This window comes from Suncus etruscus, chromosome 5 (assembly GCF_024139225.1).
Source record: "Suncus etruscus isolate mSunEtr1 chromosome 5, mSunEtr1.pri.cur, whole genome shotgun sequence".
In the NCBI taxonomy this organism is placed as follows: Eukaryota; Metazoa; Chordata; class Mammalia; order Eulipotyphla; family Soricidae; genus Suncus; species Suncus etruscus.
This window is the reverse complement of record NC_064852.1, coordinates 121,354,945-122,382,602: the sequence shown is the minus strand read 5'-3', so window position 1 is coordinate 122,382,602 and position 1,027,658 is coordinate 121,354,945. Positions and strand designations below refer to the sequence as shown.

General features: G+C 39.2%; 9 protein-coding genes, 7 non-coding genes and 2 pseudogenes across 21 annotated transcripts; 6 read left to right on the top strand and 12 right to left on the bottom strand.

Annotated features, from left to right (window-relative positions):
• Window positions 1-89,936: 89,936 nt before the first annotated feature.
• Window positions 89,937-90,361, bottom strand: LOC126008992 (cytochrome c oxidase subunit 6B1-like). Its single transcript, XM_049773316.1, has one exon. It carries the CDS (start codon window positions 90,308-90,310, stop codon window positions 90,050-90,052), a length of 261 nt encoding a protein of 86 aa, XP_049629273.1. The 5' UTR covers window positions 90,311-90,361; the 3' UTR covers window positions 89,937-90,049.
• Window positions 90,362-117,867: 27,506 nt separating this feature from the next.
• Window positions 117,868-468,479, bottom strand: SF3B1 (splicing factor 3b subunit 1). 3 transcript variants are annotated; one of them, XM_049773170.1, is made up of 27 exons: window positions 468,475-468,479; window positions 173,474-173,497; window positions 159,227-159,400; window positions 145,149-145,315; window positions 143,007-143,111; window positions 142,171-142,285; window positions 140,294-140,373; window positions 138,030-138,200; window positions 133,200-133,437; window positions 131,577-131,789; window positions 131,019-131,140; window positions 128,910-129,107; window positions 128,484-128,585; window positions 127,784-127,963; window positions 126,492-126,578; window positions 126,115-126,385; window positions 125,055-125,200; window positions 124,819-124,965; window positions 124,274-124,399; window positions 123,671-123,892; window positions 122,787-122,969; window positions 122,173-122,284; window positions 120,511-120,631; window positions 120,132-120,263; window positions 119,406-119,678; window positions 118,563-118,779; window positions 117,868-118,334 (listed from the first exon to the last, which is right to left on the bottom strand). In XM_049773170.1, the coding sequence occupies exons 3-27, from the start codon at window positions 159,252-159,254 to the stop codon at window positions 118,176-118,178; spliced, it is 3,915 nt and encodes a 1,304-aa protein (XP_049629127.1). In that variant the 5' UTR covers window positions 159,255-159,400; window positions 173,474-173,497; window positions 468,475-468,479; the 3' UTR covers window positions 117,868-118,175. The 3 variants fall into 3 exon arrangements, with proteins under 3 accessions (XP_049629127.1, XP_049629128.1, XP_049629129.1); XM_049773172.1 differs by lacking the exons at window positions 117,868-118,334; window positions 118,563-118,779; window positions 119,406-119,678; window positions 120,132-120,263; window positions 468,475-468,479 and adding an exon at window positions 121,023-121,092 and having other exon boundaries at window positions 120,510-120,631; window positions 173,474-173,491; XM_049773171.1 differs by lacking the exons at window positions 142,171-142,285; window positions 143,007-143,111; window positions 145,149-145,315; ... (1 more) ...; window positions 173,474-173,497; window positions 468,475-468,479 and adding an exon at window positions 140,677-142,089.
• COQ10B (coenzyme Q10B) lies at window positions 173,719-184,396 on the top strand. Its single transcript, XM_049773296.1, has 5 exons — window positions 173,719-173,943; window positions 177,206-177,358; window positions 181,283-181,475; window positions 182,060-182,161; window positions 184,083-184,396. The coding sequence occupies exons 1-5, from the start codon at window positions 173,828-173,830 to the stop codon at window positions 184,248-184,250; spliced, it is 732 nt and encodes a 243-aa protein (XP_049629253.1). The 5' UTR covers window positions 173,719-173,827; the 3' UTR covers window positions 184,251-184,396.
• On the bottom strand, window positions 187,103-202,975 carry HSPD1 (heat shock protein family D (Hsp60) member 1). The gene is made up of 12 exons (XM_049773214.1): window positions 202,878-202,975; window positions 201,606-201,781; window positions 200,275-200,527; window positions 198,767-198,849; window positions 196,247-196,342; window positions 195,400-195,493; window positions 193,222-193,390; window positions 190,496-190,595; window positions 189,474-189,719; window positions 189,012-189,186; window positions 188,357-188,535; window positions 187,103-187,727 (listed from the first exon to the last, which is right to left on the bottom strand). The coding sequence occupies exons 2-12, from the start codon at window positions 201,777-201,779 to the stop codon at window positions 187,575-187,577; spliced, it is 1,722 nt and encodes a 573-aa protein (XP_049629171.1). The 5' UTR covers window positions 201,780-201,781; window positions 202,878-202,975; the 3' UTR covers window positions 187,103-187,574.
• On the top strand, window positions 203,177-246,562 carry LOC126008972 (MOB-like protein phocein). 3 transcript variants are annotated; one of them, XM_049773301.1, is made up of 9 exons: window positions 203,177-203,299; window positions 203,876-204,040; window positions 231,414-231,476; window positions 234,573-234,673; window positions 240,262-240,304; window positions 240,491-240,577; window positions 242,585-242,664; window positions 245,912-246,023; window positions 246,155-246,562. In XM_049773301.1, the coding sequence occupies exons 1-9, from the start codon at window positions 203,297-203,299 to the stop codon at window positions 246,284-246,286; spliced, it is 786 nt and encodes a 261-aa protein (XP_049629258.1). In that variant the 5' UTR covers window positions 203,177-203,296; the 3' UTR covers window positions 246,287-246,562. The 3 variants fall into 3 exon arrangements, with proteins under 3 accessions (XP_049629258.1, XP_049629257.1, XP_049629256.1); XM_049773299.1 differs by lacking the exons at window positions 203,177-203,299; window positions 203,876-204,040 and adding an exon at window positions 227,338-227,434; XM_049773300.1 differs by lacking the exons at window positions 231,414-231,476; window positions 234,573-234,673; window positions 240,262-240,304; ... (2 more) ...; window positions 245,912-246,023; window positions 246,155-246,562 and adding exons at window positions 205,195-205,284; window positions 205,374-205,623.
• Window positions 266,189-333,566, bottom strand: RFTN2 (raftlin family member 2). 2 transcript variants are annotated; one of them, XM_049773256.1, is made up of 9 exons: window positions 332,940-333,566; window positions 315,251-315,434; window positions 310,819-310,930; window positions 305,985-306,261; window positions 305,570-305,773; window positions 291,275-291,396; window positions 289,648-289,751; window positions 273,131-273,209; window positions 266,189-266,502 (listed from the first exon to the last, which is right to left on the bottom strand). In XM_049773256.1, the coding sequence occupies exons 1-9, from the start codon at window positions 333,076-333,078 to the stop codon at window positions 266,230-266,232; spliced, it is 1,494 nt and encodes a 497-aa protein (XP_049629213.1). In that variant the 5' UTR covers window positions 333,079-333,566; the 3' UTR covers window positions 266,189-266,229. The 2 variants fall into 2 exon arrangements, with proteins under 2 accessions (XP_049629213.1, XP_049629214.1); XM_049773257.1 differs by having other exon boundaries at window positions 305,570-305,785; window positions 306,000-306,261; window positions 332,940-333,565.
• Window positions 319,401-319,564, bottom strand: LOC126010283 (U1 spliceosomal RNA). The gene has a single exon (XR_007496375.1). It is a non-coding gene; the product is annotated as a U1 spliceosomal RNA (small nuclear RNA).
• Window positions 342,993-343,099, top strand: LOC126010558 (U6 spliceosomal RNA). The gene has a single exon (XR_007496581.1). It is a non-coding gene; the product is annotated as a U6 spliceosomal RNA (small nuclear RNA).
• Window positions 348,558-350,896, top strand: MARS2 (methionyl-tRNA synthetase 2, mitochondrial). The gene has a single exon (XM_049772924.1). It carries the CDS (start codon window positions 348,558-348,560, stop codon window positions 350,433-350,435), a length of 1,878 nt encoding a protein of 625 aa, XP_049628881.1. The 3' UTR covers window positions 350,436-350,896.
• On the bottom strand, window positions 390,455-390,612 carry LOC126010314 (U1 spliceosomal RNA). Its single transcript, XR_007496392.1, has one exon. It is a non-coding gene; the product is annotated as a U1 spliceosomal RNA (small nuclear RNA).
• BOLL (boule homolog, RNA binding protein) lies at window positions 414,625-459,685 on the bottom strand. Its single transcript, XM_049773320.1, has 9 exons — window positions 459,548-459,685; window positions 457,096-457,187; window positions 454,491-454,545; window positions 452,477-452,552; window positions 451,932-452,059; window positions 444,345-444,416; window positions 426,384-426,431; window positions 425,401-425,529; window positions 414,625-414,741 (listed from the first exon to the last, which is right to left on the bottom strand). The coding sequence occupies exons 1-9, from the start codon at window positions 459,674-459,676 to the stop codon at window positions 414,625-414,627; spliced, it is 846 nt and encodes a 281-aa protein (XP_049629277.1). The 5' UTR covers window positions 459,677-459,685.
• Window positions 468,480-477,210: 8,731 nt separating the features above from the next.
• On the top strand, window positions 477,211-822,348 carry PLCL1 (phospholipase C like 1 (inactive)). Its single transcript, XM_049773184.1, has 6 exons — window positions 477,211-477,350; window positions 745,989-748,463; window positions 750,283-750,486; window positions 769,470-769,545; window positions 772,661-772,770; window positions 822,067-822,348. The coding sequence occupies exons 2-6, from the start codon at window positions 746,043-746,045 to the stop codon at window positions 822,244-822,246; spliced, it is 2,991 nt and encodes a 996-aa protein (XP_049629141.1). The 5' UTR covers window positions 477,211-477,350; window positions 745,989-746,042; the 3' UTR covers window positions 822,247-822,348.
• Window positions 545,680-545,802, bottom strand: LOC126010256 (U6atac minor spliceosomal RNA). Its single transcript, XR_007496358.1, has one exon. It is a non-coding gene; the product is annotated as a U6atac minor spliceosomal RNA (small nuclear RNA).
• LOC126010138 (small nucleolar RNA SNORA51) lies at window positions 622,532-622,662 on the bottom strand. Its single transcript, XR_007496272.1, has one exon. It is a non-coding gene; the product is annotated as a small nucleolar RNA SNORA51 (small nucleolar RNA).
• Window positions 755,435-756,461, bottom strand: LOC126009367 (ubiquinone biosynthesis O-methyltransferase, mitochondrial-like; annotated as a pseudogene).
• A 9,910-nt stretch (window positions 822,349-832,258) lies between the features above and the next one.
• LOC126009999 (small nucleolar RNA SNORA22) lies at window positions 832,259-832,388 on the bottom strand. Its single transcript, XR_007496144.1, has one exon. It is a non-coding gene; the product is annotated as a small nucleolar RNA SNORA22 (small nucleolar RNA).
• Window positions 832,389-899,780: 67,392 nt separating this feature from the next.
• On the top strand, window positions 899,781-899,881 carry LOC126009909 (uncharacterized; annotated as a pseudogene).
• A 61,841-nt stretch (window positions 899,882-961,722) lies between these two features.
• On the bottom strand, window positions 961,723-961,853 carry LOC126009942 (small nucleolar RNA SNORA72). The gene has a single exon (XR_007496100.1). It is a non-coding gene; the product is annotated as a small nucleolar RNA SNORA72 (small nucleolar RNA).
• Window positions 961,854-1,027,658: the final 65,805 nt, after the last annotated feature.

Here is a 1,027,658-nt window from a genome sequence, read left to right as displayed (position 1 = left end):
GGCTGCTCGCCGCCGGCTTTTCTGCACCTTGCTTGCAACTGGGCGGCGCTGCCTCGGGGAGCCGGACGAAGGGCCACCCCGGCCTGCGCGCCAGGGTCTAGGCGCCCCTCGCCCTAATGCCTCGCCCCCTGCTCGTCCACGCTCGCCCGGCCTAGGCTCGGGCGCCTGCACCCCGACAGGGCGAGGATGGCACCCTCCCTCATCAGTGCAAGCTGGGCGCCTGGGTCACCTCCGCCTCACCCCTCCATTCGCCATCCCATTACTCCAGCACTCCCCCCATTTCCTTCCCCAGCTCCGAGGAGTTTAGTTCTGAGGTTCTTTGTTTAATCAGAAGTGGGGATGGATGGGGTGGATGGGTTGCATTTTCTGTAGTGAGTGGGACTTGGAGTGGGGGTGAAGCATTTATTTTTTGGATGGGTTTTTTTAGTTGGGGCTTGCGGGAAATGAAGATGGAGCGGAATTATTTTTAAAAAAAATAAATAGAGGTTTGTGGGTTTTGCCTCTTTTTTGTTTGTTTGTTTGTTTGCCTTTCCTTTGGGGGCCACACCCCGCAGTGCTCAGGGGTTATTCCTGGCTCTGTGCTAAGGGGTCATTCCTAGTGGTGCTTGGGGAACCCAGATTGGAGGACCAATATGGGATGCGGGGGGGAGGGTAGAGTCCAGGTGGATAAGTTGTGAAGCAAATGCCCTATCCACAGTGCCATTGCTCCAGCAGAAGGAAACGGGTTCCGCCCTTATTCTTTTCTTGGGTTTTTGGTTGGAGGAGGGTTGAAAATGGAGTAGAATGACTAGTGAGGAAAAAGATTAATTTTTTTCACCCAATTTTATTCACTCTTTAATAGATGGAAGACAGCTATCAAGCAGCATAGGAGAAACCAGAGAGATACTATAAGCAGTAAGGCACTGGCCTGCATACAGCCACCCCAACTTGATCAAACCAGCACTGCAGAGGGTTCCCTGGTACCAAGGGAGAAATAACTCCTGAGCAGAGACAGGAATAACCCCTTGAGTTTGTCATATAACCCATGTGGCCCAACCTCTTACCCCTAGAAAATAAATAATAAATAAAACAAAACAGCATAAAAAAATACAATAGTACTATTGAGGATAGAAATATATTGCAAGAAGCACTTAACAACTGTGTACAAAGAACCCTGCCAATGATGTGGAGATATAGTCAGAAAGAAATGAGATACACAAGGAAGGAGGGCAGAGGGGATACCCAGCAGACATCACCAGTAATAAGTGTAATTGCAAGCAGAGATAAGAGATCAAAGGCAGAAAGGGAGGGGTGGCTTCTGAAGGGTTTCAGGACAAAGAGGTTGGACCGGAGGAGGGTGAGAAAGTGATGAGCAGAGATTGGAAAGAGGGAAAGTTAAGCCAGACCAATGAAGGGGTAGTGGTACCCAAAAGCCTGGGTGTCTTGCCTGCAGGCCATGGAAGAGACAGTGCTCAGTGAGCAACAGTGAAGAGCAAAGCAGAACTAGAGTCAATGTCAAGAACAAACACTTGCCCTTGGTTTACTTTCAGAAACAAAGCAAAGATTCCCTGTGATGAAATGAGCAACACTTAGTGAGCCTAAGAATAAAACCTGGGCAAAGTAACCTGTGACCTTTATAACAAGCAAAATTTGAGTGATACTAATCTCCCCAATATTTACTGTGCATATGCAAAAAAAAGCACAAATTAATTTTTTGTTATTGTTGTTGCTTATTTTTGTTTTGGGGTTTTATTGTTTGGTGGGTTTTTTTTTTTGTGCTTTGTTTTGTTTTTATCTCGGGACTGTGGTTATTGTTTGATTGTTGTCTTTATTGCTGTGGTGCTTATTACTGTGGTGCTTTTCAGGGATTTTTTGTTTGATTTTTTTTTGTATTCTTGTTATGTTTTTCTTCCTTTTTCCCTTTCTTCTCTTAAATTGATATTTATAGCTTCTAGAAGAACTCCTCCCGATTTTTTGCTTGTTTGATTCCCCTACCCCCCTTTTTTCCTTCTAACAGAACCACATAACTTGAACCATCTTGTTCTGCCTCACAAAGTGAGGGCGAAATAATGGAGGGTACCAAGACCAAACGGTCGTATGAACATTAAGACCAAATCCAAAGCCAATGACAACAGAATCAATACAATACAACAGAATACAATACAACAAGCTAGACACAGAGAGGACCACTTATACTAGCAGCCCAGGGGACAATGGGAGGGATATGGGGTGCATGCTGGGAACAGCATGGTGGAGGGAGGACAACATTGGTGATGGGAACGCCCTGATTCAATGTCACTATGAACCTAAAATATTACTGTGAAAGATTTGTAATCCACTGTGGTCAAGATAAAAATTATTAAGAAAAAAAAAGGTTGAGAGACACTTAAAAACCTGACCTGAGCCATGAAATTAAAAGTAAACTGTCCCGGGCCCAGAGAGATAGCACAGCGGCGTTTGCCTTGCAAGCAGCTGATCCAGGACCAAAGGTGGTTGGTTAGAATCCCGGTGTCCCATCTGGTGCCCCGTGCCTGCCAGGAGCTATTTCTGAGAAGACAGCCAAGAGTAACCCCTGAGCACCGCCGGGTGTGGCCCAAAAAATTAAAAAAAAAAAAAGTAAACTGTCCCATTTGAGGGATATGTAAAAAAATAGTATGGTAGGGCTGGAGAGATAGCATGGAGGTAAGGCGTTTACCTTTCATGCAGAAGGTCATCAGTTCGAATCCCGGCATCCCATATGGTCCTCCGTGCCTGCTAGGAACAATTTCTGAGCATGGAGCCAGGAGTAACCCCTGAGCACTGCTGCGTGTGGACCAAAAACCACAAAAAAAAAAAATAGTATGGTAATAATATCCAGAGACAATGTAGATGAGGCTCAAGAGGACCAGTCCATTGTAGCAAGCTTACCACAAATAGCAAGGGAGTGTAGTTAGTCAGAGATGGTTCCGCTGTGACAGCGATAGTTGGAAATGATCACTCTGGACTTCTGCATGCTGAAAGAAGGTAAAGTGATGTGCATGATATGCCTTCTGTAATAATAGTGCAAACCAATGTCTAAAAGAAGAGAGAAGAAAAATATCTGTCATAGAAACAAACTGGATGGACGTGTATATACATAATATTGTATGACTGAAAATCAATCATGAACAACTTTGTAACTGTGCAAAAAATAAATAAAGTAAACATTCTCACCCAGTTCCATCTTCTAGTGACTCATGCAGAGCCCTTTAATCAGTTCCCTTGAAGAAGAACTAGGCAATATAGCCCTGTAGTCTATTAATCTCCACTAAGTGCCCCCCAAAAGCTCATTTACTAGGGTTGCCATACACTGAAAAAATACCTGATAATTCAGGAGTTACTAAATAATGTTCTTCAATTCATTCTATTTAATTTTTTTTTTTTGGTTTTTGGGCCACACCTGTTTGACGCTCAGGTGTTACTCCTGGCTATGTGCTCAGAAATCGCCCCTGGCTTGGGGGGACCATATGGGACGCCGGGGGATCGAACCGCGGTTCGTTCCTTGGCTAGCACTTGTAAGGCAGACACCTTACCTCTAGCGCCACCTTCCCGGCCCCTCTATTTAATTTTTTAATTAAATTTCTTTATTTTAGACACCGTGGCTTACACAGTTGTTCATAAGACAGTTATTTCTGGCATTTAATATTCCAACACCAATCCCAACACCAGTGCAACATTCTCTCCACCCTTGTCACCAGTTTCCCAACCTCCCCCAAAGCATCCCCTTTGGCCAGTATGAGTAATTTACTTAATATTGCTTGGTACAAGTACATGGTAATGTAATTATTGGGGAATAAAACTTCATTAAAAGAAAATTTGTGAAAATTGTTATATCTCACAATGGGAACTTATTCTCTGAAGGTCTATTTAGCTGTATGTTGCTAGTTGAGTGTTTTGTTGTTTTTGTTGATGAGTGCATGTGGCTTCTATGAAAAATCTCACATCTACTTTGGTGTATTTCTACTGGGAAATCAGTATTAATTTGATTAATAAAGTATAGAGGTGTCAGCTACATGGTCCACAATTTTGAAGATTTGTAGCACTGGACTGATAAGCTTATTTGGTAAAAGCAATGGTTTGGGGGGCTCTTTGGAAGGCCCCAGAGTGGTTACTCTATAACTGTAAGGCTGGTAAGTCTATGAGTTTTTTCTGCTCTTTGGGCCTCGCTTTTGAAAGTTAGATGAGCCTATGGTATGGACTACTTGCACAGACATGGCAGAAGGCATTGTTGCATATGAAAACATCTAAGAAACAATTAAGTTTAGCTAGAGAGCTGATAGTTCGAGGAGAGTGGCTGAAAGAGATGATATAACGATTCTTAATTTGAATTATCTAAAGGTAGGCATCAGCAAAGAATGTTCTGCTGATGAGGGTCCTATATTCACTCTTTTGTTTGCCATCTTTCCTGGAGAAGTCAATCCACAAGAGACTTTGCCTTAGCTTCCTTTCCCTTCTCACTCTCCTTTTGAAATGTAAAGAGCCACTTGGGCTTGGTTAGCATTAGTAGATAATTTTGTCTGTTACTGAAGTCTTTCCATCCTCCTATGTTGATTGACACTGAACAATTAATATGGTACATAGAGGACAATTGGGGCACTCAGCCCACAAGACTGTGAGTCCCCTGGCCCCATGCTTTTCTGTATTTATTTCTTAATCCTCAAGGTACCCTGCTTCAGGCCTATTCACCCAGGGCTGGACTCCAGCAAGGCTTGACTGCTGGGACTCCTGGAAGTCTGGAGACAAAGGGGAAGGTAGCCCTGCCTGGCTTCAAACCATGCCCAGAGATGTCAGTCACAACACTGGCATACTTGAGTTCATTGGAAGGTAGGAGTCTCTGCAGAGAGTAGTCATTAATTCTAATTTCTGAGGAGGAGTTAAAGCATGAAAGACTTGTGGTAGTCAAGTGGTAAATGATCTTTTCACCCACATACATTGCACCACGGATGCACAAAGTTTGCCAAACCTATTCTGAAGTTACTGCCTCAGTTCTTGAGTATTAACTAGTCATTGACACCAAACTGGCAGGATTTCCATAGCTTTTCCTTGCACCACAGTGTATAGCAACTATTGTGGTAGCATGGGCCAGGTAAAAACCTTGGGAATTCCTCTTGCTCCCAAGATAGAATTACTTGGAATTCTTGTTTGGACCAATCAATACTTGGTCTGTGAAAAGATGTAGAAATCAGTATCACAGAGAAGACATGGATGAGTCAGGAACACTCACACTACCCCATTCCCATCTAACTCACCCACTGGACCTGTGTCAAGGCAAGTTGGACTTAGAAAATAATTATAAATATGCCTTTAGTCTATTCCAATTTAACCAAACGTTGTTTTATACGACAACTGTAACAGTATATATCTCTTGTCTACAGGATGAAAACTTCTATTCTCTGCCACATTTATAATGACTACTAAATTAAAGACACCAAGATGATTAGACCAAATAAAAGGGGCCGGGAAGGTGGCGCTAGCGTAGGATGGACTGCGGTTCGATCCCCCGGTGTCCCATATGGTCCCCCAAGCCAGGGGCGATTTCTGAGTGCATAGCCAAGAGTAACCCCTGAGCGTCAAACGGGTGTGGCCCAAAAACCAAAAAAAAAAACCACCAAATAAAAGAGAAACAAGAAATATATTTTGCACCTTAATAAGACAAATGTTGATCAGAGAAGGTCAACTAATGAACCCCAAGAAAAGTCCCTGCTTTAGTGCTGTTTCTGGGGGTCCAGTGATATATAACACATCAGAATATTTCCTCCAAAGTGAGAGACATGAATGTTGTAGATTAATCTTACACTGTTCACTACAGACATTAAGTAAGACACAAAATTTGAGGGACTCTGGATTTATATTTGTTTTGTTTATTAATATCTTTAAGCAACATGGTTACAAACATGTTTGTAGTATACCCCCCATCACCAATGCAACCTTTCCACCACAAATGCCCCCATCTTCCTCCTCCTAAACCCCCTACCTGTCTTTGAAACCAGGCATTCTATTTCTATCACTTACTACTACCATTGTCATGATAGTTGCTGCTATAGTTATTTTTCTTTCTTTTTTTTTTCTTTTTTTTTTTTTTTTTTGGTTTTTGGTTTTGGGGGTCACACCCGGCAGCACTCAGGGGTTACTACTGGTTCTATGCTCAGAAATCACTCCTAGTAGGCTTGGGGAACCATATGGAATGCCGGAATTCAAACCACCATCCTTGTGCATGCAAGACAAACACTTTACCTTCATGCCATCTCTCCAGCCCCTGGTATAGTTATTTTTCTAACTGCTCTCACCAATCTTTTTCGTAAGCTTTAGCTCATGGACTGGTCCTTTCAAACCTCATCTCTATTGTCTCTGGGTATGATTACCATACTATCTTTTACTTTTCTTAAATCCCACAGATGAGAGAGCCTATTCTGTGTCTATCTCTCTACCTCTGACTCATTTCACTCAGCATAATAATTTCCATATCCATCCATGAAAAGGAAAATTTCATCACTTCATTTTTCCTGATTGCTCATAGTATTCCATAGTGTACGTACCACAGCTTCTTTAGCCACTCATCAGTTGTCAGGTACCTGGGTTGTTTTCAGCTTCTGGCTGTTAACTCTCTTTCACTGCTAGTGGGAATGCTGTCTAGTCCAGCCTTTATGGAAAACAATATAAAGAATCTTCACAAACTGGAAATTGAGCTCCCATATGGTCCAGCCATACCACTCCTAGAGATATACTCTAGGAACACAAAAACAATTCAAAAATGCCCTCTTCACACCTATGTTCCCTGCAGCTCTATTTACAATGGACTCTGGATTTTAGAGGCAATGATAACACATTTGAGTGCTGTGCTCTGGCCCACCAACAGAAGCAGATGAAATGCTGACTTTTTCACTGAAACAGGACTTTTTGACTGAAGAACCCAACAATACTTAGCCAGTGGTAACTTCTCATAGAAGACAACACTTCCTTCCTTTTAGGGCAAAGGTAATCTTTCTCCAGAGAAAACATGTCATAAGTGGCCATGCGCTAGTTACTATGCAATCTCAGTTTCAGAACTGAAAGTTATCAGACCCTCAATCTATAAACTGAGCTTGCACAAAAGCAATCCCATATCAAATAGAAATAACATTTCAAAAAAGTGAGTTTGAGCAGACCCACAAGGCACTGATTTCCTCACTTATTGCCCAGATTCTTCTAATAATCACTCCCTGTGTTCTGTGTTCTTCAACCAGGTAACTATCTCATAGAAAGTTCTCAGTGCACTGATAAAAGCTGCAAATGATCTGTTCTAGAATTAAAGCCTTGTAAGTGAATATTCCTAACAAAAAGTCTGAAAGGAAATGCTCGCCAAGATTTCCAGCAGTATCTTTTTTTTTTCCAGCAGTATCTTGATGTCTGCTGTGTTTGATCTGAGAGACAGCCTGGTGTATCAATGTGTACTCCTTACCTGGATGATGGCAAATGGGCTTCCTAAACTGTTGACAACTTGGAAAGAAAATAATTAATATAGAAAGACATTAGGGAAAGGGGTTTATGAATGAACTTCTCAAATTCGGCACAAAGTGTGAGGATATGTGAGTCCACTTAGAAAAGACATTTCTTTAACTACATTGTGAACTATCCTAACAATGAGAATGTATGAGGGAAATAGAAAGCCTGTCTAGAGTACAGGCAGGGACAGGGTGGGGAGGAGGGATATTTGGGACATTGATGGTGGGAATGTTGCACTGGTGATGGGGGGGGGGTGTCCTCTTATATGATTGAAACCCAACCACAATCATGTTTGTAGCCAAAGTGTTTAAATAAAATATTATCATCTTATTTTATTTATTTATTTTTTGGTTTTTGGGCCACACCTGGTGATGCTCAGGGGTTACTCCTGGCTGTCTGCTCAGAAATAGCTCCTGGCAGGCACGGGGGACCATATGAGACGCCGGAATTCGAACCAACCACCTTTGGTCCTGGATCAGCTGCTTGCAAGGCAAATGCCGCTGTGCTATCTCTCCGGGCCCAAAAAGACATTTCTTAATTAGGAAGATATCATATTGGGTAAAGTTGGCCTCTTATTATAATCTTTATACAAAATCACTGTTATGGAGTTGGGAATAAAGGCTACACTCAAGCTCAAGGATATACTTTCCCACTATTAAGCTTGTATCTCCCAACATCAAAGAGTACCTATTTATTTCCATTATGGCGCCATTTCTAGAAGGGTCGATTCATTCACCTGGTCACTGATGTTCATATTAGATCCCATCAACATAGCAAACAGTGAATTGATTGTCTTTGAGGAATAAACTCACATGGATATAAATTTGTTTTCTATGTAATGTTTGATAGTACTATTACCCATGAACTCATTAAACTTTATTCATTGTTATTGGTATTTTATTCTTTATTATTTCTTTCCAGAAATTTGCTTCAAAGTAAAAGAAGTATAACACTGGATTTGAATAATAATTTTATTATGTAAATTGATTTGCCAGTCTTTCATTATACATCCCACACACAAGTATCATCTAATCTGGAGGTCTGATGGAATAATCTACAGAAGACTGAGTTCTAGTGCCTGTTGGATGAGGGTAAACACAGTTAGAAATAAGGTTTCTGGAGCCGGAGAGATAGCATGGAGGTAGTGTGCTTGTCTTGCATGCTGAAGGTCAGTGGTTCAAATCCCAGCATCCCATATGGTCTCCCAAGCCTGCCAGGAGTAATTTCTGGGCGTAGAGCCAGGAGTAATCCCTGAGTGCCAGGTGTGACTTAAAAACCAAAAAAAAGAAAAAAAAAGGAAAAGAAATAAGGTTTCTTTTATAGATCCTGTATATGCCAGTATAACAAAGTGTCCTCCCAAAATACTGGTTCAAAAATCAAGGATGGTGTATAACATAGAAGGGTATTTTTCATCACTTTATCCAGTAATTTAGACCCTATAACTTTGAGTTCTGCTGGTTGGAGGTCTTACCTCACAGTAAAGGGATGATTTCACCTCAGATAACAAATATTCTATTGAATGGAAGCCAAAATACTAACTGGATACACTGGGCTACTTAGTTTTTACTAAACTAGTCAAAGAGCTAAATGGGGCTGGAGTACAGTGGGTAGGTCATTTTTTTTATTGTTAAATTATCTTTATTTAAACACCATGCTTACAAATATGATTGTAGTTGTATGATTACAGTCATGTAAAGAACACCCCCCCTTCACCAGTGCAAGATTCCCACCACCAATTTCCCAGATCTCCCTCCTCCCCACCTCACCCACACCTGTACTCGAGACACGCTTTCTACTTCCCTCATTCATTCACATTGTTATGATAGTTCTCAATCTAGTTATTTCTCTAACTGCACTCATAACTCTATGAAGTGAGCTTCATGTCATGAGCTGCACCTACCAGCCCTCATCTCTCTTTTCTCTGAGATACTGTTAAAAATGTCTTTCATTTTTTTTGTGTGCGGTTTTTGGGTCACACCCGGCAGTGCTCCAGGCTCAGAAATTGCTCCTGGCAGGCACGGGGGACTATATGGGGCACCGGGATTCGAACCAATGACCTCCTGCATGAAAGGCAAATGCCTTACCTCCATGCTATCTCTCCGGCCCCATCATTTTTCTTAAAACCCATAGATGAAACCATTCTGTGTCTTTCTCTCTCCCTCTGACTTACTTCACTCAGCATAATAGATTCCATGTACATCCATGTATAGGAAAATTTCATGACTTCATCTCTCCTGACAGCTGCATAGTATTCCATTGTGTATATGTACCAAAGTTTCTTTAGCCGGGGCCGGGCAGTGGCGCTAGAGGTAAGGTGCCTGCCTTGCCTGCGCTAGCCTAGGATGGACCGCGGTTCGATCCCCCGGTGTCCCATATGGTCCCCCAAGCCAGGAGCGACTTCTGAGCGCATAGCCAGGAGTAACCCCTGAGCGTCACTGGATGTGGCCCAAAAAACAAACAAACAGGGCCGGGCGGTGGCGCTAAAGGTAAGGTGCCTGCCTTGCCTGCGCTAACCTTGGACGGACCGCGGTTCGATCCCCCGGTGTCCCATATGGTCCCCCAAGCCAGGAGCAACTTCTGAGCACATAGCCAGGAGTAACCCCTGAGCATTATCGGGTGTGGCCCAAAAACCAAAACAAACAAACAAACAAACAAACAAACAAAGTTTCTTTAGCCACTCATCTGTTGAAGGGCATCTTGGTTGTTTCCAGAGTCTGGCTATTGTAAATAGCACTGCAATGAATATCGGTGTGAGGAAGAGATTTTTGTATTGTATTTTTGTGTCCTCGGGTATATTCCTGGGGGTGGTATAGCTGGATCGTATGGGAGCTCAATTTCCAGTTTGAGGAGGAATCTCTATATTACTTTCCATAAAGGTTGGACTAGATGGCATTCCCACCAGCAGTGAAAAAGAGTTTCTTTCTCTCCACATCCCTGCCAGCACTGCTTGTTTTCCTTCTTTGTGATGTGTGCCAATCTCAGTGGCGTGAGATGGTACCTCATAGTAGTTTTGATTTGCATCTCCCTGAAAATTAGTGATGTTGAGCATCTTTTCATATGCCTTTTGGCCATTTGCATTTCTTTTTGGGTAGGTCATTTTTTGCCTTGCACATGACCTACCTGGGTTCAATACCCAGCACCCCATCTGGTCAAGTTATTCCCTGAACACAGAGCCAGGAATAAGTCCTGAGTACTGCTACACCAGTATGGCCCACAAATTTTTTAATAATAAATGAAGAAAAGGGGTTACTATATAAGAAGGGTTTTTTTTGTTTTTGTTGTTGTTGTTGTTGTTGTTTTTGGTTTTTGGGTCATACCCGGCGATGCTCAGGGGTTACGCCTGGCTGTCTGCTCAGAAATAACTCCTGGAAGGCACAGGGGACCATATGGGACACCGGGATTTGAACCAACCACCATTGGTCCTGGATCGGCTGCTTGCAAGGCAAATGCCGCTGTGCTATCTCTCTGGGCCCAAAAGTTTTTTAAAAATTATATGCATCACCAGAAAAATTGCTTTATGATTCTAAATGCTTTTTTGCCTTTCTTTTTTTAAATAACTTTATTGATTAATTGATTTGTTTTGGGGGTGTTTTTGTTGCTGGGGTGGTGGGGTTTGGTGTCCCCCCCACTTAAGAAATGAAAAATAGAAATGAGGAATGAGAAAATGAAAAAAAGAAAAAGAAATGAGAAAAAATTACTAAATATTAAAACTGTATGAAACAAAACATCACAGCCTATATATTTTTGTTGTTGTTTTGGGACCACACCCTGTGGTGCTTAGGGGTTACTCCTAGCTCTGCGCTCAGAAATTGCTCCTGGTAAGCTCAGGGATCATATGGGATGCTGGGGATCGAATCTATGTCCATCTCGGTTTGGTCTTGTGCAAGGCAAACACCCTGCCACTGTGCTATCACTTAGGCCCCCCACAGCCTATAATTTTAACTAATTTGTTCAATTTACTGTATCAAGTTTCACTCTGGTGATATGTTTTTATGTAAAGTGCTGGTAAAAATCTAGGTATATCCCTGACACTGAGGGATGCTTTACTCTGCTTATTAAGGCTTTAAACAATTAATGAATTTAAGCACATAAATATATAAATGTATATCTATATACTTTTTATATGCCACATATATGTGTGTATATATATTACTATGTGCATATCAAACATATAGAGGGCCAGAGTGATAGCACAGCAGGTAGGGCATTAGCCTTGCATGCAGCTGACCCAGGTTTGATTCTCAATATCCCAGCCTGACAGCAGTGCATATATATATATGTGTGTGTGTGTGTGTGTGTGTCTGTGTGTGTCTGTGTGTGTCTGTGTGTCTGTGTGTCTGTGTGTCTCTGTGTGTGTATGTACATATATAGAATTAAGGGCCAGGAGGTCCAGTCCAGGATAGAAGGCTTGCCACAATGAGCAGTGAGTGCAGTTAGAGTAGAGAAGAGTCTACTAGGACAATTGGAATTAAATGCTCTGGTCAAGAACTCAAAGCTGATAGGGGAGAAAGTGACATTCAAGGCACTCTTCCATTAACAATAGTGCAGACTAGAATGTCAAAAAGGAGAGAGAAGAAGAACAACAACAAGAACAAGAACAAGAACAAGAAGAACAAGAAGACGAAGAACAAGAAGGAGGAGGAGGAGAAGAAGAAGAAGAAGAAGAAGAAGAAGAAGAAGAAGAAGAAGAAGAAGAAGAAGAAGAACAAGAACAAGAAGAACAAGAAGAACAAGAAGAACAAGAAGAACAAGAACAAGAACAAGAAGAACAAGAAGAAGAATAAGAACAAGAACAAGAAAAAGAACAAGAACAAGAACAAGAACAAGAAGAACAAGAACAAGAAGAGAAGAAGAAGAAGAAGAAGAAGAAGAAGAAGAAGAAGAAGAAGAAGAAGAAGAAAAGAAGAAGAGAAGGAGGAGGAAAAGAGGAGGAGGAGGAGAAGAAGAAAAAGAAGAGGAGGAGGAGAAGAGGAGGAGGAAGAGGAGAAGGAGAAGATGGAGAAGAAGAGGAGGAGGAGAAGAAGAGGAGGAGGAGGAAGAGGAAAAGAAGGAGAAGATGGGGAAGAAGAGAAGGAGGAGGAGAAGAGGAGAAGAAGAAGAGGAGGAGGAGGAGGAAGAAGAAGAAGAAGAAGAAGAAGAAGAAGAAGAAGAAGAAGAAGAAGAAGAAGAAGAAGAAGAAGAAGAAGAAGAAGAAGAAGAAGAAGGAGTGAGAAAGGCAAATTGTCTTGTGGGGGTTTGGGGCTGGTGGATAGAAAGGAAAAGGAAACGGGGACATTAATGGTGAGACGGGTGCAATGGTGAAGGATGGTGTACATTGTATGACTGAAACCCAACAACGAACAATTTTGTAACCACAGTACTTAAATAAAGCAATTAATTAAAGATACATAATGAAATATAAGCAGAAGTAGATGTATTATTATATATTATATGTGTTTTACATGATATATAATATTTATATAAAATATAAGTAGATGTATATTTTATTGTAACGTAATAAAAACATATAATACATTGTATATTATATATGATATATTACATATACAATATACAATAATAAATAGTATGTTATATTATAATTTAATAAATATTTTAAACAATATGATAATATATTCTATAACAATATCTTAAAACAATATAATAAAACATTAATAAATAAAATAGATATATACAAATATATCACCATGGTGGAGACTGTTATCTGCCACCCATTTCTCACCATCACAACAAAGCTCAGCTACTGGGCACATTGTCTTCTGTCATCCTGAGTGAAGCTGAGTCTTCACTCCAGGAGTTACCCCAACTAAAGTAATTGTGTCACCCACATTCAAAACTACTCCAACATCCGATTCTATCCAACGAGCAGTAGGACACAAACACCAGATCTCCTTGTAGAAGAACATCACTGGAAGGACATCTTATCTCAAGCCTGCCGTCAGACTAGCAGAGAACTCAGCTGTAAAAACATCACCCTTGTGTCTCCCTGTCCAGACCTCTGGCCATTCCTTCCATTCTGTGTGTGCCTAAAACACAGTCTCCAATAAACCCCAGCATGCGAGGGGGCCAGAGCGATAGCACAACGGTATGGCGTTTGCCTTGCATGCAGTCAACCCTGGAAGGACCCTGTTCAATTCTGGGCTTCCCATATTGTCCACCCAAGCCTGCCAGGAGCGATTTCTGAGTGCTGAGCCAGGAGTAACCCCTGAGTGCTGCCCAGTGTGATGCAAAAAAAACAAAAAACAAAACAAAAAAAAAACATAAAGAACTGCATGCAAATCGCCATTGGGTTGTTTCCTGTAAACACAACCCAATGTGACTGGAGTGATAGGGCACTTGCCTTGCACACCCCAGACCCAGGTTCGATTTCCAGGCATCCCATCCAGTTTCTTGAACACCACTAGGTATGATCCCTGAGCTCAATGCCAGGAGTAATCCCTGAGCACCACTGGATGTGGCCCCCAAACAAACACAACACAATGCAATACAACATAATTATATATTTGGGCATTACTGGTTTGGATAGGTGATCCCCCACTTGTAAATAAATGAGAACCATCTTCAGAGCTGAGATGGAATTCACAGGTAGAGCTTGCTGAGAGATTTCATCACTAGTTCATCGTGGAGGCATCTCTTGTGATGCTGTTATGACCGTGAACAGAATACTCAAGCTACATTAAGTCCAAGAGTGTCTTCTGCTACCAAGTTACCCTCACAAATAGAATCAAGAGCCTATCGATCTGGGATCAGGAGATCAGAACATTTCCCTAGTGTAAAACTTATAGATTTATATCTATTTATTTCAGCACACACCATGCTTCCTGGATTCCAAAGAACCACAAAGTTTTGCTTTGTACCAATGGTTCAATAGCACCTTTCCAGTGTGGGAAAAGATCAATGTTTCTACATCATTAAATGGTCCTCCATATTGATGTATTGTAACAGTATGAAGTACAAAGTTTGTACAAAAAATGACTGCCCTTAGGTCTATTGTTTTGTTTTTGTTTTTGTTTTTGTGGTTTTGTTTTTTTTGTTGTTTTTTGTTTTTGTGTGTGTGTGGTTTTTGGATCACCCCTGGCAGTGCTCAGGGGTTATTCCTGGCTCCAGGCTTAGAAATTGCTCCTGGCAGGCACGGGGGACCATATGGGACGCTGGGATTCCAACTATTTATCAATAGTATTTATTGTTTGATATCAGTCTTATTATTTATTATATTTTATTTTGTGCACAATTTGTTTTCCAGCTTCATGACTAATCTCAAGAGATGACAAGCCGAAGAATAATCTCACTGATATTGCTCCTGGAGTCCAAATTCCACAATACTGACAGCCCAGAAGGAGTATACCAAATTAGATGGAAAAGTAGCACTGAAGCCCACTAAGCTCCACAAAAGAAAACAGTAACACAAAAGGCTCAACTAGCAACAGACAATTCAGCAAATCTTCAGATAATAGTTTTAGTAACACCATTGTGAGAATAACAATTTTCACAATTATTTGAGTGAGCTATTTTTTGATAATTTCATTTAACATTTTGTTGTAACAACAATATAAAAATAAATGACTGGGGCCGGAGAGATAGCATGGAGGTAAGGTGTTTGCCTTTCATGCAGAAGGACCGGTGGTTCGAATCCCGGCATCCCATATGGTCCCCCGAGCTTGCCAGGGGCGATTTCTGAGCATAGAGCCAGGAGTAACCCCTGAGCGCTGCTGGGCGTGACCCAAAAACAACAACAACAACAACAACAACAATGAATGTGTGCCTTCTAAGGTGGGCAGGCTGGGAAGAAGGGAACTGGAGACAATGGTGGAGGGAAGGTCACCCTAGTGATCACTGGGGTTGGAACATTGCCAGAAACAACTGTGCTATTAGCAATTTTGTAAATCACAGTGTTTACATAAAATTAGAAAAAATAATTCTAATACATTTATTTTCATCTTTTTCTTGAAAATTGTCTTGGGGAAACAAATCAAAGAAAATAATGGAGGTTGAGAAAGTAAGATTCCTCTTCAAATGCAAAGGAATGGAGAATAAAGGAGAGAAATACCTAAAAGGTGCACTCCATGAGAACATACCAGTATTCCAAGAGAAAATTCCAGAGAGCACATTTGACATGACCTAGTCCTCTGTATCTTCCAACACTGTACAGTCAGTGGCACTTTCTTTCCACCAGAAAATCCATTATGAGATAGTCCCTGTCCACTCTTGACTATCAATCTTCTCCAGAAAGCCTCTATTACATCCTCTGTCTCTATCTCCACTTCAAAACCTTCAGCCCTCTCCTGAGCTCCTCCCTGAAACACAACAGCTTGAATCACTTCACTCTAGCACTGCCTGATGTCTTTGGCCCAAAGTGCTAGTCTGTCTTTGACCCCCCCTTTTCTTCTTTTTTATTAATAACATTTTAAATTGGATCACTGTGAGATACAGTTACAAAGTTGTTTTGTTTTTGAATACCCGGCAGTATTCAGGAATTACTCCTGGCAGGCTCAGGGGACCATATGGGATGCTGGGGATCAAACCTGTGAGCCACATGCAAGGCAAAAACCCTACCCATTGTGCTATCCCTCTGGCCCCTAACACTTTCAAAATTCTTCATGGTTGAGTTTCAGTCATACAACGTCCAACACATCCTATTTTTCCTGATCTCCAGACCATGTAACTGCCTATCTCTGTCTTGGAAACCTCAAAAAAAAAAAAAAATCACCTCATTCTATGCAAAATATGACATATTCTCTTTCAATCAACTCTAATTGATTTTTCTTTTGAATTAACTTTGTATCAACTTTCTTAAATCTCATTACTTGTCTCAGTTTCCAGAACTCCACTTTATACCCATTCATTCTGTGGTTACTTGCACCAATGAAAGCAGCCTAGCTGATTTTTCTAAATCCATTCCTCATTCCACAGACAGTGCAAGCTTTTCTCAAATTACTTCCCTTCAATGGATTTCCATTGTCCACAAATTAAAAACAAAACTGAGCCGTATCCTGTGGCGCTTAGGGGCCTCCAGAAATGCACCTGATGATGTTCTGGGGACTCTGTGGTACTAGAGATCAAATCAGAATCAGTTGCACACACGGCATGTGCCTTAATCCCTGAATTATCTCTTCAGTCCCCTGACATGCCCTCCCCAACTCTTAATTACCCGTGTCTATAACAGTTCCAAGGACAGATGCTTATTATTTCCAGCAAGAGCCTATTGGTAATCACTGCTCATGATCCATTGATTATAGAAACCAAGCAAATGGTCTTTAAAGAATTTATTTATACTCACATCCATAGTTAAGGTAGGTCAATGGGAAAGTCTCTCTGTTGCTTCTTTGTTTTGTTTGTTTTTGTTTTTGTTTTTTATCTTTTTGGCCACATGCAGCTGTGTTCAGGGCTTACACTTGGTTCTGCACTCAGTCATCAATTCTGATGGGGCCCGAGGCACCCCATGGGTTGCCAGGAATTAAATGCTAGTTGGCCACATGCAAAGAAAGCACCCTATTTGTATGCTCTCTCTGGCCATGTTGTGTTTTAGATTTTATGGAGAAGTTGCTTCACTCTGTTCAAGATGTGACTTCAGTAACTAAGAGGAGCAGAATCACGTTGGGGTTGTTGTTGTTGTTGTTGTTTTCAGAATATTACTGGCATATAGGGACCAGAGAGATAGCACAGAGATAGGGCATTTACCTTGCATATGGCCGACCCTGGACCGACCAGGGTTGATCCCCAGCATCCCATAGGTCCCACGAGCCTTCCAAGAGCTATTTCTGAGCACAGATCCAAGAATAATGCCCATGGGGCTAGAGAGATAGCACAGTGTTAGGGCATTTGCCTTGCATGAAGCCAACCCAGGACAGACACAGGTTCAATTCCCAGCATCCTATATGGTCCCCCAGCCTGCCGCGAGCAATTTATTTATTTATTTTTGGTTTTTGGGCCACACCCGGCGATGCTCAGGGGTGACTCCTGGCTGTCTGCTCAGAAATAGCTCCTGGCAGGCACGGGGGACCATATGGGACACCGGGATTCGAACCAACCACCTTTGGTCCTGGATCGGCTGCTTGCAAGGCAAACGCCGCTGTGCTATCTCTCCAGGAAAGTGAGTGTTTTGTTTTGTTTTGTTTTGGGCCACACCCTTTTGATGCTCAGGGGTTACTCCTGGCTAAACACTCAGAAATTGCCCCTGGCTTGGGGGGACCATAAGGGATGCCGGGGGATCGAACCGAGGTCCTTCCTTGGCTAGAGCTTGCAAGGCAGACACCTTACCTCTAGCGCCACTTTGCCGGCCCCATGCCATGAGCAATTTCTGAGCACAGAGCCAGGAGTAACCCCTGAGCACTGCTGGGTGTGGCCCCAAAACAAACGAAAAGAGTAATGCCCAAGAGCCATTAGGGTAACCCGAACCCCCCCCCAAAATATTACTGCCATATATAAACTATGAAATTTAGTTAGCTGTTTCCCCTTGAGTCCACGCCTCTACATGGGGCTTAGTGACAATGCTGTGACACTGCAGATAGCCAAACAAAACACATATGTCATCTTTCAGAAATACACAGTCAATATTCAAATGCTGAGAATTCTAGGCTTGCACAAGTGAGAAGACAAATGCTCATCTTATGTCTTTGGTGAAGACAGAGGTTGCTCTATTTACCTTTTAAGTATCATGACAATAGAACTACACTATGCAACAATCTGCAATAAGAGGTTATAAACCAATTTTAATGCTAAAACAAAAACAAGGTTCAGTGGCAGAGATAGTACAGCCGACTTAACCCAGTTTATCCCAAGCAGTAATTTCAGAAGTGATTTATGAAATTTCTCTCTCTCTCTCTCTCTCTCTCTCTCTCTCTCTCTCTCTCTCTCTCTCTCTCTCTCTCTCTCTCTCTCTTTCTCTCTCTCTCTCTCTCTCTCCCCGATTCTTTTCTTTTTTTTTTTTTTTTTTTTTTTTGGTTTTTGGGCCACACCCGGCGATGCTCAGGGGTGACTCCTGGCTGTCTGCTCAGAAATAGCTCCTGGCAGGCACGGGGGACCATATGGGACACCAGGATTCGAACCAACCACCTTTGGTCCTGGATCGGCTGCTTGCAAGGCAAACGCCGCTGTGCTATCTCTCCGGGCCCTCTTTTCTTTTCTTTTAAACACTGTGGTTGGTAGAATACTTATAATGGACAGGACAGGACTAAGAAACCTCTTTTATTTTATTTTTTCCAGTTTTTGAACCACTCCCGGTGATGCTCAGGGGTTACCCCTGGCTATGTGTTCAGAAATCGCTCCTGGCTTGGGGGACCATGTGGGATGCCAGGGGATCGAACCGAGGTCCGTCCTAGGTTAGTGCATGCAAGTCAAATGCCTTACCATTTGTGCCACCACTCTGGCCCCTGAGAAACCTCTTTTAGATGAGCCCCCAGAACCCTCAGAGAGATAATGCCATGAGCCTGGGACCCCTCAATAGTGCTAATCCCTTCTCGAACCTCCTCTACATCAGCTCATGATGCTCATGTGTCACTGAGGGAATAATTAGCCAAATTTCGGGTACAGAAGGGAGGGCATTGTTGGGGTACAGCCCTATGTGACAGGGCAACCAAGAAGTGTGTGTTTGGGCCATGGAAGTGGTATTGAACATGGAGGGAAGAGGGGGAAGGCATAGTTCTTGAGATAGTTGAGAGACATACCAAAAGGCATCTTCAACAAGAAAGAGAGCACTTGGGGGCATCTATTACTGAGCCTGCCTTAGTTTGTTCTTTCCAGGTCAAGCTCCATTCATTTGCCACACAGCTTTGGAGTCTTGGGTTTTGTTGTATCCATTTTCCAGATAGAACAACCAAATCATGGGCTGGGGAGTAATCCCCTGGATAGTTGCATCAAAGACCTCTCAGAACAGCATTCACACAGGTGTGTGAGTAGCCTGAAGGGTCATGGAAATGGAGCACCCCAGAGGGTGCCCCAAAGTGACTGGTTTCCCAGCTTGAATTCTTGGACTATTTCCTAGAGTTGTTTTCCAAAGCATCTTTGCTGGAACTTGGTGTTGCCAGCCAGGCCCAGATGTGTTATGTTCATTTTTGCAGGAGCGAGTGTGTGGGTGCCAGTGCAAGGCACTAAGAAGCAATTCAAGGACCCTCCTCCTGTACTGCTCCTCCCAATCTCTCTTCCTGCCTGCCTGCAATGCAGAGGGAGGTTCTGTCAGACTAACAATGGGACCAAGTGAGGGAAGGCCAGGGAATGTGGTTTGTAAACTTGAAGATCTGAGCAAGCTGAAGGCTTGATACCAAATCAATGGTGATTGAGACCAGCAGGCAGCCATGTTATTACTTGATTTGATGTGTATTGTGTGTGTGCATCTGCATGTGTATGTAAGCAGAGTGCAAACTTCTTATACCTCATTTGCTCTGTTTAAAAATAATGTGTACAATGCTAGTATCTTGAATCTGCAAATAGAGGATTGGGTCTGGCTGTGTGAACTGGGTATGAAAGGCACTGGGGGCGGATGAGCCAGGAAATGAGAACCATGTGTGGCTGAGCTGGGCTTGGAAACATCACATGGTCCCTCAAAGAAGAAGGGGAAAAGGCATGTTTGGTGTTCCTGGCAGATAAGGAAGAGAAACAGCAACCGTCACCAAGTGTTTTGACTTCTTGTCTTTCCCTTGACCCCATGTTTCTGTTCTTCAGGTCACTTAGCTGCCAAGCCCTACCTACCTTTCCTTGCTTGAAATAGGACCAGGATGTGCCTGAGTCAGAGGCTTGTGACACTGCAGTAAAAATGAGCTGTAAAATGTAACAGTCTTGGAAGAACTGGCCAAAGGCACCTTCCTGGAATTCCAGGGAAGAGGAGCAAGGCAGGAGCAGCAAAGAGTGGTTGTGAGTTGGAGCCCAGAGCTGTCCTCATGCGCCATCCCTATGCCCTCTGATGTTGTGCCATTAATAGGAATTTCTATCTTTCTATGAGGAGGATGGACAGAAGGTCCACTAGGGTGTCATATTCTTAGCGCAGATGGCTGTTTTGAATACTCCCAAGGAATTTTCACCAAAGGCCTGCTGGGTCTGCACAGATAATTGGTAAATTCTGTAGAGATATTTTTGAGATTCATGTTATAGTACTGACATTATGCTTCCTCCACAACTAACATCTAATTGGCCTTTCTCCCTTCTGCTATGTGTATTACAGACAGAAATAGCCTTGATTAAATTCCCATTACCTGGATATTTTCAGCACCAAAATATAGACACTATATAATAACCTTTTTCCCCTCTGTCTTCAAATTACCCTTGAAGTTTCTGCTTCGAGGAACAAAGAAGGGTGCAGATTTGTGTTCTTAAATTTTCCCAGAAATGAGAATTGCATCTTTTTAGATATAGCTCTCTCTCTCTCTCTCTCTCTCTCTCTCTCTCTCTCTCTCTCTCTCTCTCTCTCTCTCTCTCTCTCTCTCTCTCTCTCTCTCTCTCTCCCCTTCACTTCAACCTTTAAACAACAGACTCTCTCCCCTTGAAAACAGAAACTTGACACAGAATTCCCACTTCTCACTAATCCCTTTTTTTATGGCTAAGGCTAGCTTGCCAGGAACTACTTTTAGATATTTAAATTAAACTTCTCCTTAAGACCTTTACTTAATATTAGGTCTATTCAGGCCTGCATACCACCCTAACCAAATGTATTGTTTTATTATTAATCTATGTTTTGTAATTGTAAGCATACTTTTTATACCTCTGACTAACAAAAATATATTATATTCCCCTGTATATATATTAAATTTTAGAATGCTGTTTCTCCACACACATTGTGTGCTCTCATTTTTCTTCATATTTTGCTGCCCATGCATCCACTCTCTTCGAGGGAACTTAAGATGTTCTCTAACTCAACCAGGCCCCAAGAACTAATCCATGACACTCTGGTTCTGCTGCCTGGGGTCCCTAATCCCATAGCGGAGTGTTTAAGTGCCAAGGCCCTGCAGGAGAAAATGTTCAGGCCTCCTGAACCCAAGTCGAAGATACTCCCAGGACAGTGACCTCTGGTGAGTGCCTGGACAAGCTTCACAGTGACCCCTCGCAGACAGACGTGCTAGAACTCCACAACCAAATGTATCCAACAGGAGAGCAGGAAAGGATGTGAAGTGAGGGCTAGGAGGTTAGAGGATTAGAGACTTAAGGGTTGGGAGGTTGAGGGGAGTTGAGACTCCACAGGTGGGACACTTGCTCTGCCTATGTGAGGCTCTGGGTTTCCTCCTGGTCCCTGCATCTCCCCCAAGCACTGTCAGTTTACAATTCCTGAAAGAGAACTTGTGTGGACTTGTAACTTGTGTTTTCTTACCAGTCCTTGCTCTGGTTATAAAAGAAGGTTCTCGGGGCCCAGAGAGATAGCACAGCGGCGTTTGCCTTGCAAGCAGCCAATCCAGGACCAAAGGTGGTTGGTTCGAATCCCGGTGTCCCATATGGTCCCCCGTGCCTGCCAGGAGCTATTTCTGAGCAGACAGCCAGGAGTAACCCCTGAGCATTGCCGGGTGTGGTCCAAAAACCAAAAAAAGAAAAGAAAAAAAAAAAAAGAAAGTTCTCGAATTTGCAACTCTATAGTCTTCGGTAGAAAAACAAGTTTTTTTTATTTTTTGTTTTTTTGTTTTTGTGGTTTCTGGGTCACAACAGGCAGTGCTCAGGGGTTATTCCTGGCTCCACGTTCAGAAATTGCTCCTGGCAGGCACGGGGGACCATATGGGACGCCAGGATTCGAACCAATGACTTCCTGCATGAAAGGCAAATGCCTTACCTCCATGCTATCTCTCCGGCCCCACAAAAACAAGTTTTAGAAGAAAAAAAAACACTTTTTTTTCTGGTGGTGCTGGGAGTCAGAATTTAGATTGTGGTTACAATAGCATAGTTTTATACATTATCACAACGATATTATGGACAAAGTCACTGTACTACCAAAGTGCCTGAGAGCCTGCTCAACTGACCCTCTGTCACTTCTAGTTCTCCTCTTTACCTGGAAACCCTCAAGCTTGTTCATCTGAATTTTGATTGTGTTTATCATCATTTAATACTGTCTATTTTCTTGGGTTTTGGGTTTGGGGGAGGGTGTTCCACACCTAGTGGTACCCAGTGCCTACTCCTGTCCAGTGGCACTCAGTGCTTACTCCTGACTGTGCTCAAAGGCTCTGATCTGGTGGACTCAGAGGACCATATGGAATGATCCCCTGAATTGGATCCATATCTGCCTCATGCAAGACTAATGCCTTCTTCCACTGTACTTCAACTTGGTCTAGACCCTTGTTTTATTTCTCTATATACAAGAAAAAAATGGGACTGCTTTGTATTTACTCTTTTCTAACAGTTGTTTGACATGATACCCTCTAGTTCCATCCATGTTACAAACATAAGACTTTGTTTTGAGTTCATTCATGGCTGATCCCTGACTCTATACTTAGGGATTATTCTTGGCCAGCATGGGAACTATATGGAGTGCTGGGGATGGAACCTGAGTTTACTACATGCAAGGCAAGTAGCCTACCTGTTCTACTTTCTCTATAGCTCTTCAAATGGTAAGATTTTAACCTTTTTTACAGATGCAATATATACTATTGTGTTGTGCATGTGTGAGTATGTGTTTGTTATCTAAGGTTTAGGTTTGTTCCTGTCTCTGTGGTGAGGGATCACTCCTGTAAATTTCAGAGGATCATAAATAATGTCCAGGTTGAAATGGGGTTGGTTTCTTACAAGGCAAGCAGATTACCTTCTGCATTATAAAATTCATCATAACGCATTTTATTCATTAATTAAAAATTTTTACTTTGAGGGAGTCAACACTTGGCAGTGGTTGGGGGTCACTTCCAGTGGTGCTTGGGAAACCATTTGTCCAGGGATTGGACAATCCCTCCTGCATGCAAAGCATGTGCTCTAGTCTGTGTGCCACATCCTCTTCATCATGTATCTGTTGTTGAACACATTTGTGTTGTTTCCATCTTCTGGCTATTGTATGTTGCGATGAACATTAATATGCATGTATATTTTCAAATGAATGTGTTTGTGTTTTGAGGGTAGGTGCCAAGAAGTGGAATCACTGGGTCTGATGGAAGTGCTGTTCTTACTCTTTAGGAGAAATCTCCATACTTTAGAAAGTTTCTTTAATCCTTTAATATTTTCTTTCTTTCTCTCTCTTTTTTTTTTTTTTTTTTTTTGGTTTTTGGGTCACATCTAGCTACTCCTGGCTCTACGCTCAAAAAATCGCTTCTGGCAGGCTCGGGGAACCATATGGGATGCTGGGATTCGAACCGCCATCCTTCTACATGCAAGGCAAACACCATACCTCCAGGCTATCTCTCTAACCCCTAATATTTTCTTTCTAATCAACCAAGTAGAAAGCTAACAGTGATGGCTAACCTTTTTTGGGCCCGGGTGCCCAAACTGCTGCACAAAACCAAAGAATTTTCTCAAAGTGCCAGCACGTCCTCCCAGTGGCAAGTCCGGCCCTGATGCCAGGTGAGCTGCAAAGCAGACCCAGGCACACTTGCCTCCCACTGCGCTGCAAATCTTCATTGCGGACATTCCTGCATGCCAGCTGCAAGCCCTTTGCGTGCCACAGTTGGCACGTGTGGCATAGGTTCGCCATCGCTGATTCTAGGATATCTAGAAAGACACAGTTGAGTAGTTCCATTCATCAGGGCTCTGTAGCCTGAGGTGTGAGGTCACTGCATTTATCAGAGTTGGTCAGGTGTGAGGACCGACACTTGTGGATCGGGAAGGGCTGGGCAGGGAGGAACTCAGAAGACTCTGGTCATTTTTTAATTTTTTTTGTTTGTTTTTGGGCTATGCCTGGCAGTACTCAGGCATTATCCCTGACTGCTCTCAGAAATCACTCCTGGCAAACTCAAGGGACCATATGGGATACCAGAGATTGAACCTAGGTTAGCCACAAGCTCCTCTATGTGAATGTCCCCTCTGTATAAGATAACACCCAATTATTAACTCAAAGGTGTTCTCTCTTCTTCCTTTTTCCCTTAAACCTCTTCCTTTGATATATAAAAGCGCACCTGGATAGGGTTAGGGTTAGAATTAGGGTCTCTCGGGCCCGGAGAGATAGCACAGCGGTGTTTGCCTTGTAAGCAGCCGATCCAGGACCAAAGGTGGTTGGTTCAAATCCCGGTGTCCCATATGGTCCCCCGTGCCTGCCAGGAGCTATTTCTGAGCAGACAGCCAGGAGTGACCCCTGAGCACTGCCGGGTGTGGCCTAAATACCAAAAAAAAAAAAAAAGAATTAGGGTCTCTCTATTTCTCTCTGTATGTCTCTCTGTGTATCTCTGTGTACCTCTCTGTCTCTCTGTCTCTCTCTCTCTGCTCAGGCAGAGATACCACAAGGTGAAAAGCAAACTGACCTCATGATTATTTCCTGATACTGGATTGGTTTATTAATTCTTCTACCCGCATCAGACCCGTCAGCTTGGGGTTGGAAATGAGGCATGTGAGGTGGTTTCACAATGTGGGAATTATTTTACAATTAGCACCTGGCAGGTATGACAGTGCGTAGGGTGATTTCACAACCTTGTGGATTTTAGACCTCTGGTAGATTTTTAGTGAAGAAAAGTACTTGATTTATTGTTCTGTGGCTCAGGGGCCACACTCAACAGTGCTCAAGGGCTACTCCTGCCTGGGTGCTTAAAGATAATGTGATGTGTTGAAAATAGAAATAGCTTTCAGGGCCCGGAGAGATAGCACAGCGGCGTTTGCCTTGCAAGCAGTCGATCCAAGACCAAAGGTGGTTGGTTCGAATCCCGGTGTCCCATATGGTCCCCCGTGCCTGCCAGGAGGTATTTCTGAGCAGACAGCCAGGAGAAACCCCTGAGCATCGCCGGGTGTGGCCCAAAAACCAAAAACCAAAAAAAAAAAAAAAAAAAAAAGAAATAGCTTTCAGCATGCAAAGCTTGTGCTTAACCTGTTGAACTCTCTGGCCCTGAGACAGAAGATTCTTTTCTTTTTCTTTTTCCTTTTTTTTTTTAACCACACTGGTAATGCTCAGGGATTACTCCTGACTCTGTGTTCTGGAATTATCCCTAGCAGTGTTCAGGGTCTCTATGAAGTGTCAGGACTGGAAACCAGGTTGGCCTATGCGTACCCATTGTGTCATTTCTCTGGCCCCTCCAGGTAAAAGAGCCTTGACTTCAGTAAGGAAAATGGGTCATAAAAGGTGTGTATGGGGGCCAAAGCAGTGGCTCAAGCAGTAGGGCATTTGCCTTGCATGCATTAACCTAGGACGGACCACGGTTTGGTCCCCCAAGCCAGGAGCGATTTCTGAGCGCAGAGCCAGGAATAACCCCTGAGCATCGCCGGTGTGGCCCAAAAACAAAACAAAACAAAACAAAAAAAGTGTATGGGGGGAGAGTGTTGGGAGAGCAAAGAAAAAAGAATTTTAGAATATCCGGGCACCATGATCAAACCTGATCAGCAACCACCTCTCATTCACAAAGCCCTGAGGTCTAGCAGAGAAGTGTTTGTCTGATGAGGGGCTCTAAACACATCAACAACTACAGCTTCTCAGTTATGACTTTAGTAGGAAACAGTTCCCACAGTCCCCACAGGTGACTGACATTAGTATCAAACTCTTCCTAAAGCCACATTCATGAGATATTTTTGATTATTAAGAAAAGGAACTGGGGGCCGGAGAGATAGCATGGAGGTAAGGCATTTACCTTTCATGCAGAAGGTCATCGGTTCGAATCCCGGAGTCCCATATGGTCCCCCGTGCCTGCCAGGAGCAATTTCTGAGCCTGGAGCCGGGAAAAACCCCTGAGCACTGCCGGGTGTGACCCAAAAAAAAAAGAAAGAAAAGGAACTGGAGGGCCCGGAGAGATAGCACAGCAGTGTTTGCCTTGCAAGCAGCCGATCCAGGACCAAAGGTGGTTGGTTCGAATCCCGGTGTCCCATATGGTCCCATGTGCCTGCCAGGAGCTATTTCTGAGCAGACAGCCAGGAGTAACCTCTGAGCACCGCCGGGTGTGACCCAAAAACCAAAAAAAAAAACAAAGAAAAGAAAAGAAAGAAAAGGAACTGGGGGTGGTCAGAGTGATAGCGCAGTGGTAGGGCATTTGCCTTGCATGCAGCCTGGACTCGGGTTCGCTCCGGCATCCCATATGGTCCCCTGAGCCTGTCAAGAGTGATTTCTGAGTGCAGAGTCAGGAGTAACCCCTGAGAGCTGCTGGGTATATCCCAAAACCAAAAAAAAAAAAAAAAAATGAATAAAGTGAGAAAGTGACTTCAGTCATAAACATGGTTCGTAACTTTTATGTTTGGGTTTTTTGGGTCATTCTTTGACTCTTACGTGCTGGAACCACTTTAAAGGTTTTTTTAAATCCAAACCTTCTCTGACAAGTAAACTGAGACCCAAAGAGGGAAAATGAAGCTTTTGGCAAGCAAAAAGCTCAGCCTGGACCAGACCAAGGTCTGGTGGCTCCTCCTGGGGCTGCCTCTCAGGCTAGACGGGGTGGCTCATCTGCCATCAAAAGATACCGCCTTTCACATTTCCTTATTTAAACATTTGCATTTCACATCTGCTTCAGAGAAGTGGGGAGAAAATCCCATGGGACTCCTTTTTGGTTTTGTTTTCCCATTTAAAAGTGGGGTGAAAGGGGGCCGGAGAGATAGCATGGAGGTAAGGCGTTTGCCTTTGATGCAGGAGATCATCGGTTCGAATCCCGGCGTCCCATATGGTCCCCTGTGCCTGCCAGGAGCAATTTCTGAGCCTGGAGCCAGGAATAACCCCTGAGCACTGCCGGGTGTGACCCAAAAACCACAAAAAAAAAAAAAAAAAAAAAAAAAAAGTGGGGTGAAGGGAAAGAGGCAGTAACATGAGCTGTGAAGGCCAGTGGGATCCTCATGGAAGGTGAAATGCTTTACAGATGCCTGGAAAGAAAGAAAAGAGAAACAGCAGCAGCCCAGAGGGAGAGGCAGGCTGGAGTCAACGAAGTTGGTGCTTCTCTTCCTTATAGATAGAGCAGGTAAGGAATGAGGGGCCAGAGAGAAAGCACAGCAACCAGAGATGCATGCAGCTTCCCTATAATGCAGCTGACCCAGGTTGGATCTCTGACACCCCAGAAGATCCCCTGAGTTTATCCAGGTGTGATCCCTTAGCACAGGGCTAAGAGTAAACCCTGAGAACAGCCAGGAATGATCCCCAAAAACGAATGAACAAAAACAATAGAAAAGAAGCAAATGGTAATGAAAAAATTTTTCTACTCGAATCAACCTTGTGTATTTATACACTAGGCCCAAGAGATGAGAGGCTGTAGCTAGCATGTTTTGTGTTCTGGAGATTTCTGCGCTGCTTCATCTCAGTTCTGAACTGATCGACACATACATTCTTCTAGAACTTTCTTCCTCACAAATTGAGACTCGAACTCAAATTCTTGATGTTCCAACACTGGGAGAGCCTGGTCTATGCCTTGGTGCTGCTGATTGATGTCCTAGAACTTGGGTTCTAATCTGTCAAATCAGTCACAAGTGCACTCCAGGTTTCTCTACAATTTCTTTCTTTTTTAATCCACACTCAGCAGTGCTCAGGGATTACTGCTGGCTCTACACTTAGGAATCACTCTTGGTAGTGCTTAGGGGACCATAGGGTGATGCTGGGAATTTTTTTGTTTGTTTGTTTTTTGGTTTTTGGGCCACACCTGGCAGTGCTCAGGGGTTACTCCTGGCTGTCTGCTCAGAAATAGCTCCTGGCAGGCACGGGGGACCATATGGGACACCGGGATTCGAACCAACCACCTTTGGTCCAGGATCGGCTGCTTGCAAGGCAAACGCCGCTGTGCTATCTCTCCAGGCCCCTGATGCTGGGAATTTAACCTGGGTCAACTGCCTGCAAGGCAAGAACTCTACCCTCTATACTATTACTCTGGACTCTACAATTTCTACCAGGTGCTCGTTCCCTGTTCCACCTAACAGGAACCTCTTCTATAATTCCTTCTGAAGCTACTTCCAGCTTGGTGCTTGGGAGTCACTCCTCACGGTGCTAGGGATCAAACCCTGGATTCCCCCATGCAAAATGTGTGCTTCAGCTCTTTGAGCCATATTTCTCGACACCCCCCATAGACATTTTTATTCTTTTTTGCTTGTTTGTTTTGCTTTGTTTGGTTTTATTAATTTAGGGCCACACCCGGCTGCATTCAAGGGTTACTCCTGTCTCTATACTCAGAAATTACCCTTGGCATATTCAAGAGTTCATATGGGATGCCAGGAATCAAACCCGGGTTGTACATATACAAGACAAAAGCCCTACCCACTGTGCTATTATCATCCTGGCTCCTAATCTTTATTTCTTTTATTTTTTTATAGTCTTTATTTCTAAATTTTATTTCTTTTTTTTTTTTTTTTCTGGTTTTGAGGGTCACACCCAGCAGCGCTCAGGGGTTACTACTGGCTCTATGCTCAGAAATCGCTCCTGGCAGGCTCAGGGAACCATATGGGATGCTGGGATTCGAACCACCATCCTTCTGCATGCAGGGCAAACACTGTACCTCCATGCTAAATCTCCGGCCCTTATTTTTTTTTCTTTTTTTTTTCTTTTTTGGCCACACCCGGTGGTGTTCAGGGATTACTCCTGGCTCTGTGCTCAGAAATTGCTCCTGGCAGGCTCAGTGGACCATATGGGAACCCGGGGATCAAACGTGGGTCCGTTCCAAGTCAGCCACATGCAAGGCAAACCCCCTACCATTACGTTATAGCTCCAACCCTAAAAATTAATCCTTTTTTGGGGGGTGGCACTCAGGGGTTACTCCTGGCTCTGCGCTCAGAAATTGCTCCTGGCAGACATGAGGGACCATGTGGGATGCCAGGATTTGAACCATCTTCTTCCTGGATCGGCTGCTGCAAGGCAAATGCCCTACCTCTGTGCTATCTCTTCAGCTCCCCTAAATTTTATTTCTTTTTTTGTTTTTTGTTTTTTTTGTTGTTTTTTTTTTGTTTGTTTGTTTTTGGGCCACACCCGGCGGTGCTCAGGGGTTACTCCTGGCTGTCTGCTCAGAAATAGTCCCTGGCAGGCACGGGGGACCATATAGTACACCAGGATTCGAACCAACCACCTTTGGTCGTGGATCGGCTGCTTGCAAGGCAAACACCGCTGCGCTATCTCTCCGGGCCCTTTATTTCTTAATTTAGGTTTTGAGGTCATGCCCAGCTATGGTCAGGGCTTATGGGTCATAGTCAACATATGTGGTATCAGAGATATAACTGGGGTTAGCCATGTGTAAGTCAAATATCCAAATAATGTTCTATATCTCTGAATCCCCAATTGGCTTTATTTTGTTTGATTTTTGGACCACATCCAGCTATGCTCTGGGGATATTCCTGGCTCTGAGTTCAGGGGTATTTCTGGCAATGCTCAAGGGACCCTAAGGGATGCCATGAATCAAATCAGTTTGATTTTGTGCAGTCTTACCTGCTGTATCATTACTCCCAGCCCCCACATTGGCATTTTAAAACAACTTCAGCCAGAAAAAAAAATCTAAGAGAAACCTGAAAGACCAGATAAATGATTCCTTATGGTATTCTAGGGAGTTTACTTTCCCAATTATTTCCCAATTATTACTGAATATAAATATTTTTGTACATGTTAGATTATAGTCATAATGGATATCTGTTTCCTAGAATATAAGTGATTTCAATTATCTTCAGTAAAATTTTTATCTTTTTCTTGTTTTGTTTTGAAACCACATCCAGTGGCACTCAGGGCCTACTCTCAGCTCTACAGTGTTGGAAGACCCTGCAGTGTCTTCCAAGCTGGGCCACCTACATGCAAACTATGTGCTCCTTGGGCTTTTTCTCTGGTTTTAACTTTTCAAAAATGTATTTGGCCATAAGTATATAATTCCAATTTATAGAAGTTTCAACAATAGAGGTTTCCATTTTATTTATAAAAGGAGCCTGGAGTCTGCTGATGTTGGTTTGCTGATTCAAAGGGGGTGTATGGCATCCTGGTAATCTTTGGTCTTTCCTTGTTATAATTCATCCAAATAGTAACTATCACACCCAAACTCAAGGTCAGAATAAAAGAGAAGAGAAGCCCAGAAGGATAAACTTTCGCTGTTGTTTTGGTTTGGGTTTTAGAGCCACAGGGGCAGTGTTCTGGACTTAGTTCTGCCTCTGTGCTCAGGAGTGGCTCTGGGACTAGCTGCAAGCAAAGCAAATACCAACCCCAGTAACTATCTCTCCAGCTTTGAACTGTTTGAACTAGGAAAGCTAACACTTGCTCAACTATGCTCTCAGATTTCTTTTAGGTTTCTTAGTGGCCAGAAATGGGTCATAAGGTCATTTCTCCTTTTACACACAAAGTTAGAAAAGCAAGGAAGAATATCATGATTTGGGTGTGTGCATTGTTTCTTTGAATAAATGAGGGGTTCTACTGACCTAAAGAGGAGGACAGTGATGGGAGATGAATAATCACTAGCAGTGTATGTCATAAAATGCAGCGTCAATGTAATATATTAGTAAGCATAATTCTGAGTTAGAATTATATAAAATATATAGAGAGAGAAATATGCCTATGAAGCATATTTAAAATGCAAAGGTATTTTTCTCATTATTTCCTCTTGCTTCTTTATCTTGAAAGCCTTCTAATTTTTACCATTTTCTTTGAGAATTACAATAAAATGTTCCTTCTTTTGTTTTGGTTTTTGGGTACCACCCAGAGGCACTCAGGGGTTACTCATGGCTTTGTGCTCAGAAGTCACTCCTGGCAGGCTCAGGGGACCATATGGGATGCTGAGATTCAAACCAGGGTTCACCCTGTATTGGCCACATGCAAGGCAAACATTTTCTTTTTCTTTCTTTCTTTCTTTCTTTCTTTCTTTCTTTCTTTCTTTCTTCTTTCTTTCTCCTTTCTTTCTTCTTTCTTTCTTTCTTTTTCTTTCTCCTTTCTTTTTCTTTCTTTCTCTTTCTTTCTCCTTTCTTTCTTTCTTTCTTTTTCTTTCTTTCTTTTTTCTTTCTTCTTTCTTTCTTTCTTTCTCTCTCTCTCTTTCTTTCTTTCTTTCTCTCTCTCTCTCTTTCTTTCTTTCTTTCTTTCTTTCTTTCTTTCTTTCTTTCTTTCTTTCTTTCTTTCTTTCTTTCTTTCTTCCTTTCTTCCTTTCTTTTGAAGGGGGACATACCCAGCAGCACTCAGGGGTTATACCTGGCTCTCTATTCAGAAATTACTTCGGGCAGACTCAGGAATCATATGGGATACCAGGGATTGAACCTGGATTGTCCGCATCCAAGGCAATGCTCTACCCACTATGCTATTGCTCTGACTTTTTTTTCCCATCTCTCTACCCCCCCTACTCTTTTTAAAAGAACACTTGGGATCAGATGATAGTAGAGCAGGTCAGGTATTTGATGTGCATGTGACCAACCCAAGTTTGATCCCTAGTAAGTCATATGGTCCTCTAAGCACTGCTATGAGTAACTACTGAGCACAGAGGCAGGAGTAACCTTTGAGCATTGATGGTTATGACCCCAAAAACAAACAAATGAGAAAACAAGAAACAATTAAAAAAAAAAAGGAGTATTGTGGGATGAGGGCAGAGCGATAGCACAGCCGGTAGGGCATTGGCCTTGCATGCCTAAGCTGACCAGGGTTTGATTCCCGGCATTCCATATGCATATGGGTTACCCAAGCACCACCAGGAAGGACCCAAAAACAAAAACCAACAAACAAAAACTAATCAATAAAAGAAAAAAGAAAGATGATGTGGGGCCATGATGTGACTCAGTGGAAAAGCACATGGCTTGCATGTGTGAAACCTGAGTTCAGTCTTTAAAGCCACTGAAATAAATAAATTAATTAAATCAAAAGAAGCAGTGTTGAGACTAAGCTGAGCTGTTTGCCTGCAGGGTGCAGACATGCCTTGAACTACATTAATTTCCTAGAACCTATAGCTTCAGAACAGCTGGAAGTGATTTTCAACCTAATCTCTCATACATCATGGATTGGTAAACTTCACAATAACTTAAAGTCACTATCTTAAAGCCCGTGCATCTTTTTTAGAGCAGTTGACTAGTCACATCCATGTCATTGGTGTGGAAATATTTTAAATCACTAAGAAGGTATTTAGTTGGGCATCAAAGATAAATTGCAGAAAGGAATCAAAATCTTGTATTTTTACATCTCTCGTGGCATCTTCAGTCTGATCACAACTCAGCTGCCAAAGTGATCCTAACAGAACAATCCAATTGAGTTACACTCCTTTTCTCTGGTGACTTCCAGTCACACTACAAGGCATCAAGTTCCTTCCATAGCTTTCCAGACCTGTGGGACCTGAAAACTTTCCTTTTCTTGCTCAGCAGTGGACGCATTGATCTTCTTTGGTCTCTCAAATAAGTGAATCCTATTTCCATCGTAAGCCTCTATCTGGACCTGCCTTTTGGCCAGAGAATCCTTATTTTTATCTATTTAGGATCTGGTCAAATGTCACCTTTTTGGTCAGCATTTTCCTGACCTCACCTTTCTTTATCCCTTTCCCCCTGTTAACAGGAGTGGGATAATTTTACCCTTTTTTTTTTTTTTTGGTTTTTGGGCCACATCCGGCGGTGCTGGCTGTCTGCTCAGAAATAGCTCCTGGCCGGCATGGGGGACCATATGGGACACTGGGATTTGAACCAACCACCTTTGGTCCTGGATCGGCTGCTTGCAAGGCAAACACTGCTGTGCTATCTCTCCGGGCCCGATTTTTCCCCTTTATAAAAAATTTTTGAGCCACACCCGGCAGCACTCAGGAGTTGCTCCTGGCTCTATGCTCAAAACTCACTACTAGTAGGCTCAGGAAACCATATGGGATGCCAGGGATCAAACCCAGATCAGTCCCAAGTAGGCCACATGCAAGGCAAACTCCCTACTGCTAGGATATAGCTCTTGTTCCCCCTTTATAAAATTTTATAATAGTAATGATTTTTATTTTATAAATTAAAATTATTCTTAAAACAAACTATTTAACTACCTACAAGCAAATAACAATATAATAATTTATAGATGATTCTAATTTTTTTTTTGTGAGGAATTGACACCACACTGAGCCATGGGGGCTACTCTTGGCTCTGTGCTCAAGTGAGCCATGTTTGTGCTTGTGTGGAGCATATAGGGTGCCAGAAATTGAACTGGGGTTGTCAGAATATGAAACAAATGACTGATCCCATGTGCTATCATCCTGGTTGTGCCACTTAGCAGGAGTTCCTGGAAGTTCACACATGTGTTTGGGGGAAATTATATATATGTATAATATATATTATATAGAATATATTCTAAATATATTCTATATAAAATATATTATAAATGTGTGAGCCAAAGTGCTCACACATTTTAAACAAAAATGGGGTACCGGAGTGGTGGCACAAGTGGTAGGGCATTTGTCTTGCATGCGCTAACCTAGGACGAACCAAGGTCTGATCCCCCAGCATCTTATATGGTCCCCTAAGCCAGGAATAATTTCTGAGCGCATAGCCAGAGTGTCCCCAGGTGTGGCCCAAAAACAAAAAAAGAAAAAAAAAAGGAAAGAAAACAAAAAGGAAATTCATAGCTGAGTGGTCCAGGTATTCCAAGCATTATTGCTGATACTGTGGCTTTTGTGGTTTTTTGTGGTTTGGGCTGCCAGATCTTCTAGAAGTATGAGGATGTGTGTGGCAAGGGGGTAGGGTGGGGAGGATGTCTGCACTCATTCAAAAAAAAAAAGCCCTGGGCCGGGCGGTGGCGCTAGAGGTAAGGTGCCTGCCTTGCCCTGCGCTAGCCTTGGATGGACCGAGGTTTGATCCCCAGATGTCCCATATGGTCTTCCCTCCCTCCCCCCTCCCCCCTCTCCCTCCTCCTCCCTCTTTCCTTCCTCCTTCCTTCCTTTTCCTTCCTTCCTTCCTTCCTTCCTTCTTCCTTCCTTCCTTCCTTCCTTCCTTCTTTCCTTCCTTCACACCATACTAGGAGTAACCCCTGAGTCCTGCCAGGTGAGGCCCAAGAACAAAAAAACAAAAAGGAGAGAAGAATTTCCTATGTTTTTTTTTTTTTTACTAATTTTTCCATAGCCTCTTTAGTGTTTGTTTGGTTTGGGACTGCACTTGAAAATACTCAAGGAACCATGTGGTGCCCAGATACCTGATCCAGGGCTCCTACAAGCAAATTCTGTGCTCAGCTCCCAAATTATCTTCCAAGCTCTCAGAGTATCATTTGTTAATAACTATGTGGCACTCTAGTAGCAGAATGTACCACAATTTATTTAGCATTCCTGTGAAAGGGTTTTGACCTATAATAGAAATATAATCAATTCTAAGTAGTGAAAAAACACCTATGAATTATGGAATCTTCTTTTCAAGAAAATGATTTTGTTACTTAGATCTAAAAACTTAAAATTAGGCTCATCAACATTGGCTGACAGAGGTTACTACAATTTTGCTTTTCAGCAAATTTAGAAGGTATCTGTGTATAACAGGAATAAAAGTGATACCCAAGCTTTCTTTCTTTTACCTACTGTCTTCCCCAGTCCTTCCAGTCTCATCCATTGTAGAACTTGCCTTCCCCTAAAAAATAACAATGAAACCCCAACATTACCAGAGTGGTCCAGGTACCACTCTGGCACTGCAGGGTCCCAACAGTATCATACCCTCAGGTCCTTGCATTAAACAAACCTTGGCACAGTTGACTGAGAATCATAGGAGGCGCCCTGAACATTTTAAGCACCACTTGGGAGTCCCCTTCCAAAAAAATTAAAAATCACTAAAAAAAAAATTTTTTTTTTTGGTTTTTGGGTCACACCGGCAGAGCTCAGGGGTTCCTCCTGGCTCTACACTCAGATTTAAAAAAATAAAAGAAAGAAAGAAGAGAGAAGTGGAGGGAAAGAGGAGGAGAGAGAAGGAAAGGGGAGGGGAGGGAGGGGAAGGAAAGAAGAGGGGAAGGGAGGGAAGGAGATGAGATGGGAGGGAGTTAAGGGGAGGGGAGAGAAAGGAAGGGAGAGAAGGGAAGGGAAGAGAGGGAGGGAAGGAGAGGAAAGGGAAAGGGAGGGGAGAGAAGGAAGGAAATGAGGGAAGGGGAGGGTAAGAGAAGAGAAGGGAAGGGGGAGGGAAGGGAAGGGAAGAAAAAATAAGTACTAGTCACTTCTTTTGAGTCTTATTTTCCTTTCTGAGAAACAAAGCTTAGGGGGGCTGTGGTGCTCAGGCTGCCCCCAACAGCCTTCCCTCTCCTCCCTCCCGGACTCCAGGGCTATCCCTGGGTGCCTGCCCAGGGGGCCAGCCAGGTGAATGCCAGGGAGGAATTTAAAGGGGACCCCAGGCTTTACCCAACCCCCACCCTGCACAAGAGGGGCTGGCTTAGGGAAGTCACCTACAACTTTTCTTCCCACCAGTGTCCATTCTCAAACTGGCTAGTGCCCCTGTGCATAAAGAATAGATAGTTTACTAGGATATCATAGGGTTTAATCTGTTTGCAATATACAGAATGTCTATGTTGTTTACTTTCCTCCCCCCCCCCCCGCCCCGGATCGCCACCTTACAAGCTCATTTCTTTTTTTTTTTCCTTTATCTTTATTTAAACACCGTGATTACAAACATGATTATAGTTGTATGGTTACAGTCATGTAAAGAGCACCCCCCTTCACCGGTGCAACATTCCCACCACCAATTTCCCAGATCTCCCTCCTCCCCACACCCCTACATCTGTACTCGAGACAGGCTTTCTACTTCCCTCATTCATTCACATTGTTATGATAGTTTTCAGTGTAGTCATCTCTGCAACTGCACTCATCACTCTATGTGATGAGCTGCATGTCCTGAGCTGCACCTACCAGCCCTCATCTCTCTTGTCTCTGAGATACTGTTAAGAATGTCCTTCATTTTTCTTAAAGCCCATAGATGAGTGAAACCATTCTGCGTCTTTCTCTCTCCCTCTGACTTACTTCACTCAGCATAATAGATTCCATGTACATCCATGTATAGGAAAATTTCATGACTTCATCTCTCCTGATGGCTGCATAGTATTCCATTGTATATATGTACCACAGTTTCTTCAGCCACTCATCTGTTGAAGGGCATCTTGGTTGTTTCCAGAGTCTGGCTATTGTAAATAGCGCTGCAATGAATATAGGAGTAAGGAATGGATTTTTGTATTGTATTTTTGTGTTTCTTGGGTATATTCCTAGGAGTGGTATAGCTGGATCGTATGGAAGCTCAATTTCCAGTTTGTGAAGGAATCTCCATATCGCTTTCCATAAAGGTTGTACTAGACGGCATTCCCACCAGCAGTGAAAAAGAGTTCCTTTCTCTCCACATCCCCGCCAGCACTGCTTGTTTTCCTTTTTTGTGATGTGTGCCAATCTCAGTGGCGTGAGGTGGTACCTCATAGTAGTTTTGATTTGCATCTCCCTGACGATTAGTGATGTTGAACATCTTTTCATGTGCCTTTTAGCCATTTGCCTTTCTTCTTTTTCAAAGTGTCTATTTCTTCTCCCCATTTTTTGATGGGGTTAGTTGTTTTTTCTTGTATAGTTCTGTCAGTACCTTGTAAATTTTGGATATTAGCCCTTTATCTGATGAGTATTGGGTGAATAATTTCTCCCACTCAGTGGGTGGCCTTTGTATTCTGGGCACTATTTCCTTTGAGATGCAGAAGCTTCTCAGCTTAATATAGTCCCATCTGTTTATCTCTGCTTCCACTTGCTTGGAAAGTGCTGTCTCCTCCTTAAAGATGCCTTTAGTCTCAATGTCCTGGAGTGTTTCACCTACATGTTGTTCTATATACCTTTTAGTTTCAGTTCTGATATCAAGGTCTTTAATCCATTTGGATTTTACCTTTGTACATGGTGTTAGCTGTGGGATGAGTTCGCTTTTTTGCAAGTGGCTAACCAGTTGTGCCAACACCACTTGTTGAATAGGCTTTCCCTGCTCCATTTAGGATTTCTTGCTCCTTTATCAAAAACAAGGTGTTTATATGTCTGAGGAACCTTCTCTGAGTACTCAAGCCTATTCCACTGATCTGAGGGTCTGTCTTTATTCCAATACCATGCTGTTTTTATAACTGTTGCTTTGTAATACAACTTAAAATTGGGGAAAGTAATGCCTCCCATATTCCTTTTCCCAAGGAGTGCTTTAGCTATTCGAGATTGTTTGTTGTTCCAGATGAATTTCAGAAGTATTTGATCCACTTCTTTGAAGAATGTCATGGGTATCTTCAGAGGAATCGCGTTAAATCTGTACAATGCTTTTGGAAGTATTGCCATTTTAATGATGTTGATCCTGCCAATCCATGAGCATGGTATGTGTTTCCATTTCCGCGTGTCATCTCTTATTTCTTGGAGCAGTGTTTTGTAGTTTTCTTTGTATAAATCCTTCACATCTTTAGTCAGGTTGACTCCAAGATATTTGAGTTTGTGTGGGACTAATGTGAATGGGATTGTTCTCTTAATGTCCATTTATTCACTATCATTATTAGTGTATAAAAAGGCCATTGATTTTTGTGTGTTAATTTTGTAGCCTGCTACTTTGCTATACAAATCTATTATTTCTAGAAGCTTTTTGGTAGAGTCTTTAGGGTTTTCTAAGTAGAGTATCATGTCATCTGCAAACAGTGAGAGCTTGACTTCTTCCTTTCCTATCTGGATTCCCTTGATATCTTTTTCTTGCCTAATCGCTATAGCAAGTACTTCCAGTGCTATGTTGAATAGGAGTGGTGAGAGAGGACAGCCTTGTCTTGTACCAGAATTTAGAGGAAAGGATTTTAGTTTTTCTCCGTTGAGGATAATATTTGCCACTGGCTTCTGGTAGATGGCTTTGACTATATTGAGAAAGGTTCCTTTTATTCCTATCTTGCTGAGAGTTTTGATCAAGAATGGGTGTTGAACCTTATCAAATGCTTTTTCTGCATCTATTGATATGACCATGTGATTTTTATTTTTTTTGTTGTTTATGTTGTGTATTATATTGATAGATTTACGGATGTTAAACCAGCCTTGCATTTCTGGGATGAAACCTACTTGATCAAAGTGAATGATCTTCTTGATGAGGCACTGGATCCTGTTCGCCAGGATTTTGTTGAGGATCTTTGCATCTGTGTTCATCAGGGATATTGGTCTATAATTTTCTTTTTTGGCAGCATCTCTATCAGGTTTTGGTATTAAGGTGATGTTGGCTTCATAAAAGCTATTTGGAAGTGTTCCTGTTTTTTCGATTTCATAAAAGAGCCTGGCCAGAATTGGTAGTAGTTCCTCTTGAAAGGTTTGAAAGAATTCATTCGTGAATCCATCAGGGCCTGGGCTTTTGTTTTTGGGTAAATTTTTGATTACAGTTTTAATTTCCTCAATAGTGATGGGGGTGTTTAGATATGCTACCTCTTCTTTATTCAACCGTGGAAGGTTATATGAGTTCAGAAATGTATCCATTTCTTCCAGGTTCTCATATTTAGTGGCATAGAGTTCCTCAAAGTATTCTCTGAATACCCTTTGAATCTCTGCAGTATCTGTAGTGATCTCCCCCTTTTCATTTCTAATACGCGTTATCAAGTTTCTCTCTCTCTTTTGCTTTGTGAGTTTTGCCAATGGTCTATCAATCTTGTTTATTTTTTTCAAAGAACCAACTTCTGCTTTCATTGATCTTTCAGATTGTTTTTTGGGTTTCCACTTCGTTGATTTCTGCTCTCAACTTTGTTATTTCCTTCTGTCTCCCTATTTTTGGGTCCTTTAGTTGAGCACTTTCTAGTTCTATTAGCTGTGTCATTAAGCTACTCAGGTAAGCTCCTTCTTCCTTCCTGATGTGTGCTTGCAAAGCTATACATTTTCCTCTCAGTACTGCTTTTGCTGTGTCCCATAAGTTCTGATAGTTTGTGTCTTTATTGTCATTTGTTTCCAGGAACCTTTTGATTTCCTCCTTGATTTCATCTCGGACCCACTGGTTATTGAGTATGAGGCTGTTTAACTTCCAGGTGTTAAATTTTTTCTTCTGTGTCCCTTTGCAGTTCACATCTAACTTCAGAGCCTTGTGGTCAGCAAAGGCAGCCTGCAAAATGTCTATCTTTTTTATTTTATGGAGGTATGTTTTATGTGCCAGCACGTGATCTATCCTGGAGAATGATCCATGTACATTGGAAAAGAATGTGCATCCAGGCTTCTGAGGATAGAGTGCCCTATATATATCTACTAGGCCTCTTTCATCCATTTCTCTTTTCAGGTCTAGTATATTTTTGTTGGGTTTCCATTTGGTTGACCTATCAAGTGTTGACAAGCCTGTGTTGAGGTCTCCCACAATTATTGTGTTATTATTGATATCCTTCTTCAGACTTGTCAACAATTGTATTAAATACTTTGCTGGACCCTCATTCGGTGCGTCTATGTTTAGGAGAGTGATTTCTTCTTGCTGTACAAATCCCTTGATTAGTACATAATATCCATCTTTGTCCCTTACAACTTTTCTGAGTATAAAGTTTGTGTCATCTGATATTAGTATGGCCACCCCGCTTTTTTAAGGGTGTTGTTTGCTTGAATGATTTTCCTCCAGCCTTTGATTTTGAGTCTATGTTTATTCTGACTATTCAGATGTGTTTCTTGTAGACAGCAGAAGGTTGGCTTCAGTTTTTTGATCCATTTCGCCACTCTGTGTCTCTTAACTGGTGCATTTAGTCCATTGACATTGAGAGAAATAATTGTCATGGGATTTATTGCCATCTTTGTGTAGAAGTTTGGTGTGTTTTTTGTTCTGTCTTATTTTTAGAGTAGATCTTTCAGTTTTTCTTTTAAGGCTGGTTTTGAGTCTGCAAAGTTTTTGAGCTGTTGTTTATCTGTGAAGCCGTGTATACATCCTTCAAACCTGAAACTGAGTTTTGCTGGGTGCAGTACTCTTGGCGAAGCATTTATTTCATTGAGTTTTGCCACTATGTCCCACCACTGCCTTCTGGCCTTGAGTGTTTCTGGTGACAGGTCTGCTGTAAATTTCAAGGATGCTCCCTGGAATGTAATTTCCCTTTTCGATCTTGCTGCTTGCAGTATTCTATCTCTATCAGTGGGTTTCATCATGGTGACTAGGATGTGTCTTGGGGTGTTTCTCCTGGGGTCTTTTTTAGCTGGTACTCTTCGGGCATGCAGAATTTGGTCACATGTTTTCTTTAGCTCTGGTAGTTTCTCTGTGATGATGTTCTTAACCATTGATTCTTCCTGAAGATTTTCTTCTTGGGTCTCTGGGACTCCAATGATTCTAAAGTTGTTTCTGTTGAGCTTATCAAAGACTTCTATTTTCATCTGCTCATATTCTTTGAGTAAATTTTCCATTGTCTGATCATTTGATTTAAGGCTTTTTTCCAATCCTTCTGCTGTGTAAAGTTGTTATGCATCTCGTCTTCTAAAGCACTAATTCTATCCTCAGCTGCTTTTAACCTGTTGGAAAGCTCATCCATTATGTTCTTCAATTCGTCTACTGAGTTTTTCAGACCTGTTATCTGATCTGATATTTCAGTTTGGAGTTTTCTGATTTCTATCTTCATATTCTCTTGATTTTTATTAGTGTTCTGATTTATACTTTCTTTGATTTCTGTTAGCAACCTCCATATTTCTTCTCTAAACTCCATTTCTGAAAGACTGCTTAGGTAGTTGGCCATTGTTGGGTCATCAGAGTTTCCATCTTCATTCTCTATGGTTGAAGTTGGTCTGCGTAGTCTCCCCATTGTCACGCTTACACTGTGGGTTTTTCTACGTGTTGTGGTGGTACTCATTGGCTAGGTGGAGTGCGCTCCGGCCCCCAAACACTCACCTCAGCCGAGGCAAGCCGTCAGGGGATGCCCGGGGAAGCCCCCAAATGTCTGCCAAGCTAAGGAAACCAGCAAAAGTCTCTTGTCCACAACTCCAACAGAAAACACACGCCTCAGCCGAGACACGCCTTGAAGGGATTAATCACAAGCTCATTTCTAATCTTTACTCCCTCACACTCACTGCCTATTACCCCACATTTAACCATTTTTATCCTCGGTTCTTGGCTCCTCACAAAGCAGATCATTATCCCCACTCCAACCAGCTCCCAGCCAGCTCCCAAAGTGAAAAAATAGACTCGCAGCCTGAGAGGAAACCAATACTCTTCCTATTTATCTACTCTCAGCAGCCTCCTGTTCGCCACCTTCCTTCACTGTGTACCTGTGCTTGTTACCATATTCAGTTTCTGAGAAGTCTCCACTCAAAGACATTTCCTGATACGGGACTGCTGGGAGTCGTTTTGCAGACTCAGGAAGGCCAAATCACAGACCAAAGTGGTGTCCCGGATCCAACACCCTCCGCCCGACTATTTCTAAAGAAATAAAAGGGGCATGTATATCTCTTTTGACTATCTTAGATGTATTTCTTTAACAGCTATAACTCTTTTTGAATACCCTCTTATATAGTGACAATTTTGCCCACTGTTTTTTTTTCCCCTTTGTGATCTGTTCAATAAGGAATTCTGATAGAAGAGTCATTCTGTATAGAGTTCATGTTAGAACCAAGTACAGAGATTGTTGGATTTGTGCCTTCAGCCCCCAGATGCACCAATAATACCTTGTGGCATTGTTCCTCTTTTGCATAGGCACATTAAAATGGGAAGATATTACATGTGCAAACAAGTTCTTACCTAATAGAGATAGGAACACAAATTTTGTAATGCAGTTGAGCTTTATACCCTGAACATTGGCATAATGACTTGACTCAGGCCTCAGAAGAATGGCCATTGCCCGTACACCCCTGAACCATGGATATCATCTATGGAAACAACCACAATTGTCTATATCATCACCAGGAAGCAAACCTCTACCAGGAAAGACCCTACTGTTTCCCTGGCATTGACTAACTCCAAAGAGTGCTCTCTTAACACCCAGATGACTTAGCAATAGCAATAACCTGCTTGTAGGGCAGGGCTCTCTGCATCTAATGGTGAGGTGAAACAGGAGGATGCTCCACATCAGCCAGACTTCGATGAAGAAAATGCACAGTATCCAGAATCTTTAACTACAGGAACCTGACACTAACAACAACTAATGTGCGAAAAAAATCTCACCGGGACCAAAGAGAATGACTTAGGGATTGGACAACCTTGAGCCCAGAGTTGATCTTATGACAGAAAACTTCAGGGGTAAGATCTCCTGGTATTTAGGCCAAGGATTTTTTTTTCCATTTTCCCCATATTTTTCTGGGCCTATGTAAACATCAACAATTGCCACTCTCGTGTTCTTTGCATGACTGAAATCCAACTATAATCATATTTGTAATCAAGCTGTTTAAATAAAGATTTAAAGAAAAATATTGCCACTCTCACCCCATTATTACTGTATTTTTTAACTCTTATTCTTTAAAAAAAGATCTTGTTTACTAAAAAAGAAGAAAAGAAAATTATCAACAATTTATGAGTTATAAGCAGTTTATTAACTGATTTTCATTTTTATTTATTTTTTACTTTTTTATTTTTGGTTTTTGGGTCACACCCGGCAGTGCTCAGGGGTTACTCCTGGCTCTATGCTCAGAAATGTCCCCTGGCAGGCACGGGGGACCATATGGGATGCCGGGATTCGAACTACTGTCCTTCTGTATGAAAGGCAAGCATCTTACCTCCATGCTATCTCTCCGGCCCCTCAATAACTGATTTTCTAAAAAAAATCTCTGCTTCCAATATATAACAAATATTTGCCTTAGAATGTAAAACAAGAATTGGGGGAAATCTATTTTGCACATTCAATGTCCTAAGTAAATGTCTTTTGTTCTTATTTGATAATTACAGTAAAACTTTAAAATGATCTTTAAGTCTTTAAAGTATCTGAATATAAATTTTCTTAATTTCTAACATTTATTCAATGCTCCATGCTTTCAATATATTAAAAAAGTCAACAGTGGAAAAAAAATAATTCCTCTACTTAGAAAGTCCTGTCTGCTTGAAAGAATCTCTTGTTTTTATTTTTTTCCCATGCATTCTCTCTTCTTCCTTCCTATTTCTGCTCATCTAGAAACATCATGGGAGTTCCTAATAAAATAATAGTTTGTGCAGAACAATTCAAGCTAGAAGCCAGAAAGATAGCACAGTGATAGGGAGTTTGCCTTGCATGCAATTGGCTAGGACTGATAGTGGTTCAATTCCCAGCATTCCATATGGTCCCCCAAGCTAGGAATGATTTCTGAGTGCAGAGCAGAAGTAATCCCTGAGTGGCTGCTGGATGTGACCAAAAAATAACAACAACAATAAATAATAATAATAATTCAAGCTTTAAATTTTCTAGTATAAAAAGTTGTGGGACCTATAGGTAGCTCTAAGTATTATAGTATTTGTTACTTACTTAGAATGTTGCTAAATATTAAGAAATCGACAGATGTTTGCTTTGCATATGGTTGTTCTGATTCAGTCCTTGGCATCCAATATGATCTCTCCAGCCAGAGCACTGACAGGAATAATTATTGAGTGCAGACCCTGAACTAAGCCCGGAGCACCTCTGGGTATGGCCCCAGAACAGAAAAAAAAAAAAGCCAAAGAAGTATAACAGAATTCTCCTTTGAAGCACTTTAGCATCTAAACAGAAAACATTAAAATTTTTTCATGTATGAACTGATAAAGATAATGAGAAAAAAAAAAAAAACAAAAACAGAGTGTATGTTCCCACAAGACCAGAAAAGGTATGGGAAGATTTGCTCCTGGACTGCCTGAATCCACAGAGAACCTGGAAAACCTTAGAAACATTCTCAATGAGGACTCCAGACCCACCAGCAGGACAGACTTCATGCAGACCTCAGCACAGCAGGAGAAAGGATGCAGGGTGACCGCCCACAGCACAGCTGGTGAAAGCCCCAGAAGCATGAAGCTGCCTCTATCCCTCCTCCCTTCAGTGTTCTTCTTGCTTCCCAATCTTGTTTCTTTCTACAATCTTCCCCTTCCCTGATCCCAGACAAAGCTGGAGATCAATGTATGTGGCCTGTTTCCTCCTGCCAAGTGCTTAAGAATTTCATCGCATACAATAATAGCTACTAATTCTATAATTCTATGTTGTCATCAATTAAGAGCTTGATACAAGGGCCCAAGGAAATAGCTCAAAGAGCTGGAGCCTGGCATGCACACAAGCTAGGTTTTGGGGGTTGATTTTGGTGGGGGAATCATTCCTGGCAATCCTTAGGGCATGTATGTGGTGTTGAGGTTCAAACCCTGGTCAGCCAGGTGCAAGGGAAGTAAGTGCCCTATCTGCTGTGCTGCTTCCTAGGTCCCAGTACCCTGAATTTAATCCCTGGAGTCACAAAGTCCCTTGCCTACTGATGCAGATAGTTCTGGTGTCCCCAGCCAAAACTGCCCAAACTGCCAAAACACCTAAACAACAGGCCCAGAGTTGTTCTTAGTAACTCACAGAGCGAGCCATAATTGTGCTTGTACAATATGGCACATTAGATATGAACTTATGATATATACATGGAAGGTGGGTTCTCTAAAACCCTGAACTACTCCTCTGCACTACTCAAAGACCTTTGGGTGCTTGAGAATTTAAGCCCCACCCCCAATAAAAATGAAGATTGTTGTTGTGCCTGGGAATAAGGAGTTCTTCACAATGTTAACAAGTCATAATGAGGGGCCAGAGCGGTGGCACAAGCAGTAAGACATCTGCCTTCCCCATGTTAGCCTAGGACAGACCACAGTTCGATCCCCCAGCGTCCCATATGATCCCCCAAGCCAGGAGCGATTTCTGAGAGCATAGTCAGGAGTAATCCTTGAGCATCACTGAGTGTGGCCCAAAAACAAAAGCAAACAAACAAAAATGTCATAATGAAAAACTATTGTTTCCGGGCCGGAGAGATAGCATGGGGGTAAAAGGCGTTTTGCCTTGCATGCAGAAGGTTGGTAGTTCAAATCTGGACATCCCATATGGTCCCCCGAGCCTGCCAGGAGTGATTTCTGAGCGTAGAGCCAGGAGTAACCCTTGAGCGCTGCCGGGTGTGACCCCCCCCAAAAAAAAACCAACTAGTGAGGGAGAGCATAGAGGCAAGGCATTTACCTCGCATGCAGAAGGACGGTGGTTCGAATCCCGGCATTCCATATGGTTCCCCGAGCCTGCCGGGAGCGATTTCTGAGCCTAGAGCCAGGAGTAGCCCTTGAGAGCTGCCGGGTGTGACATATACACACACAAAACCAAAAATAAAATAAATAAAAAACAAAAAACTATTGTTTCCCCTCCAAAAAAATCCACTTCAAAAAGGTTGTAAGTAGTAACCCTGGAGCCTCCACAAATAAACTGACCATTTACAAGGTCAATTCAAGTAATAGCCCTAGACTTTGATATTAAAATTGCAAAGGATAAGACTTTAATATACACAAAAATTTATTTCTGGAGCAGTATATTTATAGAAAAAGTAAAAGGAGACCAAAAGTCAAAGAAATACTAGAAAAAGCATTTTCTTCAGACTCTTATTGTTCCCAGAGATAGTACAGGAGTTAAAGCACTTGCCTTGCATGTGGCTGAACCAGGTTTGATCCTTGGTATGGTCCCCTGAAAACTGCCTAAAGTGATCTCTGAGCATGAATCAGATATATGCAGTAAGTACCTCTGGTGTTCATTCCTCCCCCAACCATCAACAAAATGGATTTAATTTTGTTCCAAAGAAAGCAATGGATTAAATTAAAAATAAAAAACACATCACTACTGCAGTACTTCTAGTTATTCCCAAACACTTGAGGGTTTTTGTTGTTGTTGTTTTTATTGAGACCATTGTGAATTTATAGTTGTATTTCTTTCACATAGTGACAGTAAATTAGAGTCATTCCCACCACCAGTGTTGACCTCCTTCACCAGAGTTCCCAGCATGAGTCTTATACCTCCCCCTTAAGCCCCTGGACTATTAATGTAACAGGTCCCTTTTGTGTATAGCTTGTTAGTTTGGGCCTTTTTATTCTACTGTCCTTGACTTTGGCTTGGGTATTTAGATCTGACCTTTTATTTTTTTCCACCCAGTGCACCTGAGACCATTTGGCCTCTGGCACCATCCACTTTTTTTTTTCTTTACTCAATGTGTAGAAATATATAGGAATATGAGGGCAAAGCAAAATGATTCATGTCCCAAGGTTCTATGAAAAAGGTGGGTGCCCTATCTAGAAGATAGAAATAAAATAAAATTTAAACGGGGTGGCAAGTGTGACAGGTTTATTTGTTTGTTCGGATTTTGTTTTCTGCATAGGCGCAGTAAACGTTGAGGGAAATTAGAAAGGAAATACCATTGGCCTAAAAAAAAAATACAAGTGTCTCTACCCATAAAGCATGCTGTCATAAGGCCAACTAGAGGCTACAAGCATGCTCATTTTCCTAACCCCAATGTCTTTCTTCATGGTCCCACGCCTAACACTTGAGTTTTTAAAGTGAGTCCCACAACCCACACTCCTAGTTTTCTTCCTCATTAAGAGAAGAGGGGTGGGGGAGTTTCTGCCAGCCAACCAGGTATGCTTGAGACAAATAAAACAGGATGATAAGTAGGATAATTTCCCTATTTTGGGTGAAACCAAATTGTAAACGAATACAAAGAAACCAGGAATGACCTTTAAAACTAAGTTGTGGGGCCGGAGCAGTGGAACAAGCAGTAGGGTGTTTGCCTTGCACACACTGACCTAGGATGGACCGCAGTTCAATCCCCCAGAGTCCCATATGGTCTCCCAAGCCAGGAGCGATTTCTAACCACATAGCCAGGAATAACTCCTGACCGTCACCGGGTATGGCCCCAAAACAAAAGGAAACAAAAGTATAAAAAAGTACTTTAAAAAAGTTCTAAATTGTGAACCAACAGGACTGTAGAGAAAACTCAATGGCTGAGTACGTGCCAAAGCATAAATTGAATGCAACAGGCCCTTTTGGACCTCTGGGATTATATGGTCCCAGAGCTCTACTGGCAACAACCCCAGAATACAGAGCCAAGATTAGCCTTGAAACCTGTGTGTCGCCAAAAAAAATTTTTTTTAATTTTTAAATTAATTACTACATTTAAACACCATAGTTACAAGGTTGTTTATAATATAGTTGGTTTTTTTTTTTTACAATTGCAAACTTGTTTATAATTGACTTTCAGCCATGAATTGTCCAACATCTATCCCTTTACCAGTGTACTTTTTCTGCCACTAATGTCCCAGTTTCTTTCCCCAACTGTCTCTCATTCCTCCTCCTCCTCCTACTCCTCCGCCTCCTCCTCCTCCTCTTCTTTCTTCTTCTTCTTCTTCTTCTTCTTCTTCTTCTTCTTCTTCTTCTTCTTCTTCTTCTTCTTCTTCTCCTCCTCCTCCTCCTCCTTCTCCTCCTCCTTCTCCTCCTCCTCCTCCTACTCCTCCTCCTCCTCCTCCTCCTCCTCCTCCTCCTCCTCCTCCTCCTCCTCCTCCTCCTTCTTCTTCTTCTTCTTCTTCTTCTTCTTCTTCTTCTTTCTTCTTTTTATTCTTCTCCTTACCCTCCTCCTTCGCCTTCCCCTTCTCCTCCTTCCCCTTCCCCTTCTCTTTCTTTTCTTTTTTAAATATAAATCTTTATTTAAGCACCATGATTACAAGCATGTTTGTAGTTGGGCTTCAGTCATAAACATCACCAATGCAACATTCCCACCACCAATGCCCCCCTCCTCCCTCACCCCTGCCTGTATTTGCGACAGGCATTCGTCTTCTCTCATTCTTTAACATTGTCATATTAGTTGTTAGTGTATTTCTGTTATTTCCCTAATAGAGTTCACAACTCTTTGTGGTGATCTTCAAATTGTGAGCCAATCCATCCATCTCTTCCAGACCTTAACTTTTTTGTCTCTGGGCCTTATTACAGTAATGTCTTTAATTTTTCTTAAAACCCATAGATGAGTGAAACTATTCTGTGTCTATCTTTCTCCCTCTGACTTATTTCACTCAGCATAATAGATTCCATGTACATCCACGTATAGAAAATTTTCATGACTTCATCTCTCCTGATGGCTACATAATATTCCATTGTGTATATGTACCACAGTTTTTTAGCCACTCATCTGTTGAAGGGCATTTTGGTTGTTTCCAGAGTCTAGCTATTGTAAATAGTGCTGCAATCAATATAGGTGTAAGGAAGGAATTTTTGAATTGTATTTTTGTATTCCTAGGAGTGGAATAGCTGGATCATATGGGAGTTCAGTTTCCATTTTTTGAGGAATCTCCATATTGTTTTCCATAAAGGCTGGACTAGATGGCATTCCCACCAGCAGTGAATAAGAGTTCCTTTCTCTCCACATCCCCGCCAGAACTGATTGTTCTTGTTTTTTGTGATGTGTGCCAGTCTCTGTGGTGTGAGATGGTACTTCATCATAGTTTTGATTTGCATCTCTCTAATGATTAGTAACATGGAGCATTTTTTCATGTGCCCTTTGGCCATTTGTATTTCTTCTTTGAGGAAGTTCATTTCTTCTCTCCATTTTTTGATGGGGTTATGTTTTTTTTTTTTTTTTTTTTTTTTTTGGTTTTTGGGTCACACCCAGCAGTGCTCAGGGGTTATTCCTGGCTCCAGGCTCAGAAATTGCTCCTGGCAGGCACGGGGGACCATATGGGGCGCCGGGATTCTAACCGATGACCTCCTGCATGAAAGGCAAACACCTTACCTCCATGCTATCTCTCCGGCCCCGGGGTTATGTTTTTTTTTTATTAAGTTCTGTCAGAACCTTGTATATCTTAGATATTAGCCCCTTGTCTGATGGGTATTGAGTAAATAGTTTCTCCCATTGTGTAGGTGAATTTCTTTTTTTTTTTTTTTTTTTTTTTTTGGTGCTCAGGGGTTACTCCTGGCTGTCTGCTCAGAAATAGCTCCTGGCAGGCACAGGGGACCATATGGGACACCAGGATTCGAACCAGCCACCTTTTGGTCCTGGATCGGCTGCTTGCAAGGCAAACACCGCTGTGCTATCTCTCCGGACCCCGTAGGTGGATTTCTTAGGCACTATTACCTTTGAGGTGCAGATGCTTCTCAGCTTAATATAGTCCTATCTGTTTAGCTCTGTTTCCACTTGTTTGGAGAATGCTGTTTCCTCCTTGAAGATGCCTTTAGTTTCAATGTCATATAGTGTTTTGTGTATGTGTTGTTCTATGTACCTTATGGTTTCAGGTCTGATATCAAGGTCTTTAATCCATTTGGATTTTACCTTTGTGCATGGTGTTAGATGGGGGTCTGAGTTCACTTTTTTTGCAAGTGGCTAACCAGTTGTGCCAACACCACTGTTGAAGAGGCTTTCCTTGCTCCATTTTGGGTTTCTTGCCCCTCTATCAAAGATTAGTTGATTGTATGTCTGGTGAATATTCTCTGAGTACTCAAGTCTATTCCACTGATCTAAGGATCTGTCTTTATTCCAATACCATGCTGTTTTGATAACTGTTGCTTTGTAATATAGTTTAAAGTTGAGGAAAGTAATGCCTCCCATATTTCTTTCCCAAGGATTGCTTTAGCTATTCGAGGGTGTTTTTTGTTCCAAATAAATTTCAGAAGTGTTTGACCTACTTCTTTCAAAAAGGTATCTTTAGAGGGATCGCATTAAATCTGTACAATGCTTTGTGGAGTATTGCCATTTTAATGATGTTAATCCTGCCAGTTGTTGAAGTTTTTCTTCTGTGTCCCTTTGTAGTTCACATCTAATTTCAGAGCCTTGTGGTCAACGAAGGTAGCCTGAAAAATTTCAATCCTCTTCATTTTATAGAGGTATGTTTTATGTGCTAGTATGTGGTCTGTCCTAGGGAATGACTCATGTACACTGGAGAAGAATGTGTATCCAGGTTTCTGGCAATGGAGTGCCCTATATATATCTACTAGGTCTTTTACTTCCATTTCTCTTTTCAGGTCTAATATATTTTTGTTGGGTTTCAGTCTGGTTGACCTATAAATTGTTTACAGGGCTGTGTGAGGTCTCCCACAATTATTGTGTTATTATTGATGCCCTCTTTCAAATTTGTCAATAATTGTATTAGATACCTTGCTGTCTCTCATTTGGTGCTTATATGTTTAGTAGTGTGATTTCTTCCTTTTGCACATATCCCTTTATTAGTACAAAGTGTCCATCTTTGTCCCTTACAACTTTTCTGAGTCTAAAGTTTATATTGTCTGATATTAATATGGCCACCCCAGGTTTTTTTTATGGGTGTTGTTTGCTTGGATAATTTTCCTCTAGCCTTTGATTTTGAGTCTGTTTGTTCTGACTATTCAGGTGTGTTTCTTGTAGGCAGCAGAAGGTTGGATTCATCTTTTTGACCCATTTTGCCACTCTGTGTCTCTTAACAGGTGCATTTAGTCTATTGACATTGACGGAGATGGTTGCCATGGGATTTAATGTCATCTTTGTGTATAAGTTTGGTGTGTCTTTTGGTTTGTCTTATCTTAAAGTAGACCTTTCAATTTCTCCTTTAAGCTTGGTTTTGCATCTGTAAAATTTCTGAGCTTTTACTTATCCATGAAGCTATGTATCCTTCCTTCAAACCTGAACATGAGTCGGGCTGGGTGCAGTATTCTAGGTGAAGCATCCATTTCATTCAGTCTTGTCACAATATCCCACCACTGTCTTCTGGCCATGAGAGTTTCTTATGATAGGTTTGCTCTAAATCTTTTTTTTTTTTTTTTTTTTTTTTGGTTTTTGGGTCACACCCGGCAGCGCCCAGGGGTTACTCCTGGCTTCATGCTCAGAAATTGCTCCTGGCAGGCTCGGGGGACCATATGGGACGCCCGGATTTGAACCGATGACTTTCTGCATGAAAGGCAAACGCCTTACCCTTCATGCTATCTCTCAGGCCCCTTTGCTCTAAATCTTTTTTGTTGTTGTTGTTGTTGTTGTTTTTGTTTTTGGGTCACACCCGGCAGTGCTCAGGGGTTACTCTTGGCTCTATGCTCAGAAATCGCTCATAGCAGGCTCAGGGGACCATATGGGATGTTGGGATTCGAACCACCGACCTTCTGCATGCAAGAAAACATGTAAGGCAAACGCCTTACCTCCATGCTATCTCTCCAGCCCCTCTGCTCTAAATCTTAAGGATGCTCATTTGAATGTAATTTCCCTTTTGGATCTTGCTGCTTTCAGTATTCTATCCCTATCTGTGGGATTTGTCATTGTGACTAGGATGTGTCTTGGGGTGCTTTTCTTTGGGTCTCTTTTAGCTGGTACTCTTCTGGCATGCAGAATTTGGTTATATGCAGTCTTTCTCTCTGGGAGTTTCTCTGTAATGTTATTCTTGACTGTTAATTCTTCCTGGAGATTTTCTTTCTGGGTTTCTGAGACTCCAATGATTCTTATGTTGTTTCTGTTGAATTTATCGAACATTTCTATTTTCATCAGTTCAAAATCTTTGAGTATTTTTTCCATTGTCTGATCATTTGCTTTGAGATTATTTTCCAATCTCTTCTGCTGTATGGAATTATTATGCAGCTCATCTTCCAGCTCACTAATTCTGTCTTCAGCTGTTACTCTATTGGAGAGTCTTTCCATAGAGTTTTTCATTTTGTCTACTGCATTTTTTAGTCCCGTTATTTCAGTTTGGAGTTTTCTGTTCATATCGATCTATGCTTTCTTTGAGTTCTATGAACATTCTCCATATTTCTATTCTAAACTCCTTATCTGAGAGATTAATTAGGTGGTTGGCATTTTTTGGGTCATCAGAGCTGCCATCTTCATTCTCTATGCATGCTGTTGACCTGCATTGTTTCCCCATTGCCACCCTTGAAGTGTTAGTCTTACTCCATGTTGCGATGGGGTTCGTGTTCTATAAGAGGTGAGTGGCCTGTGTTCTTCTTTGATTGACACCTGGGATCAGGAAATAGCCTCAGATGTTGCTTTTAAAAGAGTCCGCTGTAGCCCAAGGCCAGGCAGGAATTATCTCTCCCCACCCCCCACCCCCGTGGTTGTGGGCGGAGGCACTCCTACCTGAAGTCAGGCACTGGAGAGCTGATTTTGCTGTGTTCTTCATAGATTGACCTGTAATCAAATCTTTGTGCTTCACTATTTGTCTCCTCCAGAAATTCTTCTCTGCAAGGGTGGATGAAATCTTTAACCCCTCTGGATGGTGGTGACTGGCCAGCGTGGGCCAAGCTGGCAGAGGAAGAAAGTGGGAAGGGGGAGGAAGGGGGAGGAGGAGGGGGAGGAGAAGGAGGAGAGCTTCCTAAACTTAAAAAAAATTGCCTGTCTAGAATACAGGCGGGGGATGGGAAGGAGGGAGGGGGGCATTGGTGGTAGGAACGTTGCACTGATGAAGGGGGGTGTTCTGTTAATGACTGAAACATAATTATTATCGTGTTTATATAAAAATAAAAATATTTTTATTTAAGCACCTTGATTACAGACATAAATGTAATTGGGTATCAGTTAGTTATATGTTCTTTGTGATGTGCGCCAGTCTGTGGTGTGAGTTGATATCTCACTGTTTTGATTTGCTTCTCTCTGTGACGATTAATGATGTGGATAATTTTTCACGTGCCTTTTGGCTATCTGTATTTCTTCTTTGAGGAAATTTCTGTTCATTTCTTCTCCCCATTTTGGATAAGGTTAGATGCTTATTTCTTTTTTTTCTTTCTTTAGTCACTCCTGGCTTGAGGGGGTACCATATGGGACACCGGGGATCAAACCGTGGTCCGTCCTAGGCTAGCGCTGGCAAAGCAGACACCTTACCTCTAGCGCCACCGCACCGGCCCCAGATGCTTATTTCTTGAACAACAGTTTTTTTGGTGTTTTTTTTTAAAGTGGTAAATACTATTTTTTTTTAATTTTTTTTTTTTGATGTTAACTTCTTTTTTTTTTTTTTTTTATCTTTATTTAAACACCGTGATTACAAACATGATTATAGTTGTATGATTACAGTCATGTAAAGAGCACCCCCCTTCACCGGTGCAACATTCCCACCACCAATTTCCCAGATCTCCCTCCTCCCCACCCCCCTACACCTGTACTCGAGACAGGCTTTCTACTTCCCTCATTCATTCACATTTTATGATAGTTTTCAGTGTAGTCATCTCTGCAACTGCACTCATCACTCTATGTGATGAGCTGCATGTCCTGAGCTGCACCTACCAGCCCTCATCTCTCTTGTCTCTGAGATATTGTTAAAAATGTCCTTCATTTTTCTTAAAGCCCATAGATGAGTGAAACCATTCTGCGTCTTTCTCTCTCCCTCTGACTTACTTCACTCAGCATAATAGATTCCATGTACATCCATGTATTGGAAAATTTCATGACTTCATCTCTCCTGATGGCTGCATAGTATTCCATTGTGTATATGTACCACAGTTTCTTCAGCCACTCATCTGTTGAAGGGCATCTTGGTTGTTTCCAGAGTCTGGCTATTGTAAATAGCGCTGCAATGAATATAGGAGTAAGGAAGGGTTTTTTGTATTGTATATTTGTGTTTCTTGGGTATATTCCTAGGAGTGGTATAGCTGGATCGTATGGAAGCTCAATTTCCAGTTTGTGAAGGAATCTCCATATCGCTTTCCATAAAGGTTGTACTAGACGGCATTCCCACCAGCAGTGAAAAAGAGTTCCTTTCTCTCCACATCCCCGCCAGCACTGCTTGTTTTCCTTTCTTGTGATGTGTGCCAATCTCAGTGGCGTGAGGTGGTACCTCATAGTAGTTTTGATTTGCATCTCCCTGACGATTAGTGATGTTGAACATCTTTTCATGTGCCTTTTGGCCATTTGCCTTTCTTCTTTTTCAAAGTGTCTGTTCATTTCTTCTCCCCATTTTTTGATGGGGTTAGTTGTTTTTTTCTTGTATAGTTCTGTCAGTACCTTGTAAATTTTGGATATTAGCCCTTTATCTGATGTGTATTGGGTGAATAATTTCTCCCACTCAGTGGGTGGCCTTTGTATTCTGGGCACTATTTCCTTTGAGATGCAGAAGCTTTTCAGCTTAATATAGTCCCATCTGTTTATCTCTGCTTCCACTTGCTTGGAAAGTGCTGTCTCCTCCTTAAAGATGCCTTTAGTCTCAATGTCCTGGAGTGTTTCACCTACATGTTGTTCTATATACCTTATAGTTTCAGTTCTGATATCAAGGTCTTTAATCCATTTGGATTTTACCTTTGTATATGGTGTTAGCTGGGGGTCTGAGTTCGCTTTTTTGCAAGTGGTTAACCAGTTGTGCCAACACCACTTGTTGAATAGGCTTTCCCTAATCCATTTAGGATTTTTTGCTCCTTTATCAAAAACAAGGTGGTTATATGTCTGAGGAACCTTCTCTGAGTACTCAAGCCTATTCCACTGATCTGAGGGTCTGTTTTTATTCCAATACCATGCTGTTTTTATAACTGTTGCTTTGTAATACAACTTAAAATTGGGGAAAGTAATGCCTCCCATATTCCTTTTCCCAAGGAGTGCTTTAGCTATTCGAGGTTGTTTGTTGTTCCAGATGAATTTCAGAAGTATTTGATCCACTTCTTTGAAAAATGTCATGGGTATCTTTAGAGGAATCGCGTTAAATCTGTACAATGCTTTTGGAAGTATTGTCATTTTAATGATGTTGATCCTGCCAATCCATGAGCATGGTATGTGTTTCCATTTCCGCGTGTCCTCTCTTATTTCTTGGAGCAGTGTTTTGTAGTTTTCTTTGTATAGATCCTTCACATCTTTAGTCAGGTTGACTCCAAGATATTTGAGTTTGTGTGGAACTAATGTGAATGGGATTGTTCTCTTAATGTCCATTTCTTCCCTATCATTATTAGTGTATAAAAAGGCCATTGATTTTTGTGTGTTAATTTTGTATCCTGCCACTTTGCTATACAAATCTATTATTTCTAGAAGCTTTTTGGTAGAGTCTTTAGGGTTTTCTAAGTAGAGTATCATGTCATCTGCAAACAGTGAGAGCTTGACTTCTTCCTTTCCTATCTGGATTCCCTTGATATCTTTTTCTTGCCTAATCGCTATAGCAAGTGCTTCCAGTGCTATGTTGAATAGGAGTGGTGAGAGAGGACAGCCTTGTCTTGTACCAGAATTTAGAGGAAAGGATTTTAGTTTTTCTCCATTGAGGATAATATTTGCCACTGGCTTCTGGTAGATGGCTTTGACTATATTGAGAAAGGTTCCTTTTATTCCTATCTTGCTGAGAGTTTTGATCAAGAATGGGTGTTGAACCTTATCAAATGCTTTTTCTGCATCTATTGATATGACCATGTGATTTTTATTTTTGTTGTTGTTTATGTTGTGTATTATATTGATAGATTTACGGATGTTAAACCATCCTTGCATTCCTGGGATGAAACCTACTTGATCAAAGTGGATGATCTTCTTGATGAGGCACTGGATCCTGTTCGCCAGGATTTTGTTGAGGATCTTTGCATCTGTGTTCATCAGGGATATTGGTCTGTAATTTTCTTTTTTGGCAGCATCTCTATCAGGTTTTGGTATTAAGGTGATGTTGGCTTCATAAAAGCTATTTGGAAGTATTCCTGTTTTTTCGATTTCATAAAAGAGCCTGGCCAGAATTGGTAGTAGTTCCTCTTGAAAGGTTTGAAAGAATTCATTCGTGAATCCATCAGGGCCTGGGCTTTTGTTTTTGGGTAAATTTTTGATTACAGTTTTAATTTCCTCAATAGTGATGGGGGTGTTTAGATATGCTACCTCTTCTTTATTCAACCGTGGAAGGTTATATGAGTTCAGAAATTTATCCATTTCTTCCAGGTTCTCATATTTAGTGGCATAGAGTTTCTCAAAGTATTCTCTGAATACCCTTTGAATCTCTGCAGTATCTGTAGTGATCTCCCCCTTTTCATTTCTAATACGCGTTATCAAGTTTCTCTCTTCCTTTTGCTTTGTGAGTTTTGCCAATGGTCTATCAATCTTGTTTATTTTTTCAAAGAACCAACTTCTGCTTTCGTTGATCTTTCGGATTGTTTTTTGGGTTTCCACTTCGTTGATTTCTGCTCTCAGCTTTGTTATTTCCTTCTGTCTCCCTATTTTTGGGTCCTTTTGTTGAGCACTTTCTAGTTCTATTAGCTGTGTCATTAAGCTACTCAGGTAAGCTCCTTCTTCCTTCCTGATGTGTGCTTGCAAAGCTATAAATTTTCCTCTCAGTACTGCTTTTGCTGTGTCCCATAAGTTCTGATAGTTTGTGTCTTTATTGTCATTTGTTTCCAGGAACCTTTTGATTTCCTCCTTGATTTCATCTCGGACCCACTGGTTATTGAGTATGAGGCTGTTTAACTTCCAGGTGTTAATTTTTTTCTTCTGTGTCCCTTTGCAGTTCACATCTAACTTCAGAGCCTTGTGGTCAGCAAAGGCAGCCTGCAAAATGTCTATCTTTTTTATTTTATGGAGGTATGTTTTATGTGCCAGCACATGATCTATCCTGGAGAATGATCCATGTACATTGGAAAAGAATGTGTATCCAGGTTTCTGAGGATAGAGTGCCCTATATATATCTACTAGGCCTCTTTCATCCATTTCTCTTTGCAGGTCTAGTATATTTTTGTTGGGTTTCCATTTGGTTGACCTATCAAGTGTTGACAAGCCTGTGTTGAGGTCTCCCACAATTATTGTGTTATTATTGATATCCTTCTTCAGATTTGTCAACAATTGTATTAAATACTTTGCTGGACCCTCATTCGGTGCGTATATGTTTAGGAGAGTGATTTCTTCTTGCTGTAAAAATCCCTTGATTAGTACATAATATCCATCTTTGTCCCTTACAACTTTTCTGAGTATAAAGTTTGTGTCATCTGATATTAGTATGGCCACCCCCGCTTTTTTAAGGGTGTTGTTTGCTTGAATGATTTTCCTCCAGCCTTTTATTTTGAGTCTATGTTTATTCTGACTATTCAGATGAGTTTCTTGTAGACAGCAGAAGGTTGGCTTCAGTTTTTTGATCCATTTCGCCACTCTGTGCCTCTTAACTGGTGCATTTAGTCCATTGACATTGAGAGAAATAATTGTCATGGGATTTATTGCCATCTTTGTGTAGAAGTTTGGTGTGTTTTTTGTTCTGTCTTGTTTTTAGAGTAGATCTTTCAGTTTTTCTTTTAAGGCTGGTTTTGAGTCTGCAAAGATTTTGAGCTGTTGTTTATCTGTGAAGCCGTGTATACATCCGTCAAACCTGAAACTTAGTTTTGCTGGGTGCAATATTCTTGGCGAAGCATTTATTTCATTGAGTTTTGCCACTACGTCCCACCACTGCCTTCTGGCCTTGAGTGTTTCTGGTGACAGGTCTGCTGTAAATTTCAAGGATGCTCCGTGGAATGTAATTTCCCTTTTCGATCTTGCTGCTTGCAGTATTCTATCTCTATCGGTGGGTTTCATCATGGTGACTAGGATGTGTCTTGGGGTGTTTCTACTGGGGTCTTTTTTAGCTGGTACTCTTCGGGCATGCAGGATTTGGTCACATGTTTTCTTTAGCTCTGGTAGTTTCTCTGTGATGATGTTCTTAACCATTGATTCTTCCTGAAGATTTTCTTCTTGGGTCTCTGGGACTCCAATGATTCTGAAGTTGTTTCTGTTGAGCTTGTCAAAGACTTCTATTTTCATCTTCTCATATTCTTTGAGTAAATTTTCCATTGTCTGATCATTTGATTTGAGGCTTTTTTCTAATCTCTTCTGCTGTGTAAAGTTGTTATGCATCTCGTCTTCTAAAGCACTAATTCTATCCTCAGCTGCTGTTAACCTGTTGGAAAACTCATCCATTATGTTCTTCAATTCGTCTATTGAGTTTTTCAGACCTGTTATCTGATCTGATATTTCAGTTTGGAGTTTTCTGATTTCTATCTTCATATTCTCTTGATTTTTATTAGTGTTCTGATTTATACTTTCTTTGATATCTGTTAGCAACCTCCATATTTCGTCTCTAAACTCCATTTCTGAAAGACTGCTTAGGTAGTTGGTCGTTGTTGGGTCATCAGAGTTTCCATCTTCATTCTCTATGGTTGAAGTTGGTCTGCGTAGTCTCCCCATTGTCTCGCTTACGCTGTGGGTTTTTCTACGTGTTGTGGTGGTACTCATTGGCGAGGTGGAGTGCGCGGCCGCGAAGCGCAGCGGAGCGGCCGCGCTCCGGCCCCCAAACACTCACCTCAGCCGAGGCAAGCCGTCAGGGGATGCCTGGGGAGGCCCCCAAGTGTCTGCCAAGCAAAGGAAACCAGCACAATCCACAACTCCAACAGAAAACACAGCCTCAGCGAGACACGCCTTGAAGAGATTAATGCTGAAGGTGGTCAAAGTTCCCAGGTTGATGCAGGCTGGGGGAGGTCCCAAAATATCTGCCGGGCCTAGGGGTCCAGCAGTCAGCCTGATCCGCAACTCCGGCCCCCAAACACTCACCTCAGCCGAGGCAAGCCGTCAGGGGATGCCTGGGGAGGCCCCCAAGTGTCTGCCAAGCAAAGGAAACCAGCACAATCCACAACTCCAACAGAAAACACAGCCTCAGCGAGACACGCCTTGAAGAGATTAATGCTGAAGGTGGTCAAAGTTCCCAGGTTGATGCAGGCTGGGGGAGGTCCCAAAATATCTGCCGGGCCTAGGGGTCCAGCAGTCAGCCTGATCCGCAACTCCGGCCCCCAAACACTCACCTCAGCCGAGGCAAGCCGTCAGGGGATGCCTGGGGAGGCCCCCAAGTGTCTGCCAAGCAAAGGAAACCAGCACAATCCACAACTCCAACAGAAAACACAGCCTCAGCGCGACACGCCTTGAAGAGATTAATGCTGAAGGTGGTCAAAGTTCCCAGGTTGATGCAGGCTGGGGGAGGTCCCAAAATATCTGCCGGGCCTAGGGGTCCAGCAGTCAGCCTGATCCGCAACTCCGGCCCCCAAACACTCACCTCAGCCGAGGCAAGCCGTCAGGGGATGCCTGGGGAGGCCCCCAAGTGTCTGCCAAGCAAAGGAAACCAGCACAATCCACAACTCCAACAGAAAACACAGCCTCAGCGAGACACGCCTTGAAGAGATTAATGCTGAAGGTGGTCAAAGTTCCCAGGTTGATGCAGGCTGGGGGAGGTCCCAAAATATCTGCCGGGCCTAGGGGTCCAGCAGTCAGCCTGATCCGCAACTCCGGCCCCCAAACACTCACCTCAGCCGAGGCAAGCCGTCAGGGGATGCCTGGGGAGGCCCCCAAGTGTCTGCCAAGCAAAGGAAACCAGCACAATCCACAACTCCAACAGAAAACACAGCCTCAGCGAGACACGCCTTGAAGAGATTAATGCTGAAGGTGGTCAAAGTTCCCAGGTTGATGCAGGCTGGGGGAGGTCCCAAAATCTCTGCCGGGCCTAGGGGTCCAGCAGTCAGCCTGATCCGCAACTCCGGCCCCCAAACACTCACCTCAGCCGAGGCAAGCCGTCAGGGGATGCCTGGGGAGGCCCCCAAGTGTCTGCCAAGCAAAGGAAACCAGCACAATCCACAACTCCAACAGAAAACTCAGCCTCAGCGAGACACGCCTTGAAGAGATTAATGCTGAAGGTGGTCAAAGTTCCCAGGTTGATGCAGGCTGGGGGAGGTCCCAAAATATCTGCCGGGCCTAGGGGTCCAGCAGTCAGCCTGATCCGCAACTCCGGCCCCCAAACACTCACCTCAGCCGAGGCAAGCCGTCAGGGGATGCCTGGGGAGGCCCCCAAGTGTCTGCCAAGCAAAGGAAACCAGCACAATCCACAACTCCAACAGAAAACACAGCCTCAGCGAGACACGCCTTGAAGAGATTAATGCTGAAGGTGGTCAAAGTTCCCAGGTTGATGCAGGCTGGGGGAGGTCCCAAAATATCTGCCGGGCCTAGGGGTCCAGCAGTCAGCCTGATCCGCAACTCCGGCCCCCAAACACTCACCTCAGCCGAGGCAAGCCGTCAGGGGATGCCTGGGGAGGCCCCCAAGTGTCTGCCAAGCAAAGGAAACCAGCACAATCCACAACTCCTACAGAAAACACAGCCTCAGCGAGACACGCCTTGAAGAGATTAATGCTGAAGGTGGTCAAAGTTCCCAGGTTGATGCAGGCTGGGGGAGGTCCCAAAATATCTGCCGGGCCTAGGGGTCCAGCAGTCAGCCTGATCCGCAACTCCGGCCCCCAAACACTCACCTCAGCCGAGGCAAGCCGTCAGGGGATGCCTGGGGAGGCCCCCAAGTGTCTGCCAAGCAAAGGAAACCAGCACAATCCACAACTCCAACAGAAAACACAGCCTCAGCGAGACACGCCTTGAAGAGATTAATGCTGAAGGTGGTCAAAGTTCCCAGGTTGATGCAGGCTGGGGGAGGTCCCAAAATATCTGCCGGGCCTAGGGGTCCAGCAGTCAGCCTGATCCGCAACTCCGGCCCCCAAACACTCACCTCAGCCGAGGCAAGCCGTCAGGGGATGCCTGGGGAGGCCCCCAAGTGTCTGCCAAGCAAAGGAAACCAGCACAATCCACAACTCCAACAGAAAACACAGCCTCTGCGAGACACGCCTTGAAGAGATTAATGCTGAAGGTGGTCAAAGTTCCCAGGTTGATGCAGGCTGGGGGAGGTCCCAAAATATCTGCCGGGCCTAGGGGTCCAGCAGTCAGCCTGATCCGCAACTCCGGCCCCCAAACACTCACCTCAGCCGAGGCAAGCCGTCAGGGGATGCCTGGGGAGGCCCCCAAGTGTCTGCCAAGCAAAGGAAACCAGCACAATCCACAACTCCAACAGAAAACACAGCCTCAGCGAGACACGCCTTGAAGAGATTAATGCTGAAGGTGGTCAAAGTTCCCAGGTTGATGCAGGCTGGGGGAGGTCCCAAAATATCTGCCGGGCCTAGGGGTCCAGCAGTCAGCCTGATCCGCAACTCCGGCCCCCAAACACTCACCTCAGCCGAGGCAAGCCGTCAGGGGATGCCTGGGGAGGCCCCCAAGTGTCTGCCAAGCAAAGGAAACCAGCACAATCCACAACTCCAACAGAAAACACAGCCTCAGCGAGACACGCCTTGAAGAGATTAATGCTGAAGGTGGTCAAAGTTCCCAGGTTGATGCAGGCTGGGGGAGGTCCCAAAATATCTGCCGGGCCTAGGGGTCCAGCAGTCAGCCTGATCCGCAACTCCGGCCCCCAAACACTCACCTCAGCCGAGGCAAGCCGTCAGGGGATGCCTGGGGAGGCCCCCAAGTGTCTGCCAAGCAAAGGAAACCAGCACAATCCACAACTCCAACAGAAAACACAGCCTCAGCGAGACACGCCTTGAAGAGATTAATGCTGAAGGTGGTCAAAGTTCCCAGGTTGATGCAGGCTGGGGGAGGTCCCAAAATATCTGCCGGGCCTAGGGGTCCAGCAGTCAGCCTGATCCGCAACTCCGGCCCCCAAACACTCACCTCAGCCGAGGCAAGCCGTCAGGGGATGCCTGGGGAGGCCCCCAAGTGTCTGCCAAGCAAAGGAAACCAGCACAATCCACAACTCCAACAGAAAACACAGCCTCAGCGAGACACGCCTTGAAGAGATTAATGCTGAAGGTGGTCAAAGTTCCCAGGTTGATGCAGGCTGGGGGAGGTCCCAAAATATCTGCCGGGCCTAGGGGTCCAGCAGTCAGCCTGATCCGCAACTCCGGCCCCCAAACACTCACCTCAGCCGAGGCAAGCCGTCAGGGGATGCCTGGGGAGGCCCCCAAGTGTCTGCCAAGCAAAGGAAACCAGCACAATCCACAACTCCAACAGAAAACACAGCCTCAGCGAGACACGCCTTGAAGAGATTAATGCTGAAGGTGGTCAAAGTTCCCAGGTTGATGCAGGCTGGGGGAGGTCCCAAAATATCTGCCGGGCCTAGGGGTCCAGCAGTCAGCCTGATCCGCAACTCCGGCCCCCAAACACTCACCTCAGCCGAGGCAAGCCGTCAGGGGATGCCTGGGGAGGCCCCCAAGTGTCTGCCAAGCAAAGGAAACCAGCACAATCCACAACTCCAACAGAAAACACAGCCTCAGCGAGACACGCCTTGAAGAGATTAATGCTGAAGGTGGTCAAAGTTCCCAGGTTGATGCAGGCTGGGGGAGGTCCCAAAATATCTGCCGGGCCTAGGGGTCCAGCAGTCAGCCTGATCCGCAACTCCGGCCCCCAAACACTCACCTCAGCCGAGGCAAGCCGTCAGGGGATGCCTGGGGAGGCCCCCAAGTGTCTGCCAAGCAAAGGAAACCAGCACAATCCACAACTCCAACAGAAAACACAGCCTCAGCGAGACACGCCTTGAAGAGATTAATGCTGAAGGTGGTCAAAGTTCCCAGGTTGATGCAGGCTGGGGGAGGTCCCAAAATATCTGCCGGGCCTAGGGGTCCAGCAGTCAGCCTGATCCGCAACTCCGGCCCCCAAACACTCACCTCAGCCGAGGCAAGCCGTCAGGGGATGCCTGGGGAGGCCCCCAAGTGTCTGCCAAGCAAAGGAAACCAGCACAATCCACAACTCCAACAGAAAACACAGCCTCAGCGAGACACGCCTTGAAGAGATTAATGCTGAAGGTGGTCAAAGTTCCCAGGTTGATGCAGGCTGGGGGAGGTCCCAAAATATCTGCCGGGCCTAGGGGTCCAGCAGTCAGCCTGATCCGCAACTCCGGCCCCCAAACACTCACCTCAGCCGAGGCAAGCCGTCAGGGGATGCCTGGGGAGGCCCCCAAGTGTCTGCCAAGCAAAGGAAACCAGCACAATCCACAACTCCAACAGAAAACACAGCCTCAGCGAGACACGCCTTGAAGAGATTAATGCTGAAGGTGGTCAAAGTTCCCAGGTTGATGCAGGCTGGGGGAGGTCCCAAAATATCTGCCGGGCCTAGGGGTCCAGCAGTCAGCCTGATCCGCAACTCCGGCCCCCAAACACTCACCTCAGCCGAGGCAAGCCGTCAGGGGATGCCTGGGGAGGCCCCCAAGTGTCTGCCAAGCAAAGGAAACCAGCACAATCCACAACTCCAACAGAAAACACAGCCTCAGCGAGACACGCCTTGAAGAGATTAATGCTGAAGGTGGTCAAAGTTCCCAGGTTGATGCAGGCTGGGGGAGGTCCCAAAATATCTGCCGGGCCTAGGGGTCCAGCAGTCAGCCTGATCCGCAACTCCGGCCCCCAAACACTCACCTCAGCCGAGGCAAGCCGTCAGGGGATGCCTGGGGAGGCCCCCAAGTGTCTGCCAAGCAAAGGAAACCAGCACAATCCACAACTCCAACAGAAAACACAGCCTCAGCGAGACACGCCTTGAAGAGATTAATGCTGAAGGTGGTCAAAGTTCCCAGGTTGATGCAGGCTGGGGGAGGTCCCAAAATATCTGCCGGGCCTAGGGGTCCAGCAGTCAGCCTGATCCGCAACTCCGGCCCCCAAACACTCACCTCAGCCGAGGCAAGCCGTCAGGGGATGCCTGGGGAGGCCCCCAAGTGTCTGCCAAGCAAAGGAAACCAGCACAATCCACAACTCCAACAGAAAACACAGCCTCAGCGAGACACGCCTTGAAGAGATTAATGCTGAAGGTGGTCAAAGTTCCCAGGTTGATGCAGGCTGGGGGAGGTCCCAAAATATCTGCCGGGCCTAGGGGTCCAGCAGTCAGCCTGATCCGCAACTCCGGCCCCCAAACACTCACCTCAGCCGAGGCAAGCCGTCAGGGGATGCCTGGGGAGGCCCCCAAGTGTCTGCCAAGCAAAGGAAACCAGCACAATCCACAACTCCAACAGAAAACACAGCCTCAGCGAGACACGCCTTGAAGAGATTAATGCTGAAGGTGGTCAAAGTTCCCAGGTTGATGCAGGCTGGGGGAGGTCCCAAAATATCTGCCGGGCCTAGGGGTCCAGCAGTCAGCCTGATCCGCAACTCCGGCCCCCAAACACTCACCTCAGCCGAGGCAAGCCGTCAGGGGATGCCTGGGGAGGCCCCCAAGTGTCTGCCAAGCAAAGGAAACCAGCACAATCCACAACTCCAACAGAAAACACAGCCTCAGCGAGACACGCCTTGAAGAGATTAATGCTGAAGGTGGTCAAAGTTCCCAGGTTGATGCAGGCTGGGGGAGGTCCCAAAATATCTGCCGGGCCTAGGGGTCCAGCAGTCAGCCTGATCCGCAACTCCGGCCCCCAAACACTCACCTCAGCCGAGGCAAGCCGTCAGGGGATGCCTGGGGAGGCCCCCAAGTGTCTGCCAAGCAAAGGAAACCAGCACAATCCACAACTCCAACAGAAAACACAGCCTCAGCGAGACACGCCTTGAAGAGATTAATGCTGAAGGTGGTCAAAGTTCCCAGGTTGATGCAGGCTGGGGGAGGTCCCAAAATATCTGCCGGGCCTAGGGGTCCAGCAGTCAGCCTGATCCGCAACTCCGGCCCCCAAACACTCACCTCAGCCGAGGCAAGCCGTCAGGGGATGCCTGGGGAGGCCCCCAAGTGTCTGCCAAGCAACGGAAACCAGCACAATCCACAACTCCAACAGAAAACACAGCCTCAGCGAGACACGCCTTGAAGAGATTAATGCTGAAGGTGGTCAAAGTTCCCAGGTTGATGCAGGCTGGGGGAGGTCCCAAAATATCTGCCGGGCCTAGGGGTCCAGCAGTCAGCCTGATCCGCAACTCCGGCCCCCAAACACTCACCTCAGCCGAGGCAAGCCGTCAGGGGATGCCTGGGGAGGCCCCCAAGTGTCTGCCAAGCAAAGGAAACCAGCACAATCCACAACTCCAACAGAAAACACAGCCTCAGCGAGACACGCCTTGAAGAGATTAATGCTGAAGGTGGTCAAAGTTCCCAGGTTGATGCAGGCTGGGGGAGGTCCCAAAATATCTGCCGGGCCTAGGGGTCCAGCAGTCAGCCTGATCCGCAACTCCGGCCCCCAAACACTCACCTCAGCCGAGGCAAGCCTCAGGGGATGCCTAGGGAGGCCCCCAAGTGTCTGCCAAGCAAAGGAAACCAGCACAATCCACAACTCCAACAGAAAACACAGCCTCAGCGAGACACGCCTTGAAGAGATTAATGCTGAAGGTGGTCAAAGTTCCCAGGTTGATGCAGGCTGGGGGAGGTCCCAAAATATCTGCCGGGCCTAGGGGTCCAGCAGTCAGCCTGATCCGCAACTCCGGCCCCCAAACACTCACCTCAGCCGAGGCAAGCCGTCAGGGGATGCCTGGGGAGGCCCCCAAGTGTCTGCCAAGCAAAGGAAACCAGCACAATCCACAACTCCAACAGAAAACACAGCCTCAGCGAGACACGCCTTGAAGAGATTAATGCTGAAGGTGGTCAAAGTTCCCAGGTTGATGCAGGCTGGGGGAGGTCCCAAAATATCTGCCGGGCCTAGGGGTCCAGCAGTCAGCCTGATCCGCAACTCCGGCCCCCAAACACTCACCTCAGCCGAGGCAAGCCGTCAGGGGATGCCTGGGGAGGCCCCCAAGTGTCTGCCAAGCAAAGGAAACCAGCACAATCCACAACTCCAACAGAAAACACAGCCTCAGCGAGACACGCCTTGAAGAGATTAATGCTGAAGGTGGTCAAAGTTCCCAGGTTGATGCAGGCTGGGGGAGGTCCCAAAATATCTGCCGGGCCTAGGGGTCCAGCAGTCAGCCTGATCCGCAACTCCGGCCCCCAAACACTCACCTCAGCCGAGGCAAGCCGTCAGGGGATGCCTGGGGAGGCCCCCAAGTGTCTGCCAAGCAAAGGAAACCAGCACAATCCACAACTCCAACAGAAAACACAGCCTCAGCGAGACACGCCTTGAAGAGATTAATGCTGAAGGTGGTCAAAGTTCCCAGGTTGATGCAGGCTGGGGGAGGTCCCAAAATATCTGCCGGGCCTAGGGGTCCAGCAGTCAGCCTGATCCGCAACTCCGGCCCCCAAACACTCACCTCAGCCGAGGCAAGCCGTCAGGGGATGCCTGGGGAGGCCCCCAAGTGTCTGCCAAGCAAAGGAAACCAGCACAATCCACAACTCCAACAGAAAACACAGCCTCAGCGAGACACGCCTTGAAGAGATTAATGCTGAAGGTGGTCAAAGTTCCCAGGTTGATGCAGGCTGGGGGAGGTCCCAAAATATCTGCCGGGCCTAGGGGTCCAGCAGTCAGCCTGATCCGCAACTCCGGCCCCCAAACACTCACCTCAGCCGAGGCAAGCCGTCAGGGGATGCCTGGGGAGGCCCCCAAGTGTCTGCCAAGCAAAGGAAACCAGCACAATCCACAACTCCAACAGAAAACACAGCCTCAGCGAGACACGCCTTGAAGAGATTAATGCTGAAGGTGGTCAAAGTTCCCAGGTTGATGCAGGCTGGGGGAGGTCCCAAAATATCTGCCGGGCCTAGGGGTCCAGCAGTCAGCCTGATCCGCAACTCCGGCCCCCAAACACTCACCTCAGCCGAGGCAAGCCGTCAGGGGATGCCTGGGGAGGCCCCCAAGTGTCTGCCAAGCAAAGGAAACCAGCACAATCCACAACTCCAACAGAAAACACAGCCTCAGCGAGACACGCCTTGAAGAGATTAATGCTGAAGGTGGTCAAAGTTCCCAGGTTGATGCAGGCTGGGGGAGGTCCCAAAATATCTGCCGGGCATAGGGGTCCAGCAGTCAGCCTGATCCGCAACTCCGGCCCCCAAACACTCACCTCAGCCGAGGCAAGCCGTCAGGGGATGCCTGGGGAGGCCCCCAAGTGTCTGCCAAGCAAAGGAAACCAGCACAATCCACAACTCCAACAGAAAACACAGCCTCAGCGAGACACGCCTTGAAGAGATTAATGCTGAAGGTGGTCAAAGTTCCCAGGTTGATGCAGGCTGGGGGAGGTCCCAAAATATCTGCCGGGCCTAGGGGTCCAGCAGTCAGCCTGATCCGCAACTCCGGCCCCCAAACACTCACCTCAGCCGAGGCAAGCCGTCAGGGGATGCCTGGGGAGGCCCCCAAGTGTCTGCCAAGCAAAGGAAACCAGCACAATCCACAACTCCAACAGAAAACACAGCCTCAGCGAGACACGCCTTGAAGAGATTAATGCTGAAGGTGGTCAAAGTTCCCAGGTTGATGCAGGCTGGGGGGAGGTCCCAAAATATCTGCCGGGCCTAGGGGTCCAGCAGTCAGCCTGATCCGCAACTCCGGCCCCCAAACACTCACCTCAGCCGAGGCAAGCCGTCAGGGGATGCCTGGGGAGGCCCCCAAGTGTCTGCCAAGCAAAGGAAACCAGCACAATCCACAACTCCAACAGAAAACACAGCCTCAGCGAGACACGCCTTGAAGAGATTAATGCTGAAGGTGGTCAAAGTTCCCAGGTTGATGCTGGCTGGGGGAGGTCCCAAAATATCTGCCGGGCCTAGGGGTCCAGCAGTCAGCCTGATCCGCAACTCCGGCCCCCAAACACTCACCTCAGCCGAGGCAAGCCGTCAGGGGATGCCTGGGGAGGCCCCCAAGTGTCTGCCAAGCAAAGGAAACCAGCACAATCCACAACTCCAACAGAAAACACAGCCTCAGCGAGACACGCCTTGAAGAGATTAATGCTGAAGGTGGTCAAAGTTCCCAGGTTGATGCAGGCTGGGGGAGGTCCCAAAATATCTGCCGGGCCTAGGGGTCCAGCAGTCAGCCTGATCCGCAACTCCGGCCCCCAAACACTCACCTCAGCCGAGGCAAGCCGTCAGGGGATGCCTGGGGAGGCCCCCAAGTGTCTGCCAAGCAAAGGAAACCAGCACAATCCACAACTCCAACAGAAAACACAGCCTCAGCGAGACACGCCTTGAAGAGATTAATGCTGAAGGTGGTCAAAGTTCCCAGGTTGATGCAGGCTGGGGGAGGTCCCAAAATATCTGCCGGGCCTAGGGGTCCAGCAGTCAGCCTGATCCGCAACTCCGGCCCCCAAACACTCACCTCAGCCGAGGCAAGCCGTCAGGGGATGCCTGGGGAGGCCCCCAAGTGTCTGCCAAGCAAAGGAAACCAGCACAATCCACAACTCCAACAGAAAACACAGCCTCAGCGAGACACGCCTTGAAGAGATTAAAGCTGAAGGTGGTCAAAGTTCCCAGGTTGATGCAGGCTGGGGGAGGTCCCAAAATATCTGCCGGGCCTAGGGGTCCAGCAGTCAGCCTGATCCGCAACTCCGGCCCCCAAACACTCACCTCAGCCGAGGCAAGCCGTCAGGGGATGCCTGGGGAGGCCCCCAAGTGTCTGCCAAGCAAAGGAAACCAGCACAATCCACAACTCCAACAGAAAACACAGCCTCAGCGAGACACGCCTTGAAGAGATTAATGCTGAAGGTGGTCAAAGTTCCCAGGTTGATGCAGGCTGGGGGAGGTCCCAAAATATCTGCCCGGGCCTAGGGGTCCAGCAGTCAGCCTGATCCGCAACTCCGGCCCCCAAACACTCACCTCAGCCGAGGCAAGCCGTCAGGGGATGCCTGGGGAGGCCCCCAAGTGTCTGCCAAGCAAAGGAAACCAGCACAATCCACAACTCCAACAGAAAACACAGCCTCAGCGAGACACGCCTTGAAGAGATTAATGCTGAAGGTGGTCAAAGTTCCCAGGTTGATGCAGGCTGGGGGAGGTCCCAAAATATCTGCCGGGCCTAGGGGTCCAGCAGTCAGCCTGATCCGCAACTCCGGCCCCCAAACACTCACCTCAGCCGAGGCAAGCCGTCAGGGGATGCCTGGGGAGGCCCCCAAGTGTCTGCCAAGCAAAGGAAACCAGCACAATCCACAACTCCAACAGAAAACACAGCCTCAGCGCGACACGCCTTGAAGAGATTAATGCTGAAGGTGGTCAAAGTTCCCAGGTTGATGCAGGCTGGGGGAGGTCCCAAAATATCTGCCGGGCCTAGGGGTCCAGCAGTCAGCCTGATCCGCAACTCCGGCCCCCAAACACTCACCTCAGCCGAGGCAAGCCGTCAGGGGATGCCTGGGGAGGCCCCCAAGTGTCTGCCAAGCAAAGGAAACCAGCACAATCCACAACTCCAACAGAAAACACAGCCTCAGCGAGACACGCCTTGAAGAGATTAATGCTGAAGGTGGTCAAAGTTCCCAGGTTGATGCAGGCTGGGGGAGGTCCCAAAATATCTGCCGGGCCTAGGGGTCCAGCAGTCAGCCTGATCCGCAACTCCGGCCCCCAAACACTCACCTCAGCCGAGGCAAGCCGTCAGGGGATGCCTGGGGAGGCCCCCAAGTGTCTGCCAAGCAAAGGAAACCAGCACAATCCACAACTCCAACAGAAAACACAGCCTCAGCGAGACACGCCTTGAAGAGATTAATGCTGAAGGTGGTCAAAGTTCCCAGGTTGATGCAGGCTGGGGGAGGTCCCAAAATATCTGCCGGGCCTAGGGGTCCAGCAGTCAGCCTGATCCGCAACTCCGGCCCCCAAACACTCACCTCAGCCGAGGCAAGCCGTCAGGGGATGCCTGGGGAGGCCCCCAAGTGTCTGCCAAGCAAAGGAAACCAGCACAATCCACAACTCCAACAGAAAACACAGCCTCAGCGAGACACGCCTTGAAGAGATTAATGCTGAAGGTGGTCAAAGTTCCCAGGTTGATGCAGGCTGGGGGAGGTCCCAAAATATCTGCCGGGCCTAGGGGTCCAGCAGTCAGCCTGATCCGCAACTCCGGCCCCCAAACACTCACCTCAGCCGAGGCAAGCCGTCAGGGGATGCCTGGGGAGGCCCCCAAGTGTCTGCCAAGCAAAGGAAACCAGCACAATCCACAACTCCAACAGAAAACACAGCCTCAGCGAGACACGCCTTGAAGAGATTAATGCTGAAGGTGGTCAAAGTTCCCAGGTTGATGCAGGCTGGGGGAGGTCCCAAAATATCTGCCGGGCCTAGGGGTCCAGCAGTCAGCCTGATCCGCAACTCCGGCCCCCAAACACTCACCTCAGCCGAGGCAAGCCGTCAGGGGATGCCTGGGGAGGCCCCCAAGTGTCTGCCAAGCAAAGGAAACCAGCACAATCCACAACTCCAACAGAAAACACAGCCTCAGCGAGACACGCCTTGAAGAGATTAATGCTGAAGGTGGTCAAAGTTCCCAGGTTGATGCAGGCTGGGGGAGGTCCCAAAATATCTGCCGGGCCTAGGGGTCCAGCAGTCAGCCTGATCCGCAACTCCGGCCCCCAAACACTCACCTCAGCCGAGGCAAGCCGTCAGGGGATGCCTGGGGAGGCCCCCAAGTGTCTGCCAAGCAAAGGAAACCAGCACAATCCACAACTCCAACAGAAAACACAGCCTCAGCGAGACACGCCTTGAAGAGATTAATGCTGAAGGTGGTCAAAGTTCCCAGGTTGATGCAGGCTGGGGGAGGTCCCAAAATATCTGCCGGGCCTAGGGGTCCAGCAGTCAGCCTGATCCGCAACTCCGGCCCCCAAACACTCACCTCAGCCGAGGCAAGCCGTCAGGGGATGCCTGGGGAGGCCCCCAAGTGTCTGCCAAGCAAAGGAAACCAGCACAATCCACAACTCCAACAGAAAACACAGCCTCAGCGAGACACGCCTTGAAGAGATTAATGCTGAAGGTGGTCAAAGTTCCCAGGTTGATGCAGGCTGGGGGAGGTCCCAAAATATCTGCCGGGCCTAGGGGTCCAGCAGTCAGCCTGATCCGCAACTCCGGCCCCCAAACACTCACCTCAGCCGAGGCAAGCCGTCAGGGGATGCCTGGGGAGGCCCCCAAGTGTCTGCCAAGCAAAGGAAACCAGCACAATCCACAACTCCAACAGAAAACACAGCCTCAGCGAGACACGCCTTGAAGAGATTAATGCTGAAGGTGGTCAAAGTTCCCAGGTTGATGCAGGCTGGGGGAGGTCCCAAAATATCTGCCGGGCCTAGGGGTCCAGCAGTCAGCCTGATCCGCAACTCCGGCCCCCAAACACTCACCTCAGCCGAGGCAAGCCGTCAGGGGATGCCTGGGGAGGCCCCCAAGTGTCTGCCAAGCAAAGGAAACCAGCACAATCCACAACTCCAACAGAAAACACAGCCTCAGCGAGACACGCCTTGAAGAGATTAATGCTGAAGGTGGTCAAAGTTCCCAGGTTGATGCAGGCTGGGGGAGGTCCCAAAATATCTGCCGGGCCTAGGGGTCCAGCAGTCAGCCTGATCCGCAACTCCGGCCCCCAAACACTCACCTCAGCCGAGGCAAGCCGTCAGGGGATGCCTGGGGAGGCCCCCAAGTGTCTGCCAAGCAAAGGAAACCAGCACAATCCACAACTCCAACAGAAAACACAGCCTCAGCGAGACACGCCTTGAAGAGATTAATGCTGAAGGTGGTCAAAGTTCCCAGGTTGATGCAGGCTGGGGGAGGTCCCAAAATATCTGCCGGGCCTAGGGGTCCAGCAGTCAGCCTGATCCGCAACTCCGGCCCCCAAACACTCACCTCAGCCGAGGCAAGCCGTCAGGGGATGCCTGGGGAGGCCCCCAAGTGTCTGCCAAGCAAAGGAAACCAGCACAATCCACAACTCCAACAGAAAACACAGCCTCAGCGAGACACGCCTTGAAGAGATTAATGCTGAAGGTGGTCAAAGTTCCCAGGTTGATGCAGGCTGGGGGAGGTCCCAAAATATCTGCCGGGCCTAGGGGTCCAGCAGTCAGCCTGATCCGCAACTCCGGCCCCCAAACACTCACCTCAGCCGAGGCAAGCCGTCAGGGGATGCCTGGGGAGGCCCCCAAGTGTCTGCCAAGCAAAGGAAACCAGCACAATCCACAACTCCAACAGAAAACACAGCCTCAGCGAGACACGCCTTGAAGAGATTAATGCTGAAGGTGGTCAAAGTTCCCAGGTTGATGCAGGCTGGGGGAGGTCCCAAAATATCTGCCGGGCCTAGGGGTCCAGCAGTCAGCCTGATCCGCAACTCCGGCCCCCAAACACTCACCTCAGCCGAGGCAAGCCGTCAGGGGATGCCTGGGGAGGCCCCCAAGTGTCTGCCAAGCAAAGGAAACCAGCACAATCCACAACTCCAACAGAAAACACAGCCTCAGCGAGACACGCCTTGAAGAGATTAATGCTGAAGGTGGTCAAAGTTCCCAGGTTGATGCAGGCTGGGGGAGGTCCCAAAATATCTGCCGGGCCTAGGGGTCCAGCAGTCAGCCTGATCCGCAACTCCGGCCCCCAAACACTCACCTCAGCCGAGGCAAGCCGTCAGGGGATGCCTGGGGAGGCCCCCAAGTGTCTGCCAAGCAAAGGAAACCAGCACAATCCACAACTCCAACAGAAAACACAGCCTCAGCGAGACACGCCTTGAAGAGATTAATGCTGAAGGTGGTCAAAGTTCCCAGGTTGATGCAGGCTGGGGGAGGTCCCAAAATATCTGCCGGGCCTAGGGGTCCAGCAGTCAGCCTGATCCGCAACTCCGGCCCCCAAACACTCACCTCAGCCGAGGCAAGCCGTCAGGGGATGCCTGGGGAGGCCCCCAAGTGTCTGCCAAGCAAAGGAAACCAGCACAATCCACAACTCCAACAGAAAACACAGCCTCAGCGAGACACGCCTTGAAGAGATTAATGCTGAAGGTGGTCAAAGTTCCCAGGTTGATGCAGGCTGGGGGAGGTCCCAAAATATCTGCCGGGCCTAGGGGTCCAGCAGTCAGCCTGATCCGCAACTCCGGCCCCCAAACACTCACCTCAGCCGAGGCAAGCCGTCAGGGGATGCCTGGGGAGGCCCCCAAGTGTCTGCCAAGCAAAGGAAACCAGCACAATCCACAACTCCAACAGAAAACACAGCCTCAGCGAGACACGCCTTGAAGAGATTAATGCTGAAGGTGGTCAAAGTTCCCAGGTTGATGCAGGCTGGGGGAGGTCCCAAAATATCTGCCGGGCCTAGGGGTCCAGCAGTCAGCCTGATCCGCAACTCCGGCCCCCAAACACTCACCTCAGCCGAGGCAAGCCGTCAGGGGATGCCTGGGGAGGCCCCCAAGTGTCTGCCAAGCAAAGGAAACCAGCACAATCCACAACTCCAACAGAAAACACAGCCTCAGCGAGACACGCCTTGAAGAGATTAATGCTGAAGGTGGTCAAAGTTCCCAGGTTGATGCAGGCTGGGGGAGGTCCCAAAATATCTGCCGGGCCTAGGGGTCCAGCAGTCAGCCTGATCCGCAACTCCGGCCCCCAAACACTCACCTCAGCCGAGGCAAGCCGTCAGGGGATGCCTGGGGAGGCCCCCAAGTGTCTGCCAAGCAAAGGAAACCAGCACAATCCACAACTCCAACAGAAAACACAGCCTCAGCGAGACACGCCTTGAAGAGATTAATGCTGAAGGTGGTCAAAGTTCCCAGGTTGATGCAGGCTGGGGGAGGTCCCAAAATATCTGCCGGGCCTAGGGGTCCAGCAGTCAGCCTGATCCGCAACTCCGGCCCCCAAACACTCACCTCAGCCGAGGCAAGCCGTCAGGGGATGCCTGGGGAGGCCCCCAAGTGTCTGCCAAGCAAAGGAAACCAGCACAATCCACAACTCCAACAGAAAACACAGCCTCAGCGAGACACGCCTTGAAGAGATTAATGCTGAAGGTGGTCAAAGTTCCCAGGTTGATGCAGGCTGGGGGAGGTCCCAAAATATCTGCCGGGCCTAGGGGTCCAGCAGTCAGCCTGATCCGCAACTCCGGCCCCCAAACACTCACCTCAGCCGAGGCAAGCCGTCAGGGGATGCCTGGGGAGGCCCCCAAGTGTCTGCCAAGCAAAGGAAACCAGCACAATCCACAACTCCAACAGAAAACACAGCCTCAGCGAGACACGCCTTGAAGAGATTAATGCTGAAGGTGGTCAAAGTTCCCAGGTTGATGCAGGCTGGGGGAGGTCCCAAAATATCTGCCGGGCCTAGGGGTCCAGCAGTCAGCCTGATCCGCAACTCCGGCCCCCAAACACTCACCTCAGCCGAGGCAAGCCGTCAGGGGATGCCTGGGGAGGCCCCCAAGTGTCTGCCAAGCAAAGGAAACCAGCACAATCCACAACTCCAACAGAAAACACAGCCTCAGCGAGACACGCCTTGAAGAGATTAATGCTGAAGGTGGTCAAAGTTCCCAGGTTGATGCAGGCTGGGGGAGGTCCCAAAATATCTGCCGGGCCTAGGGGTCCAGCAGTCAGCCTGATCCGCAACTCCGGCCCCCAAACACTCACCTCAGCCGAGGCAAGCCGTCAGGGGATGCCTGGGGAGGCCCCCAAGTGTCTGCCAAGCAAAGGAAACCAGCACAATCCACAACTCCAACAGAAAACACAGCCTCAGCGAGACACGCCTTGAAGAGATTAATGCTGAAGGTGGTCAAAGTTCCCAGGTTGATGCAGGCTGGGGGAGGTCCCAAAATATCTGCCGGGCCTAGGGGTCCAGCAGTCAGCCTGATCCGCAACTCCGGCCCCCAAACACTCACCTCAGCCGAGGCAAGCCGTCAGGGGATGCCTGGGGAGGCCCCCAAGTGTCTGCCAAGCAAAGGAAACCAGCACAATCCACAACTCCAACAGAAAACACAGCCTCAGCGAGACACGCCTTGAAGAGATTAATGCTGAAGGTGGTCAAAGTTCCCAGGTTGATGCAGGCTGGGGGAGGTCCCAAAATATCTGCCGGGCCTAGGGGTCCAGCAGTCAGCCTGATCCGCAACTCCGGCCCCCAAACACTCACCTCAGCCGAGGCAAGCCGTCAGGGGATGCCTGGGGAGGCCCCCAAGTGTCTGCCAAGCAAAGGAAACCAGCACAATCCACAACTCCAACAGAAAACACAGCCTCAGCGAGACACGCCTTGAAGAGATTAATGCTGAAGGTGGTCAAAGTTCCCAGGTTGATGCAGGCTGGGGGAGGTCCCAAAATATCTGCCGGGCCTAGGGGTCCAGCAGTCAGCCTGATCCGCAACTCCGGCCCCCAAACACTCACCTCAGCCGAGGCAAGCCGTCAGGGGATGCCTGGGGAGGCCCCCAAGTGTCTGCCAAGCAAAGGAAACCAGCACAATCCACAACTCCAACAGAAAACACAGCCTCAGCGAGACACGCCTTGAAGAGATTAATGCTGAAGGTGGTCAAAGTTCCCAGGTTGATGCAGGCTGGGGGAGGTCCCAAAATATCTGCCGGGCCTAGGGGTCCAGCAGTCAGCCTGATCCGCAACTCCGGCCCCCAAACACTCACCTCAGCCGAGGCAAGCCGTCAGGGGATGCCTGGGGAGGCCCCCAAGTGTCTGCCAAGCAAAGGAAACCAGCACAATCCACAACTCCAACAGAAAACACAGCCTCAGCGAGACACGCCTTGAAGAGATTAATGCTGAAGGTGGTCAAAGTTCCCAGGTTGATGCAGGCTGGGGGAGGTCCCAAAATATCTGCCGGGCCTAGGGGTCCAGCAGTCAGCCTGATCCGCAACTCCGGCCCCCAAACACTCACCTCAGCCGAGGCAAGCCGTCAGGGGATGCCTGGGGAGGCCCCCAAGTGTCTGCCAAGCAAAGGAAACCAGCACAATCCACAACTCCAACAGAAAACACAGCCTCAGCGAGACACGCCTTGAAGAGATTAATGCTGAAGGTGGTCAAAGTTCCCAGGTTGATGCAGGCTGGGGGAGGTCCCAAAATATCTGCCGGGCCTAGGGGTCCAGCAGTCAGCCTGATCCGCAACTCCGGCCCCCAAACACTCACCTCAGCCGAGGCAAGCCGTCAGGGGATGCCTGGGGAGGCCCCCAAGTGTCTGCCAAGCAAAGGAAACCAGCACAATCCACAACTCCAACAGAAAACACAGCCTCAGCGAGACACGCCTTGAAGAGATTAATGCTGAAGGTGGTCAAAGTTCCCAGGTTGATGCAGGCTGGGGGAGGTCCCAAAATATCTGCCGGGCCTAGGGGTCCAGCAGTCAGCCTGATCCGCAACTCCGGCCCCCAAACACTCACCTCAGCCGAGGCAAGCCGTCAGGGGATGCCTGGGGAGGCCCCCAAGTGTCTGCCAAGCAAAGGAAACCAGCACAATCCACAACTCCAACAGAAAACACAGCCTCAGCGAGACACGCCTTGAAGAGATTATGCTGAAGGTGGTCAAAGTTCCCAGGTTGATGCAGGCTGGGGGAGGTCCCAAAATATCTGCCGGGCCTAGGGGTCCAGCAGTCAGCCTGATCCGCAACTCCGGCCCCCAAACACTCACCTCAGCCGAGGCAAGCCGTCAGGGGATGCCTGGGGAGGCCCCCAAGTGTCTGCCAAGCAAAGGAAACCAGCACAATCCACAACTCCAACAGAAAACACAGCCTCAGCGAGACACGCCTTGAAGAGATTAATGCTGAAGGTGGTCAAAGTTCCCAGGTTGATGCAGGCTGGGGGGGTCCCAAAATATCTGCCGGGCCTAGGGGTCCAGCAGTCAGCCTGATCCGCAACTCCGGCCCCCAAACACTCACCTCAGCCGAGGCAAGCCGTCAGGGGATGCCTGGGGAGGCCCCCAAGTGTCTGCCAAGCAAAGGAAACCAGCACAATCCACAACTCCAACAGAAAACACAGCCTCAGCGAGACACGCCTTGAAGAGATTAATGCTGAAGGTGGTCAAAGTTCCCAGGTTGATGCAGGCTGGGGGGGAGGTCCCAAAATATCTGCCGGGCCTAGGGGTCCAGCAGTCAGCCTGATCCGCAACTCCGGCCCCCAAACACTCACCTCAGCCGAGGCAAGCCGTCAGGGGATGCCTGGGGAGGCCCCCAAGTGTCTGCCAAGCAAAGGAAACCAGCACAATCCACAACTCCAACAGAAAACACAGCCTCAGCGAGACACGCCTGGAAGAGATTAATGCTGAAGGTGGTCAAAGTTCCCAGGTTGATGCAGGCTGGGGGAGGTCCCAAAATATCTGCCGGGCCTAGGGGTCCAGCAGTCAGCCTGATCCGCAACTCCGGCCCCCAAACACTCACCTCAGCCGAGGCAAGCCGTCAGGGGATGCCTGGGGAGGCCCCCAAGTGTCTGCCAAGCAAAGGAAACCAGCACAATCCACAACTCCAACAGAAAACACAGCCTCAGCGAGACACGCCTTGAAGAGATTAATGCTGAAGGTGGTCAAAGTTCCCAGGTTGATGCAGGCTGGGGGAGGTCCCAAAATATCTGCCGGGCCTAGGGGTCCAGCAGTCAGCCTGATCCGCAACTCCGGCCCCCAAACACTCACCTCAGCCGAGGCAAGCCGTCAGGGGATGCCTGGGGAGGCCCCCAAGTGTCTGCCAAGCAAAGGAAACCAGCACAATCCACAACTCCAACAGAAAACACAGCCTCAGCGAGACACGCCTTGAAGAGATTAATGCTGAAGGTGGTCAAAGTTCCCAGGTTGATGCAGGCTGGGGGAGGTCCCAAAATATCTGCCGGGCCTAGGGGTCCAGCAGTCAGCCTGATCCGCAACTCCGGCCCCCAAACACTCACCTCAGCCGAGGCAAGCCGTCAGGGGATGCCTGGGGAGGCCCCCAAGTGTCTGCCAAGCAAAGGAAACCAGCACAATCCACAACTCCAACAGAAAACACAGCCTCAGCGAGACACGCCTTGAAGAGATTAATGCTGAAGGTGGTCAAAGGTCCCAGGTTGATGCAGGCTGGGGGAGGTCCCAAAATATCTGCCGGGCCTAGGGGTCCAGCAGTCAGCCTGATCCGCAACTCCGGCCCCCAAACACTCACCTCAGCCGAGGCAAGCCGTCAGGGGATGCCTGGGGAGGCCCCCAAGTGTCTGCCAAGCAAAGGAAACCAGCACAATCCACAACTCCAACAGAAAACACAGCCTCAGCGAGACACGCCTTGAAGAGATTAATGCTGAAGGTGGTCAAAGTTCCCAGGTTGATGCAGGCTGGGGGAGGTCCCAAAATATCTGCCGGGCCTAGGGGTCCAGCAGTCAGCCTGATCCGCAACTCCGGCCCCCAAACACTCACCTCAGCCGAGGCAAGCCGTCAGGGGATGCCTGGGGAGGCCCCCAAGTGTCTGCCAAGCAAAGGAAACCAGCACAATCCACAACTCCAACAGAAAACACAGCCTCAGCGAGACACGCCTTGAAGAGATTAATGCTGAAGGTGGTCAAAGTTCCCAGGTTGATGCAGGCTGGGGGAGGTCCCAAAATATCTGCCGGGCCTAGGGGTCCAGCAGTCAGCCTGATCCGCAACTCCGGCCCCCAAACACTCACCTCAGCCGAGGCAAGCCGTCAGGGGATGCCTGGGGAGGCCCCCAAGTGTCTGCCAAGCAAAGGAAACCAGCACAATCCACAACTCCAACAGAAAACACAGCCTCAGCGAGACACGCCTTGAAGAGATTAATGCTGAAGGTGGTCAAAGTTCCCAGGTTGATGCAGGCTGGGGGAGGTCCCAAAATATCTGCCGGGCCTAGGGGTCCAGCAGTCAGCCTGATCCGCAACTCCGGCCCCCAAACACTCACCTCAGCCGAGGCAAGCCGTCAGGGGATGCCTGGGGAGGCCCCCAAGTGTCTGCCAAGCAAAGGAAACCAGCACAATCCACAACTCCAACAGAAAACACAGCCTCAGCGAGACACGCCTTGAAGAGATTAATGCTGAAGGTGGTCAAAGTTCCCAGGTTGATGCAGGCTGGGGGAGGTCCCAAAATATCTGCCGGGCCTAGGGGTCCAGCAGTCAGCCTGATCCGCAACTCCGGCCCCCAAACACTCACCTCAGCCGAGGCAAGCCGTCAGGGGATGCCTGGGGAGGCCCCCAAGTGTCTGCCAAGCAAAGGAAACCAGCACAATCCACAACTCCAACAGAAAACACAGCCTCAGCGAGACACGCCTTGAAGAGATTAATGCTGAAGGTGGTCAAAGTTCCCAGGTTGATGCAGGCTGGGGGAGGTCCCAAAATATCTGCCGGGCCTAGGGGTCCAGCAGTCAGCCTGATCCGCAACTCCGGCCCCCAAACACTCACCTCAGCCGAGGCAAGCCGTCAGGGGATGCCTGGGGAGGCCCCCAAGTGTCTGCCAAGCAAAGGAAACCAGCACAATCCACAACTCCAACAGAAAACACAGCCTCAGCGAGACACGCCTTGAAGAGATTAATGCTGAAGGTGGTCAAAGTTCCCAGGTTGATGCAGGCTGGGGGAGGTCCCAAAATATCTGCCGGGCCTAGGGGTCCAGCAGTCAGCCTGATCCGCAACTCCGGCCCCCAAACACTCACCTCAGCCGAGGCAAGCCGTCAGGGGATGCCTGGGGAGGCCCCCAAGTGTCTGCCAAGCAAAGGAAACCAGCACAATCCACAACTCCAACAGAAAACACAGCCTCAGCGAGACACGCCTTGAAGAGATTAATGCTGAAGGTGGTCAAAGTTCCCAGGTTGATGCAGGCTGGGGGAGGTCCCAAAATATCTGCCGGGCCTAGGGGTCCAGCAGTCAGCCTGATCCGCAACTCCGGCCCCCAAACACTCACCTCAGCCGAGGCAAGCCGTCAGGGGATGCCTGGGGAGGCCCCCAAGTGTCTGCCAAGCAAAGGAAACCAGCACAATCCACAACTCCAACAGAAAACACAGCCTCAGCGAGACACGCCTTGAAGAGATTAATGCTGAAGGTGGTCAAAGTTCCCAGGTTGATGCAGGCTGGGGGAGGTCCCAAAATATCTGCCGGGCCTAGGGGTCCAGCAGTCAGCCTGATCCGCAACTCCGGCCCCCAAACACTCACCTCAGCCGAGGCAAGCCGTCAGGGGATGCCTGGGGAGGCCCCCAAGTGTCTGCCAAGCAAAGGAAACCAGCACAATCCACAACTCCAACAGAAAACACAGCCTCAGCGAGACACGCCTTGAAGAGATTAATGCTGAAGGTGGTCAAAGTTCCCAGGTTGATGCAGGCTGGGGGAGGTCCCAAAATATCTGCCGGGCCTAGGGGTCCAGCAGTCAGCCTGATCCGCAACTCCGGCCCCCAAACACTCACCTCAGCCGAGGCAAGCCGTCAGGGGATGCCTGGGGAGGCCCCCAAGTGTCTGCCAAGCAAAGGAAACCAGCACAATCCACAACTCCAACAGAAAACACAGCCTCAGCGAGACACGCCTTGAAGAGATTAATGCTGAAGGTGGTCAAAGTTCCCAGGTTGATGCAGGCTGGGGGAGGTCCCAAAATATCTGCCGGGCCTAGGGGTCCAGCAGTCAGCCTGATCCGCAACTCCGGCCCCCAAACACTCACCTCAGCCGAGGCAAGCCGTCAGGGGATGCCTGGGGAGGCCCCCAAGTGTCTGCCAAGCAAAGGAAACCAGCACAATCCACAACTCCAACAGAAAACACAGCCTCAGCGAGACACGCCTTGAAGAGATTAATGCTGAAGGTGGTCAAAGTTCCCAGGTTGATGCAGGCTGGGGGAGGTCCCAAAATATCTGCCGGGCCTAGGGGTCCAGCAGTCAGCCTGATCCGCAACTCCGGCCCCCAAACACTCACCTCAGCCGAGGCAAGCCGTCAGGGGATGCCTGGGGAGGCCCCCAAGTGTCTGCCAAGCAAAGGAAACCAGCACAATCCACAACTCCAACAGAAAACACAGCCTCAGCGAGACACGCCTTGAAGAGATTAATGCTGAAGGTGGTCAAAGTTCCCAGGTTGATGCAGGCTGGGGGAGGTCCCAAAATATCTGCCGGGCCTAGGGGTCCAGCAGTCAGCCTGATCCGCAACTCCGGCCCCCAAACACTCACCTCAGCCGAGGCAAGCCGTCAGGGGATGCCTGGGGAGGCCCCCAAGTGTCTGCCAAGCAAAGGAAACCAGCACAATCCACAACTCCAACAGAAAACACAGCCTCAGCGAGACACGCCTTGAAGAGATTAATGCTGAAGGTGGTCAAAGTTCCCAGGTTGATGCAGGCTGGGGGAGGTCCCAAAATATCTGCCGGGCCTAGGGGTCCAGCAGTCAGCCTGATCCGCAACTCCGGCCCCCAAACACTCACCTCAGCCGAGGCAAGCCGTCAGGGGATGCCTGGGGAGGCCCCCAAGTGTCTGCCAAGCAAAGGAAACCAGCACAATCCACAACTCCAACAGAAAACACAGCCTCAGCGAGACACGCCTTGAAGAGATTAATGCTGAAGGTGGTCAAAGTTCCCAGGTTGATGCAGGCTGGGGGAGGTCCCAAAATATCTGCCGGGCCTAGGGGTCCAGCAGTCAGCCTGATCCGCAACTCCGGCCCCCAAACACTCACCTCAGCCGAGGCAAGCCGTCAGGGGATGCCTGGGGAGGCCCCCAAGTGTCTGCCAAGCAAAGGAAACCAGCACAATCCACAACTCCAACAGAAAACACAGCCTCAGCGAGACACGCCTTGAAGAGATTAATGCTGAAGGTGGTCAAAGTTCCCAGGTTGATGCAGGCTGGGGGAGGTCCCAAAATATCTGCCGGGCCTAGGGGTCCAGCAGTCAGCCTGATCCGCAACTCCGGCCCCCAAACACTCACCTCAGCCGAGGCAAGCCGTCAGGGGATGCCTGGGGAGGCCCCCAAGTGTCTGCCAAGCAAAGGAAACCAGCACAATCCACAACTCCAACAGAAAACACAGCCTCAGCGAGACACGCCTTGAAGAGATTAATGCTGAAGGTGGTCAAAGTTCCCAGGTTGATGCAGGCTGGGGGAGGTCCCAAAATATCTGCCGGGCCTAGGGGTCCAGCAGTCAGCCTGATCCGCAACTCCGGCCCCCAAACACTCACCTCAGCCGAGGCAAGCCGTCAGGGGATGCCTGGGGAGGCCCCCAAGTGTCTGCCAAGCAAAGGAAACCAGCACAATCCACAACTCCAACAGAAAACACAGCCTCAGCGAGACACGCCTTGAAGAGATTAATGCTGAAGGTGGTCAAAGTTCCCAGGTTGATGCAGGCTGGGGGAGGTCCCAAAATATCTGCCGGGCCTAGGGGTCCAGCAGTCAGCCTGATCCGCAACTCCGGCCCCCAAACACTCACCTCAGCCGAGGCAAGCCGTCAGGGGATGCCTGGGGAGGCCCCCAAGTGTCTGCCAAGCAAAGGAAACCAGCACAATCCACAACTCCAACAGAAAACACAGCCTCAGCGAGACACGCCTTGAAGAGATTAATGCTGAAGGTGGTCAAAGTTCCCAGGTTGATGCAGGCTGGGGGAGGTCCCAAAATATCTGCCGGGCCTAGGGGTCCAGCAGTCAGCCTGATCCGCAACTCCGGCCCCCAAACACTCACCTCAGCCGAGGCAAGCCGTCAGGGGATGCCTGGGGAGGCCCCCAAGTGTCTGCCAAGCAAAGGAAACCAGCACAATCCACAACTCCAACAGAAAACACAGCCTCAGCGAGACACGCCTTGAAGAGATTAATGCTGAAGGTGGTCAAAGTTCCCAGGTTGATGCAGGCTGGGGGAGGTCCCAAAATATCTGCCGGGCCTAGGGGTCCAGCAGTCAGCCTGATCCGCAACTCCGGCCCCCAAACACTCACCTCAGCCGAGGCAAGCCGTCAGGGGATGCCTGGGGAGGCCCCCAAGTGTCTGCCAAGCAAAGGAAACCAGCACAATCCACAACTCCAACAGAAAACACAGCCTCAGCGAGACACGCCTTGAAGAGATTAATGCTGAAGGTGGTCAAAGTTCCCAGGTTGATGCAGGCTGGGGGAGGTCCCAAAATATCTGCCGGGCCTAGGGGTCCAGCAGTCAGCCTGATCCGCAACTCCGGCCCCCAAACACTCACCTCAGCCGAGGCAAGCCGTCAGGGGATGCCTGGGGAGGCCCCCAAGTGTCTGCCAAGCAAAGGAAACCAGCACAATCCACAACTCCAACAGAAAACACAGCCTCAGCGAGACACGCCTTGAAGAGATTAATGCTGAAGGTGGTCAAAGTTCCCAGGTTGATGCAGGCTGGGGGAGGTCCCAAAATATCTGCCGGGCCTAGGGGTCCAGCAGTCAGCCTGATCCGCAACTCCGGCCCCCAAACACTCACCTCAGCCGAGGCAAGCCGTCAGGGGATGCCTGGGGAGGCCCCCAAGTGTCTGCCAAGCAAAGGAAACCAGCACAATCCACAACTCCAACAGAAAACACAGCCTCAGCGAGACACGCCTTGAAGAGATTAATGCTGAAGGTGGTCAAAGTTCCCAGGTTGATGCAGGCTGGGGGAGGTCCCAAAATATCTGCCGGGCCTAGGGGTCCAGCAGTCAGCCTGATCCGCAACTCCGGCCCCCAAACACTCACCTCAGCCGAGGCAAGCCGTCAGGGGATGCCTGGGGAGGCCCCCAAGTGTCTGCCAAGCAAAGGAAACCAGCACAATCCACAACTCCAACAGAAAACACAGCCTCAGCGAGACACGCCTTGAAGAGATTAATGCTGAAGGTGGTCAAAGTTCCCAGGTTGATGCAGGCTGGGGGAGGTCCCAAAATATCTGCCGGGCCTAGGGGTCCAGCAGTCAGCCTGATCCGCAACTCCGGCCCCCAAACACTCACCTCAGCCGAGGCAAGCCGTCAGGGGATGCCTGGGGAGGCCCCCAAGTGTCTGCCAAGCAAAGGAAACCAGCACAATCCACAACTCCAACAGAAAACACAGCCTCAGCGAGACACGCCTTGAAGAGATTAATGCTGAAGGTGGTCAAAGTTCCCAGGTTGATGCAGGCTGGGGGAGGTCCCAAAATATCTGCCGGGCCTAGGGGTCCAGCAGTCAGCCTGATCCGCAACTCCGGCCCCCAAACACTCACCTCAGCCGAGGCAAGCCGTCAGGGGATGCCTGGGGAGGCCCCCAAGTGTCTGCCAAGCAAAGGAAACCAGCACAATCCACAACTCCAACAGAAAACACAGCCTCAGCGAGACACGCCTTGAAGAGATTAATGCTGAAGGTGGTCAAAGTTCCCAGGTTGATGCAGGCTGGGGGAGGTCCCAAAATATCTGCCGGGCCTAGGGGTCCAGCAGTCAGCCTGATCCGCAACTCCGGCCCCCAAACACTCACCTCAGCCGAGGCAAGCCGTCAGGGGATGCCTGGGGAGGCCCCCAAGTGTCTGCCAAGCAAAGGAAACCAGCACAATCCACAACTCCAACAGAAAACACAGCCTCAGCGAGACACGCCTTGAAGAGATTAATGCTGAAGGTGGTCAAAGTTCCCAGGTTGATGCAGGCTGGGGGAGGTCCCAAAATATCTGCCGGGCCTAGGGGTCCAGCAGTCAGCCTGATCCGCAACTCCGGCCCCCAAACACTCACCTCAGCCGAGGCAAGCCGTCAGGGGATGCCTGGGGAGGCCCCCAAGTGTCTGCCAAGCAAAGGAAACCAGCACAATCCACAACTCCAACAGAAAACACAGCCTCAGCGAGACACGCCTTGAAGAGATTAATGCTGAAGGTGGTCAAAGTTCCCAGGTTGATGCAGGCTGGGGGAGGTCCCAAAATATCTGCCGGGCCTAGGGGTCCAGCAGTCAGCCTGATCCGCAACTCCGGCCCCCAAACACTCACCTCAGCCGAGGCAAGCCGACAGGGGATGCCTGGGGAGGCCCCCAAGTGTCTGCCAAGCAAAGTAAACCAGCACAATCCACAACTCCAACAGAAAACACAGCCTCAGCGAGACACGCCTTGAAGAGATTAATGCTGAAGGTGGTCAAAGTTCCCAGGTTGATGCAGGCTGGGGGAGGTCCCAAAATATCTGCCGGGCCTAGGGGTCCAGCAGTCAGCCTGATCCGCAACTCCGGCCCCCAAACACTCACCTCAGCCGAGGCAAGCCGTCAGGGGATGCCTGGGGAGGCCCCCAAGTGTCTGCCAAGCAAAGGAAACCAGCACAATCCACAACTCCAACAGAAAACACAGCCTCAGCGAGACACGCCTTGAAGAGATTAATGCTGAAGGTGGTCAAAGTTCCCAGGTTGATGCAGGCTGGGGGAGGTCCCAAAATATCTGCCGGGCCTAGGGGTCCAGCAGTCAGCCTGATCCGCAACTCCGGCCCCCAAACACTCACCTCAGCCGAGGCAAGCCTCAGGGGATGCCTAGGGAGGCCCCCAAGTGTCTGCCAAGCAAAGGAAACCAGCACAATCCACAACTCCAACAGAAAACACAGCCTCAGCGAGACACGCCTTGAAGAGATTAATGCTGAAGGTGGTCAAAGTTCCCAGGTTGATGCAGGCTGGGGGAGGTCCCAAAATATCTGCCGGGCCTAGGGGTCCAGCAGTCAGCCTGATCCGCAACTCCGGCCCCCAAACACTCACCTCAGCCGAGGCAAGCCGTCAGGGGATGCCTGGGGAGGCCCCCAAGTGTCTGCCAAGCAAAGGAAACCAGCACAATCCACAACTCCAACAGAAAACACAGCCTCAGCGAGACACGCCTTGAAGAGATTAATGCTGAAGGTGGTCAAAGTTCCCAGGTTGATGCAGGCTGGGGGAGGTCCCAAAATATCTGCCGGGCCTAGGGGTCCAGCAGTCAGCCTGATCCGCAACTCCGGCCCCCAAACACTCACCTCAGCCGAGGCAAGCCGTCAGGGGATGCCTGGGGAGGCCCCCAAGTGTCTGCCAAGCAAAGGAAACCAGCACAATCCACAACTCCAACAGAAAACACAGCCTCAGCGAGACACGCCTTGAAGAGATTAATGCTGAAGGTGGTCAAAGTTCCCAGGTTGATGCAGGCTGGGGGAGGTCCCAAAATATCTGCCGGGCCTAGGGGTCCAGCAGTCAGCCTGATCCGCAACTCCGGCCCCCAAACACTCACCTCAGCCGAGGCAAGCCGTCAGGGGATGCCTGGGGAGGCCCCCAAGTGTCTGCCAAGCAAAGGAAACCAGCACAATCCACAACTCCAACAGAAAACACAGCCTCAGCGAGACACGCCTTGAAGAGATTAATGCTGAAGGTGGTCAAAGTTCCCAGGTTGATGCAGGCTGGGGGAGGTCCCAAAATATCTGCCGGGCCTAGGGGTCCAGCAGTCAGCCTGATCCGCAACTCCGGCCCCCAAACACTCACCTCAGCCGAGGCAAGCCGTCAGGGGATGCCTGGGGAGGCCCCCAAGTGTCTGCCTAGCAAAGGAAACCAGCACAATCCACAACTCCAACAGAAAACACAGCCTCAGCGAGACACGCCTTGAAGAGATTAATGCTGAAGGTGGTCAAAGTTCCCAGGTTGATGCAGGCTGGGGGAGGTCCCAAAATATCTGCCGGGCCTAGGGGTCCAGCAGTCAGCCTGATCCGCAACTCCGGCCCCCAAACACTCACCTCAGCCGAGGCAAGCCGTCAGGGGATGCCTGGGGAGGCCCCCAAGTGTCTGCCAAGCAAAGGAAACCAGCACAATCCACAACTCCAACAGAAAACACAGCCTCAGCGAGACACGCCTCAGCCGAGGCAAGCCGTCAGGGGATGCCTGGGGAGGCCCCCAAGTGTCTGCCAAGCAAAGGAAACCAGCACAATCCACAACTCCAACAGAAAACACAGCCTCAGCGAGACACGCCTCAGCCGAGGCAAGCCGTCAGGGGATGCCTGGGGAGGCCCCCAAGTGTCTGCCAAGCAAAGGAAACCAGCACAATCCACAACTCCAACAGAAAACACAGCCTCAGCGAGACACGCCTCAGCCGAGGCAAGCCGTCAGGGGATGCCTGGGGAGGCCCCCAAGTGTCTGCCAAGCAAAGGAAACCAGCACAATCCACAACTCCAACAGAAAACACAGCCTCAGCGAGACACGCCTTGAAGAGATTAATCTTTTTTTTAAATTTTTATTGTGACTGAAGTGCATTACATAGAATTATTTCCAGTACATAGTGAAAATGAATGAAGGGCATTCCCACCACCAATGTTGTCCTCCCTCCACTTCTGTTCCCAGCATGTCTCACATATCTCCCTCCTTTAACCCTCCCCCCCCCCCCCCGAATACTAGTGTAACTGGTCTCCACTTTACAGCTTGTTGTAGGTTGGGTATCTATTCTGGAACAAGTTTTTTTAAGCGCTAAAATATCTGTCAGCTGGGCCCTACTGCCTACAGATTAGCTTTTTTTTTTTTTTTTTTTTTTTTGGTTTTTGGGTCACACCCGGCAACACTCAAGGGTTCCTCCTGGCTCTACGCTCAGAAATCGCTCCTGGAAGGCTCGGGGGACCGTATGGGATGCCGGAATTCGAACCACCATCCTTTAGCATGCAAGGCAAACGCCTTACCTCCATGCTATCTCTTCAGTCCCAGATTAGCATCTTTAAAGTTAGGATCATAGTACTGGGGTATTACAGTTCATATAGCCCCACTTCAGGTGATTGTAATGTATATAAGAGAATTGAAACCACTGAGTGAGACTCGTTAACACTAGGTACTAAAATTCATCCAAGAATGTTAGGAGTGATAGCACAGCAATAGGACTCGCCTTGTGTGCAGCTGACCCAGGACCTACCCGGTTCAATATCCCGGCATCCTATATGGTTCCCTGAGTCTGCCACAAGCAATTTCTGAGTATAGAGCCAGGAGTAACCCCTGAGCACCACTGGGTGTGGTCCAAAAACAAAAACAAAACAAAACAAAACAAAAAATAAAGGCTAAGAAGAGAGAAACTAGTAAATTTTTATCATAAGCCATGCATGGTTCAAGTCTCTCTTGAATGTCTCTCACAAAGTTTCAGTGAGAAATGAATATATCTGCTGAAGTTTTGGAGATTTGTCCTTGAACCATGGGAAGTAGGATTTGAGAGTAAGTGGTGGTGAAGTGCAGTGAGGTCAAATGCCTGAGTAAATTTTCAGTGTTGATGAAACTGTAAAGTTTAAGAAAATTAGTCTGAAGGAATCTAGAACAGTAAGAGTTAGACTCCAGACCCTGAATACCCCAGACTCCGAAGCTCTAATTTACTTTAACAACAAGCCTGAAACTACTTGAAGTTTCCCCAGACCTTGAAGCTATAATAAGCATCAAGCCTGAAGTAGCTTATTTACTCCTTCCCCCTCCCATCTCATATGCTGCTCCTCCTTGCATTCCCAGGCCAGCCAAGGCCTCCTTGTTATGAAGGTCGTTCTGTTTTTTAGCCCAAACGGTATCATACCAGAGAAGGGGTGGGGCGGGAGTTAGGTCATCTCTGAGACCTGAGACACTTGTGTAAGGGATGGTCACAGAAAATAAAAATGAAAATTGAACCAATCATCTATACTGTGGAAGTTAAACTTTTTTTTTTATTAACCAATGAAATACTGCTGAAGCCTGTTAACTCTATATAACCTGCCGGTTAGTTTTATACAGAGCCTTTGTCTTCAGATAGAGTGCCCATCTACAGCTGAATAAAACTTCCTTTTGCATTTTACATTATCAGAGGTGGTCTTTGACTCTCAACGCTCTCATCTGCTTGGACACTAACATAAGGAGAGTGTGAGAGACAAAAATCATGTCCCCTGACACTTAGATGTTGAAGCTCTGGCTTTGAAATACAGACCTCTAAGGAGACAAGTAAGGTAAAATACGGCCATCCAATATGGGATGGCCCAGATTCAACATGGCTGGTGTCCATAGAAGAGGTTATCACGCAGTCAGCCAGAAGACCATGGAGATGCCTTCCAAAAAGATTAATCATCTGTGAGTCAAGGAAAGAGATCTAAAAAGAAACCAAACCTACAGGCAAGTCTTTTGGCCTCCAGAATGGTGATAGATTTATTTCTTTTGTGTAAGTCACCTATTCAGAGGTATTTGTTTTAGATGGTAGCCTTAGCATACTCATGCCAAAGAAAAAAAAGCAAAGCACAAGCTCACATGTCAATTTGTGAAATTCTGATGGTAGAGTGATGTGTGTGTGTGTTGCTAAGAATTAAATCTAAATTCTTCATATGTCAGGCAAGTGCTCTACCAATGAATCACGTCCCCAGTAGTAACTTAGTCATATGTAGTATATATAATTTTACATGTTTTTTGGGAAGTAGGGACACATCTTTGTGGAGACCAGCAGGGCTTAGTGGTGCTCAGGAGTCTGTGTAGTGCCAAAGATCGTGCCCTCATGGCTTTATACATGCTGAGCCTCTGCTTCAGTCCTTTGAGTTCTCAATCAAACTCAGAGTTTTCACTTTAAAGAGCCAGTTACAGTGATTAGGAGAAAAAGCTATTGATAATTGTTAGGAAAAAAATACTCAAACCTATTGATAATATTGATAGTTGTTCAAGAACATCCAGGAACTATTCCTGGATCAATGTTTGGGAGTTGTTCCTGCTGACCCTACCAGTCTGGAAAAAATTTAGTGTTGAAATTAGAAGACAATTACTGGGCCAGAAAGAGAGCACAATGGTAGGACTTTTGCCTTGCACACAGCCAATCCAGGACAGACTGAGGTTCGAATCCCAGTGTCCCTTATGGTCCCCTGAGCCTGTCAGGAGCGATTTCTGAGCACAAAGGCAGGAGTAACACCTGAGTAACCCCTGGCTGTGACCCAAAAACCAAAAAAAAAAAAAAAAGACAAATACTTTCTAGAGGGCAATATATATTCAACTAAAACAATTGTGTGCTTTTATTCTAGTAATTCTGCTACCAAGAAATTTTTTTACTTTTTTTTAACCAAGAATTTATAAGGACATAACTAGACAATGGTATAAAGATGTACTAAAAGCACATTCACTGTAATTGTATGTATAAGAGTGGGGAAAAAAGGGACCACAGTGATAACAAGGCAGGTAGGGCATTGGCCTTGCACACGCCAGCCCAGGTTCGATCCCTAGCATCCCATATAATCCTCTGAGCCTGTTGGGAGTAATTCCTGAGCACTGAGCCAGGAATAACCACTGAGCACTGCTGGGTGTGCTCAAAAAACTAAAAATAGTGGGAAATGAAAAGATACCCAGTGGGTAGGGTGCTTGATCTGCTCATAGTTGACCTATCTTTAGTATCCCATATGGTTCCCTCAATCCCTGCCATGAATATTCCCTGGAGTGTACCACAAATATATCTGGGTGTGGCTCCAAAACAAAATACAAAACCTGTAAAATAAAAATATAATAGAACAAGGAGGCATGCTTTAATTTTTTTTTGGGGGGGGGTGTTTTCAGTAAGTGTTTATTAGTTAAGTCAAGAGTCAGAATCCCAGCGTGGGGATCCCAAAGTGCTCTGGTCCTTCAGCATCCTGGGAAAAGGACAGAGGGTGGAGCCAGTTCAGATCTTCCCCGGAAACGTGCCATCAGCCCGGTGGTCATCCCACGCCGACACCCAGGATATGGGGCAGAGGGACTTGTACACACGCTGGTACCACTGACACACAGAGACGTCACCCCCTTTGGCGTTCATTGCCTTCTCGCAGCGGTGGAAGTCCAGGTAGTTCTGCCAGCAGTTCCGGGTCTGGTTTTGGTTGGGGAAGCGACTGTCAGAGGGGGCAGTCTGATAGTTCTTGATTTTCCTTTTCATGTCTTCCGCCATGATGCTGACTCCTAAAGCGGCCTCCAAGCACCTCGCAGCTCAATGTGACCCTTCTGCCGGCATGCTTTAATTTTTAATTAAATTAAAATAGTTTTATTGATTGAGGTTCTGTGGTTCTGTGATCCACTATACTGTTATTGGTGATTTCCTTCACACATAATTCCAATACCACGCACATCACCAATAGCATCACCCTAAAAAAGCATATTTTAAAGGCGCCATGTCCAGCTCACACATAAAATTGTAATGATAGTTCCATAAAACCTTTTTTTTTTTTTTTTTTTTTGGTTTTGGGCCACACCCGGTGATGCTCAGGGGTTACTCCTGGCTATGCGCTCAGAAGTCGCTCCTGGCTTGGGGGACCATATGGGACGCCGGGGGATCGAACCGCGGTCCGTCTCCTAGGCTAGCGCAGGTAAGGCAGGCACCTTACCTCTAGCGCCACCACCCAGCCCCCATAAAACCTTTTCTAAGTGTTGCTCACTGAGACCACAAAGGTCAATGAGACTGTAAATGTCTCAAGAGCTTTAAAGCCTGATGAGTGGATGATGACAAGTGCACTAATGGAATGGTGACTTGTTAGCTGTCTCCTTTACTGTCCTGGGACCTGTTTGTTTTAAATTTGTGAATAAAGATTATTTTCAATGCACTTAGAAATGGTCAATGTAGTACAGAGCTTTCAATTGTTTTTTGGAGGGGGCTACTAAAGGGTTACTTTCCACTAATTCAGACAATACTGGGACTAGAACTTCCATCGAAACCAGATGTGCTCATGGTGATCATATTTTAACAGCCATTGACAGTCAAACCCTAAAATGTACTTTTTTAGCATGGCTCAGTTCAAGTGAGTCATCTGGGAATGACTGAACAAATTACCTGGTTCCTTTGTGGAGAAGAAACAACTAAACTAGTAGCTCCAGTCCAGAACTTAATATGTGCCAGGCCTGATGCTTAAGCATTATGTCCACTTTATTTCATTTAATTCTAAAAAATTGATAGGATCATGTGTTTTCTCCATGGAATGATTTAAAAATTGATCCTGGGAAAAGTCAGTGGTTGCTTATGATCATCCATCAGCAGGAATTCTGCTGTCTAACTCTGCAATCTGGCTTTTCACTCTAGGCTCAAAGTGTCAGAGTACTATAAAATGAAGGCTGGATTTTCACCTGGTGAAATCCCTTGTAAAGTATGGATATGCTATTGAATTTATAGATGTCTCCATTTGGTATACCAAGGCTTAATTTTGCCATATTAAGATACAAGAATACTAAGTAATATTTAAGGCCAGAGAGATAGTACAGTGGTAGGGCCTTCGCCTGGCACACAGCCGACCTGGGACAGACCCAGGTTCAATCCCCAGCATCCCATTCTCTCGCAGGGGTCCTCAAACTTTTTAAACAGGGGGCTAGTTCACTGTCCCTCAGACCATTGGAGGTCTGACTATAGTAAAAACAAAACTTATGAACGAATTCTTATGCACACTGCATATATCTTATTTTTCAATGAAGAAACAAATACAATATGTGGCCCTCGGTACATAGTTTGAGGACCACTGCATCTAGAGCCTGCCAGGAACTATTTCTGAGCACAGAGCCAGGTGTAACCCCTGAGTGCTGCCAGGTGTGGCCAAAACTAAACAAAACAAAACAAAAAATAAAGGTATTTTAAAAGAAAAAAATTTTAAAGAAATTTTTAATAAGTTTATGTCCATTAGATGGAATGATGATCCATAGCTAAAGTAGCTGGGTGAAGTCACAGCTTTGTCCTATGTCATGTCTAGTCATACTGAACTATACAAATGATGTTTCCCATCACCTGGGTCATAAATTGATCCCAGATTCCTTCTTTGCCACCCCTCAATCTGATGCCTCAAATCTGGCCTTTCTAGATCACATGTTTTTCTTCTTGCCTTTGTCTTTTCTTTTCCTCCTCTCCTTTCTCTAGAACCAAGGGTTTCACCATACATACATGGTAAGTACTCTACCATGAAGCTATGCCTCACCCCCTGTATGACTTCTTTTGACATCTGCTTTGCATAGTCTATTTCCAGAAAGTCCCAAATGGGATTGTGACATTTGGAATTTGGAGGAAATTTTTATTAAGTCTACGACATCATTAACTAAAGCTCATGGATTTTGTTTTGTTTTATTTTAAATCAGGAAGAAAGGGAAAAATCTGCCAACTAAAGTCGGAAGCTGCTCTGTTATGAATCCATGTACCAGCATCTCATTGTTGACATTTCTTCCAAAGATTCGGCAGTTTCCCCCTTTTCTTTTTTTCAGTTTTTTAGTTTTTGGGCCACACCCAGCAGCGCTCAGGGGTTACTCCTGGCTGTCTGCTCAGAAATAGCTCCTGGCAGGCACAAGGGACCATATGGGACACCGGGACTCGAACCAACCACCCTTGGTCCTGGATCGGCTGCTTGCAAGGCAAACGCCGCTGTGCTATCTCTCCGGCCCCATCCCCCTTTTCAATGGCTATGATTTTCCTGCATCTTTCTCTGAAACAAAATGCAGTAACAACTCATCTACTTGTGGGTATCTTCCTCTCTGAGGTTCTATACAGGTTAGACTTGGTTTATTGCTTTGATAAAAATTATATAAAATAGGGCCCGGAGAGATAGCACAGCGGTGTTTGCCTTGCAAGCAGCCAATCCAGAACCTAAGGTGGTTGGTTAGAATCCCGGTGTCCCATATGATCCCCCGTGCCTGCCAGGAGCTATTTCTGAGCTGACAGCCAGGAGTAACCCCTGAGCACCGCCAGATGTGGCCCCCCCCCCAAAAAAAAGGGGGGGGGCCGGAGAGATAGCACAGCGGTGTTTGCCTTGCAAGCAGCCAATCAAGACCAAAGGTGGTTGGTTCGAATCCTGGTGTCCCATATGGTCCCCCATGCTTGCCAGGAGCTATTTCTGAGCAGACAGCCAGGAGTAACCCCTGAGCAACGCCGGGTGTGGCCCCCAAAAAAATATATATAAAATAATCAATCCCTCCTACAAGGAAATTTGCATCTTTTACACCAAATTTATATGGTTGCTGTTATTTTTCATTTTCTTCTCTGCTGTTTCTGTTGCAATGTTTCCTATCAATGTTGAATCATTGTGTAATTATTCTGGAGACATTTGGAACAGCTCTTATCAGTCCATCTAACTCAGGTAAGAAGGTAGTAGTACTGTGAACAGCCAGTGGTCCTCAAACTATGGCCCGAGGGCCACATATTGTATTTGTATCTGTTTTGTTTCTTCATTGCAAAATAAGATAAATGCAGTGTGCATAAGAATTCGTTTATAAGTTTTGTTTTTACTATAGTCAGACCCTCCAATGATCTGAGGGACAGAGAACTGGCCCCCTGTTTAAAAAGTTTGAGGACCCCTGAAAGTGCATGAAAGGAGAAACAGCAACAATATTCCTAAGAGCTGCTTAGACATCAGTGATTTTAAAATGCCTCCTGATTTCAAAAAGTTTTAAATAGTAAATATGTGTTTCTTAGGATTAACTTAAATTCACTTTATTTGAGACAAATCAATTGAATTTTGCCAATGTGAAGCTTGAGATTCAAAGCAATAAATCACTTTACAGTTACAGACTTCTACTTCTAACCGAATTGTTGGAGCTAGAATTCAAACCCATACCTGACTCTACTGCCCAACCAACACTGTACAATCTGATGGTCTGAATGGGAGAAAAGTTGATCACAGATGCTCTAGCAAACTCTCTTGCTCCCTCAGCAACCTTTGTCACTTCTGTTTTCTCATTCATGAGTTCATTTTTGTTTTTGTTTTTGTTTTTTGGGTCACACCCAGCAGCGCTCAGGGGTTACTCCTGGCTTTATGCTCAGAAATTGCTCCTGGCAGGCTCGGGGGACCATATGGGATGCTGGGATTTGAACCACCATCCTTCTGCATGCAAGAAATGAATTCATTTCTATAATTTTTTTTCTTTTTTTAGTTTTTGGGCCATACCCATTGGTGCTCAGGAGTTACTCCTGGCTCTGCACTCAGTACCCATGGGATCATATGGGACGCTGGAGACTGAACCCAGGTATGCTGCACACAAGGCGAGGGTCTCTCTCCCTTCCTGGAGCTGGATTTTTAGCAGCACGGGCGGGCAGCTGGCAGACCTCCGTATGTGCCAGCGGCCTTTTGGCCTGGCCTAGGGTGGGGGGCCCGGACCTGGGTCACCCGAACCCCCTCTCCCCCTTTCCTCCGGATCTCCAGGTGGGTTTCTGGGAGGAGCTCATGGGGCACCCTGGGTTTTCCCCACTCCCAGGCCGGCTCTAGAGGGTGGGTCAGGGGGTGTAGTTTGATCTGGGGGGAGGCAAATAATTTCTCAGCTATACTCAGGCTGTCACTGGCAATTTCATACCAGTCTACATTTTGAAACCGCGCGGGGGCGCTAGCCCCCAACCATCAGTACCCCAGATTTACCCTTCTTAACTTCAGTAACACACAGCTTCAATCTCTGACCAAAGACATACAGTAGATCTTACAAATCCCAGAACTATTTAGAAGGACACAAATCGAACACATATTGAACACATATATTTTTTGAATATTTTATGGTTATTTTCTTTAACTGCTGTAACTCTCTATATATTCTTCTACCATGATGTTTCTATCCACTTTTCATCTTGTCTTTTCTTTGTAAGCTGTTCAGTAAGGATTGTGGTGGAACTATCCTTCAGTTTGATGCCTATGATTGAACTATGTCATGGAAATTGCTGGTCTTGTTCCTATTGCCTCCAGATGCACCAATAACGCTTCGTGGCATTGATCCTTGTTTGCATAGACACATTAAAATGGGAAAACACTATACATACAGATTAGTTATTATTATTATTAGTTATTATCTAATAAATATTATCTAATAAATCTCATTACAATGTACCTTACACCCTGAATATTGATTATAATGACCTGGCATAGGCCTCAGTTGAATGGGCATTCTCCATTCACACTGGAACCAGGCAAGCTATCTACGAAACATCCAAGGTCTTTTATAGCAACAGTTGGAAGCAGTCCTCTACCAGGAAAGACACTACCAAGGGTGTGACATCGACCTCCTAATAAGACACTTCCGTTTACACTGAGAAGACGTGACAACAACAATGACCTGCGAGAAGACATGACAACAACGATGACCTGCTCTACAGGACATGGTTCTCTCTATTGCCCCTTAAGTGTGAGGTGAAACGAGAGGATGCTCTGCACCATCCTGACTGCAATATGGGATATGCAGACTCCAGGATCTTTAATACAGAAGAATGATACCAACAACAGAGACTATGTGAGGAATGGAGGTGTATTGCCACTACAGACTATGACTTGAATTGGACAAACTAGTTTGCCTGGAGCCTAGAGTCAGTCCTGTGCCAGGAAACTTCAGGGGTAGGGTCTCCATGTATTTAGACCATAATTTGTCTTTCCATGTCCCTTATGTTTTGGTGGGCCTATGCAAACAAATGCCACTTTAATATCGTTTTTTACTATGTTCTCTTGACTCCAATCCTTAAGAAAAACAACCCATTAAAACTTTTGAGGTTAACTTAAACTAGTAAGCATGTGCATGGAACTAGATAAATGTACTTTGCCCTCAATGTTTAAAGAGTTACATAAGTCTAATATCTTTAGATTATATGGTGTGCTGCTAAGAAACAATATGTACTACAACTGGGGATTTGAGGGACAAAGTAATTGTATTGTACATGGGTTCAGTTTTGTTTTTCTTAATGTTCTTTGGCTGAAAGTTCAAGGCTGGGATATCATCGATGGAACTACTGAGAATCCTGTTTATGGGTGATTGGGCTTCCACTGTAACTTTACCCTGTCCTCTTTCTTTGCATCTTTGTTGTCATAATTAAAATAATAAAAAAAATAATTAATAAAAAAAAAAAAAGAAAAAAAAAGCACTTTCCCCACTATACTATCTCTCCAACCTTTCAATTCATTTGGAAGAATTTACATACGCACTTTCTGTGCAGGTAGGGAGGAGGGCCATATCTAGTGATGCTCTTAGCTCACACTGGGGAGGACCATATGGTGTTGGCTACTGAATCCTGGTTGCCACATGCAAAGCTGTGTTCAGCCTCTTGACTCTCTCTGGCCAGAACTTGCAGCCTTTTCTAGAGAATTGCTCTAGGAATATGGAAGCCCTTTGATCCCTTGACCATTCCCAGTCATCAAAGTACAAAAGGGATTTTCTGTCCTCAGGCAGCACAGCTCTCTTGCCCAAGGCAGTACAAATGTTGTTGACACACTGGCCTGACTAGAGCTGCCCTCAGGTTCAGGTAGCCAGACTTCTGACTCCCTCTTCAAGATAACCAGTCACCTCAAGTGGGACCTAACTAGCCTGACTGGACTTCTCTTTCCCCATTCTTCCTCCCCAGGCTTTTTGGGCCTTTCCTTAATAAATCACTTACACACAATTTCTTATCTCAGGGCCATCTTCTGGGAAACCTGCTTCCGGACAATTCCAGCAAATAAAGCTCAGGAAGATAGCACTAGGGAAGTGAGCTAACTGAGGTAGTCTGCAGAACTCTTCTAGGCCTGGGAAAAAGGATTCTTTTTCCTAACTCTTCTGGCTGCTATTCTGACCAATCGCTCTCTTTTCATCTTCAAGGTATTCAAGATAGAACAAGGCTAGAAAAAGAGTTCAAGAGGCAGGGTGCCTGCCTTGTCTGTGGCCAACTTGGTTTGTTCTTTGGCAAGTTACACAGTCCACATGGCATGCCAGGAATAAGCCCTGCACACCATCATATGTGGCCCCCAAAAGTAACCTCCACGGGTTGAAGAGTGAATAGGGGTGAAAGCACTTATCTTGTATGTAGCTAGATGACTGCAGTTGGATCTCTGTTTCAAATATGACCTGTGAAAGCCCCCAGAAGTACCACTGGGTGTGGCTTAACCCCTTCCCTTCGAACTTTCCTAATTCCATCTTTTATGATTATGGTTCGATTTATCAGTGATGTGTGTATGTAGTTTACTAGAAGTCTGACTTTGTGCTGGCACATGTTAAGGTGCACTGATTTACAGGTCCTGGAGGAATCATAGTGTAGCTGCTCAGAGCAAATTGATCATGAGTTGAAATCACATGTGTTGACCAGATCCCTTCAGCTCATTCCCCACTATTTCCATTGCTCTTTCCTATTCTTGCCAGGTTTCCTATTTTATTTCTAGCTCTTTCTCAGGTATCTGTTTAATATGTATTTTCCTCATGAACTTTTCCCAGAGCCCACCAAAGTCTGAATTTCCTGATTCCAACTTATCATGAGGGTAACTTTAGTACCTGCCACATGATTTCATAATTAAGTGTGGGACCCTGAGATTTCTGCTTTCCCCATAAAAGTTTCTGTTTTTTGCTAATCTGCTTATTAACTTCTGTATAATTCCTTTGTTAGCTTGTATGCCTATAGGAATGTGACCTTCAGATAAGAGTTGGAGATGAAGGGGGACCTCTGGTCGAGACCAGATGGCCGGGACATCCCATGTGGGTGTAAGATGGGAGATATAGATAAAAGATATAAAAAGATATATGTAGATATAGATAAAAGAATAAAAATGTTCTATAAAAGACACATCAATGTCTGTTACAATGGAATCAGGCTGTCTGAAATTTAACATTAAGTGGGACCCAATGGAATAGAAGATGTATTCTTTGAAATGTGGCAGGTGCCAATAGGAAAGTAACTGGGTGGGTTTAGATTGATGCTGTACATCTATATAACCTCAGTGGAGTAATGACTAGGGGTCCTTGACTAGAAATGTGCTCTCAGGTAGAAGTCTTGGACCCTTAGCTAGCTAAACAAATAAACCGCCTCTGTATTTTGCACTCCCATGTCTTTGTGTTTACCAACTGCTCTCTCTCTCTCTCTCTCTCTCTCTCTCTCTCTCTCTCTCTCTCTCTCTCTCTCTCTCTCTCTCTCTCACGCTCTCTCTCTCTCTCTCAAACCCATGCCCAACATGAGCATTTTACTCCCTCTCCAGAACTTGAGGGCACAGATTGTGTCTGTTCTCTTTTCACTTTTGTGGAGAGAAAGGGCACTCAGGAAGCAATGATTGACTTCTTTCCCTTTTGCTGATTACTTAAGGAGTAGCTGAATAGTATACTGTAAGGATCAGCAAGATCATTATCTTTTTTTTTGGTTTTGGTTTTGGTTTTTGGATCACACTCAGTCGCACTCAGAGGCTATTCCTAGATCTGTACTCAGAAATTGCTCCTGGCAGGCTCGGGGGACCATATGGGATGCCAGAAATCAAACCTGGGATGGCTGCATGCAAGACAAATGCCCTACTGGTTGTGCTATTGCTCTGGCCCTGGCTCTGGTTTCTTATTAGTAGAAATAGCTAGGAGATATGCATCTGAGAAATACAATTTGAGCCTCACAGAGAGGAGATGAAGTCTAAGCAACAAGGAAAAGATAGAAAGGGTCAGAGATATAGTACGAAAAATAACAGATCACACCAGAACAAAAAACAAAAAAAAAACAAAAAGAATAGGAATAAGTCTGAGTACTACTAGCATGACCCTCAAATTTAAAATTCAGGGGCCGGCGAGGTGGCGCTAGAGGTAAGGTGTCTGCCTTGCAAGCGCTAGCCAAGGAAGGACCGCAATTCGATCCCCCGGCGTCCCATATGGTCCCCACAAGCCAGGGGTAATTTCTGGTTTTTTGTTTTGTTTTGTTTTGTTTTGTTTTGGTTTTGGTTTTTGGGCCACACTGGGCGTTGCTCAAGGGTTACTCCTGGCTGTCTGCTCAGAAATAGCTACTGGCAGGCACGGGGGACAATACGGGACACCTGGATTCGAACCAACCACCTTTGGTCCTGGATCGGCTGCTTGCAAGGCAAACACTGCTGTGCTATCTCTCCGGGCCCGCCAGGGGTCATTTCTGAGTGCTTAGCCAGGAGTAACCCCTGAGAATCAAACAGGTGTGACCTGAAAATCCAAAAAAAAAAAAAAAAATTTAAAAATACAATTTTTTAGGGCCTGGAGAGATAGCACAGCAGTGTTTGCCTTGCAAGCAGCCGATCGAGAACCTAAGGTGGTTGGTTCGAATCCCGATGTCCCATATGGTCCCCCGTGCCTGCCAGGAGCTATTTCTGAGCAGACAGCCAGGAATAACCCCTGAGCACCTCCAGGTATGACCTAAAACAAACAAACAAACAAAAAATACAATTTTTTAAATTAAAAAAATAAAATTTGGGGGCCATAGAGATAGCACAGCAGTAGGGTGTTTGCCTTGCATGCAGCAGACCCAGGATGGATGGATGGTGGTTTGAATCCCAGCATCCTATATGGTCCCCCAAGTCTGCCAGGCCAGGAGCGATTTATGGAAGCAAAAGCCAGGAGTAACCCCGAGTGTAAACCCCCCCCCCAAAAAAAAAATAAAGTTTGGGAACAGAGAAATAGCATAGCAGATAAGGTGTTTGCCTTGCACATGGTGATCCAGGTTCAATCCCTGTCATCCATATGATCCCCTGAGCCTTCAGGGAGTGATTTTAAGCACAGAGCTAGGAGGGACCCCGAGTGTCAAGAGATATGCCCCAAAAAATGTTTTTGGTTTGAGGACCACACCCTGTGATACTCAGGGATCACTTCTGGAGGGAATTCAGAGGCCATATGTGGACCAAAAATGTTTTTTGTTTTTTGTTTTTTGTTTTTTTTTTTTTTTTTTGGCTTTTCAAAACCAACTACCTTTGGTCCTAGATCGGCTGCTTGCAAGGCAAACGCCACTGTGCTATCTCTCTGGACCCCAAAAATGTTTTTAACAGAGAGCAAGTCTCCTTCACCAACATGCCATAAAAGGAGACATGATAGGACAACTGAAAAAACAAAGAAGATAAGACAACTGATCCACCCCAGGATTTTGAGAAGGAGACGATGTCAGAGGTCCTGTTCACTTCTTTCTACGGCCCCACACTTCTTGACTCATATTTTCTGTTGGGCTGTGAGCTCACAGCTGAGTTTCTGTCTACCAGCTACAACACTCCAACCTGTGTGCACTCAAAAAACAGAATCTTGACCCTTTTCCTATGTTTATTTGTTTGATTATTTGTTATTTTGGCCACATAGGGCAGTGCTCAAGGACCATATGGAATGCTGTAGATTGAAATCAGGTCAGCTGCGTGCAAAGCAAACGCCCTACCCACTGTACAATCTCTCCGCCCCTTATCCACTTTCTTTTCTGGATTTTTCCTTTGGGGCTTATAGGAGCTGCACCTCGTGAAGCTCACAGGACCATGCAATGCCGGCACCCAGCTCAAGGCACTGCCTGCCCATTCATCTATTCTGAGACCCTCCCTGCCCTGGGAACTGAGCCTTCCAGGAGTAATTTCTGAGCACACAGCCAGGTGTAATCCCTGAGTGCCTTCAAATGTGGCCCCAAAACCAATAAACAAACAAACAAACAAATAAATAAATAAAACCAAAGTAGGTCCAGAATCTGTGATAACTTGCAAATCTTAACAGTTTCTCTAATACCAGAAGAAAATGTCTCACACTTTTGCAACATTTTACAAGTCACTGACAGAAAAGCAACTAATCATCATTAACGACTTCATCATTGAGAAATAACAATGAAAAATAAGCCTATTTAAACCTATTTCTTAGGCCAGCACAGTGGGCAGGGCTTTTGCTTTGTATGCACCAACACAGGTTGAATCTTCACATCCCATACGGTCCCCGAGTACCACGAGTGATTCCTGAGAGCAGAGCCTGGAGTAAGTAAGCCCTAAGCATCGCTGGGTCTGGCCCCCAAACCAAAAGATTAAAAAAATCAGTTAAGGAGTCAGTGTTATTTTCATGGATTCTGCTGCCCCCTATCAGAAATTTAAGAGTGATACAGGAATAGAATTTCTTTTTAAACAAAGCTCTAGGTAGGTAGAATAGTACTTTCTTCAATCATATGATAAAAAATGGATCTCACACCGTGTAAATTAAGCCTAAAGGGCTGGAGATATATAGTATATATAGATATATAGTATAGAAGGAATTAAGTCAGGGCCGGAGAGATAGCATGGAGGTAGAGCCTTTTGCCTTGCATGCAGAAGGACGGCGGTTCGAATTCCCCGAGCCTGCCAGGAGCGATTTCTGAGCATAGAGCCAGGAGTAACCTCTGAGCGCTGCCGGGTGTGACCGAAAAACAAAGACAAATAAATAAATAAATAAATAAGAATAAGAATAATAAATAATAATAAAATAAATAAAATATAAAATAAATAAAAATAAAATAAAAATAAATAAATAAATAAATAAATAAGAAGGAATTAAGACTCTTACTTTGCGGCCCAGAGAGATAGCACAGTGGCGTTCACCTTGCAAGCAGCCGATCCAGGACCAAAGGTGGTTGGTTCGAATCCCGTTGTCCAGTATGGTCCCCCGTGCCTGCCAGGAGCTATTTCTGAGCAGACAGCCAGGAGTAACCCCTGAGCAATGCCAGGGGTGCCCCCCCCCAAAAAAAAAAGACTCTTACTTGCCTTGCATACAGGTGACCAGGTTTAATTGGTTCCCCAGCTCCACTGGGAGTAATTCCTGAGCAGAGTCAGGAATAAGCCCTGAGCACAGACAGGGATGATGCAAAATAAACATTGGAAGGGAATAAGTAAAACTATTAGCAAAGGGCACATCATATGTAGAAAACGGCAAAGGAGCCACGAAAAACTATATTTCTTTTAGATTCTATTCAATTTTTTTTATTTTTTACATAGCCTGATTAACTTTTTTATTTAAGCACCGTGGCTGCTAAAAATAGTTCATTGTTGGGTTTGTCATATGATGTAACCATCCTTTACCAGTGCATCCTCCACCACTGAGGTCTCTTTTTTCCCCTCCCACCCCTATCTACCAGCAACATGCTCTAGAACAGGTAATTTGACTCTCTCTCTCTCTCTCTCTCTCTCTCTCTCTCTCTCTCTCTCTCTCTCACTCTCTCTCAATCTCTCTCTCTTAATCTCTCTCTTTTCTTTCTTGACAGTGGTTTGCACTATTGTTAACGGAGAAGTGCCTTGTATGTCTCTTTCTCTCCTTTCAGCACCGAGTTCTTGTCCAGACAATCACTTCCATCAATCGTCCTAAAGACCCTTCTCCACTCTACTGCACTCACTGCTCTTTCTGTCAAGCTTCCTATCCTGATCTGGACCTCTCTATGGATATTTCTATAGATATTATTACTATACAGTCTCGTTTTTCTTATATCCCACAAATGATTTAAATTATTCTATTCTATCCCTTTCCCTCTGACTCATTTCACTCAGCATAAGAATATCCAGGTCCATCTATGTATAAGCAAATTTCATGACTTAATTTTATTTATTTATTTATTTATTTATTTATTGGTTTTTGGGTCACACCCGGCAGCACTCAGGGGTTACTCCTGGCTCTACATTCAGAAATTGCCCCTGGCAGTTTCAGGGAACCATATGGGATGCCAGGATTTGAGCCACCGTCCTTCTGCATGCAAGGCAAATGCCCTACCTCCATGCTATCTCTCCAGCCCTGGGGTTCTTTTCTTCTCTATTTATTTGAAGAAAATGCATCACATAGGTGATGTAACTGATCAGAATACATTTGTTTCAACATAAGAGAAAGCAAAGTTATTGAGAAAAATATAAAGAAAGTAGAAAAAAAACCTAAAAAATAAAATGAAAGAGAAGAAAAAAGAGAAAGCTCAGTAGCAAGTGTATTTGTGGAAATTATTGTATCTCCAATGAAGTTATTAATACAATAGCAGAAGGTTTAGTAACCTCTTTTTTATTTTAAAGATAAGAGGTTTAAAAATACAATAAAAAAAGGTGTGTGCCAGGCGGGTCTTCAGGGCCACGCCTGGTTAATCGGGCCCTGGGAGGAGAGGGGTGAGAAATTCCTCCCTGTGCATCCAAAAACTACAGAGGCAGGGCTGGGCTCAGAACACTCCACATGCCAGGACTTCTGGGTGTCTTCGACTGGTATGTTGGGGGCTCTGGGCAGGACAGATAGCCATAGGCCCCCTGGGCTGACCACTTAGTCCAGGGGACCGAGATCCCCCCACACCAGGCGGGTCTTCAGGGCCACGCCTGGTTAATCAGGCCCTGAGGGGAGGGGGGTGAGAAATTCCTCCCTATGCATCCAAAAACTACAGAATTGCGCCCCGCGCACATTTTATGTATTAAGAGTATTCTTTATCCTTATGTTATGTTTTGCGTATCCAGAGTGTTCATTTTGTATTCTGCCCTTTCCCACACCCCTACAAAGCTCTTTTTTACTCCTTAACTCTCTAACCCCCCCAAACGTCACTAACCTACATTACTCTTTTTAACTTCAGTACTGTACAATCCTAATCACAGACCAATACCATGCATTGTGTGTCACAACCCCAAACTGTTTCAAGATATATAAAAGGACACGTATTTCTTTAGAATATTTTGTGTTTTTCCTCTGACAGCTATAATTCTTACTATAATTCTTATACAGTGACAATTCTAACCACTTTTTATCTTCGCTTTATGAGCTGTTTAACAAGGAATTTTGGTGAAAGAGTCCCCCAATTTAATGTCATGGGGATTGTTGGACTTGTTCTTATGGCCCCCATATGCGCCAATAACACCAGGTGGCATTGCTCCTTTTTTGCATAGGCACATTAAAATGGGAAAATACTATACATACAAATAAGATCCTATCTAATAGAGATTGGAACACACAAATCTTGTAGTGCAAAGGGACCTTACACTCTGAACATTGACATAACGACCTGGCACAGACCTCAGAGAAAGGGCATTTTCCATTCATCCCTGAACCAGGAAAGCCATCCACGAAACATCCAGGCTTGTCTATAACATCACCTGGAAGCAATCCTCTACCACGGAAGACCCTACACTGCTCAGACATCGACCTGCTCAAAAGAGACTTCCCTTAACACTGAGAAGACTTAACAACCACAACGACCTGCTTACAGGACAGGGCTCCCTGCATTGCCCTTTGATTGTGAGGTGAAACGAGAGGACGCTCCACATCCTGACTTCAGTGTAGGATATGCAGATTCCAGGATTTTTAATACAGAAACATGATACCAACAACAGAGACTGTGTGAAAAATAAAAGTGTGTTGGCACTACAGACAATGTCTTGGATTGGACGATCTAGCTTGCCTGGAGCCTAGAGTTGGTCTTGTGCCAGGAAACTTCAGGGGTCAGGTCTCTTTGTATTTAGGCCAAGGTTATTTCTTTCTATGTCCCTCATATTTTGGTGGGCCTATGCAAACAACAATTGCCACTCTAACACCATTTTTACTGTGCTCCTTTGAATCTAATCCTTAAAAAGCACCCACTTAAAATTTGAGGTTAACTTAAGCTAATATGCATGTACATGGAAATGTAAAAAAATACTATGCCTGTATTGTTTAAGGAGTTATGTAAGTTTTATGGCTTTAGATTGCCTTGTGTGCTGTTAAGAAATATTATAATGTGTTACAATCTGGGGACTTGAGGGACAAAGTAATTGTACATGGATTGTCTTATTTATCTTAATGTTCTTTGGCTGAAATTTCAAAGTTAAGATATCAGCAAGGTATGTATAGTATTTTCCCATTTTAGTGTGCCTAAGCAAACAAGAAATAAAGACACGTGGCGCTATCAGATATATAGGGGCGTAAGAACATTTCCAACAATACCCATGACTTTGTTCAAACATAAGCATTAAACTGAGGGATTCTTTCACACCAAATTCCATATTGAGCAGTTCACAAAGAGAAGATAAAAAGAATGGGGGGGGGATTGTCACTGTATAAGAAAATATTCAGCAAAAGTTATAGCCGTCGGGGCCAGAGAGATAGCATGGAGGTAAGGCGTTTGCCTTTCATGCAGAAGGTCATCGGTTCGAATCCTGGCATCCCATATGGTCCCCCGTGCCTGCCAGGAGCAATTTCTGAGCATGGAGCCAGGAGTAACCCCTGAGCACTGCCAGGTGTGACCCAAAAACCACAAAAAAAAAAAAAGTTATAGCCGTCAAAGAAAACACCCATAAAATGTTGAAAAGACATGTGTCCTTTTTATGCCTTTTAAAATAGTTGGGTGGGTGTTAACTTCAGGGCACCACTATGGTCTGTGACTTAGGACTCTACAGTATTTAAGTTAGAAAGGGTAAATGAGAAGTAATGATGATAGGGGTTAAGGAAGTTAAAGAGAATTATGATCTTTTGAAGGGGTATGCAAAAGGGCAGAGTACAAAATGGACATTCAGCATACATAAAAACATAATTCAATGATAGTGAGTACTATTAATGTTTCTTGTGTGCGCGGGGGCTATAGACTGGACAGAGATTATCAGTGACTTCAAGAAGCTGGGAGGCCAGAAGTTCAGAGCCCCACACAGACCCTCCCTAAGGAGCTGAATGAATAATGGGGGAAAGCCTAGGGTACCTTCAAGCTCCACCAAGGGGCCCAACTCACCGGCTTGACCAGGCATGTGGCCCAGGGAAGCCCTGGAGATCTGGAGCAAGGCGGCAGAGGGGTGCTGGGGTTACCCAAGTCCCGCACACACACCCAGGCCTGGTTAAGAAGGCCTCTGGCATGGTGGGAGCCTGCCGAACCCCATACTGCTAGACTCCTGGCTCCCAGGAAGGAGAGAGTTCTTTTCTAATAGAGATGGGAACACACAAATCTTGTAGTGCAATGGGACCTTACACCCTGAACATTGACATAAAGACCTGGCACAGGCCTCAGAAGAATGGGCATTCTCTATTCACCCCTGATCTAGAGAAGACATCTACAAAACATCCAAGGTTGTATATAACATCACCTGGAGGCATTCCTCTACCAGGGAAGACCCTACAGCTGCTCTGATATCGATCTACTCAAAAGAGACTTCCCTTAACACTGAAAAGACTTAACAAGAACAATGACCTGCTTACTGGACAGGGCTTGCTGTATTGCCCCTTAATGGTGAGGTTTGTCTATAACATCACCTGGAAGCAATCCTCTACCACGGAAGACCCTACCACTGCTCAGACATCAACCTGCTCAAAAGAGACTTTCCTTAACACTCAGAAGACTTGACAACAACAATGACCTGCTTACAGAACAGGGTTCTCTGCATTGCCCTTTAATTGTGAGGTGAAATGAGAAGACGCTCCACATCATGACTTCAATGTAGGATATGCAGATTCCAGGATCTTTAATACAGAAACATGATACCAACAACAGAGACTGTGTAAAAAGTGTGTTGGCACTACGGACCATGTCTTGGATTGGACGATAACTTGCCTGGAGCCTAGAATTGGTCTTTTTTTTGTTTGTTTGTTTTTTGTTTTTTGTTTTTTGGGCCACACCCGGCGGTGCTCAGGGGTTACTCCTGGCTGTCTGCTCAGAAATAGCTCCTGGCAGGCAACGGGGGACCATATGGGACACCGGGATTCGAACCAACCACCTTTGGTCCTGGATCGGCTGTTTGCAAGGCAAACGCCGCTGTGCTATCTCTCCGGGCCCTAGAATTGGTCTTATGCCAGGAAACTTCAGGGGTAGGATCTCTTTGTATTTAGGCCAAGGTTATTCCTTTCCATGCCTCTCATATTTTGGTGGGCCTATGCAAACAACAATTGCCACTCTAACACCGTTTTTACTGTGCTCCTTCGACTCTAATCCTTAAAAAGCACCCACTTAAAATTTGAGGTTAACTTAAGCTAATATGCATTTACATGGGAATGTAAAAAATACTATGCCTCTAATGTTTAAGAAGTTATGTAAGTTTTATGGCTTTAGATTGCCTTGTGTGCTCTTAAGAAATATTATAATGTGTTACAATCTGGGGACTTGAGGGACAAAGTAATTGTACATGGATTCTGTCTTATTTATCTTAATGTTCTTTGGCTGAAAGTTCAAAGTTAAGATATCAGCAAGGGGACTTCTTCTGAGAATTATGTTATGGGTGATTGTCCTTCCACTGTAACTTTACCCTGTCCTCTTTCTTTGCATCTTTTGTTCTCATAATTCAAAATTAAAAAAAAAATTAAAAGATATCAGCAAAGGGACTTCTGAGAATTATGTTATGGGTGATTGTCCTTCAAGTGTAACTTTACCTTGTCCTCTTTCTTTGCATCTTTGTTCTCATAATTAAAAATAAAAAAATTTAAAAAAAAAGGTGTGTGTATGGCCGTTGTTTGCATAGGCACAGCAACATTTGGTGAAAATAGAAAGGAAAAACTTTTGGCCTAAAAACAGGGAGACCTTGGGCCTGGAGAGATAGCACAGCGGTGTTTGCCTTGCAAGCAACCGATCCAGGACCTAAGGTGGTTGGTTCAAATCCCGGTGTCCCATATGGTCCCCTGTGCCTGCCAGGAGCTATTTCAGAGCAGACAGCCAGGAGTAACTCCTGAGTACCGCCTGGTGTGGCCCCAAAACCAAAACAAACAAACAAACAAACAAAAAAACCAGGGAGACCTTACCTATGAAGTACCATGGCATAAGACCAACTATAGGCTGTAGGCATGCTAAGTTGTCTAACCGCAAAGTTTTTCTCTGTGATCCCAGTAAAAGCTCTTCACAATTATGGTTGATGCTGTCAGATTTCTGTAGTTAGATCCTGGTTTCTGTACAGATCTATGTCCTATGTCAGGGTGATGCAGAGTTTCTGGTTTCATCTCACCATTAAGTGGCAATTCAGAGAACCCTGCTCTGAAAGCAGGTTGTTGCTGTTATCAAGTTGTCATAGTGTCATATGAAACCGCTCTGGAGTAAGTTGATGCCAGGGCAGCAATAGGACCTTCCCTGGTAGAAGTCTGATTCCTGGTGCTGGTGTAGAAAACCATGTTGTATCTGTAGATGAGGTCCAAGGTTCAGGGGTGAATGGTCAATGTCTGATCTTCTGAAGTGTAAGCCAAGTCATTATGACAAGTGTTCCCATCTTTATTAGATAACTTGTTTTCACACGTAAGATTTCTTCATTTAGGGGCTGGAGAGATAGCATGGAGGTAAGGTGTTTGCCTTTCATGCAGATGGACAGTGGTTTGAATCCCGGCATCCCATATGGCCCCCTGTGCCTGCCAGGGGCAATTTCTGAACATAGAGCTAGGAGTAACCCCTGAGTGTTGCCAAGTGTGACCCAAAAACCAAAAAAAAAAAAAAGAAAGAAAAATAAATATTTCTTCATTTTGTGTGGCGGTCACATCCAGTGGTGCTCAGAGATTACTATTACTCCTGGCTCTATGCTCAGAAATCATTCCTGGCAGGCTCAAGATTTCCTCATTTTAATGTGCCTATGCAAAAAAGAACAATGCCACATGATACTACTGGTGCATATGGGGGTAAAAATAACAAGCTAAGCAATTCTGATAACCTGATTCTAACATGAACTCAGAACATTAGAGAAACTTATCTACTAGAATTCCCTACTAAATAGATCCAAAAAATGGGAGAAATTGCTGCCACATAAGAAGATAGACAATAGGGGCCAAAGCGGTGGCGCAAGCCGTTTGGCATCTGCTTTGCCCGATCTAGCCTAGGATGGACTGTGGTTTGATCCACCGGCATCCCATATGGTCCACCAAGCCAGGAACAATTTCTGAGTGCATAGCCAGGAAGTAACCCCTGAGCGTCACTGGATGTGGCCCCAAAACAAATAACAACAAAAGTAGACAATAAGAGTTATACCTATTAAGGAAATACATCTAAAGAAATATTCAAAGGAGATATACGTGTCCCCTTTAAGCCTTTTGAAATAATCTGGAGAGGTTGTAAAATCCAGAGCACAGCTTCAGTCTGGATTTGGTATTGTGAAGTGTAAAAAAAGGCTCGCAGCAGCCACATATCAGAAAATGTCCTTGAGCTGGGGGCTTCTAAGAAACTGAATCTGGTAGTGAGCAACAGTCCAGTGAAGGGAGGTGGGGGCAGGAGTAAAGACTGCTGAGAGCAAATCAGCAGCAGTGGCAACTTCTTCTTGGGCTGAGAATCTATCTTTTCACAGCTGGTTAGCAGCTGGCTGGGGTGGGGAGAATGTTCTGCTTCCTGAAGAGTTAAGAATTTATGGGGCCGGGAAGGTGGCGCTAGAGGTAAGGTGTCTGCCTTGCAAGCGCTAGCGTAGGATGAACAGCGGTTCAATCCCCCGGCGTCCCATATGGTCCCCCCAAGCCAGGGGTGATTTCTGAGCGCATAGCCAGGAGTAACCCCTGAGCATCAAATGGGTGTGGCCCAAAAAAGAAAAAAAGAATTTAGAGTAAAAAGGGTTAAAGGAGGGAAATAACAGATGGGGATGAGAGTGAAGGGTTAGAAAAGAATTTGTAAGGTGGTAAGCAAAGGGGGGAAGGAGAGATTATTTATAACAGGGGAAGGACAGTATACAACATAGAGATTATGTATATTACAGATGGGCATTAGACATTAAGGTGACCAACACATACATTCATGTGCACACATAGACAGACACTAAGGATCAATCCATGGATTACAGTTGAAAAGCTGACCAAGGTTAAATGGGACAGAATGCTTAAAAAATATAAAGCCGGGCCCGGAGAGATGGCACAGCGGCGTTTGCCTTGCAAGCAGCTGATCTAGGAACAAAGGTGGTTGGTTCAAATCTCTGTGTCCCATATGGTCCCCCGTGCCTGCCAGGAGCTATTTCTGAGCAGACAGCCAGGAGTAACCCCTGAGCACCATGGGTGTGGCCCAAAAAACAAAAACAAAAACAAAAACAAGAAAGAAAATATATATATAAAGCCAGCAAGTCAGATGGAAAGATTTTCTATGTTCTAGGCCAATCAAGATTGGTGAGGGCAAACTTTACTGAAGAAAGTCTTTCATGGGATAGATAGATTGTGTATAGAGCATTATTTTTTTTTAATTTTTATTGTGGTCAAAGTGAATTACACATCTTTCACAGTAATATTTAAGGCACATAATGACAATGAATGAGGGGCATTCCCACTACCAGTGTTGTCCTCCCTCCACACATTCCTAGCATGCATCCTACATCTCCCTCCTTTACCCCCCGTAATGCTAGTACAGTTCGTTGTAGATTGGGTGTCGATTCTGTTGTCATTGACTTTGGATTTGGTATTCAAGTCTGATCATTTTTTATTTCCACCAAATGAACATACACGACTGTCTGGTCTTGGTACCATCCATTTTTTGTATAGAACATTCTTAAAAACAATCATAATTTTTAAGTCTAGAAAACTAAGTGGTTATGGTAATTAGCACTGTAAGAGAACTCTACACCATGAAATATTGTCTAGCGGGTTTTGAGTATCCAGGTTCCTTCCCTAAAACTAATCTAAAATCATGAGCATTATGGTATAATGGCAAACTACCTGCAATTGAAAATAGATTATAGTAACATATTCAATGAATGAGCACTGTAACAGGATTTCATGACATGTAGTTGCAAATTCTATTGCTATCTGTGGACATAAATATTAAATTATATTAGCAGGAATAATCAAAGAGAAAATGAATAGATTAGACTTTTTGTTGTGACATTATGATAAAGAGCCCTGTCTTCTAAGTTTAATATAGTACAGCATTGCAATGTGGAACTGGGGTAACCAACCACCACTGTGGACAAAAAGATCAAGGAGTTATTTTACACATAGTAAAATTAAGACATTAAAACTACTTATAGTGGGGAGTCCATGGCTTCCAAAAGCATTCTGCACCTGTTTCTGTGCATAAAAGCATTAGAACATTATTATAGAAACCTATAAAGAGCGGTTGATTGGACACTTACCTGCTCAATCTAAACAGCTGTATACTATTTTTTTGGGGTGGTCACACCCAGCAGCGCTCAGGGGTTACTCCTGGCTCTATGCTCAGAAATCAATCCTGGCAGGCTTGGGGAACCATATGGGATGCTGGGATCGAGCTACCATCCTTCTGCTTGCAAGGAAAATACCTACCTCCATGTTATCTCGTCGCCCCAGCTGTATACATTCTTTTTTTTGGGGGGGGGGGGCCCACACCCATGATGCTCAGGGGTGACTCCTGGCTGTCTGCTCAGAAATAGCTCCTGGCAGGCACGGGGGACCATACGGGACAACGGGATTCGAACCAACCACCTTTGGTCCTGGATCAGCTGCTTGCAAGGCAAACGCCGCTGTGCTATCTCTCCGGGCCCTGTATACATTCTTGATGGGAGTTCAATCATTGACATTTAAGGAAAGTATTGACAGAAAGGGCTGCTGTGCCTTTATATTGTGTAGTTGTTACAATTGAGGATTTGGTTTGTGTAATTGCTCTTTGAGTAGTTCATTTTGGGTCGGTTTGGATAGCACAAATATTGCGAGTTCTCTTTTTTTGTCTGAGAATGTTTTTAACCCTCCCTCCCATGCAAATGAGAGTTTTGCTGAGTAGTAGATTCTAGGTTGAAAGTTTCTTTCATTTAGTAGTTTGAACATGTCATTCCACCCTTGCTTGGATTGTTTCAAATGGAAGATCTGGTTTGATTCTTTTTTTTAAACACCTTGATTACAAACATGATTGTGGTTGGGTTTCAGTCATGTAAAGAACACCCCCCATCACCAGTGCAACATTCCCATCACCAGTGTTCCAAATCTCCCTCCTCCCAACCCCACCACTGCCTGTACTCTAGACAGGCTTTCTATTTCCCTCATAAATTCTCACTGTTAGGATAGTTCACAATGTAGTTATTTCTCTAACTAAACTCATCACTCTTTGTGGTGAGCTTCCTGGTTCGACTCTTATGTTGTTTCCTTTATACTTGAGGTTTTATTTTTCCTCTCTTACTGCTTCAAAGAGTCAATCTCTTTGTTATCATTTAAATTACTAAATGTCTTGGTGTTCTGTTATGGTCTATTTAGTTTGCCACCATTTTTGCCTTTGGATTTGTAGAGAACCTCTTTCCCAAGGATTGGGGAAGTTCTTTGCTATCATCTCCCTCACTACTTGTTCTTCCCTTTTCCCGTTTTCTTCCCCTTCAAGAATTCCTCTAATTTGGAAATTATTTCTCTTGTCTTTGTTCATTAAGTACATTTTCTTCCAGTGTTTGTCTCTCCTTTCTTTTTTGACTCCTTATCACTGCTGGCTTGTAATTTGTCTTTAAATTCATCTATGCGATTCTCCCCCTGTGTAATTCTACTATTGGCTTGCTAACATGTTTTTTAGTTCCTTCAGTTCCATTTGTATAGATATTCTCATCTTCTGAAAGAGTTCTTTTGAGTTGAACTGTTCATCTATAAATTTCTTAATTTCGCAGGCTAGTGACTCCTTGATTTCCATTGCTAAACCATTAAGTGTTGATTTTAGGTCTTCATCTATAAGGTTCAGGCATTTGTGTGGACTTGGAGATTTGCCAGAATTCCTCTCCATACCCCCACAGTAGATGTCTTCTTTAACTTCATATTTAGTTATTTGGAGTGCTGGAGTATCAGGTGTGGAAATAAGTGCTATATCCAATCTGCCAGGATTAGATATATATCTATGTATATATATTGGGTATGTATGTATGTATGTATGTATGTATGTATGTATGTATGTATGTATGTATGTATGTATGTATGTATGTAGGCTAGTGCGTCCATGCGGTTTGGGAGAAGGATGGGAAGTAAGAGGGTTTCAGTAATGACACTGCAACCTAGGAGGCTGAGGAAGGCTGGAGGAGGCCCTGTTCGAGCTTAGTAGAGGGAATTAGGGCTGGAGCTTCCCTATTCCCACCCAGACACATCTCACAGTCCCAGGGGAACGAAGATTCAGCAATGGCGCTAGGATACCCAAAAAAGACAGCTCAGTTTGTTTGGTGTAAGGGATTAAGGCATGAGGTTCCCTATTCCCTCCCTGACACCAACATGGCTGGCCCAAAAGGGCAGATGAACAGTGATGGGACTGGAACCCAGGAGACATAGGGAAGGCTGGAGAGGTGTCCATTCAAGCTTGGGGTGCTTTTCTTTGGATCTCTTTTGGCTGGTGCTCTTCAGACGTCCAGAATACAGATGCATGTGCTCTTTAGCTCTGGAAACTTCTCAGCAATGATGTCCTTGATTGTTGATTTTCATGCGAGTTTTCTTCCTGGGTCTATGGGACTCCAATGATTCTTATTTTGTTTCTATTGAGCTTATTCCAGAGTTCTATTGTCGTCTGCTAGGTTTCTTTGAGGTTCTTTTTTCAATCACCTCAATTGTATGAAATTGTTATGCAACTCATCTTCCTGCTCACTGACTCTGTCCTCAGCTGCTGTTACTCTGCTGGTGAGATGTTTCAGTGAGTTTTTTAGTTAGCATACCAAAATTTTCAAACCTGATATTTCATACTATAGAAATTATCCCTGTTATTTCAGTTAAGTTTTCTCATTTCTACTTTCATATGCTTTCAAGTCCTACTTGGTTCGTTCAATGAATTCTGGAAATTCTCTAAATTTCCTCTCTAAAAACCTTTTCAAAGAGGCCATATAGGTGGGCCATACTTGTTGAGTCTTCAGAACTTCCATCTTCCTTCTCTAAGCATGGTGATGTTCTCGTTTTTCCCACTATGTCCTTTGCAGTGCAGTATTTTCTACCTGTTGTGCTGGGGTTCATTGACTAAGGGTTAAGTGTGATCATGGAGCTCCTCTGGTTTTGCCATTTGGGGGAGGGGGCATTCACCTGTGTTGTCAGTCAGGGTCCTGGCCACTTCGAAAGGAGCTGCTTTTCTGTTTAGGTTTTGTCCCTTTAAGATATTAAACCAATATAGTCTAATGGCAACTTTCAAAACAATATGGTCCCCTGTGCTTGCCAGGAGCTATTTCTGAGCAGACAGCCAGGAGTAACTCCTGAGCACTGCCGGGTGTGCCCCCCCCCAAAAAAAAATGGCTGAGGAAGAAATGCTCAGCAAGCCACATGTGCTTCACAGGCAGACCAGGGTTTAATCTCAGAGCACATCCCAGAGGGGCCCCTGAGCACAGTTCTGAGAAGTCCTAGAACTGGCAGGTATGACCCAGCCCCAGAGAGAAAGGGGTATGGAGAATCTTGGAAACTTACTTTCAGTCCAGCTGTTCCTCTGGAGGACTTAACCTCAGAGTGTCAGAGTCAGAGGTCAAGAGAAAAGCTATCAAAGGATTCTAGGACTAGCCACTAAGGATGACATTGCAGTCAGCTGGTGACCTGAATTTAGATGAAAATCTAAAGAGGGAAATTATGTTGCTAGTTAAAGGCACAAAGTCAAGCACATGTGGCACACTGAGCATTTCTTCCTCAGCCATCATTTTTTTTTTGGGGGGGGGGGCCCCACACCCGGTGGTGCTCAGGAGTTACTCCTGGCTATCTGCTCAGAACTAGCTCCTGGCAAGCACAGGGGACCATATGGGACGCTGGGATTCGAACCAATCACCTTAGGTCCTGGATCGGCTGCTTGCAAGACCTGCAATGGGAACCATTACAAAGACAATAGGACAGGCACTTCCTTACAGCTACCATTCACTAGATAGCAGAAACTAAGGGTGAACCGGGAGAAAGCTTGTCTTGCAATCAGCAGGCCCAAGTTCTATCTTCAACCCTCATGACTGCCAGAACCCCTTCAGGAGTGATCCCTGAGCACTGCTGGGTGTGGCTGAAGATAAAAGGAAAAAAGAGAAAGGATGGATGGGAGGAAGAAATGCAGGGTACCCTCGGATGGTAACAGGGATTGAATCCACTATGCAAGTGTCTCACATGCAAGACATTTCTTCACATTTCTCTAAAGGGAAGGAGGCCCTTTAGCATCCTGCCAAATCTTGAGTTTTGGGAGGGAGGGAGGGAGGGAGGGAGGGAGGGAGGGAGGGAGGGAGGGAGGGAGGGAGGGAGGGAAGGAAGGAGGGAAGGAGAAAGGGAGAGAGGGAGAGGAGGGAATCCCAGTAGACATCCATGAGATTTTTTTTTTTTTTTTTAGTTTTGTCACATCCAATGATGCTCAGTGCTTGCTTGTAAAATACATTTCTAATTACTTCCTGGACAACTTCTGCTGAAAAAAGTTGCTTTTATGGGGATTTATAGCTCAGTGGTAGAGCACTTCTCTGAATGTCAGTGGGAAGACACTGGGTTCATTCCCTGACATTTGTTATATATAAACATCATACACAGAAATCCTGCTTAAACACATCTCCATGTTTGCCCTGTAAGACCAAAAAGTTACTGGTATCAGGGTTGTTTTCAACACCCAGGACAGTGTCTACAAGGAAGATCTATCTGGCCTTTACCAGAGTTGAAAAAACTAACTGGTAGTTTCTACTTCTTTTGATCTTAGAGATTTGATGGCCAAGAAACCAAAGGAATAAATAAATAAATGAACCTATAACATATACATTCTTCTTTATTAAAGAAAATGTTTTCACCTTGAAAAACCCAAATAGTGCAAACAGTTGGATGTCATGTAGTAACAATTCAGTCAACTAAAATTAAAAACTGGTCTAAGACTTTAGATATAATAAGTTTTATTTATCTGGTAGTACTTGGTGCTCGCAGGGCACCGTACAACAAATTTTAAAAATACAGTATGAAAAAAATTGAACAGCCAAAGAGATCAATCCATTAGAGGGCCCACAGAAAACCAACAAAAACCCACTGACCCACCCACGGACCCATTAAGAACATTTCCATCTGCTTAAGTTTGGTCTTAAGATATAGCCAAGAAAATGTAAAAGGGAAAATAAAAGCCTTTGAAAAGAGAACTTCACATAGCGTCTTTCATAATTAGCACAAAATGCTTTCCTTTTAAATTAGCATATAAAAACTATTCAACCATCCAAGTCTCTATTTGGTCCCAACCTCTAGTCATAGCCTTCAGTATTTTTCTTGTTTCTGTTTCCTCAAAGACTGTGCATCTCAGTAACAAGTCCACTTGAGATGAAGTAGTCCTCCTTTACTGCCATTACAGAGATTTCACAGAAATAGCAAAAATGCAAGCAAACAAAAGCGATAAAGAACTAACATGAAAACCTGACAATTTTTTCAAGATTAAAATTTTGGCTTTGCCGGGCCGGAGAGATAGCACAGCGGCGTTTGCCTTGCAAGCAACCGATCCAGGACCAAAAGGTGGTTGGTTCGAATCCCGGTGTCCCATATGGTCCCTCGTGCCTGCCAGGAGCTATTTCTGAGCAGACAGCCAGGAGTAACCTCTGAGCACCGCCGGATGTGGCCCAAAAACCAAAAAAAAACAAAACAAAACAAAATTTTGGCTTTGCCACCTAGTTGTTTACATGACTGGCAATTATTCTAATTAAATCCAAGGTGAAGTTTCAATGAGGATTACTTTTTGTTACATTCTCAGAATAGAAAGATTTTTAACAGTTGTATTACAGTGACACACTGTCACAAAGAAATGACTTCAATTTTGGTCAGCTCAAGCTCAATATGAATTTTGGAAAGATTTAAGCCTATCAAAAGTCACTGTTATCCTAAATCTTCAAAACTGATCTCGGGGCCAAGGAGTGACTCAGAGCACATGCTTGACTTATGTCATGTTCAATTCCAAACACAGCTCCCAAACAGAGTGTGATCTCTAAATCTCAACATTAACGAAGAACAGATCTGAATTTGACCACTAACAGCTTCATGACTGTGGCAGTCTTGTTCCACTACTGCCTATTATTCAGGGGTACAAATAATCACAAAAATACTATCTGTAAAAGAACTGAAAACAAATATTGACATAAATTTTAAGCCAAAAAAACTCAGGCCCTTGACTCTTATTTTGGGCCACACATGACTATGTTCAGGAATCATTCCTTGTAGATTAGCTCAAGGGACTGTACGTGTTGGGAACCGAATCTGTCAAACCACATGATAGGGAAGTACCCTCCTTAAAACTGAAAGCTTGATTCTGCTAAAAATCAGTTCACTTAGACTTGACAGGATGCTTGTCATAGTAGCACCATTGTGAAATACCACAGACTGATCACTGGATGTTCCTCCCTGACACTAAAAGGGCCATCTGAAAGAAACAGTGGCTGGGAAGCATTAGGTGTTCAGCAAGTACTTCCTGAACACAATTGAGTAGTGGCCTACGTGACAAGCAATCCAAATTGTCTCATTCTTTTTGGCATTACTTATTTTCTGTCCCCACTGACAGAAACCAATTTTGTTATGGGGGTCACATTCAGGAGTGCTCAGGCCTCTGAGTACAGGAGTGATTCTCCTGGTGGTGCTCCAGGGAACATACAAGCCAGGAATCCAACCAGTGTTGGCAGCATGCAAGCCAAACACCTTACCCTTTACTCGCTGACCCTGAAAGCAGTTTTTCAAGTACAGAAACCTTCCCCAACTCACTTCCCAAACAGACTTGTCATGAGTTAGACTTGACCTAAATCTCTTTTTTCAAACATGTTCATAAAGCATTTTGAGAAATCAGAGAATGAAAGGCGCTACATAAATACAAAGTAATTTTAAAGACAATTCAGCTAAGATATTATGTTATCTCTGGTGGTGGAACAGTTTGAGGAAACACTCCAAAGCTACTTTAAGTTACCAACAGAACAATGGAAGTTTGACAGATGCCACTGCTTTAGTTTATACTCTCCGCTAGCATTCTAGAAACCAGGTGACAGAAAATGAAATAAACAAAACCAATGATTCTACATAAACCAATACTTTATCAAAGATTCGCATTTTACAAGTCATGTTCAAAAAACACACACAATTTAAGCATTTTGTACACAAATGTTTATTTCTTAATTAAACATTCCTTTCAAACATAAGGAATGAGTTCTGTACTTCATAAAGATGAATTAAAAATGAAATCCCTCCAGTATAGTATAATCACTGTGTTCTTGGTCACTACTGGCGCGGACAACTGAACATCAAAACAAAGACAGGCTATTTAGAAAACATGCTACTGGGTTTCTAGCTCTTCCTCTAGGACCAGTTCTAACGCTGATCTGTAAGGTTTAAAGTTTACATCACCAAACTGAAGCAAGTTTAAACTGTGATACAGCTTTGCATTAAACATGTAACAATTATAAGATATAGTCAAGTTCATAACGAATATAGGTGTTCTTATCATCATTGTAGATTCGGGGATAATGTGCTATGAGAGCATCTTGTGATCCAATGTAGATGGAGTTGTAAATTTTCCAATACACGTCTCTGACTTTTCGGGCTGGGTGGAATAGTCCCTAGAATAATTAAAAGGTCACATCATTTTCATTTTCAAGAATATACATAATTTAATACAAGTGGCAAGTTGTAATGGTAGGATACAAAACAAAACAAAAAACCCAAATCATCCCCCACCCCATCACAACCGTTTCCCCTTACTGAAATCCCTCCAGGGGATCCATTTATTTCCCACATTGAAAATTAGTACATGCAAATCCTCATTAAATATTTAATCTTAAACTTACCTGTAAACAATACTGCAACATTCGACATGGTCCAATAGCAACTCTCAGGCCCTCCAACGCTCCCATAACTGCCTGGATTACATGGGGAGATGTCTCAAACACATTGGGCCATACATAGTTTAGTAAGTGGTTCAGAGAATCTTCACAACCAAATCCATACACTCCAAGGGACATGTGCTGGACCACCGCACTAGCTGTCTGTCTGTGTACAAGGTCCCTAAAATGGAGAGGGCAGAAAGACAGTTTGTTAGGAGTGTCTTAGAAATATTCAGCTGCTCGCTGAAAAGTTTTAATTACTAATCAGGTTCTGTCATCCTTTAATGCAGAAAATTGCTATAGAACAACTTGATAAAACTTGAAAACCTCTGCTTTAATGATTCAAATAAAATTAGAGCTCAAGATAAGTCATATTTCCTAATTAAAAGAACATAAAAGAAAAATGATAAAGAGGCCTGACAAATGCTCATTTTAGCATACTAGTATAAAATGGAAACGAGTTGACCCAGGATGGATCTGGGTTCGATCCCCCTAACCCAGGAGCAATTTCTGAGCGCATAGCCAGGAGTAACCCTCAGCATCTCCGGGTATGACCCATACACCAAAAAATAAAAATAAAAATAAAAATATATAGCCCATTACACATTACTTGAGGAAAACCAGTTGTGTGTTGTTGGTTTTTTTTCAATCCAGGAAAATCCCATGTTTCCCCTCTCACAATGCTCTAAATTTCTTCAAATACAAACTTACTTCACTAAAATCTTAAAACTCTAGACTTGTTCCGCTTCTTTAACTGCGACATAACAGGTCAAAGTTCCAAGCATTATCACAGTTCAAGTCACTTACCTATCCATTAAAGCGTCTTCAAGTAAGGGTGTTACCGCGTAGATGTAGTCCTTTCCCATTTCACCAATATATTCAAACAAGAAGGAAAGTGACTTCAACACTCCGTTCTGAACATTCAGTTCGGGAACTCTGTATTCGTTCATTAAGGCAGGCAGAACTGTGAAGGGTGAGCATGTCTCAGCAACAATAGCGATTGCTACTGTGGTGCACACTCTGTTTTGCCTTTCCTGAACTTTGAGGTTGTTTAGAAGTGTAGCCAAAACATCGTGAGGACTGGGGAGAGGGAAGTGCAATAAATAAGATTATAGAACATTTTCCAAATAAAATACACAAAGGAGACTCTGCAAGTGGAATCAGTACTTTTATGGTTAAATATAGCAGCTGTAAAACATTCTGCAGAGAAACTCAGAAACCCCAAATCTACCTCTTTAAATCAATGCCCCCATTCCTTCATTGCCTGTCTCTTGTTTACAATGAATTTCAATAGATGCAAATAACCATAGTTCATCTTACTTAAAGTCACATTAACCTAAAATTAACTTACTTTATAAATAACAAGCTAAGCAATAGCCTAAACAGGATCAATGAAAACTTAAATTATTCTAATGGCTTTCATTTATTTAAAAAATTTAGAGCCAACCACTAAAAATAAAAAGTCAAAGGTCACAGGTTATATGATTTTCTCAACTGCATTACTGTGTGTGTGTATTTTAAATAAATACTTACCCAATGGCCTTGGCAATATAACCAAATGTGTTGACTGTGGCTCTGCGAATAGCTTTTTTGTGAGCTTTTAAAAGCTCCAAAAGCTCAAAACAAATCCTCATCCATTCTCTTGCAGATACATATTCAGCACCCCTAGTTAAAAAGAGAAGTTTATCAGTGACAGACATTGAAGGCAAATTTGCAAAATTCAAGACATGTTTATTAAACTGATTTAAAAAAACCCACAAAATTTCATCTTAAAACTGTATAGCCACCAACTAAAATTTCATTAAGATATTGACAGCAGATAACACCAACAGGAAGTAAATTTTAAGTAAATTTAAAAGATTAAATGTCAAAGTCAATATTGATTATAAAAATATTTAGGTGATTTGCTCACCTGTCAGCAATTCGTCCAACAAGATCGATACAATTTTCTTGGACTTTTTCATGTCTGTTCTTTAAGATAGGGGTAAGTCTAGGTAGCAAATCTTTAATTGGTGGGGTCATCTTATGCATACCTATATAACAGAAATAAAGACACTATCAATTAGAACGCTAGCCTTTCATCATTTTCATCATTTTACTTAGCAATTAAATACATGTGATTAGGCATATATATCAACATATTCAGCTGCCTAAGGAAAGAGAAAACCCCAGATTCTGAACATACTCAGAATTGTTCTTAACTGCTTATTAAAAACTCGATTATGCACAGAAATAAAATAAATTAGTGAAGTGATTTAAAGATGATGGATACTCAACAACAAAAAATTCTTATTTGTTTCTGAGATGTATTTGGTAAACTGATAGCAAATATGGGGACAGCTTATGTTCTGGCTATATGCCACAAGAAAAGCCAGAAGTTGACATGTAAATTAAAGCAAAATTTTCCAGAAAGGGCCCCCTTACCCTTTAACTGCAAAACAAACAGATCTCCAGTCTCCCTGCAATGCAGGGCATACTTGGATGGTATTTACACCTACGAAGAGAGAAAAGAGGAGGCAGCTGGCAGGGGCTCTTGCTCTAACTGGGATTGCTTGCTCTCATTCTCTCTCCTTTGCTTTACCCACATTTCCCTGGTGGACCACAAGGCTTACAACTTAACTCCCTACAAACGAAACCCAACACCGGGCCAAAGCAGATTTTGCCAAGTAGTTATTTCCAACTACAGAGGAAAAGACTAAGTAATTATTATACTACAACTCTTATTGGGGGGAGAGGGAGGCATCCCACATCAGGTAGTGCTCATGGTTACACCTAATGATGCTCAGGACTATAGGATATGGGATGCTGGGAACTAAACCTGGTTCAGGTGAGCAAAAGGTAAATACTAAATACTCTGGCCCCAACTTATCTTCTATTGCATAAAATATTCTTTCTATAATGAGAAGCAAGAGTCTAGCTATCACAACCAGTTGTTTTAACCTCCTGTTATTTTGGCCTGTAAACCTTATACAAGTTACTTTTGACAATAGACATGTAGTACTGTAAAGGAAAATTAAACCTGGGAATATGTTTGCTTCATTTTATGCCCTTAATGAATAAAAGCTTTGCTTTCCACTTCCAAGATCATTTTGAAATGTACTGGGACTTTTATCCTGGGCTAGAGAACTGAATAGTTTGGAACACCAAATATAAACACTTGAAATAACAATTGTTCAATTCACTTTTCATCTGGATTATACTCCTTGAATTTGAGAGTATGCAGACAAATTTGTCAAGCATAATATTTACAGATTTCTGTAAATATATTTGTTTGTCCTGATACTGTCTTCTCCCCCCTCTATAATATTTTCTGGGTAAGTAGACCCTATTTCAGTTAGGATCCTTTGAGCTGTGATTACTCCCTCTTAGGAACCCTACCATGACTTTTCTAGTTTAAACAGGAAACTAGTTTTGGGAGGTAGTTATGTGTGACAACCCCTGAACTGAACAACTAGAAGTACTTTTAAAAAATTAAGTGTCCAGAAATCTTTGCTCAACACCTAAATATGTCTGTATTTTTAAGCAAAAACAAAGTTAAAGTTTAAAATTCTTACATGGCCAGCAAATTTCATACCTATGACATTTACGATGGCCTTCAGTGCTCCAAGAATGCTGCCCAATACTTCAGGATACTCTTCACCCAAATATTCATATAAGACAACACCTAAGTGCCCCATCAATTTTTCCTAGAAGAAATAAAGTTGCAAAGTTAGCATGACATGAAAATGTCAGTGTCGACAGGCCTTGCTTTGCCAGTGCATGTGTCAGTTCACACTTGTGCTCCACGTGTATCACACACAAACCTGATGCCCTGATGGGTCCCCGAGCACAGTGATTTCAGACTACACCTCAGCCACCTATAAGCACCACAGGAAAGGGTGCCTGGCCTCAATGTTTGAGTGCTTTGGCCAGGAAGCGAAAACACCACCATTGCCACTGTGCACACAAAATGGTGAGCCACATTGTACCTTATCTAAGAGTGCAAGTACAACTCTACAGGCACTTGTGCAAGCACTACAACTGAAGGCAAAATTCCTTGGGCATTATGGCCTCATGCTGTAAACACAGCAACCTGGTGTGCAACTATAAACACACATGCAAGCAAAGACTGTGTACAAGTCAAAGGGAAGGGAGATGTATAGTGAGAATAAAAATATATCATAAAGAAAAACTGCTACAGAACTTTACCTCTTGACATGTTTTCATAACAACTGCAGTTCGAGAAATCAAGTCAGCCGCCTGTTGCCTGACCTTTGCTGATTTGTTGTTTAAACGCCACAAAACTGTACCACAGATCTGAGGCAAGTAAGGTTTAACTCGTTTCCCAAGAGCATTGACCACTGTACCAAAGCCGTTCAACATTACTGAGTCCTAAAACAGTAAAGTTAAAAAAAATTAACATGCTTGGAGGATATTCTTTAGTAGTAAACATATATTTTAAAAGTATTTCAAATTGGGGGGCCAAGAGATAGCATGGAGGTAAGACATTTGTCTTGCATGCAGAAGGACAGTGGTTTGAATCCCGGCATTCCTATGGTCCTATGGTTCCCTGAACCTGCCAGGAACGATTTCTGAGTGTAGAGCCAGGAGTAAACCCTGAGCGCTGGCTGCCGGGTGTGACCCAAAAACAAACAAACATACAAAAAAAGTATTTCAAATTACATTATTTTTTTACTGATACTGATCACTTCAGTGGCTACAGAGATAGTTCAACAGGGGGGCTGGAGAGAGAGCAAAGCAAATAGGACACTTGTCTTGCATACATCTAACCCAAGTTCAATTCCCAGCATCCCTTATATATAAGATCCCTCAGCCCCAACAGGACTGATCTCTTGAGCACAGCTGTGTGTGACCACGAAATAGTTCAACAGGTAAGGTTTGCTGATCCGGGTTCTATTCCTGGCATTACATATGGTCTCCCCGCCCTTCCAATGCCATCACCGCTATTAGGAGGAACACTCAGGACCCCCACTCCACCCCCCAAAAAACAAAAACAATTCACTTTACAAGTAAATTGCTTTTCTTAAAATATAAAGTCATTCTAATCTGGTTTTAATAACCAGTATAATTACCTCTGTGGTCTGTTCTTGAAAAGCATACAGAATGCCGTCAATCAACTGTTCTTCAAGTTTATGATCAATATCAGCTGCTCCCAAATTGCCCATGATTTTCTCAATTGTCTCCATCACCATTTTTCTGTACTGCTCAGCTTCATCTTTTAGATCATCCACAATTCTGGATATAATTTCTGCTGCACCTACTTTATTTGCTAACTCTACAGTAGTATCAACTAACTAAAGGGGAAAGAAAAAAAACTATTTACTGCTTTTCCATGAAAACAAAGACATGATGAAAAATATCAAACACTCTAAAGTTAATATTCAGCTAAGGATGTGGAAAAACAGCTTTAAAAGTCCAAATTTTAAAACTGTACTATGTCCAAAATTTGTTTAAATGGACTCTACGCATCAAGGTTGACTTTAGATTAAACTCTATTTACATTTCATATATTCAGATAAGGTATTTAACTCATTAAGCAAAGAAAATAATTTTCTTTACTAGTATAATTAGTAATTAGTATAATAAATTGGAATTTATCTTGAAATGCAAGTCAAATTGAAGCTGAATCACAAATACACACAGGCCTTAATTGAAAGATTTGTAAATATACTTACCTGTCGGTAATTTCTTCTGTCCAAAGCCATTCTGTGTTGCCAAAAGTGTTTAAAAAAAGGAGGAAGAATCTCTGTTTTAATGTAGTTTGCCTCTACACCATCTGTTCCACAACACTGTTTTACCACCTAAAAGGTTTTAAAAAAAATAGTAAACACACATGCAGTAGTTTTTATCATTTCTTTTAAGGTTTTTGTTTGTTTGGGCCACACTTGTTGGGAGGGGTCCTGGGTTATTCCTTGCTCTGCACCCAGGAATTACTACTGGTGTTCTCAGGGAACCATACAAAATGCCAGGGATTGAATCTGAGTCAGATAAGTGCAAAACAAACACCCTACTCGCTATACTATCGCTCTGGCCCCATGTGGTTGTTTTTAAGGTAAGGAGAGTAAGAAAACTTCGGTTATTGGTGGAGGGACACTGACAATATAGGTAAGTTTAAAACTGGAACCCCAAGTGCCTCAAACCTGTTATGGTACCTTGAAAAAAAATTCTACCTGAATCATGACAGCAAACTCAATTTAGAGAACAAAGTTTAAACAATGACCTTCAGCACAATTTTCTTCATTTCTTCATCAGGAGACTGGAATTCTCGAATAAGAATTAACATCACTTCTCTGGTGTAGTAGTTGGCATATTCAGCATCCATGAGCGGGATAAGATACCCAATAGCTTTTAAGAAAGCAGCCAGACCCTATTTAAAAATAAAAACACATTAAATTAGATTGCAGTAGTCTGATATCAGAAAGAAGAAAACCAAGAAAATCTAACTGGTAGACCTACCTTCCCTCTATGTTGGCGGATACCCTTCCACAGAGGCTTTAGGACAGAATCAAAAGATTCAATACCATACGGGGTGGCTGCTTCTGCCAAGGCAGCAATAGCTAAAGCACTAATGGTTCGAACTTTCTGCTGTTCATCCACAAGACCTGTAAGATCAAACATATTAATTCAACCAAGCAACTACCACATTTCCCCGCATATAAGACGACCCCCTAATTTTGCAGTTAAAACAAAGGTTTAAGCTTATATTCGCTGTATCAGACAGAACGTTCCTGTGCTGCAACTGGATGTACCACAGTGAGCCAATCACAACAAGCAAAGGTTCAAAGGTTATATACTGTAAGAGACTTCCTCTTTGACTCTGGCCAATCTGAGCAGGCTTTTTTTTTTTTTGGGGGGGGGGGGACACCCATTTGATGCTCAGGGGTTACTCCTGGCTATACGCTCAGAAATCGCCCCTGGCTTGGGGGGACCATATGGGACACCGGGGGATCGAACCGGGGTCCGTTCCTTGGCTAGAGCTTGCAAGGCAGACACCTTACCTCTAATGCCACCTCACCGGCCCCTGAGCAGGCTTTTTATAGCGTAGATTCGGGTCCAGAACATTGTCTACTTTGCATGCATAAAAAGCCTGCTTGGATTGGCTGAGTTAGAGAGGCGGTCTGAGCAGCCTTGCAGTGATTGGTGCAGGATCGAGTTGGAAAATTCATTTTGTGGCAATATTCAGAAATTTTCATTTAGCGGCACATTGAAACATTTTTCGGGATATACTCGGCGTATAAGACAACCCCAGATTTCGGTTGACATTTTTTTGTTTCAAAAGTCATCTTATATGCCGGAAAATACGGTACATTTGGGTAATCCAGATTCTAGCAATTCTACAATGAAGTCAAAGTTCAGAAGCTGTTCCCATGGAGCTAAAAGTCAGTATGAATTCAGCCTACCTGCAGAGAGAATACTGTAAACTTACAGCCTTATTTCCACTTAGTACCAAATCAGTAGCCTACCATTTCAAAATACCTATTTGAGAAAAAAGTGAAAAAAGAACACAATAACTTACCGTGCTCAATGATTTCAACTAAACTTCTGAGATGAGGCAAAATGGCACAGCCCATGAGAATAGCTATTTGCTGGACGATCTTTATGCCAGTGTGTCTTGCTTGCCAGGACTTCTTACTTTTGCACACAGCTTTTAAAAAGGGCAGCAATGAAGGAATGCCCAGGGCAGAGGCTACAACAGCAAAAGCTCTAGCCGTTGTGTTACGGACATACTCGTCCATGTTGTCTATATCAGGTCTCATGGTAGAGATCATAGTAGCCAGACCAGCAGCCTAAAGGGAGAGAGGAAAAAAAGATTAACTCTCTGACATTTCTATAATCAAGTAATACCATCAACAAATACAAATTCCCTTCTCTAGAAATAATGTATATGCTTACCTTTGCCAAATTAGAAATGATCTCTCTGCCTTCAACTCTAGCATAGTAGTCTTCATCAATCAACAATGGTTCAATGACCACCAGGATCTGAAAGAGAAGAAACAATATGTTCACAACAATACCTGTAGCAGTCATGTGACTGATGTAAACAGGCACTAAAAGCTTGATCAACAACTTATCCAGGGACAAATTAAAAATGTAGAGATGGCGGGACCAGAGATATAGCACAATGGTAGGGTGTTTGCCTTGCATGCGGCTGACCACAGGGAGGGACCCAGTTCGAATCCCAGCATCCCATTGGTTTCCTAGCCTGCCAGGGTGATTCCTGAGTGCAGAGCCAGGAATGACCCTGGAGCGCCTAGTTTTAAAACTATTAAAAAAAAAAGAATGTGGAGAGGGGGCAAGTTGGGAATCACTCCTAGAAGTATTCTCAGGGTTACCTGCAGTGCTAGAGATGGAACTAGGGCTAGCAAAACAACAACAACAGGGCAGCATGGAGGTAAGGTGTTTGCCTTTCATGCAAAAGGACAGTGGTTTGAATCCCGGCATCCCATATTGCCTCCCGTGCCTGGCAGGGGCGATTTCTGAACATAGAGCCAGAAATGGCCCCTGAGCGCTGCCAGGTGAGACCCCCCCCTACCCAAAAAAACAAACAAAAAAAACCCACAACAACAACAAAAAGAAAGAAAAAAAAAAACAACCACCACTGACTTCACCTTTGTACTCTCTCTGCTGCTCAAATTAATTTTATTTAACAATGTGAAACCCTCATAATGCAAATAAAAATGTAAAACTATTAACCACAACTAGCAAACATTCATGTCAACGAGATAAATTTCTAATTTACAACTATAAATCATAACTGTTCCCCGAAAAAATGATTTTGTTGTTGTTTTTGGGCCCCACCGAGGGTAGTCAGGGGTTGGTTAATCCTGTCGGCTCAGGGGACTAACAATATGAAATGTCGGGAAATGAATAGTTTGGCTGAATGCAAGGCCAACACCTATACACAGGGCTCTTGTGCTGCAAAGATGATCCTTAATATAAATTACATGGTACACAAAAATACACTGTCATCCTAATCCCTATTATGTATAAATATACATGTATGTACATTTGTGTGTAACAACTGTACAGTACAATATAAACTTATACAAAGAAAAAAGTCAGGTCTGAGGATCTTGAAAAGGGATCAGTTACTCTAAAATTTCATAACTGGAAATATGCAGGCAAACAAAACTGTAAATTCCTTTTACACCAAATCCTAATGAATACTTCTTAAGAGAACAAACCTTATGCACATAAGGTCGAACCAGGTCATCAAGTTTGTACAATATTCTGTCGATGACTTTCACAAGTAAGTGACGCTCCTGATCTTCAAGTGTAGGAGACATCAGCAGAGGAAGAATCTGATTGAACAAAGGCCCAGCTCCAAATTCACGTGCTTTATCAGTAATTTGACGCAATGCAGCCTAATGGGTGGGTTGGGGAGGAGAGCAAAGAAAAGTATACTTCTTTAAAATCAATCATTTTGAATGCAAAAAGATTACCCAATGATTTTCAGCAGCTCAGTATTTTACTGTAAACTTCCTAAGGCACTTCACAGAAAATAGTTTGAAGTCATTCCTTCAAAATTATTGAGGTTTGAATTCCTAGGACAGGGTACAATGTTTTCAGTTGATTTAAAAAAAAAGGAGTACGTGGGAACAATGAAATGCTAAGGAAGTATGTAAAATTCTCTTTGTTTCCAGTAAATGTTTCCATTTTCTAGTCATATTTGAAGCTAATACAATTTCTCAATGGTTCCATTAACCACCTTTGCATTTTTAGTATGTTTTACATTTTTTGAACACAAAAGAAAATGTCATTCTTACCATCTTATTAGAACAAAAGTCTGACTATATAGCGAAAAGCCATCTACTCATCATCCCTTTACATGCCTTTAGTAGAGATAAAATTAAAATGAATATGGTCTAATTAAATGATACTTACCTTTCTCATTGGAGGTGTTCCATTCTTAATTTTTAAAAGTAACTTCATAATTTTTCTCTCTTTTTGCTCTTCTGGACTAAGTGTTGATTCATCAACATCAACCTAAGAGTAAAAAAAGAAAAAAAAAATTAGGGTGATGTGATATTTTAACTCCCAAAATAAGTATCTCTTTCGAGCCAGAGAGAAAGCTCAATAGGCTGAGCATAAGGGGCCTCAGTTTAATCCCTGACTCTTCTTAGAAGCAACCCCCAGCCTGAGATAAGAGAGCCACCAGCTGTGGTTACCTAACCAAGAATGGAACAACACTTTCTTTCGGGGCTTGGAAATGCAGTTCAGCTGCAGAGAGCACTTGTGTAAGGTGCAGGTTTCAAACCCTAGCACAACACAACCACACACAAAAAGTAATCTCTCTTTACTGTGACTTACCAAAAGTTTATCGAAGTACTGAATGTCATCGGGCTTTAAAAATGGTAGGTTTCCTGATGGTTGGTCATTAACGCTCTTCATCGTCCTATCTTCAGTTTGCATGTGGAAACCAGTCATACCACCCAGAGGTGTTGGTGTTGCGGTCAGTTTTCGAGCTGGCGTTCGAATAGGAACATATCCAGCGGGAGGGGGAAGTACCTAATACAAGGAAAAGATACAAGTACTTTGTGCTCACTACAAGGAACAAAATATTTGTATTTTAAATATTTATTTTACAGTGAGAGCAATAGCACAGCAGGTAGGGTGTTTGCCTTGCCCTGCACGCGGCTGACCCAAGTTAAATCCCCAGCATCCCATACTGTCGAGAACACTGCCAGGAATGACCCATAAATGCAAAGCTAGTAGTAATTCCTCAGCATCGCCAGGTGTAGCCCCAAAACCAAAAAAAAAAAAAAAAAAAGTAGTGCTAAGACTGTGGAGAAATGTTAGTAACAAAAAATTCTGATCTCTTGGGGCCGGAGAGATAGCATGGAGGTAAGGCCTTTCATGCAGGAGGTCATCGGTTCGAATCCCGGCGTCCCATATGGTCCCCCGTGCTTGCCAGGAGCAATTTCTGAGCCTGGAGCCAGGAATAACCCCTGAACACTGCCGGGTGTGCCCCAAAACCACACACGCACACACACACACACACACACACACACACACACACACACACACACACACACACAAAATCTGATCTCTCAAATACTAGCCTTTAAAATACCACCAGCCAATGGCAAAAAAAAAAAAAAAAAAAAAAAAAGACAATTGTGATGTCAGAATCATACTCATGGTCATACGTAGTCGAAAAAAATAAAATATCAGCCATAATAATAATAACAATAAAATAGAAATAAGCTCAACAGAGTACAATAAAAGTCTCATTTGAATAATGAGGACTGGAACACACATCTTGCCTGGCAGAACCAAAGGTGCACCAGAGACCAAAGACCAAACAAAAAATAATAGAACTGAAAATCACATGTATGTTCCTGTACTAAATAAACTACTTTGTCTATGCTGGAAAATATCTCTCTTACCTTTTTGCAAATCCAAATATAATAGTAAATGTAGGTTTTAAAATAAAACAATAGGGGCCAAAGTTATAATACAGTAGTTATAGTGCTTGCCTTGTGTGTAGCCACCTGTGGCTTAATCCCTAAGACCATCATGATCTCCAACCTCTACCAGGAATGACCTCTGAGTACAGTCAGTAGTAAGCCCTGACCATTGCTGGGAATGGCCCAAACCCCAAAACTAAAAAAATTCCATTTTTGTGGCTAAAGCAATAGTACAAGAGTAAGGCACTTGACTTGCACATGGCCAACCAGGGTTCATTCCCTGGCATCCCATAATGTACCCAATCTAAGAGTAACCCCTAACCCCTGAGCATTTACATGTGTGTCCTATGCAATCAATGTTTACTCTAATCACTAAGTAGGTAAGGATTAAAAATTACAACTTTCTTTAATTCATTAATAAAAGTTCTACTTATCAGTAGAATAAGGACAATCAGGCAATCAATAGTAGATTATAGAGTCTAAATTCACAGCATTATGAGGAAGCTAGACGTTTTAACACAGCCATCATATATACTTGTAACAAACTCTAATACATATTAAATGGGGCTAAAAAAAATATCTGCATCTGAACTGCAACAAGTAATAAATTCATTGGCATAAAAACGCATGAAAGGTCAGCAGATAAGAGTGGTTTCAGTCTTAGTTATGACACTAGCTCTAGAATAGATGGCTTTTTTTTTTTTTTTTTTTTTTTTTTTTGGTTTTTGGGCCACACCCGGTGACGCTCAGGGGTTACTCCTGGCTATGCGCTCAGAAGTCGCTCCTGGCTTGAGGGACCATATGGGACGCCGGGGGATCGAACCGCGGTCCGTCTCCTAGGCTAGCGCAGGTAAGGCAGGCACCTTACCTCAAGCGCCACCGCCCGGCCCCGAATAGATGGCTCTTTAGAAAAAAAAAGAGTACCTGAATGTCAGGTACCTAAAAAACTTAACATTTCAAAATAAAAAAAAAACAAACTTCAAAAAATAAACTAAGTCACTGCTATCACCTTGTATCCTTCTGGGAACATAGCATCCAATTCCTCATCAGAAAGGGGGCGATTTCTCTCGTCAATTTCTCTCTCCCATCTCCAGGCCTGAAGCTGTTCAGGAGTCATGCTCATTATGTGACCTACAAAAGAAGGGCAAAATTTCTCAATCTATAATGCAAGACTTTATCATTAGATAAATATGGGCTATGCCTGTAAAAATCAATTCTAGTATTTAACTACTTTTTTGGGGGGGCCAACACCCAGTGATGCTCAGGGGGTTACTCCTGGCTATGCGCTCAGAAATCGCTCCTGGCTTGGGGGACCATGGGGGAAGCGGTCCGTACTAGGTTAGAGCGTGCAAGGCAAATAGCCTACCATTTGTACCACCGCTCTGGCCCCCTTGTATTTATCTATTTTTAGAAACTAACCAAAACGTTTTACCATCCTATTATTCTTATATTCTATATATTTTTATATAACACATAGGTTTTAATAACACACACAAACTTAAAATTAAAAAAAAGTTAAAACACCTGGGGAGTGGGGAGAATCATTTCCAATGAAAGATTAATGTACCTGGAGTTGGGGTGGCCATGTTCATGGCTGGTGTGCCAATTGGGGTTTTCCCAGGAGTCAGAACAGGAGTGCTTCCACCCATCTGACTTGCTGGTGTTTCGTCCCATCGAGATTTTCTTTTACTGGCTCCAGGAGTTGGTGTTTCGCCAATTGAATCTCCACCTCTATCAGTTCGAGGTGTCTCTGCCCATCCACTTCCATGTCCAGGAGTATCTTTAAGAAGAGTAAAAGTAAATGAGCCTGAAGTTCTTGCTACTTTTACACTCAGAACTTAATATTTATTTAAAAGGATTTTGCACAACATTATTAATTGCTGCACTAGAACAACTAAGAAAGTATGAAATCAACCTAGATGTCCAATGACGGATTATGAAGAGATGAATGTGTACACTATAAAATACTATATAGCTGCAAGGAACCATGAAATCATGTAATTTTCTGTAACCTGCTTGGAACTAGAAAATAACATATTGAGTGAAGCAAGCCAGTAGACAAACAAGATGATGCGTCTACAGAATAACTGGATAAAAAGTCAGGGATCTGGTTATACTGGTGACGTGAGAGTGTTATAGCTATAAATCCAAATTGCAGATTCAACAACACTAAAACATGAAATCTAAGCTGCAATCACAGAGCTTTGAATGTACTGTGTAAAGGGGGCAGACAGAGATGAAGGGAGGCTGACATTGGTGGTGGGATGGATATTGAAAATTTATATACCTAAAATTCAACTGTCAACTAAATCACTTTTTTTTTGGTTTTTGGGCCACACACAGCGACGCTCAGGGGTAAATCCCAGCTATGTGCTCAGAAATCGCTCCTGGCTTGGGGGACCATATGGGACGCCGGAGGATCAAACCACAGTCAGTTATAGGTTAGCACGTTCAAGGCAAATGCTCTACTGCTTGCACTATCACTCCGGCCTTAAATCATTTTTAAATAAATTATTTTAAAAGCTGAGTTATTTACCATTGTCCAATAATTATTCTCAAATTTTAATATTAATGAAATTCACCAAGTTCAAAAACACAATATTCCTAAAATGAACCTCATTTAAAGTTTTATGTTCTATTTGATACTATTTGATACTCCACTACTTTTCATTGTTCCCAGATTATAAAAAACCAATAGTAAAGAAAAGGTAGACAGCCTTTTAAACCATCCATATAACAATCCCAAGACAGTTTCTATACATAAACTTCTTTCATTTCTTCATAAAATTGGAATTGTTCTTAAACAATTTAGCTTTAGTTCTTTTCATTTTTAAAGCATATCCCCAAATTATTAACAACTCCTTATAAATTTTGTAGTAACAAGTCCCCACTTGCTATAGTTCACGTACTCAGTTAATAAAATATAGTTTTAGATAAAAGCGTACACTAAGACTAAGACAAACCTAAATTAGAAGAGAATGTGTCACAGGATTCAAGCAATATAATGAAAAAGTCTAGTTGTAAATACTATAAATGGTTGAGCAAAATTATAAAGACACTAAAAACTATCCATATATCTCTAAATAATCAACACAACAAAATTTGTCATGTTCCCCAAAGAGCTAATTTACCCATGCTTATGAAAATATTTCATCATGTGAATATTTCACCCAAATTGCACTATAAATACCTCGTTCCGTTTTGGGGGTCTCATCCCATCTGTTTTTGCGAGCACTAGAAGTTGCACCTCCGTGGCCTGGGGTTGCATGGCCCGGTGTATCGCCTCGTCCAGGAGTAGCAGCTCCTGCTGGTGTGTGACTAGGTGTAGGGTCCCATATTTTTGAACCTGGGGTTGCTCCTGGAGTCTCACTTCCCTTCGCACGGCCTGGTGTCTCATCCCATCTCAAGGAAGGAGTATGTCCAGGGGTCTAAAGAGAGCAGAATGGCACTCACATACCTACCCATTCACATTCTAGTGAAAAAAAAAAAATTTAAACTAAAAGTTTTGTTTTTTTTTTTTTGGTTTTTGGGTCACACCCAGTGGCACTCAGGGGTTACTCCTGGCTCTGCGCTCAGAAATCACTCCTGTCAGGCACGAGTGACCATATGGGATGCCGGGATTTGAATCACAGTCCATCCTCAATCGGCTGCGTGCAAGGCAAATGCCCTACCGCTGTGCTATCTCTCTGGCCCTAAATTAAAGTATTTTAAGAAAAAAATGTTGGGGCCGGAGAGATAGCATGGAGGTAAGGCATTTGCCTTTCACGCAGGAGGTCATTGGTTCGAATCCCAGCGTCCCAAATGGTCCCCTGTGCCTGCCAGGAGCAATTTCTGAGCCTGGAGCCAGGAATAACCCCTGAAAAAAACGCACACAGACAAGGAAGGGAGGGAGGGAGGGAGGGAGGGAGGGAGGGAGGGAGGGAGGGAGGGAGGGAGGGAGGAAGGAAGGAAGGAAGGAAGGAAGGAAGGAAGGAAGGAAGGAAGGAAGGAAGGAAGGAAGGAAGGAAGGAAATGTTTCAGTTCTTGACTATTAAGACTATTCGACAGTGGAGAGAGGTCAACACTGGTGGGTGAATGGCCCTAATTCACTGTCACTATATGCCTGAAATACAATTGTGAAAGAATTGTAACTCATAATGGTCTCAATTAAAAAAATTTTTTGGAGGGGGAGTTCGCACCCTGCATAGCTCAGGGGTTACTCCTGGCTCTATGCTCAGAAATCGCTCCTGGCAGGCTTGGGGGACCATATAGGATGCTGGGATTCAAACCACCATCCCTCTGCATGCAAAGCAAATGCTTTATCTCCATGCTATCTCTCCGGCCCCTCAATAAAAAAATTATTGAAAAAATAATTATTCAACAATCCTATTTTGCTTGTTCTTCAAAAGCCCACATTCTCCCTTGAACATACCTTACTTGGCTGTCTATTTCTTTGCTTGCCTATTCCCACTCCAGAGGAACCTTTGTACTCACCTCACATCTTTCTAAAATTCAATCAATTTTTGTTTTTGCTCTTGTTTTTGGGTCACACCGGCAGTGCTCAGAAATCACTCCTGGCAGGCCCAGGGAACTATATAAGATGTCAGGATTTGAACCACCATGCTATCTCTCCGGCCCAGCCTTTATGCTTTTAAGAAGGAAAATAAAGAATACTGGGGGGCTGGAGAGATAGCATGGAGGTAGGGCATTTGCCTTTCACGCAGAAGGATGGTAGTTCGAATCATGGCATTCCATATGGTCTCCCAAGCCTGCGATTTCTGAGCATAGAACCAGGAGTAACCCCTGAGCACTACAAAACCAATAAAATAAAATAAAGAATACTATGTTCAGGGCTGGAGAGATAGAAGGATGTAAGGTGTTTGCCTTGCATATAGAAGGATGGTGGTTCAAATCCCGGCATCCCACATGATCCCCTGAGCCTGCCAGGAGTGATCGAAAAACCAAACCAAACCAAGCCAAAAATAATAATATGTTCTAGCATAAATACAAGTAAATATAACTTAAAATTTTCATTTGGAACAAATGGGGAAAATCCTAGTTCAGAAGAGAGAGATAACTCAAAGGGTTAGCACATATGCTCTGTATGTGAGATTAGGTTCAATGACTCCTGATATCACTGGGTCCTCCAGCACCACACAACACTGGGAACAATGCCCTAGCACCACAGGGTAGGTGTACTCCCCTGCCCCCAAAACAAAGCACACAATGATTCTGGGTAATGAATATTGGGACATGCCCACTACTATACCCAGGGAAAAAGCACTCAGGTCTGTCGAATCTGCCAAGAATTTCAACTTTAAATATACTACCAAAATTGGGATTTAGAGATATGGACATGTGCTCTCACCAACAAAACCCTTTTAAGAATGTGTGTTACCTATGCAATCTGAAAACCAAACATCTTAAAGCAGCCTATTATTTCAATCCTTGAGATGAGTTTACATTTATTGTTATTATGCCCCAACTAATGCTGTCAAGATTAATGAAGATTAAAAGTAAATTTAACAAGTCAAAGGTTCCTGGTGACTTGAACAGACAGGAAGGGCGTGATCAACATGTGACAGTGAAGAATTCAGTAAAGTCCATATCCTATCAGAACAGCTAGTGACCGTTTAAGAAAACAAAATCTGGGGCCGAAGAGGTAGCGCAGGGCATAAGGCATCTGCCTTGCGCGAGCTAGGCTAAGATGGACCGCTATGGTTCCCCAAGCCAGAGGCGAATTCTGAGCGCATAGCCAGGAGTAACCCCTGAGTGTCACTGGGTATGGCCCAGCCTCCCCCCCAAAAAAAAAACAAAATCTGTATTTAAATGACTCCACATCCCATAGGTTTTATAAAAAGCCTGTAAATATTTGTTTCAAAAGTGGACATTCGGGGCCGGAGAGGTGGTGCTAGAGGTAAGGTGTCTGCCTTGTAAGCGCTAGCCAAGGAAGGACCGCGGTTCGATCCCCCGGCGTCCCATATGGTCCCCCCAAGCCAGGGGCAATTTCTGAGCACTTAGCCAGGAGTAACCCCTGAGCATCAAACAGGTGTGGCCCGAAAAACCAAAAAAAAAAAAAAAAAAAAGTGGACATTCAGGGTCCCAAGAACTTGAGTTAAGGCACCTACTTGCCTGCAGCTAACTCTGGTTGGATCCCAAGAGTATCACCAGAGGTAAACCCTGAGCACAGCCAGGAATAAAACCTGGGCACTATAGGGTGGGGCCCAAAATCAGTAAACAAATAGAAAAATAAAGCAGGAGTTCAGTGATGTGTTATTTGCATTGCAGTCTTAAGGCTTCAAGTTTGAACTCTGCACCTTCACCCTCCATGTTGACTACATTCCTGAAGGCAATGCATTTGGAAGTCCTAACACGTTAGCCAAGAGTACAAACTCCAGCACATGACAATCATGTGTTCAACTTGTGCAGGCTCTGCCATGTACCCAACCAAAGTGGGACCTCTGTCATCACAACCAACAGGGGCAGCAGAGAACTGAATGTTCCTACAAACACAAAAATTCTATCAAGCAGGGCCAGAGAGATAGAAAACCAGACAAGGGGACAGAGCGACTGTGCAGTGGTAGGGCACTTGATTTGAATGCAGTAAACCGAGTTCCATCCCAAGTATCCTGGGATGGAGAGATAGCACAGCAGTAAAGCATTTGCCTTGCACGCAGCCAACACAGGATGGACCCCAGTTTGAATGCCAGCATCCCATATGGTCTCCCCCAAGTCTGCCAAGAGTGACTTCTGAGAGCAGAGCCAGGAGTAACCCCTGAGCACCGCCAGGTAGGAGCCCCACCCCCAAAAGCTACCCCAGGTATCCCAAGAATAGATCCCCAAGTATAAAGACAGGAGTAAGCTCCGAATATAGCCATATATGGCCACAAAGTCAAAAACAAAATTCGAGCAAGAATCTTAACTCTTTTTGGAGGTGAAGGGTCACACCTGGCAGCACTCAGAAGTTACTCCTGGCTCTGTGCTCAGAAATCACTCCTGGCAGGCACAAGGGACCATATAAGATATGGGGATTCGAACCACTGTCTATCTTGGATTGTCTGCATGCAAGGCAAAAGCCATACCGCTGTGCTCTCTCTCCAGCCCCGGATCTTACCTCTTATTCTATGTATATTTTCTGGTCCTGAGTATTTTTAGTTCTTGTTCTTTTTTAAAAAAAAAAGATTTGAGGACTGTTTTGCTGCAAGTTTCCCTTGCAAGCAACCGACTCAGGACCTAAGGTGGTTGGTTCGAATCCCGGCGACTCATATGGTCCCCCGTGCCTGCCAAGAGCTATTTCTGAGCAGATAGCCAGGAGTAACCCGAGCACTGCCGGGTATGGCCCAAAAACCAAAAAATAAATAAAGTTTTGAGAACCATAGAGATAGCATAGCAGTGGGGCATTCGCCTTGCAAATGGCGGACCCAGGACCAATGTTGGTTCAAATCCTGGCATCCTAGATGGTCCCCGTGCCTGCCAGGAGTGATTTTTGAGTACAGAGCTGGAGTAACGCGTGAGTACCACCAGGTCTGGGACCCCCCCCCCCCCAAATAAAATAAAATATCTGACACCTTAGTGTGCAGTGCTTACTCCTGGCATTATTAAGGGACTTTATGTGGTCTGAGACCAAACTGAAGAACATACAAGGCAGCACTTTAACACTTGCACTGTATCTGTGGCCCAATTTTAGAACTACTGATCCTGAAGTACCTCTTAAATATCCAGGTAAGCATGTCAGGTCCAAGAAAGAGAGAAGTAGAAAAATGATTTGGAAGATGTTCTATGGAGTTTAAAGCAGGAATCTGATTCAAGACAGGATATATAGAAAGGGAATCCCTGCCCTAGAACACTCCAAATTATAGTGCTGCAGAAAATGCTACAACCAGTCTGATGACCTGGAACTACTGAGAAGTTTCAAGAAAATTAACAAAGACTGGGTTCCAGGAGCCAAGGAGGACTAGTATACCATATGCTTCTTCATCGGCTGGGTGCTGGTTAATATATTCCATGAGAAAAATTAAAAGTCATAAAAAACTGCAATTACCTCTGCTTGATCCCAACTTGACAGCTTTTTGGGAGTGGCCCCCGGAGTCTGATCAGCTGTTTGATCCCAACGACGTTTTCGCTTTGAAGGAGGCTGAGAGGCTGCTGCTCCATTGACCACTTTTAGTTCTCCAGCTTTAGCTTTTTCTGCGAGTTGTTGCCTAATCTCTCTCTGAAAAACGTATGAGGAAACAGGATTATTGTAACGTATTCAATATAGTCTCAGATCCCATCAGCAACAGTCACCTCTTTCAATATCCTTTCATCCCCCATTCTTTTTTCTACACTAATACTGGAGATTCTACTACTTACTGGAGATTCTATTACTTATTCCATCCCCTTCCGAGTTATAAAATATCTTTCTACACAACAGAAGGCAAGTACCAAATTTTTAACATGGTGCACCCTAATTAAGCCACATCATATTTCAAAGAAAAAAAAACAAAATGCTTCCACTGAAAGATAGGGTCTTATTTAAGATTCCTAGGTAGCAATTAAGGCTACATAACAAGGGGTAGGAGTCATAATGTACTAGCAGGATAAAGGCTCTAGGTTTTATCCCCAGAATTAATATGTTTTTAAATGAACAATGTGAAAAATTGGTGGTGAAAAAGTAAAAAATTATATACTTGTAACAAACATGTAAACGTTACATATATTTGTAACACACAAAATTAACTTATGTTTATTTTTTGTTTTGGTGTTGAGATCAAATTGAAGAACTTGTGTAGGTCAAGCCCTACTACTCCTATATCCAACTACTACTTGATGATTTAAAATAAGGTTCCAGGGCCAGAGAGACAGGAGGTAGAGATCTGGCCTTACACTCAGCCAACCTGAATTCAATTCTCAGGCACTGCACATTCTCAAATACTGCCTGGCGTTTTCTCTCGCAATAAGCCCTAAGCATTGTCAAGCGTGGTCCCATCACTCCACTCCAAACCCCCAAAAAAGGCCTTTACCCACAGCAAAAGTCTCTATCATATATTGATTCATAATTTGTTGTTATTGGGGCCAGAGAAATAGCACAGTGGTAGGGCATTTGCCTTGCAAGCAACTGACCCAGGACTGAGTTTGGTTCGAATCCCAGAATCCCATATGGTCTTCCGTGCCTGCCAAGAGCAATTTCTGAGCAGAGAACCAGGAGTAAGCCCTGAGTGCCACCGGGTATGGCTCAAAAAAAAAAAAAATCAAATAAATAAATAAATGATTTGTTGTTATGGAGATAACTATAGGCCGGAGCACATAATTGCATTAGATGGTACAGGAAAAATTATTGTTCAGTAGCAGCGTACAAGCCTCACAAGCATAAGGAACATGAATATGTTCAATTCCACCAAAAATGAATACGGTAGGTAGCAGAAATTCTTGTTTTGGCACCTCGTGGTGCTCAAAGGCTACCTGACAGTGCACTGCACAGGGAACAATGTGGGATAAGGGCCAAACCCAGAGCATAAAGGTGCCAATCACTTGAGTGATTTCTCCATTCCCAGAGGCAGTTAGTATTTCAGCTATGGGTGTGTGTGTGTGTGTGTGTGTGTGTGTGTGTGTGTGTGTGTGTGTGTGTGTGTATGGGTGTGTGTGTGTATGGGTGTGTGTGTGTATGGGTGTGTGTGTGTGTGTATGGGTGTGTGTGTGTATGGGTATGGGTGTGTGTGTGTGTGTGCTTGTTTTGAGGCCATAACTGGTGATACTCAGGAATTACACCGGTGTGTGTGTGTGTGTGTGTGTGTGTGTGTGTGTGTGTGTGTGTGTGTGTGTGTGTGTGTGTGCTTGTTTTGAGGCCATAACTGGTGATACTCAGGAATTACACCGGTTCTGCCCTCAGAAACTACTAGTGGTGATTATAGGACTAAATGGGATGCTGGGGATTCAACCTGAGTGAATCACATATTAAGACAATGCCCTGGGCCGGGCGGTGGCGCTGGAGGTAAGGTGCCTGCCTTGCCTGCGCTAGCCTAGGACGGACCGCGGTTCGATCCCCCGGCGTCCCATATGGTCCCCCAAGAAGCCAGGAGCAACTTCTGAGCGCATAGCCAGGAGTAACCCCTGAGCAGCACAGGGTGTGGCCCAAAAACCAAAAAAAAAAAAAAAAAAAAAAAAAAAAAAAAAAAAAAAAAAAAGACAATGCCCTACCCACTGTACTATGGCTCTGACCCGCAAATTCATGTTTAATATTTAGATATTACTTGCAAAAAATACCAAAGAGCCCATTTCAAAATGATTATCTTCCTAAATATTGAAATAAAAAGTAGATTCAGATACCTCTTCTTTAGTTAAATGCTGTTCTCTCATTACATCCATGTAAGTCCTAGCATTCATTTTAGGATCAGGGGTCTTCCCTCCTGCAGAAAAGAACAGCAACAGGACAAGAGGGCAATAAATAAAGGATAATCAGGTTCAACTGATTTATCTGCCCTGCTCTAATATTATGTTATTCCAAAATCATTTAATTTATTTTTCGATGGAAAACTTTAATAATTATACATCTTACTTTTATTGAGTTTGCTGATCAATTTAACCTGTTTGAACACAAACATATCTACAGCAGTTTAAAACAAATATTTTAATGCATATAAAACAAAATGACAGCACAGTTTAGTCTTCAGAAGTGATGGGTTCCTGGGTTGCTAATCCGGAATACGTACACTTTCGTGCCTTTGTCTCCATCAGCAGTTCTGACTTCAAGCAGCAGAATAGAAGCCTAGAAAATTATCTCTTTACCATTAGTAACACTTTGGAAAGATACTTATATTCAAAACATTACCTGTTGCAAGTTGTTAAAATCCTAACTACAAATAGCTACAACTGAGTATTTCATACAATGTTCTCAACGTTTAGAAAATTTCTAAAATATACCTGAATCTTAACTCTGATGTCATGTTATTAAAAAGGGCTTCATGATTTCTAAGCTTTGCTGACCCAGAAACATCATTTTCTTAGCAAGTATAAATTACAACTGGAAACATACTTGAAATACATTACTTCTACCAGTTCTGATGCACACAGAAGAAAAGTGGCATAGAAAGAGATGTGTTTGTCTCTTGGTTCAAGTTTCACTATTTGCTTTTCAAATTTCAAAGTCTCTTAAAGAAGCCCAAGCAGTATATAACAAGATAAAGGCACACTACATTTGAGAAATATGGTCATTAGCTATACAAGTAGTATAGCATCCTAATTGAGGAAAAATGATCAAATTCTAAAACATTTCCTATGTTGAAGATCATGCCCAATTGGAAGTGTCATTCTTTCTGACACTATCTCTGATAAGACTTCCTTTGGATTACTTTTTCACCATAATCTAGAGAGGATGTGTTGAACTGCACCCTTAAGAATGCAGACAGGACTGGCATATAGCAGTACTGCTGTAGGAAAGAAATTAAGGACAGTTAGTATGGGCCTGTGAATGCTGACATACATGTTTAAATCAATTACAATTATGCAAGTAAAAATTATCCCTACTAATTCATGCAGGCTGAAAGTCTAATTTATACACCTGCAACCGATTTCTAAGGTTAAGAAACAGGCACCTAATTTTGAGTTTGAAACTCACCTGAGGAAAGCTTCCATCAGGTTTACTAATAATGCCCCTTTGCTAACCTGTACACTAAAATTAGCAAAACAGACTCCAATGATTAATAGTATCAAAGTCTTTGAATACATATTTTTGTCTCATTATAACTAAGTATGCTTAGGGCAAATTAGGTGCATTAACTGCATTTAGAGCAATATGGGGCGGGGCCCTAATGTGAGACAACTTCCCAAAAGCTATAATCCTAAAATTCTAAGATATGGAATGAAAACGTTCAATATTTTCAAAGTATTTGGAGCAGAAAAACACATTTGTTCAAAGTATAGAAAGCGTACCCAAAACAAAAGTAAAAGAAAAACCTTTAACCCTTTGCGTTTCTATGGCATTGGCTCATTACTTTCTTGTCCTTCTACCTGGAAAGAAAACTTGCATTATAAAGATGAAGAATATGGCATCTGTGACTTCAACCAAATCTATACAAATCTATAATAAGGGGATTTTTTTTTAAAAAGAAAAGCAAATTCATAAGCATGCCAAAAAAAACCAAAGGGCTAAAGACAACTCAATACAAAGAAAATCTGAAACGTATAGAAAAGTGGGAAAGAATTACCATCTGCGAAAGGATCAAGACGCTCTGGGGAAATGATCATGGTCCGCCTGTGCTTTTTGTACTCATCTTCCCGGTCTGCAATCTTCGGCGGCCGGTGTTCAGCAAATGGGTCATACTAAAAAGAGGATATGTCTCATTTAATTTTTGCTTACTGAACAGAACATCACAAAACCAGGGCATTATGAAACATGTAAGGATGTTTAATTGTGTCCACTAAGAGTACCATTTTAGGGGCCAAAGCGATAGCACAGTGGTAGGGCGTTTGCCTTGCAAAGCAGCCAACCAAGGTCAGACCCCGGTTCTATTTCTGGCATCCCCTAAGGTCCCCTGACCCTGCCAGGAGCAATTTCTGAGTGCAGAGCCAGGAGTAAACCCTGAGCACTGCCATATGTAACCCAAAAGCCCCTCCCCCCAAAAGATTACCATTTTATAAGTATTAATATAAAAATAAGGCATACAGAAAGACAATTAGATGTTCAGTAGATCAACAATTCAGAAAATTGCAAAATATCAATACTTATAAAAACTATTATTTTTAGGGACCGGAGCGATGGCATGAGTGGAAGGGTGTTTGCCTTGTACCACGGTTCAATCCCCTAGCATCCAATATGGTCCCCCAAGCCAGGAATGATTTCTAAGCGCATAGCCAGGAATAATCCCTGAGTGTCACCGGGTGAGGCCCAAAAAGCAAAAAAAAAAAAAAAACAAAAAAACTATTATTTCTAGTTCACCCATATCAACTCCTCTTAAATCATTAGATCTATTCCGATTCTTAAGATGTGTGGAATATGTAGGAATTGAAACACTGTCTTCTTTCAAAACAATGTAAAAGTTACCTGCTCGGTTGACTGTGGTATATCATTGAGCAATGCCACAGGGGCATGATATCCTGGCTTCTTCTGACCAAGCAAACTTGTAGATGATGAGTAGTCATCGTCATCCTACAAGAAAATAACCACAGAATATCAGCATTTGAAATTAAAGAATAATCAAAGATTTAACAAGAAACTGAAGATTTACTAAGCAGAAGTCTTAAACACTTGTATACACATTATTTTATCCAACCCCAAAAAGCTATTAAGAAATTTCTCTTTTGGGGCCGGGCGGTGGCGCTGGAGGTAAGGTGCCTGCCTTACCTGTGCTAGCCTTGGAAGGACCGCGGTTCGATCCCCCGGCATCCCATATGGTCCCCCAAGCCAGGAGCGACTTCTGAGCGCATAGCCAGGAGTAACCCCTGAGCGTCACCGGGTGTGGCCCAAAAACAAAAACAAAACAAAAAAAAAAAAAAGAAATTTCTCTTTTTAGCAGACCGGAGAGATAGCATGGAGGTAAGGTGTTTCCCTCTCATGCAAAAGGACGGTGGTTCGAATCCCAGCATCCCATATGGTCGGTCCCCTGTGCCTGCCAGGGGCGATTTCTGAGCATGGAGCCATAAGTAACCCCTGAGCGCTGCTGGGTGTGACCCAAAAACAACAACAAAAAAAAATTTCTCTTTGGGGCCGGGCAGTGGCGCTAGAGGTAAGGTGCCTTGCCTTGCCTGCGCTAGCCTTGGACGAACCGCGGTTCGATTCCCCGGTGTCCCATATGGTCCCCCAAGCCAGGAGCGACTTCTGAGCGCATGGCCAGGAGTAACCCCTAAGAATCACTGGGTGTGGCCCCAAAACCAAAAACCAAAAAAAAAAAAATTTTTCTCTTTTTAATTTTTAAAAATACCATGGGTGGAAGTTATTCAAAGTAATTTAAGTCTCAACTAGAAAAACCTGAGCATTTCATTTTTTCACACAAAGGAAGGTAAAAATTACTATTCTTTAAAATAACGAATAGGGGAGCCAGGGCAATAGCACAGTGGTAGGGTGTTTACTTTGCATGTTGCCGACCTGGGACAGACCCATGTTTGATCCCCAACATCTTATATAATCCCCTAGGCCGGCTAGGAGTGATTTCTGAGCGCAGAGCAAGGAGTAACCCAACTACCACCAGATGTGGCCCCCAAACCAAAAATAAAATAAAATAAAATAATGAATAGCTTTATTTAGAATTCCAGTTTCCTTGTTTCTTAGCACTTCATTAACTTTAAAATGAAATGATAAAATCCTGCTTAGGTAACCCCCCCTCACATACTATAGAAAGTTTCCTGTCCTATTCTCCCCTTTATAATCTAAATAATATATTTTTGAGAGACCAGAATGCTAGTACAGCAGGGCATTTGCCTTGCACAGAGCTGATCCAGGTTCAATACTCAACATTCCACTTAACCCATATGGTCCTCGAACATTACCAGGAGTAATTACTCAGGGCAGAGCCAAGAAAAAAAACCTGAGCATCATTGGGTGTGGATTGAAAAAAATTTTTTTTCTGAATTTGAGAACATAAAAAATAAAAATGAGGGGCCAGAGCAATAGTACAGAGGTAGGGCAGAGGTCCTCCAAGCCTGCCAGGAGCAATTTCTGAGCAAAGAGCCAGGAAGTAATCTCTGAGCACTTCCGAATGTGGCCCAAACCCCACCCCGCAATAAACAAAAATAACGAAAAACAGGGTCATTCTTTGGGCTATACATGCAGGCTATGGAAAGCATGTTTGATATGCAAGAGGCCCAAGTTCAATCCCCAGAATCACCTGGCTCCCCAGAGCCGAAGTTTTGTTGTAACTCAAAACAAAAGAAAATTTCGAGGCTGGAGAGATATTACAGGTGCACAAGACTAAGCAGGTTTGATCCCTGGTACAACTCTAGCTAGAATTCAGCAGGTGATTACAGAAATTTATTCTGCAGTGGTGAATGCTTTATTGAATAAACCAGCTTTAACACATTCGGAAATGAACATTTATAGTGATATTTCTAAAACTAGACCCCCTTCAACAAGTTTATCCTTCGAAAAAGAGAACTTCCAATCCCAAAGTATCTGCCAAAATTACAATAGATAACGCTCGTCTCCTTGTAAAAGGAAAAGCACATGACTTTTGTATACTTTGTGACTTACATCTTCAAGTTCTGTGGCAGCAATTGATGTCACATAGCCGGCAAATCTACTGTCACTTCCACCGTAAATTTCCTGGTCATAGTAACCAGTAGAGTCAAGGCCCACTCCTTGAGCTTCATCAAGAGCTGCCTTCTTGCCCTGGATTTCTCGGATCTGTGCTTCAATATCTGTAAGAAAGTAAACACATGTACTCTGAATTTCTCTACTGGAAATTATAATAACACTTCTAAACACACACTCTAACCATACCACTTCCTACACCAAGCACTGCTTTTGTTTTTCAGTTTTGGCTCCTTCTCCAAACAACTCAGTGGTCCATAATATGTCAGGGATCCAACCTAGGGCAAATCATGTGCTCCAGTCACCCACACCCACTTGGTTAAAATAAATTGAGACTGGAGAGATAGCATGGAGTTAAGGCATTTGCCTTGCATGCGGAAGGTTGGTGGCTCGAATCCCGGCATCCCATATGGTCCCCTGAGCCTGCTGGGGGCGATTTCTGAGCGTAGAGCCAGGAGTAGCCCCTGAGTGCTGCCGGGTGTGATCCAAAAACCAAAATAATAATAATAATAATAATAATAATAATAATAATAATAATAATAATAATAATAATAATAAAAGTTTGGGGTAAAGGGTCACATCCATGGTGCACAGGTATCATGATACTGGTGATCAAACCCAGACTTCACCACATGAGACATATGATCTACCTCTTGAACTAAGTCCCTGGACCACACGCTGACTTTTAATGCCTATTAGTAGACCTCTGTTGTCCCACCCCCCAAAATTACTGGGAGCCAGAGCACTGTACCAGGAGTACAGCAGGCAGGGGGCTTGTCTTGCACACAGACAACTTGCATTCTATCACTGATACCAATATGGTTCCACAACCCCTCCAGAAGTGACAGAAGTGATCCCCAAGCACTGCCAGGTATGGTCCAAAATCCAAAAATAAACGCAAAAACAAAAACAAAATCCTACAAAAGAACTGCTTCCTATTTCATCAAGTACAAATTCCCTATAATGTAGATAGGACAATGAGCAATCTGACTGCTCAGCATACAGCTATCCTTGTTTCCACATCTAGCATTGCATATAGTCTAAAAACACCAGAGGATCACTCATGTACAGAGAACCAGGAACAGAGCCTAAAAACATTTTGAGGTGGTGCTCTCCAAAAAAGAGTGGATTGCCAGAGATACAATAATTATGTACAGTAATTATGTACTTGAAAGCTCACAATAATTTAATTTTCTGAAAGATCTTAGAGATGTGACTCAGTGGGACCAACCTTGGTGCTTCCCCCTTGTCCACACATCCACACATGGTGTGTTCCCTAAGGGAGTGCAAATCAAACCAAAACGAGCATTCGATCTCATCCAACCAGATAAAACTACGATTCTAGTGTTTCTCAAACTCAAATATCTAACAGATGGAATACTGACTCTGTTAACAGGCAGACCATAGTGTGATCCAAGTTCTAATTCCTACTGAACTCCTAATATTTACTGCCATAAATATCTAGGACCATACTCTGAACAGAAAAATAATCAAAGATGAATTCCAAATTTAGTGATATATTCAGAATCCTATATACCCCTGCTGTAAACACTATCACATTTGTTTTAAGATTAAGCATTTTAGCAAAGGACCAAAATAAAAAGTCTGCCATGGCTCAAGGGGCTAACTCAAAGAAACAAGGCATATGCTCTATAGACAGGAGCAACGGGTTCATCCTTGGCACTCTAGAACTGCTGGAGTGACTCCCAATTACTTTGCTAGGTGTGATCTGGAAAACAAAGATAAAAAGACAAAGCCAAAATGTCTGCCTTAGGGATAAAGATGGTTATGGCACATGTCTCACCTGTGTGAGACCCTAGAATCAACACAACTCAGCACTGACCCCGTCAACACACCAAAATGAAAACAAGTTCTGCCTTCAAATAAAGATTCTTCTTCTTCAATACTTTAATCCAGGGGTCCTCAAACTTTTTAAACAGGGGGCCAGTTCACTGTCCCTCAGACCATTGGAGGGTCTGACTATAGTAAAAACAAAACTTATGAACGAATTCTTTTTTTTTTTTTTTTTGGTTTTTGGGCCACACCCAGCGTTGCTCAGGGGTTACTCCTGGCTGTCTGCTCAGAAATAGCTCCTGGCAGGCACGGGGGACCATATGGGACACCGGGATTTGAACCAACCACCTTTGGTCCTGGATCGGCTGCTTGCAAGGCAAACGCCACTGTGCTATCTCTCCGGGCCCATGAACAAATTCTTATGCACACTGCATATATCTTATTTTGCAATGAAGAAACAAAAGATACAAAACAAATACAATCTGTGGCACACAGGCCATAGTTTGAGGACCACTGCTTAATCTATGTGTCTACATTTCCTGTAACAAAAATAGTAATGATTACCTGAAACAATGAAAACGAAATGGACTGAAGAGCTAGTACAGCAGAAGGGGGCTAACCCAGGTTTGACTTCTAGCACTCCCTTAAGATCTCCAAGTCCTGTCAAAAATGATCCCTGAGCACAGAACCAGAAGTTTTGAGTACCACTAAATGTGACTCACCTCACAAAACTTTAATATGAAATCCTTAAAAGCATAATAAAGTAATGCACTCTTGCTATATCTCACCTCCCAAGCATTACATTTAAAGACATTCAGTCAAGTATCAGTTCTTTCATTTCAAGTAATTCAAATTTTCAATTTTATTCAAGAGTACAGTGATGATTACTCTTCACCTATACCCAACCGTTTAAGAAATTAGTAAATAGTTGGGGTTGGAGCGATAGCACAACCATAGGGTGTATGCCTTGCAAGTGGCTGACCCAGGACAGACTTAGGTTCAATTCCCAGCATCCCATTTGGTCCCGGAGCCTGCCAGGAGTGATTTCTGAGCGCATTGCCAAGAGTAACCTCTGAGCATCACCAGGTGTGGCCCCTCCAAAAAAGAGAAATTAATAAATAAGCTTATAATTATGCTAAAGCTAATATTTTAACATGCATCTCCAGATCTAGATTTCCTTTCACTGAATATAAACACATTTAAGGAAGTAAACTAGGGGACCAGAGAGATAACACAGTGGTATTTGCCTGCAGCAAATTCAGGATGGACAGTGGTTCTCATCTGATATGGTTCCCCACAAGCCTCCTGGGGCAATTTCTGAGCATTGAGCCAGTATCTCACCAAAAAAATGACAAAAACAAAACAAAACAAAAACAAAGCAAAAAAACAAAAACAAAAAATATAGCAAAAAGCCAAAAGAAACAAAAGCTTCATTTTAAAATATCTTAGGGATGGGGCCGGAGAGATAGCCCAGCAGCGTTTGCCTCGCAAGCACCCGATCCAGGACCTAAGGTGGTTGGTTCAAATCCCGGCATCCCATATGGTCCCCTGTGCCTGTCAGGAGCTATTTCTGAGCAGATAACCAGGACTAACCCCTGAGCACCGCTGAGTGTGGCCCAAAAACAAAAAAAAACAAAATAAAATAAAATATCTTAGGGGCGGAGTGATAGCACAGTGGGTAGGGTGTTTGCCTTGCATGAGGCCAAATAAGGCTCAATCACTGGCATTCCGTGTGGTCCTGCCAGGAGTGATTTTTGAGCACAGAGCCAGGAGTAATCCCTGAGCACCACTGGATGTGGCCCCCAAACAAGCAAACAAAAAATCTGAATATTACACAGGTGTATATAAAGAAGCAAATAGTTCTACTGCCAGTGATTTCTGTGGTCTAATGATCAGAGTTCATTCTTTGTATATTAAACTTTTAACACTGGACAGTTAAAAATGTTGAATTGTGGGGCCGGAGAGATAGCATGGAGGTAAGGCGTTTGCCTTTCATGCAGAAGATCATCAGTTCAAATCCCGGAGTCCCATATGGTCCCCCGTGCCTGCCAGGAGCAATTTCTGAGCCTGGAGCCCTGAGCACTGCCGGGTGTGACCCAAAAATCACACACACACAAAAAAAGTTCAATTGCGTGAGCCAAAAGGGAAAGATTCAAATGGCATAATGTAAATACCCAATGCTCAACTATAGTAGCTAAGGGAGGAAAACTTATTACCATAACATAGGTACAGCATAAAGCAGAAAATATAAGCCTGGGGTGTCTCAAAGATCAAGTGTTAACCCAGGTTTGATCATCAACACTGCAGAAAAGTAAAATAAAGCAGAAAATGCAATGTCATAGTTGAGATCCTAACTGGGCCCATAATCTCGTAAAAGCAGGACCAAGTCTCAGAAACTAAAATGATGCGATGGTTTCACTTTCAAACTTAGCAGCTCCCAATTGTGGCTAGATCTCAAATATTTTCTAGTATGACATCATCTCCACAATAATTACTTATTCAACATCTCCAACTTCAAAAACCAACCACATGAACACTGGCAGTCCAGGGCCTTTACCTACCAATTTAAGGACAAACGGTTCATTGTCCTATCATCTACTTTGGTTTCCTTTTCAAAACAAAATTTTAAATCTAAAATCCTTACTTGCTCTTCTCTTCTACCCACTCCCAAACATTCTCTTTTCCTAAACACAGAGAAGCATGAACCATTGTACTCTCTTTTTGGCACCTAAAAATAATTTTCTAAGGGGGAAGAGTAATGAGTAAATGAGGTCAAAGAGCCAACTGTATCCAGGGTGAGAACTAGATTTTAATTTCAACAGTGTTTAATATGGTATAAACATTCAAATGTTCTCTATCTGCAAATATGTAATATTATAAATTCATGTTATACCCATAAGTAACTAAAATTACTATGTTTCAGGAAAAAAAATTTTCCAAGTTTCCTTGCCACGTCAACAAGTCTACAAAATTCCTTATAAGCAACTCTTGGAAAAACAAAGTTGTGTCTATTATTTTCAAAGCTAACACTACACTACAACTACATATGAAGTTATCCTAGTACTTTCTTCAACAAAAAAACTAAATTCAGGTACAGATAGTAATTTCTGGGGGTCGGAGCAGCGCCGTGCATGCAGCTGGCTAGGACTGACCTTGGTTTGATCCCTCAGCATCCCATATGGTCCACCAAATCAGGAGCGACTTCTGAGTGCATAACCAGGAGTAACCGCTGAGACTCACTAGGTGTGGCCCAAAATTCAAAAACAAAAAACTAATAAACCCAGATAGTAATTTTCTAAACCAGAGCAACAATGTAGGGCTCTTACCTAGCAAGTAACTGACCTAGATTGATACCCAGCACCATATGAAATAAAGTTCAGAGCCAGGAGTAAGCCTTGAGCACTGCCTAGTATAAATCCTAAAGTGAAAAAGTAACTTCTGAGAATGAAAAAACATGAGCAAAGAGAAAGTGCTCAATAGAATGAGAATTAATGAATTTCACCTCCTCCCAACCTTGCAGGGGGTCCTGAGCTCCAACATGAGAACCGACCCATGAGCATTGCTGAGTAAGGTCCCCACAAATAACACATAAAAGCAAGGTAACACTGACTAAATGCAATTGAATCCTAAAATTATGGGTAATCCTAAAATGCCAAGAGTTGTCATGAAGAAAGTTGTCACGAAAAGATTAAAAAAAAAAAAAAAAAAAGAACCCAACCATGGGCAAGAGAGCTCAGAGTTTAACATTAAACAAATACAAGCATTGTGTGCAAAAGACCCAAGGAACCCTGATGCCAAATGTTTATCATTCCCCAACTCCCAGGGACAGCATCACTAAGAGCAACTCCTAAGCAACACACACACACACACCCTCTCCTCTCTCATGGCCTGTACGTGTGATCAGTGTTGTCTGTGTGTGTGTGTCTGTACACCCCCAGAACCACTGTAGTCTGCCGAAATCACCTGATCCTTTCCAAATTTCACCAAAGCCCCATTATCAAGGGTGCCACCCTCCCACCTCCAACAACAACAAAGAGAAGGGAGGGGATAAAGTCTTAAATAAGACCTCACCATTGGCCAGAAAGAGTACATCTGGGAAGGCAATTTTCCTGTATGGTGCCAAACTGCGTTTGATGATCGATACCTGACACCACCATGGCCCCCAAGTCCCACCGTAAGTGATCTCTGAGCACAAGCCAGAAATAAACCCTCAGCACTGCTGAGTATGTTCTAGAAAACAAATTTTAAAAAAATCTGGGGCCGGAGGGATAGCACTATGGGTAGCATTTGCCTTCCACGTGGCTAACCTGGGCTCAATCCTCAGCATCCTATATGGTCCCCTGAGCCTGCCAGGTATAATTTCTGAGTAGTGTCAGGAATAAACCAAATGCCACCAAAAACAAACAAACAAAAAAATATATATATATCAAAGTACTAGTTATTCTTGTACACTTGATATCAGCAGGGGATTGTCCAGGAGGAAATCCTGGTGTTTTGATACTATCTTATCCTTGCCCCCTAGACTGCAAAAACCCTACAGGGCAAAGGCATCGCAACAAATGTATTGGGAAAAAAGGAAGTAGGATATAAAGTATAGCAGGTAGGGTGCTTACTGTGTACATGGTCAACCTGGGTAAATCCCTGGAATCCCATATGGTCCCTAATCACCACTCGGTGTGGCCCAATACAAAACAATCTGTAAACATCTGTGAATGAATAGTGGATATTTTGCTAATTAAAAACAAGTGCAGTTGGGCCAGAGCTGTGGTGCAGGGCATAAGGCATCTGCCTTGCATGCACTAGCCTAGGACAGTCGATCCCCCATGTCCCATATGGTCCCCCAAGCCAGGGGCAATTTCTGAGCGCATAGCCAGGAATAACCCGAGTGTCACCAGGTGTAGCCCCAAAAAAACCAAAAACAAACAAAAAATAACCCCAAGTGCAGTAAAGATTCAAATTATATATATATATATATATATATATATATATATATATATATATATATATATATGTATAAAATTTGTTTTGAAGTCACATCTGGCCACACTCAGGGGTTACTCCTGGCTCTGTGCTCAGAAATTGCTCCTGGCAGGCTTGGGGAACCATATGGGATGCTGAGATTCAAACCACTGTTCATCCTCAATGGGCTTTATGCAAGGCAGAATGCCCTAGAGCTGTGCTATCTCTCCAGCCCCTAATATATACTTTTTAATTCCTTACATTTTGGATATATTTACTAGAAATTTTCCAAGCTTAGTAGAATAAATGCAGCTGCTGAGATCACGAACTCTGCAAGCAAGTGATCATGAGTTCAAATCCATGTTCTCATGCATGTACCAGTTAGTACTGGAGCAAGTCTTGTGAGCCAAAAAGCTCTGCTCTCTTCAGTTCTCAGTACAAGGGATTCCCAGCCATACCAGTTATTTATACACAAGGACCACAACCATAACTTGTGAGGCTCATTTAGTAAGGTATTGAGGAATAATTCCTAGCTGTGTACTAAGAAATAACCCCAAGAGTGATCCCTTAGTGCAGAGACAGAAATAAGCCCAGAGACTGCTGGGTTTGCTCCAAAACCAAAACAAAATGAATGAAAAGCACAATTCAGCTGAAAGCCAAAAAACTGTGGAGTATGTAGAGCAGAGCACTTGTTTTGCATGGAGATTAACAACTTTTCAGCCTGATGCCCAAAAAAGGGGCAGTCAAGGGATGAAAAGTGGTAAAACAAGCCAATATATGGAATTTGTGCGTAATCTCATTCTCTTAAAAAAAAAAAAAGTCCCTGTTTGCCTAGTCAGCAGCACTCTGAAGAATTGATAAATCACAAGTTTAGGAGCATTAATTTGAGCTAGGAATTCAACTCTGTACATTTGAGCTAGGTTTGATCTCCAACAGCCACACTCACAAAGTTTGTATACTCGCACAATATGCAGAAAAGGACAAAAAGATGGAAACAATCTATACAAAGAACCATACAGAAAGAACCCAACAATAAATTACTTTAGTCTGAATACCTTATCTGCCTTCCATGATTCAAATACAAAAGACTGATGCTGGGGGTAGAGAGAAATACAGCATAGAGTATAAGCAAGCAGCTGATCTGAGTTCAATCCCCTCCAAAGTCCCCATTAAGGAGTGATCACTGAGTAAAGCCAGAAGTTTGTGCTGAGCACTGATGAGTGTGGTAAAAAAATAAGCACATTACTGTTATCACTATTTTAAAATAAGTTGTAAATAAATTAAATAAAAACTTACAAAAGGGGGCTGGGGATGTAGCTCAAGATGTAGACCACTTGCCTTGCATGTGATACAAGCTACAAGGCCCTGGGTTTTATCCTCAGTATCACAGTCCCTGAGTGTGGCATCCAGAATAAAAATTTTTAAATTGGTCACCATGAATTTAAAGTTACCTGTGATTGGATTTTAGATATACAATGGCCCAACCCCAATTCCTTCACCAATATCCACTTCCCTCCACCAATGTTCCAAAGTTCCATTCACTAGACTGCCTCTATGGCAGGCTCTTTTAAATCAATTTTAGGCACTGTGGTTTACAACAGTTACAAATAGGATTCTATTCAACACCTTTGGCATCCCATCTTCCTCCCCAGTGACCCACCATTGTCCTGTTACCTTCCCTATCTATTGCCACCCCCCACCAGTGGCAAACTTCACCTAATGAAGTACAGCTCTCATGTTTTTCAATTCCTTTGGTGCTAGATTACACTTTGTTTTACCCAAAACAAAGATAAAGCCTGGTTCCTTCTTATCTGTTTGTTTACAACTTGGTCTTACATGTAAATCTGGGTGGAACTGGCTCAGGATAACCTAAACTATTTGTCCTTATTCCCTTACCTGGGGATGGTCTCTGTACTCAAAAAAATCCACAGTTCTAGGGGCTGGAGAGATAGCTTAGTGAACCCATAAACGTGTATCTTACTAACATGTCTGTTTGCTTATTTCCACTTTTAAACACACTTTCTTCTCTCTCACATCACTTAAAGCAAGAAGGAAGGAAGGAAGGAAGGAAGGAAGGAAGGAAGGAAGGAAGGAAGGAAGGAAGGAAGGAAGGAAGGAAGGAAGGAAGATGAAGGAGGGAGGGAGGGAGGGAGGGAAGGGAGAAAGGGAGGGAAGGAAGGAAGGAAGGAAGGAAGGAAGGAAGGAAGGAAGGAAGGAAGGAAGGAAGGAAAGAAGGAAGGAAGGAAGGAAGGAAGGAAAGAAAGAAAGAAAGAAAGAAAGAAAGAAAGAAAGAAAGAAAGAAAGAAAGAAAGAAAGAAAGAAAGAAAGAAAGAAAGAAAGAAAGAAAGAAAGAAAGAAAGAGGGGTTGGAGCAACAGCACAGCAGTAGGGCATTTGCCTTGCACACAGCTGACCATGGATGAACCTCCGTTCATGCCACGGTGGCCCATATGGTCCCCCAAGTCAGGAGGGATTTCTGAGAGCATAGCCAGGAGTAACCCGAGTGTCACTGGGTGTGTCCCCAAAAAAGAATGAAGCACATGTGTTGCCTGGGTACATGGTACCCAACAACATGTGGCCTGCACCTCCCCTAGATGTGGACTTTCCTACTTCATGTTGGGTTGTGTGCCTGGGTTGTGTGCCTCCACCTTCCCTTTAAAGAAGCCCACAACATGTGGCCTGCACCTCCCCTAGATGTGGACTTTCCTACTTCATGTTGGGTTGTGTGCCTCCACCTTCCCTTTAAAGAAGCCCACATTCTCTCTAGAGTAATTACTTGATATTCTTTCTTATCTCAAAAAATAAATAAAAAGATCAAGAAGAACCAGACAGGGGCCAGAGAGATAGCACGGAGGTAGGGCGTTTGCCTTGCTTGTGGTGGTTCAAATCCCAGCATCCCATATGGTCCCCCGAGCCTGCCAGGAGCAATTTCTGAGCATAGTCAGGAGTAACCCAAGTGCTACGGGTGTGACCCAAAAAATCAAAAACAAAAACGAACCAGACAAAACACAGGATCAAGGTTCTCCCAAGGAAAAAACTAGCCATGAGGTAGAGGCCTGAACAGTAAGTAGTACAACAGACAGGCACTTACTTGCCTTGCACACACCCAACCTGGATTCTATCTCTAGAACCCCATACAATTCCTGACCCACCAGAGCACACAGCCAGGAGTATGCTGAGCACTGCCTGGTGCTCAAAATCAAAAACGTGGGGCAAGAGTGATTGCACAGTGGGTAGGGCATTTGCCTTGCATACAGCTAGCACAGGCTCGATCCCCAGCATCCCATATGATCTGAGCAGGCCAGAAGGGATTTCTGAGCACCGGGTCAGGAGTAATCCCTGAGCGCCACCAGGTGTGGCCCAAAAACCAAACAATAAAAATAAAAAACATCAACAGTTCACATATAACTATTTTGTAAAATATTACTCCTGTCAGTAATTCAGAGTGCAGAGCCAGTAGTAACTCCCTGAGAATCTCTAGATATGGCCCAAACTTAAATTAAAAAAAAAAAGCACTATGAGTAAACAACCTGAATTTCTACTAAATATTCAATATCTGCCTTATACTCCACAAATGTTGGGCAGTATAACTAAACACATGGAACACACACCCTGTTTTCCCTAATCCCCTGAACAGAGAGCACATACCTAGCTCACACCCTACTTTCCCCTAATCTGATTGGCTGAGTCACATAAATATCCTATTTCTACCTAAAATAAATCGAGTCATCCCTGCCAAGTAGCTCATGGATTTTTTTTCTAAGTTCTCTACACGCCTGGGATCCAACCTCATCAACAACTTCTACAAACTGTCTCTTGTATACAAGCTCATATTAAGATTACTGCTTCACAATTCAAATGTTGACAAAAGTATAATCATATCTTTTTTTCGGTCAACGAATTCCATATTCCACACATCATCAAGGATCATTTAAGCAGGTTCCGAAAAAGTAGGAAAACATCATAATTCTATTCTTTACTATGAAAATACCAATAAGCAAGCACGCTGGCAGGGCCACAAAAGACTCCATCTACTCCTGAACTGAGAATTCCAGAAAAGGGCCAGAGATAAGAGGGCAGGGCATTTGTCTATTTGTCTTGCACGCAACCCAATTAGGTTGAACCTCCAGCATCCCTCCCATATGGTCCTCTGAGCAATTCCAGGAGTGATTCGTGTGTACGGAGACAGGAGTAAGCCGTAAGTAACCCACGTAGCTGGATGTGGCCAAAAGTAAAAATAAATAAATTTAGGGGCCAAAGAGATAGCATAGAGGTAGAGTGTTTGCCTTGCATGCAGAAGGGCAGTGGTTTGAATCCCTACATCCCATATGGTCCCCTGAGCCTGCCAGGAGCAATTTCTGAGCGTAGAGCCAGGAGTAACCCCTGAGCGCTGCCGGGTGTGACCAAAAAAAAAAAAAACCAACAAAAATAAAAAAATAAATAAAAAATAGGGGCCGGAGAGATAGCATGGAGGTAAAGCATTTGCCTTTCATGCAGAAGGTCATTGATTCAAATCCCGGTGTCCCATATGGTCCCCCGTGCCTGCCAAGGGCTATTTCTGAGCAGATAGCCAGGAGTAACCCCTGAGCATGTGGCCCCCCCAAAAAAAAACCAATAAATAAATAAATAAATAAATACATAGGGGCCGGGCGGTGGCGCTGGAGGTAAGGTGCCTGCCTTGCCTGCGCTAGCCTAGGACGGACCGCGGTTCAATCCCCTGGCGTCCCATATGGTCCCCCAAGAAGCCAGGAGCAACTTCTGAGCGCATAGCCAGGAGTAACCCCTGAGCGTCACAGGGTGTGGCCCAAAAACCTAAATAAATAAATAAATAAAAACAAAAACCAACGAAAATAAATATATAAAGGATGCTGTAAAACAATACAGAGAGGAAGCTTGCCTTATAAAATCGACCAGGGTTACTAATTCCCAGGACCTATAGGACCCCAGAAGTGTCACAAGTTAATTCCTTAGTGCAGAGGCATAAAGAAGGCCCTCTAGACTACTACTGCAGGGTGTGGACCCCAAAAACAAAAAGGGCCTGTGTAGAGAGGCTGAGGTTGCCTTGCATGTTGCCAACCCAGGACAGACCCGGGTTCATATCATATATGGTCCTCGAAGCCTGTCAGGAGCAATTGCTGAGCCCAGAGACAGCAGTAACTAACCCCTGAGCGCAGCCAGGTGTGGACCCCTATTTAAAAAAAAAAAAAAAAAAAAAAAACACACACACACACACACAAAGACAAAGTAAGAGTATCTGTGACATTTCGGGACAAGAGCAAGAGTGCAGCCTTTCTCCACCCAGGTTCAATTCCTGGAACCCCATAAGGTCCCCGGGGCCTGCCTGGGGTGATAGCCAAGCAGAGCCAGAAGCAAGCCAGGAAGCACTTCCCAAATCCAAAAACAACATAAAGAGTATCAGCAACAGTTCACAAATTACTATTCTGTGAAAGCTAAATTTAGCCTAAAAACTGAAGAAAGTGCCCTAAGGAAAACGTAGGCTTAAAACGTTATTTACAGGAGTGAGGGTTTACATGGCCCCACTCCCAAGGCAAAAGGCTAACTTTGGAAATTCCGGCCATCCTTGGAAGCCAGGGTGCAACCCGATGGTGAATTCTACCCCGCAGAAGTTTGCAAACGGGTTTTTCCATCGAAATACCCAAGGTAAGAAAGTGGCCATCACTCATCAGTGTGTTTTTATGCACGCCCCGCCCCCCCCATTCGATGCCGTCCCATTCCGCTGCCAGCCAAGCTTTGGCGAGGGGTCGATTTTTCACTCCCCAAAACTTGGCCGCACAGCACAGCGAACTGACTGGCTCAAAGGAGCTATTCAGTACTCACTGCAAGGTTACAAGCTGTTCTCTCCGGCACAAAGGGCCTCCTTCCCCGAACTGCAAACAGCCTGCTCCTTTCAAACAGGGGCCCATGTCTCCCTTCTCCCCCAGTCCGAAGCAGAAACGAACAGCTCAGTAGTTAGCCAGACTACTGGGGCAACAGCTTCAGCATTCTCTGGGCCTCAAAACGAAACAAAACAAAAACTCCCTGCGGCCTTTCCCTACACTCTCACCACTAGCACACCGTGCCGGGCACCTAAAAAGTGAAAGATACGCCAGAAAGGAAGATCGTTACAGATTCCCGAGGAATCAGTGTCAAGTCCAACACCTGACGTCTCATTCTCATTCTTCTGGAAACGAATTCTTTCTTGCAATTCAGACGTCGTGCTGCGGAGGGTGGAGGGGAGAGGAGCGATAGATAGCATAGCGGGGAAGCCTAGCGCGCGCACAGACACGCGCACGCGCGCACACACACACACACGCGGCCCACCCAGGCTCGATAGATAGCACAGCGGGGAAGCCTATCGCTCGCACGCACGCACGCGCACACACACACACGGCCCACCCAGGCTCGATTCCTGGCACACACACACACAGACACACACACGGCCCACCCAGGCTCGATCCCCGGCATGCCATATGGTTCCCCCGAGCCTGCCAGGAGCGATGCCTGAGCGCAGAGCCAGCAGTAACCCCTGAGCAAACGCCAGATGTGGCCCAAAAGACTGTTCCCCCCCCCCCCCCACACACACACAAAGATGCCGTGCCTCAAGAACTCCAGGTTAGTACCGTTTTCCAACGCCTGCACAAGCTGCAGCTCAAGAAGCGATCACTAGGAAGCTTTGCATTTCCCTCTCCAGGAGTAACAAATAACCTCCCCAGGAAGGAGGGAAAGAGGATGCTAACGCAGCAGTGAACGGAGGGCACGCCACCAGGTTTTCCTCGCTGATCGACCCTTGCAAGTCAATAAGGAAGCAAAGCGTGCACGAGGCCCCCGGGCCTCCTCCCGCAGACGCCGGGTAGGAAGAGGCGCGGGCCGGGCTGGGCTGGGCTGGGCTCGGCGGAGGGGCGCAAGGCCGCCTCCAGGCCTCGCTCGGCGCACTTGACGGCAACGGCCGACTCGGGGGCGCAGGGGGCGCCTCCGCCCGGGCTCGGGATCCCCGTGAACCGCCGCTCGCACGCTCGTCGGGGGGCAAGAGCCCTGAGCGGGGGCGCGGCCACGAGCCACGAACAAAGCCCGCTCGGGGAGTCGGGCGAGGACGCCATTACGCGGGGCCGTGGCACCAGCCGCCGACGTCGCCCAGACGAACTCGGGCCTCCCCGCCCGGGCCCGGCTCCAGCCGCAGGGGGGAAGCGCAGGCCGCGGCGGCGGGGCGGAGGCTGCCAGGCTGGGCAATCGTGGGGAGGAGGACGCGTCCTCGGGCCGCCCGCTTACCTTCGTGGGTCTTGGCGATCTTCGCCATTTTGTCCGCCCCAGCACAAGACGGAAGTGGCGCTCCCCAGGACTTCCGCTCGTCGCCGCCGACTCCGGGGTGGGGGGGGGGGGAACCTCGCGCTTCTCTCTGCGCACGCGCGAGCGGGAGCCGAGGCCGCGGGACGAGGAAAGCACCTAAGTAGGGAGAGTGCATTGTGGGTAAATAGGGGGCGGAGCCTAGGGCAGGGAGGGAGGGCCGCCCAGCAGTGCTGCTCAATTAAGGTAATTGATGCCCAGCTGTCATCCATCCAGTGAGTACCTTTTTTGGCCCTAAAGGAAAGTGGATTTCACCAGCTGCAATTAAACTGGGCACCGCCTGTGGGTACTCCCGGGGTTCATCCGGGTGTGGCCACCACCCACAAAAATACATACATGTGGGGCCCGGAGAGATAGTACAGCGGCGTTTGCCTTGCAAGCAGCCAATCCAGGACCAAAGGTGGTTGGTTCGAATCCCGGTGTCCCATACGGTCCCCCGTGCCTGCCAGGAGCTATTTCTGAGCAACAGCCAGGAGTGACCCCTGAGCACCGCCGGGTGTGACCCAAAAACAAAAAAAACAAACAAAAAAAAACATACATGTTTTTTAAAACTTCAGGGCTCAACTAGCTTGGAACGCAAACTTCGTATACTGAGCCCCAGGCTTGGATCCCTCCCTACCAGCAGGGAATTGATCCTGGGCACAGCTGGGTGTGGCCCAAATCAAGAAAAATGTAAGATTCTTCTAGGGTTTTAAGGCTTGAAGCAAACCTGCAATCTCCTTTCTCCAAATTCAATGGAAGATGTCCTGGCACAAAATGAAAGTTTTCCTTAGAGGGGTTGGAGTGAAAGCAGAGCGCGAACCAAGGGTGTTTGCCTCGCACGCGGCTGACCCTTGTCCGATCCCTGGCAACCCAAATGGTCCCCAAGCCTGCCAGGAGTAATTTCTGAGTGCTGTCTGGAGTGACCCCCCAAAACACAAATAAAGTAACAAAGATAATCCAAGGCACATGCCTTGGCTGTTCACATACTGTGGCTAATAGTGTGTCTAACCTGAGTATCACCAGGAGGGCTGTCCAGATTTCTTAAGCACCCAAAATAAAAACATTTCAAATATTTTAAAAATTATTATCATTATTTTGGTTTGGGGACCATACCTGGTAGTATTAAGGCTTACTCCTGGCTCAGGGATCATACCTGGCAGTGCCCAGGAGACCATACGTGATGCCAGGAATCAAACTCAGGCCAGCTATGTGCAAGGCCAACACCTTAATGTACTAGCCCTAGAAACTCCCCTCTTAAGTACTGTTACATTATCGTCTGTATAATGTTTTTGCATTTTATTTTCTTTTTTGTTTTGTTTTGGTTTGGGGTCACACCCAGCAGTGCTCAGGGGTTACTCCTGGCACTGTGCTGAGAAATCGAACCAAGGTCTGACCTGTGTTGGCCGGGTGCAAGGCCTACCACTGTGCTATTGCTCAGGCCCCATTTTTACTTTTTTTCAGTTTGAGTGACTCATTCAGCAATGCTGAGGAGCTATCCTAGTTCTGTGTTGAAGGGCACAACAACAGTGCATTGGGGGACCAGGTGGTGATGGGGATCAGATTCAAGGCCTCCCATATGCAAAGCATGAGCTCACTGAGCTACTGGAGAAGTGCAGCATTTAAAAATGCATATCGTACTAATGGAGCAAACCCTTCATTTTGAAATTTTCATTAAGTTTCTTACCCAGCCTACAGATCATCTTTTTCATATCTTCTATAAGTCATTCTAGAAGTTTGTTAGTAGAGTCTCCTGAGATCTGCATCAGCATAGTCCTTGATAATGCTTTCATATTGGAAAACTTTTCTTCAGTGCATTCTGAAATTAATGTCTGTCCCTGTCTTTGAATTGGGACCTTCATATTTTAATTCTTTTTTTTTTTTTTTTTTTTTTTGTGGTTTTTGGGTCACACCCGGCAGTGCTCAGGGGTTACTCCTGGCTCCATGCTCAGAAATTGCTCCTGGCAGGCACGGGGGACCATATGGGACGCTGGGATTCGAACCGATGACCTCTTGCATGAAAGGCAAATGCCTTACCTCCATGCTATCTCTCCAGCCCTCATATTTTAATTCTTGTGCCAAGGATATACTCATGCTATAGCACTTGCTTTGCATATGTGAAAATCCTGGTTTTGATCCTAAGACTCTCTTTTTCTCTCTCTCTCTCCTCACTATCCTTCTCTCTTCTCCCTCTCTCTCTCTCTCTCTCTCACACGCACAAACTATTCCTGTCACCTTTCTGATCCTCATGGATAGTACATCTTGGTTAGGTACTTCAGCAGCTTTGAGTTGCTCCTTTTTTCCTGATTAGGCCCATCATTTCCTTAGCCAGGTAAAATGAGTTCACCCCAGGTACTGATGTCCAGGGAGGAAAATAAGGAAATGACTCTATAGGATATGTATTGTTTTATAAATTAGAGGTCTCTGCTGCATCTTTAAGCAGCACTGTGAAGACCACTGGGAGCACTAGTTTTTTTGTTTTGTTTTGTTTTGGTTTGGTACACCTGACAGTGCTCACTGGTAGTTCCTGGTGACACTAGGGATTGAACCCAGATCTCCTGTATTCAAAGTGTGTGGAGATACTACAGTGGTTAAGGTACTTTTCTTGCAGGGGCCAACCGGGTATGATCCTCCACATAGCTACTCCTCTAAGCATTTCCAGGAGTGGTCCTGAGCACAAACCAAAAGTAAGCCCTGAACACCACAGAATGTGGCTGAAGAACAAAAATAAGGGACCTGAGCAGTGGCACAAGGTGTAAGGTGTCTGCTTTGTGCACATTAGACTAAGACGGGCTGTGGTTTGATCCTCCAGTGTCCCATATGGTCCCCCAAGCCAGGGGCAATTTCTGAGTGCAGAGCCAGTATTTAGTCCAGTGCCCAAAGAAAGAAACATAGGAACAATTATTATTTGATATGATGGGAAATAAGCTCATGGTACTGGAGAAGGAAATATCAAATACTATCTATAGCAGGGGTCTCAAATTCGCAGCCCACAGGCCGTTTGCGACCCTCCATACAACATTTTGTGGCCCGTGGCCAGCCTTCAAATATCGCAGTATTTGCAATTATTCGCTTACTGAATAATCGAAATAAAAATCACATTAGTAAGAAAAAAATTGCATTAAACATTCGCATACCCCAAGCAGTTCCATTCAGGGTATGCAAATGTTTAATGCGATTTTTTGCGATTTTTGTCTTACTAATGTGATTTTTTATTGTGAATATTCGGTAAGTGAAATCCCTTATGTGGCCCTGCCTCACCCTGACTTTGCCTCCTGCGGCCCCCAGATAAATTGAGTTTGAGACCCCTGATCTATAGTGACATCTAATTCTTTGGGTGTTATTTTTGAATTATAATGTCAGATCAATTTAATAGGATGAGGAGGTTTTAGCCAGGTGAAAAGGAATAGAGGAGATAAAGGTAGGAATAGGAAGGATCCTCTACAAAAATAGCCAAGTGCGTAGACAAAAAACACCGGGGAATTCTAAAAGAAGCTAAAGCAATGCTGTGTGGCAGGATGCCCAGTATGTGGCAGGGAGTAGCAAAAAAGAAATTATATGATTGGTTAAGAGGCTGGTTATACCACCAGGAAGAACTGTTTCCTTGACCAACTGTGAGTGGGTCTGGATATTACTGTCTGAATATAAGAAGTTGAGGGCCGGAGAGATAGCATGGAGGTAAAGTGTTTGCCTTTCATGCAGGAGGTCATCGGTTCGAATCCCGGCGTCCCATATGGTCCCCCGTGCCTGCCAGGAGCAATTTCTGAGCCTGGAGCCAGGAATAACCTCTGAGCACTGCCGGGTGTGACCCAAAAACCAAAAAAAAAAAAAAAAGAAGTTGAAAAGAAAACCCTAAACTGCAACTCAGTCATGCTTTGCCGGGTAATCAATTATTTTCTTTCTCTTGTTCTTGTTTTAATGTTGCTTGCTCCAATTTCTAATTTTTACTTACTCTTGCTGAGATATTTTTTATCTATTTTTTAAAGTAATAATTGGGACCAGGAATATGGCTAGTAGGACTAGAGGACATGCTATGCAGAGCTTTAGGTTTGATCCCTAGCACCTGTGATTCCCTGAGTACCACCAGGAATAATGATGATGATGAAGAAACAGGAATCAGAGACACATAAGTAGGAGGAGACTGACCTGCTTTCCTGGCATGAGGCTTTCACATGCTGAGTGTAATCCCAGGGGCATTGCCATTTGTGATTCTTGGCAAAACACAGAAGCAACACAACAAAGGAGCAACACAACCAAGGCTGTGCAAGAACCACAATTAAGTCATGTATTATAGGGACTAGAATAATGATATAGCAAGTAGGGTGCTTGCTTTGCATGTGGCTGACTGCTAGATTAACTGGGACCTACCTACTCAGTGTTCTTTCTCCATTCCAGGGTGTGATCTGGTGTTGGAGAGACTGATCTCTGGAACTTTTCTCAATGCTGAGATCAGAGCCCAAGCTGTCACCAGTTGGTGCAGATCCAGGGTATGTCCTGGTGTGCCACGGCCTCTTTGTTCGGACACATCAGGGAGTTCTTGGGGTCCCCAAGAAAGTGGATGCAGGTTTTGGCGAAGGAAGGAGACACAGTTGTGGTGGATCATAATTGTGTGTCTGTTTACTGAAAGCTACAGGGGTATATTTAAATATGAATTTTACATGTGAGAGACTGCCTACATCTGCTTTCCTGCAAAGTTAAAAAAAAATTGTACTTTCTTGTTAGCAACAAACTTATCAGTACATACTGTAAGTAAATACAAACTGTAAGTTTTTTCTTTTTTTTTTTTTTTTGGTTTTTGGGCCACACCCGGCGGTGCTCAGGGGTTACTCCTGGCTGTCTGCTCAGAAATAGCTCCTGGCAGGCACGGGGGACCATATGGGACGTTGGGATTCGAACCAACCACCTTAGGTACTACATCGGCTGCTTGCAAGGCAAACACCGTGGTGCTATCTCTCCAGGCCCAAGTTTTTTCATAATAGATAATTCACAGGCCTATAGTGTGGGTTATAAATCTTCTAAATGATAAGCTCTAATTAAAAGACAGGGGAGGGGCCAGAGAGATAGTATGGAGGTAGGCAGTTTGCCTTGCATACAGAAGGACGATGGTTTGAATCCTGGCATCCCATATGGTCCCCCGTGCCTGCCAGGAGTGATTTCTTTGTACAGAGCCAGGAGTAACTCCTAAGCGCTGTCAGATGTGAACCCCCCCAAAAAAACAAAACAAAACAAAACAACAACAACAACAAAAGAGGGGAGTTGAGCCAGAGGCTTCTCTGGTATCTAAGGGCAAACTTTAAATCTCAAAGTTTTTTACTTTTAGGCTGGATCTTTAGTGTCAATTCTTTTTTTTTTTTTTTTTTTTTTTTTGGTTTTTGGGTCTCACCCGGCAGTGCTCAGGAGTTACTCCTGGCTCCATGCTCAGAAGTCGCTCCTGGCGAGCACGGGGGACCATATGGGACGCCGGGATTCGAACCGATGACCTTTTGCATGAGAGGCAAACGCCTTACCTCCATGCTATCTCTCCGGCCCCTAGTGTCAATTCTTTAGTGTCAATTTAGTGTCAATAAACTAAAAGATTAGTAAGTTTGCCAGATGTTCCTACAAAGGGCTTCTTTCATCTGAATGAGCAGATTATCTTTTAAAAGAATAACGGGCCCGGCGAGGTGGCGCTAGAGGTAAGGTGTCTGCCTTGCAAGCGCTAGCCAAGGAAAGATCGCGACTGCAGTTCGATCCCCCGGCATCCCATATGGCTCCCCCCAAGACAGGAAAATTTTTCTGAGCACTTAGCCAGGAGTAACCCCTGAGCATCAAATGGGTGTGGCCTGAAACCCCCCCAAAATAAAAATAACTGTATTTCGAGAATTACAGTTATTTTTATGTTTCTCTTGATGCTGATTTTCCCAAGTAAAGTGATATTTAATCAAGACCATATTTGTATGTACTAATTTTGTCATCTGGAAGCAAATGTTCAACTATATACATACTTAGCACAGCAGCAGGGAGATTCTTATTAGGCCAAATATATGTTTGCAACTATTGTTTGAAACTATTACTAAACTTGAGAAATACCACCCTCTCTTTTCAAGGAAGTGACCTCTCTTTGAGGTCTTTTTTCAGCCATCCACGCTGGGGGAGCCAGTGGGCCTTCTGATTTTAACTTTCGTTAAATTGTGGTGGCAGTACTGGTATAGGTGCAGAAAACCATGCTGGACCAAAAGATGAGGTGACTGGCCAATGTCCAAGTGACTAAAGCCTAAGTCAAGTCACTATGGCAAATGTTCAAGGTGGAAGGCTCCCTGTAACAAGAAATTACTGAGTTCTCAGTCCTAATGGATAATAATTCCTCTAATATTTTCCAATTTTAATGTGCCCATGCAAAGAAAAAGGTGCCACAGGATACTATTGAGGCCTGAGGGGAAGATAATAACAAACCAAACAATCCCTAATCTGGTTCTATAAAAACTACAAAACTTGGAGAATAGAGAGATAGCATAGTGGTAGGGCGTTTACCTTGCAAGCGGCCAACCCAGGACCAATGGTGGTTCAAATCCTGGCATCCCATATGTTGCCCCATGCCCACCAAGAGTGATTTCTGAGAAGAGCCATGAATAACCCCTGAGCACCACCAATGTGGCCCAAAAAACAAAACAAAGCAAAAAAAGTACAAAACTTCAAGGTACTATCTATACTATCTTCTAAGAATTCCTACTAGCAAATCTAAAGAGAAGGAAAGCTGTAACTGCATAATGAAATAGACAATAAAGAATATACATGTTGAAGAAATACACTTAAGAACTATACAAAGGAGGTATACATATCCTCTATAAGTCTTTTGAAATAGTCTGAGGAGGGATAGCATGGAGGTAATGCGTTCACCTTGCATGCAGAAGGTTGGTGGTTCAAATCCCAGCATCCCATATGGTCCCCCGAGCCTTAAAGGAGCGATTTCTGATCATAAAGACCAGAGTAACCCCGGAGTGTTGCCGGGCATGACCCCAAAATAAAAAAAAAAAAAAAGAAAAAAAAGAAAGAAAGAAAGAAAGAAAAGAAAAGAAATAGTCTGAGGAGAGGATAAATTCCAGATCACAACTTCAGTTGGCAATGTAGGACTCTTAATGACTTTATGGTTCCCCGAGCCTTCCAGGAGCAATTTCTGAGCGAAGAGCCAGCAGTAACCCTTGAGCACTGCCGGATGTGACCCAAAAAACAAACAAAAATAAATAAATAAATAAAAATAAACTCTTAGGTGATATAAATTAGATCTGCCCCTCCCCTTTGAATTCCAAAGTCAGAACTCAGAAACTTATTTAGTACTTTGGAAGGAAATCTAATGTTACATAGCCCCAGCTGTTTAACTCAAAAGACCCAATAGGAATTGGTTTGTTTTTTTTTTCATGCACCAGCTCCAAAAGTCCTCTTTCCAGGTTAATATTTGGAAGAAAAAAAAAAAAAGATTTGCTACAGCAATTACAACCCCTTCTGCAAAAAAAACATTTTGAACCAATATTTAAATATTCATCACTCACATAAGAGCCCACTCTGGGCTCCAGTTGATAGCTCTAGGCCTAGGGAATGAAACTGATCATCTGGTCATGCCAATATTTAAGTCACCTGCAGAACATGCAGTACTACATACAAATGCCCACTATTTGCATGTGATCATATTCCATGGAGGCAAACCAGACAAACAGTCGAAACATGCAGCACTTGCATGCCCTTGAATAAAAAGAACACATGTAGCTGGGGCCAACCCCTGAGGGTTATAGACCAATGAATTATAGCAAATGGATATTACACATGTTGACTTCTTTCCATAGAAACCCTGTCTCCATGTGGTGGTGGATACATATTCCCATTTCACATGGAGAGTCCCAGTGACTTCTACCTTCATGCTATGTTTTTCTGGTATGGCCATTCCCCAATCCATAAAAACAATGACCCACTCCTACCAGAACACTCCTACAAAGGATGAGAGGCCCAAGGCCACCTTCTGACTCATCAGGTTGATCTGACCTTTGAATCTTTATATCAGCCAAGCCTGGGTAACCTTGAAGTGAGAGGGAGACCATAAAGGCAGATTAGTCTAGGGGAAATTGGAGATTGTCTAGGAATGACTGAAACTGCCTTGGCACATACTTGCCTTGGGGTGGTCTAACACACTAACCTGACTACAAACTTGGAAATAAGCAGTGACTTGCTTTGAAAGCAGATTTCCCAGCCTTGTCACATAATGGTGAGGTGAAACCAGGAGATACCTCAGGACATCCTGACTACGACATAGGATATATGGTAACACCAATATTACTGAATATTGCTCAAAGCTGTCAGCAAAAACTGTGATTGAGGAGAGCCTTTCTTGGGACTTTGGGTGAGACAAATTAGTCTGCCTGCAGCCTGTAGTTTGTCTTATGACAGGATCTTTCATGGGTAAGTACACAGTTTTTAGGTCAAAAGTTTTTTTTCTTTCTATTTTTCCAACTTATGCCACACCTATGCAAAATATTGCCAACCCCTTTATCTTTTAGTTAGAGGCATTCACCCTTTTCTTAGAACCATGGGATGTGAATTACTTTGTTTTTCTATAAAGTCTAGGGGAAGATGTTGAATTAACTACCCTACCCAATATCTGTTCTCCACCCCAGGATGTGATCTGGTGTTGGATTACAGGATTCTACCTTACACAGTATTCAATTTCCACCCTAGGGTATGGCCTAGTTTTTGCTAATAAAAAGCCAGGGGTCTCAGGAAGACATTGCATTCTCTGGTCTTCCTTCACTATGCTACCTTCCTTTTTAGGAGTGGAAAGTTTGTACCCTTTTACCCCTTTCACTGTGTATATTATTTCCTGTGTCAGTGTTTGCTTCCAGATTCACTTGTCTCCAGGTCCTGGTTTTGAAGCCTGAGGCTTCCTCCTCAGCTGACCTTGGTTCAATTCCCGGGACCTCATATAGTCACTCAAACCTGCAAAGAGTGATCCCTGAGTGCAAAGCCAGCAGTAAGGCCTGAGCACTTCTGGATGTGGCCCAAAAGCAAAAAAAAAGGCAGTGCACATTCTCTGGTTCACCACTACCAAATGTGTGCAGCCCCTGACAGACACTACAAAGTGTATGACCTCCTCAACATAGAGTACAGCAGCTAAAGGATGTGTGTGTCCAATCGAGTGTGTGCAATCCTAGTGATAATAACAAAGGAAAGGGGGAAATAGCTCTGGTATTCTAATATTACATAATGCTGCCACATCTTTCAATAAATCATATATTGAGTACAGCAGGTAGGGCATTTGCCTTGCATGCAGCTAACCCAGGCTCAATTCCCTGCATCCAATATGGTTCCATGATATGGAGTAAATTCTAAGTGCAGAGCCAGGTGTAACCCCTGAGAATCACTGGGTGTGATTCAAAAACAAACAATAAAACTCAAAGAGAAGTCCTATAGTATCAAAGAACATTCTAAGGCAGTGTTCATGGACTTACATGCTGGCACTGTTCCTTTCTAAAGGCTACTCTGATCTACTATTGTTTCATAAGGTCTCTGTATATGTGAGATATAAGTGATGCTCAAATGGGCCTCATTAAGGGATGAAGAGATAGTACAACAGGTAGGGTGTTTGCCTTGCAAGCAGCCAATCCAGGTTTGATTCACAAAACTCCATGATTCCAGCCTAGCCAGGAATAAGCCCTGAGTACTGCCTGGTACAGCCATAAAACAACAACAAAATGCCTAACTGGAGAAATAGCACAGCGGTATGGCACGTGCCTTGCATGTAGCTGACTCGGAACGGACCCAGGTTTCATTTCTGGCATCCCATATGGTCCCCCAAGCCTACCAGTAGTGATTTCTGAGTGTAGAGCCAAGAGTAACCCCTGACCACCAGGCGTGGCTTCAAACAAACAAACAAACAAACAAACAAAAAGTCTCATGATACCACTTCATATGCACCAGTATCAGCAAGTTCCACTTTGTTTTTAAAGATCTGAGCCCTGGCTTAACAGGAGTTGGAAGTAGGATATGTCTTTTCTGTTCTTTGTTTTCTTCCTTTTTGATTTTCAGATTAATCATGGCACTGTGCTTGAGAGTTGTTTCTGGTAGTGTTTGAGCGACTATGCAGCACTGAACTAACACCCAGGTTAGCTGCTTCTATAGCTTAAGCTCAACCCACTGATCTCTCTCCATCCCGTCTCTGCCTTTCATAGACTAGCTAGTACTAATCCAAGCAAAGGCAAGCAAAGCCCTTCCTTCATACAGTATGTACAGAGAAGCGGTATATGTGATAAGCACCAGGCACTGAGCTCTAAAGAGCTTCTCCGGTGGGTAATAGTTCACAATTTCAGAACCTGTTTAGAAAGAATTGGTACATTCCGGGTGTTTCTATTATTTCATTGGGAAAGGATCCTTAAAAGTTTGTACCTGTTTTCCACCCAGACATTCCATGTTTTCCTTTTCCCTTTGCCTTATACATTTTCACTTTAAAATATCACAGCTAAGAGTACAACTTTAAAAAGAATACAACTTTTTGTTAAGTCCTCTGAAAGAATTATCCAATCTGCCAGATGGTTATGGGGACACGTGATGGTGTCTTTGCCTGGTGGTTATTATTGCTTTCTTCTTTCTGTTTTGGTTTAGGGCCACACCTGGTAACACTCAGGCATTAATTATTTCTGCCTCTGCCCTTAGAAATTACTCCTGAGGGGCTGGTGAGGTGTTGTCTGCCTTGCAAGCGCTAGCCAAGGATGGACCGCGGTTGGATCCCCAGGCGTCCCATATGGTCCCCCCAAGACAGGGGCAATTTCTGAGCACTTAGCCAGGAATAACCCCTGAGCATCAAATGGGTGTGCCCCCCCCCAAAAAAAAAAAAAAAAGAAATTACTTCTGGAAGGCTCAGGGAACTGTATGGAATGCTGAGGATAGAACTCAGGTCAATCATGAGCAAGCTAACGCCCCTCCCCACTGTGCTAGAGCTCTGGCCTTTTATTGGTTTTTTGGGGTGGCCACACCCAGTTTACTGGGTGTGGGTTACTCTTTATTTTGTGTTCAAAAATCACTCTTGGGGGCTGAAGCAGTGGCATAAGCAGTAGGGTGTTTGCCTTGCATGCGCTAACCTAGAGGGATGGACCTCGGTTGGATCCCCTGGCGTCCCATATGGTCCCCCAAGCCAGGAGCGATTTCTGAACGCAAAGCCAGGAGTAACCCCTGACCATCACAAAAACATGGCCAAAACCAAAACAAACAAACAAAAAATAATCACTTGGAAGCCTTAGGGGACCATATGGGATACCGAGAATTGAATGTGCAAAACATTCATAGCCGAGATTGTTCCTTGTTCCAGCACTAATTTGAGCACTGGACCATCAAGCCCAATCAAGGTGAACTGTGTATCACAAGGAGAACCCCCAGTCTCACTAACCACATCTTGGAAGGCCCACTCACGACACAAAATATCCAATATGGGATGACTCCAGTAAAAAAAAAAAAAGATGGCAGTAGAAAACAATCATCATCTGTATGCACAACAGTTAGAATATTTCTGTAAGTACAAATTCTTTTCTTTTCTTTCTTTCTTTTTTTTTTTTTTTTTTTTGGTTTTTGCGCCACACCCCATGACGCTAAGGGTTACTCCTGGCTATGCATTCAGAAATCGCTCCTGGATTGGGGGAACATGTGGACGCCAGGGGATGGAACTGTGATCTGACCTTGGCTAGCACACACAAGGAAGACGCCTTACTGCTTGCATCTCTGCTCCAGACCCAATTTCTGTAAGTACAAATTCTATCAAGCCACTATTCTGCAGTCAACTCCAATGCCTTTTTCTCACAAAGAAAAAAATCCAAAATTATTCCAGTGCCTCCGAGGAATAATCAAGCTACAGCTCACCACCTCTCTAACTCATTTCCTAGCAGCGTAACTCCCTCATTCACCTTACTGCAAAGCTGATGTTCTTCATAAAACAGAACAAAGTGTTCCCATCTAGGACAGTAGCTTTTCCCACAACTATTTACAGTTCACTTGTCTCAGGTCTCTGTTCAATATCACTTTCTCTGCGGCCCACAGACCACCCGATATATGGTAGCCCACTTTACTCATTTCAATCTCCTTACGCTTAAGTATTGTTTTTGTTTTGAGACCATACTCACACTGCTGAGAAGCTACTCCTGGTTCTACCATAGAGTGTACTCCCAGTGGTGCAAAGGATTCAATCTTGACCTTCTACATGCAGGACATAAGCTTCTGTCAGCAGGATATTTTTCTCAATCCTCTTTAACACTGTCTATAGAAGGTTATCTGGCATGTTATCTACTACTTCTCATCCTGGAATATCAATTCTATGATGCCACAGACTTGTTCACTTATTCAGCACCTAAAAGAGTCAAGTGTCCAATAAGTATTTGTTGACTACATATAATCAATTATCTCAGTTACTACTTAGAACTTAACTCAGTAGGATTGTATATGGATTTGATCCCTGGCCCCAGGTTACAAAATAAACCTTTTACAAAATCAGGCAGTACATCTAAGCACTATCTTCCCAACACAGTTTACAGTAAACTATAAATTACAAAGGCTAAAAAGGGATGAAGGTTGAGAAGGTGGGGAAAAAAGTGTCAGGACTTGGGGCCAGAGATACAGCACGGAGGTAAGGCGTTTGCCTCTCATGCAGAAGGTCAGTGCTTCGAATCCCGGTGTCCCATATGGTTCCCTAAGCCTGCCAAGAGCAATTTCTGAGCGTAGAGCCCTGAGCACTGCCCGGTGTGACCCAAAAACCAAAAAATAAATAAATAAATAAATAAGTGTCAGGACTTGATAAATGTCTCTGAAACAGAAAAATCAAAGATGTCATCTAGGGTAACAACAAAAACCAATTAAATTTTTGGTTGCAATGGGAAAAGGCTAAAAAAACGGAGTGTCTACCCTAATGACAGAATGAGTGACCCGGATGCGTTCAGAGGTTACTCCTGGCTTTATGCTCAGAAATCGTTCCTGACAGGTTTGCCCTTGCAAGGCAAACGTCCTACCGCTGTGCTATCGCTCTGGCCCTATTTTAAGGACATTTTATTATCTCTAGATTTTTTTTTTTTTTTTTTTTTTTTGGTTTTTGGGCCACACTCGGCGGTGCTCAGGGGTTAGTTACTCCAGGCTGTCTGCTCAGAAATAGCTCCTGGCAGGCACGGGGGACCATATGGGACACCGGGTTTCGAGCCAACCACCTTTGGTCCTGGATCGGCTGCTTGCTAGGCAAACGCCGCTGTGCTATCTCTCCGGGCCCTATCTCTATATTCTTAGCTCAGAACATTTCATAGCTGATTCAAATTATCATATGTATTCCTTTTACGTGATTGACAAAATATTTTTGGTTTTGTTTTTGGGTCAACAGGCAGTGCTCAGGCGTCATTCCTGGTGGTACTAGGGGGACCATAAGGGATGTGCAGATCGAACCTGGGTTGGCTAAGGGCAAGGCAAATGCCCTACCCATTGTGCTATCGCTTTAGCCTTTGGCTTAGAATATTTTACATATCCCCAAATTCCATCCATGTCTACCTCTTGCCATCACCCAGATCAAATCTAAAGGAAGCAGACCAGCTAAAAGGTGTCCCCTAAGATGCTAGACAGGTCTCCATCTTTGGAGGCCTCCACCATGTCAGTCTGAGCAGTGTAGGCTCAACTGTACTGAATCTACCCTACTTAAATCATGTCACTCTGCTGTCAAATTCTTTTTAGGATGCTAAGGCTTAGAACGTGTGTGTGAGTGTGAGTGTGTGTGTGTGTGTGTGTGTGTGTGTGTGTGTGTGTGTGTGTCTGAGTTGGGGCATCTGCTCCTCATCCTTTCAGTGTGGTCCCCACCAACCATCCCATGCATGAGTTAAGCACAGCAGGCATGGTCCTTACCCAGACTTAGAACGTGTGTGTGTGTGTGTGTGTGTGTGTGTGTGTGTGAGAGAGAGAGAGAGTTGGGCATCTGCTTCTTCATCCTTTCAGTGTGGTCCCCATCAACCATCCCATGCATGAGTTAAGCACAGCAGGCATGGTCCTTGCCCAGCATTAGCTGCTGGAAGACTGACTACACTTGACACTCAGGCGGGCCCAGCTCAGCAACTCACCCGTGTGAGCAGACACATAATTAACACCCAGAAAGCGAGTTTCCTCCCCCTCCCCCAGCCCTCCGCCCCCGGGCCCATCTCACGTGCGGGGCCTCCTGACCGGAAACAGCTGCCAAGAGAACGCAAGTCTCAGCGAGTGAGGCGGCGAGCGGTTATCGCGAGTCTTACGTAAAGTCGCAAGGCGGGGCGGACCCCGTGGGGGTGGGCGGACCCCGGGCCCCCTGAGTGAATCTGATTGGCCACCGAGGATGACGCAGCCCTTTACGGGCAGTGGGAGCGTGCGTCAGCCGGCGCCTCCCGGAAATCGTCAAAGGGGCGTGTCTAGAGGCTCAGGAGAACCGCTGATTGGCTAAGAGGAGCCGGAGCCGGGTGTCCCGGAGCTAGGAGGAGGAGGGCGGCGCCCTGGGCCTGGCCCCGGTGCCGGGGGCGGGTGACCGACTTCTGTGAAGCCACCATGGCAGCTCGGAACGGCCAGAGGGTCCTGAGGAAGGTGGTGTCAGGATATTCTTCGAAGTCGGCAGCAGTGACCAGCGTACCGGCTACGGCACAGGGACCCGCGCGGAACGTCAGGTAAAAACACTCTGGGGCCAAGGCGGTGAGGGTTCTTTTCCGCCTGGTTCGACTCAATGGAGGCTTGGGGAGGAGGTTATTTGGGGGTGTGAGGCCCGGCAAGTCAGGATGAGGGCGGATTCCCCCGAGTGTGTCGGGAAAACGGGGCTGTGGCGCTGAACATCCGGGAGATTCGGGCCCCGCGCGCATCGTTTCGGAGCCGCGGCTCTCCGGCTGGTCCCTACTTCCGCGTTTATTTCGCTTCACGATCTCGCGAGAACTGATGAGTTCCCGGCTTCTTGATGCTGCTGGGCGCCGCGCAAACTCCTTAGCCCCTGGAGCCTTCGGGCCCTTCTGGGCTCCTCCCCTCGGTGTCGGCTGCTAAACTCGCCTTGCAAGTGCGGCTGGAGCGAGCTCGGACTGCAGGCTGTCGGCCAAGGGGGCTGCTGGCCTGGGGTTAGCTCCCGATTTAGCCAGATACACTTGCCCAGTTTCTGATCAAAGTCTTTGCCCCTGCTCTTTGGTATTTGCAAAATCTAACTAGCCCTCTTATGGGACTTGTATTTTCCCCTCTGCTTCCCTGCAAGAAAGTCCTGTAACTTTGAACAAGAGCTCTAGTTCTGCCTTCGATTTTTTTTTTTTTTGGTGGGTGGGAGTGGAGATGGAATTAGGACTTGGATTCTGTACCCCACCACTTCAACTTGCTTTTTACTAATAAGCCCTGATGGATCAGTTAGGCTCGAATGTTAAAGCTAGCATGTTAAGTGAATTCTCTTGTAAACAGTAGGGAAGGAGGAACAAAACAAGATTGTAGCTGTGCTTCGGCATATTTCGATTCAATGAGTTTAAAAAAAAAAAAACAGTCATTTCCATATCCTTTTCGGCAAATATTGTTTAAACATCTCTCCAGAGTATTTGTTTAGGTTCATATATTAGGATATCTCATATATAGTAGCTAGTATATATAGGCTATTGTATACTTGTAAAATATAATAGCAACATTTTTGACTTTTGGAAATAATTCTAAAGTAACTTCTATCTTACTCTTAAGTCTTTATTACTCTTGTAAAATGCTGGCTTGCAAGTAAATGTCATGCCAGCGACAGGAAAAAAAAGTAATATTTTTTTACAAATGGAAAACTTGAGCTCCAAAGTGAACATGATCATTAAGAAGGAGGAAGATTGGGGCTGGCGAGGTGGCGCTGGAAGTAAGGTGCCTGCCTTGCAAGCCCTAGCCAAGAGATGGACCGCGGTTCGATTCCCCTGTGTCCCATATGGTCCCCCCAAGCCAGGGGCGATTTCTGAGCACTTAACTAGGAGTAACCCCTGAGCATCAAACAGATGTGGCCCAAAAAAACCAAAAAAAAAAAAAAAAAAAAAAAGGAGGAGGAAGATTAATTCCTGGTATGAAGCATTAACACAGTCTAGTCTGTCTTATAATATCTCATATTCTAAGATTAGTGGCAAAGAAGGTGTCCTTAATCTAATGTAGTATTTGTTTTATGGCTTAATTGTATGAATGATCATGAGTTCTCATTGCATTTCAGGGTATTAATGAGGGCTGGAAATATACTACAGTAGGTATAAAATTAATCCTCAGGTTCTAAAGCTAAAACACTGGAGAGAGGTGGTTCTGGAAGCAAATGTTGATCTAGGAAATAATCTGCGTGCGCGCGCACACACACACACACACACACACACACACACACACACGTACGTTTAGGGAATTTGTAATTTTTTTAATTCACGTTGGGAGCCACACTGGTGGTACTCAGAAATTGCTTCCACTCCATATGATACTGGGTAAGACCTCCACACTTCTGCATTCAAATGTTTACTAACCTTTGAGCTATCTCCTGGTTCTAGTATAGAGCATATTAAGTATGGCATGTAGGGACTGGGGAGATAACAAAAGGAGTCATGAGTTGGATGCTCCTGAAGGAAATTCAAGGATCTTCTCTAGTATCTTATGGTTTTGACAGGCCCACCAAATTTATATTCTTAGGGTGAGACATAATTTTTAAGTTTCATTAGGGAAAAGCAAAGAGTTAAGGAAATGGGCTAGGGATGAGTAGGCACTTGGCCTGCATGCTTCTGACCAGCTCTAATCCCTGGCGTCCAATAGAGTCCCGCAGTCCTGTTAGGATTAATTCCTGAGTGCAGCATCAGGAACAACCTCTGAGTACTGCTGTTTATAGCCCCAAAACAAAGGAATGAAAGAATTAAGGAACTTCTATGGATCCAGTTCAGAAAATGACCTGAGAAGATAGGATGAGGGGCTGGAGAAAGTGCAGCAGATAGGTTGCTTGCCTTGCACACAATGTACTGGGCTCAATTCCTAGAACCCCATATGGTTTCCTGAGGCCTACCAGAAGAGGTCCATGTGCAGAGCCACACGGACCTTTCAAATATGACCCAAAAGTCAAAAAATATAAAAAGAAGGGGCCGGGCGGTGGCGCTAAAGGTAAGGTGCCTGCCTTGCATGCGCTAGCCTTGGACGGACCGCGGTTCGATCCCCCGGCGTCCCATATGGTCCCCCAAGCCAGGAGCGACTTCAGAGCGCATAGCCAGGAGTAACCCCTGAGCGTTACCGGGTGTGGCCCAAAAACCAAAAAAAATAAAAAATAAAAAAAATAAAAAGATGAGCTGAAAGATAGTTAATGATAAGGATAGCAAGTTTATGATTTAAAAACAATATGTAGGGTCCCAAGAGATAGCATGGAGGTAAGGCATTTGCCTTTCATGCAGAAGGTCATTGAATCCCGGCATCCTGTGCCTGCCAGGAGCGATTTCTGAGCGTGGAGCCAGGAGGAACCCCTGAGCGTTGCAGGGTATGACACCCCCCCAAAAAAAAAATGTAGTCTAGGAACCGAGCAATAGTACAGTGAGTATGGTGCTTGCCTTATATGCAGTTGACCCATATTCAGTTTCCATTACCTCCTGAGTGAGCCACCAAGGGTGGCTCCAAAAAAGCCACACTCTCAAAAAAAAGTAGTTTCATATAGAAACAGATTAAAAGCTATCTTTTGGGCCGGAGTGGTAGCAGAGTTACCTGTCAGCAGAGCCGTGACTCAGGATGGACCTGGGTTCAATCCATCCCATATGGTCTCCCAAGCCAGGAGCAATTTCTGAGTGCAGAGCCAGGAGTAACCCCTAAGTGCCACTGGGTGTTTGCTTGTTTTGGTGTTATGCCTTTTTAGAAGTATAATAATTCTACTATATATAATTCACATTTTTTTTAATTTTCAGTGTCACTCTACATCTAGTCTTTTTTTTTTTTTAGATATTTAGCTTCCTGTGGTATACTGATGAGCAGAACTTTTCCTCTACATACTACCTCAGCTTTGCCAAAGGATATATATGCAAGAAATTTCTTCAGAATTGCTGCACCACTAATAAACAAAAGAAAAGACTATTCAGAGAGGAGGATTATCGGGTTTGTATATAATTTATTAGTTCTGCTAAAAGAGCACATTCAGGGGCCAGAGAGACAGCATAGCGGTAGGGCATTAATCTTGCATGTGGCAAATCCAGGAGGGATCTGGTTCGATTCCTGGCATCCCATATGGTCCCCCAGCCTGCCAGGGGTGATTTCTGAGTGCAGAGCCAGGAGTAACCCTTGAGCACAGTTGGGTGTGGCCCAACAATCAATCAATCAATAAATAAAGTTTAAAAATATAAAAATAAATAAAAGTACTTTCACAGGTTGTTGTTTTTGTTTGTTTGTTTTTTTGTTTTGTTTTGTTTTGGTTTGGTTTTTGGGCTACACCCGGCGATGCTCAGGGGTTACTCCTGGCTGTCTGCTCAGAAATAGCTCCTGGCAGGCACGGGGGACCATATGGGACACCGGGATTTGAACCAACCACCTTTGGTCCTAGATCGGCTGCTTGCAAGGCAAACACCGCTGTGCTATCTCTCCGGGCCCACATTCACAGTTTTATATAAACATTTTTTTCTGGATTACCTTAGAGATGTGGTTTTTCTAGTTTGACCTTTCCATAGTCCTTATTTTATAAAATTTGTATTGTGTAAGTAGAATTCATATTAATTTTAGAGGACAGTTTTAAGCCTTGATATACAGAAGAAATAATTATTTAAGACCTGGGTTTTTGTATATTTATGTGGGTTTTTTTGATGTTGTTGTTTTTGTTTTTGGGTCACACCCATCAGCACTCAGGAGTTACTCCTTGCTCTGTGTTCAGAAATCACTGGAGGGGGTCGAGCAGTGGCCTGCAATAAAGCGCAGCTGACCTAGGACAGACCCAGGACAGACCACGGTTTGATCCCCTCCCCCTCCATCCTATATGGTCTCCCAAACCATTGGCAATTTCTGAGCACGTAGCCAGGAGGAACCCCTGAATGTCACTGGGTATGACCCAAAAACAAAAAGGAAAAAAAAAGGAAATCGCTCCAGGCAAGCTCGGGGCCATATGGAATGCCAGGAATCAAACCCAGGCCATGTCTGTCCTGGGTCAGCTGTGTGCAAGGCAAACACCCTACCTCTGTGCTTTCTCTCCAGCCCTAGTATGCCTTTTTTCCTACAGATACTAACACTGATATATAATAAATATATAGGTGTTTATATCACTGTCATATATATAAGTACATACAAACATACTCAGAGATTCCTACTCTCTGAATTGGAAGATTTCAAATGATTTCTGTAACTATTTTAAGATTCTCTGTATTTACTGTATCTGTTGCGTTCTGTCATTGTAGCCCTTAAGTGGCCATAGACAGTTTTTGTGTGTGTGTGTGTGTGTGTGTGGTTTTGGGGTCACACCCAGCAGTGCTCAGGGGTTATTCCTGGCTCCAGGCTCAGAAATTGCTCCTGGCAGGCACGGGGGACCATATGGGACACCGGGATTCGAACAGATGACTTCCTGCATGAAAGGCAAACGCCTTACCTCCATGCTATTTCTCGGGCCCCTAGATATTATTTATTTATTGAGTTTTTGACAACACTGACTGTGCTCAGGGCTTTCTCCTGACTTTGTACTCAGGGGATCGATCTTGGTAGTGCCAATAGAATGCTGGGAATTTGACCTGGGTCAACCACATGCAAGGCAAGCACCTTACTTACTGTGCTGTTATCTCCTGCCCCCTAGATAAGTATTAAATAGAGTATGGCCTCATTCTAATTTGCAAAGACAAAATGACCTAAGTTTAGCATCTGATCTTTGCATATGTGCATGCGTGTGTGTGTGTGTGTGTGTGTGTGTGTGTGTGTCAGAAGATAGAGAAGCTATGCTTCGGGGCCAGAGAGATAGCATGGAGGTAAGACGTTTGCCTTTCATGCAGAAGGTTATCGGTTCGAATCCTGGTGTCCCATATGGTCCCCCGTGCCTGCCAGGAGCAATTTCTGAGCATGGAGCCAGGAGTAACCCCTGAGCACTGCCAAGTGTGACCCAAAAAACACCAAAAAAAAAAAAAAGAAAGAGAAAAGCTATGCTTCAGCTAAATTGGTGATCATAATGGGAATTTCAGCTAGGGCATCTTCATTCTGTATATGTCATTAAATATTATATAAATTCTTAGAAATCTCATTTGATTTGGTTTCTATTTTCCATCCATTTTATTTACTTTTTTCCCATGATGATTCTCACTAAATTTGCTTTTATTACAGGTTAGTTGCTAATAATAGTTAAGGTCATAGTAGAAACTATATAGATAAAATCCAAAGCTTTGTTTCTTCCTTAGTGTTCAGTGGGTATTCCCACTTGATACATGCAAGGATTCAAGAATCTACTCTCCAATTAATGATTTTTATATCTTTGTCTTTAAGAAACCGTTCATTCTTTTGTTTGTTTCTGGGCTACGCTTAAAAGTGTTCTGGCCTTACTCCTGGCTCTGTGCTCAGGGATCTCTCCTGGCAGACTCTAGGGACTATGTGAATATAGAGAATTGAGCATGGGTTTGCCACGTGCAGGACAGATACCCTCGTGATAATGTGTTTGCTGTACTGTAGTTCCGGCCCACTAGGTATATTCTTTGTTTTGGGTCTATACTTAGCAGCGCTCAGGGGGGTTTACTCTTGGCAGGGTTGGGGACCATATGGGATGCTGGGGATTGAACTTGGGTCAGCCACATGTAAGTTAACCGCCCTCCCCACTGTGCTCTCACTTTGGCCACAATATGACCGTGTTTTTTTTCCCTCTCAGATTCTTTATTTCTAGATCTGGCCTCTAATTAAAAATTGAGGACCCAGAGATAGTACAGAGGGCACATTGTTATTCTTGAATGTGGCCGACCCTGATTTGATATGGTTCTCTTAAGTTCTTTTTTTGTTTTGGTTTTTGGGCCACACCCGGCGTTGCTCAGGGGTTACTCCTGGCTGTCTGCTCAGAAATAGCTCCTGGCAGGCACGGGGGACCATATGGGACACCGGGATTTGAACCAACTACCTTTGGTCCTGGATCGGCTGCTTGCAAGGCAAAAGACGCTGTGCTATCTCTCCTGGCCCCTCTTAAGTTCTTTTTATGGGGGGTTTTGGACCATACCCGGTGACACTCAGGTTGCTCCTGGCTATGCACTCAGAAATCGCTCCTGGCTTGGGACACCTTACGGGATGCCAGGGGATCGAACCGAGGTCCGTCCTAGGTTAGCGCTTGTAAAGCAGATGTCCTACCGAGTGCACTACTGTTCTGGTCCCTGGTCCCCTTAACTTCTGTAAGAGTGAACTCTGGGGGCCAGAGCGATAGCACAGCAGTTGCCTTGCACGAAATCAACCGGGACAGACCTGGGTTCAATTCCTGGCGACCCATATGGTTCTCCGAGCCTGCTAGGAGTGATTTCTGAGCACAGAGCCAGGAGTAACTCCTGAGGTGTGGCCCTCTTCAGAAGAAAAAAAGTGATCTTTGACTGCAGATCCACAAGTAAGCCGTAAGCATTGCTGGGCATAGTTCCAAAACAACAACAAAAAAAATGTGAAGATTCGTATCGATAAGTATAGACTACCAAATTGCTTGTTCTAGTATCACAGATAGCTCAGTGGTAGAGCGTTTTGCCTTGCACACGGCCGACCCAGGATGGACTTGGGTTCAATTCCCATATGGGCATCCCATATGGTTCCCCGGAGCCTGCCAGAAGCGATTTCTGAGTGCAGAGCCAGGAGTAACTCTAAGCACTATCTGGTGTAGCCCAAAAACAAACAAAACAAAAGCCAAATTGCTTGTGCTGCTGTATATGTATATTTAGTCTAATGGTTTGAAGTAATTTCTCCCAGGGCATTATTTGACATATGATTTAGTGCTTAATACATTATAAATGTTACACATAAAGTATAAATAAGCCATTTAGCAGATTTGTTACATTTTTAACAAATTTTGTTACATTGTTAACATTTTTCCTGTTTTAAAAGATACTCGATGCAGGAAATGTATGATGTAGTATCAGGAATGGAGGATTACAAACACTTTGTTCCATGGTGTAAAAAATCAGATATAATATCAAAGAGATCTGGATACTGCAAAACACAATTAGAAATTGGATTTCCACCTGTATTGGAGCGTTATACATCTATAGTCACCTTGGTGAAACCACATTTGGTAAAGGTAATAATTTATTGTTCTTAATTATTCCTCAAATATTGATTATATTAAATGGGTTTAAATGTCATGAGTAATCTCCCTCAGATATTTACTTAGTGGGAGTATAACTCAGTGGTCGAGCCCTATGTGTTCTGTGTCTTGAGTCCCAGACTGAATGCCCAGCAGCAGTTAGGAACAAAAAACCTGCAGGAGATGCTCAGTGGGCGTGAGCATACACTTACTAATAGGAGCACTGGGGAGCACCATCTGGGTATCACTGGGCCCGGTGACCACTGCAGGAAGCAACTCCCAAGCACTGATGGTTGTGACCCACAAATCCAAAGCAAAAATGAGGTTTCCCTAACATTATAAAAGGAGGAAAGAAAACCGTTTACGGGCCAGAGAAATAGTGCATCTGGTGAGGCACCCATTTGGTTCCCTGAGTCACCCAGGAGTGATCCCTTGAGCAGAGCAGGTATAGTTCTGAACACCACCAAATATGACCCAAAAAATCAAATAATGACTTTTCAGAGATGTCATTCTCAGTTAGATCTGGACTACACTAAAGACTATTTAATTGTGGTTTTATTTTCCTCGTTTTGTCTTAGGCATCCTGTACTGATGGAAGACTTTTCAACCACTTGGAGACAATTTGGCGTTTTAGCCCAGGTCTTCCAGGTTACCCAAGAAGTTGTACCTTGGATTTTTCAGTAAGTCCCTCAAAAGACTGATTTGGTGGAACATGGGATAATGCAAAGTACTGGGGGTGGATGCTTGCATGTGGGAGCTCCAGATTTAATCCATGCCACTGCATAGGTTTCACACACACACAAAATCAGGTGTGCAAGTTAGAATAACAGAAACCTTAGATTTGTTGATAGAAAACTTTAGTAGTATTTACTCCCTCTTTTAATTTATGTTGGTTTTTGAGCATCACTGGGTATGGGTCTCTCTCTCTCTCTCTCTCTTTCTTTCTCTCTCCTCTCTCTCCCCTTCTCCCTTACCCTCTCCCTCCCCCCCCCAACAGTGGGGCATTTACCTTGCATGTGACTGACCCAGGACACCCCTGGGTTTGATCCCTGGCATCCCATATGTTTCCCCAAGCCAGGAACAATTTCTGAGTACATAGCCAGGAATTAACCCCTGAGCATCACTGGATCACTGGGTGTGGCCCAAAAACCCAAAGGGAAAAAAAATACTGGTGCTGGAGTAGTAGCACAGTGGCAAAGTGATAGGGCATTAGCCTTGCACTTGGCAAACCCAGGATGGAATCAGGTCCAATCCCTAGCATCCCATATGGTCCCCGAGTCAGGAGCGATTTCTGAGAGCAGAGCCAGGAGTAACTAACCCAAGTGCTGCTGGGTCTCTCCCCAACCCCCAAATACTAGAAAGCTGATAGGGATTAAAGGACTAGTACAGTGGGTTGGTTATGTGCTTACCTCATACCTTGATGACTTGGGTTCAATCCCACATCCCCCATATGGTTCCCAAAGTCCCACCAAGATGATTCCTGAGTGTAGAGCCAGGAGTAAGCCAAGATCACTGCCAGGTCTGGCCCCAAAACATGAAAGGCTAACGAATGATATCATTCTGCAGGCTGTTTTTAACTTCCCGTTTCCCTTTTTTTGTGTGTGTGTGTTTGTTTTTGGGTCACACCTGGCAGTGCTCAGGGGTTACTCCTGGCTCTATGCTCAGAAATCACTCCTGGCAGGCACAGGGGACCATATGGGATGCTGGGATTCGAACCACCGTCCTTCTGCATTAAAGGCAAACGCCTTACCTCCATGCTATCTCTCTGGCCCCAACTTCCCCTTTTTTTTTGTTGGTTTTTTTTGTTTGTTTGTTTGTTTGTTTTGGGCCACACCCAGCAGTGCTCAGGGGTTATTCCTGGCTGTCTGCTCAGAAATAGCTCCTGGCAGGCACGGGGGACCATATGGGACACCGGGATTCGAACCAACCACCTTAGGTCCTGGATCGGCTGCTTGCAAGGCAAACACCACTGTGCTATCTCTCCGGGCCCAACTTCCCATTTTTTTTAACAAAGACTCTCATAATGAGTCTTTGACCTTGTTTACTTGAACAATAAAATGGAAAAAAAATAACCACAAAGGGACTGGAGAGATTGCAAGGCTGTATGGCGTTTGCCTTGCACATGACTAATCCAGGACAAACATGGGTTTGATTCCCAGCATCTTGCCAGGAGTTATTTCTGAGTGAGAGCCAGGAGTAACTTCTGAGCACAGCCAGGTGTGGGGAGCCCACACCCCCCAAAAAACCCTATAGAATGATTGTGCCCAACTGCTTATTTTAAGAAATGACTCTCTTCTGTGAGGAGCCACAAATTTCACATAGACATAACAGTATAGCATTATAAACCAACTAACTAATTGCCTAGTAGGAATGGCATTGCCTTAAATAGAGATGTAGTAATAGCAAGGTCTTAATGGGGCTAGAGCAATACATAGAGGGTAAGACGTTTCCTTTGCACGCGGCTGGCTGGGGTTCAATCACTGGCATCCCATATTGTCCCCCAAGCCAGGAGTGAACTCTGCCTTCAGGTATGGCCCAAAAACCAAAAAAAAAAAAAAAAAAAAAGGTCCTCCTAAAATAATTATTTAACTTTTTCTACAGATTTCTTTCGAATTTCGTTCCCTTCTACACTCTCAGCTTTCCGTGTTGTTTTTCGATGAAGTTGTAAAGCAGATGGTAGCTGCCTTTGAAAGAAGAGCTTGTAAACTCTATGGTCCAGAAACAAATATCCCACGGGAATTAATGCTGCATGAAGTTCATCACACATAAAAGGAACTGGTCAACTCTTGGAACCTCATCTATGTACTTAGGAAGTGTTTTTATCATTTATTTTAGAAGTTAGAAAGCATTTAAGTCCAACTTATTTATAGCCATTTAAAGTTTGCACTTGAAATACTTCGGTATCTGGTGTACATGAAATTTAAAGAGGCTAGAAAAATAGTGCAGTGGGTATGGCACTTGTACGTGCCTGGCATGGATTCAGTCCCTGGCATCCCACTTGGTCCTCTGATCAACACCAGAGTTAATTCTGAGTGAAGATCCAGAAGCCCTGAGCACTGCCGGGTATGACCTATAAACTAAAACTAAAAGAATTAAGTGTAGGAGATATAGCACAGCAGTAGGGCGTTTGCCTTGCATGAGGCCGACCTATGACAGACCTGGTTTCGATTCCCAGCAGGTCCGCCTAGCCTGTCAGGAGTAAGCCCTGAGCATGGCTGGGTGTGCCCCCCCCCCCCCCCCGCCGCCAAATTAAATGTAATTCAAAGCATATTAGCCTATATACAGTGATAAAAATGGTATCACTGTTGCTTAAAAATCACCTTCCCTGAAGTAACTTACGGTAGTTGAAATAACACAGTATTGGGGCTGGAGCGATAGCACAGTTGAGTAGGGCATTTGCACACAGCTGACCTGGGTACTACCCCCAGCATCCGTTATGGTCCCCAAAGCCTGCTTGGAGTGATTCCTGAGTGCAGAGCCAGAAGGCCTGAGCATGGCCAGGAGTCATGTCCCCTCCCAAAAAAAGAAATATACAGTATTATATTAACCATATCATGCTTAAGTTATCAAATCCACTACTTTTAACATAGTCTTAGCACCTTCCTCATACCTTAGGATATTTGATATTCAGGTATTTAAGAATTTTTACTTTAAAATATTGGTACTTTTCACCTTGGAAATTTGCCCCACATCTCTCATATCTGAGATATTATGTCAACCTTTTCTCTTCTAAGGACACTCATGTTCTCAAAAACATCTGCCTCTCTACCCCATAAAATTTTTAATAACTATTTTGCCTCCTGAAAATAAAATCTTGCCAGGGAAGTAAATTACCACTAGAGCTCTTGGCCTTAACCATGAGTCCTTGATTCACTATCTGGCACCACAGAATCTAGGTAAATAATTTGTGTTAAAATGAAGTTTCAGGGGCCGGAGATAGCATGGAGGTAGGGTGTTTGCTTTGCATGCAGGACGGTGGTTCAAATCCAGCCCTCACATACGGTCCTCCGTGCCTGCCAGGTGTGATTTCTGAGCATAGAACCAGGAGTAACCCCTGAGCGCTGCAAGGTGTGACCCAGAAACCAAAAAAAGTTTCCCAGAAACTCATTAAGGGGGGTAGTAATTTAATACTACAGTGAGACTAGCTCTCATATTTTGGTGATTGGCTGAGTCATTACCAACTCCTCTAAGGGACTTTGTTCTTTCAGTAATTTAGATAGCTTGTCCAATTTAAGTCTACAGTAGTGGTCAACAGATGAAGATGGTTAAGATCTTCACCCATTTTCTATTTATATTTCAATAATGTATTTCAAACATTTTTCTAAAATCAATGTAAGGACTGAAGTAACTTAATAAAGTAATTTATTTTTATATTTTGATTGAAATGTTTAAATTTAATATAGAAAATTTCAATTATAGCATTGTTTTGAAAATATATCAAACAGCCAGAGAACAGATGCATTTGCTTAATGTGCCAGCCTCGGTTGGAGTCCACACTGCCTAGGGGCACTACCAAGTACAGCCAGAAGTAGCTCCTAATTAGTGCTGCATAGCTTTAAATTCCTGCTCCTGTGGCCCCTCAAAAAATACTGTAACAGTAGGTGCTCCCATCTTTTTCATAGAACCTTGGAACATGGATTACTTTCACCACTTATTTTGGCATCTTTAAAACTGAGACAGGTGGGGGCTAGGGGTTAAGTGGTCTCAGGTACATTGGTGGAGAAAAAGGACAGAAATAACCAAGGCAAAGTAAAGGACAATAGAGACCTAACTTGAAAATCTAAACTGAAACGGGCTTATAGGATGCACTCTGGGACCATTGGTGGGAATAGCCCTGACCCACTGTACATCTGAAGTATGAAGGACTTTGTAAGTCACAATGGTTTCAGTAAAATAAAAACCAACAAATAGAACCAGGGATGTGGTTCAATGGTAAAACACTTCTTTTGCAGTTGAGACCCTGGGTTTTTTATGGCTCCCTGATCACAAGCCTAAAAGTGAACCCCAAGTTCTGAACCAAAAAATAATCTTAGTTTTACAACTTAATATGGACTTTCATACCCAACATTCTTGAATCAGTACTTCCAATCAGTATTTTTTTCTTGTAAGATCCCTCTATTATGAACCCAAACGTGGTGTGCTTAGTTGTTCTGAGTTTTTGAGTATGTTTAATCAATGACAAAGACTGACTTATAGTCTAAATGGAGCTTGCAATTTTTCCATTTAGAGATGAATCTTGTCCGGAGATCAACTATCTGTCCACATTCCTTCTCTGTATTCACACTCAGCAGGATTCAAGTACTGGCTCAGTGCTCTGGAGTCTCCTCAGTGATCATGTAGTGGCAAAATTAGATTCACAGGCACATGAAAGCACATGTTGTAGCCCTTTGATTCTGGAATCTTAAAATCCTGTCTCCATCATGCTGGTATGAAATTACATCAGGGTATGACCCTGGTACCTACTCATTAAAACTTAATTGTTTATGGGGTACACCTTGTGGCATTCAAAGCTTACTCCTGTCTCTGCTTAGGACCTAGCGGTCTGACCAGCTGAGCCATCCATCTCTCTGCCTCCCCCCATTGAAATTTCGTACCTTGTTATGGAAAGGCTACAATTACAATTAACTTTAAACAGTTTTTATTACACAAAGGTTCTCACATAATTGGATTTTTCTACTTTGTACACAATTATTCTTACTCTCCACAGAAAGGCTGCTTAACTTCTCATCTGGTGGTGGCAAGCACTAAAATCCTGAGTTTCACAGAATAGTAGTAAAAATGCCTCGTGATTTAAGTTGAAAGCAGTACATTGGTACATGGCTCTTGCACTCAGTCATCAGGAATGTACAAATGTCTTTTTATTCAAAAGTACAAAATAAATTATCTGTAGGCATGGACAATGACAGCAGTAAACCATTATATGTTGTCAACTGAAACCAGTAAACTGATGATTATAGTGATTTTCTTAAGCATCAGCCAGCCTTTTCTTCAGCTTTTCCCTTCAACTGACTTCTCTGAAGTTATGGGTGAGGAGCACTTACCTTGAGCTTCCTCTCACAGTTCATTAATAATGGAATAGCACTATTCTAAGAATTAGAACATGCCACCTCCCATACCTCCTCCCATCCCACCCATTCCAGCCATCCCAGGGTCCTTTTCTTCCTTAGGAATTTCAGTGACTACAACTTCTGCTGTCGTTAACAGAGAGGCGACTCCAGCAGCATCCAGCAATGCAGTTCTTACAACCTAGGGAAAAAAAATGTAACGTTTATTTACTATACTATATACCGTATGTACTCGAGTTATAAGCCGAGTCTTTCCAGCACAAAATTGGTGGCGAAAACCCCAAACTCAGCTTATACTTGGGTCATACAGGTTATTTGAATGCATGTAGTCTCCAGTAATCTGCCGTCTGCTGGAGGGGGCGGTGCTTCAGCTCAGTCTACAGTCACAGCTGAGCTGAAGAGGTAGGTGGCTGAACTGAACTGGATGCCACTGAACTACTTAACCCACAATATTCTGCGCTTTGTATGAAACCGACAGCAAGATATTATCTGCAAACTGTTAAGTCTATGCTGATACCCTCACATCAGATACAGCTGAAGCTCTATTTGGACATACAGATAAGGAGGAATCCAGTTTTGAAGGATTTTAACCTTTGTGAGTTAGCTTGATTACCTGTTAAGCTACAGTTTTCTGCACTTTAAATATTAAAAAACACAACCTAATTCCTCAATTATTGTATTAGTTTTGGTATATATTTTTAATTTTGAAATTTACCAGTGGATGCTGCATTTTCTACCTCGGCTTATACTTGTAAGTTTTCCCAGTTTTTTAGGTAAAATGGGGGGTTTACACTCAAGTATATACGGTACCTTTGTTGGATCAATGATTCCTTTTTCCACCATATTCACAAAGTCTCCAACCATAGCATCATATCCAACATCTGAGGAACTCTGCAAAATTTTCTCAACAATCAATGATCCTTCAACACCTGCATTCTTAGCAATGGTCATTGCAGGAATCTTGAGTGTTCTTTTAATAATGTCTATTCCTATAAAAAACCAATTGTAAACATTTGTGAGAAAACTGAGGGCAAAAAACACCAGTCAAATCATTCACCTAAAAACAAGTAGCCCAGCTGCTTCCCTGTACAATTGAGACTACAGTGCCCTAGTAAAGTATATACATTGCATGCAATGGGACCTACACAAAAATGTAGGTTCTGCTACTTTTGAGAAAACACCTTCAGGCCTAATTCCCTATGAAAAAAACTCATGCTTTCATTATCTGTCATCTCTAACATTATCAGGCAATTGACAAACTTCTTGTATAACTTCTCACCAATTTTTTTTGGGGGGGTCACACCCGGCGGTGCTCAGGGATTACTCCTGACTATCTGCTCAGAAATAGCTCCTGACAGGCACGGGGGACCATATGGGACACTGGGATTCAAACCAACCACCTTTGGTACTGGATCAGCTGCTTGCAAGGCAAACGCCACTGTGCTATCTCTCTGGGCCCTCTCACCAATTTTTTGATCTTCATTAGCAGGCTTGAGTGCGTCCAAGGCCGGAATGCACCGAAGCAGAGCACATCCCCCTCCCAGAACAATCCCTTCTTCCACAGCAGCTCGAGTAGCATTGAGGGCATCTGTGACTCTGTCTTTCTTCTCATTCACTTCAACATCACTTGTCCCACCAACCTAAAAGATAGAAGAAATCCAGTAACAATGGCAATTTCCATTCTATAAGACTGGCCCGATGCGGTAAATACACTTTTTACTGGGAAAGGTAAAAATGTTACCTATCTGGTAGAAACAAGTGGGCACAAAGTGCAATTCAGAAATAAGCAATTCTTACACTCTAAGTATTACATTCTATGTACCAATGATCTCTAGGGGAAGTTACCCCCATTCCAATTACAAAGCATTCTCTAAGAACCACCCAGGAAGTAAATAGAACCAAGTTCACTAACAACAGTCAATCTTACCTTGAGCACAGCCACACCATCTGAGAGTTTTGCCAGACGTTCATTCAGTTTTTCCTTTTCATATTCACTAGTTGTAATATCTAACTGCTCGATGATTTCTTGAATACGCTTTTCAATTTGAGCCTTGTCGCCTTTTCCTTTCAAGAGCATAGCGTCATCTTTGGTTACAATGACCTCTCCAACTTTCCCCAAGTCATGTGGCTGAACATCCTCAAGATTTAGAGTCAGTCCTTCTTCTCCAAATACCTATTACGTTAAACAACAATTAGTTTGGCTTTATGTTTAATAAACAGTAATTTTTGCAGGCAATCTTGAAGCATATTTGTATTTTTCATACTTAATACCATTTCTATTTTTTTGTTGTTTTGTTTTTGGTTCACACCCGACAGCACTCAGGGGACATATGGGATGCCAGGATTCGAACCACAGTCCTTCTGCATGCAAGGCAAATGCCCTACTGCTGTGCTATCTCTCCAGCCCCCAATACCATTCCTATTTTATACTCTGAGAAATATAAGACTTCTAAGTTAACCCTGCTCTGTGCTCAGGGTTTAGAAACCATAAAGAGTGCCAGGTGTTGTATTAACTATTAATTATAAAGTCCTAGAGGTGGATGATGAGACTTTTCTCAGCCAGGCCCAGAGCCTGCAGCCTGGCAGGTCTTGTGGGTTCAGGATAATGGTAAGGAAATGATGCACAGCAGTCAGAAGTTTCAGGAGAAATCCAGCTCTGCATCCATCCTCTCTCTAATCTTTCCTTCTCTGCTGCCTCTGCCTCTCCCCTCCCCTCCCCTCCCCAAAGGCAACCCCTTAAATAACCAACCACAGACCCCTCCCAGCTGTGGGACATCTGACTTTTCAGGTGAGATAGGCAGGAAGTTGGGGGAGGGGTCTAAACTGGGAAAAAATTGTGCTCAGCCTATAAGCATAAACGTTAAAACAAAACTAGCAAACATAAAGCCATGATATTTTACTGTATTCTGCCTATAAACATGAACATTAAATAAGCCATATTTTACTTACAGCACCACCAGTAGCAATAGCCATGTCTTTAAGCTGGTTCTTTCTATTATCACCAAATCCTGGGGCTTTGACTGCTACAACTTGAAGACCAACTTTTAGCCTGTTAAATAAGAATTAACTACATTTAGTAAAAATAAATGCCCTTCTATTTTAAGCTGACTATGGTTAACTTAGAGAACAGTGGTAGGGTCTTTGCATTGCATGGGACTGACCCAGGACAGTCCTGGATTTGATTCAATTCCTGGCATCCCATATGGTCCCCCGAGCCTGCCGGAGAGATTTCTGAGCACAGAGCCAGGAGTATCACGAGTGCAGCCAGATGTGGCTCAAAAACCAAAACCAAAAAAACCCCACACTTTCTAGGCCTTAATTTTTGCTGTCTAAATCTTGTGCTCACACTAAGATAGGACATACAAAAAATTTCCTTTCTTTTTACTAATATTGAATGATCTGATTAAATCAATGATACTCTAGTTCAGGGGTCTCTTTTTTTTTTTTTTTTTTTTTTTTGGTTTTTGGGTCACACCCGGCGATGCTCAGGGGTTACTCCTGGCTGTCTGCTCAGAAATAGCTCCTGGCAGGCACGGGGGACCATATGGGACACCGGGATTCGAACCAACCACCTTTGGTCCTGGATCGGCTGCTTGCAAGGCAAACGCCGCTGTGCTATCTCACCGGGCCCTAGTTCAGGGGTCTCAAACTCAATTTACTTGGGGGCCGCAGGAGGTAAAGTCGGGGTGATCCTTGAGTGCAAAGTCAATGGTAAGCCTTGAACATTGGGGGCTGTGACCCAACCAACTAAAACAAAAAAAGATTCCTCTAGGGTAGGGCCACGAAATGTACGGAGGGTCATTTGCAGCGGGTCGCGAGTTTGAGACCCCTACTCTAGTTGAAATGTGTTCAGGAAAAAAAAAACCAATGTAATCAAAGGCCAGAGAAATAGCACAGTGGTAAGCCATTTGCCTCGCATGCAGCTAATTCAGGACAAATGGTGGTTCGAATCCCAGGATCCCATATAGTCCTCAGTGCCAGACAGGAGCAATTTCTGAGTGCAGAGCCAGGAGTAAACCCTGAGCATCGCAGGTTTACCCAAAAAACACAATGTAATCAAAGCCAAGTGTAAGTTAACTTTATAGACTTAATGAGACATACTAAATCTGGAGATCTTGGGGGTGGAGAGGTATACTCAGCTATGCTCAGTGTTTACTGCTAATAGGACTCTGGCAATTATACAGGTACCGGGAATCAAACCTACATTGGTGCACTCACTCTAGCCCCTAAATATTAAATCTGGAATTTGGAGATAGCATGTAGGTACCTTCTGCCTTGCATGCAGAAGGACGGCAGTTCGAATCCCAGCATTCCACATGGTCCCCCGAGCCTGCCAGGAGTGATTTCTGAGCATAGAACCAGGAGTAACTCCTGAGTGCTGCCGGGTGTGACCCAAAAACCAAAAAATAATACATATATATAAAACCTGTATTTGTCTAAGAAGCACTTGCCCATGGATTTTTTTCCCTAGTTTTTGGGCCACATCCAGTGACATTCAGGGGTTACTCCTGGGTATGCACTCAGAAATCGCTCCTGGCTTTGGGGGACCATATGGGATGCCAGGAATCAAATCAAATCCAGGTCCACCCTGGGTCAGTCCCATGCAAGGCAAACACCCCGGGGGGTGCCAGGTATCAAACACAGGCCTTGATTTTACTTATTGATAAGGTAATGTTCTTTGTGGTACACCAGGAGCAGAACCCCAGGTCCTCATACATACAAATGTGTTCTACGTCTGAACCACTATTCCAGCCCTCAAAAGCCAGTTTTGAACAGTGTTCTTAAATCCCTTCCTTTAGAAAGGCAAATACGGATACTGATTTTAATTAAGCAGAGCAGGTAGATTACTGAGACTGTCTTTTTTTGGTCTTCAAATTCTACACCAATCAATCCAGATTTTCTTCCATATCCCAAATCAATATATATTAATTCAGGACAAGTAAATTCAGAGCATCTAATATATGACCAATATTTTAATAAAATTGAAATACTATTCTCGAATTATTGACTCCTGACTGAAAAATAAAAAGAGCTCAAGCAATACCATAGTAGGTAGGGTGTGTCTGCCTGGCATGCAGCTGACCAAGGTTTGTTTGATCCCCAGCACTCCCTACGGTCTCCTAATTCTAAACCCATCAGGGCTGATACCTGTGTGCAGAGCTCAAAATCCTGAAATCTCAAGTTTGGCCCCCAATCAAAAACACGAATCACATACCACCAAAACCCACTCAAAACAGAACATACTAAATTAGGTATGTCCTAAATAATTTTCACAAAACAAGAAATTCGAGGCCCCATATAAAGAAGAGAACCCAAAGTCCCAAAGATAGTTCAGATAGTAGAACACATACTACAAGCCATTGCCAGGAGGAGCAGTAGGCGTGGATCCAAGTCCCAAAAACTGCTAGGCAAAGAATCACTGGGAGCGGACTGAAGGTTCACACCACCATCTACTCCAGATATCAATAAAGGTGAGGTGTTTTTTCACACCCCATTTTTGGGGATCACAGAGCAGTGTGCAGGGGACCATACTGGGTTGTCAGAAGATCAAACCTGGGTCAGCTTTGTGCAAGGTAAGCACTAACCACAGTGATTTGAAGTGGAGGTTAACAGTTTTCAGAAATCATAATTGCTTTTAAACTAGAAAAGTAAACCAAGTATCACTATCCACTTACCTATTTAAAACAAGTGTACTCAGGGCTTCACCATCAACATCTTCAGCAATTATGACCAAGGGCTTCCGGTGAGCGTTTGCAATTTCAAGAGCAGGTACAATGGACTGAACACTAGAGATTTTCTTTTCACTCAACAGAACATAGGCATCTTGAAACTCACATTTCTGACCTAGAAAAAGTTTTGAAACCCATCTTAGAAATGTTAACATTAGGAGCCAGAGTGATAGCATAGTAGTGGGTGTTTGCCCCACATATGGCCAACCTGAATTCAATACCCACCATCCCATAGGGTCCAGAGCCTGTCAGGAGCAATTTCTGAGCACAGAGCCAGGAGTAACCCCTGAATGCCACTGGGTATGGCCCAAAAATCAAAGACCCAAAGAAATGTTAACGTTGTCAGAATGACTGTTATATTTAGAATTAAAAAAAAAAAAAAAAAAAGAGGAGGGAGCCAGAGAGATAGCATGGAGGTAAGCAGAGGGTCAGTGGTTCGAATCCCGGCATCCCATATGGTCTCCCGTGCCTGCCAGGGGCAATTTCTGAGCACAGAGACAGGAGTAACCCCTGTGCACTGCCAGTGTGACCCAAAAAACAAAAAAAAAGACACAGGGGGGCTGGAGCTATACAACAGTGATAGGGCACTTGCCTTGCACATAGCAAGGGCGGACTTTGCTTCAATCCCCGGCTTCCCATATGGTCCCCCAAGTCAGGAGGATTTCTGAGTGTATAGCCAGGAGTAACTGGAGTATCATAGGGTGTGGTTCAAAAAACAAAAGGAAAATAGAAGGCACCAAGTCGACCGTCCGATATGGTCCCCCAAGTCTGCCAGGAATTTTTTCTGAGCAAAGCCAGGAGTAACCTGAGCAACACTGGGTATGACCCCAAAACCCCATCCCCGCCAAAAACAAATGCTATCAATGCCTACAGTTGGAGAAAGGAGGTATTAGGTCACACCCAGCAGCCTCAGGGATTACTCCAGGCTCTACACTCAAGAATCACTCCTGGGCCAGAGAGATGGCATGGAGGTAGGGCGTTTGCCTTGCACGCGTAAGGACCGTGGTTCGAATCTCGGCATCCCATGTAGTCTCTTGAGCCTACCAGGGGAGATTTCAGAACGTAGAGCCAGGAATAACCCTGAGTGCTCCTGGGTGTGACTCAAAAACCAAAAAAAAAAAATCACTCCTACTGTATTTAGATGGGGGACCATAAGAGATGCCGGGAATAGAACCCAGGTTGGTTGCATGCAAGTACATTACTTACCTGTTGTACTATCATCTCTCTCCAGCCCCTAGAGTTTATTTTTATTTATTTTGGCTTTAGGTTATACACAGGTGCTCAAAGATCACTCCAAACAGTGCTCAGGGATATGTATGTATGGCAGTGGGTTGATTCAGATACATGCAAGGCAAGTACCTTACCCAGACAGTATTATCTCTCCTACCACAACTTCAGTTTAATACAGCTAACTCTTTATTAACACTCATCCCTAGCTGAGTGTTCCTAGGGTTGAAAAGACAGTTATTTAGACATGATGTATCCAGGTTCAATTGCCGTAACAAGCAGGATAGCCCAAGCCTCACCAGGTGTGATCTCTGAATTCACTGCTAAGTGCCCCCTCCCCAGGAGAAAAAAAAAAGAAATTTTTTCTTTTTGTTTTTTCTGGGTTACACCTGGTGGGTGATGCTCAGAAGTCACATCTGGCTCTGCACTCAGAAATCGGACCTGGTAGGCTCAGGGGACCACATGGGATGCCAGAGAATCAATTCACCATCAACCTGGGTCAGCCGCATGCAAGGCAAACGCCCTACACCAGTGGTTGCAAGCCGTGGCTTTTTACACTTTTTAATGCGGCTCTTCTGTGTACAGCCGCTCCAGGAGTCAGGACTCTGCTCCTAGCCTCTGTCAGTGCACACCCTGAGTGCAGCCCCAGTGGCCAGCTCAATGCAGTTCTGATCAGAACCAAGGCCAATGTTCACATTAGTGTTTGTGACTTTGTCAGTCATTATCAGGATGTAATTTTCTCTACATTGTAAGGCAAATTTTATGGAATTTAATGTTATCGATAAAAAATATCGTTCTAAAGTTTTTGTTTTATTAGTTGTGCTATTTGTATCCTCCTGACCTATGTGGAGACTTGTATACAGAATATTCTTAATAAAAACTTATTTGATTTCTTACCTTTTGAAGTATTAATGAAGTATGGAGAAATATAACCTCTATCAAATTTCATTCCTTCAATAATTTCTAATTCATCATTCAGTGTTTTTCCATCCTAAAGTCAAAAAATTTATTGCATGAATTTCATTGAGAATCATAATTTGTAATTATAAACCATACAACTATACACCACTGATCAGAAGTTACCCATCCACATATAAGTATACCAAAAAGCCCAGGGTCCCAAAGAAATGAAGCATCTGTGTGTGAGACACGAGTCCATTTTGTAAAATATTTTCTTTGGTTCATACCCAATGATACAAAATAGACTATTTAAATAAATAAAATATAAAAATGATAGCTAAAACTATTGTTTAAGTTAGAGATATGTACACAAAACAATAACCAATCTGCACAAACGTAGTACATTTTGAAACATAAAGACTGAATTTTATATAAGGAAAAACCAAGTTTAATCACCAAACACCTCATTTCGAACTACCAATAAAGGCAATGGTGGCATGTACCCCATTATACTCAACCTATACATCCCAACTCATAATTTCTTTGCTTTATGGTGCTTTTGTCATAGTTCCAAAATAGAACTATTTTATCACTTCAAATTAAGAAAAGAAGATTTGGCGAGGTGGCGCTAGCAAGCGCTAGCCAAGGAAAGACCTCGGTTTAATCCCCCGGTGCCCCATATGGTCCCCACAAGCCAGGGGCAATTTCTGAGTGCTTAGCCAGGAGTAACCCCTGAGCATCAAACGGGTGTGGCCCGAAAAAAAAACAAAACAAAAAAATAAAGAAGATCCATGAGGTTTGACAGATGCTGACCAGCTGTGAGGAACTATGAGAGCCCACTTACCTTGACCGTGATGACACCCTTCCTTCCAACCTTCTTCATTGCATCTGAAATGATGGTGCCAATCTCCTTATCTCCATTAGCAGAAATCGTGGCAACCTGAAATGATCAATTTATCCTCTATATTAAAAGGCAAGGCTATGGCTCTCAGAGAATCCCCACTTTCCAAAAACAAAACAAAGAACCCCCACTTCTATATTAATATCATGGGGGGAATGACATTTGAAAATACAGGAAGAAATTTGTGACAATTTTATTAAGCTGCTGGTTATTCTCCATTTTTATCTCATTATTTGGCTATTATTTATTCATTTTGGTTTTAGGGTCACACCCGGCAGTGCTCAGGAGTTTCTCCTGGCTCTGTTCAGAAATCTGCCAGGCAGGCTCCGGGGAATCATATGGAATGCCTAGATTAGAACCAGGGTCCACCCTCCGTCAGGTGTGTGCAAGGCAAATGCCCTACCACTGCTGTGCTATCTCTCCGGCCCCTGGCTATTATATTTGGGAAAAAAAAATATTTTTTGGGTCTGCTGCATGCAAGGCAAACCCCCTACAACTGTGCTCTCTGGCCTAAAAAAAAGTTTTTACAACAGTGGTTCTCAAATAGTGGGGGGGCGTGCACTCCCGCGGGGTGGAAGGCTCCATAAAGGGGGACACGTTTGACCTCAGCAAACATTGCCATAACAAGCTAAGCCCTGTGTTTATGTCTCTGGAGCTAAGAGTTGCTGTGTTCTGCTTCAAAACCCGCTTCAAAAAGCTATGCATTGCAAATTGTGCTCATTGTAGCCATTAAGTCAGACATCACCTCTAATTAAAAAAACAGCTCAAATAAAATAAAAAAATATCAGCTCAAATTATTATTTTTTGTGTGGTTTTTGGGTCACACCCGGCAGTGCTCAGGGGTTACTCCGGCTCCATGCTCAGAAATTGCTCCTGGCAGGCACGGGGGACCATATGGGACGCCGGGATTCGAACCGATGACCTTCTGCATGAAAGGCAAACGCCTTACCTCCATGCTATCTCTCCGGCCCCGGCTCAAATTATTTTATATATTTTTGTTTTGCAGGTTAAAGTCTTTTTTTAATAAAGATACTATTTAGTCATGTGGGGGGCTTGAAAAATGTTTTCTTCTTCCTAGGGGGGGGCATGATAGAAAATAATTGAGAAGCACTGTTCTACACTCAGAAATTGCTCCTGGCATGCTCGGAGGACTATATGGGATGCCTAGATTTGAACCAGTCTTTCATGCAAGGCAAAGGCTCTACCTCCATGCTATCATTCTTTTGTTTTTGTTTTGGGCCACACCCAGCGGGTACTCCATTACTCTTGGCTATTTGCTCAGAAATAGCTCCTGGCAGGCACAGGGGGACCATATGGGACACAGGGATTTGAACCAACCACCTTAGGTCCTGGATCAGCTGCTTGCAAGGTGCTGTGCTTATCTCTCCAGCCCCCATGCTATCATTCTTTAAAAAAATTTCAAGGGGCCGGAGAGATTGCATGGAGGTAAGGTGTTTGCCTTGCATGCAGAAGGACAGTGGTTCGAAGCCAGGCATCCCGTATGTCCGTGCCTGCCAGGAGCGATTTCTGAGCATAGAGCCAGAAGTAACCCCTGAGTGCCGCCGGGTGTGACCCAAAAACCAAAAACCAAAAAAAAAAAAAAAAAAAAAAAAAAAAAATCAATAAGGGCCAGAACGATACACATTAGGTAGGAAGTTTGCTTGCACAGGGCATATCCCAGTTCAACCTCCAGCATCTCATATTGAGTGACATTGGTTGTGGCCAAAAAACAAACGACCAACAGCTGATAAGCATGTTGTCCTCAACCATGACAAATGCTAATACTGGAACATGACAAAAACCATGCATCTTCAACAATGACAGTAGAATATTTCAGAGCCACACTTGGTAGTGATCTGAGCAGCACAAGATGGGGACTGGACTTGAAAGAAACTCTGGCATGCACAGCATGTGCTCAACCCTGAGTCATTCTCTGTGACCCTAAGAAGCATATCTTACACATATAATTTTACTTATAGCCACACAGAACTGAAATGAACAATTACTAATGTCAGACTTTAGTATGGCCACCACATCACAACGGGTGGGATAGACTTCCAAGCAGCACTCTGGTGTACGGGGTCAAGCTCAAGGCACCCCTTTGGGCTGTCTTCCCAGCCAACAAATCATTTTAAAAAATACTTTAGCAGGGGCCGGAGATAGCACAGCGGTAGGTAGGATATTTGCCTTAGACGCAGAAGGACAGTGGTTCAAATCCTGGTATTCCATATGGTCCCTTGACCCTGTCAGGAGTGATTTCTGAGCTCAGAGACAGAAATAACCCCTAAGCACTGCCAGGTATGACCCAAAAACCAAAACCAAAACCAAACAAAAAAACCCCAACAACAACCACCTTAAGCAGAATCCTAATACATATTTCAAATGACTGGACTGCATTTTTTTGCATATAGGAATAAAATGCCAAATATTTATAAACTGTGATAGAATATAAAAACTCCTTACCTGAGCAATTTCTTCAGGGGTTGTCACTGGTTTAGACTGCTTTTTAAGTTCAGCAATTACAGCGTCAACGGCAAGCATCACACCTGGTTTTAGAATTTAAAGTCTAATTAACAGCTTTGGCGAAATTCTTCTAATTACATAGAGGAGAGCAGGTACCTCAATAGGTGACATTCCACAATGGCAAAATCATTTTGAAAATTTGGAAAATAAAATCAAGGTGCAACAATTTGAGGGCCAGAGATAGCATAAAGGTAGGGCATTTGCCTTGCATACAGAAATTTAAATTTCCAGGGTTGGAGAGATAGCATGGAGGTAGGACGTTTGCCTTGCATGCAGAAGGACAGTGGTTCAAATCCAGGCATCCCCTGTGCCTGCCCGGAGCAATTTTGAGTGTAGAAGCAGGAGGAACCCCTGAGCGCTGCGGGGTCTGACACCCCCCCCAAAAAAGGAACAAAATGAATTAGAAACTTACTTTCAAACAAAAAATTTAATTCTCAAGAATTAGTAACTTCATGTAGCTATGCCCCTAAAAGTTCTAATCACCTGAAATTTTCATTTACTAGAACAGAATTATTATATTCTCGTTTTGAGGATTATACACGGCAGTGCTCAGGGGCCTATATGGAGTGCCAGGGATCAAACCCAGGTTGGACATATGCCTTACTCAGTGTAGTATTGCTCTAGCTCCTATAAAATTAGTTTAAATGGTCAAGTGACATATTATGGATCTATACAAAATCCCATTTTATTTTTGTTGTTTCTGGGCCATGGGCTGGCGCTCAGAAATCGCTTCTGGCAGGCTCTGGGGACCATATGGGATGCCGGGGGTTGAACCTGGGTCAGCTGCCCACAAGGCAAATGTCCTACAGCTGTGCCATCACTTTGGCAGCCCTCAAATCCCTTTTTAATTTGGACTAAATTTGCTCTAATTATATAAAGGCCCAAACTCAAATCTCTGACAACATTCTATCCTCCCCCTAAAGAATGCCAAAGCAGTACAGGAGAGATAGAAAAGCAAGTCTGGGACTTCTTGCCTTTCATGTAGCTGATGCAAACAGCACACTGTATGCCCCCAAGCCCAAGCCTGGAAGTTAGTCTAAACACTGCCAGGTGTTAGGGGAGGGTAGGAAAGATACAAAGTACAGAATGTAGTAACAATGACTTTCAATCTCAATATCTGACAGCAATTAATGCTTAAAAAAAAAATAGTTCATGGAACAGAGAAATAGTAGAGGTTAAGGCACTTGCCCTGCACGTGGCCTGACCCTAGCTCAATTCACAGGTCATCTATAATGCCGAGCAGAGATGTGGGTGGCCCCCAAAGCACCCTACCACGACAGTGAAAAAAAAAAAAGTGATTTTAAAATGTTGGGCAGCCTAAGTTTCTTGTTTAATTTTAACTTGGAAATCAAAAACCATCTACTACAAAAAATTGAGTATCTTTTCAGAAAGAAGAATCAACTTTTTCTAGGATGTCTAACAATTAACAAGGGACAAAGGAGTCCTACCTCTTCTGATTTCCACAGGATTGGCACCTTTGCTAATCTTCTCGAAGCCTTCCTTGGCAATAGATCGTGCCAGAACAGTAGCAGTCGTGGTACCATCCCCAGCCTCTTCATTTGTGTTATTGGCAACATCTTGAACAAGTTTGGCGCCAATGTTTTTATATTTATCTTTTAAGTCAATGGACTTAGCAACAGTCACACCATCTTTGGTTACTTTGGGACTACCCCAACTCTGTTCAATAATTACTGTTCTCCCCTATAATTAATAAAGAGAAAGAGTTTCAGGATCACACTGTTATACTTTTTAGCAGGAAGTAAAATTTTATCTTCAAAATAGAGCAGGTGCTTAAAAGCCCAAGTACACAGTATTGAATCAGCAAATCAATCACTATCCTTAGGTAACAAATAAGTTACTTTGTTGGCTAAATCCAGATAGGTTTTGTATATTGTAATATTCTTCACACCATTTTAAAAATTAAGTTTATTCCAGTGTGTATACCATCTTTCTAAGTAATGTTACTTTACGTTTTCCTTTAAAATTGTTTCTAAAATTCTAAAAGCAAAGTACAGTGTCTTCCCTCATCTAGGGTTAGTCAACATTAAATTTCAAACACAGCATAGAACAAATGTAACAAATCCAACAGTTAACACAGCATTTGGATTCCACCCAAAACTATTTGCCGGGCAAAACTGTCTTATTTTCAACAGGGACTAAGGCATTCATCAACTGTGCAGAATGTCCAAAGATTTCAAATGATTCATTATTTGTAACTCACCAATCCTTGCAGAAAACACTCAGTAAAGCTAATACCTATAAGCACATCCTTGAGGTGTTACGGATGAATAACCCCTTTCCTCTTACTTGGAATCAAAATTTAATTCAAATAGGTCCCGGAGAGATAGCACAGCGGCTTTTGCCTTGCAAGCAGCCGATCCAGGACCTAAGGTGCTTGGTTCGAATCCCGGTGTCTCATAAGGTCTCCCGTGCCTGCCAGGAGCAGACAGCCAGGAGTAACCCCTGAGCACCGGCGGGTGTGGGCCAAAAACCAAAAACCAAAAAAAAAAAAAAAAAAATTAATTCAAATAGTTCAAGGCAAAGTTGAGTTTAAGGGTTCACCAGGCGCTGAGTTACCACAAGATTGCATCAGTTTCGCAAATTTGCCTGGAGTGACTGAATTTGAGTAGCAACTAGCAACTTCTAGTCAATAAATCTCCCCCTCCAAGGAATATCATTTCACTAGTTCAGAATGAGAGTTTGTGTATCAACACACACAGCTACTCCTGAAACAATGCTACTGGACGATAAAAACGACCTAAAATAGAAATCCCAGTACCTTTGGCCCCATAGTAACGGCGACGGCATCGGCTAAGAGGTCGACACCTTGAAGCATTAAGGCCCGGGCATCAGCACCGAATTTGACATCTTTGGCATAAGCCCGGGTGAGATGAGGTGCCAGTGCCCTGGACACGGGTCGGATCTGCCTTAGGACTGCGGGTAATCGAAGCATTTCTGCATCAAGGAAAAAAAAAGGGAGAAAAAGGTGAGAACTAGAGCTCCTCTGTGGCCGGCTACAACGCGACACCTGGGCGAAGGGGAGGAAGAGTCAAAAGGAAAGGAAATAAATAGCCCACGAGGCGGGCGGGGTAAAGGACAATCTCTACCAGGGCGCTGGAGCAAGCTGGAGCTGGGCCCGCACACCCCTCTGCTTCTTCCCCTGCGGCGAGTGGAAGAAAGAACATCAGTAGTTAATCTTTCACCGCCAAGGAAACGGCCTTGTAAAAAAAAGAATACAAATCCACCGCAAAAGGGACACGATGGCATAGGAAAAGCAGATCTCGAGGACTAAAGAAGTAAAATAAGATTAGAAATCTCGGGGTCCGGGTTCAAGTGCAACCACAACTGACACTGCAAAATTGAGAGACAGAGAGAGATTGAGATTGAGAGAGCCGAGCCAAAGGTGCCTTCGGGGCCCCAAGGTGGGGGCCGCGGCCCCACGGGGCTTCCTTCCCCATCAGGACGACCCCGAGCAAGGTCAAGGGTGCAGCGGCGCGATGCCCGAGCCCGGGAACGGCCGGAAAGTCCCGCTCGGCCGCGACGACCACCGCGCCCCTCTGCAGCGAAAGCAAGGAGGCACTGCAGGGGGTCAGGGGAAGAAGCCCGCCCCTGGCTCTGCACCGGGCCCGCCCCAGTGCACGCAGAGCGACCCCCGCCCGCCCGCACGCCCGCCGGCGGCCTCCCGCAGCCGCACGTGTCGGGCCCCGCGTGCACCACGCGGCCTAGCTCGGGCCTGCAAGGCGCCCGGCGCGGGGCGGCCCGGGTGTCGCCGGGCCCGGGAGGTCCTCGGGGGGCGGCGCGGGGGCGCGGGGCGGCCGACGCGTACCTGCGGGGCAGCGGGCGGCGCGGCGCGGTGCGGTGCGGGCGGCGAGGCGGGCCGACGGCGACGAGTGAGGGCCGGACTGAGGGCGCACTCGGCAATGAGCCCGAGTCCCCTCCCTCCTCCGCCGCTTCCCTCGCCCGCCCCGCCCCGCGGCCCCCACACCCCCTGCGCCGGCCGCCCGGGGCCCCGCAATCGGCACGCGCGCCGCGCCGCCCCGCCCCTCCCTACCCGCCGGCGCGCTCCGGCCTCCGCAGCCCGCTTTAGGCTCGTTCCCGGGCGCCGCTCGCTTCCAGAACGTTCCGGGAGGTGAGCGCGCCTTCTGTGGGTCAAAGGGCGAAGCGCGTCACTTCCGGAGCGGGAGGGGGCAGCGCCGGCGCTGCTCCTTTCACCTCGTCCGGGGCGGCCTAGAAAAGCCTAGAACGCGCCGCGCTCGCTTCCGCCTCCCGGGCGTGACGTCAGGACTCGTAGGACCAATCGCGGCGCGCGCTTCTGGACACGCCCACACGCACGAGGAGAGGTGGGCGGTAAAGGAGAGCGAGTGCGCCTGCGCACTGTGCGGCCTTTTCCTCCCTTCACGTGTCCGCGGGGCCGGATTGCGGCAGGACTCTGGGTTCGACCGCTGAGGGCGCGGAGTCGCAGTGGGCATCATGGTAAGCGGGGTCTGGGTGCGCCTGCAGCGCCCCGAAATCGGGCTCTTCTGTCCCAAGGCGAGGCTGCCTCGGTGACCGCCGAGCGAACCTCTGCTCCGCCGAGGGCTTAATTGCACCCGCGCGTGTGGCGGCCGGACGCGGCCTGGGGGGCGGGAACCTGCGGCCGCACCGCTTGGGCCCTGCGAAGGCGTCGGGAAGGTAAAATGTGCTGCGAGAAAAGCCTGGCTCCGGGCGGAGGATTGCAGCTGCCCGTTTGCAAACATTTGCAAAATGAAAAAAAAAATCAGGACAAGTTTGACCTTGGGCTAACTTGTGGTCGCCCTTGGGGCATGGCCGGCTGCTGCCCAGGGGCGCGACCACACACCCGGGGATTGGGAAATGGCAGCAGGAAACGGCTCCGAACCTCCCGTTCCTTGCCGAGAGATCGGAACTGATTTTTCGCAGTTATCCGTGCGAGTCACATGTGGTTGGTGGCTGGCTCAGACAACTGCGGCTTTGCCTTTTCTTTATTTTTTTGCATTGTAGTTTGCGAGTTTTTTTTGTCTCAAAAGTAACAGTATCTCTCTCCCTCTGCAGGCAGGACAGGCCTTTCGGAAATTTATTCCGCTCTTTGACCGTGTATTAGTGGAAAGGAGCGCGGCTGAGACTGTCACCAAAGGAGGCATTATGCTTCCAGAAAAATCTCAAGGCAAGGTGTTGCAAGCGACGGTGGTTGCTGTTGGATCGGGCTCCAAAGGGAAGGTAAATGTGAATTTACGGCATCAAAAATGAGACTTGTTTCCTGGGAAATTGAGTTGGGGGGAGGTCCGGGAAATAACTAGATTGTTAAAAGTAACCTCGTTTTTTTTTTAGATCTTGATTTTGTTGTAATCAAGATCACTTAAATGGATTGCTTTTTTAAAATATAATCTGAATTTCCGGTTTTCATGTTGCTGACAGCTCGAGAATTAATATCAGTAACGGTATGTGTGAGCAGCGTGAAATTCAAAATCCAAGTTTTTGGTAAACCATGTGAAATGGAGCCATGGCGCGCTTAGAGTCATAGACCAGGGACCAGGGTTCAATCCTTGGTGTTCCATATGGTCCCTTGATCACGGGGTGTGCCCCCTCTCTCACACACAAACCTTTGGAAAGTTTAACTAGTGGAAAATTGAAGACAAATTTGAGGATGTACACCGTGGTTTGGTTACTCCCGGAATCTTGGCGGTGCTCTAGGAAACCATGAGGGCTGGTTATCTGTGTTCAGGGCAAGTGCCCCACAGTACTCTCACTCCAGCTTGAAAACTGAACTCTTAAAATTGTCCTACTTGTTTAATCATAGCCTTAGTGTCCATATTATAAAAGGGGCAAGTAAGACTATCCTTCCTGGCATTTTGTTAGCTATTCTAAGCCAGAATGCCCTTGGGGTCAAATAAGTAAATTGCAAAGTTCCTGCTGCCTTAAAGAAAGTTCTAGCAAGGAGCTAGCTGTCCTGGACATAGGAATAGGAGGAAATGAGACGCTAATGAAAACTTAATCCTTATTTCCAAATCTTTATTTGGAAGAAAAACTAAACTTGACTCATAAAGTGACTATATGTTACAAGTGTAAGAAATTGAGAACTTTTTGTATGTTTTAAAAACTACTTTATTTGTATTGTATTGTATTGCATTGGTAATTTAAAGGTTAAAAAGTTAGCTTTAAAGTAAATTTTCCTGTTTAACTGCTCAAACTTTGACCCTGAAACCAGTTTATGTCTAAGCCACTGGGCATTATTTCCTTTTAGGGGGAGTTTGGGGTGGAGATCTGCTGAGGGGGGCTGTTTTCGAGCAATGCTCAGGGGATTCATACAGTGCTAGGAGTGGAAAAGATAGATATTTCGCTAACAAAATTACTTTATTTTTTTTTTTTTAAAGAGTGGAGAGATTGAACCTGTTAGTGTAAAAGTTGGAGACAAAGTTCTTCTACCAGAATATGGAGGCACCAAAGTGGTTATAGATGACAAGGTATGTGAAATTGTTTTTTTAAAAGAAGTTAAAATTTTGCTTAGTTGACAGTAATGTGTCTTTTTAACTAATGGCTTCTCTCTTTGCAGGATTATTTCTTGTTTAGAGATGGGGACATTCTTGGAAAGTATGTAGACTGAAAATACCACACTTGAAATGGCATCCCATGAAGCTGCCCATTCCACTGAAGTACTGAAATCTTTCATCATGTAAATAATTTCCGTGTCTCTTTTATAATAAACTAATGCTATCCAAACTAATGACATCAGTCTCTTAACTTTTAGTTTCCCTTTACTGATATAAATACTTCTAAATAAAAATATATAAGTGAATGGTTAATCTTTAGTGATTCATATAATCTATAGGATGTTCTGCGTAACAAACTGTTGGATTTAAACATTGAATTTAGCCTTAATATGTTAGAATTGGTGTTGATATAAAGAATTATACATAATAGAATGAAGGAGCAATACTAACCTTATATATAATAGAAGTATATTTAGAGTCTAGTATCTTCCATGTTAATCTTTTTTTACTTAGAATAACTTACATTTGGAGGAGCCATACAGTACAGTGCTAAATAGCCTGCTTTGTCAGTAACCTGACCCCGTTTCAATTCCTGGCATATGCATCATGTGAATATGGTCCCCGAGCATTGCCAGATGTGGCCCAAAGACCTAAAAAGAAAAAACTTAAAAGATTTCTTTGGTATGATTCAGCTCAAACCAAGGGACTCAGATGCAAGGCATCTGCCCTGACTTCCTTACATTAGAAAAAATAGATTTTAGTAAATAGGATGCTTGCTTTGGATGTGACTGACGACGGTTCTTTTCCCTGCACACCATATGGTCCCCTGTATTCCTGAATACCACCTAACACAAAAGCCTTAACATTTCGAAAATTGGTTTAGTACCTATTATCAAATCATAAGCTCATACAAAGCATGTGCTCTACCATTACACTATATACCAAATCCCTGGACATTTTTTAAAACAGTATTAAAATAGCACGGCGATAGGGTGTTTTGCCTTGCACACAGCCAACCCGGAAGGGAAGTGTTTGATGGCATCCCATGTTTCCTGCCAGGAGTAACCCCAGAATGCCACCAGTTAGGCCCCAAAACCCAAATAAATATCTCCAAGTTGAGGTACAATTTTGAATTTTGTTCCTTGTGCTGAGGTGGGAACTACTAGCGATTAAAGTTGGTAAATCTTATATCAATTGGCTTAAGTTTTAGGGTTTTTCCTGGGAGAAAGGTTTGGGGCTATTCCCAGCTATGCTTAATAATCACTTTTGGTGGGTCTCAGGACCTCTTTCAAGAATAATTGACTAAGTGCAAGACAAAATGCAAAAAGTACAACTCCAGCCCCTATTTAATTTGTTTTTTTGTGGGGGGTTTTGGGGCCACTCCTGATGACTCTCAGCCGTTATTCCTGGCTATGCACTCAGAAATCGCTCCTAACTTGTGGAGACCATGTGGGACACGGGCATGGTCCGTCCTAGGTCAGCCACGTGCAAGGCAGCGCCTTACTGCTACGCCACCACACTGGCCTCCCTTGTTTAAATTTTTGACTACTGTGAACTAAGTCCTACGGCTCTTGGCAACAAGAACTTGAGCAGGAAAGTTAAATTATAACCAGTCATAGGAGGAAGCCCCAAAGTCTGAAAAGTAGCTTATCTGCCTCAGGAGTAACCCCTGAGCACCGCCGGCCAAAAACTAAAAAAAAAAAAAAAGAATACTATATGGACAGGGCCAGAGAGAGCACAGTGGTGTTTGCCTTGCAAGCAGCCGACTCAGGACCCAAGGTGGTTGGTTCGAATCCCGGTGTCCCATATGGTCTCCCGTGCCTGCCAGGAGCTATTTCTCAGCAGATAGCCAGGAGTAACCCCTGAGCACCGCCGGATGGCCCAAACACCAAAAAAAAAAAAAATACTTTATGGAACCTGAAGCTCAGATAATTCTAAGCAATGGGCACTTTACATAAACGGCTGGTGTTAAATGCTGTGGTGTGGGGTAGTTGATAACTACATTCAATTTATGTAATAGGAAACCAAGAAGTGGGTAAATATTCTTAGCATCATGAGCAAAGAGCAAAGATTACCACTAACCCTTAAACTTGCCAAATCGGTCTTAGGTGGTCAATTTTGGATTTTAAGAGTATTCTTTATTTTATTTTATTTTATTTTTGGTTTTTGGGCCACACCCGGCAGTGCTCAGGGGTTACTCCTGGCTGTCTGCTCAGAAATAGCTCCTGGCAGGCACGGGGGACCATATGGGGCGCTGGGATTCGAACCGATGACCTGCATGAAAGGCAAACGCCTTACCTCCATGCTATCTCTCCGGCCCCAAGTGTATTCTTACGTTTATTTTGATAGACTTGAAATAGCAAATGGTCTAGAATAATACGTTATTTTCTTTTTCTTTGCCTCCCCAACCCCCACTTTAAGCCATACCCTGGTGCTTAGGGTTTACTCCTGACTCTACACGCAGAAATAACTCCTGGCAGACTCGGGACCATATAGGATGCCAGGAATTGAACCCAGGTCGGTCATGTGCAAGGCAAATGCCCTACCCACTTGTGCTATCACTCCGGCCAGAAAGATCCGGGGTTGGTTTTGGGGCCACACTGGCAGTGCTTAGGGGTCACTCTTGGGTTTGTGCTCAGAAATCACTCCTGGCAGGCTCAGGAGACCATATGGAGTGCCTGAGATTGAACCTAAATCTGTCCCAGGTTGGCATATGCAAAGCAAAAGCCCTACTGCTGTGTTACTTTGCCAGCCCAAATAATCATTCTTAATAAATTCCCTTGTAAAGTATGTATATGCTATTGAACTTATAGATGTCTCTATTTGGTATACCAAGGCTTAATTTTGCCATATTAAGATACACATATACTTAGTTGTCTTTTTAAATGAAGTTTTGAGATCTCAATATTTTGCAAGAGTAAATGTTTTAGGAATGTGGTGTTACCACACAACGCCTACTACTATCGATGTATAGTCTCCCTCACCACAGACAGTCCCTTCTACCTTCTTTAGGACTATTCAGCATTTTCTTTTCTTTTTTTTATTGATATCTTTAGCATTTTTTTTAACCTTAGTTCTGTGGTCTGAGTTTAAAGGTTTGTTTCCTAAGGGAGTCATCAGTTTACTAGAGGATATGTAGTATAGCTTAGTTATGTGCTGAGTGGTGACCTCACAACTTTGTGAGTCAACATTTTCTTGGTAAGAAAACTGTCTCAAAAGAGATAAGGCAACTTGAAAGTTGGAGATGGAGTTAGGAATGCAGTCTCACGGAACACATGATTTCCTTTCAGGTGACTCCTGAAGACCCAAGTTTAATTCCAACTTCTATTCATTTGTGGACTTAATTCCCAGGCTTTTTATCTAAATCAGAAGGCTAGGAAATACTTTCTGTAACAGAAGTCTAGTGACAGTTTTCTAGCAAAATGCTAAAGACAATTTTTAGGTTCAAATTTATATTAATTACAAAGAAAAAATGTGGGGAGAAGTTAAAGTAAAAAATTAAGGCATTGGGGCCGGAGAGATAGCATGGAGGTAAGGCGTTTGCCTTTCATGCAGGAGGTCATCGGTTCAAATCCCGGCGCCCCATATGGTCCCCCGTGCCTGCCAGGAGCAATTTCTGAGCCTGGAGCCAGGAATAACCCCTGAGCACTGCCGGGTGTGACCCAAAAACCAAAAACCAAAAAAAAAAAAAAAATTAAGGCATTGAAGGTGCGTGTGTTATCTCCTCATAGGATACTGGGAGGTTCATATGTATTAATGTATTTTCTCTGTCTCTCTCTCTCATCCATTCCTACTTGGTAGTGTGCAAGGCAGACTCTACCACTGTGTAATATTTCTCAGGCCCTACTAACACATATCTTTTTTTTTTGGGGGGGGGGGGGAGGGGTACATCCAGCAACGCTCAGGGGTTACTCCTGGCTATCTGCTCAGAAATAGCTCCTGGCAGGCACAAGGGACCATATGGGATGCCAGGATTCGAACCAACCACGTTAGGTCCTGGGTTGGCTGCTTGCAAGTCAAACGCCGCTGTGCTATTTCTCCAGCCCCATGACACATATTTTAAGTCACAAGTTAGAGTAGAATTCAAACAGGGCTGGAGATAGACACGATGCTATCCCATAGTACATAAGATAGTACACTTGACTTGCATGTAGTTTAACCTGGGTACAATCTCCAGCACTATACATGGTCCCCCAAACTCCACCAGGAGTGGTCCCTGAATGTAGAGCCAAGCAGGAGTTAGCTCTGAGCACCACTATGTATGGCCCCAAAATAGATTTGTTTGACTTCAAAGTCTGCCTTCTACTATATTCACATGTTTGTTTAAAAAAAAAAAAAAAAAAAGACAGCCAGAGAAATAGCATGGAGGTAGGGCATTTGCCTTGCATGCAGAAGGATGGTGGTTTGAATCCTGGCATCCCATATGGTCCCCCAAGCCTGCCAGCAGTTATTTCTGAGTGTAGAGCCAGGAGTAACCCCTGAGTGCTGCCAGGTATGACCCCAAAACAAAAACAAACAAAAAAGACAGGAGTGATAGTACTGTAGCTGAGCTTTGTAAATGTCCAATTCAGATTGTATCCCCAGAACTCCATTTGGTCCCCTGGGCCTGCCAGGAATGGTCCCTGAACACAGCTGTACCACCACCACCCCCAAAAAAAAAACACACTAAAAAAACTTGAGTAAAAGGAGCTGGAGCAATAGCACAGCAGTAGGGAATTTGCCTTGCATGTGGCCAACACAGGATGGACCTGGTTTGATTCCCGGCATCCTATATGGATAGGAGCGATTCCTGAGACAGGAGTAACCCCTGAGCACCGCCCTGTGTGACCCCCCCAAAAAAAACTTAGAATGAAATTAAAATTATCAGGGTGCTGTATATAGTGTCATTCATTATTATAATTCTTTATTTCAGTTCATTTTACTTTAGAAATTTCAGTGCATTTCTTTCTCCCCTTAGCCCCTGCCAACTACCATTCTCTTTGTAGGAGTTTGGCTACTTCAGGTAAGGGAAATCCTGCAGTATTTATGCTTTATTTTTTTCTTTCTTGTGTTGTTACAATGATCAGGGATCACTCGGGCTGTATTGCTCCTCCGTTTAGCCATATTTCATGGAATTCATACATGAGGCTCCTGTGTTTCATACAGTCACATGACTGGTGTTTGCACATGTGGCTGCAGTCTTCTCCAAGGTTGTATTCCTTTAACTGCTCATGTGTGCTGAGCAGTGGGGCTCAGGTACCCACACATCTCTTAAGTGGGGTACTAACATCCTGTGCGGACTGGAGATCATTTTCTATGCCAGTGATCAGTTCCTAGAGTCACCACCAGGACCATAATTGGCACCACATGGCAGCAGGACCTCATCTCAGGCTGTTTCCTGCTGTGAGCCAATTCTGTTGCAAATCTTCTGCGCCTGCAAACAGATCCTTCGTGGAGTTCGGGAAAAAATTCCACAGGGAGAGAGTGGGCACACGGAATGGCGAATGACGGAACAATATTGTAGAAATGAATGAAACCACACAGATTGCATGGGGACTTAAGTCTGAAAAGACGAAGACAAATTTATTTTTGAGCTGGCTACTTTTAAAAGGTTGAGGCAGGGTGCAAATTCTTGACATCAAAGAAACTGGGAAAAGAATGGAGGACCCTGGCTTAAATTAGTATATTAAAGAACCGATATTGAAGGTGAAAAGGCAGTTTGTTTTGGGCTTGCTTTGTTTTGGGTAAGCAGAAAGGAAACAGGTAATTTTCAGGGAAGTGGGAAGAGAGAGGAATGTTTTAGAGTTTTAGGGAGAAAACTGAAAATTGTTTTACTATGAGCTAAGTTTTAGGAAAAACCTGATCTTGGCGCCAAAGTAGCAAAAATTACAGGGAGCTGTTAAGTGGGAGACTTGGCGAGATTTGTACTGTCCTCCTTTGTTAGGAGAGAGATAGTTACAGCCACATATTAGAATTATGGCCAAACAATCCACGCAAAGGGTCAACTGATTTTGACTGCTCTAAGCGGGCCTTTTTGGCAAATAATTCCTTTTCAGGAGGGCACTATACCTTGTGGTGTGTGCCTCTCCTGAGTGGGATGTGGCAGTTTCCCAGGCAGACCTTCAGTCCATCTGGCCACTGACCTATCCTCTGATTTGACTGCTTTTCTTTATTTTAATGTCCTTTCTTTTCATCCATGTCATGAATTTCATGAATCATAGTGTTTCTTCTACAAGGCTGAACAATATATATTTTTCCTGTATTTTTTAATCATATTCATCAATATCCTAGTAGATGGACATTGAGGTCATTTCCACATCTTGCTACAGAGAGCTGGGATAGCACAGGGGTAGAGTGCCTTGCACGCTGCCAACCAGGGACAGACCCAGGTACGATTCCCAGCATCCCATATGGTTTCACTGAGCCTTCCAGGAGCGATTTCTGAGTGCAGAGCCAGGAGTGAATCCTGAGTGCCACCAGGTGTGGCCCAAAAAAACAAACAAAAAAAACCACATCTTGCTACTGGGCACAGTGCTGTTGTTATTTGGGTATACTAATATCTCCTGGAGATCCCAATTTCAGCTCTTTTGACTGTGACTCAGAATGGTATTACTGAATAGAACTATTATCATTCTTTTTTATTTTTGTTTTTTTCTGGTCACACCCAATGACATTCAGGGGTTACTCCTGACTTTGCGCTCAGAAATTGCTCCTGGCTTGGGTGACCATATAGGAAGCCATAGTATCGAACCGACATCCATTCTAGGCTAGCGTGTGCAAGGCAGAAGCCTTACGCCCTGTGCCACCACTCTGGCCCCTCATCATTCTATCTTTAAGGGAGCCTCAAACTTGTTTTCTTTTTTTTAATATATAAATTTTTATTTAAGCACCATGATTACAAGCATGTTTGTAGTTGGGTTTCAGTCATAAACAGAATACTGCCCTTCACCAGTGCAGCATCCCCACCACCAATGCCCCCACTCTTCCCCCTCACCTGCCTGTATTCGCAACACACATTCTACTTCTCTCATTCTCTTTATGTTTGTTTGTTTTTTGTTTTGGGGTTTTTTTGGGTCACACCTGGCAGCACTCAGGGGCTACTCCTGGTACTACACTAAGAAATCGCCCCCAGCAGGCACAGGGAACCATATGGGACGCCAGGATTCGAACCATCGTCCTTCTGCATACAAGGCAAATGACCTACCACTGTGCTAACTCTCCAGCCCCTACTCTCATTTTTTAGCATTGTCATGCTAGTTGTTAGTGCAGTTATTTCCCTAACAGCATTCACCACTCTTTGTGGTGAGCTTCAAATTGTAAGCCGGTTCTTCCAGCCCTTCCAGTCCTTAACTCTATTCTCTCTAGGCCTTATTACAGTAATGTCTTTAATTTTTCTTACAACCCATACATAGATGAGTGAGACTATTCTATGTCTATCTCTCTCCCTCTAACTTACTTCACTCAGCATAATAGATTCCATGTACATCCATGTATAGGAAAATTTCATGACTTTATCTTTTCTGATGGCTGCGTAATATTCCATTGTGTATATGTACCACAGTTTCTTTAGCCATTCATCTGTTGAAGTCATCTTAGTTGCTTCCATAGTGCTGCAATGAATATAGGTGTGAGGAAGGAATTTTTGAATTGTATTTTTGTGTTCCTAGGGTATATCCCTAGGAGTGGAATAGCTGAATCATATGAGAATTCAATTTCCAGTTTTTTGAGGAATCTCCATATTGTTTTCCATAAAGGCTGGACTAGACAGCATTCCCATCAGCAGTGAATAAGAATTCCTTTCTCTACACATCCCAGAACTGATTGTTCTTGTTCTTTGTGATGTATACCAGTCTCATGGTATGAGATGGTACCTCATTGCAGTTTTGATTTGCATATCCCTGATGATTAGTGATGTGAGCATTTTTTTTTTTTTTTTTTGGTTTTTGGGTCACACCCGGCGGTGCTCAGGGGTTACTCCTGGCTGTCTGCTCAGAAATAGCTCCTGGCAGGCACAGGGGACCATATGGGACACCAGATTCGAACCAACCACCTTAGGTCCTGGATCGGCCGCTTGCAAGGCAAATGCCGCTGTGCTATCTCTCCGGGCCCAATGTGGAGCATTTTTAATGTGCCTTTTGGCCATTTGTATTTCTTCTTTGAGGAAATGCCTATTCATTTTTTCTTCCCATTTTTTGATGGGGTTAAATGTTCTGTCAGCACCTTGTATATTTTTGATATTAGCCCCTGTCTGATGGGTATTGAGTGAATAGTTTCTCCCATTCTGTGGGTGGCTTTTGTATCTTAGGCGCTATTTCCTTTGAGGTGCAGAACCATCTCAGCTTAATATGGTCCCATCTGTTTATCTCTGCTTCCACTTGTTTGGAGAGTGTTGTTTCCTCCTTGAAGATGCCTTTAGTTTCAGTGTCATATAGTGTTTTACCTACGTGTCATTCTATATACCTTATGGTTTCAGGCCTGATATCAAGGTCTTTAATCCACTTGAATTTGATCTTTATGCATGGTGTTACATGGGGGTCTGAGTTAGTTTTTTGTGCAAGTGGCTAGTCAGTTGTGCTAACACCACTTGATGAAGAGGCTTTCCTTGCTCCACTATGGATTTTTTGCCCCTTTATCAAAGATTAGTTGATTGTATGTCTGGGGAACATTCTCTGAATACTCAAGTCTATTCAACTGATCTGAGGATCTGTCTTTATTCCAATACCATGCTGTTGATAACTATTGCTTTGTAGTACAGTTTAAAATTGAGGAAAGTAATGCCTCCCATATTCTTTTTACCAAGGATTGCTTTAGCTATTCGTGGGTGTTTATTGTTCCAAACGAATTTCAGGAATGTTTGATCCACTTATTTGAAAAATGTCATGGGTATCTTTAGAGGGATTGCATTAAATCTGTACAATGCTTTGGGGAGTATTACCATTTTAATGATATTAATCCTGCCAATCCATGAGCAGGGCATGTGTCTCCATTTCCACGTGTCCTCTCTTATTTCTTGGAGCAGGGTTTTATAGTTTTCTTTGTATAGGTCCTTCACTTCTTTAGTTAAGTTGGCCCTAAGATATTTGAGTTTATGGGGCACTAATGTGAATGGTATTGTTTTTTTTAATGTCCATTTCTTTTTTTTTTTTTTTTTTTTGGTTTTTGGGCCACACCCGGTAACACTCAGGGGTTACTCCTGGCTATGTGCTCAGAAGTTGCTCCTGGCTTGGGGGACCATATGGGACACCGGGGAATCGAACCACCGTCTGTCCAAGGCTAGCGCAGGCAAGGCAGGCGCACCTTACCTTCAGCGCCACCGCCCAGCCCCTAATGTCCATTTCTTAATAAAAAAAAAACAAAACAACTAAAAGGTCTACTTTAAGACTAGACTGACCAAATGACACACCAAACTTCTACACAAAGATGGCACTAAATCCCAGGACAATTATCTCTCTCAATGTCAATGGACTAAATGCACCAATTAAGAGACATAGAGTGGCTAAATGGATCAAAAAACTCAATCCCGGGCCCGGAGAGATAGCACAGCGGTGTTTGCCTTGCAAGCAGCCGATCCAGGACCTAAGGTGGTTGGTTTGAATCCCGGTGTCCCATATGGTCCCCCATGCCTGCCAGGAGCTATTTCTGAGCAGACAGCCAGGAGTAACCCCTGAGCACCGCCGGGTGTGACCCAAAAAACAAACAAACAAACAAAAAAAAAAAACTCAATCCAACCTTCTGCTGCCTACAAGAAACATACTTGAATAATCAGAACAAACATACACTCAAAATCAAAGGCTGGAGGAAAAACATCCAAGCAAACAACACCCTTAAAAAAGCTGGAGTAGGGGCCGGAGAGATAGCATGGAGGTAAGGCATTTGCCTTTCATGCAGGAGGTCATCGGTTCGAATCCCGGCGCCCCATATGGTCCCCCATGCCTGCCAGGAGCAATTTCTGAGCCTGGAGCCAGGAATAACCCCTGAGCACTGCCGGGTGTGACCCAAAAACCACAAAAAAAAAAAAAAAAAAAAAAGCTGGAGTGGCCATACTAATATCAGATGACACAAACATTACACTCAGAAAAGATGTAAGGGACAAAGATGGACATTTTGTACTAATCAAGGGATATGTACAACAGGAAGAAATCACACTTCTAAACATATATGCACCTAATGAGGGACCAGCAAAATATTTAATACAATTGTTGACAAATCTGAAGAAAGATATCAATAACAACACAATCATCATGGGATACCTCAACACTGTCCTATAACCCCTTGATAGGTCAACCAGACTGAAACCCAACAAAAGTATACTAGCTCTGAAAAGAGAAATGGAAGAGAGTGGGCTAGTAGATATATATAGGGCACTCCATCCCCAGAAACCTGGATACACATTCTTCTCCACTGCATATGGGTCATTCTCCAGGATAGACCACATGCTAGCCCATAAAACATATCTCCATAAAATCAAGAGGAGAGAAATTGTGCAGACTACCTTCGCTGATCACAAGATACTGAAATTAGATGTGAACTACAAAGAGACATAGAAGAAAAACATTAACACCTGGAAATTAAACAGCTTACTACTGAACAACCAGTGGGTCAGAGTGAAATCAAAGAGGAAATCAAAATATTCTTGGAAACAAGTAACAATAAAGACACAAATTATCAGAATTTATGGGACATAGTAAAAGTGGTACTGAGTGGAAAATGTATAGCTTTGCAAGCACACATCAGGATGGAAGAAGGGGCCTACATGAATAGCTTAATGAACGGTTCATAAAATTAGAAAATAATCAACAAATGGAACCAAAAATAGGTCGGCAGAAGGAAATAACAAAGCTTAGAGCAGAAATCAATAAAGCGGAAATCCAGAAAACAATCTGAAAGATCAACAAAAGCAAAAGTTTGTTCTTTGGAAAAATAAACAATATTGGTAAACCACTGGCAAAACTCACAAAGAAATTGAGAGAAACTTGATAAACCCGTATTGTAAATGAAAAGGGGGAGATCACTATAGATATTGCAGAGATTCAAAGGGTAATCAGAGACTACTTTGAGAAACTGTATGCCACAAAACATGAGAACCTGGCAGAAATGGACAAATTCTTGGACATTCATAACAATCTTGTTTTCTTGAGTGGCTTCACTATTTTTGCATTCCCAACAGAAGGTTCTAAAGTTTTGGGGGTTTTTTTGTTTGTTTGTTTGTTTTGGTTTTTGGGCCACACCTGGCGATGCTCAGGGGTTACTCCTGGCTGTCTGCTCAGAAATAGCTCCTGGCAGGCACGGGGGACCATATGGGACACTGGGATTCGAACCAACCACCTTTGGTCCTGGATCGGCTGCTTGCAAGGCAAACACCGCTGTGCTATCTCTCCAGGGGTTCTAAAGATTTTATGAAGAAAATATGTTAGGAACTCTCATCATTCTTCTTAGTCTAATAGAGCAGTTTTTATAATAAAAATTTTTTTTTTTTTTTTTTTGGTTTTTGGGCCACACCCGGCGGTGCTCAGGGGTTACTCCTGGCTGTCTGCTCAGAAATAGCTCCTGGCAGGCACAGGGGACCATATGGGACACTGGGATTCGAACCAACCACCTTTGGTCCTGGATCGGCTGCTTGCAAGGCAAACGCCGCTGTGCTATCTCTCCGGGCCCCTATAATCAAACATTTTATTTTTCTCTTTTAGTTAACATTTAGTTAATCTACATCTTATTGTGTGCTATGTATCAGGTTTTTATTTATGTATTTATTTTTGTTTGCTTGTTTTGGGGCCACACCCAGCAGTACTCAAGGGTTACTCCTGGCTCTGCACTCAGAAATTGCTCCTGGCAGGCTTGAGGGACCATATAGGATGCCAGGGATCAAACCTGGGTCCATCCCTGGTCGCTGAGTGCAAGGCAAATGCCCTACTGCTGTGCTATCTATCCACCCTGGATTTAGGTCTTTGTAATAAATTTTTTTCCTTTTTGAAGCTCACCTCAAAGAGTAGTGAATGCTGTTAGGGAAAAAACTACACTAACAACTAGCGTGACAATTTTTTTTTTTTTTTTTTTTTTTTTTGGTTTTTGGGCCACACCCTGTGACGCTCAGGGGTTACTCCTGGCTATGCGCTCAGAAGTTGCTCCTGGCTTCTTGGGGGACCATATGGGACGCCGGGGGATCGAACCGCGGTCCGTCCTAGGCCAGCGCAGGCAAGGCAGGCACCTTACCTCCAGCGCCACTGCCCGGCCCCCTAGCGTGACAATGTTAAAGAATGAGAGAAGTAGAATGTCTGTCGTGAATACAGGCAGGGAGGGGAGAGGGGACACAGTGGTGGGAATGTTGCACTGGTGAAGGGGGGTATTCTGTTTACTACTGAAACCCAACTACAAACATGCTTGTAATCATGATGCTTAAATATTTATTAAAAATAAAATAAAATAAAGATTTTTTCCTTCAGGGCTGAAGCGATAGCACAGCAGGTGGGTGTCTGCCTTGCACAAAGTTGACCAGGCTTTAGTCCCCAGCATCCCAGCCTACCAGGAACAATAAGAATAGAACAAAGAGTAACCCCTGAGTACCGCCTTGTGTGGCTCCAAAACCAAAATCAAACAAAAAAGATATTTTTCCTTCATTTTGTCACTTTGACTTTGATTTTATTGATGCTTTAAATTACAGAAAGTTATTTTGGCATTGTTAAATTAATGTTTTAATTCTGATTTAGAGATTACGTCAAACTGAAATGTCTTCTCCATATAAAAATTGCTTTCTATGATTTCTTTAGGTATTTTTAGCATTTTAAAAATAAATCTGAGCTTTATCTGATTTTCTTGTTATAATAGACCTAAATTCCTATCCCTCTTACTGATTAAACTCACTTCTTGCCTTTGTTGTTGTTGTTGCTTATTTTATAAATCTCTCCAGTCCTCAAATGTTAAAAGTTAGCCCAAGGGGCCGGAGAGATAGCACTGTGGTAGGGCATTTTGCCTTGCATGCAACCGATACAGGACAATGTTCAAATTCCAGCATTTCATATAGTCCCCAAAGCCTGCTAGGAGTGATTTCTGAGTGCAAAGCCAGGAGTAACCCCTGAGTACCTCAGAATATAACCCAAAAACCAAAAATAAAAAAAAGTTAGCCCAAGACTTACAAAAGGTTAAGCCTGATAATCTAACTTGAAAATAATGCATTGAGAAAAAAAAAAAAAAGAAAAGAGGCCACAGAGATAGTACAGCAGGTAGGGCACTTGTCATGAACAGGGCTGAACAGGTTCCCCAAGCACGATTAGAAATAATTCTCTTTTTCTCTCCTCCCTCCCTCTCTTTCTTCTTCGCTCTCTTTTATTTGTTTATTTATTTATTTACTTGGTGTATAAGCCATACCAGCAGTGCTCAGGGCTAACTCCTGATTCTATGTTCAGGGATCATAATATGAAGAGCTGAGGAATCAAACTGGGTCTGTTACCAGCAAGGCAAGTACCTTACCCTGTCCTATCTATCCAGACTTTTATACATTTTTGTTTGATTGTTTTGGGCCCACATCTGTGATTCTCTTTACTCAGGAATCAGTTCTGGTGCTAGGGAGCTGGGTGTTGAACTGAGGTCTGCCATAGGCAGAGAAAATGCCTTATCTGTATCTCTCTAAGCACTTGATTTATTTGTAATGTGCTATGTGCTGTAGATACAGATACAGTAAGGAAGGAGAAGCAGATAGTAAGCAAGATATCAAAATATTAGACATAGATTAGTATAATCCAGGAAATAGAGAAGGAACTGAAGTGATAGCATAGCAGTCAGGGCACTTGCCTTGCTCTTGTATGATGTAGGTTCAATCCCAGACACACCACGTGGTCCCTCAAGTCTGTCAACAGTAATCCCTGAGTACAGAGCCAGGGACTTGAGCACTACCATGTGTGGCCCTCAAACAAAAAAGATAGAAAAATAAAAATAATTCCTGAGTGCAGAGCTAGGAGTAAAGCCTGAGCACAGCTGGGTCAAAATAAAAACAACAACAAAAAGAAAAATACTAACTTCATTAGAGATATCACATGCCCACTAAAAAAGAAAGAAGACTATTATAATTTGTTCCTCATTCTTTTCTAAAAGTTCACAAATTTCTATATTAGATATTGCTTCGTAACAGTTTACTCCAAGCTTAATGGTTTAACCATCTCATTTAAGAAATTGGGAGGGCTGGAATGATAGCACAGTGGTAGGGTGTGTGCCTTGCATGCGGCTGACCAAGGATGGACGTGGGTTTGATCTTGGCGTCCCATATGGTCCCCTGAGCCAGAACCAATTTCTAAGTGCAAAGCCAGAGTAACCCCTGAGCATTACTGGGTGTGGCCCACACCCCAATTTGGGAGCAGTTTATTTGGATAGTTTATTGGGGACCTTTCCTGAGGCTGTCATCTGATACTGTGTCTGGAGATAGAGAACAAACTTACTGCCTGATGGTTGGGTGATGCCTCCTTTGGCAGCTGCTTCCATGTTCTCACCTTGAGACTTCCCCCAGAAGGCTGCTTAATAGTCCTCACATATAATAGTTTCCTCACCCACGTAGGCAATGAACCAGATAGCAAGGGAAGAGGAAAATGACTTATGACCTAATATTTTAATAATATTCTGGTTATACAGGTTATACTTAGTCAACATGATAGAACCACACAAGTGTGTAAATAGCAGAAAATAACATTACTGAGGCTGGGCTGAAAAGACAGTACACAGTATGCGATAGTACAGTAGGTAATAGTACAATGGGTGATAGTACAGTAGGTACCATGCTTGCCCTATATGCAGCTGACCTGATTTGATGCCTGATGACACAGTTTAGGGTCCCCTGAGTCCCACCAAGAGTGATCCCTAATGTACAGAACCAGGAATAAGCGCTGAATACAGCTGGGTATGACTGCTCCCTCACCCAAAAGAGTTATGGGGCCATCTGGCTACCACACTACCAATTTGATTAAGTATTCTGGAATTCTAAAAAAGGAAGGGAGGAAGGGAGGGAGGGAGGGAAAAAAAGTGCTATGGGAATTGGATAAGTTTCCTGTTGTTATTTTAAGATTGAAACCTATAAACTCTTTATCCCCCATACTTTTTTTGTGGGATGGGAGGCTCCCAACCAGGAATATTCAAGGCTTACTCAGTCTCTGGGTTGGAGGATCAGCCCTACCAGAGAGTACCATTTATGATTGAATTAGGGTGAGTAATGTACAAGGCAAGTGCCTTAAATCCTAAAGCTTCTCTGGCTCCTAGAACAACTTTTTTTTTTTTTTTTGGTTTTTGGGCCACACCCTGTGACGCTCAGGGGTTACTCCTGGCTATGCGCTCAGAAGTTGCTCCTGGCTTGGGAGACCATATGGGACACCGGGGGATCGAACCGCGGTCCGTCCAAGGATAGCGCAGGCAAGGCAGGCACCTTACCTTTAGCGCCACCGCCCGGCCCCCTAGAACAACTTTTATGATAAGAGAAAATATGGGGCCGGCGAGGTGCGCTAGAGGTAAGGTGTCTGCCTTGCAAGCGCTAGCCAAAGAAGGACTGCGGTTTGATCCCCTGGCATCCCATATGGCCCCCCCAAGCCAGGGGCAATTTCCGAGCGCTTAGCCAGGAGTAACCCCTGAGCATCAAATGGATGTGGCCCGAAAAACAAAAAAAAAAAAAAAAAAGGGGGGCCGGGCGGTGGCGCTGGAGGTAAGGTGCCTGCCTTACCTGCGCTAGCCTAGGAGACGGACCGCGGTTCGATCCCCCGGCGTCCCATATGGTCCCCCAAGCCAGGAGCGACCTCTGAGCGCATAGCCAGGAGTAACCCCTGAGCGTTACCGGGTGTGGCCCAAAAACCAAAAAAAAAAAAAAAAAAAAAAAAAAAAAGGGAAAATATATAATACTTCTAAAAGTATATAAAACTATATATAAATAATAATTTGTATAACTATAAACATATACTCAAATATACTTACTGCTGCCTGGAAAGAAATCTTTGGGCCAGGATGACAGAACAGTGGAGAAGTCGTTTGCCTTGCATGCAGCCAACTCAGGTTTAATCTCTGGCACCACCATAGGAATAATCCCCTATAGGGCCAGGAGGTGGTGCCTGAGTTTACTCCTGGCTCTACACTCTGAGATCTTTCTTTAGTGGGCTCAGGGGGACATTATGGGGTGCCAGGGATTAAATTTGTACAGCCATATGCAAGGCAAGTGCCCTACATAATGTACTATCATTCTGGCCCAATCTGCATGCCTGTCATTTAATAAAAACTTTTTTGTTGTTGTTGTTTGTTTTGGGGCCACACCGAGCGGTGCACTTGGAGAATCATATGGGATGCGGGGATCAAACACCTAGTCCATCCCAGATAAGCCACATGCGAGGCAAAGGTCCTAACACTGTACTATCACTCCGGCCCCATTTAAAGAAAACCTTGATTTAGTAAAAAGGGTGTTATTCCCCAGCTAGAGATGGTTCTGTAAGGAATGTTGAGAAAACTCTGAGTCAACTTGCAAAGAATATCTGTGGAGAACAGGGAGAAAAAAGGCAACTACTATGAGGGCGCGTTAGCATGTAGACATTTGTTTTGTAGAATATAGTCATCTTCCTTTCTCGTTCTTTTTGTTTTTGGGCCACACCTGGCGGCACTCAGGGGTTACTTCTAGCTCTATACTCAGAAATCACTCCTGGCATGCTTGGGGGACTATATGGGATGTCGTGAACTGAACCGGGGATTGTCCCAGATGGGCCGCATACAAGGCAAACACCCTTCCTCTGTGCTATCGCTCCAGCCCCCTTTCATTCTTTTTTTTGTTTTTGTTTTTGTTTTTGGGGCCACACCCGGTGGCGCTCAGGGGTTACTTCTGGCTCTCTGCTCAGAAATTGTTCCTGGCAGGCATGGAGACCATATGGGATGCCAGGTTTCAAACCACTGTTGGTCCTGGGTCAGCCGCTTGCAAGGCAAATGCCCTACCACTGTGCTATCTCTTCAGCACCCCCTCTCATTCATTTTTAAACTATTTAGGAACTCACCTTAAATGACTTCAGGTTTCTCTTTTTTTTTTTTTTTTTTTTTTTTGGTTTTTGGGCCACACCCGGCAGTGCTCAGGGGCTACTCCTGGCTGTCTGCTCAGAAATAGCTCCTGGCAGGCATGGGGGACCATATGGGACACCAGGATTCGAACCAACCACCTTTGGTCCTGGATTGGCTGCTTGCAAAGCAAATGCCGCTGTGCTATCTCTCCGGGCCTGACTTCAGGTTTCTCAACATTTGCCTAGTACCCCTTGTGTTACAAATGTTCACTATTTTACTTGGATTTTAAATTTTCCTAGATACACACACCCATTATTTTTCTTCTGATTTGTATGCTATAGCTGGCCATTCTCCTAATGTTGCTTATGGAACCAGGTGGTGCCGAAGATCGAACTGTGCCCTCTTGCATGCAAACCATGTTCTCCATCATACTGATCTATTGCTTCATATTCTAGATTTTTGTTGTTATTCTTGGGCTACACCCTGCAAGCTCAAGGTTTATTCCTAGCTCTCCCTCATAAATCACTCCTAGCAGACTTGGGGAACCCTATGGGATGCCAGGGATCGAGCCTACATCTGTCGTATGCAAGGCAAATGCCCTACCCTGCTGTGCTATTGCTTCTGGTCCAACTCTGGATATATATTTTTGGGGGGTTTGGGGGGGCTCACACCTGGCAGCGCTCAGTGGTTACTCCTGACTTTCTGCTCAGAAATCGCTCCTGGCAGGCACAGTGAACCATATGGGATGCCAGGATTTGAACCACTGTCCTTCTGCATGCAAGCACCTTACCTCCATGCTATCTCTCCAGCCCAACTCTGGATATTTTTGAAATTAGTTATGATACTTGGGTTTCATATTTACTAAAACTTCTTTAAGACTTCCATGAATATTTAATTGTTTTTTGTTTCTTTTGGTGGCCTTATCTGATAGTGCTCAGTTATAACTCCCAGCTTAGTGGTCAAGTAAAACTTCTGGGGGCCAGAGTGGTAGCACAGTGGTAGGCGTTTGCTTGCACACAACTGACCCTGGATGGACACAGGTTCAATTTCTAGCATCCCATATGGTCCCCTGAGCCAGGAGCAATTTTTGAGCCCAGCCAGGAATAATCTCTGAGAGCTGCTGGGTGTGGCCCCTTGAAACAATCAAACATCTGGTGGTGCTAGGGGACCAAATGGTGCCACTAATTAAACCCTAAGCCTCACACATACAAGACAACTGCTCTATCACTGAGCCATCCTCAGCTCTGAATGCTTAATTTTATATGCCAAAGTAGAAACTTTGAACTACAATGAAGTGTCATTCTTAAAATTAGCAGACAAGAGAATCAAAGTTTTCCAAATAACTAAGGGCTTACCTGTTCACATTGTCTTTAAAAAATAACATGGGGCTGGAGAGATAGCATGGAGGTAAGGTGTTTGCCTTGCATGCAAAAGGATGGTTGATTCAAATCCTGTATGTTCCCCTGAGCCTGCCAGGAGCGATTTCTGAGCCTAGAGGCAGGAGTAACCCCTGAGCACTGCCGGGTGTGACCCAAAAACAAAAACAAAAACAAAAAAACAACATAAAAAACCCCAACTACTTCTGAGGCTATAGGGGTAGCAGATAGGGTAGAGTGCTTGCCTTGCACACAGCCAACTGGTTTTCCATCCCTGGCACCTGTTAGGGTCCCCAAGCTGCAAAACCTGAACAATGAATAAAAAGTTTATCCCTGAACCAGGGAGATAGACAGTATGGATGCTTTAATCTCTGACAACAGTCTCCTTCAACTGAAATAGTCAAGTAACTCATTATTAGACATACAAGCTATTGCTTAGTATGGTTCCCCCCCTTAGCCCTCCTTATGGAATTATTTTTTATGAAAGTCATAATTTGCAGACTGAAAAAGGACACTAAAGGTGAAGGTTATGAGTTAGCCACATTTTCCCCTAAAGAACAAGGTTCTTCCTGTAAACAAGGTCAGAGTTGACATCACAGTGTAACTTTGTTTAACTTTTCAAAGTGATGAATGAGTATTTTGTTCCCTATTTTGATACCTGTTTATTTTCTTTTGGGGGGGATACCCAGTGATACACAGGATTTATTTCTGGCTCTGTCTATTCAAGGATCTCTTCTTAGTAGACCAAGGAAAACTGTTTGGGTGCCCAGTATTCAAAGGCTTTCTCTTTTAGGACTGAAAGACAGGTTGGTAAAATTGAGTAGGTTTGACGCTGAGTAATATTCAGTGATTTGGAACTCTATTCAGAGGGGTTTGTCAACAGGAAATTGGTTTTCTTTTAAGATTTATTTTTTTGTTTGTCTTGCAGAAGCATTGCTCAGGAGCTAATTTCCCAATTTAATGCTTGAGCCAGTGGGGGTGAGATGGTGTGAGGGAAAAGGCTCATTCCCAAAGATTCTTCTTGAAAATTGGTCATTATCCATTTCTTTCTGATTTTTTTTCTTGGTTTAGGGCCACATCTGGTGATGCTCTGGGGGTGCTCCTGGCTTGGGGGTCTTGGGTTTGTGTGGCTGGGTGTGAATCTAACCACCTGCAAGGCAGATGCCTAACTTCCTGCGCCACCACTCCTGCCCTTCTTTTTGGTTTTTGAATCACACCTGGCAATGTTCAGGAGTTACTCCTGGCTCTGCACTAAGGAATCATTCTTGGAGGTGCTTGGGGGCCATATGGGATGCTAGGGATCTCAATGGTATTGGCTACGTGTAAGGCAAACATCTTACCCCATTGAACTATCTCTCCGGCTCCAGGATAGGTATTTTTTCAAGAGCAAGAACTCAATTCTTGGAGACTAAAGAGATAACAAAGCGGTAAGGAGTTTGCCTTGCACGCGGCTGACCCAGGACAGTCCTCAGTTTGATTCCCAGCATCCTATATGGTCCCTTGAGCCTACCAGGAGCAATTTCTGAGCTCAGAGCAGGAGTAATCCCTGAGCACCACCAGGTGTGCCCCCCCAAAAAGAACCAAATTCTACTGATCCATTACAGACTCCTAGATACCAAAAATAATTCAGTAAATATTTACTAATAATCCCAACTCTGTGTTAAGTATTGAGGTTCAAGTATGAAAAGGTATCATTTCTCTTAAGAAGAAAATATTAGGGCCCGGAGAGATAGCACAGTGGCGTTTGCCTTGCAAGCAGGCGATCCAGGACCTAAGGTGGTTGGTTCGAATCCCGAACCTCGTGCCTGCCAGGAGCTGTTTCTGAGCAGACAGCCAGGAGTAACTCCTGAGCACCACCGGGTGTGGCCCAAAGACCAAAAACCAAAAGAAAAAAAAAAAAAAAGAAGAAAATATTAGAATGCAGGGCCAGGAAGGTGGCGCTAGAGGTAAGGTGTCTGCCTTGTGAGCGCTAGTGTAGGACGGACTGCGGTTTGATCCCCCGCCGTCCCATATGGTCCCCCCAAGCCAGGGGCGATTTCTGAGCGCATAGCCAGGAGTAACCCCTGAGCCTCAAACGGATGTGGCCCAAAAACCAAAAGAAAAAAAGGAAAAAAAGAAAACATTATTTTCCTCAATTCTCATTAAATTTAGAATGTGTCTTGTTAGATATCAAATAACTAAAGTCCAGAACTGGTTTGGATCTAGGGAAATCCTTTGTTTTATGGAGAACCCCACTGATTCCAAGGATGGATTTCAAACTTTCCAGATTGGCACATTTCATTTTGGAATGCCCCACATCTTAATCCGGGGTATATAATTCCTTTATTTTTGGTGAAGGGGTGCTCAGGGCTTACTCTTGGCTCTGCACTTAGGGATCCCTACTGGTGTTGCTGGGGTACCATATAGGTTGCCTGGAATTGAAGTAAGGGTGTACCAAGCGTCAGACTAGTACTTCCATCACTGTTCTATCTCTCTGGCCCTGTAATAACGTTTTACTCCCAGAGGTTCTCTCTTCTTCCTTTCAATGGTTCTTTCACCATTAACAGTATATGACAGGGGTCTCAAACTCAATTTACCTGGGGGCCGCAGGAGGCAAAGTCCGGGTGAGGCAGGGCTGTATAAGGGATTTCGCTTACCGAATATTCGCAATAAAAAATCGCATTAGTAAGAAAAAAAATTGCATTAAACTTTTGCATACCCCGAACGAAACTGCTCGGGGTATGCGAATGTTTAATGCGATTTTTTTCTTACTAATGCGGTTTTTATTGCGATTATTCGGTAAGCGAATAATCGCGAATACTGCGATATCTGAAGGCCGGCCACGGGCCACAAAATATTGTACGGAGGGCTGCAAATGGCCCGCGGGCCGCGAGTTTGAGACCCCTGGTATATGACATTTGATGGCTTCTCTCGGAAGCCATGGGTCTATTTTTCAGTTCACTCTTTTGTTTTCCCATCGCATTTCGAAACAGAAAACAAACTGTCATCTAAGAGTTAGGTCAGTAAGGGGCTTTCCTTCCACGCTGAGGACAGGTTCAGTGATCCCTGAGCACAGAGCCAGGAGAAAGCCTTGAGCACTGTTGGGGGTGTCTGCAAACCAAAACAAACTTGGACTCCTGTCAGATGGAAAACTCCCATCCTCTATCTAGGGTCAATGATTTGTCTTTTCCTACTTATGACTTGTCAAAAGAGAAGTTATCAGATCCAGGAGAAAGCCTTGAGTCCTGCTGGGAGTGTCTGCAAACCAAACCAAATCAAACCAAACTTGATTCCTGTCAGATGGAAAACTCCCATCCTCTAGCTAGGGGGCAACGATTTGTCTTTTCCTACTTTATGACTCGCTAAAAAAAAATAAGGTTATCATTTGAAGTCTCTGCGTGAGACTGAAAATCAGACGTCCGGTTTCCATCTCGGCAGCTGACGAACGCGTTCGTCATTGAGAAAAGTCCTTGGCCAGAGGATGCCAGCGGATACCCCGGCCATCAGATGTTCCGTGACAGGCCTCGTCTCCCCCGGCTAGTAGCGCGTCGACCCACCCCTTTTCCCAGCCGGCTTCCTCGCTGGCTCCACCCTTTCCTCCCGCCCTGCCCCGCGCAGGCGCGCGCGCAAGCGCACTCGAGCTGTTCCGTCCGGCGCGCTCCGCCCCGCCCCTCGCCCCCAGCCGTCCCCTACATCCGGGCACTGAGTCGAGCCGCCGGGACTCTGGCACTATGGTCATGGCGGAGGGGACGGCAGTGTTGAGGCGGAACAGGCCGGGCACCAAGGCGCAGGTACGAGCCGGCTTCTGCCTCCTTCCCGGCCGGGGGCGCGCTGCGAGGCGAGCCGGGGGAAGGAAGCGGCAGCCCGCGGCCGTCGGGGAGGGAGGGAGGGGGACCCCGCGACGCTCGGGCCGCTCTTCCGGAGCCGCTGAGGCGGCGGCCGCGGGGCGCCCGAGGGGCCCGGGCGGGGCGGGGGCGGGGTGGGCGCGGGAGCGGCGGCGGCGGCGGCGGAGACCCCGGGCCTGGGGGAGGGGCTGTCAGCGCTGGCCCCGCCCCGAGCCCCGGACCCCGGATGCCGGCTGGCCCCGCCCGCCCCTCCCACCTGGCCCCACCGGTTCGGGGCGTGTCCTTGGTTCCTGCGCCCGCCCCCGGCTCTCGGGCTTGGCTTTCTGGTTTCTGTCCCCGCGGTCAGGTGTCCTTGCGGGAGGGGCGGGGGCGGAATGGGGCGGAATCCCCTCCCAGCCAGATGGGGGAGGCCTGGAGGTGGGACCCGTCTCCTGTCTGTCCCTGACCGTCGCCGTCTTGCTCTACTTGCTCCGGCCCTAGATGCTCTAAACGTCACCCTAAAGGTGGTCTCTTTTCTGTTTTTATTGGCTTGGTTGGTGTTTTGGTTTGGGGGACTCATCCAGGGATGCCCAGGAGTTTGCTTCTGGCTCTGCACTCTGAAATCACTCCTGGGGGCCGGAGAGATAGCATGGAGGTAGGGCATTTGCCTTGCATGCAGAAGGTCGGTGGTTCGAATCCCGGCTTCCCATAGGGCCCCCCGAGCCTGCCAGGGGCGATTTCTGAGCGTAGAGCCAGGAGTGACCCCCTGAGCGCTGCCGGGTGTGTCCCCCCCCCCCCCCGTGTTCCTCCCCAAAGAAATCATTCCTGGCAGTCTTCAGGGATCATATGATGATGATGATGATGGGAATCGAACCCGGGTCGGCTGCATGCAAGGCAAACACACGCCTTACCACTTGTGCTGTCGCTCCAGCCCCCAGACCCGTGGTTTTTGTTGTTGTTGTTGTTGTATTGGGACTCTCAGGGGTTCCTCCTGGCTCTGCGCTCAGAAATCACTCCTGGCAGGCTCGGGGATGCCGTGATTCGAATCGAGGTCTGTCCTGTGTTGGCCGCGTGCAAGGCAAAAACTTGTCTTACCGCTGTGCTATCGCTCCGGCCCGAAACAAAAGGTTACGATTAAAAAGTGCATAAGCAGCAGTTTGTTTTATCCTTTGTCATACTTGTTTTCTTTGGTGAAATGGCTCAATCTAAAATACTCAGAATTGTAGTGGAGTACGTATTTAAATGGTAGGTTGGAATGTAAACACATAATTAACTTTTGTTTTTCTTTGATTTGGGGGACCATAACTAGTGATGCTCAGGGATTACTCTTAACTCTGCACTCAGGAATTACTCCTGGCAGGCTCTGGGGACCATGTAGAATGCTGGAAATTCAACTAGCTGTGGCCCCCAAACAAAACTAAAATTTGCAGTATATTTGTAAATATGTGTTGTGCTTTATTAAGATAGGGGACACCCTGTGCTAATCAGTGCTGCTCATGTCTAGTGGTTTCCAGGCCTCCCACTTGCAAGCCATTTGTTCTACTGCTTGATCTTTCTCCCTGACTTTGTACTTTTAAACACTTTTTTTCATGTGAAAATCATTGTATACTCTATTCTCCAGGGTTTATTTTCCTCAACATCCCCTCCCCCATATTTTTTGAGCCATTCATATCAATGCTCAGCCCACCATGAAACTTCATGATTGAATCTAGGGCTCCTGCATGCAAAGCATGTGCTTTTAACCCTTTGATCCATCTTCCTAGATCCTCCAGTTTCCTTTTGAGTGCTTTGGCCCCCGTCATCTTATTTATTTATTTGGTTTTTGGGCCACAGTCAGCTGTGCTCAAGGATCACTCCTGAATGCGCTAGGGGTGGGGGCATGCTGGGAATTCAAACAAGGGCTGGGCATACGTGTGCAAGGCAAACGCCCTACCCACTCTACCATCACTTGACCCCAGTAGTTTTTTTAAAGGCAATATGGATTAAATAGCTTTGATTAAAGATTTAAAAGGCATGAATAAATTTAAATTTTTATTTGCCTGTTATTACTACACTGTTGTGTTTTTTTTTTCATTTAATATGAAAGCAAGTATAAAATTAAATAAGACCAGAGAGATAGTTTACGGTCAAATTGCTTGCCTTGAGTGCTGCTTATTCAGTTTGATTCCTGGTACCACATATGGCCCCACACCACGAGGGATTATTCCTGATCAAAGAGCCAGAGAGCCAGTATTCAGGACTAGAGAGTTAGTTAATGGCTTAAATCCCAGTTTGTTTCCTGGCACCACATGATCTGAGCACCACAAGAAGCAATCCCTGAACACAGAACCAGGAGCAAACTCCAAGCAGTTCCTGACTTCAAAATAGGAAAAATGAAAAAAAAAGAAAAAAGAAAAAAATTAATTAAATATTCTGGCTTGGGGGTATGGCTCAGTGGTTGAGCACTGGGTTTGATTCTTGGCATGACATGGTTTCCTAAGCACCATTGGTAGCACTGCATACAGTACATGCACTACAGCTAGCTTATCAGCCCTGGGAGTGCTATTTGGGGACTATCCTCTTTCCACTCACCCTCCAACTTCTTGTCTTTTTGTTGGTGGTGTTATTTTGGGGGCCACACCTGGCGGTGCTCAGGGGTTACTCCTGGCTTTGCCCTCAGGAATCACTCTTGGCAGTGCTCCTGGGACCATATAGGATGCTGTGGATAGAACCCTGATTGGCTGCGTGCAATTCAAGCACTTTTCCTGCTGTACTTTATCTCTGGGCCTTTAACTTGTATTTTGATTTAAAAATTTAGTATCATTTGGAATTAGAATAATAATTCAACTTTGTTGTTGTTCTTTTGTTTTGGGGCCATATTCGTTGATGCTCGGGTTACTCCTAGCTATGCGCTCAGAAATCACTCCTGGCTTGGGAGCATATGGGACACCAGGGGATCAAACTGCGGTCTGTCCTACGTTAGCATGTGCAAGGCAAACACTCTACCGCTGTGCCACCAATTTATCATTTGTTATAGAGCAATAACTAGTTTTATTACTAGGTGTACTCTAAGTAAAAACTAACTTAGGAAGCCAAATAGTATAGCAGGTAAGGCACTTCCCTAGCACTTGGCTCACCTGGTTTCAATCCCTGGCACCACTTATCGTCCCTGACCCCTCTAGGATTCTTGAATACAGCTGTGTATTGTCCAAAGTGTGGGCCTGTCCCCCAAGTAAAAACGACTAAGATTTGTGTTATATAGATTCTTAATGTAACATTTTTGAGATGTATTAATTCACTGTAAAATAAAGCTATAAATCTACCTCCTTAATTACTTAAAGGGATATGGGAACCATATTTGAGAAATATTTTGGTTGAAAATGTAAAACATGGTCAACTAAATACAGTCATGCAGTTATTTTAAAATGTTGGATCTGAGACTGGAGTGATAGTACAGTGGGTAGGGTGCTTGCTAAAAACATGTGGTCTACTTGGGTTTGATTCCTGGCATCTCATCCTCAGCATGCCAGGAGTGATTTCTGAGGACAGGAGTAAGCCCTGAGCACTGCTGTGGATAGCCCCAGATCAAAAACCAAAACAAAAAGAGTTGGATACAATTTCTTACATTCCTGATTATCACAATGTTTATAGTATGAGAGTTTTCCCCTCTAGTGTAACTTTAACTCTTTAAGAATTACAGTTAATTGAGACTGGAGAGATAGCATGGAGGAGGGCGTTTGCCTTGCATGCGGAAGGAGAGTGGTTCGAATCCTGGCATCTCATATGGTCCCTGGAGCCTGCCAGGAGCATTTTCTGAGCATAGAGCCAGGAGTAACCACTGAGCACTGCCGGGTGTGACTAAAACAAGACAAAACAAAATACCCCAAAAAAGTAAGAATTACAGTTAATTGTAATTGTACTGAATCCCTTTGTAGCTATGGTTAACAATGAATTTTCTTTTTTACAGGATTTCTATAATTGGCCTGATGAATCCTTTGATGAAATGGACAGTACACTAGCTGTTCAGCAGGTAATAACAGTTTCAGTAAAAAGTCTGATAATCTTTATTTTTTTTTTTTGGTTTTTGGGCCATGCCCGGCTGTGCTCAGAGGTTGCGCCTGGCTATCTGCTCAGAAATAGCTTCTGGCAGGCACGGGGGACCATATGGGACACCGGGATTCGAACCAACCACCTTAGGTCCTGCATCGGCTGCTTGCAGGGCCAACACCGCTTTGCTATATCTCCGGCCCCCAAGTCTGATAATCTTAAGCATTTTACCTCTCATAGTTAAGTGCTGTCTCTTTCTCTCTCTCTCTCTCTCTCTCTCTCTCTCTCTCTCTCTCTCTCTCTCTCTCTCTCTCTCTCTCTCTCTCTGTATGCATAAAGATATAAAGATATATCCCTTGCATCTATCTCTTTAGCATAGACCAGAAGCCACGGGATTAATGGAATGTATTTTTTATTTTAGTATTAGAAATTTTTTTTGGTTTTTGGGTCACACCCGGCGGTGCTCAAGGATTACTCCTGGCTCTGCACTCAGAAATTGCTCCTTATAGGCTCTGGGGACCATATGGGATTCTGGGAATCGAACCCAGGTCCGTCCCAGGTTGGCCACTTGCAAGGCAAACGCCTGACTGCTGTGCTATCTGGCTTCTAATGGAATGTATTTTGAGAGAGGGAAGTTACACCAAGTGATGCTCAGGGGTAACTCCTGCTCTGCACTCAGCAATTATTCCTGGTGGTGCTCAGGTAAACCATATGGGATAACAGGCATTGAACTTCTATCAACCTTATGCAAGTCAAATACCCTACCCACTGGACTATTGCTCTGGCCCTAAATGAAGTATGTTTTTTTTTTTTAATTTTTTTTTTTTGTTTTTGTTTTTTTGTTTTTGTTTTTTTGTTTTGTTTTTGGGCCACACCCGGTGACGCTCAGGGGTTACTCCTGGCTATGCGCTCAGAAGTCGCTCCTGGCTTGGGGGACCATATGGGACGCCGGGGGATCGAACCGCGGTCCGTCTCCTAGGCTAGCGCAGGTAAGGCAGGCACCTTACCTCGAGCGCCACCGCCCGGCCCATGAAGTATGTTTTTTAAGTTTTATCAATTGGGTATTGTTCAAAGATCAAAATAATCAAACATTTATCTTTTAAACATTTTAATATATAATGTAAGATACCAAATCTGATTATAATACATTTAATTTAAAATTAATTGAATTCTAAATAAGAACAATAGGTATTTGGTGATTTGAACACTTAAGAACATATGTCTAACCTTCATTTTAATCTAAGTTTACATTTTAGTTCTTTGTTTCTCTCCAGTATATTTGAGGACTGAGATGCCTTTATTTAGATTATTGTTCCTGAAGGCAGAAATGTTGGAGATGGGCTCCTGAATTGCTTGTTTGAAGAAAATTTCTGGAAAGTATTTATTTTTTTGTTTGTTTGTTTTTGGGCCACACCTAGTGCTGTGTAGGATTTATTCCTGAATCTTTGCTCCCAGGCATATGGGATGCCAAGAATTAAACCTGGGTCAGGGAATTAAACCTGGCAAATGGCCTACCAGCCATTTTATTGAGAATTGCATAGTATTGTATATGTGTTTAAAGATTAAAAAAAAATAGTGGATCTTCCACTGTAATATGGGATGGGGAAAAATACCTATTTGATTAATTAAGAATGCAGTAAGGGTTGGGGCCAAGTGACAGTACAGCAGGAGGGCATTTATTTTGCATGTGCCTGGCCCAGGGTCCATCTCCAGCATCCCATATGGTCCCTATGCACATCAACAAGTAGTAGTTCCTGAGTACAAAGTACTGAGTACAGAGCTCAGAGTACTGAGCACCATGGGGTGTGATCTAAAAACTAAACCAAAAATAAAAAGTAAAGGTTTAATAAAAATATTCTATGCTAGTGTTTTGGAAAGGATATTGATTTATATGTGTGTGGATTATAGCATTTGAAGACCATGGGGAAAATAAACTAGAAATAGAGTTGAATTTTTTGAATAGTAAAAATTCCACTGATAATCCTAACAGTAAGATTTAAAAATCTATAGATTTATAAAATAAAAATATTAATATTAAAAATCTATAAAATAGGGCCAATAATATTGGTATCTGGAAAAAATAGAGGTACTGTCCTGCAAATTGTTGAATTAGCTTGTTCTAACAACTTTTCTCATGAAATCTTTATAGTTTTCTGCACGAGTTCATGCCATCTGCAAATGTATTTTTTTTCCTTTCACATCTAGGTTCCCTTTATATTAATTCATTAATTGCTTTGCCTATGTTGAGTTGCAAAAGCAGACATCCTTAGCCTTTTTTCATATCAAAATGAAAATTTCATTTTGTTACATTGAAATAATACTGTGTTGTATTTTTATTTTAATTATCAAGAGGTATTGGATTTTGTCATGCGTTCTCTGTACCAGTTGAGATTATGAGCATATATGTTTTATTCTTCATTCTGCTATTGTGATGTATTTGTCAACTTTGGCTACAATTAAGCTATCCTGGCATAATAGCAATGAATTCCATTTAAACATGGAATTTAAACATGGAAAAACATTAAGTATGTTTTTCTTATGGTGCTGAATAAAATTCACTAGAATTTTGCATGAGAATTTACAAGGAAGATTAGTTTCTAGTTTGGAGTTTTGTTCTTTTTTTGTGGCGGGGACACAGATGGTGATTTTAGGAGCTGCTCTTGATAGGTACTTTGGGAACCATGTATATGATGCAGGGATTGAATTGTGCTCCCAACATTTTGAGTTCTCTCTCAGGACCCTAGGTCTCAGTTCTCTTAGAGTTACTTTGCTGTTGTTTTTTTAAAAAAATTTTTTTTAAATTTTATAATACCATGATTTACAAGTTCATAATACAGTTGCTTCAGGCAGTAAACACTTGCTTGAGGTCGACATGGGTTTGATCCTGATTATTTCATAGTCCCCCAAGCACTGCCAGGAGTAATTCCTGAGTGCTGAGCAGGATTAACCCCTGAGCAACACCTAATGTGTTCCCCAAACAAAAACAAACAAGACTAGGTAAGAAATAACTTCTTAAATGTTGTATCTTTAAAAAAAGACTTTAATTATGTTTTAATTAACCATAAGTATTTCTTTGTAGTATATTCAACAGAACATAAGAGCAGATTGTTCTAATATTGACAAAATTCTTGAACCACCTGAAGGCCAAGATGAAGGTGTGTGGAAGTATGAACATTTAAGGTAGGCCCTTCTTTTTGGGGTGGAGGGAGTTGACCCAGAAACCAAAAAAAGAAAAGAAAAGAATGAGTATGAGAATTTTCACATTCTTATTAATCAAGATAGAGGTACTTCAATATGATACATCCTGTTTTGTGGGCCCTTTTTTTTTTTTTTTTGGATTTTGGATACACCCGGTAATGCTCAGGGGTTACTCCTGGCTATGTGCTCAGTAATCGCTCCTGCCTCGGGACCATATGGTACACCGGGGATCAAATCAAGGTCCATCCTGGATCAGCCGTGTGCAAGGCAAATGCCCTATCACTGGGTTATTACCCTGGCCCCTATTCTGATTTGTTTTTAATCAACTTTAAAATAAACATCTTTTGGAATTAATGATGAAAAAGAGAGTGAATTTTCTTTCTTTTTTTTTATTTTTGTTTTTGGGCCACACCCAGCAGTGTTCAACAGTTATTCCTGGTTCTGCATTCAGAAATTGCTCCTGGTAGGAATGTTGCACAGGTGAAAGGGGGTGCTCTTTACATGACTGAAATCGGGCCCGGAGAGATAGCGTTTGCCTTGCAAGCAGCCGATCCAGGACCAAAGGTGGTTGGTTCGAATCCTGGTGTCCCATATGGTCCCACGTGCCTGCCAGGAGCTATTTCTGAGCAGACAGCCAGGAGTGGCCCCTGAGCACCGCTGGGTGTGGCCCAAAACCAAAAAGAAAAAAAAAAAAAGAATAAGAAATCATACAACTACAATCATATTTGTAATCATGGTGTTTAAATAAAGATAATAAAAAAAATTGCTCCTGGCAGGCTGAGGGAAACATGGGATGTCGGGAATTAAACCCTGGTCAGTCCTGGGCCAACTGTGCACATATGTCCTGGGCCAGCTATGTAGTTATGTCCATACTATCTCTACTGTCCAGGATGAAGTTTTCTTTTCCACTCTAAGTGTAATTCCTAGGAGTTAAAAGCAGGTTTGTTTTTTGTTTTGTTTGTTGGTTTGTTTGTCCTTCCTAGGCTAGCACGCACAAGGCAGACACTCTATACATTGCGCCACAGCTCTGGCCCCATTCTTTATTATTTTTCTTTTTGGCCACATTAAGAGGTGCTCAAGGCTTACTTCTGGCTCTGTGTTTAGGTATCTTTCCTGCAGGGTTTGAGGAACCATTGGGGATACCAGGGGAAACCAGGTTGGCTGAGTGCAAGGCTGTACACCTTACCTGCCGTACTATCACTTCAGCATGCTCCCCGCCCCCATTACCTATACATTTTTTGTGCTTTTTTTTTTCTTTTTTCTTTTTGGTGGGGCCACACCCATTCATGATCATGGTTTACTCTTAGCAAGTGCCCTCTCCTCTGTACTATCTTTCTAGCCTCTACTGTACTTTTTTTTTTGGTTTTTCACTGGCCATACCCAGTGACGCTCAGGAGTTACTTCTGGCTGTGCACTCAGAAATTGCTCCTGACTTGGGGGACTATACGGGACGCCAATGGATAGAACTGAGGTCCAGCCTGGGTCAGCCGCGTGCAAGGCAAAATGCCCTACCACTGTACATCTTTTAGTTACCCAAAATCAAATATAGCTTTTCATTTTTGTAATTATTTTTTTGTTATTTTGTTTTTTGTTTTTGAGTATCTAATCTGAGTCAGCTATTTGCAAAGCAAGTACCCTACCTGGTATACTGTCACTCAGGCCTCTTTAGCAACTTTTGATTAAACTGATATGAAAGCTTTAATTGCTATTATAGTTTATGCTGTTGGATTATATTTTGTTAGTACAAATTAGGTCTTATTTAATTCTAATTCCTACGAATATACATTATAATGTATTATATATATGAAACAAAATACCACTCCCAGGGCCTGAGAGATTCAATACAGCAGGTAGAGGGTTAATCCTCAGCTTCTAGTTGGTTCCCCAAACATACCAGGAGTAATTCCTGAGTGCAGAGCCAACACTAATCTCTGAGTACCTCCATTTGTGGCTCAAAAATAAAATAAAATAAAATAAGACAACCCCCTGGAAATCTCTCACTCTCTGTGGCTATAGGATGCATGAATTTGTGAAGGTTTTATTTCACCTCTGGCTGCTTTTTAGCCACATCTCAATCTGTTTGCTTCATATTGAGTTGACTTGAGACTACCTTTACCACTGATAGAGCCCATGAACCCCTAGAGCTCCTTAATGTTGCTGTTGGCCATAATTGGTTTGGGTTGAATTTTTAAAAACCTTGTTTAGGGCCAGAAAAATCTTAGGTGAGGTAGAGAGAAATCATTACTTGTGTCACACCCTGATTAGATCCCTGGAACTGCATATGGTCTCCTTAGCATCTCCGGGGTCCTTCCTGAGCACTGGAGCCAGTACTAGGATTATCCCTTGAGCCCTGAGTGGAGTGGCTCCAGAATCCAAAAACAAAATAAAGCAAATTGCTTATCACCAGTTATATTTATTAGCACTAGTAATTTAAAAGGAATTTCAGGGGGCCAGAATAATAGCACAGTGGTAAGGCGTTTGCCTTGACCCTGGTTTGAATCCTGGCATCCCTTATGTTCCCCTAAGCCTGCCAGGAGCGACTTTTGAGTGCAGAGCCAGGAGTAACCCCTGAGCATCGCCAGGTGTGACCCAAAAATCAAAAAAACAAAAGGCAGTTTCAAAATACATAGCTTGAGGCCCGGAGAGATAGCACACCAGCGTTTGCCTTGTAAGCAGCCGATCCATTACCAAAGGTGGTTGGTTTGAATCCCGATGTCCCATATGTTCCTCCGTGCTTGCCAGGAGCTATTTCTGAGCAGACAGCCAGGAGTAACCCCTGAGCACCGCCGGGTGTGACCCCCCCCAAAAAAAAAACACCAAAATATGTAGCTTGGAGTCTTTTGATGTGGGGCAGTAGAAGGGATGTAACGTTTTAGAAATGGTGCTAAACAATGCTGTTATTATAACTATTATAATAGCATTATTTAGAAAGAAAATTGTTACTGAAAACTGAACATGTAACTCTGTTTTCTTAAATTATAATGCATTGAGAAAGCTAATTTTTCTTCTTGATCCATGTGTCATTTTATCTTTTTTTTTTATGAAGTTCCTATTTATTTTTTACTTATATAAATCCTTTTTTTTTTTTTTTTTAAAGTTTTTGGGCCACACCCAGTAGCGCTTAGGGCTTACTCCTGCACTCAGAAATCACTCCTGGGCCAGGGCTGTAGCGGTGGCGCAGCAGTAGAGTGTTTGCCTTGCACGTGGCTGACCCAGAAGGGACCACCGTTCAATCTCCCCGGCATCCCATATGGTCCCCCAAGCCAGGATTGATTTCTGAGCACTTAGTCAGGAATAACCCCTGAGCATCACTGATGTGGCCCAAAAAACAAAACAAAACAAAACAAACAAATCACTCCTGGGGCTGGAGTGAGGTAGAGCATTTGCCTTGCATACGACCAACCTCTGACAGACCCCAGTTCGACTCCTGGCATCCGATATGGTCCCCCAAGCCTGCCATGAGTAATTTCTGAGTATAGAGCCAGGAGTAATCCCAGACCATTGCCGGGTGTAACCCAAAAATCAAAAAAATAATGAAAATAAATAATCACTCCTGGCAGGCTCAGGGGACCCTATGGGATGCTAGGGATCGAACCAGAGTTGGCTGTATGCAAAGCAAACATTATACTTCCTATGCTATCACTCAGGCCCCTAACTTTGCATTTTTAGGGAAACAATGTTCTCTTGAGTTTAGTAGATAAGAATAGGCTTGCTCTTAAAGCCTGTGTTTTTCCCTTGAACATGTATCTCGATTATCTCTGTATCTTTGTTCCCTTACAAAACACTCTTAAGAAGGCCTGTGTTCTCTCCTGAATACATTATTTCCTCTTTCTCTCCTTTCATCTTTTTTTTTTTTTTTTTGGTTTTTGGTTTTTGGGCCACACCCGGCAATGCTCACAGGACTCCTGGTTATCTGCTCAGAAATAGCTCCTGGCAGGCACGGGGACCCTATGGGACACCAGGATTCGAACCAACCACTTTAGGTCCTGGATAGGCTGCTTGCAAGGCAAACGCTGCTGTGCTATCTCTCCAGCCCCTACTTTCATCTTTCTAAGCAAGTTTCCTTCAATAAAAACTATCTTGTTCTGGGACCAGAGAGATGGCATGGAGATAAAGCGTTTGCCTTGCATGCAGAAGGACAGTGGTTCGAATCCCAGCATCCCATGTGGTCCCCTGAGCCTGCCAGAAGCGATTTTTGAGCGTAGAGCCAGGAGTAATTCCTGAGCGTTGCCAGGTGTGACCCAAAAAACAAAAAAACAAAAAAAAAAAAAAAAGAGAGAGAGAGAGAATTCCCTTCTCATTAAATATTATTCAAAAACATTTATTGTGACCAGGTATATAGTTCAGAGTTAAAGAAAGCTACTTGCTTTCACATGTACCATGCCCTTGGTTCAGTCATGTACCATTAAAAAAAAGGGCAAGATTGCAGAAAAATTTATTGAACATTAGTATGTTTCAGACATTATTCTGTACCTTGTAATTCTTAGATTGGTAATTTAGAAGTAATGTATGTTATTAAAAAATACCCAGAGTCTACTAAGTGACAAAAGGTAAAAAATTGTGTGCTATGTTTCAAATATATTTTAAACAGTGCATAAAATTTATATTTTCATTAACTAAAATTTGAAAGAGGTGATAGAATTATAAAGAACTAACTAAAATTTGAAAGAGGTGGTAGAATTATACTAAAATTTGAAAGAGGTGGTAGAATTATAAAGAACTTTCATCTTATGCATTATATTTTTGGTTGTGCATGAAGTTTGTTTAAGGAACATGTTTGTAATCAGAACAAAATTTGGAAAATACATCATAAAATATCCCATCTAGTTTTTCCTCTGTGTTACGGATTTATGCTTGCTCAAATCTTAACTATGTTACATAGGTATGCATCCTTTTATATTTATGTATATACCAACATTTTAGTACTCTTAGATTTCTAATCACTTAAGGTGTTTCACAAATTTCTTACATTTCTTACATATATAGTTTCAGTAACCATCTTTGTGAATGTATATTAATATCAATATCAATATAGTTCTAATTATTTTAGAATAGATTCATAGGAGAATTAAAAAAATAATAAAGACTTGGGTAGGGAAAAATAATAAAGACTCTTCCTGGGGGTGTTTTTAAGTTACCTCAAATTCTTTTCAGAAAAATTGTGCCAATTTCCAGAATGTAAGATTTATTAACTCACTGAATACTGGGGCCAAAGCGGTGGCGCAAGCAGTAAGGAGTCTGCCTTGCATGCACTAACCTAGACAGACCACAGTTCGATCACCAAGGATCCCATATGGTCCTCCAAGCCAGGAATGATTTCTGAGCTCATAGCTAGGAGTAACCCCTGAGCATTACTGGGTGTGGCCACTGAATTCTTACAGTGAATGTTAGAATTTTAGATTTTGATTTTGTATTTTAATCTGTAGGTCTTGGGAAGAAATATTCATGTCAGTTTAGGTAGTATTAATAGAGGCATTCTATTAGCTGGTGGGAACCTTCTTTTACAGTAAATGTTACAAAAACAACTGGAGAATAGATAAGATTTTTCATTTATGTATTTACATTTTTAGGCAGTTCTGTCTGGAGCTAAATGGACTTGCAGTCAAACTTCAGGTAATATTTTCTATATGTTAAAGCTTATATTTACAGTTCTGATTTTTTTTTTGTTTAATTAAATGTGGCTACAAACGTATACAAAATTTCTAATTCTTTTCGGCTAGAGTTTTACATGGAACTGTATTAACCAAAATGTCAATTTTTTTATTGTCATTTTACATAAGAATTTAACTTTTTTAATAGAGTGAATGCCATCCTGATACTTGCACTCAGATGACAGCAACTGAACAATGGATTTTTCTTTGTGCAGCTCATAAAACTCCAAAAGAGGTGAGGATGTACAAAATAAATTTTGTTAAAATCATAGCTCATAGTAGACAGATTTTAGAGTTTTTAGCATACTATTTATTTTGTCCTTTGATTTAGAGTTCCTCATTGTAAGGCTATTGCCACAGTACCTAGAATTCTTTTTTTGTTTTGTTTTGTTTTGGGTTACATCCGGTGGCGCTCAGGGGTTACTCTTGGTTCTGAAATACATAAAAAAAATAGTTAAGAGTGGACAGTGGTAGGGCATTTTGCCTTGCACGCAGCTGACCTAAGACGGACTGCAGCTCAATCCCCAGCGTAATCCTAATGTCACCGGGTGTGGCCCAAAAACCAAAAAAAGGAAAAATTTAGAGAAATGTTTCTGTTTATTTTTTGTTTTTGGTTTTGGTTTTTTTTTTTTGTGTGTGTGTGGGGGGGCACACCTGGTGATGTTCAGGGTTTACTCTTGGCCGTGCACTCAGAAATTGCTTTTGACTTGAAGAACCATATGGGATGCTGGGGGATCGAACTGTGGTCCGTCCTAAACTAACGTGTGCAACACAGACACCTTACACCCTGCGCCACCGCGCCGGCCCCCTTTTAGGTTTTTTTTGTTTTGGTTTCTGGGTCATACCTGGTGGTGCCCAGGGGTTACTCCTGGCTCTGCACTCAGAAATTGCTCCTGGCAGGCTTGGGGGACCATATGGGATGCCAGGAATCGAACCCAGGTTTGTCCTGGGTTGGCTGCATGAAAGGCAAATGCCCTACTACTGTGCTATCTCTCCAACCCCTCCTACTTAGACTTTTTGCTTATGTTTTGGTGATACTCAGGATTTACTCCTGGCCATGCACTTACTGCTATTGTGTGTGCTTGGGGGACCATATGGGATTCCAGGGATTGAACCCAGGTCAGGTGCATGCAAAGCAAGTACTGCCCATTGTTCTCTCTTCTACCCTCAGTCCTTGAACTTTTTTTTTTTTTTAATTTTTGGTTTTTGGACCACACCCGGTGGCGCTCAGCGGTTATTCCTGGCTCTCTGCTCAAAATTTGCTCCTGGCAGGCACAGGGGACCATATGGGATGCCAGGATTCGAACCACCATTGGTCTTGCGTTGGCCACTTGCAAGGCAAACGCCCTACCGCGGTGCTATCTCTCTGGTCCCCCCCTTTTTGGAGGGGTTTGGACCCACACCCGGCGGCACTCGGATTTCTGGCTCTACACGCAGAAATCACTTCTGGCAGGCTCTGTGACCATAGGGGAAGCTGGAGTTCGAACCTGGGTCAGCATGCACAAGGGAAATGCCCTACTGCTGTACTATTGCTTCAGCCCCCCTCAAGCTTATTTTTCCCTCTCAACCTTTTTTATTTTGTTGCTGTATCTGCTTGTTGGTTGAGAGTAGTTTGGCCACACTAGTGGTGTTTAGGGTTTATTTCTGATTCTGTGTTCAGGGTCACGCTTTGACAATACGGCAATTACAAGTAATTATTACGATACTGAGTCATACATCTGACACTGCTCAGCTGGTTATGTGGTGCTGTTGATCAAATCTGGGGCCTTAGATCTGCTTTCCTATAAGTCACTGAATGTCCGTTAGGACGCTCCCTGTTGCTGTGTGTCATTCTGAGTCTCTCATAAGGAAACACTACAGTCAGGAGTTTATATGAACACATTTTTTTCTTTTTGGTTTTTGGATCACACCTGGCAGCACTCAAGGGTTCCTCCTGGCTCTACGCTCAGAAATCGCTCCTGGCAGGCTCGGGGGTCCATATGGGATGCCAGGATTCAAACCACCGTTTTTCTGCATGCAAGGCGAACGCCTTACCTCCATGCTATCTCTCCGGCTCCATATAAACAATTTTTTATTGTTTCTAGTTTAAACCACCACAAACATATTATACTGTACATTTGTATTGTACGTTGGTGGAGGGAAGAGTGGGGATTTATATAAAAATATACTAAATATTTTAAAAAGCGCACCAAATCTGAAATGAACTCTTTGTTAATAAATTTTGTAATCCTTTTCTTTATAGTGTCCTGCTATAGATTATACTAGACACACGCTTGATGGTGCTGCATGTCTTCTGAATAGCAATAAATATTTTCCCAGCAGGTAAACAAAATTTCTTAAACAGTGTTAACTAGATTTAATTTAATAGAATATTCTGGTAGATGCATTTTATTTTATTTATTTATTTTTTTGCTTTAAACATCTTTTTCTTAGCTGTTTTCTGTTTGACTTGTTTAGAATTATTTAAGTTTTGAAATTCAAATTATGGTTCAATTAAAGGCAGTAGACTTAATGTAGAGATCACAGCTAGTTTAATAGTCTAGATGACTACTGCTATTGTAAGGCTTTTCTTCTCAATTATTTGGGAGTATTTGGTGGATTGTTTTCCTTAAATCTCTGAGATTTCTATCTTGCCTGGAGCCTAGAGTTGGTCTTATGTCAGGAAACTTCAGGGGTAGGATATCTTTGTATTTAGGCCAAGGTTTTTCCTTTCCATGCCTCTCATATTTTGGTGGGCCTATGCAAACAACAATTGCCACTCTAACACCGTTTTTACTGTTTTTAGCTTTTTTAGCTTTTCTTAGATAACACATAAAGAACAGACTTTTCTTTTTTTTTCTTTTTTTTAATTTTGAATTATGAGAACAAAAGATGCGAAGAAAGAGGACAAGGTAAAGTTACAGTGGAAGGACAATCACCCATAACATAATTCTCAGAAGAAGTCCCCTTGCTGATATCTTAACTTTGAACTTTCAGCCAAAGAACGTTAAGATAAATAAAACAGAATCCATGTACAATTACTTTGTCCCTCAAGTCCCCAGATTGTAACACATTATAATATTTCTTAACAGCACACAAGGCAATCTAAAGCCATAAAACTTACGTAACTCGTTAAACATTAGAGACATAGTATTTTTTACATTTCCATGTACATTAATATTAGCTTAAGTTAACCTCAAATTTTAAGTGGGTTTTTTTAAGGATTAGAGTCAAAGGAGCACAGTAAAAATGGTGTTAGAGTGGCAATTGTTGTTTGCATAGGCCCACCAAAATATGAGAGGCATGGAAAGGAATAACCTTGGCCTAAATACAAAGAGATCCTACCCCTGAAGTTTCCTGACATAAGACCAACTCTAGGCTCCAGGCAAGTTAGATTGTCCAATCCAAGACATTGTCCGTAGTGCCAACACACTTTTCACACAGTCTCTGTTGTTGGTATCATGTTTCTGTATTAAAGATCCAGGAATCTGCATATCTTACATTGAAGTCATGATGTGGAGCGTCTTCTCGTTTCACCTCACCATTAAAGGGCAATACAGGAAGCCCTGTCCTGTAAGCAGGTCGTTGTTGTTAAGTCTTCTCAGTGTTAAGGGAAGTCTCTTTTGAGCAGGTCGATGTCTGAGCAGTGGTAGGGTCTTCCGTGGTAGAGGATTGCTTTCAGGTGATGTTATAGACAAACCTCACAATTAAGGGGCAATACAGCAAGCCCTGTCCAGTAAGCAGGTCATTGTTCTTGTTAAGTCTTCTCAGTGTTAAGGGAAGTCTCTTTTGAGTAGATCCGATGTCAGAACAGCTGTAGGGTCTTCCCTGGTAGAGGAATGCCTCCAGGTGATGTTATATACAACCTTGAACGTTTTGTAGATGTCTTCTCTAGATCAGGGGTGAATGGAGAATGCCCATTCTTCTGAGGCCTGTGCCAGGTCTTTATGTCAATAAGAACAGGCTTTTCTAAATTGAACTGCTTTATTTTATTTTATTTATTTATTTTGGGTTTTGATCACAGCCTGTTGTGCTCAGGGCTTCCCCCAAACTCTGTGCTTAGGGATCACTTATGGTAAGTTTCAGGGAACTAAATGGTGTTTTGAGATTGAACCCAGGTTGTTTGTGTGCAAAGTATGCAACCTACACATTACACTATTCCTCCAACCCTCTTTTTTGGGGGTGGAGGGTGGGGGTTGGGTCACACCTGGCAGCGCTCAGGGGTTACTTCTGGCTCTATGCTCAGAAATCGCTCCTGGAGGCTCGGGGGACCATATGGGACTCCAGGATTCGAACCACTGTCCTTTTGCACGCAAGGCAAACGGGCAAACACCCTATCTCCGTGCTATCTCTCCACCCCCTCCTCCAACCCTCTTAATTGAACTGTTTATATGGAATCCTTATTCTTGCCTATACAGAGTTTTGTGGGGGCTTGGGGTAATGCCTGCTGGTGCTTGGAGGCTACTATAGGCTCTGCTAAGGGACCAGTCAGTGCCATATAGAGATCAAACATGGGATCAAACCAGCTGTATGCAACAAGGCCAGCAGGCCTTAACTTGTCCATAAATTTGAACATCTGAATTGAGGCCCATTTATTCAATAATAAATTATTAATGTGGTTGGTAGCTAACTTCCTATTCTACTAAGATATATGTTACTGGATAGAGTTGTAAATTTTCTTCACCAGATATTATTAATTTCAGAGAGTTCACATAAAACACATGAAAAAATTAATGAATTTTGCCTTGTCCCTAGACATTTTTGTATTTATATATAGTTTTTTTAAAAAAAGATAACAGAACTAGGTACTTTTTGTTTTAAAAATCAGGTTCTGTATAATAAAATAATAATGTTTTTCATATATTTATTTGTTTGTAATGCATATAGTATTAATGTCACAAATGCATGTTTTAATAAGTTTTGCTATGTCAGGAATTTATCTCTTTTTTTTTCTTTTTTTTTTGGTTTTTGGGTCACATCCAGCAGTGCTCAGGGGTTACTACTGGCTCTGCGCTCAGAAATCACTCCTGGCAGGCTCGGGGGACCATATGAGAAGCTGGGATTAGAACCACCGTCTGTCCTGAATCAGCTGTGTGCAAGGCAAATGCCCTACCACTGTGCTATCTCTCTGGCCCAGGAATTTATCTTAATTGCTTTAACTTTCCAGACTAGGGGCAGGAGAGAGAGTATAGTGAGTAGGGTAATATCTTTGCATGCAGGCTACCCGGGACCAATCCTTGGCATCTCATATGATCCCTTGAGCACCATCAGGAATAATTTCTGAGTCTAGAACCAGGAGTAACCCCTGAGCATCATTGGCTATGGCCCAGAAACAAATAAATAAATTTCCAGACTATGATTCTGAATTTAATTTAGATGCTACAGTTAAGTAGAAAGACAACCAAAGAATAGGAGTTTTAGCTTTACCCTCACTACTCACTGGTATCAGTATTTAGGAATTAAGAAGATGAGAACATTTTGTACCTAAGTCAAATACAATTTCATGAATCTTATTTTTTCTTTGTGTTTTTATTATATTATATGACTGCTATTTCTAGAAATATCTGATTTCTGTTTTTTGTATTTTTAGGGTTAGCATAAAGGAATCATCTGTAGCAAAACTAGGTTCAGTATGCCGTAGGATTTACAGAATATTTTCACATGCTTATTTTCATCATCGGCAGATATTCGATGAGTATGAAGTAAGTATAGTCAATTATCCTGATGCATTACTATGAGAGTGATGATCACCTACATTGCTATTATATTTTTTACTTTATTTTTGTTTGTGTTGGATATTTAATTAAAATAACATTTTTTTCTTCCTCTACAGAACGAAACGTTTTTGTGTCATCGGTTTACTAAGTTCGTGATGAAATATAATCTGATGTCCAAGGATAACCTGATTGTACCAATTTTAGAAGAGGAAGTTCAGAACTCAGTTTCGGGGGAAAGTGAAGCATGAAGGGAATCATATAGAAAAATGTACTGATCACATAATTAACATGAATTATGTACTGTATATATCATCTTAGACACATCAATCATGTATTCATATTAGAGCCTTTTTTGTTTAGTATAGGTTTTTGTATGCTGTGTGTTGCCTTTTAAAATGGGAAATACTTTTTAAGTTATTCATGAGCTGTATATTCACCAGTGTGGCACTCATGGTTTTTAAATATAAGATTAGTATTATCTGTTTATAATGCCTGTTAATAAAAGAATTTACAGTTTGGTAAAATTGCTGCTAAACAATCATTGGATCACAATCCTCATCAAGTAAACCCCTCTCTAAAAAGATGAGCTTCAAGTTTTGCACAAGCCACTTAATAAATACTAATATTAGCCCCCTAAGTTTAGAAATTCAAGAAAATTCGGTAGTACTTTAGTTCAGATTTAATTGTCAACTTTTAAAAAATGAGATAGATGGTTTAAACTTTTGTTCATAACTTTTGATCTAAATACATAGTTATGTGTATATCAAAATATAAGTGCAAATAGAACATTAATAATTCTTAAATAGTCTCACTACATGCTACATAAAGTATATACTAGACCAGCCTACTTGGGAGGAATTTATCTTTTTGCAACAATGAACTTGGATATACAAGATGATGCTACAGCACTATAAGGAATTTCCCACTGGAAGGAGACCCAGTTTTCCCCTTCACATTTCTCTTACTCCCTCCCCAAACTACATGACCTGGAAGCTTTTCACCAGACTATGATTTAAAAGTGACTTGCCCTATTAAAATTTGTGTTAATTGCTTTCAGATATTACCTCATATTAACAATTCTATTACACTACAGAAAAAAATGTATTGGTATAGACGCTTATCTTCATCTTACACAGTTGTTCTAGTACTTGTAAATGACCTTTAAAATAGTGTAGCTCTTTTTATTAGTGATATTAGTCGATCTCTTTATCTAACCACCTAGGCAAGCATTTAAGTGGAATTGAAAATACTGTTTTTTCTGCCTTCTCCCCACAAGTTTGTGTTTAATTATATGCACATGTGAGGTGATTTTTTCCCCCAGTGGTTCACAGGTGTTGCTGAATGGACTTTGTTATATTCAGTGTCTTAAATTTTAACTATAGATTTTGCAATCTTACGATCTACTGAAAGCAATTTTTAACAAAACTCTGGAGCTCTTACTGCCGAACTTGTTTTGATTAGGCTGAATAAGGTTAAAAAATGTACAAGTAGTAAAGAAAATATTTAAATCCATCTCAAAAGTCTGAAGAAACATAAGGGACTTGTTCATTTAAGAAGGTTATGTTTAAGTGAAGATGAAAATATACTCATTTTAGTTCATTATTTTTTCAAATTTGAGGAAATAATTTATACTACCCCAAATTTTTAATTTTGACATTGTACAGCAAAAGTGGGGGAAATGGAGCATACTGAGAGGGTCTACATGTGTTTATGCCTTTTTGAAGCCTGCGGTGTATTTGACTTTGCACAGTGCTTTCTGAGCAACCAGTCATCACTTTAGTTCATCTCGCAATTATATTTTCAGAAATTTTATGTTTGCCGTGAAAGGAATGTTGACTTTGAAATTGTGTATTTCTATTACTATCACTAAAAGTACCATAATGGGAGTAGTAGTTTTTCCATAAGCTTGCTAAATTGAAAGACTGAACTTCTAAGTTAAGTGATTCATAGCCTTATAGCTGTTCTCTTTGATGGTGTCTCAAAAGATTTCTGGTGCTTGTGAACATTGAACCAAGACAGTAGCTGGAATTGATGATCTAGCTAGTATTTTGAAAGACATTTTGCATAATATGGCTTGGTGTTAATGGGAAAATAATAGCATTTGATTTTTTTCTTATTCATTCCTTCTTCCCTGTACTCTGTGTTTGGAATTGACCATAAAAAAACATCCCCCAAAGAAAACATCAGTTTGTATCTTGCTTTTGTGTTCATATTGGCATTGCATTTGTACTTAGTGCACCATGAATTTGACTAGCTCACTAAATTGGGTAAGACCTAAATAAAACTTTCCTTAATGCAATTTATAGAATTTGAAAACACACATTCACGAACCTAAGCAATATTTACAAATTGAGCCTGGCAAACCGTTGATTTATAAATTGGGATTCCAAGAAGAGAGAAAATTGACATTACAATTCTTGTGATTAGGCTCTGCTTTTTATTTTTCAATTTACTTTTTTTTAATCTACTTGAGAATTAAGGGTCTTACATAGACAAGTCACATAGCCACTCCTGGTCCAGTGAATTATTTTATCCCCCTCATTAAGTACTCCACTACTTTGTTTTATCATTTGAGGGGTTGTTGGGTCACACCTGGGAGTACTTGGGGCTGTTCCCAATTCTCCACTCGTGATTGCTTCCAGTGGGTTTCAGGATCATGCCATGCAATATCAGACCTGCCTCGCACATTGCACAGTCTGCTCACAACTCTTTGAGCTGTATCTCTGAACCAGAAGTTAAATTTTTTCTTTTCATAAACTTATTTTGGTCATATTGTTTTTTTGTTTGTTTGTTTTGGTTTTTGGGCCACACCCGGCGGTGCTCAGGGGTTACTCCTGGCTGTCTGCTCAGAAATAGCTCCTGGCAGGCACAGGGGACCATATGGGACGCCGGGATTCGAACCAACCACCTTTGGTCCTGGATCGGCTGCTTGCAAGGCAAACGCCTCTGTGCTATCTCTCCGGACCCATTTTGGTCATATTGTTAATTTTTCCCTCATATCTAGAAAAGTGGGTAACTGAATAATTTATGTTCCTGTTGCATAACAGTTCTTTGTGCACATTTTTTCCTAAGTGGTAAAATTTACCTTTCCAAAAGTTTCCCAGTTAATTTTCAATGAATATTTTTGAATATCAGGAATATATTAAAACTATTATCACAATGTTAATAAGGGCTCTGCTGTATATATAAGCATACTTATTGACTGACATCAATTTATTTTTATTTTTCCCTTAGTGTTCTTGCCTATTCTAAACGATGACTTTTTCTTTGTGGCTGCCTCTGATTTTTTGGCTCATTTCTATAATTTATATACTTATTGTTTCTTTTAGTGCCTCTTAATTTGCTAAGATTTACTTTTTTTGGGGGGGGCACACCCGGTGATGCTCAGGGGTTACTCCTGGCTATGTGCTCATAAGTTGCTCCTGGCTTGGGGGACCATATGGGACGCCAGGGGATTGAACCTCGGTCCGTCCTAGGCTAGCGCTGGCAAGGCAGACACCTTACCTCTAGCGCCACTGCACCAGCCCCAGATTTATATCCTTATTTTTTAGTTCCATCTGGCAATGCAGGGTACTAAACCTTTTAAAATTTTGACTCGTGGTCTTGGGGTACCCAAAGTGTAGGGGGGTGTAGTGGATTGAAACCAGAGGGGGCTACTACTAGATCTTTTGGGGTTTCTCCTTGGTGGAACTCATGACCATGCAGTTTAGGGAATTGTACCCTGGACTCATGCATACAAAACATGTGGCTCTAACTTTGAACTACCTATCTCCTCTTTTTTCCCACTGGTACAAGGTATTGAATCCAGGGCCCTCATGCATGCGTGGCAAATGCTGTCTGCATCCCAGACCCCTGCTAAGGATTCTTTTTTTTTTTTGGTGGGGGGCACACCTTGTACTCCTGGCTCTGCACTCAGAAATTGCTCCTGGCAGGCTCAGGGGATCATATGGGATGCCGGGTATCGAATGAATCTGGGTCCTTCATGGATCAGCCACATGCAAGGCAAAGGCCTTATTGCTGTTCTCTCTCTAGCTCCTGCTAAGGTTTCTTAATGCTTCCATGTTATTAAAATTCCTTTTTGCTTTTTGGTTTTTGAGTCACACCCAGCAGCGCTCAGGGGTTACTCCTGGCTCTATGCTCAAAAATCGCTCCTGGCAGACTTGGCATATCGGATGCTGGGATTTGAACCACCGTCTTTCTGCATGCAAGGCAAACGCTCTACCTCCATGCTATCTTTCCGGCCCAATGTTATTAAAATTTTAGTATTGATTTTTATTTCTTGAATGCAGCTAGTTGTTAACTATGCAGATTTTTATTATTATTATTATTATTATTATTATTATTATTATTATTATTATTTTATGCAGGTTAGTTGCACTGTATGTTTAGCTGTCTGAGATGGCCAAAACTAAGTTTTCTGAAAAATTATGTATTATTAGTGTAGGGTACACTATAAAATCAGAAAGCTGCCAAATGAATGTATTAGAGGATTAGATTATTCATTTGAGGTATAATGAGGCCAAAGGATAAAACTGCAGGTAGAGTGCTTGCCTTGTATGTAGCCAACCCAGTTTTGACCCTTAGCATCCCACATGGATCACTGAGTTCACCAAGAGTGGTTCCTGAGAGGAGAGCAAAAAGTAACTAACCCCTGGGTAATGCCGGGTGTGACCTCACGTCCTCAATAAATAAATAAGAGGTATAATAAGCCTTATTCTGAACATTTGGTGATGTGCTGGGATTCTATGTGTGTTGAAAACTATTGCTCAGAAGATGTATTTTTGTTTTCTGCTCTCAATGGTGTTTCCCATCACACAGAAGAACCTAATCAAAGGAGTAGAATACTGAATACAAGAGAATCCAGAGTCCGAGCGGTGGTGCAAGCGATAGGGCGTTTGCCTTGCAAGCACTGGTCTAGGACAGACCGCAGTTTGATCCCCTGGCGTCCCATAAGGTCCCTCAAGCCAGGAGCGATTTCTGAGCGCATAGTCAGGAGTAACCCCTGAGCGTCACCGGGTATGCCCCCCAAAAAACAAAACAAAAAGAATCCAGGGGTGAAGCAATAGTGAAGTAGGTAGGGTGTTTTCCTTACATCTGGCTAACCCGGGTTTTGTACCTAGCACCACAGTCTCCTGAGCTCCATTACAAGCTATCCCTGAATGTAGAGCCAAGATTAAACTGAACACCGATGAGTGGCCCAAAAGCCATAAAAACAAAAAAATAAATACCAAAGATGTTCTGAACTTGGGGACTGGAGCTCTAAGTACAAGTAGGGCACTTGCTTTGCATGTGGCTGTCCTGGGTTTAATTCCATGTGCTATCCTATACGGTCCTCCAAGCACTGCCAATCACCTGAGCATGTTGTCAAGAGAAACCCATGTGCATTGCCAGGTGTAACCCAAAAGCCAAAAAAAATTTTTTTTCTTAGTTTAGGAGAATAGTATGTCAAGTGATATGATTGAGAACTAATTATAACATCAAAGTTATTAAGTCAGTGATACTACAGCAGGCAGGGCGCGTGCCTTCACGGAGCCGACCTAGATTCAATCTCTGGCATCTCATAGGGAGGGTCTGTGGGTGAACCCAGGTTGGCTGTGCTCAAGGCAAGCACTTTACCCACTTTACTGTTCCTCTAGCTTCTCAAGGATGTTTTTTAAAGCCAGTTGTGCATTTTGAAGAGAATTAGGATTGTTTGACCTGGATAATATCTAAGCCACTGGTAAGAATTTTTGGTGAGTTAGAGTTTTTAAAACAGGGCTGTGGAGATGGCTCCCAAGTGTGAGGATACATGCTTTGCATTTGGGAGTCCCACATGTGATCCTCATCACTTGGATGTGCCCCCAAGTGTAGTGAGGAGCAACTTCTGAGCAAAGCTGGGTGTGTTCCAAACGTGAAAATAAATTTTTATTTTTCTAGAAAATGGGCTGGAGAGAGAGATGTCAAAGGGCTGATTGTATGCTGAGCATACAGAAGGCCTGGGTTTGATCTCAGGCACTCAGGGTTTCCTGAGCTTGGTCTAGAGTGCCCCTTGAGTGCTGAGTCCTCAGTAGCAGTGGTGGGTGTGTCCTCTCAAAGAAAAGAAAAAGACCCTAATATGCAGATTTTGGATTTAACAGTCTTCATACTATGTCATAGTTTTTTTTTTTATACCTATTACTGTAAATGGTCACAAACTCAGTGATTTAAATTTATTCTCTTATGGTTATTTTTAGATCAGGTACTGAGAATCAATTTTAACTAGGCTAAACTTCAGTTCTTGGTTCATTTTAGAGGACAGTGTATTGTGTGTCTCTTAGCTATGAGATACTACTGGCATTCTTTGTCTTGTGGCCACACTATTTCAATCCTAATTTATTTCACTGCTTTCTATTCTATAGTAAAATTTCTTTCTGCCTTCTATAAGGATATGCTTTATTACAACGTTGTGCCTACATGGTTATCCAAAATAATTTTTCCATCTCAATATTCTAATCATATTTGGAAGGGCCCCCTTCCTTTTATGTTATATAAAGAAAGTAATATAGTCGCAGATTCTGGGAAATAAATGTACATTTTGTTTTATTTAATTTTATTTTGGTTTTGGGGCCACAACCAGTGATGCTCAGGGGTTACTCCTGGCTATGCACTCAGAAATCGCTCCTGGCAGGCTCGGGGGGACCATATGGGATGCCAAGATTTGAATCACCGTCCTTCTGCTGCAAGGCAAATGCCCTACCTCCATGCTATTTCTCTGGCCCCATAAATGGACATTTTAGGTTACCATTATTCAACTTACCCTAGCTAATGTGAATAATCATTTACATTAATTGATCTCAAAATGCTATTTACAATATATACTCTGACAGTCATGCTTTGCTTTTCCTATATGTGATATACTTCATGCTTCGAAGCCATTCACACATGCTTTCTAGAATTCTTGGATTAAAAAAGTTGTGGTATTTGAGATGAATTTCTGCAGATTTCCATGTATTGTGTCCTTGTGATGATCCATTGATAGTTAAATTCTTGGTATGAGTTTTGGTGTATAAAACTAATGATTTTGTGGTGCTAAAACCTTATTTTCCACTTGTAAGATGGTAGAGATGGGTGAAAATGGGGTGAAAGAATGCTTTTCAAGTCTCTGTACATTAAAAAAAAAGTTCCCTGGCATCCCATATGGCCCCCCAAGCCTGCCAGCTGTAGTAACCCTTGAGCACAGCTGGATTTGAACCCCCCCCCAAAAAAAAAAAGCTAAACCTATTTGAAATCAGTACATAGCAAATAAGGCTTTAACTGCAGTAATTCTAGGAGGGGGAAAAAACTTGAGAGTAACAACATTCACCTGTTAGTAAGGTTAAGCTTCTAGGGGAGGAGCAAACCATTTGCTTTCTTTGTCTTGCAAAATACAGGAAAGTCTACTTAGAGCACAATGGGGCAGATTAAGAGGTTGGTTCTCAGTTGCCTCTAACCAGTTTGTTTCCCTCCCTCTCACTACCCTCTCCTCCCCATCCCTCCCCTCCTTGTGTTTGGGCCACAGCTGGTGGTACTCAGGGTTTACTTCTGGCTCTGCAATCAGGGATCATTCTAGCAGGGGTCTCAAACTCAATTTACCTGGGGGCCGCAGGAGGCAAAGTAGGGGTGATCCTTGAGTGCAAAGTCAGTAGTAAGCCTAGAGCATTGGGGGGGGGTGACCCAAACAACCAAACCAAAACAAAACAAAAAAAGATTCCTCTAGGGCAGGGCCACAAAATGTTGTACGGAGGGCCGCAAACGGCCCATGGGCCGCGAGTTTGAGACCCCTGCTAGGGGCTCAGGAGGCCTTGTGAGATATCAGGGATCTAACCTTGGTTGGCTGCATGCAATCAATGCAAGTGCCTCCTGCTGTACTCTATCTGGCTCCAGAGATGTTTCTTCCTTTTGCACTTTTTTTAATGGTGGGTGGTGGTGTCACCTAAGCAAGGTTCAAGGGCATCTCCAAGCACTGTTTCTGGTGACCATCAGCCCCGTGCAGCTTGGGAGTGGTCATCAGGAAGTGTTTGGGGCCCATACAGTGCCAGGAATTGAACTGACAGTTTGCATGGCAGGTTTGCATTCCGAGCCTTTCTCCCTGGCTTTTGCTTCAGTTTTTATTTCATTGTATGCTGGAGAGGGGGCTCCAGGCAATGCCAAGCAGCCCCATGGTTCAGTTCAAGGTCTTGAGGCTGTGATGCTGCTCAGTCTTCAGCAATACTGGTTGCCTCCAGGGCTGCACCTGGCAATACTCTGGGGCCCGTGTGGCGCTGAAGGTAAGGCCCAGTGAGAATTACTGCTCCACTGTACAACTACCACACCAGTAAGGGCAATCCCACTCCTGGATAACTCCTCCACTGTTCCCGCCTCTATTTTTTTTGGGGGGGGTAAGGGGTTTGAGAGTAGGGGGTTTGGTGCTCAGAGTTTACTCCTCAGTCTGTGCTCCGGGATCACTCCTGGTGGTACTTGGGGCCATATGCAATGCCTAGGCTCAACGTAGGATCTGCTGCATGCAAGGGAAGCACTGTAATCCTACTACTGTCTCTCCGGTTCCGTTTTAGCTTTAAAGTATGAGCCCATTTGAGATATATTAAATCCCATAACTTGATGGAAATTTAGAAATCTTGTTTTATAAGGAGACATAATAATTGTGTGACTCTTTTACCATGGAATTAATGACCATTTGAAGACAACCCCTATTCCATTTTTTTGTTTGATTTGTTTTGGGCCCATACCTGGTAGTACTCGTTTCACTCCTGGTTCTGGACTCAGGAATCACTCCTGGCAATGCTCAGGGGACCACCTAAGATGCCAAGTATCAAACCCAGTTCAGCCACAGGCAAGGCATGCCCTACCTGCTGTATTATCCTGCCTCATAACCCCTTTTGCATTTTGGTTTTATTTGATTGTGAGAAATAAATTCTAAATTTTAACAGGAAATTTAATGAGGATTGGGTCACACCTGCCAGTACTCAGGGGTTACTCCTGTGTTTAAGAATTATTCCTGGCGGTCATAGGGGATTAGGAGGATGCAAAGGGGATGATAGAGTCATCTGTCATCACAGATGACTATGTGCAAGGCAAGTGTTCTACTTGCTTATACTATTACTCTAGTCTCAGGAAAGGTAAATTATAATAGTTCTGTAACAATTTTTGGTTGTTATGGGGCCGGAGAGATAGCATGGAGGTAAGGCATTTGCCTTTCATGCAGAAGTTCATTGGTTCGAATCCCGGCGTCCCATATGGTCCCCTGAGCCTGCCAGGAGCAATTTCTGAGCATGGAGCCAGGAGTAAACCCTGAGCACTGCCAGGTGTGACCCAAAAACCAAAAACCAAAAAAAAAAAAAACAACTCAAAGAACAAAAAACAATTTTTGGTTGTTTACAAAGTTAGGGACTGCCATTTCCAATAGCATCTTAGATTGCTAAATTAAATTGCTATTTAATTTCTGAAGAAGTAAGTTGGCCCCATACCAACTGGCTTGAAATCTCTAAGACATTTGTAAGAGTAATCATTGTCCACTATCAGGTTTGTGAGGTTTTGTTTAGCATAGTGTAGACAGAGCATATTTATCTGTCCAGGGGCAGTACAGATGTTGAGTCTAGCCTTCATACCACCACTCTTAAATCATGGGTTTGCATTGCATTCTTTTGTGAACTAAATCTAAAGTAAGAATAGGCAACCTCTTACTGCAACTAAAAGGACACAGTTGTACTGTGTTATCAAGTCCCAAGAAAAATATATTCAGAATTAGAAATGTTTAGCAATCACTGAATTGAGTCATAACAGAATCTCTGGGGCTGTAATCCAATGATAGGGTGCTTGCCTCTCAAGTGGCTGACCCAGGTTCAATCCCCAGCAATATATATGGTCCCCTGAACCCACCAGGAATGACTCCTGAGCACAGAGCCAGGAGTAAACTCTGAGCACTACTGGGAGTGGCACACACACAACAACAACAACAACAACAACAACAAGCCATGTTCACAGAAATTGAATAAGTATTCAGAATAGTGCTATTAGACTCTATAATACCTGAATATTATGTAGAAAAATGAAGACATGAGAAAAGTCCCTTTAATGGGGTCCAGGAAACCAATCCCTCATAAATTCTCAATAGTATCAGCACCATAATGATGCCATAAGGTGGTAATTCACTTCAAAATCACTGTCAAGGATGTGGGTTGTGGAGGGGAGGTGAGGGCTTGCATGGGTCTCAAACTCGGGGCCCACGGGCCGCAAAGGGCCCTCTGTACAACATTTTGTGGCCCTGCCCTAGAGGAATCTTTTTTGTTTTGTTTTAGTTGTTTGGATCACACCCCCCAATGTTCAAGGCTTACTACTGACTTTGCAATCAAGGATCACCCCGACTTTGCCTCCTGCAGCCCCCAGGTAAATTGAGTTTGAGACCCCTGGGAGTACTCAACTTCCATGCTCCTGACCCCAGGGTGATCCCTGGACCTGCCAACACCACCTCTCAGCAGGGATGAATATAGCTCTCAGGTACCCGAGCATCTCGAGGGATCATCCTGGAGGCTTAGTATACTGGGAGGCCTAGGAGCACTTCTGAAGTGGCCCTGGTGGACCTCAGCACCACTGAATCAGAGAAGCACTGAATCCTCAAGAGGCTATATTGAGTTATTGACCCTACATGTGGAGAATCAGGAATAGCCTGGGGCCTCCTTCAACACATCTTGGGAGACCCCCAAATAATAAAATAAAATACCCATGTCAACTTCTATTTTATCACTTTTATTCACTTGTTTGTCTCTTCCCAATGGCATGAGATCAGATCCAGATTGTATGCATGCAAGAGACGCACTTTATCACTGAGTCTCATTCCCAGCCTTAAGTTGCATATTATTCAAAAATTTTTTTTCATTTGATTTTGGGCCACATGCAGCAGTGCTTAGGGTTGCTCCTGGCTATGTACTAGGAATCACTCCTCACAGAGCTCAGGAGAACATATGAGATGCCAGGAATTGAACCCTGTTGGCATGCAAGGCAAGCAGTCTACCTGCTCTACTATCTGTCTGGCCACTTAAGTTGCATTTTAGCTGGAATTTTCTATTTGGGCCCAAGAGTTCTCCTTTGGGCCAGACTTTACCATTGGCAGTATTTGTGTTTGGGAATAGGTTAGAGTTTGGGAGTTGTATGAAATCTTTTCACTTACATTTGTAGACTATGAAGAGTTTGGCATGTAATGAAGTAGTGTGCTAAATAGAAGGGACATTAGGAGCTTAGACCTGCTGTATTTCTAGCACCTTGACTCAATTTGTGAGTTTCTGTGGTTTATGTTCATTAAGCCACCAGTATATGAGGCAATTACAGCATCTTTTATGTATTATTGTGACCCCCTCCTCCTGCTTACAATTCTACTTTAAAAACAGGCTATTTATTAACTGCCTATCATCTCTTTTATTAGGTAATTTGCAAGCATGTGAGACATTTCACAATGTACATTTTCTTCTTCAGGACTTCCTGTACAATCAAGCAGTAACTTGATAGATTTCTCAAGTTGGGCTTTGTAAGCTAGTAATTATTTCTATATTGCAGATAGTCTTTGCTGTCTGTTATTATGCATAGAATTATTTAATATGAAACATTTCAAATCAGAACTCTACAAAAAGTCTATAATCTAGATCCAGCTCAGTGAATAAATCCAGAACTTATTATACTATTAATGCAGATGGCATATTTCATGAATAGTTTCTTTTTTCTTTTCTAGACATTCTTTTACTTTATTAAAGATAATGCATCAGATAGTTGACGTAGTTAACCATAATACATTTGTTTCTAGATAAGAACAAAGTTATTTTAAAAAATAGAGAGAAAAAAATGAAAAAGAAAAAGGAAGAGAAATTTTTTGTTTTGGGGTCACACTCAGCAGCACTCAAGGGTTACTCTTGATTCTATGCTTCTAAATCACTCCTGGCAGTCTCAGAGAACCATATGGGATGCTGAGATCAAACCTAGGTTGGCTGCATGCAAGGCAAATGCCTTACCTGCTGAGCTATTGCTCCAGCACAAGAAGAAAGTTTGTTTTTAAAAAAGAAAAGAAAAAAGTAAAAGTACAGTACAAGCACATTTGTGAAAATTATTGTATTTCCAATTAAGTCATTAATGCAGTGGCAGAGGTTTAGTCAGCTCTTGTTATCAGCTGTCCATCCTGTTAAATTGGTGTGTTCCTATAGGGATAGCAGCATCAAACAAATGAAATTGGCAAGAAATTCAAAACACTATTACTGATACTGCGGTTTTAGGTGTCCCCAAAGGGATTCACTTCCGGGTGATGAGGCCGGCTCATGGAAAAATCAGTGATTCTGCGTGATGGAGTCTGCAGGTGTGGCTTTGGCAGGTCAGGGGCTTGGCTTACCCTCTTCTTCTGAGATGACCACCTTCATGAATAGTTTCTCTTAAGAAAAGGTTTATAGGGGGCCGGGCGGTGGCGCAAGAGGTAAGGTGCCTGCCTTGCCTGCGCTAGCCTCGGACGGACCGCGGTTCGATCCCCCGGCGTCCCATATGGTCCCCCAAGCCAGGAGCAACTTCTGAGCGCATAGCCAGGAGTAACCCCTGAGCGTTACTGGGTGTGGCCCAAAAAAAACCAAAAAAAAAAAGAAAAGGTTTTCCCTTTGATAAAGATAGCATTTCCGTCTGCCTCGTTAGGTTACTAAATGCTCTATTTTAAGAACGGCATTTATAATTTTTTGGGAAAAAACCTTTAGATATCATCTGTGGGAACCACATAGCTTTCTGAAAGACTACCAAAGAAAAAGGTAAACATGATGTTGTAATTTCAAATAGAAAGGTGCAAGAGGCTGGAGAGAGTCCAGGGTGAAGGCTGCTGTCTCAAAAGTCTTATATCTGCAATGTTGTTGACCCGACTTTGATCTTTGTACCACGTGGTCTGAGCTTGGCCGTTTGTAGCCTCAGGAGGTCCCCGAGGCCCTTGCAAGAAACCACCAATTGAGTATTTACAGTGGTGGTCTCCAGGCTCCCTGAGCACTGCTTGGGAGGCTACCCCAAAAACAAAACTAAAAAAACAAAAACCTAAAAAATTAGGAGATGGAAAGTACAGTGGAATGCTTAATGTTAGTACAATAATAGTACTAAGTAGGATGTAGCCCCATAGTGAGGGGGCTAGGCATAGTCCTATTGCTGGGGAAGAGTTAACAGTCAGGGAATGAGTTTTGTGTTAGGGGCAGAGACTATAGTGTGCTCTTTTCCCTGTTAAATCCTCCAAATCTGAGGCCAGAGAGATAGCATGGAGTTAAGGCATTTGCCTTGCATGCAGAAGTATGGTGGTTCAAATTCCGGCATCCCATATGGTCCCTAAGCCTGCCAGGAGTGATTTCTGAGCATAGAGCCAGGAGTGGCTCCTAAGCGCTGCCGGGTGTGACCCGCCAAAAAACAAGACAAAACAAAAACCTCCAAATCCCAAGTGTCTTTCATCTGCCTCCCAAGTATCTTAGTGTCTTTCGTCTGCCTCAAACTGCATTCATTGCCCAGACTCAAGGGTTTATCAAACCTGTAGAGATCATTTTAATACACTCAGAATTCATAATAATTTTGCATAATCATTCTGCATTGTTTTACCCAAGACAATGCAGAAAAGACATTTATGCTCCTATATTCACCACAGCTGTGTTCAGAACAGCCAAAACCTGGAAATAACTCAAGTGTTGAAAAACAGATGACTGGGTAAAGAGAAACTATGGTGCATCTACACAGTGGAATACTACATGGCCATAAGAAAAGGTGGAACTCTGCAATTTACTATTATGTGGATGGACCTGGAAAGAATCATGCTAGAGGAAGTTATTCAGAGGAAGAGAGAGAGAGATAGACAATGATCTCTTTTATATGCAGGATATATCTTTTATATCTCTTTTATATGCAGGATATAAGGAAACAGTAGGAGATATTCAAAAACAATAGAAACAAAGACCATGAGAACTGGTGTTCATCAGGAGGCCAGGGAGCGGAGATAATTTGGGGAGGGGAGCACTATGACTGGCACTGGAGGAGGGGGAGTGCCAGGAAGTGGTAGAGGGCTTTGTATGCTACCCTGCAGTACCAGTACTGTAAGCTACAGTGCTCAGGAAAAAAGTTGCCTCTCATCAAAGCTTAGAGGGAAGGAGGGAAACTGGGGACATTGGTACAGGGAAGTAGACACTGGCGAACATGTTGTGTATGCCTGTAACTCACTCCTGAATAGCTTCGTAAGTCACAGTGCCCCAATAAAAATAACGTACAAAGAAGAAAGTCATAAATGTTATAAATAAATAGCAGGTCAAATCAGCCTGGGGCATGAAAGAGGGCAAGTACAGCGGATGACAGTTGGCAGAGAAGGGGGTGACCTGATGGAGGGTGTCAAAGGAACAGACTTCCCTGGCCCTGACCTCTCTTCTCTCTGAAGAGGCTGTTGTTGCAATGGGGGTGTCAGGTGCATTTGCTCCCCTGCTTACTTGTGGGGCTCACACATTTAGCCTACTTGCCAGTGTTCACACCGTGTACTCCCTGGGGCTTGTGTATAGCTATTCCTGTAGCAGCTACTCCTACTTCTGTGCTCTGGGATCACTTTGTGGTGGAGCTTGAGGAAACCAGTTGTGGCGCTGGAGCTTGAAGGCAGGTTAGCCTCACTCTTTGTTTCTGCACCTGGATGCTCCGTATCTTTGGGAAGCTCCTTGAAATTGGTTTCTGCCCCAAAACCTTTCTCCACCCGTCCTACCTTCACTTTTTCTTTTTCTTTCTTTCTTTTTTTTTTTTTTTGGTGGTTTTTGGGTCACACCCGGCAGTGCTCAGGGGTAATTCCTGGCTCCAGGCTAAGAAATTGCTCCAGGCAGGCACGGGGGACCATATGGGATGCTGGGATTCGAACAGATGACCTCCTGCATGAAAGGCAAACGTCTTACCTCCATGCTATCTCTCCAGCCCCCACTTTTTCTTTTTTTATATATATATATATATATATTTTTTTTTTTTTTGGTTTTTGGGCCACACCCGTTTGACGCTCAGGGGTTACTCCTGGCTATGTGCTCAGAAATCGCCCCTGGCTTGGGGGGACCATATGGGATGCCGGGGGATCGAACTGCGGTCCGTTCCTTGGTAGCGCTTACAAGGCAGACACCTTATCTCTAGCGCCACCTTCCCGGCCCCAATATATATATATATATTTTATTTAAACACCTTGATTACATACATGATTGTGTTTGGGTTTCAGTCATGTAAAGAATACCACCATCACCAGTGCAACATTCCCATCACCAATGTCCCAATCTCCCTCCTCCCCACCAACCCCCACCTGTAATCTAGACAGGCTTTCCATTTCCCTCATACATTATTAGGACATATCATTATTAGGATATATCATTATTAGGACAATTCAAAATATAGTTATTTCTCTAACTAAACTCATCACTCTTTGTGGTGAGCTTCATAAGGTGAGCTGGAACTTCCAGCTCTTTTTTCTTTTGTGTCTGAAAATTATTATTGCAAGAATGTCTTTCATTTTTCTTAAATCCCTTCACTTTTTCTACCCTTTGCTGCTGCAATGATGGTGGTGGGAGGTTACTCACTCTTGGTGGCTGAGTTTTCACGGCTACTTGTAGTACAGAAACACTTTTTGTTTGCAGTGCTCAGACACCGGTCATGGTACACCAGACAGCGCATGTACCTATCGTGGACTGACACCACGATCACCAAGGGCAGTAGAGCAGTGAGACAGTGTGGGCTGGGACTCCCAGCCTCAGTCTGCTGGGCAGGTGGCTACCACTCAGTTCTCCAGCCCTCGTTTTCAGACTTTGTTTTTGTTCAGGGCTCACATCCAGTAGTGCTCAGGCATTTCTTTTGGCTCTGTACTCAGAAATTATTCCTTGAGGGCTCTGGAGATTACAAGGAATGCTGGGGAGCCAGGCTGCCTGTGTGCAAGGCAAATACCCTATCCACTGTGCTATGGCCTGAGCCCTCACTTGAATTCTTATGAGGGTGGGACTGTAAACTGTTTATTGCCTGATGTGAGTGAAGTGAAGTGACTCTCTGAAATAAAGTCTTGCTTTTCTTCCTAAGACAGAGGCTTGGAATCTGGATCCTCTTCTTTATTGTCCCATTCTTCTCTTCTCCTTCTTTTTTTTGGGGGTTGGGGGGGCACATCTCGTGGCACTCAGGGGATATTGCTGGACATGTGCTCTAAATTACTCCTGTCAGGCTCAGTTGATCATATGGGATGCCGGGGATAGAATCAGGGTCTGTCCTGGGTTGACCACCTGCAAAGCAAATGCCCTATGCTGTGCTGTCACTTAGGCCCCTTGAATGTGAGTCCTTTTCTGTCATTTGTTTCTTGATCCTATTTTTCGGTTGTTTTTCTTTCCCATTTCATGTTGTTAGTGAACTATTTTGTGGCATGGAAGTTTTCAAAATTTATGTCATCTTAGCATTCATGCAGTCTTTTTTTATGCATGCATTCTGAATTATGCTCTAAATATTTGCTCATATATTACTTTTATAATTTTGTTTTTTAAAACACTTAAAACAAACTTATCTGGGAAATGATTGATATAAATGAATCTCATTCTTTTTTTTTCAGAATCTCATTCATTTTAACTTGGTTTGACAGTAGGAGGTATTTACATGGAATGGAAAGGGAGAAATGTGGCATATCAGATAGCTTTGTGTCATAAAAAGAGGTTTTGGAAAAAAAAAGAGGTTTTGGAAAAATTGAATTCTGGATCAGAGGGACAGTATAAGGGTTAAGAAGTTTGCCTTGCATGAGGCTGACCTCAGTTTAACCCCCAGCATTCCCAAGGCACACCCCCAAAACACAAAGCCAAGAGTAGCCTCTGAGAACTGTTAAATGTGATCCCTAAACAAAACAAAACAAAATAAAATCTTAGCATACTTTTAGAGAAGGATCATTATGAAAAAGGAGAAAAACCTTGCCACATGATTTTTTCTAGAACAAATTCCAAAGACTGACACTTAGTGAACTAATGTTCAAGGGTCAGCACTAATATTTAGGGTGTCTTAGTAGAGCACTTACCACATATAAAGTTCTGGGTTCAGCTCCTGACACCACCCATAAAGAAAACTAACAAATGCAAAATATATTTACTGCAGGGATGTAAAAACTCACCTTTCTGTTTGTGGTATAAACATGGAAAGAAGCCGGAGAGATAGCATGGAGGTAAGGCATTTGCCTTGCATGCAGGACAGTGGTTTGAATCACGGCATTCCATATGGTCCCCTGAGCCCATGGAGTGATTTCTGAGCGTAAAGCCAAGAGTAACCCCTGAGCGCTGCTGGGTGTGACCCAAAAACCAAACCAAAAACAAAAAAACAAAATAAACATGGAAAGATGTCTTTAGAGTCAACTATAAAAGAAAATGCAAATATTTAAAGTTTATCGGCTCAGTTTTATACTTTTTTGATTAGAGGAGATGACATCTGCTTTTTATTTATTCATATTAAATTAATTAGTTAATTAATTTAGTAAGCATTTCCCATGTGTTCTGGCTGCCTAGAATAAGACATAAACTATGCTCGGGCAATCTTGGGCCTAGTAAGTTCCTTCTCAGGCCCAGAATACTCAGTTCCAAACACAGCCTGGGCTCACTGGGCACCACTGATTTACAAGCAGAGGAAGCAAAGCAAACTGCACAAAGGGCGCCTGTTAGCTGATAAGGGTGGGGGGGGGGCAGAAACACTTGGCTTTGTGGGTGTAAGGTCTTAAAAGTTCTAACTGTAAACTAGAAAGTTGGGTTTCTGGCCACAGTGCTAAATGTTGGCAGTGATTGACTTGTTCCCTTGTGTTAGTTGGCACATAGCTCCTGAGAGCAGAACTCTGAGCTGGTTTTCCAGCCCTGGTATTTTTTTTTTTTTCTTCCTCTTTTCCTGCCACATTCTGTAGTGCTGAAAGGTTTCTTCTGGTGCTGCACTCAGGAATATACTCCCAGCAGTGCTCAGGGGACCCTATGGGATGCTGGAATCAAACCTGGATTGGCCATGTGCAAGGCAAGCGCCCTATCCACTGTACTCTCTCTGGCCCCAATAATTTTATAGCATTTTGTGGCTCCAAAACATTGTTTGTTTCATGGCTAGAGTGACTGTACAGTGAGAAGGGCTTTGCATGTAGCTGACTTAGGTTCAATCCCCAGCATTCCATATGGTCCCCTGAGCCCCTCCAGGAATTATTTCTTTTTTTTCTTTTTTTCTTTTCTTTTTTTTTGGTTTTTGGGCCACACCCGGTGACACTCAGGGGTTACTCCTGGCTATGCGCTCAGAAGTCGCTCCTGGCTTGGGGGACCACATGGGACGCCAGGGGATCCAACCGCGGTCCGTCCTAGGCTAGTGCTGGCAAGGCAGACACCTTACCTCTAGCGCTACCGCACCAGCCCCCACTTTCTTTTTAAAGAAGTTTTCCTGAGTGCAGAGCCACTCAGGGTATGGTATGGAAACAAATAAACAAATAATGCTTGTTTCTACCCATCCTCTTAACTCTTGACATGGAACTCTGGTTCTTCTAAAAATTAGAACAAAAGTATTCCTACAAATATTATTGTTAGATTTTTCTATATAATACTAAGAATATTCCTCCCTCCCTCCCATTCTCCTTCCTCCTCATCCTTGCTAACTTCCTCCCTATATCCTTAAGTTCCTTTATAAAATAAAGGTAATGCTCTCGGAAGGCAGAAGTAGAATAATTTCATAGTAATCTTAATCAACAATGTGTAGAGTCCAATCTAGATTCTTATATATCTGATAAGCACAGAACCAGAAGTAAACACATAATATATACCTGTCAAATGTATAAAACTTACTGAGGATTAGTGCTGAATAAAATTATGGCCTAATAACCAATTATATTTTATTATTAGAATGATCTTATAATGTCAATGCCAATGCTAATAAAATATATGTAATAGGTTGAATTCCTAAAAGGAAAGATTAGTTGTACTTAAAGTTCCCCACATTTCAAAGCAAGCCATTATAAAAGGAAGTCCTTGATTGTGTGGAATTTTAATCTTGAGTTGCTTAAGGTAAGGCAAGGAAAAGGCCCCTTATTGGTAGAGCAGGAGAGACTGAGATGGGTGCTAATGCCTTTACTTCCCTGCAGGGCGGTCAAGGTTTGGGTTGTTTAGTCTTCAGGATTTAATAATCAAAACAAAAGCATAATTGTAGTTTCATTTAAAGGCGATATTTTCCTTTTGGGGACTGTACTAATGTAAAAGAAAGAAACTTAGTTGTGTCTATTAAGGTTTTTGTTACCATGTTAAGACTAACTCTGAGTCCTTTTCTGTTTAAACTCCATAGGTTGTTGATTTGGGGTCACACTTGGCAGTGTTTGGGGGTTGCTCCTGATACTGCTAGTGGGACCAGGCAATGTCAGGATTGAACCTGGAATTCCTGTGCATAAAGCAATGTACTACATCCTATTCAGCCACCTTTGCGGCCTCTTGTGTGAACTTTGAGCTGCTTTGTTCTGCTTCTGGGCTATTAGCAGTGACAAAGGCCAAATTTAATGACTGTACAAGACTGATAATATACAGTGATCCTTTAAAAGCAAAGACATACGAAAAAGGATTTATTTTCAAAGAATAGTTGAACATATATAGGCTTGCTTTGTATATACATGTCAGAGTTAGAGACAAAAATTTCAATTGTTATTTTTGGGAAATAGATGTTTCATTAATTAGCACTTTGTGTTGTGTTGTGCATACCTGTGTGTATGTATATATATTGTGTGTGTGTGTGTGTGTGTGTGAGAGAGAGAGAGAGAGAGAGAGAGAGAGAGAGAGAGAGAGAGAGAGAGAGAGAGAAATGATTATTTTTCATCTTAAGACTGCCTGCCTGAGAGCTTCCTAACTAGATAAAATACTGGCTGAGATATTTAGTCTTCTTTTAAGGAATTGTAAGAAAAGTGTACCTTGAAGATTCACTGAACACTGATGAATTATTACCGATGAATTATTACAGGCGAGTAACCTAATGAGGAGGACAATTTCAACAGGTGTTTTAGTTGGCAGGAGTATAACCAGGCTGGCTAAGTATACAAACATGTTGGCTATTCTTCTTCCTCAGGGAGCTTGAACAAGGATGACAATGGATTTGAGCAAAGGCCAAGTTCACTGCATTATCTAAGTGCAGAGCAAATTACAAAAATCACACCAACTGAAGTAATTTTACTCCTTTCATCATTGGGGCCAGCTCACATGCATGTGACCTGAGTCACCCCGTCCTCCTGATCCAGCTGCCCATCATCTAGCTCGCGGTGGACGCTGTCTCTGCTGCTGAACCCAGAGAAGCTGCTGGAAGGTGCTGGCTTCCTCTCCTGCATCCAGCATTCTCTGGAGGGGCCGATGAGGTTCTCCGAGGACAGGGACCTTCGCTCAGTAGGTTGGGATGTGGTGGTGTCCAATCCAACGCTCCGACTGGCCCCTTTGCTCTTGTATTCTGCTTTCAAGTGGCGGCTGCTTTTCCTCTGGAATACAGACATGCCCACCACCAGTTAGAGCCTGGTTGCTTGGGGGCTGGAGCGACAGCACAGTGGAGAGGGTGTTTGCCTTGCACGCAACTGACCCAGGTTCAATCTCCAACATCCCATTGGTCCCCCGAGCCTGGCAGGAGCGATTTCTGAGTGTAGAGCCAGGAGTAATCCCTGCGCGCTGCCGGGTGTGACCCAAAAATCCAAAAAAAAAAAAGTAGTTATATATAAGAAGATTGCACTGGATGAAGGGGGGGGGGAGAGAGAGAGAGAGAGAGAGAGAGAGAGAGAGAGAGAGAGAGAGAGAGAGAGAGAGAGAGAGAGAGAGAGAGAGAGAGAGAGAGAAGAGAGAGAGAGCAATGGCCGAAGCATTTACCTTACACTCAACCCAGGTTTCATTCCTGGCACCTTATAGGGTCCCTCGAGTCCTTCCATGAGTGATTCCTGAGCCCAAAGCTAAGTGTAAGTCCTGGATACAGCCAAGTATGGTCCCCAAATAACACGACACAAGCAAAACAGATCAGAGTAGAGCTAGACAGTAAGTCCAGTGGGTTCAGGTGCTTGGGTCCAGGCTACCAGGAGCAGCTCCTGAGCACCACAAGTATGACCCTAACAGCCCCCCTGAAAATATATTTGTATTTTCCCAGTTACGAAGTTTTTATCTGATGAAAAAGTTTTAAAAATGTATTCCCTGGGGATTAGGATTATGTTTTCCTGAAATATGGTGCCAAGGCAATAGCACAGTGGGTAGAGAGCTTGTCTTGCATGAGACCAACCTGGGTTTCATCCCAAGCTTCCCATATGGTCTCCTGGGGATCCACTAGGAGAGATTCCTGAGTGAGGCCAGAAGTGAACTCTCAACATCCCTGAGTGTGGGCAAAAAGCAAACAGATAAAACCAAAATCTGAGTTAAAATGATAAAAGTAAAGTCACATACAAGACTAATGCCCAGGTTATTCTCAGAAAATTTTGTTAACCAGGGCTGGAGAGATATTATAGAGGATGAATCATTTGCCTCGCAAACAAACAAAAATTATTTAAAGGGAATGCATCACATAGTTGACCATAATAATGGTTTCCAAGCGATATGGAGATTCCTTCACAAACTGGAAATTGAGCTTCCATACGATCTAGCTATACCACTCCTAGGAATATACCCGAGGAACACCAAAAAAAAAAAAAAAAAAAAAAAAAACCAACTTCCTTCCTTACACCTATATTCATTGCAGCGCTATTTACAATAGCCAGACTCTGGAAACAACCAAGATGCCCTTCAACAGATGAGTGGCTAAAGAAACTGTGGTACATATACACAATAGAATACTATGCAGCCGTCAGGAGAGATGAAGTCATGAAATTTTCCTATACATGGATGTACATAGAATCTATTATGCTGAGTGAAGTAAGTCAGAGGGAGAGAGAAAGATGCAGAATGGTTTCACTCATCTATGGGCTTTAAGAAAAATGAAAGACATTTTTAACAGTATCACAGAGACAAGAGAGATGAGGTCTGGTAGGTGCAGCTCATGACATGAAGCTCATCACATAGAGTGATGAGTGCAGTTGGAGAGATGACTACACTGAAAACTATCATAACAATGTGAATGAATGAGGGAAGTAGAAAGCCTGTCTCGAGTACAGGTGTGGAGGGGTGGGGAGGAGGGAGATCTGGGAAATTGGTTGTGGGAATGTTGCAGTGGTGAAGGGGGGTGTTCTTTACATGACTGTAATCATACAACTATAATCATATTTGTAATCACGGTGTTTAAATAAAGATAATTATAAAAAATAATTTGTTTCCAGATAAGTTATTTAAAAAAGAAAAATTTAAAAAAAGGGAGAAAAAAATTTTAAAAATGTACAGTGACAAACAAATTTGTGAAAATGATTATTTTATCTTCAATAAGGCCATTAGGAAATAAATTTGTTTCCATATAAGTGAAAGCAAAGTTATTTTAAAAACAGAAAAAAAATGGGCCCGGAGAGATAGCACAGCGGCATTTGCCTTGCAAACAGCCGATCCAGGACCAAAGGTGGTTGGTTTGAATACCGGTGTCCCATATGGTCCCCGTGCCTGCCAGGAGCTATTTCTGAGCAGACAGCCAGGAGTAACCCCTGAGCAACGCCAAAACCAAAAAAAAAAAAAAAAAAAAAAAAAAAAAAAAAAAAAACCAGAAAAAAATTAGAACAAGAGAAGAAAGAAACAATTTTAAGATTCTCAAATGGTCAGAACTAAATACCCAAGCCAAAGTCAACGACAATAGAATCAAGAGACCAAACTATAACAAGCTAAACACAAAATGGAACTATTACACTAGTAGTCCAGGGATGCATGCTGGGAACTCTGGTAGAGAGAGGTCAATTCTGGTGGTGGGAATGGCCCTAATTTACTGTCACTCTATTCCCGAAATCCAAACTATGAAGGGTGTAATTCATAATGGTTTCAATAAAAAAATTTTTTTTAAAAAAGATTCTCTGCTCCCAAGTGTGATGCCCTTAGCAGCTGCCTTGGACAGAACAACACACAGGCACAGGTTAAACAAAGGCAGCTTCTCTCTGACACTGGGACTCAAGTCAGGAGATTAGGGCCAGAGGGGCTCCTTTTCCCAGCCTGGTTCCCAGCGCCCTTTCCCACATGCATAAATTACACATTCATTAGCATAAGGCTCTTCACAGGAACTGAATGAGAAAGGGAAGTACTGGCTGCTTGGACCTGTCCCTCTTCACTACTGCCAGCACCAGTGGTGAATTTGGCAGTAAGTTTCTTAGCATAGACCAGCCAAGAGGATTGTATAATTATACAAGAAGTTATAAAAACCATAAATGAAGTGATTTCCCCTCCCCTACTTGGCAGACACCACTTGGCAAACAATAACTGATTTTCTTGTCTTAGTGAGGCAAGATAGATTTTATTTTTTCATTTTTATTTACTATTATTATTATTATTATTATTATTATTATTATTATTATTATTATTTGATTTTTGGGCCACACCCAGTGGTGCTCAAGGGTTACTTCTAGCTCTGTGCTCAGAAATCGCTCCTGGCAGGCTCAGCGAACCATATGAGATGCCAGGTCTGTCCTGGGTCGGCTGCGTGCAAGGCAAATGCCCTACCACTGTGCTATCACTCCAGCCCCATAGATTTTATTTTATTTTATGTATTATTTTATGTATTATTATTTGTGTGTGTGTGTGTGTGTGTGTGTGTGTTACACCCGGCAGCACTCAGGGGCTACTCCTGGCTCTATACTTAGAAATGGCCCCTGGCAGACTCAGGGAACTATATGGGATGCTGGGATTCAAACCACAGTCCTTCTGCATGCAAGGCAAACGTCCTACTGCTGTGCTATCTCTCCAGCCCCAAATTTTTCTTTCTTTCTTTCTTTTTTTTTTTTTTTCATTTGGTTTTTGGGTCACACCCGGCAGCGCTCAGGGGTTATTCCTGGCTCTATGCTCAGAAATCGCTCCTGGCAGGCTCGGGGGATGATATGGGATGCCAGGATTTGAACCACAGTCCTTCTGCATATAAGGCAAATGCTTTACCTCCATGCTATCTTTCCGGCCCCTATTTTTTAATGATTTTATTTGGCTTTTTAAATTTTCAGGCCATACCCAGATGTAGTCAAGGTTTACTTCTAGCTCTGAACTCAGGGATTACTCCTGGTGGGACCATTTCAGGTACTAAGGTAAGACAAGTGCCCTATCTACAGTGCTATTGCTCCAGATCTGAGATGGTTTTTACTGAGCAACCTTAGATGTGAGGGGAGGAGAATAAAAGGAACATGTACAAGAGAAGAAGAGCTTGAAAGCACCAGCATGCAAAGATAGGTAGAGACAAGCAAGCAAAATATTGGTTCAAGAGAAAACACAGGTTGAGCTCAGAAATCACTCCTGCCCTTTTCCACACTCCTACAAAGCTCAATTTTACTCCTTAACTCTCTCACCCTCCCCAAACATCACTAACCCACATTACTCTTATTAACTTCAGTATTCCACAATCCTAATCACAGACCAAAGCTGTGCATTGTGTGTAACAACCCCAAACTGTTTCAAAAGACATAAAATGGACACGTATTTCTTTAGAATATTTTGTTTTTTTCTCTGACAGCTATAAGTCTTACTAAATATTCTCTTATACAGTGACGACTCTAACCACTTTTTATCTTCTCTTTATGAGCTGTTCAACAAGGAATTTTGGTGAAAGAGTCCCCCAGTTTAATGCTTATGATTGAACCGTATCATGGGGATTGTTGGACTTGTTCTTATGGCCCCCATATGCACTAATAATGCCACGTGGCATTGCTCCTTTTTTGCATAGGCACATTAAAATGGGAAAATACTATACATACAAATAAGATCCTATCTAATAGAGATTGGAATACACAAATCTTGTAGTGCAAAGGGACCTTACACCCTGAACATTGACATAATGACCTGGCACAGGCCTCAGAAGAAAGGGCATTTTCCATTCACCCCTGAACCAGGGAAGACATCCACGAAACATCCAGGTTTTTCTATAACATCACCTGGAAGCAATCCTCTACCACGGAAGACCCTACCACTGCTCAGACATCGACCTGCTCAAAAGAGACTTTCCTTAACACTGAGAAGACTTAACAACGACCTGCTTACAGGACAGGGCTTCCTGCATTGCCCTTTAAAGGTGAGGTGAAACGAGAGGACGCTCAACATGCTGACTTCAATGTAGGATATACAGATTCCAGGATCTTTAATACAGAAACATGATACCAACAACAGAGACTGTGTGAAAAGTGTTGGCACTACGGACAATGTCTTGGATTGGACGATCTAACTTGCCTGGAGCCTAGAGTTGGTCTTATGCCAGGAAACTTCAGGGGTAGGGTCTCTTTGTATTTAGGCCAAGGTTATTCCTTTCCATACCCCTCATATTTTGGTGGGCCTATGCAAACAACAATTGCCACTCTAACACCGTTTTTACTGTGCTCCTTTGACTCTAATCCTTAAAAAAAAACCCACTTAAAATTTGAGGTTAACTTAAGCTAATATGCATGTACATGGAAATGTAAAAAATACTATGTCTCTAATGTTTAAGGAGTTACATAAGTTTTATGGCTTTAGATTGCCTTGTGTGCTGTTAAGAAATATTATAATGTGTTACAATCTGGGGACTTGAGGGACAAAGTAATTGTACATGGATTCTGTTTTATTTATCTTAATGTTCTTTGGCTGAAAGTTCAAAGTTAAGATATCAGAAAGGGGACTTCTTCTGAGAATTATGTTATGGGTGATTGTCCTTCCACTGTAACTTTACCTTGTTCTCTTTCTTTGCATCTTTGTTCTCATAATTAAAAATAAAAAGAAAATTTAAAAAAATCACTCCTGGCAAGCTCAAGGGGACATATGGGATGCCGGGGATCGAACCCGGGTTGGCCGTGTGCAAAGGCAACATAATGTCCACTGTGCTATTGCTTTGGCCTCAAGTTGTTGGCTATTTAATCTCCAGTTTAAGTCACCTACATGTTTGACCCGAAATAACCTGAAGATCCTGAGTTTTCCTGCAGGAAAAGCCAAACTTTTGTTGAAGTATACTCATTTAGAAGCAGCATTCTAAATTTCTAAAATATGGGCGTCTTGTTTACGTGGACTCCTCCTTGATGCAAACTATTTATTCACTTCCTTCTTGATACGTAAGTGAACCAGTAGTTTTATGTTACAATGAGGTTAAAATAAAGATGACTCACAGCCAACACTCATGTGTGAATAATATGAATAGTATTTAAAGTTAAAAAAAAAAAGAAGGGCTTTGAAATTTTTTTTTTCAGAGACAGATATCTCATCTTAATAAAGAGACTGGGAAGGAGTTGCCTTTGGGATTTTTCTGGTATCCTTTTTCACTTGTAGTAGAACATTCAAAGGTCAAAGAAAGAAAAGGTTGCCATGTAGTGAGGCAGCTCTGAGGCATGAAGAAGAATGGAAAACCTTTCTGGCCATTCTCCCTCTCTCTAATGTCATCCTGACTTCTGCAAAGAATATTTACTAATAAACAAAATGCGTGAAAGCGCTTGAAGGTTTCTGGGTGCTCTGGCTACTGTGGATGCCTGAGTACTACCGGGGTGATCCCTGAGCACATGGCCAGAAGTAGACCCTGAGCACTGCCAAGTATAGGGCTCAAAAGCCCCCATCCCAGAAGTAGAAATGAAAAGGGGAACTGAGTCCTTGATTTTTGTCAAGGAAGGGGCCCACTATTTTATTATTATTTTTTTGTTTGTTTTGGGGCTACACCTGGCAGTGCTCAGGGCTTACTTGTAGCTCTGCACTCAGGCTCAGGGGACCATATGGGATGGGGTTGGGTGTGTAAGGCAAATACCCTACCTGCTGTGCTCAGTCCGGACGCCAGTACCTGCTGTTTTTTTAACTGTCTTCAGCTCAATATAGTCCTTGTGCCTCAGTGGCAGATTTGGAGGAGAAAATTCTAGTGCCTTTCAAACTTGCCTCCTGCTGCCCGTTGCTGAGACACTTTCCCCCAAATGTATTGATTCAGGATCCCACGCTTCTTCCACCCAGCATTTGGAATTGCAATGACAATTGATGCTTAAACACAGCTACATGACATTCAGTTCATAAAGCATCAGTCTTACTCACTTCTGGCATCTGAGTGGCTGAGTTCCACATAACAGGTCTTTGAAGGAAAACAATTTGCTTTGTAGCTAGATTCCCCTCACTGTAAATAAAAACAATAGCATCAGAATTTGTACATGGGCGATTCTCTGCATTTCATGCTTTGCTAGAATGCTCTAAATCTATTCTCTGTAAAATAATCTTATGATCCCAAAATAATGATAAATTTTAATTTTATATAGGTTGCCGCAGAAAAAATGTCAAAAAATACGCTAAAGACTGATTATGGTCATTACAAAAGAAAAGTTCAAAGTTTAACGAGTCACAATTTCATTGTACTGATAAGGCTATTTTCATCTTTTTGTGTATCCTTTGCCATTCTTTTTTTTTTTTTTTTTTTTTTTTTGGTTTTTGGGCCACACCCGTTTGACGCTCAGGGGTTACTCCTGGCTATGTGTTCAGAAATCGCCCCTGGCTTGGGGGGACCATATGGGACGCCGGGGGATCGAACCGAGGTCCTTCCTTGGCTAGCGCTTGCAAGGCAGACACCTTACCTCCAGCGCCACCTACCCGGCCCCTCCTTTGCCATTCTTATAAGTGCTCTTTGCTTTTCAACAATTGCACCTCGGGGGAACATCTTCCTTCCTTCCTTCCTTCCTTCCTCCCTCCCTCCCTTCCTTCCTCCCTCCCTCCCTTCCTTCCTTCCTTCCTCCCTCCCTCCCTTCCTTCCTCTCTCCCTCCCTCCCTCCTTCCCTCCTTCCTTCCCCCTCCTTCCTTCCCTCCCTCTCTCCCTCCCTCCCTCTCTCCTTACCTCCCTCCCTCCCTCCCTTCCTTCCTCCCTCCCTTCCTTCCTTCCTCCTTCCCTTCCTCATTCCCTCCTTCCTTCCTCCCTGGCCTGCCTTCCTTCCTCCCTGGCCTTTCTTCCTTCCTTCCTTCCTCCCTGGCCTTCCTTCCTTCCTTCCTTCCTCCCTGGCCTTCCTTCCTTCCTTCCTTCCTTCCTTCCTTCCTTCCTTCCTTCCTTCCTTCCTTCCTTCCTTCCTTCCTTCCTGGCCTTCCTTCCGTCCTCCCTGGCCTTCCTTCCTTCCTTCCTCCCTGGCCTTCCTTCCTTCCTTCCTTCCTTCCTTCCTTCCTTCCTTCCTTCCTCCCGCCCTCCCTCCCTCCCTTCCTCCCTTCCTGCCTTCCTTACTCTCTCCCTGGCCTGCCTCCCTCCCTCCCTGGCCTGCCTCCCTCCCTCCCTCCCTCCCTCCCTCCCTCCCTTCCTTCCTTCCTTCCTTCCTTCCTTCCTTCCTTCCTTCCTTCCTTCCTTCCTTCCTTCCTTCCCTCATTCATTCCCCTTTCTCTCTTTCTACCTTTCTCTACCTCCTTCCCTTCTTATACTTTCTTTTCTCTCTTCCATCCTTTTAAGCACCATGGTTTGCAATGATTTCTGAAGGGGTATCATGCATATCACTTTACTTACTTTTAGCACCCAGTTCTTGTCCAGAGTAGTAAGTTCCAACTATCACTGTCATTATACTATCATTGTACTCTAGCTGTACTCCTCCACTACTTTTGGCAAGCTTCTTACCATGGACCAGTCCTCCTGGCTCTTGTTTCTATTGTCTTTGGTTATTATTATCATACATCTTTTTTTATATCTCACAAATCAGTGTGATAATTCTATGTATGACCCTCTCCCTCTAACTCATTACAATAAGCATAATACTCTCCATATCCATTCATGTATAAGCAAATTTCATGACTTCATTTTTCCTAACAGCTGTATAGTATTCCATTATATAGATATACCACAGTTTCTTTGTCCACCCATCTGTTCTTGAGCCTTGGCACTTGTATTGTTTCCAGATTCTGGCTACAGTAAATTGTGCTACAATGAACACAGACATGCAGATCAATTTTCTGCATTGGGATAGTTTTATTTTTAATACCTTTTTCTTCTCTTTCATTAAAGAAAGAAGAAAGCCATGGATTTTCAGAGTTTTAATTTTGTAGCCTGCCACTATATTGTTTCTAGAAGCTTTTGTTTATAGAGTTTTTGTTTGTTTTTAGGCTACACCTAATGGCACTCTACTTTTGGCTCTATGCTCAGAAATCGCTCCTGGCAGGCACCGGGGACCATATGGGATGCTGGGATTTGAACCACCTCTGGTCCTGGGTCGCCGCTTGCAAGGCAAATGCTATACTACTGTGCTATCTCTCCAGCCCCTATTTATAGAGTCTTTAGGATTTTTCTAAATATAGCATCATGTCTGGCCACATTCTTTATATCTACATAGTATTTCAAAAGAATTAAGACACTAGAATGCACTAAACCTTTCTTTTTAGTATTGGAATATCAGGTAATTTCTAGTGTCTTTTTTTTTCTTTTTTGGGCCACACCTGGTGATGCTCAGGAGTTACTTCTGGATATGCACTAAGAAATCGCTCCTTAGGGGCCAGGAAGGTGGTGCTAGAGGTAAGGTGTCTGCCTTGCAAGCGCTAGCGTAGGACAGACCGCGGTTCGATCCCCTGGCGTCCCATTTGGTCCTCCCAAGCCAGGAGCGATTTCTGAGCGCATAGCCAGGAGTAACCCCTGAGCATCAAATGGGTGTGGCCCAAAAACCAAAAAAAAAAAAAAAGAAATCGCTCCTTGGGCTAGAGAGATAGCATGGAGGTAGGGCATTTGCCTTGCATGCAGAAGAATCATGGTTCAAATCCCAGCATCCCATATGGTCCCCCGATCCTGCCAGGAGCGATTTCTGAGCATAGAGACAGGAGTGGCCTTCGAGCATTGCCGGGTGTGACCCAACCCCCCCCCCAAATCGCTCCTGGCTTGGGGGACCATATGGGACTCTGGGGGATCTAACTGAAGTCCGTCCTAGGTTAGCACGTGCAAAACAAATGCCCTACCGCTTCAGCCACCGTTCCAGCCCCTCTAGTGTCTTAATTATATATGAATCTGCTATAAAATATGTATAGTCTTGTTAAGACTTATATATATTTTTTTTTGGGTTTTTGGGTCACACCTGGCGTTGCTCAGGGGTTACTCCTGGCTGTCTGCTCAGAAATAGCTCCTGGCAGGCACGGGGGACCATATGTGACACCGGGATTCGAACCAACCACCTTTGGTCCTCGATCGGCTGCTTGCAAGGCAAACGCCGCTGTGCTATCTCTCCGGGCCCAAGACTTATTTTCTTGATAGATTTTTCAAAAGTGGTATTTTTCTATTGAAAGGCAATACCTAAAGATGTAAGAAGGGGTTATGTATGTGGCCAACTTGGGTTTATCACGTATGGCCCCCTGACCACTACCAGGAGTGAGCACTGAGCACAGAGCCAGGAGTAAGCCTTGAGTACTGCAGGGTGTGCTCTGCCCTCAAATAAAAAGGAAACAAATCATATACATTTAGAAAAGGGGTATATTTTCAATTTCTTGTTGTACATTGCCAAATTTACCTTATTAAAAGAAGGTATCGATTTGGGCTGGTAGAGGTAAGGAATTTTTTGTTTATTTCTTTTTAGTTTTTGGACCACATCCAGCGGTCTCAGGGGTTACTCCTGACTCTTTGTTCAAAAATTAATCCTGGCAATACTAAGGAACCATATGGGATGCTGGGGATTGAATCCAGGTCGGCCGCATAAATGGAAAACACCCTACGTGCTGTGCTATTGCTTTGGCCCAGAAGTAAAGAATTTTATATGCATGTTCCACTGAAAGGCTCCAGACACAGCCAGTTTCATTTTTTGATGTTTCTTTGCCATCAGCTACTCAGTATTCTCCTGGAATACTATCATCATGGCAAATTACTCCTGGAAAAGACTACTTGAAGTCCGGATGGGCCTGAAATGTTTTTCACACAGTTTCCATGGACTTATGGAAGGAGGTCTATAGCTAATGTTGCTCAGTTACTTTTATTATGCAAAAACCTCACACAAAGCCTATTAGGTGAATTTGATGCTGAGCTCTTTTTCTGGAAACAAATACAACATTGAAACCCTAGCCCTAGAGCTTTAGGTCCACACCACACACCATTTGAAAACCTCAAATTCAGTGATACTGTTGAATTCCGAGAAACAGTTCTTCCAGAAAATGGGAAATGGAACTCGGCTTCATTTTCATTATTTTATTTTTTGGGGGTGGGGGTGAGGGGCACACCGCAGTGCCCAAGGGTCACTCCTGGTTCTGTGCTCAGAAATTACTCCTGGCAGGTTGGGGACCACATGGGATGCTCGAGATTGAACTTGGGTCTGTCTGTGCCCTGCACTGTGCTATTGCTCCGGCCGCTTCATTTTTATTTTTAAAATACTGGGCTTGGGAGATGGGCTGGATTTGGATGCAGAAGCCCAGTTCTATCTCTAGCACCATATGGCTTTCCCATATGGGGTCCCATACACAACTCATGAAGCTTTGAGTCTAATCATAGTTGACTGATTAATTGTTGGGAGGGTAGCGCCATGCCTCTGGCTGTTCTACGAAGCCAAGAGAAGCAGTGAGGAGAGGATATGTCACCCCACCCTAAACTAAATGATAACTTTACCTGATTGTCAGACCTGCCCACATCTGGAAGTGGTCTATGGAAGGTAACAAAAGGGTTGCCTCAAGGCTGTAAGGGGAGTCTGCAGAAGGAAGGGAGAAGGCTGCAGGGGCTGACAGCATGGAGAAATATCAGGGACAGGTTTAAGTGCAGGGCTGCTTATTGGAGCCTGCTTAAAAGGTTAGCTTAGAAGTCACACATGGTGGCTAGTGCTTTTTATCAATAAAATTTCATGTCTCCTGAAACTTCATGACTGCTGTGGATCATTTCCTCGCCACTACCTTAAACCTTCAGACCTTCAGTTGGAACGGGTTGCAGGCTCTGGGCTGGAGGAGAAAGGCCTCACCCTCCATCCACCACCATCCCAGAATCTATAATTAATATGTAATTCTACAAGGGTACTAAGGTTTTCAAACATGCATGTGTTCTGTTACTGGTTATAAACAACCACATACTCCATCTCTATAACCTCATTTTTTTTCCTTAAAAAATGGAGGGAGTGGGCCCGGAGAGACAGCACAGCGGTGTTTGCCCTGCAAGCAGCCTATCCAGACCAAAGGTGGTTGGTTCAAATCCCGGTGTCCCATATGGTCTCCCGTGCCTGCCAGGAGCTATTTCTGAGCAGACAGCCAGGAGTAACCCCTGAGCACCGCCGGGTGTGGCCCAAAAACCATAAAAGAAAAAAAAAGAAAAAAATGGAGGGAGTGTGGGGCCAGAGAGATAGCATGGAGGTAAGGCACTTGCCTTGCATGCAGAAGGACAGTGGTTCGAATCCCGACATCCCATATGGTCTCCCGAGGCTGCCAGGAGCGATTTCTGAGCCTACAGCCAGGAGTAACCCCTGAGCCCTGCTGGGTGTGACCCAAAAACAAACAAACAAAAAAAAATGGGGGGAGTGGTTTGGAGAGATAGTACAGCAGGTAAAATGCTTGCTTTGCACAGAGCTGACTCAGGTTTAATCCCCAATATCTCACATAGTAAGTAGCTTGCTAAGAATAATTTCTGAGTGTAGAGCCAGGAGTTGCTTCTGAGCATCATTGAGTGTGGCCTCCAAACAAAACAGAACAATTTTTAAAAATTGAACCACTGTGAATTACAAAGTTAATCATGAGCTTTAGACATACAATGTTCCAACACCAAACCCTTCACCATTGTCCACTTCCTGCCACTAATGTCCCTGGTTTCCCTCCTGTCTTCCAGGCCTGCCATTTTTTCTTCTTCTTTATTCCTTTCCCCTCACCTTTAGGCACTGTTGTTTACCCTACTGTTACTGATAGGGTGAACGTTATGCCTATCACTTTACCTCCTTTCAGCACCTAGTCCTGATTCAGAGTGATCACTTCCCCTCCATCATTGTCATCATGATGCCTTCCCTGTAGTCTCACTTTAATATGATCTTAAATTCAGTCAGGAGAAACGACTTGGAACGAAGTAATGCTTTGGGGGAATCCTTTTAGTCATGAGGCAACAACTGTGTGGTTCAGTGGGCATCAGGAAAGGAACTAGTGGAGAACAGAAGAGGTCTATGGTGTGAGACACTTTTGGTTGATTTTTGAGTCCCATCCAGCTGTGCCCCGGGGACCAGACAGTACAGGATCCAACCCAGGCCTCAGCATGTGCACTCCTGCCTTTGGAACAGTCTCCTCAGCCCACAAGGCAATCCTGTTTCGGAGGTCTAGTTACTCAGCCTGGTTTCAGCAACACTGAGCTTTGGGCTGAAAAATGTGCTACTGCTCAAGGGCACAGAGGTTCTGGGACCTCCTCCAGGGACATGTGATGCCAAGAGGGGCCTCACACATGCATAGTATGAGCTCAAATCATCTGAGCAGTCTGCTTGGGTCTCTTTCTAATCCTTTTATTTTATCTTGGTTTTTGAGCTATAGCTGCCTTACTCCTGGGTCTGTGCTCAGGATCACTCCTGGCTCTAATTTCAGGGGATCATAAGTGGTGCTGGGAATTAAACTGGGTCATCCATGTGTAATCAAATGCCCTACCCACTGTACTCTCTCCAACCTCAAACCCTTTATTTTATATTTTAGCAATGCTGAGGATCAAGCCCAGTGGCCCACATATGCAAAGCAAGTGCCCTACCACTGAACCATACCCTGGATCCGTTTTGTCTGATTTCACCCCGTTTTTCTTTAGACAGTGTCGAACAGGTTTGGCAATAGGACACAAGATTGTTTTTTTTAATATTGTTATAATTAAGACAGCGGTTTTGCAATCAGGTAGTTTCTTGGTTCAAATTTCAATTCTTCTGTAGCACTTAAGAACTAATATCTTAAACAAACTTCTTACTTTTTCTGACCTCAGGTTCCTATTGGGAACCCAGTGCAGGATGAGTAAGTTAATTTTTGTGTGTGTGTGTGTGTGTGTGTGTGTGTGTGGTTTTTGGGTCACACCCAGCAGTGCTCAGGGGTTATTCCTGGCTCCAGGCTCAGAAATTGCTCCTGGCAGGCACAGGGGACCATATGAGACACCGGGATTTGAACCGATGACCTCCTGCATGAAAGGCAAACGCCTTACCTCCATGCTATCTCTCTGGTCCCAAGTTGATGTTTCTAAAGAGTCTCCTCTGTGTCACCTCTGAAGGAGCTCAACAGACGCCCTTATCTTCTATTTCCTCCATTCAAAGAAGGACAAGTGGGGCAGAGTTCAGTGAGGGTGGAAGACACAGATTTAAGACCGTCCCTCTGGGGAGAATCACTGGCCAGGGTACAGAAGAACAGAAAAGAGCTTCCCAAGTGCTATACCAGGTGGGTTGTGATGTAGGGTCAGATGAAGGGAGCAGGCCTAGAGAAAGTGAGAAGGCAGGCTCAGAGCAAAAGCTTTCTTCTTGACTAGAAAGCAGAACATGTCAGGGCAGAGAGAGGGGGTGACTTGGAACTGGCTTCTCTCCAGCCCTGGCATGTGGTAAATCAGTGTATCAGGATGTATTGTTTGGTTTAGAACAAGTTTCTCGACCTTTACTCACTGGGCAAGACAGCAAATGTGGACCTGGTTTCACAACGGCTGATTCTCTTAGACCAACTTCCAGAGGCACTTAGATTTGGGTGCTCAGGAGATTCTGGTGCTGGGGTTGACTCTAGTTGGCCAGTATCCTACCTCTCTCCAACACCCTCAGATACGACTTGGGAAAGTCAACTTCAGGTGGGTACCAGCCTCAGTTAGAGCAATCTTTGAGATTTTGCTGCTGGCTTCTAAAACAGGTTCTGCTATGGGTCTGCAGAGTTAATCAAGGTAGAACCAGGGGAAAGGTCAGAGCTTTCCAGGGGAGGGACAGCTACTTGGCACAGCAAGCAAGTCCCTTAGTCTCCAGTGACACCACTGGCTGGCATCCTGTTTACTGAGCTAGGACAGAGCATTTGTTCTATAGGGCAGCTTTCTGAGAATTTGGCTATGAGGCTCTCATGAGCTCTGAGCACTTCCACTGCTCAGGATGTTCCAAACAACAAGGTCAACAGCTCCTCTTCTCCTGAGACATTATTTTTTGAGGGCGAGATTTGCTCTACAAGGTTAATTCTGGCTGTGCGCAGGGATCACTATAGGCAGTGCTCAGGTCTGGGATTGAACTCAGGTTAGCAACAGGCAAGACAAAGGCCTACCAGATATATCTCTCTGGCTCAGAAAATTAAGGAAAAAAACTGCTTTAGTAAACACCGTGGTTACAAAGTTGTTCATGATTGAGTTTCAGTCATACAGTGTACATCACCCCGCACCAGTGACATTTCCTGCCACCAATGTCCCCAGTTTCCTTCCCGCCCTTCCCCCGCCTGCCTCTGGGAAAGGCATTTTACTTTTTTCTCTCTTTTCCTCTCTTTCTCTCCCTTTTCTTTTTCATTGTGGACTCTGTGATTTGTACTACTGCTAATGAAGGAGTACCATGCACTTTATTTCCTTTCATTACCCAGTTCTTGTCCAGAGTGATCATTATAACTATCATTGTCAAGTGGACCCTTCTTTACCCTAAGTGCACTCCTCATTTCTACTACAGCAAGCTTTCGGCCATGGACTGGTCCTCCAGTCCTTTCTAGTGTCTCTGGTTATTATTACCGTACTCTTTATTATTTTTCTTACATCCCACAAATGAGTGAGATTATTCTATGTCTCTCCATACTCCCTCTCCCTCATTTCATTAGGCATAATACTCTCCATAGCCATCCATGTATAAGCAAACCCCATGACTTCATTTGTCCGGAGAAATTTTTATCCTTCCCAAATGCTGTTAGTTCAGAGTAATTCCTAAGGAATTTTTGAGGAAGCACCTTCCTGGGAGGGATTTAAGAACCTTCAGATGCTCAGAAAAATGAATGTGCTATTGAATAGCACAGGATTTACACACAAGCTCGGAATAAATACACACAAGTTCTGGTAAAACTTTTATCTGCCAAGAATATAAATTGTGAGTACAAGCCAGAAAAGCTTGTAGTCTGCGAGGACTGCAGTAACTTCGAATACTGTTGCCAACCGGAGGGTGCCTGCACCCAGGGCAGTGCAGAGGATTTTGCTCCCCATAACCAAAGGTGGTGAGCAGAGTGAGTGGAAAAGAGAGAGGTCAGGAAGAAGCAGGGCCAGGAAAGTACTGACTCCAGGTGCCAGCAGGAGGAGCTCAGTCTGGATCCTGGGGCCTTAGGCCAAGCTGTGGACAGCCAAGGCAGGACAAGGCATCTGGCCAGAGCAAAGGAGCTGAAGCACAGTGTTAAACAGAAGGTGAAGGTCTGAAACTCCCACATTCCCAACTAGGATTAGGCAAAAAGCAGAGGACAGAGGGTGACCTGGAAAAGGGAAGAGAAGTTCCCAAAGTTATCCCTGACTGCCTGTGTTAAGTTCCAGTTCACAATCTGGCAGAGTATAGAGATAGAGCTGGGACTAGAGCCAGGCCCAGAGGCAAATGAACATTGGTATACCCAGACAAAACTGCCACACTGCCAAGGGCTGTGCCTCGTCATTTCCCCAGGATGGAACAGATAGTCTAAAATGTAAAAGGAAACAGCGTCTTTGGCTTTTTAGAGTCAGATGACCCCAGGTCTGCCACTCTCAGTTCTTCTGATTTTCAGTATGGGCAGCAGAGCTCTTCAGCCCATAGTTCTGAGTCTCTGTGTCTCTTCTGTACAATTGATGACAGTTCTAGCACCCTCAGCAAGATAGTGGGTGTTGCACTCCTAGCCTAGATCCTGGAGCATGTAACCATACTAAAATCTTCCTTTTCTCTTTCTGACCTTTGTAGGTTAGGAGAGCATATTAGTTGGCCCCTCGCCTTTCGGTGCATATTCTTTATTTTTGGTTTCTTTTTGAGGCCGTAGCTGGTGGTGCTCAGTGGTTACTTCTGGCTCTGCACTCAAAAATCACTCCTGACTCAGAGAACCATATGAGATAAAGGGGCCAGGAGCGATTTCTGAGCGCAGAGCCAGCAGTAGTAACCCCTGAGCACTGCCGAGTGTGACCCCCCAAAAAAAGAAAGAAAATTCTTTCTCTGTCTTCTTCCCCGGTTATAAGGGAAGGTGCTTGGAAAGGATCTCACTGCTCCCCAGAATACATCAAAATTCCCTGAAGATTTGTGTGAAAGGTACATTCCTGCCATGGTCACCTGCAAGTTTATTAGAAATCAGAACTCTGGGAAACAGTTATGCCCCTACTGTTTTTTTTTTTTTTTTGTTCTGTTTTGTTTTGTTTTTGGCCACACCCATTTGATGCTCAGGGGTTGCTCCTAAGCGCTCAGAAATTGCCCCTGGCTTGGGGGGACCATATGGAACGCTGGGGAATGGAACCAGGGTCCTTCCTTGGCTAGCACATGCAAGGCAGAAACCTTACCTCTAGCGCCACCTCACCGGCCCCACCACTACTGTTTTACAGAGACCAACCCTGAAGAATTTTGGTTCCTTCTTCCATTTAATTCCAGATATCTATATCTATAAATATTTATTTAAAAGCAGGTCAGCAATAGTAACTGCTACTTGGACTAATTTGATTCTCTCACACATTTGCCTGAAGTTAATTGTCAATTTCACCTTCCTTTCTGACAAGAATGGATGGGACCAGCTTGTCCAATTATATAGTGATGATGACTGAAAAGGGATTCTGGCAAGTTTTCAGGACTTGACATTAAATAAGAACCCTGGAATAACCTTTTACCCATCATGCAATTACCCTTTCCATGGTGGGAAGCTTCCAATCATGGAAGTGTGATACTTGTCACACAATGAAACTGGCACCTTAGGCTCTAATAACAGATTAAAGCAATGCAAGCGTTAAATAATTGGCAAGTATGCTGACCCCAGTGAAACTGAACACCTAACCACACAACTGCAGTTTGGACCTTCCCCAGGAATGTCGACTTCAATGATCCAGATGAAATTTTCTGGTTCACAAACCTTTGTTCAATCCATACAGGAGAGAAGAGTGAACTAATTCCTACCTCACTTGTTTTTCCCTCTTTCCATAGATCAAAAACTTCCATGTTAGTGGAGCTCTTCAGAATTCTCTCCTCTATTTGCTTGGGGGAATGTTTTACCCAACTCATGAATCAATTAGTTTGTAAGATCTTTAAAGGAATACTGTTGGACTTTTGTTATTTAAAAAAGGAAATAAAGGGGAAAGACCTTCTGTAAAAAATACATTCAAATGCAACTTTGGGAACAGAAGAATAGGAAAAAGTTGGAGTTGCTCAAAACATTATTATATAGACAATAAAAACATTTTAGAAAAATGTCTTCTTTGTCCATGACTCTAAGTTATGTATTCAGACATGATTGCCCACAAAGATTCTTTTTTTTTTTTTGTGGTTTTTGGGTCACATCCGGCAGCGCTCAGGGGTTATTCCTGGCTCCAGGCTCAGAAATTGCTCCTGGCAGGCACGGGGGACCATATGGGACACCGGGATTCGAACCGATGACATCCTGCATGAAAGGCAAACGCCTTACCTCCATGCTATCTCTCCGGCCCCCACAAAGATTCTTTTCCTATGTGTAAACAGTTATATGAGTGTATATCTTTTTTTTTTTTTTTTTGGTTTTTGGGCCACACCCGGTGGTGCTCAGGGGTTACTCCTGGCTGTCTGCTCAGAAATAGCTCCTGGCAGGCACGGGGGATCATATGGGACACTGGGATTTGAACCAACCACCTTAGGTCCTGGATCAGATGCTTGCAAGGTAAACACCGCTGTGCTATCTCTCCGGGCCCATGAGTGTATATCTTTAATGATTTTACTATTCCTTTTATTTATTTATTTTTTGGTTTGTAATGCTCAGCATTAATTTTATTATGTAGAGGACTACATTATTTACATTTTTGAAAATATAGGATAGGCTGAGTTATCAGAGGATATTAAGATTGCACAACTGGTAATTTTGAAATGTCTTAGGAATGTGTATTGCTAAAGAGAGAGAGCCTATATAATAGTTCTATTATTTAGGGATTTTGGTATGATTCAAGGGGTAGGTTCCATCTAACAACTTTAGTATTAGACTTTTATGCAGAGGCATACATGTGAGGCATTTATTCTCTCAGCCTGAGTAGAGCTGATACTATTGTACTGTTTTTCAGATGAGGAAACTGAGCCTTAAAGAGATAAGGTGATTTCTTGAGACTGTTTTGAGTGCAGTTAGGCCTGGAGCACATTTGTACCTTTGAGAACAATGGATGTGGCCCAGGTTTTCTTGAGCAGAGCTTAAAAAAATAGAGATATGAGGGCCAGAGCAATAGCACAGCAGTAGGGTATTTGCCATGCATGCGGCTGACCCAGGACGGACCTGGGTTCAATCCCCAGCATCCCATATGGTCCCCCGAGCCAGGAGCGATATCTGAGCACATAGCTAGGAGTAAGCCGAGTGTCACGAGGTGTGGCCCAAAAACCAACCAACCAACCAACAAACAAAAGAGATATCATTAGCCCCCAAACTGGACTCTTCAGTCATTCTTCTAATTTCAGAGACAAAAACCTCTCAGACTTTACCATAATGAAATGGGTATTTTGATTTTCTTTTGAATGAAAGACACCATCGAGGCAGGTTCACAAGGGAAGTATTTTTGGAGAAGAATAAAGAACTCAGATAAACAGGTTTAACCAGCAAACTTGGTTATCAGATAATGACAGCAAACCTTTACCTTCATCCCATATGGTCCGCATGTAGGCACTTGGAAGGATGCAAGTGTTTTTGTTTGTTTGTTTGTTTCAAAATTTGTAGCTTTATTCACACTTAGAAGTTTATACAAGCTTAAGAAGGACTATGCCCTATCTTTTTTTTTTTTTTTTTTTTTTGGTTTCTGGGTCACACCCGCAGTGCTCAGGTGCTTTATGCTCAGAAATCACTCCTGGCAGGCTCAGGGGACCATATGGGATGCTGGGATTTGAACCACTGTCCTTCTGCATGCAAGGCAAACATCCTACCTCCCGTAACTTTATATATATATATATATATATTTTTTAAATCTTTATTAAAGATTAAAGTGTTAAAAGAAAAAGGAACAGAACAAGCTGCAATAGAGCACTGTGTGACTGGCACCCACCCATCCAGGCTCAGTACCTAAGCGAACTTTGTTGCTTGAGTACATTGGCTGTTTATTATTTTATTTGGATTTTGAGCCACATCCAGCAGCACTCAGGGTTTACTCCTGGCTCTGCATTTAGAAATCCCTCCTGGCAGCCTTGGGGGACCATATAGGATCCCAGGAATTGAACACCAGGTCGGTCCCAGGTTGGCCACATGCAAGACCTACCGCTGTGCTCTCTCTCCTGCCCCTGACATTGGCTGTTTAAATACTTTTTCTTTTTAGGTGCTGGCGGTTGAACCCAGGGCTTCAGCATAAAGAGTTCTCTACTACCAAGCCAAGCCATATCTTTGACCCAAATTACTTGATTGCTTTTATAATCTTGTATCTAAGATCAATAGCAGATTAAGTAACGATCTGAATGGTGCTTGGGGATGTTTTTCTTTTTCTTTTCTCCATTCACTGAGCCCAGAGGCTCAAGTTCTTTACTGGGAAGTTTGGATCATTTAGTTTAGTCATGATTCACAACTAAAGAAAACCCACATCAACATAAAAACGATACTCAAACAAACAAAAATCCCACAATAACCAGGGATGAGGTCTACATTAGATAAGACATAGAACATGGGCATGAGCAATGCTGTCATATTTGCTTGCTTGCTTTTGTTTTTTGGGCCACACCTGTGGTGCTCAGTGGTAGTTACTCTGGGCTCTGCCTTCAGGAATTACTCCAAGCAGTGCTTAAGAGTTACTCCTGATGGTGTTGGGGGACAATATGCAGTTCAACAATTAGCCCATTGCTATTCCAGTCACACATCAAAGCCAACTTCACAAAGAGGGTCTACCAGGTTGATTCTAGCTCCTCACTGAGTTTCTCCTGCACCTTGATCTCTCCTGAATCCCTTTTTCTCTTTGGTAAAGGAGGAACTGGAAGGCCTCAGTGAGGTCCTTGTGTTGCCTCTGATGCTCCTCAGTCCCTGCAGTCTGGGTCACTGGGCCAAATGCTCCAGTCAGGTTGGTTCCAAGCTCTACTGTCCTCTCTCTCTCACACAGGGTGCCTGAGAACTTTTCTTTCCCATCTGGGACTTCAATCTTGTCCTCATTCTCCAGCCAACCAGAGCAGAAACTGTGAGGAATTGCAGCCAGGCCCTGCAGGCTTGCTGTCTAGTCTAGAGTCCCATCAAGGATTCATTTCACTTAAGAAAATATTTAGACTCTTGATTGCAGAGGCTCCAAGTACAAGGGAGGGAGAAATGACAAACACAGTTTTGCCCAGGGGGGTAAAAGGAAAAATAAAAAGGTTCAAAATGTAGAGAACTTTTACGAAGGGCCAACTTTAGATACCTATAAGAACCAACAGAAAAAGATCAAAGTCAAATATACAAGTTGTTCTGAGGGAGGGTGGGAAGTGGGAGAACCAACTGAGGGAGGGAAAGAAGAAGAAAGGGGGTGGGAGGAGGAGGAGGAGAGTAAGAGAGAGGAGGAGGAGGGAGAAAAGGAAGAAGAGGAGGAAGAGAGAGAGAAAACTAATCTCTCTCTCCCTCCCCCTCTCCCGTGCCCCTTCCCCCCTCGCTCCCTCCCCTCCCCCTTCCCCTCCCCCCTCTCCCTCTCTCCCCCTCCCTCCTTCCCTCCCTCTCTCTCCCCTCTCTCTCTCCCCTCTCTCTCCCCCCCTCTCTCTTCTTCCAGCCAAGTGTACCAAGCTTGCAAGAACTTGGGGAGGTTGGAGAAAATGCTTGTTCATGGGTGCCACCCTACTTTTGTCCTACGGGGGTGGACATCTTGTGAGGACACATTCAACAGGTCCTCGGGTGATTCCTGAAGTTTGGTTCACAGAGCACATCGCAAGAATCTCTTCTATGCTGTGACCTGACAGGTGTAAGAAGTCGGGAACCAGAGCTTTAGGAAGGGGTTGTTTCCATTTGAACCCTATCTGAGATCTTGGAGGAGAGTAATCGATTCACTTACTTCAAATCTCTCCATTTTTGGGGTGTTAGGTTCACACTGAGAGGTGCTCAGGGGACCATATGTACTTTAAGAGAATGAACTGGGGCAGTTACATGCAAGGTCAGTATCTTATCCTGGAAAAATCTGTCTTCTTCTAGCCCTTCCCCTTCTTTCATCTATTTTTATTTTTTTATTTTTTGGGTTAATGGGCCATACCTAGCAATGTTCAGAGGTTACTACTGGCTCTGCTCTCAGAAATCATTCCTGGCATGCTCAAGGGACCATATGGGGTTCTGGGAATCAAACCCAGGTCGGAGTGCCTTACTGTTGTGTTATCACTCCACCCCCCTTTTTTTAAAGCTTAAATATCTTTACTCTGTACCAATTCTTATTCCCCTCTTTGAGAGGGCGTGCCTTAATTTCAGAACCATGCCAACCAAGTGCTGTTTGTGGGAGGCTCAAGATACTGGGTAGGGTGAGCTGCTCAGCAAGGAAAACCAGAGAGGGTGGGGAAGGGAGATGGAGTCTGAGGATAGTGAATTCTAATGTTAACTCAGCATTGTTAACCCATGATGACACAAAGGAGAAGGCCCAGCCAGTATTGTCCTCTGCAAAATCCTCATTGTGTCAGCAAGACAGCCTTGATTATTTTTTGAATGCCAACAAGAACAGGATACCCGACACCCCATATAGTTCCCCTCCAACCCATCTTCTGTACCATCGAGACTAAGTCCTGGGGACAGCCAGGTGTGGTGCACAAACCAAACCAAAATGTACAATTCAAGGGGCTGAAGCGATAGCAAAGAGGGTAGGGCATTTGCTTTGCATGCAGCTGACCCAGGTTCAATCCCCAGCATTCCATATGGTCCTCCAAGCCTGTCAGGAACAATTTCTGAGAGCAGAGCCAGGAGTAACCCATGAGTGCCACCAGGTGTTGTCAAAAAGACAAATAAAACATTTTCAAAACAAAAAAACTCACCAAAAATGCAGTATTTTCCCTCTGGAAAATAGGGATGTTAGCCATAAAGAAAATAACCAGAAGCCTTGATTTTTATGAAATGTTGGGATTTTGTTTTCAATCTCGTGGAAACAGCTCACAAAGGAAACAAAGAAGGAAGCAGGAAGCTGCCGCCTCCTTTCCCATCCAGTCTAAGCTCCTCAATCCACAGGCGTGGGCCCTGCAGCACTCTCTGCAGGAGGCTCTGACCCACATAGGGGGGTTCTGTCAGTTTCTATCAACCTAATCTCTACACAGGGTAGAATCATCACACTCTTCAGCAGGAGGAAAAGAAAGTCAAGTGAACCATCTTCAAAAGGAAAGGCAGTGTGTGGGAGTGATTGTGGGGTGCTCAGTCTCCGGTGTCCTGCTCTTTATTTGTTCCCCAGAACCTGGATGCCCAGCGAAGGGCCCAAGGAAGAAGATTTACTTGCTTAGAAACAGATAATACCAAGGGATGAGATGTGCTGACTCAAGGTCAATGAAGTCGGATTGGAGGAAGCTAAGTGAGAATTGTCTTAAAGACATGCCATAGGTTTTCTTCAACTGAGCTCTAACCTAAGGGAAATATTAGAGTTAGTAAGAGGACTGAAGTGTTACCTGTCATATCTCAGGATAGGCGTGGGCAGCACGCTGGTCAGAAGCCACCCGAACTCAGCCAGGGTGTGCAGCAAAGGGCCGTAATCCGCCTTGATCTCAGAGCCCTGGAGAAGAGACACAGCACTCAGGGCTGATGGAAACAGTACTGGGATGGGGGTTCGCCCTCTGTGCACCACAGGCTTTGCAGATCTCATTGGCTGCTGCCTGCTACATCTGGCATTGAAAATAAGTTAGAAACACTGGAGATCAGAGGAGTTTCCATTTTGGTTTCCCAAAGTTTGGGCATGAGACATTCCTGTTTGCCAGGGGTAGGGGAGCCAGGAAGCTGGATTTTTCAATAAAACTAAAAAGGAATTCAAAGACCTGCACCCTGCAGGCAAGTTTAGGGACTGAGAAGCTGACAGAGAACGATGTGGCTGCTTAGATGAAGTTTTCCATCACTTCATTCATTTGGGAAGATTTCCTCCCACCCATTTCTTCTCTCTAAATTCCTTTCTTCTCTCCTTACAACAAACCTTTGAATGGTTTGTTTGGGGACTACTCCTGACTGTGCTTGGGATTTATTGCTGGCTCTGTGTTTTGGGAGAATTTCTGGCCTTGCTCTAAGTACCATATAGGATGCTGAGGATGAAGGTAGGTGCCATACCTACTGGGCTCCAGCTCCTCAGGGTTCCAAAATGGATACTGCAGGTATAAGGCCTGTGTCTGAAAGAGCCTGTGGGTGAGACCTCAGACACACAACACAACATTCCTGGACTCCAGTGTCACCCTGCAAGGGTGGTCAGAGTGAATCAGCATCTGCAAAGTCATCTCAGAAGAGCAAGGACTGTGGTGTGTGTGGTGTGGTGTGGTGTGGTGTGGTGTGGTGTGGTGTGGTGGTGTGTGTGTGTGTGTGTGTGTGTGTGTGTGTGTGTGGCTTCGGGGACCATATAGGATGCCAGGGAACAAACCTAAGTGAGCCTCATGCAAGGCAAACATCCTACTTCTGTGCTATCTCTCTGGCCCCCTATTTTTGATTAGGCTACCTAGGATCATGTACCCTACTGGCTGTACTATTGCTTTGACCCCCAAAACATTCATTATTGACATTTTTTTTCTTTCTCATCTTGAGCCAGTTTGAATGGCATTGTGTGAAGGGACTCAATGGGTACTTCATTTAGGAAAGTGGAATCTGGGTGAATCAACTGCTATTTAAACATGAATGATTAATTTTTGTCTTAAAAAAGAGTTGAACATTGGGTAATACTATCCTATTGCAAATATGGTGTGTGGATTTGTGATGAAATTCTAAATATGGCACTAAGGTGGGTTGCCTTCGCCCAGCAATGAGAATGTGATGCTTAGGAGACTAACACAAATTTACTTTAGATGTAAATCTGATTAAAAAAGTAATGCTGGGGCCGGGCGGTGGCGCTGGAGGTAAGGTGCCTGCCTTGCCTGCGCTAGCCTAGGACGGACCGCGGTTCGCGGTTCGATCCCCCGGCGTCCCATATGGTCCCCCAAGAAGCCAGGAGCAACTTCTGAGCGCATAGCCAGGAGTAACCCCTGAGCCTCACAGGATGTGGCCCAAAAACCAAAAAAAAAAAAAAAAAAGTAATGCTGGATTGCCAGAAAATTGCAGTTTTACCTCAATAACGGTCCATTGTTCCACGATGATGGCATCATTTCCTTTCCGAATGAAACCCGGGACTCCAGGGTCTTCTTCTTCATAGATAAATAATCCTTCCAAACATTTAGATAAATGCTCCCCTGTGAATGAAAAGTGCAATTAGGAAAAGTTGTAAAAACTTTTAAACATCATCTAAAGTCTACAATAACTCCCTTATGAAGCAGAAAGAGAAATACATCCGTTAATAACCACTTTTCATATTATGATATCTCTCTCTGAAGATTAATTTCATTTTGCAAAGATCAAGACAGTATTCTTATCCTCAGTAAGTGAAAATGAAAGTCTAAACATGAAAATGATAATAACAAAAATGCAATAAAATAATTTGGTGGGAAGCAAGTGGCTTTCCTGAGTGCAAACAACTTCTAGCAATACCTTTCTCCTGTAATCCACTTTTGGTTGTGAATCAATAAGCTTTATGCATGTTATTATACCAGAAAGAGAAATCAACTGAAAAGGCTCATCTTAAAATAACAGATATATTATAAAACAAAAGTGAAGAGTACACTGGAAGCATAAATACTTAACAGTTCTTGACCTCAATGGTATTTCTAAAAGTAATATTAAAGATCAGGAGATAGAAGAACTATTCAACTTTATGCCTAGCTTGTGTCCAACTTGGGTTCGACTTCTGGTATATCATGGTCCCAATTGTTGTAATGTATATCTCTGAAATCCCCAGATCCCAGGGTGTCCTGGGATCCCCAGAAGTTCAGGGCCTGAGCAACATAGCAACCCTTGGGCTCATATTGAAGCGCTGACCCAGTGCATGAAAAAAGCTCATAGGCTCTTGAACCTCTGAAGCACCACTTTGTAGTCTCTTCCTCAACAAAAGGGGAATAAAAATTAATAGTGACAGGAAAATTTCAAAAAGAAGTTATTGTCTAAAGAATTCCTGTTGGGAAGGAAGTTTTAAGGGAGGGCCTCTTGAATAGAGAATGTTCTCTTAAATAGCTGACGATAACCAGCTGTCAAAATGAAGCAGAGTTTTTAATTTTTTTGCCACACTTGGTGGTACTCAGGCATTACTCCTGATCCTATGCTCAGATATCACTCTTGGCAGGCTTGGGGGATCATACAGGATGCCAGGGATCAAATCCCAGTTGGCTGCTTCAAGGCAAATGCCCTATCCGCTGTGCTATTGCTTTACCCTCTCAAAATAAAGCTGATTCTGAGGGAGTTCTTTTGCTTCCTATTTTGTAAAAGAAACCATTTCCCATGGTCATTTGACATCAGCGAGACACTTGGATATGAAAAAAATTATTTTTAAAATTTTGGGGACACACTAGTCAGTGCTCAGTGATTAATAGCTCATTGTACTCTATTTACTTGGAAATTTTGGAATGTGAGAACTGAGGGGTCTGTGGTTCAGTTGAAAGTGAAGTATGTGGCTCTAAACTTATTTTGAACACTGCTGGGTGTGGCCCCCCCAAAAAATTAAAAATAAAACATTTTGAGCTGGAGAGAGCTGAAGGGACTGAGTACCTCCATTACAGGCAGGAGGGCTAATCATGGCCCTGACAGGGTCTCTGAGCATGGATGGGAGAAGTCCCAAAGCATAGACTTGACAGCAGCCCTCAAGCATTGCCAAACAGGGCCCTAAAAAGACTAAGAAAGGGAAGGAAGAGGAGCCAGAGACAGTATTTCTTGTCTGCTTCTAACTCGGTAGTTGAGGACGAGGCAGAACTGCTCTGGAATGATGGAATTGAGATAATGCTCATCTTGGGGAGGAGAGAGTGAACAGGAAATAGGGTTGTGACGAGGTTTTCTAGGTCTCCGGAAATGTCCTCTATATTTACTTTATTTTTGTTTTTCTTTTGAGTCATGACCAGCAGGGCTCAGGGCTTACTTCTGTCTCTGTGCTCAGTGGTCATTCCTGACAGAGCTGCAGGAATCATACGTATGATCCTACGTAGTAAGGATCATACGTAGTAAGCAGGGCTGCAATCCTAGTCAGGAGTGTGCAAAGCAAGTTCTTTTTTTTTTTTTTTTTTTTTTTTTTTTGCTGTTGTATTTCTTGGACCCTAGTTTGCATTTTTTCCTATCCTTTAACAGCCTAAAAAACAGAAACCCTGTCATGGACACACACACACACACACACCCTTTATGGAGATAGGATTGATAATGCACATTATGTAAGCTAAAAGTTCAGAGGCTATGAAAGAGCTCAAACGGCTGAGCATGGAGGGCTCCCCAATTTGATCCTCACACCTCATGGTTCTCTGAGCACCACTGCAGCCTCTGACCTCTATGCCACTGAATATAAACCCTAATAACAGCAACAACAACAAATCATTCCCACAAACCTCAGCAAGTAACAGTCCAATCTTCCCTCTCTGAGTGCCTCAGAGGTCCTAACTGACTTTTTCTAGGGCAGTGCCCCAGAGCCACTGAGAATGGACATTAACCCAGGGAGGAGAATCCTGAGGGGGAATTCACCCTCATAGGAGTACAGGGATGGAGAGTGGAGGAAAGGCTGAAGGAGAAGGAACCACTCAGGTGCTCAGTGAGCTGAAACTTCTAGCTAAGGGGAAAGTGAGGATTCAGAACAATCATTTAGGAACTTCCCTCCCACCAAGTCACTTCTTCTTCTTCTTCTTCTTTTTTTAAATAATAATTTTTATTTTGACCAAAGTGGATTACAAATCATTCATAGTAGTATTTCAGGTACATAGTGACATTGAATCAGGGGCATTCCCACCACCAATGTTGTCCTCCCTCCACCTGTTCCCAGCATGTATCCCATATCGCCCTTCCTTTGCCCCTGGGGCTGCTAGTACAAGTGGTCCCTTCTGTGTCTAGCCTGTTGTAGATTGGGTATCGATTCTGTTGTAGTTGGCTTTGGATTTGGTGTTTAAGTCTGATCATTTTTTATTTCTACTCAGTGTTCATATGCCTGTTTGGTCTTGATGCCCTCCATATCTTAATAGGATATATCCCAGGTCTTCTCCACAAGGGTGTCCAGTAGTGTGCTAGCAGGTCAAAGAGGTTCCAGGGTCCAGGACGCCCCCTGCTGCCCAGAACTCTCTACTGTACATCATCATGAAATAATTATATAGTATTGGCCCTTCCCTCTACTTTTCAAACAGTAATTTTTAGCCAAATAGCAATAGAAAAGACAGATAAACATTTATCCCTTAATATGCATTATAAATTCTGTTATTATTTTTATTTTATAATATTTTTGGTTTTGGGGGCACACCCGGTAACGCTCAGAGGTTACTCCTGGCTCAGAAATTGCTCCTGGCTTGGGGGACTATATGGAACACTGGGGGATCAAACTGCAGTTCATCCTAGGTTAGCCACATGCAAGGCAAACGCCCTACTACTTGCACCACTGCTCTGACTCTTTATTTAATAGATTTTTAATTGGATCGTTGTGAAATAGTTTTTTTAATAATATTTTATTTAAACACCTTTGTTACAAACATGATTGTGGTTGGGTTTCATCATTTAAGAGGACACCCCCCCATCACTAGTGCAACATTCCCATCTCCAATGATCCAAATATCCCTCCTCCCCACCCCCGCCCCCACCCGTACTCTCCAGTGGTCGGCAACCTTCGGCTCTCGAGCCACATGTGGCTCTTTACACTTTTAATTTGGCTCTTCTATGTGCCAGGCTGCCGCTCCAGGAGTCAGGACTCTGCTCCTAGCCTCTGTCAGTGCGCGCCCTGTGTGACTCTCAAAATAATTTTCTATCGTGGTTTTGGCGAGATTTGGCTCAGTTGAAAAAAAAGGTTGCCGACCACTGCTCTAGACAGGCTTTCTATTTCCCTCATTCATTCTCATTGTTAGGATAGTTCTCAGTGTAGTTATTTGTCTAACTAAACTCATCACTCTTTGTGGTGAGGTTCATGGAGTGGGCTGTAACTTCCAGCCCTCCTCTCTTTTGTCTCTGAAAATTATTGCAAGAATGTCTTTCATTTTTCTTAAGACCCACAGATGAGTGAGACCATTCTGCATCTTTCTCTCTCCCTCTGACTTATTTCACTCAGCATAATATATTCCATGTACATCCATGTATAGGAAAATTTCATGACTTCATCTCTCCTGATGACTGCATAATACTCCATTGTGTATATGTACCACAATTTCTTTAGCCATTCATCTGTTGAAGGGCATCTTGGTTGTTTCCAGAGGCTTGCTATGGTAAATAGTGCTGCAATGACTATAGGTGTAAGGAAGGAATTTTTGTATTGTATTTTTGTGTTCCTTGGGTATATTCCTAGGAGTGGTATAGCTGGATCGTATGGGAGCTCGATTTCCAGTTTTTGGAGGAATCTCCATATTGCTTTCCATAAAGGTTGGACTAGATGGCATTCCCACCAGCAGTGGATAAGAGTTCCTTTCTCTCCACATCCCCGCCAGCACTGCTTGTTCTCAATCTTTGTGATGTGTGCCAATCTCTGTGGTGTGAGGTGGTACCTCATAATTGTTTTGATTTGCATCTCCCTGATGATTAGTGATGTGGAGCATTTTTTCATGTGCCTTTTGGCCGTTTGTATTTCTTCTTTGTCAAAGTGTCTGTCCATTTCTTCTCCCCATTTTTGATGGGATTAGATTTTTTTTTCTTGTAAAGTTCTGTCAGTGCCTTGTATATTTTGGATATTAGCCCTTTATCTGATGGGTATTGGGTGAATAGTTTCTCCCACTCAGTGGGTGGCTCTTGTATCCTGGGCACTATTTCCTTTGAGGTGCAGAAGCTTCTCAGCTTAATATATTCCCAACTGTTAATCTCTGCTTTCACTTGCTTGGAGAGTGCAGTTTCCTCCTCGAAGATGCCTGTAGTCTCAATGTCATGGAGTGTTTTACCTACGTGTTGTTCTATATACCATACGGTATCAGGTCTGATATCGAGGTCTTTAATCCATTTGGATTTTACCTTTGTACATTTTACCTTTGTTAGATGGGGGTCTAAGTTCAATTTTTTGTAAGTGGCTAGCCAGTTGTGCCAACACCACTTGTTGAAGAGTCTTTCCTTGCTCCATTTAGGATTTCTTGCTCCTTTATCAAAAATTAGTTGATTGTATGTCTGGGGAACATTCTCTGAGTATTCAAGCCTATTCCACTGATCTGAGGGTCTGTTTTTATTCCAATACCATGCTGTTTTTATAACAGTTTCAAAGCTGTTCATGATTGAATTTCAGTCATACAATGACTAACACCCAACCCTTCACCAGTGTACATTTCCCACCACCAATATCTCCAGTTTTTCTCCCACTGTTCTCCTTACACCTCCTCCCCACTCCCTAGCCTGTCTCTATGGTAGACATTTTTTCTACTCTGTTTCTTTCTTTTTTCCTTTTAGACACTGTGGTTTGCAATATTACTACTGAAGGGGTATCTTGCATATCTACTTTACCTCCTTTCAGCACCCAGTTCTTGTTCAGAGTGATCATTTCTAACTATTGTCATAGTAATAGTTGGATATTATCTATTATTGTCATTTTAATTTAAAATTTGAGTTAAAAACTGTCCTACTTCTCGCTCCTTTGCTGTTGCGGTGATGATGGGGGAGGAGATAATTTAACACACATGTTCTCCTGAGTGGCTCCCAGGAATCTGCACTATTAGTTGTGATACATTCTGGTTGTAGCATTTAACAGAGGACGAAGCTTTTAGTCACACACACTGGGGTGTGGGGTTCTGTCATGGTTCCAGTATATCCAGAAAGCACAGTTCTTAGTGCTGCACTTAGTCCTTCTGGGCAGCCCTGGGGATCAAACTTGAGACCTTGAGCTTGCAAAGCTATTTTTTTTTTCTATTTTTGGGCCATATCTGGCAGTGCTCAGGGGTTACTCTTGGCTCTGTGCTCAAACTTCACTCCTGGGGGGCCGGAGAGATAACATGGAGGTAAGGCGTTTGCCTTGCATGCAGAAGGTCGTTGGTTCGAATTCCGACATCCCATATGGTCCCCCGGGCCTTCCAGGAGCGATTTCTGAGCATAGAGCCAGGAGGAACCCCTGAGCACTTACGGAGTGTGACCCAAACACCAAAAAAGAAAAAAAAAATCACTCCTGGCAGGCTTGGGGGACAATATAAGTTATCGTTCTGGCCTGTGTATACATTATTTAATACCTGTGCCTATTTCCTCATTTGTGTAGGGTTTTCTTATTTTTTGAAAGGGGCACACCAAGCAATGCTTAGAGCTTATTCTAGACCTCACTGGCATCTGCAGGCATAAAGAACTGTCAGTGCTGTGTTACTTGGAAGAGTCCTGTAGCAGCCACTGCTTCCTTTTCCTCTTTTTTATTTTATTTTTTTATTTTTTGGGCCACACCCAGTGACTCTCAGGGGTTATTCCTGGCTATGTGCTCAGAAATCATTCTTGGCTTGGGGGACCATATGGGATGATGGGGGATCAAACTACGGTCCATCCTAGGTTAGTGATTGCAAGGCAGATGCCCTACGACTTGTGCCACTGCTTTGGCCCCTTTTCTCTCTTTTTTTTTCCTTTTCTTCTTCTTCTTCTTCTTCTTCTTCTTCTTCTTCTTCTTCTTCTTCTTCTTCTTCTTCTTCTTCTTCTTCTTCTTCTTCTTCTTCTTCTTCTTCCTCCTCCTTCTTCTTCTTCTTCTTCTTCTTCTTCTTCTTCTTCCTTCTTCTTCTTCTTCTTCCTTCTTCTTCTTCCTTCTTCTTCTTCTTCCTTCTTCTTCTTCTTCCTTCTTCTTCTTCTTCCTCCTCCTCCTCCTCCTCTTCTTCTTCTTCTTTTCTTCTCCTCCTCCTCCTCCTCTTCTTCTTCTTCTTCTTCTTCTTCTTTTCTTCTCCTCCTCCTCCTCCTCCTCCTTCTTCTTCTTCCTCCTCCTTCTTCTTCCTCCTCCTCCTCCTCCTTCTTCTTTTTTTAGCTATAGGGGCCCACACCTGGTGGTGCTCAGGGCTTATTCCTGGCTCTTCACTTAGGGGGACTCATGGTGGACTCAGGGACCACACGGGAGACTGGGAATTAGACTTAGGACTTCCTCATGCAAAACCAGTCCCCTGCCCACCATCCACTCTGCTCTCCTTCTTCCTTTCATACAGCGAATATCTCTGGTTCTCATTGCTCCATTCACACAGATGCTTCCTTGTTCCTCTTTCCTGTCCGAGGATTTTATGCCTGTTGTGCTGTTTCTCTGTAGACAATGTTCTGCCTCTGAATCTCCAGTGACAGCTTCTTCCCAGCCTCCAGTCTAAGTGTAGCTGTTACCTATCAGACAGGAACTCTGGGCCCACCTTTATGGGTTCTTCCCTCCTACTTTCAGGACAAAATTTGGTTGGGAATTCTGTGGCGAAGCATCATAAGTCACCCTGCACTGTAAAATGAGATGGTCAGGGACCTGCCTATCCCTGGCATCATGAGAGGAAGGGACAGTACTTCTGCTCACTTCTGCAGGCATTGTGCCTGGCCTAGAGGTAGGCGAAAATGTTTCTGTGAAATGCAGGTGCTTCTTTGTTTTTTTGTTTGTTTTTGGGCTACACCTTTCAGTGTTCGGGGTTTACTCCTGGTTCTGCTATCAGGAACCACTCCTGGTGGGCTCAGAAACCATATAGTATTGCTGGGGATCAAATCCTGGTTGGCTGCAAGGTAAGCACCCTATCTATTGTACTATTGCTCTGACTCCAGCAAATGTTTCTTTCAAGGTCATTACACCACTCACCACCTCAGTCTGGGAGAACCAGCTGCTCCAATTGTTGTTGTTGTTATTAGTTTTTGTTTTAAGGTCATACCAGCTTGGACCCAGGGCTTATTCCTGCTCTGCACTCTGAGATCCCTCCTGGCAGGGCTTGGTGAATCCATATGGGTGATGGGAATCAAACCCAGGTCAGCTGGGTATGTGGCCTACCCACTGTATTGTTCTGGACACCCACATTGGTGTTTTTAGAGGGGTAAAGAAATGGGAATAGGTATCAAGAGAAGTGTGAAAAAAACTAAGGAGGGGGCCGGAGAGATAGCATGGAGGTAAGGCGTTTGCCTTTCATGCAGGAGGTCATCGGTTCGAATCCCGGCGCCCCATATGGTCCCCTGTGCCTGCCAGGAGCAATTTCTGAGCCTGGAGCCAGGAATAACCCCTGAGCACTGCCAGGTGTGACCCAAAAAAACCAAAAAAAAAAAAAAAAAAAAAAAAGAAAAAAACTAAGGAGAAAAACTCACCAGACTCAATGTAACCTGGACCTGTGGGTATAAAGGGAGGAAAGAATAAGGCAGGCTCTAAGAACATTGGAACTAGGCTGGTGAAGTGCGCGCGCACACACGTGTGTGTGTGCTGGACCAGTGTGTGTATATGTGTGTGTATGTGTATGTTTTGTGTGTGTGTGTGTGTGTGTGTATGTGTGTGTGTGTGTGTGTGTGTGTGTGTGTGTGTGTGTGTGTGTGTGCTGGACCAGTTGGCAAAGCTGCCCTGTTTCCTCCCCTCTTTGCTGTAAACTGGAACACTACTGATTCTGGTAGGACAAAGAATTCTCTGTGTGTCGACTCATTGAAAACCCTTTTTATTTCCTTTTTTTGCTTTGGGGCCATACTTGGTTTAGCTGTATGCTGACTCCTGGATCTGTGCTCAGTGCTAATGCCTAGTGAGGCTTGGGGGAACTGTATGTGGTGTTGGGGATCCAATCAGGGCTGGCTGCATGGAAGTGCCTCACCTCTGGTTCATCTCTGGGAAAACCTGGTGTGGTCACTCCTGGGTTTTGTGAGCGAGTTTTTTTTTTTTTTTTTTCCCTTCTCCCCAGTCACTTGCTACCATAACCTGTCTCTGGATGTCTTATTCTAACCCTCATTCCCTTTCTCACATCATCTCCAGTCCTCCTGTCTCTCTCTTCTTTGTCTCTCCACTTTGAGAGGATTTTAACCCACTGAACAAATCCCAGGTTGCTGTTCAGTGCAGGATTGAAGAAATCCCAGCAGCAACATGTAAACGGGGGTCATTGCATGTGAACCCTTGAGGCCGCAAGGACAGCAAAAGAACCCTTGGGTGCTTCTCCTAGCATGTTTTTCCAAACAGCGAAGTTCTTGAAAGTGGCCTGGACTCTGAAGAATTCTTAAAAACTTCCATGACCTTGCTAAGGCAAAAATCCTTGGAGCCGGAGTGATACTACAGTGGTATGGCATTTGCCTTGCATGTGGCTGCCCAGGGTGGACCTGGGTTTGATTTCTGGTGTTCCATATGGTTCCCCGAGTCAGGAGCAATTTCTGAGCACATAGTCAAGAGCAATTTCTGAGCATACAGACAGGAGTAACCCCTGAGCATCACTGGGTGTGCCCCCCCCCAACAAAACAAATAAACAAAAAATCCTAAAAACCTTTTTTTGTAGCATTGGGAATTGAACCAGGGTTGACAGTGGTCTCTATCATTGAACCATATCACCAACCCCTACAGCAGTAAACTTTAGGAGCCAAGAATGTGGCTCAGTGGTAGGCACAGGCCTTATGTGTGTGTAAAACCCTGGGTGTGACCCCGGGCAACAACAACAATAATAAACAATCTCTCTCTCACTCTCTCTCTCTCTCTCTCTCTCTCTCTCTCTCTCTCTCTCTCTCTCTCTCTCTCTCTCCCCCCTCTCTCCTCTCTCTCTCTCTTTCACTCTCCCTCTTCCCCCCATTATTTTTTCTTCCTCTCTATTTCTAGAGGAAAGGAATAAAATGAAGTACTATATTTAAGTAATATAATTACTAATGTATAAAACAATTACTAACAGAAATACTAAGATAATTAAGCAATATATATATTTTTGTGTGTTTGTTTGTTTTTGGGTGGGGGAGCCATAACTAGTGATGTTCAGGGGTTACTCCTGAGTATGTACTCAGAAATTGCTCCTGTCTTGGGGAACCTTATGGGACACCGGGGATCGAACCGAGGCCCATCCTGGATCAGCCGTGTGAAAGGCAATCGCTCTACTGCTGCACTATTGCTCTGGTCTCTAAGCAATATATTTAAATATACAATAATATATTTAAGTTTCTGTACAGTGCTTAGTTTCATTCTTCTAGTTCTCGTGGTAGGCTGGCTTCTGTCAGTAGTTTGGAAGAAGATGGAAGACAAAAGCCAAAACATGTGCTGTCCTCTATGTCCTGCATATCTTTAGATATGCAGCAGCAAGTCGCCCAGAACAAAGCCACCAATTCAGCTCTGCTTCCTCTAGCTTGCTTCTTACAGTGACAACAGGCATTGGCCACAGTGTCCCCTCTGCAGCTTCTCTGAATCCTCCCAGCTCCGAGTGACACACTCAATTGTCAGGCCCCAACGACCGGCCATGGTGGCTTGTTAGGGGCTCGGCATGGCCTGTCATTGCCAAATGCTTAATGAGACATTCCAGATCTTCTCAGGGGAAGGATTCCCTGAGCTCTCTTAACTAGTTTCTGAGGCTTTTCCAAACAAAAGATCCACAGAGTCTCTGGCTGGCAACTTCTGGACTAATTTTATTTTCTTCAAGCAAGGCCCAAGGCAGGGTGCCCGAAAAGATTGTGAAAGAAGTATTTTTTTCTGTTTTCCCTCACACTTAGTCACAAACCAACATCTGAAGCAGCTCCAAGTTAGTCTCTTTGAAATAAAGAGAAAAAGGAGAGAGAGTGAAAGAGAGAGAAAGAGAAATATCAAGAATACACTAACTTACAAATACTTGATCCTTAAGAAAAGAACTATAATGACATAGATCAAGTGACAAGAAATAAAATAGCAGGGAAATGAACTCCAAATGTGGGCGAGGTTGTGTGGGAGTCATCGTGCACAAATGAAGATTACTAAACTCTCACAAAAATTAAGTAGCATTTTTATTCCTTCTTTTAGCAACCCAAGGCTCAGTGAGAGTGATTAACTTCTCCAAATCATGCAGCTAATGAGATCACCAGAAGGAAAGGACAGAGGATTTCAACCATGGCCTGTGTGATTCTAAGACTTTTGTCTTCAGACCTTGCTCTTTCTATCAAAGACCAACCTGAAGATTGAAGAATTATCTATCAAGCACCTTTTATGTGCTCAGCATTATGCAATGTGCGGTGTTTCTGGCACCCCAATGGGATTAATCCTTAATTTCACTTGCCAGGTAAAAAGGCCTATTCAAATATTAATTTTGCTAATTTTAAATGTGCATCCTTAAACTTTAGTTGTATTAGGTAAGGTATCTATCATTAGGATGGTTTAATAAGATATATTAATATTACATTTTGTTTATCCATTCTTTCCTCTAACCTCACTGAACTGGATTCCTAGTTATTCAGGTTTTCATAATCTCATATATCTTAATAATATCTTAATACATTTTTAATTCTTTTTTAGTTTTTTTTTTTTGGGGGGGTGTTGTTTTTTGGCTGCATCTGGTGATGCTCAGTTGCTAAGCCTGGCTCTTTGCTCAAGGATCACTCCTGATGGTATTTGGGGAAACCAAAACTGATGCCCGGATTTAAGTCAGAGTTTCAGTGTTCACGACCACTAGTCAGACAAGTGCTTTAATGCTTGTGCTATTTCTCTGGTCCCTTATTTGAGTTTTGGGGCCACACTCAGTGTTCAGTACTCAAGATTGTGAAAAAGATTGTGAAAAGAAGTAACTCCAACTTCTGTGCTCAAGGTGATTTCTGGTGGCATTCGGGAGACCATATGTGATGTCAGGGATCGAACCAGGGTTGGTTGCATGCAATATGTCCTTACATTTTCTGCTCTCTCTCTCTCTCTCTCTCTCTCTCTCTCTCTCTCTCTCTCTCTCTCCCCCCCATTTTCATGATATTTCCATCTTTTTTCTATGGGCTTTTTCTTTAGTCCTGATCTTTCTATTCTTTAGGTTGAGATATAATTGACAAATAACATGAGTCTCCAGTGTAACTGACATCTTTCTAGAAAGACATCTGGGGAGGATGGGGGCAAGGGCGAGCTGGTGCGGTACTATCCCTCACAGATGTGACCCAAAATTGAGCTAAACACAGAGTATTTCTCAGGGCCCCATGAGTAAGTCTTCAGCGCTTGAGGAAGCCCATTACCATGGAACAAGCAGCAACAGCCCAGACTCAGAGTGTCCAGTTTCTCCCTCATCTGGTAAGGGAGAATGGCCCAGTGATAAGGAGGGCCTGGCCACTTATGAGAGAAGCCTACACAACTATTAACATCGCAGATGCCTCCTCTATAACTCTATAACTTTTATGAAGTTATAGCTTCCCAGCTCAAAAAAAAAAGGGGGGGGAGCAAAGCTTTCTCCCATTAGCCTGGAGGCTTTCCAAGGTTGCTAAAGGCACTGGGATCTTTTCCCAGGAAAATAGATGCAGGTGCATCTATGCATCTATGCAGGGGGATGAGGAGGCCAGAAGCCAGGCATCCCCAGGGGTCAGGCCAGCACTGACTGAAGATAAGGAAGGTGCCTTTTTGTAGTTGTTTTGTGCTCAGGGCTTACTCCCAGTTCTGAGCTCAGGGTTCATGCTTAGAGGGGCTCGAACACCAGGTTGGCCTGCCCCACCCGCTGTTCCACTACTCCTCCTCCACCCAAAGGCAGGTATCGGAACAGCTACTACCTCTTGCTGCCCAATTCTTTTTTATTTTTTCTCGTGTGTGTGTGTGTGTGTGTGTGTGTGTGTGTGTGTGTCCATAACGAAGTGTGTGTGTGTCCATAACGAAGTTACTTCTGACTCAGAAATCACTCTTGTGTGTGTGTGTATGTGTGTGTGTGTGTGTGTCCATAACAAAGTTACTCCTGACTCAGAAATCACTCCTGTGTGTGTGTGTGTGTGTGTGTGTGTGTGTGTGTGTGTGTCCATAACGAAGTTACTCCTGACTCAGAAATCACTGCTGGCACCATATAGGATGCCAGAGATCAAACCTGAATTGATCCCAGATTGGTCACGTACAAGGCAAATGCCCTACCACTGTGCTATGGCTCTGGCCCTATTTTAATTGGACAGAGCAGCCCAGTACCTGAGCTTTCTCAGGTAACCCTGCTCGGACTTTGATTCTTCTTTGAAAAGAAAACTACCTGAGGGAAAGTATTCCTGACCTCAATTAATTGCTGCCCCAGAGGCCTTGAGACAAGTCTATCTCCAGCTCCTCCTCATCTTTGCCTGACTGACAGCAGAAGCCTGAAGAAGAGGCAAGATCAGAAGGTGCTTCGAAGACGGCCAGAGTAAAACTCTTTTTTTTTGTTTTGTTTTTTTATTTGTTTTTTGGGTCACACCCAGCAGCTTTCAGGGGTTACTCCTGATTTACGTTCAGAAATCGCTCCTGGCAGGCTCGGGGACCATATGGGATGGCCGGAATTCGAACCACCATCCTTCTGCATGCAAGGCAAACACCCTACCTCCATGCTATCTCTCCAGCCCCCAGAGTTGAACTCTTGTCTTGTCCAGGTCTGTTGAACAGACCTCGGTTCTATTCCTAGCATCTCATTTGTTTTTTTCCTGAGCCTTGCCAGGAATGATCATTGAGTACAGAGTCGAGTGTCAGCCCTGAGCATGGCTGGGTGTGGCACACACACCCAACACCCCCCCCCCCCAAACATAAAAGTGATTTCTAGAGTTCAAAGTGCTTTCCAGCTACAGGCCTTCAATGGCCCGTTGTGCCCCACATTTAACTCATTTTGAACATTTAAATGTCTGGTAGCTCTGCACGTTGGCCTGGTGCTATGGTTGCTGTCGGTTACTGGAGGTCCCATTGCTTCTGGGCTTGTGAGATACTGACATAACAGACTCTGTCAGACATCAATCAGCCTCTCTAAATCTGGGTGCAGCCCAGTTTTCAGGCTGCACTTGCAACTACAAATTCCCTTTAGCTGTCCAGAAGGATCAAATTCAGAGCCACAGTCTTTGCTTGGAATTAGCAGGTGAAAACCCCAGTTTGCCAGTCAGGCCTGCCCTGAATCAGAACCCCATCACTAGTTCTGGAGCACAAAAATTGAAACACCAGCACAGGGAGGAAAATGGAGGAACCCACCTTCTCTGACAGAAACAAAAGTGATATTATATAATATCATACAATATATGATAGGACTTACTCCTAGCTTAGGGTTTTCTCTGGCTCTACTCTCAGGGATTACTTCCTACAGGGCTTGGGGGACCATATACGGCGCCAGCGAAAGAAGTTGGGGTGGAGGCAAGCAAGCTCCGTACCCACTGGACTATCATTTTGTCTCCTAGTCAAAGAATGCTTCAGGTTGAAAACTAGGGCAGCACATGTGCAAGGCAAGTGCTCTACTGCCGAGCTGTAGTCCTGGCCTTAGTCAAAGAATTGGAAAAAGCCAAAGTATTTCCACCATATGATACACAGTCAACTCCTTTAGATGTTGATATATCACAATAAAAACTTACCTTTAATTGGTTCCCAGCATACAAAGTAATCAATTAAAGACAAGCCTTGCTTATAGTAAAAGGAAGTTAATTCCAGCCAATCAGCATCAAGCGTAGTCACAACAAGTCCTTTTCGTGTTACTTTCATTGTCAGAGCTCCTTCATGATAGGTCCAGCAGGCTGGGATATCATCAAAAACATTGAAGACTATATATAACTTATTATCTGAGGTAGGAAGTCAAAAAAAGGGGGGGGGAAGAGAACATAAAATTTCAGTGAAAAGATTCTGAGTGTATTATTCTACCACCCTGAAAGTTCCAGCCACCAGTGAGTGCAGAGGCAGCACCAACATTGTCCATAGGACCAGTTAGTTAATGGAAACTAACTTATTCTCTGCTAGGAACTGAGTTATTATATTATTCATGTTTTCTGTTACCTTCTCCCTTTTGAGACTTAGTGGAATGAGGGCTGCCATCTTCTTGTGTCTGATACTGCCCACTTTCATGAAATTCTTCCTCAATTCCACTTTCAGAGGATTGACCGCTTAATGTGCCTTCATTCCAGCTTCCACATTTTTCATCTGAACTATTCCTCACATGTAGTGTTGGTTCTTGCTCGCCATCATGGTTGGTTCCATTGCAGTACTTCAGTGGTGAATAATGCTGAGACAGGAATCCAACAAACTTCTTTCTATTTTTAGCAGCTGCATTAATCTGAAGTTTAAAAAGAGAAGAGAAAATAAGATGCAAATGTTGGTTTATTGTGGAACTTCATATTATTATGGTCTCACCCCTCGAGACCATCCATGTCACATGCAAACAATTATGACTTCATATGGAATATATGGTACTTTAGAAATGATGAAAACAATAATATTTTTCCCTGAAAGACTATTTGGAAATAACTAATAATTCTATAACATAATTAGCCTTTAACAATGATTTCTACAGGTGAAGCAAAATGGAAAACAGTTTCAAGAGATCTTCCCCCCAAGATGATGAAATATATCCTAATTAATAAAGAGAAGACAATTAAAAAATTACAACAACACAGCACTGCTGGATAATGAAAACGTCTTACAACTTATTCTGGCAAATGACTACATAGAATGCATAAGCCCAATTCATAGATCACTTAGGGAATTTCCTACATTTGAAAGGGGGGGTGTCACACTCAGCATCCTCAGGTTAGTCACGGCTCACTGACTTGGGGTTCTCACTGCTAAAGCTCCCCAAGCACACATTTAGCTTGTCAATAGGCAACTAATTATAAAGCAGCAATTCAAAATTAATATTTGACATTCACTTCCAATTTTGTTCATGAAACAGGGCCATATTAAAATATTCAATGTGCTATGTTTCCTGAAGCTTTTCTCTTGATGAAATCACCTCACTACTCTAATTGCTGAAATAACAGTACTTTCCTGTTTAAATAGGTTTTTTACTGTGTCCAGGAAGCCAACTGCAAAACAAGGGCTGTGATGGTGATCTGTTAGGACAAAATTAGCCCTTAGTTTTGTTTTCAAAAGATTATTCCCTGGGAAAAAACTAGAAAATTTCCCAGAATAGTAGAGTAGTAACACAGATGTTTATCTTTCTAATAAAAATGTAGTTCCACAAAATTGTTTGCAAAAATCTTGATTGGATGGGGTTCTTATCCCTCAATGGGAAGCAATATCATTGGCTTGGTGACTAGCTAACCATCAATACAGATAATCTCACAGTCATTCATAACTTGGGGACCGGCTTAGAAATAGTGAACAAATTTCAGTTTTTTTCTTTCTTTCTTTTATTTATTTATTTATTTATTTATTTATTTATTTATTTATTTATTTATTTATTTTTTTGGTTTTTGGTTTTTGGGTCATACCCGGCAGCGCTCAGGGGTTACTCCTGGCTTCATGCTCAGAAATCGCTCCTGGCAGGCTCGGGGGACCATATGGGACGCTGGGATTCAAACCGATGACCTTCTGCATGAAAGGCAAACGCCTTACCTCCATGCTATCTCTCCGGCCCCTCAGTTTCTTTCTTAAAAGAAGTACCTTAGGTTTTTCATTACAATTATTTAAATGAGGTCAAACCTTACAACTATGACAACGCAACTAACAAAACCCATTTTTTTTTGGTTTTGGAGGAGTTACAAGGATGTACTTTGCACCTGGGAGACCTTCGGTTTGACTCCAGCTTGAGAGAAAGAGACAAAGACACAGAGAGGGATGCAGAGAGACATAAAACTTTTCACTATCAAATTCCATCAATTTAGACTATTCATGAATGTACAACTTACTTCTTTGCTTTAATATGAAACATTACTATCAATGTTTGGTTTTCCAGTATTTGTTTTTTCATGATGTTTCAGTTAACTTGTATAGTTTTTTTTTGTTTTGTTTTGTTTTGTTTTGTTTTTAGTTTTTTAGTTTTGACCATAGCTAAAACCATACCTGGCTATGTTCAGGATTTACTCCTGGCTTTGTGTTCAGGAATCAGTGGTGGCATTCAGGGGACCATATGTGGTGCAGGATTTAACCTGGTTCTGCTGTGTGCAAGTCAAGTGCCTTATTTTCTATACTATTTCTCTGGTCCTTGTATAGATTTTTCTATCTGGATAGTAGCCTACAGCTGTCCTATTTAATGTCCTTCAAATATTCTACATATAAATATACAATTGCTTTCTGTCATTTTTCAAATAATTGGGAATTTGATCTCCTAAATAGGTGATTAATATATTTTTGTAAAACATGACTTCTTCTGGGGCCCAGGACAGTTGCTCAACACTTGCCCTGCATGTGTGAGGTCCTGAATTCAATCATTGGCTCTACAAAACAAAACAAAAAAAAAAAGACATTTTCCCCTTTGCAATTAATTTCTTGGAATTGCTTCCTGAAGAGGAAGGAAGTTACTGTGTGTGTCACAAAAATAAAAAGGAATTCATGATATTTTATTACTAAGTTGACATTCAGAAACATTGCACTCATGTATTACAATGCCAGATGTGATAGCTACACACTTAAAGTTCTGCCAACATTTCATTTAAACATTTTCTGGTTTGTTTTTGGGGCCACACCTAGTGTTGCTCAGGGGACCATGAAATGTGAGGGTCTGGGCCCGGAGAGATAGCACAGTGGCGTTTGCTTTGCAAGCAGCCGATCCAGGACCAAAGGTGGTTGGTTCGAATCCCGGTGTCCCATATGGTCCCCCGTGCCTGCCAGGAGCTATTTCTGAGCAGACAACCAGGAGTAACCCCTGAGCACCGCTGGGTGTGGCCCCAAAACAAAAAAAAAAAAAAAAGAAAGAAATGTGAGGGTCTGCTGAGCTATCTCTCTCCAGATCAACTTATTATTTTAAATTTGATTTCCCAGTTAATATTGGTGATATATCGTGTTATCTTTCAGTTTTTATTTATATAAAGCATTTTCCACATATATCTCTTTATTGTTTGCTGACCTTTGTAGTTGCAGCCCATAGATTCTTTCTGTTCACTGAAGATGACATGTTGGTCTGGAATTCAGACCCATTATCTATATATCCTATAAATAATCCTCCTGGAGACATATTCTTTACAGATCTGTTCCCTAATGTTTTTATAGTGTGAAGTAAAATACTTGTTTGTTTTGAGTGCTTTTTTGTTTTGAGTGTTTTGAGCTTGGTGCTGGGAGAATCATCCTGTGCCGGGGGTTGAACCCAGAGCTCTGCAAGCAAAGATTGTATTCTCATCTTCTGAGCTCTTTTCCTGGCCCAGTAAAATTCTTTCATTTAGGACATATATGACACAGGAGAGAGATTGAAGATAGGGCACTGCGAAGTTAAAGGAAGGCACTGTGTGCTTTAAATGGGGATGCAGGTAAAGGAATGTGCTTTTCTAGAATAGTCTTTTCTAGAATTTAGTTATCTTAATATGTAAGTATATTTATTTACTTAAACTACCCAATAGCCATACTTAAAAAGTATTTATACTTTCTCTTTTCTTTATATTTAAAAAAGTATTGCTTGGTGGCTGGACCTGTAATATAGCATGCAGGGTGTTTGCTTTGCATGTGGCTGACCTGGGTTTGATCCCTGGCATACCATATGGTTACCCCAAGCCTGCCAGGTATGATTCCTGAGCACAGAAACAGGAGTAAGCCCTGAGCACCAAAGGGTGTGGCTCCCAAGTGAAACAAAACAATAACAAAAAAGTTTTACTTTTTTTTTTCTTCTTTCTCTCTTCTGAAGTGTATGTGTGTGTGTGTGTGTGTGTGTGTGTGTGTGTGTTCACAGGAGTCTTTTTTATTGAGGTGGGGGAAAAGTTTGGACTATACACATTTGCCTTCGCTTGTGGGTTATTCCTGGCTCCACTCAGGGATCACTCCTGGTAGTGCTTGGCTGCACTCCCCCTGTACTATATCTGCTCAAGAACCACTCTTGGCCCTACCTGGCTGTGCACCCCTCTGAATGATCTTTTCACCTCCCAGATGCAGTTCTTAAGTAATGTGGTTCCCTCCATTTTATATCATCAGGTCTGTTATTAAATTTCTTACATGTGTTTAAATTTCATTCTGGCATTTTCTTCCATCTCAGTGATCTGTTAACTTGGTAAAGATTCATGAATGTACCTCAGAATATTTTACCTTCTGGTAGAATAAGTCACAAAATTTTCTTTTTTTTTATTTTATGTATGTATATATAAAATATACATATATAAAATAAAAAGACAAGAAATATATATTTGGGGAGTCAGACCCAGTGGTGCTAGGGAACTACTCTCAGTTCTGTGCTCTAGGGTTCCTCCTGGAAGATATGGGGGACCAGGAAGTACCAGGGGTCAAACCAGGGATACGATGCATGCATTCTGTCTTTTGGTTTGTTTTGAGGCCACATCTAGTGATGCCCAGATGTTACTTCTGGTTCTACACTTAGGAATCACTCCCCACAGTGTTTCGGGGACCATATGGAATATTGGGTATTGAATCTGGGTTGACAACATGTAATGTAAACAACTTACCTGCTATAGTATTGCTCTGGTCTCTGTATTTTTGTTTGTTTGTTTGTTTGTTTGTTTTTGTGGTGCTCAAGGGTTACTTCTGGCGCTCTGCACTCAGAAATCGCCCCCTGGGAGCCTCAAGGGACCATATGGGATGCTGGGAATAGAACCTGGTTCCTTCCTGGGTCAGCTTTGTGCAAAGCAAACAATCTACCGCTCCGGTCCCTAACTCTGTCTTTTTAAATAAGTAAGAAAACTGAAGAATACCAAATATGTCTTATGATATCAGGAAAAATAAATATATTTAGTACCTTTTCTATCAGTTTCACTACATCACTTGCTTGTGCCTCAGAGGTGAGAGGACATTCCTCAATCACAAGCCTTGGGTGTCTTTGTTGACTGGGTGCTGATGAACGTTTCGGGCTGTAACAGAGAATATGTTCATGGCGGGAGGTTAACGGTTAATTTTCAGCTAATGTGCTCCTATGAGTGAACAATTCACACACACACACACACAAAGGTAAAGGCAATTAGCTTTCCATTTCTCCCAAACTTAATATCATTTCTTTTAAAAAATATAAGAAAAAAGATAATTATTAATTTTAGTTATCTTAAGTTAGACCTCTACTGATTTGATTCTAGTTTAACTGGAAGAAAAAGTTCAATTCTGTTTTATTTATTTTAGTTTTGGGGCCACACCTGGTGGACCTCAGGGGTTACTCCTGGCTCTGCACTGAGAAATTGCTCCTGATAAGCTCAGAGGACTAAAAGGGATACCGAGGATCAAACCTGGGTCCGTCCCAGTTCAGCTGCATACAAGGCAAATGATCTACTGCTGTGCTATCACTCCGGCTCCTCTACTATCTCTCTGTTCCCTTTTAAAAAGTTTTCTTGCTTTGTCCTTTCCTTTTAATTTCATGTTTCCTTTTATTCTGAACCCTATAAAAGTAATTAAAGTGACTAATACTGTTTCATCACTATAAAGAGAAAGTAACGTTTTTTGCTCTGGTTTCTAAGATTTTGATATAGTTGGAAGTCTGTGAAGAACCTTTTTAAATGTCTCAATCTCAGCCATTTTTTTGATGGTTTATTCTTTCATTGGAAGGAGGGATATTTTGACAACGATAAAACTTTCAAACAAGGCTGGCAGAAATAGTTGTGGCACTACTTGACGAAACAGCCATTAAAAAGGTCATTTTAAGGCTCACAACTGATCTTGGAATAGATGCCAAGTCAAGCCAATGAAACGCACACAGATCAGTCTTCTGGTTGTGAATTACCCAGTTTCACAGGTTCAGGTCTATTCTCGGAAGAGACACCAAGCTGATGCAACACCTTGGTCCACTAGGAAAGGAGCATAGAAGCCCACTAATCGCAGTAGCAAAAGCAATAGGACAGAAGGCTCAACTAGCAACAAAGTGCTCAGTAGATCCTCAGACAATGACTTGAAGAATACTGTTGTGAGATATAATAATTTTCATAAATTTTCTTGTACTGAAGTTTTATTTTTATTTTGTGTGTTGTGTGTGTGTGTTTGGGGGGGGGTCACAACCGGCAGTGCTCACGGGTTACTCTTGGCTCCATGCTCAGAAATTGCTCCTGGCAGGCACAGGGGACCATATGGGACGCCGGGATTGGAACCGATGACCTTCTGCATGAAAGGCAAACGCCTTACCTCCATGCTATCTCTCCGGTCCCATTATTTTTGTTTTGTTTTGTGGTTTGGGCCACACACCCGGTGATGCTCAGGGGTTACTCCTGAATCTGTGCTCAGAAATCGCTCCTGGTTCGTGGGACCATATGGGATGCCAGGGATCAAAGGTCAGATGTGTGCAAGGCAAATGCCCTACTGCTATTATCGCTCTGGCCCCTGAAGGTGTGTGTGTGTGTGTGTGTGTGTGTGTGTGTGTGTGTGTGTGATAATTCCACTTAGCATTTTGTGGTAACAAGCAATATAAAGTAACTTATTTTATGCTTTCCCCAAAGGGGCAGGCCTGTGGGGTTGGTGGGGTCGGAAGATGGTGGGAAAGTGACTGATAGTGGGCTTGGTGCTGGAACATCGGATGCCTGAAACAACTGTATTATGAACTTTGAAAAACAGGGTGTTTAAAAAAAAAAAAAGAAAAATAGGGGCCAAAGAAATAGCACAGCAGGTAGGGAGTTTGCCTTGCACATGGCTGTCCTGGGTTTCAGCCCCGACATCCCGTATGGTTCCCTGAGCCTGCCAGGAATAATTTCTGAGTGCAGATCCAGGAGTAACCCCTTAGTGCCGCTGGGTATAGTCTCCCCAAATATTATTTTTATGATTTCTTTCCTTGTGGCCACCCCCAAAGCTATAGTCAAATTCTAGGGATCAAACTCAAGGCATTTCACATGCTAGGCATGTTCTCTGCCACTGGAGTCACCTCCCTAGCCCTAAGAAAGGTTTTATGGGCCCAGAGAGATAGCACAGGGGTGTTTGCCTTGCAAGCAGCCAATCCAGGACCAAAGGTGGTTGGTTTGAATCCCGGTGTCCGGTGTCCGATATGGTCCCCCGTGCCTGCCAGGAGCTATTTCTGAGCAGATAGCCAGGAGTAACCCCTGAGCACCGCCGGGTGTGGCCCCCCCCCCCCAAAAAAAAAAAGGTTTTATTTGGGGAGTAGGTTTTCTATTTGAGTAGGTGTTTTGGGCCACGATGGGCGGTGCTCAGAGGCTAGTTTGTGGCATTATTCAGGAGACCATGTGGTACCAGAGGCGGGACAATAACCTCCTGCATGCAAAGTACAAGCTTCAACCATTCAGCTATCTTCTGGCTCCTCAGTAAAGAAAGGTCTTTTAAAAAAATAAACTTGGGGCCGGAGAGATAGCATGGAGTTGAGGCATTTACCTTTCATGCAGAAGAAGGTCATCGATTTGAATCCCGGAGTCTTATATGGTCCCCCGTGCCTGCCAGGAGCAATTTCTGAGCACGGAGCCAGGAAAAACCCCTGAGCACTGCCGGATGTGACCCAAAATCCACAAAATAAATAAATAAATAAATAAATAAATAAATAAATAAATAAATAAATAAAATAAAATAAAATAAAAATAAACTCAAATGGATGGTTTTCACTTTTTTTTTTTTTTTTTTTTTGAGGATGGACCTTCCAAATCAATTCTTGGCTCATATAATTAGCTTTTATTTTTGTTTTGTTTTTGGGCCACACCCAGTGGTGCTCAGGGTAACTCCTGGCTCTGCACTCAGAAAAAGCTCCTGGGGGGCTGGAGAGATAGCACAGCAGTAAGGCATTTGCTTTGTACCTGGCGAACCCAAGACAGAGCTGAGTTAGATCTCTAGCATCCCATATGGTCCTCCGAGTCTGTCAGGAGCAATTTTTTCTTTCTTTCTTTCTTTTTTTTTGTTTTTTGGGCCACACCCGTTTGACGCTCAGGGGTTACTCTTGGCTATGCGCTCAGAAATCGCTCCTGGCTTGGGGGGACCATATGGGACACCGGGGGATCGAACCGGGTCCATCGTACGCTAGCGCTTGCAAGGCAGACACCTTACCTCTAGCACCATCTTCCCGGCCCCTGGAGCAATTTCTGAGCACAGAGCCAGGAGTAACTCCTGAGCACTACTGGGTGTGGCCTCAAAAGAAAAACAAAACAAGAAAGCAAAAAAACATAAATAGCTTCTGGCAGGCTCAGGGATCATATGGGAAGTCAGGGATTGAACCCAGGGATCCAACTCTGGTAGGCCGCATGCAAGGCAAACACCCTACCTGCTGTGCTATCACTCTGGCCCTTACCGGCCTAACCTGAGGAGATAGAGGAGATAGAGCTGCTTGGGAACCAATGGTGCTGTGGGTTTCTGGGGTTACCCAGGGCTGCTGGGGAGCCTTGAGAATTATACCATGATGCTGAGGGGCCATTTGTTGCCAGGAATCAAACTAGGGGTTGGCAGCATACTTAGAAAATGTCTTAACCCTGAACTTTCTCACTGACCCCTCATATTCTTGTTTTTTTTTTTTTTTTTTTTTTTTTTTTTTTTTAAGAAAACCCCCCCAAAACTTCCCGTTTGTAGTTGGTAGACCCTTTTTGTCAAAGAAGATTTAGAAAATAGGCGTCATTTCTGTCCCCACTACTAATATAACAATGGAGGACAATTTAAGTACGGCTCAGTGAGAATGTGCTTCATCGGTGGCCTAGTCAGCTTCAACCCAGAGGCTGGTCTTGTGATGGCCTTGATAACCCAGTGACGTTATCATCCATCCACCTTCACTACCATCCCATTCATTCAAGGTGCTACAGGAGCTTCCTGGGGTTTCCAGCTTCTATTTCTTTCTCTCTTTGTTCACTGACACCCTCATTTAGGGCATGCTTGCTTACAAGGGGGCTGAAATCAATGAGAGTTTTAAAGGGAAGATATGTTTCCTTCTCTCAATCCGAGTCCAACTGCAAGAAAATTTACTTTAAACCAAATACTTCCTTAATTATTCTTTGTTCTCCATCATTTTGTTTCAATTGCCTTTTCTCTGACTAATGGCCACACTAAGCAGATTCTTAAGCGTCAGACTCACCTTACTTTTGTTTTTTGGTGGGTTTTTTTTTGGTTTTGGGGTCACACTCGGCAATGCTCAGGGGTTACTCCTGACTTTATGCTCAGAAATTGCTCCTGGTAGGCTCGGGGGACCATATGGGATGCTGGGATTTGAACCAACATCCTTCTGCATGCAAGGCAAAGGCCCTACCTCTATGCTATCTCTCCGGCCCCAACAGACTCACCTTACTTTTAAGCGTGACAGCACTGCCCTGTATAAATAATTTGCTGGTCGCTGTTTCTGTAGGTCCAAAGGTTGCAGAACAGGATGAATAGCCCTAACAATATATCCTTTTAGATAGTAGTCTTTCACTTTTGTTGCTATATCCTGTACTGAATTAATTTTGATGACTTCTGGGTTTGATGAAGCTGAAATATCAAATACATAGAGATATTGCATATTCACAAAATTAACATTATTTATATAGATAATATTAATAAAAAGAACACATACACATATGATTTAATATCAAATAATAAATAAATTCTGTGTAAGTTGTAAATTCATTTTGGAATAAAGCTAAAAGACCTTATGAACTGGTAGGTATAAAACAGTATAAATTTATCTGAAAGTGGTACTACAATGCCTCGTTTCTTTTGGATTTTTGGGCCACATTCAGTGGTGCTCAAAGCTTACTAATGGCTCTGTGTTCAGGGATTACTTCTTGTGATGACTCCCCAGTCACTTGTCATGCTGGTGATTGAGCCTGGACTGGCCATATATAAGGCAAGATTGCATTCTTTCTCTAGTCACTGTGCCCCCACCTCCACTTTTTTCACTTATGGCAGGCAATTTTAATTTTTGGAATTTCATTTGAGTGACCATTTTTTATCATTAATAAGATAGTGAAGTTATACATAATAGAAATATATTAGGTAGAAGCATCATTTAAAAAATGCTTTAAAAATTTTTTTTGGCCATACCCAGTGGTTCTCCATTCAGGAATCAATCCTAGCAGGCTTAGGTGGACAATATAGATTGTAACTGGAGTAATGAAGGGATTGGTGTTGGAACAATATATGCAAAGCAGTTTGTACACAATCAAGAATAATTTAATAGTAATTCACAGTGACTAAATAAAATAAAAAAGGTTTTATTTATTTATTTTTTTGGCTACTATTTATTGTCTTTGGTAGTTTTCAGGAGGCTATGTTGTACCAGATATTGAACCCAGGGTCTCACACATGCAGGGCATAACTCTACCATCAAGTCATCTTCCCAGTCTGGGGAAATTTTTTTTTTTCAAAAAAAATTAGTAGTACTACTGTTAATTAAAGATTTTTTCCATTTCTCTCTAACAATATTCTCTTTTATGGAAAACAGCTGAGTCTTAATAACCAAAAATAAAGCTGCAATATGATGACCTCATGAGACAAATATATATGCAATTAATTCCAGGAATTGGCAATTCTGGCTAGTAGTATTAGGTGAGTGTGGTTACTGGGTGTATAGCAAAGACTTGCTATTAATTGCATGGACATAAGAAGAAGGTTAAAAAAGAGTTGAAGGAAGAAAGGTTAGAAAAAAACTCCACTTTCCCTGATATGAATATCAACATGATAGACAAATCTGCCATCAGTGGATGTTTGTGCTAAGTTCTCAAACAAAAACAAAGCATTCAAAGGGAAGTTAAATAAACACAAATAAATCCATTACTTCAAATGTCATTCTATTTTGGATTTATTTACTTATTTTTAAATTAATGCTTATAATTTCCATGGTGTTGGGGGTGGAGCCCTTGGTCTGAATACTTTAAACTGGTGCATTTGTCACTGAGTTATGTCCCTGCCCTTCATTAATTTTAAATAGTTCCACTTAGCATTTATTTATTTATTTTTAATTTTATTTTTGGGCCACACCTGTTCGATGCTCAGGGGTTACTCCTGGCTAAGCGCTCAGAAATTGCCTCTGGCTAGGGGGGACCATATGGGACGCCTGGGGATCGAACCACAGTCCTTCCTTGGCTAGCGCTTGCAAGGCTGACTCCTTACCTCTAGCGCCACCTCTCCGGTATTTTTTATTATTAAGAATAGACATAGGGGCTGGAGAGATAGCATAAAGGTAGGGAGTTGCCTCGCACATGGCCAACCCTGGTGTACCCCATTTGATTCCTGGCATCCCGTATGGTCTCCCAAGCCTACCAGGAGCGATTTCTGAGCACAGAGCCGGAGTAACTCCTGAGCGCCGCTTGGTGTGACCCAAAAAACCAAAAACCAAAACAAAAAAACTAACAAAAAGAATAAAAATAATAAAAAAAGAGTTATCCTGGACTTTGAAGAAACAGCTGGGGTTTATTATAAAATAACTCAATTCTATCTGGTTGTATACAAAATTACTTATAGAAAATTATTCATTGGTTTTGACTTCATTTTATTTTCAGCATTTTAACCACTATTCCTGATTTCCATACAAAAGTACTTAAAACAATATGAAATAAAGTTTTAAGACTAAGGTATGACTTACATGTACAAGGTTAAGAATAAACGTATTTTTAGAACTATATAAAATTATATATAATGTTGAAATAAGCTAACCTCTAGATAACATTAGACAATGAAAACTTATACTATGCACAAAAATTAGCTCAAAGTGCTTTAGATTTGGTGTGTCCATAAATAAATGAAAGCAAACATTGTTAAAATATTCCCAGAGGAGCAAAAGACAGAGCATAGCTGGTAGGGTACTTGCCTTGCAAGTGGCTGACCTGGCTTCAATTCCTGTATTCTATATAGTTCCATGAGCCTGCCAAAATAATTTCTGAGTGCACAGCCAGGATTAATAACCCTGAGCAGTGCTGTTTGTGCCCCCTAAAAACTAAAACAAAACAAACCAGCAAACAAAACCCCCAAACCCCACTCTATGATACTGACTTCAAACATGTCTTTGGGGATTTGATTCCAATAGCAAGGAAAACAAATGAAAAATTAATAAGTGCAATCACATCAAACTAAGTTAAACTGCAACAGCTAAAAAAGATATAGTCAAAATTAAGAGACATTTTATTGAATGAGAAAATATTTGTACAGACATCTAGCAAAGGGTTGCTATTCGGGGCTGGAGTGATAGTACAGTGCATAGGGTGTTTGCCTTGCACATGGACAGTCTGGGTTTGAACTCCAGCATTCATTATGGTCCCCCGAGTACCACCAGAACTAACTCCAGAGCAAGGAGCCAGGAGTAATCTCTGAGCACCATCAGGTATGACCCAAAACTAAAATACAAGGGTTAATATATTCAAGACCTATTATATACCTGACATATCTCAATAACAAACAAACCTCATAAAATGGTGAAAGGAGCCAAATAAATACTTCACCAAAGAGATAAAGAGGCACATGAGAAGATGTTCATTATAATTTATTAACAGGTAAATGCAAATGAAATTAATCATAAGATATCACTTCACAATTGTGAGAATTACCTATGTCAAAAAGGCAGGACAAAAAGTACTAGAGAGGCCATGATATAAAATGAACCTTCAGCCAAAGTGATTGGTCAACTGCTTGAGCAAATGGCTTGTATGCTAAAGACCAGAGTTCGATCCTAGGCACTGCATGGTCCTTAGAGCATAGCTGACAGCCTTCCGAGTTCAGAACTGGGAGCAGTTCTCAGCTAATGTTGGGTGTGGTCCAAAAATCAAAATCCAAAAACACTCTCATGTACTATTGGTGGTAATGTAATTTGGTTCAATCCCTGTAGGAAAACAGAATGGATATTTCTAAAATTTTAAAAAAGTCAATCATATAATACAGTCTTTCCATTCTTGGGCATCTATTCCAAAACACAAGACACTCATTTGAAAATATGTACATGCATACCTCCGCTTAATGCAGCACATTTGTAAGTCAATATATAAAAATTTCCTATGTCTGACAACAGTGGATTGAAAAAAAGAGGTTGAGAAAAAAAAATATATATGTATACACACACACACAATTACTACTCAGCTACAAGGAAAGAGAAAAACCTACAGCGTGCTTGAAATGAAAGGACTATGATAGTCAAAGTAAGTCAGAGGAGAACGACAAACAGAAGTGATTTCATTCGTAAGCAATAATAACCATTGTAAGACTTGCTTTAATAAAATTTTGTCTATAACTCTGTAAAGTGATTTCACTCATATGTAGTATAAAAAGGAACAAAGCACAGGAACAGACAAAAGTTCACTGAAAACAAACACTTAGCATTTGATAGTCAAGTGAGGTTGGATTCCCAATGTTTTCAACTACCCTCACTTTTACAATCAAAAGAGCAATTCACAACACTGCTTGTTTGTTTTTTCTGTCTCTCTCTGACTCTCTGTCTCCCTCTCTGTCTCTGTCTCTCTCTTTTGTCAGGGGAGAGCACGAACGCAGTTCCCCACTACCATGAATTATGCAGTTGAGTTTCGCACATTTGGGGAAATCGCAGGGGTCAAGCACACCCAGAGTGAAATGGGTGAGCCTCGGCCTGGGGAAGCACATTCGTGATCATGGAATTGCCCCTGCCAGGTAAGTATCTCTCTGTGTCTCTCTTAAGACTTCTATTTCCCTGGATTTACTAACCTAAATTAGAGGATTGTGGTTAAAAGGATGGAGGAAGTCCAAAGAATTGGAAGGATGGTAGACTTAATATGGTAATTTTGTCTTCCGAAAATATATAAACCTTTACGGAGTTAAAGACAAATTTTATTAAAGCAAGTCTTACAATGGTTATCATTGCTTTCTGTATAAAGCTTGGGGTCAGAATGATAGTACTGCAGCTAGAGTACTGTTTTGCACATGGCCAACGTAGGTTCAATTCCTGCTTCCCCATGTGGTTCACCAAGCCCACTAGGAGTGATCCCTGAGCACAGAACCCTAAGTAAGCCCTGAACACCTCTGGATATGGCCCCAAAATAAAACATCACAAGACAAAAAAAGAACGTGGCAGAGCAGTGCATAAGCATGACTCACAAAAATCTTCACACTCTGACATTTGATTCTTAAACAGGCATCATTTTCTCTATCTTTTCCTATGTTTGTGATGTTTGGCTGAACAACATGGATTTCCTAAAGCACTTTCTCATGCTACCAGGCTTTCATTTCCTTGTCTGCTGCCTAAAAAAATCATGCCATCCTTTATGCTTGCATATTGTTTATTCCATTTTCAGATGGTATCATATTTTTATGGGTATTTTTTTTTCCACTGTTGGCAGTGAGGTTTTTTCACTGACTTGGATTTTCCTTAGGCCATTTTGATAGGTTAAAATATGGTTGGTTACTAAGGAGAACCAAATGGTGAAATGATTGGAGGAGAAAAAAGCCATTCATATTGATTTAACGAAATGTTAGGTTAGTAAATCCTGGAATACATCTAGAGGTCGTAAGAGAGACATAACAGCAAGAACAAACAAGCAGTATTGTGAATGAATTGTTTTGTTTGTTTGTTTGTTTTTGGGTCACACCCGGTGGCGCTCAGGGGTTACTCCTGGCCATACGCTCAGAAATTGCTCCTGGCAGGCTCGGGGTACTATATGGGATGCCGGGATTCAAACCACCATCCTTCTGCATGCAAGGCAAATGCTCTACCTCCATGCTGTTTCTTTGGCCCCTGTGAATTGTTCTTTTAATATTTGAAAGTGAGGGTGGTTTTAAGAATCTTTTGAGAATTCAGCAAACAGATCAAAGTCACATTCACTTCAGAAGGCTCTAATTTTAGGCCTCACTTTCTGACAATAATTTTGATGTCAGCAATATGTTGTAATTTAGTTTTTAGTTATTTTAGGAATGACCACACTCTCTTTCATGGTTGCTGCACCAGTTAACATTCCCACCAAGACTGCACAGCTGTTTTCATTTCTCTACAACTCTGCCAACCTTTGTTCTTTTTCTTTTTTCGACAGTAGTCATCCTAATGGGTATGAGATGATCTCATTGTGGTTTTATTTGAGGTTTCCTAATAATTAATGTTAGCACTATTCCATGTGTTTTTTGGTCTATTTAAAAATCATTTTTGGAGGAATGAGTTTTAAGCATTTAGCCCATTTTAAAGTTGGATTATATTTTATTGTTGAATTGTAGTTCTTTATATATTCTGATATATTTCCCCATTTCAATGGCTGACTTCCATTGGTAATTGTATCCTTTTGATGTATAGAGCATTTTAAAGTTGATGCAGTTTTATTTTATTTTATTTTATTTTGAATTGTGGGCCACACCCAGTGACACTCAGGGATTACTTCTGGCTATGAGCTCAGAAATTGCTCCTGGCTTGGGGGACCATATGGGATACCAGGGGATTGAACTGTGGTCTAATCTGGGTCAGCTGTGTGCAAGGCAAAATGCCCTACCACTGCACCATTGCACCGGCCTTTGATGCCGTTTTATTTATTTATTTTTTATTTTGTTGTATGTGTTTTGGTTGTCACATCCAAATTTAATGTCACCAAGTCTTCTCCGTAAGTTTTCTTTTAGGAGGTTTATAGTTTTAGTCCTTATGCCAAAATATTTTTATTTATGACCTTATTTATTATTATTTGTGGTTTTTGATAAGGTTCAAACTCAGGGTGTCATACATGTAATGTAGCTGCTCTACTGCTGAACTATATGAGCCCATCCTATCCAGTCCACTTAGAGAAGAAATTGTTTCAGGAAACTGCTAACTGAGATACCCAGGAAAGTTACAAAGGTATAAAAAAATTATACATCAACAATAACAGATACATATTTTGTTTGCTTGGTTTTGGTCCACACCTAGCAATGCTCAGGGGTTACTCGTGGCTCTGCATTTGGGAATTACCCCTGGTGCTACTTGGTGGACCATATGGGATGCTGGAGATCAAACTTGGATTGGCCACATGCAAGACAAATCCTCTACTGACTGTTCTATCACTCTGACCCCAACAGGCATCTTTGAGTTCATGTAAAGCTCATGTTCACTGTGAGCTCAGTGTGCTTATGTTCCTAACAGAGAAGGGTTGGTATATTTGCATTCAAGAGAGATGGATGCAGGCCCAGAAGCAAGTGGCGGAAAACGGACGTGGGAATTTTCTGAGAACTTCCCTTTCTGTAATTCACTCAGTGTCTCATGATATTAATCTCTGGTGAAATGAGACTAGAATGAGCCAGGAGATGTGAGGAAAGGAAGAGCTGCACGCTCCAAGAAAGAGGAATTTGTGTCACTGCTCCCCAGAGTGAATAATGACCTCTTTAGAGCAAGGCTGGCAATCTGTGTGTCTTTCAATAAAGAGAACTCTGAGTAGACATGAAAATTATGGTTAAATGCTTAAAAATACCTATTAACTGATCGACTCAGTTAATTTCTTGTGACATGAACACACCCAGTTAATACTCCAAGGTGTTCTTGGAGCAGCAGCTCAGAAGAGACAGCAGGAAGGAACAGGCAGGAGCCATATTCCAACTCTGTGAAAGGTACTTTCCACCCAAGTATGTTGTTTCCTCTAAAGAAACGCAAGGATAGTCATAGAACCAAACCTTACATTGGGGGTTAAATGAATTAGTATTTGTTCTTAGGAAGTTCCTGACTTGTAAATGTAATACAAATGTTGGTGGTTTGCTTCAATGATCCTCCCGAGGACCAGATAGTGGACTATTCTCCCTCTTCCACTCCTGAGCATCAGGCATGTGAAGCAAATTTTCTGGGTTCAACTCCTGGTTATTCCCCTCACTACTGTGTGAGTGGCCATCTTTTTTTTTTTTTTTTTTTGTCTTTTTTTAACCACACCCGGCAATGCTCAGGGGTTATTCCTAGCTTTGCTCAGGACGCCTTCCTGGCCTGCTCACTGGGCCATGTGGGATGCCGGTGACCGAACTCAGGTCGAGTGCGTGCAAGGCAAGCGCCCTACTCGCTGTTCTATCACTTCGGCCCTGTGAGTGGCCATCTGAAACAAGCTCTTTTACCTCTCTGAGACCAGGATAATAGTATTAGCTTCCTAAGCGGCTTGGAGAATAATTATAAAACATAAGCCCAGCATATGGCAGGAAGTAAGCTCTCAGAATCCATGATATGCCTGTCAGAATTTCAGCTCTGAGAAGTCCATTTTGTAATGAAGCTGAAAACAAGCAGATAGAAGTCACTGCCGGGACCTGGAGAGATAGCACAGCGGCGTTTGCCTTGCAAGCAGCCAATCCAGGACTTAAGTGGTTGGTTCAAATCCCGGTGTCCTATATGGTCCCCCGTGCCTGCCAGGAGCTATTTCTGAGCAGACAGCCAGGAGTAACCCCTGAGCACCACCGGGTGTGGCCCAAAAACCAAAACCAAAACAAAACAAACAAACAAACAAAAAAGAAGTCACTGCCGGTTTTCCTAAACCTCTGAAAAGATCACTGTGGACATTTGGGATTTTGTGTCTTTGCTTTGGTAGGGGGGTGGTACACCTGACAGTGCTGAGGAGCTACTCCTGGTGGTGCTTAGGGAGCCATATAGTACTGGGGATCAAACCCAGTGCTGTAGTAGGCTAAGAATTAGGCACTAGCACTTTGAATGATCTCCCTAGACTGGATTTTCTTTCCTTCAAAGAAGGGCCAGTTCCCAACATACAGAATCCTAGAGGTCTCTACCTCCCACAATAGGTGAAATGCTTCAAATCATGCTCTAGATCAGAGGCCACTGTTTATATTTTGGATTTCAGGTTTCTAATGTTACTGGTGATTAAAAGCCTCTATCTCATACTTTAGTTCAGAGGTCTTGAGCTTATACTGATATACTTACATGGAGTCATGGACACAAATGTCCCAGGTTACCAGACTGACAGGACAAAGAAAGGCACTGTTCTGAGAGAAGACTCAAAACTTTATCTGGGTGCTGGCGAGATTGTACAGTGGGAAGGGCACTAGCCTTGCAAGTGGCTAACCTGGGCTCAAAGCCCAGGATCCCCTTTTGTCTCTAGAGCTCCGTTAGGCGTGATCCCCGAGTTTAGAGCCAGAACAAAGCCCTGAGCACTTCTGAGTGTGGCGGCCTCAGAAAGCAAAAGCAAAAACCAGTTTAACCAAAGTTTAACCAAACCCTGGCATACTGCAGCCATGGGGAATGTTAGTGGAACTTTTACTTTTAAAGACTGCCCCCAATCAAAATAATCATTATTTTTGCTATTACTTAGTGTTTGGTGGTCACTCCCAGCCATGTTTGGTGACAAATTTGGGTGAATGCAAAACATTCACCCCGGTCATGTGCAGTTTCGAGGCAGTAAACCAACCTTCCTTTACCTGAAGATAACTGCTCTAGCCCAGTGGGAAATCTCCCTGCTCCTGCAAACCAGACTCTTAGGTAAAACCTCCTAATTTATAAAAGAAAGACAGTATTTTAGAATGATACATACCAAGTTAGATCTATCTATAAACTAAATGGGCCCAAGTATTATGTATCATAGGTTTGAGATTTCTGCCTGGGCTGCCTCAAGGCTCCTGCAGATCAGAACCTGCCTCTGTTCAAGCCAGACCATCTATGAACCTAAGACAGTGGTGAGCATCCCGGGATGCAGGAAACCTACTCAAATCCTCATCATTGAGAGAGGAGGAGGATGGTGACGAAAGGGTTAGGGTCAGAATATAAGCAAATAGTTTTTTAACCCTACATTGGCCCTATGCTAAAAAAGTGCAACTGCCATTTTCAGAAAGGTAAACATTGGAGCAAGTGGAAAAGTAGATGGGATATGTGACGGGGGAACTTCCCTTTATGTAACCCCTTGATTTTTTTTCCAACATCATTTTAAATTATGCTGACATGAGCCTGAAATGAGCATCAGGGCTTGCCAGAATGAATAATTACATCTCGTATGGGCTCAGCCACGCCTTTCATTTGACATTCGCGCACAGAGGTATTAATGTCAGAAGCTCTATTACTTCCCCCACCTATTTTAGATATATAATTGGCTTTATCAAACCATTCATGAGATAGGCCACATCCTGCTTATCGGGCTGAAAAGGGCAGTCTAATCTCTCTTACATTTAGAAGCAGGAAATTAAGGGGGAGCTGGTGGTTGTTTTGGCTGGGAGTTGAATAGCACAGGCCCTGAGCAGCAGCTGCAAGCCATCCTGCTCTTAGCTACCCACCCAACATCAGTTCTTTGGGAGAAGGGTCAAATGGTGCTGCTGACAGCATTCAGGGGTGGGGGTTGGTTGCAAATCACAGTGCTATGTGATTTGCAAGATTATTACCATCCCATACAAGGATATTGTGAAGAACTGACAATAGAAAATCAGAAAATCTTTTGATGGTGCTTTGAAAATGCTCAAAATGCAAAGTGGATTTATATGAATAAACCTGGAACACAGTGGAGCCATAGTGGGTAGGGAGTTTGCCTTGCAATGTGGCTGACCTGGGTTCTATCCCTGACATCCCATATGGTCTCCTGAGCCCTCCAGGAATGATTCCTGAGCACAGAGCCAGGAGTAATGCCTCGGCACTATTTTTTTTGTTTGTTTGTTTTTGGGCCACACCCTGCGATGCTGAGGGGTTACTCCTGGCTGTCTGCTCAGAAATAGCTCCTGGCAGGCACGGGGGACCATATGGGACACCGGGATTCCAACCAACCACCTTTGGTCCTGGATCGGCTGCTTGCAAGGCAAACGCTGCTGTGCTATCTCTCTGGGCCCGCCTCAGCACTATTAAAACTAAACTAAAACAAGACAAAAAGCAAAAACAAAAAATCGAGGGGCTGGAGCAGTGGCGCAGAGTGGTAAGAAATCTGCCTTGCTGGCACTAGCCTAGGACAGACTGGGTTTGATTCTCTCGTGTCCCATATGGTCCTCCAAGCCAGGAGCAATTTCTGAGCACACAGCCAGGAGTAACCGCTGAGCATCACTGGGTGTGGCCCCCCCAAAAAACCAAACAAACAAACAAAAAACCAAACCAAAACCCACCCAAAACAAAAAAACAAACCCCACTAAAACCAAAGTGCAGCACACAAAAGTCAAACAACTTTCCAGTAGTTAGCTTTAGTTTGTAAAATGTCAATACTTTATTTTTGTTGTTGTTGTTGTTTTTGTTTTTGGCTGTCTGCTCAGAAAAATAGCTCCTGGCAGGCACGGGGGACCATATGGGACACCGGGATTCGAACCAACCACCTTTGATTCTGCATCGGCTGCTTGCAAGGCAAACTCCGCTCTGCTATCTCTCCGGGCCCTAAAATGTCAATACTTTAAAACTTAATTTTGGGGCTGGAGCGGTGACGCAAGTGGAAAGGCATCCGCCTTGCATGCGTTAGCCTAGGACAAACCGCGGTTCGACCTGGTGTCTCATATGGTCCCCCAAGCCAGGAGAGTTTCTGAGCCCATAGCCAGGAGTAACCCCTGAGCGTCACCAGGTGTGGCCGAAAAAACAAAACAAAACAAAAAAACCCCAAAAACAAAAAAACAATTTTATTTTGGAGGTCCCACATCTGGATTTTCTTGGGGACTATTCCTGGCTCTCCTTCAGAGCTTGTAGGACTATGAAGTACCAGGAAATAAACCTGGGACTCTTTTACGCAAGATATGTGCTAGTCAATGGAGCTATCTCTCCAGCTCAATACTTGAAAAATAATTATCCTTTGCTTAAAAACCTCATAGACTAAAATAAAATATTTGCTTGACCGATTGGTTTTTTGTGGTGCCAAGGACAGAACCCAGCCATGTGAGCCATATGCTCTAACATTGAAATACAACCCAAGCACCTGTTATTAAAAAAATTTCCTACACTAATTGAGATAAATTGGTATTGGATAAGATTAAGCTGTCTTGATATGATGCATTTATATGCTGCAAACTGATTCCCAGTAGCATGTCAGCTCACATCTCCATCACATCATTTAATTATTATTGCTCTACTTTCAACTTCTATAACCCTCATACCTGTGGCATAGTGTGCACGTATAATGAGGTGCTTATTCATAACTGCCTGCAGTTGGATATAAATTAAGAGAAGGAAGGGATTAGACTCTATAGTTTGTATCCTAACTTCTCATTCAGTAGTATGCATCTTAACCTCTGTAACTATCTGACTCTTCTCTTGTTGATTTTTTGGGGGCCACACCCAGCGGTGCTCAGGGGTTACTCTTGGCTCTGTGCTCAGAAATTGCTCCTGGCAGGTTTGGGGAACCAAATGGGATGCCAGGAATCGAACTGGAGTCTATCCTAGTTCAGCCACTTGCAAGGCAAATGCCCTACCACTGTGCTACCACTCTGGCCCCAAGAAGTATTGGTTTTTTTGTTTGTTTTTTTGTTTTTGTTTTTGTGCCACACCCGGTAACACTCAGGGGTTACTCCTGGCTATGCGCTCAGAAGTCGCTCCTGGCTTGGGGGACCATATGAGACGCCGGGGGATCGAACTGTGGTCCGTCCTAGGCTAGTGCTGGCAAGGCAGACACCTTACCTCTAGAGCCACTGCGCAGGCCCCCCAAGAAGCATTGTTAACAGTTACTCGGTTGACAAGTTACTCAGGCCCCAAACTGGGAAGTCCCCCTGGATTATTTCTCCTTTCTGTCTCTTCATATCCAGGTTGCTTGTTCCTCCATCTTGCCTGTTACCTGCCTTTTGCACTTCTTGCTTATTGCTAACCATCATGTGTAGACAGACCCTTGTGATTATAGTCCTGACCACTATAACTGGTCTTGAGACTTTCCCCCTTAGAGAGGTCAGAGCTTTCTACTCTATTTGTATGTTTTTCTCCTCAAAGTCCCTTTTACATTAGTGCTCCATTTAGTAACCCTGAACTTGGCCTTCACCTCTTCATCTTTTTCTGCTTTTCTACATTCTAAATTTTTCTTCATGTTTCATTAAAAGTGTTAACTTAGTTCAACTTCCAGTGAGCCTATCCAAAATTAGTGAATCCTACCCCAAAATTTCCCCTGACATCGCTTGTGCTTTCCTTTTTTAGGTGAGGGAGCACACCTGGTGGTGTTCAAAGTTTACTCCTTGCTCTGAGCTCAGGGCTCACTCTTGGCTGGTCTCAGGAACCAGATGTGGTGTTGTGGATTGAACCTTGGTCTAGCTGCATGCAAGGCAAAAGCCTTACCCGCTGTACTTGCTCTCCAGTCTTTCTTGCATTTATATTTTGTAAGTTTTTAATGGTTTATTCCGTAAAGCTTATTGGCCATGGGTCATATGCTGGGCACAGAGGAGGACACCAAGGTGGGTAAAATTTACTTCCAGATCTTGAGGAGCTCAGTATCTTGTCGAATTTGACATGTTATAATATAAGATACTCAAAGATCAAAAATCTGCCTATTCCCTTTTGTATTTCCAGTATTTACCAGGATCTATGGAATATATACATTATATGTTGTTACTACTGTTAACAATGATGACAAAAGACAATGAGTTTCCTCTTTCTTGTTCTATTAATAAGAACCCTAGGTAGAAAAGGACAAATTTTTACTCAATATATTTCACATAATTCAACCGGAAATTCAAATACTTCAAAAGATGGCAGTTACCATCTATTGTTCTGTTGAGTTTTGAATATTGTGGAATTTCTTTTTAATAAAAAATCTCTACATTTTCTAAGAAGCATCAGACTATTAATCTTTGAATTGCACTCAAGGAGTATACAAGGTGCTAATAAACAAATCCTTTTGGATTACTACTGTTAATTATTTCATAATCTTTTTTTGTTTGTTTTATTTTGTTTTGGGGCCACACATAGTGGTCCTCAGGGCTTATTTTTACTCTGCATTCAGGGCTCACTCTTGGTGGAGGTATTTAGGGGGCTATATGGGATATTGGGGATTGAACTTAGTTTGGCCACATGCAAGCCAAAAACACTACTTGCACTTACTGAGCTAATTTAACTTTATGTTAAGAAATTCCATGATGAGGCCGGAGAGACAGCATGGAGGTAAGGCACTTGCCTTTCATGCAGAAGGACAGTGGTTCGAATTCTGGCATCCCATATGGTCCCCTGTGCCTGCCAGGGGACATTTCTGAGCATAGAGCCAGGAGTAACCCCTGAGCACTGCCGGGTATGACCCAAAAACCAAAAACCAAAAATAAATAAATAAAAAAAGAAAGAAAGAAATTCTGTGATAGGACCAGAGCGATAGAACAGCAGGTACAGTGTTTACCCTACATGTGCTGACCCATGTCTGATCCCTGGGATCTCATATGGCCCCCCTCATATGGTCCCGTCAGAGTGATTTTTGATTGCAAAGCCAGGAATAACCCCTGAGCACTGCTGGGTGTGACCCCAAACCAAAACAAAACAAAAAACCCAAAACACAATCGCTCCTGGCAGGCACGGGGGACCATATAGGATGCCGGGATTCGAACCACCGTCCTTCTGCATGCAAGTCAAACACTCTACCTCCATGCTATCTCTCCTGCCCCCCCCAAAACAATTGTTAAAAAAATAAAAAAGAAGAATAAGCAGCACAAAATAATTGGGGGGGGTTTGCTATTGTTGCTGTTGTTGTTTTCATTTTTTGTGCTTTGTTTTGTTTTTATTTCAGGACCGTGGTGTTTTATATATATATATATATATGTATGTATATATATATTTGTTTTGTTTTGTTTTGTTTTGTTGTTTTTTTTGTTTGTTTTTGGGTCACACCTGGCACGCTCAGGGGTTACTCCTGGCTCTATGCTCAGAAATCACCCCTGGCAGGCATGGGGGACCATATGGGATACCGGGATTCAAACCACTGTCCTGCGTGGAAGGCAAACGCCTTACCTCCAAGCTATCTCGCCGGCCCTTGGGACAGTGGTTATTGTGTGGTGGTTGTCTTTATTGCTGTGGTGCTTTTTGGATTTTTTTTGTTTGATTTTTATTTTTGTATTGTTGTGTTTCTCTTCCTTCTTCCCTTCTCTCAAATTAATATTTATAGCCCCTATAGAAGGACTCTGCCCATTTTTTGCTTGTTTGATTTTTACTCCATTTTTTTCTTTTTTCTCTTCTTCAAACAAAACCACATAACTTGAACCATCTTGTTCCGCCTCTCAAATTGAGGGAGAAATAGTGGAGGGTAACAAGACCACACAGTTGTATGATCACTAAGTAGTAATAACAATGATCGGACTTAAACACCAAACCCTAAGCCAACGACGACAGAATCAATACCCAATCTACAACAAGCTAGACATGGAGGGGACCACTTATACCAGCAACCCAAGGGGTAAAGTAGAGGGATAGGGGATGCATGCTGGAAATGGGGGTGAAGGGAGGACAACTTTGGTGGTGGGAATTCCCCTGATTCAATGTCAATATATACCTAAAATATTACTGTGAAATATTTGTAATCTACTTTGGTCAAAATAAAAATTATTATTAAAAAAAAGTCTGTGATATAACCCCATAAAATAAACATAAAACCATTCAAAAATTATCATAAAAATTTTACTGAACCTTTCTAGTGCAGTTGGCAAACCTGGCAGAAAGCCAGGAGAGATAATACTAGTTTACCTTTGTAAAGCTCTTACAAGTGTCAGGAACTTTTCCAAATAGATTATCTTGTATTATCTCCTTTAATCCTTAAAACTACTCTATGGTCTAAGTCTCATCAGACTCTTCATTTTACAGATGAGGAAAACAAGACAAAGCACAGTGTATTAACTTGTCAGAATGTGTAGAAGAGCTCAGGACTCAGGCTCTTTAACCTCTATGCTAAATTGACATGCTTTGATTTCTCCCGTAGAGATGGAAATAATAGCTCAAAGTCCCTTTTCTCCAGCCCCCCCCCCACCAAGTGTGGTCAACTGAATGGAAAATAAAGCTGTGCAAGATCATAATAGTCACCATCACACAGTGCACTGGCGATCTCAAAGGGTCTCCTTCCTTTGCTTGCTCTGAGACTTGACTCTCTTGCCAGACAAAGGAAAAGAAGGTAAGGGGCAAGTTCTTCAAGAGCACACACAGCTGTCACCAGGCCATTTTGTTTCCTGAAAGGTTTGCTCTTTCCACAGCGGTTACTGAAGCGCAGAACGCCCTTACAGAAGCCTAGGGGGGGACTTGGCCAGCACTAAATAGGGGCCTTGGCAAGCTCCAAGTCCCTTCTCCCCACCCTCCACCCAATTCTGCTAGGTAGGTGGAGGTCAGATGCAACAAATGAAAGGAAGGTGGTTGGAAGAACTGGGTTGATAGAGGCTTCTGAGGAAAAGGCAAAGTGAAAAACAAAACACCACGTGGAAGAATTAGAGAGAAAGGAGTTCCAGAAGAACAAATGCCTGGACCAGACAGGAACCAGGTACACCTTGAAGATGTGCCTCACTTCTGTGATGCTTGCAGACAAGGCTCAGCCTCAACACATGATAATGCAAGAGTTTGTTACCAACTCCAAAGCCCAAATTGGAAGGCAGAAATTATATTCTTTCCTCAGATATTAGGACTTCCAAGAAAAGAAAACGCAACTGACTTCCAAAGGAAGATATTTCTGATTTCAGGGGGCTTGTGTTTCTACACCTTTGAGATTACTAACGGTTCTACAGGGAAAAATAGAAATTATTTTTTTCAAGTTACGTTAAGTCCAAAAAGCGATGGTGTAGTAAATCTTAAAATGCGAATCAAAATATCTCCGCCAAAACATTTAGAAACAAACAAGGTTTTAAGGTTGATAAAAGTCCACTTAAATCTTACGGATTTACTGGAAGTCCTAAAAGTAACAATCAGTGGAGACAAAGTAGCACCAAATCATAAGTATTTTCTCAAATGTTAGTTTTTGAAGAAGTATTAAAAAAGTCCATCTGATGCTTTTGCTAATTCTTTGGCTATTATCATTGTTTTCATCTACTTTTAACTTTCATAATTAAAATTAAAAAAAAAGGATGTTGACATTTTCTCCTTTGGGGCCTTGGAAATGAAATATGTTTAAAGCATATATACAGAATTGATCTATGTTCCTGCAAGGAGTGTGTTTGCGCCACAACTCTATTTTTGACAAAGGAAATTGGACTGCTTTTGCTTCTCACACAAAGATGTACTGTTTACAAAGCAAATCCCCAAATGGAAAACTTGTGTTCAAGTTCGGAAAAAAAAACCCAACCCCAAACAAGATAATACCCAACAGGATCACTAAATTAGTATAAACATCCTATTAATTGATAAAAATTTGCGACTAATTAGAACTAAAAGTAAGACTTGCAAAATAACACCAAATATGAATGACTGGAATACTGCACAGCAAGCCTGGTCCCCGAAATTTTATTTTTTATACTCCTTAATGACAGAGTTCATTCTGCTTTGGAAAAAGCCCAGTTTTTATTCACACCGGCAGTCCAGGATTCTCAAGTTTCCCAAAGAAGAGAGACAAAGTATTTGTGAAGTAGAGTCTCCGCTGCTCCTTCCCCAGAGCTGCCATCTGGGCTTGTTTATTTGTGTTTCCAACTTTCTGGAACAGGGAGTCTCTGTGTTCTATCCCGGACAGGGCACTAACCAAAGGAAGTGTTCTCAGACTACCTTTCCACACAGGACCCCTACCCCCACCGCCTCTCGGAATTTTCAAAACTGCACAATTTAGTTTGCACAAAACCTGAAACACAGACTCTAAACATCACTGTGAATCTAAACACCAGCTTGGCCAATGCTCTTGCCCATGATGTGAGTAGCATTTTCTATATGCTGAGTCCTTGTGCTTTTCAAATCTTTTTTTCCCCCCCAAAATACAAAACTGTCATTAAGGCTCTGGTGACCTGGGCTGGTAACCAAACGTATCTTCTACAAATAAACCATTTGATTGAAAAAAGAAAAAAAAAATTCCAGTAATTTTTCTAATTTTATAAAACACACGAGCCATGCCCTTTTTTTAGTGAACTGCTTTTCAAAATATAATTACCAAAGCAAATCTATTGTTTGATCATGCAATTGGATTACGCACAACAGCTTCATAATTCACGACCTAACACTTTAACAACAACAACAACAACAACAACAACTGGTCATTCCCTCCCTTTGAAACACTTCGTAAATAAGATAGAATTCATATTTACCTTGTAAAGTAAAGTCCAGCAATACATATTCGTAAGCAAATTCTGTCTTTGTTTCCACTTGCGGTCTCTTCAGAGTAGAATATATTTTTCCAGGGCTGCTATCATCAGGATTTTCCAGCTTCCTTAGTCCGCACCCCATGGCAAATCTGTAAAGAATTAGATTGCAGGATAGGGGAAGGAGAGCAGCAAATTCTGTTGTAAAAGCTGTGAAAACAAAGTTTACAGACTTAACTGCTTTGATTTCTCCCCCCTCCACTTAAACCAGAGATGTGCAAAAAGAAGTCACTTGGGTCCAAAGAAAGTGGCTGGAGACTTTTTCTATCCATTTTTTTGGAGCGTCCTTAAGCCCATGATGATGAAACCTCTACTCTCGGAGTCTGGATTGGAGTGCAGAGAAACACACAAGCGGCTGCTACAACTTAGCGGAGAATTTCCATGCCACGTCGTTTTACAGCCAACCCCCCTGCCGGAGTTCTGTCGCTCAAGGAACCAGCAGTGCTTTGTCTATCCGGGCTGGCTGGATGATAAAAGAGGTGTCCCAAAACGGAAATAAAAAGAAATAAAAAGGCAAAAATGCAGAGGGAATTATCTACGCAGTGGAGTTCTTCAGAGGGGCATAGAGTTCTTTTTCTGTTTCCTCTTTCCTTTTTCCTGTGCCTACTGCCTGCCTTCCTGCTGAATGTGTGTGTGTGTGTGTGTGTGTGTGTGTGTGTGTGTGTGTGTGTGTGTGTGTGAGGGGGGGGAAGGAGGAGAGGAAAGACAGGAGGAAAGGAAAAGAGAGAAGTCAAAGAGAGGAATAAGGGGAAGTGGGGAGAGGGGAGAGAGAGAAAGGGGAGAGAGAGAAAGGAGAGAGAGAGAGAGAGAGAGAGAGAGAGAGAGAGAGAGAGAGAGAGAGAGAGAGAGAGAGAGAGAGAGAGAGAGAGAGAGAGAAAGGGGAGAGAGAGAAAGGAGAGAGAGAGAGAGAGAGAGAGAGAGAGAGAGAGAGAGAGAGAGATGTGGATTTTCAATGTGAATTGGAAACAAAAATTATTTCCAGAAAGAAAGTAAGCTTTAAAAGAAAACTTTCTGCAGTTTAACAAGCAAAAAGTAGGACTGGATTTTTTTTTTTGCGTTATTTTATTATTGTTATTTAAAACAAAGACTTTAGTTTTTACATAGTCATTTTGAGAAATTTTGCCACATGAAGTTTTTTTTTCCTGGAAAATTATATGCTAATTGAAAGTGCCCTAAATAAGAAACTTTATATTAAAACATTCTAATAATAAGACTTCAATTAATTTCAAAGAAAACACACTTATGTGGATAATTAGTTTCCCCCATATCCCTAAAGTTTTAAATACTCTAAAGGCTTAAGATAGCAACTAATAATACCTCTATAGGTCTTAAAGTATTATTTAAAACAAAACAAAGCTGACAACTTGATTTATGTAGTCTAACAAATTGCCAGTTAGCTGAAGCTAAGAGCAATTTATAATGGACTAATTACGATGGGTGTTTGGGGTCAAAGAGAGAGAGTACAGAGGGGTGCTTGCCTTGCATAGGAACCCCCAATTGACCCCCTGAGCACAACAATGAGTGATCCCTAAGTGCAAAGCCAGAAGTAAACCCCGAGTATTGCTGGGTGTAGTCCTCTCCTATAAATAAACAACCCAAAAACAATTATAATGCTATTTCTTGCATTAGGTCAGTAGTATGGTAATATAGTCTAGGAATTGGACTACTTGGGTTTAAATCCTGTTTCTAATGGTCTAACTCTAAGAGGTTATCTTAGGCATGTTACTTGACTACTTCAAGCTTCATCTTCATGTTCTATACTATGAAGGTTATCTCAGGCATGTTACTTGACTACTTCAAGCTTCATCTTTATGTTCTATACTATGAAGTTAATAACAGTATTTACTTTCTAGCTTTGTTATGGTTGAGTGAGTTAATCATATCTCCTATCTTTATTCATTATTTAATAATCTTTATTTAAACACTGCGATTACAAACGTAATTATAGTTGGGTTTCAGTCATAAAACGATTACCCCCCTTCACCAGTGCAAATTTCCCATCACCAATGCCCCCAATTCCTACCTCCCAAACCCCCTACCCCACCTGTATTCAAGACAGGCTTTCTACATCCCTCACTCAATGACATTGTTATGATAGCTCTCAGCGTAGTTATTTCTCTAACTGCACTCACACTCTTTGTGGTGAGCTTCATATCTCGAGCCGTCCTTCCGGCCCTAATCTCTGGGAATTATTTCAATGTCTTTAATTTTTCTTAAAATCCATAGATGAGTGAGACTATTCTGTGTCTATCTCTCTCCCTCTGACTTATTTCACTCAGCAAAATAGATTCCATGTACATCCATGTATAGGAAAATTTCATTACTTCATCTCTTCTGACGGCTGCATAATATTCATTGTGTATATGTACCACAGTTTCTTTAGCCATTCGTCTGTTGAAGGGAATCACGGTTGTTTCGAGAGTCTGGCTATTGTAAATAGCACTGCAATGAATATAGGTGTGAGGAAGGGATTTTTTTTTTATTGTGTTTTTGAGTTCCTAGGGTATATCCCTAGAAATGGTATAGCTGGATCATATGGAGGCTCAATTTTCAGTGTTTTTGAGAAATCTCTATATTCTTTGCCATAAAGGCTGGACTAGATAGCATTCCCACCAGCAGTGAGTGAGAGTTTCTGTTTCCCCAAATCCCCGCCAGCATTGATCGCTCATGTTCTTTGAATTGTGCCAGTTTCTGTGACGTGAGATGGTACCTCATTGTTGTTTTGATTTGAATCTCCCTGGTGATTAGTGATGTGGAGTACTTTATCTTGTGCTTTGGCCATTTGTCTTTCTTCTTTGAGGAAGTGTCTGTTCATTTCTTCTCCCCATTTTTTGGGGGGGCACACCCGTTTGACCATCTTTGGGGGGCCACACCCATTTGACGCTCAGGGGTTACTTCTGGCTATGCGCTCAGAAATCGCTCCTGGCTTGGGGGGACCATATGGGACGACGGGGGATCGAACCGCAGTCCGTCCTACGCTAGCGCTTGCAAGACAGACACCTTACCTCTAGCGCCACCTTCCCGGCCCCTCTCCCCATTTTTTGATGGGGTTATGTGTGGTTGTTTTTTTTGTTGGATTTTTTTTCTTGTTCAGTTCTGTCAGTACCTTGTATATCTTAGATATTAGCTCTTTATCTGATGGGTGTTGGGTGAATAGCTTCTCTCATTCTGTGGGTGGCTTTTGTATCCTAGGCATTATTTCCTTTGAGGTGCAGAAGCTTCTCAGCTTAATATAGTCCCACTTGTTTATCTTGCATCCACTTGTTTGGAGAGTGCTGTTTCTTCCTTGAAGATGCCTTTAGTTTCAATGTCTTGGAGTGTTTTACCTATGTGTTGTTCTATATACCTTATGGTTTCAGGTCTGATATAAAGGTCTTTAATCCATTTTCATTTGACCTTTGTGCAGGGTGTTAACTAGAAGTCTGAGTTCTCTTTTTTGCAAGTGGCTGACTAGTTGTCCCAACATCACTTGTTGAAGAGGCTTTCTTTGCTTCATTTTGCATTTCTTGCTCCTTTATCAAAGATTAATTGATTGTATATCTGGGGAGCATTCTCTGAGTACTCTAGTTTATTCCACTGATTTGAGGGTCTGTCTTTATTCCATTACCATGCTGTTTTAATGACTATAGCTTTGTAATACAGTTTAAAATTGGGGAAAGTGATGCCTCTTTCCAAAGATTGCTCTAGCTATTCGCAGGTTTATTGTTACAGATGAATTTCAGGAGTGTTTGATCCACTTCTTTGAAGAATGCATGGGTATCTTTAGAGGGATTGAATTAAAACTGTACAATGCCTTGGGGAATATTGCCATTTTAATTACGTTAATCCTGCCAATCCATGAGCAGGGTATATGTCTTCATTTCTGTTTGTCCTCTTTTATTTTTTGAAGCAGGGTTTTGTAGTTTTTTTTTCTTTCCTTTTCTTTTTTTTTTTTGGGCCACACCTGGCAATGCTCAGGGGTTACTCCTGGCTGTCTGCTCAGAAATAGCTCCTGGCAGGCACGGGGGACCATATGGGACACCGGGATTTGAACCAACCACCTTTGGTCCTGGATCAGCTGCTTGCAAGGCAAACGCCGCTGTGCTATCTCTCCAGGCCCCAGGGTTTTGTAGTTTTCTTTGTATACGTGCTTCATGTCTATAGTTAAGTTGACTCCAAGATATTTGAGTTTGTGAGGCACTAATGTGAATGGGATTTTTGTTTGTTTGTTTTTTGGATCACACCCAGCAGCGCTCAGGGGTTACTCCTGGCTTTGTGCTCAGAAATCACCCCTGGTAGGCATGGGGGACCATAAGGGATGCAGGGATTCTGTCCTTCTGCTTGAAAGGCAAATGCTTTACCTCCATGCTATCTCCGGGATTGGTTTTTTTTTTTTTTATGTCCATTTCTTCTCTGTCATTATTTGTGTATAAAAGGCCATTGATTTTTGTGTGTTAATTTTGTAGCCTGCCACTTCGCTATATGAATCTATTGTTTCTAGAAGCTATTTTTGGTAGAGTCTTTAGGGTTTTCTAATTATAGTATCATGTCATCTGCAAACAGTGAGAGCTTCTATATGACCCAGCAATATTGCTAATAGGATTAAATCCTAGGGGCTCCCAAAAGCACAATGCAGGAACCGCAGAGATAATAAGGGTTTAAGGCACTTGCCTTGGATATAGCTGGTCCTGGGCTGGATCTCAGGCACTCTATATGGTCCCCTGAACTCACCTGTAGCAATCCCTCAGCACAGAACTAGGAGTAGCCCCTGTGCACTACTGAGTGCTGAGTATAGCATCCCTCAAAATAAAACAAACAAAAAATCCCTCTAAAAACACCATTGCAGAAAAGACATCTGCACTCCTATGTCCATTATAGTACTATTCACAATAGCTAGAATCTGGAAACAGATTCTTCACAGTCATCTAAAAACAATAGTTGACTGGATAAAGAAACTGATATATATATATATATATATATTCAATAGAATACTATTCAGCTGTAAGAAAAGATGAAACCATGCAATTTACCTCTATGTGGAACTAGAGGGTTTCATGCTAAGTGAAGTCAGTTAGAAGTAAAGGGACAGATACAGAGCAAGCTCTCTTATATGCAGGATATAAAGATAAAAGTAAGGGAGCAACAAAAGACCAATGGCATCAGAACTGGAGTGTTTCTCTTTCTCTACAGAACTGAACTTAACTGGTGGGTGGATGGGACAGGTCCTTGGGACTGGTAGAGGAAGGCTGAAACTCTGGTGATGAATATAGTATTGGAGTGATGGCATGAACTGTACTGTAAGCCACAGCACTACAGGAGAAAGAAATTCTAGGCACATTCTCTGCTGCTTATGTCAAAATTAGTCCTATGTACACATACTCTCTCTCATTCCCTCACTTTTTTTTGTTTCTTTGATTTTTTTTTTATTTTTGGGCCACACCCTGCGATGCTCAGGGGTTACTCCTGGCTGTCTGCTCAGAAATAGCTCCTGGCAGGCACGGGGGGACCATATGGGACACCGGGATTCGAACCAACCACCTTTGGTCCTGGATCAGCTGCATGCAAGGCAAACGCTGCTGTGCTATCTCTCTGGGCCCTTTTTTTTTTTGTTTCTTACCCAGTAGTGCTAGGTAAATATTATATTTACTCTTGGCTCTGTTCTTAGGAGTTGTGCAAGGCAAGTGCCTTACTTTCTCTACTATCTTTTCAACCTTATTTTTTTTTATAAATAAAACTATTTTAGGGGCTGAAGAGATAGCATGGAGGTAAGACATTTGCCTTGCATGTAGAAGGTTGGTGGTTCAAATCCCGGCACCCCATATGGTCCCCCATGCCTGCCAGGAGCGACTTCTAAGCGTAGAGCCATGAGTAACCCCTGAGTGCTGCTGGGTGTGACCCAAAAAACAAACCAAACCAAACCAAACCAAAAACCTAGTTTATTTTACTATTCATCACCTCTGGAAATTATTTTCTGAAATATGATAGTCCTTAAAAATCTGGGCAAGAGTTAGAGCTGACTTTCATTTTCCTGTTAAGAGCAAAAAGTCCTTGCTCAAGCTGACTGCAGTTTCCTGATAATTCTGCTGAATGCTGGTGGTAGGGATCAGTTCCGATGTGCTGTGCAGATCAAGTGGACTTCAAGTGAAGTTCAGCAGCTCCCTTGTAGGGCTTGAAATCTCAGCAAGTGAACAAGGTAGGTACCTTTAGCAGACTTTACTAGCCCTGCCCTGCTCTGCCCTGCCCTGCCCTGCCCTAACCTAACCTAACCTAACCCAGGCATTTATTTTCTTCTGGGGGAGGGGGTATTTGGGCCACACTCAATGGCACTCCTGGCTCTGCACTCAGAAATCACTCCTGGCAGACTTAGGGGACCCTATGGGATACCAGGGATTGAACCTGGGTCGGCTGCATGCAAGGTAAATGCCCTATTGCTGTCTTATCGCTCAGGCCCAGCCAGGCATTTCTTTGGGTATCAGGAGGATTGAGCAGAAAGTTGAAGTGCTCTTCTCTTGAGGCTCTCTTCTTTGCTCTTCATTTCACCAGTTATTTGCAACACTTGATGAGAAAATCAGGAGTCAAGTGGCTTACAACATAATTTGTGAGACACCCAGTGAACCCACTTTTTAGTGGGAGCCATTTTGTCCCACTTACAATAATATTTTGGTGTCTTTTTTCCTTTTAGTTTACTATGATGCTTGAACCCAGGTCTCATATATGCAATGAGTACACTTGACCACTGAGTCAGATTCCTGGCCTTCATATCATTAATACCTTTAAACATATTAAAATGTTTCTGTTCTTATTTTGACTTTCATCAATACATTTTATTTAATCCTAATGTTTGCCCTGTCTTATATGTTTTATTTTTTGAAGATCCTTGGGGCTTGATACCTGAAAATTTTCCTGATTTTTTAATTACATGTTAATGTTCCTGTGGGGGAAAACACATTCTGAGGGTTCCTTTGGGCCTTGAATAAATGAATGAACTTGAAAAATGCACTATCCATAATTGGTAGGATAGTGTTCTCATAAGTACCACTCACATTTGGATCACCTGAACTCATTAAAATACTAACGTTACTAAAAGATAATTATGAATTATTCAACTCCTACAGAGAAGTTTTTACACAACAAGTGATTGCAAATCTATGTCCCTACTTCACGAAATTCAACAACCAAGATTTTAGGAAATGCTTACTCTCTCTCTCTCTATATATATATATACACATATACATCTGTATATGTACATACACATATATATATGACACTGTTGATAAAGAAAAAGATGAAAAGGCGCCAGTTTATGCTTTCCAGAATTCGCAAACAAGAAAACCAACATTGAATTTTAACAATGCAATGTATCATTTAAATGTACTTTTACGATATATCAAAAATTCTCAAATAATTGCTAATTTACAGAAACACACCAAAAAATATTCTCCAATGACAGGAATTGCCAAATGCCAAACACACTCAATTGTACATAAACTAAGATTGACATTTTGATTATTTTGTTCCATCGTTTGGCTTCCTAGTGTTAAATGATAAAAAAAATAATTATGACTTAATTGTATAATGCCTGTAATTTCTCGGTATTATTCTTATTTAAAAATTTATTTATAGGGCCTGAACATGGTATAGCACAGCGTTTGCATTGCACGTGGCCAACTGGGTTCGATCCGGCATCCCATATGATCCCAGCCCCCAGCCTATCCGGAGTTGTTTCTGAGCATAGAGTCAATAGTAATTCCTGATGGTCACCGGATGTGGCCCCAATCAATCAAAAACTTATTGATTTGGGCTAGAGAGATAGCACAGCAAGTAGGATGTTTGGCTTGCACGTGTTCAACCCAGGTTTGATTCCCGGCACCCCATACAGTTCCCAAGCACCTTCAGGGGTTATCACTAAATAGTTCCAGGAGTAATCCCTGGCTTCCAGCAGAGCCCTTTGGTTCTATAGAGATGCCAGCTTTGGAGAAGAGATGGGACTTTTATTATTATTTATTTCACTCTTTGGGCCATATCTGTGAGCCCTCAGGGCTTACACCTGACTCCACTCAAGGATCAGTCTAGGCAGCATTCTTTGGAAGATCATAGGTAGTTCTGGGAATTTAAACACGGTTTTCCATATGCTTTAACCCACTGTAATATCTCTTGGACTGAGATGGGGTTTTTATTATAACTGAAAGTAGAACAGGTAGAGTTCTGGATCCTCCAGCCACTCTATAACAGAATAGCTTGTTTTCCTTTTTTTTGGGGGGTGGGGTCACATCCGATGATGTTCATGGGTTACTTCTGGCTATGTGCTTAGAAATCGCTCTTGGCTTGGGGGACTATATGGGATGCTAGGGATAGAACCCAGGACCGTCTTGGGTCAGCCAAATACAAGGCAAATGCCCTGCGGCTGCGCTATCATGCCAGCCCCAGCTTGTTTTCCTTCCTTCCTTCCTTCCTTCCTTCCTTCCTTCCTTCCTTCCTTCCTTCCTTCCTTCCTTCCTTCCTCCCTCCCTCCCTCCCTCACTTCCTTCCTTCCTTCCTTCGTCTTGGGTCAGCTGCATACAAGGCAAATGCCCTGCGGCTGCACTATCATGCCAGCCCCAGCTTGTTTTCCTTCTTCCTTCCTTCCTTCCTTCCTTCCTTCCTTCCTTCCTTCCTTCCTTCCTTCCTTCCTTCCTTCCTTCCTTCCTTCCTTCCTTCCTTCCTCCCTTCCTCCCTCCCTCCCTCCCTCCCTCCCTCCTCCCTCCCTCCCTCCTTCCCTCCCTCCCTCCCTCCTTCCTTCCTTCCTTCCTTCCTTCCTTCCTTCCTTCCTTCCTTCCTCCTTCCTTCCTTCCTCCTTCCTTCCTTCCTTCCTTCCCTTCCTTCTTTCCTCCCTCCCTCCTTCCTTCCCTCCTTCCTTCCTTGTCTTGGGTCAGCCGCATACAAGGAAAATGCCCTGCGGCTGCACTATCATGCCAGCCCCAGCTTGTTTTCCTTCCTTCCTTCCTTCCTTCCTTCCTTCCTTCCTTCCTTCCTTCCTTCCTTCCTTCCTTCCTTCCTTCCTTCCTTCCTTCCTTCCTTCCTCCTCCCTCCCTCCCTCCCTCCCTCCCTCCCTTCTTCCTTCCTTCCTTCCTTCCTTCCTTCCTTCCTTCCTTCCTTCCTTCCTTCCTTCCTTCCTTCCTTCCTTCCTTCCTTCCTTCCTTCCTTCCTTCCTTTCTTGGTTTTTGGGTCACACCTGGCAGCACTCATGGGTTACTCCTGGAAGGCTCAGGAGAACATATGGGATGCCAGGATTCGAACCAATGACCTTCTGCATGAAAGGCAAACGCCTACCTCCATGGTATCTCTCGAGCCCCTTGTTTTCCGTTTTTAATTAGCTTAATATACCTAATATATACCAATGACAATAAAAAATATTTAGTGAGCATACTTTCTAAGACTGACCAACATCCACTACCTTTTTTTGATTTGTGTGGTTATTTTACATTAATGATTTGCCTATCTTGAACTATACTTGTATTTTGGAATAAATTCTTTTTTGTTCACAATGTACTATTGAATTTAGTTTGCTAAGATTTCTTTTTTTTTTTTTCTTTTTTTTTTGTGATTTTTGGGTCACACCCGGCAGTGCTCAGGGGTTATTTCTGGCTCCAGGCTCAGAAATTGCTCCTGGCAGGCACAGGGGACCATATCGGGTGCTGGGATTCGAACCAATGACCTCCTGCATGAAAGGCAAATGCCTTACCTCCATGCTATCTCTCCAGCCCCTGCTAAGATTTCTTGACGCTTTTCGCATTTATGTTCATTCATCAGAGATAATCAGAATACTAAATATCTTTGATGGAAAAGAAGATACAAATATGATATTTGCAAAAAAAATAGACCAATAGAATACTGTATAAGAAACTACTATAAATATTATAAATGACAAGTTAGCAGAAAAACAGACAGATAATACAAATATAAAATTAAATATATAATATACATCAATATAACATAAACAGGCATTTCACTGCAAAGAAGCATGCTTAAGAAGTGTTGATCGTGCTGGCTTCGGCAGCACATATACTAAAATTGGAACGATACAGAGAAGATTAGCATGGCCCCTGCTCAAGGATGACATGCAAATTCGTGAAGAGTTCCATATTAAAAGAAAAGTGTTGATCAATTTCATTTCTATGTGGAAAACGTATATAAAAACATATAAAAGGGATCAACTGCAAGGCAGTTTGGAGGCTCATGGTCACTCTGAGCAATACTTGGCCCTCACATGCTGATGGTGCAGAGGCATTAATTGGGTGGAGGGTTTTAACTAAGGGCTTCATATATTTCCTAGTTTAAAATTAAAACATTTTTTTTAGTTTTCTTTTTAAAATTTGCAATCATTGTAATTTACAAAGTTCTTTATATGTGGGCTTCAGACATACAATGTATCAGGGCCAATCCTACCACCAGTGTTGATCTCCTCCATTAATGTTCCCAGAGTATATTCCATGGCACCACCCCCTATCCCCCAGACTGCCAATTTAACAGGCCTATTTGAAGTTTTGATTGCTACAAGGTTGGGTTTTTTGATTTCCTTGTTGTTGACTTTGTCTTAGATATTTACTTCTGTCATGTTTTTAAACACCACCAATGCACCTGTGATAACTCGGCCCCTGGCCCCCATCCTTTCATATTTGTGTTTCTTCCCCTTCATTCAGTTTCTTTCCTTCTCTTTGATATACTCTGGGGCCAAGGGTGTTTGAGACAACTCCCACTTAAACTATTGTATTTCTTCATGCAGTTATTCTAAATACCACATATAAGTGATATCATTCTGTATTTATCCTTCTTTTTTTTTTTTTTTTTGGGCCACACCCGGCGGTGCTCAGGGGTTACTCCTGGCTGTCTGCTCAGAAATAGCTCCTGGCAGGCACGGGGGACCATATGGGACACCAGGATTTGAACCAACCACCTTAGGTCCTGGATCGGCTGCTTGCAAGGCAAACGCCGCTGTGCTATCTCACTGGGCCCATATCCTTCTTCTTCTGGCATACTTCATTTAACATAGTATCTTCCAGTTCCGTCCATGTTGCAGCAAATTGCATGACTGCATCATTCCTCACAGCTATGCAGTATCCCACTGTGTGTGTGTGTATATATACATATATATATATGTATATATACACACACACACACACACACACACACACACACACACACACGACATCTTCATGATACACTTGGTTGTTGTTGGTTGATTCCAACTTAGCTTTTGTACCGAGTGCTGCAATGAATAGTGATGTGCATACATTCTTTTGGATGAGTGTTTTGCTGTCTTGGGGATAGATACCCAAAAGTGGGGTTGCTGGGTTATATGGTATAGCTCAATTTTGAGGTTATTGAGAATCCTCCATGTTGTTTTCCATAGGGGTTGGACCAGGCAGCATTCTCACTAGCAGTGGGTGAGTTCCTGTCTCACCACATCCCAGCCAATACAAATTGCTCCCAGGTTTTTGTTTGTTTTTTTTGTATGCTGCTGTTGTATTTATTTATTTATTTATTTATTTATTTATTTATTTATTTATTTATTTATATTCTTGGACACACTTTGAAGCACTCAGGGTTTACTCCTAGTTCTGCACTCAGAAACCATTCCTGACATGGGGGACCATAATGGGATACTGGGATTGAACTTGGATTGGCTGCATGCCACTGTGCTTTTTCTCTGGCTCTTGTTTCCAGTCTTTTTTATTATTTTTTTTTGGGGGGGTCACACCTGGCAGCACTTAGGTGTTATTCTTTTATTTTTTTTTTTTGGTTTTTCAGGCCACACCCGTTTGACGCTCAGGGGTTACTCCTGGCTACGTGCTCAGAAATTGCCCCTGGCTTGGGGGGACCATATGGGATGCCGGGGGATCGAACCACGGTCCTTCCTTGGCTAGCGCTTGCAAGGCAGACACCTTACCTCTAGCGCCATCTCACCGGCCCCAGGTGTTATTCTTGACTCTGCTCAGAAATCACTCCTAGGGGCCACATGGGACCATATGGGATGCTGTGATTCAAAACACCATCCTTCTGCATGCAAGGCTAATGCACTACCTCCATGCTATCTTTCCGGCCTGTCCAGTATTTTTTATGAGTGCCATCCTTGCTGGTATAAAATGATATTTCATTGTTTTATTGATTGGATTTCCTCAATGATATGATGAGCATTTTTCCATGTTCAAACATTCATCCCTTCACTGTAGAGATTTCCTGCCACCAATGTCCTCAGTTTCCCTCTGTCTCCTACACCCCTCACCATGTTTATTGCAGACATTTCTTCTCTTTATTTCTTTCATTTTAGAAACTGTGGTTTGCAATATTGTTACTGAAGGGGTATCATGCTTATCTTTAGCTCCTTTCAGCTCCTAGTTTCTTGTCCAGAATCATCATTTCCAAAGATCACTGACACAGTGGTCTCTTTTCTGTCCTAACTTCACTCCCCACTTTTTGTAGCAAGCTTCCTACCATGGACTGGTCTTCCTAACCCTCATAGCTATTGTCTTTGGATATTATTACCACGCTATCTTTTTACTTTTTTTCTTTTTTTTGGCGGGGGGCACACCCGGTGACTCTCAGGGGTTACTCCTGACAATGCACTCAGAAATTGCTCCTGGCTTGGGGGACCATATGGGATGCTCGGGGATCGAACCACAGTCGGTCCTAGGTTAGCACGTACGGCAAGTGCCCTACCACTTGCGCCACCACTCCGGCCCCTCTTCCTCCTATAATTTAATTCACTTAATATATTATCACAGAAATAAAATTTGATTTGCCATTTGTCACCATTTTTAAATTATTGTATAGTGGTTAAAATGAATTAATGGGCAAAAATTAGTATATTTTAATGAAACATTTAAGAAAGTCAAAAAAGGCTAGGTACACTGTATTTTTTTTTTTTTTTTTGGTGTCTGGGTCACACTGCTAGTGCTCAGGAGTTACTCCTGGTTCTGCCCTCAGGAATCACTCCTGGCAGGCATTGGGGACCATATAGGATGCTGGGGATTGAACCCTAGAGGGTCACGTGCAAGGCAAATGCCCTACCTGCTGGACTATCACTCTGGCCCCTCTCTCTCTATTTTTTGTTTGTTTTGCCTTTTTTATATTTTGTTTTTTGGGCCACAACTGGCGACGTTCAGGGGTTACGCATGACTCTGAGCTCAGAAATCAATTGCTCCCGGCATGTCCAGGAGATCATACAGGATGCCATGAATTGAACTTGGGTTGGTCCTGGGTCAGCCGTGTGAAAGGCAAATGCCTTACCTGCTCTGCTATCACTCTGGCCCCCTCAAAATTTCTTTTCTTTCTTAAAAGACTATTTCTCATCAAGCTACATTAAATATGTTGCTTAGATGTAGTAAGCAAATGAGACAAATTCTAAAGAACTTCTGGAAGAAAGGAAGAAAAGGAGTGTGTGATCTGTAGTTCTCAATTTCATTGTCATCAGAACCTTCAGGATGCACTCATTTAAAATTGTGATTGCTCAGCCCTATCCACAAGGTATCTGATTTGGCTAATGAGGGGAACATATAGCTTATAAAAGTGCCTTTCTTGTTTGTTTCTGTGATTTTTTTTTTGTTTTTGGTCATACCTGGCAGCACTCAGGGGTTACTCCTGGCTCTGCCCTCAGAAATCGCTCCTGGCCAGGCTTGGGGCACCATATAAGATGCAAGAAATCGAACCCAGGTTGGCTGAGTACAAGGCAAACACCCTACCACTGTGCTAACGCTTTGGCCGATTATTTTTTTGTGTGTGTGTCATACCTTATGATGCGCAGTGATCACTCCTGCTGGTGCTCTGGGTACATTAAGGGATTTTTAGGGGGAATTGAACCTGGGCTTGCCTCCTGCAAAGCCAGACAGAGTCTTACTCACTCCAGCTATAAGAATTTGCATTTCTAACAAGGTCTGTGGAGTGGCTAGTGCTGCTCTTCAGCATTCACATTCTACTTATAAAATCATTTCTAAATTCTGAAACTGGGTTTTGGGCACAAAACTGGGTTTTCACCCCGTTTAATTAGTGAGTAGGTAATTTAGTGAAAAGCAACATAGACAGCAAGTTACAGACCAAAGAGGAAAGTGTATCATGAAGCACATATTAAGGGTTACTCTAATTCTGGGCAGATGAGGCCTGCTCTTGAAAAAATTAAAGTTAAAGGCAAACTCAAAAACAAATACCCACATTGATCTAGAAAATAAAAAAAGAAATAAAGAAATAAAAGGAGAAAATAAATGTAAAGATTTAAACAAATTTTTTTTTGGGGACACACTCAGCAGTGGCAAGCTTGGGGAACCATAAGGGATGCTGGGGGATCACTCAAGCCCTGGAAGATTTTCTTTTTCTTATTTGCAGTGACTAACAAACATTCTGCCTCCCTAGCTCTTAATGATCTCCAACGAACACTTGGTACATTGCAAATCTACCATTTTTGTCGATTCAACAAGAACAAAAAGTGTGTGTGTGTGTGTGTGTGTGTGTGTGTTTTGCCAACTCTCCCACTGGGATCAGGGATTACTCGTGGCAGTGCTCTGGGATCATATGTGGCTCATGGATTGACTTCCACCCAAATTGGCAGCACGGAAAACAAGTGACTTGTCTGTTGTACTCAACTCAGACTCCAGAGTGAAGGTTTTTAAGAAAATAGATTTGTTAGGATCGAACGTGGTCCACCAGTTCCCGGGCTTGATTCCCAGCATCCCATATGATCCCGAGCCTGCTAAGAGTGATTTCTGATGGAGAGACAGGAGTAATACTTGAGGATTGAGTGTGACACAAAAAGAAGAGAAATCGCATTTCTTAATTATAGGATCAACTACACCAGGCCAAGTTGGAGCAAGCACAGGCCTGAAGGTGTGAGGGTTCATTATTAGTTGGAGCCTATCATGGTAAGCTTTTGAATTTAAATTTTAAATTTAAATTGTTTAAATTCCCTTGCCTTTCCTTTGAATTTCTTCTTTTATCCTTCCAACCCTTTTCAGATTCAGAGTGTCCGCGAGCCAAGCGGATAAAATCCAAAGGTGTTTCTAATCTGCATTTTGATCTGGATATACAGAGGCATGCTTTGAGTCCTGCCATGGCCTCATATGAGAAATTCCCAAACATAATACTCTCATATACAAGTAGCTTAATTCAAGGGGGAAAACCATCTATAAATATAAAATTCCGCACCAAAGCAAGAGCACATAGCATGTAAGTATAAGGTAAAAACGGACGTGCCTGGAGAACCTCTTTTAGGGCTCTTTTCTACTCTCCTTTTTTCTGAGGTTTTTGGGAACACACCCACTTATTTATTCACTCCTGGTTCTGGGCTCAGGGATCATGTCTGCCAGGTCGGTCTAGAACTGGGTCAGCCACTTGCAAGGCACAAGCGCCCGACTCGCCGCCGCCGTGCGGGTCTCTCGGAGCCTCTCAGCTACAGCGGTTCAAACCTGCGCGCTTCCCAGACGGAGTCAAAGCGGCCAAATTCTAGGCGGGCGGTGGGAGGACGCAAAGAAGGAGGGGCTAGGGGCGGGGCCTCGCGGGCCGCGTGGGACCTCATTGGTTCTCCGACAGGAAGCGGCGGAGCGAGCGAGCCGGCCGCGCATGCGCCCTTCCCTCGTTCCGGAGGCGGCGCGCGCCCTCAGGAGGCTGGCGGCGACTGGGCGCCCGAACAGCATGTTACGGTTGTCGGCCTGGCGGCCGCTCGGATGCGCCGCCGGGGCGCTGCCCCTGCCCCTGCCCCTGCCCCTGCCCGGCCCGGCCCTCGAGGCGTCCGGCGCGCGCCGCTACGGTTCGCGGCTTCTCGGCGCTGGGGACGAGGCGGGCGCCGCGCGCGCCTTCTTCACGACGCCCATTTTCTACGTGAACGCGGCCCCCCACATCGGCCACCTGTACTCAGCGGTGCTGGCGGACGCCCTGTGCCGCCACCGGCGCCTCCTCGCGCCCCGCGCCGCCACGCGCTTCTCCACCGGCACGGACGAGCACGGCCTCAAGATCCAGCAGGCGGCGGCGGCGGCGGGCCTGGGCCCGGCCGAGCTGTGCGACCGCGTCTCGGCCCAGTTCCGCCGGCTCTTCGGCCAGGCGCACGTCGCCACCACCGACTTCGTGCGCACCACGGAGCCGCGCCACCGGGCGGCCGTGCGGCACTTCTGGCGGCGGCTGCAGGCGCGCGGGCTGCTCCGCAAGGGCGTCTACGAGGGCTGGTACTGCGCGTCCGACGAGTGCTTCGTGCCCGAGGCCAAGGTCGCCCGGCTGCCCGGCGCGTCGGGGGCCCCGCGCCCCGTGTCGCTGGAGAGCGGCCACCCGGTCGCCTGGAGCCGGGAGGAGAACTACATCTTCCGCCTCTCCGAGTTCCGGGAGCCGCTGCGCCGCTGGCTGCGGGCTCACCCGCGGGCCGTCACCCCCGAGCCCTTCTACCAGCTGGTCCTCAAGTGGCTGGAGGAGGAGCTGCCCGACCTGTCCGTGTCCCGGCGGAGGAGCCACCTGCCCTGGGGCATCCCGGTGCCCGGCGACGACTCGCAGACCATCTACGTGTGGCTGGACGCCCTGGTCAACTACCTGACGGTCATCGGCTACCCCGACGCCCAGTTCGAGGCCTGGTGGCCCAGCGCCGTGCACGTCATCGGCAAGGACATCCTCAAGTTCCACAGCATCTACTGGCCTGCGCTGCTCCTCGGGGCCGGCCTGAGCCCGCCCCGCCGCATCTGCGTGCACTCCCACTGGACCGTCAGCGGCCAGAAGATGTCCAAAAGCCTGGGCAACGTGGTGGACCCCGGCGCCTGCCTCGACCGCTACACCGTCGACGGCTTTCGCTACTTCCTCCTGCGTCAAGGGGTTCCCACCTGGGACTGCGATTACTACGAGGAGAAGGTGGTTAAACTGCTAGACTCCGAGCTGGCCGACGCCCTGGGCGGCCTCCTGAACCGATGCACTGCTCCCAGAATCAACCCTTCTGGAACCTACCCGGTCTTCTGCACCGACTGCTTTCCCAGGGAGCCGGGGCTGGCGGGGCCGTTAGTGCGCGCTCAGGCCGAGGATTATGCCCTGGTGAGGGCAGTGGCCACTTTGCCCCAGCAGGTAGCAGACCACTACGATAACTTCCAGATCTACAAGGCCCTGGATGCTGTGTCCAACTGTGTCCGGCAAACGAACGGCTTTGTCCAAAGGCACGCGCCGTGGAAGCTGAATTGGGAGAGTCCAGTGGATGCTCCCTGGCTAGGTACTGTACTTCACGTGTCCATGGAATGTTTGCGAGTCTTTGGGACTTTACTCCAGCCTGTCACCCCAAACCTCGCTGACAAGCTGCTGTGCAGGTTGGGAGTGTCGGCTACAGAGCGAGGTCTGGGAGAACTCTCTTTCTTGTCTCGTTTCTATGGACATCCGTGCCCTTTTGAAGGGAGGAGGCTGGGACCTGAAACCGGTCTCTTGTTTCCTAGACTGGACCAGTCCAAGACCTGGTTGTTGAAAGCCCATAGGACCTAGAGACTCAGTCAGATCTTAATGAGTTGTGGTGAAAAAAGCAAATGTATTGTTACTATTTTGCATTTTTAGGAAAGTGACTGTTTTTTAAAGTGTTGCTTTAAACGAGCACATAAGTAATGTCCCCATGAAATGAAGTCTGTAGCCTTTTCAGGAGTCTACCCTTCATCAATTCTCTGTTATTTGGCTATTATCCTTGTGCATTCAGCGTCTCAAAAGTCTCAAGGGCAAAGAGGGATAAGAAACAACTTGGCTGATATTATTCATTCTCATTTATGCCTCCTAAACCATGATGTTTTTGCCCAAACTACCTCTAGGCTTTTTACTGGAGGGCCTCTGCAGGGCAGATTAGAGAGCCTAAGGTTTGGAGGTCCCTACCTCAATCTTATAGGAAAGCACTACTTTGTTATTGTATGTTTGAGTCTCTTGTCTAAAAATTACTTTATTAAACCCTTTGAAAACCAGTGTCTTAGGTGATGATTTTTTAAACAGTATATTTTTAGTTCTTAAAACCTTGATTCCCAGAGTCTGGAGAGAGAGCACAGCGGTAGGGCGCTTGCCTTGCATGCAGCCGATCCAGGACAGACGGTGGTGGTTCGAATGCCGGCATCCCATACGGTCCCCCGTGGCTACCAGGAGCGATTTCTGAGCGCAGAGGCAGGAGTAACCCCTGAGCACCGAAAACGAAAAAAATAAAACAAAACCCAAAAACACGCTGATTCCCTACTTGAATGGTCCTAAAGTTATGCTTTGTAACATTGTATTTCAGTCAGTAGATGGCGCTAGGTTCTCAAAGTCTCATTTTGTAGAATTTGATTTTTGTTGTTGTGGTTTTTGGGTCACACTCGGCAGTGCTCAGGGGTTACTCCTGGCTCCATGCTCAGAAATTGCTCCTGGCAGGCACGGGGGACCACATGGGACGCCGGGATTCGAACCGATGACCTTCTGCATGAAAGGCAAACACCTTACCTCCGTGCTATCTCTCCGGCCCCAGAATTGATTTTTTTTGGTTTTGTGCCACACACTGCAGTGCTCAGGCTCTTCACTCAGAAATTAATCCTGGCAGGCTCGGGGAATCATATGGGATGTTGGAGAACCCGGATCTGGCCATGTGCAAACGGCCTCCCTGTTGTGCTATTTTTCCAGCCCTGAGTATTTGATTCGATTTTTTTAATTAAAAAAATTTTTTTTTGGTTTTTGGGCCGCACCCGGTGGTATTAGGCGTTACTCCTGATTGTGCTCAGAAATTACTCCCGGCGGGCTCAGTAGACTATGGGATGCTAGCGATTGAACCTGGTTCAGCCCTGTGCAATGCAAATGCCCTACCTGCTGCTATACTCTGTACTCTCGCCCCATTAATTTCTTTTATTAAAGTAAAAAATAACCACTGCAGTTTCACAGAAAATAATTTTAAAAAGATAATCAGTTCTTTTCAGAGTACTGAAAAAATGTTTACTCAAATATTTAGTAAGCTAGTAATGTATCAAATTTAAATTGTTTGAAAAATCTTTTAAGTACCTCAATTCAAATTATTTAAACTTTAATAATAATAGGTTATAGTCAGATTATTTAGACTTTTATAACTTTAGGTCATAGGTTTAAAGAATATGTGAATAATTAACCACTTTTATTTTTGCTTTTTGAGTCAAACTCTGGTGCTCAGGGCTTATTCTGGTGCAGGGGGAATATATATTATATCTGCAGGGCAAATGATTTGATCCCTGTAATCTCTGGCCCCTTAAAGAGCAATTTAAAAAAGTTGAATTTTGATATCTACATACATAATTTTCTTACATGATATAGAAAGTTTTAATATATTTATTTTCAAGTAGCTTTTGTTCTTTTTTTAACTTGTTACTAAACATTAAAAGTTTGTAAATACCTTATTCAGATTTGTTCTGTTGCATTTGTTGAAGGTGATGATGGTGAAGGGAGGAAATGATCAGTGCTGCAGGAATCTGAGACTGGATTTAGGGATTTCTTCAAGGCTCCTTAAGAGAACATCACAGAGAAGATGTTTAAGGTATCAGTTTCTACGGTAACTAGCACAGTAAGCCAGCATTATATCATAGATGATTGTCCAAAATTAAAAATAACTTGCCTTGAGATATTCCTTTAAAGCATAGTATCCAGCTTACTAAAAAAACGTTTTCTGGTAGTTGTAGATTTATTCTAGGTGCTGGTTACCTCCTTTTTTTTTTGCTTTTTGGGCCACACCGAGTGATGCTCAGGGGTTACTCCTGGCTTGGAGTATCATATAAGGTGCCGGGGGATTGAACCAAGGTCTGCCCTAGGTTAGCGTTAGCCACCACTCCGGCCCCATCCTCTTCTATTTATTAATGGTTTGCAGTTCCTTGGAAATGGCTTAGAATAAACTAGCTGTAAGTCATTCTGAAGGTGGAAGGACTTTATACAAATAGTCCTTCAGACACTACATCATAATGAAATCCGGAGCTTTTAGTTATTTGCTGGGATCACTGGACTGGTACTGTGGCCTAGTATTTTCTAGGGCTGATAAGAGTATGAAATAGTTGGGATGTGTTTATATGGACAAAACAAAACAGACTTGGAAAAAAACCCTAGTGATGATAATTTTTAACTTTGAAGTGCCCTTAAAAATCGATCATAGTTGTTCTTATGAACAAACACACTTGTACCTTATCTTAAAAACCTGGTGCTGGTCATTAAATTTTGGCTTGTTGTAAGGTGTTAAAAGATTTCCTTTAGTGCACTAAACTAACAGAATATTTGTGGTACAAATAGACACAGGTTAATAGGGGACTAAAGAGAAGAAGGTATAAAAGATGATATATTGGGGTTGGAGAGATAGCATGGAGTTAAGGCATTTGCCCTGCATGCAGAAGGACGATGGTTCAAATTCTGGCATCCCATATGGTCCCTTGACCCTGCCAGGAGCAATTTCTGAGCGTAGAGCCAGGAGTAAACCCTGAGTGCTGCCGCGTGTGACCCAAAAACCATATTTATTGAGTGAAGGTGTGTAGTACATGGGATGGCATTCTGGTGAAGTGAAAGACAAGTTGAATTTGCTTCAGGCACAATAAATATAAGGCAAATAAGTTGAGTCCTTCATTGATGCATTTAATTTGAATGGGTAAGTGGATGATAGATGAAAAAAGAGGAGGGCATGTCTTTCTAAGAATTAGCACCTCAAATCACTGAGAAGATGATAAACTTGTAAACTTCTAAGAAACCCCTATTCCACAACTGTTAATACCTTATTTGGCATCTACTGGATCTACTGACCAGAAAGGAAGTTTCACCTAAATATTACTCTTGAAGCTCTTGAAATTTCATTTTGGAGGCTTGGAAGCAGTTTTACGGGATAGACTATTGGCCAGTTTATGTACAACAAGTTAAAATAGAGTAATAACAAACTGTTAAAAGATTATGAGTAGTAAGTATTTAGTATTTGGTACATATTAAGTAGCACCATTATATACTGGAGGTTATTTCACAAGTGAAGTTCTATTAGGCAGCCTTAGCAATACGATTTCTGGCTATGTAGTCAGTGATAGGAACAAAAATTATATGTACTTCTGTTTCATCAAGGTCGATTGTGCTGGAATTAGGCCTCAATTATTTTTTAAGAAGAAGTTTATTTTTATAAATAACAATATGATTTCTTTTTTTTTGCAATTTGATGGTTTATTAGTTCCAACATTTTATTTTTTTTTTTTTTGGTTTTTTTTTTGGGCCACACCCTGTGACGCTCAGGGGTTACTCCTGGCTATGCGCTCAGAAGTTGCTCCTGGCAACATATGGGGACCATATGGGACGCCGGGGGATCGAACCGCGGTCCGTCCTAGGCTAGCGCAGGCAAGGCAGGCACCTTACCTCCAGCGCCACCGCCCGGCCCCAGTTCCAACATTTTTTTTAATAATATCTTTAAACACCTTGATTACAGACATGATTATAGTTGGATTTCAGGCATGTAAAGAACATCCCCCTTCACCACTGCAACATTCCCATCACTAATACCCCCAATCTCTCTCCCCCTGCCTATATTCGAGACAGGCATTCTACTTCTCTCATTGACATTGTCATCAAAGTTGTCAGTATAGTTATTTCTCTAACTGTACTCAACACTCTGTGGCGTGCTTCAAATCATGAGCCAGTCCTTCCAGCCCTCATCTCTATTGTCGCTGGCATTATTAAAATAATGTCTTTTATTTTTCTTAAAATCCATAGATGAGTGAGACTGTTCTGTGTCTATCTCTCTCCCTCTGACTTATTTCAGTCAGCATAATAGATTCTAGGTACATCTATGAATAGGGAAATTTCATGACTTAATTTCTCCTGATGGCTTCATAATGGAATTGTTTCTGTTTAACAGTCAAGAAGAGCCTGATTTAATATTGATAGTGACTAGAATGATAGTACAGCAGGGAGCATACTTGCTTTGTATGTGACTGACTCAGGTTTGATACCTTGTACCTTTTGTGGTACCCGGGTCTGCCAGAGCACAGCCAGGAGCACAGTCTATTGTAGGCCCCCAAAAGATAGCAGAATCATCAAGACATAGGCTGGTATGGGTCCTCAGGCCTGGATCCCTTATGTGTTCCCCTCCTCCCTACCAATTTGTACCTGTGATTGTTGGGGCATGAGAAGTTTTTTTTTTTTTTGTTTTCTGTTTTTTTTTTTTTTTTTTGGGTCACACCTGGCAGCACCCAGGGGTTACTCCTGGCTCTATGCTCAGAAATCGCTCCTGGCAGGCTCGGAGGGCCATATGGGGTGCTGGGATTCGAACCACCGACCTTCTGCATGCAAGGCAAATGCCTTAATGCCATGCTATCTCTCTGGCACTATCTCTGCCACACTATCTCTCTGGGCATGAGAAGTTTTAAAACAGAAGCTAAGTTAGTATTTGGTCTCATTGTGGGCCTCTATGTAGGATGACACATCTTGAGTAACTGAGTGACATTTCCAAGTGTTTAATGACTTACTCCTTGGGCATTATAGTAGGAATGCTTTCCTGCATCTCAGAATGTCCTTCCCTCAGTGAGAATATAGTTGGAAATTTCACATCCCTATGTTGGTGTAATCTTCAGCTATGAGGGACAGTATTCTTTTTAGGATAGTCCATAAAGTTTCAATATGATGATCTATCATTGCTTTTTTTTGGGGGGGGGGGCATACTTGATTGAACCTGGTCCTGTTTTTGGTTGGTCACATGCAAGGCAAACAAACACCCTACTACCACTGTGCTATCACTCCGACTGCTATCATTGCCTTTTAGGAACAATTCTCCACTAATCAGTAATTCTACCAAATATAGAATAAACCCTTTTTTTCCTGTTTTCATTGAATGTAACATTTTTCTTGTAACCATTGAGAAGATTCTGAACACTTGATTATGTCTCTCCACATAGAATTATTTCAAAGGAACATTTATCTTAGGCTTTACAAGAGTAAGTAGTCTTTTTTAAATTTAAGTTTTATTGATTTGCCATTTATTTACAATACTACATAAATCTGGGAACTATATATAGCTTTGCACCTCAATATGTATATCTTTCACCTACCCACTACCAAAATGCTAGTGCCATCACACTTATTTTTCTGCTCTACATGCTCTTCCAGAGTCCTTGGTTAATGACCATATTATTTAGAGTCTAAGAATATTTTCATTTTGCAAAGAACAAATCTTTTTACTGATGAGGTTTGTGGGCCTGTAAACCTTGCCCTTTTGTCAAAATATGAGTATCAGTAGACTTAAAAATGAGCTTACATATTGATAGCACTGTATTGATTTTTGTAGCAAGGTTTACTAGTTCAGAGAGCCAGGGTGGATCTGACACACAGGTTGGGATAAACCAGGTATGCAGATTATAGAGGGATATGTTCCAGAAGAAAACCTTTAGGTACTTTGTAAAACTCAGATATCAAGTAACATGTCATTTTTAGCATAACATACCTGGTTGTTGCCCCATCTGCTTGCAGGAGTTTTGGCTATAACTGGAGTTGAATATTGCTAAAAGGATCAGAAAAGAATCACTAAGTTAGGATTTATTTTTTTTCTTTAAACGTTTTTTTTTTTTTCAGTATAGGGCCACACCTGGCAGTACTATGGGCTTACTCTTGGCTCTGCACTCAGGGATCACTTTAGTGGACTCGGGATGGCAGTGGGAGTGGGCTGCAGGGTGCTAGTTAACTCAGCTCTTTACCTTCTGTACTCGCTCTAGCCCCGTAAGATAGGATTTTTTTTTTTTTGGGCCACACCCAGCGTTGCTCAGGATTTACTCCTGGCTGTCAGCTCAGAAATAGCTCCTGGCAGGCACGGGGGACCATATGGGACATCAGGATTCGAACCAACCACCTTTGGTCCTGGATCGGCTGCTTGCAGGGCAAACACCTCTGTGCTCTCTCTCCGGGCCCAAGATAGGATTTTTTAACCTTGTAGAAAGAAAGTCTCTTTAAAATGGATAAGCCTAGCATAAATTGGCTCCTTTCACTATTTTGACACATGGGGAGGAACTAATCAGTTTCAGAGTTGCAGCTTAGTTTTCTTTTAGTTTTCTTTTGTTTGTTTGTTTGTTTGGTTTTGGGCCACACCCCGTGATGATCAGGGGTTACTCCTGGCTGTGTGTTCAGAAATCGATCCTGGCTTGGGGAACCATATGGGACGCAGGGGAATCAAACTGTGGTTCGTCCTAGGCTAGCACGTGCCACTGCTCTGGCCCCAATTTTCTTTTAGTTTTTAGGTGGTCCTGTGTGCTTGGGATAGATTTTGTTTGTTTGTGGTTTTTGGCCACACTCGGTGACACTCAGGGGTTTCTCCTGGCTATGAGCTCAGAAATTGCCCCTGGCTTGGGGGAACATACGGGATGCCGGGGGATTGAACCATGGTCTGTCCTAGGTTAGCGTGTGCAAGGCAAATGCCCTACTGTCTGTGCCACTGCTCTGGCCCAGGATAGATTTTTTTTGAATTACAGGAGCCATATAGTAGGGAATAATTAACTATATTAAAAAATACCATAATTAAGACTATAATTTTGGGCCACCCTGTTACTGCTTACTTTTGGTAAGTACTCTCTCTCTCTGCTGTTTTTTTATTCTGGAGCATACCTTGGCTGTGCACTTGGGGATCACTCCTGACTGTAATGAAGGGGAATCATAAGTAGTATGGGAGATACAACCTGGGTTAGCCACATACACATGTATCATATTTCATGATAAAGGAAAGGAGAAGGCGGTGAGGTCCTGGTTTGATTCTCAGCACTGTAAGAGACATCTTCATTACTATGTCTCTTCTGAGTAGTAATTGGAGGTTCAGCTATACTTGGATCATTACTGAAGTATGGCAAGTCTATAATTTCATCCTTTGGTGAATTTCCTTTTCCCACTTGGTTTCTACCAACCCCAGATTTTAAAGTCTAGAACTCTTACGAACAGGATGGTATGAGATACCAGAGTGTTTCAGGAAATCAAATGCGTATCTGCAAGAAGAAATTACTGCACCAAACGATAAACTCTGTCTTCATGTTGTTAAAGAATTTTAAAATGAAATACCTGAAGAGGGCCTGGAAGACCACTGAGTAAGCTGAAGGGACAGCTCTAAGAATGATTGTGGAAAAGGTGACACCACTGTAGTGACTGATAAGGAGAAAATAATATTAGCTTTGCAATGCTATCATGTCTAAGGGCGTGTCTTTCTGTCTGTACTAACCCTTATGAATTAATAATCTCTGGTTTATCAGATTTAAAATGAAAACCATCCTTCAGAAACTGGTTATTATAGATTAGAATCTTCGATCTATCATTTTCTTAATACATTCAAGAAATATAGTACATGGGTTGGAGAAATAGTACAGCAGGTAGGGTACTTAGCTTGCTTGAAGCGAACCTTACTTAGTTCAATCTCTAGCATTGTGTATGGTTCCCTGAGCACAGCCAGTTGTGTTGTGAAAAATAACATATTTTTCCCTGATTAAACTTTTTAATAGTATAATTCCTTTGACTTTGGACTGTATTAAGGTAACATTAGTGGTTTGGCTTCATTTAAAATAGCCCAGAAGTATCTATTGGTTAGAAAATTGTAAATGTTTAAAAATTGATGAGCATGTTTACAAATTTTAGGTTATTAACTAAATTAAGAAGATTTTTGGGACATTGGTGATGGGAATGTTGCACTGGTAAAGGGGGTGTCCTTTACATGACTGAAACACAACCACAATCATGTTTGTAATCAAGGTGTTTAAATAAAGATATTAAAAAAAAGTTGCAGTAAAAAAGAAGATTTTGTATTTTAAGCCTAACGAAAAGAACTGTTCAAGAATAGAAATGGAAAGGAGGAAAAAAGGTAAAATAAAAGGAATATGAGTTAAAAATAACTCATTGTTAAAAATAACTCAGAATTAAATCCAAATAGATGAGCAATTGTAAAAAAAACAGAATGAATCTTCTGCCAAACTATATTTCCAAGTTTAAGTTGTAAAAGTTTCTATGTATAGTTAAATTATATATTTAAGTATAACAATGAAGGAGACATATAGTCAAAACTAATAGTCAAATTAGTAAACAATTTTTTTGGAGGGTGTCACTCTTGGCAGTGCTCAAGAGTTACTTCTAGTTCTACACTCAAGAATTATCTAAGCAGTTCTAAGGGGGCAGTATGTGATGCCAGGGATTGAACCAGGTTGGCTATGCAAGGCAAATACCCTATCCACTCTACTATCATGCTTTACTTGGAAAAATGATTATTAAAAATAAAGTGGGACTTAAGGAATAATGTACCAATAAATAATCATAAAATGTAAAAAGCTACTCATGAAAATTATAATGTTCAGAGAAATCATACACTGAGAAAGTAAAACATAACTTAACTTAAATTAGGCATTAACAGTCCTGTATTTTTTGTTTGTTTGTTTGTTTGAATCACACCCAGCAGCGCTTAGGGGTCACTCCTGGCTCTGTGCTCAGAAATTGCCCCTGGCAGGCTCGGGACCATATGGGATGCTGGGATTCGAACTACCGTCCATCCTGAAACTGCTGCATGCAAGACAAATGCCCTACTGCTGTGCTATTTCTCTGGCCCTCATACATAATACATACTACCAATGGATTATCACTGTTAAGATTTAAAAAAAATGTCTTTGTAGTGCAAGGGCACTGAACACTGGGCCCTGTTTTTATGCATGCCAAGGATGTGCTTTGTTGGGATAGAAAAACATTCTATATAGAAGGGTTTATCACACTAAATTTCTTTTCCATTCATGTTTCTGAAAACAGTAACATGATTTTGAATAGATAAGTGGAAAAAGAAACACCTGTTCATTTCAGTCTTCTTTATAGTTATTAAGAGGAAAATCTTCTGACCATATATTTTTGTCATGCTTTTTTTACTTTGGTAAATGTGAAAAGTTTATATACATATAAGTGTTTTAATGCATAATTTTAATGCAAATTATATTACTAAAAGAATTATCTATTTACTAACCATTTAAAATGTGTGAATATGTAATACTGTATTCTTATGACATTTTCCCTAACAAGCCTGCAGAAACCAGACTAAATGCTCTTGAGTCATTTATTTCCCAAACAGATATTACCCTTGTAGTTAAAGTATCACACACCAGGTAAGAACTGGTATATTTTACATGACAGTGAAAACATACTCTAAAAGGATATAGTGTTCTGTCCTCATTTGTGTTCTCTCATTGATTCTTTCCCCCAATAACTTTGTGAAGTGTTACTCCTTTTTTGAATGGATGAAAAACAGGCATGAAAGCATTAAGTATATTGACTATAGTTATATAGCTTATAATAAGATAACCAACTCAAACGTTTTTTGATACTAGAATCTGTACTTAGTACCAACATCACGAGCAGTACATATGGAGGTAGTCAGATTCAAAGTCCATGTACCAACGACTAGGACTGGATTCTTTACTATTACAGTGTAGAAGCTGTTTGCTTTGCAATGCCATCAACCCAGGTTTGATCCTGTATCACAAATGGTCCCATGAGCAAAAAGAGTGATTCTTGAGTGCAGAGCCAGGAGTAACTTTTTTTTTTTTCACCCCGCATGCGCCTCTAGGAGTAACTTCTGAGCCTGGCATTGTGACCACCGCAAACCCCCAGCCTGGCAAAAGAAAGCAGAAAACAAACTATTTATCAATGAGCTTTCTTTTTTAAATATATAAATATTTAAGCACCATGAATACAAGCATGTTTGTAGTTGGGTTTCAGTCATAGACAGAATATCCCCTCTTTCACTAGTGCAACATTCCCACCACCAATGCTCCCCTCCCCCACCCCTACCTGTATTCACAACAGGCATTCTACTTCTGTCATTCTTTAACACTGTCATTCTAGTGGTTAGTGTAGTTATTTCCCTAACAGGGTTCACCACTTTAAGTGGTGAGCTTCAAATTGTGAGCTGGTCCTTACGGTCCTTCCAGCCCTTAACTCTATTGCCTCTGGGCCTTATTACAGTAATATCTTTAATTTTTCTTAAAACCCATAAATAAGTGAGACTATTCTGTATCTATCTCTCTCCCTTTGACTTATTTCACGCAGCATAATATATTCCATGTACATCCATGTATAAGAAAATTTCATGACTTCATTTTTCCTGACAGCTGCATAATATTCCATTGTGTATATGTACCACAGTTTCTTTAGCCATTCATCTGTTGAAGGGCATCTTAGTTGTTTCCAGAATCTGGCTATTGTAAATAGTGCTGCCATGAATATAGGTGTGAGGAAGGGATTTTTGTATTATATTTTTGTATTTTTTATTTGTATTTTTGTGTTCTTAGGGTATATCCCTAGGAGTGGAATAGAATAACTGGATCATAGGGAGTTCAATTTCCAGTTTTTTGAGGAATCTCTATATTGTTTTCCATAAAGGCTGGACTAGATGGCATTCCAACCAGCAGTGAATGAGAGATCCTTTTTCTCCTCATCCCCACCAGCACTGATAGTTCATATTCTTTGTGATGTGTGTCAGTCTCTGTGTTGTGAGATGGTACCTCATTGTAGTTTTGATTTGCATCTCCCTGATGATTAGTGATGTAGAGCTTTTTGTCATGTGTCTTTTGGCCATTTGTATTTCTTCTTTGAGGAAATGTCTGTTCATTTCTTCTCCCCATTTTTTGATGGGGTTATGTTTTTTTTCTTACTAAGTTCTGTCAGTACCTTATATATTTTTGTTATTAGCCCCTTGTCTGATGGTTATTGGGTGAATAGTTTCTCCTATTCTGTGGGTGGCTTTTGTATCTTAGGCACTATTTCCTTTGAGGTGCAGAAGCTTCTCAGCTTAATATAGTCCCATCTGTTTATCTCTCCTCCACTTGTTTGGAGAGTGTTGTTTTCTCCTTGAAGATGCCTTTAGTCTCAGTGTCAAATAGTGTTTTACCTATGTGTTGTTCTATATACCTTATGGTTTCAGGCCTGATATCAAGGTCTTTAATCCATTTGGATTTGATCTTTGTGCATTAGTGGAAGATCTGAGTTCGCTTTTTTGCAAGTGGCTAGCCAGTTGTGCCAACACCACTTGTTGAATAGGCTTTCCTTGCTCCATTTTGGATTTCTTGCCCCTATATCAAAGATTAGTTGATTGTGTCTGGGGAACATTCTCTGAATATTCAAGTCTATTCCACTGATCTGAGGATCTGTCTTTATTCTAATACCATACTGTTTTGATAACTATCAATGAGTTTTAAGAGAAAATTAGTTCTTGATAGCTGACTATGAAACAGATTAATGTTAAAATAGAAATTTAGAAAGACACATTTTTATCATGAAATATATCTTGATTTTTTTCAAAAAAAGATTTGTCATTATAACTTACAATTTTACAATACTGTCAATTATATGGTCCATGAATAAAACATTTCAACACTATCCTCCCCAGTATCTGTTACTGTCACCATTGTCTCAGGATGATCCCTTCCCTCCCTCCTGCCTTAATACCCACTCTCCAACTCCTTTACATCCCCACCATCTCACTGCCATAGTACAGCTCAGTGCAGTAGCTGTATATAGACCAGTTCTTAGATTCTGTTGCACTTGGCCTTTTGTTATTCTACTAGGATGCTTTATATATATTTAAAATATTTTTTTATTATTTTATTTTATTATTTATATTTTAGACTTTAGAAGAAACGCTTGTGGAGATGTTTGGAGGACCACCCAGTAGAATTAGGGCACTATGCTGTGCTAAAGACTTAACTCAAGGTCTTATAGATGCTAGACAGTTTGAGTTATCTCCATAATCCCAGTATATTTGTTTTTTGATTTCAAGTTTTCTTTCTCTCCTAAGTCTGCTTGTATGGTGATATAAATTGGTAATAATTTATCATTTGTGGGATCTGGAGTAGTAGTACAGTGGCTACATTTCCATTGCACATGGCTGACCTGGATTAGATTTTTAGTGTCTCATGTGGTTTCCTGAGCATGTTCAGGAGTAATTCCTGAGTGCAGAGTTAGGGGTACTCTGAGCACTGCCAGATGTAACCCCAACATAGACAAAAAAAATTTAGTATTGTATGGTATTTTTCTTCCTTATGATTATTTGGTTCAGAAGTGTTCCAAAATTTTCAATTAAACAGTTTTCCTCTAGAAAAAAACAAAACCAAACCCCCCCCCAAAAAAGAAAACAGTTTTCCTCTAAGTGACGTGTGTTGTTACAAATCCATGATTCTAAGTATCTTGTAATAATATTTCACTAATTGATACTTTAAGAACATATGAAAACATATACTAAAATGCATACTCTGAAATGAAAACATCAATATTCCAAAGTTTTATTTGAATTATAACAACAAAGACAGATTAGAGATTACAAATACAGAAACTTTCATTTCCTACATATAGTTTTAATGCAAATTATCTTACTAAAAGACTCATCTATTTACTAATAGTTTAGAATCTGTGAACATGAATTAGTATATTACAACATTTTTCCTAACAAGCCTGCAGAAACCAGACTAAATGCCTCAGCAGTCCATTCAGGACAGATGGTGATTTGAATCCTGGCATCCCAATATGGTCCCCTATGCCTGCCAGAAGTGATTTCTGAGTGCAGAGCCAGAAGTAACCCCTGAGTCCTGCTGGGTGTGATTCCCCAATTTTTTTTTTATAAATATATTTTACTTTCTGCTGAATAGGACTAATGTATTATAAAATGTAGACTATGAGCATTTTGGTTTTTGGGTCACACCCGGCGGTGCTCAGAGGTTACTCCTGGCTGTCTGCTCAGAAATAGCTCCTGGCAGGCACGGGGGACCATATGGGACACCGGGATTCGAACCGGCTGCTTGCAAGGCAAACGCCACTGTGCTATCTCTCCGGGCCCAGACTATAGGCATTTTAAAGATTGCCTTCAAAATCACTTATGGAGTTTTTATAAGGCAAAGACTTCAATTTTGATAAATTGAAATTAGTAATTTTAAATTTAAATTTCTCTAAAATTTATAGAAGCTTCCTGCAGTTAAAAGCAAAACGCTGAGTCTTATTAAGTTTTATTTTATAACGCATTGCTGGATTTTAATTAAATACCAGACTAAAATATGTAAGATGCAAGTTTTCATATAAAATTATATATAAACAACTGAAAATACATTAAATGACAGCAGGTGGATTTTCATGCCATTTTAAGATTTGAAAGTATTCTTTCTTTCAAAGGAACAAATAACATAAAAAGAAATGTTACTAACATCAACCAAGGCTTTTCTGATGTAGTATGCAAAATTGTTAATTTTGAAAATAGAAATTTATTAAAATGTTTTCATAAAAATGTCTAGAAAGAAAGCAGTTAATCCATAAGAACTTTCAAGTTGGGGCTGGAGTGATGCAGAGCAGATAGGGCACTTGCCTTGTATACAGCTGACTCAGGTTTGAATCCCAGAATCCCATATTAGGACATTAACCTACATTATTTAAATTTAAGCTATTCCTACAGAAAGTTGGATACAACCTGAATAAAATAATGGTAAAGTTCTCAACTTTATTTTTAAGAATTTTGGTGTAGCTGCTTGGGCTTCCAGAAATATAATTCCTGTGTGACTTGCATGTGATCAACTGGGTTCAATCCTGGCATCCCGTACGGTCTCCTGAGTCTGCCAGAAGCCATTTCTGAGAGCAGAGCCAGACAGTGAGAATGGCAGATATCAAGAATAATGGAAACAATCTCTGTTGGCAGGGATCTAGTGAGAAAGGAACTCTCATCCACTGCTGGTGGGAGTGCTACCTGGTACAACCCCTAAGGAAAACAGTATGGAGGGGTCTCAGCAAAATCCCTCTTTTGGATATCTATCTCCAGGATAGAAAAATATTCATCCAAAAGGATGTATGCACATCACTATTCATTGCAGCATTCGGTACAGTAGGTAAGACTTGGAATCAACCTAGATGTTCAACAACAGATGAGTGGATCAAGAAAATATGGTACATATATACAATGGAATACTTTACATAGCGATAAGGAATGATGCAGTCATGCAATTTTCAACAACATTATGGATAGAAGTGGAAGATATGTTAAATGAAGTAAACCAGAAAAAGAAGGATACATACAAAATGATAACACTTATATGTGGTATTTAGAATACTACATGAAGAAAAAAAATGATATGAATGGGAGTTGTCTCAAACACCCTTGACTCCGAGCATAGCAAAGAGAAGGAAAAAAAAAACAGTGGAAGAGGAGAAACAGAAAAATGAAAGGATGGGGGAAGCGGTCTCAGGTGCATTAGTAGTGCTAAAAAAGGACAGAAATAAATATCCAAGACAAAGACAACAACAATGAAATCAAGAGACCCAAAACTTTAATAATTTAAACTTTATATGGACCTGTTATGCTGGCAGGCTGGGGAATAGGGTTGATGGTATATGATACAATTGGGAAACATTGACGGAGGGAAGTTGACACTTGTGGTGTGACTGGCCCTGATACATTGTATGTCTGAAACCTAACTATGAAGGATTCTGTAAATCACAATGGTTTGTCTTAATAAAATAAAACTAAAAACCCATAAAATTTAGTATACAGGAATATGAAATTGGGTTGGCTTAAGAATATGGACAATAGAGCCCAATAATGAATTATAAAATACTATAAAATATTTTCAACACTCTGAGAAGAAAATCCTATACATTGTTCTCCCTCCCCTTTGTTCTTGGGCAATGAAAATTTTGCTGCCTGACTCTTTAGATTTGTGTATTCTGGATACTTGAAATAACCATACCATATAAATAAAAAAATGGCTGAACCTACAGCTTGTTCTATTAGTTTCTCTATTCATGAGTTATAGTAATTGTTCACTCAGCTGTCAAAAGTTTTATTTAGCTCAACCCTCTATTTTCCATATAAAGGAAATATATTTATTTAATAAATAAACATCATGCAGTTATATCAATAGATGCTGAGAAAGCATTTGACAAAGTACAACATCCATTCATGATAAAAACTCAAGATGGACATTGAAGGAACTTTTCTCAATATAGTCAAGGCTATTTACCACAAGCCTATAGCAAACATACTCAATGTTGAAAAACTGAAAGCCTTTTCTGAGATCTGGCATGAGACAAGGTTGCCATTTCTTTTCAATACAGTACTGGAAATACTTGCCATAGCAATCAGGCAAGGAAAAGATATCAAGTGTATCTAGATAGGAAAGGTAAAAGTCAAGCTCTCACTGTTTGCAAATGAAATGATACTATACTAGAAAATCCTGAGGCTTCTAGAAATAATAGTGACAGACTAAAAAAATTAATATGCAAAAATCCATGTCTTTTCTATATATAAATAACAAAAAAGGAACATGAAAGAAGCAATTCTATTCACAATTATGCCTCTGAAAATCAAGTATGTAGGAGTCAACTAAGGAGGTAAAATACCTATACAAGGAAAATTACAAAACACTGCTTCAAGAAATAAGAGGACACAAAGAAATGGAGATACATATCCTGCTCATGGATTGGGAGGATTAACATAATTAAAATGGCAATACATCCCAAAGCATTGTACAGATTTAATGAAATCCCTATAAAAATACACTTCAAAAAAGTAGATCAAGGCCCTACCCTTCTCTGCCAGTCTGTGAACTGTGTGTGTACCTTGCCCAGGGCCTCTGGGACTCCTGGCCAGGTTTGGGAATGCCCTTCCCCTCTCCTCTGGATTGCAAACCATATGCGCACCTTGACTCGGCCCAACAAGACTCATGGACAGGTTTGGGAACACCCACCCCTCTCTGCCTGACTGCAAACCACGAACCACGTGCTCACCTTGCCCCAGGCCCATGGGACTCATGTCCAGGTTTGGGAATGCCTGACTCTCCATGGGACCATGAACTGCATGCACTACTTGTCTCTGACCTAGGGACTCCTGGCCAGGTTTGGGAATGAACTGTGCAAACGATAGTCTAATTTATACCATATAGGTCTAGTTAGCTCAGACCTAACGCTCAATTTCCTCAGATAATCCACAGCCCATAAAACAGGACAGCCAAACACTGAAGCAGCTTGTAATATTCCTATCATATTAGACAAGCTATCTTTCTAGGAAAAATAAACTCTAAATTGGATATACCTTCAAGCAACTCTAATACAATCAGTACAACAGAACACTTTATTAAACAACCCAAAAACTCAACATTCAAAACCACCAAATGCAAAGAAATATAGGTAAACTAAGGAAGACACTAGCAGCTGGGGAAATGGAGAGAAATCCTATCAAGTTTCCAAGTCCACCAAAACACATGAGCCCAACAGATGAGAACCCAATAGATGAATGTCCTAGCAATGGAAATCAAGGAATAACTAGCCTGTGAGATTAAGAAATCTATAGATGAATAATTCAACCAACTCAAATAAGAACTTTTACAGAAGATGAAAGAATCCATACAATTGGAACTAAGGAAAACAAAAAACATGTTAGCAAGCCATAATAGCAGAATCACAGTTAAAGAACGCATAGAGGAACTTGAAGAAAAACTGTTAACAATGACAAGTCATTAAGAAAGCAAGAGACAAAACATTGGAAGAAAAAGTTAGGTACCTAGTGAACAAAGATAAAAGAAATAACCTACAAATTGTAGGAATTCCAGAAGGGGAGTAAAAGGGGGAAAGGAGAAAAACAAGTAGTGAGGGAATTAATAGAGAATTTTCCCACCCTCTGGAAAGAGAGACACCTGTACAAATCTAGGAGGCAAAAAGAGTCCCTAATAAAATAGACCCTAACAGGCCAACATCAAGACATATAGTAATTCAACTGGCAAAAAACAAATAGATGAATTCTTTAAAGCAATAAGGGAGAGAAAACCCTTCAAATACAAAGGAAGGGACATAAGAATCAAACCAGATCTCCCATTTAAAACAACTCAGGCAAGAAGACAGTGGAGTGACATATTTAAACTACTGAATGAAAGAAACTTCCAACCTAGAGTCCACTACCAGCAAAACTCTCTTGTATATGGGGGGGGGGGGGGACTAAGAGCATTCTTAGACAAAAAAGAACTCACACTATTTGCAATAACCAAACAATCTCTAAATGAACTACTCAAAGATGTATTACACAATCCAAACCCCCAATTGTAACAACAACCACTCTACTCAATACAATAGCACAATAACCCTCTCTGTTGATAATCTCCTTAAATGTCAATGGGCTAAATTCCCCCATTTAAAAGACACAGAACAGAGGGTTGGATCAGAAAACAAAAACCAGGTATATGCTGCCTGCAAGACACATCTAAAAGAACAGGGTAGACACAGGCTTAGAATAAAAGGATGGAAATCAATTATTCAAGCCAATGGAAAACAAAAAGCCAAGACAACCATTTATTTGTGACTGAATCTACATGGGTTTATTTGCACATGTTTCTCTGAATCAACTCTCCACAGCACTCATGATATTACCAATGACATACATAATGTAAACAAATGTCTGAATCAGTCTATTTTTTCTTTCTTTCTTTCTTTTTTTTTTTTTTTTTGGTTTTTGGGTCACACCCAGCGGTGCTCAGGGATTACTTCTGGCTCTATGCTCAGAAATCGCTCCTGGCAGGCTCAGAGGACCATATGGGATGCCGGGATTCAAACCACTGTCCTTCTGCATGCAAGGCAAACGCCTTATCTCCAAGCTATCTCTCCAACCCTAGTCCATTTTTTTTTTTTGTTTTTGTTTTTGGGTCACACCCTGTGAGGCTCAGGGGTTACTCCTGGCTATGCGCTCAGAAGTTGCTCCTGGCTTCTTGGGGGACCATATGGGACGCCGGGGGATCGAACCATGGTCCGTCCTAGGCTAGCGCAGGCAAGGCAGGCACCTTACCTCCAGCGCCACCGCCCGGCCCCCCCCTAGTCCATTTTTTTAATTAAAATTATTTACTTAAAGAAAATGTATCACATTGTTGACATAACTGATCATAATACATTTGTTTTGGGATGACAGAAAGCGAAGTTATTAAGAAATAGAGACAGACTAAAAAAGGAAATGGAAGAAGGGAAGAGAATTCATTAGCAATTATATTTGTGAAACCTTTTGTATCAGTTATAAAGTCATTACTGCAATAGATGAAGATTTAGTATGCTCCCATTTTTTTCTCCAGAGATGAGATATACATTTGAAAATGTGTGTGTCAATTGTCATTTGCATAGGCACAGAAAAAGTAAGGAAGAAATTGGAAATACCTTTGACCTAAAAAACAGGAAGATCTTACCCCCACCCCAACACCTTGGCATAACACCAACTCAAGGCTCTAGGCATAATCGGTTATCCAACAACCTAGTCATTCTCGGTGGTCAGGTCCTAAGTAAGACAGCCATTCTTATATCAGACCAAATTGTATTCAACCTCAAGAAAGTGCTCAGAGACGAAGAGGGTCACTTCTTACTGATCAGAGAAACATTAGACCAAGAAGTACTAACTCTGATCAATATTTATGTTCCAATTATAGAGCCAGCAAAATATGTAAGGCATTTGCTCATGAATCTAGAGAAACATATGGAAGGAAATGTGATAGTAGTAGATTTCAATACTCCACTATCATCACTAGACAGATCCAATAAGCAGAAAACTAGCAAAAACATAAGAGCCCTAAATGAGAAATTAGAGAAAATAGGACTAATGGGCTTATACAAGACTGTCTACTCCAAGAAATCAGAATACAAAGTCTTCTCAAGTGCACGTGGAACCTTCTCTAGAATAGACTGTGCCTTAGGATATAAGTCTAACGCACAAAATAGCAAACATAAGGATTATTAGAAGCACCCCATCTGATCATTGTGCAACAGAGATCAAGATTGTAAAAAAAACTGTGGAGAAAATCCAACACCTGAAGATTAAACAACATGCTACTCAACAACAGCTAGATCAAAGAGGCAAACAAGAAATAAAAAGATTCCTTAAGACAAATGATATGGGCCCAGAGAGATAGCACAGCGGCGTTTGCCTTGCAAGCAGCCGATCCAGGACCAAAGGTGGTTGGTTCGAATCCTGGTGTCCCATATGGTCCCCTGTGCCTGCCAGGAGCTATTTCTGAGCAGACAGCCAGGAGAAACCCCTGAGCACCGCTGGGTGTGGCCCAAAAAACCAAAAAAAAAAAAAAAAAAAGACAAAGATAATGAAGAGATACATTGTCAAAATCTGTCGGACACAGCAAAAGCAGTAATTAGGGGAAACTCATAGTAATACAGTCCTATGTCAGGAGAGAGGAAAATGACAAAATCAGCAGTTCAAAGGGACACCTTAAGGAGCTGGAACAACAGCAGCAAATTATCCCAAACACAGCCATAAGGCAAAAAAATAATAAAAATAAAACCTGAGCAGGGGGCCAGAGAGATAGTATGGAGGTAAGGCATCTGCCTTTCATGCATAAGGTCATTGGTTCGAATCCCAGCATCCCATATGGTCCCCCGAGCTTGCCAGGATCGATTTCTGAGCGTGGAGCCAGGAATAACCCCTGAGCGTTGCCGGGTGTGACCCAAAACAAACAAACAAAACAAAAAACCTAAGCAGAAATAAACAACATAGAAACAAAGAAAGCAATAAAAAAATTCAACGAGACCAGGAGTTGGTTTTTTGAAAGAATAAACAAGATAGACAAACCGCTGGCAAGACTCACCAAAATAAATAGGATCACAAATGAAAGGGGAGATATTACAACAGAACCCCAAGAAATCCAAGACATTATGAGGGTGTACTATGAACAACTATACTCAGGCTAGGAAACCCTGAAGAAAATGACATATTTCTGGAAAAATATCATCTTCCAAGATTTGATAAGGAGGATGTAGAAAGCCTAAATAGTCCAATCACATCTAAGGAAATTGAAATAGTAATTAAGAAACTCCCCAAGAACAAAAAGTTCAGGTCCAGATGATTTCACAGGTGAATTCTATCAAACATTCTGAGAAGAATTACAAGCACTGATCCTCAGTCTCTTACAAAATATTGAAAAGATGGAATCCTTCCTAACTGCTTTTATGAGGCGAATATCACACTCATTCCCAAAGATGGCAAAAACACCGCCAAGAAAGAAAACTATAGACCAATCTCATTAATAAACATGGATGCAAAAATCCTCCACAAAATCTTAGCAAACCGAATCCACTATGACCAAGTGGGTTTCATCCTAGGGATACAAGGGTGGTTCAACATATGCAAATAAATCAACATCATACATCACATTAGCAAGAAGATAAAAACCACATGATCAAAAAAAAATCCATGAAACTATGCCTGCCCAGTGGGGCCCGACTGTGAAAAATTGTGAGTGCCTACGTGTGTCTGTCTACTATCCTGTTGTGTGAACCTCTTGGGAGTGGGCCGAAAAGAGGCTCCAGCAGAGCACTTTGGCTCCGCTTCGCTACGTGGCCATTCGCTCTTTCTAAGAAAAGAACACCATCGCAACAAGAAGAAAAAATCACACTAAGAACTGTGCTGGATCACTGAAGCCCAGCATTTTTCTCTGGACTGTCTTCTCTGCTGCGTGCTCAGGCCTAAGATTTGATCCTGTATGAGGCTTCATCCACGGAGGACTCCCCTCCCTTGGAGGCAAGTCGACCCACCCAGAAAGGGCAGAGCCAGAGGAGAGTTCTGCCTGCATCATTTAGCCAATGAATACCACCACAACACGTAGAAAAACCCACAATACAAGTGTGACAATGGAGAAACAATGCAGGCCAGCATCACACATAGAGAATGAAGATGACAATTCTGATGACCAGATAATGACAAACCAACTAATCAACCTTTCAGATAAGGACTTTAGCAATATGGAAGATGCTCAACGAACTCAAAGAAACCATGGATCGAGTTGAACAGAACACTAATAAGAACCAAGAAAATATAAAGACAGAAATCACAAAACTCCAAACTGAAATAACATGTCAACTAACAGGCCTGAAAAACTCAGTAAACGAAGTGAATGACAAAATGGATAAGCTCTGGGACAGGGTATCAGAAGCTGAGAATAGACTTGGTGCTGTGGAAGATGAGATACATAACAATTCCATACAGCAGGAGAGATTGGAAAAAAAAACTTAAAGCAAATGAACAGACAATGGAAAAATTAGTCAATGGGAACAGATGAAAATAGAAGTTTATGATAAGCTCAACAGAAACAACTTAAGAATCATTGGAGTCTCAGAGACCCAGGAAGAAAATTTCCAGGAAGAATCAATGGTCAAGAACATCATTAAAGAGAAACTTCCAGAGCTAAAGAATATATGTGATCAAATCCTGCATGCTTGAAGAGTACCAACCAAAAGAGACCCCAGAAAAACTACCCCAAGACACATCCTAGTTAAAATGACAAATCCCACAGATAGAGACAGAATTCTGAAAACAGCAAGATCAAAAGGGGAAATTACATTCAAGCGAGCATCCTTGAGATTTACAGCAGACCTGTCACCAGAAACACTCAAGGCCAGAAAGCAGTGGTGGGATATTGTGACAAGACTGAATGAAATGAATGCTTCACCTAGAATACTGTACCCAGCAAAACTCACTTTCCAGTTTGATGGAAGAATACATGGTATCACAGACAAAAAACAGCTCAGAAACTTTAAAGACTCAAAACCAGTCTTAAGAGAAAAACTGAAAGACCTAATTTAAGACAAGACTAACCAAAAGACACACCAAATTTCTATATAAAGATGGCATTAAATCCCAGGACAATTCTTTCTCTCAACGTCATTGGACTAAATGCACCAGTAAAGAAACACAGAGTGGCTAAATGGATCAAAAAACTCAATCCAACCTTCTGCTGCCTACAAGAAACACACCTGAATAGTCAGAACAAACATAGACTCAAAATAAAAGGCTGGAGAAAAATTATCCAAGCAAACAACACCCATAAAAAAGCTGGAGTGACCATACTAATATCAGATAATGCAAACTTTATACTCAGGAAGGTTGTAAGGGACAAAGATGGACATTTTATATTAAAGGGTATGTTGAGCAGGAAGAAATAAGTCTCCTAAATATATATGCACTGAATGAGGGGTCAACAAAATATTTAATACAACTGTTGACAAATCTGAAAAATAATATCAGTAACAACACAATAATTGTGGGGGACCTCAACACGGTTTTGTCAACACTGGATAGGTCAACCAGACTGATCCAACAAGTATATACTAGACCTGAAAAGAGAAATGGGAGAAAGAGGCCTAGTGGATATATATAGGACACTCTATCCCCAGAAACCTGGATACACATTCTTCTCCAATGTACATGGGACATTCTCCAGGATAGACTACATGCTGGCACACAAAACATACCTCCATAATATCAAGAGGATAGAAATTTTGCAGACTACCTTCGCTGACCACAAGGCTCTGAAATTATTTGTGAATTCCAAAGGGACACAGAAGAAAAATTTTAACACCTGGAAGTTAAACAGCCTCATACTGAATAGCCAGTGGGTCCAAGATGAAATCAAGGAGGAAATCAAAAGGTTCCTGGAAACAAATGACAATAAGACACAAACTATCAGTACATATGGGACACAGCAAAAGCAGTACTGAGAGGAAAATTTATAGCTTTGCAAGCACACATCAGGAAGGAAGAAGGAGCTTACCTGAGTAGCTTAATGACACAGCTAATAGAACTAGAAAGTACTCAACAAAAGGACCCAAAAATAGGGAGACAGAAGGAAATAACAAAGCTGAGAGAAGAAAACAACGAAGTGGAAATCAAAAAAACAATCTGAAAGATCAACGAAAGCAGAAGTTGGTTCTTTGAAAAAAATAAACAAGATTGATAGACCACTGGCAAAACTAACAAAAAAAGAGAGAGAGCAAAACTTGATAACTCATATTAGGAATGAAAAAGGAGAGATCACTACTGATATGACAGAGATTCAAAGGGTAATCAGAAACTACTTTGAGAAACTCTACGCCACTAAAAATGAGAACCTGGAAGAAATGGATAAATTCTTGGACTCTTATAATCTTCCACGGTTGAAGGAAGAGGACGTAGGATATCTAAACACCCCCATCACTATTGATGAAATTAAAACGGTAATCAAATGTCTGCCGAAAAACAAAAGCCCAGGCCCAGATGGATTCACTAATGAATTCTATCAAACTTTCCAAGAGGAACTACTACCAATCCTGGCAAGACTCTTTCATGAAATTGAACATATGGAAACACTTCCAAATAGCTTTTATGAAGCCAACATCACCTTGATACCTAAACCAGACAGAGATGCTATGAAAAAAGAAAATTACAGACCAATATCGCTAATGAATACAGATGCAAAGATCCTCAACAAAATCCTGGCAAATAGGATTCAATGCCTCATTAAGAAGATCATCCACTATGATCAAGTATGTCTCATCCCAGGAATGCAAGGATGGTTTTACATCCGTAAATCTATCAACATAATACACAACATCAACAACAAGAAAAATAAAAACCACATGATCATATCAATAGATGCAGAGAAAGCATTTGATAAGGTCCAACACCCATTCTTGATCAAAACTCTCAGCAAGATGGGAATGGAAGGAACCTTTCTCAATATAGTTAAGGCTATCTACCACAAGGCAGAGGCAAATATTATCCTCAATGGAGAAAATCTAAAAGCCTTCCCTCTAAATTCTGGCACAAGACAAGGCTGTCCTCTCTCACCACTCCTATTCAACATAGCACTGGAAGTACTCGCTATAGCGATTAGGCAAGAAAAAGATATCAAGGGAATCCAGATAGGAAAGGAAGAAGTCAAGCTCTCACTGTTTGCAGATGACATGATACTCTACTTAGAACACCCTAAAGACTCTACCAAAAAGTTTCTAGAAACAATAGACTCATATAGCAAGGTGGTAGGCTACAAAATTAACACAGAAAAATCAATGACCTTTCTATACACCAATAGTAATAAGAAAGACATGGACATTAAGAAAACAACTCCATTCACAATAGTGCCACACAAACTTAAATATCTTGGAATCAACTTGACTAAAAATGTGAAGGACCTATACAAAGAAAACTATAAAACTCCGCTCCAAGAAATAAGAGATGACACGTGGAAATGGAAACACATACCCTGCGCATGGATTGGCAGGATTAACATAATCAAAATGGCAATATTCTCCAAGGCATTATACAGATTTAATGCGATCCCTCTAAAGATACCCATGACATTCTTCAAAGAAGTGGATCAGGCACTTTTGAAATTCATTTGGAATAATAAACACCCTAGAATAGCTAAAGCACTCATTGGGAAAAAGAATATGGGACGAATTACTTTCCCCAACTTTAAACTTTACTACAAAGCAATAGTTATCAAAACAGCATGGTATTGGAATAAGGACAGGCCCTCAGATCAGTGGAATAGGCTTGAATTCTCAGAAAATGTTCCCCAGCCATACAATCACCTAATGTTAATAAAGGAGCAGGAAATCCTAAATGGAGCAGGGAAAGCCTTTTTAACAAGTGGTGTTGGCACAACTGGCTAGCCACTTGCAAAAAATTGAACTTAGACCCCCAGTTAACATCATGTACAAAGGTAAAATCCAAATGGATTAAAGACCTCGATATCAGACCCAAAACCATAAGATATAGAGAACAACACATAGGCAAAACATTCCAGGACATTGAGACTACAGGCATAGTCAAGGAGGAAACTGCACTCTCCAAGCAAGTGAAAGCAGAGATTAACAGATGGGAATATATTAAGCTGAGAAGCTTCTGCACCTCAAAGGAAATAGTGCCCAGGATACAAGAGCCACCCACTGAGTGGGAGAAACTATTCACCCAATACCCATCAGATAAGGGGATAATCTCCAAAATATACAAGGCACTGACAGAACTTTACAAGAAAAAAAATCTAATCCCATCAAGAAATGGGGAGAAGAAATGGACAGACACTTTGACAAAGAAGAAATACAAATGGCCAAAAGACACATGAAAAAATGCTCCAAATCACTAATCATCAGGGAGATGAAAATCAAAACAACAATGAGATACCACCTCACACCACAGAGAATGGCACACATCACAAAGAATGAGAATAAACAGTGTTGGCGGGGATGTGGAGAGAAAGGAACTCTTATCCACTGCTGGGGGGAATTCCTTCTATTTCAACCTTTATGGAAAGCGATATGGAGATTCCTCCAAAAACTGGAAATCGAGCTCCCATACGATCCAGCTATACCATTCCTAGGAATATACCCTAGGATCACAAAAATACAATACAAAAACCCCTTCCTTACACCTATATTCATTTCAGCACTATTTACCATAATAAGACTCTGGAAACAACCAAGATGCTCTTCAACAGACGAATGGCTTAAGAAACAGTGGTACATATACACAATGGAATATTATGCAGCTGTCAGGAGAGATGAAGTCATGAAATTTTCCTATTCATGGATGCACACGGAATCTATTATGCTGAGTGAAATAAGTCAGAGAGAGAGAAAAATGCAGAGTGGTCTCACTCATCTATGGGTTTTAAGAAAAATGAAGACATTCTTGCAATAATAATTTTCAGACACAAAAGAGAGAAGGACTGGAAGTTACAGCTCACCTCAGGAAGGTCACCAGAAAGAGTGATGAGTTTAGTTAGAGAAATAACTACATTTTGCACTGTCCTAATAATGAGAATGTATGAGGGAAATGAAAAGCCTGTCTAGAGTACAGGCGGGGGTCAGGTGCAGAGGAGGGAGATTTGGGACATTGGTGATGGTAATGTTGCACTGGTGATTGGTGGTGTTCTTTGCATGACTGAAACCCAAACACAATCATGTATGTAATCAAGATGTTTAAATAAAATATTAAAAAGAGAAAAACACCACATGATCATATCAATCAATGCAAAGTAGGCATTTGATAAAATTCAACACCCATTCATGCTGAAAACACTCAGAAAAATACTACTGGAAGGAACCTTCGTTACGATAGTTACTGCTATCTATTAAAAGCCCACAGCTAGAAGCTGGAGGGGTGAGTGACCCAGGCACGACTGGGGCTCAGAGGTGAATTGCGTCTTTTCCCAGGTAGAGGGGAATGGAGAAGTGACCTAGGCTAACCAAGTCTCTACCATTGTGGCTAGGAGCTGAACTCCGCCGACTGTCAGGCATAGGGGTTAGAACAATTGACCCAGGCACAACTGGAGAAAGTGGGAGGGGCTTAGTTACCTCTGCCAACATATTCACCTAGAGCCGCACTCCAGAAAAGGGACCCATGCCACAGGTGACAAAAGAGGGCTGAAATCTGAAGGCTTTGCACTCCAAACCAAACCATTGATTGCAAAGAAATATGGGTATACTAAGGAAGACACTAACAACTGAGGATATGGAGAGAAATCCTAGCAAGTTTCCAACTCCTCCAAAATGCACAGGCCCAACAGATGAGGATCTAAAAGCAGCAATGCAAGCCATGGCAAAAGAAATGAAGGAACCACTAGCCAGTGAGTTCAAGAAATCCATAGATAAACAAATTTACCATCTTAAAGAAGAACTGTAACAGAAGATGAGAGATTCCATATAAATGGAATTAAAGGAAATAGAAAATGTCTTAGCAAACCATAATAGCAGAAACACATAGTTGGAAAATTGCATAGAAGAATTCAAAGGAAAACTGGAAACGAAAAATGACAAGCTAATAAGGAATTAAAAGGTAAAGCATTGGAAGAAAAAGTTAGGTATTTAATGAACAAAGACAGAAATAATCAACGGATTGTAGGTATACCAAAAGGGGAGGAAATAGGGAAAGGGGAAGCACAAGTGGTCATGGAAATAATAGCAGGAAACTTTCCCACCCTCTGGAAAGAGGCTCCTGTGCAAATCCAAGAGGTGAAAAGAGTCCCTAATAAAATAGACCCTAATAAACCAACACCAAGACATATAGTAATCCAAATGGCAAAAAAACAAAGAGAAAGCAATAAGCAATAAGGGAGGAAAACCTCTCAGGTACAAAGGAAGGAACATAAGAATCAAACCAGGTCTCCCATTTGAAACAATTCAAGCGAGAAGACAGTGGAATGACATTTCAACGACTGAATGAAATAAACTTCCAACCTAGAGTTCACTACCTAGCAAAACTCTCATTCATATGGGAGGGAAGACTAAAAATATTATCAGACAAAAAAAACAACAACACCCTCACATTATTTGAGCATACAAAACCAATTCTAAATGATCTACTGAGATATGAATTACAAAATCCAAACCCCTTATTGTAAAACAACCACCCTACACAATACAACCGCACAACAGCCCTCTCTGTCAATAATCTCCTTAAATGTCAATGGACTAAACTCTCCCATTAAAAGACACATAGAAGAGAATTGGGTTAGAAAACATAAACCAATTTCTGCTGCCTGCAAGAAACACACCTAAAGAACAGGAAAGACACAGGCTTAGAAAAAAAAGGATGGAAATCAATTATTCAAGCCAATAGAAAACAAAACAGAAAAAAAGCTGGGACAGCCATTCTTATATCAGACCAAATTGCATTCAATCTCAAGAAAGTGATCAGAGACAAAAGGGTCACTACTTACTGATTAGGGGAACACTAGATCAAGAAGTACTAACTCTGGTTAATATTTATGTACCAAATGCAGAGCCAGCAAAATATATAAGGCATTTGCTCACAAACGTGGAGAAACATATGAAAGGAAATATGATAGTAGTAGATCTCAATACTCCACTATCACCACTGGAAAAATTCACCAGAGAGAAAAGTAGCAAAGAAATAAGAGCCCTAAATGAGAAATTAGAAGAACTAGGAATAATAGACATATATAGGGACTGCCACCCCTAGAAAGCAGAATTCACATTCCTCTCAAGTGCACATGGAACCTTCTACAGAATAGACCATGTTTTAGCATATAAATCTAATTTGCATAAAGTCACAAATATAGGATTATTAAAAGCACCCTATCAGATCACTATGCAACAAAGATCAAGAATGACTGTACAAAGAAGCTATGGAGAAAATCAACACCTGGAGATTAAACAACATGCTGCTCAACAACAGCTGGATCAAAGAGGAACTCAAAAAAGAAATAAAAAAAGATTCCTTGAGACAAATGATAATGAAGAGACAACTTGTCAAAATCTGTGGGAAACAGCAAAGGCAGTAATTAGGGGAAACTCATTGCAATACAGGCTTATGTCAGGAAAGAGGAAAATGACAAAATCAGCAGTTCAAAGGGACACCTTAAGGAGCTGGAACAACAGCAGCAAAGAATCCCAAACACAGCCATAAGACAAGAAATAATAATAATAAAAAAACCTGAGCAGAAATAAACAACATAGAAACTAAGAAAACAATACAAAAAAAAATCAATGAGACCAGGAGTTGGTTTTTCAAAAGAATAAACAAGATAGACAAACCACTGGCAAGACTCAAAAAAAGAGGGAAACACCGAAATAAGTAGGATCACAAATGAAAAGGGAGAGATTACAATAGAACCTCTATATTAAGTTAGGTTAGAGAACCCAGAAGAAATCAATAGATTCTTGGAAAAATATCTTTCAAGATTGGCTAAGGATTACGTAGAAACTTGCCAATCACATCTGATGAAATAAGTCAAGGTTCAGATGGTTTTACAGGTGAATTCTATCAAACATTCTGAGAAGAATTACTACCACTGATCCACAGCTCTTCCAAAACATTGAAAAGGAGGAATCTTCCCTAGTTCCTTTTATGAGGCTAATTTCACACTCATTCCCAAAGATGGCAAAGACACCACCAAGAAAGAAAACTACAGAGCAATCTTACTAATGAACATAAACGCAAAAATCCTCAACAAAATCTTAGCAAACCATATCCAGTGCTACATCAAAAAGATTATACACCACGACCAAGTGGGTTTCATCCCAGGGATACAAGGATGTTTCAACATACGCAAATTAATCAACATCATACACCACATCAACAACAAGAAAGACAAAAAACACATGATTATATCAATTGATGCAGAGATGGCTTTTGACAAAATCCAACATCCATTCATGATGAAAACACTCAGCAAAATAGGACTGGAAAGAACCTTCCTCCAGATAGTTACAGCTATTTATGAAAAGCTCACAGCCAACATTATCCTTAATGGTGAGAAACTGAAAGCATTTCCACTAAGATCAGGAACTAGGCAAGGCTGTCCACTCTATCCACTCATATTCAATATAGTTTTGGAAGTCCTAGCAATAGCAAACAGACAAGGGAAGGAAGAAGAGGAACTCAAGCTATCTCTTTTTGTAGATGGTATGATGATATATATCGAAAACCCTAAAGACTCCACAGTAAAACTCCTAGAAACAATAAATACAGCATAATGGCCAGCTGTAAAGTCAATACACAAAAGATAGTAGCATTCCTCTATACAAATAACAAAGTAGAGGAGAAAGAGATTAAGGAGACAATACCATTTAAAATAGTATAAAAATTATCAAGTACCTAGGAATCACAAGAGAAGTGAAGGACCTATACCATGAAAACAAAATACTTCAGAAAGAAATTGAAGAGGATCTAAGGAAATGGAAGAACATCCCTTGCTCATGGGTAGGTAGAATGAACATAAGTCAAAATGACTCTTACCCAAACTTCTATATAGATTCAATGCAATCTCTATTCAAATTCAGTTATCATTTTTGACAATTTACTAAAATTTAATGACTTTTCTTTATAATTCATTACTATTTCTTTTTTATATATATTTTATTTAAACACCTTGATTACATACATGATTGTGTTTGGGTTTCAGTCATGTAAAGAACGCCACCCATCACCAGTGCAACATTCCCATCACCAATGTCCCAAATCTCCCTCCTCCCCACCCAACCCCCGCCTGTACTCTAGACAGGCTTTCTATAACCCTCACACATTCTCATTATTAGGATAGTTCAAAATGTAGTTATTTCTCTAACTAAACTCATCACTCTCTGTGGTGAGCTTCCTGAGGTGAGCTGTAACTTCCAGCCCTTCTCTCTTTTGTGTCTGAAAATTATTATTGCAAGAATGTCTTTCATTTTTCTTAAAACCCATAGATGAATGAGACCATTCTGCGTTTTTCTCTCTCTCTCTGACTTATTTCACTCAGCATAATAGATGCCATGTACATACATGTATAGGAAAATTTTATGATTTCATCTCTCCTGACAGCTGCATAATATTCCATTGTGTATATGTACCACAGTTTCTTTAGCCATTTATCTGTTGAAGGACATCTTGGTTGTTTCCAGAGTCTTGCTATGGTAAATAGTGCTGAATGAATAATAAGGTGTAAGGATGGGATTTTTTTAATTGTATTTTTGTGTTCCTAGGGTATATTCCTAGGAGTGGTATAGCTGGATTATATGGGAGCTCGATTTCCAGTTTTTGGAGGAATCTCCATATTGCTTTCCATAAAGGTTGAACTAGAAGGCATTTCCACCAGCAGTGGACAAGAGTTCCTTTCTCTCCACATCCCCGTCAATACTGTTTGTTCTCATTCTTTGTGATGTGTGCCAATCTCTGTGATGTGAGGTGGTACGTCATAGTTGTTTTGATATGCATCTCCCTGATGATTAGTGATTTGGAGCATTTTTTCATGTGTCTTTTGGCCACTTGTATTTCTTCTTTGTCAAAGTGTCTGTCCATTTCTTCTCCCCATTTTTTTGATGGGATTAGATGTTTTTTTTTCTTGTAAAGTTCTGTCAGTGCCTTGTATATTTTGGATATTATTCCCTTATCTGATGGGTATTGGGTGAATAATTTCTCCCACTCTGTGAGTGGATCTTTTATCGTGGGCGCTAATTCCTTTGAGGTGCAGAAGCTTCTCAGCTTAATATATTCCCATCTGTTAATCTCTGCTTTCACTTGCTTGGAGAGTGCAGATTCCTCCTTGAATATGACTGTAGTCTCAATGTCCTTGAATGTTTTGCCTACGTGTTGTTCTATATATCTTATGGTTTTGGGTCTGATATCGAGGTCTTTAATCCATTTGGTTTTTACCTTCGTACATGATGTTAACTGGGGGGAGGTCTAAGTTCAATTTTTTGCAAGTGGCTAGCCAGTTGTGCCAACACCACTTGTTAAAAAGGCTTTCCCTGCTCCATTTAGGATTTCTTGCCCCTTTATCAAAAATTAGGTGATTGTATGTCTGGGGAACATTCTGAGTATTCAAGTCTATTCCACTGATCTGAGGGCCTGTCTTTATCCCAATACCATGCTGTTTTGATAGCTATTGCTTTGTAGTAAAGTTTAGAGTTGGAGAAAGTAATTCGTCCCATATTCTTTTTCCCAATGAGTGCTTTAGCTATTCTAGGGTGTTTATTATTCCAAATGAATTTCAAAAGTGCCTGATCTACTTCTTTGAAGAATGTCATGGGTATCTTTAGAGCAGGGGTCTCAATCTCAATTTAACTGGGTGCCACAGGAGGCAAATTCGGGGTGATCCTTGAGTGCAAAGGCAATAGTAAGCCTTGAATATTGGGGGGTGTTACCCAAACAACTAAAACAAAACAAAAAAGGATTCCTTTAGGGTAGGGTCACAAAATGTTGTACGGAGGGCCACAAACGGCCTGCAGGCCGCGAGTTTGAGACCTCTGCTTTAGAGGGATTGCATTACATTTGTACAATTCTTTGGGTAATATAACCATTTTGGGTAATATTACCATGTTGATGATGTTAATCCTGCCAGTCCATGAGCAGGGTATGTGTTTCCAATTCTGCGTGTCCTCTCTTATTTCTTGGAGCGGAGTTTTATAGTTTTCTTTGTATAGGTCCTTCACATTTTCAGTCAAGTTGATTCCAAGATATTTGAGTTTGCGTGGCACTATTGTGAATGGGGTTGTTTTCTTAATGTCCATGTCTTCCTTATTACTATTGGTGTATAGAAAGGCTATTGATTTTTCTGTGTTAATTTTGTAGCCTGCCACCTTGCTGTATGAGTCTATTGTTTCTGGAAGCTTTTTGGTAGAGTCTTTAGGGTTTTCTAAGTAGAGTATCATGTCATCTGCAAACAGTGAGAGCTTGACTTCTTCCTTTCCTATCTGGATTCCCTTGATATCTTTTTCTTGCCTAATCGCTATAGCAAGGACTTCCAGTGCTATGTTGAATAGGAGTGGTGAGAGAGGACAGCCTTGTCTTGTGCCAGAATTTAGAGGGAAGACTTTTAGTTTTTCTCCATTGAGGATAATATTTGCCTCTGCCTTGTTGTAGATGGCCTTCACTATATTGAGAAAGGTTCCTTCCATTCCCATCTTGCTGAGAGTTTTGATCAAGAATGGGTGTTGGACCTTATCAAATGCTTTCTCTGCATCTATTGATATGGTCATGTGATTTTTATTTTTCTTGTTGTTGATTTGTGTATTTTGTTGATAGATTTACTGATATTAAACCATCCTTGCATTCCTGGGATGAAACCTACTTGATCATAGTGGATGATCTTTTTAATGAGGCATTGAATCCTATTTGCCAGGATTTTGTTGAGGATCTTTGCATCTGTATTCATTAGCGATATTGGTCTGTAATTTTCTTTTTTCATAGCATCTCTGTCTGGTTTAGGTATCAAGGTGATGTTGGCTTCATAAAAGCTATTTGGAAGTGTTTCCGTATGTTCAATTTCATGAAAGAGTCTTGCCAGGATTGGTAGTAGTTCCTCTTGGAAAGTTTGAAAGAATTTATTAGTGAATCCATCTGGCCTCTTTCTTTCATTTCTCTTTTCAGGTCTAGTATACTTTTGTTCAGTTTCAGTCTGGTTGACCTATCCAGTGTTGACAAGCCGTGTTGAGGTCCCCCACAATTAGTGTGTTGTTATTGATATTTATTTTAGATTCGTCAACAATTGTATTAAATATTTTGCTGGCCGTCATTCAGTGCATATATGTTTAAGAGAGTGATTTCTTCCTGCTGTACGTATCCCTTGATTAATACAAAATGTCCATCTTTGTCCCTTACAACTTTCCTGAGTATAAAGTTTGCAATATCTGATATTAGTATGGCCACTCTAGCTTTTTTAATGGGTGTTGTTTGCTTGGATAATTTTCCTCCAGCCTTTAATTTTGAGTCTATGTTTGTTCTGACTATTCAGGTGTGTTTCTTGTAGGCAGCAGAAGGTTGGATTGAGTTTTTTGATCCATTTCGCCACTCTGTGTCTCTTAACTGGTGCATTTAGTCCATTGACATTGAGAGAAAGATTTGTCCTGGGATTTAATGCCATCTTTATATCGAAATTTGGTGTGTCTTATGGTCAGTCTTGTCTTAAATTAGTTCTTTCAGTTTCTTTCTTTCTTTCTTTCTTTCTTTCTTTCTTTCTTTCTTTCTTTCTTTCTTTCTTTCTTTCTTTCTTTCTTTCTTTCTTTCTTTCTTTTTTTGTTTTGTTTTTTTGGGCCACACCCATTTGATGCTCAGGGGTTACTCCTGGCTAATCGCTCAGAAATTGCCCCTGGCTTGGGGGCCCACATGGGATGCCAGGGGATGGAAATGCAGTCCTTCCTTGGCTAGCGCTTGCGAGGCAGGCACCTTACCTCTAGCATCACCTCTCCGGCCCCATCAGTTTTTTTTTCTTAAGACTGGTTTTGAGGACGTAAAGTTTCTGTGCTGTTGTTTGTCTGTGAAACCACGTATTTTCCCGTCAATCCTGAAAGTGAGTTTTGCTGGGTACAGTATTCTAGGTGAAGCATTTTTTTCATTGAGTTTCGTCACTATGTCCCACCACTGCTTTCTGGCCTTGAGTGTTTCTGGTGACAGGTCTGCTGTAAATCTCAAGGATGTTCCCTTGAATCTAATTTCCCTTTTTGATCTTGCTGCTTTCAGAATTCTGTTTCTATCTTTGGGATACGTCTTTGTGACTAGGATGTGTCTTGGGGTATTTTTTCTGGGGTCTCTTTTGGTTGGTACTCTTCGGGCATGCAGGATTTGATCACATATATTCTGTAGCTGGAAGTTTCTCTTTAATGATGTTCTTGACTGTTGATTCTTCCTCGAAATTTTCTTCCTGGGTCTCTGGGACTCCAATGATTCTTAAGTTGTTTTTGTTGAGCTTATCATAGACTTCTATTTTCATCTGTTCCCATTCTTTGACTAACTTTTCCATTGTCTGTTCATTTGCTTTACGTTTTTTTTTTCCAATCTCTCCCGCTGTATGGAGCTGTTATTTATCTCATCTTCCACAGCACCAATTCTATTCTCAGCTTCTGTTAGCTTGTTGGAGACTGTATCCATTTTGCCATTCAATTTGTTTACCGAGTTTTTCATGTCTGTTATTTGACCTGTTATTTCAGTTTGGAGTTTTGTGATTTCTGTCTTCATATTTTCTTGGTTCTTATTAGTGTTCTGTTCAACTCAATCCATGGTTTCTCTGAGTTCTTTGAGCATCTTCCATATTTCTTGTCTAAACTCCTTATCTGAGAGATCGATTAGTTGGTTGGCCATTTTCTGGTCATCAGAATTGTCATCTTCATTCCCTGTCTGATGCTGGCTTGCATTCTTTCCCCATTGTCACACTTGTATTGTGGGCTTTTCTACATGTTGTGGTGGTATTCATTGGCTAAATGATGTGCGCGGCAACGCTCCTCTGGCTCTGCCCTTTCTGGGTGGGTCACCTTGCCTCCAAGATAGGGGAGCCCTCCATGGATGAAGCGTCACACAGGATCAAATCTTAGGCCCAAGCACGCAGCAGAGAAGGCAGTCCAGGGAGAGATGCTGGGCTTCAGTGATCCAGCTTAGTTCTTAGTGTGGTGTTTTCTTCTTGTTGCAGTGGCATTCTTTGCTTAGAAAGAGCGCATGGCCACATAGCAAAGGGAAGCAAAGTGCTCTTCTGGAGCCTCTGGGAGAACGAATTTTCTGGGCCCTTTTCGGCCCACTCCCAAGAGGTTTAGGAGACAGGACAGAAGACAAACACATACAGGCAGCACTCACAGTTTCTCCCAGTTATCATTTTTTAAAGAATTAGAACAGTCAATCTTAAAATTTCTGGAACTACAAAAGACCCAGGATAGCCAAATATATACTGAAAAACAAGAAGCTGGGTGGCATCTCTTTGCCTTATCTGAAGCTATATTATAAATGCATAATGATCAAAATAGCATGGAACTGGAACAAAGATAGAGTCTCAGCCCAGTGGGTGAGAACAGAATATCCAGAGATAAACCCCCAGATATACAATCAACTAATGTTTGACAAAAGAACCAAGAACTTGAAATGGAACAAAGAGAGTCTCTTTAGGAAATGGTGTTCGAACAACTGGATAACCTCCTGTAAGAAATTGAAAATTGATCCATACCTCACACTTTACACAATAGTCAACTCAAAATGGATTAAAGATCTTGAAATCAGACTATAATCTGATTCTATGATCTAAATTTATAGTGTATTAATGAAAAAATAGGCAGAACACTCCAAGATCTATATATCAAAAAAGTCTTTGATGATAGAATGCCAGTGGCAAGAACTTTGGCATCAAACCTAAACAAATGGAACTACATCAAACTAAAAAGTTTCTTCATGGTTAAAGAAACTACTTAATACTAGAAGACAGTTTTTCATTGGAAATTTTTTTTGCACTCAACACGTCAGATAAAGGGCTGATATCTAGAATAAACAAAGCACTTAGAAAGATGAGCTTCAAAATATCTAATAAAGCCATGGAAAAATGGGGAGAAGAAATGAAAAGACACTTCTCCAAGGAAGACCAAAAGATGGCCAACAAACGTATGAAAACATGCTCACCTTCACTCATCATTAGGGAAATCCAAATCAAGACAACAATGAGGTACTACCTTACACCAGTGAGGATGACTCACATCAAAAATAATGGGAACAATCTCTGTTGGCGGGCATGTGGTAAGAAAGGAACTCTCATCCATTGCTGGGGAGAATGCTGCCTAGTCCTATGGAAAACAGAGTGGAGAGTGCTCAGCAAACTCAAAATTGAGTTGCCATATGACCCAGCAATTGCTTTCTTGGGTATCTAACCCCCACCCAAGTCAGAAGGACATTCACCCCAAAATATGTGTGCACTCCACTATTTATCACATCACTCAGTACAATAGCCAAGATTTGGAACCAACCTCGATGTCCAACAGTGGATGAGTAGATCATGAAGATGTGGTATTTATACACAGTGGAATACTACATAGCAGTTAGAAATGATACATTCATGGATTTTGCAAAAACATGGATAGGTCTAGAAAATATTATGTTAAATGAAGTAAGCCAGAAGAAGGAGGATAAACACAGAATGATAGCGGTTTTCTGAGGTACTTAGAATATACACCATGTATACATGTAATATACACCATATATACATATATACTCCATGAACAGATACAACTGTCTAATAGGGTAGAACTCCAAACAGTGTACTTATTATTAACATTTACTGGGGAGTAGTGGCCAAAATAAGTGGAAGAGGAACAACACAAAGCCTTGACTATCCATTATACCCGCGATGGCAAATCTATGGCACATGTGCCTGAGGTGGCACGCGAAGGCCTTGCAGCTGGCATGCAGCAAGGTCCACAATTAAGATATGCGGCGCACGCTGCATAGTTTTTAGATACTAAAATCTTGTTATTAAGGTTTAATTGACGTGCTGGCACTTTTGAGGAAATTATTTGGTTTTGTGCCACAAAAAGATTAGTCATCATTGCATTATAAAGGAGAGAGGGAAAGAAGTGGTGGGCAGAAAAAAGGAGAGAAAAAGGAAGTAGTAATTTGCAAAAATATGTTCGATGAGTGAGACTTGTAACATAAATAAGTCTGTGGTGCGCCATTGACTGTTCCAGAGGTCTGAATGGTCATAGGCTTTGGGTCCTAATAAAAGACATAAACAAAAGGAAGTGGGTAAATTAAGAGTATTTTATTGAGACACTGTTATAATAAGCACAGAAACCAGCAACAATGGAAACAATAGCTTAGAGCGAACAGGTATGTAATCAGCCTTTTATTACAAAGGCCTATAATAATGTCTTAGAATCGTATACACAGTTGCAGGTGAAGAATATGATTGGATGCCAGGGACTCCAGCAGAAGCGTTTCATAACAATGTGTTTTAATGCCTTAATCTTACTAGATTTAAAATAACCTCTCAGCTTTTCTGTCCAAAGGGGTTCTTGGATACAAAGGGTGGACACCCTAATTTGACACCTTGGTGTTCAGTCGCACTAGATATTATATTCAGTTTGCATTATGAAAATGTCTTGATAAAACACTCCAGTATACCATTTTCCTCTGGATTATGGCCTCTATTAGGACCTAAAGCATGTGACCATCCAGATCACTGAAACAGTCAACTGTGAACCACAGAATTATATTACAGGACCTACTATAGAACATGTTTGAGCAAATTAACATTTCCTTTCTCTCTCTTTTCTTCTCTTTTTTCACTACTTCTTTCTTTCTCCCCTTTCTTTTTCTACCCCTTCTTCCTCCTTATCAGTTCAACCTATGTCAAATAAAACCCATACTGTTACTTTCTCTTTAGGAAAGGAATTTTGATACATAAGATGCAGCAGACAATACTACATAGGGTAGCCACCTACTTGGACAGGCCTCATTAACACATTGTTTTAATACTCGAGATGCGAAACCTATGTGTATCCTAAATTGCTCCTGTCATTATCTAACCCTGAAACCTTCATTTAGGAAGGCCCAACCCCATCACTGATGAAATCCCTAGAAACTGAGAAAGCCTCCCAACTCTGACACACCAACCCAATCTCTCTTAGTTGATTTATTAATTTTTTACCTTATTTTTTCTATATTTACCATTTTTCTGTTTTCTCTTATCTTTTGCTCTCCCTTCCTCTTTTTATTAAGCTATACCTAAGCTAATTATTGTATGTTTTTATGTGGGCATGAATACATAGAGGACTCCTCTATGAGAGCCAAACATAAACTGCAAATAATCCATGCCTATAATGTATAGACCCCCTCTTATATACTTATATACTATCCCTCCTCCCCACCTTCAGAAATCCTACTATCCCTTTACCCCACATTTTTAATCCAATATCCTGCCTTATTAATCTCTACCCTCAGTTCTTAACCCATTAGGTATCAAGACCAACCTCCTGCACCAATAAACCATCACCCAACTCCCAAGCGAAGGGACACTCACTCAGCCCCACATCTCGTCCCCGGCAAGAAACTACAACTATCACACCTGCTGACTCATGCTCTGTGGCCTTCCTTCTCATTCCTACCAAATGTGGACTGTTGTTTGATACCAGACTTAGCTCCAGAAAGATCGCCAGTGCAAGAACTCTACCCAAGTCTTTCTGCTGCAAATCTTTTCTCAATCTCAACAAGACCAGGGTGTGTGATGAAAATGTGCCCTGGATCCCACACCCCACAAGAATTTCTCAAAAGACAGTGGGGAAGCCAGTATTTCCTTTATAAGTTTAAGACCTATATAATACTACCTCTTAACCTGTTTAGTCTCAAATGTAAGCTCTTAACCTGTTTAGCCCCAAATGTAAGGTAGTATCCTGCATCACTTTGTTCCCTCAATTTTTTAAACTTATTTTTATTTATTTTTTCCTTTATATATATAAGTGAGTATATAAAAAAACCTACAAGAAAAAGTCTTGCCTGGAATAATAGGTCAGGTCAAAACCAGGGCACAGAGATTATGAAGCCTGATTCTCTCACCCCCCACCCCCAATGCACTAGCAATATAATATAGCACCATGTCTTCTTGCAAAGGCATACTACAAAAGGGGGGAATTTTACAAGCTCTTATCTGCTAGGGATAAGAACTCATACACTTTACAATACAGGGGCACCTCCTACCTTGAACATATGTCATGTGGACCTAATTTAGATTACAGGTGATGACAGTGAATGTCTAACCCTGCGCCCTAGGTTCCAGATATAGAACCGACACAGTTCTCTGCAACAGCTCCAAGAACCCAATTCCCTTTGGGACATTCTTAATACTGCTCTGACTCCAACATATGCCAGTTTTGATATGACATTCTGACAGTGAGGAAATGGCAACAACTTGGTCTAAGAGCAGGTTGTCTTACCTTACTCTTCTAATGATAAGATGAAATAAGAAGACATGTCATCCTTTGATTTGTACAAAAGCCAAATTCTCTATCTACAGAAGACTGACTGTGACAACCATGACTGGGCAGAACTTATCCTGGGACCAATAAAAAAGACTAGCCTTGACCTATGATCTGTACAACAACCAAGATCTCTAATTCTAGAGGTCTGACTGAGACAACTGCAACTGAGCAGATCTTCTGGAAACATAATGAAAGACTCTATCCTAGGCTTCATCCTAGGATTGGGGCAAAAACCAAGACCACCAATTACAGAAAACTAATTAGAACAACAGTGATGGAACACGACTCCTTGAACCATAAAGAAAAACTCCATTCTAGGTTCCATCCTTTGACCTGTGCAAATACCAAGATCTCTTGCTACAGAGGAATGATTTTATCATCCACGACAGAGCAAAAAGTTTCCAGACACCACAAAGGACCTAGGGGAGAGTAAAAGAACATGTACTGAGCCTGCTGTTATTCCCATGACAGTATACTTCAAGGGCAGAGAAATCCTGTATCTTTTAGGCCAAGGGAATTTCCTTTTAACCTCCCCAATATTTACTGTGCCTATGCAAGAAAAAAAAAAAAGAGAAGCACAAATTAAATTTTTTTTATTTGGGGAAATCGCAGGGGTCAGCACATCCGGAGTGCAATGGACAAGCCTCACCCTGGGAAAACCACCTTTGTGATCATGGTATCTCCCCTGCCAGGTAAGTATACAAATTAATTTTTGTTATTGTTGTAGTTTGTTGTTTTTTTTGTGCTTTGTTTTGTTACTTCAGGACCGTGGTTATTGTGTGATTGTTGTCTGTATTGCTGTGATGCTTTTCAAGTTTTTTGTTTGATTTTTTTATTTTTTGTATTGTTATGTTTTTCTTCCTTTTTCCCTTTCTTATTTTAAATCGATATTTATAGCCTCTAGAAGGACTCCTCCCATTTTTTGCTTGTTTGATTTTTGCCCCATTTTATTTTATTACTTTTTTTTCTTTCCTTCAAACAGAACTATATAACTTGAACTAGCTTGTTCTGCCCCACAAATGGAGGTGGACATAATGGAGGGTACCAAGACTAAACAGTAGTATAAACATTAAGTAGAAATAAAAAAATGATCGGACTTAAACACCAAATCCAAAGCCAATGACAACAGAACAGATACCCAATTTACAACATTCTAGACACAGAGGGGCCACTTATAGTAGCAGCCCAGGGGGGGGGGGTGAAAGAGGGGGATATAGAATGCATGCTGGGAACAGGGGTGGAGGGAGGATAACATTGGTGGTGGCAATGCCTCTGATTCAATGTCACTATGTATGTGAAATATTATTGTGAAATATTTGTAATCCACTTTGGTCCAAAAAAAATGCCCACAGCTAGCATTATCCTTAGTAGGGAAAAACTGAAATCATTTCCACTAAGGTCAGGAACTAGGTAAAGCTGCCCCACTTTCTCCACTATTATTCAACATAGTTTTAGAAGTCCTAGAAATAGCAATCAGACAAGAGAAGGAAATCCAAGAAATCCAGATAGGGAAAGAGGAATTCAAACAATCTCTTTTTGCAGATGATATGACATCGAAAACCCTAGAGTCCACAGTAAAACTCCTAGAAACAATAAGCCAATACAGCAAAGTGGCTGGCTACAAAATCAATACACAAAAGACAACAGCATTACTCTATACAAATAAGGAAGTAGTGCAGAAGAGATTAAGGAGACAATCCATTTAAAATAGTATCTAAAAATTATCAATTATCTAGGAATCAACCTGATGAAAAGTGAAAGACCTATACCATGAAAACTCCAAAATGGTTCAGAAAGAAATTGATGACCTAGGAAATGGAAGAACATCCCCTGCTCATGGGTAGGAAGAATCAACATAATCAAAATGATGATCTCACCTAAATTACTATATAAATTCAACACAATCCCTCTCCAAATTCAGACATCTTTTTTTTGGGGGGGAGGGAGGTTACACCTGGTAGCGCTCAGGGGCCACTCCTGGCTCTATGCTCAGAAATCGCTCCTAGCAGGCTCGGGGGATGCTGGGATTCGAACAACTGTCCTTCTGCATTCAAGGCAAACACCCCACCTCCATGCTATCTCTCTGGCCCAGGAATTAGAACAATCAATTATAAAGTTCATCTGGAATAACAAAAGACCTAGGTTAGCCAATCCATACTGAAAAACAAGAAACTGGGTGGCATTTCTTTACCTAACCTGAAGCTTTATTATAAAGCCATAGTCATCACAACAGTATGGTACTGACACAAAGAGTATCAGACCAGTGGGTTAGAACAGAATATCCAGAGATATATCCCAAAATATACGGTCAACAAATATTTGGCAAAGGATTCAAGAACCTAAAATGGAACAAAGACAGACTCTTCAACAAATGATGTTGGAACAACTCGAGAGCCACCTGTAAGACACTAAAGACTGATCTATACCTCATACCCTACACAAAAATCAAATCAAAATGGATTAAAGACCTTGAAATCAGACCTGAATCTATAAAGATATTGAGGAAAAAATAGGCAGAACACTTCAAGACTTAAACTTCAAAAAAGTTTTTGATGATGGAATGTCAATCTTGGAATGCCAAGAGTAGCATCAAACCTAAATAAATGGGACTACATCAAACTAAAAAGTTTCTGTATGGCAAAAGAAACACTGCTTAAAACAAAAAGACAGCTAACAGAATGGGAAAAATTTCACACTTGACACATCAGACAAAGTGTTGATATCTAGGATATATAAAGCACTCAGAAATATAAGCTCCACAAAACCTAATAAAGTCATAGAAAAATGAGAAGAAATGAATCTTTTTGGGAAATCCAAATCAAGACAACAATGAGGTACCACCTTACACCAGCGAGGATGGCACATATCAAAAATAATGGGAACAATCTCTGTTGGTGTGGATGTGGTAAGAAAGGAACTCTCATCCACTGCTGGTGGGAATGCTGCCTAGTCCAACCCCTATGGAAAACAGTATGGAGGTTGCTTAGTAAACTCAGAATTGAGCTCCCATATGACCTGGCAATCCCACTCCTGGGAATCTATCCCCAAGATGGAAGGATAGTAATCCCAAAGTATGTATGCACTTCACTATTTATTGTAGCACTTAGCACAATAGACAAGATTTGGAACCAACCTCCATGCCCAACAACAGGTGAGTGGATCATGAAGATATGGTATTTATACACAATGGAATACTACATAGCAGTTAGAAACGATACAAACATGGATTTTGCAGCAACATAGATGGATCTAGAAAATATTATGTTAAATGAAGTAAGCCAGTAGAATAAAGATAAATACAAAATGATAGCACTTTTTAGAGGTATTTAGAATATATAACATTTACATATAGTACTCCATGAACAAATAAAAAGGTTGAAAGGGTAGAAACTCCAAACACCATAGGTACCAGCATATAATGAGAAGTGTTCAAATGAAATAGAAGGCGGGCAACACAAAGCCACACATAAAGCCGTGACTATCCATTATGCCTTAAAGAAACCAGCAATGACGGAAATAGCAGTTTAGAATGAACAGGTATGCAATCAACCTTCTAACTACAAAGGTCTATAATAATCTTTTTATTTATTCATCCACAGAACTTATGTATTTATCCACAGAACCAGGTGCAGAATAGGATTGGAAACCAGGGACTCCTGCTGTAGTAATTACTAACAATATGTTTTAATGCCTTAATTTTACCAGGTATAAAATAATCCTTCAGCTTCTTTGTCCACAGTGGTCCTGGAAACAAAGAGTGGACACACTAATTTTAAACGTTGGTGTTCAATAATACTGGACACCATATACTGTGCTTATTATAACAGTGTCTCAATAAAATACTCTTACTTTACCCACTTCCTTTTGTTTATGTATTTTTTGTTGTTGTTGTTGTTGTTTTGGTTTTTGGTCACACCCGGTGGAGCTCAGGGGTTACTCCTGGCTGTCTGCTCAGAAATAGCTCCTGGCAGGCACGGGGGACCATATGGGACACCGGGATTCGAACCAACCACCTTTGGTCCTGGATCGGCTGCTTGAAAGGCAAACGCCGCTGTGCTATCTCTCCGGGCCCTGTTTATGTCTTTTATTAGGACCCAAAACCTATGACCATTCAGACCACTGGAACAGTCAATGGCGCACCACAGACTTATTTATGTTACAAGTCTCACTCATCGAACATATTTTTGCAAATTACTACTTCTTTTCTCTCTCTCCTTTTTTTCTGCCCACCTCTTCTTTCCCTCTCTCCTTTATTCTTCATCAATTCAATCTATGTTAAATAAAGCCCTCACTGACAGTTGCTCTTTAGGAAAGATATCTATACTTAAGATGTAGCCACATCTTATAGTCCTTACTACCACATTGCTTAGTACTCTAGATGCAAAAACTGTGATTATCCTAAAAAGCTCCAACCATTATAAAATCCTGAAATCTTTATTTAGCAAATCCCACCCCTGTCAGTGATGAAGAGCCTTGAAAGTGGAAAACCCTCTAATATCGATGCACTGGTCCAATCTTTTTTAAACTTATTTTCATTGTATTTACTTATTCTTTTCTCTTCTCTCTTATCTTTTGTTTTCCCCTTCTTTCTCTCCTAAAATATATCGTAACCAATTTATCTCTTCCTGTGTGTGTGTGTGTGTGTGTGTGTGTGTGTGTGTGTGTGTGTGTGTGTGTATTTTCGGCTATACCCGATGATCCTCGGGTTACTCCTGGCTATGCGCTCAGAAATCTCTCCTGGTATGGGGGGACCATATGGGACACTAGGGGATTGAACCATGGTCTGTCTTAGGCTAGTGTGCACAAGGTAGATGCCTTACCACTTGCACCACCGCTCCTTACTTTGAAAGATTTGTAATTCACTTTGGCCACAATAAAAATGATAAAAAAATTAGATCAAACGCATTTAACAAGTTAATATGAATGAAAAAGGGACATAGAACAGACCATAAGTAAACCATTTGGCACCAAAGGTCAGAACAATAACTGCCATAATAATAATAACAACAGGCATTGTGATTATTTAGGGGAGAAGGAGATAAAAGGTAAGAAATTATGTGCTCATGATTTTCAGTTTGATTAGATAATGGCCATCCACTTTTTTGTTATTGTTGGTTTAGGTTAACTTAGGGAGTCAAAAGTCTGAGGGCAAGATTGACTTTTAAACACTTAAAATATGAAAGAAAACTGGAAAAATCCCTTAGAAGTACACTGTGAAGAGAAAGATTATGACATGATTTCTGGTAGAAAAGGAAGAAACGAACAGATATTGAATGATCACTATAAATGTAAGCAAAGAGCTACAACCAAGAATTAATTAAATTTAAGTACTGGGTAGTTGACAGCATTACAAGAACCCTTAGAATATGACTAATAAATTATTAAGGCCAGAAAGAATGTACAGTGGGTAATGTATTTCCTTTGCATGCAGCTGACCTGGGTTTGATCCTCAGTTTTACATATGATTCCTGACCATTGGAGTAATTCCTGAATACACAGAGCCAGGAGTAATCCCTGGGTACCACCAGGAATGCCCCCCCAAGTTATCAGACCTTGGCAATTATTTTATGTAATAATTTATTATTATTTTTGAAATTAGGTCATAGCCAGTATTTTTCTGGGGCTACTACTCCTGGCTCTGAGCTTGAGGGAACATGTGGTGCCAGTATGGAACATAGACCTCCACTATGCAAAGTGTGTTTGGTGGTACCATTAGCTATTTCTCTGCCCAGATTGATTAGTTTATTCAAATACTTTAGGTATAAAGTGAAATTGTATAAAATGAAGAAAAACGTTCATTATGGGGAAATAAGACTAAATGAGAAACAAAAGTGTTCAAAGTAAACACATAAAAAACACATAAAAAATAAAATGTCATAGAATAAAATAGATCTCTCCCATAAGATTAGTACAAATTTTACTCAATATTTACTAATAATTATGCTCAGTTATTAATATCTCAAATGATCTTTTATTTGTTTTGGGTCTCACTCAGTGGTGCTCAGGGCTTATGTCTAGTTCTGTGGTCAGGAATCACTCCTGGCAATGCTCAAGGGAACATATGGTTACTGGGGACCAAATCCAAATTGGCCACTTGTAATACAAATCTTCTATTCACTGTACTATTACTGTTCTGGTCCCTCAAATTTACTCACATTCTTAATGACAGTATCTTGACTGTATTATTTTTTCCAGAGTCTAATCATGTTAGGCAAAAATCAAAATGAAAATAATTAAAAAAAGAAAATAGAAATACATGACAGAACGATCATTTTCATATATAGGATATAAAGAAACTTCTAAGAAGAGTCATATGCCCAAAGGCAAAACAAATAAAGAATAGGAGAATTGATATTTAGCAGGTAGCTTGCCACTGTGGTGAGGGAAGACAGTTTGTTAAGCTAGGGAAATGAGTAGTAGGACAATGTTGGAAGGGAAAAATGTGCTGCTGAGGAGGGGTGAGAGAGAAACTGGGGAAACTGGTAGAGGGAAGTGGACACTGGCAAAGGGACTGGTGTTGAAACATTATATGTCTAAAACTTAACAGGAATAGTTTTGTAACTAATTCAAGGTAGCTCAATTATAAAATTAAATTAAAAGAAACAACAAGATTAGGTATATGTTTATATCAATATATGTACTAATTATCATGTTTAAATTTAATATATATTGTTTTTACTGTCAGAAAATTGAGTTTGTCTTATGTGAAAGCAGTTTTCCTATATTTGTTTTTAAGAATTATATAATTGACACAAATAAATTTCATGTGTACATAATTGATGCACACATATATTAAAATGATAATTTAGTTAACATGTAACACCTGTTATATATTTTCTTTTTCTTTTTAATGATTTTTTATTTTTAATCATGAGAACAAAGATGCAAAGAAAGAGGACAAGGTAAAGTTACAGTGGAAGGACAATCACCCATAACATAATTCTCAGAAGAAGTCCCCTTGCTGATACCTTAACTTTGAACTTTCAGCCAAAGAACATTAAGATAAATAAAACAGAACTTATGTACAATTACTTTGTCCCTCAAATCCCCAGATTGTAATACATTATAATATTTCTTAGCAGCACATAAAGCAATATAAAGCCATAAAACTTATGTAACTCCTTAAACATTAGAGGCATAGTATTTTTTCACATTTCCATGCACATGCATATTAGTTTAAGTTAACCTCAAAATTTTAAGTGGGTTGTTTTTAAGGATTAGAGTCAAAGGAGCACAGTAAAAACGGTGTTAGAGTGGCAATTATTGTTTGCATAGGCCCACCAAAATATGAGGGACATGGAAAGGAATAACCTTGGCCTAAATACAAAGAGACCCTACCCCTGAAGTTTCCTGGCTTAAGACCAACTCTAGGATCCAGGCAAGCTAGTTTGTCCAATCCAAGACATTATAGTGCCAACACACTTTTATTTTTCACAGTCTCTGTTGTTGGTATCATGTTTCTGTATTAAAGATCCTGGAATCTGCATGTCCTCATTGAAGTCAGGATGTGGAGCGTCCTCTAGTTTCACCTCACAATTAAAGGGCAATGCAGAGAGCCCTGTCCTGTAAGCAGGTTGTTGTTGTTGTTAAGTCTTCTCAGTGTTAAGGGAAGTCTTAAGTGTTAAGGTCGATGTCTGAGCAGCAGTAGAGTCTTACCTGGTAGAGGATTGCTTCCAGGTGATGTTATAGACAAACTTGGATGTTTCGTGGATGGCTTCCCTGGTTCAGGGGTAAATGGAAAATGCCCATTCTTCTTAGGCCTGTGCCAGGTCATTATGTCAATGTTCAGAGTGTAAGGTACCTTTGCACTACAAGATTTGTATGTTCCAGTCTCTATTAGATACGATCTTATTTGTATGTATAGTATTTTCCCATTTTAATGTGCCTATGTAAACAAGGAACAATGCCACACGGCGTTATTGGCGCATATGGGGGCCATAAGAACAAGTCCAACGATCCTTTCTTGATCTGGAGGCTAGCTCTAGCCGGCATGGCGTTTGGGGAGACCACATGTCGTAGGCCTTTTCCCTTACTTGGGTGTGCTGGGAGCCTTGATAGGCCCTCAGCCGTCCCCTCTTCTGCCCCCGGCCTCCAGGCCTTCCCGGGTGGCAGCCCAGGCGGCCAGACAAGGTGGGTGTCGGGTGGTCCCTCCTGGATGGGGTCCCAAGCTTTCCCCGCCCTTCCCCCAGCACTAGGGTGGGAAGGGAACAGGGTGGAGGGCGGGCAGATCCTGGCTTCCGGCTCTTTACCGATTCTTTCTTGATCTGGAAGCTAGCTTTAGCCGACATGGGGTTTGGGGAGATCCCATGTTGAAGGCCTTCTCCCTATTGGTGGGTCCTAACTTGGGGCATGCTGAGATTTGCTCGGTTGCACTAAGGTTGTCACTGGCAATTTCTGACAAGTCTACATGTGGAAACATGTAGTTAACATGTATCACCTGTTATATTTTTTCTCTTGTAATGAGAACTCTTAAGGTTTATTTTATTTCAAATATACAGCATTATTAACTATAGTCACCATGATATGACATATTGCATCTCCATGACTTACTTTATAAATTAATTATTTGTCTCTTTTGGTCCTATCAACCCTTTTGTCCACCCCAAGATGTATCCTTGGCAACTATCAGTCTGTCCTCTGTATCTTTGGGTACAGTTGATAAAAGCAAAACCATCCCCAAAACAATAATAGTTACCATGGATTTAATATAGGGATAAGGTGCATGTTTTGCAGGTCTGGAACCCATATTAGACATCTTATACCTCATTGTCCCCCAGAACTGCTAATGTGGGTATGATGGCCCCAGCATCACAGGGCAGAGCAGTTCTGCAGATTCAGGTCAGAGCAGTTCTGCAGACTCAGCTCAGCATTGAATTAACTGTCCTGATTGGCAGAGTATTGATAGAGGTGGCCTCTGGGTTCCCTGAGCACTGCTTAGGACTCCCTCCCCCAATAAAAAATTAGATTCCACATGTGAGATTATGGACTATTTGTTTTCTTCTGACATTTAATTGTGCAAAATTGCTCTTAAGGATTATCTACAAAAGTTTGAGGCTGAATATGTGGTTTTGCAAGAGAGCAGCATGGATTGCATGGGTTCAATCTTTAGCATTGTAAAAAATTTTTTTAAAATACTTTTGAGGCTTTGATTTAATAAAATTTTTATTTTTATTTTTGGGTCATGCCCAGAAGTTTTCAGGATTTACACTTGGCTCTGTGCTCAGGGACTATGTGGTGTTGAGGATTGAACTGAATTAGCCACATGCAAGACAAGTACCTACCTGCTGTATTTAATACCTCTCAAGTAAGACCTTGATTTTTGAGGCTACTCGTGCTCTTGATAGAAAGTTACATTTGGGGCTGGAGAGATAGCACAGCAGTAGGGCATTTGCCTTGCAAGCAGCCAATCCAGATGAACGCTGGTTCGAATCCCCGCAGCTCATATGGTCCCACTTACTTGCCAGGAGCTATTTCTGAGTGCAGAGTCAGGAGTAACCCTAAGCACTGCCGGGTGTGCTGTAATACATATTATACAAAGTTGTGTGTAGTTATAGGAATATGGTAAAATAATTTTTAGTATTTAGTATACTTAAATGTAGGAGATACCATATGAGGGGATGTTTTTGAAATGATCTGGGGGGTTAGTAGTAGCCATAGATACAAATGGGAGAGAGGCTGTTTTCTTATTTAAAGGGAGGTACTGAGAAAAAAATTTTTTTTTGATAAGAGTGAGGGGAGGACAGTTTGGGAACCTCTGATTTAGTAGTATTTAATGACAATAAAGTGACTGCTTTCTGTAATTCACTTTGAACAACCACTTAATATGAAAAACTAAAAAGCTCTTCTTTAAGAATTAGTATCGTTGGGCTTAAGAGACAGTCTTAGGACGTTTGCCTTGCAAGCCACCAAACTCAGGACCGACATTGGTTCGAATCCTGGCATCCCATATATTCCCTCGTACCGGCCAGGAGTGATTTCTGAGCACAGAGCCAGGAGTAACCCTGAGCGCTGCTGGGTGTGGTCCCAAAACAAAAACATACAATAAACAAATTAGTATCATGTCTAGAGAGAGAGTACTGTGAGTACTTGCATGTGGCCAACCTGGATTCGATCTCTGGCTGCCAATATGGTCCCTGAGCACAGCCAGGAGTGATTCCTGAATGCAGAGACAGAAATAAACCCCTTAGGCATCACCAGGTGTGGCTCCCAAACAAACAAAAATTAATATCATGAATCAAAATGTATGTCTCCTTGAAAAACAAATGTTTTCATAGGTGAAATAAAGTAACACACAAGCTGTTTAAATTTACTTTTACTTTTTCTTTGTATGCTTATTACATGTACAAGAGGTCTTTATTAATCTCAACTATTGTTGTGGGTTTTTTTTCACCCATGAATCCCTTTTACAGTCTATTGAAAAGCTATAGATCCTTTCTTAGAATTGTTTTAAATTATATAATATACATAAAATTATAAAAGAAACAATAACAATACATATACTTACATGTAGTTTCTTTAGGAAGAGATCTTGGAACTTTTAAGCTCAAAACAGAATATTAGTATTTTATATTTTACATCCTTGAACTCCAATATTCAATTTAAATGATTGGAATGCTTATTCTATATCTTTAAGAATCAGTATGTCACTCACTCTGTGTTGCAAAGGTACTCATGACAGCACATAGATCTTTTCATCTTGTATACTATCCTCATTAAATGTAAAAGAACATACTTTTCAGTGTGGTTATCTTAGGCAATCAGATTTGATTTCAACATTTCTGGACAACTGAAGGCAACAAGATTCAAGTTTATAATTTTTTTTGTTTGTTTTTTTGGGTCACACCCAGTAGCGCTCAGAGGTTACTCCTGGCTCTAAGCTCAGAAATCACTCCTGACAGGCTCGGGGGACCATATGGGATTCCGGGATTCGAACCACCATCCTTCTTCATGAAAGGCAAATGCCGTACCTCCATGCTATCTCTCTGGCCCAAATTTATAATTTTTTTAAGAGTATCAACTAGGGGGCTGGGAAGTTGGCGCTAGAGATAAGGTAGGTCTGCCTTGCAAGCACTAGCGTAGGACGGACTGCGGTTCGATCCCCCGGCATCCCATATGATCTCCCCAAGCCAGGGGCGATTTCTGAGCGCACAGCCAGGAGTAACCCCTGAGCGTCAAACGGGTGTGGCCCAAAAACCAAAACCAAAACCAAAAAAAAAAAAAAAAGTATCAACTAGGGGCCTGGAAGGTGGCGCTAGAGGTAAGGTGTCTGCCTTGCAAGCGTAGGACGGACCGTGGTTCCATCCCCCGGCGTCCCATATAGTCCCCCCAAGCCAGGGGCGATTTCTGAGCGCATAGCTAGGAGTAACCCCTGAGTGTCAAATGGGTGTGGCACAAAAACCAAAAAAAAAAAAAAAAAAAAAGAAAAAGAAAAAGAAAAAGAGTATCAACTAAACCTGAACTTTAGAAAATTCAATTCTTTAATTTTTTAAAAGAATCTAGCTGAGTTGGGATATAAAGCCTCTTAAAATATATTAAGATCAGGGGCCGGGCGGTGGCGCTAGAGGTAAGGTGCCTGCCTTGCCTGCGCTAGCCTTGGATGGACCGCGGTTCGATCCCCCGGTGTCCCAGATGGTCCCCCAAGCCAGGAGCGACTTCTGAGCACATAGCCAGGAGTAACCCCTGAGCATCACCGGGTGTGGCCCAAAAAAACAAAAAAAAAATATATATATATTAAGATCAAAAGAAAAAGGTGAAATGACTTGGTCATGTGAAAAATAAAAACCTTCAATAATTATATAAGGTAATAACAAGTATATATATGTCATACAGTACCTATATATATGTCACATCTACCATGTTACCATTCTAAGAAAACTATTCACCCAAAACCCATCAGACAAGGGGCTAATATTGAAAATATACGAAGTACTGACAGAACTTAACAAGAAAAAAACATATTGGCCAATCAAAAAATGGGAGAAAAAATGAACAGACACTTCGAAGAAAGAAATACAAATGCATGCAAGGCAAATGCCCTACCTCTGTGCTATCTCTCCGGTCCCACTCATTTATGGGTTTTAAGAAAAATTAAAGACATTATTGTAATAAGGCCCAAAGACTATAGAGTTAAGGGCTGGAAGGGCCAGAAGGACGGGCTTACAATTTGAAGCTCACCACAAAGAGTGATGAATGATATTAGGGAAATATCCTTTTCAATACATCCACAATTATACTATCAAACATAAGATTTTCTTACACTTGCACACTGCTTGTACAAACATCTGGTAACAGAGTGATAGATTTATTACAACTGTTAAACCAACAATGACATAGCATGAAGTCCAGAGTTTACCTCAGGGCTCCATCTTGGTGTTAGGGGGCTGAGAAATATGTAGTGGTATGTCCTCATCATTATAATCTCATACAGAATTGTCTCATTGCCTTACAATCCTCTTTACTCTGCTTGTTCATTGTTCCCTGCCCCTTTCCCCTGATATTTTAACCGTTTCCATAGTTCTTTGTCCAAAATGTCGAATAGTTAGAATTGTCTACTACAGAGAATTTTCAGATTGATTCCTTTTACTCAGTAATACACATTTAAGTATACTTTTCCACAGTGTACTTCTTTCTAGCACTTAAGTAATATTGCATTGTCTGGCTATCACAGTTTATCTTTCCACATACTGAAAAGCATCTTAGATGCTTCCAAGTTTTGAAAATAATGAACAAAACCTCTATAAACATTTGTTCAGAAGTTCAGGTGATGTGAATATTAAGATTACAACACCAGGGCCAGTGAGGTGGCGCTAGAGGTAAGATGTCTTCCTAGCCAAGGAAGGACCGCAGTTCGATCCCCGGGCATCCCATGTGGTCCCCCCAAGCCAGGGGCAATTTCTGAGCGCTTAGCCAGGAGTAACCCCTGAGCATCAAATGGGTGTGGCCCAAAAAACAAAAACAAAAAAACAAAAACAAAAATATTACAACACCTCTCTGATAAATATCTGAGAATGTAGTTTTCGTACATTTGGCTCTTGTAAGAAACTGCCAACCTGTCTTAACATTTTGCATTCCAACCAGAAATGAATAAATTTCTACTTATTTTGGGGGACCACATAAGATAATATAAGATGATAGAAATCAAACTTGGGTCAGCAATATGCAAGGCTCTCTACCTGCTATAATAATGTTTGGTCCCCAAGTCTTACATTCTTATTAGCATTTGGTATGTTTGTGTTTCAGATTTTGGCCATTTAATATGAGTGTGGCATTATCTCATTGTTTAAAGTTGTTAATTTCCTAAGAACATTTGACGTGAAGCATCTTTTCATATGCTTGTCTGTCATTGCAATAATTTCTTTGGTGAAAATCTAAGTGTTTTTGTCCATTAAAATTCTCTTAATTAGGGCCGGAGAGATAGCATGGAGGTAAGGCGTTTGCCTTTCATGCAGGAGGTCATTGGTTCAAATCCCGGCACCCCATATGGTTACCCCGTGCCTGCCAGGAGCAATTTCTGAGCCTGGAGCCAGGAATAACCCCTGAGCACTGCCGGGTGTGACCCAAAAACCACACACACACACACAAAAAATCTCTTAATTAGTTCTATGTAGATTTTAGATAAGTTCTTTATCAGATGTTATTATTATTATTTTTTTTAGATCTTTCAGTCTGTGGCTTGGCTTATCATTTTTTGAACATTGCTTTTTTGGTGAAAGTTTTAAATTTTAATATACCCAGATATTATTTCTCTTGTGGATCATGTTCTAATACTGTAACTTGAAAAATAATCATTGTAAAACTCAGGTCATCTAGACTTTTGTTCTATGTTTATTCTAGAAGCATTATAGGTATATTAATTTCCATTTAGGTTTATGCTTAATTTTGTGAATGGTGTGATATGTAAAGATTCACTCTTTTACATGTACTTAATAATATAATTTTTGTGGTGGCTAGAATACTTTTAATTTCTTGTATTTTCACTTGCTTCTTTGTCAACAATTGTACTTACAGTTTATTTATTCTGTTCCATTGATATGCTTATTCTTTTGCCAAGACCACATTACTGGTTACTGGAGCTTTGTAATTTTTGAGTTGTTGTGCAGGTTGTTCTTTTGTAATATTGCTAAGTATTCTAGTTTGCTTTTTCATATACGCTTTAGAATCAGCGTATCACTATAATAACCTTCTGACTTTTATAGGATTGCATTGACCCTATATTTTAAATTGGAAAGAACTGGCTTCATGTCAGTATTGAGTTTTTAAGGTATACATGTGGAATGTCTATTTGTCTCTTGGTTAATTTATTTTGTTAACTTTGTAATTTTCCTCATCTTTATCTTTTATTTTATTTAGACTTATACCTGAGTACTTACTACATTTTGGTACATTCCTGGTAGATGATTGACTTTTTACATGTTCATCTGGTCTCCTAAAACTTTGCTAATAACTGCTTATAGGATTGTTTTTGTTAGTTCTCTCATGTCATCTGAAGAGAGTTTTATTCTTCCCTAACATATGTAGACTTTATTTCTTTTGTTGTTGTTTTTTGCATTAGCTAGAATTACTGGGAATAGTAGAGTGTGCTTTGTTTTTTAGTAATTTCCCCTTTTATTTAGACACCATGGTTTACATATTTGTTTACAATGGGTTTTCAAGCATACACTGTCCCCACCATCCAGTGTTCCCATATTCCCAAGCCTTACCCCAGATTCCCTCCCATCCCCTACCTCCTAACTTGACTCTTAATTTGATTACTCAGGATGCTTTATGTTTCTATACAAATTTTATCAGTGACTATTCTAAATCCTTTACAAACATCATTGGAATTTAACTGGGAATTGCATTGAATATGTGAAATAATTTAGGTAGGATTGCCATTAGACAGTGGTCATTCTTTTTTCCAATCCTTGAACATGGAATTGTTTTTCCATTGTCCTCTTCTATTCTTTTCTAAGAGACTTACAGTTCTTCAAGTAAAGGTCTTTCAACTCTTGTTGATTAAGTTCTTCATGTTTTCGCACATTATTTAGAATGGGCTTTTAATCCCTTTTTCTTCTAAGATCACTATTTGCATTTAGTAATAGAACAGATGTGTGTTTTTAATTTTATAGCCTGCTACCTTTTTGGTAGGTTACTGTTTTGAAGTTTTTTTTTTTTTTTTTTTTTTTAGTGTAATCTATGTATAACTCTCCCTTCATCCTCATCTGCTGGAGAACTCTCAGCCCTAGTGGATGTGACCAGGACTGTTCCACTCACTGCCCTAGTCATTAGGACTTCTGTGAGTTGCTGCCAATTAAAAATTCCCCCCAATCCAGGTACTTAGAAAGTTCTTGGAGCCTTCCATTATTCTATGCTTGGCTGACTATTACTTTTTAAAATACATTTCAAACTTTTTAAGTGGTGCCACTGATCCTAATGTATGTTGATGCAAGAAATTATTTTAATGTAAAAATTACAAATATATGTAAAACTCCATCTGTTTTATAGAGATCCAGTTTCCCAAATTAATTCCTTTCTTAACAAAACAATTTAAATCAGGTCCTTCAATAATTTCAGCAAAAACTTATGTCAGTGTTAAAATTTTATGTACTTAATGGAAACAGGCATTAACAATTTTTTTTTTGCCATTAACAATTTTAAAGTAGCAGTTGAAGTTGGAAGAAAACTAAAGGCTCTAGGCAAAAAGAGCTATTCAATCTCTAGGAACAAAATTTCATTAATTTTATCTGTAGCATTTCCAATTTATATTTTCAAATGTTTTGTTCAAAAATTGATCAAGCAAAACACTTGTTAATAATAAATGTGTTTACTTAAGGTCTGTCATTACAGAGGTGCATATGCACTTTCTTTTCATTATTGTGCCCAAGGAAAACTAATGAGCCAAATGGTGTACTCTATAATTTCTTCAGTGATAAATATTCTGTTGTTGCTGAATTGCTTCTCTTCCCACCTCCAGTCAGTTTTCAAGCTAAAGGTTTGACTGAGTTATTCCGTGTCCTTAAAAATTTGTGTAAGAAACAATTTTTCACATACAAAAATATTTATAACCTCTTTCCTGCCACAAACATTCCAATTCTTACATTAAATATTTTGAGTCTTTAGCTAAAATCTACCATCCTGAAACTTTCTTTTATTGTCATTCTGGAAATTCCTTTTGCTTCTTCTTGTATTGAAGGCCTTTTCAGGGATCTATTTATTTTTGCTTTTGGGCGACTCTTGGTATTCAGGACTTAATACTGGTTTTGCACTCTGCAATCACTCCTGACAGGTTTGGGAGAACATATGGGATGTCAGGGGTTGAACACGGGTCATCCATATACAAGGCTGTGCCCTACCTGTTATATTATTGAGCTGTCTCCATCTTTTCAAGTTTTATGCCACATTTTTTCTGTATATTTATTTGTTTGGGAAAATACTTCCGCAGAAGCATTTACAAGGATGCATGTGAGGTAATTTTTTAATCTACTATATGAAAATCTTTTCATTTATAGTTCTCTAGTCTAAATAGAATCTTAGATTGAATTTTTTTTTTTTTTTTTTTTTGTGGTTTTTGGGTCACACCCGGCAGTGCTCAGGGGTTATTCCTGGCTCCAGGCTCAGAAATTGCTCCTGGCAGGCACGGGAGGACCATATATGGGACGCCGGGATTCGAACCGATGACCTCCTGCATGAGAGGCAAACGCCTTACCTCCATGCTATCTCTCCGGCCCCAGATTGAATTTTTTTATACAACATTTAATAAGCTTTGTCCCAGGTTATCTAACTTACAATGTTGCCGATCCATTTCAATGTCATCTATTTTCTCTCTAGCTTTTTTTTATTGTTGTGATAGCAAACCCAACGGGGCTGACTCCTGGTTCCATATGTGTTCAGGAGTAACTCCTGGTGGTGTTCATGGGACCATTTGGAGTGCTGAGTATTGAACTGGAGTTGGTTTCCTGTAAAACAACTGCTTTAACTGCTCTATTCTCTCTGGACCCTCTACAGAAGTTTTTAAGAGATTCCCCCCATCCATTTAATTCTGGAATTTTACTATAATTTGTTATAGTGAGTCATTTTGTGCCAGTTACTTAGGAATTGTTTTGTAGGTTGGCCTTTTAAATCTAGAGAGTTCTTGTTCTTAATTTCCTAGAGAATTTTTATTTTTGTTTATTTCCCTCAAATAATAGAATATTTCACTTTAGGAATTATTTTTCTCAGTATGTATTTATTTTAGTTCTGCTTCTGAAAGCTTTTGCCTATAATACTTTCCACATGTAAATTTCAGCTATCATCTTAGTGAAAAAAAAACTGAAACATAAGGTGTATAATTTATAAAATTATTTTTCATTCCCTATAGATATATCCTTCAGTAAAAGAACAGTAAAGAAATACATAGAAACTATATTTTTATATATTTTAATTTTTTTTCAAAATAAAAAACCTAAGATGTTTGAGGGAAAAACTCATCTTATTAAACTCACTTTCTTGGTGATTTTATTTCTGAGATGGTATTATAGTTTCTTTGATTATTTTCTTCTGTTCTCTGTATTGTTTCCTTCAAATTAGTGTTTTTTGTTTTAATTTGATGTCACTTTGGCTATCTTCGAATGTGTCTATATATCCATAATTTGTGGTCCAAGTCCTTTGTGTATGGATGAAATTATTTCTTGTGAACTTCATGGTAGTAATTTCAGGAGGTCACTATATTTGGGTTCAGACTTAGGATCTGCACTTTACTAGCTGTGCTGCCTTGTACAAATTATTATATTTAAAATGATCAAGATTAGCGTTATCGGCAATTTGATGTATTTGATATAGTGGCACCTCATATCCTAGATATGATACTTTAAGAAAACATTACTTCTGATATTCTTTCCCCAAGTGCATATTCATCAAGAGGAAATATCAGACTCAAGTTGACAGGCAGTCTACAAAAATAACTTTCCATTACTATTTGAATTGTTATGGCCATGAATGACAAGAAAAGGGTAACACAGGTCAAAGATTAAGGGAAGGCAAGGATATTAGATTTTGTATGAATTCTCCAGCCAAATCAGAGATTTAAGGAAACATGACAAATTAATGTGGGATTTTAGAAAAAATTCTGACTCAAATAAGATTAAACTGGTGGTTTACATGAAGTCAGTAGTTTAATAGTATTATATCAATTTACATTGTTGACTGAGTTTAATCCTCAGCATCTCATATGGTCCCCGAAGCACTGCTAGGAGTTATCCCAGAGTGCAAAGCCAGGTGTAAGACCTGAGCACTGCTGGTGTAGCCTAAAAACAAAAACAAGAATATTTTTCTAATTTTTGGCTTTGCATAATTATGGCTTTGTGTAAGTTTTGGAGACACCAGGTGTAGGAATAAATGAACTGTCATATTTGCAACTATGTATGTCTAAAAATATATAAAAATGGTACAGAAAGCTAAGTTTCGGGTAAGTAAAGGAATATTTGCCAAATATTTATAGATATAAATTCCCTTTCATTAATTTTGCTTAAAAGACGGTGAATCAACCAACTGTATTAAAAAAAGATGGTGATTCTTTTTTGATTTGTAAATTCAAACAAAGCAGGATTTTCACTATCAAAGCCCCCATTTTAATAGTACCAAAAAGAGGGGCCATACAGTTCAGTGAAGCTCACGCATTGCTTATTGGGAACTCCAAGCTCACGAAGGCAGCACAAGACCCCCTTCTCTGAAGAGGCCAGATGTATCGTGGCTGCCCCCATGCACAGAGAGATCCTCCATGGCAGGAATACTGGGCCCAGTGTCTCCAGGGAGTGGACCATGGGTCTAGGAGCACTGCTGGTGAGGACCCTATTAAAAACTGTGTTCTGTTCTATGAGAATTACTATTTCTCAGAACTTGTCTCTTTGACCTCAATTCTAGCATTTTCTCTTTAATTATTAATCTTTCATGTCATCTTCATTACTGAAAGTGTTAAGTATCAAATAATTCTTTTTTCTTTTTTCTTTTTTGACTTTTGGACCCCACTACTGTACTTGACAGTACTTTTCAGCCACTGATAGTTACTGGAAAAAAGTCTTTACTAGTAAACTCTGTGCTCTTAGTTAGAGCTTAATTTTATTGATTACATTTGGTGCTATTATTTTATGATCTAAGTTGACCCTATAAAATATAATCAATCAACATTCTTAAAAATGTAGTCAGTTTTAAAATGTTTAAGAAAAGGCATTTTTGAACAGGTATTAAAAAAACAGTTCCACTTTTTTTTGTTTGATTATTTTTGGGCCACACCCTGCAGCTCTCAGAAATTACTCCTGGCTGGCTTGGGGGTCCATATGGAATGCTCGGGATCGAACCTGGGTTGGCTGAATGCTAGGGAAACACTCTACCTACTGTGCTATCACTCAAGCCCCATAATTCCAACCATTAATCAACCTTAACATAGCTTATCAAAGGTTAGTGATATATTTGTGTATTAATCTCTTTGTTATAATATAAATATACTAAAGAAAAAGTAGGTAATTTTCCATGCAATATAACTTGTATAATGAAATATTTTTACATGATTTGATAGTTCTAGAAAACCACTGAAGTGATTTTGGAGTTCCTGTTCCTCTTCGGAGCACCATTTTCTATTTAGGGGCACCAGTTAACCTAAAGAAAAATATTTTGTGTATAAAATAAAAAAATACTTTTTTGTTTGTTTTGTCTTTTGGGCCATACCTAGCAGTGCTCAAGAGTTACTCCTGGCTCTGCGCTCAGAAATTGCTCCTGGTAGGCTCGGGGGACTATATGGGATGCTGGGAATTGAACCCACATCTGTCCTGAGTCGACTGCGTGCAAGGCAAACACCCTACTGCCATGCTTTCTCTCTGGTTCCAGAACATGCTACTTTAAAAAATAAAATCTAAACCAGGAAACAGTTCAAAAGGCTGGAGTATATGGGGCCGTCTGCCTTGCCTGCACTAGCCTAGGATGGATTGCAGTTTGATCTCCAAGCACCCCATGTGGTTCCCCAAGCCAGGAGCAATTTCTGAGCGCATAGCCAGAAGTAACCCCTGAGTGTCACCGGGTATAGCCCCCCCTAAGAAACTAACCCCCCCAAAAGGCTGGAGTATAAATATTGCATGTATGAGGCCTTGAATTTGATCACTGGCATTGCATGGCTCCAAGAGCACTACTGGAGAGAGTCCTGGCAGCCCCCAAGCACTGCTGGAAGTGGCTCAGGTGTCCCTGAAAACCATCAAAGTAGCTGAACTACCAGCCAAGGGTCACTTGAATTGACCCTGGAGCCTCAGCATTGCTAGGGAGTTCCCCAAAAGAAAACCAAACAGGCGGGGCTGGAGAAACAGTACCATAGTAGGACTCTTGCCTTGCCTTGCATGGCACCACCCTTGTTTGATCCAGGCATTCTGTATCATACTCCTATCCTTTGTGGGAGTGATTCCTGAGTGTAGAGTCTGACCATTGTGGGGTCCCTGCCACCGCAAATTAAACAGTGGTACCAAGGGATGACTCAGGGGAGCCTGCTTTGCAAGTATACAGATCTCAATATAATATCAGGCACCACAGAGACCTGCAGATCCGTCTGTGGATAGCCCTAAAACTCTGGTGGGAGTGACCACGGTGATCCCTAGCATTGCTGGGTCAGCCTCACACAGGTAGGCCCTGACTGAATCATCTGGTCCAATTGACTGAGAATTGCTTCAGAGGCCAGCCTCCCCAATAAATAAATCATGGGACTATAGCTAATGAACTGTAGCATAGTACATGGCTTGTATATGTAAAATGGTGTTTGATCTGTTACCACATAGTTCCCAAGTACTAAGTGTGGCCCCTATAATACTTTTTAAAAAATCCAGAACTTACTATCTAATAGCTCTGTGTTCCATTTTTGACTTCAAAAGTCTATTACATTTCTCCCCTGTCTTTAACAAAGACTCTCTCCCACCCCTTCTAACTTAAGCTTTCAATGTATAATACTGTATCCCTGCATTAAAAGCAAGATGAAGAGTTGGAAAAGTAGCTCAAAGAAATGGAATGCATGCCCTGCATCTGAAGCCCCAGGTTTCACTCCCAGGACCACACCCAAGCCCCTATGCAGAGGTCTCAAACTCAATTTACTTGTGGGCCGCAGGAGGCAAAGTCGGGGTGATCCTTGAGTGCAAAGTCAGTAGTAAGCCGTGAACATTGGGGGTGTGTGACCCAAACAACTAAAACAAAACAAAACAAAATTCCTCTAGGGCAGGGCCACAAAATGTTGTACAGAGGGCTGTTTGTGGCCTGTGGGCCGTGAGTTTGAGACCCCTGACCTATAGTGTTGTGTTGGTGGCCTCCAAGCACTCTTGGGCTTGACTAGTCCTGCACTGTGAGGCCTTAACATGTAACTGGTCCATACTACTAGGCAAGAGCACTATTAAGGACCTCCTCAAAGAGAAGTGGCAAATTTAATTGATTGAGATATGTTTTTATTTTTATTTTTTTTGGTCATACTTGGTGGCACTCAGGAGTTACTCCTGGCTCTTTGCTCTGAAGTCATTCCTTGGCAGGCTCAAGGGACCATATGGGATGCTGGGATTTGAACTGGAATCTGTCCTATGTTGGCCACATGCAAGGAAAATGCCTTGACTGCTGTGCTATCACTCTGGCCCCAAGAGATATTTGTTTTTCATATTAAAAATCCCTGAATTAGGATGTGTTTCCAATAGATGACTATATAAATATTACTTTTTTAGGACTTTTTAAAAAATGTTTACTCACCCCCACTTTATGGGTCACGCTCTTCTGTGCTCAGGTTACTCCTTGGCTCTGCTCTCAGGGATTACTATGGCTATCGGTGCTGGGGGACCATGTGAGATACCAATGATCAAACCCAGGTCAGCTATCATACAAGGCAAATGCCCTGTCAGCTGTTCTATCACTTCAGCCTCTTCTTCTACTTCTTCTCGTTCTTCTTTTTTTAAATAAGAGTGTTTCTTAGAATTCCTGACAGCTCAGGTTTAATAAAATATGATTATTACAGTTGTGTGTTAAATGTGGACTTGGGATTAAATTGATTATCCATAGATCTTCATATATTTTCAACTTAAACCTAATTATTAAATATTTATTTTTGTAAGACCAACATATTTCCTAGAATATATCCTCAATGAAAATAAGAATTATTGTATCATAAACTAGGAGGATTAGTTTTGCCTTTTGGCCTATAAAACAGAAGGAAGAATATTTAGTATATAGAGGTACAATATTAGCATCTTTCTTTCAGACATGCAAGATTTAGCTTTTATTCTAGTTTTACGTATATGTGCATAAATATATATCATGCATCTAATTTATAAATATGTATCTCTTATATGACTAAGAGTATAAGATACTAGTTTCTATAATGTTCTATAATGTCAACCATTTCCAACTACTTATTAGGAAAATAAGAAAAAGTGTGTTCTCTTAAACTAAAATAATTAAACTTTAAATGAATAACATTTAATATTTTCTTTGGAGTTTTTTCCTAATCTAGCACAACTCCATCTCTACTGGAAGTTAAGCAGTATAACTTTAATCATTTGTTTATATACATAAATTTGTATATATACATAAATACAATAACACATGTAAAATATAAATACAGTAAAATACAAATACAGTCAGAACATAAAACTACTATATAGTTAACGATAAATAACTACCTTTGGAGAAAATATTAACATCATAGAAAGCCTTTTTATACTGTAATGAATTTGTTGTAATTAAGTCTGTTAACACAGCTCTGGAAGAAAATCAAAATTGTGGCTTATATCATGTTTGTTATAAAATTCCAGATTATTTCACTCATATACAAAAATAATTACATTTAAACTAATTTTACAAAGACAAAAACACTTGGATCTTATCTGTATAACTGAGGTTACTTGGGATGAAGGGGCTAAGTGGGAACAAAAAATGGGAGGGATACAAAGGATTACTGGTATATCAGTATATATCATGTTATGATAGCACACTTTTGAAGAAGTTCAGTGAACCTATACTCTTAAAACACAATATGTACATCAATGTTACCTCAAAAAGTGAAACATTTAATGTTACTGATGATCCTGCAATTCTACATGTAAGCATACAGTCAAGAAAAACAAAACATCTCTACACAGTCCTGGTATACTCTTTCAGAATACCAAAACTGGAAACCCAAAGTTAATCAACTGATAGGATAAACAAAATATACTACTATTCTTACTTTAGGTTACTGTTCAGACATAAAAAGGAATGAAGGACTGATACACACTTTTAATAAGGATGAACCTTGAAAATCTGCAAAAAGAAGCCAGTCATCAATGATCACATATTGTATGAGTCATTTATATGAAATACATAAAGTATACTCAAAAAGACAATAGATTAGAGGCTGCCTAAGAGTTAGCTTGCTAGAGTGTTGGGGCCCAGGACAATGAGATGATGAGGAATGTTTTTCATAGTTATTTATTTCTCCATAGGGCTATGTTCCAAAGCTGACAGTAAGTAGTAACAGTGGCACAACTCTATGGATGTAATGATAACTACTGAATTGCACACTTAAGATGCTGAAGTCTATGATATGTGAATTTTATTTTAGTCAAATTTATTTAAAAGCTTTTTATGTTTTTAGTACAGTGGTGATATCAGTGAAGGCAACCAATGAGTGTGCCAGGGAGGAAATTAAAGTGTGGAGACTTAAAAGCAGGCTGTTTCACTTATCAAGTTCATTATGTAGAGGGCAAAATCAAATGAAATACAAAATTTGTATCATTTATTGTTGAGAGTATACCTGCTTTCCTTCACAAAATACAATGAAAGCAAGATTCACGTTTCCATTAAATCAGTTCAGCAATCTGTTTCTTTTTCTGTTATTGTTTTTGGACTACACCCATTAATGCTATTAATGCTCAGTGCTTACTTCTCACATGCTCAGGGATCAACCCTTGTATTGCTTGGAGAACTATGTTCAGTACCAGGGACTGAACTGGTGTTGGCTGCATGCAAGGCAAGCACCTTATATCCTGTATTATCTCTCCAACCCAATCTCTGTTTACTAGATATAACCCTTTTCTCTAATCCCTAATGTGAAAATGTAAGAAATTGGGCCAATAAGCTGAATTCCCTGCTATAAAATATATTGAAGTTGAATAAAAAATTGAGTGTATGTATGAATTAAAGTGGTGTTTATTAACACTCGAATCAAACTAGGCTACCACTTTTTGGTAATCTGGGTCTGATTTAGGAGCATGAGTACTTGGAGGAGTAGGTCCTTAATCCTTTCCATCTTCCTATAAATGTTATACACCATTAATAAACAAAAAGGTAAATATATAAGTTATATAGGAAAATTTACAAAGACAGGTAATCTGAGGTTATTAAGGGCTAGGGAAAAGCAGGACTAGGAAGATCTTGCTTAATGTGTATGTCTTATATTGAGTAATGAAAAAGTTTAGAAATAGATACTGGAAATTGTACAGGATTGTAGAAGTTAATTAATGCCACATATACACTTACAAATGTCAAACTTCAAGTTAGCGATTTTTACCATCATAAATAAATTTATTTGACTATGTAAAGTTTGAAAGTTCAAAAATTGTAGGAATTATATTCAATTTATAATTATATTTTCTGCACATTAAGGAGTTCACAAATTTTGTGCTTCTGATCAGAAATGTGAATATAAATATCAAACTTGTTCCTTTTTAGAAGAGACATTTAGAAAACTTAAAATTTGACAAGGGAAAAAAAATCAAAACAGGCTTCTTACTTTAATTGGTTCAGGCTGCATCACAGGGGCAGGCATGGCAATGGTACTTGAAGCATAAACCTGATGATATGCTGCTTGAATTCCATGATCAGAATAAGGCTATGGACAGAATGGAATTTACTGTTTGTCATTTATTCAGAGTAAAAAAAAGTTTGTTCAGCATTACAGTATATTAGACATTGTGCTACATGACGAAAAAAAAACATGCAGTATATATTCCTATCCAGTTAACTTATGGTATGGCCAGGAACAAGTCAGATTGGTTTGGTGGTAGGGGTCGGAGAGATAGCATGGAGGTAGGGTGTTTGCTTTGCATGCAGAAGGATGGTGGTTTGAATCCTGGCATCCCGTATGGTTCCCCGAGCCTGCCAGGAGCGATTTCTGAGCATAGAGCCAGGAGTAAGGCCTGATCGCTGCCGGGTGTGACCCAAAAACCAAAAAAAAAAAAAAAAAAGGTCAGATTGGTGGTTGAAATTACTACCCTACAGTGTTTAGGACATTTGCGCATGCACGTGGCTAATTGGACAACATCCCATATGATCCCCTGAGCACTGCCAGTAGTGATCCTGAGTGCAGAGCCAGGGTGGCTGAGCACAGCTAGGTATAACCCCCAAACAGCAATAATAACAAAAATGACTATGAGGCACACATATATGGGAGAAAAATATTCCCTAAAGGACCTGATTTCACTTAAAAGAGTGGTGTTTCTCTTTCAAGCATGTACTCCCTTGAAAATGTGTCTGTTTCTCTGCTTGCTTACTTACTCACTGGCCTTTTCCACTCTGAAAAAGCCCCTGTTCTCTCTTGAACATGTATCTCTTGCCTCTCATCCACCCCCATATTTCTAAGTAAATTTCATTCACTTAAAAAACTATTTTGCTTCTCTTAAAATAGTTGAGGTAATCAGAGAAAGTTTTCCTTGAATTTGAAGAATTAGGGAAAGAAGAGTAGTATGTATAAAGGTATAGAAGAAACTAAGAATGTAGCTCATTTGAGATATGTCCAGTTTATTTGAAAGAAAGGTTATATATTTGAAAGATTTGAGGTAGCAGATATCTGATATAAAAAAGCAGTCTTCTGATAGATGACATTACAATTCAATAGCATATGGAATACAAAAAGAGCAAGTTTGATATTTATGAGATTCTGTAAGAGCTTGAGGAAAATTAGGTGTTTGGAGGGGTCACACTTGATGGTGCTCTGGGGTAACTCATGTGTCTGCATTCAGGAATCACTACTGACAGTACTCAGGAGATCATATGGGATGCTGGGAATTGAACTTGGGACAGCTGTGTGCTTTCAAGGCAAGCACCTTAAGTGCTGTACTATTCCTCTGAAAGTTAGGTTTTTAACACAAAGTTTGTAGTACTTCTTTCACTTCTAGTAGAGGTATACTGTTGACATTTATGAAGGCTAGAGAACAGCACTGCTCAATGAAATAGAATGTGATATATGCAATGTGATATATGTTTTATTTTTCAGAAACTGCTTACCAAAATTAAAAAAGTAAAATTGCTTTATAAAAATAAAATAAATAAAATATCTAGGTCTAACCCGCATAAATGACAAATTTCACACTTTATTTCATACTGTGTTTTCAGACTTGGTGCATAGGCATATTTTGCACTTAGAACCCATATGTGGGCCTGAGATATAGTACACTGGGTAAGGAATGTGTCCTATCTGAAGCTGATCTGGGTTTACCTTCACTGAACAGAGGTAGGAGTAAATACTGAGCACAGCAGGGTGCAGCCCTTAACCACAATCAAATAAAAATCAATCAGACAAAACATCAGATTAGATATATTTCAAAGTGTTTAACAGGGGAACATAGCAATTGAGGTGGGATGGACACTTGCTCTGCATGTAGCTAACTCCAGTTCTATCCCAGTATCCCCTTTGGTCCCCTGAGCAATGCCAGGAGCAATCCCTGAGTATAGAGCCAGGAGAATGCCCTGAGCCCTGCCAAGTGTATTTTGGCACATGACAAAATAAAAATAAAGAAAGGTTTTATTGTTAAAAGTAGATTTAGGGTGAGTTTTCTGTTGGAGTTGTGGATTGTGCTGGTTTCTTTGCTTGGCAGACACTTGGGGGCCTCCCCAGGCATCCCCTGACGGCTTGCCTCGGCTGAGGTGAGTGTTTGGGGGCCGGAGTTGCAGATCAGGCTGACTGCTGGACCCCTAGGCCCGGCAGACATTTTGGGACCTCCCCCAGCCTGCATCAACCTGGGAACTTTGACCTGATTCAGCATTAATCTCTTCAAGGCGTGTCTCGCTGGGGCTGTGAGTTTTCTGTTGGAGTTGTGGATTGTGCTGGTTTCTTTGCTTGGCAGACACTTGGGGGCCTCCCCAGGCATCCCCTGACGGCTTGCCTCGGCTGAGGTGAGTGTGTGGGGGCCGGAGTTGCAGATCAGGCTGACTGCTGGACCCCTAGGCCCGGCAGACATTTTGGGACCTCCCCCAGCCTGCATCAACCTGGGAACTTTGACCTGATTCAGCATTAATCTCTTCAAGGCGTGTCTCGCTGGGGCTGTGAGTTTTCTGTTGGAGTTGTGGATTGTGCTGGTTTCTTTGCTTGGCAGACACTTGGGGGCCTCCCCAGGCATCCCCTGACGGCTTGCCTCGGCTGAGGTGAGTGTTTGGGGGCCGGAGTTGCAGATCAGGCTGACTGCTGGACCCCTAGGCCCGGCAGACATTTTGGGACCTCCCCCAGCCTGCATCAACCTGGGAACTTTGACCTGATTCAGCATTAATCTCTTCAAGGCGTGTCTCGCTGGGGCTGTGAGTTTTCTGTTGGAGTTGTGGATTGTGCTGGTTTCTTTGCTTGGCAGACACTTGGGGGCCTCCCCAGGCATCCCCTGACGGCTTGCCTCGGCTGAGGTGAGTGTTTGGGGGCCGGAGTTGCAGATCAGGCTGACTGCTGGACCCCTAGGCCCGGCAGACATTTTGGGACCTCCCCCAGCCTGCATCAACCTGGGAACTTTGACCTGATTCAGCATTAATCTCTTCAAGGCGTGTCTCGCTGGGGCTGTGAGTTTTCTGTTGGAGTTGTGGATTGTGCTGGTTTCTTTGCTTGGCAGACACTTGGGGGCCTCCCCAGGCATCCCCTGACGGCTTGCCTCGGCTGAGGTGAGTGTTTGGGGGCCGGAGTTGCAGATCAGGCTGACTGCTGGACCCCTAGGCCCGGCAGACATTTTGGGACCTCCCCCAGCCTGCATCAACCTGGGAACTTTGACCTGATTCAGCATTAATCTCTTCAAGGCGTGTCTCGCTGGGGCTGTGAGTTTTCTGTTGGAGTTGTGGATTGTGCTGGTTTCTTTGCTTGGCAGACACTTGGGGGCCTCCCCAGGCATCCCCTGACGGCTTGCCTCGGCTGAGGTGAGTGTTTGGGGGCCGGAGTTGCAGATCAGGCTGACTGCTGGACCCCTAGGCCCGGCAGACATTTTGGGACCTCCCCCAGCCTGCATCAACCTGGGAACTTTGACCTGATTCAGCATTAATCTCTTCAAGGCGTGTCTCGCTGGGGCTGTGAGTTTTCTGTTGGAGTTGTGGATTGTGCTGGTTTCTTTGCTTGGCAGACACTTGGGGGCCTCCCCAGGCATCCCCTGACGGCTTGCCTCGGCTGAGGTGAGTGTTTGGGGGCCGGAGTTGCAGATCAGGCTGACTGCTGGACCCCTAGGCCCGGCAGACATTTTGGGACCTCCCCCAGCCTGCATCAACCTGGGAACTTTGACCTGATTCAGCATTAATCTCTTCAAGGCGTGTCTCGCTGGGGCTGTGAGTTTTCTGTTGGAGTTGTGGATTGTGCTGGTTTCTTTGCTTGGCAGACACTTGGGGGCCTCCCCAGGCATCCCCTGACGGCTTGCCTCGGCTGAGGTGAGTGTTTGGGGGCCGGAGTTGCAGATCAGGCTGACTGCTGGACCCCTAGGCCCGGCAGACATTTTGGGACCTCCCCCAGCCTGCATCAACCTGGGAACTTTGACCTGATTCAGCATTAATCTCTTCAAGGCGTGTCTCGCTGGGGCTGTGAGTTTTCTGTTGGAGTTGTGGATTGTGCTGGTTTCTTTGCTTGGCAGACACTTGGGGGCCTCCCCAGGCATCCCCTGACGGCTTGCCTCGGCTGAGGTGAGTGTTTGGGGGCCGGAGCGCGGCCGCTCCGCTGCGCTTCGCGGCCGCGCACTCCACCTCGCCAATGAGTACCACCACAACACGTAGAAAAACCCACAGCGTAAGCGAGACAATGGGGAGACTACGCAGACCAACTTCAACCATAGAGAATGAAGATGGAAACTCTGATGACCCAACAACGACCAACTACCTAAGCAGTCTTTCAGAAATGGAGTTTAGAGACGAAATATGGAGGTTGCTATCAGATATCAAAGAAAGTATAAATCAGAGCACTAATAAAAATCAAGAGAATATGAAGACAGAAATCAGAAAACTCCAAACTGAAATATCAGATCAGATAACAGGTCTGAAAAACTCAATAGACGAATTGAAGAACATAATGGATGAGTTTTCCAACAGGTTAACAGCAGCTGAGGATAGAATTAGTGCTTTAGAAGATGAGATGCATAACAACTTTACACAGCAGAAGAGATTAGAAAAAAACCTCAAATCAAATGATCAGACAATGGAAAATTTACTCAAAGAATATGAGAAGATGAAAATAGAAGTCTTTGATAAGCTCAACAGAAACAACTTCAGAATCATTGGAGTTCCAGAGACCCAAGAAGAAAATCTTCAGGAAGAATCAATGGTTAAGAACATCATCACAGAGAAACTACCAGAGCTAAAGAAAACATGTGACCAAATCCTGCATGCCCGAAGAGTACCAGCTAAAAAAGACCCCAGTAGAAACACCCCAAGACACATCCTAGTCACCATGATGAAACCCACCGATAGAGATAGAATACTGCAAGCAGCAAGATCGAAAAGGGAAATTACATTCCACGGAGCATCCTTGAAATTTACAGCAGACCTGTCACCAGAAACACTCAAGGCCAGAAGGCAGTGGTGGGACGTAGTGGCAAAACTCAATGAAATAAATGCTTCGCCAAGAATATTGCACCCAGCAAAACTAAGTTTCAGGTTTGACGGATGTATACACGGCTTCACAGATAAACAACAGCTCAAAATCTTTGCAGACTCAAAACCAGCCTTAAAAGAAAAACTGAAAGATCTACTCTAAAAACAAGACAGAACAAAAAACACACCAAACTTCTACACAAAGATGGCAATAAATCCCATGACAATTATTTCTCTCAATGTCAATGGACTAAATGCACCAGTTAAGAGGCACAGAGTGGCGAAATGGATCAAAAAACTGAAGCCAACCTTCTGCTGTCTACAAGAAACACACCTGAATAGTCAGAATAAACATAGACTCAAAATCAAAGGCTGGAGGAAAATCATTCAAGCAAACAACACCCTTAAAAAAGCGGGGGTGGCCATACTAATATCAGATGACACAAACTTTATACTCAGAAAAATTGTAAGGGACAAAGATGGATATTATGTACTAATCAAGGGATTTGTACAGCAAGAAGAAATCACTCTCCTAAACATATACGCACCGAATGAGGGTCCAGCAAAGTATTTAATACAATTGTTGACAAATCTGAAGAAGGATATCAATAATAACACAATAATTGTGGGAGACCTCAACACAGGCTTGTCAACACTTGATAGGTCAACCAAATGGAAACCCAACAAAAATATACTAGACCTGCAAAAAGAAATGGATGAAAGAGGCCTAGTAGATATATATAGGGCACTCTATCCTCAGAAACCTGGATACACATTCTTTTCCAATGTACATGGATCATTCTCCAGGATAGATCATGTGCTGGCACATAAAACATACCTCCATAAAATAAAAAAGATAGACATTTTGCAGGCTGCCTTTGCTGACCACAAGGCTCTGAAGTTAGATGTGAACTGCAAAGGGACACAGAAGAAAAAATTTAACACCTGGAAGTTAAACAGCCTCATACTCAATAACCAGTGGGTCCGAGATGAAATCAAGGAGGAAATCAAAAGGTTCCTGGAAACAAATGACAATAAAGACACAAACTATCAGAACTTATGGGACACAGCAAAAGCAGTACTGAGAGGAAAATTTATAGCTTTGCAAGCACACATCAGGAAGGAAGAAGGAGCTTACCTGAGTAGCTTAATGACACAGCTAATAGAACTAGAAAGTGCTCAACAAAAGGACCCAAAAATAGGGAGACAGAAGGAAATAACAAAGCTGAGAGCAGAAATCAACGAAGTGGAAACCCAAAAAACAATCCGAAAGATCAACGAAAGCAGAAGTTGGTTCTTTGAAAAAATAAACAAGATTGATAGACCATTGGCAAAACTCACAAAGCAAAAGAAAGAGAGAAACTTGATAACGCGTATTAGAAATGAGAAGGGGGAGATCACTACAGATACTGCAGAGATTCAAAGGGTATTCAGAGAATACTTTGAGAAACTCTATGCCACTAAATATGAGAACCTGGAAGAAATGGATAAATTTCTGAACTCATATAACCTTCCACGGTTGAATAAAGAAGAGGTAGCATATCTAAACACCCCCATCACTATTGAGGAAATTAAAACTGTAATCAAAAATTTACCCAAAAACAAAAGCCCAGGCCCTGATGGATTCACGAATGAATTCTTTCAAACCTTTCAAGAGGAACTACTACCAATTCTGGCCAGGCTCTTTTATGAAATCGAAAAAACAGGAATACTTCCAAATAGCTTTTATGAAGCCAACATCACCTTAATACCAAAACCTGATAGAGATGCTGCCAAAAAAGAAAATTACAGACCAATATCCCTGATGAACACAGATGCAAAGATCCTCAACAAAATCCTGGCGAACAGGATCCAGTGCCTCATCAAGAAGATCATTCACTTTGATCAAGTAGGTTTCATCCCAGGAATGCAAGGATGGTTTAACATCCGTAAATCTATTAATATAATACACAACATAAACAACAACAAAAATAAAAATCACATGGTCATATCAATAGATGCAGAAAAAGCATTTGATAAGGTTCAACACCCATTCTTGATTAAAACTCTCAGCAAGATAGGAATAAAAGGAACCTTTCTCAATATAGTCAAAGCCATCTACCAGAAGCCAGTGGCAAATATTATCCTCAATGGAGAAAAACTAAAATCCTTTCCTCTAAATTCTGGTACAAGACAAGGCTGTCCTCTCTCACCACTCCTATTCAACATAGCACTGGAAGTACTTGCTATAGCGATTAGGCAAGAAAAAGATATCAAGGGAATTCAGATAGGAAAGGAAGAAGTCAAGCTCTCACTGTTTGCAGATGACATGATACTCTACTTAGAAAACCCTAAAGACTCTACCAAAAAGCTTCTAGAAATAATAGATTTGTATAGCAAAGTGGCAGGATACAAAATTAACACACAAAAATCAATGGCCTTTTTATACACGAATAATGATAGGGAAGAAATGGACATTAAGAGAACAATCCCATTCACATTAGTTCCACACAAACTCAAATATCTTGGAGTCAACCTGACTAAAGATGTGAAGGATCTATACAAAGAAAACTACAAAACACTGCTCCAAGAAATAAGAGAGGACACGCGGAAATGGAAACACATACCATGCTCATGGATTGGCAGGATCAACATCATTAAAATGGCAATACTTCCAAAAGCATTGTACAGATTTAACGCGATTCCTCTAAAGATACCCATGACATTTTTCAAAGAAGTGGATCAAATACTTCTGAAATTCATCTGGAACAACAAACAACCTCGAATAGCTAAAGCACTCCTTGGGAAAAGGAATATGGGAGGCATTACTTTCCCCAATTTTAAGTTGTATTACAAAGCAACAGTTATAAAAACAGCATGGTATTGGAATAAAAACAGACCCTCAGATCAGTGGAATAGGCTTGAGTACTCAGAGAAGGTTCCTCAGACATATAACCACCTTGTTTTTGATAAAGGAGCAAAAAATCCTAAATGGAGCAGGGAAAGCCTATTCAACAAGTGGTGTTGGCACAACTGGTTAACCACTTGCAAAAAAGCGAACTCAGACCCCCAGCTAACACCATATACAAAGGTAAAATCCAAATGGATTAAAGACCTTGATATCAGAACTGAAACTATAAGGTATATAGAACAACATGTAGGTGAAACACTCCAGGACATTGAGACTAAAGGCATCTTTAAGGAGGAGACAGCACTTTCCAAGCAAGTGGAAGCAGAGATAAACAGATGGGACTATATTAAGCTGAAAAGCTTCTGCATCTCAAAGGAAATAGCGCCCAGAATACAAAGGCCACCCACTGAGTGGGAGAAATTATTCACCCAATACACATCAGATAAAGGGCTAATATCCAAAATTTACAAGGTACTGACAGAACTATACAAGAAAAAAACAACTAACCCCATCAAAAAATGGGGAGAAGAAATGAACAGACACTTTGAAAAAGAAGAAAGGCAAATGGCCAAAAGGCACATGAAAAGATGTTCAACATCACTAATCGTCAGGGAGATGCAAATCAAAACTACTATGAGGTACCACCTCACGCCACTGAGATTGGCACACATCACAAGAAAGGAAAACAAGCAGTGCTGGCGGGGATGTGGAGAGAAAGGAACTCTTTTTCACTGCTGGTGGGAATGCCGTCTAGTACAACCTTTATGGAAAGCGATATGGAGATTCCTTCACAAACTGGAAATTGAGCTTCCATACGATCCAGCTATACCACTCCTAGGAATATACCCAAGAAACACAAAAATACAATACAAAAAACCCTTCCTTACTCCTATATTCATTGCAGCGCTATTTACAATAGCCAGACTCTGGAAACAACCAAGATGCCCTTCAACAGATGAGTGGCTGAAGAAACTGTGGTACATATACACAATGGAATACTATGCAGCCATCAGGAGAGATGAAGTCATGAAATTTTCCAATACATGGATGTACATGGAATCTATTATGCTGAGTGAAGTAAGTCAGAGGGAGAGAGAAAGACGCAGAATGGTTTCACTCATCTATGGGCTTTAAGAAAAATGAAGGACATTTTTAACAATATCTCAGAGACAAGAGAGATGAGGGCTGGTAGGTGCAGCTCAGGACATGCAGCTCATCACATAGAGTGATGAGTGCAGTTGCAGAGATGACTACACTGAAAACTATCATAAAATGTGAATGAATGAGGGAAGTAGAAAGCCTGTCTCGAGTACAGGTGTAGGGGGGTGGGGAGGAGGGAGATCTGGGAAATTGGTGGTGGGAATGTTACACCGGTGAAGGGGGGGTGCTCTTTACATGACTGTAATCATACAACTATAATCATGTTTGTAATCACGGTGTTTAAATAAAGATAAAAAATAAAAAAAAAAAAAAAAAAAAAATAAAAGTAGATTTAGGGGGCCAGAGAGATGGTACATGAGATATATGCCTATGTGTGGCCACTCCCAATTCAGTCCCTGACACCATATCATGTTCTAAGCCAGGTGCAGTCTTGAGAAATTGAGCATCACATGGGAGATACCCTTACCTGCCCCCAACTAGATTCTGACTAAAAATCATCCTCACTTTACTTTCCCATCCATGAAAATTAGGGAAACAAGGACACTGAGTGAAATAAGTAAACATATTTCCCATAAATCTTTTGGTTGAGGGCCATACCCTGCTATGCTCAGGGCTTATTCCTACCTCTGTGTCCTAGTGAGGCTCGCTCCTGGGGATCAATTACAACAGATCATCAGAAGGTTGTTACCAATTTCCCTGAAGTTTAGTGTTAAGAAGTCCTAGTCATAAACTCTTTAATAGTAACGAGGCAAAGGCAGAAATACAAAGATGCAAAGAATTCAAAGAAAACAAGATGAATGCTTCAGGGCCCGGAGAGATAGCACAGCGGCGTTTGCCTTGCAAGCAGCTGATCCAGGACCAAAGGTGGTTGGTTCGAATCCCGGTGTCCCATATGGTCCCCCGTGCCTGCCAGGAGCTATTTCTGAGCAGACAGCCAGGAGTAACCCCTGAGCATGCCGGGTGTGCCCCCCCCCCCAAAAAAAAGATGAATGCTTCAGTAAGAATTCTGAACAAGTATTTTAATTTTAATTATTTTAATTTTATTTTGTGTGGTGCTGGGATCAAGACCTGGACCTCATACATTATACATATTATAATGTATTATATGTGCAGATATACACATATATATTCTAACACACATTTTATGTGTTACATATATATATAATGCATGTATCAGGTGGGGGTTCCCAAGTGTGTGCTGATGAGGTGCTGGGGCCATGCTGCTTACTAGACTAGGGTTCAATGCAGGGGCTAAGGCTGTGGTGCTGCTTCAGTACTTTGGTGCTGGAGATCACCTGAGTAACCCTGGTAATGTTGCCAGGCAGGTTACACCTGGAAATGTTTGGGTAAAGCATATGCTAAGGACTGATCCTGGACTGGGTGGACACCAAACATGTACCCAAACTGCTGTACATATCCCACACTCAACACATGTTTTAAAAAGGAAAAAAATACTGGATTTGTGTGAGAGCTCAAAGGTCTAAGTACATGCTTGGCATGTGGGAGATCAGGGTTAGATCCTCAGGCACATGGTCCCTTGAACATTGCTGATTGGTCTCGAGCATAGAACCAATAGTAGTCTCTGAATACTGCTTTGTATAACACCAAACCTCCCTCCTTCCCCCAAAGACAAAAACATTCATATGAAGTAGGTGTCATTATTTTAAGACTAGCACTTACCTCTGGAACAGAAGTTTCCATCAGAGACAGCGAAGGAGGAACACATCCACTATCCTGTGCAATTTCTACTGGATGGTAAATAACTTCAGAAGGTTGCAGATACAGAAAAGGAGCAGAAGATGTAGGAGACTAAAACACAAAATTATTAATCTGACTTAAACTGAATGACTATCCAACAAATTATAGAAATATTTTCTTAAAGTTCTTTTTCAGAGATAACCAGTATTTTGGCAATAAACCAGAAACTCTGAGTTGTTATAAATTCTCATTGTATATCTTCATTAAAGAACGTTGGCATGATAAACACTAAGATTTTAGTGGCTCAGAACGTCATTCATAAACTAATTATTCAGGTTATAATATATAATTTGTCAGTGTTATGCTTCCAGATATTTACTGGGGAATGTCTTGAAACAATTTTTTTGTGCTATACTACTTATAACTAAAAGCTGAAAAATGGATGATTGAGAAGCAGTCAGCCTGAAGCAAACACAATCTCAATATTGAATTTTCTAATTTTTTTTTTTTTTTTTTGGTTTTTGGGCCACACCCGGTTGACGCTCAGGGGTTACTCCTGGCTATGTGCTCAGAAATCGCCCCTGGCTTGGGGGGGACCATATGGGACGCCGGGGGATCGAACCACGGTCCTTCCTTGGCTAGCGCTTGCAAGGCAGACACCTTACCTCCAGCGCCACCTACCCGGCCCCGAATTTTCTAATATTAACTGCAAAAAGTTTTCCATGTTATACAGCACTTATTTATAAAATTCTTTACTTAAAATGATCTCATTTGAACTTCACAAATATGTGAAGAAAATTATAAAGATATAAAATCATTAATTCCATTTATAAATGAGGAAACAAATATGGCGATTAAATCAATGGTTACAGATATAGTATAATAAACAGAACACAAAAATCTTAAAATTTCCCAACTTTACCATTGTAAATTTTCACAAAGACACAGAAAAAGTTAATATTTACCTGAGGAACACTCCACTGCCACTGTCCTGGTAGACACTGGGTAGGAGCCTAAAATGGAAAAACAACAACAACAAAATAAGAGCCACTCAGATTATAAAAAAAATGATACTAAATTCCTGTACCTTAAATATATCCAAAATTAATTTTAAAATTAATGTTAAATTAATTAAATTAATTAATTTTAAAATGATCAATAACTAAGGCTGGAGAGATAGCGTGGGGGGGCATTTATTTGCCTTGCATGCCACTGACCCATGGAGGGACCTGGTTTGGATTCCCAGCATCCCATATGGTCCCCCAGCTTGCCAGGGGCGATTTCTGAGTGGAGAGCCAGAAGTGAACGCTGGGCGCCATTGGGTGTAGCCCAGAAACCAATCAGTCAATCAATAGTTTTAAAAAAATGATCATTACCTTAAAAATTAAGAGACAAATTAGAAGAAAACAGGGATAAATTGTTATCATACTGAATTGTACTTTTTTTTTTTTTTTTTTTTTTTTTTTTTTAGCACCAAAACAGCATCAGACACACTGACTTCATAAAAAACAATAAAGCATGGGCCCGGAGAAATAGCACAGCGGCTTTTGCCTTGCAAGCAGCCGATCCAGGACCTAAGGTGGTTGGTTCAAATCCCGGTGTGCCATATGATCCCCTGTGCCTGCCAGGAGCTAATTCTGAGTAGACAACCAAGAGTAACCCCTGAGTACCGCTGGGTGTGGCCCAAAAACCAAAAAAAAAAAAAAAAACCCAAAAAACCAAAAAAACCCAAAACCAAAAAACAAAACAAAAAAACCCCGATAAAACATGGCATATGGCAGAATACCACAGTAGCTTAGAAGGCCTGTACTGGAGGTGGGAGGAATCTGCTCCTGCTGTGAGATCACTAACTGGGAGAGACTGAGGGGGCCTGTCCTCTGTGCATATTTCTCTACTCTTCTGTCTCCTGAACCTCTTCTGAGAGGGGCGAGAAGGGTCCAGCAAAATTGCTCTCCTAGAGGTGCCCAAGCCGAAAAACGAAGGAAGACTGAGTGAGTCAAAACCAGTTATCAGCAGTGCCCCTGCAGAAAGGCATATACTTTGTCTGTGAAGGCAGGCAGGAGGAATCTGTCCCTGCTGTAAGATTACCAACTGGGAAAGACTGGGGGGTCTGTCTACTAGGTGTGTTTCTCTACTCTTTTGTCTCCTGACCCTCTCCTGAGAGGGCTGAGAAGGGCCCAGCAAAATTGCTCTCCTAGATGCTCCAGAAAAGCATGGACACTCCGCTTCATGGCTGTGCGCTTTCTAACTAATAAACCCCACCATAACACACAGAAAAAAAATCACACTACAAGCATGACAATGGGAAAACTTCGCAGGCAAACACCATGCACAGAGAATGAAGATGATAGCTCTGGTGACCCAAAAAATACCAACCATCTGATTAATCTTTCAGATAAGGAGTTTAGAATAGAAATATGGAGGATCCTATTGGGAATCAAAGAAATTATATTGCTACATGAACAGAACACAAAGATAGAAATCAGAAAATTTCAAACTGGGAACTGCTTGAACTCAAATGCCAGCACTTATCTCTGACTGTCTCCTATGCTGTGTTGCATTCTTGGCCTGATTTCATCCTGTGTGTAGCTTCATCTGCGCATGGCTAGCCTTCCCTGGAGCCTGATTTCATCCACTGTGTGGCTTCATCTGCAGATGGCTAGCCTTCCCTGGAGCTTTACCTGGAGGTAAGTTGATACTCCCGGAAAGGGGGAAGCCGCTGAACTCTGCTGAAACTCAGATGCCAGCACCTATCTCTGACTGTCTCCTGTGCTGTGCTGCATTCTTGGCCTGATTTCATCCTGTGTGTGGCTTCATCTGCGCACAGCTAGCTTTCCCTGGAGGTGAGTTGATACGCCCAGAGAGAAAGGAGCCAGAGGAGTGCGGCCACTCTGCTTTGCTACACGGCCACACACATCATTTAGCCAATGAATACAACCACAACACGTAGAAAAATCCACAATACAAGTGTGACAATGGGGAAACAACACAGGCCAGCGCCAGATATAGAGAATGAAGTAGGCAACTCAGATGACCGGAACATGGCCAACCAACTAGTCAGTCTCTCAGATAAGAAGTTTAGAGTTGAAATATAGAAGATGTTCAAAGAACTCAAAGAAAGTATAGAAGAGAACATTAATAAGAATCAAGAGAATATGAAGATAGAAATGAGAAAACTCAAAACTGAAATTTCAGGTCAAATAACAGGTCTGAAAAACTCAGTAGATAAATTGAAGAAAAACATGGATGAGCTTTCCCATGGGTTAACAGCAGATGAGGACAGAATTAGTACACTGGAAGATGAGATGAATAACAACTCCATACAGCAGAAGAGATTGGAAAAAAGCATTAAAGCAAATGATCAAACAATGGAAAAATAACTCAAAGAATGGGAACAGATGAAAATAGAAGTCTATGATAAGTGCAACAGAAACAACTTAAGAATCATTGGTATACAGAGACCTAGAGTCCCAGAGACCCAGGAAGAAAATCTCCAGGAAGAATCAACGGTCAAGAACATCATTAAAGAGAAACTACTAGAGCTAAAGAATACATGCGATCAAATCCTGCATGCCTGAAGAGTACCAACTAAAAGAGGCACCAGAAAAAACACCCCGAGACACATCCTAGTCACAATGATGAATCCCACAGATAAGAGACAGAATTCTGCAAGCAGCAAGATCAAAAAGAGAAATTACATTCAAGGGAACATCCTTGATATTTACAGCAGACCTGTCACCTGAAACACTCAAGGCCAGAAAGCAGTGGTGGGACATAGTGACAAAACTCAATGAAATAAATGCTTCGCCTAGAATACTGCACCCAGCAAAACTCACTTTCAGGTTTGAAAGAACAATACATGGTTCACAGACAATCAACAGCTCAGAAACTTTACAGACTCAAAACCAGTCTTAAAAGAAAAACTGAAAGACCTACTTTAAGAAAAGACTGACCAACAGATACACCAAATTTTGATATAAAGATGGCACTAAATCCCAGGACAATTCTTTCTCTCAATGTCAATGGACTAAATGTACCAGTTAAGAGACACAGAGTGGCTAAATGGATCAAAAAACTCAATCCAACCTTCTGCTGCCTACAAGAAACGCACCTGAATAGTCAGAACAAACATAGACTCAAAATAAAAGGCTGGAGAAAAATTATCCAAGCAAACAACACCCATAAAAAAGCTGGAGTGGCCATACTAATATCAGATATTGCAAACTTTATACTCAGAAAAGTTGTGTGGGACAAAGATGGACATTTTGTATTAATCAAGGGATATGTACAGCAGGAAGAAATCACTCTCCTAAACATATATGTACCGAATGAGGGGCCAGCAAAATATTTAATACAATTGTTGACAAATCTGAAAAATAATATCAATAACAACACAATAATCGTGGAAGACCTCAACACGGCTTTGTCAACACTTGATAGGTCAACCAGACTGAAACCCAACAAGAATATATTAGACCAGAAAAGAGAAATGGAAGAAAGAGGCCTTGTGTGTGTGTGTGTGTGTGTGTGTGTATATATATATATATATATATATATATATATATATATATATATATATATATATATATATATATATATATATATATATAGGACACTCCACCCCCAGAAACCTGGATACACATTCTTCTCTAATGTACATGGTACATTCTCCAGGATGGACTATATGCTAGCAAATAAAACATACTTCCGACACTCCACATGCCAGGATTTCGTGGGCTTTTGACTGGTCTGATGGGGGCTCTGGGCAGGACAGCTAGCCATAGGACCCCTGGGCTGACCACTTAGTCCAGGCGAGCATGATTTCCCCCACACCAGGCGGGTCTTCAGGGCCACGCCTGGTTAATCGGGCCCTGGGGGGAGGGGGTGAGAAATTCCTCCCTAGGCATCCAGAAACTACAGAGGCTTGGCTGGGCTCAGAACACTCCAAATGCCAGAATTTCTTGGTGTGTTTGCCTGGTATGTTGGGGGCTCTGGGCAGGACAGCTAGCCATAGGACCCCTGGGCTGACCACTTAGTCCAGGCGAGCATGATTTCCCCCACACCGGGCGGGTCTTCAGGGCCACGCCTGGTTAATCGGGCCCTGGGGGGAGGGGGTGAGAAATTCCTCCCTAGGCATCCAGAAACTACAGAGGCTTGGCTGGGCTCAGAACACTCCACATGCCAGGATTTCGTGGGCTTTTGACTGGTATGATGGGGGCTCTGGGCAGGACAGCTAGCCATAGGACCCCTGGGCTGACCACTTAGTCCAGGCGAGCATGATTTCCCCTACACCGGGCGGGTCTTCAGGGCCACGCCTGGTTAATCGGGCCCTGGGGGGAGGGGGTGAGAAATTCCTCCCTAGGCATCCAGAAACTACAGAGGCTTGGCTGGGCTCAGAACACTCCACATGCCAGGATTTCGTGGGCTTTTGACTGGTATGATGGGGGCTCTGGGCAGGACAGCTAGCCATAGGACCCCTGGGCTGACCACTTAGTCCAGGCGAGCATGATTTCCCCCACACCGGGCGGGTCTTCAGGGCCACGCCTGGTTAATCGGGCCCTGGGGGGAGGGGGTGAGAAATTCCTCCCTAGGCATCCAGAAACTACAGAGGCTTGGCTGGGCTCAGAACACTCCACATGCCAGGATTTCGTGGGCTTTTGACTGGTATGATGGGGGCTCTGGGCAGGACAGCTAGCCATAGGACCCCTGGGCTGACCACTTAGTCCAGGCGAGCATGATTTCCCCCACACCAGGCGGGTCTTCAGGGCCATGCCTGGTTAATCGGGCCCTGGGGGGAGGGGGTGAGAAATTCCTCCCTAGGCATCCAGAAACTACAGAGGCTTGGCTGGGCTCAGAACACTCCACATGCCAGGATTTCGTGGGCTTTTGACTGGTATGATGGGGGCTCTGGGCAGGACAGCTAGCCATAGGACCCCTGGGCTGACCACTTAGTCCAGGCGAGCATGATTTCCCCCACACCAGGCGGGTCTTCAGGGCCACGTCTGGTTAATCGGGCCCTGGGGGGAGGGGGTGAGAAATTCCTCCCTAGGCATCCAGAAACTACAGAACCGCGCGGGGGCTCACGCCTCCGCGCGTACTTCATGTACTTCATGTATTCAGAATATTCCTTATTCTTATGTTATGTTTTCCGTATACAAAATGTTTATTTTGTATTCTCCTCTTTCCCATACCCGTACAAAGCTCTTTTTTACTCCTTAACTCTCTAACCCCCTCTCGAGAATATTTTGTTTTTTCTCTGACAGATATAATTCTTACTAAATGTTGTCTTATACAGTGATGATTCTAACCACTTTTTATATTCTCTTTTTGAGCTGTTTAACAAGGAATTTTGGTGGAAGAGTCCCCCAGTTTAATGCTTATGATTGAACCATGTCATGGGAATCATTGTAATTGTTCTTATGGCCCCCATATGCGCCAATAACAGCATGTGGCATTGCTTCTTATTTGCATAGGCACATTAAAATGGGAAAATAGTATAAATATAAATAAGATCCTATCTAATAGAGATTGGAACACACAATTCTTGTAGTGCAAAGGGACCTTACACCCTGAACATTGACATAACGACCTGTCACAGACCTCAGAAGAAAGGACATATTCCATTCTCCCCTGAACCAGGAAAGCCATCCACGAAACTTCCAGGCTGGTCTATAACATCACCTGGAAGCAATCCTCTACCAAGGAAGACCTACACTGCTCAGACTTCGACCTGCTCAAAAGAGACTTCCCTTAACACTGAGAAGACTTAACAAGGACAACGACCTGCTTACAGGACAGGGCTCCCTGCATTGCCCTTTGATTGTGAGGTGAAAGGAGAGGATGCTCCACATCCTGACTTCAATGTAAGATATGCAGATTCCAGGATCTTTAATACAGAAACATGATACCAACTACAGAGACTGTGTGAAAAATAAAAGTGTGTTGGCACTACAGACAATGTCTTGGATTGGACTATCTAGCTTGCCTGGAGCCTAGACTTGGTCTTGTGCCAGGAAACTTCAGGGGTCTGGTCTCTTTGTACTTAGGCCAAGGTTATTTCTTTCCATGTCCCTCATATTTTGGTGGGCCTATGCAAACAACAATTGCCACTCTAACACCATTTTTACTGTGCTCCTTTGACTCTAATCCTTAAAAAGAACTCACTTAAAATTTGAGGTTAACTTAAGCTAATATGCATGTACATGGAAATGTAAGAAAATACTATGCCTGTAATGTTTAAGGAGTTACGTAAGTTTTATGGCTTTAGATTGCCATGTTTACTGTTAAGAAATATTATAATGTGTTACAATCTGGGGACTTGAGGGACAAAGTAATTGTACATGGATTCTGTCTTATTTATCTTAATGTTCTTTGGCTGAAATTTCAAAGTTAAGATATCAGCAAGGGGACTTCTGAGAATTATGTTATGGGTGATTGTCCTTCCACTGTAACTTTACCTTGTCCTCTTTCTTTGCACCCTTGTTCTTATAATTAAAAATTAAAATTAAAAAAAACACTGAGAATACTTAATAACAACAAAGACCTGCTTACAGTACAGGGCTTCCTACATTACCCTTTAATTGTGAAGTGAAACGAGAGGATGCTCCATGCCCTGACTTCAATGTAGGATATGCAGATTCCAGGATCTTTAATACAGAAACATGATACCAACAACAGAGACTGTGTGAAAAATAAAAGTGTGTTCTCACTACAGACAATGTCCTGGATTGGACAAACTAGCTTGCTTGGAGACTAGAGTTGGTCTTATGCCAGGAAACTTCAGGGGTAGGGTCTCTTTGTATTTAGGCCAAGGTTATTCCTTTCCATGCCCCTCATATTTTGGTGAGCCTATGCAAACAACAATTGCCACTCTAACACCATTTTTTCTGTGCTCCTTTGACTCTAATCCTTAAAAAAAACACTTAAAATTTGAGGTTAACTTAAGCTAATATGCATGTACATGGAAATGTAAAAAATACTATGCCTCTAATGTTTAAGGAGTTACGTAAGTTTTATGGTTTTAGATTGCCTTGTGTGCTGTTAAGAAATATTATAATGTGTTACAATCTGGGGACTTGAGGGACAAAGTAATTGTACATGGATTCTGTTTTATTTATCTTAACGTTCTTTGGCTGAAAGTTCAAAGTTAAGATATCAGCAAGGGGACTTCTGAGAATTATCTTATGGGTGATTGTCCTTCCACTGTAACTTTATCTTGTCCTCTTTCTTTGCATCTTTGTTCTCATAATTAAAAATAAAAAATTAAACCAAAAAAAATAAAACATACTTCCATAATATCAAGAGAGTAGAAATTTTGCAGGCTACCTTCGCTGACCACAAGGCCCTGAAATTATATGTGAACTACAAAGGGACACAGAAGAAAAACTTTAATACATGGAAGTTAAACAGCCTAATATTGAATAACCAGTGGGTCTGAGATGAAATCAAAGAGGAAATCAAAACCTTCCTAGAAACAAATGACAATGGAGACACAAACTGTCAAAACCTATGGGACACAGCAAAAGCGGTACTGAGAGGAAAATTTATAGCTTTGCAAGCACACATCAGGAAAGAAGAAGGGACATATCTGAACAGCTTAATGACGCAGCTCATAGAATTAAAAAGTGCTAAACAAAAGGAACCAAAAATAGGGAGACAGAAGGAAATAACAAAGCTGAGAGCAGAAATCAATGAAGTGGAAACCTGAAAAACAATCTGAAAGATCAATGAAAGCAGAAGTTGGTTCTTTGAAAAAATAAACAAGATTGATAGACCACTGGCAAAATTAACAAAGAAAGACACAGAGAGAAAAATGATAACTCGTATTAGGAATGAAAAAGGAGAGATCACTATTGGTATGGCAGATATTCAAAGGGTAATCAGAAACTACTTTGAGAAACTCTATGTCACTAAAAATGAGAACCTGCCTGGAAAAAATGGATAAATTTTGGACTCTTATAATCTTCCACGGTTGAATGAAGAGGATGTAGCAAATCTAAACTCCCCATCACTATTGAGGAAATTAAGGCAGTAATCAAATGTCTGCCCAAAAACAAAAGCCCAGGCCCAGATGGATTCACTAATGAATTCTTTCAAACCTTTCAACAGGAACTACTACCAATCCTGGCAAGACTCTTTCAGGAAATAAAAAAAAAAACAGGAATACTTCCAAATAGCTTTTATGAAGCCAACATCACCTTGATACCTAAACCAGACAGAGATGCTACAAAAAAAAATGAAAGAAAATTACAGACCAATATCGCTGATGAACACAGATGCAAAGATCCTCAACAAAATCCTGGCAAACAGGATTCAATGCCTCATTAAGAATATCATCCACGGGGCTGGAGAGATAGCATGGAGGTAGGATGTTTACCTTTCATGCAGAAGGTCATCGGTTCGAATTTCGGTGTCCAATATGGTCCCCTGTGCCTGCCAGGAGCAATTTCTGAGCACCGAGCCAGGAAAAACCCCTGAGCACTTCCGGGTGTGACCCAATAAACCACACACACAAAAAAAGATCATCCACTACGATCAAGTAGGTTTCATCCCAAGAATGCAAGGCTGGTTTAACACCTGTAAATCTATCAACAACAAGAAAAATAAAAATCACATGATCATATCAATAAACACAGAGAAAGTATTTGATAAGGTCCAATACCCATTCTTTATCAAAACTCTTTAGCAAGATGGGAATGGAAGGAACCTTTCTCAATATAGTTAAGGCCATCTACCGCAAGCCAGAGGCAAATATTGACCTCAATGGAGAAAAACTAAAAGCCTTCCCTCTAAATTCTGGCACAAGACAAGGCTGTCCTCTCTTACCACTCCTATTCAACATAGCACTGGACGTCCTTGCTATAGAGATTAGGCAAGAAAAAGGTATCAAGGGAATCCAGATAGAAAAGGAAGAAGTCAAGCTCTCACTGTTTGCAGATGACATGATACTCTACTTAGAAAACCCTAAAGACTCTACCAAAAAGCTTCTAGAAACAATAGACTCATAGAGCAAGGTGGCAGGCTACAAAATTAACACAGAAAAATCAATGGTCTTTCTATACACCAATAGTAATAAGGAAGAAATGGACATTAAGAAAAGAACCCCACTCACAATAGTGCCACACAAGCTCAAATATCTTGGAATCAACTTGACTAAAAATGTGAAGGACCTATACAAAGTGTTTAAAACTCTGCTCCAAGAAATAAGAGAGGACATGCGGAAATGGAAACACATACCCTGCTCATGGATTGGCAGGATTTACATAATCAAAATGGCAATACTCCCCAAAGCATTGTACAGATTTAATGCAATCCCTCTAAAGATACCCATGACATTCTTCAAAGAAGTGGATCAGGCACTTTTGAAATTCGTTTGGAACAATAAACACCCTAGAATAGCTAAAGCAATCATTGGAAACAAGAAGAATATGGGAGGAATTACTTTCCCCAACTTTAAACTTTACTACAAAGCAATAGTTATCAAAACAGCATGGTATTGGAATAAAGACAGGCCCTCAGATCAGTGGAATAGGCTTGAATACTCAGAGAATGTTCTCCAGACATACAGTCACCTAATCTTTGATAAAGGAGCAAGAAATCCTAAATGGAGCAAAGAAAGCCTCTTTAACAAGTGGTGTTGGCACAACTGGATAGCCACTTGCAAAAAATTGAAATTAGACCCCCAGTTAACATCATGTACAAAGGTAAAATCCAAATGGATTAAAGACCTCGATATCAGATCCGAAACCATAAGATATATAGAACAACACGTAGGCAAAACACTCTAGGACATTGAGACTACAGGCATATTCAAGGAGGAAACTGCACTCTCCAAGCAAGTGAAAGCAGAGATTAACAGATGGGAATATATTAATCTTAGAAGCTTCTGCACCTCAAAGAAAATAGTGCCCAGGATACAAGAGCCACCCACTGAGTGGGAGAAACTATTCACCCAATACCCATCAGAAAAGGGGCTAATCTCCAAAATATACAAGGCACTGAAAGAACTTTACAAGAAAAAATATCTAATCCCATCAAAAAATGGGGAGAAATGGACAGACACTTTGACAAAGAAGAAATACAAATGGCCAAAAGACACATGAAAAAATGCTCCACAGCACTAATTATCAGAGAGATGCAAATCAAAACAAGTATGAGGTACCACCTCACACCACAGAGATTGGCACACATCACAAAGAATGAGAACAAGCAGTGTTGGTGGGGATGTGGAGAGAAAGGAACTCTTATCCACTGCTGGTGGGAATGCCGTCTAGTTCAACCTTTATGGAAAGCAATATGGAGATTCCTCCAAAAACTGGAAATCAAGCTCCCATATTATCCAGCTATACCACTCCTAGGAATATACCCTAGGAACACAAAAATACATTACAAAAATCCCTTCCTGACACCTATATTCATTGCAGCACTATTTACCATACCAAGACTCTGAAAACAGCCAAGATACCCTTCAACAGATGAATGGCTAAAGAAACAGTGGTACATATACACAATGGAATATTATGCAGCTGTCAGGAGAGATGAAGTCATGAAATTTTCCTATACATGGATGTATGTGGAATCTATTATGCAGAGTGAAATAAGTCAGAGAGAGAGAAAGATGCAGAATGGTCTCACTCATTTATGGGTTTTAAGAAAAATGAAAGACATTCTTGAAATAAGAATTTTCAGACACGAAAGAGAGGAGGCTGGAAGTTACAGTCCACCTCGTGAAGCTCACCACAAACAGGGATTAGTTTAATTAGAGAAATAACTATATTATGAACTATCCTAACAATGAGAATGTATGAGGAAAATAAAAAGCCTGTCTAGATACAGGTGGGGGTAGGGTGGGGAGGAGGAAGATTTGGGACATTGGAGATGGGAATTTTGCACTGGTGATGGTGGTGTTCTTTACATTGCTGAAACCTAAACACAATCATGTATGTAATCAAGTTGTTGAAATAAAATATATATTAAAAAAGAAAGCTCCAAATTGAAATAACAGATCTGAAAAATATGGTAGCTGAATAGAAAACCTCAATGGAAAGCCTCTCCAACAGAGTAACAGCAGCCAAGGACAGTATTAGTGAACTGGAACATGAAATGCAGTACAGGTCCATACAGCAGAAGAGATTGGAAAAGAACTTTAAGGCAAACGATCAAAGAATGGAAAAAGTACTCAAAGAATGTGAACAAATGAAAATAGAAGTCTTTGATAAACTCAACAGAAACAACATAAGAGTCATTGAAGTCTCAGAGGCCCAGTAAAGGGATCTCCAGGAAGAATCAACAGTCAAATACATCATCACAGAGAAACTCCCAAAGCTAAAGACTGCATGCAATCAAATTCTGCATGCCCGAAGAGTACCAGCTAAAAGAGACCCGAAGAAAAACACACCTGAATGAAATGAAGGCTTCACCTAGAATACTGCACTCAGCCCGACTCACATTCAGGTTTGCAGGAAGGATATATAGCTTCACGGAATAGCTATGAAACTTTACAGATGCAAAATCAGCCTTAAAGGAAAACTAAAAGGTCTACTTTAAGACAAGATGGACCAATAGATACAACAAACTTCTGCACAAAGATAGCATTAAATTCCATGACAATCATCTCCCTCAATGTCAATGGACTAAATGTACCAGATAAAGAGACTCAAAGTGGCAATATGGATCAAAAAGATGCATCCCTCAAGTACAGTCAGGGGATGGGAAGCGGGGAGAGGGAAATGTTACACTGGTGAAGGGGGGTGTTCTGTTTGTGACTGTAACCCAACTATGATCATGTTATTTAAATAACAAATATATTAAGAAAGATGAATCGAATCTGCTGCTGCCTACATGAAACACACTTGAATAGTCAGAACAAACATAGACTCAACATCAAAGGCTGGAGGAAAATCATCCAAGCAAAGAACACCCTTCAAAGAGCTGGGGTGGCCATCTTAATATCAGACAACAAAAAATTTAGACTCAGAAAAGTTGTAAGGGACAAAGATGACTCTTCATACAAAACTTTATTCCAATACCATGTTGTTTTAATGACTATAGGTTTGTAGTACACTTTAAAGTTGGAGAAAGAGATGCCTCCTCTATTCCTTTCCCAAGGGTTGTTCTAGCTATTCGTGGGTTTTTGTTTATTGTTCCAAATGAATTTCAGGAGTGTTTGATTCACTTCTTTGAAGAATATCATGGGTATCCTTAGAGGGACTGCATTAAATCTGTATGATGCTTTGGGTAATATTGACATTTTAATGATATTAATCCTCCAAAACCATGAGCAGGGTACATGTCTCCATTTCCTGTATCCTCTTTTATTTATTGAAACAGTGTTTCGTAGTTTTCTTTGTATAGGTCCTTCAAATCTTTAGTTAAATTGACTCCACGATATTCGAGTTGTGTGACACTATTGTGAATGGTAATTTTAATGTCCATTTCTTTTCTATCATTCTCTATCTATATTGATGTATAAGTGCTATTTATTTTTGTGTGTTAATTTTGTAGCCTGGCACTTTGCTATATGAATCTATTGTTTCTAGTAGCTTTTTGGTAGAGTCTTTAGGGTTTTCTAAGTAGAGTATCATGTCATCTGCAAACAGTGAGAGCTTGACTTCTTCCTTTTCTATCTGGATTCTCTTGATATCTTTTTCTTGCCTAATCGCTATAGCAAGGACTTCCAGTGCTATGTTGAATAGGAGTGGTAAGAGAGGACAGCCTTGTCTTGTACCAGACTTTAGAGGAAAGGCTTTTAGTTTATCTCCACTGAGAATAATATTTGCTATTGGCTTGTGGTAGATAGCCTTAACTATATGAAAAAGTTACTTCCATTCCCACCTTGATAAGAGGATTTATTTTTTGGTCTTTGGGTTAAACCCGGCAGCGCTCAGGGTCTATTCCTGGCTCTACATTCAGAAGTCGCTCCTGCCAGGATTCAAATTGGAGTCTGTCCTGTGTTGGCCACATGCAAGGCACATGCTTTACTGTTGTGCTATTGCTCTAGCCCTTAATGAGAGGTTTTTTTTTTTTATCAAGAATGAGTCTTGGATCTTATCAAATGTTTTCCCTGTATCTATATGATCACGTGGTTTTTCTTTTTTGATATGGTGTATTATGTTGATTGATTTATGTATGTTAAACCATTTTTGCATTCCTGAAATGAAACCTACTTGGTCATAGTGTATTATTTTCTTGATGAAGTGTTGGATCCTATTTGCCAGGATTTTGCTGAGCATTTTTGAGTCTATATTCATCATGGCTATTGTTCTGTAGTTTTTCTTTTTTTTGCAGCACCTGTCTGGTCAGCATCAGGGTGATAGCTTCATAAAAACTATCTGGAAGTGTTCCTGTTTCTCAATTTAACAAAAGAAACCAAAAAGGATTGGTGTAATTCCTTCTGAAAGTTTGGAAATAATTCATTAGTGAATCCATATATATCTGGGCTTTTGCTTTTGGGAAAACTTTTGATGACCATTTTTATTTCCTTAGTAATGACGGTCTGTTTAGATATACTAGATCATCCTGGTTTAACTGTGGAAAATTATGAGTCCAAGAATTTACCCATTTCTTCCAGGTTCTTGTGTTTGATTGCATAGTTTCTCAAAGAGTCTCTGATTTTGAATCTCTTTGAATCTCTGCAGTGTCAGTATTGATCTCCCCACTTCATTTTTTATCTGGATTATTAAGTTTCTCTCCTTTTCTTTGTGAGTTTTGTTAGTGGTTTATCAATCATGTTTATATTTTCAAAGAACCAACTTTTACTTTCATTCATCTTTAGAATTGGATTTCTTCTTCATTGATTTCTTCTCTCTCTCTCTCTCTCTCTCTCTCGTTTTTGAGTCATACCCAGCAAATTCAGGGGTTACTCCTCTCTCTTTGCTCAGAAATCGCTCCTGGCAGGCTTGGGGGACCATATGGGATGCTGGTAATTGAACCACCATCTTCAGGGTTGGCCGCATGCAAGGCAAACACCTTACTGCTGTCCTATCTCTCTGGTCCCTGATTTCATCTCTAAGCTTTCTTATTTACTTCTGTCTACCTATTTTTGGTTCCTTTTGTTGATCATTTTCTAATTTTATAAGCTGTGTCATAAAGCTATTTATGTAGGCCCCTTCTTCCTTCCTGATGTATGCTTTCACAGCTATACATTTTCCTCTTAGTACCTCTTTTGCTGTGTCTCATAAATTCTGATAATTTGTGTCTTTATTGGCATTTGTTTCCAGTAATGTTTTCCTTTCCTCTTTGATTTAATCTCTGAATGAAATCAGAGCTACTTAATTTCTAGGTGTTAAACCTTTTCTTCTGTGTCCCTTTGTAGTTCATTTCTAATTTCAGCGTCTTTTGATCTGAGAAGGTAGTCTGTTTGACTTCTATACTCTTGACTTTATGGAAATGTTTTATGGCCAGCATTTGGTCTTTTCTGGAGAATGACCAGGTGAATTGGAGAAGAATGTGTATCCAGTTTTTGAGGGATAGAGTGCTCTAAATATACATATGAATATATATATATGCACACACACATATACACACATCTATTAGTCCACTTTCTTCCATTTCTCTTTTCAGAGATAGTATATTCTCATTCAGTTTCAACCTGGTTGACCTATTAAGGGGTGACAGGATGTCTTCTTTCAGATTTGTCAATAATTGTATTAAATATTTTGCTGATCCCTCACTGGGTGTCTATATGTTAGAAGTGTTATTTCTTCCTGTTGTACATATCTCTTGATCATTACAAAATGTCCATCTTTGTCCCTTAAAACTTTTGTCCTTCAAAACTTTTCTGAGTCAAATTTGTGCCACCTGATATTAATATGGTCACTTCAGCTTTTTAAAGGGAGTTGTCTGCTTCGATGATTTTCCTTCAAACTTTGATTTCGAATCTATGTTTGTTCTGATTATTCATATGTGTTTCTTGTAAGCAGCAGAATGTTGGGTTCAGCTTTTAGATCCATTTTGTCACTCTGTGTCTCTGTGCATTTAGCCTACTCATGTTGAGAGATAATTGTCATGGGATTTAGTGTTATTTTTGTGTAGAAGTTTCGTGTGTCTGTTGATCTTTCTTGTCTTAAATAAGATCTTTCAGTTTATCTTTTAAGGCTGGCTTTGAGTCTGTAAAGTTTCTGAGCTGTGGTTTATCCATGAAGTTATGTATACTTCCTTCAAATCTAAAAGTGAGTCTGGTTGGGTGCATTATTCTAGGTGAAGCATTCATTTCATTGAGTTTTGTCACTATATTTCAACACTGCCTTCTGGCTTTGAGGGTTTCTTGTGACAGGTCTGCTGTAAATCTTAAGGATGCCCCTTTGAATGTAATTTCCCTTTTTGATCTTTCTGCTTTCAGTATTCTCTCCCTATCTGTGGGATTCATCATTGTGACTAGGATGTGCCTTGGGGTACTTTTTTTCAATCTCTTTTGGCTGGTACTCTTCGGACATGCAGGGACTTTCTCTGCAAGATGTCCTTGACTATTGATTTTTCCTGGGGATTTTTTCCTGTGTCTCTGGGACTCCAATGATTCTTATGTTGTTTCTTTCCTTTATTTATTTTTTTTAATTTATGTTGTTTCTGTTGAATTTATCAAAGACTTCTATTTTCATCTGTTCACATTCTTTGAGGATTTTTTTCCATTTTCTGATAATTTGCTTTAAGGCTCTTTTCTAATCTCTTCTGTTAAATGGAGTTGTTATGCATCTTATCATCCAGCTCACTGATTCTATCCTCTGCTGCTGTTACTGTTGGAGGCTTTCCCTTGAGGTTTTCATTTCCTCTACTGAGTTTTTGAGACCTGTTATTTCAGTTTGGAGTTTTCTGATTTCTATCTTCATATTTATTTGTGGTCCTTTCAACTTGATCTATGCTATTTTTTGAGTTCTATGAACATACTCCATATTTTTCTCTAAACTCCTTATCTGAGAGGCTAACTAGGTGTTTGGCACTTTTAGGGTCATCAGAGCTGCCATCTTCATTGTCTATGTCTGGTGTTGGCCTGCTTTGTTTCCCCATTGCCATGCTTGTGTGTTTTTTTTCTGTTTTATGGTGAGTTTCACTGACTATAAAATGCATGTGGCAGCAAAGCAAAGCATAGAGGCCAACTCCTCTGGCTCCACCCTCCTTGGGCTTTTCCAGCTCACCTCCGATCATGAAGCTTCTGGGCTGTGTTGGTCTCAAAAGCCACAGCTGATGGTTAAGCTACAGCCTCTTGCAATGATGTTTGGCAGCAATCAGGCTCCACTCTCCTTGGATGTTTACAGCTCACCTCTGATCATGTAGCTTCCCAGATACTTCCGGTTTGGGTTGATCTCAAAAGCCACAGCCGATGGTCAGGTTGCACCGCCTTGCCATTTGGGGGGGTGGGGGGCTTACAGTTTTTGCATTCAGCTGTGCCAGACTCAATCCCTGGCATTCCATATGATCTGCTTGACTTGCCAAGAATGAATCTTTAGCACAGCTAGATGTTCTCCTCCTTTAATCTGTCTGCCAAAATGCCCCCCTACTGGCCCAAAGGAAATGAACCATATGTGAGTGTTTAAATAGCTTTAAAACAGCCAGAGTGGAAATCATCTGTGAGTCAACAAAAGTGACTCATCTGTATATTGGAAGATTATTCAATATATTATTCAATATTATTCCAATATCTGTATAAATAAAGTTTTGACACATGCCAGCAGTTCGTACAAAAATTAATACAGGAATGCATACCAAAATTAATGGAAAGAAGACAGCCTCAAAAGATCATATATTGTAGATTACAACTATATAAAATGTCATGTATAGGCACATTTATAGACAGAAAGTATACTACTGGTTGATAAGATTAGAGAGTAGGGAAAGATTAATGTGTTTTTTTTCTAGTTTTCTAAAATTGGTTAAATGTTCTAAAATTCTGAAGATATGTTTTATATTATATGTTTATAAAATGGCTACATAGCAGTGAATTCACTGAAAATTATATCCAAATAAAATGGCGATTTGAAAACAGAGGTCTTGGGGCAAAAGAGCTAATACAAAGGTTAAGGCATTTGCCTTAAATGCAGCTGACCCTACTTTAAATTCCCATTATCACATGGTCCTCTATGCACCATCAGGTCATGGAGCCAGGAATAGTCATTGCTGGGTGTGATCCCCACCCTCTAGCCCCCAAAACATTAAATTATTTGAAGTAATTATTACAAGATGATAATATAAAATACTTTATGATGTATTATTTCATAATAGATACTTTATCTTCATTTATCCATTTAAAATGTTTTATTTCTAAAGTGAAAAAGACCGCATGGACCTACCATCTAAAGTCAATTACTATTCACTTAGTGCTGACCTTTTAACTACTAATGGAAGAAACACATTACTGTACTAGGATGACCAAGATATGCTGAAGTTTATATTCTGTATATTGTGCTTAAAAAAAGAAGATTCTGTATAAACTTTAAAAATTTTTTTTGTGTTGGGGGGGTCATGTCTGCATGTGTTCTAGTTCTCTGAGCTATCTCCCTGCTCTAGGAAAATATTTTAATAAAAGTATGAAAAAATGATTTACAGACAAAATTACAGAAATATGTTACTTGTAAATTATATCACTTATGTAAATTAAATCACTTATTATGCAAATACTTATTAAACTGCACTACTAGCTTTGACTAACAAAAGCTGATAAATAAAGCTATCACTCTTGAAATTGTAAGAAGAAAGATTCTTATCCAAGTGACAACTTTAAAATCAATATACTTGTAAAAGGAAGTGAACAGTTCATATTGTTCTTACAACACTTTAATTTTCTCATACAAAAGGAAAAAAACTAACTGTACTATCGGGGTCTGGTTAAATCTTTCAGATTTTCACCAGAGCATTTACATAAAAATAAAATGAAAGTTACCTAAAGAAATAATAGAAAATATCAAAGATCACTTTCACTGTAATTAAATGTTTACCTGGTAGTGATACGTTGGTTGCTGATAAACTGGCTGAGCTACCATTACAGGGGAACTAGATATAGAACGTGACTATAAGAGGAAGAAAGAGAGAAACATCATTTTAGGTAAAATTCTTTCAAGCAGATTATATAAAATGTTTTTGAAATTGTTACTTAAATAATACTCAATTTATAGTTTATGATCAGAAATATTTTTCTATCTCTTGAAATAACCAATCTGTTATTATATCTGTTTAAATCATGCTATTCTAATTTTATATGGTTTCATTTCCATACTAATTTTAAAGCCACCACTAGAAAAATTTAGTCCGAAATGTGCAATCTTAAAAGATTATGAAAATGAGAAGCCAGAGTGATAGTATAGCAGGTAGGGCATTTGTCTTGCACACAGCTGACCCAGGTTTGATTTCTGGCATCCTGTATGGACCCCAGAGCCTGCCAGGAGTAATTTCTGAGCGTAGAGTCAGAAATAACCCCTGAGTGCATGCAGGTGTTCCCCAAACAAAAACAAAAACGAAAAAAGAAAATGTAGTTCTTTCTAATGTGAAAATGGTAGTTGGACTTAGGTTGTCACTGCCTATTTCTTTTGTGGAGAATAGTAGTAGATAATTGATATTTACATAGCACTTAGGATCGAATGAATAATCATCTCTGATTTTCCTACTACTTAAAATGTCAGTGTTACTTAGTTATATAAACATATATTTATTGAATTATCTCTCAATTTGTTGGATTAATTTGACCTTTAGATGAGTTTATCAGTAAATCAGTAAATTTACATGTGACTTATTTGGATAAAGTTATATAACAGGGGGAGATATTACATTGATAAGGGTGCTTTTCTAGATAAGGATGCACCCTGCATTCAGTTCCCAGTACCACATGGTCCCCCAGGCATTGCTGGGTGCAGTCCTGCAGGTCCTTGAGCACTGCTACTTGTGGCTGGCTCTGGAGGCTCCTTAACTGCCAAATAAACATCCTTGCATTTTCAAACCCTTATACTGAACCCTTATAATTATCTTATACTGAGAATTAGAGCAGGGCCTCTTGGTCACTCAAAATTGTTTGGTTGTCTCTCCTGGTGCCCCCAATTTAAGTAACATACACATTTGATGATTCAATGTAATGGCATAAGTTATGGGTTATTTAAAAACTGATAATTAAAATAGGAACATTATATTACAAGGCAGATAAAACAGGCTTTAATGATGACAATTAAAATTATGTTGCTAATATTTAATATAACCTTAATATTTTTTGTGGTGTTTTGAGATTGAATGAGGGCGCCACACATGCAAGGAATGTATTCCACTTATTTAATCCCTTTTATTTTAATGTTCATTTCACCATGAGACTAATAAAAATAGGATTATTTTTTTCATCTATACAATTTATTTAAAGTCCTAGAAAAGGCAAATCTAATTAATGGAAACCAGAACAGGACAAGGTACTAATGGCACTTTTTCAGGGGATGGAAATGTTCATTTTTTTTTTAAATATATATATATATATATATATATATATATATATATATATATATATATATATATATATATATATATTGGTTTTTGGGTCATACCCGGCGATGCTCAGGGGTTACTCCTGGCTGTCGGCTCAGAAATAGCTCCTGGCAGGCACGGGGGACCATATGGGACATCAGGATTCGAACCAACCACCTTTGGTCCTGGATCGGCTGCTTGCAAGGCAAACGCCGCTGTGCTATCTCTCCGGGCCCTTTAAATAATTTTTTATTGTAACCTGTTGTATATGTAAATATTTTAGGGGATTATTATGTTACTGACCCTACCCTGATCCGTGATTGTGCCCTACCCTAGGGTGTGACCTGGCATTCTGTCCCCACCCTAAGGTGGTACCTGATTCTGCTTCCACCATTGGGTAGTACCTGATTCTGGGGGATAAAAACAAGGGTCTGTGGAAGGTGAGGGGCTTTTGGCTGGAACTTATGCTGAGTCCTTGGACTTCAGTCTTGTCCACCGAATAAAGCTAATATTTCCACAAGCATGAATGTCTGCGAGCTGTTTACCTGCCGTTTCACCTCAGAACCGCCGGCTGGACAGGGTGGAAGACGCATGCTCCGAGCTGGAGGGGAAAGACCTCATCCTGCATCCCTCCATCAGTCAACCCCATCAAGGGCTGACTTGCAACAGTAACCAAAGTGGATTACAAATCTTTCACAGTAATATTTTAGGTGGGGCCGGTGAGGTGGCGCTAGAGGTAAGGTGTCTGCCTTGCAAGCTCTAGCCATGGAAGGACCGTGGTTCAATCCCCCGGTGTCCCATATGGTCCCCCTAAGCCAGGGGCAATTTCTGAGTGCTTAGCCAGGAGTAACCCCTGAGCATCAAACGGTGTGGCCCCAAAATACAAAAAACATTTTTTTTTTAGGCACATAGTGGCACTGAACCCAGGGCATTCCCACCACCACTCCCTCCATCCTTGTTCCCAGCATGCAACCCATATCTCCCTCCTTTGCCCCCTCCCCTGGGCTACTAGTATAAGTGGCTCCCTCTGTGTCTAGTTTGTTGTAGAATGGGTATTGATTTTGTTGTCATTGGCTTTGGATTTGGTGTTTAAGACTGATTTTTTTTCTACTCAATTTTCATAAAATAGTTTGGTCTTGGTACCATCCATTTTTCCCTCTCAATTTATGAGGCAGAATAAAATGATTCATATTGTGTGGTTCTGTTTGAAGGGAACAAAAAAGAAAAACAAAATGAGACAAAAAAATCCAAAAAACAAACAAATAAAACCCCCCAAAAGCAAAAAACAAACAAACAAATCTGTGAGCGGTCATCTAGAGGGTTATAAATATCAATTTAAGAGAAGAAAGGGAATAAGGAAGAAAAACATCATAAAAAGACAAAAAATTAAAAATTAAGAAAAAAAGAACAGGAAAACTAAAAGCAAGCAAACAAACCCATAAAGTACAACGACAAAAAAAAAATCCAAAACACACCACCACAATACAAACAACAACCAAGCAATAATCATGAGCCTGAAATAAAACGAAAAAAAGTAAAAGAAAAAAATTTGTGCTTCCTTCTCCCCATTTTGCAAAGGCACAGTAAATATTGGGGGAGATTAGAAAGGGAATTTCTTGGTTAAAAGATACAGGGCAGGGTTTTGCCACCCTTGAAACATACTATTATGGGGATAACTACATGCTCCGTACATGTTCTTTTACTGTCCTCTAAGTCTTTTTGTGGTGTCTGGAAACTTTCTGCTCAGTCGTGGATGATAAAATCAGGCCTCTGTAACTAATGATCCTGGTATTTGCCCAGGATATTTGCCTAGGATAGAGTCTTTCTTTATGGTTTTAGAAGTTCTGTTCCAGCACTGTTGTCTTAATCAGTCTTCTGTAATTGGTGGTCTTCGTGTTTCTACTGATCCTAGGGTGAAGCCTAGGATAGAGTTTTTCATTATGTTTCCAGAAGTTCTGCTCAGTTGCAGTTGTCTCAGTCAGACCTCTGGAATTAGAGTTCTTGGTTGTTGTATAAGTATTAGGCCAAAGCCTAGGCTAGGGAGTTTCTTATTGGTCCCAGGATAAGTTCTGCCCAGTCCTGGTTGTCACAGAAAGTCTTCTGTAGTCGGCGATCCTGGTTTTTGCACAGATCAAAGGATGATATGTCTTCTAATTTCATATTATCGATAGGTGATGCGATAAGACAACATGCTCTTAGATCAAGTTGTTGCCATTTCTTCATTGTTAGAATGTCATATCAAAACTGATGCATGTTGGTGTCAGAGCCATATTAAATGTCCCAGAGGGGAAAATAGCATTATTGTGTACAATTATAGACAATCACATGGTAATAATAGATGAACCTTAGAAAATGATAATGCAATTTACAATAGAAGATTAAAGGAGGGGATAATTATACTACTTATGATATGAAATAACATTTAAAATTCAAAGTATTTTTATTATAAAAGTCTGAACAAATTAGAAAGTAACTTTCTTAGCTTGGAGAAAGCTCCACAGGCTGAGTAGAAGCTTTCTATATTGGAGGCTTGTGTTTGATCTGAGTACCATATGGTTTCCTAAGCACTGAGCCCAAAGTTGCCCCTGAATACCATTCCATGGGGCCCACAAAAAATAAAAAGGAAAGTAACTCCTTAATTGGCTGAAGTCAAGAATTTTTGTTTTCTGTACTTTATTTCTGTTTATTTTTTATATATATTATTTGTTATTTAAGTTCATCATTAAGTTTAAGTCATACAATATACATCATCATCCTTGGTCAGTGCACATTTTCCACCACCAATGTACCCAGTTTCCCTCCCCCAAGCCTCTGGGACACTTTAATTCTCTTCCTTTATCCCCCTTTTTTTGACACTGTGGTTGTGCTATTGTTAAGAAAGGGGTACCATGCATATCACTTTATCCCTTTCAGCACCCAGCACTTTGCTAGAGTGATCAGTTTCAACTATCATTGACAGAGTAGCTCCTTCTCTACCCTAAGTGCACTTACTGGTCTTGTGGCAAGGTTCCGACCATGGACTGATCTATTCTCTCTGGGTATTATTACCACACCATATTTTATTTTTCTTATATCCCACAATGACTGTCGTTATTCTATATCTATCCTCTCTCTAACTCATTTCACTCAGCACAATAATCTCCATGTCCATTCATGTATAAGAAAATTTCAAGACTTCATTTTTCCTAATAGCTTTGTAGTATTCCATTATATAGATGTACCACAGTTTATTTGGCCACTCATCTGTTTCAGGCACTTCAGTTGTTTCCAGATTCTGGCTAGTGCTGTGATGAATACAGAAGGCTTTTTTGCATGGTGATTTTGGATTCGTAAGGTAGATCCCTAGGAGTGAGATTGCTGGAACATATGGAAGCTCAATTTCTAGTTTTTGAGAAATATCTATATTGTTTTCCCAAAAGATAGGCCCAATTTACATTCCCACCAGCAATGAACTTGAGTCCCTTCCTCCCTGCATCTGGGCTAGCATGCAGCTGACAAGTTTTCCCAACACCACTTGCTAAAGAGGCTTCCCTTGCTCTACTTTGTATTTTTTGCCCCTTTATCAAAGATGAATTGATCATATATCTGGGGGTCAGTCTCAGAATATTCTATCTATTCTACTGATCTTTATTCTAGTACCATGCTGTTTTAATGACTACTGCTTTATAGTACAGTTTAAAGTTGGGGAAAAATGATGTAAAGGTAAGAACTTAAACCAAATCTGCCTTTGGCCCCTAAGGAACATTTGGTATAGTATTTCTGATTTTCATAAATGTTTCACACTAATTAGGTTTTGAGGCCATAGGTCTGTGCTCAGAAATGAAACTTGGTGGTGCTATGTGGACTACACGCGGCGCTGTGCTGGGGATTTGAGCAATTATGTGACTACCACAGCTGCAATGCAAATTACTTTACTTCCTATATTCTCTCTAGCCTCAAATGCGTAACACTTCTAATATCCTACAATGCACAGGACAGCATCTCCCAACAAAAGATTAATTCCAACAATAATTACAGGGTTGAGAATCCCAGGTTAGATCTAACATCTAACATGTTAGATCTATGCTAGATCTATGTTTTATTTTGTTTTATCATCCCAATATCAGAATGAAGTATTGTTGTAGTATAGATTAGAAAGCTATCATTGAGGCCAAGGAAATTGGTTAAGACCAGATGTCTTATTTACCAAAGGTTACTTGAAGGTATAATTATTTCTACCATATTATTTTTCTTATGTGTTGAATTTTGTGGGTTGTATTTTGTTTGTGGGTAAATGAAAGACCTGTAAATCATCATATTTGCAAATTGCCTAATGTTATTTTTTCTGTATTTTGTGACATTTTCTTTCTATAACATAGAATAAATAGAAAAAATAAGTTATAAATTCATAGACAATATATAATAATGTTTATATTATTCCCACAAAAAAAGAAAAAAAAGAAGAGAATCCCAAGTTAAGGCTAAAAATATATTTAAAAAAAATCCACCTGTGTATATGCCCACCTATCTCTCCATCCTCCAGTCCATTTGTTTGTTGGTTCATCCATTCATCAATTTATTATTTAGTGGTATGTCACTAAATAAATTTATTTTTTTTCAAGAATAAGGTGGTGACTAATCTTGGAAGAGATTCCAAGTTAAGAAAGTCCCAGTTACACTAGTCTTCTGTCTGCGAACACTGAAGCCTTCTCGGAGTGGTGGCATGCAATCTTCATCCTAATACTGCTGGAAGCTCCAGAAGTCACGCCCACACCCTATAGCCACTTCTATATAAACTACTCAGCTTTCAGATCTTCATGACTTATCTTGGAAGAGATGCCAAGTTGATGAAACTCCCAGGTAAACCAGTCTTTCTAACTGAAAATTTGGGGGCCTTCTCTGGAGGGGGCAGGCAAGTAATTCATACTAATTTTACAGATCCTGGAGCTCCTGAAGCATTTGGCTACATGACATCTCTAAATTCTACAATAGGAATACAGCAAATCAGATGGGAAAGTAACATAAATATCAACTAAGCTCAGTAAACAAAATTAACAACACAGAAGACTCAACTAGTAACAATTACTTCAGTAAACCCTGAAACAGTGACTTAAATATCATTGTGAGATATAACAATTTTCATAAATATTTTTATGGAACTATTTTTGATAATTGCACTTACCCTTTTGTTGTAACAAACAAAACAAATTATTTTGTATTTGCTAAGGGAGCAAACTTGAGAATAAGTGGGAAAAAGGATAATGGTGGAGAGAAGATCACGCTGCTGGTGGGCTTGGTGCTGGAATATTGAATGCCTTAAACACCTGTATTCTGTAAACTTTGTAAACCACAGTGTTTAATTAAAGTTAGGTTTAAAATAATAAGGTGATGGCATGATTGTATTTCTTATAAATCCTATATCTTATAAATTTGTATCTTATAAATCCTATATTCAGAGGCACTGTCTGAACAACTTGTGAGAAGTAAAAGAAAAAGAACAGAAACAGACAGAACTACATTACATCATAAATAACTGCTTAGATAAGATTTTAAGAATTTATGATTCAACATTAAAAAATGAAAACTTTACGATATCCTAGTCTAGTAGAAAGTATTAAAAATACTATTTATGGGGCTAGAGTGGTGGCGTAAGTAGTAAGGCATCCTGCCTTGCCTGTGCTAGCCTAGGAAGGATCATGGTTCTATCCTCCAGCGTCCCATATGGTCCCCCAAGCCAGGATCAATTTCTGAGTGCACAGCCAGGAGTAACCCCTGAGCATCACCAGGTGTGGCCCCAAAACAAAAAACAAAATAAAAAAACTATAAATGCAACAAAATTATTATAATGCCTGGAGTAATACAATAAAATATGTGCCAAACTTTTTTAATGGAAAATAAAATAATATTGATGGATAAAGAAGGCTTACATTTTCATGAGCTGGAAAATTTATTATACTCAAATTTATTATACTCAATATATTATACTCAAAGTTTTCTAATAAACTTAAGTAGTAGTTACATGGCTATTAATATTATTTATATCTGTCAAACAATAAGTATTTCAGAACTAAAAATTACATAAAAATAGATAAAATAAAATTACTCACAGGCCAAGTTGGTGGGACAGAAGTTACCTCTGGAGTATGAAAATAAGCAACACCATTATGGTAAGTGTAGGGATAGCCAGTAGAGGTTGTTAGATACATAGTTCCAGCAGCAGGCATTATACTGGAACCTAAAACACACATTAGTCATTGAAAAAATTAAATTTTAAAAATATAATTTGAAAGTATTTATATTGGTACTATATTTTCATTTATCTTTTGGAATCTACTTTTAAATTACTTTCTTAGTAATTTGTAATTCTCAATCACTTGTAATTGCTTGTATGATTTAAATTATATTTTTATCATTGAATATTTAAAAAGTATGTAAATGTACAGAATACATGTAAGCACCATTATTTATAAGAATTTTATGTACAAGCCAAGTTACTGACTATACTTGGCAATTGATGGTAGATATATTCATTTATGGTAATTTTCCCTAAAGTCATGAATAAAAAACAGTATTTTAATCAATTATATTGAGAGTCTAATATTTCATAAGGTAATATTTTGAAAATAGTAAATATATTATAGTTAATACATACGAGGAATTCCTACTTGTTGTTTTCTTATTGCTGGACCAATGTTCAATTTCTTATCCTTATAATTAAGTTTTTCAGCCTAAAAGAAGCAAATTAAATTATTTTATTATTTTGATATGAAGGTTTATAAAACTAAGAAAGAAAAGCTAGTGAGAAACAAATAAAAACCCACCTCAAAATAGAATATTATTTGAAAACAGCAAGGCAGAATAGAAAGAAAAAGTCTTTAGGTTTAAATAGATCTAAGTTTTAATCTTGGACCCAAACTCTGATCTTAATTCTTTTCTTGTTTTTGTTTTTGGGCCACACCTGTTGACACTCAGGGGGACCATATGGGACCCTGGGCGATAGAACCGCAGTCCATCCTGGGTCAGCAGTGTGTCAGCCGCGTGTAAGGCAAACACCTTACCTCTGCGCTATCATTCTGGCCCCATGATCTTAATTTTTAATTTGAAATAATCATAGCTTTATTTGTTGATCCTGTGTTTTGGAATTTTCCTAGTCTTTACAATGCAAAGAAGTAAAAAATTTGAGTTGTCTTATAAATGTGGTCTCAGATATTTGATGTCAAACAAGTTTTCATTTCTGCTTTTATTCTTAGTATCCTTTGTTCCTTATGTTATACGTTTTTGCATAAACATATATATGTACTTGTTGCTGGGGATTTTGCTATTTTTAAATGACCCATTAGCATAATACTGTAGTGGTATTCCTATGACATGTCAGGTATCCAATGGATAAATGAAATGAGCTCCAATGAAATGAGGTCATTTCAACATGGGTTAGAGTGCTGGTGGCTCTGAATGACTGTTTATCTTTAAACAAAAACATCAAACTAAGTTTATACAGACTAATGAAAATGTGACTAGAAGCTTTAGGGAACCTAGTCTTGAATGTTTTCTAGGTCAGTATTTATGGGGCCATGCAACTTCATAGGTATATAATCAGCTATGAATAATGAAAACTAACAATATATATCCAACTCAAATATGAATTTTTCTTTAAAATTATAGATATACTTGATACAATTTGTTATACAGAATTTCAATCTACATTCTTTCTCTAGGAATGTTAGATTTCATAGTAGAAAAATATGTTTGGTTACCCTCACTCTAAGAAACTGGTTTTTTGGGGCCGGCGAGGTGGCGCTAGAGGTAAGGTGTCTGCCTTACAAGCGCTAGCCAAGGAAAGGACCACGGTTCGATCCCCCGGTGTCCCATATGGTCCCCCCAAGCCAGGGGCAATTTCTGAGCGCGTAGCCAGGAGTAACCCCTGAGCATCTAACGGGTGTGGCCCAAAAAACCAAAAACCAAACCAAAACAAAACAAAACAAAAAAAAAAAGAAACTGGTTTTTTTTTTCTTTTGATTTTTTAAGGAATTCAAAGTGCTAATAATAACACTTTATAACTCCCTCCCTTCCTCCCTCCCTCCTTCCTTCCTTCTTTCTTTTCTTTTCTTTTTTTTTTTTTTTTTTGAGTCAGATCAGGCAGTGCTCAGGGGTTACTCCTGGCTCTAAGCTCAGAAATCGCTTCTGGCAGGTTCAGGGGACATATGGGATGCTAAGATTCGAACAACCATTCTTCTGCATGCAATCTCCATGCTATCTCTCCAGCCCCAGGAATAAGATTTCTGAGCACAGAGCCAGGAAAAAACTGAGGGCCACCAAATGTGTCCCTAAAACCAAAACCAAACCAAACCAAACCCCCAATATGTCCCTAAGTTCCTAATTTAAGCAGCAAATAAAATTAAAAATTATATGACTATGTATAATCAGAGTCATGCAACAACTTAAAATTTGGTTTTCTGCAGATAAAATTTCTCCAAGATATTTTTCTAAATTTGAAAATTTCAGAATTAAAATGAAAATAATGAAATAAAACACCCTTATAGCAGTTAATAGCTGTATTGGACTCCATTGAAGCCCAAAGTTCTAAAACAACTATTAATTTATTAAAATACCTTAAATGATTAGTTTCAAAGAAAAATTATAAAAATTGGTATAGTGAAAGAACGTACCTCTTGTAAAATTTTTTGTGCATCTTCTTGTGTTTCAAAAGTGACAAAACCATACCTAAAAATGTATAAATTATTGTATGAATATTATGTCAGAATTACATTTAAGTTTTACAAATATTTGTCTAAGAATGGGTAACTGTAGAGTGAGAATTTTTCCATGATATGCCAAGCATGAAAACTTAGGAGAATCAATGACATGTTGTATCTTACCTATATAAGAGTCAGGGGACTAAAACCGAAAAACTGCAAACCAAACCAGACCAAGAGTTTGTGACTTGAATTTATAGAAGCAGGAAAGGATGAGATTCATGTTTTAGTTTACAAGTTAGAATGCAATTAATATCTGTCTTCAGCTTTTATATCCAATAGTTTTCAGGAAGGGTGACTCCCAAGAGGTTGTCAGGGAGCAACTGGGATCTCTCTGAAGTTTTGGCCTGTGGGGGATTTAATGCAAAGGCCTGAGGATACAGTGGTATCAGGATACAGGTCCAGTGATACAGGGATACTAGGGCACACCTGATGGGGGGGGGCACCGGAGTTCTACTGGGGGCGGGGGGGGGGAGGAATGTCTGTGATGATGGAGATCAAAACAGGATTGGGCTCCTCCATACTATATCTCTGCCTCATGATAACCCTTTAAAAAATAATACATTTTTGACAGATAGGAATAAAGGTAGAAAAAAGCTTTGAAAATATTTCAAAACATCAGTTTTACAAATAAGCACTCAAAACATTATTAGCACTTATAAATGGCTAATACAATTACTAGTATATTTCTCAAAAATATAAAAATATATACAACTCCTATTGTATATTTTGTCTTCTTACATAATTAATACCTTCAGAGTATAAGTCACACACTGTTCAAGATACAAATATATGACATATGATGTGTCCACAATGTCAAAATGGTAAACAAAAGTAAACTACTGTATTTTCCGGCGTATAAGACGACTGGGCGTAGAAGAGGACCCCCTAATTTTGCAGTTAAAACATAGGTTTAGGCCTATATTTGCTGTATCAGACAGAACGTTCCTGTGCTGCAACCATATGTACCACAGTGAGCCAATCACAACAAGCAAAGGTTCAAAGGTTATACTGTAATAGACTTCCTCTCTGACTCTGGCCAATCAGAGCAGGCTTTTTACAATGTAGATTCGGGTCCAGAACATTGTCTAATTTGCATGCATAAAAAGCCTGCTTGGATTGGCTGAGTTAGAGAGGCGGTCAGAGCAGCCTTGCAGTGATTGGTCCCTTATCATAGGCACCTTTTCTGGCAATTCCCTGGTCGCGTCAGTTAATCTCTTCCACTACCAACACCCCATCCTCGGACCCTAGCACTGAACCACCAAAACGGTTAGCTGGGTTTTGCCAGAAGTGGCCCCCAGATCTCCTGAGTACTGTTTGGGAGCCCCCAAGAAAGAGATTTGGAAACTCTGCGGCCTGATTTTGTTTCGTTTAGCGGCATATTGAAACATTTTTCGGGATATACTCGGCGTATAAGACGACCCCGATTTTCGATTGACATTTTTTTTTTTGTTTCAAAAGTCGTCTTATACACTGGGAAATAGGTATATAAAACCATATGTTCTTTAAAGTGAAATCTCAATATAGAAAACAGAAGGAATCTCGTGGGTAGTGCTAAATTCACCTACAATCTTTTCCTTCAGTTCTTATTTTTTTTAAAGAAGCCTAATAATTTATCATTTTTCTAGGTTCTCTCGTTTCATGGCATACAAATTCTCAAAGTAATTTCTAATGGTCCTATGAACTTATGTCATATTTACTGTGAAATTACCCTTTCTTTTCTGATATGGAGTTTTAGAATTCTCTTTTTCTCTCTTTCTCTCATTCTCTTTCTCTCCTATGAGTCTTGCTAGTAGCTTCTGGATCTTGTTTATTATTTATTGCAGACTTATTATTTTAATTTTTCTTAATAATATCTTTATTTAAGCACCATTATTACAAACACATTTGTAGATGGATTTCAGTTATAGAAAAGAACACTCGTCTGCACCAGTGCAACCTTCCCACCACCAACGTCTCCTCCCATTTCCCTCCTTCACAACGCCCTGCCTATATTTGAGTTCTTAATTACTGCTTTGATAGTTTTTCTAAAAAGGCATTTAATTAATTATCCAAACATTATTTTTATCTAATATGGTTAATTTAATAATTAAGTAATTTAGGAAGAGGGCATAAAATTATCCTTTTAAACTCAAGGTTAGAAGTGAATCCTGAGACTAGAGCTACTGTTCCAGGGGAAGTGTTTCTCTCTGCTCTTTGCTCCTGCAGACCTGTGGTGTGATTCTCCACGAAGTATATTTGTCCTTTCCCTTTGTTTGTAAACTACATCTGATCAGGATTAAACCAACATAAATCACAAAAATAAAGTGATGGCCTGGGAGACAGTTTAAGGGTCGAAGCACATATTTTGCATGTAGGAGGCCCAGGTTCAATCCCTGCACTGAGTTCCAAACTGAGTAGCTTCTAAGCATCACACTCTTTTGCACAAATCAAAAAGAAGTATAAATTAGCACACAAAACCTAAAAATTCAATAAAAACAAACTGTTAACTCTATGTGCTATTTATAGTGATACGAACCCTTTGGACACTCCAGCTCTGTCATTTACAATCTTCACTTCTTTTACTGAGCCATACTGGGAAAAAAATTTTCTTAAGTCATTTTCATTTGTCTAATGGCATAAAAAAGAAAACAAAAATTCTGATCAATAAAATATGAAACAACTTTCTTGTTTTAGAGACATAGGTTATATATATTAACAAAATAGACCTAAGAATATTTTTTATCATAAAAGTCGTAAACCACAAGATTACGAAAATAAGCACTGATTCTTTGATATCAACTGATAAATTATTTTACATCAAAGAATTTAAATCTGAATTTGCTTGAAATTACAAAGAAAGCTTACTAACAGAATTGCTTTTCTACCTCATAGATAAAAAAAATTTTTTTTTAACCAGATAAGTGGAACTGTATTATCAGTTCTTATGACCCAGAGAGGTCCTTAGTCATGGAAGTGGAAGTAGTTATGTTGGCCTATGGTAGACACTTTATTTTAATTAGCATTTTCTCTAGTAAAAGGCAAGTCTTACCCCAAAAATATAATTACAAATGTAATGAGTTTAACTTGTGATACCGTGGAATGAATGGTTACAAGAATGAAACTTTTTGACACTTTACCTATAATTTAATATAAATTTGAGTTATACAAATATTAAATAAAAAAAATTTTTTTTGGTTTTTGGGCCATACCCGGTAATGCTCAGGGGTTACTCCTGGCTGTCTGCTCAGAAATAGCTCCTGGCAGGCACGGGGGACCATATGGGACACCGGGATTTGAACCAACCACCTTTGGTCCTGGATCTGCTGCTTGCAAGGCAAACGCCGCTGTGCTATCTCTCCGCACCCTAAATCAAAATTTTAAATATAAATTTAAAATTCAAGATAGCTGCAAAGATGGTCTTGGCATAACTAGTTTTAAATGAAAATCTCAATTTATATAACACCTTTTCTAGAGTATCCAATTAAATTCTAAGCAATTTTCTTGTCTTAACTGTTTACTCTCATAAATAACTTTAAATATTGTTAGAAAAATTTTTATATATGTGTATATTGTTGTGTAACATATACATATATTTATAAAAAAATGCCTATCAGTAAAGCTATCTTTTTTATTTTTTGGCTTTTTGGGCCACGCCCAGTGCACTCAGGTTACTCCTGGCTCTGTGCTCAGAAATCACTCCTGGAAGGCTTGGGGGACCATATGGGATGCCAGAAATCAAACCTGGTCCATTCTGATTAGCCACGTGCAAGGTTAAACACCCTTTCGCTGTGCTATGGCTCTGGCCATAGTATGCTATGGCCCAGTAAGCTATCTTATGGAACCAGTGACAAAAAGAAGGGTTTCTATATTAGAACATTTAAAACAAGCTCAAACTTCTGTTAAAAGTTTTTTTAGAACTCTCACTGAAAAAGTAAGGAGACACACAAAATGAAGATGAAATATTGGGCTAGGGATGTGGTTCAGTGATAGAGCTCATTCCTTTATGCATAAGACCGTGTTCAATCACTGGTATGAAAAGCAAGATAAAATATTAAGTGGGGGTAGGCTTTAGGCTTCTGAAAATAAGAAGTTAAAGAGACTGAAGACTGCTGTCTGCTCAAGATACTATTTTTTTTATGGGATTTCAGTAATTTTGGAAAAGGTATGAGACAGAACACTTGAAGTTACTCTAAAATTACAGATGCACACTATAATGGTCCCAAGTTCAAAATCTACTAGAACCCAGCTGTATAAATGTTTACATATACTTGCATTTATTAATATTATACTAATCTATAATTTACTCCAACTAATATTAAACTTGAATATTTGTAATTACCAGTTAATGTTTTCTAAAACAACATATTTTTGAGAAAAGAGTAAGTAGCAATTTTTCTTAGTTTAGTAATCTACTTAAGACTCCCTCATTCATTATTTTGACCAGTATTTCTAATAAGAAAAATTCTATCCAGAGCCGGAGAGATAGCACAGTGGTAAGGTGTTTGCCTTGCATGCAGCTGATTTGAATAGAAGATGGTTCGAATCCCACGAGGTGCCAAGAATTGATCCCAGGTCTCATGCACTCTACACAGTGAACTATTTTCTAACCCTCGAATAATCATCTTTTTTTTTTTTTTTGAGAAAATTAAAATTTCTCATTATATGTGTAATAGGCGAAAAAATCTAGTTGATGTGGTGTGGTAAAACAAAGAATATGGAACTATATACAGTCTTTCTCTTTTACTATAGCTGGGAATCTCTAAAGGCATCAAACCTTATTTTCCCTTGGATGTGAAACTATACAATTATATATGCTTATTTTACATATTGGTATTACAAACATTGTTTATATTAAGTCAATTTGAAGGCGACTATCACTGTGCTAATAGAAATATCTAATTTTTATAGTGGATAAAAAGTTCTGATAAAATAACTTTTAATGTGAAAGTACATAATATTTCACTGCTGCATGTCTAAGAAATAGGTACCTTAAAGTCAATTCCTCCTACAAAGATGCGATTAGGAATCACTGTTCCATATCTTGGGGCACTTGCTGGGTTATTCAGAGGCACAGGTAACACAGGATTAGGGGATGAAGATAACGAGTCTGTTTGCATCTGATTTGATGTCTGCTGTAAAATAAGGTTCTTTTAAACTTTTAACATTTTTTGTTAAGTTTTATTGTAATCTAGAAACACTTTTTTAAGAAACAAAATCTATTTCTACAATATCTAGGACTTCAGATTTTACTTTTATTCTAATATGAAAATTCTGGGTGCAACAAAATTAAAGGTAGAATTTACTCTACTACAGAGTACCTTAAATATGTCATTAAAATATTCTTGTTACATTATACACAATGAACAATATAAAACTCAAAAACTTTGGGGAAAGAGAAAAAGAACTTATACAGCTAGCTGTGGCAGGTGGGTTTCAGTAGTATTAAGAGTTGGCTGGAAAAAAAGAGTTGGCTGGAACTTACATCTGGACTGTGGTGTTCTCTTGTAAACAGAACACCACTGTTAGATAAAAACAAGACTACTCCATAAGCATACATGGGGAAAAAAAAGCATTGTTCAAACCACAAGAATAACTGAATATCCCTCCATCTGGGTTTACATAAGTGACTGTTCTTTATTAATATTTTGCTACCAAATTTTTCTTGTTTTCTAGGTAAAAACTAACATTTACAATTGTAGAATGACTCCTACTTCCCAGAAGATTTCAGAGTAAAATCCTTATTCCTCAAAGCATCAAAGCATCTCTAAAATTGTTTAAAACAAGTCTAAATTCTTTTTGAGCACTGTTCTACCCTTTATTGAGAGGCGTTGGGGTAAAGTTCCTTCTTGGAAGGATTTAATAGATTCCACTCTATTAGGCTCCACGTGTGTTCCTGTAAAGGTACAAGGTACCAAATAATTTGGAAATTCATATGAACAATTTTTCAGTTCTCAAGTCAAAAAAATTTTAAATGCTCTTCCTCTTTTAGATTGGATTATACTTGATATAACAGAGAATATAAAGTTCAGTATATCTTGATACACATACAATTAAGTCAAGAAAGAATCTTATATATTTACATTTTGAGTTTTGGGGGCCATACCAGGCAGTGCTTGGTCTGTGGGCCAACTGTGCTAGAGACTGAAGTGAGGTGGCCAGGTGCACGGCAAGCAAGTACTTAAGACCTTGTCTTTCCTCTACAGTGAACCAAATTCAACCAAATTCTGATTTAGAAATCACCAGCTCACACCTGATGATGCTCAGTGGTTATTCCTGGCTCTGCACTTGGAATTACTTCTGGTGGAACTCAGGGGAGTCATATGGGATGCTGGAGATCTAGCCCAGATAGGTCACCTGCAAGGAAAGCACCCTACCCACTGTACTATCTCTCTAGCACTATATTCAGATTGTTAGAAATATTAACAGACTTTTGTACAAAACAGTAGATTAGATACACCCAAAATGGAAAAAAAAAACCCACCAACCAAATCACTACTTGAGAATAGAAGCTTAAAGAGAAATTGAATAAAACATTGATTGAATAAATTGAATAAAACATTCTAAACTAGCTTTTGAGAACCTAAAATAAATGAGTACTCCAAGAAGTACGAAGTTTTAGACTGAAGCGAGTACAGCAGGTAAGAAGGCGCTTGGTTCGCACAAAGCCTGCTCAAGCACTACAACATAATGACATCCCTGTCCAACCTGCACTGCTAGAGTGACCATTCAGCACTGAAGGAGTAAACCCTTAGCACAACTGTGGTCTCAAAACCAAACAAATAAAATTCCAAACGTCTTGAGTTCTAATTTTAATTCTCTGAAGGATTTTCAAATTTAGGTAATGAGTTGCTCTTCTTCACATTTTACTTCATTGGCCAGTAAAAGCAAAGTCCATAAATTATTTTCTCAAAGAAGTTTAAAGAAAAGGGTGAGCTAGTGGTGATAATAGGACAACAGGTTGAAACTCCCACTACTGTGCCTATCCAGTTTTCAGGGGAAATACTATTCTCTAATAACAGAGATCATAAAGACATCTATTAAACTGCAGAGAAACCATCATATTTAAGAATTATGATGTAGTTTCCTCTCTTCTCTGAGGATCTGTAAGTAATTTGTAATGCCACTGCAGTCACTTGTGAGACATAGTGCTCTAAAAATTCTGTGCCCTGAAAATTCTGGGATGCTTTGTTTTATTTTTTTTTTTTTACCTCTAAATTTCTAGTGCTAGAAATAACAGTAAAATAAACAGAAAAACAAAACAAAACAGAGTCAACTCTAACTTTTCAGAGGAGTGACATAAAAAGCTTCACATTTCAAGCTTGAAAAATGAAACTATTGAAAGAAGAAAAAAAAACCAACCAACTTTTATACCCACACCCACTTTCCTTTCTCTGGGGTTCTTGGGAGCACTACTCTATTATGGGCTTCATGTTTTTCCTCCTTCTACTTCTCTACTTTCTAACATAAAATGTAATTTACTCATATTTGTCTCTTTCACCATCAAGTGCTTGAGGAAAGGGGTTTAGCCTTTAGATACTGTAGTATCTATAATAGTGACAAGTGAGAGGATAAAGTTTGGGTTCAATAACTATTCGCTGAAATAATACATGAAGAAATCACTTCTACCTGTTCGTGCTTGGGTAGCCTCATCCTGTAGGGTTTAAAAGTACGTTCTAGAGGCCAGAATGATAGCAAGTGGTTAAGGCATTTGTCTTACATGCAAACGACTCAGGTTTGATCCCCATACCCCACATACTCCCGTCCCCAGCATGTCAGGTATGATTCCAGAGTACTGTGCCAGCAGTAAACCCTGAGCACTGCTGGATGTGGCCCCAACAAAGAAAAAATAAAAAGAAATGCATTTGAGGGCCCAGAATGATTGTATATAGGGTTAAGGCACTTGTCTTGCATGGGGCTGAGCTGGGTTTGATCTCTAGCACTGCAGGTCCTCAAGACCTGCCAAGAATGATTTCTGAATGCAGAGGCAGGAGCAAACCAAGCATCGCTGTGCCCAGGGTAGGGAGTTTGCCTTATACACTGCTGACTGGGTTCAATCTCATATAATCTCCCTGAGCCGAGCAGAAATGATCCTTGAATACGGAGCCGAAGTTAGTCCTTGAGTACCTGGGTGTGGCCCTCAAACCAAAAAATAAAACCACTTTGTAAGAAAGAATTCATTTTGTGTATAGAGGTGGTGGGGAGAAGTACAACACATCTTTGCCTTGCATTGTGGTCAACCCAGGTCCAATTCCAAGCATCCCATAAGTTCTCTTGGGCCTCCCCAGGAGTGACCACTGAGCACAAAGCCAGAAGTGCTGAACACCATTGGGTGTGGCCCCCCAAAGACAAAACGCAAAGAAAACATACCCAATAACAACCCAGGGGAAAAGAAACTAGCTCGTTTTGGAGGACAGAGTTGCACCCACATCAACAGCAAAGCTAGCCTCAAATATTGACGAGGGCAGAGATTTTCTGCAAAGGCCGTGAGGTGGGTGGGTTGCTCCTGGGATGCGAGCTCAGAAGAAGGTGCTAAGCTCAGCCCGACTCCCCTGTAAAGGCAGGTGCCCTATTCTGCCGCCTCTCCTGGAAGCCGGCTTGGGGACCCTAAGGGCTAACCGTCGCGTTCAAGGCCTCGGCGCTCCGTCCCCGTCGAGACCAACACGCGGCGGCGGCGCTGGGGGCGATGGCGGCAGCGGCAGCCACAACCTCCTCGGGCTCTCTCGGGTCATCGTGGACGTGGGCACTGGCGCGGGGATCCACCCCCTCCCCACCAAAGTGCGGGAGGGAAAAGAAGGCGAGCCAGCGAGAAATTTTGTCCCGCAAGCCCGCCAGCAGCAGTGGCGGGAACTCTCAACGGCACCGACGGGGGGGACGTCAGCCTCATGCGCGGCCCTCGTGTGGGGAGCGCCAATTGGCCTCCTTCCGGCTCGTGGCGGGACTCGGGGCGCGCGGATTGGCCACCGTCCGTCTAAAGGGGGCGGGACTCGGGGCGCGCTGATTGGCCGCTGTCTGGGGGGTGGTGGAACTCGGGGCGCGCTGATTGGTCCCCGTCCGTCTGAGAGGGGCGGAACTCGGGGCACGCTGATTGGCCGCCGTCCGTCTAGGAGGCGGGGCTCGTTCACGCGGATTGGCCGCCGTCCATCTAGGGGGCGGGACTCGGGGCGCGCGGTCAGGTGCCGTGGTCCCACTTCCGACGACTCCACTAGTCGCCACTGCCTGGCAGGTGCCGGCTCGCCGCGGGGCGCGTCCGCCAGGTGAAGAGGGCGGCGGCCGCTTTGGGGCCCGGGGGCTCCCACCCAGGGGGCGTCGCGGAACTCTCACGTCCGGCGGTCCTCACCTCCACGACCAGTTGAGGGAGAATTTCCGGCATGGAGTCTGCCTGGAATTGCGCGTCCAGCAGCCAGCGCTGCGCAGTTTTGGCGGGAAAAGCTGCTTCTGCCCGGCCGGCCTTGCTTGATGCGCCCCGAAAAGCACCCCTCCCCCCAAGTCTTCCGCCGTCCCCTAGATCGCACTGCCTCCCCCAACGGCAAAAGGGGCGCCCGTCTGCCCTTTCTTTCCCCCCAACGAAAACCGTAGTTTTGGGGCGCCAGCGCGCGCCTCAAGGCCAGCTCCCCGCCGCCCCGAGTAGTGGGGATGTGCGGGGGAACTCACCGCCAGGACCCCGCTCTCCATCGTCCCCTCCGCCGTTCGGGGAGAGAAAGGAGTCGAGAGGTCCCCGAGTTGGAGAGCTCCTTCGCGCCTCGCGGTCGCGCCTCGGCGGCCCGCGCAGACTCTCGCCCCGTGGCGGCGGCTGCGGCAGTGGCAGCTTCGGGTGGGGCGCAGGCTCGGACCCGGGACTTGAAGCCGAAGCCGCCGCCGGGGTGGGGGAGGGGCCGGCGATTGGGCCACGGCCACGGCCACGGCGGGCGCCCCAATGGGGGGTGAGTGGGCGCGGGCTGGGAAAGATTTAAGAAGCCTTGATTTAGGGGCTGGAGTGGTGGTGCTTTAGGGCGTTTGCCTTGCACGCACAAACTAGGACGGACAGCGGTTCGATCCCAGGATGTCCCATATGGTTTCCCAAGCCAGGAGTGGTCTCATTTTTTTAAATTTTTTTTGATTTTGGTGTCATACCTGGCAGTGCTTAGGGGTTACTCCTGGCTCTATGCTCAGAAATCGCTCCTGGCAGGCTCAGGGGACCATATGGAATGCTGGGATTCGAACCACCGTCCTTCTGCATGCAAGGCAAATCCATGCTATCACTTTAGAGGCCCCCCAGGAGCGATTTCTGAGTGCATAGCCAAGAGTAACCCCTGAGCGTCACTTAGTGTGCCCCCCAAAAGAAGCCTTGATTTAGAGCAATGTAGATTTAGAACAACGTTAAATAGCATTAGAACTCATCTTACAGTACTGAGACATTTTTTCCCCAGTAGTAATGATGCACTTAACTAGTCATTACTGTCTTCTCTTTAGTCCAAGTTTTTTTTTTCCCCAATGGAAAACGTTTTACTTTAAGGATTGTTGTTCATCCGGGTAGATGTTCAGTGGGTGACACAAATATCAATTAAAATTTAAATAAGAGTGTTTCAAAGCCCATGTTTAGTCTCTAAATCGGGCGGCTATATTTTAAATATGGCAAGTTCTGCTTGTAACTTGGTACTTTTACACTAAGGTGAAATTCTTATTTAAAATTTGAACAGATTATGTGAACTATGCAACTCAGTTTATTAGAGATAATAAAGATTGAGGATGAGGTCTTGCCTTAGACTAATGCTTTAGTAGGCTATCCTGGGTTTGGTCTCTGCACCACATAAAAACATCTACACGACTGACCCTTGAGTACAGAGCCTTGAGCGAGCCTTAAGCACTGTTGGCTGTTGCTCTCTTCCCTACACCAGAAGTAAAAGTGATCTATGTACTCACATTTCTAGTAAGGTGAAGGTTTTAAAAGTAGTTTCAGGGCCTGGAGTGGGTAGAGTGTTTGCCTTGCACATAGCTCTCCTGGGTTCAATATCCAGCATCCCATATGGTTTTCCAAGACTGCCAGAAGTGATTTCTTATTGAAGAGTCAGGACTAACACTTGTGCACTGCTGGATGTGGCCCTCAAACTAAAAAAAAATTTTTTTAAGTAGTTTTCAAAATCTTAGTTATATCTGATTTCATTGCCCATACACAGTGCACTCTGCCATGCTGCTTATTCAATAGTAATGACTTAGAATTTTATTCTTCAGATATTTCTGGAGGGGTTGAATACTGTCAAAATTTATAAGGTGATAAAAGAGGGGATTATATTTGTAAAGCAAAAGTTATTTTGACTAAAACTTTATTTGTTTTTTGTTGGGGATTGAATCGTCTCCATGTGCAAGGCTGATACCCTACCTGCTTGTACTATCTTTCCAGTCCCCTAGAAGTAATTTTGTAAATTGCACATCCTAAATAAAAAAATTCGTTTTGCAATAAAAGGTAGGAGAGTCTAGGATCAGAAAATACTTAATACATTTTGCAAACCTAAAACAATAAAAGTAGAAAGACACTTTGTGTGAAAATTAATGTAATATGTAGACAAAAATGGGGCTGGAGAGATAGCACAGCGGTTGGGCATTTGCCTTGCACTCGGCCAACCCAGGACAAATGGTGGTTCGATTTTAGGCATCCATATGGTCCCCTAAGTCTGCCAGTAGCGATTTCTGGGTGCAGAGCCAAGAGTAATCTCTGAGTGCCTTGTGCCCCACCCACCACAGCATTAACATAATAGGAATCTTAATATTTATAGAGGAAGTGAGTCAGAAGACCTGCTAGGATGTCATAACCTTAGCGTGGATAGCTGTTCAAAAATTTCTAAGGAAATAGTACCAGCAGGCCCATTGAGAAGTTTTTCCCCTCACGTGTGGATGGCTGGAAGATTCCTGAAAAATCTCTCAGGCTTGAGAGTCTTCAGGCCCACTGAGTCTTCCCTCTTAGTGTGGATAATGGAATGAGATGATGAGATGTTCTGTTAATGATGCTGACATTCTGCCTTCTTTATTACAAACATTTAATTGATATATATATATATATTCTGCTGTGTTTATAGTAAAACCTTTCTAATCGTAACATAAGGATTTTTATAGTAATATAGCCCTGATTAAATTTATTTTTACCTGGAATACTTAGCATCAGAATTTTTTCTTCTCTCCTTGTCTTTAAACACATAGCATTTTGTAACAGAAAAGATTGCTTTGCTTCAGGGACTTTCCCTAGGCACCTTGAATACCTGCTTACTAATTTACACTCCAAAAAGGTTTTGCCAGTATTGTACTGGGCTATTGAATTTATTTGGTATAATTCTGTACCTTTTTCATCTAAGTTTTATCTCTTTTAAAACCAGAATTTATGGACCCGGAGAGATAGCACAGCAGTGTTTGCCTTCCAAGCAGCCGATCCAGGACCTAAGGTGGTTGGTTCAAATCCTGGTGTCCCATATGGTCCCCCATGCCTGCCAGGAACTATTTCTGAGCAGACAGCCAGGAGTAACCCCTGAGCACTGCCAGGTGTGGCCCAAAAAAACAAAAACCAAAAACCAACCCCCCCCAGAATTTATGAAGTTAGTTTTAGCCCTTAAGGTAGAAACCTGTTTCCTTAGGTAAAGGAAATTTGTTATAGGAAACCTGGCTTCTTTCTAATCTCTTAATTTACATCAGTATAACACCTAGGGCCAGGCCAGAGAGGAACTACTTTGATATATAAAAGTTTGCCTTCTTTTTATCCTCTGGGCTCCTAACTGAACTATATTCTACTCTAAGATTACAAACCACCTAGAGCCATGTGTATTGTTTTAAAGATCAAACAATGTACACTGATAAGTTTCTGTAGTTTGCAAAGATACAAATTGTGAGCATTCTTCTCATTTATGACTGTCCCTTTACCCCTTTATATACTTCCATCATGGAGATTAAATTTGGTCACATTCTTGCCAGAACATGTTGTCCCCATACTTCTTGTGGTCTCATTGTTTCTCATTTATTTCATATTTTGCTGTCCATGTATCCATTCTCCTAAAAGGGGACTCAAAAGAAGCTCTCTAATGCATCTGGACCCCAAGAGCCAGTCCATGAGAGCTGGTGGGCCAAAGCTAGCACGAAACACCCCTCAAAATAAATATAAACAAAAACACATAAACCATGGTGTTAAACAATGGTCCTGGAAAAATCTTAATACATAACATTGTGAAGATGACACCTAGAACATGGCAGTTTAGGTGCTCTGGAATTTGTACAAAGAATTTATAAGAGAAATTTGAGAGAAAAAAGAGGGGCATGATTATGCAAGAGGATCCAAGGTTTATGCCAGATAAAATCTCAGCCAGTCTGAGGTAAGTTTGGGAGCAGGGATTGGTTACTTGTTGGAGGAGTCTGGTGGTTGAGCAAATAACCTTGTTTGTTTTCAGTTTCTTGGTTTCAGCTCTGAGTGCCTTTGTTATTCATTGGCTGTCTCAAGAAGAATGGGAACTTGTTTTGGGTAAAGGACCCAAGATAGGTAAAATACAAAGCCCAACAACAGAATTCTATTTAAAATGGGGGAGACATCTGGATTGCTAGTAGGCATATGAACATGTGTTTATGTTCATATGTTATCAGAAGGATATAAATCATAACAGTGAGATCTTATTCACACAACTGGGAATGGCTTATATAAAAAAGATAGAAAGTAGGGGCTGGGGAGATAGCATGGAGGTAGGGCATTTGCCTTGTGTGCAGAAGGACGGTGGTTCGAATCCCGGCATTCTATATAGTCCTCCAAGCCTGCCAGGAGCAGTTTCTGAGCATAGAGCCAGGAGTAACCCCTGAGTGCTGCTGGGTGTGACCCCCCCAAAAAAACAAAACAAACAAACAAAAAAGATAGAAAATAATCAGTGTTGAGTGCCAGAGCTATAGTCTAGTGCAGGGGTCTCAAATTTGCGGCCCGTGGGCCTTTTGCAGCCCTCTCTACAACATTTTGTGGCCCTGCCCTAGAGGAATCTTTGTTTTGTTTTGTTTTAGTTGTTTGGGTCACACCTCCCAATGTTCAAGGCTTACTACTGACTTTGGACTCAAGGATCATCCCGACTTTGCCTCCTGTGGCCCACAGGTAAATTGAGTTTGAGACCCCTGGTCTAGTGGGTAGGGCATTTGCCTTGCATATGGCTGACCCAGTTGGATACCTGGATTCCCATGAAGTCCCCTGAGCATCATCAGGAGTGATCCCTGACCGTTACCAGGTATGACCCCTTTCCCAAATCCAAAATAAACAGTATTGATGGTGATGCAGTGAAAAAGGAGCCTTCTTTCTCTGTGGTGGGAATGTTGTTAGGTTTACTCTTTGGAAATCAGGATGATGATTTCTCAAAAATAAGTATAGGGGCTGGAGGGCTCTATGGCTGACCTAGCTTTGACCCCAGTCATCCCATCTGGTTCACAAAACCCTGTGGACTTATTTCTGGCAGTTCCCAGGGCTGTATGGCTGGCTTAGGGAACCATATCTGGTACTGGGAATGGAACTGAGGTTAGCCATTTGCAAGGCAAGTGACCTGCCTACTGTACTATAATCACTCTGGACCTTCTTGTTATTTCTTATCCCATTTCACAACTTAATTTTAATTTTAGCTCTTTGCTGCTGCCTAATATTTCAGATTATTCCTGAAAGGTGATTTCCCCCATTCTTTCAAAAAATATTGTGACATTGACTGATTGTTTTACCACCATATTTTAATATAGAGGAGAAAGTGGCAAAAGTTCCAGGCTCAGTTCACAAGCTGTTGCTCCTTGTTTGTGGCTGAAGGGAGAGGCATCTGTATCTATAGTGACCATGTGAGTCAGTGATGGTGGGAACTATTGATTTTCACAGGGGTGAATAACAGTACATGTTATCGGTCCAGTGTTTCCCTAAGCATTTGGCCTTAAATGGATTATTCAAAACAAAAAATGCACTTTTCATAGCTCCTCATTTTGTAAAGTAGATAAACTTGTGTTTAACGAAAGACTTATGCTCTGAAAATGTAGAGGCAACCAAAAAGGGCTTACAAAAGAGACCATATTTATTTTTGTTTTACATTTTAATTTTGAGCTTGTGTTAAAATGCTTTGTTAATTTGTGGAAGTGGCGAGAAATGAACACTCATTCACTGATGGTCAGAATGCTGTGTAGTCCAACCTTTTTGGAAAACAATATGGATTTTCCTCAAAAAACTGAAAATTGAGTTTCTATGTGATCTAGCAATACCACTCCTAGGGATATACCCTAGGAACACAAAAACAGGATACAAAAATGCCCCTCTGCACTTCTATGATCGTTGCAGCACTATTTACAGTAGCTGGAACCTGGAAACAATCCAGATGCTTGACAATAGATGAGTGGCTCAAGAAACAGTGGTAGCAAAAACAGTGGAGAAAAACTAAAAGCCTTCCCTCTAAATTCTGGTATAAGACAAGGCTGTCCACTCTCACCATTCCTCTTCAACATAGTACTGGAGGTACTTGCTATAGCAATTAGGCAAGAAAAAGATATTAAGGGAATCCAGATAGGAAAGGAAAAAGTCAAGCTCTCACTGTTTGCAAATGACATGATACTCTACTTAAAAAACCCTAAAGACTCTACCAAAAAACTTCTAGAAATAATAGATTCATATAGCAATGTGGCAGTCTACAAAATTAACAGACAGAAATCAATGGCCTTTTTATACACCAATAATGATAAGGAAGAAATGGACATTAAGAAAACAACCCCATTCACATTAGTGCCATACAAACTCAAATATCTTAGAGTCAATTTGACCAAAGACATGAAGGACCTATACAAAGAAAACTATACAACCCTGTTCCAAGAAATAAAAGAGGATACACGGAAATGGAAACACATACCCTGCTCATGGATTGGCAGGATTAACATAATTAAAATGGCAATACTCCCCAAAGCATTATACAGATTTAATGCAATCCCTCTAAAGATACCCATAACATTCTGTAAAGAAGTGGATCAAACACTTTTGAAATTCATTTGGAACAATAAACACCCTCGAATAGCTAAAGGAATCCTTGAGAAAAGGAATATGGGAGGCATTTCTTTTCTCAACTTTAAACTGTATTACAAAGTAATCATTATCAAAACAGATTGGTATTGGATTAAAGACAGACCCTCAGATCAATGGAATAGGCCAGATCAATGGAATAGGCTTGAGCACTCAGAGAATGTTCCCCAGACATATAATCACCTAATTTTTGATAAAGGAGCAAGAAATCCTAAATGGAGCAAAGAAAGCCTCTTCAACAAGTTGTGTTGGCACAACTGGTTAGCCACTTGCAAAAAAGCGAACTTAGACCCACAACTAACATTGTATACGAAGGTAAAATCCAAATGGATTAAAGACCTTGATATCAGACCTGATACCATAAGGTATATAGAACAATACATAGGCAAAACACTCCATAACATTGAGGCTAAAGGCATCTTCAAGGAGGAACTGCAGTCTTAAAACAAGTGGAAGCTGAGATAAACCGATGGGAATATATTAAGCTGAGAAGCTTCTGCATCTCAAAGGAAATAGTGCCCAGGATACAAGAGCCACCCACTGAGTGGGAGAAACTATTCACCCAGTATCCAACAGATAAGGGGCTAATATCCAAAATATACAAGGCACTGACAGAACTTTTCAAGAAAAAACATCTAATCCCATCAAAAAAATGGGGAGAATAAATGGAAAACACTTTGACAAAAAAGAAATACAATGGCCAAAAAGCACATGAAAAAATGCTCCATATCACTAATCATCAGGGAGATGCAAATCAAAACAACTATGAGGTACCATCTCATGCCACAGAGATTGTCACACATCACAAAGAACTAGAACAAGCAGTGTTGGCGGATATATGGAGAGAAAGGAACTCTTATCTGCTGTTGGTGGGAATGCCATTTAGTCCAATCTTTATGGAAAGAGATATGGAGATTCCTCCAAAAACTGGAAATTGAGCTTCCAATTGATCCATCTATACCACTTCTAGGGATATACCCTAGGACAGGGGTCTCAAACTCAATTTACCTGGGAGCCGCAGGAGGCAAAGTCGGGGTGAGGCAGGGCCGCATAAGGGATTTTGCTTACCGAATAATAAAATAAAATTAAAAAATCGCATTAGTAAGAAAAAAAACTGCAAAAAAAATCGCATTAAACATTTGCATACCCCGAACGAAACTGCTTGGGGTATGCGAATGTTTAATGCGATTTTTTCTTATTAATGCGATTTTTATTGCGATTATTCGGTAAGCGAATAATCGTGAATACTGTGACATTTGAAGGTCGGCCACGGGCCACAAAATGTTGTACGGAGGGCTGCAAACGGCTCGTGGGTTTGAGACCCCTACCCTAGGAACATAAAAATACAATTCAAAAATCTCTTCCTCACACCTCTATTCATTGCAGCTATTTACAATAGCTAGACTCTAGAAACAACCAAGATGCCCTTTAATAGATGAATGGATAAAGAAACTGTGGTACATATACACAATGGAATATTATTCAGCCATCAGGAGAGATGAAGTCATGAAATTTTCCTATACATGGATATGGAATCTATTATGCTGAGTGAAATAAGTCAGAGGAAGAGAGATAGATGTAGAATAGTCTCACTCATCTATGGGTTTTAAGAAAAATAAAAGACATTTTTGCAATAATTTTTAGAGACAAAAGAGAGGAGGGCTGGAACTTCCAGCTCACTTCATGAAGCTCACAACAAAAAGTGATGAATGCAGTTAGAGAAATAACTACATTGAGAACTATCATAACAACGTGAATGAATGAGGGAAGTAGAAAGCCTGTCTAGACTATAGGTGGGGAGGAGGGAGATTTGGGACATCGGTGATGGGAATGTTGCACTGGTGAAAGGGGGTATTCTTTACAAGACTGAAACCCAACCACAATCATGTTTGTAATCAAGGTGTTTAAATAAAGACATTAATTAAAAAAAGAAACAGTGGTACATCTACAGAATGGAATACTATGCAGCTGTTAGGAAAAATGAAGTCATGAAATTTACTTATACATGGATGGACATGGAGAGTATTATGCTGAGTGAAATGAATCAGAGGGAGAGAGATAGACACAGGATAGTCTCATCTGTGGAAATTAAGAAAAAAAAAAAGACAGTATGGTAATAATACCCAGAGACAATAGATATGTGGGCCTGAAGTGAAAGTCCCGTACTTAATCCCAGAGTACTGGGTGACACAGGTCTGGAAAAAACACCAACAAAGGAAATAATCCACACACGATTAAGCAGATAAAACAAGTTCAGGAAGTTCATACACAAACCTTTCACTCCTAGTACTAATATCAGGAAGCAGAGAGCTCAGTAGTGGAAAACCAAAATCGCAAGCAGTTTCTCCCTGATTCCCAGGGGCTTTATTGGGAACCCAAAGACCACACCCAAGGGAGGAGAACAGGGAGGGTAAAATACCAATCCAAAATATGCTTCAATCCAAAGGTGCTTCCATTCAATAAGTAACTCAACAACAAAGAAGAACTATCCTGAATAGGATGGAAACCAGTTAATCCAACAAGGGCCGAAGGACCAGTCCATGATATGAAGCTTACCACAAAGAGTGGTGAGCACAATTAGAGAAATAATTGCATTGACAACCACCATGACAATAATGTGAGAGAGATGAATAGAATGCCTGTCCTGAAGACAGGCAGGGGGTGGAGGAAGAGGGAGAAGAGGGACATTGGTGATGGGAAAGTTGCACTGGTGAAAGGTGGTACACATTCTATGACTGAAACCCAAATATGAACATTTTTGATCGGTGCTTAAACAAAAAGAAATTATTATTAAAACATTGTGTTTATTTGTATATTGCACTCAAAAGATTTGAAGGTGAGATTAAACAAAGTCATATCAACAAGTTAAAAAGTTAGGCAGAAGCTAACATCATTAACAAAGGAAAGGAGAATATTAGAGAAAGAAGTATGATTATTGTTTCTTCTAGTGATGCTAAAAACACATGAAAGAATTTGTGCCTTGGTATAAATTATCTTGAAGGAGGCATTCCTGTCACAGGTGAATATGTTCAATTTGGGACATGGGAAGAAAGGACTGAATTATTCAATACTTATTATTGCAACACAAATAGGGATTGATTTATATTGAACATGAAGTGGTTTCTATTATAATTTCATATCTGGAAAAATCTCAAATGGTCAAAATAGGGATTTGAGAAATAAATTTCATGATGTGGTGTGGGGTGGGCTTTTCCTGGGTGCTCCATAGTCTCTATAATCAAGGGTCTCAAACTCGCAGCCCACAGGCCCTCCGTACAACATTTTGTGGCTCTGCCTAGATGAATCGTTTTTTGTTTTGTTTCTTTTTAGTTGTTTGGGTCACACCCCCCAATGTTCAAGGCTTACTACTGACTTTGCACTCAAGGATTACCCCGATTTTGCCTCCTGTGGCCCACAGATAAATTGAGTTTGGGACCCCTGCTATAAATGCTTCTCTGACTAGTGTCTGGGGGACATGATCATGACATAAGCTCCAACTTCAGGAGCCATGTCACATAAAAAATAAACCAATACTATTAAGACACTTTCCTACACATACCAGTCTGTTCCAGGTCAATGGAACTCTTGCTCCCAATATGTACCTTAGACTCATGAATCACTTGAGAGATGATCCTGAGAGAGCAGTGTTAGAGGACAGACACCAGAATATTCCACTTTCCTGCAGGAAGTAGCTGGCAGTGACGTTGGGATTAGAGTTGGCAGGTGGGGCAGCTTAGATATACCTTGCAGTCTATCCCCTAAAGCAGACTCTCTAAAACTCAGGCATTCCCTAGTCCCTAGTCTCTTAGAGTTTGATGAGTTTCTCAACTCAGAATAAATTGGACAAGAGGATTTATGAATGTACATGCAACCAAAAGATTGAGAATAAAAGATAAAGGAAGAAAGAGCTTTATATAAGAATAAGAAAGAAGGCTGGTAAGGGATTGAAACAGGACTGACATTGTGAGACCAAAATATTGTGTCCAGTTTATACTATACTTTTGGGATTCCCCCTCCTTCAGCTTCTGCTGCTTCTTTATCTTACTGATGTTAAAATTATAAGGTGAAACTTTTTAGTAATTAAAAAATTATTATAATCCATGATACCTGACCTGTAGATGGCTAATCCTTATAGCCACTCATATAGTAGAAAAAGATAGTGAGTGAGGTAAGTGTAGTGTAGTGTAGTGTTTTGGAGAAACAACCTCATAATGAAATTTTGATTAGGAAAATTAGAATGAAGATCTGAAAGCTGTAAAAGACAGAAAGAAAACAGTAAAAGATGAAGATTAAAGAAAAAATGATAGGCTAACATGTATTTGAAAAATTAACAAGTAAAATATTTCCCAGGTCAGAGAGATTGGAATGATCAGAACTAAAGGAGGTGAACGACATGTAGTGTTTTCAGTCTGCATGCCCTTCCTTCTGGTTGATGGGTGGATCAGGTGAAAAGAAATATTAACTGCTTTTCCTCCTATCTTATATATCAGGAAAAATAAAAGCATTTGCTATTATGCAGTTCTCAGAATCTCACTAGAGGGTGGTATTGGTTCTAAAACCAGTTTGCTCTTCGGTATTTTCATTACTGGCTAGTTGTGTTTATAATAACCAAACAGTATGGTACACCGCATTTTCAGTCCTCCCTAAAACTTGGTTGGGCAACTCAGAAATATCCCCAGCCTCTGATCTATTCATGGCTAATTTCTATCCCAGATAAAGTCCTGAAAACAAAACCACAAGAGTTAGGCAGCAGGTTCTTAGTTTAGCTTCTTCACTGGTAGACAAAACTTTAAGACTCCCTGGGCCTTTATCCTATCTGGAGATATAGGGCTATCCTAGATGACGTCTCAGTCTCAACAACTTTGAGACCCAAACACATTTTGGGATTGAAAGAATTTCTCATACTTTTGGATAAAGGGGGAAATAAAATTCAAAATGATCAATGTTTAAGATACATCCATGGGGCTGGAGAGATAGTCCAGCAGTTAGGGCACTTGCATTGCACGAGACTAATCCGGGTTTGATTTCCTGCATCCCAGATGGTTCCCTGAGCACTTCCAAAGTGCTTCCAAAAATTCCTGAGTCCAGAGCCAGGAGTGACCCTTGAGCATCACTATGTGGGGCCCCAAACCAAAAACAATAAAAGAAAAATTCTGTTCTAAAGGAGATTTAATATACATTCTAATAGCAAACATTACATTCACCCTAAATATCAAGCCTTCTGTCCTACCAGGAATCCTGGAGCAACATGTGCATCCCTCTGGGAACTCTGATTAACTTTAGTGACTTACCACATCACCCAAAGGTATCTTTCACAGTTGGTTACTAGTTTGCAGACATCACCAAATTAAGTTTATATAGAATTATCTGTAATGGAGGTTTAACTAGCGTGTGTGTGTGTGTGTGTGTGTGTGTGTGTGTGTGTGTGTGTGTGTGTGATTTCCCATCCCATCTTTTCCTTATCCAACCTCTTGCAAACCTATTCAATTAGGAGTCACTTTCTAGAAGGATTGAATCGGTTCAGTTTCCTATTACCCTCACAGTTTTAATTGGCTTTTCCTTTCTTCGTTAGATTTATGGCCATGACAGAGAGCATTGAGGATTCTTTCCCGAACCTCGTAGACAATTATTTAACACCAGGATCTCAGTAACCCCGAGTTTATCTTTGTCCGCGTCAGCTTGACATGCCAGTGGTGGTATCAACCGGGCACTGCCACTGTAAACGCTTTGAACCCTCTTCCCTTTGCCTCCAAATTGCGTTGCTTGGCAGAAGAGAGACTTTCCTCTCCCCACGCCTACTTTTCCTATTCTTGGGTCTTGTTGCCTCTTTGGGGTCGTTTCGAACATCCAAACTTGTCTCGGTGAGCGCCTGCGGATGCGCACCGGGGCGCGCGCGCTCACACCCTCGCTGAGTACCGGAGAGGAGCCGCTGGGCCCGTTCCCTGGGCAGCGGCACATTCCATTCTTTGCGCTCGGGCACGCCCCTCCGCAGTGGGGATTGGTCAACCCGAGTCCCCCTGCAGCAGGCGAGACTCCTAAGAGGCTCCGACAACTGCCAATCCCCGCGGGCTGTCAAAACAAGTCTTGCCCTCCCTGTCACAACAGAGCGGAGCCGAAGCCGTCGCCGCCACCGCTCTTCCCGGGGCTGCTGCGCCGCGCTCGCTCGCTTGCTCGGCGGGCAGGTGGCGGGTGCGCGGGGCCGCGGTCGCCCGGCTCGGGCCGCTGTTCGAACCGCGCGCGTCCGACCTCCGGGACCGCCCGCCCAGCCAGCGCCCGGTGCCTTTTGTCTGGCGCCGAGCGGGCGTCTTTTGCATCCTCTCCCGGGAGCCTCCCGCGCCCCGCGCACTCGCACCCCGGACAGGGTGCCTCTGGGGACCGTCTCTACCGTCTCCACCCGAGCGATGCCGGATCTGGAGAAAGTTGCGGCCGCTCGGCAGTAAAACAAAGTGTGGCGAGGCCGCTCCGCGGTGCCCGAGCGCGCCTGATCGAGCTCCGCGCCCCGACTCCGCCGCCCCGCGCGCGGGGCCCAGACTCGCCCCAGCATGGCCGAGGGTCTCCCGATGCCTCCCGATGCCACCGGGCTGGCCGACGAGGACTCCCGGGTGGGCCCAGACCCGGCCTCGGGAGACTGCGCGGCGGTGGCCCCCGGGGGCCGGTTCCGGGACCGTCGCAGCGGGGTCGCGCTGCTGAGCGCGGGGGGCTCCCCGGCCGACGGGGACACGGCGCTCTTGGAGGCGGCGCGGGCCACCCCGCGGCGCAGCAGCATCATCAAGGTAAGCCAGGCCCGCGCCACCCGCGCGCGCTCGGGACATGCGAGGGGGTGTGCGTGATGGGTGGTGGGTAAGCACGGGGACCCCCTGCAGCAGGAGGCACGGCACCCCGAGGCATGATGCATAGCAGGCGGACTGGGCATTGTTTTCTGCAGCCTCTTCCCGCGGCCAAACCCTCCCGCTTCGCCGCGAGGTTCCCAGGCTCGGGTCTGGGCCACCAGAAGAAGTGACTTTTTCCCCCCTTCTGGAGAGGGAAGGAAAAGTTCCGCTCTGCGACTGGGCGTTTGGAGGGCTGCTGGCTCCTCTTTGACTCGGAAAGCATCCTTAGCTCTTGGGTGGCAGGAGGGCTGGAGGACGCAGAGCCGCGGGGTACTGGGCAAAGCTTTTCTCCAGCCCCAGGGGAGATTTTCCTGCACTGCCAAGACGTGTCCCTGAAAGTGGGGGTGGCTCTGGGGTTGCAGCCTCCAGACCTCAGCGGTCCTGAAATCTCTCCAGGCACCCGGGAACTTTCCCAAGGAGGCAGTTTGCAGTGAACCCTGCGGCAGAGGCGAGAGTGAGCAGAACCCAGAGTTTCAGAGGCGCCGCAGAAAGCGCGGCTGGAAAGCCACCAAATAGTCCAGCCCCAAGCGACTCCCTTCCCCAAAAGCATCTCCCCCAGAGCCTGGCGGTTACCGCCACTTCCAGTGGAAACGTTTTGGAGCCCCCCTCCCCCAACTCCAAAGGTAGAATTTCGCTTCATCTTTTTAGCTGGAAATTTGGGCGCCTTTCCTTATGGAAATCCTGCCTTCCTTGCGCTCAAGACTCGTGTCCTGTTTGCGATTTATTTATTTATTTTTGGTCTTTGGGCTGCTTGATATTGGGCTGAGCGGTCCAGGAATTCATAACCTTCCAGAAAGTCCTTGAAAAAAGGTCTCAATGTAAAATGTCACGTGCTTCTGAAACAAACATTGATTTGGGGGGGAACGAGCAGTATGAAGGTACTTGCACATATATTTTGAGAAGTTCAAGGAGAATAGTGGAAGATGCTTTTGAAATTACTTAACTCTGCGATTGACTTCGTGTGCGGGTGTGTTTAAAGTCTGCCTTGGTGGGAACAGCCCCAGTGTGGGGCTAGCTCACTTTGCTTCAGGCGTCACCTGATTTTTTTCCCCCGGAAGTTTCTATATTCAAAGAAGCATGGATGGTATTTGCAAACGCTCTAGTTGTAGTTTCTGCTATTTGTTTTGAGGGACCACACTGGTGGTGCTGAGGGTTTATACCTAACTCTGTGCTCAGGGAATCACTCTTGGTGGGACCCATATTTAGTGCTGGCGATTGAACCCGGGCTGGCAGTGTGCAAGACAAGTACCCTATACTTGATACTATCTCTCTTGCATCAGTTTGTTAGGTTGTGACTTTTACTCTTGTGGCATTTCACATTGGTGAAATGTGGGTTTTAGTCTGGTATGAATTTGGACAAAAATAAAATGATTCTCCCCCCCCCCCCACCATTCTATCTCACAGGTTACAAAGCGTATTGTTTTGAAACTTAGAAAGCATGATACTAAAAAACAAACTTGAGTTCAAAGATGTTGATGTTACATGTGGGGGGAACTGTGTAGGAAAATTTGTGCCACAAGATAGTATAAAATATTCTGTAAAAATAAGCAGTGGGATCTATTTAAAAAAATCAAAGTGTAAACTAAATCTTGCAGCTACAGTTACCATTTAAAAATGTTCTCTGTACTGCTTTGCTGGATAATGATGTTGCATTTTAGGTAGGTCCAGGACTCCCCAACAGTTTTCAGGAGACTTAGGAGGCTCAGGGGCCACTCCTGGCAATATTGTGATGCAATACTAGGGCCCCAGGGTACACTGCTGGGACCCTACTCTGCACTGGGCACCAGGCCTCAGCACTGGGGAGAGGACCTGCTGCCTGCACCGTAAGTGCTTAATTGTGCCTCTGGCCCCTTGTTTTGAAACATTTTTTTCTGTGCTGAAAGGCCATACACATTCAAGGCTGAGTTGTACCTCTAGATCCTTAAATCTAATTTTATTTTCGATTTTAGTTTTTTGGTCATACCTGCCTGTGCTCAGGGATGTGTGCTCAGAGATCACAACTGGTGGCATGTGGGAGACCATATGTTATGCTGAAGATCCAACTGGGGTGGTTGCGTGCTAGGCAGCTAGTGCCTTAACACCTGTACTCTTTGTCTCTGAACTTTCTTTTCATGGCTAAAAAAGGAGGAAGATACAGAGTAATCAACTGAATCTTTTCCTCATTTTGCAGTAAAATAGGCATTAATAAATGGCCTGTAAAATTAGACTAGAAAATAAAGTGAATTATAATTATTTTCAAAATTAGATTTTAAATTAGGACCATGAATGACTCCTAACCAAACAACAGACCCTCTTACATTGTCTTACATTCATATCTGTTAATTTTGGGGGGAGTGGTTTGGGACCACATCCAAGGATGCTCAGCGCTTACTCCTGGCTCTGTGGTTAGGAGTCACTTTTGGTGGGGCTCAGGGTGACAGGGTTTGGAACTGGGGCATCTGCGTGCAAGGCAACCATTTTACCCTTCATACTATCTCTCCCTCTCCAGCTGTTAACACTTCCTTCTGCATCCTTCCAGAAATATTCTCTAAATGATTATATAGATCTATACATATCAGTGATGAACTGTTGGTGTTTTAGATTTATATAATATAATTTGAGTAGAGATTTACAAGCTGAAACCTCAGCCAGCTACATGCAAAGCAAACACCTTATATTCTTTGCTATGTCTTTGGTCCCTGCTCTAAACATTTTTGATACCTAGAGAGCTGTCAGTCATTGTGATGAATCAGATCATCTTTAAGTGTTAGCCTTTAGCTCTTTGGTGGGCATTGGTCCTGGGACTGTTCCCAGAGGCTTTCATTTCCCTTCCAGTGAAGAAGGAAGCAAGTGGTGTGTTCTATTGGACTCCCTCAGCTCAAGGTCAAAGACCCTTCTGTTGACATCTGGAATCTGAAATCCCTGCTTTCCCTGTGTCCCATGGTTTATTCACTTGAGAGTAGTAAAAGTGAATTTGTAAAAAAAAAAGCCAAGGCCACATACGAATACATAGCACATGTCTTGAGAAAAGAAATAAATTTTGTTATGGTTTTGTTGACTTTTTCATTTTTGATTGTTGTTTGTTTTTATTGAGTTCTATTTGGCTGTGCTCAGGGCTAACTCCTGGTTCTGTGCTTGGGGATAATTTCTGGTGGTGCTCAGGAGATTGTACTGGGATCAGCATGCAAGACAACTCTTAATCCCTGTATTATTTGTTTTGTTTTGGTTTTTGGGCCATATGTGGCAGGGCTCAGGGGTTAGTCCTGGCTCTTCACTTAGAAATCACTCCTGGCAGGGTCAGGGGACCATATGGGATGTTGGAAATTGAACCCAGGTCAGCCAGATGTAAGGCAAGTGCCATACCTTCTGTGTTATCGCTCCAGCTCTTTACCCTTTGTACTACATCTCTAGTCCAAGAACTCAGAAATATAGTTTTCTAGGAGACCCACAGAATGGTGCTGGAGTCTTAGAGGAGGTCCTGGCCTTGTGGGCATGATTATTTAGGGCTGGAAGTGCTATGGTGTCAAGGACTCTCAGTGGACTCTCAGTGGTGCTTCAGAGACTATGAAGTGTTAGGGATCTTACATGCTCCGCATGTGCTCTATCTTTGAGGTAACTCATGGCCTTTCATGAGTTCTTTTATTTTAACATAGAACAAAAACTCAAAAAGAAGTACTTGGGAACATTTGATATTAATTGAACTATTAAATGCTGTTCTGTATAGCTATAATATATTATTAATTAATGTTCATGATCATAATTGCTATTGAAAGATTGTGAATCTTTGTAGCTCAATTGAAGACATTGTTTTTATTCTAATTATTTGAGTAAGTATTCTCATTTGCTTGAACATTAGATAAATCAGAATAGTGCATTTTCAGATCATGCCAGAAAACAGACTGTCTTGTATATTAATAAAAGGAATGTTTTCAGTAAATTTGTCTTCCCTGATTTGTGAAAACATGGTTAGTTGAGGAAATAATTCCCTTCTCAGCTGCTGAAAACAATGACATTTATCTTTTTTGCATCTGGGGGGGGGATTCTCTCTATTACTGTTTTGTTGCTTGTTGTATAGACCCAATTCTTTTTTTAATAACTTTATTTAAACATCTTGATTACAAATATGATTGTGATTAGGTTTTAGTCATGTAAAAAACACCCCCTTCACCAGTGCAACATTCCCACCACCAATGTCCCAAATCTCCCTCCATCCCACCCCACCCGCACCTGTACTCTAGACAGGCTTTCCAGTTCCCTCATTCATTCACATGGTTATGGTAGTTCTCTGTGTAATTATTTCTATAACTGCACTCACCACTCTTTGTAGTGAGCTTCTTTTTTTAAATTTTTTTAATTTTTAATTATGAGAACAATGATGCAAAGAGGAGAAGGTAAAGTTACAGTGGAAGGACAATCGCCCATAAATAGAGTTCTCAAAAGAAATCCCCTTGCTGACGCCTAAATATTGAACTTACAGTCAAAGAACATTATGAAAAATAAGGCAGAACCCATGTACAATTACTTTGTCCACAAGTCCCCCGATTGTAGTACATTATTAACATTTCTTAGCAGTACACAAAGCAATCTAAAGCCATCAGATTTATGTGACTCCTTAAACATTGAAGGCATAGTATTTTTTATATTTTCATGAACATGCATATTAGTTTAAGTTAACATCAAAAGTTTAAGGTTTTTTTTAAGGGTTAGAGTCAAAAGAGCACAATAAAAACGGTGTTAGAGTGGCAAATATTGTTTGCATAGGCCCTGTGGTGAGCTTCTTGAAGTGAACTGGAAGTTCCAGCCCTCCTCTCATTGTCTCTGAGAATTGTTGCAAAAGTGACTTTTATTTTTCTTAAAACCCATAGATGAGTGAAACTATTCTGCGTCTATCTCTCTCCCTCTGACTTATTTCACTCACAATAGATTCCTTGTACATCCATGTATAGGAAAATTTCATGACTTCATATCTCCTGACGGCTGCATAATATTCCATTGTGTATATGTACCACAGTTTCTTTAGCCATTTGTCAGTTGAAGGGCATCTTGGTTGTTCCAGAGTTTGGCTATTATGAATAGTGCTGCAATAAATATAGGTGTGAGGAAGGGATTTTTGTATTGTATTCTTGTGTTCCTAGGGTAACGAAAAAATAAAAATAAAGTCTTGGCCTTCCAATTAATGTGTGACAGACACTCAGCACAGCATTTTGGGATGGGTGGTTGGATGTTTGAGCCCAGTAAATGGCACAGCTGTAGTGCAGATATGCAGGGAGCTGGACCTGCAGGGAGCTGGAGTACCACACCCAGAGGGGCAGACAGAGGGTGAGGAGAGGGGCTGTAGCAGGTTGCTCCAGCACCCAGGATTGTGGAGTATCAAACTTGATTATGCTCAGTGGGTGCTATAGTACTTTTGATCTGTTAACTTCCTTCTGTAATTTTTATGTTGTTATTTATTATTATTATTATTATTATTATTATTATTAGTTTATGGGCAACACCCAGCATTTCTTAGGACTTACTTCTGACTCTGCACTCAGAGATCACTTCTGGTAGAGCTCAGGGGACTATATGAGGTGCTGGGGATGGAATCCAGGTTGGCTGCATGCAAGGCAACTACCCTTGTCTTAAATTATCTGATATACTAGTATTGTTCCAGCCTACTATAATTATTTTTCACACTATTAACATTGACAATGTTGTGTGTATGTTGTTTTCTTTGATCAATGCATTGTTTCAAATATTACTGTTGAAATAGTGATCCGTTCTAATTAATTTGTGATGATTTATAGCTTAAGATGATTAGTTAAATACAAGATGAGTAATATATAACAATTATATACAGGTTATTTTGTTTATTTTTGAGAACACTTGGAAGTGCTCAAGTGTTACTTAGTCCTGACTCTGTGCTCAGGAATTACTTCTGATGATGCACTGGTGATCATATGCAGTGCTGGAGACTGAATTGGGGTTGGCCATGTACAAGGCAATGGCCCTTTCTGCTGTGCTTTTATTTTGGTCATCCATACTGTCTTGTATTGGAAGATATTTCTAATTAAGAATTAGCCAGTGGTTAGGGGTGAGATAGGGATAGACATATGGTGTGAAAAATAAGTAAAAAAGAGAAATTAGAACATTTGTCTATTTGGCACTTGGTAGCAAACTTAAATGTTTAAGACAGTTGACATTTTGTCTTATAGTTTTGAACTCTGATCTTAATAATAATCTGGAAATAGCAAACAGTGTAGCTTATATCCTGAAGTGGATGGTGGGAATTGAGATGCATACATATATGAAATATGTATATTAAAACAGCCAATTACTTTTCTTCCTTTCCATATAATCTATGGAAGAATTAATACTTTTTCTGTTTTCATTTTTTTTAAAAATCAAAAGTTAAACCAGTTAATTTAACTTTTTAAAATTTAAACATTTTAAAATTAAATTTGATTTACAAGTTCTTCATAGTTGGGTTTTAGATATACAATTCTTCGGCACCAATCCCACCATCAGTGTCAACACCCCATCCACCAATGTTCTCAGAGTTCATCCCATGTCACTACCTCTCCACCCCAGCCTGTCATCATAATAGGCACCTTTTTAAGAATGGATGTTAAAGTTTGGATTTCATGATTTTATTGTTGTTAACTCTGTCTTGGATATTTAGTTCTGCTCTTTCTTAACATTACCAATGTACCTGAAACCCATTGGCCTCTGTCCCCCATCGTTTTATGTGTCTTTCTCCTCTTCCATTCAGTTTCTTTACTTTTCCTCACTATATTTTGGGGCCTAGAGTGTTCTCAACAACCCCCATTTAAACCAATGCATTCCTTTATACAGTTATTCTAAATGCCACAGAATCTACTTCACTATAAATGCTCTCAAAGAAATGATCACTCCAATTTCATCACTGTTTTTATGCAGGAGACAGGAGTTGGGACTAAGTTACTGAGACCCACATTGGAAGCATGAAAATGGTTCTGTGACTTTATGTCTCTTTTTATATCATGATCTTTCTTCTGTCAATTTCATTGTGGAGCTTGTGCAGTGGTTTTTTGAAACTACAGCATCAAAGATGCATCATGGATACTTTATATCAAAAGTTTGGCCATGGGGAATTATACTTAATATACACTTAATAAGTGCTGCCTAGTATGAATTGGTTACTAAAAGAGGGCTGAATTACTTAACCTTCACAGCATCGCCTTTAAAGTAGAGAAGACTCAGAGATCTCCTTATACCCTGTGCAGTCAGAATTAATACTGTCGCTTAACTCCAGAACCCTGAGAATTATGCTGACTCCCAGACAGGAGTGTCACATGAATTCTTTGTAGGTCAGAAACAATTTGAACAGAAAAGACAATGGCAGAAGATTTGGATTTATGCTCCAAGACTTGTGGGGATAAAAGTATTCTTTGTTTCCCCCTTTTCTGTAATTAAGAAAAAAAATGGGAGACAATGACTTTAAAAAGTAATTGAGGGGCTGGGAGTGATAGCACAGTGGTAGGTAGGGTGTTTGCCTTGCATGCGGCCAACCCAGGTTGGACCTGGCTTTGATTCTCAGCATCCCATAAGGTCCCCCGAGCCTGCCAAGAGTAAGAAAAAAAGTATTTGAAAAATTTCTTGTCTTTGGTCCTAAGGTTGAACTTTCTTTCTCCCCCCTCCCTTTTTTTTTTTTTTTTTGGGTCACACCTAGTGGTGCTTAGGGATTACTCCTGACTCTGCGCTTGGTGCTTGGGGGGAGATATGGGATACCAGGGATCAAACCCCAGTCTCCTGGGTGTAGGCAAGGGCCCTACCCTCTGTATTATTTCTCCAGCCCAAGACTGGGCTTTCTGATAGGTGTTTATGTCATTTCACAGAATTCACACAGATTGCTTTATACAAAACCTACTTATTCTAGGCCTCTGTAGATATGAACTTGTAAAAGTTTGTAATTTTTAGATGATATAAACAGCATGTGTTTGTACTTGGGCCATAGGGAAGTGTAGTATTTCAGGGGAATGATGAAATAGATTTGGAATCATTTACAATTTTTATTAATGTTTTCTACCTATTATTTTTTGACCACACCCAACTGTGCTCAGGCTATACTCCTGTTTCTGTGCTCAGGCATTATTCCTGGTGGGGCTTTGGATATTATATGTGGTTCAGGGATCAAACTCAGGGTGACCATGTGTACAAAGTAAGGTCTTTCCCACTGTGCTAGCTCTCCAGCCTCATCGTTACAAATAATCATGAAAGGAAATGAAATGTGATTGAACATTAACTAACAATTTGAAGATAGCTATCACACATAAATAGACTTTTGTAGAATGGTACGGGAAATGAACTAGAATATACAGACTGATTTTCCTGTAGAAATGCATGCTCAAAGTTCGACATCATGAGCTTATGGATGAATTCGGAAGAACAGCTTTATCATGCCAAGGAATGGGTCTGCCTTCATTCTACAGCAATCTTGCTGGGGTATGAGCAGTTTATAAATAGCATTGAACTTCTTGAGTAGTTTTGGTTTATTTATGCCAGCAACTCCAATCAGTCTTCCTCTGAAATTGCCATAGAAACATAGTCACATTTCACTTTTGAAGTAGTTACTTCTTATTGTGGTACCTCTCTGATCTGATTGCTTATTGCATTTGTCCAGAAAATTAGGAATGCAATTTAGATGAAGAGCCCTGCCACAATTTAGAAGTGCCTTTACAGTTTAGAATTTGCTACTCCTATCATAATTGACATCAGCCGGAATGATAGCACAGCACTAGGGTATTTGCCTTGCACACAGCCAATCCAGGACACACCCTGGTTCAATCCCCAGCATCCCATATAGTCCCCTGGAGCCTGCCAGGAGCGATTTCTGAGAGCAGAGCCAAGAGCAACCCCTGAGCGCTGCTAGGTGTGACCCAAAAGCCAAAAAAAAAGAAAAAATTGCCAGCATAATTGACATTATCTTCTTTTTCTTCTTGGAATTTAGGCCATATTCAGCTGTGCTCAGGGTTTACTCCTGACTCGGTGCTCAATGATCGATCACTCCTGGTAGGGCTTGGAAGACCCTATGTACAATCTGGGTAGGCAGCATCCAAGGCTTATCCACTGTGCTATCTTTCTGGCCATATTATCTTTTTTTGGGGGGGGGTCACACCCGGCAGCGCTCAGGGGTTACTCTTGGCTCTATGCTCAGAAATTGCCCCTGGCAGGCTCAGGGGACCATATGGGATGCCGGGATTCGAACCACCATCCTTCTACATGCAAGGCAAACACTTTACCTCCATGCTATCTCTCTGGCCCCGATTATCTTATTTTTATTCCTAGAAAATACATTAAGGTTTAAAATGTACAAGAAAATAGCCATTGCGTGGTTATACATACAATACAATTAAGATGGAATGTTTTTCTACCTTTTCCTCCTTATCACAGAGAAAACAACATAACTAACTTTTTGTGCAGTAAAGTATAAATTGAACATATTTTGCAATAGAGCCCCTCATGCACAGCAGGGCTTTATGAAAAGCCATCAGGAAAGGGCCGGTTTATCTTGGTGCTGCTGATTATGGACAAACGTCCATACTCATGAACAGTTCATTTTGAGCAAACAGTCCATACCTCTTCCAGGTAGAATATGAGCAGCTGTGTAGGAAGCAAGCCAGGTGGACTCATGAAGGAATTTTAACCATCTTTTCTGCTCTCACGATTACCTCCGGTCAGCTCTAATGACTGTGGACAGTAACCAGGCTATTTTCAGGAGCAGTGTCCAAACTGAGACATGCATAAGATTGTCCATTAAAAACTAATTATATATCTTTAAATGACTATACAAAGAGACAGGAGGAAAGTTAGTTTCCTGTTAGACTCTCAACACCAGTAAATGGATCTTTTGTTATTTACAAAAGGAGAGAGAACTTTAATTTGAATTCCAGTTTACATCTTATCACTCTATCTTTGGTTACCAGTTGCTTTTGAAAAACCTATTATTTTTTAGCATCAGTATTATAGTACCAATATTATTTTATGCCGCCAGTGCTGCATGACAATGACACCATCACTAGAGTGCCAGGATCCCTCCACTGTTAGCCCAAAGTCTCTTCCCTCCACCTTTGTCTTAGCCCACAGTTCTCCTGGTCTCTTCTCAGGGTTGTTTTTCATTGAATATTGCCTAATCCTTAACTTGGTTTCTTGATACTCCATGTATGAGGGAATCATTTTCTTTATATCTCATTTTACTTTGCATGCCTTCCTCTAGTTCCATTTAAGTTGGAGCATGCTGCAAGATTTCATCTTTTCTCATAGCCACATAGTATGTCATTGTATATACAACTCACAATTTCTTTTATTTTACATCTCTTTTTTCTTTATTAATTTTTAAAATAATTCTTTAACAGAATCACTATGAGGTACAATTACAAATTTGTGCATGTTTGGGTTTCAGTCATACAATGACTAACACCCATCCTTTCACCAGTTCATATATCCAACCCCCAATGTTCCCAGTTTTCCTCCTACCCTCACCTTTGTCCTCCCTGCTGCCCTCCTCTATGGCAGATATGTGATCTACTACTTGAACCACATCCTCCCAACCCCTAAATGGTCAAGTTTTGTTATAACAATATTCTGCCTTATTTTAGGTCTTATCCAATCTAATGTAAATTTCAGCAAATGTTTGATGGGAACTAAATGGACAAAGAATTGGAATAGTTTCTTGGATTTAAAGTTAAATTTGATTTATAATCTTTTTTGCAACATTTTATGAGAATATGTTTATTCTAGTTTATTTTTAACAATGGCATTTTTGTGTATCTCTATAATAATCTTTTGAGAAAAGTAAAATTACGCATGGTGAGTAGAAAATAATCATTGTTTATATTACCATTATCACTCCAGGAATAAGAAAAGCAAGCTAATTATGTGAGCAATACAATTAATTTCAAAGAGAACAAAACAAAACAGCAGAGACTTTGCTATTTTTGTCAGTATGCTTAGTTATCAACGATTTCTTTTTTTTTTTTTTTTTTTATTTAAACACCTTGATTACATACATGATTGTGTTTGGGTTTCAGTCATAAAAGGAACACCACCCTTCACCAGTGCAACATTCCCATCACCCAAGTCCCAAATCTCCCTCCTCCCCACCCAACCCCCGCCTGTACCCTAAACAGGCTCTATCAACGATTTCTTAATTTGTATTTACATTGATGAAAGTGTGTAGCTATTTTAGACAAAAATAGTATTTTTTTCTTAATTGTATAACTTGGTTGAAAGAGACAGAGGAGCACTTTACTATTCGTCCGAACCATTAGGACATATTAAGAATTCTAGAAATCTGGATCTGATTGTGTTGTAGGTATTTGCCCCCTTGAATTTCAAATGATTTTAAACCAATGCAGGATAAATAGCTTTTGTGCTTAAAGCCCTCCCCTATCCTGGGTTTGACAGCTGATGATGAAGGTTTCTTTCCCAGAAGCACATCCCTTAGGCCCAGAGAGAAGGTTGTGTCAACCCCGTCAGTCAGTGAAGGCTTAATTCTGCCCACCCCCTTTGCATTCAGGACTGGGTATGTTCCCTTCAGCTGATGATTGAGACACTTTATGCCATTCCCATATGCCATGCTTATTTAGAACAAGAGGGACTGGGCTATGTGCAGGAGTGGCTGCACCAGAGGGTAGTGAAGCACCAGGGAGAAGGTAAGCATAAACATTGGGGATTAGGGATGCCTTGGGAGCAACACAGTGTTGACAGATATTATCTCCTTAATCAGAGTTCTCTGTGAGGGAGGGTAGAATCAAGTGATTAGTGATCACTGATCATGGGGAGGTGGAGCCCCTCTTTGTTTTGTCCTTTCCCATCTCTGGAGTGGCATCTCTCTCTCTCTCTCTCTCTCTCTCTCTCTCTCTCTCCCTCCCCCCCCCACCCCCCCCCCTCTCTCAACTTTATTGATTGACTGATTTGCTTTTGAGCCACACCCGGCATCGGTCAGGGGTTATTACTGGCTCTGCACTCAGAAATCGCCCTTGGCAGGTTGGGGGACTATATGGAATGCCAGGAATCGAACTCTGCTTTACCCTGGGTCGGCCGCATGCAAAGCAAATGTCCTACCGCTGTGCTATCTCTTGGCCCCTGTAGTGGCATCTCGGAAGCTTCCATCTCAAGAAGAATCCCTGAAACATTTACTGCTTTACAGCGTCCCTCAGAACAGTTGCTGTATGGCCTTCTATCTACTAGGTGTTTTGGGAACAGTGTCACAGGGGGTATCCAACACTACTAAAATCACAGGAATAGAGGGTAGGAATCTAGCAGAAGGTGGGACTCCAAGCTTCCTTTGTCTCAGCTTCCTTTCCTGCTGTGCAAAAGGTTAAGTGTAGATTGGCTTATATTGCTGTCCCGCCTGAATGTTAAGTTGAGGCCAGAGAAGAGATCATTTAAATTGTGATCTGACATTTGAAAGTTTTACCTCTGTGAAAAACAAAATAATAAAACAAACAAACCCCAACAAAAACTCATAAATAATTGTGAACTTGCAAATTTAAAATAATTTATCATGATAAATTTTTGGGAGAAAGGATTGAGAGTGGGGAAGTCTGTATTCTCCCTGAAGGCAGACACACAGAAGCAAGGATTTCTTCAGCATAGGGTGATTGCTGTCTTGAGGTGTTTTGGAATTTACTCCATACTATAATTAACTAGTATTTGTTTAGAAATACTAATCATTAACTGATCCTGAAAAGATTTTCCTCTTAAGACATTCTTTATTATTATAACCAAATCTTATTTTATTTTTACTACAATAAATGATATACATTATTCAAAGAACTTTATGCATACTTCTTCAATACAATAACCTTATCAGAGGAAGTTTGAAAATTGTTTTTATCATAATTTCATATAAAGATGAGAAGATGTTATTTGCCCAAGGTCACGCATAGCTAGTTGATGGCAAAACTAGGAAATGAGCCTATTTCTCATAATCTAGTTTCAGAGTTTTTTTTTAGTGATTGCACTATGTATTTTTTTCAATAATGTTGACTTAAATCTTGACTAACATGAATGAAATAGCAAACATTATGTGACTAATTTAAAGGTTAAGTGTAGCTGATACAAATAAATTATTCTGAAGACAATTTTAGGAAACTCAAGGATTACTGGAATTTATATATTTTTTGTTTCATAGGCTTTGTATAAAATATTCATAACTTTACATTAAATTGTATTTAACTTTCCCTTGAGAGAAGTGAAACTTTTGTAGTTTATTTTCACTCCATGGCTAAAATTAGCATCTTTAGCACTAAGAGTTTATGATCCTGACTTTGGAACAAATTGCACAAGGATTGAAGATGACTTAGTCATAGAATTTGGTTATAATTTATTTTATAATTTGATAATTTTGACTTCTGGAATATGAATTTCTAATCCAAGGGTGTACAATTTTTATTAAGTGATAGTAAATAGAAAATTATATGATTGAAACTTTCTTTCAGTTACTTCTGAGACTGGAATAGCTCCTTATTACCAAGAGTAGATAAATACTTATGGAATTACATTAACTAAAAATGAATTATTTAATTCCTTACTTTTATAGAAATTAAATAGTCAACATGTGGTTGCTTTAAATTTAAGATAATGTTATGCAATTGTTGTCCTTATGACAATTTTATTTATTGAAGGTAGTGAGTCCTTTCCATTATGTCATTTTCAATCAGGGGTCATATGAGGGTCTCCTGTAGACCCTCCAGGTTATTCCAAGGGGCCATAGGTGAAAAATTAGGTAAGTGAGTGCTATGGTACAAGACGAGGGAGCCAATGATAGGATAAAGAGAGGTGAGAGGCACAGGAAGGAAACAAGGTTGGAAGGAAGCCATAGTCAATAAAAGGTTGAAAAACATCAACTTAAAGAACCATGGTTAAACAGTTTGTCCCCATCATTTGGAGTCAGGAAAGCTTGATAGTTTTTTGTTGAGATACTTGTTAAGTTATCAATATATTAAAGTATTGAAAGGTATATGCTTCCTATTACAATATTGCAAAATAAAATTTCTGTACATCTATATATATTTGACATATATAGAGAATAAAATATAGAATATATTTATATACATAATATATATAAATATATAGGAATATATAGAAATGCCTATTATGGCATGACAAGATAGGATAAATAATTTTCCAGGTTTACATAGCAAAAAGAATGTTGTGCTTTGTTATGTATGATTTAAAATGTTCCAAGACAACTACTTTAGTTGCTAGTTTAGGTTATGTTAGATAGTCACCATAATATATTGTCTTATCTCCCCTTTTCTGGATGGTTTTTCATGAATATAAATATGGAATATTTTCCTTATGGGTTAAGGATAAGTATTACATTATAGTGGTAGGACCATCCTAGCAGTGCTTAGGTTCCTTCAGTTTAGCACTTAGCAGTGCTTGTGGGACCATGGAGTTATGGGGATCCATCTGGGTTTGACTACAAGCAAGGCTACAAGCAAGGTTGTAAGCCTAGTACTGTTTCTGTAGTTCTTTCTTTCATTTTAAGATGTAGCTGAGTTGAAGCAGTGGCACAGGGTGTAAGGCACTAGCCTAGGATGGACTGTGGTTCGATCCCCCGGCTCCCCATATGGTCCCCCAAGCCAGGAGGGATTTCTGAGTGCATAGCTAGGAGTAACCCCTGAGCGTCATCAGGTGTGCCCCCTCCCCCCCAAAAAAAAAGATGCAGCACTCACAATAATTTAAGGTTGTGTGTTTGAATTGGAACAAAACTTGGCAACTAAGCCTGTTATGTAGTATCTTATCCCTTGAGGTACAATCAAAATAAAGATGATGTTAGCTGTTGAATAAGTTATATATAAAGGAATTTCTTCGTTATAACTTTTGACATTTTTATTTAAATATTGAAAATATTTTATTTAAATATTGAAAATTGAGCTATTTAATAATACCTATAGCCAGATCAGGGAAACATGTGGTCCATATGGCTCTTCAATAATTTATATTATATAATATTATTATATTATATTATTATATTCAATACTTTACATTACTAAAAATTTTCTCGGGGCCAGGAAGGGCATTTGTCTTGCATGCAGCCAATCCAGGATCGATGGTGGTTTGAATCCTGGAATTTCATATGATTACCCTGTGCTTGCCTGGAGCGATTTCTGAGCACAGAGCCAGGAGTAACCCCTGAATGCCACTAGGCGTGACCCCCCCCCAAAATCCCGCCCCGTATTATAATAAAGTTTTGATGTCTCAGGAGCCAAGGTCACTGAAACTGGAATCAATCAACAGTATTTTTTGGGGAAATGTTCATCTTTTTATTTTTTAATGTAGCATGTTTAGCAAATTTTCAATGATTTATTTACTTGTATGTTAATTGATGCTTCAGTTATTATAACAAATAACAGACTATACTTTGTAATATAGAAATCCAAAGGTAAGACTTTGTAATATAGCACTTTGTAATAGAGAAATTCAAAGGACATACTTCTGTTTTGTTTTTGTTTGTTTTGTTTTGTTTTGGGTCACAGACAGCAGTACTCAGGGGTTACTCCTGGCTCTATGCTCAGAAATCGCTCTTGGCAGGCTCTGGGAACCATATGGGATGCCGGAATTCAAACCACTGTCCTTCTGCATGCAAGGTAAATGCCTTACCTCCATGCTATCTCTCCGGCCCAGGACCTACTTTTATTAACCATAAAGATTAAACTTGTTATTTAAGATTGGAAACGTGGTATAAAAGATGTTTAGATCTGAACTACAAGCTAGTTGCTTAAAAATTCAGGCGAATAAATATATCCTAGCATATGTTTCTGTTTTCTGGAAATTTCTACATTCCCAGATTTGTCTTCGTGTTTGTCTTGTCATGAAAGCCCTACCATTTTGCCAGTTGCCACAGCTAGTCATCTGGATGTCATCTGTGGTTATTTTTTCTATCTCTCACCACATATAATTAATTATCATGTCTTTTATCTTCTTAATCATTCTTTTACTCTATTTTAGGCTATTTCTACACTTATCATCATTGGGTATTATTGGCTGACTGTTGTTTCTTTTCTTAATCCATTTACCAGAATAGTTATTGTGTTATCTTATTCCTTAAAATTTTTGATGACTTCCTATTATCCTCAGTCAAGTACACATTCCTTTACATAGTTCAGGAGGCCAATACAATGCTGATTCCACTTGTTCTACCAGCTGCATCTGCTGCCATTCCATTACATGAAAAGGTACTGTATTAAGCCTCTTTAGTTGCTCAATGTATATTGATGGTTTTATATTTCTATTGATGTTAATACAGATAAGGGTCAGAATCCAGTGACCCAAACATACAAAATATGCATTATACTAATAAGTTATATTTCTGACCCTATTTCAACAATTTTTGATGTGCTTTCTCTACAAGTGTAATGGTTGAGAAAAAAATTTTTTTTAGCAGAATTAAATAAAGAAAGGTTCAATAAGCTCAGAATTGTCAAGAAGATGCAATAGGGCACACAGGTAGAGGGGTTTGCCTTGCACGTGGCCGACCTGGGCTAAATCCTTGGCATCCCATATGGTCCCCTGAACCTGCTAGGAGTGATTTCTGAGCTCAGAGCCAGGAGTAACCTCTGAGCACTGCCAGGTGTGGTCCTCCCCCCAAAAAAAGAAGATACAGTAATATAATCTAGATCAATATTTCTTTTTTCTTTTTTTTTTGGGCCATACCCGGCGGTGCTCAGAGGTTACTCCTGGCTGTCTGCTCAGAAATAGCTCCTGGCAGACACGGGGGCCATATGGGACACCGGGATTCGAACCAACCACCTTTGGTCCTGGATTGGCTGCTTGCAAGGCAAACACCGCTGTGCTATCTCTCCGGGCCCAGATCAATATTTCTTAAAGTGGGTGACACTTCCCATGGGAGTTGATGGAAGAATGGGGCACAGTACAACTGGTACAATTAAAGGGCATTTCTTTTAGTTTAGATGTGGGACATTTCCATGGGGAGGCTGAAAGAATTTTTTTTTTTTGGTGTAAAGGAGGTAGGTAGTAGATCAAATAAGTCTGACTAAGTGATGCCAATTAAATAAATATGGTTACACACAATGATCCATTAAACTTATAATTGGATTGGCTTTTAAAAATAACTTAGCATGGCATATGAAAAAGGACAATATTGACTCTGAAGTTTATTTCTTGAGATTATTAACTAGTTTATAAAAGTCACCAGATAGTTACTCTTTAAGATTTTAATTGTTTGTCAAATATTTCCAAACGGTCATGGCACTCTTAAGTGTTCTATTGGCTATAGAATTTCCTGGGGCCACAGTAGTGGTACAGGCTGTAAGGTGTCTCTTGCGCGCCAGCCTAAGACGGACCGCTGTTCAATCCCCTGGCATCCCATATGGTCCCCCAAGCCAGGAGCAATTTTTGAGCACATAGCCAGGAGTAGTCCCTGAGCATCATTGTGTGGCCGAAAAAAAAAAGAATTTTCTTAAATTGTAATTTTTTTTTATCAGTGAAATATAATGACTCACAAGCAATGTAACAGTTTTATGTTTTAAAGTTTACTGACCATTATCACTTCATGGTTAAAAATCCTTATTTTCCTTTCTCTCATGGGTTGTCAATTATGTTTGTGTATCAGGAGGAAGTATAATTTAATATATACTTTATTTTGTGTATAACACAAATATTATTACTAATTAGGAGGTTAAATGAATATGATCATAATTGGAGATTAAATATAGAGATTTAATTTCAGTTAGAAGATTTATTTTCATTAGTTTGGAGTTAATAAGTATTTTTTAAAATTTTGTATTAAGACCAATGTGAATTACAAGTCTTTCACAGTTATATTTAAGGTACATAGTGACAGTGAATTAGAACAATTCCCATCACTAGTGTTGACCTCCCTCTGCCAGTGTTCCTAGCATGCATCCCATACCTCCACCCTAAGCCCTCTGAACTGCTAGTGTAACAGATCCCTTTTTGTGTATAGTTTGTTGTGGTTTGGGTCTCTCGATTCAATTCTATTGTCATTTACTTTGGGTTGGGTATTTAGGTCTGATCATTTTTGATTTCCACTCAATGCTCATGAGACTGCTTTGTCCCTGATACCATCAACTTTTTTTTTCCAGTTTGTAAAAAGACAGAAATATGAGGCAGGACAAAATGATTCATGTTCTATGATTCTGATAAAAAAAAAAAAAGCAAAGTGGGCAGGAGACCCTATCTAGAAACTATAAATATGAATTTAAAAAAAAAGGAGGGGGAGCTGGTATGGCAAGTTTTTTTTTTTTTTATAGGCATATCAAGTATTGGGGAAATTAGAAAGGAAATTCTCTTGGCATAAGAGATACAGGATGTCTCCACCATTGAAGCCTATTGTCATGAGCCTGACTACAGGTCTGCCAGTTGTGATTGTCAAATTCAGTCCTCCATAATTAAAGATCTTGGTTTTTGCACAGATCTTAGGACAAAGTCTAGAATAGAATCTTTCTTTTTGGTTTCAGATGTTCTGCTCAGTCATTGCTGTTGTAATCAGTCTTCTATATTTTGTGATCTTGGTTTTTGCACAAATCAAAGGATTGAGTGTCTTCTCATTTCATCTCACTGTTAGGTGATGAGGTAGGGCAGTCTGCCCTTAGATCAAATTGATGCTGTTTCCTTGTTGACAGTATGTTGTATGAACCTACGCTGGGCAAGTTGGTGCCAGACTGGTATTAGGGCCTCCCCCCCATGTTCCCCCGGGGTGGAAGGTAGGGTTAATTTCTTCTGCGACTGCAGGGAACTGTGCTAGTTCTAAGATTGGGATCTGGGGTTTGGGTATGGATGGTTGGTTGATATTTGATGGCATGAAGTCTAAGTTGAGTCCCCATGACATATGTCCAGGGTGGAAGGCGCCCCTGTATTTTAAATTTATGGGCTTTTATCTCTAGAAGATAAGAACTTGTTTCTATAGTAAGATTTCCCCATTTCAGTGTGCCTATGCAAAAAGGATTGATACCATATTATATTGTTGGTGCTTTTGGGGGTAAAAATGACAAGCTATACAATCCCCATGCCCTGTTTTGACCTGAGCTTTTATCCAAACAAGACTATTCTACTAGAACTTCATATTAAGCAGAACCAAAACAAGAAAAAAAATAGAATTAAAGGAAAAAAAGAAGGATGGAGGATACTACCTTTCCATTCGAAAATAAGAGGTATACTATTAAGAAATTAAACATACATGGAAAATATAATTATCCCCATTGTCTTTTGGGATAGTCTTGAGGGGGGAATGAGATCCAGGTCACAATTTCGCCCTACACCATGGTCTTATTAAGTCTGAGAAATGGTTTGCAGCAGTAAGGGATCAGGTAGGGTCCTCAAGCTTGGGATTCATCTGAAGATGAGTTTGGTAGCAAGCAATAGACCATATTGAGGGGGTGGTGGTGGGAGAAAGAGGGCTGCATGAAATGCATCAGCAGAAGTGTTGGTTGCAGCTTTTTGCCGGGGCGAGAGATGCGGGGTTGAGAGGGTATCCTTTTACTTTAGGAGCCAGGTGGCAGCTTACTGGGGCAGGGGGACAGTATGGTTCCTACGGAGTTAAGAACTGAGGATGAAGAGGATTAAATAGGGATAGATAATGGATCAGGATTAAGGGGGTGAGAGGATAGAAGTTCTGAATGGGTGGGGGAGGAGGAGGGATAATATATAACAGGAGTTATATATAATATAGGCATGGATTGTTTGCAATATATATTAGGCAAATAAAGAGAGTCCACTGCATACAAATTCATGCCCACTTATAGATGGACATTAGAGATCTAATATCAGTACTGATTTTAGTGATAAGGTTTTGTTTATTGGAAGCTTTTCAAGACCGTTGTTTTTCTGATGATCAAATGAATTTGGAATAATGTAGAGTATTTTAAAATTTGTTGGGCTATTTTGGTGATGATAAGGAAACTTATAGTGAACTCAGAATAATACTTTTTATTTTTGAGTTTTACATTGGACTCAGTTTTAGTTCCTTTATGAATTCATTCTATATGTTTGATTAAGCAGAATTAATATGTTACAGTGTTGAAAACTTTTCTTCTTGGGTGATTATGATTCTGTTATTATGTATTTGGGCTTGGAGATATAGCTAAACTGGGCACATGCTTTTCTTGAGAAAGGATTGGGTTTTATCCCTGGCACTATATGAACTATAAATTGAACACTGAATACCACTGTAAATAACCCTCAAGAACAGAGTTAGGATTTGCTGGTGAGAGCTCCCAAGTGAGTGTGATCTCAAAAACAAAAGCAACCAAACCAAACCAAACCTAAACAAACAAACAAACAAAAAAACTCAAAAAACAAAAATCAATGATTTTTTTGTGAGGATATCTTTGAAATAGTGCAAAGTGGACCAAGAAGACATTCATAGCAATTCTAGAAATTCCTATACACCTGTGGTCCTGCAGTTAAATTCTTGAACCCAGTGTTACTGGATGCCATTCGGACCACTCCAGTGGTGATTGGGGACCATGAGGCCATAGTCAGTGTGTTCATGGACCACTATGTCTATACCTGGCATTGCTTGGGGGATCATGTGGTGCTGGTAATAAAATTTAGAGATTTTTTTAAATGCTAGGTTTGTGCTTTATAACTTGAAGTATTATTTCTGATTCAAAACAAATCTTTAAAGACTTCTGGCCTAGAATGACAGTACAGAAATAAGGGTACTTGCTTTGTACCCTGCCTATCTTGGTTCAATCCCCAGTATCTATATGGTCACCCAAGCCCTGCCATCAGTAATTCCTGAGTGTTGAGCTAGGAGTAACTCCTGAGAATTACCCAGTATGGCTCAGAGACCAAAAGGAAAAAAAAACACAAAACAAAAACTCCACAAAAAAAAACCACATTCAGGGAAACTTTGCAATAGTATCTATAGTGAAGTAGACTGCACTGGTGGGATGAATGATTGCTATGAGAAAAATTATAATTATTAAATAAATTCAAAATTGAATATTATAACCACTACCATTTGAGTAAATATGAAAACTAAAAGCTATTAGATTACCTTAAGAAGTGTATCAAGAACAGATGGAAGCACAATGTCTTTAACCTCCCTTTAACAATTGAATAAATGTTTTTCACTTTCTTTAAAAATATATGAGGCTTTAGAATTCACTGCGGTTTTGTTTTACATTGAATAACAGATAATTGTGTGATTGCATGCTATATATCACATAACATAAAAACGAGAGATTATTATAGTTTAGTACTAAATGGAAGAAGGAAAAATAAATAAAATATTAGCAGAGGTGGAGTGCCAATTTGTTATTATAGGTAGAGTTACTAAGCAAGCTATAGTATGCCTATTAAATTAAATTTTAGGGGGCCCGGAGAGATAGCACAGCGGTGTTTGCCTTGCAAGCAGCCGATCCAGGACCAAAGGTGGTTGGTTCAAATCCCGGTGTCCCATATGGTCCCCTGTGCCTGCCAGGAGCTATTTCTGAGCAGACAGCCAGGAGTAACCCCTGAGCACCGCCAGGTGTGGCCCAAAAACCAAAAAAAAAAAATTAAATTTTAGGTAAACAATATTTTCCTCAGCACAAGTATTTTTCTTGAGAAAAATTACATTATTTTTCTAGTATTTAAATTTAACTGTTATCTTGCATTTTTATTTGTTAAAATTGGGAAGCCCGGGCCCAGAGAGATAGCACAGCGGCGTTTGCCTTGCAAGCAGCCGATCCGGGACCAAAGGTGGTTGGTTCGAATCCCGGTGTCCCATATGGTCTCTCGTGCCTGCCAGGAGCTATTTCTGAGCAGACAGCCAGGAGTAACCCCTGAGCACCGCCGGGTGTGGCCCAACAACCAAAACAAAACAAACAAACAAACAAAAAACGGGGAAGCCCTCTGTGAAATTGTTGGAATGAAAAAATAGGTAAAGGAAGATGGTCTTTTTTTTTTTTTTTTTTTTTTTTAATTTAATGGAACATGATTTTCTCTTGAAACTTCTCCAGAATAAAATAAAGAATATTTGATTATACAACTGGGAAGTCATTTTGGAACTTAGTCTCACATACTGTTTATGTTAGTGGAATTAAAAGCAATTCTCATATTCCACATAGTTTCATTTAATATTATATTGAGGTTTTGTATCATTAACATCTTAAACACGCGAATAAATTGTATATTTTTATGTGATTTTTAACCCGAGAGTTTATAAAAATGTATTTTGCTTTTCTATTTTGCTTTATTTACTGATTTTACCAAAAGTTTTTATTTGCTGTCTAATAGTTTTTTGCTTTTAATTTTCTTGTTGAGACTAAATTATTAGGCTTTCATCATGCATACAGCAAACAGCCGTTTTCTCTGATGTTTTCTATTACTCACCTAGTGTTCTCTCAATGCTAAAATTGCATTTCCCCCCATGAGTGACAGTGGTTGCCTTTTGTGACTTAGGAGTAATTAATAATTAAGCAGGTCACACACATATCTTGCAATAACTCATGGTCTGCATTCATTCACTTACAAATAAAATTAGTTGAAAACCAACAGTCACAAAATATTGAAACTGGAACATTTTATGTGCAAAATCAAAAATTGCAAGCTATATTAATGAAAAATAATCTTTTGAGACTGTGCTGGGGATAGAACCAAGTCTCCAGCTTGCAAAACATTATTTCCTTAGAACTTTAATTTAATTTTTTTGGCCACACCCATTTGATGCTCAGGGGTTACTCCTGGCTAAGCACTCAGAAATTGTCCCTGGCTTGGGGGGACTATATGGGATGCTGGGGGATCGAACCGCGGTCCTTCCTTGGCCAGCGCTTGCAAGGCAGACACCTTACCTCTAGCGCCACCTCTCCGGCCCCTATTTTCTCCAGAACTTTGAGTCATATTCCTGACCTCTGAATTTGGTTTGTGATAAGCATTTGTTATCAACATTACCCAAAATACTTTAAAAAGAAAAGCATTTCACAATCACAGATTTATGATTTAAAATAACAATTTATCATTATTTATAGCTGCCTGTACAGGGTATTTTATAAAAAAATATCTTTGGAAACAAACAAAAAATAGACCAGATTCAAAGTTTATGTTAAACAAACTTGCACTATAAATAATTTCTATAAGTCACCTTGGTATGCAGTATAAGAACACAGCACATAAGTAGAGAAATATTGTTTTAAATAAAAGATTTTAAAATTTAATATCTCTAGGGAGTTGTTCAAACTCGTTAGACTATTCAGGAAAACATCCCATATATTAGTAACAAACCTGTATTGGTATGTTTCAAAGCTGTGTTTTCATTTCTTTCATGTTTATAACCTTTGTAAGTACAGCTAGAAATATCTATTGAAATGAATTCTAGGAAAATAAATGTAAACAAAAACTCAGGCTAAATTTATTTTTTCTTCTGCACAAGAACTGTTTAAAATCTGGCAGCAGAAGACTGTTCTCTTGTCTACAGAGTATCATTGCAGAAAATGCAAGGTCATCTCTAAATACAAAAGGCTTTAGCTAGATTTCTAAGGAAAGAATGTATCTGAAGAAGGGTAAATTAAATAATTGGCTAGGAAGGAAGGGAAATTTCCTTGTTTCACCCCGAATTTTGGCAGCATTTCTGAAACAGCTCTTGAAACTTTGGTATGAATTACAAATAATTGTGTTTATCTTCTTTCAAGGGAAGCTCTTTTGCTCTCGTTACTTTTCTATGTCAGATCAGTAAGAGACATCATCTTTTGATACTTTGCAAAAAGTGTAGCTGTAGCTGGTTAATTTAAATATCAATCTTTTTTTTTTTTTGGTTTTTTGGGTCACACCTGGCAGTGCTCAGGGGTTATTCCTGGCTCCAGGCTCAGAAATTGCTCCTGGCAGGCACAGGGGACCATATGGGGCGCCGGGATTCGAACCGATGACCTCCTGCATGAAAGGCAAACGCCTTACCTCCATGCTATCTCTCCGGCCCCGTAAATATCAATCTTTTGGTGAAAAACCAAAACCAAAACAACAATCTAATCTTAAAGAGGCCTGTTATCCTGGCAGGTCAGGGGGCAAAGAGTGGTGGTATAGGATGCACTTTGGGTCCATTGGTGGAGGGAGGTTGATACTGGTGGTGGAAAGGGCCCTGGATCATTGTATATCTGAAATTCAACTATGAAGGACGCTATAGATCACAATTATTTCAATAAAATAAAATTAAAAAAAAGAAGAAAGGTTCTAATCTTAGTATTTTATGTAGAAATTGGTCATGTAAAGTCATCTAAAATGTATGCTAGATCATACAAAATCTAGAAATATAGGTTGGAAGCCATGGTATAATCCAGAGATGAATGTATATAATATGTCTGATATATTGCATATACTGATGAGCAATATATATATACTTATTTCCAGATCTTGATTTTCTATCCATATCTTACAGGGCAGGCATTAGGTGGGTAAGATTTTTGTGTTGTGTACATAGGTTATAATAGATTAATAGGCCACTTAATATTATTGCTTAATTTAATATTTGAATCTATTAATATTTATAAACTACTATAAGCTGAAAGATCAAACTGTAAAGGGAAACTACCTTTGAGGAAGTATTTAATTTAATCAGAATAATGATAAACATATAAGGTAGAGAGAGCTTCCTAGTCTCTAAAAATGCTGATAGTTAAATTTAGTAAAATATTTAAGATAATTAAGATGAAAGATAAGACATTTTAAAAAATTAATTTCCTTTATTTAAAGAGCATATATTACATAGTTGAGGATGATTTAATTGTTTCTAGGTAAGTGGGAGAGAAATTATTAAAAAAGAACAAAAGAAAAAATAAGGAAGAAGAAAGAAGTACAGCAAAAAATACATTTCTGAAATTTATTGTATTTTCAATGAGGTCATTAAGTCATTGTTATAAGGTTCAGTAAGCTCTTGTTGCTAGTTGTTGACCAATCTTTACTTCATTTGTTTCTGAACATTAGGTGGTTTCAGATGCACATTGATGTCAGATGACATTGGTGTCAAAGCTGATATACTACAAGGATGAATGTATTAAAAAATGGAGTTTATTTAGTTCAGGAATTCTGAGCATTGTTGCCGACGAAGTGGCTTTTGTGGGGTGTTTCCAGCTGCCACTGCTTCCAGAAGTATGAGAAAGCAGGTATGGGTGGGAAGGTGCCTGCACTCATTTCAAAAGAAGTCCTGATGATTTCAGCCCAAATACTGGCATACCTAGAGTTTTGGTCAGATTGGTGTCTCTGCAGAGGGCCTTACAAAAGTGGTGAAGCAGGACCATTGGTCATTGATGAAGTGGTAATTGTGGGTGAAGGATGCACAGGCACAGGATAGGGACTTGGTTCTCCATCTCCTCCCAAGATGGCCAACTTTCAATTATGTTGTCAGTGTACCCATAATTTTTCATGGCTTGATTTACATCTCTTTTGAGAAAGGAGTGGGTCTATGGATCTGGCTGAGTGCTGACATGGTAACTGCTAAAGGATTTTAAGCAAATTAAATTAATTTTAAGCAAATTTTAATAATTTTAATTATTTATAAAATAATTATTTTATTTTTTAAAATTTCACATAATAAGACATAGGTAGTGCAAATATTGGGATAAAAATTCTTATAAATACAGTTGTTTGAAGGTAAGCATGGAGTTATATCTAGATGATGGACCTATAAATTGATCTAATAAACATGGGATCAGAATGTTTGGTGGGTTAATACATTGCAAATGAAAATAGGTCAAATTATTCAGGGAAGATATAGTTGTACTTCTCAACTGAAGCTTACAGCTTCTTTCCTACATTTTAGAGTTATGAAGTAGTTGGCTGGGTCATTGAGCAAGTGTTTTTTTTTTTGGTTTGTATGAATGGTATGTACTTTGAATTCTCAAAATAGAACTCCAGTTTATTTTCTCAGTACTTCCAGTGAAAAAAGCTATATTTCTTAAATATGGTCACAAAGCATGTGGAGGAGGAGTGTTTACTGTAGGAACCTATGACTGTTTGCAGGCACCAGCAAAAATGGATTTTCATTCTTGGGCCCAAGGGAACAATTTCATTACTAAGCTTAACATTTAAGTCAATATTTCTTAATACTTGTTTTTAATGTTATCAAAGCAACAAGTAAACATGGAAAAAGTTTAATGATATTCAATCAAAATGACAGTTGTAAATCCCAACAAGTAAGTTCCAAATTCTCAGTATTCCAGTGAAAACTGCTGTTAATAGTTTCTGGTGTTTTCCACAGGGGTTGAACCAGATAATGTTCCCACCAGTGGAAGATAAGAGTTTCTTTTTCACATTCCCGCCAATACTTCTAATTTTTGATATGTGCTATTCTCACTGGTGTGAGATGATATCATTGTTGTCTTGACTTGGATTTTCCTAATGATAAGCTATGTTGAGTAATTAAATGTTCATGTGCCTATGGACACACATTCATCTTCCACAAAGAAGTGTTTCTTCTCCCCATTTTTGGATTTTTTGATCTTTGTGACTACTTTATTTATATATATATAAAACAACTTTTATCTGATGTATTGAATATGAACATTTTTTTCTTATTCAGTTTTTTAGGTTTATCCAGTGTTTCTTTCATCATGCAGAAACTTTTTAATTAGATGTAGTCCTTTTTTTTTATTTTGTTGTGTTTTCCAGTGGTATCAGAACATTTAAAACAGTATGGAACATTCTCAATGAATTTAGATATGAGCTGCCATATGAGCCAGCAATTCCACTCCTGGGCATCTGTCCCTAGGACAGTAAAACATTCATTTAAAAGGATATATACAGAATTATTATTCATTGCAACACACTACAATAGCTAAGATATGGATTTAAGATAGGAGTCTAACAAGAGTTGAATGGACTATGAAATGATGCAGTATATATATATATATATATATATATGTATATATATATAAACACAATAGAATACTATGCAGCTGCAGGAAAGATGAAATTGAACATGAAAATTTGCTGCAACCTTGTTGGAGCTGGAAGATATCTTATTGAATGTAGTAAGTCAGAAGAAAAAGGACAAACACAAAGTCATCTCCTTTTTCAGTGGTATATACAATAACTGGACAAAGCGGTGATGCTTTATGTCAGTTTTGACCTCAGAGTATAGGGAGAAGGATAGACAAGACAAGAAATTAAGGGGGAAAGGACAAAGAGAAATAGAAGTAATGGGAGAACAGGGGTCAGGGACCTTAGTTATACCAGTGATATGGACAGGGGAATAGGTATAGATCCAAAGCATAGATTTAATAATACTGAAAACTTGAGATATAAGCTACAACCACAGAACTTTGAAATGTACCTGTCTAAGCAGTTGTGGGGGAGGGGTGAGAAGAAGATTGGGACTGCTGGAGGGACAATGATGCTGGTGGTGGGATTAATGTTGAGTTATTGTATGCCCCAAGCCCAGTTATCAATTACTTTATAAATCAAAGTTCTTTAATCAAATGCTATTCTAAAAATGGTTTCTGGTATGTGTTTGCACAATGTAATTTTAATTTTTTGTTTGTTTTTGGGCCTCACTCAGCGATGCTCAAAGGTTACTTTCTGCCTCAGTGCTCAGAATTATTCCTGGCAGTGCTCTGGGAACCATATGGGATGTTGGTATCAAACTCGGGTTGACTACTTGCAAGGCAAACACCCTGTACCATTGCTTTGGCCCCTGTAATTTTAATTTTATGGTGATTATTGTTTTTGTTTTACCTTGGGATGTTGTAAAGATGATTTTCAACAGTCCATTTAACAATCCATTACTTTTCTTTTCAAGGTGATTTAGTTTTGAAGAATTGGATTAAGAGACACAGAAATATATATTATTAAATATATAAATGTATATTAATATAAATATAATAATTAATATCATAATATATTAATATACATTTATATATTTATATATAAATATAATAAATATATTTATACATTTATATATTTAATAATATATAAATATATGTTTATATATAAATATAATAAACATATATTTATATATATTTATATATATTTCTGTGCTGACATGTCACCATTGATAATTATACTAAAAAGCAGAATGAATTTTTTTTCCTCATAAGACATGGGATTTGATCTATGGCTCTAATTTTGCCACTTATGCACTTAATAAGATGTGGGAAAATACTCAAACATTTTAGACTGCTAGAACACATTCCCATTTTCAAGATTGTCTTCCTCTCAAATTTTTTTCCTCTCAAATTTATGTTGAAATGACAAGCTGTGTATGAGGCTGGAAAAGTTGGCAGTATTTTTCTTAGAATAAGAAGAGGCTTTCACAAGAGGCTTCAAACACCTTTGTGGTTTGAGTTGTATGTTGTCAGTTGAGAGGTTGCTTGAATTAGAGAATACAGCTGTGCTCTTTGGTGACTTTTTTCTATTTTAGCTTCCATAGAGTTCTAAACAAAACAAAACTACCACCAGACTTCTAAAATATTAAAGTTGGCTAAACTATTGAGACTTATGCAACAGTACAAAATGGATGAATTTAAAGTATAACATACTAATATATAACACTGAATATTATCTCAGATAAAATAGATAGGCTTCAATAAAAATAGGAGAACTGAAGTTTCTGCACTGTTTCACTGAAAAAAACCACATGGAGTTTGGGAGATGCATGTTTTTTGGGTCAGGTGAGTGTTGGCATTCATTAACTAGTGAATTCCTACCTGAATATGTTGTGTAGAATAAAGAGCTAGGTAGATAGGTAGAGACTAAGATTTCTGAGAAAGTAGTGGAATGAAAGTAGAATTTTAGCTTACCTGGTGAAGTGGAAAAACCTTAGCACTGAGACTTAGAAATGTGCTCTGGTATTTTGAGAAACAAAATAACTTATTAAAGGCTTTTTCCTCAGATATTTTTTTTAATATAGAGAAAAACAATTATGGATTAGACTGAGATAAGTTACAGGGAAAGTTATTTGTTAAGGACTGATAAATCGCTGTGAGAGAACACTTCATCAAAGAATCTGATTAGGAAAATAAATTGAGAAGAAACAAAGTTGGGAAATAAATTAAAAATGTTGTGGACAGATTCTGGATAAGAGCAGATTGAGATGATAAATCAGAACACATGGCTTTGGAGATAGATGAGGTCAAGAGTTTTTCTGAGTCACTGGGGTAGTCCAAGAATGGAGAGTGTTGGCTGGCTGATGAGAAACTTTGATTCCTGTGATGGCATCTGGAAAGAAAGTCAGACCTTACCTAATTTCTTCAGAGGAAACAGTCCCTGGACCAACTTAACTGGCAGATTTCTAACTTTATGTTCTGATATACTTTACAAGGTGGTGTGTTTTTTCCCTTAGGTCCTCCACTGGCATGGAGCTAAAGACTCAGTACTAAGGGACTTTAGGAATGGAGGGGGGCTTTGTTGCTATGGTGATAGTCTGCAGAGTATCATCGTTCTCATTTTCTTTAATTCCCAAATGATTGTAATAGTCAAGAGAATAACAAATGCAGCAGAATAGGTTGGCTGTATCATTCTTCTATATGTGCAATGAAAAACACATTAAATAATAAAAAACAATTTTGGGGAATCTTTCTTAATCATTGTTTTGAAATCTTCTTTGGGGGTTATACCCAAAAAGCTCAAGGCATATTCCTGACATTTTGCTCAGAGTGCCTGGCAGTGCTTGGGGAATCATGTGGGCTGCTGGGGATCAAAGTTGCATCAGTCTCATACAAGACAAGCACCTTCATCACTGAACTATTGCTCTAGTCCCTCATTTTTTAAAAATTGATCTTTATTATTGAACTATGAGATGTCTAGTTCCCAATGGTTAAATAACATCAAATAATAACAGCCTAGAACCATAAGGTTTTTTTTCCTTCTGCCAGTGAGGGAAGTATTGATTAGCTAACGACTTGGTAGATAAACAGTGTTCTGCTTAACAAGAAGTTTTATTTTAATTAATTAATTAATTTATTGTGCCACACTTGGTGGTGCTCAAGGTATACTCCTGGATCTGCACTCAGGGGTCATTCCTGGTGGTATTTGGGGACCCATATGAGAAGCTGGGTCAGCTGTGTGCAAGGCAAATGCCCTACCTACAATTGCTCTGGCCTATGGAATTTTTTATGCAACAATAATGGAATTAACAGACCCAAACTTTATCAATCTAAACTTAAAATCGGTCTGTTATACAGGCAGGCTGGGAGGTGGGAAGGTGGTAAACATGTGGTGCATTTGGGGAACACTGATGGAGAATATCGACACTGGTGGTGAGGTTGGCCCTTATTTATTGTATGTCTAAAACCCAACTATTAAGGACTTTTTAAATCACAATGTTTTTAATAAAATTAAAATGATAAAAGAGCTATGTAGAGTGATTATAGACAGTATGGTTCCTGATAGACTGTGTTTAGTTTTATTGTTCTGAGAAACAGTCTTCATGACCCAAGTAATAATAAGACAGACTTCTTCATTCATCCCTAAAATCTGGGTACAAGTGAATTGAGAGAGAAGGGACAACATTGGAAAAGTCGGCAAGCACTTTTCCCCTTCTCCCTCCTCATCTGGATAGAGGTCCTGGTTCAGAAAAAGCTTGCTAGAAGAAACCAGGAAGGCAGAGCTTTGGATGAAGTTCCAGGGCAGTTAAAGCTACAAAGTGAAAAAAAAACAAAAACCAAAAAACCTGGCACCTCATTCTATTTGCCTGATTCTCTCTCTGCAAAGCTCTATAATTATATACAGAGATGGTTTCTGTGGAAGTGTGAGAACACATGACAAATTGCTCATGCCCCAGCACGGGAATTGCTCATTAATTCAAAAGGTATAGAGTGATATTGAGGTGATTTCCCCTCTTGTGGAAATAAAGACCACTGGCATTTGATTTTTCTTTATGTTTGAAAGCTGCAGCAAATGCAATGAATAGATTCAATGACAGGTTTTGCTATTTTTGATGGATGGGTGGTGATAGTTGAAGGTAGGACATAGCAGCCAGCAGAATGAGGGCAAAAGTGTCATTCTAGTCAATGTGCCTCTCATTTATTCCTGCCATCTTGTGCTGCACAGCTACAATGTGACAGGGCAGGGAGGGGGAAGGAAAGAGAAAGACATGGCACTCCTGGGTATAGCCGCCTGCCTCTGTGGTCAAACTCAAGCACCAGTTTGAGAGGACTTATCCTGGTGCTAGAATGCCATCTGATTCAATGTGAGTTTGTCCCTTTGTAATGGTTATGTTTTTTCCTTTGGAATAAACTTTTCTGCATGTAGTGATTAAAAAGATCGGAAAGACAATATATGTGTTCATTTGCATGCTTGTTAGACTATAAGATGAGATCAAAGTATATAACTATCTTTTAGAATTTCATCTTTTCATCTCTGAAAAAAAATTTTTTTTTTGTTTTTGGGCCACACCCAGCAGTACTCAGAGGTTACTCCTGGCTATCTGCTCAGAAATCGCTCCTGGCAGGCATGGGGGACCATATGGGATGCCGGGATTCGAACCAACCACCTTAGGTCCTGGATCGGCTGCTTGCAAGGCAAACGCCGCTGTGCTATCTCTCCGGCCCCATCATCTCTGAAATTTTTGTCTTTGCCTAGGCTGATTTTTTTTGATATTCCCATAAATACAGAGATGCATATGTGGCATTCACTGATAATTAATATGACTTTAAAGTAGTAGTGAATATTTTATAACTGACTAAAATAGTCAAACCTTTTCTATTTTAGGTAGAGGATAAACTAGATGTTTTCTATAGAAATCCTAATGCAGCCACTAGAACAGTTATTAATTATTATTTTAGTTTTGGGTCCATACCCAGCTTTGTACAGGGCTGCATTCAAAGAGAGTTGAATTGGTCACACTCTTTGTGTTAGATGAGAAACAATCTTTTGATTGTTTTGATTGCTGAGAAACACCTTCTTTTTGCCTAATATCTGGAAAGCAAAATAGCCTAATAAAATTCAATTTAGGGCAGTAAACTGATTTCTTCACTTGTTTGAGGAAAAGGTGGAAAGAATTTTGGTAAACTGAGCTCTGGATTAAGAGAATAAACCCTTTTCTTGCATCTGTACATGTTACTTCTCATCTGAAATGAGATGAAATAGCAAATGCTTCTAACTAAATTCCACTTTACCTTTAGCTTTGTTTTCTTTCTTAACGTTGCTAGTTTTTCATTACTTCAGTCTCTTAATTCCTGTTTGTGGATTCTGTCCTCTTTAGCTTTTTGTATAAATTTTATTCTTTGTCAGGGACTTAGTTTGGTCATTCACAATTCAGCTTTTGATTGGCTTGTTGTGCCTCTGTTTAGTTCAGATCTTGGACCTTTTTCTTTTTCCCATGATCAACTTCTTTATTACTGTCTTTCTTCCACCTTATCTGGTGGTCTATACTCATTTTTGACTTTCCCCCCGCTCTGGAACAACTTAGTTTGCTGGGTTTTAATTTATCTACTTTGACATCTTCCGAATGCTGAAAGCTTGATAGAACATATTTCTATCTAATGCTATGGTTTGGCCAATGTAGGTTTGTACATTTGATATCCTTGAAAAACCTTATTTGGATAAGCCTTTTTATTTATTTATTTTCGTTTCCTAACTTTCCTTAAAATGATCATTCCTAATTTGGAGAACCAAAAACAAAGTGGCAAAATAATCAGTATATGTACTGTTTGATCATTAAAATATAAGTGTTGGAACTTAGGGTTTGAGAAATAGTAGAGTTGGGAGGACACTCGTCTTACCTGTGGCCATCCAAGGTTCAAGCTCCAGCACCTCATATGGTTCCCCAAGTCCCACAAGGCATGATTCCTTCCTTCCTTCCTTCCTTCCTTCATTTATTTATTTTTTGGGGGACCACATCTGACAGTACTTTAGTTAGGCTTACTATTGGCTCTGGACTCAAGGATTACTCCTGGAAGTACTCAGTAAACCGTATATGATTTTGGGGATTAAACCCAGGTTAGGTTTGTGCAAGGCAAGTATTCTTCTGCTGTACTATCTCTCTTCCCCATTAAAATGCTGAATTGTTTTGTTTTTTTGGTCATACTTGGTGTGGTGCTCAGAAATTACTCTTGCCAGGTTTGGGGGACTACATGGAATGTTAGGGTTTCTCCCTACATTGTCCATGTGCAAAGCATGTGTCTTACCAATGTGCTGCTCTGGGCTCTTAAGGAATGATTCCTGAGCACAAAACCAGGGGGAAGCCCTGAGCTTATCTGGTTTTGATCCCCCAAATACATACATACATACATATATATATATATACACACACACACACATAAGTATATATACACACATATATATGATGTCCTGAGTAACTCTGTCTCAACTAGTTGTTTATATGTTTGATAACATGTCATTTCAGAATATTACTTAGTAAGGACATCTTAGTAAGGGCATCTTTTGACCTAAATTAGAATTTATCTATATTAAGGAAAGGCCACTACTTATTTTCTACCATTATATAAGCCTTATCTTCTAAGGTGATTTTGAATTGACCTTTAAAAATGCAGCTGACAATTTTTATTTGCTCATTTATTTGTGCTTGTAATTATTTTTATCCTAGAGAAATCACACACAGACCTATTTTGTTAAAAAATGTAGGGGCTCCCAAATTCCATATAGGTTCACAGGATACAGTAATGCAATGATTAAATTTTTCTTTCTTTCATGGTTATCCAGTACTATTGTAAAGAAAACATATAAGTAAGATGAAAATTGAGAAAGTAAGAGGTGAATGATGCTAAAATTTTCTTAGTATGATATGAGCTTGAATTTATACTGTTTTTGCTATTATAGCTTTATGAATATTATGGTTTTAAAATGGTCTATCAAATGCTACACATGCATGAAATGAAAGGGAGAAAATAAGAAAAGCATCTATTTTGACCAGAATGTTATCAAAGTATATACAGCTACAAATGATGTAAAATTGAGTTTTGGCTAGCAACCAAGACCTTATTTTACTCAAATCACTTTAAATTTTATTAAAATTCAAATCTGGACTATTTTAATTCAAAATCTAAGAATTATAGTCATTTCAGTGATTAATATAATGTATAAGAAATGAAAACTTCTTTAAAGGACATTTCATTGATTTGCTGCCAAGTTTCTATAATAAATATATAAATAAGAATAAAATGTGCCATTTATTTCAATATATATGACATGGCATTTACTACACCATTGAGATGACAATATATTACAGTGATATGTCATTATTAATCTGCATTATTAAAAAATTTAAAAAATGTTTTGTTTCTTGGGAGTGTTCAGGAATTAACACCAGGGCCTTCTACATACAAGTACTATGCTACATTACAGCTTCTTCATGTTCTTTATTCTGGAGCTTAAACTATAATTTGATGAAGCTATATGAAGTTTTTTTCAATTTTAGACTTGAAGAAGATTGCGTATTTATACTTTTCATGTTTTAAAAACAATTTACTAAGTGTTAAGCACTTAAAAAATACAGCATAGTGCCAGGCATATAGTACAACAGGTAAGGTGCTAGCCTTGTACATGATTGATGTGGGTTTGATCCCAAGTACCATATATGGGCTCCTGACCACAGTCAGGTGTGATCTACAAGCACAGAGTCAGGAAGAAATCCTGATACAGCTGTGTATGGTCCCCAGACAAAAGCAAATTACTTAGGAATAAAGTACACATTTAACAGATTCATGGATTCATAGAATACTACAGTGGAATAGACCAGAAAGGTCACTTAGGTTAGTCTTTTCTTTTACTTTTTTGTTTTTTGGGCAACACTCAATGGCACTCAGGGGTTTATCCTGATAGGCTTGAGAAACCTATGGGATGCTGGGAATTGAACCTGGGTTTGTTCTGGGTCAGACGCGTGCAAGGCAAATGGCCGACCGCTGTGCTATCACTCCAGTCCCCCAGGTTAACCTTCTTACATGAAGTTTTAGAGATGCCATGTGGCCCCCATGAGGTCTCTGATCTCCTTTCTGCATTCTGTCTATTCTATGAGGTGGCTTGGCAGGGGTTGAAGTTACTAACAGTATTTTCTTTGAAGAGAGCTTCAGTTATTTTCCTCAGCAATTTAATTTTGCCCTCAATGTTAAACCTTAAACAGAAAGTTGGTTCTCTGATAAGAGTAGGTACAGTGAACAGACGACAGCAGTGCAGCTGATTAGGATTTCTGACCTTGAAACTGAGCTGATTGTATCAGCTTCATGAGGTGAAAGGTAGGAATTCTTGCAAATAAGCATGGAATGTCAATATTAGGTTAAAAAATTTATTTCCATATTGTAGTAATGATTCACCAGTTTTGTTGTTGTTGTGTTTTTTTTTTAACAGAGGTCATTTGAAAGAGACAAGCAAAGATAAACATGTAAACAGAAGGATTAGAAATAAGTAAAATCAGGCTTAATTTGGGGTTATTCTTCATAGGCAAGTTTAGATTTGTACTTGTAGGAACTTGATATAAATAGACCAGGCAGAAGGAAACTGTACTAGGGAATAAACAAAAAAATAGAATGCCAAGGTCATAGTGGAAGAGTGCAAGATAACTCTATGAAATGTTTTGGGCATTCTATAAACTTGCCTATGAGGAAGTTGGCATATAGAAAAATGGGATCTGGGAAAAAAGAAGCTAAACATTTCTCTAATTTAGGGCATTTACTCTGGTTTCTTTACCTAATCTGCAAAACAGATCAGAAGCCAGGCCTTCTTGCCCAAGCTTTATAATACAGAGCTCATGAGGAGAAATGCTTAGATGGACTCTTTCAGGGAACTGATACTTCCTTGGGGATGTGTCTGGGGATATGAAAGCAGAGATATTTTCAATTGACATAAAACTTGATGTGGTATAGATCACAGAGTAAAGATGAAAACATCACCGTAGCATCAAGAGCACATGTTTTGGAAGCAATGGGATGTGAGCTTAGATCCTGACTGTTTTGTTCATCATCCATGTGCTCTCAGACTAATGACCAGCAGAGTTGTAGTTGCATTTTATGAAATGCAGTAGTAATCTTCATTGCTAAAGTGAATTTCCTGGGAAGTCAATGAGCCCCCAGGGAAGGGCCCAGGCTATGTGTTCCCATGCCATATGTTCTCAGTAAGTCTCTTTTCATTATGGTTTTTCCTTTATCATGCTTCTTGGATAGTATTGAGTGACTATATATACTTTGGGTTTAACATTATATGTTTAAATCCTTTGTATTTGTAATTTAGTATTATTTATAATTTTTATATGGTGTGTACTCTTTTCTAAAGACAAAGCCTCCATTGTATGAACATGACTCAAGATAAGGTTCAGCTTCTGTTCACCTTATAAAATTCTTAATAAGATGAAGTGAACTAACCATGTTGGTTTATTAGTGAACACATTAGTTTATTAGTGAATTAACCATCTAAGCATGTTAGTTTAACCATGTTAGTACCATATTATTTATTACCAAATAATAACCCACTTCTCAAAATCTTAACACAGAACAGCAGCAATTTCTTTCACTCCTCATTGTGTTGATCAGTATTTTGGTCTGGTTTCAGCTTTGCAGTGGTTTTTCCTAGGCTAATTCATTGGTGACTTGACAGAAAATTGATGGCTTACAGTGGCTTTACTCAAATGTCCAAGAGTTGTCAGACTCCCAGTGGATTAAGTTGTTTCTCCTTCCTGGATCTTTCTAGTATGCTAACTCAGTGCTGTTTTCTTGGCACAGCATCCCAGGAGGCAGAGTGAAGAAAGCCTAAGTTCTAGAACTCCCTCAATGCCTCTTGCAACTCATTCCATTTGTAAAAACAGGTCACAAATCAGTCCAGGTTTAAGAGGTAGAGAAACATATTCTGGCCCCCCCTTTTTTTAAAGGAGAGAATGCAAAGGTAGTAGGTTCAATTTCTTGATAGAATGAGCTATAAATTCTTTTCTACAGTAAAGAATTTGTGGCTATTTTCATCTACTTTAATTTACTGCAAGTTAAATACAAGATGTTAACTTTCTTTTAGTTTTCCTCTCTCCACCTTTTTTTAATTTCTACTGAAGCTTAATTTAAAAAAAATAGAATTGAAGAGAGATTTTCACAGAAGAAAAGTTTCACATGAATAAAGCTCTGACCAATGTGTCTGATACTACATTTTTTATATTCTTTTTTTTTTTTCATTTTTTTATATTCTTAATATGTGATTTAAGTTAGATCAAACTTTAAGTCATAGTGTTTTAAACTCAGAATTTTAATGGAATTTTAACAAAGTTTAAATTTATGAGCATTGAATGTATAGCCTTCATTAATTTATGGAAAACAAAAAAATTTTTTAAAGAGAATTTGGTTTTTAAATTAAAATGAATTGAATCTCATTGCTTTATTTTACATTACCTGATAATAAGAGATGGAGATTACTTTTCATATATCCTTTGGCCATCTATTTGTTTTATTTGAGTAAGTGTCTTTTCTCTCCATTTTTTTAAAACAATTATTTTGGTTAAAATTGATAGATGCTTTATATATTGTGAATATGAACACTTTGTGAGATAAATGGTGGGCAAATAATTACCCCAGTCTGTGGGTGTCTTGTTCTATTCTTTTTTTTGTGGGGAGGGTCACATCCCGGCAGCGCTCAGGGGTTATTCCTGGCTCCAAGCTCAGAAATTGCTCCTGGCTGGCTCGGGGGACCATATGGGATGCCGGGTTTCGAACCAATGACCTACTGCATGAAAGGCAAATGCCTATATCTCTGTACCCCGTCTTATTCTATTCTTATTTCTTTTGTAGAAGCTTCTCAATTTGATGCAATATCATTTTTAACTTTTCTTTTGTTTAATTGGCCAGTGCCATTGAGTCCCTGAAGATGCCTCTATATTCAATGTCATGAATATAGACATGTTCAATACTTATGAGAACAACAATGAGATATCACCTCACACTAGTGAGAATGACACACATAAAAAATAACAAAAATAACACACAAAAAATAACAAAAAAGGGTTGGTGTGTCTGAAGGGGAAAAGAACCCTGCATACAATTGGAAATGTCTATTGGTTCAATCATTTTTGTAACACAACATGGAAGTTCTCATTAAACTAAGAATAAACTCTTTTTTTTTTGTTTCGTTTTTGGGCCACACCCGGTGATGCTCAGGGGTTACTCATGGCTATGCACTCAGAAGTCGCTCCTGGCTTGGGGGACCATATGGGACCCCGGGGGATTGAACCGCGGTCTGTCCTAGGCTAGCACTGGCAAGTTTTTTTTTTTTTTTTTGGCCACTCCTGGTGGCGCTCAGGGGTCACTCCTGGCTCTATGCTTAGAAATCACTCATGGCAGGCTCAAGGGAATCATTTGGGATGGGGATTCAAACCCAGGTCGGTTCTGGGTTGGCTGCATGCAAGGCAAATGCCCTATTGCTGTCCTATCACTTTATATAAACTTTATATGATACAACAGTCATACATTTCATTATCAATTCCAAAGGCCCCCCTAACACTATTTTTTATTATAATAATAACTTTTATTTTGACCAAAGTGGATTACATATATTTCATAGTAATATTTTAGATACATAGTGCCATTGAATCAGGGGAATTTCCACCACCAATGTTGTCCTCCCTCCACCCCTGGTCCCAGTATGTGTCCCATATCCCCTTCCTTTACCCCCCTCACACCCTCCCTAGGCTGCTAATATAAGTGGTCCCTCTGTGTCTATCTAGCTTGTTGTAGATTGGGTATCTATTCTATTGTCATTGGCTTTGGATTTGGTGTTTAAGTCTGATTATTTTTTATTACTATTTAATGATCATACAACTGCCCTGAACACTATTTTGAAAGGATATTTGTGCTTCTATGTTCATTGTAGCACCATTCACAATAGTCAAGATTGGTAAATGTAATGAATATCAAAGAGCAGATGACTGGATAAAGAAACTGTGGAAGTATTTTCTTTAGCAGCTCTTACACTAAAATTATAGAGAAGTTTAGCATGGCCCTTGTATAAAGATTTCAGGTAAATTTATGAAGCATTCTATGTTAAAAAAAGAAAAAGAGGGGCTGGAGTGATGGCATAGAGAATAGGAAGTTTGCCTTGTATGTGGCCAACCCGGGTTTAATCCCTGACATCCTATATAGTCCTCTGAACCTGCCAGGAGGGATTTATGAGTGCAGAGCCAGGAGTAACCCCTGAGTATGACCCAACCCCCCCCCCAAAAAAAAAACCAAAACCAAAAACAAAAACCAAAGATAAAGAAACTGTGGTATATACACACACAATAGATACTACTCAGCTCCAAGAAAAATAATCATGCAAGTTGTCAAAATATGGATAGAACTGGAGGTGTTATGCTTAGCAAAGTCAACCAGGAGGAGATAGGTAAAGAATGATCTCTTTCATATGTGGATATAAAGAATGATGGTATGGGCATAATAAATGGTGAAAGAAAATTGAACCCAAGAACTGATTCACACATCTGAGGTTACAAAAGACAGGGATTCTGGGGGACTAGATAAGAGGAGACCCTTAGAACACGGTGGAGGGAAGTGGAACCTCTGGTGGAAGGTGTGGTGTTGGAATATTGTATGCAAGAAGATCCATCATTAACAGTATTGTAACTCATAGTGCTTCAGATAAAAAAGGGAAGTGAGTCTGGATTGAGAGTTCTGGGGCCTTCTCAGAGGAGAGGAGGGCAGATTCCCCTTTCTGCTGAGAACGGAACAGTTTGCAGCCACACCCAACACCCTCTTGGCTCAGCTCTGCAACTGAACCTTATCACTCTGCCCCACCACCAAATTGTTCCAGATCTATAGTTCTTGGGCTTCAAGATTGCATATGTGGCTACATAGCACCTCAAAATTTTATAGTCATGTAAGTCCAGTAGGATCACAGCAAATCTGACAGGAAAGTTGTATAGAAAAGATCATTAAGCTCATTGAACTTGAACCCAGAGGCTTGACTAACACAAACCACAGCCCAGTAAATCCTGAGACAATGATTTTAGTAACACCATTGTGAGATATAGAAATTATTACAAATAGGCTTCTGCTGATCTAAGTTTTGATAATTCCATTTGTTTTTGTGTTGTAAGAAACAATATAAAGTAAATTTGTTTGGGCCTGGAATGAGGTAGGCTAGGGTGGTGGATGGGAAATGGGACATGGTAGAATGAAGGTCACACTGGCATATTGGAAAATTTAATGCCTTAAACAAATGTATTATAAACAACTTGGTAAATTACAGTATTATAATAAAAATGTCAAACTATCACGACAATGGTAGTGAGTGAGAGAAATAGAATGCCTGCCTTGAATAAGACTGGGGGTGGGGGAGGAAGGAGATGGTGGGCACCAGTGATGGGAAGGTTGCATTGTGAAGGGGGGTGTTATTTTTTATAACTGAAACCCAACTACAAACATGTTTGTAATCATAGTGCTTAAATAAAGTTATTATAAAAAAGTCAAGTGAATTAATTTTAAATATATAAAAGTGATATATTTAGTAGCTTATTAACAAAGACTTATGACATTCTCAATTTAGTGAAATTAAATATGTGACATTAAAACAATCTAATAAAGTAAGCTTTCAGGATTTTTCTCTTTAAGTGATTTTAATTATCTGATAATTGAATAATTAAATAAACCAGTCTAATGATAAATGATTTATATGCTGTGATTAATGTTTTGATAGTTTCTATAATTATAAAAAACCCGTTATAGTTATGAGTCAATTATTATCATAAAGAGAAGTATCATTTAACAAAAAACAATCACTTGGGGAATAGTTTGAAACACTTGTTCTTGATATAGTTGACATAATAGATGTCTTCCTTATGAACAACTTTATGACTATTGAAGTGATAAGAGTAATGAGTGATCAGAAAACCAGACATAAGAAGAAAAGGAAGTATACATTTTTATTTCCTTTATTTGCAAAGGAATAAGAAATGAAAAGGAGAGTCCAAGCATGTCTTTTAGTAGAGCACATACCTTGCCTGGGGTTCTTTCCCTAGTATCACATGGTTCTTGAACACTGACAGTAGCAAAATACAATGAAAAAATATGAAACCACTGATAATTCCATCAGGAGAAATGTATGCAGGCACCCTATAGATTTTCTCTCCATATTTTATATTTATCTGTATTGGTGCTCCAAATAGGCTTGAATGGGAACAATTTATTGTTTGATGGTCTAACCATCTCTATACTCTTAGATTTAAATTTAGTGAAAGAGAGTTAATACTTTATTATTTTTATTGCCAATGATATTTATTATTTTCTGAATTGTTTGTATAGAATCTTTAAACTTTGGGCATTCATGTATTTTTCTCATTGTTTTGTAATAATTCCTCATGTATTAAGAAAAATAACTTATTTCCTATACTATATAGGTAAATATTTTTCTTCATTTAAAGCTTTCCCTTAATTAAAAAAATGTCAGATGCTTAAACAATTTTTTTTGTTTTTTTTTTTGGGGGGGGGCACACCTGATGATGCTCAGGGGTTACTCCTTGCTTTGCATTCAGAAATTGCTCCTGGCTTGGGGGACCATATGGGATGCCGCGGATCGAAACCAGGTCCATCCTGGGCCAGCTGCGTGCAAGACAAGCACCCTACCGCTGTGCTAATGCTCAGGCCCCTGCTTTAAATTTTTATGTAGTCAAATCTGATAATGTTTTACCATATGATAGTTTCTGTTTTATATATGTTTTGAAAAAGACCTTTAAAAAGCCAAATACATGGTGCCAGAGAGAAGTATAGCAATAGGGTGCTTGCAAAAAAAGACCAAAAACCATCCTTTTATGGTTAGTGGGCAAAGGGAGGTGGGGGGTGTGGAGTGAACAAAGTTTGAATACCTATTACTCTCGCTGATGAGTAATGTAAAATTCCCTATCTATAATGTAATGTAACGTAAAATTCCCTATCTATAACTAAGAGGTCTATTATGTTCCTTGCAGATTGCATCAAGATAATGATAATTTTCTTAAATATCTGGTACATTGCTATTATTCTTATATTACTGTCTCTGATACTACTCAGGCACCTGTAGTTCTTTGCTTTCTCTGAAAAGGTCCTATGAACAGGACTTTCAGCTATTCTTAAAACTCTGTTTTTATGATTCACACATCACTTGATCTTACCATGGGGCAGGATGTACTAAGCATCATTTTAGAGTCTGGTGATAAGTAATGAATAAAATAAAAGGTATCTCTGCTTTTGTGTTTTAGAGTAAATTGAGAATATTTATAATTAATGAAAAGTGACAGTGAACTATCACTCCACAGTAATGAGAATGGTCTATGTTAACAAGATTAAAACCTCAGGTGCTGCTGGTATTATGCAGAGAGAGGAATCCTTAGTCACTATTAGTGGGAATTAAAACTGGTTTAGTCCCCATGGGGGAAAAATATGGCCCTGTACAGACAATTTAAAGTAGAACTGCTTTATATTGCAGCAGTTCCACTCCTAGGTGTCTATCTTAAGAATATCTCTATCTGAGAATATATTTGCACACCTCTGTTCTATTTAGCTATTCTTAGCTATTAATATACACTAGCTTAGATCTGGAAACAACCCAAGTGCCAGAGAGATAGGACAGGGTTACTTTCCTTGCATACTACTGACCTTGGTTTGAGACTCTGCCACCACCTATGGTCCCTGAGTGCCAGCAGAAGTAAACTCTGATCTCATCTGGGTGTGACCCAACTACCCTGCTGCCTATCCTTCCTCCCCTTAAAAAAGTAGATATACAAACAAAGGAATATTACCAGCCAGGAGAAGGGTGAAATCTTGCCTTTTGCTATAACATGAATATTAATAGAGTGCAAATCAGTGAGGAGAAAAATACTTGATCTCTGTCAATTATTGTTAATCAAGAAACAAAGCAGGGCGGTAGCACAGCGGTAGGGTGTTTGCCTTGCATTCAGCCTATCTGGGACGAACCCTGGGTTCCATCCCTGGCATCCCAGATGATTCCCCAAGCCTGCCAGGAGCGATTTCTGAGTGCAGAACTCGAAGTAACCTGAGTGCTGCCGAGTATGGCCCAAAACAAAACAAACCAAAACCTAAACTAGACCAAATCAAACCAAACCAAGCAGGGAATACATTATATCTGGTGATAATGGAGCCTTAGTCTTTTGTGGTTAGAACTGAAGTTATCAAGTGAGCAGGAGAGGAGGGTGGTGGGTGGAGCAACAACATTGTACTCCCACAAACATAAACATTTATACTCTTGTAAATCAATTTTTTCCCGTTTTTTGGGCCACACCCGGTGACGCTCAGGGGTTACTCCTGGCTATGTGCTCAGAAATCGCTCCTGGCTTGGGGGACCATATGGGACACCGGGGGATCAAACTGCTGTGTGCTGTGTGCGAGGCAAGTGCCCTACTGCTTGTGCCATCACTCCGGCCTCTTGTAAATCAGTTTTAAGTCAGTTAAAAAAATAACTATCATCTAGTCAAACGCTATGAGGAAGACAAAACAGAATCTTATGACAGAGGGTTCTGGGAGGTTGACATTTGAGCTAAGATCTGAATGAGCAGAAGGGGCAACCTGGTCAAAATCTAGAGTAGTCCAGGCAGAGCAAATGGGAGGCACAAAGATCTTAAGCGAATCAACTATCAGGCCAAAATCTTGGAGTCGGGAATGAGAGGAAGAGAAATAGAGTGGGCAGCATGCAGGTGATGTGACTTTTCAATGGATGCTCCAGTTTATTTTCAGTTGTTTTTCTCATTCACCTTTACCCTCTCATTCCATACTAGATGCCTTTGTGCATGATGATTTTTCTTCAAATGAATGATTTAATTTATTTATTTTTTTGAGTCACACCCGGTAGTGCTCAGGGGTTGCTCTTGGCTCTATGCTCAGAAATCACCCCCGGCAGGCACAGGGGACCATATGGGATGCCGGGATTTGAACCAACGACCTTCTGCATGAAAGGCAAATGCCTTACCTCCATGCTATCTCTCTGGTCCCTATTTTTCTGTTTTAAACCTCTATCCAAAACTATTCTCATAAGGCTTTGAAGGCTTCATTTGCCATTGAGAATGAAGGAACCCATGCTGGACTTTTTTCCCCTTTAAGTTAATTTCTGAAAACTGGATCTTTTTAAGATTGGACACAGTGTTTTGAGTACTGAGTACCCATCACTGAATTATGGCCTCCTTGATGCTAGGGGGACTAGGGGCTGAGCTTTTCCTGTGTGACCCTCTTTATATACTTGGATAGTGTTGACAGTATACTAGATGCATCATTTGCTATTGTGGATAATTCTTGAGTTTATTATAAACCTTTAAAAATAAAACATCTACTTTAAAAAAACCAGATATAGATAGAATATGCTAATGGACACACAAAGATAAATTAAATCTGTCAGTGGAATCAAACTTCATGCTTCCATTGATGTATTTTGCTCATTTCAATGCTGATTATAGAGTAAAACAAGCAAAGTTGTGTAACGAGGTGGAAATTTATGATTGCTATTCTGAGATTAAACACACAAAATCACTTGAACATTTGTTTTGTCTGAAATGTGTAAATAGCATGAACAAAGCTTCCATTAATTTACTTTTAAAAAATGAGGTTTATTTCTTAGCACTCTGACATGGAATTAATATGTCTCTTTTTCTAGTAGATACGTAAAAGAACTAATTCACCTGCATCTTGATGGGGCAGATATTGACTGCATTTATCTTTTCCTTGAATCCTTGCACTAGGGTTCACTGTGCTTTCAGCTGCTGCATCTGCATTTTTCTGTCTTGCTTTGCAAAGGCTACTTTGTTCATGGGCAGCAACTCAGTTCTGAGGGACTAATGAACTAATGCTCCCTCCCCACCACCACCAAGCCTTATCCAACAGCTAGGGCTGGCATAGAAAATATCCAGCTCCTTCACTTTTTAGATGGAATAATTCTGGGCTTGTGTTTTGCACATTTTTCAATGTTTTTCTGTCAGGGGTGGAGGGAAGAGATTCAGGCAGCTGGTTGGCAGTTCACCCTTTATAAGAAGCCTCCCTTCCCCACAATTCTGCATCTCCCAAATGAACTATTTATACTTGAACTGTTTCATGAGATCTGTTTATGGAGAACCCAAGCTAAGCCTCAACCATTATTACCACTTTTATACATATTGCCACTTTTATACACTTCTTAAATTAACTTCATGGATCTGATGGTTTAAGAGATTTTAAATGTTTAACACAAAAGACACTTTGAAAGCTGGTGGCCGTGCAAAATCAATAGTGCACACTAATGGATTAGGAGAATTAGTGCCGTGACTCAAGATGCATTAGTCAACACAGAAAGCCCCCAGATTGAGCCTAGAGAGGAAGAATTGAATTTAAACAATGAACCTGCCTTATATGATGTCACAACTCTGGATTTGCTCTAGAAGTAGTGGTCCTGAGTGGAGGGAGGATTTGGGCCTTGGTTTTTTTATATTTGTATTTCCTTCATCTCTAGATTGATGTTGGTAACAATCTTATAATATTGTTTGTTTGCTTGTTTGTTGGTCATACCTAGATGTGCTCAGATCTTACTACCTGATTCTGAATTCAGGGATCACTACTGGTGATAGACCATGTTTGAGGGACCATATGGGATGTCAGGGATCAAATGTAGGTTGGCTCTGTGCAAGGCAAACACCCTAACTGCTGTACTATCACTCTACCGCCCTCATCATATTTTTTATTCTTAAATCTTTTTCAGTACTATGCATACAAATAGTGAATATTTAATGCTTCATGGGCTACTATCAGTAGTTACATCAGTAACTGTATTCACTTCAGTGGCATCTGTCACTCCTCACATCTGTGGTTTTTAGCTTCAGATGATTAATATTTGACAATTAGGGCAAGTTAATAATAACAAAATAACCACTACTTCTGAACCCTTTGTTTTAAATCTCACTTGTCCTGGGCAGGATTTAATTTTTTTTTTTTTTGCATATGCGAAGTAACTCTTAGACACAACTGTAGCTGTTGATGCAACCCCAATCTGCACTGCTTTTTTTTGGCAGTGGTTTGCTTGATTCCCAAAGCAGCTGTTAGTGAATATTGTCCTTCTTTACTTAACGTTTTCTAGCTACACTCCATCATCTACAACTAAAATTTCTTACTATTAGTTTCTTAGAATTTCTTAGTCATGCCATCATTGATTTTACAAAATGTATTAAAATCTTTGAGAATTGTTATGTGTTATTGACTATCTTTCTAGAAAAAGTTGTAGAAAATGACAACTTTCTAAAGTTGTAGTTCAACTTAAAATACTTTAAACATCTTGGTTACAAGGTTGTTCATAATTTCTTTTAATATACAAAGTTTTTTTACAGTTGAAATCCATTCATACACAACAGAATGGATATCCAATCTACAACAAGCTGTACAAGGTGGGGGGACAGTTGCATTAGTATTACGGGGGGTAAAGGAGGGAGATTTGGGATGCATGTTGGGAAGAGGGGTAGAGGGAGGACAACACTGGTGGTGGGTATGCCCCTCATTCATTGTCACTATGTGCCTTAAATATTATTGTGAAAGATTTGTAATTCACTTTGACCACAATAAAATAAAAAAAAGAAATTCAGTCATACAATGTCCAACATCCTTCATCAGTGCATATTTCCTTTCAGCAATGTCCCCAGTTTCCCTCCTGCCCTCTTCCATGACTGTTTCTGTGGCAGACATTTTTCTTCTTTCTTTATTTCTCTCTCCTCCTTTGTCGTCCTTTTTAGACACTGTGCTTTGTTACTGAAAGGATCTCATGCATATTATTTTATTTCCTTTCAGTACCCAGTTCTTGTCCAGAGTGATTATTTCCAACTTTTATTGTCATAGTGGTCCCTTCTCTGCCCCAACTGCACTATTGATTCAATAGTTAAAACAATAATTTAAAAAAAGGGTCAATGATTTTTATTATTGAAAAGCTTATTTACCCATTACTGCTGCATTATTCATTAAACCTTTATGTAACCTTTACTATTGGAACTGCCCTAGAGGTTATTCTGAAACCTTTTGTGTCCAGTCACAATTGCACATTCTGCATAGAGCTATGAATGTTGCTTTAAGCCAAACAAGCTCTCATATTTAATTTAAATACATTGTTAGTCATTTCTGGTGGATAACATGATTACAATGATGACATATGTTTCTTATCAGCTGTTGCATCTCTGGCAACCTCATCTAGATGGATTCTAGCCAAGAATCCCGTAAGAGGATGAATTGATCATGTGAAGAGCAAAGAAATATAACAGTGTCTATGCAGTGGCATTCTTATTTATTTATTTATTTATTTTTGTGTGGTTTTTGGGTCACACCCAGCAGTGCTCAGGGGTTATTCCTGGCTCCAGGCTCAGAAATTGCTCCTGGCAGGCACGGGGGACCATATGGGGCGCTGGGATTTGAACCGATGACCTCCTGCATGAAAGGCAAATGCCTTACCTCCATGCTATCTCTTCGGCCCCCGGCATCTTATTTTTTAACCACACTTGGTCATGCTCAGGGTCTATCCCTGAATCTGTGAATCTGTGCTCAGGAGTGATGCTTGGGGATGTTGGGGGTTTGAACTAGGTTTTAGTGAAGCAGCATGCTATGCAAATGTCTTACTGATCCTGCACTATTTCATCTGCACTGATTTGTGTGTACTTCATTCATTAGAGAATCCCTTCAAGAGTCCAACATAAACCTGTTATTTCTTATTTTCACACATGGTTTTAACAGGTTTTTTTTGTTTGTTTGTTTTTCGGGCCACACCCATTTGATGCTTAGGGGTTACTCCTGGCTACGTGCTCAGAAATTGCCCCTGGCTTGGGGGGACCATATGGGACGCCAGGGGATCGAACCGTGGTCCTTTCCTTGGCTAGCGCTTGCAAGGCAGACACCTTATCTCTAGCGCCACCTCGCTGGCCCCGGTTTTAACAGGTTTTTATTCAGTTATATAAGTTTTCTAGTAAGAAGAAAGGAATATTGATGTGGGGAAAATGGACTATGAGAGAAAAATTCTAAGAAACTATAATTTATTACGAAGCTCACCACAAAGAGTAGTGGTGCAGTTAGGGAAATAACTACACTGACAACAATCATGACAATCTTAATGAGTGAGATAGTAGAATGCCTGTCCCAAATACAGGCAAGGGTTGGGAAGGAGAGATGGGGGCCATTGGTGGGAATGTTGTACTGGTGAAGGGGGATGTTCTGTTTATGACTGAAATCCAACTACAATCATGCTTGTAATCCTGGTGCTTAAATAAAGATTTTATATATTAAAAAAAGAGTAAAAAGTATATGGTTAACGTTGCAGAAAAACAGATGTGAGTTTTTTATACATACCAAAAAAATTATGACTTGCAAATAGCTTAAATAACCCACCATAATCTTCAATATATCAGATTCAGATTAAAAAATAAAATAAGAAGAAAACTATAATTTATTAATACTTAAATTAGTAGGAGAGTTGATATTACTCACATTTTAATGGAAAAACTGGTAACTTAACTTTGTTAGCAGGCTGCATACTGGATGTTTATCAAGTGCTTGTTAATGTACCATACAATGCAATGTACTCTTTACCAATGTCCTAACAACATGTCTTTAAACAGACATTATTATTGTCATTAATAAAAAAGAAAAATCTCAACTGAGTTACATTTGAGTGAAATGTGAGGTTCTAAATCTAGTAAGTGACAGAGTTGGAATCAAACCTAGAACTTTCTGATTTCAAAGCCCTCTGTTGTTTTCACCACAACACATTGCTTTCATCTGAAACATTCCATAACACATGAAATTAGTTCAAAGTATTCCTGACAATAATGTAATAATAACCTTTTACTCTCTTGAATTTTTATCTTGTTTGCTTTTCTGAATAGATATGCATAAATTTTGATTATTGTGATTTATATCTGTGTAGTTACTTTCCCACTTGGTGTATGTAGACTCATTCTCTGACTCTAATATTGTTTGTGGCCTCAGGCCAGTCCTCACAATCCCACACTTGCTTTTAATGTCTGTACTACAGAATCCTGGGGAGGAATAAACCCCTGTAAAAGTATCAAGACTGGAACCACTGGCAAGATAACTGTGGCTACTGCCTTGGTGAGGCAGTAATGAAAGATAATAAATAGCTTTGTAAAAATAATTTCTTGGCTGATCCAATACTGATGCAGAGAGCAAAACAGCCAGGACAGTTGTCACTGATTATGTTTTGATGGAATCATAATGCTTGCTTTTAAACATTTCTCCACTCTTCAGACTGCTGACTTTTATCTATCATGTAATTGCAGTGGAAATATTCCCTACTAGGAGGTTTGGGGGAACAGAAGGCTTCATGATAAGAATTCTTCCTTAATTCAGGGATCACATGAAAATCCATAATAGTTTCTATTTTCTTTTTGTTTGTTTGTTTTGGTTTTTGAGTCACATTCAGCAGCGCTCGGGGGTTACTCCTGGCTCTATGCTCAGAAATCACTCTTGGCAGGTTCGGGGGACCATATGGAATGCCGGGATTCGAAGCACTGTCCTTCTGCATGCAAGCAAATGCCCTACATCCACGCTCTCTCTCTAGTTTCTAATGTGACTTCATAAACGATTTTGTGCAGCTATTTTTATAGGGGATTTTTTTTCTCCAGAAATTATAAATGGTTGGAAACTTGGTCAAACATAAAAGGTAATAAAAATTCCAATGTGATTGGGAAACTATGAAGCAGTTTGGAGATTTTGCTTTGTTCCTCTCTGGAGTTAACTGGTTCTAGAATGTCTATTGAATTTTATCTAAGACGAGTTAAAAAACTAATTAGAGTTGGTTTATGCAAGAATGAAGAGTCAGCAAAGCATGAAGAAATTACAGTAAACTCTATGTTCCTGTTTTTTGGCTGTTTGATCTATTGTGAATTCCAATCTGGTCATATGATTCCTCAGGAATATTATGTGAGGATCAGTCAAACATAGGCAGTTTCAATCCTCTAGCTAGTATTACATGCTAGTGAGTCAGATTGTTCTTTTTATTTTAGCATAAAGTATAAATAAAATCTCTAAATTATTTGTCCTGTATTTTCTCTCCCCCAGAATTATAGCTCTAGATAATTTGAATCAGGATGTTCTAGTGTAGGGTTTAGAAATGTGCATTTAAATGTTCATTTTCTAGGGCAAGGTACAGTGGGAAACACACTTGTCTTGCATGTGGCTGATCCAAGTTTGATAGCTGGCATCAAATATGGTCCCTTAAGCAGCCTCAGGAGTGACTCCTGAGCTCAGAGCCAGTAGTAAGCCCTGAGTACTGCTGCATATAACTCCAAAACAACAACAATAAAAAATTAATCCCTTAATGAGTTTCATGATCATTTACATTTGGGAACCTCTGAATAAAGCATGTAGCTTGTTAGCACCTCCTAAATATGTGGTACATCTGAAAATCAGGAGGTGTTACTATATTTGTTAGAAGCGAATTTTAAAAGTATTGCCTTCAAGAGTGAAAAACCGAGAACATTTTGATGTTTCTATCAATACTTATAAGTTCAACTGCTTGTCATAATGTTTTTATTACTAATCATATTATTCTAGAGTTCCTTTTCAGGTAGGAAATTGAGGTGAGGCGAATGTACTGGTTTCTGGTTTCTGGAATAAGGGACAGAAGTGGTGAGATTTGTAATGCTCCTTCTTAGGCCACTGTGGGAAGGACAGAGGTTCTTAGTTGTTCATCAACCAAGTATAGCCCAAGGTGAGCATTGAGAAAATGCAGATTCTTAAACATAGATCTGGATTAACTGAGTCAAGTGAATCAATTTTGTAGGACTTTTATAAAATATTATCACAAATTGTGTGACTTATAACAAAGTTTATTCTCTCAGAGTTTGGCAGGCTCAAATCAAGATATCATTAGAGTGGACTACTTCTGGAGCCTCAGAGGGAGAATATATTTGACGTTTTTATCTTGATTTTTGGTGGCTGGTGGTAGTCATTGGTTTGTACATACAATACTTTTTTATCTGCTTCATCTCCACATTTCTTTCTTCTATGGATCTCTTGCCTTCTTTTCTAAGGACAACAATCTTTGGATTATCTATCTATCTATCTATCTATCTATCTATCTATCTATCTATCTATCTATCTATCTATCTATCTATCTATCTATCTATCTATCTATCTATCTATCTATCTATCTATCTATCTATCTATCTATCTATCTATCTATCTATCTATCTATCTATCTATCTATCTATCTATCATCTATCATCTATCAATCTATCATCTATCATCTGTCTGTCTGTTTATCATCTATCTGTCTATCTATCTATCTATCTATCTTGGTCTTGAACTTATCTTAATCTAAGATAATTTTAAATAATTACACTAACAATTATCATGACAATGTTAATAAGTGAGACAGGTAGAATGCCTGTCTCAAATACAGGTGGAGGAGGTGGAAGGGAGTCATTGGTGGTGGGAATGTTGCATTGGTAAAAGGGGTGTTCTTTTTATGACTGAAACCCAGTTACAATCATGTTTGTAATCATGGTACTTAAATAAAGATATTATTTTGCAAAAAAAAAAAAGAAATTCATAACTATACCTGCAAAAGCCCTTTCCCCAAGTAAGACCACAGAATCTGGGTAGACTTATCTTTTGTAAGGTCAACACAATACAGTAGTTTCTAAAGACCTGCTTTAGAAATTATTTATTTTATTAAATTAATAAATTGGGTGCCAAGATAATGTTTTGTATATAAAATGTTGCAACACTACACCCTTCAGCAGAATGTTCTTCTCTCATTCACTACCTCTTTCCTATCTCTCTACCATGGTAAGCTCAGTTCTGTAGAACTGTTGCTTCCAGCCATTTTCCCACTTGCTGTATTTATTTTTATATCTCACATATGACCTGCTTAAAAAATTTCTCCTTGTGTGGTGAATACTATTAGGGCAGAGAGGAGTCCACTATGACAATGAATGTTGGAACTGAACACTGCCCAAGAACTGGGTGCTGAAATGGGATAAAGTGATATTCATGGTAACCCTTCATTAACAATAACACAAAGCACAGTGTCAAAAAGGAAAGAGAGAGAAAGTGAGAAAGAGAAAGATGTCTACCCCAGAGGTAGGTGGGAGGAGAGAAGGAAGGGAAACCAAGGACATTGATGGCAGGAAATGTGCACTGGTTGAAGTGTGGTGAACATTCTATAACTGAAAATCATGAACAATTTTGTATCCATGGTATTTAAAGTATTTAAATAAAAATAATAGTTCTCCTTGTGGTCCTAATATACATAGCTTTAGGTTTTAGGAATAACATTTTGAGAAGCTCAGATACATGCATATCTCTGGGACTTCCTAAGATACATTTTTCTATGTGTTATTTAAGTGGAAAAGAAAAACAAGAGCAAAATAACTTGCATGATAAGAACATTGTTGAATTGTTTACACTGATAGCCAATTATTGAACACAGTGTTAAATTTGTTTAACATGAAACATTTCATTTTGAAAAGTTAAAGAGCTGCCAATCTATTCAGGTCTCTCTGATAGCCATACTCATATTTGAAATCATTGTTTTATGTAATCTTCAAACACTGGGTCATGCATAACCCAAAATAAAACCAATAAAATCTACATCCTAACTTAAACCTGATGACTCTTAGTGGCCCTATCCTCCATTGCTCAGAGCAAGTCTCTGATGTTTGTTTATATTCACTTAGCTGCAAAGTTTGTATGTCTGACATGAAAACTTGTGCTATCACTTTCTTCCTACCACCTCACAAAGACCCTAAGCAGCTCTGTTGAGAATAATTCCATTACCTTTCTAAGCAACTTTATTTTAAAGTTTGCTGAGCTATACTGTAACCATATTGCTTTAGATATAAAATTCCAGTTCTGTCAATATTTTTTGGTGAATAACTCTGACTGATATTTATAATGTAGGAAGACATATAATGTAGGAAAATATTTTATTTTAAAAAGTCAGTTTATTTGAAAGAATTAACTTGATTTCTGCCCTGGTCTAATCCAAAATATTTCTGGTTAGTTCATCAGGTTGGTCAGTGACCTTAATTTAGCTTGAATAGCAGATTTCCTGCTCCATATAAATAGAGGAAGTTCATTGAATTCAATTCAGCCAAATTAGCACAAAACCAAGCACCTCATAAATGAATTTCTTCAGAGTAAGTCTGAAAGGCATTGAAGATTTTCACCAACCTTGTGGTTGGCATCTTTTGCTGGTGGGCATTGTTAGAGTCTGTGCTACAGGTTCAAGTTTTTCCAGTATAACCTTTTATTTGCTATGATCCTATGTTGTTTTTTTTTTTTTTTTGTGTGTGTGTGTGTGACGCTCAGGGGTCTGACTATGCATTCAGAAATTGCTTAGGGGACCATTTGGGACATGGGAGGGTATTGAACCGCAGTTTGTCCTAGGCTAGCGCCAGCAAGGCAGGTACCTGACCACTCTGTGCCACTGCTCTGGCCCCTTATTTGCTGTGATCTTTGATGAGTGCTTCAACTTTTTTTTCCTAGGTAAAAAAATGACAATAATGATGATGGTTCTTATATTATAGGAGGGTTGAGAGAATTAGATGAAGGAATCCTTGAAAAATGAATGGCATATACATATCCAATGTTAAATACTTTGACGTGTATTGTTGTTATAATAATTAGCATTTGTTATGATTACTGATGTTATCCAAATTCTTCTCTTTTCTATTTAAAACCTGTATAAAGTACATGAAAAAAAAAGTGTTTTCTTTGAAAATAAGCCAATGACCTTAGAATTATAGGCTGAATATAGTTATTTGGGTAATAAAACATTGATTAAGCTCTTAATAGGAGCTACTATTATTTGCATATGATGATCTCATTTAACTATTAAGGTATCTAAGTATTATTACTAGTATCCTATATTTTTCTGGAAATTTAAGCACAGAGATATTAAATAACTATTTCTAAGTTTTTACCACACACCCAATACTCTTCAGGTGTCAATAGAATAATGTAGGAAACATTTCCAGATTACTAGTTTTATTATAGAATCATTCACAGGAAGTTTATATTTACCCAATTAAAAACTACCATTTATAATTTTTGTAAAATTATATATTTCTTGTTAACCTACATGTCTTTTGGGGAAGGGGAAAATGTTCCAGTATCTTCACCTCCAGGACTTTTTGTCTGGTGAAACAAGGGCCAGTGCCTGTCCCTGGGGAAAATAGAATATGGACCCTGCAATAATGGTGTCAACCTGTAACAATTTGGTTCTGAAACTTTTATGGGGACAAATTCTTTGACTGGGAGAGATTCTTCTGGGCAGATACTGCTCACAAACAGGCTATAGATCAGGGATCCCAAAACTTCAGCCTGCAGGCCACATGCAGCCCACCGAGGACATTTATCTGCTCACTGTTTTTGTTTTTTGTTTTTTGTTTTTTTTTGCTGCTGCTGCTGCTGCTTGTCCTGCTGAGCTGCCAACTCATCCAAGGCCCTCCGTGCACATGTATGAGAGATGTGCAGCTGCACTCTCTGACTCTGACCTGCCAAAAGCAGGCTCATATTTCCCATTGAAATACTGGTAAGTTTGTTGATTTAACTTTATTTGTTCTTCATGTTAAATATTTGTTCTCATTTTGTTTTTACTTCAAAATAAGATATGTGCAGTGCGCACAGGAATTTTTTGTTTGTTTGTTTGTTTTGGGTCACACCTGGTGACACTCAGGGGTTACTCCTGGCTATGCGCTCAGAAATCTCTCCTATGGGACACCGGTGGATCAAGCCAGAGTCCACCCTAGGCTAGTGCCGGCAAGGTCGCCGCCTTATCACTCCGTGCCACCGCTCTGGCCCCAGGGAATTAAAAAAAAAAACCTCTAGTCCAGCTCTCCAACAGTCCAAGGGACTGTGAATTGGCCCCCTGTTTAAAAAGCTTGAGGACCCCTACTCTTGATGGTTTCTGAAAAGTTATAGCACTAGCACTATGAGCTCAGCCACCTCCACCCATCTGGTTGAGAATTTCACGAATATGCAAATGACAGACTTCATTTGTGGGTTTTCCTGGTTCTTATGAGTCTCAGCGCCTGCATCCACATGGTCTATTCACAGTGTCACATAGTCCTGGTATGGATGGAAAGTACAGTGCTCAGATTCAGGCACTTTGCCTTTAGACCACCAGAGCAGACCACCTTCCCGGAAGGGAAAAATCCTTAAAGATCAAGTCTTGAAATCTGTGTTTCCATCTTTCCCAGTTTCTTAACACACACTGAATCACATTTTGGACAAGAATTAAATTGACTGAAGAAATAACTGGAGCATTGCAGTCTAAATGATTCCACATGTCTAGTTGTTCACTTTATTTCTTGTTGATCTATTATTATTCATTTAATTTGGACATTTAGTTATTAATTAACAACATTATTTAAAGGAAACATTTTTTTTGTCTGCCCTCTTTTCCTTTTTCCCACCTCTGGCTGTTCCCAGGGGTTAATCCTGGCTCTGCACTCAGGAATCACTCCTGGCAAGTTTGGGCGTGGTGGTGGTGAGCAAGTGGGATACCAGGAATAGAACCCGGGTTGGCTACATGCAAGACAAGTATCTTACCTACAGTACTCTCATTTTGGCCTCTGTAAGCATAATTTTAAAGCAAGTATATAAATGTTTACTTACTATATTTTCATTTACTTGCTCTGAAAAGTGGCTACATGAAAAACTCATTCCAAGTGCAGTGACTTATTGCAATATTTCAGTTCTTAATATGCACTTTTTTTTTTTTTTTGGTTTTGGGTCATACCCGGAGGTGTTTAGGGCTTACTTCTGGATCTGCACTCTGAGATCACTCCTGGTAGGATCACCTGGGTCTGCAAGGCAGTTATTACTATCTCTCTGCTCTATTAATATGCAGTTACAAGTACTTCTTATACATCAAATGTTCCAACTGTATCAATATTTACTTTCTTTAATTTATCTTTTTTTCTCCTTTTACAGTAAAACATGAATGGCCAAACCAGTTATTTGATGAGTTATTCAGACATTTTAATTCTGTGGAGAAAGGAAACTATTATTTTTGAAGATTGTAGTTTTGAAGTGGATAAAATTATCTTTGTTAAAAAAAATAAGTTTTATAATTACAATGTGTAGTTAAAGAACTTCAGAATATGTAGACTAGCAAAAAGAGAAAAGTTGTATCCTTTGTTTTATACACCAGGATTTTGAGTAGGATAAATTTGCATATAATACATTGAGTTTTCTTATATTTAGGTAGTAAGTTGTATTCTTGTGTCTGTTTCCTAGGACTTGGAACATAATTTAAGTTTGTTATAGGGAAAGTAACTAAAAAATTAGAAATAAAATAAATGATAATAGAATAAATAATGAAATAGAATAATAAATAATAGAATAAATAATGTCTTACATTACAGTGTTCCAAGGGAGACTATGTATAGCTAGAACATTATGGATAGTTCTGGTAAACACGATGTGACTTTAAATAGTCAAACACAAAATAAGACACATACTATGAGATGTAGTTAGATAAAGTACAAAGTCATAGAATATTGAGATAGTATAGGGGCTAAAGGAACTTTCCTTGCATGTATGTGTTCAACTTGGTTTGAACCTCTGCACTGCAAATGGTCTGCAGAGCCCCTGAGCACAAAGCCAGTTAATAGGCCCTCAGTACTACAGGATGGATCCTAACCTCATTCTACTCTACAAGGGTTGAAAATTGGAATAACTAAAGTGTCCTGGGATAATAGGGAAGATTAAGAAGTCAAGTATAATAACTTAATTGTGAGTTTTGGATGGCAGAAGTATTTAGTGAGTTAGAAAAGCAGAGGAGATACTTGTATGATATACTTGTCTGCCTGAATGATGATTATATAGGTATAGTATTATAAACTATATAGACCATACATGCTAATATAAAAAAATTTGAGGAATTACTAAGAAAGTAGATTTTTGAAATGTATTATTTGCTGATGGCACACACTCAATCATACCCATATGATTTTTATTGTCATTAATTTATGATTTTCAAGATTACATTAGAGTTAAAATATAGAATTATTACCATCTATTTTTCTCAACTGCAATAAATTTCCAGATTGTTTAAATATTTTCTAGATGGTTGATAAATCTTATTATTTCTTGTGCACAGCAGATATATGAGACAGGTTATAATCATTGTTCAGGTAAGAAAAGTAAACACTGGGAGGGCAAATATTTGGCCCAGCCTGAAATTGGAATGTAGTTCTTTTTGATTTTTTCTGAGCAGACTGATTATAGAATTCTGTTATAGTTGTAGTTATCTTAGAATTTCAATAAACATTCACTCTAAGAGAAAAAATTTTTTATGAGTATGATTAGGCCCTATCTATACAATATTGGGTAGATTAAGTTAGCTAAGAACTATGATTAAGTGCTGTGTGTGTGGTATGACAGGAAGACTGTATACTGATATAGTTAGCATTTATCCTACCTCTGAGGGGAGCAGAAACTGAACCAGGAATTATGCGATAAGTGAAATAAAGGCTCATACACAGAAATCTGTGGGGCTACAGAAGGGGTTGTATGGAATTCATGTGAAGGGAAGATATCTTTGAAGGAGGGGACGGCTGAATTTAATCATTAACTACATAAGCTAGTTAAAAACATTAGATAGTTAATCCCATGACAATATACTTCAAGGGTGGAGAAACCCTGTATCTCTTAGGCCAAAGGAATTCCTTTTCGAATGATCCCAATATTTACTGTGCATGTGCAGGAGGGAAGAAAAAAGAAAAAAAAGGCAAAAAGCACAAAACAATTTTTAAATTTATTTATCTAGTTTTTGTCAATTTCTTTGTTTTGGTGTGGTTATTGAAGTTGTTGTCTCTATTTATATTTATTTATTTTCTTCTTTTCTTTTCTTCCTTTATGTGCTCTGCCACGTTTTTATCTCAAGACCATGGCTTTTATGTGGTGCTTATCTTTTTTTTTTGGAGTGCTCACTGGATATTTTATTTGACACTTCTTTTTGTACTGTTGTGGTGTTTCACCTTCTTTTTCTCCTTCGTCTCTCAAACCTAGGATAAGAGCCTCTAGAAGGACTCTGCACATTTTCGGTGTATTTGATTTTTTCCCCCCAGTTTATTACTTTTCTTCAAACAAAACCACATAACTTGAGCTATCTAGTCCCGCCTCCCATTTAGAGGGGGAAATAAGGGAGGTACCAAGACCAAACAGGTGTAAGACCACTAAGCTTGGCACAGAGGGGACCACTTATTCTAGCAGCCCTGGGGGCAAGGAAAGAAGATATGGGAGGTAGGACGGGAACGGAGGTGGAGGGAGGACAATTTGGTAATGGGAATTCCCCTGATTTTATGTTAATATGTACCTAAAATATTATTGTCAATGATATGTAAGCCACTATGATTAAAATAAAAACTATATTTAAAAAATTAGATAGGTCAGTTTGGTATTCTATATTTCCCCTATATTTTTAGGGGATATACATCTTTCTCAATTTGAAAACCAAGGACTGTATTTGGGTACATATTCATTAAGCCATGATAGGTCAGTTTTCGAAGGAACTTTAAAAATAAGAAATATATTATTGGAGCAATTTTCCACTTATAGCACCATTAAGAAGAAAGTGCAGAGGTCTCATCATTCTCTTATTTTCTCTGTTTCCCTACCTTGCATGCCTCCCCATTAGAGAATCCTTTACCAGAGCAGCAGATTGATGAACTTACACTGAGGTATCATAGCCAGCCACAGTTCACTGTTTACCTAAAATTTTACATTTTACATTAAAATTTACATTTTCATTTTACAGTTTACATTGGAATTCACTCTCAGTACTGTACTTCCTATAAATTTGGACAAATTTGTCATGACTGTATCTACTATCATTGTAGTCTTATGTGGAATATTTTCTCTTCACTGAAAAATCCTCAACACTCTGTGGAAGGAGATCTTATGGTAAATTTTTTATTTTAGCAATTTGTCTTATTTGTTCAAAAAGCTAGAGTCAAGCCATTAAGTACAGGATTGTTTAGCTGTTTTGTTCTGCCAAATTCTAATACCACTAGGCTATGCATATTAAAATCTAATCGCATCTGAAACCAGTTAAGTGGCATGCAGACTTTTGATACTAATAAAGAGTAGATAGACTATGCTATAGATGTTAATTATAGGCATTTAAATAAGTTTAAAGTCTCAGCAAAACCTTTTGTATATTATATATTGACAAAAAAGGTGATACCTCAAGGTCGACATTTTTGTTTTTCAGATCTGATGTATGCATCCTTTTCTTTTTATAATTTAATTTTTTATATAGTCACCATGAAATTCAAAGTTATTCATGATTAGGTTTCAGGCATACAGTATTTCATAACAATCCTTTCACTAGTGTACATTTCCCTCTACCAATGCTCCAACCTTCCCACCCCTATGTGACTCCCCCTAGTCTTCTACAAGAGGCACTTTTTTCATTTTGGGTCACACCCAGTGATGCTCAAGGGTTACTCCTAGCTATGTGCTCAGAAATCATTCCTGACTTGGGAACCATATTGGGACACCTGGGGATTGAACTACGGTCCATCCTAGATCAGCTCGTGCAAGGCAAACACCCTACCGCTTGTGCCAGCGCTCTGGCCCTAAGAGGCATTTTTTAATGTGAATGTTTGCATTGTGGTTTACAATTATGTTACTGATAAGGTTTCATGCAAAATAATCAACCACCTTTAACCACTGCTTTCTTCTGGTTGAGCTTTCCTCCACCATAGTTGTTTTTTACTCCTTTTTACCTCCCAAAGAGGCTTGTTTTCTACTGAACATCAGCTCTCATGTTCTTTATTTTTGTTGCCTTTGGGAATTTGTTTTTTCACCATTTGTTTCTCTATATCTCATACATATGAAAGAGCATTCTGTCAGAATGATGCTTTCTGGGCACCAAAAACAAACAAACAAACAAACAAAAATATGATGCTTTCCGGGTACCTATATTGGAAAATTGCATGGCTTTATCTTCTCTTATGGCTAAACAGTATACCATTGTATAAAGGTACCATAGTTCATTTATCCAGTCATTTATTCTTGGACACTTGGGTTGTTTCCAGATTTTGCTATTGTGGATAATGCTGCAAAGAACATAGGGGTGCAAAAGTTTTTCTCCATTTTGATTTTGGGTCCAAAAAGTTGAGAAGGCCAAATGGAAGCTCAGTTCCTAATTTTTCAGGAATTTTCACATTGTTTTCCAAAAGTCAACAGCTAGTTGATTTTCCCAACAACAGTGAATGAGAGTCCCTTTCTACACACATCTATGCCAGCACTGATTATTCTTTTGTTGTTGTGTGTACCAGTCTCTGTGGTATGAGATGATCTCATTGTTGCTTTGATTTGCATCTCCCTGATGATTAGTGATGCAGAATGTTTTTTTTTATGTGTCTTTTGGATGTTTGTATTTCTTCTTTGAGGAAGATTCTGTTTTTATTTTTGCCCACATTTTTGATAGGGTTGGATCTTTTTCTTATGAATTTCTGCCAGTGTCTTGTATATCAGTATTCATCTCTTATCTTATTGGTGGTGGGTAAATAATTTCTCCCAACCTGAGCTTCCTTTGTATCCTGGTCATTGCTTCCTTTGAAGTGCAGAAGCTTCTTAATTTAATGTAGTCCCACTTATTTATTTGTATTGCATCCACTTGCTTGGTCATTGGTATTTTATCCTTGAAGATGCCCTATGCTTCAATGTCATGGAGAGTTCTGCTGATGTTTTTCTCTATATACCTTATGGAGTCAGGTTTGCTATTCAGGTCATCAATCCATTTCTTTTTTTTTTTAATTTTTTATTTTTAATTATGAGAACAAAGATGCAAAGAAAGAGGACAAGGTAAAGTTACAGTGGAAGGACAATCACCCATAACATAATTCTCAGAAGAAGTCCCCTTGCTGATATCTTAACTTTGAACTTTCAGCCAAAGAACATTAAGATAAATAAAACAGAATCCATGTCAAGTCCCCAGATTGTAACACATTATAATATTTCTTAACAGCACACAAGGCAATCTAAAGCCATAAAACTTACGTAACTTCTTAAATATTAGAGGCATAGTATTTTTTACATTTCCATGTGCATGCATATTAGCTTAAGTTAACCTCAAATTTTAAGTGTTTTTTTTTTTTTAGGATTAGAGGCAAAGGAGCACAGTAAAAACGGTGTTAGAGTGGCAATTGTTGTTTGCATAGGCCCACCAAAATATGAGGGACATGGAAAGGAATAACCTTGGCCTAAATACAAAGAGACCCGACCCCTGAAGTTTCCTGGCATAAAACCAACTCTAGGCTCCAGGCAAACTAGTTTGTCCAATCCAAGACATTGTTTGTAGTGCCAACACACTGAGTTCATTATTTTTTGCATGTAGCTATCTTTATTCTTTCTATTACATTTAAAATATAATATCTTTTTTTGTAGATAGGAGATCAGACCTAACCACATTTCAGCACTGAGAATTCAGTAACAGAAGGAGACTGATTGTATCACAACCTTTATTCAGGAATTGGGGAGATAGTATAGGGGTTAAGGAGCTAATTTGCATGCGGCTGATTCCAGTTTGAACCCCAACACTACAGGATTCCCTGAGAATTCCATACTAAGCCTGATGTAGTTCCTGAGTATTTCTTTTTTTTTTTTTAGAGTATTTCTTTTTTTTGTTTGTTTGTTTTTGGGCCACACCTGCTGACGCCCAGGGGTTACTCCTGTCTATGCATTCAGAAATCGCTCCTGGCTTGGGTGACCATATGGGATGCTGGGAATTGAACTGTGGTTTGTTCTAGGCTAGTGCAGGCAAGGGAGAGATGCCTTACCACTTGTGCCACCATTCTGGCCCTGTCGCTGACCCAAATAATTTTTCCTTCCAAAATCCTTTCATTCAGAAACATGGTTCTGTTTTTCCCAATAGACATATCCTACCAGCAATAAAGACATTCACTAAGATAGCACTGTCAAATACTTTATTATTCATCTCTTTTAAATAATATCTTTATTTAAACACCATGATTACAAACATGATTGTAGTTGGGTTTCAGTCATAAAAAGAATACCCCCCTTCACCAGTGCATCATTCCCACCACCAAAGTTCCCCATCTCTTTCCTCATCCATCCCCTGCCTATATTTGAGGCAGGCATTTTGCTTCTCTCACATGCATCAACATTGTCATGGTAGTTGTTAGTGTAGTTATTTCTGTAACTGCACTCACCACTCTTTGTGGTGAGTTTAATATTTTGAACCGGTCCTTCTGGCCCTCATCTCTCAGCATTATTATAATAATGCCTTTTATTTTCCTTAAATTTATTATTCATCTTAAGTAAAAAATAATAAGATAATTCCATAGTTCTCCTTTTTATAATAGAATTCCCTTGACAAGTCAAATGGTGGAGTGTACAGTTTATGAAGAAGGTGATAGAGGGACCTGAGAAATAGTACAGTGGGTAAGGTGCTTGTCTTACACATTGCCAACTGGGGTTCAATTCCTGTCACCCAAATAGTTCCTGGAGTCTTGACCACAGAGCCAGGAATAAGTTCTGAGCATTTTATGCCCTCCCAAATCAGTAGAAATAAAGTAGAAGAAATTTGAGGGCCCATGTTTAATCATGAATTTAAAAAGTTGATGATGTGGAACTGGAGTGATATCACAGCAGGGAGGGCATTTACCTTGTACACTGCCATCAACCTGGGCTCAATCCTCGGCTTCCCATATGGTCCTCCTAGCCTGCCAGGAATGATTTCTGAACACAGAATCCAGTGTAACCCCTGAGTTCTGCCTGGTGTGGCCAAAATACACCCCCCCCCAAGAAAACCTTGGTGATGCTATTAATAGTGAAAAATATTGACCCAGCTTATATGGTATTTGAGGAAAATATTTCTTTTTGGGGTGGCCACACCCATTAATGCTCAGGGGTTACATTTGAGTATGCGCTCAGAAATTGCCCCTGGCTTGGGGGACCACATGAGATGCTGGGGGATTGAACCGAACCACGGTCTGTCCTAGGCTAGAGCATACAAGGCAGATGCCTTACTGCTTATGCCACCGTTCAGGCCCCAAGAGGAAATATTTCTTTCAAATAGTACTCCCACTTTGTCCCTTTTATATTGCATATAAATATTTATAACAATCCAATAATTAAAAGGAAATGCTTAGAAATTTAAAAAGGAGTATAGTTTAACAAGAGAATGGAAGAAATTGACTTGATCTGCCCAGGATTCTCAAACATTAAAGCTTACTTAAATACTTGCAAAGAAGGGAGGAAAATGAATATATTTGAAGAGATATGAAAGTCTATTACCACATATTTGTATCCCAAAAGACAGGCTGACCTTAATTAAATTTGTCTTTTTTTAACAAAAAGCAAGATGTACTTAAGAGTATTTTTAAATATTCAAAAGTGATCTTGACCAGGGTCACTCTTGGCAGAGCCTGGAAACCCTTTGGGGTGCCAAGAACTGAACCCAGGCCATCTTCTTGTGAAACAGGCACCTACTTGTTGCGCTGGCTCTTGCTCCCTTTAGCTTTATTTCTAAATTAAGAATGTTTACGTGGAAGCATGAACACCTTCATTTCTTTTTTTTTTTTTTTTGGCCACACCCAGCGGTGCTCAGGGGTTACTCCTGGCTATCAGCTCAGAAATAGCTCCTGGCAGGCACGGGGGACCATAAGGGACACCGGGATTCGAACCAACCACCTTTGGTCCTGGATTGGCTGCTTACAAGGCAAATGCCGCTATGCTATCTCTCCGGGCCCGAAAATGTTTATTTTTAAGGAGCGATGAGTTTTATACTTATATCAAGCTCTGAAAGAGCTTAGAATAATTGATTAAGCCAATGTGACCACTGTGTATTTATCAGAGATAGTGGGTCAATAGTGGGTAGTGGGTAATTGTGGAAAATAGTGACTAAATAGTGAGTAGTGAGTAAATAGTGTAACTAGCCTGTAAACTGTGTCCACATCTGTGGTAATGAAGAAGAGCCTTAGATTTGGGGGAATGCAATTAAATGATATCATTATTATTAAAATGTTGCATAGGTCATTTAAATATTAAATATTTTGGGGATATTAAAATATTGCATAGGTAATTTTCATCTCTTGGTGGAGACTCAAACCTTTTCTATACACGTAAACATACACGTAAACTATGTACAATGGTGAGAAAATTTTGTAGAGTTGTGCATAAATCATGTGTTTAGAATTTCTATTTTTGTCATTCACCACACCTTATTCACCGCACGAATTGAATAATGAATAAAGCAAGGGAAGCCCTAGTAGCCAACATTTGTCTTGTATTGGAGAAGGAAATTTACCGAATCTTCAAATGATAGATTTTATTAACCATCGCTCCTGCATCCCTCAATACACACACAAGTTTTCAACTGTTAGGTATATTTTGCTTTTTGTTAAGAACAAATATAAATGCAATTAAGGTCATGTATTTTAATAGATTTTTTGATAGGTATAAACTATGTATCCCTTAACACAGTGACAAAAGCACTTTAGAAATTATTTGTAACCTTGAATATGTGTGTATGTAACTTTAAAAGTTAACAAGCACACACTCCCAAAGTGTGTGTGTGTGTGTGTGTGTGTGTGTGTGTGTGTGTGTGTGTGTATAAAATGTAATTCCCAAAGTTATCTCCACGGCTGGGCATGATCAAACGGGTGAGGAAAAGTCAAGGAAATATTTTATTTAAATCTTTGTAGCTTTTCTGAGTCTTCAGATTGGCAACCAGCTGGCTGAATCTGTCCACAGACATGTTTTATTTGGTCCATTCAATGCTTTAAATTAATTTTTTGTGCCAACATTTTAATAGGAAGATGTCAGATTCACATATTAATCTGCATTTCTGCCTTGTCTTGAGAAATCAGAAGACGGGGACAATTGTCTAGAGCCAAGGGGCAGCTGTCTCCTCCCACTGGCCTGCAGCCTCTTTGCAGTGATTCAAGCACTCCCTGCTCTGTCCATGAATTTGTGCAGTTAGTTACTTGCTGGCCTGCTGGACACATCTGAGTGTTAGTCTGGCTTCTGAGCTGCCTTTGAGACCACCTTTGCTCTCTGCTAATTACCAGGCTTAAAAATTAATTACTTTAGGAGCTAGAGCTACAGCACAGCAGGTAGGGCATTTGCCTTGCATGTGGCTCACCTGGGTTATATCCCCAGCAACCCACATATGGTTCCCTGAATATGCAGGAGTAACTTCTGAGTACAGAGCCAGATGTAACTCCTGAGCACTGCTGGATGTGACCCAAAAGCCAAATAAAAATGATTAGCTTTAATTTATTTATTTATTTATTTTCCGTTAGGGTCTTATAAAGAGAGTTATTAAAAAGAGTTCAGGAATCACTCCTGGAAGGACTTGAGTGATGGAATGTGGGGGATGGGATTCAGGTGGGCTGTGTGTGAATCAAGAACCCTACCTACTCTACTATTTCTTTGGCCCCAATAATTTTGTGTTTAATCCTCAAGAGCTTGATTATTTGTTACACTGACATTCAACCATTACACCTAATAATTTTCAGGTTCAGAGAATTTAAATTCCTAGACCAGGGGTCTAGATGAGGGAGTACATAAATCATAAATGACTAAAATGCTTGCCCTTCCTAATATTTAATTTCTTGTGTTTCCTAAAGGTGGTATGAAGTTGTGAGTATAGTATTGATATAATTCAATTGTACTTGCTGTTTTGAAAGTTGATCATGATTTTTGAAATCTTATGCTTTAAGAAAAAAGAATGGATTGACTAAAAAACAATTTAAGCCATGTAGACTCCTACAGCATTCTGATTTCTTTTTTGCCTTAAAGTACAAGGATCAAAATCTTGAGGAAAAGTTTAATGGATTTTAGATGATCTCTAATTCATTAGACTGCAAATTTTCTAAACATTCATTAGAATGATCAGGCTTAAAGGCTAGGCAAGTTCAGGAAATCATCCTTTTTAGGTTTTCTTTCAAATAAATCCTTTTAGCAAAGACATAGAAATCTTGGCAAAACTCATTTTGCTATTGAAATCTATTCTAACCATTTTTAATTTGTATTTTTCTTTAGGCACTATCATTTACAAAACATTCTAGCACCGTAACCTTACTCAGTGTCTACTTCCTCCCACTGTGGTCTGAGTGTCTCTCCCCTCCTCGCTCCATGTGGTAATCTTCCTACTGAGACCGGTTCTCTTTCTGTTGCCCTTTAGGCATTTGCTATTCCACTAGAATGATTTTTTATATCCCATATATGATAGTTCATTCTGTGCTGTACATTTTCTTTTGACTTCAACTGCACTTAGCATGATACTCTCCAGTTTCATTAATGTAGCAGCAATGCATGATTTTTCTTTTTTTCAGAGCCTGGTATTATTCCATTTTTCTTATGTATCATAGTTTCTTTATTCAGTCATCTGTTGTTGTGCACTTGGGTAATCTCTAGAAGATTCGGACTATCTTGAAGAGTGCTGCAATGAGCATGGAAGTACAAGTGTCTTTTATAAAAATATTTATCTTATTAAAACCTTGTAATTTACAAGGTTCATCATAGTTGGATTTTAGACATGCAACAAATCAGGGCCAATTCCACCACCACTGTTGATTTCCCTCCACTAGGTTCCCAGTGTGTATCACATACCATCACCTTTTGTTCCCCAGCCTGCCAGTATAGAAGGCTCATTTACAGTTTATATCATTAAGAGTTTGGGTATTTTGATTCCATTGTTGTTGACTTTGGCCTGGATATTTAGTTCTGTCCCTCCTTTATTATCTCAACCAATAGACCTGAAACTGCTTGGCCCCTGCCCTAATCCTTTCAGATTTGTGTTTCTCCTCTTCCGCTTAGTTTTTTTCCTTCTTCTTGCCAAATGTCTTTATTGAAATGGGTTTCCTTGCTTCACATCACATTTTTTACCCCTTTATTGATAATTAACTGTCAATTTTCCTGGAGACATATCTTAATTCTATTCTATTGGTTTGACAGTCTATTTATTCCATGCTATTTTGATTACTGTAGCTTTATATTATAGTTTAAGTCAGAGAGAGAGAGAGAAGTCCCCATATTATATTTTCCTAGGATCTCTTTGGTTATTTTGGGAGTGGGGTTATTACTCCATATAAATTTCAACAGTATTTGCTCTATGTCTTTAAAAATTTCATGGATTTTTAAAATAGAAACTTCATTGAATCTGAACATTGCTTTGGGCAAGATTTCCACTTTGATGATATTAATCCTTAAAACTTTTTAAGATTTAAAGAGCTGTGGTTTGCAATTTATAGATATTTGAGTTTTAGGAATATTATAGTTCAACACCAATCCCACCATCAGTGTTAATTCTCATTACCAGTGCTCCCATACTCCATCATCTCTAACTCCAACATCCTCCCCTCACTTCCTGCCTGCCACCTTGGCAGGTATGTTACAAAAATCAGTGGTTACAAATTAGATCCCATGTTATCAGTGTTGTTGAATCTAACCCACTCTTCAATGTTTCCAATATAACCAAAGCCTTGGCTCTTGTTCCACCATTATTTTTCTTTCTCAGCTTCTTCCTTCCCACCTGGATTTCTTTTCTTTTCTGTCTTCCTCTGTAGGCACTGGGGTCAAGGGTGTTCCAGGCATCACTCCTTTACTATATTACATTTTCTTATTCAGTTATTCTATAAACCACAGATAAGTGAGATCATCCTGTGTTTGTCTTTTATCTGACTTCTATCAATATGACAACTTTTAGTTCCAAGAGGTTGCAGAAAATTGCATGATTTTATTGTTCCTTGCAGTTGCATAGTATTCCATTGTGTCTATGTACCACATCTTCATAATCCATTCATCAGTCATTGGATACTAGTATGATTCTATGTCCTAGCTATTGTACTCAGTGCAATGATAAATAATGGTATGCATATATCCTGTTGAATGAATTTTTAAACCCTGAGGAATAGATAACCAAAATTGGAATTTATTGGCCATATAGCAGCTCAATTATGTTTATTGAGAACTCTTCATTCTGTTTTCCACAGGGAAAATCAGACAACTTTCCCACCAATAATGGATGAGAGTTTCTTTTTTCACCATGTTCCCTCCGGCACAAATTATTCCTCTTAATTTTGATATGTGCCATTGTCACTGGTGTGAGTTGATATCTCATTGTTGACAATCCTGTTCAATCTCTGAATAGGAGCACAGGTACTAGTTGGGCCCAAGCACATGCATATTGCCTGCATCTCTTTTCCTGAGATGTGAACTTTTTTTTTTTAATTTCTTTTTTTTGGGGGGGGCCCCACACCCGTTTGATGCTCAGGGGTTACTCCTGGCTAAGCGCTTAGAAATTGCCCCTGGCTTGGGGGGACCCTATGGGACGCCGGGGGATCGAACCACGGTCCTTCCTTTGCTAGCGCTTGCAAGGCAGACATCTTACCTCTAGCGCCACCTCTCCAGCCCCAAAACATTGGTTAGATGCCACAAAGTAGGTGGCAGTGCCTTAACCGTATGCATGTTGCAGGCCGAAGCCTCTTCTATCCTTGCCAAGGGGAATGCTAACCTTCTCTCCTTTCATACAACACATATGTGGACTTTCTTATTTTTATTTTAGGTTGTTACCAGGGCTCTCTCTGCCTTCAGAGAAACTTGAATTTTCTCCTGAGGGTGTTACTCTCCCTCTCTTTCCTTTTTTTCCTCCATTCCCTCACACTTTCGCTCTTTCCTTTCACTTAGAATTTCCAAATAAAACCTGTTTGTACTTCAAAAAGAAAATTCCAAGAACTGGGATGTGTTGATGTGTTTTTGTTTCCTCATATCCTCTTTCATTTTTTAAATAATCGTTTATCATTCTATTTGTATGTCTTTTACTCTTTGTTAAGCAGATTCCAGGTACTCAATATTCTGATATTGTGAATACTTGATATTCCAATTGTTTCTGAATGTATTTTTGGTGAATGAATTTTTAATATTTATTTATTCATTTTTGGACCACATTTGGCTGTGTTCAGAGCTTACTACTAACTTTATTATCAGGGATCACTCCTGGAGGGGTTTGGGGACTATATGGAGTGCCGGGGATCAAACCATGATTGACATGCATACTAGGCAAGTGCCTTGTCCATTTTATTATTTCTCTATCTCAGTGTATTTTTTTTTAAAAATTCTTACTTCTATTATATTATTTGCATAGGAAAACCTTGAATTTCTCTGTGTTAATTTTGTATCTTGTTACTTTACTGTATATGTCTGTCTATTGTTTCTATATTCAAACCATTTTTTTGGCTGGGGACACCCAGAAGTTCTCAGGGGTTAGTCCTGGCCCTGCACTCAGGAATTACTCCCAGGAGTGCTCAGGGACTATGTGGGATGATAGAGATCTAACCTGGGCTATCTGTGTGCAGAGTAAGAGCCCTACCTGCTGTATTAGCTCTATGGCCCTTTCAAATGTTAGTTCTATAAAGTTTGCAATTTAGTGATGATTGATTGGGGAAACATGATATTTTTAACAATAGTATGAAGTAAGTAGTTAAATTCTATTAGTGTTGTGAAGGCAATTAATATTTAACTTTTAAGAGAAAAACCTAGAAACTTTGTAAATGTATTTATTTGTAGCATTTTTATTTACTACAGAAGAATTGAGTTTTTATATACTGATAAATTAATAATGCACTAGAAGCAAATAAAATAACAGTTAAAGGAATTGAATATAGGAATAGAAACAAACTTTATTATAACTCCAGGAATAAGATTTTCACAAAAATATAAATTTGATTATCCAAATTGATTGTATTTTTATATTTATAAATTCTTTTGGAAGTGTTTTTATTATGATGGAATTAATCTAATGCTTATGAAAGAGGTGCCTTGGATTTCTTTGATTTCTGTCTTCCCTCCCTATTTCCCTCCTTTTCTTATTCCCATCTCTCTTCTTCCTTCCTTCCATTTATTTCCTTTTTCTATTTCTTTTCTTCCTTTTCCCACTTCCTTCCTCCCTCCCTTCTCTATTTCCCTCCTTTGCTTATTCTCATCTCTCCTCTTCCTTTCTCCCATATACTTCCTTTTTTTCTATTTCTTTCCTTCCACTCCCTCCCTCCCTCCCTCCCTCCCTTCCTTCCTTCCTTCCTTCCTTCCCTCCTTCCTCCCTTCCTTCCTTCCTCCCTCCCTCCCTCCCTCCCTCCCTCCTCCCTCCCTCCCTCCCTCCTCCCTCCCTCCCTCCCTCCTTCCCTCCCTCCTTCCTCCCTCCCTCCCTCCCTCCCTCCTTCCTTCCTTCCTTCCTTCCTTCCTTCCTTCCTTCCTTCCTTCCTTCCTTCCTTCCTTCCTTCCTTCCTTCCTTCCTTCCTTCCTTCCTTCCTTCCTTCCTTCCTTCCTTCCTTCCTTCCTTCCCCTTCCTACTTATTTCACTTCCTCCCTCCTTCTGTTCTTTCCCTTCCTCTCTTCAATTTTCCTTACAGAACTAGTAGATTCAAGGACTTTGCGTGCAGGCCATTTTTACTGTACAAAGCATTTATTTTACTGCTTCATGAGATAACCATCAGTAAGTTGAAAATGTGGTCAAAAGGAACTGCTGGCAAGCTCTGTTGCTGTTGGGCACTCTTGAGAGCTTATTTACTTACAAGGCACATAATAATGTGCCTTATAGAAAAAGAAGGTTCTGGTTCAGTTAATTGCTGTTTTAGAATCCAGAATCACATAACCTTGGTATGGCAAGAAGAATCTTAGAATGAAGTTTGGCATATATTTAATGGCAAGAAAGAAATTAAAAGTAAAAGGGTAACACAAGTACAACACAGTACTTAAACCATGGAAGTACTAACATTTTTATTTAGGAGATTATTCTTTCTTATATATGACAGCAGGAGTCTTGGACTCTTATATGCAGAACTATCTCCAGACCTGCTATAAGAAACAGTTGGCTCTGTTACTTTCTTTTTCAAAAAAAGATGGCATAGTGAAAATAAACATTGAAATAAGCCTGACTTGAGTTGAACTACTACAATGTCTTAAGCATGTTGACTTTGGGAAAGTAGTTTCTTTGACATTTTGTTTTCTTATACTTAAGAAAATGGAGAATTTATTAAGTAGGATGTTTAATAAGCATAGCATATCAACCTTCACATTTTTTTATTCAATTGGAACTGTTTGCCTGTGTAAACACAGTAGAAATTATAACATATAATCAGTTATTCCGTTTTATAGAGACTGGGTATCATAATCTAAGCATCATATGCTTATTCCTTGAAATTGTCAGCAATTTTGACTTCATTTACACTCTCAGCCTGTGTGAGTTCATTTTAAAGGTTATCTCATGGCTTAGATGTTTATTGAACGTCCAGCCTTCTTCCTCTTTCTAGGAAACAACAACAAAAAAAGATACCCCAAAGGTTAGAAATCTGGAGTTAGGTCTCTTTTATTTGTTCTAGAAATCATAAAAAATATTTGCACCGATTTCTTTGTAGCTAGAATTTAGCTGTATCATCTAACTGATCAATAGAAGGAGGCTGAAAGATGTAATCTTTCAGTTGGAACAAAATGGGTGTAGTTACTTAGCTAGACAACTTAAAGCACATTTTAGGTATCAACTTTGATTCTTGATCATGCTCCCTATGAAGTGGTTCTACCTTCCTTCTCTTATCTACGTCAATGTTGTCTCTTGTCACTCTCTCCAGATAGTTCTGAGAATCTCAAACTCATTCACTTATACTTTCTTCCATCATGCCCCATATACATAACCACTAATTCCCACAACTCTGAAATATGTTCTGAAATACAAACTACTTCATCTCTATTATTAAATGCAAAGTACAACTGCCATCTTTCAGCTGCATTTTTTCAGTTGCTTCCTGATTGGTCTTCCTGCTTCTTGTCTTCTTTTAGACAGATCATTGCCTGCATAACAAACAGAATGCTTTTCTCAACAAATAAGTGAAATCATATAATTCTCCTGATGAAAGTTCTCTAACATCTACTCTTGCAATGAAAATGTCACTTTACATACATATCCTTGTGTGATTTGGCTCTAACTTCTCTCAATTCATCATTGCTCAATGCAACTAAAGCCACTATTTGGCCCCTTGAATGTATCAAGTGTGCACTATCTTGAACTTGTACCCTGACATAAATTTTTTTATATTTGTCCAGGCAACCCATTATTCATAGTTTGGGGCTCTTTCAAACATTCCTTCTTCACATCGGCTTTACATACCATGCAGCTAATAGTCTTTCCTAGCCTCATGCCCTGTCATTAGTTCACCAGTTAAATTGACTGAGTATCACTTTACCCAGTCCTACTTGCTAGACAAAAAAATTTGACCAGGTGCTGAGTTCATCATAGTGTGAGAAAAAGCACTTTTATATGCTACTAGAGGAGAATGCATTGATTAAGACCTTTTCAAAGACAATTTTATGAGCATCATGGACTCTATAACCACAGTAGGAGGATATAAGTTACTTGAAACAAGGTGACTCTCATGATTCAATCAAAAGCATCTGTTCCAATTTTTTCTTTACCCACCCCTTACTCTTTATTCCAAATTAAGGTTACCTTTGTTAAGATATTAATACATAGCCTTTATAATTAAATTTCTCAAACTGGCATAGCACAATTATTGAAGCATGGTCTGAGGTTTAACCTAGTATATCTTCTTTTTTTAAATTCAGATAGAATTTTATTTTTTTTTCCATAATCTTTTAAAAATATTTTTTCTTTTTCTTTTCTTTTTCTTTTTTTTTTGAGGTATCCCCTATTTATTTTTAATTTTTAATTATGAGAACAAAGATGCAAAGAAAGAGGACAAGGTAAAGTTACAGTGGAAGGACAATCACCCATAAACAGAATTCTCAGAAATCCCTTGCTGATATCTGAACTTTGAACTTTCAGCCAAAGAACATTAAGAAAAATAAAACAGAACCCGTGTACAATTACTTTGTCCCACAAGTCCCCGGATTGTAATACATAATATTTCTTAGCAGCACACAAAGCAATCTAAAGCTATAAAACTTATGTAACTCCTTAAACATTGAAGGCAAAGTACTTTTTTACATTTCCATGCACATGCATATTAGTTTAAGTTAACCTCAAAAGTTTAAGTGGGTTGTTTTTCTTAAGGATTAGAGTCAAAGGAGCAAAGTAAAAATGGTGTTAGAGTGTCAATTATTGTTTGCATAGGCCCACCAAAATATGAGGGACATGGAAAGGAAAAGCCTTGGCCTAAATACAAGGAGACTCTACCTCTGAAGTTTCCTGGCATAATACCAACTCTAGGCTCCAGGGAAACTAGTTTGTCCAATCCAAGTCATTGTAGTGCCATTACACTTTTATTTTTTACACAGTCTCTGTTGTTGGTATCATATTTCTGTAGTAAAGATCCTGGAATCTGTATATCCTACATTGCAGTCAGGATAGTGCGGAGCGTCCTCTCATTTCACCTCACAAATAAAGGGCAATGCAGAGAGCCCTGTCCTGTAAGCAGGTCATTGTTGTTGTCAAGTCTTTTAGCGTTAAGGGAAGTCTCTTTTGAGCAGGTCAATGTCAGAGCAGTGGTAGGGTCTTCCCTGGTAGAGGATTGCTTCCAAGTGTTGTTATAAAAAACCTTGGATGTTTCGTAGATGGCTTCCCTGGTTCAGGGGTGAATGGAGGATGCCCATTCTTCTGAGGCCTGTGCCTGGTCATTATATCAATGTTCAGGGTGTAAGGTCCCATTGCACTACCAGATTTGTGTGTTCCAATCTCTATTAGATAAGAACTTACTTGTATGTATAGTATTTTCCCATTTTAATGTGCCTATGCAAACAAGGAACAATGCCACTTGGCGTTATTGGCGCATATGGGGGCCGTAAAAACAAGTCCAACAATCCCCATGACATGGTTAAATCATAAGCATTAAACTCAGGGACTCTTTCACCAAAATTCCCTATTGAATAGCTCACAAAGAGAAGACAAGATAAAAAGTGGGTAGAATTGTTACTGTAAAAGAATATTTAGTAAGAGTTATAGCTGTCCAAGAAAATACACATAAAATATTCAAAAGACATATGTGTCCATTTTATGTCTTTTGAAATAGTCGGGGTGTTTAAATCCAATGCATGACTTTGGCCTGTGATTAGGACTGTGCAGTACTGAAGTTAAAAAGAGTAAATGTGGGATACTGATGGTTGGGAGTGAGAGAGTTAAGGAGTAATAATGAGCTTTGTAGGGGTGTGCAAAAGGGCAGAATCTGTTGGGGCAGGAGGTTGGTCTTGGTGCCTAACAAGTTAAGAACTGAGGGTAAAGAGGGTTAATTAAGAGGAAAATAGATTCTGGAGTCTTTAGTACTCTTCTTTATGGAGGAAGCACTTGGGCATCTTTTAAGAAATATTTTAAGCATGTACTAGTACAGATGTTTGAATATAGCTCCTTGCAGTCTACATACACACACAAGCATGAAAGAACATGCACACAAATAAAGACGATAATCTTTTTCTAAAAAGGTAGTTTGTGGGGTGAGGGAAAGTAAGTTCTTCATTGTAGCAATTGTAGTAGAAGAACCAAAAAGTTTAATTGTTTCTAGTGTGTTTTTTAGAATTTTGCTTTAATAGATGATGCCCATTGGACTATTCTTAACATATTTTTCCTTAGTATGCATAAAATAACATTTTATGACTAAGGAATGACATTGTTATGTCAAAAGTTGTATTCTTTTAGTTCAGCTAACTACCCTAAAATTGCCATTGAGAACTCTGCTGATGATGTAGGAGAGAAGCTTTTCCTTTACAGTGGCCAGTTCAGCACATGCTCAATTTTTAAAGTTTTGTTAATAGAATAGAAAAATGTTTGCTTTTATTTGGCATTGTTTAATTGCCCAAATTTGAACCTTTTTATTTCAAGTATTTGAGGTGGCCTTTTTTTTGGGGGGGGGGCACACTCGGCAGTGCTCAGGGGTTACTCTTGGCTTTGTGCTCAGAAATTACTCCTGGCAGGCTCAGGGGACCATATGGGATACTGGGGATTGAACCCAGGTCGGCTGAATGCAAGGCAAATGCCCTACAGCTATGTTATCGCTCAGGCCCCATATTTGTGGTGACTTGTAAAATACATTATCATTCTCTCCTTATTTTACTATTATTGGTCTTTCTTTTTTAAGTTATAAAGATAGACATGAAACTATTCTGTTATATGTGCTTACATGTTTGTTACAAGTGATTATTGTCCCGCAGCCTCCACCCTTGATACTTGACCTGGCTCTGTGGAGTTGATGTTCAATGACAGGGTCCAAGGGTTAGCAGTGCTGGGGTAACGGGGCCATCCTGAGGCGCCTGGCGAGCTTCCAGGTGTGCCTTCATGATGACATCTGGTGGTACTAGGAGTGAGGGCATGTGATGCCTGGGGTTACAGTTACACCATATGCTTTAGCCTTTCAAACTCTGTCTTTTCTCCCTCTGACCTTTCCCCCAGGTAATTTTTTTTTTTTTTTTTTGGTTTGTCGGGCCACACCCGTTTGATGCTCAGGGGTTGCTCCTGGCTAAGCGCTCAGAAATTGTCCCTGGCTTGGGGGGACCATATGAGATCCCGGGGGATCGAACCGCGGTCGCTATCTTTCCTTGGCTAGTGCTTGCAAGGCAGACACCTTACCTCTAGTACCACCTCGCCGGCCCCACCAGGTAATTTTTTAATTCTTTTTTTCTTTTCTGTTTTTTTCCCCTTCCCTTTCCTTCCCTTCCCCTCCCTTTCCCTTCTCTTCCCCTTCCTTTCCCTTTCCCTCTGTTCCTTTTCCCTTTGCCTTCCTTTTCCCTTCCTCTCCCTTTTCCTTTTCCTTTTCTTCCCTTTCCCTTCCCCTTTCTTTTCCTTTCCCTTTGCCTTCCCTTTTTCTTCCCTTTCCTTTCTTTGCCTTCCCTTTTCCTTCCCCTTCCTTTCCTTTCCCTTCCCTTCCCCTTCTTCCTTTCCCCTTCTCCTCCCTTTCCCTTTTCCTTCCCTTTCCCTTCTGCCTCCTTCCCCTTCCTTTCCCTTTCCTTAATTTTCTTTCCCTTCCCTTCCCCTTCTTTTCCCTTCCCTTTCTTTTCTTTCCCTTCCCCTTCTCCTTCCCTTCCCCTTCCTTTTCCTTCCCTTCCCTTTCCCTTCCCATTCCTTTCCCTTCCCTTTTCCCGCTTTCCATTCCCCTTCTCCTTTCCTTCCTTTCCCCTTCGCTTCCCCATTCCCATCCTCTTCCCCTTTCCCTTCCCTTCCCTTCCCTTTTCCTGCCATTTCATTCTCCTTTTCTTCACTTTCTCTTTCCTTTTTCTTTCCCTTCCATTCCCTTCCTTTCCCTTCCCTTCCCTTTTTTCCCTTCTTTTCCCTTTTGTTCCCTTTCCCTTCCCTTTCCCTTTTTCTTCCCTTCTTTTTTCTTTTCCTTCCTCTTTCCTTTTTTGGGAGAAGGCCATACCTCATGGTACTTAGTACTTACATCTACACTCCAGCATCACTCCTGGAAGTGCTTGGGGGACTGTAAGAGAGGCAGGAATTGAACTCTGCCAAATCATTGTACTCTCTCTACAGTCCCTTAGTTAATTCTTGCATTTATGAATAACTATCTACTTTATCTTAGTTAAAAGTGTTCCTTATTTGAAACACTAAAGCCTTAGGAATAAGTAGAATGTCATGGAGAAAAAACCTAGGGGTACAGAGGAAAAACTCAGCAGGTTGAGCCATTGATTTGGTGCTTTCTAGTCTTATAATTCTAGAACATTACTTAATTTAGGCTGAGAATCTCAGTTTTCTCAGCTGTTAAGTGGGAACGATTACAACACTTTCTTAGAAAGTCATAAGGATTTAGTAACATTGTGCTTGTGAAAAATTTAAATGGATATTAAATTTTATTTTATCATACAGTTATAACATATTTTATATTTGGAAATATTTTTGAAATGAAATTAATATTTTTTATTTTGGGAAGATGATACTATCATTATATTCCACTTTGGCTTCTAATTTATCTCATGAGCTTCTCTGATTATTTAGTTAGGATAAAGAAGAAACTTATTTTTGTTCATGAGATTAGAAAAAATACTGTTTAGCAATGAGAATGAATTATAAAGGTTGCTGCTAATACTCCAAAGTAAAATAAAGTTGCTAAAATATTTTGTAGGATATTCACTCCTTTGAAAAAGTTTAGTAAAATAATCTAGTTTAGTAAAGTTTAGTAAAATACAATTCTTATCTTGGTAACTTTCTTAGACTAAAAAAAAAGCGCAGTTCTGCTATAATGGATATGTGTGGAAATGTTGTATTCGAACTTTAAATATTTTTGATCTGGAAAGAACCTAAACATTACTTAAACTCAATGTTGATTTTACATAGAAGGAAGTGAGAAATTCCAAGAAGCAGTCACTGATTGGAGTCAGAAGTTCATAGCAGAACAATAAGAATGTATTCTTTCTTTCAGCTTACAGCCATGTCAGAGACGTTGTGAGTACTTTGGCTCTAGGGCTCCATGTATGGGGCTTATGAGAAAAGCAATAGTTGTCAAAACCCAGCCATATTTATAAAACATGGGGTAGTAAGTTGGAGTCAAAATTTTCTTTTCTGGAGAGATTACTTAAGCAAGTTAATCAAAAGGGACTTCAACTGTCACTTCATAGTGAGATAGTACAGTGATAGTATAGTATAGCCGTAGAGATAGTACAGTGGGTAGGACACTTGCCTTGCATGTTTGATTCTCAGTATATCATATGGACCCCAAGCACTGCTAGGAGTAATTTCTTCGTGCAGAACCTGGAGTAAGCCCTAAGTATCACCAGGCTGTCACCCTCTAACCCCCCCAAAAAGTACAATATTTTATTTTCAATAAAATGTAATATTCTAAGCAGGTTTAGTAAAATATTTTTTTCTATTATTTTGTTTTTTTATGTAGCAAGGATATTTTAGGAGGATATCTTGAAGAAATGTGTTAAAGTTATTCATAATACATATAATATGATCAGTCATATATCATCATTATTTTCTATGTTTTGTTTTTGGGCCACACTTGACAGTGATTCAGCCTTACTCCTGTGCTAAAGTAGAATATATATTTAAAGGATTAAAAATTAATCTAACTTGTAATAAGAATCCTACCAGTGGCTAATAAGTTATTATTTTTTGTCTTTAAATATTTTGGTTTTGCTTTAGGTAGAATGTTGAAATAAATAAAATAAACTCCATATTTATTTTCACGTTCTTCTTGTTGCCAGAGGTGTGATTTTTATTTATTTTAGTTATTTTTCTTCAAGCCATTTTTCATGTTAAATATTGGTAGAACTTATTTTGCTTATAGGTTTCTCTTACAGAAGAGCACAAAAGGCTAGAGGGGTTCTTCTATCCTACCCATTTCCCCTACAGAAGAAATGCTCCAATTTGGTGTTATTTGACATAAGCTAGTACATTTTCAATTTTGATGTCTTGCTAAAAAACATAGTATTTATCAAATTCATCTTGAATAGTAAACATTCTGCAAAGGAAAGGAAGAGCCATTGAAGGAAGTGAGATGTGGTTGGAAGCAGATTTCTCATCTGAAATATATCACAACAGTTTCTTTTATACTGAGACAAATTGATGTTGTCAAAATTATTTTCACTGAAAGTCATAGTTTTTATTAGAAAGTGTTATGTAATAGAATGTTCAAGGAAGATATTTAAATATTTTTCAAAATCCCAGACAATAGAAAGAACGCTGGTAAGAACCAGTTGCTAAGGACTGGTAAGCATTTCTTACTTTCTCCTCCTTAGCAACCATGCTGCCAACTTTGAGGCCTTGCCAACCTTTAGATCACTGCCAATCTTTGGGTCATTGCCAGTTTTGAAATCTCTGTTCTGGAAGCTGAATATGAGAAGCTATCTTTTATTATAACAACATTAACTGTGTAGAGGTTTAAAATGAGAGTAGTTTAATTTTTTTTAATGTTATACAAGCTTCTGATAGTTATAAGCTAAAGGATAATGTTTTCATAATTCTACTACTGCAACACTTTGATGTGTACTCTTTAAGATCATACATACTTATTTGTATTTTTTATAAATATATTTGTGTTTTTTTGTTTTTGTTTTTTTTTTGTTTGTTTGTTTTGGTTTTTCGGGCCACACCCATCTGATGCTCAGGGGTTACTCCTGGCTAAGGGCTCAGAAATTGCCCCTGGCTTGGGGGGACCATATGGGACGCCGGGGGATCGAACCGAGGTCGAGATCTTTCCTTGGCTAGCGCTTGCAAGGCAGATACCTTACCTCAAGTGCCACCTTGCCGGCCCCATTTGTTTGTGTTTTTAATTTTCCATTTTGCAACATGTATTCTGGGTATCCTTCTAATAAATAAATAATAAATTTACTCATTTAAAATGAACTCAGCATTCTGCTGAATGGTTGCACTGAAATTAATTTAGGCAGTTTACAAACAACCTAAGATTGTTTCAGTTTTCTTTTTCTTAGTAAAAGCATGCTGTAGTGAATCAGAAAATATTGAATGTTTACTCTGCCAGACAATGGGCTTAATGTTGGGAATATAATGACACATAATACACATCTACTTCTTTGAGGAACACAAAAGGAATTTTGGAATGGAAACATATAGTTGTAATGTTGTGTGATACAAGAATCAAGATGCATAGGAGGTTAGTGTTAGCACTAACATTGGGTGACTCCCTAGGCTTGATGCTTTGGGAAAAACTTGACCAATGATGTGAGACTGGGTATAAAAAGATGAATTACTGGTCCCTAAAAATCACCTGAGAAATCTAGTTAAGATTACTCTTTCCCAGTTTCATTATGTAGAAAACATGTGAGTTGGAAAGTCAAGAGTAGACCCTTCACAAATCTGTTGCAGTTGGTTTGCTCTTCAGTTTAAAGACATGGCATGATTAAAGGGGGAATAGGGTGTAACATTGAATTTGGAAGGGGACTGCTGCTGATGAGATAAGAGCTCATTGGCCATAAAACTTTGTGGTACTATTCAATCTCAAAATTCTGAAAATAACCCAAATGCCCAAGAAGTGATGACTGCATAAGCAACAGTAGTACATATACACTGGAATATTACTGGCTATAAGGAGAGATGAAATCATGAAATGTGCTGCTACATGGATGAATCTAAATTTCATGTTCTCTTAAGGATATACCCTAGAACACACACACACACACACACACACACACACAAAACAATAAGAAGTGGGGGAAGCTAGAACAGGGAAGAGGACTATGACAATGGGGCTAGAAAGAGGTCAGCTGGAGTAGAAGTGGGCCCCCAAATGTGATAGAATGTTAACCCTATAAGTAACAGTAATTATTTAATTAAAAAAAAAACCAGCATCTATTTAATTATACTGAAAGTGCCTGTCATAGAGGTAGACGAGGTGTGAGAAAGGAATTGGGGACATTGGAGGAGGGCAGTGGCCACTGGGGAAAAGTCTGATGCTGGAATATTGTATGCCTGAAACATAAATATGAATAACTACGCAACTTGCAATAACTAGGAAAAAACAACTAAGGACTTACGACTGTTCGGATGAGTGGTGGTATAGGCAGTAGGGCATTTGCCTTGCATGCTGCTAACCTAGGATGGACCGTGGTTTGATCCCCCAGCATCCCATATGGTTTCCCAAGCCAGGAGCAATTTCTGAGCACATAGCCAGGAGTAGACCTTGAGCGTCACCAGCTGTGCCCACCCCCCCCCCCCCAAAAAAAAAAAAAAAAGACTATTGGGCTGGAGGGGAGATGCAATTTCAGTGCCTCGGTCTCTGCAGCTCCAGTGAGAGTGTGAATGCGGGAACCAGGGAACAGGCGATGACAGGGAACCAAATTTGCCTGGGAAGGCACAGGAGGGAACATGAGGATGACGCCATCACTGTGCGTCAGCCACTGTAGGGCTGTACATACACACCCTGGTCATAATCTTGCTGCCCTACAAACCCTGCTGACATTTAAGAGTATACCAGACAGTCTGAGGCAGAGCAGGCCTAACTTTTTTCTCCCTTTGAAAATATATAGCCCCAAAACCTAAATAAATAGAATCTAACACCTTTAACATACTTGGGTAAATACGTGCACCCCTCCCGAGTAAATAAAATCTACTAACTCCAATCACCTCCTACAGAATTAAACAGTCCACTTAAAAGAAACAACCTTGCAATTCCATCACCCTAACCAACCCTATACAAAGAACAATGGGTAAACTAAGGAAGCCACCAGTTTGGGGATATAGAGAGAAATCCTAATAGATTCCCGAGTTCTCTAATATGTACAAACTTAATAGATGAGAACCTAAAATTAGCATTTAATGTCCTAAAATGGAATTTAAAGAATCACTAGCTAGATAAATTAAGAAATCCATAGATGAACAATTCATCCAAATCAAAGAAGGACTCTATCAGAAAATGATAGAGTCCATACAAATGGAACCGAGGGAACTAAAGAACGTGCTAGCAAGCAACAATAGCAGAATTACACACACACAGAGAGAACTGCATGGATGAACTTGAGGACAAAATACAAGCCAGCATCAATAAAGAAGTCAGAAAATAAATGTGATAAAAAACATTGGAAGATAATGTGAGGTACTTAATGAACAAAGGAAAAAGAAATAATCTACAAATTGTAGGAATACCAGAAGGGGAGGAGAAAGGAATAGGGGAAGAACAAGTCATGAGGGAAATATAGCAGATAATTTTCTCACCCTCTGGAAAAAGGCACCTACACAAATTCAGAAGGCGAAAAGAGTTCCCAATAAAATAAAAACTAATAGACACACACCAATAGATATAGTAATTCGAATGGCTAAAACCAAAGAGAAAGATGAATTCTTTAAAGCAATAAGGGAGAAAAAAAGACCTCAAGTACAAAGGAAGGAACATAGAATCAAACCAGATCTCTTACTTGAAACGATTCAAGCAAGAAGACAGTGGAATGACATATTTAAACTACTGAATAAAAAAAAATTCCAACTTAGAGTCCACAACCTGGCAAAACTCTCATTCATATGGGAAGAAATACTAAATACATTCTCAGACAAAAATTACTCTCACTATTTGCGTTAACCAAACCTTCTCTAAATGAACTACTCAGAGATAACTTACACAATACAAACACCCAATTTTAACAACAACAACAACAACAACAGCAGCAGCAGCAACAACAACAACCCTATGCAATACAATGAAAAAAAAATCTTCTCTGTCAATAATCTCCTTAAATGTCAACGGACTACACTCTCCCATTAAAAGACACAGAGTAGAGGGTTATATTAGAAAATAAAAACTGGATATATGCTGCATGCAAGAAACACACCTAAAAGAACAGGACCTACACAGGCTTAGAAAAAAGGTTGGAAATAAATTATTCAAGCCAATGGGGGGGGGGGGGACTGGAACAGCTGTTCTTATATCAGACCAAATTGCATTCAACCTCACGAGAGTGCTCAGAGACAAAGAGGGTCACTACTTATTGATCAGGGGAACATTAGACCAAGAAGTACTAACTCTGATCAACATTTATGCACCAAATGTAGAGCCACCAAAATATGTAAGGTGTCTGCTCGCAAACCTGGAGAAACATATAGAAGGAAATGTGATAGTAGTAGGAGACTTCAATGCACCACTATCACCACTACACAGATCCACTAGGCAGAAAACTAGCAAAGATATAAGAGCCCTAAATGAGAAACTACAAGAACTAGGACTAATGGACCTATATAGGGCCCTTCATCCCCAGAAAGCAGGATACACATTCTTCTCAAGTGCACATGGAACTTTCTCTAGAATAGACCACTCCTTAGGATATCAATCTAACTTGCACAAAGTCACAAACATAAAAATTATAGGAAGCACTCTATCTGATCACTATGCAACAGAGATCAAGATGGACTGTAAAAAGAAGCTGTGGAGGAAATCCAACACCTGGAGGTTAAACAACATGCTGCTCAACAACTGCTGGACCAAAGAGGAAATCAAATAATAAATGAAAAGATTCCCTGAGACAAACTATAATGAAAGACAAATTGTCAAAAAATCTGTGGGACACAGCAAAAAGCAGTAATTAGGGGGAAATTCATAGCAATACAGGCCTATATTAGGAAAAAGAAAATGACAAAATCAACAGCTTAAAGGGACACCTTAAGGAGCTGGAAAAACAGCAGCAAAGAAACCCAAATACAGAAACAAATAAAATAATACGAAAAAACATTGAGACCAAGGAGCTGTTTTTTTTTTTTTTTTTTTTTAAGAATAAACAAGATAGACAAACTGCTGGCAAGACTCACAAGACAAAAAGGGAAAAACATCAAAATAAATCAAATCACAAATGAAAGGGGCAAGTTTACAACAGAATCTCAAGAAACCCAAGACATCATGAGGGCTTATTATAAACAACTGTACTCAGTTAAGTTAGAGAACCCAGAAGAAATCGACAGGTTTCTGGAAAAATATCATCTTCTGAGATTTAATAAGTAGGATGTAGAAAGCCTAAACAGGCCAATCATATCTAAGAAAATTAAAACAGCAATTAAGACACTTCCCAAGATGGAGATTAAATAAGGATTATATATATACATTCTGAGAAAAATTACTACCATTGATCTTCAGGCTCTTACAAAATATTGAAAAGACAGGAATCCTCTCTAATTCTTTTTATGAGGCTAATATCACACTCATTCCCCAAAGCTGGCAAAGACACCACCAAGAAAGAAAACAACAAACCAATCTCACTAATGAACATGGATGTAAAAATCCTCAACAAAATCTTAGGAAACCGAATCCAACAATACATCAAAAAGATTATACACCAAGACCAAGTGATGTGTGCAAAAAAATAAGATCACTAATTACAGAATACTAACTTTGGCAACTCTGGATAGAACTTTTCCTGAGTCAATAAGAAAGACTGTAGCCTAGGCTTTAATTTAGGATTTGAACAAAAATCAAGATCTCTAATTCCAGAGGTCTAACTTTGACAACTATGATTGAGCGGAACTTCTGGAGCCATAAGGAAAGACTATATCCTAGGCTTCATCCTAGGATCTGTGCAAAAACTAAGATCACTAATTACAGAAGACTGACTACAACTTTGATGGAGCAGAACTTGTAGAACCATAAAGAAAGACTATCCTAGACTTCATCCTATGACCTGTGCAAATACCAAGATCTCCAATTACAGAGGGCTGATTTTGTCAGCCACAACTGAGCAGAACAGTTCTTGGCATTATAAAAAGACTTACAAGAAAAGTCTTGCCTGGGATAAAAGCTCAGGTCAAAACCAGGGCACAGAGATTGTGCAGACTATCATTCTCACTCCAAATCCACCAGCAATATAATATGTCACCATACTCTTTTGCATAGGCACTCTAAATAAAGGGAAATGTTATACACTGAAACAAGCTCTTATCTACTAGGGATAAGAGCCCACACTTTTTATAATACGGGCTCACCTCCCACCCTGAACATATGTCATGTGGACCCAACTTAGACTCCATGTGCTTGGAGAGCTACCGTCCAACCCAGAATTCCAGATCCCAAATGTGGAACCGAAACAGGTCCCAGCAACACCACCAGGGATCAGATTCTTTCTGGGGAAACTCCAAATGCCATCCTGGCACCAACTTGCACCAGTTTTACCATGACATCCTGACATGAGGAAACGGCAACAACTTGAGCTAAGAGAGGGCTGCCCTATCTCATCACCTAACGGTATGATACAGTCGGGAGACATGCCATCCTTTGCCCTCGCAAAACCAAAATAGCTATTTACAGAAGACTGACTTTGACAAACATGGACTGGACAGAATCTATCAAGGGATCAATGAAGAAGTTCCTAGACTAGGCCTTGGCCTCGGTTTCATACAGAAACCAAGATCTCTAATCCTAGAGATCTGACCTTGACAGCTGTGACTGAGCAGAATTTCTGGAACCATGCTGAAAGACTATAGCCTAGGCTCTGTCCTAGAATTTGAGCAAAAACCAAGTCCACTAATTACAGAAGACTGATTACAACAACAGTGATGGAACAGAACTCCTAAAACCATAAAGAAAAACTCTCTATTAGCCTTTATCCTATGACCTACGCAAATAACAAGATCTCCAGCTACAGAGGCAGGATGTCATCACCCATATCTGAGAGGGAAGTTTTCTGGCACCATAAAAAAGTGTGTAAATGAGTGAGTATGGAGCCTGTAGTTGTTCCCATGGCAATATACTTCAGGGCAGAGAAATCCTGTATCTCTTAGGCCCAGGGAATTCCCATTCTAATTTCCCCAATATTTACTGTGCCTATGCAAAAAAACCAAAACCAAAACCAAAACAAAACAAAAAAAAAACCCCCCAAACCCAAAAAAAACAAAAAACAAAACAAAAACAAAAACAAAAAGAAAAGAAACAGAACCCCTTTTTAAGAAGTTGCTGGTCTGTTTTTATTTTTTGTTCTTGTTTTTGGTTTTTGTTTGTTGTTTCTTCATAGCTGATGGTTTTGGATTTTGGTTTTTTTATTCTTTTTGTACTTTGTTGTTACTCTCTTATTGTTTTTTTGTCTTGTTTTGTTACCCTTTTCTTCTTTTTTCTTTTTTCCCCTTTCTTCTTCCAAATGGATATTTACAACACCTAAACGACTCCTCCCATATAATTTTTATATCTCCAATAGAGCCACATTACTGGAATCACCTTGATCAGCCTCATAATTGGAGGGAGAAAAATGGATGGTACCAAGACCAGACAGTAGTATGTTTATGTGGTGGAAATAAAAGATGATCAGACCTGAATACCAAATTCAAAGTCAACTACAACAGAATTGATACCCAATCTACAACAAGCTGTAAAAGGGGGAACAGTTGCTCTAGCATTACAGGGGGTATAGGAGGGAAAAGTGGGATGCATGCAGGGAACAGGGGTGGAGGGAGGACAACACTGGTGGTGGGAATATCCCTCATTCACTATCACTATGTGCCTTAAATATTAATGTGAAAGATTTGTAATTCACTTTGACCACAATAAAAAAAAAAAAGAAAGAAATGCAAAAAAAAAAAAAAAAAAAAAAAGACCTTGGGGTTTGATAATGAGAATGTCCAACACTTGCGTTGTTCCCATGATAGTTTGCTTCAAGGGTGGAGAAACCTTCTATTTCTTAGGTCAAGGGAATTCTCTTTCTAATTTCCCCAATACTTACTGTGCCTATGCAAAACAAACAAACAACAATCCACAAAAACTTGCCACACCTGCCCTCCTTCCCTTTTTTCTTTTTTTCTTGTTGTTTAGTAGTTGTTTATTGTGTCTGCTGTGTATTTTGTCACTGCTTCTTCTTTTCCTCTTTCCCCTTTTTTCTTTTATATTGATATTGATAGTTACTAGATGGACTCCTTCCAGCTATTTTTCCCCCAATAGAATCTCAGAACTTGAATCATCTTGTTCTGCCTCATCAATTGAGAGGGAAAAATGGATGGTACCAAGAGCAAATGGTCACATGAACACTGAGTGGAAATAAATTATGATCAGGTCTAAATACCAACTCCAAAGTTAACGACAATAGAGTCAAGATCTGCAACAAGTTATATACAAAGAGGACCTCTTACACTAGCATTTCAGAGGGTAAAGAGGGGAGATATGAGATGCATGCTGGGAACATCGGTGGTGGGAATGGCCTTAATTGATTGTCACTACGTACCTTAAATATAACCGTGAAAGACTTGTAATTCACATTGGTCACAATAAAAAAGACTATTTTCCTGGAGAGATGGTATAGTGGGTGAGGCACATGCCCTGCATGTAACTGATCTGGTTTCGATCTCCAGAATCCCATATGTAGCTCTGTACAAGTTTTTTCTTTAAATTTTCTTTTTGTTTCTTTTTTTTTCCTACTCTAGCAGCCTGAGAGGCAAAGGAGAAGGAGGGGTGATATGGGAAGCATGCTGGGAACAGGGGTGGAGGGAGGACAACATTGGTAGTGGGAATGCCCCTAATTCAATGTCACTATGTACCTAAAATACTACTGCGAATGATTTGTAATCCCACTTTGGTCAAAATAAAAATTATTAATTAAAAAACTAAATGAAAGCATGAAGAACTCATCATCAAAAAAAAAAGAGTAGAAAAAAAAGAAAGAGAAAGAAAATAAAAAAAAACTTGTACAGTAACAAGGATATTTGTTAAAATTATTGTATCTCCAATTAAGTCATTAATAAAATGGCAGAAGAATTTAGCTGTCCATTCTGTTAAATTGGTGTGTTCTTATAGGGATGACAGCATCAAACAAATGAAGTTGTCTAGAAAGTCAAAGTACTACTACTGATACTGTGGCTTTTAGAGGTGTGTACTCAAGTTTCCAGGCCTTCTGGAATAAGGAAAATATGGGGGAGAGTGGCTGCACTTGCTCCAAAAGGCCCTGATGACATCAGCCCAAATACTGGCATACCTGAAGTTTGATCAGATTGATGTCCTCGAAGAGAATCGTAGTGGAGTGTGTACTGTGGCAGGGCCATGGGCAAAACAATGATTCTGGGTGATGGATACAGCAAGTGTGGCTTTGACAGTGAAGGGGTTTGGCCTACTCTCCTCTCCCTAGATTGCCAACTTTCTGCTGCTTGGCTGGTATAACCATAATTTTTCATGGCTTGGTTTACATCTCTTTCGAGATAGGAATGAGTCTATGGAACTTGCCCCATGTGAACATCTAAAGTTATTTTTTGACTTTACTACTTGACTTGACACTTGAATAGACACAATTTTATGAATGACTAACAAGAAGAAAATCTAGGACAAATTTATTAACAATCATTTTTAACATGTTTCAGTCTCACCTGAATGAAACCCATGGTGTCATTAGAGATAAAGTTGTACACAAATTATAGTCTGTCTTTTGCTTTGAATGATGTTCTTTGGGAATAGCTATCTGCAATGCGATAACAAATCAAAAATTATGTTCAGATCATAACTTCCTCTAAGGAATCAAGGATAATTTCAGATTAGTCTGAAGTGTACATTACTACTGGTTGGATTTTACTTTTCAGTTTTAAAGTATATTAGATTTTCACCCTGAGATGTTTATCAATTTGTATGTTTTCAGATGATATTGTCTCTTATAAAGGGGAATTTTTTTTTGGTAATTGACATTCTCATGTAAGGATTTAAAGAGCTTTTGTTTTATGAACTAAAAGGATTAAATAGGATTTTTAAAAGGGCTATATATGTTAGAATTATAAAACTAAAAGAGCTGAAGAAATTAAATTAGGTGTTAAAATGTAAAGCTTATGATGGGATCTAGTTGGCCCAAATTTTCACTGAACAAAATGAGGAATATTATATATTATATATACATAAACAATACTATATATTGTTTAGTGCAGGCATTTATATTCTGCTTATATTCTGAGTTTTAACTTGCTGGGAGAGATTGTTTTATCTGGTGTACAAGTATATATAAACAGCCTGTTTATAAATAAATGTTAAAAATATTCCCAGTTGAAAAAATATTCTGCATTATGAAACAGCTAAAACCTATGCAAAACTAAATAGTAAATTTAAATAAAAGATGAGACTAACTTATTGAGCGCTGCAACGATGTACATGTAGTTTTTTATTCTTCTTGTTTTATCTACTTTTTTCCACTTATCTTTCTTCAATCTGAATTATTTTGAAGCAATTCATTATTTTATCCATAATTATTTCAGTGTATGACTCTAAAAAAGATGATTCTCAATATAAAGAGTTTGGCATTTAAAAATGTGGTAAATATGTAAAATATAAGAATAGTACTTAATATCAGGCTTATGAAACTGAATATCTACACACCTGTCTGCTTCTAAGATCTTCCTCTACACTGCTACTTTATTTATTTATTTTCCATATTAGTAATGCTCAGGAGATATTCTTGGCTTTGCACCCAGAAATTATTCCTGGCAGGCATGGGGGACCATATGGGATGCTGGGGATAGACCCCATTCGGCCATGTGTAAGGCAAACACCTTGCTTGCTGTACTATTGTTCTGGCATCTATACTAGTAATATTTTGGTTTATTGTATAGTGGAAATTTTCTACCTATAATTTTAATTGTTAAATCAGCTTTTCATTTTGTTTTCCTTTCATGATGACTTTAAAAAAGTTGTTTATTTCTACAGTGTAGTTGATCTTGTTTTATATGAAAATATCTTCCAGAACAGTTCCACATGACCTCTGAAATCTCTTTGGTCTTAAAACTACACTAGCATTTGAGAATAGAGGGAATGAAGATAAAAAAAGCTTCATATTACTATTTTGCCCTTAACATAGACATGACATTTTTATTTAGAAAACTATAGATTACTTTTCGTATTTTATAATTAAATTACAAAATATAGTTGATTCTTTGGGGGTCAGGGCTATGTCCTTTTCTGTGTTAGTTCCGTTTTATATGTATTTTATAATTTTGTTTATGTTTTATATGTTATGCTATATGTATATTTAGTTGCTCTGGACTGAAAGATTTAATTTGATGTGAATAAATCTACAGACAGCTGCAAAAATGTACACTGGAATGAAGCTTTATTTTCTTAGAAGAGAATGGAGAATGTGGTTATGAGTGTAGCTTCCGGGGTCAAAGATCACAAGGTTTAAGAACCTGTTCTGCCATCTAATAACCTTTTGGTCTTGAGTAAGTCATGCAATTTCTCAAAACTTCATTTTTTGTTAATCCTTGGATATACAGCCAAAAGAAGAGACTTAGTACAGATTCAAAAAGAGTATTTGTTATTGATGTTTTTTGGGTCATACCAATGGTGTTCAGAGTTTTTTTTTTTTAATTAATATATTTATTTAAACACCTTGATTACAAACATGATTGTGGTTGGGTTTCAGTCATGTAAAGAACACCCGCCTTCACCAGTGCAACATTCCCATCACCAATGTCCCAAATCTCCCTCCTCCCCACTCTACCCCACCTGTACTCTAGACAAGCTTTCTACTTCCCTCATGCCTGGTTCGGTTTTCAAGGATCACTATAGCTGTGCCTGGGGTCTGTGAGGGTCACACAGGGTCTGCAATGTTATAAGGCAAGTACCTTAGTCTCTTGTATTATCTTCGGCCACGTGATTTTTCCCCCCTAATGATATGAGTAGTTAGTTATCTAAAACATAGGGTTGTTTATTTCTTCACATAAATGTGTTGTCAGTTTAAAAGTATTTGAGATACACTTGTTCTGAGGTCTGGTTGCTACTAATATTTTTTTGTTTTGTTTTTTTTGTCAGAGGTTACTCCTAGCTCTACCCTCAGAAATTACTCCTGCTAGTGCTTGGGAGACCCTCTGGGATGCTAGGGATCAAACTCAGCCAACTGCATACAAGGAAAATTCCCTACCTTAGGTCTGTGATACATTCTGGTAGAGTATTAATATATGTAATATTGCCTCCAAAGCAGGTAATGGAAGCTATAAATATTTCTGTCATTTTTGAAGCAACCCTTGTTTATTTTTAATTTCACTTAGATTTATTCAAGCTCTTAAAATATTTGTATGTTTCATGCTGCAGACATGTTAGCGTTGCTAAGCAGAACCTTCGTGGGGTTCCGGGAACCTTTCACAGTGAGAGAAGTGGAAGCACGAGTGTACGAATATGAGATATGAAGATGAAATAAATGAGACCACACAAAATGCATTGTATGGGGACCCTCGTACAAGGGATGAGAGACAAATTTACTTTTCAGCAGATGACTTATTATAAGCACAGACTTTGGTATGCAAGGTGTCCTCAAAGAGCAGGAGAGCAGTACAATGGGGGAACAGGCCTTAAATTTACATATTAAAAGACCGTTCTTCAGGTGAGAAAGAACTCTGCTGGAGGGCAGTGAAACCAGAGCTAGAGATGTTTTTGGTTTAGCAAAAAGCAGGTTTTTCAAGAAACCAGGAGGAGAGAGACAGAGATATTTATGATGTTTATGTAGTAGCCGGAAAATAGATTTTAGAGGGGGAGGGAAATAATTGTTTACCATCAAGGAGCTAGACTCAGAAAAACAAGCTGTTGGTGCCAGGTTATAGGAACTAGCCAGCAGGGAATTTTTGGCGGGCTTTTGGTATTGCCATTTCTTTGTCTGTAGGAGAGCTGAGGCTGGATTTCTATAGTGGCCAAATAGAGTGAAAATGTAATGTTATAGCCATGTTGGAATCACCGCCAATGATCCAAGTAAAGGGTCAAATGATTGACTTCGCTAAGCGGGCCTTTTGGCAAATAATTCTTTTGGAGGAAGGCACTGACTGCACCAGGAAGGAAAAAAACACATCTGGTGCGTGCTTTCCTTAAATGGGAGGTAACAGTTTCAGCTTGTACTATGTTTTGTAGGAATGAGTTGAGCAGGCTCATCAACTACAGAGGTAAGCACGTTAGCAAGAAAGCTTCTGTTAGTTTTTTTTTTAATGTACAATTTAATTATAGTATCTGACATTTAGTCGTTGAAAACTAGACCTTATTAGTCTTTCTTGTTCACTGGATTTGATAGTATAGCCCTAAAACCCAAGCCTTTATTTTGGTGGAAATTTAGCTCTTAGCTGGTTGGGTTAGTTCTTGTGGTCCCAGCCTTACCTTTGCCAAGGTGGATAGTTACCATACTCGAGGGTGCTAATGGGTCAGGACAGTGGAACACACTAAATGAGAAGCAGCTCTGAATTAGAAATTGGAGGGACTCTTACCTGCTTCGTGGAATTGCCAGATCACATTCTTGGGACTTGTAAACATCTAGCTTGTCACTAAGTGTATTTTGTTTTATTTTTGTCAGCCTGACATTTCATACCCTAGAGATGCTTCCTGTGCCATTTGCAAATTTGAAGTATAAGGTTGCTCTGGCTCTTCTAGTTCATTTATGAAGTGTATAGTGAGGTTTATGTTGGCATCAGTCTGAGAACCCTCATGTTTTTCCTTCTTCAAAGGTACCCTACCTTGGTGTTGTATTCTTATTTTCTCTGTTCTGGATATAATATTCTCCTTGATGTTTATGAAAATTAGGTTTTTTTTTTGGTGACTGTTTCTTGTGCTTTGAATTAGATGTCTTGGAAATCTAAGCTTTGGCATCAACAAATTGATCACATTCCCTTTGTCACCCTTTGTTATACAGGACACCAATAGCACCCACTTCATAAAGGTGCATATACTGCATAATGCATTGCAAAGTGCCTGACATGCCTTATTGCACTCACACAATATTGTTAGCTTTATTACTGACATCACTGCCCAAACAGAAGGTCTCTAATTAAATTAACACAGAGCATTTTTCACCTCACTATTGTTATGTTCCTATTTGCTCTTTAATATTTATTCTTCCAATCTGGATAGTTCAGATACTTTATTCTAAGAAATGTGAATAGAGTGTGTGTGTATGTGGGGGTTGGGGTAAAAACAAAGTCCTGAAATTAAGCTTTTACTTTTACTGCTATAGAAAATAGAAAGGGAAAAGATCTCCAGTGATATTTATTTTTTATTTTTGCCAAATAGGAATATTCCCTGGTTCATCTTTTATATGCTGCTATAGCAGTCAAGCAATTATTTACTTTTTTCTTTCAGTTTTTCCTTGACTTCCCTAACATTATAATTTTGATTCTTGATATGACTTTCTGCTTTCTCTGACAACCTAATTTATTTGCCTATCCTTTAAATTATTCCCTAGATTTCTGTTTCTAATTTCTCTCCCTTCCTTACAGTTTACAGATATTGTAAATTGTTTTGTTCACTAAACCAGTCTACCATACTGTAGCATCTTTTCAGCCTTCATGAAATTTCACATTAAAATAATTTATTTAAAAGGTTGCAGACACTGTGGTTTACAATACTCTTAATGGTGAGGTTTCATGTCTATAAGTTACAATACCAGCCCCTCCACTATAGTATTAGATAACTTCATTCCACCACTCTTTCAGAGTCTATACCCCCTCACCCTCTATAGCCTTTCTTCACCTCATTCCCCCATCAGTTCTTTTTAAAAGAATAAAAAAATTAATGAACATGATTTACAAAGTTATTGACAGTTGAGTTTTAGGCAGGTAATATTTCAACGCCAATCCCACCACCAATGTCAACTAGCATCAACCATGCTCCCATACTCCAGCAAGAAATCCTAAATGGAGCAAGGAAAGCCTCTTCAACAAGTGCTGTTGGCACAACTTGTTTGCCTCTTGCAAAAAAGTTAATTCAAACCCCCAGCTAACACCATGTATCAAGGTAAAATTCAAATGGATTAAAAACCTTGATATCAGACCTGAAACCATATATATAAAACAACACGTAGGTAAAATACTCCATGACATTGAGACTAAAGGCATCTTTAAAGAGGAAATAGCACTCACCAAACAAGTGGAAGCAGAGAGAAACAGATGGAACTATATTAAGCTGAGAAGCTTTTGCACCTCAAAGGAAATAGTGCCCACTGAGTGAGAGAAACTATTCACCCAATACCCATCAGATAAGGGGCTAATATCCAAAATATACCAGGCACTGACAAAACTTTACAAGAAAAAAAATCTAATCCCATCAAAAAATGGGGAGAAGAAATGAACACTTTGTCAAAGAAGAAATACAAATGACCAAAAGGCACATGAAAAAATACTCCACGTCACTAATCACCAGGGAGCTGCAAATCAAAACAACTATGAGGTACCATCTCATGCCACAGAGATTGGTACACATCACAAAGAATGAGAACAAGCAGTGCTGGCGGGATGTGGAGAGAGAGGAACTCTTATTCACTGCTGGTGGGAATGCCGTCTAGTCCAAACTTTATGAAAAACAATATGAAGATTCCTCCAAAAACTGGAAATTGAGCTCCCATACGATCCAGCTATACCAATCCTAGGGATATACCCTAGGAACACAAAAATACAATACACAAATTCCTTCCTCACACTTTATTCATTTCAGTGCTATTTACAATAGCCAGACTGAAAAGAACCAAGATGTCTTTCAATAGATGAATGACTAAAGAAACAGTGGTACATATACACAATGAAATATTATGTAGCAGTCAGAAGAGATGAAGTCATGACATTTTCTTATACATGGATGTACATGAAATCTATTATGCTGAGTAAAATTAGTCAGAGGGAGAGAGATAGACGCAGAACAGTCTCCCTCATCTATGTGTTTTAGGAAAAATAAAAGACATTTTTGCAATAATCCTCAGGGACATAAGAGAGGAGGGCTGGAAGGTCCAGCTCATGACATGAAGCTCACCACAAAGAGTGATGAGTGCAGTTAGAGAAATAACTACATTGAGAGCTCTCATAACAATGTGAATGAATGAGGGAAGTATAAAGCCTGTCTAGAGTACTGGCAGGGGTGAGTGGGGAGGAGGGAGATTTGTGACATTGGTGATGGGAATGTTGCACTGGTGAAGAGGGAGTGCTCTTTACATGACTGAAACCCAACTACAATCATATTTGTAATCAAGGTGTTTAAATAAAGATATTAATAAAAACAGTGCTTCCATACTCCATCATATCTCCTGCCACTTCCTCCCCACACCCTCTCCCTGCCCGCTCCCTTGATAAGCACATTTCAAAGTTTTGGGTTGCAGCTTAGATCTTAAGTTTTCAGTGTGGTTGAGTCTGTGCTTTGAATGTAGAGATGGACCAATCTCTATATCACCAATAATCTACATCACTGAAGCCTCAACTCCTATTCTCCCATTACTTTCCTTTCTTATCTTCTTCCCACCTTGATTTCTTTCCTTCTCCATCCTTAGCACTGGAGTCAGGGGTGATCTAGGCTTCTGCTTTTTACGACACAGCATTTCCTCATCTAGTTATTTTATATACCACAGATAAATGCGATTTGTATTTGTTTTTCTTCACTCAACATAATTTCTCTCAGTTCTAAACAGGTTACAGCAAATGCATTCCTGCCTTAGCTCTGTATAACAATTTCCATTCTAGAATGCTGTTGTCTTTGGGCATTGTTTAGCCCTTTTCTGTTTCTTGATATTCCACATATGAAAGGGACTATTCTGTGTCTTCCCACTTCCTCTGGCTAGATTATTAAGGAAGATTCTTTCAGATTTTGTAAATGTAGTAGCAAATGGCATGCTTATTATCACATCTTTTTCCATTCTTCAGTTGATGACACATTGTTTTCAGTTAATGGCTACTATAAATATGTTTCAGTAAAATATGAAGGCACATATAGCTCTGTAATAATTGTGTTTAAAAATTCAGGCAAATACCCCAAAGAGAGATCATATGGATTTTCTGTTTTAAAATCTTAAATATTTTCATAATAATGACACCAGTATACATTCACACTAATGGTGTTCAAGGCTCATATCAATATATCTCCTCACTTACTCCTTTTGTTTATTTTCTTATGTATGATAGTTGTTTTCACCAGGTGTGAGATAATATCTCTCTTTTGATTTTTATTTTTTCCAGAAAGTGAGATAAGAATATTTTATGTGCTATTGGCCATCTGCATACAGTTTATTAAAAATGTTTATTCATGTATTTTTGCCCATCCCATATTTATCCTTTGCTATTGTATTTTGTGGCTCATTCACAGCAGTGCTCAGGAGACGATGTAGTGAATGGAAATGAACCCAGGGCTTTTGCATGCCAAGCATGTCACCTGGTACTATCTCCCCAGCCTCTTCTGCCCATTTAAAAATCAAGCTCCTTATTTTTTTCTTGTTGAAATGTATGAGTTCTTTTTTATTTTGGCTATCAAAATAGATATTGGATGATGGATGCAACATTCAGAAGGATGTCTGTCTTCTCATTGTGATGCAGCTTCCCTGTCTCTTGAAGATGTTTTTTTACCTTGATGTAGTTCATTTTTTAAATTTTTCCCAGGGAGATTCCCAGGGTCACCAGAACAGTGCTTCGATGTCTAGAGGGCAATCCTCAATGATATTCAGGGCTCATGTAGTGCCAGAATTTGAACTCTAGTCCTAATGCTTGTAAAGCTTCTGCCCCTGATCATTGTGCTGTCTCTCCAGCCCCACTCAATTACCTTTGATTTTATTTCTTTTGCTCTGGAGCCACTTCCTCAATGCATCTCTAAGGCTGATGTCAAGGTGTGTATGTTTTTTAATTTCAATATATATTTACACTTGGTATTTGATAGGAATCAGGCTCAATATACTCAAATTGAACTCATTATTTATTATATTTTGTCTTTCTAGTTTAGTTACTAAACTATGATTATAGTCTTTTTTTTTTCTTCATGTTTTTATTTATTTATTTGTTGCTCTATGTGATGGATGGTGCGTGGCTGCAGGCTGAACTCAGAGCTCACACACAGGATGCTCATGCTGGGGCCTGGGAGCCACCTCCTGGGTTTGCCTTTTCTTTTCTTTTCTTTCTTTTTTTTTTTTGCTTTGTTTTTGGGCCATACCTTGTGGTGGTGCTCAGGGGTTACTTCTGGCTCTGTGCTCAGAAAATCGCTGCTGACAGAACCATATGTGATACTGAGGATTGAATCCAGGTTGGTCCCGGTCAGCTGCATGTAAGGCAAACACCTTACCTGTTGTGCTATTGCTCTGGCCCCTGATTTTGGTCTTAAGTGAGAGAAATCTTTGGTTCACTGTGGTGTTTGGTCCATAATCTTCACTTTCTTCTTATTGCTTCTTTTCCCTGTCTTAAACCCTGGGATTTGCATTGGCTCAACTTTCATTCTCAGGTGTATGCCTTGTAAATGTCAATGTAAGTATTTTTTACTGTCAATTTAATAGTTTCAGCTTTAATTTGAATAAATATTTATTATTTGAGCTATTTACTGAATGTTTAATAGAGCAATTCAGAGATTATTGTCTAGGCACTGGGAGTAGAACATTGAATAAAACTAGTTTGCTTTGATGGAGCTTATATTATAGCAGAGGAGAAAGATATTTGAAAAGATTATAGTGTTAGTGAAAAACACAGAGAAGACTTTTTATAAACCTATCTGGTGACCTAGACCCACTAAGGTTGCCACCTTGTTTTTTTTTGATAGACAATGGATGAGATCAGGAAAAACAGTTGGACGGAAGCGGATTACAATCATACAAAGTCATTTGTTACATATAAGGCTCTTTAGAGCCAAAGATGATATGGTACATCTGAAACTATGAGAATACTCAGCAATAATTAATGCAAGAGATAGAATGATTTAGATGATTTTGCATTTTAGATAATACTTTTATTAGAGAATTAATTTTTTAAAATAGGACAAGTTGAGCCTTAGTTAAAGTCTTCATCTAGCATAGTCTGATCAATTTTAGAATTTCCTAATTATCCATTGCTATACTGGGACCAGATGAAAAAGGCTCAGTGTGTAAATTTTTTTTCTGCAGGGATTATTCTTTATTTTTCCTTTGTATTTTTGGGGTCACACTTTGAATTGTTTAGATGTGACCATTGACTGTGCTCAGGAAATCATTTGTGGTACATAGGATCAAGCCAAAGTTGGCTGACTGCAAGAAAAGATTATTATTTTAGTGGGGATGTAAAAGGTTTGCTCCCTCTTACTTTGCCCCTGCCAGTTCACCTTGTACCACATTATTAAAAATAGTGGTAATTTAAAAAAAATTGAAAACAAAGAACATAGATGCAGGTATCAAGATATAATAAAGTTTCCAGATTTGCCTTTAAAAAATAGTGGTAATTTATAGTTTCTTCTCCTAGTTTATTTTCTTTCATAGCAGTTAACACTTCCTAATATGCACAAATATGTTACTTGTCTCTCTCATTAAAATGTAAATTCCTTGAAAGCAGAAATTTATGTTTGAATTACTGCAGCATCCTCACCATGTAGAATATTCACAGGCAACTAGTAAGAGGTCAGTGAATATTTGCTAAGTGAATAAATCAATGTAAAAGCGTTCACTGATTTTCTAGAGAAAGTGTTATAAAATGTATTAAGTCAGATTAAACTCTAAGTTTACTTAAATGAAGCTAAGGATTACGATTTTTTATAAGAGGATTAAGACAAGTAATAGAATAAATATTAGTTGGAGGAATGAAGAGAATAAATTTATAAAGAATTGGGCAAGCAATTTTATGTTAGTAATTTGGATACAAGTTTCAAGTGTATTAAAACTCAAATATTTGAGGACAGAAAATGTGATGGCTTTCACTGGTATGTGAATGAACAGCACTTGAGCTTTGGGATCATGGTTTAATTTAGCCCTTAAACAAATCCTTGAAGTATCCTCTCTCTCTCTCTCTCTCTCTCTCTCTCTCTCTCTCTCTCTCTCTCTCTCTGTGTTAACCTGAGAGATTGACTACTTTTTTCAGTCTTCCTAACTCTTCAGTTCCCTCCCCCTTTCTCGTCCCTTTTCTCTTCTCTTTCTTTCCCTCCCCTTCCCCCCTCCTCTCTTTCCCTATCCCACCCTTTGACTACTTTTTTTCAGTCTTCCTAACTCTTCAGTTCCCTCCCACTTTCTCTTCCCTTTCTTTCCCTCCCCTTCCCCCCACTCTCCTCTCTTTCCCTATCTTATCCTTTCCTTCCCTGCTTATATACCCATTTCCTTCTCATGTCCATTCCCTCTTATCCCCTTTCCCTCTGTTTGCCACACCTGGCTGTGCTCAGGGCTTATTCCTGGCCCTGTGCTCAGGCATAACTCTTAGCAGGCTCAAGGGACTATATGAAATGAGATAGATTGAACCTGGGTTAGCTGTATGCAAGGCAAATACCTTACCTGCTGTACTATCACTCTGGTTCCTGATTTTTCACTTCAGATTTTACTATTGTCTCTAGTCTCCTTTGCTGTTACTGGTATATTCTTATTCTGCATGCAACTAATATTTATTGGCTACAAAAGTCACCATAACTGGCCTTTTTTCATTAGAAAACAAGAAAAAAAATCTTAAGTTTTGAAAAACAATAAAACCAAGCACCTTTCTTGGAAGATGTTTTCTTCCAAGAAAGAAGAAGGTGGAAAAGGAAGTTATGAAGTTATAAAGCCCTGTTATCAACTCCAGTATATATATACAATTTTATTTCCTGCAGATTTAAAATACTATATTTTAAACTCTCTTTTGCCAAACTTTCTCAACTTTAGCAGTTAGGATTTAAAAATAATTTCTGAAGCAGAAAGAAACAGATTAGGGCCGGAGTGGTAGCACAGTGGTAGGTCGCTTGCTTTACATGCGGTTGATCTAGGACGGACCTCGATTTGATCCCCCAGCATCCCATATGATCCCCCAAGCCAGGAGCGATTTCTGAACGCATAGCCAGGAGTAATTTCTGAGCATCACTGGGTGTGGCCCAAAACAAAAAAAAAAAAAAGAAAGAAAGAAAAGAAAGAAAGAAAGAAACAGATTAAGCCTATATTTGTTGAGAAGCAGTTTATTTTGAGATCAAGGCAATGATTAATAGGCAAGCATTATTGTATGTTAATACAATATTAATTATATATTATTATAATTATACAATTATTATTGTATTTTGATTAATATACAATAGTATAGATATTCCTTTATTCATGGTAAAGACTATAGACAGTTGAAATTAAGTATTTATGTTATTTCTAGAATCAGTACATGAAAAGATTTTACACTTTATTTTATTTTTTGTCAATTATCAGACTGCTTTATTGTAATTCATTTATTACAAGGTGTATATAGGGTAAGAAATACAGTTTGTAATCTAGCAGAAAGAATAAGTCAAATCAACAATCAACTGCAGTATATGTGAGTACTATTTGTAGATGAATAAGATGAAAATTGGTAAGACAGAGGTAGAAGGGAATACTTCTATGAATGTTTCTGAAAAGGCAACAGCCAGGAAGCAGCATTTGTATCTCAAATAGATTATCTCTCTGGTGTATAAAACAGAAATCAGATGAGCATAGACATGGAAGTAGAAAGTTATAAATTGGGTCTTATTATAGCAACAACAGTGTTTCAGGAAAAGCAGGGAGGGATGAAGTTGAGAGCCAGCAAGAAAAGTTTACTGTTGATGATAAGGAGTGATACAATTTACAGGGGGAAACAAAGACAGACAGAATCAAGATTCAGAGCAAATTGAAGTGGAGGGGTTAAGATTTTTACTAGATTCAATTTAGATGGAAGGTCAAGGCATCTGTTGAGGAGGAGGAAATGTGAAGGAGGAGGGGCAAAGTCATCTTTGGATCACTTATTTCAAGAATTTTACTACTGATACACATGTTTTGACAAGTTATGGTCTTGCCACAGTGAGAGTCAGACATAGGAAACTTCAATTTAGATTGCCTGATTTTGACAACAAGTGTTCTTGACAAAAGTCATAATTCCCCATAGACCTATATACCAAAAATATTTTTGATGTTAAGTATTTCTCATCAAATAAGTAACTTTGATCTGTGAACATGATAATGCAGGCTATAAAAAGAAACCAGATGAACTCTTATAAACATCTATTTTTATAGGGGAAAAATAGAAATTTGTTGTTTTCAACTAAAGGACCACAGAGAAGTACTGTGTCATCTAAGGACAAATTACTGATGGTGGCTCGAGACTCTATGTAGGCCTGGCAACTATTTATTGCAATCAGGTAAAGAATTTGGTTTGCTGATTTTATTAACCTATAGACTTTGCAATGGAGAGTTAGTCCCTACCAACGTCCAATTATACAACTCTTTTCTGTATAATTTCTTGGGTTGTGCAGAATTAGAAATGAGATATTAAAAAGTGTCGCATCCACACATTTCTGCATTTTTCTATAAAACTAAGAAGAAAGGAATAAAGAAAGGCTGGGGTATGGGGCCAAGTTTTCTCAGATGCATTAGTGTGGAAATAAATAAGGACAGAACTAAATATTCAAACCAAAGTCAATGATAATAGAATCAAGAGACCTAAACTTTAATAATCTAAACTTAAAGGAGCCGGTTATACTGGCAGGCAAAGTGGCAAAGGGTGGTGGTATAGGATGCACTCTGGGGCCATAGGTGGTGGGAAGGGCCCTGGCTGATTGTATATCTGAAATTCAACTGTGAATGAGGGAAGCCTGTCCAGAGTATAGGTGGAGGTGAGGTGGGGAGGAGGGAGATTTGGGACATTGGTGATGGGAATGTTGCACTGGTGAAGGGGGGTGTTCTTTAAATAACTGAAACCCAACAACAATCGTATTTGTAATCAAGGTGTTTAAATAAATATATTAATAAAATAAATAAAAAATAAAGGTAGAAAGAGAAAATTACTGGGTTGGAGGGAGAATGGTTAGTACCCTTGACATTAAAAACTGGGAAATATAGGGGCTGGAGTGATAGCACAGCGGTAAGTGCCTTGCACACAGCCTATCCAGGATGGACCTTGGTTTGTTCCCCTGGCGACCCACATGGTCCCCCAAGCCAGGAGTGATTTCTGAGGGCACAGCTATAATTAACCCCTATGCATCACTGGATGTGGCCCCAAAACCAAACCAAACCAAACCAAACAAAAAGAAAACAATCCCTGAGAAATATAGGACCAAAGACATTACTCAGAGGGCAGGGGTCATGTGTCACATCCAGAATATTGATTCTAGGAACCACATACTCCCCTGAGCAATACTCCTAGCTAGTTGAGAAGAGCCCTTGAATACCATCAGGTACGGTTCCACAGACAAAAACAAACAAAAATTTATGTGTTGGGACTTGGAAGGGAACTTAGTGGTAGTGATACATGCTTTACATATATGCTAGACCTGGATTCAACCCTGGTACTACATGACCTGCTATTCCATCTCTGGCATTGAAGACACTAAGAAGTTCCACATTCTTGATTTCTAGCATTGAACCTCCTGGCACGGCCAAATAATATTAGGAACTATCTTTCCTGACTCTTCCTCTCCTCTCCTCTCCTCTCCTCTCCTGGTCCCCATCAAAAAGAACACTTTCAGCACCCCCCCCCCCTTTATTTTTAATGTGCACACCTGCATGTGCTAAGAGAGAAAATCCTCTGAGATAATCTTTGGGCAAGCATAGGGAGAAACATTAATTTGAATCGTAGGGTTGATTCTGCATGAGATGACAAACTTCACAATAGCAGGTAATTTAGGTAGGGAGATTTCCCAGCTGGGATTTTAGTTCTGAGAATTAATTCAAAAAATAGATCTTAATACTTAATCTAGGTTTGAAAACTGCCAATTTTGCATTTAAGTTACTCTTGATTTAGAGGTAGTTATATTTTATGTAAAATTTGGGTCTAAAATCTGTCAACAAGGTATGATTTTTTTCATTCATTTTTTCCCATGGGCCAGTTAACAGTTTACAGAAGTATGAAAAAGAGCTTTAGTTTATTAAAGAACTGTTAGCATGTTTTGATGTTCATGTTTTGTTCCTTCATGATGTCTTTATTAGTTGGAGAAGCTATGATAATTGTGTAGCTCAGATTTGGGAATTTTTTATTTTAAGGACTAGAGAGTAAATATTTTAGGACTTAACGACCTTAATCTCTATTCCCAGTAATGAGTGCTAACTACTGTTGTAGTTAACTTAATGTTAATCATTATTTTAAAAAGCAGCTAGTGAACCAGTTTGATGCCCATGCTCAATTCTCAATTACTCAATTCTAGAGAAGTAGCTGGTTGTTGATTACATAATGGCAGACTTGGGACAAAAAGCTAGAGAGCTTTCTTCCTACTCCATTAAAAAGCTAGGAAAAAAAAGATTTTTTAAATATTAACTGATTACAAAGTAATGTTCATTGAGTATGTAAATGAGCATTTGTGTTATTATGCAGTCAATTAAGAAATCAGAACGCTACTATGTCTTTGGAATACCTGTTTGTGTTCCTTCCTTTTTTCTCCTTTCTAGAGGGATTCATCTGCCTGAATTTTGGGTTCTAGACTCCCTTGTTTTTCTTCATGGTTTCACTCATGTATTCATAATCTTCATTCTTCTTGTAAGGTTTCAAAAAAAATCTATCCTGGGATAGATAGCCAAATTTTGTTTAGTGAATAGTTGCAGGTTTGTTTTCAGTTTATTCTTATTAACACACTGAGAAGGCTGAGAGTAGAAAGTCTATAGTATTTGACCTAAATTCACTTTTTAGCCTATTCTTGGGTGTCTTGTGCTCAAGGGGAATGTCACAGACTGAGAGACACCTGTAGGAGTACAATGGCTTTTTACACCCATTTTCCTCCCTGAGGAAATTATTGTGGTGAGTTTGGGCTATTTCTAGGAATGAAAAGGGTTAATGGACTGATAGTGATCTTATTTTTAATCTAAATGTATATGATCTTATAACTTCTAGGTTATATAATTGGATATTTTTTTTTAAAATAAAAGTCTTGTGGCAATCACAAAAACAAAGACCAATATCAAGTATAATATTTGATCAACAATAAAATAGAACTACTAATTTTAATATTTTATAAATATTTGCAGTGTGAATACTAGCTGTTAGGACATGCCAAGATTCCCAAAATTAATGGGTCTACCACTCTCTTTTCAGGAATCCCATGTAATTTTACATAAAGGAAACATATTAGTAAACAAACATAAGGCACTATCACTGCCTCACCTCTAGATATTTCCAGTGTCCTCCTGAGGGGTGGTGCTACCATTTGGGAAATATTGATTTAGACAGGCATGTTTCCTTTTTGCATACCTTTCCCAGGTATTCAGAATTTTTCAGAATTTGATTTTTCATGTCAAACCTTTGTTACCTTTGGTGATTCTGCATGAAAGCATCTTGTGATATACTTACACAAATGCTCCTTTTATTTTATTTTATTTACATCTGTAGATAATTTGCTTCACTAAGAGCAGTTTACTCTCTGGGATAAGGAACATTTGAGCTGACCCAAGCAAATCATTTTATTTGTCCCTAGATGAAATGAGTAATAGGTGGGTTATAATCTCTCATTAAAGCATTGAATGAAAAGAACTGGCTTTCTGTGAGAGAATGGGCATATTGTCCTAATATCCCTCTCATTTTTTTTTTTTGTTTTTTGGGCCACACCCAGTGACGCTCAGGGTTTACTCCTGGCTATGTGCTTAAAATCGCTCCTGGCTTGGGGGACCATATGGGATGCAGGGGGATCGAACTGAGGTTTGTCCTAGGTTAGCACGTTCAAGGCAGACACACCGCTTGCGCCACCGCTCCCCCCCTCAATTTTGAAAAAATGTTGTCAATATTTTCTTCCTCAATATAGGAACCTCAGATCATATTTTCTTTTTTTTTTTTTTTTTTCATATTTTCTTATTTTATGACCTCCCTACATGAGCTGCTTTTTTTGGTGGTGCTGTTCCCAAAGAGAATTTTAATTACTTTGGGATACCTTAGTGTATTAAAAATAACATTCAATTCTTTTCTTAAAAGTTTGTCTTAAAAGTTCTTTAGAGAGTCTAATGACCAGAGAAAACTGAGAACCATTGAATTATTTTATAAGACAACATTCTGTTTTAATCTGTAATTTCAAATATGAGAGACAATTGAAGGAATAGATAGGGCTGGGGAGTAAAAAAATATGGGGCTAGAAAGAGGGACATGTTTTGTATGCTGTTACTTGATTTTAGGCTTGTTCAGTGGATGGATCATAGTACCTTTTCCTGAGATAACAAAAAGAGACATGATGCTTAGGATAGAAAATGATAAATCTGTTTTAAACTAAGAATTGACAAAAATTGGAAGAGAATTGATTCTACATCATTAAGTATAGCAAAGACTACTTGTCAGGTAGTTATTCACTTTTCTTTAGATCTTAGCCATAGAGAATAAATAACATACCTATTGTATTTACTTTCTGGGTCTCCCCTGCAGTGCCAAGGGGGCCTGGAGTTCACTCCCAGTAATACTAGGCCAGAAGGTGGTTTAGTGTTAAGCACAGTGCTGTGCTTGGGGACAACCAGGTCACTCCACTGGTGCCTCCTGAGCCACATTTAGAGATGCTGGGGACCTCAAGTGTGACACCCAGTGATATTTGGAGTTGATGTTCAGCTGATCTTTGACTAAAACTTGAGCATGTTGCTGGAGATCCAATCCTATTAGCCCCATGCTTCTTCCCCATTCTTATTCACGCAACACAGTCCAGAACTTATTTTTTATATTGGCCTCAAAAATCTTTGTTCAGTGTCCTTGTTAGCCAAGGGAGCTATTCATAACGAATTCACTCTTTTCATGCCAGAGAAGAAATTGATTTCCAAATACTTTCTTCCTTGGCTCAAGTTTACCAATGCCTCATTTAACATGCTTCAAATTGTCATTGTTTCTTTTCTTTTCTTTCTTTTTGTTTTTTGTTTTTTGGGTCACACCCAGCGGCGATCAGTGGGTACTCCTGGCTCTGTGCTCAGAAATCACCCCTGGCAGTCTTGGGGGACCATATGGGATGCTGGGATTTGAACTAACGTCCATCCTGTGTTGGTTGCATGCAAGGCTAATGCCTTACAACTGTGCTATTGTTCCAACCCTATCGTTGGTTTCTAACATATCTTCTTACCAAGGTAATTAAAACATTACAAATATTAATTAAATAGTTTATTAGCTAAGGGAATTAGCTATGTTAATGTCTTCATCTAATGATTTAAAATATCACAATTCTTAATAAAAGTCTCTTTATGTGAACAGTATAGATTGGTGGTAGTAGCCTTGAAAATAAGTGTGTATTTCTTTCTCTTGTTAGTCTATTATGTAAAAATGCAATTTAAAACAAGAACTTTATATACAAAACATTTTTTGTTTGATAAAAGATCATGTATAATTTTTTTAAGAATTTCTTTCAATGTGGAAAAAATAATTGCTGTTTATTTTAAGAGTGAAGATAATAATGGTTTCATGTAGAAGTCTAAAGAAGTGTAGTCCCTTCAAAGAAAGGCCAAACACGAGACATTTGCTATTTATCTGTGGAAAATTTTATCTTCCTCAAAGAGAAATGTGACATTCAATTTCCCACTGATTCCATTGCAGAAGGTATGAAAATTTTGAATAGATGATCTTCGTGGTCTTCCCTTGGAAATAATTTTGAGCTTGGAATTTAGGGTTTAGATCATAGGTCAGATGTCAGAGGTGAATGGGAGCATCTCCTTTAGGTAGTTGGTTGACCCAGAAGTTGGTTCTATCTACAACTGGAAAAACCTTTGCCACTCATTCTGATTGAAAAATAAGTGCTATTAGAAATTTATTCCTGACCAATGAAAATGCAGCTCGATGGATCCTCAAGGGATTAAAACGTTACATGAACTTTTTGATTTTAATAAACATTCATTAGTCCAAAAAAAGTGGATTCTGGAGTTCTTTTTTGCTAAGCAATAACAGTGGGCATTAAAAAGTTTTATGGTTGGAAGATACAAGTTTGGCTCCAATCTAAAAGACTGACTGTTCTGAGATTTTTTTCCTCCGTGTCCTCGCTCACAGCCTTGCTAGCACTTACATGTCCCACTGTGGGTGGCAGCTGTTGATTCCTTCCTGGCCCACTTCCTACTCGTGGCCCTGGGAAGCACCATGGGCAGCTGTTGCCGAGGTGGAGTAAAGCCGAGTTTAATCTCCTGAGTCATAGTCTGAGGCTCTCTGAGGATGGGCTCTGTTTTCCTCAGAGGACTCTCTCAGAGAGGCTATTTGGAATTTTGGATGGCGGCCTGGAATTTTGGAGAACTGAGTTCTCCAGGGAAAAGCGGTGCTGGTAGCAGTCAGCTTATACTGTCTGCCCTTTGGTAAGGGTCGTCTGATGTGATAAATGTCCTTTGGGATAATGAGCATCCAGTAGACCCTCAACCTTGACTTTGTATAGCCTGTGATCTCTGGGTTTCCATGGAGGCAAAAAGGAGCTGCTTCTACCACTCTTTCCATCTCTTCTGACCTCAGTCCTACTTGTCTTTCACATTCTAAAGTCCTAGAGTAGCAGCCCTACCTGACTTTGCATCAGGAGCCTCTAAGCCTGGAACTTTGGTCAAGTTAATTTCTTTTGGATTTGACTTCCTCACTTGGGAAGGGGCATTAGTAATGCTTATTGCACAAGCCTTGGGGGTGGGGATTAATGAGATTAGGTGGGTTAATGTATATGAAATAGTTAGCAAGACTTCTTAGAAAATGCGTTTGTAATCACAAGAGCAAGAACTTTGGACTCTTTCCCATTTAAGTCTATGATGTTTTGTTCTGTCCTCCTGGCCCCCCTCCCTTTACAGTGGTTTCTGATTAAAGATCTCAGTGTCACTCTGTAAAACTGAGAATTGTTTTAAAATAGTTTTTTGGTGGGAGGTATCTCCTACCTAGATGTTAGGAAGATCTTGTACCAAATGGGCCAGTGGTTGAACATGTGTAGCTGCTTAGGAGGCTTTGTGGTTCTGGAGATTAAGGTATAAGGCATGCACCGTAACCTCTGTTTTATCTCCCTGACCCCTATTTTAAGTGGAGCACTTTGCCCTACTTGGGAAACAATGGGTGGCACTTAGGACATGTTCATTTTTATTTCTCTTTTCTCCTAAAACTTTCCCCAGCCTCTATTCTTCCTACCCCTACATACTCCTCAGAGACAGAGATAATTATTCCTTTTCTTGCCATTTCAAGTTTTATTTTTTGTTCTTGTCATTTGTTTGTAATTTTAAAATAAAACTTATTTTATTCTGCTCCTCTCTGTATCTGTCTCTTCTCTCCACTCACTGCTGGTTATCTGGCCACAGAGGCTTTACCATTCTGTTCTATGAGGTCTCATATTTTTTTGTTACTATTGTTTTCTTTTTCTTAATAAATTTTTATTTAAGCTCCATGATTACAAGCATGTTTGTAGATGGGTTTCAGTCATAGACAGAATACCCCCTTCACCTGTGCAATATTCCCACCACCAGTGCCCCTGTCCCGCACCCCTGCCTGTATTTGAGACAGACATTCTACTTCTCTCATTCTTTAACATTGTCATGCAAGTTGTTAGTGTAGTTATTTCCATAACAGCATTCACCACTCTTTGTGGTGAGCTTCAAATTGTGAGTTGGTCCTTCCGGCCCTTCCAGCCTTTAACTCTATTGTCTCTGGGTCTTATTACAATAATGTAATTTTTCTTAAAACTCATAGATGAGTGAGACTATTCTGTGTCTATCTCTCTCCCTCTGACTTATTTCACTTAGCATAATAGATTCCATGTACACCCATGTATAGATAAATTTCATGACTTCATATCTCCTAACAGCTGCATAATATTTCATTGTGTATATGTACCACGAGATCTCATATTTTGAACCACATTCCATTTTTTTCTTGGAACCTTGGATAGGAATCTTGGATAGGAAATATTAAACTCTCTTGACCTTGAATTCCAGGTTAATTCTGAGTAAATATTTTACATGTTTCTTTTCAACTTGTCTTATAATAAATTACTTTGTGTTTAATGTGATGCATATTAAATTTGGCATTTACTTCAGAATCCAATAACTGCTTTCACTGTTGCTCTGCAAAGTTATAAAATAGAAGCTAGAAGAAAGATTATTCAGAAGGAAGGATTTATGTTTGATTTAAATGATTGGATATGGAGGGCGGAGCTGAGCTTGGCGGAGATGACTCAAGTGGTTGAACATGTGTCTAGCATTTGCGTTCTGTTTCTGGCATGCCTGCCTTCTGCCCAGCAGAAGATACAGCCTTTGTGACCCTAGAATATCATTAGGAGTGTCCCCTCTCCCAAATTAATGGCTCAGAACAAATAAATCTTGTATATATTTTTTTAGGGTAATTTGACCGAGTCAGCTGTATTTAAAAGTCCCAAGAATATATATTTACAATATTGATTTAGTAATTTTTTAGGGGGGAGGGGTTTTGGGACACACCTGGTGGCACTTAGGGGTTACTCCAGGCTCTGCACTCAGAAATAACTACTGATAGGCTCAGGGGATCATATGGGATTCCGGAGATTGAACCCTGGGTTGGCTGCATGCAAGGCAACTGGCCTACCCCTGTGCTACCCCTGTGATCTTTTACTAATAATTTAGCAAACTGGAAATGAGAAAATTTTGGAAGAATATTTGCAAATCAGAACTCATTTATGAATACAAGGAAACCAGCTTTTCTTTTGTGTTAATACAAGTTTAAATACAAATGAAATCTGCACTGCTTGGTATAGTTTATTCTTTGAATAGCATCCACTGCTTGTAAATATTGTGAGTATTGGGTAAGAGGAATTTGGGAGATGCTCTTCCAATTAATGGTTTATCTTTTTTCGTTCTGTAGTATTCTTCTGAATTTGAGTGCAATTTACAATAGCCAGAGGTTGTACCTGGACTCTTTAATAATAAAATGCTGCTTGCAACTACAGATCAAGAGTAGTTTTCACTAAAACATTGGGCATTTGCTCAATGATCTGCAACATAGCCTGTGCCTTTCTCCCAGACTCCAGTCTCTGTGGCTTAAGTCCTTGCCAGACACACAGAGAAGCAAGCATTCCAGGCTCCCTGGAATGAATTCCTTGCATGCATAGCAATCTCTGGAAAGTTACGCTTTTCAAGAAAATGGAAAAAGGTGCTACAACTTCATCTATAATAACATTTTAAGAGTTATTTCCTTATAGAAAACAAGAGCCATGCCAGACCTTTTAAGTCTCATTGAAATAGATTTGAGTATAGCAATGGACACTGCTGTAGGAAGTAATCAAATAATATTCACTCTGTAAGTTATTATGTGAAACATAGGTTAAGGAAAGTGTACCACCTGAGAACTATCACTCTGTCTTTCTGAATAGACAAGGAATATTAGAACTTTTCTAGGCTAGGCTATCAGATTTTGTTTTGGGAATTTTTTTTTGTTTTTGTTTTTCAACAACTTAATTTACAATATGTAGAGATAAAATAATTGAGGCAAAGCTGAAACAATATATTTAGAATAAAGACTAAGACACAATAGCTTTCAAGATAGTGTTTTTCTTTCCCTCTGCAACTGGAAGTAGTTTTTAGTTAATTGAGCATCTTCCAAAAGACTTGGAAAGTTTTCATGTATATGTTAATAAACTTTGATTAGCCAACTTAGTTTTACTTTGCCAAGTTAGAGTTCCATATCATAATGAGGTGTTTAATTCTATTTTCTTCAATGATATTCAACAGTATGAAAGACAGTTTTATACTTAAATCTTTCTTAGCATAAAGTGTAAGTAAGTGACAACAGGAAGCATTTAGTTTACAGGGAATGTCACAAAATGATTTAGGACAATATGTTTGTAGAAATGCTGTCTCCTTCTGGAACAGCTCCCATAATTAGAAGTCACTGAGGCTCACTCTAGCTTTTCCATCGTAATTTCTTACTGGATTAAGATGAAAATATGGCTTGACCACATTCCATCACATATGCAGAGTGTGTGATCAGACAACTTGTTCTGTAAACTTGATGAAGTTGCAAGTCATTAGGAAAGAAATGCTTTGTCTACAAATTGCATGACAAGTTCACTCAGGGCAAATAAGAGTGCATTCTGTCTGAGGGTTCAATTAACTCTTTCCTGTAATCTCCTGAAGCTATGGCTAGCCTCAGGATTGGTTTAGGATCAGCTGGGAGCACCCTAGGAAGGTAAAAGACTAAAACCAGCAAGGTTATTTTTTATGCAAGAAAGGGAAATGTTTCTGTAATATTTTTAGTCAATTTTCACCCAGAATATTACTATTTAAAGATGACATTCCATTTTTTATCATTGCTGTACTAAATAATAAGCCATTATGTTCACCTATGAAAATTATTCTCCACATTTGTTATGTTAATTAGTAAAGCCTCTGCAAGGATAGAGGGAACTATTTGAGATCCAGGTCATTGAACTGCATTAGCCACATCCACATGAGCAGAGTTAGAGATTTAAAGCATTTGCAGTAGATTTCTGATTAAATGTTAGCTCACTAACCCAGATTAGATGAATCTCTATTTAAGAAAACAATTATTTCAATGTGGCTTAAATGAACTCAAACATTCAGTCTTGTTGAACCATTTGATAAGTAAATTGCAGCTATTTTGGAATGAGGTGTGAAGAAAAAGAAAAACAATGTAATCGAATATATGCTTTATAATTTTCAGTGAATACATAGGTTCATAATTACTTTTGAATTACGTTTTTATGTCAAAACATTGAAAGAGAAGCTATTAAAATTAAAGTCCTCTGTGACTTGGGGCAATTTATTATTTTAACTTAATAAGAACTCTCTGAGCACATGCTGTGTGTTGGAGATGAGAGGTGAGAGGAAACCTTTGTGCTCTCAGCCTATTTTTGCTGATATGGATAGGACCATCACATGAAACAGATAGTACACAACTCTAGGGGGTGCTATTCATTAAATGGAACATGGACACTGAAGTCATGCTTGTAAGAAAGCCACATAGTGGCTGTGCGAGCTTGTTATTTCCTACCAAAGTAACCTGGAACATGACTCATCTCCTTGGAATTAAGAGTTGGAGAAAGGGCCATTTGTTTAAAATCTTGTTAGGGACCTGGAACACTTCCCAAGGAGCCAAAATACCTTTCAGAGTTCCAGAGATTCTGAATCTTATTTTGGCTGCACTCCCTAGTTTGCACATTGGAGAAGAACAATCCCATCTTCATCCTAATGAGACTGAAAGTCATTAATAAATTTGGAGTTCAGAGGGGATTTAATATGCTCACTTAAAGAAAGATCTTTGGAAACAGTTGTGATTCTCAGGCACGAAGGATCATCCAATAAAAGAGGTATTGTTGACATTGCAAAATAAATCAGAAGGATTTGTATGTCAACAGTCTCATTTTAAACACAGCCATGCCATCCAAATCTCACTTCCTGCCCATAATTAATTAGAGAATGAGATCAAGAAGGATTTTAAGTGTAGAGTGTAGAAGCACCTAGGGAAAAACAGTGAAATTTGTGGGTAAAGGAAAGTTTTATTAGTGCTCAGGGCTTACTCCTGGTTCGTTGCCTCGGGATAAGGGGAACTATATGAGATCCTGGGCATTGGACTAGGTTATCCATATGTAAGGCAAGAGCCCTACTATCTCTCTGTCCTCTCTATAGATCAAGAGAGCTATTGTCTCTCTGTAGACCAAGAGCCCTACTATCTCTCTGTGGTCTCTGTAGACCAGTGCCTCTCAATTATTTTCTCCCATGCCTCCCCTAGGAAGAAGAAAACATTTTTTGCGTCCCCCACGCGACTGTAAATAGTATCTTTATTAAAAAACTTTAACCTGCAAAACAAAAATATATAAAATAATTTGAGCTGATTTTTTTTAAATCAGAGATGATGTCTGGATTAATGGCTACAATGAACACATTTTGCAATGCATAGCTTTTTGAAGCTGGTTTCAAGCAGGACACAGCAACTCTCAGCTCCAGAGACATACAGAGACATAAGCAGGGGACTTAGCTTGTTATGACAGTGTTTGCCGAAGTCAAACGTGCTCCCCTTTATGGAGCCTTGTGCCCCCCCTTGGGGGGCAAGCCCCACTATTTGAGAAGCACTGCTGTAGACCAAGGCAAGAGTCTTACTGTCTCTTTGTAGACCAAGGACTATATATTATCTCTCTGATCGATTTTCTTGGAGATTTAAAACCAAATCTTGGGCTAGGGAAAGAGTTCAAAGGACTGGAGCCTAAGTGTTGCTTTATCTAATTCATCCCTCATGTCACCTGGGTGGCTCTGATGGTCCTGAACACAGCTGGGTCAGAGCATCATCCCATTGTGACCATCTAAACACCAAAACTGCACAGCTGGATCTGCACAGGTAAGGGCCCTACCTAGAGCCTCCCTAACCCTCTATCTCCCTCCCCACCTTCTACCAAAGAAGGAGAAGAAAATAAAGGCCCAAAGACAGTAATGTGTGAAGCCTCTTCTGTATACACCAATTCTTTGGATGATTGTGAAGAGCAGATCCTCTCTTCTTTTCTGTGTTGAACCTGGATATGACGAGATGTTGTCACTGGAAGAAAAACGGCAAGTTCAGAGGTCAGATTGCTCGGATGTGCATCTAGGCTGCATCATTTAATAGTTTTGTGTTAATAGGAAACTCTTCACTGCTCTATGCTTTGATGTCATCATGTGTCAAAGAGGATAATCATGAGCCCATCATCAGTTGTGATGCCAAGAGGATTTACATTATAAAATAGGCCATTGCGGACAAAAATTAGAAACAATGAGGGACTTGTTTGCTATTGGGTTTTTAATTTTTTTGGTTTTATAACATAACATATATCAGTGGCCCTTCAAATTATATTTCTGAATGTAATATATTTTGCACAATGCTGTTCAGAAGAGCACAGCTATTCCTACAGGGAGTGGCCTTGGAGCAGCTGCTCCACACACTCTTCAGAGCTCCGTGGGAGGCTCCCTTGTATCATCTTTCTCTCTAGTGCTTTTGATGTTCATTATTTTTTGAAACAGGAAGAAACTGGATACCACAATGTTGTATGAGAAGCTACATCAGCCACAGGCAGAGTGCCCGAGGAAGACTGAGATTTTTTTTTCTTGGCACTGGAAATTGTTACTATTTTTCTTGCTCCTGAAATGGTTTCCTCATATTGTCTTAATTATTAACCAAATGGCTGCCTCATTTTATTATAACATTTCTGTTCAGTTGGAACAATGAAAATGAATGACATGATTGCAAAATAGAGCAAGTGTACAATAAAATAAGCAAAAAGGGTATGATTGCTTGTATTTATAAATGTGTAATCAGATTTATTATAGTTATTATGAGCAGTGTGTAGTATAAAAAGATCTATATTGACCTTGTGATCCATTGAAGAATACTATAAAGTATTTATATATATCTTATTTTTTCTAAGAATGTGTTTTCTTTTTATTCTTTTTCTTTTTTTGGCCATACCTGATGGTGCTCAGGTATGTAAGTACTCAGTAAGTACTTTTTACTTTGTGTTCAGGAATCTTCACAGGCTCAGGGGACCATCTGGGTTTTTGAGGATCAAACCTGAATTGTATATGTGCAAGACAAGAACCATACCTGCTGTATTATTGCTTAAACCCCTCTTTTTGCCCCTATATATACACATATATATCCAAGAATAAAGCAGTTGGCATATTTTATATAAATTTATTAGTTCTGGCTTTTGAAAGTTGACAAATATCCAGCATTATTTGCAAAGCTATTTAGTGTTGCAAAAGAAATTTAATTTTTATTGTATTCACAGCATAGAAGCCCTTCAGATTTTGATTTATGAGTTAAATTTCTCATTTCAAGAAAATAAGAAAGTAACTGAAAGCATATTATTACACAATTAGTATGTAGTGTTCATATTTCTTCTGTAAAGTTGGTTTATATTGAAAGATAACAAGTGTTTTAGTTCATGGTCAATTATAATAGAAAACCATACATTTGGTGAATTACAAGCCACCAAAATATGGAAAAATGCCCATTTCTCATGGTCTGGATGTAGGGAGGTTCAAAGTCACTAATCTACATTTATCTTTTTCAGAGTTTATATATAGCTGGAATCTTAAAAATCTAAATTACATAATCCTGTGTTAAAAATCTCTACATTTCACTTTCCTATTTTCTTTTGCTTTGGGGCATACATAAAAAAACACACTGTGTACAGAATTCTGAGCACCCACAGATATGTTAAGATCAGGTTGATGGGTGGAATCTATTTTCAGGGGGCATATCCAGCATTACTCAGGGGTTACTCCTGACTCTGCACTCAGAAATTACTCCTGACAGGCTCAAATCAAATCACGTTGGCTATATGTAAGGCCCTTACTGCTGTGCTATTGCTTCGGTTCAATGGGTGAATTCTTAATTGCTGGGTAATTGAAGGAAGTTAAATCACAACATGCAAACATAACAGCAATGAAAGACATTGTTATTGATATTGGAGATAGCTCTTCTATTCATAGTTAGAGTTGAGTTGTAATTTATAATAAGTAACAATAATGGCAGTTAAAATTCATTGAATGCTTACTCTGACATGTATTTATAGAAAGAATTTTATAGGTTTCATATTGTTCTTATCTTTATAACAACATTAGAAATACTCTTTATTAACATAAATAACAGGAAATTGAGACAGAGTGCTAAAGTAGTCCATAGTTCATTCTGGATTCTCAGAACTGGGATTGGCCATCAGTGGCCAAGTCATCCATGGCTTGGAGCACTTTGCAGACTTGCCTGGTTAGTATGGGGCAGTCATCAGCTTCAACCTGCTTCTTATGTTGTGGGTCACTTGTATAAAAATATTCATGACATTCTGAGCATGTAAGTGATTAATTTTAAATACTGAGCAGTTACAGATTTTCACAATTGTTGGAAACTATCTACCCATAAAATAAAATGAAGGGAGTACAGACTGGTAGCTCTGGGTTTCAGCCAATATGTAAAATATATTAAGTAGCAGAATCTTTGAAATGCAATATAAAATGACTATATTTATTTACTTGTTTATTTAGCCACACCTGACATTGCTCAGGAAACATATGGGTTTTTCTGGCTTGAACTTTGATGGATCATATTTAAGCAAACCCCTAACTTGCTGTACTATTTCTTCAGCCCTAATTCAACTTTTTAAAATGTAGAAGTGGCTTATAAAGAAGATTAATAATAGCTTGGTTTTTAAATGGACATTTTTTAGTTTTGTTTTGTGGACATACCTAGCAATGCTTAGGGGTCCTCTTGATTCTATACTCAGGAATTACAACTGATGAATTCAGGGAACTAATGAGATACTAGAGTGAATCCTAGTATGGTCATATGCAAGGCAAGTGCCTTACCCACTGTTCTATCTCTCTGTTTACCAGTTTGCTATACAAAAGAGTCTGTATTTGGGAGATAAATAAATTGTTTAGAGTTGTGAAGGTTTTATTTATATGCTATGATTTATTTGCTCTGTAAAGTGTGTATTGGACAATGTGTTAAGAATGCTTAAAATGTCACTTCGTTTGAATTTTGGGTTGGGTAATTCAGTTCTATTTGGTGGTTTGCTTAATCAGTGATGTTTAGCTTCTGGGAAAAATTTCTTTCTAAAGCTAATAGAATAAATAGTTGGTTTTCCAAGATTTAACATTTAAAATTTTTAATATCTGGTAATTGTTTGTTTTGGGTCCACACATGGCGGTGCTCAGCACTTGTTTCTCTGGGTTCTTTAAAAGTTTTGTTTTATTTTGTTTTGGGTCACACCTGCTATATTCAGGGCTAAATACTGGCTTTGTTGTTCAGGGATTACTCCTGAAAGCGTCAGGGAATCATACTGGGAACTGGAGATCAAATTCACAGTTGACTGCATGCAAGGAAAGTGCCTTATATGCTGCATTGTCTTTCCAGTTCCTGGAAATGGATCTTGAATTCTTCAATATAGTGATTTATAATTCTATAAAATCTTGAATGTGACATTGGAATACAAGGCTAAGTTACTATCATTACTCACAGGCAAAGAAAAAATTTCTACCAGCATTTTAATTAAAAACCATGTGCTTTTTCTGTATTTACAAAAATCTAAAGACACTTATCACAAATGTTAAAAATTGCACTATTTCACACTAAGCCTGCTATAGACCTGCAGAAACCTCCTGCCTTAGTCTCTTTTTATTTTATTTTTTATTGTTTATTCTAACCCATGGCCTGATTTTTCTACTCAAATGCTCTAAAAAATAATGATTTAAAGTCACTTCACAGCACATCCCATTCTTGTCTGTATTATAAACCCAATCTGATTCAAATTCAGTCTGGTTCTGAAGGTCTTTCATTGTATTCAAACTATGTTGTCTACCCTTTACAACATTCACTCCTCCCCCCATACGAAACTTTAAATATTGTGATTTACAAAGTTGTTCACAGTACTATTATTTTGGGAACCAGTGTTCTAACACCAATCCCACCACCAGCAGTATGCGCTTTTCTCTTCCAGTGTTTCCCATTTCCACCCCCCACCTGCTCCCTTAGCAGGCTAGATAATTTATAATTTTTTGGTACAATATAGATCTTGGGATAATCCTCCTACAGTCATTGCCTGAGAAATTACTGACTGTTAGGTGCTAGTGAATTTTCTGTGTTATTGGTTCAACTCACTGAGCTTAGTGGGCTTTTGTGAATTTTCCCATCTAATTGTGCTTCCTTGGAGGTGTTGTATGACTGCATATGTAGCCTTATGCTTCAGAGGCTTTCAAGTTGACAATCAGCTGCTAGTATTTCTGAGATCAGTTGTGAATCTGGGCCATTTGTCTGGCTGCATTTGAAGCTGGGTGTGCGTGGGTGGAGTGCTGGGCCTTTGACAGATGGACACTGGGTCTGTCCCCAGAGATCAGTCTTGTCTCTCTGAGGTCTGTACTGGTTTTTATCTTTACTTTGAGGGTCCCCTCTTCTTCATTATGATCCTACTTGCTGCTCCACGTCATGTGTGAATTTCCTGTTTATTGCATCTCTATAAATCCCTTATCAAACTTTGAAGTGCTCTTGGTGAGGTTTGTTTTTTTCCTGAATAATTTCCAAGTAGGCTCACTTTCAGAATGGCAAACAATGGAGTTTACATACCAGGGTTAGAGAGAGGTAAGAGATGTCCCCAGTTTTTTCTTGTCTCTTTGTCTTTAGAATCCTCAGTTTTAATGTGACTGGTAGGTGTTACATTCTTATTCTGAGAGTTGTGTTCTGCCTCTTGTTAATGCTGAGAAGAAAAGTAGAAAGTTAAGTAGAAAGTTGAAAAAAAAGAACAGACAAACATAGTGAACTTTTTAAAGGCAAACAGCCAGACAGAGTATCTCTCCAAATTTTTGGAGAAGTGGTTACAGGTTTCCAGATTTAGAAACATCCCTGTCTCATTTCAGAGGTGGAATACTTAGCAGATACCTAGGAAAGCCTGATTCAAATGTGCATGGGTGAGAAATTAATACTTTCCCCAGCAGGTAGAAGGTGTGATTCTGTTCCTAAAATAAAATCAAATGGGTATTATTTATATTTTATAGAGGAGATTTTAAGCTTAGATAGTTTTTTGATCTAATCCAGATATATTTTTTAATTTTTTTCTTTTTTTATTTAACCATCTTGATTACATAAATGATTGTGATTAGGTTTCAGTCATGTAAAAAACACCCCCTTCACCAGTGCAACATTCTCACCACCAATGTCCCAAATCTCCCTCCACCCCACCCCCACCTGTACTCTAGACAGGCTTTTCAGTTTCCTCATTCATTCACATGATTATGGTAGTTCTCAATGTAGTTATTTCTATAACTGCACTCACCGCTCTTTGTGGTAAGCTTCATGAAGTGAGCTGGAACTTCCAGCCCTCCCCTCATTATCTCTAAGGATTGTTGCAAAAATGACTTTTATTTTTTTTAAAACCCATAGATGAGTGAGACAATTCTGTGTCTCTCTCTCTCTCCCTCTGACTTATTTCACTCAGCATGATAGACTCCATGTACATCCATGTAGAGGAAAATTTCACGACTTCATCCCTCCTGACGGCTGCATAATATTCCATTGTGTATATGTACCACGGTTTCTTTAGCCATTCGTCTGTTGAAGGGCATCTTGGTTGTTTCCAGAGCCTGGCTATTGTGAATAGTGCTGCAATAAATATAGGTTTGAGGAAGGAGTTTTTGTATGTTTTCTTGTGTTCCTAAGGTATATCCCTAGGAGTGGAATAGCTGGGTCGAATGAGAGTTCAATTTTCAGTTTTTGGAGGAATCTCCATATCGCTTTCCATAGAGGTTGGACTAGACGGCATTCCCACCAGCAGTGGATAAGAGTTCCTTTCTCTCCACATCCCCGCCAACACTGATTGTTCTCATTTTTTGTGATGTGTGCCAATCTCTGTTGTGTAAGATGGTATCTCATCTTTGTTTTGATTTGCATCTCCCTGATTATTAGTGATGAGGAGCATTTTTTCATGTGCCTTTTGGCCATTTGTATTTCTTTTTTATCAAAGTGTCTGTTCATTTCTTCTCTCCATTTTTTGATGGGATTAGATATTTTTTTCTTGTAAAGTTCTGTCAGTGTCCTGTGTATCTTCGATATTAGCCCCTTATCTGATGGATATTGGGTGAATAGTTTCTCCCACATGGTGGGTGGCTCTTGTATCCTGGGCACTATTTCTTTTGAGGTGCAGAAGCTTCCCAGCTTAATGTATTCCCATATGTTTATCTCTGCTTCTGCTTGTTTTGAAAGTGCAGTTTCCTCCTAGAAGATGCCTTTAGTCTCAATGTCATAGAGTGTTTTAACTATCTATTGTTCTATATACCTTAGGGTATCAGGTCTGTTATCAAGGTCTTTAAACCGTTTGGATTTTACCTTTGTACATGATGTTAACTGGGATCTATGTTCACTTTTTTGCAAGTGGCTAACCAGTTCTGCCAGCACCACTTGTTGAAGAGGTTTTTCCCTGCTTCACTTAGGATTTCTTGCTCCTTTGTCAAAGATTAGGTGATTGTATGTCTGGGGAACATTGTCTGAGAACTCAAACCTATTCCACTGATCTGAGGGTCTGTCTTCATTCTAATACCATGCTGTTTTGATAACTATTGCTTTGTAGTACAGTTTAAAGTTGGGGAAAGTAATGCCTCCCATTTTCCTGTTCTCTGGGAGTGCTTTAGCTATTTGAGGGTGTTTATTGTTCCAGATGAACTTCATAAGTGTTTGATCCACTTCTTTGAAGAATGTCATGGGTATCTTTAGAGGGATTGCATTAAATCTGTACAATGCTTTGGGGAGTATTGCCATTTTAATGATGTTAATCCTGCCAATTCATGAGCAGGTTATGTGTTTCCATTTTCGTGTGTCGTCTCTTATTTCTTGGAATAGGGTTTTATAGTTTTCTTTGTATAGGTCCTTCACATCTTTGGTCAAGTTGACTCCAAGATATTTGAGTTTGTGTGGCACTAATGTGAATGGGATTGCCTTCTTGACATCCATCTGTTCCCTATCATTATTGGTGTATAAAAAGGCCATTGATTTCTGTGTTCTAATTTTGTAGCCTGCCACCTTGCTATATGAGTCTATTGTTTCTAGAAGCTTTTTGGTAGAGTCTTTAGGGTTTTCTAAGTAGAGTATCATGTCATCTGCAAACAGCGAGAGTTGACTTCTTCCTTTCCTATCTGGATTCCCTTGACATCTTTTTCTTGCCTGATTGCTATAGCAAGCAGTTCCTGTACTATGTTGAAGAGGAGTGTTGAGAGCGGACAGCCTTGTCTCGTACCAGAATTTAGAGGAAAGACTTTTAGTTTTTCTCCATTGAGAATAATATTTGCCATTGGCTTGTGGTAGATGGCTTTAACTGGATTGAGAAAGGTTCTTTTTATTCCCATCTTGCTGAGAGTTTTGTATCAAGAATGGGTGTTGGACCTTATCAAATGCTTTCTCTGCTTTTATTGATATGATCATGTGATTTTTATTTTTCTTGCTGAGATTCAATTGTGTATGATGTTGATAGATTTATGGATGTTAAACCATCCTTGCATTCTGGGATGAAACCTACTTGGTTGTAGTGTATGATCATCTTATTGATGCATTGGATCCTATTTGCCAGGATTTTGTTGAAGATCTTTGCATCGGCATTCATCGGGGATATTGGTCTATAATTTTCTTTTTTGGCAGCATCTCTGTCTGGTTTTGGTATCAAGGCGATGTTGGCTTCATAAAAGCTGTTTGGGTGTGTTCCCGTTTTTTCAATTTCATAGAAGAGCCTGGCTAGGACTGGTAGTAGCTCCTCTTGAAAGGTTTGAAAGAATTCATTAGGAAATCCATCTGGGCCTGGGCTTTTCTTTTTGGGCAGATGTTTGATTACAGTTTCAATTTTGTCAATGGTGATGGGGGTGTTTAGATATGCTACATCCTCCTTACTTAACTGTGGAAGATTATATGTGTCCAAGAATTTATCCATTTCTCCTAGGTTCTCATGTTTAGTAGCATAAAGTTTCTCAAAGTAGTCTCTGATTACCCTTTGGATCTCTGCAATATCTGTCGTGAACTCCCCCTTTTCATTTCTTTTTTTTTTTTTTTTTTTTTTTTTTTGTGTTTTTTGGGTCACACCCGGCAGTGCTCAGGGGTTATTTCTGGCTCCAGGCTCAGAAATTGCTCCTGGCAGGCACAGGGGACCATATGGGGCGCCGGGATTCGAACCGATGACCTCCTGCATGAAAGGCAAACGCCTTACCTCCATGCTATCTCTCCGGCCCCCCCCCCCTTTTCATTTCTAATATGGGTTATCAGGTTTCTCTCTCCCTTTTTGTGAGTTTTGCCAACGGTCTATCAATCTTGTTTATTTTTTCAAAGAACCAACTTCTGCTTTCGTTGATCTTTAGGATTGTTTTTTGGGTTTCCACTTTGTTGAATTCTGCTCTCAGCTTTGTTATTTCCTTCTGTCTCCCTATTTTTGGGTCCTTTTGTTGAGCATTTTCTAATTCTATGAGCTGTATCATTAAGCTATTCAGGTAGGCCCCTTCTTCCTTCCTGATGTGTGCTTGCAAAGCTATAACTTTTCCTCTGAGGACCACTTTTGCTGTGTCCCATAGATTCTGGCAGTTTGTGTTTTCATTATCATTTGTTTCCAGGAAAGTTTTGATTTTCTCTTTTATTTCATCTCGGACCCACTGGTTGTTCAGTAGCAGGCTGTTTAATTTCCAATTGTTAAAGTTTTTCTTCTGTGTGCCTTTGTAGTTCACATCTAATTTCAGAGCCTTGTGCTCAGCAAAGGTAGCCTGCAAGATTTCTATCCTCTTGATTTTATGAAGGTATGTTTTATGTGTCAGCATGTAGTCTATCCTGGAGAATGACCCATGTACATTGGAGAAGAATATGTATCCAGTTTTTTTTGGGTGGAGTGTCCTATCTATATATATCTATATATCTATATCTATATCTATATCTATATCTATATCTATATCTATATCTATATCTATATCTATATCTATATCTATATCTATCTACTAGTCCTCTTTCTTCCATTACTTTTTTCAGGGCTAGTATGTTCTTGTTGGGATTTAGTCTGGTTGACCTATCAAGTGTTGACAGGGCCGTGTTGAGGTCTCCCACAATTATTGTGTTATTATTGATGTCTTCTTTCAGATTTGTCAGTAATTGTATTAGATAATTTGCTGATCTCTCATTGGGTGCATATATGTTTAACAGTCTGATTTCTTCCTGCATATATCCCTTGATTAGTACATAGTGTTCATCTTTGTCCCTTACAACTTTTCTGAGTATAAAGTTGGTGTCATCAAATATTAATATGGCCACCCCAGCTTTTTTAAGGGTGTTGTTTGATTGGATGATTTTCATCCAGCCTTTGATTTTGAGTCTATGTTTTTTTCTGACTATTCACGTGTGTTTTTTTGTAAGCAGAAGAAGGTTGGATTTATCTTTTTGACTCATTTTGCCACTCTGTGTCTTTTAGTTGGTGAATTTAGTCCATTGACATTGAGGGAGATGATTGTCATAGGATTTAATGTCATCTTTGTAGATAACTTTGCTGTGTTTGTTGGTCTCTCTTGTCTTAATGTAGACCTTTCAGTTTTTCCTTTAAAGCTGGTTTTTCATCTGTGAAATTTCTGAGCTGTTGTTTATCCATGGAACTATGTATCTTTCCTTCAAACCTGAATGTGAGTCGAGCTGGGTGCAGTATTCTTGGTGAGGCACCCATTTTATTCAGTCTCGTCACAATATTCCACCACTATCTTCTGGCTTTGAGAGTTTCTTATGACATGTCTTCTGTAAGTCTTAGGGATGCTCCTTTGAATGTAATTTTTGATCCTGCTGCTTTCAATATTATATCTCTATCTGTGGGATTTGTCATCATGATGAGGATGTGTCTTGGGGAGTTTTTCTTTGGGTCTCTTAGTTGGTACTCTTTGGGCATATAGGATATGATTGCATGTAGTCTTTAACTCTGGGAGTATCTCTTTGATGATGTCTTTGACAGTTGATTCTTCCTGGAGATCTCCTACCTGGGCCTCTGGAACTCCAATGATTCTTATGTTGTTTCTGTTGAGTTTATCAAAGACTTCCATTTTCATCTGTTCACATTCCTTGAGTACTTTTTCCATTGCCTGATTGTTTGTCTTAATGTCCTTTTCCAATTTCTTCTGCTACGTTCAATTTTTCTGCATCTCATTTTCCAGTATGCTGATTCTGTCCTCAGCTGCTGTTACCCTGCTGGCGAGGCCATCCACTGAGATTTTTAGTTGAGCTACCATGTTTTTTCGATCTGTTATTTTAGTTTGAAGTTTTCTGATTTCTGTCTTTGTATTCTGTTCAGATCTATCTATGCTTTCTTTGAGTGCTACAAACATCTTTCATATTTCTATTCTAAACTCCTTATCTGAGAGGTTAATTAGATGGTTGGAATTTTTTAGGTCGTCCATTCTATTGTCTTCATTCTCTGTGCATGGTGTTTGCCTGTGAAGTTCCCCCATTGTTATGCTTGTAGTGTGATTTTTCCTGCGTGTTGTGGTGGGGTTCATTGTTTAGAAAGAGTGTGTGGCCATGCTCTTCTGGAGCCTCTGGGAGAGCTATTTTTCTGGGCACTTTTCGGCCCACTCCCAAGAGGTTCAGGAGACAGGACAGTGGAAAAACACACACAGGCAATACTTACAGTTTCTCACAGTCTCACTGGGTGGGCATAGATATTCCCAGCCTAACGTCACAAACAGGGGACTTGCCTTTCTGCAGAATACTGTGGATAGCCGGTTTTCATGGTCGGACACAGTTCCTTGGCGTTCTGGCCCTTGGATGAGCCTCTGGGAGAGCTTTTTTTGGGCCCTTTTCAGCCCACTCCCGAGAGTGGGCTGAAAACACGCACAGGCAACACTTACAGTTTCTCACCTAATCAAGATATTCTTGATATTAGTAATATTATGTCTGACAGTGACAGGCTTAAAATTGATAGGGTGTAGTTCTTTCTCCTTTAGAGAAAAACTCAAGGAAGGACACATTTTATGAAAAATGCAAAATAAGCTTGTGATTGGGACCAAAAGTCATTTTACTGGAATTTGATAATTGAAAAAACTTTTAGTTATTATTTTGACCTATATATTTATCTTATTCTTATGTACATATATTCCAACCAAAAGTATGCAGGTACAAACCTTCCATTTTTTTATTTTCTGGTTCTACCTGTGGTACTAAGGCACAATTCCTGATTCTGTGCTTGGGGTCACATCCTCATCAACTTCATCCTCTTCAAGAGAAACATTGTGGGTTCTAAGACTGGGTGCCAGCATGCTAAGCATGCTATCTTTCTGACCCAGAACCTTCTTTTAATAGCAGTCTTTCCCTTTAGCATTTTTTAATGAATTGCAAAATGATATATTAGCAACAGATACTTTCATCTAAATTATATTATCATTCAACATAAATGACTCATCTGTCAAGGTTAAATCTCTTTGGCTCTGCACTCATTGCATTAAACAATAATTGTTTATTTGACTCTAAGTGGTAACTGTGAAGGAACGTTGGGGCAGGTAGGTCACAATAATTCTGCTTTAACCCCTTTCTACTTTGTGCCATTTTATTTATTTATTTATTGGTTTTTGGTTCACATCTGGCAGCGCTTAGGGGTTACTCCTGGCTATGCACTCAGAAATCTCTCCTGGCAGGTGCCATTTTATTTTTAAAGAAGAAATATAGCTTCTATGTTTTAGATATGAGATATTTGGGGAAATTTTGTGCTAACAATTTTATATCATATGACAATTCTGACTCTGAAGATTAATGAAAGGCATTATTGTTATTTTATTATTTTTTATTCTCCATTCTCCACATTACTCAGGGGGCTGGGGACCATTAGAAGTTTTCACACTATGCAGTGGTTTAGTGCTATAACTGAGGATGTGGGAGGCTTATGCCCTGTAGTGCTAAGAACTACCAACAGGAGTACTTGGGGAACCATGCAGTGCTGGGAAAGGAGGCAGTGTTGATAGCATGTAAGACTTGGATCCTAATTCCTGTATAATTTCTCAGGCCCCTGAAATATATTATTTTTGAACTACTAGGAATCTCTTTATCCTCATTTATCTGTATCTCAAACAATGTTAAACATTTAAATTTTTTTGGGGGGGGGGCGGAGACACACCTGGCAATGCTCAGGGTTACTCCTGTCTCTGCACTCAGGATTTACTCCTGGCAGCCATGGGGGACCATATGGAATGCCAGGGATCAAACCCTGGTTGGCCACCTGTAAGGCAAACACCCTCCTACTGTGCTATCTCTTTGGCCAGTTCCCCACCCCAATTTAAAGTATTTTTATGAGCAATGTGATAAAATGCTAGTGCCGTCAATTATCTTTGGACTTTTTAAAAAAGTGTTAAATCATTGTGACTATCTACTTTGACTTAATTCCAAGATTAAATTCAGTTCACAAACACTATAGAAGCTTAAAATGCAATTTAGATATACAATATTAAATTAAACAACTGAATTCATAGATATTTGGACATAACAGTCTGAAAATAAATATTGTTAAGGGCCAGAGAGATAATCCGGGGATTAAGTAGTGAGCTTTGTGTATGGCTGACTCCTGTGTAAATTGCTGGCACCACATATAGTCCCCTGAACACCCTCAGAAGTGATCTCTGACAACAGAGTCAGGAGTGATTCCAGAGCACTGTCTGGAGTGGTCTCAGAGTCCTCTTGCAATCAAAAAAATAGTTAAGAAAAATAAATATGCTTAGAAAATATCTAGAGGAAAGAAACATTAGTGGTCATACATAATATGTCTGAATATTTCCCTCCCTTTTCTTTATGCTTAAATAACAAAACAATTCAGAATAAAAACATTTTATCATCCGGATGTGTCAAATACTATGAGACCCTGTAATTGCTAATGTTTATACTTCCATAGGATTATTAGTTCTAAAATTATGCTCATCAGCAGTGGCTCAGCAAGCAGTAGGGCATTTGCCTTACACATGGCTGACCTAGGATGGAACGCGGCTTGATTGCTCAGCGTCCCATATGATCCCCTAAGCCAGGAGTGATTTCTGAGTGCATAGCCAGGAGTAACACCCATCACCGGGTGTGGCCCAAAAACAAACACACAAAAAGTTCATCAATAGGCAAAATTTTCAGGTAGCCCTGTTTCTGTCACAGTGACATTAATTATACATATTTACCTTGATTGGCTTTAAACATTTATATTAACTATCCTGAAAACCACCAGTGGAATCGAATCCATTTTTTAGGATGAGGCTGAATCTTTCTCTACCGGGAAGGGTAAAGATGTTTCCTCATTTATCTTTGTTGACTGGAAGCCGTTCTTCAGTTGGATGCGACTTCAACTCTGTTTTGAGCTGACCAGCTCATCACATCACATCACATCACATCACATCACATCACATCACAACACAACACATAACATAAATAACATACATCATAAAACATAACATAACATAACATAACATAACATAACATAACATAACATAACATAACATAACATAACATAACATAACATAAAACATAACATGGTTTGGGCTATTTTTGTGACTCACATACCTTCCTTGGGATTCTAAGCAAAAGTTCCTGTCCTTGACAGCATTATGGATCTTCAGGAAGTTAAGTACAGGGAATGTGAATGATTAAGGGGCATTTTATAGTAATAGTTGAAAGCTTTGCATTTTATATTTTAGATGTTAAGATAAAGGAAGGAAAAGCTGTTATATTCTGATGCTGGGAAGGTCCACAGTCTCATGAATGAAAAAGTTAAAATGGATGTAGGTAACCAACAAAGCAAATTATAGAGACTTTGTTTTTATTGTTTCTTTTCCATAATTGTTTTCATTCTTTTACTTGTGTCCGTATCATCTGCTATCCTTTCTTCCCCAGTATGTAGGTATAGAATAAGGAAAGGCATATATGTACATGTATACACATATATTATTTATTTATTTATTTTGGATTTGGGGCCATACCTGGTGATGCTCAGGGGTTACTCCTGGCTATGTGCTCAGAAATAGCTCCTGGCTTGGGGGACCATATGGGACGGCAGGGGATTGAGCCTCGGTCTGTCCTAGGCTAGCACAGGCAAGGTGCCTTACTGACTGCTCTGACCCATATTTTTTGTTTTGTTTTGTTTTGTGGTTTTTGGGTCACACCCGGCAGTGCTCAGGGGTTTTTCCTGGCTCCGTGCTCAGAAATTGCTCCTGGCAGGCACGGGGGACCATATGGGACGCCGGGATTCGAACTGATGACCTTCTTCATGAAAGGTAAACACCTTACCTCCATGCTATCTCTCCGGCCCCATATTTTTGATTTTTTTGAGTAATGCACAATGACTACCTAAAGCAGTGCTTGGGTCCCTCCTGGCAGTGCTGTGAGACCATGTGTTGCTGAGGATTAACCTAGGCCCCAATGTGCAAAATAATTATTCCAACTCTCAGAAAATGTAGTTTTTTTAAATATAATTTTTATTGAGACCAATGTGAATGACAAGTCTTTCACAGTTGTATTTAAGCTACATAGTGACAGTGAATTAGGGCCATTTCCACCGCCAGTGTTGACCTCCCTCCACCATAATTCCTAGCATGCATACCATAACTTTACCCTTAGCCCCCTGAACTTCTAGTGTAACAAGTCCTTTTTGTGTATATCTTGTTGTAGATTGGGTCTCTTGATTCTATTTTCATTGACATTGGGTTGAGTATTTAGGTCTGACCATTTTTTATTTCCACTCACTGCTCCTGAGACTCTTGGCCCCTGGGTGCCATCCACTTTTTTTAAATATAGTCTTAAATACTAATCCATAATTGACTCAGATTTATTGTCTATATTTGTCCTGTTGTCATTTTTTTCCTTCTGTACTACACAAATATTTCACAGAGTGAGAGAGAACAAAAAAGATTGTTTTTCTTTTTGTTTGCTTTGTTTTGAGGCTATACTTGGCTGTGCTCAGAATTTATTCCCAGCTGTATTCTCAGAGATCACTCCTGGCAGAGCTTGGGGAACTATATGGAGAGTGGGGGATTGAACCCAGGTGAGCAATATTCAAGGCAAACATCTTACTATCTCACTCTATCTCTCCAGCCTTTTTCAAATTTTTTGAACAGGAAATCAGCTTGGATATACAGAACTTATGAAAATTACTGTTGGTCACTGAACTCTTGGAGTGAAGAAAAATTCAGTTATTGCTTAATATAAATATGAGCAAACTGAAAATAATGTAAATAGTCTGAAATGAAATATATGCTATTTGATATAAATACACATAAATGGTATATATTGTATCTATAATGCCATATATATGATATTTACAAGATTATACAGAAATATCCCTTCATTAAAGGAGATCATTATTTTTATTAAAAAAAAAGGTGGTGGTTTTTAACCACATAACATCACACATCCCAGCTGCCTTTTAAAACAGACATTTTTGAAATAACCAACCAAGGAGAGTCTTTAATTATGACATTTCTTCAAGAAACCATGTCATTTTGGTCATCAGGCACCTATTTAGTGGGGATCTTGTAAGACAATTCAGAGATCTAATAAAATGTCCAAGAAGTCCCTGGGAAGTTTTGGTTATGTTATTAAAATGCTGTAGAAAAAGTTAGTATGATGTGACAACTAAAGGCAATTTTAGAGTGATATTCACTTGGGACTGTTGTCCCATTTTAATTGCTATTTAATTGCAATTTAATTTTAATAGCATTTTAATTGCTAAATTTATGTGAGCAACTCAACACAAGTAACCTGGGAGAGGATGGTAAGTTGAAAAGCAAATGATGGTTAGTGATTCAGGCAACTGAAACAATCTACCTAGATGGTGAGATGCGTGATCTTTCCCTCTACCTCTCCTGCTCCATCTCTGTAAGTCACTCTGCCATTCTCCTAATGCCCTTCATTACTGAGGCCTCAAGTCTAGGAGTCATTCTTTACTGCTTTGCCCCAATTCTAGATATTCATTCCTCTGTTTTATGCTACAAAAAAATGGAAAAAAGATTCTTTGGAAATCTTCAGAAAAATTGGTTAGAGGAAAAAACTAGAATGATTCATCAAAATGAGGTTATTGGTGAATTAGCTAGTTTTTATTTTTTTTTGACCACACCCAACTGTTCTCAGGGTTCATACCTAGCTCTGTAATTAGAGATCACCCTGGTGATGCTTGAGGAATCATGTGTGGTACTAGGAACCATAACTGGGTCAACTGTAGGCAAAGCATATACCAATGTACTCTCTATGGCCCCTTAAGTAGATAATTTAGGAGCCAAATCAGAGTAATGGAATAGCTTAAGGTCAAGTTGCATCTTGTACAAGAAGGTTCTTTTTATTTTCTAGAAATCTTCAGACATTGACTTTAATAACATCATTGTGAAATATAACAATTTTCACAAATTCTATTTTATTGAACTACTTAAGTCTTTTTTGTTTTGGGTACACCTTGTGACGCTCAGGGATTACTCCTGACTATGCGCTCAGAAATCGCTCCTGACTCGGGGGACCATATGGGATGCTGGGGGAATTAAACCGCGCAAAACCATATGGGATGCTGGGGGAATTAAACCGCGCAAAAACCGCGCTAGGTCAGCAGCCGCGTGCAAGGCAATTGCTCTACTACTGTGCTACTGCTCTGGCCCCAAATGTATAATATTTCAACAAGAGTCTCACAGCTAGTGTCTGCTCTCACCAGCAGTGCTCCCATATTTAGTCATCTTCCATCCCCTACCTACCTTCCTGACTCCCTGCTTGCCATCTTGCTGGCTTCTTAAGTTTGGTGGTTTCAATTTAGGTCTCATGTTTTCAGTCTGCTTTGGATGGAGAACTATACCTCTCTCCCACATCCCAATATAACCAAAGCCCAGATCCCTGTCCACCCATTATTTTCCTTTCTCATCTTCTACTAGAAGGTTCTTGATGGTCATAGTTTCTCCTTATTTTATATATCCTTCTGTGCTATTATCTGCATGATATGACACATGCATAAAATTTTATGCTTTTACTTCTCTTTTGGTACAATATTTAAATTTCTGGACCTGAAAAACATATCCTGACAGAGTAAGATGGTTTAAAAATTCTGTGAGATGGTTTCAGAAATCTGTAAGGCAAATGTGAAAGATTTTTTGCTTAACACCCAACTCTAGTGCATCTTAACCCACTGGAGTTTATGCAACTGTCATTCAATAGTAGCAGTTATAGTTAAAGGCGCGTGCTTTGAAATTAATGAATTCGTGATTATTTTTCTTGCCTCAGGAAAAATGATTGGTTTGATTAAAAATAAATTAGTATTCCTTCTAGATGGTAAATGAACAGAAATTGATCATGTGATGAATTTCTCTTTTTGGGGGGATAGGGTGGGTCATATTGGTATTGCTCTTTGCTCAGAACCTTCTCCTGGCTGTGTGTACAGGACCAAGCAGTACCAGGGATTCAGTCCTACCTCCTTCATGCAAATCAGGCACTTAGCCTACTGAGTAGTGCTCTCTCTCTCTCTCTCTCTCTCTCTCTCTCTCTCTCTCCTTTTTTCTTTCTTTCTCTATCTCCCTCCACACCCTGTCTCTTTGATCCAAGAAATTTTCTTCAGCTCTTTTACAGTCTAGGTGTCCAACAACAAATAAGTGGTAAAGAAACTGTAGTACATTTACACAATGGAATAGTATGAGGCTATTAGGAAAAATGAAGCAGTAAAATTTGCCTAAACATGAATGGACATGGAGACTATCATGCTGAGTGAAATGAGCTAGAGAGAGAGGGATATACATAGAATAGTCTCATTTATCTGCAGACATAAGAAAAATAAAAGACAGTATGGCAATAATATCCAGAGACAATAGAGCTGAATGTCAGGAAGACCAGCTCATGACTTAAAACTTTCCACAAAGAGTGGTGAGTGCAGCTAGAACACTAACCAAAGACAACTACCATGACAATGATAGTGAAGGAGAGAGGCAGAAGGCCTGTCTGAGAGACAGGCAGGGGGCTGGATTGGGGAGGGGACAATGGTCATGGGAAGATTGCATTGGTGAAGGGTGGTGTACATTGTATGACTGAAATCCCAGTATGAAAATTTTGTAAACACAGTGATTAAATTAAAAAAATAAAATAGAGAAATAACCCTGGGAAAAAAGGGATGATAATCTGACAACATGCCTAATGAGCCCTAAACCCACACTCACTGAATTTATGGAAGTCTTATAAATTTGTGCAGCCATCATGGGCAAGTGTTCATGAGAGCTGAGGAAATTGTGTTTTTTGTGCTTCTGACTTTCCAGAGGCTGCATATTCATATCCATACTCCTATAATCATAGCAGTCCAGTCAGGTGCTTTCTCATCATGTTTTGAAACAAGGTTTCTATAACTTGAATGAGCACTGTCAGATAAGTGAAGCATTAAATTTAGATTCTGATTTCTAGATAGTACTTTCAAAGATCCTTTCTTATCTCACCTCCCTCACCAGCTTTCTCTATAGATTATGATTACTGAAAATCCCATTATCTCCTTTAAGTGTTACCATGATTGGGTAGAGTATTTTAATTTAATTTAATTATTTTTACAATTTTTATAGAAATAAAATCTTGTAATGTAAGGTTCAGGTATGTAGCATCTATGTATAATACTTGAAGTTTACTACTAAATGTCTGATTCTGTACCTTGCAGTTAACAACTCCTTTTATTCACTCACTCCTAACTCTTTAGAAACTACAAATTTGCAAGAAAATTTTAGAATTAAATTTTTGATGGCATTTTATATAAACAAATTCTGTTTATAGTTAAAGTGAAAGATCAAATAGAAATCATTGATATTTTATAGAGATGAAAGAACTTTAAGTCATTGAGTCCTAAAAATAAATTAAACTGTAAAATGAAACCAAGTATAATATAAAAGAACTAGCTTTTTTCTCCCATATAGAACAATGACCAATATGAGGCCCTTATACTGTTTTCTTAAATATTTAAGAAAAATTTTTTTGGATTCTGTATTTTTTTATACACTTTGATGAGGTAGGCAATGATTCCAAGTCTAGTGATGAATAGAAACACTATTTCCAAATTATTTCTAAAATAAACTTGTTTGGACTTCAGAGTTCTACCCATACCTGATGAGGCAACCCTGTGTTTGTATCTTTAGACATCACATCATCATTGTTTGAACTTCAGGGTCATCCCTTAAAATATGCTTTTCTTCTTGTTGTGCTCATGAATTAATAATGCTTCTGTCTTTTTAGAATCTTGTTAAGAATCTTTGTTAACTCTTTCTCCAGGGTATAATTCATTCACACTGATAGTATTTCCAATTCACCAATTTCCCAAGTCCCCTTGCACCGACACTTCAAGATACCAACTCTTCAATTGAGTGTCTGCAATAACTGACCACATAGCACCTACATTTACTTTTCTTTAAATGCCACACAGTGGGTAGACTGTGTGGTACATGCTATGCTGCTATACTAGAGTGTTGCAGACCAGAAAAGATAGACAACTAATGCTTTTTATTGAATTATCTAGGTTGGAAGGTAGCTAGGCAGCTATTTTAGCTCTCTTTCCCACAAGACACAGTTTCTGTTTTGGGTTCAAGACTCTACTTGTTACCATCTCCTATCAGAAGGCAGAGAAAGAGGAATCAGAGGAGCATGTATACTGTCTCCCCAGCTATTGCCAATGTTCAGCAGAACTGGAGAGTCAAACAGTGCCCAGGAAGTCTGGGGCTCTACCTTAGATTCTCAGATAACTTGGCTTCAGTTCAGTGCAAGGGTGGGGATATGGTGCTGCTTGGCTCTGTGTGATGGGAATTACCTTTCCATGCTCAGGTGTCCTCAAGGGCTATGTATGCTGGGATGGTGAATTGGGGGCCATATAGTGCCAGGGATTGGACCCTGGTTTGGTGCCTATCACTATCCTGTCTCCTGGCCTCCCTAAGGAGGATTTTTAAATGTGGCTGCACTAGAATCACTTGTAGCATTTATAAAAGGTTGAAAACATCACTGCTAAAAGGCACACAGTCACAGTCCTTTCAGACACAATATCAAGGCACCTGGAGAGTTTGTGTAACATCCTGGAGGTCACAAAACTCGTGTTGGTAAAACTGATTGGGTCTGAGGCTTGTGTGACTCTAAAACCACAGACCACACAGAGAAGGAAATAAATCAAACAAAAAACTGTTTCATTCCAAATTAAAGTTGAACCATTCAATACAAATTTTGAACTAATTATGAAATGGTTCTTCAATTTCAAGTGGAACTAGAAATCTTAAAATCCATTTTTTTTTTTTTTTTTGGTTTTTGGGCCACACCCTACAGTGCTCAGGAGTTACTCCTGGCTGTCTGCTCAGAAATAGCTCCTGGCAGGCACGGGGGATAAAATCCATATCTTGATAAGACAAAAGATTAACTGGATTCCCTGCAATGAAAGTGGGGACCCACAAGGACCACCATGGAAAGGAGAAAGACCATGGAATGGAAAGAAATAATTTTAGTGTCTAAAAACTTCCAAGATCTTTGATCTACATGACAAGAAATTCTGGCCAGACAATAAGAAACCCCAAAAGGAAGTGAGCAAAAGATGTTAACTCGGTTAATCCTGAAGGAAAAACACCAAGTATAACAATATATACAAACTCATGAATAATTATATTAAAATAATGAGACCACTTCATACTAACAAGATAAAATTTATATATTTAAAAATTATAATATATTAAGATAATAATAGCACTTTATACTAACAAGATAACAATTACATATTTTAAAATAAGATATTCTTTTTTATCTCATAAAATGAAATAAGAAAACAGCAGTTTTAGGAGTATAAAAGATAAGGAAATAAAAAGGTAGCCAGAAAGCTAAAGCATTTGCCTGGGTACAGTCGTGGCATATGGTTCGTGTGCAGTTCTCTTACCCCATCAGGTGTGATTCCTGATGTACAGAGCCAGGATTGACCCCTTGCTCTGCCAGTGACCTCAGGAGCACTGCTGAGTATGGCCCTAAAATAAACGAACAAAAAAAATAAAACGAGAAACTATATGAAATTACATTTGTGAATGATAGCAAACAAAGCTATATGAAATTACATTTGTGAATGATAGCAAACAAATATATCACACTGGATAGGGCTTGCACCAAGCTGACCTGGGGTTCAATCCCTGGCACCCCACATCACCCTTAACCCCTACCAGGAATGATACCTGAGTGCAGAGTCAGGAATGAGCACTGAGTACCACCAGTTGTGACTTCCATACTGGGGTCACTTCATATATATCATGCCTTTATATATATCTATTAAGACAAAAATGCCCTCATCATGGCTATGTTCATTGTGTCTCTATTTCCAATAGAATTTGAAACAACCCAGATGCCTGACAACAGATGAGTGGCTAAAGTAACTGTGACACATATACACAATGGAATACTAAGAAGGTGTTAGGAAACATGAATTTCTTGAAATTTTCCTGTGCATGGATGAACATGGAAACTATTATGCCAGTGAAATAATTCAGAGAGAGATATAGATATAGTCTATCTATATCTCACTCATCTGTGAAAATATAGTCTCACTCATCTGTGAGATTTAAGAAAAATATAAGAAAGTATTGTAATAATACCCAGAGATGAGGGTTGGAAGGACCAGTCCTATGGTATGAAACTTACCATAAAGAGTGATGAGTGCTGGGCCCGGAGAGATAGCACAGCGGCGTTTGCCTTGCAAGCAGCCGATCCAGGACCAAAGGTGGTTGGTTCGAATCCCGGTGTCCCATATGGTCCCCTGTGCCTGCCAGGAGGTATTTCTGAGCAGACAGCCAGGAGTAACCCCTGAGCAATGCCGGGTGTGGCCCAAAAACCAAAAAAAAAAAAAAAAGAAAAAAGAAAAAAAAAAAAGAGTGATGAGTGCAGATAGAGAAATAACTACATTAACAACTATCATGACAATGGTAATGAGTGAGATGAATAGAATGCCTGTCTTAAGCACAGGCAGGGGCTGGGGGAGGTTGGAGACGATGGGCATTGGTGGAGGGAAAGTTGTATTGGTGAAGGGTGGGCTTACTTTTTATCACTGAAACCCAACTACAAATATGTTTGTAACCATGGTGCTTAAATAAAGATATTATCTAAAAATAAAAGTAAAAAGAATAAAAAAAACTGAAAGGGGTACTTTAATACAAATTTTTAAATTTTAAGACAAAAATAAAAAGAGAGTCTTCAGATGGAAGGTGTGGTCAGCATAAGTAGCTGCTCTCTCTTGTTCACATCAAGTAAAGAACAGATAAAGTCAAGATTCAGGATCTCTGTAGCTGTGGGTCTAATTCTTCGATGCTGATATAAACTACCCAAAAAACAGTTAAAATGCCTTGATCCTGCTGCACCCATTTCTATAAAATAGGAATTTGGGCATTGAGGTCTGCATTACTTTGCTAAAGCTGTCTTAGAATACTCATCCTGATGGCTTAAACAACAGAAAGTGTTTGCTCACTATTCTCAAGGCAAGACATTGGAGTACATAGTTTTTTTTCTTCTTCAGATTTTTCTTTTTTGGCATATCAGTAGCATTTCTTTCCTCTTGGTTCCTTCATGTGACCGCCCTCTGTATGTGCCTTCATCCTCATATTTTCTTAAAGACTCTACTTTTCATATGACATTGATTTTATTGAAGAATATTATGTAAGCTTAGTGATTTATGATACTGTTACAATGACTGTTTTGAGGATACCACTACATGCCATCACTGCCCAAATATCAGTGCCTTGATTGTCAGTCTGCATTGCCACGCTTCCCCCTTTAGCTAACTCAGTCCTAACTGACCTCAGTTCTACAGGCAGATGCTCAGGGTCATTCCCTTACTAATATAAATTGTATACTTCAGACACAAGAAAGATCATTTGGTATTTGTCCACGATGTTTTTAATTTTTATTATTTTTGAGGATCTGGAATTTTCTTTTATTTTTTTTAATTTTATTTTCCACTATGTTTTTTTAATACTCCAGACACAAGAAAGATCATTTGATATTTGTCCTCACTTTGACTCATTTTGCTCACTATCATACCCCCTAACACTGTCCAAGTTGTAGTAACAAGACTACATCTGTACTACAGATTTTATCTTTTCTTATACCTGACTAGAATTTGATTACATATAGAAATCATACTTTATAGACTCTGCCCTTAAGAGTTTAATACCAAAGACTACATTTAACCTCTTTAAATAATATATATTCAAGTACATTCATATTTTTTTATTTTTATTTTTTGCTTTTGGGCCACACCCAGTGGCACTCAGGGATCACTCTTGACAGGCTCAGGGATTAGGGATGCTGGGGATTGAACTTGGATCTGCCCTGCATTTCAGTCAAATGCCCTTCTTGTTGTGCTATTGCTCTGCCCCCAAAGTACACTCATATATATATATATATATATATATACATATATATATATGTATATATATATGAGGACTTCTAAATTAAATTATCTTTATTAAGGTTATGTGATTTACAAAATTATTTTAAGACAGTAAATACAGGATATCAACAAATAAATTTGGGGGTGAGTACACATTAACCTTATTTGAATGAAAGAATTAGTGCTTTTACACTCCTTTCATTTGCTCCCAAATTTGAGGGTCAGTTTTTCCATTTGTCCCCAAATTTGGGAACTGGTTACCTGGGGTAGCTTACCTGAAACCCTAAGGTATATAGGACAATACATAGGTAAAATACTCCATGACATTGAGACTAAAGGCATCTTTAAGGAGGAAATAGCACTCTCCAAACAAGTAGAAGCAGAGATAAACAGATGGGACTATATTAAGCTGAGAAGCTTCTGCACCTCAAAGGAAATAGTGTCCAGGATACAAGAGCTACCCCACTGAGTAAGAGAAACTATTCACCCAATACCCATCAGATAAGGGGCTAATATATAAAATATACAAGGCACTGACAGAACTTTACAAGAAAAAAAAAAAACAGCTAATCCCATCAAAAAATAGGGATAAGAAATGAACAGACACTTTGCCAAAGAAGAAATACAAATGACCAAAAGGCACATGAAAAAATGCTCCACATCACTACTCATCAGGGAAATGCAAATCAAAACAATTATGAGATACCATCTCAAGCCACAGAGATTGGAGCACATCACAAAGAATGAGAACAAGCAGTGCTGACAGGGATGTGGAGAGAAAGGAACTCTTATCTACTGCTGGTGGGAATGCCGTCTAGTCCAAACTTTATGGAAAGCAATATGGAGATTCCTCCAAAAATTGGAAATTGAGCTCCCATACGATCCAGCTATACCAATCCTAGGGATATATCCTAGGAACACAAAAATACAATACAAAAATCCCTTTCTCACTCCTATATTCATTGCCAGACTATATTTACTATAGCCAGACTCTGGAAACACCCAGGATGTCCTTCAATAGATGAATGACTAAAGAAAATGGTGGTACATATACACAAGGGAATATTATGTAGTTGTCAGGAGAGATGAAAACATGAAATTTTTCTATACGTGGATATTATGCTGAGTGAAATAAGCCAGAGGGAGAGAGATAGACGCAGAATAGTCTCACTCATCTATGGGTTTTAAGAAAAATAAAATACATTTTTGCAATAATCCTCAGAGACAAAGAGAGGAGGGCGGAAGGTCCAGCTCACGACATGAAGCTCACCAGAAAGAGTAATGAGTGCAGTTAGAGAAATAATTACATTGAGAACTATCATAACAATGTGAATGAATGAGGGAAGTAGAAAGTCTGTCTAGAGTACAGGCGAGGGTGGGATGGGAAAGGAGGGAGATTTGTGACATTGGTGATGGGAATGTTGCACTGGTGAAGGGGGGATGTTCTTTACATGACTGAAACCCAACTACAATCATATTTGTAATCAAGGTGTTTAAATAAAAATATTAATATAAAGGCTAATACATTCACACTTAAGGACCACCCTCTGAAACCTACTTGATTCATTCACGAGGAATGGGGGAATCCTTATTTGCAAAAGACTCTCAGAAGATTTTAAGTGTAGCAGGGTTTGAATACCACTGTCCTACTGCATGTTTCTAAACAATATACACAAAAGCATATTCTTTTCTTTAACTTGATTTTCTGTGAAAATCCAGTTAATTAAAAAAAAAGCTATATATTTTATTTTCTAAAATTTATTTTTGTTACCATACTTTATGAGACTGGTAATGGTGGTGTCCCGAGTTGGACTCAGCCTTCCCCTCAGTCCCATACTTGTTCTGTTTGCTGTGATAGTAAACTCTGTACAGTTCCTTTTTCATGAAAGGATTAGGGTCTCTAGGAAAAAAGAACCCCAAAATATTTGTAAAGTTTGGTGTAATTTCTAACTTCAATCATGAGTCTTAGGATATAATTTTGCATTTGAATTAGTTTTTTCCTGCTTAATGAAAGAAACCAAAGGAACGTGTGCACATCACTGTGAAGGCAGAAATGAAGTAACAGCAGCTTATTATTAAATTGCCCAAACTATCATAGCTTTTAGTAGGGAAACTTCTTGATTAAAGAAATGATGCTTTTTAGCTTTTATTTTCCCTTCTAGATGATTCAAAAATCTGATAGACATTTCATCGATTTAATGAGGTCAATTTCTGTGTTTTGAAGTAAAGCCACTTGTCTGGCATTTTTCATTAAGGCTTGCCAACAACTGGCTGCTTCCAGGAACACAGTATTATGCCAGATTATTCTATAAAGCTATGGATCAGCCGCCTTTGTAATTTACTTAAAATGATTATGTGTACATCTCCTCACTCTCTAGGCTTACAAGAAGGCTGTGCTTGTGTGGGAAAACAGTATTACTGTTTCAATGCTAAAAGCCCTTTTCTACCATGCTTTTTTTTAAATACATGGACACTGTCTTCCCCATCATGCCCTAATCTATTTTATTTCAAATTTCTCAGATAGATATTTTAAAGGAATGGAGAGATAGTTCTGTAGGTAGGGCATTTGCCTTGTTTGCAGCCAACATGGGCTCAATCCCTGGCACCCCAGGGGATCTTTTAAGCACCACCAGTAGTGATCCCTGAGCACAGAGCCAGGAGTAAGCCATGGACTGCATTTGATCTAGGAGCAAAAATAGAAATAAACAAAAAATGCTATTTTTAAATACTATGATTTTTATTTTGAACGTTTTATTGAGTTTTAATTAAGTGATCTAGAAGTAGTATTTCTTTTCTACCACTAACATTTTACTTCGCTCTTACCTATTTTAACTCCTCTTTCAACAATTTCTTTTATAATGAAATCAATAGGTATTAAATTAGTTTTTATTTTATTTTATCTTTTGTGGGTTTTTTTTGGGGGGGTGGCACACCTGGTAGTGCTCAGTGGTTACTTCTGGGTCTGCACTTAGAAACTATTCCTGGTGGTGCTCATGGGACCATATAGGATGCCGGGGATCATGCAAGGCAAATGCCCTGCCCACTGTGCTATTATTGTTCCAGCCCTTAAATTGGTGTTCAATGCAAGGAATAAAATGTATGTATACAGGGGCCGGCGAGGTGGCGCTAGAGGTAAGGTGTCTGCCTTGCAAGTGCTAGCCAAGGAAGGACTGCGGTTCGATCCCCTGGTGTCCCATATGGTCTCCCCAAGCCAGGGGCAATTTCTGAGTGCTTAGACAGGAGTAACCCCTGAGCATCAAAAGGTTGTGGCCTGAAAACACACAAAAATGCATGTATACAACTATAAAAAGAACATATTTAAATTTTCTATTTATTTAAATTTTAGTATTTGTGGATATAGCTGTCATTCTATTAACTTATTAAAAGAGTTACTTTAACTTATGATCCAATAAGAATGTTAATAAAAGAGTTACTTTAAACATCCTTGAGGGTATTTCTAGGTGGTTTTATTTATTTGTATATTAAATTATTATTAATTTTTTAAATTTTATTTAAATACATTGGTTACAAGGTTCATACTATAGTTTTTTCACAGATAAAGTTTTTCATGATTGAGTTACAGTTGTACGTTGTACAACAACCTTTACTAGTGCACATTTCCCACCACCAATCACAACAGTTTTCTTCTCACCCTCCCCACCTGCTTCTGGTTTAAAATTTATTATTATTGGGGGGACGAAAAGAATAAAAATAAAAATATTATTATTAATTATTATTATTATTTTAGTTTTTGAGGCCACACCCAGTGAGACTCAGTGGTTACTCCTAGCTATGTACTCAGAAATCACTTCTGGATTGGGGGACCATAAGGGACGCTGGGGGATCGAAACAAGGTCTCTCGTTTTTCAGCCATGTGCAAGGCAAATGTCCTACTGCTGTGCTATCACTTTGGCCCCTGATTTAATATTATTTTTTATTAATTGACATTCTTTGGGTTACAATACTGTTAATGATGGTATCTCAAGGACATAATTTCAACACTGTAAATATTTTTTAATTCTGGAAGATATAAATAGAAATACCCTGAAATACCTAAACACACATGGATTTTATTTGTCACAAATATGAGTAGTTACAGTTGCTCCTATAAAGATTCTGGTCTCCTAGGCCACAAAATAGTAAGGCTGGCAGGGTGCTTGCCTTGCATGCAATCAACCAGAATTTGATCTCTGGCATCCAAGCACTGCTAGGAATAATTCCTAAGAGCAGAGTATGGAATTAATTCTTTTTTTTTTTTTGGCCACACCCGTTTGATGCTCAGGGGTTACTCCTGGCTAAGCACTCAGAAATTACCCCTGGCTTGGGGGGACCATACGGGACGCCAGGGGATCAAACCACGGTCCTTCCTTGGCTAGCGCTTGCAAGGCAGACAGACACCTTACCTCTAGTGCCACCTCACCGGCCCCGGAATTAACTCTTGAGCCTCACCACATGTGGCCCCCAAACAAAAAACAATACAAAATGATTTTGGTCTGTTCAAAATAGACAAATTTGTCCTAATATATTCTTTCCATGTTCATTACTGGCTCTCTCTTTTTTGGGGGGAGAGGGCTGTGGACACACCTGGCAGTGCTCATTGTCCTGGCTCTATTACTCTTGGCAGTGCTCAGTTGACCATATGAAATGTTGAGAATCAAATCTACGTTGGCAGGGACTGGAGCAATAGCACAGTGGTAGGGCTTTTGCCTTGCACATGGCCAATCCAGGATGGACCTGGGTTCGATTCCTGGCATCCCATCTGGTCCCCAGAGCCAGGAGTGATTTCTGAGTACATAGTCAGGAGTAACCTCTGAGCTTCACTGGGTGTGAGCCAAAAACCAACCAACCAAACAAACAAACAAAAACAAAAGAGGGGCCAGAGTAGTGGCGCAAGTGGTAAGGCATCTGTTTAGGAAGGACAGTGGTTCAATTCCCCCTGGCATTCCATGTGGTACCCCAAGCCAGGAGAGATTTCTGAGTGCATAGCCAGGAGTGGCCTCTGAGCATCACAAGGTGTGGCCCAGGAACCAACACCCCCCAAAAAAAACCCCAACCTGGGTTGGCTGTGTGCAAGGCAAGTGCCTTACCCACTGTACTATTTTTCTGATCCTATTACTGGCTCTCTTATCTAAGGGTCTATAATCATGTAAAAAACAAATTATACTGTGCATTGATTACTACTCATTGATACTACTCAATTATTACAAAATATCTCAATGAGATTTTCCAACATGGAAATATTTTTCTACTGTTTTAATAGATGAATCTATTATTGGATAATAATAATAATCACCCACAGTCTGCAGTTATTCATAATTTACAAATTAGTTTATTTTTCTTATTTCTAAAGGTTAAAAGTCATGGTAAAATATTGAATAACGTGGTTGTCTTAAATATGTATATAGTAAAAGTAATTTTGTTCTCTCACTGTCATGATCTATTACTAGAAGAACCACTTCAGTGATTTTAGCTATTTGTTTCTGTATTTTCTTTCTTATTTAAAAAACAACAAGACTCTTAATCAGTGTACTTTCTTTCTTCATTTATGTATACACCTTTTAAATTTTTATGAAAAACCTGCCATGGGGCTGGAGAGATAATATAGTGGGTAGGGTCCTTGCCTTGCTTGAGGCTAACCTGGGTTCAATTTCTGACCTCACTATGGCCTCCTCCTGAGCATCACCAGGAGGAGATATCCCTGAATACAGAGCCCTGAGTACTACCAGATGTGGCTCCAGAACAAAACTAAAAACCAAACCAAGCAAAAAAAAAATCTTGCCAATAATTGCTGTAATGTCCATTTGAAATCTGCATTCTACAGAAACATACTAAATAGTTTGGACTACGAAGCGAAGTAACATTTTGCTCACTTTCTCCCTATAATGTTTATTACATCTAATTTCTTTGTCACATATTTTTTAAGCATCTGACTCTGACTAGTTAACTACTTTGAGCACTTCAGCCATCTATTGTAATTGCATTTCTTATGTTTGTTGCTATAATTTTTATCTCAAGAAGTCAGTTGCTGCCTCATTTTCCCCTTTTGCCCAAGTTTTTTTTTGATGCTATTTTTTCCCTGACATCCTCTAACATTTCTGTAAAATGTTTCTGAGCTCTGTGTTCTACATTCTCAAGTAGTTAGATAATTTTCCGGTTCTGTTCCTGTTCTTACTTCCTGGAGCCCTCCACTTCTGGCTCCAGCATGTGCTGTGTTTTCAAGTATAGCTCTCTCTCTCTCTCTCTCTGGGAATGCCCACTGCTTCTCTTCCGTGTTTCCCAGATCTACATCCTATTCTTTTTTGGTGGATTCCTTTGTTCTAGCAGGACGTAAAAGTATTTAGTGTATTTTGTAGTGACTTCTTGAGGAACAGTTCTCAGGAATCAAACAAGTTAATAGAGACTTTTAATTGAGAACTTCCTTTCTAAAATGTCTTTTGTCTGTCTGTCTGTCTCTGTCAGTCTGTCTGTCTATCTATCTATCTATCTATCTATCTATCTGTCTGTCTGTCTGTCTGTCTGTCTGTCTGTCTGTCTGTCTGTCTGTCTATTATCTGTCTGCCTGCCTATCTACCTACCTACCCACCTACCTATCATCTATCTATCTATCTATCTAATCTATCATCAATCTATCTATATATTATATATATATCTGTCTATCTACACATCCACTCCTTTCTCTTCAGTTTAGTTTCTTCAGAGAAAAGTCTTCAGTCTCCCCCTAGGGAAATATAGGCTGAAGGCTGATATCCATGAAAGGTTGAAGGAAATCATTAACCTTCATGAGAATTCAGTCATCAAAATATAGATTTTCATATTTGTCCCTGATTTAAGCACTATATTTTTCACTTGCCTTCTTTGGTGACTACTGTTCTTGAGCCTGAAGTATCTATGACTTATCTTTTTTTAATATCTTTATTTAAACACCTTGATTACAAACATGATTGTGATTAGGTTTCAGTCATGTAAAGAACATACCCCCTTCACCAGTGCAACATTCCCATCACCAATGTCCCAAATCTTCCTCCTTCCCACCCCTCCCTCCTGTACTCTAGACAGGCTTTCTACTTCCCTCTCAACCCTCAGATTTTTAGAGACTGATAAAGGCTAGGACTTGGACATGGTAGTTGGCTAGTAAAAGTTTAATAACTAGTTCTCTGGAAACAAATCAGCAAGATAACACTCTATTTCAGCATTTACCAATTTCTGATTGCACATACCCCACTGGAGTTGAGTATATGTCATTATAGAGTTTTGTCTTTCAAGCCAGAAGAAGCCAGCAGAGCCTACAAATCATTGAGGATATGTATTCATTTTAGCCAATTAGCCTTACACTCAGCTTCTAAAATACCTAGTATCTACATTTCCTGAATATTTCAGAAGAAAAAGGCTTGATTCTTATAGTCACAGATTTGATTTTTGTCCTTTACTAAAGTATTTTTTTCTTTCATATATTTCCCACTTTCAACTATTATATTATAGACTTTTCTTTGAAATTGGGATTTGTATTTTTGTGCTATCTTAGTTTTACAAATTTGAGAGTAGAGTGAAATGTGTTTTCATTGCTATCATGGAACAGAAAATTCTAGAATATACACTAAAGTATAAAATGACATTTGTTATTAATAGTGTTCTGGAGAATATTTTTAAATTTTATAAGACTCTGATTTTTAAGTATGAGATGCTTAAAAGTAACTGTTAACTTGACTTTGCTATATATAAACCTGCCTCCTTTATTTAGTGAAACTATATATTTTGTTCTTGGGTATGCTTAGAAATGACAGAAGTTTAAGGTAGGAATTTGAACTGAAATATATAAAGAAATATAAGTAATTTGGACCGGAAAGATAGCATGGAGGTAGGGCGTTTGCCGTGCATGCAGAAGGACGGTGGTTTGAATCCCGGCATCCCATATGGTCCATCAAGCCTGCCAGAAGTGATTTCTGAGTGTAGAACCAGGAGTGGCCCCTGAGCGCTGCCAGGTGTGACCCAAAAACCAAAAAGAAAAAAAGAAATATAAGTAATTTGAGAGAAATTTCATGTTTTAAATTACCTTCATAGCTTCATTGTCACATATTATAGTCAAAGACATTACTGAGTGGGTATATTTTCAGGAAAATGAAGTTGGAGTGGGGTGAATGGAATATTTATCTAATTTTCAAATTATAAATTTAGAACTGTCATACAATATTTCCAATTAAAAATAAATTCTATTATGAATAAAATCTGAACACATTTTATTAGAGATTAATAGAAAAAATTACCTGTTGTTTCTTTTTGGTACTTCTTCCTCAAAGCTCAAGTATATATATCTATTGCAATTCAGAAGATCTTATGCAAGTTTCTTTATCAATTGATGTCGTAGTATTCTTCTATGTAAAATTACAATATTCATGTCCTTATAGTTATTTAAAAACTTTTATTTTGCCCTTTGGTGCTATACCCAGTGATACTCAGGGTTTACTCCTGGTCCTACATTCAGGAATCACTCTTGATGATGCTCAGGGGAGCATATGTGGTGGTGGGGATTGAACCCAAGTTAACTACATGCAAGGCAAATGCCTACTCACTGTTGTATCACTCCAACCTCCAGACACATCATCTTAAATAAGGTATTTGGAACCAAACTCATGCGCTCTATTGCTGTGACCAAAGGTTGAATGCTTTCCAGGATGAAATAATCACTCCCAAACAGAAGTAGAAGATCTACAAGACCTTCATATCCATGACTAAGAGCTGTGGGGAAGCTGTAACTGATATCCTTTCCTAAAGATCATCTTGAAGATGAAAGTCAAATTTGAGCAGCAGCTAAGTAAAGCATGGACAGAGAAGAAGCCAGATAGGAAAGGACTTACATAAATATTGACTAAATTTAAATAATGTTTATCTTTATACTTAATAAAGATATTTTAAACTTAAAAAGGAATAGGAGTTTCAGAATATAAACTAAAGCATACTAATGTGGGGCCAGAGAGATAGCATGGAGGTAAGACATTTGCCTTGCATACAGAAGGACAGTTGTTTAAATCCCAGGCATCCCCGAGCCTGCCAGGAGCAATTCCTGAGCATAGAGCCAGGAGTAATTCCTGAGCACTGCAGGGTGTGACCCAAAAGCAAAAAAACAAAACAAAACAAAACAAAACCACAAACAAAAAGCATATCAATGTTTGTATACCAAATGTTAAGCATACTAAATGTTTGATAGTTTTTTTTTAATATTTTAGACATTTAATTTAATAATAGGTAATACCTCAATTGTAAGGTATAAACAATATAGAACCATAACTTGTTTTCATAGAAATATTCTTTTTTTTTTTGTCTCCCAATTCACAATACAGACCAGGCAAAGGGCCTGGGTTGAGGTGTATATGGGGTGCATTTACTGTACCTCCTCTTTCTATAAGTCATTGTAAAGAACAAGCCTGTGGTAAGAATTGGGAGGCCTTATCTTTTTTTTTCTTTTTTTTTTTTGATTTTTTTAATATATAAAAAATCCTTCACCAGTGCAACATGACCAATATCCCAAATGTCCTTCCTCCCCTCCCCACACTGGCCTGTACTCTAGACAGGCTTTCTACTTTTTAATTTTGTCTCAGAGACAAAATAGAGGAGGACTGGAGGGTCCAGCTCCTGACATGAAGTTCACCATAGTGATAGTTATTTTTAAGATTATTGTTGACAATAATAATAATAAAACAACTGTATTGTAAGTATCTAGTTACTTGTTAAAATTTACACTAATATATAAAGGTTACATTAGATTAAGTAAATATATACATACATTGGGTTGTATGTTGTTGTGTTTTCTATACTGTCTTGTAGCTTCATTATCCATGTGATAATTTAACTTAAAATTAAGTCAACCACAAGTAATTTTGCTATGCTAAATGCTGAGGGCAAAGTTTTTAATGGACTTTTTATTCAGAAACCGAATTAAAGCTAAAAATGTAAAGAATCATTGAGCATTGTAAGAAAAATGAGTGAACATTTTAATATCTATGGAGTAAATAGTTTTTATTTATTTTCAGAAAAATAAGAAACCCTTGAGTAAATGATTTGCATATATGACTTAGAAATACATAATTAGTTTATTTAAGCACCATGGTTACAAAATTGTTCATGATTTTAAGTCATGGAATGTACACCACCCTTCACCAATGCACATTTTCCATCACCAGTGTCCCCAGTTTATCCCCTTTCTTCTCCCCCTCCTCCAGCCTGCCTCTGAGGGTAGGCATTTTACTCCCCTCCCCCATTCTAATTTTTTCTTTTAATGGTGCTAGGCATTAAATCCTTGTCTCACACATGCAGGACAAGCTTTTACTACTAAGCCACATACCCAATCTAAAATTGGCATATTTGAGTAAATAAAGTTTTAAATTACTGAGGGAGGAATCATTAAAAACGAAGTCAAGAGTGACACACAAACTGGAAAAAATAATGACAGCACAGATGATAGACAAGAATAAATTTAATTACCGTCATTTGGTAAAAGGCAGCCTAAAAGACAGCTATAAAAACAGGTCATACACTGAAACAAGTTAAAAATGGCAAATAAGTATCTGTACATATCCTATTATAATCAAAAGAAGTTTCAATCAAAACAATATTTTACACTTATTAGGAATGATGCTGTGTGGGTGGAGTGTAGGAAAAGAGATATGTTGACGAGAAACACATATGGACAAAAAGCCACTGAATTTTATTTATTTTTAGGGTTTCACACCCTGTGGTGCTTTGTGTTTACTCCTGGCTCTGCATTCTGGAATTGCTACTGTTGGTGCTCAGGGACCAGATTGGATGCTGGGGTCCAAACGTGGGTCAGCCGCATGCAAGGCAAACAGCCCATACTGTGCTCTCTAGCCCCAAAGCCACTGAGTTTGTTTGTTTTGGAAATCATTGAGTCAGAGGAAAATACCCCTTGGTTTAGGATTGTCTTGACCCCTGATCTGAGAGTATCCAGCCTCCTCTTTGCTTTCAAGATACTGAATGCTGCTCCTGCTGCATGAATGCTACTGCAGGTTTTTTTTTTTTTTTTTTTGGGAAAATGCCTTGGCAAGTTCAATGAGATTTAATGAGGCCTTGAAGCTGTTCGTTAGTCATAGGTAGCAATTACTTCATATTCATATAAAGTGAGCATGTCCAACATTTTGAAAAGTTTCCTTCTGGGCATTTCTCACTCTGGAAAAACCTCTGCTCTCTCTTGAATATGTATCTCCCACTCTACCTTCCTCCCTCCCACCTACCCTTCCACCCTCTCTCATACTTTTTTAAGTTAATTTTTTAGATAAAATTATTTTAAAAAAACAATAAAACAAAAGCCAAAACAAACCAAAACACTAAAAAAACAAAACTTTCCTCTGAAAGGGCCAGAAATGGCCAATTCAATTGGATTTTGATATTGTTTTCTGGAACCTTCTTATTTCACCTTTATTGTTTTGCCCAGGGACTATCATTAAAGGAAACACAACCCATCCAACTCAATTCAATCCAAACCAAAATCTAAACCCAAACTAACGCTCAGATCTTCTGGGAGTGGAGAAGGGAACCAAATTAGTTTTATCTTTGTGGACTAAATTATTTGATAAATATCTATCTACTATCTGTATGTTAAATAGTATTTTAGTAATTGTTTACATATGAGAGAAATGTTTGTTTAAAATTCTTTTTTAACTTTTTATGTAAACAATGTGATTTACAAAGTTGTTCATAATACAGTTGTTTCAGCTATTTGGTGTTCCAGCACTAACCCCACCACCAGTGTGACCTTCCCTCTGACAATGTTCCTAGTTTCCTACCCACGTTCAAACCTGTCCTTTTAGAAGACACAAATTGACTTAATATTGCTTTTTACGTATAGGAAAATTTCATGACTTCATCTCTCCTGATGGCTGCATAGTATTCCATTGTGTATATGTACCACAGTTTCTGGAGTCTATTATGCTGAGTGAAATAAATCAGAGGGAGAGAGATAGACACAGAATAGTCTCATTCTTCTATGGGTTTTAAGAAAAATTAAGGACATTATTGTAATAATCCCCAGAGACAATAGAGATGAGGGCCAAAAGGACTGGCTCACAATATGAAGCTCACCACAAAGAGTAGTGGTACAGTTGGGGAAATAACTAAACTAACAACTATCATGACAATCTTAAAGAGTGAGAGAAGTAGAATGCTTGTCTCAAATACAGGCAAGGGTTACGAAGGAGGGAGAGGGGGAATTGATGGTGTGAATGTTGCACTGGTGAAGGGGGGTGTTCTGTTTATGACTGAAACCCAACTACAATAAAGCTTGTTATTATGGTGCTTAAATAAAGATTTTATATAAAAATATACTGCTTGTTACAACAAAGTGGTACATAGAATTATCACAAAATAGTTCAATAAAAGAGAATTTGTGATCATTGTTATGCCTTACAATGCTGGTACTAACATTGCCCGAGGACTTACTGAGCTGATTGGTGCTAGCTGAGCATTTGTTTTCATTCATTTTGCTTGCTGGGCTTCTATGTCACTTTCTGTTCTACTGCTGTACAGTTGGTTCTCTGAAAGTTGGTGCTATGGAGCTGAGACAATTCTGCCACTTGGTGAGTTGAGGAAGGTTAGTGAAGCTAAGCTATGTATATGCGGGATGAAGTAAAGTTTGGTGTGTGTGTGTGTGTGTGTGTGTGTGTGTGTGTGTGTATGGGTTTTTTTTTTTTTTTAGCAAGGAGGGGAATTTGCCCTCTTCTGTTTTAAGAAGGCCCCAGAGTTCTCAGCCCAGAGACTGGCCTAATTGGGATAATTCGATGACTTGGCGTCTCTTCTGAGAGACCATGAGTTGCTATGGAGCTTATATTTTAGAGAGGTAGGGACAAATAATTTAAAAAATTCAATGACGAATTTAAATGGCTCATACAAAGGTGATAAAATCAGGTAATATAATGTAGGAAGATAGTGGTAACTATATAAATGTGTTTGTATAAATAGAAAACACATGCTCGCAGATACAGAATAGTGATTTTTAAACTTTAGTGTACATCAGAATTACCAGAAATATGCATTCAAATGCAGGTTCCTAGCTCCCCTCCTCAGAGTAGGGCCTGGTGCTACAGTTGGGATTTTGCCCTTTTTGGGGGGTGGGGGGCCACACCCATTCCAGTGATAGGCTTATTTCTGATTCTGCACAGAATCTGCACTTATATCTTAGTTCTGCACAGAGATTACTCTTGGCAGAGTTCAGGGGATCTTTTAGGGTGTCTGGGATTGAACCCAAATTGGCCACATGCACGGCACACATCCTACCTACAATTCTCTCTCTCTCTTTCTGTCTCTCTTTCTCTCCCTCTCTCATTCTCTCTCCCCCATTCCCTCCCTCTCCAGCCCTTGTGATTTATATTTTTAAACAAGTTGCCTGGCGCATCTGCAGCTTCTAAGATCAAACTTTGGGAGTCCTGACAGAGTGCTGGATGCACCTAGAAAGCCTCTTCCAAGAGTTCGTACTTGGATGGAGACTTGAATGAGGTGGAACTAAAAACGTGAAGATGATCAGTGGTGGGAAGTGGAGGACAGAGAACAAACCTTTCCAGATAAAACAGAGAAACTGAGGTTTGTTTTTTAATACAAAACAAAACAGAGGCTGGTGAGGATACTGAGTGATAATAGAGGACAGTAGCAGCAGATGAAATCAGAGTGGAAATAGCCAGATGTCAAGCTATAGAGAAAAGTGGTTCTTACCTTTGAACGTACACTTAAAAACAAAAACAGCAGCAGCAACAGCAAAAACTCTGTCACGCCTATCTGTAGAGACTCATAGAATCAATTGGGTGGTACTTTAGGTATTTTTGAAAGCTCCTCTGGCAGTTCTGATAAGCAGCCAAGACTAAGAAAGATGGATTAGTAGCAGTGTAGTTAAAAAAAATTTTTTTAGGAGTGATGGAAAATCTTTGAATTATTGAGGATATAGTTTGAATTAATTGTTTGAATAAATTTTGAATGAAGAGGACAACCAGAAAATGCTTCAATTGTCCAGACTCAAAGAGATGTGAGCTTTGTTGAGAAGGTCCTTGTGGGCATGGTGATAGATGGGAGGCAGGATGGGGAGGAAACTGGGTGAAACAGAAAGGACTTGCTCATATTTTGCTCATGGGAAGCAAGTGAAAGAGAGGAGACCAACTCAAACTTGATGCCAAGGTCACCTTTTTTTGGGGGGATCACACCCGGCAGCACTCAGAGGTTACTCCTGGCTCTGTGCTCAGAAATCACTCCTGGCAGGCTCAGGGAACCATATGGAATATCGAGAATTGAACTGGGGTCTGTTCTGTGTTGGCCACGTGCAAGGCAAATGCTCTGCCGCTATGCTATCTCTCTGGGCCCCCAAGGTCATGTTTAAGCATGGTAAGTGATCATCAACTGAGAACATTGGGGTTGAAACAGATTTGGGGAGAAATAAAACATTTTATATTGAGCAGTCTGACTCTAAAATGCCTTTTAGGAGTAGTTAAGAACTAGATTGTTTTTAGGGAAAAGTAGCTGGATAAGGGTGGACTAATTAATCTCTTCATTGTCAGCCAACCCATTTTCTAAGTAGTAGGGTAGGATAATTTTTCTTATAAATGATTTCAAGTGTATATTGGAAAACCAGCTTTTCCTTTAATGAATGGCAGTTTAAATGGATGAATGTCAGTAGTTTAAATCTGTGGGCTTAATTAGGTGAGCACTCATTTTTATTTCTTGAGTTAGTAAATGATAACTGAAATTTTATCTTCACATTATCATTTTTATGGGCAACATGGATTCAGATCACATTGTATAGGGATATCAGATTTCTAGTAGTTATTGGTTATATTTCAATTAGATTATCAGAAAATATTTGGTTAAATGAATTTATTGAAATCAAAAGGGCAGCAGTGCTTTCTGTGTTGTATTCCTTCTGTTAACCTGGTTAAAAGTATATATATATTTTTTTTTCTTTTATCTTAATTTCATTATAGAATCATGATTTTTAATGTTACTGAAAGTTGAGTTTTAGATATAATATTGATCTAGCACCAGTCCCACCACCACTGTCAACTTCCTTCCACCAGTATTCCAAAATCCACTGCTAGTGGGAATGTTGTCTGGTTCAATTCCTGTGAAAAATTATATGGAGAACTTTCATTAAACTAAGTATTGAGTTGCAGGCCAAAGAGATAGCATGGAGGTAAGGCATTTGTCTTTCATGCAGAAGGTCATTGGTTTGAATCCTGGCATCCCATATGGTCCCCCGAGCCTGCCAGGGGTGATTTGAGTATTGAGTTGTTATACAACCCAGAAATTCAATGTTGGGCTACCTATCCCCACAAATACGAAAATACGAAAACATTTATTCCAGTGAACTTATGTACTGCATTATTTTTTGTAGCACTTAATACAATCAATAGCTAAGATATGGAATCAACCTAGAAGTCTGTTGCTTGCTGGAGGTTCCTGAGTAGCATCTGTGAAGTGTAGGAGGGGGCAACAGTCTGGCGAAGGAAATCTATAGTTTTCTTTCCACACCTGTCACCTGGAGAAAACTAGAACATCTTGAACTGGAGAGTTTGCTCTGAGCCCCGGCATGGCATGGGCTTCCTGTCTTGCCAGTCCTAGGAGACAGCCAGCATGCTGTGTTTGGTGTACTCTTCTTCTGCATGTTCTGAGCAATGATATATGCAGACACTTTCTGGGGAGCTGTAGACTCAGGCTAGACTGAGAAATTGTTTTTGCAAAAAAAAAAAAAAAAAAAGGTCAGTCAAGTTTATTGGGTTCAACATTTTGCCTTCAACCCAGAAAGGAATTTCAGAAGGTGATAAACAGTGATATATAACAAGTTTATTGGGAAATATCCTGGGAAGAGCCAGGATACACCCCAATGTTTTGCATAAAGATGCATAATACATGTCTCAAGAGGGGAGAAGAGGATGGCAGGAGCGGTGGCGGTGCATCTCTGTAGTCATCTACAGTTCCCAAGGTTCTTCAATATTTTTAAGATTCAAAAGATTGATAGTTGTGATGCTCAGACTCAGAGTTAGAATGTAGAAAAACATATTAGGAAGTAGAGGAGAAGAAAAAGGAACTTCCTGCATGAGGAGAAATGTAGTATAGGACTAAATTAAATATGGCTCATTTTGTGGAGGGTTTTTATAGAAAAACTGAATCTTTGTACAGGCCTTGAGATACTATTTGCCTGATCTAGCTGGTATGAGTTCTTTGGGTTGGGCCTTTTGTCTTAGCATTGCCCATTCTCTTATCTTCCTTGAGGCAGGGGCAGAATTCTATGGTCCAGTTAATATATTTAAAGTATTAGTGAGTTCTTGGGGATTAGGCATGTGTTAGGTCAATAGAGACAGATGGAAGTGTTGGCAAGGGGAAACTGAGGCTTCCTCTTTCAATATGTGTGAGCATCACATACATAGGCACCATGAACTTGTAGCTTGAGAGCTGGCTTCCTTTGTCAAAGTTAGTTTACTTACACTTTCCTCAAACTGCCACCCAATCCATTGTTGCTAAGGTGTTTGCCAAGGACAATTTGTAGCACCTTTTGTAGTTCTTCAAATTATATATGCTGATGGTCTTTTATGTCCCTGGTCAGAGAAATGAAGAGCATAGGAAAAGGGCCAGCTCATATATAGAACAGACAAGTCATTTCTAATAACTTGAGAGGAAGAGCGAGGTCCAGAAGAAAGGCTGAAGGTTAGGTTACATAGACAACAATGACAGAATACTACAGGAATTTATATACAAGTTTTATTTGTGATCAGTCTTAACATTGGGACATATGTTTTATAGCTTCTCAAATTAGCCACCTATTGTATCCCTGACTTCTCAGTGCACCATTTTCCATATAAGCACTCCAGCGTTAACTTGAACACAATGAATTCCCTAAGTAGTAAATTCTATCAAAGGGAATGCATTTACAATGATTTCACAAACACACTTTGCTTGTAGAGAGCAGCCCTCAGGCAAGAGTTATTTTCTTGTTATTCTAAGGTGTCTAATTTGGCCTCAGAAAACCTATGAAATTTAAATGCTATTTTATCACTAGAAATAGTCTTCACCATAGAAGAATATTAAACAACTGTTAACTTTAGGCCAAAAGGTCAGTATCCACATATGAGTAATATTCCTACCTTATAATTCTTTCTTATATTTATCAAATTTTGAAATAGAAAAAGTTTAATATGTTTAAAAGTACTTAATATTTTTAATTATTTGGTACTGACTTTGATATTTTTCAGTATATACAAAGAATTTTCACAGTGATGGTTCTACAGTTTATAATATGACTAATAATGAGTCTTTGGTTGACTTCTTTCTATCTTAAGTGGTTTTTCAATAGTAGCCAATCCATAAAGTCTACTGCTTAAAACCATGTGATCATGTAATACACAAATTTTGAAATATAAATGACCCATTATTATCAAACTCAGGAAAACAAATCTCTCAGGATACTAGTCATGTTTGACCTGCCTTCTGGATGATCAGAAGTTTTCTGGGTAAAGGTACTAGGTAGGGAAGAACAGACCCCAGGTATGGAGCAAAATAATTGGTCTTCCTCTAAACCATAGGAACAAGGGAAGGAGAAACCAAATACAAAGCAAATAAATAAAAGACAGAGGAGATTGTACTCCTCTGAGAAATGCAGTCTCTGCTCTACCTCATGAGAAACTCAAGATTTCTTCCTCCATAAGCCCCACTTACATAAAGCATCCATGAATATAAGAGACTTCGAATTATTTGAAGGGAGGAATTCACTTAACAGCCAAGTAATCAATGTCAAATGGGATATGAACATCTCCCTTCTTATCTTTCTAATTTATCTTTTGGCCTTTCCTCACAGGATTGTTTCCAAAGATCCTTCGACACAGCTTTGTAGAATCACAAGTTTCTCCTGGGACTTTTATTTTTCTGTTTCTTAGCTATTCTCCTTTGCGCCTTAGGTCTAACCTCTAACAAGGTCATTCATTTCATTTTCTGTCCTTAAATTTCTTAAAGTGTTTTCACATATAGTTTTTTTTACATTAAAAAAATAAAACATGGGTGGCAACTGTTAAAAATCATTAACTTTTCACCCCCGTTATGCAAGACTGAAGGGAAACTATTGGTCTCTAAATAAAAACTAAGGGAAAAAATGAGCTTGGATGACTGTTTACTCCCTAATCTAGGAACATAGCAGTTCAAATGGGAGAAACTCCACAAAGCATATCTTCCAGTTCTATCCAGGATGTAGCAACTTGCATAATTTTATCATTCCTTGAAGCTGCAGAGTGTTTCATTGTGCATGTAGACCACATCTTCATGATCCATTCATCTGTCATTTGATGACCTGTTGCAAACAGGAAGGTAAGAGTAATGTGCTTTTTGGAGAAAACAGCATCTGAAAACTAAACCAGCCTGAAAGCATAGAGGTTTCTGTTACAAAGGACCCATCTCAGGAGCTTGGAAAGTCACAGAGATGCAGAATTGCAGACCAAGTACAAAGAGGTTCCCTAAAAGGAGAGGTAGCTGGACCCCTGGGAAGGGATACTCCATCTCTAGAAAAAGTTCATATATTTATTCATATACTCATTTATATGAAAGTTATTTTAATAAAGACAGGAAGACTATTATCAAATTAATCCTGAGTTTTATAACCCTAATTGGCTAGTTGTTTGATATGACTTAAGAACATACACTTGTATCAGTAGAAGTTTTGTTGATTGTCTTCTGATAAATATTTAATGAACCACAAGGCTAGTCAGGAAACCAAAATACTAATAAGCATCTTTTGGTTAGTCACTTTGGGTGCCAAAACTTTTTTGATGATTGATTCATGACATTAATTTACTAAGATTGAAAAAACCATATAAATGTGCTGGTTTCCTGATTGATGATTCCTTTCTAAAATGGGAGTCAGGATAGTCTTGGAGTATATATTTGAAGATTTTTTTTAACAATATACTAAATATTGAAAGTTTATGTTGTATCTTAAGTCTTTCCAGACCTATCTCTCACAACTCTTGTGCTGATTAGATAACGAATTTGATGAATTCCTCTCTGCTGAAGTGAAAGTCATTGATATAACTTATTATCAATTATAAACTGATTTTGTTTCCCTTTTCAATTTGTACTTACCATCTTATTCACAGGAATTTATTGAATGTAAATTTAAGGTATTGTATTCAGAACAGGGATATACTTTTTGTTAGTTGCACTGTTATCATTGGTAGATAACTATATTTTCAACGAAGAAATTTTCTCAATGATGAGCCTATTACAAAACATAGCTATGTTTGGTGAAACATATTTGATATTGTATGAGTACACACATACATATATTTTGATGTAATTGTACATCATTAGTGTTTTGGACTAATATATCTTTGATAGTCACTCTTGTCTGAATGTTAGATCTTAAGATAGAAAACTGAGAATTACTGTTTGTAGAGTATTCCCATGGTTCTTTCATAATTGATTTTACTGAATTCAATTTCAGACTAATGTTATGAATTATATGCTTTTATTGGAAATTTACCTGAGAGGAAAACTATGCTCTAAAGTTAATCAGCTTGATTAAGGTCCTGTGGCTAAAAATGAGGGCATAATTTAGAAGACATTCAGCAAGAAAGTGTTTTTGAATTCTCATTGCCAGGGTAATCCCAAGAAAAAACATCTGGGGCCAGAGCGATGGCATAGTGGTAGGGTGTTTGCCTGGCATGTGGCTGACTCAGGAGGAACTGATCAATTCTCCAGAGTCCCCTATGGTCCTCCAAGCCAGGAGCGAGTTCTGAGGGCAGAGCCAGGAGTAACCCTTGTGCGTCACTAGGTGTGGCCCCAAAATCCTCCTCCCCCCCAAAATAAAATAAAACATCTGTGGTGGGACATCAAGAATTAGGATGTAATTTAGCTGTGGAAGAGCCATTATATATTCATCAAGAAACACTAAGTTTTACACATGGGCAAGTGCCAGGGTTTTTGTGAATTAATAGGTTCTATTAGGTGATTGAATTAACAACCGAAAGCCAATGGAATTTAATAATTCTTATGTTTTTTTATTCTGGGATATACATTAGAGAAACCGAAATTTATAATCAAGATCATAGTTTTTTGAATTAGATAAATTTGATCCAAAATGTTTTCTATTATTAAAATCATTATTTTCTGTTTTGTGTTTTTTGCGGGGGAGGGTTGGGTCACACCCCGTGATGTTCAGGGGTTACTCCTGGCTATGTACTCAGAAATTGCTCCTGGCTTGGGGGACCATATGAGACGCTGGGGGATCGAACCTAGGTGTGTCCTAAGTCAGATGTGTGGAAGGCAAACCCCCTACTGCTGTGCTATTGCTCCTGCCCCTATTTTATGTTTTTAATAATGCTCTCTGTATTCTAGAATCTACAAACATATTATCCTCATTTTTCTAGCTTTCTAAATAGACATCAGTGCCATAGTGGAATAAAATTACACCAAATTTTATTGGTACCCAATCTTAAAACACTGCGCATCTCTGTGAGGGAGCAAAGCCAAAGCAATCTTGTTTTATGTGTCTATAGAATTCATTAATTTTTCTGCCTTGAATATAATCCTATTGACACTGTTCTCTGGATACATAGGTTTAGAACTGAAGGTTTGTAGACACAATATGGAGGGAAGTGGAAAGAACCTTAAGTTCACAGCAAAGAGGCATTCTTGGTCACACTGTCTCATCGGTAGGATCTTGGTCCTCTGTTTACTTGAAGATAAATGATCTCAGCTCAAAAGTTGGAACTTGGAGTTCTTGAGTGGTAGATAATTGGAACTTTGTTTTCTGGTAACCACTCACAAACACTTTTGGAAATAGAAGAAAACACAGCAAATTACTTTTTTTCTTCGCTATGTTGGGATAAAAAATGAAGGCAGGAAGGCCTGCAGAGAGCCTTTGCACAACTTTCTCAGATGGCTTGCCTCCTGTTTCCTTCAAAATGATGGGGAGAGATTTTAATCCCTATCATGCTTCAGCATCTGTGGTTTCTTTCACGAGCAGGCATCATAGTGGGCAGCAAGTACTGTGGTACCACAAGTCTGCAAATAGCATTGTGTCTTTTTGTTATATCATAGAAGTGGGGAAAAATTCTGGTCAAGGTTATTATTATTATTATTTTTTTTAAGTGTAGAAAGTATAGAAAAATGTCATCTTTGAGAAGAAACATTTGAGAAATGTTTTAAGGATTATGTTAGCTATCATTTCAATTAATCATTTTTTACTTATCAACTTACTGTAGTTTAGTAATTTTTTGATATGCTGCTAGATTATTGAGGCGTTGCTATATATTATTTTTGGATCTCACTCTTCTAAATAAAATCTACATCTCATCAGATAGCTGAAACCCAACCCTTATCTGATAAAAACCTTTAGTGTCTTTCTGTTAGCTAGCAGAGGAAAACTAAGCACTCTAGTGGTGAAGGTCTATGATAGTTATGTGGGGTTCCAGTCTGTCTACTCTCTTATGTTGGTGTTCTTAATTCTAGTGGATTTGAGTCATTATTTTACTGAGTTGTTTTCTGTTTTGTTCATCATAGGCATTTGTCATTTCATTATATATATGTACATATATATATATTCTTTCCTTCTATCTTATATTTAAACTTGATGTCTATTCAATCTTTCTCAAATGCCCCTAATACAGTCATTTATTCTTTTCACTGATATTATTTCTTCTGTATATAATCTTAGTTTAAATCCTAACTTTGGGACCAGACCATGTCTTTTGACTCTTGTTTGTCTTCTCTTTTGAGCAATGCCTTGTACAGGATTGACTTTGATAATGGCTAATTGAATGGTTCAATGAAGAAGCCATATTAGTGAAACCTTTTATCTTGTACCTTTTTGTCTTCTTAGTTTGATCTAGGAAACTTTCACCAATGTGGGTTTGATAAATTGTATGTGATATTGGTCACATGTAGATGAGATGTCTTCGTTTTTTGTTAGGCCAATAACTTGGATACACTCTATACTAATCTAATCTAGTGATTGAGTTATTGATCCTTGTATAGTCTCAGACCACTCTTTTAGAAGCAACGATCATCTTGAGCTTGGTTTGGCTGCCCCTTACCAATCAGGATAATCTTCTGTGGTAAACTCCAAAGTATAATTTAAATTCTAATAGGTGGAATGCTACTCATTATGTCCATAGTCTACTTTGCTTTCCCTCTTGTTTTCTTGAACCTACTCTCTCTGTTATAGGTTCAATCCTGTAGTCATTTTTGCTCCCCATTTTAGTTTTCACCTTCAATTCCTTCATTTCAGTTTTAAGTGAAAAGCAAGGATTCTATTATTACTGACCACTCTCAATTTTTCTTTCTTATGTGCTATTCATGTGTTAACTCTTAGATTTGTGCGTTTTTAGTTTATTTGGTGATAGGTGTTCTCTCTTCAGGAGTGTGATGGGATAAAATGTAAAATATGAATGAATGGAGTATTTTTTCCTGGTGGGAGGGAGAGCAGGGGAGATCTGAGTATTCATTTGTCATTATTTCTAGTTTATTTTGATAACTATCTATATCCTTCTTTAGATATTAATATAACTATTCCTTAGTAAAAGGATGTTGGGTTAAAATAATTATGTTAGTGTGAACATTTAATCAAATAAACAATTGTATTTTATTGTCTGTTATTCAGGTTGTCTGAATAAGGGGCTGGAAAATTAAGCCATAAATTAAATATAAATTTAGCAAGAGGAGGTTATCCTGGACTGTAGTATTTATTTCAAAGTTAGGACCACCCCAATGGGCAGTGGTAGGTGGTCTAAGTTAACTTAACTCCTTTAAGTTCTTCCCACCTAGGTGGGTCTTTGACATGTGAAAGAGGAAGCCATCATAGTGAAGGGTGAATCATATTTTAGGCTATTATATTTTAGGGTGAAGGCTGTTAACTACACTACTTTTTATAAGAAGTGTACCAGTGGGTTACAGAAATAGCTTAAAACCCAAGCCAATTCTCACTGTCTTATACTCCATACTCCATGCCAAAATATAATGCAAACATATTATATCTTATAGTTACATGTAGTATTTAGGCTAATAAAATATTCTAATCACTAGAAAGTTACCATAAATACTATACATAATCAAGATCCAAGGAATTTACATAAAATAAAGCACAGGGCATCTAACCAATTAACCTTTGCTTTCAAGCACTTCAAGCACCACTCTGAGAGTCAACATCCATGGATTAGTGTAATACGGAAAATGTGCCTGAATACCTGTGTTGAGTTTAGTAACAATAGCTACTGAAATAGCTAATGGAATTCTAATTATGTCTACGTGTTTATAACACTTTCCTCTTCAGTCCTCACATATTTTCTGTCTTGGGGCCTATAGAATATACTCTCCCCATAAACACAAGGTCTTGCATGTAGCTTGGAAAGTGAGTGAATTGCTCTATAATTCTAGGCAAATTGTATCTGAAATAAGAGCTCTTTATCACTCTTCTATATGGCCTCTTCATGACTCTTGTGTTCACAAACTTTGGTGTGGAATCATCCTGGGAATTGCCAAGAACTAAATTCCTGGGCCTCAATCCCAGAGAACTGGATTTGATAGATCTGGAGGTAGGCCTAGGAATCTGCATAGAAACAAGTATCTACATGATTCTGCATAGTTCCAGATACATTTTGAGAAATATATGTGTTAAGTTGTACTTTGGGTTTTTGTGATATATATATATACATATATATACACACACATATATGTAGGCATATCTGTAATATCACCTCCCATTCCATAGGAATGCTGGCTCTCTTTCATAATCTGGACAGAATTAGAAATCCATTTATTGATATTTTTCCTTTGCCTCAAACTAGCAATGTTATCTTTTTTTATTAGAAGTGGTGGGACAAAAAAAAAAAAAAAGAAGTGGTGGGACAAATATTTTATTTTATTTATTTTTATAAGTTTATTTATTTATTTAAAGAAAATATATCACATAGTTGACATAACTGATCCAGGTGATATGGGACAAACACTTACTGGGAATAAAAAAGGAAAAAAAGCAAAAAAGAAAAATTAAGAAAAGGAAGAGGCCAGAGAGATAGCATGGAGGTAAGGCACTTGCCTCGCATGCAGAAAGACAGTGGTTTGAATTCTGGTACCCCATATGGTCCCCCGAGCTTGCCAGGAGTGATTTCTGAGTGTAGATACAGGAGTAACCTGAGTGTTGTCGGGTGTGACCCAAAAACCAAAAAAAAAAAAAAAAAGTAAAGCTGGGAAGTTTAATGTAAAGGTTTTCCTTTTTTTCCCTTAGGCCAATCATTGTTGGTGAGGGTAAACTTGACTGAAGAAAGGCTTCCTAGATTAAGTTGTGTATAGAGTGTTCTTCCTTTTTTTTTAATTTTTATTTTGATCATAGTGGCTTACATATCTTTCACATTAGTATTTTAGGTACATATTAATATTGAATCAGGGGAATACACACCACCAAATTTGTCCTCCCCCCTTCCCCGTTCCCTTTCTGCAACCCATATCCCTCACCATCACCCCCCGGGCTGCTAGAGTAGGTGGTCCCCTCTTTGTCTAGCTTACTATCAGTGATCATACATCTGTTTGGTCCTGGTGCCCTCCCTTGTTTCTCCCTCTATTTGAGAGGCTAAGCTAGATAAATCAAGTTATGTGGTTTTGTTTGAGGGAAAGACAAGCAATAGAATGGGGTAAAGATTAAGCAAAAAAAATTTAAAAAAATAATAAAAATATGCTGAAAATGGGCGGAGTCATTCTAGTGGCTATCAGCCTCAGTTTGAGAGAGGACTTGAAAAAGGTAATTGAAACACCATAACAATACAAAAATAAATGTCAAATTAAATATCCAGTGAGCCCTACAGCAATAAAGAAGCACCACATAATAGTCTCGGTTCTGTGTATAGAGCATTCTTAAAAACAATCAGTTTTTAAGTCTAAAAAAACTAAGTGATATGGTAATGAGCACTGTATGGCGAACATATACACTCATGCATACATATCAATAGACTCTAAGGATTGATCCATGGGTTACAATTGAAAAGCTGAACCAAGTGAAATGGGACATTAAAAAAAAATAGAAAGGGAGAGAAAAAGAAAAAGAAATTAAAGCCAGCAAAGGTTTTCCATTTTCTGGACCAAACCTAGTTGGTGAGAGTAAACTTTACTTTACTGGGGAAAGGTTTCCTAGATTAGATTGTGTATAGAGCATTCTAGAAGTCTATGTGGTATGGTATTGAGCCCTGTATAGGGAGTATATACCATGGAGTACTATCCAGCGGATCTTGAGCATCCTGTTTCCTTTCCTAGAAGCAATCTAAAATTATGAGCATTATGGTATCATGGTAAACTAACGACATTGGTCATGCAGGCGAGCTAGCGCCCACACAGTATGGGAAATGAGGACTGATAAGGAAGGACTCCTGGTGATGGCGCTGAGTACTGGGAGCCTGCTGTGAAAGGTCACCTGGACAGTCGAGTTCCAGCCAGGGCAGTGTAATCTTGATGAAATAAGTTGGATTAATTAGAGTTCTCTAGAGAAATGAAACCAATAGAATGGGTAGTTATAGAAAAGGTCATTTATTCTCAGAATTGACTTATGTTACTTTGGAGGCTGATAAGTTCAAAATCTTTAGCATGATCAGGAAGACTAGGGGCCTAGGTGTGCTGATGATGTAGAATATGAAAACGATATTTTTTCTTCTCAAGGAGGTCTGTTTATTATTATTTATTTATTTATTTTAATTTTTATTATTTGGTTTTGGGGCCACATCTAGCTGTGTTTCATGCTTCTGGCTCTGTGCTTAGTGATCAGTTCAGGCAGGTCTGACAAGATCATAGGTCTTTGAGGATGCATTACAGGGATACATCTGTGTTGACCATATGCAATGCAAGTGTTCTACTTGCTGCACCATTTATCTGTCCTATTCCATTCTCAATCAGGGCTGTTTTCTTTTTTTTTACAGGCCTTCAAATATTTGTTTGAGGTCCATTCACATTATGAGGAAGAGATTTATATTATTTACAGATTTAAATGCTAACTTTATCTCAGACATACAGTTTTTCTTCTTTTTGATTCTTCTTCATGTTTGTAGGTGCTTAGGTGCTATTCTTAGCTCAGTATTAGAAATTAAACTGGATCTAGCAACTTTTGAGTCAAGCAGCTTAACTCTTATACTATCCAGCTCCCACCTTCAACTTTACACATAAAATTAGCTATCACATAGCTCAGTATCTCTGGGCTCCATAGATAAAACCCTCTTTCATATGTGAGATGTAAAGAAAATTGTATGGGAATACCTAATGACCAAAACCAACAGAACCTGAGAACTAGTTTGCAGAACTAAGTTGACCAAGGGCAGGATTAGTGGTTTGGAGGAGACCAGAAGACAATGGTGGAAGGAAGTAGACACTTTGCTGGAGGATGTGGGTTTGGAATGTTGTATGTATGAAACCTGTCATTCATGTAAAGTAAATCAGTACTTCAGATAAAGGTACAATTAGTTTATAACGGCAAGAAAAATAGGCCCATTGGTAATATTGCCAGAGACTAGGTAAAGTGATCATAACTACATATGGCCCTGAGAAATAATGGAGTTTGGTTCACTCACCATAGTTACCCCACCCAGCAGTTTTTGTTGGTTTGTTTGGTTTTTGGGCCACATCCAGTGGTAGTCAGAAATCACCTGTGGCAGGCTCGGGGGACCATATTGAATGCTGTGGATTGAAACCCAGTCTGCCATGTGCAATGGCAAATGCTCTCCCACAGTGCTATGGATCCAGCCCCCTTACCCAGTGTTTCTTAAGTATTGAATAATTAATAGTTGAAAGTGACGGATAGTTACCATTAATTTCACATGCAAACGTGCAGTTATAATAGTTTTAAAAATACCAATCCCTATTAAAATTTAAAAAATTTATTAAACCCCTCCTTCACAACTCAGTGATCTGGTTACACTGCAGAGACACAATATAGCTGAGTCAGAGATACTGTATGTAGGAGGGGTAACTTTTCTGGAATCTTCTTGTCTTCCCTAGTTCACTTTCACGGTCCCTGACATTTATTTCTGCAAACCTCTGAATTCTTTGAGCATTTGAATATTTGACCTTTACCTTGCCAGATATTAAACAGTATTTTTCTGGCAACTCTACCTCCCTCATTAAAAGTGACAAAGTTAGAAATAGGATTTCTGAAACACAGTTCTGAAAAAGAGGATTTCCAAAACTCTATGTGTGGAGGGAAGTTGAAGTTGATTCTTTGCTGTGCACATCATCTTTCCAGGGAAGCTTTCTTTATGCTCTTTAGATCACTATTTTCCTTTGAATTAAATAGAAGAGATACTCGAGTTATTTCTGCATTCTTTTCAGAGATGGTAGAAGCATTGACTTAGTCCTACAGACTGAATTAGGTCTCTAAAAAAAAAGATAGAGGAATTTTGTGTGTGAAAAACAAACAGAACCAAAAGAAGCTGCTAATTTTGTAGAGACGAATGAATTTGAGAAGCAATTTAAAGTGAGAGTTACTTTTTTTTCCATAGCTACAATAGTTTGGTAGAGAAATAAAATGGATATTTGCTTAATGGTAAGATTTCAAAGGTAAAATAGCCCTATATCTTCTTTCCTAGTTTTAATCTGAATGCTGAAGTTCCTTTACCAGAGCTGTTTGTTTCATGAGAAAGTTTAGAGACTGTTATTTCATAGCGGGAAAGAAAGCAGAGATTTTTGAGAGTAGCAAATCAAGGCATAAATTGACATGAGGAAAATTTGGTGATAGAAGATTTTATGTTGCAAAGATCTATTGATGGGAGACTAGAGAAAAGAGGAGACCCAGGGGTCTTGTAGGACTGAAAATAATAGAGGGAGAAAGAGTTTTAGAGTAAAAGAGTTTAGAGGATCAAGATTTGTTTTACTTACTGCTTAGTATGACTTGCCTAGCCACATTACTTTTTTAATGTAAATATGCCAATAGACATGGGGGGGGCGATTAAAATATATTTAAATTGCCTTCAGGGCCTTGAAAATTAATTCCATCAGGCATATGGTTTGCAAACATCCTCTACTTTTCTGTGCTTAAAATGTATTTCAGATGTAGAGCATTTCATGATTTCTCTTGAAGTCATCTTTTATAAAAGTAAATCATGAATTTCAGAATATGTCAGTTTCTTGGCCAACTGTATTAAATTATGTAATTATGCTTTATAGAGCACAAATTTTTCTAGGTATTCTGGAATATTTCCAGATTTGATTTTGGATTTCAGTATTGTTCCTCTTTATTAATCTGAATCAATAATAGTTAGTTATAATCATAAATATGTTAAGTCTAACTGAATAGCTGCCATATTTCTATTTCAGCAAGCATGTTTTCACTGCTTCTTTTTCCAGAGGATATGTTTGATTTTTGTGCTTACAGTTTTTTTTTTTTTTACTTTGATACTTGGATTTTTGGTCAGTTAAAAATTTTGTCAGTACATACAGAGAAGTATGCGCAGATTTTAATGTTAAATATTAGATTTTCTGCTTTGGAGTCACGTGTTTGTCACTGAATTTTTAATTATTAGGACATTTCCTATTACCTCATATTTCTTTGTATTTTGAACATGTTAAGGTTAATATTAACTTGAACTAGTTGTTTATTTTCATCTTGAATATATTTGTAGCTTCTATATTTTTAAAGCCATCTACTAGTTTAATTCTAAGCCCCTTTCCCTTTAAGCCATATAAATAGGAATGGTACCATTAGCAGAAGTTTTATGCTTTCTATGATGTCTTTTAGAGTAATTTTAGCAAATTACTGATTGAAACTCTTGGAAGATCACTTATTATGCCATTCTAATAGGAATTGAAGTCTTGTTTGGCTCTTAGACAAAGTTTTAGGCCCTAAGGCCATGGCAGTTAACATCTTTTTCCACAACCAAATAATAGACTCTATGGGAGAGTTGTCTTTGAAAATATGATGGCAGAACTCAAGGGGTCTGATCTTCCAGGACTGTATTTTCACAGTGTTTTCCTTTGGCTCAAAGGTAGGAAATCCTTTGTGTTCCTAATGCAGGTAAAGGTCTAAAAGTAACAAGGAATAGTTGTTTTAGAAAGAGAAATATAGAGGTCTGAAAGCTGACTGTCTGATTAAAGTAGTCATTCTACTATAATTAGAAACACTAGAAAGCCAAATGATGAATTATATGAATGCATAAAAAACGTTTGGCAAAATTACATATTCATGAAAGCATTTTATGTTTAACAGAGGAGCCTGGGCCATAAGAGATCTCATTCTGGTAAGCAGTTTTATCCTAAACTGTGGATATCCCCTATGTTTGGATTTTCTGTCCCTCCCTTTCCATTCTGATAGACATGTGTCCCAGCACCACTATAGATCAGTGGCACTACTAAAATTTACTGTTTTCCTCTGTTTCTAGAGCACATGCTCTTCCTCGTCCTACAGTTGTTTCCTATAAGGAACAGCTAATCTTATTGAGAAAATAACATTTATTTCTGTGAGAGGAAATAAGCATGATTTTCACTAATAATAAAACAATGGTTATTTTATTGTTAGTTAAATGAATATTAAAATACTGTTTATTAATACCTTAACTTGAGTATTTTTAATTAATCAATGTATTTTAATATGCAAATTGACTGCAAAGATTTTTTTCCTATAACAATAAGGAATAAGTGCAATTTTGTGAGACTATGAATTACACAATGTTAGAGGCCCTCTTTAAGGAAAATAATCATGCACTAAGGGGTTGGAGTGAGACCACAGTGGTAGGGTGTTTGCCTTGCACAAGGCCCACACCAGACAGATTCTGGTTCGATTTTCGGTATCCCATAAGATCCCTCAAGCATGCCAGGAGCGACTTTTGAGCACAGAGCCAGAAGTAACCACATAGCACTTCTAGGTGTAACCAAAAAAAAAAAAAAAAAAAAAAAGAAAAACAAATCAGGCACTAAAATTATTAACATGAACATTTCCTCGTAACAAATCACTAATCTTGTACTGTTTATAAGTACCATCAGCAGAAAGTTCAGAAAAGTAGCAAATATTCTTATTCGTTAATTGCCTATCTCACCCGTATGTTCCTTCCTCATTGCCTCTTTTGGCTATTAATTTTCTTTTTTTTTAAAATAATTTTAAAATCATTTTTTATTGGGGTACCGGGTTTTATAATGTGGTTAATTATCCCAACACCAGTCTTATAACCGGAGAACCTGCATTACTCTACAGTGTCCTTTTGATATCTCCTTCCTCTTGTAAGCTCAGTTCCATAGATAGAACCTTCAGTTTCAGTAACTCTGACTATCTGTTATTCTCTTACTATGATTCTTTTTTTTCCTCCCACAAATGGGAATCTCTCTCCTACTTTCCCTCTTTCTAATGGAGGTGGTGACACCTGCATATATACAGATGAATTAAGTTAATATCCTGTGGGGCCGGAGAGATAGCATGGGAGGTAAGGCGTTTGCCTTTCATGCAGGAGGTCATCGGTTCGAATCCCGGCGTCCCATATGGTCCCCCGTGCCTGCCAGGAACAATTTCTGAGCCTGGAGCCAGGAATAATCCCTGAGCACTGCCGGGTGTGACCCAAAAACCACAAAAAAAAAAAAAAAAAAAAAAAGTTAATATCCTGTAATTCCACAAAATTATAAATCCCAAATTTTTCTAAATGGAAGAAATTTAAAGTATGTAATGTTTAAAGAATCCATATTATGAATTATTTTGTGCAAATACATTTTATTTTTTAATTTTTATTAAGTACTGTGATTATACATTTTAGAGTATAGATGAAATAGGTAAATTCTAGAAGTGTAAATTTTAATAAGAATGAAGAAAAATTAAGGGGAAAAATCTGAATAGGCCTATGAAAGTGTCAAGTATGTATTATACTAAGAAAGGAATATAGACTTTGTATTAGAAAATACTATATGATAAATATTGCTTAAGTATGTCCATTAATAAGTAAAAGATGTTTACATAAATATTTATGGATGTTTAAAAGAAACTAATAGACACAGAGAATTCAATGTAAATGAGACCTTAATTCATTATTGAAAATGTGTGTAATCCTGTTGCAAATTAAGAGTAAATAAACCATTCATAATTAAGTCAGGGGCTAGCATAAGTTCTTTGAGTGAGTGACATACTCATTGCTATCTATGTGCTGGGAGCTTTGTCCTGTTGTTTAAAGAAGATCTTTAAACACCTTTTGCAAAACTGGTTTCAGGTCTCTGAATTCCCTAAGCTGTTGCCTGTCCATGAGGCTCTGCATCTTTCCTTTACATTGGAATGATATTTTAGCTGCAACTATTATTCTTGGTGAGGTGCTCATTTGATTTTGCTCTGTAACCCTCCATTTTCTTCTGACTTTAGAATCTCATTAGATAGACGTGTGAATCTTATGGGATTTCCTTTCTATGGGTGTGTTTTTTTTTAAACCTTTTTGATTTCAGTATCCTATTTCTGTTTTTTTGGTTCTTGTCAATCTGATGACATGCATCATGGAATTTCCCTTGTTGAGTCTATATCTTCACAAAGACTACTCTTTGACCCTCTTGTCTTGCCTGTATTTCTCAATTCTGGGAAGTTCTTAACTATGATTTCTGTAACTATTAATTCTTCATTTAATTTACCGTTCTGTGACCTCTAGTGACAGGAAGTAAAACTTTGAACAGTATTAAATTTGCTGAGTAGATCCCTTGATCTAGGATCTGTGCACTGAGGAACTCCTTAATATGGAGGAGGTGTGTGTGTGAAGGCTGCCAGGATGAAGACTAGGTCTGTTCTATTCTGAGTGAGGCCCATGGTATCAGCCAGAAATTAGTCCCTCTTGGAACAGTGGAGCAACAAGCAAAGGGTCAGGAGATGTGTCATGGCTCCTTCTTAATTTATTTTTGTAAGTTAATTTTCAATAAGAAGACTAGAAAAATAAAATATTCTCTAGAGTAGCCAAATGAATTTATTATTATGAGTAGTAAGCTGACTTAATAATGTTATTAGTAATGGCTAATAATGCTTAAATTATTTTCATGTGCTTATTGATTAATTGCATATCTTCTTTGAAGAAATATCTATTCAAACCCTTTGCCCTTACTTATTTTTGTGTGTGTATGTGGTGCTGAGGATTGAGCCCTTGGCCTACACATGTGAGACACTGAATTACCTATCTTCTCTCTTTGTTCATCTTGAAATGGATTATTTTTATATTACTATTTTTAGATATTTTAGCTAACATGTAACTTATCAATTATATGACTTGTATTATTTCATTTCTGTAACTTGTTTTCTTTTTAACCGAAGCACACAAGTCTCTAGTTGAATGAATTTCAGAGCAACTATTTTTCTTTATTTGCATATGCTTTGTAGTTATAATTAAATGATCTTTATTTTATCTCATTGCATAAAGATTTACTCCTATTTTCTTTTAAGAATTTTGCTAGTTTTAGCTCCTATGCTTGTACCTTTTATTCTTTTTTTTTGGTTTTTGGGTGACACCCAGCAGCACTCAGGAGTTACTCATGAGTAACCCCTGATTTCTATGCTCAGAAATCGCTCCTGGCAGACTTGGAGGACCATATGGGATGCTGGGATTTGAACCACCATCCTTCTACATGCAAGGCAAATGCCCTACCTCCATGCTATCTCTCCACCCCCCTTTAATTCTTTTATGAGTTGATTTAGTGTGTGGTACAATTTCAACCTTTTGCATATTATTATCCAGATTTTTCAACATCTATTTTGTACCTTTGTCATTTTTTTTTATAATGCTCTTAATATCTTCTTGGCTCTTGAAATCTTTTTTTTTTTTTTTTGTTTTTGGGCCACACCTGGTGACACTCAGGGGTTACTCCTGGCAATGTGCTCAGAAATTACTCCTGACTTGGGGGACCATCTGAGATGCTGGGGATTGAACCGAGGTCTGTGCTGGGTCAGCCGCTTGCAAGGCAAACACCCTATCACTTGTTATTGCTCTGGTTCCTCTTAAATCTTTTGAGTTAACTTTTTTTTTTCTTGCTTCCAGTTTGACTATCTTAACTTGAAGTGATTTTCTTTCTTTCCACTTCTTTTTTTTTAAATGGATATACATTATATTTTTATTTTCTTTCTTTTGACTTCCTTTTGTTTTTGCTCGCCAAACCCCAGTAAGTATTGTATTGTTTTTGTTTTTTACTTGTTTGTTCTGTTTTGTATTTGGGCCACACTCGGAGATTACTCCTGGCTCTACACTCAGAAATCGCTCCTGGCAGGCTCTGGTGACCATATGGATGCCAGGAATCAAACTCATGTCCATCCCAGGTCGGCTGCATGCAAGGCAAATGCCCCTACTGCTGTGCTATATCTCAGCCCCTGACTTCCTTTTTTTCAATGGGTATGCACTGTGTTCTTCTTGAAGAGCTAGAGGCAAGGAACTAAATTGCCTACATTGTATGATCAGCCAGGTGTCAACTGATCAGTGTTCTCCATCTGCCATTGTCAAAACTGAGAACTGCTGAAAAGCACTGGATTTTTTTTTTAACTTGGTCCTGTAATTCTGACATAAATTAATATTGGAAGCCTCCGTGAAGAAAGAAGCTTCTTTACAACTTTATAAGATACTGCTTAGCAAAATAAAATTTTATTTATGATAAATATTTGTATTGTATATCTTATTCTGCTTGAGGTTCTCAGAACACAGTGCAGCCAGCATTAATCATTCCTCTTGCTCCCCTTCCTTCCTGTTTCTGAGACACTGGAGAGGTCTGGGGATCTGGTGACTGATCCAGAGATGGGTGTTTTCTTAGCTCTGAGTGAAAAGTTTAAAATGCTCCACATCACTAATCACCAAAGAGATGCAAATCGAAACAACTATGAGGTACCATCTCATGCCAGAGAGATTGGCACACATCACAAAGAATGAGAACAAGCAGTGCTAGTGGGGATGTGGAGAGAAAGGAACTCTTATTCACTCACTGCTGGTGGGAATGCTGTCTAGTCCAACCTTTATGGAAAGCGATATGGAGATTCCTCCAAAAACTGGAAATTGAGCTCCCATATGATCTGTCTATACCAATCCTAGGGATATATACCCTAGGAACACAAAAACGCAATACAAAAATCCCTTCCTTACACCTATATTCATTGAAGCACTATTTACAATAGACAGACTCTGGAAATAACCAAGATGCCCTCCAACAGATGAATGACTAAAGAAATTGTGGTACATATATACAATGGAATATTATGCAGCCTGGTCAGGAGAGATGAGGTCATGAAATTTTCCTATACATGGATGTACATGGAATCTATTATGCTGAGTGAAATAAGCCAGAGGGAGAGAGATAGACACAGAATAGTCTCCTTCATCTATGGGTTTTAAGAAAAATAAAAGACATTTTTGCAATAATTCTTAGAGACAAAAGAGAGGAGGGCTGGAAGGTCCAGCTCACAACATGAAGCTCACCACAAAGAGTGATGAGTGCAGTTTGAGAAGTAACTACTTTGAGAACTATCATAACATTGTGAATGAATGAGGGAAATAGAAAGCCTGTCTAGAGTACAGGTGGCAGTGGGGTGGGGAGGAGGAAGATTTGTGACATTGGTGATTGGAATGTTGCACTGGTGAAGGGGTGGGGAGTACTCTTTACATGACTGAAACCCAACTACAATCATATTTGTAATCATTGTATTTAAATAAAGATATTAATAAAAAATAAAACAAAAAATAAAAAGGTTGATTCACACACAATTACTATTCAAATGCATGTATGAGTCTAGTATATGGTATGCTGTACATTATTTTAATATAATAATTTTTATTGTGACCAAAGAGTGAATAATAAATCTTTCACAGTAGTATTTAAGGTACATAGTGACAATGAATCAGGGCCATTCCCACTACCAGGGTTGTCCTCCTCCCTCCACCCCTTTTCTTAGCATGTGTCCCATATCTCCTCTCTGTCCCCCAGAGTGCTAGTGAAACTGTTCCCCTCTGTTTATAGCTTGTTGTAGATAGGGTATCGATTCGGATCATATTTTAATTCCACTGAATTTTCATATGGCTGTTTGATCCTGGTACCATTCATTTTTATTTTCCCTTGCAATTCATCAGGTAGAACAAGATGATTCGCATTGTGTGGTTCTGCTGGAATGGGACAAAGAAAAAGGAAAAAAAAAAAAGAAAGCAGCTACCAAAAAAATAAAGAGCACCCAGCAGCAAGTAATCACCAAATAATAAATAATAACTACAAGCATAAAAAAGGAAGGAAAAAAAGAAAAAAGAGAGAAAAGAAGTTAAAAAGAAAAAGGAGAGAAAAAAAGAGAGAAAAAAATAAAAAGGAGTGCTGGTGTGGCAAGGTTTTATGCTCCCCCTTTTTATTTTTCTTTCTTTTTCTTTTCTTTTCTTTCTTTCTTTCCTTTTTTTTTTTTTTTTTTTTGCATAGGCACAGTATTTGGGAAGTAAGAAATGGACTTCCCTTGGTCTAACAGATTCAGGGTTTCTCCGTCCTTGAAGCATACTGTCATGGGAATAACTTCTGGCTTCGTACCTGCTCATTACCTCTTCCCAAGGTCTTTTTTGTGATACCAGGAAACTTTCTGTCAGTTGTAGATGATAAAATCAGTCCTCTGTAGCTAGAGATCTTGGTATTTGCATGGGTCATAGAACAAGGTCTAGGATAGAGTCTTTATGGTTCTAGACATTCTGTTCTATCTTTGTTGTTGTAATCAGTCTTCTGTAATAAGTGGTCTTGGTTTTTGCTTGTATCCTAGGCTGAAACCTAGGATAGAGTCTTCATTATGGTTCCAAAGTTTTGCTTAGTCTCAGTTGTCAAAGTCGAGCCTCTGTGATTAGAGTTCTTGATTTTTGTACAAGTCCTAGGCTATACAGCCTAGGGTAAAGTTTTTCTTATTGGTCCCAGTATAAGTTCTGCCCAGTCATGGTTGTCAAAGTCAGTCTTCTGTAGTTAGCACTCTTGGTTCTTGCACAGATCAAAGGGCGCCGTGTCTTCTGGATTTCCTCTTACTGTTAGGTGATGTGATAGGACAACCTGTTCTTAGATCAAGTTGTCATTTCCTCGTCAATATGTCATATCAGAACTGGTGCAAGTTGATGCCAGAGCAGTATTAGAGATTTTCCAGCGGAGTTTGGTTCCTGGTGTTTTTGCAGGGAGCTGTATCAGTTCTATGTCTGGGATCTCGGGTTTGGGGTTGGACGAACACTGTCCAATCTCATGGAGACTGAGTTGTATCCACATGACACATGCTCAGGGTGGGAGGCCCCTCTTAGGTATAAAAAGTATGAGTTCTTATCTCTAGAAGATAAGATCTTGTTTCTGTGTATATGGTTTCCCCATTTTTACTGTGCCTATACAAAAGCTATGGGGTCATATTGTATTGCTGGTGCTATAGTGGGTAAGAATGACAGGTTACACAGTCTCTGTGCTCTGGTTTTGATCTGAGCTTTTATCCCAGGTAAGACTTTTTATTCTCGGTTTTCATACCAAGCAGAACCAAAACCAGCGAGGATAAAGAAAATATGTATATATGTATATATATATATATATATGTATATATGTATATATATATAATAGAACAAATAAATAAAACTGAATAAAAAAGGAAAGTAATTGAAGAATAAAAGTGATGGAGGCTATCTTTATATTTGAGAATAAACACCCTGAGATGCATTATTATAATGATATTAAACATACAAAGGCAATATAGGCCTCCCAATTAGGCCTTTTGAGATAGTCTTGTGAGGTGTGAAATCCAAGGCATTTTTTTTTTTTACGCACCTTGGTCTTGAGTTTGAGACATGATTTGTAGCATTACGGGTTCAGGTAGTGTCCTTGAGCTGGGGGTCTTTCTGAAGCTGAATCTGGTACCATGCAACAGTCCATGTCAGCAGGCGTGTTGGTTGTAGTTCTTGCCGGGGCACAAGATGTGGAACTGAGAGGGTGTCTTTTCTTTTAGGAGCTGGGTGGTGGTTTGTTGGGGCAGGAGGTCGGTATTGGTGCCTAATGAGTTAAGAACTGAGAGTAAAGAGGGTTAAATAAAGAGGGATAATGGATCCAGATTGGGGGATGCGGGGGTAGAAGGGATTCTGAAGTGGGGGGAGGGGCAATATATATGAGGGGGCTATATACAGTATGGAGATGGATTGTTTACAGTTTAGGTTTGGCAATCAGAGAGAAGACCACTGTATAGAAACTCACACACACATATAGACAGACTTTAGAGATCTATTCGAGTATTTTCCTCCGCGTCTTGGGAATTCCATTTCCTTTCCTAGGAACAATCAAAATTGTGAGCATTGTGGAGTGATGGTTAAAAAGTATAGTTGTTGCCGAAAGCGCATTAGCACCCACGTGCTTTTGAAAATAAGGACTAGTGAGAAAGTAGAAAGTACCCCCCTGCAAGGAGGTCCAACGCATAGCTCCATTTATGACCATGAAAGGGTATGGTTTCCCTTCGCTTCCACCCCCAAAGACCCAGCTGCCAGGCCTTGCCATGAAGACCCAGTCTGGCCTAGGGGGTTTCATCCCCTTGCACTAGTGTTCAGTACAGGGGACCCTTCAGCTAGCTCCCCCGTTCAGTGACCCCCACATACCAGTTGTAAGAGAAATGGTGAAATTCTGGCATGTGAGGTCTGCTGAAGCTGTCTCCACCCCTGCCCAGGTCTTTTGCATTTGGGAAGGTGTATCTCCCTCCCCCCACCCCCCAAAGACCCAGCTGTCAGGCCTTGCCTTGAAGGCCTGGTCTGGCCTGGGAGGGTCCCATATCCCTGCACTAGTGTTCACTACAGGGGGCCGTCAGCTCTATGTTGCACATTTTTATAGGTGTGGCCATGGCAATTTGTACTCTGTAATAGAAATGAAATATTTGTTTTCTTAAGGCTAACTTCTGCACTGGAGGGGGCAAACCTACGATTTCAATTTTCTTCTTTGGCACTAGCAGCAAGATTATTTTCTGAGTTCCCTTAGCGTTTCATCTGTCCCTTGCTAATTATTCTCCTCTGCTTACAGCTTATAGTCAGCTGAGCTCTAGTTTTCTACCTCTTGGACTTTTTCCTTTTCTCGGCATTGGCCTCATGACGTTCATTTAATGTGCAAATCATTAGTGTCAGTCAGTAAATATTTCAACTTTTGCATTAACTGATGATGTTCAACTCCTACTTTTTTTCTTGTTGTATCCTATATGAGATGGACCCTAACTCTCCAGTAACTGAAAATCAGAGTGACTTGTAACTGGCGAATGTATGTAGTTTGTTAGGAAATGCATTTTTGTTTTTGTTTTTAGGCCACATTCAGCTCTGCTCAGGCTTACTCCAGACTCTGTGCTCAGGGATCGTTTCTGGCAGGGCTCTTGATAGGTTGTTCCTTGAGGCTCAAAGAATAGAACCTGGATTGGCTACAACAAGATGAGTGCTTGAACCCCTGTACCATTCCTTTGGTCCTTAGGGAGGTCTTTTATAATGTCTAGAACTTTCTTATCTTTGTAAAATGACTAAGGCGTCCTTACTTGATCTATCATAATTGTGACTCTCATTTGCTTGCCAATGTCAATCATTAAAATCTTTATTATATTGCCTTGCCTTGCATTAAATTTTATTCTCCAAAGGAAAAGGAAGCAGGGACTAGAGTGATAGTACAGAAAGTAGGGCATTTGCTTTGTAGGCAGCCAATCTAGGCTTGATCTTCATATGATTCCATATGAAGTCAGCCTGAGTAATTCCTGCTCATTGAGGCAGGAACAACTCCCAAGGACTGCTAGATATGGCCCCCAAACCAAAAATTTACAAAAGGAAATAGAAAGGGGAAAACAGTAGCCCTGAGGGGTATTCAGTGCCACTCATGTGAGGAAGCAAGGCTTTCATAAAGTTTCTAGATGAGTGAGACAAAAAGTGAATTAAGAGAAGTGAACCTTAAAAGTAATAGCGTGTCTTTCAAAAGTAAGGAATAAGAGGAAAATAGATGTACAAAGATGCTAAAAACCAAGCAAATATAAACAACCCAGCCTTTTAAGCTCTTATTAAGTGGTCACTACTGCAGTAACTAGTAGGTATTTATGTAGAGGGAAATATGAAAAGACTTTTATGAAGCAGTTTCTTTGATTGAGGAGGAAGTGAAGTGACCTGGGGGAAAGAGAAACAGTGACTCTCATCAAAAGAGTAATAAAGGCTTTTATGAAAGATGGCTTCTGTAAAATTATATATAAATACATATTTATATGCCTAGAAAGAGGCATATTAGTATTACAGGGTGATCTCTAAATTATTCATGATGATTATCTCTCTGGGTGGTGGCTGAATTGAAGATGAGTTTAAAGAAAGATGAGTTTTCTTCCAATAAGCATTTACCATCTCTCTAAGTAATAAGCAAATTAGATTCATATATATCTTTAAATTTCTAGCCTGTAAGTTGTTTCAATCTATTGAAATAGTGGAGAATTATTATACATAAAAATAGAAGTAATTGGAAATGAACTAAGTGAACATAATTTCGGATTTTTAGTGGCTGTTTTCCATGCTTACATTGCAAATGTGGTAATCCCTTTTATTACATATGCTGCAATTGACTTCCTAAGTAATTCAGGGAAGTGAGTGGTTCAGATCATGGGTGTTTCTTCTTTGAAAGTGAATATTTCTTTAAAAAGAAAAATAATGCTTCAGTAAAATTCTAGAGGATTTGGGAATTATGCCACAAGGGCACATGCTGAGTAATGTCAGTTTGGGAGGCAGGCTGCCAAGTTTTGTCAAAGAAAGGCAAATATGGGATTTGTTTTGCAATATCTGGAAAACTTGGAACTCTGATTTCTTGAAAACTCTTTCCAAGATAAATTAGTATGAAGGAATTCTACTTCAAAAGATTACATGTAGTGAAAGGAAAGGGAAAACAAAGTGTAACAAGATGAGAGAAGAGAAGGGAAGTTTCTTTAACCCCTCCCAAAGACTTTGATTTTCTTGAATTCAGTTCTTTTTGATTGCAGATTTTAAATTTGAGAATCAGTGGCATGAACTAATGTGAAAAGCTAAATAAAATTGTAAAGCAGACCTATAATTTATCTTGAATATGCTACTTGGCAGACAAAATTTTTTTCCTTTATGAAATAAATGGTAATTATTACTTAGACTTTTAAGAGTAGCTGATTATCAGACAATTAGTAAAAGCACATTACTTTTATCTGCTAATTAGTGTTAATTTGCAAGCACTGCCAATAGACTGACTCAACAAATAAATAAAAGACAGAGCCAGAAGTTTGACTCAACAGACAAGAGTGTGAACTTCCTCTTCAGATCTCTTCAGGCTCAGGGTATATATTATTGCAGTGTCATTCCAAATGTTCACCATGCCTTTGAGGTATCAGTGACTTTGTTTTCTAGTTGTCTCCTGTACTTTGGGAGGACAGCTGGTGGGAGGGGAATTGGGTTTGGGGGCATAACTCGCTGTGCTCAGACACACTCCTGACTTTGGGCTCAGGATTTGGTACTCAGGGCAGTGATGGCCGCATGTTGTGTGTCTGCTAAATGTCTGTCTAGATAATGCTTGTTTTACATAAGTTATCTCTGAATTTTAGTAAAACCTCTGTAAAGTAGGTGTTTTTATTTCCATTTTATAATGAGAAATAGAAACAGCATGTTCAGGTCTAGGTTCTCCAGTTTCTAAATTTATTCCATTATTTTCTTATCCCAGACTTGAAACTACCAACATCTCCCCTTAGATTATTTACCTAGAATATTTTTTCTCTAGAAACCTCAGTTGTTGTTGTTGTTGTTTTGGCCATACTTGGTTGTGCACTGGGGTAACTTCTGACTGAACTCTGGAATTATTCTTGGTGGGCTCAGGGAGGCACAAGCGAAGCTGGGAATTGAACCTGGGTTGCAAGGAAAATGCTTTACCTGCTGTGCTATCACTTTGGCACCTCTAAAAAATAGTTCTACAAATACCTAATTAGCTACCACTCCCTTTTCTCTTTTTAAAAACAATCACCCAATATATACATATTCACCCTTTGTGGTTTCTGCTTTCTGTATAGAGATTTTATCTTTAGTCTTCCAGAGCATGTCTGCCTTCCCCTAACTGTGACTTTCTATACACACTAGTATGATAATAGTTAACCAACTTCACATTCATTAGTTGTTCCCTAAACACTTGCCAAAGCCCAATCTTGGCCGTAGTCTAATTCCCCAAGCCAAATCTATCACCAGCAGTCACATCTTCCATTTTCTCTGGCTCTCAGAGCGAGGAGCAGGGGTCATCAAATTTTCTGCTTCCCACCATCATATCCAGACTATTGTTTGTTCATAGTCTCTCAAGGCTTGTGCTTGACTCACTCTTTCTCCTTGTTTATCACACTTTTCCCGTGAACTGACACCTCCTGTTGGTTTCTCACCCCATTATAGGTTTGGTTTTGCTGATTTCGTCTCTTTTTCTTCTCTATAATCTTCAGGAAACTGAACATTTATCTAATGTTCCAGTCTCTGTCCTCAGAGCTCCTCAGTCACTGAACCTGAAAACACTAATTTCTATGACACCCTTGTTTCTTATAAGCGTAATCACATTCCAAATTTGCACAAGATCAGAACAATGATTTTCTCATCTTCAGTGAATTTCTGGGATAATATTAGTTATAGTCTTTTTCTTCTTGATCTTCTCTCCCACTGAGTCTTGGCTTTATTTGCACCATGACAACTCATTGCCCTACCTATTGTATAACCGTCTCAGCCAAATGGCCTCACCTATCCCCAATCCATAGGAACCTTCTGCCTCCCTATCTTGATGAGACTTTTGTTGCAGATTAAATTTTGTTGTTACTAGCTTGTTATCCTTCAGACCTTGGCTCTCCTGCCCTACTTAACTCCCTGATTCTGGTAGATTCCACCTCTTGATTTCTCTACTCTTGCTCTCACGTTACTGGATGAAAAAAGTCACAAATCCTGATTAAAAATTTTTTTAGATTAAATGAATTTAAAATATTTTAGCACATAGCCAAATGTTGCATGATTGTACCATTGGTCAAAAGCATTGCCGAAGACTTGGGACTTGCCACTCTATTCCTCTATGCTCACCACTTGCTCCTATTAGGTCAACTTTAACTCTTTTCTAGCTTTTTTCTTGAGTGCAAGATAGCTGCTTTATTTTTAAGGATCAAACAAAGATAAAACTTGGAAATAAACAAGTCTGATGGATTTTATCACAAATACCTACTCAATATATAGCTGGCTTCATTGTTAGCTGCCAATCATATTCCCCAATGGGACTAGTCCTCATCTTTTCCAATCTTGTTCTGTGAGTCCCACCTACTTTCTTTTTCTACCTGAAAATTTCTCTCATAGCAATTCCTATGTTCTTGTCTGTTCATTGTCAGTCCTCATTCATTATTTTGCCTGCCCTGACAATGACTCCTGCAGTCCAATGTTGAGTGTGTCACGTTTGTCACTTTTTGTTGTTGTTGTTCAATTCCTATCTCCATTAAATCATCATGTTGAGACTTTCATGAGGCCCTACACTAAATTTCATTCTTAATTTTCATGGTTTGAGTTTAGGTAGTCAATGAGTCAATAAAACTAGAAATTTCTGTCCATTCCTCCAGTGTTCCCCCAATTTCCCTACCTCATCATTCCCATATTTTGAAGAGTAGATAGCCTTAAGTTTATTAATAAAATGGCTATATTTTCAGGTCTTACTCCAATATCATGCTTAATGTTTTTCTGATCTGTCTCACTCTTACCAAGACACAATCATTTTTCCCTAATTTTTTGGGGGAGTATTCTTAAGCAGGTTGTCAGTTCAGTGTGAGGATCTGGGGATGCAGTGATGCTCAGTAATCTCAAAATACAGTAATCTCAGGATCCCTGAAATTACCAGACCACTTAGGGAATGAGGCAGACAGGCTACCTGGGGATCCCATCAAGAACTTCATGGATTGTATCCTGCAGTGACTGGTACCAGGCAATCCTTATACCTTATCTCCTGTTCTCTGAATTTTGAAATTGATTTTTATCCTAGGTCCTTCTTTATGTGCTATGATTATACTTAGATACCATCACTATTGATTTACAATAGCCTCCATTTTCATAATATCCCCTGATATTATTTTGAGCAATTTTTAAGTATTTGGAGTTTGGTTGTTTAAATTGTTTATATAATATAATATATTATTATAATTTAATATAATATAAATTGTTTATATAATTGTTCCTTCTGGCTTAAGATCTTACCAAAGCTGGTACCTGTTATGCATTTAGAGAATATCCAGACTTGGGGGCCATCGGGGACTGTTGGAGAAGCCCAAACATTTTCATGAAAATGGTAGGATGCAGAAAGTAGAAGAGAATGGAATAATCCTCTGATTTTGCCCTCAGAGACAATATAAGGATGTGGATATCCTTGAAGACAGGACAGAAAACAAATGTAAGAGCAGGTCAGCTAGGAAGGTTGAGCTTAGTGTTGAGGTGTGTCTTGGATATCTGAGTGGATTTGTTTGGTACATGGGATATGTGAATTAAGAGCTATAGACAAGGTAAAAATCATGAAAAATTTCAAGAAATAAATGCAGTCAATATCAGGTTATTTCTGAATTTACCAGGTACTATTTATTTACCTTTCTTATTGTAAGAAAATTATTTATTAAATTGCCTTGGCTCCCTCATAGATATATGCTTTTTTTGTTTTGCCTTGCTTTTGGGCCAGTCCTGGTGGCACTCAGGGGCTACACCTGGCTCTGTGCCCAGAAATCGCTCCTGGCAGGTTTGGGGATCACATGGGATGCTGAGAATCAAAACAGGTCCCTCAAGGGTTGAACACATTCAAGGCAAATGCCCTACCACTGTATTATCTTTCTGGCCCCATGGGTATATACTTATTAATTCACCTTGAATTGGCAGTAATTATCATACTGTTCTGTATAAATAATTTATTTCAAATGAGATAATGAATATATGAATCCCCACTCAGCTCTGCCTTCATCATGGCTAGTCAAAAATGCAATTAATTCATTTTATAAAAAATTTACTGGGTACCTTCTCTGCATGAGGCAGTGTCCTGGCACCAGAAATAAAGAAGAGAAAATGATGTGGGGCTTGAGTTTGGGTGGGCAGAAAGTAAGAAAGTAAAGAAGATGATAGCTGGTGATATTAGCCCTACAGACTTCCTAGTAATTGAAACCTTGTTCTTCATCTTTAACTTAGATTTAAAATTTTAATGCTCAAAAACTAAGATGGTAATAAATTCAGTGAGGGAAATAACTTGGCAATATGTTGGTGACTCAGGGATGCTTGATTAGTGCTTCAGTTCCAATAGTCACAGTACTCTAAGATTATCTTTGAGCTGAACTGTGAAGGAGTCAACCAGGAGGTCTTGAGAGGAAATCTTCTATGCACAATTCAAATATATGAAAATTCTTTTTTTTGGGGGGGGGGCCACACCCGGCGCTGCTCAGGGGTTACTCCTGGCTGTCTGCTCAGAAATAGCTCCTGGCAGGCACGGGGGACCATATGGGACACCGGGATTCGAACCAACCACCTTTGGTCCTGGATCGGCTCCCTGCAAGGCAAACGCCGCTGTGCTATCTCTCCAGGCCCGAAAATTCTTATTTTTAATACTGAAAGAAAAAGACTTTTATTTTCTTAAAGCAATGAAATTATTATTGTCAGACCCCCAAGCTAGTTAAAAAGATAAAGGGACACTATTTTAAAGAAATCACAGAGGCTGTGATGAGGCTTCCAGGCTTGGTATTAGAATTACCATTGTTCTCTGAAAATGGAATTTGGCTGTTTTGTAAATTGGATCCAGAGCCTTTTGCATGTTTGAATTTCATGCCTATGAATTTATTTTTTCTAATACTATGTAGAACTGCAAAATGCACATTGGATAATAGAAAATTGTTGGCATGTGACATCACACTCCATTATCTTCTCATGTAAAAGTTTCACTCTGCTTTCTAGGTTTTTTATTTTGCTTTTCCACTTGCATCTTCCATATTCCTTTAGTAAAGAAAAACTGGAACACAGCTACCAGTACTATCTTTATTAATTTAATTGGCCATCAAAAAATAGAGATTGCTTTTCTGAAGAACTCCTTACGTATTTTATGAGTTCAATGATTAGGCAAATCTATGAAAATGGATGCTTTTCATTTTCTTGAAATCTAAACATGCTTTAATGTTTTGCTTCAACATGTTCAACTTTTTGCGTTTCTGTGTTTCGGTATTTAAAGATGTTTTAATGGTTAGAAGACAAAAAAGAAATTATTTTGAATTGCTTTATTAATTTCACCAGTACCTTTTATAGTAATTTGTAGTTAGAAATCTATTACCTTTAAAATATTGAACTTTTTTATTGACACCTGAAATTATAATGTTCAGATGTGTTATAAAATCTTCAATAGACTGGATTAATTTTTTTTTCCACATTCAGTGATGCTCAGAGGTTACTCCTGGCTCTACACACTAGGGGATCACTCCTGGTGGTGCTTGGGACCCTATCAGGTGCTGGGATACAAACCCAGGTCAGTCTTGTGTAAGAGAAGAATCCCACCCTCTGTACTATACAATTCCGCTCCTTTCTGCTTCTTTAGGCAAGTTAGAAAAACTGGCCATACTGGTCTTATATTACTACCTGGGAATAGGCTGAATTTAAGCATTAACATTTGTCTCTCTTTGAGTGGTACTTTCTTTCATTTCAATAATCTCTTCCTACCGAACTATATAAACCCACATGAATCATATATAGTGCCTTCCTGTCTCATATAGAGTCATTGAATTTATAATCACTAATTTAAATTAGAACCCTCACTTTCTAAATGAGTTCATAGCATTTCAAGTGGCAAGAAAATTTAGTAGCATCATGATTTAAGCTTGTTTTCCTGAGACATATCTCTTTCTTGGTCTTTGGTAATAGGTTCAGATGACTGCTTTATACTGAATAATGGAACAGTAAACTAAAAATAATCAGTAGAGAACTGATGGTCACTCTTAATAAACTGATAGCTGTAAATTGTTTTATACTATTTGTTTTACTTCATTAAGTCAGACTTCAGATATGTGATTATCATACTAAGAATTAGATAATTCAGAGAACCTGGATCAATACATTGAATGCATGAAGTTTGTTTTATTGTATTAGAATAGTTGGTTGAAGATGTAGGTGTATTTTGTTTGTTTGTTTTCTTTGTTTTTTTTTTTTGGTTTTTGGGCCACACCCGGTGACACTCAGGGGTTATTCTTGACTATGCACTCAGAAATCACTCCTGGCTTGGGGGACTATATAGGACACAGGGGGATCGAACCACGGTCCGTCCTAGGTTAGTGCATGCAAGGCAGATGCCCTACTGCTGGCACCACACTCCAGCCCTAGAGATGTAGTTTTCAATAATATCTCAACTTAGAGGCAGTGTTTTGGTTTTAGAAACAAAGTATGTTTCTCCATTGTGTGTAATAAAATCATTACCAGGTATGTGATAAATGACTGTGGAATGTCTGATAGGAAATGTGTGGCCCCATCCTCTCCCATTCTTCCTGTGTAACTTGATCCTACTTGCAAGACCCCGCCCATTTCGGGGAGGGGTCTTGGAAAGGGTAGATAAGGCTTTGATCGGAGAGGATTAAGGGCTTTTGGTCTTTTGCCAGGATGGAGGTTGGAGGTGACATGGATGAAAGATGTAAGATGCAGGGCTAGCTAAGGATAGTATGCGTAAATGGTTGAGATTGACCACACATGTGGTGGATAGGGTATGAATAAAGCTGATACTTCCTGAAGCCTGTCTGAGTGTCTGATTTCCGCCGCGACCACCTGAAGTTGCTGACGGTTAATGGGGGATGGAGCCACGTGGCTGGGGCCTAAGAACAAAGGCCTCCATCCACCATCCAAGTCCATCCAAAAGGCTTAATGCAACAGAAGTGTATATGTTAAAGAGTCAAAAATGGTATATGTGGGGCCGGAGAGATAGCATGGAGGCAAGGCCTTACATGCAGAAGGATGGGGTTCGAATCCCAGCATCCCATATGGTCCCCCTCGCCTGCTAGGCAATTTCTGAGCGTAGAACCAGGAGTAACCCCTGAGCACTGCCGGGTGTGATCCAAAATAAAAACAAAAACAAAAATGGTATATGTGAAAGAAGCAATGCTGTATGTGAAGGAGAGGCAACTGTAGATAATTGTGGATAGAGAGAAGTTTACATAGTTTATTGAAAGGCTGAGAGGAGTTTATATTCACACATATTTTTTCCTTAGGTACTATAATTTACAATACTGTTAATAGTAGTGTTTCAGGCACTCAGTCTTCCAACACCACACTAACACCAGAATGTCTACCAGTTTTATATTCCTGTCTCATTTTGGAGCAAAAGTTTAGGCTGGGACAGACTGGCCCTGTATTACAAGAAGGGACCAATAGAAATTAATGGGAGTAGGTGGATTAAATTGATGATGGTACTTAGAAAGGCTTGGAGCATACAAATAAATTGTGTGAAACAATGTTTATCACTTATTTTTTTCTTGAAGTGTAATTTCTGTTATGGATTATATAGTTCAAGCTCAACAGCATAAATTATACTTTATTGAATAAAACAAGTAAGAGGGTACCTGTCAAAAAATGAAAGCTATATAGACAATGATTAGATGACATTCTTGTTTTAAACAACCCTTAAAATGCCTAAACCAAAATATTAGATGAAACATTTCCAGATAATTATATTCTGGTAGTGTGATTCACTTGATGATTCTTTATAGTAGTTTTTCTGTGTACCTTATTAATTAGCAGGGAATATCCAAAGGTTGGACCAATAGTCCCATATAAGTGAGGAGCTTAATAGGGTGATGTGAAAAATTTTACCGAAGATCAGCCTTTGTGGATCAGTGTTCCAGATGGGAGCTAGAGATTAGACCTGGACCTTGAAAGGTGACAAAGTTTGGAAATACCAGAAAAATACAGAAGTTTCTTTAAAGAGACTGATGACAGAATAAAAATCCTTTTCAGTGAGCTAGAATGAAAATAATGAGTCTGAAGTTCCTCATCGGTGGAAGAGAGCTGTACAACCTGGGAACTTGGTGCACTGTGATGGGCCTTCACTCCTCAGACCAGAGAATTTGCATCTTAAAGATATCATTGCCGGGCCGGAGAGATAGCACAGCGGCGTTTGCCTTGCAAGCAGCCGATCTAGGACCTAAGGTGGTTGGTTCGAGTCCCATATGGTCCCCTGTGCCTGCCAGGAGCTATTTCTGAGCAGACAGCCAGGAGTAACCCCTGAGCACTGCCAGGTGTGGCCCAAAAACAAAAACAAAAACAAACAAACAAACAAAAGATATTATTGCCATGATTAGTCCAGAGAGCTGGGTACCAGGATTGTAGCACACATTTTCAAGTGATTGGGCATGACTTACCTGTGGAGATTGTAAATATAATTGCAATTTAGAAGACAGTCTTCTCTGGAGAGCTTGTAAATCTTCTGAAGTTGATCTAACTCCTCAGATGGTCTCTTGACATGCACTTGGAAGCTCTACAAAGTTTAACACAGGATGTCTGAAGTCCATGTACTTCATGAAGGACAGATGTCTAAGGGAATGGCTACCAGGAGTAGATTGAAGATGATGAATATTATTTTGCTAAAGATAGTATTGGTTCTGGAATGAGATTTTGTTTGTTTGTTTATTTATTTAGTGGGCTTGAGAGGATGGGGTGGCACTTTCCACCTTCTAACTTAGTGTGTCCCTAAGGCCATGCTGATCTCACAAAAACTCTGTTCAGTGGTTCCTAGCCACCCATGTGACATGAAATGCGATTTTATTTTCAGCTTGTATATGCCTATGGGAGTCACCTTGTTTTGGAGTGCTTACAAAGTCTCTCAAGTTACAGTGAGCTCACCCAATTAACTTATTTTTAATAGCAAAGTACTATTTTGGGAAGACACATTAGACTGATATGACCTCAATCAGTGTTATTTTTATTTGCTCATAGAGGTATGCTGACTGGATGGGGGAAAAGGCATTTCATTGGAGTTTTCTCTATTATTCCTGGAGATAGGAATTTGTAGTTACTAGTGCTGCATATTATTTTCAACAAGCCTTTTTTCTTTTTTTATGGGGGGGCAACATCTGATGGCACTCAGGGGTTATTCCTGGCTCTACACTCAGAAATTGCTCCTACCTCAGGGGACCAGATGGGATGCTGGGGATGGAACCTGAGTCCATCCTGGGTCAGCCACTTGTAAGGCAAATGCCCTACCACTGTGCTGCCACTCTAGGCCCAACAAACCTTTTTTAAAAAGAGGTACAGTAGGTATTTCTATTGAGTGTATGATGAGTAAATATTTATATTGTGGGTTTCATGAATTTGTTCCTCAGAATAAAAGAAAAACAGTTCCACTAAGTTTACAGGGAACTCATGAGTTATAATCAGATCAACAGTGAGAGCAGAGTCAGAAATTGTTTCCCCAAAATTATAGATACCTGAGACGGACTTTTCTGAAAACGGATAACGTTAAGCTTGGGTCGAAATGGATATAATTTTTTTAAATAGAATTTCCAAAATTCTAAAATGATTCTCTAATTTTACATATTATGTGCTTTAACATATAAATAATCAAATGAAGCATGTACTTGTTTGGGTTAAACAGCTATTAGTCATAGAGGATTATCCTAAAATAAATGAATTTTCATCCTCCTCCATTTTTAATTTATTCTGGCTTCTTTTTTATGCTACTTGCTCTTGTTCAGAATGAACTAAAGCTTCAGGGCTCTTCTAGAAATTCTTTCTTCCTCTAGCAGATTATAAAACCCAGTCTTTGTGTGATTACGAATGCAGGACATTTACCCCAATTTTATTCAAGTGAAAGGGACTTCTTTCTCTCAGTGCAGGGTGGTTGCCTCCTGGCTGTATGCAGTGTGTTTAGAACTTTCTCCCTTACCTTGTATTTCTCCTTGCTAGTCTTGAAACATCACAGGTGAGGGAGGGGGTTTAATCTGAGAGAGAACAGATTGGGTAGGAAAATGGTGTCTTTTGTGAGTCTGGAAATCTCCCCATCATTGGGCATTGTTCATGGATAATTTTTTTTATGGCTATGAGTCCCTCTCCTGATTGCAATGCTTAGTGACACTTTGCTCAGATCCACAGGCTTCAGGCTATTTACCTTTTAGTTCCTTTGGTTGAGGTCTCTTATCCCATCTTTTAAAAAAATCATGGTTAAGTGTAAATTACATAAAATGTAGCATTTAAGTGGTTTGAAAGTATATAAGTGGGTGTCGTTAAATACTCATATTGTGGTGCTACTATCTCTACCATAAATCCCTGGAACCTTTCCATCTTTCTAAACTGAGCTTGGGTATCTACAAAATATGAGTTGAGTTCTCCATTCTCCTCACTACTTTCTATGAGTTTGATGATTATTGGTGCCTCAAAAAGAAGGAGCCCGACAGAGATTTTTCTTTGTTACTGGATCATTTCTGCTACCATAATTGTATCAAGGTTCCTCATGTTGTGAAATGTGTCAGCATTTTCTTCCCTTTTCAGGCTGAATACTCTGACATTATTTATCTTTAACACATTTTGTTTACCCATTTATCTTTCATGGACACTGAGGTTGTCTTCATCTTTAGTTTGTTGTGAATACAACTGCTAAGAATATACAAAGGTATACAAATTCCAGTTCAATTCCCTATTTTTACTATGTTTGGGCTTGAACTTCCAGATGTGGAATTTCTGGGTTATATGGGCAACTTTATGTTATGTTATTTTTTCCACGGGGATAAACCTGGAAGTTCTCAGGGTTTTCCCCTAGCTTTGTACTCAGGAGGTATTCAGGAGACCATTATGTGGTGCCAACGATTGAACCTGGGTTGCCCATGCAAGGTAAGCACCTTACCTATTGGACTATCTCTCTGGCTCACTAAGTTTGATTTTTTTATTCAGAAATTGTTATGCTGTCTTATCACAGTGCAACACCGTTATACATTGTATATCTGCATTGCACAAGGGTACCTCTACAACTATTTTCTGTATTTTGAGTTTGATAATAAAAATCTTAATGTATGTAAAATAGTATTACATTGTAGTGGTATTATCCTTTTTTTTTAAATTGCATTTTCCTATTAATAATGCTCATTATCTTTTCAATTATGTATGTTTTCTGGAAAAATGTCAATCCAGACATTTTGTCCATTTTTGTTTGTTTTTGTTTTAGGTCTACATCCAGCATTCCTCAGCATTCCTCAGGGTTTACTCCTGGCTATATGCTCAGGGATCACTCCTGGCAGGGATTGGGAGTCTATACAAGATGCCAGGATTCACACCAGGGCCAGTCATATGCAAGTCAATAATCTTGTCTTGTCCTTTTCTCATTTTAAAAAGAATTAATATTTTTGAAATTGTTAGTGACCTCAGAATTTACAGGAACAGCCACACTGACCGGTGTGTGAGAGGACAGAGCTGGCACACAACAGAGGAAGTGAGGAGATGGCAGTGAAGGGCCTATTCACAAGTTGAGCAATGCTAAAGGCTGTGAAACACATTCTGATTAATGGAGTTCAAGCCATTATTGGACATGAGTCTGGAGACAAGAGGAAGGATATTTCAGAGGACACTGAGAAAGTTATAGAGAGAGAATGGTCAGCAAGAGGATTGGGCATCATTCATAAGGAATTAATTTTCAACCAGCAGAGACTGGGGCAAAGAAGTTTTTCCACTTTCCCGATTCCTGCTTGCCTTTATACTTTGCTCTTCTATTAGTATCTCCCATTGGGCAAATATAGCTGGGATTCAGGGATTCTAAGGGATAGGACAAAAATAGAGGTAAAAAGTAAAGCCAGAATCTGCACTGATGAACAAGACATGTACAGTATGTGAAGCTCTTGTTGGTCCCCAGGAAGTTCTCATCTCTGAAGTGTAGTTCCATCATGAACCACAGCCTTCATCATCCCAGATTACTTCAGCACAGCTCTAGGCCTTAGATGTCTGGCCAGGCCACCTTCCCAGGAAACATTCTAAGCAATCCCAGTGGTGCTCTTCACTCTAGTTTGAGATGAGAGATGAGAAGTGAGTCCTTTCTTAATCTCTTCCACTCTAAGGAAGGGGGAAACTCACAGCACAACCATCACTTTCTTTAAATATTCTTTTCAACTGCCTGTCCTTTGATGCTCTGAGAAGGAGGAGTAAAAGCCATGAAGTGGCAGGTCTCTCCTGGAGTCTCAGATCTCATCTTGAGATCTCTTAATGTTCATTAGCCTGGGGAATTTAATGGGGACTTGGACTTAATTGGTTCTATTTTCCCATCCCTTAACAAAAATCATCTCAGTGTGCATGTGAGGGGTTGCCTATTTGGGATAGCATGTTTTGGGTAGACATGAGCACCATCTCAATGAGATGTTGGAAATGAGATGTTTAAAATACCATCTCAATGAGAAACAGGAAGATTGCTTAATAGTTGGGGTCACTTTATATAAGTTACAATCTATCTTTTTTGGGAAGGCTTTTGGATGTAAAAACAGACCAATTAGAATTGCTCACCATTTCCATGAAATTCGCCCAGGTGTCATTTAGTTGTACAAGAAGCTACAACCTAAATTAGGTAAATTGAACATATTTCAAACCTGGTATGTTGTCCTTCCCTTAATTAAAAAATCCTACACTAAGACAAGATGTTAATAGAGGAAACTATCAGTGGGGAGATGGAGAACTCTTTGTATTTGATGCAAAGATTTTCTTTAGCTTTAAAATGGTTTTTAGAAATGTAAAATCTTCCAGCCAAGATTAGTTTGTGTATGGGAACTTTATTTTTGCAGAATCTCTTAGGCGAGCATACTCTTTTCAGGCTTACATAATACAGATGAAAAGAAACCACTCCTCTCAAAGAGAAATAATCAGTTTAACAAATCGGTAGTTATCAGGACACAGACTTTGGTACATCCTGTTTTTCTAACCCCATCAAATTACTAGTAAAGCAACCTAAATTGTGCAAAAGAAGGATGTGTGTTTTTTGTTTTTAAGGTTATATTAATGTTATTAGATTCCCATTAGAACATTGGAAGAGTCTTTAGAACTGCAGATTGCAGATTCTAAGATTCAAGCATTTCAATTGAGTCTTGCACAGAAAGAGAGAGAAACAGAGAGAGAAAGAGAAAGGAAGAAATAGGAAAAAGAAGAGGGATATTGTATACTGATTTCTGTAAACCCTGATTATATTTTGCTTAAATGTAAAATATTTTTAGTGTAATTATTTTGGTTCTCACTGAATTTCTAGTTCCCATTCTCTGGGTACCAGATCACTCCTACTTTTTCTTCCACCCTCCTTTTTTTTTGTCCTGATGTGTGATTTCTGACAGATCCAGCCTCAAATATTCAGTTATGATAGGTAATAAGATCACTTTTGAATATGAAGACTTGTCATGTCCTTTTATACATCATATATCTCCTGAAACAATGCATAGTAGAAACAGTAGTTTAGTGGAGCTTGTTCTGAACTTCGGATGATCTTCCTGATTGGTATCGCAGAAGCCTTGTGAAGGCACTCGTGCTGATGCTTCAGATAGATGGTCTGCTGCAGGCTGGGAACTCCCATCTCTTCATTTAAGTGTGAAAAGCTTCCTGCTTTCTGGAGCTTAACTAGGTTAGAGTGAACTCTTTGCATGATAGGTTTGTGAAAGCATAACCTTCCAGGGTGTCATCTAACTTTTAGGGAATCTCAGTGTGGAGTCATCAGAGAGAAAAAAAAAATAGAACAAAGAGAATTTTGTGTTAGTCGAGAAGGTGGTGCCCCATGCAGTGAAATTTTAGGAGCAAAGAGTTTTTGTGCCTCTGCAGCCCCACTCCAAATATACTGAAGGCTGGTGGTGCCTTTAATTTCATAAGAATATATTAAGCATACTTTAAATATAGGAATAAGGCATATAATTAAATCATTCAAAATAATATATTTAGTAACATTTTAGATAAAAAAATTGCCTTATAAATACCACACCTGGATCGTACTCTTTAAGTCTTTATGGGAAATATGTTGGTAAAAGTCCAGATACTGAGAGGGAAATCTAAAAAGAATGAGGGTGTAGTTGCTTCATTTGGATGGTAATGATGGATAATGAATATGAAGAACATAGAAAGTAAAGAGGGACCAATGGAAGAGATGTTATGCTTGCTTATTGAATTTTCCCTAAAGGCTTCCTTAAGAAAAATTAAAAGTATGCATGTATTAAATATTTGTGCTTGTATGTGTGTATATATGTGATGTGTGTATGTGTGTGTACAAAAGGCCTAGTGTGTAGTTATGAATAGGAAATGACCTAAGATAAACCAGACATTAAATTACTCTTTTCCATGCATCTTCTAAGAATGCTATTATATTGCCTGGATAATTTTATGATAATGGTGAGGAAATATGATATAGGGATGGTCTTGCTAGACAGCCATTGCATAATTTTTGTGAAACCATATTCATTAATAGACTTATTTTCACATCCAAATTACTTCTTATCATGATAGTTCTCTGTTTTGGTGGCAGCATAGAACATCAGGATAATGTATCAGAGGAACTTTAATCTTTACTTGGCTTAAGGCTGGCAAAACATTGGCTTTATGGAACATCTATGGACTTAAAGTAAACCGAAGTTTATGCCCCAACCCTCTTCACCTGTTCATTAACTTGATCCAAGCAGTACAAATATTTCTCTACTATCTCTTTACTCTCGGACAAATTTTCAAATATTGTGTCATATGGAAAGGTACAATTGAAGAGTTTACAATTTGAAGATATAATGGGGAATGCTCTAACAAATGATGATAAATTGTCTGAGTCTAGCAACAGAAGAACATGGACATTTTTAGGTTCTGAAGGGGTTGTCAGACAGAAAAAGGCTTTAGTTCCTGGAATCTTGAGAACTGCAGCTATGTGAGAGAGAGAGAGAGAGAGAGAGAGAGAGAGAGAGAGAGAGAGAGAGAGAGAGAGAGAGAGAGAGAGAGAGAGTGCAATAGAGGAGGAAAATTCAGCACCTTCAAGACCATGGCCTGTCAGAGTGGAAAAGAGGAATTAATATCTCAATATCTCCCTCTTAATTGACGAATTCCAAAAGGAGAGAATAAGTATCCATAGAGGTCAACATTATCCTGAAGTTGATGAAAGAAAGTTAGTTAATTTCATCTTCATACTTGTAGGTGTATAATCATAATTTAATGCTACTTTAATTTGGATAGTGGAAATATATGAAGTTGTTATCCTGTTATTATTTCTACAGTAAAGAAATCTATAAATTATGTGAACAGGGCATTAGAGCCCTAAGGGATGGTTTAAAAAAGAAATGTTCAACCTATTCAGTTCTCAGTTTGTATGTATCTCAAAGAAAATTCTGGAGAAGAGGGATTAGAACCTAAGTTTGAAGTTGAATGACTAAATATAGCTTTGGAATTAGTAGAGAACCAACCTTTCCCCTCCTTTTCCTCCTCCATATGTGTGTTTTCAGAATGTGTGAGTTGGAGAAAGAAATGCCTATAATTGGGTATAGTTTTGAGAACCTAATAATTTATTAGCTATGTATTCTATTGGGACAAATTATTAAGTGCATGACTTAACCTAACTAAAGTTTTATCTTCAAACATCTTCTTGAGGTGTTCATGACAATGTTATTTTGCTTTGTTTGAGGGCACACCCTGTGGTGCTAAGGACTTCCTCCTGGTGGTGCACACAGGGACCATTTCTAATGGGGCTTGGGGGACCATATGCTGTGCCTGGGATTGAACTCTGGTTGGTTGTGGGCTAGATAATTGCCTTACTTGCTGTGTCTTATCTCTCCAGTCCTGAGTTTATGACAGTTTTATATTGAACTAACATTTTTGGTGTCCCCGCAGTGTCTTAAATTACTTACAAGAAAGGTAAAGGCAGAACAACCAAGTCAAACTTCAGTCTTGTCCGTGTGTAGTACATTATAATTTTGTGCTTGTGCCTCATAGAATTTTATGAGTACAGAGATGTTTGCTTGCTGAGTTTGGAGTGAAAGGAAGAAAGTAATGAGATTCATCTGAACTATTGGAGATACTTTATTTTCCCTGATGCCAATTTAGCTCAGTGTTAAAAAAAATACTCTTATAGCCCTATGTTCTTGTGAAAAGTATCTGACATTTAGTAACCATTTGTGCAGTCTTCTGTGTTCCTGGTCGCCTCCTATATAGCAATTGGAAGGGATAAAAATCATTCTATGGTTTAAAAAAACCCTAATTTTATGAACGAGGGAGCCTATACCCTATACTTAGATAATTGACGCAACGTAACATAATAGGTCAGCTGTCACTTGAGTTGATATTCCATGGACTCAAGACAGCCAATGAGGTGGTAACAGGTGAAAATGTGCAAATGGGGACACTTCATGGGATGAAGGAAGAACTGGTAAGATAGGGCATCTTCAGGGAGAAAACAAGGTTGGAAGGGAGCTATGGTCAGAAACAGTGAGCTAGAGAGCATGAACTTTCACTTTACTAATAGTTTTTAATTTTGAGATTTAAAAAAATTTATTATCGGGGGGGGGGGGTTGGTGGGCAGTGCTCAGGAGGTCAATGGCTGATTGTTGGCCAACCTGGCCATCCATTCTATGCAATTGATCAAAGGTACGATACCGCTCTGGTCTGGTGTACTGGGGCTACCCAGGTTCTGTTGGAAGTGTTAGAGGGTCTCCAGGGCCACATTTTGAATTTCTCAGAAGCTTCCAGAGAAGAATCCCATGATGTTCAGGGAGTCATGTGGTACCAGGAATCAAACCCAGATCAGGTGCTTTCCAAGATGCTTTTCATCTTCCTTAACTGATATCGTATGCCCCTTGAAGATTTTCATTAAAGAGAATCATTCAACATTTCTATTAGGCCCATATTTATGTATTGAGTGTTCTATTTTTGAAGTTTATTTGAAAATAATTATTTTGGGGGCACATCTGGTGGTGCTCAAGGTTTATTCCTGGCTCTGAGCTCAGGGATCACTCCTGTTGGGTTTGCAGAACCATATGGAGTGCTGGGGATCAAGCTTGGGCAGTGGCATGCAGGGCAAGCTCCCTACCAGGTACACTATTACTCTTGTTTCCCAAATTATTAATTAATCTTTTATTATGTGTTAGTTCTGAGTCAGGCACAAGATCTCTTGAATTGTTTCCATTTTTTAATCTCACTAATAGTGCTGCTATAATCATACTTATTAATATATTTTGAGAACTTTTTTTTTCTTTCTTTTTTCTTTTTAGGCCACAACCTGTGACACTCAGGGGTTACGCCTGACTATGTGCTCAGAAATTGCTTCTGGCTTGGGTGACCATATGGAATGCTGGGGTTCAAACCAACATCCATCCTGGATCAGTCGAGTGCAAGGCAAATGCCCTACTGCTGTGCTATAGCTCTGGCCCCTATTTTGAAAACATTTTTTGAGGCATTTTTGTTGCCTGTGTATCTTGGGGTGCAATTGATGAATAACAAGGCATGCTTATTTTTAATAAATACTGATGAAGTTTTTGAAAGTGATATACTCTTACAAATAAAATATTTTAAAAATATAAATTCTGGTAAAATCACAAAAATATAGCTTGTGTCAATCATGTGTAAATAAATTTATAATTATCTCTTATTGACATCTTATTTTATTTATATCAGGGAAAAGGGTCTTATTTCTATTAACTTAGCTTCTAGGGATAGAGTTGATATCATCAAATTTTAAATGCATATGGACTAGAAAATCCTGAATTATATTACACTAGAAAGGTTATACAAATACCGAGGAGCCTCTATGTGGGATCTCAAGTGTTTCTGCTTTGGGCTTGCTTCTTTCTTTAGAGTATATGGTTGTCCTGATGGGCAGGTTTTGCTCACTGGACCTGGACTCAGCAGGTAGTGCCGTATGTACTGCTGTGAAGCAGATCCATTTTGACACTTTGCAAGTCTGTTCTCATTGTTCACCTGTCACATGCTTTGTTCAACTTTTGATTATCACCATTATATAGAAGAGGTCTTTATGATCAATTTTCCAAGTTTTCAGCTGTCTACCTGAGCTATACCATTCTTCAACTAAGTGGTCTCTAGAAATTCCCTGCTACCATCAGTTCCTAGGGAGCAGATGTTATGTACCAGCTGATCTTTTAGATTCAGCCCCTGATAGTTTTCTTTTTCTTATATCAAATGCAGAGTGAATTGGGCAAAACCATAGTGAATGAGTCATAAGGTATTTTGTGACCCATTCTTTTAGCAACTGATTAAAAGCAAGACTTTCTTTTTTTAAACACTCATCTTAATGCACACCTCTATTAAGACTTAGGGATATTTTTAGTTGGTCTTTATATCTTAAAAATAGGGGTAGAGACTTGATATTTGATACCATATTAGTATATTTTGGTTTACATAGTGTTGACAAAGGAAGGAATATATTATGCGGAGCAGAGAATACAGGCCTGAACAGTTCTACTAACAAGTAGTAGATGTTCTCTAGATTGATTTCAAGCCTGATAACTATTCTGAAATCACTTTCTCAAATTTTTTATTTGATTTTAATAAATTTAATTGTAATTAAATTAAAGAACCTGTGTTCTTGCTTCTATCTTTTAGACTCTTCACTCAAGATAGATTATCTGTCATTTCACCTCACCTTTACTGCATTGCAGATAGTTTTCCTTGCATACTTTATTGACCTGGTTATGCTTAATATTTTTTGTAATCTATGTATTTATTTTGCTTTTGTGGACACATCTAGCAATACTGATGGGTTACTCCTGACTCTGCAGTCAGGAACTATTCCTGGTAGTGCTTGAGGGCCCAGAGATCAGATCTGAGTTGGCCATATACAAGTAAGCACCCTACCCCATTGTACTATTACCCTGGACTACTGCTTAATATTTTTTTGCTTGACACTTAGGTTATAATCACCTAGGTAATTTTCAGAAGACCATCTGTATTATTTATGTATTTTATTTATGATCTTAGTGTAGAACTATACACATGTTTTAATAGCACTTCTGAACTGGAGTTAGAATTCATTACAACGCTGGAGTGGTGTCACAGTGATAGGGCGTTTGCTTTGCACATGGCTGACCTAGGACAGACTGGTTCAATCCCCCAGTGTTCCATATGACCCCCTAAGCCAGGAGCGATTTCTGAGTGCATAGCCAGGAGTAGACCCTGAGAGTCACTGGGTGTGGCCCCCAAACAAAAAAGAAACAAAAAAACAAAAGAAAAAGAATTCATTACAAATACTTGTGGTTAGAAAAGATCAGGTTTATGCTGAGTTTGGGTTGGTCTTCAAGATCTCTCCTACCACAAGCCTACAAATGAAAATTTTCATTAGGAAATCCATTAAAGGGAACTCGCCCTAGTCTGTGGTTTAATTTATATGTAAGATGGGGCCGGGCGGTGGCGCTGGAGGTAAGGTGCCAGCCTTACCTGCGCTAGCCTAGGAGACGGACCGCGGTTCGATCCCCCGGCGTCCCATATGGTCCCCCAAGCCAGGAGCGACTTCTGAGCGCATAGCCAGGAGTAACCCCTGAGCGTTACCGGGTGTGGCCCAAAAACCAAAAAAAAAAAAAAAAAAAAAAATTTATATGTAAGATGTTTTTTTGAAAGGCAAGTGATTAATATTAGTCACTACATACATAGAAAGTCTTGCTCTAATTGATTATTAAACTAATAGGGTAATTAAAAATTGAACTTTAAATATAATTTCACTACTCCATTCCTATAAATTAAATTAAACTTTGAGCATTACTTAAAGCATAACTGTAACATAGCCTTTATTTCAGCTTTAAAAAATCTGGTAGTTTAGCCTATTTCTAGAAATATTTTGCTCAGTGATTAGTTTTTGGTGGGAAATAGTTGTTTTAAACACATGGCTTGTCAAAATTCTCTTTTGCTCACAAGAAAAATTGACATAACTTTCAGGGATGGTTGATAGATTAGTCATTTAATTCCTTGATTCCTTGATACACATGTATGAATGCCAGGGAGCATTTAACTGATTAAAATATTCTGAATGAATTTGTCATTTGAGACTACTCTGCATGAATGTCCTTCTCTATTAATATATATTACTTATATTATTAAAGCATACCTACAATATAGATTCATGAGTTTCTGGTTAACTTATCTGTGGAATATGGGTTCACGATATGTCTGGCTAGAGAAACTTCTGTGACTTTGGAAAGAAATAAAGGAATTTAACAGTCTGTACTGTTTATAAAATTGAAGGTGTTGATGTTAAAATGGTAACTTTAAGAACACGATGATTCATTTTATGACTTTTTGGGGTTATAGACATTACACATTGGAAAGAACAGACTGAAAAATAAACTATTTAACTAAAAAGTCCAAGTCTGTAAATATATTGTTCTTTTACTACATCCTCACCAAATTATAGCATTTTTGCTCATATAAGTGCTTCCTGAATCCTTTTGTACATGAGGTTCCTTGAGAGGAGGAGACTAAGTTTTTATGTCATGTATAATTTGAAATCCATGTTCTGTTTCCAATTTCAAATTCTCAAAAGGTTCAGTTTAGCCACTGAACATAAAAGTGAACACTGTTAAATTGTTGATACTATAGAACATTAAATCACGAGGCAATTAACACATCTAGAAATAGTCCTTTTATGCTTTCATTTTCTTAGATGGCTTAACTAAAAGATAATATTCAGATAGGCAGGGTAGGGAGGTAACTTTCTTTTGAAACTATTCTTCCTTCCCACCCTTACTTCCACCCCAGTTTTATTTCTGCTTTTCTGCTTGTATTAATTTAGCACTTTATTTCAACATCTTCCTATGCTAAGTCTTGGGAGTAGAGAAACACATGCATTCCCCCTACATACGTGAAGCATGGAAAAGATGGGAAGTTAGAGCCATTTTAACAGCAGGTTGCAACAATTAAACTTCCCTTTAGGCACCCGGGTTTGACATGACTGTCAGAACACTCCTACTCCTCTGTTGGGGAAGGGAATTTTTCTTGGTGACTGAAATTGAGACAGCATGTCACATCCTGTGGTTAGCACTTTAGGTAAATGCTGGAGAAATGTCTTTATTTCATTCATTATTTTATTTCTTTATTACAGAACATTTATTACACTCATGCTTTATGTTAGACTCTGGGTTAGGTTTTTTTTTTTTTTTTAATTTCTTAAAAAGCTTTATTTTTGGAGCCGGTGAGGTGGCGCGAGAGGTAAGGTGTCTGCCTTGCAAGCGCTAGCCAAGGAAGGACCGTGGCTCGATCCCCTAGCGTCCCATATGGTCCCCCCAAGCCAGGGGCAATTTCTGAGCGCTTAGCCAGGAGTAACCCCTGAGCATCAAATGGGTGTGGCCCAAAAAACAAACAAAAAGAACCACTTTATTTATTTACTGATTGATTGATTGGCTTTTGGGCCACAGAGGCACTCCTGGCTCTGCATTCAGGAATCGCTCTTGGCAGTCTTGGAGGACCATGTGGGATGCCAGGAATGGAACAGGGTCCCTCCCGTGTTGACTGTATGCAAGGGATATGCCCTACCGCTCTGCTATCTCTCCTGCCCTCTGGGTTAGGTCTTAAGAGTCGTGGCCACAAGATTCAAAAATTGAGAGGAGGTAGACATTAGCATTCAAACAAACAACAACTGACACTTGGGATTACATTGTATGTGTGTCCCAAAAATTGTGTAAGAGATATGGGAAAAGGGGACCAAAGGGCATAGGATGATCTTGAGATCAGATCCTTGAGGAGGGGCAGTCAAAGCTGTTGTGTAGGAGGATTCCTGCAATGTAAGCCAAGCCAGCATGAGCTGGGGAATGTATATCATATCCCTTATCACTTGAGCAAACAGTGCATATTCTTTTACCCTGATTAACTTCTTTCTACTATAAAGATGGGAACATCATGTTATTAATTGTAAAATGGATGTAAGTGGAAGTGTATAATAGCATCTTGTTAAAATAGGAGATCTGGCTAGAGCACTTAGACTAGAAGAAGAAGTTTAAAACAGTCAGATTTGATTTGTGAGTAATTAAAAAAAATTTTTTTTTGGTTTTTGGGTCACACCCGGCAGCAGTCAAGGGTTACTCCTGACTATGCTCAGAAATCACTCCTGGCAGACTCGGGGGACCATATGGGATGCAGGGATTATGGGTTATGGGACCATATGGGATGCAGGGATTTGAACCACTGCCCTTTTGTATGCAAGCAAACACACATTAATGCTATCTCTCCAGTCCCTAAAATATTTGAAATGAAAAGTTTTCTGAACAGTTTCTTCTTTTCAAATGAGGCAATATAAGAGGCTGGAATTTATTTATTTATTTATTTATTTATTTATTTATTTATTTATTTAGTTTTTGGTTTTTGGGCCACACCTGGCAGTGCTCAGGGGTTACTCCTGGCGATCGGCTCAGAAATAGCTCCTGGCACATATGGCACAGGAGACCATATGGGATGCCGAGATTCGAACCAACCACCTTAGGTCCTGGAACAGCTGCTTGCAAGGCAAATGCTGCAGTGCTATCTCTCCGGCCCCAAATTTATTATTTTTTAATGTAATTTTTTAAATTTAATTTTATTGAAACAATTGTGATATACAGAGCCCTTCATAGTTAAATTTCTGATATACAATGAGCCAGGGCCCTTCCCACCACCAATGTCAACTTCCCTCACCAATGAACACAGAGTGTATACTCTATCACCATCCTTTGCCCTCTGTCCTGCCAGTATAACAGGCCCCTTTAAGTTTAGATTGTTAAAGTTTTGAACCCTGATTCTATTATTGTTAACTTTGGCTTGGATATTTGTTCTGTCCTTATTTATTTCTGCATTAATGCATCTCAGACCACTTGACCCCTGACCCCAAGCCTTTCTTTGATCATTTCTTTTTAGTTTTATAGAAAAATATGGGAATATGTAGTAAAATAAAGTAATCCGTGTCCCAAGGTTATTTGAAAAAGGCAGGTGGTCAAAGAAAACAGTGCCCAGGATACAAGAGCCACCCACTGAGTGGGAGAATATTCACCCAATATCCATCAGATAATGGGCTAATATCTAAAATATACAAGGCACTGACAGAACTTTACAAGAAAAAAAAATCAAATCCCATCAAAAATGGGGAGAAGAAATGGACAGACAATTTGACAAAGAAGAAATACAAATGGCCAGAAGGCACATGAAAAAATGCTCCACATCACTAATCATCAGGGAGATGCAAATCAAAACAACCATGAGGTACCATCTCACACCACAGAGATTGGCACACATAACAAAGAATGAGAACAAGCAGAGCTGGTGGGGATGTGGAGAGAAAGAAACTCTTATTCACTGCTGGTGGGAATGCCATCTAATCTATGGAAAGTGATATGGAGATTCCTCCAATACCTGGAAATTGAGCTCCCATATGATCCAGCTATACCACTTCTAGGGATATACTCTAGGAACACAAAAATACATTACAAAAATCCCTTTCTTACACCTATATTTATTGCAGCACTATTTACCATAGCAAGACTCTGGAAACAACCAAGATTCCCTTCAACAGATGAATGGCTAAAGAAACTGTGGTACATATACACAATGGAATATTATGCAGCCGTCAGGAGAGATGAAGTCATAAAATTTTCTTATACATGGATGTACATGGAATCTATTATGCTGAGTGAAATAAGTCAGAGTGAGAGAGATAGACGCAGAATAGTCTCCCTTACTATGAGTTTTAAGAAAAATGAAAGACATTCTTGCACTAATTTTCAGAGACAAAAGAGAGAAGGGTTGGAAGTTCCAGCTCACTACATAAAGCTCACCACAAAGAGTGTTGAGTACAGTTAGAGAAATAACTACATTGTGAACTATCCTAACAATGTGAATGAATGAGGGAAGTAGAAAGCCTGTCTAGAGTACAGGCTGGGGTGGGGCAGGGAGGAGGCAGATTTGGGACATTGGGGATGGGAATGTTGCACTGGTGAAGGGGAGTGTACTTTACATGACTGAAACCCAACCACAATTATGTTTGTAATCAAGGTGTTTAAATAAAGATATTAATTAAAAAAAGGCAGGTGGTTCAATTTAAAAGATAACATATACAAAATATACAATAAGAAAGGTGTGTGTGTGTGTGTGTGTGTGTTGTGTGTGTGGCAAGTTTCTTTTTTGGCATAGGCACAACAAAATATGGTGAAAATAGAAAGGAAAAACCTTTGGTCTAAAAACAGGGAGACCTCACTAATGAAGCCTCCTGCCATAAAACCAACAACAGGCTCTGGGCATACTAAATTGTCTAACCCCAAAGCCTTTCTCTGTGGTCCCAGTAAAAGCTCTTCACAATCACAGTAATTGCAGTCAGGTTTCTGTAGTTAGAAATCTTGTTTTTTTTTTTTTAAGATAAAACACTTATATTTATTTTTTATAATAATAATTTTTTGTTTTGGTTTTTGGGGCCACACCCGGTGACACTCAGGGGTTACTCCTGGCTATGTGCTCAGAAATTGCTCCTGGCTTGGGGGACCATATGGGACACCAGGGGATCGAACCACAGTCCTAGGCTAGCTCCGGCAAGGCAGACGCCTTACTGCTCTGCACCACCGTTCTGGCCCCTATAACTCTTATTTTAATTGAAATAAGATAAGTTGGGGCCAGAGAGATAGCAAGGAGGTAAGGCCTTTGCCTTTCATGCAGAAGGTCATCAGTTTGAATCCCGGTGTTCCATATGGTTCCCCGTACCTGCCAGGAGCAATTTCTTTTTTTTTTTTTTATGGGAATGTTGCACTGATGATGGGTGGTGTTCTTTACATGACTGAAACCCAAATACAATCATGTATGTAATAAAGTTGGTTAAATAAAAATTTAAAAAAAGTGAGAAATTTTGGTTTTTGTACAGATCTTATGCTGAAGTTAGGGAGATACGGTGCATTTTCTGGTTTCATCTCACTATTAGATGGCAATGCAGAGAACTCTGCCTTGAAAGCAGGTTGTTGCTATTATCAAGTGTCATATGAGCCCACTCTGGAACAAGTTGATCCAAGGGCAGCATTAGGGTCTTCCCTGGTAAAAGTCCAATTCCTGTTGCTGGTGTAGAAAATTGTGCTGGTTCTATAGATGTAGTCCAAGGTTCAGGGATGAATGGTCAATGTTCAATCTTCTGAAGCCTAAGCCAAGTCACTATGACAAGTGTTCAGGGTGTAAGTTCCTACTGCAATATAAACTTTATGTGTTCCTATCCCTATTAGATAAGAACTTGTCTGCACACATAAGATTCCCCCATTTTAATGTGCCTATACAAAAAGGAACAATGCCTCGTATGGTATTATTGGTGCATATGGGGTTAAAAATAACAAACTAAACAATCCCTATAACCTGGTTCTAATATGAATTTAGAACACTGGATAAACTTATCTACTAAAATTTCCTTCTAAATAGAACCAGAAAAAAAAAAAGGAATGGGGGAAAACTGCTGATACATAAAAAGATAGACAATGCAAGTTATACCTAAGGAAACACATCTAAAGAAATAGTAAAAGGAGATATACATGTCCCCTTGAAGTCTTTAGAAATAGTCTGGGTGGGGGTAGGGGATAAAATCTGGAGCACAGTTTTAGCCTGCAACATGGTCTTGTAGAGTCTGAAAAATGGCTTCCAGCAGTCATATATCAGGAAATGAGGACAAAATTTCTAACTATGGGATTAAGCCATCTGATGACAGGAATAGTGTGACTATTAAGTTAGTACTGTTATTATTTGGAAGTTAGTTATTATTGCTGAGTGATAATAGCATTGATTCTATGAAGATGGAGAGTTTTCTTCCATTAAATATGTATATGTGAAAGAGAGATGAGAGAGAAAACACATGTATACTTACATATTTGAGGGTTAGTTAAAGTTTATTAAAAGAGTTGAGCATGTTAAAACACAACTTCTCAAACTTAGATTTTAAGTAAACCAAAAATAATGTTTAGTTTGCACCTATCCCAAGTACTCTATAAGGGTCATTTTTTCTAAGAACTTTATGGATAAATTGTCCTATTTCCCTATATTTTAAACCATTGCACTTACAATGGTATATTTATGCTTAAATACTCTCAGTTTATTCATGCCAAATATATGTTTAGAATCTAAATTTTCCCTACAGTGAGTTTGCAGTAGCATTATTATACATTTCTTTCCTGGGAAGTCTGTTGGTTTTTAGCTGAGACTCTCCCTTCTAGTTCTGGGCCTCCATCTCTTCACTATTAATAGTGCAAAAACAAATTAGAGAATAAATTTATTAGTGTATGTATGTATGTCTTTGTCTCTTCTGAACCTCTTTTATAGAGAGATAGGAATATAAATCCCACACAATAATCTAGGATAATCGACTCATCTAAATATTTCTAAATTATTCACATCACATCCAAAGGTTCCAGGGGACTGATATCTTTGTGAGTTACCATTTAAGTACTGCACACCATAGTAAAGAAATAAGACTCCTTGGAAATCTGAAATTCAATTAAAAAGATGACCTTCTATTTGTCAGTATTCTATATGATAACTTAGAATAGCATATTAATGTTTATTTATTAACATTTTAATTAATATTAATTTTAATTACTATTTATTAATGTTTTATTTAAACTATCAATGAAGTTTTTGAAATTTATCAATAAAATTTGAAACTATTATATTCATATAGTGGTATATTATATAATTTTCTGATAGTCATGTAGTTTACCTATATTTATATTGTATGTAAGTACATGTATATCTATAACTATTATCTATCATCTATAACAGTTTTTTTATCTTGTCACCTGATCATTGATACATAGTTGTTTTCGGTTGCTGGCTATTGTGAGTAGTGCTGTAATAAACATAGGAGTACCAAGGTCTTTTAAAAATAGTGGTTTTTTGACCCTTGAGGTAGATATGGATAAAATGAATTAAAGGGTATTATGCTGAGTAAAGTCAGTCATAACGAGAGGAACAGATAGAAAATGATTTTACTCATATATGAGATATAAAAAATATAGTAAGAGAATAATAAATGGCCCAGAGGCAATAGAACCTGACAACTGGTTTCCAGAACTGAGTTTACCAAGGGCAGGTAGGTTGGAGGCAATCTTGAGACAATGGTAGAGGGAAGCACTCTGGTGAAGAGTGTGATATTAGAACATTGTATGAAAACTTATATTAACAGTATTGTAAGTCATGGTGCCTCAAATAAAGTAAAAATGAAGTTCTATACCTTTTTTGTTTTAAAGAGCTCATAAAACTATCTGTAAATATCTATGTCAACATTGACAAAATATGCATGTATGAAACTAAAAGCACTTAGGAAAATATCAAATTTTCAATATAAAGTTAAGAAAAAGGAGTATGCTGATAGGAAATTTTCATACCAAAAGAAGAGGTTTCTTGAATATCACATTTCTCAAATAAAAAAAATTATTAGTAAAATATTAGTTCTCTCTTTTATGAATCTTGATCTTATTTTGTGAAAACAGTGCTGCCAATTGAACTCAAGGCTTTTGCTTGCAAGGTAAGAGATTTAGTCCCTGAACCATCTTCCAAGTTGCACTAATATTTCTTTCTAAGCAGGCAAGGGGGGTTTCTAAGTGAGATAACTTACTTTTCATGGTTTTAGTGCCTTTTTATTGCTTCCCCCATCCCAAGCTGGGTTTGTGATAGAAATATTAGTGATCATCTCTACTTACAGAAATAGGAAATGAAAATCCATTTTATCAAAATAAACTCTTCCAAGTTTTAAAAAGCTTATTATCTTTGGGCCCGATTTTCAATTTCATATGCCAGTTTTTATTTTATTTTATTATTATTTTGTTTGTTTGTTTTTGGGCCACACCCAGTGATGCTCAGGGGTTACTCCTGCCTCTGCACTCAGAAATTGCTCCTGGCTTAGAGGACCATATGGGACGCCAGGGGATCGAACCACGGTTGCATGCAAGGCAAATGCCCTACCACTGTGCCACTGCTCCGGCCCCTCATATGCCAGTTTTTAAAATCAGTCTTAGTGTATGACTAAGTGAGACTACTGTTATTCTTTATCAGCAGGGATTTCCTGCTGTTAGTGATGCTTTTGAGACCTTTATTTCCAGGTGCACCCAATTGAGGCCCAATTGTGAGGCAAGGCATCTTTCCATAAATCTTCTCACTCCAAGAATCTAGCCACAGCTATTAAGTACAATGTTTATGAACATATTGGGAAACTATTTACTTTCTTACATGATATTAAAATAGGCATTTGGTAAAATAGTTACTAATTTTCAGCCTAATTACTTCATACCTCTTTTGAGATAGTAATGTCATTGGTGATTAAGTTGAACACAGAGACTATTAACAGTGAACTCTAATTTTTCCCTACATACAGCGTTTGCCCTTGATTTTTCTAGCCCATTTCAACCTTTTTATCACTGCTCTGAGGGTGAATTACACATGCATGCACACACACACATACACACACACACACACACACACACGGTGATGGATCATGTTTCTAGAACAGCATTTCAGAGCATATTTCATACTGACTGATGTTTAGCAACACAGAAACCTTTAATAGGAAGCAAAGCAATCTAATATAATGCATTGGTATGTTCCATATGAGGATATGCTCTGGCTTTTTGATTGTGTGTCTAAGGTGGAGAATTTGGGTCTAAAGGAAAAGTAATATCTGTTTAAAAGAAATGGAATTCTGTGCTTTTGATTGTAGTTTATTGGCTAAGAGTTTAGCTCTGACTCAATAGTTCCATTTCAAATTCATTTACCATGTTTGCCTTTCATCAAGCTATTCCTACAACCATTGGCTTTCTTGTCTATAAAATTGACACAATTTAATGGTTTCAGATGGGAATTAAATGCTTTACTCTGGGTAAAGAGCAGCTGTTAGCACACTGTCTATCATATGATATGTTAACTAGCTATTTTTGTTAACAATGTTATCTTCACTGTTGTATGAGAAATTTTGTACTAAATAGTAAATGTTACTAGGGTTTTGAACAGAGGATGTATTAGCATCTATAATAACTGCATAAACAATTCTTGTATTCCCCAAATGCCCAATTCATTTTAAATGAAAAATTCATGACTCAAATAAGTAGCTTAGCATTTGCAAATAATTTATTTTAGTACAATCACAAGACATAGCTGTTGTAGCCTTTGGTTACTGGCAGATGAATGGAGGTGGTCATCCTGTGGAAAATGCTTTCCTTTTTTATTTTAGTCACTAGGAAATGGGTAGATTACAAGATTTATTCTTCCTCCCAAGATTTTTGAACCTCATACAATTTTGTATAGCCACAGCTAGGAAAAATGCACATTGTTTTCTCAGATATGGTTACTGAGTCATTTTTGTGTCTATGTTTTAGAATATTTTGTGTTTTTTCTTTATCCTTGCCATTTATGTTCAGAGGCTCAGTAGGAAATCAGTTGAAGGGGCACTGTGATGTACACACCTCTACTAACAAGGTAGCAATAACAGTAAAAAGATCTATATACTGTTTTCCTCTTCAGAATGTCTGAAATCTTTGAAAGATTATGGCTATATATTGGACATTTTACTGCTCTTGCCTATTTCTAATTTACCTAATTGTATATAAAACAAAAAATTTATAAGTCTAGAAAAACAGAACAAAAGTCCCACACAAGGTAAATTATAACTCCTGAGAAATGTATAATTACTTAGCAAAATAAATCTAAAATGTTATTTGATAACACCATTGTTCAAATTCTTCACATTTTAAATATTCACTTAAAAGGTAGAAAGCAAAATTTATTTGGTCTAAATCTAATTGTTTTGTTGTAAATCTTTTTGGTTATGATAATTGATAAATGTATCAACTACTGATAATTAATGATCAATTGATATGATAATTTGACAATTAAATTATTAACTGATAATTTAACAACCAACTAAGTAAGAGTTATACTGATTTTTTAAATGTCAAAGTTATTCATTATTTCACAGTTTTTAAAGCAGGCTAGCTACTGGTTTAAAAACAGATATTATACATATAGAAAAAAAAGTCCTTTGGTCTAATGGGCAAAAAATTCCAATTAACAAATAAAAATATAAATATACATGTGACATGTTTAAGATAGTATAAGAAAATGATGATTATGGTGGTGGTGATTGTATATGATCTTAATTAGTATACTCAGGTATGGTTGTGCATTGTGCTAGATAAATGAAGTTATCGTAGTTAGTTAAAATGTTGGAGTCAGGGGTTGGAGCGTGGCGCAGGTGGTAGGGCATTTGCCCTGCTATGTGCTAACCTAGATGGACCATGGTTTTATTCCCCGGTTCCATATGGTACCCTGGTCAGAGTGATTTTGAGCGCATTGCCAGGAGTAAAGCCTCAGCATCACTGGGTGTGCCCAAAAAACCAAAAATAAAAAATCTTGGAGTCAAAGTTTTGATTACCAGTCTAAATTTTTATAATTTGTAGGGGCCTATAATGGCCATACTAGGTTATGCTCAAGAATTACCTGATAAGGGAGCTGTTGGCACTGTGGGTATCATATGTGGTACTGGGATAGAATTGGGGGTTGACTGTGTGCCAGACAAATCCCCTTAATCCCAGTATTGTCTTTTTACCTCTTCAATTACTTCTTTCTTTCTTTTCTTTCTTCTTTCTTTTCTTTCTTTCTTTCTTTCTTTCTTTCTCTTTTCTTTCTTTCTTTCTTTCTTTCTTCTTTCTTTCTTTCTTTCTTTCTTTCTTTCTTTCTTTCTTTCTTCTTTCTTTCTTTCTTTCTTCTTTCTTTCTTTCTTTTTCTTCTTTCTTCTTTCTTTCTTTCTTTCTTTCTTCTTTCTTTCTTTCTTCTTTCTTTCTTTCTTCTTTCTTTCTTTCTTTCTTTCTTTCTTTTCTTTCTTTCTTTCTTCTTTCTTTCTTTCTTTCTTTTCTTTCTTTCTTTCTTTCTTCTTTCTTTCTTCTTTCTTTCTTCTTCTTTCTTCTCTTCTCTCTCTCTCTCTCTCTCTCTCTTTCTTTCTTTCTTTTTCTTTCTTTCTTTCTTTCTTTCTTTCTTCTTTCTTTCTTTCTTTCTTTCTTTTCTTTCTTTCTTTCTTTCTTTCTTCTTTCTTTCTTTCTTCTTCTCTTCTTTCTTTCTTTCTTCTTCTTTCTTTCTTTCTTTTCTTTCTTTCTTTCTTTCTTCTTCCTTCTCCTTATCTTTCTTCTTTCCTTCTTTTTCTTCATCGTTTTCTTTTTCTTCTCTTCTCCTCTTCCTCTTTCTTCTTCTTCTTCTTCTTCTTCTTCTTCTTCTTCTTCTTCTTCTAGTTTTCCTTCTCCTCCTCTCCTTTATCATCATCATCATCATCTTCATCATCATCTTCTTCTTCTTTTTCTTCTCCTTCTCCTCCTCCTCCTCCTTCTCCACCTTCTCCTCCTCTTTTTCTTCCACCTCCTTCTCCTCTTCCTCCTCTTCTTCCATCTCCTCTTATTTCCCCTCCTCTTCTTTTTAGTTTTTGGGCCACATCTGGCTGTTATCAGGAATTATTTCTGGTTTTGCACTCAGGAATTACTCCTGACAGTACTCGGAACCATATGTAATTTCAGGATCGAATCCTGGTCAGCCACATACAAGGCAAATGCCCTCCTTGCTGTACTATCACTCTGGCCCTTTACATTAAATTTTTATGTGGTGTACACACATATCTAAAAATTACTGTCTATAAAGGAAAACCTGTATTACAATTTAACTTGACATGATCTTTCTAAATTGCAGTGGACTTTATGTTGGGAAATGGCTTTGTGATACATATAGTGGATTAGTTTTTTTTTTAATTGCTTCCAAAATTGCTAGTGTTCCCCGAACAATATCATGTAAAATAGCACCATGAATGTTGTCAGAGGGGAGGCAGATACTAATGAAGAGGCAAAGATCAGTGGTCATGATACCTAGCTGCATACTTGAAGTTTGGGCCCATTAACAGTCTTTCACTTCCGGGGTCAAGATGGCAACAGCCAATTGACTCAAAAGAGAGCAGACTGGACAAAGCAAAGATGTAAACACTTGGGGCTGGCGAGGTGGCGCTAGAGGTAAGGTGTCTGCCTTGCAAGCGCTAGCCAAGGAAAGGACCATGGTTCGATCCCCCGGCGTCCCATATGGTCCCCCCAAGCCAGGGGCAATTTCTGAGCGCGTAGCCAGGAGTAACCCCTGAGCATCTAACGGGTGTGGCCTGAAAAACAAAAACAAAAACAAAAAAAAACCAAAAAAACAAAAAAGATGTAAACACTTGTGTTTTTGGTGCTGTCCACAAAAGCAAACCAATTTTGTTTGAGGGAAATTGTTTTCTTTCCACTTGAAAGCATTAAGAATTTGCTCACCCAGGAGTTTTCTTTGTTACTTGAACTGCCTTCGTGTCCCTTATATTTTTTTACCTTCTGTGAAAGCCTTTTCTGAAGCACAAAGCTCTATAAAATGATATGCATCAGAGGCAGTGGCCTAGTGAAAATGTTTTAGAGTTTTAGGTAATTCTGACTTCAAATCCTGCTGCAACTCTCACCTTGCAGAACTGAGCAAATTGTTTGCTTCCTTTCTTGATTGACAGCCTTCTTGACTCTAAACTGAATAAAACTTTCCTTACAGAGGGATCTGTGAGGGCTCATGAAATTCCATTGCAGTGTGTCTTAGACTGACAGTGGAATCTACTCAGTATTTAAGACTGAAGTCACTTAATGTTTTAAAGTTCCATGTTAGATTCTTTTCATTTATATCCTCTCTAATATTCATTTTCCTCGCATGTTCTGACAATCTTGAGGGCAGAAAACAAATTTTATGTTTCTTTTCAGCCTGTCATAGAACTTTGCAGCATGCTCAACACCAAGTCATATAACCTAATAAATGAGCATTCAGTTGTCACTGCTAATTATTGAAAAAGCTCTTTAAAATTCAGGATCACGAAGGGCCTGGGAACTGGTGCTTTTTGCACTGTGCACCCACAGATTTTGGTGGTGGTGAGTGGGAGAAAGAGACACGCAGGTAATCAACTCTTTTTTTTTTTTTTTTTTTTGTGGTTTTTGGGTCACACCCGGCAGTGCTCAAGGGTTTTTCCTGGCTCCATGCTCAGAAATTGCTCTTGGCAGGCACAGGGGACCATATGGGACGCTGGGATTCGAACTGATGACCTTCTGCATGAAAGGTAAACGCCTTACCTCCATGCTATCTCTCCAGCCCCAGGGGGAATCAACTCTTAAAATCATGATGGGAGGTAGACAAACAAAATGCCATCATATTTGACAGTTTCTACGGGTTGGCAAAATTATATTGAAATATATTTTAGTATGATTCAAGCCCCAGTGAAACACGTGATGGCCGTTTAGCAAGCTCCAAAATACAGTGGGAATTCACCTTCAGAAAGAACAATGATCATGGGGCTGAGACTTTGGCTTCTGGCCAGTTTTAAACATCTGCTTCCTCCTGAGACTGTCTGGAATGATCTTAAGAGATTTAACTTTAGAACAGGGTTTAGGAACAACCTGGTTTAAATGAAAATATCTGAGGAGACTCTGGTTGACTGAATGTGAAAGATGGTGATGTCCTTAATGCCCTAAATCTGCAGAGGTCATATTCTACCCTAGGGTGAAGGGATGCTAGCCTCTCTTAGCATTAAAATTAGACACATAATAAAGAATAAATAAAAAATAAATTTTTCATAAAGTGATGAATATTTAATAAATCAAAGGTTGAAAAAAAGAATTGTGTTATTTTTGTATTTTCTTGTTAATATAATATTTACAAGTTGATTTTACTTATTATTAAAACACTATGAAGATTTTGGCAAAGTCATATGGAATATTGTAATGATACATGGTTTCTTAGCCCTTAGGAAATCTTGGCTCCTCAAAATAGGAACATCTAGATAGAGTCTATTTCTCTTTAATGCTTAGGAACAGCATAGTCTTCCAAAATGTTAAACTTATTCTGCAAATTATAGCCTCAAACAAAATTTTAAATTTGTTTTTGTATTTTCATTTTGGGGTCACTCCTGATAATGCTCAGGGGTTACTCTGGTCTCTACTGTCAGGAACCACTCCTGGTGGTGTTTGAGAACCATATAGGATACTGTGGATTGAACCTGGGTTGGTGTAGACAGGCAAGCATCCTACCCCTATACTTTGCCCCAACCCCCTAATAATGATCCTATGTTCCTGAAACATTGGTCAATGTTCATTCTCATCTACATCATTAGTGGTGATCTTTCTCATTAAAATTTATTTAAATTAGATTTTGTGTTTTGAATATTATTTTATTTTGGATATAACCCCAAGGAAAACACTGGGTTCCAGATTTTTGCCTCCAGTGTCACTAAAACTGCAAAGATTCATCCTTGAAGGTCCAGATCTTGGAGCACTCTGTGTTTATTTTTTTCCATGTATGTTATAGATTCTAGTCTAATCTCAAGGTCTTTGGTTTACTTTGAATTAACTTTTGTGTAAGGTGTAAAATAAGGATAACACATAGTTATTCACTTTTGCCAGAACCATTTCTTGAAAAGGTTTTACTCCATTTAATGCTCATTTGTCAAAAATTAGCTGGCCATATAGTTGGGTTTTTGTCCTCAGATATTCTATTCTCACCCACTGGTCAGAGAATTTACTCTTATTCTAGTACCACATTACTTTGATCAGCATGACTTTGTAGCATAGCTTTAAGTTAGGTAATGAAATGCCATTCAGGTCATATTTTTCAGTATATATATTTGGTTTTTGGGTCACACCTGGCAGCGCTCAGGGGTTACTCCTGGCTCTATGCTCAGAAATCGTTGGCAGGCTCAGGGGACCATATGGGATGCTGGGATTCAAATCACTGTCCTTCTGCATGCAAGGCAAACACCCTACTTCCATGCTATCTCTCCAGCCTCCTTTCAGTATATTTTTGACTATTCTGAGTCTTTTATGATTCCACACAAACTTTATTATTGATTGTTCTATGTCCTTGAAGAATGTTGTCTGTCTCTGTATAGAGATTACATTGGATCTATGTAATAGTTTAATTAGGATGGCCATTTTGACGACATTGGTTCTTACAATCCAAGAGTGTAGGAATATTTTTACATTTCCCAAGATCTATTTTTGAAATATTAATGGTAAAGATCTCACACCTCTCTATTAAGTTGATTCCTAGGTATGTGATATTTTTGGACACTATTTTGAGTGGTATAGAAGTCTTGATTTTTTTCCTCCTTTGATTCATTATTTGTATTTAGGAATGTGATGATTTTTGTCTATTGGCTTCATAGCTGGCAAATTTTTTATATTGGTTTGTTGTTTCTGGAAGCTTTTATGTGGATGCTTATGTATGTATATTGTCATGTCACCAGCAGATAGTTTGACTTCCTCTTTTCCAATTAATATCTCTGATTTTTTTCTTAACTTATTAAAGTGGAGACAGTGGACATCCTTGCCTTGTATGTAGTCTCAGTAGATGTTTTCAATTGGGTGCTGAGAGGGAACATGAATCATAGATTATGTGATACTGATATTCCATGGTTATGTGTTTTGTTGAAAGATTGTATTCTTGAAACTCAATTATTAACAGCATTGTAAATCAGGGGTGCCTAAATGATAACTGCAACAAAATAGCCACAAAATCACTAAGCTATTTATGTGATTTTGAGTTTAAATCATTTTGTTTGGGGCTACCCAGGTTATTCCTGGTTCAGTGTGCCTGAGGTTTTTCAGGGTTTGTGATTTTTCCAAAATAAAAGATAAAAATAATCTGCAAAAAAAAAAAAAAAAAAGGGAAGGAGAATGAATGTTGACTATGGGCTTGTTTTAGAAAGTTGTACTATCTTGAGGAAGTTCCATTTAACCCCTATTTTGTAGAGTATTTTTTAAAATAGTAAGTGGATGTTAGATCAGGGAGTCACACTATCAGCTCTAATCCTCAAAATACATATTAAGATTTTATTTAGTAAGTGTTACAGTGTTAAATATATTGGGTGTAATGTTAGCTTCATAGACAGTATTAGGAAGGTTTTGATCTTGGGGGATGAGTGTGGTGATGGTGGGAGGGTGGGCAACAGGTAGGAGGCTCCAGGGTCTCAGGCACAAGGCCATCCATCTGACACCCAGTATCCAACTGTGGCACGAGGGTGGGACCAACAAATTTTCCGAGGCTAATGATTATTACATACAAATAATTTGAGAGACAATTACTAAAGAATTGTTATATGAGAGGTACCTACTATATGGGGGTTGGAGTGATTACATAGCACGTAGAGTTTTTATCTTCCAAGTGGTTGACCCAGGTTTGATACCAGGCATCACATGTGGTCCCTTGAGCCTGCCTGGAGTGATTTCTGACTGCAGAGCCAGGAGTGAAATTGCCCCTGAGCCGTTAGCCCTCCTCCCCCAATAAAAGAGTGGTACCTATAGATTAAGGTTATCTTTTGTTTTTGGTTATAAACAATGATTTATAAAATTCAGAAGATGTGTTGGGGCTGGAGTGATAGCACATTGGTAGGGTGTTTGCCTTGCACTTGATTCATCCTGGACAGACCTTGGATCAATCCCTGGCGTCCCATATGGTCCCCCGAGCCAGGAGCGATTTCTGAGCACATAGCCAGGAGTAACCCCTGAGCGTCATGGAGTGTGGCCCCAAAAGAAAGAAGATGTGAAGCATACTTCTGCTATATGAAGATGTGAAGCTTACTTCTGCACTTGCATTTAGAAAGATATAAAATACAATTTTCCTCCTTTGAAATGAGAAAATGTTAATGGTTAAAATTTCTTCGTGTTCTCCGTGGCAGTTTAATAGCATATTCCTCCCTAAATTAATAATTTCTAAGAACAAATCAGTCTGTATGCTAGCAGACTGTGAAAATAGATCAATTGTTTTCTTTTCTTTTTCATCAAGTCAAAAGCCAAGAGAAGTCAGCCTTTAAATATTTGGATGTTGTCTTTCCCAGATAGGGACTGAACTAGGCAAACACTGGCTTTTACATTTCTAAGGCAGCCTCAAAATAAATGAGATTAAAATAACCCCAACTCTTTCCAATCCCTGAGTTAATTGCCGATTTAATTAAAGCTTCTGTGTGTCATAAAGTGACAGGAGATTGTTCCAGAAAGATAAGACCGTGTCTGTCTTTGGCTTTCATCAAAGCAAAAGAAGTGCAAAAGAATCTAAAGTTAGATTTATTTGCCACTATATTAAAAATATAATTTACTAAGCAGCAGGTGAGCTATATTAATAGTTGATTAATATCCTTTCTTTTATATTATTACATTTCTTAATCTAATTTATGGCTGGTTTTCCTGGTTTGGAGGCTTAAATTAGACTCTTTTACCACAGACTGTTTATAAAGATAAAGTAATCTAGAAACAAAAATCACTTCTTTACCCAGTGACTTTTGATTTGAAATTTTATGTATTCGGGTTACTGCAAAAAGTTGGGAAATCAAAAAGAATATATATTGTAGAGTGCTTTGTATGCTCTACAATATTATATGTTATCATCTTAATTATTATTCCTAGGATTTCAGAACTAAAAGTGTATGTTTATCTAACTCCACCTTTATACTCAACATTTTTTTTCTTAAAAATAAAAGAGAAATTTTCAATTGTGCATCTATTTAAAAGCATAAACTGGAATTTGCTACTTAAAGATGCTCAGCTAAAGTTTTGTAAACTTTACAAATCAAATCGATTTAGGGTCATCAGGCAGTATGCAAAGAACAATGTCATCATTCCCATTAGCTCTTGGGCCAAGTCGAAAAAAGAATTTTATTTTAGAAAAGCTAATACTTGATGGTTGTTAATAGAGAACAAAAATCATTTCAATGATGAAGTCAAACCTTAAAATCTGAACCACAAACGTAAAATGCAATCAGAACAGTGAAGACTCTTCAGGGCATGAACACACAAAATACCAGGGCAGCATTAAGCATCTTTCTGAGGCCTTATCTTAATTAAACCCGCTCATCTAAAATGACTGCAGTGAATGGCTTTTTGCCACACAAAGGCTCAGTCTCTGCTGCACGGAGAGTCATGTTTTTCAGAGGATGTCTTGTGAGGGAACACAGATGGAGGGGCCTACAGTTAACTGGTTTCTAAAGCTTTCCACTGGAGAGTACCATGAAGATGAAGATTTGGAGATACTAAGTGTTGTGTTCTCCCATGGGACACATTTTATAGCAGTATTCTTAGAGTAACTACATACCATGCAAACACTTTGAAGAGGGTCTGAATTTCTGCATTTCTGTCAGGCTTTCCCACATGTCCCATTTCAGAACACATGTGCAGTTGACTTCTTGCCTTTATTCCTAACCGACACAACCTATTGCCTTTCATTCACTCTCATCTTGTTGACCTTTGTGTAATGGAAAGCACCAATCTTTCCTCCTATTTGAAAGACTTTGCTTTTGCCATTGTTTTACTGTTCATTCTTTCACTGAGCTCCAGCCTCTTCTCACAAACTGGCTGTTTCCTATAATTCTGTTTGCTGATTTCTTTATATATGTTGGCTGAAAAATAGGTCATTAAAATCACCAAGGATTGGCATCCACCAATAACATTGTATAATCTATAGATAAGGTACTTTCCCCAAAATGTTTACAAATAAATAAATAGACTTAATGCACCTCAGTATATATTTTAAAACAAGACATTCTTTTATATAACTATACTATAATAATCAAAATAAAGAACTAGTGTTAGTACTACCATAATCTAACTGATAAACCTCATTCACAATTTGATAATTGAACTACTAATGTCTTTTATAGAAAAGGGAGAAAAATCCATTTATTGTGATCTGAGAATACAGTCCAGGACTCATGTTTTATCCTCTTCTCATTAGGAGCATTTATTCTGTAGTTCTTTGCTTTTCTTGACCTTGACATTTCCGAAGGGTACAGGGAAGTTATTTTAGACTTTTCTGATGTTCTCCAGTGATTAGATTTAGTTTGTGTATTTTTGCAAGGTAGCCCACAGAAATGATACTGGGTCCTTTTTAATTTCTCATATCAGGGGCAATTGTGCTATTGTTTGGGTCACTTAATGTGGGTGTCTATGATAGTTCTGTAATGTAAAAATGGCTTTTCTTCCAGATACCATATGGGGAGATATTTTGAGATTGTGGAAATAAACATGTTCATGAAAGATAATGAGGTTTCTCATTTGCTGAACAGAGGAATATAGAAACGATAGAAGTCTAGAATAGATTCTTGTACTGTAGAATGGAGATTGGAGAGATAGCAATTTATGACTTTTAAATCTAGAGATAGTCATCTCTCTATCATGCAATTCAGATCTATCCCATATCTAGCTCTACTGAGAAGAAAGCAATGATAACTCAGTAACAATGCATGCAACTGGAATATCATGTTTTAGAAATAAATGTTTTTATTTAAAAATCAACCAAATATTCCTTATTAGGAAAGTAAATAATATTTGCCTTGAAAAGCTTGTTTTAGTAAAAAGAGAGGAAGAGTCAACATACCAAAAAGACATCAGCCTGCTTGAAGAACTAATTGAGACAAACTGAATATAAAATAAATGATAGTAAGTATATGTTAAGTATTTATAAAAACCATACTCACATGAATGAATGAGAGAAACAGTATTCATTACCAATCAAAGTCTAACATACACAGATATATGTGTGTGTGTAATGATTGAAAGTCATTTGACAGTTACCAGGGTGATGGGTGTTTGAGGCAAAATCATCAATATATTCTTCTCACTTTTAATAATGGTTGACTTACTGTACCTGACACCCCACTTTCGTTCATTTCACTGTGTTCAGCACTCAATATAACACATCTGATCTTAAGCTCGGCTTCCTTTTGCCCATCCTCTCCTGTGCCTGAGATTTCAAGACTACAAAAGAACAATGTTCTTACTTGTGTTAATAATATATTGCCCCATTTCCCCCTGATTCTTATATAGAATATATAGAGTGTTCTCTATAGTTTGTATCAATATGAGAGCTAGAGAAATTCCTTGGAAGAATCTTTCCTTGTTAAGCTATGATGAGTTCATTTTTATATATGGTATGGGGAAAATCCAGCAAGATATGATGGGGCTGACTCTGGGAAGTAAATAAAGAGGAGTTTGTTGCAGGCAAATATAATTTTTGTGCTTTTGTATCACCTCCTGCATCATAGACTAGATTAGAGGTAACTTTTCTTTCTGCCTTGGAGCAAGAAATACAATCTGATAACATAAAGTCATATTTTTAATTGTTTAAAATTATTTAAATTTTGTTCCTCATCTTTGTTTTATCGTTCAAAAGTGATTTGAGGTGTGTGCTTGAACCTAAAACATTGATACTATATTGTAAATTAAAAGCAATTCTGCTACAGCAGAATTATTTATTAAGTAAACAAAATCAAGCGAACAAAAATAGTTTTTACAGGTAATATCATAAGTTCACTAGTAAACTATTGGCTAATATGAATTATTAGAAAGTCATAATTCTACTGTTTTGCATGAACGAGCATTTCTGGCAGACAGAGTAACATTCAGATGCAAAATTTCTTACAGCAACAATCAGAATACCCCAAATGTTTTTAAACCATTGAGGGGACACATAATTGTTTAAGATAAAACTTCAGGTCTATCTCCATAGGAAAAGACATTCTGGATCCTTATGCTCTATTCATAGTAGATATTGGGGAGTGCCATGAAAGTATTTTTGCTGTATCACATAATTTTGACTATCTTAATTCGATTCACGTCAGTCATTTTTTTCTCTTCCAATTTTTTAAAATTTTTATTGTGGTCAAAGTGAAATACAATTCTTTCACAGTAATATTTGAGGCACATAGTGACAATGAATGAGGGGCATTCCCACCACCAGTGCTGTCATGTGAGTCATTTTTATAAATTCTATTAATGGATAAGGCACTGCTCTACTTCAATAAATTAATATGCATTTAGTTTTTAGAAATAAATATAACTTGAGTTTTTATTAAAAGACCATACTAGATCTAGTTTGATTGATATCAACATTTAGTTTTACTGATATAAAATTTTTGTTATACTGTTGTATAGATTATCAAAATCTTAGGCATTAGTAAAATTAACATGAAATATAGCATTCACTTCTAGAGTTTTTCCTATAAAATTTAAGCTGATATTTAGGGCAATCTATTTTTCTTTAAAAATAAGGTGCTTTGTTTATGCAACCTACTAGCACAGAGTTAATATTTAAACTCACATTGTATATACTATATTGTAGAGGTTTTAAAATTATAATAAACTTGGGTAGGTGAGAGGAGAGGAGATGGTCTACACTCCCAACCGTATTTAGGAACCTGAGTTTAAGAGGCTCTTCATAAAAATAAAATTTTTGATCTCAGGGATTGTGTATATACAAATACTCCAATGACATCTCGGAAATTAGCAATGTGAATGAGCTATTTAGAGTTTAGTGACCTGGAAAAACAGATTCTGCATAGTTTTGTTTGATCTTGCATTTGACTAAGCTTATTTGGCCACAGAGACCTTGTTTTCATTGCATTCTTGAAATTAGTTGTCCCTGGGACATACTGGAGAAAGCACTTCTTCAGAGATCATAGAAGCTTTCTCCACCAAAATCCACTCAACTGACACTCTGCATACTCCTTCTAAGAATGGAAATTAATAGGCTCATCTCTAATATTTATCAAGCCTTCATATTGTTTGAGAATATGTTTACAAAGAATCCAAGTTTTTTCCAAACCTATTTATTCCATTTGTTATTTTAATTGCAATTACATAACTTAATTAAATATTACATAATCCTGTGACTTGTGAATTAATATAAAGAGTTATTGTTTCTTTGAAAGACAAAGTAAAGGAGAACTACTGAAAAGTGTTGTACGGTGGTGTAAGACAAAAGGATGGGGTTTCCCATGCTTGCCAACATGTGGTTATGAAAGGTTTGGGAGCAAGGAGAGTTTTTTCCTAAATTTTTAATTAAAGCAACTAATTACAGACCCTGTGGTATCATATTAAACACTTGTTTCTAGAACAAGAGAAATTAAGGAAAAGACTTCACAGAAGAGTACATGAATTCTCTGTAATATGTCTTAAGTATTAGGTACAGATATGGTGAATCTCAAGCCAGGAATTTTTTTTTTTTTTTTTGGTTTTTGGGCCACACCTGGCGATGCTCAGAGGTTACTCCTGGCTGTCTGCTCAGAAATAGCTCCTGGCAGGCACGGTGGACCATATGGGACAGCAGGATTTGAACCAACCACCTTTGGTCCTGGATCAGCTGCTTGCAAGGCAAACGCCACTGTGCTATCTCTCCAGGCCCAAGCCAGGATCTTTTTAATAGAACCTTTTGGTCTTTTGTTTCCCACCCCTCACTACCCCCATGGGATGGCTTACCTTCATAATGAAGACTCAAATTTATTCCTTTACTGGAAATGGCATCTTTGTGTCAGTCCTCCAAAATCTATTTTATAATCCTTTCATTAAAAAAAAAAGAATGAAACTATGACATAAACACCAGAAATAGAGACATGAGAGTACTATGACAAGTTTACCACTAATCCAATCTTTGAATATGAGAAGGATATTCCCACCTCATATAAATTTTTTAATTTAATAACTGGAGTCTTTATGTTAATGGTAACTGAAAGAGTGCTTACGTAAAAACTTATATGCTTCATTTTGACAGATTCGTCTTACATATATTTAAAGGGGTATCATATGACAGGATGTAGTGAATGGAGAAGGCTGGTATTGAATAGAATAGAAGCATAGAGATGTCTCTTCAATATCAGAAATGGTAGTAGTTGGTATCAATATTTTGATATCTGCATGTAGTTTTTGAGTACACATGGAAAAATTATTCTAAACTCTAACGATCTACCTTGCTATCTACTTTATGCTGTGTGACACCAATTATAAACTGTTCATGCAGCTAGATGTTTTAAGAGGCTTTTTGCTGTTATATTGAAATCCTATTCCTATATGGTATCAGTGTAGTAATTTTCTGTTTTTGTTTGCTGGTTGGTTGATTTTTGGGCCACACCTTGTGATGCTTAGGGATTATTCCTATGTGCTCAGAAATCGTTCCTGGCTTGGGGGACCATATGGGACGCTGGGGATCAAACTGAGATCCGTTCTGTTTCAGCCGATACAAGGCAAATGCTCTATCACTGCACTATTGCTCCAGACCCCAAATGACATAATTTGGGGGGGGGTTGGGTCACACCCGTTTGATGCTCAGGGTTTACTCCTGACTAAGAGCTCAGAAATTGCCCCTGGCTTGGGGGGACCATATGGGACGCCGGGGGATCGAACCGTGGTCCTTCCTTGGCTAGCGCTTGCAAGGCAGACACCTTACCTCTAGTGCCACCTCGTCGGCCCCATGACATAATTTTCTATCAACTTCTTTAAGATTGATACTTATATTTCTAAATTTATCTATTATTGCTGTAATGAAACCTTATCATGATTTTTCAACATGTCCTCTTTATTTTGTAAATTAAAGTGAATTGACTTAATAGCCCTTAAGGAAGGTTCTGACATCATTGCTAAACTCAAACCTTCATGAAGATTCTCATGTTTCTGATAATTTTCACGTTGCCATAATTTTTCAAAATTCCATAAACTATATACAATATTCTTTCTTTCTTTCTTTCTTTCTTTCTTTCTTTCTTTCTTTCTTTCTTTCTTTCTTTCTTTCTTTCTTTCTTTCTTTCTTTCTTTCTTCTTTTTCTTTCTTTCTTTCTTCTTTCTTTCTTTTCTTTCTTCTTTCTTTCTTTCTTCTTTCTTTTTCTTTCTTTCTTTCTTTCTTCTTTCTTTTTTTTCTTTCTTTCTTCTTTCTTTCTTTCTTTCTTCTTCTCTCTTCTTTTCTTTCTTTTCTTTCTTTCTTTCTTTCTTTCTTTCTTTCTTTCTTTCTTTCTTTCTTTCTTTCTTTCTTTTTCTTCTTTCTTTCTTTCTTTCTTTCTTTCTTTCTTTCTTTCTTTCTTCTCTTTCTTTCTTTTCTTTCTTTCTTTCTTTCTCTTTCTTTCTTTCTTTCTTTCTTTCTTTCTTTCTTTCTTTCTTTCTTTCTTTCTTTCTTCTTTCTTCTCTTTCTTCTTTCTTTCTTTCTTCTTTCTTTCTTCTCTTCTTTCTTTCTTCTTTCTTTCTTTCTTTTCTTTCTTCTTCTTCTTTCTTTCTTTCTTCTTCTTCTTTCTCTCTCTTCTTTCTTTCTTTCTTTCTTTCTTTCTTTCTTTCTTTCTTTCTTTCTTCTTCTTTCTTTCTTCTTTCTTTCTTTCTTTCTTTCTTTCTTTCTCTTCTTTCTTTCTTTCTTCTTTTTTCTCTTTCTCTTTCTTCTTCTTTCTTTCTTTCTTTCTTTCTTTCTTTCTTTCTTTCTCTCTTTCTTTCTTTCTTTCTTTCTTTCTTTCTTTCTTTCTTTCTTTCTTTCTTTCTTTCTTTCTTTCTTTCTTTCTTTTTTCTTTCTTTCTTTCTTTCTTTCTTCCTTCCCTCCCCTTCCCTCCTTCCTTCCCTCCCCTTCCCTCCTTCCTTCCCTCCCCTTCCCTCCTTCCTTCCCTCCCCTTCCCTCCTTTTTTCCCTCCCTCCTTCCTCCCCTTCCCTCCCTCCCCTCCCTCCCTTCCCTCCTTCCTTCCTTCTCCCTCCCTTCCCTTCCTCCTTCCCTCCCTCCCTTCCCTCCTTCCTTCCCTCCCTCCTTCCCTCCCTCCCTTCCTCCCTTCCCCTCCCTCCTTCCCTCTTTCCTTCCCTCCCTCCTTCCCTCCTTCCTTCCCTCCCTCCTTCCTCCCTCCTCCTTCCTTCCTTCCTTCCCTCCCTCCTTCCTCCCTCCCTCCCTCCCTCCTTCCTTCCTTCCTTCCTTCCTTCCCTCCCTCCCTCTCTCTCTCATTTCTTTCTTCCCTCCTTTCTTCTTCCTTCCTTCCTTCCTTCCTTCCTTCCTTCCTTCCTTCCTTCCTTCCTTCCTTCCTTCCTTCCTTCCTTCCTTCCTTCCTTCCTTCCTTCCTTCCCTCCCTCCCTCCCTCCCTCCCTTCTCTTCCTTCCTTCCTTCCTTCCTTCCTTCCTTCCTTCCTTCCTTCCTTCCTTCCTTCCTTCCTTCCTTCCTTCCTTCCTTCCTTCCTTCCTTCCTTCCTTCCTTCCTTCCTTCCTTTCTTTTTTTTGGACCACACCTGGTGGCACCCAGGGGTTTCCTCCTGGCTCTCTGCTCAGAAATTGCTCCTGGCAGACATGGGGAACCATATGGGATGCTGGGATTCAAACCACCATAGGTCCTGGGTCAGCCACTTGCAAGACAAACGCCCTACCGCTGTGCTATCTCTTTGGCCCCACAATATTATACTTTCTGAGAAATTTGTAGAGCATTAATTTGAGGAAGGTAGACATTTAATATGCAATCTCCCCATTGATATACTCATCAGTAAATATCTCTGGATTAGATAGCTTCTATGATAAGAAGATAGTAAGAAAAAGAAAATTTTTTTCTGGAAGTTTCATCAAAATAATCAAATACTCTTTTAATTCAGTTGATGCTTTCAAGAAAATGTATACTATTATATAAATGTACTTGACGAATTTAAGTTTTTTGCTAAAATGAACAATATGTTTTAACCAAAATAAAAAGCATGGTGGTGACATTCAGTTATAGAGAGGAAATGAACAAGTTCTAGACATTTTGTCCTAGAGAGCACAGTAACTTTTGTCCCAAATAGCATTCAGTTCCCAAATCCAAGAGTAATATTTGCTGTGACAGATCTTTCTGATGTATTTCCTTTCTTGTATCTTATTTCATATCAGATGTCACAAACCACAGTGTTATTCTTAGCATGAAGGCAAAACAGAACAGGATTTTTATCACATGGCCATTGACTCATTTGGGTTTTATGTTTTGAACACACAACTTAGACGATTTTTTTTTATCTGTGACTGTTTCATTGGAGACAGAGTTTGTGGCTTTAGGTAATTTTAATATGCATCCTTTGTCATTTGTGAAGTGGAACTGAGTATAATGGAGTTGGACTAACTTTTCAGCATTGAGCTAATGTCTATTTTGGGGACTTTCTTTTCCTTGGACAGACACAGGGACCAGAGAGGAGCCTAATGGCTAGCAGAGGTACAGTTCCCTAGAGATGGAATTTCAACTTCTGATGGGAAGCTGAGGGGATTTGGGGATCTTCCTGGGTACTGCTTTCTTTTCTCCTTTTTGAATAGCTTCTCTCACTCAGATTCCCAAAGAGTAAGTAAGGCAAAAAGGCTGCAGATATTTCTGTTCTGTAGGCTCCAAAGATAAATCTGCAAAATTTCTAGAGAAGATTGGAGAAAACATATTTGTACACATTTTTGTCATTTACTCAGTAAACAGAACAAGGAAAGGTCAGCAAGCAAATTATAAGGACTCTTTAAAAGCTGTCAATAGGGGGTCCTGGGAGTAGAAATACCTTGCATAAATTGTGCCCTGTTTGAAATCTCCTTAGAGTACTTTAAAGCTGCTGTGTGGCTGACAGCAGTGTCAGACTGAGCTCTCTTAATCCCCAGATAGATCAGCATCTCTCTAAAATAAACCACTTGGCCTTTTTCTTTCTACCCTTGGAGGGAATGGCTTAAGAGACTAACCCTAAGATTTGAAAGTCTGCAGATTGCTTCTCTCCTTGACAGTTTTGAATTTTTCTGAGCTTTGCTAGGTCTTAACTTTTTCCAAGGAAATGGATTATATTTTGTTAACTTTACCATTGAATGCTAATACAATCATGTTTTATTTTTACCATGTAGAGACTATTTTGACTGAAATAAGTACATAATATTTTCAAGATTCCAACTCATTTATTTAAAAATATTAAACAATACAATCAGGAATTCATTTGTTGTTGTTTTTTTGTTTACTTTTATTTGCTTTAGGGTCATACTCAGTGGTGTTTAGGGCTTAGTCCCGACTCTGCACTCAGGGATCACTCCTGGCAGGCTGGAGGACTATATGTGGTACTGAGAATCATACTTGGGCCAGGTGCATGCAAGGCAAGCATCCTACCTGTTATGTATCTATGGTTTCTCATGTATTGTTCTTTCTAAACTATTATAGACTTTCTAATGAGTAATATTCTAAGCATATATAATATTTTAGTACCATACTCCAAACTGGATTATAAAATATTGTAGCATAGTTCTTGTCTTCATGTAAATTGCAATATTTGAGACCATTCTGAGTTTTTCTCTCTCTCTCTGACTTATTTCACTCAGCATAATAGATTCCGTGTGCATCCATGTATAGGAAAATTTCATGACTTCATCTCTCCTGACAGCTGCATAATATTCCATTGTGTATATGTACCACAGTTTCTTTAGCCATTCGTCTGTTGAAGGGCATCTTGGTTGTTTCCAGAGTCTTGCTATGGTAAATAGAGCTGCAATGAATATAGGTGTAAGGAAGGGGTTTTTGTATTGTATTTTTGTGTTCCTAGGGTATATTCCTAGGAGTGGTATAGCTGGATCGTATGGGAGCTCGATTTCCAGTTTTTGGAGGAATCTCCATATCGCTTTCCATAAAGGTTGAACTAAACGGCATTCCCACCAGCAGTGGATAAGAGTTCCTTTCTCTCCACATCCCCGCCAACACTGTTTATTCTCATTCTTTGTGATGTGTGCCATTCTTTGGGGTCACTCATCTATGGGTTTTAAGAAAAATGAAAGACACCCTTGTAATAATAATTTTCAGACACAAAAGAGAAAAGAGCTGGAAGTTCCAGCTCACCTCAGGAAGCTCACCACAAAGAGTGACGAGTTTGGTTAGGGAAATAACTACATTTTGAACTGTCCTAATAATGAGAATGTATGAGGAAAATGGAGAGCCTGTCTAGAGTACAGGTGGGGGTCGGGTGGGGCGAAGGGAGACTTGGGACATTGGTGATGGGAATGTTGCACTGGTGATGGGTGGTGTTCTTTACATGACTGAAACCCAAACACAATCATGTATGTAATTAAGGTGTTTAAATAAATTAAAAAAATTGAGATTCAATTAAAAATTATTTTAAAAAAATTGCAATATTTGTAGAGAGGAATGAAAACAAGTCTGAGAAAACAAAGCTGTGTGATACTATAGTAATCATTTATAAGTAAATCTCAAATTTGAATGAATAAATGAATGAATGAATGAATGAATAAATTAATGGATGGTTGGATGAGAAGTGTTCCTTTTAGGGAGAAATCAATGGGGTTGGAATGTAAAATAGAATAGACAGAAAATGAACAATATAATGCAATTTGATTAGGATTTGACTTATAAAGAGAAGTAGAGGAAAGAATAATGACAGTAAGGAAGTCGAGTTGAACATGATCTATATAAAGAAATTGAGTCGAAGTTTAGCATGCCAGAGAATTAGAAAATAAGGAAATTCAATATCCTTCTTTGTTCCTTCATAGGTTAACTCATATTTTTCCAGTTTTAGGTGGTTATCATGATTAATCCAATTGATTCAGGGCAATTCTATTTTCTTTTTCCCCAGGATTCTCTGTACATAGAGCAAGAAAATTATTTTCCTTTTTTTCTGGCCAACCTGATGCATTTCTGAAATCATTTTTGTTTTTTTCATTAAATATAATCACTTTTTCCCCCGCCCTAGTCTCTCTCTTGACTGAAAATGCAAAGTACAGTGCTATACAGAAACTTTATAACTAGCAGGAGATACTAAGACATATTTTCCCTGACACCACCAGACTGCTTTACCCACATACCTGCTTCTGGACTTCCTATTAAGTGAGAAACTGATCCTCATTTATATGATACACTCCAAGCAGTATTTTTAATTTTTGAAGTATTAGAATTATATTAGAGAAACTAATCTGTAATCGTGAGCAAAGTGAGTTATCAAGGAGTAAAAATGAGATGAGTAACATGATCTGAAGTGAAGAGGTTCTGGGAAAATTTGAGAAAGAGGTACAAGGAGGTAGGAAGAAATCTCAGATAAGAAGCAAAAGAACTAAGTACAGAGTCAACAAAGGAAATAAAAGTCAGATAACATCAATGTTTCAAAACAGGAATGTTTAAGTGGGATAGATTTAGAGATAGGTAGAAGATGACAAGGATAAATTCTTTTAAAAGCACCTTGAAATTGGGATGATGATGATGGAACAGCCAAGGAAAATAGTTTTGTAAACAGTTAAAAATGAAGCTTTTGAATTTGGTGAGTCTATAGGTGCTTGGGATGGAAGGAAAAACTCTCAAGTTTGCTTTCAGTTTCAAGCTAAGAGGATAAGAAAAAGGCAGCTGCCTAAACATGGAAGGGAGCAATAAGTGGGGTATAGGATTAAAGTACACAATGCTATTATTAGACATTGGTCATGTAGTAGGACATCATCATATGCTTGTTTGGGCATAAATCAGGTAATCAGTAGTCGTACTGCTACTGCAGACTTCAAGAGTTCAGAGCAAATGTGGATCAAATAGAGAAGGAATGCGTATGGTGACTAACAGGAGACCAATGATTTCAAAGAGGAGTTTCAAAGACGTGGGAGCCGTAGATTGGCTGTTTGCATCTGAGACTGAGATGGATGCTAAGAAAAGGGAGAAGAATGTGATGTGGCAGGAAATGATCATTCATTGAATACATTGGGATTTGAGGAAAAGTACTGATTCTCGCTTAGCTAAAGAAGATGAAGAGAAAGTTGGATTTGAGAAGCTTGAACACCCAAAGTGAAGAAGTTACTGCAAAAGTCCAAACGCAACAAAAGTAAAATAGAGTGGTGTTTTAAGAAGTTAGCTGTTTCCTGAAATTGGAGACAAAGATGATAAAGGAATGATAAGGGAGTTTGTTCCAACTAATGAGTGAAAGTAAACATAATGGCAAGGGGGCTGGGGGAATAGGAAGAGAAAACTGGAGGCATCAATGGTGGGAAATGTGTACTGGTGAAGGGATGGGTGTTGGAACTCTGTGACTGAAACTTTCCATCATGAGCAACTTAGCAATTGTATCTCATGGTGATTCAATTAACATTTTCATTAATTAAAAAGATAAAAGGTATAAAAACAAACAGACTTGAGGGCATCTTTATTAGGGACTCACTGAAAATAAGCATTAGGAGCTAGGCTGAGGGTGGGCAGAAATAAAAGGGAGAGCTTGGGGAAGGATTTACTATAGAGCATCTGTATGAGGACTTGTGTTAGCAACATACCTGATAAGGACTCCAGGTGTATTCGAAGTGACCTATGCAGAGAATACAAACAGCAGGATGAATGATCTCCCTACGCAGACCAAAGGAGAAGGCACGATTCCTGGAGAATCTAGAACACTGTTCCCAAAAAGGAAGATGGAGAATCCAATGTGACAAGAAGAGGGAAGCTTGTCCAGAGGACAGACATACATAGATTTAAAAGGTATAGTGGGTAGAAGAGACAGAAAAAAAGATTGGAAATCAGGCCTGCAGACAGGCAGCCAGACCTTGGAATGATGAGACATAAGGATTAATAGGAGTATCCAGACACTTTTGCTTTAATGGGGGATTTTTGAATATAATTCAAATTATATAGAAAATATTCAAAATTCACCAGTATGTAACTTGAGTCTAATTTAGGCACAGATTTGAAGATCTTGATCTCATTTCGTTGAGATCTAAATATGAAAGAGACTTTCTGATATTCTGATTCTAGCAATTTTTTAAACCTTCCCACATATTCAATCACGTTCTTGTTGAATTCAGTTTTGTGTTTCTGACAGTGTTGCTGAAACTGCTATCCATTCACAGTGACTTCTCCTAGTAATTTCTGTGAAGCACATGTCTTTAAATGCCCTTAAAAAAGCATACTACTTTAATGAGATGGCAGCTGGCGCATTGAATGATTTTCTAACTGGTGTTATTTCCACACTGTAATGGAACTATATAAAGAACTGCTTTTCTCAAGTCAGGAGGAATCCTGTGAAACTCCAAATTATAGTAACTTATGAGTGGGATAATTTCTCTGTATTAGGTCTTATTTTCATACATGTTTGATAGCACTAGTTTTACTTCATAAGAACAAGGTATAAACTACAAAAAAATTAGATGCTGATTGGGAAGACTTGAGTTGATCTTTAAATTTCTCCTGATTTTTAAAAATGATGAATTATTCTGGTGAAACGTTCAACAAAAGCAAAGAGTGAAAATTGCTCTTACATCTAATTCTCTGGAGAGGACCACCACTATTAGCTGTTTCTTTTTGGTGGGGAAGAGGCACTCCCCCCCCCAAGTTGGAATCATATTCAACTTAGCTTTCTTCCCCCCCCCCCCACACTGCCTTTCTGGTTTTGGGCTACACCCAGTTGTGTTTAGGGATTACTCCTGATTTTGTGCTCAAAATCTCATAGTCAGTTTGTTTGTTCGTTCCTCCCTCCTTTCCTCTCTTCCTCCCTCTCTCTCTTTCTCTCTCTCTCCCTCCCTCCCAGCCTCCCTCCCTCCCTCCCTTCCTTCCTTCCTTCCTTCCTTCCTTCCTTCCTTCCTTCCTTCCTTCCTTCCTTCCTTCCTTCCTTCCTTCCTTCCTTCCTTCCTTCCTTCCTTCCTTCCTTCCTTCTTTACTTCCTTTTTTTGGAGGGAGGCATCTGGTGTCTCAGCCAGGAATAATTCAGGATAACTCCTGCCTGTGTGCTCAGAAATTACCTTTGACAGATTTAGGTAACCATATGGGATGATGGGGATTGAACTTGGGTCTGCTTATGCAAGGCAAACACCCTACTCACTGTGCTATCACTCCAGACACCTCATAGTTGATTTCTATCAAAGATTAAATGTAACTGTTAGAAATAACCTGGCATACACTGAGCATATGTGGGAAGAAGGATCATATTACAAGGAACACTGGACACATTTATAAAATCAATACAAGCTTAAATGCAAGCAAATGCACCACAAGATGATCTGTACTTAGTTTAATTTACATTTATTTTTGCACCTTGACACTCTTGTATTAAAATAACACAGAGTCTAGCTTTATACAGAGTGTTTCTCCTGACAGGAGCCAGAATGATCTATAAAAAAAAAAATGTCATGAACGATAAAATCTGGCAGGGATGTGTTTGTAAAAAAAAAATAATAAAGAAAGCTCATTCAGTGTTGGTGGAACTGTTGCATGGCTCAGCCTCTCTGGAAAGATTGTGTGAGACTTCTCAAAACAATATAAATAGAATTTCCATTTGACCCTGTGATTTCATTCTTGGGACTCCACTGCAAGAGCACAAAATAATTTGTTTAAAAAACATATGTATACCTATGGTCATTACAGTGCTATTTATTGATAGACAAGATCTAAAAATAATTCAAAAGCCCAGTAACTGATATTTGGATAAAATAATTTTGAATATAAATATATACAATGAGATATGATTAAATTATGAGAAAAGATGAAACTTTGTCACTTGCTACAACTTGATGGAATTGAAAGGTATGATGTTAAGTGAAGCGAGTCAGAATATAAAAAGATAAACACCAGGCAACCTTGTTCATATGTAGTGTATGAAGAAACAAAGAATTAAATTCCCCAAAGAAGGTTAATTTGCAATAAAGATGATCCTCAATGAAGACAAATTTTGAGACATGATAATAGAATTGAAATTAGGGATGGGGAAGGAGAGGAAAAGTCCATTGAAACATTTGTCGTTTGATCTGTGTAGTAGTTCTGCAACTACGAATTAAGTTTTACCATAAGCTCTTATGCCTCAGTAAACAATGGTATCTGTTTATATTATAATGGATATCACAGGAGAGAGAGAGAATAACAACTGAGATGAAGGTATCCACTTCTGTTGCAGAACCCTTCTATGTTGGCAGATTAAACTTTCCCTTTTATTTAAAAAAAATTGCTGGGGCCGGAGAGATAGCATGGAAGTAAGACATTTGCTCTGCATGCAGAAGGTCCATGGTTCGAATCCCAGCATCCCATATGGTCCCCAGAGCCTGCCAGGAGCGATTTCTGAGTGTAGAGCCAGGAGTAACCCCTGAGCACTGCTGGGTGTGACCCAAAAACCAAAAACCAAAAAAACAAACAAAAAAAACCACCAAAATTTGCTTTTGCCACATTGTACAAATTAAAAAAATGTGATCCAATCTGAAAGGAAGGTATATTGTTACCAGGGTAAAGAGAATTCACTAGAGAAACTGGAGAATGTGGGATTTCACCTCAATTCTTGTGAAAAATGTGAAATTGAGTTGATAGACAAACAAGATAGAGACTCCTGTACTTGAAGAGGCATTTGTTCATATGGAAGAAGAATTGGGCAGAGTCAATTATTTGAGCTTCAAGAAAATAACCAGTTGAGTGAAGAAGGGCTGGTAGTGAATGGGTGTTAGATCTTGAGGAACTATAGTGTCATTTTGACCAGTCAGTTTCTCTGATTTCATTTTATAATGTATTTGAGGGTTAATGCTGATGCTTCTCCTGAAGTAAAGTATAAAGAGTTCAAGTGATATGAGCAACACTGCCTGTTTGGAAATCATCAGATTGTTTTTTCTGCTCTTAGTTGTATCTTTGAGAAGTCCATATTCCAGAAACAGAGCTGTATAAGATTTCTCTTTTTTTTGTTTTCTTTCATTTTTGGGGGGAGGAATGTACCCAGCTGTTCTCAACACTTACTCCTGGCACTTTTCTTTGAGGTCACTTTTGGTGGTGCTCAGAGGACCATATGGGTACCAGAAATTGAACCCGCATTGTCCACATGCCAGGAAAATGCCCTATTGACTGCTCTATCTCTCTGGTCCAGAAATTTCTCTTAAGAGCCAACAGCTGTAGCCTTCTAAATATCTATATCTTTGCATCAAATCTTTTATAGACAAAAGGAAGGTATAAATAGTAAATAAAAGTACCACCTGATTTTTGTTTTGATGTAGAGCTAGTCTTTTTTTTTTTTTGAGACCAGTTACAGTCACAAAACATAGTTAAGATCTTTCCCTTATTATTTCCAAGTGGACAGTCCCCCATTTAAGAAGGGGTATTGGGGGCTTCCTACAGTGTTTGGAGGGGCATATATGCTGGGGGTTGAACATGGGACACCTGATACAAAGTAAATATGTGCACAATATCTTTGAGGCACAATCCACAGATGAAAGCTCCTGATGAGCATTGCATTTAGAATAAAGGTGGATGGTAGAACATGTTTTCCAATTCAGTTTAGACATGGATTCTCGCAAAGTGGGGAGGATGGCCATTACTTCAGTGCCTGACCATGAAGCTAGCAGAGGCTACAGAAGCAGTAAGTGCTAGGAGCCCAGCAGCCCACCCCCGCCCAGCTTATTAGGACCACTGCAAATCACAGCATCTTTCACCCCTTTCAAGTGAAACTTGGCACCTTCGGCTTATTGCTGTGTGATGGTCACACCATTTGGAGTTCAATAACATTAATAGATGGCACCTTCCACTGAACAATGAAACCAGGCAGGTCTGTGCTAGCAATGATGGATTGGGAGACTGAAGGCTTCTGTAGGGAACAAGAGAGTGCCAAGGAAGCAAGTCATTTGTCATCAAAGACTGCCAATGATGAGAAGTTGATGGGCATATTTATCACCCACCGTGTCATTGTAAGGTTCTGTATGATACTGAGAAAAGCTTTGGCAATGACTGTGCCAGCACCTGGTTAAGTGTGACTGAGCGAGTTAGGCAGTGGGAATGAGATGAGGCTTCTGACTTGAGTTGACCTCTCCTAGTGTTCAGTCTGATGGGTAAGCATGATGACTTTCACTCATCAAGACATGAGAAGGGCTCTGATTATAGATTCAGGGTCTCTGCCAAGACCTGTTTTGGCCTTTCTTGTCATTATTAGATGTTCCTATGCATAAAAACATATCTATGTCTACACATAGCTAGAGGTAAGTGTTATTTGGAAGAATTAGAGAGTTGGAGAAAATAGCTATCAAAAAAAAAAAAAAGCTTAAGGAGCTCTTTATAAATGCCCAATCACTTGGCTAATATGTAGATGTTTGAAGGTTTTTTTTTCACCTCTCCTTCTCAGAGTGGGAGAAAGTAGATAGTGAAAAAGAAAAACAAGGAAAGAGAGAGAGAAAAGAGATCTTCTATTTGAGTTACAAAGGATGATAAAAAGAAGAGAAGAAAATACTTCATTGAATTCTTTTTGTTAAAGCTGAATGAAAAAAGATTGTTCTGTGTGATGTGTAATAATAGGAAAACTTAAAATCTAAATCTTATAAAATTTCTTTGAGATGGAATTTATATCCATTTCAAAGGATTTATATCTATCTGATATTTTTATTCACTTAGTCAATTGAACTAATTAAAATCAACTTCCTTGAGAAGTCCCTGCCTTCTTACACTGTTTTGCTATCTTTTGTTTCTTTTCATCTTATTCTTTACTTTCTGTCATTTGCTAAAGAAAGTCTGGAAACTCTGTAGAAGCTGTTGTGACTCAATTTTAAGTAGTTTGTTATCTAGTCAGTACCTTGGTCAGGTACTTTTGACTTTCTAAATTTTTCTTTTTAAATAACTACTCTTGAAAGACATGCAATTTAATAATTTGAAAAGGAAACATTTTTAACATTTAAACCACAATGTGGAGATTAGAAATTAAACTGAACTCTCTTTCTTTTGGATTCCTATTAGCTAGATTTTTCTCATTTGAACAAAAAACAAACTTAGAGAATAAAGGATGATAGGAAAGCAGAGAGGACAAGGTTATTTGAAGAGGATTAAACATTGTCTGACAAAGAGGAGCAAACTCAGAAGTTTTCCATCTTGGTAAAAATCTGTCTCCCAATGCTAACATCTTGCAGTTTTGTATTTTTAGTGACCCTGATAGATGTGTATGGTTTGTAGATGACAATTTATTATAATAATGACTAATAAATTCATTATTTTATAATAAAATAATTCCAGTTCTGATGTGTGGGTTGTTCTTCCCTTCAGGCTAAGTAATTTTGGAATACCAGATGAAGTTTGTACAACTAATCTCAAGTTAATTTTGATGGCCTATAAAGAGACAGCATTCAGTTCCATAGATTAAGGATCTGAAGCTGTAAAACTGTTCTCTCTTCTAACTTGTATGTCTGAGTTTCACAGGCTATAGACTGGAGGTTCCAGTGACCTATCTCCTGGGACAAGTGAATTTTGTGGAGCTCACAAAAATTAGGGAAACATGATATTACTGATTCACTACAAAAATTACAACTTGGATATAACTTGAGGAAGAACACACAGGGCAAAGTTTGGGCAAGGTTTAGGGAGTTGTCCTCTTCAGGGATACCTTTCTTCCTGCATGTCCACATGTTCCCGAGCCTGGAAATTCCCAGAACCCTGTGGTTTAAATATTATCTCGAGACTTCATGACAAAAACCCGTGTTGATCATAAACCTGGTAACCGATGGATCCAACATCCAGCTCTTCTCTCTTTTTTGGTCAAGCTGAGGCTGAAGCTCCAAGCTCCAAATTCCAAGCCACTAGGGGGCTTATCTGGGTCTTTGGATCCTTGGGTCTTGGGTCCTTTGAATTCCAAAAATACTTAATTCACATAACAAAGAGACCTTTATGGCTCTCATTACCTAGGAGATTCAAAGGTTTTAGGAATTCCATCAGGAAAGGATTGAAAACCAAATATACTTTTTAAATTATAATTCACAACCGCCCAGTTAGAAAAAAAAAGAACAAGGAACTAATTCTCAAATTCTTTGCAAATAGTTTTCAAAACTTCAATTCTTGTATACACTTTAAGAATAAGTAACATATTTTGGGTTTCCTAGTCTAGTACCTGTAAGTTGTGATCTTTGTAATTTTGAGAGGAGAACTAGTTCCTTTTTCTCCCCATCTCAATCACAAATTCTCTGCCCAGCCTTTGTAATGACAGAGTGGGTATGGTTTGTTTTGGGGTTCAGACCTATTTTATAGCTATTCCATCTGTTCTGGAGGAGTCCGTGACTCAGCTCTGTAGTTAAGTTGAGATGGTCAGCACCTTTTCTTCCTGCTGTTCAAACCTACTCCTAGGATAAAGTCTCAATTACATTCACGTCAAAGAAAAAAAAAATAGCAATAACATAACAGCTTCAAGAAACTGTCTTTAAATAATATGCCTTTCTACGTATTATTTACATTTTAGTAGGATGTAAGGCTTTATGCCCTGGCTCCCCAAATTTAGTTACGTTGCCATGGCACGTTCTTCTGGGAAGACACTGATCTTGGAACATTTCTGTGGAAAGATCTTATTATTTTTAGATGAAAAGAATTCATGGAGTTATTTTAGATTATCATGTAATTTTTTTGGAGGATGTCATACCCAGCAGCACTCAGGGGTTACTCCTGGCTCTGCTCTCAGAAATCACTCCTGGCAGGCACGGGAGATCATATGGGATGCCGGGATTCGAACTACCATCCATCCTGGATTGGCTGTGTGCAAGGCAAACGACCTACTGCTGTGCTATCTCTCCAGCCCCGTGTATCATGTAAATTTTATACAGATTTAAGGGTTTGTTGGGCTCATGTAATGTGGAACAGACCTTTGAGGCAAGAAACATCCTCATTGTGAAGAAATACAAACTGTGAGATAAAATTCATCATAAGATTTCAGTTAGATGAACATTTTTCTCTGATCTTTAGTTAAGGTGGTTGTCCTGGTCTCTTCAGAGTGTTCAGCCTGAGGATCTTTCTCATACTAAAAAAAATAGGATTTCCCCACCCCCCCCACCCCTTAACTCAAAAATATCAACAAAGCCTTATGCCCAGTTGGATCTTGTATACTCCATCCATATAAACTGATTCCCCAGCCTTGTTTCTCATCCAGGGGAAGCAAGGTTGGGAAGACAAAGAGTTCAATCCTGTGTGGCTTCAGCATCTGGAGGATGGGCTCTCTGGAGTTCTAGCTCCTTCTATGACTGGCTTTTGGAGGCTGCCAACACCACCTACTTTTTCCCTACCACCCCCTTTTTCCCTACCACCCAGAGCTGGGTACATTTCTGGCTTCATTGTTGGTTCTGGTGGATTCATCCAATACATGTAACAATGCTTTTTGTATGAAATTGTCTCCCTGAGACACTTAAAATGGTTTCTACTTCCTGCTGCTATGCCCTTATTGATGCAATCTATTTCAATAGTCTAGGAGTTGATTTTCATGTGTTGATTATGATAAGGGCTCCAGGCAAGGAAAACTAAAGGCAGTAGGAATAGAGTAGTGATGATTAAGATTCAGTAAATAGGGGAAAAACCCAGGAGGAATCAGGCAGCAAAACATTGGTGGATTGACCATTGGAAGGGAGGTTGGTATGGCTTTGATTTAGGGTTCTGGTAGTATCTCATAGTGGAAGCTTCAAGAATTCGCGAATTCGCGTCTGCACACTTAGTTTTTCACACATCAGTATGTTGTGGCTGTAAGAACAGCTACATAGTTGTCCTTTCTCTTCTGGGAATAGTGGTAAAAGAAGTTCAGAGTGAAGAGAGGAAAGCCGTGTGCCACCCAGAAGGTCGTGAACTCTGACACCTCCATGAGCTGGGGACACATCTCAACCAGCCCAGTTGGTTGAGGCACCCTCATGGCTCTTTTTTGGGGTGTGTGAAATGGGGAGAGCTGGATTGTGCACAGCCCATTATTCACTAGTAAGGCGGTAGCTCTTTATCAAAGGGATTGCTAGGAACAGGCTGTTTCCCTTGCCAGTGCAACATTTGCAGGATGAGTGCTGTGGGAGGAGATAAAAATTGACTTCCAAATGGCTCACAGAAATCTAGAGACATTTCTGAGATCAACTTTTAGGTCCAGATTTAATAAGTAAAGCAGCAGATACTCAAATCTTTGATTTTAGTGTGGGATAAGAGAGTTTATAGTGGGGGATATTCACTTCCCCAGAGTCCCTGGGCATTATAGAAAAATGATCTCTGAAGGAAAAAGGAGTCTACATTAGTAGGAATCATGCCTGGATATATTCAGAAATGGCTTCAGATAAAAACTAACAAAATCATCCTGGCCAATCAGAGAATGTGTTACGTGGCATACATAGTTTTTTATATGTGTTAGGAAAGAGAAGAAGAGTCTGTTGAATGAGACAAACAGGAAACTCCAAACTTTCTTTCCAGATACTTCTTCAGTCACGTTGCACAGGTCGAAGGTTCTGGGAAGAAACAACTAGTGCTGTGACCTGCCGTCTGCAAATATATCACTTCCTGCTTGCAGGAACTTGGGCCTGAAAAAGGGACAGACTAATTGATTTAAACCTCTTAGGCTCATAATATTCACAACTCCCCCCCCCTTCCCTTTCCTCTTTTTTTTTCTTCTGTGTAAGCGAGAGAGAGAGAGAGAGAGAGAGAGAGAGAGAGAGAGAGAGAGAGAGAGAGAGAGAGAGAGAGAGAGAGAGAGAGTGTGTGTGTGTGTATCTGTGTGTTTATGGGTGTGTGTGAGAGAGAGCATGTGAGAGAGACAGATTCCAGATGTCCCTGGATTGCCACATTATATCTAACTTTGAGATAATCTCTAGTTAACTGAATAGTTGATTCAATTGAATTTTAAATGTATCAGATATTTTCTAATTTTCCAAATGGACCCTTTATTTCCTGTGGTCTTTTCAATTTTGAGGGAATTTGGTATGACCAGAGAAGAAATTTTATATTTTGCCTTTAAAATATAAGGAGAAGTGGGAAGGAATGGATGTTTGTATTAATAAAAGCTTTTTATTTACAGCAAGCTAAATGATATAAAACTGAAATAAACTATAGTCTCAGGGAACAAACATTTTTGATGGTTATATAGCTATTTTTAAACAATTTTCTTTTCCTCTTTAATAAATAATGAAAGCTCTACTTTGTCATAAAATTGCATTTATTTATTGTGATAGAAATGAAGCTAATCCCTGTTTCTTTCCTCTGATCAAGGAGGAGACAAACACAATGGAAGCCGACTTGCTGGCAGCCTCTGCTCATTATGGCTTCTCAAGTAACCTCCCCAAGTTCATGGCTGGAAGTCAAATGGGGTGGGTTGGTTCCAAGGAGGAAAGAAAAATAATTAGCTTTGGAAAGAAAGGTATTATTAAAATTTCCATATGAAATGTCCACCACATCTTGGCTTCAGATGAATGAAAGTTACACTAAAATGCTTGTTTCAATTTTGAAACGAAAAGCATTCAGAGACATGGAGAAAATGATTATGGACAGCCACGCCTTGAGTAACATTTTCTTGTCTTCATGTCATTTAACACTCTTATAACTACTTGCTAATTAAAAATAAGAGAACTAGAAACACTTTAGCAGAAAAAGCTTTTCATCAAAGAAATCTTTTGCTTAAGGACTTTCCCTCCATATTCTTATGATACTTATGATACCAAGTTATTCTTCCACCCACAGCAGATGTTGAATTCTTGGTTCCTTTATAAAAGTGATTCTGGGAAAGAGCATAGTATTTTGTATGGAAAATTTGGTGGGAACAAAGACAATGTTTTCCAGCCATGTGGCTTTAGAAATAAGGATTTTAATCATTATTTTATTTAATCCTTATTAATTTAATCTTTATTATTTTTAGTTCTTTAGTCCAAAGAATGCAGACTTAAATGTTTGGTTATGTCCTCTTACTTAGGCTGGAATCTCAGAGATTCTCTGCTATATGATCCTACGCAGATAACTTCATCTTTTATTTAATATATATGTATATGTTTGCATATATATCTATTTAAGCACACGCATGTGAGTGCTTCAGACAGTACTCAGACTCAGTAATAATGAAGGGTCTTTAAAACGACACCTAGTAGTGCTAGATGCAGGGGAAAGTGGTTCAAGGTATGACCTACCATGTGGGCTGCATCCCTGTCTCCTACTTCATCTCTGTAAGCCCAGAGTTTTCTATCATAGATCTAATGAGTCCGCCATGAAGATTTATTTTGTGGGGAAAATAAGGTAATATGTGAAAAGAGCTTATAAGACAGAGTCTAGTACAGAGTGAGCTTCTGCCCAGAGTACCTTAAATATTATTAGGCAATTTGCTCTTCTTTTTTTTTTTTATTTTTTTTGGTGGTTTTTTTTTTTTTTTTTTTTTGGGTCACACCCGGCAGTGCTCAGGGGTTATTCCTGGCTCCAGGCTCAGAAATTGCTCCTGGCAGGCACGGGGGACCATATGGGGTGCCGGGATTCGAACCGATGACCTCCTGCATGAAAGGCAAATGCCTTACCTCCATGCTATCTCTCCGGCCCCAATTTGCTCTTCTGATTCTGAGTATAGTACTTGACAATCTACATATTGTGCTACTAAATTTTTGTTGTTGTTGTTGTTGTTGTTATTTGCGTCACACCTGGCAGCGCTCAGGGCTTACTCCAGGCTCTATGCTCAGAAATCATTCCTGGCAGGCTTGGTGAACCATATGGCAGGAGCTCGTTCTGCTCCTGGCAGGATGGGATTCGAACCACCGTCCTACATGCAAGGCAAACACCCTGACTCCATGCTATAACTCTGGCCCATGTGCTACTTAATTTTGTCTGTGTCTTCATCAAATAATATCAAAGTAATAGTTGAGATCTTACAGGTTAGATGGAAGTGTGCAAGGATTTGGTTTTGCTCATTTTCATTTGGGAACTATTATATCACATTTGGCATTGTGTAGCTTTGGCAGCTATGGCAAAACAAGGAGGATGGAAGGGAGGGAGGAAACAAGGAAGAAGGGAGGAAGGGATGGAAGGATGGAGGGAGGGAGCAAGGGAAAGAAGGAGGAAAGGGAAGGGGAAAGGGAGGGAGGGAGGAAACAAGGAAGAAGGGAGGAAGGGAAGGAGGGATGGAGGGAGGGAGCAAGGGAAAGGAGGAGGAAAGGGAAGGAGGAAGGGAGGGAGGGAGGAAGAAAAGAAGGAAGAGGAAAGAAAGAAGAAAGGAAGGTGGAAGGAAGGAAGGTAGGAAGAAAGAAAGGAAGGAAGGAAGGAAAGAGGAACAAAGAAGAAAATAGGAAGGAAGGAAAGAAAGAAGGAAAGAAGGAAGGACTTGTATTTCAACCAGTGCTATCCACAGTCCTTGCCTTTGAAGATTTGAATACAACTAGAGTTGTGTGCTTAACTACATAACACATGGAATGGCTGAGTAAGACTGCCCCTGGCTTGTGTGGGCAATAGTGAAAGCCCAAGAGATTTTGCCTTTTGTTATTTTTTTTTTTTTTTGGTTTTTCGGGCCACACCCGTTAGATGCTCAGGGGTTACTCCTGGCTACGCACTCAGAAATTGCCCCTGACTTGGGGGGACCATATGGGACGCCGGGGGATCGAACCATGGTCCTTTCCTTGGCTAGCGCTTGCAAGGCAGACACCTTACCTCTAGCGCCACCTCGCCAGCCCCCTTTTGTTATATTTTTTAATCGTACTTAGCTAGTAGCAGAATTAAACTTGTGAATTATTCTAACACTACTTTTGTTAATGGAGATGAGCCCCGTTACTCTCTTAGTAGTTATTACTTTGTGATTCTAAATTAGGATCCTTGATGCAATTGTATTCCATTCAAACATTATTAAGAACTCATTTTACAAGTGGAGAGGCTCAGATTTTATGAAATCTGGAAGACAAGGCATTTCTCTTTCTTTCCTTTTTATGGCACTAGGTTGAAGAAGACAAGTTAACTGCAAGATGGTCGGATATGCTCCCATGCATGGAGAGAAAAAACTATTGTGCATTTGCTGTGTGTTAGATGTACTGTTATTTCCTTGAGTTCTCTCACTATATCTTTATGATGTGCTTTACAAATATTCATTTTATATTCTTAGATGATTTGCCTAAGATGCAGTATTCAAAAGAAATGAGAATACCAGGTCTGGTTTCACTACATTTGGGAAAATCCATAAAGATACACATTTGCAATTTGTGGACTTGTAAATGTAAATGGTATACATTAATAAAACTGGTTTAAAGAGTCGATGTCAATGTCAATGTCCTGTTACTCTCCCTCACTCTCTTTTTTTTTTTTTTTGCCTCTGTAGAAGCAAGTGATGTCTGGAGTTCTAAGAAATTTCTCCCATCACTCACAGATTGGGCAAGGGGGAGAGTGCAGCCCTGAGGAATTAGACTGACTTTGAGAGACTTGGTTGGATATTCCCAGGGAGAACTATACTCAGAGGAATGCAGTTTCCTAAAACTCAGGAAGCAGATGTGTTAGAAGAGGCCTTCAAGGGGCCAGAGAGATAGCATGGAGGGTAAGGCATTTGCCTTTCATGCAGAAGGTCATCGGTTCGAATCCCGGCGTCCCATATGGTCCCCTGAGCCTGCCAGGAGTGATTTCTGAGCATAGAGCCAGGAGTAACCCCTGAACGATGCAGGGTGTGACCCCCCAAAAAAAAACAAAAAAAAAAACCAGAAGAGGCCTTCAAAATGATGTTCTATAAAAGCATCAAGCTTGTTGTAGAATTATTTATAATAGTAGAAAATGAAGAGAATAATTCCTGAAATATGGAGCAAAGGCAAAGCTCATAAATAAATGCTGTGAGACTTGCAGTAGGACATTTGCCTTACACACGGCTGACCCAGGACGAACCACAGTTCCATTCCCAGCATCCCTTATGGTCTCCCAAGCCAGGAACTATTTCTGAGCAGATAGGCAGCAGGAGTAACCCCTGAGTGTCACCGGGTGTGGACCAAAAATCAAACATTAAAAAAAAAAGCTTTTATGATGAATTATTTTTTTAAATTACTTTCGGAACGCTAAAAAGACCATGTGGTACAGAGTGTCTGCATATAAAGCCTTTGCCCCAGCACTATGAACATGTTTACTTTCAGTGATGCTTATGTATGTTTGGAAGTGACAAATAAATGTAAGAGAACATTTATGTAACTTTTGTGTGTGCAATGTATGTTTGTACAAAGAGGTACCGGTATTTGCTAGAAATATCTAAGAGATAGTGCAATTAGTGGCTATCTCTACATTTTTTGATATTGATTATTTAAAAAAGATTCTTATATATTCTATATTATATGGCATCCTTCCATATAATTCTCTACCCATAAACTTTGCTTTAATTTTTAATAAAACAATTTCTTTAAACAAAGGCTGAATTGAATATACCTATTTCAAGTTCTCTACTGAATGAGTAAAAACGTTTTCTTAATGTATGACTTTTGACACATTAAACAACATATTACCTTATAGTCAAGCCATCGGAGAATATTTTCAGAAACAAAAAAGCCCATTTTTTCAAGATAAAACAAAGAAAATCACTAAACTTATTTTTCTTGAAGCAGTTAAGAATAATTTTTCAGGGAATAGTTCAAAATATCAAAAGACAGGATGTTCTACTTCCCTCCCAGTTATCATGACAATTTTCAAAATAACTATTTTGCTTACCCAAATATATATTTTATGGCTTAGTTTAAAAGAATCTCTGTTATTGTTGTTTTAGTGAAATAATCAAAACATGAAAAAAATAATCAAAACATGATGGTTTTACTTTATTTAATTTTATTCTAGTAACTCTTTAGTCAGTCTAACTAAAGACAGACTTGGAATTACACTATATACAGATTCAAGTGAAAATAGATAATATAAAAGGATAGAACTTTTATTTTGTTAAAGATTTTAAATAAACTTGCAGGAGAGAATCATGACTTCAATTCCCTGAGGTGTTAATATTGGCTGTTTATTACCAAAACCTCCACTAAAAACCATGAGGTCTGGCCAGTTCATGCCATTACTATCCTTTTGCAGCCCTCCGTACAACATTTTGTGGCCCTGCCCTAGAGGAATCTTTTTTTGTTTTGTTTTGTTTTGTTTTGTTTTGTTTTAGTTGTTTGGGCGACACCTCCCAATGTTCAAGGCTTACTACTGACTTTGCACTCAAGGATCACCCCGACTTTGCCTCCTGCGGCCCCCAGGTAAATTGAGTTTGAGACCCCTGAATATAATTATATATATAATGATTATATTTCAAACTCCTGAAAGCACTTTTTTCTTTCGGATAAGAAAGTCCCCAATAGGGCCCGGAGAGATAGCACAGCAGCGTTTGCCTTGCAAAAGCAGCCAATCCAGGATCTAAGGTGGTTGGTTCGAATCCCGGTGTCCCATATGGTCCCTCGTGCCTGCCAGGAGCTGTTTCTGAGCGGAGAGCCAGGAGTAACCCCTGAGCACCACCGGGTGTGACCCAAAAACCAAAAACCAAAAAAAAAAAAAAAAAAAAAAAAAAAAAGAAAAGAAAGTCCCCAATAAAGAATGCTGTTCTCTTACATATGAATTTTTTCAACATACACCAAATCAATCCTTTGCATGTATGTGTAATCATAAAAAGGGACATAAGAGTTTTTTCTATCTCTGAATTGATATATGCAGTTAAGACATAATTATTAAAAAGAAAAAGGCCTTACTTAACAAGCATCATTTACTTACTTAAAAAGCAGATGAAGAACCAACATTTTTCCTAGAAAATTTTCATTTAGTGTCTACTAATATTATTATATTGTATGCTTCACATCATGCATGAGTTAGGAAAATGTCTTTAACCTATCAGAAAATGTCTGATAGGCACTCTCCTTTTACACCAGCATAATAGTGTGTTTTGTAGGTAGGAGAAAGCAGAGACCCAGAGAAATCTAGGTGTCCATGGAAGAAAGAAAATTTTGAAGAAGCAGAAGGTTGAGAGAAAAGAGGAAGAGTGGAGTGGATGGCCAATGAACGAATCGGAATTGACTTCTAAGACCTCTGTCTCTTCTGTTCAGCACATATCATCATCTTCAACAAAATTATGAGATTTGTTTATGTGTGGATTTCTGAAGCAGCTGATAAAGGTTCTGAATTTTGTTTTGCTTGTAAGAGACCTTACAGGATACAGGTAGTTCAGGCAAACAGGTTAAGATGGAGATCAGTGAAACGGTAGTGTCTTATTCCTGAGCAGGCAGCCATTGGAGGAGCTCCAGAAAAGTAAGTGGTCAGTGGAGCCTTGGACTCTTATGAACTGTAGGACTGGATTGGTACCTGGGTATTCATCTCTGAAGGTGTTCTGTTGACAAGACTGGGCCAGGGTATTTGTCTGAATGTAAAGCTATAGGGTCATATTCCTTCTACGCAGACTTATGGGACATCACATTCTCTGACTGTGAAAGTGAACAGTTCACTGAACTGGAATCCACTGAATTTTATTTTTAATATAAAAGGACATGAATTATTTTTAATTTCACATGTTTCCTTAAAAATAAAAGAAGTAAAAACTATCATTTTACTTAAAATGTACAGAAGGAAAGCTTTTATGGTCTATTAGCTCTTTTGTTATTATTTTCATAGGAAAAAATGGACAAACTTTAAATGACAAAGTAAGGGGAATGTACCTATATACAATATTCAGTAGAAAATTTATTGCTTAGTTTTGATAAAGGTGCATAGAATATGCAATGAGTCAGTACTATTTCTGTGGAAGTCACCACATATGTTAAATTTAACACATAGCGTAACTCGTAAGTCTGGGGTTTAAAGAGCATTGTTATGGCAAACACTTTCTCTCTCAAATGAGGTGCTTGTTGAACTGGTCTCAGATGTGTTTTTCTCGAAGGATGAACTGAAATAATCATTGTGGATGAGCCAGAAATGAGGTTCTGCATTTCTCCAGTGCGTTGTCAACTTGCTCATGACTTTATCAAAGGAAATATCTGAAAAGAAATGTATGGTCTTGATATTTTTGGCCACACCCTGTGTAGTGTTCAGGGGTTTGGTGGAATCTGTTCTTTTTATTTGTTTTGTGTTCTTTTTTTGGAGGGGGGCACATCTGGGAACACTCAGGGCTTACTCCTGGATCTGTGCTCAGAATTCATCCTGGCAGGCTCAGGAGACCATATTGGATGCTGGGGATCGAACACGGATCTATTCCAGGTCAGCCACATGCAAGGCAAATGTTCTACCTGCTGTTCTATTACTCCAGCTCCTGGAATCTGTTTTACTGTCCTACTTTCCCAAACGTTCATAGAACTTTCTAATTTATGCATTTCCAATTATGTTTTGAAAATATGAATTTATGTGTCAGAGCTTTTTGTTTTAGCAATAATGTGTGTGTGTGTGTGTGTGTGTGTGTGTGTGTGAATGCTCACGCGCATGCTGAGGAACCAACCTCACACTTATCACACTATCAAGGCAAAGGCTCCACCACTGGGTAATATCTCTTGTTCCATACTATTTTTCTTTTTAAAATAGCAATCGATTGTATTTCTTGAGAAAACTTAAACTGCCTTTCTTCTGTCACATTCCTTTAAAGGATCATTGGTATAGCAACCCTTGCCAAACAGATGGCCAGGTTCAATCTCTGGCATTACATACCTGGCATCGAATTACTCAGGAGTGCTAGCTGAGCAGAGAGCCAGAAGTAAGCCATGAGCACTACTGAGTATGTCCCCAAACAAACAAATTGCCATTAAGTAAAATGATCAGTGCTAATTGTTTTAGGATCAGAGCACGGATCAGAGAACATATGCATGTGCTGAGTGCCATGACAATTAGCAGAAAGTTCTCATGAACTTTCTGAATATGAATATTACTGGGTATAGGAGATCTATGCTCGCTTTTGAAGGTACATTTATAGCTCTCTGGAACTTTCTATTTAACCTTCTTGGAAAGTTACTCTGGATATAAATGAATGCCAATTGGAAGTAAGACTGTAAATCTGACCCAGTAAGTGTAATGATTAGCATTGGAAATATCCCATTGTGGAATTCTAGTTCCATCTGCTCATGAAAAAAAGATTGGGTAATTATAATAAAGAATTCAGTGTGTGGAAAACGAGTATAATGTGAAAGAAATGATTGCCAAAAGTCTCTGATAATGATGTGTATATTGGAGGTGTGTAGGGGTGGGTGGGGAGGGATTTAAGGAATGAGAAAATTTCCTCTGGAGCCTACACTCCGTTTAGTTAATGATTCTCAATACACTTATACCCTGATTATTATTCTGCAGGTAAACTTTTGTTATTTCTTGAATGTATTTGAGTTGCAGCTAATGTTTCCCGGTGTAATTTATACCACCTACACATATTAACGGGATGTGCATTTCTGTCCTAGAAAATGGCTCCCAACAGTGAAGGTAGGAGAGAGGAGCAGCTGGACCACGGAGAAGAGAAAGCTGAGGAAGAAATGGAAGGGAATTGGTGACAGTGACAGACTTACTGGTAGATGATCTTGGGACAGGGAAAACCACTTGTGTTAGAATGATCAAATAGTCTCTCATTTTAGAACACATTATTGAAGTTAGTTGATTCTTTTTGTTTTATAATTACTTATGATTTTGAGAGAGAATGCAATTCATCCCATTTACTCTGGTAGTAGTCAACCTTTAATAAGTGACAGTCCCCTTTCTTTTCATCAGAGGACATGTAACAATTAGAATCTATTAATCAGAAATTTGAATCAATCAGAGCATGACTTTGGAGACTGCTGCTCAAGAAATACATGTGGAGGTTTCTAGTAAGCGCTAAGCCATTCCTTTAAGTTAGTTATTTATAATTAAATTTGCCTTGTTGGCACATAACTGTTTCTTTTGAAAAGGCAGATTACCCTTTTGGGTAAATTTTGTACATTAAGAAAGCAAGTTTTAATTATATCAAAAAAAGCTTCACATTTATGTGACTGTTGAAATGAATTATTTCTTAAAGCCAAAATAATCCTTAAAATTTAAAGAAGAATTCTTTTTTAGTTTCTTGACATTGGAATGAATATTTAGTCTTTTCTCAAAGTTGCCTTTAATTATGCATATCTTTTAATCCCTGAACCTCTGGAATTTTATTAATTCTCTAATGATTGTCTAGGGCCAGAGAGGTAGTACAACAGGTAAGGTGCTTGCCTTGCATTGCCTGACCTGAGTTCAATCCTGGCATTCCCTCTGGTCTTCTGCGTACCTCTAGTGGTGCTTCCTGAGTGTAGATCCAGGAGTAACCCATGAACAACACCGATGGCCTCAAAACAAAACTGAAAAGATCCTACTTAAAATGTATTTGTAAACATTGTCAAGTGGTAATGCATCTTGTGATACTTATTATCTTTTTTAAAGCTAACAATAAAAGTTACATATTGAAAATACTGAAAAAATAGTTTCAGTATGCAGATATTATTTACATTGAACAACATATATTCGTATACAATGTTTATTTAAAAATAAATGCACACAATTGAATAGTCAAGTTCTTTTGGACAAGTTTTCAAATTGTATTGACCATAACATCACTTGATGAGGTGTCGGAGAATTATTTTTTCTAAGACTGTATGTACATGAGTCTGGAATAATAGCGCAGCAGAAGGGCATTTGCCTTGCATGTGGCTGACCCAGGATGGAACTGGGTTTGATCCCTGGCGTCCCATAAAGTCCTCCGAGCAATTTCTGAGCTCATAGCCAGGAGTAACTTCTGAGTGTCACCAGGTGTAGCCCAGAAACCAAGAAAAAAGTATGTACACATTATATTTTCATATATATATGTGTATATATATATATATATATACACCCATGTCATATATACATATATATCTGAGACCTTCCTACTGAAGCATAGGATCTTGGAATATATTATTACTTCAGTGAGTAATCTGTGGTGATTATTTTGATTGTGTAAGATTTGGATCAGGTTTGTAATGCTGCATCAGAACATCTATTTAAAATATGAATTTTGGGATCTCACCAAGATTCATTGGATCTAGTGTAAAGTCTGAAGGTCAGTATCTTTAACAATCCTATGGTGAAACTTGCTGTTCATCCTGGGATTATGCACTGGAAATCACTGATCTTGTGAAAATAGTATAGACTTGAGACTAAGGCCATCTGGTTTCTGGTCCATTTACTATTATGTAGAAAGTTTTACCAGGATTGGATAATAACTATGCAATCTTTTTTTGCATTATGTTAAATTCACCAAGGTCCAGTTTTTCTATATTATGCTTGAAAATGCTAAGCCAACTACACTGGTTAAATATGAAGTACAGATAGAATATGAGAAGGCAGAAATGAGAAAAAGAGGAGGCATATTAGTATAAAAGGGATGGTGAAAAGTCAGCAAAGCTCTGTGTGCTGAAATTCTTTACCACATCTTAGCGAAAACAATTTACTCTGAACCCAAATCAAGAATATAAAGTCTATTAAAAGTCAAGCTAAGTGTTAGCAATTTTTTTTTAATTTTGCTTTTTTGGGCCACACCGTGATGCTCAGGGGTTACTCCTGGCTATGCGCTCAGAAATTGCTCCTGGCTTGGATAATGTTATCTTATTGTGGGTTTGATTTGTATTTTATTGATGAATATGATATGGAGTATAATTTTATATATTTGTTTATTTAATTCTTGATTTATCTGTTGAGCTTTTTTTTTATTAATAGTTGGGTTTCTCCTTGTTGCATTTCACCTTCCTAAAATATTTTTCCCACACCAAATGCCAGACAATTTACCTGGTTTAATATTGGTTTGTCAGAGGTCTTGTACTATAGGTCTGTTGTTCCTCCAACTAGTAGTTTCTATCTTTGTCTCTAATTATTTTCTTTAGGTTGAATGCAATGTTTTCTGGTATAAATATGGCCTTGTCAGCTTTTGGGAGAGGTTTATTAGTGACCTCTATAAGTCTGAGTCTGTGTCTATTCAGATATTTTACATATGTGTTTCCTGTATGCAGGCAATGGATAAATTTTGTTTTCTGATCTAGCCCTTCTCTGTGCCATTTAATGGGAGCATATAATCCTTTGAAATTCAAGAAAAATATTGACAGAAGGAGCTATCAGGCCATTTTATTGTGTTGGGTTGTTGCTTGTACAATTGATTATTTAGTTTATATGTGATCTTTCAGTAGTTCATTAATGTCACCAATTTTTTTTTCTATGAGAATGTTTTATCTCTCCTTCCCATATAAATGAGAGGTTTGCTGGACTGTGAACTCTAGAAAAATTTTAATTCCGCAGATTGAATGTCATTTCACTTGTTTCTTGACTGAACCATTTCATATGGGAGATCTGGTGTGATTTTTAGTGTCTTTCTTTTATATTTAGGGTTTTTTCTCCCTTAATGCTCTAAGAAGTTCTCTCTCTCTCTTTTTTAAATTTTATTTTATTGAATTATTGAGATCTACAAAGTCCTTTATTGTTAAATTTCAGCTATACAGTGAATCAGGTCCATTCCCACCACCAGTGTTGACCTCCCTCTGCCAGTGTTCCTAGAGTGCATCCTATACCACCACCCTTTGTCCCCTGGCCTGCCAGTATAACAGATCTATTTAAATTTAGATCGTTAAAGTTTAGGTTTTTTTGATTATATTGTTGTTGACTTTGGCTTGGATATTTAGTTCTGTCTTATTTTTTTCTTCACCAATGCATTTGAGATCACTTGGCCCATGGCCCCCATCCTTTATTTTTCTTTTCTTCTTAATTTTATATAAAATGCAGAAATATGAAGTAAAACAAAGTAATTCACGTCCCAAGGTTCTATGAAAAAGGCATAAGCTCCTGTTTAATAGATTAAAAAAAAAAGAAAAAGGGTGGTGGCAGTTTTTTTTTTTTTTTTTTTGCATAGATGCAGCAAATAGTTGAGGAAAATAGAAAGGAAAAACTTTTGGCCTAAAAACAGAGAGACCCTACCCATGAAGCATCCTGTCATAAGACCATCTACATGCTAACAATTAAAATCTTACTTTATGGTTCTCCATAAAGTAAATGTTCTCCTCAATCACAGTTGTTATATCAGGTTTCTGTAATTAGAGATCTTGGTTTCTGCACAGATCCTATGTCAAATTCAGGGTGTCATAAAGCATCTTCTTATTTCATCTCATTGTTAGGTGGTAATGTAGAGAAACCTGCTATGAAAGCAAGTTATTGCTGTTTCCAAGTTGTCATAATATCGTAAGAACTCACTCTGGAGCAAATTGACACCAGGAAAGTTTCTCCTTGGTTTTTATCATTTTTATTATTATATGTCTTGGTGTTGTTATATTTAAGTCTACTTTGTTTGGTATTCTTTTGGTCTTTTGAACTTTTCACATCTGTCTTTTTCCAGAGAATAGGAAAATTCTCTATTATTGTCTCTCCCACTCTTCCTTTCCTCACCAACATCCATTCATGTTAAAACCCGCAGTAAAATAGGGATGGAAAGGGCCTGGAGAGATAGCACAGCAGTGTTTGCCTTGCAAGCAGCCGATCCAGGACCAAAGGTGGTTGGTTCAAATCCCGGTGTCCCATATGGTCCCCCGTGCCTGCCAGGAGCTATTTCTGAGCAGATAGCCAGGAATAACCCCCTGAGCACTGCCAGGTGTTGCCCAAAATCCAAAAAAAAAAAAAAAAATAGGGATGAAAAGAACCCTCCTAAAGATAATAACAACTATCTATAAAAAGTCTATAGCCAATATTATTATTAATGATAAAAAACTGAAAGCATTCCCACTGAGGTCAGGAATGAACAAGGATGTTCATTGTCTTCACTCTTATTCAACATAGTATTAGAAGCCATACCAATAGCAATTAGTCAAGAGAAAGAAATCAGAGATCCAAATTGAAAAAGAGGAAGTTAAGCTATCTCTATTTGCAAATGACATGATGATATACTCTTAAAGAGTTTACCAAAAAAGCTCCTAGAAACAATAAATTTAGCAAAGTCTCTAGCTACAAAGTCAATACACAAAACTAAGTTGCATTTTTATACAAATAATGACAGAGAAGAAGGAAATCAGAGTCTATCCCATTAAAATAGTGTAAAATATACTATATATGTTCTATTGTGTGTATATGTATATACTATATACGTAGCATATATGTATATACTATAAATTGTACATATGTACAAGATAGAATCATATATAGTTTTAAGGAATGATGCAATCATGCAATTATCTCCAACATGAATGGAACTGAAGATATCAAGTTAAATGTACCAAGCTAAAAGAAAAAGGATAAATATAGGATTATATCACTTATTATGTAGTATTTAAGAATACTGCATGTGGGAATACAGTAATTTATATAGAAGTTTTCTGGAACACTTGGCTGCAGAGTATAGTGAGGAGAAGGAAAGAAATTGAGTAGAAGAGGAGAAAGACAGATGTTAGGTAATAGGGAGTGGGGACAGGGATCAGATGAACTCAGGTGTATTGGTGGTGTTAAAGGATAGAACTGTATTATTAAAAAAACGAAGTCAACAATGCTTAAATCATGAGAAACAGACTTTAACAACCAAATTAAAAGGTTTGATGTCAGCTTTGGTGGGAGAAAGTATGAAATGGACTTTGGGAACATTGGTGGAAGAAGGTTGACACTGGTGGTGGGATTGGTGCTGAAATATTTTGTCTAAAACTTAACTATGAATAACTTTGTAAATCATAATGCTTTAATTAAAATATTTAATAAGAATATCTTATAAGATAAGATTAGAGATTGACTCTATTTTCTTTTGGAAGAACAAGGAATATGCTTTAGGATGTGTGAATATTCTAGAATAAAGCTCTGTGTTTTACTCTTTAGTAGTCTTGTGGATTAGTTTAGTGTTACCTTGCTAGACAAGATACTTAAAATTTAATTAATAAGCTAATATTTTATTATTGTAGAGCCACACTACAGGGTTGGGGATTTAATCTAGGTCTTGTACAAATAAAGAATGTGCTCTACCACTTGAGCCAAATCTTTATCTATTTTAGGAAAAGTATACAGAAAACTTATTTTTCAGTTTAGGGTATTTTAGTCAAAATATCTAGTATAATATATCATCAATTAAGTCTAGTTTAATATAATCTAACATAATAAAATAAGAAAGGGCTATATCAAATCTTGATGATCTAATTCTTATTTAAGCCTCTCCAGTAATTATTTGATAAGTCTCAATTACCAAAACTAGTTCTAGAATCTTGGCAAATTTATTTCCCTACCTTTTAGAGTAGTCCTTTTTAACTTGCCCAAATATTTGGCTTGTCTATGACTCTTTGTTTTGTAATCCTATTAATGTTTTTTCTCTTGTCAATCATAATATGGTTGAATTGTTTGACTTTCTGCAAGGATTCTAAAACAACTGCAAATGTTTGCTTTATTAGCTTTGAGAGAAGTCAGAGAAAATGTCTTTTCTACTAACAATGAGTTATTGCATCTGTTTGTGACTGTTAATAATTTAATACTTCTTCTGGTTAAATTATAGGCAAATATCAATCTCTAGCTTATTTTTAACATAAACTTAAAAGAAAGCCATCTTCATATGTCATGATAGGGACTAATTTCATATTATGTCCTTTTTACATGTTATTTATTTATTTATTTATTTTTTGTTTTAGAGATGTATCTGAAGAAGCTCAGGCTTATTCTTGGCTCTTTACTCGGGAATCACTTCTGGTCAGGACTGGGGGACCATATATGATGATGGAGATCAAACCTAAGTCAGCTATATATTAAGCAAATGATCTGCCTGCCGTACTATTTCGCTATCAGTGTTACATTTATATTGAATATTTCTCTAACTTAATCTTGCGACAAAGGAAAAATACTGATTAAAAACAACTTTCAAAAAATACAATGTTTGGGACCCGGAGAGATAGCACAGCGACGTTTGCTTTGCAAGCAGCCGATCCAGCACCAAAGGTGGTTGGTTCAAATCCCGGTGTCCCATATGGTCCCCCGTGCCTACCAGGAGCTATCTCTGAGCAGACAACCAGGAGTAACCCCTGAGCACCGCCAGGTGTGGCCCAAAAACCAAAAAAAAAAAAAAAATACAATGTTTTTAGAGCAGTTTGAACTTTTTTAAGCATAATTCAGAGGTAAGTAATGATTATTCCCATCTCTTCGATTATCAATGGACCCCATTTAAGTGGTGAATTACTTTTTCTCTTTTGTATAAACATCAATGATCTAAAATACCCGAATATACCTATATCGATTGAGGAAATTGATATGGTAATCAAAAGATAACCAGAACAAAAGCCCAGGCTCAGATGGATTCATTAATAAATTCTTCCCTACCAATCTTTTTCAGGCTCTTTTGAGAAATTGAAGACACAGAAACACTTCCAAATAGTTTCTATGAAACTAACATCACCTGATACCAAAAGCTGGTGCTTTTTTTTTTTAGATAAAAGAAAAGCTAAATTTAGGTACACCAAAATAACCTAAAATTAATAATGTACAGTAGGTTCAGTATTTATGTTCTATGCTTTTCACTTACATTATAGAATATATTTGCATTGCTCTAAAATTTTATTTATACCTCTGACCCAAAATTTATTGCTTTCTCTTTATGTATAGTTTTGACTTGAACAGGATGCTATTTAGTTGGAATCATACAGTATTGTGTCTTTTCACATGGATTTCTTTCACATTATATGCACATTACTCTATTCCTGCCTTACATGAAAACTTATATTATTTTTATCAGAGATTATAATATTGCATTGTCCAGATGTATCACAGTTTACCAATTTATCTACTAAAAGATATCTTAGCTGCTTTTAAGCATTAAAAGTTATGAGTAAAGCTTCCATAAATGATAGTGTTTTTGTTTGAGTAAAAATTAATAAATACTATATATGACTGCTATGATTCTATGATAAAGACTATATTCAGTTTTAAGAAACTGCCAACTTATCTTCAAAAATATTTGCTATTTTACTGTGCTTGGTATTTTGCATTTCTACCAGCAATGAAGGAGGATTCTTGTTCTATATTCACATGAGCTTTTAGTGTAATCAGTGTTGCATGTCTTGGGCATCCTAATAGGTATATAATGTTATCTTATTGTGGGTTTGATTTGTATTTTATTAATGAAATATTATGTGGAGTATAATTTTATATATTTGTTTATTTAATTCTTGATTTATCTGTTGAGGTTTTTTTCTTATTAATAGTTCGTTTTCTTCTTGCTGCATTTCACCTTCCTAAAATATTTTTCCCACACCAAATGCCAGACAATTTACCTGGTTTAATATTGTTTTGTCAGAGGTCTTGTACTGCCTTTATGATAATCTCAGTTAGTCCCTTATTCCTAAAATATCCTGTATTTTCTTTCACAGTATTTCCCCTCATTTTAAGTTATATGTTTGTCTGATTATTTTTTAATATCTTTTCCTACAAGTGCCATTATAATACATTTACTCAGCTGAAACTAAACTTGGATTTTATCCATAAATATTTGGATTTCATCCATAAGTATTTGTTGAAAGAATGTCAAATATTACAGAAGTATGAGGAAATTTTCATACCATATGATTGGGTTTTTTTGTGTGGTTTCTGTGTTGAAATGACATTTTTGCCAAGTGCAGAGATTCAATAAGAGCAAATAGGTAGAGTTTTAAAAACTTGTATTTCTTATCATGGTGAAGGAGTGAAAAAATAGTTTGGAAACTAGAAATGCTTAGTTTTAAGATGCAGAGGGAATGAGTTTGTAGAAAGAAATTCAACCAGAATCAGAAACAGCTCTGTACTCTTACTTTTTTTTGACATGTGTTTTATCTTCTTGTGTTTTGAAAAAAAAAAAAATATATATATATATATATATTTTTTTTTTCTGTCACACTGGTGACGCTCAGGGGTTACTCCTGGCTATGTACTGAGAAATCGCTCCTGGCTTGGGGGACCATATGGCATGCCTGGGGGCGGGGGGAATCAAACCCATGTTCGTCCTTGGCCAGGGCACGCAAGGCAGATGCCTTACTGCTTACACCACTGCTCCAGCTTTGTGTTTTGAAATTTTCACCTTTAAAATATTGTGAATAGCTCATGAGAAAACCAATTAGAATTTTTTTGAAAGTTTGAACATAACCATGTTATATACTTTTACTCTCCTTATTTTGATTTGTATTTATCAGCAGTGTTTTAGTTGTAGCTTGTCAAAACAATAATGAACCTAATCACTCCATAAAATACTATTTGATGCCACCTTTTATCAATTAATGCAAGTTATTATTAAATAAGCACTCAGGAATAATGATAATATGTAAGTTTAGTTTATTCCCTAGGGATTTCCTTTAAAATTCTTCATGTCTTTCTAACAGCAATGCTAATTAACTTTAAATATATTGTAATGTCAACTACAAGAGTTAGAGATGAATATTTAAGTGCTTTGTAGATTGCTATGCTTTTTAATTGTATATTGTTCAGTAGAGATGCTGTTCAAGGAAATTATTATAAATTCTAAATGCTTCCATTAAGTACTTTACTTCCTTGACATTCTACTAGTTATATAACAATGAATGACTTTAATGTTCTTTTTTACTGATAATTTAAATGGGATATAAGAAATAAAACATTATTTTGAGGCAAGCTTAATTTAATTCAACTGGCATGGATTGGAATCTTTGCTCCCGTTGATCTTTTATGATTAACTACTAAAAAAGAATCGTTAATGTGAAAATTTTCCTTTTATTTTTTTCACAAGGGGTTTACACAGTTTGAGATAAGATAGTTTATCCTTCTCAAGAGACATTAATAAATGTATTAGAAATTTGTACTTTCAGGGATTGTGCCAATTAGCTTATAAATGGTAAATGAAATTCTTCATGAACCTAATGAATGTATATAACCAAAACAAAACAAAACAAAACAAGACACCCCTACAGAATTCAATTTATGTTTTAAGTATATTCTGTTTATTTATCAAAATTATTTGTATTTAATTATTTGTTGAAAAACTGATAGCCTAGAAATCAGTAAATTATTATATAGTCTTGTAGCGCATTGGAGATTTTGTCCCATTTTATTTTATTTTACTACTTAAAATTTTATTTTAGTCACTGGGATTTACAGTACTATTAATGACAGAATTTCATGCTTACAATGTTCCAATGCCACAGTGTGGACCAGAACATTCTCTTTCCTTCATTGTTGTCTCGGGGTCCTCCTATAGAATTAGCCCCCCTTCCAACCCCTGTTATCTCCCCAAACACCCACAATGCTTAAGAAGCTCTGTTCTGTAGACCAGTTCTCAGTTTCTATTGCCTTCGACCATTTGTTATTCCCTCATCATGCTTTTTTTTATATCCCAAATATGAAAGAGAGAATTCTGTATCTGTCTCTTTTCTTCTAGCTGATTTAACTCAGCATGATCCCCTCCAGTTCTGTCTTTGTAGTGCTAATCAAATGAATGGCATGATTTAATCTCTTCTTATACCTTAGTAGTATTCTTTAGTAATCTGTTCTTGGAAATGCTTTTGTAGTCTAGATATTGTGAATAGTGCTGCAATGAGCATAGGACAAATGTCTTTTCTGAATAGAGTATTTGATACCCAGAAGTGGAATTGCCAGATTAAGATTAACTGAAAGCTCAGTTCTTAATATTTTTTTGAGAAGTGTCTATATTTTTTTCTCCAAAAGGGTTTCTTCCCCCCCCCACATCTATATCAACACTGATTCCTTTGATTCTTCTTGATGTATATCAGTTTCACTGGTGTGAGGTGGTATCTTATTGTTGCATTATTGAATTTAAATTTCCCTGATAATGTGATACAGAATTTTTTCCATCTACTTATGAAATATATAAAATATATTTACATGTCTTCTATCAGGAAACCTTTTCTCATGTTTTCTCTCCTTTTTTATTGGGTTTTGATCTTGTTGAGTTTTACAGGTGCTTTATGTATTTTGGATCTTACTCTTGGTCAATTGAATAGTAGAAAAATATTCTCTTTCAGTTTGTGGGATTTCTTTTTACTCAGTCACTATTTCTTTTGCAGTGTTTGGAGTTTCTTAAGTTGATGTTGTCCCATTTATCTTTGCTTGGCCAGTAGCATCAAATAATTGAAGATGCATCTAGTTTCAATGTCATGATGAATTCTGCCCATTTTCTTTAATATACTATGTGGGTTATGGTCTGATATAGAGGTCTTTACTATTTTTTTGCATTGACTTTTGTGCATAGTGTAAGCTTGTAAAGTAATGTAGTAGGTTACAAGTCAATACACAGAAATCTATGGCATTCCTATATACAAACATTGTAATAGAAGAAAGGAAATAAAAACCCCAATTTAATTCAAAATTGCATAATTTCACCTGAACAAAGTCAAGTACCTGGGTATTAGCTTAACAAAAGAGGTGAAAGACTTATATTTAAAATAAACTATAAGTAACTGCTAAAAGAAATAAAAGAAGACCCAGGGAATGGAAAGACATCTCTTGTTCATGAATTAGTGTTAATATTACCAAAATAACAATGCTACCCAATATACTAGATACATTCCATGCATTTTCTATAAAAATTTTCTATAGCATTTTTGAAATATAGACCATATGTGCCTGCAATTTTTATGGAGTGATTAGCCACCACTACCCATCCACCCAACCTCAAATGCAAGCCTAAGGAAAAAGAAGATGGGAGGCTTTTCTTTTTTCCTAACTTAAAATTATGCTATGATGCTATAATAACTGAGAAAGTGTGGCACTGGAATAAGGACAGATTCAGACTGTTGAAATAGAATTAAAAGCCTAAACACCAGGTATATTCTCAGATATCTTAAATAAAAGAGCTAAGGGAAGAAATGGAGCAAGGAAAGTCTATTCTGATATACTAAATTTCTTACATATTTCACAATGTCAAGGATGACAAATAGAAAGGCAAATTTGGAATTTCACATCTAATAAAATATGTGATGGTAGGCCTAATCAACTTGATGTAAACTTTTAGAGATATATATTTGTAGTTGATGAAAGTTGTTGAATTTTTTATGGTTAAGGTATGTAACCTGAACACATTGAGCTCATGCAACCGATATGAAAATCTTGTTGAGAATAATTTTTAAAAATTTACTTAAGTTCTAATTTAATAAAGCACATTTGAATCTCATTATCAATGGAATGTATTTAATTGAAGTCAAATTGATTTAAACAGATAGTCAGGAACTCAGTTTAATCTTATTTTTCTTCCTCTAGGGACACTCATCTATTTATATCTACTCTCAAAGCTTAGGGATAGTAAAAGTTCAATTTAAGAAAAGCATACATTCTTTTAACCTAAATGGATTGTTTAAATGCTCGTGAGATTAATTTGTAGATACATTTTTAATTGATTTGTGCTTTGAGAATTCTCTTCAAGAAAGCTAATTAAAATGTATAGGTATAAAGTCTAAAATAATTTTCAAATTAAAAATTTGTCATAATACTTGCAGTGTAATTTGCTGTGTTATATCAGGAATGTATTGACTATTTCCAGAAACATTACAAATTTAAAATATTTTAACTAAAATAACACTGGTGTAATTATTTAATAAAAATGAACACTCATGCATTTTGAAAATTTAGCCATTTTAGATATCCCCCAAGTAAATATTTAAAAGCTATACTTATTATTTCGGTAACATGCATCTTTCCAATAATAATAAGGTAATTATAGAACTAATGTATGAAAATATTTTAATATGCTTTCTTATAACACATACTATGTGAGTAGTACAGAAAAACTATTTTTATAATTTTGTTTCTTTATCCCTAGAGAGAATCACTATTACTACTAAACAGTATAATCACTATTACCAATGGGAATATATACTTCCAGATGTGTAATTTATAAATATTTATGAATAATAATATCTCCTACTGTATATATTCTTATATTACTTTCTTTTAAGTACACACCCAGATAATCCATTTTAAGATTTGTAAGTTTGCCTCATCTATTTAAAGATTACATAGAAACCTTTGGTATGAAGGTATTGTAGTTCATTTTGTGAATCCTTAGGCCAAATGAATGCTTAATGTATTCCCAAGGTATTTAGATATCACAGTCACAGTGACATTGTACTACCTTCTGCTTATGTTGTTTCTTTAAAATAGGTTTACAAAATTGATATTGCTGAACCACACTGTATACATTTTTAACGTATTATTATAAACATCCCAAAAAAAGTTACCAGTTATATTCAATGTAATACTATATAAAAAGTCTATCTTCAGACAGCCCCACATTTAAAATATAAGAATTTGCTGTCATAAAATCATGGTTACGATAGTTAATGTTTTTGCTGTACAATGCTATCATGCCTTTACATCCACCAAAGTGCCAAGGACATTTTGGCACTCTCCATCCCACTCCTTATGTCACTTCTCTCTGTCATTTCTATTCCCATTTTTCAGTCCCTTCACCCACTTGATAACCTCAGTTCTGTTTTCAAACTGCAATAAGCACGTTTTTAATATTTGGAAATTAGATAAGAAAAATCACTTTATTTGATAAAGATATTATTTACATGATTTTATTTAAGCATATTTTCATGTAATTTAAAGAAGTTATATGATTTTATGTTATCTTTTCCAAAATTAGTTAGCAAAGAGTTTGAAAGAATCAGAAATATATAGAGAACTGGATTATAAAAGTTGAAGAGTTTTAAGGTTTAATATCGTCATATATGTTTATCTTTTTCTCTATGATTTTGGCCTTATTACATCTGTTAAAACAAGAACTGCACTGAATTATTATACAAATGTGTAATTCTAATTTTTTTCCTTTTTGGAGGGGGAGGCACACCCGGTGATGCTCAGGGGTTCTCCTGGCTATGTGCTCAGAAATCGCTCCTGGTTTGGGGTACCATATGGGATCCTGAGGGATCGAACCACGGTCTGTCTTAGGCTAGCACCGGCAAGGCGGCAAGGCAGCTCCCTTATTGCTCTGCGCCACTGCTCCAGCCCCGCTTCTAATTTTTCTAATACTTCTGTAATTTATTTCATTTTTAATGCATTTCAAATTATGGTACGCCATAAAACAGAATTATAGTTTTGTTTTGTTTTGTTTTGGTTTGGTTTTTGGGCCACACCCGGCGATGCTCAGGGGTTACTCCTGGCTGTCTGCTCAGAAATAGCTCCTGGCAGGCACGGGGGACCATATGGGACACCGGGATTTGAACCAACCACCTTTGGTCCTGGATCGGCTGCTTGCAAGGCAAACACCGCTGTGCTATCTCTCCGGGCCCGAATTATAGTTTTTGTTGTTGTTGTTGTTCAAATGTATAGAAATGTTTTCTAAAAAAAAAAAAAAAGAAATGTTTACTAACTTTTCTGTATTGTTTCCTTGTTATTTGAAGCAGCATTTCTACCTCTAATACTTGAAACAATTCCATTGGGCATATCAAGATGATTTGGGGAGAGTGTCACATTCGGCGGTGCTCAGGGGTTACTCCTGGCTCTATGCTCAGAAATCGCTCCTGGCAGGCTCGGGGTACCATATGGGATGCCGGAATTCGAACCACTGTCAGTCCTGAATCGGCCGTGTGCAAGGCAAATGCCCCACCGCTGTGCTATTTCTCTGGCCCCCACCCAGATCATGATGATTTTATTGTATTTATCTACTAATTAGTGGAGAGCTTATTTTTTATAATATCTTTCCAGGCCGTCTGTTTTCATAAATTTGGTCTTTCTTTTTCAACTTTACATGAAGTAAAATTCCATATGTAAATAGGACATAAAATTTATGAGGTATAATGATTTTAATTTATTGATAATACACTGAAATATATGTATTAGTAATGTAGGTAGTAAAAGTCTATATTTACATCTTCTTCATTATAGACGTTCTGTAAAGAGACCATGGCATGTTACTTTCCATAATGAGCACCTTCAATTAATCATAACAATGAAACAAAGTCCATATTGGCCTAAGATCAGCCAAGATTCTTAGATCTAGCTGATCCACGAGTCTCAGGAGAAAGGACAGAATCATATCTCAGCCTACAGGCCCATTTGATTCAGCTCTTGATGTTTTTTTTCTAGTGTAAAGGTGAATGATCAATTTTAAACATAGTGTTTTCAAGTGTGATGTGGACATCTGTCTTAGGAAAACAGTGTTGGCAAAATGCTGTCCCTCTAAGACCACTGAGTGATTGTCAGATGACCTTTCTTGGGTCCTTCTCATTTTGTTCATACTGGCACTGCTAAGACACACATTGTAATTATTTCTCTTGGGACTTTTATATTAAAAATTATACGCTGAACCCAATCTTTGAGGTAGATGAAAAGTTCTGGTTTTTGACTAGAAAGCCAGGAGTGTTAATATGCCTAGTATAGAAAGTAAGTAGCGACCAGTGAAAAAATGAAAGCCAATAATGACAAGATTTGAGAGAAATAAGGTCTTTTCCATGAGAGCAGTTGGTTCTAAGGAGGAGAAGCCACAGTTGGTGGATTTAAGGGCAAAGAAGAGTTGAGAATGAGTAGAAAGCTCTTTAGGTGGACTTCACAGACAAAAAGCCCAGGATTTATGCTGGTGATTATGGGGTGATTATGAAAGGAGATAATCAAGAAAAACAATGGAATAAATTGCGGGTCCAGCTTCCAAAACCAGTATTTTCTTGGATTCTGCAATTCTTTTCAACTGTATGAACTTAATTTTATCATTAAGAAAGAAAGTAAATAATTTTAACAATGAGCTTCTGCTTTATTCTATTGATTCTATTTTGTTTTATTTGGTATTTCATTGAAAGGTCACTGATTTTTTTCAGTAGGTTTGAATATTTTTGCTTCCCTAATGAATAACAGAGATGAAGGAAAATAGAAAGAGGTGGAGAAATAGATTATTTTTATCTACTGTCCTCCATTGTCAAGATCACATAAAAAAGTTTGTTTTAGATATTACACGAATAATGTTCTTAAATATACAAATTAAGCTTTGACATTCTTAAATTGTGACTCTCAAAGATGTTATGTTTGGCATTTTTTTAATGATCCTAATTCTTCCTTTGAGGCAGTATCTTCTGAGGTTTTGAAAAAAGATGTAAATGAAATGCTTTTCTGTATATATATATATATATATATATATATATATATATATATATATTTGTCTTTTGAGTTGTTTAATATCTATGACTGCCATTATCTCTTTGGACAAAAAAAATCACAATGATTCTTTGGGCATTCATAGAAAGGTGTAATATCAAAGGGATTTTTAATTTGCACTCTTTTAAGTCTTTCTTATTAGTACTACTTATTTCCCTCTCTCACAATCATCTCTGAACAGATTGGTCCCCTAAAGCTGTCCTTCTACTGGGACCTCTTTCCAAACTTGATTCTTTCCTCTAGTCCCATTCTGTATACCATTTGACATCCTAGTTTCATGTTATGCCCCCTGCCCACTTACGCAACTTTTACATATGACCCCTTGAAATGCCCTGGAGTATTAAAACTTTTTGAAACAATCAGAGGAAAGAATTTTCAGCAAATAATCTGTATCAAGAGAGAAATGAAAAAGATTCTCCTGACAGACCCTCAGAAAACAACTGACCTACTGGCATCCAAATTTTGGGCTTGCAGACCAAAGAACAAGGAGATTTTTTTCTTCTTTCTTTCTTACTCTTTCTCTTCTTTCTTTCTTACTCTTTCTCTTCTTTTTTCTTTTCTTTCTTCTTCCTTCCTTCTTTCTTTCTTTCTTTCTTTCTTTCTTTTTTCTTTCTTTCTTTTTCTTTCTTTTCTTTCTTTTTTTTCTTTCTTTCTCTTTCTTTCTTTCTCTTTCTTTCTTTTCTTTCTTCTTTCTTTCTTTCTTTCTTTCTTTTCTTTCTTTCTTTCTTCTTTTTCTCTTTTTTCTTTCTTTCTTTCTTTTTTCTTTCTTTCTTTCTTTCTTTCTTTCTTTCTTTCTTTCTTTCTTTCTTTCTCTTTTCTTTCTTTCTTTCTTTTTCTTTCTTTCTTTCTTTCTTTCTTTCTCTTTCTCTTTCTTTTTCTCTTTTCTTTCTTCTTTCTTTCTTTCTTTCTTTCTTCTTTCTTTCTTTCTTTCTTCTCTTCTTTCTTTCTTCTTTCTTTCTTCTTCTCTTTCTTTCTTTCTTTCTTTTCTTCTCTTTCTTTCTTTCTTTCTTCTTTCTTCTTTCTTTCTTCTTTTCTTTCTTTCTTTCTTTCTTTCTTTCTTTCTTTCTTTCTTTTCTCTCTTTCTTTCTTTCTTCTTCTTTCTTTCTTTCTTTCTTTCTTTCTTTCTTTTCTTTTCTCTTTCTTTCTTCTTCTTTCTTTTCTTTCTTTCTTTCTTTCTTTCTTTCTTTTCTTTCTTTCTTTCTTTCTCTTTCTTTTCTTTTCTCTTTTCTTTCTTTCTCTCTTTCTTTCTTTTTTTCTTTCTTTCTTTTTTTTTCTTTCTCTTCTCTTTCTTTCTTTCTTTCTTTCTTTCTCTTTCTTTCTTTCTTTCTCTTTCTTTCTTTTTCTTTCTTTCTTTCTTTCTTTCTTCTTTCTTTCCTTCTTTCTTTCTTTCTTCTTCTTTCTTTCTTTCTTTCTTTCTTCTTTCTTTCTTTTCTTTCTTTCTTTCTTTCTCTTTCTTTCTCTTTCTTTCTCTTTCTTTTTCTTTTCTTTCTTTCTTTCTTTCTTTCTTTCTTTCTTTCTTTTTCTTTCTTTCTTTCTTTCTTTCTTTCTTTCTCTTTCTTTCTTTCTTCTTTCTTTCTTTTTTCTCTCTTTTCTTTCTTTTCTCTCTTTTCTTTCTTTTCTCTTTCTTTCTTTCTTTCTTTCTTTCTTTCTTTCTTTCTTTCTTTCTTTCTTCTTTCTTTCTTTCTTTCTTTCCCTTCTTTCTTTCTTCCTTTCTTTCTCTTTCTTTCTTTTTCTCTTTCTTTCTTTCTCTCTCTCTCTTTCTTTCTTTCTTTCTTTCTTCTTTCTTCTCCTCTTTCTTTTCTTTCTTTCTTTCTTTCTTTCTTTCTTTCTTTTTCTTTCTTTCTTTCTTTTTTCTTTCTTTCTTTCTTTCTTTCTTTCTTTCTCTTCTTTCTTTCTTTCTCCTTTCTTTCTCTCTTTCTTTCTTCTTTCTTTCTTTTTTCTCTTTTCTTTTTCTCTTCTCTTTTTCTCTTTCTTTTTTTCTCTTCTTTTTCTCTTTCTTTTTCTCTTTCTTCTTTCTTTCTTTTTTCTTTCTTTCTTTCTTTCCTTTCTTTCTTTCTTTCTTTCTTTTTCTTTCTTTCTTTCTTTCTTTCTTCTTTCTTTTCTTCTTTCTTTCTTTCTTTCTTTCTTTCTTTCTTTCTTTCTTTCTTTCTTTCTTTCTTTATCTTTCTTTCTTTCTTTCCTTCTTCCTTCTTTCCTTCTTTCATTCTTTCTTTTCTTTCTTTCTTTCTCTCTTTCTCTCTTTTCTTTCTCTCTTTCTCTTTCTTTTTTCTCTTCTTTTTCTTTCTCTCTCTTTCTTTCTTTTTCTCTTTTCTTTCTCTTTCTTTCTTTCTTTCTTTCTTTCTTTTTCTTTCTCTCTCTCTTTCTTTTTTCATTTTTCTTTTCTTTTTCTTTAATATATAAATATTTATTTAAGTACCATACTTACAAGCATGTTTGTAGATGGGTTTCAGTCATAAACAGAATACTCCCTTCACCAGGGCAATAGTCTCACCACCAATGGCCCCCCTCCTCCCCTGCCCCTGCCTGTATTCGCAACAGGCATTCTACTTCTCTAATTCTTTAACATTGTCATGTCAGTTGTTAGTGTAGTTATTCCCTAACAGTGTTACCAGTTTTTGTGGTGAGCTTCAAATTGTGAGTCATTTTTTCCGGCCCTTCCAGCACTCAACTCTATTGTCTTCGGGCCTTATCACAGTAATGTCTTTAATTTTTCTTAAAATCCATAGATGAGAAAGACTATTCTGTATCTCTCTTTCTCCCTCTGACTTATTTCACTCAGAATAATAGATTCTATGTACATTCATGTATAGGAAAATTTCATGACTTCATCTTTTCTGATGGCTGCATAATATTCCATTATGTATGTATATATATATATATATATATATATATATATATATATATATATATGTACCACAGTTTCTTTAGCTATTCATTTCTTGAAGGACATCTTGGTTGTTTGTGTATTTGACAAAAAATGTTCTTGAGGAGAATTAAACAATGTGTCTTTATAATGAAGATGATAAAATATGTCTACTTAATCCAGAATTTTCTATTCCAGCAAGTTTAAAAAACAGAAAATTATTACTGTTGAAAGTCCATAACTATGGGTTTATAATAAGTTTTTCAGAGTGATTTATTGATACCATTTGAAAAGAGGGGCCAGCAGGGCCTTCCTGAAGCTAATATCAATGAAGCCATAACTGGTGTTGGCAGCAAACAGGTACATTATGCATTTGGGGGGAAGGTCTTTTTCACATATTTCAGAATAATGGAGCCTGATTAAAGGTTGTGCTTTAAGAATTTTTATCCCAAATATAAAACTCCAATGAAAATCCTTGTGGATATTGTTTTATGTGTTGCTAAGCACCAAAGATTTTATAATTATTTTTTCTAAAGAAATATGGAAATATTGTTAAGTATTTGATGCTTAGGTCATTTCTTGTCTAGTGTTAAGTAACTCTTTTAAAGGTTATAGAGTTAAAATTGTAAGTTAATTATGTATAATTACTGTAGTAATTTTCTTTAATATTATCTTATCTGTTCTTGAGCCTCTTTAGTGATTTTGAGTCTGCAACTTTTTTTACATTATTGAAGTTGTATTTTGTTCTGGATTTGGGGTCACACCCAGAAGGAATCAAGGGTTACTCCTGGCAGGCTCAGAGGGGACAATGGGATTTTGGAATAGAACCTGGTTCAACCATGTGCAAAGTAAATAACCTATATACTGTGCAATTGCTCCAGCCCCAATGTTTTGAGTTTTGTTTCAAGTCAGGTTCTCACTTGAGGGACTGAATTTTCTCTTGACTTCCTAACAAACATATAGATATGACCATAGTCCCTTTAGTAGGGAAAATACATATATTAGAACTCATTTCTTTGGGTAAGCACCAATCTAATTTGATCAATCTTGCATTTTGAGGATAATTTGCCTCCTCTTGTATTATTGCTGTGACCTCTTCCTGCATTGCCAATCCTATTTGGATCCACACTACCCTTTTCTTTATTCTTTCCCTGATTCTTTCCACGTCTGAGAATCTTTGTACCAATTCTTCTTTCCTTTAATTTTCTTTCCTTTAATTTAAGTTCTTTTCTGACTACAGTTGTCCTCATCATCTTGAAGTTCAATATGATGATTTACACTGTCTTGTAAATATAATATATTTATGCTATGCTATTATGTGATAATAATTTGTAGATTGCATGTTCAAATCTACACTTTTTGAGTTTTGTTTGCAAATTCATAAAACCTGGTTAGAATAAAATAAAAAAATAGAATAAAAACTGGTTAGAATAGCATTAATCTGTTGTTTTTAAGTTGTCTATCAGAACAGATATGAATCTTATACATCTTTATATAGAGATCCTTATAGATTTATACATCTTTATATATAGATTCTTATAGATCTTATAGACCTTTATATATAGATCTTTATAGATCCTATAGTCTTTATAGAAATAAAACTTATGTGCCTATATTTTGTCTTTTAGTTATAATTAATTATAGCTATGTGAATACTTTTGGAGTGCTTTTAAGAAATTAGTCCTGGGGACTAAGCTGGAGACATAGCACAGTGGTAGGGGGCTTACCTTGCAAGCTGCCGACCTAGGAAGGACAGTGGTTCGAATCCTGGCATCCCATATGGTCCTCTATGCCTGCCAGGAGCGATTTCTGAACGCAGAACCAGGATAACCCCTGAGCGCCACCAAGTGTGACCCCCAAAATACCCCCCCAAAAGAAATTAGTCCCTTCTTAACACATTACAATAAGAAAGTGAAAAATCATTTTAGCATAACTGCATTTCTGTAGCTGTATTTCTGTATTTTAAGACAAAGAATCTTTATAACCAGAGTTTGACAACTGGTATTTTGGCTGCCATTCTTAAGTGTTTTGTATTTTGTTCTATTTTACCTAAGTGTCTTAGAATTGTTCAGTTAAAAGCAACTTGCTAAAAATGTCAAGACTATGTGACAATAAAATTAGATGTTTAAACAGACGTATCAGGTCAGAGACAGAGGAATGTTGGTATAATATTTCTTCTTGGATTTTTTGTGTAAGGTGTCAGTATTGTTTATCTTTTGTAAAATATATTTAACATCAAATATATTGGTTTATCCGTGTTTAAGTGAACAATGAATGCTATTTCTTAGGTTACATTCACACTTTTTATTTTGTCTTCTGCTATACCTTATTCTGCAATCATTATATTGAAAGAATCCAATAATATCATGATGGAGACCCAAAGTATATTAGTAATGAGTTACAGAGTTACAGAACTCAGTGATTTGTGAGGAAAAAATGATTTTGTTTATTAAGTTTTAATAAATAACCCTATTGTGGATTCATCTGTATCCAACTTGTTGAATTCAGCAAATAAGCTCATGGAAATTGATGGAAGTTAGTTTACTGATTTGGCTTATTTGAACATCTTTTTCTAATTGTAGAAGGAAATGTGTGAAAGACATGGCTGAGAGGTCAGAGTAATGAAAGAACACAAGGAGATTTGAATTCTTCCTCCCACTCTGCATATTCTAACAGTGATTTTTATCTTCTCTCTCCTAACTCCTGTTATTTTTGAGAGCTATTTTGCTTGTTTGGGGATCTTGTAATAACTTTGGTTTTTGTCTTTGTGAGATGATAACCTAGAATCATATTTTACCAAATACTAAATTTTAGACATTCTGTGATAAATTTTATAATCATGCTAAATATGTTTTGTTCAAAGTAAGATATAAACATTATAGGTTAAAAATTCTTTTGTAAGGCAGACATGAAACACGTATTCTTCTTGATAACTTTCTCGGAGATAAAATATTAATTGAAAGGGATATTAATAGCACAACACATAAGAGAGGAAAACTATTTCATGTGTCAAATCAAACAAAGAATATTAGATCTGAATGTTCATGTAAAACATTTATGACACAGGAATTATACACATGCATTTAGAGAAATACTAATTTTCTATTTAAGATTTGTTAGGAGCCATTAGAGGTTTTATGACTGTGGACAATAATTCTATTTGGAACATGATCTCCTTTTATAAAAATAATTAATATGAAAGCTTTCATTAACTTCAAAGGCCAGTCAAATGGTAGCTTTAACAGCTGAGTCACAATCTAATTTCTAATTTGCCATCACAATTCCTAATTTCCCTTTTTATTTTACTAGGTAGATTAATCATATCTCAGCAATGCAATTAGGAGCCTTGATAGAAATACGTACACAATGTTAGATATTTCTAAGCATGTGGGCTGCGATGAATTTAAATGTTTTAATAAGTGTATCTGTGTATAAGTAGCTGAAAATTTTTAGTCTTTTTTTTTTTTTAACTTAAGGATTAGGAAGCTGAACACTATGTGATAATTAAAAATAATGATGTACTGAAAAAGCTGTAGTTCTGCTCTTAAATGTCAGGGCCCTTAGAAATCATATTCTGTAATCTAAATTGAGCAATTGATATTTTTGTCACTTGAAGATCAGATAGGTATTTGACTTAATGAGTCTTCATTATGAGCATCTCATAATGAAAGAAAATTTGTTTTCCTTTTTATAGACAAGTTTTTAGTCAATGGAATAATAAATCACCCTATCTTTTCTCAATTCAAAGAAAAGGGAGACTTACAGGTAGATGCCAAGTAAATTGAGGCTCTGGAGAAGGGGTTCTACTCTGCAAAAAAATGCCTATTTTTAAATATTTTAGGGTTTTATACAGACTTGTCTTATATAGATAAGAGGTCAGATATCTATTAATTAATTTCTATTAATTTCTTTATTATTCCAACATTGTGCTCACTTCTTATACGTTTTTAGATATCAGGTAAATAAGTCAAGGTTCCTCTTCCTTCCTTACAATATTTGTATTTACAATGAATTTTCATGTAATTTTTTGAGCCTTGGAGCAACTACATATATGATATATGCTTTTTTAATTTCTTATGTTTCAATTTAATGACTAAAAAACAGATATTACAATAAGGAGAGACTAAATGTCTTGCTCAGGTCACATAATCTAGCGAGTGAAATAAACACAACTTGAGAAGAGTTTTTTGTTTGTTTGTTTTTGCTTTTTGGGCCACACCTGGTGACACTCAGGAGTTACTTTGGCTATATGCTCCTAAATCACTCCTGGCTTGGGGACCATATGGGACACTGATGGATCAAACCGTGGTCCTTTCTAGGTTAGTGTGTGCAAGGCAAATGCCCTACTGCTTATGCCACCGCTTCGGCCCTGAGAAGAGTTATTTTTGCCCTAAGAACAAAGTATTTTGTTCTTTATACACTGCTACTATACTAATAGGCTTATATAATGGACATTATATTTGCCATAAGGTACTTTTAGGAAAATTGTTCCTGGGAGAATTATTTGAATTTATGGTATAGTTGAGTTGATGAACAATTTGCATCTATGGTTTGAACTAGAATGAATAAAGAAATAAGAATGAACTATCATTGATTAGGTTGTCATTATAAATAGTGAGTTAAGCATTGGCAAATTTTAAGTGTTTTCTAGGAAAATATAAGCAAAAGCTTTGAAAATTAATTTACATTGGAAAGGTCTTCACATGACTGTAATCATTCATATTTGTTGGATTTTGTTGTGGCTGCTAGTAATTTTTTACTAAAATGCAGGTGTGAATTCCCACAATGTTAATTAAAATTCTTTACCTCATTTGAAAATGGTGTCAATGGAAAAGCTTTATGATCTCATTCTGGTTTTCAAGTCACTTATTATTTAAAATAGGCTAAGGAAAGTAATTAATTTCTCATAAGTTATAATCTAAACCTTCTGTAATTAAAGTATGCTAAGGTTAAAAAACTTGCAAACTAACTTTAATCAACATTTATTATGAAACCATTACAAAGTGTAAGTGTGAAAAAAAACAAATTCAACTTTATTTCTTTCATATTGTCCATATGGACTTGAGCTAGGTTGACCAGGCATCAAAAGCTAAATATGTTCCTTGTATGGAGTCTGTAGTTATTTCCATGACAGTATACTTCAAGGGCGGAGAAACCCTGTATCTCTTAGGCCAAGGGAATTCCCTTTCTAATCTCCCCAATATTTACAGTGCCTATGCAGAAAAAAAAAAAAGCAACACAAAATAAATTTTTTTGTTTTTTTATTGTTGGTTTTTTTATTTTATTGTGCTTTTTTATTTGTTTTTATTTCAGGACCGTGGTTATTGTGTGGTGGTTGTCTTTATTGCTGTGGTGCTTTTTGAATTTTTTGTTTGAGTTTACTTTTTGTATTGTTGTTACATTTATCTTCCTTTTTCTGTTTCTTCTCTCAAATTGATATCTATAGCCTCTAGAAGGACCCTGCCCATATTTTGCTTGTTTGATCTTTGCCCCATTATATTTTTTTCTTTCCTTCAAACAGAACCATATAACTTGAACCATCTTGTTCCGCCTCACAAATCAAAGGGGAAATAATAAAGGGTACCAAGACCAAATAGTTGTATGACCACTAAGTAGTAATAAAAAATGATCAGACTTAAACACCAAATCCAAAGCCAACGATAACAGAATCGATACCCAATCTACAACAAGCTAGACACAGAGGGGGACACTTATACTAGTAGCCCGGGGGATAAAGGAAGGGGATATGGCATACTGGGAACAGGGGTGGAAGAAGGGCAACTTTGGTGGTGGGAATTCCCCTGATTCAATATCACTATGTACCTAAAATATTACTGTGAAAGATATGTAATCCACTTTGGTCAAAATAAAAATTATTATTATAATAAAAAAGTAAAATAAAAGCTAAATAGATTTTTAGGAAATATGTTTTCATAAACATATAAGCTTGATTTGTAGAGAATACTTTACTATTTCAAAAAACAGACAAAATAATTTGAAAAATAAGTGTCTTTCCCCCAAACGTAATTTTATCAATTTAATTCACAATAAACTATTTTTGGGGGAAGGATATACTCAGTGTTGCTCAGAGATTACTCCTGGCTCTGAACTCAGGAATCACTCGTTGAGTGAACTTGGGTCATCCACCTGCAAGGCAAACATTCAACTTGCTGTGCTATTGCTATGGCCCCCTCACAACTAACTTTCAACTTTTAATTTTATTGATGGGTTGTTGTGTGGTCACACTGGATATTGCTTGGGCTTAGAGTTACTTGCACCATGAGGATCATATCTATGCTCTGGAGAGAGATCTGGTGAGCCTTGTAATGTTGGGGATTTAATCCCAGGACCTTGAACACACAAGACATGCCTTATCACTTGTGCCATGTCCTCCTGCCCAGTGATTCCTTTTTTTTTTTTTTTTTTGAAATAACAAAAAGGTAAATTGTAAGCGGTTCTTTTTCCAAACAATAGTATCCTTTTAAGGGATCTGGGATTGTAGAGAGTTTACTAAATTTCTCTGTTTCCTAAAAGGAATGAAACATTTTCAAATTCTTTTCCAGGACCCTTCAAACCAAAAATGTGGTGGAAGAAAAAAAACTGTGTCTTTCAGCAGCATGCCCTCAGAGAAGAAGATCAGCAGTGCCAGTGACTGCATCAGCTTCATGCAAGCGGGCTGTGAACTGAAGAAAGTGCGGCTCAACTCACGGATTTACAATCGTTTTTTTACTCTGGACACAGATCTCCAAGCTCTTCGCTGGGAACCTTCTAAGAAAGATCTCGAGAAAGCCAAGCTGGACATTTCTGCCATAAAAGAGATCAGACTGGGGAAGAACACGGAGACATTTCGAAACAACGGTCTTGCCGATCAGATTTGTGAGGACTGTGCCTTTTCCATACTCCATGGGGAGAACTATGAATCCCTGGACCTAGTTGCCAATTCAGCAGATGTGGCAAATATTTGGGTATCGGGGTTACGGTACCTGGTTTCCCGAAGTAAACAGCCCCTTGATTTTATGGATGACAACCAGAACACACCGAGGTTCCTGTGGTTGAAATCAGTGTTTGAAGCAGCAGACGTTGATGGAAATGGCATTATGTTGGAGGACACCTCTGTAGAGTTAATAAAACAACTCAACCCTACCCTAAAGGAGTCCAAAATCAGGTTAAAGTTTAAAGAAATCCAGAAGAGCAAAGAAAAATTAACTACCCGAGTGACAGAGGAAGAATTCTGTGAAGCTTTTTGTGAACTTTGCACCAGACCCGAAGTGTACTTCTTACTTGTACAAATATCAAAGAACAAAGAATATCTGGATGCCAATGATCTCATGCTCTTTTTAGAAGCTGAGCAAGGAGTCACCCATATTACTGAGGAAATGTGCTTAGACATAATTCGGAGATATGAACTTTCTGAAGAGGGTCGTCAAAAAGGATTTCTGGCAATTGATGGCTTTACCCAGTATTTATTGTCACCAGAATGTGACATTTTTGATCCTGAGCAGAAAAAGGTTGCCCAAGATATGACTCAGCCATTATCTCACTACTATATAAATGCTTCTCACAACACCTATCTCATCGAAGACCAGTTCCGGGGACCTGCTGATATAAATGGTTATATCAGAGCTTTGAAAATGGGCTGTCGAAGCATTGAACTTGACGTCAGTGATGGTCCAGACAATGAACCCATCCTCTGTAATCGAAACAACATGGGGACCCACCTTTCCTTCCGAAGTGTCATAGAAGTGATAAGCAAGTTTGGCTTTGTTGCTTCTGAGTACCCCCTTATTCTTTGCTTGGGAAACCATTGCTCCCTATCCCAGCAGAAGATAATGGTTGAACAAATGAAGCTGGTCTTTGGCAATAAACTCTATACTGAGGAGCCTTTGGCATCAGAATCCTATCTACCCTCACCAGAAAAACTCAAAAGAATGATCATCGTGAAAGGCAAAAAGTTGCCACCTGATCCAGATGTTTTAGAAGGAGAAGTCACAGATGAAGATGAAGAAACCGAAATGTCTCGCCGAATGTCAGCTGATTACAATGGTGAGCAGAAACAAATCTGGTTGTGTCGGGAGCTCTCTGATCTGGTGTCCATCTGCCAGTCTGTTCAATACAGGGACTTTGAGGTGTCTATGAAGAGCCAAAACTACTGGGAAATGTGTTCCTTTAGTGAAACAGAGGCCAGTCGAATCGCAAACGAATACCCCGAGGATTTTGTAAATTATAACAAGAAGTTCTTATCAAGAATCTATCCAAGTGCCGTGAGGATTGATTCCAGTAACCTGAATCCACAAGACTTCTGGAATTGTGGCTGTCAGATTGTAGCCATGAATTTTCAGACTCCGGGTCCAATGATGGACCTTCACACGGGCTGGTTTCTTCAGAATGGAGGCTGTGGATATGTTTTGAGGCCATCTATTATGCGGGATGAAGTTTCCTATTTCAGTGCCAATACAAAGGGCATTGTACCGGGGGTGTCTCCTCTAGCTCTTCATATCAAGATCATCAGTGGTCAGAATTTTCCAAAGCCCAAAGGAGCTTGTGCCAAAGGGGACGTTATAGATCCTTATGTTTGCATCGAGATACATGGGATACCAGCAGACTGTGCAGAGCAAAGAACTAAAACGGTACAACAGAATAGCGATAATCCCATTTTTGATGAGACTTTTGAGTTTCAAGTGAATTTACCTGAACTGGCAATGATTCGTTTTGTTGTTCTGGATGATGACTATATTGGGGATGAGTTCATTGGACAATATACAATACCATTTGAATGCTTACAGCCTGGATATCGGCATGTCCCTCTTCGCTCCTTTGTGGGTGACATCATGGAGCATGTTACCCTTTTTGTCCACATCGCTATAACAAATCGAAGTGGAGGAGGGAAAGCGCAGAAACGCAGCCTTTCAGTGAGAATGGGGAAGAAAGTGCGGGAATATACAATGCTCAGGAATATCGGTCTTAAAACCATAGATGACATCTTTAAAATAGCAGTTCATCCCTTACGAGAAGCCATAGATATGAGAGAAAATATGCAGGTAAGACAATTTCATTTTTCTTCCCTGCTCCTGCTTTCTTTTATTTCTCTCCTATTGGTGAATATTATATTTTACTAATGAATGATCTTATCCCTTAAAAAAATTTTGTCTTTTTTGTGGTGTAAATTAAATTTGTGGTACAAAACTATCAACCACTGAACTAACTTCAGTTTTATATGGCTTATATATTTTATGTTTCTGATTATCATTGCTATCTTAATTTTGGTGTGAACAGACCTAATTAGTGGCATATCATCATACCACAATACTGTATATCTATTAAATCCCTATTACATAAACCAAATTAATATATGGAACGTACACATGAAATGCTACAAAAAGAATCTGAAATGTTCTATGTATGTGAAATCTATAAAATAATATATAAATACATGCATACTAATTATAAATTTATACATGTGTAAAATAGTTGCAGATAAAGCCATCAAAAGAAACTTAAATCACATAAAACTAATGTATAACCAATGCTTTTTTAGTAGTTTACTTTTTCTGTTGTTTGTGTTTGGGCCAAACCTAGTGGCGCTCATTGGATACTCCTGGCTCTGCATTTCCAAATTACACCTGGCAGACTTGGAGGACCATGTGGGATGTTAGGGTCAAACCCCAGCGGGCCACATGCAAGACAAACACCCTACCTACTGTGTTGTTACTCTGGCCCCCTGTTTACATTTAACAATAATAAATTATTCCCTATGAGAGCAAACAAACCTTAATAAATTATTGATCATTTAAACTTGTTGCAAATTATTTTGTTTTAGAAATGCGGCTTAATAAAAAGAACATATATATATTTCAGATAAAGTTCTATCTCTCAGATTGGGATATGGTACAGTGATAAGGTGCCTTTCTTGTACACAGATGACCCTGGTCACTCCATATGGTCTTGCAAATACCACCAGGATTTATATTAGAGCACAGAACCAGAAGTAAGCCCAGTGCACTGCTGGATGTGGTCTAAATTCACCTTCTCCTAGTTCTATTTATGTGGTCTTGAGAAAATAATTTAACATATCTATTACTATTTTTCTACATAATGTAAGGGATATGATTACATCATAGGATCATTATGAAAATGAATGTTTATGCAAATTATTTAGTTTTGTATGTAAAAACTCAACTTAGTTTCATCATCTTCATTAATACTTTTAATCAGAGATGGTTGCCAGCACTTTATTCTATTCATTCTTTTCATTTTAATCCTATTAACATTTTATAGTATTTAATAACCCTATTCTAAACAAATATTAATGAGAGACAATAAAACAAGAATTATGCAGTTCCTACAATGTGCATAGAGATGTTGGCAATAGTCTATAAAGAGAGCAAAATGAGAAGAATATTATTTTTTTCACTTTTGGGTGAAGCAGGGTAGATTTTAATGAACAAAATCTATTTAGAGAAATATGTGGAAGGAGAGGACAAGAAAAAATTTGGTAACTGCTAAACATTGAGAATTCTGTGTTTAACAGGGAATTTGCTTTATATTTTAGTTGATTAAGTCCAGCTTACTCCAAATTAGGTACATATTTGAGGGAATGCATTGATTCCTTTTTATTTAAATAACACTGGTTTACAAGACTAGTATTACAGAGTACAATTTTGTACTTCTTCAAAATGTACGTTGCCATCTCCCAGGACCAAAATCTCTCCACCACTATCCATTTGACTCCCTTTCTCTTTAAACTGTCCCTTTCACCTAATCAGGATAATATGTTTTAGTACATTTTATAAGTCTAGCTGTGCTGGGGATGACACGACATGTGACTAACCATGCAATTCTATATTTTCTTCTCTGCAGAATGCCATTGTGTCCATCAAGGAGCTGTGTGGACTCCCTCCAATTGCCAGTCTGAAACAGTGCCTGTTGACCCTGTCCTCTCGGCTCATTACTGGTGACAACACTCCCTCGGTCTCTCTTGTGATGAAAGACACCTTTCCTTATCTGGAACCTCTGGGAGCTATTCCAGATGTCCAGAGAAAGATGCTGGCTGCTTATGATCTGGTAAGAAATGTCTCTAATGTCTCTTACATTGTGTGTGTGTTTGTGTGTGTGTATGACATCATGTGACAGGAGTTATGTTGTGAAATTGTAATGAATAGTATAGAACAATGTGATTGCCTTTGAAGCCACCTACATTTTGTATGTTTGGCAAAGCTAGCTAACTCAGTTCCCCTAAATCTCCATTAGAAACCTCTGAGTCTGTGATTTGAACCAGAGTTCAAATATTGTACATAGAAATCTTTACTTTAGCAAAGGCTGAGTTACTGTTTAAGTCTTCAACAGTTCATACTATCTATATTTGAAGTCAGTCAGCAATAGGATCATTTAATTGATGCCAATAGGAAGTGAACTTATGCCTCAGTGCTACCTTATAAGACAGTAGAAATGAAATTTTCTAGATTTCTTTTTATTTTTGGGTCACATCCTGCAGTGCTCAGGGCTTACTCTTGGCTCTGCACTCAGGGATTACTACTTGTAGGTTTGGGGGACCGTATGGAATAGTGGGAATATAACTCAGGGCAGCTATATGGAATAGTTGTACTATCACTTTGGCTCTATAGTTTTCAAAGCGAGTACAATCATCTCTATATATTTAAAAAATAGATGTGGAATTTTGTAGCAATTAAGTAGAGCTATGTATTTTTGAACCATACCCAGCCTTGCTCAGGGATTATTCCTTTTAGGGATTTGGGGACCATATGTGGGGTAGGGGATTGAGTCCAGTTCATCCATGTGCGTAACAAGTGCCCTACTTGTTGTACTATTGCTCTGGCCCCATTAGAAGAAAATTTAATGATATGGAGAATAACCCATAATATGTTTTATAAAAAATATGGCTACAAAATTAGTACTTACATTGCAGTTATGCATAGCTAAAATGTAACAGTACATGAATACTGTTTATTCCAAAATATACAATTTTATTTCCTTTTGTATGATTTTTTATATATACATATAGATAGTACTTAGCTAGCTAGCTATAGTAGTGATTTTCATATCAAATAATTTTCATAATTGAATAAAAGTAAACATTAAGGAAGAATAACATTTTACTACTGGAAAAACACCCAGAAGACACTTGGATAAACATCTAAAATTGGGAGGGAAAAAATCCCCTTGGAGTGTATCCTGCTAATAAATTATTATACATCTTATAAACTTCACTGCTTGCTTGCCTGGGGATAAATCTCACCTATTATATCTTATTCTTCAGGAAATCATTTTTTATCACCACAAAGGTAGGGAATGAAAGTTATTCAGTGAATAGGTATAATTGTCATCTGAGAGGTGAAATTAGGGTCCTTGTTGCCATAGAGACAGACAGTGGAAATCATGTATTCCTTCAAAGCCTTTTTAAACTAAGAAAGAAAAAAATCATTCACTGGGCTGGGATCATGGTTCCCTAGAGCTGAGCTAGTCAGAAGCAGAAAAGTAGCTCAATTTTGATTGGTTTGTTTCTGCCACACATCCCCATGTGTCTAATGGTGTTTTGCTTCTTTAGTTTGATCTGCGGGACCCAAACCTTAACATTTGTTTTTCTCATTTGTGTGTGTGTGTGTGTGTGTGTGTGTGTGTGTGTGTGTGTGGTGTTTTTAGTGTGATTTGTAATTGTAGGCCTCATATACTTTTTCTATAGCAGAAAGTAAAAGAATACAGTGAAAAGAAAAAAAAATACTTACAATGTCTTGATTTTTTCCCTTTGGGGATGATTTTTCTTTATTTGTCAATTGAATTTAGATATCTTAATAACAAATGTTAAAGTCAGCAGACTAAGGAAGTGATTAAAATCATAGACATCTCTCTTGATTATTATTATCATAATTATTTTATTATAGTTTATAGTTTGGGGTAGGTAGGGATGAATACACATAATGGTGAAATGACCTTGAAACTGATCTTGTCCAGTCTATATTGGCTGCCATCTTGCTTTTCTGCTCCAAAGAAGGGTCCTCTGAAAATTGCAAAAGAGTTTAGATTTTTCCATTATCCCTATAGGGCCTATGCTTCTTTGTAGAACACCAAATTTATGATCAGAATTATGTGAGCAATTTCTTAATGTCTGTCTTCCTCCTAAACACCAAATATAGAGAATGGCTATATTCCACGTATTCAGAATATATCTGTAGAATGTCAAAGAAAATAATATTTCATGACTATAAAATGCCAATTATATGCTTTTAAAAATTGCCAATTTTGTACCTTGTAGAATTTACATAGTTTTGATGGGCACCTTTAATGTTTTCCAGTGTCTAAGTGTTAGTATTTTTTACAAAGAGATTTCCTAGGATACTCTAGAGATATAGAGTGATCATTTAAAAAACATAAATCAGATAGTGGTATTTTCATGCTTCAAATTTCCCTTGGCGTTCTGTATTAAAATCACCACACTCCAGAGTGAAGTGGATTGTGTAATAGATAGTGTGCTTATTTTGTGCACAGCTAACCCAGGTTATATCCCTAGCACCTCCTAGGGGTCAGATGTGTGTAAGGTGAGTACCTACTTGCTATACTATCTTTCCAACTCCCCCGCAAATATAATGTTATTTTCCACAGTGTAAATGTAAGTAATATAAAATTATATTTTACTTTTTAATTGGGAATACATAAAAACAAAGTAATTAACAATTATAATTATATAATTATATATATAATATATATATTATATATAATGTATAAGCATATGTACTGGTAGAACCTAAGCATAATCGAGAGATGAAGTGAAATATGCAAGTGCTTTTTATGTGAGGCCAAGTAAGACTTAAAGTTCCTAATCACTTAGGAATTTGACAAGACACTTTTTTTTGATAATTCTTTTTCTTTTTCTTTTTTTTTTCAACTTTATTACATACATGATTGTGTTTGGGTTTCAGTCATGTAAAGAACACCACCCATAACCAGTGAAACATTCCCATCACCAATGTCCCAAATCTCCCTCCTCCCCACCCAACCCCCGCCTATACTCTAGACAGGCAAACTCATCCCTGTTTGTGGTGAGCTTCATAAGGTGAGCTGTAACTTCCAGCTCTTTTCTCTTTTGTGTCTGAAAGTTATTATTGCAAGAATGTCTTTCACTTTTCTTAAAACCCATAGATGAGTGAGACCATTCTTCGTCTTTCTCTCTCTCTCTCTCTCTCTGACTTATTTCCCTCAGCATAATAGATTCCATGTACATCCATGGATAGGAAAATTTCATGACTTCATCTCTCCTGACAGCTGCATAATATTCCATTGTGTATATGTACCGTCTAGTTCAACCTTTATGGAAAGCAATATGGAGATTCCTCCAAAAAACTGGAAATCGAGCTCCCATACGACCCAGCTATACCAATCCTAGGAATATACCCTAGGAACACAAAAATACAATACAAAAATCCCTTCCTTACATCTATATTCATTGCAGCACTATTTACCACAGCAAGACTCTGGAAATAGCCAAGATACCCTTCAACAGATGAATGGCTAAAGAAACTGTGGTACATAGACAAGACACTTTTAATCATAGAATCGTCCCTTGAAAGTTACTATGTGATGAAAAACTTAAAATTCTTTGCAAACTTTAATTCTTTATGGTGGATTTTCTTTTTTTCTTGATCCCTTTTCAAAAGATAAATTTTATGGGTCAGATTAATACAGTGGTAGGGCATTTGCCTTGCACATGGCCGACCTGGGATGAACTTGTGTTTGATCCTCAGCATCCCATATAATCCCCAGAACTTGCAAGGAGCGATTTCTGAGTGCAAACCAGGTATAACTCCTGAGTACTTCTGCGTGTCGCACAAAAAACAAACCTACAAAAAAGATAAACTTTATATTCCTTGTTTTGTAAACATATGCTTTTATTAACCAGATGTTATTTTATTTTTTTATTATTAATTGCTTTATTAAGGCACTGTGGTTACAAAATTACTCAGTGTTGGGATTTCAGTCATACAATGTACACTATCCTTTACTAGTGCACCCCTCCCGCCGTTGATGTCCTTCATTTCCCTCTCATTCCCCACCCCTCATCCCAGCCTATCTCTAGGGCAGTAATTTGCTTCTCCCACCTTCTTTCCCTTTTGACATGGTGGTCTGCACTATTGTCAATAGAGGGGTGCCTTGTATGTTACTTTCTCAACATCTAGTTCACACATTATACTTTAGAATCATCTTGCAGCATTTTAGAAACACAAATTCTCTATTTTTAAAAAATAGGGACCACACCCAGCAGCACTGGGGTGTTAAAAGGTCAGAGTTGTAGTATTTTAGTGCATGGGTCCAGTGTACAGTGTTACTCCCCTCCCCCAAATTCCTGTTTTGCTCACCTTGAGAGGCAGACCTGCCCACATCTGGGAGGGGTCTTTGGCTTCCTGTTTTGCTCACCAGGAGGATAGATGGAGAGAGAGGATTCAGCAAGAGAGGTGGCTGACAGAAACAGGGAGATGTCAGGGCAGCCTCTGAGAGCTTGTTTAAAAGATTAGCCTGTGGCTAGTGTATTAACAATAAAACTTCATGTCTCCTGAAACCTGACTGCCTGTGGATCATTTCCTTGTGGCTATCCTGACCCCCAGGCCAGCAGAGAAAGGCCTCACCATCCGTCTCACCATCATCCACCTCCATACAGGACTCAATAATTAATGTCTTTCAATAGTACAGGACATCCAATGGTGCTACCACAATCATGCCTGGTAGAGCTCATGTACCATGTGGGGGAAAAAAAACTTTGTCTTTTTTTGTTCATTGTTTTTTTTTTTTTCTTTTTCTTTTTTGGTTTCTGGGTCACACCTGGTGGTGCTTAGGGGTTACTCCTGGCTCTGTGTTCAGAAATTTCTCCTGGCAGACTCCGGGGTCCATATGGGTTTCCAGGAATCGAATCCAGGTTCGTCCTGGGTTGGCTGCATGCAAGGCATCTCTCAGGTCACCAAATTTCTTTGAGTCATATCCTCAATACTCTAAACAATTCATCTCCTCAGCTCCTGATACATGTTCGATTGATGAGATCAGTTTGGAATGATTCTATTTCTGCTTTTAAAACACGCTCATCAGTTTCTGTTTTATTCTGACCTCCAAATTTCACAGAATGAACTGCATAGCTAAGGCTGGTATTTTCTAACTCGAATTATCTAGCTTTGCCTCTCAAATAGAGGGGGAAACAAATGAGGATACCAGGACCAAACAGATAGATGATAGTAAGCTAGTAAGCTAGACAAAGAGGGAATCACCTACTCTAGCAGCCTGTGTTGTGATGGTGGGAGATATGGGTTGCAGCAAGGGAATGAGGATGAGGGAAGGACAAATTTGGTAATGGGTATTCCCCTGATTCAATGTTAATATGTACCTAAAATACTACTGTGAAAAATATGTAAGCCAGTATGATCAAAATAAAAATTAAAAAACAAACAAACAAACAAAAACAAAACAAAACAAAAAAAAAGACTGGTATTTTCAGTCCAATGCCAGTGTCCTGAGAAAGAGTTGCAGAACAAGCCTGCCACACTGTGTGAAAGGATAGACCATTTAATTCCAAAATACTTCCTAGCTTTTCAGGTGAAACAAATTTCTTCCACGAATGAGAGTACCTCTTATTACAATACCTTAAATTTTCTCTGCAAAAACAATCCCTATGATTGTTTTTAGGGTAGCTGTGTTCAGTTGATTGTACTAATAAAGAAAGAACCACTTAATTAACACCTGATAGCTTGAAACCACTATTTTCAATGTTTATAAATTATTTTCAAATGTTTATAAATCGACCACATGTCCTACAACTTCAAAAGCTATTATGGCATCAGATTCTCTGCAGTATCTTCCATGATATCTTAAAGGACACACACTCTGTACTCAACCTTCTTATCCAGGACCAGGTCAAATAACTTATGGCGCTCTGCTGTTTTAATGTTCTCATCCACAGGATCAATTCCAGTAACTAATATCCCAAGTCGCCCAAGAGGCTCTGTTAACAATTAATCACTACAGCCAACATCAAGAATCTTCATTCCAGGGGTTGAAGTAATAGCACAGTGGTAGGGTGTTTGCCTTGCATACATTAACCTAGGATGGGCAGCTGTTTGATCCTCTGGTATCCTATATGGTCTCCCAAGCCTGCCAGGAGCAATTTATGAGTGCAGAAACAGGAGTAACCCCTGAATGCTGCTGGGTGTGACCCCAAAACAAAAAAGAAATAAAAAAAACTTCATTCCAGACAAAAGTGTTCCTGGCTAATGCTCAACAGCTGTATTTTTTAAAAAAAATTATCTCTAATAAATGTCATCCCACTGACTGTTCACAGAAGAGGCTCATATACTTTGACTTCTCAGCACTAGTGTGCCAGGGTTAAGAACTTCTTTACTTCACTATTGTCCACAGTAGTTTGAAAAGGATTGTAGTCTTGTCCTAAGGAACTTATTCAAATAGGGTAAAGTCATTATATAAGATTTGAATCACAATATCCTTTTTTTTTCTTTTTCTCTTTTTGGTGACACTCAAGAGTTACTCCTAGCTCTGTGCTCAAACGTCGCTCCTGGAAGGCTCAGGGGACCATATGGGATGCCGGGATTTGAACTGGGGAGGGGGGGATCCATCCTTTGTTGGCCACGTGCAAGGCCAATGCCTTACTGCTGTGCTATCACTCCAGCCCCTGAACCACAATATTCTATATTCACCAAAAACCCATTACTTAATTTGTTGGCTCCAATTGAACTGGTTCTTGGAATAAGCTACCTGACCAATGTAAGCACTGTCTCTAGATCTTTGTCCCATAGCACTCAGGCCTTAGTACTCCTAAAATATGGTGGAATTGTCCCTGATTCATTGTATGTCTGAAACCCAGCTATGAAGGACTTTGTCAATCACAATGGTTTCAATAAAATAAAATACAAATATGACTACCTGAGCTCATCTCGAGTCCTCATCACATTATATCTCTCAATTTATATGTGATTCCTGTGGCAAAGACCCTGTCTATCTGATTTCTATTATTATTAACTCCTAAATACTAATTGTTATGTTATGTTATCAATTAATTATCTCCTATAATACTAATTAACCCATAATGTGTTCTCAATTTATGTTAGTTATATAAAACGTAAATGAAAGCATCTACTGTTGATGAAATATAGTGGTTCGATGCTATAACTGTGTCTTTAAATCCTCCCTTTCCCCTCCTGAGGCCACCATAGTCAAGAGTGTTTCTTTTTTATTTTGTTTTTGTTTTTATTTTTGTTTGATTACTTTGTTTTGTTTTGAGTCCACACCCAGTGATGCCTAGCGTTACTTCTGGCTCTGCACTCAGGATTTACTCCTGGCAGTGCACAAGGGACCTTAGGAATTCTAGGGATTGAACCCAGGTCGGCTGCATATAAGGCAAATGCCCTACCCAGTGTATTATCTCTACATCTCCAATTGTTTCTCATTTTATACTTATAAATGAGAATCTATAGACTAAGGACAAACTATGAAGACAATAGAAATATTAGGAACTACAAAAAGTGAGGGGCAAGATAAAAAAGGAGAAAAGAAGAAGGACGAATGGAAAGAAGACATGATTCTTAGGGCAGTGTACCTATTCTGTATGATTGTAAAATCTCTCTGCATTGTGAAACAACCACACACCATATTTCCAACTCTGGTAAGGGTCTGAAGAAGGGTAGCTGCAAAGAATTAATAAGCCAAGCCAGTCAGGAGATGATCATGGAGTCAGTTTGCTATTTACCTGGTAGTCTCTCTTCGTGCCAATCCAAACTGATCTTTCTTTATTCTCCCAGTACAAATTCAGCCAGATGGGGGAGGGTAGAGTGAGATCCAGGTAGACTTTTACATATTAAAGGGTGAAGTGAAAAGGAAAGAGGAAGTTGGGGGAAATGCCTTTGTTTTGGGTAATAGCTGGGTGTCATCTAACAGTATAATGATGTCATGATGCATACAGAACATGTATTTATCAAAATTTATAGCATGTAAACACAAATAATTAAGTCTAATGTAAAGCCTGGCCGTTAACTATTCATGTACTATGCTCACACAAGATATTTACAGCAGGAAAAAGGACTTATTTTATTCTCAATTAGTTTTATTTGGAGGGTAAATAGATTCAGGAATCCCAGAGATTCTCTGCATATTGGTGGCATTGGGGGACAAAATACAGTCTTGGGGTTCAAACCAGGTTATTGTGGATGCAAGACAGGTCACCTGTTTCAATTATTTCAGCATTAAAAGAAGTAATACAGGAAATCAGGTAAAAGATGCTCACTGAAAGCGAAATGGAATACTAAAAGTTGTCATAAGGTAATGTACAAAAACAACAACCTTGGGGCTGGTGAGGTGGCACTAGAGGTAAGGTGTCTGCCTTGCAAGACCTAGCCAAGGAAGGACCACGGTTCGATCCCCTGGCATCCCATATGGTTCCCCCAAGCCAGGGGCAATTTCTGAGTGCTTAGCCAAAAGTAACCCCTGAGCATCAAACAGATGTGGCCCGAAAAACAAAAAAACAAAACAAAACAAAAAAAACAACAAACAACAAAAAACAACAACCTATAAATTCATCAACTCTTTAGTTTTTTTCCCCAATGATCAAGATGGTCTTTTTCTAAACCAAACACTAATTAAATATTTGGATTTTTTTTCTGAGGATTTAAAATGATCTTAAAAGTAACTTTAATATTAATATTGCCATTACAACTACTAGCATGAAAGTGAATTTTCCTGTGCTTGTGAATTCTTGAAAACTGTAAGAAAGATTTGCATATGAAGCTCAGAAGGCTAAAAAGTTAGAATTTCTTTTACAGTTTAACTACATGGGCCTGAGTTTCTCCCTGAATATCCAGGCTTCTCTTTTCTTGTGAAGTCATTCCGATATGTGCTCCAGTGTGTGACTCCCCCAATTGTTTTCTGACATTTTAGCTCTTCTCAAGCTATAGCTAATTGCACATGGCAAGAACCATGTACTGTATACCTGTTGCTGGGCCTCTCAACTGGTCCTGTCATCTTATCCCAGCTTTCCTAGTCTCTGGTACACATGGGTGAGACTCCTATACTTAGTATTTAACACCATCTGGGTGTCTAAAACCCTGACTGTGCCTTAGCTCTCTTGGGGTCTGGACTCCACATATAGTCTGGCCCTATCTAGGTCTCTGGGCCCTGCCTGAAGTCTGGCCCTGTATGGGCCTTCTAGGCCTGTCTATAGTTGGCCCTGTGTTTGGGAACACAAACCCTACTTGATCCAGTAGTAAAGCTGGGAGCAATCAAGAGTTCAAAGAGAGAGTCTTAAGAAGATATCAAAAGAGATTGGTTGGAGGTTTGCTTCTTTCTGGTTATCATCTCCCAAACCCAGCCATACCTTATCTGTTCTGTTTAGATACCTTTTTGATGGTCAAGATTTTAATTGACCAATTACATTCACCTGTGCTCCACCCTCTACTCCCACTTATTAAAACTCTCCAAAAATGTGTTGCTATCAAGAAATTAAAAGTCAAATATATACATCAGGAAGTGGGTTTATTTTAAGGCATAATTTATATAGCATACTATTTATAAAAACTTTCTACCTCCATTCCTCCTCTTATTTAAATCACATTTTTCTTTTTTTTTTTTTTCCCTCCTCCCCTATTCCCTGCCTGTATTCGAGGCAGGTATTCTATTTCTCTCATTCACTACTATTATCATGATGGTCATCAGTGTGGTTATTTTTCTAACTGAACTTTGTGGTAGTCTCACTTATCAATGAAATTTAAGGAAAATAAAAGACATTATTGTAATAATACACAGAGACAATAGAGATGAGGGCTGGAAGGTCTGGCCCATGGTATGAAGCTTAAATCACATTTTTTTATTTGCATCTGATATTATGCACTTAAAATTGCAATTCATTCTTTTTTAGGTGCAAGACTTTATTTTAAATCCCTTTAAAATTCCAAAAATACATATACCACCCTGAAGAAGGAACAGCTTTTCTTTTCCTTTTGCTAATGATATCTGGAGAGCTGTTGACATGAAAGATTGGTTTATCACAGTACAATTTTGGTGGCTTTGTGGTCCTCAGGATAGTTTTTCAGAAACTATTCAAGAACTTGATAGGGATATGGGGAATAGGAGGGCAAGATTAAAAATATAGACCTTAATAAAAAGGATCACTTGGTAAGAAGGTCACAAGAGTGACCTGATAACCTGGATGACAAAGGCCCTGTTGAATCAGGACATCAAACTGGAGAGATAGCACAATGGTAGGGTGTTTGCCTTGCCCGAAGCTGATTCAGGATGGAAGGTGGTTCGAATCCCGGCATCCCATACGGTCCCCTGTGCCTGCCAGGAGTGATTTCTGAGCACAGAACCACGAGTCATCCCTGAACACTGCTGGGTGTGATTCCCAAAACCAAAAAAAAAAAAAAAGATAATTATTTCTATTCCCACCTTGTTTTAATGACCAACATTATTGGAACATAATAAAGAAATGCCACCCATCTTTACTTAAAAGGTATAAAGAGGGAAAGTCTTCTACTTTTCTATGAAATTCTTTTAGAAACTCCTTTGCATGATCTCCCTCTCATGCTTTCCGCTGTTTTCCTCTCTCCCTAAATAAAGTTGGGCCATTTGCTCTTCATTCTTTTGCTGTCAGTCTTGACTACTTGAAGACAAGAACTGGAATGTCTGCTATAATAAACAATTAAGATCATAGCATCATTTCTAAGTTTCTTGTCCCTTTATTGCACTATGGGATTGTTTGATTTTTTAAATTTGTTTTACAGTGTCTGATAGTAGGGGTTTAAAAGGACTGCCATCAATTCTCCACTTTGAATTAATACATTTTTTCTTTTTTTGGTTTTTCGGGCCACACCCGTTTGATGCTCAGGGGTTACTCCTGGCTAAGCGCTCAGAAATTGCCCCTGGCTTTGGGGGACCATATGGGACGCCGGGGGATGGAACCGTGGTCTTTCCTTGGCTAGCTCTTGTAAGGCAGACACCTTACCTCTAGCGCCACCTTGCCGGCCCCGAATTATTACATTTTTTAAGTTGGGAAATAGAATTACAAAGTCAGTACTAAATATTTCAAGATGGTTTTTGTAATAAAATTGAGTTTTGCAAGTGAAATACAGCTTCCTTATTTTTATTTGACAATTCATCTAATCTTGGGGTTCTTAAAAATGCAAATTGAAAATTGGTTTTGGAGACAATTGCCTAGTGTTATGAGTCAGGAATGGAAACATTTAATTTTAGAAACATTTATTGAGTTTGTCCCCTGAGTAAACCTCTGAGTTACAAGCTATGTCAGTTATAGCAAACTTGGTGCTACAATAATTTATATTCTAGGCAAGCAACCTGTAAGGCCATGGCTGACCGGTCTGTGAGCCTGTGATTGTGATATACTTATATTGATCATAATTTAACTCACCATTGTAATATACTGGGTGATTATATTGGAGTATTTCTGATTTAACTGGGATATCATCATCATTTTCCTTGAATAGAGGAAATTTTTTTCAAGTTTAATATGAATGCAGATTTAAAATTATTTGCAAAAACCTTCTCTTTCCTCAACCTTAATGTTTTTATCTAGTCATGTTTTGATATTTGATTACAGAATCATTGGGGGTAACGTTACCCAAGGGAAAAATGACAGAAATAGATTTTGTCAAAAATATGATTTATCTTTTTGTTTTCTAGTTATTTGATTGTTATAAGCAACACAAGCAAAACAAAAAACAACCCCACAGCTACCATGCCAGTGTTCTTCAGTTCTTCCAAATTATTTAAGTGTTCTATTTCAGCTAACCATGAACTTCATTAAGGTTGTTTTAATTATTCTTCAGTGTCATTGAGATGGACTTCTTTTCTTATGATATTTTAATTTTATTTTTAATTAATATCTTTATGTAGACACCATGATTACAAACATGCTTGTAGTTGTGTTTCAGTTATTAAAAAAAGAACACCACCCTTCACCATTGCAAAATTTCTACCACCAATGCCCCCCATTCTTCTCCTTTCCTACCCCCTGCCTGTATTTGAGGTAAGCATTCTATTCTTATGATTTTTTTTTAAGTTTGACATAGCCAAATTACTTGCCAGATTCTTTTCCTGCATAACTTTTTCAAGTTCTCCAGCTCATTGCAACTTTTCCTTCCTTCAATGACTAAAATAATTGTTTACTTAACTCTATACTTACTTTTGTGATTTTCTAGTTTTATTTTGGTGTGTGGTTATTGGTGTGTGTATTTCCATTTGTGGCAAATTTCTCAACTTTATTCTTTTGTTTACCATCACATATTCCTTGCTGTATATTGAATTGAGTATCATCTCTCTTTAGCTGATGTGGAAGCCTTAGCTTAGAATTGTGACTGCAGGGGATGATCATTATTTCTTGTACCAGAATATCAATTTTTTCTGGTGCTTTATACATGGACAATAGCCTTGAGTACCTCAAAGAGGTAGCCTTGAGGGAAAAAAATACTTCCACCCTTCTGGTTTTTTAAAATAATTTTTTTATTTAAGCACAATGTTTACAAACATGTTTGTAATTGGGTTTCAGCCATAAAATGCACACCCACCTTCACCAGTGCAACTCTCCTGTCACCAATCTGTTTGAATCATGTTAGCCACTCTGGGAAATAACTGGCATGGATCAGAAAATATGCATCTATTGACTATAGGATATTTGATAGAGGCAATATATAAATTTAGAAGATTCTGTGTGATACAAAGAGAAAAAAGCAGGGAAAGACCTCAGTTCAAATATTTATTTTAGAAAGCATGACAACTTTTTGAGTGAAGAGATAAATAATAATAAAATGAGATAGGATTGATTATCTTAGTTGCTTCCAAAGACACATTTTCTCTTTCAATAGATTGCCGGTACTTTGTATAAGTCTAGGATTTTGATGAGTCAGTTCCATAAATACATTTTGGACACCTGAAGGTGCAGTTGGAGTAGTGTGTGAAGGGACTGAGTAAAGAGCAATGGTATGAGGCACAGTATCTTTCCATGAAAAATGAGAATCCTAATGTGAAGACCAGAGTCACATACCCATAGGAAAAGATCAGAGATGTTCAGGGTTGAGTGGAACAGATGATGTTTGTTCTGAGTTCTTGACACCTATGATGAGCTTTCCACAGTGACTGTGAGTTAATCTTCCAATTCAATCCTATTGTATGCTCAGCAGAATTTTCATAATTTTAAAAGAATAGCATCTTATCATCTTTTTATAAAATTTAGATAGTCTGTATAAAATTTTTTCCTTAAAAGAGCTACTATTTTATTATAATAAAAGCATTTTTTTTATTTTGGGCCACACCCAGTGACACTCAGGGATGACACCTGGCTATGCACTCAAAAATCACTCCTGGCTTGGGGGACCATATGGGACACTGGGGGATTGAACCGTGGTCCATCCTGGGGTAGCTGCGTGCAAGGCAAATGCCCTACTGGTGCACTATCACTCTGCCCCCCCCAAAGCATTTCTAATATTCTTGCCTTTCCAGTTTTCCACATCAAGTGAAGAAATATTCACCTAACTTTTTGAACCCCCTAAATGTTTTAAATTAAGGTGAAAACTTTGGGGATAGTTAATGTTTTGAGGATAGCATTCCAATATAGATTACAAATATAAAAAAACTTAAAGCAACCAGAAATGTTCTCTGAATGGGACTTCTGTCCTGGATTATTGAACATTAACAAAATAGTTAAAAATTTACTATAGTAAAAGCCACAGATATTATGAAGATAAAGAAGAAATCAAAAACAATCTAGAGGACATAAAGCAGGGGTTATTTAATATTTTACTTAGTCTGAGGGTTCTTTGAACAGTAGCTTCTGGAACCAGGAATAGGCCAAAAAAAGAACTAATTGTTACTTTTGTTACTTATAGTGGAACTAATACATAGACAGATATCACAATTAAGCAAAGCAGAATGATTGGGATTTCATAATTTTCATAGGTTAGTATTATAACCTAAATACACTGAGCATCAGGTAGGAAAATGTAGGTATGTCAACACTGTCCCATGTAGTTTTGCTTATTGAAATCTATTTAAATTGAAAATAGTTCAGTGAAAGATACTTTCCCCTCAACACCATTTTCTGTGTGAAGTGGAATTTTATTTTATGGCAGTTTACATTTCATGGAGAATGTTGCTTGTATAGTAATGGAGCCCAGGAAGAAAAATAACCTTCTGGCATGTGTCTAACCAGAGCTAGTTGTTAACAAGATGTGCACAGTACATAGAGATCTCTTCCACCCATGGGTGTAGTAATGTCTTCTGGCACATTTTTCTATGTAACAGAGGACTTGTCAGCATCTTGATGAATGGTAAAATTTCCACTTGGTACCAGTGTCTCATGGACTCTCAGAATCAGAGATACATCAACAAACAACTATTTCAGGTTGGCGCCTTTGTGGAAAACTGTGCACATACCCCCAACATTCCCTTTGCATTCCTGAGTCCTCAAGTTCTTGCAACACTTTTAGTCAAAGTCTTGTGATTTGTCAAGCTGCTCTGAATATTCTGGACAAAGATCAAGAAAGTTATGTGTTAATTTTTGAATGAGCTGCATTTTACCCATTGCTAGTTATAAATAAATGTCTTGTTTCAAATAAACAAATAAACTCAATGTAGAGCGATTAGGTAAATCCCGTCATGATCACGAACACAGAGAAAAACTTCCCTTTGACCAACTCTGTATGAATTCTCTAGTTCTTTGCCATTATATATCAACTCACAAATGTGACTAAGAGCTAGTTCCAGACAGAGAATACTTTGTCACATTCACCGAAGGAGTGAAATTGCAGTCGGTTGGCAAATGTTCTGACCTTATGTGCATTCCCTTTGCATACAACAGTCTTGGAAAACCAACAGTCTTGATGGATTACTAACTTTATTTAAAAGTAAAGTTTGCCAAAACTTTTAATGATGCCAAAAGTTTTTAGCTTAACTTTTTAACCTATTAATGGTGCTTTTCTGCCTGAATAATTTTAAGAAGCTTAATGATTACAACATCTTTATTGTGTTATAAAAATATAAAGATTTATAAACTTTTAAAGATTTTCAAATGTTTTAAGTTGGTTATAGTAAACTCTTATTTTAATTTATACAATTTGGGCAGTGATTCACTATTGAATCAAAGAATTAAAACATAGTGTTTTAATTGAAAATAAAGTAAAGAGTTGATTATCTTCATTTTCTTTTTTTTGGAATTGATCAGATCATTCTTAATGGAAGACAACAATTTGATTTAGAATAGAGTGACTTTTTATTGATGCACATATGCTCAAGTGATTGTTTTTCTAAATTTTCCAACTCTACTGAAAACAGAGTGAATATAAAACAAGTGTATTTTCTCTACAGGTCATAAGAAGTTCATAACTGACAACGTAATTTTTGAGTTATATATGGAATGAGAAGCAGTTATGCCAAACATTTTTACAATGATTGATTAATCTGCTTTATTTAATGTTTATCACTATCTTCTCCTTATAATAGGAATTCTACATTTACTATTAGTATCACAAAATAAGCTTAAATATGCTTCTGATGAATGCCTAGGTTCTAGTATAAACTAGTGAATTAACAAGCTATAATACTTTAGGAAAATCAATTTTGGACTCAAATTTTGCATCATAGAATTGGATGATCAATGATAGTGTATTAGGTGACTTACAAATAGGAAGTTGTATGGCTCTAGGAATTTCTGTAGTCATGAGGAATCTCTGGAAGATTTTGGAGTTTTGATATGATGAAAGTTCATCTTGTAGTACAATTAAATAGTTACTCTTGGGCCCGGAGAGATAGCACAGTGGCGTTTGCCTTGCAAGCAGCCGATCCAGGACCAAAGGTGGTTGGTTCGAATCCCGGTGTCCCATATGGTCCCCCGTGCCTGCCAGGAGCTATTTCTGAGCCGACAGCCAGGAGTAACCCCTGAGCATCGCCGAGTGTGGCCCAAAAACCAAAAAAAAAAAAAAAAAAATAGTTACTCTGCAATTATCCTAGGCAATTAGTTATATCCTTATTGAGAAGAGATAAATGATAGCTATTTTTTCAAACAAGGTAGATAATGTTAGAATAAAAACATTTCTTTTTAAAAATATATTTAATGTATAAAATAAGTATGTCTTAATCTTTGAAGGTCTATGCTTTTTTATTTTAATTTTTATCCCCTCTGTTCTCTTAAATTGACATTTATAATCCTCTAGATGGACCCCTCCCGGATTTTTCTGTTTGTTTTTTGCTTTTTGTTTTTTTTTTCTTGATTGTTTTTTGTTTTCTTTTTCTTTCCTTCCAAACAGAACCACATAACTTGAAAAAATCTTGTTCCGCCTCATAAATTGAGGGGTAAAATGAATGGTACCAAGACCAAACAGTTGTATGAACATTGAGTAGGAAAAAAATGATCAGTCTTAAACATCAAATCCAAAGCCAATGGATACCCATTCTAGAACAAACTAGACACAGAGGGAACCACTTATACTAGCAGTCTGGGGGCAAAGGAGGGAGATATGGGACGCATGGTGGGAACAGGGTTGGAGATAGGACAACACTGGTGGAGGGAATGCCCTGCCACTATGTAATTCACTTTGGTCACAATAAAAACTATGAACAAAATTTTACTTAATTTTTAATAAATAAATTCTTTAATTGAATCACAATTACAAAGTTGTTTATGATTGAGTGTCAGTCATACAATGTTCAGCCCCCATCCCTTTACCAGTGCACATTTCCCACCACCAATGTCCTCAGATTTTCTCTTGCTTTCCTTTCTACCCTCTCTTTTATCTGCCTTGGTGGCAGACATTTTTCTTCTCTCTTCTCTCTCTCTCTCTCTCTCTCTCTCTCTCTCTCTCTCTCTCTCTCTCTCTCCCTCCATCTCTCTCTTTTCTGTTTTTTTTTTTTTAAATCCTTTTACAATAATAACAAAGAAGATTCCCAGAGGGCTTTTCTGCATTGTGTTTTTTGGGCTAAGAAGGTATATTACTAGTGCGGTATTGCTAGGTCATATGGAAGCTCAATTTCTACTTTATTTTTGTTTTCCAAAATGTCTAGAATAGTTCTATAAATATCTGACATGAATTTCTTGTTATCGTGATGTGGATTAAGCCTACAATGTTTATCCATTTCCTTCACTGGAGACAATTCTTTTTTTTTTTTTTTTTTGGCAATTCTTATTTGAGGTTAATTACTGCTATTTTATCTTTTGTTTTATGGTTGTTTTATATTTCTGATATTTTTCTCCATGTGTTTCTCTGTTTTATTTTAGATGTTATTTTTCCTGGTAATTCAATTTCTGCAGGTTTTTTCTAAGTATATTTGTGAGAGCCAAAATATTTGTAAAGGTTCACTTTAACTGTATCTGGAGTGAGAATAAGGGCTTAGATGAAAAATGCTGTGGTAAGGGAGGAAGCAGAGTGGTGAGACAGATAAAACTTGATGACTGACAGAATGTGGGTGCTCACCTTTAGGAAAAAGTAGATATCAGGTTTGAGTCTGAGTCTCTGGATTAACCAGACAAGAGTGGGCCTGTGAGGTAAGGGCCTTGCAAGCGCTAGCCAAGGAAGGACCACGGTTCGATCCCCCGGCATCCCATATGGTTCCCCCAAGCCAGGGCAATATCTGAGTGCTTAGCCAGGAGTAACCCTGAGCATCAAACGGGTGTGGACCCCCTCCCCCCCAAAAAAAAACAAAACAAGAGAAAAGAAGTGATGAGAAGGAATAAGTATGGGAGGTCTTTCTTATTTCTCCTTCTTTGGTCTACACATGCATCAGATTCTGAATAAATAGCATTTTCATAATGTAAGTGAAGGGACTTACAAAAGTTGGGGCAAAGATTGAGCAAGTAACACTGGATTGCATTAAAAATGGTTATTGGAGGCTCTTTTCTATATGAAAAATTGTAACTATAAACCATTTTATAGTCAAAAGTGATTTTATAAGATTGTAGTTCATTAAATAGCACTTTATTTTAATGGAAGAAAAGCATTTTACTCAAAACCTATCATATCTCTGGATTATACTTTGAATGAACTTCATAATATTGAAATTTAACATGAACATCCTGAATAGTCAGATGAAAAGAAAAAGCATTTACTGAGTGTAGAAGAGAGGCATTCAAGAAAATTTAATTTGCCATTGGTTACTTTTCTTCAAAAAATTCCAATCCTTGTTTTTAAAATCACAACTTCTTTACATATTATCATCTTACTCCATATTTACATATAGATTTTCTCTTTCTTTGTTTTGGGGCCACACCATTTAGTATTCAGATCTTATTCCTAGCTTTACACATAGGAATCACTCCTGGTGGGCTCAGAGGACCGTATAAGGTGTCATGAATCACCTGTGTTCAAAAAAAAATATATATATATATATATATATACTCTACCTACTATACTATCGCTCTAGTCTTGGACTTTTTTCTTTAGCTCTGCAATAGCTATCCTATTTCCTATCAGTATATGAATTACTTCTTCAAAATATTTGACTTCTACCCTATTATGAAGGGAGATAATAACTATTTCAGTGTCATTGCCTACAAACTTCTTTGAGTTACTTGCTCTGAAATATGACCCACTATTCATAATTACTAATGGAACTGGAACCCTTATTAATTCTCCATACTAGATTTCATTACTGTTAATCCAATATCACTTTATTTTGATGTTGAGACAAACTTGATTTGAGAGAATGGAATGAAAGGTATTCATGAATGTGATATTGGACTCAAAGAATTTGTGTATATGTATTTAATTAATTACTTATTTAATTATTTACTTATTTAATTTACTTATTTAATTAATTGTTTTGAGACTTATTACCAAATTGGAACAATACACAAAGTAAGTGATTATAGTTGCAATGTTAGAATGGCTTATGTAGAGATGGTTCTTCCATCTTCCACTTCTAGGGGGTAAGTCTGGATTTGTGTCTCTCCATTTTTGGCAATTTAAGTTGGGTCTTTATGCTGTGCTTTTAATGAGCCACTTTAGTGATTTATTACAACTACCTTTTTGGTATTTATCTTGTGACAGATGATTCAAGAAAGCCGATTCCTCATAGAAATGGCGGACTCAGTTCATGAAAAGATTGTTCAGTGTCAGAAAGCAGGTAATCTTCCTTTCTGTTTAGAAGTTTTAACAATGAGTATTAGAATATTTAACATGAATTGTTAAATGGACTTAAAATATTTTATACATTTGTTTAAGAATACTTTGAATTACATTGATAATTTTGGTAAATAAGAAAGCAAGATGATATTAAGAGAGTTTTCCGTGTTTTGAGTGGGAAATGCAGATGTCTAAAAGGGTATTTCTGGTACTTTTTTTCTAGCTTAGCAACCTATGAAAACAAAATATAAGTAATATGGAGCTTATGGTCAAATATTTCTCACTTTATTATTATAATTTGAACCAAATTCTAAAGGATTTTGGCCACACCCAATGATGCTCAGGGGTTACCTGTGGTTCTGCACTCAGGAATTCTTTCTGGCAGTGCTCGGAAACCATATGGAATTCTGGGAATCAAAGTTGCATTGGCCATGTGCAAAGCAAATAGCCTACCTGCTGTACTATCTCACTGTACTATCTTATTCCAATCCAATTACTTTTATAGTCGTTTGTCTCTTTATTGGTTCTCATTTTATTTTGTTTATTATTTTATGGTGGTATTGTGATTTCCAGTAGTGTTAATGTTAAATACAAATATTGCTAACACCACACCTACCACTCAGTTGTCAGCTTTCCTCCACCACTGTCCCAAAGGCTCCTCCTATTCAACTCAAAAATACTAAGTTCTCTAGATAAAGTCTCCCATTCTATTGCTTTTGGCCATATGTTGCTCCTTTATTTTGTATCTTTTTATGTATGACAAAGATCATTCTGTGCCTTTTCCTTCTGACTGATTTCACTCAGCATGATAGTCCCTAATTCCATCCATATCATGGTCTATTGTATGATTTTATTATTTTTAACACCTGCATAGTACTCAACCATATGTTTGTTTATATGTATATATACATATATATTACAACTTCTTGATGTATTCATTTGTGGTTGGATACTTGAGTTATTTCCATATCTTGACTATTATGCTAAGTGCTGCAATACATGTCTGAATGGATGTTTCTGTGTTTTGGGATAATTGCAATGAAGTTCTATTTTGATGGGCCATATTGGAGTTCTGTTCTTATTTTTTTGGTGGTTAGGGTAGTATTCTGATATTATTCCTGGCTCTGTGCTGAGGAATCAGTTCTTTTAATTCTTAGGGAACCATATACAATACTGGGGATTCAATCTGGGCCAGCTACATATAAGGACTTATCCACTGTCCTATCTCTTCAGACCCACAATGTCTTTTTGTCATTGTTATTTTGGGGCCACACCTAGTTGTACTCAGGACTTATTCATGGCTGTGTCTAGGGATTTTTATGACAGTGCTTGAGTACTATATATGACACCGAGGATCCAGTCTTAGTCAATTGCATGTAAGAAACATCCTACTTGCTGTACTAATTCTCTGGCCCTGGATGTCATTCTTAATTCCAAGATAATAGAAACATAGTATCATGTCTAATATTCAGGAGAGAAGAATCAAGTGTACTTTTTCAAATATCTTTGAACATTTTTGGGGTCTTCTTGGAGTGGTGGCAGGCAGCCTCCTTCAATCCTCCCATACTTCCAGAAGTCCCAGCATCCACATACATTCCACAGCTACCACCCTACAAACTAATCTGCCAGCTCCACAGACATACTACTCTTGGAAAAGATGCCAGCTGAGATGTTTTGTAGGTACAGGGGCCACAGTGATAGCCCAGGAGACGAGACATTTGCCTTGCATGTGGCTGAACTGGATTTGATCACAATGGTCCTCTGAACACCATTAGAAATAATTTCTGAGTACAGAGTCAGGAGTAACTCGAGTATTTTTTAAGTATGACTCAAAGTCAAACAAAAAAATTGTGAGTACACTGGTTTGGTAGCTGAAATCTCTGGGGTGTCATCATAAGGATGTGTGGGAGAGTCCTGATCTGCTGAAGCCTCGACAGTTATATTCACATCTCACAGTTATTGACCTGCCAATGGCTCATCTTCATGGCTTCATGACTAATCTCTAAACCAACAAAAAATTCCAAGTACTACATTTTGATGGCTGAAAAAAAAAAAACTACACAAGAAACAGGTACACTGTTTTGGGACTGAAAACTCTAGTGTCTTCTTGGAATGTAGGGGTGGGCAGTATTCTCCCACTCTCCATACTTCTCAAATTCTGAACTCCAACTTTCTCAATGTTGACACCTGAGCAGGAACACACCAAATTAGGTGGGAAAGTAGCATAGAAGCCAGGGGTAAAAGTTCCAGGAAGAGAGATTTTTTGGCTCCATATCTTACATAGCTTTCCAAAGATGGAATTAGTTGCCCAGAAAGTGTAATTCCTAGCTCTGAAATGCTATGACAAAGGCTAAAGACACAGATGATGGAGATTTTTTAAATTTAATTTTAAATTTGAGAAAATGGTTCAGTTGAAAATAACTTTAATGCCATTCCCAAATCTGAGACATTTGAGTATATTGAGGAATACTATTTTTACAATTATTTTAATTTTACTCAACAGTGGCTAATTATTATTGCTATCTTTGAAGGATCTAGGAATATTTTTAAGGTCTAATGTATATTTGCTAGAGGAAATAAGAAATGTGCATATATCACATATGGTTAGAATTCACATTTAAACCATTTCATCTAAAAACTAGACAAAGGTTATACACAGTGTATTTCAACTATTTGAAATTTGTTTTTTGTAACTTCTTATGTGTTTATGGCTTCTTAATTTTTCCCTGTTTTTTGGGGGGTCACACCCAGAGGTGCTCAGAGGGTATTCCTGGCTCTGTGCTTAAGACTCACTTCTAAAAAGCTCAGGGAAACCCCTGGAATTCCAGAGATCAAACCTAGGTCAGCCACATGCAAGGTAAATGCCCTTCCTGCTCTATTATCACTCCAGCAGCCTTCTCACTTTTTATTATATAATTTAATTTAATGCATGAATGAATACTCTGCTGATTTTTCCCTAGGAATAGTCAATTAATGGGAAAGAGGTTTTAATAAAGAATTTGGATGATATGAGAAAAATTATGAGTAATGAGAAACTATATTTTTCAAAAATTTATTTTTATAATAAATTGACTATTTAAAAATTATATTGACATTTGTATGTTCTCTTTCCAAAGGGATGGAGTTCCATGAGGAGCTTCATAATCTGGCAGCAAAAGAAGGCCTGAAAGGAAGAAAACTCAACAAGGCATCAGAGAGCTTTGCATGGAACATAACAGTATTGAAGGTATAGAAATACCAAAGTACCTTTCTTTTTTTTCTTGTTTCTTCAATGAGTAGAGAAAGTATCAGTGGTTGAAAACAGTGATTTGCAGTTTTTAAATGTGTTGCCTGATAACCAGGTTAATGGTCTTAGTAATAGGAATATGCAGCCATGGTCTGATGTACTTTGGCTATTGCAGGCCTATGAGGCCTATCTAGTGGAAACAGGGGATTGCATGATCCAATTTTATTGTCTGATATTTATACCTGTTTTTTCTCTTTTTTCTTCACTCATAAGAACACTGCTATCCAAGTCAAATCGGCTGTTCTTGTTTGTGGAAGGATAATGCCAAATGTAGGAGAAGTATCAAATATAAGTGATTCAGTGCCCAAAAGCAACAGAAACAAAGAACATGAGAACTGGCCTTCGGTTCAAAGCATTTCAGTTGAAAGTCACTTGAGTTGAGGGCAAGTGGACTGGGGAAGGAGCATAACAATAGAGGAAGGAAGTTCAACTGGGTGGAAGAAATGGGACTGAAAGGTAGTACAGAGTTATGTGTGAAACCCCATTGACAACCGTACTGTAAACCACAGCGTCAAAGTTATAAAAATAAAAAACTGCCTCTCAGATTACAGACAATACCAGGGAATTTGCACACTAAATCTATGCTCTTTCCTCTGGATTTGATTCGATGCCTGAACTGAGTTTGACAGGAGGCAGAACAGAGTTCTGGCTAAAACTATCACATGAGTCAGTCTCAGCTGTAGCATTTTTAAGCTGAAGTCAAAAGTCTTTTTTTAAAAATGTCTTTATTTAAGCACCTTGATTACAAACATGATTATGGTTGGGTTTCAGTCATGTGAAGAACACCCCCTTCACCAGTGCAACATTCCCATCCCCAATGTCCCAAGTCTCCCTCCTGCCTACCCAACCCCCGCCTGTACTCTATACAGGCTTTCTACTTTCCCTCCTTCATTCTCATTGTTAGGATAGTTCTCAATGTAGTTATTTCTCTAACTACACTCATCACTCTTTGTGGTGAGCTTCATGAAGTGAGCTAGATCTTCCAGCCCTCCTCTCGAGTTTGTCTCTGAAAATTACTGCAAAAATGTCTTTCATTTTTAAACCTCCCAATCCTCAGCTTCTGTGAAAGCGGAAGAAATCATTACCACTTATGTTGTGGTAATGGAACACATAGAGAAACTTGGGTTGGTAGAAGGGAAAAGGGAGGAGGCAATTGTGGAGGAAAGTGGATACTGGTAAAGAGCAAAGAGTGTTGTAACATATTACTGAAACCCCATCGTGAATAACTTTGTAATTCATGGCGATTTAACAAAGAAGATTCTAAAAAATATTTATACATGATTTGGAAGTTATTTACAGATTGTCTGAGGCCATTTATTATTTTAAGAACATTTTCTATTCATAAAGTCTATGTTATTTTGCAAAGAACTTGCTGCCAGTTTCTAGAGATTATGGGTTACAAATTAATGTTAGGGTTTTCAAGTAGAAATGTCTCTTCATACACACACACACACACACACACACACACACACACACACACACACACACACACACACACACACTGGGGAGCACACACAGCTGTGCTTCGGACTTAATCCTGATTCTGTGTTTAGCGAATCATTCCTGGTGGTGCTGGGAAAACTAGAGGTGTTTCTGGAGATTAAGTGGAATTTGTTACATGCAAGCCTTAGCCCCTGCACTATTTCTTCTTTTCTTTTCTTTATTTGTTTTCATGAAAAAATAATTCACTCAGCTAGAATAATTTATTCTTGATAGCAGCGTAGAAGAAAAATGGTCACAAACAAAATTGATAATTGTTGACAATTCCAGCATCCCGACTATCTGCCAAGTGACACGTTTCTACAAATTAACCTTTTGGTACCACACTTCAAAACTGTTATTCTTATTTCACAGGTAGAAAAACCAAAGGCCTTGAAAACTCTGTATGCTACCTGAAATTACTCTGCTTGTAAATAGTGTGGCTGGCCTTTGTATCAGGAAGTTTGACAGCAAAGGGGACTTCCTGGTGCTTTGCACATGTTTATGTGGAAGTGCTGGATAGCTGTGAGTGTGAGAAGAAAAACATGGTATTTTGTAAAGTTCTGGCCTCCAATATCTGTTGTTTCTGCTGTATCTTGGGTTCTGTGACAGGCATTGGGAATTCCTGGGGTACAAGAGGGATACTGACTTTGACTTCAAAAACTTCACTGGAGGGGAACTAGGCATCTTTTGCTCACTAGTCTGGGAGGAGCTATCATGTAAACACAAAGGGGTGCTTATATAACACTAGAGTATGGCAAGGCAATGTGTGAACCCTGAAACAAATGTTTATACAAAAGATATTTATCTAGGCTTGTTAATGTGTGAATACCTGAGAAAGATGCTGGGGATACAAATATCTAACATAATGCTTTGAGCTCAGTTCTATTCTATCAGGGAAGACAGATGTATTACTAAGAGTGATGTGGCTATTTAGCAAATTATTGTGACAGGTGCTCATGACTAAATAGGTTAAATGTTTCCCCTTCTTTGCAGCATTTGTGTTCCATTACCACAACATATGTGGTAAGGATTCTTCCTCTTTCACAGAGCTGAGGATTGGGAGGTTTAAGACTCTTGACTTCAGCTCAAAAATGCTATAGCTGAGACTTTGACTCATGTGATAGTTTTAGCCAGAACTCTGTTCTTCTGCCTCCTGTAAAACTCAGTTCAGTCATTCAGTCAAATCCAGGGGAAAGAGCATAGACTTAGTATGCAAATTGCCTGATATTGTCTGTAATCTGAGAGTGTCTACCAGGGCTTGTGATAATTAAATATATTTTGCACAAAAAGTAAGCTAACGTACACTAAACAGACTACACATCAATGTTTATTTATATATAACTATTATATATAAATTTATATATAACTATATGTAATAGTTATATATAAATAAATATATAATTATATAAAATGTTTATATGTATTATATATAAATACATGTTTTATCTATTGCTTTGCCATGTGATGATGATTATTATAGAAACAAAAGGTTTTGTTTGATAACTCTAGCTTAAGCCAATTTGCTATATTCGGAGCTTGATTTGTGTGTTGTTTTAGTGGTAGAAGCTGGTTGTTAGAAGAGATTTAAATGCAGATATTTTGCAAGGAGGTTGGATAGGAATTGGAGTCACACCCAGTGGTGCTCAGAGCATACTCCTGATCTTTACTTAATTGTTTACAGTGGTTCTTGGGGTCACTATGTATTGCTGGGGATTAAATTAGGGTTAGCTACATTAAGGTGCATCTCCCAGACCCAGTATAGATATTATAAAACAGAATTGATCTATGATTAAAGCGCAGGTAGCTTGAGCACTTATAACTTTAATAAAATAGTGAACTTTTCCAAAATCCTAATGTTTTCTTTCCCTTACACTTCCGGGGATCAAATCCAGATCCATCCTAGGTCAGCCATGTGCAAGGCAAATGCCCTACCACTCTGCTACCACTCTGGCCTCAAAGATTCTCTTTTCTAAGTCTCTCTCATTTATTCTCTTTTCTAAGTCTCTCTCATTTGTTCTTGTAAAATGACCTTGGAGCTTATAATTCCTGGTTGACTGACTTATTTTCCAACCTTCCTTAAGCTTTCTAAGAGCTCAAATATTCTAGAAAATTATTTTTCTTAGGAAACTAATGTCTATTACTTTAAAAGTTTGAAACTAGTTAAATAGTAATAGCCACCCTAGTAAGATATATGAACTGAATTAGTGGCTTACAAGTGGTGAATATTTTTATAAAATACTTTGTTGACTACTGAGATTTTCTTATCACATACTCTCTACTACCAAAAGGAAGGGAATAGGTATTGGCCAATACTGATTGAATGTGTAGTTTTATGTAGTTAAAATATTTATTTATGATAAGTTCCAACAAGTAAAGGACTGTAAAAAAAAAAGAAGGAAATTTACCATCAAGGAATTGGTGCCATTGTTTATGGGATAGTGAAAAATCAGTTTAAGATTTAAAAGTCAATTTATTATATTTTCTGAAGTTTAATATTACTTGATTTGGGGGATATAGAGATAGTATGGCAATAAGAGTGCTTGCCTTGCATGTGGCTAAGCTGAGTTAGATCCCAGTGCCTAATGTTATCTCTTAGGAGCAATTCCAGGAGCAATTCCTGAGTATAGAGCCAGAGTAAGCCCTGAGTACCACCATGTGTGGCCCCAAATCAATATTATATTTATTTAATGTAAATAAATGCGGGGGTGGGGCAAAGCAATAGTATAGTGTTAGGGCGTTTGCCTTGCACAAGGACCACAGGGCCCGGGTTCAATCCCCAGCATCCCATGTTGTCCCCTGAGCCTGCCAGGAGAGATTTCTGAATGCAGAGTCAAGAGTAATCCCTGACTCCCCCAGCTAAAAACAACAACAACAACAGTAACAAAAAATGACAGGGGAGCTAAAGAAAATTTTACAAATACACTGAATATGAATTACAATTATGATGTCGACATTTTTAAGCCAGATGTCATGATTTATAATCAATGCACTTTTTAATTGTCATGCATATCTATTTTTCTTTCTCTAGAGAGATTTCCCATTTATAATTGAAAATATTCCTATGTGAATCATAAAATACTATGACTCTTTAATAGATCTGAGTTTACTAGATATCACTAACATTTTCCTACATAACCTTTGGTTTATTTTTATGGCCTAAGCTTTTATGTCTTTTCTTCTCTGGAAAACGTACCTATTTTCATGGAGAAGCTAAGGTAGATGAAGCTTTTCACTCTTTACTGGGTGTTTATGTTCTGTTCTAGGCAATTCTTATTCAACCCCCAAATCCCAGGCTGTCAATTTCCGGGGATCTTGCTTCATAAGGAAAATTATATGAAAATAATAATAATAATTTAAAATAATAATAATAATTTGCTTTAGATTAGCATCTGTAATCTCATTTGAACTTCTTGCTTAGTGTTTAAAGACAAAAAAGTAAAAAGAGAATGGGTTAATGGAAAAGGAAATATGCGAACTGATATTGATCTTCTAAAGACTGAATGAGACTAAGAATGTAGTCAACCTCAACTCAATTGAAATAAGTAACTTTTTGTTTCAATATTAAATTAATAATATTTTTGGGCCACACCTAATGATGCTTGGGAAACCTTATGGTACTAGGGATCAAACTCAAGCTCCGACATTTAGAGCATGTGCTCATCCTGTTGAGCTATTCTTCTGATCTCAAATTGACATCTATTTTAAATCATTCAGAGAGAGAGAGAGTGAGATTGAGAGTGAGAGAGCTAGAGCAAAAAATACTAATCATCAGAGAGATGCAAATCAAAACAACAATGAGATACCACCTCACACCACAGAGAATGGCACACATCACAAAGAATGAGAACAAGCAGTGCTGGCGGGGATGTGGAGAGAAAGGAACCCTTATCCACTGCTGGTGGGAATGCCGTCTAGTTCAACCTTTATGGAAAGCAATATGGAGATTCCTCCAAAAACTGGAAATCGAGCTCCCATACGATCCAGCTATACCACTCCTAGGAATATACCCTAAGAACACAAAAATACAATACAAAAATCCCTTCCTTACACCTATATTCATTGCAGCACTATTTACCATAGCAAGACTCTGGAAACAACCAAGATGCCCTTCAACAGACGAATGGCTAAAGAAACTGTGGTACATATACACAATGGAATATTATGCATCTGTCAGGAGGGATGAAGTCATGAAATTTTCCTATACATGGATGTACACAGAATCTATTATGCTGAGTGAAATAAGTCAGAGAGAGAGAGAAAAACGCAGAATGGTCTCACTCATCTATGGGTTTTAAGAAAAATGAAAGACATTCTTGCAATAATAAATTTCAGACACAAAAGAGAAAAGAGCTGGAAGTTCCAGCTCACCTCAGGAAGCTCACCACAAAGAGTGATGAGTTTAGTTAGAGAAATAACTACATTTTGAACTGTCCTAATAATGAGAATGTATGAGGGAAATGTGGAGCCTGTTTAGGGTACAGGCGGGGGTTGGGTGGGGAGGAGGGAGATTTGGGACATTGGTGATGGGAATGTTGCACTGGTGATGGGTGGTGTTCCTTTTATGACTGAAACCCAAACACAATCATGTATGTAATCAAGGTGTTTAAATAAAAAAAAAATAAAAGTGTGTGTGTGTGTGTGTGTATACAAGCTCAAGTTCTTCTGGTAGCCGTGCTGAGAGAGCTTGATCTTTGGTGATATTAAGAAGGAATATGTCTCATGTTCTCCCCATTGTTTATTGAGAACCTCTAAAGTCACTGCTATTGCTGTAGAAGCAGGAGAAAGGTTAGGCAGCCTCTGACCAACTCATTCAAAACATCAGTCCAAAAAATTTAGAGAAAGATCTTCAGTGACAACAATGTGTTAATAAGACTTGATTGTTCTGTGGTCTTGGGAAAGATGTTCTTTTGTCTCTACTTTGTGCTAGCAGCCACCGTGATAATAAAATTCTAAAAATTTGGTGATTGCCAGTAATGACTTATTTCTTACTCACACAATATGTCTGTCAAAGGCCTTCCAGGGACACTAAGTCAAACTATAGATATCTCTGGATCAACAAATACTTCTACAATCCTTGATGTAGGCTAGTACAATTGGTTTTAGAAGTTTTATCAGGTGATGCCATATGTCCTAGCTATCCATATTTGAGTGGTATAAGTGGTCAGATTTAACTCAGCAGAGTGAAAAAGTGTAGGCTCTCTCAAGGGAGGAAAGAAAATATTTATGATAGGAATCTATGAGAGCTGGGGAAACAGTAGAGCAGCCTTGCCTTGCATGTGGCTGACCTAGGATTCATTCCTGGCAATCTCCCAAGTCCTTCCAGGAGTGACCCCTGAGTACAGAGCCGGAAATAAGCCCCAAGCACTCCAAGTGTGTCCTCCAACGAAATAAACCACCGAAAGAATCTATCATAGGAAAATTATCAACTATTCCCACCTCTTTGTGCAAGAGAGTTAATACATAAGGTGATACTTAGCAAATAAAAGCTCTCAGTAATTAGTTATTTTATATTTTTACAATGAGCATTGATTTATGAGAATGCATGTATAAATATATGTGTATATAAATGATTTACTTATGAGAATTCAGTCCTTATCAGTGTGTGAAATCAGTGTGCAAAATGGAGGTTGAAAAACATTCCCATTGGCATAAAGGTAATGAATTATGATGGCTTCAGCCTATAATTTGAAGAACAATTTGTAGTAACATAATAACTATTAACTTGTGGTAACAATGGATTTTATATGTACCATCATTGTACTGTTTTTCTTTTATTATAACGCACAATCCAAGGAACTTGGGGTCCTGTCCAACTACCAATTCCAATACTTACAGAACAGCATAAATATTGCACTGCCTTGGTTCTTTAGAATTATAGTGCAGAAGTGTATTGGGAGAGCATAGAATTAAACCCTCAATTCTCCTGGTTCTGAGACTATATTTACTAAGCAATTTTCGTACTGGATGTTGCTTCCCAAGTATACTTTTCTAGTGTAAACATAGTGACTTAATAAAGTGATATAACTAGTCCCATCTGCCTAGCAGTTACATTTATTTTTATATATGAGTCAGTTAACTTCCTCTTTTTTATCAGTCCATCTTGTATGAACTTGTCTAGCATGAATCAGCTCCCTAGGGCCTCATCGTCCCTTAGTGAATGGATGCAATTATGTCCCTGGACAGATATTAGTGAGATTATGAAAGCAAAACAAAAAACCAGAAATACCAAGCAGAGGCCCAGATGCTAAACCCACCCTGTGGCTCCAGCCAGACTCCTTTAGTTTTCTTTTATATGTCTTCACAATTTAACTCATTTTTTTTCTGTTTTAATTTGGGGTGGGGGGCAACACATCCAGTAGTTCTCAGGGTTTACTCCTGGCTCTGGGTTCAAGGTTTATATGGGATACACCTAGTGATGCTCAGGAACAATATGGGATACTGAGGTTCAAACCTGTTTTAATCACAAAGCAAATAATCTGCATTTTTTTTTATTAAGTGGAGGAATTTCTCAGGAAAATTTCCTCCAGAAAAGTCTGCAAGGATCATATTTGTTTTTGTATGACTTTATTTTATTTTACTAATTGTTTGGGAAAGTGACAACTTTACAACTGTGCTTAAAGGTTTGGGGGGCCACTACTGGTGATACTTATTCATCAGATCAAATGATTCAGTGCTAGGCCAAGTGAGTTGTCAAACAGTGCTGTTTGGCAGAGTTGGGGGCCCTCCAGGGTTTTATCCGGAAACACTTGGGATTTTGCACAGCATAATGGGGATAGATTTGGGTCCACAAACATGTGTTTGATCATTGAGCTCATTCCCAGGCCCCTATATTACTTCTTTTTTTTGAAATATATACATTTATTTATGTATTTTATTTATTATTGTGTTTTTCATTAGTTAAATATTTTCCTAATGAATTAAATTTTTTAAATTTAATAAATTTCTTTAATTTTTATTTTATCGATAAATTAATTTTAATTTAATAAATTTCTTTGATTTTTATTTTATTAATGGATTCATCTTTTTAAAATTAAATATATTTATTTTATTTTTATTTTGAAATATATAAATAAGTTTCTTCAATTGAATAATCATTTCTTGAATTGAATTACCACCACGACATACACAGCTACCAATTTTTTCATGATTTGAGTCATAAAATGTGCAACACCCTCCTACTCTCTGCCTGTATTCACTGCCTACCTCCATGGCAGACATTTTTCTCTCTTCTTAACCCTCTATATTAAGCCATTCATTGCCATAATATTTTTTCATACTATAAAACTGAATGTCTCTATTCTTTAAACAACTTCCATTTCTTCATGGCAATCATTACTATTCTATTTTCTGCTTCTATAATTTGTGACTACTCAGTACCTTTTACAAGTGATATTGTGCACTGTTTTTTGTGACTGGATAAGGATTATCTATATTGTAAAATATGTCACAATTTAAATCCTTAAAAGTTTTCATCTTTAAAAATAAGGTTGATTGATACTCTTGTATATTCAAGTATATACAAAACATATACTCTTACATATATTCTAGTGGGTACATAGGTACTTCTATATTTTAGCTTTTGTAAATAATGTCATTATGAATAAGGGTATGCAGATATATAATGAGTTTCTCATTTCTTTCTTTTAGATGTTTTCTGTTCCACTTGGAGTTATTGGATAGCATGACAATTTTTTTGAGGAACTATCATACTAATTTTTTTTATCAGCTGCACCATTTATATATATTGCAGATACATATTATATATGTAATATATATGTATAATTCGCAAATATTTTACACCTTCTGAGGTTTTTAATCTTGGTAATATTATCTTTTGAGGCATGATATTTAAATTTTTTTAAACATTTTTTGGGGGGTAACTTTTTATACCTTCTTTTGTACCACATCTAGTTGTGCCCCAAGCTTACAGTCCTGGCTCTGTCATCACGGATCATTCTGGGCAGGACTGGGGTCGAGGTAACCATATGTGGTGCTAAGGGTCTATTCCATGTCAACTTCTCTGCTGTACTACTGTACTACCTCTGCAGTCCTGAAATGTTTTTGAAATATAATTTGTACATATTTTTTCTAAAAGTTTTTGAAATTTGTTTTATGATGTATTTTGCATTTATATTTGTGTCATTAGGAGAGAGTTCAACTTCATTCTTTCACATGTGGATATTCAATTTTCTAGCACCTTTGTTGAAAAAATATTATTTCCTCATTGAATTATTTCCTCATTGAATGGTACTGGTGTCCTCATCAAAAACTATTTGGCATATATGAAAGGATTTATTTATGTACTCCTATTTCATTGCTGTATATAAGGATATATGAATTTAAGACAATTCAGCACTACCTAGATGACTATAGCTTTGTAGTAAGTTTTATATTTTGTTGTTGTGTGGCACAGCTGGAAATGCTTAGGGATTGCTCCTGGCTCTGCTTTCAAGGATTATCCCTGGTGGTGCTTAGGGGACCATATGGGATACCAGGTATTGAACCTGAGCTGGTCATGTTTAGGGCATTAATTATTTTACCCACTGTACTATCAATCTGGTTCTATTTTGTACTAAGTTTTAAGATTATTATCATGAATCTTTCAGTGTTGTTTTTTTCAAGGATAATTCTGGTGTTCATTTCTCTTGAAATTATGTATAAAATTTGAGGGTAGGTTTTTTGTATTCGTGTAAAACCAGCATGGGGATTTAAATAGATATTGTAGTGAGCCTGTAGATGACTTCAGGTAGTACTGTCATCTAAAAAATATTGTCTTCCTATGGGGACTTTTACAAACAAAATGATATTTATCCTTTCTTTTTCTGCAAGGATATGCAGAGGTGAAATTTAGAAATATTCTGATAATTAAATTGGATTTGTAATTTATAGAAGTTCTTTTCTGAACATATAGATTGCAGCACATTAATATTCACAAATTAAGTGCTCATAAATTTTACACATAAATAATTAACTGCCTCAAAGCATATTTGTGTTTTCCTATCTGTTCACCTTAGTTGTCTATTTATCCAATCAAAAATTTGCCAACCAAGCAAAAGAATGTCTTCTGCTGTAAGATTAAGTGTGCCAAAAAGCTAATGAAAGGGACATTATGTTTTGATTTAGTCAGAGTTTTCTCATGGCCAGAATTTTTGTTGCTGTTATTTTGGGGGTCACCATATTGGGTGCTGGGGATTGAACCTGGTTTGGGCTATGTGTAAGGCAAGGGCTATACCTGCTGTATTATGATTCCAACCTCTCTAGGCTACACTTATCAATATCATTTTGAAATTTATTTTATTTTGGCTTTTAGGCCACACTCAGTTTCACACAGGGTGTGTGCTTCTACTGGCTTCTACTGGCTATGTGCTTCGATATCGCTCCTGGCTCAGGGAACCATATGGGACACCCCAGGGATTGAACCCAGGTCCATCCTGGGTCAGCTGTGTGCAAGGCAAAAGCTTTATTGCTGTGCTGTAGCTCCGGACCCTGAAATATATTTTTAACATGATTTTTGCCTATTAAATATTTTGTAAATGATGTTTGAAGTTTTGCAAGCATTTATGGCATTTGTCACTCTGAAATGTTTGGAAACTACCACTGGGTAGGGCAAAATAATGATGATGCCAACATGCAGGGCCTGATTCTTGCGGTAGCTGGTTTAGTCTCACTCTACCTAGCAAGATCTAATCTTTCAGTCCGCTCAGCCAGCTGCCACACAAAGCCTGCCATTTGTTACCAGAAAGAAGCTGAGAAAAGTGGATGGATGAGTTCTCGAAATGCACCAATATCAGGTGTCAGGCCTATTATCTTTACTATATAAACACAAATATTGTTAAGTTCTATAAAATAAAATAATTAATTTAGAATGATATGCTTTTTTAATCAACATTTTATTTCTGACTTTAGTCTTGGGATTTTATAAACTAATTTTGATTAGGTATTTCAAAAGGTACTCCTAGATGCAATTATAGAACCTTGTCATTGCTTGGCTTATTAGAGTCAAATAAAGACCCTTTTTCTCCTATCTTAACAGCTTTTACTCAAGGCTATATAGTAGAGCAGGTATGGCACTGGTCTTGCATGTGATGACCTGGGTTCAATCTCTGGCATTACCTATGTTGCCCCAACCCCCTAGGAATGACTCTTGAGCACAGAGCCAGGAGTAAGTATTGAGGCACTGGGGGTGTGGTTCCCCCCAATCACTCTATTTAGTTTATTTCTACCTCAGTAAAAAGTAAGATAAAATTCATAAAAGAGACATCTAGGGGCCAAAGTGATAGTATAGTGGGTAGGGCCTTTGCCTTGCATATGGCCAACTCAGGTTTGGTTCCTGGCATCACATAAGATACCCTGAGCTTGCCAAGAGTAATTTCTGAGTGCAGAGCCAGGAATAACCCCTAAACACTGCTAAATCTGGCCCAAAAATGAGAGAGAGAGAGAGAGAGAGAGAGAGAGAGAGAGAGAGAGAGAGAGAGGCGCCTAAATGTATAAATTAGCAATTGTGTGTGAAATCATATATTAGTACATTGGTAAATAACTCTCAGCCCTAATTGGATGCTAGGTTTTATGCTTGGGAATGCAATGGGCGTAATCACTTGATTCTTGCTCTCATAGAGCTGACAATGTCAAAGTGTAGGCAGATATTTAATAATCAGGCAGCATGTGCTAAGCTTCTCAGTGTGGTGAGCACACTAAATAGGAAGGTGCCTGGTGTCAGAGGATTTTTTTGACCTCATAGGAAAGGTCAGGACAATCTCATAAGGAAGTACCAGTTGAGCCAAGAGTAAATTTAGCTTTTCATGCATCCTAAAACCCTGTCCTGTAGCTTGATACTCAAGTGTAGTTGCCAAAGAAATCTGAAAAAAGATGGTTGGTGAAAAGAAAACATACCCATATAAAGAGGTGCTGGACCTTCTCCACTTGAGAGGGGGTTGTTCTACAGAGTCTGCCTGGCTCAGTTAATTACCACTCATCAGCATCTTCTCTAATTTGTTAGTAGATCGAATCTGGTACTGAGTCATATTGCTAATTACTTGTGAATTTAATCACCCACCTCCAAAAACGTAATCAGCAGCAAAGTTCCATGTCCTCGTATGTCCATTAAATTTAGTTGACAGCTTGTCCTTGCAGAGGAGGATGTTATAATGTTCATGTTTGAGAGATTTCTGTAACCTAAGGCTGAAATGATTCACGGACAGAGAGCCAGTTCTAATATACTAATAGAAACTATTAGTCGTACTCCTATAAGAGAAAAGAAGAACATTTTTTCATGTGTCATTTATATGATATTTAACAATCAAAATCACAACTCTAAAATTTTACTTGAAAGAGCTGGTAGCCAACAAGACGGGGCAGATCAGGTGAACTGGTATTGCTTCCCACAAGGCAGTCAATATAGATGTCCAGATTTCTGCCTTATGTGGCTGCATCCCAGCTGAGCTTCCCAGGATCTGAGAGAGATAAAACCCAGGCTGTTGACATGATTATAGAAGCACAAACTACTTTGCTTTCTCTCCAGCAGAACTAAATTTAGTGTCCCTCAGAGGTATTTTTTTTCTAATTTAGATGAATGCTTCATTTTATAATGATTTTGAATAATTCAAACGTGGCGGAATCCTAATGAATAGATGTGGCATAGACCAGTGCATTTGGCTTCAATTTGTGAGGTTATGGAAGGTCTTACTTTTCTCACAGGAAGGCTTCAGAGAAAAATTCAGAATTAGGCACAGATGGAGTTTAAGGTTAATTTTAGCTAAGGTGAGTGCAATAGCTTAACTTTGTGTTAACTATTTTCTACACCAATTTAAATAGAAATAAAATCCTGATTTATAAAAGTACATCATTCTAATTTTGTTGTTGTTGTTGTTTTCTGGCCACACCCGGTGACCCTCAGGGGTTACTCTTGGCTATGTGCTCAGAAATCACCTCTGGCTTGGAGGATCATATGGGATGCTGGAGGATCGAACTGCAGTCCGGATGTCCTAGGTTAGTGTGCACAAGGCAGAAGCCTTATGTCTCACGCCACCGCTCCAGCCCCACATCATTCTAATTTTTTAAATACCCTTCTGGATTTTCCAGACACAAACTTGTCTTCTTGTTCTTCAGGGGAGAGAACAGAATATATTTATTTAATATTATTCTGTCTGTCTGTCTGTCTTTATTTGACAGTTCTGGAAGTGTTCAGGGAACCATGTGGTGCTATAAATTAAACTCATAGTTTCCTCATGAATATAGGTACACCTACTCCTTGAGATATTGGCCCATGGTTAGTTTTTTGTTATTCTAACCCAAATCATAGTAGTGAGCTCACTTCTCTGGGTGCATAAAAGATATGTATGTATATATGTATGTATATATATGTATGTATGTATATATGTATGTATATATGTATGTATATTATATATGTATATAGGTTTTTGGATCACACCCGGCAGCGCTCAGGGGTTACTTCTGGCTCTACACTCAGATATCACTCCTGACAGGCTCGGGGAACCATATAGGATGCCTGGATTTGAACCACTGTCCTTCTGCATGAAAGGCAAATGCCTTACCTCCAATCTATCTCTCTGGTCCCATAAAAGATATTTTATTTGAAGAATGGCTGCAATGTGGGGTGCTCTGCTGGGTGATCATTTAGAAGAGGTTGTCTGATATGTGTCAGATATGTGGGTAAGGGGAAAGAGTGTCAAGATGAAAATACCTGAAGGAAAGGAGCTTAAATTTTGACCAAGGAAATAAAGCAGGACTTTAATCTAGATTATACAGTGAGACAAACAGTGGGAGCTAGTCGGCATTTGGAAGGTATTACCTAAACTTGTAATAGGTAGATAGGAGTAATTGGTGTGATTCTTAGCTAATTCCTATGAAGATTTTATTTGCAGCAAAACCAATTTTTATATAATAATTTTTATTTTGACCAAAGTGGATTACAAATCATTTACAGTAAAATTTTAGGTATATAGTGACATTGAATCAGGGGCATTCCCACCACCAATGTTGCCCTCCCTCTCCCCTCCCACCCCCGTTCCCAGCATACATCCCATATCCTCCTCTTTTGCTCCCTGGGCTGCTAGTATAAGTGGTCTCCTCTGTGTCTAGCTTGTTGTAGATTGGGTATCAATCCTGTTGTCGTTGACTTTGGATTTGGTACCTAAGTCTGATAATTTTTTATTTCTACTCAATGTTCATATGACTGTTTGGTCTTGGTAACCTCCATTATTTCCCCCTCAGTTTGTGAGGTGGAACAAGATGGTTCAAGTTATGTGGTTCTGTTTGAAGGAAAGAAGAAAAAAAAGGGGGGGGTGGTGCAAAAATCAAACCAGCAAAAAAGGGGAGGAGTCCTTCTAGAGGCTATTAATATCTGTTTAAGAGAAGAAAGGGAAAAAGGAAGAAAAACATAACAACAATACAAAAAAAAATCAAACTAAAAACCTGAAAAGCACCGCAGCAATAACTACAACAACCAAACAATAATCCCAGTCCTGAAATAAAAACAAAACAGAGCTCAAAAACATAAATCAAAACAAAGCAAAATAAAACATAAACAGAACAAAAACAAAAACAATAACAATAAAATTAATTTTTGCTCTTTTTTGCATAGGCACATTAAATATTGGGGAGATTAGAAAGGGAATTCCCTTGGCCTAATAGATATAGGTTTTCTCCATCCTTGAAGTATACCGTCAAGTGCATAACTCCAGGTTCTGTACCTGCAGTTTACTTTCCCCTAGGTCCTTTTGTGGTGCGTGGAAACTATCCGCTCAGTCATGGATGATGAGATCAGGCCTCTGTAACTAGAGGTCTTGGTATTTACACAGGTCATAGGATGGAGTCTTTCCTCTGGTTCTAGAAGTTCTGTTCCATCACTGTTGTTTTAATCAGTCTTTTATAGTCAGTGGTCTGATTTTTGCACGGATCCTAGGTCAAAGCCTAGGATGGAGTTTTCATTATGTTTCCATAAGTTCTGCTAGATTGCAGTTGTCACTCAGACCTCTGGAATTATAGATCTTGCTTGTTGTACAGATCGTAGGCCAAAGACTAGACTAGGGAGTTTTTTATTGGTCCCAGGATAAGTTCTGCCCAGTCATGTTTGTCACAGTCAGTCTTCTGTAGTTAGTGATCTTGGCTTTTTCACAGATCAAAGGATGACATATCTTCTGGTTTCATCTTATGATGGTGAGGTAAGACAACCTGTTCTTAGATAAAGTTGTTGCCATTTCCTCATAGTCAGGGTGCCATATCAAAGCAGGCGCATGTTGGTGTCAGAGTAGTATTAAGAATGTCCCAGAGGGATTTTGGTTCCTGAAGATTCAAGTGATTGGGGGACTTCTATTCCTTTTTTTTATGTGGTGCTGTGATAAAACCAAAACCTCACCCATGAAAATGTATTTTCACTGTTGAGCATCATCCCTAAAGTAAGTATTCTTTATTTCAGGATGGGGTAGGATGTCACACCCAGCCATGCTTGCTTATTACAGCTGGCTAGCTCTGTGCTCAAGGACTACTGACTCTCTGCTCAGGGTACTATATGGGGCACTGGGGATTGAACCCATGTTGTATGTAAGGCAAATGATCTACCCACTATCTCTCTAGTCCTGAACAAGGGATTTATTTTTTATCTTTGATTTTTTTATTTTGTTGCTATTTTTTATAATAATAATAATTTTTATTTTGATCAAAGTGGATTACTATCTTTAACAGTAACATTTTAGGTACATAGTGACATTGAATCAGAGGAATTTCCACCACCAAAAGAACAAGGAATTTTGAACAGTTTTCTGTTTTCTAGGAGCACAAAGATTAAATAAAGTTGGGCCGGGCGGTGGCGCTGGAGGTAAGGTGCCTGCCTTACAAGCGCTAGCCAAGGAACGGACAGCGGTTCGATCCCCCGGCGTCCCATATGGTTCCCCCAAGCCAGGGGCGATTTCTGAGCACATAGCCAGGAGTAACCCCTGAGCGTCAAACGGGTGTGGCCCAAAAACCAAAAAAAAAAAAAAAAAAAAAAAGATTAAATAAAGTTTAACATTGCCAATGTACTCATGCACCTGAAAACATTTTAATATATGAAATAATATATTGATATACATGATACATATATTCACAAGTATGTCTAAATATAATTTTAAGTAAATTAAGTATAGTTTAGATTAAGAATAACAAAATAGGGGTTGGGAAGGTGGCGCTAGAGGTAAGGTATCTACCTTGCAAGCGCTAGCGTAGGATGGACTGTGGTTCGATCCCCCGGTGTCCCATAAGGTCCCCCCAAGCCAGGAGCGATTTCTGAGTGCTTAGCCAGGAGTATCCCCTGAGCGTCAAATGGGTGTGGCCCAAAAAACCAAAAAAAAAAAAAAAGAATAACAAAATTTATGTTTTCTCTTAAAAGTCACACTGTAAAGGTTATAATGAGTAGTAGGAAAATGTCTCTCAATTTAGAAGCTTAATTTTAATTTAATTATGTTTCTATTATTTCAGGTAGATTTGTTTTCAGAAGGTTTAGAAACAGCTTGTTGCTAGTTGACTGTTCTGCTATTTCTTCTGTTCCTGAACATTAGATAGCTTTAGATACATATTGGCATCTAAATTGGTGTGTTCCTATAGGGATGACTGTATTAAATAAAAATGGAGTTGTCCAGAAATTCCAAGCATTTTTGCTGATACTGAGGCCTATGTGGGGCATGTCTTCAGCTGCCGGGACTTCCAAAAGTAGAAGGCGGCAAGGCTAGGATGGCAGGGCTTTTACATACTCACTACAATGAAAGTCCAGATAATATCAGTTCAAATATTGGCATACCTAGACTTTTGGTCAGATTGGTGTCTTTGGAGAGAGCCATAGATAAGTGAAGCAGGTACATTGGCAAGTAGCAATGGTGCAGCAGGCATTGCTTCAGCAGGGCAGGGATTTGGCCTGCCTTCTTCTCCTGAGATTACCAACTTTCAGCTGTGTGGCCAATGTACCCATGTTATTTCATGGCTTGGTTCACATTTCTTTCAAGAGTGAGTCTTATGGTGCTGGCTGAATTCATCCACGATGACTCTTTTGTTAAAGTTTGAATGAAAAAAATTTTGATTTGTTAAAGCAGAGTAAGTACAAGTGAATTTTTATTTAAAGGAAAAAGATATGACTTTATGATAAGAGTAGTTATGGTATTTTGAAAACTAAATTCATTTAGATTTGAAAAAATGAGATGGCCAGAGAGATTGTGTAGGGGTTAAGGAATTTGCCTTCCAGTGCCAACTCTGATTCAATCCCCAGTGTCACATAGGATGCCCCGAGCACCAATAAGAGTGAACTTTGTGCTCAGGAGTAGGAGTAAACCCTGAGCAGAACTGAATATGAACTCAACAACTTAACCACCCCTTAAAAAGGTTAGGATTAATCTAAACATTTATCCAAATCATTGTGAAAGCTAGTTGACTAAGGCAAAATAGCATCATTATGATAATTATCATGTTAATACTTTGAAAGAAGCTAAATTATGGAAGCAAAAGGTTCTCTATGGCAGAAATCTGACAGAATTAAATCTTATATTTTGATGTCAATGGACAAATTGATGGAAAGGTTATCAAAGCTTTATGCATTAAGCAGCTTATTTTCAAGGAAAAAAATATACGTAACATGTGTGTGTATGTATGTGTGTGTGTGTGTGTGTGTGTGTGTGTGTGATGTTATCACAAAGCCAGGTGTGGTTTAAAGGTTTAGCCCTGGCTCTGTTCTCAAAGATCACTCATGGCAAGGAGTAGGAGACCAACCATGTTTAATGCTGGGGATCAAATCTTTGTCTGCCATATGCAAGGTGAGTACCCTACCTGCTGTTCTATCTCTTTGTCCCTAGAAAATCTGTATACTTTGAGTTCTTTTAGTATGGAATCAAATTGACTAACCCCTAATAACTTATTTTGTAAACCTGCCAGGACCAAGCTATGTGTTCTAAAAATAACCCAAATCTTTGAGTGTTTATTTAAAAGATCTATTCTCAATGGACTAAAGAGTCAGTAGACTCAGGAATGAAAAGATCTTTAAATTGCTTTAACGTATATTTCAGGGTAAAACGATTGCAAGTCAAATATATCTGTGGTATCTCTTAATCCAGTAGAATATTCTACATTTCTCAGTTGCCTGCTACTCAGTAGCTGGCATTTATAAAATAACTAGAATAAAATCAGTTTGTATATTCTGGTGCCTAAGAAATAGGATCCTCTTGGTTGTCTTCAAAAGCTTTAGGTTAGTTACTAACAAATTTAGTTGCATAAAGGTAGATATTTTTGTTAAACACCTTTTTAAGAGATATGCTTATCATAGACATTTAAAGTATACTTCAAAAGTTGAGACTTAGATAATACTAATTGCCTAATATTAATACTCATAGAAATGTGAGTTTGTCTCACTGATTAGTTTTAACTTTTTCAAAATTTAGGTTTACTTCTTTATAAATGAAAGTGAACTTCAATATTTTAGATACTTACAATGAGATCTAGTGGTCTATTATTGAATCAGCCCCATTTTTAGGCTATATGAATGAGAATATTTGAATATTTCATCAAAAATCATACAGACAAGAAGCTAGAGATGGCGTATTTGTTGGTGAAAGCTTTGCTAGATTTACAGTACTTTATTATTCTTTTACCTTCTAGATACTTTTAATGCTTAATATACAAGTTGCAGGATCCTTTATTGTGTATATTGTGTATTTCATATTAAAGCAAGGTACACTATGTTCAAATACTAAAATCTGAATAAATGAGTCTGGAGATTATTAACAAATTATACTATGTAGCCTCTGAGTCAACCCTTAGGGACTTTTCATGTAATTTGAAACCGGAGTGGGAAAAAGTCAGAAACTTCCTGTTCTGTTTACTCTATAATACATTTTTGCGTGGGAGAGGAAGAATGCCATTAAAAGAACAATTATATACATATACATTTATATAGTGTTTGTATGTGTATTGTGAACTAGCCCCTGGGTTCTCATATTAAACAATTCATTTATTAGGTCTGGCTTCCGGTTTCCTCCTTGATTCTGGAGACCAGCTCTTGCCAGGTATAGGGTTTTTCTCCCCTGGACTTCAGGCCTTCCCTGGGCGCCAGTCTAGGTGGACTCTATAGGGGTCAACAGGCTTTTCCCCTACCTCTCCCTACACTAATGGGAATGCGCTCTGGGAGGAGGGCGGGCCGTTCTAGCACTGGTTTATGTTGGGACAGTCAGTGGAAATTTTTTCTCCTTGTTTTCATATTGATAGCATTGTATGCATATATTCTATATACCCATAATATCTATCTTGTATTGTGACCTTGATACTACCCTACAAAGCTCATTTCTAATATTTTACTGCCTCAGTCCCAACCCTTACTTCCACCCATCTTTCCATGCAGGTACAGCTAATGACGTGAAGCTCACCACATAGAGTGCAGTTAGAGAAATAACTACACTGAAAACTATCATAACGATGTGAATGAATTAGGGGAAAGAAAAGCCTGTCTCGAGTACAGGTGTGGGTGGGGTGGGGAGTAGGTAGATCTGGGAAATTGGTGGTGGGAATCCTGCACTGGTGAAGGGGGGGTGTTCTTTACATGACTGTAATCATACAACTACAATTATATGTGTAGTCACGGTGTTTAAATAAAGATAATTAAAAAATAATTACTGTACTTTGTAATGAATCATAAATATGTAATAGTAATAATATTGGAGAAATTACATTATCTTCTGAGTTTTTGTTTTCCTATATATAAAACTATTCTCAGTTATTCTGTTGAAGCAGGAAAATGTATAATAATATAATAGTTATAACTACTTCCAGGAAAAATTCCACTTCAAAATTATGAAAAATACTTCCTTTAGTAACTTACATATGTAGACAAAATCATGTTTGGTTGCCTCATTCAGATTTTTCTTAGAAAGTATGATTTTGTGCTAGAACTTCCTCTTTGGGTCAGGGAGAGAGGGGGAAAATTGTGACTTGATTGTGGCTGTTCTTATTCTTTAAATAACTTCTTGAGAAGGTCATTTCCTTTGGCTTCTTTATCAAAGAAACTCTGAAGAGTTTTCATAATACAGCTGGAATTTGATCACTAATTACATGGAACTTATATTTGTGGGGTATACCCAGTAAATCTCATGGCTTACTCCTGATTCTGTGCCCAGGGATCGATTCAGGGCACCATATGGGGTGCCAGGGATTAAACCCATGTCAACTGTGCATAAGGCTGTACTATCTCCCCAGCCCTACATGAAACTTTTTATGAAATTGCAGTTAAATATCAGTATGACAAAAATATCCTGCTTGGAGTTCCTGATTAGATATTTTTATACCAGTGAAATTTCTTTTTTCCCCCAACAAAATGGAAGACTTTGAGTTCTTAGTAAAGATAGTATCAGATGGCACAGGGAAAGAGCTCAGTCTAACAGGACTATTCTCTTCATATTCCAACTCTCAGGCTTAGGCTGGAACCTGAGCTTTTGACCCACTGACTATATATTAGCAGTTTCCACAACTGTCTCTCATGAGGTTTGATTCAGGAAACTTACTCTCTAGAGTACAGATTATCATTTTAATTCACAGTAACAACCAAGTGATAGAAATGTGTATCTATTTTGTACAGATCACTATACTGTAGCTAATTTTAATAATCAAAACTACAAATTACCCAAGTTGCCATGTGTTAACACACATAAGTTATATTCTTCACAGCTGTCAGAGGTAACACCTTCCTTTTTATTATATGTGAGTGGTGTTTTCTAGGTAAAGTTGTCAATTTAAGCATTTTTATATCTCTAATTGTCTAGTTCTCTAGATGAGATGATGAATGTCTTGAAATACTTAATTATAATATTTTCTACTATAGTGACTTTCACTACTAAAGTTTATATTTAGAAGTCTTTGGTGGTTTGTGTGTGTGTGTGTGTGTGTGTGTGTGTGTGTGTGTGTGTGTGGCCTTCTCATTTATATGCCAACTAAATTACAACAGAGCTCAACCAGTCGGTCTTCTATACAGTCATTGAAGAAAATTTCATTTGTAGCTTAGTAAGACCATAATTTGGGTTTTGACAACCTAACATGGTTGATTTAGTTTGTACATATAACAGAAACCAAAAGCATTAGAAAATAATCTCCAATTTTCGTTTCAAATATAATACACGATATTTGAGAGAAAATGTCATTAACATTTTTCTAGTCTTTAAAATATATTTAAAATTGTCCCAGAGTGGAAGTACAGTGGGTAGGGTGCTTGTCTTCCAAGTACTAGCCCATATTTGCCCTCCAACACCCTAGATGGTCCCCAAGCACTTCTAGAAATGATTCCTGAGCACAAAGCCAGGAATAAGTCCTGAGCAACTACATACATACATACATACATACATACATACATACATACATACATATATACATAAAAACAACTCCAAACATACATAAAAGTCCTTCACATTCAATTAAGGAAGTTGTAAAATCAAACCAATAAACTCTTTTAGTAGCCCAAAAAGTTTGAGTGAAAGTTTGAATGTTACCTGTCAGTGGAGATTAATCCAAGTTCTTGACTGGAAAGATGGTCTTCAGTGATAAAGGTCTGAATTAGCTCTCTGCTTCCATGATTTATGCCACCACACTTCCAGGATCTATGGTTCTTGGAACACATCAGGCAATTTCAAAATTCCATGCCTTTGTGATTTCTCCTTCTATTCATTAGCCTCTTAGTCATCTGACCATTTCCTTCCCATTCTCAGATCTAGCACAAGGTTTAGTGTCTTTCTATGGATACTTTCCCTGTTCTCTTCTCTCTAGGTGCCTCATTCTGCCAATGCTCCCTATTTTATTTCTATACTTTCCACCTGATTCACTATGTGACAATGATTTGTTCAATATATTTCTTTTATCATATAATGGGACTTCCAGGGACTTCTTGCTCTACTGTTGAACTTACACTGAAATAAAAAAAATACCCAAAGGATTCAATAAACTAAGCAGTTTGTCCAAGATAACATAATCAGTAAACATTGAAACTGCTTGTAGACTTCAATATGTTTTTAGCATCCATTATCATAGTGTCCCAAGAAGTCACCATGTGAGACTTATATGCCACTTGAGAAAACATCACATTTCTGTGGTTGTCTTGGGCCCTGTTTTCTATGGGGTTGACATTTTCTTCTTTGTTTACCTTTTTCTGTTTCAGAGGAATTTCATTTTCCCTGGCCAACTCCTTTTCAGCCTTAATTTCCCCACCATGGTATCCTGCATTCATAGAAATAGGCAGACTTCTGATAAGATAATTTGGGCCTAACTTTTTTATCTCAATAACTTCTAATTTCTCTCATCTTTTGTTAAGAAACTAATGACTGTTCTTGGGGTGCTGCATAGTGTTTGCTAGGTGTTCACATCAGATCTTAACTCCCTCTAGTCGCTCTGTAGCTATGTATGCAGTGGAAGGGAAGTAAAGACACATATGTTTAAGTATGCTGAGTAGATGATGTTCAACATTTTGTGTTGGCCCAGTTATACAGTCTTAGTGCTCTAATGCCATTTATTATTATAACAGCAAGAAACTTGAATGACTTTTTTCACTTAATTAAACATTTTAATATAAGCCTTAAAAAGAATATTTAAATTGCCTCCAGTTAACTAAAGGTCCAGGGAAGGTCATAGTGGCCTCCAGAACCACTGGAACTGAGTACCATCTCTTCATCACTTATCCTGAGCACTGAATGACCAGCCTGCACTAATGAGAAACTATGACTTAGAGAGGTTCGTGAGCCCCCTAAGCATCATTGGGAAGACCCCTCTATTACTATTAAATTTTAAATAGTATTTAAGTAATAATTGCCTTTGGTTGCTAAACTGATAACAAAACAATACTTCAATCCCCTTTTCCTCGTGCAACTATTAACAATTCAATGTTTGTTAATAATAACAAAATCCTTAGATTATTTTGTATGATTTTAAAAATGCATATCAACTTTTGTCTTTGAGTTTCTTCCTTTTGTGAATTATTGCTATTTTTATCCTGGTAACTTTTAAAATATTTATCAGCAGTGCATACATACATACATATGTAAAAATGCCTTGAGAGTGTGCTCTCCTTTCTCAAATTTATTTATGCTCCCAACAAGCAAGAATTTTCTCCTTGGTTCTAGCTACTATACATTTGGAAACATTTTCTCCTCATTTTTATCCAATAGTTTAGAGAATTAGTAAAGCAACTTGTGTGTACAGAAAGAAATGAAACATTTTTTGGTTTGTTTTATTTTTTTGTTTTTGTTCTTTTTGGGCCACACTCGATGACGCTCCTGGATATGCACTCAGAAATTGTTCCTGGCTTGGGGGACCATATGGGATGCTGGGGATCGAACTTCGGTCTGTCCTAGGTTAGCATGTGCAAGGCAAACACCCTACTGCTTGTACCACTGCTATGGCCCAGAAATGGGAAAAATTTAGGGAAAAATTGATTGGAGTATTTGTTATAAAATTAGAATATAAAATAAGACTGTTGAAATTTATTCAATTCTATTTCATATATTTTGAGGGCCTCCCAAGCAATATCCAGTAGGAAGGCATGGGCCATTCCTCATGAAATTCCACCAAGTTTATCGGCTTGTAGTTTCATAGTCATGTGGCAATGCTCAAGTCAAGTATTCTGGGTACCACCAGGCCTCCCAGAAGTGTCTGTGGCCCATGAAGTGCCAAGGATCAAACTTGAATCCTTAAACATATAAGACATGCACTTTGATCCCTGAACGATTTCCCTATATTTATTTTATGATGATCTCCTATATAATGATTTACCTATATTTATCTTATAATTATTTCCAAATGGTTATATTATTATAGAATGCATTCCATCAATAGTAAAAAATAATAATAGGCAATAGTTATAAAATGTTTATTCTATTGGACAGTATTCCAAGTGCTTCACACTTAGGAAAAGTTTTAATTTCAAAATTAATCTATTGTCTCATTTAAATATCTTTATACATAGAGTGGCAGAAAGCTTTGGTCATATATTTAACCTATAAGGTCCCCTGACTATTGAGTGTGGAAGAGCTATAATCTAAACCCAGAGAGTCTGGACCTAGAGTCCTCAATTTTTTAGTATAATATGTATTTATTGACCACTAATTACATCTTTATTTCATATACAAAATAGGAACAGCACAGTAACATTAGTTAACCCATGCTCTATAAAAATTAAAATTCAAAATTTACCAATATCTGAGTGCAAAGGGCAGGTCTTCAAATTGAGAGAGAAGGATTTTTTATTCATAGAACAATAGGAAAACGATGCCAATTTACACAAAAGTTACTAGTATAGTTGGTTCTGAATGATAACTGTGTGATACAGATAGGAAAAGCAGGATAAGGGAGATTATTTTGTTCTACATTGTACATCCTTTCCAACCATTCATATATTAAATTCCTAACCCCATCATTTTAGAACATAATTGTGCTTGAAGATAGGACTTTACAGAGGTAATTAAGTCAAACTTAGGTCACTCTGGTGTGCTCAAATTCAAAACAGCTAGAGTCCCGAATAGAGAAGAATGAACATAGGACCTAAAAGGGGGTTATCCTGTAATGATTTAAGATTAAGACACACTGAGGGAAAGAGTTTCAGGAGAAACCAGTGATGCTAACATCTTTTTATTGGATGTGTAGTTTTCATCTTAGTAAAACAGAACAGTTCTATCCTTAAATCTATCTAGTACATTAAATCTATACTTTGCTTTGGCAGCCCTATAAAATGCACACAAGATTGTTTTAGTCAGCATAGACATATTACAAGTCCACCATACATCTGTTTCTTTCAACCTTTTTTTTTAACTATGCCCCCCTTCTGATATTTCTGGCAGAATTTTACCTATGGACCCCTTGGAATACCCTTGGGACAATCTGAGAGCAATATGGGTCCTGCTTTTTAAAAAATGTTATTCTAGGGCTAGAGTGATAGCTCAGCAGTAGGGTGTTTGCCTTGCACGTGGCCAATCCAGGAAGGACCCTGGTTTGATCCCCAGCATCTGATATGGTCCCCAGAGTCTGCCAGGAGTGATTTTTGAGTGCAGAGCCAGAAGTAATCCCTGAGTGATGCTGGGTATGCCCCCCAAAATACAAACAAACAAAAAGTTCTTCTAGACTTTGTCTTTTTAACAACAGATATTTATTACTCATAGTTTTGGAGACTGGGTTGTCTGAGGACAAGATATAAGAAAGTCATAGTCTTCAGAGGCCTCTTTTTGGTTTCTTCACATGGTAGAACATGAGCTGAAGTTTAAGGAGTTTTAGACTATAGAGTCAATTAGGAACACAATGCTCCAATAATTTTCTATTTATCATTGACTAAAAATATAAATTAACTATTTGGATGTGATATGAGGTATCTAAATTTACATACGTTTTACTTTTTTTTTAAAGGGAGGGTGTGCATCCATTGTGCCTGAGCTGTCTTTCTGACCACACGGATATTGTTCTTAGCATGGGCAGACAAGACTGTTTCTGTAGTGTGACTGGGAGAAATTCTATTTACCCACATCCCCCATCACGTACATCCAAAATGAATTTATTGGCTTCAGCTTCCCAGGTATATACTTGTTTCTCTCCATCTAATGTTGAAGTCCCTGTGAACATCATGGTCTGTCTTACTTTTTCAAAATAGATTTATTTTCAAAAGCAGGGGACAGAGTATGAACTAGTTTGGGGAGGAACTGATTCTTCCTGGTCAAGATTAGAAACCAGAAAATGAGGGTCCAGGAGATAGTACAGTAGGTAGGATGCTTGCCTTTCATGAGACCAATCTGGATTCAATCCCCAGCATCCCATATATTCTGAAGAAAGGAGGATGAATTCTAATTCTAGAGATGTGTTTAAAGTTAAGATAATAAGAAGGTAGTAATGATTTGTATTAAAACAGCCACAGGTGGGGCCAAAGTGATAGCACAGCGGATAGGACATTTTTTCTTTTCATGTGGCTGTCGGTTTGATTCACTAGCATCCCATTTGATCCCCAACAACCACTACAAATGATCCCTGAGCACAGAGTCAGGAGTAAACTCTAATCACTGCCGGTGTGACTCATAGAACAAAAATGAAACAAAAGTCAGAAAATGATATTTTGCTGGTATGAATGACAGTTGTTCTGGGAAATATTGGGCCAAGATAAACACGTATTCATTGGTCCTCAAATTATCCTTTTTGTTTGATTTGTTTGTTAGTTTGTTGTTTACTTTTCTCTGGAGCTGTGTGTAAGATTTAACACAGATAGAAGGAGCCTTGGCACTGAAGGAGAGTGAGTTCTTGATGGCAACAAGGATGTTCTAACCTGCAAGCCAATAATGAGTTCTCTAATAGGGCTTTGTTGGGAAAGAATGCCAGAAAGAATGAGAGTTAACTGGACAAATTCTCCGTGTTACTAAATGTGATAATTTTTCTTCACTCTTGTTCATTGTCAGAATCTACCAACTGGTGTCATTTGAAATAAAAATGCATATTCAGTTTCTCAATAACATGGGTCACATTTTAAGTTCTCCATGACTAGATGTGTCTGGTGACAATCATACTAGAAAATAAGATAAGGAGTATTTCCATGTTTACAAAACTGTCTTTCACTATAGTTATGACAAAATTATAAGGTAAAATAAGAAAATCCTTAGTTATTAATTTCTGAGGGATCAGAAGATGTAGAATACATTATATACATAAAATATTTCACCTATGGCTCCAGGTATCCTCTTAGTCTGGGTCTCAAAATGAGGAATGAGATTTGATTTTTAAACTAGAGATTTATTTTTATTCTTAGTATTATGGACAATGAGGTTTTTGTTTTCATTTTCTAAGTGCTTTTTAAAAAAATATTTGTTCTTCTGTGTTGTCTGTATTTTTCCTTTTATTTAAAATTTTCTGACTATATAAAATAAACATCCTCTTCTTTATAGATATGAGGAGTGTTGAAGACTGTTGTTTTTAAATAGTATAGCAATGTTTGGATTCTCTAGAAATGAGAGAATTAATCTTTGCTTAAGTACAGCCAATCTCTATTTTTTTCCAAGAATAAGAGGAAGAAAAAGAAAAAATATGTGGGTAGAGAAGAAAATAACCTGTAATATTTTAATACCCTTGAAGTTGATATTAGTGGGAAACTTAATTCAAATATGCAACTTTAAGCTGAGGATTAAAATAAAAATGTCACACTGGGGAATATGCTTTCTTTGCCACACCTAAAGGTCACCCTTTGAAAGGAGCTGAGAAGACTACCAGGACCATTGATTTCTCTCTAGAATGAGAATATCCTCTGGCAGGTACCAGCATGACAATTCATACACATAAATATTGAAATTGAAGGAAGAGATGGCCTATGGGATTTTGCTGTTATATGGGCAGAATGCTTCAGTGTGTGTCTTCTATACAGACAGTACATAGCGGCACAAAAACATAATTGTCTGAAATAAATACTGACAATGACATTTGTTGGCAGAATAAGCTTCTCAAGTCTAGTGTAACAGTTTTAAAATTTTGGCCAGTGTGTACAATTTCTAAGTTTGCCTTTTGTGAAATTGCTTCATCTTTTTAGTAAGTTGTCTGCAGTAATGGATTTTCCCTTCCTTTCTTCTTTCCTTCCTTCCTTCCTTCCTTTCTTCCTTCCTTCCTTCCGTCCTTCCTTCCTTCCTTCCGTCCTTCCTTCCTTCCTTCCTTCCTTCCTTCCTTCCTTCCGTCCTTCCTTCCTTCTTTTTCTTTCTTTCTTTCTTCTTTCTTTCTTTCTTTCTTTCTCTTCTTTCTTTCTTTTTTTCTTTCTTTCTTTCTTTCTTCTTTCTTTCTTTCTTTCTTTCTTTCTTTCTTTCTTTCTTTCTTTCTTTCTTTCTTCTCTTCTCTCTTCTCTCTCTTTTTTCTTCTCTTCTTTCTTTCTTTCTTTCTTTCTTTCTCTTTCTTTCTTTCTTTCTTTCTTTCTTTCTTTCTTTCTTTCTTTCTTTCTTTCTTTCTTTCTTTCTTTTTTTTCTTTCTTTCTTTCTTTCTTCTTTCTTTCTTTCTTTTTTCTTTCTTTCTTTCTTTTTTTCTTCTTTCTCTCTCTTTCTTTATTCCTTCCTTCCTTCCTTCCTTCCTTCCTTCCTTCCTTCCTTCCTTCCTTCCTTCCTTCCTTCCTTCTTTCTTTCTTTCCTTTCTTTCTTTCTTTCTTTCTTTCTTTCTTTCTTTCTTTCTTTCTTTCTTTTCTTTCTTTCTTTCTTTCTTTCTTCTTTCTTTCTTTCTTTCTTTCTTTCTTTCTTTCTTTCTTTCTATGTTTATCTGTTATTGTGTTTAAGTAACCTGGGGACAATATTGTTACTATGAGTTGTCATCTTTTGTGTATTAGTTTCTACTTCCTCTCTGATATCATTACAATCTTGTGGATTTGTATCTTTCAAGTTCCTGAGAAAATGAGAAAAATGTGTAGAAACTTGTGATGCCATGGCTGTGGGGATGTCACAAGGGACTGTTGTTAGGCAAAGCACCTGGTTACAACACTTGTTTCCATTTCATTTGGGTTCCAAAGCTAAGGAGCTAACATTCATAATGCATAGGCAGCAGGAGAAAATGGTTGATAGGAGAGTTTCCTACTAAGATTAACAAAGGGAACCTGATTTGAGTGGTTATAGTATGTGTCTGCACACACATGTCGTTGAGTGTGTGTGTACATGCACATATATTCTCAGTCCCTTTGTATATCAATAATTATAAACTTATCTCTGGTCCGGGTGGATGTGTTTTAGGCACAAGAGAATGGGGGAAGGCAAAAGGAAATGCCCATGGATTAGATATTCAACTGTTCTTCAACTCATATGTCCTTTAACTCAAATTCACTACTGTGAAATTTTATCCATGCATTTTATAAATTTCGAATCACACATACATTTCTTTGTGCTAAAAGTTATTCATCTAATGACCCATATCAAGTAGAAGATGACCCTTATCACGCCTTATAACTATCTAAAGATTACTTAAACTTAGGAGCTTTGCATCAGATAAGTTGTTGTATATATTAAAATTTCCCAAACAGTGGCATAAATATAATGCCTTTTAAATTGACAAGGCATGGATAGTTCATTATACATTTTAATTACGTGAAAAAAACCTTCATTGGACATTTTAATTTTAGTTGGCATTTTTTGTTTGTTTTTTTTTGGGGGGAGGCACACCCGTCTGATGCTCAGGGGTTACTCCTGGCTAAGCGCTCAGAAATTGCCCCTGGCTTGGGGGGACCATATGGGACACCGGGGGATTGAACCACGGTCCTTCCTTGGCTAGCGCTTGCAAGGCAGACACCTTACCTGTAGCGCCACCTCACTGGCCCTGGCATTTTTAATCCTTTCAGAAAACTGTGAAGACAAGTAGATAGAATATTTTTACTCAAAGACGCATGATTATTTAAAATTTAACTAATATACTTTCCACCTGAAAAATTGCCCACTATGATCCTTTCTGAGTGCACAAAATTAAATGTCTTTGCATGCAAGTTATATCATGGTTATGCTTTTAATGACTGGAATGTTCAGAACTTGTTTGAGATCCATTTTACACACTCTGAATGATTAAGATACAATTCTCCATGGACACAGAGAACTAAACCAAGTGCTTTCCGAAGGTCATTTCTAATCTTTGAAGCACAAGAATTTTATGGGCAGAAACTCCCTCCGGCCCCAAACAGGAGAGCCACCTGGTGGGCGACATGAGACTTAACATCTTAGGAGTAATAAATGCATAGACCATAGGAACTCCCGTTTTTCACCAGAAAATTTTGGTAGTTTGACTTGTATTTGTCAATCAATATGCCCTATCTTCTTTATCTATTCACTTATTTTCACTCTTCTACCAATACAAGGGAGAATAAAAATCAATTTTGTGCTTTGATTCCTGAAATAAAGAAGAAAACACTCAGCCACTACGAAAATGAATGATCAATTTGAGAGTAGAGAGGCATTTAGTTATTGCTCTAGTTATTGTCTTTTTAGCCTCCTTCATGCTGTGTTCAACCTAAGTTTGTTTATATACACAGAAAGACTTGTCAACCCCTTTCCGCTCCCCTCCATTTTTTCTCCCAATTCCTTTCCTCCCTCCTTCCTCCACAGCCAGACTTCTTCACAAGGCTGTTTACACTTGGGGTCTCTCTACTTCCTTACCTCCCACGCACTCCATAGCCAACTTTAATTTGTCTTTTACCCTGACATGCTGTTCAGTCTTTCTCACCATGGTCACCATCACCTTCTTGTCACGAAATACCGACTCTTTGGGAGTGTTCTCCAGTCGCCGCTCCTTCTCACAGGCTTGCTTCCAGCAAACTCTTTCTCCCTCCTACATCTCTGAGTCTCCCTCAAGACCCTTCCTCTACTCTTCTCACCTAGACTCTACTCTTCTAACCTAGACTCTCTGCACTCATTGTAACGCCCTCTCTGTACCATACTGCCTACGCAAATGAGTTTTTAGATTAATTTTTCCTCTATGCTGTCCAATCCTACATGTCTATCTTTAGCCCAGTTTCTCTCCCAATCTCTAGCTCAGCTTTCCTCTCCATCTTTTCCTTCCTCTGACCCACAGGAATTCTGCTGTGGAAGTCTCTCACCTTAATCTACATCTCTGGACTGTGAGCAGTTCTGCTTTTGACGCCCTCCTTGACTCAGTGAATGACCAAATAAGAGACAAACAAATACCCTGATTATAATTGATTTTACTCCTATGTCCACTTCTAATCAAATACCAAGTACTGCTCTGGGTTAACCTCCAAAATAGTTCTTGCCTTCCTTCTCTTCATTTGTCATTTGATCGTGGAAAATCCTGACTTTCCCCCCTACTGGTTTATACCCCCTGGTTTTCCACCACAGCAACAGCATTTGGGATGACCTTTCTCAATAGAAATTTGATGGTGGCCTCTCTGCCAACTGGAGCCCCTTCCAAGAGCTGCTTTCTAAGTTGCCCAGTGAAGCCCTGGATGATCATCTTCCTCCTCAGCTTTGCTTTTCTCTTTCCTAATCCACCCTGAGAACACCCCACTTTTCCCAGTTCTTTGGCTGAAGGCACAGTGTTATGTTCAGCACTCACATGGCTGTCTTTTCTCTTTCATCTGTGTGTCTTTTGCATGTGACCTGTTCACTCAACTACCAAATCCTCAGCATTGCCTGACTTGCCTGGCCTCTCCCTTCCCATATTTAATGGGATTGGTGACTTTGCCAAGCATTCCCAAAGTCCTGTTAGTCCTCTTCCAATGCTATAATTGCTCATCTCTTTTCCTCTAGATATTGTCTCTTGTTTAAGATAGAATATTGAATTTTAACATTGCGTGAGCCCTTATTAATAACAGATTCTTGTCTGTTACACATAAAATATTGCTTTCTGGGGCCAGAGAGATAGCATGGAGATAAGGCGTTTGCCTTTCATGCAGAAGGTCATTGGTTTGAATCTCGGCATCCCATGTGGTCCCTGAGCCTGCCAGGAGCGATTTCTGAGCGTAGAGCCAGGAGTAATCCCTGAGCACTGCCAGGTGTGACCCAAAAACTAAAAAACTAATATATATATATATATATATATATATATTGCTTTTAATCCCATTGTTTAATAGAGAGATGGAAGCTGCAGTCTGTAGAGGTTTGTGATTTTTCTAAGGTCAATTTGATATTTAGAATTTGTTAATCAATCTCACCACTGCATAAAGCAGCCATGCCCTTTCTCTCTTTTTGATAGATTCCACTTCACTACAAGAACCTTAGAAAGACTTATAGGGGACAAAGACATCGCTGAAACTTCATTTGGTCTCAAATGGTGGAATAAAGATGGTAACAAACTGGGCTGGAGTGAAAGTACTGTGGGTGGGTATTTGCCTCACACATGGCTGAATTGGGTTCGATTCCTAGAATAGCATATGGTCCCCTGAGCACTGCCAAGAATACTTCCTGAGTGTGAAACCAGGAGTAACCCTGTAGTATTGCTATGCGTGGCCCAAATTGTTGCTATTCATTTAGAGTCAAACTCTAAATTTCCCTCGAGCTAAAGGGAGTAGCAATTCATCCTAACTTCTTTAGAGTTATATTATAGGGAACTTCTTTTCTGGGGGAAAATGAGAAGCCACTGAATGCTCAGCCTCAAAAAATCTCACTGAAAAAGGCTTACAAATCAAATAACGTTGGGAACTGTGTTTTTTGTTTTCCTCAGGTGCAAATGTATTTGTCGATTTTTACCCTAGTGTTGTTAGCTTTAGAAGAATAAAGAGAGTGAGATTCTTTCTTACCTCTATCTGTGCACAAGGCTCTCCTCTGTGTATGCCTAAAATTCAGACCCTTTGCAATTTGCAAGTCTTCTTCCCAAGAAAGCTAATTGGATTGGTTTGACTAGAAGCCTTCTGTTTGGAATCAGGGTAGTTTGGGGGCCAGTGGCCATCCTTGGACTATATGTGTATAGTCTAATCAGTAGTGGCTGACCACAGGGATTGTTTTCTAAAAAAAAGAGAAGGACCATCTGACTTAGGTCAACCCATGGCTAATTTCTTTAACATGAGTCTATGTACATGGCTGGCAGAATCACAGAGGCGTGCCAAATTAGTCTTCTGGGTTTTCTGCATAGTCTGTATGTGAATTTTCATGAAAATAAACCCTTTCTTGCTGTCTATCCAAAGCCTATAACCTATCAGTCTCTAAAATATTGACTGAAATATCAGAGTTCTCTTCTACTTGTTTCTGATTGTTTGATTCTCACAGTCATCTATTCTGGGAAGTCATTTGCGTCCTGGTTAGGAAAAACATTTGGGGAGCTCCAATGTGACACTCACAACATTGAATAGTTTAGAGAATATATGGTAAAATTTACATATATATGTGCATAGTTATAGGAAAGTTATCTTCAAATAAGCATTTAAGAGAAACCATACTTGACACTCAACATCAATGTTGTGACAAGTGTATGTGTTGATTTAATGGTGCTTATTCCTTAAAGTGTTCTCTAGTGAAGCTACACAAATGTTCAGCTTTTGAGGTTGTGGTACTTACTACAAACTTTCGCAGGAATTTCCCCATGCACTTGTTTTAATCTTATTTCTACCCTAACTTCACATAACTGAATGATTTTTTTGAAGATGCTAATTAAATGTGAACCTTGAGTTGATCAGGATTTTAGAAAAGCTATGAAAGGTATTTGGAGGAAAATGATTGTACACTGCATGGGAGACAATTTTAGTGAAAAGACTTGAGTTTCATTGAGTACTAATAATCTTGGGGTTATTAGAATTTCCTTATTTTCATGAGTACTTAATGAGGTATTCAGGATGAAGACTGTACACAGATCCCTATATGGGATAGTTGATTAAGCCAAAATAACTTATGAACAATTTAAAAATATGGATGATGTTATTTCAACTTTCTCTCAAAAATATTTTTAGATGGAAGAAAAGGCTAAGGGAAAATACATACTTGAATGATTAATGTGGATAGCTTGAGCTTGTGATCTGAAATTGAACCAATCTTAGATTAGGGAAAATGAGTTTGGACATTTCCTTGGAGAAATAGAATGCCCTGATGGAGTTGTGGAACCAGTAATGAGCATTTCATTGGCAAAAAATTCACTGTAGAGAAAGCTGAGTTGACCCCTCCACGATTGGATAAGTATTACTTTGATAAAGAGCACATTTCTTTGAGAGTTGGCTCAATGTAATGTATTTAAAAAAAAAAAAAAGGAAAAAAGACTGTGTTGTGCATCTAAAACAAATAATAGTGGTTTTCAATGATAATTTATTTTAAAAAGACTTCATGGATGCAGCACATAAAATGATCATCTATTGACGATGTCTTGCTAGAGCTATTTGGCCACAAATGGCACCGGATGTAAATGTGCCAGTGTAAATGAGTGCCCACAGGATCACTGAATGGGCTATCCCCCCCTTTTTTTTTTTAAATTTTTGGGTCACATCCGGCAGTGCTCAGGGGCTACTTCTGGCTCTACACTCAGAAATCTCTCCTGGCATGCTCGGAGGACCATATGGGATGCCGGGATTTGAACCACCATCCTTCTGCATGCAAGGCAAATGCCTTACCTCCATGCTATCTCTTCGGCCCCTGGGCTATACCTCTTACAAAATGATGCATTTCCAAATGCTGACAATCAAGAATAAATGTCCTTAGTAAGAGAACATGTCTAGAGCAGAGGTAGTTTCTTTGTCACTGGACTCAAGGACACACATAAAGGAGATTTCCAATGACGTCGCAGTGTTGTGAAACTCAGGACTAGAAGTCTACTAGTGCTGCATTAAAATCTGTAGCACTCTGGAGGTGGTTCATTCACTGAAGCCTTTTGGTGACTGGTTCATTCTGGTTGCTTTCACTATTATTTGTTCTTAAAGGTATAGACTGACTGACCTTAACACAGGTTGAGTTTTAGGACTGATCATGTCACCAATATTTTAAGCACTGCAATAAATAATTTCTTTTTTTAAATTTTTTTCACTTTATTATTTTTATTTACTTAAAGAAAATGTACCACATAGTTGATATAACTGATTATAATACATTTGTTTCAACATGACATAAAGCGCAATGGAAAATAGAAAGAAAATAGAAAAAACTAAAAATAATAAAATGGAAAAAAGAAAGATGAAAAAGTTCATTATCAAGTATATTTGTAAAAATTATTTTATCTCCAATAAAGTCATTATTGCAATAGCAAATGGTTTAGTAAGCTCTTTTTATGATGATAGGAGATATAAAATACAATTCAAATAGGTGTGTTTGTGTGTGTGTGTGTGTTGTGTGTGTGTGTGTGTGTGGCAGTTGTTGTTTGCAAAGGCACAGCAAAGTATGGGAGAAATAGAAAGGTAAAAACCTTTGGCCTAAAAACTAGGGAATCCTTTCCCATGAAGTTTTCTGGCATAAGACCAGCTCCAGATTTTAGGCATACCAGGTAGTCCAACTCTAGAGCCATTCTCTGTGGTCCAAATAAAAGCCCTTCACCATCACAGTTGCTGCTGTCAGGTTTCTGTAGTTAGAGATCCTGGTTTCTGTACAGTTCCTATGTCGAAGTCAGGGTGGCATGGAGTGTCTTTTGATTTCATCTTACCATTAGGTGGCGATGCAGAGAATCCAGCCCTAAAAGCAGTTTATTGCTGTTACCAAGTCATCAGGGTGTCCTAAGAACCTTCTTTGAAGTAAGTCGGTGCCAGGGTAGCAGTATGGTCTTCCCTGATACAACCAATAATTTCTTAATGGGAATCCTTAGTAAGAAAATATTATAGTTTTGGGTCTGATATCGAGGTCTTTAATCCATTTGGATTTTACCTTCATACATGATGTTAACTGGGGGTCTAAGTTCAATTTTTTGCAAGTGGCTAGCCAGTTGTGCCAACACCACTTGTTGAAGAGGCTTTCTTTGCTTCATTTAGGATTTCTTGCTCCTTTATCAAAAATTAGGTGATTGTATGTCTGGGGAACATTCTCTGAGTATTCAAGCCTATTCCACTGATCTGTGGGCCTGTCTTTATTCCAATACCATGCTGTTTTGATAATTATTGTTTCTTAAAGAACACATTTTCAGCTCTGAAATGTGTAACTATTGCTTTGTAGTAAAATTTAAAGTTGGGGAAAGTAATTCCTCCCATTTGCTTTTTCCCAATGAGTGCTTTAGCTATTCTAGGGTATTTATTGTTTCAAATGAATTTCAAAAGTGCCTGATCCACTTCTTTGAAGAATGTCATGGGTATCTTTAGAGGGATCACATTTAATCTGTACAGTGTTTTGGGGGGTATTGCCATTTTGATGATGTTAATCCTGCCAATCCATGAGCAGGGTATGTGTTTCCATTTTCATGTGTCCTCTCTTATTTCTTGGAGCAGAGTTTTATAGTTTTCTTTGTATAGGTCCTTCACATTTTAGTCAAGTTGATTCCAAGATATTTGAGTTTGTGTGGCACTATTGTGAATGGGGTTGTTTTCTTAATATCCGTTTCTTCCCTATTATTATTGGTGTTTAGAAAGACCATTGATTTTTGTGTGTTAATTTTGAAACCTGCTACATTGCTATATGAGTTTATTGTTTCTAGAAGCTTTTTGGTAGAGTCTTTAGACCCGAAACCATAAGATATATAGAACAACACATAGGCAAAACACTCCAGGACATTTTAACTATAGGCATCTTGAAAGAGGAAACTGCACTCTCCAAGCAAGTGAAAGCAGAGATTAACAGATGGAAATATATTAAGCTGAGAAGCTTCTGCACCTAAAAGGAAATAGCGCCCAAGATACAAGAGCCACCCACTGATTGGGAGAAACTATTCACCCAATGCCCATCAGATAAAGGGCTAATCTCCAAAATATACAAGGCACTGACAAAACTTTACAAGAAAAAAAACATCTAATCCCATCAAAAAATGGGGAGAAGAAATGGACAGACACTTTGACAAAGAAGAAATACAAATGGCCAAAAGACAAATGAAAAAATGTTCCACATCACTAATCATCAGGGAGATGCAAATCAAAACAACGATGAGATACCACCTCACACCACAGAGACTGGCACACATCACAAAGAATGAGAATAAGCAGTGTTGGCAGGGATGTGGAGAGAAAGGAACTCTTATTCACTGATGGTGGGAATGTCGTCTAGTTCAAGCTTTATGGAAAGCAATATGAAGATTCCTCCAAAAACTGGAAATCAAGCTTCCATATGATCCATATATAGGTATATTCCTATACCACTCCTAGGAATATACCCTAGGAACACAAAAATACAATACAAAAATTCCTTCCTTACACCTATATTCATTGCAGCACTATTTACCATAGCAAGACTCTGGAAACAACCAAGATACCCTTCAACAGATGAATGGCTAAAGAAACTGTGGTACATATACACAATGGAATATTATGCAGCTGTCAGGAGAGATGAAGTCATGAAATTCTCCTATACATGGATGTACATGGAATCTATTATGCTGAGTGAAATAAGTCAGAGAGAGAGAGAGAGAGAGAGAGAGAGAGAGAGAGAGAGAGAGAGAGAGAGAGACGCAGAATGGTCTCACTCATCTATGGGTTTTAAGAAAAAATGAAAGACGTTCTTGCAATAATAATTTTCAGACACAAAAGAGAAAAAAACTGGAAGTTACAGCTCACCTCATGAAGCTCACCACAAACAGGGATGAGATTAGTTAGAGAAATAACTACATTGTGAATTACCCTAACAATGAAAATGTATGAGGGAAATAGAAAGCCTGTCTAGAGTACAGGCGGGGGTTGGGTGGGGAGGAGGGAGATTTGGGACATTGGTGATGGGAATGTTGCACTGGTGATGGGTGGTGATCTTTACATGACTGAAACCCAAATACAATCATGTATGTAATCAAGGTGTTTAAATAAAATATATATATATAAAAAGAAAATATTATAATGTATTTTATTTATTTAAAATTTTATTATCATTAACATTTATTTTTAATTTGGGGGGACATGTTGGAGGCCCTGGGCTGCTTCCCGTTCTCTGCTCATGGTACTTGGAGGTCTATGAGCTGTGGAGCTCGAATTCAGTCTTCCTGTATGTCAAGTGTGCATTCAGCCCATTAGCTCTCTCTTCAGCTCTCAGAATGTATATACAAAGTATCCTCCTCATATTAGCAGCTATCTAGGCTTTGTCTGCTTTGGGGCTTGTAGCAAGCTACATATTTAAAACTGCATATGATCTTTATAATATGTATATAGAAGAGCAAATATATTTAGAGGTTTCTGTAAAAGAAAACTTTTGTGTTTGACTTTTGGCATTTATGACAATTGCATAAATTCAAATTTCATGATCATGTATTATCCAAGAAAGTTAACTTGAAATATTGGAACTTTGAACCATATTTGTTTTGTGTGTGTGTGTGTGTGTGTGTGTGTGTTTGCTGATGTCTTGAATTATTTGACTGTTTTCATGAAATTCAAAATTAATTATCTCTGTCAACTCGCTAAAGGTTAATATTAATCTTTTGTCTTTCCCTATTATATCTCTTGATATCGAGGCATTTGATCCCAATAAAATGAAGGAAAGAGCAGGCATCAGGAGGATTAACCAGCAGTGACTTCTTATAGTTTTATTGAATGGTTCTTTTGTCAAAATGACTGCAGAATTCTCAGGATACTTGTATCATCATACAAACCTAGATTCATAAGGCTTTCTGCAGTTAAACCATGGTTTTGTTTTTTTGTTTTTTGTTTTTTTTAAGTTTAGCTCAGGGTTTTCTATTATTCAGTTTCCCGGGGTTGAAGCAATTTTGTTGACATTTTCTGTAAGTGGATTAGGCTTGCAGTCATTTGCCCAAAGCAGACAGATGGCTTCTTCAACAGAGCACCCTCCCAGGAGCCCATCTTATGGGATCTTCAGTAATATAACGAGTCTGTCACCGAAGATAATGTTGATCATTCATTTCTTTTGGTGACATATGATTTCTGTTCATTTTTGCTTTCTCATATGGTTTAAATGAAACAGCTGTTAAAAAAATTTTTTTTCACAGTCACAAGCAGTAGCTTCAGTATTTGACAATGAACAATGTTGTAAACTCGAAATCACAAATCAGAAAATAAGCTTTGGCAGGTTAAATAAAAGAACATTCTAGACATCCTGGAGGAAAGGTGCCACACACTTCAATACAATTGTTGCTCCTTCGAGTATTAGGTTGTCTTTAATGGAACTAAGAAAGGGACAACTCTGAATTTTATTCTCAGTGATAGTTTATTTTTGCCACTTCTCTGGCTTTAAAAGAAAATTTTAAAATGGGGTTTGTTGGGGCTAAAGCACAGCAGATAAAGCATTCACCTAGTATTCATCAGATCCAATTTTGATCCCCAGCATCCTATCTGGTCCCCAAAACCTTGCAGGAGTGATTTCTGAGAAGAGTCAGGAGTAACACCTGAGTGCTACTAGATGAATCCTCAAACACACACACACACACACACACACACACACACACACACACACACACACACACACACACACACACACCATGTGTTTTGTTTCTTCACATTTTTTAGGCCCTGTAGAGGAGGGCCCTCTAACATTGTCAATAATGTTAGTAAATTGGTGCTTTGTTAAACTCTTTCAATTTATTTTGAAAATATAATAATAACTAAAAATCATTTGAATTCATCATGCTAAAACCAGCATTGCCTGGTATTTGTCAGGGGTCGGGATAGATGTGCTCAGGACTTACTATTAGCTCTGGTTAGATGTCATTCCTAGCAGTGTTTGGGGAGCCCTATATGAGTTTTTTGCGATTGGACAGGCATTGGCCACATGAAAGGCACTTTTTTTTTTACGCCTGTACTAACTCTTTGGCCCTCAGGCAATACTTTAAACAACAGGATTCAAGAGATGTTAACTTCTTTCCACGATGATTTGCTGTGGGAAATTTTGATGACACTTTTTGATGACAAAAATTCCCTGGTATCTTCTAACCCATAATTCACGAGTTCGGTTTTATAAAGCAACTATTTTCCTGATAAAATCCATAAAGAAAGCTCTACATTGGTACTTAAAAATGTGTGTTGGTGCTGTTGCTGCTGCTGTTGTTTTTTAAATATACCCAATGATGCTGAGCCAAGGTCACTCCTGTGGTGTCAGAGTTTGAATTGTGCTCTGCTGCATGTGCCTTAACATCTATTCTACCTCTCTGGCTGTGCTTATTTAATATTTTTTTGCCTGTATAGTCTCTCTTAATTTCACCAGATGGATATAATTGAGCTGACCGTGTCATGGATGAGAAAATGGAGTTATTGAATGACCTTATAGAAAGGGGAACACTAGTGTCATCATGAATTTTTCCCCAGCAGCATAACAGGAAGGACACCAAAAAATCATTAGTATAATAGCAATTCTGAACTTTAGTCCACATTTGTACATGAAACCAGAATCCCTAGAATTTATTGTATTCTTTAATTGCTCCTTAGAGTTCTGGTTCAACTCCTGAGCTTCTGTGTACTATCCTCTTGGACAGTCATCTGATGTGGAAGGCATTTAGGGGCGCCTGAATATATTGTTTATTTTATTTTATTGATACTTTTTTGGGGGGATTATAACAAGCAGTACTCAGGGCTTACTCCTGACTTTGTGCTCAAGGATCACTCACTGCTAAATTTGGGGGATCATATGTAGAGCTGGGATTAAACCCAGTTTAGCTGAATGCAAAACAAGCACCTTATCCAGAGTACTTATTTCTCCAGGCACACTCATAGATGCTTTAAGGAGAATAAATTTCCCAGCTACCTGACACCTGATAACATGAATAGAGTTTGTTACATGCTGGTAATGAATTTGGTTCTTTTACCATCCTCCTTTTGGATCTACTATGATTCAAGTTTTTGTGATGACATCTTTAAAATGAAAACTGATCACTCTTTGCTCTTCCCCCGTTCACGAATCTTCTACTATGATCTTGAATTTCAGTTGTATGAAATTTGGGACTAGAATTAAAATAATTAAATTCTTCCAAATTCAATGCTGAGAAAAAAGGGAAATTTTTGATGTAAAAGTATCATCTAAAAAAAGATACTATTTACACTGAGACATTCAGGAAGTTCTCACATAAGTTTACTTTCTCTTTTTTGGGGCTAGAGAGTAGGATGCATGACCCAGGTTTAATCCTGGCACCCCTGAATACTGCCAGGAGTGATCTCTGAGCACATAGTCAGGAAGAAGTTCTGAGCATTGCTAAGTGTGGCCCCAAAACAGCAATAGCAAAGAAATTTTCCCTTTAAAAACATATAGACTTTAATTATTTTTGTTTTATATATCTAAAGTCTTTTGGAGGAAATGTATAATAAAGAGCATCATGATGTATATAATAAATATGCATATATATACAAAATTGCTACAGTGAAGAAAAAGCATCTAGGTACTTAGGGGCAAATCATTGTTAGTCTTTTTTTCCCCTTCATACTTACTTCCAGTGTGACCCTGAGGAATTAGACAGCATTAAGCTTTGGTTAGAGAGTTGATGAGCTTGCTGAGTTCATTTCTTTTATCTTTCAAGTCAAGAAATCATTATCTCTTCTTCCAATTCTCAAAATTGAAAAAAAATACTAAAATTTTAGAATGAAGTTCCATTATCACTAAATGGCACATTATTCAAGTATATTCCATTTTCAGTGTCTCAGTACATGAACTTCTATATATGTATACATGCCAAGAAAGCACAGTGAAATTAAGTAGTGAAAGTGTAAAGAAAATTGAGATACACTAGGCAATTTGCGTAGTTCCTTATTCTAGAAATAGTAGCTTTTAGAATCCTTCCTAGTACTACCTATATAAGTATCTGTAAGAGTAAAAGTAAGTCCAGGTCTCAAATAAAACTTTAAAATACTTTTATATCATATTTTACTGATTGTAAGATGCTGAAAAAAGAAGTGAAGATGCAATCATTTAAATAGCTTAGCTGTTATCTTGCCAATGATGTATAGTTTGAGACTATTCACTTGTGCTCTCCTGGCATCATATACTTCTAACACAGAGAAAGCTATTTAGAACTGTGTGTGTGTGTGTGTGTGTGTGTATGTGTGTGTGTGTGTGTTTCATTTATTAGCACCCATATCTTTAAAGAATCTAAGTTTTCAGGAGCTGGAACATTGATAGCATGGAGGGTAAAGTGTTTGCCTTGCATGAACCAGAGTTCAAGCTCAGGCATACCATATGGTCCTTTGAGACTGCCAAAAGTAATTTCTGAGAACAGAGCCAGTGGTAACACATGATCACTACTGTCTGGGTATGACCCCCAAAAAAGAATCTTAAATTGTCTGAGGGCAAATGCTCATCATTGTTTCTAGCTGGTTTAGTGTTTCTCAGTAGAAACAATATTATCCATAAAAGATGTTTAGGGAAATTATGGTTATAATCAGAAGGCTGCTGACATTTAGTGGAAGCAGCCAGAGTACAGGATATATTACATTGTACAGTATAATCAAGAATCGCCAAATATTCTTTATATTCTTGAGCCACACCAGGGGCCTTCAGGGTTTACTCCTTGCTCTGCTCTTAGAAGTTACTCCTGGCAGGGGTTGGGAGTCCATATAGGATACCAGGGATCAAACCCAGGTCAGGCATGTGCAAGGCAAACATCCTAACCACTGTGCTAACCCTCTGGCCCCTGCAAAACTTTAAGTTCTGCCTGAATCACTCTCCAAAATTCAAATTGAAGTACTTCAGTAAAAATATTAATTAATATTTTAGCATTATTATGGTTTTCTTTATTAAATATTCCATTCTGCTTTATTTTTCAATGTTGTGCCACCTTTTCAAATAAAATATACTTTGAAGGGGTTTTGGGGCAGACACAGTGATAATATGGCTTACTCCTGGTTCTGTGCTCAGAGATCACTCCTGGAAGTGCTCAAGGAAACATATACAGTGTTGGAGATCAAACTGAGGTTGACTCTTTGCAAGGCACATGTTTACTCCATAGCCTATTAAATGATCCTTAACATAACTTCCAGTTGTCAGGATTTGAGCTCAAAGATGTGAAGTATATGCTGTGTATACACCAGACACTGAGTTTGGTCCCCAACAGTTTCTGGACCCCTAAGCACTGGTGGATACTGAGCACCCAGTGTCCCATTACCCCATAGGAAGCAAGAGCCGTACATCATGGTGCCTTACCACTGACTTATCAGGCCTGCATTGCTGAACTAGCCACCGTGGGAGGAGTTCCTAGATTCTTGGCACTGTTTGAATGACCTCCAAAAGAAAAAAAATATCATTAAAATATCTTCTACACTTCATAAATTAATTTTTCCTTGAGGACTAGATTTTTCTGGTATTAAAAAGATTTATCTATGTGCTGTTTTCAGAGTGTTCAGAAACATTAGATTACTTATGCTAAATGAATCAGTACTAAAATACAATAAAATGAATCTATGATAGTTTAAGAAAGCTAAACTTTATAGAAAATTACAATAGGTTATAATTTTATTGAACATTCAAGTGAACACCATTTCTATTCCTGTACATTAAAATCATGTAAAATTTTAATGTGTTAAATCATGTACTAAAGATTTGAAAAGCAGTGCTCCTTTGTTTTAAGTTTTCTTTTAGGAATAACATAAAAAGTTCTATGTAAATACTCTTAATATGAGTTTACTCTAGCGAATTTTTATCGCTGGAAATAATTAAATTGAAGTCAAATTCAATTTCTTAAGTTGTGAGGTCCAGGTGGCTAAAATATTTGGTTGTCATCTTCCTGAAAAATAGTAAATCTGAGTGTTGATAACTTACTATTAGAAACCAATAGAAACTTCTATTTTGTGCAGTGACAGTATTTTGCACTTAATTATTATGGCTACACCCTTATTCCTCTTAAATTTTGTTACTACTTTGAAAATATTGCCTACTTGGGTATAGGTTTTCATCTTTGCATCATTTCACCAATATTCCAGAAATGTCACACCAAGAAAAATACATCTCATGTTCCACATAGTTGGAATATGCTGATTTACTTTCTCAAATGAAAAGCCTTGTAATTATTTCTATGTTATTATAGAAAAAATTACTTTTTAAAATAATACAGAGATTTCCCCCATAGCATGGCTTTAGAATTAGGAAAATGGGAAGAGTATATGGAACAAGTAAACCGTGATGTCTGCAGCCTGCTTGAGTTTCAGTATTTTGGGGTGATTCTGCCTGTGAATGTAAGCACTCATATAAAATCAGTCTTCTATTCTGTGTGTGCACATGTGTATGTGTGAGTATGTGTACAACTACCCATAGAAAACTGCCTTGCTACAGAGTCAAATTTGTTTACACGAGCAGTTGTGTGTCTGTGAGGGTCCCTTCATTCCCAGAGTTTCTATTAACTACTTTAAATATTTGTGGTGTACTCAGACAACCCACGCAATTCTCTCAATGGAGACAAGACACTTGTTAGGATTTTCGCCTGATGTTTATGCACTAGTGGTACAAGGGAAAATGGAGTTCATGGGGGAAAAAAGTATGAAGAAGCCACAGATTTTTTTTTTTGTGCCTTATGAGGATAGATGACAGAGCCAATTAATTTTATTTTCAAAAAGTGTGGGGAAACTGTATATCTTGAATCTATTTTTTGGGGGGGGGGCATGCCAGTAGTGATTGAATATGGAATTCTTGTTTGCAAATCATGTGTCCTGCCCTTTGAACCACCCCCTAACTCTGGAATTTCCTTTCTTAAGATCCTAGATAATCAAAATTCTAAATGGGTTTGATAGTTCATAAAGATGTAAAAAGATAGATGAATGACATTTATCACACTAGCCTCTGTTATAGCTATAATATACTAAGAGAATGTGTTTAAGCAGATTTATACTGAGTAGATTAAATTTTCTAAATGCTTCCTTTGATTTAGTATTATGATCATATTTTATGATTGGCAATAAATGGATTAGTGGTAATCAAAATTCTGATGGTATTGTTCAGCAGTTTGATTTACAATCCAAATGGCAGCTGCTATTTCTTGATTTCTAAATAATATATTTTAATTGAAATGAAATGCAGTTTAAACCTTTGAAGATGTTTGATGTCTTTTTTTTTTCAGAAGAACCATTTAATCATACCTAATTTTTAGATTCCAGATTTCTGCTGTTATCTCCTATGTTTTCCCATTTTTTCCAATATTCTTTGCTAAAATGTGGTCAAATTTGAATAGACCCTAACATTTGAAAAACATAACTGGAGGCTGACTTGGGTTTTGCCTTTAAAGATTTTTTATAGTTCTCTTGTCCTATAAGCATTCATGTGTCTGCTGCTCTACTTGGAAATCCTCATATTTTTCTAAAACCTTTCAAGAACCATCAATAAATCCACCTGGGATTAGTAGTATGTTGAGTCTTTAAAGTAATTTGACATGATTTTTAAGTTGAGTGTTCAGTGGTCAAAATGTACACACTAGTTTGGCATCTTATGTCATAGTAACACCAGATTTTAGTGTCCATGAGGTTTTCAACTTATATCCTACCAAGCAAAATAAATTCTTCTAAGCTTTTCTCCTTTCCCTTCTTCTATGAACACCAGTTTGAAGAAAATTTATAGTAATATTATTTAAAAAAAAACCCAATACTTTAAGTATGTGCTATACACCAATACCTTGAAATGGCTTAGCCCATAATGAATATCTAATACATGTTGTGGGAAATAATGCACAAGTCAGAGATGTTTTGAGGGATGAGATTTAATGTAAATAAGCTTATTTATGGGAGCTTGAGAGGGGCATGTGGCAGAGAAGAGCTAATTGGTTAAGAGAAATTATTTCCTTTAATTCAGGTAAAAGTCACAATTAGCAAGAATGTCAGGATATATGTTGATAAACTTCACCCTATTATTTTGCTATAAGTCTTTCCTGCTTCTTATTCCTTAATCAAGAGGATTCAAGGAGTAAATCTTTGAACCACAGAGCAGGAAGATAATCATAATTCTAGCTTTAAAAAGGTAGAAAAAATTGCATAAATATTTTCAGGCCATTTCCTACTCTTTCATCTTTGCTTATTAATATTTTTTTCTATTTTTTCCCTGACTGTGGAATACAGCCAGGAACAGTCACCTGGTCATCAGGAGATGATGTATTTGTCTTCTTGCTCACTGGCACTGTTTTCTCCAATTAGCCATTGTTATCTGGATACTGATTTATTTACCAGAACTGGCATGGACTAGCATGTGGGCGTGGCTTCCACCTCTCAGAATGAATGAGATAACATTAGGACTGATTAATCAGATTAATCAGATGCATTTCGTAAACTGTTATAGGAAAGGAGATGTGAGACCATTATGCCTTAGCAGTATCAAGCTTGATGTTTCTGCCTGTTTCACTCTTTTCTTGCAGGGAAGATGCCAATCTTGCTTTTGTGAAGCTTTTAACGTTTTGGATGAAAATTTCAAAACTAAAAGAATATGAAGCACTAAATAGTGATAATCTGAAAATGAGTGTGAAATAATCTTCATAATTTTTTTAAAATAAGGAATCTTGGGGCCGGAGAGATAGCACAGCGGTAAGGCATTTGCTTTGCATGCAGAAGGACGGTGGTTCGAATCCCAGCATCCCATATGGTCCCTGAGCCTGCTGGGGACGATTTCTGAGCGTAGAGCCAGTCTTAACCCTTGAGCACTTCCAGATGTGACCCAAAAACAAAAAAAAGGAGGAATCTTTCCATTTACAAAAAAGAATAGGAACTACATTCTATAACTGTAAATAAGTTAATGTTTATATTAAAATATACAAAAGAACTTAATTTTTATAAAATAGTTTATTATATATAGTATAGACTATGTTAACTACTTATCAAGTCATCTTATAACACCACTCACTTGGGATTCTTTAAATCTGAAAACAAACAGCTTTTCAACATACTTTCTTTTGTTTTCAGAATTGTGAGGAAAGCAGAGGGATATTTTCATCATTTTTACAAGAAAGAAAAGAAATGGTCCCAAACAAAGCTGGTAGTTATAAAAAACTAAACTAAGACACACTGACTTTGGTCCCTGCCAGCGTGTTCTTGGCACACCATTTCCTCCTGTCTAGATCTCATCTCTAAATTCCGTCAGTTTGTGTCACATGGATGATGAGTTGCCTTTCATCTGAGTTGTTTACATGGAGAACAATGAATAAGAGGCCTTAATGTTCTTGCAGAGAGCACATGATTGGCCTTGAAGAGATGCTCTGAGACAATGACTAAATTTAACTTAAACTCTGAGTCTATCACTTAGCTGCTATTGGACTAGGAGACTATAGCAGAGAAGAGTTAATTGGTTAAGGAAAATAACTTTGAGCCTCTCTGCCATTCACTGGAAAATGAGAATTTTAAAAGTTCCTGTCTCAGAGCTATGTTGAACTAATTAAATGAAAGTACATAGAAAGAGTGCCTGTGCTAAGTGATATTTTCTTTTTCCTACCAGAATATTAACAATCTGTATTACCATGAACATTCTTACTGAAGAATTGAATTTTTTAGCTCAGAATAGAGGAGAATTCATCTTTCAGTGCTCAGTGACTAATTTGTCTTAGAATTGCTTCTCTGTCTGAAAGTCTGCAGTATTTAGTTTTTATTTTTAAACTAAGCAATAAATGTGATATATAGAATAAAGCACTTAATCCAGACAGAGGTAGTTAAAGTTAGTCCCAGTTTATTAACCCCTGGGGACCTTAATCCAGTTCTATAACCTCATCAGACTGAGCTTCTTGAGAAATTTATGCTATGCAGTCTCCAATTCTTTATCTAAAATTCCATTCTACTTGACTTAATTAAATGCAGGTTATGTTCACTTTAAAAAAATTAGGCAAGTTCTACTTGAATTACTATATGATTAAAGATTGTTATAAGTATTTAGAAGAGTAGTGAGTGCAGTTAGGGAAATAACTACAGTAACAAATATCATGACTGTCTAATGAGTGAGATACGTAAAATGCCTGTCTCAAATACAGGTAGGGGCTGGGAAGGAGGGGGGAGGCATTGGTGGTGGGAATGTTGCACTGGTGAAGGGGGGTGTTATGTTTAAGACTGAAACCTAACTATAATTATATTTGTGATAATGGTGCTTAAATAAAGATTTTATATAAAAAGTATTTAGATATTTTTACATTATATAGAATGGACAAGTGTCATATTTTTAATTTAAAAAATATATTTTTAAAAACATGAGGCTATCTGGTTCATGGTTTCACAAGTGCTAAAATTGCAAGGGGGTGTGGGAGAAGGGAGAGAGGGGACATTGGTGGTGGGAATGTTGCACTGGTGAAAGGTAGCGTTCTTTTTATCACTGAAACCCAACTACAATCATGTTTGTAATCAGTGTTTAAATAAAGATATCATTAAAAATAAAATTGCAAGTGGGCTGCTAAATCATACCAAAATAATTTATTTCCTATAGGTTTATTCTGAGAATGTAAAACAATTCTAGATATTTTACTTTTGTGAGAAAATAAGTCGGATGTAAAACTGATCTTGCTGCTGTGGTCTGGAGAGTCTATAATAATATTGTTCCCCAGCACTATTAGGTTAGCCAGAAATACTAGATTCATTTGAATTCATTCAAATTCTCCATGTATAATCACCTAGTACTGTTTCTGTCCCAATTAATGTTATATTAACAGAATGTAATATACGTAATAGATGATAATTTTGTCAACACTTTCAGATTTGTATTCTATTCATACGGCTTTGTCCTTTTGTTGCTATTCTTTCTTTGGATTTTTTTTTGAAGGGGAGGGGACTTGGGGAAAGAAACACCTTAAACTGCTCGGGGCTATTCCTGGGTCTGCACTCAGAGGTTATGCCTGGAAGTGGGGAAACATTTGTAGTACAGGGATCTAGCAGGGGTCAGTTGCATGCAAGACAAACTCCATAACCTTGTATGATCTCTCTAGCTCTCTTGGGTTACAACAGACTGTTACAGTAGTTTGCTCTTAGTGCTTAAGGAAATTTTAATGAAATGTTCCCAGGTAATACTTAAACAGGGTATAAAGTCTTGGGCCTACATGGTAAAAGTGACTGAATGTCCTGAGGATATTCAAAGAGGGTTCCCTGAGGGGGCTACCAATAACTGGAGTCTCAAGGAACTACTGGCAACAGCAGGGCTATTGACTGAAGACAAAGGCTAAAATTCTTAAATTTAAGAGGGAAGGTTCCTTGCTTCTATGAGCAAAGCTTCCTGAGCTACCTTCAGAAAAGGACCTCTCAGGTCTGGGATAACTTCCTCACTGAGCAAAATATCTGACTTAGGGTGAGCTCTTCCCGAATATGTTTGGCACATAACTCTCTGGTGTGTTTTTTTTCTCTCCTCCCCCCCCCCCCCCCGTTTGTAGGGACAGGGAGATCTGCTGAAGAATGCCAAGAATGAAGCCATAGAAAATATGAAGCAGATTCAGCTGGCCTGCTTGTCCTGTGGACTGAGCAAAGCCCCCAGTAATGCCGAGGCCAAGAGCAAGCGCAGCCTAGAAGCCATTGCAGAGAAGGAAAGCAGCGAGGAGAATGGAAAGCTGTGATTGTGGCCTTCAGAGGACTTGGTGTTTTCTTTCTTTCATCTTTTTTAGAAATTCACACACACACACACACACGCACACACACACACACACACACACACACACACACACACACACACACACACACGATGCCCTCTACAGGGTGCAGGACATACATAGATATTTTCACAATGTCAGTATTTTAATGCAGTTAATTTATCTAAATTAAAAATAGTAGTGGTGTTTTAAATTCCGAGATGTGTGTAGACAACTATGTATGGCTGAGAGTGAATGTGTGTGTGCATATGAAAGAGAGTCTAAGATGTGGAGGGGAACTAGACTGAGAGACATTTTATGTGTGTCTTATTTAAGTCTATTCTGTGTTGCATTGTTCATCTAGTAAGAGATTCTTTTATCAATGGGGGTTAAATTAGTTCATCTGAACACCTAAGAAGCACTTAATATAACCTGTTGATGTTGTTTAAATTTGCTTTTCCACCTTTGCCATTTTAGAGATTTTAACATAGTTTAAGATTAAAGGAAGCCAAATTTACCAGTATAAATGTTTATAGATTATAAAAACTCCTAAGATTACAGGTATAAAAAGGGAATGAAAGATAAATACATGATCAGGATTTCTGGGAATATTAATAAAGTCTTTTATTTAAGAACTAAGTGAATTCTTTAAAGTATTTATGATATAAAATAACTTTAGAAAGATTTTTTTTGTAGTTCACTAAGTATTGAGGATTTCAGTGAAACTGATCATAAATGAGTTTATTCTCATCTGTGTGGTACTCTGAAACAAAGCAAAAGTTATATAAATTATTAAAGTTTTTGATGTTATGATAATACTATTTGGTTCTGAAATATCAAAGTTGAGATATATAAGATGTTCTAACTCTTCCAGCTGGGAGTCTAGCATTCATCTACAACAGATATGGGCAGTTAGGAAGTTTATCTTTTGGGGATTTAGTTAAGAGTACTAAGAATTTAAAGAAGTTCAAATAATGCCATATCACATTGAACTGATAAAAGTATATGTGTGATATAACATTTTCATGATTGAAAATATTAATGATATAATTTTAACAAATGCAGAAAACACAACTAATCAGAAAATGTTTTAGTATATCTAGATAATTTTACCCTATTCTTTTCATAAAACATTTGAGTATAATGTTTGCTTCTTCCAGCAGAGCCAAATGTTCTATGGTTATAAAATATATTTATTTAAAACAATGCTTTTATTTTGAAAAGCTTCTCATTGAGTTGATTAACAAGTGTGTTCAGTGGGGGGAAATCCAGGGAAGATCATTGTGAAAAATGTTACCAATAGAACCATTTTCTATAGTTACCATGTTGTTATTTTTGATTGTTTAACACTATTGTGTTCATATTGCATATAAATGAGAGTAAAGATATGAAACAATATTTGCATTCTTTGCTTTAATTGTGAATCAATTTAAAAAACCAATGGTAATAAAAGGTATTATATCAGAATATTTTCCAGGGTTTGACAATTACTCTGAATTTATAATGGACACTGGGGAGTCTAAGATGGGTTTTCAATGGTACTACAATAGCCTGTGTGAAATTTTATTTATTCTTTGTAATAATTCATCTACATAGTGGATGTACAGTGGATGAACAGTGGAATGAAGGTCTCTTGTCCCACTTTGGATGAAAAAGGGGAAAGTCACCCTACATATATGTGAGTTGTCTGATTCCACCTGCTGATTATTGCATCTCCTGAGTTTCCCTGGAAGAAATCTTTACCTTTACTGCTGATCAAGAGAAATGGGAAGAGAAGAGAAAATAATATTTTGTTATTTACTTAACATTCAAAACCAATCCTTTAACATGCCTTCCATGGTTTTATTCTATTCATCCTGGAGAGCCACCTCATACTGAGCACCTACCCCAATTTGAGTTTTCTCTACTTTTGGGAAGTTTGTATTATGGCACTTTAATTTATGAAAGACTTTAAGTCACTGCTTTTGTCAACCAAAAGAAATACAAATAGAAATTTAGCTTTGTTGACAAAAGATGAAGTTTGTTCTGGGGTTATAGTGGACGCAGCATCCCTCTGGCTGATTCGAGAGAGGGCCAGGCCACTCATTCATCAGAACTGCATTTTACAGGCTGTGTCTTCATCTATTATTTTCACTATCATGTAATTTTAGGGTTTTTTTGTTTGTTTTGTTTTGTTTTTGTTTTTGGGCCACACCTGATGACGCTCAGGGGCTACTCCTGGCTATGTGCTCAGAAATAGCTCCTGGCTTGGGGGACCATATGGGATGCCGGGGGATCGAACCGCGCTGTCCGTCCTAGGCTAGCACAGGCAAGGCAGATGCTCGTTGCTGTGCCACCACTCCAGCCCCAAAGTTTTGTGTATTATTTGAGATGGTCGGTTCCATTATTTGAGAAGGATTGGACATATTCAATTTCATCATATCATTGAACAGTAATTACTTCTTTACAATATATGACTTCTTTCAGAGAATGGGATGAGTAAGTGTTTTTCAAATGTAATATGGATTCCATGTTCCATAGTGAAGAAGTGTCTGGTTGTAGGCAGGAGCCATTCTCTGCTACCATACCTGGGTGCTGTGGCCAGGTGGTGAATGAGGCATGGAGTAGGAAAGAACATTCTAGTCCAAGTGGGGATGATCCAAGGGAAAGGTTCGTATGGTGGTCTTAAATTTTAAACAGAATAACTAAACCAAACAATTTTTACATAACTGATTTTTGACTATTATCTGCTTTTTTCCCCTAGGCTTGAGAAGCTTTAGGGTAATGAAACTTTAAAATAACAAAATATTTTAAATTATAACTTTAATAAAAACAAACACTTTTTACAATGATTGATTTTAGAAAAGCATCTATCTTATTTTTAGACTACCACAGTAGCAAATATCCTATTCTGATTACCTTTGGGATGCCCAGAAGGGAATGAGAGAGCTGTTAATTCAGTTTATGTGTTCACATTTTACATGACCAAGAAAATTTTAGATGGAATTTGTTGGTAAAATATGACTGAAATTTGGGGCCGGAGCAATAGCACAGCAGGAAGGCATTGCCTTGCACAGGGATAACACAGGACAGACCCTAGTTCGAATCCCGGCATCCCATATGGTTTCCCCCACCCCAGCCCAGCCTGCCAGGAGTGACTTCTGAGCGCAGAGTGAGGAGTAACCCCTGAACACTGCCAGGTGTGGCCCAACCCCTGCCCCCCCAAAAAAGTGACTGAAATGTTATAGAAAAAAAACAGTGTAAGGTCACTAATGAAGAAGTAAATGGAGAAACTGACTTTAAATTCTGCTTTAAAATTAAAATTGTTTTGTTTTTGTTTATTTTGGGAGGAGTACGGTAGGAGCCCACCTGATAGTGCTCAGGTCTAACTCTTGGCTCTTTGCTCAGAAATTACTCCTGGCAGTGCTCAAGGGATGATGAGGATTTTGTGGATAGAACCAGGGAGAGGTGGCTGCATATATGGCAAACAGCCTACCTACTGCATTATCTCTCCAGCCCCTAAATTCTGCTTTTATCTGTGTTTACTTTGATTTATAATTTAATTTTAAACTTAATTAATAGCATTTCCCTTTATATACACAAGTGGGAAAAAAAGCTATCATACTTGTTAAAAAATGCCAATGATCAATATAGAAATGCAAAAATAGATTGTATATAAATATAAATCACCCACAATTAATATTTAGACTATTATCACCCCATTAACATTATTTAAGGTTTATACATAGGCTTTTACTTTTAACAAAAATGATTATGTTACATAAACTGTTATAGGATAGGGCTTTAGCACCAATGAAAACAGCTGGTCAAAGATATATACCATATTTGCCGGCATATAAGACAACTGGGCATATAAGACGACCCCCTAATTTTGCAGTTAAAACATAGATTTGGACTATATTCGCTGAATCAGACAGAACGTTCCTGTGCTGCATGTGCTGCATGTGTTCCTGTGCTCATGTACCACAGTGAGCCAAAGGTTCAAAGGTTATATTGTAATAGACTTCCTCTCTGACTCTGGCCAATCGAGCAGGCTTTTGACAGTGTAGATTCCGGTGCAGAACATTGTCTAATTTGCATGCATAAAAAGCCTGCTTGGATTGGCTGAGTTAGAGGCAGTCTGAGCAGCCTTGCAATGATTGGTGCAGGATCGAGTTGGAAAATTCGTTTTGTGGCAATATTCAGACAATTTCGTTTAGCGGCATATTGAAACATTTTCCCGGATATACTCGGTGTATAAGATGATCCCCGATTTTCTGTTGATTTTTTTTTTTGTTTCAAAAGTCGTCTTATACGCCAGAAAATACGGTATGTTATTAAACATGTACATTGGCACGCTCAGATGCTGAATCAATTTATCCTACAAATGTATTTTTTGTGTGTGTGTTTTTGCCACTGGATATTTTTCAAGACATTTTAAATTATATAGAACTTTTAGAAATTAGGAGCCAGAGTGATAGCAGAGTGGTAGGGCATTTGCCTTGCACACAGCTGACCCAGGACAGACCTGGATTCCATCCCAGGGTCCCATATGATCCTCCAAGCCAGGAGCGATTTCTGAGCACATAGCCAGAAGTAATGACTGAGCTTCGCCAGGTGTGGTCAAAATAAAATAACTTTTAGAAATTAATGATCAAACATTAAATAATTAATTTTCAACTTATAAAATATATGTTCTGATAACACTTCACACCATCTGGTCCTTGCCTCATATACATACATATATTTTGGGAGCTGTCCTTCCAGGAGGAATAACAGAATTTTCAATTTTCCAAACATCATTCTTGATGATTTATATCATATCCAACCCTGATGAATGTTTTAATATGAATGATTATTACCTTCTTATTATCTTATGCGTAACCAATTCCCTAGGATTAGACTTCATCCTCCTCCTTTCTTGTTATAATAGATTTTCAATGATAAAAATTTATTTCTGCAAACTCAAATTCTTTTATATTATGCTTCTAGAATTGGGTCAAATGCATATATGATTTTTAGGGGTTTTGAGAAATATTGCCAAATAGTCTCTGAAAAACTTGTCCAATTTAAATCCTCACTACAAGTCTATAAGAGTGCTCAAATCTTGGCCAATGCTAAATTTAGCTTCTTTAATTTTGATTTTTGCTACTCTTGTAAGATAAAAAAAAAAACTCTTATTGGTCTCTAGTGAGATTTAATATAAAAATCTTGCATAAATTTCTTGATTATTTTTGTATGAAGTAGTGGTAAATATTTTTATCTTTTTATTATTTATTTTAAGAGACATTTTATTAGTAAAATCTTAATTTATACCTGTCATGTTACAAATGTATTTTGTTATTTGAATTCCTATTATAATCTACATTATGATTTTTTTTTTTTTTTTTTTTTTTTTTTTTTTTTTTGGTTTTTGGGCCATAGTTGTGTTGCCTACCACTGTAAAACTAGGTATCTTTTATTACTTATTATTTCCTGCTTGTAGTTTTTGTTTACTTTTCACATTTTAATCTACAATCTCCTGGAATTAATTTTGTGTATAGTGTAAGAAGTTTAATTTTATTTTCACTGACCCAGCTAATGTGTTGTAAAAACTATCTTTTTTCAGTGACTTTATAGTGCCATTTTTGGTGAAAACAGTTCTTATGTATGTATTGTCTGTTTCTGTAACCTCTATTTAATTCAATTGTTATTCTGTGTCTATCCTAGAAACATTACCCTTTCTGAATTACTATTTCTGATATTTTTATATCAGAATATAGACCTACTGTTATGCCTTTTTGACATTTTCTTGGTTATATCTGGCTCTGAATTTCATATGCAAATTAGCTTATAAATTTCTATCAGGTACTTATTAGAATTGGACTGATACCATATTGAAAGTATTTATTAATTTGGAGAAGTATGCCATATTTATATTACTAAGAATTCTAATTCTTTCACATTGTGTATCTCCCCATCACAGTTTATTTAATTTCTCTTAATACATTATAGATTTGTATGTAAAGACCTTGAACATTTTTCATTAGATTTATTTTAGAAATTTGATGTGTTTGATGCTATTAGAAATAATAACAAAATTTTATTTTAAATAGATTTTTATGGTATGTAGAAAATAAATTATTTTGTGATGGTCATTTACAAAATGCATTTGCTAAGTTCATTTGTTAATTTAATTATGCATTTATTTGGAATTGTGTATTCACAGTCATGTCACATGAAAATATGTGTTTTATTTTTTTATTGCTCTTATTTTCAATCATCATTACAACAGTTAATTGAAGTAACATTAGTAATCATCCTTTTTCACTCCTAATACCTGAGAATTTTCTGATACTTTATTTTCAATGATGTTTACACTATATATTGGTAGATTATGCAAGAGAATTAAAAATGTAGTACTACTTTTACCCTTTTTATAAAGAGATGACAAATTTTTTTAAAGTTATAAAGGGAAATTTTATTTTGAGGTTAAAGTCATGAATATTTTTGATGACACTAAAATAGAAGTGACAAAAATAATATTGGGCTTTATCAAAATAAAAATTTTGTGAACTTCAAATGACAGCATCACATGTTAAAAGATGAACTACAGGGGCAGGAGCAATAACACAGTGGGTAGTGTGCTTGCTTATATAGTGACTGACTTGGGTTCTATCCCTGTCATCTCATGTGGCTTGCGGTGTCCTGAAGCCCCCCCAGGGGGGACCCGGCCAGCAGGAATTAGCTGGAAAGGCTTCTCAGACAACCGCACTCCTATTTTGCTGAGTAGAAGAGCAACCACACCTGTAAAAAATCTGAAAGAGGTTAATAATAAAGACCCAAGGCAGCGTCTCACTGTTCAAGGGCAACTTTATTTGGCTACAGCTCCTTCTTATATAGAGAAGGAGAAGGGGGCAGTACAAGGGTGATGTCAATCACACTTTTGGCATGAAAATTACTTCATTATTCCAAATAAGGCAAGTGGGCAATACTTCTTGCAGAATCCATGGAAACATCTTGTGACCTTCTAGCTGCATTCCTAATTGCTTGACTATCAGGAGGTGGTGCAAGATGTGCTTGCCTCAGTGATCTTGAACAGACAATGTAGCATATACACAATAATGAATGTCTTGTAAACTCAGGGATATGGTTAAGGGAGTAAGGCCTCTTTTCTGGGAATGGTACTGGGCTGTGTTGCTCTCCTCCGGGCTAAAAGATTAATTATACTTTGCAGCTGCATTTTTCTTTCTCTTTGGCCCAAGAACTTACAGCAAGACTGCATGTAGCCTTTAGGTGAAAGGCTGGATTATGGCAGAAAGAATAGCAAAATGGCCTCAAACAAGTCAGTCCCCAACATCTCCCCCTTTCTCTTCTAATAAAAGAAGGAAAGTCGTGAGCGGGTGGAAGAACCGTGTCTTAGGCTACAAGGTTTGACCAGGTTGGACACGGCCAAAGCCGCATTTAAAAGATGGCTACAGGCGCTGTGGGTGTGCACAGAGATTTGAATTATGTGTTGTAGCCTTTTAGGGCCGTGTCCTAACTGGGACCTTGCTAATCCCGTCGTAGGTATCTCCACAGCCGAGAGCACAAGTACCGGAGCGAGCTCCGTTTGTTAGCTATGCGCTTTATCTCCTGAAAACTTAGTGGCTGGAAGGGCGGCTTGGTGACAATAGCCAAGTTTTCACAGGAGTCACGTTGGGTTAACTGTTGGTAGTGAACTTGAACAGAGGTTTTTGCCGTCTCATCTACTTGGTTTTTAACAAGGGCAGTAAGTTTGTGGAAAGCCCATGGGTCAAAGGAAAGGAGCAGCATGAGGCTAATAAGAGGGCCCAAAATAGTGGACAGTAATGTATGTATCCAAGGAGAAGAGAAAAACCAACTCTGTTACCAACCTTGTTCTTGGTCAAAACGTTTCTGGAACTTCTTCATACCATTACCAATACGTAGAACACTATTCCTAACTAATCCAGATTTGTCTTTAAATACACAGCATAGTTCTTTAAGGGCCACACAGACTCCCCCCTCTTACATAAGGGCAAAATATAGAGCACGACGATTTTGAAGAACTATCATAATATGGGTCTGTGAGGGTTAGAGCAGAGGCATTTATAATATTTAAAATAACTTGAGAGGAGGAGGATGGGCCAGAAGGCAGAGTTCGTAGCTCACAACTTGCTTAATAGTGAGTTGATGACGCTGAGGCTGAACTTTCCAGAGAAGAAGTTTAGAGTTATTGGTGTAGATAGGAGATTTAAACGTTGTGATGCTTTTATAAAACGCGAAACCGGTGAATTGCAGATTTAACAGTGTTCATAGCTGGTGTTGGAGAGCGCTTGGGCAGAGGCATTGACCATTTGCAGGATGAGGTTCAAGGTGGAAACCGGACCAACAGGTTTGATGGTTAATGTAGGCTTTAACAAAGCTAAAACATAATAATTATGATAAGCAAGAAACATTTTAGTAACAATATGGGGAGAAAATGCAGTGGAGTAAACAAAATAAGTGGAGTTGGGGGCTTCAATGAAGATGGAAGAGTTGTTAACAATAATGGTTTGATTGCAAATGTCTGATTGTTGAACAGGGGGGCACATATATGGTTTGAGTAAGCAAAGTTCCACGACTGACTTGTTTGCAATGGAGGTTGTTGGTGGCAATGGTGGGCAACCAAGGCAGGTAGGCAGAGTGTGTAATTCAGCATTGTCAAAGGTGGAGTCCGTCAGAAACAGGTTTGCAGGAAAGGCGGCTGGCAGGAGGGGTGACAGGCTTTTTTGAAGTGGATGAAGACAGGACTGTGGAAGGCTGCGGAAATTTTTTGTTAGACTTCAGCATTTAAAAAATTTTTATAATTAACAATCGCCAATTTATGAAAAACTTTTAAACTGAACATAAATGATTTTTGTTAAACTTTTTAGTTATTATTTTAAAGCTAGATGCTATTTTTTAGCTATAAATACATATTCTATAGGCCTGAACTTACACGTAGCAGGAAAGTTGGGTGACTGCAAAGTCCAGAAATTCTCCAGGGAAAAGTTATCCCCGATGGCCATTGAGAAATTTGGGGTTTGCCATCCCTCACACTTTCCGCCATGTTCTTAGAAGGACAAAGCTAGCTTAATACATAATTTTTAACACATGATTTTTAGTTGCAAGATGCCAGTTTGTGAACTGACCAGACTGAACCAGGTTGAAAAATTTAATTGAAATTTGAAAAATGGATAAGGCTTTAAAAATTGTATTATTATAAAATGTAGAGATAACAAATAAACAGACAAAACAAAACAACACTAAACACAACATTTTACACTTGTGGCCACTTTCATTCATCACAACAGACACATAAACAGACAAAAGGATTGATTTAAGACTTAATTATAAAAAATTGACAAGCGCTTTTAAATATTTAGCTAGCATGTTTGTGAGAAGAAAAAAAAATTTTGTAGAAAAACTTTTTTAGTTTTGAGAAGTACTTAATGTAGATGGAGTGGAACTTTGCTGAAAATAAATTTTAAGGTTTAGAATTAACACAAAACATTTTTAAAACAATTTTAATTTGAAGTTTAAAACATTAAGTAAAATGGTTAATGAGCACTGTAGAAGGAGTCTTCACTCTGAAGTATGAAATCATTTGCTGTAAATGAATAGGTTTTATTTAAATTGGTTTTGCAGTAGAACAGTAAGACAGCTGCAATAAAGTGTTAAAATTTTTATGATTAAACACAATAGCATGAACTATGATTATTAAAGGTATAAAAACTGATTTTTTAAAAAACAAACAACTGTTTTTACTATGAAGACTTTAAGTGAATAATTTGTAAAAAATATTATATACCAAATTAATTAAATGCTTAGATTATTACAAAATATAGTTAAAGACATTTGATGCATTTACACACTTAGAACTTAAGACTAAAATTGTATTTAATACTAGTTAATTTGCTTATAAAGTTTAGTTACTTTTATATATTACTTATAAAATTATATATAATATATTTTTTATTAATATTATTTTTTCACTGCGACACAAATATACAGATTTATATAATGTGCTGATATTTTGAATGCACTTAAAATAATAGTTCTTTTAATGCAGAAATAAAGAACAACTATTGCTGTAGCACAAAGTTAAAACTAAAGGTACTATAAAGCATACCTAGGTGTTTACTGTGCATTAAATTAACTATATTGTTTAAAAAGGCTAACCACATTATTTTTTACATAATTTTGTAAATACTTTAAAAATTAAAATAAAACTTTTAATAGAAATATAAGATTTAAATTTAACACTTTTATGTTCGTTTGGATTTTAAAACACAAAGAAGTTTTTCTTTTACCAACATTTTGTTATCTGTAAAGTGACAGAATCATGACCTTGCTCTAAAATTTTCTGAGAGGCATGAAAAAAAAAAAAGTTTATTGCTCTTATCTTCCTGTTGCTTTTTAATGTTTTAATAATTACTTTACACCACTTAATGCACTAAACCTAATAACACATATTTGACGAAGTGTAGGGCTGACAAGGTGAAGCAGAGTCTTTCACTGATAATTCGGGGAGGGGCTAGCACAGTTAACAGCAGGAAGGCTAGAGGCAAATTATTTACAGTCAGCAGGGTGTAATGATATAGAGAAAAAAAAAAGCAATCTTTTAAGATTAATTACTAATTTATTGGAATTAGAGGGAATGGCAACCGAAGAGGGGAGTCTGGGTTGCAAAAGTACCATGGGGATCATGGTTTTATTAATTGATTTGAGAATATGCAAGAGATGCCACTTTTCAGATTTCTTTTGAATAACAAAGATTGGGTATTTCAAGGTGAATTGGAAGGCTTAAAGTGGGAGTGGCAGGGTTTGAGCTGGCTGTTTTCCAAGGCTGGCAGGAAAGAGGCTGAAGGAGGCTGAGGATTGGTTTGAGCAAAGTAAAGGGTACATTAGGCTCAGAAGTTTTAACAGCAAAGTGTAGATATCGCAAGGTTTTATGGCTTAGCAGATGATACTTTGTAATTATCCTGCTCACTGTGCCCTTAGAATTTTTTGTAGGCACTGCAGCAGTTTCTGTTTTATGGCACTTAGCCTCACTTTTATTAGTTTGTTTCTTTGAATTCTCAAGAGGGGGGGCTTGGCCGTGGAATTCAGTGGGCAGAGGACAGACAACTATAGATTTAGGAGGGGGGGGGGGGAAACGCCTGAAAGGCAGAAACCTGTGAATTAAGAGAAGCAGCCTGTTTTTGAAGGCTTAAGATTTGTTTAAGATTTTCAATTTGGCCAAGTAGTTTCATTTCTATAGCTTTAAGAGGGGGAGCGGTGAGAGGAGGGAATCTGCCATGGTTAGGGACTGAGCGTTCTCCTCGGTGGAGGCTGCTGAGCAGGCGGGGGAAGACTTTCTCCATTAGGGAGAAAGACAGGAAAGGTAGCGCTGGTTTTTGAGCCAAGAGCATTATCAAGTTTGTTAGAGAGGTGAGAGACCATGGATGTAATTGTGGTGAGTTGGGAACTCAAGTCAGAAAAAGGGGGGGGGGAGGGAGAAAGCAGCAACAGTTTGTTGCCGGTGTGGGGGAGCTGCTGGAATGCCAGCTCTGGGGAGCGACTTCCAGGCACAGAGGGCAGCAAGAGCCATGTTGGCAAGCTGGGACCTGGAAAGTGTGTGCTGTACCTTTAAGGTATGAAAAGAGGCGAGGCCAGCTATAAGAGCTTAGAGATTAGGATTCCTGCCTATTTGCAGGGGCTTTGCAGCGGAAAAAAAAGTTAACTTCCCAAGAGACAAAGAGTTCAGCTTTTAGATTCTAAGCAGGAGAGCGTGTAAGGGGCTTGGGGGCCATAGGAGGTTACGGCTTGAAATGGCTCTTTGAGGCTTTTCCAATTAAAGGCTTTGTATTGTTGCAATTGCTGGCTAAGGAGGGGAGGGTGGTGAGGGGAGTAAAGGTTTTGGTGAAACAGGGACGGAGCTGAAGCTAGGGAAGTGAAGGGCTGTTTAGGATTTTGCACAGAGGGTGCAGCGGCCTCTTCTGTAGGGGTCTGGGTGCATAGAGCAGAAGCATGGACAGAAGTAAGGGAGGGATATAAATGAGAAGCATTAGAGAGATCTTTAAGAGCATTAGTTACTTTGGAGACAAAGGTAGAAGAATCAGTGGTGGAGGGAGGACAAGGGGAAGTATTCTCAGAGGGAGAAGGGAGATGAGAGACAGAATTAGAACGAGAGGGAGTCCTGGAACACTCACGGGAGACTTGTTGTACATGAGATTCAACGGCATGGATGATGTCTTTGGCGGTTCCGGCATTTTTAGTTACAATGATATCTCTTAACAGGCTCCAATATTGGAACATAATTTTTTCCTTCTGTGAATCATCATTATTTACAAAATAATCACTCATTTCATGTCCTACTTTGTCCCAAGTGGACGCAACAATTTCTGGACAGGTAATAATAAACCAATGACATACATTATGAATAAACATAAGAAAATTACAAATATTCTTTTTGGTAACCTCTACATGTCTGGCTTTCAACTCAGACTGAATATCAATAATGAATTTAAGTTCAGTACTCAATGAAAACACCCATGGAAGTGAAGCCAACGGGCAAAGCCCCAAGAGCCAATCAGGGGCGGTGATCAGAACGACTGAAAAAAACTGCAGTTTAAATATTTGATTAAGGCTAACTCGTTTCAACGCCTACCCGGATGGGGTATATCCTGCGATTTACGAAACAGCTCCGGACTCGCCGACCCGTAGTCGTTCGGAGTGTGGCGGTGGTCTTCGTGCCCAGCGTTGGGCGCCAAAATGCGGGGTCCTGAAGCCCCCCCAGGGGGGACCCGGCCAGCAGGAATTAGCTGGAAAGGCTTCTCAGACAACCGCACTCCTATTTTGCTGAGTAGAAGAGCAACCACACCTGTAAAAAATCTGAAAGAGGTTAATAATAAAGACCCAAGGCAGCGTCTCACTGTTCAAGGGCAACTTTATTTGGCTACAGCTCCTTCTTATATAGAGAAGGAGAAGGGGGCAGTACAAGGGTGATGTCAATCACACTTTTGGCATGAAAATTACTTCATTATTCCAAATAAGGCAAGTGGGCAATACTTCTTGCAGAATCCATGGAAACATCTTGTGACCTTCTAGCTGCATTCCTAATTGCTTGACTATCAGGAGGTGGTGCAAGATGTGCTTGCCTCAGTGATCTTGAACAGACAATGTAGCATATACACAATAATGAATGTCTTGTAAACTCAGGGATATGGTTAAGGGAGTAAGGCCTCTTTTCTGGGAATGGTACTGGGCTGTGTTGCTCTCCTCCGGGCTAAAAGATTAATTATACTTTGCAGCTGCATTTTTCTTTCTCTTTGGCCCAAGAACTTACAGCAAGACTGCATGTAGCCTTTAGGTGAAAGGCTGGATTATGGCAGAAAGAATAGCAAAATGGCCTCAAACAAGTCAGTCCCCAACAGTGGCTCCCCAAATCCACCAGAAGTGATTCCTGAGCAGAGAGCCAGGAGTAAGCCCTGAGTGCTGCCGGGTATGGCCTAAAAAACAAAACAAAATAACATCAAAAAATAATACAAAAAAGATTAATCATAGAATAGTTTTATAAATTGTATCTCTGATAAGGAGCTGATATATAGAATATATGAGGATTACTAGAACATAATCTGAAGACATCCACATTTTAAAAGAATTGACAGATCTGAAGAGACATTTGTTCAAAGATATGCAAATGTTTGTAAAAAAAAATGGAAAGATGTTCAACAGCATTAATCATAAGCATTGAGAAATAAGATAACTCAAAATTGAGATACCATTTTGTAAAAGTGAAGATAGGTATATATGTGCAAATATAAATATATAGGAAGGAAAATGGGATATGAAGACATACTAGTGGCAGAAATGCAAAAACTGGTGTTGTTGTTTTGGAAATCAACCTTGTACTTTATGAAAATTTAAACAGTTACCCAACATTTCTACTTTTAACTTTTGTCTAATAAAAATAAAAACAAATGTCCACACAAAATCTTGCATACAAATGTTTGTAACAGCATTATTTATAGCAGTTCTAAGTGGAAATAATCCAAATTCTCATCAACTTATGAAAGGATAAACAGAAGTATACTTATATTTGTATCTATGTAATGAATTACTTAATAATGAAAATAAGATGTTGATCCATGCCATAACACGAATGGATGTTGAATACTTTATGTTAAGGGAACATTTTGAATGATAGATTCCATTTGAATGAAGTTTCCATAATAGACAAATAATTGGAGACAAAAAGTGTATAGTGGTTGCAGGGTCTAGGAGGAGATAATATAAGGAATAAATGTTAGAAGAACATTTCATATTTTAGAAAATATGAAAAATGTTTAATAATTAGAAAGTGGAGGAGTTATACAATTCTGTGTATGTATGTAGAAAGGGTGATTTTTTTTGTTTGTTTGTTTTCGGGTCACACCCGGTGGTGCTCAGGGGTTACTCCTGGCTGTCTGCTCAGAAATAGCTCCTGGCAGGCACGGGGGACCATATGGGACACCGGGATTCGAACCAACCACCTTTGGTCCTGGATCAGCTGCTTGCAAGGCAAACACCGTTGTGCTATCTCTCTGGGTCCAGAAAGGGTGATTTTTATAGCATGTATAAATGATCCATTAAGTGGTACAAAAACACAAAATAAAAAATTTTATAATGCACTGAGGGTGGTGAATAATGAGATAACATATATATACATATATATATATATATGAAATTGGAGACAATGGGAGGGAAAGAATGATATTGGAGTAAAAATCCTGAAAATAAGTCATTTGGATGACACTTTAAGCCCACAAATCCAAGAATTTTTAAAAATAAAGCAAAACAAGACAATAAATGAAAAATCACTAACATGAAATATGGAATATCAAACAGCCAAGACACATCAAAATTCAATGTTTCAAAATTAGTAAGAATGAAAAACCTTAAAAACAATGAAACCATACACATATATACAAAAAAAGAATATAGTAGATTTATTAATATAACCCATTCAAGTTAAGATGATCAAGGAGCAATTTTATTTAATCTTTAAACATTTTTTTATTGATTGGAGTTCTTGGAATGACGATAGTATTAATGATGGTTTAATTTCAAAAGAACATTTTCTTTAAAGCATCAGAGCATAGCAAAACCTGAATCCTAGAATTTTATACCAAGTATAAGTATGACTTAGAACAGGTGATATAAAATTTTTTGAAAATGAAATAAACTTTTTGAATAAATAATATATAAATAAATAAAATTTATTTATAAATAAATTTATAAAATAAAATAATAAATAAAGTAAAGTTTTTTGAAAATGGAATATACCCACTTACTGTATACTTCCAGAAATGCTCAAAGAAATTGTAAATGTTTAACATTTGTTAGATACCCTAGGACTCTAGTTATGGCTAGAAATTTCAAATAAATTAAAGTAGATAAATTTATTATTTGTATGCCTAGAACTCCATATTGCACCTTAAGTGATTACTGGAGATAAAGGAAGGGTGTAGGTAGACAGAGAAGAGAATGATAGTAGGACCTGGGGAACATGCTGAGATTAGGGTTCCTGCGTAAAATACTTTGGGGTTCCTAGGCTAGAATTAGATGTCAATTAAATCAACAACAACAAAGTACAGGCTTTGGTACACTTGGCTGTAGTTTCATCCATTTGATGATACCACATTGGATGAGGTAGAAAAATGATTAATTACAAAGAAGGTTAAGAGAGTCCTGAAAGAAACTTACCAATTCTTTATGATTTTGTGTGCTGTTTGTTACCTAGCACATGCATTCTAAGGAGATAGCAAGACCTAAAGAGATATTAAAGACATAGCACATGCACTCTGATGAGATACTAAGGTCAGGTTAAAGTATCTTTAGACCATTTGGTCATACAATATGTGTGCCAAGATGAAGACATTATAGAATAATTTAGCAAAATTCCCAACAGTTTACCCAGTCTGAAAGAAATGAACCAGATGTAAATATTAATTTGTACAGAGGCAAAAGAAAGACACTAGAAACAGTGACTGCAAAAGTATACATTTAAGAAAATGTTTTATTTAAACCTCTTAAAAAGGCAAATATTTAGACAAAAAAATAAGGCAATATGGAATTTGTAAGATATATAAAAAATTATTTCAGAAATGGTAACAGATGTTACTATATGAAGTAATATAATTTCTCTTTAAGGCAGAATGTGACTAGTTAGAGTACATGCTAAACTTTCAATAAACCATTAACACAAAACACAAAAGAAGCAGTAATAAATAATAAATTATCAAAGAAGATAAAAATTAGGCCAGAAATATTCTAAAAGAAGGTCTAACGAAGAAAAAAGGAAGGAAAATGATTGGGAAAAATTTAAATAGGAACATAATTGTCACAAAATTTAATTGGATCAGCAATCAATTCAAATTAAAATGATATAAATATTAGTAAAAGGCACAAATTGATAGATAATTTATGATAAAGATATTAAACAATTTGCTGTTCATCAGTACATTTTATTTTTTTTTAATGCATAATTTTTTTTATTTAAACACCTTGATTACATACATGATTGTGTTTGGGTTTCAGTCATAAAAGGAACACCACCCATCACCAGTGCAACATTCCCATCACCCAAGTCCCAAATCTCCCTCCTCCCCACCCAACCCCCGCCTGTACCCTAAACAGGCTCTACATTTCCCTCATACATTCTCAATATTAGGACAGTTCAAAATGTAGTTATTTCTCTAACTAAACTCATCACTCTTTGTGGTGAGCTTCCTGAGGTGAGCTGGAACTTCAAGCTCTTTTCTCTTTTGTGTCTGAAAATTATTATTACAAGGGTGTCTTTCATTTTTCTTAAAACCCATAGATGAGTGAGACCATTCTGCGTTTTTCTCTCTCTCTCTGACTTATTTCACTCAGCATAATAGATTCCATGTACATCCATGTATAGGAAAATTTCATGACTTCATCTCTCCTGACAGCTGCATAATATTCCATTGTGTATATGTACCACAGTTTCTTTAGCCATTCGTCTGTTGAAGGGCATCTTGGTTGTTTCCAGAGTCTTGCTATGGTAAATAGAGCTGCAATGAATATAGGTGTAAGGAAGGGGTTTTTGTATTGTATTTTTGTGTTCCTAGGGTATATTCCTAGGAGTGGTATAGCTGGATCGTATGGGAGCTCGATTTCCAGTTTTTGGAGGAATCTCCATATCGCTTTCCATAAAGGTTGAACTAGACAGCATTCCCACCAGCAGTGGATAAGAGTTCCTTTCTCTCCACATCCCCGCCAACACTGTTTATTCTCATTCTTTGTGATGTGTGCCATTCTCTGGGGTGTGAGGTGGTATCTCATCGTTGTTTTGATTTGCATCTCCCTGATGATTAGTGATGTGGAACATTTTTTCATGTGTCTTTTGGCCATGCATATTTCTTCTTTGTCAAAGTGTCTGTTCATTTCTTCTCCCCATTTTTTGATGGGGTTAGATGTTTTTTTCTTGTAAAGTTCTGTCAGTGCCTTGGACATTTTATATTAATCAAGGGGTACGTAGAGCAGGAAGAATTCACTCTCCTAAACATATATGCACCGAATGAGGGGCCAGCAACATATTTAATACAACTGTTGACAAATCTGAAAAATAATATCAACAACAACACAATAATTGTGGGGGACCTTAACACGGCTTTGTCAACACTGGACAGGTCAACCAGACTGAAACCCAACAAGAATATACTAGACCTGAGGAGAGAAATGGAAGAAAGAGGCCTAGTGGATATATATAGGACACTCCATCCCCAGAAACCTGGATACACATTCTTCTCCAATGTACATGGGACATTCTCCAGGATAGACTACATGCTGGCACATAAAACATACCTCCATAAGATCAAGAGGATAGAAATTTTGCAGACTACCTTCGCTGACCACAAGGCTCTGAAATTATTTGTGAACTCCAAAGGGACTCAGAAGAAACACTTTAACACCTGGAAGTTAAACAGCCTCATGCTCAATAACCAGTGGGTCCGAGATGAAATCAAGGAGGAAATAAAAAGGTTCCTGGAAACAAATGACAATAAAGACACAAACTCTCAGAACTTATGGGACACAGCAAAAGCAGTACTGAGAGGAAAATTTATAGCTTTGCAAGCACACATCAGGAAGGAAGAAGGAGCTTACCTGAGTAGCTTAATGACACAGCTAATAGAACTAGAAAATGCTCAACAAAAGGACCCAAGAATAGAAAGACAGGAGGAAATAACAAAGCTGAGAGCAGAAATCAACGAAGTGGAAACTCAAAAAACAATCCGAAAGATCAACGAAAGCAGAAGTTGGTTCTTTGAAAAAATAAACAAGATTGATAGACCACTGGCAAACCTAACAAAGAAAGAGAGAGAGAGAAACTTGATAACTCGTATCAGAAATGAAAAAGGAGAGATCACTACTGATATGACAGAGATTCAAAGGGTAATCAGAAACTACTTTGAAAAACTCTACGCCACTAAAAATGAGAACCTGGAAGAAATGGATAAATTCTTGGACTCTTATAATCTTCCACGGTTGAAGGAAGAGGATGTAGCATATCTAAACACCCCCATCACCATTGATGAAATTAAAACAGTAATCAAATGTCTGCCGAAAAACAAAAGCCCAGGTCCAGATGGATTCACTAATGAATTCTATCAAACTTTCCAAGAGGAACTACTGCCAATCTTGGCAAGACTCTTTCATGAAATTGAACAAACAGAAACACTTCCAAATAGCTTTTATGAAGCCAACATCACCTTGATACCTAAACCAGACAGAGACGCTACCAAAAAAGAAAATTACAGACCAATATCGCTGATGAATGCAGATACAAAGATCCTCAACAAAATCCTGGCAAATAGGATTCAATGCCTCGTTAAGAAGATCATCCACTACGATCAAGTAGGTTTCATCCCAGGAATGCAAGGCTGGTTTAACATCCGTAAATCTATCAACATAATACACAACATCAATAACAAGAAAAATAAAAACCACATGATCATATCAATAGATGCAGAGAAAGCATTTGATAAGGTCCAACACCCATTCTTGATCAAAACTCTCAGCAAGATGGGAATGGAGGGAACCTTTCTCAATATAGTGAAGGCCATCTACCACAAGCCAGTGGCAAATATTATCCTCAATGGAGAAAAACTGAAAGCCTTCCCTCTAAATTCTGGCACAAGACAAGGCTGTCCTCTCTCACCACTCCTATTCAACATAGCACTGGAAGTACTTGCTATAGCGATTAGGCAAGAAAAGGATATCAAGGGAATCCAGATAGGAAAGGAAGAAGTCAAGCTCTCACTGTTTGCAGATGACATGATACTCTACTTAGAAAACCCCTAAAGACTCTATCAAAAAGCTTCTAGAAACAATAGACTCATATAGCAAGGTGGCAGGCTACAAAATTAACACACAAAAATCAATGGCCTTTCTATATACCAATAGTAATAAGGATGAAATGGACATTAAGAAAACAACCCCATTCACAATAGTACCACACAAACTCAAATATCTTGGAATCAACTTGACTAAATATGTGAAGGACCTATACAAAAAAACTATAAAACTCTGCTCCAAGAAATAAGAGAGGACACATGGAAATGGGAACACATACCCTGCTCATGGATTGGCAGGATTAACATCATCAAAATGTCAATACTCCCCAAGGCATTATACAGATTTAATGCCATCCCTCTAAAGATACCCATGACATTCTTCAAAGAAGTGGATCAGACACTTTTGAAATTCATTTGGAACAATAAACACCCTCGAATAGCTAAAGCAATCATTGGGAAAAAGAATATGGGAGGAATTACTTTTCCTAACTTTAAACTGTACTACAAAGCAACAGTTATCAAAACAGCATGGTATTGGAATAAGGATAGGTCCTCAGATCAGTGGAATAGGCTTGAATACTCAGAAAATGTTCCCCAGAGATACAACCATCTAATTTTTGATAAAGGAGCAGGAAATCCTAAATGGAGCAGGGAAAGCCTCTTCAACAAGTGGTGTTGGCACAATTGGATAGCCACTTGCAAAAAATTAAACTTAGACCCCCAGCTAACATCATGTACAAAGGTAAAATCCAAATGGATTAAAGACCTCGATATCAGCCCCAAAACCATAAGATATATAGAACAGCACATAGACAAAACACTACAGGACATTACAGGCATCTTCAAGGAGGAAACTGCACTCTCCAAGCAAGTGAAAGCAGAGATTAACAGATGGGAATATATTAAGCTGAGAAGCTTCTGCACCTCAAAGGAAATAGTGCCCAGGATACAAGAGCCACCCACTGAGTGGGAGAAACTATTCACCCAATACCCATCAGATAAGGGGCTAATCTCCAAAATCATCAGTACATTTTAAATAAAAAAGATATGTTGTACTAGAATGTCTGTTTTCATTCTTGTACTAGTAAGTCCACTTGGGAAATTTTCCAAGTAGTTAAAAAATTAATCACTTTAATAATAACTCTAGTGAAAGAAGAAAAAAAGGAAATTAATAAGTAAATTATGAGTGACAGATCATCAAAATTTATGAGATTACACTGAATTGATACATAAGAAATTTATAGAAACTTGATAACTAATAAGTAAATTATGAGTGACAGATCATCAAAATTCATGAGATTACACTGAATTGATACATAAGAAATTTATAGAAACTTGATAACTATATTGGAAACAAAAACATTCTCAGACTAAAAATCTATTTCCATTTAAGAAATGTGAAGAAAAAATTTCAAAATAGAAGTAAGGGAATAAAGATCAGAACAGAAAGTAATAAAATAGAAAATAAAGAAAAATTAATGAAGCCCAAAAGTAATTTTGAAGGAATATCAGTAAGGTGAATAAACCAAGAGCCATATAGAATAAGAAAAAAGAAGGCACAAATTGACAATATCATAAATGAGAGAGGTGACATGGATACAGATTTTAAAGATATTAAATTTACAATAAAAGAATATAAGAACTTGAAGCCTATAAGTTATACATTTTTGTTAAATTTTTATCTGTATTAAGACTGAGATTCATAAAATTATTCATAATTAAGCTTTAGACATACTGTGTTCCAACACTTGTCCTAACTCTAGGGTCAACCTCCCTCCATGAGTGTACCAAGTTCTTTGAAAAATATCAACTGCCAAACTTCAAAACAATGAGTGATCTAAATCTGAAAAAAAAAAGTCCATAATACAATGTTTAGAAATGTAAGCTAACAAACAGGAACAGAGATGAGCACTTGCCTAGCTCAGGTGGGTGGGGTTACAAAGTGGCTCAAGTATCATCCTTCTCATAAATTACATATGTCCATAGCTTGATTATGGTTATTGCTTTTTTTTTTTTTTTTGTTTTTTCGGGCCACACCCTTTTGATGCTCAGGGGTTACTCCTGGCTAAGCGCTCAGAAATTGCCCCTTGCTTGGGGCGACCATATGGGACGCCGGGGGATCAAACCTCGGTCCTTCCTTGGCTAGCGCTTGTAAGGCAGACACCTTACCTCTAGCGCCACCTCGCCGGCCCCGGTTATTGCTTTATATGTTGTAAATGTATATTTATTCAATATCGATATTCTCATTTTTTCCTTGAAGTCTATAAAACATAATACAAAATATTTAGACTTGAGGGTTTCTAAAAAATATTAACAGCTTAATAATCATTACCTACTCATTATGTTTATGTCTTTTATTTATGTAATTATGGGTTTAACATTTCTCAACAAAGAATTTGATCACAATCACATTGTTGGTAAAACAACCTATGGACACAAGAAAGAAGATAGATGTCATATATTATATTATACAAACACTCTAAAGAAAGTAATGAAACACGGTTAAATAAAAAAATATGGCTATTCAAATAAAAACACTCAAAACATTACATTGTAACTTTAATGATTAAATGTTTTTATCAGTACTCTTATAGTTCTTTACATCTGTTTTACTTCCAAAGTCAGCATATATCAGGGAAATAATCTGACCAGTCAGAAAATAATTCTTGCAAAGTGGAGTTTTTTTTTTTAATGTTTTGTATAGTGCTATTTCTCAGTATATCCATACATGCAATACCATGATTTTCCTTCATAAATACAGTTCACCATGAATGTAGGATTAGGAGAAGGTATAAAAACTGACACTAATGTAAGGTTTGGCTTACATATGAAATTTTTGCTCTATTCTAACTTGCTTGTCATCATAATGGGATAAGGTTGCAGCTTAGAGAATCAATGAAGAAATTTATTCTTTTGGGCAGAGAAATTGGGATATATGGGAAAGGAGTCAAATTCTCAAAGCTTCACCTTCTATATTTTTTCATGGCCAAATTCCTGTAGCTTTCCTATCTTATTTTGAATTATTTTCTATCTTTTCACAATTTGTTCAATAACTCCCTCTTATGCCCAATTTTTCAGTGAGAGATTATTTCCTAGAAAAAAAATTAAAATCTTAACCATTGGTAATAAACAGATGTATCAGCCATCACTGTATCTGTTCCATCACCAAATAAATCAATCCCCACTTTGACTCCTGAACCATTTTCACTTAATTTGGACACTGTTGAGACAGTCCCACTCCTGCTTGGTTAATTGTTTTTGATTTACTTAGAGAAGTGCTGCCTTGAAAGCAGATGTTTCTTAGTTCTTTTTACCATGACTAAAGTAAGGAGTTTTAAAATCCAAATGTGCATTTTAGAAATGATCAAATTAGCAAGTTTTTTTTTCTTTATTTTTCCTTTGAAAATTTTACAATGGATTTTTTTTACTATCAATTTATTTCCCTTTTCCATCAGTTCAATTTATTTGTGAGGGAGAATATAACATTCCATTTTAAGAAGTTACAATTCTGCTATTTTAAAATAAAATTGTGAGAGAATATGCTTTGAATTTCTACATTTGATAGTACTGTCAGATCCCCCTCCTTTGTAGCATAGAGAACATTTCAACACCTTTGAGAGTTAAAATAAATTTCTGAGCAAGAAAATACCGTAATTTTGTCATTCTTGAACTGTTTCTAAATAATATGAAAATGCTATTTCATGGATAGGATAAAGATTAAGCATTGTGTCTTTATTTTTCTTTTAATGATTAATAAATGAATTTCTTTTCTCGGTATGTGCAAAGCATTATAATGTAAAAATACATTTTCGTTGCAAAGTCATCGTTGCAAAGTCATTGTTTTAATATTTTAAAGCCATAAACATGTCTGCAATATTATATACAGTTTTGAAGACTTGATTTCTCAATCCCCAGCCCTCATACCACCTGCTATTCACACAGTCATTTTTCCTCCTACTAAGCACTGCCACCCCCCAGGAGTTTGGGCCAGAATCTGAGTGCAATCTGTAGTATAAGTCTTTACTTTTTGTTTTATTAGAGGGATTTTGTTGGGTTTTTTTGTTTTGTTTTGGGGTACACTTAGTGCTGATCAGAGTTTAATCTTAGGTCTGTGCTCAGGGATCCTGGTGGGATCAAGGAACCACATGGATTGCCAGGAATCAAACCTATGTCAATACTTTGTACGGTAAGGACCCTACTGCTTTAACATCTCTTCAGTCCTGGCTATACCTATGTTGAGGAAAGTTCCTTAAACTCCCATATTGTTGAATGTGTGCTTGATCTTATCAAGTGCTTTCTCTGCATGTGTCTATATGAACTGATTTTTATTTTTTCTTGGGCTGATATGGTGTTTTATGTTGATTAGTTTGCATATTCTGATATACTTGCATTCACAGGATGAATCCTATTTGAGCACAGTGAATGAACTTTTTGATGTACCACTGGATTTGGTTGGATAACATTTTGTAGAGGCTCTTTTCATCTATATTCACCAGAAATGTAGATATATAGTTACCATTTTTTGTGATCTCTGTTTGCTTTTTTATCAGAGTAATGTTTGCCCCAAAGAAACTGTTCAGAATTTCTGTTTCTTCAGTTTTCTAAAAAAGCCTAAGAAGGATTGTAAGTAAAACTTCTTTAAATGTTTGGAATAATTCACTAATAAACCCATGTAAGCTTTTGTTTTTGTTTTGGGGAAAACTTTTTATTACTGTTCTGATTTCATAGTAATTAGCTTGTTCAAGAATTATGTTTTTGATCCAACTTGATATAACTTTCATGGTTATAGGGGTTTAAAATTTTATCCTTTTATTCTAGGTTCTCCAGTTTAATGTCATAAAGATTTCCCATTAATCCATGATGATTTTTTGAATCATCAGGTAATTGTTGTGATGTCTTCTCTTGCATTTCTGATTCTGTTTTCTAGGGTTTTCTCTTCTAGTTCCTTTTGTTGGTCTTTTTCTAGCTGATTAAACTGTTATGGTTGTTGATTTGTGTGGGTCTTTTTTTGCTTCCTAATGAGAGCTTGCTTTGCTGTATTTAGTAACTCCTAAAGAATAATGGCAAAATATTTCTTCATGTCAATGATCTCATTTATCAATGGCCTGTATAAACCAATCAAGAGACACAGATGGCAGAATGGATCAGAAAATTGAACTCAATTTTATGTTACCGAGACATATTCAAACAGTCAACAAAACACAGGCTTAAAGTCAAAGGCTGAAAACAATATTTTAAAAAATATTCCTTTAAAGAAGGAATAAACAAACATATCAGACGTAAACAAACATATAGACAATATAGACTTTGGGCTTAAGAAAAGATAAAGGGCAGAGACAATAATTTCTTAATGGTAAAGAGAAATATATACCATGGAGACTCACACTCTTAAACTTTTTGAAATTTATGAGGGAATCATGAAAATATTGAAAACAAATATTTACTCTATCACCTCTGGATATATCAACTAGACTAAAACCCAACAAGAAAATAGTGGCTTTAAAGGACAAATGGAAGAAAATGGCTTAGAAGTCGTATCTAGGGCACTTCATCCTCAGAAACTCAAATATACATTCATCTCTAGTGAATGTGGGCCTTTCTACAAGACAAAACACCTACAGGACCACAAAATAATATACCTACATAAAAGAAAGAGGATGGACACTGTGTCAATTATTCTCCCAGAACATGATGTATTGAAAATGGAAATTAATCACAAGAAAAAAGCGTGGAAAATAATTTTAGTTCAGAATCGTTAAAAATTTTTCACTACTAGTGAATTATCATTCTGCCTTTAAGAGCTTTTCCTAAGAGCTTTGTTATCCACTTTATCACTCTTTTGTTGCCCAAGGCATCTGGAATTTCAGAGATAACTCTTAGAACCAATTAAAATAAATTATGTTGACACTGTTAGTCATTATTCAAGATACCAAGTCCGGTCACAGAGAGAGGAGATCATATTATTTTAATTTGATAAAATGAAAAACACCAGCTATTCTTGCCATAGCATAGGAGGCCGATTAGTCTAAACTCAGGTCTTAAGAGAGTAATACTGTTTTCATAGAAAAAGAACACACAGCAGCACCAGATGTTGCTAGGAAGTTCAACTTTAAACTGGAGAATGATTGACTATGAAAAAATATTCCAGGGAAGTTGAACAAATTCTGGAATAAGATATTCATAAAAGACCAGGATTTAAGGCCAGAGAGAGAGAGAGAGAGAGTGTGTGTACAAGGATTATTTGGCTTGCACATGATTGACCAAATTCAATCCCTAGCATTGTATATAGTATCTGGAACACTTATAGGAATGATCTTTGAGCAATAATGGTGTGCTCCACAAAATAATAAAAGATTTTTTAGTAAGTAAAATTTACCATGTATGTTATTTCATTTATTATGCTATAATAATTGTTGTTCCACCCTGGTTAGAACCCTGATAACACCAATACTTTCAAAATGACATGCATTTACTTAATGTGAACCATGAAGTCTTTCATTAATCAATATAATCATGATTTATTAAACAGCCGTAATATAGCAAGCATTGCAATATAGTAAGCATTCTGAATATTTAGTGGTGAGAAAACTAAAGAGATTTACCCTGTGTATAGTCAGTAGAGAAGACAGTTAAATAAACAACCCTTATAAATCTCTTGACCAAAAGAAGCTATGTGGTGCAATGAGTGTAGGCTTTGAAAAAAGTCTGATTAGATTTGGATTCAAGTTCTCTGCCTTATAAAATAAAGTTTTAATATTTTCAAGGTGAGGTAATAATAGTATATGCTTATAAACTTGTTGAGAGAATTATATAGCTATTATACCTGGCACAGACTAGGACCTTAATAAAAATCATTATATATAAAATCTTTATTTAAGCACCATGATTACAAGCATGATTGTAGTTGGATTTTAGTCATAAACAGAATACACCTCTTCACCAGTGCAACATTCACACCACCACAGCGCCCCCCTCCCCCGCTCTTCCCAACCATTGCTTGTATTTGAGACAGGCATTCTACTTCTCTCACTCATTAAGATTGTCATGATAGTTGTTAGTGTAATTCATTGCCACTACAGAAGAATCATGGGATATAAACAGGACTCGAGTGTTTTCTAAATGAATCTAGAAAACTATGCTAGCAAAAACTTTCCAAAGAAGGATGCCCAGGTAAACACCTAAGGACGAGGACAACTAAATAGGGTTGGAATTGACTGGTGTTCTATGTAGAGTGTGTGGTGTAATTGGGGGTATTTTTTTTTCAAATTCCAATAGGTTTATTTACTACTGTTGCATTATGAACTGGGAGGTTTTATTAGAAAACACAAATTTCAAAATGTTTGTTTTACCCAATGCCAATTTTAAGCAAACAGGGAAAAAAAGTAACCATACCAATTTACAGGGATCAATTAAAATTCTTAGTAATCACATTTTATCCCTGGATTTTTGTGTAGTCGACTCAAATACTAAGTTGATGTTTACACTAGAATATGACAGCATAAAGCTACCAGACTTTATAAATAAATTTTAGTTACTGCTTACCAAATGCATATAATTGGCATGGGCATAGGTGGTATAATGTCAGAACATGGAGAATTCATATATGAGCAGCCAAAACTCACCAAGTCTGTGCATAAAGAACACAGAAGGCTATTTTTGAGTAGATACATATGTAGTTTGCACTTCATAAAATTTCCAGTGTGAAATTTAAACAGTCAATATAGACATCATCTTCATTCTTACCTTTTTTAAATGCAACTTATCTAGACCTTTACAACTCAATGTTACTTGACTGTAATGTACTCTCTGGTCATTTCTCAAAAACTCGGTAATGAATTGAAGATTCTTGGATAGCCTAATCTCCTATAATTATTATAATTACTATTATTTTGTTTTTTTAAAAAGTTCTTGCTGTTCATATAAGACTTGTTCCTCATGGGAAACACAAGGACAACTGTATGAAATTCCAATGAAAGATGCTGGAAAAATGAAAAGTGACAGCAGGAGTTCAAGAATCCTGGAAAAGGGGCCCTATTGCTGAGCTGATACTTTTTGCAACACACGTATTCTACTTAAAATAATCCAATGCAAATTCTTACCAGTCGGAGAAAAAAAAATTCTACTCAAGTGCAAAATTAACAAGGGAACAATTTTTGCCTTGGCAAGACTCCCCAAACCAACCAATTTTTTATGCTTCTGTTAGATGTGGGGGAGGCATACAGTGGTGGGGATGGAGTCAGGGTCTCCCCTTGGGGGGTATTTTAAGGGGTGTTTTTAAATAAATTATCAATATATGAAGAATGAAAAAATGCTCTTAGCTGTGACATTAATGATAGTACAGAGAAGCAAGAGAGTTAGATAAAGGCACATTTGAACAAAATTAACTCCTACATATTTATATGGATGTCTATAACATTCATAATAACTAAAGCCTTGTATAGTAACAATGTATCAAGGTGATTAAGGATTTGCCATATTTATAGGTTCAATTATTGAAGATGAACAATTTTGGTGGGTTTTTTTGAACCAGAAATCAGTAGCTACTAGAAAATGATGACCCCTTCTGAAGATGCAGGATGGTGATAGGGTCTGGCCAAAGATTATCTTCTAAGAAAAACAAAGTTATCCGTTGGTGATTAAATTCCTCAGTCTTCATGATTCCTAATAATAAGTGCTCTTCTTGTCCTCTGAACATGGCTGTCTAGTCAAGAATAGACATAGGAAGTCAAATGGTTTTATGGGATGGTTTCTGAAGAGGACAAACTCCTGAGGAGCTTATCTAAGACAGAGATTCTGACAACAATTTCCTGAAGGGAGAAGTGGGGTCCCTGCACACATAATTTACAGAGTTTGTTATAGTGTCAACAGACAAGTTGGTACTCTCATAATAGAGTAGAATTAGAATCATGAAAATGAGAGGTCCATTGGCCTATTACTGTCACTTTTAGTTTTGCATTTTATTAGTTTTAAATTAATCTGTCATTGACATTCACTATTATGGTATTTTATATGATTAAATCTAAATAAATAGATATATAATGCACCACAGAAACAAAGTTCTAGTGCTGTCCCTCCCCCAAAAGACCCCTCTCTTCATGCTGCCTTCTAAAATAGGAGATTTTTTATCAAATCTAGGAATAAATTTTATTGGTTTTTACCCTTTTGTTTTCTTTAGTTATTCATATTCCATACAAGTGAAATCGTCATAACAATGGATTTACATTTTATTTTATTTTCTCATAGTAAGCTGAAGATTTCTTATTTATTTGTTTGTTTTTCTTTGGTTTTGGGGCCACACCTGGTAGTTGTTCAGGGCTTACTCCTGGCTCTGCACTCGGGGATGGCTTGCAGATCATAGGTGATCCCGGGGATTGAACCCAAGTTGGCCAAAGTGCATTGCCCTTTGTATTATCTTTCCAGTCAATAATCACTTCAAGTTTACCCATTATATAACCCAAAACATAAAACTCTGGCTTAGATGGGGTTTTACATTTATTGGCATTGAAATATAGGCAATAGGCCTCACTCACTGCTTACTGCCCTTCCCTTCCAGGTAAGGCTGATCTTCCGACGTCACTGGGACTACTCCAGGTACAGAAGGTAGGAACCATTCCCTCCAGCTCGTTCAAAGCAGCAGCCATACCTGAAATGTGCCAGATGAGGCCCACCTCTTACTTCCATCAGCAGGATTACTCCAGGATAAGAGGGAGAGCTTGTTCTATCTTTCTGTGTCCTAGCAGCCTCTGTGCTGACCTATGCTACATTAATGTGCTCAAACCACAGCTCCTGAATCACAATGGATCTACTAAGCAAATCACTTGTAGCACATGGTTGGCTATACTTCTTGTCATTAGACAGGCAGAGAAGAAAGAGAGAAACCCCCAGTTTTGTCCCTCAATATCTTCCAGGAATCAGAGAACAAATACTTATCCCCCCACCCCATGACCTGCAAGAACATTAGAAAACCAAGCATCCTACCAAATTCAGTTAGAAAAACAACAGTATCACAGGAGAACAGGAGACACAAACAACAGCAGGAAGCTCAGTAACTCCTCTGACAATGATATTGGTGACACCATGATTAGGATAGTTAAGAAACAAAGAAAAAATATGGCATAGGTAGTCAGTAAGGCACAAAAAATATGAGTCAAAATGAGAAAACTACTGTAGATGAAAATGAAAGAAAAGAAAAGCATGGTCATGACTTTAAAAACAAACAGGGACCGGAGAGATAGCACAGCGGTAAGGTGTTTGCCTTGCTTTCAGAAGGACAGTGGTTCGAATTTTGGCATCCCATATGGTTCCCCGATCCTGCTGGGAGCAATTTCTGAGCATAAAGCCAGGAGTAACCCCTGAGCGCTGCCGGGTGTGACCCAAAAACCAAAACAAACAAACAAAACAACAACAACAACAATAAAAGGAAGCAGCACTTAGTAGAAGCTCTGAATAGCAGAATAATAGCAATCAAGCAAAAGATCAAAGAGCTCCAAGATGAAGAGGAAACCTCTAGGAAATATCAAAAGGTGGAAAATAACCAGAGAACTATGAAATGTGGTCAAGAGGAACAATCTAAAAAATCATCGGAGTCCTTGAAGAACAGGAAGGCAAATGTGAGGAAGAAACAAAAGTTCAAGAAATCATTTATTACTATGAAGTACACAGTAAACATGTATAAATTGAAGAGATTTTAATTCCTTATGAGCATCACAATTAGACTTGTCATATAATCAATCGCTTCTCATGGTTTGACTTCTCATTTGGTATAACTGCTTATTTTCACTAAAAGTATTTTTATTGATCTTCCTGTACTGAGTAGGTTTGTGTAGAATATATTGTTTTTAAAGAAAAGAACCTGGTGTATTTGGTTTGAGTCATTTATAAGAAAATGAACAGTGTTGTGTGAGCAGTTTTTCTTTCATTGTATCTGTAGATATCACGCTGAGAAAATATACAAAGAACAAAAAATGAGAAAGAATTCTCCAGTGCTGAGAGTGTTGGTGCCAAGATCCAAGCGGCCAGAAAAGTCCAAGAAAAGAGACTTAACTAGGAAAATTCCAAGACACATTGTACTCAGAATACAAAAGTCAAAGATAGAGACAGGATATTGGAAGCAACAAGATAAAAAAACAAAAACAACTTACTCATAAAAGAGGTCCCATAAGATGTACATCAAATCCATCAAATGAGACTGAGTTAGAAGAGCATGGATTTCCAGAAACAGTACAAAATCTCAACTGAAATGAGCACTGCACCAAGAGTACTCTCTCCACCTAGATATTCACCAGATCTGAAGGAATGATACAGAGCTTCAGGACAGGCAACAGTTTAGGAAATTCTTAGCCTTGAAATCAGTTTTGCAAGAAGCATTAAAAGAGCTTCTTTAAACAACAGGACAAGCATACCAACATGTGTCACTGAGTCTGACATTTACTAATGATGCATATAATTGTGTGCTACTAGATTAAGAAAGATATATTTACTCCTAGTTTGTTAATGGAGGTTTGTTTTTTACATTTAAATCATAAATTAACATCTCATTTACATAAAATAGATAAAATAAAATTTAGGAGATCAGGCCTGAGTGATAGTACAGTGTATAAGGCATTTATTTGCCCTGTATGTGGATAACCTGGGTTCAATCCCTGTCATTTTAGCCCACCAGGAAAAATCCCTGCATGCAAAGTTAGGGATAAGCCCCAACCACTGTCAGGTATGGCACAAAAAATAAAATAAAAATTAAATGTAGACAATAAATGATTTTTTATCATTTTCCTCTTTTGCTTTTTATATATCTACTAAAAATAGTTTTAGGAGAATCTTGTGATGCTAGAACCATATAAGAGAGAACTTAAACTTTCTTTTCATCTTGAATTTTCCCTCTCCTGGAGGTTTACCAGTAACTATAAATACAAAGGATTGGTGTGTATAAGGCATTATTTTTTCCATTTAGCTCTTATGGTCCCTCAAAATGTCATAGACTCTTTGGGTCCCATGGCAACAGACAATTTTATCACCAAGGACACTGCGAATTTTCCCTTTAACGTCTTTGTATTTAAAGTTCAAAATTTGCTTCTTAATATTTATTTTTGGATACCCACTGTGACGGCATAAGTAATTTATTGTTATACACATTAGAAGTGGAAAGGTGCTCAGTGCCTTTTTATGAAGAAAATAAGAGATGAATTTTGTTAAAGAGCGTTGTGATACTGTGTTTGAAAATTTTGTGTGACAGGCAGAGGAAAAGTGAAACAAGTGGAGATAAGTGGAAAATCACAAAATAGGCACTTCTAACCAGAACATATACACAAATATACGTGCACATATTTCAACAACAACACAGAGTATGAGGTATACGAAGTAGCTACCCTGTGTGTTTGTGGATGAGTAAAGCAGAAGTACCTATTCTCAGTCTTCATGACTGTGAAGTTTGTAATGGAGATAAAACTATAATCAGTTTTTCACAAAATGTCTGCTATGAAAGATGTTAACAAGAATCACTGTTTAGGATATAACTGTTTTTCTTTGGGTAATGAGTGTTTTATTATATTTTCTATGATGTTACACGAGGAAAACTAATTATTGGAGATGTAGGTTATACTCAGTTCCATGAAAAGAAAAAAAAACGTAAGACCCTACAGTGAGAACATTCTGAACATCTACAGTACCTCCTCATCTCACTCACCTCCAGAATCTAGTTTGGGGAGGGAACTGATTAAAATAATTCTCCAAGTGAAAAAAGATGATGGGTTTGATACCTTGAAGATTGACTATTACTTCGTTTGATAAATATTTAATTTTGCATTATATCACTCTGACATATGGTCTACTTTCTAGTTTTAATCAAGATACACTGGGTGTTTAAAAATATTGGAGTAGCTATATGATATGTAAATCATCTCATTAAATTCTCAAAATCATCTCATTAGTAGTCTAGTACTACTTCTCTTGGACAGAAAAGGAAATTAAGGAACCAAGTAACTCAATGAGTCAATCATATTTGTAGAATACAACCTAATTTGAATTGATATTCTTTCTTCTTTTCTATTTAATTTTTTTCTTTTTGGACCAGACTTGGGATATTCAGATATGACTCTGGCTTTGATTCAAGAATCACTCTTGTTGGTGACCAGAGAAACAAATGGGTTGCTGGGAATTGAACCTAGATTGGCTGTGCACAAGGCAATCACCCTACCTCATTTCCTGCCCATGATGATCTTTTATCTATTGCACAATATTCATCAGCATCAAGTGCAATAGATGATAGTAGATTATTGGTCTGGTAAATGATATTCAGGGGTTTGTAGGAAAATAGTTATGTCAAGAGTATGTCAGGATGTGAAATGTAGGTGTGGTCATATTGTTTATATTGATCTTAATTACCACCTGTGTCTTGGTTTCCCAGGGATATGATAGTAAAGCTTGAAAAACTGGTGACATATAAAAATGATTTCATTTCCTCTTGGTTCTATATACTACAGTTTAAAACCAAAGTTTCTAGTAGTTTCTGGGGTTCTCTTTTTGTTTTGTTTGATTTCAACATGCCATACCTGTTGAAACTCAAGGTTTATTCCTGCCTCTGCACTCAGAAAATCACTCCAGGTAAGTTTGATGTACTATATGAAGTGCTGGGGATCCAACTCAGAATAGTGATGTGCTAGGCAAGCGCCCTGATGATGGCTGCACCATCTCTCCAGCCCAGCTTCTGGTGTTCTATGTATAGAATTTCATTCTTTGCCTCCCTGAAAACTCCATTTCACTCTCTCTACCATTTATGCTTCTCCTTTGTGACTCTCCCAAATGGTCATGTCATTTCTCTTTAAAGATAAGTCACTGGACTAACTTCTAAACATATCTCCCAGATGATGCATCTCTAGATCTTTAATTATTATTTACAAAGAATCTATTTTGAAAGAAGGTCACATTTTGGGGCTCCATGTTTATGTGATCTTTAAGGATACCTGGCTTAGACTTAATGTTCTGCAACTTAAGACACTGGTTACCTTGTGAGAAAACAATAGTTCCTATTTTTTTTGGTGAGAAGATAGTTTCAGAATGGACGAAATAGGTAAGAATGCGTGACTGAGGATCAGCTTTGGGGGTTCCCTAGAAAACACAGGCAGATTTCTTACAAACATTTCTAGAGTATAAGATAGATTCCAAACAAGGATTAAGTTAGAGGAACTTTTTTCTACTAAGGCTATAATTTTCACATGTAATACTTTAAAATGACAGCTCTTTGTGTTGATGCAAATGGGTTCAATAAGAATTTATTGGCACTGAATTTTCAAAAATAGTACAGTGTATAAGATGCTAGCTTTGCATGTGGCCAACATGGGTTTAATTCCTAGAATCATATATGGCCCTTTGAGCACCAACATGGGTGAGCCCAAGCACAGAGCCAGGAGTAAGCCCTGTGCACTGGTGGATGTATTCTTCATCCACATTCTACACACATTCTATGGGGTGTGTAGTTTATCTGCCTTTGTGTTACTTTCTCATGTTCTCTCCTCTTTCATATTTATAAATAAAATTATTTAATTTCTTGGACCAAACGTGACAAAGAAATAAGGGTGAGTCACAAATACTGATAGTCTTGAGTACAAGGAACTTTGTATGTAAGTACCATAAATGTTAATAATATTGTAAGGGGAGGGACTTCAGAGCATAAAAGCCGGCTATCCTTTGCAAAAGCTGGCTCCCTGTGTGTGACACCAGGCGGGGAAAATCCGCGAAAGTACACCGGCCCAGTGGGGCTCAGCTGTGAAAGACTGTGAGTGTGACCTGTCTATGTCTGTCTACTGTCCTCTTGCGTGAAACTCTTGCGAGTGGGGCAAAAAGAGGCTCAGAGGAGCACGGCCGCTCCGCTTCGCTACGCGGCCGTGCACTCTTTCTAAGGAAAGAACTCCGTTGCAACAAGAAGGAAAAATCACACTAAGAACGGCGCTATATCACAGAAGCAAACATTTCTCTCTGGACTGTCTTCTCTGTTACATGCTCGGGCCTAAGATTTGACCCAGTGTGAGGCTTCATCCACGGAGGACTCCCCTCCCTTAGAGGCAAGTCAGCCCATCCAGAAAGGGAGGAGCCAGAGGAGTGTGCTGCCTACATCATATAGACAATGAATACCACTACAACACGTAGAAAAACCCACAATACAAATGTGACAATGGGGAAACAGCGCAGGCCAGCATCAGACATAGAGAATGAAGATGACAATTCTGAGGACCAGATAATGACTGAACAACTAATCAACCTCTCAGATAAGGACTTTAGACTAGCAATATGGAAGGTGCTCAACAGACTCCAAGAAACCATGGATCGAGTTGAACAGAACACTAATAAGAACCAAGAAAATATGAAGGCAGAAATGACAAAACTCCAAACTGAAATAACATGTCAAATAACAGGCCTGAAAAACTCAGTAAACGAAGTGAATGACAAAATGGATAAGCTCTGGGACAGGGTATCAGAAGCTGAGAATAGACTTGGTGCTGTGGAAGATGAGATACATAACAATTCCATACAGCAGGAGAGATTGGACAAAAAACTTAAAGCAAATGAGCAGACAATGGAAAAATTAGTCAAAGAATGGGAACAGACGAAAATAGAAGTCTATGATAAGATCAACAGAAACAACTTAAGAATCATTGGAGTCCCAGAGACCCAGGAAGAAAATTTCCAGGAAGAATCAATGGTCAAGAACATCATTAAAGAGAAACTTCCAGAGCTAAAGAATATATGTGATCAAATCCTGCATGCCCGAAGAGTACCAACCAAAAGAGACCCCAGAAAAACCACCCCAAGACACATCCTAGTCACAATGACAAATCCCACAGATAGAGACAGAATTCTGAAAACAGCAAGATCAAAAGGGGAAATCATGTTCAAGCAAGCTTCCCTGAGATTTACAGCAGACCTGTCACCAGAAACGCTCAATGCCAGAAAGCAGTGGTGGGATATTGTGACAAGACTGAATGAAATGAATGCTTCACCCAGAATACTATACCCAGCAAAACTCACTTTCCGGTTTGATGGAAGAATACATGGTTTCACAGACAAAAAACAGCTCAGAAACTTCACAGACACAAAACCAGTCTTAAGAGAAAAACTGAAAGACCTAATCTAAGACAAGACTACCCAAAAGACACACCAAATTTTGAAATAAAGATGGCGTTAAATCCCAGGACAATTCTTTCTCTCAACGTCAATGGACTAAATGCACCAGTTAAGAGACACAGAGTGGCTAAATGGATCAAAAAACTCAATCCAACCTTCTGCTGCCTACAAGAAACGCACCTGAATAGTCAGAACAAACATAGACTCAAAATAAAAGGCTGGAGAAAAGTTATCCAAGCAAACAACACCCATAAAAAAGCTGGAGTGGCCATACTAATATCAGATAATGCAAACTTTATACTCAGGAAGGTTGTAAGGGACAAAGACGGACATTTTATATTAATCAAGGGGTACGTAGAGCAGGAAGAATTCACTCTCCTAAACATATATGCACCGAATGAGGGGCCAGCAAAATATTTAATACAACTGCTGACAAATCTGAAAAATAATATCAACAACAACACAATAATTGTGGGGGACCTAAACACGGCTTTGTCAACACTGGACAGGTCAACCAGACTGAAACCCAACAAGAATATACTAGACCTGAGGAGAGAAATGGAAGAAAGAGGCCTAGTGGATATATATAGGACACTCCATCCCCAGAAACCTGGATACACATTCTTCTCCAATGTACATGGGACATTCTCCAGGATAGACTACATGCTGGCACATAAAACATACCTCCATAAGATCAAGAGGATAGAAATTTTGCAGACTACCTTCGCTGACCACAAGGCTCTGAAATTATTTGTGAACTCCAAAGGGACTCAGAAGAAACACTTTAACACCTGGAAGTTAAACAGCCTCATGCTCAATAACCAGTGGGTCCGAGATGAAATCAAGGAGGAAATAAAAAGGTTCCTGGAAACAAATGACAATAAAGACACAAACTCTCAGAACTTATGGGACACAGCAAAAGCAGTACTGAGAGGAAAATTTATAGCTTTGCAAGCACACATCAGGAAGGAAGAAGGAGCTTACCTGAGTAGCTTAATGACACAGCTAATAGAACTAGAAAATGCTCAACAAAAGGACCCAAGAACAGGAAGACAGAAGGAAATAACAAAGCTGAGAGCAGAAATCAACGAAGTGGAAACTCAAAAAACAATCCGAAAGATCAACGAAAGCAGAAGTTGGTTCTTTGAAAAAATAAACAAGATTGATAGACCACTGGCAAACCTAACAAAGAAAGAGAGAGAGAGAAACTTGATAACTCGTATCAGGAATGAAAAAGGAGAGATCACTACTGATATGACAGAGATTCAAAGGGTAATCAGAAACTACTTTGAAAAACTCTACGCCACTAAAAATGAGAACCTGGAAGAAATGGATAAATTCTTGGACTCTTATAATCTTCCACGGTTGAAGGAAGAGGATGTAGCATATCTAAACACCCCCATCACCATTGATGAAATTAAAACAGTAATCAAATGTCTGCCGAAAAACAAAAGCCCAGGTCCAGATGGATTCACTAATGAATTCTATCAAACTTTCCAAGAGGAACTACTGCCAATCTTGGCAAGACTCTTTCATGAAATTGAACAAACAGAAACACTTCCAAATAGCTTTTATGAAGCCAACATCACCTTGATACCTAAACCAGACAGAGACGCTACCAAAAAAGAAAATTACAGACCAATATCACTGATGAATGCAGATGCAAAGATCCTCAACAAAATCCTGGCAAATAGGATTCAATGCCTCATTAAGAAGATCATCCACTACGATCAAGTAGGTTTCATCCCAGGAATGCAAGGCTGGTTTAACATCCGTAAATCTATCAACATAATACACAACATCAATAACAAGAAAAATAAAAACCACATGATCATATCAATAGATGCAGAGAAAGCATTTGATAAGGTCCAACACCCATTCTTGATCAAAACTCTCAGCAAGATGGGAATGGAGGGAACCTTTCTCAATATAGTGAAGGCCATCTACCACAAGCCAGTGGCAAATATTATCCTCAATGGAGAAAAACTGAAAGCCTTCCCTCTAAATTCTGGCACAAGACAAGGCTGTCCTCTCTCACCACTCCTATTCAACATAGCACTGGAAGTACTTGCTATAGCGATTAGGCAAGAAAAGGATATCAAGGGAATCCAGATAGGAAAGGAAGAAGTCAAGCTCTCACTGTTTGCAGATGACATGATACTCTACTTAGAAAACCCTAAAGACTCTATCAAAAAGCTTCTAGAAACAATAGACTCATATAGCAAGGTGGCAGGCTACAAAATTAACACACAAAAATCAATGGCCTTTCTATACACCAACAGTAATAAAGAAGAAATGGACATTAAGAAAACAACCCCATTCACAATAGTACCACACAAACTCAAATATCTTGGAATCAACTTGACTAAATATGTGAAGGACCTATACAAAGAAAACTATAAAACTCTGCTCCAAGAAATAAGAGAGGACACACGGAAATGGAAACACATACCCTGCTCATGGATTGGCAGGATTAACATCATCAAAATGTCAATACTCCCCAAGGCATTATACAGATTTAATGCCATCCCTCTAAAGATACCCATGACATTCTTCAAAGAAGTGGATCAGACACTTTTGAAATTCATTTGGAACAATAAACACCCTCGAATAGCTAAAGCAATCATTGGGAAAAAGAATATGGGAGGAATTACTTTTCCCAACTTTAAACTGTACTACAAAGCAACAGTTATCAAAACAGCATGGTATTGGAATAAGGATAGGTCCTCAGATCAGTGGAATAGGCTTGAATACTCAGAAAATGTTCCCCAGAGATACAACCATCTAATTTTTGATAAAGGAGCAGGAAATCCTAAATGGAGCAGGGAAAGCCTCTTCAACAAGTGGTGTTGGCACAATTGGATAGCCACTTGCAAAAAATTAAACTTAGACCCCCAGCTAACATCATGTACAAAGGTAAAATCCAAATGGATTAAAGACCTCGATATCAGCCCCAAAACCATAAGATATATAGAACAGCACATAGGCAAAACACTACAGGACATTACAGGCATCTTCAAGGAGGAAACTGCACTCTCCAAGCAAGTGAAAGCAGAGATTAACAGATGGGAATATATTAAGCTGAGAAGCTTCTGCACCTCAAAGGAAATAGTGCCCAGGATACAAGAGCCACCCACTGAGTGGGAGAAACTATTCACCCAATACCCATCAGATAAGGGGCTAATCTCCAAAATATACAAGGCACTGACAGAACTTTACAAGAAAAAAACATCTAACCCCATCAAAAAATGGGGAGAAGAAATGAACAGACACTTTGACAAAGAAGAAATACGCATGGCCAAAAGACACATGAAAAAATGTTCCACATCACTAATCATCAGGGAGATGCAAATCAAAACAACGATGAGATACCACCTCACACCCCAGAGAATGGCACACATCACAAAGAATGAGAATAAACAGTGTTGGCGGGGATGTGGAGAGAAAGGAACTCTTATCCACTGCTGGTGGGAATGCTGTCTAGTTCAACCTTTATGGAAAGCGATATGGAGATTCCTCCAAAAACTGGAAATCGAGCTCCCATACGATCCAGCTATACCACTCCTAGGAATATACCCTAGGAACACAAAAATACAATACAAAAACCCCTTCCTTACACCTATATTCATTGCAGCTCTATTTACCATAGCAAGACTCTGGAAACAACCAAGATGCCCTTCAACAGATGAATGGCTAAAGAAACTGTGGTACATATACACAATGGAATATTATGCAGCTGTCAGGAGAGATGAAGTCATGAAATTTTCCTATACATGGATGTACATGGAATCTATTATGCTGAGTGAAATAAGTCAGAGAGAGAGAGAAAAACGCAGAATGGTCTCACTCATCTATGGGTTTTAAGAAAAATGAAAGACACCCTTGTAATAATAATTTTCAGACACAAAAGAGAAAAGAGCTGGAAGTTCCAGCTCACCTCAGGAAGCTCACCACAAAGAGTGATGAGTTTAGTTAGAGAAATAACTACATTTTGAACTGTCCTAATATTGAGAATGTATGAGGGAAATGTAGAGCCTGTTTAGGGTACAGGCGGGGGTTGGGTGGGGAGGAGGGTGATTTGGGACTTGGGTGATGGGAATGTTGCACTGGTGATGGGTGGTGTTCCTTTTATGACTGAAACCCAAACACAATCATGTATGTAATCAAGGTGTTTAAATAAAAAAAAATTAAAAAAAAATAATATTGTAAACACTTTATTTAAATTACAATGGAAGAAAATTTTATTAAAAATAATTTATTGGAAATGTATGAAATTGACTTGTCTCCTGCCAAAGTTGCTAAAAGACTGTGAGAATGTTAGTTTATTGTCAACTAATGACAATAATTTTCAGAAGGAAAAATACACAAAGGAAATGGGAACAATTCTCACCAGGAAATGAGAAATCATCTGAGGAGTCAGGCTTTTATAGTTGCAGGTTTCTTTAAGAAAGATGGACCCGAATAGGAACACAAGTGATGTCCTTTACTCCCTCCAGGCTAATCATCATTTGCTAGTATTGGTGGATGGAAAGAATTGGCACTTGTCCCCAGAAGGAAAGCCATTTTAGATTGGCAGGTGTTTGCTGGGAGGGAACAGAGACGGAGAAGGCAATAATTATGTCAAGAATCTGAATTCATCATGGGGCAAAAAGTCCAGTGAGGCAAAACTGACATTGTTTGACTGATCGGCAAGTCAATTAGGTATAGTTAGTACTCATTGCAATGTTTTAGAATTTCAGCAGCTAGTTGCTGACCTCAGAGAACGCAACTATATGTGTTGTTTGTGTCTAGGTTCCAGTGAGCTTAAGTTTTACTTTTAAAAGTATTTAAAAATAAAAAAGATAAGAATTGACCTTTTTGGGTTTTTTTTTTTTTTTGGTTTGTTTTGGGGCACACCCAGTGAAGCTCAGGGATTACTCCTGGCTATGTGCTCAGAAATCGCTTCTGGCTTGGGGGACCATATAGGACACTAGGGGCTCAAACTGCAGTCCATCCTAGGTTAGCATGTACAAGGCAAACACCTTACCGCTTGCACCCCTGCTCCAGCCCATGAATTGATCTATTTTTAAGAAAAAAACATTTATGTTTGATGATCTAGAAACCAAGCAAATATAAATTATTTCTGAATTTTATAATACTCTCCTCAGTTTTAGGTAATTGCGTTTCAAAATATTGCCACTCTTTCTTCTTCCACACTCCATCATATTTGTTCTTCTATATCTCCCTACTTCCTAATACCCTTGCATGTAACCATTGACCTATCATGACTTTCTTTAGAGATCTTTGTTAGATATTGATACAGAACTAAACGAAATAGCTAAAGATAATTGTGCTAGCTCAAATAGTCACTTTCTATTTAGACAATTGATTGATTACTATAGCTGAATTCAGACTTGGTGATAATTATTTTTTTCTTACAATTTAAATATTTTGGGGAAGTAACATTGAAAGGATTGGGTCCATTGATTTTACTTTGTTTTATTTACAATTTTTTTAAATCTTAAACTTCATAGTTTGCAATATGAGTTAATGGTAGAGTTTCATACATAAAATGTCCAGCACCACACCCTTCACAAGAATAGCACTTATCTTAACCTTGTCCCAGTTCTGCTCTCATCCTATCCAGCCCAAAGCACCCTCCTCTTCTCCTGAGGTAAGCTTTCTACTGAAGACCAGTTCTCAGTTTCTGATGCCTTTGGCCATTTGCTATTCCTCTACTATATTCCTTTGTATCTCACATTTGAAAGAGATCACTTCATGTCTGTACCTTTGCTTCTGACTAACTTCACTCAGTATAATACCCTAAAGAGTCATCCAGGTAGCAGCAAATTGCATGCTTATTCTTTTTTTTTAAAGTAGATAAATACTATTCCATTTTCTATCTGTATTAAGTTTCTTTAGCCACTTATCCGTTCTTAGACACTTGGGTTATTTCCAGATTTTGACTATTACGAAGTGTTGAAATGAACATAGGAGTGCAAATGTCTTTTTTTTTTTTTATTTCTCAGGCATGACACAGCTGATGGTGCTTAGGGCTTCTCCTGACTCTATGTTCAAGGTAAACTCTAGTAGTGATTGGAGGACCACATGGGAGTTGAACCTGGAGGTTCAACTGGAGGTTGAACCTGGGTGGAACACATGAAGGCAAGTACCCTGCCTATGATACTATCTCTCTGGCTTCTACACATGTTTATTTCTGAGTAACATATTTGGAGACTTGGGGTAGATATCAAGTAGAATTTCTGATTATGTGAAATGTCATTACTAGTCTTTTTGAGATGTATCCATATTGCTTTCCAAAAAGATGGAACTAGTTAACAATCCCACCAGCAGTAAATGAGACACATGCACACCAAAACTGTACCTTCCTTTAATACACCAACACTTGAACCTTCTTCATACTAAGATAGATTTAGTGGATCATGATAAGTCACACTACAAAGGAAAATAGTTTTCATTCTGAGATCTGTTGATGACTTTCCAACTTGGGGAGTAAAGAAAATCAGTTGAGAGCCTCCTATGTGCCCAGAATCCAAGGGTTCTCCTCATAGATACCTTGTAAGATTGATAATTTCCCAAACTTTTATAGATGAATAACATATTCAGAGAGGTTCAAGTAATTTGTACAAAGCCTCATGGGAGAAGGAAACTCAGGGTTGATTTCTAGGTTATATCATTCTTTTCACTGTATCCCAGTTCCTTCAACTGAGGGTTGTGACTCAATAAAATGTGCAATGTTTAAAAGATTTATTTTATAATCAATTTATTTATGATTTCTTATCCGTACATTCTGATTTGCCTATCTATTTTTGTACTATAGATTCTGAGTTGTGTAAATATTTCTTGGTTGAAAGGTGTAGTAAGTGGGAAAATTTATTGCACTACATTCTTGTTACATTTTTCATGTTTTAGAGAAAATTGAACAATAAAACAATACACGAAACAATTCATAGAAAGAAAATGCTGTCTTCAAGATGAGAGAAAATGGGAGAGTCTTGACAATATGGGTTTTGAACTAAGGTGATGTCGTGGAATACTTTCATTCTAACATTGTATAACTTGAGGATTTTTGGAAGATTCTTAACAAAAGTTAAAACTGGTTTTTTAGAGGAGCAGAGTGATAGACAGTTCCAAGCACTGCCAGGTTTAACCCCAAATTCAAACAATGAAGAAGTATGTCTGCAAACATACTGAAAACTGTCCTTTTAAAAAATCCATTTGCATTGGGCTGAAGCAATAGGACAATGGGTAGGGCGTTTGCCTTGCATACATATGGTTCCTTGGTGACTTTCAGTAGTAATTCCTGAGTACAGAGCCAGGACTAATCCCTGAGCACTGCCAGGTATGATCCAAAATATAAACAAAAATTCATATGTCTCTTGGAGGCTATTATTATCCATTAAACTAATTTACTGGCTGTTAGTATAGCTACACTATGATTCTCTGATATGCATTCTCCATTAAAATCCTTAAGGTGACATATCACATCCCAAGTGTGCTGGAAAGCATTTCTGCATAGGAACTCTTCTTTACAGAGAAAGCTGAAGAGGGGAATGCAAAGAGGAAGAGACACCATGTGTGATGTCAAGGCCCCAATGTCCCATGTGAGCGTTGGAAGAGACAAAGGGGAGGAGAGAAGCCACCAGAGGCCTATTTTGCCTCTTATTTTAACATGAACATTTGTTTCTTGATTTAATGTCCATGAAAATTTTAGAAGCTTTTTCTTTATCAATAAAAGCAAAGCAAGGGACTGAGCCATAGTACAGTGGGTAGGAAATTTGCCTTGCAAGCAGGAGACCTGGGTTTGATTCTGACAACTCATAAGGTTCCCCCAACCCTGCTAGGCATTATTTCTGAGGCCAGAGCCAGGAGTAAACCTTGAGCACTATCAGGCATAGCCCCAAACCAAAAATAAACAAACAAACAAATAAAAACAAAGCATTTAATTTTTAATTGTTATACACCATAATGTTAAAAGTTTTGATTTCTTATTCATGATTACTCTGAAAATAGTATCATTCAATATCAAAATAATATGTGATTAATAAAAATTCACTACTGACAGTTCATTTTTGAGAAACACCAGCTCCTAGCCTCTTGTCTCTATTCTATTCTATTCTATTCTTTTTTTTTTTTTTTTTGCTTTTTGAGCCACACCTGGTGATGCTCAGGGGTTATTCCTGGCTATGTGCTCAAAAATTGATTGATCCTGGCTTGGGGGACCATATAAAATTCTGGAGATCCAATCGCAGTCCATCCTAGGTTAGCAAGTACAAGGCAAGTGCCCAACCATTTGTGCCACCACTCCAGCCCCTATTTGTTTTTTTCTATTCTTGATCCTTAGCATATCAACTTTTAGCTCTTAGGGCTTGGCCAAATCTTACAACTGCAGCAACTGTTTTCTAAGATTCTCATGTTAACCATGAGTGGCAGCCACAATGCAGTTTCCAATGTTCTTTTAAACTCAGAGCACCACAACCTGGATCTTCAGTGCCTGCTGGTTGTTTCACCATATTTTTCCAACTTCTCACTAAAGTATATCTCTCTGACATTCAATAACCAGACAAGCAAACTCATCATTAGCATATAGTTTCTTTTTTCTGCATAGAATTTGTTCTCAATGGGTCTGGTGAGGTTTCAAGACCTTGGGAAATATAGTATGTACAGAATTAAATTAGTGAAGTTGATCATATTATAATTAAAATGTTTTCCTTTTCTCATTTTCTCATGATGTTGTTGATTACATTTTAACACTAATTTTTATTTTATGCAAATTCCTTTTTAGGCCTTGAGTTGGATGCAAAGGGTTCAATCCCCAGGTTCACATGTACCCTAACAGTTCTCTTTAATACTTACTACTTAGTGATCTTAGAGAGTTAACTTGAGTCATTCTGACACTAGAAAAACCAGGGGTTAGAACAGAGGTCATTATTTTCTTCAGGGTCAACCTTAGCTGTAGAGAAGGTCTCAGTCAATAAGCCACTTCCTCTAACATTGACTCATTAGCTCAGTTGACCAAAATGCACTGGCAGTGGCCTTGGAGCCTCATGAGCATCTTGTTGGAAGCCACACATCACAAAAATGAAATAAAACTTGATACACATGAGAATACTATACCTTATGGGACATGATTAGAGCTGAACTAAGAGAGTAGTTCATAGCACGATAGACATTCACCCATTAAACTGGAAGAACAGATGCAAATAAACAATCTAACAAAATTAAAGTTGAATAATAAAGAAAGGAGAAGAAACAAGAGTTAGTTATTATATTATAGTTAATATATTTTCTTGTGCTGCTGCCATGACATCGTATCTGTGTTAAACAACAAATATTCATTTCCTCACAGTTATGGAGACTAAAATTTGAAGATCATTGTGTTGGAGGTTTTATTTCTCTTGAGGCATCTCTTCTTAATTTGTCACTGACTATACTTTCTCTGTATTCTGACTAGGCCATTTTGTGTGGAAGGGTATACCTGATGTCTCCCCTCTGTCCTAATGCTCACTATTTATCAGAATTTAAGACATGAACTTTAGTGATACCCAATTTAATTCAAAATAAGCAGAGTGCTTTTTAGTATTCTTTTGAATTGTGTGTACTTAAGAATTATTCTCTATTGCTGTCTATTTTTGTATTATGTTTGAAAATGTTTATAATAATGTTTAGAGTACTAAAATACAAAAAATACAGTGCTGCTCAAATATTTTGTTAATCATATTTTGGGAAATATTGCTTTTCAAATTATTATTCTCTCATGACTTTTTAACATACATACTCCATTATAATCACTAGCCTTGCAAGTTCTTAGAGTGTAATCCCCTCTTTCCTATTTAGGACTATGTTCTCATTTTGGATGGTTGATTTTTGACAATAACAGCTATGGAGTTAACATTTGTACAGAATTGTTTATAAAGGGAATGCACATATTTTTTCACATACCTTGCTATTAGTCCCAGTAGACTGAGTGATCATAGTGATATTATCCTCCAACCAGTCACGAGGACAGAAGTCTTTGGTCCATGACTTGTATAGTCATCTGGATCAGGTACCAGATCTTCTGATTCCAGCCTCAATGAATTCCCCACATAAGTCTCTTCTTCCCAATTGACCGGAGTCATAACTTCGACATTATTTTGCTCTCAATCCTGTGTTGCAAGAAACTGGGGTTGAACAATGACACCTCCAGAAATGACTCTGAAAATTGCTACCAATTTTTGTTAAACGTTACTACTTCAAGTGGATACTTTGATCTATCTAAAGGTTTGATCTTTAATCATTTAAAACTTCCTTTCATGTTTAGCTGATTGTATTTAAATTCTCAAGTTCTAAGTCTTATGATGTTTTTATCTTTTTTGGGGGTGGAAAGATTGTATACACAAAGTTGACATACAGGGCAAAAATACACTTTGTAGTATATTTTTCTTTTTAAATGAAATAGGCAATTTTAAGTATCACCTTTTTTAAATTATTGCTTCTTCAGGGCTATTAATTATCCTGATATGAACTGAAATACTGTTCATTTCAGGGGAAGGCAGGACTATAAATTAGGAAAATCTTTTTCTCTGAACTTTTTACCTTCAAATCTTTCTTCTAACCTCTTTGCTCACCACTTTAGTGCAAGAAACAATTTATATACACTGCAAGACTTCAGAGCGATTTTCCCCCTAAGGACTAGAATATCAAATTCTCCTACATCAAATATCCTGTGCAATAAATGTGAGCTATTAGAAAAAGGAAAATAAAAACAATTTTTCTCCTTTTTGTGGACTCACTAATCTCTTTCCACTCCCCATCCTCAATACCTAGAAGAAATACCAATCTTGGTTCCTGGAGACTGAACACTTTCTTTGACCCCATTTTGCATCCTTTCCTTTAGCCCTCCAGAAGGAACAAACAGTTTATGTGTTTCTATGTGATCATGGTGGGTGTGCCTGGATTTTCAGAGAGTATGATTGGTCAAAAGGCATTATGGACAGAAAAAGACCAATAACAAGACAGAAAGTGACCTTCAAAAGCTGAGAGAATGATGGAGCCTGGGAGTTTCTTTGTGAGGCAACACCACTACAAACTTGGTCACTATAACCAAGGCAGTGGCCATGCCCTAATTATGAAGTGCTGGACCCAGTGAGAGTATCAGTGTATTACCCTATGGTCAAGTCTAGTGTGAAGAGTGCTTCATTGGATGTGATGCTTCTAAGTATCATCAGACTTCAGAGGTTAAAGCAATAGTGACTGGATAGGTTCAGTATAGCACTGCTGGGTACCAGAGTTTACAACAATCACCGACTATGATGTTCTTGTTCTTTTGATGTCATATTAATCACTTATTTATTCCTCATCCTCCTACTTTCCTTCTCTCTCACTAGTTAAATGCATGATTAATTATTCAAAAAGTTTCTTGGAGCAATTATTTAGGGCTTCTAGATTTTTTATGATATGAAAAAGAATTTCAAAGTATATTTAGTATTAGCTTCTTGTGACTCTTTAATCTGCCTCCAGCCTTTAGTGCACACATGCCCTGTTCTCTCCAAGACTTTGTAAGTATATGGAAGTTAAGCTTCTATACAATTATTTACCTTGTGACTGCAGAACCCTGCCAGGGTCCCAGCCATCTGGGATCTCCTTTGAGATCTTGGGCTCAAGGAACATTTTGGAAGCCTTCCTAGCTCTTTGTCTTCTGCATATGGCAAGTGGCCCAAATTTCATCCTCTCTTCCCTATAGGGTTTATGTTGGCTCTTGAAAACCCGAATTGTTGGCACAGTGAAGGCAGCTCTAGTTCCAGATGGGCCTTTAGCTGCCAAAATGGCCTTTAGAGACCCAAAGCAGCTTCCAGGTTCTTAAATGAGCTTCTCACCTGACAAGCTTTATTGACTTCTTCATGGTGCCACTTTTAGTGATGTGGAAAGGATGCTGTGTTAAGCAAACCATAGTCATAAACAATGGCCTCTCAACACAGGAGGAGTTTAAACCCAGGACATCAATCTTCATGGCACACAGAAAAATTGTATTTGTGTTACACACCCGGAGTTTTTCTACATGGTATCTCTATAGACTGTTGTTCAACAGCCTTAACAGAGAAATTAGAATTTATAAATTCAGAAAACATGCAGTTTAAATTCTCATTGTGTGTCATAGTATAGCTTATCTATAATTATTTTAAAATAAATTATCTTTATCATAATATAAATAAGATGGCCATTATTTTGTGGCACATTGCAATTTACTTAGGGGAAATCTAATTTAATTCTAAATTTTTCCCTCAAATCTTATTCACAGACCTGTGAATTTTCGGGAAGATGGAAGAAAGTTCTTCTTGTTCTTCATTCTCTATTTGGGAACATTGTCCTAATCCCCCATCCAAATTGCCAACACAACCCTGTTGTTTACAATAGAATGTAGGTTCTTAACTTTCAATCCCAATGACCCTTAGACCAGACCAATTGAACCAATTCAGGAACATCCCAAAACTTACCTTGCCTAGAGTGCTGGTCACTTTTGAACATTATCTGGTCCACTGCTAAGGTCTAGCTCCTGCCTGTCTCTGCAACCTTGACATAATATCACTATTTCTGTAGAGTCCTTGACCACCATCATGTGAGTCATACACATCTTCTGAGGAACTAAGAATTATATGCTGTTGTGTATCCAAGAAGAAGGAATCAGAAGCCATAAAGAATCTTTATCTGGGAGTGGCAGGGGAGGCATAGCTCGATGAATTAGTAATTCTGCTCTTACAGACTCAGTAAATGCCCATCGACTCCACATGCATTAAGCACAAGTCTGGAAATTCTACTTTCTGAGACTGGAAGCTCTGCTGTCTATGAGTCCAACCATCACAAGACATTTCCAACCAGACATAGCATTTTTGGACTTGGGGGCATTTGTGTGTAACTTCAGGATATCACAGTAACAACATCAACAACTACAAAGAGAAGAGGGAGGAGCTAAATTAAAAACAAAAAGGTCTTTAGATTCCATTTTCTCCCATGACTGTGAAGTTAGTGGACAGTATTGTTGTTACAAATTCAATATTTGTGTTTTCCTTGTAGTATTTGTTTTGGGAAGTAGGAAATGGCTCCGTGTTCTTTCATCGGCCTTTCTTTCTTTGGTCTTTCATATCTATTTCCACTGATACTGCAGCCTGAGCAATAAACAAATAGGTTTCTTTTTGTCATATTTGCCAATATCCTCTGGCTTTTGGCATGTCTGTACTTGCTCTGGTCCAAGTTATTAGAGATATTTTCTCAGCATTCTTGGTTCCATTAAGAGGCGATTACTATATGGCCTCTTCTGCTGTTATTCTATTCTGCTGTTACTGAGTTTTAGTTTTTATTTTAATCTGGATTATTGTATGAGTTATTTGAGTGGTCCTGTACCTTTCATTAGACTCAGTTCTCTCTCTTTCTCTCTCCCTCTCTCTCCTCCTCTGTGTGTGTGCTTGCACCAAGCTGCCCCTCTAAATTGAAATATGAATGGTTTTCTTTCCTACTTGCAGTTATTGGTGGATTTGTCCTAATTACAAATTTAAGATATGTGAAATTATCACCATAGATAGATCATCCTCACTCTGAATTCTTATAATGGTTTATTTTCCTTCTTAGAATAAGATCTAACTATTCATGATCTTTATAGAGTGTCATCCTCAAACTGAGCCCTGTGTCAATTCTCTATGGGTGTTCTTAGATACCATCTTATAGTAAGTACTCAGTATATTGATCTTTATTTTATTTCAATCTATTTTTGTTGTTTTGGGGATTTAATAGAGTCTCTCTCAATCAAAGCAAGCTGTTTACCCACTGTACTACCACATTGGTCACATAGGTCTTTATAAAAATTCAATGCACAATATCTACAATGCACAATACCTACAATCATAACCACTAACATTGCATCTCTATTGTCACTTCATATTGAATGCCTTCTACAAATACACAGAATCTACATGAACATTCAGATATCTGCAGTTGACAAGGTTTTTTTCTTGCTTGGATTTGTTTCCTCTTCTTCAGCGTTCCCAATACAGTGGCAATTTAAAAAATTCCTTGTGATCATTCCAAGATGAATCCCAAATATCATTTCTCTAAATACCATTCTGGAGCATATCCTATGATGGATCACTTACATCTCACCTTGGAATTTGTGATTCCTTTCTATTAAGTAAGGATACTAAAACTACACATGGGAAAAGTGTGTGTTCTCTCTTAAGTGCATTTTTTCTTACCCTTTTAATAAAATATCTTTTAAAAAGTAAAATAAATGCCATCTTCAATCTACTTTTACTTTCACCCAAACAACCAATTTATCCTTTTAGTGAGCATATTCCTTTTATTTAGCATTATTTGATATGGTTATGAATGTTAAGCTTAGACTTTTTAATGATGAATTCATCATTTATTATAACTGTGGGGTTGTTGAATAATCTCCATTTCTCAATGTTCTTATCTATTAAAATGAAAAGAATAATGGTTTCTATAGAGAAAGGACAATCTCGTACATTCAAAGATTCAATTAAGTTAGTCAGTGATAATATTACTATTAATTTTCCCCATGACTCTGAGCAAAGTTATTTATTTTATTTTGTTGTCTAGTAAAATCTTAGTCTTTAAAGAAACCAATATTATTTCCCTTGCTTTTACTCTCTCTTTATCTTAAAATAATTTTTTAAGAAAGATTTGGGCACTGTGGTTTACAAACTGCTATCAGCAGGGTTTTCTACATAAAAAATTCTAACATCACATCCTCCACCCAGACCATTTTCTTTCATTGTCCCATCATCTCTCACTCACCCTCTTCACCACTTGGTAAACTTTACCAAGTTCCTACAAGTTCCCAGTCTATGTGATCAAGACCTCCCCCCACTGTAGGAAGTTTAAAAAGTTCCCACAAGTTCCCAGTCTATGTTGTTTTCTCAAATTTTTACTCTGTCACCATTTTTATTTCTAGAATAATATATTATTGAGTATGAATTCTGGACGGGGTACCATGTACACATTATTCAAATATGTACAAAAGAAGAACTTTATTACAGTGAAAGATGTGTAGTAATCAAGGCAGAAACATTGTTTGGTACCTTGGGAATTGTCTTATGGATGAGATACCACATGAGCTAAGTCATGAAGCATAATTACAAAATAGAGTCAATTCACTTAGAAAAGGATAATTATGGTATTTTAGAGAAGGGTTTAAAGGGCATATTTAATATAGGGAAATGCAAATATCAGAAAATGATATTTTGTTTTTAATATCTTAGGTCTCAAGATAAATATATCATGAAAGATATTCAAGACCCATTGATTCTGCCTGAATTGTTGAAATTTATTTTTATTCCTTTGTAAGGCTAATATCAGATACACTTTTCAACTATCAAGGGTAATAGAAAAAATATTCTGATCAGTTATTCTTTCAATTTTATTTACTCTTGTTTCTTTTCTTTCTGCCCAGCCTAGCTCTTTACCTGTACAAATAGTTTGGTGGTCTTTAGAAAAATATGTGATTAAAATCTCTTGTGATTCATATTATTTTCCTCGTGTCTTTTTGTTTTGTTTTGTTTTGTTTTGGGGCCACACCCGGCTGCATTCAGGGATTACTCCTGGCTCTCTGCTCAGGAATCGCTCCTGGCAGGCATAGGGGACCATATGAGATGCTGGGATTCGAATCACCATTGGTCCGGTTGCTTGCAAGGCAAATGCCCTACCCCTGTGCTATCTCTCTGGCCCCTGTTTTTCCTCATGATTTTAATGATAGAAATCACTTTCTAAAATTCTGTAGACACATCCTTGCATCGAAGTATTATATGTTCATGTATATATGTGAGTTTTTATTTCTTCGAGATAGTAATATCTCTTCCAGTATGGATTATTTGAACAAGCTATTTAACTTTATAAACATTAATTTTAATATTTGATAATTTTGTTTTTAGGTCACATGAAAGTACTCAGGAATCACCACTGGCTTTGTGATCATATATTATTCCTGGCATGCTCCAAGAACCATATGGGCTGCCAGAGATCCAACCTGGGTTAGCCACATGCAAAGCAAGTGCCTACTCACTGTACTGTATCTCTATCCCTAATTAATTATTGGAAAATTGGAAAGACATACTTAACTCATGAATTGGCTACTAGAAAAGGAGAACCTATTCATAAGTTTATATTTCTTAACATAATACCCTTTTCAAAAGGCAAGAATTAGTGAGAATTCCTATGAGGAACTCACTTTAACAGCTCACAATGGGAATATCAGTTAATATCAGCTATTTTTTGTCCTTATCAAACATTTTTTGTTTGTTTTGCTTTTGGGCCATACCCAGTTGTTCTCAGAGCTTACTCATGACTCTGTACTGAGAGGTCACTTTTGAGGTGCTGGAGATTGAATCCAGGTCAGGAACATGCAAAGCAAATGTCCTACTTGCTGTACTAATGCTATGGACCTTATGTTCTTACCACTTTCTTATCTAGCTTCCGTCTAAGCTTCTATCTTTTCAGCTTACTTCAGTATAGAAATATCTGGAGACATGTCTGGAGGAAAGGAGAAAGCATGTTCATAAAAGCCCAATGATTCTTCTAGTGAAATGTGGCTTCCTAACTTTGTGCTTGTCTTCATCTGTGATGTATTCATTTGTAATTTTGGGTAATAGGCATAGCTTATTTTTATTCCCTATTACCTTTCACCTAATTTTTACAATGGGACATATACAAGATAATAAAAATCTTCAATCACACATAATATTTTAGGGATATGTAGAGATAGGGAAACACTGGTATTTCACACACACACTCTAGTTACATAATTCCTTTCATTTCAGCAATGTTGGGAATGCTGCACTCAAAGATGTCAGGACAAGAGAGAAAAGTAGTGCATTCTGATCTATCTTCCATTTCTTTTCCTATCTTGCTTAATAATTAGATTTTAGGAAGAGAGAGAATAAGAAAACAAATGGAAATGTGTCAGCAGAAAGGTTATTCTAGGATCAATTCTAAAGACTCAAAACATAGTGAATGAGTGAAGTGATAAAAAGCTGCCTAGAAAACTAATATGTGTCTCTTCCTCCCATCTCCAGTCCCAGGGTTATCTCACATTCTTGGACACATCCCAAAGGCAAGAATCTTAGTACTTCGTGGCCAAACATCTCTGTCTTAACAACTAAAATATTCCAGTTTTTCCCTCTTAGTCAATTGCTAGAATCACAAGCTCTCAGTCTTTTGCTGTGTTTGCTCTGTTGTATGATACAGTCAATGATATTATAGAATGACTAATATATAGAAGACAAAGGAAATCACCTTGCACATTCTCTTGTGTACATAAGCCAATCTGTGTAGGCTGTGCTTCCAGATCTTTATGTACAAGTCAGACTCTTTGGAAAGATCATATTCTCAAGTGTGCCTGTTGAAGAGCAGATGGGAAACTTAGATCCTTTGTCTCAAAAAGGATTATGGCATGCCTTGATCACAGCCTACTCAGATTTGATCCCTTCCATCCACATGGCCCGATACTGCCAGGAGAGATTTCTGAGAGCAGAACCAGCAATGATTTCTGGTGTGGCCCCCAAACAAAAACAAACAATAAATAAGCAAACAAAAGGGATCGTGGCTTTAGTGGAGAATATTATTATCAAGACTGCTTTAATTTACAATGATCACTAGACTAACTCCTGTTTTTCAGTCTACCTTGCTGGTAGGTGCAACCTTATGATTAAGATCTTATCATGAAAAGTGAGTGGAAGTGAACACTTTCATTTCACCTAGAAATCACAGTAGTCCATGATATCCTTTGTGTTCTCTTCTCCTCTACCATAGTTCTATGTGTCAACTGGGCTAGGCTAGACTTGTGTCCTCAGTTGTTCATCAAAACACTGTAAATGTGCTTTAATAATTATGTAAAATATTGCTAAAATAAAAGTATTTTACTGATGCATTGATGTTAATTTGATAGTTTATGTTAAGTAAAACAGATGGTCCTCAAGATGAGATTGATTTGATCACTTGCTAGCATTTAAGAGCTAGCATTTAAGTTTTTCTTTAGAAGAAGAAATTCTACCTGAGTACTAGATTCAGTTTTGCCTATGGGTGTCAAGACCACCATTCTGACATTATTCCCTGCAGATTTCAGACTTGTTTTGTAACTCCTCATAAAATACAGTCAGTGGTAGTTTTATTATAAATAGCATTTGAAGAGATAAATGCAAAAGATATTACCAGTGTAAATATATAGACTCATCTGAGATTTTACTAAAAAATGTGAGGGATTATTGAAAAATTTTGAGCAAGACTAATATTGTTAATAGATGGAAAGAACCACAAAACAAACTGGAATGGAAAGTCAGAGATGTTAGACTGCAGTGTTAGACTTCACGAGAAAATAGTATTTATAGGAAGAGGAACTGCTCATCCATTTTAGACGGTCTATAGAATTTGAGGTCTGGGTTAAGGAGAATATTCCTTCCCTTATAAAAATGTATTAAGGTGGGAATGATACATAAGCAGATAGTGATTATTTTGGAAATCATAAAACAGAGCAGTGAAGGCACTTGATTAATGAACTATGATAAAATGGCAGAAAGCAGAAAAGACAGAAAGTAACATGAGTAGAAAATGCCTGTATTATTATATATGTTTGTGTGTGTGTGAGTGTGTGTGTGTGTGTGTGTGTGTGTGTGTTTCTGAATAGAGTCTATACCCAGTGTTGCTTGATGAAGTAATTGGAGATGCTGGTGTTGACTCTTAGCAATGCTCTCAGTGGATGGTAGTGGTAGGAGCTATTGAAGCAGTATCAGGAAATTTTGTTAAAAGGGAATATGGTGCTAGAGACTGAATTCAAAATTTCTCACATGCCAGATATGTCTTTCCTATTAACTTACCTTCCCAACATCCAGTCCTTATAATGACAGTTGTAATAAGAAATGTAACTTTGGTTTCAATTTGGTGTCAATGTTTTTGGTTTATTTTCATTTTCATTATTTTCATTTCTCTGTTGAATGTTCCTTTAATGTCTATTGATTCAAGCCTGCCTCTAATATTGTAGGACATGAAACAAAATACAAATGAAAGCTATTATGCTGTATATTTAATTATTTTTAAATTGTAATTCATGCTAGTACACTATTTTTCCTTGACAAAATGTACTTTAAAGATAACAATAACCAGGATAGAGTGATAATACAGTGGGTAGGGCATTTGTCTTGCACATAGTTGATCTGGCTTCCCAAATGGTCCTCTGAGCTTGCTAGGAGTAATTCCTGAGTGCAGAGCCACAAGTAACCCCTAAGCGTTGCTGGGTGTGACAAACTTCTCCAAAACCAAATTAATTTTTGAAGGTGTATTTTTAAGTGTGTTTATGCTCATTTTAGCACTGTGTTCAGGATTATTCCTGTTGGTTCTCAGGAAACCAAATTTGCTTCTAGGAACTGAATCTGAGTCAGTCTCATGCAAGCAAGTGTTCTTGCCTACTGTACTATCTCTATGGTCTAAAGTCAACCTTTAAATATATACAAGTAATTATTCTAGAAATATTTTTATTATTTTATTTCAGCATATGTGATTATTATTACTAAAGCTTTTGCATAGTTTGTCATTGATAGCAATGATTAAAGATTTACAAATAGCTTTAATTGTATTAAGAGGGTAAAACATTTTAGCACATTTTAGGCCAGAGATACGTACAAGGGTCAGGCACTTGCTTTGCGTGTGGCCCAACCAGTTCCATCCTAGGCAATACATGTGGTCTGCTGGGCATTGCTGGATGTTGCTCCCAAACAAATGAAAAATAATCAAACAACTAAAGGACTCAAAAAAGGTCATTTTTGTGAATTTTGTAAAAAATTTTATTCAATATATTTATAACAGTGTACATGATTATGTTTTTCTGGTTACAACCTACTATATTAGCTCTGTTTTATATCAAGAGCAAGACACATATTTTTAAACACACATAAATATGTGTATATACATTTTTCTTATGATATATGAAGGGGTCACTAAAATGGAAAACCAAGCAAGATGCCAGTTCATTTCTTTTCTGGGTCAAAAACAGCTCTACTTTGGTTTTCTAGTCAAGCTTGAAGAGAATACTAATGACATTTTTTTTTCCAAAATAGTGGGGTTTGTCATCTGTCTTTCTGTGAATACCCATAAATTCGACCTTTTGTTGTATTACTAGTATGTGATTACTTCCTATCTAGATAGACCATTTTCTCCCAAGGGATTTCTTCAGTCCCTCTGGGTACTAGAGCCCTTCAAGTAGAACAAGGGAAAAGACCACTGCCAGCGGGCAGAATATTCTTCAGATTTTCCCACAATACCCCTGAGTTCCATACATGACCTACTCATCTTTCTGGTAACCTTTTTAAAGAGCAAAGTATCCTGGCAAGCAGGGGAGAAGATATGGAGTTCTGAGACCTTCATATATAGCGTTTAGGTCTGTTTATTGGTTAGGGCCAAAGTCTTTCTCAGCTGTGTTGTCAGTCTCCTGATGTTTTACGTTTTGGCTTTTCTACCCTATTTCTCTCCACACAGTCTTCTCATGCTGTGCCATTTTGGCTAATGTATCTTCATCCTGTTAGAATTTTTTAAATCTTGCTGGCATCTCCACTGTTTTGTTTTATAGGCCCCCATTCTATTCCATTGTGAATTATTCCCTTCTGAAATGTTTCAGTTTAGCTATTTAACGAAGGTTCAGAAAGAAAATATTAATCGACTATATTTACCTAGCAGTAATAAAATCATTTATAATGTTGAATGCCCCTGTAAGAGTAGTATATTTAGTTGTCATATTTGCTGCAGTGCTTGGTACAATTATATCCTACTTAAGCAAAAGCAGTAAATTATGACTTAGTAGCACAGCTAGGTTCTTGGGAAACTCTGAAATTGTAATTTCACTATATGATCATTGCTCAAGCAAGAGTTTTCTTTCTAGATCATATTTCTTCTCACCAAAACAGCACCCAACTTTTTAATAAAGATACAAGACACTTACACTACTAACCAGAATTTGTATTTGCTGGCCTATTTATTTTCCAAAACACTTAGTTTCTTTTAGAATTTAAGGTTGTTTAAACCTATCCCTGTAGCTGAGGGGGCAAGATAGATGCCAACCCTGGATACAGAGCCCCTCCAGGACAGCGGGCATTTCACACATTCATGCTTACTTCACGTAATGGGCCAATTAGCCTGACATGCATATCTTGTGTCTGGGAGAGGAAGCCAGAATCTTCTGGGAAAAGCCACACAGACATGGTAAAACACTCACATGTCACATAGACACAATTCCTGGTAGGAATTGATTTTTTGATCAGTATTATAAAAAATGATGTTGACTAAATATGTATTCTAGGACCTTCTGTACTATTCTAACTAGCAATCAGAAAATTGATCAAATGTCAGATTTCCAGCAAGAAAGCCTTTTCCCTGATGGTTCAAATGAATATTAATGAAAGGCACACTTATAGGGAAATAGGCAAAGTTTACAAAATAAAGGATGGAGAAAAATAAAGAAAGAAAGAATGGAGAGACCCCAGAGACTAACCACTGTAGGAAGCCAGTGTCATCTTGAGGACTAAAGCATATGTCCCCAAATTTATCTGGCCTACAGTCCTTTTTCCAGAAAAAAATTATATTTAGCAGACACCCTGAAGGAGGTTCAGGCCAAAAGGAGGTATAAGGGATATATAGTGTACTCTGTAAATAACTGTATTATAAGCCAAAAAATACTTTAAAAGTAAAAGAAAAGAAAAATAGAGGAAAATAGGAATGAGAGGTGTCAGAGTACAGTGCAGGAAACTGGACCCTGGTGAAGGGATTTGTGCTGGAACATTTTATGCCTAAAACTCAATCATAAATTACTGCCATTAAGTAAAACATTAAAAATAAAGAAATGATACAGATAAAGTCAATATGTAGCGAAAAATAATCAAAATAAAATATTGATATTTTTGAACAAGAAATGTTTAGCAGTTCCTCCTGAAATTATATCTTCTTAATGTGAATAGCAAAAGCCTAGATTGTGATAGCTCTTGAGATTTTCTACCCTTCCCCATTCACTTAGAATTATGGATGTCTCTCTGAATGCTAGCATTCCCTCCTTTGGGAAACACTGGAGAAAACTGTAAAAGTTGAGATTTTAAAAGTTGAAATATTTCAGAAGAGTAATCTCATTATACAAGACAGTCCACTTGTACAAGGTATAAGATCTCTCCAGATACTTTACCACCTATAGGAAGTAATGCAGTCAGAGTCTGAAGTAGCTTCCAAGGGCATTAATTATAAGATACCAAAAATAAACAAATATCTACAAGACATATTGAGACGAGCCATTCAGGCAAGCATGCTCGAGAGAGAGATGGGAACTTTCCTATAGTAAGGTGAAGTACTTGAAATGCCCTTAGACATCTGTCTACAAATGTTTCTATAAAAGAAAAAGAAATCCACTAAAATTTTTTCAGTGACTAATATTGTTAATTAAAATTGATAAAGCCTATTTTAGTGTGTTTAATAATTTCCATGGTAATAAAACTGCAAAAACATTGTGGAGTAGAGGTTTTTGACATGTAGATCCCAAGTCTGTAGAAACTTTTTAGACAAGAATTTCTGGGCTGGTGAAAGTTTGCAAGACACTGCATCAGAATTCAAGTGATGGATTTGTTCCAATAGTTCCAATAGTTACATTCCTCATTCCCCCTCTACCCTCAAGTCACTGAATTATTGGTTCTAACCAATAGTTTATTGTTTTTTACTAAAATATTGGTAAATTTGTTAGAAAGAATTTTATTTTTGATGTTTGTTTTATGCCAGTAAAACAATATATATTTCATATAATCCTTAGAAAGATTTTACAGAGCAGTGGATGGTGATGTACACTGAAATACTAAGATTCTAAATTTGACAAGAATTTTGAATTTCCAGTATTACTTGCTTTGGGGATCATGATATTTTGAGAAATATCTTATTATAATCCATGAATTATAATTTGCTTCAAATTTAGAAGAGAAAGAAGACCCTTGTACTTACACATCTGAATAGACACTATTATAATTCAAAACATTTGGAAAATGGTTCATTAATATAAAATAATCTTAATTCATATTTGTGTCCATTGTGAACCTTAAGGCATCCCTAAGGAAATAAAGGATCTATCTTAGAACTCTCTAGAAAAAAAGAGAAAGTAAATGAGAAATTGCTCAATACATAAACTTTTTTCCATTGTTCAATGTCTTGATTCTGTCTACAGACCCAGAAATTGCTAACTATATGCATTAGGGAGCTATGTAGTTACTAATGCAAATGGAACAAGCTGGCAAAATGACTTTGGAACAGCATCTGTGAGCCTGTTAGGGCACTAGATATTACACAGCATCAATTACTGAACTGCTCTAATACCAGAGTGGTTACATGATCTCTGTTTGGTAGTCACTGGAAGCACTCGCAGTCCACTGTTTCCTATATTTCATAATTTAATTACTGACATCACATATCATTATTGGCCATTACCACAGATTCCAGAATAGGGAAAGTCATTGGAGTGAGAGCAAAAGAGCCAAGTAAAACACCTGTGAGGAATTTCAAAAGTAATTACAATTTAGCTGCTATATTTTGAGACAACAATACAGATGATGAAACGAGGAAGCATCTGTTCTCTTTCTTTCAATTTGATGTAATATTGAGTTATACATTTACTTTATGGCTTTGGTTGGTCCTATTCCCTTGGAAAAAACAGTATTCATTCATCTACATGGTCATTCAACAAACACTTATGCTGTATAAATATTTACTGAAGAAAATATGGCCAATGTCTGTTAACAGTTTTGAGAGCAGATGCTGTTTTTGGAACTTGGTCATCATCACATAGATGACAAGATTAGAACATATTTCTAAGCAAATACCTGACAATTGTATGATTTTTTTCAAGTTCCTGAGGAGAATTTATGTGTTATGTCACTCTTACCCAGGTTCTGATTAGACTAGAAGCAATGATGCTCAACAGGAAGGCAACAGATACTGATATTGATTGACTTAACCATGTCTCATAAGTAGTGGGTAACTGTTTAGACCTAAGATTTTTGTTTGCAAACTCAGCATTTAACAACACAAAATAACAATAAGGAGTAGCCTCTGAGCCCCAAACTAAACTAACTAACTAAAAAAAATTTTAGAATAAAAATCAATAAAATCTATGTTGTTTATCTGATCACTTTTCCTTCATGAACTAATTATTTAAATTTGAAGAAAGAGAAGACATTTTTCCTATTTATTTGAATATATATTTAACTAAAGCATTAAGGCCAGAGTAAGAGACTTATAGCCTTGGTAGCTAAAGTTACATTCAATAGTTCATCTTAGACATTGAGATCACTGGATAGTAAGCACAGTAATGAGGGAACTAGAGCTATCCATTGGACACTTCAATTTCTTATTCACTTGGCTCTCCCCCAGACTTCTGGTTCAATGACTGCCCCTGTAATTAACCAACAGAAAGGTATCATTTCTATAGGCCAGGTTGGCCTTTTATAAACTAACTTTGAAAGCTTTTTCATCCTTCCTGCTCTGTCAGAAGTTGCTTTCTCTAGCTGGAAAGATATGAGAGAAAATGCCTTGCAAGTTTAAGGCCACACTTTGTGTTCAATACAACGATTATGTTGGTTGATTTTGCTATAGGAGAATTAGATAAGCTAACCTAAGATTCTTTAAATTCCATCATTCCTCTCTTATAAACTAAAGTACAACTAGGCAAACAAAGAAAATATATTCAGTTTTAACATGAATGATAAAGTACAACAAAAATAAACAACATGGTTCAAGGTTTCCCTTGAGGTGCCTGCAAGTCTTGTACAAAGCCTACTGGTAGAAGGTCATTTTGTTCCCGGGGATATAAATAGGTTGTATTTCTAAACACTTTGTATATATAGCTAGTAAGAGATATTGCATGTTTATTTTTAAGTTTCTCTTCTTTTTTTTTTCACTAAATGTACTTACCATGAAATAGCTAGGCTAGACAAATAAGTCTTATTTTTATGGGGAAAAAAACCCTCAAATATTTACTTGTTTTCCCTGACTAGAAAACAAATTATCTTCTCAGGCTCTGACCAACTATGTCTAAGACATCTTTGTCAAGATGGACCAAAATGTGTTGTTTGTTTTAGGCAGGAGACCTTCTAGATTGGTAAGCATAAGTAATTTAACAAAGAGTAATAAGTAGGTTACAGAATTATTAAATATTTTGCCTTCAAGAGTCTCGATACATCTAAAGAACCAGGATTTGAGGCTACTTATGCCAGACTCACTTTCTTGGTTCAGTCAAGTGGCCAACATACGTCATGGGATTCAGCAGCAAACAGCAGGCATCTGCTGATTAGAAACTGTCAGCAAAATCTGCTAAGGTGGCAGAATCTCAGCCTGAAATTCCTCCTACCTCCAAATGTCACAAGTATACATCTGACATAGTGGCTTTATCAGATCCAAGCTCCTAGCTGCAAAAACCTCTAGACAATATAAGTTGCATAAGCCTATATAGCTTTATATTTGTATACCTTATATAACAAAAAGTGCATATCTATAAATATCTGTATTTATACTTTCTCAAATAAAGTATCTTTAACATGTATCAATTGCATTGTAGTTATTTGCTATGGAATTTGAAATAGCTCATTTTTAGCACTACAAACATCAGTGACTATTCTTCCAGACTCTGTGTTATTTATTCTGAGATATATACTTAGGTTGATATTTCATGATCATGCATGATTTTTTGGAATCAAGTCCTGTTAGATTACTACTCTTTAGAATGGTTCCTATAATATAATCCTATAATTCTCCCCAAAGTCTAATGTACAGAGTAGCTTTATACAAACTATCACATAAGATATGTGGTATCTTGTGATATACAAAGATACAGTTTCTCTGTACTTTCAAAGGAGAGAATATATATTTAAAAGCGCACAAACTTTAAAAGATATTATGTTTCTAAGATATATATTTCTTAGTACAACTGAGGATAGTCTCCAAAAGCAATAGCAAATTAAAGTTAAAATTGATTATGTATGCCACATAAACTTACAAATTATCTTTGAGCTTAATATTTTGAACATCAGTAAGATTTGGAATAGTAGAGCATCTCCTGACAATAATCGAAGATGCTACCAAGGTGATACTGTTGATTTGGACCCTGAGATCATCATCTATTCTCTTACCCCAATTCCATCATGTAGGAAGAGGATTATTGGGGCAGGCTGCTGGGTATTCATCTCTCCTCCCGTTTTCTGGAGCAGAGATTTTCAGCAAATTATTTTATAAATGTAGCTTCAATCCGTCTTGAAGCTCCCTGTACCTTTTGTGATAGGGCTTTAAGTAAGGTTCTTTGATGTATGCTAGTCTTAGTATAGATTTGTGCCTCAATCAGGAAATGCAAACATTTGACTATCTTTGTCCCTCCCATGAGATCAGATACTGAAACAGAATGAATTTAATATTGAGAATGGTTAAATAAGTATAAAGTTGTTATCTGGGTAAGTAGAAAGACTAGATGAGAATAATGATGTATCTCAACATTAGCAACTTCATTTAGCAGTTAGTATCCTTAACTATAGTTGGACACAAAAGTTTGAGATTATGAAGAAGAAATTCAAACAAAAGACCTGACAGTGTGAAGAAAATATATATTCTTCTATATGGCAGTTGAGGAACTTGTGCTGAAGTGACACAAGAGCCATAACTGCACAAAAACAAAATGGGACAATAAAGGCCAAGTTCCTATTCTTTCCACCTGCCTAATATGCTTTTGCACCCTCTACTGGCAGAGTCTGATGGAAGTCAACTGTCAAGAAGAGAGATTTAGTCTGAGTCCCATTATATAAACATATAAAAGGATAGGTTTTGGAGTTGAGAGACAATATCATAAGAATGGGCACATTTCTTGGAATACATTGTGTTGCGTTACAAAAATTAGTACCCATATTCAAATGTCTGTCCAAAGATGAATGGAATTAAAAGATAAGGTTGAACACATTTTTTAATTAAGCATATTCAACAAAATTTTATTCAGCATAAACAAAAAGAACATCTGCACATGTTACAACATGAATGAAATGCAAGGATTAAAGCTACATGAAAGAAGCCAGTCACAAAAAGACAGAAAATTCTATTATTCTATTTATTTGAATATGTAAAATAATCAAGCTAAGGAAGTAGAGCGTAGAACAGAAGTTACAGAGTTGCGTGAATGGGATCCTGGGAAGTGACATCTAACAGAAAAGAGTTTAATTTTGAGAAATCAAAGAGTTCTAAAGATTTTTTGCACAACCAAGTACATATGATTTATACTGCTTAAGTGTTTACTTAAGCTAATTAAGATGGTAAGGTTCACTTTATATATATTTTATAATTATTTTTATAATGACAAAATTGGGACTCATTAGAATTAACTTTTGTTTTGTTTTGTTTTGTTTTTGGCCACATCTGGTGACCTCAGGGGTTACTCCTGGCTATGCGCTCAGAAATCACTCCTGGCTTGTGGAACCATATGGGACGCCAAGGGAATGAACTTCGGTCCGTCCCAGGCTAGCGCCAGCAAGGCAAACACCTTAGGGCTCCATGCCACTGCTCCAGCCTCAGAAATAACTATTTTTAAGACATTTATTTTAGGTCTTTACTGATTACTTAGCCTGATGTATGTAGATTTCAAATCATTGTTTTGTCCCTTTATTCTTATTTAATATTGCTATAGGATAATCTTTACTCTCTTTTTCATAACCATTTTAATAATAGTTATGATATACATAATAAAAGAAAAGCACTAAAATATGATCTCAAAATAAGATATCTGCAAAAATAAGTGCTGCATTATGGTCTTTTTTTAAAGATCCCATATCAATAGAATGGTCCAAAGTAAAACAAATTATTTTGGAAACTAGTAAAAACATTTTAATTAGGTTTACAGGACACAATAAAATTGCTTTGTTGAAACTGTGTGTTGTGGAGCCAGGTTTATGCTGTTCTGTGGTCCACTCTCTTGGTTAAATTGCCTGCTGGAGCCAACCAATCTTTGCTCTGGTGCCTCATAAACTTTTACAGTAAATATTCCATTATTGGACACGGGGGTGGAGAGTGATTGAAGGGAATGCAATTGTTTTAGCTTTAAGTTTGCTCCTGTCCAAATTTGTCTTAGACACACAGCATCAGAAGAGCCTGTAAGTCAGAAAGGCGTTCACCTCTCTGGAGACCCAAATACACTGAAACCATTCCAGACAGATGAGGAAAGTGCCCCTTAGGAGAAGGAAGAAGTAATCCCACAACCCCTCTTAGTAATTCATCCCCTGTTTGACAAATCTTGCCACTGGGGTCTTTGTAGTTCGTCCATGTCTCATCTACAACAATTTCTTTCTCCCCTGCCCCCCTCTTTCTGGTTACATCATTAATGGAGATTGGAACCAGCTGGCCTCCTTCTTCTGTCTAAGAGATTTTTATAGATGTGAAAATGATTATTCAGTTTCTCTTCAACTACTTTGCTGAATGACACTTTCCTCTAACTTGGCCCCATAATAAATTTGATTTTTCAGATTTTTTTTTTCGGGCACACCTATTTGATGCTCAGGGCTTACTCCTGGCTAAGGGCTCAGAAATTGCCCCTGTCTTGGGGGGACCATATGGGATGCGGGGGGATCGAACCGCGGTCCTTCCTTGGCTAGCGCTTGCGAGGCAGACACCTTACCTCTAGCGCCACCTCGCCGGCTCCTCAACTATATTTTTTGATGCTTCTTTATGTCCTTGTCTTTTATTACACAGCTCTCAAATTGTGAAATTTCAGCCTCCTTGGAACCCCAGTGCATTTCTAAACAATTTTTTAGATAAGTTGAAGAACTTCCCACTTAGTGTTTATCTAAAAAATAAAATTATCATTGTAAAGTCACCTTCTAAATCTTCATGATTTTCTGGGAAAAAATAAAACAGTCATCTTACCATTTTCTGCAAAGCTGTAACTCCTTGTCAACTCTGGTAGAAAATAAGCTTCTCAGAATTTTAATCTACTGAGACAATGAGTGAGAGTAAACAGAAAATATAAAAGGATATTTGAGTATGATCTGTTGGGATAAGTATAACCTTAAGAGGATTTTATCATATCATAAAAAATGTTTTGTTGTTAACTTATTTTCTTTAAGTAAGTATAAGAAAATTAAGAATAGCTAAGTCCATGGTATTTTGAGCTATTCTGTCTTAGCATTTGAGTGGGGATATTTTGGGGTTTCCTTTACATTTCTTTTTACATATTTATAATTTTTCTTTTTTTTTCTTTTTTGAGGGGAGGCACACCCAGCAGTGCTTAGGAGTTACTCCTGGTTTTATGCTAAGAAATCATTTTGGTAGGCTCAGGAGATCATATAAGATGCCAGGGGTCAAACCTAGGTCGGCCACATGCTAGGCACACACCCTACCCACTGTGCTATTGCTATTGGCTCTGGCCCCAATATTTATAATTTTTATTAATAATAAAATGATAATGATAATTTATGATATAATGATAAATTTATCAATTATATTGTAAAAGCTTTTTTCTATGCATATTTCTTATTAACCTCTCTACCTCATCGTTAAATAACTATAATGTGCTATTCTTGTAATGGGCTTTTAATTTTATAAACAATTTTATATGTTTGTCATTGTTTTATGCATTTTTGTCTATTTTTTATTTTTGGATAGTTAGGGGGCTAGAGAGAGTTTTGACCACTCCCATTTATCCTCAGGGCCTATTCCTGGCTTTGTGCTCAGAGATCACTTCTGTGATGCCAGAAATAAAACTAAGGTTAGCTGCATGCAAGGCAAAAATCTAAGCCCCTATACTACCCCTATACTTGATGTTTTACTAAAAAAAAAAACACAGAGAAATTTCTGATTAGAAACATATATCAATTTAACTCATGTATATTCAAGACTGCTGCATAAAGTCATCTGGATGTAACTAAATTCAATCAACCCCCACTCTGATATATTTGTAATATAACTAACTCCTCAATCGATTTGATCTTTAGACTGAAGCTCTGTAGCAATTAATATATCAGAACATGAGGACAAAAAGCATTAAACAACTATGAAAATGAAATATATATTTGACACAAAACTCTAAAAAAATCACAAAGGAAATAAAAAATGTACAATCTGAAAGAAAAGATAAATCACAGAATAAAACAAAAGGAAGATGTACAAAACCAGTGCAAAGCTAGTTTTGGGGGAGGGAAAAGTCAACAAAATGGAAAACCATTGACCAAGCAAACAATAAAAGAGGAAAACTCAAGTACACAAAAATTAGAGATCATAAAATGGAAGTCCACAGAGAAGAGTCTTTGAAATATATAAAAGACTACATTGTGCAGCTTTCTGCAAATAAATTTGAATTGGAGCATATTCTGGTAGAAACAATTTACCAAATATACATGCAGTTTCTGAAGAGATTCTTTAATAGAGAAAGTGAAATAAATCAAAGTGTATTTTACTATAAAACCCAGATGGTTTCCCAGAGGCACATGCTAAAACTTTAAAGATTAGTTGAGTCTAATAGTACTGAAATATTTCCAGAGCCTTGATTAGAATAAAGATCTTCAATATTAATTTAATGATTTTATTTAATGACATTAAAATTGACAAAATTTGTACTTTAAATCTAAACCTACAGGGTAATCTATGACTTCAATCATAGATTATATTCAAAATAAAATAGTTGGAAAAACTTTCTTTTTTTTTTTTTTGTGGTTTTTGGGTCACACCCAGCAGTGCTCAGGAGTTATTCTTGGCTCCATGCTCAGAAATTGCTCCTGGCAGGCACGGGGGACCATATGGGACGCTGGGATTCGAACCGATGACCTTCTGCATGAAAGGCAAATGCCTTACCTCCATGCTATCTCTCCAGCCCCGGAAAAACTTTCTTTAACAACAAAACTCACTATGACTTTTTCTATAATGCAGTTTTAAATGTAAGTCAACATCTATTTTTTCAAGATAAATAATTAGAAAGTACTATGATCATCTCCCTAGGCATAAAAAAATAAATAAACAAAACTGAACACTATCTCAATAAAGTTAAAATAGTCATGGATTCTGAAGGATTTCTTTTCAATAGCGTCAAAGAATTTTGATTTAATTGTCTGTTAGGAACACTTTGTAATTAAACTTAGAAATGTCAAGGACTGGGCCCGGAGAGATAGCACAGCGGCGTTTGCCTTGCAAGCAGCCAATCCAGGACCAAAGGTGGTTGGTTCGAATCCCGGTGTCCCATATGGTCCCCCATGCCTGCCAGGAGCTACTTCTGAGCAGACAGCCAGGAGTAACCCCTGAGCACCGCTGGGTGTGGCCCAAAAACCAAAAAAAAAAAAAAAAAAAAAAAAAAAAAAAAAAGAAATGTCAAGGACTAAGATTGGAGGGTTGGATAGAAGGAGGTTGGGATAGAAGGAGGGTGGGTTAATCGATGAAGCTGTGGATCAGGGGTTGGTGAGATTGAAGGTAGGAGCACTGTATATCTAAAACCCTTATGCAAACAACTCTGAAAAGAACATTTTAAGCAATTTTTAAAAGACTAATTAAATAGAAAGCAAAATATTTTATGAAAATACTCAAACCTCAACCCCACGCATTTTACCAATGGGAAAATTATAAAAGATTTTCTGCTAAAATCACAACTAAGATAGAATTGCATGTCTTTAAATTAAGTTAAAGATTGAAGGCAATGTTAAAGACAAAGTAAGTACTGAAAAGGAAATGTATATGAACTCCTAGGTTTATTTAAGCACTGTCCACAATAGCAAGAAACAACCTAAGTACCCCAAAATAGTTAAGTGCATGAATAGTGCATCTACATGATGGAATACTATGCAGCTGTTAGGAAAAATTGAAGTCACAAAATTTGCTTACACATGGATAAACATGGAGAGCAGCATGCTGACTGAAATCAGCCAGAGGGGTAAGGATAGACATAGAATGATCACACTTATCTGCAGGATATTAAAAAATGCATACCATGTATTTTGACTGACACATTAAAAAAGTCAGTAGAAATGATGGGTGGGAAGTACAGTTAGGACAGATGACAATAGTAGTTGGACATGATCACTCTAGGTGAAAATTAGGAATTGAAAGGAAGTAAAGTTATCTGAATGATGCATCAGTAACGGATCACAGTACCTAAAAAGGAAAAAAGGAGAGAGAGAGAGTGACAGAAATAGACAGAGAGAAAAAAAATAGTGTCTGCCATAAAAATGGGCCAGGAATGGATGTGAGTGGAACAAGAGGGTAACTGGGGAAACTGGTGGCAGGATATAAATACCGGTGAGGGACATTTTATGACTGAAACTCAACTTTCTAACTGTATCTCATGGTGATTTTATTAAAAAAAAAAACCTGAAAAGATGTTCAAATCTTTATTTACAAATGATCTGTCTATATACCTGTTTTTCTGAACAGTGTTTTATTAGGAGAGAGAAGGCTCAGAAGTCATTATCATTTTTTTTATCATTACTCCAGGAATCTTTGGCTTTTGTCATTAGAGATTAAAAATATGAAGAAGCCAGCAAACAGCCCATTCAATCAGGAGCATGTTTTTACATGCATGCAGCCCTTCTTTAAGGGAACCACCGGGTGTGACCGGAATGGTTCCTGAACACCAAAGAGCCGAAGCTTTGGGATCTAGTATTGCATATTGAATAGCCTAGCTGGTTAAATATTGCCAGGAGTGACTCCTGGGCCCCAGAACATTATTGGGAGACTTCAAAGGGACAACCACAACCACCAACAAAAACCTTGTTGCAAAAACCTTGAGAACCTATGCTCTCTAAGTCCCATCTGCTAGTTGACCGTCTTCTTTATTTTTATCTCTATTATTGTATCCTCTGAAAGTGGCCCCTGGAGGATGGAGCTCACGCATGCATTTATCATAGTCCACGAATAGAGCTTCATGCTGATGACTAAGCCAGCTCACGGTCTTCCTGGAGCAATTCGTCTTCCTCAAAGGATCTTAGACTCTCATTTGAACCTGGAGTTGGGGAGTCACTCAGTTCAGTGATATCTTCCTCCTCAACATCTGGTCACGTCACCATTTCTCTCTGAGAATGTCCTGCCCTCCCTTTCTAAACGGAAGGACACCAAGTATAACGAATGGTAGCAGTAACCTTTGTAGGCCCTGTTCTTCTTATTGCTCTTGGCATCTAGTACTTACTCTGTGACACCCAAGGCCCTTCTTATATATGAATTTTAATGAAGGATGAAACTGGCTGTAGAAAACTTTTCTTTATTCTTTTCCCTTCTCTCTCTTTTTTAAATTGTGAGATGTTGACTATCTTTCATTTGTAATTTTAACTTTCCTTTGACATATACAGGTTATTAATAGTCCACAATATTATGGAATTTCAAGGTTTAGTTTCGCAATGATATATGTAATTTTTTACCACTCAAATCACCAGCATTCCAGTACCATCCAAGCACGAAAGAGGTTCTTCTGTTCATTCTTTTCTCTCATTTCTCTCCTTATACCCTATGATAAATAGCATATTTCCCCCTGAGTCTAGTTTAGTTTTGTTATACTTTTTGCTCTTTTATTTAGTTTCTCATCAGTAATAAAATCTGATAGTGGTCATCAACTTTCTTACTTTTTTCACTTAGCACAGTTACCTCAAGATCCAACCATTTTGTCCCAAATGGCATTTAATCTTTTTATGGCAGAGTAATATTCCTTTGAGTATATAACATACTTTCTTAAGAGAATGTCCCATGTCTAGTTATATCTTTGTATTATATTTTTTTCTATATCATATTTTACAGTTTCTCTACTCTGAATGTTCTAGATTTTCAGACTTTGTACTCCAAAACTTCTATGTTTGGTCTTTGAAAAGGTCTGGGTCCCTGAAATAAAGGCCTGGTATTTGTAGTTTAACTTTTGCTTCTATTGAACATTCAATAAGAGTATTAGCAATATTATTTAGCAATTTGTGAACCTTACTTTTCAAGCTTTATCTTCTTTCATCTTTAAATAGCACATATGAAAGGCTCCCACTGTTATTGCCTAACTGCCTGGGGAGAGGGTAATGAATATAAAGTACTTCATGGGGCCTAGAAAGGAAAATTGTTCCAAACCTGATCTGATCTCAGACAGAAATATGGTGTGATGTAATTCAAATTCTTCTTCCAGAGGGAGAAATAGCTTTTATGATACAAATGTTTAAGCCTTTTCCTGAGGCACCCTAATGGAAATGAAACTTCTGGGGACTCAATCACTTAATATCCAGCTAATAGCTGTCAAGAATTCAATAATCTTCACTCAATAGTTTTTTTTCTTCTTTAGTATGACAATTCTTAGGAAATTCTGTCCCCTGAGGAAGGGGACATTTTTGATTGCCACAACCTGATGGGAGCATAGCACCCCTACTATTACTACTACTGCTATCTAGTATGTAGAGGTCAGGGATGCTATTCAGGCCAAACCTCAACAATAAAGAATTAACTGATTAAAATATCCATAGTAACTAGAGTTTTTGTCTTACATATACCCTATATTATCTTTAAGTGAGCCTAAATTGTGTTTCTTTTGTAAATAATATTTAGTCAAATCTTAATATCCAATTTGTTAAAGGATTTCTGTTTGTTCTTTAAACAAAAAGATAAGTGGGCAAACTCCATTAATTCCTAAACCTATTATTTCATTACCTGGGCCTCAGGCAGTTGAAATCCAATCTTATTCAATTAGTGAATGCAGAGTTCTCAGGCTAGGCAGAAAAATCTCAATATTTTCCTTAGAAAGGACTTGAGGTGAACACAAAGACTTGTGGTGTCAGAGCTTATGGAAGACTTACTGATTTGATGGGATTTCTCTGGTCCATATTGACCCTTGAGACTAAACCAGTAAGCATGTTGTTTATGACTTTCTCTGGTTGTTTAATTCTCTAATTTAATTTCTTAAAAGGCCTCAGTTTCTCTCCTGCTTGTCTGTTCTTGAATATATTTGTTTTCTCAATCTACTGCTTCCAGAATCTCTTAGTCATCTAATCTTGCCTAATATATTGAGACACTGCTCAGAAGACACGGTTTTGCCTTTTTTTTTTTTTTGACACAATGCTTTATTTGGTTGTACTAGGAGAAATAAGCATCATTTCTCTCTTCAAATTCCAGAAAGACCAAATAGAAAGATAAGTGGATGCCTAGGAGATTTGAGAGGGAGGGTTGAGAAAAATAGGATAGCACTTCCCCACTGCAGAGAGCAAGGTGGATGATTTATGAAAAAATATTTGTATGCTTTCTTTTCTGGAATATGCCAAGTAACTCAGCATAACTTTACCACATGCTCATTTTTATAAGGCAGATGGAGGCATTAGTGGCAATACATGAGTTCACAAAATAAAAGAAAAAAAATCTCTATAAAATGTTGTAAATTTGTAATGGTGTTCTCATAATAAAGACCTTAATGACCAATATAGTTGTATAATTAAAAATAAATAGAAAACAAAATTAAAATATTTGTAAATTGAGATATAGAAAGTTGTAATAAAAGTAGAGAGAAAGGTATTTAATTTAAAAAAGAAATACTTGGATTTTCCACTCTTTTCACTGTCATTTAATGTACTATTAGAAATCCTATCCACAGCGATTAGAAAAAAAAAAGAGAGATTCATGTTGAAAGAGTTTAAATTATCACAATTTTCAGCTGACAAGATAACATACTTGAAAATTCAAGAGAGCCCCACCAAATTTTTTTTATATTTTTCCTTATAAAAAATTTTTAATTAAATCATCATGAGATACACATTTATAAAGGTGATCATGACTGAGTTTCAGTCGTATAATGTACTATAAACCCATCGCTCATGTGCATTTCCCACCACCAACATTCCCATTTTTCTCCTGTCCTTTCCCCTGCATGCCTCTAAGGTAGACATTTTTTTTCTCTCTTCTCTCTCCTCTCTCTCTCTCTCTGTCTCTCTCTCTCCTCTCTCTTTCTTCCTTTTCCCCCTTTATATATGCGGTTTGCATCATTGTTACTAAAGGGGTATTATACATACCGCTTTATCTTTTATTATTGAAGCATTATATTAATGAAATACTAAAATGTTTAAGTAACCAAAAATTTGCCTGAATAGCTAAAACAATTCTTAAAAAAAAAGATAGCAGGAGGCAGAGTGATAGAACAGTGGGTAGGATATTTACCTTGCATGAGACTGACCCAGGTTTGATTTCAAGCATCCTATATGGTCCCCTGAGTCTGCTGGAGCACAGAGCCAAGAGTAACTCCCTAGCCTAGATCCTCAAGGTGTGGCCATAAAACAAAATAAAAAGATACTAGGCACTGTGTTTCCTAACCTTAAATATTTTATTAAATGTAAGCAATCAAAACTGCTGTTATAAGCAGACATTCTGAACAAAGAATTTAGGTCCCAGAAGTAAACTCAGGTACATGAAAAGAGGAATTTTTGCTGTAAAGACCCCAAGAGCATAAAAAGACAAAAGGAAAGCCTTTTTAACAAATTGTGCTGGGAAAATGGTGTAATCACATGTAAAATGATGAAGTTAAGCCACTTTAGCTTAACATACACAGAAACTAGTTATTCAAAAATAAAGAATTAAAATGTAAATGTTAGACCAAATCTCAAACTACACTAAAGGAAAGGTACAAAAACTTTTCATGATATTATCTTGAGCAATTTTCAGGGATTTGATTCCATTAGTAAGCAAAACAAAGGCAAACATCAGCAAATGAGATTATATCAAACTGAAAAGCTTCTGCACTGCTAAAGAAATGGTCACTAGAAAAAGACACCTTAGCGAATGGGAGAAAAAATTTACATATCACACACTTGACAAATATATATATATCCCATACATTTGCATATCACATATATGTGTATATATGTTTTTATATGTCACATACATATCCCATAAAAATATATATATATTTACAACTGACACAGTTCAATAAGATCAAAATATGAACAATCCCCCCCCCAAAATGGGAGAAACCTGAACAGGCAACTCACCAAAGATGGCATATAGATGGCTACACATGTAAAAGTATGCTCATTTCACTAATTATTAGGGAAGCATGAGTGGATAAAACAATTAGATAACACCATATACCAGTAAAAATGACTATATCATAAAGGTCAAAAATAAGTACTGGTGGGGATGTGGAATCAAAGGAACATACACTGTGGAAATGTATACTGAATTAGCCTCTCTGGAAACACAATGGAGAGGTCTCAACAAATTTAAACGAATAGAACCTCCCTATAACCTAGAAGTTCCAACATATCTTTTCTAAAACTCAAAAATACTCATTGTAAAAGATATATACACACCTTTATTCATTGAAGTGCTATTAACAATAACTAAGATCCTAAAATAACCCATACCAATGACTGAGCAAAAGGTGGCATGCTTTCCTAATGGAATATTTATCAATTATTAAAAAAGAATAAAACATCTTTTTAAAGAATAGAAGCTTGAGGGGATCATGCTGAGTGAAATAGGGAAGGAGAAATAAAAATACCAAATCTTATCATTCATAAGTGGTATGTAAAAATACCAAAGCCAAGGAAGAGATAATGTCCAACAAAAATAAACCCTTAGACTCAAACCATGTGATTGAATTTGTCAAGTGGTAGGGGACCGAGTTGTGGTGGAGATCTATTGGTGTTTTGGTGGTGAGAATGATATAGTCACATTGTACCTCTAAACCTTATAGACATTTACAGTCTTATAAACCACTGCTACCTTAATAAGATTCATTAAATTAAATATATTAATTAAAATTATATTTTCAGTGTACTTTTGCCTTATTCGAGAAGTGAAAACATAGAGGAAACATGAGAACAGAAAATACACAAGTTCATTAATTATTTCTTTCACAATATTATTTGTTGGAAAATTAGGCAGATTTCTAGGTATTTGAGATTATTTACCTTGTTCACTTTGGCTCACTTTGTATAGTTTTATTTATTTATTTTTAGTAATACCAGGCTGCTGATTTTCTTCCAAACACTCTGAAATCAGTAAGTATATAAATCTCAGACAAAATTGTGTGTAATCATCTAAAAATTTTTATGTAGCAGCCAAAGTGATCCTTTTCAATTTTTGCTAAAGCTTATGGTAACTTTCAAACTAACTTCCCTTTGCATTTTATTTTTTATCTAACCAGATACTAAATAAATTTTTTTCTAATATAATTTGGACTATATTATTCAAGCATTACTTATCTGTCAGTCATTTTATTTCTTTTCACTTTTTAGTTCAGGTCTAAACTTTCAGGTCAATTCTGAAAGTATGATTATATGTAATGAAAGTGATGTAAATATTAAGGAGCATTTTCTTATGATTAACTAAAAGCTATAATGAGTTTTATAAAATAATTTTAGTATTTTTTGGAATTATGAATGAAAATATAGTCTCTTTGTGAAAATTAGTTATTATCTTCCTTAGGGCCCCATGCTAAGCATACTTTGATGAACAAGAATATATAAAACCTAATTCTCCAGAATCTTGAGTCTAAGGCATTATAGGAATATAGGACAGATACCGGTATATTAGCTCACCAGAGAATGGCCACTTGTTGAAGTGTCTATGCTAAAAACCAGAGCTATCCATTCCAAGTTTCTCCATCAAAAATACAAATGAAGAAAGAAATGTATCCTAGGATCCACTGTTCAATATAGAACTTGGCATAGACTCTGATTTCTCTGTGAGTGCTGTGGACATGTCTAGGTACCAACAATTAACAAACCTACAATATGACAATATTTGTTGAGTAGTGGGAAGTGGTTTAGCTCTCTTGAACTATATACTCTTTAGATTTAAAGGTCTTTGGCTGGTAGATAGTAACTGAGTAGTTGACCTGGTTTTCTTCATTTCTCTTTTGAATTTGGGTTGATGACAAGTAAATGACATTTTTTAATAGTTTCTTAGATTAACAATTGGAAAATTCCATTTTAATTTTGCTTTGGTGAAGAGAGGAACAGAAATTGTGATATCTAGTAGGAGATTCATGTTGTATAATTAAGAATATTTGCAGAAATATCTCTTGGCAGATTTGGGGTTGTGACCCTTAATTTTGTCATCTTACCTGACAAGGATTTTAAAACTGAATACTTCTTCTCTACACAAGACTCATTCACCCATTATCTAAACCTAGAAAAACTGATATTTTTTAATGTCTCTGTAGTGATTTTAGTGGGAATCCTAGGTTAATGTCTATCTTAGTAGGAGGGCATACCAGAAAAATGGATTTTGAATTTATGTATGCCCTGGAGTTGAAAACCATTACTATCATCTACTGTTTAGGGAAGTGGGTAACCAAAATTTACAGATAACAAGAGGGGTCACATGATTCTAAAAATTCTGAACTTGCTGAGGATTTTTCTCCAAAGTCCAATGGATTTCACTATCTTTCTTTATATCCTCTGTGTCAAAAATTATTTATTCATAGGAATTTGGAAACTTGGATATGCTTCTGTGTAACTCTCTGTCCATTGTTTTCCTATGCAGTGAACTGACCCTTCAAGCATTTTAAAGGAAGAACATTCAGTAAGTTTTTTCTCTTTTATTTGTTTGTCTTGTTGTTGTTGTTGTTGTTTTGGCCACATCCAGTGACACATGGATTACTACTGGCTATGCGCTTAGAAATCGCTCCTGGCTTGGGGGACCATATAGGATGTCTGGGGATCTAACCGTGATCCTCCTAGGTTAGCAGTGTGCAAGGCAAATATCCTACTGCTGAGCCACTGCTTCGGCCCCAAAGTTTCTTTCTAAAATTTGTTTCTGGGACTGGAGTTATAGTAAGGTGGGTAAGGGCACTTGCCTTGTTGGGTTGGATCCTTGGCTTTTTATATGGCCCCCTAACCTACCAAGAGTAATTCCTGAGTTCAAAGCCAGGAATAACCCTGGACCATCACTGGTTGTTTCCCCAAACAAACAAAAAAAATAAATAAAAAGAAAAATAGTTTATAAATCTATAAAATTTTTATTTAATTAATTTACTTGTATTTTTCTGATTTTTCATCAATGGTTCTATAAAATTACAATTACTTTGAAAACAACAAGCTATATTGTTAGTATATCAAATGATATTTTTCTGTTAGTTGCTTACTGTCAGCCTATGACAGTTGTACAATTATATTTTGCTTTTTAACAAGGAGAAAAGATATTTGAACCATTACAACAATGAAAACATGACGTTTTATTCTCTTTTAGAAGAAAACTTTTCATTACTCACCCCTCAAGGATGTTTGTTTTCAAAAGGATCTTTACTGTGAATGAGAAATCAGTCTTTTAGCACAATAATGTATCTGTGTCTAATTATGACAAGCAGATCATTGTAACAAAAGATTTATTTGTCTTTGTTAGAGTTTTACTTTAAAGAATCTTGTTTTTAAATAGATTTTATATATTACCTCCAGACAACATGGCCATACTTAGTGATAAATATTTTTATGGAAACATAATTATTTGATGGGCAAATGCTTATAATTACTTTTTTGTTAGTAAAAAAATCTTTAAAATACTTAGCCATTTTTAAAAACTCATTTAAGTAATGTCAACTCACTAATAAAAAAATCAGAAAAAAACATAAAATTATATTGAAGAGAATAAAACTAGAATAAATAATTAAATATTCTTCCATTGTCATTCTAGAAATGTCTCTATTTTCATTTATACAAATGCTCATCTTCATTGGCATATTTTCTCTAGCAGGTTTCTTGGGTGATTTGCATTCATATTTATACCATCTTTTGCTCTCTTTATTAAAATGAGGAGGTAGATACAGACAACATTTCCAGCTTCCTCTTCTTACCCCATTATGTGGCTTTTATGGTGGTCAGTTTGGTTTACCAATGGGCAAGATACCTTGGTTAAGAGATTAGGATTCTAGGAAAACAGAAACCAGTTATTTATAATCTTCTCTCTGCCTTGAGGGACAGCTTTGGTTTCTGTGTGACCAGACAGCAAAGTTCCAGTTTTCTCCTATCCAACCTTGTTCTCACTACTTGTCCATCTGTCTGGTTAGCTTCAGGCTTGAAAAGGCTTCTCAATTCTTGCTAATCTGTCATTTCAGCTCCTCTAATGTCTCAGATTTTTTCTTCCTATATATTCAATCCACTGATTCAAATTCCTCCTATTTAAATTACTAGTGTAATTTCTGTGTTACCTGTTGGCTGCTGACTGAAGCAGGTATGTAGTAAAACATAGATAAAATTTTTTACTAATTTAGGAGACATTAAAAGAGAATGCTACATTACATCACAACTGGCTATAGCTGGATGAAGTTGATTAAGGATTGTGAACTTTGGTCCTTACTAAATGTAACTGAAGATGTTGATCAATGAGCCGTAGGGCTTGTTACAGCCACTGTTTAGAGACTAATGGTGTTGCTCTGTCCTTACAGGAGAACTATTTTTCAGTGCTTAATTAGCATAATTCACCCTAAAAATACTTTTACTTTTTACATTTAAAACTCCTTTCCTGCCTCAAGAAAATGTTCAGCAATTTCTTCACCCCTTGGGCTAGCTTTTCTGGCAAGATACTAGGAATAACTCAGCTTTTAAAAAATAAAATGAAGTCAGTATTTGCTTTATCATTTTGTTCTAAAATTATATTTAAAAAGTATTATATTTAAAAAGTTACTTCTGCACAATACCTCCTGGAAATATTACCATGTTAAATACATTCATATTTAGGTACCATATTTGTGTCAATAATTGTTAAATCTACTTCATTTCCAAAATTGTTGCTTGTTAAGATTTACAGATTCACAGTCAGAGATCTGAAATTATTTTCAGTTATTTCTTCAAGATTGGAAATTTTAAACAACATTCCAGTAAAGGTTCAAATGACTTTTCAATTGAGATGCCAGTTATGTAGAGCTGACAGAACAGTTCATGGAACTTCAACAACAGTGGATATTTTTGGAGCCTTTTTTAGTTACCTCTCCTTTTTTCTTTTGTATGCATGCCCTAACTCCTTCACTCATGTTCTTGCTCCACTCATTCACATGATATAGAGGATGGTAACTGTTCAAACTGTCAGGCTATGGGTAAGCCTATTGGCATTGCCAGGATTTGTTTAAATTGCCATATGGTGCACACTTCAACAGCACATATATTCAAATTGGAAAGATACATAGAATATGGCCCTTGTGCAAAGAATACGTGCAAATTGCTGAAGTATTCCACATTTAAATATAAATATAATTTTCATATGAGGGCTAGAGCAATAGTACAGCAGGTTGCCTTGCACCTAACTAGCCCAAATTGGTCCTGGGCACTCCCTATGGTTCTCAGACCCTTCCAGGAGTAATCTTTGAGTACAGAGCCATGTATTAGCCCTGACTAGCACTGGGTGTGTCCCTAAAGCTAAAAAAAATTCAAAATTACCATATAACTCAATTTGTGTCAATAGACATCAAGAAGAAATTTATTAGATGGTTCCTGGAGAAGTGCTTCTCTTTTCTGATCATTTTTTATCTTCTGATGATGCTTTGTGATCCAGAATGCTGCCATTATTTCTATCCATCTAAGAAAGAATCTATATCTACTAGAGGGTGGAATGGCAAGAAGTGAGAATAGCAGATGCTATCATTGTTAACACTTGTTTCATATCCTAGACTTCTTGACCTTTATATGAATAAATTTCCTATGCTTAAATACAGCTTGATTGTGACAATAGCCAGACTCTGGAAACAACCAAGATGCCCTGCAACAGATGAATGGCTTAAGAAACTGTGGTACATATACACAATGGAGATGAAGTCATGAAATTTTCCTACATGTGAATGTACATGAAATCTATTATGTTGAGTAAAATAAGTCAGAGGGAGAGAGATAGACACTGAAAAGTCTTTCTCATCTATGTGTTTTATGAAAAAATTAAAGACATTATTGCAATAAGGCCCAGAGACAATAGAGTTAAGGGCTGGAAGGACTGGAAGGACCAGTTCACAGTTTGAAACTCACCACAAAAAACTAGCATGACAATGTTAAAGCATGAGAAAAGTAGAATGCCTGTGGCAAATACAGGCAGGGGTGGGGGATGGGGGATGGTGGTAGGAATGTTGCACTGATGAAGGGGGGTATTCTGTTTATGAATGAAACCCAACTAACTACAAACATGCTTGTAATCATGATGCTTAAATAAAGATTTATTTAAAAAAAGACTGATGTTTTCTTATAACTTTATTTCAAAGCATAATTATATAATTTATATTTAATTTATGATTAATTTACAATTAATTTATAATTAATCATAATTTATATATTACCATTACCATAACAAGTACTAAAAATAAGTGTTCTAAATCCTATAGTTTAAACTAAGAAAGAGACTGAGGACATAACTCAGATGATGGAGCAAACACAAGCATGTGTGATGTCTTGGGTTTGATGCCAAAACTCATACCTTTCAATGTTATCTGGTGTGTTCTTGCCAATCAGAGAGAAATACAATTTCTATAGCATTTTTGCTTTATATATTTTCTATATATATTCCTCCCACATCAAGGCCTTGACCACCATCATTACTACCAACACAACAACAAATAGAAAACAAAAATGGTGAAAAGTACAAATGAAAAAACAGAGATACATTAGAGAGATGATACTGAGTATAAGGCATTTGCCTTGCAACCAGGTTGAATCTCAACACCTGACAGTCCCTTAAGCACAAAAAGAATTATCTTGAATACTTTCAAATATGACCCTCTCAAAGCTTTTCCTAAATTAAAAAATAGAGTCAAAAATTTAAGCTATTTTATTTCAGCCAATTTTAATATCTGATCCCTAACCTAATCACACTGAATATTTTAGACTCTTCCAGTTTTTAAAAACATGCTATGATTTCAATGTCTATGCTATTCCTATTTTGACAAGTAGGATAAAAATGAAAGCTATCTTGTATATTAGAGCTACAATTTTCAATAAGAATTTTGTGGAAGCCCTCAATACAATGGTGACATGTTATGAAATGCTTTTAAACTTGCTAAACACAACTGCTTTCTCCATCATTTTGTTAAGTCTTGAAATATGATTGACAAATTACAGCTCTTGGACCAAATCTGGTGGTCCATTTTCATAACTAAGATTTCAACTAGATAGTGCTATGCTGTTCATTTATGCATCATTTTTGTCTACTTTCTTATTGTCATAGTGATGGTGAATAATGTGACAAAACTAGATGTCTCACAATGTCATACTGACTATTTATATAAACTTACTATCTTATCTTTTACAGAAAAATTTTACTGAACCCATGTCTACATGATCAACACAACAGTAAATCACCCTTGACTAAAGCATTTGCTGAATCCATTGCCAATTACTACCGCCATGTCTGATTTCACATTGAATGAGAAGCTCAAAAGAGGTGCACACTCTTTTTGAGTCTGCTGCCTTGTAGATACCCTGAATATAATCTTAAGAACATTGGAGCCGGAGAGACAGCATGGAGGTAAGGCGTTTGCCTTGCATGCAGTAGGTCAGTGGTTCGAATCCTGGCATTCCATATGGTCCCCTAAACCTGCCAGGAGCGATTTCTGAGCATAGAGCCAGGAGTAACCCCTGAGCCTGCCAGGTGTGACCCAAAAACCAAAAAAAAAAATATTAGTATGGTAAAATGTGATAAAACCACTAGGACATAATCACTTTCAAGCATTCATGTCCATTCATGTCCATTACTTATAATATAATTCCTTAAATATGATTAATTTTAACTTTGGCTTTGTTTAAGATTGTAAATTTTTCTGAAAGTCTAACAATACAGCCTTTTAAGCAAAATATGAGTGAGTTTTTAGCACACCACTATTTAGGCTCAAACATTATTGGTACTATTTAAAGAAATTGATGCTCAGTTACTACCAATGTGTGTGAATAGAAAAGAATGTATCTGTTGCTTGATTGTAAATTTATATTTTCTCCCAATCAAAATTTTAAGATAATAGGATGTTGACTTACTTAAAATATTTATAGCACAGAGATATCTGCTCAATTAATGTTCATAGACTAAGCATTCTAATCATTCTGGCATGTAAAATTTTCCTCTTAGGAATCAGCTAATCTTTAAGTTGGCCTTTGCCTTTCAATTCATTGTATGTGTTATTTTGACCATTAAAATTTGGTGTTAACTTTAAATGATTTACTTTTTTAATCATGGAAAATATAATAACTGTTTTTTTTTAAAGTGAAGAAAATCTCATTTGAGATCCAATCATGGAGACAAGGGATTTTGGACTAGCATAAAGGACATAAAGGTCTGAATGAATCAATAATCATACTTTTAACCTTGAATGGCCTTAGAAATAATATCTGTGTAGTGGGTACTCAAAGAATCAACATATTCAGAGGGTGATGTCAGCAACATGGCCAGATGAGATAACCCTCCATCAGATCTGTCTTGCTAACACAACAGTTATACATATATTCATGAACAAAATGTGACTTTGTAAAAATTGTGGAACTCATGTTGCACTGGTGAAGGGGGGTTATTCTGTCTACGACTAAAACCTATGAACATGCTTGTAATCATGATGCTTAAAGATTTATATATATAAAAAAACTAAACCAAAGAAGGCTCCTTGGAAAGTGCTAACAGATAAGGAACTCATGCTTGTGGGCAGGAATCCTGGATTTGATTCTTTTAGCATTGCATCATCTCCTGAGCACCAATAGTATGACTCCTTACACTCCCTAAAATAATTAATTATCTCCACTTTAAATATATGTGAAAAAAATTTGCCCTCATTTGTATTGGATAATATGCATACAAACTTGTTCCTAGATGTTCATCCTGTAACTGCCAATGGACCAACTCTGGCCACGTTACCCCTATAGCTCTATGTTAGCTAAGTTCTAAATGTGGCATCAAAACTCTCATATTCTGTGACAGAGAGAGCACAGTGAATACTTGCCTTTCATTTAGCCAACCTGGGTTCAATACCTGTCATCCTATATAATCCCCCAAATCCTCCAGGAATGATTCCTGGATGCAGATCCCCTGAGGCCCACTAAAGTGTGCCCCCCCCAAAATACCCTCTCATGTTCATTGTACCACTATTCACAGTAGAGAAGATAAGGAAATAGTAGAGAAGATAAGGAAATAACCTGTGCACACCTATAGATGAATCATTAAATAAAATATGGCATATTTTGATCATATATGCAATACATTAGTTAGGAGAACAAGAAAATATAGTCCTTTGTAGTAATATTAATTAATTTTGGGGAAATATGTTAAGTAGACAATTTAGACAGAGAAATCCAATTCTATAATCTTTTAATTATATGTGGCTTCTGAATAAGCTGAATTTACTGAATAGAGTAAAAACAAAATAAAGGTTGCCATAAACTAAGTAGTAGAGGAATGAAGAGATGTCAGCAAGGGAACAGACATTCCATAATAAATGAATTCTAAAAACCCAAATAAACAGCATGCTAGCTATAAGTAAAGATAGTATATTGGAAAGCTTTTAAAAAGAGCATATCTTTTGTTTTTGTTTTTTTAGGGGGACCGCACCCAGCAGTACTCAGGGATTACTTCTGGTTCTGCACTCAGAAATTGCTCCTGGCTCAGGGAACCTTATGGAATGCTGGGGATTGAACCTGCATTCCTTCTGGGTCAGCCACATACAAAGCAAATGCCCTACTGCTGTGCTACCACTCCAGCCCCCAAAGAGTATATCTTAAACTTTATCATCACAGAAATAATGAAATAGTAATTAAGTGAGATGCTGAAGGGATTCTATTGTGACAATCATTTTGCAGTGTGTGTGTGTGTATATATATATATATATGTATGAAATAATCATTTTGAGTACCATATATTACACAAAATTGGATGTCAGTTATGTATTGATAAAGATAAGGGAAAGGAACCAAATCTAAAAGGGGATTGGTGAATACTTCTTTTTCTTTTTCTTTTTCTTTTTGGGGGGGGGGGCGCACCTGGTGACACTCAGGGTTTACTCCTGTCTATGCACTCAGAAATAGCTCCTGGCTTTGAAGACTATATGGGACACTGGGGGATCTAAACGAGGTCCGTCCTTCGTTAGCCACTTGCAAGGCAAATGCCTACCACTTGCTTCAACTTTCTGGCCTCTGTGAATACTTTATATATATACATATATACATTGGATATATAAAAATATGCAGGTAATTCACAATATTTAGCATACATACAGAATTTATTATTTCTGGCTTAGGCAGAAAACATGATACAAGCCTCTCATTGCATCCTAGAGTCTCTTCATTACAGAGGTGATCTATCAAGTCATATATCTGGAAGAAAATAAAAACAATCCATGCGATGGACAGTTCTCATGTTCTACCTCTTTCTGAACCAAATTCCAATGGGTTTAATGACTGGAGGGCACCTACTTTGTTAGTAGAACTACAAGGTCAATGTTCACATCTAACTCTCAGATAAGTGTTATTTCATTATTTCATGACTTGCTTCCTTCTCCAGCTGACCAGCTGATCCTGATTCTATCTGAGACTTGTGAGAAATCAAGGGGGAAACATTTCTCAATTACATTTCTTGAAACACTGGTCTGATAGCAGTCATTTTAATATAGATTATCCAATGTTCCAGGTGCTTTTTTACTATTTCAATGAAATGATTTAATACTTTTCTAAATAAAGTGCATACTATAAACATATTTATTCTGATTTATGATTAATTAAAAACTATTTTACTGACTATGAACTATGCTTTAGCAGATGTGACTTCCACAGACCTGACTGAGAGCAGAAATATTGGAAAGCTAATTCTTTTCTTGTTTGTTTCTTGTTTTGTATTTTTTAAATTTAAACACCATCATTACAAGGTTGTTCATACTAAAGTTTTTGTTCACAGATAGAGTTGTTCATGATTGAGTTATAGTCAGACATTGTACAACAATCTTCCCCAGTGCACATTTCCTGCCACCAATATCAACAGTTTCTCTCTCATCATCCCTGAAGGAAGCTAATTCTTAACAATAAATCATGAAGCTGTAAAGTCTTGGATAGCCTGCAGAGCTGCAGTCTTTTTCTACAGTGCTACTTCCTTTTTTGTTTTATCTTGCGTTGGAGCTGCACCCAGCTCAGTGGTTAATCCTTTCTCTGTGCTCTAGCATCACTCCTGGAAGACTCAAAGAACTATATGGGATTCTGGGGATAAAACCTGGGTTGACTACATGTAAGGCAAGCGCCCTATCCAGTGTACTATTTTTTGGCCCCTATATTACTGCTTTTAACAAAAGTTGATTCCCTGGCCCAGCCAGGCTCACTGAATCAAACCCACAGAATACAGGGAAAATATCTTTTTTATTAAATATTAATAAATCTTTTGAGATATACAAGGGTAAAGTGCTGGCATTGCATGTGAAGAACCCCACTTTGATCCCCAACAGCAACTATAGTCCTTTGAACACTGATCCATGGTTATGAACTGCTAGGTGTGGGTCCCCAAAAAATACTACAATGAAAGAAAAAAATCATCATGGCATTAAACCAAGTTTTCTTTAGGGTTTGCTTATAAAATGATAAATTTGACTTCCATTATTTTGCAAAGGTCATTAAGAATAGTCTTTTTTTCAATAGGTAGAAGACTAGAACTTGAAGAGCACTAATTAGGCCTCTAACTATGTGGTTCATTTCAAAGTATATTGACATACACCCCTTGTGCTATGCACATTCTAACACATGCTCTCCTCCTGCCATGTAATTTTGGCAATGACAAGCATTCATGGCAGAACTACTGTTTATCCACAGCTCCATAGGCATCAAATGAAGCATCAGGAACTCTAGACATGCTCTGGATAGAGCAGTCACTCTCAGCTGGCTGCAGTAGCAGATGGATCATCAGGGATATCTCAGGGGACAAGTTCAAAATGAAGCATTGTGCTTGCTGGGAGCTTCGGAGCTTGCTCTCCAGGAAGTTGTGGTGGGTTGTGCAGGTGGTGTAGTTCAACAGAGTAGTTCAACCTGGTGTTGGTTCTTACCAAGGGGTCTGCTGCCAATGATGAGTCATTTCTCTGACATGGCAAACAAACACCACCAATACTCACTCAGCTTGCATTTACTAATTTCCATTTTCTTCCCTGTAATAATTCCACACATTTCTTAATTGCCAAGAGCTTCATCGTTTCTATAAATCAAGAGCACAATGAATCAGAAAGTATCCATAACTTAAAGTCCTGTAGTTAGGAACCAAAAATTGGATACAGCATTATGTTCCCATTATGATATTTACAAATAGATCAAATCACCCATTGAATGTCATGTTTTCATAACAGAATGGGATTTTCTTGCCCAAACTCCTCATAAGGTACTCAGTTTTCTTGTTGCACTACTTGCTAGCTTTGGACTGTACAAATTCTCCTTCTATTCCTTCTGGTTCCTGGGTGTGTTTTAAGTGTTTTCACTTAAAAAATGACAAAATTACTTTGCCTGCCAATGGAAAATCAGTTGCCATGAAGAAGACATGTGGTAGATGCAGGCAGGAAAGGACTTGGACTCCTAGGTTGTTCTTTAATTACAGCCAACTAGTTCTCAAACTTTTCCAGGCACAGCCTGTGGAAAAGATTTGGTGTGTATCCTGCTTGCAAGTAATTTATAAGATAGTCTTCATATACAAAACTCCATCTTGTAAACGAAAGCAATGTTCCAATGCCAACTGGTGTCATATCACCCTTTTTCATACCTATGCATACTTCTAACTGCCTTTTTACAAAGCTTCCAAGAAATCAAATTAAAGTAAGATTGCATAAATACTGACACATTAAGTAATTTTGCAGATAGAATGTTCTAAAGTAGTGTTAACATTAGGAACTTCTAAATAATAATCTCTAAAACAAAGTAGGTACATTTGTTTGCAAGAGTTGCCATAACAAAATACCACAGAGGAGATGACTTAAACAACAGGAATTCCCTCAGAGTTCTGGAGTATGGGAAGACCAAAATCAAGGTGTTAGATTTGGTTTCTCCCAAAGGCTTTTCTCCCCTGCGTGAAAATTAATGGCTGCCAGCTCAGAATGTCCTCACATGATCTTTTCCTGCTGCACACACATTCTTGGTGTCTCTCTGTTTTTGGAGTATCTAAATTTCCTTTTCTGTAAAGACATCAGTCAGATTGGAACTGAGTACACTCCATCTGCCTCCTTTCACTTAACCCTATCTGAGGAAGCCCAATCTCCAAATGCACCCCCATTTTTACGTGCTGGGATCAGAGCTTCAAAATATAAATTTGGAGAGCATAATTCATCCCAGAACACTGGGAAATCCAGATCATGACCCTTCTTAAGAGAGATCTAATACAAAGACAGTTTTAATTTTTTTTCCTTAATAGTTTTCTAAAACTTTTTCTTATTGCTCTTTTGGTGACCACACCTAGCAGTACTCAAAACTTACTCTTGACTCTGTTTTCAGGGATCACTCTTGGTGGGGTTTGGTGGACCATATTGGGTGCCAATGATTGAACCGGGAAAGCCATATGCATGGTAAGCACTCTTTTGTCTGTAATATCACTCCAGTTCTTGAAATTATTTTTTTTTTGTTCTTTGTTTTGTTTTTGTTTAAAAGTCAGGACTAGAAAAATAAACCACTGACATTTTTTTTTCACTCTCCTTTCCTGGACCATTCACTTCAATCCTCTTTATTTTATTTTATTATTTTTTATTTAAACACCTTGATTACATACATGATAGTGTTTGGGTTTCAGTCATGTAAAGAACACCACCCATCATCAGTGCAACATTCCCATCAGGCGGGGGTCGGGTGGGGAGGAGGGATATTTGGCACTTCAATCCTCTTTTTACAACTTTTTCAAACAGAGATTACCCTGTATTTGAGTAGTCCCAGTGAAAATATAATTGAGAAGGTCTTTATAAAACAGATATGAAAGAATGGGGATCAGGAGCCAAGTAGTCTCAGGTGCATTGTTGGTGTTAGAAAAGGACAGAACTATATCCATAGTCAAAGGCAAAGGCAACAACAATGTAATCAAGAGACCCAGACTTAAACTTGAGACCCAAGTCTCAAGTTTAACAAGCGACCCAGACTTAAACTTTAAATTGACCTGTTATACTGGCAGGCTTAGAGGCAGTGGTGGTGGGATGGGATGGACTCTGGAAATATTGGTGGAGGGATGATGACACTGGTGGTGTGAATAGCCCTGATTCATTGTATGTCTGATACCAACTATGAAGGACTTTGTAAATCACAATGGTTTCAATAAAATAAAATAAAATTCAAAAATGCACCTTGATGTTTCAGATTGTTTCAAATTTAAAGGTGATGTGATGACAGAAAGAGAATCAGAGAAGGTGTAAAGATGGAAGCAGAGGAATGGAGAAAGAGAAAAAAGAAAAAGAGACTCATGAAGAGATATTTGGACATGCTACATGGCCAACTGAAGATAGAGGGAGGAATCATGATTAAAGAATGCAAGTAACCTCTAGAATCATGAAAAAAATTCTTCCATAGTGTTTCTAAAAGTTATGGCTCTGTTGACATGTTGATTTTACTTTTATTTAATTTTATTTTCTTCTTTGTTCTTTGATCTCCTCTTCGCAATCACCAGATCAGGGGTTTCTTCTGGTTCTATACACAGGAAATTCTCTTGTAAGTGTTTGGAGTACAAAGGATAGGAAACAGGAGATCTAATCCAGATCAACCAGGTGTAAGGCAAGTGCACTAACAACTGCCTCACAGCTCCAGCGCTAAAATAGTTATTTTAAATTAGTGAGACCCATTTCAGATTTGATTTGTCGCATATCTGTTATTTATATTTTGTGTTGTTTTAAGTCACCAAATTACTGGTATTTGTTATAACACCAATAAGAAACCAACCATAGACCCAAAACCATAAGATATATAGAACAACACATAGGCAAAACACTCCAGGACATTGAGACTAAAGGCATCTTCAAGGAGGAAACTGCACTCTCCAAGCAAGTGAAAGCAGAAATTAACAGATGGGAATATATTAAACTGAGAAGCGTCTGCACCTCAAAAGAAATAGCACCCAGGATACAAGAGCCCCCCACTGAGTGGGAGAAACTATTCACCCAATACCCATCAGATAAGGGGCTAATCTCCAAAATATACAAGGCACTGACAGAAATTTACAAGAAAAAAACATCTAATCCCATCAAAAAATGGGGAGAAGAAATGGACAGACACTTGGAAAAAGAAGAAATACATATGGCCAAAAGACACATGAAAAAATGCTCCACATCACTAATAATCAGGGAGATGCAAATCAAAACAACAATGAGGTACCACCTCACACCCCAGAGATTGGCACACATCACAAAGAATGAGAACAAGCAGTGTTGGCAGGGATGTGGAGAGAAAGGAACTCTTATCCACTGCTGGTGGGAATGCCGTCTAGTTTAACCTTTATGGGAAGCAATATGGAGATTCCTCCAAAAACTGGAAATCGAGCTCGCATACGACCCAGCTATACCACTCCTAGAAATATACCCTAGGAACACAAAATACAATACAAAAATCCCCTTCCTTGCACCTCTATTCATTGCAGCACTATTTACCATAGCAAGACTCTGGAAACAGCCAAGATACCCTTCAACAGATGAATGGCTAAAGAAACTGTGGTACATATACACAATGGAATATTATGCAGCTGTCAGGAGAGATGAAGTCATGAAATTTTCCTGTACATGGATGTACATGGAATCTATTATGCTGAGTGAAATAAGTCAAAAAGAGAGAGAAAGACGCAGAATGGTCTCACTCATCTATGGGTTTTAAGAAAAGTGAAAGACATTTTTGCAATAATAATTTTCAGGCACAAAAGAGAAAAAAACTGGAAGTTACAGCTCACCTCATGAAGCTCATCGCAAACAGGGATGAATTTAGTTGGAGAAATAACTACGTTTTGAACTATCCTAATAATGAGAATGTATGAGGGAAGTAAAAAGCCTGTCTAGAGTACAGGCAGGGGTTGGGTGGGGAGGAGGGAGATTTGGGACATTGGTGACGGGAATGTTGCACTAGTGATGGGTGGTGTTCTTTACATGACTGAAACCCAAATACAATCGTGTATGTAATAAAGTTGGTTAAATAAATAAAACAACAACCATAGAACAATTCTCAAATATCCATTGAGCATCATCTAGCAATTGTGTTCTATCTCTCAATATGTTTGCTTTTCTAGTTTTCAAAATGAGCATTTCAAAGCTATTTTCTTTTCATAGTCTTTCTCATCCTATCAGCTACTATGTCTCATACATTATTGAGAACCTGAATCCCATTAATGGTAGAGCTTCTGTTATGTATTTGGGCTATTTCACTTGCTCAAGAAGACCAGTCAATGAGTTGAGATCTTCACTTAATGACAAGTATAAGCCAACAGTATATCTATGTCTGTTACCTTATTTCCAGATTTCTGATTATTTTACATTGTAACTTTAAAAAAATAAAGTTTTTGTACAGAGAAAAGAATACATAAATACTATGTTTAGTTTTAAAAGTTATAACAGGTTAATCTATAGAATAAAAACTTTTTTGTCATATTTTAGTGTCATTTTATTACAACATTTGAAAATGTATGTTATAACATGAACTTATATAAATTAGTATTAAGAAATATATTTAGAATAATTTCTCATATAAGAGGCATAATTTTCCCCAAAGTATCTCTTGTTAAGAAGTGTGTAAAAAGGTGTCTTCCTTTGATTATACCACTAATAAAACTTCCTTGTATCTAAAAGTGGGCCTAGAATATAACATTATTGAGACTGATTTTAAATTCAAATGTAAATAAAAGTGTACTGCAGAGAAAATAAAGCAGAAAGTTTTAGATAAGTTGGAGAAAAATTGAAGGAAGAGAAGTTTTGCAAATGGTCTTTTGGAAAAAGTCTCAGAGGGTCTTCAGGAAAGCTCACAAGGACTGTCAACACTGAAAAAAATATAACTTCTTTGTGATCAAATTAAACTTGCTACTATTTCAGGGACAATTCTGAAGTGGAAACTAAAAAAAAAAAATTCAATTGGAGATATACATAAACGCATTCCCAGGAAGCCAAATTGATCTTGAGGAGTAACAGAAAATGATTCTAAGAATGAATTCATTTCCTCAGTAAAGAGCTGTATAAAAATAGAATGCTCTGCCAATGACTAAGCACAGACAAAAAGGAAAATTTAGGGAAAAAATGTAGGAGATAAAGGGGACATTTGTTCTAATTAGGTCAAAACTGTTGTACTTAAATACACTGATTATCAAACACATGCCAGAAAACCTGCAAGGTGATAGTTTAGAATGATTGCATGATTAATTCAGTGATTATTGTTGTTTGGATGTATATACCATTTTCCTTTTTTTTAATGCCTTTTTGGGTCACCCATACAGGTACTCAGGACTTACTTATTCCTGACTCTCCACTGAGAGATCACTGGCTTTTCTCCAGGGAGTAATATGTAATGCTAGATATCAAGCCATGGTCAGCTGGTGTTCAAGGCGAGTACCCAACTTGCTGTACTATTTCTCTGACCCTATATTGTATTTCTTGACAAAACATATATTCAACTTCAACGTCAGACTTGCCTTTGTCTTCTACATTAGGAAGAAACCTGAGTAGGCAGATTTTCGGTTCTATGCCTGAGATCTAGGGTTTGGGTTTGGACAGTCACTGTCTAATCACATGGAGTCTAAATTGGGACCACATGACATATATTGAAGGTGGAAGGTGCCCCTGTATTGCAAAATGTATGAGTTCTTATGCCTAGTAGATAGGAGCTTGTTTCTATACATAAAATTTCCTCTTTTTTAGTGTTCCTGTACAAAAAGAATTGATGCTATATTATATTGTTGGTGCATTTGGGTGTGAGAGTGTCAGGCACCATCATCTCTGTGCCCTGGTTCTGACCTGAGCTTTTATCCCAGGCAAGACTTTCTTGTAGGTTTTTGTATTAAGCAGAACCAAAACAGGTGGAGTTAAGGAAGACAAGAAAACAAAAACAGGAAAAAAACATATATATATATATACATATATAAATGTATTTATATATATTTTATTTATTTATTTATTTATTTGTTTGTTTGTTTTTATATTATTATATTATATTACATATATTTATATGTATGTATATATACACTCACATATATATGTATATTTAAAAAGGAAAAAAATAAATAAAAATGAGTTTAAAAAATAAAATATCATCAGACTTGAAAAAATGAGTTTAAAAGAAAAGTTATTAAGGGAACAAAGTGATGCAGAGACTACCTTACATTGGGATATAAGCAGGTTAAGAGGTAGTATACTGGAGGCTTAAACTTATAAAGAAAATATAGGCTTCCTCATTGTTTTTTGGGGTATTCTTGTGGGAGGTGGAATCCAGGGCACAATTTAATCGCACACTCTGGTCTTGTTGATTTTGAGAAGTGCTTTTGGCAGAAAGGGCTTGGGTAGAGTTCTTGCACTGGGGGTCTTTCTGGAGCAACAGTCTACATTTGGAGCTGATAAGAAGGAGGGCCACAGAGCATGAGTCAGCAGGAGGTGTTGGTTGTAGTTTCTTGCCGGGGGACAAGACGTGGGGCTGAGTGGATGTCCCTTCACCTGGGAGCTGGGTGATGGCTTTTTGGGGCAGAGGCTCGTCTTGATACCTAATGGGTATCAACTGAGGTTAAGAGCAATTAATAATGCGGGATATCAGCTTGGGAGTGGGGGAAGTGAAGGGATAGTAGGATTTCTGAAAGGGGGAGGAGGGTAGTATATAGGAGGGGCTATATTCACCATAGGCATGAATTGTTTACAATTTAGGTTTGGCCTCATAGAGGAGACCTCTTTCTATGTACTCATGAACCCATAAAGACATACATTAGTGATCTGTTCTTAAGGTGTTATTAGAGGACTGACCCTAATAGGGTGGGTCTGAGTTCTTAAAGACTTATTGAATTAAGATCAATCATAAGCTTAAGTATAACTTAAGAAAAAGAGGAAGGGAGAGCAGAAAGTAAGAGAGAGGAGAACAGAAAAATAGGCAAACGTAGTAAAAATAAATTAAAGAAAAGTTAATAAATCAAATAAAAGAGATTGCGTCGGTGTGTCAGAGTTGGGAGGTTTTCCCAGTTTCTAGATAATGGCTGGAGCAGTTTAGGATACACTTAGGTTTTGCATCTCGAGAAATAAACAATGTGTTAATGAGGCCTACCTACGTAGGTGGCTACCTTATATAGTATTGTCCGCTGCATCTTATGTATCAAAATTTCTTTCCTAAAGAGAAAATATCAGTATGGGTTTATTTGACATAGATTGAATTGATGAGGAAGGAGAAGAAGAAGAGAGGGGAGAAGGAAAGAAGTAGGGAGAAGAGAGAGAGGAAGAGAGAGAAAGGAGATGTTAATTTGCCCAAACGTGTTTGATGAGTAGGTCCTGTAATATAATTCTGTGGTTTGCAGTTGTCTGTTTCAGTGGTCTGAATAATCATATCTTCAGGTCCTAATAGAAGACATAAACTAGGGAATAAAGGGTATATTGGAGTATTTTGTCAAGACATTTTCATAAAGCATACGGTATCAGGTATGACTGAACACCGAGGTGTCAAAATTAGGGTATCCACCCTTTGTATCCAAGAATCCCTATGGACAGAGAAGCTGAAGGGTTATTTTATATCTAGTAAGATTAACACACTAAAACATATGGTTATAAAATGCTGCCAGAGGAGTCACTGGCTTCCAATCACATCCTTCACCTGTATTTGTGTATAAGCTCCCTAAAATATTATTATAGGCCTTTGTAGTAAGATGCTGATTACATACCTGTTCACTCTAAACAGGTGTTTCTGTTGTTGCTGGTTTCTCTATGGTATTATGGATAATCAAAGCTTTGTGTTGTTCCTCTTCCACTTGTTTTGAACACTTCTCCCGAGTAAATGCTGACAACTACAGTGCTTGGAGTTTCTGCCATATTAGACCATTGTAATTGTTCTTGGAGTATTATATGTATATATGGTGTATATTCTAAGTACTTCAGAAAAGTGCTGTCATTCTTTATTCTTCTTCTGGCTTACTTCGTTTAATATAATATTTTGTAGATCCATCCATGTTGCTGCAAAATCCATGATTGTGTCATTTCTAAGTGCTATGTATTATTACATTGTGTATAAATACCACATCTTCATGATCCAATCATCTGTTGTTGGGCATCGAGGTTGGTTCCAGATGTTGGCTATTGTGCTGAGTGCTGCAATAAATAGTGAAGTACATACATATTTTGGTATAAATATTCTTTTTTTTTTGTTTGTTTTTGGGCCACACCCGGTAACACTCAGGGGTTACTCCTGGCTATGCGCTCAGAAGTCGCTCCTGGCTTGGGGGACCATATGGGACACCGGGGGATCGAACCGCGGTCCGTCCAAGGCGAGCGCAGGCAAGGCAGGCACCTTACCTCTTGCGCCACCGCCCGGCCCCGGTATAAATATTCTTCCTTGGGGTAGATACCCAGGATTGTGATAGCTGGGTCATATAGCAGCTCAATTCTGAGTTTTCTAAGTACCCTCCATGCTGTTTTCTATAGTGGTTGAACCAAAGAACATTCCCACCAGCAGTGGATGAGAGTTCCTTTTTACCACATCCATGCCAACAGAGATTGGTCCCGTTATTTTTGATGTGTGCCATCCTCACTGGTGTAAGGTGATACCTCATTGTTGTCTTGATTTGGAGTTCCCTAATGACAAGTGACGGTGAACATGTTTTCACATGTCTCATGGCCATCTATTGGTCTTCCTTGGAAAAGTGTCTATTCATTTCCATTCCCCACTTTTCTATGGCTTTATTAGGTTATGTGGAGCTCACCTTTCTGAGTGCTTTGTATATCCTAGATATCAGTCTGCAAAAGGAAATATTTTTGCAGGTTTTTAAATATAAGTTTTCAGAGGCTCTTTTTACAGCTTCTACCCATAAGAAATTAAAAAATCTTAAGGATCTAGTTTTAGAAAGGTAGGGCATCTGTTGCAAATGCACCATTTTAAAAAATTTAAGCTAAACACAAAAACATAAGAAATAATATGATCCTGTATTGAGGAAAAAAATGTAGATAGAGTTTGGGCCCTCAATCACAAAAACAACTATTTGTGAGTGATTTAATGGGAAAATAGTGGGGTGTGTGTGTGGATATACTACCATCTCTCCTATTTTTGTTTGGAAAGAATTCAGTCTCTTTACACTCATAAATTTTAGTTATACTGTTAGATATAATAAGGAAATAAAGAACTGACAGATGGAGACAGAAATATGAATTACTGCAGCACAAGTTGGAGTTTTTTGTATCCAGGCAACAGTCATATAAGTCTCCATTAAAAGAAACACAGTGAACATAAAATTGAACTTACAAGGGTACACTAAACAATACTCTTGGACATGGAGTTGAGGACCCTCAGCTTGTGAACAAATGGGCTCCTTTTATAGTAATAAACAAGGCTATAAGCACAAATGGAACACAGCCCTGTTGGCCATAACTCTATCCTTTCTTGGCCCAGATGACTTAAGCTTTGGGACTTCTTGTCCTGAATGGTTCAAGAGATAGCGCAACAAAGACAGTTAGTAAAAACACACAAAAAACTAATTTTAGATTGGAGAGATACTGGTTACATTTTTGCTCTACTCTGTAACGTACTCCACAAAAACAGAATGGAAAGTTTTGTTCTGATTCTATCAAGATGATAAAGTGCTTTGATTTTGGACAAATCTTCTCAATGCCTGTAGCTCCATTTGTCACTTCTATGACCAGTTGGGTCTTGCAAATTTGATCCCCAATTGCAAAATGGGAGTTAATATCTAATATACATGTACTTGAAGATCAAGTGAATTTAACTAACATGTAGAAATTGTTTTCATTACATTTTAGCTATAGGAGTGAAGGAAGTAAAATATTTACAAATATGCAGCACTTATGATCATACTTGTAATTTTGATGAGCCTTTGGAAAATAATGAATACCTTTAAATGAATAACTAAAATAAATTTCCAATCGTTACATTTTCTAACTGTAATTGTTGTACTTACAAAGCTGTCATTGTTGAAACTTTTTTTAAGAAAACCCAACACTGAAAATTAAGGCTTATGTCTCTTAGCATGAACATATTTAGTTGTTATTTCTTTCAGGCCACACCTAGCAATTATCAGGGTTTATCCTGGGCTCAGATCACTCTGGTGGTTCTTGGGCACCATATACAGTACTGGGGATCTAACTCAGGCCAGAGCATGCCAACTCCCTGTCCATTGTACTATGTTTGTGGCCTACCTGAGCTTTTCTTCACTGGTGGCCAGTAAATGAAGAATTGAGCAATTTCTTTTATAGCAGATTTAGGAGCAAGCAATATAAAGGCATCAAAGCTTTTGCTATGGCTATTATTTTTTTTCTTCATACATCGGAGTCTAATATATCTGATTTGTCTCAGACTGATAACTCTGAAACCTAATAAACCATTGCCTGGGATCCATTAATACAAAGTTAACATGAAATTTACTCTCTTACATAATCTGCACCTTTTTATTATCATAGTTATAGGCAACACACCTTGACCCATATACTACTTGAAGATTTAAATGTGTCTGTGTGTGCGTGTCTGTGTGTGTGTTTGTGTGAAAGCTCTAAAGGGCAAATATTACAGTCAGATAATAGGGGAACCCTGGTACTGGGCTTTGGGGAAATACTAATAAAATTTAAGAAGAAATTGACCAGCCCTGAAGTACCCCAGAGGTCTAAAGACTACATCCCTTTGAGACGTAAATTCTGTGCTGCTTGGAGACATACTCAGCTAGGGTGTACCCACCCCCCCAAAGGAGTAGCTAATGGTTCAGATAAGAATTTGAAAGGCCATCAGGAGTTCAAGGCTTTCTCTGTGACCACACCCAGATATCCCAGATATTACTGATAATTTATTTGATATTTGGAAAAAATGTATATAACCTCCCAAAAGCTATTCTCTGCTTTTTCTACTCTGGCGAAGCCCACTCTTGAAACTTTGTTACTCTTTCTCTTCTCTCACACATCTCTAAATTTCTTTCAAATAAAAAGCAATTTTGCTTTACTAAAATTAATTAATTCATTGAGATTCTTAAGGTAGTTCTAAATCTGTCACCTAGGAAACTCATTGCTTTTTCTAATGATGACTAAGAAATCCACTGTCTACTTTCTTTGCACTATTTAATGGTTTTTGACACGTGAATCTGTTGAGGATTTTTTTAGTTTTTAAAATTAACTTTTTGATTACCTATTCAGTTTTCTAAGATCAGTGACACAGAAATTACATGAAGAAAATATCCTGGAATAAATTTACTGCTGTAGATTTCTCCAGCAATGTGCTTACTTTTATTATAGAATATAAGCACAGTGTTGGAAGGAGCTAGTAGAAGGGTGTTGATTGCCTTTTACCTGTGAAGAAGCTATTTCCTTATTTTATGAGCAACAAGAACCCTGAATACGTGACAATAATTATAAACAATGTCTCAGATATAGTGTGAAAAGAACTAAAATAATAAAATAAATTTTATTTATAAACTCTGAGAGTTGTCAATAGGTAATGGTTAACTTTTTACCTCTGAGAATCAGTAACAGAGATTGAAAATATGAAAGTTCTCATATTAATTTACTTTTAGGATATAGCTGTATTTTCTTAAAATTTAAGATTCCTTCCCACTAAGAGTCTGAATATGAAAATAGCTGAGGTAAACCTTATTCAGAAAGATTTTGTGATGCTCTTCAGCAACAATTAACTATAGTCTCCTCAATGATTTTTTCCCCACTCCACTCAGCCTGGCTTTTTACTTCTTGTACTTTGATCATTTTTCCTGAAGTAGGTCTTTTGCAAAACTTTAGAAACTTTGCAAAATCTTTTGAAAACTTGTGACTATTCACCTACTTCACTACTGTTCTTCAGATCTTTCACAAAAGTCTGTTATAATGCCAATTTTATAGTATAATACAATGTTCCTTTTTCGATCATAGTTTAATTTATTCTGATTGGTCTGATTTGTCATACATGCTACATGAGGGGAGGAATGATGTTTGATCATAATTTCAGCATAGTTCTTGAAATGGTCTTCTGCAAGGTCGAAAAGGAAATGATTAATGATGCCTGGAATCATGAAGAGATGAAACAATCACAAAGCATAATACAAAGAAAGTAAAGATTATCCAACTTTGGAAACCATATGAAGTATAGAGATTAGAAATTTAGAAGCACATGATGTGTTTGTAAGCCACAGTTTATAAGAAGGGAATGAGTAGGTCTAACACTACAGAACAGATTAGAACTAGAGTTCTTGGCTTGTTAAGTAGTTTGGACATTAGGTAGGCAGTGAGAAATCATTCGAAACTACTAAGCAGTAGAATAACCAATTCCATCAATGTTTCCAATGCAACAATAGAAATAAAAACAGAATCAAAAGTAGTATGCTTTCCTCTGATCTACACTGTAACTCCTTTTTAGTCTTAACAGACATGAAATAAAAAGAAGCAACTGATAATATCTTAGCATTTTTATTATAAAAGAAAAAGGCAAAGTGGCCATCAGCCATCATATTATTCTATCTTGCGCCAATAAACACTGGATAAAAAATGAAATAATTTAACAAAGGAATTAATGCACGAAATTGTAAAATTCAACCATTGTTCTCCCGTGCTAATAAACTGACTTTAAAACAAAATTAAAACAAACCTTTATAAAATAATTGATACATTAATGAGGTTTAGATGAGTTTTTTCAGGATTCTGTGTTGTTTTCTACACTTTGCTTGACTCTGTTTTTTCTGTGTTTGTGTAGACATTCTTATACTGACTTCTCAGAGTTAAGCAAAAGATGACTGCAACTTTACAGCCTCAGGTTTATTGGTACAGCATTTGGTCCAGGATAAGAGATGGTCTTCTCTGAACTCAGGAATCAAACAGAGGTCCTGTCCAGTGTACTAATAGAATCAGTCTTTTGGGTAGTGTGTGTGTGTGTGTGTGTTTACACTTGTGTTCATTGAGGATTTGATTACTCGTGTCATGCTTTGGGGCTTGAGTTGATCACACCAAAGGAGGGCTGCTAACTGAATGAAAAAGAGTAAAAGATAATGTGCTTTAAGCTTCAGCACTCTCCGACCTTACATTTACAAAGAAGAGAAACCACTATTTAGGGATCCTATCTTTCCATTCTATTTGGGCATTTGGTCTTGTTGGCCCTTGGGACCAATTATTCTTTGGAAGATCATGATTGGCAAGACTAGAATCACTCATCTCTTGAGACAGGCCAACTCCAGAAAAGGTCTATAATTGACAACCCTCCTCATCACTTGAATAGGGAGAAGCATCTTCCCAATGAAAAGAGGGCATTTAATGGGTCAAAACAACAGATGTTCAATCTACCTTATATTTGAATTTTCTGCCTTTCAAGTAGAAGCTGGTTTCTCTTGGAGATGAGCTCCAGGCATTAATTTTAAGGACAGCATCAGTAAGTCACCAATCATTAATGCACTTATCTATGTTCTTGAGGTGACATGTTTGTGTTAATATTTAAGATTTTTTTAATGAGCAAAGTTGTGGCACTTTAGCACACCACCAAAATATCAAATGCTCTCTATAGTTGTGTAGCTTCTAGTTAGTTTCTATAAGTAAAAAAAATTGTGTCAAAGGATATGTAGCAATTAATATTGCTTTAGTATAATATATATCCTGAGTATACATATACTATTTTATACATACTGATTATATATACTATATTTACTGATCGCTGATTGCAATATGGTGTATATAGTAAGATAAGTTCAAATTTTAATCTTAACACAATGTATCACCATACACTTTCCTCTTCCAACATATAAACAAAGAATTCAACAGAAAATCATGAGATAGAATATTGCCTCTCATTTCATTTGCTAAAGAAATTCCTTTTCCTGGAAGGATGTTTGAGCTTCTTTCAGTTTCTAGCCATTAACTCACCCCCCACAGATCATTACTAAATGGATTAGTATTTTTTTTGAAAATCCTCTCCAGGTAATCTTGATAATTAGATGTTTAAAAATTTTGAAAGAATGTATTGTGTTCTCCTTACCAAGAGATTGGGAACACAGATGACATGGCACTGGTCTCTTTAAGATGAAAGCCAATACGTCTTTGATGAAAGACATTTAGAAAAGGCCCCTTTGGTGAAAGCATGCATTTCCTTGAATCTTTTTGTGACCATTCTGCCTCTAATGGAAGTGGCCATTAGCCAACTGTAGAAATGATCCCTCTGTAAAACATGTTTACTCACATCTGTGTCCTCTTTTAAAACATAAATTAGATACACTTAAAGGAGGAAAACATGTGACTTTATGGGGTCCCGGGTTCTGAACAAGAAGGAACACCATTTTGTAAGTACCACAGTCAGGCTTCTCTTAGGTTCTGAACAAGGATAGACCAATTTGTAAGGACCTGCTGTGCCACTGATAAGAATTTCTATATCTCTATTAAGAGAGACAAATAAAAGGCCCATCAGACATATTCCTGACATGGATGGCTGCCTTGTTACCCCCAAGGAATATCACCAAAAGGCCCACTGTGAAAAACTGTGTGAAGAATAAGGAAATTCCATAGAGATTCATAATATGGTAATGACATTTTATTACCTTCATATAATTTGCTTAAAAGGAAGAGGTTATGGGAAGAAGGACAGGAACGGAGGTGGAGGGAGGACAATTTGGTGATGGGAATTCCCCTGATTTTATGTTAATATGTACCTAAAATATTATTGTCAATGATATGTAAGCCACTATGATTAAAATAAAAATTATATTTAATTAAAAAATTAACTCTTCCTTCTGCTGATATTCACAGGCAAAATATAGCCTTGATAAAATCCCTTTACCTGGATAATATTTAGGACCAAATTAAAGGCAATATTTTTTCTCTCTCTTCAAATTGCCCTTGCAGCGTCTGCTTCTGAGAATCAAGGATTTGACCAGGGTGCAGATTTTGGGCTATTGTCTTTTCCAAAATATTGATAGTTGCTTTTTTTGCATATTTAGCTCTCTCTTTAACTTGGACCACTAATATAATAGAGCCTTTCACCTTGAAGATAAGAATTTCTAGAGAATTTTTTTACTTCTCACTAATCCCTTATATTATACCTGAGGCTAACTTATCAGGAACAGCTTTGAGATGTTAAACTTATATCCTTTGTAACTCAGAACTCTTACTGTTTATACCCATAGCCTGATGTATTATTGTTAAGCTGTGCTTTGTAATTGTAAGCATCTTTTTCATACTTGTGACTGGCAATTTCACTTGATATATGCCTGTTCCAGACATTAAACTTAGAATGCTGTTCTCCACACACATTTGTGTGTACTATCATATTTCTTCATATTTCGCTTCCCGTGCATCCTCTCTCCTCAAGAGAACTCAAAGGAAGCCCTCTAATTCAAACCGGAACCCAAGAGCTAGTCAGCAACAAGGGCAACATGTTATTAGCCACATGTTAGGCTTTCTCAAGCCTATTTTCATTAATACCACCCCAAGCAACCCGGCCATACCAAATATCATTTTAATTGTTATTTAAAATAAATGAAAATTTCCCCCAAAATACCGATTCTCTCTGTTCACAGACCTGGAACCAAGCAAGGAGAATCACATGGACCCAAGGGCCCCTGCATTCTCAAGTTCTTGCATGAACTGGAGGCCAATTTGGCTGAGAATTGATGAGAGGAGCCTCCAGAAAAAGATCTCTAGAAATTGTTTTGTGTTTTTGTTTGTTTGTTTGGAGTTGGGGACAGGGACACACATGACAATGCTCAGAGCTTCCTCCTTGTTTCAGGAATAATTCCTGAATTGTGTCAAAGAATAATAGGTAGTGCTAAGGATTGAACCACTCTGAGGTGTGTGCAAGGCTTGTACCTTACCTGCTATACTATTTATATCACTCCCAAAAGACACTGTTAAATGTAATTGTGTTGAAAGTAATGTGAGAGGAAATGAAATATTGAACTTTAATTTGATTAATTTTCTGATACTTCTTGTTCTCAGTAAATGAATAATACTGTCTGGGAGATATGGAAGAATAATAAATTGATAATAATTGTCTACTAATAATAAATCAGGACTTTTGAGTTTTCCTAGTGTTCAGTGATTAGAACTAGCTGATGAAACATCTTTCTTTAAAATTAACATCCACTTTGTATGAAATGACATCATCTTTTGATGATTATAATTCAATGACTCTGTTTGCAAAAAAGTACAAAAACTCTAAGGTAGTCTTCTGTGAAAATTTTTTCTATAAAACCTAGATGAATTCTAATTGAAGTATTATGGATCAGTAGATAATTTTTTTCCAATTTACCAATCCAGATTTGCATATGTCTGTATGTGAGAATACACACACATTGCAGGCTTTTATTAGATGGAAATATATGATTTTAACCTTTCACTCAAAATATTTATCTAGCATTTATTTAGGAATACAGAAATAAAGACCAAACACTTCAGAAGCTTAGAGGCTTTTAAGAATAAAAAGTAGGCATGTCAGAATTGCATGATGATATGAAAAGTGAAATAGCATAGAAATCTAGAAACATTTTATACTGGTCAGCCCAATTACCATTCTTGTTACATTACTTGAAGTATGTCATGTTTCTTCAGTATTCTGCACTAAAACATTATCATTCATTAGTTTATGAAAAATCTGGGTATCATAGGACTTTGAACCTAAATGAGAAAGGGGTTATTTAGGGGGATTAGGGGTCATATAGTAAAGCATACCTGGGGTGGGGGTGGGAAATGATGATGCAGAAAATTTTAGGAAAAAATCATTGGTCTTTATTATTTATGTATTTTCTCATTTTAATCAATTTTATTGGTCAGGCAAGTCCACAGATATATTCATACAGAGATTTTCCATATACTACCTCCCCCTCATTCCGACACAAATTCTCTCCCATTAGCAATTTCACCCATTGAAGTGTTAGATACATATAGTACAACTTATGAGCTGGCATTTATGTACCACTATCACTCCAAGCTCATAGTTTATATTCGTGTTCTCTATTAGCATTGTGCATCAAATAGTGTTTTGAGTTAAGAATTTTTAGACATAGCCATAGATATGCATGACATGACCAGAGAAGCTAAAAAGCATTTGTTTCACAACATTAACTAAGACTGGCCTTGAATAATTTCTTTTATTTTTCTACTCACATTTTCCTGGAGCATGAAGAAAAGCAGAATAGATCCAGGGAGCATATTATGTAGAAAGAAGCTAGTGCATTGGCTCAGCTCTCATTAATATGCAAAGGCCAATGCTATGATGTATAGGCTGTGCTTGGGTCTCCTGAGTTGCTTAAGAGCAAGCAGAACTGGGCACAGCTCATTACTCTGAAAATTGATAATTAAAGGAAAAATTAATTATTTGTCTTGGCTTTCTGGCATACACTATTTTTCAGCATAACCAAATGGTATTGATGTGTAAGGGAAAGTATTCCTGCATAGAATTTCAGCAAGTAAATATGGATTAATAGAATTGACTAATATGATCTTTTTTCTGAGCTCTAATAAAATAACAGATGCAGATAATGGTAATCAACAGATGGCAAAATTATTAGGTGGTGCGTTATCAATGACCAAACTCTCTGATAATCTTAGTGTCACTAAAAGTGAGAAATCCACATAAGATTTGTCCCTGATATAATCCAAGATGAAATACATGGTACCATTTCTGGGGTTTGTGTCAAGAAATCAAACTTGAGACTAAATAACATCAATTAGGTTTTATTTAAATAGATTTTTAATTTTTAACATATAAGAAATATTTAACACATAAGAAAATTTGGTGAAGGTCATCAATGAAACTAAGAATGCAGTAATTTTTTGTTAACATTTTAGTTTCAAGTTTTAAATAGATATTTCCAAAGATGGAGAAAGTTGAGTATGCTGGCTTTAGAAAATTTTACTATACACCTAGTTTTTGGTATATATATTTTAGTGGTGATGCCATAAGGTAATCTCAAAATTTTATAAACTGGATCAGTATAAATTGCAGTCTGTATTGAATATATTTATAGATATATTAATCTATTAGTGAAGGAAACCAAGAAGTCTAATTAAAAGCTGACTTCTTTGTTTCTAGATTTCTTACTTATAAAAATTATTTTATTTAAATATGATGGTTTACAAGGTTGTTGATAAAAGTTTTTTTCCATAGTTACAAGGATCCAAAGGAGTTCAAGATTGAGTTTTAGTCAAGTGCAACACCCTTTACCAATGCACATATCCTGCCACCAATATCTCCAGTTTTCCTTCTCCTATCCTCTCCCTTGCTTGCTTCAGTGACAGACACCTTTTCTCTCTCTTTTCATTTTTTTCATATAAACACTATGTTTTGAAGTGTTATTACTATATATATATGTATGTATGTATGTAATATGTATCACTTTACCTCCCTTCAGCATGCAGTTCTGTCCAGTGATCATTTCCAATGTTCATTGTTATAGAGGTCCCTTCTCTGTCCTAACTGCATTCTCTCACAATTTGTAGCAAGCTTCCTACCATGGACAGGTCCTTTAAGTTAGACAATAAAGAGTTATAGAGCCCTGGTATTGACCCTCTTAGTCTTCTTCCTCTTTGTCTCCCTGTCCCATGTGGATTCAGTAACTAAAAGGACATAGATTCTGTCTCACAGGTGAGTCAGTTCCCCTTTTGAAGCCTTTCTGAAATGGAGCATCCTAGAAGTTTACATACTTTGCACTGAACAATATGACCATGTATCTCTGCAAGGAAAGCTAGAACATTCCAGCAGCTAGGTATATTGCTGAATCAAGTGAAATGGAATTATGGTATTAATAACAAGAAGTGATAAATGGATTAGGGCTTTCTATAAATGAAGAAAACAGAAATTAAAAGTCACAATTAGTATATAATTTCATTTCTACAAAATTTAAATAATTAAAACATTCTATAATAGAACTAACTTTGTAACAAAGTTTGAGTTATTTTTTTTTACCAGCATATTCTGTGATTGACAGAGTATATATCTGTTGTATGTGCTATTTTCAATGTGTCTGGGGGGGAATAAGCACTGAAATTTTTCCCATGTATAATTTTATATGTGTGCTGCATTTATTTAGATGAGTTAGTGACAGACTCATATGATTTACTGAAAAATGCGTTTTTTCCCCATTCATTTACAATTTTCCTTTTCTCATCCTGTCTCTGTGTACAGCTATCAGTTCAGATCTATTATATTTATAAGTCAGAGCTTGTTTAATAGTTGAATAGCAATGTCTCACTTTCTTGCCTGAGAAATAATAATTGGGTTTGACAAATGATCATAGTCTTCTCTGTGACTTAGTTTATTTTGTATTCATTTATGTCCTAGGTTAGTTCTCTAGAGAATATTAAGCACAAGAGAAAGTGGGAATCTTTTATATCTCAAGAACTGAGGCTTTTTGTCTTATTCTGAAGGACTATGTTTATGATCAAAATAGCTTTTAAATTATTTTAGATAGCTCTTAAATAAGTAGATTTCCAAAGAATAAAGCTATGCAAGATTATCTGGCCTCCAATGCCATAAGTTATAGGAATACATTTGTATATATATTATATATGTTTTATACATAATATGGTTTATTATTCAAATGTGGAGTTATTCCTCTCTTTTTTGCTTATATATCATGACCATAATTGAAATAACCATTGGGCCCTAAAACATGAAATAAAGCCTTATCAACATTGCACATTATAGTAACCAAAATATAAGAAGAGTGTGTGAATGGTTGACTCCTCTAATCAGTATTGTACATAATCCCTGCCTACATTGTATATAGTTTCTATTATATGATATTCCTCCTCCTTACCCCTTGTCTACCACCTTACAAATCCTCTTCCATCCTCTCATTCCCTCAACCCTGATATTTGATCTCCCCCAGTTAACCCTCTTCACCCAAAGTTCCTAAAACAATCCATGCCTATTTTGTATATAGCCCCTCTTATATATTTTTTCTTCTCCCTTCAGAACTTCTCTATTTTCTCGTCCCCTCAATCCTGACTCATTACCTCTCCCTATTTAACATTCTTACCCTCAGTTCTTGACCACATTTTGTATATGGTGGCCCAGTTAGTCTAGTAAATACACCTCATATGATTCCCTAAGCCCTGAACTAGGAATAATCCTGAGCATAGAATCAGGGGTAAGCCCTAAACAATTCCATATTAGATTATTTTGATATTAAATCATAAAGTTATAATACAGAAAAATCTTATATTAATATTATCAATCCTATTATTATAAAATACAACACAGTTTAAAATAAAATAAATGTGCAATTTTATCTTTAATACTACACATATATAATAAAATATCAGTATACTTTTATAAGAAAAGGATTATTAATAGAGTTTCCTTATGCTATCTTTCTATCCTCTAATTCATACTGCTTAAAATTATCATTCTAAATTAAAAATCTGATCATTTCTCATATAAATGTATAAGTAAAATCAGATGACCAGGAAATACCATGTTTCTTAAAAATCAATTTAAATTAGATTCTCTGTCTATAATCAGGCACCTTGTAAAAGTGAATTCTGTCTCAGTCTTAAGTGTAGCTTTCTCTTCTTTGGGGTTATTAATATACTTTGCTCCTTTAAACAGACAAGGGTTTCTATTTCTTTGGTTTATAACCTAATTATTGAAAAGCTCAGTGTCTGAGAGTTTCAGTCCTTATTGAGGCTTGTAAATTGCTATTTCTAAGCTCTAAGCTGATCATGAGGGTCCCTCTATATAGCCAGTCTCTCCTGTGGTATCACTCATCACAATTTTCAGCCAAGACAGGGCATCCCTGTTTATTTCTGACCCTCTATTTTAGACTCTTACAATATTTGGAAAATTTATTCTCTTTCTGCTTTGATAGGATCACAGGATTACTCTCTCTGTAGCTTAAGACAAGTCGTAGACGAGCAAAGATTCTACAAAGTCTATAAATACATACCACTTATAATTAAGCAACTTCATCCTCACCTGCCTTCCATATCCATCAATAAACTCTGAAGGCAAAAGCAAAAGACCTGAATATTAGAAGTAATAGCAGAAAGGAAAAAAATAGAGAATAAAAAATATGACAATACCTTCATTCCAAAGAAATAACTATCTCACCTTCTAAAATTAGAGATTCAGAGAATTTTCAGGAGGGTATTTTTGACTCCACTCCTGGCTGTCAGAAGTTGATATTTTTTCATATATCTAACAACACAATCAATTAATAAGACTGAAGAAAGAATATTGAATTGTAGGAAAATGAAAATATCTCTGGGCCTAATTTTCTTTAAGACACAGCCTTTTCACTTCCAAAACACTGGGCCATGCAAATCACAAGTCTTGCCTTGCAAGATCATTGCCTGTATACCAAAGAAGATAAAAACAACTGTGAAGTAAGGTGAAGCAGGGACCTTCACAGTTTAGCCAACTAACTGGAATTTTCTAACACTAGCCCATAAGAGATCAAATGCTGACTAGGCTCTATATAATCATTTAAACAAATGAACATAACAATAAGACAACAATTTATATGTATTAATACAAATTGGACATATTAATAAAAGAATTAATCAAACTAAGAAGTTGAAAATATGGCAGAAAACTGTTCCATCTAATTGGAAGAAGAAACCTTAGGGGGATAGAATGGGGCCAAATCTGTGTCTAGTGAAAACATTTGGTTAATATAACCTTTAAGAAATCAGCACTGCCGCCCCCCACCCCTCTCCTGAAGAGCGTTTGGGGATTGTTATGAAAACAGAACAAAAGCCAAGCTACTGTAAATGATCTGATAAGCATTCATCGCAGCTGCTAAACAAGGTCTGAGAACTGAGTCACTTGAAGTTGTCCAAACCCATTTGCTTTTGTCTTTAACAAAATTCAGACTTGCTTATTGTTGTTAATTTTCATCTTTGAAAATTTTCTGAAGCATTTGAAAGTGAAAATAAATCTGATTTTAGTAGATAAAAATAAAAACTGATTCTTAAAAACAAAAACAAACTGATTCTTGTAGAATCAGACTGTGAAAGACAAAAATTTGGGAGGTTGGGAGGAATTTATAGGCTGATTAGGAGATATTCTTAAAATGTAATTCAATCTTTTTTTTTTTTTTTGGTTTTTGGGTCACACCCGGCGGTGCTCAGGGGTTACTCCTGGCTGTCTGCTCAGAAATACCTCCTGGCAGGCACGGGGGACCATATGGGACACTGGGATTCGAACCAACCACCTTTGGTTCTGGATCGGCTGCTTGCAAGGCAAACGCCGCTGTGCTATCTCTCCGGGCCCTATAATTCAATCTTGATAAATGAAAATTGTGGGTTAAAATTAATGTCTGAAGAGGCAATGCAGCAGGTAAGACACTTGCCTTGCATATGCCCAATCTAGGTTTGATCTCTGGCCTACCATTCTCATTCATTACTACCTGAATACAGCTGGGCGTAATCCCTGAGTGCATTGCCAGTAGTAATCACTGAGCATGTCAAGTGTAATGCAAAAACTGCAACACACACACACACACACACACACACACACACACACACACACACACACACAGAAAAAAAAAACCCAAGAACAAAAAATTCCACAAAAATACCTAGGCTTAAATCAGTGATACCAATAAAAGAAAATGTTAATAAAAAGAATAATAGCACACAAAAGTAGAAATAAAAGGAGAACATTTAACTGGAAAAATTATAGCTTCATCAATTCAGGGGATCTGACTGTTAATAAAAGGATTATAAGCCATATGATTATTATACATGACAATAAACATATAGTTTCACATTTCACTATAAATAAGATAGTTGGAGAGTTGCTCTAATTAGAACAATGATAATATTTACAAAATAGAATAGTTCCAAAAAAGTAATATTGGTGGATTAAATTTTTTGTTGCTTAGGAAAACTGATAAGAGAAGTTATCAAAATTAAAGACAATGTAGCTCCTATTTACTGTCTAAAGAAAATAACCTGGGCTGAGAGATATTATAAAGGTGCTTTCCTAGCTTATTGCTTCAATCATAACATTGGTTTGAAGCCTGAAATCACATGGTCCCCAATAAACAGAAACAGAAGTAGATGAAAAAACTCTGGGTATGGACCAAATCAAAACCAACCAACCAAATAAATAATAAAGGAATTATGATCTGCTTAATAATAGACAGAAATATTTTTTTCTTTGTTTTTCTGTCTGTCTTTGTAGCCCTCTTCCTTCCCCCAAGGAGTCAGGGAACAAGAGAGCTGTTGATGCAATCAGTTATATTAGGAAAGGTTATAGAATTGGTTTAAGAATTTTGTGACTCTCTGAAAATCATTAATGAGCTCATAACATCACCTTTCCCCTCCACAAACATTCTATCTACTGATTCAATCTTTGAAACATATATGGCTCCTGAAGCCCCAGGAGTGATTGAGTACTGAACAGGTACTGTCTCCTGAGCACAGTCAGATATGGCCCCTAACCAAAAGTCTGCATACATACAACACACACACACACACACACACACACACACACACACACACACACACACACACACACACTATCAAATCTAGCCTAGCAGCTATAAAGAGGTTGGAGATTATTCCAGAGTGACTGCCATACTTGGCTACTCCGCATATTCTCATTCATTACTTGATATTGATTTTCAGGTCCCAAGTAATATCATTATTTTCTGCTTAAGATCATTCAATGCTGTCCATTGCATTCAGAATCAAAACATGCTGCTTTCTTTGGCCTTTAAGACTCAGAAATATTTTATGTTGTGCTATGGTTATAGGCTAAACCTCACCCTAACCATACCACCTCAGACCCAACACAGCTACTAAGTTCTTCTCCTTTCCTTCACAGGCACTTTTCAATGGGATAGTATTTATATCTTCCTATGGACTTCATGTGAGTATTTGATCTACTGGAATGGGGCATCATCGTGTATGAGTTTGTGACTTAAAAAGTAATTTATTCTGAGGCTGAAGCAGTGGCTCACTGGTAGGACATTTGCCTTTCATGAGGCTGACCTAGGACAGACCAAGGTTTGATCTCCTGGCGTCCCATTTGGTCCCCCATGCCAGGAGCGATTTCTGAGTGCAGAGCCAGGAGTAACCCATGAGCGTCATCGGGTGTGGCCCAAAAAACAAAAAAAAAAAAGTGATTTATTCTATTTTATTTATAATATATTTAAATTGAAAATATAAGCTAGCTGTGATTATATTATTTGTAATATATTTAGATTGAAAATATAAGCAAGAAAATATAAGCTGTAGAAAAGTCATCTATAGCCCCAGCAAAGATACACAGAACATTTTGATGTGCATTTTCTTCAGACCTTTCCTGTCCATTAGCATAGCTATCTGGCTACCTTACATGATCCCAAGTCCTATATTTCATGTGTATCATTCCATCATATAAATGTTGCATATAAATAATACCAAGACTATTTCATCAGAAAACTTATGATTCTTCTCAATATCTCTAGGGACTCTCAGAGGTTGAACAAATGGTTCTTCTGGTCACATCTTGCTTCAATTTCCTGCTTCCACTACTGTGTCAACTCTCTTGTGTTCATCCAAATAAGGAAGACAGTTCCTTATCCTTGATTCTAGGATTCTCTTTGCTAGGGGCACGGAGGGCTGGAAAAAAGTCACAGAAAAGCATGTAATCAACACATCTATAATTTTGAAAATATTTCACTTTTATTTGAAAGCATCATATCTGGCTATAGTCTCTCTACCTTACCTGTTGTTTTCCTTACTCTATGCTCCAAGTGTCCTGGATCCCATGACTTCTCTTCTAGAGTGAACTTCAGGGTTCTACCTGCTTTGATGCTATTTTTCCAGATCCTTTCCTTGAGTGTCTCTGTTTCTGAACTTATTTATGCCTGCTGTGGCATCTTTTCCAGACAATAAGGACTTCAGTGAATTGAGAATTGTGTTCAGTTTGGTTCAAAACAACAGAACATTTTTTTTGCCCCACTTCTTTGTACATAGAAATGCCCCACATAGAAATGTCATATGAAAGATAATTCATGGGAAAATTTTATTGATGAAAAATCTGCTTTTTTCACTTAACAATGGGGAGTGAATATAGTTTCTGACAAAACATGTGTATGGTGTAGACAAAGTAAAGCAGAACATTTCAGAAGCTGTGGTAATATGACTTGGAGGGGTTGGAAATTCTTAGACTACATGCAAGACTTAATCTGTTCATATTTACATTTGGATCCAAGGGCTTTGATGTATGTACACATAAGACTTTGAGCACATTGGAATTCAATATTTACATCACTTAATCAGAGTAACTAGAAACTTTTTTTCTCAAAACTTTTTTATTTTTTATTAGAAAAATATCAAAAAGCAATCAGAGTAATTTTCAAGTCAATTGACACAGCTAGCTTAAGAAATGTGTCAGCAAAACCAAAAAGAAAAAACACCTTCTGAAAATGTTATGTCTTTAATAAGGCCTTTAACTCTGCTTAAATCATGACTTTAACTCTGCTTAAATCAAATCTAGGGTGTTTTTACACATAATGTTTTTACAGAAAATTGGAATAGTAACTTAATGACTTTGAAAGTTAATGTAGGATTATCTCATCTTTCTAACTAACTAATATGAAAATAAATAGAAGTGAAACATTGTAATTCAGACGTCTTTAAAGTGTATTGCAAATATATATATATATATATATATATATATATGACTAAAATACCTTTTGCTTTTAGTTTATGAAGAACATAATGATTTGAAGATGAGCTCTTTTGATTAGCTCTTTAATAGTTTCTTGAAGACAGACTATTTCTCATTAAAAGAGATGGAATAAACCTCTGGGGTTAGCTCAGCTGAGCAGCAAAGCTGTGATATGTTTTAATACGGAAACTCAAATAAACAAAGAAAAATAACATTTAACTCTGGTTCTCATGTTGCAGGTGATTAGAATGAGGTGAACTGATTTTCCTTGATAAGAAATAAGGAGTTCATTTCACAGCAGTAGACATATAATTTGTTTTACTTTTAGAGCTTTGAGAAATTGTTAGTTTAACCAGGAAGCTCTTTGCAGAAGTTAGTGTAAAAAAATCTCTGTTTTTGAAATCTGGCCACTGAAAAGTCATCCAGCACATTTTTCAATGCACATTCAAAAAGTTTCCGTTTCACAGCTGGCAGAAGCATTAAGTGTGCATGCTTCCAATTAGAAGCAAGATTTTCCCTGTGTATGATCCAAGGTTACGCAGTGGTCCTCAGAGGATTTGGTCCAAAGAGCAATTTTCCTCTTTGTCTTTTCAGTTCCTTTTTTTTCCTACTGGTTACCTGAACTGTTTGCAGAGTTTTGACTGAGCCAGATAGAAGAATTTCTCAACCTTAATCCATTAGGAAGTAACAATTCAACAGGAACAAATCAAATGCGGTGCTGAAGATTTGTTGCCTTGGAAAGAGTTTTCGGGAAGTCAGGGAATAAAAACACAGAAGGTAATTTTTTTTCTTTCACAAATGGAACTATTTGTCCAAGAGCCAGTGGGAATTGTTTTATAATGTTCCTTTCAGAACAGTACAGAATTAAATAAAACATTCTGTAATTTTTTTTTTACCAAGTAATACACTTACAAGTTTTTGAGTTGCAATGAAGAAAAGACAAAGTGTGTTCCTTACCTCAAGCCTTCTTTTAAAACAATGAAAGCACTCTGAAGTAGGTGATGAGGAGAGAAAGTTATTCCAATATTGTTCTTAGATATCAGAAAGTCATTTGAAACTTTGGCCTGACATGCTCAATAGGTTTTGGAAGAATCATTGCATTAATTTTCACTGTTACAATCAGAGAAAGAGCTATCATAAATAAAGACACGATGACTTTTATAGAAAATGTTTATTATTTTTTACAAGCGGTCCAATAGTCCTGTGTTCTACCAAAATAAAAGGATGGGCCCAAAGTAATCTTGAAGCATGAAGGGCATTTGTCTTGCACGTGGCTGATCTGGGTTCCATCCCCAACACCCTGTCAGATCCTGAGCACTGCCATGATTGGTCCCTGAATTCAGAGTTATGAATGAACCCAGGACACCACCAGGTGTGGCCCCAAGACAAAAACAAAACAAAATAAACAAGTGAAAGGTCTGAAACTGAAGTTAAAAAAAAGTAGACTTATTTCCAGAGAGGCATATATTTACACCCAGAGAAAAGACATTTTGAATAAATAATATTTGAAATGGAGCAATCTATCCTTTTTTTTTTTTTTTTTTTGGTTTTTGGGCCACACCCTGTGACGCTCAGGGGTTACTCCTGGCTATGCGCTCAGAAGTTGCTCCTGGCTTCTTGGGGGACCATATGGGACGCCGGGGGATCGAACCGCGGTCCGTCCTAGGCTAGCGCAGGCAAAGCAGGCACCTTACCTCCAGCGCCACCGCCCGGCCCCGCAATCTATCCTTTTATGTATATGCCATATAGGTTGGATGAGAAGGCTATTCACTCATACTGTAAAATAGTTATTGAATAGTTCTGAGGAAACTGAGGACCTGAAGGGAGCCCTGTCCTGTGCTTCTCTGTCTTTTCTGAATCCTTGAAGCTCTCCTCAGAGCCTGGAAAGCGAACCCCCCCAAAACTGCATTCTGAAGCTACCCAGCGAGTGAGTGAGTGAGTAAGAAATGGCTGACTGTGGGGACTGCCACGTGAAGTGCTCATTGCTTCACCTGCGGAGTCTCCGCCCTGCTTTGCTTCTTCTGAGGAAACTGAGGACCTGAAGGGAGCCCTGTCCTGTGCTTCTATGTCTTTTCTGAATTCTTGAAGCTCTCCTCAGAGCCCTGGGAAGTGAACCCCCAAAAAAACTGTATTCTGAAGCTACCCAGCGAGCGAGTGAGTGAGTAAGAAATGGCTGACTTTACAAGCCCAGAAAGGGGAAGCCTCTGAACTCTGTTGAAACTCAGATGCCAGCACCACTATCTGCCTGTCTTTTGTGCTGTGCTCCATTTTCTGCCTGATTTTATCCTGTGTGTGGCTCATCTGAAGAGGGCTTGCCTTCCCTGGAGCCTTCCCTGGAGGTGAGTTTACAAGCCCAGAAAGGGGAAGCTGCTGAACTATACTGGAACTCAGATGCCAGCACCCCTATCTGCCTGTCTTCTGTGGTGTGCTCCATTTTTTGGCCTGATTTCATCCTGTGTGTGGCTCATCTATGGATGGCTCGCCTTCCTTGGAGCCTTCCCTGGAGGTGAGTTTACAGCCCAGAAAGGGTGGAGCAAGAGGAGCATGGCCGCTCCGCTTCGCTTCCCGGCCGTGCATATCATTTAGCCAATAAATACAACCACAACATGTAGAAAAACCCACAATACAAGTGTAACAATGGGGAAACAACGCAGGCCAGTGACAGACATAGAGAATGACAATGGCAACTCTGATGACTTGAACATGACCAACCAACTAGTCAGTATCTCAGATAAGGAGTTTAGAGTCGCAATACGGAAGATGTTCAAAGAACTCAAAGAAAGTATAGAAGAAAACACTAATAAGAATCAAGAGAATATGAAGATAGAAATCAGAAAACTCCAAACTGAAATTTCAGGTTAAATAACAGGTCTGAAAAACTCAGTAGATGAATTGAAGAAAAACATGGTTGAGCTTTCCCATGGGTCAACAGAAGCTAAGGATAGAATTAGTACACTGGAAGATGAGATAAATAACATTCCATACAGCAGAAGAAATTGAAAAAAAGCCTTAAAGCAAATCATCAAACAATGGAAAAATTATTCAAAGAATGGGAACAGATGAAAATAGAAGTCTATGATAAGCTCAACAGAAACAACTTGAGAATCACTGGAGTCCCAGAAACCCAGGAAGAAAATCTCCAGGAAGAATCAATGGTCAAGAACATCATTAAAGAGAAACTACCAGAGCTAATGAATACATGTGATCAAATCCTGCATGCCTGAAGAGTACCAACTAAAAGAGACACCAGAATAAACACCCCAAGACACATCCTAGTCACAATGACAAATCCCACAGATAGAGACAGAATTCTGAAAGCAGCAAGATCGAAAAGAGAAATTACATTCAAGGGAACATCCTTGAGATTTACTGCAGACCTGTCACTGGAAACACTCAAGGCCAGAAGGCAGTGGTGGGACATAGTGACAAAACTCAATGAAATAGGGCCCGGAGAGATAGCACAGCAGCGTTTGCCTTGCAAGCAGCCAATCCAGGACCAAAGGTGATTGGTTCGAATCCCGGTGTCTCATATGGTCCCTCGTGCCTGCCAGGAGCTATTTCTGAGCAGACAGCCAGGAGTAACCCCTGAGCATCGCTGGGTGTGACCCAAAAACCAAAAAAAAAAAAAAAAAGACAAAACTCAATGAAATAAATGCTTCGCCTAGAATATTGCACCAGCAAAACTCATTTTCAGGTTTGAAGGAACAATACATGGTTTCACAGATAAACAACAGCTCAGAAACTTTACAGACTCAAAACCATTCTTAAAAGAAAAACTGAACGGCCTACTTTAAGACAGGACTGACCAAAAGACACACCAAACTCCGATATAAAGATGGCACTAATTCCCTGGACAATTCTTTCTCTCAACGTCAATGGACTAAATGCACCAGTTAAGAGACACAGAGTGGCTAAATGGATCAAAAAACTCAATCCAACCTTCTGCTGCCTACAAGAAACACACCTGAATAGTCAGAACAAACATAGACTCAAAATAAAAGGCTGGAAGAAAATCATTCAAGCAAACAACACCCATAAAAAGCTGGAGTGGCCCTACTAATATCAGATGATGCAAACTTTATACTTAGGAAAGCTGTAAGGGACAAAGATGGACATTTTTTTATTAATCAAAGGATACGTACAGCAAAAGAAATCACTCTCCTAAGCATATATGCACTGAATAAGGGGCCAGAAAAATATTTAATATAATTGTTGACGAATCTAAAAAATAATATCAATAACAACAGAATAATTGTGGGAGACCTCAACATGGCATTGTCAACACTTGACAGGTCAACCAGAATGAAACCCAACAAGAATATACTAGACCTGAAAAGAGAAATGGAAGAAAGAGGCCTAGTAGATATATACAGGATACTCCTCCCACAGAAGCCCGGATACACATTCTTCTCTAGTGTACATGGGACATTCTCCAGGATAGACTACATGCTAGCACATAAAACATACCTCCATAACATCAAGAGGATATAAATTTTGCAGGCTACCTCCGCTGACCACAAGGCCCTGAAATTATATGTGAACTACAAAAGGATAAAGAAGAAAAACTTTAAAACCTGGAAAATAAACAGCCTAATACTGAATAACCAGTGGGTCCGAGATGAAATCAAAGAGTTATCAAAACCTTCCTAGAAACAAATGACAATGGAGACACAAACTATCAGAACCTATGGGACACAGCAAAACGGTACTGAGAGGAAAATTTATAGCTTTGCAAGCACACATCAGGAAAGAAGGGGCATACCTGAATAGCTTAATGACACAGCTCATAGAATTAGAAAGTACTCATCATAAGGACCCAAAAATAGGGAGACAGAAGGAAATAACAAAGCTGAGAGCAGAAATCAATGAAGTGGAAACCCTAAAAACAGTCCAAAAGTTCAACTAAAGCAGAAGTTGGTCCTTTGAAAAAATAAACAAGATTGATAGACCACTGGCAAAACTAACAAAGAAAGAGAAAGAGAGAAACTTGATAACTCGTATTAGGAATGAAAAAGGAGAGATCACTACTGATATGGTAGAGATCCAAAGGGTAATCAGAAACTACTTTGAGAAACTCTATGCCACTAAAAATGAAAACCTGAAAGAAATGGATAAATTTTTGGACTCTCATAATCTTCCACGGTTGAATGAAGAGGATGTAGCATATCTAAACACACCCATCACTATTGAGGAAATTAAGACAGTAATCAAATGTCTGCCGAAAAACAAAAGTCCAGGCCCAGATGGATTTACTAATGAATTCTTTCAAACATTTCAAGAGGAACTACTACCAATCCTGGCAAGACTCTTTCATGAAATCAAAAAAACAGGAACACTTCCAAATAGCTTTTATGAAGCCAAAATCCTTGATACCTAAACCAGACAGAGATACTACCAAAAAAGAAAATTACAGACCAATATCGCTGATGAATACAGATGCAAAGATCCTCAACAAAATCCTGGCAAATAGGATTCAATGCCTCATTAAGAAGATCATCCATACGATCAAGTAGATTTCATCCCAGGAATGCAAGGCTGGTTTAACATCCGTAAATCTATCAACATAATACACAACATCAACAACAAGAATAATAGAAATCACATGATCATATCAATAGATGCAGAGAAAGCATTTGATAAGGTCCAACAACCATTCTTGATCAAAACTCTAAGCAAGATGGGAATGAAAGGAACCATTCTCAATTTAGTTAAGGCCATCTACCACAAGCCAGAGGCAAATATTGTCCTCAATGGAGAAAAACTGAAAGCCTTTCCTCTAAATTCTGGCACAAGACAAGGGTGTCCTCTCTCACCACTCCTATTCAACATAGTACTGAAAGTACTTGCTATAGCGATTAGGCAAGAAAAAGATATCAAGGAAATCTAGATAGGAAAGGAAGAAGTTAAGCTCTCGCTATTTGCAGAAGACATGATACTCTACCTAGAAAACCCTAAAGTCTCTACAAAAAAGCTTCTGAAACAATAGACTCATATAGCAAGGTGGCAGGCTACAAAATTAACACACAAAAATCAATGGCCTTTCTATATACCAATAGTAATAAGGAAGAAATAGACATTAAGAAAACAACCCCATTCACAATAGTGCCATACAAACTCAAATATCTTGGAATCAACTTGACTAAAAATGTGAAGGACCTATACAAAGAAAACTATAAAACTCTGCTCCAAGAAATAAGAGAGGACATGCTGAAATGGAAGCACATACCCTGCACATTGATTGGCAGGATTAACATCATTAAAATGGCAATACTCCCCAAAGCATTGTACAGATAAAATGCGATCCCTCTAAAGATACCCATGACAATTTTTAAAGAAGTGGATCAGGCACTTTTGAAATTCGTTTGGAACAATAAACACCCTATTATAGCTAAAGCAGTCATTGGGAAAAAGAATATGGGAGGAATTACTTTCCCCAACTTTAAGCTGTACTACAAAGCAATAGTTATCAAAACAGCATGGTATTGAATAAAGACAGGCCCTCAGATTAGTGGAATAGGCTTGCATACTCAGAGAATGTTCCCCAGACATACAATCACCTACTTTTTGATAAAGGAGCAAGAAATCCTAAATAGAGCAAAGAATGCCTCTTCAACAAGTGGTGTTGGCACAATTGGCTAGCCACTTGCAAAAAATTGAACTTAGACCCCCAGCTAACATCATGTATGAAGGTTAAATCCAAATGGATGAAAGACCTCAATATCAGACCCAAAACCATAAGATATATAGAACAACACATAGGTAAAACACTCCAGGACATTGAGACTACAGGCATCTTCAAAGAGGAAACTGCACTCTTAAGCAAGTGAAAGCAGAGATTAACAGATGGGAATATATTAAACTAAGAAGCTTCTGCACCTCAAAAGAAATAGCGCCCAGGATACAAGAGCCCCCCACTGAGTGGGAGAAACTATTCACCCAATACCCATCAGACAAGGGGCTAATCTCTAAAATATACAAGGCACTGACAAATTTACAAGAAAAAAATCTAATCCCATCAAAAAATGGGGAGAAGAAATGGACAGACACTTTGACAAAGAAGAAATACAAATGGCCAAAAGACACATGAAAAAATGCTCCACATCACTCACTAATCATTAGGGAGATGCAAATCAAAACAACTATGAGGTACCACCTCACACCCCAGAGATTGGCACACATCACAAAGAATGAGAACAAGCAGTGTTGGTAGGGATGTGGATAGAAGGGAACTCTTATCCACTGCTGGTGGGAATGCCGTCTAGTTCAACCTTTATGGAAAGCAATATAGAGATTCCTCCAAAAACTGGAAATCGAGCTCCCATACGACCCAGCTATACCACTCCTAGGAATATACCCTAGGAACATAAAAATAAAATACAAAAATCCCTTCCTTACCCTATATTCATTTCAGCACTATTTACCATAGCAAGACTCTGGATACAGCCAAGATACCCTTCAACAGATGAATGGCTAAAGAAACTGTGGTACATATACACAATGGAATATTATGCAGCTGTCAGGAGAGATGAAGTCATGAAATTTTCTTATACATGGATGTACATGGAATCTATTATGCTGAATGAAATAAGTCAGAGAGAGAGAAAGAGGCAGAATGGCCTCACTCATCTATGGGTTTTAAGAAAAATGAAAGACATTCTTGCAATAATAACTTTCAGACACAAAAGAGAAAAAAACTGGAAATTACAGCTCACCTCATGAAGCTCACCACATACAGGGATGAGTTTTGTTAGAGAAATAACTACGTTTTGAACTATCCTAATAATGAGAATGTATGAGGGAAATAGAAAGCCTGTCTAGAGTACAGGCGGGGTTTGGGTGTGGAGGAGGGAGATTTGGGACATTGGTGGTGGGAATGTTGCACTGGTGATGGGTGGTGTTCTTTTCATGACTGAAACCAAAACACAATCATGTATGTAATAAAGTTGTTTAAATAAAAAAAGATTGAAAAAACATTTATTTAATAAAATTCAGTCACCAGTTAATATTAACATTTATTAAAAAATAAGTCTTTAATGTACAATAATGGCATGAAAGTTCAGAATTCATAGGACATTTTTCTTTTTGCGGTTTTAAAGGATTATTTATGAAGAAAAATAAGTGGCTATTAGAACTACCAAAAATAAAATTACATCAACACCCCCCCTTTTAGGTTGTGGCACTTTGTTACTTCTTCCATAAGTGCCTCTCTTCTTGTACCATCACCATCAACACTATAGAAAGAATTCAAAAAGAATTAAGTGACTCAAAATGGAGCAATCAGAACAGAAATGTGAGAATCCTTGTTCAACCTACTTGTGTCATAACAGTCATTTCACATCTTATTTCAAATTGGTTATTAAAATGACCCACACATAGGAAAGTTGAATTTCCCTTTCTAGACTAGGCTGTCATTTCTTTGACCTCAGTGGCTATTGAAACATCGGAGGAAACTGGGGCACAGCTGCTCTACCTCTAAATTTTGTATCTCTACAAGTGGGACTGTGGGCTGGGAGAGCAAGAGTGGGCAGTATTTCATAGATTCTTCTTGCCTTTCCGATTCTCCTATTCCCTTCCACCCTTTTACCCAGATAGATGGAGCTCAGCTCCATATTTTACCACTTTAATGGGTTTCCATGGTAGCCTTCAAATGTCCTGGACATGACTTTCACAAGTTAAACTATTATAATGATGAAATAGAGGCAGGGTTGCACCATGGTGACCAGATACTGCTCTCTTCACCTTGCAGAACCAAAGAAAATTGGGTATAATTTCCCCCCACCATACATTTAACCTTGGCATCACTTAGCTGGACATTTGATTTTAACACAGGGAAATTTATTTTCTTGCTTTGTCATCTTCCTTTTTCATGCATGGTCTTTCACTGACACCATTATTTATGCAACTGCCTAACACAGACAATCTTTTTACTTAAATGGTCAGTCGACCCCTACCAATCTATATTGCACACAATAGCCAGAGTGGTTGCAGTCTTAAGACTTATCAGGTACAGACACTGCTTTAAGCACATACACGTTGTGCAACCATTATCACACTGTTACAGTTTTTTCTTTCTTAAAAAATAATTTTTTATTAAAAAAAGCAAAAATGACTTTCTAATGACCCTTTTCTACATTCTCTCCACCTTTTCTCCCACACTCTAAATTACACCCATGAACCTTAAGTCTGATACCAATGGCCACTCCTTTAATTTTATACTATTCTGTCATTTCATCAATTTTATATCCCTACATTGCACGGATGGTTAAATTAATTTTTTAATTAATCTTTTTTAAGTATCTTTATTTAAATACCATGATTACAAAATGATTGAATATATGACTTTATGTCTTTTTTCCTTCTGACTTCTTTTCTTTTCTTTTCTTTCCTTTTCTTGTTATTTCAAGACACACCCAGATGTAAGCATAGGGCTCGCTCCTGGAAGGGCTGAGGTGTACCATATAAGAGTAAATGTTTGTCACAAATGTGGGAAAGAAGTTTAGGTCTGCTACATGCTATGCAAGGGCCTTACTCACTGAACAATATCTCTGGAGCTCCTTATTTTGAATTGCATAATTCCCTTGGGTTTCTTCCACTTTATTTCATATAGCAAATTTTATTGTTTTCTACAGCTAAATAATATCCTATTGTGTATAATCTTACAAAATGTTCCTTATCCAAACATCTCTGAGTGTTTTTTAAACTTATTTTAGATATTACAAATAATGCTACAGTCTACAAGGGGGTAGATTTAATTTTCTAGAATTTTTTATAATCTTCAAATTAAGCTATATATTTATCAAATTGTGAGTCCCAATTTCTTTCAAATTCCTGTCCCTTGGAGTTATCAACTATAAATACAATTATTCTAAATCACTTACCTAAGAGGAATCATGACAATTTTCTTTTCATATCTGGCTTATTGCACTTAGCATGAAGTTTTAATGATAATCCACATAATAGCAGGTGCCATTTCCTTTACTTTAGGCTAAATTGTATTTCATATATACACAAACATGCACTGCATATTATTTTTATTTTGAAAAATAGTTTTCTATTGTGCATAGTACTGCAGCAGATTTGTGTACAAATTTCCATTCAAGTCTGTGCTTTCAATTCTTATGACTATATACCCAGAGACGAGATTGTTGTTTCATGTAATTCTTTAACACTTAGTTTCAGAGGAAACCATCATATTGTTTCCATGGTAGTTGCACCAGTAATGTGGAGGATATCAATATCTTCAGGTTATTGTCAACATATTTTCTTTTCTTTAAGTCATAGTCTTTCTAGTGATGTGTGCGGAGTATTTTTAAACAAAAATTTAAATTTAATAACTCCCATTTTAATTTTCCCATAGATTTATATGACTGTCTGCCCTAGTAATGAGGCATAAATATAGTTGTGCCTGATTATTTTATAATCTCATCATGTTTCTTCTATTGCTCTTCTAGGATTTGTTAACTTTTCTTCTATCATAATTTTTGATATTCCTCTGCAGGAATGCCCAACTCATATTTGCATAAATTGTAGTTACTTACCATTCTTTGAAACTCTCTCTCCTTCCCTGTCCTCCAAAGATCCCTAACCATCCTTTATAATAATTCATCCTCAACACTGATCTCTTTCTAGCATCTTGTTCACTTATTTTGCAAAATATATCACCACCTAAATAAAAACAGATTCAATTTCTCTGAATTTCTCAAATTCTCTAAAAGAAACTTCTGAGCTGATATTTATTTTCTAATACCTTACAGTAGTTTCTTTTGATGTTCATGCATTTAATACTAACTAGATTACATAGTTCATTACTAGATTTAAATTTGCTGAACAGATTCTAGCTAGAACCTACTTTCTAACAGCTGAGAATTAAAATTCTGTTTTGTTTTTAAAATTCTGGTTGAGACACTAAAAAGTTAAGAGTCCAAATGTCACTTAAACATTTTAGTTTCATCAGGAAAATAAGTTCTAATGTTCTGAATTCATGTGTGTTCCCAGTGTTCTTCAATAAATAGAAAAACATCAATTTTCACAAATACGGTTTTCAAAATATTCTAAGAAGGCCATAACAGGGGCTGGAGAGATAGTACAGTGTGGTAGGGGGTTTGCCTTGCATACGGCCAACCTGGGAGGGACTTGGTTTGATTCCCGGCACCCCATATGTTCCCCGGGCTTGCCAGGGGTAGTATCTGAGTGCAGAGCCAGGAGTAACTTCTGGGTGTGGCCCTAAAACCAATCAATCAATAAAGTTAAAAAAAAGAACCATACCCTCCCCACCAACTCCCCCTAACGTGGACTGTTACCTGAAACCGGACTTAGGTCTAAAAGTATCCTCAATGCAAGAACCCTTCCAGGACCTCCCTGCCACAAATCTTTTGCCACTCTGAAGAAGATCTGGGGATGGGATGGAAAGATGCCTGGGGACCCACACACCACAAGAAAAACCCAAAAGACAATGGGAAAACCTGTATTTCCAACATAAGCATAAGAACTGTATCACACCACCTCTTTACCTGCTTTTCCCCAAATGTAAGATAGTCATATGCATCACTTTGGCCCTTTAAACACTTTGCTACCTCATTTAAAAAAAAAAATCTGGCCTACATATACATATGTAAGCACATACATTTTTGATACCTATTTTTTTTCTATTTATTATTTTTTCATCTTTTTTTTGGGTATGTAACCTGTTTCTGTTTTCCCCTTTTGACCACCCCCAAATGCACCAACAATATAAGGTAGCACCATTTCCCCCTGCAAAGGCACACTAAAATAAAGGGGAATTCTTACATAAATATATATATATATATATATATATATATATATATATATTAAAAAAAAGAGAGCTCTTATCTATTAGAGATAGGAACTCATAGTTGTTTACAATAGAGGGATATCTCCTACCTTGAAAATATGTCATGTGGAATTAACTTAGACCTCAGGTGTTTAGATACCATCAATCCAGCCTTGAACCCTGGATCCCAGACACAGGAACGGCACAGTTCTTCACAACTGCTACAGGAAACAAATTCCACCCGGGACAGCCGCAATACTGCGAGGTCACCAACAAATGCCAGCTCTAATATGACATCCTGACAACGGAAAAAATGGGAACAACTTGACCTAAGTGAAGGTTATCCTACCTTTCTAGCTAACGACAAGACAAAATCAGAAGACTTGTCACCCTTTGGAAGGCCCAAAAGCCAACATTTCGAGTTACAGATGACTGCTGCTAGAACCATGACCAGACTGTATACAGCCTGGGACCAATAAAAAAGCCCTAACCTAGGGTTTGAACTACGATCTGCACAATGAACATGATCCCCAGTTTCAAAGGTCTGGCAGAGACCATTGTAACGGAATGGGGCTTCTGGAAGCACAAAGAAAGACACTGTCCTAGGTGCCATCCTAGCTTCAGTGCAAAGACCAAGATCACCAACCACAGAAAATGAATTAAAATGACACTGATGGAACAGAACTTCTAGAACCACAAAGACTGACTTCATCATAACTCCCACCGCAGGATCTGTGCAGATACTGAGATCCCTAGTCACAGAGGCCTGATAGTATCACCCAGGACAGAGCAGAGGTCTTACAAACACCACAAAAGCACCACCAGGAGAGTAAATGATCCTGAACAGAGTCTATAGTTGATCCCATGACAATACACTCCAAGGGCGGAGAAACCCCATATCTCTTAGGCCAAGTGAATTCCTTTTTGAATGACCCCAATATTTACTGTGCCTGGGCAGGAGGGGAAAAAAAAAAGCACAAATCATTATTTTTTTATATATATTATTTTATTTTCATTTATTATTATTATTTTTATTTACCCATCTATTTTTGGTCAATTTCTCTGTTTGGGTGTGATAATTGAAGTTGTCCCCAGTTATACTTATTCTTTCTCTTCCTTTCTGTTCTTCCTTTGTATGCTATGCCATGTTTCCTATATCAAGACCATGACATTTTTTTGTTTGTTTGTTTGCTTGTTTTGTTTTGTTTTGTGTTTGTTTTGGTGGGTTTTTATTTTTTTTTATTTTTATTTATTTTTTTTTTTGGTGCTTGTGCTTATTGTTGGAGTCCTCATGGGATATTTGACACTTCTTTTTGTACTGGTGGAATGTTTCACCTTTTTTCTCTCCTTCATTTCTCAAACCGATGTTGAGAGCCTCTGGAAGAATTCCACTTATTTTCGGCGTATCAGACTTTTACCCCAGTTTATTACTTTTCTCTCCTTTAAACAAAACCACATAACTTGAACTAGCTAGTCCTGCCCCCCCAATTAGAGGGGGAAACAAGGGAGACACCAGGACCAAATAGGTGCAAGACTACTATGCAGTAGGCTAGATACAGAGGAGACCACACATCCTAGCTACCCTGGGGGTGAGGGAAGAGGATATGGGTGGTAGGACAAAAACGGAGGTGTAGGGAGGACAATTTGGTGATGGGAATTCCCCCTGATTTTATGTAAATATGTACCTAAAATATCATTGTCAACAATATGTAAGCCACTATGATCAAAAATAAATAAATAAAAAAAATTAAAAAAAAAAAGAACCATAACAAACCTGGTTTCCCTTACAAACCTGATATTACTAAACAATGGGGTAGTTGGTCAGGGGAAGGAAGAGACTAGAACATAAGAACAGACAGGGAAGCTTTATATATCAACCTCATAACATAAAGGTTTAATACAACTGTTAACATGTAGGTGGGAGAAAAATTGAGGTGGAAATAAACTTATTTTAATTTCATATCTCTCTTCTTGGTCAAAAAGTATCTAGAAATATTTGGGGCAGGAAGAATAATGGGATTAATTATCATTTTAGCTGGAAAACTAGAGATACTAGAAGAACCAGAAGTTCCAATATCAATGATACAGTTTGTGATTTCAGAGGGTAAGTGGAATGCTCATAATTCACTGAGCAGAATGTTTCCTATCTGGATGTTTGTACTAGTTCTTTGGCTGTAGAGTGGCCAATGTCTGATGTGTTGTTGTGTCTTCATTCATCCCACTTGGCATTTATTTGTTTGATGTTTGGTGCCAGGAACCTACCAAGAGTTTTATACACATGAAATATGTGTTTTCTTGCTTGTCACTGAATGGGTTCTTTGATCTGAAAGTGTCTTTCTTCTTATTACACATTAACTGATCTCCTTTTCTGTGGCTTCTTTTGATGATCTGTCTGGCATCTATCATCCTATCTTGTTTTTTTCTCTTAACTTTTCCTTTTTTCTTTCCACTGATTTTGTGATACCTCTTGACAAATGAATTTTACAATTTCTTTTATTTTCTTTTTTTTTTTCTTTTGGTTCTTGGGCCATACCCAGTGACACTCAAGGGTCACTTCTGGCTATGGGCTCAGAAATCACTCCTGGCTTGGGGAGCAATATGGGACGCCGGTGGATTGAACTGAGGTCTGTGCTGGGCCAACCGTGCATAAGACAAACGCCCTACTGCTGAGCCATTGCTCAGGCCCCCGAATTTTACAATTTTTGAATTAGTGATTCTCAAACTTTAATGGATGTTGCAATCACCTGGGAAGTATATTAAAAATTAACTATTAGTGGACTCCACTTTTAAAAGTTCAAAATTAGTTGTGCTGAAGTGGGAACTGGCAAGGATCAGGGGTATCAATAACTTGCATTTGTAGTGATTACCAGATGACTATCAAGCTGAGTACAGTATGTGAAACTCAACAGGAGAGATACTTTCTTATATTCGTGCCACCCAAAGGAAGTCTGAGGATTTGGAACCTGAGCGATAAGTTTATTATAGAAAAAATTTACATTTTAGCTCTCTTGTTTAATCTTGATAACCCATTTTATTACCTTTTAGTATGAATTTTGGAGGCAATTTTATCACAAAAAATGTTAAGAATACAAATATTCCTTCAGGGTTTCAAGTAATCCCACAAATCTTAATGGTTTATATGTTCAAAAGTTTATTTCTTACCTATTTTTTATAGTGATAGAAGTTAAATGTTGTTTAAATTCTTGATTTTTACATTGTTTTTTATTTTTATTTATTACATTTTTGTAAATAAATACTGTAATTGAATTGCCATGAGATACACAGTTACAAAGTTGTTTATGATTGAAAATTAACATTCATCCATCCATCAGTGCACATTTCTTACCACCAATGTTTCCAATTTCTTTCTCCCTGAACTCTCCTCTGCCTGCTTCTATGGCATATGATTTTCTTCTCTCTCTTTTTCTCTCTCTTCCTTTCTTTTTAATTTAAGCACTCTGGTTACAGAATTATTCATGATTAAATTTTAGTCATACAACAAACATCACCCTTCCCTTTTTCCCCCTTTATACACTGTGGTTTGAAATGTTGTTATTGAAAAGGTATTATGCATATCACTTTCTCTCCTTCAGAGAAAGAGTGATCATTTCTATCACTTTCATAGTGGTCTCTTCACTATTTTAACTGTGCTCCTCATTATTTGTGGCAAGCTTCCTACCATGGACTTGTCCTCCTGGCTTCATTTCTATTGTCTCTGGATATTATTATCATACTATCTTTTTTTAATATCCCACAAAAGAGTGTGATCATTCTATTTCTATCCCTCTCCTTCTGACTCATTTCAATCAGCATAATACTCTCCATATCCATCAATGTATAAGCCATTTTTCGTAACAGCTGTGCAGTATTCTGCATCTGGTACATTGTGTGTGGTAGCAGAATTTCTTTATCCACTCATCTATTCTTGTGTATTTGGGTTGTTTCCAGATTCAGGTTATTGTGAATAGTGTTGCAATGAATATAGGCATGCAGCTTTCTTTTTCTACATTGTGTTTTGGGCTATGACAGTTTATTCTGAGAGTGGTATTGCTGGAAGTTATAAAAACTTAATTTCTAGGTTTCTTCTCAGGTATATCCATATTGATTTCCAAAAAGGCTGGACCAGCAGACATTCTTACAAGCAGTGAACGAGAGTCTATTTCTCCCTTTATTAACATTTGCTTTGAGGTGCAATAACGTTTTAGTTTAATATAGTCCCACTTGTTTATCTTTGCTTCTACTTGCTTAAGTTAGTGATTCATCTTTGAAGATGCTTTCAACTTTAATACCATGGAATGTTCTACCTACATTTTCTCTATGTACCTTATAGTTTTAAGGTCTGATATAAAGATCTTTAAAACATCTTAATTTAACTTTTGTACACTGTGTTAAAGAAATGTCTGAGTTAACTTTTTTTTTTTTTTGCATGTAGTTGACCAGGTTTCCCAACACTATTTGCTAAAGAGGCTTTTCTTGTTTCATTACATATTTGTTTCCCCTTTATCAAGATTAATTGATTATATACTTGAGGGATAGAGTCAGAATATTCAAATCTATTCCATTGATCTGAGGGTCTATCTCTATTCCAGTACCATGCTATTTTAATGACTACTGTTTTATAGTATATTTTGGTATTGGGAAAAGCTATGCCTCCCATCTTTATTTACCCAAGGTATAATTTAGCTATTTATGGAGTTTTAGTCACATGTTTGATCTATTCAGAAATGTTTGATCTATTTCTTTGAAAAATGTAATGGGCATCTTTATAGGGATTGTATTAAATCTGCACAATGTTTTAGAAAGTATTGCCATTTTAATGATGTAAATCTTCCAACCATAAGTAGGAGATATGTTTCCATTTCCTTGTGTTCTCTTTGATTTCTTGAAGCAGTGTTTTGTAGTTTTCTTTGTATAGGTCTTTCAGTTCTTATTTTATTTTATTTTATTTTATTTTATTTTTTTTGTTTTTGGACCACACCTGGTGATGCTTAGGGACTACTCCTGGCTATGCGCTCAGAAGTTGCTCCTGGCTTGGGGAACCATATAGGATGCCAGGGGATCGAACTGCAGTCTGGTCTGTCCTAGGCTAGCTTGAGCAAGGCAGACACCTAACCCCTTGTGCCATGGCTCCAGCCCCAGGGCTTTCAAGTCTTAAGTAAAGTTGATTCCAAGGTGCTTGATTTTCTGAGGCACAATTGTGAATTCAATAGTTTTTTTTAATTTCTTTTCTTTTCTTTCAACAATCTTAAATTTCTGCAGATAGAAAAAGTGTGTGAATCAATTTATTCTAAACCTTCTTAAGGCAAAAGAATAAGAAGCCAAGTCTGGAAAAGAGCAAGGGCTCTTTAAAGCTTTACCTGAATCTTGGGTCCATCACTTCTGCTTAGATTTTGTTGCTGAAGTAAGTCAGCAAAAAAAAAAAAAAAAAAAAAAAAGCACTGTCATTGGATAGGAGGCATACTTTCCCAAGGAATCAAGTTATAAAATGATTGCTATGTTTATCTACTCCACATTTCTAATTCATATATTGCAATCTGATTGCCAGGGTGATGGTGTTAGGATGTTGAACATCAAGGAGGGAATTGCTTTGAGGGTGGAGTGCTTGTGAATAGATTTTGTAACCTTATATGCCCGTGAAGAAATTAGAGCTTCTCTCCACTGTGTGAGAATACAATTATTAGTATAAGGTCCAGAAAAGCAGTCTTGTGAGAACCCAGTTATACTGATATTTGATCTAAAATTTCTAGCCTTCAGGGCTAGAGTGTAGAAGATTTGTCTTTGATATGTGAGACTCTGAATTTTATCTTTAACATTCAAAAATAAAGAAACTTGAGGAAAAACAATGTTCTTAACTTTTAGCTTTCAGAATTGTAAGAAATACGTTTCTGTTCTTTAAAAAATATCTAGTTCAGGGTCAGGAGACACAGTACAAGGATGAAAGTATTTGCCTTGCATGCAGCTGACCTCAGTTCAAACTTTAGCATGATATATGGTCTCCTAAGTACTGTCAGAAGTGACCCATGAGCAAAGAGCCAGAAGTAATTTCTGAGCACTGCTGGGTGTGTGCCCCCTCAACAACAACTCAAAAATAAAAAAGTTAAAACTATGTAATCTATGGAATTTTATTGTAGCAACCAGAACTAGCTAAGAAAAAACAATACAAATCTCAAGTAAAGGAAAATAGAATTGTATAGTCTTGTTACAAGATACATATATAAAAATAAAGCATCTAATATAAGCATGTATTCATCTATATATAAACATTTACACATATAAGCATACATATAGTTATAAAGTCCTAAGTTAATGTTTCCATTATATTATAATCATAATATTTTCATTATATTATGTTCAGTATTGATGAGAAAAACACCCTTCTGATATTGACCAAGTGATGAGATTCAAAACCTGGTTTGGCTCTTTCTGTATGGAAAACAAAACAAAACAAAAACAATAAAACAAAAAATATCCTGATTTCTTTATAGTTTATTATGATAGAATGACATATAATTTATAAGTAATTTTAATAATATACAATACAGAATATATATTTGCACATTACACTTATACCATGGCATGAAATTAGGTTTACATACACAAGTACAAACCATTCACATGTAAAATAAAATTCCACAATTTGTAAGGTCATCCCATGCATCATATCTTTAACTCCAGGCAGACAGGTCTGAAGCAGAAGGAAAGAGATGAAGGATTAACAAACTAAGCTAGTCAGGTGAGTCATGCATAGGTTAGTGGCTTCTCCCTTATGGTGTCTCCCTGAGTGCAAGCCAAAACTGACTTTTCTTTATTATCACAGAACAGAATTCACCAGGACAAGTCAGGGCAGAGTAATCCGGGTGGGGGTGGGCTTTTACATATCAAAGGGAGATTTAACAGAAAGAGAAAGATGGGGAAATACCTTTGTTTTTTGAGTTAATAGCTAGGTGTTATCTTGCACTCACACATGTATACAAGTATATACACACACACATAAGCCACACTAAATTGACTTGTAGAGCCAGTGTGTTTCCTCTAAGATCATTTTTGCCTCCAAACCCTCCTGAATGACAGAAAGGTGCTTGTCTTTATAGAAGAGCAAACATTTTGGTCAACAAACTTTGTTTTGTGCTGCCTGTGTATTTATTTATTTATTTATTTTCATATTTTTTTTTATTTTAATTATGACAACAAAGATGTAAAGAAGAGGACAGGGTAAAGTTACAGTGGAAGCCCAATCACCCATAAACAGCATTCTCGGTAGTCCCATCGATGATGTCCCAGCCTTGAACTTTCAGCCAAAGAGCATTTAGAAAAACAAAACTGAACCCATGTACAGTACAATTACTTGTCCCTCAGATCCCCAGTTGTAGTACATACTATTTCTTAGCAGCACACAATATAATCTATAGACATTATACTTATGTAGCTCCTTAAACATTGAGGGCAAAGTACATTTCTCTAGTTCCATGTACATACTACCTAGTTTAAGTTAACCTCAAAAGTTTTAGTGGCTTGTTTTTCTTAAGGGTTGGAGTCAAGGGAACATAGTAAAAAATGGTATTCAAGTGGCATTTGTTTGCATAGGCCCACCAAAACATAAGGGACATGGAAAGACAAATTATGGTCTAAATACAAGGAGACCCTAACCCTGAAGTTTCCTGGCACAGGATTGACTCTAGGCTCCAGGCAAATTAGTTTGTTCAATTCAAGTCATCCTCTGTAGTGGCAATACACCTCCATTCCTCACATAGTCTCTGTTGTTGGTATCATGCTTCTGTATTAAAGATCCTGGAGTCTGCATGTCCCATATTGCAGTCAGGATGGTGCATAGCATCCTCTCGTTTCACCTCCCACTTAAGGGGCACTAGAGAGAACCATGTCCTGTAGAGCAGGTCATTGTTGCTATCAAGTCTTCTCGGTGGAAACGGAAGTCTCTTTATAAGAGGTCGATGTCAGACCCTTGGTAGTGTCTTTCCTGGTAGAGGACTGCTTCCCGCTGTTGTTCTAAAAGACCTTGGATGTTTCGTAGATAGCTTGCCTGGTTCCGGCGTGTATGGAGGATGCCCATTCTTCTGAAGCCTGTGCCAGTTCATTATATCAATGTTCAGGGTGTAAGGTACATTGTACTGAGATTTATTAGATAAGAACTTATCTGTATGTATTTTTTTTCCCATTTTAATGTGTCTATGCAAACAAGGATCAATGCCATGGGGCATTATTGGTGCATCTAAAGGCAATAGGGACAAGACCAGAAATTTCCATGACATAGTTCAATCATAGGCATCAAACTGAGGGACAGTTCCACCAACAATCCTTACTTAACAGCTTACAAAGAAAAGATAAGATGAAAAGTGAATAGAAACATCATGGTAGAAGAATATATACAGAGTTACATCAGTTAAAGAAAATACCCATAAAATATTCAAAAGATATGTGTTCAATTTGTGTCCTTCTAAATAGTTCTGGGATTTGTTAGATATACTGTATGTCTTAGATTAGAGATAAGAACTATGTGTTACTGAAGTTAAAGAAGGGTAAATCGAGGGTACTGAAGGTTGGAAGGAGCAAATGATCGCGCAGGGGCGCTAGCCCCCGCGCGGTTTGCAAAATGTAGACTGGTATGAGATTACCAGTGACAAACTGATATAGCTGAGCCCCTCTCTGCCACCCACCAGATCCAGCTCCACCCCCTAAGCCCTACCCTAGGCCAGTGTCCCGGTCTGGCCTGGGGGTGGGGAAAAACCCAGAGTGCCCCGTCAGCTCCTCCCAGAAACCCACCTGGAGATCCGGAGGAATGGGGGAGAGGGAGGTCGTGTGACCCAATTGCGGACCCCCCTGACCCTGGGCTGGACTTAAAGGCCGCTGGCCCATGAGGGGTCTGCCAGCTGGCCGTCCATGCCGGCTAGGGAGAGAGACCTCCCAAGCCCGAAGTTCAGGGACTGGAGCCCCCCCCCCCCCCCCCCCCCCCGCCAGTCTGCCTGTGTATTTATTAAGCAAGCAGATAGCACTTGCTAACCAACCCTGGCATGATGTGTGCTCATTCTTTCAGAAGGCCAGAGACATTTTTCATTGAATTAGGAGGAATTTTATGGGAGGTTGAGAAAAAAGAGAAGAGGGCATTGTTAGTCATGATGTATTGCTCCTATGGCTTATGGAATGTTTCACCTTTGATGAAATCAAGCTCTGTCATGGAAACAGAGAGGAGGCGGTATAGTGCAGTGAGTAATAAGTAATGTGGTGTAGTGACATAAATATATATTTATTTCCACCCTCACTTTTTCCACTCTAACAAGTCAAGAAAGGGCTTTATGTGTGAGTGTTGTAGGATTTGGTTGTGTAGACATTTTAGTTTAGATGTTAAATATTTAATAGGATAATTGTTACATTACTAAAGTTTAATGAAGGGAATTTATGAAATCAATACATGCACCCTTGTAACTCAATCCAGTATTTAATTGTTCTGAGTTGAATCAGCAGATTCAAACCATTGCCACTGTTTAAACTTAATAGATTTGAGATTGGAGCCAGAGAGATAGCACAGTGATAGGGCATGTGCCCTGCATGCAGGCTACCCTGGAGAACTCAGTTTGATTCCCGGCATCCCATATGGTCTGCCAGCCAGCAAAGGGAGATTTTAAAGTGCAGAGCCAGAAGTAACCCCTGAGCACCACTAGATGTGGCCCAGAAATCAATCAATCAATCAATCGATTAATTAGTCAATACAGTTTAAAAGAAAGGAATTATTAGCTGCCCTCAAATTGGGTTTGAGTCAGTCAACTGAAGTGTTGCAAACACTCTGGTATATTAGAGGCATCATTTGCAGCAAATATCTTCCTTCTGGAGCTGCAAGAACTAGGAGTTGGAGTTCTTGTTAGCTCAACGAGTTATTGAAATTCAAGCTGCAGAAGAGGAGGAGCTCTGCTGGACAGGTGATATGATGAGTGTCTCTTCAGATTCTCTTGGAACCAGGTCTCAGTGGATTTCTTTCTTGTGCATTCTTTAGGTTCCACTACTGTCCTCAATCTTGTCCTGTGTTTTTCTTTAGCTTTACTATGCACATGCATCCAGATATTTTGTTGTTTAGATCTTCTTGTCTTTGACAATTTTTAAAGTAGTAAATTCTAAATAGGTATCTTTTTTTAAGAAAAATTTCTTTTTTTTCTTTATTTAAGCATCTTGATTACAAATATGATTGTGATTAGGTTTCAGTCATGTAAAGAACACCTCCCTTCACCAGTGCAACATTCCTACCACCAATGTCCCAAATCTCCCTCCATCCCTCCCCACTCCCACCTGTATTCTAGACAGGCTTTCCAGTTCCCTCATTCATTCACATGGTTATGATAGTTCTCAGTGTAGTTATTTGTATAACTGCACTCACCATTCTTTGTGGTGAGTGTAGTTATTTCTATAACTGTATTCACCACTCTTTGTGGTGAGTTTCCTCTCATTGTCTCTAAGGATTGTTGCAAAAATGACTTTTATTTTTCTTAAAACCCATAGAAGAGTGAGACTATTCTGTGTCTCTTTCTCTCCCTCTGACTTATTTCACTCAGCTTGATAGACTCCATATACATCCTTTGAGTTTATGGTCATTTTGAATTGCTCTAGCTCATGTTGAATTGCTTCAGTGGAGAGAAAAGAAGTCCACTTCCTCTTTATAAAAGTGCTCTTGGGGAGCATCTAGCTGGCAGTGGGGTGAGCAGTGACTTTTCTTTGGTCTCCCAAGGCTCCTGGTGTTGAGAGGCAGTATGTGCATGTTCTGATATGATTTTGTTTCCTTACAGCATCTTATTTACAAATTAGAACATTCATTCTTATTTATGGATTTCTGTTTTGTGCCTTGTGATGGTTAATTGTGTGTGCTAACCCGGTTTCTACCATGGTCCCTATATTATTGTAGGTGTTTCTAGGCAGGTAGCTTTTGTTTTTATTTATTTATTTATTTATTTATTTACTTATTTATTTATTTATTTGGTTTTGGGGCCATACCCAGTGGTGCACAGGGGTTACTCCTGGCTCTGTGTTCAGAAATATGTCCAGGCAGGCTTAAGGGACCATGTGGGATGCCTGTAATTTAACTGGGTCAGCGGCGTGCAAAGAAAATGCCTTATTGTTGTGCTATCTCGCTGGCCCCCTATGCAGGTAGTTTTGATGCTGTTTTTCTTTTTAATATGGTAGATGTTTGAGAAAGGCAAATTGTGATCAAATGTTTCCAGTAAAGTATCACACTAATGTGGTTGTCCTTTCACCGATTAGCTACAGTTCCAAAGATGGATCTTCCACCAAGAGGTAATCCTACTGCCAGGCCTTGTCTTTGGACTTGGACTCTAATGTCAGCTCTTCCCTGAGCCTGAAGCCAGCAGGACCTTCCTGCAAAGTTAAAAGGCTCTTCTACCATCAAGTTCATCCTGAAAAAAGAGCAGCCTAGTTATTTGTCTCTGTGTGTCTATTTTCCCCTCTCTGTCTCTCATCCTCTATCTCTCCTCTGCATTCTGCTTCTTTGGAAAGCATTGAATGGTCCAAGGTCTTATTGGAAGGATTTGGGCCAGAAACTGAATCTGTAAAGGTGTAACAGAAACCATCTGTTTTTTGATTCAGCTTTTGTGTTTGGTTTCCCAGTGAGAAGTTGTTATCTCACTGTATCCATCGAGGGGAAGTGACATCTGTTAAATCAGGCCTTCAAGCTCCAAAACCAGGACACTTGGAGAGACGTGGATTTGGAAGCAAACATCGATGCAGGAAATAATTCACACACACTGAAGAGGGTAAAATAGGTTCAGGAGTTCCAACACATATGCCTTCCATTCCTAAGAAGCAGGCAGCTCAGTGGAGAAGTCCAGAAACACAAGAGAGCATTTTCCTGAAACCAGGGGTATTTATTAGGAAAAATAAGACCACACCTAGTGGTGGAGCTTATTAAATAGTCTGTATACCAATCCAAGGTTTAAGGATTTAGAGATGTTTCCAACCAATGAGTAACAAAGCATATACTGAGTGGGATGGCATACTATTAATCCCACAGCATCTTCTAGGCACTTAGTCCAGAGCTCTGTGACCAAAAAGAAGACAGGATGGAAGGGAGGGAGGTGACAGCAGGCAGATTTTCCTTTTCTGCTTTTAATTCTTTACCTCAAAAAGGTCTAAGGTAAAATCTGTGTATAATACAAAGTCATTTTAAAATTAGTGATGCATGCCAAAAAGATGAAAGTGAATGACTCTCTAACCTTGCATATAAAAATAACTTTCAAATGTAAATTCTCAGAGTAAAATCTTCAATTATAAATTAGATAGGTGGTAGCAAAAGTAAAAAATCCCAGGGCCGGAAAGATAGCGTAGAGGTAAGGCATTTGCCTTGCATGCATAAGGACGGTGGTTCAAATCCTGGCATCCCATATGGTCCCCAAGCCTGCCAGGAGCAATTTCTGAGCCTAGAGCCAGAAGTAATCACTGAGTGCTGCTGGGTGTGACCCAAAAACCAAAAACCAAAATGGTATTTTAAATCGAAAAACTTTATTTGCACAGAAAAATAAAATATTAACTAATTAAAAGGGAGAGAGCCTACTAAATGAGAGGCATTATTTACACATTATACTCAATAAGAATGTTAGTTTAATGTCTCAAGTCTATAAAAATGTTATACAACTCAATAGCAAAAATGCAAATAATACATTTCAAAAAATGGGCCCATGGGACCAAGGAAGTACATAAGGAGGGATTATCTCTTATAGAGCCTTGCTCATGCCCTACAACTCTGAGTCGATTCCCAGCACCACATATGGTCCCTTCATCACCACCAAGAGTGATCTCTGATTATAGAGTAAAAAAGAAACCCCTGAGCACCATTGGGTATTGCCTCCAAACAAAATAAATAGATTACAACTCAGAAAAAGCACATCTCCAGGGCCCTGAGAAATAGCATAGTGGTAGGGCATTTGCCCTGCATGCAGCTAACTCTGGACACACCCGTGTTCAATCTCTGGCATTCCATATGGTCAGCCGTGCCTGCCAGGAGAGATTTCTGAGCATAGTCAGGAGTAACCTCTGAGAGCTGCTGGGTGTGGCCCCCCCCCCAAAAAAAAAAGAAAAGAAAAAGGCACATTTCAAAGGTGAAGTGCAGATGACCAAATGGCATATAAAGAGTCTCCTTATCTCTGGTTCTCTGGTTATTAGGGGATGTAGATCAAGACCACAGGGCGAGATCCCCTGACACCTGTACATGCTTTATGGACAGGAGTGTCAGCTTTGGAGAAGGTGTGGGGGAAAGGACCTATAACTCACTGCGGGAATCTAAGCTGGTGGATTTAAGGTGAATGTGAACTTATATTTGTTTTGGAGAATATTATAAGCCTTCCCCAAGGAACTCAAAGTAGAGCTACCATGTGAACTAGCAATTCCATTTCTGAAGATCGATTTGAAGACTATGAAAACATTCAGACAAAACATAGCTTTTTGCTACTACTGCAGTGATTATCATAGCATCATGTCTAATAGCTAAAGAAACAACAGAAATGCCCATCATTATTTGATTCCATCAAAATGATGTGTTCTATAGATACCTCAGCTGAATACTATTTAACTGTCACAAAAGGAAAGGTAAAAAATTGTGATTTGCAGCTAAATTGAGGGCATTATACTAAAACAAGTGAGTCAGAAAGAATTCTATGAGTTCATCCTTTGTACAATGCAAGAATGTAAATATTGATGAAAAGACTAAATAAAATATAAATAAATGTAATAACAAATTAAATTTAACTCACTTGAATTAATTTATTTGAATAAATTACAGGGTAGAGGTTGCAGATAGAAAAATGAAAGAACAGGGAAAGGTATTCTTTTATTGGGGGGGAATTTGGGGCCACACCTGGTGACACTCTGGGGTTATTGCTCCTGGCTATGTGTTCAGAAATCACTCCTGGCTTTGGGGAACCATATGGGATGCTGGGAATCAAACCAAGGTCCATTCTGCATCAGCCACGTGCAAGGCAAATGCTCCACTGCTGTGCTTTTATTGCTCTGGCCCCATGGATATGTATTTTTTTAAAAAAAGGTGGTGGCTTTTAGTATGCTAACCTAAAAAATACATTGAAATTATAGTCTGTTCTTCAGGATACTACAATATGATGTCAAACTAGCTGGTTTGTAGGCAATAGAAAATTATTTACAACAGTTCTAGAGTCTGGAAACTTGAAGATGCCACTTTAAGGTGCCACTAAGGTGGGGTTTTGCTGAGAGCACATATCCTTGCCCTTAACCAGGTCTAAGGAGCTTGCTTCCGGCCACCATGTGATTCAATAGGGTCTCTTACTCACATGTAAGGGCCTTAAGTCTCTCTAAGAAGCTTCATCCTTATACTAATCACCTCCCAAGGGACCTATCCCCAAATACCATCACTTGGTGGAACTGTAGATTTAAACCATGGACATTAGGGAGACAGTCTATGAAAATAAAACAAAATGAACAAAACAGTATTTCTGCAATACTGGGCAATGGGAGGGAAGATCTAGAGGTACAGGTATCTCTCCAGGCAGGGAAACCCACAGATTAATATAGAAAAGAAAAATACTTTATTGAAATAAATAAAATATTTAAAAATATTTTCTAAAATATTTCTAAAATATTTTCTAAATTTTGTAGGTGCTAAGTACCAGCAATTTATTGCTAAGATTGGGCCGATACTTGGATTCACTAAAAGATTGATGTGCTATGCAGTGCCCATGGTCCAAAGCCTTCCCAAGGGGTCCATCCTGACCCTGAAGTGCTTTCCTGACTCAGAACAGGCTTGGGAAAAACGAAGAAAATGTGACGTCTATATTCCTGATAACTGATGGATGGAATGAGAGCTGTGACTCAGTGCCACCAGCATCATTTGATCTTGTTTTAAATCTTGACTTTCTAAATAGTCCTCAGAATTGGAAAGCAGAAACAATAAGCTTTGGAGCATTTTTTGCAGAACTGAAAAGAGCAGAATGGCCGAATGTAAAGCATATAATAAGATAAGCATCTCTCTTTTGTTTATTGGAAAAATTGGAAAATGTGTTCTCTAAGCATGTCAAACAAATTAACCCCGTCTTTAAAGATAATTCCAAGAAAAGGGAGGCAGGCTTGTCCAGAGCTCATTTTAAACTCCCAAGGATAGCTTCTAATGTGTATGAAGTCAAAAGCAATGGAAAAGGCAGCTTCCATTTGAATCTATGTAATACGGTAACTTGATACATGCACTTGGCTTACAAATGGTAGGATCAACCCATTAGAATATTATAAATTATCCTTCAAGGCAAACAAACTCATTTCCTTTCACAGAGTGTAGTAAAGATCATGTACCTGCAAGATTTTTTAGCAATTTAAACCAAAGCCACGTTATTAAAAAAAAACATAAAGATATAAAAATAACACCAAGGTACATTATTGTATTTAGCAAGCTATAAAATTCAGGCTTGCCTTTAATATTCAAAAGCCAACATCTCAAGGGGGAAAAATCCTTGTGCACTCCTCATTTACTATAATTGGTAAGTCATGGCAAGAACAAAATGATTCAATCCCCTATTATTACTATTTTCTTTTAAATGAACAATGACTTAACTAAGTGGGGCTGGAGGTTTTTTATCTGCAGCATTTAAGATAAAAATCTTAAAAGCCAGAGTGTATTTGAGCAAGTCTCCTATTCCTTTGGGAAGAGAAGAGGTTCCATCTGTGAAAAGTTGGCATAAAGGAGTGGAAGAGAGGGAGGAGCTGTGGAGACGGCAAGGAACTGAACAAACTGATCAGGGAGCACAGAGCACTTTCTTTCTCTCAAAGTTAAAAGGACTCCAAGGACTCCGACTGTGAATATGAGGCTTTATTGAACTTTGGAGATGCGACTTAGGTTTGCAATCCAGAAGCCTTTTCCTTCTCCATTACCAAACCCATTTACTCCTCTCCTTCCTTCCCAAGAATGGTTTTATAGTCACATTTAGAATATATCCATTAAATAAAAATTTTATTTAATGCAATCTATCCAAAAATTATGCTATGATGATTAGTAGAACAATTCATGAAGTATTGGCAGGAAGTTAGTACATAGTTTATAAAATGACACATATTTTGCACTGAACAATAGAGCTCCTGTCAGCCTTGCGATATTTCAAGTGTGTAGTTGCTGTATGTATGAGGCTTCTGATGACTATATTGGAAAGTGCCTAGAAATGATGGCAGAAAAGAGTTGCATTGGCGAATATGTGGTTGATTGAGAAGTATTTATGAAGTGTGAGAAGGAATGTCAAGTAGTGGGAGCTGGAGTGATAGCACAGCAGTAGGGTGTTTGCCTTGCACATGGCTGACCCAAGACAGACCCTGGGTTTGATCACCAGCATCCCATGTGGCCCCCTGAGCCTGCCAAGAGCAATTTCTGAGTACAAAGCCAGGAGTAGTCCCTCAATGTTGCTGGATGTGGTCCAATCCCCCCAAAAGGTATTTTCAAGTTACTTTCATCTTTATTATATTGCTATGATATTAGTGATGTCAGCTCTTGCATAGGAAGGTTGAATTAAACAAAAATTACATTTCCGGGATACTGACAAGAAAATTTTTCAGACAGGATGTCTCAAAGGTTTGTTGGAAGTCAAGCACAGATGCAGGTAAATGGGGCTCAGACTGGCTTGCCTTTCCTAAGGCTACAGTCAGTGAACTTCTCAGATCATCAGGTTAAGTTAAGGCTACCAAAGGCTTCTAAGAAATCAGGCTATGTAGTAGCTGTTCCCAGTTCAAAAGTCTGAAGGGTACAAAACATCAGTAAAGGAGAAAAGATATCACAGATTTGAAGTTGGCAAATGAAGGTTTGAGTCCATTTTTGCAAATTTGTGGCAAATTTGGGGGTTAAAAAGACATGGCTCCCCGGCATTTTCTCAAGGCAAAGTAACACTTTTGGACAGAGATTTGAACTGAGGGAGCATAGGACCAATTGGTCTGCTCCCATGATAATCTCTTTCAGTTCCTTCCCTGGAAGAGAGCCAGAATGAATCTACAAAGACACAGTCAGACTCTTTTAAAGCAAACCAGCAGAAGCATCAGAAATAGTCTGTGGTTCTTAGTGTCCGCTCTGCTGAGAAGTATAGGGGACCCTGGAGGTCACATATTGGTCAGGTTTCTCTACCTCTTACCATGCAACATCCTGCCTAGTCCCTCTTCTCCCACTTTCTAGTGACAAGGGCCCTACCTGGGGGCAGGCAGATGACATGTGGGATTTTGCATGAGCACTCTTCATTTATTCCACGTGTAAAATTATGATAAAACAGCATGTTTGCCACAGAGGTTAATATAAGTAATCAGAGAATTACTGCCTGCACATGAAGACTTCAAATAGTGAAGACTTCAAATAGAGCCTTGCAACGAAAGGGTAAAAGAAATGTAAATTTCCTGACAAGTTATTTTGCAGTAAAATGTAGTCTAAATTGATTGGAGTCCATGGATCATCACTATGCTTAATCTATTAAATTTATTTCTTAAAAAGTACTGAGAAGATTAGGTGTATTGCCTGCCTGCTGAAGGGGTTAAATACAAGATGATATGAAAATGGTATTTATTTTGATTGGATTTGATTTATCCCAAGATTTTATAATAGCAGACCTAGGTAAAGAACTAGGTCTGGGGACATATGCATGGTCTTATTCTATAGAATGTTTAGCCTGTTTTGAGTATTACAAGTCAGAACCTTGAAAATATTTCTAGAGACAATTTTGAAATCCCAGTTCCAATTCTGAAACTTGATTTTCTCCTGGACTTCTACTGCAGGAACATGAGTTCAGTTTTGCTGCAGTTCCAGATTCAGTTTTACCATTTACCCCTATAGATTAATTTAACTTTCTCCATTCTAGAGTGGCTTTCTCATCATCCTTCCTCTAGGGCCCCTCCTTAAAAGAGCCTTCTAGGATGTGACTATTGACTATTCTTAGAACTTCTTACTCTTGGCTATTGCCTTGTTTATTTTTGGAGGTTTACTAATCACTTATTTCTCAAAAGTTCCAAAATTGCACCTCTAGGTAAGATATCTTCCCTGAACTGATCCTGCATGCAAAGAATGACCCTTCTTTCTCCACTTGGACATGTAAAACTTGAACTTGTCATTCTCCACACTTGACCTTATCACAGTTCTTTCTGTTGTTAAATCTGGGATTTCTGGTGACTCCATTGTCTTCCCAGTAGGTTTTAAAGTTTTGCCTATGTTACATGTCTATATCTATGTGGCATGTATATGTTTATGTAGCATGTCTATTTCTATGTCTATGTGACATATATGTCTATGTTTATGTCTATGACATTTGGCCTTTCTCACTTCCATTGGCCATGACAAACAGCCTGGATTCCAGTGACAACCTCTTGTCTCTCCTGCCTCCTCTTCCACCAGTAATCAGAATGACCTGTCAGGTAATTTAAGGCCACCAGAGTCAAAGTGAGTTTCCACTCAGTGGCCCACGAGCCCTTCCCAGTCTGACCTTCCTCATAGCTCCCTTCATTCTCACTTTGTATTGCATCTCCCTCCGCGGGTCCTTTAGGGATCTTGCCTCTATATCTTGCTGTCATTTTTTTTCTGACTAGAATGTTCTTTCAATAGACTTACCACATACAGTTTTCAAAAATGTGTTCAAATGTTCTAATCTCTCCTCAGTGATTCTCTCATAATAACAAATCTCAAGGCTTCTTGCTGCTTATGTGAACACATTCATAATACAGAAAAACATGCACCATTTCTGGCTACTATAGTTACTTACCTTCTGGGATTTCGCAGGCCATGTATTCCACTTGTAGTTGCTGATGTTCCTTCAGGATATTCTCCTATCATCACCACCACCACCACCACCACATTCTGGTGATCTGGAAGGAAGATTTGATGTGACTGGAGAAGAGGTACACTGAGGCAGGGCAGCAGAGAGATGCTGTTACTGAACAATGTTTATTTCAAATAGCTGTTTCTAGCCCTTCCAGCCCAACTCAGTCATGAGCACCTTGTCTCATTCTGCTATCTTACAATATTTTTTTCTTTTCTTTTTAAAATCTGAATTAGAAATTGAGAGAGTTGAACTACTTTCATATTTCCAGCAGGTGGTGCTACAACCTCATATTTATGTATTTGGCCATTGGATTCCAACAGGTGCTGAGTCCTATTTGTAACAGCTGCTATAAAAGCTGGATGGGGCAGGGCATGGAAGTATCCAGCAGCAGTTAAAACCTGCTTGAGGCTAATAGAGGTTCAATATCCAGCACCCCATATGATCCCCTGAGCACCTCCAGGAGTAATTCCTGAGTGCAGAGTCATGAGCTGTGCTGGTTGTGGACCACTTAAAAAAATGTCTCATACTTTCAGGTCTCTTCTGGGATTGCTGTGATAGAGACTTGAGACTCTACGGAATGCCTCATATATATCACATTCACAGGCATATTTGTATTTGTTCCTTGGTTCCCTGACTCCTCTTTTCTCTAATTTCAGTCTCCTAAGATTGCCAGTTTTTATCTGTGAAGTCAGCATTCACTTTCAAAAGGAAAGACTATGTATTAAATGCTTTAGGCTCTGGTGTGGAATCTCCAGCAGGTCCTATAAAGAGCAGGAGACAAGGAGCAAAGAAATAACCCAGAGAAGGAGTCAGGGAGAGTTGATACTGCAGGGACCTTCAGAACAGAGTGTGGGGGCAGGAAGGTAGCCCAGAACAGCTCCCAGATATCTGCTGAGCTTTGGGCCTAGGAGCAAAAGGAGACCACATGTTACAACTCACAATAGATGAAAATTGTTGTTGAACTGACATGCTCTTCAGTGAAAGTCTGTTTTCCTGCCTCAACATATGGGCTACTTGTGTCATTCGATAGACAGCCAGATAGACAGACAGAAATTATCTTTGTGAAGCTTGGAGCAGAATGGACTCCGTTTTGTCAACCCAAAGTTAAGTTTTCATTTAAGGAAATGTAACAAGGCTGATTTTCCATTTAAGGGCTAAGTTTTTATCCCAACAATAATGATACAGACCCCCAGCCCTTATAAACCACATTATACCACCCTAGACATCTAGTCATAACAGGACACTATGAAACACCCTAGTCAACAGCCAATCAACTTAAAGGTCAAGGCTTTCTGCTTCTTTTTAGCCCTATATAACCTGACTTGTGAACCCCTTGGGAGGATCCCCTCCTGTAGGAGTTGGCCCTGATCGTCAGTTTGTAGCTTGTTGATTGACAGAATAAAGCTTTGCTGTGCTTTATTTAAATTGTGTGGTCCAGGGGTCTCAAACTTGTGGCCTGTGGGCCGTCTGCAGCCCTCAGTACATTTTGTGGCCTGCGGCCAGCCTTCAAATATCGCAGTAATAGCGATTATTCGCTTACTGAATAATCGCAATAAAAATCGCATTAGTAAGAAAAAAATCGCATTAAACATTCGCATACCCCGAGCAGTTCCGTTCGGGGTATGCAAATGTTTAATGCGATTTTTTGCGATATGTTTTCTTACTAATGCGATTTTTTATTGCGAATATTCCATAAGCGAAATCCCTTATGCGGCCCTGCCTCACCCTGATCTTGCCTCCTGCGGCCCCCAGGTAAATTGAGTTTGAGACCCCTGGTGTGGTCTCTCCTTAGACTCTGGACCCTAACACTCTTAATTCCTAGTTACACTCTGGGGGCAGAACACAAGAGGTGAGGGGGAGCCAACCCTAAACTCTTCCCAACTTCATCTCTCTGGTGGCTCTCTGAACACAGCAAACCCCATTGCTGGGCCAGGGAGAGAGACCATTGCTCACATTTAAACAGGATTCACTGCACAAAAAAATAGCCCTGGAATGTGGGTGGGGGGTGGCAAGAGCCTACTCACTCTAGCCAGAGCTGAGGAAAAGACCAGCGCTGACCTCAGGAGCTGGCTTGTGTTCGTTGGGGTGTGTGGTTCTCAATTTTGTGAACAGGGAGCTTGGGGGAAAGCTGAACTCTGCTAGTAGCAGCTCACGGCATAGAAGAAACTGAAAAGCCCTTGAGCTATTAGCTGCCTTTATTTGACCTAGAGTGACCTTCCTTCTAGAAACATCGTCCCCTGCAGGCAACATTGCAGGGAAGGAACACAGGGTTGCATTCTTTGGCCACAGAGCTGCCCACCTGCCTCAGGACTCTTGGTGTTATAGCAGTTGTGCCTCCCAAGTCAGGGGCAGGTAGAGATGCGTCAAGAGTGAGCCTGGCAAGGCCCAGCCACTGGGCCAGGAATAGGTCACATAAATGAGCTCCAGGTGCAAACCACAGCCTCTTCCACAGCAACTGCTCCAACAACCCTGGAGAAGAAGATGGCCGATAACACACGGACAGGGTCTGACACTGACTGATAAAAGTCACCAAGCAGCCTGAATCCGTTTACTTTTTGGCCTTCTCAAATTCTCAAGAGCTAAGCAGTGGAGTTATTAAGGTGAGGAACTAGGAGGCACTAAAAGCTTTAGCTACACATTTTTTCAGGTGTTGTCGCTTAATGAGGTGCTGGGAACAGTTCTTCCTTCCTTGAGCGTGGGTTTAAAAATTGCTGCATATTTAACAGTAACAATAGTGCAAACCACAGTGTCTAAAAGAAAGAAAAAGGGGGGAATATATAAAGAGAGTGGGGAGAGAGAAAGGGTGGGAGGGAAATGGGTCATTGGTGGCAGGAAATGTGCACTAGTGAAGGGTGTTGGACATTGTAATCAGGAACACCTTTGCAACTATGATGTCTAAATAAAAAGAAAAAAAGAAGAGCTATAATAATAAAAATTGCTGCATTTCTACTTTTTTTTTTTTTTTTTTTTAATTTTTTTTTTTATTTAAACACCTTGATTACATACATGATTGTGTTTGGGTTTCAGTCATAAAAGGAACACCACCCATCACCAGTGCAACATTCCCATCACCCAAGTCCCAAATCACCCTCCTCCCCACCCAACCCCCGCCTGTACCCTAAACAGGCTCTACATTTCCCTCATACATTCTCAATATTAGGACAGTTCAAAATGTAGTTATTTCTCTAACTAAACTCATCACTCTTTGTGGTGAGCTTCCTGAGGTGAGCTGGAACTTCCAGCTCTTTTCTCTTTTGTGTCTGAAAATTATTATTACAAGGGTGTCTTTCATTTTTCTTAAAACCCATAGATGAGTGAGACCATTCTGCGTTTTTCTCTCTCTCTCTGACTTATTTCACTCAGCATAATAGATTCCATGTACATCCATGTATAGGAAAATTTCATGACTTCATCTCTCCTGACAGCTGCATAATATTCCATTGTGTATATGTACCACAGTTTCTTTAGCCATTCATCTGTTGAAGGGCATCTTGGTTGTTTCCAGAGTCTTGCTATGGTAAATAGAGCTGCAATGAATATAGGTGTAAGGAAGGGGTTTTTGTATTGTATTTTTGTGTTCCTAGGGTATATTGCATTTCTACTTTTTATTGACTAAAACCTACTGCATCAATAACTGTTTATTGCTCCCTTTTTTTGTGCAGAATCTGAGTCAAATCTAGTCCCAGTTGAGCCCTGGAGCTCTTTGAATCCATGCAGACTTAGACTCCAGATTGTGCTCTGTTCCCCTTTCTCTCTGCTTCCCCTTTTCTCTTGCTGCATATTTCCACCTTCCTTCTTCCTCAAGGTTCTAAGGAAAATGTGCAGATAGATCTAGAGTTATCTAAGAGAAAACTCTGGGGAAGGTCAAAAAGAGAGCAACAAAGGGAGGTAAAATAAAGGTGATGATGGAGTGGAATTAAAGGGCAGGGATGTGTATGAAGTCTGGCAGGAAGCAGAGGAGGAGACAGTGCTATATAGACTGGTTTGACACATGGAAACAGGAAGGAGCAAACAAGGGAAGGTCTTACCTGGTGGCTCCTTCATTTCATTTCTGAACCTCCAAACACTTTCCCATGTTCAGTGCCAGGTGTATGACTGGGCTCTGTTGTACGCCTGAATATAGGTTTGCTGCTTATATCTAGTGTGAGGAACTTATATTGGATTCCCCCAAAATAAATGTTAGTAACTTAAAAAATTTTTTGAAAGTCACACCCTTAACAATGTCTCTCAGAGCTTATTTCTGGGTCTGTGCTCAGGATCATCCCTTGCAAGCTCAGGGATAGATAAGGTGTCTGGGATTGAACTCTGGTTGTCTGATAGCAAAACAGATGAGTACTATTGCTCCAGCTCCTAAACAAAATATTTTAATGTTCAATATAAAAACAAATACGCCAAATACTTGCTAAACAAGACATCCAAACTCCGAGTAAAGTCAGGATGGATAACCTAGGACTGAAATGACAGAACATCGAAGTTGCTAATGGTAATGAAACCGCTTGAGGTTTCTTATCAAGAGTAAAGAAAGGGAATCCATTGTGGTCAATTGGACTATTGAAGCTGGTCCAGCTGCTTTGGGAGTGATCCTGTCTTGTGTGTGTGCTGCCATCTCGTGGTCAGATGTGGTATGTGCCAACATCCCTCACTAGTGGAGAATTGATGTTTAAACATAAAAGATCCAGAGCCAAGAGGTAGGCAGATTCCAGAAACTTCTCTAAAACGACAGGTTTTTAGAAGTCTTCTATAATACACTAAATTCCTTTTTTAATTTCTTTTATTTCCAACTGACCTTTAAAATCAAGAGGTGATTAGGTTGCTGGATCTGGAATGGGCACTGGGAAGAACTTTGCATCTGAGTAAAAAGACTGTATAATCCATTAACCTGTTTATTAAACAAACAAAGAAAGAACAATAAACACTGTTTTAAGCCAAAAACTCTCTGAAGAGAGTTAAAGATTGTCAGGGATGTGCCCCATCTCCCTGCTCTGCTCTAGAGGGGAGGATGACTCAGAATTCACTTGAGAACAGCAGCGATGAAAAAAAAAAAAAAAAAAAAAGGAAAAAAATGGAGATTATTTAGAGACTGGAAAATACTTTAAACAAACATCAGATAGATCGCAAAGAGAAGAGTTAAGTAGAAGTTTATTAATATCACATTTATTTCTGGGAGAAAATTTATACCCAGGAGAAAGTCAACCAAATGAAGTTTAAACACAAATTTAAAAGCCTCAGCTAAGAGGAAGAATAGAAGGAAAAGACTGTTCTCTAGGAGTTTCCTAGAGAAGGGTCAGTAAGACAGGTCTGCAAGGTTTGACTTCTGCATTTTTCCAAGGAAAAGATCTGGAGAGTGGGTGGGTCTAAACCCTATCTGTTTTTTCCCCCTCAATATAGTGGGGAACAGTCTTTACAGACATAACTTACACCTAAAAATCTGCTTTTTTGTTTTTTGTTTTGGGTCACACCGGGCATTGCTCAGGGGTTACTCCTGGCTCTATACTCAGAAATCGCTCCTGGCAGGCTTGGGGGACCATATGAGATGCCGGGATTCGAACCACCGTCCTTCTGCATGCAAGGCAAATGCCTTACCTCCATGCTATCTCTCTGGCCCACCTAAATATCTGTTTTAATGCTTACTATGCCCTGCCTTAATGACCTCTTCCATGAAGTAAACCTTTGGTCATAGACATATATTGGTATTTTCTATTTTTGTTCCTCACTTCCTGCTAGTCACTCTAGTGAAAACTTGTCCTAAGGATACTGAAACAACATCATAAGATCCTCCTTTTCTATTATTAAAATTTGTTTTGTTTGGTTTTAGGGAACATCAGAAGTGCTCTGGGGCTACTTTTGCTTTGTGTTGGATGATCATTGTGTGAAATAGGTTGAACCAGGCATCTTGCACGCAAAGTGCATGCTCAGCCTGTTGAGTATTTCTATAGCTTCTTGCTTTTCTTTTATTTTTCATGAGAGGAATTAATAGGATACAAATAAATAAATAAAGTTAAAGAAAGACATCAGTTCTGTTTGCAGCCAGGTCTTCTAAGAAGTTTACATCACAAAGTCCAAATGATATAAAAATTTAGTAGAGTCATGGCTGTAAAGGGTAATTTAATTAACACAGCAAATAGAGAAGCTATAACTCACTGCTGTCCTTGTGCTGATAATCATCCCATTCCCTTCCTTTGGAACCAATCTGTTATCCAGTTCAAACCTTCCAAGTATTCCAATTTGGGGAAATCACTAGACATTTTCTACTTCTCCTAATTTTTTGAAAATAATGTTGGTTTTCTAGATTTGAGGCAGCAAATATATTCCAACAACACTTCTGATATGAGTGATTTTTTATGAAAGATAAAATCATAAGCTTACCAGGCAAAAAGGCAGTTCTGGGTGTTGAGTAACTTGCATGCATATCTAAGTTGTAATAGATTCCATTTTTAATCATAAAATATTTCAGACATGCACAGATATAGAGTTGGCAATTAACTCCACGTAACTCCAAGATGTGTCCTGCCAACATAAACATTACTCATCTAGGAAGATTTGATTCTCTTAAAAAATCCATTTTCTTTTCTTCTTAAGAGATTTAAATAGGGGCTGGTGAGGTGGTGCTAGGGGTAAGGTGTCTGCCTTGCAAGCGCTAGCCAAGGAAGGACCACAGTTCGATCCCCCGGTGTCTCATATGGTCGCCCCCCCCCCCCAAGCCAGGGGCAATTTCTGAGAGCTTAGCCAGGAGTAACTCCTGAGCATCAAACGGGTGTGGCCAAAAAAAAAAAAAGAGAGAGAGATTTAAATAAACCTGTAGATGTTTCACTCATATACATGATTAGAAATGCCACTAAAAATATGAGCAGGGCAGTGGATTCTAGGCTGAAAGCTTCCTTCATTCAGTAGTTTGAACATGTCTACTGACATTCAACAGACATTCACAGTTGAGGCTTGGTAACAAATGCATCTTAGTGGTTTTTATTTTAAACTCTCCTTCCCCTCTCTGTGAATAACTTGTGTCTTGGGCTGCTGGTGTTTTGTTCCAGTAAGCCTGTGTCTTTCCCTAAAACTGATATGATGAGACCACAGTTGTATCTCTGGTTCTCCTTCCTGCCTGGGAGAAGTAGAAACAATAAACTTCATTGTGCAGGGCAAAAGCAAAGCTTTTGGTACATATACAAAAAGGAATGAACCCAGGAGATCAGAGAGGCTCTGAATTCCAAGCTAAGCAGCCAGACAGAGAGACAAACATTATTTTGCTTTTTTGGGTAGCAGTATCTTGTTTGGAAAATAAGCACTTCCAAGGGCCTGGTTCTCAGCTTTACATTTCTGTCACCCTAAATGGAGATCAGGGGAGTATGACACAGGACCCAGGGTCTTCCACCTCACTGTCCAGAGCACCCACATGCCAAGGTAGCTGAAGCCCCTAAGTTTCCACTCTCCCCTTGCCTTTGTTGTGGTTGTGATGTTTAGCCTTTGCACATGTATTTGTTCCCCTGTTGTTATGGCCTGTGAAGTGTGAGGTATGTGGATGTGGCATGGATATCACAAGGGCAGTGCCAATGTGAGCACTCTTTTCAACTGAGCAGTGTCTGGGATTGAACTTGGGTATCACCCAAGGCAGGCATGATCCCATGAAACCATCCCATGGGCCCATCTCCTCCTCTGCCCTTAGCCCTGGACCAAGCGCTTTGGACCTGGATTCTCCAGAAATAGTCCTCATTCCATAAACTTCATCTGGGAAGACTTACCATGCCCCACAAAAACCACAAAAAGATAAAAGTCTCCAGTTTTCTTTCTTTCTTTCTGTGAACGTGGTGCTATTTTTTTTTTGTCTTGTTGTTGTTGTTGTTGTCTCGAATTCTTAGTTTCTGAAGTCATATTTACTTGCTGGCTTTCTCTAGGGAGTTGAATTTATCCCCTTCTCTCTTTGCCTATCTCCCACTGTAACTTTGATAAGCTTCACTCTTGATGACACTCTACCTTTAAAAGAGAAACTCCATATTTCACATTGTATTGTATTACAACAACAAGGAGACAGTTTTGCAAATTTGTTCTGTAAACAGAAGAAAAGGCAAGTAAATAAACTCAATGGGAAAATTCCAGACCAACAGCCCATGTTTCCAGAAGTTTGGTTCAGTGAGAAAACTGTTGGATAGAGGCCTTGAGCCCCAAATATTTCTGAAAGAACCTTTCTGGTTTGGTTTTTATTTTCCATATGTGCTGTTATTCCATGTGTTGTGTTCCTTATATGAACATGACTACTTCCAGCTCTTGGGCAGGGTGCTGATTTCCAAACAACATCTATTTCATGCAGACAACTTTGCTTCCCTGAAGTACTCAAAAATCAAACAAAAAATAGACTTTATCTATTGCTCTAAAAGGTATTGATTGGGAAACAGAATAAATGAGAAGATCAATTCTACCTTAATTTCCTTCTAAACTCTGATGGATGAGTTCTAGATAATTTGCATCTGATTCTCTTTTGGACTGAATGAAGCTGATTAAAATAAGGTAGAGTTAATAAAATACATAATAAAATAATGAGTACAACTCTATCAGCTTAAAAGGATTAAAGAGGTTATGTTCTTCATCATCTAGCCTTTTCCCATGGAAAATTATTTTGTGTAATTATTTATAAATCTTAAGTATTTGGGCATCAAACTTGGAGCATTTAATTAAAAAGTGTGCTAAATGTTTGTCCACCACTAGCAAAACTGACAGGAAGTATTTCTTTCACCATTGAAAGAATATACACTAGCTGAAAGCCTTTGAACAATTAAGAATGCAAGTGTAACCAGATTATCTTAAAAAATATGGACAACCTTTAAAAAACAGACCAAACACAAATTTCCAGGGATCACTAGCACTTAAACTAAAGAGAATTTTATTCTTTACTTAATTTTGTCTGCATTGTTCCTGCTTATTGTTATTGATGAGGAGGCTTCATTTTTTAGAATTTTAAGAATATAAATGGACTATCATTTTGCTGTATTCAACTGGACTTATAATAGTGAGGTATTTATATCCATAACCTATTGTAGGAGAGAAGCAACAGTACAGTGTGCAGGGGTCTTGTCTTGTAAGTGGATGATCCTTGGTATCAAATCTTGTCCCTCAAGTCTTGCTAAGAGTGATGCCTAAGTAAAGCCAGATTTGGTTCAAAAATAAAACAAAAATACCTCAAGAAAAATTTACTCTAAGGAAAAAAAAACCTCACTAAAACCTTCATCTTCTGGCTTACATATGATATCTTCCAGTTCTATTCAAATTGCCGTGAATTACATGATTCCATTCAGAAGTAAGGTAACTTTTACAAGGTTGAGCATAAACCATAATTTGACATTAGCATTCAATGGCTTTGTCTGAGCATCATTAAAAATAATGACCTTGGGGCTGGAGAGATAGCATGGTGGTGAGGTGTTTGCCTTGCAAACAGAAGGTTGGTGGTTCAAATCCGGGCATCCCATACAGTCCCCTGAGCCTGCCAGGAGCGATTTCTGAGCATAGAGTCAGGAGTAACCCCCGAGCACTGCCGGGTGAGACCCAAAAACCAAAACCAAAAACACAAACAAAACAAAACAAAACAAAACAAAAAAGATAGCCTTTTTGGAGTGGGCCTTTATTTTATAATATTTATCTAAAAGTTTTAGGATTTGTAGCCAAACAAGTTATTCTACATTCTATTTTTCTTTGGATCATTTTCCTGTTTTCTCACTTTGAAAAGTTGGCTTCTATTTTGGTTACTTTGGGTCACCTTCAGAGGTGATTAAGTCGGGTTCCCAGAATGTTAGTCAGACTTCTCATTCTCATGCTGGGTACAGATCCCTTTTCAGTACTAGTTCTCACTCTTGGCTGGCTTTTTCATTCTTCTTCCTATTTATCCAGGGCTAATTTCAAGTAACACACATATTCACACACATGCATGCTCACATGCAAACACTTCATTTATAAATAAACATAGTGGCAATGTAATTTTATAAATATGTAGTAATGTGTGCATCTATATCCTTTACTTGATAAAATAATAAGCATTCATCTGGTTTGACCTTTTTCTATAACTTTCCTTTCATACTTTTTATTTTAACGTTTTTTAATTTTAACTTTTTTATTGAATTTGAACTTATCTTTTATAGCTTAGCAGTACAGCTAATCATAATTGCATTCTCTATTTTAATATTTTACCATAATGCTATAAAATAATGTTATATACAATGATTGCATCTTTCCAATCAGATGGAATCTATTCATATTTTTAAAATCTATATTCTGGTTTTTAGTCTTATTATTTTGTTTTCTGATACCCACAGAATTGATCCCATCCTGTGTGTTTTCCTCAACATTCACTTTGGAGTTCTCTTTTCCTTCCTTCTCTTAGTCAACTGCCATGCTCATGGATGAACTTCCTGATAATTCTTACATTCTAGTTGGTTCCACTGCAGTCTGTCTGACCAACTAGCTACCTTCTAGGGGAGAATCTTGAACTTTTCCTGAAATTCATGCTGATCTCCTGTTACATTTACTGGCTCTATAAAAGACTCATTTTTTGTAAAACTTGCATTTCCCCCTGCAACCAGTTTCTAGCATCTTTGCTCTGCAATTTAACACTGCCTTTCAACCCCTGTTCTATGAAGTGGCGCTGTTCCACAGGTGTACAATGGTTGAAAAAGCCTGGGTCTTTCACCTTGGTTATGATCACTGCTTGTTTGTGGATCATTATAAAGGGCAATGCAGGCTACATACATAAAAAAGGTTAAAGATCACTTGTTTAACATTTGTATCAGTGGCTTATTGTAAATAAGAAAAATTTCTCAATGGAAGACTTGATTTGATATGTTGGATATGACTATATGAGAGGGCTGTGAGAATGGCAGCTCATTTTTATTAGTGGCTGTGCTATACATAACCACTTAATTTGGGGATGATTTTTTTTTTGTTTGTTTGCTTTCTTAAGTAGTAGGGGACATCAGGAAATCACATGGTCAATACTGGTATCATACAGACTTGTTACACTAAGAAGTTGGTGTTTCAAGCTCCAAAATGTTCAGCATAACCCATTAAATCAATCAATTAATTATTAATTAATTATAAATATATAGATAATTGATCATAACCCATTAGTGAGCAATAACTTAAAAATAGCCAGTAATTGACTAACTGTAGAAGTTGAGCAGCACCCTCTGACATTCTATGGAAACTGGAAATTGTCCAAGTTGTGAGTTTGACCATTCTGCAGATTATTTTGAGTTTTCCGGCCCACACACATGCTGGCTCTTCCTACTGCTCCATCATGAAGAATATTGTTTGCAACCTCTCTATCTCTTGCAGACATGTGTAGTCTACTATGTAAGGTACTGGCCATTGGCCTCTTGGGTTCTAATTGCCTCCTGGCATTGGAACTAGACCTGAGAATGAGTCTTACTATAGAGCATTTGACTTATTTGCCTTATAAAGGGAATATGAAATCTGATTCCCATGAGGCAGTGGTGGACACAGAACATACTAATTGACAAAAGGGTCTGTGGACAGGCATATCTGCTTGTATTGTCTATTTTATAGTTAGTTTTAGATGCCAATATTATGAACCTGCCTCTTTTGGCAGGGTGAATTGAACTCCAGAATATGAAGCATACAGAACTGCACCCTAACACTGTAGCTCCTAGAAAGAAAGCACATTTCCTCCTTGGAGAGTAAATGTTTTTCTGTAAGTAACAGTAAAGTGGTCCCCTGTGGATTGCTTCTTTACCAAGCATCTCCAAGTTCCCCAGCCCATTGGTTTTTGCCTTAATTGTGACTTATTAAGATATGAAAAAATGTAATCCTTATGTCCTGTATTCCACAAATTTAACTAATAAAATGTTGTTTTGTAGGAGCCTTTTGAAATCCAAGAAAACTTTGGAATAATTTTTATGAGACATTAAAAAAAACTTTCTTCTTAGGAGCAGGAAGTTACATTTTGCCAAGAATAAATGAACTTAAATAGCAAAGGGATTGGGCTTGACTCAAGATGCCAAACCCACAGTGTTTCAGTGGCTTCCTCCCTGTGCCAAACACATTTTCTGTCCTGAGAGCTTGTGCTGGTATCTACAGTTTCAGACGAACATGTTAGTACTTATAAATAATTATTTTAGTATGTCAGTTGTTCTTAATGTAAAAAAAGAGTTTGACTACTTTTTTGAACCAGCTTGATTTTATAGTCAAGTAAAAAATTATTGATTTTACAAGTCATTTCTTTATTAGGGTTTGTTAAAATGATATGAAAAAAACTAATTTAATTTCCTCTTCAAAATTTTCTTGAATACTCTTGCTTCCTTCATATTAACTTAAGATAATTGAATGTTTTTATACATGACCAGAGTTTAAACATTTTTGAGGAGTGCTTCCTAAGAGGAAAATTATGATTATTATGATAATCAATGCTGATGGCCATAAAAAATTGATGGAAACTTCAAAGAAAGTATCATATTCTGTCATAAGAGGATTCATAATACTCCAATATTTTCTAAAATATGATAATAACATGAAGCAAATAACACATTTTTAACCATTTGAATACAAGATGTTGATTCACACAAAAAATAAACCTTTCTGTCAGTCAGTCCTTCCTCCAGTTGCAGTTGTCTCATTTACAATCACTTCAAACTTCTCTGGCTTTTTGCTACTTATGTTGATTTTCTTACTCTTCATAAACTATCATCATATTTTATTTCAGCTTGAGATAGAAGAGAGCATGATTATGGAGGTTGGAGAGAGAAAGGTGGGGGGAGGGATGGTAGGAGGGAGATGGACAAAGAAAGAGAGAAAACATGGATATGGAGCTCAGAAAGCCTCAAATCTGCAGGCTAGGCAGGCAGACTGGTCTCCCAGAGAGGTGATATTATAATTCAAGATTTAAAGTTGGTTATTGCAGGATGAACAGAATTCTTGTATTCTCTTCTGGGAGACTTTGCTCTTCTTGTTCTATTCAGGCAATGAGGCCAAGCTACACTGGAGAGTGATGGCGGGATTAGCCCTTTCCTGTGAGTCTCATCCCCAGATCTTCTTGCAGAAACACACCCGAACACTGTGTGACCATGTATCTAGGACAAGCCCAGACTAGCTGACAGTGAAGGAGCCATCACACCCTGTGCATATTGTTTACAACCAAGCTATGCTTAGGTCCAAAATCTATTCTTTCAATTTGCATATTTCTCCAAATTCTTTTCTTATTTTCCCAAACTCTGTTTATTACTGGAAATCATGGTTTTTCCTTCTGTGGAGAGGCTCACAGGTGCCTGGAATTTCTTCTCCGTGTCCCCCCCACCCCAGTACTTCACAGCTGAAGTCATCTCCTTCAGCTGCTGACCTAGTACGGCAAGGGAGTGGGGTCATACGGGAATATCTTGTGCCCAGAGTCTCCCCTGAGTCCTGTGTCTGATAGGAGATTTGGGGGTCCAGACTCATGGTCCTTTCCAAGCAAGTTGGCTCTAACCCTCTGACTCCCCTTCCTTCACCTCTTTCCCATGTTATCTTGACTATGTTGCTGTAGCTCCTTCATCCTACAGAAAACAGAACTCATCATAGTTTTGATCTCTTTAGAAATTCCCCTGAAAAATGATTGAGAAAACTTCCAGAAGAATGCCCGCTGGGCAGAGGGCGCACAGTCATTGCTGACTCATTATCTGGTACTCAGGAAATATTCATTAAATGAAAGGAAACCAAGCCCCATATGGCTACCTGTGAACTGGGAGCTATAGCCCTGTGACCTTTATTTGTCTCATAAATCAGTATCAATTGTGTGTGTGAAAGTGTGAAAGTCGTGTGTGTGTGTGAGAGAGAAAGAAAGAGAAGAGAGAGGAAAGAAAAAGATAGGGAGGAGAGGAGAGAAGAGAGAGGGAGAGGAGGGAGAGAGAGAGAGAGAGAGAGAGAAAGAGAGAGAGAGAGAGAGAGAGAGAGAGAGAGAGAGAGAGAGAGAGAGAGAGAGAGAGAGAGAGAGAGAGAGAGAGAGAGAGAGAGAGAGAGGAACACTTCAAGAATTGATTCACAAGGCAATGGTAAGTCTGCAGTCTGAAGGCAGGTGGCATGCTGGGAAGAAGTCAGGCTGAGGTCTAGAGTTACTCAGGATAGAAGGTAGATGCCCCAGAACAGCAAGCAGGACAACCTGTTCAGTTCTGAGAGCACTGCTTCTCCCTTAGGGATTCTCAGTCCCTGTTCTTAAGATCTACCATGAGTGGTTGAGATCCACCCACCATGGGAGTAATCTGATTTTCTTACATCTGAAAAAATATCTTCATGGTAACATCTTCTATAGTCTTTCTCTGACAACCAGGCACTACAGCCTAACCATATGAATTATCGTAGACTATTTCTTTTCTCTTCTCTCTGGTGAATTCTGGGGTGTCAATTAATTGAGTACATGCTTTAATTAGGTCCTTGCCAAACTTAGAGGCTAATTTTCTTTTTTTTAAGTTATGGGCAGTTAAAAATGGGCTAACTGGACAGTGTTCTCTTTGCTCTTCTCAGCCATTTAGAGAGAGATAGGTAGTTGATGAATGCACTCTTTGTAGTGGAAATTTTGAGGACATATTGCTGATGCTCAGGTGCCTGGTTCTTTGCTCAGGGGTCACTCATGGTGTTGCTTGAAGGACTAATTATTTGTCAGGGATGAAACTGGAATTAGGTCCATGTAAGAGAAGAGATTGAACCCTTGACCCATTTCTGCTTTTGATGGGGAGGAAACTGAAGTGCAGAGAAGTGGTGTTACTTTGGTCAAAGAAAACACTCACTCAATACTTGAGCCTTGACTCTGGATGCTGCTGCCCAATCTTCTCATACACCATGCAGGCCTTTGATAGCATCATATTAACCCATGGAAATAAAATGAGCAGAAGTAGACATGCATCTTCTCCTTAGATCTTCTTATGACCATATTCAGCTAAATAAACCCAAATTTGACTGTAATAAAAACACAAATACAAGTTCTATTTCTGAAATCCTGGGGATTTGAGGATAAAGTGTGCAACTAGCTGGGACAAAGAAGGGTTCTTAGAGTGCCAGAGCAATCAATAGCTTATTTTATTAGGTCCACTAGACCTAAATATGGTCTAGAATACCTTTTTAATTTCTGGACCACTCATTTGAATTTTTATATGTTTATCCAGATGGTGAAATTCAGTGATTAAAAAATTGGTCAAGCATTCCTGTTTAGGAGAGGGTGAGGAAACTAGGAAAAAAAGAGAAATGAATCATTGTTTAACTGGAACACTTACATAATCTTTTAGATCTCATCGCTAAAAAAGCAATTTAAAAAAACTATAGAAAAATATCTATATTACTGTTTAACTTATAAGGATTAGGAATGTGTGTATGTGTGTATGTGAGAGAGAGAAGGTGAGAGAGAGAGAAGAGAGAGATGACCTATAATATTTATCCTGGTAAACTGTCTTCTGAAATCTAAAGCAGAACTTCTGGGTTTGTCTTAGCAGTACAGCTTTTTCTATTTCAAACTAACTCAGTATGAAACAGTATAAAGTTTTTCATTGTTTGGAAAACTTATAGTATGCTTCTTTCCAGGTTTACATTAAATATTGAAACCTCATGGGTTAATCAAGTTTCCTTAGGCCTTATCTCATTAACAATAAAGTCAGAGTAATCCACACTTTCTTGTCCTAAGATTCAGTGATTAAACCCCTGCTTATCTACCTTTATGTCAAATGCTCATTCAGGCTTATTCTGCACCTCATGAGTCAGTTTCTGAGTTTTTCTCTTTGTTTTCAATGCCTGTCAGTATCTTTGATGACTGACAAGCTATCAGTTTTGTCTTCCCATCTTCTGCAAGCTTTTGAGATAGCCCCTAGTTCTCAGTGTCCTGTCCTCTTGCCTTTAGAGTTAAACTTAAGTGAATTCACTCGAGGGGATTTAACAATGCTTTTAGGGGAAATAAATCCACTCACTCTAAAGGAACATGGTTATAGATCTGAGTTCAGTATAATAGATACATTAGGCGGTTAGATTTTGATGTCTGCTATTTGAACTAGACTTTAATAATGAGAAATAGAAATAGATTAAGAGAGATGGTGACATAGATGCTTATTCGTATTTATGGTATTGATTCAAAACAAGGAAATAACCAAGGTAGATGCTTTATTAGATCTGAATTGGGTAATTAGCTTTAATGAGCAATGTGACCTTTTGTACTGTAATTTCCAATAGATGAAACTAGCCTTGGTGGGGATCTGTCTCAGCCACTTTCTCACATTTATCCTTATTTTTATAAGAACATCAGCTGTATCCCTGATGACTGATATTACAAACAAAGATATCTAAGTCAAATTACTGCAGAGAATATATTTTATGGTTGACTGTATAAAATATTTTGCATCATGTTTTCCAGTGGACATCTGAGTCAAAATAAATGATTAAGAAAGGCCCTTGTAGAGAAAACATTTTATAACTATTATTTTAAATGGTTAACATACAGGTATAAATACTTAACAAAATACACGGTCTGAACAAAGCAAAGCAAAACAGTTTTGCCTTTTATAAGCTGTAGAAAACGTAGTCCAAACTTCTCATGGAATCAAAGGGGTAAAGAAATGATAGAAATTTGGCAATTTATTTTAAAAGATTATTTTTAAATAACAATTACAAATAATTTGGAAAGGGGCTTCGGGTTTTATAGAGGACTGGCTTTTGATTTTTAGGAATAGAAGGAAAAGTTTCATTCAAGATCAAAATTCATCAGGGTGAATTGTTTGTATCATCAACAAATTTGTCCCCAAAGCTGACAGCAGAGGGCGCCAAGCCTCTATATTTAACACCAGAGGCCTGAAAGGCTGATTTAAGGGATGAAATCAACTCTGGCACTTAAAAATGAAGCCATGTTTATGTTATTCTGGGTAATATATTATGCACCTGCTTGTTTTGTTTTTTAGACTGATTCGTGTCAAAAGACTTTCCAGAAATGTGACATGTGTACTGGATCCAGGCAGAACTAATCTCTGACTATACAAGTATCATTATTATGTACACATGATATTCTGTGATAGAATGAAGTTATACTTTATTGTGCTCACCCTAAAGGGAATTATGAAAATGTAACAACTTGTCACATATTTTTTCAAGCATTTTTGTTTTTCTTGGCAACTTGCTAAAGAATCAAGTTTTTTGGTCATGGCTGTTTACTATACCTTACATGTCACACCTCAGACACACTGAAAACTTTGTCAGATGCAGGGTCAGGGTTTGATTTAGGGTTGAGTCATCGGGAAGCAAGAAGAGCCCAAAGGGACCTGGAAGAAAAGGCTGGAAACATACAAAGATAAGTGTGTCTGGGTAAATACTTGGCTTGTAGATAGTTTGTTAGGGTCTATAACAAAACACCAGCCAGCCAGAGCAACTGAAACAGCAGAAATTAATTCTTCAAGTCCAAGGTCAAGGTGTGGACCAAGTTATTTTCTCCTGGGTCCTTACCCCCTGAGTCTTGGTTGGGCCTCCTGTCCTCAGATCCTCTTCTGTGTGTCCAAATGTCCTCTTCTGAGCACTTGAGTTAGATGGGAGTAAGGCCCAACCTCAGCTCCTCATTTGAACCAAACCAAGGCTTTAAAGGTTTCATCTGCATGCTTTGCTCTTTGGAGGTGCTGGGAATTAGAATTTAGATATATTGGTTTGGGGAGGATAAATTTTGGCCCCTAATATCTTTGTTCCGTGTGTGTGTGTGTGTTACTTGGGGAGAGTAATGACTGTCTCCCCTCTGACTGAAATGCTTCCTGACTGGTTTTCTGTGAACCTCTCCTCCAACATGCCACCGCCTCCCAGACATCATTCACTCTCTATGCAGGCGTTGAACCCGTGGATTTAGGTCTCCAAAAGCTCCACATTTTCGTTTGCGCAGACTTGCCTGAAATCTTTAACGGCCTGACAGGTAGTAATTAACTGCTGAAAGAAAGGCATAAATACTTCCTTTTAAACATTGACATTATGTCCATCTGGTGAAAGAAAAAAGAAATAGACGCAAATAAAGTGGGTTCGGGAATGCGAACATTTCTTTGAAATAGTTTCATTGAAAATTAACAAGTTGATGATTGTGAAACAGATCCAATTTCCACACAATGGCCAATCATCTAGCTTGCTGGCCTTTGCCCACCCGCTCTGCCCAGTGCAAGCTGCATTTTATCCTGCTGTAATGGCTCTGGGAGCTTCCGAGGTTAATTTGCCTTTCAGACTTCAACTGCTTAAAGATAATACATTTAACTTAATTATACGTATTCCCCTTGGTGGTCCTGTGTGGATTCTTCTGCCCCAGCATCCTCTGGCCACCACTTCCCCTGCTGTGCGCCCCTTCTTGGAGATGCAATAATTAAGTTCTTTGCAATTGGATGAGCAGCTGGCACAAGATCTCAAAAACCCGAGCTGGGGGAGCAGGGGCTGGAATCCAGGACTTGGTGGGCAGGAGTTGCTTCTTTTGTTGGAGGAAGAATTTCTGTTCACATCATGGACAGCTCAGCGCGGGTCCCTGTGCCTTCTAGCCTTTATGGGGCAGCCCTATCGCTAGGATCAGTGAACTCGAGATTATGGCTCAAGTGCAATCAAAGAGCCTGGCTGGGAGGAGAACAGGATGGAAAGATGGACAGACTGCTTGGTTTCTACAGATAATAATTGTCCTAGAAGCCTGTTTCTTATCTTCTCAATCCAGATTGAGCTCCTTCCTTCCTTCCTTCCTTCCTTCCTTCCTTCCTTCCTTCCTTCCTTCCTTCCTTCCTTCCTTCCTTCCTTCCTTCCTTCCTTCCTTCCTTCCTTCCTTCCTTCCTTCCTTCCTTCCTTCCTTCCTTCCTTCCTTCCTTCCTTCCTCCTTCCTTCCTTCCTCCTTCCTTCCTTCCTTCCTTCCTTCCTTCCTTCCTTCCTTCCTTCCTTCCTTCCTTCCTTCCTTCCTTCCTTCCTTCCTTCCTTCCTTCCTTCCTTCCTTCCTTCCTTCCTTCCTTCCTTCCTTCCTTCCTTCCTTCCTTCCTTCCTTCCTCCCAACTGCTGTATGCAAGGCAAGTGCCTTATCTCTGACCCTGCCTGACTCCTACTGCTAATTTTTTATGACTCCTATTTGTTCTATTTGTCATTTGGAAGGTGTGGTCTAAAAAGAAGGCCTGTAGTTTCTTTGAATTCTAAAGGGACCTTCTCATCCTTTCCAACTCCATAGTTTTCCTACTCTTTCCCCAAAAATGTTTCTTTCTCTTTTCCCTTACTACAACCTCTCTCAACCACTTCAGACTTGCTGTGATAAAGTTCCTGATATTTTCTTTCAAAAAAGACTTTAACAAAAATCCTTGATGCTGGCAGGGAATTAAGTCATGAATAAATGGATAATAATAAGGGCTGCTGTTTTTTTTTTTTTCTTTCTTTTTTTTTTTTTTTTTGGATTACTGACTGTTTGGCAGACACTGAGCAGAAGGATTTGCACAAGTTATCTCACTTGATCCTCTTACCAGCTCTGTGACAAAGCCCAGCTCACAAATGAGAAGGAAACTTCTGCAGAGAGCCCAATAGCTTATCCTGAATTAAGAAGTGTGTTGAATCTTTTGGGTTTTAGAGGACAGGAGAAGAGAAATTTTGAAATGAAAATTTCAGGAGTTGATGTTCAAAAAGCTAAAGCCTAAAATTTAACAAAGAGGTGGTAAGTACCTTTTGTTTCAGTAATACCCAGAGTGTAGAGAAGGTTTGATGCCACAGACTTTGCCCTTTGGGAATTGGAACTTCTCCTTTACTGGAAGGCTTCCCAAACTCTGGGGGGATCTAGAAGGTATTCTAGTTTGCCTGACCCCAAATGCCTGAGGCAGGAGGAAGCGGATGACCTGGCCTCAAGAAGTCAAAAAGTTCACTACTTGATGCTACAGTGCTTGCCAAATTAGGGAAGGATAAGGCTAATGGCAGAGTGGAACTATTCATCATCAGTTGTGTGGTCTGCCACACATGACATTGCACACACATGGCCTGCCACATATGACACAACACACACAACATGGCCTGCCACACATGACATGACACACAACATGGCCTGCCACACAGGAGAGACTGGAAGAAGTTATGTGAAGAAGTTATTTCCTCAGAAATCTCTAGAATTTCTTTGTCATCACTTTTAAGTCAGGTGGTCCCTCACATTCAGCCCCTCTCATTTTTGTCCCTCCATTTGGGCTGGATATTTCTTTTATTCGCAAAGCTTCGGAAAATACAGATGCATTGATTCCTCATCTCGTCACACCAAGTCAGTAGAGTTTAGGCCTGGGTATCTCTCCCCCGTCACCTGTTTGACCTCTGCTCTTCATTACCTATTCTCCCCACTACATACTGGATCTCCCCCCTCCACTCCTCTCTTAAGCTTTTTCTCTTCACTCTTACTGCTTCTGAGTTGCCTACTTATGTTTTCTCACCATTTATTCTGCCTCAGCTGTCACTCATCTCCCTGATTAAAATGTGACAAATTTAGTACTTGGAAAAAAAAAAGATAGCTTTTTCCTTTTTTTCCCTTTATATTTTTAAATAAAAACCTAAAAGTTCAAGTTTTTTGTGCCCTAAGTTAGTTAGGAAATTTACACAGAATGTAAAATGACACTTTGTAAATTGCTCTGGTTGTTGTACTCACGTGACCCTTTCTGGCCCTCTGGTTCAGACGTGAGAACTAAAATAATTTATAGTCTCTGCTCTTTGCCTCTCCAAAGTGCTCGTATGCCTGTTTTCCTGGCCATTTTTAAAATCATTACAGAGATGCAGGATTTCCTTTGCATGTTACCATTACTCCATGTGGTGTTTTTACTCTACTGACATATTGAAAGGTTGAAAGAGACATTGCTATTTTTTTTATTTTGGCTGGATTAATATGAAGAAACGTATATCTTCAGTGTTCATTAGTAGCAGCTAGCATTTTCTCTAGAGTTTTTGGAAAATAATTATAGATTTGTACTGATGATTAAATATTAATAATTTGAATGACATCACAGTACAAACGTGTGATTTGTCTATTAAAATTCACTAGGAATGGGTCAGGCGGTGGCGCTAGAGGTAAGGTGCCTGCCTTGCCTTCACTAGTCTTGGAAGGACCACGGTTTGATCCCCCGGTTTCCCATATGGTCCCCCAAGCCAGTAGCGACTTCTGAGCGCATAGCCGGGAGTAACCCCTGAGCGTCACCGGGTGTGGCCCAAAAACCAAAAAAAAAAAAAAATTCACTAGGAAAAATAAAAAATAGTAGAAAAACAAAGTACAGGATGAAAGTACTGAAGCCAGGAAAATAATGCTGGAGTTAAAGTAATTTTTTTTTTTACCATAGACATGGCCAGCCCTGTTTTATCCCCTGAGCACAGTCAGAATTTAGCGTTACATGTGGCTGAGTGTGCTCCCAGCCCCTCCAAAAACAAACAAACAAACCAGGATGAAAATAGAAATTAATTTGGAATAAATACCTCTTATTTAGTCAGAAGACAAACATAGCAAAAGCATCAGAAACAAATAAAAACACAAGTTTTTAGAAGCTTGATAATACACAATTCCTAGACTTAAAAGATTGTGTAAGAAGGCAATGACTAAGATAAAGGTAAAGTGCCAGTAATTAAAGACGAGAGAATTGAGAGTAACAAAGAGATTAATTTCCGAGACTTGAGTGGCAAAAAAGTAATTTAGAGACAGAGAGTGTGCATTTATAAATATTTGTCAAATGAATAGAAACGGGAAGTCTTATTCTAGTGCAAGTTACAAGGGAACTTGTTGGATTAAGTAGCAGAGTATTTGAAAACCTGGCTAATGACTCATTATTCGAATAAACTTCCAGCAGTTCCACAAAAAAAAAAAAAAAAAAAAAAAAAAAAAACGAATGGAATTGACCAATTTATGAAGCCAGTAGATGGCGCCATTGTCAGTGTTTGCAGAGGAACAGTTCTGGAAAGTCTTGAGCAAAAGGTGTCAAACTGTTTCTCTAAGGTTCAGGCAGCAGAATGCCGGGGATTAGCTCTAGTTGTGGTTTGATTCATAAATTTTCTTTAAAGGACAACAAATGCCTAGAAGCCACCTGAAACTTAGGTGTTGCTGTCGGTGATCTTTTGAACACATATTTGTCATTCACAGTTTTTATTTACATTTTTACATGGGGGATCTATTTTGGTTAGGTTTTTTAGTTCCTTTCCCCCATAATGTAGTTTTCTATTTTTCCTGCCAAAGTAAGGGAGATAGACAAATGGTATTACTTCTAAATTATTATTAGTTCCAAGCTGGTAATATGTTATCATATACAAACATTCTTACGTAGTGGCTCTTGTTTAAGAATGTTAAGAGCTCCGTTTCTATTTAATAGCACTAGATTCCCAGTACTATGATTTGTGTTTGCATACCTATAGTGGGTATGTTTTGTCATTGTCCTTGGGGAAAGACCCTGAATCTGGGAAAATAATTTGATCACCATTAGATATCATATAGATAACCATAACAAAGTAAACCCTCACGTGAAATTCCTTTGCATTCACATATTTTTTGGTTCTTTCTAGAATTAAAAACATAGATGAGTATCAAGAATTACACTTGAATAATAATTCCTGCATGTAATAGGAAACAGCATAAGCTCACACTAAATTTTTCCTTTTGCTTAACACTTGTGTGTGTGAGGGGTGGAGGTGTGTATGTGTGTGTGTGTGTGTGTGTGTGTGTGTGTGTGTGTGGTGTGTTTGGTCTTAGGGCACTGGGCAGTGGTAAGGAAGAAAAAGTGGACTGAGATGAAGGCCAGAGATGGGAAAGTAGAAAGATGCTGGTTATTTTAGTTTTACATATTAGATTTTAAATTTAATCATTTGATTGAAATGTCATCTAATAGACTTCAAAGCAATATCCTAAAGTTCATAACATATTTGAGGCCTAGAAAAGTAACTCAAAGAGTTGGAGTATATGCTCTGCCTAAGTGAGGCTCAGGCTCAAGTCCCAAGAGCCTGCGGTCCCTGAGCACTATGCTAAGAGTAGCACCTGAGCACTGCAAGGTGTGGATCAAAACTTCCTAAAACAAAACTAAAACAAAAGACATAACGTATTTATATGTAACATAAAAATTCACCAACATTTTAAAAATAAGAATATGTTCTGTCATGGGATATTCTTTCTAAAGACTGTGTTTGGTGTTTTATTAAAAGAATTAATCCAGGTAAGCTTTCTGTTTTTATTCACACAGGTGGGTACATTTTATTGCCACCCATATGACTCAGACTTCTAAAAGTGAAAACATGACATTTTTTTTTGTTAATAATTATTTCAACAACATTTTCCAAGCATCTTTTATATCATAAACAACGTCGATCCTGATTCAGCTCTTCTGGATTCCATAATAACAGATGGATCGCGAGACTGTTTACTGATACTTCCCACAAACTTCCTCTTTGTAAACTACTATATTATTTATGAATAAGAAAAGTTTCAAAGGAGCCTCCTATCTGATTACTGCTTACTGGTGAACTTGAATCAGAAAACTTTCAGTACAATTACACAAGTCTGTTAAAGAGAACTGCTGTGACTCTGAAGTTTAAATTTGTTAATCAGTTACCATGCCTGTGTCTCAGGGCCATTTATACACCAAGATCTTGACAGACCTATTGCCTTCACTGTCTCCTCAGGAACCAAGGTCTAGGGTCCCCCCTGAGACACAAACAGCAAGGGAGACAAATATTAAAGTGTATTTCGTAAGCGTGGCTACACTAATAGTTGGAGAGCTGTTTAAATTTAGAAATTACTGAAAATACATTTTCGTCTTGAATGGGTTCATATTCATCTATTCATTTTTGTGGAAAACTGGAACTCATTTTCTGTCCTAAACTGGTCATGCATGTTAACATTTATGTTTCTAGTCACTGGCCTTGGGGCTTAGAATTGTTTTTTGAATGTCAGGTGAGACTAAGTGGAGAAAAAGAATGAAAACACTGTGTCCTTTTGAAAAGTTCCTTGGACCCATCTTAATTTTACAATTTACTTAGCAATGGAGAAGAGATTTTTTTTTCTTTTTTGTGTGTGAAATGGGGATAAAGATATCACTACTCTACAGTTTATAATTAATTCCAGCAAGGCAGGACAAAAACACACCAAAGGGAGCAAAAACTCACCCTAAACTATAATCCTACTAGATAATCTTAAATGCCACTTTAAACATCCACCCTCCGTGCTTTGTAATGAGTGCAACATGATTATGAGTAATTCATCGTGACCCTGACGACAGATATATTCACAGAGAAGTGCCATCAATTGCAATGGTCTTGAAATGAAACTTGTGCTAGTTAGCCTTCGCGCGCAAGCGTGGATAAGGTGGTGTAGGTTATGACACTGTGCTATGAAAATATCATTGCTGTGATATGAACTGATGATGAACTGAGTGAGTTCTTGTACTGCTCCTAAATGCCATCCATCCTCAGCCAGAGACTCATTCTCTTCCGGGGAACAGAACGTCCAGAGCAGCAGCAGCTGCATGATCCCTAGATGTCAAACTCAGCCAGGACAGAGCCCATGACAGATGCTTTTGCTTTTTATGCAAAGAGCAACTTTGTGGATTAGTTTTTCTTCCCTCCGTGAATTCTCAGCATCTGGAAAATAGAATTTCAAGAGCCTTGGCACATTAATAAATGAGCAGAAATGACCAAACAGAACAGGTAACAGGATTACACTGGAATGTCAGAGAGGAAGACATTCATTAAGGTCTTAGTTTTGTTGTAAAATTTTTTCCTCTCAAGCAAGCAGTTCTTGAAATGGCTCTTTCCACAAATCTTGGGATCTGAGACATATATTTATTGTCTAGGTCTTTCTACCACCGGACTGTATGTGTTTTTCGTTTCACAGGTCTGTGGTTCCAATGAAGCAATGGTTGAAGTTATGTTTATAACCATTCTAAACAAAAGCAAAAGCAAAAAAAAAAAAAGAAAAAAGAAAAAAATTCAGGGAATCCTTTTTTTCTAATTTTAAAAAAGAAATTTTTTTGCCCCAAAGTAAAAGTAAGTTTTAAAACTTAAGATTTTAGGTATTTTCAGTGAATAATTTTTATGCCTTTGAAATATATTTATAAAATAAAGCTTTATGCTTGAGAATATAGCAAGCATTTGTATGTAAACTGACATTCGACTTCAGCATTTAATGATCACTACTGTTTCAATAAAAATAATTTTATAGCACTCATACATTTGCCTTAATAAGGCTTTTACATTTTACCTAATTTTATGTAAATGTTATTCAGATTTCAATCCAAGAGTTTTTGTAGGGGAGGTTAAAGGGTGTTTTTCTTGATTTTATAAAATGCACCATTAAAATTAAGCAGTGACAAATATTATGACTTTTTAAATTGTTCTCAATGATTGAGTTGTTTATTAGGCTGGTGTTTATACAAAATATTTTAATTCTTAGTATAACTAATTTGATGAATTGTTCATACAGGACTTGTAATCAGGAAATTGATCTTCTGATTTCATAAATTCCACAATCAGCTTGTGCTTGTCATAAGCCCCCTTTCTGAATAATGTTCGACGAAATAAGATAGAATAGCAATTTTGAAAATATTAGTGAAAATGAATTTAAAAAGAAACTAATATTAATTTCTAAAATGTAAACTTTTAACATTAAATCAGTGATATTTTAAAAATGAGTGTTTAATTAACTCTAGAACAAATAGTTTAAGATTTTTGAAGAACATCACACCCTAAGTAATTCTAAAAAAGATATTAAAAATGAGAAAAATAAGAAAAGTAATTTAAATCTATTTACAAAATATTTTGAAATTGACAATTTAAGGAGGAAAGAGACTTATTTCTATAAGAATGCAACTATTATATTTCTACATATTACTTATAAAGGCTAATCAGCTTAAAAATATAGATAAGCCATGCTCTAGAAAAAACCTTAACCAAAAATTCAGGCAGCATTGCAGAATCAAGTATTAATAGCATAAACTTAATTTTGGTTTCTCCTAAGTGCAGCTGCATTTTCTATTTAATTATAGGTTTTCCAGAGTAGTAATTTTTCCTTGACCTTCTCAATCTCAAAAGTCAGAAAATTGCTTCTTTTTAAAAACTGACAATGGCACGGTATGTTTCCAAAGAAAAAAGACAAATTACAGAAAACCATTAGTTTAAACATATTTAAATAACCAACAAGAAGTTTTATTAGAAAACTTGGTTGAATCTAAGAAAAGTTACAAGTTACTTGTACTGTTAGCATAGTGTGAATGTCAGATATTATTTTTTTCTTAAAGTAAGAAACGTGTTGTATAATTATAAAAAAAATCCCAATGCATTAAAGATGACATGTTTCTTGCATTGGGAAACTGGAATCTTTACAATTGTAAATTTAAGGAGATTTCATCTGGAGTCTGGGTAGTAGAAAAGAGAAAAAAGAGGCATTTCAAAAAGATAAATTAACTTAATAAAAATTATGAAACAAATCAGGAATAGGGCATTGACTTTAAAAAAGGTAACAGTTGAAGCTGTGACTTAACTGAAAAATACAGAAGAAAATTATTTTTGAATTATATTATTAAATCATTGTACAAAGTGTAAATCTAGCAGATTTTTTTGTCTGATTGAGAAACAAAATATCTTCCCAATTTAATAAAGTAGACTTTATCAGAGAGGAATTGACATTTTGTTTATTTGATACTGAGCTTTTATATAATATGTTTATCAGAATATTAAAAACTCCTTTTATGGTTATTGAATAATTCAGAGTCTAGAACTCTATAATCATTCTCTGATTACAGAAAGAATAATGTAATTGTCATTGGATAACACTTTTAATTAATATTTTTAATACTCACAATTTTTTGCAGCTAAATATTGAGATTTATTCTGATACTTTAACTGGAAATTGCATTCAAATGAGTTAGAAACTTATTAATAATTTATTTTATTTTCATGATTTATTAGTTTAATACAGATTTTCTTTACAGTGCAAACACATTTCACTATTCAAGGTTAATTAAATGGACTAGACTATAGAAACTGATCTAATATTATCTCTGGCATGTGTGGAGAATAAAATATAAAGCCAGAGAGTCAATGGAAGCTTTATTTCTGCTAATTTTTGATAGAATCAACTAAGGAACTCAAGACCACCTTCTAAGTTGTATATCTGTTCAGGTTGCCTGAGATGTCAAAGGCTCATATTACTGTAAACTTAATGTAGCAATACCACTGACATAAACTTAAGCCTCTTGACATTAAGCCTTTCCCCGGCCTTTCATATGGTTATATATTTAAATTTACTGAGTAAAGTATTTCCTTGATGATCTATTGTTGCTTGAGAGCAAGGTCCAACCAACTTAAGGGCGGCATCCTTCAACTGCCCAGATTCATTAGAGGCTGAGTTTAAAAAACTAGAGCTAGCTTTCAAAAACTAGAGTTTTTTTTTTTTTTTTTTTAAACAAGGAGGCTGCTTCTCCTTGGGTACGGACTGAGATGTAATCTGATGGGTCAGTGGCATGGCTGCCTTTAAATGGTAATCCTAGCATTTATTCCTATAATTAAAAAAAAACCTCATATATAAAGAATTATTTGTAGTAAAAGAAATCATAAATATCTACATAGAAAAATAAATATCCATTTATGCTCCAATTCTTGTAAATGATCACAAGAGGCTAATATAAAACCAGTGACTCTGAATATACTTCCTGGTAGTAGCAAAATACACTATGGTCTTCATGGACAGTTAGGCTATAAAATAAATGCATAAAGATTTGGGGTGTTTTTTTATGGTATCAGGAATTTTATAAAGAAGTCCTCACCTTTTAGGTGAGGTCCAGATGCAATATGAAATGATTGCTTCTTTGTTGAGATTTTGTGAAATAAAAATAGCAGGTAAACATAAACTAAAGGTTTACAAGATACAGATTAGAAGCACATTTTAAGAGCTTAAGAAACTAGTTCTAGATCTGACTGAGATCTCTGAGTCTTATATTCCACAATAAGGAATGAAGAAATAGGGACTATGTAATGTAAGATGTAACAAGGTCTATACTTCTGTGACTATTGACATTGCTAATTACATGTCTCTTTATATTTTATTTAAAATAAATTGTTCATACTTTTCAGTTAATTGATATGATCTTACCTGATTTTGTTGCATACAGAGCTTTGTAAAATGAGGTAGAAATGCAATTTTTGCTGGTTTGAACCAAAGTCTAATGAAAAAGTTCTAATGAAAAGCCACTTGGAGAAATGGATGTTAAATGACAGTGGGAACAATGGGATTGTTGAAATAAAACTTATAGATCTTACAACAAAACAGATACATATTGAGAGAGTCCTTGAAAAATAGAAATTGCAAAGTAAATAAAACAAATCCATCACCCCCATTATCCAAAAACAAAAAAATGAAAATGAACAAAAAATAAAGCTCAAAGGAACAAGAAGGAAATGAGAAAATGAGGAGAGGAAGAAGGGTAAGCTCTGTATGGGAGGTGTCCAGAGAACGATACAGAGATACAGTGTCTGTGCCTTTTCTAAATGTTGTATTTCATGTCTACTAAACATATGTGTGCTCACTATTAAAATGGAAAGGCAATGAGTTTTTGGAAGATGTAATTAAAAATTGTAATGGTTCAAAATGAGTGTGCCATGTGCGATCACAAGGAACACCAAAGGGAATAAGCTGGCAAAGTAAGAATGGAAGAAGTTGAATGATAAAGCACAGAAAAGTGGCAGCAGGGCAAAAAAGATCATGTGAGAGAAATTAGTTTATGAATAACTCATCAGGGTCACCCCCTCCTAGTAGGAACTGGCCTTCTTGTTTTCAGTTTTATTTAAGAAAAAAAAAACAAGTCACTAGAGAACCTGTGTGGTCCCCTGTAATACACTGGAAAGTCTCTGGTCATTAACGCCCTATAGACCTGTGACATCACATCATTGACTCTTGGTGTCTGGTACACAGGCAATAATAGATCCATACCATCAACTTTCATGATTACCTTGATGTACTACTGATTCAAGTACTTTGGTGGATTATCTTGGTCAAAGTCTAGCTGTGATGGAGTAGGTTTCAACCTTTTCTCATGTCAGAAGATTTCTTACAACATGGCTGTCAACATAGGTTGACATTCTTTATATTCTATTTCCCTGACTCTACGATGCTCTTAGAGAAAGCTAGGTCAATTTGTATCATGTATCGGTATCATGTAGAGGTGACTACATTGCCTACCCTACCCAATAATCAGTAAAGGAAGGACCAAGACCAATTAGAAAGATGATCTTGAACCCAGGTCTATGTTCTAGATTAGCAGAGGGTTTTAATATTTTGGGATAGAAGTCAATATCAAAATATATTTTTACAGTATGTTAAATAAAAAAACTAAAAAGTATCTAAAAAGAAACATTTCCTTTTAGAACTCGTTGGGGATATTGCTTTAATTTATGTTAGTATTTCTCTTGAAATATATTAGACTCAGTTCTTGTAAGAGAAGGTCAGAATAGGAGGTTAATTTCTATCTTAGTGAAATATTTCTATTTAAAATTCTGATGCGAATTTTTACTTGCTTCACATTTATCTTGTTCAGCTCTTTATTTTCCCTCTTACATCTCATGCTTTCAAAGTCTCTTGCTTCTTACTGGTCACAAAGAATGGTCCTGCCAATAGCAGCATGTATGTTGAGACATCACTCTTTCAAATTCTTTCTCTTTCAAAGTTATCCATAGTTGTCTACACTTTTACCAGTTTGAAAGTTAAGAATATATTTAATATGCATGCAATTTTTTTGAGATGGAGAGATAGCATTGAGGTAAGGAGTTTGCCTTGCATGCAGAAGGACAGTGGTTTGAATCCCGGCATCCCCTATGGTCCCCCATGCCTGCCAGGAGTGATTTCTGAGCATAGAGCCAGGAGTAACCCCTGAGCGCTGCTGGGTGTGACCCAAAAACCAAAAAAAAAAAAAAAAAAAAAAAGAGAGAGATTTTTTGGGGGGATGGTGGTGGTGGTTGCCACAGCTGGTGCAAGTATGGCCTACTCCTGATTTGCACTGAAGAATCACTCCTGGCAATGTTCAAGGGACCCTATGGCTTGCTGGTGACAGAACCCAGGACAGCTGCATGCCTGGCATGACCTGATAAGCTGTGTATTGTTCTAACCCTATGATTCTTATGAGATTTTGAAAAAGAAGGTTCAGTTATTCAACCTTAAGAAAAGGAGAAAATGAATAATATTTGGTGGACGTAAAATTTTCAGATAGATCTCTTTTTGGTGTTTTCAAGATAATCGTTAGATTCATTTCAAATATTCTCCCAAATTGTTCATCTTGTGACTATTAGACTTTCATCATTTTTCTCTGCCCTACCTACCCTACTCCTCTATTTTAAGAAAATGAACACAGCAATATTGGCTCATGTCATTTTCTCTGGGATCCAAATTTATTAAATTTTATCCTATAAAATTTTGTAAAACTCAGCATGCTCTCATGGTATGGTCACTTTATCTATGCAGTTTCTTATATATTCCATATTGATTTAATTTTTATTAAGGATTCCCCAGGAAAAGAATAATTAGTACTTTTGTATGATCCAAATATATGTAAAGTCACAGGCAGGGTATTAAAATGAGGTTTATTTTCTTCAAGACTTTTTAATCATTCTTAATAGATTAAAAACTAACCTACTCCCAGATGTCAAATTAGCCTAGAAATGTAGCTTTGGGGACTGAACACAGTAATTCCTTCCCAGACTGTAAAATTGTCATTAGATGAATAATAAAATGATTTTTAATAGCATGAGCTATTTCTGGTTTTCTTTACTTGTAGAACTTCTGCTTTATATTCAGGTTGCTTTACTTATGATTGGCACCATCTTTAATGTCACTGAGATGAACTTTTAACAAATCTATAAAACTTGTTAAAATGGCAAAAAATATTTAGTGAGCATTCTATGGCATTCATGTACCAAATACGTTTTTGTAATATAAAAGTGTAAAAGTATTTCTGGATTGTATTCATGATTTACCGAGGTTTATTTTGGTGGATTAAAAAAAGGGGGAAAAACTTGGTAAAATAATTTAAGAAGGATGTATTTGAAACTGTAGAACCAATCACTTGGATATAGTAATATACTGGTTTTGTTTTAGTCATTTCTCATGGGAGTAAATTAAAAAAATTAATTTTGACATATATTATTATTCTGTGATATTAAAACTGATAGGTAAGAGAAAAATAGGTTTGGAGAGAAAATGCTTAGTACATTTGATTTGTACCTAAATGATGAAGCTGTTCTAGAAAGAGAAAAGTGGCCCAGAGACCTCTTTGTGTGAAGTATCTCAACATATTGCTGTCTGTTATATTGTACCGAACACATGTACTTCTGTTTAGTAATATTTTGGGGAGCTGAGATTTAGGGAAGAAAAGATGGAAGCATCTTTGCTCCTGATTATAAAATTTTATAGGTTTATTTATTTATTGGTACTATGATGAATTATCTGCATTACACGCATTATTTGTAATATAATTTTCAGTTTAACATTCCTTGTTTTAAAATTTCACTCTAATTTTTAGACCTTTTGAGTTTTCTTTTGCTTTAGCTCGGGGAAACCAAATAAGTGCAAATTTCCTCCAAGACACCTCATGAAAACATTTTTTTTTAAAGAAAATCAAGAGTGAAACCAGTCTATATTTATTTGGAAGATCATCTGACTACTGCTAAATGGAGTATCTCAATCTGAAAGTGAAATCTGTTTCACTGCTAAAAATTGCCAAGAGTTTTTTGACTGAGATTTGGGAATCTGCAGAAAATGTAAAAGTTTTTTTTTTCTACAATAATCTGTTCAGTGAACAAGCTGTGAAAAATAGTTCTGTATTTTGTCCATGTGATGCAGCAGACGGTAAATTTCCATTTTAAAGAACGATAAGAGTAGCTTCTGGCATCTCTCTCTATTGCCTTCCTAGAATCTACTTACACTGAGTTACAACAATGCAGTTTAGTATTTTTTTAAGCAAAAAATAAGCAGGGATCTTACATTCTCCTTCCCACTACAGCTTAGTTCTCTGCTTTATTTGGGATGTATGATGCGAGACCCTTCATCTATAACACATGTATGCTTAAGACCCCACAGTTATAGCAGAAGATACAATTTCTCTGTAATTAATATTGTTAATATGAAGAAATTTGTAATTAGTTGATATTTTTTGTTTGAAATATATTAAGACAGCTAGTCCCTTAATGAACATATAAACTATTCATGGACATATTTTAAAGGCATAAATGATTCTGATAATAAACACAAAAATAAACATATGCTTAAAGATTTTATTCATTAATTAATGAGGGAAGCAGTGAAATATTACAGTCTGTTGAAATTTGCATTACATATACATAGGCAGATACTGAATACTGAAATGAATTCTTGAGTAGATATAAACCTGGACAATATTTTCAGGGCCACAATCAATTGTATCTCCAAATACTAATCAAATGTTTTGATCAATCAGAATACTTAGCATATTAATTTTTGCAGTGACAAAGCTCACAGACATGTATAACTTTGAAAGATGTGCCACACATGGTGATATTATTTGGATTTAGTTAAAAGTCTTTTCCAGTTTTTAAATTTGAAAAATTAAATTATTAATGGGATTGAATTTAAAAAGTAATTTTTATTGTAGTATTTTCCTCACAGGTTGATTTTGTTTTTTGGTTCATGGTGGCCTATTAGTACCATTGCCTACCAAGAACAGTTTCATTTTTTGTCTTTTTTTGTTGTTGTTTTCTTGGGGTACTTCTGGTGGTGCTCAGGGATTATTTCTGGTTCTATGTTCAGTAATTATTCCTGGCAAGCTTAGGTGACCATATGGGATGCTGAGATTGAACATGGTTTGACTGCATGCAAGGCAAGTGCCCTATTAGCTGTGCTATTGCTCCAGCCTTTCAAGAAAATATTTTGATACACAGAAGCTGACCCCATTCACCTTTGTTGAATGGACAGAATTTTTTTTTATCTTCTGTGAACACTTTACAAATAATACAGTAGAACACATTCTTGGGTTGTTTTCCAAATGTATGCATGTAGTTCCTGAATCTCCAGATATAAGAAATAAAACTAGGGGGGTGGGGGCTTGGATACATTTCTTTCTCTTATCTTTAAACTTTTTATAGTCAACTATGTACTTCCTAAAGAGGATATAATAAATAAAAGAAGACCCTGCACTGAGGCAAAGACTGGAACACATGCCTTGTACATGCCAGGCCTCCAATTGGCTCCTTGGTGCTGTGTAATTCCTGAATACCTCTTAGTATGATCCTGGCCGCCTTCGAGCATTCCAGTTGCTCTTCTGGTCTTTGAAATACTCCTAGGCCCGAGTGCCTCATCACATTGGCAGACAAAGGCACTGCAGTCCTAGCATTATATGAATAATGATGCATGAAGTGAACAGCAAACTAGGAGAACCAAAACAGAGAACCAAGGGCCCGGAGAGATAGCACAGAGGCGTTTGCTTTGCAAGCAGCCGATTCAGGACCAAAGATGGTTGGTTCAAATCCCGGTGTCCCATATGGTCCCCTGTGCCTGCCAGGAGCTATTTCTGAGCAGACAACCAGGAGTAACCCCTGAGCACCGCTGGGTGTGACCCAAAAACAAAAACTAAAAAAACAAAAAAACAAAAAAAACAAAAACAAAAAAATAAAAAAGAGAAAACAGAGAACCAAGAGGTCTGAGAACCTTCAAGAACTTTGCAAGCTTCTGTTATTACAGTAAGATGCTCATCACAGCTTTATTAAATTATCCTATGTATACTTTATTTATATATTTCATCATATTAGATTGTCATATATATATTTTTTGTTTGGGGGCTATACCTAACAGTGATCAGCACTTACTCCTGACTCTTATCTCAGGTGCTTTATGAGGGGGACAATATAGGATGCAAAAGATTGAACCCAGATTGGCTACATACAAGGCAAGCACCCTACATGTTGGACTGTCTCCTCAGTAACCTCCTTCCCTAAAGCATATTTTTTGTTGAACTACATTATCTTCATCCAGATGATAACTAAGTCTCAGTTACAGGCTTTTCTGAAGGACTTCAAAGGCCAGACAATCCTTATTGTTCTGCTCTTGACCTGTCATTCCTCAGGTTTACCAGGGGATCAAATTGTGTACCGTCCTGGTCCGTCAGGCTACTGTGCACAAGGCAGATGCCTTACCGCTTGCGTTACCACTGTGGCCCCCTGACACGTGTTCTTAATATCTTAACTGACTCATCATTACGAAGAAAAATTAGCATGTAGATTGTGTTATTCTATTAATGTTGAGCTCAGGAGTTTCCCAAATTCATACCAACAGCAAGTCAACAGAAATGAATTTGAAGACATTTATTTTATGATGCATTGTTAGCAAAATGCAATCTTCATGGAAATTACTATTTGGAATATTTTTTTCACCATAGGATTTTTGGATTGGGTTACTTTAAAATTTTTTTATTTGCATTTACCCTTCCAAGACTTTATTATATGTATCACTTGTCTATCTCATAGCTGAATACATAGTTTACAATCATTATATCATTATATGAAATACTCTTATTTTCTTTTTATTATTTCTGTTTGATTGTTTTGAAAGTCGACCTCTGACTTTAAAAGTGTCCATAGTTCCATAAGCCATAGCTACAAGACTTTCGGTGTGTGAAATTAATGGCTATGACATCATCAGTGTTTTCTCATCAGCTACACAAATGCTGGTTGTTGGTTGCCACTAATTATCTTTGCTGCGGTAACCCATATCCTAGGTGAAGATAATAAGAATAGACAAGACTTTAGCACCACAGAATGATTCATAATCCTCTTAAAGGTGTGTTTGAGACTTTCCCTCCTCCTAGACTCTGCTGTTACCACTGAAAAAAATTAGTTATATAAACACTTTAAGTCTTGACTCACAGCTGCTTTGCACTTTGTCATCCAATATTTCACATACTATAACATTTGAGAGAGGAAATCTTGGGACAGAGGTTACCCATAACTCTCATCTAGGACTCTATTAAAGCAGTAGGAGTGTTGGAAAGATAGACTTTAAAAAATAATGGAACTTTTTAAGATAAGCATAAATGTTCTGTTAATTCACACTCTAAATAGCTAGTGTGACAGACAAAAAAAATTTTATTATCTAAAGTGAAAAAGAAAAATACTTTCAGTTTAGGCCATAGTGGTATTATGAGGATTAGGGACTGTGAAATGTTCTCAGTTAAAGATGTTATTTAAATGTAATGCATTAGCCTTGAGAATAGAGAACATGTTTTATGATTGAATTTGTTTTTAAACCCTTGAACCTGAAAGACAGAAGAAGTCTGTAAAATCATTTTGTGTACAAAAGCTCTCTATCTCAAAAGTGACTTTGGATGATTTTTAAAAAAATGAATGAATAAATAAATTTTATTAAAGTCTTCCTAATGGACAATTTTTTCTAGGTAAGATGTGCAGACAGTTTTCAAAGTTTGGGCAGTTCAGAATGTGGAGACAAACTTTGAGGTATATTCTAACATAGAAGCTATGTCTTAACTATTTTTTTAGTTGTTTCGGGATCATACCTGGTGATGTCAGGGCTTATTCCTGACTGATCAGGGATCAGTCCTGTCAGGGCTTAGGAGACCACATGAGCTACTAGAGATAGAAACTCAGTTGCATGCAAGGCAAGTGCCTTACTGGTTATATAGCTCTTTACATTTAAATTCTTGTGCACACATAGAAAATTTATTCTGGGATCTCTTTGAATGTCATACAGTTAAAGCGTACTTATTTTTCCATTCTTCATCATAATAAATATAGACCTGGTCTTATCTACCTTGACTCTAGCATATGTCCATTTCATCCATTTCAGCTGCCTGCAATGTGTACTCGTGCTCTGAGTATACTCCCTTACTGTTATGGAATTATGACTTCATATTGCACGTTTGGTGGAATTTGTTTTTTTCTTTTAGTTTTTGGGTCACACCCGGCAGTGCTCAGAGGTTACTCCTGGCTCTATGCTCAGAAATTGCTCCTGGAAGGCACGAGGGACCATATGGGATGCCGGGATTCGAACCACCTACTTTCTGCATGCGAGGCAAACACCTCACCTCCAGGCTTTCTCTTCGGCCCCTGTTTGGTGGAATTTTATACTAAGAGTAGTTTCTGTTGCTCTCTCTCCATAATTGTTTTCCAGTATTAGTCAATTAGACACTGATTGTGGAACATCAAATCTTATGGATATAGCAAGTCTTTAGGAGGTCTAGCAATGACAGAAGAGGTGGACTAGGAAGAACAATGGTGGACACACCTTAAGCAGCAGTTTCAGCTTTGAGTGATGCTGCTAGATACTGCTGCTTCCTCCTAGTGTTATTGGCTCCTGCCATCTCCTATATCAAATCTCCCACTTTCTCATTCATTTATGAGGTCCATAAAATGCCATCCAATAAATTATTTTCTTCTTATAGTTATTAAAGATGTTTTCTATGGCTGGCGTAAAAGAATTGGGATTTAATAATATATACCTGTATTTCTGAGCAGTCGGACTACAAGAACTACAAGGAAAAGTTTTTAACACAACATGACTGTGCATAGCCATTGAAATGGTCTCCACTGTTTATTTTTCTTTCATTTTAGTACTAATATAATGTTGAGATTATGTATCTAGCTTGTCATTCTTACAGAATAGAATGTAAACACTTTACCAAAACTTTGTCCTAGGGTTTTTGTTTGTTTGTTTGTGTTTGGGCCATGCCTGGCATCACTCAGGGGTTACTCCTTGCTCTGCACTCAGAAATCACTTGTGGCTAAGGGAAACTATATGGGATGCTGGGGATCAAACCCAAGTCTATCCCTGGTTGGCAGCATGTAGGGAAAATGCCCTACTGCTGTGCTACCATTCAGGCCCAGTCCTACTTAGATTTTTTTTTGAATTTTTAAAAAATTTTTATTTTGGTCGAAGTGAATTACAATTCTTCACAGTAATATTTGAAGCACATAGTGACAATAAGTGAGGGAATTTCCACCACCAGTGTTGCCCTCTCTTCACTCCTATTCCCAGCATGCATCCCACAGCTCCCTCCTTTACCCCCATAATGCTAGTGCAACTGTTCCCCCCTTGTATAGCTTGTAGATTGGGTATCGATTCAGTTGTGATTGACTTTAAATTTGGTATTCATGTCTGATCAGTTTTTATTTCCACCAAATGAACATTCAACTGTCTGTCCTTTGTACCATCTGGGGGGAGAAAGAAAAAAAAAACAAAGAAAAAAAGGCAAAGATAAAAAGAGAAAAACTAGGAGGAGTTTGTCTAGGTGTTATAAATATTCATTTGAAAGAAGAAAGGGGAAAAAGAAGAAAAAAGTAGTAAAACAAGACCAACCAGAAACAAAAAACAATAAGGGAGTATCAACAAGATTACAAAAGAATAAAAGTCCTACTTAGTTTTGTATTTAACTCAGTTACTTGAAACATTAGCATTCAATTGATAATTACTGTTTGTATTAAAAAATGTTGAATTTGCCATTATTGAGCATACAAGAATCAATCAACTATTAAATTTGATTGACTTGCTCTAGTCACTTGATTCATCAAACCCTCCTATGATCAATTGCTATGAAGAATAGTAATATAAGTAAGTCATAATATATATTATTTAGTCTTGAAAAGTTTGTAATTTTGTAATGAAGAAAGGATAAAGCAGTTAATATTTATTATGAATTTGAATTTAATAATGAAATAAAATTTATTTTTATTCAGCCACAGTTTGTTATGGCTTTGATGTTATGATATTGTATAATAAGTTGAAACATTTCTTAAAATTTGCATAGCTCATTCATGGGTTCAAATTAATACTAAATATATAAAAATAGATTATAGAGTAAAAAAACCAACATACTTGTTTATGCTACCTGGTGGTTTGATTATACTTGACCATAACCAGGAATAATTGAGATTTAATTAACATTTTACTTTAATGGATTCTGTTTAATGTAAAAATAGTTTTTGTGTTTTGTACTGGAGTTTGGCTTATTCACAAGTGACTCTATATAGCATGGATTTTCATAAAAACAGTAATAACATTGAATAAACCCACAAATTGTAATGAGATAGGAAAATGTAATTATGCCTACATGTACATAGTACTTATTCAAACATCTAAATTATTGCAGATTTATTTATACACTGTAATATTATTAGAAACAGTAAGGACAGAGGTTTACAGCTTTCTCAGGATCTGACTTCATAGTGATTTACCAGAAGGAGAAGTCTTTTCTAGAGAATGAATTCCACATCAGAGGATGCAGAGATGGGATTTTCTAAAATGTGGAATACATATGAATTTTCTGGAAAAACTATCAACTGTTGCCCGCTCAAGCAAAGAAGCTTGCTCCATAAAGTAAATAATTTACATCATCCCACTGCTGAATTCAATTTATATTTTTAAATAATGTAGCAAGGCTTTCACAATGAAGGAAGCTGTATGTTTATTTTCAGTCTACCTGAACTCATTTCACCATAAACTAAAAACACTTTGTAGCATAAGCACTTGGAGCAATTCTGGTTGATGTAGTATCACCTGAGTTCTTGGTAGCATAACATTTTAAAACATTTAGAACAGAAACTAAAATAGATTGAGGAGAAGCATCATTGGGACAGATAGAAGTAATCGTTCTCATCTGTAGGGTAGTCTAGTCTCCCTCAAAGGATTCTCAAGACATGGGGTAAAGTTTACTTCTTAATTTTCCAAATGTGCAGTGATGCAATTTTGATAATTTCTATGGATATAAGAAATTGAGTTAGGGGCCAGAGAGATTGTACAAAGTGTAGGACATGCTTCTTGCATGCAGCTGACTCATGTTCTATCCCTGATACCTCATATAGTCCCTTCAGCCTATCCGGAGTGATCCCTGAGGGCTGAATCAGGAGTAACCTTTGAGCACTGTGATCTAGGGACAAAAAAAAAACCAAAAACAAAAATAAATTGAAGGAGCAGGAGCAGTACAGTGAATAGTGCATGTCCTTTTTATGTGGCCAGCCTAGGTTTGATCCAGTATCTGGGTGGCCCAAGCCCAGCAAAATTGGGTATAAAATTCTGGGTATAAAGCCAGGAATCAGTCTTGAGTACACTGTGTGATCCCACCACCTTCCCCAAAAGGCAAAAATGGAAAATAAATTGAGTTAATATCTTCAAAGGAAATATTTTATGATCTAAACTGTATATTTCAAATGTATGGGTTTTTATGTTCTGAATGCTGATAGCTGATAGAGCATATGTGACCATATACATTCACTTAGAAAGTTTCCTAAATTTTCAGAAAATGTTCATTCTTTCTTTCCAAATTCATTGATTCAAGACAAATCCTTTACTCATAAACCTAGGAAAAGAAGAATAAGTTTTAACAAGATCCTAATTAAAGCATAATTGAGCAAGATAAGAACTGTTATATATATTTTCCCAGTAAGGGGCACACCCAGCAGAAGTTGGTCTGGTGGAGCTTGGTGGTATTTGAGTCAGTGGGAATTGGGGATCACTAGAAATAGACTAGGTAAAGATCACTAGTGCTTTCAGGAAGCTGACTGTAAATTCATAACCCATGTTTGGCCAAGTGCGATCTAGGGATGAGGTCTTTTTCACAGGGACCTTCTCTTTTTTTATGAAGGCTTTAAAGGAAGAATGAAAGACAGGATGTTGAGCAGAAACAGGATTCTTGGCACCATCAAAATTAAAATTGGAAGACATAATTTTAATTTAATTTTATTTTAGGAGCCACAGCTGGTGGTACTTAAGGCTGGTTCATTGCTCTGTGTCCAGTGATCACTCCTCATGGTGCTTGAGGATCATATGTGGTACAGTGATGGAACCAGGGTTAGCCATATGCCAGGGCTGCATTCTACCCACTATATAATCTCTCTGGATCCTGAAAGTATTATTTTTTACTAACAAATGATTTCTTCAATGAATTGAATTATTTTGATTGATATTATTACCAGTCATAAAAATCAGCCAAGGATTGTAGATACTGCAATTCTCTTCTTCCCAGGACATCTTAGGCTTCTTAAAATTGTGGGTAACCTGTGATTACCTTTTGTTAACAGGCTATGAGCGTGAGTGATATAAAAGGGTGTTTTTGTGTCTCCAGGTGCTCTTCTGCTTTAGCAACTGTTAGGACCTTTTTTTGTAAAGTTCTAGCTAAAAATCATTGCATCATAGATGTTCACATTTTCTATAAGGAAGGCCAATGTCTGGGAATATAATTGAATCAATAAAGACTTTATGCAAATGAAAACTACACCTTGGTAGTGCTGTACCATTGGGATTGAGACTATTACATAACATCACTTGCACAACTGGCACAGATATTTGAGCTGGCATTGCTGAATTGATGAAATGACGTAATATGATTTGTTGGGAACTTAAGCTGAAAATTCAAGAAATAATTCACATTCAAAGTATCTCATAAGTCTACAGATATAAACTCTGGTTTTTGATTTCCAGTCACTATTTTGCTAACGACTCACTACATATTCATTGCAGATTATATGGCAACCTTTGTGTTATGCCCAGGGAAACCTATATTCTGGAATCATGGACTGAGTTTGATTTTTATTCTGTCATATATGATCTGTGTATTGTTAAGTTTAAAATCTGACTCTCCTTCAATTTCCTTTGCTTTCTACTGATACAATTTCAGTTCTAACAAAAATCCACCAAGGACTTAATTTTTGGTGAGAATAAAAGGAGTTAATACAGGTAAAGCACTTGGCTTTGTATTTTCCTAAGTGATCAAAAACAAGCAATTAGAGTTACTAACATCCCTGGTTCCCAGTAGATTTTAAACCAACTAAGAATATTATGATATAAAAGAAAACCCAATTTACATAATAATTCCTTTACAACTTCCTCTTTTATCTGAAAGTGGAACATTGCTATAAAATACTTCAAGACCTGAAATGACAGAAGGGAAGAAACAAGATTTTCTTAATAAAAATGTTGCTATTAATATATATGTATTATTGTTTTCTTTCCTAGACTTTCCTCTAGCAAATCTCAAACTATACAATTTATTGATTCATTTTGTGGGTGATTGGGTCACACCCAGCAGTGCTTAGGGGTTACTCCTAGCGCTGCACTCATAATTCACTGCTGGCAGGCTCTGAAAACCATATGGAATGCCAGAAATCAAACCTGAGTCAGCCAGGTGTAAGGCAACATTCCCTTTCCGCTAAACTTTTGCTTCACCCTCTCCTCAATCCAACTTTAATTCCTCTTTTGTTTCTTAAAAGCAAGAATTATCTTCATATTTCTTTTATTTCCTGAGAATAGGTATCATATTTAGTAGGTTTTTGGAAATGGTGACTAAGTGAAAGAACCTACCCTGAAATCAAGTCTTTAAATAAAATATTTTTGTTTGTTTTTTGACTAAAATATGGTACTCATTGAGTAATTTGTGAAAGGAAAGTGGCATCATATGAACTTTTGTAGAACTAGGGACACATGCACTATAATACTTTTACAACTGTTATGGTGTATACTTAGTATTTAAAATGAGACAAAATTTACTGTTTCACAATTCTATAGGTCCAAAGTCTGGATTTACTAACCTCATTTCTCTGATTCAAATTTCACACACTAAAATTAAGATACCCACAGCCAAATATTGCTAACTCTGAGAAGAATCTATTTCCAAATTCATGTAATGAGGGGACTGAATGTGGTTCTGAGGATTGAATTTGAATGGCCACATGCAAGGAAAATCCCTTGTCCTCTGTCTCCAGCTCTCAGATTCTTGCACTTGTAAGACTGTTCTTGTTTTTCTGCTTGTCCTTAGCTCCTAAAGGTCGCATGCCTTTGCTTGGAGACTCCCACCTTCCAGGCCCAGCAATAATGAATTGTCTTTCTCAGCCTGGGAATTTCTTTGACTTTCCATTCCAGCTCATTCCTCACTTTTATGCTTCCAGATGGAGAAATTTCTTTACTCTAAAGGAGTCAGGTGAGACCAGAGTGATATTGCAGCAGGTAGGACATTTGCCTTACACATGGCTTGCCTAGGTCTGATCTCTGGCATCCCATAGGGTCAACTGAGCACTCCAGGAGTGATCTCTGAGTGCAAAGCCAGGTGATGGCCCTCAACATAGCTGAGTGTTTTCCAAAAATAAAAATAAAAGCAATAAAACCAAAGGGGTCATGTGATTACATCAGTCTACTTAGATAATCCAGCATAATTTCCCTGTCTCATTTTAATATGGCACCTTCACATATTCTATAAATTAGAACATAAACATAATTTGCAGAATATTATTGGAGAGCACACTATAAACCCCCTATTAAATGTACTTAATAGCTAAATCACTTCATATTGAGTACTTTCATGTGCTAGGCAATAAGCCTTATCTCTATCTCTGACTTTCTAATTTACCACAGTCTTGAAGGTAAGTTAGTAGTTTGACATTTTTTCCATTTTTAAAGATAGGAACAGATACTTAGACTATAAAACTTCCCAAATTAATGATTTACACAGCTGATAATGCTAGTGAAGGAATTCCCAGCCAGAATTGTATGCCTATTCTGAAGTCCACAACACTTAATTATTGGATTTATTTCAATTGTCACACTAATATTATATATTATGTAACATATTATCATGATTATTACTAGCTATTAACTATTATTTGTTAATAATAATGATTATTATAATTAAATAAAATTTCAAACTAGCCATGATTCCCTGATTTAAGTTATAGTCTTCTCTCTAGAGCCCTTTAAATATTTGCATGTACATAGAATCACAAACTTGGTTTTTTTTTTTTTTTGAAACAACTTTATGTGAGGCATTCTATCCAGCACCTCAGCACTTATGAACCTCAAAATAAGTTTTGGAGGCATGTGTCATCAACTCTACAGAGCATGAAACCAAAGTATGGAGATCATACAGCTTGATCAAATAGCTAGATAGTGGACAGCTAGGATGTGACCACAAGACAAACTGGAGAGGGACTTCATGTTTTTTTTTTTTTTTTGGTTTTTGGGCCACACCCGGCGGTGCTCAGGGGTTACTCCTGGCTGTCTGCTCAGAAATAGCTCCTGGCAGGCATGGGGGACCATATGGGACACCGGGATTTGAACCAACCACCTTTGGTCCTGGATCGGCTGCTTGCAAGGCAAACGCCGCTGTGCTATCTCTCCGGGCCCGGGGACTTCATGTTTTAATGTTGCCCAACAAATAGAGTCATATGCCATAGCTTGAATTATAGTTGTCATTTATCTTTCTTTCTATCCTTCAGTAAGGTTTACTGGGATGGTCTTTCCTTATATAGAATAAATGGGCAAGGAAATGTAATGTAGTAAATAGGGGATGCACAGAACACCCAGAGTTTAGGGAGAAGGCCAGAGAAAGAAAGAAATCAAGGAGTCAAGGAAGGAAAAGAGAAAGGGAAGAAATGGGGAAACAGGGATCAAGGGGCTCAATTCTACTGGTGAGATAGAAGAGTGGGAGTGGAGAGTTCTATATCCAAAGACACTGAAAACATGAGATCTAAACTCCAACCACAGAACTTTGAAATGTGCCAGTCAAGGTAGCTGGAGGGGTGTGGTGGGCAGAGGAACATTGGTAAGGGGTGGGGCAGTGACACTGGTGGTGTGGTTGGTTGAAATGGTGTATGCCTAGAACACTACTAGCAATAACTTTGTAAATCACGGCTCTTTAATTAAATAAAAAAATAGGATGTGATAACATCTTCTAAAGAATTATTTTTTTGCTTAACTTTCCTTTTATGAAAGAATTTATTAAACTTACCATTTTCTTTCATTACCAGAATCACTTCTGAAACCCATTCCTGGATAACTTTGTAATTTGCTGTGATTAAATAAAATATATTTTAGAAAGGGAATGTAGAGACTAAGTACAGTGGTTACAATGTATAGATCTAAATTCAATATCTACCATACTATGGTACCCTAAGCATCATTGGATTAAACCTTAGAAGCTCTTCAAGCACACTGGATGTGATCCTGGAGACCTGGAGACCTGGGACTATTAAGGTGGCTGCAAGCCACTTCTCAAGCAATGTTTTTTTCATCCTTAGGTCCCTGCAGTGAACCATCAGCTAAGGATCTCCAGTAGGATGAGCATGGGGTCCTCTGCAGCCCTCCAAGTAAGAGCGTGTATGGGGAGGACTGGGGCATGCTGTGATGATTAAAACATCATGTGTAGAGTTTGAATATCATACTCTATGCTAATGTAATAAATCATAACATCATAAATCATATTTATGATTAAATAATATCTCTATTTAGCATAAGGGTAACTGAATCATTGTGAATAGTCCAAACTGGGTTTTTTGTTATTAATATATGATAAGATCAAAACAAAAAGGCCCCTATTTGGGACTACTTTGATATCATACTTAGCAAGTATTTAGAGTTAACCTTCTCCAACCCAGAGCACTCAGTCTATAGGGGGTTGGTTTTTATGTCATTATAGCAACACTTGACTTTCTTTACAGATGGTAGGGCTGAACAGTTGCTTTTTTGACCTTTAGTCCTTTTTTCCAAAAGTGGTGACATGGTAAGCATATTCCTTAGAGTCTGTGTTTACAGGTATTTATCTCGTTGGTTCTGGTTTAGGCTCCTTTCACAAATATCTCAAAAATAGACTTACATATGTAGCTGTTTAAAAATGCTTTTGAAAAAAATTGTTAAAAAGTGATACAGAAGGGCGTGCATGTGTATGTATTTATGTGTGTTGCAAAAGCTCACCGCCAAAAGTTAGAAGAATAAGAGAAATGGAAATTTTACATGTGTTTTGAAATTATTTACTCTAGATAAGAGGAATGTGAAGTTATTTTAGAAGAACTTTCGTGAATTTATATCTTTTCAAATTTTACGTTGAATTTGACATTTCATCATTTAGATAAGTTATGAAGACAATAACATTTTTGATCAAAATAGAATTTACTTGCATTTATTTTGGTACAATAGATGAAACTTGCAATGGTGACCTTTGAGCTAAATGGAAATTTTCCTCGGATTATGTTTTACATGTAGAACTCAGGAGAAATGTTAATGAGTTTATTACCTTCTGTGATTTAATTGTTCCTTGAAATGATGTTTTAACTTAACACTAAAAATCAATGGTAATTATAATATGTTCTTAATCATTAGGATGGAAACATAAATTTTATCTTTGTTTTTTCCTGCTTATTTTTTCCTTTGATACCTACAGATCTCTTGAAACATATTTTTACAAGACTATTTTACTGCCTTAATCTGAACAACAGTTGCTTTCTCATTCTAAAAAGTTTCCCATTTCTAGTTCTGATATTATTTAATTTAGCATGCAAGAAAACATAACTTCAAACTGATAGATGATTTAGCAAGGTTATATCCATTTCAATTAATGTAAAAAAAACCTCTTTGTGATATAAAAATGTTTCTTGAGCTCCTGCCAATTAAAAAGCAAACTTGAAAAGTCATTTGAAATCTAATCGAAACATAACACTTAACAGCTGAAGGCTGCTCTTTGAAAACTTTGATGAGGCTTTCGGAAGTCGGAGCCAGCTTCACCTTTTGACAGCAATAGAGCTCTGCTCTGATCAGCTCAGGTTGTGAGGTATGGTCTAGTTCCATTGCAAAATTAAAAACTGTCCATTTATCTCAGAGATTGACAGACTTTTGAATTCTCCTATGTCAAATAACCTTAAAGGGTGGTGCAGAAACTCCAATTTTTTTTTAACTTTTATGATGAATTATTAGACCAGTAAGAGCTGACCTAATAGTTGCCCATAACAGAGCACTCCTTACAAGAAAAAATATCTCAAGGGTTTGTAACAGATCTTCAGGTCTTGTGAGTCCTCAGTCTTGTTGAATTCTTCATGAAAGGAGGTCTGGATTTGCTGTTTCTAAAATGATCACAGGCTAAGAATACTGGTTGATGTTTTCAGCCAAGCTTTAATACTGTTTTGAAACACTTAGCAGCATTGCCACAGGGATTTGAGAGAGAACCTAAAATGTCCTTCCACTTTCTTATCTTTTTATATGGTAACTATTATTTAAGATAGTACTGGAGGGTGAATACTTATTGACTTCATTGGTTATTAAAGACCAGTGGATGATAAAAATACCATCATAGAAAACGAAATGGTTTATTGATCTTTCTAATAAATAATCACTGTGTAAAACCTTGGCTGTGTAAGGAATGATGAAGTGAAAAAAGCAACTTGCCTTTTTGAAGTTTACAGGCTAAGAAACTAAATTTAGAGGCCAGGCAGGAGAAATAACAGTGAGTAGGGCATTTGCCTTGTATCTGAGTTTGATCTTTGGCTTCCCATATAGTCATCCGAGCTTGCCAGGAGTAATTTCTGAGCACAGAGTCAGGAGTAACCCCCTAAGTACTGCAACGTGTGGCTTCCACACACACAAAGAAACTGAATTTAACTTTCTCTCTAGTGTGGAACACTTTCCATTGGGTCAAATGGAGATTGTTTGAAAAATAAAAACAACATTACCAAGCTATTAGATAAACTCTTTTAGCTCATTTCAAACTGTAACATATATGTTTTATACACACATATACACATTCATATAAAACCAAAACTTGGGCTAGTGAGATAGCGCAGGTGAAAAAAATGTTTGTTCTGAACTTGGCTGTCACAAGTTTGGTCCCCTACACTCCACTTTGGTTCTCTAAGCCCTGTCAGGAGTGATTCATGAGTGTAAAGTAAGCCCTGAGCACAGTCTACTGTTGCACCAACATAACAAAAACCAAAACAAACCCCTCCTAAACCAAATCCAGAATGATAATAGCGCAAAACTTTGATTTCATTTCATTTGCCTTCATGTTCAACAAATTTTGGTGGGGCACAACCTGTGGTGGTCAGGGGTTACTCGACTCTGCTCCAGGGTCACTCCCAGCAGAGCTGAGATGGAAGGGTGAGGAGCTATAAAGTACAGGGGATGGGACTGGGTCTTCTGCTTGCTAGTACTGTGCTAGCCTGTTAAGCATTAGTCCCATTAAAAGAAAGCCACAAGTAACTGTGGACCTCTGTGCTGCTGTTTACTTGCTCATAATGTTAATTAGCTCTTTCCTGATGCAATTTTCACTGTCCTAGTCCTACCTATGTGTATTACCAATACTGTCAAGGCCAGTACTTTCCCTTGGGTGAAAATGGTGATATCTTCCTAAATTCTTGTCTTTGGTTTCTCTCAGTACCTTCTGTTGGGTTGTATTAACTCCATGTGAGAACTTTTGCTCTGATTAATCTTAGGAGCCCACCATGGTTCTACATACCATGTTGCTTACTATGCTTCTACTCATCTTATACTACTGAATTCTTACAGGTGTACTAGGTAGTTTCTCTTACGTTTTACTGTGAGAAAATGAGGAAAGAGAAGTAACTTAACAAAGAACACAAGTAAAATGAGATACTTGTACCTCAGAGAGTATATTTGCAATCTTGGAGAGAAAATATTTATTGAAGAAAATCCCATTTTTATAACTCTAAAACTTGTTATATATAGCAATATTAATGGCTCAATGAATATACTACAATTATATTAAATACAGTCCATATATTATAAATAGTATAATGTATAATTGTTATAATAATAATAAAAGTAAATATCAATTTAATTCAAAAATGAGATACCTGTGACTTTCCTTTTTTGTCAAGGGGGCAAATATACCTCCTTTTTGGGAAAAGTCCTTCATTTATCTGTTAAATTTTTAAATTCCAATGTCCTCCAAAAAGTTCATTTAGAGACTTGTCTTTCTTATCTTTACTGAAAGTCCATGAGGGAGGCAAAATTGAAATTCAATTTAAGTTTAAAATCAGCGTTTTCTTCAAAAGGTGACAAATACAGTTACATGATTAATTTAATAATTATTAAAATAAAAATATTGAACCAGCTCAGCAGCAATAACAATCTAAATTTATATCATTGTGCTACCTAACATAGAGATCTTCAATAGTTAGGAGTTACATATATCATGAAATATTATGCAGCTATAAGAAAGATTGAAGCTCATCACAGAGTGATGAGTGCAGTTAGAGAAATAACTACATTGAGAACTATCATAATAATGTGAATGAATGAGGGAAGTAGAAAGCCTATCTAGAGTACAGGCGGTGGTGGGGTGGGGAGAAGGGAGATTTGGACATTGGTGATGAGAATGTTGCACTGGTGATGGGGGAAGGGTGTTCTTTACATGACTGAAACAAAACTACAATCATATTTGTAATCAAGATGTTTAAATAAAGGTATTAATAAAAAAGAAAGATAAAATCATGTAATTCACTGGAGGGTATTATAGTAAATAAAATAAAATAAATCAGAGGGAGGAGGACAAATAGCAGATCATCTTTCTCATCTGTGAAATATAGAGGTAAAAGAAAAGAATAGATAGCATAAAACACTCACCAACCTGGGCCTTCGATTAAAATTCTGATTATAAGACTGGAGTGAGGAAGGAGGTGTGGAGGATGACCAGACTGCAGGTAACATCAGACAGTGGTGGAAGGTCATGGGAACTTTCGTGGTGCTGAGACACAGTCATTTTGTACATTGATGCCAGAAACTTCAACACCATTGTATCTATGTAACCTAAAATATAATGACTTTATTTGGCTTTTGAACCAAGTCTAGCTATAATCAAGGATTACTTTTTGGCTCTGTTCTCAGAGATCAGTCCTGGTAAGCTTTGGGGACCATATGAGGTGCCAGGGATCAATCAAGCCGCATGCAAAGCAAGTGCCTTGCCTGTTGTACATGATCTCTGGTCCTATAATAATAATTAAAAGAAAACAATGCAACAATAAAGGAGGCGCCAACAGTTTTTCTTGTGACCTTTTTTCTCTTGGAACTTTTAAATGATCTTTTTTTTTGGGTGGTGTGAGAAAGGTTAGTTCCAATGCAAACATTAAATCCCTATGCTGTAAAAGTTGAGACTTCACTGGGATGTTCTGTAATATTTTAATAAATAATTAAAACATTATTTAATTGAATTTATGTTACTGCATTTCTATAATATATTTCTGTAAATGTAAATGACATTTACATTAGTAAATATTTTGTGTATGTGTAATACTATTAGAATACAACAAATATTTAAAATACAATAAATTTTAAAAAGAAAATCTTCAATAACCTTATTTCGTTCAACTATACAGCTGTAAAATGTTGTGACTTTATCTACAATGATAGGAAAGTCTACTATGAGTGGTGTCATGGCCATGAGACATATTTATTACCTGCCTCTACTCTATGGCCAGATTTTTGGAAAGGAAAGGAAATTATTTCTTTTTATTAATTCATAAGATAATATATAGTTATTAATTATTAATGATTGAGATAATGTATGGTGTGTATCACAGTTCAGTAATTCAAGGTAAAATAGCTTCAGGTACATAGAGATGGGTACAAATCTAGGGAATGAATAAAACAAGGAATATGACTCTGATCTAAATACTAGTTTGACTTTTAATATGTATACCTACAAATTTACCTAGAGGTCTTGAAGACTAAGATTTAAAATTGCAATTTAGGAGCTGGTGAGATAGTATATCTATATCTATATCATCTATGTCTATATCTATATCTATATCTATATCTATATCTATATCTATATCTATATCTATATCTATATCTATATCTATAGTATAGTAAAGAGCTTAAGCCTTGCATGTAGCTAACCCAGGTTTGATCTTTGATCCCACAAGAATCCTCCAACATTTCTGAGTCAGGGCCTGGAGATCTTCATCTCAGTAGCACTGGATGGGGTCTTGGAGACCCTACCTCTAGCACTGCCAGAGTGATCAGATTAATCCTTGGCATTGTAAGCCCTGGTCAGCACCGGGCTCCTGGCATTAAACCATGAGCCACATTGGCCAAGGAACACCAGGAGGGATTCTGGTCCTTTTGTGCATTTTGGGAGACCACCAAATAAAAGAAGTAAAATTAAATTAAATTGTAGCATAGCACGGGACTTTAAACAATTTTTGGTGGGGTCATAGAGATAGCACAGTGGTAGGGTATTTGTCTTGCATGCTGCCAATTCAGGAGGGATGGTGGTTAAATTCCTGGCATCTCATTTGGTCCCGTGAGACTGCTAAGAGCACAGAGCCAGGAGTAATCCCCTCACCACCTCTGGGTGTGTGAACCCCCCAAAATTTTTTGGCCATGCACTTTACAAATGATACTAGTTCTTAAAAACCAAAAGTTTTCTTTTTCTTTTTTCCGTGTGTGTGTGTGTGTGTGTGTGTGTGTGTGGTTGTTTGGCCACACTCGGGAGGCCCTACTGCTGAGTTATCTCTCCAGTCAAAGAAGTTTGCTGAAAGTGTAGAGTTTTCTCTATGTAACAGTTACATTTAATTAGAAATCATAGTGTGTGAGTGTGTGCCTGTGTGTGAGTATCTGTATGTAGGCATGTGGGAGTGTGGCAGGAAGGAAGGAAGAGGGAATAGGCAGATATTTGTCTAGAATGCAGAAGTGGAAAGAACAGGGCTGATTATTAATATGGATTGAGATTCAAGTGAACAGTATCTAATTAAATCATCAGAAGGGGCTCCCCAAGATGATCCTGGGGATCATCTGGTATGATATTTGGTAAATTTTCTGATAAGATATTTTCTGGGGCCTAATGCTAATATTCTTAGGCTGGGGGGTAAAACCTGAACTTCAAGAGTCAAACATAACTGCAGCTTCTTGTCTTTGCTGTAGACCAAACTTCAGGATGTATTAATATCAGACTGTTTAAACAGAGCAATAAAACCACAACAGACCACTTTAACTAAGCCCAGCTTGTCAGCTAATTTGAAGGCAGCCTGTTGGAGAAAGCCCATGCGTTAATTTACTCTAATAGCAAGGGAGTGGGTTAGCAGTGATAAAGGGGAACAGAGGTTGAAAGGCATTGTTGGAAAAAAAAAAGCCCAAACTCTAAAGAATTCATGTTCAATTTCTTTCATCTCTCTCTCTCTCTTTTTTTTAAAAAGGTGTTTAACACTTGTACAATTTGGCCAAATTATGGGCAGGACAGCAAGAGAAGCTAGTCAGTTTTCAAAGACAGAGAGCATGGAAGACAGGACATGATTACTTTGCTGAATCCCCACTTTTTTTTTCCTTCCAAAAGAGACAAAGGGAAATACTTAAGAACCAATAGTGACGGCAACAAAGCAATCATTGAATTGCGGGATACCTTTGTCTCGAGGGGGCACGCAGCAATTTTTACATGTCGACCACTGAGTGTCAAACCTTTTCTTTTCTTCTTCTTTCCATTCTGGACGGCCAAACTGATTATCTAAAATAGAAAATTAGCACACAATGGGTTTACTCTGCGATACCCCTTATGCAACTAATGGCAAAGCTTGTTAATTGGTTGTGAATGCCAGCAGGTTGCCAGGATAATACTTCAGAAATAAGCGGGTATTCTGATAATTACAGCAATCTTCATCTATAAAAGCTTAAGTAGATGAAGTAGTGGCTGGCTTAAAACCAAGATTTATCCCGCTGCACTCACATTAAAAGAAAAAATAAGATGAAAACAATAATGTAACAAAACAATTATATAGCAGGAAGCTTTGTAGGTTTTAGAGATTGTGAAAACTCAGAAAGTAAAACAGTGCTGTAATAACCAGTTATGGAAAAATAGGCCATTTACATTTGTGTATAATTAAATAGTAGGCTATGCAATTTCACTTTTTAAAGTAAACTGCCTTTTCCTTTTTTTATAGGGCAACGTGGCCATAATTGCTGCATTAAAGCTTTAATGAAAGAAAAAAGCAGCAGATCAAGATGACACGGAACGTCTACATTTGTACGGTGGCGCTCGGCTTGTTTAGTAATGGGAAGCTACTGAGGAGATTAAAATTGCAGAATTCTTCAGTTTGTTTCGAAATTGCTATAGGAAGATCATTTGGGGTTAAAATAGACACAATTTATTTTTTTCCACCTTCAAGCAGCAAGAATTTAATGGTTTTCATAACTAGTAGGTGGTTGGAGAGATGTCTTACAGTAGAGGGAGATCTACTTTGGATCATTGAAGTTATCAGAAATGGAGAGAGCAGATTTCAAACCTTGCACAACTTTTCTGCATTAAAACATTGCCCCAATATTCTGTGATAGTTAGTGTTTAGCTTAGTGCCACAGGAAGTGCTATCTCGTGTGAAATTCAACAGGTTGGTTTGTTATATGGCCAATTGCTTCTTCACCTCCATGTAAGGACATCAGGTACTGATAGTCAAGGCAGCCACTTGACTTAAGAAGACTATTCTAGTAGGTAGTCAATTTGTACACAGACTAATTTAGTTAAAAATATTAATCATATTTTCTTTGAGCTTCTTTCTCATAAGTTCAAAATATTTCTGAGATATATCTTACAGAACATCCATGACGATATTATCTGTGACCCATCCCTGGAAAATAATGCCAACAAAGATCAGAATCTTCAGTATACATTTTATTTTTGTTTATTTAGTTATTTTTTGTTTTCGTTTTTGGGTCACATCCAACAGCGCTCAGGGGTTACTCCTGGCTCTATGTTCAGAAATCACTCCTGGTCCACACTGGGGACCATATGGGATACCGGGATTCGAACCACTGTCCTTCTGCATGCAAGACAAACACCTTACCTCCATGCTATCTCTCTGGCCCCCTATTTATTTTTTTTAAACTTTCTCTCCGGCCCCTCAGTATACATTTTAGCGCTGAAGGAAAGTACAAACCACACTGACACAGGAGGCAAGAGAACCTGGAGGAAAACACATGTTTAGTGCCCAGTAAGCCCAAAGAGAGTTCAAGAAAACAGGTTCCAACACTTCTATAAATTTGATGGAATATTATTCTTTTTGTAAAATCTAAAAGAAACATTTTATTTTTGGTAAACTTAGATGTGAACCCAAGGAATGGACATTACAAACCTAGAATTTCATGTCTTGAAGTTGTCACTCCAAGTGAGTGATTCACATGGTCCAGGGTTCCATTGTGGTGATTATTTCTCCAGGGTCTGTAAAGCACACTTTCATCTTGAGCTATTATAGCAGGGGAAACTTGCAATCCTTCTTTAGTATCTGGTCTGCATAGGAAATTTGGAGGGGGTATTGATCAAGGAGCCACAGTTTAGGGGTATAGATTGAAAGCTCAGCTTTCCAAGGGTCAGAATTTGGGGTCTGTAAAGTAAGTCCTGAGGAATAAATGCGATGAGACAGAAAAACCTCAACAACTTTTTGGGTGAATGCTTACTGCATCAGGAAGGAAACTCAGAAAGTCACATAAAGGGCTTTTGAAATACATGTGAAAGAGAAGACCCAGGTCTACTATCAAACACCTTCACCAAAAGCCATCAGTTTGAGCCTCTGCTTGTTTACTCTCTGCCTTCCTCCCTACTTCCACCTTAGAAAGAAAGCTACAGAATTGGCCTCACACCCTCCCAATAATCTTATCTATGTTGGGTCTTATCTATGTAGTACAGAGTAAAGGCCTTGTGTTTTGCTTACCCTGTGTGATCCTGGCATCATATTGGTCCCAGTTCTGTATAGAGTGAGGGACTGTGAGCACAACAGGATGTTATCCAATCCCCTCTTCAAGTACTAGCTGGAGGCTGGCAGTTACAACAATCCGGCAGAAATGACACTTATCTTAGGAAGACTAAATAGAAGATTTTTTCATTGGCCTGTGGTAGATGTGATTGGAAGGAGCAGAGAAAATAACCAGGGAATTTACATAAACTTTAAACCAAGAGATTGGGATAGGCAGACAGGCGAGCTTTTGGGAAAGAGAAAGGAAACAAACTAAGTAACCAATTAAGAATAAAAGATATGGCTCTTCTTCATCAAAAATCTTAGACACAACTTTTCTTGTGGTGTGCAGAAATTGCATGGAGAGGTGTATGGCAAGAAAGACGTCATGAAATGAGTCATGTCTACTTTTATGGAGCTTCCAGTGACAAGTGGGGATCCTTTAAAAGGATCAATACAAGTTAAGGCCTAGAGCACATGCCATTTTGGCTAATATGAGAACTTGTGTAAATTACTCATCTAATATATTTTTGCTTCACTTGGAAGAAAATAGTTGCTTCTAAGTCTGTTTCATGCTTGACTTAAATTCTTTATGATTCTTGATGTAGTACAGAGTTTTCCATATGGTAGTGAAAATCTTGATAGTCTCCTTCTGGAAGGACAAATGCAGAAGAACAAATGGAAGAACTTTTGCTTGGTAGATGTTTTTTTAGGTTGTAGGTTGTTGTTTTTCTCTGACACTTGAATTGTTTCTTAGCCTGAGTCCTTCCTCTTTGTAGAGTTGTCCCTGCTTTTGACATGTTTGAGAGTTGTTCAATATAAAATTAACACTCCTATTTGGACAAATTTATGTTTTTAACTTGATATACTCTAACAGCCTATTTTCACACTATCACTGATGCTTTAGTGACATACACAGTGCATAGAGCAAGCATATGAGAAACCTTTTGTGCATGGATTCTTGTTTATTGGAGTTGAACATTGCTTCTCCTTTTCCAGGTTTTTTAATAAACACATAAAATTGATAAATATTCTTGCAGAAATTTCCAAGTCACCATGAAGACATACCACTTCAAAGGAAGCATTTTCTAACTGGAATTTTCCCCTAAGAGAGGAACATACTTTCTGTACATACAAAAGTAAAGGAAGCCAGTCTGATGGCATTGCTGCTGGCATCATGTGTTCATCCTCACAGGGAACATTTTCTCTGTTTCTGTGTCAGTTGTCACTAATCAGTTATGCGTCTGATGCGCATATCCATCAGGGAATAGGCTTTAAGTCATTTTGGCGTTAGCATATAGGCTATGCTTGTACAGGAGTTTACCAAGGCCCCTTTTGATACGTTTTCAGCAGGGGACTGCATATGTTCTGGTACCTCCCTACAGCAGCAGAGTCTGAACTAGCTGACAAGTGACAGGAGGTCCCCCCACTTGGTATTTCATGGAAGTGTGCACAAATCATAACAAGTTGCCGCTCTTTCTGAATACAGGGAACATTTCCCTTAAAGCACACATGGCTATATGTTGTGTTTGTGTACATGAAAATTCATGCTGCTATCAATTTTAATTTTGCCATTTTTTGTGGTTTTTAAATCTCAGGTTTAAGGTTGTAGAAATGACATAAATAATTGCTTTTAATTTTATCTTGACAAATTAAAAAAATCTTTCAACATCCTAGAGAAAAAGAAAAAGTTCTTCACCATTAAGATAAGCTATGCCTTTGAGCAAGTTATTTTATTTGGAAATATTACCTTATTTTCTTTGTTTGTTTATATGTTTGCTTTGTTTTGGTTTTGGGCATACCTGGTGATGCTCAAGGGTTACTTCTGGCTATGTGCTCAGAAATCACTCCTGGCTTGCGGGACCAGATGGGATGCTGGGGATAGAACCCAGGTCTGTCCAGGGTCAGCCACATGTAAAGCAAATGCCCAACAGCTGCACTATCACTCAGGTTTCATACTGTCTTATATTTTGTCAAGAAAACCTGATAATTAATAAATATCTAATATAGGCTGAATGGTCCTAGGCTAGATATCGCATAGTAGTCCATGATCCACAACAATCTGTCTGAATTTCTACCTGTGATTTAAATCAGAATTAACAGTGATAGTAAACACAGAAATCCTCAATTCACTGATTTCTAGTAAATAATAAGTTCTGTGTTGTAAGCAACACTCTACTAGAAGTGACAGGTTTATCCCCAAACAAACACAATTGAGATGGATTGGTGAAGAGGAAGCAGGCTTTAGGGTGCAGATCTTTAACCCAAATGAAAGATTCAGCTTTTAATGTGTATGAACTGTACTTTTGCATTGGCCTTAGAAAATATTAACTCTAAAATAGGGAGACTATGGTGAGGGACCAGTATACAAATGATGACTTATGTCACTTGCTATATCATGACATATGTTTTATTCCTTTAAACTAAGTTCCCTATTAGTTGTAGAATAGTGGGAGACTCCAAATAATTATTACTAGTTAACTCCAATCTTGATGTAGTTTTCACATTAACTAATATCTTCCAGGGCTAGATTCCTGAACTCCAGAAATAGAATTATTGTAGAATGAAGATAACTGCCAATCAGGTCATCTGTTTCAAATAACTATATATATGTATATATATATAGTTATTTGTTATTTCAAATATATATGTATATATATAGTTATTTGAAAACATCTCATGATCTCAAAATACTGAATGATAACATTCAACTACTATGGGTTTCCCCTTGAATGGAGGGACAATGCCTTAAAAGCATACCAAAAAGACAAAAGGAAGGAAGAATTTTTTCTCAACCCATTAATATTATATTATCAAATAATAGAAATACTCAATTAATTGAGTCCATTCTCAATCCATTAATAGTCTCATGGCCGTGACTTCAAATTGCCATGTATGGTGAGTAGTCTGAGTCTGGAATATGTATACACAGATACAACCACATGCAGGAGGGATGGCAGAGGTGATAAGATTCATTCGGGGAAAAAATGCACTTGTTTCTGGGCCTGGACTAGAGAGTATACCAGAAATTCAGAAAGGAATAAAATAAAAACACTGTTAGAGGCCACCAGAGTACTGGTTTGACTTTACAGGATGACCTCTTCATGAAAGCTTTTGTAGCACCAGTTCGTGTTTGAATCTTCTCCCTCTTTCATACCTTCCCTGTTGCTCACCTGACTTTTCTCTTTGATAATGATAGTGTGAATCTGAGCTGCTGATATCTTGAGGGAAAAGTCTTCTTCATTTTTCTTTACGTTTCAAGTGGCTTCTTTTTCTGTTTATATCTTCATGTGAACATTCTGGATGGTAAGAATGACAGATTATTGGCTCAGTCACAATTTGCCTTACACACAACCTCACTGCCAAATTCATATAAAATATGGCTTCCTTTATGAAAAAATAAGCATATCTTGGTTGTAGTTTTAAAATAAAATACTCTAAAATTGTTCTGTGGACATACTACTCCTATAAAAGCAAATATACCTGATTACTACTATAAATCTAGATACCAGTACCTATTTAACCTATTTGACACACCCTTTCATGCTGGGTTCATTGTTTTAGGATGGACTAACCTTAAGAGAGAAATTAGTTTTGGTCATAAATGATGCTAATGATAACGATATAGTGATGGTGATCATAATAAAGTTTTACAAAGATGCTTTCTATTAGTTTCTCAGGCTAAATATTAAGCCTGTATCAACAATGCAAAACAAGGAGCTAGTAACACACACTGAATGTGCCCAGGTTATATTTCATTCTCAACAGCCTTTATTGACACAAAAGTGTCCAATATTCTTAATGCATTACTCAGAAGTATAATAAAGAATTTGCTAAGACCCCAGGAGAGAATAGAAAAATTATGATAATTCAGATAGTTTAATCCCACTCTTGCACTTTTAAAAATCACAAAATATGATTAGAAAAAATAAAGGGAGCTTTAATTAAATTATGTATTAAATTATTGGAGAACATCTTTAATGATTAGTTGATTCATTATTAGGAATACTATAAGAAAAGCGATTGGCTAATTTCTTTTGGAATACTATCTTTAGAGCTTAATTTGACTTAAATAGCAAGAATTTGGTAACCTTTAATAGACCAGATTTTGTAGGGAAAATTTGACTTTATAACCTGATTGTGTGTATAGTAGGCTTTAAGAATATTTTGTTATTGTGCTATTTCTTAATAGTCTGTAGTCCTGAAGTAAACTGCTGTGATTTGCACAGTGAATTAAAGGGCAGGGATAGAGATAGGGTTAATAATCATTTATAGGTGAGAGAAAACAGACAGGGCATGAGCATCCAATGAGCAGCATGCATGACTGTCCCGTCATTTACAGAACATAATTTCATGAGCCATCTATTGCCCATAGGCTAGAAATCCCCGACCTTTGATATAAGAGCCTTGAACTAATTCTCTAGAACATATACAAAGTCTTGAATTTAATCTTATTAAGAAAGTGTTAAAGACTTCTTTGTTCTGAAAAGAACAACTAACTATTAATGATGTAAAAAAATTAATGAAAATAAGAATTTGGCTTATTTTTGTTTTAAAGAAAGCTAATTTGATATAATGGAGCTTGCAAAGCTTGTAATTTCATGCAGTTTTTAGGAAATTTTAGAAATGAGATAAAAAGATAGAAATGATTTAAAAATGAGATAAAATATGATATTATAAGATAAATATTTCTATTTAGATGGCAGTCTTCGTCTGCATTACTGTCCTTTCCATCCTGGCTGCACAGTGTGGAGTGGACATGCTCCTGTCATTCATGAAAGTAATATTAGGAATATCACATTATTGGGAATTTTTTGTGGCAGACTTTAAAATAAGATAGGATAATGTGCAGGGTATTCAATGAAGTATTGGCTGATCAGTGTATTAGGGGGAGAGATGATTTATGAAACCAGAGTTATATTAATGCTGAAAAGAACGTCCAGTGAATAGCTTTGGGATCCGGTAGTTGGTGCATTTCTTTAAGACTCTGAAGCTTTTAGAGCTTTGAGAGTGATGATATCATTAATTAATAACTGACTGCATGCTAATCAATATAATAGGTACACACTGTAATGGCTTATAAGCATGATGGCTTTTTAATGGCTCATGTATAATTGTTAATTGATTTAAAACAAAAGGATATTTCTGTCTATTGGGTCAATAGTTTATGGATTATGACTACCTTTTAGTTTGAGATAGCTAATGAGTGCTCTTTTCTTGCCTCCTCCCTCCCTACCCGCCTATTCAGTGTTTTAATCTAGAATGCCTGTAAACAGATACATTAACCAATTATTGGAATGAGCATTTTGTATTAGTAGTAAAGCCCCAATGCTTTAAAAGATACCATACTGAGGCTTTGAAAAATATGTCCTACAACATATAAAATCTGATTCCTGTGCAAAATTTGATAACTTCTTAGATAAAATATTTACATAAAAGACATACATCGTATAAACAGGAAAAACCTTGAAATATTTCAAGGACCCTCTGATTTTGGGGGGGGTACTTATAGTATGTGACTTAAGAGATATGCAGTGAATGTGTTATATGATAGAATAAGTTATGTAAAAGATTAGGCTAATAGTATTCATTATAACATCTCAATTCAGACTCAAGTGTACCTTGAGCAAATTTAATATTAGCAACAGACTGGCAGATAAAATTTTACCTAGGAAACTCATATTTGTAAGCATGAAGTTGATTACAGCAGAGCTATTATGGTCTTAAATATTGGTTTTTGTAATACAGTTTTGTGACTCACAGAAAAAAAAGGTATGCAGTTAATTCTTTATCATTCTAGATGGCAAATATGTCTTCGTCTCCTTCAACAGCCATACAAAATGTTTATTACTCTATTCTTGGAGCTATGCTTTGAAATGGTGCCAGTTATTTTCCTTATTAGACAAATTTTACATCAAAATAATCATTTAACTGTGTGGAAACTAATGACAGTGGTGTAGTACCCTTGTCACCTTTTATATGAATGTTCACAGTTCAAAAACCAAACTTTTTTTTTTTTTTTTTTTGGTTTTTGGGTCACACCCGGCCGATGCTCAGGAGTTAATCCTGGCTGTCTGCTCAGAAATAGCTCCTGGCAGGCACAGGGGACCATATGGGACACCAGGATTCAAACCAACCACCTTTGGTCCTGGATTGGCTGCTTGCAAGGCAAACACCGCTGTGCTATCTCTCCGGGCCCCCCAAAAAACAAACATATTTTAAGGAGCATTGTAAATATCAGCATTAGCAACTCTTTGCCCAAAACTGACTTCCTGCAAATATCATTCTTCAGAGAAACACTTTAGACTCTTCCAGTTTCCTCCCCTATGGCTTTATCTCCATATTTAAAATAACTTGTTTTTATGACATAGTTCTCATTTCTCAGTTTTTAATATTACCTACTAATTTTGGTGAAATGGGGGCACAACCAGTGGTGCTTACTTTTTGTTCTATGCTCAGGGATCAGTCTTATTGGTGCTAGGGAGACTGTAAGGTATTGAGTATCACATCAGTTTTGCACAAGGGAAGCACCTACCTTAACCCTTCTTTTATTTCTTTATCTGTATTTCTATATTATTTTTCTATAGAAGGAGAGACTTTAACATCTTTCTACCTTTACTTACCTACTGCTTATATTTCTTTTCTTGTTACTAATCTATACTTCACATTTTCAAGTATTGATCTCCTCTTACTAAGCCCAAACATATCAGATAATCTGCACCAAAACAGTGGATAAAGGTATTTATCACAGGTGAAAATATGTGTGAGGGTATATGTGTATTCATGTTGATGGATGGAGATTCATCTTGAATATTAAGAGGCTGAAAGATAAAAATATTAGTGAAGCAATTGGGAAGGCATGGCCAAAGATGGAGGAAGACCTGAAAGAAATGGAAGTCAAAGGATAGAGATATATTAAATGAAATAAGTCAGAAGAAGAAAGGTAAAAATTGAATGATTCCATTCATTTGTGGTACCCTGAGAAGATAAACAAGGGAATAGGCAATATCAAATGATAACAATAATCCTTGAATATTGACTATAAAGCTGAGAGTACTAAGAATGGTTAGAGTTGGAAGAAGGGAAGAAAGGGAAAGATTAGAAGGGACATACAGACAATGGCTGAAAGTCTTGGCATTATAGAGGTGATGATATGCAGCAACTTTAACAATAACAGCATAACTGTTAACACTGTAGTGACCATGGCCTTATTACAATAAAAACAAACCAAAGAGCACAGGCAAATATTGGGGAGATGGCTTGAGAGGTGAACCATGTGCTGTGCTCCCTCCACAACATCATACTAAGTCCAAGCTGTGTTGGGGTGGTAGACACAATGTCCCTAGTCTCACTAGGGACTGGACTGATCTCCTTAGCAATTATAACTAAGCCACAGGAAGACACTAATAAGAGGGAAATTAAAGGCTGGACAGAGAGCCCAAGAGTTTGCCTTGCATGCAACTGGCCTCAGTTCAGTTACTGCAATAACAGTCTCCTGAGCAGTTCTCAGCGATAAACTTGAGCACAGAGCCAAGAATAAACCCTATAAGCATCACAGGGTGGACACTAAAACTAAAAAGAAAGATTAAAACTAATTCATCAGGGGCTAGTGTGATAGTATAGCGGGTAAGGCATTTGCCTTGCATGCCACCGACCTGGGTTTAATCCCTGGCAACCTATATGGTTCCCTGAGCCCACCAGAAGTGATTCCTGAGTGTAGAGCAAGAAGAAACCCTCAGCATTGTGAGTGGTGACCCCCCCCAAAAAAAAACCAAAAAAATAACACATAAGTAGCAATCATTATGTTCTAAAACTTCTATGTGACTAATTTTTTAAAAAATGCCTTTTTTATTCATTCAAGAAAGTTTGTTATAAAGTAGCAAAGGCACGTAAACACTAACTTGTTTAAAGGATGTTGGACAAATGATTAAAGGCCCCAGGTATTTGAGGTGGGCTAATATAGAGGCACTGAACATATAAATCAATAATGTGGATTCTATTCTTTATAATGTAGAGATAATGGGATAGCTAAAATTAACTAGGTTGCGATGAACAATTAAGTTCGACTTTTTTGAGTTAGAAAAATATGAGCATATTTCTAGGTAAAGGTTTAAATTGAAATTATATTACTGACCAATAAGCCATTCCAAGCATATCATTTGGACAGTTGTATTAGAGAATAATAGCAAATAATAATAATAATGTACTATAATTTTGCCATACACTATAGTATATAAGTGACTATTAAAGATTTGTCTTACTTTATACACACACAACAACCCCTCTACTCCACACATGCACACATATATACACCTTAGAAGCTGGCATTTTAGAGAATATACACTTAATTAACATTTTGGAAATAAGTCTCAAACAAGATCTCTACTCTGACTTCCAACCTCATGACCATGTATAGCTAGCTTCCCTTTGTATCACCTTTAATCTTTTTATGACTCTTTGTTGATCTTTGCATGAAAATTTGCCTCTGTTCTTTTTGGCCAGGCATACTTGTCCATCTGCCTGCTGTTATTTCCTTCAAATCCACAGCTATCTCATGTGTTGACTAACTTCATCACACTCTAAAACTGCTGTTACTATTCAAATAAGATACACATCTAGACATTTTGCAATTGAGAGAAATTTCCTCCAGTCTAGGAGCCTATTCTGAGGACATGCTTTGTATGACTGTCGCAAGAAACACCATTATCTTCAACAACATGTGGACTTAGAAGCATCCAACAGGCTGGTTAACAAGACTATTATTTATAATCCAAGTTGAAATTGGATACTGATGGTATTCTGCAGCCATTTAAGTCTACCTTAAGATCACAATCGTAATATGTTTAACCCTTTTGTTTTTGCATCATATGATTGTTGGCCAATGAAAGCTTGAAAGTTTGGTTTATTAAGTGGATAGCAAACATCAGTGGTACTTTTTAGTTCTACAATTTTGTTTTGTTTTGATCTTGGGCCACACTTGGCAGTGCTCAGGAGTTACTCCTGGCTCTGCTTTCAGAAATCACTGCTGGTGAGCTCGGTTGATGTCGGGGATGGAACCCAGGTTGGCCTCCTGCAAGGCAAACGCCCTACCCTATGAACTGTCGCTCTGGCTCCAGTTCTGTATTATTAATGAAAATATTTGGCCATGTTATCCAGATTACCTGAGTGCTGGCTAATAAAATCTCTGATCATTCATTCATTCTTGTAGAGTTTACAGAGGGAATTTAAAAAGGAGAGTAATGTAATCCAGTCAATTTTTGAGAAATGCTAATAGGAAGAATAAATTAGAAGAAAGTAAGGCTGGGACAATGAGACCATGAAAACAGACTAGAAATTTTATCTTTAGCTAAGATTAGAATAGAATGAATGTATAGGATGGGTAGAAGAAAAGAAGAAAGAGATATAAAGAGACAATAGCATCATCCAAGCTGAATGACCAACTTTGTGAAATCTGAGAAAAAAAGAGACCCTGAAAATGATTCATCTCCATTCTCAGTAATTCTGTGAATTTCTAGAACTGTGATTTCTAGGATGTGCTCTAAATACACATTTTAGCTATTCGGGTATTCTGAACAGCTGGTTTCTACGTATGGAAGCATTTGAGAATTTATGAATGACAGTGTCCATTATCTAAAGATATGTTCAGGACTGTTGGGTATTTCGATTTAAAAATTGTAGGACTCCAACCATATTCCATGACTAATCAGCAACCATATGCAATGTTAATGCTGCTCTAAAAGAAACTTTCTTGCTCTTCTGTTTGAAGAAATAACGCTTCCAATTTTCAAGGACACTTCTCTTTCATGTTGCAGAAAAGTATGTGAAGAATAGATTGATGTAAGTATGAGGCATTTTCTTTCCTTTTTTCAGGTACTATTTTAATCTCAAAAATTTTAAGTTTTCATAAGGTACAATGGAATAATTCAGACTCTCCAAGGTAATGAACAGCCTTGGCATCCTGTAGCCAAGGATGCTACTTTTGAACTGGAGCCAACTGACCCTCACATCTTGAAAACAAAAGCAGTATTTTAATTTATATTTGGTTTCTGCATTTGTGAGAGTTGAATGACTACAAACTTTTTAAATAATAAGATTTAACTTTTGTTTGTGAATTTGCTTGATAGCTACTGTAAAAAATAAACAGAAAATGTATAAAATTAAAAAATCTAAAGTGCCTTTCAACCTATCTTAATTCTATTGCTAGAAAGAGTAAATATACTTTGAGTATATTTCTAAATGCAAACATTTCAATGTAATTAAACTAAACATAGTTTTTTCATAAGCTGTCTTCCTCACTTACTGTATGGATATCTTTCTATGTTAAAATATAATAACTGCCCTTTTATTTCTTTTTTTATAGCATGTAACTTATTATTGACGCTAAAATTATATTTCAATCAAATATTAGAATCTTTCTATCCATACATTATTACATTATTAGCTACCTTGATAGATTTAACTTTTAGATTATCATTTTTTTTTTTTTTGGTTTTTGGTCTCACCCAGCAGCGCTCAGTGGTTACTCCCTCCTGGCTCTATGCTTAGAAATCACTCCTGGCATGCTCGGGGGACCATATTGGATGCTGGGATTTGAACCAATGACCTTCTGCATGAAAGGCCTTACCTCCATGCTATCTCTCCAGCCCCTAGATTATCTTCGAATATAGATAAAATTATTAAAGTGACTTTAATTTGGGTACCTTGTATTTTTAATGATACTATATACCATATGTTTACTGTCCTTTAAAAATCACTTGTTAGTTATTTGATAAATATCTACTAATGTTTTATTTTTTAAGTGATCACGAAAAGCTCTTCATATAATAAAGTCAAACTTTCCTTTCCAATTTATGATTTTGAGCTTTGTTAATAGATGTCTTCTTCTCTAGGTAATAAGTAAGTCATGAACTGGGGACCAGGGACACTTTCAGAACTATTTGCAAACTGTTTTGCCAATAAGTGAATGGCAATATTTATTTATTTGTTTATTTTGAGGACAATTCCATCTGCTGGTGCTCAGGAGATACTCCTGGATATGCACTCAGACATCACTCCTGATAGGCTTGGGTGCCAAATGGAATGCCATGGATTGAACCTGGATTGGCACTGTGCTAGATAAATACCCTACTTTCTATGTTATTGCTCCAGTCTCAAACTGAGCCTTTTATTTCAGTCCTTAGCCATGCAATTGTATTATCAATTGCAGGGGTCCTCAGACTTTTAAAAGGGTCCAGTTCACTGTCCTTCAGACCATTGGAGGGCTGGACTATAGTTTATTTTTAAT

Excerpts from the sequence above, each read along its gene's own strand:
- LOC126008972 (XM_049773301.1), top strand. Across the intron at positions 234,674-240,261 it reads TGGAAGTATGAACATTTAAG|GCAGTTCTGTCTGGAGCTAA; the intron begins GTAGGCCCTTCT and ends TTACATTTTTAG. Across the intron at positions 246,024-246,154 it reads AGATATTCGATGAGTATGAA|AACGAAACGTTTTTGTGTCA; the intron begins GTAAGTATAGTC and ends CTTCCTCTACAG.
- PLCL1 (XM_049773184.1), top strand. The coding sequence starts at position 746,043 with ATGCCCTCAGAGAAGAAGATCAGCAGTGCCAGTGACTGCATCAGCTTC. Across the intron at positions 748,464-750,282 it reads ATATGAGAGAAAATATGCAG|AATGCCATTGTGTCCATCAA; the intron begins GTAAGACAATTT and ends TCTTCTCTGCAG. Across the intron at positions 750,487-769,469 it reads TGCTGGCTGCTTATGATCTG|ATGATTCAAGAAAGCCGATT; the intron begins GTAAGAAATGTC and ends ATCTTGTGACAG.
- SF3B1 (XM_049773170.1), bottom strand. The coding sequence starts at position 159,254 with ATGGCGAAGATCGCCAAGACCCACGAAG. Across the intron at positions 133,438-138,029 it reads CAAGTTGGGATCAAGCAGAG|ACCCCTGGACATACTCCTTC; the intron begins GTAATTGCAGTT and ends TGCTCTCTTTAG. Across the intron at positions 120,264-120,510 it reads GTTGGACGAATTGCTGACAG|GGGTGCTGAATATGTATCTG; the intron begins GTGAGCAAATCA and ends CTTTTTAACTAG.
- LOC126008992 (XM_049773316.1), bottom strand. The coding sequence starts at position 90,310 with ATGGCGGAAGACATGAAAAGGAAAATCAAGAACTATCAGACTGCCCCC.
- COQ10B (XM_049773296.1), top strand. The coding sequence starts at position 173,828 with ATGGCAGCTCGGAACGGCCAGAGGGTCCTGAGGAAGGTGGTGTCAGGA. Across the intron at positions 177,359-181,282 it reads TCAGAGAGGAGGATTATCGG|ATACTCGATGCAGGAAATGT; the intron begins GTTTGTATATAA and ends CTGTTTTAAAAG. Across the intron at positions 182,162-184,082 it reads GTTGTACCTTGGATTTTTCA|ATTTCTTTCGAATTTCGTTC; the intron begins GTAAGTCCCTCA and ends CTTTTTCTACAG.
- RFTN2 (XM_049773256.1), bottom strand. The coding sequence starts at position 333,078 with ATGGGGTGCGGACTAAGGAAGCTGGAAAATCCTGATGATAGCAGCCCT. Across the intron at positions 315,435-332,939 it reads GCTGGACTTTACTTTACAAG|CTTCATCAAACCCAGAAGTC; the intron begins GTAAATATGAAT and ends TTGATATTTCAG. Across the intron at positions 273,210-289,647 it reads CCTATCCTGAGATATGACAG|TGAGGGGAATCTAGCTACAA; the intron begins GTAACACTTCAG and ends TTTTATTTACAG.
- BOLL (XM_049773320.1), bottom strand. The coding sequence starts at position 459,676 with ATGCAAACAGACTCGTTATCTTCATCCCCTAATCCTGTGTTACCTGTG. Across the intron at positions 454,546-457,095 it reads AGAGCTGGAGTGTCCAAAGG|GTATGGTTTTGTCACTTTTG; the intron begins GTTCGTATCACT and ends ATACATTTTTAG. Across the intron at positions 426,432-444,344 it reads AACCAACGTATCACTACCAG|GCTCCTACCCAGTGTCTACC; the intron begins GTAAACATTTAA and ends TTTCCATTTTAG.
- HSPD1 (XM_049773214.1), bottom strand. The coding sequence starts at position 201,779 with ATGCTTCGATTACCCGCAGTCCTAAGGCAGATCCGACCCGTGTCCAGG. Across the intron at positions 200,528-201,605 it reads CCGTTACTATGGGGCCAAAG|GGGAGAACAGTAATTATTGA; the intron begins GTACTGGGATTT and ends TATTAATTATAG. Across the intron at positions 193,391-195,399 it reads CTTCATTAATACTTCAAAAG|GTCAGAAATGTGAGTTTCAA; the intron begins GTAAGAAATCAA and ends AACTTTTTCTAG.
- MARS2 (XM_049772924.1), top strand. The coding sequence starts at position 348,558 with ATGCGCCCTTCCCTCGTTCCGGAGGCGGCGCGCGCCCTCAGGAGGCTG.